The sequence below is a fragment of the Heterocephalus glaber genome, unplaced genomic scaffold (genome assembly GCF_053883595.1).
Source record: "Heterocephalus glaber isolate CG9 unplaced genomic scaffold, H.glaber_assembly_v1.0 deba00001104, whole genome shotgun sequence".
Taxonomy (NCBI): Eukaryota; Metazoa; Chordata; class Mammalia; order Rodentia; family Bathyergidae; genus Heterocephalus; species Heterocephalus glaber.
In genome coordinates, this window is record NW_028258193.1 from 259,275 (window position 1) to 1,402,073 (window position 1,142,799).

Sequence of the window (1,142,799 nt, forward strand, 5' to 3'; positions counted from 1 at the left end):
CAACCCCCAGACACCTCAACCGCATCCACCCCAACCCAGGGACCGCTCAACTCCAGGCCCCCCTAAACCTCGGCCCCCTCGACCCTTCCTGGGACATCTTGGGACCCTCTCAGTCCCAGGACCGCCAACCTCGAGGCCGTCCTCAACCTCGCGTTCCTCCAACGCTTCAAGACCAGGGCCACCCTCAACCCTAGGCCTCCTGAACCCCCAAGTCGCCTCAAGCCCAACGAGTCCCCCGACCAACCCTGTCCCTGCACAACCTCGCCGGTGGGCGTGCCTCGTCTGCACGTCACAACGCCAGGAGCGCAGGAGCCCCAGTGCGCATGCCTACTCGCGGCTCTCAGGGGCAGGGGACCCAGTCCAATCGCGGAGGGGCGGGGAGGAGGGAGGAGCTGAGGCAGGGCGGGGCTGGAGGGCGGGGCGGGTCCGTCCCCCGAGGGTCTGGGCGCTGGCCTGGAAGGCCTGATGATTAGGGACGTGGCATCCCTGCACGCTGGCAGACAGGTGCAGCAGGTGGAGAGCGAGCCCCCGAGAAAGGACCCCGAGAAGGACGCGCAGGACAGTGACCACTCGCTGCTCTGAGGCAATCCCTGGGCCTGGGTGGATCAGTCAGTGGGAGTGGCCTCACAAAGGAGGAAAACAGAGGGTCGCCCCTCCGGACAGGAAAGTGAGGATAGACAGGCCCGATGGTGTCTGCCAGGGCACTGGTGACCGAGGACACTCAAGGGCCGCCGGTGTCTAACCAGGGAACCGGAAGGGCAGAGGGTGTCCAGCCAGGGGCCGGGGAAGAGGAGGTGCAAGGCCTGGAGGACCGGCTTGGGGCAGTGGCTGGTCTGGCCCATGGCCTGCTCCTTGGCTTCCTATCCGTGGACAAAGCTGCAAACTGTTCCCCTCAGGGCATTTTCTGGACCTTGCTGTCCCACACAGGAGAAACTGACAGGGTCGCTGCCACTTTTCCAGCTGTAACAGGCTGTCTTTTGCCTCAACTGCAACCTGGCCGAGTCCAGCTTTCCCCAGGGGAAGGGCTCTCGTGGCCCTGAGACATTTTCATGATGGGATGAGTGAGCTAGAGTCAACAAGTCAAAAGTCCTAGACATTCAGAAGGACAAAAGGACTGTCACTTCTCGTCTGTCTTGGAAGGGATCCAAGCACTATAACGCAGAAAGATGACAACCCTACCCCAAAGGGGAAATGCAGATCAGCATGAGATGACATTTCCCACTCATGTGCATAGAAAACACAAAGACAAGGCTGTGCAAACTGCACTGTTGGCAGCCGTGGGCCTGGCTGGGCGCAAACTTGGAAGGCCATTTGTTAGTATCTATCAGAATTCAATGTGCTTCCCCTCCTTCCAGCAAATTACCTTCTACAGAGAAAGGTTTTACTTTATACTCTTCTATATTCCTTATATTTTCACACCAAATTTGTCATTTTAAAAGGATCCAGAACTGCAGGCTTCTGTAAAAACTTCCCAAGCATTGTAACTCTTCTGCTCTTTAAAAATTAAGTGTAGTTTTGGGTTTCCAAAAGTGACTATCTGCAAAACTTTGAAAATGAGAAAGGGCTCTGACAGTCTTTGGGGGAGGCCAGTCAGTCATGACGTGGCCCAGAGATTGGGACAGGATGGTCCCTAGGAACTGGAGCAGATGGCTCTGACCAAATGTAAGTGTAGCTGCCACCTGGGAGTCAGTGTCAGTAACCCCAAAGCTCTCCACAGATCCCTTGCACTTCTTTCCCCTCTGAACCCAAGAAGCTCACTCTAATAAAACTACAGGACACCTACACACAGTGCGGCTAAATTTAGGAATTCCCTCGTTATGCAAATATTTAAGATACCTTGTAGGAGTATGCACCTTTTCAATCAAGGTCAAAGAGGTAGGGCTGCGGCTAGTAAAGATTGGGGACCTGCAGAAGCACACAATGAATATGGGTCCAGGGTACTGTCAAAATAAGCACAGTGCAAGCACAAATACTGATAAGAGTCAAAAACCCATGAAACAAATTACAAAACAGAGTCAGGGTCCACAAAAAACCCATTCGAAATACTGTAAATACACTTGATCTTAGCCAATAGGCTGAGGAGCGATTGAAATACTGTAAATAGAACCTGGAACTCCACTCAAAACACTTTCGGGTGCAGCATGGACCCTCTTGCCCAGACAAAGATAGCAGAGGGTTTCCTCCTGGCCACACACTCACTCTTGGGTGCTGTCAAAGCCAACACAATAAGTGGAATTACAAACCCTGGGCAAAGGCCAGGGTTACTACTCAAAAGCCAAATTCTAGAAGACGAAAATAGCATTGAACGTTGCTTTGTGGATGTCCAGAGCAGGTTAGGATAGAACTGCGGGAGGTCAAGGACAGCAACTCCCAGGCCTGGTGCCCACAGGAGAGAGGGAGGCTGAAGGAGGGGAAGTTGAGAGGATGGCAGGTCAGGCTTGGACCGGGCTGACTCTCAGATTCCTTGACCTACCTGAAACTAAGAGTACCAGAATTACAAGCTGGCCAAATGAGGGACAGTGGGAAACTAGCCCGCTCCCTCAACACCCAAAAGCTCTCCCCTGTACAGGAGGATAGAACAGAAATCAGGACATGATCATGTGTACACCTGGATCCTCCTTGGCCATAGGGCCGGGAAGTGCTGGTTTTACACTCTCAGCATGAGGCAGCTGGAGAAGCAATTTATCGCTATCAAAATCCCAGTTTTTAAAGATCTATTTCCCTCTCCAGTGCTAGAGGGTATGCAGACATTTCTGGAATGCCAGAACTTCACCCAAGTTCTATGAATCTGGCTTGGCCATTCACTCCTTCATCTCGGAATTGTATATGGTGAAGTCACGCTGTTGTTAAAGTTGTAAGAGGCATGCTTTATACAATTCAGTGTCATAAAAGCACTGTCTTTACCCATTTGATTTCATCTCTGGACCCAAAAGAACCATAGCTACAGAATCATTTGTGGAGCCTTCTGTTGGAGGGGCTGATGATTCAAGGCTGGATTGCCCTTGGCCCTCGGAAATTCAGTGATGGAGAAACTATTTCCTTAGTAGGGGTCCAGTGTCTCCACTCTCTCTGAACCCAAACTCCACAAGGCTCAACTTAGTGAAATTTTACTCTGCAAAACTAATTATAAATCAAAGTAAGGTTTGAATCCTATAATAGATACCTAGAAACTGGGCCTGGAGTTGCCCAGAGGGTAACGAAAGCACAACAAAGCTTGGCATCTCTGCCTTCATTTTATGTCTCCGTTTATTACCTTAAAGCTGTGTGTGTTGGGCTCTGCATGAAGACAAAGTGTCTGTATTATAAGGGTTATTAGCCATAAATTTACCTAGCCTATCCCATCCCCCTTCAAAACTGAGGCCCCCAAGATAAAGAGAAACTAAAGTGATTTTCAGGGTTCATAGGGGACACCAAATCGCCAGCTTTTATAGCATGCAGTTCCAAACGCTTTGGAGTAACGCGTGGGAGTCTGGGGTCCTTGTTCTACACCTGCAGCCACCTAGATTCCAAGAAAAGCAGAGCCTTGCAGACCATCCTGTAGGGAGATCACCCCCCAAGCAGGAAGAAGCACTCCATGACAGGGTACTGAGGCTGCCTCCCCAAAGCTATGATGGCTCTGCAGGACCCAATTAAAAATAACTCTGCAGAACCAATCCTAAGATATCAATCAACCCCTGGAGAACACCACATAGGACCTCCTAATAATCAAGATTATTCGAAAATGAAGTGAGTTGCTTCAGGAGGCAGCTGAAGTCCTCATTCCTGGCAGTGGTTAGGCTCTGACTTTGAAATCTTGTTACCGCATGGAAGTGAACCCTAATTTGTCCCAGCACTCAGTTCTCAAACACCTGTGAGCCAGGCAGACTTATATACTTTAGACATCTAATATTGATGTAGGCAGAAACCATAAGGGGAACAAGAGACAAACTCCTGGGCCTTGCCCTGTTACTCATTAAAAACATGATGTGTGTTTTCTTCTGGGGCAGACAGGGGCTTAAAAGCAGTTTTTACTAAAACATGACTCTTCACTTGGGCCTGTCATGAGCAAGCTATGCCAGTAACATAGACCAGATATGTTTGTGTCTTTCCACGATGTCAGAATATCTTCAGTGACAATAAATTCACGTGCTACATTAATTTATCAGGCTGAGTAATCAAGATTCACTTGGTAGCCAGTGAGCCAGGCAATCACAGGTTCCTTTATTCCAATCTTAATTAATATCTACAACATCCAAGTTATACTTCACACAATAACACACAGTTTACAGAATGGCTAGGAAAGTGTTAACAGTGGCTGCAGGATTTGAAGAGGAAGAACTGAAAACCATGGCAGTGTCTATAGAGATGCAGGAAGTCTCACCAGGTAGATAGATAAGATTCCTGACCATGCAGATTTTCTCGAAGGAGGTACTCAGGCTTGTCAAGTGCAGAGTTGGTTTAAGCCAAAGGCACAGCCCGGGGACCTTGTCCTGCATTCACCAGCTGGTCTGATGAGACGACAGGTCTGTGCCTCACGCCCCAATGTGTATTCTACACACAGTGGAGTAACTCACAGCAGGCACTGCCTGCTCTCCCTGGCCTACAAATCCCCAGCAGGTAACTAAAAGCAGACCAAAGTTTGGCCTTCATTTTGTACCCTTTACCTTAGAACTTTGCATACAGGTATGCTAATCATTTGAAATTGACAAAGCAAAGTTGATTATCCCTAGATTCACCTATCCCATCTCATCCCCCTTCAGGAAGGAGGACAATCAAGATAAGAATGACGTTTTCTTCTTATTTCACACTATGCATTATACATTTTGGTCCTCATTTAACTTTTAGTCTCTCATGCCAGAGAAACTATTCAATATGTACACACGTGTTTCCTGTTTATTTCACTTAACAGTATGGCCTCAAGGTCTATCCACTTAGCTATAAAAGTCTCTAGTTTATCATTTTTTATGGCTGAGTAGTACTCCATTTTATTTAAAAACACACATTTAGGGTCAGGGATTTAGCTCAGTGGCACCGCACCTGCCTCACAAGCACAAGGTCCTGAGTTTGATCCCTGGTACAAAAAAAAAAAAAAATCAACAAAAAAACCCACACATCTTCTTTATCCAGTCTCCAGTTGATGGGCATTGGGGCTGTTTCCAAGATTGATCTATTACAAACTGTGCTTCTATAAATATGAGTGCACATATATCACTGTGATATGACGCTTTGGATTCTTTTGGGAAGATCCTCAGCAGGGGACTAGCTGGGTCAAATGGGACCTCTGATCCTAGGTTTCTGAGGAATCTCCACACGGATTTCCACAGTGGCTGCACCAGTCTGCACTCCCACCAGCAGTGGAGCAGGGTTCCTTTTTCCCCACAGCCCCACCAGCATTTGTTATTGGTTGACTTTTTGATAGCAGCCATTCTTTGTGGAGTGAGGTGGAATCTTCAAAGGGGAAGGGGAAGTAGGGAGGGGGTAGGAGAAAGGAAAGAAGGGAAAGAAAAAATATGATAAAAGAATGAAAAGACAGAAACAAAGTGTTTTGTAAACAGGGAGGGTGAGAAGGAGGGAAGGGGAATGGGGAACAAAGAACCAAGATTCGTCATGCACGAGTACAAATTCCCAGGGATGAATGTGATCATAGTGTACACCTAAAATGCACCAATAAACTTAATTTTAAAAAAAGAAAAAAGTTGGAGGTGAATAAAAATGAAAAGAAAGGTTATAATAGTTTATGACATACACTACAGCATTATTTTTTCAATAACATGTTATAATGTTATAAAAAAAGATAAGAATAACTAATCTTCAGGGTTCGTAGAGACATCCAATTCTCAGCCTTTACAGCTTCCAGTTCCAGACACTTCCCCTAGTAATCTCCAGCAAGTGTCCTCAACCATAGGCACCTAGGTACCAGAAAAGCAGAGGCTCACAGGACTGAAGCTGCCAAAACAGAAGTAACCATTTAACGGGGATAGAATTGCCCCCCAGGCCACAAAGACCCCTCCAGAGCCAGAAAGCTAGGACTAGATAATGACTGATCAGACCCTGGCCCAGCTAATGCCTAAGGCTGGCCTCCTGTCTTGTGTGCGGCCGAGTCTGACTCCTGGATCAGAATGTGTCACTCAAGCTGCTGCACGCTGGAATCCCCCTCCCTAACCTTTTCATTTTTTATTGTGAGACAGGGTCTCACTAAATCACTAAGTTGCCTTGGCTGGGCAACTTGCCCAGGGAAATCTGTGTGGAGAGTCCTCCTGCCTCAGCCTTGCAAAGTACTGGGATTATAGATGTGCCCTACCTTGTCTGGGTCCTGTCTTCTCTTACTCTCTTTTGTTAAGGATAGACTTAATCTTGGTTAACTTCCCAAGCTAAAGTCCCTTACCATTTTCTCTTGCTTTAAAATTAAAGCCTTTTCTTGAAGATTTGCGTGTTAGTTTGAATTTCTATCATCACTAAAGGCAATGACCCACACTAGTCATTCACAGTATTGTGCAATAATGTGTGAAAAAATGCTGTTTTGAATTTTTAAGAAATGTACTACTCCATAAAATAACAATTTATACTCTGCCACAGAAAGAAATTCATAATAAATTTTATGTGATTGATTTGTTCTGATTTTTCTTATTTTTCATGTTAGAAACCCTATCAAGAGCTAGGAATATCGAAGTATGTATATAATGATAGTGAGCACATAAAGCTCACATTTCTGGAATCAAAAATAATGTACACCACAGAGGAAGGGGCTTCCTGGCCACTGTTCCACCATTCCCAGCCCAGAGCAAGGGGCTTCCGGGCTGCTGTTCATAGCAGTGAATACACATATTAGGAAAACAGAGCGAGCCCATTTAAACAACCTGATGCTGAACCTCAAGTTTCTAGAAAAAGAAGAGCAGAACAAATCCAAAGCTCATACAAGGGAGGAAATTATAAAGATCAGAGCAGAAATCAATGCAATGGAGACTAAGAGAATGATACAAAAAAATCAATGAAGCCAAGAGTTGGTTCTTTGAAAGAATCAACAAAATTAACAAACCCTTAGCCAACCTTATCAGAAAAAGGAAAGAAAAGGCCCAAATCCATGCAATTAGGAATGAAAAGGGTGAAATGACAACAGACCCAGCAGAAATCCAGAGGACCATCAATACCTACTTCCAGAACCTATACATCAATAAGATGGACAACACAGAAGAAATGGACAGATTCCTAGATACATATGAATTACCAAAGTTGAATGAAGAAGACCTAAAAATTCAAACAACCCAATATCAACTGATGAAATTGAAAACGTAATTAAAAACTTACCAACTAAGAAAACCCCGGGTACTGATGGCTTCACCACTGAATTCTACAAGACATTTAGAGAGGAACTACTGCCACTATTATTTAAACTCTTCAATGAAATTGAAAGGAAAGCAATACTCCCTAATTCCTGGAAGCAAGCATCACTTTGATCCCCAAAGGAGAGAAAGACCCAACTGAAAAAGAGAACTGTAGGTCAATCTCACTAATGAACATAGATGCAAAAATCCTTAATAAGATACTGGCAAATAGAATGCAGAAGATCATCAAGAAGATCATACACCCTGATCAAGTGGGATTCATCCCAGGGATGCAGGGATGGTTCAACATACACAAATGAATCAATGTAATACACTATATCAATAGAGCCAAGGACGAAAACCATATGATTATCTCCATAGATGCAGAAAAAGCATTTGACAAAATCCAACATGCATTTATGATAAAAATCCTACAAAAAATTGGAATAGATGGTCTCTACCTCAATCTGATAAAAGCCATCTATGAAAAACCAACAGCCAATATCATACTAAATGGTCAAAAACTGAAATCCTTCACACTAAAATCGGACATAAGACAAGGATGTCTACTATCATCACTCTTGTTCAATATAGTTTTGGAAATATTAGCCACAGCAATTAGACAAGGGAAAGAAATAAAAGGAATAAAGGTAGGAAATGAAGTCAAATTGTCTTTATTTGCAGATGACATGATACTCTATATAGAAGACCCCAAGAACTCCACCAAAAGTCTTCTAGACTTAATAACCAAATTCACTAGAGTAGCTGGATACAAGGTCAACACACAAAAATCAATAACTTTTCTGTACACAAACAACAGACTCACTGATAGAGAAATAGGGCAAACAATTTCTTTCACAATAGCATCCAAAAAACTGAAATACCTAGGAATCAACCTAACAAAAGAAATCAAAGACCTCTTCTCTGAAAACTATAGCACTCTGAAAAGAGAGATTGAACATGATATCAGAAAATGGACAGACATCCCCTGCTCCTGGGTAGGAAGGATCAATATAGATATTCTAAAACTGCTATATAGATTCAATGCAATCCCAATTGAGATCCCAGCAGCGTACTTCACAGACCTTGAGGAAACAATCCAAAAATTCGTTTGGAACAAGAAGAGACCCAGAATAGCAAAAGCAATTCTAGGTAACAGAGACATGGCAGGGGGTATTACAATCCCCAACTTGAGACTATACTACAAAGCTACTGTGATAAAAACAGCATGGTACTGGCAAAGAAACAGACCTGAGGACCAGTGGAACAGATTAGAAGATGCAGAATCAACTCCAGACACATTCGGTCATCTCATCTTCAATAAAGAAGCCAAACATCCTCACTGGAGGAAAGACAGTATCTTTAATAAATGCTGCTGGAAAAATTGGGTTTCAACTTGCCAAACATTAAAACTAGACCTATATCTCTCATCAGCCACTAAACTAAAATTGAAATGGATTAAAGATCTAAATATTAAAATAGAAATACTGAATTGGCTGGAACAGAGGTTAGGTACAACTCTTGAAGACATTGGTGTAGGAAAAGGTTTTATGAACAAAACCTCAGTTGCTTGTGAACTAGCACAAATGATCCATAAGTGGGGTCTCTTGTTACTAAGAAGCTTCTGCACAGCAAGAGAAACCACCAACAGTGTAAAGAGACAACCCACAATCTGGGAAAAAATCTTCACCTGTTGTTCCTCAGACAAAGGTCTACTATCTAGAATATATAAAGAACTGAAAAACATCAGACCTTCCAAATTTAAAGACCCAATCCAAAAATGGGCATCTGAAATGAACAGACATTTCTCAGATAAAGAAGTAGAAATGGCAAATAAACATATGAAAAAATGCTCAACATCACTGGTCATTTGAGAGATGAAAATGAAAACAATGCTGAGATTTCACCTCACTCCAGAAAGAATGGCTGCTATCATGAAATTAACCAATAACAAACACTGGTGGGACTGTGGTGAAAGAGGAACCCTGCTCCACTGCTGGTGGGAGTGTAGACTGGTGCAACCACTGTGGAAATCAGTATGGAGATACCTCAAACAATTAGGACTGGAAGTCCCATTTGACCCAGCTTTTCCCCTGCTGGGGATCTTCCCTAAAGAATTAAAAGAATCATACCACAGCGATATATGTGTACCCATGTTCATAGCGGCACAGTTTGTAATAGCTAAAGCTCGGAAGCAGCCCAAATGCCCATCAACTGGAGACTGGATAAAGAAAATGTGGGTTGTTTTTTTTTTTTTTTCCGTAAAAGGGAGTACTACTCAGCCATAAGAAAACGAGAAATTAGAGACATTTATGGCTAAATGGATGCAAATCGAGGCGATACTCTTCAGTGAAATAAATAGGACACGTGTAAATACCAAGTAGTTTCTCTAGTGTGAGAAACTGGAAGTGTAAATAAGGACTAAAAGGTATAATAGATAATGTGAAATAGGAAGAAAAGGGGCAAAGGGGAAGGGGAAGTGGGAGGGGTAGGGGAAAGGAAAGAAAGGAATGGAATTAATATGAGAAAATGAAAAAAATGGAAGCAAAGTCTCTGTAAATAGGGAGGGATGGAGGGGTTGACGGGAGGGTAGGGGAAGGGGGAAAAATAAGAACCAGGAGAGATTACGTAAAGGTGCAAATTTCCATTGATGAATGTCACTATATTGTATACCTGAAATGTGGCAATAAAATAATATTTTAAAAAGCATACCATAATTTTCACTAACAGTTGCTTCTGCATTTACATAAAATTCTGTTTCTGTTTTACACTCTTCCACATTTTTCTTATTGAAAAGTCCCTTGGGCCGTGCTTGTGCCTCAGTTTGCCTGGGTCCTAACATCTAGCAGTGCCTGCTTATCTGCAGCTCTGTTTTCCATGGCTTCAGTTACCTGTGATCATCTGTAGTCCAGAAATGTTAAGCAGAAAGTTCCAGAACTGCCAACTCCTAAGTTTTAAACGACTTTGTGATAGCACATTATAATAATTGTTCAATTTTATTATTAGCCCTTCTTGTTAATCTCTTACGGTACCTCATTTATAAGTTCATAAGTAACGAGCTGGGATGTAGATCCGTGGTGAGAACATGCTCAGCTTGTGCAGGGTTCAATCTCCAGCATCAGAGAAATAAATAAGTAAGCGACATCACAGTGTGCAAGTTCCTGGCAAACCCTCCCCTCACGGGACTTGGCGCTGTGGACTGCGATTTCAGCATACACTCGCTTTGGAGTGCATCCTCCTCTTTCATGGGTAAGGGGGACCAGTGTGAATAATTTTGTCTTATAACTTACTGACTCCTGTTACTTTACGCTATTTTAGCTACAGTCATTATTTAGCTTTATCATCATTCCTATTAGGGCTACAGCTGATATGAGAAAAAATTCTGAGATGTCCCAATTTTAATTGCAAAGGGCCTAAGGATAGAAGGAGAGGTAGAAGGAGGTTTGCTCTTGACAAGCTGCAGGCCATTTACATTCTTGAAGTGTTAACATCTTAAACCCATGAGCCAGACAGACCACGGTGACGCACATCAGTCAGCTCGGTACTTTGGGAGGCTGAGGCAGGAGAATCTCAAGCCCAGCCTGGGCAATTCTGCAAAACTCTGTCTCAGAATTAAAACAAACAAACAAAACACAAAACCTTAAACCCTACTGGAGGGCCACCACCCTGCTTGCATTCTGGACCCACCCAGAAGTGAGAGGCCCCCCCAGGGGGAACAGCCCTCCTGCCCCAGACCCACTTGCTTTGCACAATCTGCTCCTCTGGTCTACAGCCCAGAGAAGTTCAATATAAACTGTGCTGCCTTCTGCAAATCTAGGTTTTGGGTCCAGCTGCTACTTCGCCTGGCCGGGACTGTAGGAACCTGTCCCCGGACCTGCCTTTCCTTTCTGGTGAAGATCTGCTATGACCCGACAGGTCCTTTTGTTCCGAGGATCTCTTGGTCTCAAGTAACAAGTGAGGAACAGATGCAGTGAAGGGTAGGAGATATACGAGGCCTGGGGAGGCCTCAGCATAACAGCACGGGGCTCTGAGCCACGGCGGGGCCCCTGTTAGCCCAGTGTCCAGCACTCAGCCTGTGGTGATCGTGCCAAAGCTGCCAAAGTCAGGAACTTGCCTGCTCACTTAAGGAGCTCTGTGCAGTGCCCAGGAGGGACTTGTCCCAGCTTGACTCCTCCTTGGGGCAAGTCCACTCCTTACTGTCTGGAGTTGAGCGGCTAGCATGGCATTTCTGCAGCCACGCTCCAGGAGGAGGCCCCAGCGGGCACATTTCACATCACCAGGGCTGTGGCATCTGCAGCTGGTCCTCTGCTCTTGTTCCCAGACACTAGGCCAAATTCTTCTCATTATTTCCTGTTTCCTTCCAAGGGAATTGTGATTGTAATAGAATGAAATACCAAGAACAGTAAATACACTTTGCTCTTCCACAGCATACTTTATGTTTAAGCCCTTTTGTATCTGGTGTCTCGTGCGAATCATTCCCAATATCTTAATTTACAAGGGTAATACTTATCCCCTTTTAAAAGTATAATTTTAAAGTGTTAAGAAATTATCTGTGACGCTTTTAACGATGGTGAAGCAGCTTCATCAGGACCATCTGGATGGAGTCTTCAGGAGGCAAGGAGTGGGCTCACCTCTATATAGCATGGGCAGGACGGCAGTGGTACCCAGGGAGCAGGGTGGGCTGGATGGAACAGCACCTGGGAGGCATCACTGAGGGGGTGCTGGCTGAAGGGACCTAACAGGACAGGCAGGGCAACAAGACGTCCCCTGGGGCTGGTGGGGATGAGAAGGTCAAGTATGAAGAGTGAGAATTCCGGAAAAACAGAACCAATGGGATTCTTTTTACTCAGTGCTGAGGATTAAACCCAGGGTCTTGTGTATGCTAAGCAGTGTTCTGCCTCTGAGCTATGCCCCAGCTCCCCTCTCCTTTGTATTTTTAACAGGATATCTGCTAAACCTGGACCCAAATGCTGGAGAGGGCAGCTCGAGGTCAGCCTGGTGAAAAAGCAGGCTCAGGTGCTGGCCACGTTTGGTTACAGAATCTGTTGGGCAGGCTACTCCCCCCCCCACACACCCAGCAGCACTGTTCAGCAAGTTACCCTTGCTGATTAAGGACCAGCCGAAACTCATGTTGGTTGGCAGAAGAGCATATTTGCTGGGTGGTGCAAGTGATCAGGCATCTAATGAAAGGAATTTCTGTGAAGGTTAAAGAAAACTCAAAAGGAATGGTTGGAAAGCCAGTTTCTGAGTCCACAGGCAAAGTGAATCCTCTTTGGGCAGAGAGAGGGACAAAACTGAGATCCAGCGGATCTCAGGTGTGCTGTCTTCTAGTCTCAGATGCCACCCAACAGGCTCAGAGAGGGTCCAGAGGTGACCTGTCGTGCTGCCCAGCTCTGCTTGCAGGCCCTTGGGGAGCGGTGGCCTTCCCTCTAGTGACACTAGGTGGAGGAGGGGACAAACTGGAAAAGCAGGCTTGGAGAGTTACTGTGGTATATACGAAGAAACTAGGAGAACTGGGAGTCCATGGGTGTGCTGTAGGTTCCCACAGAATCAAAACATTTCTCTCTGTAGTCACCCCCTTACTGATCAAAGATGAACATATCCTCTGGACTCTAGGACTTGCACCAGCGGTCTTGTAAGGTCCTCAGATTGTTCTTGTTTACAAAATAAGCCTGGTTTCCCCAGATCTGCTGATTATTTGCTTATGCAGTGTCTTAGTCTGTCCAGGCTACTGTAACACAATACCACACCCTGCACGGTTTATACAAAACAGAAACGTATTCTTTCATGGTTCTTGGGGTTGGAATCCAAGATCAGGATGCCAGGAGATTCAGCGTTTGTGAATTCTCATAGGCTGCTGTCTTCTTGCTTTGCCCTCACATGGTTAAAAGGGCGGGAGGCTCTTTAGGGCCTCCTTAGAAAGGGCACTAGTCCTAACATAGGCTCGATCCTCATGGCTGAAAGTCTCACACCCTAACACTATCGTCTGAAGGTTAGGGTTTCCTTCTGTGAATTTTGGGAGGACACAAACATTCAGACCATGGCAGGTAACACAGATGGTAATTTACCAGAAAAATCCTTTAAAATTTACTTTGCTGTAAAGAATTTCACATGAAACTTTGTTTGTTTGAGTCAGAATCTCACTATGAAGTTCAGGCTGTCCTTGAACTCACTATGTAGCCCAGGCTGGTCTCAAACTTGTGGAAATCCTCCTGTCTCAGCCTCCAGAGGCTGGGATTACAGGCATGTGCTACCATGCTGCCATTCACATCAAACTTTTAAAAAAAGTGTAGAGAAAAGCAAGCCTGTGCTGGATGTGCAGCACCCCCTCCTCAATCCAGGGGTTCAACCACCCAGCAACTCCAAGCTGGCTAAATATTTTGCTTCTCCTTAGCATGGGGAAGTAGAGGTGAGGACTTAAAAACTGACCTAATCCTGGACAAGGACAATGCCCGAGGAGAGAAGGGAGAAACCAGGCAGCATGACTGCAGACACTGAGTCCAACAGTCCACTTGAACCCCCACCCCGAGGCCTACATCCAGCAGAGACCAGAGGGTCGATGGCATTTCCTATCTGCTCAAGGGGAACAAGGACACACCTTGGCTTGGACAGTAACAACAGTCTGGGATGAATAGACAGAGGGACCTCAGGTGCAGAGAGAGTATGCCAAAACCCTGTAGCCCCTAAAGTTAGGTGGATAAAATCATGACTGGCCGGATCCTAAGGCTGCAGACCTTGGAAAGAAACTACTCACTGAAAAACACAGGAATTTTTTGTTTGACACAATCTTTTTTTGATTTTTCCATTTTAAAAATTATTTTTAACTTTCCTTAATCAGGTTTTTTTGGGGGGTTGGGGTTCCCCTCCCTTTTTTCCCCCTCTTTTAGATTCTTTTCTCTTTTAACTTTTCTGCAGAGGACTGTAATTGGTTATGCCCAAGACAGGCAGGGAAGAGCTGACCCCACAATGGGCTGGTTTATAGAAGTGAGTCTGGCGGAAGCCTACATGCCCAGGTCAGAGTAACTCACACCCAAATTCCATTCCCACCACTAAAACCTCCTGACTGGAAGGATAATCTTCTCATTTTGTATATTTTGTCCGTTCTGTTCCTAATTTGAGACTGCTTTCTCTTGTCCTTTCTGAGCCTTGTTTACATTAATTTCCGTAGAAACCACACATCACTTTTACCCCAGTGGATTGCCAATAAAAGTCAGTGCCTGGGACTGGGCAGCACCTTTGTCAGTTGCACCAGCACTGGTTGTTCTGGCCCCGCTTTCTCGCCTAGTTCTGTCTCTCGGGGTATTTTCTTCTGAGGCCTGCGTCACACACTGGGCAGGTGGGGACTAGAGACTTACTGCAGGAGTCTCCGGCACTTTCAAACTTTTTCCCTTTCCTTCTCACCCTTCCTTTCCTGTAGCCTGCTCCCGGTTTATCTTTCTTGTTCCTTCTTCCCTACACCCATTCTCTAACCCTACTGATTCCCTTTTACCCTTCAACAGGGCACTCAACTCACCTTCCTCTCCTCCTTCTCGCAGCCCCTCGATGAATTACTCAGATTTTGCTTTGTTCATTCTCCAGTTCCCCACCCCTCTACCTTTACTAGTATAACTGCTAAGCTTTATGAATCTCTAGATAGCTAGTTAAATTTAGGCGACTGCTGTTGAAGACCATTTTGTTATTAGTAGAAGTATATTTGTTCCATGTAGCAGATATTTACTGTAGGTCTATAGACAGTCAATATTTGGTTTGTGTTAGTGTGCATATAAAACTATAGCTCTCTTTTCTATGATTAAGGGTAGGAACTTAGGGTTTGTCAATAATCAGTTTGTATTTGATACAATAATTGATGTTAATTTTATTACTATAGCCAAGGCTACCTAACTGTTGATATTAATTGATTATCTTTGAATGCTAATATCTGGACTGTATTAAGATCATTAACAATACTGTGGCCCATTCCTGGAGAACTGGGTAAGGGGCCAAATACACAGAAACCTCCCACCTCAGGTAAATGGAGGTGGTCAGATCCTGGGACAGAGGCAAAGGCCAATAGTTAGCCACACCCAGAGGAAACCACTGAAAAGTAGATATTAAAGAGGTGTCTTAGTTACTTTTCTCATTGCTGAGACAAAGTATGACACCCAAAGTCAAAGGAGGAGAGGTTTAGTTAGCTCACAGTCTGTAGAAGTTTCAGTCCATAATCAGCTGGCTCCAAGGCAGGGTGGACGAACGGCAAACAGGCATCGCAGAGAAGAAACAACATGGTCCAAACAACATGGCCCGCACAAAGTAGCAAAAACAAGGGAAGCTTAACAGTGTCTTTCTGCTCCTTTTATCTTATCCAGACTACAGACTACTGGGATTAGGCCGGTGCCAAACTAATCAGTATACTGGTTTAGTAATCACATGCCCTTAATCCTAGTGTCACACATTCTAGATTCAGCCACCTCTGAAAAACCACCTATGATCATATGAGGCTTTAGGGGGACATCTAGATCCAAACCATGACAAGAGTTCTCCATACTAGACACAAACCTTAAATGCCATTAAAAAATGTTTGCTGAAATACTAGTAAAAAACTTTCCAAATAAGGGAAAATAATTTAACACATAGAGAAGTGATGCTTATAGAGCCCCAAAGAACCTCTGCACAACACATCGTAGGCAAAGTCCTAGAAGTACAACACAGAATAGAATCTTAAAAATGGTTAGAGAAAAGTAATGAATCACTTATAAGATTAACCCATTAGAATTACAGCAGACTTCACACAAACTTTAAAGGCCAGGAGAGTTTAAAGTGAAGTGTTTCAGGCAAAAGAAAGCAATTCCAACCTGGCTAATATATTCTACAAACTATCTTTCAAAATTGATGGAGAAATAAAATATTTTCATGATAAAGAGCACCTAAGGAAATTCATGAACACCAAACCAGCACTCCAAAAATTCTTAAGAATATCCTAGAAAGACAATGAAGTCAACAATGATAAAAGGTCTAATAGAATGAATACACCAAGTAGGGTGAGCAGTTAATTAGAAGGGAAACAGCAACAGGAAAATAATACAATGACAGGTATGAGTCAAAACCTATCAGTAATAACTCTTCTCGGTTCCTCAATAAAAAGTTACAGACTGGAAGAATAGATCAAGAAACAAACTTCAGTGGTATGCTGTATACAGGAATCACATTTAACACACCCAAAAAACCCATAGCAGGGCTGAGGATTTAGCTTGGTGGTACCACGCCTGCCTCACAAGTGCAAGGTTCTGAGTTCGATCCCTGGTACCCTCCCCCCCCAAAAAAGAAAGAAAGAAACCCATAGACTAAAAAGAAAAAAATCAAAACATGGAAAATGATATTCCATGCAGTGGGAACCCCAAAATGAAGCTGGTGTAGCTATCTTATATTCAGACAAAGTAGATTTCAAGCCAAAACTGACCAAAAGAGACAAAGAAGGTAATCACATACTGGTTAAGGGAACAATCCAACAAGAAGAGGTAACAATTATTGACATATATGCATCAAACAATAGTGTACCCTACTTCATAAAAATACTCCTGGATGTAAAAGACAAGACAAATATAAACACAACTGTAGTGGGTGACCTCAATACCCCACTATCACAAATACACAGTTCAGGGCTGGGGATTTAGCTCAGTGGTTCTGCCACCAGCCCCATAAATGCAAGGACCTGAATTCTATCCCCAGTACTGAGAGAGAGAGAGAGAGAGAGAGAGAGAGAGAGAGAGAGAGAGAGAGAACTACAAATACACAATTCAACTAGACAAAATATCAACAAAGAAATATCAGAGCTGAACAAAACCTTTGAACAAATGGATTTAATAGATATCTATAGAGTGCCTTATCCAACAACAACAGAATACATATTCTTTGCAGCAGCACATAAAACTTTCTCCAAATAGACCACACATACTAGGCAATAAAGCAAATTTAAGTAAATGTAAAAGTAATGAAATTATGCCATGCATATTGTCAGGTCATAGTGCAATGAAACTAAAAATCAGTGATAAAATAAACACAGAAATTATGCAAATGCATGGAAACTAAGCAATAGACTCTTGAATAAATAATGGGTTATAGAAGAAAGCTTCAAAGACAGTTTATAGATCTAAACAATAATGCCTGTACAACATACCAGAACTTATGAGACACAGTGAAAACAGTCATAAGAGGGACATTTACAGCTGTGAATGCTCTGATCACAAAAACAGAGTGAGCCCATATAAATAACTTAAGGATGCACCTCAAGGTTCTAGAAAAACAAGAATAATCTAAACCCAAAGCTAGTACAAAGAAGGAAATTATAAAGATCAGAGCAATAATCAATGAAATTGAATCTTTAAAAAAATCAATGGACTGAAGAGTTGGTTCTTTAAAAGGATAAACAAAATAGACAAATCCTCAGCCAATCTTACCAAAAAAAGGATAGAAAAGACCCAAATCAATGCAACTAGAAATGAAAAAGGTGAAATCAACAGAGAGTGCCAAAGTTAAAAAAAAAAAATTATCAACAAATGCTTTGCAACCTGTATGCCAATACATTGGAGAATTCAGAAGAAATGGATCAATTCCTAGATACATATGAATTATAAAAACTGAACTAAGATTTAAAAACCTGAATAATCCAATAACAGGCAATGAAATTGAAGCAGTAATGACGATGATGATGATGATCATGATCATGATCATGATGATGATAATAATAATAATAATAATAAAACCCTACCAACTAATAAAACCCCAAGTCCAGATGGACTTACTGCTGAATTCTAAAAAATCTCAGGGAAGATCTAACACCAATACTCCTCAAACTTATTAATGAAATTGAAAGGAAAAGAGTACTCCCAAAGTGATTCCTGGACACTAGCATTACCCTGATTCCAAAACCAGACAAGGATCCACCAAAATAGAGAACTATAGGCCAATCATTTTAATGCATGTAGCTGCAAAAATACTCAATAAGATACTGCCTAACAGAATGCAATGGATTATGGAAAAGATCATATATCATGATGAAGTAGGCTTCATCCCAGGGATTCAGGGATGGTTCAGCGTTCACAAATCAATAAATGTAACACATCAATCACATAAACAGAAGCTGTGAGGAACTTGGCTGAATGGTTAAACTATGGGGCAAAAGCACACAGGCTCTGTGAGAACTGAATGGTTAAAAACAAGAAGTTTAGATTAGTGAAGCGTGTTGCATCTGGCTGTTGTCCTTCCCCTTTTCCCAAAAAGCTGCCCAGCCTTGAGAGAGTTCCCTGCCCAAACTGCTTTTCTTTTCTGTTTTTTCTCTTACACTGATATCCTAAATAAAATCCAGAGAGTTCCTGGCTGCGATGCTACTCCTGGGAGTCTCCCTAATGCTCGGTGCTGTTGGTTGAGGCAGCCCCTCTGGTGATTGAACTAAGTCTCATCTCTGAGTAATCTTTCACTCTCTATGCTGCCATGGTTGCAAATTAGGACAAGAAGCAAGGACAAAAATCACATGATCATCTCAACAGATGCAGAAAAAGCCTTTGACAAAATCAAACATCCTGTCATGATGAAAACTCTGAATAAAATAAGTATAGAAGGAACTTATCTCAATCTGAAAAAAGACATTTATGACAAATCTACTGCCACTATCTTATGAGATGGGGAAAAACTGAAAGCTTTCCCTCTAAAATCAGGAACAAGACAAGGATGTCCACTATCACCATTTGTATTCCACATAGTACTCAAAACATTAGTAAGAGCACTTACACAAGAAAAAGAAATAAAAAAGATAGGTACAGAAAATAAAGAAATCAAATTATCATTATTTTCAGATGACATGATCCTCTACACAGAAGACTCCCAAAATCTACTGACTCATAGAATTAATAACCAAATACAGTAATGTAGCAGGACACAAGCTGAACACACAAAAATTAATAGTGTTCCTGTACACTAATAATGAATCCACTGAGAAAGAAATTAGAAAAAATATCATTCACGGTAGCATCAAGAAAAATTAAAGACTTAGAAATTAACCTAACCAAGAAAGTGAAAGGCTTCTACAATGAAAACTACAGTACTCTGAAAAAGGAAATCAAAGAGGACATCAGAAAATGGAAAGATATCCCTGTTCCTGGGTAGGTAGAACCAACATAGTCAAAATGACTATACTTCCAAAATTGATATACATATTTAATGCAATTTCCATTCAAAATACCAATAGCATTCATCAAAAAATTGGAGAAAATAATCCTAAAATTAATATGGAGCCATAAGAGACTCAGGATAGTGCAAGCAGTCCTGGGAAACAAGGACAAAGCAGAAGGCACCTCAATCCAAGATTTGAAGTTATATTACAAAGCTACAATGATAAAAACAGCATGGTACTGGGGCAAAAACAGACATGTGGATCGACCAAACAGAATTGAGGAAGCAAAAACAACCCCAGGCAATTCAGCTACTTGATTTTGACAAAGAAGCCAAAAAAAACATATTCTGGAGAGGAGTTCAGGAAACCGGCTATCCATATACTGAAAACTGAATCTAGGCCCATATCACTCACCATGTACTAAACCAAAATCAAAATAGATAAAAGATCTAAATGCTAAAACATCAACAATATGCTGGAACATAAAATAGGTAAGAGTCTTGAAGTCATAGCATAGTCAAGTAATTTCTGAACAGAACCCCAGTTGTACAGGAAATAATACCAAGAATCAACAAATGGGACATATTAAATTTAAAAGCTTTTGCACAGCAAAAGAAACAACCAACAGAGAGAAAAGACAATGTACAGAAAGAGGAAAAAAATTTCCAGCTATTCCTCAGACAATTAATATCAAGAATATATAAAGAACTCAAAAAATTAGACCCCCCCCCAATAAATGACCCAATTAAAAAAATGGGCAAGTGAAATGAATAAACACTTGACAGGCCAGGGGTGGTGGTGCACACCCATAATTCCAGCACTTGGGAGGCTGAGGCAGGAGGATCACTAAGAGTTGAAGGCCAGCCTGGGCTACATAATGAATTCAAGGTCAGCCTGAACTGCACAGTGAGACCACCCTGTCTCAAAAAACAAAACAAAACAAAACAAAAACTTCACAGTAAAAGAAGTACAAATGTCCAATAAATACAGGAAAAAATTTTCTGTATCACTTGCCACTAGCAAAATGCAAATTAAAACAAATTAAATGCAAATTAAAATTAATTTCTTATCTTGTTTTAATTTCTTATCTCAGAAAGAATGGCTGTAATCAAGAAATCAAATAATAACAAATGCTGATCAGGCTACAGGGAAAAAGGAACCCTTTACCTTGTTGGTGGAATGTAAACTAATACAACCACTATGGAAATCAGTATGGAGACTCCTCAAAAACTTATAACTAGAAATTCCATGTGATCCAGCTATTTCCCTTCTAGGTATCTTCCTAAAAGACTTAAAGACAGCACAACTCACAGTAGCTAAACCTTGGATGCAGCTTATATGTCCATCAACAGATGAATGGATAAAGAAAATGTATTTACACACAATGGAGTCCTACTCTGCCATAAAAAAAGCATAAACTTGAGTCATTTGTAAAAAAAAATAGATGCACCTTGAGACCATAAGTTAAGAGAAATAAATCAGACACACAAGCTTAAATATCAAATGGTTTCTCTTATATGAGAAACCCAAATTACAAATAAAAAACAAAATAAAAATATATAATAGGAAGTAGAGAAATCTTTCTCAAAAGGGATGTGATCAACAGAGGGAGGAAGGAGGAAGTTGGGGAGGGAAAGGGGATGAAAAAAAGAATTGAGAGATGTTAAGTACTTGTACCAACTCAGGAGGAATGTTAAACATTTTGTACTGCAAACACGAACTAACCCTAAAAATGCCTGAGGTTAGGAAGCCAAGCCCTGAATTCACCACCTGATTTTGTCTTTCCTCCCTGCAGATATGGGTGAATTCCTGTCTTCTCTGGATCCTCAAGCACCTTGAAGTTTCCTGGAGTTTCCAGGAAGGGACTTTTCTTACTCCTCTGCAAGGCTGTGATTCAGGCACTAGGCACGAGTATTAATGTCGCGACGTCAGCTATGCATTCTAACCTGAACCTGGGCTCATTCCCACAAAGCCTTGATAACATTTCTAATTGTGTCCTGTTACAAGAACAGATTCTTACTGAACTCATGAGAGTGACTATATTGGCATGAAAATGAGAATGCTCAGTAAGTAGCTGAGCATAGTGGTGCATGCCTACAATTCAAGCACCCTGGAAGGCTGAGGCAGGAGGACTGCAAGTTTGAGCCCAGTCCGGGCAACTGAGTGACTCAGTGAAACCCTGTCTCAAAGTAAAAAATTTTTTTAAAAGGGTTGCGGACATAGGACATAGCTCAGGGTAAAGTCCTGAGTTCAATCTCCAGTATCAGAAGGGAGGGAGGGAGGGAGAGGGGGAGAGAGAGTGTGTGAGAGAGAGAACTAAGTTTCAACAATCTGGAGGAATGAGAACAGGAGAGAAGATAAATGTTTCATTTCTGTTTACTAAAGTGTAATAGTTTATGAGAAAACAAAAAGAGTTCCTATATCTAGAAAACAGAACATTAAAGTGTCAGTGCTCCAAACAAACACTGCATCCTTCTTTGTCCTCCATTCGGTCCCAGGGAATTAACTTCCATTGTGCGGTCTTGGGTCAGCAGCTTCCCTGTTGTCTTGCGATGGTTAACTTTAGGTGTCAACTTGAATCTCTAAAGGTTGCTCAGATAGCTTTAAAAGTATGATTTCCAGGCGTGTCTGTGGAGATATTTCTGGAAGAGGTGGCATTTGAGTCGTGGACTAAGACCTGCCCTCATCGGTATGGCCCTGGATGGAACAAAAGCAGGGAGAAAGGCAACGTTCTCTTGCCCTCTTGAGGGAGGTGCCCTTCTCTGGCTGCCCTGGACACCAGTTCCCAGTTCCGGGACTCTGGGTTTCACCTGCAGCCTAGCTGTTCCTCGGTTCTGTTGCCTCAGACTGAACTAACCTTCAGCTTCCCAGTTCTGGGCCCTTGAAACTCAGACTGAACTACTCCACCATTTTCCTTCATTCTCCACTCCAAGGCAAGCCTGAAGTGGGACAGCTCAGCCTTCATGATCACGTGAGCCAGTTCCGCCCAAATCCCTTCGCAGTCAGCTGTCATCTATCCACCCATCAGTTACCTGTGATCTATCTACTGATTATCTATTGATCTATACCAGGCCCCTATTAATTCTGTCACTAGGGGACCTGCGCTATGAAGCACCCTAACCTGATTTTAAATGCTGTCAGCAAGAACAGAGTACAAAAACCATTTCAGAATAACAATGATTTTAGGTGACCATGGATAAAGATCTGATGAGAGTGCTTTGATGAGGAAATTTTCTTTTTCTATGTCATATAATGTTTAGAATTATGACTAGAATTATGACTGATAACATTAATTGTAAGACTGAGGGTGGGTAGCAGGGGTGTTGACAAGTTACTGGGAATTTACACGGATCTAAAATGAGTGAATTAGTAACATATACCAATACAAATATACAAATATATACAAATATATACAAATATAGCCTAGGGAAGGTTAAGCGTGCCCTTTTATTTGTTAATGTTTCTTTTTACAAGGTGAAAGCCAAAATCTTTGAGATTTTCTGTAGGCCCCCTGGAAAATCTTAAGGTCAGTTAAAAAACAAGAGGATTTCATTTAGGATTTGATTGAGGAAAGAGGAATTGTTGAAAACAGCTTTCTAGAAAGTTTAGCGGTTTTTCAAGTGAGAAATCTCCGTTCTCTGAAGGTACCAAGGAGGTGATCGAGATCAGTGTGTAGCAATGAAGTAAACTGATAAGACACAAGACCTCAGTCTCCTAGGCAGATTGCCTAAAAGGTAAAGAAATACAGAAAAGCCTTAGCAAGCATGGTGATGCATGTCTGTAACCTCCCCACTAGGAATGCTGAGGCAGGATAGAGTTTAAGGCAAGTGTAAGGACTACATAATGGGACCTTGTCTTAAAGAAACAAAATAACAACAAAAAGGTCAGAGTGTATTTAAGGAATTTCATTTATACACTTTTTTCCTTTCTTTTTGTTTGCTTTTTGAGGCAGGATCTCACAGTGTAGTTTAGGCTGCCCTTGAATTCACTATGTATCCCAGGATGGCCTCAGATTCATTGTATCCTCCTGCCTCAGCCTTCCAAGTGCTGGGATTGCAGGCATGCATCACCACACCCAATTTGAAAGGAAAGTCTAGTTACAGCTTTTTAGGAATCTCCATACTAGTTTCCAGAGAATGTGCTAACTTACATTCCCCTCAACAATGTAGAAAGATTCATTTTTCCTGCAGCCTCACAGAATTTGTTATTGTTTGATTTCTTGATGATTGTCATACCTTCTGAAGTAAGATAGAATCTCAGTGATGTTTTAATTTGTATTTCTCTAATAGCCAGAGATGATGATTCATGTGTTTATCGAACATTTTACTTCTCCTGAGGAGTGCCTTATTTCAGTTGCCCATTTCTTCACTGAGTCTTTTATTTTGGATATCTAATTTTTTGAGTTATTTATATATTCTAGACATTAGTCTTCTGCATGAGGAGTAGTTGGTAAAATGTTTTCCCTATTCTGATGGTTGTTTCTTCTCCCTTTTGGTTGTTGCTTTTGTTGTGCAGAATCTTTTAAATTTATTTGTTTGTTTTTTGAAACAGGGTCTTGCTATGTAGCTCAGGCTGGCCTTGAACTCACTATGTACCCCAGACTGGCCTCAAACTCTCGGTGATCCTCCTGCCTCAGCCTCCTGCATGCTGGGAGTATAGGCATGTGCCACCACACCCATTGGAAGCTTCTTAATTTAAGAAGATCCCATTTGTTGATTCTTGATGTCATTTTTTTTGCAGCTGGGGTTCTGCTCTGAAAGTTCTTGCTTATGCCTATGTCTTTAAAAGTTTACCTATTTTATCTTCCAACAGATATTTTTTGTTTTAATATTTAGATCTTTGATCCACTTAGATTTTGTTTTAGTTCATGGTGAGAGATATGGGTCTAGGGTTAGTCTTCTATATTTGGATAGCCAGTTTTCCCAGTAACATTTGTTAAAGAGGCTATCTATCCTCCAGTATGTGCTTTGGCCCACTCGTCAAAGAGTAGAATAATGAATGTGCCTGGGTTTTTTTTCCTACATCCTCTATTCTGTTCCATTGATCCACATGTCTGTTTTTATACTAGTACTATGCTGTTTTTATCGCTGTATTTTTGTAATATAACTTCAAGGCTTGGATTGTGATGTCTTCTACTTTGCTCTTGTTTCCCAGGACTGCTTGTGGTATTCTGAGTCTTTTCTGGTGCCATACGAACTTTAGTATTTTTTTTTTTTTAGTTCTTGTGAGAAATGCTGTTGATATTTGTATTGAGATTGCATTAAATCTATCTTTATCAGTCTTGGCAGTATGGCCATTTTGAAAGTATTGATTCTGCCTATCCAGGAACAGGAGATATCTTTCTATTTTCTGATATCCTCTTAGATCTCCTCTTTCAGAGCATTATAGTGTTAATTTTAGAGGTCTTTTATTTCCTTTGTTAGGTTAAACATATTCAGTTTTTCTTGAAGCTATTGTGAATGGTATTGTTTTCTTAACTTCTTTCTCAGTGAGTTCATTTTTGGTGTTCAGTAACACTATTTATTTTTGTGTGTTGATTTTGTATCCTGCTACCTGGCTGAATTTATTAGTTCCAGGAACATTTTTGGTGGAATTTCTGGGTATTCCATGTAAAGGATCATGTCACTTATGAATGGGGATAGTTTGACTTCTTCCTTCACTATACACATTCCTTGTGTTTCTTTCTCTTGCCTAATTTCTCTAGTTAATGTTTTGAGTGCAATAGTGAACAGAAATGATGGTAGTGAACATCTTTGTCTTGTTTCTAATTTTAGAGGGAAAGCTTTCAGTTTTCCCCCATATAATATGATGTTGGCAGTAGGTTTGTCAGAAATGGCATTGAGCAGATTGAAATAAGGTCCTTATATACTTATTTTCTTCAGGGCTTTTATCATGAATAGATGTTGGATTTTGTCAAAGCCTTTTTTGTTTGTCTATTGAAATGATTGTGTGATCTTTGTTCTTGTTTCCATTTATGTGATGTATTACATTTATCGATTCTCATACGTTGAATTATCCCTGTATCCCTGGAATGAAGCCTATTTGATCATGATGTATGATCTTTAATGATTCATTGCATTTGTTTGCCAGTATTTGTTGAGGATTTTCCATCTAGTTTCATTAAAGTGATTCGTCTGCAGCTTTATTTTTAGGTGAGTCCTTGTCTAGTTTGGGGATTAAAGTAATGCTAGCTTTGAGAAATGAGTTTGGCAGTACTCCTTTCCTTTCAATTTCATTAAAGATTTTCAGCAATATCAGTGTTATGTCTTCCCAGAAGTTCTTGTAGAATTCAGCAGTGAATCAATCAGGTAGGTAGGTATTATTTTATTACCACCTCAATTTTATTACCTGTAACTGGGCTATTCAGGGTTTTTATATCTTCTTGGTTCCATTTTTATAATTCATATGTAGGAAGCTATTCACTTTTTCTTGATTCTTGAATTTATTGGAGAACAGATTTTTTTTAGAAGTAGTTACTAGTAATCTTCTGAATTTCAGCAGTGACCATTGTGATTTTATCTTTTTCATTTCTTTCTTTCTTTCTTTTTTTTCCCCAGTACCAGGAATGGAACTCAGGAGCTTGTGCATGCGAGGCAGGCATGGCGTTACTGAGCTAAATCCCTGGCACCTTTTTCATTTCTAATTGCATTGACATGGGTCTTTTGTTTTTCTGGTTATGGCCAAAGGTTTGTATTTTGCTTATTCCTTCAAAACACCAGCTCTTAATTCATTGATTCTTTTTGTTATTTTTTTAGTCTCAGTTTCATAAATTTCTACTCTGGTGTTTATAATTTCCTTCCTTGTACTAGCTATGGATTTGAATTATTCTTGTTTGGCCCGGGGATTTAGCTCAGTGGTTTCACTGCCTGCTGCATAAGCCTAAGGACCCAAGTTCGATCCCCGGTACCAAAAAAAAAAAAAAAATCAAATGAATTATTCTTGTTTTTCTAGGACCTTTAGGTACAATGTTAGGTTATTTATTTGGGCTCACTCTGTTTTTCTGGTGTGGACAATAGCAGTTATAAATTTCCTTCTTAGTACTTCTTTCATTTTGTCTCACAGGTTCTGGCATGTTGTCCTGGCATTATCATTTGATTCTAGGAACTGTCTAATTTCTTCCTTGATTTCTTCTGTGATTCAGCGATTATTCAAGAGTGTACTGTTTACTCTCTATGTATTTACATAATTTCTGTGATTTCTTTTGCCACTGATTTCTAGTTTCACTGTACTATGATCTGATAATATGCATGGGGTAAGCTTGATTCATTTGTATTGATTTAAACAGGCTTATGGGCTAGTATGTGTTATTTGGAGAAAGTTTTGTGTGCTGCTGAGAATATGTATTATGTTTTTTCTGGGTGGAATACTCTGTAGAGATCAATTATGTCCATTTGTTCAAAGTCATGGTTCAACTCTGGTATTTCTTTGTTGGTTCTTTGTCTAGTTGATCTATTTTTGAAAATGAGATATTGTGGTTCCCCCACTATAATTGTGTTTGTTTATATGATCTTTTATGTCCAGTAATGTTTGTTTTATGAAGTTGGGTGCACTGGTATTCAGTGCATATATAATTGTTAACTCTTTCTGTTAAGTTGTTTCCTTAACCAATGTGTAATAACCTTCTTTGCATCTTCTGCTCAGTTTTGGCTTGAAGTCCACTTTTCTGAAAGTGGGATAAACTACTGTTGCTTGGTTTTGGGCTCCTGTTGCATGGACTATTGCTTTTCATCCTTTGATTTTTAGCATATGAATTGCTTTTGGGTTAAATGTGTTTTTTGCATATAGCACACTTTAACATTTTGGTTTTTATCTGATCTGCTAATGTGTCTTTTGATTGGGGAGTTGAGACCATTCACATTGAGAGTTAATACTAAAGGTATTGATTTATTCCTGTAATTGCATGATTTTCCTCTTGCTGATTCCTTTTTGGTCCCTTCTTAATTGCTTTCCCTGCCTGATGGATTCATTCCTCAAGACTTTTTGGCCTCTTGGCTTCCTGTCTCTTTCTAGGATATCCTTGAAAATTTTTTCAGGTGCTGTTTTTGTGGTCATAAATTTCTTTAGATACCCTTTGTCATGGAAAGACCTTATTCTTCCATAAATTTTGAAAGACAGATTTGCAGCATATACGAGTCTGGGTTGGAAGTTCTTTTCTTTTATGGCTTGAAACACTTCACTCCAAGTTCTCTTGGCCTTTAAGGTTTGTGTTGAGAAATCTGCCGTACTTCTAATAGGTGATCTATTGCATTACTCTAACAGCTTTTAAGATTTTGTTCTTTTGTTGGACTTCTGGGATTTGATTATGACATGTCATGGAGAATTTTTTTCTGATTGTAGCTATTTAGGGTTCCACATACCTTGCTTATCTGTATCTTAAATTTTTTCCGTATATTTGGAAAGTTCTCCGCCATTTCTATAAACAGGTGTTTTATGTCATTTGTGTTGGCTTCTGACTTTTCCCTAATTCCAATTAATCTCAGATTAGTCTTCTCTGTATCATCTGGCAGCTCTTGTATCTATCTTCCATTGTCTCTTGTTTTGTGATACCTCTGAGTTCAGGGTCACCCATATCAGCCCAATCTTCTAGTTCTGATACTCTCTCCTCAAGTTGATCACTTCTAGGCCCCATATTTTCAATAGAAATTTTTATCTCCTGCATTTCTATGTGGTACATTTTCATGGACTCTTTGCTAAACTGGTCTTTCATGTTTTGTATAGTTTTATTTAGCTTAGCTATCTTTTTGTTACTGCCTTCTGTGGTCTCACCGATCATTTTATTACATGCATTACCTGTTTAATTGTATTATCTTTGAGCTCACCAAGCACCTTATTGATCTGTTTTTTGTCTCCTCTTTTATCATTTTATATAATTCAGTTATTTGGTTTTTTATTTCCTCCCTATCACTGCCCCATGGATCTGCCTTGGGGGAGTTGGAGTTTTTGGAGGCAATCTGTTGCCTTGTCTTTTCATGTTTCTTTGGTGTGTGTGTGTGTGTGTGTGTGTGTGCGCACATGTGCATGCACATGCATGTACATGTACTGAAGGTTGGGGGTTAATTATAGTGGAAAAATTCTGTTTCTAGTATGGAGATCTCTTTCATTAATATCTGCTTTCCATCGTTATACTCTGGCTGTGGCTAACTATGGGCCTTTCACTCTGTCCCAAGATCAGACCACCTTCCTTAATTTGGAGAGGGAATGATGTAGTATACTTGGCCCAGAACTGCAGTATTGTTGGTGACCAAAAAACAAGCCAGATATTGGCATACAGTGAAAGCCAATTGATAACAACTATTCCACCATGAAAATCAGCAACAATAATATAGTCAAAGATAAACTGGATACGGGCATAACATAAGAACCAATAAATACTATCACTGTACCATCCTTAACAATAGAAAACAGATGAGCAATAATAATGTAGACACAAAGACAAACCATATATTGACATAAAGTAAATATCTACTGAATGAAACAACTATACCACCATTAACAATATAATTCAGGACACCGCCAGATGTGTGCCGCACTGCCCAGACCCCGTGAAACATGTGCCATCCCCACGCTCTCAAGGGTGTCCTCTATCCAGATCCGTGAGGCAGTGGCACCTGGGGCCAGAGAGGTCATTGCTGAGCTCGGGCATATGGCACAGTGGTGAGCAGCAGAGAGAGGGCCTCTCCGAGGCTGGTTTTGAAAGTTGAAGCCCACTGGAAGAGCAAACATGGAGCAAGATACAGCACTTGGTGAGTGATTGGTACCAGCATCTCCTACTGAACCTGGACTTGCTATGGAGAAGAGAGGCTCAGATCTGCAGTAGAACCCTGTAGAGTTCTAACCCACAGGAGGTCAGGGAGCTCAATTCTAGCTTCAGAGCCAGAAACCAGCCTGAATCTCAGGGGACTAAGGCTGACTCACTGAGATTAACTGACTCGGTTCTGCACACTGCTGCCCACACTGTATACAGAGACATCCCTTGAAGGGAACCTTTTTTATCCTTCTTTTTTTTTTCTTTTCCTTTACTTCTTTTTTCTTCTCCATTTCTCTCCTTTCTTGTTCCTATTTTTGTCCTATTCTGTTTTTTCTTGATTGTTCTTATTGTTATAGGAGTGCGAATATAGTTTCTAGTTTTCTTGTTGCTGTTAGTTTGTTCTGTTCTTGTTTTTGTTCCTTCCTTCTCTCTTTTCCTCCATCCTCACCAGTTTCCCAAAGTTTGCATGATCCTCCTGTGTCCTCTAGCCCTATTTCCAATGTCTCCTTCTCCTTCTATCTCTACCTCCCTACTCCTTCTAAGTCTTCTTCCCAGAGGGTAAAGGCACTGTATTGAAGCACTTATTTACTGTAAGCATATTTCTGGTTAGTCCTTGATTTTGATACATAATCACAAGTCTAGTTCATGTGGTTTTAAGGTGTCAGAATAATAGCTACCACAATTTATCATTTTTAAGCTGTGTTTGAGCTATTATTGATGTGGATTGTATTACTTTGGCCAAGGTGATGTGATTGTTCTAGTCAGCTGTCCTTCCTGGTATACCAAGACTGAGATTGCGTAAGGGTCTTACAGATTCAAAACCCAAAGGCCAACCATATCTGGAAGACATTCCAAGAAGTAACCATTCCCTAAGGCCTCTAAATACTACCAATAAAGATACTTGCAACAAGCAATTTACAAGCACCAACCTAGGAATTAAACCAAAAACTTCAATAATAACAACAACAACAAAAATAGAAATGATAAGACACCTAAATAAGATGCAAACCCATACTTCCATATCACCAAAGGAAAATCCAGGGGGTGAGATGGAATAATCTGAAACTCAACCACCTGGACTCCCTGAACTGGCAAGGAAAGAGGACCTGGAAAAAATGAAATCAGAAATAATTTCTCAATAACAGACGTTGACAATAGTGAAAGACATGATTAAGAACTCTAGAGCAGACACAGATTTAAAAAAAATAGAGAAGCTCAGGAACATGATGGAATCCATAAATGCCCAGTATAGGAAAGAAACAGAATCCATAAAACAAATTCAAACAGATTTCCAGAAGATTAAAAACTCCCTTGGAAGTACATGCAGCAGAATGAGCCAATATTAGGACAGAATATTAGATATAAGAGACAGGATTGTGGTTAGTGAACAGAAGAAAGATTTCTTAAAAATATCAAAGGACCATGAGAAATCAATCCAACAACTGCTAGATGATGCAAAGAAGAATAATAAGACTGATTGGAGTCAATGAAGAAACAGGAGAGAGTGGAAATGACATAAAAACAGAAGTACTGGCAGAAAACTTCCCAAGCAGGGGAAAAGAATTTGACATACAGATAAGTGAGGCATATAGGACTCCAACTAGCCTTGATCAAAAAAAGAAAATCTACACCTCAAGATTACAGAAGCCCCCAAGAAGAACAAAATGCTACAAGCATTTAGAGAAAAGAAACAAAGCACATACAAAGGAAAGCCCATCAGAATCATAGCAGACTTCTCAACACAAACCCTCAAGTCAAGAAGAGCATGAAGTATTTCAAGCCTTAAAGAAAAACAACCTTCAACCCAGATTGATGTATCCTGCAAAATTATCTTTCAAAATCGATGGAGAAATAAGATACTTTCATGACAAGAACACCTGAAGCGGGGGGGGGGGTAGATTTAGCTCAGTGGTGCCAACCCCTGCCTTACAAGCACAAGGTCCTGAGTTTGATCCCCAGTACAAAAAAGAAAAAAAAAACCTGAGGAAGTTCATGAACACCAAATCAGCACTCGAAAAAATTTTAAACAATACCCTAGGAAAAGACAATAGGATCACAACCTCAGGAGGCCCAGAAGAATGAATCTATCTGGCAAGACAAGAAATTAAATGCAAAGGGGGAGAATCTAAAAAAAACAAAAGGTCATGATGAGAATAAGTCAATACATATCAGTTCTAACCATCAATGTTAGTGGTATTAATTCACCAAACAAAAGAAATAGACTGGCATAATGGGTCAAGAAGCAACATCCAACAATATGCTGCAGACAAGAAACACACTTAATTAAAAAAAAATTATAGACTGAAAGTCAAGTGGTGGAAAACAATACTCCATGTGACAGGAACCCAAAAAAAGCAGGAGTAGCTATCTTATTTACAGACAAAGTGGATTTCAAATCAAGACTAATTAAGAGAGACAAAGAAGGTCACTACATTCTTGTAAAGGGAGTAATCCAAGAGGAAGAGATGACAATCATAAATGTACATGCACCAGTGCTCATTTTGGCAGCACATATACATAAATATATATGCACCAAACACTAGTGCATCCAACTATATAAAAGATATTAATGGACATGAAAAATCAAATATGCACTAAGATAATAATAGTGGGGAAGCTCAATACCCCACTGTCACAAATAGACAGATCAACTACACAAAAAACCAACAATGAAATACTAGAAGTCATCCAAACTCTTTCTTTTCTTATTTTTTCCCCATTAAGTTTATTGGTACATTTTAGGTATAAAATACATTACATACATTATCAGGATCTTGTACCATTACATGAGTATCTTGGTTATTATATTTTCCCTTCCCCTGCCCTCCCTTCAACTCCTCCACCCTTCCCTATTTGCAAAGATTTTGTTTCCATTTGTTTCCTTTTCTCATATTTTTCCCCTTCTTTCCTTTCCCCTACCTCTCCCACTTCCCCTGCTCCTCTAGACCTTACTTCCTATTACACAATATCAATTATACATTTTTAAAATTAAAATATCAAGACCTAGGAGACATTACCACAGATTTTACAGAATTTAAAAGGATATAGAAATCATATTTCAAAAATCTGTTTTGAAATAAATTTGACAACTTCTAAGTACCTTGGAAGACAAATTAATGAAACTAACTCTGGAGGAAATATAAAATTTGAATAGCACCTATTAAAGAAAGTATATTCCTAGCTTGAAAACCTACCTATATGACAACAACAGGCTCCTATACATTTTAACTGATAAATTATACCAAACATTTAAAGCAGCAAAAAAAGGAACACTTCTCCCCTCATTTTAGGAAATCAACATTGTGCTAATCCTAAAACTGGATAAAGATAATAGAAGAAAAAAGTATGAACATAGATAGAAATTTGTTTAACAAAACAAACTATTAGAAGTCAGATCTAGCAGGATGTAGAAAGTGGTTTTATTATAGGGATGGCAGTGTTGGTTCAGCATTGGAAGATCCACCCCCAAAAGTCATCATTTTAACAGAGGAAAGGAAAAAGCCATATGATTCTGTCACTAGCTGGAGAAAAAGTATTGGACTAAATTCCATAGCTGTTCATGGTAAAAGCTATCAGGAGACTAGAAGTAGAACAGAACTTTCTCAACAGATTAAAGACATGTACTCCATACTTCCAGCGAGAACGCCTTCTATGAATGGAGAAGATACAATGCTTTCTCCTTAAGGCGGGGAACAAGGGCAGATATGCTTACTCTTTGTCCATTAAACTTTGAAACCTAGGGCCAACCAAAATAGTCTGGCAATAAAATGACAAAATTCAGTTAGGATTGGCAAGGTAGAAGCAAAATCTTCATATGTAGATGAAATGATCATCTACAGAGAAAATACTATGAAATCTCTAGGAACCCTAGAACTTGTATTTGAATTTAGCAGGATTAGAAAACACAAGATATATATATAAAAATTCAGGTCTATGTACACTTGCTATAAATGAAGAATTGGATATTGAAATTTAAAAGTTATGTAGGAGCACAAAGGACCTAGAAACGTTTAAAAAACAAAAAAACAAAAGAAACAGTGTTGGAAGACGTTTAGTACCTAATTTTAAGAATTCTTCTAAAGCTACAGTAATCAAGGCAGTGCTGGTGTAAGGAAAAACATATAGATCATTTGAATAAAACAGAGAATCTAGAAATAGAACCACACATATATGGTCCACTGAGTTTTGAAAGATTATTTAACATTAGCATTTTATAGAATATAAACTCAATTCAAGAGCAGAGGAAAAGATAGTGTTTTCAGCAAATGACACTAGAACACCTGTTACCTGTATATAAAAAATTAACTTCAACCCTTTATTTCCATACATAAAAATAACTTGAAGGGATCTATGAACCTAAATATGAAAGCCTAGAAGTATAAAACTTTAAGAAGAAATTATAAGGGAAAATGTTTATGAATTTAGGGTAGGCAAGAACTACCTAGGATACAAAAAACATGATGTATAAAAGAAAAAAATTGATAAATGAGATTCCATCAAAATTTAGAACTTTAAATGACATCATTAAAATGAAAAGTAGTCCTTAAACAGACCATATTTACAATGCATATAACCTATGACCAGAGTATATAAAGGACTCTTACAGCTCATTAATAGACAACCCAATTAAAAAGTAGACATAAGAAGATAAATAGCCAGTACAGCACAAGGAAAGGTGTGCAACTCTAGAATCAGAAAAATACTAATCAGTACAATAACAAGATTGAATTATACACTCATTAGGGAGATGAAGTTAAAAGTTTTAAAAGCCTTGTCATGACTTTTTCTTTTTTGTTGGATTCTCCCCCTTTGCATTTAATTTGTCATGCTCAGTGGATTCATTCTGCTGGGCTTCCTGGGGTTGTGATCCTCATTGTCTGTTCCTAGGATACTGTCTAAAATTTTTTGGAGTGCTGGTTTGGTATTCATGAAGTTCCTGAGGTGCTCTTTATCATGAAATTATCTTATTTCTCCATCAATTTTGAAAGAGTTTTGCAGGGTCCATCAATCTGGTTTGGAGGCTATTTTCCTTTAGGGCTTGGAATATATCACTACAAGCTCTTCTTGCCTTGAGGGTTTGCATTGAGAAGTCTGCTGTGATTCTGATGGGCTTCCCTTTGTATGTGATTTGTTTCTTTTCTCTCACTGCTTGTAGAATTTCGTTCTTCTGTTGGATTTCTGGAATCCTAACTATTATATGCCTATGTGTAGTTTTATTTTTATCAAGGCTAGTTGGAGTCCTATATGCCTCACTTACCTGTATGTCAAGTTCTTTTCCTCTGCTTGGGAAGTTTTCTGCTGTCACTTCTATGAACAGTTTTTTTATGTCATCTGCGCTCTCTCCTCTTTCTTCATTGACTCCAATCAGTCTTATGTTATTCTTCTTTGCATCGTTTAGCAGCTGCTGGATTGCTTTCTCATGGTCCCTTACAATTTTAAAGCAATTTTTCTTTTCCTGATCACTAATTGCAATCTTATCTTCTCTATCTGAAATTCTATCCTCACATTGGTTCATTCTGCTGTGCAGACTTTCGATGGAGTTTTTAATCTCCTGGAAATCTGTTTGCATCTGTTTTATGGATTCCATTTGTTTCCTATGTTGGGATTCCATTATGTTCCTCAGATCCTCTATTTTTTTTATCTGTGTCCTCTTTAGATTTATTAATCATCTCTTGCACTACGAGCACAATCTTTGCTGTTATCTGAGTAATTATTTCTGATTTCATTTTTTCCAGATCTTCTTTTGTTCCCAGTTCAGAGAGTCCAGGTGGTTGGGTATCAGAGTGTTCCATCACATTTCCCTTTGGGGTTGCTGTAGGTGATCTGGAAGTCTGTTTTTGAGGTTTATTTACACTTCTTCTCATTTCCACGGGGGTGGGTGCTTCTGGCACCCACACGGCTCACCTTCTCTGCCCTACGAGCATGGGATGGTGGCAGGGGAGCTTCCTTCTGGGTGCTCAGATAGGCTCACCTTCTCTGCCCTAGGAGCGTGGAATCCAAACTCTTAAACAAATGGACTTGACAGATGTTCAGAGTGTTCTACCCCACAAAATCAGAATACACATTCTTTTCAGTTGCAGATGGGTTGTTCTCCAAAATAGACCATATAATTGCTCATAGAACATGTTTAAGTAAATGCAAAGGAATTAAAATTGTCCCGTGTATATTGTCAGATCACAGTCCAATGAAACTGGAGATCAACATAAAAAGAAATCACAAGAACTTCACAAACACATGGAAATTGAATAACACCCTCCTGAACAACCAATGGGTCACAGAGGAAATTAAAGAAGAAATTAGACAGTTTCTACAATTAAATGACAATGCCAATACAACATACCAGCATTTATGGGACACAACGAAAGCAGTCTTACAAGGGAAAGTCATAGCAGTGAATACCCATATTAGGAAAACAGAGTGAGCTCAAATAACCTAATGCTGAACCTCAAGCTTCTAGAAGAAAAAAGAGCAAGACAAACCCAAAGCTTGTAGAAGGGAGGAAATTACAAAGAGCAGAAATCAATCCAATGGAGACTAAGAGAATGATACAAAAAAAAAATCAATGAAGTGAAAACTTGGTTCTTTGAAAGAATAAAGAAAATTGACAAACCCTTAGCCAACCTTATAAGAAAAAGGAAAGAAAAGGCTCAAATACATGCAATTAGGAATGAAAAGGGTGAAATTACAACAGACCAGCAGAAACCCAGAGGATCATCAGTACCTACCTTGAGAACCTGTACTCTAACAAGATGGAAAACACAGAAGAAATGGACAGATTTCTAGACACATATGAATTACCAAAGTTGAAAGAAGATCTAAAAATTCTAAACAATCTGATATCAATCAATGAAATTGAAAACATAATTAAAAACTTAGCCACAAAGAAAATCCTGTGTCTGGATGGCTTCACTGCTGAATTCTACAAGACATTTAGAGAAGAGCTATTGCCACTACTGTTTAAACTCTTAAATGAAATTGAAAGGGAAGCAATACTCCCAAATTCATTCTTGGAATTAACCATCACCTTGATCCCAAAAGCAAAGAAAGACCCAACCAAAAAAGAGAACTATAGATCAGTCTCCCTAATGAACATAAATGCAAAAATCCTCAGTAAGATCCTGGCAAACAGAATGCAGAAGACCATCAAGAAGATCATACACCCTGACCACGTAGGATTCATCCCAGAGATGCAGGGATGGCTCAGCATATGCAAATCAATAAATGTAGTACACTATATTAACACAGCCAAGGACAAAAAACATATGATCATCTCAATAGATGCAGAAAAAGCATTTGACAAAACCCAACACCCATTCATGATAAAAGCTCTAGAATAGATGGCCTTCATCTCAACCTGATAAAAAACCCTATATGAAAAACCAACAGCCAGCATCATACTAAACAGTCAAAAACTGAAACATCTCATGCTGAAATCAGGAACAAAACAAAGATGTCCATCATCACCACTCCTGTTCAATATAGTTCTGGAAACATTAGCCACATCAATTAGACAAGAGAAAGAAATAAAAGGAATAAAGAAGTTAAACTGTCATTATTTGCAAATGACATGATACTGTATGTAGAAGACCCACCAAAAGTCTTCTAGACTTAATAACCAAGTTCAGTAGAGTAGCTGGATACAAGCTCAACACTCAAAAATCAATAGCCTTCTTAAAACAAAATCAATAGCCTTCTTGTATACAAACAACAGACTCACTGGGAAAGAAACCGGGGAAACAATTCCTTTTACAATGGCACCCCCAAAAATGAAATATCTAGGAATCAATCTAACAAAAGAAGTAAAAGACCTCTACTTTGAAAACTACAGCACTCTAAAAAAAGAGATCAAAGAGGATGTCAGAAAACAGAAAGACATCCCTTGTTTCTGGGTAGAAAGAACAATATAGTGAAAATGGTCATACTTCCAAAACTGCTATATAGATTCAATGCAATCTCGATTGAAATTCCAACAGCATATTTCACAGAACTAGAGAAAAACAATCCAAAACTTCATTTGAAACCAGAAGAGACCTAGAATAGCAAAAGCAAGTCTAAGCAACAAAGACAAGGCAGGGGGTATCACAATCCCCAACTTGAAAGTATATTACAAAGCTACTGTGATAAAAACAGCATGGTACTGGCAAAGGAACAGACCCAAGGATCATTGGAACAGATTTAGAAGATGCAGAAACAGTGCCAGACATACTCAGCCACCTCATCTTTGACAAAAGAGCCAAACAACCTCATTGGAGGAAAGATAGCCTCTTTAATGGTGCTGGAAAAATTGGGTTTCAACATGCCAAAGATTAAAACTAGACTCATATTTCTCACCATGCACTAAACTAAAATGAAAATGGGTCAAAGATCTAAATATTAAAACAGAAACACTAAACCTGCTACAAGATAGGTTAGGTAGAACTCTTGAAGACATTGGTGTATGAATACTTTATGAACAAAACCTCAATTGCACGTATACTAGCACAAAGAATCAACAACTGAGATCTCATCTTATTAAGAAGCTTCTGCACACCAACAGAGTGAAGAGACAACCCGCAATGTGGGAAAATTTTTTTACCAGCTGTTCCTCAGACAAAGGTCTACTATCTAGAATCTATATAGAACTTAAAAAAATCAGAGCTTCCAAGTGTAAAGACCCAATCTGAAGATGGGCATCTGAAATGAACAGACATTTCTCAGACAAAGAAGTAGAAAGAGCAAATAAACATATGAAAAAATGTTCAACATCACTGGTCATTCGAGAGATGCAAATGAAAACAACACTGAGATTCCACCTCACTCCAGAAAGAATGGCTGCTATCAAGAAATCAACCAATAACAAATGCTGACGGGGCTGTGGGGAAAGAGGAACCCTGCCCCACTGCTGGTGGGAGTGTAGACTGGTGCAGCCACTGTGGAAATCAGCATGGAGATACCTCAAAGTACTAGGACTGGAAATCCCATTTGACCCAGCTATTCCACTGCTGGGGATCTTCCCCAAAGAATTAAAAGAATCATACCACAGCGATATATGTGCACCCATGTTCATAGCAGCACAGTTTGTAATAGCTAAAGCTTGGAAACAGCCCAAGTGTCCATCAGCCTTATCCATTATCCAGGCTGTGACCAGACATCATAGTGCTGGGGGAAATGTACAGGGTCAGATATAGGTACAGATCATAGCTCTGCTCTTTGTCAGTATGAACAGCTACCCACAGGCTCCTAAAACAACCATGCTCAGAATGCACATCAAAAGGTCTCCCTTCCACTCCTCCATATCCCAAAAAGACTTCTCAGGGTTCCCTTCCAGGGCAGAGGCCGGAAGTAGGCAAGGAGGGGTCATCATCCTGAGCTCCAGCCTTGCCTTCACCATTCATGTGAGGAATGTTCGTCCTGGTCCTACAGGGTCCTTTCATTCATTCAGTTCTAAACTAAACCATTTTTAAATGAACTGAAAAACAAAAGGCTTTTAACACTAAGTCAGCAATTTAAATTTTAAAAATCCACAAAATAAGCCTATCATTTGAACCTCACTCTGAGGACGCAAATGTTTCACATGACATCAGTCTCTCCATGCACGGGGCCCATATGTTTCAGGAACAGAAGATTACAGAACTTACACAGGTGCAACTGCAGTGGATGTATGCAGAGTGAGGGAGCCAGCAGAAAGGGAACCTGGACCCCTGACCAAATGATGCCAGGGGCTGGCTTCCTATATGGCACTCTCAGGGGTAGGGGAGAGTACAAGGGAGGGCAGAACTCCTGGTCAGGATGGAGAAGCTGCTGAGGATTCCAATCCTCTGTCCTGTCTCACCCTCCAGAGTGATGGCTGGGGTTCTCTGTGGCTCTCCCCAATCCTCTGTCCTGTCCGACCCTCCTGAGCAAGATCTCAGTGGGGTCTCAGTCTGAGTGGGGTTCTCCTCGGTTCTCCCCAGCGCCTCTGTTCTTTCTGACCCTCTAGTGAGGTCTGGGTTACTCCCTAGCTCTAAGGCCCCTTCCATAGAAAAGGCTCCTGATATCTGGTGGCCCTGGGACAAAAGGTGAAAGGAAACTATAAAGTGCAAAGAAGGAACCTTTTCACCTGTGGCACTTAACAACTGGAGAGGCTCTTGAGATGTTAATTGAGCTAGTCATTTCATCCCATAAACAATGTTTGAAAGCAATAATACAAAAATACCCCCCAAACCCAAAACAACCCTGCTTTCCTTTACTTCCGCTTCTGCTAACTTGTGCAGTCATGGCAGTTTGTGGCATGGCTCACCTGGTTCTGTCTGAGCTGATCCTAGCCTAGCCACTGAGCCTCCTTCTCCCTGGGCCCAGGTTGGAAGCTCAGGCCTATGGGGTCTGGTGCCATTTCTCCCACAGGAAAATGAGTTGATCCTCTTCAGGATACTTCCTGCTCCGGGCAATGGGCCCAAATACCAGGTTCACTCTAGCACATTCATGCTTGTCCTGTTCACGTCCTGTGTGTTGTTTCAGAAAGAAGAGTCATTACATATATTGGCCTGGTTGGGGTTTTGGCATCTAATTTGTAAGTGGTTTAGGGGTAATGAATGGTCCATTAACAAAAACTTCCCGGAACAGTGATTCAGAGAGTGTGGCTGGGATGGTCTCCAACTTGTTAGGGATCAAGCTGGACCCTCTGGGTCCACAAAGCAGAACTCTGCAGGGCTTGGCTCTATCTCCAGGAGCCCCCGCTCCACTATGGCCATGACACCTGCATGTGACAAGCATTGCTCAACTCGTCTATCCTCTGCCAGTGAAACACCAAGACCCAGACACCCCCTGGCTGTTGGGAGGGGCAACGGCCACAAGCCAAGGACACATGGACCACACCACCCTTGGGAATGGAAGCAGCTATTGCCAGGAGATGCTGACAAGCCATACAAGAAGCCATTCCTCACAACTTGATACAGAACACGTAGTACTCATTACATAATGGCTCTCTTCATAAGAGAACAGATCATCTATTGCACTTCAAGCTCTGAACATCGTCTCTGTATGGTTAGGATTTATGGTCTAACCACTTCCCAGACAACTGTGCAGTTTATACAGAACTCAACCAAATAACATGAGTGAATGTCCAGATTTCACACTGGCAGACAACACATACTTAATCTCAGTTTAAATTAGATATTGATCTTTGTAGAAGTCTGAGAGGGAAACAAGATATCCCTTCTACCCGCTTCTGAACTAGGCACAAGGTGCTTTAATTTCTGGCTAAAATAGTTAAAACCAAGTGTATTTAGCCAATTGCCAAGTTTATGTGCTTATTGATGTGAGGAGAATTAAAAAATAGTAATTCTCAAAAAAATGTGGAAAATTTCCAGAGGCACACAATCATAGTAAGCTGTGACCAATTAATGTAGCACTGGTGGCCAAGCATGCTTGAGGACACCATTAGTAACTGAGAACCAACATCTTTAACGTGAACCCTATCGCAAATCCCTCAGACTGGCAAAATTAGAAGCTAATATTGTAAATAATTATAAAAATAGCTCATGAACATTTAGATTTTTTTCCTCTCAACAAGTGATGAAGAGGCAAGAGGTGGGATGTGGAAGCCTCTGGGCAAACAGGACGAAAAATGCCAGAAAGTAGCACAGAAGGACCCTGCTGGCTCTCCAGCCCATTCTGGCCAGGCTGCCTTGGTTCCTGAACTAAACAAACCTCCACTCACCTCCACCCACCGTGGACTGGCGCATGTTGGTCTGGGCAGTGTAAGAGAGTCAGCTTATGGTTGAAGGGAAGGCAGTTATTACTGAAATCTTTGACCCCAGGTTCCCCAGAGAGATGACTCTGAACAGAAGTGGAGAAGGGACTCTTTTCGAATAATGCAAGAAATCTTTACCCTAGGGAAAAGTGACATTTGGGAGTTGGACAGTGGAACCCAGGGGCAAAGTCGCCTGGGACTGACTGTTTCCTTATCTAAGTGGGACTGCAGCCCTCACCTGGTTCCTGTTTCCAGGAATGAGCTCTGGTCGCAGGCTTCAGAGCCTGTTCAGATGGTCTGTGAAGAGCCAGACTCTGCCACCTTGGTGAAAGACAGGAATGTATTTAGGGGAGAGGAGTTTAGACATGACATGGTGGCTCGGCAGTTCTCTGAAAGAAAAAAGTCCTTAACAAGCAGGAAGGCCAAGATGGAGGGACTCGTAGACGCTGGTGGTTCATTCTGTCTGGGTCCCTGAATACTTCTTTTATTTTCAAAAAGAAACTTCTCCACCAGCCCAGACATTCCTTTACCTCAGTAGCTAGATTTTGCCTCCAAAATATTGGATGCTGATTTACTTTCTTTCCTAAGGAAAATCAGTGAAACTCTCTCTCTCTCTCTCTCTCTCTCTCTCTCTCTCTCTCTCTCTCTCTCTCTCTCTCTCTCTCTCTCCCTGTGTGAATGCCAGGTACTCTACGACTGAGTTACACACCCCAGTGGATGGAAACACTCTTTTTTTGATGTGCTTGTGCTATGAGGTCCATCAGCACCTTAAAATCGTCTTGTCCTCCTCTAATCACACCTGACTGTAAAGTTGTGACCAAGAAACTCTCTCCCCTTTTTCTTCTTGAGCCAAGGACCCCATCACAGAGGCAGTCTGCCTCTTGGTGAGGCTGTAAGATGTGGCCTCTGGCTGGGGGCAGCCTTCCCTCATGGTGGCCAGGCATGATCCCACAGGACTGACCTGCAAGTGCTAAATTCATGGCTCAGAACCACCTCCTAAACATTTTGGAAAGCAAGTGCAGAGATGACAGAGAAATTGGAAATGGTTCTAAAATGATATCTCAACAATGTACCTGCTGAAGGGGCTATGTGCTGAGCCCAACCCGGAAACCCTGGATCACTGTTGAGCTCCCAGGGTGGTTTAGATGTGGAAACGCAGGCCACCTGGATGGCTGTGTGGAGGATGGAGCCTCCTGCTGTCCAGTGATGCTGCGCGGGAAGGGACAGGACCTGCTTCCGTTTTGTCCTGTCGCGGACTTGAGCCCCGCTGTACTGCAGATGTGAGAGCAGATTATTATTTTGAAAGGAACCGCACCTAAGTTAGACCCTGGAGCACAGTATTAGAAGTGGGCATCCAGGTGGCCCCCTGAACCAGCAGGCTGCAGCACCCTCATTGCAAACTCCTTTTCAGTTAGGCTGTCTGCCTCGCTATCATGTGTCATCAGCCACCCAGCCATCACCAGGTGAATTCCCAAAAGACTGCTGTGCTGGGTCGATTCACACAGGGAGTCGCTTCGCTGAGAGGGGATCTGGGACCCCATGGAGGCCGTGGTTGGCCTTGGTGTGACTGTTGGGTTGTGCTTGGCTTCTTCTGGTTGGTCCTGAGTCAGAGGCAAGGACAAAGATGAGGAGAGTTATCCATGGGGGATCGCACTCTGGCCTCTGGGTCAGTGGCTCCAGGTTGCCACGAGGCTCTGGGTCTGTGGTGACCCCGTGGTGACCACATGCAGAGGACAAGGAGGCCTGGGTCTCCTCTTCCCGTCCCTTACCCCTGAGGCAGAGTTCCCATATCTGAGGCCCAGGGTACCAGTTCAGGCCTCACCACACTTCGTTTGTGACATTAGATCAGAACCCTCTGTCCTCGTGCCTGGTCCTCTCCATCGAACCGGAGAGGGAAACACACAGGTGTCCCTGTGCCTCCCGCATCATGGAAATGTGTATAAAACTGCTGCTTGTCTCACAAATCTCTTTTACCATAGTGGCCTTGGCCATGAATCCAGCAGTCAGATTTCCACCAAGAAAGATTTTGATCCTCTACATGTCTAGAGTCTTGTTATTTTCACCATAATAATACTTGTGCAGATCTACAGAGGCATATAAAATGGACTGAATAATAGGAAATAATCATCATTTAAGTACCATTTTTTACCTTATTAGAAATGCTGTTAAACCAAATGCTTCTAAAGAAACAACAAGGATCTTTTCGGCCTTAAAAAAAGTACTATTTTTTTTTAATTCAAAAGAAACTGAAACCACTCTTCCAGCTTGAAAATAATACTTTATTTGTGTGTCACAGGTACCATTTCTCCATGTCACAGGTTCCTGCTCTGTTGACGATTATTGCTCCTCTCCATCCCCACAGCCTACGAGTGTCCTCAGGAGCAAGGTCAACAGCACAGAGGTGCTCGGTGGCCTGGTGACAGGTTAGCTCCAGGGCATTGATAGCTCCAGCCAAATATGTTTCCAGGACTGGGGCCATGAGCAATGTTCATAAGTGTGTGTTGCTGGGCTCAAGACACACCACCCTGGATTGTGTGGCGGGAGGTGGAATGTGCACCCCAGCCTGTTCCTCTAGGGGTGCCAATGTCCCCACTCTGAAGTTGCCCTCCTTCGAAGGTTGATCCCCTGGAAAGGATTCTTCTTCCTGAGGTGGCCTGGCTGCCACAGAGGACATGCAGGGAAGGGACAGGGTGCTGCTGTGAAGCTGTGCTAGGTCCTGTGTAGCACCGGCTCCCACCCCTTGGGCTTCAGCAAATGCTTCTCTGTTTAACCACCTCTGTCAGTTCATCCTCTGATGATCAGGTTTTGCTTGGTGGAGTCCCAGGAAAAAATATGAAGGAGGAGAAAATTATCTGCATTCACGTGTTTGCACACGTTACCATGTGTGTACATATGCATGGGTATGTGCCATATGCGCATCCATGTCAACTTGTGTGTCTATATATCTGCATGAGTGTCAGTATGTGTCTAGTGTGCCTTGTGCACATGTGTATGCATGTCATCATGTGTCTGTATTAGTTTGTGTGTCTGTGTGTGCACACGTGTGCACACTGCTTGCTGCAGCTGTGCTGTTCCCTCCCCCATGGATAGAGCCACCTTGTCCTTGATGGCTGGGAAACACAGAGTTTAAGCAGCAGCAGGGCATGGAAGCTCTCTGGTCTCCACACCCCAGTGCCAGGAGAACCTTGGATTGTCTCGGACACACGGACCCCCGGAGTCCCATTGCCTCCTTCTGCCTAGGTCACCTGTGGGGGTCCCTGCCTGTGCTCTGGAGGTTGGCTGGTTCAGTGCTGTTGCATGTTTGAGGAGGTTTCCCTTGGGTGGAAACACCTTCAGTGGTGTAGCCACTTAAGTCTCATGTTTTTGTGGGACTCCCATACATGTGCTCGTAATTTAGTGGGTTTCTCCTGATCATCTGACTTACATCAGTTGAATTCCTAGGCCAGCCTGAGATCGTAGGGCAGCAGAGGAAGCACCTCACACACATAGGCCCCGTGTTTCCATTTTATCTGCCATCCCAGCTGCCTCTTTCAGCACCTGGCGAGCATGAAGAGCTGTTTCTCAAAGCTGCTGCAGCCACAGACAGGCACATGCCTCACTGACAGGAGGGTCAGACAGGACAGGACAGGACACATAGCTGCTGGGAGCCAGGACTTCAGGGTCAGCCCTGCCTAAATTGGAGTAGCTCCTCTCTGATCTGTCTTCTTGGTTGGCTTTCTGTACAATTAAGTTTCATCTAAACACAGGGTTCTGCGGCCAGAAAACCAATCTGAAAACCACTGGGGTCACAGAGTGGCTTGGCAGACCCCATCTGAGGGTATTAGTCCTGCCTGCACTGACGGCTCCAGCCGTTCCTGTCCCCATGCCCTGGCATGGATTGAGCGTGGTGCCGTCTCCAGCCCCGGGGTCCTGAATACGGTTCTGTGGTCAGCGGCTGTGGACCAGCACCTCCTCCGAAGGCCACGCACTGGTCACCTCCGCCTACGTGCTGTGCTGCCTGGAGGAGGTGGAGTGACGCGTGGAAATCAAGGATGTAACAAACGCCAAGGCAAGAAACAAAACACAGTGTTTGACTAACACCCTCCAGCTAGACCCAAAATAATCAGAAACCGCAGCAGCTCTGACAGCTGAGGAACAGAGTGCAGAGGGACAGGCAGGCGGTGATGAGGTACAGCCTCTGCCCCAACTGCTCCAGCTCCAGTGTGTCCCCCACCCTGATGGCACGATGGCACCTACTCTGGCCACAGCATTCAGCAACTGCAAACGGCTTTGTCACATCCTCCTGCCTTCCACTGTCAGGAACCGGCCAGCACCGTCCTTCCTTGGCCGAGATGCCTGGTGTTCTACTAACAGAAAACTGGAGGCTGGACATTCTGAGACAGTAGCAATCTCAAAATAGTATCCTACTGTCTCCTAGGTACAGTTACATGAGAGAGGCTGTGTATCTCACCAGAACAAAATGAATGATCAACTGCTATGATTAGAGTGATTAAAGAATCATTCTCATTGCATCAAAGTAAGACTACTGAGTCAACTATAAAGAAGAAAATCAAAACAGGCCACTATCAGGAGTAACCATAATTACTGTTTCAGTTTATTTTCCAATATTTATGTGTATAACAGAGATTAGACTCCATGTTTGCTACATTTTTGTATATTGCATGGAATAATTATTAAACCTTCTTCTTCTTCTTCTTCTTCTTCTTCTTCTTCTTCTTCTTCTTCTTCTTCTTCTTATTATTATTATTATTATTATTATTATTATTATTATTTGGTACTGGAGACTGAACCCAGGGCCATCTCTAAATTCCTAGCATGTTTTTAAATTTTTTCTTTTGAGACAGACTCACTACGTTGTCCAGGCTGGGCTTGAACTTGGATCCTCGTGCCTCAGCCTCCCAAAGTGCTGGGATTACGGATTTGTGCCACCATGCTCAAGTAATAAACCTTATTTTTTTAGAGCAGTTTAGGTTTACAGAAAAGTTGAGCAGAAAGTAGAGTTCTCACATATTCCCTCGCTCTCTCCAGGTTTCCCATCATTAATATCTTGCATTGGTGTGGCCCAATATTGATATATTCTTATTAACTAAAGTTCTGGTTTACCTTAGAGTCCACTTTGCTGTTGGACCAATGCATAGTGACATGCATCCACATTACAGTATTGCACAGCATAGTTTAACTACCCCATTGTACTTTTGGTTCTCATGAATTTGGGAAGTAAAAAGTCCAGAGACTTTTCATGCTTTTCCTTGGGTTCTGGATTCCTTTCTTGTTTTCCAACATCTGACAAAGTTGGCCCTGACATTTCTGTAGGGCACTGGGCACTTGGAGGGCGACTCCTTCTATGCAATGGCACCCCGTGTGTACACAGTTGTGGGTTCCGTCAATGTTCTCACAAGTGGAACTTGTGGGCCATCCTTTCTGAGGATGTATTAGATTTTGTGCTTTGCCTGGGAGGTGAGGTGTTCACAGGCATGAATCAAGATTGACTGGTGAACATGCACTACCTGACTGACTGGATGACCAGAGATTATACTAGGGCAAATCTGGGAGACTCATGGGCCAGAGGCCTGGGGCAGAATACCCAGAAGGTCAGTGGATGTGGAGCATGGAGGTATCTGTGTCTCCACTGAGTGCTTGCTGGAAAGTTTTCTCCACGGGCAGCTGCTGACAATAGCAGGAGGTGTCAACACAGATGGGGACACTTGCTCTGAGCCTTGGCCTGTGCCCTCAGAACTTGCTCACAGGGCTCACACACAGAAGACTCAGCTCAGATGCTGGGTTCCAGGGCTGGCTGACCAGATCGCACATGGCTGCTGGCACCCACCAGCAGGGTACCCTGCCTTTCACAGCTGTGTGTTCTGCTTCACTCCTACACTCAAGAGAACAGCTCTCTGATTTTCCCAGATTAAATACCTTACCTAGATTAAATACCTGATTTTATTCCAGTTTATGTTCTCCAATAAGTTCATGAGGCAGCCAATATTTATAGGGTTGAACAGAGTAAGAGATGTTTGCCAAGAAGACTGAGACAAAAAAGCTCAAGGGTTTGAAGGAAACCTAGTCTGGTATAGCCATGGTAAATGCACTTGTTATGCCCACGGTGCCAGGAGCCCAGGGTGTTGAACGCTGAGCATGGTGTCCAAGGACTTGAATTACAGAGAAACTGGGGATCACTCTGAGGAGGCAGTGATGGGAGAGGCATGTGGATAGGACATGCAAAGTGGAGGTGCCTGGTTCAGGAAGTGGCTATGGGGGCATAGACCAGGGGCCCAAGGGGTGCTGCAGAGAGGGGTCAGCCAGACATGGACAGAGCTAGGACAGAAGGAGCTGCAGGCAGTGGCAGGGCCTCAGAGGCCACCTATCTGGGGATTGGGGGCTCCTGTTGGGGCACATTGGCTGTGAGGGACAGGAGCCAGCCCAGGACTGATTAGGACAGGAGTGGGGGACAGACACCAGGCACTGAGTATGGGAGTGCAAGGCAAAAGGAAGACCAGGTCCAGGCACGCGGGGAAGGGTGGAGGCAGGGAGGAAAGAAAACAAGATCAGGGCTGAAGGTCCCAATGCAGCAGGATGGAGCGGGGGAAGCAGATGAGAGAGTCAGAGATAGGAGATGGGTCAGGGAGGAGGCACCACAGCACTGAGCATGGGAGCAGAGGGAGGCAGTCAGGCGAGGCTGCCAGAAAGTCTCCTGCTGGCTCCTCAAAGCAGTGAGAGGTTTGTTCCTGGGTCTTGGGTCCTGGCTGTTTAGTGCGTAATGCTGAGAGATGTGCAAGGTGGATCATTTCTCTGCAGCAAAACACATTTCCTCTTAGAAATTCTAGGAAATATGCTGGTTTAATTAGGTTGCTGATTTTTTTCCTTTTACAACCTAGTTTCTTTTGAGGAGGAGTGGGAGGAGTAGGACATGGTGGGGATTGTGATTAGCTGGATTTGCCCCCACCCCCCCACCCACCCCCGGCATGGTAGGAGCAAGCTTTGTGCTCAAAGACCTACAGAGTCAAGAGCACAGAAGTGACACGTCCCCAGGCCTGCTTCCAAGACGCCGGGAGTGCTGCAGACACAGGCCCTCTGATGCGAACGGACTGTTTAACAAGGGAAACAGCAGGGCTTCAAAGACTCATTGCCATGGGTGGATACAATCTTTGCAGATTGTTGTATCTTCTATTAATATTCAGTTACCTAAGTGAAAAGGTTATCTTCACTTAATTTCCAATTTCTATTTAAAATGGTATGACAGTGAATGAAATCTGAGACTGATAAAGTTTGTGTATATGCATGCACAATGTACACAGAATGCACAAAACTAAAACATTAGAGAATGAATTAGAAGCCTCATTACGCAGATGAAGTATATTTGAAGTGGAAAATATTCCAAAGATGAAAGAGTGTTTTCATTAGGCATAGCCAAAAACTCACAACAAAGGTTTATTTTGAATGTATTACCGTAATCTCCTTCTAGGAAAAAATTTAAGTTATCCATTAGATGGGTACCAGGTTGCACTTCGTGCATGTAGACAGAACCAATTTTTAAAAATGGAAATTAAGTATTCCTGAGATTTGATGTAGGAAATGTACTTAAAAAGAAAAAAATACACACAAAGTTAAGCGAGTAAATTACACAATCCTAGTCAAAACTGATAAATAAAAGAAGAGGTAAAATACCTGCTTGGGAAGAGCTCCAAAGTCCCTCTACTCTATAACCTTCTTTGTGTTCTAGTTTCTTCTTAGTTTCTTTATCCTTGAAGCGACTACCAAAGTTGTATAAAATCTCAAATTTGTTTAAAAACTTTAATGTTATATGGGGTTGGTTTATTAGTTCCTACTTCTTTCAACAAGAACTTACCAAGGTATAGCTCTCCAAACAATGTTATGGAAATGACACTTTTAGTATGTGAGTTTCCCTCTGACCAAATCCTCTTGCTCATTCATTCTTTGGCTTTGACGTGGGTCGTACCAAGGCTCTGCAGCCAGGCCCCATCACTGGGCCCCCTCGCCTCACAGGGATTCAGATCCCTTGTGCTGCTGCTCCGACCTACAGGAAAAGCCAGGCCCAGAGAAGTGGTTTCCTTCCCTGACCTCTGTAAATATCTGCAAGTGTCAGCCTTAGAGTCTTCAGCCATGGCACAGCTCCCCCAAAGGAGAGCTTTGGGCCCCCTTCACTGGCTCTTGGGTGCCTGGGGGTCAGCCTGGGTCTATGACCAGGCTGCAGGCCGTACTGCAGGCAGACATCAAGGCGGTGAGGAAGGTTGCAGCTGCGGTCTCTGGGGGAAGGGCATCATCCCTAGCTTCGGGAACAAGCCCAGAAGACACAGCAGGTTCTAAGAAGCACTGGCAGTGCCCAAATATAACAGGCAGTGACTATAACCTTGAACAATAGTCCACAAACCTTTCAAGGTGCTCAGTCACATCTGCGGACTGTTCCTGCTGCACCTAAATCACCTGAAATTCCTGGGAAAGCAGAGCGCTCGATGATGTGGTGCTGGCCCATCTGCTGTCTCCAGTCCCCTTGGTACATCCAGGCTTTCCACACACTGCAAAGCTTGCGAGTCCTCCCAGGGATGGAGCCCAGGAGCCCTGGTGGGAGCCTTTGGAGCCTCCTTTACTTGACAGGTGGGGCCAGCCCCACCAGAAATGAGAAGCGAGTGCCGAGCCCTGGTCTTACGGGTATGGTTTCACAAGTTTGCAGAGATTTGTTCTCTCCGTTCTGGGGTTGGGCTACCATCTGCACTCTGACTCGTGTGTCTCTGGCCCTAGGTGACCCCGTTCAGTGTCTGGACAGGTGCTGGCCACAAAGTGTGGCATTTTATTAGGTTTGTCTCTTGCTGGTGGAACAGCGTCAGGATTGCCAGTGGGTGTGTGGGTATCTGTCTCTGTCCTTCCAAGTCCTTTTCAGCCCTTTGAGGATGAAGCCCTGATCAGCTGTCCCTCTGTTAGCACTCTGTTAGCAGGGCTTACCCAGTGTCTGTCTCTCGTTCTTTGCTCAGGTCTGCACATAGCGCTGTGCACCTCGAGGCTGGTTTATCTGAGAACAGCATCCATGAGAGATGGAAGTCAGGTCCTAACCAAGCTGGGGTCGGTTAAAGGGCAGGACGCAGCTGGTTGGTCACAGCTCCTGGAGCCAGGTGGCCCCAAACCATCCCGAGTGGATGACGGTCACAACTCCAGCAGTTGAACCAGGGTCAGTGAGGTCCTGGCTCCCCACCCATGGGGCTAAGGGTGTCAGGGCCTTGGGCTCCCACCTCTTTCCTGACGGCAGCACTCATCTCACAGAAGGTTACGCCAGAGAAGGTCTGACCAGGTGCAGCAGGGGCAGGGCCACGAGCTGCCCTGGTGACCTCCCTGCCTCACCCTCTCACCATGGCCATCTCAGGCCTGCTCGGGAGCCCGGAGATGTGGGGCTAGGGAGGCCAGTCGTGTCCGCCCTTTCACCTCAGGCAGGTGCTGACTGCTGGGATGGATGGGTCACTGGGGTTGGCCCGGCTGAGCTCACCTCCTGCATAGCAGACCAGGGTCTCGCCTCTGTGAGCAGCACATGGAAGGTGGCACTCCTTTTCATCCGCATGGGAGCAGTCCATAATGAGTCGGTACATGCACAGAACACATCTGAGTCTTTGTTCGTCCCCTGCGCTTTCCCTCCTTTTCCCTCTATCTCTTGGTCCTCTTCCCATCTGCAAAAGATCTAGCTCCTTGTTTCCTTTTATCTATCTTTTATTTAGCTCTTTTTTATACTCAGGGTGTATCATACAAGAACAACCATGCGATTTAAGCTTGTGTATATGATTTATTTTACTTAATATTATGGTCACAAGGTGCATTCATTTCCCTACAAATGACTTAAATTTATCCCTCTTTATGGCACAGTAGTACTCCACTGTGTGCAAACAGCACATTTTCTTTATCCATTCATCTGTTGATGGACATACAGGCTACATCCAAGATTTAGCTGTTATGAATTTGATGCTATAAACATGGGTACGCATGGATCACTGTACTATCTGTCTTTAACACTTTTGGAAAGATATCTAGAAGGGGAGCATCTCGGTCAAATGGAATTTCTAGCTTTAGTTTTCTGAGAAATCCTCATACTGATTTCCACAGTGGTTGCATTAGTTTACATTTCTACAACAGTGTAGAAGGGTTTCTGTTCCCCTGCAGCCTCATCAGTATCTGTTATTATTTGATTTTTTGAAGACAGCCATTCTTTCTGGAATAAGATGGAATCTCAGTGCTATTATAAATTGCATTTCATTAGTGGTCAAAGACCTTTTTTCATGTATTTATTGGCCATTTGTACTTCTTCTGAGAAGCATGTATTCATTTTAGTTGCCCATCTTTGATTGAGTTATTTTTAATTTTCTTGAGTTCTTCATATATTCTAGATGTTAGTCCTCTGCCCAAGGAAGAAGGTGCTGCTCCTGCAAGGGGCCACATGCACACAAAGGGCTCCAATGAGGAGCTCTGTTGAGGCGAAGTGCTGTAGCTCTGGTGGTGAATGAGGGGACTGTCCCAGGCACCCGAGGGAGGTGTGTGCTGACCACTGTCATTCCAGGAGTCCACCTCCTGGGAAGGTGGAGCCAGTGTCGTGGTGTAAGCAGGAAGGGTCACATGTGTCCTGCTGCTCAAGTGAGAACTAATGGAACATCAGAGAACCCACCACTGGCACCTGTGCATTAACAGCTCACAGAGGTCAGAAAATTACAGTATTTCCTGACAGAACATCTGTTACAAATTCCCAAGCTGTTTTCTGTGAAAATTTTGTTTCCCTTGTTAGCGGATGTGCTGCAATGCAGAGGAGCTGAGCAAATTGGCCTCTTTGATTACTAAGTTAAAGATTTTTGGGATGACTTCAGCTGTTGTTTCCTTAAAGTGGTAAATGTTCAGATTACTGGGAAGACGCACTGTGCTTCTCGATGTTGAGTTCCATGTCATGTCCAGAAATGTGCAAACGAAGCAAATCCAGGAGCAGCATGTTGTATTTCTAGTAAGTGTTCTCTGTTGAAGTCGGTGTGAGTTATTTACAAGTCCTACATATGAAATTTGAGGGCACAAGTCAAAGGCATTTCATAATCTGAAAGGTGCAATCTTGCCAATCCATGGCTTCTCTGTGACCATGCTGTGCTGGCACAAACCTTTCCAATGTTTAACCTGCACGCTTGCTTGGCAGGATGGACGCTGTACTGAGGCAAGCTGCTCCACACCAGGCCAGGCTGAAATGTTCCCTCTGAGGACCCCAGCCACCCACATGTGGAGGCTGGAGGCTAAACAGAGCACCGACCATACCCGGCAGGGTTGGACAACTGAGCCAGCCTGGTACAGTCAGGGTGCCTCCCAGGGGTTTGGAACCCATATACAGATACACACAGTCCCCAGTTCATTCATTTGAGACTGGAGGTGAGAGACAAGTAATCCAGGACTGGGAAGAGAGTACAAGGAGAGAGAGAGAGACAGGGAGAAGAAGGGAGAAAGGAGAAGGGAAAGGAAGAGGTGACATGATACTGACATGTTTTGAGAATTCCCTCTCTGTGGGAGCCTACACCCTCCTCCAGGGGTGGGTCGTTGAGGTCCCCAGCTCCTCTTGAGGGGCTGCCTCAGGACTGTCTAGTGACCTGGTGATAGACATCACTTCTAAAAACAGCCTTGGAAAGGTGATGCTAGAAAGCAGACTGAGATAGACCAAAAGGATTTATTACCCAGATGCATGACCCTGTGGGGAATCAGTGTGGGGTTTTCAAAGGTAAACGAGCTATTGGCCTTGGGCACAATGACCTGGAAAAGTAGTGAGGGAACCCCTAAAACAATCATTACCTGGAGAAAATTATTTTAAAACTCACTGAAAGTCTCTGAAATTTCCCTAAGGACTTGAGAAATAGTCATTCAGGAAAATCTATTCGGCCCCAGTGAAAGTAGTGGGTCTGTGATCTATGAGTCCCAGCTTGTCCCAAGGAGACAGAAGCTCTGTCCCCATGGCTGAGGCCCAGCAGATGGGACTGCCCAGTGCCCAGGCCAGGGCTTTGGCTTCCGGGAGGGCCCTCCTCACTTTCCCAGCACCGTGTGCAGAATGCTGTTCTGTGGGCACAGCAGGACCCAGGGCCTGCCCCACAGAGGAGGGTAGAAGCTCTACTTGTGTGGCAGGCCAGGAATGGGGCCCAGATTTCCTCAACTCCTTCCAACTTGCCTGTAAGGCTGAGGCACCAAGGACCTGGGCAAAGGAGGCCGACAGAACTGGGCCGCCCACCACCTCATGTGGCCCTCTGTTATGGGTTAGATCTAAAAGGCCCCCTCAAAGTCTTACGTTTGGAGGTGGGGCCTGGTGGGAAGGTATGGGTCACTGGGGGTGTGACTTGGAAGGATGTGCTCTTGTCCCTGGCTCCCTCCTTCTCTCTCTGCTTCCTGGCTGCTGTGTCCTGATCAGCTGTCCTCTGCCGGGCCCTTTCACTGTGCCATTTCTGCCTTGGAGCCCGCTGCAAATGATCTGAACTCACAGAAACTACAAGTCAAAACAAGCCTCTCCTCCTTTAAATTTTGGGTCTCAGGTATTTTTGTGCCAGTGATGTGAAAGCTGACTAATGGACCCTTCTTAAGCAATGCACTCTCCTGGAAAAGCCACTACCCCTGCCCCAGCATGCAGTGGCAGTTCTGCCGGGGCGGGAGGGTGGTGGTGTCAGAACAGGGGGACAGAAGGGCTGTGCTCTGTGGGACAGCACTGGCCTTCTTTAGAGCAATGTGGCGTCCTCACCAGAGGGCATGGTCACAAACAGGTCCCAGACCCAAGCCAGCAACTATAGCAGGCAGGCAGAGAAACAGAAGGTCTTCCAGGGCCCACCACACCCCTGGGAGTGAGAGTCCCCTCACAGCCCCAGATACTGGCCCTTCAGCACAGCCTCTGAGCAAAGCAGTGCATAGGCTGAGCCATCAGCCACATCCAGGAAGCAGCCAGGAATCACTGGAAACCTGCAAACTGCACAGATCCAAGGCTGCACCTCTCAGGAGTGGTCAGAACCGGAGAATCTAAACCATGAGATCCTGGCCAGGAAAAGTGCAGGAGGGCAGTCTCCGAGCCGCCCAGGCCCCAGTACAACCTGTGACCAGCAGGCGGCTTCCGCTGATTCAAGGAGACCCCTAGGTAGCCAGGCTAAGGGATGAGACCAGGAGAAGGAATTGTGAGCAGGGACACCAGAGGCTGCAGGGGAAGGAGGAGTCACAAACTTGGCCAGCAAGTCCCTAAACAAACAAATAAACGAAGACGCAAACATCCACTCATGGCCCAGAGGTTAAGAACCCAGAGTTGCTACAAACATAGTGTTTAAATTGCAAGGCATCCAGAAAAACAGGAAACTGTGGCAACAAAACCAGAAAACAAGGAGGCGATGAAAGCTGCTGGGGAAGGAGCCTGACGTTGGGGTATGCCAATAGCAATGTCATTATCACAAGTTTCTTTCACTTTCTTTGAACTCGTTTTAAAAACACTGGCATGAGACCAGCTACCAGCTTAGCCGAGCAGTCTCGGTGACTGCGCCCTGCCCCCTCAGGCTCGCTCCACCCACTTGCGACCAAGAGACTGTGAGGACCCCCCCCCCCCGGGTACGCCCAGCAGCCGCCAGCTTAGCCGAGTGGGCGCCTGCAACAACGGACACCCCCGCCCCCCGTCTCTGGCCTCTTGGCTGTGCAGCTACCTAGTTCCACACTACAGAGGCATAGGAGGACATAAAGGCCATTGTCCTGAGCCGTGGAGGTGAACAACAGAGGGCGGGCCTCTCCCAGGCTCCCTGATGAAGACTGAGGCCCACTGGAAAAGTGAAGAGAATCTTTGCAATAAAGGCACACCAGACCACCGTGCTTGATAAGTTGGAAGGATCACCACCTCCCATCGGAACCTGGACTATCCTCAGGGGAAGGGCAGCTGGAACCTGCAGTAGGACCTTACAGAGGTCAACCCTGCAGGAGGTCAGGGAGCACAACTTGGGCCTTGCAGCCAGAAATCAGCCTGAATCTCACGGGTCTGTGACTGGCTTACTGAGACTCATTGACTTATATCTGCACACTGCTGCCCACTTTGTCTATTGTGACAGCAGAGACATACCCTGAAGGAGGCCCTTCATTTTCATCTTTTATTTATTTTTCAAAATTACTGCTATTTTTTTGCTCTTATTTTTAATTTTTTTCTACTCTTTTAACACTTTCATTTTTCTCTTTTTTCTTTTTCTCTTTTCTTTCTCTCTTTCTCTCTGCCTCGCTCTCTTGCTGTCCCACATTGTTCTTCATCTCCCTTTGTGTTCCTGTTCTGGCCCTAATTCGTATTTCTTCTTCATTATTCTTTCCTTCTCTTGCCTGTGCCCACTGGCCTCACTGCTAACCTTCCCCTATCCTTCTAACTACCTATTTCTCCCTCTACAACTCCTTTTAATTCCCCATCCTGAAGGGTAAAGTTGCTATTTTGAAGAGTTTATTCACTATAAACATATGTTGGGTTGGTCCTTGATCTTGATTTAATTCACAGTTAAAGGTGATAGGTTAATAAATACCACAAGTTGACATTTTCTGAGAGGTACTTAATGCTATTTTGTTGCTGATTGTATCACTTGGGTTAAGGTGTTGTGATTGATCTAATCAGTTGTCCTTCCTGATATAATGAAAATGAGATAGCCTCAGAGCCATTAGAGACTCAAAACCTAAAGACCAGCTATACCTGGAAGACACCTCTGAGAAGCAATCGTTCCATAAAGGTTCTAAATACATCAACAAAGATACTTACAATAAGCACTTTCAAAGTATCAACCCAGGAACTAAACCAAGGACAGTACCAAAAACAAAAATGAGAAGACATTTAAGCAAGTCACAAACTCAGACTTCCACCCCACAAAAGGCAAATTCTCGGGGAAACAAGGTGCAAAATTCTGATAATCAACCACCTGGACACCCTGAACTGATAGCACAGGAAGTAACAAAACAGATGAATGAGGCTCTAGAAAAATTCAAAACAGAAATAATTTCCCAGATAACTACAGAGATGGTGAGCAGAGTGAAAGATATGATTAGAGGCTCTAGAACAGAAACAGATAAAAAAAATAGATGAGCTCAGAAACATGCTGGAAGCCATGAATGCCCACCATAAGAAAGAAATGGAAACCATGAAACAGATTCAAACAGATATCCAGGACATTAAAAACTCCTTGGAAAGCATGCATAGCAGATTAAGGAAATCTGAAGACAGAATATCAGATATAGAAGGCAGGGTTGTGGTTAAGGACCATGAAAACAGAGATTTCTTTAAAATAGTAAGGGACCACAAGAAATCATTCGAGCAGCTGCTAGATGATGCAAAGAAGAATAACATAAGACTGATAGGAGTCCATGAAAAAACAGGAGAAAGTACAATTGACATAAAAAATTGTTCACAGAAGTAATAGTAGAAAACTTCCCAGACAGAGGTGGAGAAATGGACATACAGATAAATGAGGCATGTATAACTCCAACTAGCCATTATCAAAAAACATCTACACCTAGACATATAATAGTCAAGATCCCAGAAACTCAACAGAAGAACAAAATCCTACAGGCAGTTAGAGAAAAGAAACAAATCACCTACAAAGGAAAGCCCATCAGAATCATGGCAGATTTCTCAACACAAACCCTCAAATGAAGGAGAGCCTGGAGTGAAATTATTTCAAGCCCTAAAAGAAAATAACTTCCAACCTAGACTGTTGTATCCTGCAAAATTTTCTTTCAAAATTGATGGGGAAATTAGATAATTCCACAACAAAGAACACCTGAGAAATTTCATGAACACCAAACCAGCACTCCAAACAATTCTAAGCAATATCCTAGAAAAAGACAATGAAGATCACAACTCCATGGGGCCCAACAGAGGGAAGCCACTAGGCAAGGTACAAAACTAAAGGAAAAGGGGGAAAAATAAATAAAAGAGCCAACAACAGTAAAACATCATGACAAGGATGAGTCAATACTTATCAATTATAACTATCAATGTTAATGGCCTCAATTCACCAATCAAAAGAAATAGACTGACAAAATGGATTAAGAAGCAAAATCGAGCAATATGCTGTATACAAGAAACACACCTAACTCAAAAAGAAATATATAGACTGAAAGAAAAAGGATGGAAAACAGTTCTCCCCACCACAAGAACTCATAAAAAATGGGTAGCAATCTTACTTACAGACAAAATAGATTTCAAACCAAAACTAATTAAGAGAGACAAAGATGGTTACTACATCCTTGTGAAGGGAACAGTCCAAGAGGAAGAGATGACAATCATAAATATACATGCACCAAATATGAATGCCCCCAACTATACAAAACAAATATTAGTGGACATGAAAAACCAAATAAGCACTAACACAATTGTAGTGGGGTACCTCAATACCCCATTATCACAAATAGACAGATCATCTAGACAAAAAATTAACAATGAAATTCTAGAATTGAACCAAGCTATTGAGCAAATGGACTTAATAGATGTTTACAGAGTGTTCCACCCCACAAAATCAGAATACACATTCTTCTTAGCTGCACATGGGTCATTCTCCAAAATAGACCACATGCTAGCTCATAGGACATGTCTAAGTAAATGTAAAAGAATTGAAGTTACCCCCTGTATATTATCAGACCATAGTGCAATAAAATTGGAGATCAATGACATAAGAAACTGCAAAACTCCCACAAACACATGGAAATTAAATAACACCCTCCTGAACAACCAATGGGTCACAAAGGAAATTAATGAAGAAATTAGACAGTTTCTACAAGTAAATGATAATGCCAGTACAACATACAGGAATCTATGGGACACAATGAAAGCAGTTCTGCCAAGGAAATAGCAGTGAATGCCCATATTAGGAAAATAGAGAGAACTCAAATAAGTAACCTAATGCAGAACCTCAAGCTCCTAGAAAAAGAAGAGCATAACAAACTCAAAGCTCGTACAAGAGCCGGGGATTTAGCTCAGTGGTTCAGCCACCTGCTTCGCAAGCGCAAGGACCCAAGTTTGATCCCTGGTACCAAAAAACCCCCACCAAAGCTCGTACAAGAGAGGAAATTATAAAGATCAGAGCAGAAATCAATGCAATGGAGACCAAGAGAACAATACAAAAAAATCAATGAATCAAAGAGTTGGTTTTTCAAAAGAATAAATAAAATCAATAAACCCAAAGCCAACCTTATCAAAAAAAGGAAAGAATAGGCTCAAATCCATGCAGTTAAGAATGAAAAAAGTGAAGCCACAACACAGCAGAAATCCAGAGCATCATCAATACCTACTTTGAGAACCTGTACTCTAACAAAAAGGAAAACACAGAAGAAATGGACAGATTCCTAGATACACACAAACTGCCAAAGTTAAATGAAGAAGATATAGAAATTCTAAAGACCCCAATTACAATGAGTGAAATTGAAAATGTAGTAAAAAATTTACCAACAAAGAAAAGCCCAGGTCCTGATGGCTTCACTGCTGAATTCTACAAGACATTTAAACAGGAACTATAACCATTACTCTTTAAATTCATCAACAAAATTGAAAAGGAAGCAAGGCTTCCAAATTTGTTCCTGGAAGCAAGTATTACTTTGTTTCCAAAACCAGGGAAAGACCCAACCCAAAAAGAGAACTACAGACCAATCTCTCTAATTAACATAGATGAAAAAATCCTGAACAAGATACTGGTAAACAGAATACAGAGGGTCATCAAGAAGATCATACACCCTGACCAAGTCAGATTTATCCCAGGGATGCAAGGATGGTTCAACATTCATAAATCAATAAATGTAATACATTATATTTACAGAGTCAAGGACAAAAACCTTATGATCATCTCAATAGATGCAGAAAAGGTATTCGACAAAATCCAACACCTGTTCATGATAAAAACCCTACAGAAAATTTGAATAGAAGGTCTTTATCTCAACCTGATTAAGGCTATCTGTGAAAAACCAACAGCCAATATCATACTAAATGGTCAAAAACTGAAACTTTTCACGCTAAAATCAGGAACAAGACAAGGATGCCCACTATCACCACTCCTGTTCAATATTGTTCTGGAAACATTAGCCTCAGAAATTAGAAAAGAGAAAGAAATAATAGGCATAAAGATAGGAAAGGAAGAAGTTAAACTGTTATTATTTGATGACAATATGATACTTTACATAGAAGACCCAAAAAACTCTGCCAAAAGACTTCTAGACTTAATTGATAGATTCAGTAGAGTAGCTGGATACAAGGTCAACACACAAAAAACAATAGCTTTCTTATACACAAATAACAGACTCACTGAGAGAGAAATTAGAGAAACAATTCCTTTTACAATAGCATCCAAAAAAATGAAATAGCTAGGAATCGATCTAACAAAGGAAGCAAAAGACCTCTACACTGAAAACTACAACACTCTGAAAAAAGAGATTGAAGAGGATATAAGAAAATGGAAAGACATTCCTTCCTCCTGGGTAGAAAGAACCAATATAGTGAAAATGGCCATACTACCAAAACTACTGTATAGATTTAATGCAATGCTGATTAAAATTCCAACAATATACTTCACAGAATTAGAGAAAACAATCCAAAAATTCATTTGGAACCAGAAGAGACCTAGAATAGCAAAAGAAATTCTAAGCAACAGAGACATGGGAGGGGGGTACCACAATCCCCAACTTGAAACTATACTACAAAGCTAATGTGATAAAGACAGCATGGTACTGGCAAAAAAACAGATGGGAGGATCAATCGAATAGTTTAGAAGATGCAAAAACAACTCCAGACTACTCAGCCACCTCATCTTTGACAAAGGAGCCAACCACCCTCATTGGAGGAAAGATAGCCTATTTAATAAATGGTGTTGGAAAAACTGGATTTCAACCTGCCAAAGATAAAAACTAGATCCATATCTATCGCCATGCACTAAACTAAAATTGAAGTGGATTAAAAATCTAAATATTAAGACAAAAACACTAAATTTGCTGGAAGATAAGTTAGGTAGAACTCTTGAAAACATTGGCATAGGTAAAGACTTTATGAACAAAACCTCAGTAGCACTGGAACTAGAGAATCAACAACTGGGATCTCATCTTATTGAAAAGCTTCTTCACTACAGGAAAAACCACCAACAGAGCTAAGACACAACCTACAATGTGGGAAAAAATCTTCAGCAGCTGTACCTTAGACAAAGGACTACTATCTAGAATATATAAAGAACTGAAAAAAATCAGACCCCCCAAATTCAAAGACCCAATTCAAAAATGGGCATCTGAAATGAACAGACATTTCTCAGACAAAGAAGTAAAAGCAGCAAATAAATATATGAAAAAATGTTCCACATCACTGGTCATTCGAAAGATGCAGATGAAAACAACGCTGAGATTCCACCTCACCCCAGAATGAATGGCTGTTATCAAGAAATCATCCAATAACAAATGCTGGCAGGGGTGTGGGGAGAAAGGAGCCCTTCTCCATTGTTGGTGGTGCAGACTGGTGCAACCACTGTGGAAATCAGTATGGAGATACCTCAAAGAAGTAGAGTTAGAGGTCCCATTTGACCCAGCTATTCCCCTGCTGGGTATCTTCCCAAAAGAATTAAAAGAATCTTACCACAGTGATATATGTGCACCCATGTTCATAGTGGCACAGTTTGTAATAGCTAAAGCTTGGAAGCAGCCCAAATGTCCATCAACTGGGAACTGGATAAAGAAGATGTGGTTTTTTATAAAATGGAGTACTACTCAGCCATAAAAAAGAGAAAGTAGACATTTATAGATAAATGGATGCACATTGAGGCCATACTCTTAAGTGAAATATATAGGACACACATGTGTAAATACCGAATAGTTTCTCTAGTGTGAGAAACTGAAAGTGTCATTAAGGATTAAAATGATTAAATTGAATAATTGATACTTTGAAATAGGAAGAAAAGGTTCCAAAGGGGTAGGGGTGATGGGAAGGGAAGGGGAGAGATCAGAGTTACAAGCTGGAATCTGGAAAGAATCCATATATAGATTGTGCTTAAGACTATAGGAAGAGATGTAGATAGGGACTAGTGTGGAGCTCATCAGTGGGTTGGGAAGGAAGAGTCGCTGAGATCAAAGGAGAGAAGGGTGTGTTTCCAGAAGAAGCACCTACAACTCTGTACAGTACACAGTACTCGATAGTGTGATAAATGACTGTTACTGTTTTATGTGCTTATCATAACACTGTGCTTTTCATCCTTTAGAGCGTAATCCTACTTAGATGAAAGAGTTTACTGTAAAACAGTGTGCTGCTATGCCAATGGTAGCCACATGTAGCTCGTGTTTAACTGCGTATTTGGATAATATCAAGGGGCCATCACAGATGACTGACGTAGACCTTCTCAGTTTGCATTTAGAGGCTGGCACTCTGTGTGGTACTTTGTGATACACATGGATGAAATTGCCTAATAACATATTTCTCAGATTAAATTTCCATCACGTGTCACATGACTGTATTGAAATTGAAATTTAAAAAATTTGGCCTATTTGGAGTCTACTAGCTAATTAAAATTTTTTTCCAGACCACTATTTGTTCAATATTAGTTTTGAAAATCTTTCTAAAACAAATCACATCCTTTGATGTCTTGTTAATGCTTGAGATGTTTTTTAAATTATATGGAAAAATGTTTAAGTACTTTTCAGTTTTGCTTTGGTTGAGTTCAATCATATTTGAATATTAATATAGTTTTTCCCTTGCATTGCTTTTCTTTGAATAATTTTAATTTTTGTATATGTGTGTTTAGTGAATGATAATAAAGTTATCCATTTAAAAAAACACTGGCATGAAACAGTATGTATATGATCGTACTATTTGGACTATAAGACATATATTTGGAAATAGCAGCACAGGGGTGAAAGGGACAATTGTACTGCAGCAGGGGAAAGACCCTGAGCAAGACCTGAAGCCCTCAGGCAACGAAGAAAGTTAAATGAGAAAGCTGATGTCACAAACCTTATAAATATGCATTTGCCCCATTCTTTCTTCTCTCAGCTTCTTTCAGAGACGTAAGACTATATAAAGTGATAAGATTGCTAGATAGAATTTATACATGTTCTGTAGCAGCCAATGTAGATTCAAAACTACAAATGAATTGAAAATAAAAGAATGGAAGAAAACAGTGCAAATGGTAAACTTGAGAGTGCAGGACAGCAGATAACAATATCAGAGCAAAGAAAAAAAAGACATCAAGTACAACTAGAGATAAAGGGACCCTCTGTAGCGATAAAATGACTTTTCACGAGGAAGACTTAACAAGTATACGCTTCCATGCACCTACTGCAGCACCTGGAGTGCATTAAAGGAAATGACAGATTGAAGGGAGAAACAGGTAATTCAATAGCGATTTTAGAGACTTGGATCCCACTCTGTTATGCAGCTTTGTTCACTGTAACAAAATACAAGTGGCCAGGTACTTTATATAAAAAAAGGCTTCTTTAGCTTTCAATTTCAGATGCTCAAGGTCCAAGATCAGGTGCTCAACACCCAAGTTTGATCTTTGTGAAGAACTAGTGGCAGCTGCCATCACACCACAGTGGAGCAATGGGCAGAGCATGTGGAAGAGGCGACACATCCCCAAACATATCATGGTAGAGCAATGGGAGGAACTATTCCTTCTCACATCTTGCCATGGTGCAGCACGTGGGAGAAGGCATCACATCTCTACATCACAACATGTTGGAGCAATGGGAGGAGACATCACATCATGGAGGAGCATGTGAAGGAGCCATCATATGTTCGCATCACATCACGGTGGAGCATGCAGGCTGAACCGCCACATCTCAAACAGGAAGGCAGATTTGTGAGTCCAGGCTCTGCGCTTTACCACAATCTTATTAGAACTGTCCAGGGTCTCTAAGGAAATACCATACTCCCTTCTAAGTGCAGACATTCAAGTACTGTGGAACTCCCACCAGCCCTACCTCTTACTGACTCCACAGCACATCCGGACCAAGGTTCCAGCAGCACACCTTTGGGGGCAATGAATACCATACCCAAACCCTAGTACCTACTTTTATATTTATATAAAAATAAGCAGATGATCAGAAGGAAACAGATTTACATAACATTTCATATTAAGTAGGCCTAACCAAAATCTCCACCCCAAACAATACCCTAAATGACCAGAAACAAGTACAAAACAGTCCTCTTTTAAAAAGATTCCTTTTCTCAATATATAATAGACATTCTACAGCATTAATCTTGTGGAACACCAACAAATGAACTTCAATACATTGAAAAGAATTAGATGTGTACAAAGTCTATTGTCTGAGTGCCTTGGAATTAAATTAGAAATCAATAATAGAAATGAATTTGGGAAATTCACAAATATATGAATTAAGCAATACAAGGCCAAGTAACAAATGAGTGAAAGAATAAATAACAACATGGAAATGAAAGCACAGTATACTAATAATTATAGGATGCACCTAAAGTAGTGAGCAGAGGAAAATTGAGAGTTAAAAATGCCTGTTTAAAAAATATCTCAAATCAATAACAAATTTCTGCTTAGAAACATTGGAAAAAGTTCTCACAAGAAAAAGTGGTAAGTATGCACGATGATGAATACGTTGATTAGCCTGATTGCATGATTTCACAATGCATACACATAGTGAATCCTTGATTTTCGAACATTGGAGTTGTGAACCTGCATGGATACAAACAGACCTCACATAACGAACACTTATAGATTGGAACAAACGCAGAAGTAGCTCACGTGTCTGCTGGACATTGTCACAGCTGTGCTGCTGTGCGCTTGCTGTACAGTGCAATAGTGTAAAGGAGTACAGTGCCCAATCAGAGCCTAGGATGTCCGGAAGCAAGAGGGAAAGCAGTGGTGGTGTGGAGGGGACTGCTAGCAAGCGCAAAGCAACGAACATTGTATATTTGTGCCACAGATGGATAAAACTCACTTTATTGGATTTACCAACAAATCCAGCTTATGAACATTCTCTAGGAAGGAACTCATTCATAAGTCAAGGACTTACTGTATGTCAAAATATCATATTTTATACTCTACATATAGATAATTTTGTCAACTATATCCTAATAAAAATAAAATAAATTTTTAAATATTGTAAAGAAACCTGAAAAAGATGCTAAAAAGGCATCAACAAAGTAGGAGTAGAAGAAAGCTTACTCACTCTGACCCTTGTATTCATGGTCTACCGATTTTCAAGAAGGATACTAAGACAACTCAAAAGATAAAGGATAGTTCTTTTTAAAGTTCTTTAGAATTTAATTTTTCTAGTCTTGTTGAGGTACAGTCAACATACATTATGTATATTTAAGGTTTACCATGTGACTTTTCAATATAGGTATACACAGTGAGATGACCACCACACTCAGGCTAATTAACACATCCATCATCTCACATAGTTATCTCTGTGTGTGTGTGTGTGTGTGTGTGTGTGTAACAGTAATATAAACAAATGGTGTTGGGACAACTGGACATCTATATAGCCAAAAAAAAAAAAAGTCACACAAATGGCCAATAACCACTTGAAAAGATGTTCAACTTCATTACCCACTTAGGATTGGAGGTTATGTGCAGAACTTGGAATTGCTGACGTGAAGAACCAGTTAAATTACAGGTAGTGTTGATGAGCCTGTTTGGATAACAGTCCTACCTGTCAGAATCAAGCATAGAGTTACCATATGCTCCAAGAATTTCACATCCAGGTATAAACTCAAGAGAAATGAAAATAGGCACCGGCACAGAAACTTGTACACAAATGTTCATAGAAGCATTGTTCATCAAGCTAAAAAGCAGAAACAACGTGAATGCTTATCACTGAAAGGACTGATAAGTAAAACATGGTTGGTTCATAAGTGAAATATTACTGAGCCACCAGAGGGAATGAAGTACTGATTCATATTCAACATGAATAAACCTCCAAAATCTTATGCTGAGTGAAAGAAGCCAGACATAGGGTCAGATGTTGTCTGATCCCATTTCCACGACATGTCCAGAGCAGACAAATCTGCAGAGACAGAAAGAGATCAGGGTGGCCAGGGGCTGAAGGAAAGAGCACAGCAGGGATGGCGAGGCCTGAGCAGCATGGGGTTTCTCTGGGGGATAAAATGTCCTGGCATCCCTGTGGTGATGGCTGTACAACTCTGCGAACATATTAAAAGGCTTCAAATTGTACACTTTAAATGAGTGAATGTTATGGTAAGGGAATTATATTTCAACACAGATACTGAAAATAATAGAGGGTGGCCTCAGATGTCTATAGACAGTAACTTTAACTCATTGCAACAGATGTATTTAAACCTGCTTCTGAATGGCGCATAGTGTAAATCTCATTTTTTTCTTTTCTTTCTTTTTTTTGGTACCAGGGATTGAACTCAGGGCCTTGAGCTTGTGAGGCAGGTGCGGTGCCACTGAGCTAAATTCCTGGCCCTCATTTCTAAACTTTTCAGGAGTCCTTGGTCTGATCTCTCCTAGCCTCAGTGCTATTCATGGTGCATGAGTATGTTTTCTATTACACAATATGGTTTTCAACTTGGGCTAAGAAGATGTGATTCTCTAAAGGTTTGCAGCACAATTGCATTTTTTAAAAAGTGGTCCAGATTTTCCTGTCCCATAAATTAACAGTCACATTGTTTTAAAATAGTTTATATTCTGCCTAGTGAAGAGTATTTTTTTCATTATGTTTTCATCTTACAATAGGAGATTTACGTCATGCTTCACTGTTTTCTTCTACACATGTAAGTCTTTCACACGGGAGAACTGAGTTCCTACGTTCACCTTGGCCTCCTTTGTATCAGCTTCTCTGCAGTTTTCTCAGGAAAAGCAAGCAATTTGATTGCGAGACTGTCTTGAAGAATAGCAGTGAATTTAGTACACAGACTTCCTGCATTTAGGCCTGGGCCTGTTCAGACATTGTGGTATCTCAGGAAAGCCTGTCCTGGATTCTACTTGCCACCAGAACTCAGCACATTCAGGTAGATAAGAGTGGCTGGGGCAGCTCCTGAAGACCAACCACGGATCTTCCTCCCAGGCCAGCAGAGTGGGTGAGAGAGACCGTTCTGAGTGCTGTGGTGGGGCATTATGTTCCTGACAGTGTCTGACCAAGAACCTGTGAAGATTCAGTTCTGAAGCCTAACCAAGACAGGCTCGGGGAACTCAGCAGGCACCATGGTGCCAAGCATTTCGATGACCAGGGGCCAGGAAGGGAGGCAGGGGTGCTGAGACCAGATGATGGGGCCCACTGGGCAGCACAGCCTGGGACCCCTTTACATGCCCTCTCAGAGTCCTCCCAGACACAGACCACGTGCAAGTGCCTCCTGGAGGGTTTCCCCACCTGGATCCCTCTCATACACAGAGGCCACTCGGCATCTCATCCACCCATGCTGGCAGAAGTGAAGATTTTGTTTCATTCTGTTTTTCATATTTGCCGCCTTATGTTTCATGATGGTGATTTTGGCTCCTTGGTCTGGAAAGTGGCAGAGTTCAATGTCCGCTTCTTCTTGCCCAGAGGTGCACTGGGCCCTCTTGGATCCAGCCAGCACGGTCTGGAGGGCAGCACTTCAGCTTTGTGATCACAGCACACGCAATTGCTGCTTCCTTGGTGGGTTAAGCTTCTGCGTTATAGGCTCCAGCTGGACCAGGATGGGAAAACTGCTGGATGCCTGGTATCAGTCAAGATCATGGTTTCCAGGAAGACCAGACCTTGGCCTGCTATCGGACCATGAGTGATTCTCCTAGCATAACTGTAAATCAGAGGTAACAACACCCAGCTTATAGGATTAAAAGGTGTGTGTGTGTGTGTGTGTGTGTGTGTGTGTGTATGTGACAATACCAGGGCCTGACAAAAAATGCCTTGGCCACTGATATCTCCTTCTGCTCCCATCCCTGGACAGACCATGAGCTCTGTTCCCTGTGCCTTGTTAGGAGCCTAAGTCCACATGGCATTTTCACCAAACCTTTGCACACATTTTTGGGGTCAGGCATTCACACCTGCATCACCTTTTACTTCCCTTCACAGCCTTCTAACTATGGTATGTAACCTGCTGTCATGTTCCACACCTGGAAAATGAGTTTGGGAAAGTTCTGGTAACTCTCCAGAAGCCACAATGCCAGGGGTGAGAAGTGTCTCTCTAACTGCAAGACCATCTGTCTTATCAGCTTTCTGAAGGACTCCCAGGCCACTGACCAGCCCCTGGCCAAGGGCATGTCTGTGTCCTGTAGAAGAGCTAGCCTCTGGCCTCAGTAGAGCCATCTTTCCCTCAAAGTGCTCTGCCCACTTGGTAGCCACAGCACAGGACTTGGTGGGGGACAGGGGATCCGGCCTGATCTGTCTCCGCTGAGGGGCCCGAGGGCAGAGCTGGGACATACAGAGACCCCAGTTGTAGCAGAAAGAAAAGTCTTCTTTGCCTCCCATTTTCACCTGAAGTAATCACTCTGCCCCTCCTACAGGTGTTAGAAGCAAAGTCAGGCCAGAAGCCACAAGGGCGCAAAACAGCCTCCAGAGCTTCTTAAAAGTTTCATTCCAAAGTACCCCAAGGTGGCTCAGGTGGGACATTTCTTAGTGTCATTCGGAGGCCTGTAACCACCAGGGGTGAGGCCTAGTCACGCCAGGTGAGCAGGTCTTTCATACCTTCATGCTCCTGAGAGTGATGGTCTCATAAACATACTATGATGGACACCTGAGCTTCGCCTGTCCCTACCTGCATACTTCTCATGGCACCAATTTCTCGTCAGGGTGGGAGGCTGCCTGTAGCTGCTCCCTGGTCCCAGGCTGCATGGTGGCCCAGGCCAGGCCCTTGACTGTGACCTAGACACATGTGGGCATGTGTCTCAGTGGGGTCTGTGGAGCTCTAGGGAGGGAAGCTCTGAGTTGGCCACCCGGTGGTGACCCCGCCTGGGTCTGACCCACGGGAAGCAGAGCTGAGCCCCCGGGAGAGACCAGACTGGAGATGTTACAGAGCTTCCTTCCTTGTCTCCTCTCCCCTGGAGACGCCCCTGAACTTCCCACCTTGCAGCCACCGGAGACTCCTCTGTTCCAGCCCAGGAGGGCAGGAGGCCAGTTCCTTGAAACAGGACTCTTGGACGAAGCCCTCCCAGCACCTGACGTCCAACAGGTCTGTCTGCCCAGGTGTCCTTGGAGAAACCTTTGGTGCAGTGAGCCACAGGGTCTCTTGAGGGTGAGGTGAGGGTTGAGATATGGCCATGGGACAGCGTGGCCTGGTGTGTGGCATTCAGATGAGGCAACTGTTCCCTTCCCGAGATCACGCAGACAGCACACTCCACCATGTTAACTCCACAGAACTCAGTGGGCCACAGCCCTGGGGTAGGGGCTTGGGTCTGGCCAGGCAGAGACAGGCAGCCCTGGGCCCTGGGCTCAGGCTCCTCACATTGCAGCCAGCAGGCAGAAAGGAAAGAAAAGCCAGAAAGTTGCTGGGAACATACGAGGGCCTGGAGCGAAGCCCAGTCCCTACCTCCTGTCTTCACCATGCTGGGCTGCTGTTTCCCGAGTTGCTGCTGGGCAGACAGAGCCCCCATCAGTGTTCACTGCATGTTCTGAGAGTGCAGAGGGCTCTGCAGGGGCTGCTTCTGCCCTGAGGGGACAGAGGCTGCCTTAGCCTGGGGAGGTGGCTGGGAGGCCAGCCTGACACAGAGGTCTGGGACTCACACAGCCAGACACACCCTGGGCATGGGTGGGAAGCAGGCAAGAGGCCCCTCACCACCAGGGTGTGGTGTGGAGAAGAAGCAGGAGGCTCTCCGCACAGGGTAAGCACCACACCATGAACCTGAACAGGAATCCTGAGGCATGCACAGGCCTGTGCACCGGAGTCCACTCCAGGACACCCTCTTCCCAGACTGAAGCTGCCCCGGTGGAAGCCAACTCTCTGGCCTCCCAGCCCTGGCCCACCCTCCTGGCCACCTGTGTGTGTGTTGACCACAGGGACCTCTGTGGCTGGCACGCTCCTGTCCTCCTGGTGCATCCATGCCGTGGGGCATGTCAGGGCGCCCTGCTTCCAGGGCTGGGAGCAGTCCACCATGTGAACGGAGCCCATGCTGCTTGTCCACTCATTTATCCCTGGACTCCTGTGCCTCATGCTGCTATATAGGAACCTGATGCATACCTAACTCCTTTGGATATATTCCCAGAGGGGGAAATACTGGATCACATGATAATTCTATTTTTAATTTTAAAGGAAATGCAATTTTTCACAGTGGCTGCCCCATTTTACACTCCCATCAGCAGTGGACAAGTGTTCTAATTTTGGGCTGTGGCCAATGGCATATGATACCAGGTGGGTGTAGGTCTTCTTGACAGAAGAGAGTAGATATGCATCAACCCCTTTGCCCCATGCTTCTTGTCTTGGATGCAGATGTGATGCCAGGAAGTATAGCAGCTACTCTGTAACCATGAAGCATTAAGCAAACATATTAAAGAGAGGGGAGCAGAAATACATGAAGAGGTTTAGTTCCTGAAGACACTGTCAAGTAAAACAAATGAAGCAATTGCATACTCCTCAGCTAGACCAAAAATAGTCTACAGTTGCGTCGGATGTGCCTACAGCTTTACTTTCTCTGCCTGAGCATGCAATGCGCTATCCACTGGCCTCTGCTGTGCTGCCTTGCTCTGTCCCACAGGCCCGGCTCCCTAGCCATCCTGCCTGCTTCTCACAGCCTCTGTTCTCTCCCAGACACTGCCCTCTTGTGGCTCTGCAGACCTCAGCGGCCATCTCTTGAGGGCGTGCGCCACTGCCTGGCAGATGACCGGGTGGTGGGTGCTGCATCACTCTAGGGCTGCTCACCTCTTCGGGATGGGCACACAAATCCTGCCTCTCTCTCCGGAAACCCATTAGCCCTCAGGCCTCCTCAAACAGGAAGCCGGAGCTCCCTGCCCTGCTCCGGGCAGTGTGGATGCAGGGTGGGAGCACCCCGCCCCGAAGGCGCCACCCTGTCAGTGAGGCTTTGGAGCAGAGCAGGCTCATTGCCTCGAAGAGCAGCCCGCCTGCCTTCCCACTTACTTTCCACAGCCTCCGCCCCTCCGCCCCCGAGTGAAGTCGAATGAGAAGCGACTCCCACAGGGTCGTTTTCGGAGTCTCAGGGCTGCTGCAGATGAGTAAAGCCAACCCTTTCTTCCCCCCAGCTAAGGTGCCAGTCACTGCTCCCAGTGCCTCGCTGACTGTGGCAGAGGAGCCCAGGCCAGGCCATGATCTGCCTGTGCTTCAGTCCCGGGGCTCACTGTGGCCCATGGCGGCTATGGGCCACAAACATTCTAAACGCATGTGCTTAGTAGATGAAGGTCATCTAAACCAGAAACTCTGTCAGATTTCTCTGCCGTCTTTGTTACTGCTTATTCCTTTAGCAGTCAGAATTAATTATACAGACAGGAGCCTTCCTTCTTCAATCGGCTCTGGCATGAAGCAGGGTATAGCCATGTGACCGTTTCAGGCTTCTTCCTCTTTCAGGCATGCAGCAGGTACAGAATGCCCCTGTCCAGATCCCTCCACAGGAGGCCTCCACTGGGCCCACTAGGATCATCGATGTAGTGCCGTCTGCCCCTCACCTGACCTCCACTGCACCTCCTCTGGAAGCTCAGGGCCACCGCAGGTGCACACTAACAGGAAATGGTTACCGTGCAGCCTGGTGGTGCGGGGAAGGAAGGTGTCCCGAGCTGCACAGAGCTGGGGTCCAGGAGGGGTTCTGTCCCACGTCCTGCACAGCTCAGAACCAGCCTCCCCCAAAGCAAGTGTACCCCAGTGCATGGCCGATTTGCAAATGTGACTCACTTGCTCCTTGGGCTTGTGAAATGACAGTCTCTCCAGGAGGGTGGAAATAGACAGGATGGCACAAAACCTGTGACACCAAGTCTCCCCAGTCCCCTTCTTCAGAGGAGCTGTCACGCTGTCCGGGCAGGGGGATGTGAACAATGCCAGACACACCCATTCCCTGTTGCATCAGTGCAGGGATGTTCAGGCGAGTAGCTGAGGACCGCCAAGCAGAAGATGACAGGAGAGGTGAGAGGACTGAGGAGGGAATGAAAAACCCCAGAACAGCCGGGCTGCCCTGCACACGGCTGGAGTGACTCCGAGAATACCCCCAGCACTCCCTCCGGGAGAGTTATCCTGCCACATGGGAATCTCTGGACATCACAAGGCAGGCTGGTGCACCATGGGGCTGGCGGGGCTTTGCTCCAGAGCTGCTCTGGGCTCCAGTTGCCCCCCATATATGAGCCCCGTAAGAGCACTAAGTACTAAGGCCCGAAGCCAGCCTGTGTGGGTGCCTGCACCACTCCCCCTCCCTGCAGCCTTTGGGGTACAGGGTACAGCTGTGGCCCTGAGGGAGGACTCTGGCTGAGGTTAGGGTTAGCCTGTCCTGACACTGCTCCTGCTCGGACCTCAGGACAGGGCCGTGGGCTTCTTCTGCAGCAGGTGATCCAGTCAGCTCTGGCCATGGCAGACTCTCAAGACCGGCGTCTAGCTTCTCTGGGTACTGTCTGGAGAATATGCACGTGTCTGCAGGGCCTCGCACCACACCTGTGTCACTGTGTCCCTGTCTGGAGTGCAGGCCATGGGTGGGACCCTCTCTGGAGCACATCCGTCCTCGGACAGCCACATCTGGCCCACAGGCCCTGGTGGGCCCAGCAGTGTTTGTCTGGAGGCAGCTGCTGGCTCCCTCTGATGTGACTCTAAACTTCTCCCTCTCAGCAATCTGGGCAGCTGCTCCTGGGGAGACCACACAGGACTCACTCTCCTGGGCACAGAGCTCTGCTGAGGACCTCTCTCTACCAGCTCACTCACCTCACCTTCACTCACCCCTTAGCTCTCCTGAAAGCTCCCTGTGCCCTCCACATCAGGTGCTGGGCTTCCAAGGCTTCCCTACTTCTCTACTCATGTGTGAGGACTTGGATAACTGTGTTTGTACATCTTTGAATGCCTAGATTCTTCAAATGAGGACTTGTGGACCATCCGACTTTGATTCTCTTACCAATTCCTCTTCCCACGGCCACAACATCATCCCCTTGTACCCCACGTGACAGGGCCTCATGTGTCTACATGCAAATGACTGCTGAGGACCTGTACAGGGAGAGAAGCCACCAAAACAGCCAGATCTCTAAGAGAAGACCAGATCCCTGGCACATGGGGACGAGGAACCAGCTACCCAAGGTGGTACCCAGAGCCCAGCATGCGGTGACATTTTTTCTGGTCCATCTTAACACTTAGTGACATTTTAATAAGTTGTTTCCAGCACTTTGGGAAAAGTTTATGGCTATAAATCAGATAAAGTGCAGTTAAAGTTGTAGTCATTTTAGTGGGGTAGGGTAGATCTCAGGTAAAGTGGGAGACAGGTAGGCAGATCACAAAGTTGAGCTTCGAGTTACACCTGCCAGGAAGAGCATGTGTCCACCTTCACAGTCCCAGCATCCATGAGAAGCATGGGCTTCTCTAGAGAAACAGAGAGCTCACCTGCAAAGGGGGCAAAGGTCGAGGTTGGGGAGAACCATGAGCTCCCATCTGTTGCACAAGAGTCCAGGGCACAAGCTGAAGGTGCAGCCCCATCCCAGGATGGTGAGAGGTCTAGTGCAGTGACAGGTGTGACCTGAATTAAGTGGATAGAACCGAAGACTCTGAGAGAAGAAAGGGCCAAGAGGTCTAGGAGATCCCTTCCCTCAGCCTCCCCTAGACAGCCTTGGGTAATGCCCATCTCCACCTGGCTCTTCCTCCCCCCAAACCCAAGTCTGTCCTTACCTGGTACCTTACAATAGTAAACTGGCTTCCAAAAATTGCACACAACTACAAGTGGCTTTTCAAAAACAACTTGCCAGATTAAGATAGCTTTTTCTCCTGGCTAACAGAGTTTCACATCCACTACTGCTAGAAATTTATCTGCCCAATCCTGACGTGAATAAAAGCCCAGGGTATTATAATTGCGAAGCTCTAGAACAGATTCAAAAATTGAATGTGAGGACCGGGGGTTTAGCTCAGTGGTGCTGCCGCCTGCCTCATAAGCGCAAGGTCCTGAGTTCGATCCCCGGTACCAAAAACCAAAAAATTTGAATGTGTCTACACTTTAAAAACCAGTATGTGCAAACACAGTACCCTGCTCATATCACCAGATCTTCAAACTAACAAAGCATGTGCCCAAAGAAGCATGCCGCTTCTATGAGGAAAAACTTCTGAAATATTTGCTACAGCAACTTAGCCTTCAAGGATCAGTGCTTGCCCTAAACTTGGCTTCTCAGGCCAAAGTGCAGATGGATTGCTGGTATTTTCAAAGTCAGAGTGATAAATTGTGTCTCCTGGATGCTATGGCTGGGAAGGAATGATAGCACTGCATAAGCAGCCTTTGTTTCTCTGAGGGAGCTCTCCTGGGACCATGATCTGGGGTTGATGGCTTCCACTTGAATCTAAACTTGAATCTCGCCTTCATGGCTCCTGAAGTCTGTGACTCTGAAAGGAGGGATTCCTGGCCCTGTGTGTGAAGGACACAGCAATATGTGAAGGGGTGGATGCAGGGCTGAAGCAGGCTCAGCCTCCCACACATGTCACCCAAAGCCAGGTCTTCCTAACCCAAGCTCAAAAACTCATTTTCTTACTGTTGTGGGTTGAATTGTATCCCTCCCCCATGAGTCAGGTTGGATTCCTATCCCTGGAACCCGAGAATGTGACCTTATTCAGAGATTGGGTCATTACAGGGTCACTGAGGTAAAATGAGCCTATTAGGGTGGTCCCTGGTCTACACATGTAAAGCAAAACGGTCCACCTTTCAGCTACGTAAAACTGCTGCTTCTAGGCTTCATTCTGTCCCAGCACGTGTTTTAGTTTGTTAGGGTTTATATCTAGATGTCCCCCAAAGCCCCATGTGCTCATAGGTTGGACTTTTGGGAGGTGATTGGACAGGGGGCATGATGCTCACTTCACTGATGAGTTTATAGCTCCATGTGATCTTCGAGGTGAAGCCTGGTCAGGGAGGTGGTCACTGGGGGTTCAGCCCGGCAGGATCTACCTCCCGCCTCTTCCGTCACTGTCTGCTTCCTGCTGCCATGGAATGAGCTGTTTCTCCTCTGCCATTTTGCCCTGCTTTGGAGCCAGCTGACTATGGACTGAATCTTCTACCAACTATGAGCCAAAACAAAACCTTCCTCCTTTAAGATGTGAGTCTCGGTGACAAGAATGTAACTAAGACGTGTGTTCACTTTCATTCTGTTTATAATGAAGATGTCACTGGCTGGAAGGCTGGATGCAGGTCGTAGGACAGGTGACCACACTGAACTGACCCTGGGACCAAGATTACACACAGATAACGCACTTCCATTCCACATCCTGGGGACTGGCTCCTTGGGAACAGCACTGAATTCTTTTTCCACTTTGGTACAACTGGGACTGAAGTTGTTCTAATTTGATTTTTGGCAGAAATCAATATGAGCTTGAAATTGCTCACATTTGAAAATACCAGAAATTGTTATTTTTCTTAAAAATCTCAGTTTTGTTTCAAGTGAGACTTCAAAAAGAGTGCTTCTAGGGTCAGTGGATCTGGAGGAAGATGTGAAATTCAACAATCACTCCAGAATAGCACAGTTCATTCTTTCAGCCTGGTGTGGGGCTGGCTGGGCTCTGCCCTTGAGAGAATGAACCCAAACCCATGTTTCCAGAGCCATCTCAGACTCCAACTTCTGAGTGGGCACCATGTCCTCCCTCCTGATAGGGAGGCCACAGGACTGAGTGCTCCCCTCCGTGACTGCATGTTAAGCAGATGCACTGGTGGAAATTGAGGGTTATTTTTTAGAACCTGACCCAGAGTTCATTTGTGAAATTCCCCTAATTCATTCTTGTGAGGGGAATGCCTTCCGCTGGGTATGGACCTGGCTGTACTCACTGCTGCCATGAGCCATGTTCATACTCTAGAAGGAAGTCAGCTGTCCAGGATGTCCTTGAGTGGCTAAATATAAATCACATGGATAGGGCACTATTTTCAAAATTAAAAATAAAAATGAAGGAAATCCACAACTCCCCTGAGGTAGCAATCTTGAGGAAATTGATGTGAAGCAAAAGTTACATTTACATAAATTATAACTCTGGATAGCTTTCATCAGCTCGGAGAAGGATAATAGCTTGTACACTAAAGGATTTCTTTTTTTTTCTCGCGTACACATGTAGTTTTATTGTAACAAAGCAACTTGTACACTTTGAACGTTTAAAACTGCGCATCACCTTTTCCTTTCCAGTGAAAACAAAAAAGAATTTAAAAATAAACCAACAAAATTACAATAGAGAATGCCAATTCCAAATAAGACCCTACAGGTTCTGCTGATTCTCCCATCGAGTGGCAGGGCTCAAGTCATCATTAGGAGAGGATTTTATTTTAAAAGTGTCATCTTAAACAGCAAGGATGTCTGTTAACATCACAATTAAACATGCCAAAGGAGAAGCCATGTTGTCAAATGCCTGCTTAACTCACCCAAACATCTCAAACCCACCCTTTGCTGACCTTCTATACCCCATTTTTTAAAGTTTTTTTTTCTTTTATTAAACAAGAGAAAGTAGACAGGTACGTGTGGGTAAATGCTAACTGTCCATATTCACATAGAGACACAGTGCAATCTCTGAGCCCAATATACAGAGAAAGGAGGAAAAGAGCTAGACTTCTATGCACTACTACACAGGGGCCGAGCGCCCTCCAGCTTCCCGCAGAGCGAAGGGAGTGGAAGGGTTTTCTTTTTTCTCACAGAGCACGGTGGTGTCAATTCCATACAGTTTGTGTGAGACAGGAGGGGATCAAAATGAATTTAGGACAGAAGGTTGTAGAGACCCTTTTCCCATTGTGTTCTGCTCAAGGTATCTCCCCACAAAGTAAGTCGAGAACCACAGTGTTTGAGAAGACTTCAAGAACAGGGCGACTGAGCACAAGAGGGGGAAAAAGGACTGCAACTTGCTCCCAGGGACTGGAGAAAATTAAAAAAAAAAAAGTGGAAAAAAAGAGGTGGGGGAAGAAGGTTGGAATCCATCAGTGTTCGATTAGTCATCTTCTCCTTCATCCTCCTCTCCTTCCCCTTCATCATCATCTTCATCTTCTTCACCTTCATCCTCATCCCCTTCTTCATCAATGTCTTCCAATCCTCCTCCTCCTCCTCCTCCTTCTTCTTCATCATCATCTTCTTCACCTTCATCCTCATCCCCTTCTTCATCAATGTCTTCCAATCCTCCTCCTCCTCCTCCTTCTTCTTCATCATCACCTTCTTCTCCTTCCCCTTCCTCGTCATCCATATCAGGAACCAAGTAGTACTGCAAGGGATTTGGCCAAATATCATCTTTGATGACCTCTCCTAACTCATCTGCACCTGCATCAGAATGGTCAGTAAACCAGGTAAAGAAGCTCTCGGGTTCTTCATGCTGCCGCTTCCTACTGGCTTTATTCTGTGTTTGACTTGAACGTTTCGTCAAATCCTTTCCAGATTTCCATTTGATTTCAGTGGACTTTGAAGATGGATCACCACTGTCATTCAGATGAAATTCTTTGGAGAGAACTTTATTTTAGAAGGAAGGATTTTCATCAAACTAAAAATCTATTCTGTAACCTGATTTTGTATCTTCAAATTCTGTCATTTCGACTCTGGTCAAATAATGCACTGCCTCTTCGTCTTCCTCCCCAAGCAGTGCAGACACTTGTGGATGGTTAACAAATGTTGTTACCCAAAAACTGGGGATTTGGGCGATCAATTCTGACCTCTTCTGAAAAAATGGTTGGCGGAGTTTGTTATATTTCTGTTCTACTTTCAATATCTCCTCACTGGCTTGTTCATTAAGTCTGTCTATTTCATTTTGTACTTCATCAATATGTTCAATTGCTTCTTGTTCTTCTTCTGAGGTCTCGTCGGCCCCGTCGTGGTTGGAATTGAGCTCTTTTTTACTGACTTTGGCCGCCGGCGCCGACACGGTGCTGCTCCGCGGTCGTGGGAGCGGGGACGGGGAGAGAAGGGAAGGCGAAGGGGGCGGGCGGCTTCCCTCACGCCACACCCGCGGGCGCCCGCTCGGTCCGGCCGCCTCCTCCCGGAGCGGCTCGCTCTGCCCTCGCGGCCTGACGACCAGGGAGGGGCGAGGGGGCGGCGTGCCGGGCCTGCCGGGGCTCCTGCTAGCGGAGGGGAGGCGGCGGCGGCGGCGGCGGGCGAGCGGTTCAGCTCCCTCACCTCCGCGCTCGGCTCGCTGCTCGCTTTCCCCGAGCCTAGCCGCCTCCTCCTCCTCCGCCTCCTCCTCCTCCTCCTGGCGAGGGGCGAGCCACACTAAAGGATTTCTTAAAAGCTCCCTCTCAAGCCACATCTACAAGACGTTTTTTCAAAAATTATTCAAGTTACAGCTCAATAATTCTGCTTGATTAACTGGAGTGTGCTTGTTTGGATCCCATCTAGACAGCTGTAACTTCCTAGTCCTCACTTTGGCCGGACTCACCTCCTGCTGCCCCCTCAACCCACCCCCGCTGGTCCCACACGCCTGTGCCTCCGCTCTGCCTCCTGCAGCAAGTGGGCACATCTTCTTCCTCCATCCCCTGCTCTGCACAGGAGACAGGAGCTACATGTTTGGAGAACAGGTTGCCAGCCACCCTGCTCCCCAGGGGGGCAGACGACGATGTGGCAGGCATGTTTGTCCCATAGGAAAAGCCCACAGGGAGGCTTTTGCGTTTGATGAGTGTGTACAAGGAGAGGGGTGCATGTACCTATCTTAAAAGTCAGTTTTTAGATACAGGATCCTCATTCAGACCCCCAAGCAGCTTATGAAGGTACACAGATGCTGGTTGGAGAACAGCCCCTGGGGCGTGGTGTCCAGTGCCAGCAGTGGGGTCCCAGTGTTCTGTGATGTCCTCTCGGTGGATAAGAACATCCCTGAAAAGAATATCATGGTTTGCAAATGACTCTTTCTTAAAGTTCCCAAACCGCAGTGAGTACATCATAGTAGTTTCTTTGGATTGCTGTGAGGTCATAGTCCATTCTTGTCATGAATGTATGATGCTACGTGAATTTTTGTGAAGTATCAGCTCCCCTGCCCAGAAGGCCAGTTTGGGTGCATGGGCATCTTTTGCACACCTGAAGCTGGTTGAGAATTGGGGTGCTGAAGGCTGAGGTAGGTGCTCTCTGGCTTCACTGTCTTCTGCAATGAGGATAATTCAGTGAACATGAGCTAAAGAACCAGGCTCATCTCTGGAATACAGCCCCAGGCAGATTATGCCATTTTGCTGGGCCATAACTATTGTTAGTGGGCAGAGTCCTATCACGGTTAAATGCTCTCTGTGCCCATGGCTGCAGGGCCCTGGTCCCCTTCAAGGTTCTGTGAGGAAGGGTCCTCACCAGGCACAGGTGGAGCGGCCTGTGCTCTTTTTGCACGCACCCCCTTGTCTGTTTCAACTGCTCAGAGCCACATCCCACCTGCTGTTGGGTATTTCCAGTACTATTCCTGAGTGTTCTGAAGAATACGGATGATGGAATGAGCAGGAAGCTGCTCAATGGAAAATCCAGGTTGGCAAATTGGCACTTGCTGTTCCCATCACTGTCCCTACAACTGTGCATTGGGAGCAGAGGAAAAGTGCTGGTGTCAGCACCTGGAAATCCAGATCTTGACCCCAGAGCCCAACTGGGGGTAGGGGCAGCACCATGACAGGCACTTTGGAGATCGGAAGGTAGGATTGCCATGAGAGCTGGGGAGCCACCAAATGCCTTGGTGGGCAGGTCCTGGCCTGCGGCCTCTCTCAGCTCCTCACCCTGCTGACCTGCCCCTAGGAATACTGTCCTTGTCCACACCTTTGAAAACAGCATCCTTGCCACCCCCTCCTCCCCTGTCCAGCCTCAGTGAACTGTGGCTATGTCTGGGGACTCTGACTAGCAGAATGCCATTTGGAACTTTACTCAGAGCTGCTCAGTACTTGGGAAATCAGAGGGATGTGAGTTGTGCCCTCCTTCTGGTGGCGGTAACTGCTTTCACACCCGATGCAGGTAGGGCACCTGTTAGTCTGTTCTCTAGCATGACTGCATCACATGTGCACACAGGAAAACACATGCCCTTTTACTACACACAGCTTCTATTTATTCCTCCTTTTTGTTGTAGTTAGAGAGCTATATCAACTTTTGAAAAATTATGTTTATACCTGGTATGAGGTATGATGGAAACATATAGTGAATGTTTAAATTTTAAAAATTTATTACAGTAAAAGACACATTGCTGGTTCCACCTCTCCCAGCCCAGTGGAAGGGGCTTCCGGGCCACTGTTCCACTGCTCCCAGCCCAGAGGAGGTGAGCCCGCATGGGCACCAACCGCACACCCCCTCACCCCATCGAAATGAGAAGATACGTAAATAAGTCTCAAAACCAGACTTCCAGATCACCTACAGCAACCCCAAAGGGAAATGTGATGGAACACTCTGATACTCAACCACCTGGACTCCCTGAACTGGCAATAAAAGAGGATCTGGGAAAAATGAAGTCAGAAATAATTTCTCTGATAACAGTAGAGATTGTGCCCATAGTACAAGACATGATTAATAAATCTAGAGAGGACACAGATTAAAAAAATAGAGGATCTGAGGAACAGGATGGAATCCCAACTAGGAAACAAATGGAATCCATAAAACAGATGCAAACAGATTTCCAGGAGATTAAAAACTCCACTGAAAGTCTACACAGCAGAACGAGCCAATGTGAGGACAGAATTTCAGATATAGAAGATAAAATTGCAATTAGTGACCAGGAAAAGAAAAATTGCTTTAAAATTGTAAGGGACCAAGAGAAATCAATCCAGCAGCTGCTAGACGATGCAAAGAAGAATAATATAAAGCTCATTGGAGTCAACGAAGAAACAGGAGAGAGTGCAGATGACAGAAAAAAAAACTGTTCACAGAAGTGATGGCACAAAACTTCCCAAGCAGGTGAAAAGAACTTGACATACAGATAAGTGAGGCATATAGGACTCCAACTAGCCTTGATCCAAAAAAATCTACACATAGGCATATAATTGTTAAGATTACAGAAATCCAACAGAAGAACAAAATTCTACAAGCAGTGAGAGAAAAGAAACAAATCACATACAAAGGGAAGCCCATCAGAATCACAGCAGACTTCTCAATGCAAACCCTCAAGGCAAGAAGAGCTTGTAGTGATATATTCCAAGCCCTAAAGGAAAATAGCCTCCAAACCAGATTGATGGACCCTGCAAAACTCTTTCAAAATTGATGGAGAAATAAGATACTTTCATGATAAAGAGCACCTCAGGAACTTCATGAATACCAAACCAGCACTCCAAAAAATTTTAGACAATATCCTAGGAACAGACAATGAGGATCACAACCTCAGGAAGCCCAGCAGAATGAATCCACTGAGCATGACAAATTAAATGCAAAGGGGGAGAATCCAACAAAAAAGAAAAAGTCATGACAAGGCTTTTAAAACTTTTAACTTCATCTCCCTAATGAGTGTATAATTCAATCTTGTTATTGTACTGATTAGTATTTTTCTGATTCTAGTGTTGCACACCTTTCCGTGTGCTGTACTGGCTATTTATCACCTTCTTGTGTCTACTTTTTAATTGGGTTGTCTATTAATACGCTGCAAGAGTTCTTTATATATTCTGGTCATAGGTTATATGCATTATAAATAGGGTCTCTTTAAGGACTACTTTTCATTTTCTTAATGATATCATTTAAAGTTCTAAATTTTGATGGAATCTCATTTATCAATTTTTTTTCTTTTATACATCATGTTTTTTATGTCCTAGGAAATTCTTGCCTACCCTAAATTCATAAACATTTTCCCTTATAATTTCTTCTTAAAGTTTTATAGTTTTAGTCTTTCATATTTAGGTTCATAGATCCTTTCAAGTTATTTTCATGTATGGAAATAAAGGGTTGAGGTTAATTTTTTATATACAGATACCAGGTGTTCTATTGCCATTTGCTGAAAACACTATCTTTTCCTCTGCTCTTGAATTGAGTTTATGTTCTATAAAATGTTACTGTTAAATAATCTTTCAAAACTCAGTGGACCATATATGTGTGGTTCTATTTCTAGATTCTGTTTTATTCCGTTGATCTATATGTCTTTCCTTACACCAACACTGCTGTGATTACTGTAGCTTTAGAGGAAGTCTTAAAATTAGGTTCTAAATGTCTTCCAATACGGTTTTCTTTTTCTTTTTTACTTTTCTAGGTCTTTTGTGCTCCTACATAACTTTTAAATTTCAATATCCAATTCATTTATAGCAAGTATACACAGACCTGAATTTTTATATATACCTTGTGTTTTCTAATCTTGCTAAATTCAAATACAAGTTCTAGGGGCTCCTAGAGATTTCTTAGTATTTTCTCTGTAGATGATCATTCCATCTACATATAAAGATTTTACTTCTACCTTGCCAATCCTATCCTAATTGTGTCATTTTATTGCCAGACTATTTTGGTTTGGGCCTATGTTTCAAAGTTTAATGGACAGATGAAGAGTAGGCATATCTGCCCCTGTTCCCCACCTTAGGGAGAAAGCATTGTATTTTCTCCATTCATATAAGGCATTTTTCCTGGAAGTATAGAGTACATGTCTTTTATCTGTTCAGAAGGTTCTGTTCTACTTCTAGTTTCCTGATAGCTTTTACCATGAACAGCTGTAGAATTTAGTCCAATACTTTTTCTCCAACTACTGACAGGATTATATGACTTTTTCTTTTTGCTTTAAATGTTTGATATAATTTATCAGTTAAAATATATATGAGCCTATTGTTGTCATATAGGTAGGTTTTCAAGCTAGGAATATACTTTCTTTAATAGGTGCTATTCAAATTTTATATGTCCTCCAGAGTCAGTTTCATTAATTTGTCTTCCAAGGTACTTCTTAGAAGTTGTCCAATTTATTTCAAAAAAGATTTTTGTAATATGCTTTCTATATCCTTTAAAATTCTGTAAAATCTGTGGTAATGTCTTCTAGATCTTGATATTGTAATTTTAAAAATGTATAATTGATACTGTGTAATAGGAAGAAAAGGTCTAAAGGAGTAGAGGAAGTTGCAGGGGTAGGAGACAGGAAAAAAGGAAAAAGAAAATATATGAGAAAAGGAAAAAATGGAAACAAAGTCTTTGCAAATAGGGAAGGGTGGAGGGGGTGAAGGGGGGGCAGGGGAAGGGGAAAAAATAACCAAGACACTCATGTAAAGGTACAAGATCCCAATGATGAATGCAAGTGTATTTTATACCTAAAATGTACCAATAAACTTAATGGGAAAAAAAAGACACATTGCCATTAATCTCCTTCAAAGTACTCCCCCTCCTTTTGAACACACTTATCCCATTGTTCTGGCCACTTTCTGAAGCAGCTCTAGGAGTCCTCTTTCACAAGCATATTTATGAAATGTGATAAAAGATACAGTGAATGTTGCTGCTGAGTGCCATCCAATGGAAAGGCAGGTTTGTAAAAATATTATGGTGCATCCTCATCCATCTTATTTTCTCGATCTGCCACTGTGAGACTTCTGGCTCTTCCCCAAAGTCAAAATGATCAAGAAAGGTCAACATTTTGAATCAATTCAGGACATTGAGAAAGCCTCAAGAGCTCAACTAAAGACACAACAGAAGAGTTCCAAAACTGCTTCAGAAAGTAGCAAGAGTGATGGGATAGGTGTGTTCAAAGTATGTGTGTGTGTGTGTGTGAGAGAGAGAGAGAGAGAGGTATTTTGAGGAGAGTTGTCTTTTATTATAATTAAAAAAAATTTTTAAACATTCACCATAGTTTCTGATCACACTTCATGTGTCCAAGACTGCAATAAGCCCTGTAAGAGATCTGACATGGAGAGAGGGCTAGGAGCAGGGAGAATAGAGAGGCACAGGCCACCCTCACGGAGCTGGTCTGCTGCTCCTGTACCACAGGTCTGCTCTCCTGACACCAAGCTACCACTCTGGCCTGTGTCTGAGGCCTGACACTCCCATCCTGGCTCCCTCTGGAGCCCAGAAACATCAGTGTGGCACCAACAGAAGCCAAGTGGAGCCTCATGGCTGCCAAGAGTTTTCCTCACCATTCTGTTTGGTCACTGATGCCCGGGAGTGGGTGCCATAGTCATTCCCATGGAGGCCCCTGGGAGTAGAGAGGCCTAGATGTGTTTGTGCCCTCCTGAGCGCCTGCAAAATGGCAGCACCCCCACATCATGTCAAGTAACCCTGCAGATGGTCCCGTGTGCGCAGACAATGGAGAGGGTGACTTGGTGCTTGAGCGTTCACATCACACTATTACTGTGCCCCATGTTTATTCACCATTGGCTTCCTGTGTTCTTTCTCCACAGCTGAGGAAAGGGCTCCATGTCCCACCTGGCTCTGAGCTTTGATCCTTCGGGCTGGTGCATGGGGTTACCAGAGCTGGTCAGTTCTGGGGCCAAGTAGGAGTCATCAGCTGCATGTGAAGAGAAACCAAGATGGTGCACCCACAGAGGGCCAGGGCCCTGGACACTCATGCTAGAGCTGGGGGTGAGCTTCACACTCCTGGAGGGGCAGAAATGCCTGGGGCCAGCCAGAGCATAGTCCTTGGGGTCATGGGCCCGGCCATATGCCAGGAGCTCAGTGGCTCTTGAGTGGGCAGGGTGGGAACAGCCTCCTTCCTTGCTAGTCAGATGGTGGGCTGGGAGTTCTGATCTCTGGCTGAACCCTGCATGTTAGTTTGCTGGCTCAGAAGCAGGGAGCACATCTTCCGAGATCCTTGAGCAGCTCCACTCTCTAATCTCACTTCAGCCTGACTCCATCCCATCCATGCCTCCTGTCCTGAGACAGTTTGAAAACAGCATGACAAAGTAACGTTCTGAGAAACTCCCTGAAAGAAAGTAAAAGAACTCAACATGGCAGGAGGCTGATGGTGCCATCAGTTCCGGCAGTCTTTGACTTGCGAATGTTCAGCTTGCTTGGACACCAGCTGGGAATATTCCCTGGGCCCAAGTCCACAGTCTTCTAAGACATGGCTGGCCTAGGGGCAGGGAGGCCATGGAAGGATGTGGAACACAGGAGCAGGTGGGATTTTAATCTTTAGAATTTTCAGCTCATGGTGTGTTGGCCATAATTATCAAGTTCAAGCTTGGTTTGTACTGGCTTCTTTTTTTTTCTCTGAAGGGTAATCTGGCACTCATTTGAATCACTGCGCCCTAGTTGGGTTCTACTTCCTCGGTGGAGGGCCAGGTCCAACTCTTGGCATAAGGCCACTCCTGTTTTTAAATTTCCCCATCATCTCCAGCACACAATCATTCCAACATGATGTCTAATGGAGAAATGTTCATTGTTTAATTAAAGCAAGAGCTATTACAATTCTTCCTCCAAGTGTTTAGCATTAGCTGTTCCAAAATGATAGCCATTATCAAAAATTGTCATAACTCATTTACTCTTTAGCAGATGCTTAAGATTTTCATGAACTATTGTGAGACTTGACCAGTAGAAGGTTGTATTTACTGGAATTAGTTTTACCATGCTTCAAGCTAGAATGACTTTTAGCAAAATAGATATAGCATTTCAAATGTTCTAATTAAAAGAAGAAAAAATAGAATATTTTTCCCTACCTGAAAGTAACCTTATGTATTCAGGGCAATCCTCCGTAGATTTAAAAAGAAATCAAGAGTAATAATGAAAACTCTTGAAAGATCTGTAGATCACATAAAGATTAAAACTGGGAAATTTACCTAAATTGATGCTTAATGAAATAGGTTAGAAATTGGTGTGTTTTTTTTGATAGTTCTTTTCATTCCAAGGGCAAAAAACAGTATGGGGGGGTAGTTTGCTTGAGGGTCCCAAGCATACACATTTCCTCACAGCACAACTTGTTCAGACCCTGTGCCTGTGCTGCCTCTGAGGCCAGGTCAAATGAAGGCCCTGAGGCTCAGGCTGGAGCAGGTGCATTGCAGTCCAGTTTGTGCCAAGGACTAAATCTGCTAGGAAGCAAATCCCTGGGCTCCCCACTTCATATGCACCTGTTTATCAAGGGAAATACAGTGGAAGGGAGGGTGTGTGGTGCAAACTACTAACAATGATATAGGCAGTAAGTTAATTTGGCAAATTACCCCCTCAGTACCTTCCATCACCATCAGTTCACTAGGTTGCCTAGAGGTCATGACAAGACTCAATACCAAACACTCTGCCCTGCTGGGACAGTAGGGAATTCCCTGGGGGACAGAAGCAAAGCAGCTCAGCTTCACTAACATGGGCTTCAGCATCTCATGGAGGTGTGCTCTCTTGGTGCTTCTCAGAGTCCTCTCAGGATGAACACCATCTCCACCTTCAGGGTGGAGACTGAGGCCCAGGATGGTCCAGCAGTCTCTCTGGGGAGATGCCACTTGCACCAGTCTGTGTGTGTGTCCTTGGTGGAGTGTACATGTACTACTGAAGGACGTGTGTGATTATTACAGGCATTCTCCACATCAGAAGGGACCCCAAGGAAGTCATGTTGGACCTATGATTATCTCACAACCACTAGTCATGACTCTGTTATTGGTAAGGAAGGCATGTGATTGCGAAGTGATTTTCGATTCCATGGTCTTGCTGCATCTGAAATAATACACTAGCAGGATGGATGGTCCCAGTCAGGAATGTGAGCTTCCTTGACACTGAATTCACACAAGCTGGAGATGCAGAATACTTACAAACCAGTATTGTAGAAGACTAAGTAGGAATGTGCCACACCTCAAAAGGACACTTATGAACTACTCCATTGCTAGTATCTCAGGATTTACCTATTTTCTGCCACCAGAAAACACTGTGAATGGTATTACTAGAGTGGAATTTGCTCAAAAATGACTTTTCCCATTGTTGAAAAAAGCTCCAATCCATCTTTCCTCCTGAATAATATAAGTTGAGTGATCTCAATATTTTATTTTGATTCACATGTGTTTAATTGTGCCTCTTGATGGGGTTCACTACATTTCAACAATGCATACAGTGTGCACAGTACAAATCCAGCCTCCCTTTATCCCCTTCCTTCCTAACCCCTAGTTAATATTAATCTAGTTAATATTCTACATTAAAGTCAACAATTTTTTTAGCTTCCACATATAAGAATGAACATGTGGTTTCTGTCTTTCTGTACCTGGCTTAATACATTTAACATCCTCCATTTAACCACATTGCTGAAAATGACAGGATTTCATTCTTTAGAGTGAAAAATATTCTACTCTCTACATACACATTTTCTCTATCCACTCATCCATTGTAGGCACCTAAGTTGATTTCATATCTTAGCTATCATGAATAGTGTTGCAATAAACATGTACATGCAGGTATCTCTTTGGTATGTTAACTTCATTTCCTTTAAATATATAGCCAGTAGTGGGATTGCTGGATATGGTAGACTAACTTTTAGTTTTTTGAGAAAACTCCATACTGTTTTCCATAATGGCTGTTCTAATTTGTATCCCCCACCCACCCACCCACCGTGTATGCGAGTTCCTTTTTCTCCATATCCTTGTCAGCATTTTTTTTATAACAGCCATTTTACCCTGGTGAAGTGCTACTGTAGTTTTGATTTGCATTTCCCTATGGGTGATGATATTGAATATATTTTTATGTATTTACTATGTATATTTTTCTTATGAGAAGTATCTATTCAGATTATTTACCTATTTTAATTGGATTACTTTTTTGTTAATTTTTTGAATTCCTTATATATATATTCTATTTTTTTTTTTTTTTGTACTGGGGATCGAAGTTGGGTCATTGCACTTGTGAGGCAGGTGGCAGAACCGCTGAGCTAAATCCCAGCCCCTCTTATATATATTCTAGATATATCCTGATTATTAATCCTCTGTCAGATGAATAGTTGGTAAATATTTTCTCCCATTCTGTAGATTATCTCTTCGCTCTTCATTATTTCCTGTGTGTGCAGAAGCCTTTTAGTTGGATGCAATCCATCTGTCTATTTTTGGTTTTGTTTCTTATGCTTTTGAGGTCAAATCCCCAAAAAACCCAAAATTGCCTGTACCAATGTCTTAAAATGTTTCCTCTATGTTCTCTTTCAGTAGTTTCATAGTTTCAGGTCTTATATTTAGGTCTTTGACTTGGTTTCAGCAAATGCTTTTAATGTGAAAAAATTCCTATCATGCACTGAATGTCTTAGTACTTTTCTTGAAAAGTTACATATCTGGAATATTTCAGGTGGAACATGTTTTCTTGGTTGTCCCGTTAACCCTCAGCATGGATGTCACAGCACATCTTCCTTCTGAAGAGATTCAACAAAATGTCCACCAGTATTCTTCTATTCTTATAAAATTTTTAGTTTATGTGCCGTCAAAGCGATCACTCATTCTTATAAAATTTTATACAGATTTTAAGAAACTTCACTGGACTCCAGTAAATGCTCTATGGATTTTAAACAACAGTTTATACTGCCGATCAGTTGATGATGAGTTGTCTGTCTCTAGATGGTCCATGATGGAAGGAGGCATCTCCCTCCCTCCTTCCATGAGAGCAAATTGCCTCCTCATCTCTTTCTGGGTTTCATGGGTACCTCTTGTGAGTAAGCTCTGGGCATTCAAGTTAACGCGGCTGTCAATGCACCAAGCCCAGGCATGACTGATCATGAAGGTGGGACTCAGGCAGACAGCTGGGACCTCCGTGGAGTCTTGTTTAGTCTGTGCTCTATCAGGGTCCATGCTGCCCACCTGGCTGTCTCCTTAGACCTTCCGAGGGGCTTCAGGGCACAACATATACGCTGCCAGTAGCACACATCTGCAAGGAACAGGCAGCAGAAGTGACATCTTCAAGGTGTGGTGGGAGACCAGGGGCTGAGAGTTGAGTTTTTCACAATCCCAAGGCCACAAGCTGTCTTCCAAAGACCTAAATTCAGGCCCCCTGGCTCTGTGCACAGACTTACTGAGGCGGCATCACATAGCCAGGTCACATATGTGGTGTAAAAATCTATTTCCTGCTGTTGACAGGAAAAATGTTCAGAAGGAACATCTTGGCTTGATTTCCTATGACACAGGTGACATTGCTGGTCACTCTCTCCCTTACCCCAAACAACAGCAGCTATAGCAACTGTTTTAGCCACTTCCTTCAAAGAGAATACTAATCATCGACAAAGGCAATGACAGCTAACCTAAGCAATGGCCAACATTCCAAATGGAATTATTAACTGAAGCCACCTGTCCTGGTGCTCTCCTACCAGATGCCCAGTCGGGTCCTATCTTCTTGCCTCCACATTATGATTTGGGTCTAGATGTCCCCACAAAGACTCATGTGGTCATAGGTAGCTGAACCTAGAGTGTGTGATGCTGGGATTAGGGTGGGTGGTTACTAAATCGGTACACTGATTGGTTTGGCACTGCCCGAATCCCAGTAGCCTGGATACAATACAAAGGACAGAAAGAGGCTCGTCTTCTCCCGTGCTGCTTTTGTTGTCTTCTGGTGCCATGCACTGTTGCCCCTCTGCCATGTGCCACCCTGCCTGGGGGCCAGCCGACTATGGACTGAAACCTCTACAAACCGTGAGCTAAATAAACCTTTCCTCCTTTAAGTTTGGGTAACAGGTATTTGTCTCAGAAACAAGAGAAAAGTAGCTAAGACACTCCACTTATGTGCCCTCCACCTCGTACAGACCTTCTTTTCATTCATGCCTCAGACCCCCTCTCCTGTCTCTGAACAGAACAGTGTGTCCTTACTGCAGGGTACTCAGTTCCCTACCATTCCTCATATATACAGCATGATGGTGAACATTATGTGTCAATCTAACTGGAGCACAGGGTGCCCATTTATTTGGTCAAACTTTGCTCCGGGTGCTTCTGTGAAGTGTCTTGGATCAGATTAACATTTAAATCACTAGGCACTGAATAAAGCAGATTCCCTCCCAAGATGTAGGTGGGGCTTGTCCAATCAGTTGAAGGCCTGAAGAGAATAAACCTGGCTTCCCCAGGCAAGAGGTCCTTCCCACGGATGGCCCATAGGCTTGAACTCCCCTGGACATCAGCTCCCTGGGTGCCCAGGCTGGGGCCAGCCTCATTTCCACATTCCTGTGAGCCAATGCCTTATAAGCCTCTTTCTTTGTATGGACACGGCCTGTAGGTCCTGTTTCTCTGAAAAACCCTGACCAAAGCAAGAATTAGGCCGAATATCCTACCATTTTATTCACAAGGCAAAAACCCAGGTCCAGTTATACTTATAGATAGTTTCACTATCTGAATCTTCTTTACGGCTTTGGCTTGGCAGTGATCTCTAGTGGGAAGAAAGCATACCTGAGCCTAGCCAAGCTCCTCACCAGCACACAGCTTCAGGACCTACTGGTGCCTCAGAACTGCCCACCCCAACCCTCCCGCTCACGGTTGTTCTAAGGAGGAGCTTCTTCCCTGGGTGGAAGTCCAGGGTGGCCCTGACAGCCTGCTCTCCCCAAGACCATGACAAGCCTAGCACTCCAAGTCAGCGTACTCAGTTCTCAGAGGGACAGTTCTCAGGAAGGGAAGAAGCACGGAGACTGGCAGGAGCCCTACTGGGGACAACGGGCGCTGTTGGCTCCAGCTACCATCACCAGACCCACCCACGGTGGCTCCAGCAGCACTCATTTGCTCTTCACAGCCCTGGAGGCCAAGGTGTTCGTAGATCCCAAGGTTGCACAGAGGATCTGCAAAGGTCTCCTCAGCTGCTGATGGGTTTCTGGTGTTCTCTGGTGTTCCTTGGCTTGTAGGTGGATCACTTTGATCTCTGCCTCCATCCTCGAGCAGCCTCCATGTGTCTGTATCCAAACTTCTTCCCATTAGGGTCACATTGGATTAGGGACCAACCTGCTTCACTATGACCACTTAATTCTCAACTGCAGCCACCCTGTTTCCAGTGTCACTCTGAGGTGCTGGGGTGAGTGTTAGGGTTTCAGCCCAGGCCTTTGCAGAGGTGGAGTGAGAGAGGGTATGGGGAGAGCTCTGGACCGCAGTGCAGGTCTAGCACCGAGAGGAGAGAGGAGGGTGGGAGGAGGAGCTTCAGGCCATGTTGTAGTAATGAGAAAAATGTGGCAGGCTGTTGGAGGACCAGAGGAAGTGCCCACTAGAGAGGTCCTGGGGCTGGTTAGCCCCTGTAGCCAAGGCATTGTACCAGTCGGTGCTCCCCTTCTTTGAGGAAGAGGAGGGGTGGACCCCAGAGGGCAGCACCAGGCTGTCGACCAGGATTCTGCTGAAGGACAGCTGAACAATGCCCCCCACCAAGAACATGGAAAGAAAGCACAGGCCATCTCATCTGTGAGTGTTAATGTGAAGATCCCAGGTATATACCACTATCCAAATCCCACATGATACATAAGAACATCGATACATCATGAGTAAGCATAGCTCATCCCATGCATGTGTAAATGAACATCAGAAAATCTGCCAACAAACTAGCCACATGTTCGAGTTATTGCAGACACCTAAAAGTATTCCCATGTTGCTCGGGGATGTGTGGGTCAGAAACCTGGGGAGAGCTCTGCAAGGGCGTTCACTCTCATGACCCAAGTCTGCCACATGACCTCCTGGGTGTGGCAGTCCCAAGCAGCCAGACTTCAGCATGTAAGGGTCCCCAGAGTGAGGGGCATAGAGGCCACGCAGCACCGCTCCCACCACGTTCTCTGCTCACACAGACCATGTCTTCACACACTCAAGGGGGAGGTCAGAGATGGGACATCTCAGAGGAGGACTGTCACGAAATCTGTGACCACTTTTCCTAAACTGCCATACAGTAGGCTAAAGGAGAAGAATAAAACTGTGCTCTCAACAGGTGTCAAAAGATGATTTTAACATTATGCTTACCTTTTTCTTTTTGAAAAAGAATGCCAGAAAACAAAGAATAAAAGGAAACTTACTATCTTAAAAAGGCAATATAACAAAACTAACAGATAATAGCTCAGACAATTTATAATTCTTACTAAGACCAGGAATAAGCCAAAGATGCCTGCTGTCTGCTACTATTTAACACAACACTTGATGTTTTGGCCAAAGGTATAAGACATGAAAATGAAATAAGTGTAAAGATTGAAAGAAAGATATAGACCAGGGAAGGGGAGGGAGTAAGAGTGGGTAAGAAAGGGGGTGGGAAGACAGAATACATCACACGAATTGAAACCTCCCAAAATGTGAAACCAGGGATGATGGCAGGGGAAGGGGTAATGGAGGTGAAAATGACGAAAGTATATTATATGCCTGTATGAATCTGCCAGAATGAAACCCATTAATCGGTATAACTAAGTTTTAAAGAGTAGAAAAAAGAGATAAACTGCTATTATTTGTGGTTGGTAAGATCCTCTGCATAAAATCTCCCCTTCACAAGATAGATGTATTTTAGAACTAATAGGAAATTCAGGCTACCACACATAAAATCAGCCTATTATCATTTCTCTACTTCAACAACAGTCAACTAGAAAACAGTGTAATAAATAACATATTATTTACAATGTCAATAAAAATACAAGTGCTAAAATGTCCCTTCATATTCTGTATGATTATATGCTAGGATATAATCTGCATAAAGCTACAGAATGCACTTTATTATATTCATAGAATCTCATCTCCACAAAGGCTGGATCTTGCTTTGTTTTCTTTATTACTACACCCTTCAGTGCTTAGAATGCTGAAAGGCACTCAGTAAATATGTGTCAAAGGAAAAGAGTATCTAATGAATGAAGAATCAAGAATTACCCTATGAAAGAATAGAGCAGCTCTTTATGAAGAAATATTTTAAAACACTGCTGAAGGGTAAAAAAGACATGAACAAGTAGAGGCATATGTTTTTAGATGGGATTATTTGACAGTGTAAAAATGTCAGTACTGCTCAAATCCATACTTTGCAAGGCAAATAAGAATCTCAGCAGGAATTTTAGGTAAACTAAAAACATCATTTTAAATTTATATAGAAAAGCAAAAATACAAGAATAGCAAAGTCAGTTTTAAAATATAGATGCAAATGGGGACAATCTCATGGTGAGCCACAACAAAAACCATGTTGGCAACAGCTGTGTGGTCCTGCTGTTGGAGAAAACACAGACCAACAAAACAAACTAGGATTCAGAAATGAGCCCACAGCCATTCAAAGACTGTCTATAAGAGACTGATTTTAGATTCAGGGAGACAAAAGAGATTGAAATAAAACACTGGGAGAAGACATTTCATGCAAATGAAACCAAAAAAGAACTGAGTGACAATAACAGAGAAAAGACAGGTTTCCCAAAGTTTAGGGTCGAGAACTTTGATTATTATATGCAGAAAGAAAATGAAGCTGGATTTTTAATTTTGCCCTGGCAAATATGGACTTGGGCTGGACTAAGCATTCCAGTGTAAACAAAAATCAAAAAGCCAATAGGACAAAATGTAGAGCTTTGAGATCTAAGAAAGGAGAAAGAGTTTTTTTTAACTAAAACCCCGAGAGTATAAATCATCAGGCCAAATATTGGATGTAAAAATATAACAATTACCATTTCTAGGCAGATGCTCTGCCTCTAAGCTGTGTCCCATCTCTACAATTGCCATTTCTGCTCACTGAGGGACCAATAAACACAATGAAGAGAAAGCTGGAATTCTGGAAGACAATCGTCCAAAAGTCCAGAATAGAGAAAGGATTTGCATCAAAGAACTCCTGCAGGTCAATGAGAAAAGAATCCTACAGAATATGAGAAAATGACAGGAATGGTAGAACCACCAGAAAGGGGAGTCTCAAAGGCAATGGGTATATAGACAGCTGTTCAAACTCAATGAGCACAGACACGCAAAATAAAACAGTGAGATGACACATACGCCCATGGGTAAGGCAAGGAGACAGCACGGTGGGGCTGCTGGCTTGAGAGGACGTAGGAGATAGGACCCTTCTTTGCTGCCACATTGGTATTCTGGAAGCACTCTTCCTCTCAGGGCAATTTCCATGGCTGCCCATCAGGCGCTATGTGTAGGATCATAGATGTCATCATCATAGGAACTAGGTAAAGGTATAAGGTTTGGAGGTGGCTGTGCCTACAGGGTCAGCTAAGACCAGTCCTCTAGTCTTGCTCTTCTGCTTCTTGCTAATAGTGCCACCTAATAGCAGTCTTTTCCACAACAATGTCGCTATGCTCTGCCCTTAGGGACCAGGCCAGGAGAAAGGGGAGAAGGGTTCCTTGTAAGGCCTGGCCTGGAAGTCCAGCCTAAGAACTTCACTGGCCAGAAGATAATTACCTGGCCATGCCCAGGTACAAGTTAAAATTCATCCCACGGATTACTGGGACAAGGAAGAAGAATGGATGCTGGGCACGGTTGGTTTCTGCCACAGAAATGAATGAGCAAAATGTGGTCAGTGCTGTGAAATAGACTGAAGTGATTCAACTACAATAGGAGAGTACAGACAGACGCAAGAAAGGGAGTAGGACAGCACCACACTATTCAAACCAGACTGCGTACTTAAGTGAAAATACATGTTTTCAGACATACACACCAAGCCCATGCAGAGGCTCCGTGCCCTGGAGCAGCAGTCTGGGAGGCTCGGGGACACACCAGGGGGCTGCAGTGTATGACCTCTGGGGTTGCAAACCAAGAGGCAGCTACAGTTCCCTGCAGTCAAGGTGAAAAGAGAAAAGAAAAGCCAGGCAGAAAGGAGGCAGAGTAGACGTCTGGAGCCCAAAGGACTTTTAATCAGTTCCAAATAAGCCTCTGGGAATTAGCCAACTGATTTCCTCTTTCTGTGCCTCATTACTGACCTAGCACTGTTGCTGTCAAAGTGCACTTGGAGCACAGGACAATGTGAAATGATGCTCTCATGTTTCACAGTTTGAAAACAGTGCACAGAAGTCCCTCTGTAGGTGACTGAAGAACACTTATTTTATATTTTGATGACTGGGAGGAATTGCATTTCACAGATGAAAATGAAAGAGGACATTCAACAATTATATAACGATAGTAAATTCAAACACAACATAAAAGAGTGGGAATTTAATTTTCTGAAGGGCAAAGACATTTCTACGTTATACATTTATACAAAGAACATTTTCCTGTCTATAATCACTGCATTTTTTAGTGGATTATTTCCAAAGGATGTGTTCAGGGATCTCTGCACATGGGTGTAGATACTCAGAGCTCAGCAGGGGGATTTGCTGAGTTATTCAGAGCTCCCACTGAAGCAGGCTTTTTTAGGGCCTGTGCCCACTTGGAAGTGCAGACCTGAGTTGCTGCTCCTGTGCAGACAGTACTGCACTGACTGGATGAATTTAGACACAGGGAATGAAAACCAAATCTTCCTTCTTCCTCTCTACCAAGATTCAGGAGGCCAGTTTTCTCTGAGAAAACTAAATATTCAGCTAAAATAATAGGAATAACATGCTGCCTTTGATTTCACCTGAAAATGATGAATGGCTGGTGGAATGGATAATAATTCAAACTAACTTTTATGTTCAGAGTGTGGTGAAGGGCCTTCTCAGCTGAGAATGGGCCTTGTATTTTGTGCTCCCTGCAGGGCCAGCATAGACTTCCACATGGGTGCCTGTGCATCCATGGAGATGCTCAGAGCCACCAGGGCACATGAGAGAAACATCATGGGAAACAAAGACGTCAGTCCCCTTGGAAGGCCAAGTTCACCTTTCTGTCTCTGAGTCCTTTCTTCTAAAGGAAAGATTCAGGTTATGAACTCTGCCTCCTGGGACAAGCTACACAGGACCAGGATCCAAGACATCCCTGACTCCATGCCTCACCCACATCTGTAGCTGTAGGCAATGGTACTCTGGGCTGCCCTAAAATAGGGAAGCCATCTACCAAATGTGGACTGCAGAGCAGCGAGACAGGTGGAGCCTGGATTTAAAGTATCCTCAGCATGCTGGATTTGGTCAGGATGACATTTCCAGGTACCACGCAAAGGCCTAGGAAGAGCATGGAGTGTGAGAATCAGGGACACTTGCAGTGACCACGCCATGGAACCACTTGGCCACGGGGCTTGCAGACTGCTCCAGAATGGGGAGGGCAACTGCCTGCTCTCTTGTGAGGGAGCCACGTGTGTCTTTGAACCAGACATCTTGGTCAGAAGGAGGAGGCATCTTCAAATACCTGCTCTTTGCTGGGAGCCTACAGTTAGATTTACAAAAGTTAAATGTCTCTATGTACAAGTTTGGCACAAAGCCTGTTCACTCCTCCCCACAGTCTCATGAGGCAGATATTTTGGGACTGGCTTTAGATGTAGCTGCCAAGGCTCGGGGCTCCAGAGAGTTCCTGGGAGTCTGCATTCATTTCAGGTGGGCCTGACCCACAGCCCGTGCTCACACTGGACCTTCTTGTTTCAAGTCCTCCCACATAACCTAATAAGAGAAGGCATGCAGAGGGTGTTCCATATATCTTAGAATTTCAAAATAAAAATTTTAAACTGAAATGACGTGTGCCATACTTGTAATTATGTAAAGGTGCTGAGGGAAAGGGATGGGAAGGAGCCACAACTCTGCCTCTCCAAGGTCTCAGGCCAACACTGTCCTAACGATGTCTCCAGAGACTGCAGGTGGTGGCCCCAGTCACCGAAAAGAGCCAGATGGCTGTCACACTGCACCAAGGGCTTTGCCCCTGGAGAGAAGCCCAGGTCTGCTGCTGCTGTCTCCTCTAAGGCATCAGGGCAGGATCACCTGCTGGGCATGAGATAGAAGGTGACGGAGTAGGTCTACTCATGGAAACCAGTGTCACCTCAGGCTGGATGCTAGGCTCACTGGTGCTCACTTGGCTACTTTAATCATGCCTTACAGGTTCACCTCGACCTGATTCACAAAGGAAGGCTGTTGACAGCAATGAACTAGGAACCCAACCCTAGAATATTCTTCATTCAACAAACAGTTACAGAGTCCTGCTACGTGTCAAACACTAGGCCGTGGTGCAAGACTAAAAGTACACATGGGACAGCATGCTCCCTGGCTTCATGGGTGTGGTATGATCTACAAATAGACATCATTCAGCAAGTATGTTATTACGATGCAGGCAGCCATGGGGACCAGTGCAGGCTGTTAGAGCTGGGGAACTGGCTGGGACGCCCAGGCAATGGATAGGGGACAGCATGGCCAATTGTCCTGCTATCAGCAGGGGGGCCTCGCCGGGAACCCTGACTGTGTCTTCAGCAAAGAACAAAGCCCACTTCTGACTGGGAAAGAAGGTGCAGTCCTGAGCTACACAGAACAGGGGAGGTTTGGGGGCACCAGAGCACTTCTTGGCTATCATTCTTATGCCCTCCCCTTTCTTCTGGAAAACCTACTATTGCAAAGCTGGAGTTTCTGGTTGTCTCAGTCCTCTCAAACCGTGGCAATAGAAGCCCTAGATGGACACTTAAAGAACAGACATCTCTTTCTCACAGTTCTGTTAGCTGAAGTCCCAGGATCAGGTACTGGCACAGTCAGGTGCTGGGGAAGGCTCTTCTGGGCTGCAGAGGGTGTCATTTCAGCTGGGAAAGACAGGGTGGAGGGGAAGGTGGTTCCCTGGCCTCTTATGAGCGCTCCAGTCCCATCCCATCACTGGTACCCCACTCCCATGACTTCATCTGAAGCTTCTCACCCCCAAGCCCACTTCACCGGGGAAAGGGCTTCCACACAGGAATCTGGGGTGGGGAGGGGGAGTATAGATCCACAGCAGGAACTGATCTGAGGACACTGTGTTGGCTCTGGGCTCTGGTCAGTGGCCTGGTTTAGCTTCCAGGTCTGCACAGTGCCCCATTTCCCACAAGTCTGAGCCCCATTGTCACAAGTCAGTAGCTGTGTATGTCAAAGAATCTCCTCACTGGGATTTCACGCTGAAGGAAGGGAAGTATCTGCTAGTCACCCATCCCTTCCTGGTCTTTATTTAGGTGTCTAGACACTTTGTTTCTGACATTCCCTGGGCCTCCGGCATTTACAGAGACCATGCTGATGTGCTTTGATGTTTGTCTTGATCAATTCTTGGGAACAACAGAGCAGGTGCTTTAAGATAGGAGAATTCTTCAGAGGGACTGATCTTCCAGGGAACTCAGATGGGAAAACAATAAGACAGATACAAAGATTTTGTTTCCAAAAGACAAAATCAGAAGGTGAAAAGGTGTTCCTGGTTAGGCAACCAGGAGGGCTGGAGGTGGACGGAAGCAGGCACAGGCTGTGAGGGAGCACCTGAGTCTTGGGCATGGCAGCTGGAGAAGTCCTGGGGGAGAAGAGTGTCCAGGGAAGAGGGGGAGGGAGGAAGGAAAATGGGGTGGAGGGGGAAGCCCTGGGGGAAACAGAAGGGGGATTTGAAGGGAGAGAAGGTGATTCCTGGGGGAAGAGGGGAGATTCTGGGGGAGAGAGGACCTCTGGGGGAGAGGGTAGTTCTGAGTAGGAGGGAGTCTTAGGGTACATGGAGCTGCCAGGGATAGGGGACCCATGGGAGAGAAGACATGGGTAGGGGGGAGCCCTGGGGGAGAGGGGAACACTGCAGGAGAAGACAGTCTTGGGGAGAGGGAAGCCCTGGGCAGAGGGAGTCCTTGGGTCAGGAGAGTCCTGGGGAAAGATGAGTCCTTTTGGTTAGGGAAGTCCCTGGGACAGGGGAGTCCTGGGCAGAGGAGGGAGCAGGAGTCCTTGGGGTAGGGGAGTCCTGGGAAGAGATGAGTCCTGGGATAAGGGGAGTCCTCAGTCAGAGGGGATCCAAGGGGGTAGAGAGTGGAGCTATTGTAGTTTAAATCTCAATTGTCCCCCCCCCAAAGCCTCATGTGTTCAGAGGTGGGACTTTTGGAAGGTAACTGGTTCACAGGGGCATTGTGCTCATCAATGCATTGATACACCGATGAAGTCATGGCTGAGTTTGCCATTAGGAGGTGAGGACTAGTGAGAAGAGGTGGGGCACTGGGGCCAAGACATGGATGAGTAGTTCTCCAACTCTGGTTCCTTGATTCTCTCTCAGCTTCCTGGCAGACATGACTTGAGACATTTTCCTCCATCTAGTCTTTCTACCATTTATTGCTCTCTTGGAGACAGCTAAAAAACTATGGACTAAATCCTCTAAAACCCGCAAACCAATATAAATCTCTCCTCCTTTAAGTTGTGGGTGTCAAGTATTTTTTCCTAGTGATGAGAAAGTGACTAAAATTTTGGTACCAGGAGTGGGGTTGTTGCCATGACTGTGATCATACTGTTTACAAGCCTTTGGAATCTGTTTAGGGGAAAAGTTTGGAGAAGCAGGCTAGAGAAGCCCTACAATGTTGTGAGCAGTGGTTAATGTGCAATGCTGGTCAGAAGAGCAGAATGCTGAAAGAAATGAAGATGGTAAAAGCTAGGCTCAGGTAGTCTAGGCTGGGAACAAGCACTTCACTGGCAGTTGGACTGGAAGTCATATATATTATGCTCTGGCAAAAAATGTGTCTACATTTTCCCCATGTCCTGAGACCTTGCAGGAGACCTAGATTAAAGGAATCAGGGTAATTTATCTGGCAGAGGAAATTTCAAGGCAGCCCAACATTCAGCTAGTGACATGGGTACTTCTGGCTGCTTTCAGCTAGGTTTGCATTGAGAATGAGGAACAAAAAGCCCATTTGAAAAGTTTGGAGTTTTGCCTGAAAGGAAGTGCCTGCAAAATTGGGCCAAAAGGAGAACATGGTTGTTATAAAGATTAGAATTAAAAAGAAGCCAAGTAGCAGCAAATAAATATATGAAAAAATGTTCAACATCTCTGGTCATTCGAGAGATGCAGATGAAAACAACACTGAGATTCCATCTCACCCCAGAAAGAATGGCTGTTATTAAGAAATCATCCAATAACAAACGCTGGTGGGGGTGTGGGGAGAAAGGAACCCTTCTCCATTGCTGGTGGGAGTGCAGACTGGTGCAAACACTGTGGAAATCAGTATGGAGATACCTCAAAGAATTAGGCTTAGAGGTCCCATTCGACCCAAGTATTCCCCTGCTGGGTATCTTCCCAAAAGAATTAAAAGAATCATACCACAGCTATAAACGTGCACCCATGTTTATAGTGGCAAATTTGTAATGGCTAAAGCTTGGAAACAGCCCAAGTGCCCATCAACTGGAAACTGGATAAAGAAGATGTGGGTTTTAAAAAATAAAATGGAGTACTACTCAGACATAAAAAATGAGAAACTAGAGACATTTATAGCTAAATGGATGCATATTGAGGCCATCCTAAGTGGATAAAAAGGACATAAATAGGACACATGTGTAAATACCAAATAGTTTCTCTAGTGTGAGAAACTGAAAGTGTAGTTAAGGATACACACCGATAAAATGGCCTAAAAACATATTTCTCGGATTGTGTTTCCATCGTGTGTCATATGACTGTATCAAAATTTTAATTAGGGAGAAGCTTGGCTTATGTGGAGTCTGCTAGCTAACTGGAGTTTTTTTCCAGGCCACTATTTGTTCAGTGTTGGTGTTGGGGACCTTTCTGAAACCACATCCTCTGATGTTTTGTTGGTGCTTGAGATGCTTTTTTAAGTTTTATGGAAAAATGTTTAAGTGCTTTTCAGTTTTCTTTTGGTTGAGTTCTACTGTATTTGAATATTATTGTAATTTTTTTCCCCTTGCATTGTTCTTCTTTGAATGGTTTTAATTTTTGTATGTGTGTGTGTGTTTGATAATAAAGTTATTTAAAAAAAAAAAAAGAAGCCAAGTATTTTCCATCAGGGATATAGGAAAGATGTCTTGAGGGTATCTCAGTAATTAGCAAGTCCCCACTCTTCACAGGTTCATAAGTGTGAAACTGTAAAGCTTTCACACAAGAAAGCCCCTGAGCCCCCTGCTCAAGAGGCACCATCTAGGAAATTGGTTCCTCAGGATGTTTCACAGTGCTCAGTGATCCAGGCATGCAGAGGCCTCTGCAGCTGTGGTCTAAGAGGGTCTGACTATCACTCCAGCGGACGGCAGACCTTGGTATAACCCACATAGTGCTGGTTTGTCCAGCATACAAAATAAAAGAGTTGTGGTGTCAGGAAGGGTTCCACTTAGATTTCAGAAGAAGGACTGAGAGGTCAGGCAGTGTGCCCCTAAGAGGACAGTGCATGAAGCTGTGAGAGCGAAGCCGAAAGTGCAATGGAGACCCAAGAAGTAGGAGAATCCAGAAATATGGAACGTCTGCCGAGGAAGGCCATGGGCAGTAAGCAGATCAACCCCAAGCGAGAAGCCATGAGGGCTACAAAGAACAATGCTGTAGGGGTGGGGTTACCCACACCCTTTGGAGCTCATAACTTGCCGCAACTTGCCCTGGGTCCTAGACATGGGGTTATAGGACTTAATGTTTGTCTTGTGTTTTGATCTTGGTTTGGTCCCATTTCTATCCCATTTCTCCATTTTGGAACGGAAATTTTACCCTCACCATTGTATGTTGGAAATGTTTAACTTTCTTTTTGATCTTTATAGGGACTCACAGCTAAGAGTTTGCCTGAGCCTCAAAGAGACTTTAGGGTTGTATTTTTCAGCAGTGCTAGAACTGTTAAAACTTTGGTGACTCTTAGGGATGGACTAAATGTATTTTGCACAAAGAGATGTGCCTGAGTATTTTGGGGCCCAGGGGTGGAATGTTATGTGTGGTTAGGAGGTGGGGCTTGGCTAGAGGCAGGTCACTGAGGGCATGACCTGAAAGGGTAGATCTCTTTCTCTGCCTCCTTTGTCTCTCTGCTTCCTGGCTGTCATGATGCAAGCAGCTTCCCTCTGCCTGGTTCTTCCACCACATTATTTCTGCCTTGAAGCTGGCTGACCATGGACTTACACTTCTAAAATTGTGAGTCAAAATAAACTTCTCCTCCTTGAATTTGTGATTGCTGGGTCCTGTGTCCAGCAATAGGCAAGAGATTAAGACAGGAGCCCTGGGAATGAGTCAGGTCCCTGGGGTAGAGAGAAGCTCTGGGGGAAAAGGAAGCTCTGAGGAGAGGGAATCCTGGGAATGAGGGTAGGTATAAAAAATATGTTCAAATATTTATAAAACCAAGTCAAATCTGTTCCAGAGGTTCTGACCTTGCGCAGGGAGCTATTTCATGAAAGGCAAGTATGCAAGAAAAAGGAAAGAGCTGAAGGTTTGCACAGAAGCCTCTGTTTATCCAAGATCTTCGGTGCAGGACAGGAAAATGCCTACACATGTCCTGGGTTTCAAGGTAACACTACTCAAGAGGCAGTGCTTTCTGTTTACTTCATACCACTTATTAGTCTCCTTTTCATCACTGACTGAATTCTTCTCCCTCCATTGATGAAAATATCACAAAGTCATGGACGCTGTTGGACTGAATGCCTTTCTACACTTGATTAATTTTTCCTGCTGACAATCCTCAAAGAAGATGCTAAAGCAAAGCTCAGAGACTCCAAGCCCAGGGTTGCCCACAAGCTTGGGGCATCTTGAGTGCCTCCCTGCTGCTAAAGGGCCGAGTACACAGTAGGAGCTTACTAAGAACAGCTTGTGTCTTACTGGGTAGAGGCTGTGTGTGTGAGGTGGATTCATCTGCACACAGGCATCTGCTGCTTTGTGCATTACAAACAAGTAGGGGCAGGTGCAGAAGTGGGCTGAGCACAGGCTTCTGACTGTACTGCCATGCAGAGCATACAGGCATGTGGTTGGCCACCACTGCACTGCCATCACCAAGTGCCAGCAGCAGGTGCCATCCCCTCCCTTTCATGTTCTGCTGCTTCCTGTGGCTGCTCTGAAACTTAATGGGCTGCTCACAGCTCAGCAACTGGAGGGGAGTCTGCCTAGAGTCTTTCCCTTCCCACTTGTCCTTTACTTGCATAGGCATTTCTTTCAAAACCTACCAGCAGTTCCCTACTGATCCCATGGGAGCATCACATTGTAAACATGTGCTGAAACTTAGGCTGCCCCATCCCAGACTGGTTCCCAAGCCCTGTGTGGCCTCCTCTTTCTCATTAGCACGGGTCTTCCCATCTCCTCTCCTCTCCTGAGGGTTCTGTTGAGACCTCTATGCCCTTGACTTTATTATCCAGACAATGGCTCCACCCATGTGCAGAGGAGGTCCAGGAAGGGCCTACACCCCATCTCCACAGACCTCTTAAAAGGCTCTCCAAAGCTGCTTCCTCCTAGTCACCAGGCCCTGAGCCCCTTGCTGCAGTAGCTGCAGCCCACTAGCTGCTGTGATCATCATCCACCTTTCCTTCTAGGGATGGGAGGACCCAGCCTTGGCACACATCCCCTATCATCCTCTCAATCTTCCTTTACCCCCAAGGTGACCAGGAGAGCCATTAATGGAGTGGCCCTTGCTCAGGTTCTACGTTCTGGTGGCTCAAGAGGTGGGGCTCTCACTGCAGCTACAGACTGAGCTGGCCTCCAGCTCACCTCTGGAGGTCAACAGCTGTGCAGCTGGTAGTGAGTCTATGGGGTACCGCAGTGAGGCAGTGGAAGGAGGCACTGTGGTCCAGGCCAGAAGATGGGATGGAGCCTCTTTGTAGACTTTACTCTGCTGGACCAGAACTTTCTTCCCCAGCCCCCACCCCACCCTTGTCTTCAGAAGCCCCATTCTTTCCCTGTTAGTCCTTCTCATTCTTTCAGCTTTGGACCAAATGTGTCTCCCCAGATCCACGTTTTGGTCCCTGGTCCCCAACATGGCTGTATTTGGATGGGGCCTTTGAGAAATAATGCATGGGGACGGGTACTTAGCTCAGTGGTTTCGCCACCTGCTGCGCAAGCGCAAGGACACAAGTTCGATCCCCAATACCAAAAAAAAAAAAAAAAAAAAGAAAAGAAATAATGCATGGAGGGACCTAATCCAGTCTGACCAGTGCCCTTACAAGAGATTTTGCCCTTTCTTTTTGTGCACAAAAGACACAGGGAGGAGGTGCTGTCCATGGCTAAGGAGAGAGGCCTCAGAGAAACCAGCTCTCCCTATACCTGAATCTTGGCCTCCCAGCCTCCAGCACTGAGAATTAATGTCTGTGGTTGGGCTATGTAGTTCATGGCACAGGTCAAGTCAACCAGTACACTTGTCTCTTTGTGTGGTCGTCCTTCCTTTGCCTGTTCTTCAACTACTGACTCCTGGGGAGCTGCTCCTGATTTTCCTACTCCTCAATCCCTGTGAGCCCCTCATTTTAGCCCCCAAGTTTGGAAGCAGGATTGTACTTTCTCTGCCACATGTTGTTGTATCTTCTGTGTGCAATGAATACAGTTCTGCAGAATTAAAATGGGTTGGATATTACTAATGAAAAGGACATGAAGCAGATGCTCATCTCTTGCAGTCAGCCAAGCCAAAGCAGATGCTGAATAGATAATAAGGCTATTAAATCGTCTCCCTGCTACACAAACCCTGATGGGCAGTACGTGCAGCAGACTCTCTACCCAGAGGTACTTGAATGGATGGGTGACCTGGGGAGGGAGCAAGGCTCAGTCTGGCCTTCTCTTCTGCCATCTTCAGAGGGTTTTGTTAAGCACTTCTGGGTTCTGTCCCTCCAGATGCAGGCCCCACTCACCAGCCTGGCTTCAGGCTTCTGATGGTCAGATCTGTGTAGCACAATGACTATGTGGCCATGACTTGTTTTGAAGCACAGCACAAATGTTCATGCTTGCTCTCTGCCAGGTGCCACATCTTCCATACAGTTGCAGATGTAAAGACTGGAGATCTTCCACAGGTCTTCGTGGGTGTCACAGGCAAATGAGTGTGTGAGGTCCAATAGGAAATAGGCATGTGGTCCTGAGGACTGTAGTCCAGTCCTGTACTCATTTCTGCTGTGCTTTCTCAGTATCCTTCATATCACCCAAAGGACAGGGGGCAGGGGAGGCAAATAGCCTGAGGGATGCTGCCGCCTGAGACTTCAATAGCTCTTGTTACAGTAGTCTCCCCTAATCTATGGTTTTAGTTACCTGCAGCCAACCTCAGACTGAATATTAAATTGAAAAGTTTCAGAAATAAACAACCCCTACTTTTTCAATTGTGCCCTCAAGTGTGGTGAAATTTTGTACTATCCCAACCTGTCCTGCCCAGGGAATGAATTATCCCTTTGTCCAGGGTAACTGGATTGGATACACAACCTGCCTGCTTGTCACTTAGCAGCTGACTTGATCAGGTTTACTGTCATGTACTGTGGTGCTTGGGTCCAAGCAGCCCTTACTTTATTTAAGAATGGCCCCAAAGCATAAGAATAGGAAGGAAGGGAAGGACTGGGGCCTAAACATGGTAGGGCAGGTTAATTCTGAAACTAGACAGAAACAATGCCGGGAATTCAGGACAACACAGAGTATATGGGGCTCTGTACCATTCTCAGCACAGTAGGGAGGTCTGGGGTGTGTCCTTCATGGGTGGGGGTGAAGATACTGTACAGGAGGAAGCTCTGCTGTGGCCTGAATGGTCAGCATCTGCTACGACTATGAAGGCACCTGTGCCTCTCTGAGGCAGCTGGTCTGCACTCAGCGCTCATGAACAGGCGTCTCACCTACAGAAACTTTCGGCAAACCTTCGAAGGACGGGTGCCATGGGGGCCAGGCTGTACTATCCTTCCCTTCCTCTAATACCAGCTGGGCCACCCAGTCAATCACTGTGACCCCCAAAGACCCCCCAAGTTTACAAAATGAAACCACCATACAAATGATGGCCATCAGCCACAAGATGGTCAAGGGGCCTCACCAAGGGGCAGGCCTATTCTGATCTTGGATTCCCAGCCTTGAAGACTGGGTATAAAAGTCTTCTTCATAAAGAACCTAGCCTCAGGTTTTTATTACAGCAACTGAAAATGGACGACTGCACACCACACTACACTTCTTATATCTAAGCATACTTGTTAAAAAAAAAAAAGTAGGTAGCAGGCATGACCCTTCATGCCTACATGGTTTACTGGCTCTTCCAGAATGAAGCCATTCTGCATCAGCCATGGCCACACCCCCAGGTTCGATCCCGGTGTAACAATATGTAGGCCACACTCAGACAAGCAGCAAAGCCTTGGCTGCCTCTGGGTACTCCTCAGAGTGGAGGCTGTGGTACTCAGATTCCCAGCCCTGCTTGCCTCTGCTGAGCCCTCTCAGAATTGTTGTGCACATGAGAAGCAACTGAGAATAAACTGCATGAACCTTCAGGCAGCTCTGAACTGGTATCTAGAGCTGGGTGCCCAGCCCCAGCTGCCCCTGCCTTTGCTGCAGGGTTACCTCTGTTCTCAGCACCCACCCTTCCTACTCTGCCTTCCCAGAGCCACCTTCCTCAGACAAGGACACGGCCCCAAGTGCTCCACACCTGGGCAGATGGCCCTTTACCTAACACTGTTACACAAACGAACTCAAAATGTGTCAAACTGAGAGTTAAATGTGAGAGTTAAAACTCTAAAACTCTCAGAAAAAAACAAAAGTAACATATTTACAACATTGGGTTTGTGGTGATTTCTTAGATACCAGAATAACAGGCATAAAAAGGAGAAAATAAAGAAGTCAAACTTCATGGAAATTAAAAAATTTAGCCTATCAAAAGACACTACCAAGAAAGTAAAAAAAGTATGCCTCAGAAATGGGAGAACTATTTCCAAATCACATATCTGATAAAGAATTAAAAACCAGAATATACACAAAACATGTACAATGCAACTAAAATCCAAACAACCTAACTCACAAATAGGCAACAAATGGACAGACATTTCTCCAAACAAGACACACAGATGGCCCAATAGCACATAAAAACATGCTCAACATTATTAGTCATTGGGGAAACAAAAATCACAATTACCCAGGGATACTTCCTCACACTCACCAGAATGGCTATCATCAAGAAAAGGGGAAATCACAAGGGCTGAGGAGGGTACGGGGAACCTGGAACCCTTATACGCTGCTCAGGAGGATGTGAAATGGCGCCATCGCTGGGAAGGCGATCTGGCAGTTTCCCCAAATGGCAAGCAGAGTTACTACATGATCAGCAATTCCACCCTGAGAATGGGCACAGGTGCCCAGAGCCCTGTACATACATGCTCCTAGCAGCACTGTCCATAGGAGGCAAAAGGGGGAGACAATCCATGCATCTGTCAACAGAGGGATGGATGCATAAAGCGCGGTTCTCACACATTGAGGGATGTTCTTAAGCCGCAGGAAGGAACTCAGTGTCACCGAATGTCCAACAGTCCATTTAAAAATGGTGGTGAATTGTGTGTATGTGGGGGTGTGTGTGTGTATACAGATATTTATTTATTACCATAAAGTCATTATTTTCACAGATAGAGTCAATGTCCTCCTAAAATTTTGTTCCAATTGAATGGTACTTTTAAAAGTCAGGATTATTAAAAACTGGCAACTATTTCCTTGACAAAAATAAAGCTAAAATGGGAAAAACAGGCTCTTGACATTATTTTCAACTTAGAGAAGAAAGAAAAAATAAATTCAATTATAATAAAACTACTTTAACTGGAGGTTTTTAATATCCATAAGGCATCCTTAAAGCAAAGATTTTCAGACACAAGGTGATTTAAAAATAAATAACAACTTTAAACTATTGTTATCATTTATGTCCAGACATTCTCCCAAAGTCTTATGTGCTCAGAGATGAGACTTTTGGACGGTGGCTGGATTACAGAGGCTTACACTGATTTGCTGTTAGGAGGTGGGGTCTGGCGGGAAGAAGTGGGTGACTGAGGGCATGACCCGGAGGAGTTTCTCTCTCCACCTGTGCCTCCCTTTGCTCTGTTTCCTGGCCGCCATGAGCTGAGCAGCTTCTCCTCTGCCAAGCCCTCTGCTGTGCTGTTTCTTCGTTAGAATTAGCTGACTGGACTGAGATGTGGGCTAAAATAGACATCTCCTTCTTCAAAGTCCAGGTGTTGTGTATTTTGCAGAAAGTGCCTAAAACAACTACATAGTTTAATACAATGTCCCTTTTCAATTTTTTAGAGGAATGAGAAAAACAACCAAGTTTTATGTAGCAATTCAAGACATGTAATTGCAAATAAGTAAAATTTTCAATTTTATCCCTATTTCTCATTTCAAGTCTCAGATGTTTAAAATCTCATAATCTTACCCATTACATACAAACACAGGAATAAATTATATGGCAGAAACCTCTTCGAAGTCTCCAGGATTTGAGATACAAAGAAAATATTAAGAATTTAATCTTCTTTGTATATAAGAATGAACTCTCCGCCAACTTTGTCATTCACATTTTCTTAAAAATATTAATTCTTCTTAAAGAGACATACTGGTTTTATTCACTGTTTTTCTCTGGAAAGACATGTGTAATCCAGTAATTAAAGAAAGCGGAGATTACTCTGGCGTGGTCTGGAAAGCAAAAACAAAAAGAAAATATAGACAAATAATAAATCAGAAAGTATTATTTTGTGGATATTAGTCTTTGGGCTCAAAGTAAACCTTGAAATATGAGAGATGATTAAAAAATATAGTGAATGTTCAAATTTTAAAACATTTATTACAGTAAAAGACATGTTGTCATTAATCCCCTCAAAATACTTCCCCTAGTTTCAAATGCACTTAGCCTATTGTTCTTGCCACTTTCTGAAGCAGCTCTGTATGTATTCTTTTGTGAGTATCTTTTGTTGCACTGTCCTGGCTGCCCTGACATCCTGAATTGATTCAAAATGTTCACCTTCACTTTTCAAGGTCATTTTAACTTTGGTGAAGAGCCAGAGTCGCAAAGTGCCAGATCTGGTGAATAAGGTGGATGAGGACACACTGGCATCTTTTTATGAGCCTGTTTTTCTGTTGCATGGCATGAGGTAGCAGCATTCGCTTATTTTTGATCACATCTCTGAGGAAGGCTCCAGAACTGCTTTCAGAGCCTGGCAAGAATGATGGCATAAATGTGTTTGACGCAAAGGGAACTATTTTGAGGGGGATTAATGCAATTTATCTTTTTTAAAAAATTTAAACACATACTGTAGTTTTTGATCAGCCCCTTGTAATCTAGTGCAATGCAACCCTGGTATAAAAATGATGTTGCTAGTCACACAACACAACTTATGAATCATCCATCATGTTGGAAATATGACAAAGTGGTAGGGCAATTCAGAATATTTGTAGTTTATCTGTGTTCTCAAGTTCTACTGGGCCTGAACATTATACTATCATAGTACTATAACCTACAATACCGTAGATTTAAAATCTGATCTGAAAGAAAGCCATATACAGCTTGAAATGAAAATGAAATACAATTTCATATCAATGGCAGACAACTGGAAGGTGATTAGAATTTAAGTGAGATGTGATGGGTTACACAGCATTCAGCTTTCATGAGGGCCAGGGCTCCACCATGACAGCAAGAGCCAGAGCATTTCTGACATTACTCCCCAATAATTCCCTGGCTTCCTGGAGAACTGTAGCCATGAGCCAGGTTCTGCTTGAATGTCAGGTTTACAACTGGGAAGCTCCAGGATCTCATTCACAAAGAATCTGCTACTTCTGCAGCTGTCAGTCATGGAGAGAGCACACCAAGCCTGTGGGCAGGGCAGAGAGGAAGACACCGCCCCGTCCAGTCAGATGCCAGGCCTGGCTTTGGAGTTGGCCCACTGCTCTGACATAGATGCTTCATTTCCAAACCAGACTGGATCCAGAGGTGGGGTGCTGAGAGGAGGGGGGTCTGACCTTCACCCACTCCACAGAAGCCACTCCAAGACCCTCCCAAGGCAAGTGCTCTTCTGCCCAGGGCAGGTGCCTGACATCTCCAAGCCGCCTCTCCTCAAGATCGGAATGATTCCTACAGCACCTCTCAGTGCCTGCACCTGAGATCAACACAGTGAGTGGCAGCTTTGGCCTATAACACTCTCGACGGTGACGCAAGGCAACATAGGAATGTGAGCTCTATCTGGCTCCTGAGCACCAGCGTGGTCCCAGCACTGTGAAAGCCCACGCATGGACCTTGTGAAAGATGTCTACATCCTACTCAAAGGAAGTATCTATGATTTAGTAAAAAATTCCTGGGCCAGTGAAGAGAAAAATGAGACATGACAAAAACACTTTATACCTACTTTTAAATGCTATCCCTATAGAGATGAGAGATAAAGCCACCAGTTAATTTCATAAAGTTCCAAAGAGTTATGTAGGCCAAATATGCATTAGGCAAATCCAGAGTCTGAACACAAAGCTTTATCATTTACTAGATTTTATTTGACAAAATAGCTTGATACAGAAAAACTTCTTTGTTTTCTTTTGGTATTGTTTTGTTTTGTTTTTTAGACAGGGTCTCACTAGGCAGTTCAGGCTGTCCTTAACTCACTATGTAGCCCAGGCTGGCCTCAAACTCCCAGTGATCCTCCTGCCTCTGCCTTCCTAGTACTGGTATTACAGGCATGCGCCACCACACCCAGCTGATAGAGAAAAACTTTAACTGCATATTCTGCTGCATGTTCAAAGGGAACCCACTTTATATAAGACAGGTTCATATGTAATTTTTAAAAAAAATTTTTATTTTATTGGTACATCTTAGATATACAATATAATTACAAGAACCAAGAGAGATTATGTAAAGGTGCAATTTCCAATGTAAGTGTTTGTCTGCTCCCCTCACTCTGGTCTCGACACAGCAGCCCACAGACCTGCTGAGGGCAGTGAGCCTGCCATGAAGCCTGCCAAGAGCTTCTTGCTTCTCTAAATAACAGTCCACAGGTTGCCATGGCCCCCAGAGCCATCACCTCCATAGCACTGTCTCCTGCTCCTGACTCATGGGTCACTGCCCTCTCAGAAAGGTCGTACTTGGCAGTGAGAACACCTGCACCTGCTCCTTGCTCTTCCCCCAGCCTTGTATTTCACCTGCTCTCTGGCTCATTTTGTCTCCACCACGAGGATACAAGCTCCCGAGGGTGGAGCCTGCTCCACCTGTCATGAGGAGCCCATGACTGAGCTGCTCCCAGCACAGGTGGCTGTGAGTCACCCCCTCCTCCACACACATGCCGCAGTTCCCTCCCACACCCAACCCACGATGACCTCCTCGATTTAGAAGTAAAATGCTCACTGTCCCCACCACTTGATTGCTTGCTCTCCCAGCACACACTGTGACTGTTTTACTGTTTCTTGACTTGGTTTGCATCTGGCCTCAGACTGTGTCGGCCCTTCGCTGCACGGTAAGGTCTGGGGACGGACGCACATGTCACCTGTCCAGGAGCTCCTCACAGCCAGCTGCAGGTCCCTCTCATTCACTCACTCAAGTGAAACTTGCCTTGTGCTTCCTTCGGGGCAGTGCATGCTCTGCCTGCAGCATGGGCAGGTTTCTGTGTGTCCCCACACATGGCACTGCACAACAAGCATGCAGTTGACCCTAGCATACTACAACTTGCATGGAGTGGGAACTCAACAAATACCAGGGAAATAATCATAAGAAAAGTCATCATGATAATTTACTCTTTCAACTCCAGGGGTTCAACTGTAGAAAACAGCGTGAAAATTCCTAAAAAACCCTAAAACTAGAGGTTCCATTTGACCCAGCTACTCCCCTTCTTGGTATCTTGCTGAAAGAATTAAAAGCAGCCTACCACAGCGATATATGCACACCCTTGTTCATGGCAGCACAGTCTGTAATTGCTAATCTTGGAAACAGCCTAAAATGCCTATCAACCAATGAATGGATAAAGAAGATGTGGTTTTTTCATACAACGGAGTACTACTATGCCATAAAGAAGGGTGAGCTTGAGACATTTCTAGCTAAATGGATGCACCTTGAGACCATACTCTTAAGTGAAATAAACTGGATACACATGTTTAAATATCACATTGTTTCTCTGGTGTGAGAAATAGAAAGTGGATATAAGGAACAAAATGTGTAATAAGATTGGGAAATGGGAAAAAATGTTCAAATGAGAAGGGGAACAAGGGAGGGGGAAGGAAAGAAGGAGAAGAAAAAAGAATAGAAGGAAAATATGGAAGCAAAGCTTTTGTAAATAAGGAGGGAAGATGGAACAAAGGGGGGATAGGAAAAAAAGAAGCCAGATAGATCATGTACAGCTACAAATTCCCTATGATGAATGGTTTTTTGGTTTTTTTTTTGGTACCAGGGATCGAACTAGGAACCTTGCATTTTCAAGGCAGGCGCCGGACCCACTGAGCTAAATCCCCGGCCCCCTATGATCTAAAGTGTTTTGCTCAAAAATAAAAAATAAAACAACTTTAGGGGTTCATAAGACATCAAAATCTTTGAAGGGTAAAAAAAATTTACCTTCCTAATCTAGCAAAAGGGAAGAAAAGGGGAAAGAAATAAGTTCTTCCACTACTGTTTAAATTTAGAAAAATAGGCTCTCAGAGTTGATAGCTCACAAGTTTATAAAATTAGGTGGCCCGTACACTTCTGCAAGTGTGAGAAATTCTGTATCAAGCAGAGGCACATGCAGCCCCCATTCTTTGTGGGATTCCGCTCTCCCGGCACATACGCATTGCTGCATTTCCCGACCCTCTGCTGTTTGGTGGGTTTCTAGGAGAACCCTGACCGGTGGGCGTGAGGCAGCACGATGAGCGCATGTGCAGGACTCACCGAGAGGCATCTCGCAGTGCTCCGGGAGCAGCTCCAGGGCACGCTGCAGTCTCGCTGTGTCGTGCAGCAGCAGCAGCGTTTTCATGTGGTCCAGAATGAGCACATCTGAGGGAGCCATGCGGTGAGACTCTAGACAGCGCAGCAGCTCTTCAGCAGTTTCCACACGGACAGCTGAATCCATGTCTTTGGAGACACCTGAAAGAAGTCACCATCACTTAGAAATACAGTTTTGGTTTGATTTTTAGAAGCTAAAGACAGACTTTCATCTCCTACAGAAGTCTCAGACATTCATTCTGCTTAGAATGAGACAGCTGGGATATAAAACTTTGCTCCCAGGAGAGAGAATCAGAGACTTCTGACAAGCAAACAAGACAGTAGAATGCCACTGTTTAAACAATGGAAACTCAGGGTCTGTTTATAAGTCTGTCTTTTAAAACACCTTCCAAGTATGACATGTGACTCAGAGTCACGGACAGCAGCAGGACAAACCTGACAATGGAACAAAACTCTTCATATTCACAGCGCCTGGCTTCTCCTGTCTCTACTGAAGGCCTACGTACAGTATTGGCCTTGTGAGGACAAGTATTATTTCTTGGCTGCTTTTCAGATGTTATCACTGGTTTTCCAGTTTAACTAGAGTATGCTTGGGTGTGGTATTGTTTGTATTAACTTGCTTCAGTCCACAGAATTTTTGAAACCCTAGGCTGTGTCTTCTATCATTTTGAACCCCCTGTCTCCATCATCTCTTTAGAAATGGCCTCTACTCAGTCCCCTTCCTGTACCTTGGACTCCAGTACCATGCGTATCAGACTGGCTCACTGTGTCTATTCAGTCAGGCTCTTTCTGCACTTTCTACTTTTTTCTTTCTATCCTTCATCCTGTGGACTTTCTTTGATCTGTCTTCCCAGCTGCTAATTTTCTTTTATGGTGAATCTAATGTGCTGTTTAAGCTCATCTTCTGAGTTCTGAATTTAGCTACTATAATTCTCAGGTCTAGAAATTCCATTTGATTGTCTTAACAGATTCCCATTTTTCATCTTTCTTCTTCAGACATCTTAGTCACGGTTACTTTAAAGACCCTGCCTGGCGGCATCAATAAGACCTTCTGCTCCTGCCCATCCTTCTGCTGGTCTCCTGGCATAGCTCATGCTATGTGGTCCCATCTCTTGGTGCTGAAGGTAGGTCTCTGAGAATCACGAAGGTCTTCGATGGTAGTGTTTCTCTCTGGGAGACAGAGTGGGTGGGTCGACACCACCAACGCAGGGCCTGGCCAACACAGGGTGGCTGAGTGTGTGGCTGACCCTTGCCAGCTCCGAGAACACAGCCTGCAGGTGAAGCCTTTTTGGGTCAGCTCTTCCAGACTGCTCAGCCCTTGGTGGCCTCGTTTACTCAGCCTTTGGCCAGGGCTCTGAGGGAATCTAGCAGAGTTTTATTTTTGAGCCTCTTCTTTCACCAGCCCCTTGATGCTCTGTTTGGTAAATGCCCTGCTGGGTGCTCTGCCTCTGAGGGCTCCACTGGGTCCTTTCCCCAGACCTTCACTCAGTGCTCACACTAGAAGTGGCAGGACCTGAAGGGAAAAGTGGATGCTAACACTGGCTCAGGGCTCTTCTAGAGCTTTTGCCTTTGTAAAACTGGTTTCTTCAGTGGGTCTCAGAGTCCTTCAACAGATTTTTTATTTTTAATTTGGCTTTTCCAGTTATTCTCAGCGTGACTGCTGGCCTGCCACAGGCTCTTCTTTCATATGCAGAGTCTTGTTTCTCTTTTGGAGTGTTAGATGTATCCTATTTGTGTCATTTAGGTATTTGTTAGATGTGTTTCAAATCTGTGAATGAAACCATTGATAAATCTGCTAAAGAAGAAAGGATGAATGTCACCTGCCACCAGTGTATTGGTTAAAAGTGACCTATAGTGGTGTTTAAATCAGTCACTTACTTGCCACATTACTATAGACCTGACACTTCTCGGTGTTATTCACAAGAGCTCTGTCGCACATCTTGCTGACACGTGGATTTCCTGGACATCCTAGGAATGTTATCCAAATGGGAAGAGAGCTGGTTTGGAGGGTCTTGTCATGCGATTCACCATGCCAGCTCCCGGTGAGCACTTGCGGCTTTCCTTGGTTGGTTGTTAATAAAGTGTTATATAATTGTAAACACTGTCAACCATGAGAATACATCTATTTTTATTTGGATCATATATCAATACAAATACTCAAAAATGCTCACCGAATACTTAAATCAGTAAGTTACATGTGGAGGAGTAAAATGCACCCTAAGGAGAGAGCTGTGCTGTTATTTACTTCTCTACTAGCTTATAAGAATGAACATAAGTTCAATACCTCTAAAAGGGTATCACCTCTATTCAGAAATATACTCTTGAACACCAACACATTCCAAAATCTGGTTTTAGAGGAATAAAGAACACTAGCCCAGCAGGTCTGGTGGTGCATGCCTATAACCCCTGCTAGTCAGGAGGCTGAGGTAGGAGGAATACAGGTTTGAGGCCAGACTGGGGAACTTCGTGAGATCTTGTCTCAAAATGACAAATGGCTGAGGATGTAGGTTAGTAGCAGAGTGCTTGCCTAGCATGCATGAGACACTGAGGTCAATCCATAGTAGAGCGAAAAAAAAAAAGAACTGAAGTCCAACCCACATTTGCCAAGGAAACAGCACAAATTCTTTGGTAGAAATAATGTAAATATTCTGATTTTGCTTGGAAACTAATTAGTTACTTTGAGTGTCTTATGTGCTTTATACTATAAACATTTAAGTGTCTTACTGTACTTGGTTATCTTTCCAAATATTAAGTGGATGGCATTACACAAACGAAAGCAGGAAAAAACCTACCATCATAGAAATACATTTCTTGCATCAACTTCAAAAAGTTCAGGATTCCGCCGGCCTTCCTGTTGGCGATCTCCTCGTCTTCCTGAGAGGGGGCTGTGTTGTGCTCCGTGATGGCCTCCCCTCTGGCCTCCTCCATGGCGCGGGGGCCCCCATCTCCAGCAGCCCCAGGGACATCTTCCTGCTCACTGCCATTCTCCTCAGGTTGATACGTAAAGCTGGCACTGAAGGCCTTGGTGACTAAGCCAGCAGCTTTCTTCCTTCTAATTTGCTGTTTCTTTTTCAGCTTCCTTTTCCTATTTTTGCTTATTGTAGGGCCATCTGTGTGCTGTGGCTGTAATTTTTCTTGTAAAAGGCTCTGCTGTTCCTCTAATTCTGCTTGGTCTACACGAACATTATTGGAATTTTTAAATTTTTTCTTCAGTTTATGTTTTCTAATTCTTTTCTTTGGTTGATCATGAGGATCCTGATCTGTTCAAATATTAAAATGCAACAATTTTCAGTATAATGGGATCGTAACAAACATACTAGGATAAATAAATTTTCCACAGGACTTGATAAGCTGTATAGAAAAGGAATCTAAACTATTTACATCATTGATTTTCAACTTTACTTCACAGTAATTACAGCACCAATGATCCTGGGATTAACCATAACACAAATTAACAGCCTACTTTTTCCCCCCAAAAGGAGTGTTATAATTATGACATCTATTGTATTTTTAAGGATATAAGAGTAGTTGTATAAAATTTGATTCCTATGGCCTTGGGGGGGCTGTAAACGCATGGATTCTTACATTGTTTACATTCATTTTAGTATCTTTTAGGAGTTTCTTGTGTGTAAGGATAAAATATAAACAACAAGGACTTGCCTACCTGAATCAATAACAAACTACATTTGAAATGAAGATTGAGTCTGGGAAGTTGGTACATAAATGAAATAGGTCATCGATGTGCTGTGCTGGTAAATGGTTAATAGCCAGCTAACTGGCTGACTGACACCTCTTGCCAATTTTCCTGGTGTAAACACTACCAGTACAGCTGACTTCAAACTGCCACCATCTACCACTGACTGGCAGGAGAGCTCACAGCCGAGCCTCCTGTGCTGGAGGGAGTCACACGGCATAGGACAGGTGGGCCAGGAGGAAAGCAGGGATGGGGCACAATGGGGTGGCCAGGAGTGCTGGTCAAGAGGAGAAATGCCCAGTGGATCAGTCCTACGACATGACAAGGAAGGTCTCCAACGAGTAACCCGCACTGGGCATGGCTGACAGAAGGCACCCCCAGTACTTGAAGGTGCACATTGAGATTGAGGAAAAAATGATGTGAAATCCCACACTGCACACAGCCAGGTCTGCACACCCTTAAAGGTTACCAACCACAGAGACCATGCCCACACCTGGTTCTTCTGTCACCACGGCTCACACCTTCTGGCCCCGCCTGAGCGGATCTACATCTGACTGCCACACCTCACAGTGATTATCAGACAGGTCTCATTTTTAGGAAATTCTTGTTCAATTTTCCTCAGCTGTACACGACCTCATCACAGATTTTTATAAGAAATCAAGATTAAGTAATGTATATGAAATTTGTGAAACACTCTATAAAGACCAGATGTTATTATACTGAATAAAAACCCACTTTCCCTGTAACTTCTACTCAAGGGCTTTAATCTCCTTGTGAAATCAGAATGTGCCTAATCTGTCTTCCATGTTTAGTTCTTCAAAGCAGCTTTCACATTTTATCCAAGTCTTCTTAATAACCCCATAGCACTGTCCACAGAGTGATGAGATCGCAGCCACAGAGCCCAGGGTTCTTTGCTTGCCCGCACACCGTGTTGTCTATGTACGCAGCCCAACTCACATTGAGTGTGAACATACTCAGGATACTCTCTGTTCTAACCATCACCAGATCTCATCTCTCCCGTATGACATAGGCCCCCTAAACTCCCTCCCCAGCTTTGCGCCATTGTCAGATTAGATACTGTGCTGTGGGGACGGTGAACAATTCCACTGCTATTTTTGAATGAGAGTTCTCAGTTTTCTCCTGATACACTTAGCAACTGTATCTATGAAACCTACGGCTACCTCGAACTTGGCATAAAGCCAAAACTAATCCTCATAACATCATGATATACGATTATGGTCTAGCCCATAATTAGTATGCTTTATCACTTTCCTCAATCACTGCTAGATTTCTGGATACTGTAATTTTCCATTTCATTTGTAAGCATGAATCAATAACTGGGACCCGCTAAGTTTGGCTGACAGACCAATGCTGATTCCAAATCTTTCTGAATAGCTGCTTCTTCAGCTAGTCTATAAAATATGCAAGTTCAAAACATGGCCACTTCTGAGAAAAATGCAGTTTATCAAATGGTTCCAAGAAGAAACAGAAAATCTTATTAGTCCTATGCCCACTTAAAAATTGAATAATTATTTTCCAGTTTAAAAACAGAAAAACATTACCCTCATTTGTAGCTTTTTATTTTTTAATGAATAAAAAGGTAGCAAAAAGTCTCTAAAACAGTGCATTTATCTACCTTCTTATAGTATGTGTGGATTTTAGAAAGGGTAGAGTAATATCCATTTGAAACGAGCCCTGGAAGTCCACATCCTAGGACACCCATGTGGTTACCTTCTGGTGAGGTGAGCATAGACATTTGCTCTTTCTACTGTGCCTGTCTGATTTTCAAGTTGAGGGCACTGAGGACACAATGCTTCTATAATAAAGAAAATATTACTTTAAGCTTCATGAGATTATGACATCTCAAAATTTATGGTCTGCCGCTATGTCCTATTCAGAGGGAAAATTATAGTCTTAAATATATCAGAGGAGAAGAAAGGCTAAAAATCAGTGATGTAAGCATTCACCTTAAGAAACTAGAAAACAGAAAATTAAGCCCAATAGAGTTAGAGGGAAAGAAATAATAAAGCAAGACAAAAAATAATACAATAGAGAAATCAACAAGCAAAGACACTTTGTAGAAAGAAAACTGGAGAAATTGTGAGATTGGTCAAGGACAGAAAGAGAAAGGAAAAACTACCAACACCAGTAGCCCAGGACACAGGGAAACGCATGTTCTCAGAAGTTAAAAAGCTAACAAATGGACGCTTTAAATTACTCTACTCAAATACACTAGATGGTTTGAATGAAATGGAGACTTTAAAGAAACTGCAATTTATCAAATGGTCACATGAAGAAACAAAACTTAACACTCCTTTATACATTTAAAAAATTAAATCCTTTTGGGGGGGGCTAAGAATTGAACCTAGAGAGTGGTGTTACTGCTATAGCCCTTTTTATTCTAAAATCTGAGTCAAGGTCTTACTAAGTTGCTCAGGCGGGCTCTGAACTTGCGATTCTCCTGCTTCAGCTTCCCAAGTAACTGGGATTATAGGTGTGTGCTACTGCGCCTGGCTTTAAAAATTAAATTTTTAATTAAAAATAATCCTACAGCTAGGTGTCGTGCCAAATGGCTGTAAACCTAGCACTCAGGAAGCTGAGGCAGGAGGACTGTCACAAGTTCAAGGCCAGCCTGGGTTACACAGCAAGACCCTGTCTCAACAAAGCAAAAACAAAAACAAAGAAATCCCACACAAGAACTTCAGGCAGATTGACCTGTGACTTCTACTAAACTTTTAAGAAAATAAAACTAATATCCAGCGTATATAAGTATTTCCAGACAGTAGAAAAAAGTGACTAGTTATAGCTTGCTCTTCATTCCAAAGACTGAACAGGACATTTTAAGAGAAGAAATGCCTGTCATAAAACACTGCTACAAAAAAATTCAAAATATCAGTAAATAGATGCCACTGTTACAAAGTATTTCGCCACTTTTGATACCAACATATGACAAAAATCTCATAACCAACTGGAAACAGAAAGTAAAACTCTAAGTCTGATGTAGACTATCTGTACAAACCTAGGGCTACCATCATGCACAACAGTGAGAACTGAAAACTTCTCCCAGACTGGAAAAGAACTAAATAGTGCTGTGGGCACACTGTAGTCAATCCTGTCCCATGGCTGAGCAATGCCAGACATGGAAGAGGCCGGGTGTGGCGGTGTACGCCTGTCATCCCAGCACTCTGGGAGGCTGAGGCAGAAGGATTGCAAATGTGAGCCCAGCTCGGGCAACTCAGCCCACTTGGTGAAATCTTGTCTCCAAGAAAAAGGGCTGGGGATATGGGTCAGTGCAAAGGCCCTTGGCTCAATCCTCCTTACCACAAAAACAAAACAAAACACAAGAAGTGAGAGAGATGGTGTGTGAGACTCAGCCACAGGTAACACTGCTGCACCACAGAAAATCCAAAGGCACTGCAGCAAGGCTCCCAATAACAGGTGGAGGTATGAGTATGTACCATGGTGGCACTGCCACCAACAGATGGAAAGTGCTGTCTGCACACTGATCCGCTGATCCCCAAAACTGGACAATGAGAGGAGCATCCCAGACTGAGCCCCCAAAAGTGTGCACAATGACGCTCCAGGACCCACGAGCAGATTCACAGGGGCAGGGCAAGGGCAGGCACCCTCTCAGGCATGAGACGTGGCTCAGAGGACACCCAGCCACGGTTACAACTGTACTTTAAACCTGTACCTTCCAGAGCTGTTTGCAAAAGGTCACATCTGTAGAGCCCGGGTCTCCTGCTGCTCCCTGCTGTCACAGGGCACAGGCACACAGCAGCCATGCCACCTGTCCTCACCTTCAGGGAGCCACTGCAGCCCTCCACCCTAGGTCCTGGGCTTCTGAAGCTCCCAGAACATGAAGCATGGAATGAAAGTTGTTACTCCTGAGGTTGCACAAGAAAACAGCATCCTCTATCTCACATAAATGTTCTTTTCATGGTCACACAATGGAACTCACTTATCTGCAGTTTCAGGGATGCTTTCATCACATGGCTCAGTTCCTTCCAAACCAGAAAACATTCCTTAAACCAAAGTCACATTTACATCTGAGTGGACAGATGCCCACTGACAAAGATTCTGTGCTTGACCCAACTGCAGGTTCCTGAGCAAGTTCCAGGCCCATCGGTGCAAATCCTTATAAAATCAGTCTTAGCTAGAACCCTGCTAAGCCAGTTTGGCCAGAAATCTCCCCTTCTTGACATCTAATTAGCCTCTATGGCTGTCAGCCTGGATTCCTGGTCTACTTTCTCATCCCCACCAGCCCCAGGGGACGTCTTGTTGCCCTGCCTGTCCTGTTAGGTCCCTTCAGCCAGCACCCCCTCAGTGATGCCTCCCCAGGTGCTGTTCCATCCAGCCCACCCTGCTCCCTGGGTACCACTCCCCTCCTGCCCATGCTGTATGGAGGTGAGCCCACTCCTTGCCAACTGAAGACCCCATCCAGATGGTCCTGATGAAGCTGCTTCGCCATCATGGATAACCTTTCTTAGCATGCTGACACAGCTCAGAGTTGCAACCCCATAGTATTCTCCAAGTCCTAACAGAAGGCGCTGGCCAAGACAATGTTCTCAGGTCTAACAAAGAACACAGGCCATGAGGACCATTACCAGAATAAGATGTTAGAGGGCTGCAACACAGCTAGGTTCCAAATTAGTCTGTGATGTCATTTTCTCTCCTAAACTGTAAGCTTCCCAACAAAAGATACCCTGGTATATTACAGATACAGTCCTTGGGGGAATTTATCTCCCCAAAATACTTGATTCAAATACTTTCGTATAACATATTTTCATGTGGGAAAAGACAGTGACAGTGAATGTGTTGATCTGGTTCCGTCCTATTTCCCAGTGTGATAAGAATGTTTTATTCATAAATTTTTAAAGAATGTTTTTCATAATTCTCTATGTTTAGTAGTACCTTAGTTCATGAACTTAATTCTTTCCATGATTCTGGTCCCAAACCAAATTGGATGAGAACCAAATCAAATTCAATGGCCAGGTTCAATGCTGCCCATATAGGGAAATTTGATTTGGTTCTCATCCCATTGTTTGCAGCCAGAACTGTGGAAAGAAATCAGTTCGTGAACTCAGGTGCCACTGTAAATGTTGCATTATAGTCTTTGGGCCGCTTGGTCTGGCAGTCTAAGGAGAAAACTCAGTCACAGGTTTGATTCCTGACTGAAGTCAGCTCTCTGCAGAAGCAGCACAGCACCACCACGTGTTCACGCCCACCTGCGGAGGGCCATGTTCAGGAAGCTGTTTCCCTACAGGCAGGCGAGGACAGTGAATATGCAGCTATGGGGACACACCACTGATGTCTGGGGGCCTGCCTGGTCACCAGGCACAGTGCATTCAGCAGGGACTCTGCTGCCGCCCCGCCGAGGCCCTGCCCTGGATGCCGGGCATGGTGTATTCAGCAAGGACAACTGGTGAGAGGCGAAACTGGTGCAGTGCTCAAACTGAGCTCAGGGTACAACTGCACAGAATGGCTGGGCCCCTCTGTCCACTGTCATCGCCTCTCTGCAGCCCAGTGTCCCACTCACATACCTCAGCAATCAGCCCTGCCCCCATCACCCCAACACTGCCATGTTTGCTGCACTCCATGAGCTCCTGGTGTGGTCTCATCTGCCCTCTGCTCTGCGTGACTCTAGGACAGTGCTGTCCTTCTGCCATGGGGAATGTCTTCTGGGCAGTCTCCGGCTGCAGGCAAATTTGTGTTAACTTCACATGTGGCTCAAGGGATGGGGAGCTGAAGTTTAGGGTTTACTTTAATTAACCTTAGCATCCAAGTGTGAGGCCACAGGTGACCAGTGGGGCTGTGCCAGACAGTGCAGTGGTGGGGCCACGGGTGCTGTCAGTCCTCATAACCTGGCGCCATGGAGTCCTGTGCACCCCACCCTCCACTCTCCTACAAAACATCGTCACTGGTCCTGCATGGAAATCGGAGGGCACTCAGCTCTTTCCCTCCTGTAAGCAGCCCATGAATGAGATCAATCTTCACCGACTAGAGTCTGGCTGTGCAGATGTCTGACGCTTTAGTGAACCCAGTCACCTCACAGAATCAAGAGAAGTGGCAGACACGTACCAAGCAACCCGGAAGAGGACCTGTGTTCCCAATGTTGACATCTGCCCAGCAGGGAAAAGCCTGCAGGCTCCCACAGCGTCCCTGCCCCTCCTCTGTCCCTGCACCCACTCAGACCACAGGACTCAGTGTTCCTGTAGTCTGCAGGCTACGGTTTCCCACCTCTAGACACAGTGGACTTTGGACTTTCTGCTATAAGCTATCCTTCTTGGAAGTCCTGGTCATAGCTGTTGGATTTACTTCCTACTTTACAGGAAGAACATATAAAATTAATTGTATGGCTGCTTAGTGAAAAGAGATTTGTTGACACCATAAAAGAAAAATCAATTAAAAATCTTTATCATCTTCAAGGCAAGAGTACTTCATAGAATTCAGACTGTTACATGAATTTTCAAGGTTGATGCTTTTCTCCACTTAAATATAAAAAAATAAGTTTCAGAAAATTTTCTGTAAGTTCTAGCTGAAACTATTCAAACAACGTTCAAACCAGAGAACTTATAGCTCTCCACATTCGAACAGCAAGTTACACATGTGGCTCATTAAAAAGGACATCTCAGGAACACAGTCTCCAGGATGAAAATGCTACCTGTGAGCATGCGGAACCATGTGGAGACGCCACTGTAATGTGCAGGTTGAAGTCAAACAATTCTATTTTGAGGCTAACAAGATACACTTCTCCTCACACAGTGTCAGTGATAAAAACATTCATTTCTGTATTCAGTATGATCAAGTGAATGACACTTAAAGGCAATAACAATCAAATACACAAAGTCTGCTTAAAAACAGAGCAACAGAGAGGAAAAAAAGGAACTAAAGGTCTCATTTTATAAATTACATCCCTGGATTCAATTTCCATTCTTGACATATTTATCTCAGTGACATAATCTTGGTGAGTCTTGATGTGTAAATATTGACTTAAAAACCATCAAGATGAACAAGGGAGGACCTGGCAGGAATCTCAGTCTCACTAGGACAGACAAGGATGTGAATGCACAGTGGAGGGACCAGCACCCTGCAAGGACCAGCACAGAGCAGGATGACCCTAGCTCTCTGTCCCTGCCTCCGGCTCTGCAGCAGTATCCTGAGCAGTGGCCCCTGGAGCAATGTCACCCATGGGACTCTGTTTACAGGTCAGGTTTGCTGCAGAAAGGCTGCAAGAGGACCAGCACACTATGGGGGTCCTGAAGGCGGATGTTCAAATGCTCCTTCAACATTTCCAAATTCAGATCACATTAGAATGACCTGGATACAGAGCAAGAACATGAAGACATAAAATAAGGAAAAGGTTTTATAAATTAGGTTAGAACCTAAGGGTACCAGATGTGGCCAAGGAGAAAAATTTAGGGGAGGATCAATAAATCTTGACTTTTGAAAGGGTCAAAAAATTAGGTATAAATAAATATTCAATTAGTGTTAGTTTATTTACACACATTTCAGGTTTTTTCTATGTGATTAAGTGTCAGATACAAAATCATTTAGTACCACACCATCCTTCTTATGTACAACATATACATCATTTAAAAAACTATGTAAAGAATCTTCCATAAATTTACCTATGAAACTTGGAAATAAAAAAAATTAGAAAAATAAACAGCCATGTAAATAAAGTGTGAATGTGTCCCTGGCGTTCACATGTTGATAACGTAGCCTCAGCGCAATGCTTTTGAGGTGTGGGAACTCTAGGAGTGACCAGGGGCACAGGCTCTCCCGAGTGGACGTGTGCTCTTATCACAGGAGTGGGGTCCTGACAAGAGGTTAAGAGAGCCCTAGCCTCTCAATGCTGCCCCTCCTTCCACCTTCTGCCTGGGATGACACAGCACAGAGGTGGCCCCATGACCTTGGAACTCCTGGCTCTTGTTCATCTTAAATTACCCAGTCTTAGATGCTTTTCTATAGCAGCAGAAAACAAACAGAGCCAGAACCTATCTGATGTTAATCTTACAGAAAATAGAAAAAAATTCATTGTCTCATTAGATTGCTAAGATGGACAATGGCTACAAGGTGACCTAGAAGTGGGGCAGGGGCTTCCTGGGCTTCTGGTACTCCCAAGTCTACCAGAGTTAAAGCTGCCAGTCTTCATCCCTCAGGAGAGTGAGGAAATGCCCCTCACAGGCAGGGTGCTCTCGGAGCTCTGGGAGGTCGGGAAGGCAAGTTGGCTACGTGGGCGAGGGCAGGGGTACAGAGTACACCCCTGCAGGAGGGAAGTGCCCATTGGGAGGACAAGTCCCTGGGACCAAGGACATCGAGATGCTGTGCATGGAGAACCCCAGAATGGCAGGATGTGCCAGCCTAGGGCAGGGCATTTCCTGAGAGCATGCTCTGTAATGATTCACACCGAGTGCAGAATACGGAACTTTGCAACCCCCACACTGATTCGTATTCACATAGTCAAGCTGGGGACAGGCACATTCTCCACGGTGGAAAGCCCCAGGAGACCGGCGGCTGTCAATCAGGAGCTCGTGTCACTCACTGGACACCACTCAGAGCCAGTATATCACCATTTCTATCTACACGTGGAAATCAAGGCTTATCTGCATTACTGGGGTCAGTGTCTCCTAAACTCACGTACGGGGGGGCCACAGGGCTATGCCTGGACGCTGGCCTTGCTGATCCTGAGGGGTCAGCACAGGGTCCTGCCTTTGTGTGCCCTGCTCACTCTCAGAGCACAGAAGCAAGGTCAGGCCTTGCTCCATTTCACAGAATTGCCAAGAAGCCAGGTACAGAGCAAGCACTCAGTTAAGGAGACAGCTTCACACGTCACATCTGGTCTTTCCTTTGACTAATTCACACATGGCTCAGAAAAGCCCAGGGACCGTGTTGGAATCCACCAGAAAAGCACAGAAACCAGCACTCTAAGGCCTATGATCCCAAGGTCCCTTCCATCCTCCTTAGCCCTGAACGGGGCACCGACTCTGGCATCATTTCATTGTTTATTTGCATTGCATCTATGCTACATATGGGAAGACAAAATCCTCATCCAACACCCTTGTGTGCAGCACACAGACAGGCCTAATACAAGTGAAATGTTAAATAACTAGGTGACTAGCGGACTAAATGCTTTATATGAGGCAGAAATCCTTCATAGAGCCTTATGTGTTTCAAAATGTTTGGGGAAATTGTTTGGGATGTTTGAAGGAGATGGGAACTTATTGTTTCCCCAGCTAGATTAATGGAATATATTATCAGGGTGCCTTAAAATCTGCTTGTATGCCTTTTCTGACATGGATTAGACCAGGAAAACAGGTGATCATGGAGCCCGTGGTCTCATTTCTGAATTCTGAAGACCTGGCCCTTCTCTGCTAGTGGCCCCACATGACTCTGTGACTCCACTGGAAGAACCAGCGTGGGCAGGGAGAACAGGCTGGTCCCCTTTTGTCCTTGTCTGTCACTCTGCAGTTCCCACCACGTGTTCCTCTTGCTCAAGCCTCAGGAAGGGCACCACTGCAGACATGTGGAGCTACCACCGCGTCCTGCAGCTGAGGAAGGCTAAGAGCACCAACCAATAGGAACTTCCCAGTAAGGCTTCGGAGCATGGATGGACACACAGATGGGAGGGACAGAGGGAGAAAAGACAGCAAAGAAGAAACAAAACTTTTGGTGGTCAGTGACCTAGAAATAAGCCCAAGTTGTTCATACATAGACTTGACTTTGTTGCCAAGACTTCAAATTCATCTCTCTTCAGCTTGTCGAGCCCAGCTCCCTCTAAAGTTTCTTTCCACCTCCTCCCCACAGAGTACCATTCTCAACAGGCCTCGCTCTTGACTGGCCTCTCAGATTCAATGCAGCCATCGTCCCTTAGCCTTCCCTCTCTCCACACAGCTGATGTCACCCCAGCCCCATCTCTAAGAGCCACTTCATTATAACCATCCCAAGGGTAAGGGCTGTGCGATTCCTCTGTCTGGCCATGGGCGGCCCACAGGGTAACTGGGTAATTTAGGGTCCACAGTGGACAGCATCCAGGCAGTGTTCATACTAAACCCTTTTGGAGGTCAAAGAGGAAAGGGTGGTCTGCCCTTGTGCGGGAACAGAGGCCTGTGGCAGAGAGGTGTGGCCTGGACATGGATCCGCAGGCTGGGCTCCAGCACCAGCACTCTGGCCTGGCCTCGGCTCTGCGACTGAGAGGTGGGGGCTGCACAGGCCCAGTGCTGTGCTGTGGGGCCCAGTCATGCACGCTCCTGGCCCAGAGCCCCAGCGCTCCCTCAGTCACATGGCTCCACCTGACAGCTTTGCTCTGTAGCTTCTGCCAAGTCAGCCATCCCGACGTCTTGATCAGGATGAAAGGTCCAGGTTCTGCCCCAGTGTCCCTGTCCCCACCCAATCCTGAGGCAGATATTCCTAGCCTCTCCCTGCAGCTGCCAGTTTTGCCAATGGTCTCTAGTACCTTGAACTAAAGGAAGAAAAGCAAATAAGGCTCAGCTTTTCTGATGTCCTACGAGCTCTCAAAGAAACAGTCAAGGAGAAAAGGACAACTGAAGCTTTACTGAAACAACTCTGTCTGAAATCTAGATTCAGGGCCTGTTACCATGTGAGCAGTCCCAACATCAAAGTGCTGCGCCTCTGGCCCGTCCTTAAGCCATGCGCTCTATCCAGGCACCAATTCACGGCCATCCCAGCCTGGGGTTCTACTCGTCACACTGAGCAAAGAAAAGATAGAGGAGAGTGTACATGCGTGAACCAGAGGCCTCTTCATAGCCCAAGAAGTGCACCATTTGAAAAGCTGCCATCCCCAAACATACCTTTCAGATATGTTAATATAAAAAACATCGAATTTGTCAAAAGTTCTGAGTTATTGCTTAGCACCTACATTCTGATGAACTGTTGGGAGTAGAAAGTCAGATACCAAAAATAGCCACAGTCCTTGGAGTATGCCAGTTCTCACAGCTGCACCACATTAGATTAAAATAGGCTTCAGTTCAAGATGCCATTGAGCTTTTAATTCCCAGGGACACTTCATGCTATCAAAAGGGAGTTGAGTTAAAACACAGCACCTACAGACTGACTTTTTAATGGTTTTTAAATATGTATGCGTGGTGGGTAACCAGATTTGATCTATAAAAAACCTGACTTTGCTGTCATAAGCAAAGATGTACTTATCAGTCCATGAACTCAATATTTACTTTCTGAATACTTAATAAATGTGGTCAAACACACATTATTTAATAATTTTCAATAAGACTAGCTCCTGCATTCTTCCCTGAAAAACATTTTGACTCTGAAATCATCTCCAACTTTTTTAGGTTACTTCTGAACAGGCTTAAATTACATATATTCAGAAAATGGTTTTACTTGTCATTTTTGTGCACTGGAGGTTTAAAAACTGACTAATAGGCACCTAGTGGCAGAGTGGTTAGGTGGTCCCTACCCATAAAACACTCAGGTAGAAGGTTTTCAAAATGTTCACATTAGATTTATTAATTTTCTATGACAACTTTCCATAAAATGACCAACAAGATGATAAAATTTTATGAGTAATAAAATAAATGGTATAAAATAGGGGAATAAAGTGCTAAACACTTAAATAAAACAGTTAAAACATCAGTCAAGTCATTAAATTGAAATTAGGTAAAGGGAAATTTTTATAATTTAAAGTATAGAAAAGTTAGGAAAATAATTAAAATACATGAGGACATTAAAATTATTAATAAATCCGAAGCTATAAATGGCTTAAATAGAGTAAACACACTCTCAAAAAAGGAAGGAAGGAACAACGTAAATGAGGCCTTGCAGGGTGACTGGGGCAGCCAGTGGGATGGTGACCACAGGAGCAGCTGCAGGCTCACAGGGATGCGTGGAAGGGACCTTCTTAAGCTCCAGACAGAAGAGGGCGGCCAGGCCTCACCCCAGCACACCCAGGACACCATGCACTAGTGTGCAATGGCGCCGCACTACACCTTCCTGTCTCTGGACTCTGAGATCTCCACTGAGGCATAAAAACCCCAGCAAAGGGAACTGGTAAAGATAGAAAAGCCAGATTAACAGGGCAAAAACATCCAGCACCAAACGGTAAGAATCCAGCCCGTAGAAATCCCTTGGCCACGACTCAACATGTAAGAGTGAGGCTGTTTTGTTGCCACAGGAAGCAGTAACATCATAGCCCTGCTGCAAGGAAGGAAGAATAACCGCAAACCTGGAGCCCTAAGGGAATACCATGGCCCTGGTGAACCAGAGGGAAGAGTGACTTCAGCTCTGCTCCACCAGAGGTTAACACGCACAGCGCTGCAGGGCTGGAACTGGTTTCGTGGTGCCTTTCCTTTTCAATAAGTAGGCCTAAAGTGTACCCAGGTACACTCCTAAGATTAGATGTTGGACTGCCAAGTTCCTTTTTTTGTCTTGTTCTTAGAGTAGAGGAACCAATGAATTTAATCTGAAAAAAAAAATACAATCACTACTGAAAGCCATTTTAATACTTTGTACTTTTTCCCAACTCTCATGTTCCATCTTTAGATTTTCATATGGGGCCAGGGATTTAGATCAGTGGTTCCACCGCCTGCTTTGCAAGCACAAGGTCCCAAGTTCGATTCCTGGTACCAAAAAAAAGAACTAAATTTTCATACAGATGTCTGACACTAGGTACTGTAGAAAAACTGATTGCCAAACAGTTATGCTTGTTGACTATCTTCTCACATCTACCATGATGTCCGGGTGCTTAGAAATGACTTCTTTAAAAAGAATTTCTATATCTATTTCCTAAATAGGTTTCAATCTTGTTTAGGTTTGAAGAATTTCTAATCAAGTTAGACAGAGGGTGGTTTTGAAAATCAGTACTGGGTGAGGGGAGCGGCAGGCACATGGTGCAGAGAGAACACCACCAGGGCAGGCGCTTGAACTTTACCTCCCTTTTGACTGGGCAACTGCTCCAACTCAGGCCCTCGGGACAGCAAGAGGTCCCGTCTGTCCGAAGAAAAGCGAAGGGCTTCTGAGGAGGAAGAGAAAAGCAGGTCAGGACTGTGAGTGCTAGGTTGGAGAGCTGGCACAGGTTCCAGCGGCTAGGGGCACTCCAAGGCTGTTTTCATGAGCACATGTTTGCAGGACATAATGATCACACTTGTGGTGGGGAGTGGTACGTGCGCATGACCATCTTAGTTCTTTGCACATTCCCTTCCCCACTCTCCTTCCGCCTCCCTCAATCTCTTGGCTGAGGAATGCTGTGATGTGAGCAACATTTTAGGCAGTAATAGAAGTTATTCACATATTTTTTTCAGTGATGGTTTTATATTATAAAAAAGGAAAACCAGTCCTTCATGTTAATAATGCATGGCATGTACAAAATAAAAACAGCATCAACATCTGTCATTTTCATCTCTCATGTTAAATGTTAACAGGACAAGATCTGTCTACCATTCCTCTTAGGCATGAGCATTATCTTAAAAACTGACTCAGGTATTTCCCTTTTCCCTGCTAGGTATCTTCCCCAAAGAGGTGAAGACATCATACCACAGTGATCCATGCATGTTTATCATAGCACAACTCATAATGGCTGAATCTGGGAAGTGGCCTACATGCCCATCAACAGATAAATGGATAAAGAAAATGACATATTTATACACAATGGTACATTGCTCTGCCATAAACAAAGATAAACTTGAGTCATCTGTAGGAAAATGGATGGACCTTTAGACCATAATGTTAAGTGAAAGTAATCAGATACATGAATACATGGAGTTAAATATCAGATGGTTTCTCTTTTATGAGAAACACAAAGTATAAGTAAATTAAAGAGTGAAAAAAAAAGTCAAATAATAGGAAAAGGGGAAATAGATCTTTTGCAAATGGGAAGAGGACCAAGAGATAGAGAGGGAGGAGAGAGAAAGATCTAAACTGTGTCATGTACACGTGCTGGCTCATGATAAGTGCAATCATTATGTACTGCAAACATGTACTAATGCAATTTTTTAAATGAGTAGAATGTAGCTGTTTTGCTGGGTTTGATGCAGAATGAACTCCTAGTAAAGGAAGATAATTCATAAAGGTATGGAGAGGACAAGTTTGACTCTTTACAATATTTTTCACCAAACAAGTGAGACCTTTCCAAATTATTTGCTCATTTTGCCTAAAACCAAGTCGTTCCTCTTGTACACTTTCTAAATTCCATCAAGCACCAGTTTAAATTTCAGAGCCTTTTATAAAATCTCTTCACATTCCCCACCCCTTTGTGTTCCAACAGTACAATGGTTAAGTCTGTCTTATTTTGTTTTTTCTCTTACTGACTTAACAGGTCTTTGTGAATAAGGATCTTGTTACAGGCAATTTTGTATCTCCAACATCTGGCATAGGAGGTTCTCAATGAATAGCTTGGATTTACAACCGGCAGAAATAAAAAGAGCAATCAGAGGACAATTCCTTGCACTCTCAAAGTCAAATGCTGCTTGTTTACCTTCACAAATATGTGTCAAATATCCACCAAGCTCTTCTGATTATCAGTCACCCCTTGGAATTCCCATCACCAAAGAGGAACTCTCTTACTCAGTCAGACTGATTGGGGTTAACTTAGTTGGAAACAGAGTCCCCTAGAATATAACAACCAAGAGCCTTAATCTGTCGATGAGTTCATCTGCTACATGGTGACAGACCAACTCCCACGATGAATGTCATTAATATGCACTTCAAAAGGCACTAATAAAAACAGTTAAAAATGAGTGAATCTACATCACACAGCCACTGGCTTCCACAACCCAAAATGGCTCAGTGAGACAGACCCAAGGTTGCTGGGCATCCAGGGGCCGTGGACCAAGGTGTGCAAGAACGCCACCTGGTGGAAGTAGGGTGTAAGGCCATCGGAACACGGTCAGTCTCCTGATTCCAGAAGCGATTTATTAACTTTGCTCACTGCCAACTATTGGTTCACAGCGACTGGTCCTAGGAACAGTACTGTTCTTGTTGGGCTGTGGCTGCCTTGAGATTAGGAATGGACCGCACGTGGGTATATAATGAACTCACATTCACAGCTCAAGTCTCACCCACTGCTTCTGTTTCAGGGGATGGCAATCCTACACAAATTGTCCTACTGCCTGCCATCCCACTTCTGTAGTGCACTGATGCAAGTTCTCTCCTTTCATACCTCACGGACAGTTTACAGGAACAGGTACTGATAACAAAGGCTTTGTATCAATTTCATGAAAAGCCATGTGGAGCCAGTCATTAAGTTTATATCCCTGTGATGTGAGAGGACGCTGTCTAACAGTGCATGACTCTCAGGAGTGGACTGACCATCATTGGTGAAGGAGAAGCACCTGTGTCAGAGTGGGATGATGCTCCCAGAGCACACATCCACTCTCACAAGGCAGCAGAGCCAATGTGCTCGGCGAGGCGGTCCTCACCCCCATGAATGTTTCCTGCCAGAGATGGCGACACAGGGGAAAGAGCCTGCGTGGGTCCTGCCCAATGGGTCTCGAGGTCCCGAGCCCCCACGTGTCTCCTGGCAGGAGCTTTTGTAGGTGGGGAGGCCTGTCCTGGCCCGTTGGCTTCGGCATCATTCTGCACACTTCTGTTTGCTCTTTACTTCTTACTGTGCTCTTTTATCTCTTATTCTAATCCCCCAGATACAGTCTGCGGAGAAAGCACCTGCCTATCAATATTATTAGTCAGTTCTGCAGATGAGGGTCACTGTTTCCACATCACTGCTGACTGCCGACCCAGGAAGGCATCCAAGATGCTCTTCCAGTTCAAACTATGTTGACTGATTGTCTTTGCCCGGTATTACCTTACAGGTTAACTGGTTCAAGGAAATCTAAATTTACTGAATCTTAAAACTAGAAAAGAATTTAGGAACTGTCTAGCTCCAGCTCCTCATTATACAGATTAGAGAAATAAGACCCAAATGACAAGTGAGTGATGTGGGAAGGCACCCAGATTCCCACCAGTCATCCCGTTTCACTCCCCTGCCTCCCACTGGCAGACCCCATGACTCTGTCTCAGGTCTCTGTCTATGACTTCCTATTTTACTCAAGTTACCAGGAGTTCTGCGGACAGAAAGGAATGGTGCCCAGAGAAGCTGATCAGGCCCTGTGTCTGGAAGGCTACTAAGAGGCACCAGATAAATTTTTTTTTTTTTACTTGGACACATGACTTCTGAGTTGAAAACTCACTTAAAGTTCACTTCCTTCCGGGGTTTTCAGTGGTGCCAAGAGGACGCCAGCAGCTCTGACACCTCTGACTTGATTCACTTTCTTTCCTCACTGGACCATGTCAGCATCTTCTGACAGTCCACGGATCTCTCGGCACTAGGATGGGGCCCACTGCAGTGTTCCCATGCCTCAGTTTGTCTTCACTTTAGGCAATTTACACATTGTTTCTTTTTTTTTTTTTTTGGTACCGGGGATCGAACTTGGGTCTTTGCGCTTGCGCAGCAGGCGGCGAAACCACTGAGCTAAATCCCCGGCCCTACACATTGTTTCTTAAATATTTTTTCATTCTGGAACTTCTCTTAGCTGAGTAAATATTTGCCAATACCCAATAAAATAACTCATGTATCATTGTATTGCTGTAACACATACACCGAAAACGAAGAGTATTTGGCAGCCGTGCTCTGGAAAAGGTAACTATGGTTTAAGGGTTTAAGGTAGAAATCAGGACAAAGTGTCCTTGTCTGTCCCCTTTCCCTTTACGCTCCTTCCTTCTTTTCCCTCTCCTTCCACAGACAGGCTCAAAAACTAGAGGCCTCTGTAAGTTATTTCAAAGTTAACACTTCACACTCTGTACCCACAGTCTTTTAATTAAACAAATATCTCATGCTGTGCTGGACGGCTTCACTGAGAAGGGGAAGAATCCCGGTACCAGGTGTGAGTGCCGACAAGATGACGAGCACAGAAAACACAGCTGCAGGAAGCAGGTCCAGGCTCTAATTTCTCCTGCCGACAGGTGTGAGGCTGGTAGAGGTGAGGGTTCTACGCAGCAATGCCTCTCCATCTGCAGTCTCCTCCCAGCCACCTCACTTCGCCTGACAGCAAGGACAGGCTGGGACAGAGCTGCGCACTCTGCCACATTTCAACAAAAACCTGGCACATCCGGAACAAGTGCGATGCGGGGATGTGGCCAGAGCTAGCCCAGGACTCTCTTGGACCTGGCTGCACCTGCTGAAAGTCCTCCCTGGGTACTCAAGGGAGCTAGGCACTGAGCTACCACTGCAGGGGTCACTCCTCAATGCACAGAGGACAAAAGCTGAACAGTGGCCAGGACAGCATCAATATGATCGGAAAACTATCTGCTTTGGAACGAAGGCCTGACTCTGTCAAGACACATTTAAAGGATGCGTGTCTAACTCTCACAGAATGCACATGGGAACTATGCGCTTAGTTCATGCTTCTGAAAGCCAGTAAGTTAATACCCTCTTCAATTGGCTTTACTACTGGAATACTGACCACAGCAGCTCCCACCCAAATGACTTGAATTCAATGACTCTCAGGCTTTACCTGAGCACAGAGATGGTGTCATGCAGGCAAACACCCTTGTGATTATAAGGTGGGGGTACTGACACCTGCCTTACAGGATATTGGTATGAATAAGTATTCAACTCAGTTCACCAAATGCTGACTTAAGATGTGGACCCAGCAGGCACTGGGCTACAGCCTCTTAAGAGTGAAAAGCTGGCCACTCTCACACTTGCACACAAGCTTTACTATAAATCCATTTGACTGGCATTAAAAACATGTAAGTTTGCTAGTGCAAGATTACTGCCCTCCATTACACAGACAAGGAAACTGAGACCTAAAGAAGAAAGGCCACACGAGGAAGGGAAAAGCAGGTCCTGTTTGCAGGAGGGAGGGCAAAGAGGGGCTAGCTGGGAAGTCAGATCTCCATCGGGTGATGGGCCTGCCCACCCAGGTAAGGCCTAGACAGAGGCCCAAGGAAGCAGGAAATGCAGGGTGGGGGCTGAGAATTACCTACTATGGGTCAGTGAAAGGGAAGGTGAGTCAGCAAGTCTTAGAAAGACAAACTGGACTCTGGGCTGAGGTCACAGATGAAGGCAGAGGAGACACCCAAGCCTTCCAGAGCTGCAGAGCAGGTGCCTGAGGGCTAATTTGACAGAAACTGAGTGGCAGCAGGGAGCCTGGGAGCCCCAGAAAGGCACAGGGGTGGGTGGGAGCTGCTTAGGAAGCCCAGGGGAAGCAGTGATGAACCCACAGGTATGACCATGGAAGAAGAGATAATGACCCCCGACCACAGGCCACATGGCACCAAAGGTCTGGATCTGGACCTTATGCAGAAGGATTCAGGGAGGGAGGCCACACAGAGGTGAGGGTTATAGGGAGTTCTGCCTTGGGATCCCAACACCTCAACTCTCTTCCTTTGGCCCATCCCTGCTGGGTCTGCTGTATTCTCCCTGCTAAAGGCCACGCTGACTGGACACCCCTGTGTGGTTGCTACAGAAGCACCAGGGACAACCTGTGGGGGACTCAACCCACCATGCCTAAAGACAGTGCTGGGGAGGCTGGATGGCCAGAGCCTGAGAGAATGCATATGGAGTTATGGGTATGTGCCATTATTAAATTATTGGATATATTTTATCATTGCAGAAACATACATGAACCAGGACAGAAGGGACACGCAGCCCCAGGGGAGGAAAGGCTAACAGGTTTCCACGGAAACCAAATCTGGCCATGCTCTGTAGCAGTCTCAGAAGTAAAGACTTGAGAGTGGCTCACTCACAGCTTTCCCAATTCTCCAGCAGAGGGTTCTTATCCCACTAGGCACCAGGCACGCCCATGGCCAGGGCTCAGGGAAGGCTGGTGAGGTGGGTGTTCCCAAGGCTGTCCAAGTGACACAGCCAGGCAGCCGGAAAAGAGCCCTACTACTTTTTCTCCATGTTTACTTTGACAGAGAACGGAAGCCAGGATGAAGGGCCTCAGGGTGAACATGGACAAACGGGGCCAAGAAAGTCCCAGCACTGTGCTCTTGCTACTGCAACCCCAGACGTGGAGACAAGGGGACCCAGGGCATCAGCCTGTCACTCTCTGGTGTCCACCAGAGGCTCATGAAGTACAGTGCAATAGCAAAGAAGACAAGCACCACTGGGAAGCAGAGCGATGAACACCGGAGAGCACCATGCAGAAGCCTCAGTTATTTCTATCAATAACCAGCATACAGTGGTAACATGGTGGCCACTAAAGATGATGGGGCTCCTGTGAAGAAATGCCAAGAATGCGAGAGGGCTCCTGCGGGGCCGATGCCTCATCTTGACGCTGTTTCTGTGGCATCTGAGCAGCAAGGTGCTTTGCTGCTGTCCCATCCATCAGCACATGACACTGTGATTGACACAACAGCTGCCCAGGTCCTGCCAGGCAGACCACGCAGTTTCAAAGACCATAAGGGAAGCCGGAGAGAAATGCTGGCTAAGTCAGAGCAGGAGAGGGCCCAGAGCAGGACACAGAGCAAGGGAGCTCATCCATGAAAAGATGCTTACTGAATTCTCAGAAGAAAGTAGCAGATGATGCAAGAGGATATACTGGATTTCAAAAGGTAAATGTACTTTAAAATTTTTTGGGGGTACTGGGGATCGAACTCGGGACCTTGCACTTACACGGCAAGTGCCAGAACGACTGAACTAAATCCCCAGCCCCTGTACTTTTTTTTTTTCCTTAAATTCTTTTATTGGTACATTCTAGGTACACAATACATTTACATTTATCATCAGGTGCTTGTACCTGTACATGATGTATCTTGGTTCTTATTTTTTCCCCATTACCTGTGAGCCCTTCACCCCCTCCATCCCTTCCTATTTACAAAGACTTTGTTTCCATTTTTTTCTTTTCTCATAATTTTCCTTTCCCTCCCACCACCCCTACCCCTTTGAACCTTTTCTTCCTATTTCAAATTCTCAATTATTCATTTTAATCATTTTAATCCTTATTTACACTTTGTTTCTCAATCCAGAGAAACTATTCGGTATTTACACATGCGTGTCCTATTTATTTCACTTAAGAGTGTGGCCTCAATGTGCATCCACTTAGCTATAAATGTCTCTAGCTTCTCGTTCTTTATGGCTGAGTAGTACTCCATTTTATTAAAAAAACCACATCTTCTTTATCCAGGTTCCAGTTGATGGGCACTTGGGCTGCCTCCAAGCTTTAGCTATTACAAACTGTGCCGCTACAAACATGGGCGCACATACATCACTGTGGTATGATTCTTTTAATTCTTTTGGGAAGATACCCAGCAGGGAAATAGCTGGGTCAAATGGGACCTCTAAGCCTAGTTCTTTGAGGAATCTCCATACTGATTTCCACAGTGGTTGCACCAGTCTGCACTCCCCCCACAATGGAGAAGGGTTCCTTTCTCCCCAAAGCCCCGCCAACATTTGTTATTGGTTGATTTCTTGATAGCAGCCATTCTTTCTGGGGTGAGGTGGAATCTCAGTGTTGTTTTCATCTGCATCTCTCGAATGACCAGTGTTATTGAACACTTTTTCATATATTTATTTGCTGCTTTTAATTCTTTGTCTGAGAAATGTCTGTTCATTTCAGATGCCCGTTTTTGAATTGGGTCTTTGAATTTGGGGGGGTCTGATTTTTTTCTGTTTTTTATATATTCTAGATAGTAGTCCTTTGTCTAAAGTACAGCTGTTAAAATTTTTTTCCCACATTGTAGGTTGTCTCTTAGCTCTGTGGATGGTTTCTCTTGCAGTGCAGAAGCTTTTGAAAACGATGAGATCCCACTTATTGATTCTTTGTGCTAGTTCCTGTGCTTCTGAGGTTTTGTTCATAAAGTCTTTTCCTATGCCAATGTCTTCAAGAATTGTATCTAACTTATCTTCTAGCAAGTTTAGTGTTTCTGTTTTAATATTTAGATCTTTTTTTTTTGGTACCAGGGATTGAACTTGGGTCCTTGCACTTGCAAGGCAGGCGGCAGAACCACTGAGCTAAATTCCCGGCCCTTAATATTTAGATATTTAGATCTTAAATTCACTTTGATCTTAGTTTAGTGCAAGGTGATAGGTATGGATCTAGTTTTCATCTTTGGCAGGATGAGATCCAGTTTTTCCAACACCATTTATTAAATAGGCTACCTTTCCTCCAATAAGGGTGGTTGGGTGCTTTGTCAAAGATGAGGTGGCTGAGTATGTCTGGAGTTGTTTCTGTATCTTTTAGTTTATTCCACTGATCCTCTGGTCTGTTTTTCTTTTTGCCAGTACCATGCTGTTTTTATCATAGTAGCTTTGTAGTATAGTTTCAAGTTGGGGATTGCAGTACCCCCTGCCATGTCTCTGTTGCCTAGAATTGCCTTTGCTATTATAGGTCTCTTCTGGTTCCAAATGAATTTTTGGATTGTTTTCTCTAATTCTGTGAAGTATATTGTTGGAATTTCAATCAGCATTGCATTAAATCTATACAGTAGTTTTGGAAGTATGGCCAATTTCACTATATTGGTTCTTCCTACCCAGGAGCAAGGGCTATCTTTCCATTTTCTTATATCTTCTTCGATCTCTTTTTTCAGAGTGCTATAGTTTTCAGTGTAGAGGTCTTTTGCTTCCTTTGTTAGATCGATTCCTAGCTATTTCATTTTTTTGGATGCTATTGTAAAAGGAATTGTTTCTCTAATTTCTCTCTCAGTGAGTCTGTTATTTGTGTATAAGAAAGCTATTGTTTTTTGAGTGATGACCTTGTATCCAGCCACTCCACTGAATCTGTCAATTAGGTCTAGAAGTCTTTTGGTGGAGTTTTTTGGGTCTTCTATGTAAAGTATCATATTGTCATCAAATAATGACAGTTTAACTTCTTCCTTTCCTATCTTTATTCCTTTTATTTCTTTCTCTTTTCTAATTCATGAGGCTAATGTTTCCAGAACAATATTGAACAGGAGTGGTGATAGTGGGCATCCTTGTCTTGTTCCTGATTTTAGCGTGAAAAGTTTCAGTTTTTGACCATTTAGTATGATATTGGCTGTTGGTTTTTCACAGATAGCCTTAATCAGGTTGAGATAAAGACCTTCTATTCCAATGTTCTGTAGGGTTTTTATCATGAATGGATGTTGGATTTTGTCGAATGCCTTTTCTGCATCTATTGAGATGATCATATGGTTTTTGCCCTTGACCCTGTTAATACAGTGTATTATACTTATTGATTTACAGATGTTGAACCATCCTTGCATCCTGGGATGAATCCGACTTGGTCAGGGTGTATGATCTTCTTGATGACCCTCTGTATTCTGTTTGCCAGTATCTTGTTGAGGATCTTTGCATCTATGTTCATTAGGGAGATTGGCCTGTAGTTCTCTTTTTGGGTTCGGTCTTTCTCGGGTTTTGGAATCAAAGTAACACTTGCTTCCAGAAATGAATTTGGAAGTATTGCTTCCTTTTCAATTTCCCTGATGAGTTTAAAGAGTAATGGCAATAGTTCCTCTTTAAATGTCTTGTAGAATTCAGCCTGTTACCAACAAACTGCAAGCCTGAAAGAACTTCCAGAGATTCCTCAAAGAACATCCAGAGAAATACATCTAGAGATTCCCCAAAGAACAAAACAGAGGCAGGACACAGAGTGGGACACATGAGTGCTACTTGGGTCCTGACTTCATCATCATGCTATACAGATCCTGGAGCAAGCTAACTGATATGGTTAAAATCCACAAAATCCGACTTTTCACAAGGCACTGGGCCAAGCACCACTGACAATGAGACAAAGAACATGGCTCCAGCCTAATGGAGCTCAGGGACAGATGCAAAGATGGGGCATCTCTCAAGCGCTATTACAGAGTGGCCCAGACTTGGAGTTCAGGAATAGCTTCCTAGAGGTGATGAGAGACTGAGTCAGAGTCAAGAACACCACAAGGAAGCCAGGTGTGGATGTAAAGGCCAGGCCTAGTCCTATACCTGAGCAGTGCAGCCCAAGGGCAATGAGCCTGAGCCCCTCGTGCCAGCCTAGAGGCACCGAGGAGGGGGATTGGCACAGATGGTATCAGCAAAGGTAAACATGAGCAGGGCCCTGTCTCCTGCACTCTTCTAGAAGTTACCATCCAGTAGATAAGTTGTTCCTGGCAATCCAAAATCAAAGCCAACAACTGGAAGTGCTTCTCTGAAAAGAGGGAGAATCAGACCTTTTCTTCTTTGGCAACTTTAGGCCTCATGTTCTGTTAGTTTAAACAATTGCAGCTAGAGAAATCTGGAAACTGTCCCTTCTTTTCCACTTGAGGTCTCTACAACTTGTTCCTACATGACCCTTGGAGTGTCCTTGCCTCTTCTTGCCACAGGCTCCTATGCATCTCTCAAGGCCTCGGGGCCCCGGAAGGCAGCAGACATGGGAGTTGCTCATCTGATCTCACCCCAGGCTGATGTAGTCTGGGTCAGGACTCTACATACTCTTTCATTTTGGAGGCAGATGTAGATAACATGAGTAAACAGTGATGATTCATACCTTTTCTCCAACCACATCATTTCACATGCCCTTCAGTGGCTCATTTCTTGGAGTTTTGAATAAAAAGCGTACTTAGATAGTAAAAAAAGCAAATCAGAACATGTGGAGATGAATTATAAGCATTCAAACTTGAAAGACAGCAACCTCTCAGGCTGGCTCTGATTTCTAAGTTCAGTTTCAGAGCTGTTCTGAAAAACTGGGTAAATGTTTTCAGTTCATTTTGATCTATCAAAACTACCAGGCCCTGGGCGGGGAATTTAGCTCAGTGGTTTTTGTTGCCTGCTGCACAAGGACCTGAGTTCGATCCCCGGAACCAAAAAAAATAAACCCCAAAACAAAACCTACCGGGCCCTCTTATGGGAGCCCTGAACAAGGCAGACAGTGGCCATCTAGGCTCTAAAGCACCCTCTGGTTATCTATCAAGTGCTACTATGCCTACCCTCTGAACAGCACCAAGCAGTGTGAACACAGAGGTGGCATGAAGGTCTGGGTGTTGCTCCCAACTTAGAGAATCAACCAACAAGGGCCCAGACTGCTGCTGAGCTCCATGGCCCTGGCCCACCCACTCCCTGGCAGGGCCCATCACTTACTGTTTTCCTCTGAAAACAGAAGAAACCACATTTACAATTCCCAAGAACCAGGAAATAGAGGAGAAAGTGAATTAACAGAAACCTTTTACCTAATGAACTACTTCTAAACATGTAACTTGTAATAATGTTGTATTCAGTTACATCATAACCACTGAATTTACCATTATCATTTAAAAATGAATGTTAGTTGCTCAGTTTCTCTTTTCAGAGCAATTAGACTTGGCTCCCAGCAGCCCACAGCTGTTCCCAGTGGACTGTCTGGAGGAGGCAGCCGCCTGCCATGGGAAGAGGACAGCTACCTAAGAGCGCAGAGACACTCAGTCTTCACGTCACAGCTTTTGTAAGAGCAGTGTCTGGTTAGCACCAATGTCTTTCCCTTTCCTGTAAACATTTCACCCTAGATCAGTCCCACAAACCAGTGTGGGAAGTGCTGTGTGTTCATGACAAACTGAGGCTTTCTCCACCAAGACCTTCATCTAGGCTGTCTGCAGGGACATCAGAACCAAAGCCCACTGCATGCACCAGAGCGTGACAGCTGACTGTGCACACCACAGCAACTGTGTGCATGTAAGTCAACCACACGCACCAGAGCACGACACCCAACCGTGTAACCAAGCAGCATGTAAGGCAACTGCATAACAGCACGTGAGAGCCAACTATGTATAACAGCACAGGGTGAAACCCACCCATGGCACGACATGTGTGTGAGACAATGGTGCACAATGGCATGTGAACGAGTTACACATATGTGCTATGGCATGTGAGAGCTTACTGTATGCCGAAGTACACAAATGAGCACCTACTGTACAAAGCAGCACCTGGCTGAGAGCAAACTGGCTACAATAGCACCTAACAGCTGACTGCACACAACGGCAGGTGAATGAACTAACTGTGCACGAAGGCATATGAGTGAATTAATTGGACCAAGGATCCACAAATGAGAACTGTATACCACAGCATATGAGCGAGTCCAACATGATTTCTTATTAAACAACTCAGTACACAACAAAATAATTTATCTTCATAAGAACAGTTAAACTTTGTAGTTAAATTATTTATCTAATAATTATATTTCAAAGATTTTCAACAGGGGTTGAAAGATGAATAAGTTCTTAGTTTCCCATTTTTTATTAGAAAACCATATTTTCTTGATATTCAAATTAAGGTTTATGGTCTAGACTTTTTTAGTTTTTACTTGCTAAAAATCATCCAGGGAAAACTCTTATTGGAAGATTCTCAATTCTTCTTAGTAAAATTTTCAAATGGTCAATGTCAGGAGAAAAACAAACATTTTATTTTAAGGTGAAAATGTAATGTGTACCATCAATACTTCCCCAATGACAGCAAGCTGCATTAAGTGTTAGAATACTCTATTTACTTTGATTCATAAGACCTGCAGCAACAAATGCAATGATAACAGACCAATGTTTTCCCAAAAGAGAGAAAAAAATAAGTTAATTCGTTGATTATAACATTTTCAGAAATTTGAAAAATTTATAAAAGCAAGAAAAAAGTTCTATCAAACCAAGATAAGGACTGCTAACATTTTGATGGATTTAGTTTCAGACTTCTAATGCATTAACAGATAGGGCTATAACAACATTCCGACTTCCACATGCTAGGTATTTTTCTGTCTCGTGAGTCTCTTACGAACACCTGTAGCCTGCCCAGGCCCTCTTATAAATGTGGACAGTGAGTTTATAGCAATAAAAAGCCATGATTTATCTGGTGAAGGAGCCCCCCCCCGCCTAGCTTTTCACCTTCTGCATCATCAGCACTGCAGGCCGTCTCAGAATCAGCACCGGTGCTGGGCGCTGGGCAGAAGGGCACATGGCCCTCAGGAGGCAAACTCACAGTATAGAGGTGGCGATGTGGCTGGGCCTTAATGTCACTGCCATCTGTAAAGAGAACAGGAAACAACAGGCACTGGTAAATATTACATAATGTAAGCAGCCATTTATTTGCCCTGATTCCATCAGTACCAGTTCTCCAACAAAATGCAACAGAAACAAAAACTAAAAGAGCTGAATAAAACCTAACCACTGTCATATATACTGATTTTTTTTTTTTGGTACCAGGGATCGAACTCAGGACCTTGCACTTGCGAGGCAGGCGCCGGAACCACTGAGCTAAATCCCCAGCCCTGCTGATTTTAACAAGCTAAGTATTTTGCCAGAAAAGCAGGATAGCTATACATCTAGCCAGGAAAAAAGAATCAAAAGGAATCATTTTATGATTATTTAAATTCACGTTAAGTTACTTGTGATGTAAATATCTGGGTTTTCATAATGATATAAAATATAACTAGTTTATGAATAACATAACAGAAAACATAAACAGTCCACACAATACACCCTTCATTTTCACACCATGGATCTTTCAACACTTTGGCCAACATCTTCTTGAACTGCTTCTCCATATGTGCTGATAACATGTACATGTACACACACACAGCCAGACACGTACCCAAAGACACATACACATGCTCCATATGCACCAACACATACACACCCACACAGAACCACAGACAAGCAGGCACCCACAGATAGACGTTTGCAAGATCTAGTGCACCAATGTGTACACACCACCTCCTCAGAGCCAGACATGCTCCCAGACATGTGTGTGCTCCACATGTACTCGTAACAAGTATGAAGTGTGTATACATGCACACATAGGTAGACATGTAACCCACAGACAAGTGCACAACATGGATTCACAATGCATATATAAACCCACATACAGAGCTAGAAATAAGCCACAGAACACACAGACACATACAGAACCAGATACACACCCACAGGCACATATTACACACTCCATATGTACTATGTATCCTACATATCCTCCACATACTCACAGAGCCATAGACAAGCACCTCACAGACAGATATGTGCACACATACACACACACACACACACTGACATACACCCCCACAGACATGTACATGTCCTCCCCATACACAGACACATATATCTTCATGGGATCGTGTCACATGTATTTTCTTATACATTTATATAGATTACACATTTTTATATGTGTATAATTCAAATGGAATATAAAATAATACATTATGATCAGAATACTTTTAACAATTGTATAATATTCCATGCCATAGGCAAATCATAATATAGGTACAATTTAACCACCCTCATAGATTTCGCAGGTGGAGGTTGAACTTATGCAGTCCCTGCTACAAGCAGCTGCTGCACTCTTCTTGCTGTTGTCTTCCTTTACACATTTGGTCATTTATTTCCTTCAGTTAAATTCTCAGGAATGGAACTGATGGTTTGAACCTTTGGCTGCCTTTTGGAAATACCATCTAGAAGGACACCTGCAAGAGGGTGCTCTCTTACTCTTCAATGTTGAGTACTATTAACCTTCTTACTATTCATATTTTCATTTAAAATATGGCAGTGACTCTCCTGTATGTGGCAAACACATGTAGATATCCCAATGTGCCTAAGAATGAGCATTTTATTTTAAAACCAAAGATGACAAAGACTGAACAAAATCACTAATACATGTATAGAATATGTGTTCCCAGGTGTTTAAATGTAAAAATATTAAAGATGAAAACCTTGGGGACATTTTCAAATTCTTTCGTCATCAATATACTTCATTCTTTTAGAGCTAAGTTGCCAGAATTCTAGTTCTTATGTTAATTTGATTCATCACAGTTGATTAATTATTATGTCATTCTCTGCTAAAATCAAGGGCAGATGGAGACACACTTCTAAGTACACTATCCCTATTGGGTAACATCAATGTTTGATCATTTCTATAGAATTTTTTGGAAGCTTTTAATTAGCTACATTTTCCTTAATAAGAAAGTTAAATAGAAATTAGAAATGTCATGATTCACTTAATTATTAGGATGAATGTGGAAGGTATCATGAAGTGAAGCACACAATGACTCACACAATGGGAAACAGCAAGACATCTGAGAAAAAGAATCCAAAGTGCAATATGCCAAGAAGACAGTTGTCATCCAGCGGGAAACCACACAAGGACTTTACAGCTGTAAGTGACAACACCGTCACATCAGAGGTGTCCAGGAAAAGCCAGCCAGTGTTACCTTGGGCCTTGGTTTGCTCATCTGTAAGTAAAGGTGACAGGCAATCTATAATAATGGCTAGTACTAATTTTCTATACTCTTTTGGGTAAAATGTGGCTTATTATGATGGCATTTACTCTCCTTGCTGTGGTAAAGATGGGTTCCTTACAAGGAACAGGTGAGTTCCACTTTACAGAGTGGCCAGCAGATTTGGTTCTCCAGTTCACCATCTTCTCCAGATGTGTGGCGCACACAGCATGTAGAAGCACAGCTCTTTGGTTCCTATCCCAGGAGAGGTGGAGACACAGAGAAGGCAGGTGGCAGTCCACTCTCTGCTGGTGAAAGTCACTAGCACCCTCATTCTCAGGAAACTACACTGGACAGATCGTGAGTTGGGAGGCCCCAAGCCTAAGAAAGTGGACTGTTTTTGCAGGATACCACTCAGCTTGGTTTAATCTTGCTGTTCCCACCTGCCACTGCTCCGTTCCAGCTGTGTCCAGTGGAACCTCCTCGGCCTAAGTCTACACAACACAGCTCCTTTCTTCCTAGGTCCTTTCTGCTAGTAAACCCACAGTGCTGGCTGCCATGGCAATTCCACCTCCTCCATGCCACTCCCAGGCAGCCGCACCCATGTCAAGTGCAGGGCCAGGCACCTCACTGTCTTTGATGCTGCCTGCAAACCATCCCTGCTCCCCTTTCGCTACAATGGGCTTGCTCTTGTTTCACTGTGGAAGTAAATCAGAAGACTTCCATAGCTGTCCACCCACAACAGAAGCTGTGACCAGCACCTTCGTCAGACAAAACACCTTTCAATCAGACTGTGGTCAAGACCAGTCCATCCCTGCCTCCAGAAAGAGTGCTCTAGAGGACCCCCACCCAAGTCACCTTCTTGGAATCCCCATAAGGCTCTCTTGTCTGCAGTGGTTTCAAGTTTGTACAACATTCAAGAATGATTACAGTGGCACCTCAGTACACGAACTCAATTCTCTCCGTGATTCTGGTCACAAATTAAACTGGATGAGAACTGAATCAAATGTCCCCATAAGGACATCACTGAACCTAACCACTGAATTTGATTCAGTTCTCATCCAACTCGGATTAGGAACAGAATCACGGAAAGAATCAAGTTTGTGAGCCGAGGTACCACTGTACTTCTTTATGGTCAACAGTCAATGACATGGTCACAATTTTTGACCTCACTCATCTTCCCAGTTGCCCTTGCCTTCTGATGTAGGTCTGTGTTTGTTGTTTTTGCTGAAAACACTAAGTTGTTCTCCTGGAAAATGTCCGTGGTAATAAAATCTCTTAGCTTTGTGTATATGAAAATCTTTACTTATCTTTCAATGATTTTATTGCTGCATTTACTTGACAACTGTACAGCTCAGGGCAGTGATGGTGAACCTTTTGGAGCTTTCAATGATACAAACAGCCTGCTGTGGCACACATGCCATGGGTTCACCACCACTGCCTTAGGGGAACACATACAAGGGGTGATCAGAATATATGGTGAACGTTTAAAATTTTTAAAATTTATCACAGTAAAAGAAGATGTAGTTTTTTATATAATGGAGTACTACTCTGCCTTAAAGAGGATGAGCTTCAGACACTTATAGTTAAATGGATGGACCTCGAGACCATACTCTTAAGTGAAAAAAATTGGACCCTCATGTTTAAATATTGCATTGTTTCTCTGGTGTGAGAAACTGAAAGCGGAAATAAGGACTAAAATGTGTAACAGATATTGGGAAATGGAAAAAAAATGTTCACATGGGAAGGGGAGCAAGGAAAGAGGGAGGGAGAGAGGAAGAAAGAAACAAAAATGGAAACAAAGCTTTTGCACATAGGGATGGGAGGGGATTTGAAGGGAGGGGAATGGGAAAAAAGAAGCGGATATACCACACAGGTGGAAATTCCCTATGATGAGTGTTATCATCATGTACGCATAAAATGTTCCAATAAACATTGTGCTATTAAAAAGATAAGCTTGTTTCAAGCAGGGAATAAACAATATAGCTGGGAAATCTTAAAAAGTTTATTACAGTAAAAGACACGCTGCCCTCAAAATACTCCCCTTACTTTGAATACACTTATCCCATCATTCTTGCTACTTTCTGAAGTAGTTCTGGAAGTCCCCTTTCATGTTTTTACATAGTGTGATTTAAACAAACACAATGAATGTTATTGACAAATACCAACCAATGGCAAGGCAGGCTCATAAAAATGTGACGCTGTGTCCTCATCCACTGAATTCACTGGATCTGGCACCATGCAACCTCTGGCTCTTCCCCAGAGTCGAAATGACCATAGAAGATGAACATTTTGAACTGATACAGGGCATCAAGACAGCTGCAACAGCACAAATGGAGACACTCAAGTCCCCTTCCCACCTGTCTCAGCCCCCAAGTTCCACTCCTGGGAGGCACCAAATGCTACTGATAGTTTCTCCTTTAGCTCTATTTATTGTAGGAGAGTCATAATGAATAGCCCTGAGCATGACAATCCTGTCACATGTAAGTCAACCCACCGGAAAACTTGCTGGAACCAGAACTGCTGGGTTCCAGGGCCATGCATCTGGAGCTCGTGATGCCCTCAGACTGCCCTATCAGGATGGCGCAAGTTCAGGCTTCAGATAGTCAGGCCTTTGCATTTGCCCACTCCCAACACAGGGTGTGGACAAATGTTTGACCAGTGCCAATGGGACAGGGAAGACAGGATCCCAATATATTTTAGTTGGTTTTTTTTTTCGTTTATGTTTTTTGGGTGGTACTGAGGATTGAACCCAAAGCCTTTGCACTGAGCTACATCCCCAGTCCTTTTACACTTTTTTATTTTGAAACAGGGTCTTGCTAAGTTGCTCAGGCTGGTCTTGAACTTGAGACCCTCCTGCCTCCGCCTCCCAGAGTGCTGAGATTACAGGAGTGCACCCCCATGCCCAGCTCCAATGCACTCTTGATTTGTGTTCTCTTATAATCAGAGGCTGAGCAATATCATCTTTTTTTTAAAACACAAAGAGATATGTTTATTTGTTCTGGAAATTGCCCCTGACCCAGCTTTGCCCATTTCTCTCTCAAATTATTCATCATACTCGTAAAACATGGAATCTTTACATACAGGGGATGAATCCTTTGTCCGTACTAGTAGACGTAATGTTTTTCTAGTTCACTGTTCACTTTCTGTCTTTGCTTGTGATCTTTTTGACATGTACATGTCTGAATTTTATAAAGCATATTAACGATCTTTCCTTCGATGGGTCTGGGTCACGTGTGCAAGGAACTCTATAGGAAAAGAGGTCTGTGGCTTCTTCCAGGACCTTCATGGTCTTATGCTCAGATTTAAATTTTGGGTCCTTGTAGAATTTAGCCACTGAAGCTTCAGGCAGAGTGTAGCTCCAACTCATTTTTTCAGAGAGAGTCATGCAGGTGGCCTCAGTCAATCTGAAAAATAGTACACAAGCCACTACTTTCCCAGCTGACTGTGCTCTGTGACTAGAAGGGACAGCATAACATGCTGTTGACAGGAACACTCGGATCTGAGTGTCGTAAACATTACCCACCATCCAGGGACAAGAGGTGCTTGAAACACTGCCAGTGGGGCAGGAAATAGGAAATGGAACTTCTAAGCCAAGGGTACACACAGATGCTATCAATGACTCATTATCCCAAGAAAAAGGAAGACCACGGCAGACTGTCAATTCCTGTGAGCTGGGGTCTCACTATCCCTGCCAGGGTGGTCTGAGCGCCATCCAGTGAGTGTTGAGGTCGCTCTGCCCCTGACCCAGGGTCTGAGCATCACTTCTGAGAGCCTGGGGTCTCACTCTCCATGACGCAGGTGGTCTCCACACCACCTGAGAGCCAGAGTCTCACTTCCTGATGCAGGCGGTCTGTCACCTCACTGAGAGTTGAGATCTCGCCATCCCTGACTGCGTGGTCCCCATGTCTCCTCTCTCAGAGCTGGGCTCTTGCTGTCTGACTGCATGGTCTGAGGGCTACCTGAGAGTTGGGGTCTCGCTATACCTGACTAGATTGAACATCACCTCCCTGACAATCGGGATCTTACCACCCCTAACTGGGTGCTTCATCTTGTTCACCCTCTCATCCTGTCTCCCCACACTGGGTTACCTTCTGATCGTCCGGGATCCCATGCTCTCCCTGACCAGAGTGCCTGCCATGCTGGTGCCTGCTGGGAACAGTCCTCAGTGGGACCCTTCCTGTGGACCCTGCCCTCCGACCTCCAACCTCATCCATCCAGAGTACCCCTTGCACCTCCCGCACTGACCTCTTCCTGGTGTCCCAGAGTCTGAAAATATTTGTAGCCCACTGTATGTTGGGCACAGTTTTACTGCATTTTTCCATATTTTGCCATTATTTATTCACAGGTTTTATCATATCCCTTGGTAAAATGTAAGCAGAATCTTGGCAGGATGTGTCCGTTTCACTATTCTACAACTAGCAATCTCCATCCTATGTTTACTGAATAAAACACAGCCTGCTGGACTATGCTTGGGGTTGCTCTGTAACACAATGATGGATCTGAGAGCCCTTGGTTCCCAGGACTCCATCACTTCAGCCAAATCCTTAGAATTTGTAAACCCTCAGAATTTGTAAATCCTACAGCAACACTTGAAGAAGCCAAAAACCTTCCCTGGGTAGAAGATGAAGGTAAACTTGTGGCCCCATAGCCGGTTAGGGAAGCACTTGTCCCCACTGGCCTTGTGGCCCGAGCCTCAGTCTCCCCATTGGTGGAGTAATTGTCTCTCCCCAGGACACAGAACATGGCCCAGCCTCATGGCCATGCCCACAGAGGGTGTGGGTAAGGAGCAGCAGCTCCCTGGGCTCTGATGGCAGCTGCTGCTGCACACTGAGATGATTTTCCCCCTGATGGCTCCTGGGGCACCCAGGGCCTGCAGAGGCTGAGGTGCTGACTGCTGTGTGCATGCAAGGAGCAACTCCTTCCCGAGTCAATGAAAGTCCTGGGGATGTGGTGAGGATCGTGACAGTCAAGACTGCCACCCCTAGACCTGACCTTGCTGAGGAAGGACGGATAATGCATGGGTACAGTGCCGCACACGAGCGGCCTGACCCAATCCAATAGCAGGGGAGGGCACACACCCACAGGAGAGGCTCTCTGCTGCAAAGGTGTCAGAGCTGCCCAACGTGACTCTGGCTGCACCTCACTCTGGTGAGAGTCCTAAAGGCCACGCAGGGTCTGAAGGAAAAGGCAGCTCTTATAGTCCGTGCATCCAAGCTGCCCCTGAAGGTGCGACTCCCTGGACTAATTCATTGCTCAAAGATCTAACATTCTATTACATGCACATGCCACACTTCGCCTTTCCACTTCCCAGTTACAGTCACAGAGGTTATCAGGGATTAGTCAAGCCAATTTTACCAAAACCACTTCTGGGCTTACCAGTCTATTATCTTAAAAGACAGTAACAAACATCTGAAATGTTATACTAAGCCAGGTCAGTTGGGAAAAAGAGTAAGTTTACCACAGGTCCATCAGTAAGATAGCCATGAAAACTTACTGTTACAATTTTTTTAGTCCCTTCCTTCTCCCTTCTATCTCCCCTCTCTTCTTGATTGTCTTCTCACTTGGGAAAGATCTATCTTCCTATTTGCATCTATCATATACATACACAGTGTATATATGTATGTATATATGTATACTACATATAGTTATACTGTGGGCTTCTCATATAAGAGAAACCACACAATATTTAAGCTTGTGTGTCAGATTTATTTCACTTATGGTCTCAAGGTGCATCCATTTAATTGTTAAATTAAACACACAATAAAACATGTTTAAATACACATCTACTCTATGTTCTACTCCTATGTATTTATCAGAGGAAAAAAAGCTACAGGTTGAGTATCTCTTACCAGAAACAAATGGCACAGGAAGTGTCCCAGATTTCAGAGTTTGGAGTATGAGTATATACATAATGAGATATCTTGAGGATGGGATCCAAGTCTAAACACAAAACTCATTTGTTTCATCTGTACCTGTATACATAGCCTGATGGCAATTTTATACAATAACTTTGGTATACCTGCACTGTGACTGTGACCTGACACGGGAGGTCAGGGTGTGGAATTTTCTATTTGTGGCTTCATATAGTTAAAAAGTGTCAGATTTAAGCATTTCAGAGTTCAGATTTTTGGGGCAGAGATGTTCATCTTGCAAGGATATTCCTGGTAACCTTCTGAACAGTCCAGATCTGCAAACAATCCAGAGGTCTGTCAGCAGAAAAGTAGGTAAGACTATAGGAGATCAACAAAATGGAATAGAACTTAGAAGCACAACAGAACTGTTGAAATGCAAAACCACAAATAAATTACAGGTTAGTCACCAGAATCTGGACAGAAAATAGCTCTTCCATTATGATTTCACTCATGAAATTCTTTTTTTGGTACTGGGGATCGAACTCAGGACCTTGCGCCTGCGAGGCAGGCACCGGCGCCACTGAGCTACATCCCCAGCCCCCACTTAGGAAACTCTTTGGTGCTAGATTGTGATAACAATTTGGGGAGGCGAAGCAGAGAGCTGACTGACTGGAGGTGGGACGTGTGGATAAGGACTGGACCTTGCTTGGGCGGTGGATATGCTGGTGTACACAATGAACTGCCCAGACTCACGGAGGCACCTCACAGCCACATATCTCAGAGTGACCATGCAGAGTGGCCAGGAAGGATTCAGAACCCAGGAGTGTGAGCCTGGAGTCCATTCTCAGTAGGAGACTGAGACTTTCTGCATAAGGCAAACAACGGATACCTCGATGGCCAAACCCGAGGAACAACTGAGATACCATATGTGAACGCTGGAATGTAAATGGGGAAATGATCTAACTATAATGAAGGTGGAGTCTCCAGTCTTTTCCTCCTAGTCAGCTCCAACACATTGAGAAGGGAAGACAGAAATGAAACATATAGCAGGAAGGGGGGAAGATAAAAAAGGAGAAAAATCTCCCCCAAATGGACCCAAATGACTGTCATAGAAAATAAGAGAAGAGATAAGAAAAAGGTATGATCTGTGAAGAGACATAATATCTGGGTGTCAGGTATTCCATAAGAGAAAAGACAGAAAATGAAGGAGATGAAACTATTAAGGACACGCATTTCTAGACTAAAAGGACCACTAAATATCGGACAAGGGGTAAAAATAGACCACACTCAAAATCTCAGTGTCACAGTCCACTATAGTAAAGTAAAAAAGAAAAACTTAAGACAGACTGGTGGGTGGAGAATGCTTTTGTCCATGGGATCCAGAATCAGAATGACAACTAACATCTTGACAGTGACATGACATTAAAAGTCAAGAGTTCAAAGAAAGAGGGAAAATGTTTTCTAACTCAGAATTCGATGCCTAAAATATTTATGTCCATAAAATAATTTCTCAAGAAGCTACCTTTTTCTACAAAAGGAAATCAAGCCCAAGAAAGGAAGACAGCTAGGGCCCAGGGCAGTAAAGGAGGCAAACAGGACCCTTGGGAGAACGGCAACCAGGGAGCCAGGACATGTGCCAAGGACAGGCTGGGAGCCGCAGGCCTCCTGGAGACAGAATGGCTAGGAGAGGCCTCCAGAAGAGAAGGCTGACTACATTCTTTCTATGGTTGACTATGTCAAAGGGGATTTAGACAATGGTAGGAAAGAATTTTGGAGGAAAATTAGTATCAACTACTTAGAAAAAAATGTATCCCAACGTTATTAACTCCACTAAAAGTTGGAACAAACAGAATAATCACAATTATATGGCTCAGTTAAAGACAGTGTCTAAATAGTCACAAAAATGCAAGCAATGAATACCAATATTGGGAAGCCAAAAGGTGAAACATAGGCATGTTTATGATGGTGAAGGTGATGAGAGAAAACAAATCTTCAGTTTCCATCAGGAAAAGTCAACAGATAAGGCCTGGCCACCTCCATCCCCACAAAGAAAGAGGAAAAGAAAACAGGAGGAAACAGAGCAAGCACGTTATTTACACATAAGCATGTGACTGGCAAATCGAACAGCTAAGAAGCTGAGAAAGTGTACAACATGTGTTCATGTTATGGGGTGTGGGTGCAGAACCCTGCTGCTTTCATAATTCATGTAGAATTATTTGGCTCTAAAATATATGCAAGAGACAACTAATTAAAAGTACCACTAAAAATGGTTCAATCTGGGTTCTTCGGTGAAAGGAATTTACCAGAATGTACAGCTATTGGTCACTTACAGATTATGATCTTATCTTTGGGAACAAATTAAATTTTTAACACTTTTAGAACCAACAGGAGTAAAAGAACTTTTAAAAAGTGAACAAATATCAACAAATTGGCTAATTACCATAGGTTCCACACTTTGTTCTAATTGTACAAAGAACAATTTCCTCCATCACGAACTTAGGACTGTTGAGGGCAGGCCCTTCCTCCTCCTGGTCACCCTCCTCTGACCACATGAGGCTCCAACATGACCACACATGGAGTCCTAGTCATCAGCACAGGTGCCACCTCCTTCACGAGCCTCTGCCTCAGGGGAACCCTTACAACGACCCCACAGAGCTGTCACACAGTTCATATTGGTCCCTTTGATTACGATTTCACCGCACTATTCCTAGATTTTTTTCCAGCTGCAAAAAAATTATAATTATTTTCCTTCAAAATATCTAAGGCATATTACTTCAACAAATATGTTGCTCTTTCATTCTAAGAAACACTGAACAAACTAGGAATAGAAAGGAAGTTCTTTAACATGATAAAGGCTATGTATGAAAAACCCAGATTTAACATTACACACAATGCCGAAAAACTGGATGCTTTCTTATAAGATCAAGAATGAGACCAGAATTCCCACTCTTGACACGTTCCTTCAATATTATCCTAGAAGTTCTTTCCAGGCAAACTAGTCAAGGGAAAAATAGGTATAAAAGGCATCCAGACTGAACAGGAAGAAGTAAAACTTATTCTCAGATGATGTGATCTTATGCACAGAAAATGCTAGAGAATCCACACACATACAAAAATGGTGAGAATTAAAAAATTAGCTTAGCGAAGTTGCAGGATTCAATATCAATATGCAAAAATGCATTGTACCCCCAAACACTAGCAATGAATATTCCCAGAAGAAAAGAAAGACAAAATTCCATTTATAATAGTACTGTATTATAAAGAATAAAATTCGGGGCTGGGGATTTAGCTCAGTGGTTCCGGTGCCTGCCTTGCAAGTGCAAGGACCCAAGTTCGATCCCCTGTACCAAAAAAAAAAAAAAAGAATAAAATTCTTTGAAATAAATTTTTTTAAAAAAGCACAGAATGTGTAGTCTAAAAACTACAAAGTATTGCTGAAAATAATTAAAGTTAAGTAAAAAGAAAGATATACTAAGTACAGGGATTGAACAATGTAATATAATTAAGGTGCGAGGGCAGAGGAGGAGGTTTCTGGGTTGCCATAGCACTGTTCCCAGTGCAGAGGAGGTGGCTTCATGGCTGCTGTAGCACCACTCCTAGCACAGAGGGGGTGGGCACCAGCTGCAGACACCCCTCCCCGCCCAGTCGAAATTAGGAGGTACACAAACAAGCCTCAAAATCAGACTTCCAGATCATCTATAGCAACCCCAAAGGGAAACCAGATGGAACACTCTGATACTCAAACATGGGACTCCCTAAACTGGCAACAAAAGAGGGAGGATCTGGAAAAAACGAGATCAGAAATAATTTCTCAGATAACAGGAGAGATTAAGCCATGAAAGACATGATTAATAAATCTAGAGAGGACACAGATAAAAAAAGTAGACAAGCAGAGGAACACAATGGAATCCCAACATAGTAAACAAATGGAATCCATAAAACAGATACAAACAGATTTCTGGGAGATTAAAAGCTCCACTGAAAGTCTACACAGCAGAACGAGCCAATGTGAGGACAGAATTTCAGATATAGAAGCTAAGATTGCAATTAGTGACCAGGAAAAGAAAAATTGCTTTAAAATTGTAAGGGAACATGAGAAATCAATCCAGCAGCTGCTAGACAATGCAAAGAAGAATAACATAAAACTCATTGGAGTCAATGAAGAAACAGGAGAGAGTGCAGACGACATAAAAAAAAACTGTTCACAGAAGTGATGGCACAAAACTTCCCAAGCAGGGGAAAAGAACTTGACATAGAGATAAGTGACGTATATAGGACTCCAACTAGCCTTGATTAAAAAAAAAAAAGATCTACACATAGGCATATAATTGTTAAGATTCCAGAAACCCAACAGAAAAAAAAAGTTCTACATGCAGTTGGAGAAAAGAAACAAATCACATACAAAGGAAAGCGCATCAGAATAACAGCAGACTTGTCAACACAAACCATCAAGGCAAGAAGAGATTGGAGTGATGTATTCCAACCCCTAAAAGAAAACAGCCTCCAACCCAGATTGATGTACCCTGCAGAACTATCTTTCAAAATTGATGGAGAAATAAGATACTTTCATGACAAGGAGCACCTTAGGAAGTTCACGAATACCAAACCAGCACTCCAAAGAATTTTACACAATATCCTAGGAACAGACATTGAGGATCACAACCCCAGGAAGCAAAGCAGAAAGAACCCATCTGGCATGACAAGAAATTAAATGTAAAGGGGGAGAACCCAACAAAAAGAAGAAGTCATGGCAATGACAAGTCAATATGTTTCAGTTATAACCATCAACGTTAATGGTTTCAATTCACCAATCAAAAGAAATAGACTGGCAGAATGGGTCAAGAAGCAAAATACAACAATACGCTGCATACAAGAAACACACTTAATTCAAAAGGAAACTCATAGACTGAAAGTTAAAGGGTGGAAAACAATACTCCATGTGACAGGAACCCGAAAAAAAGCAGGAGTAGCTACCCTCTTGGCAGATCAAGTAGATTTCAAACCAACACTGATTAAGAGAGACAAAGAAGGACACTACATCCTTGTAAAGGGAACAATCCAAGAGGAAGAGATGACAATCATAAATATCTATGCACCAAACACTAGTGCACCCAACTATATAAAACAAATACTAATGTACATGAAAAGTCATATATGCACTAATACAATAGAAGTGGGGGACCTCAATACCCCACACCACAAATACATAGAGCAACTAGACAAAAAATAAGTAATGAAATACTAGAACTCAATAGAACACTTGAACAAATGAACTTAAAAGATGTTTACAGAGTCTTCCACCCCACTAAATCAGAATACACATTTTTCTCAGCTGCACATGGGTCGTTCTCCAAAATAGACCACATACTCGCTCATGCAACATGTTTAAGTAAGTGCAAAGCAACTGAAGTTATCCCCTGTATATTATCAGACCATAGAGTGATGAAATTGGAGATCAATAGCAAAAGAAGCTCAAAAAATTTCATAAACATGTGGAAATTGAACAACACACTTCTGAATAACCAATGGATCACAAAGGAAATTAAAGAAGAAATCAGACAGTTCCTTCAATTAAAAGACAATGACAATATAACATATCGGAATCTGTGGGACACAATGAAAGCGGTCTTATGAGGGAAATCCATTAGCAGTATATACTCATATTAGGAAAACAGAACAAGCCCAATTAAACCTCAAGCTTCTAGAAAAAGAAAAGCAGAACAAACCCAAAGCTCGTACAAGGGAGGAAATTATAAAGATCAGAGGAGAAATCAATACAATAGAGACTAAGAGAACGATACAAAAAAAAAAAAATCAATGAAGCCAAGAGTTGGTTCTTCCAAAGAATAAATAAAATTGACAAACCGTTAGCCAACCTCATCAGAAAAAGGATAGAAAAGGCCCAAATCCATGCAATTAGGAATGAAAAGGGTGAAATTACAACAGACCCACCAGAAATCCAGAGGATCATCAATACCTACTTCCAGAACCTATACATCAATAAGATGGACAACACAGAGGAAATGGACAGATTCCTAGATACATAAGAATTACCAAAGTTGAACGAAGAAGACCTGAAAATTCTAAATGACCCAGTATCAATCAATGAAATTGAAAATGTAATTAAAAACTTATCAACTAAGAAAAGCCCAGGCCCTGATGGCTTCACTGTTGAATTCTACAAGACATTTAGAGAGGAACTACTGCCACTATTGTTTAAACTCTTCAATGAAATTGAAAGGGAAGCAATACTCCCAAATTAATTCCTGGAAGCAAGCATCACCTTGATCCCCAAAGCAGAGAAAGACCCAACTGAAAAAGAGAACTATAGGCCAATCTCACTAATGAACATAGATGCAAAAATCCTTAATAAGATAATGGCAAACAGAATGCAGATGATCATCAAGAGGGTCATACACCCTGATCAAGTGGGATTCATCCCAGGGATGCAGGGATGGTTCAATATACACAAATCAATCAATGTAATACACTATATCAATAGAGCCAAGGACAAATATGATTATCTCCATATGATTATCTCCATAGACGCAGAAAAAGCATTTGACAAAATCCAACATGCATTTATGATAAAAACCCTACAAAAAATTGGAATAGATGGTCTCTACCTCAAACTGATAGAAGCCATCTATGAAAAACCAACAGCCAATATCATACTAAATGGTCGAAAACTGAAATCCTTCACACTAAAATCAGGAACAAGACAAGGATGTCCACTATCATCACTCTTGTTCAATATAGTTCTGGAAACATTAGCCACGGCAGTTAGACGAGAAAGAAATAAAAGGAATAAAGATAGGTAATGAAGAAGTCAAATTGTCATTATTTGCAGATGACATGATACTGTATATAGAAGATCCCAAGAACTCCACCAAAAGTCTTCTAGACTTAATAACCAAATTCAGTCAAGTAGCTGATTACAAGGTCAACACAAAAAATTCAATAGCGTTCCTCTACACCAATGACAGACTCACTGAGAGAGAAATAGGGCAAATAATTCCTTTCACATAGCACCCAAAAAACTGAAATATCTAGGAATCATCCTAACGAAAGAAATCAAAGACCTCTTCTCTGAAAACTATGGCACTCTGAAAAGAGAGATTCAAGATGATATCAGAAAATGGACAGACATCCCCTGCTCCTGGGTAGGAAGGATTAATATAGTGAAAATGGCCATACTTCCAAAACTGCTATATAGATTTAATGCAATTCCAATTGAGATCCCAGCAGCATACTTCATAGACCTCGAGAAAACTATCCAAAAATTCATTTGGAACAAGAAGAGACCCAGAATAGCAAAAGCAATTCTAGGTAACAGAGACATGGCAGGGAGTATCACAATCCCGAACCTGTAACTCTACTACAAAGCTACTGTGATAAAAACAGCATGGTACTGGCAAAGAAACAGACCTGAGGACCAGTGGAACAGATTAGAAGGTGCAGAAACAACGCCAGACACACTCAGCCATCTCATCTTTGATAAAGGAGCCAAACACCCTCACTGGAGGAAAGACAGTCTCTTTAATAAATGGTGCTGGAAAAATTGGGCTTCAACTTGCCAAAGACTAAAACTAGACCTGTATCTCTCACCATGCACTAAACTAAAATCAAAATGGATTAAAGATCTAAATATCAAAATAGAAACTCTGAACCTGTTGGAACAGAAGTTAGGTAGAACTCTTGAAGACGTCGGCGTAGGAAAAGATTTTATGAACAAAATCTCAGTTGCCTGTGAACTAGCACAAACAATCAACAAGTGGGATCTCTTCTTATTAAAAAGCTTCTGCACAGCAAGAGAAACCACCAGCAGTGTGAAGAGACAACCCACAATCTGGGAAAAAATCTTCACCTGCTCTTCCTCAGACAAAGGTCTACTATCTTGAATCTATAAAGAACTTAAAAAGATCAGACCTCCCAAATTTAAAGACCCAATTCAAAAATGGGCATCTGTAGTGAACAGACATTTCTCAGACAAAGAAGTAGAAATTGCAAATAAACATATGAAAAAATGTTCAACATCACTGGTCATTTGAAAGTTGCAAATGAAAACAATGCTGAAATTCCACCTCACCCCAGAAAGAATGGCTGCTATCATGAAATCAACCAATAACAAATGCTGGCGGGGCTGTGGGGAAGGAGGAACCCTGCTCCACTGCTGGTGGGAGTGCAGACTGGTGCAACCACTGTGGAAATCAGTGTGGAGATACCTCAAAGAACTAGGGCTGGAAGTCCCATTTGACCCAGCTTTTTCCCTGCTGGGGATCTTCCCCAAAGAATTAAAAGAATCATACCACAGTGATATATGTGCACCCATGTTCATTGCTGCACAGTTTGTAATGGCTAAAACTTGGAAGCAGCCCAAGTGCCCATCAACTGGAGACTGGATAAAGAAAATGTGGTTTTTCTATAAAATAGAGTACTACTCAGCCATAAAAAATGAAAGAGTAGAGACATTTATAGTAAATGGATGCACACTGAGGCGATATTCTTAAGTGAAATAAATAGGACACACGTGTAAATACTGAATAGTTTCTGTAGTGTGAGAAACTGAAAGTGCAAATAAGGACTTAACAGTACAATAGATAATGTGAAACAGGAAGAAAAGGGGCAAAGGGGAAGGGGAAGTGGGAGGGCTAGGGGTAAAGAAGGGAATGGAATGAATATGAGAAAATGAAAAAATGGAAACAAAGTCTCTGTAAATAGGGAGGGATGGAGGGGTTGAAGGGAGGGCAGGGGAAGGGGGAAAAATAAGAACTGAGAGATTATGTGAAGGTGCAGATTTCCAATGATGAATGTCATTATATTGTATACCTAAAATGTACCATTAAAAACTATTTTAAAAAATATTATTATGGTGCAATAATCCCTGAAAAAAATCCTGAAAAAGAAAAAGGCTGAGGAACCTACTCCCCAATTTCAACCCTGGCTGCAAAGCTGCATTAATCAAAACAGGGTGGTACTGGCACCAGGTGGACACACAGACCATGGAGTAGAGTAAGGAGTCCAAAAACAAACTCTCACTCCCATTGCTAACTGATGTTTTAAAATGTTGCCAATGTTCTTTTTAAAATGTTGCTGGGTGGGGTGGCACACCTGAAATCTTAGTATTCTTCCAGACTAAAGCAGGGAAGATCACAAACATGAGCCCAACCCAGGCAATGTAGCAACTTAGTAAATACTTGCCTAAAAAAAAATTTAAAAATGAGGAAGTGGGAGGGTTAGCGGAAAGGAAAAAATATGAGAAAAGGAAAAAATGGAAACAAAGTGTATGTAAATAGGGAGGGAGGGAGGGGGTGAAGGGAGGGGTGGGGAATGGGTAAAAAATAAGAACCAAGATACATCATGCAAAGGTACAATTCCCAATGATGAATGTAACTGTATTGTATATGTAAATGGACCAATATACTTAAAAAAAAAAAAGATGCCAGAACAGAAGCTGGACAGGCACATGCAAAGGAATGAAGCTGGGTCCTACCTCACACCATACTCAAACATCAACTCCAATGGATCAATGGCCTAAATGTGCACATTAAAACTCTAAAATTGGGCCAGGGATTTAGTTCAGTGGTTTTGCCGCCTGCTGTGCAAGTGCAAGGACCGGAGTTCGATCCCCGGTACCAAAAAAACAAAAACAAAACAAAACAAAACAAAACCCTCTAAAATTCTTCAAGGAAAATATACGAATAAATCTTTGTAGCTTTTGATTAGGCAATATTTTCTATTTTTTTGTTTTTTGCAGTAGTGGGGACTGCACCCAGGGTCTTATGCAAATGCTCTTCCCCTTTATTGAACTTCATTTTGAGATAAGGTCTCAGTTGCTCAGGCTGGGCTTGAACTTCTGATCCTCCTGACTCCGCCTCCCAAGTAGTTGGGATTTCAGGTCTCTCCCTCTGTCTTTCTCTCTTTGTCTCTATCTCTGTCTCTCTTTCTCTCCCTCACTCCTTGTCCCTGTTCCTGTCTCTTGTCTCTATCTGAGACAGGGTCTCACTCTCTCCCTGTAGTCCATGCTGGCCTTAACCTTGCGATCCTCCTGCCTCAGCCTCCCTAGTGCTGACATTAGAGGCAGGAATCACCATACCTGGCTGGTTTCTTATATACACACACACATACACACATACACACATGCATGCACATGCAACAAAAATAGATAGGGTATCATCAAAATTACAATTTTGTCCTTCAAAGGACATCACCAAGAAAGTGAAAAGACAACTTTTATGCTGTGAAAGATAAATATTAGCATATAATGTATCTCATAAAGTTCTAATATCCAGAATACAAAATCAACTTCTACTACTCAGTAATAGGAAGATAAACAATTCAGTTAAAAACAAGTAAAATAGGTATTTCTTTAAAGAATATATACAAACAGCCAATATAATAATCTTGAAAAGATGATTAACATCATTAGTTGGTAGGGAAATACAAACCAAAACCACAATGATATTCTATCTCACACCTATTAAAATAGCTATTAATGAAAAGAAGTGTTGGTAAGGATGTAGATAAACTGAAGTCTTTGTATAATGCTGATGGGAATGTAAAAATGGTTCGGCTACTATGGAAAAGTCTAGCAGTTCCTCAAAAAGTTAAACATAGCTACCATTTGACCTAACATTCCACTTCTAGACACTACATGTGATCAAAAAATACAGTGAACGACCGGGGATTTAGCTCAGTGGCACTATGCCTGCCTCGCCAGCATGAGGTCCTGAGTTTGATCCCAGTACCAAAAAAAAAATGCAGTGAATGTTTAAATCTTAAAAATTTATTATAGTGAAAGCCACATTGCTATTAATCTTTCTCAAAATATTTCCTCTTGCTTGGAACACGTCACTTTCTGGAGTGGTTCTGGAATCCTCTTTTCAGGAGGGTCTTTAGTTGTGCTGTCGTGGCTGCCTCAGTATTCTGAATAGATTCAAAATGTTTACCTTTCATGGTCATTTTGACTTCGGGGAAGAGCCAGAAGTCACAGTGGCAGGTCTGGTGAACAAGGTGGATGAGGATGCAGCATCATGTTTTTATGAGCTGCCTTTCTGCTGGATGGCACTCTGCAGCAGCATTCACTATATTTTTGATCATATCTCATAAAGACACTTGTGAAAGAGGACTTCCAGGACTGCTTCGGAAAATGGTAAGAATGTGGGATAAGTTTGTTTAAAGTAAGAGGGAGTACTCTGAGGGGGGATTAATGGCAATGTGTATTTTACTGTGATAATTTCATTTGATTATTATTTGTGGGAGACTGCAATACTGATTATGCCTAAAGCAAGCTGTAAGCAGTGAAGGATGTAAAGAGCTAACCCTACAATTGGCTTGTTTATGGAAGTGAGTCTGGCTAAAGCCTACATGTCGAGGTCAGAGTGACTCACACCCAAAATCCATTCCCACAATTAAAACCTTCTTAAATAAAAGGACAATGTTCTAATTACAACCATATATTTTGTCTATTCTGTTCCTAATTGGAGAATGCTTTACCTTGTCTTTTACAAGCCTTGCTTACATTAATTTCCATAGAAACCGCATGACTGCACAACCTCACACATAGTACTGCCCTTGCATGTAGCTCACCTTTACCCCAACTGATTACCAATAAAACTCAGTGGCTTTGACTGGCCAGCACCTTTGTCGGTTGTACCCACATTGGTCATCCTGGCCCCGCTTTCTCTTAGTCCTTTAATTGTTTTTTTCCCTCAAGCCTGCATCATATATTAAGTAGGAGACTGGATCCTACTACAGAGGTTTTTAATAACGTTTCAAGGATCCCCAGCAATTGATGCCCAATGGACAATTATTTATTTATTTATTTATTTTTTTGGATTTTTGAGACAGGGTCTTGCTATATAATTCAGGCTGGCTTTGAACTCATTATGTAGCCCAGGCTGGCCTTGAACTCATGGTGATCCTCCTGCCTCAGCCTCCTGAGTGCTGGGATTACAGGCCTGTGCCACCACACCCAGTACTGTAATAGTTTTTAAAATGTAAACATTCACTCTGTGTGTGTGTATGTGTGTGTATATACATATACATGTATATGTATATGTATATGTATATGTATATGTATATATATATGTGTATATATATTTCTATTTTATTTTTTGGTACTGGGGATTGGACTCAGGGCCTTGTGCTTGAGAGGCAGGCAGTGGCACCACTGAGCTAAATCCCCAACCCTTCACTGTATATTTTGGTCACAACTCGTATATACTTAGGAAAACTGAAAATATACATCCATATACAAACTTGCACATGGGTATTTATAGTAACATTACTTTTTTTTTGGAGACAGGATCTCACTATGGAACCAGGTTGACCTTGAACTCAAGGCAATCCTCCTGCCTCAGCCTCCTGAATACTGGGATTATAGGCATGCACCATCACATCTGGGTCATATAACAATATTACTGATTAAAAGCCAAAGAATAGGACCAAACAAGTGTTTATTAGCTGGCGAATAGATAAACAAAATGTATATACAATGAAATATTGTTCACCCATTAAAAATAATGAAGGGCTGACACATGCTAAAACATGAACTTTAAAAACAGTAAGCTAAGTGAAATAAAGAGACCCAAAAAGTCACCTATTGTATGACTCCCCTGATGTGAAAAGTCCTGAAGAGATAAAGCCATAGAGACAGAAAGCAGAATAGTAGTTGTCTGGAGCTAGAAGAAGAGAGCAATGAGGAGTGAGTGGATAAAGGGTATCTTGTTAAGATGAAAAGCATTTTGGAATTAGGTGTAGTGACAGTTCCACAATATTGCTAATCTACTAAAAACCACTGGATGATATCCTTTGGAATGACAAGTAGTAAATTTTAGGTTAAGAAGTATTATTGGAAATATATCACTACACGTTATACAGAGTTTTCTCACAAAGACATACATACTAGTTAGGCATATTTGCATCTGTGAAATTAAATTTAAAAAATCTCAAGTACACCTACACCTGTGTGTGTTACCTAAAGCCATGTGATACAGTACACAGTTTGCTCACTCATGTTCGCCTCCTTAGAGAAATGGAGGATGGTTCTAAGGAGAGAACAATACAAAGGTCATGGGCGATATCAAGAAACAAAAGTCCTGATGCCCTCCCAGGTCTTGTGTGAGTCCTTTCTGGATGCAGCCATCTTTCTACCCTTATAATGCTACACTGTAACTAAGATTTTCCTTTCCAGGGTCAAGTGGTCCCAGCCACTTGTAACCTAAGGGACTAACTGCTCATGCCACTGATGTCTACTGTTGGAACAGAGACATCAGTCATGACAGAAAGTAGGAAGCCTGCGAAGCCACACATGTGGAGAGCTGCTGTGGGCGACAGCACCCACCCCAATGGAGTCATCCTGGGCCCTCCCACAATCCTCGGTATATTCCCTGCCTGCCCTTTTATGCAGCTGGCTCCCCACCAGTCACTGGCTTGCTTTGACACCTCCACCTGGACTGTTCGACACCACAAGCCTTCTGTTGAATGGACACAAATCCTCCATCTTAGCAATTCTCTCTGCTGCTGGACCTGTAGCCTAGGTTGCTAGGTACATATGAGAGAGCTCCCAGAGTACCAGTAGATGAGATAAAAACTCTTTGTACCAACAATCCTTTCATTCACTTGTGCATTTACTTGATTAAAAAAAAGCTAAGCCTCATAAATTATTTAGGGAACAGACACATTCTGAAATCAACTTTATATCAATCTTTCAATTTTTAATTCAGTATCTTCACATAAAAAAAAGTTTGTTACAAAAAAAAGGAATTAAGATGTGTTATGTACATGTGCCAACTTTCCACAAGGAATGTAAACATTATGTACTAAACACATACTAATAAAATTTTAAAAAATTTTAAATAAAGAGATTTGCCTGAATCAAAATGGACCTAACCATTTAAAAATTAAAAGTCTTTCAACACTAGCTTGAAATAATCACTCCTGATGTTTTAAACTTCTTATTTGCAATTACTAGAAGTATATCCAACTTGTCTTAATAAAATGTGAATAAAAGTTTAAAGAAGGTTTTCTTATAGTGTCATATTCAGAGAGAAAAGAGAGGTCTTTAATATGTTTATCCTTAAAAAGTTATTTTAAGAGCCGGGGATTTAGCTCAGTGGCACTGCGCCTGCTTCCCAAGTGCAAGGTCCTGAGTTCGATCCCTGGTACCACAAAAAAAAAAAAAATTTATTTTAAAAGTAAAAATTTAATTACTTTAAGCAAGAAAATATAGTCAAAAACTGCAAAATGATATGTTGGTCAATAATGGATCAAATATGATAATCACATTAAGATCATAAAGAAGCTCGAAATTTTCCACTGTATCATTTCTATATTTAGATATGCTCAGATACACAGAACCTTGGCATCGAGTTACAGTAACATGATGTACAAGGGCATGGCCCAGGAGCAGGAGGCCATACCACAGTCCACTCTGTAGTGGTTAACACTATCTAGGCTGGTGTAAGTGTATTCTACGATGCTCTTTTACTGAACTAACATTCTTAATCTTTTTTTGTTGTTTTTTAGTATCTGTTTGCTTTTTATTGTCTCCTTTAACTTAAAGTTTTAATAGTGATTATTCACTAGTACCTTATCTGGTGGTAGGAAGATGAATAAAAGGTGAAACAACTGAAGCTTTATGTGTAAATGAATCATTTCTAAGTTAAAAATTAATACTATCTATAAATTCTAGGCCAGTTTTTTTCTTGGAAGATACTTACCAGTTCTTTTATGTACTATACAGTTGCACTATTATTCAGTCTTCCCTCTGTATCTAACTGTGGTCTAATCTCCTCCTTATAAGGACACCATGCATGTGAGATTACAGTAGTCTACCCTAATGACCTCATTTAATCTTTTTTTAATATTATAAAATGTACTTATTAGTGAAGAAATTCTAAAAAACAAATTATCTAAACATTCAATACAAACTAGGAAAGGAAAACAAAATATCCACAAAGGAGATATGTGAAAGCTAAAATAGAAATTAATAAATTAGCAAAACAGTGATAAATTAGCAAAAATGATCACTGAAAACATAGAAAAGTGGTATCTTATTGTGATTTTAAGCTTTTAAATACCGTTCATGCATCAAAATTATGTGATTTTTTCTTTCTTAGTCTGCTAATATAGTGGATTAACAATGGCTACTAAGGGAAGGAAACTAAAAAAAAAAAGACTGTTTTAGGATGGTTATGCTTTCACAGCAAAACTGAGCAGAAAGTTTTCATATACTTCTGTGCCTCCACATAGGAAGAGATGTAGCAACATCTAATTGAGTTACAATAGATGACTGTGTACTGACACATCATTATCATCCAAAGTCCACAGTTTACATTAGGGTTTTTTGGTACCGGGGATCGAACTCAGGTCCTCGGCTTGCACAGCAGGCAGCAAAACCACTGAGCTAAATCCCTGGCTCAGGGCTCAATCTTGGTGTTGTATATTCCATGGATTTTGACAAATGCATTGTAACATATATCCACCATCATAGTACTATAGAGTAATTTCTTAGCCCTAAGCATTACTTCTCCTCAAACTCTGTCAGCCACTGATATTTTTCTTAGTTATTTCTCTTACATCCATTCATTTGGCAAATATAAAGCAGTTGGGCAAGATTAAATAATAGTGAGACTGGCTCTCTTATACACTGTTGGTTGGAGTATAAATCAGTTAAATCAATTTGTGAAACAGCTTAGCTTTTTCTTTCATAAATGAACATATGCATACCTTATTATACAGTATCACACAATGAGTCTATGCCTAGGAATATCCGCAAGACAAACTGTGGCCCATATGCCCCAGAAAATATTCATGTAAAAGGACATTCATGAGAGCCTGGTCATAACAAAAACCTGGAAACAAACCAGATGCTCACCAACAGACTCAATCAATCATTTAAACTTAATCTTTTAAATATTCCCATTCTCCAAATACAGTCACATCCTGAAGTACTGGGGGTTAGGACTTCCATATGTGATTTTTTTAGAGTAAGTGATCCAGCCTATAGTAGGTATATTCATTAAAAAGTAAAAATTACATTTTACATCAGTGAATTTATTCCTTAGTTAGGAATTAGTTCAAGCAATCTTCAGAATTTATAACATCTTGAAAACATTAAGTCATGTGAGAAGGATAGAAAAAGGGAACATGGAATCCACAGATTTGTCCTAAAGAATATCATATGTATAAGAAGTAAAGGAAATGTTTTCCTTCTCACTTGTTTTATATCAACTGGTATCCAAAACATAATGGTACTATAGACATTCATTATATTATAGGTTAAATAGGCTCACTGGGCTTGTCTGGAAATCCAGTCACAATGCACAATATTATTTCCCTGGCAAAATGTGTTCCAGATACAGTAAAAGGATATCTGAGTTCTGGGTCAGGATGCTAATACTGTATGTGAGACTGTTGAGCCTGCCTGTTGGGATCCAATTGAGGGAGTGTTATAAGATGTGAAATATGGGAATAAAACTGAATTTCTCTTTGAAAGGTCGTTCAGCAGAACTAGCAGAGGATCAAACAGCCTTTGGGAATAGAATCATGTACAGAACAAATACCCAGCAAGAAACTACTGCTAAAAAGAAGGAAAGTGATCTCAAGAAAAGGAACTCAGGAGCCCAAGTTGGGCTTTATGTATTTATGTATTTACAGGAAAAAAGCAGATCCACTCATGGTCTATTCATGTGACTTTCCAAGAGTGACCTCTCAGTGGGTTAACACTGTTGCACTGCTAGGTAATTAGAGTTGGTGGAATTCTCACTGTAGATGTTCCTGCCACCCAAGTGTCACTGGGACAGATGTCTGCTGAAGACCACTACAAGGAATACCAAGCACTGTCTCTGAGTGCACAGAAGCCAAATGGTACCAAGGAAGCCAGCGGGGGTCAGTACAGTGACTGGGGACAGAGCAACAATGGCAGAGGTTACTCTTCTTGTTCTGGCTGAGCCAAAACCCTACCCACAGTCCAATTTCCTCAGAATACAACATGCACAAACTCAACAACAACAAAACTCTACAGTCTAGAGTATGGCTGGAAACTGCTAATACTGGCTTCCCTCCAAAGAAAATTCTTTTTTTTTTTTGGTACTGGGGATCGAACTCGGGACCTTGCAGTTGCGAGGCAGGCAGTGGAACCACTGAGCTAAATCCCCGGCCCATCAAATTCTTGACTCACCTGTTTGTAATGACACCTGCCCTACTGACCACTGCTGTAACATTTCTACACCAGTCATTCATCAAAGAGATGCCCTAGACTGAGGAAAAAAAAACTGAGGGTCTGTAATCCATCCTTACCTGCAAACCACCTCACCTGTCAAATGATGAACATGCTTGTATTTCACTCCCTCAGACGTCACTTTCTTGAGTGGTGTTTCTGAGGTCAGAGTCCCAGGTGTCTCCTTTTCTTGACTACTTGAAACATTAGGAAAAAGTTTCTTCAGCACTTTTTCCACAAACACTATAAAGGAAACCAATTAGTAAAAGAGAAAAATATCTTACTATATTTATTTAAATAATACAAGGCTTTCATTTAAAACAAAAAGTTACCCTTATCACATGAAAATCGGGCAAATGGACCCCATATTGATCACTACACCCCAGGGAGTTCTAGACAAAAATTTCAGACAACTACCCAGACACCAATCCTCAGACAATCCCCCAGGTCCTGCCCCTCAGATGACTCCCAGGTCCTACTCTCAGAAGGCCCCATATTGGTGCTGCTATTTTCCTCCTGGGCACAGCCTCAGAGGCTACCTGGGAAGAGCCAGGTCTCCAGGTGACATGTACTCTGCACTTGTGCTGTACTGATTGCTCTTCCCAGAGTGGGTCTCTCCTCTGAATTTTTCCTGTGCTGCAACTGTGAACCACCAGGGATCCAAGTCCCTCTAGGCCAGTCAGTCTATGTGCAGGCCACACAACTCCTAAAGTTAGTACCCATCTCATCTGAGACCAGGAGGACTCAGACGCTTGCCACCCTCTCCCACCATCTATCTCTCTCCTTCAAGCTGAGCAGACGGACAAATATAATCGAGGAAATGATTCTGTACAACTCACATGGTTTTAGCATGTATGTGGAGATTCTTCTCTTTACGTATATTAGTTTACATTCTAATTTATGGGGAGAGGGTCCTAATTAATAAATATTTCCATCCTGACTTCACTGTGGCTTATAAATGGACATGTTCTCAAAGGGCTTTTGGGCCACCTTCTGTCCCACTGCTCCCGGCCCAGAGGAAGGGGCTTCTGGGCCACCATCCCTCCCGCCACTCCCGGCCTAGAGGCAGGGGCTTCTGAGCTGCCGTCCCACTGCTCCTGGTCCAGAGGAAGAGGCTTCCAGGCCACCATCCCTCCTGCTGCTCCCAGCCCAGAGGTAAGGGCTTTTGGGCCCCCTTCTGTCTCGCCACTCCCGGCCCAGAGGAAGGGGCTTCCGGGCCACCATACCTCCCCCTGCTCCCGGCCCAGAGGTAAGGGCTTTTGGGCCACCTTCTGTTCTGCTGCTCCAGGCCCAGAGGAAGGGGCTTCCAGGCCACCATCCCTCCCACCACTCCCAGCCCCTCTCCCACCACTCCCAGCTCAGAGGAGGTGTGCCACGTGGGTGCCAACAGCAACCCCCGCCCCCCAAGTTGAAATGAGAAAACACGTAAATAAGTCTCAAAACCAGACTTCCAGATCCCCTACAGCAACCTCAAAGGGAAATGAGAGGGAACACTCTGATACTCAACCACCTGGACCCACTGAACTGGCAACAAAAGGGGATCTGGAAAAAAAGAAATCAGAAATAATTTCTCAGATAACAGGAGAAATTGTGCTTCTAGTGGAAGACATGATTAATAAATCTAGAGAGGAGCTGAGGAACATGATGGAATCCCAACATAGGAAACAAACAGAATCCATAAAACAGATGCAAATAGATTTCCAGGAGATGAAAGACTCCACTGAAAGTCTACACAGCAAAATGAGCCAATGTGAGGACAGAATTCCAGATATAAAAGATAAGACTGCAATTAATGACCAGGAAAAGAAAAATTGCTTCAAAATTATAAGGGAAAACGAGAAATCAATTCAGCAGTTGCTAGACGATGCAAAGAAGAATAACATAAGACTGACTGGAGTCAATGAAGAAACAGGAGAGAGTGCAGATGACATAAAAACACTCTTCACAACAGAAGTAATGGCAGAAAACTTCCCAAGCAAGGGAAAAGAACCTGACATACAGATAAGTGAGGCATACAGGTCTCCAAATAGCCTTGATCAAAAAAAACTACACATAGGCACATAATGGTAAAGATTCCAGAAACTCAACAGAAGAACAAAGTTTTACAAGCAGTTAGAGAAAAGAAACAAATCACATACATAGGAAACTCCATCAGAATCACAGCAGACTTCTCAACACAAATCATCAAGGCAAGAAGAGCTTGGTGTGACATATTCCAAGCCCTAAAAGAAAACAGCCTCCAACCCAGATTGATGTACCCTGCAAAACTAACTTTCAAAATGGATGGAGAAATAAGATACTTTCACGACAAAGAGCACCTTAGGAACTTCGTGAATACCAAACTAGCACTCCAGAAAATTTTACACAATATCCTAGGAACAGACATTGAGGATCACAACCCCAGGAAGCAAAGTAGAAAGAACCCATCTGGCATGACAAGAAATTAAATATAAAGAGGGAGAACCCAACAAAAAGAAAAAGTCATGGCAATGACGTCAATACGTTTCAGCTATAATCATCAACGTTAATGGTCTCAATTCAGCAATCAAAAGAAAGAGACTGGTAGAATGGGTCAAGAAGCAAAATCCAACAATATGCTGCATGCAAGAAACACACTGAATTCAAAAAGAAACTCATAGACTGAAAGTTAAAGGGAGGAAAACAATACTCCATGCGACAGGAACCCGAAAAAAAGCAGGAGTAGCTATCCTCTTGGCAGATCAAGTAGATTTCAAACCAACAGTGATTAAGAGAGACAAAGAAGGACACTACATCCTTGTAAAGGGAACAATCCAACGGGAAGAGATGACAATCATAAATATCTATGCACCAAACACTAGTGCACCCAACTATATAAAACAAATACTAACGGACAAGAAAAGTCATATATGCACTAATACAATTGTAGTGGGGGACCTCAATACCCCACTGTCACAAATAGGTAGATCAATGAGACAAAAAATAAGTAATGAAATACTAGAACTCAATCAAACTCTTGAACAAATGAACTTAACAGATGTTTACAGAGCCTTCCACCCCACAAAATCGGAATACACATTCTTCTCAGCTGCACATGGCTCATTCTCTAAAACAGACCACATATTTACACATAGAACATGTTTAAGTAAGTGCAAAGGAATTGAAGTTATCGCCTGTATATTATCAGACCATAGTGTGATGAAATTGGAGATCCATAGCAAAAGAAACTGGAAAAATTTCATGAACATGTGAAAATTGAACAACACACTTCGGAATAATCAATGGGTCACAGGGGAAATTAAAGAAGAAATCAGACAGTTCCTTCAATTAAATGACAATGACAATACAACATATCGGAATCTATGGGACACAATGAAAGCAGTCTTACGAGGGAAATTCATAGCAGTGAATACGCATATTAGGAAAACAGAACAAGCCCAATTAAACAACCTGATGCTGAACCTCAAGCTTCTAGAAAAAGAAGAGCAGAACAAACCCAAAGCTCATACAAGGGAGGAAATTATAAAGATCAGAGCAGAAATCAATGCAATGGAGACTAAGAGAATGATACAAAAAAAAAAAAAAATCAATGAAGCCAAGAGTTGGTTCTCTGAAAGAATCAACAAAATTGACAAACCTTTAGCCAACCTTGTCAGAAAAAGGAAAGAAAAGGCCCAAATCCATGCAATTAGGAATGAAAAGGGTGAAATGACAACAGACCCAGCAGAAATCCAGAGGATCATCAATACCTACTTCCAGAACCTATACGCCAATAAGATGGACAACACAGAAGAAATGGACAGATTCCTAGATACATATGAATTACCAAAGTTGAACGAAGAAGACCTAAAAATTCTGAACAACCCAATATCAACCAATGAAATTGAAAATGTAATTAAAAACTTATCACTCAGAAAAGCCCGGGCCCTGCTGGGTTCACTGCTGAATTCTAGAAGACATTCAGAGAGGAACTACTGCCACTATTGTTTAAACTCTTCAATGAAATTGAAAGGGAAGCAATGCTCCCAAATTAATTCCTGGAAGCAAGCATCACCTTGATCCCCAAAGCAGAGAAAGGCCCAACTGAAAAAGAGAACTATAGGCCAATCTCACTAATGAACACAGATGCAAAAATCCTTAATAAGATACTGGCAAACAGAATGCAGAAGATCATCAAGAAGATCATACACCCTGATTAAGTGGGATTCATCCCAGGGATGCAGAGATGGTTCAACATACACAAATCAATCAATGTAATACACTATATCAATAGAGCCAAGGACAAATATGATTATCTCCATAGACACAGAAAAAGCATTTGAAAAAATCCAACATGTATTTATGATAAAAACCCTACAAGAAATTGGAATACATGGTCTCTACCTCAATCTGATAAAAGCCATCTATGAAAAACCAACAGCCAATATCATACTAAATGGTCGAAAACTGAAATCCTTCACACTAAAATTAGGAACAAGACAAGGATGTCCACTATCACCACTGTTGTTCAATATAGTTCTGGAAACATCAGCCATGGCAATTAGACAAGAGAAAGAAATAAAAGGAATAAAGATAGAAAATGAAGAAGTCAAATTGTCATTATTTGCAGGTGACATGATACTCTATATAGAAGACCCAAAGACTCCACCAAAAGTCTTCTAGACTTAATAACCAAATTCAGTAGAGTAGCTGGTTACAAGGTCAACACACAAAAATCAATAGCTTTCCTCTACACCAATGACAGACTCACTGACAGAGAAATAGGGCAAATAATTCCTTTCACAATAGCATCCAAAAAACTGAAATACCTAGGAATCAACCTAACAAAAGAAATCAAAGACCTCTTCTCTGAAAACTATGGCACTCTGAAAAGAGAGATTCAAGATGATATCAGAAAATGGACAGACATCCCCTGCTCCTGGGTAGGAAGGATTAATATAGTGATAATGGCCAAACTTCCAAAACTGCTATATAGATTCAATGCAATTCCAATTGAGATCCCAGCAGCATACTTCAGGGACCCTGAGAAAACAATCCAAAAATTCATTTGGAACAAGAAGAGACCCAGAATAGCAAAAGCAATTCTAAGTAACAGAGACATGGCAGGGAGTATCACAATCTGGAACCTGCAACTATACTACAAAGCTACTGTGATAAAAACAGCATGGTACTGGCAAAGAAACAGACCTGAGGACCAGTGGAATAGATTACAAGATGCAGAAACAACACCAGACACACTCAGCCATCTCATCTTTAATAAAGGAGCCAAACACCCTCACTGGAGGAAAGATAGTCTCTTTAATAAATGGTGCTTGAAAAATTGGGTTTCAATTTGCCAAAGATTAAAATTTGACCTATATCTCTCACCATGCACTAAACTAAAATCAAAATGGATTAAAGATCTAAATATCAAAATAGAAACTCTGAACCTGTTGGAACAGAAGTTAGGTAGAACTCTTGAAGACGTCGGCGTAGGAAAAGATTTTATGAACAAAATCTCAGTTGCCTGTGAACTAGCACAAACAATCAACAAGTGGGATCTCTTCTTATTAAAAAGCTTCTGCACAGCAAGAGAAACCACCAGCAGTGTGAAGAGACAACCCACAATCTGGGAAAAAATCTTCACCTGCTCTTCCTCAGACAAAGGTCTACTACCTTGAATCTACAAAGAACTTAAAAAGATCAGACCTCCCAAATTTAAAGACCCAATTCAAAAATGGGCATCTGTAGTGAACAGACATTTCTCAGACAAAGAAGTAGAAATTGCAAATAAACATATGAAAAAATGTTCAACATCACTGGTCATTTGAAAGTTGCAAATGAAAACAATGCTGAAATTCCACCTCACCCCAGAAAGAATGGCTGCTATCATGAAATCAACCAATAACAAATGCTGGCAGGGCTGTGGGGAAAGAGGAACCCTTCCCCACTGCTGGTGGGAGTGTAGACTGGTGCAACCACTGTGGAAATCAGTATGGAGATACCTCAAAGAACTAGGACTGGAAGTCCCATTTGACCCAGCTATTCCACTGCTGGGGATCTTCCCCAAAGAATTAAAAGAATCATACCACAGTGATATATGTGCACCCCTGTTCATAGCAGCACAGTTTATGATAGCTAAAACTTGGAAACAGCCCAAATGCCCATCAACTGGAGACTGGATAAAGAAAATGTGGTTTTTTTTATAAAATGGAGTACTACTCAGCCATAAAAAATGAGAAATTAGAGACATTTATAGCTAAGTGGATGCACATTGAGGGGATACTCTTAAGTGAAATAAATAGGACACACATGTGTAAATACCAAATAGTTTCTCTGGTGTGAGATACTGAAAGTGTAAATAAGGACCAAAATGTATAATAGGTAATGTGAAATAGGAAGAAAAGGGGCAAAGGGGAAGGAAGTGGGAGGGCTAGGGGAAAGGACAGAAGGGAATGGAATTAATATGAGAAAATGGAAAAATAGGAACAAAATCTTTGTAAATAGGGAGGAATGGAGGGGTTGAAGGGAGGGCTGGGCAAGGGTGAAAAATAAGAACCAAGAGAGACTATGTAAAGGTGCCAATTTCCAATGATGAATGTCATTATATTGTATACCTAAAATGTACCAATGATTAGAATGAATAATCGATAATGCAAAATAGGAAGAAAAGGTCCAAAGGGGTAGGGGAAGTGGGAGGGGCAGGGGAAAGGAAAGAAGGGAAAGGAAAAATGATGAGAAATGGAAAAAATGGAAATAAAGTCTTTGTAAATAGGAAAGGGTGGAGGGGGTGAAGGGAGGGCTGGGAATGGGGAAAAAATAAGAACCAAGATGCATCATGTAAAGGTACAATTCCCAATGAGAAATGCAATTGTGTTGTATACCTACAATGTACCAATAAAGGAATTTAACAACAACAAAAAAATGGACATGTTCTCAGTCAGAACATCACACTGGAAATCGTGAGGAGAAAAAGCTAATAAAAGAGGCCTTTAACCTGATTAAATTCAGAAAAAGGAAGGGAGGAAGGAAAAGGCCTCAGAGTAACTGAAAGTTCTATGGCAGAATCAGAATGCCAAGCACAGGTGCCTCAGTCCTTTCTGGCAGACAGTATAAAATGCAAATTCATCACAACTGGGAGATGTGCAGCAATCTGCAACCTGAAATCTGAGTGGTGAAGCCGAGCAGATTATAGGAGAAACAGATTTCCCTGGCGCCATCGAAGGGCATTCTACGTAAAAACACGGGCCCTTCCTAACTGCATCATATTGTGTTAGAAATAACCCCTCCAACATGTGTTTCCACTGTAAAGAACACAATGAGAACTTCAAAAACAAAAGGACTCTTTGCACAAATCTTTTCCGGCCGCCACACTGGAGAATTTCATTGCTATAGTCTTCACCTGCACGGCTGCTGCAGGTGGCTGCATGCTGTCTAGAGCTTCGGACAGGTGGTTCTTTTCCTAGGACGAGGTCCAGGCCAGACTTGGGTGGTTGAGACCATGCTGTGAGCCCTTGGATGTATGCACCATTGGCAGGAGGTCTTTCTGTGCACATCTGTTTGTCTCTGTCTCTTTCTCTTACTGGCTTTTCTTCCCATCCACCCTGTAAGTGCTGGGACTCTCTGATCCTGCCTGTTCCGTCTGGTTCATCTCATCTCTTCACCCACTTCCAGCTCTCTCCTCACAGAGCGAGCCTTACCTACCTGTAGGCTCCAGTGTTGAACAACCTGGCGATACACCTCCAAGTCCTGTCATCACCAGGTATTTTACCAAGATTCATCTCCCTTTTCTACCTCAGCCTTTTGCCTTCCTGGGCTAGTCTTTCTTTAGCTAAGAGACTGCTGGCTCCCTTGTGAGGTGTAGACTTCAGCCTGCACTGTCCTCCCCATCAGATGGACCCCTTTCCAGCCCACCCACCATGTTCTCTGTTCAGGTCTTTGGATCTTTCCCATTCACACTGTCGTCAGCAAGGCCCACGGTTCCTTCTTTCAATCTTCCACATTCACACAATCTTTGATGTACAAAGAGCCCCTGTCCACCCTTTAGGAACTTCTTAAGGTCAGCATGTCACATGCACACGGTACAACTGTAAACAATGGCATAGATGCAGCTCAAATCTTGAAGTTTGCCCAAACATCTGGCAAGTTCCGGATTTTACACCCGTCTAGTCCTCGTATTTCCTCCCTTCCCTCAAATTGGCTTTAGTTGAGTTCCTTCCACATTCCTTGCTCTTCATGACCTTAACCTGAACATCGCTATCAGTTTATTTTGTAGATTCTTCCTAATTTAGGTATCTCTGATGTCGTCTCATGATTAGATTGATGTTATTCACTTTAGGCAATGCTGTCACAGATGTATCACATGAGGTTTAGGATGCTGACTTGTCTCATTTCCGCTGACACTAACCTTAATGACCACTAGGGTGAGGTGGTATCTGAGTTCCTTCCAGGGCAAAGTTACCATTTTTCCCCTTAATAAGGAGTAAATACCTTGAGGGAGATACTACAAGATTGTATGCTTTTCCCCTCAACTTCATCCATTATTTCAGCATGGATTGTGGGTTCTGCTGGCTACGGCAGTCCAATGGTGGTGTTAAATACATGTAAGTACAACTTAAGTATAAAAGTTTTAGTCATTAAAGTTTACATCCCAAGTTACTATATGAAGGATGGGAGTGGGAAGGATCCCAAATAAATTTAGATGTGCTTATTCATGAGTCTAGAAGACTGCACATTAAACCAAACAAGATGAACAATTTTCCTTTTCAAATGAGAATGAATGAATGAATTAATATTTTTTATTATCCCAAACTAAACTGGTTTAAACATCTTGTAAATCCAAGTGGCTGAAGGGACTTCCACTCTTCACTAATGTTTTACAGCCTTATAAGCCAAACACATCTCTTCCCTGCAGGCCATACCCGAGGACACCTCTGGCATCCAGCCACCTCCTGGTAGCACTGACATGTTCTGAATATGGAATGATGAGTTCAGGAAATTCATCCCCCTCCTTCCTATTTGCTATCAAGATTATTATGGAAAAGTGACCATTTAATAAATGAATCCTCTTTGACAGGAGTGAAAGTGAGACCTTGACTTTAGATACTGGCAGACGACGGGTTTTGTGCCATATGATCCATACATTATTTACAAGCACAAGCGATCACAAGTGGGTATCTCCTTGTAAAGAGGGAGCTTTAATACTTAGCAAGAATTTTAACTAGTAAATCTTAACCCAATTTAATCCCAATATCCAAGTATTTAAAAATAATTTTGCTGATAATCATTCACATATAGCTACTTTAAGCTGCTAAAAGGTATAAAATATTTTAAAATTATTTTAATTTTTAAAATCACTTTTAATAGCACAAAGCTTAAAATTTAAGTATAACTAATTACTTTCTACCAACTAATACTGCAGGAAGATTCATTAATCGGTTTCACTTTATCCCAGCCCTTCAGACTACAAGGTGGGGGCCGGGATTTAGCTCAGTGGTTCCACCGCTTGCCTCCCAAGCACAAGCACCCGAGTTCGATCCCCAGTACCAAAAAAGCCCAAACAAACAAACAAAGAAACAAAAAAAACAGACTACAAGGTGGATGTTAAGACCAGGAATAAGATTTTGTGTAATATTGTCGCATTTGGCCCTAATATCTGAGAAACTGTTCCCCAAGCAGAATAAGCATTTGCTGCCCCACTTCACTGCTGTTCCCCTCCCCCACCATAGATCACAACAATGATAAGTAATTGGCCCCTGTATATTTCCGAGGAAGGATGCAACTACAGTGTGTTAGTCCAGGCACACGTCTGTAAATTGTAAGATGAAGAGGACTGTTTTGCTGCTAACAGTGTTCATGTCATCAATTTAAAAAGAAATAACCCGCTATTTTAGAACAAAAACACAGAGTCACTTTTAACCCTGACTGTTAACTCTGAACTCCCAGCTATGAATGAAGTACGTACTCTGTAACTTTTTTAGCAAACGCAATTTTAACTGGGTGTCCTGAGCAGACACAGAGGCCTCTCTTGAAGCCAAAGGCTCTCTGAGTTAGGCTGGGGCTTGGAGGAGCCAAAGGGAGTCAGTGCATCTGCCAAACAAAGATCCCAAGAGTCAAGCAATCTCCCTAATGCAAGGGTTTATTAAGCATTTATCATAATCACAGCAAGACAGAGGGCAATCTCACCCATGGCACAGGCTGGAAGCTGGAGGTGGTACCAATGGTGCAGGACCTTTTGTCCACCGACCAACATGCCATGAGAACATGGGCGCCCAACAGGCAACACTGGAACTCACAGCACTCTGGAGAATGGTACAGTCCAGGAGCCACACGGGCATTCCAGAGAGGCAGAGTGACCGTCACAGACAGCTGCAGAGCTCCAGCGGTAGCTTTACAAAGAACAGTGCCTGGGGCAGAGCCCACAAGCGCTCGGCCAGAAGACTAAGCTGAAGAGCAGACAAGCTTCGTCTTTTATGCCATGGGGAGTTTGATACAAACAACACATCCTAATCTTATATGGTGTACACATAACATGTGCTAGTCCTATGGTGGTAAAAACATATTTTTATAAGTTTCTTGAAAGGGGTCACAAGGTAAGTTTTTTGGCATGCAGGCCAAATGGTTACCTATATGGTCATCACACAGGCACACAGGTCATATGATTATCAACGAGCTAATTTAGAATCAGAAAGCAAGTTTAGCACCAGACAGAAGCGTAAGATGGCTTCTGTCCTGCTCACATCACTGGCCACCAGCCACTTGGTGATTAATGATAAAAGCACCATACATAAAGGCTGTTTTTTCAGGATACTGGGACACAGTATGTAAGTCCACAGCATTATAATTTTTAAGAAGTATTTGTGATTTTTGAGTCGCTGAAATGCTCCATTTGACCCAGTGTGTCTGTATGCATACATATTTATGTATTACAAATGTAGGCCTTAAAAACAAGTTAAAGGTTAAATGTCTTCTTCCTGTTTAATTTTCAATGTGCTAAAAAACAACAAAACCCTACACAAACAGAGCTGGGTGATGCAGTGCTGGGAGACAAGCTCCTGTAACAGGCCCAGAAAGGCTTAAGAACTATCAAGTGGACCAAAGAAAAAGCACTTAATGGTCATAATGGACTCCAGCCTGAAACCTGAGGCCAGCCCGCCTTCCCGTTTTTCTCACAGCTCATCAATGTGCTCCTCTTCCAACAGCTGGAGCAAATTTTAACTTGAAACTCTAGTGTCTGTCAAAAACTAATCACCAGAAAATTTAAAAAAAAGAGTAGGTGTCTGATGTCAATCTAAAAAAAAAAAAAGGCCTGCAGGGAAACAAATACAATTTCCAAGCAGAATTGAGAATTCAGGTAAGCAGAACTGAGAAATGATGGACACAACAAAAGGCTAACACGAAGAAAAACATCCCAGTTAAAATCAATATGGTGCAATATCAAAAAGAGAAATTAAGTCTCCTTTCTGCAAGGGAAGTGAGTTACTTTGATATAATTTTCAGAAAGGATTGCTGCTCACACTTGCTATTTCAATCTAAAGACAGAAGCCAAATAAAATCTTTCAAAAAAGTGTTCTTCAGAAATTAGACACCTAGCAAAAACTGTAAATATATGTACTTCAGAAAGAAATGTAAAGTTTGGTTGCTGATTGTAAACCTCAATTCTGAACACTTCCTATGCAGTTACTTGATTTAAAATCTAACAGTTGGGTACAAAAAATTCGGTTTCATTTTTAACAAAGATGTTACTGGCAGCATTTCGAGGAATTAATTTCTTTTATCTTTCTGTAGTGTTGTCAAGTGTGTGAGAAGCTCTTCCAAGACAGAAGGCAAACAAACAACCAACAAGTGAGACATTGCTTCTGGCGTGCTTCTACCTCACGTGGTTTCTTTCTTTTTGGGGGAGTGATGGTGGTGTGGGGTAATATCATTTCATTTAATTGACACAAAAATTCCACATGTTCATGGGGCATGACAACTCAATACATATATAATATATAAAGAGCAAATTAGGATACTTAATATCTCCATCTCTATCATTTCTTTGTGTTTGCAGTCTTCAAGCTCCTCTCTTCTAATACCTTATAAAATATATACATGGCTGTTGTAAATTAGAGTCATCCCACTGTGCTGTAGAACACTAGGATGTTACTGAAACCCAACTACACTTTAGGACCCATTAGCCAATTTCCTCTATTCTTCACCTTCCCATCTCTAACCTCAAATGACCTCTGTTTTAGTCTCTTAAGATCAGCTAGTTTAGCTTCCATAAATGAATTAAAACATGCAGTATTTGTCTTTCTGTGCTGAGCTTATTTCACTTTGCATAATGTAGCGACATCCATCCAAGTAGCTACAAATGGCAGGATTTCACTGATCATGGGAAAATGGGTAAATAGCCTACATGAGATGCTTTTATGGAAAAAAATAGGAAATTCTCCTTTTATAATACTCCTTTCTGAGAAAAGCTAAAATGAAAAATATATGAAAAAAAGCATCTCCTGATCTTTGAGATCTCCCCAAATATTACCCTATTAATATCATGAATATTTTTATTTTCTTTAAAAAGCCCACTTTGATTACAGAAGTACTGTATTTCTCATTAGCTGTGTATGTAAGATATTTTACTCAAAACTGTAATAAATTGCCAGGGATTTAGCTCAGTGGTTCTGGTGCCTGTCACACAAGTGCAAGGTCCTGAGTTCGATCCCCGGTACCAAAAAAACAAAAACACAAAACCCCCCAAAAACCTGTAATAAATCTATATATTTCATTTTACTGACTATATACTATACATGTAGAAAGCTCTTTGTGGCTAGAAGATATCAGAAATGATGTTCAGTTATTTGTTACTCTCTAACCAAAAATTTCAAAACTTTTATTATCCCTATAAATTAGTGTCTCTTGGAAAAGTACGACTTTAGAGAAAAAAGGTAAAGAAAGTATGGGTACAGTTAATATGGGATATGAGCAATGAAATCAATTCAAAAAGGACTTTTTAAAAATGGATGCTCATGAAAAGCTGTAGAACTGATAGGACTACATGCTTATAGAAATTACATTAAAGTAAGAGACCCCAGATCAGCAAGTAATTTTTAAAATGTGACTCTTAGTATTCATTCTAAAAACAAAATATACAAAACAAACAGGTTTATGACATACTTTTTGTGGTGTTTTCCCTTAATAGACTTGAGAGGGGAAAACGCATTAGATTTTGAAACAAGAATTACCAAACTTTAAAAATCATATTTAAATGAAAACTTGGTGCTGAAAGACCAGAAATTAACCCTAATAGAATTTTCACTGCAGCCACTTTGATTTCTCTCCTCATATTACCCTGTTTAATAGAGAAAAGCTCCCAAAACATTACCCCTAAACCACAAAACAAAAACAAACTGAATTATTTCATCAGTTTAAACTATGAAAAATTCCTATCTCACTAAATATCAGTTTTAGTCATTTCCTTTTTCATCCTGACATTTGCTTATCTCATTTTAGCAGACATTTTAAATTTAAACTTTCTAGGGTTAGTGTGTTTCTTGAAAATCTGATATTTTGAATTCTTTCTGTAGTGGATTAACTAATGGTCAACTTGTAATGCCCAGCTGAACTGAATCAGCGGGGTTGGGCATAGCCATAAAGAGAGAACTGGAAGGGAAGATCATGGCCTGTTGATTTTCTAGGAGCTTGGTGTGGATGGTTTTCCTGCTGAGAACTAGGCTGTTCTCTTCTTCAGAGGAGGAGCTCGGGGCCTCACTGTCACTGGGAACGGCTGCTGTTTTCATCAGGGGAGCTCTGATCTTCACTGTGAGCATCACTTCCTGGCTCCAATGTGGATCCCTCAGTTTAGTGGCACAAATCCTTCATCTTACTGGCGTAGGATTTCTGGCTTCCATCACTGGCCTTTGGGCTTTCTCGGTGCAGATCCTCGATACAGACAAGCATGAGACATTGCCGTGAGCTCTAGGGCACTGGCTGGACTCATGGAGGGCACTGCCTTGGACTCTAAGTCTTTAGCTGGACTTGTGTGGGAAACTGCTGGGACCCAGGCCCTCAGCTGAACTCTTTGGGCCTCTAGTGTATGGTTAATCTCTTGCACTCCTTTGCATTTGACTTTCTGGGTAATTATCATAAAATAATCCTACAAATTATGTGTCCTGTATTTAATGTATTCCCATTGCCAAGTCCTGACTACAATACTTTCTTTTCAGTAAAAATTGTTTAAATGTTGGCTGAATATATGCCAGCCTATATACAGATTACCCTAAAACAAAATTCACCAGATTAGTTTTGTTTTGCTGCAATACTTATTGTTTTGTCCAATCCAGGTCTTTGCACTGAGCTACATTCCCAACTCTGTTTTTATTTCTCATTAAACTGTCTAAGCTGGACTTGCGGTCCTCCTGCCTTAGCCTCCCAGAGTGCTGGAATCACAGATCTGCAACACCATGGCCAATTTCAGTTATTTTTCCCCCCTTCATTTATCCCTATAATGAGGCATGGTTACCTAACCTTTGACTGTCCTCTATGATTAAAGGAATAAATGATAGCAGCATTATATCACTTCACAAGAAAGAGAAGTTCAGGACAGTACGCTAATTCAATGAAACATAGATTCTTAATGAGTTTCATAATAGAACTATAAATGGGAAAATAATTAGCTGAGATTTAAGCAAGAGTTGGTAAGCTTTCTGAAGTATTAAAAGAAAAATAGCACTCCAAATAAGACTCAAATGCAACATTATAAGAATCTTAAAACAAAACCAACCTGACTTGGTATCCTCATCCAAGTAGCAGAAATACAGTAGATATTTGATTTCTACCAAAATTTTACTACTTAAAAAAAGAAAATATTCAAAGCAAATTTTGTCCAAAGTTTTTCCATATCGATTTTTTAGTAGCTTATATCATTAACTGTTCATAAACATTTAGCACTCATGTGAGGCTGTCACAGTTTTCAGTACGGACCGGAGAAAGCAAAGGCTGCTGGGGGAAGGCCAAGATGGCCACAGAAGGAGACAAGACCTTTGGCAAACTGCTCAGCTCTCACAGCTGTGGTCTCTCCAAAAGCAGGCTGAGCTAAAAATGCTACTCAGAAAGTAAGTCAGAAAGCTGCCTTTCTTATAATGGGAAGACATGGAATAAAGTGTCGTTTTTATTTCAGTACCCGTATTTTTCTCAGTTGCATTAACATTGCCTTTTTCCTTAGACACATTCTAATGTCAACACAAAGAACTCACGACTGCCAAGATCTGCACCAACAAGACTGGCATCATTGTCCCAGGTAGGTTCTGTGGCTCAGCCCACGGGAGGCTACTGAGGAGGACAAAATGGACACAAAACAGCTGTCACTTCTGGACCCATTGCCTGGCCTCCCCGCCCAGAGGGAAAGGGAGCTACAGTTGCCCTGTTCCATTTCATGGAGTCACACTCCTGCCTGTGTCTCCAATGCAGGGTCTTCTAATTTCTGGGTGCTGGCATCTTTTTCTTGTCTTAAACATGCAAGCATCTCCCTCACCCTGAACAAGGTAACCCAGAAACCTCACCTGCTTCCTGCCTCTCACGATCTGTGCTATTCTTTCCTCATAGACAAACACAGGCCTTTGACACCTTCCTGTCCCCTCCACACTGGGGAACAAGATTAGTGACAACAACCAGCTGGCTGTCTCTGTGGACCCATGCACACAATGTACATTATGTGACTGACTGCTCATAACACACCATTGTTCTTGCCCACTTTACAGATGTAGTGCTCACAAATATAGGGAATTTGCTGTGGGGCACTTGGACAGGTGGGATTGAACATGGAGACCAATTCCCACAATGCCTTTGGCCTCGTGTGCCTGGGCAACAGGTCACCAGAGGAAGAAACCCTCATGGCACTGTGCCCCCTCTTACTCAGGCTCCTTCTCCTTCAGTCTTTAGTCACAACCAACCATGACTCTTCTCCAGTCTAGAAGTTGTCCCTGGGCATCTGCTTCAAGTCTCAGCAGCTGTTCCTGTCCTCTTCTTGGAAATCCTTCTATATCCATCTCTCTCAGTCCCTCCTTCTACGGTAATTATCCCCACAGCACGTAGTAGCTGGCCTTCCCACAGCTGCCCAATTCCTTTCCCACACTTACCTGTCAACTTCCAGGTTTATTTTCCAAGAATATAAGCACCTGCCCTATTCTGCTTAGAAACCACACTGGCTTCCCAGTTCCCACCACCCAGACTGAAGCTTCTCCTTGACTAGGGCTCAACGTAGAGCTGTACTTTACCAGCGTTCTCTGAACTCCCTCTCTTTGCATAAAGCTGGTTTACTTATTCATTCAGGAAATACTTCCTGAGCATGTTCTCAATCCTCAGTGACCTCTTAGGAAAAAACAGTCACCCGGTTCCTATTCCAGAAAGAAAGAGATATGTCATGCCTCTTCACAGAATATCACAGTGACATAAACATTGTCAATGGCTTCCTGTCTAACTGTGCAGAAGCCACAGACATGACCAGAATCAAAGCTCTGACCCTAAAGAGCAACCTTGCACCCAGCCAGTGTGAGGAAAGCAACAAAAAAGGAAAAAAGGAGTCTCCTTTCAATTGAAATGCATCCTTATCAGCACCTCTAGTTCTTAGACTACACAGGGACCTGGTGGTACTACAACCAAGTTTGAGGGAATAACTGAAGAAACATGCACACAACACATATAAGCACATTGAAGGCACACAGATATGCGCACACACACACGCATCCACACACAGACACCCCTCCCAACTGACTATCAGGGCTTCAGAAATACAAGATCCAGCACCACCACCATGGAAAGTACAAACGATTCTGTGAAGTGGACGCTAGCCACAATCCACTCCCAAGTGCATGTACTAGAAGACAGAGATGTGGCCAACTGGACCTGGGCTTTGGAATGTACCAAGGCCACTCACAGTTCCAATCTTATTAAGGAGAGTCCCAGGAAGACAAAGATGTGTAGCACCAATGGCTGTAGCTTCCCCAATCCCATCCCCATCCTCCTGGTTCCCAGGAGGGGACCCTATGAAGGCTAAGCCTGGATGCCCTGCAAAGAAGTGATCATCAGAGAACAAATTCTTATCAAAAGGCAACTGAACTGCCTGTAACAGCTGCCTTCTCCAATATCACAAACTGCCCCTCCAGCCCACCAGGCTGGCAGCAACATAGAGAGGAGTTGTCCAATGACAGATTTTGGTGGCCTTCATTAGAGAGGAGACAGTAAGAGGGGTGTGCAAAGCAGCTTTACACATTCATCTACTTCTTCCTCATGACACCAGGAGCCTGGGATCACTATTTCTATCTTGATGTTAGACAGAAGGAAGGGTCTATGGCTGCTATGGTCTTAAATCTGCTCACTCCTTTCTACCCTAGTGCACAATCACAGCAACAAGAGTTAGAGATGGGCCTGTCCAAGGGTGAGTCCAAAGACAGAAGCAGGCCAGGAACCCTGCAATCCCTTTCCTAGTCCAGAGCCTGGCCCAGAGATGGCCTCAATTTGCACCTGGTACTCATCCCCACTCTGGCATTGAGCATTATCTATCTGGTAAGTCCAACTCACTTTGCCTCTTCTAAGAAATGTTCCCAACATAAGTTGTTTAACATGGTATGGGGTGGGGAGATGAGAAGAATGAAAGAGATGCTCAAAATCTCTGAAGAATTATCCAGTGAAGAGGTATTATGTATGTACATTCATTCCATGCACTCTAAACAGCAAAAATTATGTCCAAAGACAAATTTTTCACACAAGTTACCTCATGAAATATTCTGTTCCTAAATGAAGTTGTTCAGACAGGTACTCAAGAGCCATCTGGTAAGAAAGTATCAGAAAAGCTCAATAGGGTAGATGCTGAACATGAGCCATTCATTCCCAGTTAACTGAGCAGCTACTGAGGCCAGCACTGTGTGAGGCAGGATCAGAAGATGACACAGCAGTGCTCTTTATAGAAATCCACAGCCCTGGGGGAGGTGCAGTCCCTGAAGCTTCCAGACTTCACTGTGACTATGGTGCCTGCCACAGCTTTACCAGAATTACTATTTAGTTATACTGTACGTCAGCACCCGCCTAATCTCCCCAAGTAGAATAGAAGCCATTTAAATCACACTTCATGTTATTCTCTTCAATTAGGGGAAGTTAGGCTGGGGATTTAGCTCAGTGGTTCCGCCGCCTGCCTCGCAAGCGCAAGGTCCCAAGATTGATCCCTGGTACCAAAAAAAAAACCCCAAAAACAATTAGGGAAAGTTGTCCATCATCAGAGCTGCATGGTAACTCTTGAGAGGCCCAAGAAATACTGTGAGCACTGCTCCCACATTTTTACAGCGCAAAGTAGAGCACGTCTAAAAGACAGTAATTCTTTCTATTAATCCTTCAAAGTTTTGTTACAAATTGTCATACAAAAAATAGTTACATTAGCAGGCTACATTTCCTAGCAGAAGAAATTCAACCTTCCCTCCAAAAAACCCTAAAACTAAGAATCACTGCTTTAGACACTGCTCCTCTGCCCATTTCCAGCTTCCTTGGTTCGTGTCATATAGTCACACCCAGCCCTGAGTCCCTGTTCTGGCCACAAACTGTAGCCAAGTCTGGGTCCTGATCCCTACCCTGGGGTTCCACCTGCTCCCAACCCACCCAGTTGGCCTTGTTCCTGGTCCTAAGTCCGCTATAAGACACCGAGTCAGTTTAACATCCAGGCAGCCAGGGGGCTGCACCAAGCCATCATTTCCACCACCTGCCACACATTTTCCGAAGTCACACAAGAGGGAGAACTTCGGAAGACACGTTAGCTCTGGTTTCCTGATTCAACAAAGTATAAGTGCTTAGAATTTTTATTCCAACTCACACCTCCTATAAGAGTTTTCAGAGGCTCAGTGTTTCTCCCAGAAGAGGGTTGTTCAGGTGATCTTGTCAAGAAGAGACATAGACAACTAATATTTTGTTTTCCACTCACATTTCATACTTTTAGGATTTATCTTTCCCATCACAATGTTCTTAAACAATCTAAACTTTACCTGACGATTTTGTCACATATCCAATCTGGAAAGGAGGCTATTTCAAGGGCAAAAGTTTCGTGACGAATTGAGAGTGTTTTGCAGTTGACTAGGTACATTACAAACGATATAATTTCTTGCACAGGAAAAAGCACTTAACTCCAGGCTTATAAAGATCACAAACACAAGAAAAATGCAAGAGAAAGTGAGATGTAGAAGCAACCAGAACGTGAGAGTTTTCAAGTCTGTTCCTCCAAACACCTGTTTCATCAACAGGACGCGCCCACCCTCTCCCAGTGGACGTTTTAACCCTAGTTTTGCGCACCTAGCTTTGGAGCCGCTCATCTGCTCATCTGTGAGCTGACCCTGGGTTCTGCAGCCGCGTAGGTGGAGCCAGGAGCGCTGGCTGGCGCGTCTCAGGCGTGGATGCTCTGCGCCTGCCATTCCGGCTCCCTGACGAACGAGCTGCCCTTACTCTTGCAAACACGTCTTAACCGCAATTGCCACCGGCTTTTCATTTTAAGGGGCAGAAACATTTGCAAAATAGACAGGGAAAACCCACAGGAGCTTCCCGCAGCGTGACGGCACGAGCGATTCCGGGTATGGGGAGAAACTGAGGCTTGGGGGTCCTGCTCCGCCAGGGAGCTCTAGGGACAGAGCAGCGCCTGCAAGGAGGCGACCCGAATCCCCCACAGCCCCGGCCGCCCCTCACGGGCCCCAGGATCTTCACTCCCTTCACGGACCCCTCAGGCCCCTCATTCCCTTCAATCCCCTCGCGGCCTCCACAGAGGCCTCACTTTCCCCACAGCCCCTCACTTCCCTCACTGCCCCTCACTCTCCTCCAGGGCCCCGAGGACCCTCACCGCTCTGCCTCGCGACACCCCCGCCCCTTACCTTGTCTCCGGCGTTCAGACATGTCCAAAAGCGGGGGCCCGACTAGCGCCGGCGCTTCCGGATTCCGCCTGGTTACGCCCGCCTACTCCAGAAGAAGCACCCAATCCGTATCGAGTCTCCTCTTAGGATTGGCTCGCACCGACGCTGTGGGCGTGACCCCGGCGCCCGGACCCCGCCCCTGGAGCCCCGCCGCTGAGTCTGCGCAGTGGGAAGGGAGCGCGGGTTGGCGGCTTTTCTGTGCCTGCAGGCGGAACTGAGTGTGCACAGTCCGGCCCCGGCACCCAGACTTGTAGGTGCGAGCCTTGAGGGGTACAGTAGCGGCGGCGGGGGCCGAGGCCTGGAGGTTGGAGGGCGATAAGATCATGCCCCGCGCGGGCCCTCCTCGCCCCCCCGGGTCGTCGACCCGGACCCCCACTCGGCCTGGCTTCCTCGTGCCCGCCACCCTTTCCGGCTGTCACCCAGCAAAGGCTCCCGCCCGGCCGTGTAGCCGAGCCACCCCTCGCTCGGCGCGGACCCCGCTTCCTTGAGCTCCTGTCTCCAAAAACACGGTCACGAGTGTCCGTGTCTGGCCCTCCTCTCCTCGAAAAGAGCGAGACCCAGCATCCCAGGACGAGACCTGTGGAGAAAGCAAAGCAGGCAGCGCAGCCAGGCGCCTTGGTCGGGATCCATGGAGTTCGGTGTGAGCTGGTGCGAGCCGAAAGCCGCGGAGCGCGCCTGCCTCGGAGTCGGGAGCGACCGCCCCGAGACTCTCCAAGTCTTTACCGCTGTGCTACGCGTAGAATTCAGTAGGAGGGAGCGGGGACGCCTTGAATCAACAGCAGGGGGAAAGACGTTGGCGGCCAGCATCTGAGTAGGAGTGTTGGAGGGCGCGGGAAGAGGCAGAGCAAAGGAGACTTTCTGACTGATCACATTGGGCCTGAGAAAAACAGAGAGAAACAGGTAAGTGCAGAGTAGCCCCAAGATACTGGTCTGCAGGCTGGCTGGTTGGAGTTGCAGAGATGAGGTGGAGACCCCTCCGGTCTGGGGAATCCTTGCTGGTGGTGTCGTGAAGCTTCAGGCAAATGAAGTTTGAGGTGCTCACAGACCTAAGAGGGCTGAAGGGAGTGGGAGGGCAGAGAAGGGGGCCAGGAACTGGACCAGGAGGTGCCCCAACTTTTGGAAAGTGGGGAGATGTGGAGGTTCCAGCCGTGAGAGGAGAGAGGAAAGGGAAGGACAGGAAGCTTTCCTGAAGCCAAGTCAAAGAAGGGGTCATTTGCAAAAAACAAAGAAAGAGAGAGAAGGGATTGTTTGTCTCAAATAGTGTTAGTAGGTCAAGATGAGGGCTGATCATGTACAGCTTGATTTGTCAGGCTAAATCCTTAGTGACTTTGATCACAGTAATTTCATGAGAACGTAGAAGTGAAAGCTTCGTGGAACTTCATAGAGAGAACCACAGGGAAGACACTGGATATAGACAACTCTGCTGGCGCTAGGAAAATGGGACAATAGCTCGTGGAGTTTTACACCCAGAAAGAGAATTTGTGTACTGATTTGACCATATCAAATTGTTATTGAAAAAGTGCATACTGCAGGAGCCATAAACTGCATCTGGGGTAATCCCCTTGATTACGTAGCATCTTGGACTTGTCATTCTCCGCTTCATCATTCCCACCAGCATTCAAGCTGTGCTGGACTTGCCCACCTTTCAGGAAAATCTTTCCAGAAACCGTGTATTTCCCCCAACCCTGCTTCTTCAGTCACTTTCACACCTGAACTTCTTGGAAAAGTTGACTACAGAGCCAGTGTCCATTTTGACTTCTTCAACTGATGCTGTGGTCTAGCCCACCTTCTTCCACCCTTCCACTATACCTGCTCCCCATGGACCTCCACATTACAAACTCCAGCACACATTTGCCAGTACTCCTATAATACTGTCTCCCAGGAGTAACATCCACTACCAAGCTGCCAAGCCAGCCTTGGGAGAAAAAATTGCTTCCTTAACCCCTCCTCTCTTCCCACATGATTCATCCAGGGGAAAAAGTATCACATCGCATGCAGTCGTCTTGCAACATTTCTTCGCTCCGTTGCCTAGTTTGTTTTTCACTTTGCTTCCCAGGATTTCATCAGGCGTTTTAAAGTTGATCTCCTCAATCCCACTCTCATTTTCTCATTCTCACCCCACCATCTTGTGCCCTCCAAGCAGCCAAAAAAGATCATCTAAAAATCTCACTGCCATTCAAAAGTCACTCCTTGTAACCCACCAGAGCAACAAGTTACAAAAGAAAGGGCACACAATCTTAGCAACAGATGCAGAGAACATTTGGCAAAATGCAACACACATTCATGACTTTTAAAAAAGCCAACAACAGGCAGAAACAAGGTAAAATCTTCAATTTGATAAGTAACATCTACAGAAACTATAGCTAACCCCATAATGGTAACAGTAAAAAACTAGCAGCTTTCCCATTAGGATTAGGAACAAGTAAGAATGCTCCCACTCACCACTGCTTTTCAATATCACACTAGAAATCCTAGCTAATGTAATAAGATAAGAATAAGAAAAAGAAATAAAACTGTCTTTGTCCACAAATGTTTTCAAATGCAGAAAATCTTATTACCCTCCTCAAAATCCTATGTTGTATGTAGGATACAACTTCAAATCCTTAAACTGTCCTGTAAGAGCACCTGACTCACTGTCCAGCCATATATTCATGCCACTCTTTCCTAAATCACATAGTTCTGATTATCCTAACTGGTCATTTAGAAGGAAAAGCACCAAATACTTCTGTCTTCCTAGGTCTTCAGGCCTGCCCTTCCTTCTTTGAAGAACTGTTTCCCACCCACTCTTCCTACCTAAATTCTATTCCTTCTCAGGGCCCTAGCAGATTTCTAACCTCTGACTTCACCCCACTGCTCACTTGCTTTCACTTCATTCCTGGTTGCTTTCTTTGAAGCTATGGGAGTTCCTCAGCTGGGAGAAGTGAACGTGAGGAGAGGCAACCCTGAGTCAGTGGAGGATGAATGTCAGCTGAAAACACCCTGGCTGCCTTTGCAATCTGAGGTGCATCCCACACTGATCTTCATAAAATGCCAAGCAAGACTGAACCCACCCACCTGTGGGAACGACAGTCTGCTAATGTATCATCATTCTCTTTCTTTCCCAGTCTCAGTCTACTTCCTTTGCCTAGTTTCTGGAGATCAGTCTCAAAAAGCTACCTGCACTCAAATCTATGCCTCAGGACTTCCTTGGGGGAGAATCTAGAAGACTTCACTTATTATGACTTCTTCGACCTGTTCTTCCCTCATATCACAAAGTATTAGCTGCCATTTTCATCCTCCAATAACACCCTGTCTTTTTCCTTCAGATAAACAATTGTATTTCTGATTCCATGTTATTCCCATAATATTTTTTTTTTTGGTACTGGGGATTGAACTCAAGACCTTGTGCTTTCGAGGCAGGCGCAGTGCCACTGAGCTAAATCCCCAGCCCCTTCCCATAACTTTTAACATGACTACCCCTGAGACTGAACAGTCCATGTGGTGAGTGACTGTCTCAGTAGTACGACTATGTTACTTCTGTTGCATGAGAGGACAAATCAGTATTTGAAAGGATAAAGACAAACACAGAGATGAGGAAAGTAAAGGGACAATAAAATTAAAAATCTAGCGGATTTGTCTGGAATCTAGATTTTTTATTGAGGTTTGGCACACTACAGTTCATTAGTTTTTGACAGTGGACATTTGGCAGATGCTAGAAACACTAAGAAATTACTGTGGTCAGATTTATTTAGCAACTAGAAAATAAACTGCAGCTGATTAATATTTGAGGGACTAGAGTATATAAGAATTTCAGGGAAATGATTGGAAAAGATTGGACTCATTTCAGATATTCTTCACATAGGATTCCCTTCTATCTAACCCTCATTCTCTTTTCTTTAAAATTCAGGCACCTCATCTGCCTGGCCTCACTGGCAGCACATGATCCCAAGATGGCAGAAACAGGATGGCAGTGGCAAGGCCTGGTCTGCCGAGCTGCTCCTGAAGGCACTGGCTCTGAGGCCAGCAGAGGCAGTATCTGAGCCCACAGCAGTGACATTTGACATGCAGTGGTGCATTCCTTCTCCTAGAACGTAGGACCTGGGGACAAATTTACCTGTATGCTCACTTGCACATCTCAAGGAAGGACCAATAAGCAATGCCAGATGAGTCTGGGCAAAGACCAGCAAAGAGCACTAGCACTTCACCTGTATCATCTGGAGGCCCCTTGTGAAGTTCTACCTCTACTTCACCCAGTTCAAGGCCAAGGTGCGAGGCACTGAGATTGAGTAGTCATGGCCTACTCAAAAGCTGCATTTAAAAGAGAAAGCGATGTTTTCCTGAAAAAATGAGGAATTTGAAATGAGCAAAACAACAGTGGCCCACAGGCCCAGTGCCTTCAAGGTCGAGCTGTCCAAGCTGGTGATTGTGGCCAAGACAGCCTGCAACAAACTATTCTGGAGTGCTGGCCAGTGACCAGTCTCTTGGGGACTCTTGGTGTCTTCCTATACCAGTGGCCCTGCTCAGCGGGCAAGTATGTGCAGAGAAGCCACTGCCCACCTCCCATCACAGCCCTGCTTCTCACCTTAACACGAGGTGGACCAAGGACAACCTGCCCTTCTGAAGCCAGCCTGGGTCTTTGAGGGACTGGCCAGGTGCTGGGAGCCCCCAGGACTCATCCCCACCGTCACTAACAGGCCCTCCTTTGAGTGGAACTGGGAAGACACCAAATGTTCTTTCATATTTAAATAAATAACTGAGAAAAGAAAATAGCCACCCATCCAGGCCTTCCTGGGGTCTCTGTGAGGCTCCTGATGGGACCCTGCATACTGGGCAGCTGTCTGGGACTTGCTCCTGCAGATGGGGCAGCTCCCCTCCTCAGTTCCAAATGGCAAGAAGTCACCCACAAGTCAACACCCAACAGTCAGCATCTATGGCAAGTGCCTGAGGGTAGATGTGCTGTCCCTACTTGGTGCTTGTTTTTTTTTTTCTTCAGTACTGGGGATAGAACTCAGGACCTTGTGCTTGCCAGGCAGGTATAGTGCCACTGAGCTACACACCTGGCGGTTTTGTTTTTTGAAGTTGGATTGTGGCAGAACAGCTTTAAAAACCAAACCACAGCCAGGCTCAGTGGTACATGCCTGTCATCCCTGCTACTCAAGAGGCTGAGGCAAGCCTGGCAATTTAGTGAGACCGTATGTCAAAATAAACAAAAAGGGCCAGTGATGTAGCTCAGTATGAAGGGTCTGGGTTCCATCCCCAATAGTACTGGAAAAACAAGCCCCACTCTGAGAAGGCAAGAAGTGGAGAAGGTGGCAGCCAGCACATCCTCCCAGTTCCACGTCATGATAAAGAGGGGCATCACTTTTATTTAAATAATTCTCGTGCTCTTTGTTTTGTTTTTATTTTTAAATTGAATCTCAGATTTACAAAAGAGTCTGAGCAGACTGGATGGCCCACCAGGGGATAAGGAAAATTACATACATTGGTGATCCAGCCAGCACAGTTGAAGGTGCAAAGGTTCACCTGGGGCCAGGGCTTCTGGGACATCAGAATGTCAGTTGGTTCTTCATATCCTTTAGACATCTCATGTAGATTTCTTGCTAGGAAGACATTCACACTTCTGGCCCTTTCTTTTCCACAGAACTGCATAACACATTATACCCCAAGTTACTCTTCACTCTAAATGGCATGATATATGTGTACTGTGAAAATTTCCATTGAAGATAGGCAAGCATTCCAGTGACTCCAGACTCCATTCTTCATATCTGTTTGATATCCAAAGAATGAAAGACCTAGCTGCTTGCAGTTAGAAACAGCACTTTATTTAGGGCATAACTTTGGGTTACAACAACCCATCCCATATTTTTCTACTGTATTTTTGTACTTTAGCATACTAGTAAAGGCTGTGCATCTCTGTACTTGCAGCAGGGTATACAGGAAGCAATTTTGACATTTACCCACTTGGTATGAGGAACAGCAAGGTGTGTGCACGTGTGAAGAAGTGTGAAACCAGGGGCCAGGGATTTAGCTCAGTGGTTTCACCACCTGCTGCATAAGCACAAGGACCTGAGTTCGATCCCCAGTACAAAAAAAAAAAATGTGAAACCAGGATTTTTACCCACTTAATGCTTTATCCGGTTTTGCATACCTGAGCATCACAGGGGGTAAAATATACCCACACCACTCTACTGTTGTGTAAACATGTATCTTACCATAATAGAATGTGGGTGTGACTCTTAGTAGCTGTGCCTGGGGAAAGCAAAAACCCATTTGTGCATTCACCCACTTGGCAGACAAATGGCAAGGTATGTACAGGGACTCCAAAGCAGCAACAGAGATAGGCCAATTCAGTACAATGGCACAGGAAAAACCAGATTTGCAAGTTTTACAAGAGGTCAAAAGCAAATCATCAGATTATTCATGCATGGATGATGAAGATGGTAGTGATACAGGAAATAATATTGGAAATGAAATATAAAATATTATATCTCCCAACCTGTTAGCTGTATGATATGCTGAGCACTTGCTCTCTAAAAATCAAAGAATGAATTCTAGGAACAATGGAGGTTAAGAGTATGAACATATTGATAGGAAGGCTCTGAGGGGCAGGAGGGGGACCCGAGTGGGTATCCTGGGGACCCCACTTTACAGAGGAGTTTTATAGAGTGATGCTCATGTGGGTACAGTGGGGCCATATCCATGATCATCCAATAAGGTTACAAGTATAGTCACTTAAATAATATTGCTCCAATTGGGAAACAAGTCACGTAACAAAACGGATGGAGAGAACAGGATTTTCTTAGGAAATGGTGGATCCAGAGGTTTTTGGTCACCCACTGGGGTGGCTGATGTCTATCTAGACTTCATTAGGCCCAGTGTTTGTTCTTTGAGGAAGTAGGCAGGTCTGGTCATCTTGTCTTTATCTTGAAGCCAGGTTTCCAGCCAATATATCTCCAGACTCAGCCGTGATACATTTCATTTTTGTCCTGGCTCTCTTGAGGACCTAGCTTTATCTGAATGCCTATAATATTTTTATTTAACTCAGCTGTCTATAATAATTGTGACTCTTTGGCCACGTGAGCCAAAGTTCCTGTGATAGTGAAATGGAGCAAGAATCAATTGGTACAGATACAGGGAATGTAGACTTCTTTGATTCAGATGACAAAGAAAATAGCAACTTGAGTACATATTTGACTAGTCAAAATGGTACAAAATGGTCACACAACCAAATGGAACCATCCAATGTTAGAACTAGGTCTGAAAATATTGTGAGGATTTTGGCAGGGGTGAAACCTAATTGTACGGAATGCCAGCAAGGCCATTCAATATTGGAAAATGTAATAGATGAAATGCTACAAGATGTTGTGAAACACACAAATGCTGAAATACAAGTAAAATGTTCTGCATGCTTCAATAGCCATACTAAAAAATGTGTTTATTATGACACTCACTAGCTGAACTGAAAGCATTCATAACTCTGTTGTACTTAGCAGGGCTTTCTCATGGTAATCACAGGAATTTGAAAGACTGATAGAGAAGCCATGGGTGTGGGCTTGAAGTTTGTAGAATAACAATGACCCTGAGGAGATTTGGTTTCTTTCAAAATTGCCTGATGTTTGATGACAAAGCCACCTATCAAGAAAGAAAAAGAACTGATAATCTGGCTTCTATCCACTCACTGTTTGAGACTTTTGTGGGTAATTGTCAAACAATTTACACACCATCTGAATGCAGGACTACTGATGAACATCTTGCTGCATTTCATGGTCAGACTAGCTTCAGGCAACATATGCCTCCAAACCCTTCAAAATATGGCATAAAAACTTTTGCCCTTGTAGATGCAGAGACTTAATATGGTTTCAATTTAGAAATTTATTCTGGAACTCAGCCACCAGGTCCTTATTCATATAGTAATATACTGAATGATGTTCAGTATATATGTTCAGACTTGATCCTCCCATCTCCCAAACTAATCAGAATGTGACATTTGACAATTGGTTTACCAGTTTCCAATTAATGTTACAGGAGCTATCAAATATGTACTACAAAAAGGCCGGGAAAGCAAAACCCATGTGCTTTCAGTATAAATGATACATGTGTATGGAATGTGCTGTTGTCCTGTGTGAAGATTGCCTTAGGTGTGATAATTGAAGTAAAGATTTTTTTGTAGAAAAAAATAAAATTTAGCTTGATGTTTCCATTTTTTGTTTCATTTTAAAATCTCACTTAAAATTTTCAGCAACACAGAGATGTGGCAAGGTCCATTGCTCTATTTGCATTAAAATAGGTCTCAGTAGGCAATGAGGGAGAAAATAAGAACTAAGATACATCCTGTTCGGGTACAAGCACCCAATGGTAAATGTAAACGTATTGTACACCTAAAATGTACCAATAAAAGAATAATTAAAAAGAAAAAAAATAGGTTTCAGTGACTTGCTGGTTCTAGCTATCCACAGTGCTGGAGCCTAGGTCTCCCATGCCAGTGCACTTAGCTCTAGGCCTTAGGAACGCTTCTTTCCACTGGGTGGTCCCAGCTATATCTCAAAAGGAATTTCCATGAATCCAGCTGGGTCTATCTCAGTATTGCCCTGAACCAGCCAGACCGGTGTAAGTTGCCCACGCAACCGCCACAGGATGCTGTGCTCCTTTTCCTTGGCGGATGTGGCAGCTCTGGCATGAGGTGAACCTCTCTGAAGGCGCTGGAAGCGTCTGGACCAGATCTGTTTGTAGGTCTCCGATGCCCCTGGTAGATCCTCTCCTGCAGGGAGAGCCCCAGCACAAGTCACCTGCAGCAAGGCGGTGGCGTGCGGGAATACCTCAAAAGCCTCGGTATCCTGCCCTCGCTGTGGTGCGCTCTCCCGGGGACCTCGCCAGACCGCGCCCTCCCCGCCCCCCCCCGCAAGCGACCTCCTGGCCCCTAGCCTCAGGGGCGCTGAGGCGGAGGCCGAGGCGGGATCTCGGCTAACTTTCAGTGAGCGGAGCACGTGCCGCGCGTCCCTGGCCATCTCGCCCACAGCCCGGGCTCAACAGTTGGGCGGGCGGGCGGTTGAGCGCGCGCTCCCGCGTGTGCGCCGGGTGGCGGCAGCCGGGCTCCGGCCCTCCCGATGGGGCCGCGCGCCGGCCGCCCCCCGGTGCGCGGAGCCTCCCGGCGCGCAGTGCGCAGGCGCCAGCGCGGGGACCCACTGCGCGCCGGGCTCGAGCTCGGTCGGAGCGCGCGGCGGCGGCGGCAGACGGACGGATCGCGGCGGAGCCGACCTCGCCATGTCGCCCCGCACCTGCTGAACCAGGAGCGCCGAGATGTCCGCGCTGAGGAAGGTGCGAGGCGGTGCGCGAGGCGGGGGCCGGCGCTGTCCGGCGGGAAGGATGAACACGGGGACCTCGCGGGGGCGACGGAGCGCGGGACCCCGGGTGCGGGTGCGGAGGTGTGAAACGCCCCGCGGGAGGGGCGCGGGGCCGGCGCCAGGGCAGCCGGAGGGAGCGGGCAGCCCGCGCGCGCCTCGGTCAGGGCCGGGAGCCCGGGGGCGCGGACGCGGGGGTCGCGCGGGGGCGCGGGAGGGGCCACGCCCGCTCCCCAAGTGAGCGCGGAGAAGGCTTTTTTCGGGGTGGTTGCTAAGCGCGGCTTCCGCGGCGCAGGGCTGGTAACTAAGCCTCCCCCGGCCGCGGCTGTTGCTGCGCTCGCTCCTCGCTCGCGATCGCGGGAGAGAGAAATAACTAGGATGTCATTATTGCGGCCGGGCGCGCGGGGCGGGGGCCGGGCGGGGGCGCGAGAGCAATGGGGAGGTGGGGGACGCGGACGCGGACACGGGGGACAGAGAGGGACGGGTGGAGAGCGAGGCGCTGGGACCAGAGGAAGCGGGTGGACAGTGGGCTCGGGACAGATGGCCAGTGGGGCGCGCGCGGGCTGCTCAGGGTTCGCACCCAGGCTCGCGTCTTCCGCGCGGCTCTGGCACACTTCTTAGCCAGCGTCGTGCCAGCCACCCGCGGGTCGCTTCTCCCGGATGAATGGAGATGCCGGCCAGGGTTGGAATCTGGAATGCGCGACTTCCCAGCTAAGGCTTCGCCGATCCATTAAAAATAGAGCGACGGGCAGCGAATCCGCCTTCATTGGCGACTCTGCCTTCAGAGCGCGAGGCTCCCAGCAGCTGCTCCCCAGGCTGCGCAGATGGGGGCGGGAGCAGCACCCCACCCCGGACCCCAGCGACCCGCGAAGACTGCTTTGCAGACAATTGTAATTGGAAAACACCCTGGAGGCTCAGCGTGGCCCCTGGGAGCCAAGCTCCTTCTGAGACTCTCACAAGTCTGCAGGCTGACCCCGCGACCCCTTTGGAGACAGCATCCAGCTGTGAGGTTCAAGTGCATTGCAACAGCATTATCATTTTATTTCGCAGTCTCTGTAGGAAGTAATAGATAGCCAAGGCAAAAAATGTGATGAAAAATGGTAAATTTTGGCAGGTCAAGTTGTTACTCTGGTTTTTTAAAAAAATGTCATTAATTAGGATTTTCCAGTAGCCAAATCGTCTTGTGCAGGCAGCTGAGTGACTCACAGATTTGGCCTCCATGGTAATTGCAGAGTGTGTGCGCCCCGTTGTTTCCTTTTAGATAGTTTGACTTTTTCATTACCTGGAGGAGAGTAGATTAGAATACTTTATACCCTACATCTGGCCTCATGGCCAGCAGACCACAGGGAGGCTCTGCTCCAGCACATCTGGGCTGGGAGAATGGTGGGCATCTGATAGAACCCAGGATGCAGTCCTGCTCAGTGTACCACCTTCTCCTGTCCCTTGGAGATCTTTCCCAGTGAATGTGAACTTGTTCACAAAGGCTGCCTGTCAAAGAGTGGCACTTGGCATCTGTAAGCTGTCTCTATCCCTTAGCAGATCTCCTGCATCCTCTCTGTTGAGAAGTCAGAGGACATGGAATGCCTTGTGCTCCTGATCTGTCATGTGAATCTTGTTGCGTATTAGGTTAAAGGAAGAGCTTAGTTAGCCAAGTGAGTGCCATGTAAAGTAATAGTGGTGAAATAACTAAAATTAAAATTTTTTCACCACAAGGGCGTTCTAAGTGGACTTTGTGATGTTGAGTTTTGTTTCCTTTCTTTCTGTAGAACTCTGCAGCTTCAGTCCCGTTGCCTACTATGGTGTGTCTGGTGACAGAAAGAAGCATGCCTTTACCTACTGGTGTTTTTGTGTACCTTAGGTTATTTTCATTTAGGTGGGGCTAATAATGATATTTTTATTTTTATAGAATTCTGATAGCTTGTGTTATTCCTTCCCAGTATGTATGTCTTTTTGTGGTAAGCTGTTGCTTCTTCTATTTTTGACCACTTCATTTTTGAAATTGGTCATTTTTGAAATTTTCCAAATTGAATATTAAAGGCAAAAATGTGCTTTGCAGAATTTAAATCACTTTGGGTTCTGTGTACCCAGAACTTGACCAATTTTGGAACTTATGAGCTCTAATTTTTTTTAAGTGTTGGAGGATTTTTCTGCTTTTAACACATTATCTGAAATGCTGTAATTATGTTGAGGATGTATTTGAAGAAAAACATCCTTTTAGTTGCCCAAAGAGTGGATGACACCACCTTGATTATAGATTTTATAAGGAAGTTAATTAGACATATTATTTATTGACCCTTGGAATGAATATGCCATGGTCATTCATTGCTACAATAAAAATAATCATATTTCATCATTTTAGCCAGATGGGAGTCATATTTAGAGCATTGCAGCATGTTGGCTATAAAAGAATTATAGCCTACCACACAGGAAGTTAGTGGGCAAAACATCTATGCAGTTAAAATTACCCTTAACCACAGCTTTCCTGAGTAGTCATTTTTCATCATGTAAGCATCCCTGACTCATCATCAGTTTTTTATGTATGTTTAGTTGTTCCTGAGTATATATGACCCTGAGCGTGGTAATTCACGCGTGTTGTTGCCAGGGTGGGAGGCCGGCATCTCGGCTCTGCCACAGCCAGGCGTGGGGTGAGACTCTGGTGCAAAACCGGCAGCTGCCCTTGGCCAGCTCTGCCTGTCAGGGCTTCAGTGTGACACAGATAACAGATTTTGATTCCCTACCAGTGTTGGTCGAGGCAGCTCAGGGCTGCAAGAGCAACTGCTCTTTTCTTTGCCTGTTTGCCCCTGTTTGCTAGGAGGGGCATGAGGGGCAGTGCTAAGAAAGGAGTCCTCCTCTCCCCAGTGCTGCTGGCACTTTTTTTTTTTAGATACTGGATGTCAGGTTTCAGTTCTTGTCCAACCAACACTTGCCCGTGTGCAGAGGGAAGGCCATGACCACAGGCAGAGATAGTGCCCTGGTCCTCTAGGTTGTCATGGGAAGCCTCAGACCCCACTGCTCTTGGAACCATTATGACCTTTTGATTTTTAGTCATGTGAGGAAGGTCTGTCCCTAACATTCAGATGGGCTGGAGTAGGCTTTTAGTTTCTCCAAAAATTCTCTTGTTAAAGCTCTCACTGTGGGAAAGGTTTGGTTATGGCCAGGGAATGCTACTTCTTATGTGTGTGCACAGGGAAAAAAGAGAAATAAAAATTTAAATCAATCATTGCTAAAAATAAAAGGACATTTGGAACCAGCTCATCCATAACATTGTAGCAAAAAATTTAAAAAGTAACCTTGTGAATGTAATTGGTCATTGTTTAAAAGTGATATTCTACACCCTGCACACAAAGGGGGGTTGAGTAACACGTACAAGAATGTAGTTAAAGAATAAAATGGAAATGATCCACTAAAGCCCATAGAGTATGTATTTTAAGCCAAGCAATATAAAACGTATCTTCTGTGCTTAATGAACATTTGTCCTGCTATTTCTGCACAGTGACACAAGCGGCGTTTTATCTTGTCAGCATAAGGTGGTGACTAAGAGCAGGCTCTGCTGTCGCTTGCCTGGGCAGCTGAGTGGCATTTGACAATCTAACTGGCCTCATTGTAGTTCAATTTCATCCTCACTAAATGAGGGAAAGATACAGTGTTCACCTGATGGGGTGGCCATGGGCAGTAGATGAGTTGATGGCTATAAGCATTAAGAGTGATGTAAATGCTTCAGACATCCTGACTATTCCGGTCGTGGGGAAGAGAGCTGGGTCTCGGTTGGCGCCACCTACATCGGAAGCTACCGGACCATCTGAATTCCCCTAATACTTCAATGCATAGTCTTATCTATGCTTCTTCTACTTCTTTTGTTTGCCAATCTTTTTCAAAAATGTTGTTTTTGGTTTTTTCTTTTTTGCAGACTTGTTTGGTTTTAGTTGGTTTTTTTGGTTTGTTTGAGGCAGGATTTTGCAGTGTTGCCCAGCCTGGCCTCAAACTCCTGAGCTCATGTGATCCTCCCTCATCAGTCTCTCAAGTAGCTGGACGATAGGCATGCACCACCCTACCTGGCTTCAAAACTTTGTTTTCAAAAAATTTATTTTGACTGAACTTAATTTCAAAAGGTGTGGGCAGAAATATTCGTAAGATGTAAATAAGAAGAACCAATAAGTATGTCAAGCACAAGGGTTAGTGAGTTCCTTGGATGGATGTCATGTTTGACCCGAGCTTCCTGGAGGTTGACAAAAAACAAACTCTTACTGAGTCACCACGTGGGTAGCACACTTGTCCTCTAGAGGCATACTCATTCTCTAGTGAATACACCGTTTTCCCTACACCAAGTCACAAACCATATTTTCACAGTAGATCTTGTAAAGAAGAGTTGCGTTCCGAAATATACAATAGATATACAAATACAGAAGTGTTTTTCAAAATTGTGTCTTGTAGTAGACTTCAAAAGGAAACCAAAAGCAGAACACATACACACAACCTCTGGGAGGGTATAATGATCATTTTTCTAGAACTTGTACACTATTTATATGACCAAGTCATAGCTAGCTCTGTATGACTTGGCATTGTCTATGCATCTATTCTACTCTTTAAAATACATGTGAATTCATGTTGTAGATAACTCAAGTTTCTTGCATTTATATTTCCTAAAGTCTTGCTGTGAAACTTGTTTTAGCCTCAGATACATGACCATGGCAGCATGTCCTCATAACTACAACTGTTCAGGTCACCCCTCTGAAAACTCATCATTAATTGAAAATATCATAATTCAAATAGATATTTGATACTCCTAACCACCAGCTGTCATAGTTCAGCTTGTTCTCAAAACACTCACATTAGCCCACAGGTGGGCAAACTCACCTAATACAAAGCCTATTTTATAATACAAGGTTGAGTATCTTATGCAGTTTATTGAATGCCACACTGAAAGACAAACTGAAATGGTTGTATGGCTGGGCCTTGACATCTTTGTCAAATTGAAGAATTGCAAATCAAAGCAAATCAGGTTCCCGCTGTGTTGTCTCCAGCCGCTGCCTCTCTCACTCTGCTCTGTCCTTTCTCACACTTTAGGGAGGAGCAGTCCTTTACCCAGTAAGAACTTAAGAGCTGTTTCTCTCAGAAATCTTCCCTGCCCACAGAAGACTGAGTTAAGAGACTTTCTCTGTTAAGTGAGTTTTTCACCTGCGGTGCCGTAACACCTAGCACTGCACTGTACTTGTACCGTCCTGGTCTCCCGGCCCCTGTATTAGAATGGCAGTTTGCAGGAAGGCTGTGTGTGGCCTGGTCACACTCAGCTCCTGCTCAGCAGGAACCGAACATCTGTTAGATGAGGGGGGGACACATGAGCCTCATGACTTCCCCACATCCATTCTGCTGTTCCTTTCCATCCTTTCATCGTTGTCCCCACTGCCCTTTCCATGTTTAGGCTCTCTATGCTTCTGTCTTGTCACTGTGTCGTTCCCCGTTCTGGTTTGGCCTTACATTGGCAAGGGTGTTGCTTTCACCCACACGTAACAATTTCTTCTTTTCTGTATTTCTTTCATGTTTATTTTTTCAGACCTAGAGAATGCTACTTCCTTGTGGCAAGTTTCCTGGGCTTGATGCCAGGTGATGTCATCCTTTTAGTCCTTCCTTGGGCCCATGGAGAGCACTGTTGGTGGAAGTCATGACTGGGTGCTGTCCTTGGTGCTGGGGAGACAGCTGTGGAGGGGCCCCAGTTGGCAGTCCCTCAGCATCTACATCTGCTGTAGTGTTGTAGACCATATTACCTGATGAACATTGGGCCAAATAAGCCACAGGATTCCATATGACACTGCTCTCCAAGTTTCTTAATGAGTTGTGTATGATCAGGATGTGACACTTGACACACACTGGTGGTTTGCATACCTGTTTATTTGCCTTTAATATGAAACCTTTGGCTCTTGAAAAATAATTTCCATTTTTACAGTATTCCTTGTAATATTTTAGCAGTTTCTGAACAGATTTCCAAATGTTTTCTATTAAAAGCTTAGTATAGAACCTATAGCATAATTTAGAAATGTTCATAAACAGTTGAAAGACATAGTTTTGAACTTCTGTTGTGACCATTTTAGTCTGTAACATTTCTGGGTCTAAAACAAAATGTTCTAGGTCATCACTATAATTAGATTCAAAGTTTTATTTTTATTGTGAATGTTGAGATACATAGCTCTTTACAGCAACCAAGCATTAAGTATTTCTTAATCTTCAATTTGTCCCCTTATTTGCTTTGTACCGAAGGGTTTCCAGCAGCCGGGGCCAGGTTTCCCACCAAACCAGCTGTGGTCCTCTCCTTACCGTGATCAGGTCTGGTAGCAGCATATGGTGGCCTGCACTGCCCTGTGTGGCCTGACACAGCCAAGTGTCTGTCTGTCTTCCTCTGTGTTCTGCTCCACCACCACAGCCTCCTTGCTGGTCCCTGCACTGGCCACCCTGTCCTGGGTCAGGGAGTGGGAAGGCCAGCTAAAGGTCAGTGCCACCCCTTCTCTGCTGCTTCCTCATGTGCTGTGCAATTTGCTTGTTTACTTTTAACATTTGTCTAATATCAAGTAGCATTTATTCAGCACTTGCTGTGTGCCAGGCACTCTGTTAAATGTCATCTACTAAGCTACCCTTAGTAACTCACTTAATTCTCGAGTGGCCCTGTGCTGTGCCACTCTGCACCTGCTTCACTCCATCCAGGCTGAACTTTCAAGGAGCTGGCCTGTCTCAGCCACATGCTGTGTTTTAGCTGAGATGTGCAGGAGCTGGGTTGAAGGAAGGGCCACAAAGGGCCCCAGCAGGTGAATTACACAGTTGCATACTGGGACAGAGGAGAAAGCCCTTAGGTGCTTCCTCTTCTGCTAGCAAAGCCCTGGAGTCCAAACCACAGAGAAGGCGAGAGAGACCCTGTCTTGTTTGGCTCAGAACATATTTCAGTAATTTTTACAGAAAATTCTTGTGTGTATATTAGGTAAGATCCAGATCTATGGTGTTATCAACTCATGAACACAATCACTAATGACTGTTCAAAGTACTCATTATCTGCAGCATGCACGTTCATTCTTCGGGTTCTGCCGTGAGCATTTGCCTGCTACTTTGATCTCTCCTTTGTGATAGGTGTTGCTTGTTCTTTGAAATGAGTTTGTGTTTTCTGAGGCGGGAGCAGGCAAGACCTGGCCTCGTGTTCTGCTGCACGGCCTGGGGAAGGCTTTCCTTGTCTGCCACGTCTTTCCCTGCTGCTCACTTTGGCGACATGGACAGCACTTGAATCTCCTTCTCTTGGAATAGTAGTTTGTTCTCTCCCTTCTCTGGGATGAAATTGGGGACTCTGTAAGCTACTTTCATACATTTTATTTTGCTAATTTGCTGAACATTTAGAATTAAAGAGAAACACAAAATAATGTATTAACAGGTACCCTCATGCTATGACCTAGAAATAATTATGATTAATTTCTTGGTATACTTCTTGTCACTCTCTGTCTTCTTGTTTTTTAAACCAAATTTGGGAACTATCTTGCTTTCTTCCTTTATATTTTTTTCTAAATTCCCCCCATATATCCAAAATGTTAATAATTTGATTTTATGTGATATTTAATATTCCAGTGTGCAATATGCGTCAACCGGTTTCCTTTTGCTCGGCATTTAAGTTGTTTTACAAAAGTGGCCATTACTCTATGATTAGTATCTTTTTTATTTTCTGAAAACCTGGATTCTTTTTCTCCAGTACATTCCTAAGTGCTGCTGGTTAGTTGGTGGGTTAAGCTGATGAGGGCTGCTGTGACCAGTCACTACAAACTTGGCGGCTTAAAATGCAGAAGCTGGGCCGGGGATTTAGTTCAGTGGTTTCACCCCCTGCTGCACAAGCGCAAGGACCCGAGTTCGATCCCCGGTACCAAAACAAAAACAAAAACAAAAACAAAAATGAACAAACAAAAAATAAAATAAAATGTAGAACCTTGCTCTCTTTCCATTCAGGAGACTGGAAGTCTGCAGTCAGTCTCTCAGGGCTATGGTCATTCCAGATCCTCAGGGGATCTGTCCTGCCTCTTCCAGCATCCGGTGGCTTGTGACCTCTCTTCATCTTCACAAGGCACCTCCCTGTGTATTCTTCTCTGCTGTCCTTCCAAATCCCTCTCCCTAGGGATGCTTGTGATTGTATTTGGGGCCCTCCTCATCTAGAGACCCTAATCGATCACATGGACAGACCCCATTTCCATACTCGCAGCTTCAAGGAATTTGTTGTGGACTCCTTCAGGGGACTGCTGTGGTCCACCCCACAGTGTGACATTCTTTAAGACATAAAAGCCCAGTACAGTTGTTTTCTAGGTTCCTGGCTTCGACAGTGCCGTGTGCGGGTTCCTCCTGCAGCCTCACCAGTAGCCAGGGAAATAGAGAGAAACATGAGCTTGTGGTGGTCCTGAAGAGGACTTCACAAAAGTGACAAAGAAATGAAATGAAACGCAGCAAAGGAAGAAACCAACAGAGCCGGCAGAACATTTAGGGTATTTTCTGGGTCTGAGAGCTGGGAGTTGGTCCTTGTTCCTGGGGAGGGTTAATTCCCCAATGTGAAGGATAAGAGGGGCCAGGAGTGCAAAGAGACATGGCATGAAGGGGCCAGATTTTGGTCAATAAATATTTAGGGTGGTCCAAATCACTAAGGGTTACTTCTTCTAACTGTCAAGTAGGTTATTCTTTTAAAAATAATTAATTAGTGACCACACACTTTCGATGCTTGACCTTCCAGGTGCCTGGGGCCCGAGTCCTGCTTGTTTTCGGTGCCCTGCACCCTCCACTCCAGCCTGTTCCTCTGCCAAATGTATGGCATCTCCCAGGGCCACCTCCTCCTGCTTCTGCTGATCGAAGAACGCTGCGTTCTGGCCTCCTCGTGAAATGCAGACTTCCTATTTCAAAAGGCTTAATGGAATAGCATTTTTTTAAAAAAAAGAATTCCAGCTGGCTAAATTTAGTTTCTGAAAAATGTCCACTCTGAAAGCAGATACACTCTGAAACATGGTCCGCAGCTAAGCCTCCCACTGGGGAGGGGGTGCTGGCCAAGTGGCCGGGGGTCAGATGTTGCTTCCCGCCTCCCATCTGCAGACAGGTGTGGGGCCGTCATTCTTTGCCTTGAAGACACCTGGCTGTTTGCTGTGACTTCCCTGGTGCTGAGGGCGATAGGGCAGCTGCACTATGACCCTGCACCGGAAAGTTCCTGCACAGTGCCTGCCTCTTTCTTGGTTCTTGCAGTGAGTTATAAATGTCCACTTCAGCTAGCTTTTTTTCTTTCTTGAAGAAGGAGTCATTTACTGTTAGTGGAGAAGGTCACTTGGAGATTTTTGTCCCCAGCACTGGGCAAGTCCTGGTGCTCAGTCTCCCAGGCTCCATCTCCCTGCTGCTGGGGGGCAGGGGTGTCCGCACTGTCCTCCCAGTGTTGGCACCCTTTGTCCTCACTGTCCACTCTGAGGTCAGTGTGGGTGGGTCACCACCTGGGTGTCCTGGTGCAGACAAGGAGGAAGACCACTGGTCCATACCAAAGCCTTGCTGTTGTCAGCAGGATGATGAACACATTGCACTGTCACTCTAAACACGTAGGCAGTTAAAAGAGCGAATCAGACTCAGCCTGGCCCTGCAGGTCATGGGGCACAGGCCGGTAGAGAGGCCTCAGACTGTGTGAGCTTGTGTGTCTTGTGTGGGAGGCAGTGGACCAGCCTAGTCCTGGCTCCCAGCTTTGGACCGTGTTCCCTGCTGGATGTGGTGAGTGCTGCCCAGGAGGCAGAGGAGGCTTGGATGCTCTTCTGGAATTGATAGACGGAAGATGCAGGGGCTGGGCTGAGTGTGTCCACAGCCCAGGTTTGTCCTGTTGAGGGGACACACAGCTGGTCCCTGGATGGCCCTGGGGAGTCACCCTGGGGCCGCTGAGCCCTGGTCCTCTGAACTCCATGACTTCGTCATGAGGGAGATACCTTTCAGGTTTCTCACGGCAGTCTTCCTTTCAGATATTTTATTCTTCCATCCATTTTAGTAGACTCATGCTCAACGTGACTCATTACTTTTAGTAATATGGCAGAAACCATGCCCACTGTACTACAATTGTTTTTCCTACAGCTCCTCCTCAAAAGAAGAAGCAGATCATAAGCTAAGAGTGTCTTTTAGTTTTGGGATATTCAGGTCAAGTCTTACCATCTCTCTTTTGGAAACAGGGAAACAGAGGTATCAGAAAGTTAGGACACTGTTATAGAGGGAACTTGACCCTGAACACTTTGGCCTGGGTATAATAATGACATGTAGATCTTGTTACTTCTGCAGAAGTGAGAGCATGGTGCTTAATTCCTGGGGAACTGCAACTCTGGAACATGAGCTTCAGAAATTCATCTTCACAAAAATAACAGTTTTAGGGAAAGTTAGGAAGTCTCTGTTTCCTTTGGTTTATTTCTGGCTAATACGGCCATGAGTTATTTACACTTCAGCTCCAGTAGGGAAATGGGGGCATTTGATCACTGGGAGTAATACAGGCCCTTGAAGTCATAATTCTGCTTGGTAAACATTTACTTCTGCAGAAGAACTGAGAGAATTACTTTAGATGGGAGATGCACTGAAGGCCTTGGCACTGTGGCCCCAGAGTGTGGGGCTGGGAGGTGCTCCCGGGAGGCGGCACAGGAGGGCCACAGGGAGAAGGTAACCAGTGGGAACAGCGAAGCAGCCTGGGAGCTTTGGTTCTTCTCGACTCAGCCGTTCCTTCGTCACAGGTGTAAGCCATGAGCCAGCTCACTAGATGGAATGCCGACTTTTCCTGAACACCTTTGTGTGGCCTTTTCAAAGACAAGCCAAGAGAGTAAGATAAATAATCATCATTTTCCTTAAGGTATTAAAAAAGATCTGTGCAGAGGAAGCAGGGTGTGTTTCACAGCCTGCCCTGGATGAGGGATGATGGCCTGTCTGGGGCGCCTGAGCAGTGTCGCTGCTCTGGGATGCACAGGAGTGGTCTCAGCGTCGCATGGGTATGGGAGGACCCAGCCACATAGAACCTCCGGGCCTGGGCTTTTGCCTGTTCCTCTGTCTCCTTCAATGTGATGATGCCTTTCAGGAAAGTTGGGTGGAACTGTTGATGGAAATGGTGGGTGTGATGTTAGTCTGTTCTGTCTCTGGGGAGAAGCAGTCATTATTCGGGCCCAGCGCCACAGAGGGGAGTGAGATGAGATGGGCATTGTACCCGGATGTCTATTTTGAGTCCATCTGGTAAGCCCTCCTTGCCACTGGTACTAATCTGGATAACGCTGGGCAGGTTTCTGGAAATGTGCTGGCAACAGGGCTCTTCAGAAGACCCTTGGCGATGTGTGTCTGTGGGGCAGAAGGGGACAGTGGCTCCGTGCTTATAGTCCGTTGATAGTTCTCTGATAGTCCATTCATTCAGCTGATGTATGATTTATGACTTCTCAATGTGCCAAAGTTGTACTTGGTCTTGGGTTTATTTTAGTAAGTGGGAAAGACTTTGTTTGCTGAATTGAGAGTCTGTGGAGGGAAATTAATATTAAATATAAAAACAAATTGCTGACACTGTTTTTTTATGATCATCATGATAATTCAGCTCTGATGATGGTTTTGAGGAGAAGTGCCAATTACATGGCAGATTGTGGCAGTAGCCTCAAGCCCCAGCACGCAGTTGCTGGGATCTGACCAGTAGGCAGGGGTGGGGCAGGAAGGAGGGGCCAGTGTCACCCAGGCCTGAATACGAATACAGTCTCCACGTGTCGAGTCTTGGGGAGGCCTAGGAGCCCTGAGATGACTGTGTGGCCGGAGGAGGAGGAGGTCCGCTCTGGAGCCCTGGTTGGGATGCCTGGCTGCCGTCAGCTTGCTGGAGCATCATGATTCTGGATCTGTGTCAGGATGGTAGGATGGCTTGCCTAGGCTGCATCCTGCACACACCACACCCCATGCAGGGGGAGGAGCCGGGGGTGGAGAGACGATAGTGGTGTGTTGCACCCCATGGTGGGTGTGGGGTTCAAGGATGAGCACGGATGTGCGCAGAGCCTGGGGCCCATGCTGCGGTGTTAGGGTTTGTTCTCACATTTGGCTCAGTATTTGGCTGGCTGGGCAGAGAGGGCCTCACCTGGGAGGGCTCTTCACTCAGGTCAGTGGTGGGGCTGTGGCTGCACACCGTACTGGGTGTGCAGAGGATGAGGGGCTGAGGGCACTCAGGCCCTTGGGAAGAGGTGTCTGCGGTGGGGGTGCTGGGAAGTGAGGGCGGAGGAGGAGGGCTTGCGCTGCTCAGGGAGTGAACTCGCGTGGCGGGGCCACACCAGGCTTCTGGCGGGCGCTGAGGCGGGAGGGTGTGGGTCCGATCTTGCACTTGAGAAGAGTTTAGAGTTTGCCAGGGGCCTGGATGTGTAGGTGTGAAGGTAGGAATCAGATCTTCTCCCTGATCTGAGGCTGACTTCGTGCTCACCTGCACGTCTTACCTGGGATCCCAGAACGGGAGTCCGCTGGGTCGGAGTGTGCCTGAGCCGAGCTGCAGTGTGGCAGGCTTCACATGTGACAGCTGGGGAGACAGGGGCCTGGCCCCAGCGTCCCTTGCTCCTCTCACCGCCCCTGGCTCTGGCCCGACCTCACCCCCACAGTGCTTGGATTAGGAGAACATTCTTCTAGCAGATCTCCTGCCTCCAGTCTCTCTCGGCTTGAAGCCGTCCTACACACAGCTGCTGGGATAATCTTCCTGAAACCATTTTTATCATGCCACTTCTCTGCACACTGTTTGCTGTTGCCTTTTGCCACATCCAGATTTCTCCTTTCTGGCTCTCAAAGCTTTCTGTAAAACATCCTCTTTCCTGGGTTCATTTATGAGCTTTATGGGATATTTGGTCCTCTGGACCTGTTCTACCATTTCCTGTCGCTGGGCCTTTGCATGGGCTGTGCGGCCCACCTGGATGTTCTTTATCAGCTGTGTCTTGTGCTGTTTTGTTAGTGATCCGTGTCCCTTTTCTGTCTCAGAGTCCCTGTTTTTCTTGAACTTACTCCTGTAGATTCTCCCCTCAACTCTAACCATTCGTTTACTTTTTGTTCCTTTTTAGCCATTAGTTATTCAGCTTGTGACAGCTTACACATAAAGCATCTTAATGCAGCAAAGCTGTGATTTAATAATTAACTGGATTTGAGAGCATACTAAGAACCCTACCGCCATGAAATGTCTTCGGGGACTGGTTTCTGTGGCCTCTTGCTGATGACTCAGTGGCACGAGAATTGCTTCGCCGTCTTAGGGACTGAGCCACACTCCATCTCAAGGCTGGTAGGATTCTCTTCGGATTCCCAAGAGCAGCATCTCGCCTCTTTGGACCCGTCCTGTGGACAGCTCGTGCCCTGCTGCCGTCACCGTAGCTGGGAAGCATTGCTGAGTCATTGCGGCTGAGTGCCCAAGGGAAGGAGTTTGGAGTCACACAGTTCCGCATCTGAGCTCAGATGGCGCTGGTGTAAAGGCCGTGTGTCTTTTGTCTTCCTATTTTGGTGCATCTCGGCAGAACTTGGGTGGTGTTAAAGTTGCTCGGATGCTGTACCCAGCCCCTGTGTTCTGCCTCAGTGTTGCTGAGTAGCCTCAGGCCGAGTCTGCCTTTGTGGGTGAGAGAGACACAGGCGCAGAGGCCAGGCTGTGGGGCCACCCTTGCTTCTCCATTGCTGCCCGGAGTGTGTGTGGGTGTGAACTCGGGGTGCAGTGCGAGTGTGGGCTTGGCTGCGGCCTTCAGTGCCTCCGGGTTCAGGCATTGTATCTGGTGAGCGCCCGGTCACCCACAGCTGGTTGTTACGGTGGGAGACTGAGGGCCCAGAAGGCTGCGGAGCTGAGTCTGGGCTGGGGAGTCAGAAAGGGCATGAGGGCTGCCCTGCTTCCAGGCCTCTTCCAGCTTTCATTCACAGACATGGAGTGGAAATGCTTCACAAGCCAGGGGGAGTTGTATTTGTAAGGTCGTGTCGCAAACCCTTTATTCATGGTAAAGCAAGTTTTAATGGTTTTCTGTAGGGAATCCGTTATTTCGCTACTGTTTCTTTAGAGGCCACGTGGCAGCTAAGTGGAAAGTCTGGAGCAGAACATGAGCTTTCCTGCTTGTGAGCTACGCCCAAGGACTTTGCAGCCAGTACCGATGATCTGACTGCTTTTGCGTCCTACGGAAGGCCCTGTGTCCTCCCCATCACAATAAATGACAAAACCCCCTTCAAGTATATGTATACACGCACACATATGTGTGTATGTTATGTTTGTGTATGTATTATCCTGACCCCTGACCGCTGACTTTAGTCAGCCCCACGTTTATTTGTTAATTACTCTCACCCGGAAGGACTGTTTCTAGCAATGCCAAGTGCCCTGGACCCTAATAACAATGTTGTCAGTCTTCAAACAACTCCTGGCTGTCCTGCGACCTGAGCGGAGAACAACCGAAGCCCCGCGACCGGGTGGCAGCCTCCTGGGCTGTTGCCTCCGGACCGGACCTTCCTCACGTTGAGAGCAAGCGTGGACTTCTAGGCTCTTGCCCGGAGCGGAGCGCTTCCTCCCCTCCATTGGACTCCCGCTGCTCTCCTGAGGGGCAGCCGCAGCCCTCAGCCCTTTTTCCCTGCCCCTTGCTCTCCTCTCGGTGGATTCCTCTCCCACTGAGGCACTGGCTCGCACAGGCTGTGCCTTGCACGGCACTTTCCAGTTGTTTTCTAAATCCAGCAACCTCTGTAAGAGACAGGGTCTCCTGTTTTGCTGGTCCTTGAGCGTTTCTGTTATTAGAAACAGAAGCACTGGCAGTTTATCACACATCTGCGGTGTCACCGCGGGCTGTGCATCCCTTTTCTAAAATGCTTGGGACAGAGGGTTTCAGATTTCAGAGTTTGCTGGACTTGGGCATATTTGGATAGACATAATGAGCTATCTTGGGACTGGGATCCGCATCTCAGTACAAAATTGATTTGTTTCATGTACAGCCTATGCCCATAACCTCAGGGTAATTGTGTGTGTGCCAGTCGTGGGGATTGAACTCAGGGCCTCTACACTGAGCCACATCCCCAGTCCTTTTTGTTTTTACTTTGAGACAGGGCCTTGCTAAGTTACTAAGTTACCCAAACTGGCCTTGAGCTCGTGACCCTTGTGCCACAGCCTCCCAAGGACTGGGGTACAGGCTAGGGCCACCACACCTGGGTCCGAAGGTGACTTCATACAGCATTCTTAGTGCATCCACGTCTTGACTTTGAGCTGATGTGAACTCAGGTGTGGAATTTTGGGTTTTGGTTTAGGGATACTCAGACTGTATATAAATTTTCCTAGGAACTTTGAAAAATACCTACGTGTGTGATCCTCTCACTGAAAAAACACTCAGTAGCTTTGCGCTAAGCTTGGTCTCCCGGTGCTGTGTGCGTTCAGGGGGACGTCCCCGTCCAGGTGCGGGCAGGGCAGGGACAGCAGGCCGGGCAGGGCAGGGCAGGGCAGCTCGTCCGCGTGCTGTCCTTGCCCTTCAGCTTGGCTCCCGACGTCTGGTTGGGTGTTGTCCTCATTCCAGGTGCCTCCCTAGCCAGGTCTGACCCCAAGATCAGCCAGTCCCTCCTGCCTCGTGCTGGCGCATGTGACAGTGACATCTCTGCACCTTGCGAATGTCCCTCTGGATGCTTTCCAAGGGCTGAGAGCTGACAGCATTTCTAGCTGAAGCTCCTGGTAACTTGCGTTTTCCAAGCAGAGGCTTCCTTACTGACGCACACCCATTCCCAGCTTCCACAGGGCCGGCTTACACACGCCCTGCCCATTCCCTTCCACAGTGGACTGTCCCACTAAGAGGTGTGGTCATGTGCAGCTGGCCCCATGTCTGGGCTCTGCTTCCTCTCCTGCGCAGGTTGTGCCTGTGGTTGTTCTCAGCTCTAAGCATCTGTTTCTCCTCTTCTGTGTTGCTTTGGGTTTGACTGGTCACCCATTTCCTGAGCGTGTCTACAAGCCTAGTATAGACTCTGCGTGGACGGCTGCTCCCTGTTTCCAGCACTGTGGGAAACTCCTTGTTACCAGTCTGGGCCACAGATAAGGTCTGAAGCCCTGGGGTGGTGACCGCCGGAGGCTTCCAGCTGACTCTGAGACTGGAAGCTCCACAGCCTCCTGCTGTCTGTCACTAGGCCCCCTGTGTTGAAGGCCTTCTAACCCCTTCCAGAAATCTCAGTAAAGCTGCATCTGTGTTTCCGGATAAAGTTTGGAACAATAATAAAGATCTTTCTTCCTAGCTGGAGGATAAAAGCTTAGCTCTTGTTTCTTTCCTTTTGCTTTCAAGTTTGTTGTATATAAAAAATTAAAAATGATTTAATGTTAATGTATATGTATAGTTTTGGTGTTTTAGCGATTTGCATATAATTCAAAAATCCAGTAGCACAGAATGAGCACAGTCCAAAGCAGCTGTGTCCTGTTCTGTCTCTTCCATCCCAAGGTGGCTAGAGGCCACTTTTTAAAATAAAGACTTTATCTTTTAAAGCAGGTTTTGGTTCATAGCAAAACTAAGCAGAAGGTAGAGTTCCCACAGACCTGCCTGGACGCGCCTTCGGTCAGTGGATGGTCCTGTGCACCACCCCCTCGTCACCCAGAGCGGTGACCCATGTGAAGCTCTTGCTGCCATGTGTGCTGTGGCCAGGCAGGGCGCTGTGACCTGGCCATCTGCTTTGAAGGCTCACCCTGGGGGCTGGGGGCTTTCTGAGGCAGGGTCCTTGCGCGGAGCCTTGAGTCCCAGAGCAGGCTACTGAGACATCACTCACTGCTTACCACAGCTTCCCTTCTCTCTGTGTAATTGAACTACTGCTTTTAGTTTCCTCCTTGCCAGCTCGTTATCTGTAAATAATGAATTCCACCTTATTTCTATTCTGTCGCTCTAGGCAGTGTCACCCAGCAGCCCACTTTGTAACACAGAGCTGTTCACACTGCTGAGCTTACTTGGCTTCTCATTCCACCCCTGCCACCCAGCATTTGGCAAGGCCAATACCACTGAAGTGCTGCTTGGTAATCATAGTTAATTTTATTTCTCTGCTATGGGCTGAAAACCGGAGAAAGTGTGTGTGTTCACATTATGCTGGTATTATTCATGGCAGAGCTGACTAGGGTGCATTGATGGCTTTCATTCTCAAACAGCTTTATGTTCGTCTTAGAGTTTTAATGCATTTCCTTTTCTGGTATTGCTTTATTGCCTGTTAAAGTTGTTCAAAGGCTCCGGGGAGAATGCAGCCTTCTCACATGTGACTGCCTCAGCTTTTCTCCCTCTCTGACTGATGGATGGGAACTGGGAGGATTCCTTCTTGGGACCTTGGCTCTTGAGTTTCAGTGCTGCTTGTGAAGCCCGAACTGCAGCACACACCCTCTCCATGGTTTGGTTTCTCTCCTGGTCAGAGCTTGTGCTTCCTAAGTGGGCCTTCTTCTGTCTTGATTTTTACCCTCAACGTTGATGTCTCTGGCAGTAATCGCCCAGGAAAACAAGAGAGGAAGGCCGAGTTTCTGATCTTGTCTGCCAGATACTCTGCCCCCGGTGTTAGAAAGTTTGGCTGGGTGTCGAATTCTAAGATCAAAGTAACACGGCCTAAGAATGTTGAAGGTGCTTCCCTGTTTTACCTCTGGGTCATTGCCGGAGAGTCTGCTGCTGTTTCCTTGCTGTAACTTACCTTCTCTGGACGCGGGGAGCTGCTTCTCCTTACCTTATGCTCTGAAGCCCTGTGAGCTTGTACCCGGGTATAGTCCAGCCCTCAGGCACGTGACTGACTGCATGGTCAGTCCCTGCCTGCACAGCCTTCTGCCTCAGCAAACTCTCCCGATGGTTTCTTTGATTATTTCCTCCCACTTTTTCTTGTTTGTCTCTTCTTTCTTGAGCTTTTGTTTGGATGAATTCCTACCACATCAATTCTTATTTATCTCTCTTTTCTAGCATATACTTTTGAACTCTTATATTTTGTTGAAAACTTAATCTCAACTTTTACTGTTAATTTCTAATATTTTTTGGATCTCTGTATTCTTTTTCTTAGCAATATCTTCTTAAAATGACAATATTTTCATGTTTCACTGTGTAGGAGAATCTTTTGTTTCTATATTTATTTGCTTTTTTCTTAAAATCTCCTTTTATTCTCTGCAGTCTTTTCCCTTCTGGGTAGCCTGTTCTATTCATTTTGGCTTCAGCTCTGTGTTGTCCTGCAGGATGGGCAGATAGCTGGCTCTGTAGATAGAGAACTTCTAAATTCCAAATTCAGGTCTTTACTCAGAGCAGATCAGTTTTCCTTTCAAAGGAAGGCTGTTCCCATGCCGTGGGAGGCTGGGGGTTCTGGGCCTGTGGACATCTCATGTTGGGCCACCAGGACGCTGGCTGACTCTTGGCAAGTGCTCCCCCGTGTAGCGCTGCTCTGGCCCTGTGCACTGCTTTTGTGAACGCAGCCCCACACGCCGCCCCTGTCCTCCTCTGCCTGGACTGAGCAGGCCATCCTCCTGGGGACTTGGCATGGGGTCCTTCTGCCTTGCTTTCCTCCTTGTGATTTTCTTGGTCCACGGTGACCTCTTGCCCATCCAGGTTCCATTTCCTGTGAAATAGTGAACTTACTGGCCCCTCCTGGATACTTTCCGTTCTGTAGGATTCCCTTTACTTTTTGGTACCAGGGATCAGACTCAGGGCCTTGTGCTTGTGAGGCAGCGCCCCCCTCCCGGCTTCCTTCTTTGCACACTCTTTTATCATCACTTAGTGGGGGCCCAGAAGGGAGAGAGGCGGTTTACATGGACACAGCCTCCTCAGATCAGAAGTAAAGCACAGTGCCATTGTATTGTGGCTTTTGGTTGGAAATGGTATATAATTCTCTGACATGATTCAGATGATACTGACCAGGCATTCTGCGAGATATAGTCTTCTCCATCTCTACCTGGCACTAAAAACTATGGATTTTAATATTTCAAAAGAGGACATAGAAATACTGAAAAAGCTAGTGGGTAATGATTTTGGCCTGTGTGGGCGAAGCCACTGGTGTGTTTGTTCTCTTTGTGAGCATTTATCTGAAGGTTGAAAGCGGTATACTCATAGGCTCCACGGAGAGAGGGTTCCTGTGGTGTGCATCAGGGAATCTCTGGAGCCACATTACAGAAGATGAGTTGCCAGAAGCCCGGACACCATCCATGTGCCTTTCCCAGACGTCGGTCCAAGGAGCTGCCTGAAGCCAGCATCCCGCACTTCACCCTCCTCAGTGCCATCCTGTGCTGCACTGCCCAGGGCAGCTGCGAGGACACGGGGAGATTCATGGCTGGGGCCAAACTGATGAGGAGGAGGCCCCAGGACTGGGTGTGCACCCCCTGGCAGGTCAGTGGAGGCTGGGGTGTGGAGGTGCGTCCTCTTCCAAGCCAGGTGGAGCTCGAGCTTTGATCTGTGGCCTCTGCCTGGACCTGTCACTTTCAGTTCTTTGTTTTTATCAAAAGTAAAGAAGAAACTCATCAAGCCATCATCAGATGGATCATTAATAATATGTACTACATGGGTACTATGAAGTTTCTCCTAAAACTGTGAGGAATTCAAAGGCCTTTTAAACACAAAATTCCTTCCTCTCCATAAGTTTACAAAGTTTCTCAGATTTATATCTAGAAAAACAAAATGCAGCACAGCAGGAGTGCTGAGCCCAGTTCAGTCTAGTGGAAGCAATGATCAACCAGGGATACACAAAGCAACCAGGGATACAGTGATCTCCTTCTCAGTATGTCCTGAAGTTTACTTCCTGGGTTTAAGTTATTAATACAGATATGGCCTGTTGGTGCAAAACACTGGAAGCCTCATGGTCAGCAGAGGCTTTCAAATGTAAATTTTGGCTTACATGCATATCTTTGTGGCAGATAAGTATAAAACAATAATCAGAAAACACTTTCAAGCACTTAATGTTTTATTTTGGGATGAAATTCTTTGGAGTAAATGGAGTGGAATTAAGAGTTGAAAGAGAATAAAAGTGACTGAAATTTCTGAGTGGTTCATGTATTTTGAAACATCCTGCAGAGCTGCAGCTGTGCGGACTCCAGAGGCCACATCCTGGGGCTCAGTGCACTGGCCATATGGGCAGCCTGATGACAGGGCTATCCAGGGGATGGTTGTTGACCTCTGCTGGATGCATTAAACAAATGGTGCAGCAGTGTTATTTAAAATGCCAGTGACTACAGTATACTAGGGATAAGTTATTTACAGTGCTTTACTAGTTATTCAAAACACTTGCAAGCAGTGGGGTTTGAGGAAAAACAGCATCAAGATCAGTAGTTTGGAGAATTAGGAATCCAGAAATCTGGGAGTGGAAAAGAGGGACATAGGACACTGGAAGAGCTGTGCCCTGCAAGGAGTGGGAGGTAGCAGTGTGGCTGGGAGTGGCCCTGCAGGACCAGAGGCATGGGCCGAGTCCACACTCCCACTCACACACTGTTGACCAAGCTTGCTTTAAAGGAGTCCGTGACATTTGAGCAAAGAGCAGAGCTGTGCTTTGCAGGAGTGCTTTGCGTGCAGGATGGAGAGCCCTGGGCTGAAGACTGGATGTGAGGAGCCTCTCACCTGGTGGGGCTGCAGGGAGCTGCCTGGCTAAAGGCAAGCACACTGGAAGGAGGGAAAGGTAAATAGCTATTACGAGTATAGAAGGCGGGCCCCGATCAGCCCTGATAGTGCATGGTTGCAATTTCATTTATTTTAAAACTTGACATAAGTACCTCTATTTTAAAACATCACCATGAAGCACCGTCATGAGCAATAAACATACCGTGGCTGTCAAATGACAGGGAATGCCCAAATCTGGTAACTCCAGAGGTTCAGACACCGAGCCAGCTTGATATATGGCACTGTTGATTACAGCATGTGCCAGAACTGATACACCCAACAAAGCATAAAACGCCAAGGGTTTCAAGCCTTAGGGTCTGTCTCAGGACCACTGCTAACTGGCAAGGACTCTGCCTGTTTGGGAATAGCGCTGCCCTTTGTAGCAGTGCTGCCTAGATAGGCAAAAACATCCACAGACTGTCCACCTGGGAGAAGCATTGGCATTGGTGGAAGTAGCCTTTGTAGCAACCCTGCCCAGACAGATCAGGATGGTGCAAGCATACAGACTCTGTCCTCCAGCAGTCTGGTGGTCCACTGGTGGTACTAGCCATGAAGCTGCGCTGCCTGGGTAGATGAGGACAGTGCTGGCATGCCAAGTGTGGACTCTGTTTGCCAGGGAATTGCACTAGCCGCAGATGGAGCTAGCCTGTGTAGCAGTGCAGCCTAGGTGAGTGAGGATGTTACTGGCCATATTGCCATTCTGCCCGAGACGCATCTGCTGTCATCCTGTGTCACCAGTGTGTCACATTCATTAAGCAATCTTCTGGTCATGGACAGTGTTTCTTCAGCTTGACCTGCAGCCCCCGTCAGGTGATGCAGCCCCACACTGTACAATGGACTTGCTATGCTAAGATACTGGACTTTGTGTGAACACTTGAGTGTTGTGTTAATGACAAATGTAAAATAAACTATGTGATTTGTAAGCGGATCCAAGTGGGTGCATCTCTATTTGGACGCTTTGATCCTTCTGCATTGCTTGAGGTAGGCATCTTAGGTGCAATCTTGTCATAGAGTTAATTCCATTTTCCAAGACCATTTTTAGTAGAATTGTTTGAAGGGACTTTTGAAGAATAAGAGATACAGAATCACAGTTTATAGTCATGGAAATAATGTAATGACTGTTTTAAAGACGGTTTTGGCAGAGGGACAGATGGCAGGAGGTTGGTGGCAAGGAGAGATGTGGACAAAGCTGGTCAGGAAGCGGGGCTCGGCATGCTCAGGACAGACCCATTGCACACGCGTGTGGGAGCTGTTAGCTGACCAGAACGCCTGGGGCACAAGTGTGTTTGATCTGGGAAACTGCGAAATAGAAGACCTTTCTAACTGTGGTCTTAAGTCTTAGCTGGTGATTTTCTTATTTAAACAGTATTTAGAATTAAGCAGAGACGAGAGCATCCTACAGTAGAGCTGGGGTGTTTGGACAGCTGGGAGCTTTGCTGTCTGGCTGCACTTCCGGCTGCTCATTGGGAGCTTCATGCGGAGCTGGGTTGGTTCCAGTAGCATGTTTATGCCTCACAGCTCCCTAATCTGAAACCACCTTGAGTCTGCAGTGTAAATGCAGTGCCAAGGTGCTGAGTTGAGACTCTTCCTCCAGCCAGTGCGCCTCTGACCACAGCTGTGAGGCGTAAGCACTTGTGTGGCTCCTTTCGGGCAGAGAGCAGTCCTGTGTGGGTTCAGACATGCAGGGCAGGTGTCTCTCCAGCAAGGCACACGAGTGAGTGGCACATTTGTATCTTAGGGCCAATTCAGAGAAATTACTCTGTCACAAATCTTTTTCAATCCTTACTCAATGATTTTCTTTTCTTTTCTTTCTTTTTTTTCCTGCTACTGGGGATTGAACTCAGAACCTTGCGCTTGCCGGGCAGGTGTGGCGCCACCGTGCTAAATCCCCACCCTAGTAGTGATTTTCTTACTTCCTATGAATTATCCGATCCTTCTGGGAGAAGAAATGAGATCAAAACTTACATAAATGTCTGTTGTACACTATTTTCAGTATCTAAAGAACCATCGGTTTCTTCTAAAATCCATTCATGTGTCTTCTGGCAGAATAGTATCTAAGAAATCTTTGTGGGATCCTTGTATTCTGCTTTTGTTCACTTGTTTGTTTGTTCATTTTATGGCATTGGAGAGTGAAACTAAAGTCACTCTGCCTCTGAGCTGCATCCCCAGCCCTTTCCAAATTTACTTTGAAACAGGTCATGCTAAGTTTCTCAGGCTGGAGAACGTGGTTCTCCTGCTTCAGCCTCCCAAGTACCTGGGATTATAGGTGTGTGCCACCATGCCCCTGGTTTGGCTTTGTTACTGAAGTGCAGGTTGTTCTCAGTTTTGTGGTTAGGTAATGAATGTTACTGACAAGTTGGTTTTCTAATCAGACACATTGGTAACCTGCATGTGAGATCCGCAGAAAGGGCCTTGTGGCCACGGTGGACAGGGCCGTGCTCTCGAAGTGTCCCAGTCCCCCACTGATCTGAACAGAAGACCGCAGCTGACCAACATACTGCAGAATGGAGAACCACACAAAACTTCACCTAGAAATCTAGATATTTTTCTACTCAAAGCAGAGTGAAAGTTCAGGCAGAAGAAATGGTTCCAAGGAACCAGAACTGGCTGAATAAAGCTTTTGGCTGTCGCCGAGAAAATCAGACAGCTACTGGTGGTGATGAGCCCTTCTCAGAAAGTTTGGATGGCATGTGGAGAGCTTTTAGAAAGCCCGAACATTGCAGGAGGAAGCTGCAGACTTGGGTGCACCGTGGTGGGACAGCCTCTTCATGTGGATCCAGCCTGGGTTTCTCCTCTTTTGTCTCTGTCGTTGTGGGGTTTTGTGTATGAGTTTATATAAAATGTTTCGTTGTAGAAAAAAAGGGTAACGAGCTGTACAGTTTTCAAGGCCTCTCCTAGGACTAAAATGACTTGATAACCCATAAATTGTAAGCACTATACATGGGAAAACCTCATTTTTCCTCTGTGTGCCTGTTGTTTGTCCAGAATATCCTTAGGCCTGCTGTACCTTGAATAGAAAAAGCAACAGAAATTCTTCACTAAGTGATTCTGACAGGGGAGTGCCAGAGGTGGTGGAGGCAGTTTCTGTTGATTCGTTATGCTAGGAACGAAACAGCTTTTTGCCAAATACATGGCATTTGATTTAACTGGCTTAAATGATATCAGCATACAGCAGCTTTTAGGGGTAGCTAAGTATCAGTTTGAATTACATTCCACGCAGCATCCCCAAACAAGTCCAGAAATAACAGTGACTTGAAGAGAGAAACTGACTTTTCTGTGATGTAAACAAAGGCTAGAGCTGAGCAGCCAGGCTCTGTGGAAGCTCCTTTGTTGCCATGGACACAGGCTCCTTCATCCTGCCACTCTTGGTCCTTAACCTGCAGCTTCCATCTCACGGACACCTAGGGATGCTGCAGCTCCTGCCATCTCATCTGCTCTCTAGGACGCCCTCAGCACATGTTGCTGTTGTTCAGCATGTGTTGTCGGAGTCACATGGCGCCATTTCTGCTGAAGTCCTGTCATCCAGAATTTAGTCACCGGCCGGCCATCTGAGCTTCTGGGAGTGTGAGGAGATAGCGTTTACCTTCGGAATGTGCAGACTGATGTGTGAGGTTGGGTGAACGTCCTGGGCTTGTGTGGCGAGGGTTTTGGGGCCATGCTCGCCTCCCTGGAATGGTGCAAGCAGCCCGGATGGCGCATGTGAATGAGCAGCTTCTGCCCAGGAGAATTTTCTGGGTACTGCAGTTTGAGCGCCATGTGACTTTCACATGTCCTAACGTGTTACTGTTTTGGCCTTTCAGTCACGTCCCGATGCAAAGTCCATTTTCAGCTTGCGGGGCGTGTGAAAACAGGCAGTGGCACGTGGCTTGCGGCCAGTTTGCGAGCCCCGTTCTGGGTGCTGGGAGTGCCGTGGAAAGCAAGCAGCATGTCGTATGCAGACGGGAAGTTCCACCCATCAGGATGTAATGATACAAATATGTGGGCATCCAGGAGCAGAGCCCCAAAGGGATTAAAGCACAGTGGACAGAGTTGAAGGGGGAGATTCAGCAGTAGCTACAGACTTCATTTTCAAATTATAACTTTTGGCATATTAATTATGCAACGTAATGTATAATCATGCCATTTTTATTCATTTATAAATGTGCTTTCATGATATCCACCCTTCCTACCTCAGTCCCCCATTGCCCCTTCCCTGGTAATTCTCCTTCCTCCTTACATGCTCTCTTCTCTTTTTCTCTAGATTGCCTTGAGAGAAAGCACATGATACTGAATGTTCACTTAACATTATGGTCTCTAGTTCTGACCATTTGTCGAGCAGATGACATGGTTTCATTCTTCATGGCTGAGTAGTACTCCATCGTGTGTGTGTATATATATCCCATGTTTTCTGTATCCGTTCATCCACTGATGGGCATCTAGGCTGATTTTATAGCTTGGCTATTTGAACAGTGCCATGACAGACATGGCGATGCAAGTCCTTTTAGAGGATGTTGATTTTGATTTCTTTAGGTGTATTTCCAGGAGTGGCAGAGGTAGATCCTATGGGTGTTCTAGTTTTAGTTTATCAAGGAACCTCCAGTTTTCCTAGCACCATTTGTGAGAGAGACTATCTTCTCTGCAATGTATGTTTTCAGCTGCTTTGTCAAGAAGCAGGTGGCTGCTGATGTGTAGCCTCATTCCTGGATCCTCTGTCCGATTCCATTGGTCTTCATGACTCTTTTTGTGCCAGTACCATGATGTTTTCATTATTGTGGCTGTGTAGTATATTTTGAAATCAGGTATTATGATGCCTCCAGCATCGCTCTTTTTGCTCAGAATTGCTTTGGCTATTATCCGTCTTTTTTGCTTCAATATGAATGTTTGGATTTTCTTTCTAGTTCTGTGCAGAGTGACATTGGTGTTCTGTTGGGAGTACATTGGACCTGTAGATCATTTTTGGTAGCATGACCATTTTATCAGTACCACTTCTGTCATCCATGAATACAGAAGGTATTGTCTTCCTTAATGTCTTTTTTAGTATTTCACCTTTTTGGTTAGGTTTATTCTTAGATATTTTATTTATTTGTTTTTCGAAGTCATTTTGGATGGGATTGTTTTCCTAATTTTTCTTAGTGAATTCATTATTGGTTTATAGAGAAGCTAGTGATTTTGGTATGTTGATTTTGCACCTGCTACTTTGAGGAATTTATCAGTTCTAAGATATGTTCAGTGGTCTCTTGAGGGTGTTCTAAGTATCAAATCAGATCATCTGCAAACAGGCGTAACGTGATTTTCTCATTTCCTGTCTATCCTTTCAATTTCTTTCTCTTGCTTGATTGCTGTGGTGAAAGTTTCCATTATATGTTGAGTAACAGTAGACTTCCTGATTTTAGAGGAAACGCTTTCAGTTTTCCCTACTTGGTACAATACTGGCTTTGGGTCTGCCATGTATGGTCTCTGTGGTGTCGAGGTCTCACCCTTATATGCCTCATTTATTCAGGGTGGTATCGTGAAATTTTACCGACAACTTTTTCTCCACTTCTTGAGATGATCGTATGATTTTTACCTTTGATTCTGTTTATGCAGTGTATCGCATTTATTGATTTGAGTATGTTGAGCTAACATTGCATCTCTGGAGTTAAGCCATCTTGATCGTGGTGTATGCTCTTTTTACTGTGATGTTGAATTCAGTTTACAGTATTTTCTTGAGGATTTTTGCATCTTTGCTCATCAAGGACCTTGGTCTACAGTTTCTGTTGTTGTGCTGTCAGGTTTTAGTAGCAGCATAATATTAGCATCACTGAATGAGTTTGAAAGAGCTCCTCCACTTTATGGCAGGGAAGAGCAGAGCTGCCGACCGCATGGGGGTGTGAGAGGGCCTGAGCTGTGGTGTGGTGCACTGGGTGCCCTGAAGGCGCCTGTCCTCGTTCTGAGGAGATGACGCACACTGGGCGGTGACGTCGCGCGTGCCCGCTGTGCGCTGGCTCCTCAGGTGGGCGCAGGCTGGTCCCTGCCCAGCAGACCAGCTGCAGCCAGCTGCGGCTGGGGCTGTGTGGAGCGCAGGGCTGGGCCCACAGTGCCCTGAGTGGACGCTGAGTGCTTGGGTCATCACTTGTGTTATTCCTTGCGTGTGCGCTAAGCCTCCCTGCCGATAGCACTTTAAGAAGTATATGACTAGTGGTGATAGAGTCACATTTGTGAATGTGCTCAAAGCTACAGAACTGTACACTTGTCTTACGTATTTTGCCTCAGTAAAAAGTATTTAAGAAGCCAGGCATGGTGAAGCATGTCTCTGATCCCAGGACTCTGGGAGGCTGAGGCAGGAATATCACTAGGTGGAGCCCTGTCTTGGCAACTTAGCAGCCCAGTAAGATCCTGTCTCAAAATAAAAAATAAAAAAGGGCTGGGGATGTAGCTCAGTGAAAAGGATATAGGTTCAATCCCCAGTACTACAAATGAAAATGTGCAGAAAGCATTAGGTGCATGGTGTGCTGGGAAATAGAGCATTTTTCTCCTGACCCTGGGGTGCCAACGCAGCAGGGTTCTCTCCGGGAGGCCTCCCTGGCACCTTGACTTACATCCTAGGTGTTAGTTCTGGACCCTCAGAGTGAGGTCACTGGAGCATCTCATGGTTTCTTCTATGCCTTAGGTTGTAAACAAGTGAAACACGTTGTTGCTGATTTATTGGAACTCCTGAAATAGTGTTTCTTGATGGTATTTGAAGTTGTGTCACACATTCTATTTCAGGGCCCCTTGGCATATCTCACACTTAAAAACCAGTTATGTCTTGTAACGGTTAAGCTTGTTGGCTTGGGATCCGCCCAGGGAGTTCAGAAAGCACGCTTCTCCGTGTGTCTGGGAAGGTTGTGGAGGGTGACTTTGCAATCAGCATGGTCCCTGCCCCTTCCTCTCTGTCGCTGGTCCCCTGCCCTGCTTCCCAGCTTTCATGAGCTAAGCATGTTTGCTCCTCCACACCCTTTCACCGTGAGGCTCCTGCCTCGGGGCCGACCCACCATAGACTGAATTCCCTGGAACCGTGAGTCAAGTTAACTCCTCCTTTTTTAAGTTGTGTGTGTTGGGTATTGCGTTCTGGCAAGGAAGAGCTGACTAATTCACCTGTATACTTTGCTCTCAACTCTAATCAGTTTTGTGCCTGAAATACATTGCATGTTATCAGATGTGTTAAGTTTGCATAATCACGGAAAGTGCAAGGCCCTTCCTTCCTGGACATAAAGGAATCCTAGCCTGGTGTGAGGCTGCACTTGGGGTGCAGTCCTTCTCCCCTGACTACCCTGTCATCCTCAAAAAGGATGCTATGGGGCAGCTCTGGCTCTGAGGGAGAGTGGCCTTTCCCCCACACCCCTGCCTCTGTTTCGGATGCCTCATCTCCAGGTGTCTGCCCTCACCTTTCTGCCTGTCCTCTGTGGCTCACAGTGACTGTGTTTCTAGGAGGCTCTGGTCTCTCCCAGCCGTCAGCACCAAGGTCCTGGGGTTTTGGGGGCCCACGTTTCTGCCACGTGCAGGCGTGTGTGCATTTGTGTGGTACCAGCTCTCCAGCAGCAGGGCAGGGGAGGACGGCTGAAAGCCACATACAGCTGCACTCACCACTTCCTGTCATAAGTTCTTTGGGAAGGTGACTCATTTGGACATGATTCTTTACAAGGGGGGGTGTCACAGATGTACTTCAGGGTCATTGTGACAGGTGCCCAGAGACACGTGTGTGGCAAGGTGTGAAGATGCGTCCCTCATGTTTATGCACCGCCTCCCCGGTTGCCACAGACTTGGTGTTGCTTCTGCAGACCTCGGTGCTCACGGCTGAGGATGTGTTTCCCTGTATTCTAATGCCTGTGGAGACACAGACACGGGCTCCTTCGTGTTGGGGCATGAGTCTTGAGAAATGAGTCTTTATGTATTTTTCTTGTTGCGAAAATGTCTTAGGGCGCATTTCCAGAAAGCAAGGTAGCTTCCATATCGCTAGGCGAGAGGATCTCAAGGGACCACCTTCTCCATGTGTCCTGTCAGTCATGCGCATATCATGACACGGCATGTGACCATTCTTTCTGGCATTGGTGCACTATGTTCATTGCTGGTATTGTAGTACTGCAGTAGTAATAGCAACTCTGTGATATAAAATGGTTGTCTTCTTTTGCATTTATTAAAACAATTTCTCCAAGCTCTTCGTGATCTTCCTCTTTCCTATTGTTTTGCCATTTTGTCTCTCTGCGTCCTCACATCAGCTGATACAGGATGTTCTGGTTTGTCTGGGGAGTCCTCAGCACCCTTTTCTTCTGGAAATTAGTGATCGGCTCTGAGCCCACATGTCTGCAGGACTGTGCTGGTTGCATCTGGTGTGGCCCTTGAGAAGCACATCAAAGTGAGGGACGTTTCCAGGGTCTGATTTGATCTGATAACCGAGGCAGCTACTGGGGGACTGATGAGTGGGTCCTGTAGGAATGGGGAGACGCTGACAAGCGGTGATTCATCTCCTGGGCACATGGAGATTTCATCACCCTACTCAGAACTTTAGGTTACAATTTCTGGAATTTCCATTTGGCATTTTCTAGCTGCAGTAGAGTACAGACAACCAAGCCTCAGAAAGTGAAACCACGTATAAGGGGCTGCTGTCTTGATTTCCACCTCCTGTCTGTGTTGTGCCCTTGGTGTGCTGACACCAGCAGTCATGGTGGCCGAAGTGCGGGGGCAGTGCTGTGCAGCAATGCACAGGGGCGGTGTCGCAGTGCCGGTAGCACCTGGGTACAATATCATGTACAGTAGCACGTGAGAGCAGTGGTGGGTGGCAGGAACGTGGCAATGATGGCTTATGCCCATGGCTACCCACAGGTGGGGATGGCTGACTTAGCCCCATAGATGAGGACGGTGAAGTGCAGCGTCACAGGCCAGCATGGCTGAGGCCCATGTAGCTGGGACGCGTCAGAGCAAGGACTGAAACCCAGGTCTGTTTGACTTCAGAGCTTCGCTCATTTTACCTTGCCCTTGAATTTAAAAGTAAACGTTTTCTCTGCATTTAAAAACACCGCCAAAGCACCTAATGTGGACATGTCTCTTGCTTTTCCCTGGGGTTGTTTGTGGTGAGGAGGCCAGTGGCGCAGGCCCCCGAGGAACAAAGGACACAGATGGGGTGCTGAGTCCTCGCTGGGGCGTCTGGGGCATTGGTTTCTCTCCCCTCGAAGACTTGCTTGCGGTGGCTAAAGCATCATGTAGTGCCGGGTTCATGTTGGCAAGCATTTCAAGGAGCTCCTTGACATCAGCAGGGCTCTCTGCTCCTCTCCCTGTGGATGTTCTTGGCTCCTTTTGTCCCTCTTGCTCTTTTCTCTCTTCCCCAGCAATGCACTCCTGACTCAGCTCCATTGTCATCTTATGGGACCACGTCACATAAATGGTCTGTTGTTGACTGAAACATCATGGGCTACATAACTGTGCATTACTGTTATGTTACTAGATGGTGTTCGTCTAAGTGGACAACGTGATGTATATTTGTCTAGACATATGATTTTAAGAATATTGCAAAAACATTACTTATTCCAACTATGCAACTTATTTTCTGAACTCTGAGTGATCACTGACAATTATCAGATCCTAATTGTACAATAAGCTGATGGGAAACACATGACGCTTCTCCCACCCTGGGAAGCTGAGGAGTAGGTAGAGCGATGGCTGAAGTCAGGGCCATCACCTGCTGCCTCTGCCCAGCTCATTTCTGTGCACCTGGCTGGAGCAGACCCTGGCTGAGTGGCTGGGAGGGAGGAAGGGAGGGAGGGAGTCTGTCCCTCCTGTGGCCCCAGCTCTCGGAGCTGTGTGCAGTTGCCCTTGGTCCCCACTGCCCAAGCACCTGCTGGGAAGTCTCTTCTAGGCTCTGAGGTGCCTGGTGCCTGAGAGCCCAGGACCTGTTCACTGAGGGGCCACCACAAGTGTGCTGTACAATCAGCCTTGTGTAGTGTAGAGTCAGGCTGGGAAGAGGAGGCGGGTGTCCAGGCAAGGGCAGAGTCCACTTGGCAGGACAGCGACACTCTGGGGGCCACAGAGGGCCCCAGGCCACAGGACATGCATGGCAGCCTTCGCGGGTGCACACTGTCTCAGTGGAATCAAGAAGCAGCCTCCATGGCTTCGCTTACATTCTGCCTCCTTTCAGAGACTCTCTCCAGTTTTGCCTTTTCATTTTTAACATACTGTACATTAATTTCTGTGCAAATCAGCTCTTTTTCAAGCTTGATGCTTAGTTGTGTGAGCTCTGTGGTAAGCGTGGGGATAAAGGGAGGCTTTGATTGTGCAGAGGCGCCTTGGGGCTCTGGAGGGGCGCTGGGCAGAGCAGAGGCAGAGGGACAGGGACGGCTGGTGCCCTCCGCTGTCAGGAAGTGCGTCCTCACTTAGCAAAGGGTTTCTGATTGTTTCATGAGAACATAGAAATACTGTTCTTAATTCTCTAAATAAGGCTGCCTTATGCTGCTGAAAGGGACACTCTTTCTTTCCCAGTGACTTTTGGTTTGTTTAGTGGTTTCAGCACAACATTTGATGGAAAATTAATAATTTAGAAAATGAGAGCAAAATTGACTATTTTTAAAAAATTAAAATTATATTTTGTTCTTAGTATAAGATTGTTCATTTTTTTCTTAGCATAATACTGGTTGAGGGCTGGTGATTTAGCTCAGTGGTTTTGCCGCCTGCTGCGCAAGCACAAGGACCCAGGTTTGATCCCTGGTACCAAAAAAAAAGATTGGTTGAATGAGGCAGATTTGCCCTATAGTGTGATGGTATGTAAAAGGGTATTTATATTTCAGTTTTTTGCTATTCTGTCTATTAGTACACAGGTATAGTACGTAATGTTTAAATTTCTCTCAGGGAGTAGGTATATGTGCAGAATACATCTTAATTCCTTTTTCATCCCCATTCCTTTCCTCCCTCCCCTCTACCCATCTGTGATCCTCTTCCCTTTTCTTCAGGTACGTGTGTACCGCACATGACATTTACCTTCCAGTGTGCAGTGCCACACACAGTTCCTCTCTCCGTGGCTTGGTTGGTCCCCTTCCGCTCGGAGGAAGATCTCTCTCCCTACTTCCTGTTATCTGTCTTGTTTTGCTCTGTGTTTTTCTAAACCTGGCATTGTGTCTGCTCGCACCAGGCCCCTCAAGAGACAGGAAGTGACCCCACGGAGTGCTGGAGCTGGAGCCTGAGGTGTGGCACCTGGTTTCTCGGAGGCCACCGTCTTCAGCCTTGGCTTGCAGATGGCATCTTTTCCCTGTGTCCTCACACGTCGCCCCTTCGTGTGCATCTGTGTTCTCATCTCTTCTCAGAAGGCCTGTTCTTCCACTTAATTGAACCTTAATTACTCCTTCAGGACGCTTGCTCCACATGGCATTGCCCTGGGTTTAGGACTTCAACACAGGAACCCTTGCGGGACACTGCTTATTCCCTAACCCTGCTTAAAACACATGTAGTAGGAAGTCGGCCTTGTGCAAGTAAAATGATTGTATTGTCCAGTTGTGGAGAAGCAGGTGCATTCAAAGTGCCGTCTTTGTGGATTCTTGTGCTTTAGTGCAATTACTTATAAAATGAGAGCATATTTAACTATACTGCAATTAAAAACACATGGGTTCACTTTAATTTTTTTAAAATATTGGTCCTATCCAGAGGAATTAGTTGAGGTGTTCTGAGCTCTTGCTCAGAAGATAGAGTTGCAGTTGCCAGAGAGGCTTTGACACAATCCCTGCATCTGTGTCCTCGGGTGAGAGCAAGGAATGAGCTCTGCCCTCTCCCTCACCTTCCGGGCCACGTGTCTGCACTGCAGCTGGGCCAGACTTCGAGTGCTTCCTCTTGTTTCATGTCATGCAGCAGTGGCACTGTTATTCCAACATGGATCTTTGAAGATTGTTGGCATCAGACCCACTGTAAGACCCGAAGGTTTTCGGCAGCAGTTTGGGGTCGAGGTGAGCACCCATCACTGGTAATGTCTCTGTCTTTTCTGATCTTACACAGTGGTTATTTGTCTCTTGGCACCGGGGACCATGCAGGGGGTGCTTCGGGGCTGGTGACTGAAAGGCAGGGTTGCACAAACCATCGGTTTCCATGGAGACCAGGTGCAACCCGTCATCAATACGGATGCTTCTCGAGTTCCTAGAAAGCACCTCAAGGACAAGGCCACCAGCAGGCTGGAAACATCACTCTGCACAGAGACCAGCACATCCTTCCTAAAAGAAGTCTGTGGTGGATTAAGTAATGGGCACCTTAGAAGGCCCAGCTGCACGGACTCGGCGGGGTTGGGTGTGGAAGACCCACCTGAAGATTGCTGCCAACAGCATAGAAAGAGAACTGGAGGGGAAGATCATCGGCTGTCGATTATCTAGAAGTTTGCTGGTGTTGTTTTCCTGATGTGAACTTGGCTATTTGTGATGGAGGAGGAGCTCAGGGCCTCACTGTCACTGGGAACGGCTGCTGTTCTCATGAGGGGAGTTCTGATCTTCACCATGAGCATCACTTCCTGACTCCACTACAGATCCTTCAGCCTGGTGGCACGAATCCTTCATCCTACTGGTGCAGATTTTCTGGCTTCCACCACTGGCCTTTGGGCCTTTCAGGTGCAAATCCTTGATACAGACAAGCATGAGATATTGCCATGAACTCTAAGCCACTGGCTGGACTCCTGGAGGACATTGCCTTTGGCTCTAAGCCTTCAGCTGGACTTGTGTGGGACATTGCTGTGCGATCCAGGCCCTTGGCTGGATTCTTTGGGTGTCTAGTGTGCGGCTAGATCTCTTGCACTCTGCATTTGACTTTTTGGGTGACTATTATAAAATAATCCTATAAATTATGTGTCCTGTAGTCAATCTATTTCTATTGCAAACCCTCACTACAGTAATGTTTGTCAGGGAAGGCTTGTTTTTCAGTCCTTGATCAACATGGATTCATAAAGGAAAGGTGATCTCTCACACCATTCAGTTCTCCATAAATCGTAGGTTATACCTCAGCTATAGGATAATCACAGACACACACCTGAGTGTGTTCAGTAGTGGAATGAGGGTCCAGCAGGTGACTTATGTGTGGGCCCTGTCCCCTGAGGCCACATGGCTGCCTCTTGTCGAATTCCTCCCTCTGCCTGGCCTCCTCCATCTTGTTTGCCCTGATAGACATCTGTTCTCAATGTCTACGCCAGCAGTTGAAGAAACAAATCTGTTTTGTTAGCTTGTGGATGGATTTATTTGGTGCCAGGTCATGGTCTCTCAGAGTCTGTCTCTGAGGAGGCTGGAAGAGAGAGAGGACCATCACACTGACTTCACACAGGGAGAACAGGATGAAGAGTCTTCAGGAGTCACGTCTGGAGGGCAAGGAGCCAACCTGGGTTCAGCAAGGGTCAAACAGCTGGAGAGAAGCTAATCTTGGGATCCAGATTGGCTTTGGGGACATGAAATAGGTTCATGTGACTTCCTTAGAAAGGTCTCTGGGGGAACATGGGCTTGAGGCTCATTGAAACCAGCAGCTGGATCCCTGGAAGGAGGAATTGGAAGGAGCTATTATTGTCTCTTCCAAGTCAGATCCTAGGGAATAGATGCCAGAGAGATCCTTAGCAGGAGAAGCTTCCTCCTTAGGCCAGGTGGAGCCTAGTGCCACACTCCCAGCTGGTGCATCCAGGAGCAGCTGGTTCCCCTGCTGGGTGAAGTGTTCTGGGGACCCAGGCTCCCTGAAGAAATTAGGCACTGAATGCATGAATATATTTGGAAGTGAGTGAATCCAAGAAACTACAGGCCAGGGATTTATTTTGACCCCTGTCAAGAGAGAATTCCAGTGGAGTTTTCTTTCTAGGAGAATTTGTCCTCTGCACTTTAGGGAGGCTATTATGGCTTGTATCTAGATGCCCCCCCACCAAAGCCTCATGTGCTCATAGGTGAGACCTTTTGGACCTGGATGGATCTAGGGTGTGTGATACTAAATTAGTCCATTGATTGGTTTAGCATAGTTCTGGGTGTAGATAATGGGAAGGCCCACCTTGTGTGGCTCACCCTGTGTGTGGGTGGCCCCACCCAAAAGGTTTGTAGTGTGGATGGGATACAAGGGAAAGGAAGGCTCTGCCTCCTGCTTGCCATACCATGGACTGTTTCTCTGCGATGCCTCTCTGCCATGCCACCCTGCCTAGAGCCATTGTACTATGGACTGAAACTCTACAAACTGTGAGCCAAAATAAACCTTTTTCTCCTTTAACTTTGGGTTTTGAGTATCTTGTCTCAGTAACAACAAAGTAACTAAGACGGAGGCTGACAGTTCGAGAACCTGAGAAACGAGACAGTAAAGGGATCCCTACCCTAACCCTAACCCTAACCCTAAACCTCACCCTTGCCATCATCCTGCCCAGCAGAGACGCCCAAGCTGTGGTGAGTGAGTGGCACCCTGAGCCTGTGGGAACAGCCTGGATCTGGCAATGGGACACTGGGCACAGTGGAGCCACCTGCTTATTACTGGGGTAGGACATGAGTGAGGGGGTTGCAGCTACATCTAGTGGGAGTGGGTGCTGTAGAACACACCTCGTGTTTAGGGTACAGTTTGGAGCCAGGCTGAAGGCAGATATTCATTCTGGCATCTGTAGATTTACTTGTTTGGAATGGAGAAATGAGTGATTTCAGGCACTTGCTCAGTTTTCTGACAGTGATGTTCTTTGCCCTAGACAGAGACAGACTGGGCCTGAGGATGTTCTGCTCTGTGAAGGCCAAAGACCCATAGTGAATTAGCCCAGGCTCTGTGTGGACTTTGGATGGGCCGCTCGAGCTTATGTCTTGAACGGTGGGCAAGATGTAGGCTCTGCTTCCAGGACAGTGGCGTACCCCCACAGTGGGTCCCTGTGTCTGCCTGGACAGGGCTACTTACACCAGTGCATCTGACAGTGGCTGTGGCTTCTCCACCATCTGTGAATCCAGACACTGACTGTTGCCTGGGGCTCTTTTCCTTACAGAAAATGAGATTTGAGATGAAGATAAATGTTCACTGCAGAAACTGTGAGCTCCTCAGGAGCTTGGGGCCACCAGAGCCAGCACCTTGTCTGTTCTGTGATTCCCTTGGGGTTTCCCTTGGTGGCTCAACTTCTCACTGAGCCTGTGTCTTGATGGTGAAGATGTGGTGGCTCCTGTAGTTGGTGCCCTCCCGTCACTGGCTCTGGGGCGTGACCACTGTGTGGTGTGTGGAGTACAAGGATCTGAACAACTTTGAGGACATGTCTGCATCAGGCAGCTCCTGTAACCAGTCTAGGCATCAGATGTCTCAGTGATGGTTTTCCTTCCTTTGCCCAGGTCATGGGTTGGCATTTTATTAATTTGCCTGGTGAAGCAGAGTCTGCCATGCCCAAGGGGGCCCTCACTTTTTTTTTTTTTTTTTTGGTACTGGGGATTGAACTTGGGACTTCGTGCTTGCAAGGCAGGCGACTGAACCACTGAGCTAAATCCCCGGCCCCAGGGGGCCCTCACTTTTTTGTGAGGTGCATTTGGCTCACACTTGGGTTTGTGGAAGGTGCAGTCTTTCCCTGTATTCACTGTGGGTCTTTGAAGTAAATGAAAGTGATCTTGGGACATGGCTCAGGAGATTGTGTGGTGCTGTCCTCCAAGGATGTACCCTCTTCTCCACTGTGACCCTGTGGCTGGTACTTTGTCCTCCTGGGCTGAATCAGAATGGATTGGTAATGGCAAGATTTCTTAATTTATGTCAGTGATTGCTCGAATTCCCACAAACTCTAAACATGTCATTGTGTATATTTATAATTTTCTAGGAATATCTGTTTGCAAATGCCACAAAGAATTTTTACAGATGCTCAAAACTTGAGCAGATGCTTTGTATAAAGGACTTTCTGCAGTCTCTGCTCACACCTGGATTAGTGTAAATCCATGGGATAATTGGAGCAAGCTCCTTGTGAAGTGGAGGGAACACCTTCAGAAACCCTCTTGGTTTTACTAACAGGGTTTTACCCTCTTTCGTTATTCAGATCTCTGAGTGCCCAGCAGCTGGGTATAAAATGCACTGCCTTGTTTCCTGCTCAGAGTTGTGGGTGACAGGGGAAGTGCTAACCCCAGTCAAAGTCTGACCAGGCCAGCTGACCCGATGGTTTAGTCACTTGCTGATCAGACACGGGTTCTGCCACCTGTAGGGCCACACGGAGTGGCTGAGGAACATGGCCTTCAGAAGCCCCTTCCTTTAGAAGTTACCAGATTAAAGATTGATGGAAGCAGGGCTGGGGTTTAGAGTGTGCTTGGCATGTGTGGCAGCCCTGGATTTAATCCCCAGCACATGCACGTGCACACACGCACACGAACACACACAATTATAGACGTAATGCCCATTTCTCATAAAGTGAAAAGAGGACATCCATGCAGCATGCAGGCAAGCATGTTCCCCATGGAGGCTGTCACAGGGACACCGCTACTGACAGTACAGTGAGCACATTTGACCTATGATGTCCAGCAGAAATATAACTCCAGGCACATATACAATTTTAAGCTTGCTAGTTGCCAGAATGTAAAAAATGTACGTAAATGGGTGAAATCACATTTGTTAATATGTTTTATTTAAGTCATTATATTATAAATGTCATCTTATTTGTAATCATAAAAAATAATAAAATATTTTCTTTTTCCCATTAAATCTTTGGAATCCTATGTGTTCCAGGCTTGCAGGGACACCTGGGTCAAGAGTCCATTTTGAACAGCTGGATGCAGACCTGTCCCTCTGCGCAGGATGCTCTGTGCAGCAGGAACAGCTTCCTCCACCCACCAGCGTGGGTGGGGCGTTCCATCCACGCAGATCCCTCTCGCTCCTTCTGATGGCTGCATGGTACAGAGAGCACAGAGCACCACCAGACGAATAACTGCCACTGTGCGAGGGTGTGCGTGCACACCCTCCACCTGGTGTTGCTGATGGGCTCTCTGCCAGCACAGGGCTGAGAACAATGGTGGGCAGAGTGGGTAGAGGACATAGGAGATACCTCTGATAGATCTGCTCAACTGTTTCTCCTAGTCTGCTTGGCTGCTGTAGCAAATAGCACACGGTGAGGGCCTAAGTAGCACATGTAATTCTCAGGATCCTGGAGGCCAGGGGCCCAGTCAGGACACTTCTGCCTGGGTTCCTGGTGAGGGCCAGCTCTCTGATGTGTGACACCAGCTTCCTGCCATGTCCTCACGTGGTGGAGACTGGTTTGATGGGCCAGGGCCCCATCCGCACTCTCGTTTGACCTGCCTTCCTCCTCATTGCAAGTACAGCTACGCTGGGGGTCAGTGTTTGTGCAGCTCAGGGCAGATGGTCCCACATGCAGCACAGTCTCCTAAGATGTGGAGCTCTGTGGTCCCCTAACCTCCCTTCCCTCCACCTGGCGCATGGCCCTCCGCGTGCTCTCCCTCTCTGGCTCTTCCATTCACTGGCAGAAAATATTTGTGTCTGGACCACTTTTCTTCATCTCATCTTTTATAAGATTCATTGCACAGCCGCCCGGTTCTTTCTGCTTCCTTTATAATGGCTTATCTATTTTTATTTTGGTTATTGTTTTGGTTTTAATTAACAAGTGATAATTGTATATGTATAGGGAGTACAGCATGGTGTTCAGATGTGTGCACACACATTGTGGAGTGATCAAATCAGGCTGATTAACCTATCTGTCACCTCACCCACTTCTCTGCGGTGAGAATGTTTAAAATCCACTCTTAGCAATTTCGTTTGCTTCCTTCTTTTGATTGACAAATAACAATTGTGTATAGTTGTGGGGTTCACTGGAATGCTTTGATCTATGTGTAAGTTAAAGACGGGTTCAGTCACGCTAATTAACCTGTCCATCACCCCACCAGCCTTCCATATTTTTGTGGTGAAAATGCTGAAACCCTGTTCTCGTAGCACTTTGGAAATATGTGTTATTGACTGGCAACCATGTGGAGCAGTAGATCATTAAAATGTAGTCTGCCAGTCTGGAGCTTGGTGCCCTTTGGCTAGCATCTCCCTTCCCCCCTACCTCCTTCTTGGTTTTTCCTCTTTGAAGGATACAGTGGAATCTCCCTTGTGCTAGAATGGAAATTATTGGAGACATCAAAATGTTTACCAAAATATATTCACTTGTGTTAAAACTTTGTTTAAAGAAACAGATATTTAGAGATGAATCACATTTCTCTCTGAGAGGTTGTAGATGGTTTCTAAGCAGCACTTTATAGCCTGTTTCAGTCTAGATATGAAGATACGTATGGAGAACCCCATTATTATGGTCCTGAGGATTGAACCTAGATAGTACTGAGCTCCATCTGCAGGCCTTGTCAGCATTTTTATTTTGAGATGGGGTCTTGCTAAGTTGTCCAGGGTGCACACCAGCTTGCAACTCTTCTGCCTCAGCCTTCTGAGTAGCTAGGATTACAGGTGTGCATCACCACACTTAGCTGGCTAGTCACTTTCATTTTGCTTTTATCATTGAGTAGTCTTTATTTTTGTTTTTGGTACCGGGGATTGAACTCAGGACCTTGCACTTTCGAGGCGGGCACCAGAACCACTGAGCCAAATCCCTGGCCTAGTAGTCTGTATTTACATAAGAATAAGTCACATATCTGTTAAGAATTTCTAAGATTTCTATCAACACTTCATATTGTGGATCCTTAAGAGAAATTGAGGCACAAACTAAGAAGTGCAAGAATTTGTTTGGGCTGATGAGAACTGCAGCTCAGGAGATGGTCCCTGTTTCACAGAGTCAAGGGTCAAGGCAAAGCCACTGTTGTGGGGGTGACAGTCCGTTGGCTGTCAGGAGCTTAGACTGGTGCGGGCAGCAGGAGGGAGAGTGTTGCCCAGGAACGCACAGGGGGAGGGATCAAGAGCAGAGCCCCTTTGGAAGAAAGAGCATGGGCCAGGTGTCGGGCACCTGTGGGACTGGAATGAACGCTTCAGCTTTGCTGGCCAACTGCAGAGAGCGGCTTAAACCCTGGGGATTCACGTGTGTTCTGCTTGGGAACAGCGGTGCAGTGCGCGGAGCCCTAAGCTTATTTGGGGTAGATGTGGCTGAGCCTGGTGCCACATGTCCTCTGAGCCCAGTATTGTAGGGCACCTCAGCCTATTTCTGTTCGATTTTAATGTGTTCACAGATTCATCATTAAAATTACTATATTGCTTGATGCAATACTGTTAGATTTAGGAATGCATTAAACTAGTTAGCTATTAACATTTTGGGTTCACATTGTTTCCTTATGTTTTCTCCAATATTTATTGCCATTAGCATTTTTTTCTTATTACTTTTGAGTGTTTTTAATAATGAGGATTGGTTGCTAATGATGCTTGTAGAAGTGTAAAGAATTTAAAAGAAAATAATTGGTATCCCCTCAGGGTTTTAAAAGTATTTTAATTGCTTAGGAACGTGACCATTAGTGGACACAGGAAGCACACGGGGTATGCTGCCTTGAGACCAGGCACTGGGGCTGGGACAGTGGAGCTCACAGCCTCCTTCCAGGGGAGCTGTCAGGTCAGGGGGACTTGAGCTGCAGAGCTTTCAGGGTGCCAAGACCCTCAGGAGGACAGAAGAAATCAGTGCAGCCCAGTGCTTTTGGTGGACACTTAAACAGCACACCGAGCTAGTCCTCAGAGGACTATTATCTACACTATACACAGAACTCAAAAGCATTAGAGCCCCCAAATAAAAGACCCAACCAAAAAATGGGCAGCTGAAATGAATAGACACTTCTCAGAAGGAGAAATAGAAATGCCCAATAAATACATGAAAAAAAATGCTCAGCATTGTTGGCCATTAGAGGAATGCAGATTAAAACAACATTAATGGTTCACCTTACTCCAGAAAGAATGGCTGTCATCAAGGAATCAAATAATAAGAACTGCTGGAGAGGTTGCCAGGGAAAAAGGAACCCTACTACGCTGTGGGTGGGAGTGTAAGCTCATACAGCCATTGTGGAAATTAGTGTGGAGATTCCTCAAAAAATTAAAACCAGAAATTCCATTTGATCTAGCTGTTCCCGTTGTAGGTATCTTCCTGAAAGAGTTCAAGAGATCATATTACAGTGATACATGCAAATATATGTTTGTAGCAGCACAAATCATAACAGCTAAATCTTAGAAGCAGCCTATATTTCCACCAACAGGTGAATGGATAAAGAAAATGTAGTGTTAATACACTATAGAGTACTGCTCTACCAGAAAGAATAATAAATTGAGTCATTTGTAGGAAAATGGGTGCACCTTGAGACCGTAACTTAGTGAAATAAATCAGACACACAAGCTTAAATTTCCTTGGTTTCTCTTATATGAGAAACCCAAAACATAAATAAGAGCAAAATAAAAGGTGAAGGAAACAGGGAGATGGATCTTTTGCAGATGGGAAGGGAATCAAAGAGATGGAAGGAGAGGGGAGAGCAAAGAGAAGAAAGGCATGAACATGAAGTGAGATGTGTTGTGTGCATGTGCCACCTCCCCATGGGGAGTGTAGTCGGTATGCACTGTGAACACGCACTGATACAAATAAAAACTGAGCGACTTGAGTGTCCACACCACACCCATCTGCAGGCCCGGCCCGTGAGACTGTTGCTATGGGAACCACAACTTCATTTCTTGACATAAGTTTCTTAGGGTTTTTTCCCACAACAGTTATTTAACCCAGGGCTTGTGCTATAATTTTTATTTCTTTCGTTAAAAATATAAAGTTAAATGCATTCAGGAGATAATGTCCCTGTTGTTCAGGAGATGGACCGTGCAGGTCCCTGCTCCATGGAATGGACCCCTGTGGCGCCTGGTGGCTAGCCTTGTCTGCACAGGAGCCCACCTCAGGTTTGCCTTTCAGACCACGGGCTTCAGACGGTCTCGGCATTAATGCCACATTATGTTAACAGATACTCTGCCCTGCTAGACTACTGGTTATTTACGAAAACCTGAATACTGAGATACTCCTTTCATTTCATGAGTCAATATTTTAAAGTTACCCATCCTCAATTATTTTTATTCTTCAATTATTTAATTTAATTTTTATCTACTAGCCCTATGCCCTGATTAATTTAAAAATTTGATAAAATATTTATGATTTTAAAAAATTCATGAAGTTTATTGGTACACTTTAGGTATATAATATGATGGCATTCATCGCTGGGAATTTGCACCTTTACATGATGTGTCTTGGTTTTATTTTTTTTCCCCTTCCTCTGCCCTCCCTTCAGCCCCTCTCTATTTACAGAGACTTTGTTTCTGTTTTTTCCTTATTTCATATTAATTCCTTTCCCTTCTTTCCTTTCCCCTACCCCTCCCACTTCCCCTTTGCCCCTTTTCTTCTGTTTCACATAATCTATTATACAATACATTTTGATCCTTATTTACACTTTCAGTTTCTCACACCAGAGAAACTAGTCAGTATAAAAATACGGAATGCTTCACGAGTTTGTGTGTCATCCTTGTGCAGGGGCCATGCTGATCTTCTCTGTATCGTTCCAATTTTAGTGTACGTGCTGCTGAAGTGAACTCTATGATTTCTTGATAGAATAACGTGTTTAGAAACAAATCTGGATTAAATTATTGATATGGGAAATTCACAGCCACCTGAAGGCACCATGTTCTGGTGGGTGACGGAGGCCCTACTCCTCAGCCTTGAGCACCCATGAGTGCATTAGCTCTCTGTCTCTAGAGACACTGCTCACTTATTGTCCTGTTTGCCATGTGCAACTTTCTTGTCTGCAGCCCCATTTCTGCTGTAAAACGTTCAGAGACACAGGAGTGCCTTGTGGACTCTGTATCTGTCCAGGTCCTTGTTTTCAGGTCCAAAAGGAAGGGACCCTGCAGGGTCACAACGTGGTATTGGGCTCGAGGCAGCAAATGACTAGAGATCTAAAGAAGGTTTAGGCCTGCAGCTCCCGAGTTTGGGTCTGGTATTTCCTGGTTAACAAGTTGCTTGTGATTCCACAAAGCTGCAGGAAGCCTGCTTTCTAGAAAATCATTTTACAGTGGGGGGATAATTTGGCAAATGTGCTGTTGCACATCTGCTGTAGCCCTTTCTCCCCAGATGCCGCAGATATCCATACCCGGCCCTGGACGCTGCTCCTGAGCACTGTTACACTGAGGAGACTTCTGCCTGCTTCGGATATTGTAGAAGACCTTCACCTCCGCTCTGTTACTTTGGAAACTTGGTTTAGAGCAAGAACAAGGTTAAGGAAGTTAAAATACAGGCAAACACCTCCTTCTTGTGTCTTGGTTTAGTCTTGTGTCTCTGTTTTAACAGTAATTTTGCAGTATCATGTACATGGGGAAATACTGGGTATGACTATTTTCCGAGTCTTAAAGGCTGGCCGAGAAAGATAAGTGTACCACAGCTTACTTGGTATGTTGTGTGTGGGAGAGACTTTGTCACCTTATCCTGCTACAGCAGAGGAGCTCATGCTCCACGTGTATTGGAATTCCTCACAGAGTGCACTTGAGACAGTTTTAAGATTATTTACTTATTGGTGGTGCTGGGGCTTGAACTCCACTGAGGAGCTGCATCCTCAGCCCTTTTATGTTTTGATGTGTGTGCTCTGTCACCCCACTGCAGAGCTGTCTATGATGTGGCCCAGGTACAGTGGTGACAACCAGCAGGGCACAGTCTGAAGGCTGCTGTGCTGTTCACAAGGTTGGTGGCTAACGAGAAGCTAAGTCTTATTTTTGGCTTTTAACTTCTTGCTGTCTACATAATTGACAGAGGGTCTCGCAGAATGATCAGCTGATTGTTCAGAGCATTTCTGTGGAGGCTACTCCGTGATTTTTTTTTTTGGTACCGGAGGTTGAACTCGGGACTTTGTGCTTGCCAGGCAGGCAGCGGAACCCCTGAGCTAAATCCCCAGCCCGACTCCGTGACTTCTGAAGGTACCTGTGGCTGATGGCTGCTGTTTTGATGGAAGGCGTGTGGCCATCCATGTGCTGGTGTGGCCTGAGTCTCTCGTCCTGCAGCGGGAGCAGCCATGCACAGCCCAGGTTCCCGTGACTAGAAAACTTGGATGCTTTTGAGAAGCCATAGACCTTGTCTGAGTTTTTTGTTGGCGTTTCATGAGGCCTGTGAACACTGGCTTCAGGCAGTTTGCAGGCCTCATGGCCTCAGGCACAGTAGCCTCTGGTACTGTCCCCACTGGGGATGGCAGCCCCCTCTGCCCAGCTGTGCACAGGGGAGATGGAAGACAGGGTGGTGTCTTCCCAGTTCTAACCAGGAGCAGCAGCCTTCTCTTGGGCCTCCTTTTCTTCCTTGCTCTTTTTTGTTAATACAGTAGCCACAGGACCTGACTGCAGGTGGACAGATCCGTAAGCTCTTGGGCTCACGCATTCCTTGACATGGGTGTGCCTCAGCAGCCGACCCTTCCCCAGTTCTTCTGTGGCTGGGCCCCCCTGTGGCACCATAGGTCTCAGAGATGGTGCCAGCCTCCAGCTCCGCTCCTGGCCTTCTCTTTCCATCCTTCCATCCATTGTTTGTGTTTTCTACTTTGCTGCAGTATCAGCACCCCAAGTGACCAGGAACCAGTTTCCTGCAAGTGATCAAAACCTCTAATGAGCCAGGCTCCACTGGAGCTGAGCAGGGGAGGCTGCTTAGCGACATTTCTGAATTTTCCTGCCTTTTTGATGCCCATGCTTATTTGGAAGGAGACAGAGCTGCGAGGGTGGCCGGCAAGTCCTCCTGTGTGGTCAGAGGAAGGGGCGGGACCCTAATGTGTACACAGTCGCCAAGGTCACGCCCTGGTGACACCCAGACACGCTGTACCCCTGGCAGCTCCCCAGCTAGCTGAGCTGACAGTGTAGCTTAGCTTGCAGCACTGCAGGTATGAGGGGAATCCTGGATCTTCTCTTCCCTCCCCGAGAGACTGTGGAGGGTGGAAGAATCGAAGGAGAAGAGATCGCTTTAAGCATGGACTGTGAGAACCTGGGAGGGTCTTTGGACCCGAGAGGGCCTCAGAGAATGAGCCGGGAGAGGGAACCAGGTGGGATGGGAGCCCTGGGTGGAGGTCGGGGAAGGAAGAGGAGGGTCAGCTCAGCTGGGATGTGGAGGCACAGTGATGGCCGGGCCGGTGAAGCACAAATGCAAAGCATTTCGTTAAGTCTGCAGTCTTGAATTGTCTTCAATTCTCTGGCCCTCAAAGGCACAGAAATAAATCTCTCATACTGTCTGATGGGTTTTCATTTATGGAGGATGTCTCAGAAGTGCTAGAGCATAAAGGCCGAAGTGCCTGTGTGGATAGTTAAGCCTGGAGAAAGGTGAGAGTCGGCGGGCTGCACGGTAGACTTGTCCTGTTGTCCGGTTCGGTGTGGTGCATGGTCCCACAGTGCAAACTTCCTGCCGTGGGAAGTGGCCTCTGGCCTATGCCGACACCACCCACAGCCCCTCTGCTCCGCCCTCTCATCCCACCTTCACTTGACATGTGTCTTTGAGCTGCTTTTTGTTACTGTTAAATTGGATTTGTAATTATTTTGGCTTTATTTTATTCCCAAGTTTTCAAAGGAACATAAGCACATTGTAGAAAGTTGGAGAGTAAAGGGAAGAAATGAATAACCAGCCTCGATCCAGCCACGTGGCTCTAACTGCTGTTGGTGCTTCAGTGAATGAACTCTTTGTTCGCTGTTCCACGAACCGCTTGGTGACTGACCTGTTACGGGCATGGGGAAGCAGGGGCACCTGCACTCACCCAGGGAACAGCTTAAACAGAGAATGTGTTTTTAAAAGATACTGAAAATATTCCAGATAACTCACAGTGGAATGCTGATTTTCTTTTAACCCTTGAATCCTGCATCCCAGCTACCCCTCGGACTAAGAGTCTGGTGTTGCCCATGTTTCTGTGAACGGACGGATGCCCATGTGCAGTTCCAACACGAACAACCTCAGGCATTACACAGTGTCCTGCTGCTGGTGGGTTCTCCACTTACCATGCCAAATAGATCTGTCTTTGTGTGTGTGCATGAAAACTGACTTCTTTTTTTTTTTTGGTTCTGGGGATCGAACTTGGGATCTTGCACTTGGGAGGCAGGCGGTGGAACCACTGAGCTGAATCCCCGGCTGAAAACCAACTTCTTTATTCTTTAAAAAGCACTATTCTTCTTGGAAATAATGTCAAACTTAAGAAAACTTCCGAGAGCAGGGTGGTAAGGACACCCGTGCCTTTAACTCCTGCTCTCGACAGCTGCCTTGCCTGTGCCTGCAGTGAGCAGCTTCCCCACAGAGGCCAGCACCGCCCTCTCGCTGTGCCTTTGGAGCTCCCGCCTCAGTCCCTTCTCCACAAACATGCTTTTTCCTGGGCCCTGAGAGAGCAGCTTGCAGACGTCCCTGGGCTGTGCCTCTGTGGGCCCTAGCAGGAGGGATACTCAGCTGCCGTCATGGCCCGCCATCCACCTGAGCAGTGTGCAGTGGGCAGCCACCCTCCAGCTTGTCACTCGGCCCGCTGTGTCTTCTGTGCCCTTTCCTTCCCTTCTGTGCAGAGTCCACCTGAGGACCAGATTCTGCACTCAGTTCCCCTTTCTCTGCCCCCTAGTCCCCGGCTGTCTTTGCTTGGTGTGCTTCTGTGTGAAGGTGTCATGGTCCTCGGAACCTTTTCCTGTGATGGGCTCCTGGTTTCTTCCTGCTTGCTCTGCAGAATGAGGCTGCTGGCATGGTTACCCTTGTGTTCTCTTCTCTGTGAGCCCCTTCTGTAGAGGTGGATCTTAGTACTTGGAGTTGCTGAGTCGGTGGGTGCTGTGTGTGATGTTATAGATCTTGTATTCACTGATTTGAGATTTACTAACCTTGTGCTTTCACTTTGGTGAAGAATTGTCATGCTGTTGTTTTAATTAAAATTCCATGATTATTGGAGAGGTTGAACATACTTAGCTAATTTGATCAGATATTTGTGTTTATATAATAGAAATTATTTAATAAGTCACCTTTTCATAGTCTTGGGCCATTTTTATTTGCTCTTACTTTCTTTTTCTCACCGAAGGATTTCCAGCTGGTTGTCAACTGATCTCTTGAATTTTCTGAGTAGATAAACCATGAAAAAGTGCCAGTTTTATTTTTCCTTTCCTAACATTTATGCTTCTATTTTTGTCTTATCTCGCAGCTTAGAAAATACAGCAATGTCGAGTACTGAATTAACCACAGGTGCCCTTTCACTTTTGATTCTAATAAAATGGAAAGGATTCTACTGTTCCACCACGGTGTGATCACTTGCCGTGATGCTAAGGTGAATAACCTTTCATCAAATTAGAGAAGATGTCCTTTCATGTCAGCTAACAAATTACCTATAAAACCAGGCATTCTGTTGGCTGTTGCCAGTTGCTTATTCCACACCTGCCTGAATGGTTTCTCTCTTGTGAGTTTTGAGTGAACTATTAACTAATCTCTGATTGAACTACCCTTTCATTTTGTATTTAGGCTGTTATTTTCATACATAGCTGGACTCTGCCTGCTGGCTCTTATTGATGGGTTTTGCATTTTTGTCAGTGGGCTGGAGTGTGTTTGGCTCAGCAGATCTTGATTCTGCCTTCATGTTTGTCCCTCCCCGATAAGAACCTCAGCACATCCCAGCCGTCCTTCACCTCCTGTGGAGAGATGGGAGTTACCGATTCGGACTGATCGAGTTAACCTTGCACTATGTGGCTGCAGTGACATTGGCTTAGTTGTATCCTCTTCTTACCCCTGGCACAGACTCACCTTCCCCTGTCTTCTTGGAAACTTTCATTCGCCTTTCATTTTGCTGGCATCTGTCTGCAGAACCTCCTTGTTAACATCTGTGGGTGGGCCAGCTTTCAGAATCCTGGAGTCTAAGAATATGTCATTCCCATGTGAAATCCAGTTTTACTGAGCACGGGAACCTCAATTCACAGCCGTTCCCCTCAGAGCCATGGCCACCTGTGGCCACCTGGGAAGGCCGAGCTCTCTGTCCCTCCTGCCCCCAGTTATTCTCCAAGGACCCGGCACCCTCCTTCCCTGCCGCATCTGTTCTGCAGAGCTGCGTCTGAGCTGAGCTTGGCCATGTCCTCTGCTCTTGGGTCCGCTGGGCTCAAACGGCTCCTCTTCCTGCAGTTCTGGGGCTTCTCCTCTGTTGCTTCATCCTTTTCTTGCTTGCTTTCTCTGGATTTCCTCTGAGGCTCCTCCCAGAGGGCTTTTGTGACCTCCAGTATGGCTTTCTCTCCTTACCTTTGCATTTGTGAGGTCTTCTCATTTGTGTGGTTTGGGTAGAATCCTTGGCCAGGCCTTGCTCCTTGCTGGTTTTCTCTTCAGCTGTGCTTTCCATTCCCAGCTGTTTCCCTGTTCCTGGGCTTAGGGCTCACCTCTGGGGCTGCTCACAGCCTGGCCTCTCTGTGTGGCTCCTTGTGCCATGGTCCTGTTGGCCTGGCAATAGTGTCATTTCTAAGCACAAGAATTAGCTCCAGTGGCACCAGTGGGGTTCGTGGGGACTGTCCCATGGTGTGGCTTCCCCCCGGCAGGGATGCCAGGCAGCACCTCACTCCTGCCCTGTGCATTGCCCCGGCTGGCTCATGAGAGAAAGCTGGCACCCTGTGACTGCCCTGCCCTCAGGTCCTGTCTGTTGCTCGCATGTGCTCCTCACATAGCTCCTGAGTCCTGCTGCTGTGTCTGGACACTCTCATCAGCACTGAGTTGCTAGACACTGAGCTGTTCCCAGGGAGGATGGGAAGACAAGCCTCCACTCAGTGTCTTCACCGGATGGCGGCGGCCTTGCTCTCAGTGAGCACACCTGGCAGCATTTGCCGTTGATTCACTGACTGAACTCGCAGCTGCAGCACCACGGCGATGCGAGCACAGGACTGCGCCCACAGCACCAGGCCTGATGGGGGAAGCTAGAATGCCACCTAGGCAAAGCCTGCATGTCCTTCCACACACTAGTGGAGGGTCACTGTGGTGTGAACCTCAGCTGCATAGCCCAGCTTGCTCCCAGGACACTGTCCTGTGCTTCGGGTTCACTTTTGCTGGTGCACATGACATCACTTTGTTCCACAGGAATATCTAGGACCACTGTCTTCCATTTTTATTGTGGGAGAATTTTCATGTGACAAGATGAACAGGTGCTAAATGTGGGTTCCATCAGTGTGGACAGTTGTACATGGCCATGTAACTACACATCAAAGGGTGAAGAAAACCCCAGTTGCCCACAAACTCCTCAGAACCCTTCCCAGTAAATTCTCCACCCAAGTTCTAGAGCCCATGACTTTCAGACTTTTGTCACTGTAGAATCATTTTGCCTGTTCTTGAAAAAAAAAAAGCTGGATCCATATAGTACGTATTTTTTAAGTTTGCTTTTTTCATCCAATATAAGGTTTTTGAAATTTGATAATTGTCTTATTTTCTCCTCACCAAGACACAATACCCAAAGCCCATAACTCTAAGGAGAAGTTTACTTTGGCTCACAGTTTGTAGATGTTTCAGTGCATAGTTGGCTGGCTCTCAGACAGGGTGGCCTGGCAGAGAGGCCTGGCAGAGGATTGCTGCTGATGACCAGGCACACAGGAAGCAGAGATGGAGAAAGGAAGAAGGAGATGACCCTTCCGGGCCACACACCCAGGGACCCGCCTGCCACTGCCTGTGTGGCTGAAGGGTCCACAGAATGAGAAATGATGGTGGGAGATTAAGAAAAGACAAAGAGCTATAAGGTGGGGCCAGGTGGGGCTCTAACTCCCAATGGGAGAAAAAGACAACCAAGCAACTGCAGTGAATTTATATTGGTAGAGATAAGGGAAGCACAGGGGCAGGTAAAGGGGCTGGTCTGTAACCGGGCCAGGAGAGCAGCCAAGGTCTGCAGCACATCGGGCTTGATGGCTCTCTGGCGACTGGGCCGGCAGGGAGACAACCCTCTTCTCAGCCTTGCTCCACCACGGCCTCTGGTCACCTGTTCTCCTCCCTCGGGGCCCTGCCTCCTGCTTGGGAGGAAGCGAACAAGATGCAAGTTCCTGGTTCCACGCGGGGCCCTGCCTCGTCCGAGAGAGGAGGCGAGTTAGGCCTGGCCGCAGTGAGCCACAGCGCAGCGCTCCCAGCACCCACTTCCTCCAGCCAGGCGTCACCTCCCAGATCACAGTTAGCTGTGGGCCCATCAGTGGACCAATCCATTGGTGAGTGTCACACACCACGATCCAGTTGTTGCCCCGAAGCCCCACCTGTGAGTGCATAAAGCTTTGGGGGGACATCTAGATATAAATCCTAACCCTAGTATTACTGATCAGCATTCCAGAGAGTGAATTTGGAATACACCACCATTTGCTTCTCTCCAGCTGCTGTCTCCCAGTTGATGGGATTCTGCGTGTTGCTAATTGTGGCTGAGCATAAGGCTGAGCTAAGTACCCTTGCCCGAGTCTCTTTGTGGACAGGTTTTACTTTCCTTTGTTAAATACGAAGGAGTGGAACTGCTGGGGCGCGCTGGGTGGATGTAGCAGTGGTGTCTGTTTAGAAACTGGCCGGCAGCCCTCTGTGGGGTGCACAGTAAGTTCCCGTGTGGATGGGGTGTGCGGGGTGGGGGCTCCAAATCTCACTAGCATCTGTGGTGCAAACCTCTTGCTTTTGCTTTCCGGTGGGCTCTGCTGTATTTCCAAGCGGTCTCTCGTGGGCTCTCAGACTTCTTGCTGGCTCCACACCAGGCTGGTCAGGACCTGGCCAGTGTGCACTGGTGCCGAGAGTACAGCAGGCGCCTGCTTCTCACGGCCCCGATGGAAGATGCGTATCGACGGGCTTCCCACTTGATGTTTCTTTAGAATCCTGGGGTGCTTTTTCTGGGTCCTGAGCTGGGATCCCGGCAGTGGGGGCAAACCGACCTCTGCCAGGATAAGGAGGCTCCTGGGGTCCCTCAGCTCCCTCTCGGCATCTTGCCCCTCAGCTGGCCTTGGGTCATGCCTTGTCTGTGTCCGCCGGCAGCCCTCAAGGGCACGTACATGTCCAGGGCATGGCTGGCAGGCTCTGTCCACGTGCCCCGCAGCCCTGCCCACTGTTATGCCCACTCCACCCAGCCTGATGTATGACTGCGTGCGTCCTGTGTGCGCGGCCTACAGGGCTGAGGAGCAGGAGGAGCAGAGAGCGTCTAGATGTACACACAGGGTCTGCACATGCACCGCTTTGTAGGAGCTGGAAAAGAGGGCAGAGACAGAGTGCAGGCTCAGCTCCTGCTCTGATGGCAGCCAAGCATGCAGGCGCACTCAGACACATGTCTGCTGATGTGCATCCTGCTAACGATATGTAGCAAGCAGGTGACACTGGCCGTGCCTCACTGTGGTCATGGGAGGGCTTAGCCCTGATGGCTGCTCAGTGGAAACATCCTGACCTGTGTTCAGTGTCGTCCAAGGTAGGGGCCAGCAGATGTGGCCGATGTCCTCATGAAGTGCTCAGATGATCGTTCAAGCCAGGTGACTTGTGACTGTCACCCAGGGACCAGCCAGATTCTGGCTCTGGAGTGGAGGGGCTGCTTGCTGCTGAGGACAGAGACCTCCTCCCCACTGGGCAGGGCTCGGAGCCCTGCTGCCTGGACCTGAGGTGGACATGACAGGGCCCTTGTGTGAAGGCCTGTGGGACCTATGTGCATTTGTGTGCACATGAATTCACATGTGTGCATGCATGTGGATATGTTCGTGTGTGCGATGGATGTGTGTGCACTTGTGTGACTGTGTGCACATGTGTACATGTGCATTTGTAGGTATTTGTGGGCATGGATGTGGGCGTGTTTGTGTACCTGTGTGTGCACATGTGTATCTGTATGTGTGTGTGTGTGTGTGTGTGTGTGTGTGTATGCATGTGTTTCACGAGGGGCTGTGACCTTTGCTGGATGGAATCTAGCATCCATGGCCTTCTCTCCCTCTCCCTCACCATGTTCTCTCCCTGCCTGGTGGATCTGGTGCCCCTGCCCCCTGTGGGTGCTGTGCCTTTTCCCTGTGCCTCCCTTGTGCCTGTCACCCTCTCCTGTGCTGCCCGTGTCCTGGTGCATTCGGGCTGGTCAGACTTTGATTGGCTGCTCGCTGACAGCATCCCTGCTCCCTCAGGGCTGGGTTTCAGGCCTTCAGGGCAGGGCTGGGACCTGGCCTTGGTGCTGAGAAATCCTGGGTGGTCCCCATGCCCTTAGCAGAGCCTGTCCCGAGATCCTGGCCACAGCCTCTTGCTGCTTCCTGCTGCTGCTGTCGCTGCTGCCCGTGGTTCCTCAGTGCTGCTCATGCTGCAACCGCCCAGGGCCCTTGTGTGAGCCTGTGGTTCAGGTGCCCTCTCAACCCCATCTGGTTCCTAACCTGAAGCTCAACCTTTGATCTTGACTCTTCTTCCTAGAACTACAGCATTTTCTGTATGCTGCAGTTATTTCTACTGGGGTCCTGCCCCTCTGCTATTGGCCCCAAACCCTACATCTGGTTAATTTAAATATTACTATTTTTTTGTGGTGCTGTGGATGCAACCCTGGACCTCAGGCTTGCTAGGCAGGCACTCACCTTGAGCTCCTTCCTGGGTCCTAATTCATTTGTAACTCCTGCATGTGTAACATTTATCCAACATTTACTTACTTTCTTTTTCTGAGTAAGTTTTATTGTGTACATTTGAGGTTTATGGAATATGAGCAGTAAAATAGTCACCACAGGGGAGCAGATTAACATAGCTATGTCTTACATAGTTACTTTTTTATGACAAGAACAGCTAAAACCTTTAACACAAATCTCTCACACAGAATAGTGTTCCTGACAGGGGGAATTCTGGGAGGCCATCGTGGTGCCTCTGCTCCTGTGCATGAGTTGCTGTGGCTGGTGGCCTGGTGGCCGGGTGCTTGCTGCAGGGCCCAAGAGGGTTTATGTCGTGTCCACAGATGGGTCCGTTTTCCAGGACAGTGGCCCACCCCTTCCGTTTTGAGATGCAGACTCCACAGTCTGTTGGTATTGAAGTCAGGTGTGGACACAGCTGCCCCTGAAGAGTGGTGGAAACCCTGTCTTGTGGATTCCCAGAGCTCGTGCTGAAGTCACAAGCATCAGGAGTGACTGTATGGAATTTGTGCCACACACTGGTCTGGAAATTGGCGTTTTGCTCACACCAGGGCAATGGCTTCCAAGAGAAATTTAACGCCAAAGACTGTGTCGGAAGATGTGTCCATTACACACTGCCAGCCTCAGGGAGGCTGAGGAGCCAGCATGAGCATCAGTGGTGGCAAGAGGGGCTTCAGAGCAGGAGGCCACCTGTTCTCTGCCATGACCAGAGTGGTTACATCGCACCGTGGGGTCGTACCCACGCCTGCTGTGAGGCTGCCCTGGCCCCTGGGTCGGGGTGTTTTACACAGGCTGCAGAGTCTGTTTTTGTCTGATGACTCTGGGATTCCAGCCCAACTCTGACTCGGTGCTGTGGTTCCCCATTCATCAAAGATTGTGTTTTGAGTGTTTAGGGTTTGTGGTTTTGAACTCCTGAAACACCTGAGGTCTCTACAAGCTTCTGTAGCCTGGCTGATGACAGAGTTTCCTGTAGACCACAGCAAAATAGCCTTGTTTGGATGTGATCCTGACCAGGAACATAATACTCATGTTTCTAGAGGGAACGAAGCTGCATGCAGAGTTTCAGCCTGGACTATTACTCCTGCCGGGTCTCCCTTCCTATTCCTTCCCTATGGGGAAAAAGGCGGAATACTATGCTTTGATAATTTTCTTTGCATATGGTACTTGTCAGTGGCATTTGGAAACAGCATGGAAGTTGGACATGGTAACACCTAAATTCTAAGATGCCTGAACTCAGAGGGACCATCACCATAATAGAAGTGTAGTTCGAAGGATGAGTTAGATTTGTTTGCTTACAAGTACAAGATCCTTAGTTCACAAGTTTTACAGACATAGAGGGACTTTCAGGATCCCACGCTGGGAAGCAAGGCCTGAGAGCTCAGTGATGCCCAAGGAGGGACACACTGCAGATACCCAGCCTCCTATGCGACCTTCCTGCCGGGACTTGGGCAGCTGGAGCCGTGTTGTCCTCGTGGTTGTCCCCAGTTGCTCCTACAGCACCTCCAAGCTGGTCACCGTGGCCTGGGAATGGGCCACACTAAATGCACAAGGTGCACTCCTTGCCTGCCCCACATGTGCCAAGTCCTCTGAGGATGGAGAGGGAGGTGGCTCAGCAAAGGATGGCTGAGGCAGTGGTGTCGTGCACAGCACTTTCCTGTGGTCGGGATGTGGATCAGCAAGCCAGAGCACCGCCTTCTTCCTCTTGTGTTCTGGTGCAGTTTGGAGAAATCACGGCTGATTCAGCCTTGCTTCTCACGACTGTTAAGTGCGACAGCAGACTTTCCTGGTCAGCCACAGTTCCAGATTCCACATCACCCTCCTTTTCAAGAGGTTGCCTACACCGGGCAGCGAGATTGGAAGTCAGTAGCACACTAACATCATTGAAAATGACGTGGACCCATGAAAGGAAAGCAAGACTGAAGGAACGAGGGAGCTTCTGGGTCAGGGCTGCGCAGGCCTGTGTGAGCTGTTTCCCCCCAGCGGAGCCTGCAGTCACAGTGCACAGACAGGCCTTGGCCTCAGTCTCCTGCCTCAGGCGCAGAACCTCGAACCCTTCCCCAGGGTGCATGTGGCTTCTGGTTGGCTGCTACCTGCTGACGATGTGTGTCTGTGTTGGCTCGGGGGGCGCGAAGGTGACAGTGGTTCCCGCACGCAGTTCACACCGGACGCCGCTCCGTTCATGTTCTCCTCCCTCCTGAGAGGGTGCTCTTGCTCTGCCATGGCCCAGGTCTGCCGAGGTCAGGGAGGTCCTGTGGAGACCCAGGGGAGCCATGAGCCTGGGACTCTGGTCCCAAGATAGGAGCTGCAGGGCTGGGTGTGGGGTGGTGGCCCCTCCTGCCTCCCACAGGACCAGGGCTGGAGACTGGGGCCCTGCAGTGGGAGAGCTGCACCGACGCAGAGCCTGCATGCACAAGAGGACTAGGGTGAGTGTTCCTAGCAGTGCAGCGTGGGGTCTCCAGGTGGCTTCGTGGTTGTAGCCCATCCGGCTGCAGTGCGTGCCTGCCTGGAGCGTGATAGGGTCAGCAGCACCTCGGGGAGGCACCTCAGCTCCCAGTCATGGGGTCTGCACCCTTGTGGGCACTGGGCACTTCTCCTCACGTGTTCCCTGCTCTGTGTGGTCTCCTGGAAGGATCTCGGGCAGAGAGCATGTCCAGGAAGCCTCCCTAACTGGCTGTCCGCAGCGTACTTCTCAGCCCTAGAAACTTTTGTTGGTTGGCTTTGACTGTACTTAGAGCATTTGTCTTGGTCTTAATTTTTGCTGCTAAGAAACACCTGTCATCAGTGACTTGCTGGGGCAAGTTTGCATTCCTTCCCTCCCGTGTTTCTGTCTCTGTGTCCGTCTGTCTGCTTCAGTCTCCTTTCTTCCTTGCCCCTCTCTGTGTCTCTGTCTCGTCTCCCTTCTTCCCCCCTCCCTCTCCCTTCCTCCTCTACTCTCCCATGGTTTCCTGGGCCACATACCCCAGTGTCTTAGGCACCCTCGGCCTGCCTTTACATGGCATGATCCCGTCTTGCCTGAAGTGCTGACTTGATATGGCACTGGGGATGAATTACAGAGAAACTGTCTTCTTTTTGTGGTGGGCCAGGATCTACCAATATGAGTCCGTGCGACTGAAAGTAGTGCAAACGGGTGACCTTTTCCTGCCTTCTCCAAGGAGACGAGTGTCTGGTTGTTCTGCCTGCCCTGGTGCTGTAGGAAGGCACTGGTGAAGAGAGAACCCCACCAGCCCAGGGCTCCTGGGAGGAGCCACCTGTCAGTACGTGTCTGTCATCCCTTGCCCTCGTAGCAGCTCTTCTGCCGGGCATTCTGCTTGCTCTCCATGCAGCAAGCCCAGAGCCGAGCCCTTGCGTGGAGTGGATGAGTCATTCATTGCTGACGTCTTGGACAAGGTCACAGTCGGGCTGATGCTGTGGTGGACAGCTTGTGTCAGGCCACCAGGGACCTCGACTTGGGCTGGATCCACTCCCAGCCTTTCAGCTCTCTGTCTGTGGTCTGCAGGGACACCGGCCCACCCCGTTCTCTCTGCGTCTCTCTGTGGGCTCTGTGGGCTCAGCCTAGGCCTGGCGAGGTCTCCATGGCAGATCTTCACAGTCCTCCTCTGTCTTTTAATTCCTCCAATTTCACTGATTCTTGCTACACACGACAATTTAATATTGCTCAAATGCATTTTGTACTGAAATGCTGTTTATTATCTTTAGTCATTAATTAAAATATTAAGCAAAATACAGAATAATTTGGTACACAGCATTATACATCGTGGTAATGGCAATATGATGATTACAAAACAATTGTGATGCAAAGTTGTAAATGTCTAATACTCTGATAATTGGATTTTGCATATAGCTCTTTGCCACCTATTGTTTTTGAAGCACATTCTATAAATGAACTTCACTGCATGGTAAACTGTTTCTCTGTAACCCTTATTTGTGACACACACTGGAGCATATCTTCTTAAACTTTGTTTACTAAATTGTATTGCTATTTTCAACAGGATAATCAACTATAAGGAAACATAACTGAGTTTTCTTATTCAATTTGTTTATTAATGGTTTTTAAAACTGAGGACAGAGGAGGAAGAAAAGTAGTTTCCAGTGATTTGTGAATCGATTTCCTCATATTGTGTGTTGGCTTCCCACTGTGCTGACAGGTGCCAGGCTCCGTCTTGGGTGATGCAGTTATGTGACTAAGGGACATGTGTTTGACTGTGAAAGACGAGCTGCTCTTGTCAGTACTGGTGTCAGGGTAACTCAGATGGGTCTCTGGCTGTAACATCTGTGGGACACATAAGAGTTTTTGGAGATTCCAAGTAGAGGCCCTATAATGTGGTCACCTCCCAGATGTTCCCTTACTTCCTTGGTAATGCAAGGTGACTGGTAACGTCCCTGATTTCTGCTAGATTTTCCACAGCTGCCTCCTCTACCTCTGTGGGGCCTCGGTCCCGGAGCAAGCAGGCTGTATCCTCCGAGGTGGGGGATACCACCTGGTCCAAACCTTTGAGCCCCACGGGACTCTGGCTCTGAGAGGTCTCTTCCCTCCTCCACCACAGCTCTGGAAATGTGGTTTCACTCTTGTTGTTTCTTGATGAGAACAAGACATCTCTGGGATCCAACCAGAACGTCCTCCCACTGTGAGGTGTGATCAGCTTTTGGATGCAACCCGTGTCCAGGGGAAGAGGTGGAAATAAACAGACTGGGGATGCTGGGCCTCACAGTCACATGAACCCTTAAATCACTTAAGATTGAGCAAGTTTGGGTTGGCTTTTCCATTTCTGGCCACCAGCCTAGGTGTAGTTGATGTGAGGGTCCTGAAGAGTCGTGGGTGGTGGTGCCTCCAGAGAGTCACTGAAATCCATACCAGTCACTCTTCTCCAGGGAAACAGGGCTGAGTGGACGCACGCGCGCACTTGCTCCTGCGTGTGTGCTGAGAGAGTAGGGAGAGGGCTTCGTTACAAGGGATTGGTTCATGTGTCATGGCTGCCAGCAGTCTGAGGCCTGCAGGGTGGTCCCTGGGAGGCCAGAGAGAATTGATGCTGAGGTCTGAAGGTCGTCCAAAGGCGCAGCCATCTCCCCTGAAGCTCACACCAAGGTAGGCATGCTAACCCCATGGAGTGACACTCACTTGTTGGGGGCCCCTGGGCCTCTGCCTGCTGGGATATGCAGGTGACATCTCTGGCCCCGGTTTCTCAGGATCCCAAGAGAAATGAAGGAGTGAGGAGGGTCACACCTTCGGCAGGAGGAGCCTGGTGCAGGGTTGATGGTGGAGAAGGGGGTGTGCAGAGGGTTTCTGTTGTTGATAATGTGATGCTCCTGGGTCTGCAATTAAATCTGTAATCACAGAGTAACGCACTATAAACGACTCAAGTAGGAACAGATGGAAGTAAATCGACTGCACATCTTTGCATTTGGTGTGCCGAGGAGCTGTGATAAAGATGGGACAACAGATTAGCAATCAGAAGTCAGCAGGAGCTAAGTTTTTAAACAGGGTTGTGAAATCAGATCAAAATTATGATGTTCAGCCTTCGAGTGTAGGAAAAAAGAATTTAAAGCACAATAGTGATTATTCTAACACACCTATTGTAAACTTCCTATTGAGAATGTAATGACTCATTTTAATGGTGCTTTTGAATACATATTTATGTGTTTAAAAACGTCAATGTAGGAGCTGCTGGGAGTGAGGACCTTAGCAATGATCTGGGAAAATAGAAGCACTTATCTGCATTGTGTGGTTATTTCCTTTCGCCCACTGTTTCAGTGATGTCTGCAGACGGGCTAACCCAACTGAACAAGATTTAGAAGAAGTTCATTGGGCCTTAAGATTGTCTGTAGGCATTTCTGTAAGAAATTTGAAAATAAGGGTGAATTTGTTGTTTTTCTTAGTGAATATAAATGATATAAACTGATTTAAACCAAATGTAGAAATGTCGATGGAGCAATAACTGTAATTAAAGTTTTTAGAGGTCTATTTTTATAAAAGACATTGGGCCAGATATTTCACTGGTAAATTCTTCATGATCTTTTAGGAACTGATAATTTTGTGTTGTTCCAACTGTTCCAGAGTAATGAATATTTCTCTCTTTTAATGATTGATCCTGAACCTTGGTAAGATAGCAGAAAAGGGTTTGTTTCACTTAAGAATGTAGATATGAATTTTCTAACAACATATAAGCAATGCGAATCTAGTTAGATGTGAAAAATGAGGAAGTAGGCTTTGCTCTATAAATGCAATATTATTTCTGTAAAAGGATCTCTATTGTAATCATGGATAAAGTGAACATATTACAAAGGAATGAACTCCTCATGATTATTACAGAAGACCTAGAAACAACACAGCACCGTTTCCAATTAAATTCTAAGTGAAAGAACTGGGGTGGACGCTTCCCTGACCTGAAGAATAGTGGGAGAAGCCAGGAAGAGCAGCAGAGCATGTGCTGCTCACACACACCAGAGCCGTGCTGCTGCTCCCTGCTGTTCTTGTGCGTAGGGAGATGCAGGCAAGGACACCAGGGATCAAAAGATTTATTCTCACTGGGAGGTGGAAGAGACCATACAGTGTCTGTTTGATAAGTGGGATCAGTAGATAAAAATCATAACTTACTGTATGTGATAGGGTAACAGAAAAATGGGTCCCATTATCAGAAACAGCAAGCACACAAAATACCTTGGAATGAAACAGGAATGCATATGGTTTATGGGGGGAAAAGCCAAGATAGGATAGTACTTGGAAAGGGCGTAAGACAGGTCCTAGCAGAGGCACATGGACAGCACTTACCTGCGACGGGTGTGTGTACGTACGTGTGTGTGTGTCTGTGTGCAGGCCGTGTGATTCCCAGCAGAATCCTTTCCTATGTGGAGCCACAGTGAAGGTGGAAAGAGGGCGTTCATTAGGAGATAATACAGTTACCCTACAAGAATAAATTCACAGGATGGCTCCATCAAGAGTTTAAGGGAGATCCGAGCAGAGGGCTGTGGTGAACCTGGAGAAACACTTGATGCTGCAGGTGATCCGTCATTTGTGGGCAGATGCTGTCACTTGGGTGGCATGTTCAGGTTAAGAAAATATGGATTACTCAGTGAATTTGCTGGGACAATTGGTTATCCACTGGAGAGAAAATAAAATTACTGTTCACAACTCAAAAAGTTTTAAAATACATTAAATATTTAAACATTAAAAGCTACAGAAGTGTTAAAAGAAAATGTACTGAGAGGCTTTTTAAATTGTAGCATTGAGAAGGTCTTTTTAACCCACAAAATCCATTAAAGGGATAATCGATAGATTTGGAGTCATAAAGATTAAACGCTCCTGTGTCGTTGGAAGGCAGCGTTAAAGAAGTTAGTAGAGGAGGCCATGCAGAGAGAAAGCACTTGCAGCTGAGAGGCTAGCTCAGTGTCCGGCGTGTGCCATAAAGCAATGCGCGGTCCTAATGAAGAGTTTATTCGTTCTCTCCGCACAGCCGCTTTTGGGCTCAGTAGCCTGAAGCAACAAAAAAGAGAAAAAGATAAAAAAAAATCTGAAAACGCTTCAAAACCTTTAAAAAATAATAATAAAGAAAAAAGAAAAAGCGAGTGCTCCTCCGAGAGCCCGCGGGGAAGTCGCTGGCGCTTGCTTCCAGCCAGCCCGCCGCCTGTTTTTACCGCGGAGCCGCCCTGCCCCAGGGCTGTGCTGGCCGCCTGGAGCCGCAGAAGATTGGCTTCCCCTTCTTGGACTGCTGTAGTCGTAAACCGCTGGGAGCCAGGGCCTGTGTTTATCCAGAAACGCGTGTCCTCAAGGCCAGCGTGGGCAGCATCTGGCTGCCTCTGGAAGGATTTTTTTTGCCCACCTCCGGTAGGGGATTTTCCTGCCTGATATATATATTTTTTTAATTTGGAGCTTCGAGCCCAGACAGCGGGAAATAACAAACTCCCGGGTGAAAGGGTCGCCGAAGAAGGGGGCACACAAGGGCGTTCAAGCAGCAAGCCTTTATTGGGGCGGCAGTCTGCAGCCTGCCGGGCTGACCCACAGGCGGGAGACCAGCCACTGCATGGGCTGAGCTGCAGGCTTATGTAGGGTCTTGCAGGTGGGAGAGCAGCAGTCCGTTGGTGGGGGTGGGTGATTGCGGCTGGGGTATGTAGCAACAGGTTTCCGCTGGAGGGATGGAGTCACCGTTTTCGGGAAGCCCCTATCTTACTGGAACATCTGACCACGAAACTGGTGGGGCAGAAAGTGCTTAACTAGGCAGGGAGTCACTGACAAAGGGAGGTCGTGCCTTAGTGAGGCGGAAGCTCCCTGTTCCCTGGGGACGGAGTGGGGCGGGGGGGGGGGAGGAGAGGAGGGGGCTTGCTCTGTGGGGGCTCTGACATACGTACCTAACACCAGGGAGGGCCATACTGCTTTTGAGAGCCTTTGCCGAGCTCCTGCGTCCCGCGTGATCCGGCTCCGGAGGCCAGTGCTAGCTTCCCGGTCGCCCTGCCACCTGTGAGCCGCGGCGTGGCCCTTGCTCCGAGACGAGACAGCCCCGTCCGCCCGGCCGTGGGCCCCGTGAGAAGGCCTCCTGGCGGGGCTCGGGTGGTGGGGCCGGGGAGATGAACGCTGCAGTCCGCAGCTACCCCGTGGCCTCCCTCTCCGTGGGCGATCTGCACTCGGATGCGGCCGAGGCCATGCTATATGAAAAGTTCAGTCGGGCGGGGCCTGTGCTGCCCATCCGGGTCTGCGGCGATGTGATCACCCGCCGCTCCCTGGGTCATGCGTACGTCAGCTTCCAGCAGCCAGCTGAAGCTGAGCGGGCCTTGGACACCATGAACTTTGATGGGATTAAAGGAAAGCAAATCTATATCATGTGGCCCCAGAAGGATCCATCTTTGACAAAGTCTGGTGTGGGAAATGTCTTCATCAAGAACCTGGACAAATCTATAGATAACAAGGCACTTTATGATACCTTCTCTGCTTTGCTGCGACAAGGCCATCGAGAAGATGAATGGCGTGCTCCTCAATGACTGCAAAGTGTTTGTGGGCAGATTCAAGTCTCGAAAAGAGCGGGGGGCTGAGCCTGGAGCCAAAGCCGAGGAATTCACCAGTGTTAACATCCAGAACTTTGGAGAAGAGGTGTATGATGAAAGTTGAGGAGCTATTCAGCCAGTTTGGTAAGACCCTGAGTGTCAAGGTGATGAGAGATCCCAGTGGGAAATCCGAAGGCTTTGGCTTTGTGAGTTACGAAAAACACGAGGATGCCAATAAGGCCGTGGAAGAGATGAACGGAAAAGAAATCAATGTGCAAGTCATATTTGTAGGCCATGCACTGAAGAAAGTAGTACAGCAGGCCGAATTAAAATGGGAATTTGAGCAGCTGAAACAGGAGAAAATTAGTCGATACCAGGGTGTGAATCTCTACAATAAGAACTTGGATGACACCATTGATGATGAGAAATTAAGGAAAGATTTTCTCCTTTTGGATCAATCACCAGTGCTAAGGTAATGCTGGAGGATGGAAGAAGCAAAGGATTTGGTTTTGTCTGTTTCTCATCTCCTGAGGAGGCAACCCAAGCAGTCACTGAAATGAATGCCCGCACTGTGGGTTCCAAGCCACTGTATGTTGCCCAAGCCCAGAGGAAGGAAGGAAGAAAGGCTCACCTAACCAACCAGTCCATGCAGCGGGTGGCTGGAGTGAGAGCCCTCCCTGCGAGTGCCCTCTTAAACCAGTTCCAGCCTGCAGCTGGTGGCTACTTTGTGCCAGCCCTCCCGTAGGCTTGGGGAAGACCTCCAGGTCACACACCTAACCATCTGGCACAGATGAGGCCTAATCCACGCTGGCAGCAAGGTGGGGGACCTCAAGGCTTCCGAGGAATGCCAAGTGCTGTACGCTGAGCTCGGCCTCGTCCAGCTCGCCATCTGGCTCCCAACTGCTCATGCTCCGGCCTCTCATGGCCTCCCTACTACCACTCAGAGTCAGTTTTCCCAGAGCAGTGCCGAACCTTGTGCCTCGGGCTGCAGTTGCTGCTGCCCCTCCCCGGGCTGTGGCACCATACAAGTGTGCCTCCAGTGTCCGCAGCCCACACCCTGCCAACAGCCTCTGCAGGCACCCTAGCCCCTGACCGCCTCCATGCTGGCTGTAGCGCCTCCCTCCACCCCCCAGGAACAGAGCAGATGCTCGGAGAACGTCTGTTCCCCCTCATCCAAACAAGGCATTCGAGCCTGGCTGGCAAGTTCACAGGCACTGGAGATGGACAACTCGGAGCTGCTGCACACGCTCGAGTCCCCCAAGTCTCTCCACTCCAAGGTGGATGAAGCTGTGGCAGTTCTACAGGCTCATCATGCCAAGAAAGAAGCTGCCAGAAGGTGGGCACTGTTGCTGCTGTTACCTCTTAGACAAGGAAAACACGATTGAAAAGCCAAATAATCCTTCATGGAATTCAGCTCAATGTTTGAAGACTTCCTAGTTTGTCCTATGGACCTCAACACTGAGAACCACAAGTTGCAAATTGAATAGGTCATTTTGTATCAAAAAGTCAATTATGAAGCACCTAGAACTTTTCAATTATAAGAGTATATTCTCTGGGTTCTGCTATGGCCCAGGCATTTTTTTTTTTCTATTGTGGATTTTGATTTTTTTCCCCAGAAATTGGTTTTATTTGAAGTACCCGAGTCTTAAGTTTCTCAATAAAGAAAAAATCTCCATAAAAAAATAAAAACTAAGGAACACAGTTTACATAGAAATATATTTGCTCAGTAGCCACATTAGAGAGCCCCAAGCTCTGTGAAAGCAGCAGGAAACTTTGTTTTTCCTCCAGAGGCAAAGACAGACTGGTAATATGTGACAGTGTAAGCGGAGACAGATGTTTTGGTAACATGTTGGGCTAATGATGTGGTATTCCTGGACTCAGTAGTTCTACCTGCTGGAAACCTATTCTGAACAGCTCTGAGGAGCATACAGAAATGCCTGCATAGTTCTTATAATTGGGAAAACTGGAAACTACCCGGTGTCCAACAATATGGTGTTTATAGGCTCAATCATGATTCTTCAATGCAAGAGAAAAACAATCAAGTCATTCTGTGTCCACTGATGTGGCCATAGGAGAGGAGCGAAGGAAAGGAACAAGCTGGGTGGATGGGATGTCTGTTCTGAGCAGAATGTCCATTCTGGAGAGGTGGAGGCTTCCGCCTTGAACCTGGATGTGAATACGCCATCTACATGGACAACCAGAGAAGCTTGGTGCTAGCTGCTTGTGAGAATCGAGTGATTGATTGGCTTTCAGTTTGTGTGTTGTCCTAGGGTGAGTATAAATATAAGAAGTGCTTGCTAAAACGAGAGGCCACCTGGCCATGGTCGTGCATGCCTGTCATCTTAGCACTCTAGGAGGCCAAGGTAGGAAGGCTGTGAGTTCAGGGTGGCCCTGGGACTTACAATTTAGTGAGATTCTGTCTCAAAAAATTAAAAAAAAAGCAAAAAGGGCTGGAAGTGTAGCTCAGTGCAGAGGCCCTGGGTTCATTCCCTAGTGTCAAAAAATAAAAATAAAGATCCAGTATTCTGCGTTTAGAATTGTATATTTGGGAGTGATCACTTGGAATTTAGTAATCTGTCATCAAACCAATGCTTTTTCACAGATTTTGGTGACAAAGCACAATTTTCAGATGGCACTCATGAACTTAATGAAAGTTAACATCACATGACCATGTTTTCTAAAGGCCACGTGACGTGTGTAGGAGAGTGTTTTGTGATCACACTAGCTCAGTAAGGAAACAGAGGACATCATGTTTTCCCGACTGATCTTACAGATGCACCTGCTCAAAAAACCCAGTGTTCCTGTTCCATCCAGTTCATGGCCAGGGCAGAAATGCTTTCATGTGTTAGTACGCAGTGAAAAACTTGGGCAGAGAATCTTATATTGAATCAAAATACAGGCATTAGCACCTCAGTGCCTCCCTCAGTGATATCTAGGTGTATGACCCCCATTTTTCTTCCTGAAGAGAAATCCGCGATTGTTCATGTTTCTGGGCCCTCTATTCCACTTTTGGGGTCTGCCTTGTCCTTGGAGGGACCAGTGTAAGTTCACAAGCACTGTTTGTATCATCAGGTTATATCAGGAATTGTAACTCCTGATTTAAAGTATGGTTTTATTGTTTTTCTCTTTGCTTTAATATTTGGAAATTGTTAAACCTATTATCACTTCAAATCCTGCTTTACAATTGAGATGATAATATCTTCACAGTTATGCACACTGAGTGCACTTGGTACATCACTGCAAGCTTTGCTTTTGAAATTCCTGCTGTTATTTTTTATACACAGTTCTGTATGCCTGCTTAGTTTTTGCAGGATTGCTGTTTTCACTTGGTTTAGTTATTGCTTAGCTTCATGTTTTTCCCAGTGGGGGCATTGTTTACCCTCTGTCACATTTTCCCCCTTTCTGTCCATTCCTCATCACAGGCTTCCCCGCCAGCCCAGGCACGGCCATAGCTCCGTGGGTCTCACACCAGCCAGAGCCCTCAGCCTGCACCCAGCTCGCCACCATGGGGACGGCTCAGGTACTGTGCGACCCGTCTTCCTCCTCCCAGCGTCTGTCCCCTCCCTCAGTCGCTTTCAGGCGTCTGCTCACAACCTGCAGTGTCGGGACCCTCTTCCTTGGGTGGTGGGGGTGCTGGGACCGTGGTGCAGGTCCCTGCAGGGAACCAGGAGGCCACCACTGTCATGTGAAGGGGTGGGCGCTAGAACCAGCAAGGTGGGTGTTTTCTAGTCCATGAGAACTCGTTGGAAACAGTCTGTCTTGTCTTCATGTGGTCTTTGGGAAAGGGATGAGGAAGCTGCAAATCAGGCAGCATCCGCCCTGGGGTGCTGGCTGCCTCTGTGCCGCTGGAATGGAGGTAGAGCCAGTATCGCTGTGGCTGTCCAAGGCCCCAGGGTGGGCTTTTCCAACAGCTGGCTGACTTGCTCCTTGTGGCTCCGGTGTCCTGTGGACTGTGGTGCTCAAGTGGTGTTGATGTGTGCGTGGGCCACGAAATCTGTGTCCGTGGAACCGAGGCACGTGCAGCAGGACACAGCCTTTGGGTGCAGTGACTTGGGGCCTTTTTAGGAAGACTCCTTGTCCTGGTGAATCTGGACTGTCAGCTGACTGAGGTGAGATGCTGAGGGGGTGCAGGCTGAGGGCCTGACCTCGTGGGTGGCTTAACGCCCAAGCTCGAGCCAGATGGCTTCCAGGAAGTGAGCTGGTCATGGGGCCACACTGGGGCGTATGCCTGGTCCCTGGCCTCTTCCTCTTTGGCCCTTCTCAAGCTACACTGCTCCCTGGCTGCCGCAAGCTAAGCACCTTTCCCCCACTGTGCCCTTACGTTTCTGGCTTGGAGCCAACTTGGACTAAACCTCTGAGATTGTGAGCCAGAATCAAGCCGTATGCTGTGGACATCAGGTACTTTGTCCTAGCCACGGAAAAGCGATCCGTGCCTCGTGTGCAGCCTCCACTCTCACTTGGAGTATAGTTGGGGATGGGGTTATGGCCGCTTACCCTTCCCCAGTGCCAGTGAATAAAACAGATATCTCACAGAGGAGGCATTTTATTTGATTTGTCAAACTGAAAGGAAGCAAGGATTAAATATGATATAATCTCATTTCTCGCTCTCGAAGAGATTTGAGTTGAAAGATGTTCACATTTCCGAGGGACCCTTGCTGCTGCCTGATAACCTTCCTCCGATCTCGCTGTTGTTTCTTCTCTCTCAGGTCTCTCCAGGTGGTAGTGCCATTTGTCTTCATCTCTGGATCCTAAAACTTCCTTTGCTGACCTCATGGTGTACTGACCCAAGGCCGTCAGACACAGTGGCCACAGCCAGGGTGAGAGGTGCTTTGCTGGGACCAGGGATGTGAGGCAGCTTCTATTTTGAGACCACTTTCCCCTCTAATGCAGCAAAGAACAGCCATACTGTTCCATGAATCAGGTAGTGCTTCCCATCGCGAAGAACAAAACTCATTCTGGCTTGGGAAGCAGAAAAGGAATTTCTTAGGAAGGACACTAAGCATCTTTGACAGCTTTTGACAAGGCTGGACGGGTCACTCGACTCCTCTTCCTTAGGGCCCACTTCCACGGAGAGCACAGTGGCTGGCAGAGCGTGAGTCCCCTGCCAGTGCCCGGGAATGTGGAGCACTCTTGTCTCTTGCTGGTCACGGTTTTCTTTGTGGGGTCTTGCACCCTGGGAAGGGGTCCTCACTTCACAGAAGTTGGCAGCCGTGCAGGGAGGTGGCCCAGAGTGCGTGGGCCACTGCAGATGCATCTCCGCGTTCAGCACTGGGCCCCTTCACCCACCCCTCTTTCTCCCTCAGATTGTCAAGTGACCATCACCGCCCCAAGGGCAGGGTGTCCCCAGAGAGCACCAGTCCTGTCAGCTCCTGGGGCCCATGCTCACCCTCCTGTTTCTGGCCCGCACAGTCCACCTTTGATTTTGCACTGGGGCCCCGATGGTGGTTGTAGAGCAGCCAGCACTCCTCATGGGAACAGGCACACATGGCATGGTGTTCACACATGGACACACTCATGCACCGTGCCTGGAATTACGGACAGCAGACACAGTTCTAGTATTTGGTGTGTGCCTTTTGCCTGGCTGCAGCACTGCTGGTTGGGTCGGGATCTTTACTCTTGGCCAAAGGGGCCATAGCTTGTGGTGGATCTGCCTGTGTCACCCATAAGCTCTGCCAGCAGATCCTGGCTGCAGACATGCCCTAGTCACGGCAAAAGTCCCTGGTCCCCTGGGCATGGAGGGAGGGCTTGCTCATTGCCATCTGCCTACTGATCCAGTGGCTGGATCTCTGGCTCTCTCCCATGTGGGGTCACAGGAGCATGCGTCCCTTCAGCATCTTGCTCCCTGATAGGCTGGGTGTCCTTCTCTGGGTGCCTGTAGTGGCCCACAGGCACGCATCAGTCACTTCTACAGAGTTGGCCTCTGGGGTGGGCTTTCTAGGGTGCTGGAATGATGCAGGCTGTGAAGTTGCCCATTGACATTTGGTCCAGGTGGGCCTTTGCCAGGGACTGTCCCGGGTACTGCAGTGAGTCTGGCCCTACAACTTCTTGTCTGTAGATACTGCCAGGGTCCCCAGGGTCTCTGGGACAACATTGTCCCTCCCCCTTTGGGAAACACTCTTAAATTTTCAGCTTTGTTGGTGGGATGTCGTGTGTGATTTTCCCTTGTGGGCCACGGAGTCGCACTGTGGAGTCAGCACTGATGTCCCTCTGGCCGTATGGTTAACTTGGGCCTCCTCTGCTCTGCCTCATCAGTCCAAGGCTTATCAGTTTTATTGGTCTCCACGAACCAGGTTTGGGTTTCTTTGACTCTTGTTTTTAAACTGTTTCACTGAGGTCTGTTCTGGTCTTTATTAGTTCTTCCTTTTTTGGTTTTAATTTGTTTTTCATTTTTCTTAAGGTTAAAACTGAAGGCATCGATTTGGGATTTCTTCGTTACCCATAGAGGCATTTATTGCTCTCGACTTCCCCAGAGTTTCCACCTTGTTGGGTGCTGTATGTTTTAACTTCCGTGTATCAAGGAGGCAGCAAAGTGGCTGGGAAGCGGGTCATCCTTGGGTTTTCTGGCTGGGATCTGATGGAAGCTCTTCTCTCCCATTCCCTGTCCCTCCAGTGAGCGGCTCCTGTTCAGTCCTCTAGACTGCGGGTTTCCCAAGAGTCTGTGCCCTGTCCTCTGTTGTTCAGTGATCATACCAATGATCCACACTATGTGGACAGTGTGCTCTTGTTTTCTAGATGCGTAAGTTTGGGATTCTTCTTCTTTTACAACCTGCCTCATTTGTTAGGGTTTGAGGAGGGAGAGAAGCTAATGGATGTTCCTTTTTCCCTACTTCCATCCAGTCTCTCTCATTAAAGCTTTTCATGGAAAGAGTCTGTCTTCCCATGCTCTTTCATTAGAGGGAATGTGTTTCTGAACCAAGGAACAGCTTGCCTGTCCCACAGGCTAGCTCTTCAGATGCTCTTATGCCAGTGATTCTCACATAGGGGCAGTTTTGCCCCCAGGGAACACTTGGCCATGGGTTAATTTCAGTCCGTGGGCAGCCAGTGGTGCTCAGGACGGTCCCCACCACAGTAGTTATCTGGACCCAGATGTTGCAAGGGGCATGTGGAGAAGCCGTGGTTTCCTTAGTGACCTAACCTCTAATGTCTGGATATCCCCGGAGTCTTATCTCCAATAAGAAAGATAAGAAGATAGTGCAGTCTAGGTGCAGAACTGCCTGTCTTCAGGGAGAAAACTTCCCAAGGTGCTCATGGGATGGTGAACAGCAGCAGGTTTGCATGTAGATTCATGTAAATGGATCACATTTAAAATAGGCACATGGACCTTGAGAGGGAGTAACGTGTCTTCCAGACACCCTGTTGGACCTGCTCAGGTGGGTGTCCCTCCCACGTGTGAAGGTGCAGGGGAACTGTGATTCCTGCAGCTGCCATCCGAGTGTGGAGTCTCAGACAGGGCTTGCATTTCTCTTGTGCTTAGATAAACGTGAGGACAGACTGCATCTTGCATTTTATTTTATTTAAAATGAGAAAAATTGCATAATGAAGTCTTAGCTTTAGTTATGAGTCAAACCATGATAATTCTAAGTGCAGAAGTCTACATTTATTTTGCAGAAGAAAATTCTCTTTCTTCAAGGTAACTATGAATGGACCTGTGTTGCTCAGAGACAGAGACTGCAAGAAGAGAAACTGCAGGACCCATTTATTGTCCTAAATGTCTAAACAGAGTCCATCTACATACCAAGAAAGCTGTGTATGAAAACATGGCATTGTTCACTGTCATTTGGTAAAGAATCATTAGTTTTTAGTTAGGTTTTAGGATGCCTTCTGATTCTTTAACATGTGTTTAATTTTGACAAACCTACCTAATACTTTCTGTATTAAGCTTGTGTCCAGTCTGGCTTCCCTGTTTACGTGGCTGAACTAGGAGTGGACAGTATCCCATCCTGTCTCCCTCACCAGAGCCCAGAATGCCCCATGTCACCTGTCACAGGGACCCTGCTCCTCATGGTTCAGAGGTGGTGGGGCAGAATGTGTAAAATGCCCATGATCGTATTTCTGTCATGGCCACCTCTGTCCCACCACATCCTCTCACCCTCCGCTGTTGTGACATGCTTTGTGCATGAGCTGCAGTCCCCTGGCTCCCAAGGTAACGCTTAGACAGGGTCTCCAAGGATGGAGTCGGGATTACTCCCTGCTTGTATGATCAGACAGTTCCTACCTTTTTACTTCACAAGCTAGGAGTATCTTTGTACTTCAAAACAAAATATTCATAGTATTTGTAAAAGTGCCTTCTGCCAAACTAATTCTGAGCTTTTCTCATAGAATTGTGAAAACTGTAATTGTAAATTGTCTTATTTCTCTTTTATTTTTAAGAACTACCTAAGCAGTAATTCTGTATTAGTTTTTTTGTTGACATGACCAAATACCTGAGAGAGTCAACTCTGAGGAGGAAAGATTTATTTTGGCTCATGGTTTCTATTCATGGGCAGTTGGTTCCACTACTTTAAGCCAGAAACATCATGGCAAAAGGAAGTGTGTGATGGAAGAAAGCTGCTCACCTCATGGCAGCCAGGAAGCAGAGGGAGGAAGGGGCTGGGGCCAAGAAGACCCTAGAGGCACACCCCCAGTGCCCCATGCCCTCCAGCTGGACCGCCCTTCCCAGTCAGCTGCAGTCTCTTCAGCACACGGATCCAGCAGGAGGCGGGGCCCTGGGGACCCTGCCATCTCTCCATGTCCCACACGCTGCTGTAAGGGGCGGCATCCTCAGCAGGGAGTCCTGGGGACACTGATATTTGCACCAGAACAGTGCCTGCTGTGGGAAAGTCAGCACAGACCATAGGTACATGCTCAGAGACAACTGTTGGTGACGTTCTGATTCTCTTCCCGTGTTTTTCTGTGTTCTTCATATCTGTGCTTATTTTCACAGTTCATACTGTGGTCCCTTGGTTCACAAACGCTTTTGTTTGTGAACAATGTGGTTTGCAAACAGAAGTGTTTAGCAAAATTTTATTTTTGTTTGAGAACTCTGCATTGGGGGACATCATGACTGAGGCCATCTTTTTTGCATGAACACAAGCATGGCCATTTTCCCCAGAACTGTGGAACGAATTACATCTGTGAACAGAGGTACTGCTATATTAACTAACTGAGACATATTGTGCCTATTGTTACAGGAACAGATGTTTTAACAGATTAAGGCAATATATTATGACAGTTCTTCTTGGTAAAACATTTTAAACTGTTTTAAGAGTTACTAAGTTTGCCACTGTGGGGATGTGCCTCATGTGTGTGCCAGGCCCCATGTGGACAAGAATGTCCAGTTTCTGGTAATGTAAATCATGCTTAGTTGGATTCCCTGTGCTTGGGTGTTTGTTCATTTTCATGGAATACATTTTTGGTATTAAAATATCTCAAGTAGCTTGACGATTTCAGAGTCCCAGTGTTTGTACCCACATAGTTTCGAGAGCATGCATCCCCTCCCTCCTCGGGGCTGGGCTGTGGTTTCTTCTGACTTCTCGCTGTGGCCCTGTGCTGAACCTGACCTCTTCCTTCTCTCCCTCCTCTGTGGGTGAATTGTGTGCCTGAGTCTTTTACTCATTTCAGTATTACTGCGATTTTTTTTTATTTCTTAGAGTGGCGTTTGAGTTCAGCTTAATTATTTTATATGTAAGAAGTGAATTCTTACATGATGGGTCTGAATTTGTTCCCTTATGACTTTGATGCTGTTTGAAAGGCCCTGCTCCACCACGCCGTCAGAAACCAGAACCTCAGCTGTGTGACTATCCTGCTATCACATTTGTACTTATTTTTTGCACCCCTATTTTTAGTCCTCCAAGATTTATCTTGAATAGGTGTAAGTGGGGGCTCTACTTCTGCCATGCATTGGTTGGCCAGCTGTTGTAGAATTGTCAGCTAGGAAGTGATACTACTGCGTGGGCTGGCATGGGGCTCTCTTTGTGCTTTGGAAAACACTGACTAGGGCCATGGTGTATCTTTCACTGTGCTTCCTTCCCTTGATGTTTTGGTAAACATCATGTTAAAGCTTTGTCTCCTTCCCTCTGCATGTGCCTGCAGAGGTCACACAGCCTTTGGCACCCCGGACTTTGAAGTGAGAAGCCCCATGCACATTGCAAGGCACAGGCTGACTCGGCGGCAGTTGGGGAGGAGATGGCCGTATTGTGTCCTGGCTGTGCCTCAAGGTCCATGAGACTTGGGCAGGTGTGCCAAGGAGGTCAGGGACGCCATGACGTTGCAGTCCTTAGGGCCTCTGAGGAGGGGCCTGGCTTCCCACGTGAACTGCGGTGTCACTGTGACACCACCGAGGTGTCTTGCACAGTCGAAACTTCCCTCAGAGTTCTGCAGGCCAGGAGGTGACATGGGTCTCCCAGGGCCAAAACCAAGCTGTCAGCAGGGCTGGTTCTTTGGAGGCTGTGTGGAGGATCTTCCTGGTGCCAGGTCCTGCAGCAGCCCTGGAGTCTTTTTCACACTGCTTTCTGGTTCTCTGCCATTGAGGCCCAATTAGTCTGGGCCACCGGTGCTGGGAGCGCTGCGCTGTGGCTCACTGCGGCCAGGCCTAACTCGCCTCCTCTCTCGGACGAGGCAGGGCCCCACGTGGAACCAGGAACTTGCATCTTGTTCGCTTCCTCCCGAGCAGGAGGCAGGGCCCCGAGGGAGGAGAACAGGCGACCAGAGGCCGTGGTGGAGCAAGGCTGAGAAGAGGGTTGTCTTCCTGCCGGCCCAGTCGCCAGAGAGCCATCAAGCGCGATGTGCTGCAGACTCTAGCCACTCTACCTGTTCCAGTCACAGGCATGCCCTTTGACCTCCCCCTGTGCTTCCCTTACATCTACACTGCAAATAAAGGTGCTGGGCATACCAGTCAGCCCTTTTATCCCATCAGGAGAAGGGTTTCCACCTGGCCCCAGCTTTATCTCTTTGTCATTCTCTCTGTCTGTTTTTCTTAATCTCCCACTGTCATTTCTCACTCCGTGGACCCTTCAGCCACTTGGGCTGTGGCACACTGGGAGTCCAGGGCCACCATCTGATCCTTAGCCATATCTGTAGGTCTCTGTCCTGCCAGGTTGCACCAGCTCCTTGGGACAGGGTTTAGTCTTCATCTAAATCCATGTTCAGCTTTCATCTTTGGAGGTTTTATTTTTACCATCAGTTTGGACAAAATGTCTACATTTCCTGGACAAAAAGTTGCAAAGTAAATATCTCATTTTCTTTGTATTTCAGAGCATAGCAGGTAGGATTAGTTCCTTTGTTGTTTTCAGAGCAGTAAGAAAGAGAACATTGTCTCTCAAGGCTGATTTCCTGAGTGGAGCCTGTGTTTGTGCTGGATTCTCAGAGCAGTGGCCCCTTCCAGGATACCCTCTCAGAGTGCCTGGACCCTTTGATTATCTGGGCTTGAAGAATGGTCATATTTTAGGGTTATCTTCTCTTTGACACAAGTAGATCGATTGTTTGTAGAAGGAGATATCCTTCCATCTACTTCATTATCAGGTAGGAAAGACTCCTCCTCCCCATATTTAGAAGTTACTGATTAATCAATTGGTTCTCATCACCATCCAAAGATGACTGATTTGTTTTTGAAGAATATTATTACGAGCTCATGGGTTGACCACATCTGGTGTGTTTCTGCCCCCTGTGAGCACTTTCTAGGACAATACTCAGACTGTCTTGCCCTGGCCAGTGGGGTCCCCCAGTGCTGGCCCTAGAGACCTGGGAATGTTTGATTTGATGCTCACATTGCCATCTATGTCACAGAGGTGGACGTATGCGTTGTCCAAGCCTCCTGCTTCATTCAGTGAAGGTGGCACTTGAGGACACTCTGATCTCAGGGGTGGTTGTGGCTGTGGGCTGGTTATTGTCTCCAGACCCCGTAGGGGGCAAAGCGGGGGAAACTCATGGACTCTTGGGCTTTCACTTGCTGACCTCTATAGCTCCTGTGGTAGCTGTGCCTGGGTGCATAGTGTATGCACATCCCCATGGTCTGTGTCCTGAGTCCAGTTCCCTGGTACCTGCTTGCTCTTTTGATGTGCGTGGAAACTTTTTAAATTTGAGAACAATTTTCTTGATTTATAGCTTTGAGCATTTGCTATTTTTACTCATTTCTTGATCTTTCTCTTTTGTCCCTCATTTGTAAAATGAGCTAGCATCTATTTCTAGTTTTTTTCTGAATTCTGTCCCTTAATTTCTAAGTTTCTCAGATTCTGAGTTTTGTTGCTCTTCCTGCTGTCTTCCAGCCTGATGTTCCGGTTCATTCTGTGGAGAGGTCTTTCTGGCCTGCTTTTGTTCTATGTAGGGCTCTTACTCTGCCCCTGGGCTTCTCATGACTTTATATTATGTTGACTTGACCTTGATCCCTTTCTGTCGGTCATTTGTAAGTGGTCTGAACTCGGCTGAACTTTTGGGAGCACTCGGGCTCTGCTGGCCTTTTGCTTTCATGGAGGTGCCAGCCAGGTGCCTGGTATGGTCTGAAGGCTTCCTGGCTCCTTCCTCTCCCGATTCACTCCATCTGGGTGTGGCCTGTGCAGTTGTGACCCTGTTTCCACTCTTTCTCAGTGTGAGGTGCTCTCCAGAAAGATGTGGCTGATCAAGTCCAGGGCTTGGCAGGGGAGGCTTGGTGTGCAGCCCGTCATTGGTGGATTGCAGTCAGGTGCAGCCAGGGCGAGGCTCCTTCTGGCCACCTTCCTGGGGTGTCACCTGGGCTTGTCCTCCACAGCCTGCTTGGGCCTGGCTGCTCGTGCGCTGTGGGCCTGGTGTAGGGACTGGGGAAGACTGATCCCTACGTTCTGCACAGTACTCGTCGTGAAAGAGTTATTTATCACCCGAAGGACATTCCTGGTCCCCATGTCCTTGTTATGAATAGCTTCACATTTCTTTCACATGTCCTGTCAAGGTGTGACTGTCTTTAAAAGATGGATTTAAGCCATTGCTGTTTACCTCGGTTGTTTTGGATACATTTTTCTTGGGTCATTTGGAGGAAGTATTTTAAAACCTTGGTAATAGCTTGCAGTATGTTTGATACAAAAAATTTTAGTGATGATTTTGACATTTAATAGAGCCTGTTGACCTACTGTTTTTCATACTAAATGGTCTACTAATTTTTTCAGCTGTTGAAAAGTTTTGGTTACTTTGTGGTGCACCATGAGTAATATCTAGTATTTTTTCAGCGTTGCCATTGGATTAAATGAATTAGAAGATAATTGTGTTTGTGGGGAAGGAAATCATAGTTTTTCCATCAGGAAGTGGAATTCAAATGATAGGGTGGTTCATTTATTTGTAAATCAATGTACTCTTTTAAAGAAACTCTTTATTGAGGTGTACCTGCAGTAAAGGGTGCCAGTCACATCATAGCCCAATGAACTTTTGTGAAGATAAACAAATGAAATACTTGGAGACTCCATATCACCTCCCTTTCCTGGCTGTCCCCTGCTTTCTCTCCCATTGGGTAACCACCATCGTGACTTTAAATAACGTAGGTTAGTTTCCTTATATTTGAACTTCATATAAGTGGACCTTCCAGCATATATCACTATTTATTAAGAACTTAATTCAGAGATTATTCACATGCAAAATATTTGGCCTATTTAAAGGGTGCAATCTGGTGCTCTTTAGTAAGGCAGGCAGCTAGCATCAGGTTGAGGAAACTGCTAATACACCTGTCTCTGGACAGGTCCTAGAAACAGAGTTAAGCCCTGTGCGTACTTTGTGATTGGTGTCTTTCCTGTTTTCAGCATCCATCCATGTTGAAGCCTGTGCTTCCTTCCTTTAATTGGTGAATAGCATTTGTTGTACGAGTGCCCCACATTTTCTCTGTCTAGTCACCTATCTGTGAGCATTTGGGCCATTGTCTGTTGTGAATAACCCTGGCGTTTCTGTGTGAATGTGTTTAATGTCTTTCAAGGGTATGCCTAGAGAGAGCTGATGGGCATGGTGACTTTATGTTAACTTTTTGAGGAGCTTCCTGCCTGTTTTGCAAATGATTGCACCACTTTATATTCTACCAGCAGCATGTGAGGGTGCAAATCTCTCCACGTCTTCCCCAGCACTTGCTATTATCTGTCCTTTATATTCTCCTGACCTAGTGATGTGAAATATATCTCCTTGTGCCTGTGGCTTGCATTTCTCTGATGGCTCATGATGTGAGCAGCTTCCCGTGTGCTTTTTGGCCATGTAAATCTCTTTTGGGAAATATGGATTTACTTATTCACTGTCTTGTTGACGGACAATTGGTTACTTTACAGTTGTTGGCTACTGTGAGCAGCCCTTTGGACATTCTTGTGTTTGTCCTATGGTGAACATATGTTTGTGTTTCTGTGGGAAGTAATCCTGGGTTTGAAGTGTTCAGTTAATGGGATTGTTTGTGTTGAGATTGAATAGTTGTTTCCTGAGTGGTTTTACCAAAGTGTACTTCTGTTGGGAGTGCCTGGCAGTGCCTGTTCTCTGTAGTTTGGCAATGTGTGGTATCTCCATGCCGCCCTGTCAGTCATCCTGGGAAACGTGTGATGGTAACTGTTATGATTTTAATTGGCACTCCCCAATGACTAATGAAGTCACGTGCCTTTACTTTACATGTATGGGTTTTTCTTATGTGGCTCATGTCTAGGTGCCTGTTAAAATGTTCTGACCACTTTTATAATGGGTTATCTTTTATATTTTTTAAAATGTGGGAATAATTTCTATATTTGGGGATCCATATTTGAGGACAACCATTTATTCTCACTCTGTAATTGAACTGAATTCACTTTCTTAAAGTTATACTTTAACAAATGTTATCTTTGCTGGGAGGAATTGAACCTAGGGCACTGAGCTACATCTCTAGCCCCCTACCCCCTTTTGAGACAGGGTCTCGCTCACTCCTTAAGTTGTCCAAGATAGGCCGGAACTTGAGATCTCCCTGCCTCAGCCTCTAAGAGTACTGGGGTTGTAGGTATGCACCATCATGCCCAGCTTGTTCTGTAGTTAACATAATTAACTCTATCAATTGTCCATATGTGGCAGCACTTTTAAAATGATATCTAATAAATATTTTCCTACTTAAGGTTGCAAGATGATTTTCTCGATCATCTTCTTAAGGTTTTTTTTTAACTTTCCTAGGTATATTGGCAGTTTCGTATATAATATGTCCATGTACTTTGAAAGGCCATGTTTTCAAGTTAGAAGCATTATCCTGGCTGTTGGAAGCGCACGCAGGTAGTGGTGCCGGGGCGTTCTGTGACACAGCACGGTGGCGCACATCATGTTTGTGATCTGTATGGGATTCCCCGGGTCATGGGTGGTGCAGTTGGCCTTGACTCTCCATGTTGAGGCTGCCGTGATCTCTATTTGCTCACCAGCCAATGAAATATCTGGGCTACATCCTGGATGCTGATGGGAGACACAAGGCTCCAGGGCCAGAGACAGAGAACTTTGTTATTTACAGGGCAGCAAACACCATGGTCACGATCAGCATGCCATGTCCAGGCTCTTGCCCTCTGCATTCCCCAGAGAGATGTGGATGGACCTGGTGGGGAGTGCTGAGCTCTGAGAGCCTTAGCTTTTATTTGAACAGTGATGCCATCTGCGTGTCCTCATGGAGGGAAGGAAGCTGTCATTCTCCTGGTTGCTGAGTGCAGTCCAAGCCCTTAGAAGTGGCCTAGGAAGTGACTAGTGGATGTGTGTCTTCAGACACGTGGCAGGTACTTTCCATCATCTTCCTGTGGCTTGGGTCTTATTCCTACAGCACTAGGCTGAGGATGGAGGCTCTTCATGTTCTTAACTTTTTGTTAAGAACCCACGAAAATGTGTGTGGAAGTGTGGTGGACACAGTTAACCATCAGGGCCACACATCTGCTGAGTCTGGCTGTTTCTAGAGGAGGAAGCCCGCCAGGACCTGGCCAGGTTGAATCAAGTCCTAGCTAGTATACCTTTCCTGTCCACATAATGGAGCATTGTTCAGTGGTGCCTCGGTTCACGGACTTGATTCTTTCCACCATTTTGGTCCCAAACTGAATTGGATGAGAATCAAATCAAATTCAGTGGTTAGGTTCAATGTTGACCTTATGGGGAAATTTGATTAGGTTCCTATCCAATTTGGTCTGTGGCCAGAATCATGGAAAGAATTAAGTTCATGAACTGAGGCACCATTGTACCAAACCTACTTCTAGTAAAGGTGGAATCGAATGGAAAATTTTAGGGTGAAATAACACATTTTAATACATGTATGCATAGGGATGGGTACAATTGATCACATAATGAAAACATCAGATGCTGGTGTGTGCTTCACATGAATACATTTGCATTGTGTTCAAGTACACATCCACAATATGTTTACCTGTATTTGGTGTGTAAAGGTAAGGGCAGTGTAGATGGTCTATGGACACGCAGTATCAAGCCACCTGCTGTAAATTGAGGCGCCGCTCTGCTTCTCCACTGCCATGCTGAAATGAGTTGCACATAAGTAAATATTAAAGTAACAACAAAATCTTGTGAAACTATTGGCAAAAGGAAGTCCAGTCCCCCTTATGTGCACATGAGCCATGTGAGAGCACATGCACTCGGTGACAGTGAGATCCTGGGCTCCCCAGGAGCGAGCCTGTTGTCTGAGTCTCAAGTATCTGGTAAGACATTGGTCACATGTGAGGCAGGGTGGTTCTCATTGGGAGGAAGGGGTTGGGACATTCCAGGCATGCTCGTGTCTATTGTGTCCTGATTGTCACAGGCTGGCAACATCCTGTGAGGAAAAGGCTGCACACGTGTGTGCACACAAGCACATGCATGGCGTGGGTCACACCTGGCGGCTTGGTATGGAAGGCTGGCCATGTGCACGCATGGTTTGGAATTGCAGAGCATCACTGAGTTGTGCCGTGAACCTGTCTCCCTCAGACCCAGGGTGCTGTAGCAGCCTGGCCCCCCAGGCTCTTCACGAAACTGAGACCTGTGTGGCGAAGACCCAGGTTCTGCAGGGCAGGCCTTCAGGGTAGAGCAGCTGCTGGTGATGCTAATGATTCCGGACAAGTAACAAAAGAAGTCAGAGAGGGCAAACTTCTTTTTTCCCCTCTCATTGGAGATCAATTTAGAAAGAATTAATGTTTTGTGATTTCGTCAGAAGTTCTCTCTGGGCCTTTCTGGGCACTGATTCTTGGAGCCTCTAAGAGGTAATTTCCTGCCTTTTAAAAAAATAGATTCGGTAAAAACGCTTCTATTTTCTGGAGGAAATACTAGTTTTCCAAGTATTTGATCTGTGTGAATGGAATCTCAGTGCACTTTCCGCCTGGCTTTCTCTATGGTTCCATGCAGCATTCCTGGGATGGGGCTGCACAGTGGCTGCAGCTTGTTCACGGAGAGCCCATGGTGAGTGTGCCGGGTTTATTTCTCCATTCTCCTCTCCAGGGACATTGTGAGTGTTTCCAGCTGTGTTACTGTTGTGGGGCTGCCGTGGTCATTCTGGCTGGGTCTTCTGTGCTATGTCTGTGAGCTCTCGTGCACCCTCATCACAGGAGCCGCGTGCAGCTTCACCAGATGGTGTGCTGGCTCCCCAAGGTCACAGGCCTGTGTTCTCAGTCCTTGCCAACACACAGCATAGCCAGATTTAAGTACTGTGCCAGTCTTTCATATGTAAAGGGAGAGATCTTGTAATTGATATTCTCTGTCTATAGGAGGGATTGGATTGTGTGTGTGTGTGTGTGTGTGTGTGTGTGTGTGTGTGTGTGTGTATTGGCCACACTCCTTTCCCGTTGTGGCAAGTGCATGTTAAAAATTGTTGTCTGTTTTTCTACTTGGTTGTCTTTTTATTGATGATTTTTAGGCATCCTCATGTTTTACATACAAGTCATGTATCACTTCTATGAGTTACGGTTTGGTGTGGCTTCCGTTAGCTTGCATAATGCATTTGCATTTCATTGTGTATGTATAACCGCTTACATATTAGTTGATTTTAAAATTTGCTGAGTAACATTCCATTAGGAGAGACCACTGTCCTGGCGTGAACAAAGCGAAAGGACCCTGCAGGACTTGCCTAGCAGTGGGGTCATGGCTGGCACCAGCGTGATCACGCATCCCTGACTGGCAGTGTCCATGACAGGCTGAGTGGGCAGAGGGTTTTCAGCTCACATGGCACTTCCTTCAGTCCTAGGAATGCAGGTATGTGTTCAGCTGCCTGAGAAACTGCCAGGATGCTTCCCAAGTGCTGCCCAGGTCCCTGCCAGGCAAGCAGGATGGTCCCAAAACTCCGTATTGACTCCAGCCCTTCCGTGGCTGACCCTGTCCTCGAATTCCCAAGGGGCAGTTTTATCTGTTCAGTCACTGTCCTGTGACTGGTGATGTTGAGCCCTAGCCTGCTCAGTGACATCCTCACTCCCCGTGAATTGTTCAGATTGCCATCTCATGTTAAAACACTGAGTTGTTCATATTTTGATGTTTGCTTTTGAGATTTCCTTGTGTATTCTAAGGACACGGTTTGTCAGAAATGACATTTACAGGGCCGGGGATTTAGCTCAGTGGTTTCACCGCCTGCTGCGCAAGCGCAAGGACCCGAGTTCCATCCCTGGTACCAAAAAAAAATAAGAAAGAAATGGCATTTACAAATACACCCTTCTAGACCGTGAGTTGTCTTTTCATTTTCATAGCTACGCCTTTTGAACAACAGTATATCTGAATTTTAATAATGTGCAAATTATCCATATTTTATGTGCATTGTGATTTTGGCATTGTATCTCAGAATTGTTTGGCTAATACAAAGCCACAAAAACATTCTCCAGTGATTGCTTCAAAAAGTTTTACAGTTTGGGGTTTTAAACTTAAGTCTATGATATATTTTTAATTTATGCGTAAGATAGAAAAATAGGTTGAGTTTTATTTACTTATTCTTACTTTTTAAGGTCCAGTTTTTTGAGAGTAGCTTTAGGTGGGCAGCACAGTTGAGCAGCGGGTACAGAGGTGTCGCCCCAGCTGTCCTGTGGGCATGAGGCCTGCCTGCCAGCCACCCCCACCCCAGGGCATCACAGCTGATGAGCCTGCGTTCACACACATTGTCTCTCACTGCCCACAGTTACCCGTGCGTCTGCACTGGGTGTTGTGCATTCTGTGGGGTTGAACAGATGTGACAGCATGTGTCCGCCATGATGGTGTCACACAGAGTACTTCACCGTCTTCAGGGTCCTCTGTGTGCCACATGACCAGCCTCCCTCCACCCCTCACAACCCCTGATGATGTACTCTGGTTTTGCTTTTCCCAGAATGTCATTTAGTTGGAATCATACAGCGGGCAGCCTTTCAGACTGGCTTCTTCCCTTGAGCAACATGCATTTAAGTTTCCTTCATGTCTGTTCATAGCTTGGTAACTCCTCTCTTCTTATCGCTGCAGGCTCTTCCATCTCCTAGACAAGCACGGTTTATCACGGTTTATCCATTTATCTACCGAATGGTACCTTGGTTACTTCCAGGTTTGGACAGTTGTGGATAAAGCTGCTGCCTACACTTGGGTGCAGGTTCTTGTGTAAACACAAGGTTTCAGCTCTTTTGACTGAATTCTGTGAGACTGCTGAATCACATAGGACAGTGGTGGCGAACCTTGTAGAGAAACCTTGTAGAGCTTTCAGTGATAACAAACAGCCAGCTGTGGCACATGTGCCACAGGTTCGCAACACAGGCTCCTCTGTTTCCTGACACAGGAAGAGGATGTTTAATTTTATAAGAAGTCACCAAGCTGCCTCTCAAGGTGTCTGCACCATCTTACATTCCCCACAGTGAGAAGCAGGCATTCCTGCGGCCCATGACCTCACAGTGCTTGATGTTTTCAGTGCTCTGAGTTTCTGGCCAATTTCATGGAATCTCATGCCTGAGACTTTGAAACCATGAGCCAGAGTAAACCTTTCCTCCTTCAAGTCAGCGTCCTCAGGTGTTTTTTGCTTTTGTCTTTGGTACTGGGGATCGAACTCGGGACCTTTCGTTTGTGGCGGCACCATTGAGCTAAATCCCGGGCCCAGTACCCAGGTTTTTGCCACAGTTTGTAGATGTGTTCTTATTCTCTTGGTTTTGAGTTACTGCAAATGCTTCAGTCACTTGTTGAACTTTTAGACTATGTTTGTCTGCACATCAATCTGTTTAAAAAGACTTTAAAGATTATTTCAACCTGAATGCTTGCTTCCAGTGTGTGGTTTAATTGGTGTCTAGTTTGCTCTGCTATTGGAAAAGAGAAAGTTCATTAATTCTTCATGCATTATTTTATTTGCAAAGCATTTGTTTGAAGAAAAGACTACTCAATTTTTATTTAACACTCAAGCATTTATTAAATAATTTTTAGTTTAGTATTAGTCAACCATTTCTCCCATCTTTACACATGGTTAATAAAATCAGAATTCACAAAGAAAAGTTCCACAAATATTTAGACAGCAAATTATTTAGCCATTTATAAATATTTTAATTCATAGTTCTCATGGAGTAGATTCTCTTTTGCATGATATTCTGAACGTATTAAAAACACAGACACATCGCAGTGATTTAAAAACTGTGCAGGAGGAATAGCTCTTCTGCCCTCTCAGTTTCTTCTGTACAGGAGCCTGTGGACTGGGCTGATGGGCAATCAGCAGGACAGAAAGCTCACCGTGGCCATGGGTGCTCCGTGATGTGTGGGCTACAGGGGTAGTGAGAGGTTGGGTGCAGACGCCTAACTCAGCAGGGGATGAGGGGGAGCCGATGGGAAGAACTTTCTTCAGGAAAAGCAGTGGGACTTTCAGGGGAGAAAATGGAGACAGGAATGCTTGTGGGGTGTCTGTGTGCATGTGTGTGATGGCCTGAGTCCACATAAATTTTAGGGTTGTTCTCTCTAGCTCTGTGAAAAATGATGTTGGTGTTTTGATTGGGGCTGCATTAAATCCATGCAGCAGTTTTCGGAGCATTGGTTCTGCCTGTCTAGGCACAGAGGACATCTTTCCCTTTGCTGAGGTCCTTTTCAGTCTCCCTTTTCAGGGCACTGTAGTTTTCATTGTTGAGTTCTTTCACTTCCTTGGTTAAGTTAATTCCCAAGTATTTTATTTTTCTTGACGCTCTTGTGAATGGTATTTTTCCTAATTTCTTTCTCAGTGAGTTCATTATTGGTATACAGGAATGCTCTTGATTTTTGTGTGTTGATTTTATATCCTGCTACATTACTGAATTTGGTGATTAATTCTAGGAGTCTTTTGATGGAATTTTTTGGGTGTTCTATGTAGAGAATGTCATCTGCAAATAATGATAATTTGATTTCTTCCTTTCCTATACATGTCCCTTTTTTTACTTGCCTGACTGCTCTGGTTAATTTTCTGAGTACTACTGTGAACACAAATGGTGATAGTGGACATCCTTGTCTTGTTCCTGATTTTGAGGGAAAATTTTCAGTTTTTTCTCAGATAATATGATGTTGGCTGTAGGTTTGTCAAAAATGACTTTTTAATTATCTTTTTATAGCAAAACATTTATCAGTACATTTTACACATGCACAATGATAACACTCATCATAGGGAATTTGCACCTGTACACATACCTCTACCTCCCGCTTCTTTCTTTCCCATTTGCCTCTCCCCACAAGCTCCCCTCCCCTCCCTATGTACAAAAACTTTGTTTCCATTTTAACTTTTTTCTTGTGTCTTCCTTCCTTTTTCCCTCTCCCCTCCCTTGTTCCCCTTGCCATTTGAACCTTTTCTTCCCATTTCCCAGTCTCTATTATACATTTTAGTCCTCATTTCCACTTTCAGTTTCTCACATCAGAGAAACAATTTGGTATTTAAACTTGTGTGTCTGATTTATTTCACTTAAGAGTATGATCTCAAGGTGCATCCATTTAGCTAAAAATGTCTCAAGATCATCCTTCTTTATGGCAGAGTTGTACTCCATTGTATAAAAAAACCATATCTTCTTTATTCATTCATCAGTTGATGGGCATTTGGGCTGTTTCCAAGTTTGAGCTATTACAAACTGTGCCGCTGTAAGCAAGGGTGTGCATATATTGCTGTGGTAGGATGCTTTTAATTCTTTCGGGAAGATACCAAGAAAGGGAATAGCTGGGTCGAATGGAACCTCTAGTTTTAGTTTTTTGAGGAATCTCCACACTGATTTCTGCAGTGGTCGCATCAGTCTGCACTCCCACCAGCAGTGGAGAAGGGTTGTTATTGGTTGATTTCTTGATAACAGCCGTTCTTTCTGGGGTAAGATAAAATCTCATAGTTGTTTTAATTTGCATCTCTTGAATGACTAGTGATGTTGAATATTTTTTCATGTATTTATTTGCTGTTTCTACTACTTCATCTGAGAAGTGTCTGTTCATTTTAGATGGGCATATTTGGATTGGGTCTTTAAATTTGGGGGATATGATTTCACAAATGGCTTTTAGCAGATTGAGAAATGGTCCTCCTGTACCTATTTTCTTCAGAGTGTTTATCTTAAATGGATGGTGGATTTGTCAAAGGCCTTTCTGCGTATGTTGAGATGATCATGTGATTTCTGTCCTTCCTTTTGGTTATGTGATTTATTACATTTATTGATTTGTATATGTTGAACCATCCTTGCATCCCTGGAATGAATCCTGATTGGTCATGATGAATTATCTTTTTGGTGATTTATTGTATTCTCTTTGCCAGTATTTGTTGAAGATTTTTGCATCTCTGTTCATTAAAGCGATTGATCTAGTTCTCCTTTTCGTTTGGGTCTGTGTCTCATTTTGGAATCAGGGTTGTACTGGTTTCCAGGAATGACTTTGGGAGTGCTCCTTCTCTTTCACTTTTAATAGAGAACCTGAGATGTATTGGCGTTAGATCATCCTTGAAGTTCTTGTGGAGCTCAACAGTGAATCCATTTGGACCAGAGCTTTTCTTAGTTGGTAATTTTTTTAAATTACTGCTTCAATTTTGTTGCCTGTTACTGGATTATTCAGGGTTTTTATATCTTCTTGGTTTAGTTTTGGTAATTCATATGTATTTATGAATCTAGCCATTTCTTCTGAATTCTTCAATTTATTAGGGTACAGATCTATGAAGTAGTTGGTAATAATCTTCTGAAGTTTGGTGGTGTCCATTGCGATTTCACTTTCTTCATTTAGAATTGCCGTTGACTTAGATCTTTTCTTTCTTATTTTTGGTAAGATTGGCTAAGAGTTTGTTTATTTTATTTTTTTGAAAAACCAAGTTTTTGATTCATCAGCTCTTTTTATTTTATTTTTTTAGTTTCAATTTCACTGATTTCTAATCTTTTTTTTTTTTTTGGTACCGGGGATCGAACTCAGCTCCTTGCGCTTGCACAGCAGGCGGCAAAACCACTGAGCTAAATCCCTGGCTCCCTCTTTTTTTTTTGTACTGGGGATTGAACTCAAGACTTTACACTTGCCCCGCAGGCAGGTGCAGCACCACTGAGCTACATCCCTGGTCCCTCTACTCTAATCTTTGTGATTTCCTTCCTTGTACTAGCTTTGGATTGGGACTGTTCTAGTTTTGCTAGGACCTTGAGGATCATCATTAAGTTACTTATTTTGGCTTGGTCTGATTTTTTTTGGTAATGTGGGCATTCACAACTATACTTCACTCTTAGGGCCACTTTTATTGTATCCCATAAGGTCTGGTATATTGTACTAGAATTATGGTTTAATTCTAGGAACTGTCTTGTTTCTTCCTTGATTTCTTCTGTAACCAGTTGATTGTTCAAGAGGATACTGTTTAATTTTCAAGTGTTTGCATAATTTCTGAGGTTTCTTTTGGTTGGATTTCTAGCTTCATTTTGCTATGATGTGATAATATGTGTGATATAGTTTCAGTTCTTTTGCATTTACTCAATCATGCTTTATTGGCTAGTAATGTGCTCTACTTTGAAGAAAGTTCCTATGTAGATATCTGTGAAGCCCATTCATTCAGAGGTTTTGTTCAACTCCTGATACTTCTTTGATAATTTTTTCTGTATAGTTGATCTATTTGTGACAGTAGGGATTTGAGGTCCCCCATTATAATTATGTTTATGTAGTATTTTAGTTTATTTAATCTAGTATTTTATGTCCAGTATGTTTGTTTTATGAAGTTGAGTGGATTGTTGTTCAGTGCATATATTTTAGTGATTGTTATCTCTTCCTGTTGAATTGTTCCCTCAACCACTGTGTAGTGACATTCTTTCCTTCTTCTGATCAATTTTAGCTTGAAGTCCACTTCGTCTGAAAGTAGGATAGTTACATCTGCTTGTTTTCAGGTTCCTGTTGCATGGAATACAGTTCTCCATCCTTTGATTTTTACTCTGTAATTTTCTTTCTGGGTTAAATGTGTTTCTTGTATATAGCACACCACTGGGTTTTGTTTTGGGATCCTCTCTGCCAGTCTGTATTTTGATTGGGGAATTGAGACCATTTACACTGAGTTATTACTGAAAAGAATTGACTTATTTCTCTCATTGCATCATTTTCCTGTTGCTGATTCCCTTTCTAACTGCACACTTTGCCTGATGTATTCATTCTGCTCTTGTTAGCTTCATTCTCTTTTTATAGGATATCCTTGGGAATTTTTTAGAGTGCTGGTTTGGTGGTCATGAATTTTTTTAGGTGTTCTTTATCATAGAAGTATCTTTATTTCTCCACCAATTTGGAAGATAGTTTTACAGGATAAATCAGTCTGGGTTGGAAGTTGTTTTATTTCAGGGCCTGAAACACTTCACCCCAAGCTCTCCTGGCCTTTAAGGTTTGTGTTGAGATATGTGCTGTAATTCTAATGAGTTTAGCATTATAAGTGGTTTGTAGCTTTTCTCTGATAAGATTCTGTCCTATTTTGGACTTTTTGGACTATGCATGGAAAGGTTCTTTTCTGATCATGGCTTTCTGAGGTTCTCAACTATGTTTCTTAAGGCCCTTTATATTTTTATCTGAGTTTTGTGATGAATGCAAGTCTTTCCTCACCTCATCTCCGGTAGTAGGGATTGAGCCAAGGGCCTTCACACTGAGCTACATTCTTTTGAGACAGGGTCTCACTAAATCACTAAGTTACCCAGGCTGGGCATGAACTCGATTCCTGGCTTATCCTCCCAGAGTGCTGGGATTACAGGTGTGCATGATCACACCCAGCTAAATCCAATCCCTTTTAAAGATCCAGCTCATCTACTCTGGAGTCACTATACAGTGCTACTGTCCTATTTTGCCCACTGATGTGTCTCTCCTGGCTCTGGGTGGTTCTGTCCCTCTGCCATTTGGCTACAGGTGTTGTCCTTGCTCTGGGTCCCAGCAGGGCATTTCCAGTTGCCCTGATTTTTCTCTCTTCCAGCATTGCAGTCTAGCCTGTGGCAGAAGGCATGGTGGAGAGAGTGGCCGGGACCAGCCCTCTGTGGCCACCAGCCCCAGAAGAGGTGGAGCAGGATGACAAGATGCACTGTCCTCCTTTGTTCTCTGCTGTGCCTGTGCTTGGGCTTGTCCCCTGGAAACCTTCCTTCTGAAGTTTCTGTGGCGTGACTCTCTAACCTCAGCAGGGGCCGCAGTATGGCCTGTCTTCTTTTAGCTTAGTTATAATGAATTTTTATGCCTAGGGATAAGATAATGAAATTTGGTGACAATTTTTTCTCATAATACATCTCTTACTGTTTGTTTTCATCCTTGAAACTACCAAGGTGCATAGAGTTAAACATTGTAAAGAGGCCATGGCAGAACTGTGGGTTTGAACAGTGGAGGTGCAGGGAAGAGATGAGAGACAGCTTCCACATCCCTGAGGAGCTTCCTCTGTAGAACAACACTTTTAAAAAGTATTGATTTCTTGTTTCTTTGTGCAGCAGATGTTTGCATTTGAGCAAGGACTAATGAAAGAGCTTCTAAAATTTTTTTCTTCCTTTGTGTTTAAGCCCAAAGGTTTTCTTCTTCTGTGTTTCTGGGCCTTCATATTTCCTTTTATTAATCCTTATCCGTGCCCTTAATAAAATAGCATCGATAGGTTAGAAATTGTCAGAAGGCTGCGTCTTTCCATCTGAGGCAGGTGGAAATGTGTTATTTTATTTTTTTGAACTTTTTATTTTTCCATTAAGATTATTGGTACATTTTCACTATACAATACAGTTATGTTCATCATCAGGATCTTGTACCTTTACATATTGTATCTTGGTTCTTATTTTTTTCCCATTCCCCTGCCCTCCCTTCACCCGCTCCATCACTCCCTATTTGCAAAGAGTTTGTTTCTATTTTTTTCCTTTTCTCATATTTTTTCTTTTCCCTTCTTTCATTTCCCCTACCCCTCCGACTTCCCCTGCTCCTTTAGACCTTTTCATCCTATTTCACAATATCAGTTATACATTTTGATCCTTATTTACACTTTTAGTTTTTCCACACCAGAGAAACTATTCGGTATTTACGCATGTGTGTCCTGTTTATTTCACTTAAGAGTATTGCCTCAATGTGCACCCATTTAGCTATAAATGTCTCTAGTTTCTTGCTCTTTATGGCTGAGTAGTACTCCATTTTATAAAAAAAACCACATCTTCTTTATCCAGTCTCCAGTTGATGGGCAATTGGGCTGTTTCCAAGTTTCAGCTATTACGAACTGTGCCACTATAAACACGGGTGAGCATATATCGCTATGGTATGATTCTTTTAATTCTTTGGGGAAGATCCCCAGCAGAGGAATAGCTGGGTCAAATAGGACCTCTAGCCCTAGTTCTTTGTGGTATCTCCGTACTGATTTCCACAGTGGTTGCACCAGTCTGCACTCCCACCAGCAATGGAGAAGGGTTCCTTTCTCCCCACAGCCCCACCAGCATTTGTTATATGTTGATTTCTTGATAGCACCCATTCTTTCTGGGGTGAGCTGGAATCTCAGTGTTGTTTTCATCTGCATCTCTCGAATGACCAGTGATGTTGAACAATTTTTCACATGTTTATTTGCTGCTTTTACTTCTTTGTCTGAGAAATGTCTGTTCATTTCAGATGCCCATTTTTCAATTGGGTCTTTAAATTAGGGGGAGTCTAATTTTTTTCAGTTCTTTATATATTCTAGATAGTAGTCCTTTGTCTGAGGAACAGCTGATAAAATTTTTTTCTCTCCTTGTAGGTTGTCTCTTAGCTCTGTCAGTGGTTTTGATTGCAGTGCAGAAGCTTTTTTTTTTTTAGTTCTTTTATTGGTACATTTTAGGTATACAATTCGTTTACATTTATCATTGGGTGTTTGTACCTGTACATGATATATCTTGGTTCTTATTTTTTCCCCATTATCTGTGCACCCTGCACCGCCTCCACCCTTCCCTCTTTACATAGATTTCATTTCCATTCTTATTTTTTTTCTTTTCTCATAGTTTTTCCTTTCCCTCCTTTGCTTTCCCCTTCCCCTCCCTTCACTCCTTCGTCTTTGGACCTTTTTTCCTATTTCAAATTATCAATTATTCATTTTAATCATTTTAAACCTTGTTTACATTATCAGTTTCTCACACTAGAGAAACTGTTCGGTATTTACACATGTGTGTCCTATTTATTTCCCTTAAGAGTATGGCCTTAATATGCATCCATATAGCTATAAATGACTCTAGTTTTTCATTCTTTTTTTTGGTACCGGGGATTGAACTCAGGTCCTTGCACTTGCACAGCAGGCAGCCAAACCACTGAGCTAAATCCCCGGCTAGTTTTTCATTCTTTATGGCCGAGTAGTACTCCATTTTATAAAAAACCCACATTTTCTTTATCCAGTTTCCAGTTGGTGGGCACTTAGGCTGTTTCCAAGCTTTAGCTATTACAAACTGTGCTGCTATGAACATAGGTGCACATATATCACTGTGGTATGATTCTTTTAATTCTTTTGGGAAGATACCCAGCAGGGGAATAGCTGGGCCAAATGGGACCTCTAGTCCTTGTTCTTTGAGGTATCTCCATACTGATTTCCACAGTGGCTGCGCCAGTCTACACTCCCACAAGCAGTGGAGAAGGGCTCCTTTCTCTCCACAACTGTGCCAGCATTTGTTATTTGTTGATTTCTCGATAGCAGCCATTCTTTCTGGGGTGAGATGGAATCTCAGTGATGTTTTCATCTGCATCTCTCCAATGAAGAGTGATGTTGAATATTTTTTCATATATTTGTTTGTTGCTTTTACTTCTTTGAGAAATGTCTGTTCATTTCAGATGCCCAGTTTTGAATTGGGTCTTTGAATTTGGGGTGTCTGATTTTTTTTCAATTCTTTATATATTCTAGATAGTAGTCCTTTGTCTGAGGTACGGCTGCTAAAATTTTTTTCGCATATTGTAGGTTGTCTGTTAGCTGTGTTGGTGTTTTCTTTTGCAGTGCAGAAGCTTTTTAATAAGATGAGATCCCAGTTGTTGATTCTTTCTGCCAGTTCCTATGCTGCTGAGGTTTTGTTCATGAAGTCTTTTCCTATGCCAATGACTTCAAGAGTTCTACCTAACTTATCTTCCAACAAGTTTAGTGTTTCTGTCTTAATATTTGTATCTTTAATCCACTTCGATCTTAGTTTAGTGCATGGTGATAGGTATGGGTCTAGTTTTAATCTTTGGCAGGTTGAAATCCAGTTTTTCCAACACCATTTATTAAATAGGCTATCTTTCCTCCAATGAGGGTGATTGGCTCCTTTGTCAAAGATGAGGCGGCTGAGTATGTCTGGAGTTGTTTCTGTATCTTTTAGTCTATTCTGCTGATCCTCAGGTCTGTTCCTTTGCCAGTACCATGCTGATTTTATCACAGTAGCTTTGTAGTATAGTTTCAAGTTGGGGATTGTGATACCCCCAGCCATGTCTCTGTTGCTTAAAATTGCTTTAGCTATTCTAGGTCTCTTATGGTTCCAAATGAATTTTTGGATTGTTTTCTCTAGTTCTGTGAAGTATATTGTTGGAATTTCAATTGGCATTGCATTGAATCTATATAGTAGTTTTGGAAGTATGGCCGTTTTCACTATATTGGTTCTTCCTACCCAGGAGCAAGGGATGTCTTTCCATTTTCTTGTATCCTCTTCGATCTCTTTTTGCAGAGTGCTGTAGTTTTCAGGGTAGAGGTCTTTTGCTTCCTTTGTTAGATTGATTCCTAGCTATTTCATTTTTTTGGATGCTATTGTAAAAGGAATTGTTTCTCTAACTTCTCTCTCAGTGAGTCTGTTATTTGTGTACAAGAAGGCTATTGTTTTTTGTGTGTTGACCTTGTATCCAGCTACTCTACTGAATCTGTTCATTAATTCTAGAAGTCTTCTGGCGGAGTTTTTTGGGTCTTCTATGTAAAGTATCATATCATCATCAAATAATGACAGTTTAACTTCTTCCTTTCCTATCTTTATTCCTTTTATTTCTTTCTCTTTTCTAATTGCTGTGGGTAATGTTTCCAGAACTATATTGAACAGGAGTGGTGATAGTGGGCATCCTTGTCTTGTTCCTGATTTTAGCATGAACGTTTTCAGTTTTTGACCATTCAGTATGATGTTGGCTGTTGGTTTTTCATAGCCTGAATCAGGTTAAGATAAAGATCTTCTATTCCAATTTTCTGTAGAGTTTTTATCATGAATGGGTGCTGGATTTTGTCGAATGCCTTTTCTGCATCTTTTGAGATGATCATATGGTTTTTGTCCTTGACTCTGTTAATATAGTGTATTACATTTATTGATTTACGAATGTTGAAACATCCTTGCATCCTTGGGATAAATCTCACTTGGTCAGGGTGTATGATCTTCTTGATGACCTTCCGTATTCTATTTGCCAGTATCTTGTTGAGGAGTTTTGCATCTATGTTCATTAGGGAGATTGGCCTGTAATTCTCTTTTTGGGTTGGGTCTTTCCCTGGTTTTGGAATGAAGGTAACGCTTGCTTCCAGGAATGAATTTGGAAGTATTGCTTCCCTTTCAATTTCCCTGATAAGTTTAAAGAGTAATGGTGTTAGTTCTTCTTGTAAAATTCAGCTGTGAAGCCATCCAGACCTGGGCTTTTCTTTGTTGGTAAATATTTTATTACATTTTCAATTTCACTCATTGTAATTGGGATGTTTAGAATTTCTACATCTTTTTCATTTAACTGTGGCAGTTCATATGTATCTAGGAATCTGCCCATTTCTTTTATGTTTTCCATTTTATTGGAGTAGAGGTTCTTGAAGTACGTATTAATGATCCTCTGGATTTCTGTTGGGTCTATTGTGACTTCACCTTTTTCATTCTTAATTGCATGTATTTGTGCCTTTTCTTTCCTTTTTTTGATAAGGTTGGCTAAAGCTTTATCAATTTTATTTATTCTTTCAAAAAAACAACCTTTTGATTCATTGTTTTTTTTTTTTTTTGTATTGTTCTCTTAGTCTCCATTGCATTTATTTCTGCCCTGATCTTTATAATTTCCTCTCTTCTACAAGCTTTGGATTTGTTATGCTCTTCTTTTTCTAGGAGCTTGAGGTTCTGCATTAGGTTATTTATCTGAGTTTTCTCTGTTTTCCTAATATGGGTATTCACTGCTATGAATTTCCCACGTAGAACTGCTTTCATTGAGTCCCATAGATTCCTGTATGTTGTACTGGCATTTTCATTTACTTGTAGAAACTGTTTAATTTCTTCTTTAATTACTTCTGTGACCCATTAGTTGTTCAAGAGGGTGTTATTCAGTTTCCATGTGTTTGTTGGGGTTTTGTGGTTTCTTATGTTATTGATCTCCAATTTTATTGTACTATGGTCTGATAATATACAGGGGGTAACTTCAGTTCTTCTACATTTACTTAGACATGTCCTATGAGCTAGCATGTGGTCTATTCTGGAGAATGACCCATGTGCAGCTGAAAAGAGTGTGTATTCTGATTTTGTGGGGTGGAACTCTCTAAGCATCTATTAAGTCCATTTGTTCAATAGCTTAGTTCAGTTCTAGAATTTCGTTGTTAATTTTTTGACTAGATGATCTTTCTATTTGTGATAGAGGGGTATTGAGGTACCCCACTACAGTTGTGTTAGTGTTTATTTGGTTTTTCATGTCCATTAATATTTGTTTTGTATGGTTGGGGGCATTCGTATTTGGTGCATATATATTTAGGATTGTCATCTCTTCCTCTTGGATTGTTCCCTCCACAAGGATGTAGTGACCATCTTTGTCTCTCTTAATTAGTTTTTGTTTGAAATCTACTTTGTCTGCAAATAAGATTGCTACCCCTGCTTTCTTCTGGGTTCCTGTGGCGTGGAGAACTGTTTTCCATCCTTTTACTTTCAGTCTATGTATTTCTTTTTGAGTTAGGTGTGTTTCTTGTATTCAGCATATTGTTGCATTTTCCTTTTTAATCCATTCTGCCAGTCTGTTTCTTTTGATTGGTGAATTGAGGCCATTAACATTGATGGTTATAATTGATAGATTGATTTATCCTTGTCATGATGTTTTACTTTTGTTGGCTCTTTTATTTCTTATTTTTCCCCCTTTCCCTTTAGTGTCTTACCTTGCCTGGTGGCTTCTCTCTATTGGGCCTCATGGAGTTGTGGCCTTCATTGCTTTTTTCTAGGATATTGTTTAGAATTGCTTGTAGTGCTGGTTTGGTGTTCATGAAATTTCTCAGGTGTTCTTTGTTGTGGAACTATCTAATTTCCCCACTGATTGCGAAAGATAATTTTGCAGGATACAACAGTCTAGGTTGGAAGTTATTTTCTTTTAGGGCTTGAAATACTTCACTCCAGGCTCTCCTTCATTTGAGGGTTTGTGTTGAGAAATCTGCTGTGATTCTGATGGACTTTCCTTTCTACGTGATTTGTTTCTTTTCTCTTAACTGCTTGTAGGATTGTGTTTTTCTGTTGGGTTTCTGGGATCTTGACTATTATATGTCTAGATGTAGATTTTTTTTGATCCTGGCTAGTGGGAGTTCTGTATCCCTCACTCATCTGTATGTCTAATTCTCTACCTCTGTCTGGGAAGTTTTCTACTGTTACTTCTGTGAACAGTTTTTTTATGTCAACTGTGCTTTCTCCTGTTTTTTCATGGACTCCTATCAGTCTTATGTTATTCTTCTTTGTATCGTCTAGCAGTTGTTGGATTGATTTCTCATGGTCCCCTGTCTTCTATATCTGATATTCTATCTTCAGATCCCCTTAATCTGCTGTGGATACTTTCAATGGAGTTTTTGATGTCTTGAATATCTGTTTGAATCTGTGTCATGGATTCCATTTCTTTCTTAGGTTGGGTGATCATGGTTTCCATTTCTTTCTTATGCTGGGTATTCATAGCTTCCAGCATGTTTCTGAGCTCATCTATTTTTTTATCTGTTTCTGTTCTAGATCCTCTAATCATGTATTTCACTCTGCTCACCATCTCTGTAGATATCTGGGAGATTATTTCTACTTTGAATTTTTCTAGAGCCTCATTCATCTGTTTTGTTACTTCCTGTGCTATCAGTTCAGGGTATCCAGGTGGTTGGTTATGGGACTATTCCATCTCATTTCCCCCAGGATTTATCCTTGGTGGGGTGGAAGTCTGAGTTTGTGCCTTGCTTAAATGTCTTCTCATTTTTGTTTTTGGTACTGTCCTTGGTTTCAACTCCTGGGTTGATAGCTTGAAATTGCTTATTGTAAGTATCTTTGTTGCTTGTAATTAGAACTCTTATGGAATGATTGCTTCTCAGAGGTGTCTTCCAGATATAGCTGGTCTTTAAGTTTTGAGTCTCTAATGACTCTAAGGCTATCTCATTTTCCTTATACTAGGAAGGTTCCTTAACTAGATCAGTACCAACACCTTAGCCCAAGTGATACAATCAGCAACACCATTGCATCAAGTACATCTTCGAAAATGACATTTTGTGGTAGTTATTAATCTGTCACCTTTATCTGTGTGAATTAAATCAAGATCGAGGACCATCCCAACATATAGAGACTAAACTCTTCAGTATAACAACTTTACCCTTTGGGATGGGGAGTTAGAAGGGGTTGGGGAAGGAGGGACAGATGGGAAGAAGGATAGGGGAAGGTTAGCAGTGTGACCAGAGGACACAGGTGAAAAGGAAAAAGAGAATAATAGGAAAATAAAGAACAACTCCGAATGAGGACCAAAACAGGGACAAAAAGGGAAGATGAACAATGTGGGAGAGCAAGAGAGTGAGTGCGGGGTGAGGGGGGTGGAGAGAGACAAGAAAGAATAAAAGAAAAGAAAAGGAGAGAAAAACTAATATTTGCAAAGTGTAGGAAAAAATTAAAGATAAGAGGAGTAAAGGAAAAGAAAAGAGAAAAAAACAAACATAATACTAATTTTGGGAATAAAAAATAATGAAGATGAAGGGCCTCTTTCAGGGTATGTCTCTGCTGTCACAGTGGACAACGTGGGTAGCAGTGTGCAGATATGTTAGTGAGTCTCAGCAAGATAGTCCCAGACCTCTGAGATTCAGGCAGATTTCTGGCTGCAGGTCCCAAGTTGAGCTCCTTGTCCTCCTGTAGGATTGAACTCTGCAGAGTTGTATTGCAGGTTCCAGCTGCCCTTCCCCTGAAGATAGTCCCGGTCCAGATGGGAGGTGAAGATGACTCCAACTTACCCAGTACAGTGGTCTGGTGGTCTGGTGTCCTCTGCATCTTTGTAGTGTGGAACCAGGTGGCTGTACAGAGAAGAGGCCAGAGGAGCGGGGGGGGGGGGGGGGGGGGGGGTTGGAGGTGGGTGTCCGGTGGATTGCTGCCGTGGCGCGGGCTAATTTGGCATGTTCTGCATGACTCGCGACCTTGGTACGGCGTCCACAGACCTGCCTGTCTGCAGTGGGCTGATTCCAGTGCAGAAGCTTTTTAAAAAGATGAGACCCCAGTCATTGAGTCTTTGCTAGTTCCTGTGCTACTGAGGATTTGTTCATAAAGTCGTTTCTTATGCCAATGTCTTTAAGAGTTTTACCTAACTTATCTTCCAGCAAGTTAGTGATTCTGTTTTAATATTTAGATCTTTAATCCACTTGGATTTTAGTTTAGTGCATGTGAATTAGTTTTAATCTTTGGCAAGTTGAAATCTAGTTTTTCCAACACCATTCATTAAAGAGGCTATCTTTCCTCCAGTGAGGATGGTTGGCTCCTTTGTCAAAGATGAGGTAGCTGAGTATGTCTGTAGTTGTTTCTGCATCTTCTAATCTATTCCACTGATCCTTGGGTCTGTTTCTTTGCCAGTACCATGCTGTTTTTATCACAGTGGCTTTGTAGTATAGTTTCAAATTGGAGATTGTGATACCCCCTGCTATGTCTTTGTTGCTTAGAATTGCTTTTGCTATTCTAGATCTCTTCTGGTTCCAAATGAATATTGGGATTGTTTTCTCTAGTTCTTTGAAATATACTGTTGGGATTCCAATCAGGATTACATTGAATATGTATAGCAGTTTTGGAAGTAAGACCATTTTCACTATGTTGGTTCTTCCTACCCAGGAACAAGGGATATCTTTCCATTTTCTGATATCCTCTTTGATCTCTTTTTTTTAGAGTGTTGTAGTTCTCAAAGTAGAGATCTTTTGCTTCCTTTGTAGATTGATTCCTAGATATTTCATTTTTTGCCTGCTATTGTACAAGGAATCATTTCCCTAATTTCTCTCTCAGTGAGTGTGTTATTTGTGTACAAGGAGGCTGTTGAATTTTGAGTGTTTACCTTGTATCCAGCTACTCTACTGAGCCTGTTAATTAAGTCTAGAAGTCTTTTGTTGGAGTTTTTTTGGGTCTTCTGTGTAGAGTATCATATCATCATCAAATAATGACAGTTTAACTTCTTCCTTTCCTATCTTTATTCCTTTTATTTCCTTCTCCTGTCTAATTGCTATGGCTAATGTTTCCAAAACTATATTGAACAGGAGTGGTGATAGTGGACATCCTTGTCTTGTTCCTGATTTTAGTGTGAAGGTTTTCAGTTTTTGACCGTTTAGTATGATGTTGGCTGTTGGTTTTTCATAGATAGCCTTTATCAAGTTGAGATAAAGACCATCTGTTCCAATTTTCTGCAGGGTTTTTATCATGAATGGGTGTTGAATTTTGTCGAATGCTTTTTCTGCATTTATTGAGATGATCATATGGTTTTTGTCCTTGATTCTGTTAACATAGTGTATTACACATTTATTGATTTATGTATGTTGAACCATCCTTGCATCCCTGGGATAAATCTGACTTGGTCAGGGTGTGAGATCTTCTTGATGACCCTCTATATTCTGTTTTCCAGTGTCTTGTTGAGGATTTTGCATCTATGCTCATGAGAGAGATTGGCCTGTAGTTCTCTTTTTTGGTTGGGTCTTTCCCTGGTTTTGGAATCAAAGAAACACTTGCTTCCAGGATTGAATTTGGAAGTATTGCTTCCCTTTCAATTTCATTGAAAAGTTTAAAGAGTAGTGTCAATAGTTCTTCTCTAAATGTCTTGTAGAATTCAGCAGGGAAGCCATCAGGCCCTGGGCTTTTCTTTGGTGGTAAATTTTTAATTATGTTTTCAATTTCACTGATTGTAATTAGGGTGTTTAGAATTTTTATATCTTCTTTGTTCAACTTTGGTAATTCATATATATCTAGAAATCTGTCCATTTCTTCTTTGTTTTCCATTTTATTAGAGTACAGGTTCTCGAAGTATGTATTGATGATCCTCTGGATTTCTGCTGGATGTGTTGTGACTTCACCTTTTTCATTCCTAATTGCATGGATTTGAGCCTTTTGTTTTCTTTTTTGTGATAAGGTTGGGTAAGGGTTTATCGATTTTATTTATTCTTTTGAAAAACCAACTCTTCAATTCATTGATTTTTTTGTATCATTCTCTTAGTCTCCATTGCACTGACTTCTGCTCTGATCTTGATAATTTCCTCCCTTGTATGAGCTTTGTGTTTGTCTTGCTGTTCTTTTTCTAGGAGCTTAAGATTCACCATTAGGTTATTTGAGCTCACTTTGTTTTCCTGGTGTGGGCATTCACTGCTATGAATTTCCCTTGTAGAACTGCTTTCATTGTGTCCCATAAATTCCTGTACGTTGTACTGGCATTATCATTAAATTGTAAAAACTGTCCAATTTCTTCTTTAATTTCCTCTGTGACCCATTGGTTGTTCAGGAGAGTGTTATTCAGTTTCCACGTGTTTGTGAAGTTCTTGTGGTTTCTTATGCTATTGATCTCCAGTTTAATTGTACTATGGTCTGATAGTATACAGGGGATAACTTCAATTCCTTTGCATTTATTTAAACATGTTCTGTGAACTAGTATCTGGTCTATTTTGGGGAATGACCCTTGTGACGCCAAAAAGAATGTATATTCTGACTTTGTGAGGTGGAATACTCTAAACATCTATTAAGTCCATTTGTTCAAAAGCTTGATTCAGTTCTAGTATTTCATTGTTAATTTTTTGTCTGGATGATCTATTTGTGACAGTGGGTGTGAGGTCCCCCGCTACAATTGTATTAGTGTTTATTTGGCTTTTCATGTCCCTTAATACTTGTTTTGTATAGTTGGGATCCTTAGTATTTGGTGCAGATATATTTATGATTGTCATCTCTTCCTCTTGGACTGTTCCCTTTACAAGGATGTAGTGACCATTTCTGTCTCTCTTAATTAGTTTTGGTTTGAAATCTACTTTGTCTGCAAATAAAATTGCTACCCCTGGTTTTTTCCGGGTTCCTGTTGCATGGAGTATTGTTTTCCACCCTTTAACTTTCAGTCTGTGAGTTTCATTTTGAATTAAATGTGTTTCTTGTATGCAGCATATTGTTGGATCTTGCTTCTTAATCCATTCTGCCAGTCTGTTTCTTTTGATTGGTGAATTGAGGCCATTAACATTGATGGTTATAACTGATACGCATTGACTTAACATTGTCATGTTATTTTCCTGTTGTTGGCTCTTTTTATTTTTCCCCCTCTCCTTTTAATTTCTTGCCTTGCCTTATGAAATATTTTAGATTTGCTCTGTTAGGTCTCATGGAGTAGTGGCTTTCATTGTGTTTTTCTAGGATATTTTAAAAAGTTGTTTGAAGTGCTGGTTTGGTATTCATGAAGTTCCTAAGGTGCTCTTTGTCACGGAAGTATCTTATTTCCCCATCAATTTTAAAGATAGTTTTGGAGGATACATCAGTCTAGGTTGGAAGTTGTTTTCTTTTAGGGCTTCTGTTTATTAAAAATAATCCTGTGACCAAGCCATGGTACTTAACTTCAAAGCCAGTCTGCAGTGATGTTGTGACCATCTCCTGTATTCTGTGGTGACTTGCTGAGCTGGACATTTTGCAGCAGCAGGGGCTCTCTGGCCCCATCCTGGTGAGGACAGGTGGCTGCTTAGGAGGAGGAATTGGCAGCCTTCAGGGTAGTGATCATGCCCACACAGAGTTGTTGCTGTGCGTTGTCTTCTTGCTAGAGCTGACTAGCAAACATGGAGCTAATGAACAGTTCTTTGGACATAGTGACGTTAGATACATTTCTGCAACAGGTCACTATTGGGTTTTATTTGTACCAACATTCAAAGGACATCAGTTTTAGTTTAGTCCATCAGTCAAAGTAACTATGATACAAAGCTGGCTGCTTCACCCAGTTTCTAACTATATTCCCAGAGCCATGGCTGTATACAGGTTTTTTTGTGATGTGTTTCATTGAATGAGAACTAGTAACTCATCCAGTGAGCTTGGAGATCAACATCTTTATTCCTTAGCTTTCACATAGGATCTGAGCCACGGCTCTGTTGCTGTGACGTGTCTGGTGGAGTTTCATAGTTGCATTATGGATGCTCATCCTGTGTCTCCTGCACTGTGTGATTTGCATCATTCACTGCTGGAATAATCCAGCTCGTGCCTAACCCATGACTGAGTGTGGTAATCAGGAGGCAGGAGGTGTGTGGGGAAATGACCCCAGCCTCAGGCCAACCCTCAGCTTTGTGGGTGGAGAATCCCAGCACACACTGCCCTTGGGGTCACAGCATAAGCAGGGTGAGATGCAGCCATGCTGGTCTGGAGGACGGTGCTCACAGGTTCCTGCCCTGGCATCATCTGGGGCTAGGGGTGATAGCACCAAGCTCACTTTCTCAAGCATTTGCCACAAGGAAGAGCAAGGCAGCCCGGGAGCCCTTCTCTGTGTTTCCATGGCTTCCCCAAGGAGGTTGTCTGTGGGGGCTGCCTTGGGGCCCTGGGCTCTGGGTGCCAAGCTCAGCAGTGTGTGTGCTTGAGACACGGACGTCTTGGCTCCTCCGACTGGTCGGGACTGCTCACCCAACCAGGTGCCTGTTCTCCCTGAGAACTTAGGTTGGCGCAGGGCCTGTCCTCCAGCCTGGGCTGTGCCAGCTGCTGAGGTTCTTGTGGTCCTGTCCACACCATACCCCATCAGTCTCTCTGCCAGGAATAGCGACAGTTATTGGCACCTTGCTGAGTGACCCATGGCGACATCACCACATTATTGGTGAAGACTCTGAGATAGTCTCGACACTGAAGGGGTTATTTGCATCCTATAACATGTCCCTAGGGTATAAACATTTAATTTGGAGCAGGGACACCTAACTCAGGGTGCAGGGACCCCCAGGGGGCTCTGTGACCCTTGTGGGAAGATGTGGTCCTTGTTTCCAGCAGCTTCTGGCTGAGACTTAGCATTTTGATTTGTGTTCAGTGTAGGCAGCAAGCCAGCATTGCTCATGGTGCTGCCAACAGTGTGGACAGGGGGTACTCTGTGTCCATCCATGTGGCTGGTTACCTGTGGGCGGTGCTCCTGCCTGGTGGAGCTTAGCGACTGGGGTCAGCATTTCCCTGCTGCCAGGTTACTTAAAACTCTGTGTTGTCAAGAACACACATCTACTGTACCATGATGGATGCTCTTTCCGATGATCATCTTATGTATGTTTTGTCACATTGACGAACACTTCTCTGAGGAAGGGTCTGCAGGCTTCCTGTCAGCTAGCCTGTCCTGGGGGATTGTGTCACCCGTGCAGAGAGCGACATGTCATGTGGGGTAGGGACCGAGGATGTGTGGGTTCCCTCACTCCTGTGACAAAGTTGCTGGTCTCCTGCTGTGTGCCACAGGTCTGGGTGCCAGGGATGAGCGGGGTGTTTGTCCTGGCTGCAGGTGATGCCCCTGTGATATCAGCCTGTGAGCTTAGCTAGCACTGAAAGGGCTCCATATGGACCCTCTTTTCTTAGCAAGGACACCGACCCACAGCAGGTTCAGTGACTGCTAAGGGCACTTGGCGGGGAGTGAGGAGCCAGGATCAGACTCCACACAGCTGCTTCCGGCTCTGGCTGCTCACGGGGGGCTGGGAGATACACAGCCCCGGCCACAGGGCTTGCTCTGGTTGGAGTAAATCTGGTGTTTGCTGCTCCTGTGCGCTCAGGTTCTGAGGAGCTCTGCATGGGAGCTGCATAAACAAAACACAAAGCACCAAAGACAGCCAGATGGGATCACCAGCCTCCTGTCCCCACTGTGTTCTGCCACCGTGCCCCTGAGTTTGGAGGGAGGGAAGTGTTTGTCAGCCCGCTCTCTCCTGGCCCTGGGGAAGATGCCTGCCCCTCTGCCGGCGGGGCTCCAGCCAGCCTCTGCAGCCCTACACTTTCTGGCAGGAAGAAAGAAGCCAGCAGCAGCGCCAGCCAAACTGTGGTGCCCGCTAGTCGTCTTGCCATCTTCTCGGCTGTGAATCTTGATGGACGGTGGGCTGCAGTCCGCTCAGGTTCCTGCGGCCCATTTTCGTCTTTCTCCTGCCAGCTCCGTGGACTGTTAGATTGTGTGGAATGAGCGGGACCGCACCTTGAGGTCTCTTGGGCTTCAGTGTAAGTCGTTGAGAGAGCTGATCTCAGCGGCTGGCTGTGTGCTGACGGTGTCCCCTGCAGTCGGTCCCCGTGGCACCCTGACCCCTTTTAGTTGGGGCAGAGGATGGAGCACAGCTCATGGTCCTCTGGGTGAGCAGAATCCCAAAGCCTCACTTCCACTTCCTCCCATGAGTCCTGCACTGCTTCACACTCCGCTTCTCCAGCTCTGGGCTGTGTCGGCAGATGACTCAGTTGTCCCTGCAGCAGGTCACTGTGGAGTGTGTGGGTGCCGTGTCCCGGATGTGGGGCCAGCTGCCGATCTCCACGGTGAGGTTTGAGGCTGTGCTTGGGCCACACCCAGCACCCACATGACTCTTTCCTGGGGGCTTGAGTTCCCACGTGGCCAGGGTGATGGGACTCTCCTTCCTGACTGAGGTGCTGTTGGGAGGAGCCTCCCGCCTCCCCAGGCAGACAGGGCTCTGTTACAGACACAGAACACAGGGCTTAAATCAGCTTCTTACGGTATCTCTAATATTGAGGTTTTGCTTCTTTTGGTCGTTTTTTAGTGTTGATGACGATAAAAAATAGATTAAAGTTATTGTTCACCAAAGTGATTTTTTCACATACTAAATCTGGCTTGAGTGTTAGATTGTGGTTCCCAAATTAATGAAATAAACCATGAAAGGTAAGTGCCTATTGTCTTTCTGCTGTAGATTCTGTGGGTTGCATGGTTCTTGTTTTCATGGTTCATGGGGTTTCGTGGTTCTTGTAGGAACACAAGCATGACCTTTGTTGTATAAATTTCCAAATGTGCTGCCTAGAAATTAGGACAGGGTTTTGGGAGGACTACCCAGCTTCTACACAAAAATCACCACGTCAATTATCAACAGCTCCTGCTCCCAACTCTGTAATAGGCTCTGGCAACCCGCTGACTGCCTGCTGTGGCCATGAGTCACTCCGGTGCACGCCCTGCCCCTCATGAGCCCTCATTTCCAGTCAGCAGCCGTCCTCGTCTGATGCAGGAAATGTTTATCGCAGGCTGGTGGCTTCATAGGGCTGGGTGGCCCAAGGGGCTGGTGGTGTTGTCCTCCACCCAGCCTTCTGCAGGGCATGAGGACATCAATCCAGGCCATCGCAGTCTCGGCACAGATTCTGTCCTGTCTGCAGCCTGTTGCCCTATATCTGCATCATTTTCTCTTATTTCATGGCAAAACTGTAAACGTGATAAGCGCTCTTTCATTTACCCGACACACGTGTATGTCTCCCCGGGGCTGGGGACATGGGGTGCTGCACATCATGCACAGGTGGCTGGCGAGGCTGACCGACAGCTGGTGGACAGATGGTGGTCAGACGTTACACACCAAGGAAGTGTATGAAGGAAGTGTGGAAGTGAAGAGGGGAGGGAGGGATGGAGTTGCCTTGGTCAGGCCAGGGCTTTGACCTCAGACCCTAGGGCGAGAGCCAGGCACACTTCTGGGGGTCAGTGTCCCCTCAGAGAGGAGCTCCTGTGCCAGGCCCTGAGGCTGACTCTGTGCCAAGTGGCAAAGGGCATCTGTGGCTGTGACAAAGCCTGGGGCCTGAGAAAGGTGGCGGTGTGCAGCTGTCCCTCCTGTTGTGGCAGCAGGCCGGGTTAGAACCCCGCTCCAGGGACTCCACTTCCTGCAGCGGTGGCTGGGCCCAGCCTTTTGCCTTAGGGTCCTCTCGAAGCTGGGCTTTGCACTTGTGCCCTCCCCAGGGGTCTCGCTGTCAGTGCCATCCCCTCCTCTCTGCCCCTAGGTCCAGAAGGAGAGACTGTGCAGCCCCTAGGGGAAGGTGCTGGGAGAGAGCTGGAACCCTGCAAGGCTGTCGCTAGCTGCAGAGTGCTGTTCTGGCGCCGCACTTCCTAGGAGAAGGCAGGCGCACCTCACCACCACCCACTCAGGTGCAGGGAGTTCTTGCAGGGATCCCTGGGCTTTCCATGTGGGCCACTGTGTGGCCATCTGTCACACTGAGGAAGATCCGTTCTCCTGCTCAGGAGGGTGGGTGTGTTGGCTGTGGGCAGAGCAGAGCTCTCTGGTACTAGCTGAACTACAGGAATTACTGCAGGCCTCTTCGGTCCCAAGATGGTTTTCCTGAGTGCAGTGGTTCTGGAAGTGGATCCCAGACCCCACAGTGGAGAAGCTCTGGGAACCTGCCAGGTGAGCATGCGGCCCTGCCTGGATCTATGGACCAGAGACTTGGGGATTGAGACCCCAAATCTGTGTTGTAACAAGCACTCCAGCATTGTGATCCGAGCTCAAGTTTGACAGCCTGCAGAACGCTGTGGGATTTTGGGTCCTATCAGTTTGGATTCAGAGCTCTGCTCCTGATGGTGTGTTTGGTCTTCTGTGGCACGTGTGTATCATGCCTCTCCACACTGTCTGGGCTTCCTGTGTTCTAAGGAAAGTTTGTAATGTCTTACACTTAGGTCTGTACATATTTTGTTAGATTTATATTGAGCAAAGCATCTTAAGGTTCAGCTCTTTCAAGTGGGGTTTTCAAGACTCAGGGAAAGCCGGGCATGCTGGTGTACTCCTGCAGTCCCGCAGTCTGGGAAAGTGAAGCGGTGGCGGGGGGCGGGGAGGGGGGTCAGTCTCAAGATTGCAACTTTGAGCCCAGCCTGGCAATTTAGTGACTTGAGACGCTGTTCTCAAATTTTTAAGAAGGGCTAAGATGTAGTTCAGTGTGAAGGACCTGGGTTCAATTCCCAGCACCACACATACACAGCAGCAGCAACAGCAGCTAGATCCCATTTGCCCTTCTGGATGGCTGTCTCTGCACTCGCGCTGCAGAGCCTTCTTCCCGTATTTCCCACCCCACAGTCAGCTCCTGAGCACAGCGTCTTGACCTTCCATGTGCCTTGCTGGATTGCAACAAAAATTTGGGAAAAATTATCTCTTTGTTTTCATTTCATTTTTTGGTATAGACTCTGCAGTCTAATTTTTTTGCTTTTTTATCGAAAGTTTAAGTGTATGTTTGCAATACACAATAGTCATATTTGTTTTGGGGAATTGGGGCATGTATTATACCAGGAAGGACAACTGATTAGATCAGTCACAACACCTTAGCCCAGGTGATACAATCAGCAGCACAGTAGCATCAAGCACAGCTTAGAAAATGACAGTTTGTGGTAGTTATTAACCTATCACCTTTAACCATGTGAATTAGATCAAAATCAAGGACCAACCCAACATATGTTTATAGTGAATAAATATAGCAACTGTACCCTTCGGGATGGGGAGTTAGAAGGAGTTGGGGAGGGAGGCATAGGTAGGTAGAAGGATAGGGGAAGGTTAGCAGTGAGGCCAGAGGACACAGGCGAGAGAAGAAAAGAAAAAATGAAGAAGAAATACGAATTAGGGCCAGAACAGGAACACAAAGGGCGATGAAGAACAATGTGGGACAGCAAGGGAGCGAGGGAGAGAGAGAGACAGAGAGAGACAGAGAGAGACAGAGAAAAGAGAAAAGAAAGAAAACAGAAAAATAAAAATTTCAAAAGAGTAGAAAAGAAGAAAAAAATTAAAAATAAAAACATAATGGTAATTTTGAAAATAACAAATAAAAGATAAAAAGGAAGGGCCTCCTTCAGGGTATGTCTCTGCTGTCACAATAGACAATGTGGGCAGCAGTGTGCAGTCCTAAGTCAGTTAGTCTCAGCAAGGCAGCAGCAGACCCTTGGGATTCAGGCTGATCTCTGGCTGCAAGGCCCAAGTTGCGCTCCCTGACCTCCTGCAGGGTTGACCTCTGCAAGGTCCCACTGCAGGTTCCAGCTGCCCTTCCCCTGAGGATAGTCCAGGTTCCGATGGGAGGTGGTGATCCCTCCCACTTACCCAGCACGGTGGTCTGGCGTGTCTGTACTGCAGAGATTCTCTTCACTTCTCCAGTGGGCCTCAGTCTTCATCAGGGAGCCTGGGAGAGGCCTGCCCTCTGTTGTTCACCTCCGCGGCTCAAGACAATGGCCTTTATGCCCCCCTGTGCCTCCAGGTGGCTGCACAGCTGAGGCCGGAGGTGGGTCGAGGGGGGGCCGCACAGCTGCTGTTACCGGCGCCCGTGGGTGCGGCCGGGGCTTGTGGGGAAGACCTCCCAATCTTCTTCCCTCCCTGTCCTCCCCTCCCCTTGATGCCCATCTCTATTTCCTTGGCATGTCTTTGTTTCCTACTATCTCTATTTTACACACTTATTTTTATTTATTTATATTTGGGGTTTTGATATAAGAAAAACCATGTGATGTTTTCCTTTCTGTGTCTGACTTGTTTCATTTCATATTATAGTCTGAAGTTCCACCCATTTTCCTGTGACTTGACTTTGTTCTTCTTTATGGCTGGGTAATATTCCATTCTTCTTTATCCATTCTTCTGTTGAAGGGCGGGCATCTAGGCTGTTTCCAGAGTTCAGCTGTTGTGAATGGAGCTGCTGTAAACACGAGTGTGCATGTGTCACTGCAGTATGATGTCTCTAACTCTTTTGGGAAAATAACCAGGAGAAATACAGGTGGGTCAAATGGAATTTCTATTTTTAGTTTTTTGAGGAATCTCCATGCTGATTCTACTGGTTTTACGAATTTACAGTCCCACCAACAATGTGGGAAGGTTCTTTCCCCCACACCCTCATGAGCAGTTGTTCCTTTTTGAGTCTTTGATGACAGCCATTCTGATTGGGGAAAGATGGAACCTCAGAGTTGAGATTTGGTTTGGATTTCCCTAATGGTGAAAGGTGGTGAACATCTCTCATGGACACATTTATTGGCCGTTTGTACTTCTTTGGAGAAGTATCCATTCAGTTGCTTTGCCCAGTTTTTGATTGGATCACTTGTTTTCTGGGGGTTAATTTTTTCGAGTTCTTTATATATTCTAGATATTAGTCCTTTATCAGAAGAGTAGCGGGAAACTTCTTTTTTCCCCCTTTTGCAGGTTGTCTTGTCCTTGTTTCTTTTGCTGGGAAGAAGCTTTTTAACCCTGATGTGGTCCCAGCTGTTGACTCCTGCTGCCATTTCCTGTGCTCCTAGGGTCCGGTTCAGGAAGTCCTTGCCTGTGCCTGTGGCTCGCAGTGTGCCCCCCACGTCACCTCCCAGCAGTGTCAGATGGTTTTACGGTTAGGACTTTGGTCCACTTTGATTCAGTTTTCATCTCTGTGAGAGATGTAGATCTAGTTTTCATTTTTATGCGTGTGGAGAACCAGTTTTCCCAGCACAGCTTGTCAGCAAGGCAGTCTTTTCTCCAACATGTGTTTGGCCCCCTTCCCAGAACTCAGATGGTTCTGGGAGGACGGGGTTGTTTCTGTGCCTGCGGTTCTGTCCCATGGCCTGCCTGTGTGTTTTGTGCCAGAACCATGCCATTTTGTCACTGTAGCTTTGTGGTGTCCCCTGCAGTCCATTACTGTGATGCTTCCCATGTTGCCCTTTTCGCTCAGGGTTCCTTCGGTTACCTGGATCTTCTCTAGTCACATAGAAAACTTAGGCTGTTTTTCTAGTTCTGTGAAGAATGTCTTTGCTATTTTAATAGAGATTGCATTAGATCATTTCTTGTAACGTGGTCATTTTAACAGTCAACTTTGCTTCTCCAGGAACAAGGGATGTCCTTCCATTTTCTAATGTCCGCTTCAGTTTTCGTCTTCAGGGTTCTGTAGTTTTCATTCTAGATGTCTCTCACCTCTGTGGTTAGGTTGATTGTATGAAGCTGTCACGAATGAAATTGTTTTCTCAGTTTCTTTCTGTGTGTCAGTATTGGTGTACAAGAGCACTATTGTTGTTGGTTCATCCTAGTTAGTTTGTGCATGAGAGGAAGATGTCTGCCCTCCTCCCTGCTCTCATTAGTGTCTGTGAGTCCCCTGTGTCCTGGGTCACAGTGCCACCGCCCTCCCTGCCTGGGGCCACACCATGACCTCCTCCTGTCCTGGGCCTGACCTGCTGCCTCTGACAATGCTTACAGCCCAGGAAGTCTTTGTTCCCAGAGCTCATGCACAAAGAAACCCATAATGAAGAAGCACAATGACAGTAAAGGACGTCAGAAGGAAACAAGGGGCTGGATCTCTTGCAGGTGAGAGAGGGAAGGGAAGGGAAAGTAAGAGGAAGCTGAGACATGTCCTGTTCAGGAGCCAAACGACCTCAGCGAATGTGAACATGCGTCATAAACACGGGCTAAGAATAGTGCTAACAATAGGACTGAAGCAGAAGGCTGGGGATTTAGCTCAGTGGTTCCACCACCTGCCTCAAAAGCACAAGGACCCGAGTTCGATCCCCGGTACCAAAAAGAAAAAAAAAAAAAGAATGAAGCAGAAAGGGGATTTAGAGGCAGAGGGAGGGAGGTGAGTGAGAAAGGGGAGGGGATTAAAACACCAGCTGTATTTTGAACATGTATTTACTCCCCAAGATGAGTGTAAGTTGCTTGTGCTGCAAATATGTAGTGATGAAAGAAAAAATAACAAAAAAGAGTTTGAGCACTGGCACTTAATGTGTATCTTACTTAGTTGTGAATTTGAATATTTCTCACACTCACAGAATTTCTAAGTACTGTTTAAGAAATTTGAAGCTTTAACAATAAATCTACTTTGGTCATTTCTGAAAAAGGAATACAGGGGCCAGGATTTAGCTCAGTGGTTTTGCCACTGCTGCACAAGCGCAAGGACCTGAGTTCGATCTCCGGAACTGAAAAAGAAGGAATACACATTCCTTGTATTCAGAGTTCCTAACATAGCTCTTGCTATAGATACTATAGATATTTTAGGCATTATGAAAGAATAAATTAATAAATAAGTAATAACTAGTTCAAGATAAGTAATGTTCAAGGTCAGTAATATATAGAGACAAAGACTGTATAAAGGTAAAATTCAGGTTGAATAATGAAGAGATAAATACATCCAAATACTAGCTTTTATTTTAAATAGTAATTTCACACGCTTGATACTTATAAATGTAAAATATAAAATTCCAAGCAAGCTGGAGGATTATTCAGAAAATAACAAGAAATTCATTTGGCAGCGGTGACTCTGGCAGTCATTGTGGAAGTTTTGAAGTGGCCGGCTGGCTCGGAAGGAGCCGTTGATCATTATGTCATCTCCTAAGCAGGACACACCTCACTTCCTAGAGGAGCTGTATCTGCTGGTGGATGTTTTGCTGCTTTGCCAAGAGATAATTATCTGCTGATAATTCACGAGGTCCTTTATTCTTTAGATAATAATATGTGGCTCAGTGTAAACAAATGCAAATTGTCTTCTTGAAATGATTAGGGAATTATTTCAAAAGGCATCTATGTATAAATTCTCATTCTAAGCACTGTTTTGGTTAAATTTCTTTTGAAAGAAATCCCAGCCCTCTGCATCGTGTTTTCTGCATGATGTTCTGTAATTCTTCTGAAATCTGTGTGTAAATCATCCTTTCGTGGTTTCATGAACTTCCTGTGACTGTGGCTGTGCTACTAAGTCCAAATCAAATTGAACCTGAAATAAATTAAAGCCTGGCTTTGAGTCCAGTCCGGGCTGGGGCTCTGAGATGAGCCTGGTCCCAGCTCACCGGCCTAAGACAAGGCCATGCTGTGGGCAGCAGTGCATCCTGTGCCTCCCTCAATCAGGAAACCAGGAGGTGGCGCAGTGCTGGCAGTCGCTGCCTTCGGGCCTGTGCCGTGTCTTGGCGGGAGTGCAGTGCGGATCATCAGAAGCCCTGGGCTTGAGCTTCATTCTGGAAAGAACTGCACGGTCCCGGGGAGCTCGCTGAGATCTGCCTCGGCCTCGGTTTCCGTTTCTGGGAAGCTGGTGAATCAGAACACATCTGTCCGAGGCTGCCTGTGACAGACACTGAACGATGTAGTCTGAAGCCTCAGCTGTCTAAAGTGACCTCCTTGTTGTCAGCGGACACACGGTAATTGCACACGTCACTGTCACCTGTGCACGTCAGGGTAAGGGGCACATCCTCCATCACCATTCGGCCTTCTCCACTCGTCAGAAGCACCTGCTTCATTGTTCCCTCTTCCCTCGGGGCCTCTTTTCCTCCCCAGCCCTCCACACTCCATGACCCCTGCTTTGCCCTCTTCTGAGACCCACTGTGGCTTCCCATGTGGGCATTGCCTCTGCTTTGGAAATGGTGATTTCCCAAGTGCCCAAAGCCTGGCGTTGATGGAGGACACAGACACTGATGTGCGACTAAGGGCTTCCTGTCCTGACAGTATTGCATATTTTATGATTCATTGCATAATCAGTCCACAGAATCCATTTCCTCAGAGAGTGTGGGTTCTTTGCCTTTCTGAGCCAGTGTCTGTATGCCTCCAGGTATGGATATGGCCGTAAAACTGATCTCAGGTCTGTGCTGTAAAGTCTTCCTCCGTTTGTTATGTGGGAATCGTGTATGCATGCCCTGTCTCATCCGAGTGTGTGAATCACACAGGGTTTGTTTGGTGTGCGTTATTCCTGTTGTTCACAGCCAGGTCTGGCCTGACCTGGGTCATCAATAGAGTGCTGATTGCATTGTGTCCTGGAATCCATGCAGTGCCGGCTCTGAAGTGTGGATGTCCCTGGCTCAGCTGATGGGTTCTCAGTGCTCTTCAGCATGGCAGTGTTCCGTTCTGTCCCAGCACAAGGCTGGGACCACCTCTCTCTGGATTAAAGTTCCAGCATTGTGGAACATCTCAAGAGAGAGCTGGACTGTGTGTCCAGAAGCCTCTATGCACTGTGGTCCTTGAACTCACTTTCCACTGAGTGAAGACAGTCCCACTCACGGGCAGCTCCAGCCGGAGACCCTGGGCTCCAGGTGGCCTTGCACAGTCCTTGGCTTAGTCACTTCCTTATCATGGGGACGCAACACCTTACACATGCCTGTGAAGGAGAACAGGCTCACTTTGGCTCACAGTCTTGGCCTGCAGTCGGCCGGCTCCACGGCAGGCACAGCAGAGTGGAAGAGCATGGGCTGAGGACAGCTGGTCATGGCATGGTGGACAGGAAGCAGAGACAGAAGCAAGGACTGGGGCAGAAGGTGAACCCTTCCAAGTTACGCCCCAGGGACCCACCGTCACCAGACCCCAGGTCCCAACGGCACTCCCAGCCTTGAGCTCCCGGCACATGGATCCACCAGTGAGCACAGGACCCTGAGGTCCAGTCACCTTCCAAAGCCCCTAATCTGGACACACAAGGCTTGGGGGTGGCTCCATATCCAAACCCCAACAGTGCTTCTCCTGTGGGCCTTGAGAGCGTCGTTGCTGGATGCTGGTGGCCAGCCGATGAGCCCCGTCCCTGCCTGCCTGTCCTGCATTAACGATACTTATCACTTAAGATACCATAACTTTATAAAGTAACAATCGAGGTTGGCCAGTGTTCTTGTCCTTTTTGATGATATGATAAATTGAACACCTCCTTTAAACATATTTTTTCTTCTTGGAAATTGTAAGTTTTGTGTATTCCTGGCTATAGAGAAATTGGAAGGTGAATTTAGGACTCTCAGATATAAACTTGTTGAGTATCTGTCTCTCTTTTAAGTGGGATGAATCTGTCCCCTTTTTCCAATCCAGTTTTCAACATTCAGTTAGCGGGTGAGGGCCCTAGACCTACATTGTACCCAGCGCCAGTGCCCGTGCTGGGCCTGGGATACCAGATCGCTCCTGCCTTTAATTGACACGCTGTCTCCAGCATCATTGCTTCCACAAGATTGGTAGATGGAAATTTCCTTCCGACGCTCTCCTGGCCGTCCCCTTTGGAGTCCCAGTTAATGCAAAGTGACCCCGGGGAGAGTTATCACTTCTAAGTGTGGTGTCAGCGCTGAGAGGTAATGCTTTTATATTGGCTTCTGGAGGGTGCGATTGATTCTGAGATTGCACTTAAGAGCCAGGCTTTCGGGGCCTTGTCTTGATTTGCAGAATTGGTTCTGCTTTCAAACCCCTGTAAGCTCTGTGCTGTCCTTTGTGCAGATCTGCTTCTGTGATATGCTTGCTGCCATGTCCTTTGAGGCCACAATTGATAGTGCCCTTGGGACTTCATCTCATACCCTCTGAGTTGCTCACCTCTTCCTAGCTGTGAATGTGTTAGTTAACTGCTAGGAAAGATAAGGTTAGAGCTAAATACGGATTTGAGTCTGGAAAACAGCCCACCTGCCTCACCAACTGCTCTTCTTTCTGTAAACCGTTTTTCAGCCACGTGGTGTCTGTCAGCACCTGGCCTCCCAGGGCTGAGCTTTCCTGGAGCTCCACGTGTCTGCTCTCCATGGCTGGCATGTTCTGACTCTGCTCCCTCTGGGAGACGCCCTGGTCCATGTGTACGGCTCAGCCCTGGCAGGGGTCTCTTGGTAGGTGGCTGAGAGATTGTACCCCTTGCCTGAGGGAGGCCCACTTCCCAGGAAGCCAGAGGCTGGGGCTCTGTGTGATGTGCTGCTTGTGCTGAGCCATCTAGGTCTGTGAACGCCAGGCCCAGGCCTCTGTCCTGCGTTCCTTGACATAGTGGCTGTTTACTCTTCCTCCTGGAGGAGCCCGGTAGGCACCGGGTCCCTGGCAGGTGTTGGTGATGGGGAGGACCGGTGGAGCTCCAGAGTCCGGGTCAGGCCCAGTCTGTGACGGCCAAGGACGGGACTGCACCTCCGGCCCCCTTCTGGTGCTGCAGCTGTTAACTGCTGCTGCCCACAGCTCATGGTGGGCAAACCCACTCTCTCATGGGGCTGTTCGTTCTGTGAAGGTGTGCCTGGATGAGGCCACAGTGCTGAGCCAGGGTTGACTTCGCCAGTGCAGCTGTTCAGGGGTGCTCCGGTGTCAGTGATGTCCTCTCTGAGCAAGGCAGCTTCGGACAGCTGCGCTGTGGATTCCAAGCCCTTCCCCAGATGCTGTCAGCTGTGCACATCAGTGATGAGTGCTGTCCCTCCGGGAAGGGGTCTGCTTCTTCCCTTCCGTGAATCCAGCTGGGTTCATTGTTCCGGGGCCGTCCTCTGCTCCTCCCCGTCAGAGTCCCTGTATCTGGCACGAAGTGGCGTCCTGGTCCCTGCGATCCCAGTGGTCTCTCTACCGCACAGTGCTTGTTTCCTTTCCAATTCGGTGGCCGTTCTCTTCCCAGAGGAAGCCAGGGGCTGGGCACTTCCACCCCCTGTCTTTTATCCTTCCATCAGTTGTCCTGCTCTGTGATGCAGTGCATTCACCTCAGGTGAAGGACCGCCAAATGCCCGCTCAGAGGTGGACCCTGTATTAGGACTGTCCCTGTCTGTCAGGGCCTCGTTTGCTCTATGCCAGAGAAATGCTGTGTTGTGAGTCTCCTGGATGCAGCAAGCTTTCTGCTTTTTACACTGTGTGTTAGAATGCGTTGAACTGAAGTGTGTATGGTAAACTAAAGTTGATTCGCCTGGTAGTTTCATCATCACACAGGGAGGAACTCTAAGCTCCGTGTTGCCTCACTCTGATAGCCAGCCTACCTGGGGGCAGAAGAGTGGCCGTTAAAAATGTTGCCAAGTGAGCTTTTACACTGTTCGGACTGGGATGGGCTCCGTGTCTGCAGGCCTTTGGGTCTGGGACTTGGTGAGGGTGGCTGGGTGTGCTTATGTGACGTCCCCCGGTTGTCTGTGCTTGGGCGGTGGTTCTCAGCTCCGTCCTCGTTCTCAGTTTTTATGGGGAAATGAAGCGCCGCAGGGCTCAGGATCTAGGATGTGAGCACTCATTGTTTAGGGGCCTTCCACTCAGTCAAGCATGCAGAGTGAAGGAGCTTGCTCAACTTTCTCATGGCAGTTGTAGTAATTTTATACTCATTTCAGAAAGGGTTTTAACGTCTGAGAGGATGATGGTTCAATGCTTTGTATTTCTAAAATTTCACAGGCGTTCTACCAGTCACACGCTTATTGCCTCCTATGCAACTAGTTGTAAATGATTGATAGGTGTCAGCATTTAAAATGGGTCTATACCTTATTTCCAGCTAATTAAAACATGACTGCATTTTTCCTTCATTATTTGTATTTAAGGAGTGTAGCTAACCCACGTGCATAAATGAGACAGAGGTATGTAAGAAGAGGAACGCTGTTCTCACTTGTCCTTAGGCACTGGTTGTTGTTGGTGTTCTTGAGCTGGGTGACAGACAGTGCAGCAGCTCCCGCCCTCTGTGTCTCATTGAGGGTGGCTATAGCCCTGCTCCCCCCAGGACCCTTTGCCTTGCACCTGTGTTTCAATTGTCTGTGTGCTGTTGTGGAAGGACCAGGCCTTCCTGCCATGCCATCGATTCAGAATATTGAGTAGCTGGATCCACTGGGGAGCAATTTATAGAGCAGGGAGCCCTTTCTCTCTGTGTGTTATACGAGGCATAGGGACAGCTTCTCCTGAGATGCAGCCAGAAAACCCAGAACGAGTACGTGATTCCATGGCCCTACCACGCTGCCAGAACCAGCCCCAAACTGAGTGTGCTGGGGACAGAAGACTTGTCACCAGGGTGGAAAATCCAGAATCCTGCTCAGGGCATCTGGAGAGGCTGTGAAAGGAAGGCTCCCGGGGTTTGGTTTTATGTTTCAGTACGGGGCATGGAAAGCAAGGCAAACTGAACCAAAGTCAGCAGCCGCATCCCCGCCCACCCTCCCCCCAACAGGGGAGCCGCCCTGTATGCCCTGGGCCCCGGTTGCTGCTGTTCTTGCCCTTTGAGGACAGAATGGCTACACGTCTCCTTTTTCAGCAAAAGAAAATGCAGTGTGTCTTTATGTTCTGAGAGCCTGAGTGACAGTGGATGTTTCTCACTGTCACTCTGTGGACAGAGACAGCCAGCCACTGTTAAGCAGGAGAGAAATCTGTCCCCAGCACTGGGTTTTGATGACCCGAGGCCTCAGGCTGTCCCCAGGCCAGCAGAGGAGGCTGCAGTTGGTAAACAGAAGGGAGGGCAGCATCTCTGTTTTCGCAACACCTGTGCTATGGTGTTCTGAGCCCTGGTGGGATGAGCAGGGACCAGGACCCCGAGAGGACAGAGAAGATTCTTTCCCCTGAACTGTCAGTGACTGGTCCCAGTGAGTGGTGGTGTCTGGTAGCCTCTGGCAGGCCCCCAGCAGCTAAAGAAGAAGCCCATCCACGGCTCCCAGCGAGGGTTGCCAGGGTCCCTTCAGGACAGCAGAGGAGTTTGACAGGGGCGGAGAAGGAAGTCCTGATTAATTTACAGAACAGTTTGACAGTCAGTCTAAGCGCCTTTCCGTTTCTTTTTATACTTTTGGCCATTTTGTATCTATAGATCTATTTCTTTCTTGAAATTCCCCCTCTTCCTTCTGTAGAACTGTATCACCCCAATTTTCCTGCTCCTGCAGGTGTTTGTCTCTTTTCTCCAAAGTGTGAATAGTTTTAGGGTTTGTAATGGTATCTTTCTTGATGCTGTTGGCATCACTTTTGCAGTCTTGGTTATGACCTATCTGTGGGCTGTGCCTGTGACTCTGTTGCAATCCTGGCCTCCACTCCAACCCTGGGGGTTGTCCTTGGCATGCAGTCCCCATGTTCTTGAGAAGGGGCCCAGGAGTGTCATGGGGCTGTTGAGGAAGGACATGGGGTTGGGTGAAGCTGGTGTTCTCTTTCCCCACAGAACTTGAGGGATCGGTGAACAGCTTTCTGGTGGCCCAGAGGGTCCCTGCAGTGACCAGAGGTCCCCATTCTCATTCAGGGATTCTTCAGGATGAACAGAGGTGACCACTGGGCTACTGACCTTCCCTGAGATGTGCAGTGGGAATTCATACCTGGGCAGCTGAAGCCCGTCTTCTTGTGGGACCAGTGTCACAATTGTGCGTGGCACTGTAACAACTGGAGTGGCCATTCACACTTTGGAATCCAGTTCCCTCCATGGAAGCAGCCTGCCACATCTCCAGTCAGGCCACGGAGACCCCTGTCATTTCTCTGAGGGGTCCCTTGTGTCCCATACCTGAACTGCTTGTCTTGTCCAAACTGGGCTGAGTTCTAGGTGGAGCCTCGTTATACACTAAATTTCCATTCCTGCTTTGGTGTGTTTTCGGATTTCCCTCTCCTCCTGTCTGCTGCAACCTCACATTGTTTTGGGAGTGGGTTCTCTGCTGTCCCATGGGGTGAGGCTCCCACTGCCCCACCTCTCCTCTGTCCTGTGTGTTTATTCTTCCAGATGATCTGCAAAACCCTTCTCAGGTTTCTGACAGTGATATTTGGAGTGTGGTTTGGATTGTGTTGGTTTTGCAGAGAGTGTGGAGCTGGGCCCTGCATCTTCCCTGTGGCCGTGGGCACTGTCCTTGCCCATGTGTCCTGGCAGTGTGTCTGCCGCTCCATCTTCCTGTCTGCTTGGTGTCACGTGGGAGGAGTGCATGCCGTTTCCCTGCGGCTATGCGCTGGGTTCTTGCTGATTTTCTTCTTGCATATCCTGCATTTGCTTAGCCGCCTCAGTACCTCTGGATTTGTGACAGATTGTGGCATTTGCTATTAATCTGTTACAAAATTTCCTTCCTGATTTTGACAGCTTTGCCCTGCAGTCTGCGATATTCTATAATAATACCTCAACTTTTGTCTGTGCTTATTTTGGAGACATTAAAGTAGGACTTTATTTTTTATACAACTTGTTGTCTTTCTCTTTCTGGGTGCTTTTGTCATATTTAATATATGGTTTTAACAGACATTTTGTGCTGTTCTTGTTCAAGTTTATAGCATAGTCTTCATTGCTTAAAAACGTCAAAACACTTTCGTGTATTTTGTTTTATGTTGTGTGTGATTAGCATATTTTCATCTAATTGTTCCCCAGAAATGTTTAGAAAGTGTTCTGTTGTTTAAATTTTATTTTCCATAGTACACTTAAATCCTTGCGTTTTGATTTTTCAATTTTAAAACCAGAAGAAACATTACACTCACATTTTAACCACAAATTCATTTCCACTGAGGAAGGTGTTTCTCTAATTTTTAATTTTATTTTACTTTTTCAAGACAGGGTCTCGCTAGGTAGTTCAGGCTGGCCCTGAGCTGTCTAGGTACCGCAGGCAGGCCTTGAGCTTGCAGTGTTCCTCCTGACTTGGAGCTCTGGGATTGTGGGCGTGCACCACCACACTCTGCTTCTCTCAGTTTTCGAAAACAGTTTTGCTGAGATATAGTTCACACACACACACACACACACACACACACAGACACTTCACCATGTGAAGTGCACCATGCAGAAGTGTTCTGTACTTTCGCAGATCTGTGTGCAGCCTAACACAGGCAGAAGCCCTCTGGCTGGCACTGGCTGCCTGCACACCACCCTGGCATCCTGTGTGCAGGGCTCGCGTGAGCTGAGTCCTGCAAGGACTGGTCTCTCTGGTCTCTGCTTTCAGGATATTTTCAGAGGGAGGCCATGCATAAGGATTTCATTTCTTTTACAACTCGTGTATTTTATTAAGATGAAAGTGTTATTGTTTTTAATTGTGGTGAAATATACAACAGCATAAAGTTTGCTTTGTAACCATTTTTTAGAGTTCAATTCAGTATCACTCGCATTCCTTGATTGTGCACCCTGCCACCGTCCATGTCTGGAGCTTTTTCTTCATTGCCAGTTCTTTGCCAGTCGACGATCAGGAAATTTGTCCTCTGTGTTTTCTTCTAATATTTTTGTAGTCTTAGCCCTGGCTTGTAGAGCTTTGATCCCCTTTGAATTGCGACTGAGCCTGCTATGAAGTTGGGGCCCATCCTTTCTTCTGCCTGTGGACGTCCAGTGTTCCCAGTACCACTCGCAAGAAGCCTGTGCTTGTTCAGTGGCTTGTAACCTTGGAGATCATCATTACCCGTGGCATCTGGGCTCATTTCAAGTACTCCGTTGTATTACATGAATGTGTGCATCTTCCGTTTTACCAAAAGCACACTGTTTTGACTTTTGTTCCCTAGTAACTTTTGAAATTTGGATATGAGTTCTCCAACTTTGTTGTTCTTTGTCAGGGTTGTGTGGTGCTGTGGTTTCCTTGAGGTTCTGCAGGAATTTTAGAATCACCTTTCTGATTCTACTGAGAAATTGTTATGAATTAGATGGGGATTATCTTTAATCTTCACCTCAGCTGGGGAGGGTAGTGATATCTTCTTTTTTTTGTTTTTGCTTTTTAGGTCTCCCTATGTAGTTTAGGCTGACTTTGAACTCACTGTGTAGCCCAGGCTGGCCTTGAACTCTGGTGATAGTCCTACCTCTGCCTCCCAAGTACTGGGATTACGAGTGTGCACTGCCATGCTCAGTGTGAGTAGTGATATCTCAACAAGTTAACATGCTAAGGCTCCTTATCCATGAACACGGTCCGTCTCTTCCTTTATTTAGATTTTTAATTTCTTTATACAGTATTTCATAGTTTCTAGAAAATAAATTACACACTTCTTTGTTAAATGTATTTATTGGTATTTGTCCTTTTTGATTTGTGAATGAAATTGTTTTCTTTGTTTTATTTCTAGATTATTCATTTCAAGTGTAGCATTACTGTTGAGTTCCGTCCATTATTGAAAGAGGTAATTCATCTTCACTGTTAGTCTGGAGTTTCTCACTTCAGTTTTGTCCATTTTGGTTCCCCCTATGTTGGCACTTAGTAAAGTGCATATACATATTTATGATTATTATGTGTTCCTTGCATAACAATTGTTATAGTTTTGATTCTATCATTTTAAATGTTACTTTTTATTTATTTATAAATGTTACTTTTATAAGTGTTACTTATTTATAAATTTATGTATTTATAAATATTACTTTTTATTTATTTCTATCAGCAGTTTCTTTTAAATCCTATTATATCTAATATAGCCATTTAGCTTCTTTTCAGCAGCAACTTGCATGATACAGCTTTTTCACCCTTTTACTTTAAATCTGTATGGTCTTTAATCTAAAGTGTGTCTCCTTGAGGATTTTTTAAAAATCCAGGCTGATAATATCTCCCCTGTGGTTGGATTATTTAATCTAGTCACAGTTAGTGCGATTCACGGTAGTTGAATTTATATCTGCCATGTAGGATTTTCCCTCATGGGTATCATATCCTGTTTGCTCTATTCTCCCAACTGCTTCTCATTTTTACATTAAGTGAAAATCTAGTGTAACATTTTTCTGTTTTTGTTTCATTCTTTTGTGTTTAAGTAGGGCTTCCTGTATCCACCTTTGCTTGTTAGAAATAGCTGTGGCTTTGTGCTGGCTTAGTCCTCGCTTGGTTTAGGAATGTGCTCCTGTGCGCTCTGACATCTGCTCCAGTCACTTCCTCGGGTGATGCACTGGGGCCGCTGGTGTTGTCACAGTGGTGGTCATTTCCTCAGGACGAGGCTCTGCTGTGTGTGTGTGACTGGTGAACACAGCACACTGCGTGAGCCCACACACCTCCTTACACACCATTACATCTGTTGGGGAGCAGCCTCCTCAGGGCTGTGTGGCTGCTGTCCTGGATTCTCTTCATTTTCCATGGGAAATGCCACCAGAGTCTGCTTGCTTTGGTGAGAGAATTTGCTTTAGAGTTTCTTGCAAGATGAATCTGCCAGCAGCAAATTCTCTTGTTTTTTGTTTTGTTGTTGTTGTTTTGTTTTCTCCTCGGGAGTGTCTGTTTTGCCTTTATTTTTGAAGGACAGCTTTGCTGGGGGTGGGGTTCTTGGTTGATAGTTTTGCTGTGCTGCTTTGAGCATTTGGGATGTTTGTTGCCTGCATTTCCTGGCTTCCACTGGTTCTGTGGGGAAGCAGCCGTTAGCCTGATTGAGGTCCCTTACGAGCAGCAGCTTGTTTTCCTGCTGCCTCATGGTCTTCTTCCCGTCTTCCTCCGCTGTCTGCGTCGCTTCTGCTTCTCAGCATCCTCCCATGTGGACACGTGCACGCCTGGGCTTTTCTCCTGCCCTCACCCCTGACTGCTGCCTCCTGGCCTCGGTGAGCTCGCCCCGGCCCCTGGCCAGCCAGCCTCCATTTGCGTCCCCTCCCAGGGCCAGGCTGCCCGTGTCCCGCAGAGACCTGGGAGTTGTACCCTAAGATTCTGTGACCCGGCTCCTGCCTGGTGCTGCCCAGGGTCTGCCCCACTCTCCATGCCTGTGAATGGCCACGTGAGTCAGACTGTGTGGCCGTCGTCTGCTGCGAGCAGTGTCTGGCTTGGGGGAAACTGTGGGCTCGGCACAGTGACTCTGCAGCTGCTGTCGCCATGCCCAAGCCTGCAGCTCTGAGCTCCGCCCTGTGGGGCAGCGTGGACCCCTCAGTGACTGTGGTCGGGGCCCCAGCTGCGGTCTCACTCCTGGGACTGCTCCGCTGGCACTGCACACACAGGAACAGGTCTCACTGCGCCTCCCGGTATTGAGGTGATGCTCATGGAGCGTGGGAAGAGCGCCTGCAGAGCACCTCGTGGTGCTCACACTTGTTACAATAAGGTGTTTCTTTCTGCAGCAATTCAGGAAAGTTATGCAACCTAGGATAAGACTTCAGAAAATTGACAAACAACCCTTACTTGAGCTCTGAGCTCTCAGAGTAGCCACAGCTCTGCTCTGCGTGACCTGACAGCTGGGACTCTTCTCCTCTTGGCCATGGCTCAGACCTTGACCCCTGTGGTCGGCCAAGGCAAGACGCTTCACCAGGAGAGCTGCTTCCCTTCGTCCCTTCTCGATTGCTCTGTTCTGGACGCAGAATTGCAGTCGGAGCATTCCGGTGTGACTGAGACAAAGCCTGTCCTGCCACTCCGTCTCTTTTTATGGGTGGCATACAGTCTGTCACTTTCATCCCTGGTGATAAGCTGTGACACGTCACAGGGAGAATGCGAGGGTCCCGTCTGCCTGTGCTTCTTCATTCAGACTCGCGTATGTGTTCTTGCGTGGGGCCCTGGGGAAGCAGGCCTGTCCGTCCTGAGCCCTGGCACCCGAGGAGCCCCCTTTCTGGGCCCTGACTGGTGGTGACCTGGAGCGGCTTCCTCCTGCAGCCACTCTCCCTCCAGTGCTGTGAGATCCAGGTCCTGACCACCTCCTCACGGCGCTCTGTGTGCTCTGGGCCCTGGCCCTCACCCCACGCTTGCTTTGTAACCTCCGTTTGGGGGTGTCGCTGCATCTAGCTGGCCCATGTCCCGCCCTCCGGCTCCGCCCTGTGGTGTCAACAGAGCACAGCCCACTCCGGCTCTGTGGGGGGAAGCGGGCTTCCGTCTACCAGGGCAGCTCCGACCTCGCAGCTGGGGTCCAGCAGGGGCCCGCTTGCCGATGGAAATTCTGCCATGGGGTCCTCTGGTTGGGGTTCTTCAAGGGCCCTGCGATCGGGTGTGGTTCTCACCCTGCACAGTCCTTGGCAGGGTGCTTGTAGGGTCGGGGTGGGGCTCCCGCCTCTGAGCAGGCTCTTCGGCACCCTCTGGGAGGGGCTGCCCAGCCTGGCCTTCTTCCTGCCTCTCCTCAGCCCTGGGCCATCAGTCTTCTTTCTCGCCCCGCCCCTCGGAATCACTGCCTGATTCTGTCCTTGTCACCTTTCTGACTCAACATGGGGCTTGTGACTCACACAGTTCAGGTCTCTGCTTGTCACCTGTGGACGGCCATGTCATTGCCCTAGTACTGACCCGCATCTGTGGACACTGAAGCTTGCTCCACAGGCGCCTCACCACGTGGGCAGGATGCACAACCAGCAGAGTGCGGCCCCGCCCACCCCTGGCCTTCCAGTGACCATGGTGCACCTGGGCCACATGGAGCCCCTGGCCTGGCATCTTCCCGCTTGCTCTTTCAAATGGTCCCAGCTGGAAGCTGGGGCTCTGTATGTGAGTGTCAGTGCTACTTGCAGGCTGGTGTCCCCTCTCACTGCCCTGTGCCCTCCATCCTCTGAGGCTCTGTCTGGATGCCCCCTACTTACTACCCTGGCCCCTCTGCCCCACTCTGTCCTCTCTCTCCCACGCTGTCCCCTGTCCCACGCTGGCCCCTCAGCCCAGGGGTATGGGGCCCCTTATCTGCTGCCAGGAGGCTGTGTGCATTGGAGGACATCCCTGTCTCCGGGGTCCACATCTGCCACACCGTATCAGCCCCACAGGTGGGCAACATGTGGCAGGGAAAGGTCACAGAATGTGCCTGGGAGAAGTCAGGAGGCCTTTGACTTGGGCTTGCTGTGAAGCACACTGGAATCTCAGCCAGCACCTGGGCACAAGGGCCCTGCAAAGCCACGCACCCACTGCCCCAACACCTGCAGCACAGCAAGCAGGACCACTGGCCCATCGGAAGCTGGGATCAGCGGGACCCGGGAAACACCTGGCCCATGAGCAGCTGTCCAGGCCAGCGCGGGGTGGTCAGGCTTCAGGGGAAGAAGGGTCAAGAGACGAAGCGTGGTGTGCACTGTGTCCCACAGCCAGCGACCGCACCTCACAGCCACCGCCGAGGACATGTGGGCCAGTTGGTGCATGGACCCAGCAGAGTGAGCTCCTGGAGCTGCATTCTAGGGGGTTTGGACAGAGCCCCCAAGAGGGCTGCTGCTGAGAAGCAGAAACTGTGTCCCATGCCAGAGAAGGGAAAGCAGGGTCTTGAGTGGGCATTCACACACCTGTGTTCATAGCAGCACTGTTGGCAGGGGCTGAGGCAGGAGCAGCCCGTGTGTTACTGACAGCTGAATGGACACCGAAGCAGTCCAACGAAGAGCAGTGTTCACACAGTGGAACATTATTCAGCCTTGAAACTCTGGCACACACTCGTGTGAGTGGACTTTGAGGATATTATGTGGAATGAAATAATCTGGCCACTCTGCCTGATTCCACTCCTGTGAGACCATTAGGGTTGTCAGAGTCTCAGAGACAGAAAGGAGGGTGACTGCACAGGCTGGGGTGGCAGAGCAGGAAAAAGAAAAGGTGTAGACAGAGAGGAGGCTTAGGCTTCCAGAAAACATAGCACCAAGCTCATGGCCGGGGCAGCTCTCCGGGGCGCCTCTCAGGGCACAGAGTGGCCGGTGCTCAGGTTGCTGCCTGGAATCACTGACATCGGCACAGAGGCTGGCCCGGCTCCCCTGTGTAGCAGGCATGCGAGCGTGTGAGGCCACGTGCACACCTGCTGGGCCCGATGTCTCCACTGAGCTGTGCATTGGAGCTGGATGCCGCAGCCGCCTTTCCAGAGGAAGCCAGGCCAAGGTGCCCTTGACCCACCGGAAGCTCCTGGCCATCGCAGGGCAGAGGGCTGCACCCTGCAGACCTGAGGCTGGGGCCAGGGCTGCCTGGCTGCTGCTCTGGGGCCCGATCACCTTGGCACCTTCCTGGGAGCACGGTGCCAGGCTTCGCCCACACAGCCCCATCCCGCACCGTGTCCAGGGAGGAAGACTGGACGGGGCTGGGCTTGTCTCTGGCTTCTCTGCGGATGCACACACGTGGCTCACCTCAGTCACACCTGGTTGGTATGTGCTTGGGATCTCACTGCAGGCTGAGCAGAGTCCTGCCCCATCTTGGCGAGCGAGCAGGGCCGTCATGCACGGGGGCACAGGTGGAAGCGCTGGGTCCCATGTGGTGTCCCTCTGGGCTCTGTGTCTCAGGAGGTCGGCCCGTGGCGGGGGCTGCAGTCCTTTCCCTGTCCACACCTCCGCACGCAGCTCCTGGTCCTCGCAGTCCGTGGACAAGGCTAACAACAAGGCCAGAAGCAGCGCAGCCCGGCCCGCAGCCGTCTGGGCAGGTGTCTTGATCCGGCCGGGGCTGCTGTCACACATCTGCATGGTCACAGGGTCCTGAGTGGGCCACTGGCTTTCCCGAAGTGGCCGGGCTGCTGTCCCTGGCTCCCCTCCGCACGGCCTTTCCGGGATCGGGCCAGGTCCTTAGGAGCCTTTGCAGCCATGCAGCCCACGGCTCCCTCTTCCCTGTGGTGTTGATGAGGGCGTGAGAGCACAGCTGGTTTTCAGCTGGAGACAGATGGTGGGGCCTCTGCCGTGGGGCATTGGTGTCACATGCAGAACTGGACCAGAACAAGGCTGGATGTGCTGGGTCCTGGGCTCCTGCCACCAGCTAGTTCACTTGCCCTGTGCCTCAGTTTCCTTGTCTTGAGTCCTGAGCAGATAGGAAGTCAGCCTTGCACTTGGGGCATGGGCTCGTCTAAGGGAGGCTGGGGACGTACTAGGGGGACACAGGGCAAGAGCATGAAGGGAGCCATCTGAGAGGATGTCCCAGACCAGCATGTGCAAAGGCCCTGGGGTCGTGTGCATGTTGTGTGCAGGGGCCTTGGAGGGCTGGTGAAGAGAGGCTTGGAGAGGGGGTGTAGCTCCAACCCCACAATGCCTGCCTGTTGGCCTTTTAAAGCTAAAAGGTCTGTGGAGGTGTTGGAGGGCAGAAGAATGCCCGGACGTGACTCGGGACTGAAAAGGACCCTGTGGTGGCCACGTGAGGATGGGATTGTGGGGCCTGAGGAGGCTGTTGGCTGGGACAGTGATAGCAGGGGGGCTGCTACACCCTCTACAGCCAGCTGGGTGCAGTGGGAGCCAGGGCCAGCTGGGGCGGAAGCAGGCAGGACTGGGGAGGCCCCGTTGCTGGGACAGGTTGTGTGTCCATGCTGAGACCCCTGGATGTCTACACGCTGCTGAGCTTGGACACTGAGTAGACTTCTCTGAAGTCCAGACGGGAGGGCATTGAGAGCCCAGAGTGGTGACAGTGCTGATCCCAGCCCCTCGGTCTGCCCAGGAGTGATCGGGACAGGGAGGACACAGGGCCGAGTCCTAGGCACCACAAGACCCAGAGCTGGTGCGATGGCCGCAGGGCAAGTGTGCAGAGGGAGGAGGGCAGACATGCCAGGCCTGTCCAGGGGATGTTGCAGGGTGACCTGGAAGGGATCAGAGGCTCGGGCTGGTTCGTGTCCGGCCAGGGGCTGTCGGGGAGGGTATGGACCATGCTGGCATTGGGGGCAGGCACTGGAAATTGGATGCTTTTGGATTTTCTGAGGCCGTGGAACCATTACTTTCAGTAGGTCTCAGGGCCCCCCTGTACCCTGATGCCCCTGAGCCTTTGGGGCCTCAACAAGTTAGAGATGATGCTCTGTCCTAATCCGAGCCACTTTCTGATCCTTTCACTCTTCCTAACTTTGCCATCTCTGGTCCCTGAGATTTAGAAGCAGCAAACATGGCACAGCAAAACATGAAACAGCAATTGTGAACCCACCACATGCCAGTTCCTGCCACTTAAGCCCAGATGAATATTCTGTAAAGTTAGATCAGGTGGCCTCACATCAGAGTGGAGCGCTGCAGCTTAGCCAGTTGTGCTTTGCTGTGCTGGATGAAGCCATCTCGGATAGAAGTGTCAGGGCTGTGTGTCCTAGCTGTAGCCTCCTGGGCTTGGGGCTGACCTGGATCCACCGTGGATGCGCAGGGACGCCAGCTACAGGGAGGGAAGGTGCTCTGCCAGGTCCTGGGGTCAGGGGCTTGCGCTGGCCATCACTGGACAGGAAGGCATGGGGAGACAGATAGGGATGTCCCCTGCAGTCCCATCCCTGCCCAGGAGGAGCCTCTGCCCTCAGAGCTTGTGTTCCCAGGGGACCCACTGAGGGGCATCGGTCTGGATCCCTCTGGGGTGCAGGCAATGGCAGGAATCCTAGAGCAGGTGGGGAGCATCTGGGGATCCCAGCTTCGAGATCTGGGAGAGTGGTCTGAGGGTGCAGAGGAGAGAGATGGTGTTTACACTTCGAGCTGTAGTCGCTTTCTTCATCAGTTCCCCCGGTGTGGTTCCTTGACCTGGGCCACATGGAGGCAGTGGGCCCCGGGCCCCACCCGTAAACAGTGTGTGAGACCTGAGGCATGCATTGCGTCAGGGAGGGGGTCTCCTGGCACACACGGTACTCAGCCGCCTTCAGGCTTTTGAGGCCCCGACTGGGGACCCTGGAGAACCCCTCCTCCCTCCTGAACCTCGGGACCTGTGTGACCCCCACACCTCCCAGGGCCAGTGACAGTAGCTGAGTTAACACCACAGTGGTGCCACTCGGGTGCTCCACTCAGCACTGCCACCCTGGTTGTCCCCAGTTCACAGAGGATGAAGCTGAGCCCTGTGTGAGAGTCCCCCTCTAAGTTTAGAGCCTTGGCCGCTGGAACCCTCAGTCAGTGTCCAGTGAGGACACTGGGGAACCACTTTGGCCCTTTGGGAACCACTTAGGAGACTCAGGGTAGTCAGTGATGGGGCCCCTGGGGTCAGAGAGAGCCCTGGGATGCCCCCTGGACAGACAGGTCCTGTGGCCCATGAGATCAGGTCGCTGCCTGACACCACCCACATGAATCAGCTCAGCTGGTCACATCTGGCAGCACTGGACGGCCCCACACGGCACCTGTGCTGATGAGAGGGAGAATGCTAGGGTGGAGGCGCAGAGGAAGGACAAAGAGGAAAGGGAGACAACGTAGGGTGAGGGGCTCGGACAGTGGGGAGGACAGGCGCAGGGCTCAGGGAGCTGCTCCTGCTGGGCCTGGAAGGGCATGGGGTGAGGGGCTCACTGTGATGGGCCCTGGGCTCCGTGCATGTGGGAGTGTGCCACGCCAGCCCACATGTATCAGGAGGGCAAGATGCCAGGGGACAGGGAGGTGACTTGGGAAAAGTGGAGGCGGAGCCAGATGCGGGGCAGTGATGGTGACAGGCAGGCGGGAAGGCCGTGGGGAGGGACATTGGAGCCTTGGGCCATGAGGACAGACATCGGAGCTGCATAGCACTTAAGGTGCAGCAGGCAGCAGAGCACATGCAGCTGCCAGGACCTGTGCACACCCTGCTCACCACATGTGTGTTCTCTGTCTTGGTAATGCCAGGAACGTTTCATGCTTTGATTTCAGGAACTGCTCACAAGGGGTCGGTGCCAAACAGTGTTGAGAAAGGGTGTTTCACGATGCTGCTGGGCATAAGTGGCAGTGATGAGGTTTGGCTGCAGAAAGCAAAATGAGAAACGTGTGTAGAGTGGTTCAGAAAACTTCAAAGGAAAACCTAGAGGTCAGAATGACTGCAGGCAGACATGACAGTTCAGTCAGGGCACCATGGTGTGCAGTGGCATGCAGGTCAGGGACAGCGGGCCTGGGCTTCTGTAATGCGCTGGCGTGGTGTGCAGCGGTGTGCAGAGCAGCTGCAGCAGGTCGCAGGCTCCTGTACCCATGCACACTTGGCACAGTGTTGCCCACAGAGCTCCTGTGTGGCCCACATGCCTGTGGCAGTGGACTGTGATGTTTTGGTCGTGAGCCTCAGAATCCTGCAGCAGCCATGGGTGCCCTTGGTAACCACCCCACTCATCTCGGGGCAGCAGTGCCCACGGTTTACCTCCGCTTGCTGTCATCCTCCCATTTTGTGTGAGTTGGCTGGGGGCTGAGGCTCAGGAATTGCTAATTCTACGTACTTAGGAATGAGGTACTGGTTTTTGAGCTGCCTCCCCTAATTGTTGTTTTGGTGAGGTAGGGATTGAACTGTGTTGACCCTCCACACCCAGAGGAGCCACGCTGGAGCACTGGCCCAGGGCTCCCAGAGCACCGTCCTGTGGAGACCAGGTCATGGGGGCTGAACCACTAGGTTGGGTGCACCCCTCCTGGGCCTCAGGTCCTTCGAGGGATCAGGGCATGCAGCAGAGGGCAGACTGTGCAGACGCGGGAGAGGCCATGTGAGGCAGCAGCCTGGACAGTGGCCAGAAGACAGAGATGCAGGAGTCCCCAGGGCCGGAGGAGGCAGGAACGGGTCTGCCTGGGCCTGTCTGTGGTCCTGAGGCTCTGCCACACTTGGTTTGGATCCTGGCTTCTGGGCTGAGACGGGACATTCTGTGCCCTGTGTCCCTGAGTCGGTGTCACAGCCGTGAGGGAGCTGGTGTGGACTGTGAGGTGTTCCCCGCTCAGGGGAGGTCACGCCTGGCCTGCGCACATCCTTCACCCAGCTGGCCCTCATTCCCTAGGGTGGCAGTGGCGCACAGCCTGAGGCAGAGGGACGGAGTCACCCTGAAGGTGACAGCACAGGCGCTGAGGAGATGTTTAACTCTTAGCTGATTTTCACTAATTTAAACACATAGAGCTGCCCACAGCTGGCAACCACCGTGTTGCCCTCCCATGGTCCGACTGTTGGTCAGAGAGGGGAGCCCTGCTCAGCTTCGCCACAGAGCAGAGCAAGGGTCTTGAATGGAGGGCGACAGTGAGGTCCACATGCCCAGGACGGATCATCCTGGGAAGACTCGGGACTCGGCATGGGAGCAGGAGGGGCTCCGGGCAGCACGTGACAGCGGGGGCCTGAGCCGTGGGCAGTGCAGTCGGCACCCTGGACAACTGAGAAGGGGCCCATGTGCCCGGCTATCCAGGCGGGCAGAGCATAATGTCCCCATCACTCCCAGACTTAAATGCTCTCATAGAGTGGGGAGCTGCAGTGGAATGGAACTTTTAAAAGTGCCTTTGGGCAGGACAGATAATTTCATTCTCCTTCACTATCTTCTCTGAATCCTTCAGCAGGGAAGAAATAAACCTGGTATGGTCCTGCACGGCTTCCCTTCAGCTGCGGCCGGCTATGGAGTGATGTGTGCTCAGGTTCTCAGCAGCAGCAGCTCCTCTGAGATTTAACACCAGCCTCACCGCAGCCAGGGCTGGCAGGGCATTGTCAGGATTGGATATGAGCACCAGTTTCGAACACAGATTGTCTGCCTTTGGGGAAGTTGAGGTGAATTCTCCCATGACTGTTTATGGCTTCGCTTAGACCCTTGTATTTTCCGATTTGGGGTTGAATAAAAGGTACTTGGCATGTTCAAACGAGATTTGTGGCCGTGGCAGGGGGGTGCATTGCTTAGATGGGGCCGGAAGCTGAGTGCACGCCTGTCATCCCAGCTGGGGGTTGTCAGGTTCCAGCCTAGCCTGGGCGTCTCAGCAACATAGCGAGACCTTGCCTCAAAATAACAACAACAGAAAGGGCTGGGGCTATGGCTCAGTATGAAGGCCTTGGGTTCAACCCCCAGTAGCAGAAAAAATAGAGACGCTTGCACTGGGCGGGTGCCGTGCTGGTGGATGCAGGTGGGACCATGTCGGGGAGGCTGGGAGCAGGAACAGTCCCCAGCCTCACGTGCACCCACTCGGTGGCACTAGAGGAAGCTGCTGCACCCGGGGAAGGACAGCCTGCCTCTGGAGGGTGGGGGAGCGAGCCCGGGGGTCTGCTTCCCCAGCTGGGTCCTCCAGCCTCCTCCCCCAGCCAAGGCACAGGACACAGCCTCAAGGGTGGAACCCCTCAGCGCAGGGCTGTTGATGCCAGAGCCGCCCTGTAACACAATGGTAAGAGTCTCTGTTGTCATCGTGTCTGTCTCGGTTTCTGTGGTCAGGACCCCGGATCCTGAGGGAATAGTGGCTTGGGCGGCTGCGTCTGGGCAGGAGCTGCTGGGGAGGTGGCCATTCTGGCTGGACCTGCCCACTCCACCCCATCCCACGTCACCACTGCATGACCTTCTGGTGACCTGGCTCATTGCGGCTGCTGTGCCATGCCCAGCTTCCCCTGGGTAGGGGCAAGGCTCCTGCGTGCGTGCGTGCGTGGTGACAGCGTGGACTGGCTCAGGCTGCAGGTGGATGGGTAGCTTTCCTTCTGGTCTTCCAGACGCTTCGAGAGTAGAGCGCTGAGTGGCTGCTGTCCTTCTGCACTCCTGGGTTGTCTCCATATTGTCTCAGGAGTGCTGGCTCTGTGTCCAGCTAAGCTGGGTGGGGATGAGGAACACACACAGGTGCGCTCTAACTCTGTATTTTGCATGATATTTACTAGGTACACTTTTAGCAGTCCCTTATTTTATTTTCTGTCTGAGTTAGATTTCATCAGGGCTGAAAATCACCAGTAGCATCTCACGACTGCTCGTGTTTAGGCGAGAGTTGTTCTTCTCAGACTGCTAGTGTTTAGGCGAGAGTTGTTCTTCTCAGCTAGGACCACTGGAGGGAGATGGAGCAGACAGGTAGTCATCCCAGAGAAAACTCATGCTCTCGTTAACTCTGCTGTGGGACTTGCTGTGCCTCAGCCAACTGAGTGGGCCAGGGACACGTGACGGTCCTGGTTCTTCCCTCTCCACCCTGCTCAGGCTCCTTGCTCATTGAGTGATGTGGCTCTGGGCTGAGGATGTCACAGGCCAAGGGACAGCATAGCCTCGTCGTGCAGAATGCATAGCGTGACAATTCAGCTTTGCTCTAATGAGCTGGAGAAAAGCACAATCAGACATTTCCCGCCAAGATCTCTTCAGTTGCAGCGTTTTGCAGCCTGTGCTTTGCATTTGCTTTACATTGCAGAATTGTCTTGAGAAAATCATCTTCCGTTATTTTTCCCTTCCCTTCATTTATCAGATAAGATATTCCTTCACCTTTGACTGCTCAGCTGTGAATAAAGCCTGGCTTTCTCTGTACTTTCTTTTTGTGACTCAGCGATGATGAAAGCATCTTGCTTGGATCCTCAAAGAAGACCCAACATAATGGCCCAGCAAGGTTCTATGTTGAGGCTCTAATTGCATCTAATGTTTGAAAAGCCATCATGAAAATTGGTGGGTCCATTTGCCCAAGGGCAGCAGTCCCTTGAGTGCTGCTTTTGCCATCTTCCAGGACCTATCAGGGCATGCGTCCTCAGAATGGCAGCCTGTCCCAGGTGGGAGACAGCCCGCTGCTGCTGATTGCCTCCCAATGAGGTGCATGCCATCGCCCTCCTGCTGCCTGCTCAGTCTGTGAGACGGTCCTGGGCACAGCAGCACTTGTGATGCCTTCCTCTTCCCTGGGTAATAATCTGAGGCACTTTGTCTTGCACAGGTTCTGCCCGGCATCCTGCAGAAGCACTGCTGCGTCCTCCCGGACAGGAACACAGGTAAATCCATCTCTTCCTTCTGATTCGAGGATATAGGCTGCATGTTGTTAGCAACATTGAGAAATGTGATGTGTGATTCAGAGGATCTGTGCGGTATTAAAAGTTGTTTTCAGTGTAAGATTATATATTGACCAAAAGAAGAGAAAAATGGAATTTTAAGACTTGCAATGAGTTCTGAGCTGGGCTCAGAAATCTGTTCTTATTGACAGAGATTCAAAGATTCAGTGGTTGTTCTCTTGGCTTTTTACAGGAAGCTCTTTGTCTTACTGTGTTGGATGTATTGGTTCCAAAGTTGTTTCATTTGTTGATTGTCCTTCTTCCCTAGAAGCAAGCCAGCGGCGGCTATGTGGGGGGCGTTGGACACCCCCAGGCGGGAACATCTTCAGGATCTCAGAGTGCCTTGATGCGAGACCGTGTGTGTCACCATGTGTGTCTCCCTGGGGCAGATGTGTGGCAGCAGGGTGTTGGTGAGGTATTCCTCAGGGCTTTTTAGGAATCTCGATGGAGTTGTTTTCATCAGAGAAATCTGTTTCAGGAAGAGAGGGAGAAGGTCTTATCTCTCCTGCCAAGGCAGCTAGAATTACTCTGAGATCAGTGGCGTGCTGTCCACTGGGCGTAGGCTCAGTGTTCTGGTGTTGGGTAAGAGCTGCTGTCTCTACTTGTGCTTTTTACCGGTAACAGAGTTGGTCACAGGGACTCTGATGGCGATGGGGCACAGTCCTCTGTCAGAAGTTGCTCTGCCTGGTGGGAACAGTGTGCTGACCAGCTGGCTGGCCAGTGCGGGTGGGGAGGTGATGTTTAGGTCATGCAGCACCACGCGCGTGGAGGAAATGTGGTTTCCACCTTCTGCTGTGAGCGTGAATCTAGCAAGTCACCCGTTGCGTTTTTTTCAGAAGGCCCATGGAAATGGCCCTGTTTTGTTCTCACACATGAAGCAAATCTCAGTTATGAATTGGAGCATTTTATTGCTTAATGGAGAGGTGTGTTTAGAATGCAGTTGGGTGTTTTTGAGCTATTTTTCTGAAAGTCTTGATTAGTAAAACACAGATGAACACATCGCATGGGAAGAAGGAAGGTGGTCGCAGACGTCTCCCAGTGGTGTGTGTGATGCCATTTGGAAGCCATCAGCTAACACGGTAGCCTCTGAGTCCCTGAGGACCCTTCCTCAGGTTCTGGGAAGTGTCGGGAACCATGAGGAAACATGCTGGAAGATAAGCACTGCTCTCTGAGGGTCTCAGTGGACTTGCAGTATGGAAATGAGTCTTCTGCATTTTGAGGCGGTTGTTTATATGCAGAACTTAAGTTAGTATGGAGGATGTTGCCACCTGGAGATGCTTTTATTTGAATTTCCTAAGAGTCCAGGTGACAGGCCCTGGATCCAGGCAGGCTGCCCCTGCGTGCTCTGAGCCTGCCGTGGAGGACGCTGGCCACTTTCCCTAAAATGCGTCTGCACTGTAAAGCCTTTCCCCTTGGAGCCAGGTGGCTGTCACTTGAGGGTGAAAAGGCAAGGGTTTGATTAGCAGGAGTACTTGGTTGGGTCACAGCTCTTAATGCACATGCGTGGTTATTCAGAATTCCAGCTCCTACCACATAATTTGATCTGACGTGTCCGGAGCTGTGTAATTATTTAGGAAGTGTTGTTTGGCAACAGTGGTGCTTGCTTTTGCCTTTCAGTAACGCTAAAGGCCCTTGTGGATGTGAGTATAATTTGACTTTACTCTAGTGGTTTTGTAGGCTTCTGATTGGAAAGATAACTTCCGAATGGGGGTGGTTTGGACTTTGGAGGATGAAAATGTTTCTGCCGGTGGGTGGTGGGGATGGCTGCACAAGGGGAAAAAGTGCTAACGCCGCTGAGCTGCGCACAGCTAGGACCGTAGAGTTCACATCACGTGCGTTTTACCAGTGTGTGAAAAGATAACTTAGGGTGAGTCATGACTTTTATCTTCTTGGCTTTTACTTTCTTGAGAGGTGCTGTACATGCCTTCAGCCGTATCTATGAGGTGTGTTTCTGGGATAAACATGCCTGCGTTTGAACGAGGTATCACCATTTCCTCTTGCCGTTTTGATTGTTTGTGGTGGCTTTGGGTAATAAGTGAGTTTCATTGATTGCTCCTTGATATGATCTGGGTTTGGAATTTGTTCTCCGGAAAGCTGCGGCACAACTGGGAGTGCGATTTTCTACTGAAGGATGAGCGTGGCTGTCGCAGAGGCTGTCTTTCCGTGCAGCAGACATGAGTGCTGCACAGTTCTAAAGAACACGCAGGGTCGGGGTGTGGTTCCTGGGAGAGCAGTGGTCACCTGGCATATGCAGCCTCGAGTTCCACGCGGGCTATACTCGCAGGCATCCTTCCTCTTCTTGTTTTGTGACTGTCAGTGTCTGAGCTTTACTCTACCATGTGTTTGCCACCTCCTGGAAGGCCCAGCTTAGTGCAGGGGTGCGGCAGCCAGGCCCATCTGGCAGTGACTGCTGAGCAGGCAGCTCTGCTGACTCTGGCTTGAATCCTGTGCCAGCTATTACTGCACTGGGCTGCTGAGCCAGCATTACTGGTCTTCCCTCCCTCACTTTCCTTTCTGGGTAATCAGCTGTAAGGGATCATGGAATCCAGGGGACCCCTGGGACTCTGCTCCCTGGGGGCCGTCCTCCTTTCTGCCTGGCTTCAGGTTGCAGGGACTGTGGCAGACTCTGGGACCCAGGCACATAAAGGAATCCCAAGTGTGTGCCTTGTCCCTCGTGGATGGAAAAGCCTCTTTGAGCAGGGACTTCCTTCTGCTCACTGCACCATTTTGTCATGACTGGGTGTTTTTTTGAAATTAAATTTGTTAGATTCTACAGGCAGTTTTTCTCCTCCAAGTCACAGAAATCTCTTGCATCTACATGAATACTTTCTGCCCCTAAGCTGGTGGAGTGGAGGGACAGGAGGGACAGGAACTTTGATTCCCTTGGTGAAAAACGTAACACACAGCGTAAGTGATTGGTATTTATTCTGCTATTCCATGTTTCCTAAAGTTCCCTAAGACTTTCCATGAGATGTGTGTGTCGCTCACTTATGAAGACTGGTGGGGAATGCATCTGTGGCCACCGTCCATGGAATATTATGTGGCTGAGCAGTCTGTCACCCTGGACAAGATTTGAGCAGCGATCAGATCACAGCTGCTCTTGGAGGTCGGCTCCTTTGCCTCGATCACCTGCAGAGTTTACTACAGAGTTGCTCAGCCACCTGGGAGAATCGAGCTCCTACTCAGTCCTGAGTGCAGTGAATTCTCCCATTCAGACTACACAGTTGGCTGGGTTTGCCTGGAGCATCCACCAGGGCACAGTCGGTTCCACGTTGAGAGTGGCACAAATCTTGGAAGTGTTGGTTCTGCAGCACAGTGGCAGAGCTCATGCACAGCTCTGCCGTGCCCCTCACGGTGAAACCTCAAATAGGAGAGGTTCTAGCGGTGATTGACTTTTGAGGTGAGTTGCATTTCCAGTTGGCAGCAGATGCAAGATGACTGAGAGGTGCTGTATTCACAGATGTCAGTGTTTGTGTGATGCCTATCTGCACCGTGGAGTGGCTCTCTGGAGACATGGGCATTGCCATGTCTGCTGATGCCTGCCAGTGATTTGCTGGTTACCGTTCAGCCACCAGCTGTCTCGTAGGTGGGGAGGGAGAAGTCAAGCCTTGACCATGCTGTTTGCTGTCTGTGGTGTAAATCCTCCACCTCTTGCTCGATTTTAAGCTGGTGCAGTGAAGTCATGGACAGGGCTTGGGGCACCCTCACCTCCATGAGTTCTCTGTCCGGCTGGAGCCAGCTCTGTGGAGAGGGGTCACCTTTGCCTCTGTGTGCCCTTCCTGTGATGTGGTCCTTGGTGGCCGTAGTCAGTACATTATCTACCTGGTGCAGACTGTGGGGTTGGGCTTTGGCTAATTCAAATCTTGGATTAAAAGGTGGTGTTTATAACAGGGTACTTGACTTTGCAATATCTACGTAGGTCAAGCAAATGTTTACGTGGCTTCCACGAGGCTGCTGAGTGTTCACACTCTTACGCAGGATGTTCAGGCCTAAGAGTGGGGTGGAGCTCACTGCATCAGGAAGCTCTCTGGCAGGCAGGCAGGGGGCTTTTGGAGTAGGGGCCAATGCTGGGCACGTTGCATGTTCAGTTCAAAAGGGCAGCAGGCCTGTCATTGTTAAGTGGAGGAAAGACTGTGATTGGTAATTCTAAATCCCTCAAATTTCTTGTGAGCTGAAGGCTTTCCAGAGCCTTTAATTTCATGGTGAGAACAAACAAGGGAAAATCAGTGAGCAAGTGTGCCTCTTTCCCACAGGCCTGTCTGCCAGGGATGCAGCTTGCGGTGACTGGGGCTGGCGATGCTCGGAAGGAGTGTAATATGGAGATAAAATGTGATTCCATTATTTTAGGCCTCGCTTGACCACAGTTCATAAAGATAGGTAGACAGTGACACTGTCCTTGCTGTTGTGTTTAAATTCTGACATTAGCAGCAGATGTTCCCTGCTGCCTTTCTGCAGGGCCTTCTCCTCAGGAGCACTTCTCACCGACATTGCTGGTCCTTAGACTCCTGAGAGATGGGAACCACTGCTCCTGTTCTGCAGAGAAGGAGACAGACCCAGAGGCAAGGACTTCCCACCTCGCACAGCTGCTCTAGCTGAGACTCGGGGGTAGGTGCCTGTGCTGGCTTAGTGACCTTAGCAAGTCCTTCACGGTCCGCGAGTGACTTTCTTCTCAAAAACAGTGCAGGAGCTAGGATGTGGGTGAGGAGCCCCAGTGTAGGATGATCAGAGGATGGGAGGCAGCCAGTGTGTTCGCAGCTGCAGGACAGAGGTGGGCTTGGCCGGGAGGATGACCCACAAGGCGCTCACCTCCATCGGGATCGGGCAGTGGCTCTTCAGCCTCTGGGTTGAAGGTAAGATTCCACTTCTCTGAGAGTGCAGAGACTTCAGGTAAATGTCTTTTTACCCAGATACTGAAATTATTTATAATGCTCTTCTCTTTCCAGAAGGAATGGAGGTTGTGCAAATGGGCTGCCGTAGGATATGATTTATGAGCAAAGAGTAACAGAGGCGAGGCCAGTGTTGAGCCCAAGCCAGCATAGGAGTGGAGATTGTTTTCTTTGTGACCTGTCGCTAGTGACCCAGTGCCACTTCTGAGTGAGCAGAATGCCTGTTTTCTTGCTTTCAGTCTCCTTGTCCACCAACTGAAGAAAGAAAAAAAATCCTCTTATTAGAAGTGCATTATTTCATAAACTGAAAATGACTTTATTAGAAAATTGGCTGTGCTGTGTAATTACTGCCAGAATGGAAGGTTACAGGTCAATAGTTTTAGGGCCAAAGCTGTTTTATTCTATGTGGCTGATTCTTAACCCTTAGACCCATGCCTATCTTAGGTGGCATCTTTGCACTGAGTGGAAAAGCCTGTGTTCCAAGGGAAGCACAGCCCTGCATGAGGGCAGCTTTAGACCCCATCCCAATGTAGAGAGTGGGACACAGGTATCTCGAGGCCTGCTGTGGAGTGTGTACCAGCTTGATAGGCATATGTGAGAGGTCGCACAGTCCACGGCTACCTGTCCTGCAAGGCCTGTCTCCCAAGTGGCCTTGGGATGGGACCTAGAATTGGATGGTGCCACCGTGATGCAGCAGGAAAGATGCCAGCCACTCTGTGTGGCTCAGCTATGCTGGGCTGGGGGTGACACCACCTTCCTGCAGGGCTATGCACTGGGGAGGTAGGGAGGCAGGTTCTGAGTCCCCAGCCTCCACAGCCAGCATGGGTGCATTCTGATCCCAGGCCTTTGTGTGTAACCAGCAGCACAAAGTGTGCTCCAGGTCCTCCTGAGGACTAGACCACCAGGGTCACGTCACTATTTTTCAAGGAGAGAAGTGTGTACAGAGCAGACATGGAGAGTCCCCAGAGGGATACCCTGGAACCTCATCCTCAGCTAGAGCTTGGGGCCAACTCCACCAGTGAGAGGCTCCCGGCCCCTTGCCCTGCGCCATCGGATGGTGCTTCAGGCCTCACTGTTGAGATCTTCACCGACTGGGTCATGGGGTCCACTCACTCTCCTGGACTCCAGCCATGTGGCTGCTCATGGATCTGCTTCCACTCCTGCAAAACACACCGCACATGTGATCCACAGGTCATCCCATGTCCACCTATCACGCCCTCTGTCCATCAACTCACCCCTTCACACATGTACCCACGACTGCATTTCTGGGGTGTGTTCACCATGCTTCTGCTTCACTGCATTCCTTACACTCTTTTTCCTTTGTGCCCCAAGTTTTCTGCCCACTTATTTTGTAAGCTGCCTTAAATTCTTTTTTTTTTTTTTTTGGTACCGGGGATCGAACTCGGGTCTTTGCGCTTGCATAGCAGGTGGCGAAACCACTGAGCTAAATCCCCAGCCCAAGCTGCCTTAAACTCTTGTAAAACTGATGACAAAAATGAGGTCGACATCCATGCCATTGCTAGTGGATATCCCAGTGCAAAACCCTTCATCACAAAACAGAGGAGAAGGCCCGATGTTACCTGTCTGTTATTCCAAAACAAACACTGACCTCTTGGGGAGCAGAATGAATGAACGGGGTCTTGTTCTTATTCTGGAACTTGGCCTGGGGCCAGATAGGGGCTGAGTGCCTGGGAAGCTGGGCTGGCGGTTACTCAGGGCTTGCCATCATGGCCCCATCCAGTTCTTACCAGCTGGGCACGACTCCTAGTATGTGCTGGGAGGACTTGTTGGTCCCTGGGAAGAGGTGAAGGACCCAGAGAAAGGCAGGTGTGCACAGGACTCGTGGGGCACCAGCTTCTCTGTAGCTTGCCCTTGACCTTCTTTAGGTAAAAAGTCGAGAAGCGCACACACATGCATTTTCTGAGGTGAAGGGCTGGACCTGGCAAAGTGATTTTTAAGTCATTGCCCGCCCCCCCCCCATATTAGTCACTTTCCCATCACCAGAACACAGTTCCCAAAATGCGAAACTTCAAGGAGGAGAGGTTTGATTTGGCTCAGGGCCTGTCCATGGTCAGCTGTCTCCAAGGCAGAAACAGCATGGTAGAGGACCTGGCAGAAGAAAGCTGCTCACTTCATGGCAGCTGAGGGGCAGAGAGAAGAGTGAGGAGCAGCTGGGCGCAAGAACACACACATCCAGGTCACACCCCAGTGACCACCTTCAACCAGGCCCCGCCCCTACAGCATACTCAGCCATGAACGCCCCCATGGGCGAACCCCCTCATGAGCACAGTGCCTCATGATCTAATCACTGTCCCAAAGCCCCATCTCTGACTTTTGGGGGACATTCTGTATCTAAACCATAATATCCCCTGAGGACACATAGCTGGGTTTGGATGTGGGCATTGTTTCTGGAGGTCCTGCTGAGGATGTGCAGTGGCTGTGTGACAGAAGGCACCGTAGGTCTGGACCCAAGACAGGGCACACAGATCTGAGGTCCCTGTGTTCTGTTCTTCTGAAGTTGTATAAACAGCCAAGGTCTGCACAGGATGCTCAGCCTCAATGGACAGATGCTCTTCTTTGAAACTCTTCATTCTGGCATTTGAGCAGTGAGAGGTTGAGGGTGACCTCTCTTCAGCTCTCTCTGCGGGGTGGAGATGTCTACTTCCAGGGGAGGGCCTCCCTGCAGGATGTGTGGATTGTTCTGCACACAGAGGCTGAGACCATGCCCTGTGGAGGAGGTGCCCAGGGCACAGGCTGGACTGCAGGAAGACAGTGGTGGCAACACTGGTCGTCATCTAAAGGACTGATTGGTCCTTCTGCTTTCTCATCTTCTGTATATTTTAGACATACAGATATTTGGGTTAAGGTCAACTAGCTGGAATTGAAGATGAATTGGTTGTCTTACTTTCTTGTTGTTCAGACAAAATACCCAACCAACACTCTCACAAGTTAAATGAGGAAAGGTTTATTTAGCTTACTGTTTGTAGAGGTTTCATTCTCTAGTCAGCTGGTTCCAAGGCAGGGCGGCATGGCAGAGGGGCATCAAAGAGGAGAAACAGTCCATGGCAGGGCAGGCAGGAGGCAGTGAGGCTTCTTTCTTTTTTTCCCTTTTATTCCATCCAGGCTGCAAGCCCATTGGTCGGTGCCATCCACACCCAGGATGGGGCATCCCTCTTCAGTAAATCCATCATCCACACCCAGAACTATGTTAAACCAGTCAGTGGACTAATCCAGTATCACACACCCATGATCCAGTCACTCTCAAAAGCCCCACCTATGAGCATGTGAGCTTTTGGGGGTTCATCTAAATATAAAACATAGCATTGGTGTACTATTTTTATGAGTTATTGAAAATTTTCCAGCACATTACTTTTAAAAATACATTAAAATTTATTAATAGCCTGAGCATTAAATGCTGTATTTTGAAAGTAAAAAGTCTTAGTACCTAAAAATACAGTATCATATGATGTGAACTGAAAGGATATGATATTAATTTGAAACTGGCTTAATATATTCGCAAACAACAGTGTAGTGAGATAAGGAAGGGGTTCTGTCCAAACATAAAGTTGGGGGTGTGTCAGGGCTGCTGACGTTGGTCCTGACTGCAGAAATGCTACCCTAACACCCTGGCAGGTGTGGCAGCACTCCTGACTTGTCTCCATACATGTTGGTGCTTGTATATTAATGCTGTGTGTCCGTGTGGCAGGCCTGTATACACACATGTGCACTTCCATCACATTTTTGTAGGACATGTGATGTTTGGCCGGTCTTTATTCACTTGTCTTTGATGAGGAGAGCTTTTTCTCCACATGCTTCCCTGATCAGGTGTGTGGCTGTCCCAGTGCCCCTCCACCTAGCTGGCTGACTGTGGGTCTCCTCACCCTGGGCACAGGACCCTGGGACTTCTCTTTCGTGGGCTGTGATGTTGGGGACACCTGGGGCCAGTGAGAGGTGACAGGCTCTTCCCAAAGAATCCCAGCTCCTCTTGTGGGACCCTGTTGTGTCTGATCCTGTGCCCCTATCCATCTCATAAGTGGGATGTGAACGTGCACCTCACCTCTGTTCTCGGGTGCAGAGGAGGTTGCAGAGATGACCCTGGACCAGAGCTGCCTGGTGCCTGGCCTGGGGCTTGAGTCCAGCATGTCCTGCTGGCTGTGCTCTGAGTGGGGCACTGGTTCTGGGACAGAAAGGTGCATCTGCAGAGCCTGCTGCAAAAGGTGCCCAGGCCCTGCAATTTGTGCTGGTGTCTTGTGTGACTGAAGATAGTTTTCATGTTTGCCAAAGGGGGAAAACATTGTGAAGCATTGCTCAGAGAGCATTTTATGGTTTAAAAAACCTGCAGTAAAGGTGAAAGGTTCTAAAAAGCATGATTTTATTTAAATTCAGTGAAGTCAGTGATTGGTTGGTTTTGACAGTACACTGTGTTTCTCAGCACTGCCAGAATCTGTGATGAGGAGACCACCCTGCTTGGACACATTGCTTCCAGAGGAGCTGAGATGACTGAACTGCACACTGTGCATAATGGAACTGCTTCAGGGTGCATTTTAATACCTGCACCTTGAAGCTGAATGGAGGTGTTGGGACCGACAGTGATGGATTTTCCCAACCCGGACTTGGTTCAGCCACGGTTTCATAATTCAACAGGTTTCCAGGAGGCTCATAAATCATGTTGAAAACACTTGATTTATAGCAGTCATTTCCTCAGATACGAGTCAGGGTTAATTTGCAGGGATATTAAGGGCTGATGTACAAATAATGAAAGAAGAGAAAATGTTTTTTGTGGGAAACAAGGCTGGGATGCTGAAGTACGGAGTTGGGAGTCAAATCCCTGGGTTCTCGGGGTGTCCTGTAAGGATGGAGCATGTCCCTGCATCTTAGGCTGTGCTGCTGTCTTTGCTGCGTGATCGGCCACTGTGGGACAAAGTATGTCTAATGTCCTGTGGCCCATGTGACGGGGGACAGACCAGAGTTCTCGGTCACGTGGTGTCATGGCTGTTACATGGGGCCTAATCTGCGTCCAAGCCAGCAGACAGTTTCCTCTGTCAGCCCAGGAGTCAGGTGTTCTGGAGTCAGGATGAAAGAGCCTGAGAAGTGCCCTGGGGGTGAGTGGTGCCTGCCTTCATGGTATCACGCATGCACATTGATAGGCCCACATTACCCTTGTTTCCTTCCCCCAGGAGTGAGAGGGGTGGGAACCCCAGCTTCACATTCTGAATGGACATTTCCACATCAAGAACCCGTGACTAAAGCTGACGTCACTGTAGGATTTTGCTAGGAAGGAAGCAGTTGGTGACATTTCAATGCATCTTTCATAGGTTATCAACAGGATTCAGGGTCAGGATGGCATCTTACCAGCTAGGATAACACCTGGCGCTGGGCATGTAGACAGTTGTTGGTGGACGTGTTTAACCCAACCAAATAAAACAGGTGCTTGTGACAGACACCTGTGGCCAATTCCTGATTGTGCACATGTAGGAGAGAAGGGCAGATAATTAAGGGAAAGCATTTCTGAGACTGTCTTTTAAAATAATGAAACAAGTGAGGCCTGCCCAAGGTCTGAGGTTCATAAGAGGTGTGTAGCAGGGTAGCAGGTGTTGGTAGGTGAAAATGCCGTGTGGTTTCCTGGATCAGGTGGCAGGCACAGCACATTGGCCTCTGCAGAGAGGGACCTGTGAGTGCTCCTCAGAGGTGCTGGCCATGCTGCTGTGGGTCCACAGCCACCAGCACAAGCCTCACGCTGCTGCTGCACGAGTAAGCATAAAACATGAGGATGTGCACATCTGGGGCCTGCAGGAAGCTGCCCTGGCTTTTGGGCTGTAGCCAGGCCTCGGGAGTCTTGGTGGGAGAGACTGGGTTGGCATCTCACGCCTAGCTGGCTGGTGATGGCCTCTGCTCCACAGGCACAGTGGCACTGTTCAGTCAGCACAGATGCTGACCCGCCAGGCTGTGAGTGCAGGGAGGGCTCTGTCTCCAGGGCACACGTTCCTCGGGTGACACTGGTGTGACAGGGGGTGCCGCAGACCTGCTGTGCTGTGCCGAGGGCCTGGAGAGCCGCATGTGGAAATGGGTGCAGGTGGCCAGGATAGCTTGGCTTAGCACTGGCTCACCTGGGTGGAGGCGTGGAGCTTAGTCTCAGGTGCATTTGGAGCTTCGGGAGGCTGTGCTGCCTCTGACCCCTAGTCCAGTGTTTGGACATCTCATGGGCCACGTGACAGTTGGTCCTGTGTCAGTGGTGCTGGCAGGGGTCTGGGGTCTCGTGTTTCATCCCAGATGGGGAAGGAGGCTCCAGGGTGGGGCTGGACACTGTCCCACTGTCCCATGTGGACACTAGAGGAAAGGGCTCTGTGTGGTGGCCTCATGGGTGGTGTAAGGAGATAGTGTAGGATGAGCTGCCATTGCATTCGAATGTGCACATGGCAGGGAGTCACCAGTGTCTGCAGATGACTGGGATGAGAAACAGAGTGGCCGGGTGTGTATCGATATGTCCACCCCCAGGCAGACCCCGCACCCACGCTAAGCCCCTGGATGTGGCGGTCCCTCGGCCTCCGGGAACAGCTCAGTCAGGGGTGTCCTGCTGTGACATGAGCTCTGCCGGGCCGTGGGTACCGACCTTGCTCAGACACCACACTGGTGTTTGTGAGTGCTTTTGGATGGAGGTGCATTCCCGTGGTGGACTGGACACACTGGACTGCGTTGCCCATCAGTTGAAGGCCCGCATGGAGAAAAGGGCTGAGCTCTGGGAATGAGAGGGACCCCTGCCTATCCAAGTACTGGCCTCATTCTTGCTCCACAATGAACAGACAACAGCTCTTCCTGGGTCTTGAGGCCCTGCTTTTGGATCAGAACCACACCACTGGCACCTGGGGCCTCATCTTGCTGGCCAGGTGCAGATCTCAGGACCTGCTCACCTTGAGTCATGGGGCCAGTTCCGCACAGTAACGAATACTTAACCACACGTGCGGGTGTGTGTGTTGCACCTGTGCACACAGAGAGAGAGGAGGCAGGAAGTGGACAGACAGGATGGAGGGAGGACCAGAGGTCCCAGCACAGGCACAGCGGCATCAGGACAAACAGGCTGACTGCCGGTGATTGTGTGAAGCCACAGCCAGATGTCACAGCAGACAGGGAACAGTGAGGGTGCCACTCGTTATTTATGGAAGGAATCTTCCCTGCGAGATGCTCATGGGCAGAAGATAATAGATAATGCACAAAAACATTGTAGAAACTTCTGTAGCACATGTTCTGATTCTCGAATGTGTTAGTCAGCTAGTTAGGTCACCATGGTCATGGCACCAGGGGTCTGGAGAGCATTCTGCTCCAGGTCTTGGTTCTGCTGGGACATGCAGGGTTCATGGAGTCAGAGCAGGGCAGGGGCTGCTTTCAGAGGGGCCGATGAGGGCTGTGAGTCCCTCACTGAGTGCCAGCCTCGATCTCTCTGAGCCTCGGTTTCCTCTGCCGATGGAGATGGTGATGGTCCTTGGTGCAGTGGGAGCGGGGATTGTAGGCTATTGCAGGAGTGTGCTGTGGTGGACACACGCTCAGCTCTCATTGGTGTGTGTTGGCAGCTTCAGGACTGTCCTGAGATCACTGACCCTGAGAGACATGCAGGGAGAGAAGTCGGATGAATTTGGAGAGTTAAGCAGCAAAAGCACACAAGGCACGGAGTGTAGGTGAGCAGGGCAGCCAGGGACAGGGTGACGGGCCACCCTCAGACCCTGTGGCCCTCGGAGTGCTGGCTGACTCCAGAAAGCCTGGCGTGTGTACCTCCTGAGTCCGGGCCGCGCAGGCCATGTGTGCTGGCCTCATCCTTGAGGATGGGTCTGCCTGGTCTCCATCCATGGGCTCCATGAGGAGAAGCCAGCAAAGGGCTGAACCAGCGCTCAGACACCCACTCTGTTTGCATGTATGTCTCCAGGTGAGGTTCAGGCTATGCACGGTGCAGCATGACCCAGGTGCTGGGTGTATGTGGGCACCAGGCGGGGCAGCGTGCCCTCTGGTCTCTCTGTGAGAATCAGTGGAACATAGGGTCTTCCCCTTGATGCAGGAGAGTCTTCTCGGGCACCAGGAAGATTACCTGCCTCTGCAGACAAGGACACAGGGTGCCCAGGCCTGAGTGGCCCCGGGCACCACCAGGCTGGGTGGGAAGGCGGGGATGCACCTCTGGCCCTCTGGGCCCCACCTGCTTACTCCAGGTGCCTGGGAAGATGAGGGCCCCTCATTTCCCGCTCTAATCACACCTGAGAGTCCTCCACCTGTTTGGGGGTCGCGCTACTCGGCTGGAGTGTGTTCTCAGGCGGGGACGCGGAGCATGGTTCCCTGACTCAGTGACCCACCCATCCATTGTTCACACCTGAGTCTCCAGGATGGAAACACCACCAGCACGCATCAGCAGAAATGTGCTGGTCACCTTGGAGTATGCTTTTCTCTCTGGCTTTGTTGCTTTTCATCTTCTGAGTTTGTTTTCCCTTCCTCCTGTAGTTCTGGCCTTCTGTGTTGTGTCAGAGTCCGAATCTGTGCCTTTGAACAGGGCTGCATCGTGTATTCCACTCCACACACTCACACCCAGCCATTGTGTGGGTCAAGGGCAGAAGGTTCTGATCAGACATGAAACCCGGGCTTTTCCTTTTTGAAAGCGAGGAGCCACTGTAGGAATCAGAGCCTCACCCATGTCCTCCCTGAGAGTGGTGTCCAGTTCGTTCTGCTCACCGCTCATCAGGCACTGACCCAGCGAGATCCTCTTCCTCCGCCAGCTCCTGGCATGTGGTGCGTGTGCCCGTGTGTCCTGCTAGGCACCGTCACAGCCGTGCCAGTGATCGAGTTACTGGTTCATAACTGTGTGCACGTTTAGCTAACCCTGTGCTCAGATCAGAGCAAAAGGGATGTTTAAAGCATCTTGTCATTTGAATTTTTGAAAAGGTCTGGTCTAATTGTCACCATTCTTGCCCCTAAATTTTTCTTTTCTATTTGGGAAGTTTCTTTTAAGAGATGTCAATAAATATAATTTTAGGAAATTCATGAAATGAAAGCCAGAAGCGCTGAGTGGGAAGGGGTCATTACACTCGGTGAGAAGGGTACACATTCCTGGGGCCAGGCTGGGGTGGAGGCATGGGGGAGGCCAGAGTGGTTCCCCAGGAGAAGCCAGTGTCCTCTCTTGGTGTGTCCCCAGGCCAAGTGACCTGGCTCCACAGAGCACCCTCGATCTGGAGTCAGGACACACCCGGGACCCCACCAGGGACACAGGGGACCCTGCATCCATAGTGTGTCTGTCCCCTGTCATTTCCAGGTACCACAGGCTGATATGTCACCTCATGAGGCCTGTACCCTTGTTTCGAAGCCACTCCTCACGAGTCAGTCCTTGGTCACTTGGGGCTGTCCCAGCTGACATTTCTAATCAGCTGTACCTTCCATGGCCCTGGCTCAGTTACATACATGAGAAGCCTGTGAGTATCTGCATGGGTAGTGGTGGGTAGTCATGCTGTCTGTGGTCAGTGATACCTGAGGACCTGCAGTCCCTGAGGTCAGGACAGGTGGCAGCAGATGAGCACCAGGAGGCACTGTTCAGGAGCAGAACACAGCTCCTTCGCTCATGCTTGACCTTCGAATCTGCTGACCCCGGCCTTCACTACCAAAAAAATGTGCTGTTCCAAACTTTTTCCCACCCCAGCCTTACATCAGGCATGACTGGGTATGAAGAGAGGATGAAAAGCGTTTTGTGAAAACTACATTTTTACTCTCATGTAGTCAGAAATATGCATTGTATTCACAAGTTAGTCAGGATGCAGTGCTCAGTTGTCCCAAGATCTAAAAAAGCATGATCCATCTGACCTGCTCCTTTCCAGCACAGAGCATGGCATGGGCCAGAGACCACCACCAGCTAGGAGCAGAGCATTGGCAACCCATGGGCCAGCCCGTGCCCAAGGTCCCATGTGTTGGGTGGGGAGAGGGCACAGTGTGGTGATCCCCTAGCTTGGGGGCTGTAAGAGTCACATGGCAGGAACGTGGTGGCATCTGAGGCAGAAACGTCAGGCTGGTGTGTAGTGCCACACAGTGAATGGGCTTTCAGAGGGCAGGCTGGCCTGCGCACCATGTACTCCAAGATCTGGCAGGGAGCAGGCCCGTCTCAGGTGCTGTGGGACTTGGTGGTCCATCAGAGCTGGGCCATGCTGGGTTCTACACGCCCACACCCTGCATCCTGGGTCTGCTGCAGTCCCTGCATCTGATCAAACATTATGTCCTTATCCACCTCATTCACAGGAGCTGGCACAGTGTGACTTTTAGCTCCTCCCTAGAGTCAAAATGACCATGAAAGGGAAAATTTTGAATCAGTTCAGGACATAGAGGCAGCCAGGTCAGCACAACTGGAGACACTCAGGGAAGAAGACTCCAGAGCTGATTCATCATTCATTGCATCATTCATGCAAAAATGATGGGATGAGTGTGTTCGAAGTGGGTGGGGTGTCCTGAGGGACGTGAACGGCACGAGATTGCAGCGGACGCCAGGAGATTGTGGGGGTGAATGGAGGATCCCAGGAGCTCATAGGAAACCACAGAGGGACCCTGGGAGCTGGTGGGAGGCCCTAGGGCTGCACCCACTCTCTTCTCTTCTCCCCAGGGCCTCCCACACTCACTGCAAATCTCAGGAAGCCCTGTCTGCCCCTTGTGGGCCCTGCAGGCCATCGGAAGCCAGGCCAGGTGCCCAGGGAGCATAGGCGTCCTGGCTGGAGGCTGACATGGCTGCTCTTTCCACTCTGCTCGCATTTCTGTAAAATATGGGCACAAGAGAAAGAAAGAAAAACCCCGGACCCTGTAAGCCAGTGGAGGGTCACAGAAACACACTGTGGTAGTGCATTAATCTGTCCCTCAGCAGAGCAGTGAGTGCCTGGACTCGAGGTCACATGCCACCTGGGAGGCCACGAGGCTCACATTCGAGTCATGCCCAGTGGAGAGCTTACCTTTCCTGGGGATGGAGCTTCATCCAAAGGCTGCCCCTCTAGGAGCCTCCTGCCTCAGCCTCCTTGTTCATGTGACCATTTCTTCCTGACTACCCTTTTCTCTGTACAGCACAGACTGTCCGGAGACCCAGACTGCACACACTGGAGCTTATGCATGAGAACCAGTTGTCAGATCTGCAGGAACTGCATATGCCAGGCTACAATTAATTAGTCTAAACTTGTCATAAATTATTTTACAAAGATAGTAAATTCCAAAGCACATCACATCCTAGTTACTTCCTTGGTGCCCTTGACACTGTTTCTGATGCAGTGTGGGGCAGCACCCGTGGTTGACTGTGTTGCTTCTCCTTCCTGCCCAGCACTGTCTTGGGCATGCTTGGATGAGCATGGAGGATCTGGTGTGCAGTGAAACAAATGGGGCGTGGGCTCTGTGGCCGTGTAACAGCACAAACCTGAGGCCCAAGAGCTATTACCTGGGTCATCAGGGTCTGCTCTCAGTGGTGACAAACCAGTGGCATGCTGGCACGGGTCCTCTGTTTCCCACCTTCGTCTCATTCCTTCCCCTGAGCAACAACATCCTGAGCAACAACATGAGCATGGGACACTCATTTAGGGGCACAGATGAACCTACTGGCATTGGCTTGGGTGGTATGTGCATGTCAGGACATGGGTAGTTCTGCCCTGGCTGCTCAGCAGCCTGTGCCATCAATTATAGGAATTCCAGAACCAATAGGCTTGTAGCCTGGATGGGATGAAAAGAAAAGGAGGAAATCTGCCTGTTTCTTCTGAGGAGCTCAGGTCTTCGGGCTTCCAGTGCAGACTCTGGCTTTCAACACAGACTTGCGCTGGTGACTGCAGTGAGCTTCCAGGCCTTCAACCTCTGACTTCTACAGATCCTCCAGCTCTGCAGTGCACACAGGACCATGTAGACCCTTCTACCACAGATGGCCACTGGGATCTTCCATTTCTGATCCTGTAATCCTGCCTCACAATCTCTCATATAATCATAGATCTGTTTTGTGTTAAATCTTTTTCTCTGTAGAACCCCAACTAACACAGGGAATTAGAGCTGAAAGGAGCTACTGCTAGGTTCAGACCCTGTTTAAGGAGGATTCTCTAGGGAAATGCAAAGATACCGGGAGAGAAACAAGGTCACAGAGACCATGCTGACCTATCAAACCTACAGCAGGCATTAAATACAGCCAAACACGCAGACAAGCAGAACCTCCCATTCAAGGCCCACTTAACTTCATGCCTTTATCCCTCACATGATATCCATCATGCAATGAGACAGACATAGGCATGCTGGGAGCCAGAAACTATGTCTGCAAACACAAACCAGCATCAGAACCACACTTGGTGAGACAGAGACTTTGGAATTTTCAAACAAGGTTGCTCAGTTCTCTGAGGGAAAAAGGACAATAGCAAGACACATGGTGAGGTTAGCAGGGAGATGGCATTCCAGGAAAAATCAAAGGGAAACCCTAGGAACTCCAAAGCAGCCATGAAGAAGGCATCTGGTGGCCTCTTCAGGGGACCAGGCAAGGGAGAGTGGCTAAGCCTGAGGATCTCGAAAGAAGCTTGACACACTGAAAAGCAGAGAGAAGAGGGTGGAACAGAGCACTCAAGAACACCCAGGAACAGGTGACTGGAATAACCAGGAGAGGAGCAGTGGGAGGAACAGCAAGAGAAAATTTTCTAGAGTTAATGGCAGGCATGGATCCTCATACAGAGAACATGCAAGATGTATGCCAACAATGGCATTGAGGCACAGTTGTGCAAACAATCAAAGCAAAAATCTTGAAAGAGCAGCAGGAGGAGTAAAGACAATACTTACCTGAGTCACTCTTTAAAACCATGCAAGTGGGAAAGAGCAGAAAGAATGGGCTGAAATGTTTAAAGTGTTGAAAGAAAAAAATCATCAACCCAGAATTCTGATACTGATAACTTCGCCTGCACATTCTCTTCAAGCTTACCTAGAAGATCCACCAAGATGAGGTGTGCATTCTGGACCATAAGCACCTTAACAGACTCTAAAGACTGGAAATCACACAGTATCTACTCTCAGACCATAACTGAATTAAACTGGAAATCAGTAACAGAAAGATAGCCAGAAAATCCCAACATACCATATATGGGTATTTTACAACCTGCTTGGAAATACACATAGGTCAAAGAAAAAGTCTGAAGATGAATTTTTAAAATATTTTGAATAAAATTAAATGACAGCACTACTTGCCAAAATTCATAAGGGAAAAAAAAAAAGTATGTGTGTGTGTATATATATATATATATATATATATATATATATATGTCAGAAGTGGGAAAAATTTTAAAAATTTAAATTTAAAGTTTAAAAATTTTAAACTTCCACTGTAGGCCATTAGAGAAAGAAAATGGAATTAATTTCAAAATAAGCAGAAAAACATACATGCATCAGATGAGAAATCATTAAAACCTAAAACAGAAAATCAATAGGGAAAATAAATGAACCAGAAGCTTCTATTTGAAAAGATTAAAAAATTTGGTAAACATCTAGCAACACTAAATGAGAAAAAATAAGATTTGATAACCTAGATGAAATGGGTGACTTCTCTGAAAGACAAATCTACCAAAACTGACACAGACAGTCCGAAAGGCCTGTATCTTTTAAAGAAATTGGGTTAGTAACTAATCACTTTCCAGAACAGAAAGCACTAAGCCCAGATGGATTCTGTGGTGAATTCTATAACATTTGAGGCAGAAAATTATCCTGTTACTCTGCAGTGTCTTCCAGAAGATGGGGCAGAAGGAAGACTTCCCAACTCCTTTTGTGGGTCCAGCAGTGCCCTGACATGAAGCCAGAACCTTCCAAGGAAGGAAGACCAATATGGATTGTGCACGCAGACAGGGAAATCCTCAAAGCAGTGGGCAGCTCCACCCCAGCAGCATAGAGAAAGAATCACACACCAGGACCCAGGTGAGTTATCCCAGATATGTGAGGCTCACATAAAAACTGAAAATCAGTTAATGGAATCATCACATTAACAGACTAAAGAGGAAGAAAATCACATGATTATAGTAATAGATGCACAAAATCACTTGACAAAGTCTAATACCGTCCATGATAACAACCCTCTGCACACTAGGAAAAAAAGGGAACTTACTCACTTGGCAAAGATTGCCTACAAAAACCTGACAACTACCCTTGTACTTCAAGGTGAAATACTGGGCGATTTCCCTAAGATCAGAACCAGAGCACTCCCATACGACACACCAGCAGTCCTAGCTAATACAACAAAAGCACAAATGGAAATAAAAGGTAAAGAGATAGACCAAGAAAGACGTAGACCTGTGTTTTTCACAGATGACTGGTTGTCTATGTAGAAATCCCAAAGAGTCAACAAAAATTACCTTGCATCTAAGTAATTATAGAAAATTTACAAAATACAGTTACTGTACAAAAATCAGTTGTTTTTCTGTATTATCAGCAGTGAGAAATTGAAAATTAAAATTAAAGACACACATAAATTATCACCAAAATGAAATTCTTGGGTTTAAATCTAGGAAAACATGTGCAACATCCATACAAAAAGAAATTGAAGACCAGAATAAATGGATCAGTGTTCTGTGTTCATTTATAGGAAAACTCAGTATTGGTAATGTGTCACTTAAGTATAGATGAAAAGCAATCCCAGTCAAAATCCCAGTAAATGACTTTGTGGATCTTGACAATGGATTCAAAATTTATCAGAAAAGGTAAGAGAGCAGGAAGAGTAAGCAGATGAAGAAGGAAGCAGAAAGTCATACACCACCACAGGATCCAGGCATGGTGCTGTGGTGTCGGGAGACCAGAGGCTGCAGACACAGGAAGTAGAACAGAGCCCAGAAATACACCTACACAAGTACGGTCAGCTGGCCTTGGGCACAGGAGCGATCCTACTGGGAGGGGTGGCCTTTACAAAGCATGATGCTGGGGTAACTGGACGTCTACATGCAGAAAACGAATCTAGATGGGGACTTCAAACCTTCCACAGGAATTAAATCAAAATGGGTCCTGGACCTAAGTGTAACACACAAAGCTATAAAACTCCCAGATGATAGAATAAGAGAATGTCTATTAGCCTTGCACATGATGGTGGCTTCTTAGATCTAAAACCAAAAACAGTGTGCAGGAGAGAAAACACTGACCTGCTGGACATCATCAAAATTAAAAACTGCTCTGTGTAGGACAGTGTTTAGAGAGTGAAATGGCAAGCTACAGACCCGACTGGAAGGCAGTACGTAACCTGTCTGATAAAAGACTGCCATCCAAACATACAGAGAAGGATTGAAACTCGCCAATATAAAAAAGACCCAGGGAAAAATGGGCAAAGACCTCATGCCTTGGTGGCCAGAGGGAGACGTGGAGAGATGTTACTCATCTTATGTCTCCAGCCAGGTGCACATCAGGATGACACAGAGACACCACTGCCCAAGTGACAGCGGTCACACCCCAGATGCTAATGACACCAAATGCTGCCAGGACATGGAGCAACAGGAGCAACAGGAATGTTCACTCCCTGCTGCTCACAGTGCTGAATGGTGCAGCCACTCTGGTAGCTTCTTCTCACATTAAAAGATCTCACTCTGTGATCCTCCACTTTTACCTCCAAGGATCTCCCTAGGCACATTGAAAATTTATGTCTGCAGAAAGTCCTGACCATGAATGTCAATGGAAGCTTTATCCACTGTGGCTAAAGCCTGGAAGCAACCGAGGCTGCCTTCAGCAGGTGAGCACATGCACAGCGTGTCCATCCAGACAGTGGCATCTCATTCAGTGATTAGAGCAAATGTACTGTGAAGCTATACAAACACGAAGGACATGAGCATGTGCTGCTCCATGAGAGCAGCCAATCTGAAAAGGCAATGGTATATGATCCACTGTATGACAGCCTGGAAAAGACACAGCTGGAGACAGTAGGAAGGTCAGTGACTGCCATGGGTGGAGAAAGGCAGAGCACAGAGGGCTTTTGGTGCAGTGAAACCACTGTGATGCCTGGTGGTGTGCGCGTCATTGCATGTTTGCCTAATGCTGTGGACCTGTGCAACACAAAATGTGAACCTGACACTAACTGCTGACTGCAGTGAATAATAGTTCATCCGCATTACTTCACTAAGTCTGACAGATATTTCCCACTAAGGCAAGATGTTAATGATAAGGGAGTTAATCTTTTATTGTCGTTATCATCATTGTTATTATCTTCATATGGCAGGGAGTTTCAGAGGCTATATGAGAACCCTGTAGATTTTCCACAGTCCTAAAACTGCTCTTTAAAACATCACCCAGCCAGGCATCATGGCAAGGCCTGTACTCTCAGCATTCAGGGAGAGGGAGGCAAAAGGGCTGCAAGTCTGGGCCCAGCCTGGGCAATTTAACCACTTTGTGGAACCCTCCCTATCTTGAAACAGAACAGAAACATTCTGAATGGTGGGAGATGCTGTTTAATGTGAACGCCCTGGGTCCAAAGCCCAGTACTGCCAAACAAGTGATGGTAAAAAATATCCACACAGACTAAAACAGACATCTCTCCAAAGAAGATACACATATGGCAGGCACATAAGCACATACAAATCATTAATTCTTGAAGAATTAGAAGTCAAACCACCATGAAAAGCCCCTTCACACACACTAGGATGGTCACGGTAAGTTTGTTAAAACCAAACATAATAGATGTTTGAAGAATTTGAAGAAATCTAAGCCTTTCTGTATTGCCAATGGTAATGTGAAAAGACTGGGCTTCTGTAGATTACAGGTCGCCATTTCCTTGCTAGGTCGAACATAGTTAACATACACATCACCAGAAATTCACTGCTAGCCACCTGCCCCAGAGAAACCCCAGCCTGTGTGCATGCAGGCACCTGAACACAAATTCTGGTGCATTATTTGTAGCATCCAAGGTGTGCAACAAATTCACCCACCAGCAAATGGGTGAATGAATCAGGGTGTAACGGTCAGTGCAATGCAGACACGCAGGGAGAGGGACACAGGTATTGGGAGGTCAGTGTGGGAAACATTCCTTGCAGTGAGAAGCAGAATGACCCGGACAGCACAGGGAGCCTTGGCACCTTCACAGTGAGTGAGGCTGTACACGGCCACTTGCTGCTGGCTGCCTTTGTGCCCAGGATTCAGAGCTCTGAGCCCAGCTGGGACATCGTGAGGGCAAGGAGGAGCCATCCTTGGACATGGTGTTTCTTCTTTGGGTCATAGAACTGCTTTGAAGGCAACTGTGGAGATGGTTGCACAACTCTGAACGTTTACAAGCCCTGTGCCCTTTCCATGAGTGAGCTGTCAGCCAGCTTGTTCTTTCTTAATGGCACTGTCAGAAGTTCGTGACTTGTGACATGGTGCACAGCCATGAGGGTGACTCGGCTGTCCAAACAGGACCTTCTCAGGGACAGGTGAGTAGTGCTGCCTTTCTTTGTTGTCCTCCCTGCCTGGAGCTCTGCAGCTGCTTCTGGTGGATTAGTGGAGGTGGCCAGGGCCCCCAGCTTGCTTCCCCCTGCCCTTGGCCAGTCTCAAGGTAGGGAAATAAGGCCCCTCTTCCCTGAGATGCATTTGGAGAACACAGGTCACATCTGCGCCTCTTGTATGGCCAGGTAGACATGTGCCTCTCAGTGGGTAGCAGGGAGGGGATTCAGTGTGCAGGGGCAGGCAGCTGGTTTGCAGAGGGCAGTGGCAGCTGGGTCGGGCCCCAGGCGTCCGGTGCCTGGGATGGGATGTGTTCTGAGACAGCCAAGGGTCTGGCCCCAGGGAACTGCTGCTCCACACTGCAGTCAGCTCTGGGGACCCAGTTTGAATCCATGCCCTCTGAGGACAACTTCATTTTTAGTTCTGACAATTTTAATTCTGTCAATCTGAAACACGGTATACCAGCACATTTCCTCTTTTATGTGGAATGTTTACTAAGAACATCTGTTGAGTCTTAATGATGAGGTGAGGGTTGTCTGTGGCAGAGGGAGGAGCAGGTTCTCATATTACCTTGGTCAGGATGCAGCCTGGACACTTTGAGAGATGTTAAAAAGTCAGGGGTTTTTTTCTTTCCTAGAGTTAAAAAGACCGCCTTTGCAAACAGCTAAACTTTTGATATACACAGCCAAATCAGATTTATTTATGCATCTTAAGATAAAAACACTGATCCCAGTGCTAACAGCAAAAATGTGTAAGACCCCACACCCCCAGGTAATGAGCTTCCTGTTTGCTCAATTGCTGGGCTGTCAGTTTCCTTATGGAGCAGATCAGTGAGGGACCTGTCTCAGGGCTGGGGCACAGGCCAGTCTTCCCCTTCCTTGGGCATTGAGGGGGCTGAGAATGCACCGTCATAACCTAGGTCTGGTTGTTAGGGAGGATTTCAAATTGGAGAGTGATGGCTGCTCTCGAATCCAAATGAATTCAACATTATTAAAATCCTTCAAAAGCAGGCACAATGACTATAATGACAACTAGAATCTCTTCTAATGGGATTATAATGGTAAAATATGAAAAACATTAAGCAAATGGAGATTACAGCACTAAATGTGCTGATATCTAAAAAATTGGGGTCCCCGTGAGCATCACCCCAAAGGATAGGATCTCCACATTGGAACCAGAAGAGGCATCTACCTAATGGGTTAACCAGGTGGATTCAGTGATGTCCTCCCCACATCTGACTTGTGAGTGGAGGAAGGAAGTTGTGGTCTTGCAATGGTCTTGTGGAACTGGAAGGAGCATGCTTCTGATTCCGCTGTGTGGGTAGCCTCTATTGCCCCTCAGGACAGTGACATTTCTCATTGTCAGATAACATGCAGTCCTGCTGGAAGTGAAGCAGATCAGGAAAGACTTGGGGTCTGCAAGCTGGGTCTGAGCTGTCTGCTGCTGTGGACCCACCGCTTCATGCCTGGCTGGGGTCCCTGCTTTGAGAGGTGCTTTAAGGAAGGTTGACGATATTTTGAGATGGGATGCTTTGGCCCCTGGCCCGCCCAAGCAGCGGGCAGACCGAGTGTCTGAGAACCTGAGTCTCTGGGAGATCTGCAGGTTCCTGTGGTTGCTGTTATCCCCACTCCCCACAGAGGCCTGGAGAGGAGGGGATAAGCCACAGCTTGAGGGAAAGACACAGGATGGGCCATGCCTCGCTCTCTGTCTGTGGGAGGTTGGAGCTGCCTGGATGGGTTTGGTCTCAACGGGGAACACAGCAGCCCCTGTGTGGAGCAGCAGAGTCAGCTGGGGCTGGGCCTCCCAGAGAGAAGAGGTCCTCAGGGTCCTATGGTCAGAAAACCTGGGAGTGGGCTTGGGCTAGAGGTCTGATCCGGAACCGACTGAAGAGGGGCCAATGGCCACATCCAGCACAGAGGAAGAGCAGGGGCAGCCTGGCATGTCACTTTGGGGAATTTGTACATTTTTTTAATGACTCGAGGAAACAGGTGTTTTGGAGTGTTTGTGGCAGCAAGGTCCAGACAGCAGAAGATCAAGTGAGTTAGTATAGATGCTTTCAGAACACACAGTCTATTATAGAACTGTATCGCATCCAAGTGTACCCAAGTATGAATTTGGGAACAGTTCTTTAGTGACTTGGGAGAAAAGATATAAAATATCTGAGAATCACTTTCATTATTTTTAAAGATATTTTCTTGCAGTTAATTGACACATGGGCCTAAAGTCATGATCCCAGTGACTTGTGATATGCCATATGCAGTGACGTGAGAACCAGCAAATGAGGATGGCTTCACCTAGGTCTGTTATGTCTTCCTGGTACCGAAGCCCTTGAGCATCTGTGTCTGTCACAGCCAGACACCAACGTGATACTGTGAGTGCTACACTAGACCGTTCCTTAGGGAGATAACCAGAGGACCCCAGGTTCCTGCAGAGCTGGTAAACTTAAGTGAACAATCCTATTGTTTGCTGCACATGGCAATTGGATTCTTTTCTAGGGAAGAAATAGAAAGATGGACCCACCCAAGAGCTTGACAGTTAGATCGAGCTTGTAAGATTGAGAAAGTTAAAGAAGAAAATAAGGTTTGGGTGGATAATTAAAGGTACCTACGGAGAAAGTCATGTCAGAAAAACTGATGGCAGCTAATAATCCCAGAATTCTTTTAAATAGTCATTCTATTGTCTTAACACAGATTCAGGTAATCTACCACCAGGTGTTCCAGGGACAGAAGGAAGCAAAGCCTGATCATGGAGACCTCACCCTCACTTTGCCTCCCTTGGTAGAGATAAGAAACTTAATGTCTTAGAGCACCAGGAAATAAATCCTGAAGGGAAGTGGATATGTTGACATTATTTTATTAACAATGTTTGGTAACAACATTTGCCACATTGTAAATTATGCCTTGAGTCTGTCAGGAGTGTCATTTTCCCTCTTGTCATGCCACTGGATACTCTTCAGGGAGAAGGTCCAAGGAACTGAAGATGTCTTGTGCTCAGACAAGTGCACCTGTCAAGGACATTTGGAAAAATAAGCACAGGAAACCCTAAATGGTTCCAAATACAGGATTTCTACCTGTGACAATTATGTTGTGAGCTAGACATTCTCATTAGCCAATTTGCAGAATTTCTTTTACCCATTATTCAAATATAAAGGAAGCACTTTCAAGAGATTTAAGAATTCAGTGAAAGTTATCAAAGATAAAATAAATAGAGCTTATATAATGTTTATAAGTCTATTTGTTGCATGATAAAAAACACTTGTGCCTATAAATTAATGCTTACAGGAATTGACTTTTATGAAGTCTGCAGGGCATATAAGGGGTTTCTAAAGTTCAGGCATGTGGGTGTTAGCCTCACCACCTGCCTGCATGCCTAGAAAATGAGTGTGATGATGGTTAGATGAAGAACAGTGAGACATTTTGGAGCTCACCCTGTGTATTAATCACATTCCCATTGCTGGGACAGTATACCTGATACTTAACAGTTTAAAGGAGGAGAGGTTTATTTTGGCTCATAGTTTCAGTGGATTCAGTCTATGGTCAGCTGGACTCCAAGAGAGAAATGACACGGTAGAAGGGGCTGGCAGAGGAAAGTTGTTTGTTGAATGGCACCCAGGAATCAAAGAAAGAAGAGAGAGGCCAAGGATGAGCATATACTCTTCCATGCCATGCCCCCAGTGACTCACTGCTTTTGCCCACTCCTCTGAAAGTGAGACTTTTAGAGGACATTTTGGAACTAAACCATAATATTTCATCCATGGTATTAAAAAGACTCAGGTCCATGTTATATGCAAAATGCATTTAGTTCATCTCCAAGAGTTGCCCAAGTCTTAACAGTTTCAGCATTGCTAAAAAGTCGTGTCTGAGGTATCCTCTGAGACTCAAGGCAAACTCTTAGCCACGAGTCCCTGTAAAAACAAAAAAGAAAGCTAAATACTTTGAACATACAATGACACATGCTAAACATTCCCTTGCCAAGAGGGAGGGATAGGGAAATAGAAGTCACCCCAAAGCAAGACCAAAAACTAGCAGGGTAACTATTAAATCCTGTTCGACACAGCACCTGTGTAGAACACATATGTTGCAAAAGTGAAGTTGGTGATGATACGTGAGCTCAAAGAGCTTGGGCAGTCCCACTCCTATCATCTCACTGGTTGCAGTGCATGCATGACCTCTCTTGGGCTGGCTGTGCTCATTGCCTGCAGCTTTTCTTAGCAGACAATCTGCTTTTCTGGCATCTGGCATCTCCAACTTACTGAGCTCTCCACTGCATCTTTAGCTTTAATCTCGCAGCTTCACATGCTACCCTTTCAGAGACTCTTTGCAGGGGCTGTGGTCCTGTCACACATTTTGGCCTGCTTCTCCCAGGCCTCCTTCTGTAATCTGGGTGGAACCTTCATGACTCCATAACTCTTGAATTCTGAATACCTGAAATACCATCACCACATGGAAGACACCAAGGTCAGCCACCAGTTATTGTGCAGTTATTTGGCCTCTTGTTTCAACAGCCGTGCTCTCCTTTACCACAACTTTGTAGGCAATTCCCTTTTGATGAAAATGCAAACTTTTCAAATTATTCAGCTCTGCTATTTGCTCCTGATTCTCATTGTAGATCTGAAAGCAGCCAACAGTACTCATGCCAACAGCTTCAACATTTGGCTACCTTGAAATATCCCCCACAAGATTAATTAGTTCACCACCTTTAATCTCAGTATCTTGCAAAGTCTCAGCCAAAATACAGACAAATTTTCTGCTGAGAATAACACAAATGGCATTGCATCCAAACCTCCAGAGCCTGCCCTTTAACGTCTGTATTCCTCTGAGCACTCTGGTTTTCTGGCCAGAATTGCATATCTAATACTGTTCACAACATTCCAGGGTCTCTCTAGCTAGCATTTCCAAACCTTTAGAAATTCCTTCTTCAAGTCAGTTTCAAGCACTTCTGAACCACATGGTTAGATAAAGTCACAGTGGTGACTCCATCTTTGGTGCCAATTTTCTGTATTAGTCACTTCCTATCACTGGGACATAATATCAGACACCTGAAACTTAAAGGAAGAGTTTATTTTTGCCAACAGTTTCAGAATGTTCAGTTCATGGTCAACTTGCTCCAGTGCAGAAATAGCAGTGAAAGGGCCTGGTAGACAAAGCGGCTCACACCATTGTGGCCAGGAAGTAGAGAGAAGGGAAGAGCTGGGTACAAGAGTGCACCCTTAAGGTCACACCTCCAGGGACCTGCTTTTTCTGGCCAGGCTCCACCTCTGAACATGAGACTTTGGAGGACAGCTTAGATCTAAACTATAACAGCCTCTAACTGTTCTGTAATTGCAAACCTCTCCCTTCTAGTTTTGTTGTCTCTGACATACCGTCTGTTGTAACATTTGGGCTTCACCTATGATCACTGACCTTTGGCCTACCCATCAGCAGTCACCACATGTCTATGTAACTGCATGAGTTCTACACACAGGTCCCATCAAAGGCTGTCCACAGAGTGTACCGGAGCTGAATTGCTCCAGTGTCTATCAGAAGACAATGTTCAGAACAGATGGGCCTTGCTCAGGTACTGACAGAGAGCTGGTTAGAGCCTGTGTGTTTCTGCTAATCAGTACAGTGTTGTTCACCTGCTCTGTTGAGTTCACCTTTGTAGGATTTCTCCATTGCTTCATCAGGAAGCTCCAGGCAGTACTTATCCTCTGCACCCTTGTGTATCAGTGATCATTTTCACTGTGTCCATACTCAAAATAACACCCAAGAGCCCCTCTCATTAGGTGGGCAAGTCCAATAACCTGCTGTGTGTTTCAGACCAGACATGGTAGCAGCTGTTTTAAAAATAGCTATAAACCAAAAGAGAAATATTTGCATTTAATTATTAAACACCACATTTACTTAATTCTGGAATGCTTGCCCTTTCAGGCATTATGTGATATTCAGACTTTGGAATTAGATGCAACAGCCCATCTGCATTCTTTTTCCACACTGATTTTTGCTTGGAACATGCTTTAAATCCATATCCAAGCCTGAGTTTCATGGAGATGATGCCCTTAAAAGGGTGTGAGGAGCAGGTGACCTCGACCTCGACACTGTAGGTGCTCTTGAGGTAGCAGACTTCATAGTCCAGCAGATATTGAGTACTGCTGTTTCTCTTCAAATTTTAGGTTAGCCTGCATCCTGTATTCCAAGTGCCTTGAGGGGCAGTCTTGGAACTGTGGTGTCAAGTGTGTGTTCTTACTCTGTCCCTATTGACTGATCTGTAGTGTTGCTGAACATGTGCCCTGAGCCTGCCGTGCCAGGGCTCTGTCCACAAGGTGAGGTGCACAGCATGGCTGTGGGTGCCAGTGGTGGACATGACATAGGCTGAGGTGTGCATAAAGGTCCATGCAGTAGAGTGTGGGGCAGAGATGCCCTGGTGGGAGAAGCTGTCTGAGAAGATCACAGGCAGGTGTGCTGGCCGTCATCAGCATCCACTTGCAGAACTTTCTTGTGACCCCTGGGAGGAACCCTGTACTATGGAGGGGTGACTCCCAGTCCCTCCTACCCAGCACCTGGCACCCTGTTGTCCACTGTGAGTCTCTGTGCAGGGACCGGTCTCCACACTGCATGAGTGGAGCCACGCGGGACTTGTCTGAGGCTGGCTTCACTCAGGGTCATGGCTTTAGGTCCACCATGCTGTGGCCACAGCAGAGCTTCCTCCTTCCGGGGCTCAGCACATCTCCTGTGTAGCTGGTGTGTTTTCTATCTCCATTCATCTGTCGGTGGACACTTTGGTTGCCTTCCCCTTGTGGCTGTCATGCATACTGTGGCAGTGAGCACTGGTGAGCACAGATCTGTTGAGTCTGCTTTTGATCCCTTTGCTGTCTACTGGACCGGACCTGTGTTAACTCTAACTTCTGAGGAGCAGCCAGGCCACTTCCCCAGGGGCCCTTTCATTTTGCACCATGACAGTGAACAAGGCTCTCCCTTTTCCACATTTCATCAGGACTTGTCTGGCTCTGGTTTTCAATTGTGGGCAGCCCCTGGGTGAGTGTGGGTGCCAGTGTGGTGTGGACTTGGCTTTCCCTAGTGCTGATGATGTTGGCTCTTCTTGATGGGGACATTGGCCAGTGTGTATCTTTGGAGCAGTGTCTCTTCCAGCCTTTGGCCCATTTTTGAACTGCTTGCTCTTGCTGACTTGAAGTGGTTCCTTGTATTTATGGATATTAATCTCTGGTCAGGTCTGTGGTTTGAAAAAATTTCCTCCTATTCTATGGGTTGCCTTTTTGTGAGGAATCTGAATTTTGATATTGAGTATAAGTGTGTGCAGTCTCGATGCCCACGTTGCCTGTCTGTCTTGCTATTTTCTGATGGACTAGACATGGTGTTGCTCATGCCCAAGTCACTTCCGATCAGGTAGCTGGCCTCGTCTGATGTACCTGCAGTGGAGTGTGGAGCAGGTGGGAAAAGACTCCATTGCCCACCTGGACCCTGGCTCCAACACCCTGGGGGCTTGAGTGTGGCAGTCATTCAGCTCTGCCACCCTCAGTTTCCTCACCCGCGGAGGGCTTGGCAAAGCCTGGCTTGTGGGCCCAGTGTGCACACCCTCAGGACCACACTGGCATGTGAGAGGCGCTCAGTGTGTGCTGTGCCTTCCTCTTGCACTGCAGCTGAGCTGGAGTGTGTATCACCCTCGACTCTTTCTCCCTTCTAGCCTTGTACCCTCTGTTACAATGAGCTGTTAGCTGCCAGCCGGGGATTCGAATGACCACCCTGTGCCTTGTACCACACAGACATTTTCAGAAAAGACCTTGTGAGACTTTTATAAAGTGACAGAAATTATTGCTTTTGAGGAAAAAATATTGCCTTATAACAAAACCCAGCTGTGCTACTGACATTGTGCCAGGAGGTCTAAGAAAGAAAGAGAAGCGCATTTGCCATAAAATAAAAGTCTTCCAGTGGAATTCAGAGCCTCAGTGGTTTGTGCGTCTCAAGATGAGCTCTGAGGGTGTGGAGGACCCACCGGCCACTTCTTGGGCCCAGGCTCAGGCCCGTCTGCTGTCCTCTTCCCCTTGGTCTGTGGCTGGCGGCTGGGTCCACGGCCACAGTCCAGTCAGTGTCTCGTTCACCCTGATCAGCCCTGCTGTCCGGTAGGCCCAGAGAGGAGGGGATTATTTTCTTCGCAGCTCTGATTCTTTCCTGGGTCTTTGCAGAGAGGAGCACCTGAAGAAACACAGAGCTTTAATTTCCTTTTTCTACATCTGACCTCCCTTTTAGACAGTAAACTCTTTGGAAAGCAAGAGCTGTTGCTCATTTTCCGTGTGACCCAGGCTCCATGTGTGGCAGCCTGCTTGTTTGGCTCATTGGTCTGAGTGTGTGCAGCACATTAGACACTGTTCACTCTAACGCTAGACTGAGCTAGTGTGTGGCGGAGGGACTCGGGTTCAGTTCCACCTGTGTCATACGCACCCTGGATGCTTTGCCTGAAGTCCTGGAGACTCGGTTCCCTTGCTTGTTTGCCAGGCAACTACAGGTCAGCAGGGTTTCTGTCACACATCAGGGATCCTTGCTGGCAGTGTCTTCTGAGCCCCAGTCCCTCCGGAAGTTATGAAGATGGTCCTTTCAGTGGGTGTGTCAGTAGCATCACACAGCCAGAGCTTCGTGTGTGTCCATCTGTTTCTGCCTTGTGGGTCCCCGGAGCTGTGTGTTTTAAAAAGAGCAGTGGAGAAGTCCCTGGATGGAGATGTGAAAGTCCTGGAGTCTGGCCCAGTTCTGCACTGCCTGCCCTTGGGCAAGTGACAGCTCGCCAACCAGTTTGCTCAGAATCGAGTCGGATGACCCAGTAGGACAGCTGCGGTCTCGCCTGGTGCGCTCTATCCCCATGAACCCCCAGGGTACACCCAGCTGCCTCTTCCCTCAGCAAAGAAGCACCAGTGTCTAGCAATTGCTTCCCATCAGCACCTGCCCACTCCGGCCCTTGTTGCCAGGCAGCTCCTTCCTGAGGTTTGGTGTGGGCTGATCCTTAGGGCCCTGGCTTGCGGCAGCAGACCTTGGGCCAGTGTCTTGCCCACGAAGTTCGCTGAGCAGAATGCCAGGGCAGATGGCTCTTAGCACATCTGTCACTGGCCAGGGACAGAGCACAAAGCAGGCAGCATCTGGTGAGTGCTCTGACCTGACATGAGCCAGTGATATGTGCTCAGGTGTAGGAAGCACCCTGCCTCCTATTTTACATTCTCTATTGTTTAGGGTTTGGTGACTGGGTGTCTTTCTTTTTAGTGATGGACGGTTGCAGTAAATGGCAGCAGCAGAAACAAATGCTGCCTCCCATGAGGAACAGGAAGCTTGAGTTCTGGGTCTCCTTGTGTCACTATCAGTTGCCTCCTGGCAAAGAGCTGAGCTCAGGGACTGTACCTCAGAACAGCTGCTGCGTCCCAGGTGTTTATCTAAATGTTTAGGCTTGAGCAGGGCAGGTGCTTACTGTCTCAGACATACTTCCAAATCAATCTTAAAAGGACAGGAAAAGCAAACATTCGTGAAGACTGCAGTTTGCGTAGTGCTCCCACATCTCCTGTCTCCTTGGCAGAGCCAGCACTGTGGAGGCCACGTTCTGCTCCTGGGAGGAGAAACTGCAGCCTCAGACCTGGGGGCCTGTCACCTTCGTCCTCTGTCTGGACACATGCATGGAAGGTTCCCTCTTGGCACAGTGGATCTGTGAGCCTTGGCCAAGACTTCACTGTGTGTCAGGGTTAAGTCAAATGACACCTGCGATTAGCACGCCGGTGGTCTCAAAATGCTAATTTGTCTGTCCTTCACTGGTTGTCTAGCAACTTCAGTGTGATTGATGGAGAGAAAACTTTACAAAGAGAGTGAAATTATTATGTTGAAGGACAGCAGACCAATCAAATTTGTGTAGGATTTTTAAAGTAATGTTCTGTAGATAAAATTCTAAAAATTTCAATCAATACTGAGAACAAGCATCCTGTAAGGGTGGAATATTTTGCTTTTGTTAGTTTCCCTAGCAAATGGCAATCTGTTAATAGAAAATACCTTCAGATAACTCTCCTCTGTGGCCTCCTGATTTCTGAGCGTCCCTAGGTCTGTGAACAGGGCTACACTTTGTGGACAGAGACCAGGGACCGAGGCCAAAGTCCCCTCAGTCCCCTAACCCCAGCCCCAGCCCCAGCGTGACTGAGCACCTGGAGGGGCATCTTCACGTGCTTCCTCTCCAGGCGCCACTGCAGTGGGGAGAGAACCATGGGAGAAAAGATGCAGCTGGGGGGTTTGGCTGGCCAGGGTCTCTGAGCTGAGCCCCAGAAGGCTCCATGCTGAGCCCAGCAGGACCAGCTCAGGCTTAGCTTCCCAAGTGGCCCAGCTTCGGTGGCAGGTTCCGTTCTAATGACAATGTGAATTAAACTTCACTTGGCGTATTTTAGTAACTTAGTTTGTGTGGTTCCCATTTGCTGTCTTGTCTCAAATGCCGCATAAATTATAATTTGTTACTTAAAGGAGAAAAGTCCAACTGAACCTGCTCCTCATGCCGAGAGGCAGCAGGACAGCTCCGCGGAGCTGGGAGAGGGAGGGAGGCCAAGGCACCAGCCCCGCGGAGCGTGCGAGACACTTGGCAGTGCAGCCTCGTGTAGCTGCTGGAAGATTCGCAGGAAATGGTGCCATGGTGGAGCCAGTGTGTGGTGAAATCAGGCTGAATTCTGATTTTTCTCTGTGACCCCAAACCATGTCTTTTTTACGGCACTTTTGGGCATCTCTTGTTGCAGACTCCTCTGCATTCCTCCTGCTCAGTAGCATGGGTAGAGGTTGGTGATCTTGACTCGAGGCTTTTGCCTCGCTGCAGGTGCTCAGCGTCCTGCAGGGATCACAGACGTCGGCAGCCCTGGGCAGAGAGAGGGCTGCCAGCACTGGGGAGTGTGGGATGGTTCACAGGCGGTCAGGAGTAGAGACGGTTGGCTCCCTGGGGTGGGGGATTGTCCACAGGGGTTAGGAGCCCTGGCTAGGCACAGTAAGTGCCTCATGACCACAGTGGAAGAGGCGAGCCCTGTGCTGCCCACCAGTCACTCCAGCCCTTCTCGGTCCATCTCCCAGTGTCTCTCGAACTCAGCTTTTGCGGTTGTCCCGGAAGCACAGCCAGCGGACAAAACCTGGCCACCCACTTATGAATGGGTGTGTGCAGCCTTCCTGTCTCCCTGCCTCTGTCCCTGGGGTCTAACCTTGGGTCCTTCGAGGAGGTGGCATGCTGTCCTTGAGGTCCATCCATGGAGTGACCCACCTGGTGTCTCGCTGTCTATGTGGACCTCACTGCTGCACCCTAGAGCCTTTCCTGACTGACTTTCTCCCAGTGTAGGGTAAAGAAGCAGTAAGTAGGATCTTGGTTTTTTATTTTTCACTGATTGATATCCAACTCAGCAGGATGCTGTGTCTGTATATGTGTTTAGAGGAACTGATGCTTTCCTGTGGCTTCAGTATCCTCACTGGAATGCTCATCCACAGGCTGTGCCTGGCTCTTTTTGGGTGACAGCATGGGCCATGCTGTCCCGGGGACCTTGAGTCTCCACATGAAAGCCTGTGATTAGGGAGTGAGTTTCCTTCCCACACTGCTCCTATCTGCTGGCACTCTTTAGTATTCAGACCAAGAAACTGGTCCCAAACCATCCTCAGATGAGGAAGAGAATTGTATAAATAAGTACACTTCAAGAGCACATAGATTTAGGCTTCAGGATCACTGAAACCTGCAAGGATGATCATCTGGAAACCGAGAGCTTTGTCTCTTGGCTAAGTGCAACTCTCCATTCTTTTCTTCAAGGCCTCAGGGAATACCCGGCCTTAAATTCCTTTTTTTCATTTTCCTTACATTCTTCATCACTGCCTGCTGTAGTCTGGGTAGCTGTTCATTTATGGCAGGACTGGAAATGGGTTTCTGCTTTTCCTCATAACCCTTGTCTGGCAGCAGCAGGCTGTGAGGAAGTCCTTCCGCACCCTGTTGGCCTTGATCCCGCCCCAGCAGCATCTGGCCTCCCTCCTCCTGCTGAGCTGACAGCGGCCACTGGGCCTGGGCTCCACGCTTCTGGCCCTGTCTCCCAGCTCACAGGCCTCCCCTTGCAGCCACGCTCTTCACCCTGGCACATGGCTGCCACCCACCGCTTCCCACACAGTCCCTGTCCGCAGCGGCACAGGGTGCCAGGACTTTCCCTTAGCACTCACCTCTCCCTCAGCAGACCTGGCTGCTCTGAGGCCTGGGCACATCTGAGGGGCTTCTCATTCCTGAGGCCAGGCCCTCCAACACCCCACAACCACCCTTGCTCACCTGAGCAGGTCATAGCCACATTTCCTTCCTCCTCTGGGCTCCTCCTGTGGCTGAGCAGACTGTGAGGTGCGCCTGAGGGTCACTGAATTCTCACAGTGGCCGCCATGCAGTAGGTCCGGCCTCAGGCCTGCCTTACAGCACTGCAGTGTGGACGCTGTGTGACCCTCCTCCCCACATCGTGGTGGGAGGCAGCTGCTAATGTGTCAGCTGCTGCTCATGTCCAGGACTAGTTTAATCATGAAGTAGATCCACATGCAGTTAACCATAGGAAGCAGAAGACGTGTCTTGTGTTTTAGGATTCCGAAGTCAGGTCTCGCCCAGGGACCCTAGTCCATAGCATAGCAGTGTTGGCAGAAATCTCACTACATCCAGCTGCTCCAGCTGTTTTTAAAACTAAAGTTTTATCCATTAGTTTCTCACACCTATTACAACAACTGAATTATAATTTGTGAGCAACAGCTTTTGGGTGCAGTTTGGTGCTTACCCAGGGATGCGCTTATCATTTGCTCAGAGCTGTAGTGGCCCTTGTCCAGCTCCCCGCTGAATGACCGTGTGCTGTTCAACCCCTCATGGGTGTACAGTGTGCGGCTCAGCTGCCCTGCAGCCTGTCGCTGGGTGCTGCACAGGGCTTGCGTTTGAAGTCTGCTTCCTTACGGTGGAGTGTGTTCCTAGCTTCTCCTCTGGCATGTTTGTCTCCTGGAGCCGGCAGCCGGCTGCCAAGCCCTGCAGACTGGGAACCAGCCTCCAGGTCTCATGGAAGTCAGCCCCCTCCACCCCAAGGTGTGCTCTGTGCTGTGCCCCTGACCTGTGGTTCCTGGTATCTCGGCCACCTGGTCCTCCTGCCTAGATTGCCTCCCCATGGCTACACTGCTCTGGTCCTCTCCCTTTGTGTAGCTGTTCCTCATGGAAGGCCCCGAGGCTTGCCCCAGAGAATGGACACACACACACACACACACACACACACACACACACACACGGCCTCTCAGGAACATTTCTATTTTAACACAGCCACAGACAGCAGAGTGATTGTCTAAATGTACAACTACTAAATGTAGCAGGCTGATTCGCTTTGGCTAAGGGAGGCCTTTTAAGGGTGACCCAGCCTGGGCAGCCTATGCTGAGCAGCTACCCTGCCTGGGAATCTGCTTTGGCAGTGTAAGGGTGGAGTCACCAGAACTGTGTGTGAGTCCTGCTAACACTGCTGTCTGGCAGCAGCTGGCCTGAGCTGGTGTCTCCTGGAAGCTCCGCTGTGTCTTCAGGATGACTTGGTGATTTTGTGTTGGAAGTTGTGCTGCCCAGAGTGTCCCATGTGTTCTGGTAAGGAGTCCTAGGAAGTCACTGGGGTAATTTTGATCCAGCCCATCTTGGGGACTTTGATTGTTGCCTTGGAGAGATTTCCAAGGCTCAGGGTTCTCCACAAGATGGGCCTGGAGAACTCATCTGCATCTACACCTGTGTGGCAGCCCTGGAGTGTGAGACACTTTATGAACCTGGATCCAAACAGCTTGTAGGAAGGAGACCCCGTGTCCACTGTCCAGAGATGCTGGGCTTGGAGGAGCTAGGATAAGCACAGCTCATACCAGTTTTGTTCATGAGTGAAGCACATCCCCAGTGTGACTGAAGTTATATCCACCAGCAGACTAAAAAGCCACTCTCTTTCCATACAGACTGTGTAGTTCATTTTGCATCAGAATGAATTTTGCTTTAATGACTTAGGTAATAGAATGTCTAAACCAAATCAGAGGACAGCAACATAGCTGGCTTCACACAATTATCGTGCATGTTTAGTACCTGAAATTTCTATTTGGGATCTTATCCATCAGGGTCGGAAATAGATTCTAATGTTCTGTTCGATGCAATAATATCAAAGTCCATGAACATGTCAGTAAATGGCTTAATCAACGAAGAGGAACACAAAGTTAAAGTAAGGTTTTATTGCCTTCGTTGTACTTTTGTTTGGGTAATGTGGAAAACTCAGATTTACTTTTTGATGCGACTGTTTAATAGGAGTAGCTGGGTTGTACTCACAGAAAGTCACCTTATTTTTGCAGTTTTTTGATATTAAGAAGTTAAAATCAGCGGACATTATTAGATAGGAACATCTCTTGATGAATAGCAATTAAATGTTATAGCAGTTTTATAATCCAATATTTTATTTATGGGAGTATGTTTCTAATTAACAGTGATTCACATTCCCTACAATTGCAAAGCAAACTTCATCCTAATTTCATTAATAGTTTTTGTCCTCTCGCTTGCCTGGGAAGATTAACACTGCTGCTCTCTGTGCACATGGTGCAGAGTGTGTCGAGTGTGTAACACCGGTGCTCCTTAAGTAACATCGCTTTCACCTTGCAGCCTTGTATGCATTTCCACTGGAAGCCCAAGGTGGCTGATAGGGTGGAGGTGACACCAGGGCTGGCTCAGCCTGGATGCTTTTGAGCCACAGTCATTGCCATTAGATGCAGAGGCGGTTTGGGTCACTTTGTAAGGAAGCTGAGGGGCACTTGCTATCCATCCAGCTTGATGGTGCTGTCACAAGAAGTATTTAGCCTTGATTTCCAGAGTGATAACAAGAAGAAAAGCAGTAGGCAGTGGGTCAAAGTTAGGAGATGTGGAAGATCCAAAGATGGAGAAACTGGGATTTTCTTTTCCCCTGCTGACCCCCAGGAGCCCAGCAAGCTCTCCACACCCAAGCTGCCCCTCCCTCATCTCTGCTGTTGTGGGAGAGGGGTCAGCAAAGCCACTGTTGGCATGACCTGGGTGGACCCGGCAGAGAGCAGCCATATATGTCACTGCTGAAGAAAGTCCGCCGCACGGCCTTCTGTTGTCCTCAGACCTGAAGCCCTCTTCACCCTGCTCCTTCTGGCTCCAGGCCCACAGAGTACCCTGTGGAGCCAAGGGCGTCTCCCTCAGGATGGAGTCCCCACAGCCAGGAGTGCTTCTGCCCTCTGTGATGAGGGAGGCTGTCCTTGTTGTGCAGAGTGCAGAGTGCTCAGGGGAGTCCAGGCATCCCCAAGGGAACAGGAGGGAAGGACTGACTGTGGACAGGACCCTGCCTGTGCTAGCTGTGCTCTGAGCAGCAGCCCTCGAGACTGTCGTCTGGACTCAGTGCTCTGTGCTAGTGTTCCCAGCCATGGAGGCTCACACACTCAAGTTTGCTCTCTGCTGACCACGCAGAAGGCCATGTATTTGGATAAAAAGGAGAAAGGACTAATTCAGAGCTCGCTCTGAGGAGATGGAGGGGCCCATTTGCCTCAAATCAGCATGTCCTTGTGTAAGGTGGGCAAGGGTCTTTTACATTAAGGAACAGAAGGGAGGGGAGCACAGAGAGACAATGCAGATCTTTACACTTGCTTTATCACTTCAGCATCTTCAGTTCATCCTCCTCTTTTTTGTGGCAAAGAAACCAGGCTCCTGGTCTCCTGGGGCTGGTATCTGCATATCCTGTCACTCCTTTGGGGCTGAGGAGAGAAGGGGTTGTGGGCTGTGTGCTCAGCAGGAGGAAGTTTGGAGAAGTTGCTTATATCTAAAAGGAAAATTCCTAGCTTTTAATGTTCCATTTTGCAGTGCTGGTTGGGGGAGACCTTGTGCTGGGGGAGTGTCCTGATAGGGGCGCTCACATCTCTGATTGAATGACCCAGTGAATTCCCCATTGACAGAAAGGTAAATTTTGCTATCAACCTATTATGGCTTCTATCTAGATGTCCCCTAAAGCCTCATGGGTTCCTAGGTGGGGTTTCTGGGAGGTGGCTAGATCATGGGTGTGTGGTACTGGGTCATGGGTGTGTGGTACTGGGTGAGTCCACTCATAGCTTTATAGCTGGGTATGATGTTGGAAGGTGGAGTCTGGTGGGAAGAGGTGGTCACTGTGGTGTGGCTGGGAAAGATCCCTGTTCCTTTGATGGCTGCCCTGCCTGCCTACCCTGCCATGGACTGTCTCCTCTGTGATGACCCTCTCCCATGCTGCCCTGACTTCAAACCAACAGACTATGGACTGAAACCTCTATAAGTTGTGAGCTAAAATAAACCTTTCCTCCTCAACTTCTGGGTGTCAGGTATTGTTTCCTACAACAAGAAAATAACTGAGACACAACCCATAAAATGTGGGTCTTTGCAGAAGGTTTAATTAAATTAAGTGTCTACTGAAGAACCTGCTTTCAGACATCCCAAGAATCAGAATCTCCAGGAGCCATGGGCCACGGAGTCCCCAGCCATTGACTTCCTCATTCATTTTTTCCTCCTGCCTGGATAGATCATCAGCATAGTTTGCAATGAAATGCAGAAAACCCTAATTATGGGTTGGTATGCAGTGTAATAGCCTGCTTCCCCTGTTGGGACAACATACCTGATGTACACAACCTAGAGGAGAAGTGGTTTATTTGGCTCATGTGTAGAGGTTTCCATCCATGGCTGGCTGGCTTCGAGGCAGGACAGCATCAGGAGAGCCTGCAGAAGAAAGCCACACAGCTCCTGGGACCTGGGAAGTGGAGCAGGGACAGGCCAAGAGGAGAGGCTGGGATGCTTCTTGGCACCTGGTGCCACTGTGGTGCAATCCAGCCCTCGTTCTGTGGAGTGATTTCCTCAGAGCAGAGCAGATGTGGGGTCTCTCTTACCCTGCATCTGGCTTTGGGCTTTGTGCCTGTTCTGTTTGCTTGTCTATGCGGGCCTGTCCCCTGGTGGCCCTGCTCTCCTCTACCCCATTCACACTCCTCTAGCCTGGCTTTGCCCTGCAGTGGGTCAGTTCTCTCCAAGTGTGTGTCCACGATGCCCATGCATCTGTGTGCTTTCTGAGAATGGAGGGAGTGGGGACCGAGGGGCACACAGAGCCTGTCCAGCCCCCTCAGCATGTCCTGGTGTGTGAGGTGTGGACAGATCAGCAGGTGCCAGATAGGAGAATGTGGGAAGCAGGAGAGAGAGAGAAACCTTCCCCATGGGCACCTACTTCCCTGTTCCCCGTGGTCCCGATCGACTGACGGGTGCTGACACTGGAGACTCCTCTGGCCCTGCGTGGGCAGTGAGGACTCCGATCCAGAGCTGCTCCCTGACAGGACCTGCTGTATCATTTTGGAACCAGGAGATGTTAACAAGCGGTGCAGGAATCTGTGGCCTCATCCCGGTCCAGCCTGAGAGGTCGTGGCACAACTTCCCCATCCTTTGGTGTTGGTGTTTATCCAGGAGTGTGTGTTCGCTTTCTTATCTGTGCTGCTGGTGTTTGTGTGAGTAGGGGTGGGTCCTGTTTTCCTCATCATCCGGCAACTAGAAGAGCAATGACTGCACCCACTTCTCTTGGCAGCCTTCCAGGCAGGAAAGTGGTGCCGATCACTCTGGAACAGAAATGTAATTTCATGTTATTCCCATGTATTTGTTTATTTCTAATATTTATCTTTTTAGGTCAATCTTTTGACAAAATTGTGAGTAATATTTATGATTTCTGAAACTTTTCATCTGGGAAAATGGTTTTATGACAAGCTGCCTTATTGATCAGAGCAAATGCTTTTAGTGATAAAGCACTAACACCTAAAATATCAAGTAGGTGTAAGGAGACATCTAAAGCAAGTTATGAAAACACAGTGGGGAAAAAGAATTGCTCTTTAGTGCAAAACAAGCTTGTATTTTGGAATTAATTGAAGTATCAGTTTTAGCCACAGTGTTCCAAATAGCACTGAAGCTCAGAAGTTACAGAGATTCATGAGTCTGGCAGCTGCCATTTATCTTTTTCCGTATTGCTGTAGAGTATTTACAAACCTGAGTTTCTCCAAGGTCCCGGTTGCTATTCTAAGATGAAAATGCAAGGAAGAAATCTCATAATTCACAGCTTTATATATACTGACTCGAAGGGCTGGGAAGTCACACTGTGGATGGATGCAGGCTCACGAAGGGCTTAGCGAGCTCTGTGAACCCTTGTTTGAGCTTGAAGCATGGAAATGCTGTGTGAGCTCTGCACACTGCCCACTCCCTGGGAGGCCTGGAGTCCTGTGCATGCTCCGTGCCCAGGCTGCACTTAGATCTTGTTTCCTGCTCGCTGTCCTGGTGAGGCCTCTGGGAAGAGGTGAGGCTGGCAGCTGCTGCCTGGCAGTTAGGCCTGGGCTTTTCCTTTGTCACCACAGTTGCAGACAGTGCTACATGGACAAAATTTCCAGCTGGTTTTTAAAGAACATTTGCATAGTGGTCTTGCGACCCCATCTGTAATTAAAGGGAAAGAGAGTGTGTTGAAATAGCCACAGGTAACTTGCTTAACTAAACCCATGCTGAGAAAATTAATCTGCAAGAATACCAATTTGCTGTTAAAAAAGACCCAAGCTTTAAACAAAAGCTAGGTTTTAATAGGAACATATTCAGTGAAACACTTTTCAGCAGTCATTTATGGAAAAGCTACTTGTGCATGGCTCTGGGCAGCACCCAGAGCGCCAAGGACCTGACAGCTTGTCTGGCCCCTTCCCGGGAGTGGTACGTATTCAGGGCCGGGGCCCGTGGTGTCCCTTGGGGGAGGCAGCTGAGGCCGGTGTGGCGTGGGACAAGGAGCCTGGGTGCACTGGTGGGGGTGGCATCGCCGGCAGGAAGGGCAGCCATCGTGGAGCTGAGGTCCCAGGACTGAGGGGCACAGAGGCTGCTGGGCAGGGAGGGTGGAGGAGGAGAGGCAGGCACCTGGAGCTTGGCAGTGGTCCTGATGGGGCTCCCCCTTTCCCATGTGCCAGGGCAGGGTGCGTGGAGACCCACACTCCCACACCTGCAGAGTGAGGACAGGCGTGACTGAAGTAAGGTGTGTTCCACAGCCTGTGACAGTGGCCCCTGGCCATGGCCTGGTCATGTGGATACCTCCGGTGCTCCACAGTGATGTACGGTGTGGCCCTGTGGGTCCCTGAGCATGAGAGGTGTCTCCTCCCTGCCATCCATGTCAGAGTGGGACCCATCCCAGCTCCTGAGTTGGCTGCCACTTCCCCAGCGCTGCTCCTAGGCCTGGCGGGAGTCCCCAGCCAGCTGCTCCCCAGAACTCAGCTCCGGCCCCCTCTGTTGGCCCTAGTGTGTGGAGGCTGAGGGCGTGTCTTCTTCATGTCTTCTTGCCAACGTGTGACTCCTCCCTCACAGATGTGGCTGCACCCTCAGTGGGCATCTGTGGCCCCCAGTTCAGTGGGGCCTGGGAGTTGACGGCCCTGTCTCAGGACCATCCATGGCCAGCGCACCCTCTGCCCACGTCCTCATCCATGAGTCGGCAGGGGCATGGCTTTCACGTGGTCTGTCCGAGTGCCATCTGCGACTGCGACCACCCCTCTGCCTGCACTTCCCTGTGGAGTGACTTCTGTGGCTGGTGTGTCCACTGTCAGGGTCTCCTCTGCCCAGCAGTAGCTCGCTGCTCTGTGGGGTCAGCAGGGCACGGCTGGTGTGTGGTTACAGAAACTGGCCACCAGCCCCTGACTCCCCCTGGGCTCCCCATGGTGCCTTGGTGTTCGCCCTGTGACCTCCCCATGACAAGGGTCCCCAGCGTGGTGGCTGGGTGGGCGGGGAAGATGAAGTCAGAGGCTGCATCACATTCCATCACACGGTACCACAAACAATGCACGTTTTCTTACTGGTGCTTTTGTCTCCATGTCTTACTGAAATTATTTTTGCACTTTAGCGTGCTCTGTCCCCGAATTACAAATCTTTGAGTACCAACGATCTCCTTATTTCATATCATTTAAAAAAATTCCCACAATGAAGCCTGGCACAAAGCAAGCAACTGGTGTGTGTCAAGACAGAGTTAATACCTCGGCTATTTCCAGCCCATGGCTTTTATGATATTACATAGAAACCTAGAGTGCTGACCCTTTCACTTTGAGGCACCTGCGCTGGAACCATGGGGCCAGCTCGGCTTCCAGAGAGCTGCTGTCCCAGGCAAGCACAGAGGGGCCTTCAGAGCAGCTTCGACAGCACATGGCTGTTTTGACTTCGTTTTCTCTCTTCACGCATCTGACAAGCCAGAGCGACACTTCCCTGCAGCCCCGTCTGCATGTGGGGATCGTTTGTTCTGGTGGCCTGAAGTGGGAGCTGGAGCTCACCAAGCGCATGCAGCGTGGGTTTCGACGGGAGCATCGTGTTCAGTGTGATCCACTGTGCTCAGGAGCGGGAGGCTGGGGCAGGACTCCGGGCCTGTGCTGGGGGTCTCCCTGGGCCGACTTGTCCCACTTTCTCAGGGTCAAGCCTGCCTGCCCGGCAAGTGCACAACTGCTCTGTCATTGTCTCACACATCGAAGCCCCTTGGTGCTGCAGTGTACTCAGTTGTCATAATGTCAGTCAGCATCATAGGGTTTTATCATCAAGCATAGCAAAATGCAAATATGGTATTGTAACAGCTTTATCACAACATGGTCAGAGTTGTTCTAGCTTATGTTACTGTTCATCTCCTCTTGTGCCTAATTTGTAAATTAAACTTTGACCACAGGTAGGCACAGGATGAAGGGGTTCTACTTTGAATATTTGAGCTGAACCACGGTGATGAGGAAGCTAGGAAGCCTTCAGGAATCCCTGACTGTGCACCGGCTGCAGTAGCACATTGGGCCAGAGGTCTTGTAGCTGTTGAGAAAAAGCCGCGTGAGCAGAGAAAGAGGGACGAGGAGACGTGGGCCTGCAGTGCAGACAAGGGCCAGACCTGGTCAAAAAGGAGTCCCGCGGGTGCTGCAGGGGAGGGTGGGCTTTGCATGGGGGACAGGGTGTAACGTGGCTCCAGGGGACGCTGCTCGAGAGCGTGCCGTGGGGCTGACCAGGCGACCGAAACCTTCGCCCAGAAGGTGGGTGGATGGCATTACTCTGCAGGGCCCAGCGCCGGGCCGGGGTGACTCCGGCCGTACCCCGGGAGCGGCACAGGTGCCGACCAGCTTCCCAGGCCCCAGGCCATGGACGTGGGCCGGGCAGACTCTTCCTGACACCCCTCACCAGCTCCAGTCCTCGGGCCCTGGGGCCACGATGGTGTCCTCTGCCTGGGGACAGAGGTTTCCCGGCCGCCACCCTGTTTTTCTGTGCAGTCCACCCAGCAGGAGTGGGGACAGAGGACGTGCAAGGCCAGAGCCTGTGGTGTCTGTGGCCGGGCCCTTCATAGAAGGAGCTCACGGGTCCTGGCTGAGGATCAGATGTGTCTGTTGCTGCCACACAGCTGGGGCTACAGACAGGAGGCACAAGAAACCACCCTGAGCCAGGGCTGTGCAGTGAGTCAGGGCGTCCTCCACACACGGACCCACTGGACACTCACCCCATGAGCCGTGTGTACCGTGGTCAGGCAGCCAGCACCCACTGAGGTTGGCCGTGGTACCCCAGCGCTGGCCACTGGGCTATATGGGCTGAAGCATGCTGCTCTGGCAGGAATCAGTTAGTCCTCCTACTCCAGGAGAGCCCTCCTAAGCCAAGGGACGCACACTGTCTGAACAGAGTCCTTGGGTCTCACATGTAACTGGTCACTTCATTCTCGGTCACGCTCTCGGTCAAATGGAAGTGCTCTCTTACTGCGGAGCACACACATTCACTGTCACTAACTGAGCAGTCACCACTGTTAGGGCTTCTGCTTTGCATCTCTGAAACCTTGTCTGGTGCCCTGTTTGTGTGGTTTCCTTTCTCCCCCTTGCCTGGGACCTGCACGTTCACTGGCTGGGGCCCAGCTGGAGGACCAGCCAGACGCTGAGCTGAGAGGTCACACTGCCCGGGCCACCTGTCTGCCACCCACCTGTCACTCCAGGACATACGGACAAGGTCAGTCCCCACACGAGTGTCCCTGCATGCCCCGTGCCCTCATGCCCATATGCTTGCTCCTGTCACCCGGTGTCCTTGGCCTCTGCTGGGCCAGGCACGTGCCACATGTTGCCCTTCACACCTGCATACAGGTGGCTGGGATGCAGCTCTCCGCCCACCCTTGGTGTCTCCACTGTGTGTTTGTCCGGAGATCATCGCACCCAGCGGAGAACCCAGGCCACAGTCTCTCGACCACGCAGAGCCTTTGCTGTGGCTGTGCCTCACAGCCAGCGCATCCTGGGAGACAGGAAGAGAGGCCCTGTCTGAGGGGAGCCTCACCTCCTCCTCATGGACTGGGATGGGGAGGCTCTCCCGGCCTGTCCAGTGGGGAAGGCGTGTCCAGGTTCACAGGTGAGTTACTCGGGCCAGCCGTGGACGAGTCATGTCTGTGGGGGCAGTGGCCTGTTCCACATTGGAATCTGAGTCCACCACAGCTTGCTTTGGTGTGAGTGCACTCACGGAGCCAAGTGGAGTTCAAGTTGCGTTGGAGTCTGGTCCTCTCTGCCAGTGTCTTCTGTGCTGCCTGAGGACAGGACAAGTGGCTGGTCCCAAGGTGCTAAGCTGAGAGAGCCAGGGCTGAGGGTGCAGCTACCCAGCAGGGTCAAAAAGAGGCTTATGAGTGTAGCAAGGGGCAAAGATGCCCAGCTGAGCCATGAGTCACTCTGTGAACTTTTGTTCAGTGACGTTTTATTTTTCAACAGTTAAGAGATGCAGGGCTGGGGATTTAGCTCAGTGGTTTCACTGCCGGCTGCACAAGCGCAAGGACCCGAGTTCAATCCTCGGTACCAAAAAAAAAAAAAAAAAACAGTTTAAGTGAGTGCCCATGTTGAGTCCTGATGACTACAGAATCCTTTTTATAAAGCAAACACATCATTTCCAGGTAAAACATGAACCATCCAGTACTGAAGCTCTGCAGTGCAGCTGCCTCTTTCCATCTCTTGAGCCCAGTTGACACCTGGTTTGGGAGCAGGAAGTTACCTGCCTCCTGGGTCTCAAGCACCAGGGCCAGGCATGGAAGGAGCCTAGCCCGCAGGGCCACCGTGTGCCTCGACCCGGTGAGCCCTGATGCCTCAGAGACGCAGATACGGTCTGTGTGATGTGGTCCCTGTGTGTGGTGGGAGGTGACGCTTTCAGCCTCAGTCTCCGGGAAGTTCCACATGTGACATCGCCTGACATCACACCGACCCATGCCAGCCCCAAGGCTGCTGACTGCGGCAGGTGTGCTGGGAGTGGCAGGGCTGCTCTCAACAGTGCCCTTAGGACAGCAGGCATCTGCTGTGACAGAGCTGACCAGCCCGGGTGTGATCTCACTCATGGAGCGCAGTCAGACACTGCAGCTGACGGTGCTGACCCAGCCCATGTGGGCCAGCACACACCCGGGGCCAGACGCACAGCAGCTGCACACCGGGAGTGAGGATCAGGGCTGAGCAGCTGAGCGGCTGGGCTCAGCCAGCCAGGCCCAACCACGCCCTCCTCCGCCTGGTGCCCGTCGTTTCTTTTCTTTTTTGTGGTACTCGGGAATTTACCTCGGGTCTTCACACTGATCTATATCCCCAGCGCTTTCTACTTTTTATTAAGCCAGGCTTGGTTGTCCATGCCTGTAATCCCAGCATCCTGAGAGACTGAGGCAGAAGGGTTGCAAGTTCCAGCCCAGCCCAGCCTTGGCAATTTACTTTCAGGGTCTTTGAGAGCCAAGAACCTACATCCTGCTGCAGTTAGGCAAAGCAGTGAGCATGATTCAGAGATGGAGAAACTGAGTGGAGGAGATCTAAATGATGTCCCAGAGGGCGCCCTGCAAGGTCAGATCTAGGATTGAAAACCACAGCCCTGGCTTGGCCTGGAGTGTTGTCCTCCAGATTTCCCCATGTGTCCAGAGCAGTAAGTATCAACTTCAGCGAATTCCTGGGAATTGAGAGTTCTAGGGAATATCCTGAGTATCTGGAGGTGACAGAGGAAGCAAAGGCAGATCCTGATGTCAGGACCTGCTCGTTTTTCCAGGATGTAAAGATCATAAGATGCTGGCCAGAAAACCCGTGTACTCTGGGAAATGTCCAGAGGAGACCGACTTCCTTCCTTCCCTGAGGTAGGCTCACTCGGTGAGGGTAGCGGGAGCCACTGGAGCTGTGGCCCTGTTAGCCCTGACTTGCTGGCTGGGCAGAGTAGCTGTGCTGTGCTCAGGGCAACCCCTGGAGGAGCTGGTGTGGATTCCTCTGACTGGACTCGCACATTGTGGCAAAGGAATCCTGTCTTGGCTGCCTGAGGCTCAGGAGGTGGAGGCCTGGGGAAGAGGGAAGAAGCCAGAGATAATTCTCCAAACACGTAAGATCTCAGCTACAGAGCCACAGACGAACGCTCCTGTGATTTTCAGATGTTTCCCTGTGGTGAGGCGGGGACCCCACATGCCCCGTGCACTATCTGTCTGAGGGCCCACTGTGGGCTGGAGCCTGCGTGGCTCTCATGCTCAGTGAGGGGCTTCCCTGGGTGTCACCTTCCCTGGCACCCCGGGGGCACCTCTGTTGTGACAGTGCCCGCCGTGAGAACAGGCAGTGGTTAGGTGGACAGATCATGGGCCAGGGCTCCTGAGGGCAGAGCCACCCTGCCACCACCACGGGAGAACCACATACTGAAGCAGACAGCCTTCCCTGGTTGTGGGCAAACTCCAGAAACCTCAGGGGATCTGAACACCCTTCACCACCACCCTAGGGGCCTCATGTGAGCTGATCTATGCTGATCCATGGAGAGGGAGTGGCCCACAGTCTCTGCAGCTCAAGTGCCAGGTGCTGATGTGGCCCCGTGGTCGGGACAGTGGCTGCTGGGCAGCAGCACAGTGCTCACTTCAGATTTCCAGACAGCATGGTGTTGCCAGCAGAACTGCTCTATCCTGGGGAGACGCTCGGAGCCAAGGGCAAAGAATCCCAGGCCAGACTGCGGTACGGGGTTGCACAGGGTTCTGCCTCCCGTGAGCACAGGGGAGAGGCCTTGTAAACCCAGACCTACACATTTTAACATGCAAGGAGTATCCAGTTTTTTGGTGGCTCAGGTAGAGGTACCCCTGCCCACCCACCCGAGGCTCTGAGAGCTGTCTGGGAACACGTAGGGAGGAAACTATGTTTTAAGCCCAGCGGAGTGGCTTTCTGAGAACTACTGAGCTCAGACCTGAAATGAGGACTCCTCGTGAGCCTGTCCCGGGTAATGCATGGATGGGAGGCTGGTCCCTTCCTGCAGATAGCTGATGGGGCCACAGCACTGCTGGCTGCCTGGACCCACCACGTGTGTCTCCTGTTAGCTTGCTCCTGCCATCTTCATGGTCCGCTCCTCAAGGCCTGGCTCCTGTCACTCGGTGGCGAGACACGACAGTCCCCTTCCAGTGTCTGCTCCTTCTGCTATTTCCAGGCAGTTCTCAGCCTTTCCATCTGCAGGTGCTGTCTTTAAATACAGTTTTGGGAGGAGATTCTCTCCAGCACCCTGCACAATCTTTGGGGATGGTCATGGGCCAGCGCCTGACCTCCCCACCCCAGGGTCCCTGGCTGCCTCTGTCCTTCGTGCCTCTGCCAAGCTGCTGTGTGCTGCAGCCAGGGTCAGGGGTTTGGGCCTCCTCCTGTGAGCAAGCACTGCAGGCCTGTGTGTGACGCCCACAGGAGGCTGCTGGGCCCTTCATGGCCTGAGTGAGGCACAGCCCCGCCTCATTTTCTTGCTCTGTGGCACGGGGGCCTCAAGGGACCTCCTCTCCCTTCGAGCAGCATTTCTGTCTCATATGAGATCTGGGGAGGGGTAGATGCAGAGCTGGGATGCCAGCAGCCCACTTGAACCTCACTAGGGAGGAGGGACAACTCTGTGGGCTGCTCTGTTTGCTCATGGAGAACCCACAGACACAGCCAGTGTCTGTGATATGCCCCTGCACTTGTAACTACTGGGGAGGCTGAGGCAGGAGGATCACTACAGCTCAGGAGTTCCAAGCATGGGCAACAGAACAAGATCCTGTCTCAAATAAACAAAAGGAACTTACAGATGCTCTCGGGAGGTGGTGCAGGTCACCAGACTGTCCCTCAGAGCAAGACGATGTGACCACTAGAGAGCAGCTTTGCAAGACACTGTGCGTGTGAGGGGTGGCAAGGGGATCTTGAGTCACTGTCTTCAGGAGTCCAGACCGATCCTGCTCCAGCTGAGCTTGGTCATTGATACTGGCAGGCAGGGCCAGTCCTGGGGTGACTGCCAAGTGGCCGCAGGCAGCCTGCATCGCTGTGTGCAGCATAGTTTCCACCTCCTCCTGCAAGGCATTGGTTCTTCCCAGGTGTGTGGCACTGTCTGTCATGCGCACACGTGTCATACACGCATGTGTGTCACACTGTCACATTACGACCTAAGCCTCTCTCGCCCTGTCTCTGCTGTTGGTCCCCTGTGCGTGCCCCAGCTCTACACAATGTCCATGCCCAGCTGCCTGTGCTGCCAAAGTGCTGATGACCAACACCATGCCCAGGGTCATCTCTGATGCTCTCCCTTTGCCTCGAGTCTGCTCACAAGGTGCACCCTGTGTGCCAGGCCTGAGATGGCAGGGCGGGGGGGGGGTTGGGGTCTAGCTGGGAAGGGCTGTCCAGAGAGCGCTGGTGGTGCCAGTGAACACAGGGAGGGCACACGAAAGGGCTGTCATGACAGCTGAGCGACTGCAGTCTGATTTCAGGTGATTGATAAGCCAGGAGAAGGTGGAGAGCGACTGCATAGACCTGGAATGTGTCGTGTTTTGTTTCATATTGGTAGAGAGAAGGGGAAATAACTACAAGGCAGGCCTGGTTGGGGTGCTGTGGCAGGAACTTGGGGTTGGGGAGCAGCTCGTGGTTTCTCAGTATACCACTAAGGCCCTGGCGGCAGCCTCAGCACCGTGGAGAAAAGCTGCGTGTGCATTGAGAGGCTGCAGGAGAGCTCTTCAGGGCTCCTGTGGAGGGAGGGGTTCCTGGGGACCATAGTGCTGACCTCCTGGGGACCTGGCGTTCAGGAGCTATGGCAGATGTCGGAGTGAGAGGCACATCCAGGGGCATGCTCACAGGGAGCATGGGACAGTCAGGGCCACCTTGGGTCAGCCATGCCGTGTTGGGTCAGCCAGGGTCACGTCAGGTCAGTTGGGCCTTGTTGGCCAGTCGGGGCCTCCTTAGGTCAGTCAGGGCCTGTGTGTTGGATCATCTAGGCCCTTCAGGTCAGCTGGGTCATGTCAGGTCAGTCAGGGCCCTGTCTGGCCATGTTAGGTCAGGTGAGCCTTGTTGGTCAGTCAGAGCCATGTCAGGTCAGTCAGGGCCATGTCAGGTTAAGGCCACGTCTTGTCAGTCGGGGTTGTGTCAGGTGATATTGAGTTGATCAGGCCCTCTCAGTCAGTCAGGGCCACATCGGTTCACTCGGGACCTCACAAGGTCATTCAGGGCCACATCAGGTCATTTGGGCCACATTGGGTTGGTCAGGGCGTGTTGGGTCAGTCAGAGCCATGTCACACCATGTCAGGTCAGTCAGCAGCCTTAGGTTGGCCAGGCCACACTGTGTTTTCCTGGTCCCTGCACATATCCCAGCAGCTGGCCTCACCTCAAATAAGCCAGGTATGGGAGACAAATCTGTATTCTCCCAGTGCTTTGTGAATGCCTGAGGTGAAGCCGACCCTAAGCCGCGCAGCTGTGGGTCAGTGTGGAGGGGTCCACATGTCACACAGAGCTCTCGACTCTCCTGCCATTGCCGTCCGCACCAGGCCTACAGCCAGGAGCCTAGACTGTGATGCTGTTTGCACTTCTCCGAGTGGTTCTGATGGCCAGGACATTAGCATCTGATTTACAGCTCACATTCTTCTGTTTGGTTTGGCAGATTCAGCACCTGTTGCTGGGCTGTGCCCTCAAGGACATCACCATGGCTGGTGTAAGTGCACCCTGACCTGTCCTCCGAACCATTGGCCAGCCTGGGAGTTTTTCTAATAATTTTTTCTTTGTCTTTGCAGATCATTTTACATGAAGATTTTCTTGTGACTGCAATAATCTCCATATCTGAAAACTGACTAAATTCACAATAATAAGTTTACTATTGTTTAGACATTTATTTTGTCATTTTGAATGGAAAGTACTGAAAAGTGAAATTAAACATATATGAAACATTGGGTCTGACTCATTTTTTATTCAAGTAAAACAATATTGAATGTTATGTAGTCACTTCTCATTATTCTATGCTTCACAAGATTAGCATGATATCATAACTTATTTTCAACAAATCTATTCTGATGCCTTTTGAGTTTATGCGTGCTCATTCTGTAAATTGTATAATTACTTTGCATTGTGGGCATAAAGGTTCACCAAATAAGGATCTTATTTGAGAAGTTAGAAGTAATTTACCCCACTGTTTTGTAGCATCTTCAATAACTGCCTCTTTGTGCTTAGGATTTTGTTTGTTTCTTTTAAGTGAACTATTCCTCAGAAAAGGTATGCATAGAGGAGGGAAATGGCACGGTTTCCCTGAGTCTCATGTGAACAAATTTCGCATGTTTGTGAATTAGCCATTGATCAGTTCAGCAAGCACGTGCTGAGTCCATTTGCCAAGGTGTGGGTGACGGGCTTGGGTTGGGGCCGGGAGGTGGGGTGTCTCTGGAGTGGGGGTTGCAGCTGTTTGGGGCAGGGGGAGTGGTTGTTGGGAGCGCAGCTTTTGAGGGTGGTACGGTGGCTGCTGGGGGTGTGCTCTTCGGGGCTGTGGGTGCAGTCTGTGTGGGTGGCAGCTGCAGTCCAGGCAGCAGCGAGTGTTACTGTGACTGACAGACTTCTGGAGCTGGGATGTGGAGCAGGAGGAGGCCGTGAGGGTCAGATCTGCGGTTGGCAACTGAGGGCACTTGCAGCTCTGAAAGGCGGTGGGTGAGAACCTGAGCAATCCGTGGGTTGGGTCTGTGTTTTCAGAAGGTGTACTGTGACGATTTTGCTAACTGACCTCCACTAAGCCCAAGGCAGGGGACAGGTGCAGTTACCATGTGGATCCTTCTCTCTGGGGGACAGTGGGACAGAGTGAGACGCTTCTCGGTTCAGACGCCGCCACTAGAGGGCGCACAGGATGCACTGAGCCCAGGACCCCAGGGGACCCACACCACCCTCCCAGGAAGTCATCACTGCTTCAAGAATGTGTTAGGCAGCTCCCCACCCTGGCTAGGCTGGCCCGCGCTGTGTCTCAGAGCTTCCGGGGAGCTCCAGGAAGGAGCACAGCACAGGCTCCATCTCCCAGGCGTCCACACCAGGCAGCCAGCACCTGCCTGCTGTGAATGCTGGTGTCCTGTGCAGGTGTGCAGGGAGGCCTACATTTCCTCAGTGTGCAGGTGTAGAGCAGTCACGGAGAACCGCAGCAGTGTGCTGTGGCAGCCTAGGGCAGCTAAGGAGGTGCAGGAGGAGGCGCTCCATCTGGGCATCTCTCCTAGGAACACAGGTGCACAGGAGCCCAGAGGAGGCCCTCTGATGACGCCTGCCCTTCTTAAAGAGGAGAGATCAGTCGGAGCGCCCCCCCGACGTAATTTCCACTGCAGAACCGTGATCCCTTCCAAAAGGAGTGTTCATGCAGAAAGAAAGGTTTGCATTAGTATGCTTTTAACAATAATTTTTTTTTTTTGGTACCGGGGATTGAACTTGGGACCTTGTGCTTTCAAGGCAGGCGGCGGAGCCACTGAGCTAAATCCCCAGCCCAGCAAGCTCCTTTTTAAATGCCTCCTTATAATTAGAAGGGGATTCACCCATGGCCGCATAAGCAAGCTCTGGCACCTTCCTCAAATCTGGATTTTCAGAACTAAACAAGAAACATGGTGTGTGCCCGTCAGGACCGTGACTGAGGCGGGGCCTGAGGCCTGAGGACTCATTTCCTTAGTGGTGGTGTCCATGAAGGCTTGGGTGCTCACTCGCACTCGGAGCCTGTGGTCTCAGGGCCACCACCCCTGAGCTGTGCTCCGCCCGTCGACAGGCGTACGTCTCATCCAGGTTGTGATTTCGGTCACCTGCACCGTGGAGTTGCCTGGGACTTGCAGATAGGCCCATGGGTCAGCACAGCGGCCTGGGGCTCCCTTGTGGGGAAACAGTGGCTGTGAAACTGCTCTCCTCTCCTGTGGCTGCGAGTGAATTGTAGGGCAGGTGGTGGTGGAGCCCAGGCCCGTCCGGGCTCCGGTGCCTGGGGGGTGCTGTACTGTGCTGCACCCACACAACCTGGCTCGTGTCTTCCCAGCCAGGCAGTGTAACCCATCCTCAGTAACGCTGTGTGTCCAGGAAGCATTGCAGCACCTGCATGACAGGTGCACCCCTCCCAGCCCTTCTGGGTGATAGTGGCTTTCCTCTGAGTTGGGCTTTGTGCTGAAAGATCTCACTTCCTAAGAAAGCAGAGGCAGTCAGGAGTGCTCAAGTCTTATGGACTTCTGCTGTACGCAATCACTCCTCATGCAGCGCCTGAGCTCAGTCTCTGGGAAGTGCATGTGTTCTGGCGACGTCTTTGAAGATCCTCTTTGTCACTGGCTACATGCACTGAGGGTGACAGAGCCATGTATGGGCCTGAGTCGTAGAGCGAAGCGTTGTTCATGGGGCTGCATGTCAACATGGTGGTTTCACAACATTAGAGCTGCATTTTGCTTCATCTTCCACCGTGTGCTCCGTCCCTCACACACAGGGTCATCGTAGTGGCAAGTGCTTCATGACCTTGGAAGCCAGGGGACGAGTAATCAGGGCCGAGTGCGGTTCTGCCAACTGCACATGGCGGGGGTCTGGAGGCAGATGCAGCCGTTCCCCGTCTCTCCCGTGTGCCCCAGTGTGGCCGATCAAGGGTGTGGATGCAGATGTGTTACTGACAAGTGGCTGTCACGCTGAGGTGCGCGTCCTCTCTCAGCTTGGTCTAAGCAGCCACAGAGCTGAGCTCCGTGGGTCTGTTTTCAGACAGGAGAGTGAGGTGAATGCAGACTGCCAGGGCCACACCACAGCACACCGAGCCGGAACCTTAGCTGGGTTTGGGGTCTTCTGTGTGAGGTAGCTCTGTGGGTGCTGGGCAGGGAGCGGAGAGGCTGCCCTGGCCACGGGAAGATGCATGGACCTTGAGGTTCAGGCACTGGGGCATGGGGAGCCCCATGCTAAGCACTCACCGCTGTGGTCCAGACTGACAGGCTCTGGTCACGCGTGCTCTGGGGACAGTCACTGTGAGCTATGAAGGTGACAGGAGGGTGGGCACTGTCCGCAGAGGGCCAGGCCAGAGAGTGAGTGGCTGGATGGGGGTCTGTGTGGGCGCTGCAGTTGCTGTGCAGGGCAGATCAGAGGCGGAGTGTGCTCAGGGCAGGGTCTGGAGACGTGCCTGTGCAGGAGCCTTGTGCGGCTCCAGAGGCCCAGAGGAGGCTGCCAGCTGTGCTCTGAGCAGTGTGGACTCGAGTTCCTCGTGATCCTGTCCCTGTGCTGCATGGTGCGGCCGGGAGGCCCCCACGAGCAGACATGGGAGTGAAACCCAGGACTGATGTCTGTCCAACCCCAGATGACCCTTTCCGTTTGCTGTGCTTGGATGAGGACACTGAGTGCCAGGTTTGAGCGGCATGCCTTGCCTCAGGTCTGGCTGAGCCAACCCTGTCCCCCGAGGACTGTGTGGCTTTGTGTCCTTTTACATCTCTGCCCCGCATTGCACATCCTGTCTTGCTGTCAGGGTGCTGAACGCCCCCTTTATGACCATCGCGTGAACATACCAAAACCAGTTAGAACCGTGGATAAGCAGAGATCGGCCCCTCCACCTGTTTTAGCACCTTCCTTCTGAGGAAGAGCTGTGGCCTGCATTGTGGCTGTGTCTGTGTGTCCACACACTTGCAGGAAGCACCCAAGGAAGGGAAGGGCCCGTTCAAGACCGTGACTTGAGGCACGGTGATGTGGAAGCCGCTTTGCTCTGTGTTCCCGGGAGGAGCCACACAACATGGATGTGGGCTCAAGGTCAGGACCACACTGGCACCTGGCAGTGTCCAGGCTGCTCTCCGAGACAGAGGTCAGCCTGGCCCGCCTGGAGCTGGCAGTTGGAGCCTCTGGGATCCCTAGGTGGAACCTTGCACAGCCTTGCAAACCAGACAGGGAGGGTCCATGGCCACATGCCCTCAGATGGCACTCCAGGCAGACGGGGCAGGGGCCCAGACCACACGCCGGCCGGCTGCTTGCTGCAGGAAACTGCATTCCCCAAGTCTCATCACTAGGTGAGCTCAGCCCGAGCGTGCCAGACCTCAGGGCCGCGGTTCCTGTGGCAGGAAGTCAGTCTGCGGGCATCGTAGTGGCTTTGGGAAAGGCGCTTTGCAATTCAGGGGCTACATGGATTTGATTTCTGGCCTTGACTCCATGGCAGACCATTTACTATCTTGTACCAGTGAGCTCTCAAAGGGCCACATGGGCACAGAATCATGTTTTGCAGTACACACCTGGAAATGTGGAAGGGAGGCTGTAGAGTGTAGCTCGCCGGGGTAAACAGCATCTGTGTAGGTGATCTCCAGCTGGTGAGGTATTAGAGAATGATGTCCATCTTCGTGTGGTGGCACACGCCTGAAACCCCAGCACCTGAGAGGCTGGCAGGCTGAGGCAGGAGGATTGCCATAAGGCCAGCCTGGACTGCATAGCAAGGCACTGACTCAAAAAAGCAAAAGCAAAAGAAAGCAAGGTTTGGATGCAGCAGAGACACAGGGATTCTGTTGGAGAAGTCAGGGAAGAGGAGATGGGCCACCTCTCTAAGATGAAGGACATGCAAACTCCCTGGACGGATGAACAGGGGAAGGCATGGCAGACAGTGATGCCATGAGCCTGGAAAGGGCTGGCTTCCTGTATGGAGCCCCCACTGTGGCTGCTTGCCAGCCATGGACTGCCAGGGGGGCTGAGCAGTCTCGCAGGGGTGGAACTAGTACCCTGGGGCAGCACCATCTCAGAGGGTGGAGCTATCTGGGAGGGAGGAGCTAGTGCCAGGGGCGGAGCCAACTGAGAAGGTAGCGCTAACATCACAGGCACAGCCACTTTGCAGAGGGTGGAGCCAGCACCATGGAGGCTTTCACTAGGAAAGTCAACTCCAGGCTTGGTGAGCATAAAGGCTTCCTTCCCATGGAGTGATAGCAGGCACAGACAGCTGTGACAGTCACAGTGGGAGCTGAAGACCAGAGGGAAGCTGTGGTGGATGGGAAGGGCAGGTAGGACAAGACAGGTGTGCCCTTCCAGCCATAGGTAGGGTTGTCCCAGTGGACCTGGACCAGGTGTGAGCGGAAGAGGGGTTGGCTGCTGAGCGGCGTGGTAACCTGCCTAGCGCTGGTGCAAAGGTTAACCAGCTGTGCCTGAGGGGAGAGGCGCCTCTAGGCTCTCAAGAGCCAGTGTGGCAGTGCATGCCCTGCGGCAGGGCGTGAAGACCCAGTGTGAGAGGAGGCGGCCTGGTCTTGGCTGGAGGCAGGCATGGAGTGAGTGGCCTTGCTGGTCTCAGACTCCGGATCCTGTTCAGGCCCAGGTGCTCCACAGAGGACAGAGCTGGCTACGGGGGCTGCAGCACGTGGCTTAGGCGCTGGGCGCAGAGGTGGACCCTGCCTGCTGGCCCCACTCCTGCTTCCCCACCTCAGAGCAGAGGCCCCAGGGCTTCGCTGAGAGGAGCAGGCACTCGTGAAGCCCAGCTGCCTCCACGCCATTGCCACGTAGTGTTGTCGGGGACCAGTGCAGTATGTGAGGCTGCAGCGGTCAGACAGGGCCAGGGCTCTGGCTCCCTGGGCAGAGCTGCACCATCTCTGGACCTGTGCTGTTCCTCCGCAGACCCAGCCCTCCGGACCCATCCACCACTCACTCATCACTGGGCGCTGGGCAGCTGAGCAGTTCCCTACCCCTGAAGGCTGCACCTTGGAGGCTGCTGTGAGCTCTGAGTGAGTTACTGTGTGTAGAGGCTCCCATGGGCCCCGCTGTGCTAAGATCTTGGAATTCTTCCTTTTTAGTGACAAGCACACACGGCAGGTCCCTTACACACAAAATGGCTCCAGTCACGCAGCCATGCCCACACACGGTGTTCCCATGCCAGACACCGAGTCCTGTGGGGGCCCCGATGCCCCCTCCTGTCTGTCCCCAGCATGCCTTCTGCTCTCTGCTCTGGGAGTCCCCCTTCCCAGGCGTCCTTTAGGGATGGCTTTTGTCTCTGTTGGTCACTGTTGAATTTGGGCCCTAGCAGAGTGCCAGGCATTCAGTGAGAGCTTGGTAAATATTTGCTGCAAGCAGGAGACTCTGTGGGGAGTCACAGGTCTGAATGTTTATTTACCCAAATGTCATGGGCCTGGGGTCCAGTAACTGCAACACCAAGGCTGCAAGGAGCCAGCCCTTTGGAGTGTACCCAGGGAGGGAGGACAGGGGAATGTGTTGTTCGACCTTCTGAAAGACTTCTATTTAAAAAATCCTGAAAAGCAACCCAGCGAGTATGAAAGCTGTCCATGTACTAGCACATTAGTGACAAATAGAAAGAGCCAGATGTTATTAACAGAAACATTATTTTTAAAGCATAATGTGAGTTTAATTACCTTTATTTCCCTGCTGCCTACATTTTGTTTGGTGTTGAATGCAATTCCTAATTCAACACAATGAAATCTCTCTGTGACAAAAACATTTGCCTTGCTGCTTTCCGTCAAGAGTGCACATTTTACTTTGCACCAGTTGCTTCTCGTGTCTGGAGCCTGTGACTGGAATCCTGTGCCCACGCCCCAGCTGTGTGATAACAGGTCTCGCAGACAGGGGTGTGCATGTGAGCGGGCTGGCTGTTTCAAGCCTCCGCTGCTGGAAAACAGGTCAGAGGGGCCTAGGTAACGTTGGGCACCAGCCATGAGTTGTGTGTGTGTGTGTGTGTGTGTGTGTCCCCTCAGCAGCCCAGATGTGGGCTGAACCAGCTCTCTACCTAGTGGCACAGCCCTGCATAGGTCACTGACGCTGTTCTGCAAATGCACTGTGGTAGACCCATCCACCCCTTACGGACAGAAATGCTGAGGGACAAGGGGTTGTGGCACTGGAGGTTTCCCACTGCATTTTCGGCTGACCCTGGCATGCTCCTGCTTGTCTCCCACCAGCCATCCGGGTCGGTGCCATGTCCATGTGAGCAGGGTTAGTGGGCCTGGTGTGCGTCACCTTCCTACTGTATTAAAGTGATCCTGTGACTTTTGGAAAACTGCTTGCTTGTTGAGATATAATTTGTATGCCATAAAACTCACTGGTTTCACGTATAAAACTTAGTGCCTTTAGTATATTTACCAGGTTGTGTGCCTGCCTCTGCTAATTCCTGAAGGTTGTTCATCAGCAGAAAGAGCCCTGTTCCCATTAGCAGCCACCCCTGCCCTGCCACCCTGGGGTGCTGTGTGGGGGAGGGAGCCCCAGCACATGGAGGGGGGTGGCTTAGGGCTGGGGCTGGGGCTGGGGCAAGGACAGGTTTCCCAGGTCCAGTGTGTCTGATGATGTCTTAGGGCCTCCTTGTTTCCAAGTGAGTTATGGCTGCCGTGTTGGTGGATCTGTCCATCTGCTGGTGAACGTCGCTTCTCGCTTCCCCCTGTGCTGCTGCCCTGAGCACCATGCACGCAGTGTGTGTGAAGGTGCTGTTTGCAGTCCTCTTGGGCGCAACTGGGAGTGGATCTTCTGGATCGGTGGTGATTGCACCCGACTGAGGAACCACCAAGCTGTGGGCCACAGTGGCGGTGCTGTTTCATGTTCACACCAGTGCTGGCCGAGGTTCCAATTTTCTCCTGGCCAGCACGCATTCGTGTCTGCCTTGGTGACTGCAGATGTCCTCATGGGTGTAAAGTGGTGGCCGGCAAGATCTGGACTCGTATTTTAGTCTCCGCTTGCTGCTGTGTGGGCCATCTGTTCTGTGCTCACTGACCCTCTATGCATCTTTGGAGAAATGCGCATTGATTTTTAATCATTTAAAATGATTGTTAGCATTTTGTTATTCAGTTACAAGAATTATTTAAATACTCTGAGAGTGGTATGATTTTCAAATATTTCATTTTGTGGCTTATCTCTTTTTTTAAAGGTACTGAGGAGTGAACCCAGGGCCTTCACACAGAGGTACTTTCCCAGACCTTTTAATGAATTAATCAATTAATTAAAAAAATTTTTGGTGAGGCAGGGCCTTACTAAGTTATCCAGGCTGGGCTCAAACTTGTGGTGTTCCCTCCCTAGCCTTCCAGAGTGCCGGGATTAAGATGTGCCAGCACGCCTGACTTGCTTTCTTGAAAGCATATTTGCAACACAGGAATGTTGATGAAGTCCAGCGGCTTGTTTTTGGTTTTGGTCATTCATGTGTTTGGTGCCCTACCAAAGAAACTGCTGGGTTCTAAGAGTTCTGTCAACTTGTAGCTCTTCATCTAGGTCTGCTGTTCATTTTGAATTAATGTTTATGTAGTTGAAGGAGGGATCCAATGCTCTTGATTGGTGATCAATTGGATTTCCAAGTGTCCCAGAAACCATCTGTGGAAAGCCAGACTCTCTCCATGGAACTATCTTGACATCTGTCTTTCTCCACGCATGCTTTGGTAATGGGATCCCGCAGACTGGGCGGCTTGCTAGGAAAGCAGACACATTTTTCACAGTTCTGGATGTTGGGAGCCCAAGATCAGAGCCCCAGCACAACTGGTGTCTGGTGAGAGGTGCTTCTGGGTTTGCAGATGGCGCCTCCTAGCTGTGTTCTTATTGGGTGACAGGGACACGGCAGCTCTCTGGGTCTCTTTTATAAGGCCACTAATCATATTCACAAGGGCTTCTTCGCCCTCCTGACCCCATCGCCCCCCAGAGCCCCACTTCTTAATGCCAACAAAGGTACTGAGCACTAGGGTGTGAACTGGGGCGTGGGGCCACGAGCATTCAGCACAGGCAGCAACCTTGCAGGACACCAGTTGGGGTGGTTTGCTTTGGGCTCTCAGTTTTACTCCATGGATCCCCATGTGTGCCCTGAGTAAGGAGATGTAACTGAATCTTTCGTCTGTGCTTGGAAGTCTTAGACCATCGAGGTCTGCGGGCATGGAGGCTTGTGATACTCTGCCCCAGTGGCCCCTGTTAAAGCGCCGAGGCCACGTGCCTGGGACACCATTGCAGCTGGGTGACTTTGGCCAGGCTGTCCATCTCTAAGCTCAGACCCTTGATCTGCAGAGTAACCGTGCTTGTCATAGGCAGCAGGAAGTGTCTGTCAGTGAGAAATTATGAAGAGCACACCCGGTGCATGGAGCGGGGCCTGCTGTGTTCCCGGGTGACCTTGGCCCCGGGGGTTCTCATCTCCATCCCACAGGGAGGCCCCTGCGCTTGCAGCAGGTCCAGAGGGGAGACCTTGAACCCAGCTGCTCCGACTGCCGTGCCACTGTTCTTTCCACCCCTGGGCCCTCTGGGTGGTGGTGCCTGAGAAGAGTGAGCCTGGCCTCTGCATCAGCCCTGCGGACGGACGTCTCAGCTTGGCTCAGCTCGGCAGGCTTCGAGGGCACCTGCTTCCCCAAAGATTCCTGGTTGTCTCCTCCCCTCTCCTCCTCCTCTTTTTCTTCACCATGTGAAGGATCGAACCCAGGGCCTTTGCACTGAGCTCCATCCCCAGCCCTTTGGGCATTTTCATTTTGAGGCAGAGTCTCGCTCAGTCTGCCTCAGCTCCCACGGTGCTGGGATTACAGGCATGCGCCGCCAGGTCCGGCTGGAGACTCTTGTCTTCTAAGGTGACATTTTGCCTCCTCTGCGGGAAGTGCCTTTAGCTCTTGGAACACAACAGGGATGGATACCTGTGTGTTTACCTGGGCAGTGTAATCCAAATTCACCGAGTGCTGCCCCCGCGTACATCAGCTGGAGAGACCAGGTACCAACAGATGGGCAGGGAGGCTGAGCCTCCCCAGGCCTGGCCAGCACTGGGCAGCTCTTTCTGCCGCTGAGGCATCAGTCAGCCCAGGATGAATTCCTTCCCCATGTCTCTCCCCTTTGCTAGAAAATGAGTAGCTGGCATTAGATACTCTCCTAGGGACTCTGACTTTAAAATTCGGTGGGCCTATAAATATGACTAAGTGATTTTCACAACTATATTTAAAACTGCGTGAACAGAATAAAGGGTAGGGAAATAGCAGTGATTCTGCTGTTTGGGTCGCTGTTGGAGCTGAGTTTTCTAGGAAGTGTGATGTGTGAGAGGATCTTCACAATGGCATTGGTGAGAGATTGCCAAAGCCGGGCCTGTCTCTGGGAAGCCCTTCTCATCAGAGGATGAGTTCCCATGGAATTTACCTAAGGGGCCAATGTGGAGGAGGGTGCCATGGACACACATTCCTGGCAGTGCTGCAGATGATTGAACCCAGGGCTTCTGCACTGAGCCATAGCCCTGGGTTGGTTTTGGTTTTATTTTAAAGAGGATCTCTCTACATCACTGCGTGGCCCAGACTGGGCTCAGAATTGCAGTGTCCTGCCTCAGCCTCCCAGTGTGGTGGGATTACATGGATATGCCGCCACACTTGGCACATCAGTACTTTTTAAGAAGATTATTAGGTGTCTCTGTTTTTATTCTATAGGATGTTGTATTTCTTAACTGCTATGTTATTTAGGGGAAGAAAGCTTGTATTAAAATTGTCAGAACTGTCAAAAATTTAAGTGAAGGGCTTTTCCACCTCTGCCGTGTTAATGTTTGCAAAGATAAAGGGATATTCTTCCCCCGATTTGCTCCAAAGCATCTCCAGCCAATACCACCACATTTAGGAATATTTGGCCAAAGAGCTGTCTGAGTGTTTTTTCTTAAAGTAAAACTTACTCTTTTCTCCTTTATTTGTAAAAATGCAATTTATTGTATTTTCCTTTCTGGTTATATAAGTATTATTTACTTTATAAAAGGTAAGATATGTGGAAAAAGAAAATATTGTGCTATATTCCACCACTTTTAAAAAAACCACTGTGAGCAGTGTTCTGGGTTTACTTTCAGGATGTGTGCACAGACACATACATGCATGAACACAGACACTCGCACACAGGCACACGTGTACACAGGCAATTATACACATGCACAGTTGCACACATGTACACATTTGCACAGACACTGCACATGTGAATGCAGACATTCATTGATCTGTGCACACATTTTCAGAGAGAAAGTTAGAGTCCATGGTGTGCACATGGTTTTACCCTCCTTTTAAGCACTAATCAGAGATTATACATGTGCAGATGCAGTGACCCGTGACCTCACGCTGTGTGAGTTTAATAGCTATGCAGTATTCCCGGTCCATGTGATCATCTTCCTGCAGCACCCCTCTTGGTGTTTAGGTTGCTCCTATCTTTCCACATGGTGCCCAAGGCTTCCCAAAGTATACTTGTGAGGTGACACCCCATTGTTACGTCAAAAGCTCATTTGAACACAGGCTCCTCACAGACCTAAGTGTCAGGGGCCTGAGGAGGATGGAAAGAGTCTGGACCCACCATGTGCTTCCAGGCCGGCTCCAAGAGTTGTGGCCCTGGAGAGAAGCCTGGGCCTTGAGGGTACCGGCAGCAGCTGCTGAGGCACAGCTGGCCATGGGCCCTGGCAGAAGAATCCTGTCCCTCCAGAGCCTCTAGGAGGAGGTCCCCACTGTCTCCTCTTGTGCAGCTTTGCAGCTGAATTGCTCAGCGCTCCTCAGCTGTCCAGGAACTTCTTTGCCTTTTTCTCTTCCCTCTCCTCCCCTCACCAAGCTGTTTCTTCGTCTTCCACAAAGACCAGAGGCCCACTTTGCCTAAGGTGTCAGTGCTGTGGGGCAGCCACAGGTCCACACCTGTGACCCTGGCCTCTAGGACAGGAAGCAGGAGAGATGACCCCCACAGGTGATTTGCATGAAAGATGATGCAGCAGATGCTGTGGGTGGGACAGTTTGCTCTGAGAGTTCAAGGAGGAAGTGGAGAAAGAGAGAGAGAGATTCTTTGGGTAATCTTCTTGGTCCAGGCCTGTGCAGAAGGGATCTTGTGAGAATCACGGGGCTGCGTCCTCCCCAGGGAGGAGGTGGCAGCCAGACTTGGCCACGGAGATGGATTCACGCAGGAGCAGACAGCTTGAGTGTTTGCTGGCCGGCTTTGGCCTAGTCTGACTGCTGACTGACCTGGTGGTATGAGTAAATCCGTAAAGTAGCTAGGGCTTGCCAGTATGCACCAGACTTGTGCACAGTGCTGAAAGGCAGGCCAGAGAGCCCACGGGCTTTTTCCAGTGGCCTGCAAATGCACCGAGCAACATCAGGTCTGAAAGGAGACTGGAAATGCTTGTAATTAATTAATAACCGCAATATTCAAACTCATTATCTTTCCCCAAATGTCTGTCTGTATAGAAAACCAAGCAATCACCAGATTAGGCAAATATATAAACCTCACTGTCAAAGAAATGCAAATGTGACCTTAATTAATAAGTTTGCTAGCATCTCTTATCCTTGTGGTACTGGATGGATGCAGAGATGGTGGAAACCAGACTGGACCAAATATGGAAAACACATGCTCTCCTGCACAGGGAAAGCCTTGGGGGCGGGCTTCAGCAAATTGGAGATTTGGCTAGAGGAATCAGCAGTTGGTCCACTGAGTAACCTGGCTGATGCTCACGGAACAGAGGGAGCAGAGGTTATTACTTTGCTAGGGTAGGCTAAAGTCTGGTAATTCCCATTGGCCAGAAGCACTGTTCCAAAAGATGATTCTCCTTGTGACAAATTTGGACGACTGGGTGGTTATGCTCAACTTGTCCAAGAGGCTGTTGAATTTTCCTGTACCTTGTGCCATCGTCCTGTGCAGAATGTCTTGGCCTTGACATTGCTGGGCTAACAGATGTCAACTTTTTTTTTTTATGGTACCGGGGATCAAACTCAGGACCTTTCACTTGCAAGGCAGACAACTTTGCTAAGGAACTGTGGAGTTACTCTTAGTGTGCTCACATCACCTGGCACAAACACCCTGGCCTTTTAAAAGGGCTGAAGGGCTTACAGTGCCTGGGCTGCTGAAAAGGCCCGGGATGGGGGTAGGAGGAGCACACCCCAACCCCAGTAGGTGATAGGCCAAGCTCACCTGTGCTGTGCTGTTGAACACAACATTTCTTAAAGATCAACTTGTGGACATGCAGCACTGAGCACACTGACCCAGAGGTTAAGAAAGCAGAGCGGACAAACACTCATGAAGCCAGAGGTGCCAAGCATTTTGTCCTATATTAGTCACCCTCAGATGTCTGCAGACCCAAGAGAGAAATCAGTGTTCTCAACAAAATCAGCCTTCAGGTCCCCAAGAAGTAACAGAGGTAACTGTTAGAACACACATTTCAGAGGCATGCAGGGAAACCATCTGTGTGACCTCCAAAATTAGTGATTTAAAGTTGACAAAGAGCAACTGAAGCTCAAGGGCTTATTTAATTTTTTACTCTTGGTAACCGTTTCTCATTTCATGCAAACACTGTGCTTCTGTGATTTTATCAGGGCTTCCTGAGGATCTGCTGAAACATGCTATGCTACAAAGAGTAGCAGTTTATTGCACCCAAAGGCTTATTTTGTTGTCTCAGACTTCTGTCCCACCCTGCCCACTGCAGTGATCCCCAACCATTTCACTCCATAGAGTTACATGATGTTCACACCTCCACTTTAGTTTCTGTGCGTATATATTCACAGACCGAGGAAATACATGTCATGTGCCTTACCCTGTTTGCATTTTTGGAACAGTGATGTGATACTGCATGTTTTGTAATACTGGGTTGCTTGAAAGAATCAAGAGGGAAGAGAGGATGCACAGAGCTGCCTGTGTAGGATGCGGAGCCTTCTCCGGCCTGGTCACTGGATGATTCCTTTGGGCATTCAACATTTCCTGACCTGTGTTCTCTTCATGAGACTGTGGTGAGGTTTGGGGTGACAAATAACAAAGTGCTTCCTGTGTGCTCAACACAGTGAGTCACAAATGGAGAAAGGAGCTGTGAAAGCCAGCTTCCACCAAGGAGGGATCCAGAAGGACAAGTAGTGTCCCTTGAACTTTGTCCTGGGCTCAGCAGCTCCTGGCCCTCTAGGCAGGCATGTCAGAAGCTAGGAAGTGGACTGTGTTGATGACACTCATGGAGAGAAGGACTCATGAATGATGAGGGTTGTCTTGGAAAAATACTAAGCAAGGAGAGCTAATGACCATATGGAATTCAGTGAATTAGACTAAACCAGGAAACAGGATAATTCCTGGTTTAATTGTCAAGGGCCCACAATCTGCCTGACATACTGGGTACTAGCAGAATGTTGCCATAGCAACCAAGCAAGTAGCTGTAGCAGGTTAGCAAGCAGTAAAAAATCATTGTAATATTTCAGAACCAAAACTTTAATATTTTATTTTCATTACAATCACTCTAGCTTCCCTTCCTAAAAGAATGGATTCCTGTCCTATTTATAGAAGTTTCTTCGGCAATTATTTTAGAACAAGTGCTGTTGGCTTTGTGCTTTTCAAAGGATGACAAAGATCCTTTTGAAGACTTTAACTTTTACCTAAGTCTTTCTGTGAAAGAAATTTTCAGTTAGTGCAACAGTGAACTGTTAGGCTTACCTATTTCTTAGCAGTGCTGGGAGTCAAGCCTGAGGGGCCACTGGAAGGGGGCTTGGAAGGGCCCTCGTTCTCTTATTGTTTTTGTTTTCTGGGTTGTAGCACGTGCATGCTCAAACACACATACACACAGATTCAGGCATATGAGCTTGAGTTTATATATCCAAACCCAACATTTAAAAAAAATTGTCACAATTTTAGGGTTTTGAATGACTTGATCTTTATTTGGCTTAACCAAAGATATCCTAGATTTATAACTAGCTATTACCATAGGCTTTTTTAGATTTGTTTCTCATCATATAAATGAAAGTTTTCAGATAAAAAACATCTATAAGTTATTCTAACTTACTACTTATAGAATACATTACATTTTTGTAAAATTTGTATACTTTCCACTGAATTCTTGTCAACGTAAAAGTTGAACAGAACATACATAATAGATCATCCCTCTCTTGGATTTGATCCTCAGAAATGATCAGATAAGGATTGGGTGCTTAATCTAAATAAAACAGGTATTCTTGTCAGCAGAAATTTAAATTATTTGTAATATTTGGATTTGTGGGTTTTGCATCATGTGATTGTTGTTCTATTGCATTGGTCAAGATTTAAAGACTCTAAGGCCAGGGATTTAACTCAGTGATCTCACCGCCTGCCCCGCAAGTGCAAGGACCTGAGTTTGATCCTCAGTACCAAATAAATAAATAAAAATAAATATTAAAAAAAAAGATTTAAAGACTCTTAGGTGTTAAGAGTAGTTACTCATATACAGCCAAATTTTAAGGAAAAAGTATAACTTACCTAGAAAGATCTTTCATTATCAAATGTTTTTATTAGTGCTTTTTATTTGTTTTATAAAAAGCTCTAGAACAAAATAATAACAGCTTTCTTAGCCAATGGAACACAAAAATAGTCTTCTCTACGCTAAACAGTAATTGCACATACAAAATTAAATATAGTTTGCTCCTATAGCAACAAATGTGGAGGTCACGTGCTCAGAGAAAGAATTGCACATGTGATGACGTACATTTCAGATAAGCACAAAGATCCCCTTCCCAAAAGCCTTTCGCCGAGATTCAAAGCCATGGAAGGGACAGTTCAGCAACGGGTGCTTGGGGTGTGTGCCCTGAGCTCTCAAAATGCATTTTAAGGAAGATGACAGAGGTGTTCATCAATAACTTTATCTGCAGCTGCTAAGCTGGCATCTTGGTTTCTGCTTTTCACTGCAAGGACAGTGACTTGTGACCACCCAACCCTGCAGTCTCTCCTCAGGTCAAGTTGTCAGTGTGATGGGTGATGCAGACTGCCACCCATCTGGGTGGTCAGACAGGATCTGGCTTCATGTTTGCATTTAAATTTTGAGTTTACTGCTTACAAGAGATTCACCCATAGGTTATTTATTAATAGTCCTCTGACAAATAGTCGTCATCAAACACCAAGAGAAAAGGCTTTCTCTTCCCAGCACAGACATTGACACAGCACAGGAAATGCTCTCTGAGGCTTCTCATCGGGCTGGGATCCTCCTGCAGCTCCATGAAGTGAACCCCAAAGCCACGGTCCCTGCCAGGAGGTCCTCAGCTCTGTGCTTGTGCAGCCCCATGCTGAAAATGAGCAACAGCTCTTTCTGCTGGGGAAGCTCATCCTGAGAAGGCCCCAGAGTCTGGCAGACCCAGGCTTGAGTCCCCACTCTCCCATCATGGATTTGGATGAGATAATGAATCTCTGGATCCCCCACCTGTTCATCGGCACATGTAAGAGACAGTCACGCTCATTTGTCTGCCAAAAAGGGTTGGTAGAGAGGCAGACCATGATTATCTAGGGCTGGGGATTTAGCTCAGTGGTTTTGCCACCTGCTTTGGAAGCGCAAGGTCCTGAGTTTAATCCCCGGTACCAAAAAACCCAAAGTGATGATTGTCTGTGAGGCCCTGGGTGGTGTGGAGATGCAGAAATGGCCTGGCATGGAGAGCAGAGGTGTGGAGCACGGCGGCCCCATCTGTAGCAGGTGGGGCTATTTCAGGGCCAGGTCTCTGTCATATAACGCCCTAAAGCAGCTCTGAACTGGCAGGGCATTTGAAAATTATACTTTCACTTTAGGAGAACCTGTCCCTATTGTTCTGATTATAACCTTTGACATGCTCCTGGTCAAGTGTATCCTGTGGAATAATTGTATGGGTGGCCGTAACCTTTGCCATAGCATTCTGGGGTTATAGCCCGCTCCTCCTAAGTGCCTGTGCCTCTCTGAGCTCTCTGGGTCCATACTTCTAGTGCCTCCACAGCTCCACCTGTGGCACAGGGGTTAATGCCCATGTCTCTCTGTTCTGGTTCACTTCAGCTCTCCCCCCTGTTCTCTCCTCTTCTCCCTAGTGCCTTTATTTTGGGTCTTGATTTCAAGACATTTGCATGTTTTGAATCTGCATTCCAAGGGTCATTCTTTGTTCTCTGGCTGGCTGTGTAACTGTTTTCCCCAAGGCCAGTTCCTGATGTTCTGAGCACAGGAGGCTGACTTACCTGTCCCTGGAATTCTGTTCATATTGTGCTGGAGCCAGCACTCACTTCAGGGCTGATCAAGCTGGGTTGGAGTTTTGACCCTGCCAAGCTGTTTTCAGTTGTGGAATGGGAATACCCCAGCCACCTGCATCCAAGTGGCTACAGTGCCTCAGTCCGATTGAAATTTTACAGGCACCTGGTAGGATCTCCACACATGCTAATCTCCCCCTAAGTCCTCTGCCTTCATTTCCAGTGAGTCATAAAAGTAGAGGGAGAGACAGTATTTGGTAATTCAGAAAACAGTGGATCCCCTAAGATACATGTTTCACTGCAAGTAAATGCCTGAGTTGTGGACTTGCCACTGCAACCTTTGATCTGTACAACCTGTGGAAGTACTTGATGCAAGAGAAGGTCTGATACCAGGACACTGAGTTTGCATTATATATGCATGAGGTTGTGATAAACTGATGCCAGCCATTTGTATTAACATAGGTGATTAGGAAACATGAATAAATTAAAATTCACTCATACTCACAGGTGAATTTCAATTACATACTGTTCATATTACTCCACATATTCAAATGCTGCTTGTGGTTTCAGTTTTACAAAATTATTCTTTTTACTATGTGTAAACAAGGGCATAAATCTTCAGTCGCCTAATTTTTTTCCCCTTTTATAGCTGTAAATGTCATTGCCCTGAGTATTCTGAAGTTTGTTTCTTATCTCTGCAATTTCTGGTTGCACTGTCTTGATTTCTTATGCTGACCTCTGAAAGATCAGAAATCTGAGCTCTAAACCCCAGCTCTTCTTGCTGGGAGTGTAGCAGGACCAGGCACCAGAAGGCCTCTGGGTAACTCCTCTGAGTGAGGACTGTTGCCAACACCTCATGGCCTTTCATCTCTGAGGATTGTGACTGCACTCACTGATACCACAGTAGCGCTTAGGATGCATTTCCAGGAAAGTAATCTTTAATTTAATGTAGCAAAACAAAGCACTTGTTAAGGCCGAGACATCTCAGGATGCAGAGCTGAGGAGGTTGCTGCACTGGCTGTTCTGTGGACCAGCTCCTCACTCCTTGCTCTTCTCTCTGTGGAAGGTGTGAACCCATGGTTGTAAAAGCTTTCTGTTGCTGTTGGCCTCAGGGAGCTCAGCAGTCCTGCTAGGGATAGGGGTCCCATGGCCCCGCTCAGTCCCCACGTGTGGGGAGGCATCATGTTCCTGGAGGCCCAGAGTGTGAAGGCACAGAGCTGGCAGGACCAGCCCCTTCTGGGTGGCAGCCTCTGTGGGCGTCAAGCCTGCTCGCTAGCAGGCCCTTATCTTTGCCTTTGTCTGGAGGCCCGGCTGTGGGGACTGGGAAGTGGCTTTGCGAGCAGGCAGTGGGTTCTTTGGGCCGTGAGGACAAGCTGAGTTCCTGGAGGCAGGCAGCTGAGGTCCGAAATGCCCCTGGACATGGGGTCCTAAAGCCCAGGCTGACCGAGGTGCATTCAGTGCACAGTCTGATCCACTCTGCACGGCGTGACACTGCGGGTACAGTTCTGTAGATGGCCTTTGCATCCTCTCGTGTGAGGGTTTTCAGCCAGCCTCAGTGACACTGTGGCAGGGCCCGGTGGAGGAGGTTGGCTGGGGAGGAGGCACTGCTGCTCAGACCTGGTCAGCCTCGAGTTTGCAGTCATCAAGCACGTGGGCTGTGTAACCTGTCACTGGCATGGCTCTAATTATCTGTCCGACTCACTCCTGAGAGGAGCTCAGCCTGTCCTAGATGTGACACACAAGGGCAGCACCTCTGACCACGGGGTTAGAAATCAGGAACATACCGTGTCACTATGCAAGTCACCTACCACATCTGAACCTCAGTTTCCCCTGTGGTGGCAGCCCCTGGACCACTGCAGAAGACCTTAGCAGAGCTCAGGATGCTCACTTGCAACTCTCAGCAAATTTTGCTTGGCTCCATGGGGCTGTGGGTGGTGGCAGTGCCCCAGCAGCATCTGCTCAAGTGACACTGCAGAGCTTGCATTCTGGGGATGGCACAAGGTCCCTAGGGCCCCTTCCGGTGCCCACATGTACTCAGACCTCAGGCTGCCTGCATCCTGAAGACCCCGAGCCCAGTGGTCCCCTGGCCACCTCAGACAATGGTCCAGCCTGCTGTCATGGTCCCAGTTGCCCTTCATTCCTGCCCATCCTCTGGGCGGCCAGTGTCGCTTATCACTGGGCATTTGCTCCCCTGTGTGCTGCCAGTCACTCTTTGGTTTTCTCAGTGAGGCACAGCTTTGAGTTAGGGCTGTGGGCTATGGAGCCACATCCTGAGTCCAGTGGTCTAGACTCTTTGCTCAGCAGTGCCTCAGTTTGCCTCCAAGAACACCACCTCGTTGGTTATGGGGATTGATGAGCAAAGCCCCTGGCTCGGGCCAACCTGAGTGCAAGCTGTCCTTGCAGTTTGCTAGCTTGGTCTCTCTCCTTGCTGGGAGCTCAGGAGGGCAGGTGCAGCTGCTGGCCTGGGTCTAGCTTCTTCTAGCTGGTCCCCACCGTGGATAAACACCATTGTGGGGGCGCTGCAGGCTGCACCCTTGTCCCGGCCCTCTTCCTGCGAGAGGCCATGTTGTGAGTGGACTCTGTTTCCAGGGTGATGGAGCAGATGCCAGAAGGAGGTGACACAGGCTAGTGAATGGAGCGTGGTCATGGTGCCCATTACTGTTCTGGGTGGCACTTCAAAGGAGTCAGCTATGTTAGCAGCTGGAGACTTTGAGGATGCAGAATGGGGTGGGGAGGAGTCTGGACACACATGACTGGCTGCTTGAGTTCTTGCTGGGGTGGTGGTACCTGGGAACTGAGTCTGGCTCTAAGAATTTCCTGTGATGTCTGTTGTACAATGTTCTGGAGTCTGACCTGGGCCCAGGATCAGTGCTCAGACAGGTCCAGGACAGAGCCAGGGCATGGACACATTCATGACCTTGGAACCAGCTCTTGGGCATATCCAGGGCCATAGAACCAGCAGCTGGTCACAACCAGGGCCTACACAACTTCATTAGTTTCCCGGGGGAACTCCAGCACAGCACCATGGATGGAGTGGCTACAGGCAGCAGATGTTAATCCCCTCTCCTTCCTGGAGGCCAGGAGTCTGAAGGTGCAGAAGTGGCAGGGCCTGCACCACCTGGAGGCCCTAAGAGCACCCCTGCCAGCCTTTGCCCTGTGCCTGCTGGCAAGGGGAGCCTTGGCTCCTGCGACGGGAACACATCACTCAAATCCTATTCCACCTCAGTGCAGCCATTTCTCTACAGTTTGTGCATCTCAGTCCCCTCTTGTAAGGATGCTGTCTTCCTAAATCAGAGAAAAGCTCATCAAGATCCTTTATTAATTGCATCTGTAAAGGTCATACTTCAGACAAGATCCATTCTGGGGACCCGGATGGAAGAATTAGCGGATGTGCTCAGCCCACCCGGTGATAGTGGTGAGGCCTCCGCTGAGGGCGCAGCCCAGGTCTGAGCTCACCCAGGCAGCAGGCAGCTGTCCCGCTGTCTCTGAGACCAAGTGCAGGGACCTTGGGAGTAACCGATGCATTGGTGAAGCAGATATGAGGAATGGAGATTTACAGCTTTGGTGTATTTGGCATTTTAACCTTGAATAATAAATGTAGGCGCGTGTGAGTGTGTGTGAGTTTGGCTCAGGGATACTTCTCCAACAGCAAGACCAGTGTGGAGTCGAAGCCACTGCCTTCACAGAGCTCACCACTGGCCCACAAGATAGTCTCCAGCTCCGTGCTAGCCTAGTTTAGTCTGAAAGTCTCATGCTGCTATTCACAGTGAGGCATCCTGTGGAGTGGACACAGTGCCTTTTCCACGTGCACCAGTGAGTCACTGGTGTGGCCGAGGGCAGAGCTGGGGAGACCCTGTGTGAGAAGGACCTGCCTGAGCACTGGCCCTGCCCCCACACTCACGGGCAGCTTCCCTGACCTTCCTTTCTCTTGCTTTTGGATTTCACCACCAGCTTTCTTTGAAGGCAGAAAAGACTTCAGACTTGAAGAGAATAGTGTGTGCATAAATCTCAGCTCCTTGACTGACTGCATCTGCACCTAAGGGAAGCTTCTCTGTCGCAAGTGAGGACTTGTGGCCACCCTGACCTGGGTGACACTTCATCTTCCCTTTTGCCTCTGTCCCTCCAGCTGTGGCTCTGTGGAGTAAGACACGTGGTGGTGGCTGTTGGTGGAGCCTCAGATGCCAGCGGTCACAAAAGACCCAGCCCCTCGCTGTGCACAGAGCACTTTCCCTGTGTTTCCAGCCTGGCAGCATCCAGGCAGCAAGCAGAGGGCTGTGCAGAGGCTAGCATGCTCCAGCCCTCAAGCTGTACTCTCCTCCCGCTCGCCTGCAGCTCAGCTGAGTGGAGGGCTCTCTGGTCCCCTGCAACTTCCCTGAGGATGGTCTCGAAGGCAGGGAGCAGCCAGCCAACAGGCGCTGCGGGTGCACAGCCTCTCCCAGCACCCTGCCCACTCACTCTTGAGAAGCCCTGTGTCGTCAGTGTGGTGACGCGCCCTAGGAAGTTGCCCATGTATGGCTCCCCAAGTGAGTGATATCATCACAATCCGTGGCTCTGTCTAAATGGGATCATTGGTGAAATGAGATTAGAGACGTCCATCTGAGGAGGCAGCAGACCGAGCACCTGCTCTCTTGAATCGATGTCCCGGGGGACGGCACCGCGCACTAATCAAGGCGTCCGTCTCCATGGCTAATTCCGTTAGCAGCCACGCGCCTGCCTCTTCCGCTCCGTGCCAGGCAGCCCCCACATCCACATGCAGTCCACTCCAGATCCGTGTTTTCTATTATGCTTGAATATATGGGACATGCATCTCGGTCCTCTGCCCGCCACCCTGCTGCAGTGTGCTTGTTTTGCAGAGCTGTGTGGTAGCCTGGCTGGACTCAGGACTGACCGGAGCAGGGACACACGCTGGGTCCTCCTGGCCTCCCTCCAGCCCAAGCACGCAGCCCCTGTCTGCCTGCTGAGAATCCTCTGCTCCTTGCATTTGGATGCTGCCAGCAGTGCAGCTGCCACCGAGCCTCGGTAAGTCAAGAACCAGTCATTTCTTACTTTTCGCCCCCTGGACGTGCACTTGCACGGAGCTGTGGCATCAGGTAGATGCTGAGGAGCTGGTTAGCGCTGGGCTGGTCAGCCCAGGGGGCTGCTTGCCTCTCAGTACTTTGCAGCATGGTTTTTCATTGCCCCGACTCACAACCCTAGGCTGCACTGCTTTTCAAGTCCAGCACTCCTCTGCCAGGGACAGTGGCGGTGGCCCAGGGGATGAGTATTACTGCAATCAAGGAGCATTTTAATTGCCATGGAGGATTTAGGGGCACAGTGCTGCATAGCAGTCCGGAACTACAGCACTGTCATTCTGTGAAGACAAGTTCAGTGTCCAATTAACCGTTCTCCTGATAATCACTGAATACAAGAGCGATCTGTATTGCCAGAACTCTCCTGGCTGGCTCTTGCTTTAGTACAGCAACACAGCAGCTGGGCTGCTGGTTCAGGATTCCTTGGGGAATGAGTAGATCAGGGACCTGCAGTTATTAAAGCCCATGCTTTTATGTGCAGGAGACGGAGGAGATGCAGATGGGCTTCCTTTGTGATGCCTGGTGCAGGGGGAGCTGGTGCCCCTCGCAGCTGCAGGAGGCAGAGGAAAGGAGAAGAGGAGATGCTGGGCTGAGGAGCCTGCTGTGAGGCATTGCCTGCATTTGTCTTCATGGGCGGCAGAAAGGCACTTCTGAAGCAGAGCGGAGGATCTGGTGCTTGGTGCTCGGCTCTGGGGAGGCTCTGAGGCTGTGGAGGGCACAGTTGGCTGGGGCTACCTGAGGCACTGGGCGCCAGCGCACACCCCAGATGGCTCGGCCACAGGGACGTGGTAGTAGGTGAGGGTGAGGGCACTCTAATCCTCCTTCCCTTGCTTGTGCTCTGCTGATACTTTGCGTTGGGTTCGCTTGCTCTTCCTTGTGCAGAAACAGGTGCCTCGCTAAACAGAATGGGAGGGTCCAGCCCCTTCCCCACGAGGCTGAATGTTGTGCACTAGGCATCTGGTAACTCCTTGCTCACAAGTTCCTGCTGTCTCCTGCAGAGGTTACGCTAGGGAGGACCAAGCACGCCCAGACAGGAGCTGTCATTGGCCTCCCCCGTCCCAGTGGAGTTTGACAGCCCCATTCATAATTTTGTCCCCAGAGCTCGGATGTATGGCCCAACAGAGGCTCGGTGTTAAAATGGAGTGCTCTGTGGCTTTGGATCTGCTCACAACTATGTCAGGGCAGGGCAGCAGGACTTTTTCTAGCCATGTGGGTCTCTTGGACATCCAGCAACAAGTATTTTCCTACCAGATCATCTGTCACAGAGGCCAGATCTCAGGGAGCACTCACACATGTGACTGTGTGATTCCTGGACACGGGCAGATGCCAGCCTTCTGCAGGGTCTGTGGCCCAGGCAGAAGATGCTATTTGGAGGAACTGCACGGATGAGAAGCTCTCAGGTCATGGCGCGAGCAAGACGCCTGCCTGAGGAGCAGGTGGCTCTGCACGAAGTCAGTGCTCGCCCTGAATTGCAGATTTACTCAGTGCTAAGTGTCTGTGGGTGTGAGCACTGCTTTTCTTTGTAAACCAAATCACTTCAGTTTGTTTGTAATTAAAATGAAGGTGGACAACCAGAAAATAAGTGACGTATGGTGACCACACTCACTGGCAAGATGTGCACTGCTGTTGAGCAGACAGGTCACAGCCCTTCCCCAGCTCAAACGCCCTTTGTCCATGGGCCTGTGTGTTTGCTGAAGGGCTTACTCCTCTCCTTTCGTGTCAGTAAACCAGCACTGGTAACTTCTAAGCCACATGCACGCTTTGTTTTCTGAAACAATACCGCTTTCCTTACAGGCCATTTGACTTCCCAGCTTTCTCATTATTCAGCAAGTCTGTGCGCTGGTGAATGAGACTGAATTCAGTCCCTGCAGGCTGACAGTGAGCTCTTGACCTGCAGGGATGGGGCTCTGGGGCCAGCTCCGAGGTTTGGACAGTGCTTTCTCTCTGGTCTGTCCTGTTTTGTGCATCCCCATAGGAGCTCGACGCCATCCCCACCTGGCCAGCGCCAAGCTGAGGGTCTGTGGCAGGGACAGGAACGGCTGGATGGGAGCTCATGGGTGGCAGAGTGTGAGGCTGAGGTCTTAAGATGAAGCCCACACCTCACCTGTGTGTCCCCCCAGTGTTCACGGGTCCCCCAATGCCGAGTGCACCTGGTCGAAGAAGCCTCAATCCAGGGGCGGGCAAGGACCGGTCTCATGGGCAGGGGCTCCATGGACTCCGGCTCAGACCTGGGCAGCTGCTCACCCCGAGCGGCAGCTCTGCCAGGAATTTGGTTACTGGACCATTATTTCATTCCTGATTATTTCAGGGTAATACTGGTCATAAAAGTAGCATTTTTCATATGCCTGACATCAGGAAAGTAGGCACACATTCCTGTATAGGGGACGGTGGGTGTGGAACCGCTTTCCTGTGCACATGTGCGTGTGAAGTGCATGTTCACTGGGGCTGGCACTTCCCTGTTTCATCACAGAGCACTTTGCTCTGCCTTCATGGGCGGGGTTGCATCCCTAAGCCCACAGGCTGTGGTGCTGCTCGTTATTAATCAGGAGACACAGATGCTCCCTGCCATGGGGCATCCTTGGGGCACTTTGCTCTCACTGGGGCTCTACTCAGTGCCCTCACAGCCCTGTGCACCCCTTCCTGGCCCTCACTGCAGTGTGCCCGGTGCTGGCTCTCCTCCTGATTGTTAGGGTCCCCAGTTCTGAATAGTGTGGGTCCCCAGAGCTCCAGGAAATCTTTCTGAGGTATTTGTTACTACAAGGCTGGACTCCGAGGCTTGGAGGGCATGGGGCCAATGCCTTGGGTCCACCTCAGGTCTAGCTTTGCACAGCATAAGGAGCTGTCCCTCAGCCTGGGTCTGCTCCCTGGCAGCACAGGTCAGGTGGAGAAGGGCAAATCCTTCCCCCTCACTGTGCTCAAGTATGGATGTTCACTCACTGCTCTGGGGCAGAATGGGGCCAGCAGGGCAGCCTTGGGGAACCCTGATGGGTGCATCATGGGGCACCCCCTGCAGCTACAGCCCACCCTTGTCCTCCTGGGCCCTGACTCACGGTTGCAGGTGGGGGTCCCCAGGCCTCTGCATCCTGCCTGGGCCTGCTGCAGGCCCTGCTTGCAGTGGGGTTTGTGGGAGATGGATGTCTCGCCTCTGAGCCTTCCACTGCTCTTGGCAGAGACTGTCCAGCCATCTGTCATCCTCTGTCCCCAGTGGACAGCTGAGCAGGCCCGCAGCTGTGCCCTCTACAGTGTCACCTTGCAGGAGACCTGCCATCCCTTCCACTGGGGCTTCCAACCTATCTGTTCCTGGGGGCCTGAGCCAGGGTGCCTGCTGCAGGAGACCTTCTGGTCCTGGGGCCGAGTGGGCTTGGAGCGGATGGGGTGTTGAGAGGAGCCCAGCGGGGAGCAGCTGCAGGGAGGAGGCTGTGTTGGGAATCGTCATGTCGTGGTGACAGCGCATCGCTATGTGGCCCGCCAGAGAATTTCCTACCCATTTTGCAGATGAGGAAATCGAGCCTCATGGCCGAGTGACAACGTTTTTGCTTTTTCAAAGACGTTTGGCAGAGCAACTTTTATAAATAGAAAAATCAAGCAGACGACCCAGAGAGGTCCCCCATGCCCTGCAACTTGCTGCCATCTGTGTCCCTCAGAGGGCCTGTCTACTGCTGACCCTGACCACCTGACACATCGTCACCAGCAGTCTGGCTTGCACACTTACACGGGGCCCCTCCCATGTGCATGGACACCGGGGCCGCACAGAGTAGTTTCCCGGTGCGCAGATCTTCAGGGCTCCACCCACTCACCTGCTCCAGCTCCCGTGACCGCTGACCGCGTCCTGCCCAGAGCTCTGCCTGTGGAGCCATGGTGGCAGCCTCCCCACCCTTGCTCCTTGTACCTCCGGAGACATGTGAAGTTTGCATGTGTCTTTTTATGGCTCCATAGCGCGAGCCGGCATTTTTAGTCTGAGTATTGTTCTGCTGTCTGGCTGAGCTGCAGTTTACCCTCCGCCTACTGAGGGCAACTTGGTTGCTTTGCAGCCCAGGTACTGGTGACAAAGCTGCTGTACCCATCTGCCAGTGGGTTTTGTATGGACTCAAATTTCCAACTCACTTGGTAAATAAAGGAGTGCACTTCGTGCCCTGAGATGACCTTGGCTTCTCAGGATCTGCAGGACCTGCCCGACTGCCTTCCAAGGCAGCTCTTCCTCTGTTGTTCCCCCCAGCAATGAAGAGGGGTTCCCATCTGTGTCCGGTGGGTTGGCGTTTGGGATTCGGCCATCTGACAGGGTTTGGTTGTGTCTTGGGCTGTGTCACTGGCCTGCAGGGTTTCTGTCTGGGTCTGGGGCTGCTTTTCCCCCTCTGGAGGCCGGATGGCTGTGCAGGATAGGAAAAGAGGGAAGGTGGCAGGGTGGCAACTGGGCTGGGTGGGCTACAGAGCCCTGGGTGCTGGGCCTGGCCGCGACCGTCTTCCCGGGGTGCCCCCCCCGCTTCTTTAATGACAATGCTCCCAGGATGTGGGTTTTGCTGAAGGAAGTGAGCGGGAGGTGAAGCCCTGGTGCCAGGGCTCAGATAGCCTGGGCTCTGCCTCTGCGCTCAACACCTTTGCCTGGCCCAGACCTCAAATGACCCCCAAGGATGTGCCCAATGGATATAAAGTTCGGGTAACAAAAACGAACATGAAAAATGCCCGCTGGTGGGTGACGGATGGCCTGCCTGGTGCTGTGGACACACACATTTGTTGCAGCTGACATGGTGACAGCAGTTTTAGTTGCTGGAAGAATGATGCAGGAGAGACGTGTTCTGGAGGCACGGTTGGGCCCCAGGGCCCCAGGCCGAGCTGTCCTCTCTACAGGCCCGCAGCCGGGTGAAGGGCGTGGATCGCGGATCGCGGCACTGTGGCTGGCCGGGAGGACCTGGGGAGGAGGCGGGGACCTCACACGCACACTGCCTTCCAGCCGTGAGGTCAGCCAGGACATTTGTAGAATCATGTAACATAAGCAAGGTGAGCTGGGACAAGAGTTTTTAGCATTTTCGTTTATGAGTTTCTGGGGAGCATCGTGGGACCTTAGTGCTTGAGAGACTCTGAACCAAGCCATGCTCTCCACAGAGATGTTTCTAAAAAGGGTTTTCCACTTACGGAGAAGACAGCAAGGCAAAGTCATCTTGTAAAACACTTCTCCCCTCAGCTCGTACTGGGGAGCGTCAGTGGGTTTCCCTTGGATGAAGGGCCACGTTGGCTTTTCCATGCAGGGGCACCACTCTGCAGGTTCTGAGATGAGCTGCCACGACCAGTGCCCCAGCGCCCGCCGGAAACCGCTGGGACTGCATCCTGGCCCTGGAGCAGGAGCGGAGCGGCAGATGTTGGGATAGATGTCTTGAAGTCCAGCTGAACATCTCAGCAAACAGCCTGGGGCAGATGAGAATCAGCATCCACACGTGCTGAGTGGAACCAGAGCGTGGACGTGGGGCTGGGCTGGGGCTCCTGTTTGGGGACACCAGAGACTGGCTGTGTGCTGCAGTGACTTCCAGCAGACCCAGCCTCTGCAGAGCAGAAGGCTAGAGGAGGGAACCTGATGCTGCTGTCCAGCATCACTCCTGTGAGTGCGGACGCCGCGCTCTTCCAGAGTTAGATCCACAGCCACCATTTCTCTTGGGCAGTCGAGCACCCACCCCTTGGACACTGCCTGGGGAATCCCACAGTGACTCCCCGGTTCCCTTCCTCTTGACCTTCAAGGGTGGCTGTGTGGGGACTCCTTCCCCTCGCAGCAAGGAGCCTGTCCACTGCCCCTGATCACTACACTCCAGGGAGACATGGGTGCTGCTCCGGCCGGTGGCTCTAGGTTCCACTCGGGAAGCACATGCTCCAGCCGCTGTGGGCCAGGGTGGTGTGACATCCTTCTGTGTCATGGACCTTTCACCAGCCACAGCTGCCCACTCCCTGTGCCATGCAGGTTCATGGACGTGCATAGTTTAGATGTAGTCCTGTTGTGGTTTGGGTCTGGATGTCCCCGCAAACCCTCATGTGGTCTTAGGCTTGATGTGGAGCGTGTGAAGCTGGAATTGATTCATGATGCAGTGCTAGGCTCAAGGGCACTAGGATTAAGGGTGTGAGTGCTTCCTGCCCTAAGTAGTCTGAATAAGATAAAAGGGGCAGGTAACCCTCTTGTTACCCTTGCTGCCTCGTGTGCCATGTTGCTTCTGCTCTGTGATGCCTGTTTGCCATCCCTGCCTTGGAGCTGGCTCATTGTGGACTGAAACCGCTACAAACTGTAAGCCAAATAAACCCCTTTCCCTTTAACTTTGGGTGTCTGGTATTTTGTTTCAGAAAAGAGAAAAGTAACTAACACACTTCTCTATCATGTGTATCTGTGTGTGTGCACGCATGTGCATGCATGCGGACTAAATATACGTGCAGGTTTGATATATGTGTGTGCGTGTATCTCAGAGAAAGGAGGATGTTTAATCACCCAGTCATTTGGCCAAAGAAGGACTTCTACCAAGAGCGACGTGCTTTTCTGGCACACCCCAAGACCCAAGCTGGGGCACATGTGCCCGATTTTACGGAAGCTGCAGGATCTGGATCGATGGTTTGTGTGTGATCCTTGTCAGTGCACCAGCCGTTGGCCGGTCACTGCTGCCTGGCAGAGGTGGCTGCTTGAAGCCACGCGAATCAGGAACCACATGTTCCCAAGCCTGCCTCCTGCCATCCCAGCCAAGCTGAGGCTGAGTTGCAGCACCAGGCCCATCGCTGTACACGTGGAAGGTGCTGGGCACACTGCAGTTACAGGAGTCTCTGCTGTCCCAGACCATGCAGGGCAGGCACAGGTCCTGTCTGCCTTTTCCTCCTCCCTCCATCTTTACCAGGGCTGTTGGGGGAAAGCACAGAGCTTCTTAGTCGTTAACTTTCACCGGTATCGTTTGTAACTGTCCATCTGTCGCTGTGTGTGATTCTCTTGTGGAAATGCCGCAAGTTTGAGTGGACTTTGATACTGCTTGGGTGTCCTCTTGATATTGTTGGGCACCGGCGTTTGTTTAATCTCAGCCGGCAAGTCCTGGGAGGGAGGACGCAGTGCACACTGGCCTCTGGAGTGTCGGTGCCCGCTGGAGAGGTGTGGTGTGAATTTGCCCGGGCAGGTTCTCTCCAGAGCAGGGAACTTCTGATGCTGGAGCGAAAGGGGTGGATGCAGTGAGCCCTTGAGTGGGGCCGTGCTGGCTGAGAAGGGCCAGGGGGGCTCCATGCCAGGGAAGGGCTCCCAGGGGTCTCCCTGCCACTGAGGATGGGTGCTGTCCAGAGGAGCTGAATTCAACTCAGGGGCTCCTTGAGATGTGTCCAGGTTTGAATTTCATTGTCTGAGCTCCTCTGACTGCAAACCATCAGGATCATGGTGGAAGCTGTTATTTATGGAGGAGAAGACCAAGGTCTGCTTTCTCTCCTGCCTTCAGAACGTGGCAATTTATTTTTCTTTTTCTAATTTACTCTAAAGACTCATTTTTTTAAAGGTGCATATGATACAAACAGCCAAATCGTTTGCTTTACAGGAGCGCCTGGAACTGCATAGCTCTGTGGCTGACATGATTAAGAAATGGTCACTCCACAGCCTTCCTAACAGGCGTAGAGGATCTGGGACTGCCTGTGGAACTTGCCAAGCCATCTGTATTTTGGATCTGTGTTACAGTGTAGCTGTGGGCATGAAACTCATGGGAATGTAGACTCACTCTGGTGAGCTCAGCATGCAGAACCGACCCACACAAGGCACCTGTGTTCCATGCCCTCCAGGAGACACTGTGCCCCAAGACTCCACTCTGGGGCTCCCTGCCCCAAGGAGAGGCTGACCTGGCGGGGGGGGCCCTGTGCACTGTGGACTTGGTCTCTGGTGGACATTTCCCTGAGTGGGGACTCTGGCACGAGCCTTGGGCTTGCTGAAACAGCTGCTTCCCTCCGTGGACGTGGGTGTCTTTTGTGGGGCCCTGGCTGAGTCCAGGGAGGGCATCCTGGAGGGTGTTTGTGTCCAACCTTTGGACCAGCTGAACCACATGGCTCACAGTGACAGACAGGCATACTGTGCCACATCTGCCCGGCTGCTCAGTTCGCACTATAGTTGACTACAGACCTTTTACCCAGGTCATAGGAGCAAAGGGGCTCTTTTCCATGGCGGGGGGGGGGGGCTGAGCCTGTCCTGAGGTTCAGAGACCCACCCTCTGCTGGGGCCACCTGGCTCCCGGCCGCTCACCCTCCTCTTCCTGGAGTCAGCTAGACCACCCCGAGGCTTCATAGCTGGAGAGCTGGGAGCCACTTATGGACCGCATATGTGACAGCATCCCACAAGATAGAACGAAAATTCCTGCCACCGAGTGGTGTCATGGGCACGATGATGTCAGCGGAGGTGTCACTCGTGTCCATGGTGATGCTGCTGTGCACAGACTTTCCATGCTCAGCATGATGATGGTGCTGTGCAGCAGTAGCGTCTGAGTCCTGTGTGCGTGCGATGGCAGGATCACCTGACATGCATTTCTCAGAGACAGCCCCATCGGTGAGTGTGTTTGGCCCATGGGGGACTTGGTGGGAATGGAATCTAGGCTGGCCCTTGGGGAGAAGTGGATGAAAGCATCAGTTTGTCCTGTGGACCCTGGACTGGGCCATCTTCCCCCACCCACTCCCTTTCCCTGCACAGCCAGCCTCTCTGTGTGAGCAGGTGACCACACAGCAGCTGGGAGTGGGGAAGATGGGGGACAGGAGCTGTGTACCCTGCTTCATCCTGCATGTGAGTTGGACCTCGGGCTCTGGGGTCTCAGGCTCTGGAGCAGAGCAAGGGCGATGCAGCTGTGTAGGTGGGCAGAGTGTGGGGCACGATGTCTGCCCGCCGCGAGGGAAGTAGCCCTGTGGCCTTGCAGCCACTGAGCGGACTAGGGGCACTGCTCCAGCTTGACGGCCTCTGCCTTCACGGGGCCGGGATGACACTGCCTCTGTCCTTGCAGTGTGCTGTGGATCTAGGGAAGGACAAGGAGTCCTTCCTCCTGATCAGCCTGATGCAGTGGTGCTGGGATGGCCAGACAGAGCACCTTCTCGGGCAGGGATGACGAACCTTTTAGAGCTTTCAGTGATAACAAACAGCCTGCTGCGGCACACATGCCACAGGTTTGCCGACACTGCTCTAGGGCTTCTCACACTTACCTGTCTTCTCATAGTGGTGCAGGCTAGCAGGCCAAGACCACAGGCAGTGGCCAGTTCCCTCAGGGCCCACGGACACCAAGAGATCCTTGGGTTTTCGGCTTGTTGCTGCCTCACCCTGATATCAGTCTACACCTTCACACGTGTGACCTGGTAGAACCTTCTCCCACCACCCCATCCAGTGAGGATGCACTGGGCTTGTTGAGTTGGGACCTCTTCCCAGCGCTGCCCCAACTAGTTACCTTGTGGGACTCCATTTCCAAACACAGGCACAGGCCTGGCAGTGTGAATTCAGGGGGCCTGAGTCCACCCGTGTGGTTTCCTGACCTCTGCTTCTCCGGTGCGTGGCCCTGGGACACCCTCATCCTCGGGCCTGGAACTTGCAGTGGGCTGGGCCTCGGTTTTGAAAATAAGATGCTGGGTCATAGGACCCATGTGCCTGGGTGCCCAGTGTTGGCTCCCGCCTGCTCTGCTTCTTCACCCACAAAGCAGTCTTATGGACAATGACAGACTCCTGCTGCCTGAGGCTGGAGATGATGCCCACTAGAGGTTCACCAGATGGATACCAGGAAGTCTGCCAGATTCCCCATCTGGGTTTGCACCAAGAACAGCCGTGAAGCGAGCAGATGTGTCCTTGGCCACTGCACCCGTGGTGTGCAGTTCCACTCTGCCCTTGTTTTCTCTCCGTAAGCCCAGGGCCTCATGGTCACTGCGCCCTCCCTGGCTGCCACCTCCCCGAGGTGAGAAGGGAGTTGCTGCCTCCCCTGTCACCTCGTGGCATGTCACTGTCCCTACGTCCCGCACTTTAGTAGGAATGGCAGCCAGTTCTCCCTGTTCCTGTCCCAGCTCCCCACAATGCTGGCTCCCCGGAGGGTCTTCTCCAGTGCAGGACATTTACTCACCAAGAATCTCGTTGATAAGAACACACTAGCACTGTTTTAAAAATTGGCCGCTGTAACTTTGAGGAGTAGTTGTAGTTCTACAGAGGTTGAGCAGAAAGTGCTACGTTCCCAGACTCCCCACGCTGCCCATATGTAGCCTTCTCTGCTGTAGTGTCTTGCATTAGTGAGGTACATTCGTGACCATGGACAAACCAGGGCTACAACATTTGCTGCCGATGCTGATACAATATCGTCACCCACTGAAGTCTGTTGTTGGCATTCAGAGTTGTGCATTCTGTGGGGCTGGGCACAAGCGCAGTGGCACACGTCCACCACCACAGTAGCACAGTCTCTTCCTGTCTCCTCCCTGTGCTCGAGGGTCACTGAGCTGGACTCATGCAGCCCACAGCCTTTTCAGCCTAGCTTCTTCACTTGGTAGTGGGCATTGAAGTTTCCTCTGCTCTTTAGGGCTTGGTAGTACAGTTCTTCTCAGTGCAAGACAACTGGTATTCTCTGGACATGCTACGGTTTATCCATTCACCCACTGGACAACATCTTGCTTGCTTCCCAGCCTTTGGCATTATGAATAAAGCTACTGCAGACATCTGTGTGCCCGTTTCTGCGGGGAGCAAAGTCTTGAGTTCCCTTTTCTCAGTGCCAAGGAACGCGATGCTGGGTCTTATGCTAAGAGCATGTTCAGGCCTGCGGGAAGCTGCAGACGCCCTCCAAGGTGGCTGCGCCCTTCAGTGTCTTCAGAGAGCCCTGGTGCCCCACGTCCTCACCGGCACCCACGTGGGGTCACGAGCATCTGGCTCTGATGGCCCTGCGGATGTGCAGTGGCTTCCCGTGTCTCCAGATTGTGTTGATGGCTCAAGCTGTAGAGCATCTTCTCCTGGGCTTGCCTGCCAGCTGGGTTCTTCCCCGTGGTTCAGAACTTTGGCGTATTTTTAAGTTGGATTTTCTCTCACTGTTGAGTTTGAAGAGTTCTTTGCATATTCTGGTTACCAGTTATTTACCAACCTTGTGTTTGGCAAGTATCATCTCTGTGACTTCACTTTTAATTCTTTTAAGCATGTTTTCATATAAATGTGTGGTTTGTGTGTGTATGTGTGCACACACGCACCTATGTGCACCCTGTCTTTTTAAGTAGTGATGCTCGAATTTCTTGTTTTGTTGAAACTATTTTTCAAAAATTACAATCAAGTGAGCAGCATCTATTGATCACTCACTGAGAGCCAGATGGTTTGCTAAGTGCTGGCGTGGCTTACAAGCTGCCTTATGCTGCTGCTCCTGATTGTACTCATGGCTGGACTCCTGACAGGGAAAGAGGTTCCATGGGCCATGCGTTTGTCTCTGGATCATTTATGGAGTGTGAACCATGCATAGGAGCTGCCCTGGGCTTGGCAGGTGCAGAGAATGAACATGTGACCCGGGAACTGAAGGAGGTCGCATCTAGTAGGAGGGAAATCAGGAGTGTAAGCAGCAGCAGCAGCAGCAGGCAAACACATGAGAAAGAGGAGGCCTTGGTGTGGTGGACAGGGACAGCCAGCTTGATGCCAGTCCGGGTGTGGGAGGGGACCTCTCAGAGGGGGACTTTGGAGCAGACTTGAGGTGCATCTGGAATCTACCCTGGAGCAAGAAGAAGCCATTCCATGGTAAACGGTAGTGGTGGCACAGGGCACCCAGTGCCACATGGCATTGTGACAGTCTGACAAATGCCCGGACATCGACTCTTCTGTGAACCAGAGCCCTGGTTCTAGCTGTGATTCTGCAGGTGAAGGAAGAGGAGAGAGGTGTAGGGTTCAAGGAACCAGGGGTGAACCACCTCTGCAGCTGCTGGCAGGCACCTGCGGGATGTCACTGTGAAGCTGGGGTGTGTTCCGTTGGAGGCATAGACCTCCCAGCAGGACTGTCCCCCACAGTGTGCTGAGCCTGCAGCCGGCACAGAGCACCCTGACCCCGTCCTCAGTGCTGCTGTCTCCATTTCCTCCTGCAGCTCCGCCCTGTCCCCACGCGCCCTGTTAGAGCTTGCATGGCTACTTTCCCTTTATGGCTCTCAGAGAAGACGCACTTCAAGAAGGTGCACTAGAGGTGCTTAGAGGATCACCATCAGCTTGTGGGTTTAAAGAGGCCGGCAAACATCAGAGAAGCAGAGTTCCTGTGTGGCCTTACGCAGTGAGTGAATCAGGCAGAGCCATTCTGGATACTGACCATGCAGGCCAGGGGAAGGGCTGTCCACTGAGCTGCATGGGTGCTGACCATGTGGGGCAGAGGAAGGCCTGTCCGCTGAGCTGTTGCAGTGCTGACCATCCAGGCCAGGGGAACGGCTGTCCACTGAGCTGTCCCAGTGCTGACCATGTGGGGCAGAGGAAGGCCTGTCCGCTGAGCTGTCCCAGTGCTGACCATGCAGGCCAGGGTAAAGGCTATCCGCTGAGCTGCATGGGTGCTGACCATGTGGGGCAGAGAAAGGCCTGTCCGCTGAGCTGTCGCAGTGCTGACCATGCAGGCCAGGGGAAGGGCTGTCCGCTGAGCTACATGGGTGCTGACCATATGGGGCAGAGGAAGGCCTGTCTGCTGAGCTGTCCTGGGTGCTGACCACATAGCAGCAGCTCAGCAGAGGCCTTGGTTGTGCATCTCAGCTCACGATACACCTGGATCTACTGTCTCCCCCATTTCTAGGTGTGAATCATGAGTACTAATATATTTCAACTCTTTTTCAAAGCCTCTATGTGGCAAATTTATGCTAGGTCAAGCCCACTTATATGGCACCCTGAGGAGTTGTCCAGTTTTTCTTGTACTGGAAATTTACTGCATTGAGTAGTGCTCTAAAGGAATACTATATTCTCTGAAATGATAAACACCTACAACTTGGCTATTTGTGAAAACAAGGAGGCTACCCATAACTTGGTAATTTAACATTTTGAAGTTACACATATGTTATTTCATCAGCATACATAGGAAGTAAGTTTGTGTATAAAATTTAGAGTAAGGCTTTATTCAGGTGATAATTTAAAAACACTAATTAAATTTATTCCAGTGTTTGCCCTATTGTTTTCTGTAATTGAGATAATCGGGTTTGAATGTGCTTTCTCGTGCTTGCCGGTGTGTGAAGTCACCCCTATCATGTTAGCAGGAAAGAACATGTCACTGTGAGGTTGTGGAAGCACGGAGCGTGCTTCCCCCAGGGCCTTGCCAGGGCCTGCATGGGTAGACTAACAAACACTTGTTCTTAGGCATTGCTCTCCATGTGATCGAATTCCTGGTTCATAGTGAGTTAAATATTTTAAGAGAAAATCTTGGCGATGTTTTTCCTATTAGGCCATTCTGTTCATGGGTTATTGCCTTTCTCCTATTGCAGGGCACCCATTATACCTAGAACTTTGTAAAACTGAAAACATTGCACGTTCTAAATGTGATGCTATCCCCAGTGCGAAAGAGAGCAAACATCAGGGAAGCACACCCTGGTCTCTGGTAGTGGATGGATGCCACGGGTGCAGTGGTGTCACTTAATCCACTCAGGACGACAGGAGGACGCCCTCTAGCCTGCAAGCTAATCGCGGAGGAAACCAAAGATAGGCGGGCAATGGCAGCTTTGTCCTCTCTTGGAGCCACAGGGCCTGGTGCCGCTGACACGGTCCTCGTGTGTTGAGCAGGTCACACAAACCGCTGCCTGCACCCAAAACACAGCCTTTGGGGCTGAGCTCGAGGAGTGGGTTGAGAACCACATACAAAGTGTGTTGTACTCATGATCCAAAATAATCTTCTTAGACTTTTTGCAAAAATTGTTTGAAAATGTTTTTCTCTCTCGCTCTCTTCTCTCTTTTTGGTCTTCACATTTCGATACTTTCTTTATTCTTAAGAATTACCTTAGGGGATGGTGACGGGGTCTGGATCAGGCAGAGGGAGGCAGTGGATCTGGGACACCCATGAAGAGGAGCATTAAGTCCACACTGGCACTGGTGAGCCAGTTCTGGCAGGGCTGGGCAGGGCACAGCAGCGGCTCCCCATGGTGCCTCTCATCCTCACAGAGGCCAGGCTCCCCCTTTGAAAGGTGTCGTCTGCTTGGAACCCAGCAGGAACACAAGGCTTGGTGCAGGTTCTTAGTGGTGACTGATTTGATGTGGGAAAGTGGAACTTAAGACGGGCAGTCCCCGAAACCATTGAAACATGAAGTAGGGTAGAATTAGAGGTTTATTTCCTAGTCTTACTCATTGACAGAAAATATTTCATAGAACTTTTTATTAACAAGAGTCTGTGGTGGGATTGTAGTAAGATATACTGAAATGTTACCACCTTAATGAATGTCAGCATTCATTAAGAAGGAAGGAGGTCTGCAGTGACCGTGACTCTTTGAGGTTGGACTCTGAGTTTACAGTCAGCCACACCTGCAAGAGATGTGGTGCCCGGGTAGCTCTCAAGAGAGGGAAGCATCTTAAAGACGCTTCTGGAGGGGGCTTGGCTAAACTCCGAAAGGCACTTTTCACAGAGGATCTCACACAGGGACCCTGGACGGCGGCAATGACCTCCTGGTGCAGTGGACAGCCTTTTCATACCCACGTCTGCTGGCTGTAGTCGGCACCCTGCATCTGTTCAGTGATAATTCCTGTCACACCGGCCTCTGGAGAGGTACTCAGAGCAACCACCACGTTTTAATTCCTTGCTTGGTTTTAGGAAGTATCATGTATCATGCAGGACACTGTAGTCATTGTATTTGTTTATTTATATTTGTTTGTTTTGCCGTACTGAGAATTGAACCCAGAGCTTTCTCTCTGAGCTACATCCCCAGCCCTTTTTTATTTTGTATTTTCAGACAGAGTCCTCTTAAGTCATTGAGTTTCTCAAGCTGGACTCAAACTTGCAGTGCTCCAACCTCAGCCTTCCAGAGTACTAGTAGTATACTTTTTGAAGTATTGACTTTCTGACCCAGATTTATACTCCAAGTATTTTGAATGGAGCTGGAGCACCCCCTGAAGTGTATGTAAAGGAGTATGAATGTTTAAGTATGAGTTTGGTGATGACCTTTCCCTCGTAACTATATTGACACCATGAATTGTGGAGAACCAGATATCAGTGGTTGGCCAGGCAGGGGCAGTTAATGGCATGCTCTTCTAAAGTAGATGACTGATGAGAGCCCAAAGAGCTCACTTTGAGTTCGAGAGCAGTACACAATTCAGTAATTATGCAGAGTTCCAAAATTTAGATATCAAAACTATGAATGTACTTTCAAGAGAAAAATCCTGTTTTGCACCGCAGTGTTTTTTTCTTAATATAGAAGGTGACTCATGTGTCTAGGGGGTTGATAAAGGGCTGTGCTCATTTCAGTGGCAAAATGTAAAATCATAACGTTTGAGGTCTGTCCTCTCCATCCCCCAGCACGAATTCAGGCTGTGGTGAGAATCTCTTGCTTGATTGTGAAGAAAGCAACCTTTTTGCTTCATGAGAACTCACTGACCTCAGGGAGAATTTAAACATCTCTCAAGTCGGTGGTTTGCAGCATTCTGGCTGTGGGACTTCCCTATCCTGTTCTCCTGCCCTTCGTGTAAAGCCAGCTGGAGCTGAGTGCATTCCCCTGGCGCCCCCACCTGGCTGCAGGCTACATCTGGGGTCTCCCCTGTGTCGGGGGTGCTATGCTGTGCTGTCTTCCTGTCCCCAGCCCCTGCCCACCATTACAAATGTGCTCCAGGCCTTCTGCTCTGCAGTCCATGAGGTTCCCAGTCCTTCCACCCATTGGCCGTGCTCTGTGCTGGCCTTGGTCTTTTTCATGCTGCCCTGGGTGTGGAGTGAGTCTGGCTCCTCTCCTGGGCCAGGGCAAGCACAGCAGGTGGCAGGTAGAACTCTAGAGTTCCTGCTGCACCTGCAGGCAGCATGCTTGCCTTCTCTTCCACCCGCCTCTCGGTCACATGGGTGGTGACTGCAGAGGTTCGGCCCCTCCTGCCCCATCTTTCTGTACAGAGAGGTTTCTCTGTCCAGTGCTCCAGCCTTCTGGCTGCATCCTCCTCCCTCCAGCTCTCCCTTTCTGCCGCCCCCTCGAAGCCTTGGCCCTCTGCAGTGGATGCCCCCAAGCCTGCTCCCCTCCCAGAGCCGCCCAGGGCTCCCACCACAGTGGTTTCTGCCCTCACCCATCCTTTGCTTTCTGGAGCCAGCACTGTCTTAGCTTCCCTGCCTTTGCCATGAGACCAGGAGGCCTCAGCAGGCAGAGCCACAGCCTTTCTGGGTCTCTGGAGGCAAGCAAGGAGAGAGCATGGACAGCTTCCCCATCCACTGCACACCCCTGGCATAGCCAGCCAGGGGAAATGCAAAAGCAGAGTCCTCACCGCACCTGCCTGCTTGGACATCCGGGTCTGCACAGGCTGCCCGCCACACAGCTCGGTGTGGACACAGACCGCCCCTTCCCCTCAGTGTCCCCACAGCCACTTGCCGGTGGGATCATGGCACCTCCTCCAGTGCCTGCTCTGCTTGGTGTCAGTGGCTTTCACCTGTCCCCCAGGGTCCCTGCTTCCCAGGGCTTGTAATCTGAGCTCTCCCTCCCTGCAGGGTGAGCACTAGGATCTTTGTTCAGAATTGGGGTTGGAATCGGGTATTTAGCAAATGTGGTGGGAAATTATAGGTGTTTACTAATTTTGAGGCCAAGTAGTGTTCTCATTAACTGTGAGTTGGTGAACTAATGAGAAAGAGGAGAGAGGATGCAGAGATAGCTGAGCACAGGGTTTGCTGGGCGTGCTGGCACCTGTGTATAATCCTAGCACTCTGGGAGCTAAGGCAGGAAGATCACAAGTTCCTGGAGTCCCTCCTGGGCAACTTACCGATAAAAAAATAAAGGGCTGGGGATGTAGCTCAGGGTGGGTTCATCGCCAGTACCACAGTGGGTGGAAGAATGAAGGAACAAACGAATGAACAGTTAAAGTAAGAGGGATTCTCCCTCTGGGGTGGAGGTGAAGTCAGCCCCTCTCTGGAGCCAGCTCTGCCTGCGCTGCCCATGCCTGCTGTGAGGGTGGAAGAGGCGAGCTCCGGTGAGCTCAGGGGCACCATCCCTTGCCCCTGAGGCCCCTCCTGGCTGGCCGGAGTCTCCGCACATCCAAAGGCTGGGCCCCCCAGAGCCAGGGAGCTGGAGTGAGGCCTGGGCATGTCAGCTCCCACAGGGAGTGACAGGAAGCCATGGCCTTCCTAACGGGGCATCAGCAAGGCAGAGTCCAGTGACCCCAGCTTCAGCACAGCTCAGGAGCTGCTCTGTGCTTCTCCCGGTTTTTGCCCTGATGTCAGCTTGTGTTTCTGTACAAATGTGGAATGTAGGGAGTGTGATTCCATCCTCACCGAGGACCCTTGTGAATGGAGATTTGTGTGGAAGTGTTCAGACCCTTTCTGAAACTCTCCTCTAACTTCTGGGATTCCGGTGACAATCACTGTCTGGATGGGCCCTCATCTGGAGGCCACGGGCTCCGGATCATATCTGGAGGTCCTGGGCTCTGCTCCCCATGCAGAAGAAAGCCCATATCCACTGGTCATTGCTCTGCATCCCAAGCCAGCCTTGTGCTCCGCCCTTGGAGAGTTTGGAATCCAGCCTCACCTCTAGGCCTAAAACACAGAAGTTGTGCCCCAGCTGCTGTCTGCAGCCTGCTGTCTGCTCCAGGTCTTGTCAGCATCCCTTTCTGAAACCCAGGGAGCCAGTCCTGCCCCACAGGCCGAGTGAGGCTGCAGGCCTGAATCCCGATATGTCATGCCTATGAGCAGAGGGCCTGGCAGGGTGCTGAGCCCACCGTTGGTTGGGGAAGGGGACCGATGCATCTCCCACTGGCAATGGCTTATTCTGCCCTTGGTAGAGTAACCAGCTAGTTGTATGAAGACACGGCCAGACTTTAGGAGATTCACAGGGAGAGGAGAGTGGGCTGTCACTGCTCCCAGGAGCTCACCATTCGGCGTGGAACCTTCATGGCCCACACGGCGTGGGCACAGGTGCGCACACACTTACTTCTTGATCCAGATTTTGAGTTGGCGCCACACTGTTCGGAGGGATCTTGTTCTCCAGCCTGCTGTCTCTTCTCCGCATCTGAGTTGTAACCGCAGAGATGAGAGCCGTGATTTGTGGGGCCCCCTCTTGGACTGGAAGAGCTTTGTCTCTGTGAAAGAGCTGCAGATGGGCCGGGACGTCATCCACACAGCTGCCCCAGCCGGCCCCATCTCCCATCCCCTTGGCGCCCTCTCACCCTGCCCTCTGGCTGCTGCTCAGCCCCCAGTGTCCACTCCGTCCAGGCCACCCCACATTTCACTTCCTGGTGGCTCAGTGGCAGTGTCACCAGTTGGTGTTAGAGGGTGACCGGTCCAAGCCACACTTAGCAGCCCAGGGCCCTTCTGTGTCCCACCAGGTCTGGCGTGGCCACAGGTGGCCCTCTGAGCACAGCTGGCTCTGTTCCCAGTCCCCCAGGCAGCTGGCCTCATACCAGGGCTGCCAGTATCAATGCCCTGGGGTCAGAGTGGCCTCCGAGGGTTTAGGCCCCCGTCACCATGTCTGAATCCTCACTGCTTTCTACCTAGGAGCCCACTGCCTGGACACCCTGGAAGCTACCTGTGGACATGGTAGCCTGGCCCCTCCAGGCCTGTGAGGTCTGTGATCAGGTGGCTGCTCAGCAGCAGATGCCAGAGCATCTCCTTCTGGCCAGGCATGCAAAAGCAGGGCGAGCATGCGGTCCTGTGGCTGTGGCTTCCTGCGGCAGTCAGGGCTGGTGGCCACGGTGGTCAGCTGCATCTGCATCCACAGGTGGATCTGGCTTCGGAGGAGCCTGATGCTTCTTCAGGAACCATGCCTGAGGGGCCAGGCATGCATTGCTGAGATGAAACCACACAGCTATGGTGGCCCCAGTCACTGTGAGGTTGGGGCTCCCTCACCATGGAGTACAGAGCATGGGGGGGGCAAGCCCTGGGGGCCAGGGGGCCCAGAGTGTGTGTGGGGCCCTGCTGGGGGACAGGCATGGATCCAGGGCCAGGACGTGTGCGTACATGTGTGCGTGCGTATGTGCATGTGTGTGTACGCCTGTGTATCTGTGCGTGTGGGTGTGCATGCATGGGTGTGGATGTGTGTGTGTCTGCATGTGTGTCTTGCATGTGGTATGTGTGCATATGTGTGTGCACATGCATGTAAGCGTGTGTGTGCCTGCATGTGCACCTGTGTGTAGGTGTGCCTGCATGTGTGTGTGCATTTGTGTGTGCCTGCAGGTGTGCCTGTGTGTGCCTGTATGCATGTGTCTACGTGTGTGTGTGTGTGTGTGTGTGTGTGTGTGTGTGTGTATGGAGACACAGGGAGAGATTGATTCTAAGAACTGCACACAGGATTGGGACTGCAAGCTCTGAATCTGCCCTGTGGTCCAAGCAGGAGCCCCAGGCAGAGCAGAGCTGTGGCTCCAGTGGGAGGACAGTTAGGAAGCTAGTTCTTGTCTCCTCTGGATGCCGTTCTTCAGTTGACTGGGTGCAGCCTGCCTCGTGGGGAGGGTGTCTGTCTGCTTTGCCGGAGTTTTCTGACTGAAATGTAGGCTGCATCTGAAGGAAACCTGCTCAACAGCACCCAGACGCTGTCGGACCAGATCTGTGTACAGAGGCCCAGCCACATGGGCGAAGTCCTCCACCGTCCCGACAGGCGGGCCTGCTTCTGCTCTCAGACACACATGATGAACCGAGCGCTGGCTGAGAGCTGCAGAGGCTGATGGTGTCCCCACAAGCATCTGGGTGGGGACCCCAGGGCCAGGTGGGTGGCTCGTGGACAGGGCAGCCATGCTGGACGGGGTAGCTCTAGGGCAGCAGGACTCCAAGAGGAGGGTGTTTCAGCACGATCAAACTTTCTGCCTTGAAAGTTGAAGAGTTGCCGAATTTTAACTTTATCCTCTGCGGCTGACTTTTCCAGTCCACCAGAGGAGTTGGAAAGTTGCACAGTGGGTCTGTAATTAACTGCAGGCATGCAGAATCAAGTGCTTACAGTGAAACCAAAAGCTTCTAGAAAATGAATGATTTTTATGTGGTAAAGAGCAAGGAAAAATCCCACTCTCCAGTGCTTTCCTCTGCTTTCTGCTGAGGCACACATGCTGTGGTCCTTTGATAAAGCACACATCTGCCACGTGGCTGGTTTCCATGGCAACACCAAAGCCTGAGAGGTGCATTCCTCAGATCCTGCAGCATTGGGCCCTGGATTCATCCACAGCCTTAGGATGTACTCTCTTGTGGAGTGTCCAGGACGCATAGTGTGTGGTGTGGCCCATGCCCCTCTCTGAACTATGTCACCAGGCTCCCTAGCTTGGCATCAGACACCTGCATGCAGCAGCTAAGTTATGAGTATGTGACAGGCGTCGTGGGTGGTGGCCCTCTGACTTTCTGAGTCCTGCATGAGGTCCCTTGGGTTGGGCTTGGTAGCGGGTTTGCTTGGCAGACACAGGAAGACAGTGTGGCCCCTTGTGGGGGCAGAGAGCCAGCCTGGCACAGAGCCCTCACAGCAGAGCTGGGTCCCCCAGCCCCCAGCCACCACCCTCCCTGCTCAGAGGTCGCTTTTCCCTCCTCCGCTTTGGACTTTGAACAAATCACAAGTGGCTCTTGACGTGTTGCTGTTTCCCAGCCGTGCTGCTCAGGGGCAGGACGGGCGCTCAGGTTCGCTCTGGTAGGACAGGTGTGCATCCAGCCGTGGTGGGGGAGCACAGTCTGCTCCGTGGGGGAGTTTCAGGGCTCACCTCCCCAGGGCTGACTTTAGAAGATACTGCTACTCTGTTCAAGGAGACCCTTTGAAGCCAGCTTCCGAGAGAAACCACCGCTCCCCACACTGCCCCATCGTGGCTCCCGGGCTTCCGCACCCTGCACGTCTCTTAGACCCTGGGTTGGCTCCTGCTGGGGATTCCTGCAGAGTGCTTCTGGGGTTCGAGCTTCTTTTCACAGTTTGAAAAACTTCGCAACAACGAGAAGACAAGAAGTAATCTCCGCCTGAGGTAGAGATCCCCAGGTGCATAGCCGAGGGTCTGGTCATTTCTGAAGTGGTTTGTCAGTCTGTCTGCCTCATTGATCCATGTCGGCGAGTGCCACAAAGTACCATGAGAGTGCAGGCCACACCCTTGAGCGGACTCGGGCCAGCACAGCCCCAGGAGGGCCACGTCTACACGCACACTGACGAATGAACTTGAGCCAGCTCAGCCACATCCAGGCCGCCTGTGCCCCGGGTGGCCTGGGCCTCAACAGAAGGAGAAGCAGGGGCAGATGTGGTAGGTGCCCTCATGCAGAGCTTACCCGCTCCCCCACCTTGGCCTGCTGCTCCCATTAAGCAGTAGCAGTTGGAAATCAACTGGTTCACCTACTGAGAGCAGCCCGGCATTTGATGTTGGCAATTAGGGTCCAGTATTTTTAAAAAGCACCGACCTTTGTATGTACCCAGTCTTTGAGATTCTGCAGGTAATTCACTCAGACACAGTGTGCATCACAGCTCCTCACTCCGTGGCAACACATCGCTCGTGCTGTGCCAGGAGGCTCAGGTGAGAGCCCGTGGAAGGAGCCAGGGGCAGGGGCCGTGGGACAAGGGGCCCTGCAGCTGGACATCCACAGACAGGAAGCACGGGTGGGCAGCGTCTCCATGTGAGAAGATGAAGCGCGGACTACCAGGCAGCCGTGACAGCTGCACACCACTGAGGATGCATTTGTGGCCCAGACTGTGCCCCGTAAAAGTGGCGGAAATGGTAACTTTCATGTCTTGTCTATATTTACCACAAAAGAAATGCTCAAATAAGCTAAAAGAACAATTACACATGACATGTAAGGAGAAATTTTAAAACTCAACAACAGCAACAAAATCAAGCAACCTGATTACAGATGGGCTATCGACCTAAGGAAACATTTCTGAAAAGAAGACACAGAAATGGCCAATGAGTATGTCAAAAGGCTCAGCGTCCTTAATCTTCGGGGAACTATAAATCAAAACCACAAGGAAGGTTCATCTCAGGACAGGAAGAACGGCTGTGATCAGGTGCTGGGAGGGTGTACGGGAGGGACGCTGCCCCCCGCTGGAGGGAGCGGGAGTCCGGACAGCCCTTGTGGAAGTCGGTGCCGAGGCCCTGAGAAGGCTGAGAGCAGAGCTGCTGTGACCTTGGAGTCTCACTGCTGGGTTTGCTTCCAGGTACCGGGTGACCACTGCGGCTCTGTTCACGACAGCCAAGGGACAGAACAGCCTAAGTGTGCATGGAGTAAGGAATGGGTAGGCAAGTGTGGTATACGGAGGAATGCTGCTCAGCGCACAAAGGAACAAACTCCTGACATTTGCAACATGAGTGGAGGCGGAGATCACTGGGCGTGAAATCAGCCAGGCTGAGAAAGACAAGTACTGCACAACCTCACACGTGCAGCAACTGGAAAAGCCAGGCCCATGGGCATCAAGAGTGGTGGGTTGGTTGGCAGAGGCTGTGGAGGGTGCAGTAGGTGGAGCAAAGCTGACGGAGCTTCTGAGTTGCAGTCAGCAGCAAGAGCTCTGGGGACCACCACAGAGCAGGGTGAAGTCTGCGAATGAGGAGGAAGCTATATTCAAGAAGTTAGGAGAAAGGGTTTTGCACCTTTTCTCCAGAAAGAAATGACAAATATCTGAGAAAGTGGATGTTTACCCTGATTTAAGCATTTTATAGGTATACACGTATCACAACATCATATGATACCCGTGAATGTGTACCGCTCTTCTGTTTCCATGTACGCATTATGATGGATCTAAAAATAAGAATGAAAACCACACATTTGATGCAATACAATTTTATTCTGCAGTATAAATTAGTAAGAGTTGATGAGAGTTAATACATTCTAATACATAAGATTATTTTACATACATGCACAAACGTGTGCACGTCCACATACACGCTCACCAGCCTCAGATCCCGGGGCAGCTGCTGCACCATCTGAGGGAAGAGTGGAGCGAAGTGAGGGAAGTCGCTTGAGCAAGGTGCACGCCGTCAGTGTGATTTCAGAGCGTGAGTCTTGCCTTTTAGCATCATGTATTTGTACACGTTTGTAGACATGTGTTCTGGAAGCTGTGCACAAGTTTTCTTTCCATGAATTCTGATAAAATTATCAGGAAAGTTGGGGCCAGGAGTGCTGTTCAGTACCAAGTCTCAGTACATTTCTCTGAGGGGTCTACCCCCAGGAGAAGCATCCTACTTTGGCATCTTAGCTCCCTAAATCCTAGACCCTTCTTTCCTTTCTGTGATTCATTCTGTGGAGCTGGTGGAGCCGGGCAGTCATGGGGAGCTTTGCTCTGGCCCCTGACACCTTTCTACCTGCTGCCCCATCTGCAGGCAGAGGGTCGGTAGGAGTGTGAGTGCGTAATGCATGCTCCATGGATGGACAGGAACCCAGGAGGAATTTCAGAGAAGATCACAGAGCAGCAAAGCAGAAGCCTCCCTGGTGGATCTGCTGTGCGTCAGCTGACTGTGTCTCTGCCTGCTTAGTGGAGGGAGGGTCAGGCCCAGAGTGGTGACTGCAGCAGGAAGAACCTGTTCCGAAGGCGGCATCCAGCCTTGCCGGATGGCTCCTCCAGCGTCTCCACTTGAGTCTAGAACTAGAGACGTCCACGTTGGTCTTGTTTCCCGGCCTTTACCCTGGGCGCGTGGCAGAGCTAGGTGCTGAGGTTGGCAAGTGTGGGGACTCAGCTCCTCTGCTGCTCTCTGGCATGTCCCTGGTGCAGGACAGGCTCTGGGAGGGAACAGCCAGCTCAGGTGCTGCACAGGGCCGCAGTTCGTCGCTGAAGAGCGGGACCTGGGCATGGAGGGAACTGCTGACGTGAGCCAAGCCGCACCAGCCCAGCTGCTAAGAGCCAGGCCTGGCCTTCTGCCCACTGTGAACTGGGACCAGCTCAGTACCTCCTGTGCCACCTCCCTCAGCACAGCCCCAGGGCTGGCCAGAGGCAGCTGCCCCGTGGGCACAGCCCCTCAGACAGAGGGGTCAGGACTCCCAGGGGCTCCAAGCCCCCCTGAGAGAGGGGACGCAGGCTCTTACATGGCCCTCTGTTCCTGGGAAGGGTCCCTGGGCTTGCTGGGACTGAAGACGTCAGTCTCTTCAGACAGAGTGAGCCCTGCCGAGAGCAGCTTGGCCTCGGTCCTCCTGGACAGTGCAGCTGTGTGGCCCTGCTCTGGCTGCTCCGCCAAGGTGCACGGCTAGGGCTGGTGACACACTCACCTGGTGGCCATCCCCATGCCCGGGAGGATGGAGACATAGCGGCCAGCCTCTGTGACACTTTAGGTTTTCAAATGAGTTTGCATCCAGAAATTATCTTTTCCATTGGCAGATGCATGTGTTCAAATCCTGTGAAGTACCAGGAATGGATAAGAACTGTGTGCTGACTTATGTTTGTGCACACCCATGATGTCATCACTGTAACCAGTGCTCTGTGTGTGTGACTTCCTCCAGAGCCCCTCCACTCTGTGAGGAGGGAGGCAGATACATAGATGGATGCATGGGTAGATTTTTGTATGTAGTAAGAACACTGAGAATGAGCTCTACTCTGAGTATGTTTTGAAGTGTACAGTTCTGTTATGAAGCACAGGCTCTGTGCATACAGCAGATCTCTAGAACCAATTCAGCTTGCACCAGTGACACCTTATATAAAGCCACACTGCCGCCTCTCCCAGGGTCTGGCAAGTGAAACCCTGTACCCTCCATCTTTCTGTGTCTGTTTGAACTCAAGCCCTGGCTTCTTGGCCCATCCACACCATGCAAGAGGCAGAACCCTTCTTTTTCCAGGCTGCATAATATTCCACACTGTCTGGGCTGTTTTCTTTACTCGCTCATCTGCTGATGGCCTTTTAGGTTAGTGTTGTGTCTTGGTTTTGTGAATAGGGCCACAGGACCATGGTGTGCAGTAGTCCCTTCCAGTCCTGTTTTCTGCTCTTCTGGATGTACACCACAAGCAGGGCTGCTGGATCCTGAGGCAGCTATATTTATTAATTTTTAATCAGAGAAGCTCTCTCCTGTGTTCCACAGCAGCTGCATCATTTATGTGTTCCCACCTAGCATGCACAAGGTTCAACTCTCTCCTGCCCCCTGGTGCTGGTTGTCTCTGTCTGATGGTCGTCACCCTGGCAGTGGTATTGACTGTGTTTCCTAGCTGCTGCTGATGCTGGGTGCCTGTCCCTTCTGAGCAGGGAAGTGGTGAGCTGCCCTGAAGCAGGCAGTGAGCAGGAGGCACTGAGCAGTGATGATGCTGGGTCTTCCTGCCTCATCCTTCGGGCCTGGGTTGGGTGTAGGCGCCTCTGTGGTGACTCTGGCCACCTGGATGCCACGTGCCTGCCAGTCTCCCCTGTGGCAGGGGAGGGCAGACACCAAGCCCAGATCTGCACTCTGATGGCACCTGCACGGTGGGCTGCTGGGCCCTGGGCAGTGCTGCAGGTGTACTGAAAACAGAAGCAGAGTGGTGGGAGTGCGCACTGGGGCCCCAGACTCCGTGTTCGTGCCAGAGAGACAGCAGAGGCACCTGTCCCTGGTGGTGCTGTTGGAGGAGGAGCCAGCTGACACTGATGCTCATGTGTGTCCTTGTGCTCTGAGCCAGGCACATGTCCCATGTTCCCCGCCGTGGATCACCTTTGTACCTGCCTTGCGCCCCCATGGGGCCCTTGGCTGGGGGCAGCTGGTGCCACCCATGGAGCTTACAGCAGGATGGGGCAAGCTCAGGCCTGACCCCTCCAGCCTGCAGCTGTCCCCGCCCACTCTGCTTCCTGCCCCGAGGGTTCCTGAGCCAGTCACAGCTCTCTTAGGAGCTGCCAGGAGAGCACCCGTAGCCCAGATGCACTCCAGTTCAGCCCTCTCTGCTGTCACCGTGTGTTTTGAGGACAGGGCCCAGAGGGCCCTCTCCCTCTGTCAGAGTGGGGTTTCAGTGCGGACCTGCTGCAGCTCGGGTGTGGGCGGATTAGGGGCCCGCTGGGCCTGACCTGACTGCGAGCTGAGGGAGTCATGCCGCGTGCAGTGAATGGCAAGCGCGCTCGAGGGCATCCAGTGCCTCCAGAATACGGTGACAACTGCAGCAAACCACTGGGCCTGCGTCTGAGCGTGGTGACCTGGACAGAAACCAAAGCCAGGGCTCAGGGCCATGGCAGCCACAGCTGTGTCGCGCACGGGAAACCCCGGGCTTGCTGCTCCAGGAGGGCTGCACATGAGTCGGTGCACAGGCCACAAGAACCCCGAACCCTTGGACTCCAGGAGTCTTCAGGTTTGGAAGTGGACTTCGGTGGCCACGGGCAGATGGAGCCTTGGGGAAGCCCAGGCTGGCCCTTGGCCTATGCTCGCCCTTGGGGAGGCCACAACACGGCCCTCAAGCACATGTGTCTTGAGGGACACGGGACGTGGCATGGACCTGAGGGCTCTCCGTGGGCGTGGGGGGCAGGGGGCGTTACCAAGGAGTGTGGTCAGTGAGAAGCTGCCCGACCCCTGGAAAGATGCCCAGAGTCAGGAGCAGGGTGAGGATGCAGCCCCAAGTGAGGGGAAAACTGGTCCCACAGGCCCCACCTGCTGCTAGGACATCCCTGTCCCTCGGGCAGAGTGCGTCCACACCCTGCAGGTCCACCCTCGTTGGCTCCTGGCCTCCGCTCTCCTTGAGGGCAGTCAGTGCTCAGGGGAGTCTTTCAGAAGGTTTTTGTTTTCATGGTTTTGTTCTAGAAAAGCCGACAGAAGATTCAGTAATGCAAACAGGAAAGCGTTTTAGAGGAAAGGTCAGTGAACAGGTGGCCTTTTGTGGATGGAGCCGCCCAGTGAACGAGCAAGGCCGATTTCCTCAGTGTGGTGCCCTTGAGCAGTGTGTGTCTCACCTGGCACACGGTTCTCCCCGAGTGCTGGGCCTTGGCTCCTCAAAGCGCTTGGCCTCCGTGCGCAGAGGAGGGAGTCCGGTGCCTCTCCGAGGGAAAGGGTGCCTGCTCCTGCTGTTTCCTTCTTTTGCTTGTCCATTGCACAGTTCACAGTGGTCCCTGTCCCCAAGGGGAGTTGGCCCACAGACCTGACACATCTTAGTTCTCCTTTCCCCTATTCCTCTCCTCCCTCCATCCTTGGTCCCTTCCTTTCCAGAAGATCCGTGTCTGTCTTTTATTTGGCTTTTTAATTTATCGGTACTTGGGGTTTCTCGCAAAAGAGGAGCTTTCTAAAATGTGGGTTCACTCTGCTAGTAGGTCCTTTGCAGGCCCAGGACCACCTGGACCACCTGAGCAGCCATGAGCAAGGTTGAGGAGCTCAGGAGCACCCTTGGCTGTGCCTGGTGAACGTGAGTGGATGCTGCTGCATCCGGGTCCTCCAGGACTCCTGGCAGGAGTGGCTGGCTCTTCCAGAAGAGCTGGTTCCTCCTAGGGCAGAAGTTCTGCCCAGCGGGAAACAGCTGCATCATCACCCAAGATTAGTGTGGGAGCAGAAATGATCCTGTATGTGGAGAAGGGCCCTGGGACTTCCTGTGGCCTCCTGATCCGTGGTGATGGAATTCTGGGTCCCGCTTGGAGGCCTGCAGGCAGCTGCAGAAGGCCACTGCAGAATGCCGTTTGGCACTGTTCGTAGCACCCTTCAAAATAATTACACTGTGCGCTGGGAACTGGAAGAATTGGAGATAAATATACATGCACTCTGTGGCAAGACCTGCTTTGAATCTCAACTAAATTAAGTGTTAGGAAACTGATGCTGTGTGGGTTCACTGTGGCCATGCCTTCTAAAATGACCAAATCTTTCAAAACACTTCATTTCCTTGAAAGGAGAGCAGTGTCTACAGCATGTTCAAACTGATGAGAATAAGCGAGTTTCCTTTTGCAAGGAGGAGACTTACATTTACAAATACATAGAATAATTGATTGGGTAGTGTTAGATAATGGTTTTATTTAGGCATAAATACAGAGAAGGGTCCACTGACAATATAACTACTTAATATTCGTTCATAACGAACAACTTTACTGTTAGTTAATTTCCTGGTATTTTATAATATTATAAATATTTCACCATTTTTTAAAAATGTGATTTTTTTCATTGGGGTCTAGATTTGCCAATGAGGAATCAGCTTTGGACCCACATTATTTGGTTCTGAGACATCCTAAACTACATTCTTCCTGTATTCACATCACTCAATTCACAGAATATGACAAGGACTTTAAGTAGGCTCCAATTTTTGTGGGAAGAGTTCTATTTCCAGTCACAGCTCTGGAACCTGTTACTTTACCTACAGTGTTTTGGTATGGAGAGTGTTTATCAGAAGAATCTCCACCCCTTTCCTGGCCGACTTGTGGAGTCAGAGCTGAATTGGCCCCATGGCGTCAGGGACCCATTCGACTCAGCAGCTTGTGAACCGACAGTGAACTGCTTGCTCCTGGAATCTGGCTCCTCTTCTCTGACCAGGCTGGGGAGGGCCAGTGGTGGCAAGGAAATGCAAATACCCCAGGGTTCCTAGGATAGCCTGGGGGGCCTGTCAGCGCATAGAGAGGCTGCCATCACAGCATACAAGGTCATGGCCCCCAGGACCAGCTGAGGCTCTAGTGAGATCATACGGGAAAGGCTTACTGACTCACTTGACTCCCCAAAACAGTGTTTGCCTCCCCAAACACTGCCAAACTGTTTCTATCACAGCGAAGGGCTCCCTGTGAGGTCGAAAGGCAGGCTGAAAGTAGTGTACAGTGGGTATACCTTGTAGGAGCTGGGGTTGGGCTTCCCCTCCTCCTGCAGGTGGTCGACATTGGTTTTACCTAAAGTGCAGTGGAGATGATAAGCCCAGGACAGGAGAGCCCCGGTTTGGTGCGGGAGAAATTTGCCCTGTTTCCTGGCCGGTCCCCAGCTTACTGAGCTTCAGGGTCCACCTTTGCTGAGGGTCCCCGAGGTTTGGAATACCTTTGGGGTATTTCCTACAGGAAATGGTGGCTTTGAGAGTGATGGTTGATGTTGGGGGACCCACATGACTGTGAGTGACTGAGTGCGGACCCCATGTCGAGCACCTCTTCTAACACAGGAATGTCCCTGCCCAGATCAGTGAGGCCGGAAGTACAGAGTGATTCACAGGATTCCATGGCATTGGCTCTGTGCAAACCCTCCTGTGAGTGAGGCTGGGTACTCAGCCCTTTCCTTTGGGGGGGGTGAAGTCATGGGCATCACTTGGAACCCAGAGTCCCTTCCTAGAGCCTCCAGAACACGAGCATTTCCCAGCACTTCTAGAGCCCACCTGCGCCCATCCTGGGTCAGCAGCAGCCCTTCCTCCTGGGCAGAGCCCTGCACCTCAGGGTCGCCAGCCCATTGAGCCAGAGCCCGGGCCAGCCTGGAGCCCAGTGCGGCATAGCCGTCCTCACCACTGCTGCCAGTGTCCAGGTTTGCGTGTGGCTGTTGGGACCCTCTGCCTGTGGAGGTCTCCCGCTGTGGAGAAGGAGAGACAGGCTTGTTCGAACCGATTCTGCCCTCAAGGACACCAAGTTTCATGCTGTGCCCAGCCTTCACAGGCACAGTTCTGTCACCCACACCGCACAGACCCTGGGGGCCTGGTGGCTCACAGTGCTCTTAAAAGCCTTCCTCGCACAGGCGGTGCTTCGCCGGGGGCTGTCCAGACAGAGGATGAGAGGAGTAGTATCAGGATTCCTCTGCACGGCCCTGCCTGACAGGAGAGTGTCAGTGGAGCGACCGCGCTCCCTCTGCATTTAAGAAACCTCTGTTTTCCTGTCTCCCCAAGTAGTTCTCGCGTAGTGGAGATGCTTCACTGTGGTGAATATATTCATGTACCATTTCCCTACGTGATACCGATATTCCTCATTGCTCAGCAAACCGTATCACTTTTCCACATCAAGCCGAACTGCCCCTGTTCTTGGAGGAATTTTCAGTAGGTGGAATCCAGTGGCACCTGCTCTTCTCCCTCCTTTGGTCTCTGTCTCCCTGGTTCCCCTCCCTCTCCTCCTCCTCTTCTCCGTTAGATCCTGTTAATATCATAGAGTGCTGGGGTTTGTTTGGGAACCTGGTGCCTACATTTAAAATGCCTTGACCATTTTCGAGCCCGTTGCCCTGGTCCCTTTCTTCCTCCCTTCCTGTCTGAGTCACCTTCCCATTTCCTGTCATCTCTTCTTCATTCATGGAGGCATCATCCATCTATTTGGTTTCTTGTGTAACAGAACTCAGGCAGCATGTAACCTTCTGAGTCTGGCTCTGTGCTCAGTGGACAGAGAAATGTGGTTATATCCACAATGGAACATTCTTCTCTTTCTGTGATGCTCTCTTTTTAGGCTTCATTCAGTCTTGAAACAGTGCTTACCTCATTTCCCCGACCAGTAGTTCCTCTTGTATTTGATGGTGGAGATTTGTCAGGCTCTAAATTGAATTGGACATGCCCAGGGACGCGCATGGCACCAGCCACGGGAACATGGCTCAGCAGGGAGTTTCCAGGAGGTCGGCAGACAGATGGCGAGCAGCAGATGCGGTTAGCATAATGGCTCACGCTAAATCTTTGTAGGAATTGGGGCGTGGCCAGCGAAGGGCTTAATGTGGCGCAAACTTTCCTGTCTAAACTCTCTTATGGTTCAGTTAAAGGCATCGGCTTGGGCATGTGGAGTGACGGCTTGTGACTCTGCTGGGAATTAAGAACCAAAGGGCATCTCCGTTAGTCTACTTTTACAGCAATTTCAATTAAACGTGGCTTTTGTATTCCCAAGTATGAAGAGAAGAGTGAGGAATACCTATTTTCATTAACACAGGATCAGGCAGTGGCTCTGTGTGTTTCACTTACAGGTTCTCCCGAGTGGGAGGTTTGTGTCCCGGGAAGCTCAGGACTCGTAGTGAGGCCCCCCCTGGCTGAGAGGCCCCCACAGTGTGGGTCTCATTGTGCTTCGGGCCATGCCTCACAGAAGATGCTGTCAGTGGAGATTCTGAAAGAAAAAATGAGTGTCAGGTATTTGGACAGGAACCTGGCAAAACGAGATAACCTTTCCAGTAGTCTGGAATCACCTTGCCCTTACTCTCTAGACAAAGGAAATAGGCCTCACTTTCCTCCCCCCACCAGAAGGCCCCAGCGTCCCCTCCTTCCCTGCCTCCTCCCCACTGCTTTTGGAGCAGAACAGCCCTGGCAGTGCTGGCAGGCATCGGCTCCACCTTCTCACATGCTGGCTCTCTCCTCTCCTACTTGCCTAAAAATTATTATTTTCCAGAAGAAATTTTCCCTTGGAACAAAACACATATTCTGGGGGGATGCACTCCCAGGCTGTGTCCTAGAGCAGGACACTGTTATTTCCCTGCATGTTTTGTTTGGTTCCTTGGCCCCTGGACGGAACCAGCTGGGTCGGGGTTGTGGGACCACTGCATTCCTGTCATTCTCGAGTGGGCAACTGTGAAGATGCACAGGTCTCTGAGGATTTCCCCATGAGTGAAAATGGCTCCATCTTCATCCAGTGGAGGGGTGGGTGGGCAGGGAGGGGCTCTTCACAGCACCCTGAGGAGATGAGGTGAAATCCGGTTGTCCTGACAGGAAACCTTCAGAATGTGAAGGGCCTGCCTGCCCATGTGGGGCCGGAGCAGGGCACTGCAGCTTTGCTCGGCTGAGCGCACCTTGCCTCGGGCTTGGCCGTCTCACTTGAGTCCAAGGATGAAGTCCCTGTTGTGTCTTCCATGTGATGAGTTACAGAGGGTGTGGAAGTAGACCGTCATCCTCCAAGCTCAAGAAGAAACAGCAGCATAGTTTTAGAAACATTAGCCACGGCAATTAGACAAGAGAAAGGAATAAAGATAGGAAGTGAAGAAGTCAAATTGTCATTATTTGCAGATGACATGATACTCTATATAGAAGACCCCAAGAACTCCACCAAAAGTCTTCTAGACTTCACAACCAAATTCAGTCAAGTAGCTGGTCACAAGGTCAACACACAAAAATCAATAACGTTCCTCTACACCAATGACAGACTCACTGACAGAGAAATAGGGCAAATAATTCCTTTCACAATAGCATCCAAAAAACTGAAATACCTAGGAATCAACCTAACAAAAGAAATCAAAGACCTCTTCTCTGAAAACTATGGTACTCTGAAAAGAGAGATTGAAGATGATATCAGAAAATGGACAGACATCCCCTGCTCCTGGGTAGGAAGGATTAATATAGTGAAAATGGCCATATTCCAAAACTGCTATATAGATTCAATGCAATCCCAATTAAAATCCCAGCAGCATACTTCATGGACTTTGAGAAAACAAGCCAAAAATTCATTTGGAACAAGAAGAGGCCCAGAATAGCAAAAGCAATTCTAGGTAACAGAGACATGGCAGGGGTTATACAACCTCCAACTTGAACCTATACTACAAATCTACTGTGATAAAAACAGCATGGTACTGGTAAGAAACAGACCTGAGGACCAGTGGAACAGATTAGAAGATGCAGAAACAACGCCAGACACACTCAGCCATCTCATCTTCAATAAAGGAGCCAAACACCCTCACTGGAGGAAAGATAGCCTCTTTAATAAATGGCACTGGAAAAATTGGGTTTCAGCTTGCCAAAGATTAAAACTAGACCTATATCTCTCACCATGGACTAAACTAAAATCAAAATGGATTAAAGATCTAAATATTAAAATAGACACTCTGAACCAGTTGGAACAGAGGTTAGGTAGAACTCTTGAAGACATCGGTGTAGGAAAAGATTTTATGAACAAAACCTCAGTTGCCCGTGAACTAGCACAAACAATCAACAAGTGGGATCTCTTCTTATTAAAAAGCTTCTGAACAGCAAGAAAAACCACCAGCAGTGTGAAGAGTCAACCCACAATGTGGGAAAAAATTTTCACCTGCTGTTCCTCAGACAAAGGTCTACTCTTTAGAATCTATAAAGAACTTAAAAAGATCAGACCCCTCAAATTTAAAGACCCAATCTGAAAATGGGCATCTGTAGTGAACAGACATTTCTCAGACAAAGAAGTAGAAATAGCAAATAAACATATGAAAAAATGTTCAACATCACTGGTCATTCCAATGATGCAAATGAAAACAATACTGAAATTCCACCTCACCCCAGAAAGAATGGCTGCTATCATGAAATCAACCAATAACAAATGCTGGCGGGGCTGTGGGGAAAGAGGAACCCTGCTCCACTGCTGGTGGGAGTGTAGACTGGTGCAACCACTGTGGAAATCAGGATGGAGATACCTCAAAGAACTAGGACTAGAGGTCCCATTTGACCCAGCTATTCCCCTGCTGGGGATCTTCCCCAAAGAATTAAAAGAATCATACCACAGTGATACATGTGTACCCATGTTCACAGCAGCACAGTTTGTAATAGCTAAAGCTTGGAAACAGCCCAATTGCCCATCAACTGGAGACTGGATAAAGAAAATGTGGTTTTTCTATAAAATGGAGTACTACTCAGCCATTAAAAATGAGAAATTAGAGACATTTATAGCTAAGTGGATGCACATTGAGGGGATACTCTTAAGTGAAATAAATAGGACACACATGTGAAAATACTGAAGTTTCTCTAGTGTGAGAAACTGAAAGTGTAAATAAGGACTAAATGTATAATAGGTAATGTGAAATAGGAAGAAAAGGGGCAAAGGGGAAGGAAGTGGGAGCGCTAGGGGAAAGGAAAGAAGGGAATGGAATTAATATGAGAAAAGGAAAAAATGGGAACAAAGCCTCTGTAAATAGGGAGGGATGGAGGGGTTGAAGGGAGGGCTGGGCAAGGGTGAAAAATAAGAACCAAGAGAGACTATGTAAAGGTGCCAATTTCCAATGATGAATGTCATTATATTGTATACCTAAAATGTACCAGTAAAATAATGTTTAAAAAACCAAAGAAGAAACAGCATCCTTCCTTTTATAGCTTTGCCCTTTTAAAGAGGAGCTTCCAGAAACCTGCCTATGTAGCTGTTTGCCCAGACCACCCTCTCATGAGTATGGAGAGCTGGGTGTTTTTGGAGGGCCGGACAGCTACTCCTCTCTGGCTGTTGGGCATAAACTGTGAAGGCAGAGTGTGTGTCATCCTGGACAGCAAGGGCTGAGACACCGCTGCCGTGCGCCTCCCGGGGACAGCAGCGGCCAAGGTCACGCCTGCAGCGAGCAGCACGAACTCAGAAGCCCGCCCCATGGGCCTGCCTGTGGTGTACTGGCATGGAAGTCGGACTCCTGACTTTAATTCTACTCGAAAAGTAAAGACTGACTGAAATTGAGAGCACTGTTGCTCCCGTGTTGCTCAGGCCGGCACCGTCGTGACGCTGACTGCTGCAGTTCCAAGGCTGTGTCCGGAACCCCGAGGGGCGTGCTCAGTGCTCCGCCTGGGCCTCCTCCTCCCGCCCAGCGCCTCAGAGCTCGGGGGTCCCTGGTGCCTCCTGCACTCGGCGGGTGCGGTGTCCCTCCACTTTTACTTGTTGTTGTTTTTAATCAAGTAAACCATCCTGCCTGGGGCCCTAGAGGGTTGGACGTGGGTGCTGTGTGCACCCGTGCCTTGTGGTATGCTGACCGTGGTCCAGACTTGCACGATGGGAGAGAAACCTTCCTTGTGCAGAGAGACGGGGCATAATCTGGCCAGCCTTGATTTGTGGTCAGGAGGGTGGAATCCAAGGCCAGCAGGCTGTAAACCCTCCGTGTGGCAGGGTCGCTGGGTATAACCTCAGCTGAGACGCCCGGGTGTTCCTGTGAGGGAACCTTGGCGCTGTATTACCTTGAGGTAATCCAAGAGCAGTGCTTGGTAAAGAATGAGCCTTCAGTCATCCAACTCCAACTGCTGTGTGATGGACAGATGCACCCCACCCCTCCCTGACGTACAGGGTGATTTGGAAAAGTCGATTTGCAGGGTTTTCAAGTTATGTTTTGCTTTTGTGATTATATTTATTTACTTATTTTTTTGTTCCGTATTCAAAAAATAGTGAGAGACGCCTCCCAGATACGGATGGGGCACGTTCAGAGACACCAGCACGGAGGAGCAGACAGGATAGCCTGTCAGCGCCACCTGTGCCGTCTGGGTGCCCGTGCCTTGGTTCAGTGGTGCAGAGCAGCCCCTGTGCCGCCCGGTGTCCCTGCGGCTCCTTCAAGCCAAGCCGGGTTTCAGGGAGACTGCAAAGTGCTGCGGAGCCCATGGCGCAACCATGGCAACCTAGGCCGGGCCTCCATCCTCCATCGCTGGGGAAGCAGAGGGGCAGGCACGCGCCGAGCGTGCAGGGGCCGGAGGGCGGCTGGCGGCCACAGGCAGCGGGTGTGAGCTCTGTCCTGGATGTGGCCACGCAGCTCACTGCTGCCCTCCGTGTGTGTCCTGGCCCACTCGACCTTCTTACACAGGATGTGCAGTATTGCCTTAATTTTGGGAAGGTATGTATGTGTGTATATTTTTTTAGCTGCATGAAAAATACAAAATCTGTCCACATTGTGAAAGAACAGAAGCAGGATTGGGAACTTCATGGGAAGAACTGGAGTCTTTCAGCTGTGACCCCAGACCTGAGGCCCACGGGTGTCGCTGTGCTGACTCAGGATGTCTGTTGTGGGGGCCGAGGCGTCAGTCAGCTCAGCCTCGACAGCAAGGCAGCAAGGCGCCCAGGGGCTGGCGCTCGCAGCTCTGGAAGCTGAAGTCCCGGGTGAAGGGTTGCAGCCGCTGTCCTGTGTCCTTGTTCGGGGGGCCTTCCCTGGGCTGCTGCTGTATCACATCGACACTGATCTCTCCATGGTGCCCACCCCATTTCCCACCTGACCCCATCACCTTGCTGTGGTGGACCTTCGGGGGAAGGAGAGGGCCTGGCCTCACAGGTTAATCTGATGTCCACTGTGGCTCATGGTGGGAGCCCTTGTGTCACGGGCACTTTCTGTGCTTTCTGGTGTTTTACAGAATATGTTGTGTATTTTTGGAGGTGTCTGTTATTAGGCTCATCCCCCTCTTGAGTCACTGCTAGCAGCCGTGGTGCTCTTGCTAGCCACCCACCCTCTGCTTCTGTGTGAACCCCATCTCTGCCTCCCCTCCGCAGACAGTCATGCCTCGAGGGACTCGTGCGCCCCAGAGTTTGATTGGCAGATGGCGCGTCCAGATTTCCTGTGTCTGCTGTGAGTTGGGGAGCTTCGCCATAGGAGAGTTTGGCCCGCATAAATGACCTGGGTTCTGTTTGACAGTGGGCAGTGCAGCCAGTGTCTTGGGTGCTGCCCAGGGTGTGCAGTGGGCGCCACAGAGGCGGCAGCATGTTCCCTGTGGGCCGGTGGCTGATCACCAAGGAAGTGCCGTTCGCCTGAGGGGGCATCAGGTAAATTGCGGAACCAGAAAGCAGTGCTTCTGACAATTAACTTTTAAGTTCCATGGAAACCTGTTTTTGTTGTTGTTGTTGTGGCTGCTGTTTTAAGCTGTATTTTCTTTTTTTTGGTACTGGGGATCGAACTCAGGACCTTGCACTTTCAAGGCAGGTGGCGGAACCACTGAGCTAAATCCCCGGCCCTAAGCTGTATTTCCTTGTTGATGGTTTTTACTGCAAAATCTTTTGTACAAATCATCTTCTTTGTGGTCTATGACAAAGACTCCGCCTCCTGACTATTGCCTGTGACTCATGGGGGTGGCAGTGACCAAGCAAAATGGTCTGTTGGACATGGACTCTTTGGTGCACACAGTGGCCACTGCCTCCTTGTAGGGTAAAGAGGAAATTATAAAGAATAAATTCATCCTTCAGGAAAACCAGGAGCCTGGGCTATGTGATTATAAAATTCTGTGGATTATTAATAGGAAAAATGATTATGAGAACTATATATTTGCAGGTGACTCAGAATCTCTCATTTATTTATTTATTTATTTGATTTTAGAAGCCACTTAGTGTGATATCTAATACTTATTTTCTGGACAAAAGTTAAGTCCAACTTTATCAGGAGTAGGTTTCTGGAACTGTGGCTATTTTGCATAAATTATCAGACTTATTTGGGATTAGAAGGGGCTGGACCCAAACACTTTGACCAACAAGTCTTATATATGGAATATACAGTTGGAATTCAAATTTTATCGCAGCATTGACTTCTACTTCAGACAGCATCACAAGTGTTAGAAATTTGTGTTAACACTAACCATAGTAAAGTAAGCAAGATGATGTAGTGCAACCTAAAAATAGGATTTTAAAATCAAATGACCTTTAAAATCGAGTGACCTTTACATATGATTTTCAGGAACAGAGAACGGTTCTTCTGATGCATGGTCCTGCTTCTCCTCCCCGTGCTTAAAGGAAAGAGCCTCTGTCATTAAAGAGCTTCCTCCCCTGTGACTTTAGTACCATCGCCACTGTGACGTTCTTGGTTTTGTTTTAGAGTTTTATTGCACAGTTTTATTGCTGACTTGGTCACATGAAATTATAAACACAGGCTATTTTGGCCGAAGTAGTGGAGCTTCTTGTTTTTAGGGAATAGCTACTAGTTAGTACTTCCCAGGGTGCCTAAGCAAAACTTTTGGCCCCCAAAACCAGTTTCAAAACTAAAAATCCGAAGCAGATGGAGAAGAGTCATGGAGGAAGGAGTGTGGCCTTGCCTGGGCAGTCAGCGCCGTGTGGCTCCTGATGAGCTCTTGGACTGCTTGGGGCTCCATCGGCCCAGAGCCCTGGAGGTAAGGACCTTGGGTCCTAGGAGGGTTTGTGGCGGCAGCGGTGATGGTGAACCCTTTAGAGCTTCCAGTGGTACCATCAGCCCGCTCCTGCACACGTACCGTAGATTTGCCACCACTGTCTAGACTCTGAAAGGAGCAAGAAGGTGCTTCGAAAGATGGAGAGACATCTGAGATGGTCATCTCTCCCCCACACACTGGGACCAGCCTGTGGTGGACCCGGGGGTGGCCGTCCCTGCAGCTGTGTGTTGGGTGTGAGGCTGCGGCTGGAGAAAGCCACATCTCCCATGGTGCAGTCTTGTCTGCTTAGCCGCTTCCCTTATGTGGATGGTCAGAAGAAAAAAGGACTCTGGAGTTGGTGAGGGCCATGGCTGGAAGGATCATCAGTCATTTAATCTGGAGCAGTCGCTTCCCGGGTTAAGAAGTGAGGTCAGCTGCAGGGAGCTGTGGCTGCAGATGTGTCGCACAGTGAGCTGTGTCCTCCAAGAGCCAGCTGCTGCCTGCACTTACAGGGCTCTCTGGGCCCTGTGTCCCCTCAGGGCAGGTGCTCGCCCTGCCATCCTCTGGGCTGCAGAGGGCTCAGGATGGCTGTGAGTGTTGTGCCCAGCAGGGGCTGCCCTGGGACTTGCTGCCCCTCTGCACATATGGGCCTCAACCTACCCCAGCTCTGCTCCTGACCCATGCAGGAGATCAGGCTCTTAAACTTCCCCACCAGCAGCCATGGTTTATAAATCTGCAGTCATGGGACTCACCCTGCAGAGCAGATGCTGGGAGCAAGAAGTTGCTGATGACCTCCCTGATGGCCAGGCTGCCACGAAAACCAGAGGCACTCAGTGAGGGTCAGGTCCGGTGTGGATGGCACCCGGCATACAAAGGCTCATGTCCCAGAGCTACCTGGATGGAGGAGGAGGAGGACTCCTTTCTCATCATTCTGCAGGGCCTGCATCATCTCTGCAGCACTGGCCACATGAGAACCATGGGGTGGGGTGGGCAGCAGTCACCGTGTGCCTGAGGCAGGAGGCTGTCTGTGCTCTGGGGTACTTTTCTGGAATGCAGTCCTCTTAATTTATGAATAGCCTAATGGCCTAGGGGGGACACTGAGTCCCTCCATCCTGTTCTGGAGGCTTCTGTGCTGCACCCCTCCTTGTCATCTGTGCCCTTGCTGTACCTGTCACTCTCGGTTTTGAATGGGTGACCCCTGCTCATCAGCCAGGCTGGGATGAAGATGCCCTGTCCTGCTCCTCCAGGCCCGAGTGTCCCTCCTGTACCACAGCAGGCACTGGGGGCTCTGGCCCGACCCACGGGGTCCACCTGCTCCATCCCTCAAGAGCCCGGCCTCTGGCCCTGCCATTGGCTCCATCTTGCAGCAGGGACTCAGGGTCTGTGTCTCACTGGGTCCTCAGAGCTCTGGTTCCCGGCACTGGGGTACTTGGTGAGCGGAGGCAGCACGGGTAGCCCTGCAGAGAGAAGAGTATAGCTGTGCTGGGCACATCCTGCCCCTGTGTAATTACAGCCCGGGGCTTCAGCCTGCAGCTGGGTCCCGCCCTCCCAACACCCAGCAACCCCGGTTGAGCATGTGCTATCTGTCGACACCAGCCTGCCACTGTCCCCATGGCCCAGGGGGCCAAGCTGATTCCATGAGTGGAAAGAGAAAGGGTCAGGAAGTGATGCTGATTCCAAATACACAGTGACACAGGCGAGGAGACATCGGGTGTTCAGCTTCAGAACTAAGTGAAGCTGAGGAATTCATCTCACAGGGAAGGTTCACATCTGCTCTTCGTGGTCTGGGCAGGAATTTGTCCTTCTGAAACCAGGTTCTAGGCTCCTGTGGTGCTTAACCTGTTCTGCTTCGCCCGTTTGTGTGTTTTATCCCCAATTCACTGATGGGAAGTTGATCCTGCCTCAGCCGCCTTGCTGATTATATGCTGTTCAGTTTGAATGAACTTTTGAGTCGCTGTCCAGAGCCATGGCCATTAGCTAGTGTTTCCTGAATCACCACTTCTGGAGCCTGCTGTGCCTGTGTTCCCTGCACAGCCAGGCTCTTCCTGTCCCCAGGACGTCCACCACGAGGCAGCCTCAGGGTGAGGATCTCAGCCTGCATATTTTAGGGGTCACAGACATTGATCTATGGCAAATAAAAAGACTGCATGTGCTTGGCGCCGAGCCTGTTGCAGGAGATGCTTTATCACTGGGAGGGGAACAGAATCGGGGTGTGGTCCTGAAATGCTTTCATTCCTGACCGCACAGAGGGCTGGGGACAGTGTATGTGGGGGGAGACTCTGGGCCTAAGAGGAACACACTCGATCTGCTCCGGCCCCTCAGACGAGGAGCCTGAGCATCCTCCATCCAGCCTGGGGCACAGGCCCAGCCGCCACGTACAGGAAGGACATTAGGGTGGAGTGGGAGGCCCCTCAGGTCACAGTGCCAGGCTCAGGTTAGGGTTCCAGTGGCCCCAGCCCACCTCTCTCGAGCTCTTCTTCCCCAACACCCAGTCACAGCCCCTGCTTCCCCCACACTGAGCCTGGCCCGGGACCCTGGGAAGGGAGATGCCCTCGTCTGAGGTCCTCCCAGGCTCACATTTGAAGCTGAGTCACTTGGGTCCTCTCAGCAGTTTTTGTAGTGGTCCCAGGCTGTGCTGGGGCTGAGGGCAGAAACGATGGCACCAGGGCAGCTGCCTTCCAGAAGGTGGGGACCCAAGCATGTCAGGACTCAAGTATAGACTAGGGAGGACTTCAGAGTGGCACGGTGGTTGGGAAGTTGCCGTCAGCAAGCTTCCACAGCTGCATACCTGTGAACTGACTCCTTTCTGAAACCTCACAGCCAGATTTCCCAACAAAATGGAATCTGATCTGAGGGAGCGAGCAGACTTGAGTTATCGGATTCAAGCAGTGTTGCCAGTGGCCCAGGATCTGGAACCCGGCCTGGCATGCGTGAAGAGGGAAGAAGCGTCCTGACACTGGCTCCAAAACATTCTCCTGTGACCCAGCCAGAGGCAGGGACAGATACTCATTTATGTCAGCAAAATGTTGGGAACAGCCCTGAAGTTCTCAGCTGGAGAGGTGGTAAGGTGAACAGGACCACAGCCCAACACCTAAACCACATTCCTGAAGAATTTCTCCCAGGATGAGTAAAATGCTCATGATGTAAAAATTATAGAAAATTACATGGTCCAAGGCCAAATATCAATTACAGAAATGATAAACAACACAGAAGACTGATGTTTGTGTTTGGATTTAAGATTTTTTATTTCTTTTCACTTTTTAAAACTCTCCAAAATCTCCAAAGTGAACTCATGTGAAGTTTAAAATGGGTAAGCACACTATTAGAATTATATGTAGAAAAAAATTTAAAATGATTTGAAAAAAACCTACCTGAAGTATTTTGCTATTTACTAGGGGATTTAGACATTTTCATATCCTACCTACAAATATTCTTTGAATGATGTCACAATGTACACAGTAATCTCCTACAAGGAATCTCTTCAAAGATTTTGCTTTTTTAATTTCTGGGTTTAAAGATCTTCCATGTTCTCAGAGGCTGCTGTGTAGACTCTGTGTATACCAACTGGCTAATATGAGGAAGAGTTTTGTGGTGGACCATCACTAAATTCAAGGATTACATAAAGTTTTCTTTCTCTGTGCAAGAAAACTGTATTATAAATAAGCCATACACAGTTCATCATTTCAAATCTAATAGAAAATGTGTCTGCAGGCTCAGTCGGAGGTCCTCAGCCATGTGTGCACACTGACAGGACGTGAGGAGACTAGGTACCAGGCAGAGAGAGGAAGAGGACAGCTGGTATCCTCCAGGGGCTGTGACGGGCCATCATTAGGAATTACTTGAGGCTGGTGTGGAACAACTTTTGTAGAAGTGTCCTGAGAAGATAAGATGTGGTATTTCCGCCTCTCAGAACTGAAAAGGGCAAATATTATACCATGCTTTTCTCTCTCCTGGTGTGAAAGGTTTGGGGAGGACAAGCAGCATTTAGGTGTGGAGCTCGTGATGGCCCTGCCTGGGGCTGCTGAAATCCTCCAGGGTCAGAATGCGTAATGTCTATGGGGTTGGAGTCTCAAAATCTGGAGGAACGGGGAATCGTGGGAAGGGGATTAGAGGAAAGAGGACTGGACAGTGTAAAGGGTCAGGGGACCTGGAGAAAGCCTGGGTGGAGCCTGGAGGTGTGTCTAGCTGCAGATGGTCACCTCGGCGTCCCCAGTGTGAGGGATCGACACTGCAGTGTCACCAGCTCTCTCAGATGCAGTGTTGTCGGAGCGCTCTGCTCCCGTGCCGTCTGACTGGTCTCAGCCGGTTCCCGGGTCCCTGCCAGATGGCTCCCTGGTGTCCAAGGCAGTGGCCGTCAGCCCTCAGGTCCAAGCTGCAGCTCTGAGGACACAGCTGTCCTGTGCTTTGCTTTAATTCTCCTCTCATCTAGTGGGGTCCAGGCTGATGTGGGGGTTCAGCCTCTCTCCTGCTGGTCCTCTGTGCCTTTGGCATCCCTTGGCTCCGGTGTCTGCTCTCTGGGCATCCTTCCTGCATCTTCATTGGATGCGCTGCGGATACTTGATGTTTCCTTGTGCTGCTGTAAATTTCATGTAAATAAAAATTGATATTTTTATCAAAATAAAATTAAATTATAAAATAATTCAGTGTTTATTGATATGTAGAAATAAAGTTATTGTTTTGTTATTTTTGTATATTATTTGTTTCTAGAGATCTGTATCTCTGTACTACTAAACATCCATTTCTGTAGATTTCTTGGACTTTTTATACACATTGTGAGTTGGCTGCAGGTTTTGCTGTCTTCCTTCTCAGTTCCTCCATCAGCCTGGTACCACCGTACCCACAGAAGTAGGGTGGTGCCACCCATTTGTCCTGAATTCAGGGGGGAAACTTCCAGGATTTCTGCCTTCCATAGAACGTTTGCCATATCCTTTATCAGGCTATAAAGTGTCTTTCTACTTCCACTCTGCTTATTATTTGTGTCCTGCATTGAATTTTGCTTTTTCTTATCAACACGATTATTTACTTCGTATTTTTTTAATATAATGGTATGTTGATTGATCTTTGCATGCTGAACCAAACTCGCATTCCTGAGAAGATATACAATCGTTTTGGTGATGATTTTACTGTATCACACAGTATTTGCTGATATTTTATTTAGTAATTTTGCGTCCATATTTGTCACAGATGGGCCTAATTTCTTTTTTTTTTTAATTATTTATCTGGTTCAGAAGTAAGGTTAATCTGACCTATAAACAAGTTTTAGAAGTGTTCTTCCTCCCTACTTTGGGTAGTTTGTGTGATGGTCTTGCTTATTCTTAAAAGTGTGGGATATTTCTGGGAGTCCATGTCTTCTCTCGATTCTTCCTTGTGAAGGCTCGTAATTGCAGATTTCTTTCCTGACATAGGACTATTGGGATTTTTTATTTCTTCAGTTGGTTTTTATAGGTTATGTTTTCAAAAGAATTTCCCCATTTCAATTGGATTTGTAAATTTGTGATATAAAATTGTTCACACTGTTATCTTTAAAATCTTTAAATGTGGATTCCAGAAAATTATCAAATCTGTGATAATTTTCCCTTTCCATTTTTTGTACCATTGATTTCAGTCTTTTTTGTGTTTTATTGGTTAGTTTGGCTTTGATTTTTTTCTACACTTTTTTCTACTTATCTTCGTCTTTATTTTTTCTTGGTTTTCATTTTGCACTCATTTTCTATCATACTTCTGATCAGTGTGTTGACTTAGCTCTTCAACATGTACATAGAGAGCTGCAGCTTTTCTTATATTCAGCATCAGCTGTATCCCATGAGTTTCATTATGTAATACTTCCATGGCCTTTGATTCAAACTGTTTTTAATTTTCCATTGATTTCTCCTGAATTTTTAGAAATATGTTGCTTAATTTTCAGATAATTAACCATTCATTAGTTGGCTTTTTTATTATTGAGCTCAAATTCACTTCTACTATAGTTAGAGAATATATTCTGAATGATCTCATTCACTTCGAATTTGGTGGGCCTTGCTCGATTCCAGCATAAGGTCAATTCTGGCAAATGTTCTGTATGTACTTAAGAATGAAATTCTATTTCTGTCTTCTTTAAATATCATTAGCTGAATATTATGAATTATTTTGTTTAGATCTTTTAAATCCATACTGCGTACTGAGGCTTTCTGTAAATTTATCTGCTTAACTTGTCAAATCTCGTTGATTTTTTTTCCTTAAGATTCATCAAGTTTCACCTCTTGTACTTTGAAGTCCTGTAGTGAGACACGGACTTCAGATTATATGGCTTCCTGCCAGTTCCCCTCTCACCATCATGAAAGACCTTATCACCTTCCTTCATATTGGCCTTAAACTCTACCTTCTCTGATACTTAGTACATAGCATTTATATGTTCAAATATCTCTGCTTTAGCATTTAAGCTGTATTCTTTAGGTAAATGATTTCTATTTTAATCTAGTTAGACCATGTATATTAAATGTAATTCCCGACATTGTGGTATAAATCTACCATATTTATAATCTATTTCCCACCTATTTTTGTTGTCTCTTTTTTTTGGCTCTGTAGTGCACTAACCCAGATTTGTTTTGTTTCATTTTGCCCTCTCTTGGCTAGTCTTGAGTGGCTTCTCCGAGGTTCCTGTGGCCACCGCTGGTTATTAGAAACTGTCACGAGTGTCCTGTTATTGTTGCTGCCAGACAGCACCCTGACCTTGAGACTCTGACTCCTTTACCAAGTGCTTCTTTGCCCTAGTTATTAATACTAATTTAGATTCATTTACCCACCTGCCTGTTTTATTCTCTTCATCTGTCCATCCCTGGTTTGTGTCTGGATCATGTCACTTCTCCCAGAAGGGCTCTCGGGGACTTGTGTAAGTGTGGATCTCTTGATAATGAATTATTTCACTTTTCTTTTGCCCAAATGTCCTCATGTTGCCTTCATTTTAAAGATGGTTTTTCAAGCTGCAGAATTAGAGGTGGGTGTTTAGTTTCTCTTATGTTTTGAAAGGTGTCTGTGTTAGCTTTCCATCACAGTGACAAAATACCTGATGTAATCAGGAGGAAAGGTATCGTTTGGCTCATGGTTTCAGAGGTTTTCGTCCATAGTTGCTTGGCCCCGTTGCTCTGGCCCTGTGGGAGGCCACACAGCAGCACATGGCAGAGGCTCATGGCAGCAAGGAACCAGGGAGAGACAGGAAGGGGCAGGGTCCCAGTGTCCCCCCAGGGCCACACCCCAATGACTTCACTTCCTCCCACTAGGCCCCGCCTCCTGAAGCTTCTGCTACCTCCCAATAGCACCACAGGCTGGGGCCAAGCCAATCCTGGGCACTGCAGGTCCCACCTGTGAGGGTGTCTCTTATTGTCCTTATCAGAAACCCACATCACCTGGAGACTTCCTGACTCCTCTGCTCAGTGGGGCACAGATGTTGAGAAAGGAGACAAGACTGGTAGGCACAGTGCCAGCGTGAAAACTTAGATGAGACTTGAAAGTTGGAAAAAATGCATGAGGACCTGAGAAATAGTCTTACTTTGAACTCATTATCTTGACATCACTTTTTCCGTCAGATAAGCTCTTCAGCCTTAAAAGTGGACGTGGGAAGCACAGCTAACATCTCTCCCTGAGATCACTGTCATTCTTCTGCAGTTTTGTCCATCTGATGCACTTGCCCATGTGTGTGGAACGCACACACGCACACGTGTGTGTGCAGTTGACACTGAGCTGTGTATTTGATGGGATATTTCATTTTCTTTTTTCAACACTGTGTTTACATTTTTATATTTCATTTAATTTTTTTTCAAATCATCCTACGTAATGACTGGCTCATGTGTCAGTGTAAATTTATGTATTTATTTATGTCTCAATGGTGGGGGGAGGCTTTCTGCTACTCTCGTATGTTTCATACCTGAGGCCTGCAAATTCAACTGAAAAAAAGATAGATTAGCAGGAGAAAGGACAGGATTTTACTGGATATTAGTATTTTTGCAAGCACAGGGTCTTCTCAGGGAAGAGGTGAAACTTCACTGAAGCAGTTAGTCCCCTGCAATTCATGTTCCATTTGTTTTTTATTATTACTACTTTTATTGGTGCATTTTATTTTAATTTTTTGGTACCAGGGATTGAACTTGGGACCTTGTACTTGAGAGGCAGGCAGCGAAACCACTGAACTACATCCCTGGCCTAATGCATTTTAGAAATACATAATGATCGTATTCATCATAGGGAATTTGTACCTGTACGTGATATATTTTGATTTCTCTTTTTTCCCAATCCCCTTCCCTTCCTTTAGCCCCTCTTCCCCTCCTTATTTACAGAACCTTTGTTTCCAATTTTTCCTTCTTTTCTCATTTTTTCCTTTTCCTTTCCTTCTTTTCCCCCTCCTTCCTTTCCAGTTTCCCTTTCCTTTTGAGCAAATTCTTCCTATTTCACTTTATCTATTATAACATTTTGGTCCTTATTAATCCTTTCAGTTTCTCACACCAGAGAGACAATGTGATATTTATGCATATGGGTCCAGTTTATTTCGCTTAAGAGTATAGTCTCAGTGTGCATCCATTTAACTATAAATGTCTCAAGTTTATCCTTATTTATGGCTAAGTACTACTCCATGGTGTAAAAAAAAAATAAAACATCTTTTTATCCACTCATTGGTTGATGGGCCTTTGAGTTATTTCCAAGCTTTAGCCATTACAAACTGTGTTGCTATAAATATGGGTGTGCATATATCATTGTGGTATGTTGCTTTTAATTCTTTTCATAAGATACCCAGAAGGGGAATAGCTGGGTCAAATGGGACCTCTAATTCTAGTTTGTTGAGGATTTTCCATACCGATTTCCACAGTGGTTGCACCAGTCTACAACCTTGCAAATAGTGGAGAAGGGTTCCTTTTTGCCCACAGCCCCACCAGCATTTGTTATTGGTTGATTTCTTGACAGCAGCCATTCTTTCTGGAGTGAGGTGGAATCTCAGTGTTGTTTTAATTTGCATCTCTCAAATGACCCGTGATGTTGAACATTTTTTCATTTACTTATTTGCCATTTGTATTTCTTCATCTGAGAAGTGTCTGTTCATTTCAGATGCCCATTTTTGGATTGGGTCTTTAAATTTGAGGGGTCTGATTTTTTTCCCAATTCTTTGTTTGTCCTAGATATTAGTCCTTTATCTGGGGGAAACTGACTAAAAATCTTTCCCATTCTCTGGGTTGTCTCTTCATTCTGTTGGTGACTTCTTTTGCTGTGCAAAAGCTTTTTAATAGGATGAGGTCCCAGGTGTTGATTCTTTGTGTTATTTTCCGTGCAGTCTGGGTTTGTTCATGAAGTCTTTGTCTACCTCTGTGTCCTCAGGAGTTCTACCTACCCTCTCTCCCAGCTGGTTTAGGGTTTCTGTTTTAATGTTTAGACCTTTGATCCATTTTTAGTTTAGTTTAGTGCACGGTGAGAGACATGGGTCTACTTTTAGTCTTCAGCATGTAGAAAGCCAGTTTCCAGCACCATTAATTAAAGAGACCATCTTTCTTCCAGGGAACGTGTTTGGCCCCTTTGTCAAAAATGAGGTGGTTGAGTGTATTCAGAGTTGTTTTTGCATCTTCTAGTCTGTTGCACTGATCCTCACATCTGCTTTTTGCCAATACCATGCTGTTTTTAGCCCAGTAGCTCTGTAGCATAATTTCTTTTTTTTTTTAAGAGGTTTTTTTTTTTTTGGCACCGGGGATCGAACTTGGGTCCTTGCGCTTGTGCAGCAGGCAGTGAAACCACTGAGCTAAATCCCCGGCTCCTCTGTAGCATAATTTCAAGTCAGGGATTGGGATGCACTCTGCCTTGCCTTTATTGCCTGGAATTGTTTTTGCGATCTAGGTTTCTTCTGGTTCCAAATGAATTTTAGGAATGTTTTATCTAGTTCTGCGAGGTATGCGAATGATATTTTTGATTGGAATTGCATTAAGTCTATGTAATAGTTTTGGAAGCACAGCCATTTTCACTATGTTGGTTCTTCCTACCCACAAGCAAAGGATAAAGTACTGCAATTTTCAATGTAAAAGTCCTTTACTTCCTTCATTAGATTGATTCCTAAGTATTCCATTTTTTTATGCTGTTGTGAAAGGTCTTATTTCCCTAATTTCTTTCTCAGTGAGTTTGTTATGTACAGGAATGCTGTTGATTTTTGAGTGTTGACTTTGTGTCCAGCTACACTACTGAATTTGGCTATTAAATCTAGAAATCTTTTGGTGGAGTTTTTGGGATCTTCTATGTAGAAAATCATGTCATCTGCAAATAATAATAATTTAACATCTTTTTTCCTATCTTTATTCCTTTTACTTCTTTCTCTTGTCTAATTGCTCTGGCTAATGTTCCCATAACTATGTTGAACAGGAGTGATGATTGTGGACATCCTTATCTTTTTCCTGATTTTAGAGTGAAAGCTTTCAGTTTTTGACCATTCAGTATTGTGTTGGCTATTGGCTTATCATAGATGGCTTTTATCAGATTGAGTTAAAGGCCATCTATTCCAATTTTTTGTAGGGCTTTTGTGTCAAATGTTTTTTCTATATCTATTGAGATGATCATGTGATTTCTGTCCTTGCTTCTGTTTATGTGTTTATTGATTTGCATATGTTGAACCATCCCTGCATCCCTGGTCACAGTATATGATCTTCTTGATGATTTGCTGCATTCTGTTTGCCAGTGTATTATTGAGAAGTTTTGCATCTATGTCCATTAGGGAGATTGGCTGCAGTTTTCTTTTTTGGCTGAGTCACGTTCTATTTGAACTGGGTCTGATAAGTGACAGAAGAGGCAAGACACAGGACAGGAATTTGGTCTTCCGGGGTGCAGATTTGGGGGTAATTTTTTTTTTGGTACTGGGGCTCAAACTCGGAACCTTCTGCTTGTGCAGCAGGCAGCGGCACCACTGAGCTAAAGCCCCAGCCCTCAGGGTGCAGATTTGGGAAGCAGAGCAGATGGGGAAATGAGTGAGAAGTGAGGCCTCTCTAGGGAAACCCGGTGGCCCATCCTGCACCTCCTGCTGCTGTGGAGCCTGAGATCTCCACACAGAGGCAGAGAAGAGGCCTGAGGTTTCCCGCCTGCTGCTCCCCGGCTGTCTCCGTGGCAGAACCCCCTCGGGCCACAGGGGTGGGTGTGGGGAGCGCACCGGACCCCTTCGTCCCGGGATTAAGCACTTAGGCATTCTGCTTTTAGAGAACTGCTGTTTCCACTGTTGCTCTAAACTTCTCTTATCAAACCTTTGGCTTCATCTGCGGCTATTTGATGAGAATAAGCTATTACAAGTAAAATTATGGGGTCAGATGTTGGACAGTTTTAAGGCTCTTGGTATATAAAGGCTAATTACTTTTCTGATTATTTAAATAAATTCATATTCCCATGAGTAATCTCAGCAATTTTATCACCTTAACCTCACAAACATTGCATTGTAGTCCATTTTTAATGTTTTCCAAATTATAAGGCAGCAATCACATCTTGTTTGAATTTGCATTTCTTCGTTTCCTAGAGAGGCCAGATATATACCAGCTATTCTACATTTCTTTCGTGAGTTTTACTTGTAGGCATTTATCCACTTTGCATTGGGAGAGCTGATGATATCCTTGTTTTCCAAGGATTCTTTGTATATTGACACCTTTCAGTTATCTTTATAAATGTATTTGCAGCTTAACTTTTGCCTTTCCCTTATGTGAATGCTGATTTTGACATATGTAAATGGTGATGTGCTTTTAACTTTCTCTCTAGAACTTACCATTCCCTAACTAAATACTTAGGTAGAGTGGAATAGAGCACGTACCTCAATGAAATGACATTGAGTGTTCAAGTGGAATAAAATAAGAGTCTCAGAGCTCTGAGTGAGTGAGTTTTTAGTTCATTCTCTTACCTGGTTCTAGTGAAAGAAAAATATGTTGTATATTCATTTTCACTGTGAACATTTTTTGTTGAACGACTTTAAAACACTGATTGGGAGTCAGGCCGGGGTTGATCCAGCGCAGTCCCTGGGGTGGGGAAGAAGGCTCTGTGGTGGACCTCCAGGGCTGTTAGGGCTGAGCCCAGGTTAAGGGAGGGCCCGGCCTTCCACCTCTGCATCTTTTCTGCCTTCAGTATCCCAGCTTGTCATTACTTCCCTGATGTTGGAGTAGATGGACAGTCCCAGCCCAGGTAGAGGCCCTGTCCACAGAGCAGCCATTTGTCCAGCACTGTTTGCCTTTGAAACCAGAGCTCAAGCACACCGGGCTGTTCTGCACCGTTGGTCGCCTGCCCACTCTGGACTCTTCCTCAGGAATGAGATTCCAGGCCTTCTAGAGAAAGTTACAGTGGAAACCCTCCTCCTTCCTGGGGCTTCCTGGGAACGTGCCTGGGCCTCGGAGCACTGCGTACAAGCAGTGTGTTCTTTCTCTGCCCTGGCGTATGCACAGCGCTATCCCCTGGTTTCCAGGGAAGTGGCCCTGGCTTTTCAGGCCACGTGCTGTGTCAGGCAGGATCATCACACGCTCCTGGTCCTGTGTCAGTCTCTGTCAGAGCCTGCCGGAGCTCCGAGTTCAGCTTCTGGCACCAAGTGCTGAGGTCGAACCTGGCTCCCAAAAGCCACAAACAGCTTGCCAGGCGTCAGACGACCATGCCGCACACCTCCCTACGTCACTTAGAGTGTACCACAGAGCCGGCCAGCGTGGGGGGTTGGGGTTCTGGCCCCAGTGAATCTAAAGTGAGGCCTGTGACAGCTGGTGTCTTCTCTTTAGATTTAAGTAACCGACGTTAAGTGAAGGGTAGAAGTCAGTGTCTCATTTTAACTTTTCATAGACACCTTGGGATGCAAATCCTAGGGGAACTCCTGTGGCCACGCACACTACTGTCACATCATTAGTCCTGCCTGCGGCAGATGCCTGGAGTCGTTGTTATTAAACCTGCTGTGATGTTTGGCAGCTCTTGGTGCATGAGAAAACCTCACGTGCTGAGGCCCTCACACCTGAATGAGGACTTTCCAGGACTTGCCTTGGCCACAGAGTCAGGGACTGGGAGATGCGCGGTGGCTATGGACAGTGGCCAGACTATCGGTCCCCTCTTCACCACGCTTCCACACGTGGGGCAATCTTCTTCTCTGGGGCTTTTCTTCTGCGTTTTATTTTAAAAAATAATTTTATTAAAGAAAGTATAAAAAGGGGGAAGAAGCACTCAGAGAAGTAAAATCTGAATCCTGTGGTTCTGTACCAACATCAAATCAGATGGCTTCTTTTGGATATTTTAAAGAGTCAGTGCATCCAGGTAGGGAAGGGGTATCTTGAATAACTGCAAACGTCACTCATGCAAACTGGATATGCACAACAGAGCCAACGGTGCTGGTGCAGAGGTCAGAGAGCTGCCGGCCCCGGAGGCCGACTGTGTGGACATCCGTGGCAGCAGCAGGGACGAGCTGGCCCTGGGGTCCATTTGTGTGCACATCTCGACATCCCAGCCAGTCACAGCAACCAGTGTTGCTCAGCTCCAGTGGAAACCATTTGCGTATCAAGTACTTCCCTTATCCAGACAAGACAGAGAAAATGAGTCGGAACACTAAGATACTCAGCTAAGCACATTTTTATTTTCATGTGCCCTCTTCTGCTGGCTTCTCGGTCCTTCTTCCTTCATCACAAGCACAAGTGAAGCCAGAACTGGGTCCCGGCTGACAGCCACAGCAGATACCTTTGCTTCCAACACGGGAGTGGCTGGGAGCTCTCCTGTGATTGCCTTTAATCTGTACAATGCATTCCTTCTCGAACCCCGGGAATCCAGCACCAGTGCCTCTCCGCTTTGACACTGTCCTTTAGAAATGCCCCTGTAGAGGGAAGCTGCGGCTCTCGTGCTACTGCTTCATCTTTGTTCTCTGCCTTTCGAACAGAGTTGATTTCCTAAGAAAACTAGTGCACAGGCATCCATCCCACAGCTGGGATCGGGGCTGGGCGTCATGAGAGCAGGGGTGATGCCTTCAGCACCTCACCTCGCCCAGGGCGTCACTGGCTTCTCTTCCCCTCCCCTCCTCCGGCACTACTGGGCAGGACTGGGGGGAGGCTCAGGCCGGCGTGGGCCCTGGGCGCCTGTCGCCTGCCGTGAGGCAGTGGGTGTGATGGGCCTCAGGCCCCCCATCTATGCTCCGTGATGGGTGCACGGGACACACGACTGTTCTTCAGGTGTCCAAGGCTCCCCTGGGTTCTCTCCTCCCACTGCTTCCTTTAACCCTCATTTGCTTATTGGCGCCCAAGGGCTTGCATGCAGGGCCAAGAGCTCTTCCCCAGCTCAGGCCTCCCTTACTGCTCGGCTCAGCTCAGCACATCGCTGCAGGGGGTCCCACCGCCTTTCCTCCTGCACCTGGTCCCCTCCTCTCCGGGCTCTTGTGGACCAGCAGCCTGCATCTCACTTGGCAGGACACAGAGCAGAAGTCCCTTCCAATGCCACCCTCCCCTCTACCCTCAGGGACTCACCAACTCCTGCCAACCTTGGCTTCAGAATGTCTAGGCTGGGCCACTGACCCTGGGCCCGGGCCAGCACTGTCCCCTGCTGGAGACATCCGTGAGCTTTTACTTCTCAGCATTGGTTTCTCCTCTGGTGTCTGCAGTGCCCCGGGGCCGGGCTGGGGCTGTGTCCCGGCTCCAAATCTAAATCTCGCAGATTGGCTGGGGTGGTGGTGGTGACAGAGACAGACCCACCTGGGTCAGGGCCCGGCCCTCAGACTCCCAGTGGCCCAGCGCCCTGCCTCCAGACAGGCTCCAGCTCAGACTGCATCCTGCACAGCCCAGCTTTGGGCAGCTCCTGTCTCTGATCCGTTTTCTCCCCTCTACCTGGGGCTTTCCTTCCCCTTACCCCATCTAGTCTCTGAACACCCCGATGGGGCGGTGAGGAAGAATCCCCATTGTCCCTTAGAGTAGGGCCGCATTCTGAGGTTCCCGTGGGTGGCTGCCCCTTTCCTACAAGTCTCGGAGTGCTGATCTTTGCCGTTTTCCCCTCACCCGCAGGAAGTGGAAGCCAGAGCCCCACATACACCAGGCCAGCCAGCAGACACTGCAGCCTCCTGAGTGCTTATGCTCCTGAGTCCCCAGCTTCTCTGTAGAGGAGCAGGGGGGGCGAGGGTACTGTAATTACATTTGGGACAACTTTGCCACCGAGATGGTCCCGATGGCGCCTATAGCGGACTGGGCCAACTGAGTGCTCTCTTGCAGTGCAGCCACCCTGAGCCATCGTTGCCTGCGCTGGACTTGCAGCCTTCCCCACTCAGGACCCCACGGCCAGCTGAGTCCCCAGATCTATTCCACCCTGAGCCAGGCTGTGTGACCCAGGATGCCCCAGTGACCCTGTCTGTGGTCAGAGCTGGCGTGGGCCCCTTGGTCACCGTGTCTGTGCTTGATGCTGGTTTCTGAGCAGGGCCCCTTGTCCTCAGGTCCCTGAGTGCCTGGCTTGCCTAGTTCGGTGTGGCACACGCTGACACACATGCTCAGGAGGATGTGCCTGTGGCATGGATGGGTGCTCTCTCCACGCCGCCTGTCCCTTGGTCTGAGGTGGGGGCACAGCTTTGAGAAGGTCCCTCTGCTTCCTGGAATATCACCAGGGCAGCTGCTGCTGGGACTCAACCTGCTCCCAGCAGCCCGTGCCGCCATCTGGCAACCTCAGGAAGTCATTCTAAAAACACTCGGCGGAACTTTCCAAAAACGCTTCCCCTGCAGCAGGATATTTAAGGTAGGGATGTGTGAGGCAGTGTAGGCAGGTTGCTAGGCAACCACCCCATCCACCAGGTCCAGCCTCAGTCGCTAGGCAGCGGTGAGCGAGGGGCGGGGAGGAGTCCACTGTGGTGCTCCAGAGTGAGGGACCCTGCTGAGGACCTGACATGGGTGGGAGTCTCCGAGTGGATGGTGGAAACCCCGGGGCATCAGCTCAGGTTGTGGGGACTGGCACTGTAAGCTGTTTCTGGTTGCAAGTCTCCATGGCCTCCTCGCATTCCTGTCATTTGGAGACCTTTGGGCATTTGGTGGTGAGGGGCTGCTGGGAGGCTGCAGGCTGTGGAAGGGGGAGCAGACTCAGAGCTGCCTGTCACCACCCCCAGTGTAAACACTCAGCCACCAGTGTCCTGGGCCGCAGGCCAGGGCAGGAGATGAGCCAGGACAGGAAGCGCATGGCTATGAGGCAGGCGCTCCTGGCGTGGGGTCACCGGGGACAGATGCATTTGGTGCCCACTAATTGTGATTTTAACATAATTTTTAATATAATTCATCTTCTTGTGAGTTCACAAGATCTCGTTTTCAGTCCTGGTTGCAGCACTGAGCTGGCTCAGTCCTCGAGAACTTGCCCATGCACTCTCTGGGGCAGGAGCATGTCCGCTCCCCAGGACAAGGGGACTGCATGGCCTGCAGCGTGGACCCCAGGTCCAGAGCGTCTCCGCCTCCCTGGCAGGGCTATGTCTGTGTGAGTCACAGGCCCAGCTCTGAGGGTGCCCAGAGGAGGAGACCGCGGGACGCCACTCTGTGACCCCATGGAGCCAAGCATGCAGAGGCCGCAGACAGGTGGGAGGTCCCGGGCTCCTGGCCTGGTCCTCTGCCTCTGCAGCTCCCTGGAGTGGGCGCAAGGTCTCCACTGTGCCTCAACTCATTCCACTGGATCAGCCTTCTTTGATCTCCTGTGATACTCTGGCCCCGGAATTCCAGGGCTCCAGCCCTGAAGCTTCATGGACCATCTCTTCCCTTTCAAAATCTATCACGTGAGCCATGCATGGTGGTGCACACCTGTGATCCCAGCATTCCGGAGGCTGAGGCAGGAGGATCACATGTTTGAGCCCTGCCTGGGCAACTTAGTGATATAGTGAAGCCCTGTCTCCAAACTTAAAAATCTGAAGGGCTGGGGTATAGCTCAGTGGTGATACGCCCTGGGCTCAGTCACGAGTACAGAAGGAAGCAAGCCACAGTGAGGTTTGCTCCTTTCTTGGAGGGGAGGTGGGGACGTCTTGTGCTCAGCCCCTGTTTCTCGGCTCCCTCCGTGTGGCCTCATCTATGGCTGGTTCTCATCAGTAGCTCAGGATGGGGGTCCCGGCACCTGCCCCTCCCACCTCACCCTGGGGCGTCAGCCCCCAGCCGGGAGAAGGCTGGGCTCTGGGCTGGAGGCATCAGCTCCAGACCCCAGGCTCTGGGCTCCGGTCTTAGACTCGCACGTGGCTCTGCTGCGGGCTCCACACTCCTCGCCCCCGCCCCTTACCCTCCTGCCGGCTGAGCACTGTCTGCATTTTGACGCAGGGGTTGGTGAAGCTCCTGTGCCGGACTCCAGGGGCCTCGGGCAGCCCCTGTCCCCACCCACAGGCCTGTGTCTGTGTTCCCTGCAGGACAGGCAGCACGCAGCAGCGACTGTGCCGAGTCCCATGCACCTGCCCCTCTTCCCTCTCCCACCCTTCTGCTCCCCGCCCTCGCTCTTCCTTTCCTCCCTTCTCCTCCTCTTCCTCTGCGTCCGCACTAGACAAGCGCCTGATGGGCTTCGCTCTTTGTTACCTTGGTGCAGCCCCTGCCCCCCGGTCCCTCTGTGCTGGCCTTGGCCCTCAGGGCCTCTACCAAGTCCCCACAGGGAGCAGCCAATTCAGCCTAGCTCCTGGCCCCACAGTGTCGCCTCCCATGCAGGTGCTGCTGAGACACACAGCAGCAGCGTCCTCTGTAGATGGTGGCAGTGTGTGTGGCTGGGGGCTCAGCGGGACGCGACCATAGCTGGCATGCTGGTCCCAGCCCAGGGTGGGCGGCTGTCACCTCGTGCCCCACACTGTGCCCAGGACTGCGATGTGCCTTCTCCCCTCGACCACATGTTAGCCCTAGGAGGATTCCAGGGAGTCAAGCCCCGAATGTGCCTGGTGCAGGGCCGCAGGGCAGGTGAGTACACAGCAGAGCCACGAGGCAGCTAGGAGACACGGCCGGGCCCCAGCACAGCCTTTGAACACGGCACCGCCTCAGCACCAGCACCGACCTCCGCAGGGCCTGCCCAGGCCAGCACTGTGGTCTTGGCTAGTACCCACGTCCACCGTGAGTGCCGTGCGCGGGGCCGGGGGTGTGCGCAGCATCTCCGTCTGTCTAGTGTGATGATGGCCTGGGAAGGCCCGGCGGGCCGAGCGAGCTCTGGTGGCTCTTCCCATAGTCGGGTCTGCCCAAGGCCCCAAGTTCTCTGTCTGCTCCTCGCCCGTCCCTTTGGCACGTGACCCAGGGCACTGGTCTCTGTGGTCCATCCAGTCTTGCCCGAGGGAGCTGCTCTGTAGCGTTGTGTGCACGGTAGGCTCTGGGTCATCCTCAGGCCCCCTGGGCCTTCAGGTTTGCACAGTGAGGATCCCCTGTGTGGAGCACCTGTCCAGGAAGGTGTCCCAGGTGCCCCTGAGAAGGGCACTTGCTGGGTGCTCACGGTGTTGGGGGTGAGCAGGACACTGGCTCAAAGAGGAGGGAAGGGTTCAGAGACGCAGGTCACGTGCAGACTGCACATCAGAGACGGTCATTGTGCCCCTCTGCGGCTGGAACAGACCTTCCTCTGGAGGGCTGGACGCCAAGTCTCAGGGCCCAGGCTGCGGGGAAGCGCAGCTGCCCCTCTCTGTCGGGCCTGCTGAGGTGAAGCGCCCCTCCCCACCCCCTGGCCTGTGCTGGTTTGGCACCAACTTTCAGGGACCCCTCAAGAGCTGCATGGGCCTAGTCTCCAGCCAGTGGGGCAATGCACGGTGTGTTTTTTGAGCTCTTTTCAGTTGCACTTCCTCCTTGCCAAGAATGATTTTTATGAAGGTCTAAAAGTAATAATAGATTTTTAAGAAACAGAGGCAGCAACACAATAGGGTCCGCTGCCAACCTGCTCTCAGCGCGACAGAGTCACGCAGCCTTTAGATCACTCACATCTGGCCGGGGTAAGGGACACACACCACAGAGCAGAGTCCCAGCATGGCGTCTTCCCAGGGGGTTTCTGGGTGCTCCCTGACTCAGGAGCGCTCTTCTTCCTCAAGAACATCTGGACTATGCAAGAGGGAGACTACAGGTTAGCAGGGAAGCCGGGCACCAGAGAGGTGGGGTCACTGCTGCCCAAGTTCGGTGTGCAGAGTCCAGCCCACAGGGCATCCTGCCTCTTCCTCAGGGTGGTGGACTTGAACTAGGTTACAGTTGCCAACCAAACAGCATAATTCCTCTGTGGCTAATGCCTGCATTTTTTACTTTTTTATAAAAGAGGCAAGTAAAAAATTGGCACCATCATGCTGCATTACACTGAGAGGAGAAGCAGGCCCCTCGCTCTGCATAGATATAATCCTGTGTGTGTGTGCACGTGTGAGTGTGTGACTGCATCTGTGTGTGCATGCACATCTGTGTATCTGTATGCGTGTGTATGCCAGTCTGTGCACATGCATACTTATGTGTGTAATGTACATCTGTGTGTGCACGTGTATATCTGTGCATCTGTGTGTATGTATGTATGCACCTCTGCATGTGGACATGCATATTACCATGTGTGTACCTGCACATCTATGTGTGTGCACATCTGTGTGCACATGTGTATCTGTGTGCACGTGCACATACCCACATGTGTGTCTATCTGTGCCTGTGTGTGCACATGTGTATGCACCTGTTTGTGTGCATGCGCATCTGTGCATTTGCGTGTGCATGTGTGTGTGCGTGTATACATCTGTACAATCCATTGTCTTCCTCAAGGTGCGGTAGGCGTTAGATTAAGTGTCTCATTTTCTGATGCTTGAGATTGCTGACCTTATCTGTGGCTGACTTACCACTAGTAAGTACCTTCGATAACTTGAAAAACATCTGTGCCTTCAACAACTTTGGATTGCTAGTGTAGCCATTCTTGCACATTTCTGGGGTGTCTAAAGTAGAAATTGCTCCTTCTGTTGACTGGGGCAGGTGGCCGTGCCTTGGCTCTACATAGCGCCTCCTGTCCGCGTGCTGCTGAGAGCACAGACCCTGTGTGTTCTGCTTCCTCCCTGGCCAGGGGCTGCAGACTAATGCCACGCAGACGCCCATGGTAAGGGCCACTCAAAGCCCTTAGAGCTTCTGCTCCTGACTGTCCAGCCAACCACTGTGCCATTTATTTTCTTGTGTGTTGATCACTTTAGGGATCACTTTAGTGGGAACTTTCCTTCCCGTTCCCCAAAGGACATGTGTAGAAAGAAGGTCGGGCCAGCCCCATGGAAATGAAGCTGATCAAAATCAAAGGGAGCTTGCATGGACTGACCCTGTTCAAAGGTACGGAACCTTCTCTGAGTGTTGTGTCATTGTCCGTGTTTGTGGGAAGCTGAGTGTACATGAGGTCATCCCTGAGAGGTGAGGCCACCTGCCTCCTGCTCGAGGACAGCAGCTGCGGCTGGACTCTCTAGAAGCAAGGAAGTGCATGACTAAGAAGATACTGGCGAGAGCCAGGCATTTAGGGCAGTGGCGCCACACCTGCCTCGCAAGCAGAAGGTCCTGAGTTCAATCCCTGGTACTGAAAAAAAAAAAGAAGAAGACATTTGGCAGAGAACGTGGGGAAAACTTGAGGACTTTAAGTTCCATTGGAACTGTTGTAAATTTCAAGATTTGGGTTATTTTGCTCGTCCCATCTTGGCGTCAATTCACTACTTTAGTGTCTTAGGCAGCTCCTGTCCTTTTCCTTTGAGGAAAGGGTGTAGTTCAGCAGTGTGCGGAGGGTGTTGGGAATGGCAAGGGACTCCTGGGAAGCTGTTTGCTTTGGCACTGGTTCGTGGGACCCAACGCACAGATTTCTGTTGCTGGGGTCATCAGTGAGACACACAGCAGCCGAATAGCTCATGTGCCTGCATGTGTGTAGTGTGCTTAACTTTTGTATCTGGATTTGTGTGTGAGAGAGAAATCCCTACTTTTATCAACAGAACCTCATGATTGGGCGCTGGAGACTCAGGCTGTGTCAGACCCATGTCCTCCTGCATGGGTTGGCAGCCTTGGGTGTGGTTATAGGAGTTCAGTTGCAGTGTGAGGGATTCTTGTGAAGCTTCCTAACTTCAAGCAGCAGTGAAAATGGGCTCTGTGCTGGTCGTCGATTGCTGTGAGCCTGGTCCAGCCAGCCAGCACAGGACTTGCCAGCAGGCCACGGCTTCCCTGTGAGACCTTGATGCCACTGCCACCTCCTGGCTGTGCATCACCATAGCTGGGTGGCAGCAGTCCTCAATCATGTCAGGGACGGTGACGGCAGGGCCTGGTGCAGCCCCTGGGGAGCCACGTCTCATGGCCAGGGACATGGTCAGTCTCATGTTTCCACGTTTCTGTCTCTCTGGACTGCTTGGGACACCATACCCAGGCCTAGGCTGAGAGGCAGGTGACTTAGATCTACACCTTGATGAGGCTTACTGCACATGCCCTCTGCACACACCACCAAGCCTTGCCCACCCCTGCACAGCCCTGTGTGTGTCCCTTGTCACTTGGTCTCTGGGGCAGTGAGGACTGCTACCCTGCACTGGGGCAGGATGGAGCTGGCTCTGCCGTCTGACTTTCTGCTTCAGCGGGATTTTCTGTGGCCTGGCTGTCTCTTGTCCAAGAAAGCAAATCTTCCATGACCTTTCCCAGCTGTGCAGAGTGTGCTTCTTGTCAGGACAGTGTCTGATTTTGCCTGGGTCCTGTTGTGTGACAGCTCCGCCCGCTGAGGGACACAGCCCCTATGTATTGGGGCGCAGAGCTGGAAACGCAGCTGGAGTCATGAGGTTCTGTGCATTGCATTAATCCAGCCCTGTCACCCACTAAGCAGGGACTCATAGTGCTCTAGTTTTTCACTTAAGGAATTATTATTTTTTCCCAGAGCCACAGTAAAAATAGCCAGCCAAGCCCCTTGGTGAATGTATTCTGTAATTGTGTGGAATTTTAATGCGCTTATTTATATGCAGTTTGTCCCTGGAGGTATTGAAAGAAAGGAGAGGATGTTATTCTTGGTCTACTATAGTGGGTTTAGCTTTATGGCATTGTTGCTAAAATTATGAGGAGTAATAAATGAAAAGGTCGAACTTTGTGGACAGTCTGTATCACAGCAGTTTGTGAGCATGTCCGTGCCTCCCACCATGCATAGCACACTTGGATAGAGCCTTGCCTTGATTTGTAAGGGCCCAGCTGAGTGTCTCCCAGGGCTGGGCCCCTGTGCCTTGGCTCAGCATGGTAGGAGGTCATGCCAGGAGGGTGGGCGTGAGTGCTCTCAGGAAGAGCCAGATTTGCCGTGCTCTTGGCTTGCTCATGGAAGATTCTGTCAGCAGCAGGCCTGGGAGGTCAGAGGCCCATGGTCGACAGCGATCTGTGAGGGCCGTGTAGGAGCCGGCCCGCTCACCAGTGCCACCTAGAGACCCCGGCGTCCCATGCTGATGCGTCTGCTGCCCCGGAGCGTGCCATGCTCTGCAGCTTGCCAAGCGTTGGTCCTGTGTGGCGAGCAGAATGGGCTCCAGGCCCTTCCAGGCCACCCTGTGGGCCAGGCCGCACAGGAAGCCTCCACAGTGGGCTTGCCTACCCCAGTGGAGGCCATGAGTGTGGTTTGGGGGAAGCCACCGTGGTTTGTGAGCCCTGTCTGGGTTCAGGCACAGAGACGGGCACCAGGCCTGGGCCCTTCTACAGGCCTGGCAGCTTCCTGTGTAGAGCCGGGCACCCGGAATCATACTGCTCACTTAGCAAAGTTGGTGCACTTTCCTGTCCCGGGCCTGTGTGGGGAGGCTGAGCCCAGACGCCGCACCCCCAGATGTGAACCGAGCAGTGGCTGAAACAGTGCACACTGCTGACGGGGACAGCAGAGACACAGGAAGGGGCTGTTCTCAGTAAAGGGATGCAGGTTGATTATGGAGTCTGCTTCCACTCCCTGGAGGAAATACAGAATTTACTCCTTATATCCTCAGGAACAGAGGCTGTGATATGGACAATGAAGTGGGCTTTAAAATTGTCAGAACACCAGAAACATCATAAGCTAGTGATGTTGTAGTCAGGGTTTTGGCAAGGGAATACATTTAATATAGGACACAATTTGTAGGATTATGATATTTACCCAAAAGTCAGTATGGAGGAGTGCAAGAGATTAGCCACACACTAGAGGCCCAAAGAATCCAGCCTCGGGCCTGGATCCCACAGCACTGCCCCACACAAGTCCAGCTAAAGGCTTAGAGTCCAAGGCAGTGCCCTAGAGCCCACAGCAATGTCTCTTGCTTGTCTGTATCGAGGATCTGGACCTAGGCCCAAAGGCCAGTGGTGGAAGCCAGAAAACCTACGCTGGTGGGGTGAAGGTCCTACTCCACCAGGCTGAGGGAGCTATACTGGAGCCAGGAAGTGATGCTCACGGTGAAGATCAGAGCTCCCCTCAGGAGAACAGAAGCCATTCCCAGGCACAGTGAGGCCCCAGGCTCCTCCTCTGAAGAGAATAGCCAAGTTTGCATCAGGAAAACCAGCCGCAGCAAGCCTCTCCTAGAAAATCAACAGGCCACCATCTTCCCCTCCAGTTCTCTCTTACGGCTATTGGTAACAATCCTCAGGGGGGTCTTCCACACCCAGACCACCCTGATTCACTTCAGCTGGATGTTGCAAGTTCACCATTAGTTAATCCACCACATGTAACTAACGCTTCCTGTAAGTAACCTGAGGACTGTGTGTGCACTTTCATCCTGTGTTGGGTGTAGATTTGCTGTGGCGTTTTGCTTTGTAAGCGTTTGTTTTCTGGCCTGAGACCCAGGTGCAGCTGGCAGTTGACCACTGGGTGGGGACATGGTGTGCAGGAAGCAGAGGTGTGGCTGTCCTGCAGCCGTCTGCCCTGCCCCTTGCTGGCTGTGGGCCCCGTGTGGCAGCTTTGGCCCTGAGTGTTCCTGTCTACGCAGGTCACTGTCCCTCATCCTCTGTTCCCTCGGCAGTTGGGCAGGGCCCACACATTTGCTGTGGAACTGAGAGGCAGTGATGTGAGCATGAGGACCCTGGGCACACGGGACGTGGTGGGTGACTCACAACACAGTATGGGCGGGGCGCCTCCCGTGGTGGGTGGTGGGACTGTCGTGTATGGCTCTGCTGGGAGACCTGCCCCATTCCTGGGGTTCACAGGCGTGGGCGCCCGTGTGTGGCACTGAGCTGTGCTGCCCACAGATGTCCTGGTGTGGCCTGCTGTGCCGAGAGCCACTTCCCAGCAGTGCCTGGTGATGTCCAGTGCCACCACCCTGTCTTTGCCGTGCAGAGCTGGGTTGGCCTCGCAGGTGAGGCTGCTGTGGATGGCAGGCAAGTGAGTGTCGTGTGGGGCCTGGCCCCTGTGGGGTGCACACTGTGATGACCAGGGACCACTGTCCCCGAGACACCAGGCACTGGCAAGGTGTGGGTGCAGGGCAGTGTGCGTCAGATGCCGCAGGCCATTGCCACCCCGAGCTCAGAGCACACAGAACTGGGGAGCAGAGGGCCAACTGTAGACAGGCAGCATGTTCGGGGTCAGGCGGTGGCCATGGCCTGGCTCCCCCATGCTGCCCACCTGCCCGCTTCCAGTCAGGCCTGGCTCAGTCGGGCTCTGTACAGGGAGGTTCCACCCTGGTCGCCCCATGCTGCCTGGTCCTGAGTGCCAGTGACCCCAGGCCTCACGGTGTGGCCCAGCAGGACCCAGGGATGCTGAGTTTTGGTCTGTTCATCCCAAGATGTTTCCCTCCTCTCTGCAGTGAGGCCATCATTAAGAGGACACTTGAGGGCATTCTCTGTGTGGCCAGGTTTCCTCTGAGCCACCCGGCGCCATCCTGGGGTTCCTGTGGAGCAGGGGTCAGCCCTGGCCAGTCAGGCCACGGCCACTAACCATGTCCTGCCAGGTGGAGCTGACAGTGGGGACAGGCGCGCCTTCTTCCTCCCACCCGGATGCCGTGGGGACTCAATGTGAGTTTGGCCCATGCACCCAGGGGCCAGTGAGTCTTCATGCGTACTTCGCGTCCAAGGTTCACCCCACGTTTCTGGCTGCGGTGGGTAGCGGAGGTGTGATCTGTGCACCTCGCTCTGGAAATGCCAGGGCGGCAAGGCTCTGTGCTCGCAGCCTCAGCCCCTGAAAATACGGTGACCTGGGGCTGGGAGAGAGACAGCTCCTGGGCCTGGAAACCGGGGCCGCTCACTGTGGGGACTCTGCGCAGGAGGGTGCAGCTGGGGAGTGACAAGGGGTGGGGCTCCATCTCCCTCCAGCACCTCCTCCCTCTCTGGACGCCCTGCTGATGTCCCCTCCTTGAGAGCAGAAAGTGTCCCAGCCCAGGTGCCAGGGCCTTGGTGTCTCCGTGCTCTGGGGAACAGGCCGAGGGCAGAGCCGTCCACCGAGTGTCTCCTGCTTGGTGAAAACAGACTGAACCTGCCCATTCCTCCATCCCCCTCAGGTTTTTGAGCACCTCCTGTGCCCCAGGCATCCTTAATGTCAGAATCCATTCCAGAACAAAGCCCAGGTTGGGGCTGATCAGGGGCTGGGCCCAGCTGGCAAGCAATGTTTGTCCCTTCCTTTGCATTTTACTGGTCAAAAATATGATCTGGTTCAGTGATTTCCTTTGCAAATTTTATAAACATTATTACAGATGTTCTTCAGATTTTTTTAGGAACTAAAATTTCATGGCTTACAGCTGCTAGTACTTGAGTTTTCTTTTGTGACCATCATTTCTTAAAAGCCTGCTTTTCCCACATAAATTTTAGAAAACCTTTTTTTTCAGGAAGGTTTAAACTTTCCAACACTTTGAAAGGAAAAACACCTTAGCAGGTGCAATTTTAATCATGATGAAGTTGTTGTGAGTTAATTTTTCTTCCAGTAATATTTAGGCGAAGTCTGGCTCATCCACAAGGAAGCATTGGGTCATCTTGTGTCTGGTGTGGCCTGGGGTCCCAGGAGCAGGTCCCCCATCTCCACTGTGCTGAGCAGGGGTCTGCCCCTCCCAGGCCTCTCTCATGCCTTTAGTCTTGGTCTTTTTTCTTTCCCCTTTGAACAGTGCCCAGCCAGAGCTGTGCATTGAGACACAGTGGGGACACCCTGCCCTCGGTCCCCATGGGTGCAGTCTCCAGAGTGAGACCATGGGGGCGCCCTACCTGAATGGAGGCAGGTGGTCTGGGGGTGCAGCCCATCTGAGCTCAGGTCCTTGCCCCATCACTGTGGGTCGGTGACACCTGGTGCTGGGGTGGGGATGTGACCTCACTCCTCCCTCCCTGCTGTGCTGCCCTTTAGAGGAAGGGCAGACATTGGCAAGCCATGTCTCTGTGACTGGTAACCTTTATTTCCTAGATTATCCTCCCTTTCCGAAGACTCCCAGTCTCCCATCAACATCACATAGCCATTTAGGCCCTGAGGTTAAAAACTGCCAGATTCAGTCATTCCACATTCCATACATTTATCAGAGTGTCCAGCTAGGCCTCTTAATACTTGCAGTTACATGTCAATCAAAAATAAAAGTTTCATAAATAAATGACATTCACATACAATAAGAATGATTCCCAGTAAAGTTCAGTTCATTCCATAGTTTCCTGTGAGTAAATCATGATAATAGCATTTAAGTAGCTTGTGAGTACTGAGAGGAAAAAGAAATAAACATTTACGGAAGCCTCCCTGACTCATCTGCCCTCGGCCCCTACAACGAAAGAGAAAACAGTTGACTGCAGACTTGCAAGCATAAGTCACTCAAAGGCTTTGGTTCTGGAGACTTATCACAAACTACTGGGGCCAGCAATTTCACAAGAAGGAAGAGGGAAGGGAATTGGGCCACTCAGCTCAGAGGGCCCAGGCCAGGCTGCTTGTGGGGCGGTGGAGAGGGGAGGCACATATGGGCTGCATGTGGGAAGTGGGTTGTGAGTGTCAAGCCCAAGTGCACCCACACGAGTGAGCAGAATTACCCGAGCCACAGTCCTGGGTCCTCAGCGCAAGCGGCAACCCAGAGTCCCAGGGATCAGATCCCTGGAAACGGCCACTGAACTCATGGGCCCCACTGTGATTGTGACAGCGAGCTTCCCAGGGGAGGTGGTGTGAAGCCGTTACCACTGGGCTGGGATGCGGGAGGTGCAGACCTGCAGGCCAGTGGAAGTGATGCCCGCTCTGGGACAGGCAGGGAGGCACTCCTCTGCTGTGGAGGCACCAGGGAGCGAGGCCCCTTTTGAGGCACGAGCCAGGTCCCAGCAGGCATCTCGTGGGCACAGACCCGTCCTGGGTGATTCTGCATCTGAGCGTGCAGTGACATGTGGCCCAGTGGAGCTCTCAGGAACGACCACACATGCCAGTCCTGGGTGGTTCCACGTGTCAGGGGGACTCCTCGAGACTCCCAGTGAACACCAGCGGCTGTAACGATCATGTTAAAACTGTACGTGTGAATTAAATGAATTAAAATACCCTTCACCGATAGAAAGGGCACCAGTTCCCAAGCTGGCTTTGAGCATGCTGAGGGTGTTGCCGAGTAAAGCTCTGCATGGTGCCGGGGGCAGACGGAGCGGAACCCGTAGCCTCCACTTGTGCAGTCGGAGCACCTCTGAGCACTCAGCTCTTACCCACTGCATGGCGAGGAGCTGGGTCCCCTCGTTTGCTCCCTGCCTGGCCAGGACAGCAAAACTTCATAGTCCCTGGCGCAGCGGAGAGTGCAGGAGCAGACTCGGCTTCTGACCCGGTGTCCTCCCCGAGCTCCGCGTTGGCTGCCCCGCAATGCGAGGATCCGTGACCGGCAGCCACCCATGGACGCTGACTTCCGGCTGTCGTCCCGAGCCTGGGGGCCATGCGGAAGCCACACTCTAGGCAGCTGACTCCCCAGAGTGCCTACACGGCATAGCTGCAAATGCCCATTTATCTATGTGTGCTGCAATCTTAAATTGCCTTTGAAAATACCATATGTTAAATAGATCTGTCTGTTTCCTTTCATCATTCTTTTATTTTACCCTTTATTTGTATTTTGGATTTCTCACATGAGAGAACCATGCAGTTGATAAGCTTGTGTCCTATTTATTTCACTTAGCATTATGTTTTCAAGATGCATCCATTTTCCTACAATTGATTCCTTTATCCTTCTTTATAGCCCAGTAGTATTCCCTTTTGTATAGATACTGCATTTTCTCTGCCCATTCGTCTGTTGATGGACATACAGGCTGTGTCCAAGATTTAGCTAGTATAACCAACAGTGGAGGGGTTAGAAAATTTAACATGTGTTACATGCATGTACCAGTTACTCACAATGAATATAACTATTATAGGTTGCAAACGTGAACTAAAAATTTAATAATAGTAATGAAAATGGGTGAAGGGAATCTAGAGACAGAGGGAGGAGGGATAAGAAAGTGAATAAAAAGAATCAAAATATGTTCAGTGCACGTCCCTACTTGCTAAGGTGAATGTAAACATCATGCACTAAAAACGTGTGTGAATAAAAACATTTTAAAAAATTTAAACAAAGAATAGGCAAAATCAAATCAGCAAGACAGAATTATTCAGTTTGTTGTCGGCAACTTCTCAACTGGAAGACACCAAAGTAATCAACCAGCTTACGGTCAGCTGGTTAATAGGGCTAAGGAAATAAGTAGTCATCCCACAGTAGACATGAGTTTGTGACCCAGCTTATGCTGCCTCAAGGACGGTGGTTAATGGCTGTGCTTGCTTTGTGGCTGTGCAGTTACAGAGCGGGAAGCGGCATGCCAGCATGGAGCAGGGCTACAGAGGCAAAGGGCACTCCTGACACCGTGATGCGTAAGCCAGCGAGAAGGAAAGAACAGAAAAAATCCACATGTCAAGGAGGACATACTATTTTTCAAGTCCTATATCGGAAAGAAAAATCAGGATAATAATTGAAATCAAATTTGATTCCAGGTGCTGATTTGCTTGTATACAAGGCTGTGAGCTTGTTTTTCACATTCACTGCCAATAAAGCCATAATATTTTCAACTTTAAGAAAACAGCCTGTAACAAAAAGAAAAAAGAAAAGGAAACATACTGTATATGAAAGAGTGATCTTGTAAAATATGCATATGGTCACCACTAACTTGTAACTCAGAACTTATGTTCACTCTGTATAAGTTTCTTTTGTAAAATAAAATTAAAACATAAATATCATATACTGAAGCAGACATACAACGAAATGAGCCAGGTGTATCCAAACAATTTCTATCACTGTGAGGAAGTTCATTTTAGAATATTTTGCCAGCAAAAACTGCCACTGTATGTTAAAGCAAAATGAAATATGCATTTACTAAAACATATTAAATAATACTGGAATGTCAGGTACTAAACTAATATACCTACCATTACATGTGAGTATGGAATTTTTAAAAACTAAACGGTGAAAACATTTAAGAGCTCATAGCATATACTTAAATTTATAGCCAGTGATCTCCAAGAATAGATTGAAACATACTCAATATGTATGGTAACTAGAGCACATAAATAATGATGAAAAAGCAAAACGACTGGTAGATGGAAAATAAAGCATTACCCTAGATGTAAAATGTATTCTCATTTGAATAAAAGCAATTAAAATACCTGATGTTTTACACCACCCATTAAAGTGAGAACATAGTCTAATTTGTTTTTATCTGAACAGAGAAACACTCACCAAGGGTTATTGAGTGTCACATTGTGTTCCTCTCAATTCCACGAAGTTGAATAAATCAAAACAGATAATGTCTTTGCAGTGATGGGGGCGTCTTCCTTTTCTCCAAATAATGGTGACCTCAATGATGAGTTCCTCGTGGAGGCAGATTTATGTTTGAACTGACTTGGAATCTGAACGCAGTGAGACATCAGCTGTGGAGTGCAGGAGCCTGTGACCGCACACCAGCCAGGACCCCGGGGGCATCCCCAGCGCACCCAGTTGCCAGGCAGTCTTCTGACTTCTGCCGGCCGAGATTTAACACGAGAACACACATGTGTCACACACAAGGAGCCAGCTCGACTCTCACACTGCCTGTTGTGGTCTTTAAAGAAATGAGTGTGAAATTGGCCCAAGGCAATGGTGGGTGTGTAAATACACAGTATGGAACCCAAAAGACCCCTGCTCTCCAGGGTGGCCACCAGTGGTAGGGGCTGGCGGGAGTCTGAGGGGTGGCATCAGGAGCCACGGCTACCAGGGAGGATGGAGATGGCTCAGTGTTCCTCCCCGAAAATGGCATGGACACCTCCTGCAGACCCCAGCCGTGTGTCCTGCTCCTTCGCGTGGCCAGCAGGTGATGCTGGCGTTTCAGGGGTGCATGAGCACTGTGGAGTCCAGGCTGAGGGACAGCATCATGAGTGTAGTTCCCTGACGCGTCATGAGTGGCACTGTGGGAAGTCACCCCTAAAGGGCTGTCCTGAGTGTCGGGGTGCAGTTCAGCACCTGTGTCTCTGTGTGTGACATGAGCCGTGTCACCCCTAAGTGCTCTGAACCCTGCACAGACACACTTTCGTGTCTTTATGAGGTATCATCAAAAATCCAGGGACTGTTGCTGCCCAGTGCCATCCAACTGAAAAGGTGGGCTCGCAGAAAGAATGTCCACCTAATTCATTGGATCTGGCCCCAGACAACTCCTGGTTCTTTCCCAAAGTCAAAATGACTGCGAAAGGGAAATGTTTTGAATCCATTCAAGACATTTAGGCAGGCAGGACAGCACAGCTAAAGACCTCAGCTACTGCAGAAAGTGACAAGGACAATGGGTTAACCGTGTTTGAAGCGGGGTGGGGAGGGTGGGGGGATAGGGTTAGGCAATGTGTCTTTTACTGGAAGAATTTTTATATTAATTTTAAACACTATTTTTAGCCTTTTTTTTTTTTGGTACCAGGGATCGAACTCGGGTCCTTGTGCTTGCAAGGCAGGCGGTGGAACCACTGAGCTACATCCCAGCCCTTTATAAACACTATTTTTAATCGCACCTTATGTATGTGGAGGATGATGTTTGGCGGATAGAAAGGTGACCACAGGTTCCATGGTCGGGAAGAATATTCCGTGCTGTCACAGACCCGGGCAGTGGAGCCTGTACGGTTGCCCACGTGTGCTTTGTTTCATTCCCATGTTGTCTCCTGGCCAGCTCAGTGGTCTGTGTGTGACCAGGCATCTGTCTCACGCCCAACAGTGCTGACATCTCAAGATGGCTTGTATGTGAGATGACAGTGCGGTGGGCATGCAAGTGGCTGCAGGGCGGTGGGCAAGACTTGCGGAAAATGTGAGTTAGGGCGAGAGAGTGGACGGGATGTTTGTTGCTCAAAAGTTTATTTTCTGTTCTTCGTGAGGTTTTTCTCCAGTGTGAGCTGGGGCTGGATAGAGGGGCAGAGCCCTGGTGGAGATGGCCTTGCCAAGGGCCAGTGCAACACAGGAAAGCGTGTTCTCCAGGCAGACCTTGCTGCTGGGGCATGGCGAGCATGGCTCAGGACAGGACCTCTGCCCTGAGGTTGCATGGGGACATCTTGAGGAGAGGCCAGGGAGGGCCACGTGATGCTGGCATCGCCCGATGGGCAGAACCCTGGAGCACTGGGAGGCAGCTCCTGCACATTTCCTTCTGCTCTGTGTATCTGAGGTTCTGCAGTGTGCGTGGCAAAGCTGCGTGGTGGGGATTGGGGAGCCCAGCTCTCGGTGCCACAGGATGCCTGCTACTCGGGACACCAGCAGGCCTACCATACATGGGCATCAGGATGGCAAGTCCAGCTCCTCAGTGGAGTCTGGCCATGGGACACAGGGTTTTCTGGTCCGCAGCCAGTAGCTCGTGAGCTCCTGGAAGTGTTGGCACCTTCACCTGCACCAGTCCCTGGAGGGCTGATCCTGTTGGCGCTGCAGCTGCCTCTCCTCCTCCGCCCCTCCACTAGTCCCCTCGTATCCCCAGAGAGAGTGAGGGCCAGAGGGGAGGCCAGGACATCGCTCCTGCCCGCATCTGCCTCAGGCCCCAGGACTAGCAGAAGGTTCCAGGTCCTGTCATCCGCGCATGGGGTGCATCCTGAGCAGCTGCTGTCCCAACTCCAGAGCCAACCTGTGCTACCGGAATAGCTCCACTGTGCTGCCTGTGATGTAAAAATAGGCTCACGGTGTAATAACAGTGCTGTGGATGGATGTGGTGTTTTTCCTCCAGAAGTTTCAGAGGGCTCCTGGTGAGAACAGTGACTCACAACGCACGTCTCCAGGGAATGAAGGGCACGCTGCTTCCCAACACGGCAAACAGTCAGGCTTAATCATCAGTGCAGCGCCCAGCATGCCGGCATCTGGAGCTGCGGCCCCCCTTACACGTGATAGAGACACTGTGGGGTGTGCGATCGCCTCATCCGCAGGATGTGACTCTCTTAGGAACCACTAACTTGTCCCTCCAACAGGTTAAAAATACAGCTCCAAACACAGATGACAGCACTCACCCTCTGAGTCACTGCCACCCGATTCTCCCGCGGGAGCGTTTCCAGCAGTGTGGACTTCTCCTACACTTCCCAGACCCACAGGAGTATATGCATCGGTACCGAAAGTGAGGGCCAGGGCCCTGGGAGAGGGAGGGCCCCTGAGACTTGCTCAGCCTTCCCCTCAGGGGCCGGAGGGAGCTGTGGGCAGAGACACAGGCTGAGGCTGGGCCCTAGCCCCTCAGGCCCCTCTCCATCAGGACCCTGCACCTTCCCAGCCACGCCCCTAGCCCTGCCCATTGCTGCACAGGCTCAGCCTGCTGTAAAAAGGATCCCTCAGGGCCTGGGATTTAGCTCAGTGGTTCTGCCACCCGCCTCACAAGCGCAAGGTCCCGAGTTCGATCCCCGGTACCAAAAATAAAGCATCCCTCAGCCCCAGTGGGGCTGTGCCTGACTTGCTCACATTTCATCTCCAGTAGCTTCTACTGCTGTCCCTGGCACACAGTGGGACCTCAGGTCACACCTGTCATATTCCTTGAGTGCCACTTGCCCTGTGTGCTCTCTGTCCCTGAGATGCCACTCGGAAACTCCACCAAGGGCCAGGAGACCAGATTCCTGCATTGGGCCACCAGGACCAATGGCTGAGACACAGAAGCTCCGACCAGCAGGCTCCTGTCCGTGGCTGTTGGTGCCATGGGGACTTGTCCAGGACACCCCTGTGGTGGCACCTCTCGTGTGCCGTGTCTCGGCTCCCTGCAAAGGGAGGCAGATGGTGCCAGACCCGCTGTGAGCGAGGAGGTCGGTGAGTCCCCTACATAAGCAGGAAGACTGGACTACAAGGGGGATTTGTGTGCAAGGCCTGTGCCAACTGCTTCACAGTGGAGTCCTGTTCCTCACTTTAGAAGGGGGATCCTGACATCTGTAATGGTGTGGGTGAACCAGGCAGTTTCATCCAGCCAGTGTCAAACACAGAAAGAGAAAGGCCCCAGACCTCCCTCCTGTGTGGAGTCCAGCAGTCAGCTTGGAGGAGAGAGGCAGTGACCAGCACTGAGGCCCACAGTGAGCCCAGTGCTCCAAGGGCTAATGGCTGGGACAAAGGCGCTGTGGCCAGGGCACAGGGAGGCCAGGGAGGTGCTGTTCACAGGGTGAATGGGTTCTGGAGACCATTATGCAGCGCGGTGACAGTAGCTGACAGCAATCTGCTGTGTTCGTGCAGGGTACTGCAGAGCAGTCCAGTGCGCTCACACAGAAGAGGATTCTGGGAGCCACGCACACCTGGACACTCGTCGGTGTGTACATATCTCACACGTCAGCTGTACACTACATACTCTGGCTCTTATTTGTCAATTTGAGAACTGATGGATTTAGGTTGATAATTGTGAAGCAGGGATGACTGTGTGATCTAGCTCAGGTAGCAGCTGTCTTAGAGGGGACAGTACTTTGTCACTAGTAATAGCCAAGGGCCAGCTGGGGTCTACACTACAAGCCCCGCTCCACATCAGGGAGCCCCTGGGGAGGAGAAGAATCCACCACGTGCAGAGACAAAGTGCACCTCAAATCCATCTCTGACAGCCCTGGGAGGCCAGTGGCAGCGATGGGTCAGTGACCGGAAGCTTGCGTGACTGCGTGCTCAAGGTTGTGCAGAACCCCGGGAGGCAGTGACCAGCACTGAGGCCCACAGCCAGCCCAGTGCTGTGAAGGCTGACAGCGGGGACAAGACATCCTGGCGATGGTGGCCCTGGGACAGCACGCCAGTCGCATGTGTGAGATGGAAGACCATTTGCACACGGCTAGGTCTCCTGGTGAGGGCCCTGGAAGGAGGGAATGGGAGAGCAGCAGTGGGTGAGGGGCCAGAGCGGGAGCAGGCGTGGAGTCAGCAGGTTCGTCCAGAGCACAAGTGACCGGAAGGCCACGATGTGGCCACCAGAGCAAGAGAGCGGTGACCTGAACACGGGGCACCACACGCTGTGGAAGGAGTGGCTCTGTCCATAGGGTGGTTTCAGAGTCAAGAACGTGTGGGCAGGGACGCTGCTCCTGACAGCTTCCTCATTGGCAGGAGCTATGGCCTCGGAGCAGGAGCCCAGGTGACCCCAGGAAGGCCAGATGGGTCCAGCCTCACCACGACAGCTCACTCCGTCCAGGCATGATGTGCGTGTGATGTGCATGTGTTGTTTGTGTTATCTCTGCTTCTGCAAGTGGACATGCTTTATTGTGCGCGTGTATGTAGGTCGTAGAGTGGTGGTGCACACGTGCACACACACCATGAAACTCCCCCTTGGGGTCTCAGTCCCCTTCTTACCGAGGGCCTCAGATCTCAGACCTCAGGCTCCTCCCAGTGGCCCAGTGGGTTTGGGTCCTGGGGCCACCTCCATTTAGTAGCAAAGCAGAGTCTTAAAGGCCCGGTGCTCTCCTTGTTGGGCGGTCGCTGGCACTGGCCACGTGGGGCCCCTGCAGTACACGTGCCCTTCTGGGCTTGATAGCATTGGAGGCCGCCCCTTCCGGGTGCCCACGTGTGCCCGCCTGTGCCCCAGCACTGCGCCCTGCTCATCCTCAGACTGTGGTTCCGTTCACCACAAACAGCGCTGTAGTGAGGTGGTCCCTTGGACCAGGGAGTGTGCTAACAGTACATGCAACAGAAAGCGTAAAGGAGTCGGGAGGGAGGTGGCCAGCTGGCCCTGCAGCCCGTCAGTAAGGCGGCCTCTCAGCCCCTGGCTGTGGGTGTGGGGTCTCCTGGTCCTGGAGCCGGGGCCGGGGCTGCCCTAGCATTTGGCAGAGGAGGGTGTGTCTATTTCCCAGGGTGGCCCTGCCTGCGCTGGGGAAAAGGTTAAAGGGAAAGAAAGCCTGCTGGTTTTTCCTTAGCTCCTCAGTTTCAGAAAACCGAGCCGTGTGAGTGATGCCTAATCGTCCTTCAGGCTCTGTAGCCAGCAATTTGACTGCAGGGCTGGTATTTTTGTCTATATGTTTTCTGTATTGTGGGTTGAACTCCAGGGCCTACACACTGAGCTACATCCCTAGACCTTTTTATTTGAGACAGAGTCCCACTAAGTTGCTCAGGCTGGGTTTGAACTTGTGTTCCTCCTTCCTCAGCCTCCCAGAGTGCTGGGATTGCCGGCATGCCAGAGCTGGCTTTAAATAATGAGGACTCATGGAGCACGTGACTCCCTGCCCCAAGCCCATGGCAGAGCCATGTCCCTCACAGCCCAGCAGCACATGGGCCTCACCTGAGCCCCGCCAGCCCCACCCTGGGCGACAGGAGAGGTCCAGAGCCACAGGTGCACTCTTACCGGTGAGGTTCACCGACGTTCGAGGAAATCACGTGGCTGGGCATCTGTGTGTGCTTCCTGCGGCTTCTGAGGCTCCACGCTGGACAGCAGGGAGAGGCCTTGCAGCTGGGCCAGCTCCATGGCTCCCTCCTGGGTCCTCAGAGCCCAGGCCCAGTGCCCTGCTGTGTGCACCTGACTTTCCAAGGTGCTCTGCCTCCCAGAGAGCTGCAGTCTCCACCGGCTCCAGGTTGGCTTCAGGGCAGGGCCACACAGACTCCTGTGCAGCTGCCACCTGGCCTGCTGCTCTCTCTAAGGAGAAGCCGGAGTGGCCTGCTCCACAGCTGTGCAGGTTTGGGGTGCTCCAGTGAATCGTCTGACAGCCAGTCATCGCCAGAGACCAGCAGCTCCTGGGCAGGGCCGTTTGGGGTCCGGAGGATAACTTTGAGACAAAAGCATATTTCAGAACACGTGGTTTGGAACATGCAGTGCCGTCGTTCCATTTTCACAAAATGAAAGTGGCCAGGCATCCTGGTGGGGTTTGGTGGATGCTGTACAAGCCCACCACCTCACTCAGCCACTGGGGATAAGCAGTCAGCAGCTCCGTGTGCATGGGGGCTTCGCCTCATCCTTCTCTGGTATGACGCTCCTGCTGCATGACCATCCCTCGGTGGGCGTGGAGGAGATGTGTGCTGGAAGCTGGCTCAGGTGATGGGGGGATGCTAAGGTCCCTCGGGCTGCTGGTACCAGCTGGGCCAGGGGTTGGGCCTCAGTGCGAGCTCAGAGGCCTCATGACTGGGCTGATGTTGGGGTCAGGAGGGTGTGGGCGTCCGGCCCCAGCAGGTTCTCCCTGGACTTGCACACTGAGCTCCCAGCCCGTGCTGGCCCCGACGCCCTCCGTCCTGCATGGTTCCCTGGGCTCCACACCGTCCTTCAGGGCAAGCCACACGGGGACAGGCTCGGGGTGGAAAGTACTGGGAAGAAGGGGGCGTCTGCCCCCTGCAGCTCTGCCCAGCACCCGCAGCCCAGCCCAGTGGGGAGCAGTCTTTGCACCCCAATTCCCACCTGCTTTGCGGGCCACAGGCCCAGCAGCCGTGCCACAGCCCCGAGGAAGGACGAGACTCTGCCAGCCTCCAGCTGGATGGGAGATCAGCCCAGCAACAGCTCCTTGTTCTGGAATCACTGCTAAACCTCAAAGCTGAGGCTTGGCACACAGAGGCCATGGCTGGGCTCCCAGGTGAGCCCAGCCCTGCCCACGGCAGGTGCTGAGCAGAGGGAGGAGCCCGAGCTGCTCTCCCACAGCCACCTGTGTGTAGCCTCTGATGCCTGTTTCACCGGTGGACGGGAAGCGTCACTGCCAGGTGACCACTGCCCACACAGAGCTCGGTGTGGTCCTCCCAGTCTCAACCCAGGGGACCGGACAGAGGCTACCCACCTGCAGCTGCAGTTGGAAGAAAGCCCCCAGGGACAGGGAAGGGCTGCGCTGCCTGGCGGGGCTGAGGTGGGAGGGTTTCAGGCAGAGGGAAAGTCAGGCTAGGGGTGGAGGCCCCCAGGGTGGCAGGGAGATTCAGGGAGCTGAGCACTGGCGGGGAGGCACTGAGGGAGGGAGACCCCACACCGTGGGCAGGACGGGGCCAGACACGGAGGCGTGGGGGCAGGAACGCTGGGGTCCCAGGCAATTATCCTCCAAGGAACAGAGTGGGCGGGGACCGGGCAGCGGGAGGGATGGGAAGCCTGTGTCATCACCGTCCAGAGCGCCTGGTGTGCCTGGCCCTGGCCTTCACCCTCACCCTGAGCAGGGCAGCCTCCTGGCCTCACGCCAGGGAGTCCCACACCCAGCCTCATAGTCAAGAGCAGCATCTTTGGAGCCAAGTCGAATAGAAACGCTCCACACATGTGAAGCTCACCCTGCTGCCTGTTAAATTTTGCAAAAGTAATTTCAATTAGCGGCCAGCCTGTTCCTTCTGGGCAAGCCAATCAATGAATGTCAACACACCCAGTAAAGTTTACAGGAGACTGCTTCAGCTGTGCTGCAGGGCCCCAGGAAGTCTGGACGCAGCTGCTTGTCAGCAGGCACCTGAGCGTGGGCATTGGGGGGGGCGGCTGCACTGGGCCGGGTGTGCTCACCTGAGTGCAGTGCGGAAGCGCTCGTGTACCCTGCTGTAGACTTCAGGTGGCGTTGATGGGTGGCAGCTTTTTGTCTCATTTTTAATAAACCTGTGTTGGAATAGCCCCGGATGTCCTGGGGAGTTTGCTGTCGCTAGCAGGAACACCCTCCGGGCTGTCCTGTGCTCCTTGAGCTTCACGGCAGGTGGAGTTCGTGAGGTATGAACGTGGCAGGAGGGGCTGTGCAGCTTCCTGCGGGGGAGGACTTCTCGCTGCTGGGCTTTGCTCCCTGAGCACAGTGCCAGTGTCCCCTCAGGGCCTGCAGGAGTGGCGGGGACCTTGCCCGGGGACTGTCACCCACTGGCTTCCTCTGACCTCGAGGTAGGCACACAGAAGCTGTGAGTTCATCCATCCGCTGTGCAGCTCCTCTGGATAAGGAGGCTGAGACAGTCCACTTGGGCTTCTTTGACTTTGCAGTGCAAAAGTGACACACATTCGGCCATCGGCGGATTTGAGCTTTCCCTTTCCCTGGATGGGCATGTGCAGCACGACTCCGCCATTCTGGGAACGCAGCAAGCCAGGCTCCCGGGCAGCTCCTCGATCCCCAGGGAAGCCCCACTCATGTGCCAGGTGCTGCACGGTAAGGCCCAGCGCTGGGTGTGTGTGCTGTCCACAGCCCGTGTCCCCCAGAACCAGCAGTCCCTGCTGTGCCCCTCAGGGAGCAGAGTGTGTCCCTGGCACCCACGAGGCCTCAACTTGAATCCTGGGTTTGCTCCTGAAAGCTTTGGTCAACAGATCACAGGAGAGAGCAGAGAGGGCGCCCGAGACTTCAGGATGGCTCCAGCTGGAGGGTGTGCGCCAGCAGAGGCTAACCGTGTGGAGCTTTCTCTGACACGGACAGCTGGCTTCAGCATGTGTACCAGAGGTTCACCACCACCGGTAGGAGCCATGTGAAACAGTAAGACTGTGGAACCAGTTGAGAGAATTTCACACACACGCAGGGGTCTGAAGTGTGGAGAAGATCCAGGGACGTTGAATAGCATCACAGAAACAAAGCTTTAATCTCTTCACCTTAAGTGGGAGTAATTGAGAGCACCGCTGCATAGATGACGTTCTGGAACTCACTTTAATGAATAAATATGGATATACCAATACTTGAGCATTAAGCCTTCCCCTTGTTAGGTATTTTGCTATCAATTTGTGTAGCAATTTTCTTTTTCATACTTGGTGAAAAATGGCATTCTATCACTGTAGGAGAGAGCGCACATTAAAGTCAGTGGACATGTTAAAATTTCTGATGAGAAATCGGGTAAGGGAAGGTAACACAGCGAGGACTTAGGCAGGGCAGGGTCACAGGGACACAGGGAGCCCTCAGCCAGACGTGGTCACAGGCTGGGCTGATCCGGGCCACGGCTGGGTCAGCGCTGGGCTGAGACAGGGTTTGGGTCTCCTTCCCTTGGCCCATGATCTCAGTCCCAGCACTGGACTTCCTGTTGCCGGTGACCATGCCACTGCCACAAGAGGGAGTGTGCTCCCCACCGCTCACTGTTCTCAGGGTCGGTTCAGGACAGTCTGGTCCCATAGCTTTGCCCCGGCTGAAAGCGTGCATGACCAGGGTGGGAACCACTGTGTATACATGTGGGTGAAGAGCAGGCTGGGTCTTGGGGAGGCTAAGTGTCCTCTCCGTGTCACCTGGTCCGTGGCCCGAGCGTGGCAGCTGTGCCCTTCCCTTGTGGTGTGTGGTCACCTGGTCAGAGGACCCCACGGTCTGTCTGTCCACCTGGGTGTCAGTTCTGTCACTGGGGGGTCCCCCATGTTCCCCATGGAAACTATATGGAGCCGTCCCAATGACCCTGACTGAGCACAGGAGACCCCGTGGGGCAGAGAAGCAGTCTGGTCGGCCATCCCACCTGGAGAGGCGACTCCCTCTCTGGGGACCTTCCTCCATGGCCTGGGTCCCCACAGCAGCAGTGGCTTCACCTACTCTGTTTCAGTGCCTTCCTTGAGGGCCTTGACTGACTCCTCATAGCCTTGTCCCTCCCAGCCTCCCGCTCCAGGGCGCTACGTGACCTTTTGTCCTTGAGCACAGCCCACAGCCCCTTGCTCTTCCTTTGTCCTGGGTGCGTGTTAACCCTGTATGCTCAGCATCCTTCCTTGAGGACAGTCCAGCCCCACGTTGTTCTGACAGGATCAGTGGTGCTGCCACTCACACCATGACATGTGTCCATCCTGAAGCCTGCTGGGTGCTCCTCCATGGCCTGGCTTGACTCTAGCCCTGAGCTGACTCCCGGACCTCTGGGACAATGTCCACTGCATGGCTGCCTTGGCCTGGGGTCTACCTGGGACAGGTGGTGTGAGGCAGGGTCTCGGGAACTTGTCTCCAGACCCAGGGAGCTAGGAGCCACATAGTTACTGACTCTGCTGGGCCGTCGCTTTGCAGCTCTGTCACACATACTTCTGCAGAGGGGTGGGCTTCACGTCATGGTCACAGCGCATCATCACTGTCCTAGGCCCTGCTTAGTCCACGCAGGAGGCGTGATGTGCCCCAGTCCTACAGGGGACGTAGCCAGGCTGGCGAGGAACCTGTGGGCCAGGGCACCAAGTGCCAAGGGGGGCAGGGGTGTGGCTGGAGCCCGGCAGCAGTGCCAGCCCTCAGGAGGGAGCCTGAGTGGCTCTCAGGGTTCTCCCGAGAACAAACGGTGTGCATGCACTCTGGGTGAGTGCACATGTGTGGGTGAGTGCACAGGTGCGTGCGTATGCCTTGCTGTGCTTTAGGTCTGTGTGAGGGTCATTCTCACAGAGGCACCATCAGGAACAAGCAGACAGGAGCCCGTGGTGCGAGGTGGAGTAGGCAGATCAGCTCATGTGTCACTCTGATCATCAGACCCTCCCCAGGTCGTCATGCAGCTGCCCGTGCACTGTAAGTGTGGCTTATGGGGGCCAATAAATGGGAGGGAGTGGTGAATTCTAGATTGCGAATCTGCCACCACTCAGCCCACTCCTGGAGAAGCTGGGAAGCCATGGGGGCCTCACAGCCCACGGTCCCAGGCTGTAGTGGAGACACACACTCCTGCAGGACCCTCTGGTCCACTCTCCTGGCAGTTAGGTCCCAAGGACGTGCTCAGCCACCTGTGACATGGGGTGCATGGCACGGGGTAGTCCCAGGGCTCCCTGGTGGCAGTTGCACGCATTTGGCCAGTGGACCTATTGGTGATCAGGTTGGCTTAGTGGATTTGCCATCGGTGAGATATGATAAAGAGTAGTGCTGTATCTTGACTCATGGTCTGTAGAGAGTTCAGTCCATGGTGGCTGCTCCCAGTCAGGAGGGCTTGGCAGGAGAACCAGGCAGAGGAGAAAGCTGCTCACAGCATGGCGGCCAAGAAGCAGAGAGGGAGGGGAGTGACAGGGAGGCACACCCTTCCAGGCCATGGCCCATGGCCGCCTTCTCTGACCAGGCCCCACTTCCTAACAGCACATTTCCTGTAGCCCCAGAATCCACTCAGCTTCCAAGCCCATGAGGTTTGGGGGCCTCTCGAGATCCGCGCCATGACACAGGAGATGTGGCCTCAGGGCCACTGGTTGGTAGGAGGTGGTTGCTGCCCCAGAGTACCCAGGCCTGCCTCACACTGACATTTTGGGATGAAATGCGTGTTATTGTGACCTGTGGAGATGCAGCCATCTGCACCGCAACTGCAGTTGTTATAGCCGCAGGTTTCTGATCTGAGAACATCAGCCCTCGGGAGAGACGGTCTCTCCAAAGAGCCCTTCGAAGTGCATTTCATCTCACTGGGAATGTGGCTCCTCACCGGCCTTCAAGCAGAGTCTAAGGGCCCTTTCATGGAGTGGCTTCCCCAAGGTTTCCTGTGTCGTTCATTCTCTCACCTGAAAGCACCTGACTAGTGAGAAGTCCTAGCCACATCCAGAGGGTGTGGGGGCCACGCCCCGAGTTAGCGCTGTGTCCCAAGCCCTCTCTCCTTGGCCTGCTCCCAGCCACGTCAGCACACGCCCCTCTGTTCTCCAGTCTTAGCCTCTCCCGGCCGGCATCACCTGGAAGCTGGTGCCTTCGTTCTGAGGGCTGAGGTGCACCCTCAGGTAGGGACAGAAGAGCAGCCTCCAAGTGGGTGTTGGCATGGGCGACACCTCCCCAGGGCAGCTGTGGATCTCCCTCCTCAGGCCTTCATACGTGTGCAGATGGGACCGCCCGGGTCAGCAGAGGGTTCTGACTGGCAGCAAAACCATGCCCACACATCAGAGTCCAGACAACAGGGCTGGGTAATGTGGTCATAGGTGTCCACACAGGGAGCACTTAGCTTGGCTCCGTGTCCTGCAGTGTTGGGCAGAGAGAGCGAAAACAGCAACAGGGCGCAGCCAGGTCCCCTCTGAGATCAGAGCCGCTGGAGGGGACATGACAGCCCCGTGGAAGGGGTACATCTGGGTGAGCAGAGCAAAGGCCAGGCGGGTGGGCAGTGGAGCAGGCACTCATGGATGGAGCCGGCCTGGCTCTGCGTCCAGGGTGAACCAGCTAGTGGTTGTGCGGCCCAGGCAGGGCATTTTATAGCATCATATGTTCAATTTGGCTTTCACTTCTGGAATCAGGGCAGAGAAGACACCTGTATGTACGTGTACGTGATAGTAGTTACTTCGTGTGACATGAGGGGTGTGCTGGGCCCAGCGTGGACAGTAACAGGCTCCTCCCGGTGGCCTTGGCAGGGTCCTCTGAAGGAAGCCTTGGCGTAGGGTTCTCCCCGGGCACCCTTGGCAGGGTCCTCTGTGCCTGCTGGGCCTGAGAGGAGGAGGAGGTGGTGAGGGAAGTGATGTGGTGGGATTGGAAGCAGCGGCCGGCCCCGGGGCTCGGGGTGGAAGGGAGAAGTTATCAAGGCCAAAGCTCCACAGAGCGGGAGCGGTGGCCGAGGAAGTTTAGTCTGGCAGCAAGGTGATGGCCAGGGCTGCCCACACCGTCTTGGTGTTGAGACACTTGCCCTTAGAGGAAGCCGCAGCTGCCTGAGGGGCCTGAGCCCTGCCCCGCTGGAGTTCACCATCTGCCCACTCCTCTTCAGACAGCTTTCCACAGTGCTGGGTCTGGGAGACCCTGGGGTCAGTAGCAGCTATAAAAGCGGCACCCAGCACAGATGGCTGTGGGGCTCACATTCCTTATTCGCAGCTGGGTTTCTGAAGTTCACCCTGAGCCTGCGTTTTGTTTCCAGCCTGAAGTCCCTCATATGTTGGCCTCGCTGGAAGATCCTGTCTTGCACCTTGGTCTTCCTCTTATTCTCTGATCCTCAGTCAGAGCAGTGTCCCTGCTTGGGACCAGTGGGCCATCGCCTGGGGCCGAGGCGGGAAGTCCTGCCTGAGGGCCACCAGGCCTCTCCGCCCGCTCCCTGACCAGGTCCTGCCTTGGTCCATTCGCCCCTCGTGGCTCCGGGACAGAGGTCAGGAGTGGAGGAGGTGGGTGCACTTGATGGGTGCAGAAGGAACCCAGGATGCCCACTTGGATAATTCCGAGAATTTAAAGGCAGTTAGTCCGAAGTCCCCTCTCCCTACCCCCAGATAACACCAGGGCCTTAGGCCATTTTACTTCTGATGCTTCCTTCTGGCCAGAGGGAACTCAGTTCCATGTTTTCAGCCTACCCATCAACCAGAACATCACTGTTACTGTATGCTGACCTCCAATCCACATTCACCTGCCTGGCTTCTGATTTCCCTGCTCACCTTCCCCTCACCCCACACACCTTCCTTCGGGGCTGTTCTTCCCTGAAGTGTGTTCTTGACCACCTCTTCAGCAAAAATCTCTTAGTAATAAATGCTCCATTTTATTTATTTGAAAATAATTCCACATCATTCTCATTCGACTTTTTTTCCTGGCACAGAGTCCTGAGCTGATGTGCATCTTCTCTCAGAGCACTGAAGAGGTGAATTTTCTGGGCTGGGCTTTCCAGAGGCCATGACAAGTTTCACCAAAGCTTCTCAGTGATGCTGATCCTCCCAGAGGATCCACCTTTTTGCTAATGTCCTTGCTGTTAATGTCAAGATATGGAACAATTTTCTCTTGTCCTGTTTGGTACAAGCTGTGTTTCTTCATATTGGTGACTCCTGTCTTTCAAAGACTCTGGAAAACTCTGAGATTAATTTCCTGAATACTAACTGTCTAGGATTTATTACGTTCTCTTTTCAGAGCCTCCGTGAGACAGACAGCAGCCTTTTCGTTTGTCTCTTATTCATAGGCATTGCAGGCTGCATTTCATGTAATTTTAGAAAATTTGTCTTCCAGTTCTCTGAGTCTTTGTTCAGCTATGTCCAATCTGATGTCCACATTCTCTACTGAAGTTTTAAATTTCAGTACTTATAGTTTTCCTGAATACACCATTTCTTTTCTAAATATTTCTAGTTATTTGGGATTGATGTATTCTTAAGCATGCTTGAGTCAGTGTTTGTTGCCTTAAACATTTCATTCCTTGTCCCTGATAGTCACTGTCTGATTTTTCCAGCAGCTTAAGTCATTGAGTTCTAAACCAGATGTTTTTAGACACTACTTACTGATTTTCCCTTCTGACGGGGTCATTTTACCATCTACATTATAATTTCTAACTGCTTCACATTGTCCTAGTCTGGGGAACTCTGCAGTCCTGAGTTGGGGCTGCCTCTTCCTGTAGACTCCTGCACAGCGTGGGGGTCCTGAGCTCCCCCCGAAAGGTTCCCATCCTCCGAGCTCAGTTCTGGTGTTTTGTGAACCAAGAGATTAACCCTGCATGTTTGTGGGGATCTGACTGGAGCCTGGCTCAGGGCTGTGGGGTCCAGTCCTGTAGCTGCCACTTGGTGTGCTCTGGGGCAAACTCAGAGGAGAACCTGAACCCAGGCTTCTTCAGGGCTCCACTTCTGTCCCACAGGCCAGGTGAGGCTTAGAGAATAGCAGCAAGTCCTCTCAGTGACTCTGCCCCAGGTAGGAAGGTTAACAAGCTTGCCCCTGTGCTAGGCCTACATCATGTGATGTCCTAGTTCAGTGGAATTTAAGATTCTGTAGAAGTGAGTTATTGGATGCCACATATACAACTCTTTGATGCTTCACAGTTCAGGACCAGCCTGGAAGCATTGACTCAACATCTCCACCTACCAGCTTGAAGGTGCAGAGTGCAGAGTTCCAGTGAATTGTCTCAGCTTCCTGTCTTGTGTCACGATGAACAAACCCAGCCTGGCCCTCGTGTGTTCAGGGCCAAGCCATGATTACAGGGCCACAGCAACACACTGGGAAGGTGCCGCACTCATCCTTCCGGGATTTTGCCAATCATGTAATTTCACTTAAAATGTGCCAAGAGCATCTGGGCATAGCGGTGCACACCTGTAAACCCTGCAGTCTGGGCACTGCGGCTGGAGCCTAGCCAGGGTAACTTAGCAGCAATTAGCGACTGAACCCAATGCAAGGCCCTGGGTTCAATCTGTTAAAAAAAAAGCTAAGAATACAGCATAACATCTAATTTTAAACAAAAATTCTTATCTGAAACCAAAACCATGTGTCCTTATTTGCATTAGAACCTTCTCATGGTGCAGTTTTTGGAGAGTGAATATGAAGAATTAATACACCTCAGCATCAGATACACAAGTCCTCGATGTTTCTGTCCTCTCCCTGTCACTGCACATGAGGACACAGCCTTCTCCTTCCGGGACAGCAGGTGGGCACCTTGTCCTGACTCTGGAAGTGGAGGGGATGCACAGAATCGTCTCAGCCACATCCTTTTCTTCTCACGAATTTGCCTGTACCCCTGCCTCCACAGGAATATGAGGAGAAGCAACAGAATTGCCAGCAGTTTCTGCAGAAGTCAGAGGCCCGAGATGCTTGGTGTAGAAGTCTGTGTCTGTGGTGGGCATGGTGGAGCAGCATTTCCTTCCCGTGATGCTGCCCCAGGCCCTGGGGACTGCAGGCTGCTCTCTTGGACACTCAAGATCATTGTGGCCTCTGCGCTCTGGGTGGGGAAGCTGATGTTCACACAGCGGGTGTGGTCTCAGCCTCTTGTTCTCACCTGGTCCTCGGCTTTCCAGACAGAGCTCCCTTGTCTCAGAGTGGTCAAGCAGGCAGCCCAAAGTGGCACTGCCAGGTGGGACTGAGGTGCCCCCCTGGGGTTCGCTCTGACTGCAGCCCACTTCAGTGCTGTGGGCCCAGAGGGAAGGAAGCAATGTCTGGAAAGTGGGGCTGGATGTTCCACATTTAGTAATTAGTGAACATTGGTGGCTCTTTAAAAACATGAGCAGACAAATGGCTGATGTCACAGCTGCCTCTTCATGTGAGTTGCTCGTTCCCCAAGGCAGTGCTCACACCCCAGGTCCCCTGCTTCCCCTTCATGAAGCAGGAGCCCGGTGTGATTTCTGTCCTTGGGGAAAGCCGCAGATCCTACCTGCTGCACCATCCTTGCTCTTTGGGCTGTCAGAGCACTGAGCACTTGGGACCAACTGAGACCCAGGTTCGTCCCTGTGGGTCTGAAGTCAAGCAAGGAGGAAGGCACCAGCCCCGAGGCCCCAGCCTCATTTGAAGGGAGGGCCTTGGAGGGAACCTGGAGGACAGTTTAGAAAGCCACCTATTCTTGTGCTATTATTTCTACTCTAGAGCAAAAATAACCCATAAGATAGTGCCATTTATGCTATTTGTCTTGGCCAGAAGCTATGTAGAAATCGTGAAAGTAGCTAATATGTATATCCCACTTTAAAATCACACGGCCAACATTATAGCAGCAATCCACAACTCTGAATTAGAGAGAAACAAGCAGTACCAGCCTTGCAGCCGCAAGCCTCTGGTTGGACCCTCTTGCATGCATGAATCTGGATGCTCCCAGTTCTGTCTTGAAAGCGTCCTTGTCGTCCTGCTTTGTGCTCTGTACTCGTCATTGAGGTTTATGCGCAGTATTCCTCGTGTCTTTCTGTTTCTGTATGTATTTCAGCCAATGCATCATTGGCCAACTTTGCTGCATTCTTGACTCTTCTAGTTTGCCTCTTGGTTCCATGAGACACCTGGTGCCTCCTGCTATGGCAGGACCTTGGGGAGCCCTGTGTGTGGTGTTCAGCTTTGGCAGAGGACAGGCTGTGTGTATTTTGTGACACGCTCGTGGAAAGAAACATTGTTTGCTTAATGTTATAGCATCCTTAGCTTCCCAGACTAAATCTGCATTGTATTTGTCTCATTTATGTTGCATAGCACAGAAGACATAGTACCAGTATCTCAGCAATAAATAAGATTTTGAGTAGGCTTTTGTGATATCTCAGGTTTTGGTAGCAAGGTGAGCTAGGTTCCTAAGTCCTGGCCTGGATGAAGTGGGTCATCATGAGGATCCTGTCTTCCCTGGCCCCTGAGGGCACGTGGCCCCGAGCAGGCCAGCCCTTGTGCTCCCTAGGCTGTGGACAGCCCTTCTTGCAGCCCTGTGGGCTGCTCCTTGTGGCTCTTGGTGATGGTGTTTTCTGGGTCAGCAGTCATGACCCTTCCTCACCATCCTGCCCCTCACCTGGTTGTCCCTGCTGCTGCCCCTCTGCATCCTTCCTGACCTGCCTTGGCTCAGGGACACTTCAGAGACCTGAGCTCAGCCTCTTCGTGAGCTTGGTGTCACCAGGCTTCCTGTTCTGGGCTCACAGCCCCGAGGGCCTCCGTCCACCCTGGAGCGAGCATTTCCCAGGGCTGGGTCCAGCCACAAACCCTGCAGTCTCCTGATGCCCAGTGACCCTCATGCTATCTTGGTGTCTCCAGTGCCTGTGAGCCAGGTCTTCTGCCAGCCAGGTCCTCACAGCACGCATTGCATCTCAGCTCCTGGTGCTTGTGTGCGGGGACTGATGCCTGTGGTAATCACAGGACGGCGGGGTGGCTGGGGCCATTGTGACACAGTGGCCGGATGGCGTTTTCAGCGCCAGAGGGACACTGCTGTTTCCTTCCTCATACAGAGGGCCAGAGGCAGCTGCAGGGCAGAAGTCTGGTTTCAGACTTTAGCTGCTGTCCTTGAGCCCCATGCCTGCCCAGTCTGCCTGCAGCTTGTTCAGTGAGTGCCAGGCAGCGTCCTCCTATTGTCACCACGCACGGCGTGAGGCTCTCAGATGAGCTGCCATCCATAAACAGTGGCTACTCACAGCCCATCAAGATTCCCAGAGGCCCTGAATTACATGTGATCTGTTGTGAGTGAAAAGCCATCTGTGTTGTGTTTACACATGTGGCCATGACCAGAACCTGGCTGTGGCATCTTCCTGCCTCTGCCACCAGGACACAGGGTTCAGAATGGAGAGTGCTCCCGTCTCAGGATGGCAATATGCTCTCATTTCCCTGCCCACCTCTTTCTTGGAGAAAGTAATATAAATCCATTCAGGCAACAGCTGAAGCCAGCATCAAGTAGGGAACTTAATGCAGAATGGATAGAAATGGAGGTGATATTGATACAGCATCTCATTTTAAAAAGCAAAACCACAATAGTCAAATTGGAAATTCAGATGAAGAACTTGCAAGCAGAAGAGGAGTAAAATGTAAAGTAAAATGTGCCAGGGCATGGTGGTTCATGCCTGTAATCCCAGCACTCTGGGAGGCTGAGGCAGGAGAATGGCTAGTTCAGGCCCATCCAGGGCAGCTTAATCACTGAGCAAGAGCTTGTCTTGAAATAAACGTGTCTGGGGGTGTAGCTCAGTATGGAGGGCCTGGTTCAATCCCCAGCCCTGCCCCCCCCCCAGAAGTGTTTATTATCTGTGTTCTTGACAGGATGAAACCCTCAAAACAAGAGTCCAGGGAGCAGTCTGTGTCCCCTGCCCTGGAGATGCCTCTGAGCAGGGTCTGGCGATGCAGGCAGGGTAGCTGGGCAGTCCCCGCGGCCAACGTGTGTAGACAGGGAGTGTGTGCATGTGTGCCCATGAGGTGAACACAGCTGCCGTTGAGTGTAGGAGTCCAGGAGGACCAGGACACACACCATGCCGCAGGGCAGTGGCAGCGGTGAACAGCGGCCCTCCCTTCAGAGCTCTGATGTCCACATTTCTAGCATTTGGTGTTTGATTTTCTCCTGACTTGCACCGCGTGGCCCTGCATCACCATCACCTTTCCTGTCCCTCCTCTGTCTCCCTGTGCCAGGAAGGAAGCAGCTTTCTTCCATTAGGCTCCCGCCGTGCCACTTCTGGCTCAGAGCCAGCGCCTGTGGGCTGAACCCCTGGATCACCAGCCCAAGTCAGCCTCCTCCTATATGCTGGGGTGCAGACTTCGTGTCCCAGCCACACCCGCCAGGCAGCTGTTCTCCCGAGGTCGACTGGAGGGAAAGGCAGCGTCATGGTCAGGGGCTGAGTGCTGTTCTGTCTCGGGTGGGGTGGTGGGGGCAGTGACGGTGAATAAGACCCTGGACCCTCCCTCGGCCCCTTCATCCCTGTGCAGTGAGAGAGGCAGGTGACAGCTCTGTTCCTCTCACCAGGGACACGGCTTAGGATGGGAAGAGAGAGCTGCTTTGAACCAATTAGTGGGTGGATGACATTTCTCTTTCCCCTACAAGAGGGCAGAAAGCTTAAAATATTAAAGAAAAAAATCATTACATAACTAGGGCTGCTTGAAAAAAATGGTCCTGCGTGAGAGTTGATCTTTGCTTCCTTTTTATTTTTGAAAATGTGAGTTATTAAAAGGTCGCATGTGGCTTAAACATTACAAATGTATTTGAACAGAGAGAGCAATGTGTTTTTCTGGCCCCCAATAATCTTTAAAGGGAAGAACCAATTGCTTTGCACATGTGTTCCAAAGGCCAAATCACCCCTGCAGTCATTGTAGAGGCAGAGCCAGCAGCCCAGGGGCATTAACCCGGTGGCCTCCAGGGTGGCATTGACTGAACAGTAGGCAGAGTTACTGGGCCCCGGTGTGTGCCATGCGAATTCCATATTCATCTACATCCATGTGCTGTGTTCTCCAGACAGCTGCAGACATCATAAAGAAACCAGAAGGACAGGACGGCCCTTGTCTCTAAAGCACCAGGGACAGTCTCCTAGCTACTTTACTACTTTTGACTTCTCAACTTTTTTGCCCTCTTCATTTTAGTTGACATGGAGGCAGATTCACCTTGGACAGTCAGTCGGATGACAGTGTTGTGCACACGGGATGTCTGAGGCACAAGGACAGTTATGGGAGCTTATAGTCTTAAGGGGACTTGCAAGGGAGATGACAGGAAATAAAGACATCCTTCTCTAACTGTAACATTCACCAGATACTCAGGCGCATTCACTCTGGGCACAAAAATGGAACAAGGGCTGAGCAAGGCACCACTCTTCCACAAGAAGAAACCCAGTGGGCATCAGATTGTAACTGCTTATACACAGGGCATCTGTAAAGGTCCTTTAGCATCTGGGACTTCAGCTCATCCTCACAGCTCCTTGTGTGGGAAAAGAGCAGAATTGACATACAGAATACAAAAGCTATAGAGAAAGTAATTCAAGGAAAACTTGGCTCTTTGAAAAGATAACCAAAATGGTTAAACTTTAAAAACTGATGAAGAGGAAAAGATACAACTCAGATCACTAAAATCCAGAAAGAAAGAAGAGACATTACCACCAACCTTATAGGAATAAAAAGATTTTGTATAAAATCACATCCCTAATATTTGAAGACTCTTAGGGTTCAATAACAAAAATCCCACCTGTTGGGAAACAGAGTAAAGGCTTAAATAGACATTTCTCCAAAGAAGACTTCCAATTGGCTGAGCACAGGACAAAATGATCAGAATCATCAAAAAACCCATCCGAACACAGTGGGAGCCCACTCCATGCTGGGAGGGAGACAGCAGTTAAAGCTATTGATTAAAAAGGAGTGGTGAATATGTGGAGAAACTGAAAACACTCATACCCTGCTGGCAGGAATGTGAAATTGTTCAGCCACTGTGGAAACAATTTTAACTTGGGGCTATAGACAGAAATTTAAACATAGAATTACGCTATTATCCAGCAAACTTACTCAGAGGTGTCTACACAAGAATGGGAAACAGGTACTGTCTTAGTTACTTTCTCATGGCCGGCACAAAATACCTGACACACACAACTGGAAGGAGGGAAGGGTTATCTTAGCTCACACTTTGTAGACTTTTCAGTCCATGGTTGGCTGGCTCTGAGGCAGGGCAGCATGGCAGAGGGGCGTCGCAGAGGAGAAACAGTCCATGGCAGGGCAGGCAGGAGGCAGTGAGAGGATCGAGGGACATGAGGGATATATAACCACAGGTCACGCCCACAGCGACCTACCTCTTTCTACCAGGCTTCCTCCCCCAACATCACACCCAGATATTCACCCCATCAGTGGACTAATCCAGTACTCCACACCCATGCTCCAGTGTCACACACCCATGATTCAATCTCCCAGAAGCCCCACCTATGATCATGAGGCTTTGGGGGGACACATAGATATTAGCCATAGTAAGTACCTAACCAAGTACTGAACACACATGTTGGTATTCACACTGTTCACATGGCCAAAAGGTGGGAACAGCCAGCAGCTATCAACTGATGAGTGGGTAAGCAGTGTGGTGGAATGGAATGTTATTCAGCCATCGAGAGGAGTGAAATCCTGACATATGCTACAATTGGGAGCCTCACAATCATTACAGTGGGTGAAAGAAACTGAACACAAAAGAATGTAGTGTGTGGTATCACTTAGTGAAAGATCCATCGTGGTAAAACCTGCACACAGCACCCAGCCTGAACTGCAGCTGCCAAGGGCAGAGGGAGCTGGGAGCAGCTCCTGGCAGCTGAGGGACTCCCTTTTGCTGTGCTGCTCTGGAAGTGAATAGAGGTCGGTTCAGACAGCATGGGACATGCTCCCCACACTGTGGCTCACCTTCCGGTGCTTAATCTGATGTAGTGCTTACTCCAGTGCCATTTAAAACAGAATCACAGTGGAGTTCTGTGAACGATTTTAAGCTAACAATTTTGGCAAATGAAATGAAATGGACAAATTCCTAGATAGGAATTAAACCCAAGAGGAAATAATGGGGAGATGTAGGTCACAGGACAGATCTCAGGGGTCAGGAGGAAGGACGTTCAGCAGAGCTGTTGCACTTGACCATGACTGCAGTTGGTAGCAAGACGCTCTTATCTGTAGGTGCCTGAAAGTTGCTAAGAGCGGATTTTCAGTCTTCTCTGCACCAGTGAGTCTGAGTTCATGCATGTCAGGAAGCTTGACGGAGCCCTTCTGTGAGGTACACCTGCACCAAAACATAGTGCTGCACACTGTGAGCACCTGCGAGCCTTACTTGTGAATTTAAATGAATGAATTAATTTTAAGAGCACCTTGGTGTGAAGCAGTAATCCCGTTTCATCTCCACGTCCAGGGAGGAGGGCCTGTCTCTCTGCAGGTGTGAAGCCGTGGCTCGGTGTGGTTCTGACTCCATTTCCCTGGTGGTTTATGTTGCTGAGCATCCTTCTGTTGACCATTTTTGTATCTCTTTGGAGAAATGTTTATTCACATCCTTCATCCATTTTTTAATCAAGCTATTTGGTTTTTGCTACTGAGTTGAGTACTTCAAAGATTTTGCTGATGAAGCTCCATAAGATATAGGACCCCTGGTTCTCTTGTGGGGACACATCCAGAGGAGAGGAAGTCACCACCATATGAGAGTCTGCAATCCCAATTCGTGTCAGCGTCTCTTCTAAGAGGCAAGCTAGGCAAACACCCCGAGGGTCCCTCAAAGGACAAGTGGGCAAAGAAACTGCTAGAGAGGGAGGAGGAGGAGGAGGAAAGGGTGGGAGGGATGGAGAGAAAGATGAGACAGGTAATGCAGCGGGATATTGCTAAGCTTTAACTTAGAAGGAGACTCTGCCTTTATCCAGCACTGTACTAGGGGTTCCAGCCAGGGCAGGAAACATAAACTGAATGCAATCATATTACAAAGAAAGAAGTACAGTTATGTCTATTAACAGGCAGCATTAAGTTGTGTAGAAAATCATGAGGAATCTACTAATTATTTAGAAATAATAACTGAGTTCAACAAGGTTGCAGGGTAAAAAAGCAATACCTAAAAACTCAGTTGCGTTTATATATATGATTCCAGTGTGCACTCTAAAAATGAACAAAATAAAACAGAAGTACAAAATGTATACTCTGAAAACTATAAAATATTGTTGAAAGAAATGAAAAGAGATGAACTTAAGTGTCCATGGGTCAGCCCTGAAGACTTACTGTTCTTCACGTGCCACATTCCCTCGTTGGCAACGTGGCCCATCACCAGCCCAGCTGCCTAGTCAGAGGTCAGACACAGAAACCAGAGGCTCAGCACAGCCAGGGCAGTCTCGAAGAATGCAGGAAGGCTCGCATGGCTGGAGTTCAGAGCTGAGTACTGGACACGGTGTGGTGGTGGGGTCAGATCAGCATCCAGGGTGACAAAACAGAGCTGAGGGCTCAGCAGGACGCCTTCACGTGTGGTCCACCAAGTCAGCTGGCACCAGCACCCTTACAGAGCAGGACCTGGTACTCCACAGCCACTGTTAGACAGTGAGTCTTTATCAGGAGGGTCGAAGTCAAATCCAGGGACTAAAACCACAAAACTAAAATGTGAGTTCCAGGACCTTGGGTGAGGCTATGCTTCTTTAAAAAATCCGATACCAAAAGCACAGTTCACAACAGAAAGAGGAGATGAATTTGAATTCATCAAAATCATTTTAAAAGAGGTGTTTCAAAAGACACTGTTAGAAAGTGAAAAGACAAGCCAAAGAGGAAATTGTTTCTCTAATAAGGGATTTGCATGTAGAATACACACAGGCCTTGTGTAACGCAGTACGAAAAGCACAGACAAGCCAATTAAAATGGGGAGAGGCTCTGCAGCTGAGTCCCGAGGAGACTCAGACCTGACCCGTCCTGAGCCTGTGAGTGGGCGCTGGCCGAAGGCAGGACAGTGGCTGGCAGTACAGTGATTGCTTCCTAGGTGGTAGACACAGGCTTCAGCACACAGCAGTGGCTGGAGCCTGAGACATTTTACTGCGTGCCATCCATGCGGCACACGTCCAGAGCTTGTCTGAGTAACCCACTTATGCTGCTTTTTTGTATCGCTTTATGGAGATATGATCAACATGTCCTATAATTTACCCTTTCAAAGTGGCTTTAATACATTCTCAGAGCTGCACAAGAATCACCACGATCCAAGTTTAAGACATTTTTGTCCCCTCGGAAGAGCCCTGCAGCACTTTCCGGTTGCTGCAGTGCTAGGCCCCACCACCACCCTGCCTGCTCCAGCCCTCACTGTTCCAATGGTCATAGGATAAACCCCACAGCCCGCAGTCTTGTCACTGCCTTTTTCACGGCCAAGGTGTTTGCAGGCCACTGTGTGCAGAGCGTGGCAGCATTCTGTGTTCCCATTGCCATGCTCTGTATGGGACACCTACATCCTGTGGAAATGACGAACATTGGTGTCCTTTTCATCTTCTGACCATGATAGGCCATGCGCTACGATTACACGTGTGTTTCCAAGCGCACCGCGCACTAACTCTTGCTGTGTGCCTTCGGGTGTGTTTGTCCTGCCTGTGCTCAGAGCTGCTTCCCTGAGGACCTGGCAGTGTCTGTCTACCAGGAATGGTGAGGGTCATGGCCAGCGTGAGCTCAAGCGGTGGAGGACGTGGGGAGTGCAGAGCACGGGTCGGGTCGGTGAGGGGCCAGTGGGTGCTGGGGCCGGACTGCCTGTTAGAAGAACCAGAAGCCAGCAAGGGCTGAAATGCAACTCCCCAGGACCTGGCTTCCCATGATGACCCCCGAGCCCCTGCCCGTCCACTTCCTGGGCAGCACGAGGAAATGTGGATGTGCAGCATGAGGCCCAGCTGGCTTCAACCTGAAGACCTGAAATTGCCATCGTCTAACGTGACCAGGTCCCATGGATGAGGGGGACAGGGTGATGCCCAGTGGGATGGGATGGCTGGGGGGCCCCAGGTTACCGACCCTGAGCGGGTGGTGAGGGGCTGCTGGGTTTCCGCGATGACCCGAAGAGCAGCTCGTGTCTGTGCAGATGCCCTTTCCCCACCCGCCTCCAGTCTGGAGGCCACACGTCCAACACAGCGTCTGTGGGGCTGGCTCTTTGGAGGCGGTGACTCTGTTCCAGACTCGTGCCCTGGCTTCTGGCTGGTCTGGGCTCCGTGGCATCCCCCAGGTGGGTCTGTGCCCAGGGTCCCCTCTGTAAGGAGTGAGGCCTCCTCTTTGCTGATTCCCCTGCAGCAGCCCCAGATCTGAGAGGCCGAGTGCTGAGGCCGGGTCGGGATCCGAGAGGTACTTTCAGAGGACACAACCCTGAGGGGCTGGTTTCTGTTGCAAAACAGCTTCATAGGCAGGGAAGAGTGTGAAAACCAGGCTTGAAACTGAACTTAGTGATCTGCATTCAACCTCCGGCCAGAGAATGCATTCAGTCCTGTGGCACATCTTTCGTGCAGTCTCAGACAGTGGAACTCAGCCGCCTCTGCAGTGTTTGCATGGGGTTTGAGGTTGCCCGTGAGTTTGTGCACATCATAGGCATCATGCGGTGCGAACCCTTTTAATCCCGAGCTTCGTGGTGCTGTATACAGGATTTCTCCACTTCGCCAGGGAGACCGTCCTGGTGTCGTGCTGTGACCTCCAGGTCATGCTGCCCGAGGCCCGTGGGCCTGGGCCATCCTCCCGAGGGGCCCCATCAGCATGAGAGGGCTCCTCCTTCTGCATGGCCCTGGTCCTGAGCCACATAAACACTAAACTTGTGGAAGTCACCAGGTTAACCCAACACTGTTAATTTTCAGACCAAGACTGACACTTAGACTTGAACTAGCACAGCATGTTTGAGTGGCAGCAAACGATTCGGCCCTGGAAGTGTTCAGCGTGGCCTCCTTTGCTACTGGAAGAGACTCACATTCTTAACCCTAATAAGTTAATTCTTGGAATTGAGAAACACAGAGAAGAAGACATTTGTCACACTGTTAAATGACTTCTGTAATACATCTTTGTGAAGTCTTAATATGATGAAGTGCATCAGTTATGAGAACCACCTCTCCGTGGTGTGAGATTATCTGAGCTTCAGCGGTGGGCATGCGCTTAGTCCTGCTTTCCTGCCTGACATGCCAGTGTAATCTGTGTAATGAAATTTAATTCGTTTGCAGACAACTTACCTAAAGGGACCATCCCATGAACAGACATCTCAGAGCTTATGTAAGCAACAGAAAAATTAATTAACACGGAAGTGCTAATTAGCTTACCCAATTTGCAGTGCTGTGGGACTGCAGAGTCTGGTGCTGGGGGTGCAGAGAGGGAGGGAGGGACAGAGACGCCCGCAGCGGGTAGGTGGGGACCGTGACAGCTGTCTATCTGTGCATCACCCCAGCCACCTTTCCTCAGCTCAGCTGCCCAGCTCTCTGCCCCCTCCAGGAGGTGCGGGCTCTGTGGGAGCCAGGAATCCACACTGTTCTCAGATGCAGGCATGGGGTGAGCAAAGTGCACAGGTTCTGGACAGGGTGGACACTCGCTGGCCGTGTGGCCTAGAGAACATGAGCCAGCGTTTCCTCCTGCAGGGAGCAATGTGTGGCCTTTGCTCTGGTGGTGGTCTCAGCCTGGGCTGTAGGCCCCATCCTGGCTCCTTTGGGGGAGACTGCACAGGACAAAGCCTTTTATCTGTGTCTTCCCCTTCTCTAAGAGTTGTGTCGGACGTAAGCCTCATCTTATTTATGTATTTTCACCCGCGGCTGTAATCGTTTCTGTAAGGATTGTTCTGTTGTTAGTTAATGTGACTCGTTCTCATTGCTGTTTATTTTCTTTTCTCTCATGACAAATTGTGAAATTGTTTATTTCCCCTTTTCTTCTCATTATTTCGCAAAGCAGAGTCACTGAATAGCTCTTTTCAGTTTCCCTAGATGCCCCCCTCTGTCCTTCCAAGTAGGGTGTTAAATCTGGACAGCATTGTCCTGATCTCTCAGCCCATGTGCACAGAGCCATCACCCTGCCTGCATCCTTCACGGTCACCGAGCCACAAAGCGCCCTGCCTCTGCTGTTTCTCTCCCAGATGCCTCACCTGCTGTGCTGCAGAGAACCATCTCAAAGCCCAGGTTTATTTAAGTAACTCCCAGAGGCTTCCCTGTCCTGCACGATGAAACCAAATTGCTGGACACTTGTTCCCCTTTTTTGAAACACATGGGTCTGACCCCTGCAGTGTGACTTGGCTGCCATCCAGCCTCCTCCAGCAAGCCCTGGAGCCCGGCCGAGTCTCCTGGACGAGGTGGTGGAGAGCGTCACCTGTGCTGACGTCCACGTCAAGACAGCTGACCCCAGGCCAGGCTGGTGCAGCGAGGACGGGCCTGAGGGGCCTGGTGGGCAGTCATGGAAGAAGCTCACACCATGGGCCATTTCACCCAAAGCTGACAGTCTCAGCGAGCAGGTGACTTATGGCCTGCTGGGTGCAGAGTACAATCTCGGGAGGAAGGATAATAAAAAAAAATGATATAATGAGATTAAAGCACTGCTAAAAAGGCTTGGAAACAGAGGAGGTGCCAATAAACCCATCACAGAGGAGAGGAGATTGCTTCCCAGAAAGATCGCATTTAAAATAAACCCTAAAGAACCAACAGGGTTTCAGCAGAAAGGAATGAGATTACTGATAGTTGCATGCAAAGAAGGAAGCTCAGCCCCTAAAAAAGTAAGACCTAAAACTCTAAAACAACTTAGGCAGAGGTTTTCACGTCCTTAGATTCAATAGTGCTTTCCTAGATACAATGCTGGAATCTAAGCAACCAAAGAAAAATACACCAACTGAACTCCATCAGAGTTGAAAACTTTTGTGTTTGAGGTCACTGTCAATAAAGAGAAATGAAAACCCACAGAATGGGAAATCTTGCCAGTTTTAAACAGTCAAGAAATCACAGCGTGCTCCGCTCACAGGAGACAGCACAGGGCAGCTGGAGCAGGAGCCAAGGACCGAGCAGGTGCTTCTCCAGAGATGCGGTACTAACGGGCGTCACGCACAAGGGGGCCCAGTGGGACACAAGCCCCGACCCCATGACGCCGCTCTGCACCCATCCGGGAGGCAGCACGCGAAGAGGCAGAGCGTGGCAGGCGTGGGGGACTTGGAGGAGCCAGAGCCTGCACAAACCTGGGGCGTGTGGAGCAGGGCAGCCACGTGGGAAACCTTTCGCATTTCCTCAGGGCCCCGGGGAGCCCCCGCGTGACCAGAAGTCCGTTCTCGGCGTGCAGCCCAGGGGGGAGATGCGCGTGCACTCAGAGCTTGCACATGCGCATCAGGGTGGGCCCGGAGCGGGTAATGGGAGCAGCTTGGCATCCGACAGCTGAGGCGAGCGGGGCGCGCCGTACTGTGGGCTCTACCGGGCAGTAGAGTGGGGCTCCAACACGGGCTGCGCTGTAGATAACCCTTGAGGGCAATCGCTAAGTGAAAGAAGCCGGGCGTGAAAACCACGTGTAGGATTCCATTACCGTGCAGCGAGCAGGAAGGGCAGCTCCCTGCTGACAGTGTCGGTATCCGGGGCTGCAGCAGGGCGCTGGGGTGACACACTGCTGAGGAGTAAGGATTGTTTGGGGAGTGTTAGAAACGCTCAGCAGTTGATTGTGGGGATGGTCACACAATTCTGTGAGTGTATTATTTTATTTATATATCGAGTATATTATTGTATTATTAGGTGCACGTATTCAGTATGTTGCTGTATTAAATATAAATATAACATCACATCATACTTCGGGGAGCCCATATTTCAAGTGGGTCATTCATATGGTAAGGGAATTGTACCTGAGTAAAGCTGTTGTTTTTAAGTCACCAATATCCCGGGCAGAGCGGGCAGAGTCGGTTTGTAGGCAGCTCAGTCACACTCCCGCCCTGTGAGCGGCTTGGCGTGTCATGGGTGGCATTGGGGCCACCTCAGGGAGGAAGGGTGGCACCTCTGTTCCTTGTGAGACACGGAAGCCTTGGCATCAGGAAGTGGATTTTGTGGCAGCACCAAAGCGAGAGGCATTGATGCTATCCACCTCTGCATTCAAACTTTCTGCTAAAACTTGTTCTCACTCTTTACGGGCATCATCTCGTGTCACACATGGGTGCTACGTGTGTCATGGTAGGGTCCTGCCACATCTTCTGCATGCATCATGACCCCTCATAGCATCCCCGCCATTTGCCATTCAGGGTGTGGGTTGCGGGCCACGGCAGAGCTGATAAATTCCAGAGACACCAGGCCCTGTGTTTGTGACGTTCTTGACACCTTCTGGGCATCTGGGAATAGTTTCCCGCTGTGCTCGGCCACACTCGGGATGTGACTGTGAGGACGAGGACTTCAGGCACAGACCCTGCCCTCGCCCCGCCTGGCACCACTGCTGGCTGCACCCACAGCCCCGCTGCCCAGGCGGGGCGATCACCTCACCTCCCACCTTGAGGGAGAGCTTGGCGCCAGAATGTGACAGAATTCAATGTGGTTCTCGGAGCTCATGCTTTAAATTACTTCTAGCTTCTCTGAATTTGAGACAGATCCTCCATGCAGCTACATTTCTGGCTCTAATGTAGACTATTTCATATAAAGCACTGCAAAGATTAGTTTCTTTGCAAAATAAATTCAGGATACATTCAAAATAGTCCCTGAAAACCCTGTACTTTTTCAAGATGGCTTCACTACCTTTTAACTTTAGGCACCCATAGAGACAGAACTGGAAAACAGGTTGCTACAGGCCAAAAAATAGAAAATATAAATTGAAGTGAAGTTGTGTAGGGAACAGGGGAAGGGGACGTTATCAGAACCTCTGCAGTGAGTCCTGGTCTCCTGCGAGCCACGGCAGCACACGGCGAATGACAGGAAAGGTAGACAAACGAGACTGAGAAGAAGCTGAGCTTTGGGTCTGATCAGTGCTGCTCTGGGCGGCAAAGACAAAAGCCCCCTAGCTTGCAGCACCTTTTATTCAGTGCATGGGGAAACAGATGTAACAAGTGACTTGCAGAGAGTTCAGTACAGCCTGGGTAAATAAGATGTTAACAGCCCAAGAACAAGGAGGAACTGAGTAGATGTTTGTTCTCCCAGGATGTTTTCAGCTCCCAGGATGTTTCTTGTCCTGGAGAATCACAGCATCACCGGATCATTGAGGTCTCAGTTGTGACCAGAGGCCAAACTGGAGTTATTCTGTAGCTGGGCTGTAGGCAAGAGAACTAGGCTAACCAAATGATTTAACCCTAGAATTAAGTAGCATTGCTCCCAACATATCTCCCTTTGTTTTTGTTTTATGTGAAGGGGTTTTATGAAAAGCAGGCACACCCAACAATGGCTTGTCCCTATGTAGTGTGAGGATCTATAGTGTGTTTGACTGGCTTAGCTGTCTATAATAAGCATAATTTTTCTTAATTGGGGCTGTAAAAGGATTAAAAATCTAATAATTTGTTTTTAAACATTGGGCTTAAAAACTTAAAACTTTTGTTGAACTCAAATAACTGTTGTCTTTAGTTATACTTTTCTACTGGGTGTTTAAGACCAAGTTACGGGGAGACCTATATTAAATAAAGTCAATCTCTTGCTCTCTAGCAAGGTCAATTAAGTCTCCACAGGCACTGTCTTGGAACCACGCATAGAGCCTCTTAGCTCTTCTGTCAGTGTCAGCCACCAGGATATGTCACGGCCTTGCTTGACCAAGTTGCCTTCTGTGAAAGCATGGGAGATTTTTTTCCTCCAGGTGACATTCCTTTAGCACACTTTTTGTTGGATCTTTACTGTTTTGGTGTTCAGCAACCTCCCTGCTCAGGAGGTTGGGTGACTCACCAAAGATGCAGGATCTTGGAGATGGTTCCCTTATGTCCTGGATCTTTTTGCTATTGATGTTGACCTTGGAGGGCCAGGGCCAAAATATTGGCTGCCTTCTTAGCCCAGATAGCTCTTCAGTTTTGGTCTCTAAACTTTGGTTGTTGAACACCCAGAAGAGAAGGTCAATAACATTAGCATTGTAAGAGGAGTAGTGGACTGAACTATTATAATTTTACCTGGATATAAGCATTTTGGAATAAAAATATCGTTAAACTGTTATTATTGCCAATGATAGTTGTTCTTGTGGTTGAATCCCTGAGTAGCTTTTTATAGGAAGTCATCTAAGGAAAATATATCAGCATATAAGTGTGCCTGTTATCATAGGTGGCTGGAGCATAAGAGAAGGGCAAATACCTGAATCAAAAGGTTATTACCATAAACAATGTTAGAAGACCCATACAATTAGAGGGCATGAATACATTTTGAACCCCAGAAAAGGAGCAGTAATAAATATCACAGTTCCATAAAACCTTATGTTCTTCACTGTAGTTTGGTACCAAAACCATCTTTCTAATAACACTCTCTTTTTTATGACACAGAAATTAAGCTTTTGAAGATGACCAATGTGGACATATTACAATAACATATTCAGAACTTAACCAATGTAAACATTTTACAATAACATATTTAGCGCTTAAACATCAATGATAACCAATGTAATCAATTTATAACATATTTAGAATTTAAACTTCAACGATAACCAATGTAATCAAATTATAACATATTTAGAATTTAAACTTCAATGATAATGTAATCAATTTATAATAACATCGAGACAATATTTGTTGTGGTGTGTTTCCCATAAGGTTATGAAAATTACTAGGGGGGTCCCTTTAGTGAATTAAGACCAGAATGATTATTTTCTGGGTGGCCACTTCTTTATTCACCAAAGGGAGTACCCACAGTCTCTATTTACTTTGACAAACAAATAATAAGAATATATATATCTTCTTATTTTACAACTGCTTATTGCAATTTGATTATTGCATGTAGGTGACAATACACATTACTTTTATAAAATAAATCTCGGTGGCACTTTGATCAGTTAGCAACTTGGGGGGAGAAAGGCATGCCTTTAATTTAATAATATTTATCTGTAAGCCAATCCAATAATAGGTGAATATCTTTTAAGGAAAAAAAAAAATTTTTTTTTTCAAAAGGTGAAAAGGAAAAAGAGAAAAAAAATTGAGCTCAACGGTACAAACAGACAAACGGACAACAGACAAATATATAAGACAATTTATAAAATTAGAGTGCACTCAAATATATTTGGACAAATTGAATTATAATATCCTTTGTATGATTATTAGATTTATAATTGTATATGACTGGTCAAAAACTTTGGAATAATCAATTAACAGAGATCTCTTGAAATTGGAATCAGAAGGAATGAAAGCGCTTTTATGCCTGTAAATATAAAAAGAGCATTTTGAAGTTGTCCCCCACCTTTATAAATTTTTTACCATAAATCTATAATTTTCATTCCTCTGGGGACATCCTCTCAGTCCTGGACCCTGCCATGGATCTGTTGGTTGTCGCTGGTGAGGTGGGTCCCTGAGGTGCAGCTGGCTCATCGCTTTCAGCCAGGGTGCTGTCACTCATTCTGCAAGATGTTGGCGGTTCCACCAGTGTGACCCATGGTCTCACATTCCGGGAGGGCAGCCACAAGGTTTTCTCATTATCTGTTAGGACACAGGCGAAACCTCTCCCCCAAGTTATTAAGGCAGGAGGAATTTTTTTGACATATGGCCTTTTGTAATCTTAAAAACAAGTTTAATAATTTAGGTTCTAAGGTAGAGCAGACCATAGCTCCTTCCAGTCTTTGAGTCAACCAAACTGTATAAGAGAAATCACTTAAAATATTAAGAGGTTGGGGAGGGAAGTTTTCAATCACAAATAAAATGGCTAGCAACTCTGACCTCAGTGGACTAAGGCCCAAGTGGGGAGCGTTCAGGGGAGAGACAATCATCCCTTTGCCAGGCCTCACAGAGAGCGGTACCTACACGTTCCCATGATATTAAGTTAGTTGTCCCCTTATGGGGAAAAGATGGGATGTACATTTGTATGTCTTTTAACAAATCTATCATGGCATCCTTAGGTACTGGGTACATAGCTTGATTTAACAGCGACTTAGGTAATTTGGCAAAGTTACGCTGTTCTGTTGACAGAGACTGACTTACCCATAGTTATAACTCAGCAAAGATAGAAAATTACCCCCAGCTGGACACTCTTACCACCAGTGTCCCTCTTCCGAGTCCGGAAATCGTCCTGGGAGATCCGTGTGCTGTCTTTCTTACTCCAAGTTTGTCTCACAGGAGAGTTCACCCCTGGATCTGATTCACATCCAAGTTGGGCGCCAAATGTAGGGAACAGGGGAAGGGGATGTTACCAGAACCTCTGCCATGGCTCGCAGGAGACCAGGACTCACTGCAGAGGTTCTGGTAACATCCCTTTCCCCTGTTCCCTACAAAGTTGTACTGACAGCCACTGCCAAGGGACAGAGTTCTGACTTTACCCTCAGCACGATGACAGACTCTGCAGACCTGGGAGGTAAATGGTGCCCTGATACAGGTGCTAGGTAACATGTGGTGTCACGTCTCCTGAGTCCACTAATAAATGAGTACCTTGTTATGAGCAGAGAGGCTTAAAAATAAGTAGTGTCTCCCTGTTGGGGACATGCTCGTATCAGGGGAGGACGCTTGCTGTGTAGGTTCTCAGGGGCAGAGCTGAAGGTGACTCTGGAGCCGCCTGGGGCCGGCTGTATCTGCACTGTCTAGACTGGGGGTGCTCTGAACCCTCACAGTACCACACTCTGTTAGAAGCCTAGGTATTTATACATGAGTCCTTCACTTGCACAGTAATAAGAGAATTAGGTTAGGTCTCTTGAGGCTGGCATTTACTTCCTGTACGAAATAATGAGCAAAAGATGTGGAACATAATTGAATGCCTACTTAAAAAGCATTAATAAACACTTCCACGAACCCAGTGAATGTCTCTTCACATCAGAAGTGTCTTCTCAGCATACACACACACACATGTGTACACGTTTATGTATATACATGTAGACATATGCAGACATACCGTATATGTCTCTACCCAAGTGCCAGTCTGCTCATGTAAGGCATGTGAGTGACTTTATAGGGTCCATCTCTCTGTGCTTGTGCATGCTGTGTGTGTTATACCCAGACACATTTATCCATGTTACTACAAACATACAGACTCAGACGTGTTCACATATGTATCTGTGTACACATGCATGGATGCATGCATATGTCCTTAAGTGTTTGCAGCCAGACACCTGGGGAAGGGTAAGTTGAACACATGACAAATGTCCGTGTGTGTGCACAGGGTTGGTGTGGCTCAAGATGCAAATGGAACAGCACCTCTCCTGCAGTGGATTAATGAGAAGGAGCGAACTACAGTGACACGGGAAGCTTGGGGAGACTTCCTCTTCACACTCAGACATGACTCCAGTGCCTGGGGACAGGATGCCTGCCTGTAGGGTCAGAAGCCACCCAGCCCCTGGCTGTAGAGCTCAGAGCTCAGGGAGGAGGGACCTGGAGTCTGTCCAGTGTGATGCCAGGTGGGCAGAGGTTGTCCTCGGGAGGGTCTCGAGAGTCACGTGGCAGGGGACACAGGCCCGTCTGGCCCCTCTGACTTCCATGGCCCATGGCCCATCAGGGCAGCCAGGCCATCTCTAGCAAGTGCTGCCCGCCCTGTCCTGTTCCTGACCACAGCATGCCCCCTCCATGCAGTGTGCCCTGCATGTCCCTAACTGCAGCGCCACCTGGTACCAAGATCCTGTGTCCCTCTCACGGGGTACGCCTCAGATTGAGATGCTGGTAATCAGCACCTTCACCACTGGCAGAAGGGTGCCAGTGTGTATGACTGTGCAGTCTGCGTTCTTGTGATGAGAGTTGCATCCTGGGTTTTCTAACACACAGGCACACAGGGGCTCGGGCTGCTGATGGGGCGCATGCCAGATAAGGCAGGTGGAGGTGGCAGGTGGAGGTAAACAGCTGATGTTAGGCCAGTGCACAGATAAACCACTGACCAGCAGTAGGCTGGCGGCGCTGTGAGACAGGGCTTTGTGCAGATGATGCTCAGAGAGGCCAAGGGATGCCGATTCTCACTGCTGGTGGTGGCTTCTGACCTCCAGCCAAGGGAACCCTGGAGGCACTCAGGGACAGGGCTTGTTCCTGGCACGTGAGGGCTGCAGGTCCTCTCAGCTGACCCAGTGGATGCTCGGCACAGGCAGCAGCCAGGAGGCCGTGGAGGGACACTTGCTGCTGTGGAAAGCTCCGCAGGAGAGTGCAGGGGACTGAGTAGGTTCAGGGTGAGTCTGAGCTCGCGTCTGAGAGGACTTCCTGACTCATCACCATCAGTGGGTGCCAAGTGTCAGACAGAAAACTCAGCCTATCCTGCATTTCAGTTTCCATCGACTGCAGCAGGGCTATTGCGGGAGTGAGGGCCAGAGAGACTGACCCAGACCCCGAGGCTGCCCGTTAGCAGGTAGGGCCCACGGGTCTGTCTCCAAGCGTGGTGATGGACCTGCGTGCTGGAGGCTTGGATGGGCCTCGGCTTGGCCTGGCCAGCTGGGGAGGGGGTGAGGCGCATGTCCTCATGTCTGTGCCGAATCCTGTGCGAACGAAATGGTTCTGTTAGCAGCAAGTGGTGGAGATACGAGTCCCTCCACAGAGCTGCCTGGGTGATAACAGGACATGAGGACCAGGAAGTGGCACCGGACACAGAAAAGTGGAAACTGGGAGGCGTGGTGAGTGTGGAAGCAAGAGTAACTTGGAAGCAGCCCGAGTGCGCATCAGCTGGAGACTGGATAAAGAAAATGTGGGGTTTTTATAAAAGGGAGTACTACTCAGCCATCAAAAATGAGAAATTGGAGACACTTATAGCTAAGTGGATGCACATTGAGGCCATACTCTTAAGTGCAATAAATAGGACACACATGTAAATACTGAATAGTTTCTCTGGTATGAGAAACTGAAAGTGTAAATAAGGACTAAAAGTATAATAGATAATGTGAAATAGGAAGAAAAGGGGCAAAGGGGAAGGGGAAGTGGGAGGGGTAGGGGAAAGGACAGAAGGGAATGGAATTAATATGAGAAAAGGAAAAATCAGAAACAAAGTCTCTGTAAATAGGGAGGGATGGAGGGGTAGAAGGGAGGGCAGGGGAAGGGGAAAAATAAGAACCAAGAGAGACTATGTGAAGGTGCCGATTTCCAAGGATGGATGTCATTATACTGTACACCTAAAATGTACCAGTAAAATAATATTAAAAACAAAAGAGTGTGAGAGCGACGTGGGTCTGGGCTGTGCATCGGGCTGTCTTTAAGGCCTGGTGGGTTTCAGTGCCCTCGCCGAGTGCCAGCACCCAGAATCTGAGGCTTGGAGCATCGTGCGTCCCTGACAGTCTGACCCAGGGGCCAACAGGAGGGAGACTGAGCAACAGGCAGAGGCCAGGACTGGGGCGTGCGCTGCAGCAGGGAGGCCCTGTGCACAGGCCGGTGATGTCAGCCGGCCTGAACGGGGACAGGGACTCGGATCAGTGGGCACTTCCTTCCTGGCCTCGAATGTGAAGGGTGCGTTAGCGGGGACAGGACAGGCCCTCACACTTTCGGGTCAGGGGAGAGCGAAAGGTCAAAGGCACGGAATTCAGAACTCTGGGTTGAGATGCACCTTGGAGCGGGGTGGCTGCTGGCCAGCAGGTTGCTCGTCCGGACCCGTCCTCCGGCCTGACTGTGGTCACCCTGTGGGCGCCACACGGGTGCTGACCATGAGTCTCCAGGTTCAGTTTCCGAGCAGGTCTCTTGCTGTGTGTCTGAACCGCCGGAGAGGCTGAAACCGAGCCCTTCTTGTGGCTCCAGCTGACTTCTGACACATCCCTAAGAGGCCAGGATGAGACTGCCTGGAACGGTCTGTTTGAGGAACTGTTTGGAGAGAGTTACACTTTGAGTTCCCCAGGACTGTGCGACGGGCCCTGGCCGGCCTGTCCTCCCCGGGTGTCCTCTTCTGGGACCAAAGGGCAGAGGTGAGGGCGCTGGGAACTCAGAGCAGCCGTGGGGGGCGATGTGGGCACCATGAGTAGCACCGAGTTTCATGGGCAAAGATGGCATGAGTCGGCCACGGGTGTCCAGGAGACAGCCCTTCCTTTCTCGCTTAATTTTCACTCCCAGGAGCACACACCTGGCCTGAATCATGACAGGAGGCTCCAGCCTTCTCCAGTCAGGCGTGCTCTGAGGTGCATTTGCCCCAGAAGCGCCCCCAAGTCAAATGTGGCCCTCTAGGGTCTGATGCTGGGAAGCAGGGGCCGCCATGCACACTCACCAGCCTGACTCCCGGTGGCTGGAGAGCAGGTCTGGGCCGGACAGCCGCCTCCTCCCAGGAAGGGCTGACGCGGGAGGGGCCTGTCCGGATCGCGCTGTGTCCCAGCGTGTAATTTCCATTTGCTGAGGGAGTGAATGGTGCTTTCTCTGAGGTATCTGAGCCTCTGTGAACCGGCCCTGATAGTGAACGTGTAATCATGCATGTCACACGGCTTCTGAGTAGACCTCAGGCAGAAATCACGGCTGCAGACAGAGATGCCAAGGTCTTGATGCCTGTGTTTCCAGAACTTCTGCATTGTGTTCTCCACAGCTCACTGCTTTGTGAAAGCCACTGATTTTTGAGTTTGCTTTCAGTGTCTTATTTAACTTTAAAATCTAATTAGAATTCAGTTATTCAATTGAATGAATGACCCTGCACATTGCGCACCAGTTGACCATGGCCTGTGCTGTCTGTGTGTCTGCTGGTCCTTGTGTGTGTCCCGTCTGCCCAGGGGACCCACACACAGCTCCCTCCTGCTCTGTCCCATTGCTTGTTTCCAGGGTGTCCCCGAAACAGGTGCAACCCTTTCCGGAAGGGGCCACACCCCCTGCTTCACCTCCTTAGCTGAGCCCGCATCACCTGCCCCAGCCACCCCTGTGGCTGGCTGTGTCCAGCTCTGCCAGATGGTTACGGCATCTGGAACATGCTCCCTCGGAGTCCCCACCTTACTGTGTGGTAACTGATCCGTCTGGCAGCATCGGCCTGTCCTCAGGGATGCTTAGCTTTACAGCTTAATAATCGGTGGAAACTGCTTTTAAATTGCTGACTTGTTGATTGATCAGTAGGTGTGGGGTTAAACCTGGGACTAAGACCGTCACCTGATTATCTCATTATTTGGGGAAGCTCAATGAGTAGATTCTATTCCCAGCCCATCAATAATAAAATTTACTCCTTATTTTGAAATCAAAACAAGGATAAATTGCGGCGGTGGTGATATTAGCAGACAGTAAATACTGAAGGGCTCACTTTGCGCCAGGAATAATTTTCCTTTATGCAGAAACTGTTTTCAGTGTACAAATTGCTTTTCATATTAAAAATTAACATATGTTCCCTGAAATTTTCACTTCCGTTCTCTCCCTTACCTAACCTTCAAGACCCCAGTACTATTACGATTCCTTCCCAGGAACAACTTCTAAGACCCTACCGTTGATCCTTCTAAGCGGCTGCTGTGTCTGTAGCTACACTTAGCCAGAGTGTCACAGTCCCGTCCTTACCACAAGTCCCCTCGAGTGATGTTCGGCACCCACCGGCACACTGAAGAGTGCACATTGGAAATGAAAAACAGATGCGATCCGCTGCCCTTTTCTCCTGCGATTTATATTTGCCAGTTTGGTATCTTCCACCTGAGCACGCGACTGCTGAGTGATATGGATCGTACTCACCTGTGTTCCTCAGCCCATGCCATCAGGCTCCGGGCCTGCCGTGGTGGTTCCTTTCTCACAGCTCACTTGGGTGGTCGCGTCACGCACACAGGCGACACGCCACAGTCATGCGGTCGTGCCCTTGTGCTCATCCAGTCCCGCTGTGTCATGTAGTCACCTTATCGTGTAGTCCCACTGTGGTCGTGTTGTCACACAGCGCCTTGTGGTCCTGCGCTGGTGCAGTCACAGAGCCACACAGCCTGGCCATCCAGTGTCACGTGGTCACGGTGTGCTGGGCCCAGCTGCAGTGTCGCACTGAGTGCCTGGAGGGGTTTGGCGTCCGTGAGATCCTGGCCAGCTCTGCTTCTAGGGCAGAGAGAGTCACAGCCTTGGGTTCACAGGGACCCGGCTCCTTGAGCTCCTGTGCACAGGTGGCCTGATGTTGTATGCTGCCCGTTGGCGTGGAACCCTGGATGGGAGCACAGCTGAGCCTCTACCCTCTACGGGTCCTTGGGACTTGGTAGAGGGAGCTTTGCTGAGCTTTGCTCCTCTGTCACTGCCCCAGCTGCAGGGAGGCAGGGCGTAGGAGGCAGAAACCATCACAGCAGCTCAGTGCAGGCCCAGCAGCCCTGCAGAGCCACATAGTGGGCCTCCCACTTGGTCTGGATCTGGAGAAGCCTCAGGAGACGGGCTTCTCTCAGGGGCCTTGAGTGGACCTCACCAGGGTCCTGGGCAGGGGGCCTCGTCCTGGTCACCCACACCTGGCAGCCACCCCTGCCCCCCACCCTGCTGCTGTGCAACGGCACTGGGCAGAGCTGCCACTTGGGCGGCACGGACGCTGTGGACATTGCTCCATGCAAAGCAGAGGTTGCCACTGTGAGAGTGTGCCCACACGAGAGGGGAGTTCCTGCCGTGGACACCAGATGCGCCCCCTTGTGGAGACTGCGATGAGCTGACACGTTTGCTTGAAGAGAGCAGTGAAATGCTTGCACCCCTGGTTTTGAACTCGGGATTGAGCTGATTCCTGCAGAGCAGATATAGATGGCACATCTGCAAAGTCACCAGGAGGTTTCTCTACCTGTATCAGTTAGCATAAATTAGCACGGTTGCCTCCTAATGTAAAGGAGAGGGGAATCCCCTGTGCACCCAGGTCATCTCTGTCCACATCCTGGGAGGGTTGTGATTACAGATTCACCTGTTTGCTGGGCCCTGGGGAGTGCAGTGTGCATCGTACCGGGGTCCTGTGGACAGGGATAATGCTGGGACCTCAGCATGGAGGGCCACGGAAGGACCAGTGTCCCTTGTCTCAGGGACGCAGGGCTGGCAGGGCAGAAACAGGCATTTACTAAGCTCCAGAGCCATGCGGGCCACCTTGGCCTGGCCGAGTGCATGGCATTTTGTCACAGGCTTCGGCTCAGCCTCCTGGATGAGGTCAGAGCAAAACCTGGCTGTGGGCTTTCACATCCTGCACCAAGCTAGGCGCCAGCCACTGCCTGCTGTTGCAGCTCTGTAGGGCAGTAGGCTGCATAGTGTGTGTGAAGTCCTCATTTTTATCATGAGTCATGGCCGAAATAGAGCACCATCAGCCACCACTGACTCTAGAGTCTCCGAGTCACAGAGCAGTTAAGACTTGCAAAGAGCTCACCAGGAACAGGGCTGGATACCGGGCAGGCGCTCCTCAGCATCGCCCTGGTTACCTGCGCTCCCCCGGGACCTGCCTTCGTCCTCACAGCTCTGCTCTCGGCCCTCATCCCCTCTGCCCACTGTCTGGGAGGCCAGTGCCTCCAGGCTGCTCCCTGAGAGAGCCAGGCACCATGGAGGAGGCACAGTGCAGACCCTGAGTGACTTGAGTGGGCTGACAGCCACCGCCTTCCTGTTCCTCCCACTGCCCCAGTATGTGCTGACTGGTGAGCTCCTCAGCTTCATGTCAGCTTAGAATGCGGAAAGGCTTATTCTGGCTCCGGGTTTCCAAGTTGCAGAATCTGGGTCCACAGTCACTTGGCTCTATTGCTCTTGGCCTGTGGGAGGCTGCACATCATGGTGGGAACAGTGTTCGCCGCACCTTAGCCAGGGAGCAGGGAGAGACAGCAAGGGGTGGGGTACTGAGATCCCCCAGGCCACAGCCACAGGGACCTCACTTCCCGCAGAGGCTGCCCTAGGTCTCAGCTGTGCCGCAGGCTGGGGCCAGGCCTCCACTCCGGCCTCGGGGGACACCCCAGCTCCCAGGGATGGCACTGAGCCTCCTGCGTCCATCTCCGTACCACGGGATATGCCCCAGTGTCAGGACAACTCCTGATGACGTCTTTCGATCCCATTCAAGCCATGCTTGCTGCAGATTTCCCATTTTTGCCAGGGTTTCAGCTTTTCCTCTCTGTGCTCCTCTTCCCGTTAGCCGTGGTCTTGGTCTCAAGTCCTGGCCCTCGGGGCTGCCTGCCAACGCCGTGCCCCTCCTGTGAGTTTCCCACGCCAAGGAGCCGTGGATTGCATGCATTTCCCTTCAGCATTCCGAGGGCAGAGCCCAGGAGATGACGGGCCCGGGGGCCCCATCAAGGAGAGAGTTTTGGTGATACATTAGCAGAGCTTCCGTGGGGATGTCCATGACGGTGAGCAGGTGCTTTGTGTAGACAGTGCTGGGACCTGGGCCTGCCCTCTCTCCGGCCCCAGCCTCCTGCCTGTGCCTGTACTTCCTGCTGCCCAGTCCGCTCTGGTGGGGACCTCAGGGTCCTCGGGCTGCCTCAGCTCTGTGGGTGTGGGTGCTCATCTTCCAGCTGCCCCACCCACCTCCCCAGGACCCTGATGTGGACAGTAGGCACAGAGAGGGAGCCAGGACTTGGAGGCTGTCACCTTCAAGAGGGAACATCACCCATGGGGTTGGCAGGCCCCACGAACAGGACTGAGGCCCTGGGTGCAGAGTTTAAAACACAAGTCTGCTAGTGATGACACTGCTGACCCGGGGGTGTGACCGGGTGGATGGAAGGGGCAGATGTGTCCCTCATGCCCTCCACGGTGCCGCCCCTTCCCTCCTGGAGACCCAGCCCAGGGATCCTCAGGTGCCCCTGAGATTGTTCACTCTCTGTCATTCTCCCTCCCCCAGGGTGCGTTTGCAGAACCTCGCCGTGTCCCCTGAAAATTCCTCAGCTGTATCCAGTGGCTGTTGTGGCCTGTGTAGGGAAAAGCATTGTCAAATGTCCCCAGCAGCAATGACTTTCATTCCTGGGTCCTCAGCTCAAAGCACACAGGATGACAGTTCCCTACACTCTTGCCAGAAATGCAGTATTATCTAAAGGACGAGGCCCAGTTGTGTTAATGATTCCGCTGGAAATGGGATTTGCTGAAGACCTGTGACTACGGATATTAGGACACTGGGCAGAGCTCCTGTCCTGAGGCCTCTGAGCAAGCGTGGACACATAGATGTGAACTCAACAGGTCGGCCTGTGTACCTGTGGTGGAGCTTCAATCTGTGGACAGAGATGGCTGCCGGGGTCGGGGTCAAGGCAGATTCTGGGAGCACACGAAGGGTGCAGAGCACGGTGAGGGGTTTGTGCCCCCTGGAGAGCAGCATGGTGCTGATTTCTAGCTGGCAAGGGCAGGGAGCTGGCCGAGGTGGGCACATGCAGGCCCCACGCCAAGCTGGCCCCTGGTCCTTGGAGGTCCAGCGTCTGTCTTGGGGCCTTGACTATCATGTAGGTATGCGTGGCACTGTCTTTCTGAGCCTCATGCATTGCTTTGTGGTCAGGAGTAGGAACTTCCTAATAAAGCCGTGTGGAGGGCTCCCTTCCCACAGCTCCAGGTGCCCCACTGGGTGAGGCACTGGGGCACGGCAGCAGCCCAGGGCAGCATGTGGTTCTGTCTGGATCCACAGCCCTGGTCACCTCCTAGCACTGTTTCTGGGTGACTTGCAGGTCTAGTGTTCCTGTCTGAAGCAGCTATGCCTAGTGCATGCGTTCCGAAGGCTTCCTGCCGTCCTCCCTGTTTCTGGGTCTGGTGGGTTTGTGGGGCTGCCTGCAAGTGCAGTTGTGGACCCTGACACCCACTCCCTATTTCTGCTGTGGGAACATGTGTGAATGCCACACCATGCGCATGGTTTTCCCCTCAGACTCGTGCTCTCTAATGTGTGTCTAGGGGCACATGGAGGCTGCCCATCCTCTGCAGCTGTGTCAGCCTAGGGAGCTGGGCACAAAGCTCAGTGCTGCTGGCTGCCACCTTCTGGTCCTCCGGGGAGGCCCCCAGCTTCCTGGCCTATAGCTGCAGGAAGAGGGGTCCTGTGTGTTTCAGCTAGCTTGGGAGCAGGAGCTGCTCCAGTACCGTTGGTGACAGGACATGTGCTTGTGCCTAAGTCCCTCCCACAGGACCTCTCCCCGGGACCTCGAAGGGGAAGGGCCCTGCACTTTCAGATCGCGAGACCTCATATACAGGGGTTCCCACTCATGGACTCTGAGACCTCACATGCTCCCTCTCGGGTCCTCACAACATAACGTCTGTCATATCCCACTCCCTTCTGGCCTTCTCCAGGTGTCCCTGTCACCCCCAACCCCCTAACCTGTGTGTCTTGTGCCCTGCTCCCTTGGACACACTGTTGCCTCTGATGTTTCTTTCCAATGAAACCCTCCTTGTCCTCCAGCCCCGCCCACGTGGTGGTCCCTGGCAACTTCGCTGTCCTGGTGATGAAGGTGTGCTGGCCTCTGAGCTGCTGGTGCAGCCTGGCAGCATCCATGCCTGTATGGGTCCCCCACTGCCCAGAGTGGAGTCCACAGGGCTGGGCAGCTGCCTCCTGGAGCCGTCCCCACCTTCTGCCCTGAGGTCTGGAGACCACCCCACGCCCACCCTGTGCCCTGCCCACTGTGTGCCCTGGGGATCTCCCTGTGTGTAACTGACAGTCATAAGCACCATGACCTCAGCATTGCTGTCGTTCTACCCAGCCAGATACAGTCATGGACCATTTGTGGGAACTCAATCAATATTTGTATATTTTAGTGTTTTTACTGAAACAAAATACACTTTTTTCATAGTTTTTATCCTGGAAAGGAGATATAACAGAGTTGCAGTTGAAGTAAAGGTTTAAATATTGAAATGGAGGGGTGACATACTTGGTCTGCACGCCTTGCGTGTGAGCCATGTGCAGTTGTGAAAGTGTGCACAGGGCAGTGAGACCATTACTGTAACCAGGCATGACCGTGAGGCATGTGTCAGATGCGCTGGGCAGGGCCTGGCTGTTCCCCCAAGCTCCTGGGCTAACACTTCTCCTCTCTTCTGTTGCAGAGTCGCAGTGCACCCTCTGCGGGGAGCCAGAAGGTGAGTACCCTGGTCCCTCACCTGCACAGGTGGGTGGACACACTTGTGCTCACGGTGGAATTGATGGTGAGGGCCTGCTGGGAATGCTAGAGAGTGTTGAGGCTGCAGTGTCTGTGGGAAAAGTGAATAACCCACAGCAGCATTGAGTGTTAGGTGTGAGGAGTTCATCTCTAAGGAAAAATCAACATTAGAGCCAAATTGCAGGTTTCTCTTCTTGTTGTTTGGAATTTACAGATTTTGGCCAGTATTCTCTGACTGCTTTAGCGAGTTTCTGTGACTGCATGTTCTGGGACATGGAGAGATGATTCCTGGTCACTGGCAGTGACTGAGCATGGAGGGTGTGCGGTGCCTCGCTGGCCTCAGTCGGGGTGAATGACCAGCCACGTGTGTCGGGTTGTTTCATCCAGAGCTGCAGCTGCCTAAGATGCATTTAAATGTGGAGCTCCCAAGCTGGTCGCTTGTTAATGCTGTTCCAAAATGGTCAAAGCAAATTTATGCAGCCTTTTCCTTGGTGTGCTGAGGAAGAATAAGGAAAGGATGGCAAATACCTGGCTCCTCTTAGTGGGTAACCCAGGGCCCACTGGGTTTGGACTCTGTAGTCTGCTTTCAGCAGAAGGAGGCAGATTGGCTAGAAAGCCAGTGAACCTCAAGCTGGGGAGACAAGTGAGCCCTGGGGTCAGAGTCAACCAATCCCAGTGTTGGGGGCCTGGGGTCCATGCCCCAGGAGCTGGGCTGTGGACTGCGTGTGGCTCGGGCTGAAAACATAAGTACAGCTCCACTTGGAGACTCTGCCAACACTCAGTCTCCTCAGCTTAGGGGTAGCTGCATTTGATGAGGTTTTGGGGGTTCTTCCTGTGTGGTTGAATCAATGAAGGGCAGAGACACGGCCACAATCCATCCCTGGCCTTGCCTTCTAAAGCATCGGGCTCTGCGCCTGGTGTTCCCAAGGACACAGAGAGATGTGTCTCCCAGCCAGGGCCTGGTGGCTGTCTCTGGACACATGGGACGTCCTCCTCTGGGGTCCGTGATGGCCTGCACCTGTCTAGTGTGCTCTGGACACTTGAGAGTTTGTTATTTCCTGTCGCTGTGGCTTTCCGTTGTTGTCTGCTCTGGCTTTGTGCGTGGCTGTGCACTCTTGTTGGAAGCTCCTAGGGAGCTGTGTGTGGGGTCTCCAGAGCAGGGTGAGCACAAGCCCATGCTTTCATCTGCGTGTTTCTAATGGCCCAGCTCTGTCCTCTGAACCGGCTGTGTTGTGTGTCTGCCACCGCTGCTGCGTGCTCCCTGCCACTGTCCCCCAGCATGGGGCTGGCTGGGTGAGGCCTCCGTGGAGGGGATAGACCCCACCGTATTCCTGGAGTGTGGACGCTGCTGTGTCCGTGACCGTGACCGTGACCATCCCGGGTGGCAGACAGTCTGAGTGGGGCCAGATCCACCAGACTGGCCTCAAATTGCCTAGGGGCCCTGCATGGTAAGAAACGGGTCCCCACTCAAGTGACGGGTGCAGCCCCAACAACTGGGGTCGCTGGGCCTCTGCACGGTGCTCCCTGAAGCCTGTGGTTTAGCTTCCATGTCACAGCGGTGTCCGATGTTCTGCCCACACCAAGTGCGGAAGTGGGAGATATGAGGGGACAGGCCTGCTCCTCACCACACCATCCTAAACTGGACCCCACACCAGAGGAACCCAGGGTGGGGGGCTGCAGGGGTGGGCAGGGTGGGCCTGCCCCTGCTCCAGGCTCCCCCAGCACCCCAGGGGTGCTGCCTCAGAATCGCTCCGAATCAGGACAGTGGGGTTGGGTCTCAGCTGTGCCTTCCTCCCCAGAAGCACCACCCTATGAATATTCATGCATTCTTAAATCATTTAAGCAATTAGTCTGAGTGTGTGCTGGCTGGTTGCAGCGCATGGAATCCGAAATCAGCTTTTTTGTTCGGCAATTTCTCCGGCAGCATCAGCCAGTTAACTCCTAACCAACCGCCCCTGCCAGGAGTGAGTGAGCTTGCTGGTCAGGCAGGCGGGCTGAGCTGGGTGGGAGCTTCTCTCCCTCCTCAGGAAGCTAGCAGCTCTCAGGCTGAGCCAGCCAAGTGGAAACACCTATTTACATTTTAATGATCAGCTCTTTTGGAGAGAGCTAGTTCTTTGGACACAGATTGAATAATTAGCCTGTCTCAGGCGATAATATCTGTCAAGCAAATGAGGCTGGGAGCAGAGTGAAGTTCACAGGATCTTGGAGACCTCAGGTTCCACAGCTGCAGGTCCTTGTTGCGGTGGGGACTTTCTCAGAGAAAGTTTAATTGATATCGAATGTGGATCCCAGCCTCAGGGTGCCAGTGCTTGCAGTTTGTATGTGAAGTCTGGAGCCCAGGGAGGTGCAGGTGTCCGTGGACACGCTGTCCCTTCTCAGCCCTTTCCCCCTGGCAGGGGTGGAGAAGGCCCAGCCAGGGCTCTGGAGTGCAGGCGCCTGCAGCACTGCTGCTGGGTCTTAACCAGGACCCCATAGTCCCCGTGGGGTGGCTTCTACAGCAGTGTGCTGTACACCAGCCTATCCTGAACTACGTAGGCAGAGACAGGCTACCAGGAACACTGCCCACTGTTACAACTCCCAGGTTAGCACTGAGACAGCTGTCATCCTCTGAGTGCTCTTGTCAGCTTCCAGGCCCTGGACAGGACCCAGCAGCAGAGCCTTTTGTTAGTTTGTCTTCCTCCTTCGTGACAGACTCTGCTGATTTAATATAGGAAGATAATTTAAGAGTACATGGTCTTTTTCAAACTTCATTGGCAGGCGATGGCACAGGGAACAACGTGGACCTTAGGCTACAGTGCTAGCCACTGCACTTGTCTGTCTGTCTACATTTCTGATTCAATTTCCTCTCTCATAAGTAGGTTTTGTGTTGTGGGAAGATGCGTAAGGGTGCCTGGCTGGGTTAGGAGAACTTAGAAACCCATGGCTGTGCACTCGCCATGTCTTAGATCTACATGGTTCAGCCCAGTTAAACCAAGCAGCAGTCAGTTACTAGGGCAGGAGTTTGCACAGGACTCTGCTACGCTCAGCAGCAAATAGCCCTGGGTGGGCCTGAGAGCTTGGCCTCTGGCAGGTGGCCACCTTGAGCCTGGACGGCTACTGGGTGTTTGGGAAACATTGGTGATAGAAATTCCAGCACAAAAGCAAAATTCAGGTTGAAAAAATATCTTCAGAAGCTTAAGATAAAGTGTTTTCTTTGTAAATCTGTTTCTTTGTGTTTCTGTTTGTTTGCTTTGATCATTTAAAAACACACAAACTGCTCGGGGAATTTTGGAGTGACATACATAATCTTACATTTTAGTATAGATAGAAAGTACCTTCTCCCTTCGTAGTAATACATGTTTAAGAAATAATGAGCGGTTTTTCTAGTACTTAGTAGCTTTACATTCTTGATTTTTCTAAAGAAGAGAAATTCAAGATTTCCCCAAGGGACTCTGCACAAAGGGACCTCCAGACAACCGAGGATAAGGAGGCTGCTTGTGGGAACTCCAGAGCGCTTCCACGCCAGCCCTACCCTGCCCTGCCCACCCTGCCCAGCTGTCACAGGGCCCCAAGCCTGAGCTCCGCAGCCTGTCCTCCCGTCCTCCCTGGGGCTGCTTGGCCGTGTGAAGGACAGGGACGCAGCGGCTCTTCTGCCTTCTCAGTGTGGCTGCAGGAACCCAGGGTCCCTGGGAACAGGGTTCTCAGCCGGCAGCTGCTGTCTAGACCTTGGCGTGGTCTGTTTCTGGGTGGAAACTGGCAGCATCCCCTGGGGTAGACAGGCTAAGGGCTGTGATGAAGATGACCAGAGAGTGGGCAGACAGAGTGGCAGCAGAAGCTCGCCTGTCCCCCAGAACCCACAAAAATGCAGTGTGGCATAGAGTGAAATCCATTTCAGTGCACAGGTGAGCTTGAATGAAAAAAAAGCAAGGAATCCCCTGAGCCCTGAGAATCAAGAAAGAATCTTAAATCAGAGGACCAGCACCAGTTTGGGCGAGAAAGGAGCCCGGGAAGGACCAGGCTGCTCTGGAGCAGATACCCTCAAGATCGGAGGGGCCTAGTGACAGGCAGAGGCATCTAGTCATCAAAGTCACAGCCAGCGCGCTTCCCTGTCTGTGAGAAAAGGACGGGGAAACACTGGCCAGGGAGGTATAGAGCGGTCATCCCTCGCTGGGGCTGTGGGTCAAACACAGTGTCGCCCACACGGAACACAGCTCCAGGCACAGATGGGAGCTGTCAATCATGTGAAACATATTACAGTCAGAGCCCAAGAGCCCCAGAGTGGTGAGGGGCTCCTTCCCATGGGTCAGCCTACCTAGATAAACAGATGATGAAGCTTCAAGGGCGAGAGAAGACAAAGCCTTGGGAGAAGGAGCACTATGCCCCAGGAGCCATAGACCTGTGTGACATCAGGCAGTGTAAAATTATGGCATGCACTTCCCAAAGGCAAAGGAACCCGGATGGAATGAAAAGTGTGGACTGAAGTAAAACAGTAGCTAGGAATAAGATGAGTCATGAGAATTGACCAGTATTTGAATATTAGAAAGTGGGTCAGACAGAGCTGAAAAGAGAGTCAGCAGAAGGAAAAACAGTGTGAGGACATTTCCTAGAACTCTGCACAAAAATATAAAGCATAATGTGGAAGAAGAGTGAAATGCACAGCAAAAGGCTGCAGAACCACAGATGAGCTGAAGAGCATGAGAAAGAATGGGAAGGAGGGAGGAGCAGTGTGAGCCAAAGAAGCCTAGGCTGAGCCTCATCAGGGACTGAAGCAGTGAGTTGCCTCTTTGATCTAAATGTCCCCAGGACTGAAACCAAAGAAGTACAACATACTCCCACCTCCTAAAGTGAAAGTTCGAAGTGTGACACAAATAGATCGTCTTAAACTTAGCAGAGAAGACACAGCAGATGGGCTGTGAATTCCCATTGTAAGAATCCATGCCTTATGCTGAGACCATCAGAGGGTAAAGGGAGGCCACAGGCTCAGTGGGAAGCAGAATAAAAGTGGGGAGTACAGGGCTGCAGGGTGGAAATGCAACAACAGAATGTGTGGTAGAAATGACCCCAGCGTGTTTATAGATAAAGGCTTTATGTGTTGCTAATGTTCCAAGAAGCTATGGTGACCATATTCTTTAGAACAGACTCAACAAATGCAGTGGGAAAGATGACAGGAGATGCCAGGTCCCAAATCCTGCCTGAGACGCCCTTGTCTGTGGGCACAGGCTCCTGCCGGGGGCGCCGTTCTCCCTGAGCTGAGCAGGTGAGCTCTCAGGGCTCCTGGCCAGCCTCCAGTGGCCACTGTCTTTGGTCTGCTCAGGTGCTTGTGACATCCTAGGGGTTTGGTTTCGCTTAGCCTCCATCTTTTCATGCCTGTCGTGCAGGTGCAGTTTTAGCACCGCCCAAAGACTTGTACCTTTGCTGGAGGTATTTGCAGAAATTCAGGCCTGTCTGGGTCTCCAGGTGAAGGGACTCAGCTGGGCAATCAGAATCTCTGCTTCTCCTTCCTGGGTCCTGGGAGCCCGAGACAGGCCAGATCGAGGCATTCCCTTCCTGAAGTCTCTCAGGTGCCTGCGTCATTAGGATGAATCCCACTCTCAGAGTCTCCCTGCCTGGCCCTGTATGCCTTTCCAGCCTGCTTAGCTGGGTGTAAAACATGTGCCCCATGCTGATGCCCCACGGGCTCACCCAAGGCCCTGGGGGTCTGCACTTCCAGGGATTAGGGATAAGAGCAGACTGGGAGAATGGAGGAAGGGGGAACTGTGTGCACAAGTGTGTGCCTGTGTGTGCAAATTGAAGGTGCAGGGGTACACATCTGTGGCTTAGGAGGAGCTGTGTGCATGTGTTGTGGGCAAAGCGAAAGCATCAGAAATGCCTGGCCAGGGGCTGTGCACATCTCAGCAGGCACTGCATTTACACGCAGCAGGAGAGGAGACAGTTCCTGTTTGTGTATTGAAGCAGCCCAGTCCAAGGGAGGCTTCCGGGTCAGCTCAGACACCTCTTCCCAGACTGAGCCTCTGTGTGCTCTCTGTCGGAGGTGTTGTCCACCCCATGGTGCAGCCCACAGCCTGGGGGAGCCTCTGCATGGCCCTCCCGGACTTCTTCCTCTGCAGGTACCTGTTGGAGCATAACCCTAACGTGTGTCATCCCCCAAATACAGGTTTTTTGTGAACTTGCCGCACAGGAAGACTGCCTTTCTCCTGTCCAATCCCACAGTGCCCAGCTCAGTCCCTTCTGTTCACAGCTGTGTATTTGTGAACCAAAGCGGGCTGTGAGCTTCCTGGTCCTGTTACCCACCAAGGTGGTTTTGTAAACACTACATTTAGAATCAGAGGTGAAGCACAGCAATTGAATATGGAAGCTGCAGTGAAAGAGGGTGAATTACACGTACCATCTGGTGTCTGAGACTTGGGACAATTATGCATTTATGCAGAATGATATAAAATGCACAGATGAGGCCTGATCTGCACATTTCTTTCTTTTTTTAAGAATAATATCCAAAGATTCAGACATCCAGCTGGCACCAAAACAATTCTACCTCATTGATTTGCTCAGGAATAAATAAGTCTTTTATTCTGTGGTCGCTGGATAATTTAAATATCAAACCTTGGTTTTAGTGTGCTTAGATAAAGCACTGTCTCTCTTCTTGCTGCTATATCTCTGTCTGTTTGATGCATTTTGATGGATATTTAGGGACTATGCGCCAAATAAATGCAATGGGATGTTAGCAAGAGCGACATTAGAATTATCTCCTGTAATCCATAATGAGCTCCTTTACAGTACTATAGACAGTGGCCAAAGAAAGGAATTTAGCACAGAGCCGAGTGCAGCATTCGCCCTTCATGTCAGCTCACCACTGGGAAAGGAACCCAGGTGTCATCACCTCATCGTGGTATAGAAGCCCAGTCCAGCATCTTCTGTCCATCGGCTCCAAGCTGCGCTTCCTGAAGAGGATTGCCAGGGTCATGGTGTTTCCTGAGAATGAACTATCTTCAGAAACTAAGTTATCTTCACTTACAACTTGTTTTCCTTTCATTTTCAATCTTGTACCTGATGTTGTCCACTGGCAAATGTTTCAGAGTCATTTTGGGGTCTCAGTCAACTTGCCAGGTGCCAAGAGGCTTTCAAAGACATGGAAGCTTTTCTGCAGCTGTCATGGTTTAGACTTAAATAGGTACTGAAGTCTGGACTTGGAAGGTGACTGGATCTCGGATTCACCCACAGATGGATTCATAGCTGAGCTTGCTGTAAGGGTGGGGCCTGGTTGGAGGAGGTCACTGGAGTATGACCTGGAAGGGAGGATTTTTGGCCCTGGCTCCTCCTTTCTCTCTCTGCTTCCTGGCTGCCGTGGATTGGGCACCTTTTACTCCACTGTGCCTCTCTGCCATACTGCTTCTACCTTGAAGCCAGCTGACTGTGGCCTGAATCTGCGAGCCCAAATGAACCTCTCCTCCTTAAGATGTGGGTATCAGGTATTGTGTCCCACTGGTAGGACAGACCTCCAGATTTCAGGTCTGTCTGCTGCAGGGAGCCGAGGCCGTCCTCCTCTGTGTCCACCTGAGTGTGGACCCTGACCATGACCTGTGAGCCTCTGCTTCAAGGAATGGCTTCTTCTCAGACACTGCAGAAGGCAGGGGAGCCAGTTTCTCAAAATTTCCAAGTTATAATCAGGAATCATCCATTTCCTGTCATTTAGATTCGAGGAATTGGTCATATCTTCATGAAATCCGTGGCAATTAGATTTGGAAGAAACCTTACCAACTCAAATGGCAAATTATTAATTACACTAAATCACAAATCTCCAGGGAAGAAGGAGAAGGAGAAGGAGAAGGAAGAAGAGGAAGAGGAAGAAGAAGAAGGAGGAGGAGGAGGAAGAAGAGGAGGAGGAGGAGGAGGAAGAAGAAGAGGAAGAAGAAGAGAAGGAGGAAATAAATGAGGACACAGGATTAGAACCAAATGGGTTTGGGTAGAATCTGACCTCCCCTCATTACTGCAGGCCTAGTCTGTGCCATCCCTGAGTCTCCTGTCCTTGTCAGCAAAGGAGAACAGAACCTGTGCTCCAAGGCAGTGCTGGAAATTGGGATGTTCATCATAACGCTTGGGACAGAGTGGGAGTCAGGACGTCTGCATTTTATTTTGTTATCAACTTCTTTGTTCGTGTGCTGATTATCTAATTCCTCTGTTTTTATTCCAAGTCTCTTTCTCAGACATTATTCTAGGAGTCGAGCAAGTATAGAAATAAACAAGATAGTTCTGTGTCTAAAGAAAATCTGAGAATCAAGTGGGTTAGCTGTGAAAGAGTTGTAAATAAGACACAGTTGTATTGTAATGATTATTAATCTGTTTTTTAAGTGCTTCCCGAATACAGAAGTTGGGGCTCACAGGTAGAGTCTGGATGAGGTTTGTCATGTCTTCTACAGGCTTAGATGGGGACAGTGTGACAGATAGGGTGGTTCTTTGACACTCAGTGCTCCTGTAGGAAGTCACTGTGGATACCTGAACCCTCGGCCTCTCAGGACAATCTGCCTTCCAGACAAAAGATAACAGAGATCACGTTTATGTGTTTCCACACACACATGCACACAGTACACACAGAGGAACGTTGCTCCCCCGAAACAAGCAACACTGTTACTGCAGCAATGTAGAGTGCCCTGGAGGACTGTGTGTAACCTAAGCAGGTGCAGAAAGGTGCCCACCGCCTGCACTGCCATGGGGGAATGGGGAGTGGAGCTAGGGGCACACACTGGGATGGAGGCTCAGTTCTGGGGTCTGGTGCAGCGGGTGCTGACAGCACCTGAGTGGCAGTGAGGAGGCAGTGGGCGAGCTAGCCAGCTGGGCTGTGGTCGGCACCGCCCGTAGTGGTCAGGAGGCATCACACGTGCACCCTGAGTGTGCACCAGGTGAAGCTCACGTGGGGGACATAGCACGAAGCCTGGGCCCCCACCCGTGCCCGGCCCCTGGGAGAGCGACAGGTGCAGGGTGACCAGCTCCAGGTTCACTCTGCACTCAGCTCGCAGCTCAGATTCAGCACCACCTGCACAAACTGATGCTTTCCAGACCTGCTCTCCTGAGGGCATCAGGGTCGAGCACATAAAGCGAGGGTCCTCCCGTACATGTGGACAAAGGCCCAGGGACTGTGCACTGCCTTCGCCTGGGCACTGTTGGCACTGGGGCTGGGGAGGTGCTGGGGGAAGGCGGCACCAGGGTTCTCATGCCAGTGTCCCGGGCTCCTGGTGGAACGTGGCCTGCACTTCGGTCTTTCAGCGAATAACTGGGGGATCCCGGGACGCAGTGAAGACCAAGCTTAGAGGAATAAAGCAGCCGTCTGAGATCAGAGCCCAGTTCCGATGCAGATCTTGACCTGAGTGATCTGATTGGATTTTGCCTAGAACAGTGACCTGGTGCCATTCTTTGAAATGGCCATTCTTGTTATTGTCTTTGGATAATAAAATTAGAATTTCATGATTCTTCATTTTTTCTAATTCCAGATAGTTATAGAGGCATTATGAAACAAATACAAGAAACATTAAGAAGCAATTGCAGTATCCTCACTGTAGGTCAAGCCTGAGACGAATTTAATGTGACTTCCTCTCCAGGTAGCTGGGACCCTAGGACCCTAAGGCCACCTGGAAGCCTCTGCCAGGTGTCTGTGACTTGGCGAGAGAGGAGCACAGCTCCTCAGAGTCCGGGAGGTCTGCCAAACGCTGAAATAGTCAGACAAGCCAGCCACCCTGCTGCAGCACAGGACCCAGGGCCCCCAGCCCCGGTGTCTGTGCTGCCCAGGACCCCTCGGGCAATGCCCTCAACCTGGAAACTGCCCATGAAACTGCCCCAAACTCTGCATGCCTGCTGAGGCCGCCTAGGTGGAGAGGCACAGCCCCCCAGTCAGCTGGGCGTGGGCTCAGCTTGGAGGCAGCCTCCCCGCAGATGCAGGGCCCCAGGGCCCAGGAGCGATGTCGGAAAGCAGGCAGTGGTGAGCTCACCAGCGACTCGGTGCTGGCTCCAGCCTCCAGGTGCAGGTTGTATCAGCACTGCCTCTGTCCTCCAGGCAGCTCCCCGGGGCCACAGAGTTGGCTCCTGCCCTCCCCCACTCTTCCCTTAGGACACTGGTGTCACAGGGCTGAGTTCACCATGGGTGGGTGACCGGGAGCATCCAGCTGCAGCAGCCCTGGCCTGCCAGTGTGGACGGGTGGTGCTCCGACTCACACTTTTTCAAGGCCTTTGTACTGAGCCCTTCTTTTACTTTTCATTTTGAAACAGAGTCTCACTAAGTGGTTAGGTTGTCCATGCTGGGCTCAAACAGGATCCTCCTGGCTCAGCTTCCCAGAGTGCCTGGGATTAGAGGCTATTTTACTTTTTGGTGGGCAGACAGCATGATCTTTTCCAGAAGCCCTACTGGCCCTCCATGGCCCTCGGAGTTTACTGCAGACACATGTTGGTTTGAATTTGAATCTAAGCCAAATTCTCCTCCGGCCATTGTGGTTGCTCCACCTCAGAAGCTGGTTTTATGGAGCGAGCGGGTCACACCCTGTTTTTTCCTTGAAGATAAACTGCCTGAGGAATTCCCAAGGAGGTGAGTGGGATTTTGTTGAGAGCAAGGCTGGTGTGACACTAACGTAGAATTCAGACGGGAGCACTAAATGAAATTTCCGGACGTCTGTGCCTTTGTGTACAGCTGAGCATCTGCCTTCTGACTCTGAAATCAGTTCAAAGCCTGGGTCACTCAGCAACCATGTTTCATATATGAAGGCCTTGTCAGTCGAAGTAATAGCTTTGGGGAAAATCATTCACAACACCAGGTCCACTGGGAGGACCAGCTGTCTATCCATCTCAGTTTGCATCAGTCAGAGCTGTTACGTTTCAGTAAAATATATCCTTATGTTTTTAATTGCATGTTAATTGTAATTAACATTTTACATCATTTTATATTTATTTGTATCTTAAATAAATCCTAGCTGTACCCAGGAGATGAAATGCTTTAAAGTAGTGAACTCCTGTTTTCCCATGTCAGTGTCCTGGACTGGGCTTACCTTCACACACACACACACACACACACACACACACACACACTACAATTGTGCGTGTGCATGAACATGGCAGCAGGTCAGTGTGTACAGGGATGCAGACCATAAAGCGAGTGTCTCTGGATACACTTTCTGAGGCAGTTGTTCTTATTTAGCCCTTATGGTCAAGCTTGCTTGAAGCTAAAATCCAAGACTATGCATTCCGACTGGTGATGAAACTCTGAAAGAGCTCTCTGCTCCTCATTTCCTGGCTGAGCTTGCTCTGTATTTCTTTAAACCTTCATGCCAAGTCCCTGTGCTGAATGTGCTTCACAGGCCCTAGCAGCCATAGAAACCACAGCGATAGGAGTCATGTGCTCCCTGGGGCAGTGTGAAGTCTGAGGTCCATTCAGCCACGGTTCTGCACACTGCTCACCAGGCAGGTGGCACACTTGGCACAGAGGAGACAGCAGACTCTGCCTCTGTGCCATGAGCTGGGCCTTCATTTGGGCCAGCTAGTTGGTACTGTCTAGAGTATCCCTGGGTCCCACAGGGCAGCCGTGGCTTCTCGTGTGTGTGTGTGTGTGTGTGTGTGTGTGTGTGTGTGTACATGTCTGTGTTTGGGTATGTGTGTGTTATGGATCCGTCACAATCTTAAGGAGAGGGAAACATCATCCCTTCAAGCTCCCACGGTCCAGGTTTCTGAGTTTGCAGTGAGGTAACTGTGGCTCAGGAAGGTGGCACTGCACACTGGATGTCAGTGTCCCTGGGGCAGGAGGGCCAGCACACTGGGATGAGGCCAACACTGCCCATGGCAGATGTGTGTGCCTCAGACATGAAGCGGGCACAGGAGTCCTGTGAGCTGTGAGGACAGACAGGACTGGGCTCTAGGCAGCCTCCATTGACACAGGGTGGCATCCCGCACACCCTGGGGCTCACAAGGGACCATTTCCAGGGAACTGAATTGCTTTTCCTCCTCTAATCTTTATGCAAAACAGACAAAAATGATGCAAAACCTCTACTTATGAGGCATTTATAGGAACAGGGATAAAGTAAATAATTGTCATTCCAGGGCTTCTGAAACTTTATTCCCAACCCAGACAGAAAAAAAACACATGACATTTCATACAAAATGAGCATTTTTGGAGAGATCTGTAAGCACTAAAGTAAGCTTTTTGTAAAAATCAATATTACTCTTTCTGGAAACATTAATTGATTTACATTGATATATCAATGCTGTTTTTTAGTCTTTGTGATCGTCTTATTTTGTCCTTACTAACAAAAGTGCACAATCATAAGTGCTAACTACAGAAGATGAAAACAGGAGCCATCCCCACCCTGCCCTGCTGTGGGATCCAGGTGCCGAGGCTGCAGACTGTTTTCGTTGTTTTTGCCATTGCTGGAATATGATACCAGACACCCACAACTTAAAGGAGGAGAGCTTTAAATGTCACGGTTTTAGAGGATTCAGTCCTTGTCAGCCAGCTGCAAGGTGGAACATGATGCCGGAAGGTGTGGTAGAGCCAAGCTGCTCACATCATGGTGGCTGAGAAGCAGAGCAGGAGAGCAGCGCTAATGAGAGATTCCCCGCCTTCAGCGGGGCCTCAGCTGCCAGCTCACACAACTGGGAACTCGGGGATCAGTCCACAGAGGAGTCCGACACCCCATGATGCAACCACCCGGATCCGTCAGGTTGATAGTTAGACTGCCCCTGCCTCCCAGCTCAAAAGAGCCAGTGCCACAGAAGGCCTTAGAACATTAGATCTCTTTTTTAAAAAATATAGCTGTTTGGCCAACAGTCGGATTCACTTGGAACTACAGTTCTGGTCAAACTCTGTCAGAGGGAACAATGTGGACCTGCCCAGCTCCAGAAAACCCTTGTCTGCAGAGCCCCATGAGCTACGCAGCTGCCCCTTTCCTGACCCCCCCTTGACAAGGGTATTTCCATGTTTACCCTTCGCTCGCCCTGAAGGGGTTTTCTTGCTGTACTCTTAAGCATAGCTTGAGTGTGTGACAGCCCAGAACCCCAAAGTTGTGTGCACCAGTTCGCTTTGACTTTCTGTCATCGGCACAGAGACCCCTCCCCACGCCCATGGCTCCACTTGGAGGAGTACAGGCCCACTCTTGCTTGCATTCCTGGGCCGATTGTGTTGGTCTAGTACAGACATAGACTTATTTTTGTTGTTTAATTGATGAAGTTTTCTGCTGGTGAAAATTACTTGTATACCTGGGATTGGAAGGAAACATAATTTTCTTATTAAAACAAATAAGATTAGGTTTCCATTTTATGGCTTTTCCCATCAGTACAGAGTTGTGGGAATGTCCTGAGCAGGGAACGGATGCATTTCTTAATTGAATCATGCCATGTATCTTCCCTTATTATCTGCAGTGTCCACTGACTATGAATTGCAAGCTCTATTCCACAGCATTAAATATGCTTCTAAAATAGTTTTTAGTGGATAGGTGTTATTCCATTGTGTTTCTTTACTGTGATTTATTGAATTAATCCCCTTTTAATGGAAATAGAAGCTGTTTCTAATCATTTTGCTAATATAAATTTTACCTTTATGAATATATTCATAGCTTTATCTTCATGTTCATTCATGACTGTGCCCTTAGGCTAAGTTCTACAGAGCTTAGAAATATGGCTGTTCTTTCCAAGGGTGGTCACTTGACTCATGAGCATTTGGTACCCAGGAATGCTTTACGGCTTACACTTCACGTCTGTCCTCAAGAAGAGGATGCGTGTGCAGTGTGTGAATACTCTCGCATGTTTAGGAGCTCTGTTATGATCTTTTATTATTTTAAAAATATCTGGACAGCTTGCTTTCATTAGCCTGTCTGTTCATAGCCAAAATGAAGCACTGAGGATACAGGAATGAAGGAAGCAGAAAGAAATACGTGTGTCAGGGAGTCCATAAAACAAGAAGTATGAACAGCAGTGGATTTTCAGATAAAAAGGGAATGAATTTTGCCAGGAGACGAGTAGGCTGCAAGTGGCTCTAGGAGAGATGGCACCGAGCTGTGCCTTGGGTCCGCTGTTTGGAGACAGTGAGTCGTGCGTGGGGCTGCAGCTGGGCAGGGCACAGCCCATTGAGCTCCGGTGGGCCCAGTGCACTGCAGGCTTGAGCTTCCTCTGCAGATCGGCATGAGGTGCCATCTGCCCAGGGGCCTGGGGAAATAATGGGTAAGGAACACGGAGTAGACCAGTCCTGCGGACTGTGGAACTCATCTTGGCAGGTCCTCCTGGAGCCAGTTAATTCCACGTGATCCTGGATGGAAGCAGGGAGGATGCCAGCGTGGGAGCTCATCCGCTTCCTGAAGAACAAATTATTCATGGAATTGTCCTCAGTCAGTAACCTTTCCAGTTCCCACACCCAGGCGTCGGGACCTTCCCATCCTCCAAGCACACAAATAAACACCTGAACAGGATCAGAGCAGAGTGGCCGTGGGCCAGGCACAGGCCAGGGCATCAGGAGAGCTGATAGCTGGGGACCTGGATGAGCAGCTCAGGCCTCTGGCTCCCCATTCACTGATGTCTGCTGCCTGAGGTCCCTTCCAGGGATCAGGGAGAGTTACACCGTGACCCTCAGCTCCGAAGAGCCAGGTGCCTGCGCCTCGGCGCACTTGAAACGCAGTCAGTAGACGTGTAGTGCTTTCCTTGGTCTTGGCCAGGAGAAATAGGTGGATCTTGTACTGCTGATGCTCGTGCTGACTCTAGGCCCCTTAACACCCTTCTGCATCCTGCCCCATGGTGTCAGTGACTCTGTGAACCTCTAAAATTCATGTTTAATGACATTTAGGTGTTAGTGGAAACAGTCTGTTTTTTAGTCAAAGGAAGGATTTATGGAAGCAGCAAGATCCCTGTGTGGCTGACAATCCCTGTGGCAAAGCCCCCCGTGCTCTATGGAGCTGGTGCTTTGAGTGCCCCGAGTCTGACGCACGTCAAGGTGTAGCCCTGAGGAGCTCCTGGAGGTGCAGGGCTCAGGGCCACACACAGCCCTCCGGGCGCCACCTAGTGCAGACCAGCAGGGCCCGAGTTGGAATGCATGTGGTTCGATCAGGTCGCTGCACAGCCTGGTTCTGCGGGCGCTGTACAGACGTCTTTCACACTGACGGGCCCACACAGACTGTACCAAGACCCAGAGAAAAACAGAAATTAACAGTACCCAGGGGCATGAACCACAGTCACTTCACCAAGTCAGTTGAACTGCAGAAATCTGCAAAACAGAACAAAACAGTATTTTTTTAAACTAAGACTTAATTGCAGATGAAGTGGATCCTCTGATTGGACTTCACAGTCAGAGCACAGGAAATTCAGTCTGGGCAGAGGGGTCTCCAGCACCTCTGGTGACCCGATGCTGGTGTGGTGAGAGTGCTGACCAGCTGGAGTTCCTCGCCTTGATTTCACTTCCGCAGGGTGTTTTGACTGCGGGCCGTGGGCGCAGTCCTGGGCCTGTCCTGACGGAGGCTTTGATTTTCACTAGTGCGTGTTTGCTGGGCCTGAGGACGACACCCATCGCCCGCACTCGGTGCCTGACGAAGCTTAGCCCTTTCCTTACCTGCCCCTCCCTCCCTCCCTCCCTCCCTCTGTCGGTCCCCTTTCCAGCTGCAGAGGATCTGTCTCTCTAGTCTCTATTATCTAGCTTTCATTTTTTAATGTAAGAGAAACCATGCAGTATTATGCTGTGTGTCGAGTTAGAGTGAGATACATTGAAAGTCTGCTTCAAGACAGAAATTAGCATCCCAGTCAGCACAAAGAAGCTACTTGGGGGAAACCCTAAACTCCTACTGCTGTGTAACAAATCACCACCCATGCAGCAGCTTAAACCAGTGCGTGTTTTTCGTCCTGCAATTCTGCAGGTCAGGGCCTGGCCTGGCGCAAGGTCTGTGGCGAGGCTGCACCGACCCTGGTCGAGCCGCCTCCTCTGCCAGGTATGGGAGCTGGAGAAATGATTTCCTCATGGCTGGAGGGTTTGAGGCCTGTGGACCTTCAGAGCCAACCAGAGCTCCAGAGGCCAGAGGGTGCCCGGGACAGGAGCATCTTCCTTGGAATGTGACCTGGTCACAGGGACAACCCTGCCTCAGCCTCCTTGGCCTAGTCAGAAGCAAGTCAGAGGTCCTATCCATGTTCTGTGACCTCACCTCAGTGACTCCTATGACCTTGCTTCTGTGACTCAGGGAAATGAGAGATGAACCTGTGTCATGATACTTGGCCCCCTTGGTTAATAAGCATGCTGAGTTTCCTCTGATCAGAAAAGCATGTCCACTCTGCGTATTTAAACAGGAAGGGATGAATAGCAGGCTCCTGGAATGGTGGCACTGAAAGAGGAGAGATTCTTCAGGCCACAGAGCTGTGAGAATCCCCCAGGAGTGACATTTGGTGTCGGTGTCTGTGTGGACTGAGTCGTGGCATGGAGGCAGGAACTGGGAGCCACCAGGGCAGATGCTGGGTTCTGGGATGTGAGCCCGGGACAGTGCACATGTCATCTGCAGTGACAGGGATCCTCAGGTGGGGCCTGGGGCTCTGGGGGCGGGCGTCTTCGCATGTCCTTGAGTTTGTTCCATGTTTGTGTGTAGGACTCTGGTGGGCGTGGCTCACCAGAAGCTGAGGGGATCTGGAGGCGGGAACCCCAAGGACAGCTTTGTGACCTTGGGCAGGGACCACCTTGCCAGCCTCTCTGTAGAGCTGGGATGACACCTGCTCGCGGTCCCTCCCGGCACAGGGGACACTCTGAGCTTAAGTGAGGTCCCGAGTGTGAAGTCCTCGGGCGCCGATGTGTGGTCCTCATTGAGGTGAAGATGTGCTGTGTCTGTCTGCCTGGGTTTAAACTGGCCAGTGTCCTGTAAAGGGCTCAGCAGCGCTGGTCCGGCAGCCTCAGGGAGGCCCTGCCTGCCAAGTGTCAGGGCGGGTTTTGAGCCAAGCGCCTCCTGGGTTAGTCCTGCGAGCCTGAAGAGGGCAGCACGCCGTGCTCTCAGGTGAAGGCCTGTGGGGGCTCTCCCCGTCCTGCCCTTGGCAGGGTTTCTTGCTGCCCCCACCTCATGCCATCTCTCTGGCCCTGATGTCGGCCGAGCCTTGGGCCATGCTGCCGGGCACTGTGACGGGCTTGTGCAGTGTAAGCCCCAGACGTGAGATGTGCTTCGGTTCCACATGCAGCCTCGGTTGGTGCTGACCTCTGCACCCTGCTTACCTCAGCACCCTGGTCCATGCGGTCGCATCCTCAGTGGTTTCCGTGGTGACATAAGAGTGAACACAGACGACAGAATGATGCCCAGTCGGAGTGCTCTGCCTGAGTCCCTGTGGAGGCGCAGCTGGAATGTTTCTTTTAAACCTATCTTGTGATTCATGTGCTTGATCAGCTCAGCCATACCTCAGAACAGACGGTAACGTATGAAGGCAGTGAGGTGCATAGAGAGGAGTATGAGGAGCTAAGGCTGTTGGAGGAAGAGGCCTGTGATGGCAGTTGTCCCAGAGCACACGTGACATGCTGTTCCTCGCCGTGCAGGGTCAGTCTCGAGGCTGGGAACTTGCGAGCCACTGTAGTTGCATGATCAGCAAGACCGGGCTTACGGAGCAGGGCATGGCAGAGCCATACAAATCTCACTCTAAACCCGTAGCAGGCTCCTAGTGAGGTGACACACATGGATATGCCTCAGACACTTCCAGTCTTGACTTGTCCACTCATGGTTTTCTTTTATAACTTACCAACAAACACATATGCGGAAATCAGATGAAAGAGGGATTCTGGGACAGAAGTTGGGCGTGAGCTGGGGTTGTCAGCCTTGCAGCGCTGGCCTCACAGCCTACATCCTCATGTTTGGCAAAGGAGATGGAGCAGGCAGGGCTCTGGCTGGAGCTGTGCAGCAGATGTGGGTCCTGCTCCCCAGTCTGCCTGCCTGGTGACGACTCAAGTTCCCTTGCAAGGACCAGACTTACTGGGGGACCGGCAGGAAGCCAAAGAGTTTCAGTCCGCACCAGGGTCAAAGTACTGCTGAGCACTGTGCAGTGCACCTCCCCCTGTTGAGGACCAGGCTTATGAAGTATAGACAGTGCCTGGATCTGCCCTGTGTAATCCAGGAGAAAACAAGTCTGGATGTTGAGAATGTGGAATGGCCCATCATGGTATGGATTTATAGACTGCAAGGTGCTGGAGACAGCTAATGGCCCCAGAACATCTCTTTTAGAAAGAAAATAGTCAGTTTTGGAATGTGAGCCAGTTGCTTTCCTTGTTTGGCTGTTTTGGTTCCATGCGTGTGTGTGTGTGTGTGTGTGTGTGTGTGCGCATATGTACACACCCATGTGCAGGTGTGTCTATTAGTTTAGAAGGGGAAATTCTGTGAGACATTCTCTGTTCCTTAACCTTCAAATGAATCTGGTTGCTAGTTGGATTCCTTCGTAGGAAATTATGTAACTTTCTTAACATGAAGCTCGGATCATAGTAAAGTCTAGTCGCCTAGAATTGTGCTAGAATTGCTGAGTTCCGGGCACCCTCAGAAGCCACAGAGTTCCTGTGGACATTGATGTGTGGAGCTGTTGCTGTCCAGGGGCCCAGCAAAGCCTGGTCTCAGCATGTTGGTGTCAGGACCTGTGTGTGTTTGTGCATGTCTTTGGCAGCGTCTGAGGCCTGGCAAGCCATGGGAGCAGGAATTTGCTGCAGGTGCTGGGCGCAGAAGCAGCTACCTACTTGGTCTGTGGATTAGAGGACGGAAATCGTTTGTAGATCATTAGATGTTGTCACACTTCATGGGAGATGGCATCTTGCTGAGACCCAGTTGGCATATGAATTCTTCGGTTGGGCATGTCCACTTGGCAAGGCCATGCTCTGTTCCTCCATTCGCCTGTGCGCTGGTGTGTATGTGTAGCTGTGCTCATGCGCAGTGTGGGTGTCAGGGCCTTTGTGTGTCACAGTTCCCAGTGTACCTGGGGCACCTCTGGCCCAGTGTGGCCCAGACCTGCTCAGGCCCCATCCCCACTGGCTTATGAGAGGGACTCCAGTCCCCACCATGGTGCCTACCTGAGTCCAGGACACGGGGCCCAGGGAGCTTGGGTGCCCTTGGAGCCCGGGAACCCTGCCCTCAGGCAGGATGAGCCACAGAGCATGACAGAGGAAACTGCCATGATCTCCAGACGTCAGCTTACAGCACCAGTGGCAGTTCGGGGTCCCAGTGTCAGTGGTTCCAAGACTTGGGCTTTGTGGTCACATCCCACGGGACCAGTCCACACTGCCTGGGGCAGAGTTGCACTTCACTGGGCCCGATTGCTGTCCTGGCCCCTTTGTCCTCAGAGAGGCAGAGTCGGGGTCCTGACAGTGCTCCAGGTCCCCTCCCAGCTCCACAGGGCTCTGGTCCTCAGGGCTGCCGCTGCGGTGCTGGTGGGATTCACGATTCAGAGCTCTGTGGTGAGCACTTTCCTAGCATTAGGAGGCCCCTGGATCCACCCCAACACACAAAAACAAATAAAGAGAAATAATAACGAAAACTAGAGAGTGAACAAGGTGTTTATTATCCATTACCAAATTTGTAAAATGTGAAACCGTCCACTGAGCAATGGTTTGTGTGTATATGAGAAAGATTATTAAAAAGCTTATTCTTGTTTTACCTCACTGAGTTTTGGAGTAATTTGCTATTTAGCACTGTAACTTATATGCAAGCTGTTAGACCAATTAAGATTCTATCATGAGATAGATAACCTAATTTACATGAGGAAAAAGGAAACCGAATAATTAGGGTTAACGGGAGATAAGTAAGCACAGGCACCGGAAGTAATTAGGGAGGCACACGTTACCCGGGAAGCCAGCCGTGACCAGGCCCTGCATGGTGGCGGAGCGCCTGTCTTCCCGGCCCTCTCAAAGGTCTCCTGACCCAGCGCGCCCACCCCGTCCTGGCACACACACAGGTGCACAGGTCCACTCCCAGCTCAGGAACTGTGGGCCCTGAGCAAATGTCTTTCCGCACCCTGCAGTCCCCGATGGGTTCTGTGGGTTCTGCAGAAGACACTGCAGTGTGATCAGTGCACTCTTGCTTCGGTGAGCCCCGGGACGCACATGCATTTTCCTGTTACGAATCACGCGTGACATTGACATCCATGGCATGTGACTGAGCTCCTGAGAAATGGGCTTATTGCCCCAGTCACTGGAGTAGGGCTCCAGTGTTTCTGACGGGATACGGCATCGTCCGGTGTGTTCTGCGTGGTTTGCTTTACCATCTTCAGAGGTCACACACGAACTTGCACACTTGAGTCTGTGTGTATGCACTTACGGACGTGGAGATGTGCGTGTGTCTGGGCCCCACAGGACCAACAATGCTGATCATGATCCTTGGCAAAGGATCAGGGGAAAGCCTCCTCACTCACAGCGTTCCTCTGGCCAGGTGTGGACCTCCTAGCCAGTGACACTCGGCAGGCAGGCTGTCCAGGCCACATGGCCGGGGAGGTGCCATTTTGCTCATGACAGAATTAATTTGTACATGTGCTTGCATACCTGCCTGGGAAAGTGCAGCATTTTAGGGGCCTGGTCAGGGAGGCAGTACAGCATGGCTCGAGCAGGCGAGAAACAGCAGCCAGGCTTCTCAAAGGCAGGCAGGCAAGCAGGGCTGGCATGCGCAGCCAGTGCCTGGGAATTCGCTTCTAGTGACTGCTCTTGTCCTTACCTGTGTGAGCCTGGCGCTTCAGTTCTTTCTCTAGTTGGTTTCCAAGGGCCAAGTCAGGGTGCAGTTTGGCAGGAGGTGTGGTTCCCACTACCTCCTTGGGATGCAGGTGACCTGGGGTGGTGATGGAGCTGGAGGATAAAGGTGCATAAATCTAACCCTGCTCCTGGGTGGGATTTTCCTTGTAGTGCAGAAGCACTGGGTGCTTCCAAGAGCCTCAGTTTCAACTTTCTGCATAAATTACAGCTTGTGCTTTGGAGATTCTCAGAGCGTCCAGTGTCACCCAGATCGCTGCTCACACTGTGCTTTCCAGAAGCCAGAGTCTAAGGAGCGTCAAGCTCAAGTGCGGGGCGCCCCCTGGTGCTGCTCAGCCTTGGTCTTTGTGTCTCCTGCAGGAGGTCGCAGGCCTCACACTGCTCTCTGCCCTGGCCGTCTGGAGAGCACACGAGATTCTCCACGGATACGCAATTGCCTGGAGCCACATAAAAGCCAGTTTCCTAATCTCTGCGAAGTCCTGCTGAATGCTGAACCTTGACAATCTGTGGACAAAGAACGAAGCTTCCCACTCTGCTTTAAATCAGGAGCCGTACAGGGCAGGGAGGAGGGAAGGGTCCTGCTGCAGCCAACACTGGCCCCGCGTCTGCCTCGAGCTGGGCCTGGGCCTGGCGCACTCTCAGGTTGGTGCCACAATGTCACGAGCTTGAGGAGGACAAAGTGCTCCCAGGACACTGGCACAGTGAGGAACCGCGGGGTGGAGGCCAGCCATCGGACTGGATAGGGCGGTCACTCAAGTGTTGGAGAGGGGAGCAGCCCTGCCCCACCCTCCATATGAAGGGCTAGGGAAGCAGCAGCCCCCCTTGTGCTCCCAGGCTGCTGGCCTCTTCCAAGGCTGAGCTTCCCTTGGATCCCAGGTGGCGCTTCCCTTAGTGAGAACGTGGTGTGCCTAACGGGGATCCAGGGTCCCCAGAGTAACCGCCAGAGGGGTCCAGAGGGGTCATGGGGCCTTTTATTTACTTCAGTGATCGAGGACCAGGCTGTAGGAATGTGAGCTGAATTCTCCAAGCCAGGTCCACAGCCGCCTGCTCCTTCCTTTGGTTGGGCCTGGCTCCTCCCTCCCTTCTCCCTCCTGGCACTGGGCACACAGGAAACTGGACCTGTGTGTGACATGTGACCATGTGCTCTGTGAGCGAGTGGAAGCTGTGGAGACACAGAGGAGAGAACCAGATGCGGTGTGGCCCTGGGGCCCATGGCCTGACACCAAGGAAGAGCTAAGTATCCTCCTGGAGCTGGGGCCACTGTGGCCATGCATGGTGCCAACAGCTGCATGCCACTTCGGCGTGGTGTCCTTTGCAAGGCATCACAGGGCACAGGGCCCTGGAGGGATTTTCACAGCCTCTCCTGTCACCTCAGATGACCTTGAGAGACAGTGATTCCCACTGTTGTGGCTCACAGAGAGGCTGTGCCTCTTCAGGGGGCCACAGCCTGCCCACGGGGCTCCGCAGCCCGAGCAGGGTTGCGCAGCTCAGCCCCACTCCAGGTGATGGAGCCGTCGCGCTGCTGGTGAGGGAGCAGACAGGAGGCCAGGGCAGCATCAGTCCCCCAGGGCTGCATTTGGGAGTAGGACAAAGACACAGGCAAAGTTCACTTCAGCACGGACAGTGGCATCTCAGGTGCTCAGAGTGGCCATGCCCACTGAATGGGGCAGCCCGTTCCAGCTTTCAGCCTCCCGGCCGCTGGCACAGCAGTGTTGGGTGGCTGAGGGACTTGGCTCTGGCCCCCTCTGGTCTTCCAGGCTGTCAGTGCTGTGCGCATGAGCAAGCATGAGGCGGGAGAGGCTGCCCTCTGACAGCAGTGCCTGGTACCCATCTCCTCAGCCTAGCACATCCTTCTTATCTCAGCTGTCATCCTGAGGGCCTGTGTCTGACACCATTCAGAGCTCTGCCACCACGATGTATTCCTACACATTTACTTCATGTAGCCAGAGGGCTGCATGGTCATTAACTGAATTACTAATGGCCAGTTCTCTGCAGTAGTAGGTAACAGTGATTTCTAAACATAGGAGAAGATGGGCGCCCTCGTTAGTGGCAAAAGAAGAAAAATTATAAGGCGTTTCTTTAAAAATAAAGCTGACAGACATCAAAATATTTCTTCATCTACTATACTGGCTTTAGGGTAGGCCTCAGCACTCTCTCAGGACTGCCTCACCATCTTTGGTAAAGCGGACACTTCCTGCCCCATCCTCCCAAGAAAACGTCAGAAAAAAGCAGGAAGAGCCAGGAACAACCTGACTGTCAGAACTTTGGAAAGTAGTCAGAAGTTTGCAGTCACCCAGCAAATACTTAACCAAGAAAAAGACAACGTAAAAATGGAAGCCAAGCATCGTGGCATTTTCCAGTGCCCTGGCAGCCTGGCAGAGAGCAGCCATGTTCCCAGTGAGGGAGGGGGAAGCAGACCTCTCACTGTCCCAGCCCTACTGGAGGCCACCAGAGGACTGCAGCTCAGGCTCTCTGTCACCCAAGGCCAAGCTCAGGCCAGAGACACTGAGGATTTTCCTGAAAATGCTGCCAGCAGCCACCTGCAGGTGCTGGGGACCACAGACTCTGCCTCCTCAGGCTGGGGAGTTGAGAAAATCAGGCCACTTGAAGGCCCCTGTGTACCTGCAACAGCCATCATCCTGGACAGCAAAAAACTGAGCTCTTCCTGTGAGCTCAGGAACTCAGCAAAGACCGGGGAAACCACGTCACCTCTACACATCATAGGCTGAAGTCCTTGTCAGAGCTATTAGACAAGAAAGGGAAATAGGAAACAGTCAAGTGGTAAGAAAGAAGTAAAATCACTCGTGCTTATACATGATATAATCTTATATGTACAACTCGCTAGAGATCCTCCCAGTACTTATGCCTCTTACAAATAATAAATTCAGCAAAGTTGTAGGACACAATTGACAGCCAAAAACTAAGTAGAGTTTCCATAGACTAAGCATAAACAATCCAAGCAAGAAATTAATAGTAGCATTTATAGTAGCATCCAAAGGAATTGTTAGGAATAAGTTTAACTAAAGAGGAGAAAGGCTTGCACTGAAAACTAGAAAACATCACTGGAGGAAAACAGAGGAAAGCAAAGTTTCCTATCAGTGAAGAGGAAGGCACCCTGTGTTTGTGGCCTGAGAACCACAATAGTCACTTTGTCCCCTTCCCCAGAGCAAGCTGCAGATGTGGTGAGGCCCTATGAAATCCCAATGATGTTTTCTTGAAGAAGTGGGAAAACTGGTCCTAAAGCTCACATGGCAGCTCAAAGGACCCCCAAACAGAAAAGACAACCTTGAAAAATAAGAATAAAGTCAGAGTCTCACATTTTCTGATTTCCGAACCTTTCACAGAGCTGGGGTAAACAGAAGAATAATGTGGTGCTGGCAGGAGAATGATCACCAGCTAGTAGGGTGAGCAGAGAGCCCAGGGGACCCTGGACATCTGGTCACCATCAGCCCAGGTCAGCTGACTTCCCCATGGAGCAAGGACAGGCTTCCCACTGAATATGCAGGGGAAACTACATCCGCATGTGGAACAACCAAGACGGACCCTTACTCCACACCATAGAAAAATAACTCAGAGTGAACCAGAGACCTAAGCAGAGCTCCATCTAAAACGTCCAGAAGAAAGCACTGGGGGAAAGCTCCTGACACTGGATCTGGTTATAAGCCACAAGCAACAAAAGAAAAAAATGTAAATTGAGATTCAGAATATAAAAGCTTTCATGAAAGGACACTGTCAATAGAGTGAAAAGTTACAAAGTGGGAGAAAATATTTGCAAATAAATTGATCTGAAATGGATGGAGGTCTGGCACATATAAAAAATACACCCCAACAACAAAACACCCACTGGTATTCAACAATGGGCAAAGGACTTGGGTAGAAAATTCTCCAAAGAAGACATGACAATGGCCAGTAAACACTGAAAAATATTCAACGTACTATCCATTGAGGTAATTCATGTGAAAGCCACAGTGAGAGCCCACGTCATGCACATTAGGGTGGTTATTTCAGAAGGAAGGAAGAGGGAAGGAAGGAAAGGGAAGAAAGAGAGGAGAGGAAAAAGAAAATATCAAGCATGAGCAAGGTATGGAGGAGGTAGAGCAGCTGGCTTCCTGGTAGGATGTAAAAGGTGTCCATTGTGGAGTCGGATGACTGTCCCTGAAGTGTCACAGAGTGACCACATGAGCTAGCAGTCCTGCGCCCAGAGAAGCGAGCAGGACCCCGATAGATGACTGCACACCCCTTCTCCCAGCCTCACTGTTCCTCGAAAGAGCTTGGAGATGAACGTGCCCAGGGCACAGGTCGGACAGTGCGGTGAACATCTGCACAGGAAGACAGCTCAGTCCTAAAGGAGTGGCGTCCTCACACCTGGCGCTGTGCAGATGAGCCTGGCAGACATTGTGCCCAGTAAGATAACTCGGGAACTAGAGAACCAGGGCTGCGTACTCCCTTGCAGGAGGGACCTGTAATGGTCATGAAGTGGCACTCGGAGGCAGGCAGACCAAGGGAGAGACTGACACTCAGAGAATGGAAGGGAAAGCAGGTTTATTATCACTAGCTGGTGGGCCCAGCGGAAGTTACCGTCCAGAGTCTGAGCCCTGTTTCTGAGTTTGTTCTCATATTTATCTATTCTTTAGCCAAGGCGGGGAAGCAAGCAGAATTTTACAGAAGCAGAACTTAGCAAAGGGCAGGGAGGTGGAGGTAATGTTGCTTTTACAGTTTATTTGTAAGACACGGGGAGGTGGGCAGCTGTGTCTCACCACTTCATCCTCCAGGCACGGTGACCTTTGTGGGTTTAGCAGGAGGGGCAGGCCTTAGACCGGCAGCCTCAAGAGCTCAGTCTCTGGTGAGCTTTGAGCCTGTCAGTCTCTGCTCTGTCTTTTGCTTTTTTCATTTCAGTCAGACTCAGAGGTAGAGGGTGGACACAGAATGTCTCCGAAAACTGGCAGCCATGAAAGCTGGGAGGAGAGACAGCAGACCCCACTCCTAGGAGCTGGGGTGACTTAAGAGGTAACACAAACCAATAACCACCGCCTTAGAGCAGAACATGCTTGATCTGCTGCGTGGGTCCTCGGTAAGGTCAGCCTCACTGACCAGGCATCTGTGCTTTGGCCCATCTGCCTGCACTGCCCTTGACCGTAGAAAAATCTTGTTAAGAAGTCAGAAATGAACAGCAGTGCAGACAGGCTCCTCACAGAAGTGTTTGTTTCTCCCCAGTGGACCTGAGGCTCGCTGCAGCCCTGTGCCCAGCTGGGAAGCTCGGGGTGCTGGAGGCGGAGAGGGACAGGTGTCCATCTGTCCCGCATCTGCACGGTGTCCCGTGGCTCAGCCCCACGGGCTAGCCACACAGGGATACAGGACCATCTCAGTGAGTCAGGAGAGCATTAGTTTTGAAGGAGAGAATCAGGCAGAGCCTTGCTTGGGGCTGAGGAAGGAGAGCTGGGCTCAGATCCTGCTGAGGGGAACCTCAGTCTCGGCACCTTAGTCGTGGTGACACTAAAGACTGAGGACTCACAAGTCCCCTCATTTCCAAAAGCTGCCAGAAAGTAGCTTCCCAAAAAGGAGGATAAACCCAACTGCTGGCGTTAGACTTCAAAGTGCAACACAGCCTGATCCTTCGCTTTAGAGCTCACAGTGACACCCGCCTCCTCTTGGGTCCCCCTCTGGTCATGGCTGAGTCACACATGCAGTCCACTGTTGGTGAGCGTCCCTTAGAAAGCGAGGGTCAGCCCACCTTCCAGCTACCCTCACACTTCTGCAGCAGCAGTGAAATGGGATGCACACGATATTTAAAAATCTGTTTGGCAATTGCACTGTGGATCTGTCTGTTGTGCAATGAACACATTTTGGGAATTCTCCATCCAAAAAAAACCATATTTTTACCATGAAGTCCATTCTTTCTGGGCACCAAGGAAGACACAGGAGTTGCTCAAGGGCTGGGCACGGCACACGGTGCAGGGTTTGTCCCGTCTAGATGGATGGCACCCCCAGACCCTGTCCCCACCCGGCTCTGCTCACAGCCGAAGCTCCCCCTGCCCCACTCCTGTGGGGCTTCACCCGTCCCTGGGAGGGGACCCAGGAGGAAACTGGTCGCCAGCGTCTGGCTGTTTCCCCCATGTCCCCAGTACATGCTGAACACTCTTCAGAAAAGGCCTATTCTTTCCTTCTACCTCCCATGCACTGTTCCCAGGAACAAGATCCTGATGGAAACGTTAAGTTAAATTCGTAGCCGCAAGCAGCCCTTAAGTTTTCTGAATTAGTGATTCAGCTTCTAGAACATCACTTCACTGTGATGTTCTCTAAGCAGAGCTTTCTCACCATAGCCCTTTTGGGAACAGGACAGCACAGGGCTATTGGGTCGCGTCTTCCTGAAGTCAAGAAAGGACCAGGGTAATACGTAGCCTGCGGAAGCTGGTGCCCCTTAACACAGAACCCACACGTGAGTGTAAGATCCTCCAGCAGGGGTGTGGAGATGGCTTCTTTAGATTTATAACTCTAAGCAATCCCATTTCAGTCTTTAACTTCTCAAAATCAAAGCAGGAACATGAGAACCCTGTCAAGTTTGATGTCAGGGTTGCTAGCTAGCACACGCTGTCATTTCCATTTGTCTCTCTGGTCTGCTCTCAGTATGACGTTGATGTTTTCATCCCGACAGTGCTGCTCCCCATGCACACCGGGCACATGGATGTCACCAGTGACCTTGCTCCTTTGTACGGAGCGAATGCTCCTCAGCTTTGTGCAAGGCCCCCTGTGACTGTCACCACATTGGGTCCAGAAAGCAGCCCGTGTCATGGGGCGGGATGGCAGTGTGTTACCCCTGGGTGGGTGTGGAGTGCTCCTGTGAACAGTTCTAAGCTCACCCCGTTGAATCATTTAACCACACAGACAGAAGCAGAGGCGATGGGAAGTTAACAGCACATGGTTGCTTGCTCTTCCGTGCCTGCCAGTGACCAAGCAACACTCGCGTGTGGCTTGAGCCTCTGCAGAAGCGGCTCAGGGCCTGCACACGTGTGGTCTGGCAGCCCAGTTCTTGTCCCCTGTACCCACTGCAGGGTTCTGAGCCACCACAGGGCCTGAGCAGGATTTGTGAGCTCTCCAGATAATGGAACATGAACACAGAGATACCTGATTAGCTCCTCGGGAGCTCAGTCTTCTCCTCCCCAGCACCCAGAGCTCTGTGGCTCTGACCTGAGTGTCTGGGAAGTGTAACTGGGTGTGCAGGTGGTCGCCTGGGCTCTGGATACACGAGATTCCTTTATCTCCAGCTCCTGGGATTAATTTCCTCAGACCCATTCGGTACTTCCAGAACAGCTTGGCAAACAGGTTTGCTACCTACACACATTTTTAATTCCTCATTGCAGAAGATCTAGCATAAGTCCGGGCTATCTTGTAATTCTTTACATTTGAATCTATAACCTCGGGTGGGTTCCATTTGTGATTCGGCCCCGGGTCAGCAGAAACCCTGGTCACACTGGCCTGGTGATGAGAAGACCCGATGTAACGTTGGGTGAACACAGGTAAAGAGCACATAGGTGGACAGAAGGTTAGAGTGTTTCACGTTTTCCAAAATATCACTGATCACCAGCCAGGCACGTTGAAAACCTTTGAAACCTGGAACTCAGCCCCCCACGGAGGGGGTCCCCAAGCCCGCTGTGCGGGAGAGTGGTCTGCCCTGCGCTGTGACCCTGTCACCCTCTCTCCCGTGTCACACACAGGTGCGCGATGGTCAGGCCCTTGCTGCCACCCCATGTGTGCTGCCTCGCTTCAGCTGCTTCCCAGCTCAGATTCACCTTTGTGCCCGTCTTCCTACAGCAAAGGCCCTAAGTGCTGCTTGTGTTAAACCCACTGGAACCTTTGTGAGCAGAATCACCACAGCTTCGCCCGCTGCTGAGCCAGCTGCTCGCACTCACTTTGGGGCCTGGTGGTCCTGGGCCTTCCTGGGTGAAAGGAGACCTCATTGCGGGGACCGTTCCTGCTGGGTGAGGGGGTGGGGCTCCGCAATGTCGCTGGCAGCAGTTGTCCCCACAGCGCTGCGTCCAGGGACACAGACTGTCGGCTGGACTGGGGCAGCCAGGTGGTGTGGTGTGACCTTCCTCTGGGCCCACCTTGTGCTCAGCGGCGCTGGCTGTGCTGTTCCCACAGGAGGGTGCCGTGGTCCTGCTGCATCATCTTCACAGATCTCTGTGCCCAGTGTCACTAGGGTGGGCGTGGAGCCGGCGGAGTGAGACACTGCTGTGTGGGCTCAGGGCCCTTGGCCACAGTCGACGTCAGTTGTGATCCCACCACGGGGCAGCAAGAGCTCGTCTACTCCCAAGGGCCCCGGCCCTGCTGAGGAAGAAGGCCTGGTTCAGGAAGCAGGAAGCCGCCCCTGCTCTGTGTCTGAGCAGGGGCATAGAGCTGTGCCCTTTGCTAAGTTGGGAGGAACCTGGGTCTGTGCTGTCTCCGGGTCAGTCATCAGGCTCCTTCCCGTCTGGCTCTAACCTGCCCGGGCTTCCCTCTGCAAGGCTATAAACTGGACCAATGTTACAGTGGCCCTTTTAAAAGTGCCTGGGACCTCATGCCTCACTGTGGTCTCATTACCAGACCATCCCTGCTGCATAGTCTGGGACAGGCACCAGCCACTTCTTCCAATGTTATTTTAATCATTAACTTACTACCCAGTGAACAATATTATCCATGCATAGTATGACATCCAGTTGCCAAATGTTTCTCAACATCCTGATAGGGGAATAAAGAGCATGATTCCATGGACAATTCCACTTGAGCAGAATGGACTCTACCTCCCAGGTGCACCCCTTTTCTCTCCGTCCTTAAACTCCTGCTGAGGCAGGGTGGTGGCTGCGTTCCTGTCGCTCCACCTGAAGCACAGCAGGGTAGGGGCCCTGGCATCAAGAGAGGCTCCTGGCAGCTCTGGGGAGCAGGGTTGCCATCTCCTTCCACCCAGAGCTGCTGGGAAGGGAGGATCAGCGCCAGGGCCCAGGAGCCTGCCCTTCTGCTGGCTCAGCACTCCGCTGGGCATTTGCTCAGGGTGGCCGTGGAGGGCAACAGGGACCCCCAACTGCACTTTGCAACGGTATGGGGACAGGAGCAGGCCAGGTGCAGGGCAGGTTTCCAGCTGTGGGGATGCCACACAGCTAAGGAGGAAAGCCCAGGGCAGGGTGACAGGATGCAGTGTGCAGCCATGCCCAGAGCTGAATTCGAACATGCAGACAGATGCCCCGGTCAGCCCCAGTGGTCAGGAGACTTGAATAAACCTTTGTGGGTTGAAAGAAGTCTTTTAGTCCTTCCATAGTGGTCCTTCTAGTTTCTAGAAATCTCTCAGGGAAGAGCTTCCTCTCAGCAGATCACAGGCGTGCCCTGAAGCACTGTGGTCTCCAGAGGGCAGAGCTGCTGAGAATAAACAGCATGTCTTTTCACCCCAGAATCCATATGTCTTCCTGGTGTCTTGCTAACTGGTTAGACTAATCCACATCAATGTGTGATGGCTTCTGAAACTCTCCATCTCCATCCTTTCTTCCTGAATTGTCATGTGTGTGTGTGTGTGTGTGTGTGTGTGTGTGTGTGTTTAAAGAGAGAGTGAATTCTCACTCGAACATTTGGGGAAGTTCAATCCAGCGATGCTGAGTGACCGTCAGGACTATCCCACCCTTCAGGGTCTTGGGAGACTCAGCTTCTCCAAGGCTTTTAGCGCTGGCACCCTTGAGTTCCTGTGCAGGGTCCTCCATCACATCTGTCCCTGGAGGTATGGGGAGCGGTAGGGATGTTCACTTAGGCTTTTGTAACCTCAGGGACTCCAGCAGGACTGAGCTGCACATTGGAACCTGGCGTTAACTCAGTCCCATGGCATTCCCACCATTAGCAATGACTGAGTGGGGACTTCCTGTCCATTGGGTGGGCTGAGGTGACAGCCAAGCCAGGCCACAGGCAGGGCGGACACTCACATTCTGGGAATGCCTTCAGCTCCCTCTCTCTGGGTCTGGGTCCCGGGGGAAGCTGACCTGCCCTGCCAGCCCAAGGGGGTAGGGGTTTGGGCCCGGAGTCCCTACATGGGGGATACCCACAGATGCCGGGCATGACCCCCGACCCTGTGCAGGTTGCATGGGTGATGAGCAGGCCGTGGAGACCTGCTCTGGGTATGAGGGCAGCCGCTGCTCGGGAGCTGCCCCCACAGACAGTCCTGACCACCTTGTGGCCCCAGAATGCCCAGCTGATTTCCTGGCTGACCTTCGCCTGCCCAACCCTGCTCAAGGACAGCACGGCAAATCTCCACATCTGCCCAGCAGATCCTGTGAGGGTTAAAAGGATTTTCTCCAAATGCACACTACAGAAACGTGCTGTGAATTTCTCATTTCCCTTCATTGTTCCACTAAATCTTCTTTAACAGCCACCAGTGCAATTCATAAAGCCGCTCCCAATGAAGTCATTCAGACAGGACTGCAGGAGCAGGCATTTCCTGTCCTGCCTCCGTCCCCAGGATAAAGAAGAGCAGGCCGGGCACCATATGTCACAGTGGTGGAACAGCCTGACTTGAGATGCTGGCTCCTGAGCATGGGGTTTCCACGGCGGCCCGGCTGCCTGCCTTCTGCAGCTTCACTTCCCATCCCTTCCTCTCCAGGAGCAGCAACACAGAAAGTAAAGAAAGGAACCACCTCCTGCCTCGTGAGCCAAGTGCGCTGCTCATCCACCTCCCTCCTGCCTGCCCGCCTTTCAGCACCACCCCACCCTTGGTGCCGTGGGCACTGAACACCGGGTTCTGCTCCCAGGCTGGGCTCTCAGGCTTCAGTAAGTCTGTGAGGATGCAGATGTCCTAAAGTGCCTGGGTAAATCGGGGCCGGTGCTGAGTGGTCTACACAGCCAGACAGATTCCAGAGAACAGTGGATTCCAGGAACCGTGGGTGAGGTCACAAAGCGAGCCTTTCATCCAGACTTGGCGGCTGGACTCCTGGATGCCTTAGGCGAGAGGCAGCAGGGCCAGCGTGGTTCCTGTTCCTATCTTAACCCGAAAAATGGGCGTGCAGAGGCTGCCCAGCCAGGTCGATGCCAGGAACCTGGCCCCTCAAGACTGGCAGATGAGGGTGCGGCTGGAAAGCCCATCCACGCACTCAGACCCCACTGTGCTGCGGGCAGCAGTGCACAGGGCGTCTCTGGGCAGCGCTGGCTTGCTCTGATCCAAGACCGAGCTGGACGCTGTCTTTTATCTCCAGAGAGTGACAGGAAAGTCAGTAATGACAGTGCAGCGTGAAACGCGATGTCATGGAAAGCAGTGTCCAGGCTGGGAGGGGCCGGAGCAGAAGGGCGGACGGCCAGATGGAGAGGAAGGTTGCTCAGAGCAGGGAACTTGTGGTCTGGTCTTGATGGATGTATAGGAGTTTGGCAGACCAAGAAAGGGCTTTGAGCAACCAGGAGGGCCACACAGGGAGCCCCAAAGACAGTTTATGCTTATTTGTCCCTCCTGCTGCAGAACAATCTAGTATGGTACAATAAAACAGGTTTCCAAAGAAGAAAGGAAAACCAGGCCAAAGCAGACTAAGGAGAGCACAGTCAGACAAAGCTGAGGTGCATGTGGCTACATAAGCTTGGCTTTTACAATTTCCCTGCTTGACCCTGGGCCCCTCGGAAGAGCCCACAACAGGACACATGCACAGTGGATCCATGAAGAGTGAATTACAGCCCGTGCACTCACCCGGGTGGGAAAGCACAGAGACACAAGATGGAGTCCTTCAGTGGTATAAAGACAGAAGTGCACAGAAAACATAAACTGGAAAAGTAGAAAAAGTGAGCCAAGCATATTAATCAGCTTTTCTGCTGCTGGACACAACATCCAGCACCCGCAACATAAAGGAGGAGAGGGTTAATTTGGTTCACAGTTTAAGGGGGTTCGGTCAGTGGTCAGCTGGCTCAAGGCAGGAGCATCATGGCAGAAGAGCATGGTGGGACATACCTTCCGAGTTCATGGTGGCTGGGAAGTAGAGCAGGAGAATGGTGTCGGAGAGGAAGGGAAGAGGGGCCAGATACAGCACCCAAGGCCACCTCTCCTAAACCCGCCCAGACACACCCAGAGTGTGCTCCACCAGTCCCCAGGTAGACCCCAAGCCAGTCAGGTTGACACTCTGTCCTCACCACCGTACCAAGTGTTCCCGACCATCCAGCCAATGCACAGAACTGAATTCCCAGATGGGGCTCCTCAGAAGGCCGGGAGCTGAGAGTCACGCCATGTGTCCAGAGCAGCAGGCCAGAATCGCCATGTCTGCAGAGCTGCCTCCAAGCTGAGGGTCTGGTGAAAACGAATGCATGAATATCTGCTCGATGCGGTGTGCACACAAACCACTCAGGGTGGAGCACCAGACTCATGGTTCTCTGCGAAGAAAGCTTCACATAATGTAATCAGCCTGCATCGAGCTGGACGGGCAGCACCTCCTCCCTGGCCTCCTGCCCCCAAGCCTTTGTTCCCGGGCACCTGCCCTCCTGCCTTGGTGTGTCCAGGGTCAGTAGGGCTGACTTTCATGCCTCCTTGTGGACTTGGCCCCATCATCATCAATCTGTGAATGTAGCAGATGGTTTTGGTCATTGTTGTTTTTATTGACTCAGCAGTGAAGTGACTGAGGTTGGAGGCACCCGTGGTCCTGGGAAGGAAGGGGAAGGTGAAAGAGGAGAGAAGAGAGACTGGAAGGAGGGCGGGGCTAGAGGAGGATGTGTGGTAGAGTGCAGAGGGTACTTCCTTCTTGTCTGTAAGGACACCTGGTGTGGCACTTCGTGTCTGGCTCTGTACCATGGAACTTTGTTCTGGAAGCTTTGCTCTCCCATGGGGAAGGCTGGACCTGGCTCGGTGTGGCCAGCCACAGGTGCCTACCCTGAAGGCCTCTGTGCTGGCCATCCTGCGGCTTCTCCACCCCTCAGTCTGCACGGCAGAAGCCCAAGGCTGTGGCTGCTCCAGCTGGGCCTGGCGTCTTCTGAGTCACATGTCCTTTGCCTCCACATGAGGGAACAGACTTGATGACCACGGGCAAATCTCTGCACATCACTCAGGAGCGGTGCTCGCTGGCTGATGAGGACAGTGCCTCTGTCATCATCCCACAGGGCTCTCGTGGAGCCATACAAGCACATCTCTTACTAGCACCGTGGCCCTACACAACTCACTCAGCCTTTCCAAACCCAAGTTATCGCACCCTAAAGTGGAGATCTTACTGACCAGAGGGCACTGCAGTGGTCACTGTGGTCAGCACAGAGGGACCAGAGCCACCGAGTGGCAGGAGGCAGAGGAGGGAGGGGGTGAGTAGGTGGGATAGAGGCCACAGCAGTGACAGTCACGGAGGGGGTGATGACGGTGACTGCCAGTGACAGCAGTGGTGACATGGTGACGATGGTGGAAGACAGCGACGATGGTACAGTGACGGTGACTGACAGTGCTGGTGATGAGGATGCCGGTGGCAGTGGTGGTGTTTGCAGCACCAGCAGCCATGGCCCTGAGTCTCCTGGGCAGGGCTCTGGGGCTGGTGCTGTGAGCTCTGAGAGCCCTGAGCCCGAGGGCTCTTCCACCTGACTCTCTGGGGTGGATGCCTGGGTGGCCGAAAACGTGGGATGTCATTTGGCGGTCAGAGTCTCCCTGCTTCACAGAGTACATTGTGCTTCAGGAGTTTTCTGGCAAACAGCAGAGTGACGGTCTAAGACAGCCACAGCCCCTGGACAGCAGAGAAGGCCACACAGTGGAAATGCCTGGTCTGCACAGACGTGTTGGCCACAGGATGATGCCTGTGAGGCTCTGCAGCAGCAGAATCGCTGAGCCAGACTCCCTGTCCTAGGGATGCAGAGCACAGCCGTGAGACCAGCAGTTCTTTCTGTGGCTTTTCATTTGTTTTCCATGTGGATCCATGCTCCTTGCATTCACTTGGTTAGAAATGGGGAAAGGGAAAAATCTTTCCTGGGTGGGAATTTAACAAAATGCACTCTTCCTCTCTGTGTTAAAATTACTTGTGTCTAAATGCTAGAACCTCTCCTAGACAGCAGCTGTGTCTCTGCAGTGGGCTGGTGTGGCAGTGCAGCCTCTGTCTACTCAGACATTCCAGATGCAACCTGCCTACAGCCAGGGCCTCCGTCAGGGAGGACGCACCAGGAGAGGAGCACCAGGTCCTTGCCTGCAGAGCCCGTGCCGCCTCAGACCCCGTTCCTCCTGGTGCCGCAGCACCGTTCTGGGCCAGTGTGAGGGACGCACAGGAGGTCTTGGGGCTGCTCACCCATAAGGAGGAAGAGGAGGATGCAGGCTCCTGAGTGACCCTGAGCCCCAAGCCCTATGCCACTGTCCGGGATGTGGCCAGAGAGGGTGCATTGTGCTCAACCATGGCATCCTGCCCTCTGTTCCCCATCAGGGGCGCAGCAACCCTCCACCACCCTGCCTGAGGAAGAGTCGCCTTGGAGTGGGATCCCAGGTGTTACCCTCCATTCCCAGACCGAGAGGAAGACACCTTTGTCTGTTCCATGGAGGAGAAGACACAGGCCACCAGGATGGCGCTAAAGACGCAGGGCAGATACCCCGGCCCTGAAGGTGCATTCAGAGTGCCTCTCTGAGTCTCCACAGTGCCCATAGATGCCTCCAGCCAGCAGCACGGGCAGTGAGGACCCACTGCAGACTGGGTTCCAACCCTTCCTCCCTATGGCACACACCTGTCCTCCTGCAGGCCATCCTGCACAGGCAAGGGCTACAGGAAGGAAGCTGTGTCCTGTGTGCCTGTCCCTGAGCCCGGGGCCCGCATGCCAGTGACCAGGGGACTGGCCCACAGATGGTGACATGACTGTACCCACAGGGGGGCAGCCCCAGCCAGCCTCGCTGAGGTTTGTGCAGATGCCATTCTCAGCCTTTGCTGAGCTGTGTGGTGGGAGAGAGCCTGCACCCCAGCCCCCAGCCCCCAGCCCCCAGCCGAGTCTCCTGGAACACAAGTACACAGTTGCCAGTGCTCATTCTGGCGGGAGCGAGGGCTTGAGGAGGGGCAGCAGACCCGACAGGCCTGGTCCTGCTCCTGTCTGAGCTGCCCTCTTGTCCACCTTTAGGAATCTGGAGGGTGATTCAAGTGCTTGGCACCCCCACTCTGGAGGAAGGGAAGATGCTGTCCCATCACAAGGGCCCTTTGGGACAGGGACCTTGAGGGATACCTGCCAGCTGTCGTTGGGGGTGGTTAGGTTCACAGGCGGGGATGCAGTCAAGTATTTTCTGCTCTAAACACTCAAGAACCTGAATTATTTAAGCTACTTAAACATATCATATCGCAGACTTAATACTCAGAGACTCTATGCGTATGTCTGTGTATATTTATTTAGCAAATAAGAATCAGAAACTGTAATGAACAGTTGTAGCCCCTGTGAAAGCAGCATAAGAAAGCAATGGTCCAGTTCAGAGGCAAAGAGAAATTCACTCAAAGTAGATCTGGGACCCAGACAAGGAAGTGAATCTCTAAGGAGACAGCACAGGTGGAGAGCTCTGTGGCCTGGGAGGAGGCAGTGGATTCTTAGATACAACGGCAAAAAGACAAGGAACGCGAGAAAGAAATAAGGAAACGTGGACCTCATCACAATTAATGTCTCTGTGCTTCAGAGGACGTGATGTATACAATGAGAAAGCTCGTGGGATGGGAGGAAGTATTTGCAAATCGTGCCTTTGGTAAGAGCCTAGTGTCGCTGCCATATGAAGAACTCTTACACTCAACAAAGGCCCCAGTCAAACACGGGGAAAGGACTTGCAGAACATTTCCCATAGAGGACACACGGACAGCCGCAGGGAGCGCAGGGAAAGGTGCTCAGGGTCATGGTTAGGACACCTGGCCCCAAACCCACACCTGTATCAGACACAGTCAGAACGATGGACACTGAGGAGCAGAGGAGATGCTGGAACCCCTGCACTGCTGGTGGGGACCCAAAACGGTGCAGCCACTTTGAGTAGGTGAGCAGCTGCTCAGAAAGCTAAGCACAGAACCATATGGCCTAGGAGTTCCACTCCTAGTTCTATACCCAGAAGGAATCAAGTCCACACAGACCCTCACATGCAAGACCCAGCAGTCATGCTCCTAACGCCTGCAAAGTAGAAGCAGTCCACATGTCCATCGATGGATCAATGGCAAGCAAAACTCCTGCCACGGCACAGTGGAAACGTGCTGCACCGTGCACAGACCTGGAGAACGAATACCTCAGCAAAAGAAGCTTCTGTGTGATTTGCTGACAGGAACGTCCAGGATCAGCAAATCTGTACAGAAAGGGATGGGTCAGGGCGGGGACAGGAGTGGCAGTGACTGCCGATGGACACAAGTTTCTCCGAATGATGTAAACTCCCCAGAATCATGTAACAGTGACCATTGCACAGTATGACTTTAACTTCTATCCCAATTTAAAATATCTAGGAACAAAACAGAAAGACTGCATCTGTGTACATCTAGAGCACACCGCCGGAGACGGGAGGTGTCACGACCTCACGTACGAACCCTGCGGAGGAAGACACCGTGTCTGAGGAGACTCCCTTGAGCCTCACTTTAGCGGGCAAGCAGAGGCATCTCAGGATGAGGGCTCTGGAAAGGCAGGGAGGACACTGTGGGCACCCAGTTCTCCAACAGCAGCACTGGGGACGGAGGCCCTACGAGGCCAGGCTCCCTTGGGGCGCGCCGAGGAGACCTTGAGTTTCAGCGGTGGGCCGCGTGGGGCAGAGGGAGGGACACAGCAGGTCCCAGCTGTCAGGAGAGGATGCCACAGCCCCTTCCAGGTGGAAGGCCAGGCCGCTCTGAGGGGTCGAAAGCCTAACTTAGAAAGGAGACTGGAGCTCAGCCTCGACTGTGGCTCCATTTCAGAAAAGTGACGACTTAGAAAAGGAGAACTCAGCTCAGTCTATCAGGTGACCCTGCTCTGTCCCTTTCTGGCCAGACACTAACCCACGCCTGCTCAGCCCCGAGCCCTTCACGTAACCCAGCGCTCCTGGCCAGCCCAGCTCCGAGTCAGGGCCCAGATGTGCAGCCCCCCACTTTGAATTTCCTGCAACTGGTTGTCATGCTGGCTTCACTAGGGGCTCTGACTTCACACCAACCCGAGCCACCTTCCCTGCCCTCCGTGCCTCTGGCTGCAGTGGTTTTGGTAATGTGGAAGGCTGTCTCCCAGGGCTCTTGCACAGGAGTCTGTAGAAGACGTTCTGAGAGCAGTTGAAAAGTAGAATGCATGTCTTTATCTGTGGGCCCGAAAATTCAGAGAGAAGCGTGTATACAGGAAGCCGCACATACTACCATGGGCCACTTTGTTTGAAGCGTGGGTGGAAATTACACACACACCTCAGGGGTGCACTCACGCCACGGTACCCAGAGGTGCCCTGAGATGAGCCGCACACATCCTCTTGTGTTTGAAAGAACACATCTTATACCACCAGTGATTTCCAGGAGCGCTATGTTTGTTTCTTTGGCACACTGTGTCTTACAGGACATGTAATTTTGTTAGAGTTCTTGGCCGGAATGCTTCACAGCCAGCTGGTTACTGCACACCACCTTCGTAGATCACTCCCCAGAGCACCAGGCATCGTGACAGAGCACTTGGTCAGCAGTGCACAGCAGCGGGGGCTGGATGTGCAGTTGAAGTGATGTCTCTTCCTCCGAAAGCCAAAGGAGGGAGGGAGCAGAGACTGCTGAGCTGGTACAAGGCGGCTCCACGTGCTGCTCCCGAGTCCTTGCAGGTGACCATGAGCTGGCAGGCTGTCCCGCAGCCAGGAGAGAAGCGCTCCCAGGGACAATGCACAGGGCACTCTGGGCATCTCATTCCATCGCGCTGCCTCCTGGGTGCACCAAAGGGTGCCAACAGGGCCATACACCAGAGCCAACATGAGCCTATCCCCAGGGCAGCCGCAAGGTCATCCTTGACTACTGCAGGTGTCATGGGCTACAGCGCACAGCATCTGTGGGCCCTGCTTTGTTTCACTTTTTAGGGCAGAGCTAGAATGGGTGGGTTCACTGTAGGCTTCTTGCTGGCAGGCGAAGCCCGCAAGGCTGCAGGTCACGTGACTTACTCTTGGCAAATCCGAGACTGGATAGCGAGCCTTCCGACCTTGAGTGTTATTTCCACCAGTTTAGTGAGCAGCTGGGCACCAGGAATGGTGACTTTAGTATGAGACATTCAGCAGGTTCCCTGATTTTAAGTTTTCAAAAACTGAATGCCATATGTGATAGCCAGACTGTCTACTGTGGTGGCACAGAGCACAGTTTGGGGGACCATCTCCATAAAGGCCCAGATGGTTAATTTTAGTTTTGCAGCCATGTGGTGTCTGTCAGACACGTTCAATTCTTCTATTGAAACAGGAGAACCCTGGATGATATGTAAACGATCAGGCATGGTCACATACCAATAAAACTTTATTTAGAAAAACAAGCAGTGGGCCACATTTGGCCCACAGAAGCCATGGCTTCCAGACTCTGATCTGGATGCTTACGGGACAGAGTTCTTTATTGTAACACTATGGCTACATTATGACACATTATACAGTAGGGCCAAAGTACTACATGTTTTTAAATAATTCAACAAAATGGAAGGGAAATACCCTTGGGTGGGTAGCTGCAGTTCATAGGAGAAATCACAGAGGACGGTTTTCATATAAGGTCAATTGTGTTTTATGGACCAATGAGCACCAGCCTGGTCCCTTACACTTCCTTGACCTCCAACTCGAGCTGTCATGGTCACTTCTGGCTGGAAGACCACTACCGTCAGACACTTTGTCCCCCCCGCCAGAGCTGCCTGGGGCCAGCACAGAGTGGCGGGCACTCCCCGAGCCCATGGGGCTCCAGTGGCTGCCTTGCCAATGGGCATGGGATTCCAGTGACTCTTTGCTGAACACCCACTGGCACCTCCACTTGTCCAGGGACCTGTGCGGTTGTCAGTCTTGCTCACAGCCTCCTGAGGCTGGTGCTTTAGGAACTGAGACAGACAGAAAGTAGATGTGACTGTGTAGACCAAAGGTTGGTATGAAGGCGACAGGGCAGACTCTCAGGTGTGATGCAGTGAGGCAAGGTGACCTGTGGTCAGGAGGACTAGGACTGGCACTGGACAAGGCCGGGGTACTAACAGGAGCTTGTGGGCCCCAAGGGCCACTTGTGAGAGGCCAGCTGGGATGCCTGGATCCCACCTGATGTGAGAGGCCATTTTCACCGTGTCGACCGCAGGCCCTCCGGGTCGGTGCATTCAGAGAACTGCCGGGTGAGGAGTGGAGACCACAGTGCCATGATCATGAGCTGTGTGGCTTTTAGCATTTTCTCCAAACCAGATTGATCCTGAAACTGCATTTCACAAATGTTACCGCTTAATTCATTCTTACTCAGAAATCTTATGCAGTCCGACTGAGTCGCTCCATTTACTATGAAAGGAGCATGTGGTTCACAGGAGAATTTTCAGCAGAAAACTCAGCCCTGGCAGATGATGGTGCTGTTCCTACAGTCTAGTCTGGCCTGCAGCACTGCTCTGCTTCCGGCTTTGGTAGAGGAGGAACATCAGTATAGAGGGTATGGAGATGCAAAGATGCAGATACAGATGTAGAGAAGCATATGGAGACAGGCATATAGATCATGGATTATATGACAGGTGAGCAGAGAGAGATGATTGGAAGGGTGAGTGGATGGATGGATGAATGGATGGGTGGGTGGATGGATGGAAAAATAAGATAGGGAGATAGAAAGACAGATAGATAGATAGATAGATAGATAGATAGATTTAAATAACATTGAGTGAGAAAAGAAGGCCAGAGAGAGAATGCTTGTACTTTAAATAGCATCGCCATTAATGGGCCAAGAAGGATCAGTCAGAGAGGAGCAGGCAGAACTCTGCAGACTCTGCTGTTTCCCCGGTGTCCCGAGGCCCCATCCACAGAGGGCAGCTGCTCTAGGCACCGTGCCCAGTCCTGGGGAGTACAGGCCTCATGCCCATTACTCCTGGTCATCAGAGCAATCACGTCATTCGTGGGACCTTTCTTAGTAATTCGTTTTTAGATAGGGCTCTACAAAATTTTTTTTTTAAATTAACTGTCTTTACCCCAGGGCTTCAAAGTCTTAGAAGTACCTACTATTTTTTAACCCATTTAGCCAAAAAGCAAACAGGGTGCCCCAAGAGAAAGAGCCTGAATGGAGTTATGCTAACGGGGACCCTGAAATGGAGGTGAGAGAAATATAACCCATCTCTGAACAGAGGGAGGAGGGTCTTGCCGTCGGTTAGGCTGGACACAGCAGGTTCTGACATGGGGGCAGCCGAGGGACAGCCCCACTGGTACCTCCAGGGGGGGTGATCCCACAGGCCAACTCCTGCCCACCTGGACTATCCCAGTGCCAGCATCCTGCAACCCTGACAAGGCGGCTCTCCCTGTCCCTGCAGCCTGGGCCCCTGCAGTGGCTGCTGGTGGCATCTGCCAGTGGGTGGTGACTCCCCTGTCCTACTGCTCGGGCTAAGGGCTCTGCTGCCTGCAGTGTCCATTATACAGCCCTGTGTTCTCCTGGGACTTGACTGTGGTGACCACTCACCCTCCCTGTGACCCACAAGTGCACAGGTAAGCCCCTGAGGCCGAGCAGAGCCTCTCTGCTCTCTGACGGAAGCCAGGACAAGACCACACCATGGGAAGACCTGCATCTCTGCTCAGAGGCCACTAGGATCCACATCCCCTCACCCTACCCTCCCTGTGTCCTCTGAGATGCTGAAATCCAGGATACATTTCTGCCTCTGCAGTATTCTGCAGAATCCCTCCTGGTTACTAAGTGTGCTCTATCCAAGACGCAGACATGCTCCTTGTCAGCCTCTCATGGAGTAGAGGACCTGCTGGGCTCGTGCTTCCTTCCTTCAGGTGCCTTCTGCATACGCCCAGTGGAAGTCGAAGGACTCCCAGGTGACCTGCACAAGGGTCAGGCAGGACAGCCCTGAGGCTGGAGACACTGAGGAAGGCAGGACAGCTGGAGGGGCAGGGAGAGGACGGTTGGGGACAGGCATGAAGAGCATCACCCTGCACCCTGTGGCTGCAGAGCACAACGCTCTCAGTGGCGGTGGCTGCTCGATGCCTGCAGTGGGGACAGATGTGCGCAGGCAGAGGCCTCCATGATGCCCCTCGTGCGGCCTGACATGGGGCTGGGCCCAGGCTGCTGAGGGCCAGTGAGGACCCGCAGGCTCCGGGCAGAGTAGCTGCAGACTTGTGCAAAGTGAGGTGCCTGTGCGAGCCAGTGCCTCAGTGGGAGAGGAATCCACCGAGAGGAGAGCAAGGGGCAGGGAAAAGCGAGGGCTGAGGCTGCCCCTCAGGAGAGCAGCGGGAGTCCAACGGAGGGGAGGAAGCGCTCCGCTCGGGGCGAGAGCCTAGAAGTCCACGCTTGCTCTCAACGTGAGGAAGGTCCGGTCCGGAGGCACCAGCCCAGGAGGCCGCCACCCGGTCGCAGGGTTTCGGTTGTTCTCCGCTCAGGTCGCAGGACAGCCAGGAGTTGTTTGAAGACTGACAACATTGTTATTAGGGTCCAGGGCACTTGGCATTGCTAGAAACAGTCCTTCCGGGTGAGAGTAATTAACAAATATATAAGGGTAGGTAAGGTCAGCGGTCAGGGGTCAGGATAAGGTGTGTTTGTGTTTCAGAGGGACTTTTGGCATTGTGTGGGACAGGGACGCAGTGGTGCCCTTGAGACAGGTCACCAGGTGCTGGCTGCACAGTTCTTGAGCATAGCTGGGGAGGAGGGAAGCTCGTGTTCTGCTCCAGCTCAAGGTGCGGCTGCCACGCAGCCTAACACAAACCACAGGGAAGCAACCTCAATTCGCCAGGGCCCTCTCTGCTCAGCTCTGTCCTCGAGCTGGCTGGGTGTGTTCAGGTGTCAGCACTGCACCGAGGTTTGAACCCTGACCTGGCCACGTACAAAGAGGCTGAGATTTCATCACGAGCATCATCTGATGAGCGCTGGGCTTCCATGAGGTTCCTCGCCACTCACTTTATATGCCTCTCAGCATTTATTGATAGTGACTAAACAACTTCCCACTGAAAACTAACGAGCTGATAGAACACGCCTGCTTGTCAGGATGCCCGCGAGAGTCCTGGGCTCCAGGTCAGCACTTCTCCCCGGGGATTGGCTCTCGCAGTTTACCACTCGCACTGTGCCTTCGCTTACCTCTCCCACAGTTAGCACCTGTCTTCTCCTCTCGGGACCTTCATGGAGTCCACTGGGTCTCAGGGCTGGACCCAGCTGTGGCTCAGTGGCATGGACCTTGGCAGGGCTGCCTGGGGAAGGCATCCTGGGCCTTGTGTCGGGGCCTGGGGTGGGGACAAGCTGCCACAAGCACTGTTTGCAGATTTCTGGAGGGCAGCCCCTCACATGGCTACGGGCGGCACATTGGCCTCTGTCATCCTGAGCAGGGCACTGGTGGGGAGGCTGGACCAGGAAGGCTCCTACCGGCTGTGGGAGGGTGGAGAGAGCCGGCCTCAAGGGCCCAGCCGCTCAGGGAGCAGGGTGAGTGTGTGGGGGCTGGTCCCTCGGGATAGGCCGCTTTCCCACTGAGACCAAGGAGGACCCCAGCCCTGCAGCCCAGAGCCAGGCCTGGCCGGCCCCACGGTGGACTCTCCCAGCTGGACGGCCCCAGGAGCTGGTGGCCCCATCTGAGAGCACCTGGAGGCAGTGCCAAGGAGGATAGGGTTCCAGGGCCCGTGCCCCCTGCAGGATGGTTAGCAACCCCAGGAGGAGGACTCTGAGCTGCTCGCCACCGGGGCTGCACCCCGTCAGCAGACAGTGAGGGGACACTGAGGCTGTGTAGGCCCCTCGGGGCCTGGATGGGACACAGAGAGGAGTGAGGCTGTGCAGCTGTGCGAGGTCCAGATGTTGGGAAGCAGCCCACACACGGAATCCCTGGAGGAGCTTGGAGACAGTCGCTGACTCCGGATCCCTGCAGCCTCTTTGTCACCAGCTGGCTAGGCCCAGAACTCCCCTGAACCCACTGCCCCCACTGTGAAACAGGAAGTGAACGGTGAGGCTCCGCAGGGGGCAGCAGTGTGCCAAGCTGTGGGAGTGCTCAGCTTGGACGCTCAAGTGGAGTAATTCTTGCTCGAGTCCAAGCTGCTACCTGGATGTCCTGCAGCTGCGGACGGCCCTCACCATCTTCAGAATCACACAGCGGAGTGCACAGCTGCAGAGTCGGTCTGTTTCCAGCAGGCTCATAGTTTTCGAGAGGCTTTAGCTTCTCCACCCCACTTCCCCTCTTTGAGAACAAATTCCACTGTGCTGTTTTCTCAGCTGTCGGTATCCATTCGTCCTGCTGTTCAAAAGGCCTTGGCTTTTCCCTGTTCCAGATCCAGGCAGGGCTAGGCTTGCAGAAGGATGTGCCTGCTTCCTGTCCCCCGGGAATCCCAGGGAAGGGAAACTGGCACCGCGTGAAAGAGCCTTGGCTCGCAGGGCCAGTCGCCATAGGCCCCCACCTCTGGAGCGAGCTAGGGATGCAGGGTGAGCTGGGACACCTGAGGCCTGCGTGAGGGGGCACTGCGCCCAGGCTCCAGGGCGCATGGGGAGGACCCACCAGGAGGACGAGCTGACCAGCAGCAAGGCTGGAGGTAGAGGACAGGGTGGGCTCTCAGGCTGTGGGTGCAGAAGGGAGTGTGCACCGTATGTGGCCTAGGAGGTGGCCCTCATACCTCGCTGCAGGGCACGGCAGAGTGTGAAGGGGTGAAGGGAGGGTGAGCCTGTGGGAGGAACACCCAGGCTGGGAGGCTGAAGGAAGGGTTCACCCTGGGGCCCACTCTGCAGCACGTTTACTCAGAATACAAGAAATTAATAAGCAGAAGGCATGGAGAGATGAGGAACTCTGAAATAGCCGCCAGCATTCATGCAGATCTGCCCCACTGGCCCCACACTGCTGTGCTTTGGATCTCAGTGACCCCAGGGCTGCAGGGCCTGAGGCTTGGGGTGACCGGGTCAGGAGGCACTGACCCCCAGTGAGAGCTTCCTAAGCAGGGGCCTTGGCAGGAGGAGCTGGGGGAGTGTCACCCGTCTGTCCCCAGCTGCCCACACTGGCACTCCCTCCCTCCGCCCCCTGGGCAGCCCACAGGCCCGGCTGCGATGCTCCTCCTCCCCATGGTCACAGAACAGCAGCCACTGAGGCTAGGCTGAGTCACCCTCTCCTCCTGGACATCGCTCATGCCAGTGCTTTGCCCAGCAGCAGACAGCTGCCTGCCGGCGGTCTGGCGACAGTGGGCGTCTGACCTGCAGATCCCCTGAGGAGGGCTCCCGAGGACAACAAAGGACTTCGCCCCGCGTGAGGCTCAGCAGATGACCCCACACAGAAGAGCAGACTGTACGCTGGAAAGTCCCCTCTGTGACCAGTCCAGTGCTGGAGTCTCCTAGAGGTGGTTTCTAGGTTCTTTCTGTCCTGAGCAAAACACTGGTCAAACGGTAGCAAGGTTTTCCATTTACAGAAGGTAGCGAAAGAAACAGGCTCTGCAGAGAGTTCTGGCCAAGTACAGGTGGGAAGGAGGACGGCGCTCCGGGGCACGGGAGAGGAGCACCGTGAAGGAGCACGGGGGTGTGGGGGGGCCCGGCCTGTGCATCTGCATTTCCCCTCTCGGCCGGCGTCGGCCTCGGGTGTCCGACTGAAAGCTGCCTGAGATCCCGCGCGAAGTCCGCCGCAGGCCTCGGGACTGTGCCGCACGCGGGTCCCGGGTTAGTGAGGAGCAGCTCGGGCTTGCCCCCCAGCCAGCGTGCCACGCCTGCGCTCCGCCTCACCTCTGGGAATTAAGACCCCACGAGGACTCTCTCGGGGTCCCGTCCAGGTCTCAGAGTTCTTCCAGAGCCCAGCTGAAACATGTGACTGGGAAAACAGCAGGCCCAGAGGCCCGCAAAACTCAGCACACATGGTGCCCCCAAGGCCGAATCCTGGAGGGCAGGCCCACCTGCAGGGTCACTCAGGACAGGGTGTCACCGTCACCCCACCCCAGAGCCGTCCTTCCTCGCGTGTCCAGGTCATCCTCAAAGGCACGACCAACACGTGGCCAAGGAAGCGGCTTCGGCAAGGTGACTTTGGTCACTGAGCTTGGCGGCCACGCTGTTTCAGTCTTGTGACAAGGGGACTTTAGTGCACGTCTCGTCTAACACTGCTCCAAAACTGCTCGCTATTATGTGTGCACATCTCACTGGGATTCAGGAAAGGGTTTGGCTGGACACGGACTTACAGTGTCTTTGGATTGAGCATCGTGAAATAGAAATAGAAAACTGCCTACTTAGCCTGTGTCCAGACATAGTCACAGATACACTGGCAGGGGAGAGGCGCCCAGATTCCGAGGGTCCCCGGGGCCCTGGCTGGGCTGTGTCCCAGGGCAGGGGTCCTGACGTGTTGAAGTCCCTCCATCCGATGGGCACAGGCCACCTCCACCTCTTGCTGCCGCCCTTTGTGATGAGCACGGATTGGACCCTTTATTCACTGAAACGTGACAACCTGCCAGAGCCCTTGGACACGCCGGGCTCCCAGCACACGCCCCTGAGCTGGCCCTAGACCATCTGCTTTGACCTGCAGTGCCCCTCCCAGAGCTCAGAACACACAGAGAACCGTCCAGCAGACTTTTATGGAAGACTTCGTGGGCTCAGGCCTCCATTTATTCAGTGTGGGCCTATTTCAGGAGCGTTGTTGATTGAAAATCTTTTAAGATGACTGAGATGTTTATGGGCCCATTCATCTTTCTTATGCCATACATCAGTTCCCTCAGTTTCTATCTTTGGCCTAAGCCATGTGACAAGCTGCAGAGTTACCTTGTTATCTGGTGATTCCAATAACTCAAGTCATCACGGCAGCTCTGCTGGTCCAGTGTCGGGAGCCATTCTACATAATTTTGGGAAAAGTCATTTCACAATTAAATCATGATTAGGGCTGTCTGAGCCTAGTCTTCTTGCCTATGGGCCAGCTTTGGCATGTGGAAACATAGCTCCATTTTGCCTCTGGTCACAGCTCAGGCCTCAGTGGTGCTGAGATGCTGTGATTCTCCAGGGCGGGATTACATCAGCTGAAGACATCCTGGTTCTTTGAGAACCAAGTAGTAATACAGAAAGAGAAAGGTTTCACCTGGGGAGGACAGGTTCCTCATCAGCTCAGCTCCTCCGACCTACTGTGGTAAGAACGCCTCTGCTCATCTCACAGCATAAGCTCCTCATCGACCTAAGATCCTCATCGGCACAAGATCCTCATCATCACAGGATTACTGCCACTCTCCGAGTCATCTGATGCTTCCTCCAATTATAAGGTCCTCAACAGTTTAGGATTATCCCCACCCCCTCAGTCATCTGATACTCCATATGAGCCCAACAAATAGTGGCAAGCTAGGGGCGCCTTTGTCTTTGCTCTCTAGAGCAGCACTGATTAGGCCCATTGGCCTTTTCTCTAAGTCTCGATTCCTGTCTTTGTTCTCTAATTAACCTTGTGCTGTCCTGGCTCACAGGAGACCAGGGCACACTGCAGGGGTTCTGGTAACGTCCCCTTTCCTGTTCCCTATCGCCCAGCAGTGCATCCCTGACACCCACAGCAATGTTTTCAGTGTTCCGACAAACTTTCCCTTAGGTCTCTGCTGTTGCTGGGTTTTTCTGGTTAGAGGATGCCGTGTTCTTCATGGCTCCCAGTGGCCGTTACATCCCAACACCTGCCGGACCAGTGTTTACCAAGCACTGAGCTCCAGTACTTCAGGGAGTCCAAGGCCTCAGGCCCAGCTTTAGAATTCCAGAGCCCAGCAGATCCCAGAGGAGCAGTAGTGAGGGTGGCCATTGGCCCAAGTTTCAAGGTTGCTGTATCAGTCAGCTCAGGCTGCTGTAACAAAGACCCCCAGCCTGCCTGGCTCTTTTCTCCTGCTCGAGGACAGAGTGTGACATGGAGGACTGGACAGGGGTCCGAGGCCCACCCTGTGCATCTTGTGGGTCTCCCTTCGGGGTTGCATCTTGCCTCCTGGCCTCCACACAGACCCTTCCCTCAAGACAGCTGGGCCCTGAGCCCCTGAGGACTGAGCTGGCAGTGCATGCACTGGAGTGGGCACCTTCCCTTCAGCACGCCCAAAACTCGCTGCTGCATCTTCTTTCCCTGTCTCCGTGTCTTCTGATTCTTTTTAAAATGAGGGATCCATTTTCCACTCCAGGAGTGCCAGGCCTTCTCAGGCGCCTCACCCTGGTGCTTCCTTAGGAGGAGGCAGGGAGCCCTGTGCCCACACCAGATGGATCCCTGTCCCTGCAGCCCAGATCAGGTCTCTGCAGACAGAAAGAGGGGGCCATGCCCTCCTACATCCACCTCCAGCATTTCACATTGTTGTGGTTTAGAGCTGGAACATCAGCAGATTCTCTGACGTAGGCCACCAGGTCCTCAGTGGCTTCGTGCTGCAGTGAGCTCAGCAGCTGAGGGTGCTGCTAGGTTGGGCGTGGCAGAAGAGGTGGCCACTGGACACACTGTGACTGGCCAGGCTCATCTCCCTCCCCGTCCTCCCTTCTCTCTGCTTCTGGCTGCCAGGACCCGAGCAGCTCTCCTTGCTCTCCCACTCTGCCCTTCCTGCCTTGGTGCCAGCTGGCCATAGACTGAAACCCCCGGAAACCGTGACCCAGAATAAACCACTCCCCTTTAGATTGTGGGTGTTGAGTGCTTTGTGCCAAGGACCAGAAAGGACTGAGATTCCCGTGGCAGTGTGTGGAGTGGAAGCAGCCAGGGTGACACAGCCATGTGGACACTCACAGGTGGACCAGGAGTGAAGGTCCCACGCGGGGCTCCCCACGCACAGTGGGGGCCTACAAAGGGCCCGTCCGTTCTTCCAACAAGCAGAAAGCTGAGCGGAAAAAAAGGAGGGGAAGGCACCAGGTCACCGCAGAACAGCAGACGCCGAGGTGCCAGACAGACTGATGTGGCGTCCGGCTCTGCGTTCAGGGAGCGAGGGCGACTAGCAGCCTCCCTCCCGCCTGACCCAGGCTGTCCTCCCACAGCAGCCCGGCTCAGTCCTGGTCCAGCCTGCATGACAAGCGTGGCTCTCAGGGCTCCTCTCCGGACACTTTGATGACTGGGAAGTTCATCTTTCCCTAGCGATTTCCACGCCTGTCCTCGGTTCTGCCCTTCAGAGAGACAGCCCGGCCAGCCCCTTCCGTGAAACTGGAGCAGACGTTTAGCGGTGCCCGGGCCTGGCTGGCTCTGCACAGCTGCTCAGAGATCAGCGCTGAGGGCCAGGTCTCCAGGCCCCAGGTGCGGCTCATCTGCCAAGCCTTCTCTCTCGGGGGGGGGGGGGGCGGCAAGGCCCCCCCATCACTGACTCCCCTCTGGCTGGGCCTGAAGGGCCTCCTCCATCCTCTTGGGGCTCTTTGAAGAGCCTCAGAGGGAAAGTGGGAATAATTACGTAGGAGGAGCAGTTCTGCTTTTCTCAGCCTTCTGTTAACTGATAAACTATTTGGGAGCTGAGAGCTGGTCTTTTGGGTGACAGCGAGGGCTGCCTGTGTCAGCGGCTTCTGTCATGGCTCCTGTCACCGCAGTCCCTGTCACTGGAAGGACAACTGGCTTGGACTCTGCCTTGTTTCCCTCTAATTGTTCCCTGTGTGCTTCAGTTTGCTGGTACTTGCAGGCCCCTCTGCTTTCTGCCTGGACCCAGGCCCCGGCAGGCATCCGTGCTGTGAAGGGCATAGCACGGCGGCTCCTCTGTGGGCCTCTTCAGTGCAGCCCTGTCTGTGATCCCTCGCCCTCTTCTCCCTGGGACGGCCAGGCGCATCCCTGGGCTCAGGACATGGACGCCGGGCAGTGTGGACAGGAAGGCCAGCTGGTGGGCTGGACACCACAGGGGCAGTGTGGCCAGTCCTGGCATCTCTCACTGGGCACCTCTGCAGCCGAGTTCCATTCCTCTCTCCTCTGGGGCTTGGCTGGAAACGGAGGAATTAAAGGCTTTTTGTGTTCCCATGAGTTTGATGACCGTGGGGCTAGGTGTAGAGGTTTGGGGAGAGTCCTGGGTCCCCAGGCTCTGAGCTGACAGGGCGGGTTGGAGGTGGAGAGCTCACGTCCCATCCCTGCCATCAGGAAGGCAGGCAGGTGTCCGCGCACTGTCCCAGCGCTGAGCCTGTCGTGGGCCCCACCTCCTGCTGCCACCATGCCTACTCGCCCTGCCAGTCTTCCTCCTGTCCCTGTCCTGCGTGCAGCTGCTTTCCAGTACTCTCAGTGAACATCTGTAGGAAGAGCCCAGCGGCGTGCAAGAGGTCTGCTGGCACCAAAGACCACAGGGCGTTCTGCAGACTGGCAGCATTCATCTTGGCACTGCGAGTGCCCGGCTTCTGGCAGGGCTTCGAGCTTGGCTTTGTTGCTTACTGCACTGCGAATCAGCTGCACCTGGTTAATGGCAGCAAGCATCTCTTCAGAAACGATGAAATGGAATTGCAAGTTACAGCAGAAACATTTCAGTTACCCTAACTGAGTTGGACTGAGCTGGCGCCTTTGGAGAAGCGCAACTCGGTGCACAAGCTTGCTCCGTCGATGTGAGAGACAGTCTGCACCAGAGGCCTGTGACGAGCGAGCTCCCTCCGAGGCAGCGGCTACACCTCCTGCATTTCCCCACCACAGGCTGACCTGACAGGAAGCTCTACAAAGGCTCCACAGGAACGTGTGGACAGCCGTGGAATTAAAGGCACCAGTGGGCTGGTGTGGGGGACACTGTGTGCGACCCTGAGCTCGTCCTTCCGACCCTGAGCTTTCAAAGCACGTCCTTCCGAAGAGCCGAGTGCTGGCTACTAATGCAGTAAAGGGGAAATGATGCTGGATTTCTACCTAACATCTGAGGTGAAATTGCAGATGGACTAAAGTTTGTGAAGTTAAGAAATACCGCCCTGAGGATCCCTCACAGTCATGTGACCATTTGCGTCATCTTGGAGTGAGACACCTTGAGCGTAGTTCCAAGGGCGAGGAAAGAGGCTATTCTATTTGCCCTAATAGAATAATCCTAAGGAAATCCTTTTACGTCAAAAATTAAAGGGGGAATTACCAATGGAGAAGCCTGTCTCACATATTGGGAAAGAGTCACTCCTCTGAGCCTGTTAAGGAGCTTTAACAGACTCTGTATAAGCTGGGCAGGGGCAAGGACAGGTAGGTCACCAGGACCCAGGGAAAGGAAGCGTGTGGTCTGGGCCAGGCGGCACACACCTGTCATCCCATCTCTGGGAGGCTGAGGTGGGAGGGTCTCAAGTTTAACCCCAGCCTAAGCTACTTAGCAACTTAGTGAGACTCTGTCTCAAAATAAAGGCTGAGAATGTAGCTCAGTGTGAACGCTCTGGGTTTGATCCCCAGTACCAAAAGGAAAGAAGGAAAGGGAAGGAAGGAAGGAAGGAAGGAAGGAAGGAAGGAAGGAAGGAGGGAGAGGAGAGGAGAGGAGGGAGGGAGGGAAGTGAGACACACATGCAGTCCTGCTCCTCAGAACGACGTCCAGTCTCACGCCCCTTGCTGGTGCACATTGAAAGAAGACCCCATTGTTTGCCTGTCACATTGGCAAAGACTAACAATAGCTAATGTTAGCAGAGGCCTGGGAAAATGAGCTCTCTTGTGTTTTGTGTTTGTATATTAAACGTGTCTTCAGGTCAGTTTGGCAGTTTTAAATGAGCATAACTTTCTTCAAAGCACAGACTGGGATGGCTGGATAGACGTTTCCATTGTGTGGCGGTGGCACCATCAGTTCGTTAGCAGTCCCGTCTCCCCCGTCTGTCTCAGCTCCCAGACCTGGATCCCCTTAGAAATGAAAGTTGCCACATCTCCCTCTGCTGTGGATTAACTCTCAGCATCCCAGCCGGTATGGAGGGCGCAGTCCTCTGTGCAGCAGTGTGCAGGAGGTGGAGAGGCGGCGGGGTCCCGAGGGCCGGCCTCACGCTGGGTCAGTGCAGAGGAGGCCACAGCTGAATGGAAGGGGGCCCGGCTGGGGGACACGGGCACTAGGTGCGCCTTGAAGGGAGTATCTGGTCCCTCCCCTTCCGCTGCTTCCTGGTTACCCCAGACAGGCCCAGACCCTGTCCTCCTGCGAGCTGTTACCCTTTGGTGTTCGTCCCAGCAGACAGACACCCCTCACAGCCCCTGGTAACCACCCTCCCTGGTGTGCTTCTGTGAACCCAGCATCTTAGGCCCTGCCTGGAAGTGAGATCGTGCAGTTTGAATCTTTCCTTTCCGTGTCAGCTTATGTCACTCAGCACAAGGCCCTCCAGGTCCATCTGTGTGCTGCAAATCGCAGGCCTGTCTCCTTCTTTGTGGCTGAACGGTCGTCCTTGGAGAAAACCATCACGTTATGTGATTCCATCACATAGGAATCACACTTCTAGGGATCCATGTGGAGGAGATGTAAGGTGTAAATGGACCCAGCACCTTGCACACCTTAGCAACAGAAAGCTCTTCAGATGCATTTATGGAACTTCAGAAGAGCCAAGTGTACACGTAGGTGTATCGCAGAGGTATGGATGACTTATTTTCAGTTGGCAGGAGCTGGAAGCTGTGCTGAACGTTCGCTCGGAGATGGCTGGTCAGGGACACTTGTGCAGCCAGATAATAGGTGCTCAAAGCCCAGAGGCTGAGTGTGGGTGTGGAGAGACCCGGCCTGGGGAGCCACCCCTGCTTTGTCACTGCGTCACACCAGTTAACCCGCTGGGCACCACAGGTGATGCGGGCTTTGGGACTCGCGCCGGGTGGCATGCAGACCTGAGCCCACCGTGTGCCAAGCAGGGCTGAGGAGGGTGCAGCCAGGGCCACGCGTCCCACCTGCAAGTCGGAGGCGACAGCCCCTACCTTTGCACATTGGCCCTATCCAGCCAGGTACAGCCACTAATTCTGGAACAATAATAGTAAGCTGTTTTTATTTTTTTAAAAACAATGAAGGGTTCTCTGAGCCACTCTAAGGTTCAGGGAATGAGGTACTGAAGATTCTCAGGAGTGAAGAAGCTGATGCTTGATACGGGGCTGCTGCTGCCGGTCTGTGCCGGACGCTGTGACCACCAGGGTCCTGGGTGAGCCTGGTGCTCAGCTCGGACCTTCCCTGCAAGCAGCCTGTGAAGTGTCCCTGTGGTGTCAGCTGGCCACGTGGCTGATGGGCCCTCAAGAAGCCTGTGTGCACTGGGGTGCAGTGGCAGTGCCAGTCTGAGCAGGCGATGGCCTCCTGCCTCTGTAGGGTCCTCAGGATCCTTGGGCCTCGCCAGTGACTCAATCTAGTCTGTTTGACCCATGCGCAGCTGGGTCAGGGATTCGGACTGGGCCCTTGGGTGTCCCCTATGTGGCTCTCCAGGGCCCCATCAACTTCCTAGGGACAGGAAGTGTGAATTAAATTCCCAGCCACACCACCAGCAGCCCCCGGCATGTTCCAGCTGCATAGACTGATAAATCTATTTACTCTCCATGGATGGTGGAGCTGTTGGCTGCAGACACCTTTGGCAATAGCTGCTGCTGCACGGAAGGTCATCAGCCCTCCTCCCGATGCAGTCTGATCCCAGGAGGATGCCCTGGACTGCCCAGCAGGGGGCCAGGCTGCAGCTGGTATAAAATACGGGCTGCCCACCAGTGCAGAGGAACTCAGTACTCAGTAGCTCATTCAGGGGCTGGGAAAGAATATACCCTTGTTTAAGCATCAATTAATAAAAGATCTGGTAATGAAAGATGAGCTCTGGAGCAGAATTCATTAGCACAGCACCCCAAGTCTGCTTTGGAGCAGAGGAAGCCACCATGTTCAGGGGAGGCACGAGGAAGGTGCAGGTGCATCGTCCTGCACCTGGGGCCAGGGCTGGTGACTGAGCCTCCTCACCCACCCTGCCATCCAGCCAGTGCCTGTATGGGCACTGACACCTGATCGAAGCCGGCCAGCAGCATCTGCAGTCCTCACATCAGAGTCAGGGACCCCTGAAAGCCCAATCAAGTCCCACACAAAGACTCCAGGAGTTAAAATGTGGGCACAGAAAGTATAGCTTACTGCACACAAGATTGGGAAGATAAAATTGGGGGGAAAACTCCAGGAAGTAGGGGAAAGATAAAATAAAGGAGAGTAAAAAAGAGATGCTGAGAGTGACTTTTCAGAAAGCAGCTTGTGACTGATGTGCCTCAAAAGAACATCAAGAGAGCAGAGCAGGAAAGGACTGGGGAAAGGACCCCAGGGGGACCCAGAAGATCGCCCAATTGGAAATGTGCAGGCCGCGGGTAGACCATGACACAGGCTCTGCTGGCAGCCTGGACCCCGGGTGTAGACGCCATGCCCCACAAGCATTCAGAGAGCACAGGCCCCTCCCAGCCACAGCCCCTGTGAGGAGGACACAGTCACCATGGCCAGGGAGTCCACACCCAGACCGTCCTCGCCAGCCAGGCAGTGTCCAAACTCACTGCTCAGGAAAACTCGGGGGATGTGCTGGCCCCAAAGCAAGCATAAAGAGGAGGACGTGGCTGTAGGAAGCAAGGCGTGCAGGGCTCAGACGAGGGGAGAGCCCACCAGGCAGGACTCGGACTGGACGGGAACAGGGACAGACTTGCCAGAGGGTGGGACAGATGTTGTTCGGCTCTGAGGACTCTAGATGATCCGTAACAGGGGTCTGGGGAATATGCACCGTAGCAAGTAAATCTCAAGAGTTGTACGAGAAAGAAATGTAGCAATAGCTTCCTGCATGGGCTTGCAGTGAACAGTGCTGGCCTAGAAGTAATGTTAATGCACAGGGCTGATTTTAACAAGTACTGTGACATTGGGAAGTACGGGAAATCAGTACAGGTATCTATTGCAGGTATAATTTAGACTCCAGACTCATTGCACCAGAATCAAGGTCTGTTCCTGATTAAAGTAAGGGGATTGCAGGGGAACAGCAGGGAGAGACAGGAAGTGTGGACTGGCTGCCTTCCTGGGCTCACTTGGGTGGGGTGGGGAGGGGAGACTCAGGACTGCTGAGTTTCTCAGTAAACCTCGTGATATTCCTAGATGCTTTTAAAAGTTTATATATGCAAAGTAGGGTAAAGAAGACAAATCTAATTAGAAAGACAATTGAATGAATCCAGAGAGAAGTGCCTGAACTTGGCCCGGAGCTGCCAGCATGGATTTGAAGGATCCTGAAGGTGCCCAGCAGAGAAGGGGGCATCTGAGTCCAAGGGCAAAGAGCTTCTGTTTGGGGGGTGGACAGCCCTACGGGTGTGCACTAGTGTGGATGTCTGAGCTCCACACGGGAAAAACTGGGATGCCTGGCTGGGTCGGCTGAGGAGGATGGGGCACTGGCCTGGCACCGAGTTGGCCTCTTGATGCCTTTGCTGGTGGCAAAGAAGTCGGGGTGGAGTGGGGTGGAGTAGGAGCGGTGTCCGGGTGAGCTTGCCCTGCCGTTCGCAGGGGCTTGGGAAGCAGGGAAGGGACCAGAACGGCCGGCGCTGTGTGGGTTCAGCTGCACATCAGAGGTGGGGTGACCTGAGGGTTCACACATGGGGACTGGAGCTCCGCAGGGCTGGGATCCAAGTGGGCCAGGAGCAGAGGCAGGGCCGCTGGGGCGAGTGAGGTGGGCCGAGGCGGGGGAACAGCCTCCTCCTCGTGACAGGGGAGGGGTGTGGGCAGAAGAGAGAGAGGCCTCAGATAGAAAGAAGCGGAGAGGGTCCAGGAAGGTCAAGGCAGAAGGCTCGGCAGAGTGGAGGCCAGAGGAGAAGGCCAAGCCCTGGATCAATAGCCAGGAAGTGGGGAGGGGGCTTAGCAGGGACACCAGAGGACGGGAAGGAGGGCGGGGAGGACAGGGCCAGGAAGGCCCCAGGTTGGGCAGCTCTCTCTGGTCGGCCTGGGGTTGTGAACCAGCGCATTCAGCAGCCCAGGTAGAAACGCTGAATGATCGAATGATTCCCCACCTCGGCTGCTGCAGGATGGTGCCAACAGAAAGATAAGGGCTTCTTGCCCATCACAATACTCTTCGTCCTCCCAGGAGTGGTAGTCCAGCAGCAAGGGAATCTGTAGCTGTGGCTCAGGCAGAGACCCAGAGCACGTGGAGCCGGGAGGGACGGGAGAGACCTGTGCAGACAGCTCCCACGAGCCCTGCCCTGCAGCCAGAGAACGAAGCAGCCGCTGCTGAAGGACCAGTGGGCTGCACGCTGCCACAGGGCTGGGGCACTGGAAGCAGGCACCACATGCACTTGGAAAGAAAACTTAGAGAGCTCTGGCAAGTGCATAATGTAAATCCCGACCATGGAAGTGCATCCAGATGGGTTTTGTCTGAAGCATTTCAGAACTGGAGTCAGGAGACCCCATCTATGCTGGAGCTCAGGGCTCCATGCAGCCCCGGGTTTAGTGGAAAGCCTGCTCCAAAATCAGGCAGTGAGCCAAGCAGACCCGTTTCAGCCAGAGCGTATGATTTGTGAGCGCCCTGCACTCCCCTTCCGGTCCCCACCTCCCATGAGGCCTGGACTTCTGCCCTGGAGCTGCAGCCTGTCCACCTTTCACCCACGGCTGCCTGCAGTGGGGCTCTTGTGTGATGACTGTGGTGAGCAGGTTCCTGTCCATTTAGCCAAAGGCCCTGCTTCACAAGACCATAGGTAGATTCCAGCTCAGATCTTCCAAAGCCGTCATTCAAATCTGTGACCTGAAACATGGAGCCCATGGTGAGTGCAGACAGCCTGTGTGGTAGGCGAGACACCAGGGATTCCAAGGAAACCTCCTTGTCCTCACGTGACAGTGACCAAGGGGTAGGGGCTCACTGGGCTGGCTGGCAGGGAAGGGTCCACAGAGATGGGCAGCGCCAAGCTGGGACCATCTGCAGCAGGTGCCTTGGAGAAACACATGCAAGACCATGGCAAGTGAGTTCTTCCAGCAGCGCCAGGAGGAGAAGGCCTCTCAGGTTAGCATGAGCTTCTGGAGCAGAAGAAGAGGACGGCAAGCATCCTGGGGCCCAGGCTGGAGAGGCCCTGGGTCACTAGCTGCAACGTGGCCGTGGGACCCAGTTGTGGGGACTTTGAGTCCGAGGCTAAGCGTTTGCCTGTCAGACCCTGGCTGCTCCCGGGTGTCCGTTGAAGGGTCCCCACGCAAGAGGGAAGGGCCAAGGATGGTGTGCAGATGCTCAGGTCCCAGAAGGCGGGGTCCCCTGGGGCTGACACACAGGGTGGGCGCAGGAGAATGAAGGACAGAGGAGGGGGAGGCACGGAAGGCGCTTGTGGACCTCAGCGGCTGGAGCACAGGTCGCACGCCAGCCCTGGGCTGCAGACTTGGTCATCGCGAACTCAGAGGCGGCTCTGTGCTGTCACTGTGCTGGCCTGACTCGCATTCTTATTAATAGTCCTGTTTCTGTCGGTTAGGTTTGTGGCGTGATGCTACGGGATGTGCATCCAGCAGCACGGCCACTGTGGAGAAGCAGATTAATGTAGCTGGCACCTCTCGCTGACCTTTGGGGATCAGAGCACTGAGAGCTTCCTGTGTAACAGCTCTCTTGCTTTCGTCATAGCGTGGTCCCTGGGCCCTGGCCAGACCTCTGCCTTCTTCCTCCCTCAGAGCTGCCCACTGTGTCCTGCTGCCTGTGGCCTCCGCTGTGTCACCATCCCTGGCTCCGGCCCCTCTCAGCCCTTCTGCCTGGCATGTCCCTTAGCAGACCCGCCTTGCGTTCCCACCCCGGTCACAGCAAGGGGCAGGAGCCCCTTCTCTCCGAGGCTGAGCAGTGGCCCACCACAAATGTGAGCCCCATCCTCTGCTCACGCATCCCTCCATGCACATGAGGGCTGCCTGCATCTCCGCCGTGTGAATATTGCCGCCATGGGTGTGGGATGCGGGCGCCTGACACGGGGTGACTTTGTGTCCTTCAGATATGTCCTCGGCGTGGGCTGTTGGGACACACAGAGTTCTGTCTCTGTGCTTTGACAAATGCCCACACTCTTCTCCAGGGTGACTGACCTGCCTGATCCCTCAGATGTCCCCATGATTCCCTTTTCCCCATACCCTCCCCGGCGCTGTGGGCCTGAACACTTCCACGCTCCAGTGTTTAAGGAGCCGCTTCAGCACAGGGAATCTCTTCCTGGATTCATTCAGATGAAAGCCCTTTCCAAGGCAGTTGGTGGATGCAAGCAGCTTTCCCAGTGCCGCGTTGCAGGTGACCAGAACCAGCATCTGTCCTGTCCTCCTGCTCGGCCAGCCACCTTGGGGGACCCTCAGCAGTCACCAGTAGACGTGGGCCCAGGCTGTGTCCCAGCCCTGAGGTCTTTGAGACACTCTGGCTTCTGGGTTTGAGGGCCACCTCCATGTGTGTCTGTAGAGGGGACACAGGCCAGTGCCCTGGGGGGCTGAGATCAGCCACTCCTCCCCAGCCCAGACCCAGCACACACCGCTCCGGAAGCCCACAGTGTGGGGACCCCGGGCTCCCATCAGCCTCCTGTCGTGTCAGGTCTGGCTCCATCTGCTGACGTGACATTGTGTGGCCTCCTGTCAGGTGTCACCACCCCACTGTGCATTATGGCCACATGTGAAGGTGCTGAAGGGTGACTGGAATGGCCTCGCTCAGACTGGTTACTTTGGCATTAACTCTGAATTTTAATGGTGACCTTACACGGTGCGGGAGTCAGCTGGGAGGCACACAGCCTGCTAATGAACTGCCACGCTTCCCTGCCTCTCCGGAGGTGTGTGGGCCCTCGGTCAGCACTTCTCCACTTTAGCGAGAGCACTGACTTGAGCGAGATAATTGTGCAGTGGGAGCCGGTGCTCTGCTCTTTCTGGTGGATAATTGCAGCTCAGCACCCAGGCCACGACTTTGTGACTGCATGCAGATGGGGTGTGCATCTTTGCTAAATAGGATCCTTCTATGGCGCTTCTCCCAGTGTGGACCGGCCAGTTTTGTTATACGTCCTCCAGAAGGAACCGAGGCCTTAGAAAGTGCATGGAATTTCACGGCGTCATTACCATGCAACATTTTTATTGGCTGCTCGGTGAGGGCTGCCAGGTGTGGCATTGTTGCAGTGCCTGGATCCATTATGCTTTTGAGGGCAGTGTGACCCTGGCCAACTGTGGCAGACAGAGCTATCTCCAGGTATTGTGAAGGTCCTGGGGGGAAGCCGTCCGCTAGAGGAACTACTGGTGTGTCCTGTGACCCAGCCCATTCTCCCAGCTCACATGTGTCCCCAGAGCCTACAGACAGCATCTTTCCAGGATCCAGGCACCTAGGGGCCCCTGTGTCCCGCAGACCACCCCTCTTCCAGCACAACTCAATGCTGCGGATGCTATGACCACATCATCACATTTTCTTGCTGATCTGGGTGTGTGTCTTACCCCTTGCCATGGCTTAGACAGAAAATGCTCCAAAGTCTCATGTGTTAGGAGATGGGGCTGTCAGAAGAGGTGGTCACTGTGGCTGTGGCCTGGAAGGCTGCATCTCCCTCCGCGGCTCCCCTTTCCCTCTGCTTCCTGGCTGCCATGGCATGAGCAGCTGTCCTCCTCCAGGCCCATCCACCCAGCTGTTTCTGCCAGGGACTGAACCCGCTGGAGCTGGGAGCCAAGTACACCTCTTCTCCTGGGTGCTGCGTACTTGGTCCTAGTGATAGGAAAGTGACTAACACAGCTCTTAAGAGAAGAGGTGACCAGTGCTCAGGTACCTTCTTCTCTGGCCCCTGCACCCTTTGAGGTGACTCTGTGTCCTGCGCCTGGCCTGAGGGCGCCCACGTAGCAGGAGGCATTGTCTGTGGTGTGTCTGAGGACATCCTCATGAGATCAGTGCCCAAGTGTTGACAAGTGATGATGGCCAGCCGTGCAGGGGGACCTGGTCCAACCCACGGAGGGCCCATCACAGCCAAGAGGTGGTATCCCTGGCCCGTCCTCTGGACCAAAGAGTCACGTGCTTTTGGACTGGGACCGAGTCACTGCCCACTTCTCTGGTCTCTAGATGGCAGATGGAGGGATTCTCCACCTCCCTGGCCAGTTCCCATAATAAGCCCCTTTTCTTTCCGTTCCTATATTTGTACCTACAGCTCTGTCCATGTCTCCCATTGGTGCTGACTCCCTGGAGTGTGCAGACTCCTGGCTAACTGAGAGGTTGTGTGGGGTCTACAAGCCCAACACGTCCCCCTGAGCAGGGGGAGGTGACATTTCAGAACTCACCCTTCCCCAGAGCTTCTGCCAGTGCCAGTCTCCCGGGATGGGTGTGCCAGAGTCTCACTGGCTTTAGGTAGGATCTTTGGACTTTGGAGAAGCTAGCGAAGCAGAGACTATTCCAGAAACAGCAGTGGGGCTGAGCTCACAGCTGTGCCACAGGTGGGAGCTCTGGTGCGGGCAGCTGCCGGCCCCTGGAGGTGCCAATTTGGACTTGTAACCCAGTCCCTGCCCTGCAGTGCGGCCATGCAGGGAGGTTGACTCCATGCTTACCTTCAGACCCTTCCCTCAGGACGGGTGGCCTCACTCCAGCAACTGCCTGTCTCTTCTTGGGAGGAAACAGACCCAAGTTGTCTGGAAAACCCCATTTAGCCTGACTAAGCTGAGGTCATGGTGCAGACATGCCCCTCACACCCATGACCTGCTTCCGCCCAGGTTCCAGGGAGGACATCCACAGCTCCTCCCTTATCCTGGGACCCCAGACCACAGCACCCCACACACCAGCCCCCTTGTACTGTGCTGTCACCGTAACTTTCTACCATGGCATCCTCATTGTCTATCCTGGAAGGGCCAGCCAGCTCTAGTGAGAGCTTAAAAACAGGCATTTAAAATATTCCAGGAGTTATTTTAATGGGTACATGACTGATTGGTCAGGAAATCAGTATCACTCTGGCCTTTCTACACCAAGTGCAGCTGTGCGTCACCAGGAGCTTAGCCCACAAGGACTTGGCCACCTGAATGTGCTCCATGGTGGCCTCATCCCTCAGAAGCAGCCAGCATCTCTCCCTGAAGTGCATCTTCTGCCTGTCGCCCTCCTAGCCCCTGGGAAATCACTCATTCCAACTCTTGGATTCGATGCTACGTCTGAGTTTATTTGACAATGTACAATTAATAGCTCGATCATAAGCCATTGTAATTTGAAGAAACCAGGGTTGCATCCAGTCAGAACACCACAAGGCATATATGGCTTTGAGGGCAGGAAAACTCAATGCTAAGAAAAGCATTGAGGTGCCGGGAGAGTGGAAGGCAGCCTTGATCCTTGGAGATCCTCTCTGAGCTTCAGCCCGGTCTCCCCTCCTGCCACAGCCCCATCTGAGCCCCATCTCTGTGCCCACAGTGACTGTGTTCTTGTCAGCTGCCCACACCCTGCCGCATGCTCCTGTCCCTGCGCCATCCTCCTGTCCACATCAGCAGGCCCAGGTGTGGCTGTGTTTGCTGCCGCTGTGCTGCATGCTCCTCGCGTCAGCATGCCAGGGCTCGGGACGGAGGGAGGCCAACGCTGTGGGTGAAGGACCTGGCCTCTGGAGGTCGCTGCCCGCCTGCCCTCCCTGTTGCTCCTGCCATGGGGCCCTTCCAGGCGAGGCTGTGCTTGCAGCTCCCCATCCAGTGCATTTGCTCTGTCCCTGTGCCTGCCAGATGCCTGGGCCTCCTGGCTGAGGGACACCCTGCCCCACCTCATCCCTGCACACCAGCCTCGGCCTGCATGTCCTGAGGCCTATCCGCCCTCACTCCTGAAGCACTGTTCTCTCCCCAGCCTTCCTTCTCTCATGGGCTCTTCCTCCTCTTGAGGCAGAGGTTCTAGAAAAAGTTCTGGAAACCTCACCCACCTCCCTGTTCTCCATCTGCTGTCCGTGGTACTTTGTAACAAGGTCAAGTGCTACTCGTTGAATTTTTAATAAATAGATAAAGAAGAAACACAAGGATAGAAGGAAGGGTAGAGGAATAGAGAAACGGAAAGTCAAGTATATAAGAACAGATGACGGAAGAAGTAACTATTCATGCTAGTCTAACTGAGCTTCAGCTGTTGGAGGAGGAAAATACACTCTAATTGCTGAGAAAAATTAAGATTTTTCAAGATGAATCAAAGAAATTTAAGGGCAAGCATGCCTTATTTGGATTCTCAAAAAGCTGTTTACAATGTTGCAGTAAATGGGGCAGGTATAGTTAGTTATATTAGAAATGAAAAACTAATGTATCACAGAAAAAAATACAGCCTTCAAGTCAATGCAAAGTGTATGAAGGCCTTTTTCTGGGTGGAGAAGTGATGTAAAAGGGAGTCAGATTCTTGGTGAACTGAGATTGGATTGGCTATAAAAGATCTTGAGTTAGAAAGGCACCGTGAAGCCCCAAGGCCTATAGCTTCTCTACCCAGCCAGTAACAAGATGGCGTGTGGGCCACGTGATGTTCTCACAAAACCACAGCAGCTGTCAACTGGGCAGATGCGTCGCTGAGCCCCAGTGAGGCTGTCCTATGAGAAATGGACTAACACACGGGGTATGGGCCATGTTTGTACCAGCAACAGGAAATGATTTGCAGTCATGGGAAGACATTTCCCAAGGACATAATCAGTAGGGTGCTGTGATTTAAAATAGAGTCAAAGCCCAGATAAGTATGAGCAAGATTAAGTGAAACTCGGTGACGTGGTGGAAAATATGCCACACCCTGTGTTGCAGACACTCCTTCACTGTTCAGGAAAGTTAGAAGCAGCCGAGGGGAAGTAGGACGGTCAAGACAGCCTTGTCTGTCGAGCGATGGGCTCACACCAGGAAAGGTGACATCAGCAGTGCTGGAGTGAGGACATTGGTGATGGCGTGGCCCTTCCTGGGGGCCTGGGCGAAGGCTTGGGCTGTGCCCTGCTGCAGTGTCCCCAGTGTGTCATGGAAGGCTAATGCTTCTTCAGAACTTGACATCGCAATGGTCCCCAGGTCCACTGTCTCAGTTGCTTTTTCTCATTGCTGAGGCAAAATGCTCCACACCCAAAGTTAAAGGAGGAAAGGTTTATTTAGCTCACAGTTTGTACAGGTTTCAGTCCATAGTTGGCTGGCTCTGAGGCAGGGTGGCACGGCAGAGGGGCATCGCAGAGGAGAAACAGTCCATGGCAGGCAGACAGGTGAGAGCACACTAGCCCTCTTTCTGTTCCTTATATTTTGTGCAGGCTACCTGCCCTAGGGTGGGTGTAGCACTCACACCGTTAATTTTAGCCAGAACTGTGCCAAACCAATGAAGGGCTGATTTAGTAATCACACAGCCTTGATCCCAGCACCACACACTCTAGGTCCAGCCACCTCCGGAAAGCCCCACTGTGATGGCATGGGGCTTTGGGGGACCTCTGGACACAGCCACGACAGCCAAGGCTGAAGACTGCCACCAAGAGGAAAAGTAAGTCCCCAAATCAGCATCAGCCAAGCTCCCCAGAGCTGCAGGGACAGACAAGGAGCACATGGCTGGCTGGGCATGCACTGGTGAGGACAGCATGGAGCCCAGGGGTGGTGGGGGTGTAGGTGCTGTGGGTCAAGTGCTGAGCTGTCCTGGAGGGTCCTCACTGTCCACCCAAGTCCTGGGGCCCTGACTCCTCCAGGAGCCTTGATTTGACAGTGTCCTTGATGGTGAAGTGAGCACTAAGCACCTCAGTCACTGAATTCCATCTGGCTGAAGCATGAGTGTGTGTGTGTGTGTGTGTGTGTGTGTGTGTACGTGTCAACCACGGCGTGCAGATCCACGCATCCTCTGCCTTCACTCTGCAGTCCCAGCAGTTACAACCTGGCTCTGTGACGCTGAGCTTTCATGTTTAACTCTCCTGTTTTCTGTCATGTGCTCCTGTGGTTGGAGAGGCCCATTTCATAACTAGACGTGTTAATTACAGGCTGGGGGAGGTGATAGATCCCGTCAGCCTGCCCCAGGAAACAGGTTGGAAGTACCAAAAGATGAGAACGAATCGTAGATCTTTTTAGATGACAGAAATATAATGGCTCTTTCACAAAGTAAGTTAGAGGTGCAAATGATACTTTTCACCATGTTCTGAACACTCACTTTAGATGTCAAAACCATGCCATCCCCGGCTATTTTTCCATGCCAGTGTGAAAAGCAGAACAGTGCCTGCTTGACCATGACTAGCGCATCTTCACTTCTCATCGTGTCTGCCATGGAAGCTGTTCTCCAAGGAGTCACGTAGTATGCAAAGTTTTACTTGGCACCTGCTTTATGTCAGCAGCATTTCAAAGATCGTGGCTGAAGCAGGCACCGTGGTTACTCCTGTGAGGTGCGTCACGCTTTTCACAGGTGCAGCTGACCCTGGGCAGCCAAGGGAGCAGTTGTGGCTTCTTGTGTGCATTTCATGGATGGAGACAGAGCTCAGTGGCAGGAAGAGTCCACCTTCGTATCCACCAGGGGTGGAGCCAGCAGAATCACTTTCTGCCTGCCTTTAGACTGACGAGGGAAGCGAGATTTGGTTTCCACAGAACTCATTCCTCTGTGACCCCAGTCTTCCTGTTCTTCCACGCAGCAGGGTGGTGTGGCCACATTCCCAGTTCACTCTGGGATGTGAAGCACAGATGGGAATAGGCAGAGAAGTCAGGAGCCCACAGGAAGAGGGAGACCGAGAGGGAGGAAGCCAAAGTACAGAAGACATCAGTGCAGGAAGTGACATCACACGGAAGACAAAGGGAGAGGAAGGAGCAGGAAAGGCTTCTGGAGCAGTGACCCCATCTTGCTGAGGGACACAACCTGTTCACAAGTTCGTGTCTGTGTCCTGGACACTTCTTCCAGGCCACACTTCTTAAGACCTTCACCGTGGCAATTCCATTTCAGCTTGAGTTATGAAGGGGCCCTTCAACCATGCCATACCACATATAAGGAGCCCTGATGTTTACCTTCACTCCACTCACATCAGTACTTCTGGCCCCCAGATGTGTGAGGCTTCCCCCAACAACATTTTCTGTCTCTGAGGACACAGCCCAGTGTTATTTAATTCAGTCCAGCTCCCTGAAGTGGCTCAGACCCTGGATGGAGACTGTGGCTCTGCCCCACAGACGCCAGCACCACAGGCTATGCTCCAGTGTGTAGCTACTGGTTGTAAATTGGGGGCCCAAGACTCCCCCTCAGACCCAGTGACTTGCCGAAGAGGTTCCCTGCATTCAGGCAACTCTTTATTCATGTTGATGCCTGTGTCACAGAGGGTCTGACCCTGCAACAGCCAGGTGGAGGAGGTTCATGGGAAAGCCTGAGGATGGGGGTTTCCTGCCCTCTCCCTGAGGCTCACAGGCCTGGTGTGGAGGATTTGTGTGGAGACCTGAGCAGCATGGTGGGCTTAGTCCTTGGCCATGGTGATGAACTCAACCTTCAAGCCCTGGAAGTTAGCGTGGGCAGAAGCCCTCCTTACCATGTGGCTGGGTTCCTGCATCCATCCCCTTCCTGCAGTGGTCTAGAGGCTGCCACGCCTCACCTGTTGACAGGAGTTGTCAAAGGGGCTTGTGGCGGGGACCAGACCCTCCCTTTGTCTGCACAGCTCTTACCACAGTGGAAAGCGGAGGGGCTTAGGAGCTCCAGCCAGGGAAGGGATGAAGACCACTCACAGATTTCTTCTTACATCACAACGAGGTATCTTAAACAAATACACATAAATAAAATCTATCTCTAGCAACTTTGTTGTAGTTTACTTTCCTGGGCTTCTATGCAAGGGTAACAGTTCAGCTACCATGTTGAATCTCTTCCTGCTCCAACTCACTCAGTGTTAAATTTCTTGACTTCATTATTACGGAGAAATGTTTGAGAATCCATATTATATATTGAACAAATAAAAATGTATCCCAGATTGGGCATAGATGCTCAGCCCGGAGTCAAAGCCGAACACTCTGGACCAAGCTAGTCATTCCGATGGCATTCCCTCCATAAAGAAGCCTTTACCCGACCAATCCCCAGCCACTGTAGCACGTGCCCTGCTGCACGATCCTTGGTGGTCTTGTCCACCTGTGTCCACCTTGACTGAGTCCTGGAATCACCTAGCCCGACACTTAAGGGTGCCATTTCCAGGGTCTCTTCATCGCCTGGCTGGCAGGAGCTGCACAGCTTGGCACGGCTCTTTCTTTTCTTCCTGTTTCAGCCTCTCCATCATTGCTGTTCTGGGGCTTCCCAAAGAGGGGGCCCTTTTCTCACAGCTCTGGTTCTTCTGAGGGCCGCAAGTTGGTACATGCTTTTCAACTCAGGATAATACATGAGGGAAAGTTGTGAGTCACATCAAAGCTGAAAGTACCCAAGTAACTTATCCAAATGTGAAGCTCAGGTATTTGAGCTTTCTGGATCCTAAGCAGGAAACCCAGCCATCTTCCCTGCAGGGAGACCTCACCTCTGAGCTCCTCTGCTGTGTGTGAGAGCTGTTGCCATCCACAGACACTGCCTGCCTTTCATGCTTCTTTGATATTTGTGTGCAGGGCTCTTTCACCTGAAAAGCATGAGCCATTAGAGTCTCCCACTGTGTTTGAGTTTTGACTGCAGTTTCCCCATCAACATCAAATCCTGAGGCTGCGGGAACAATGACCCCTCAGCAGCCACCAGCCTGGCAGAGGCCAACAAAGCTGAAACAGAGGACTTACTCTGTACTGTTCAGCATCACCATGATGGTCCCACAGTATGCCACAGGAAGGCCTCCGGTGGTTTTGTTGAAGTTAGGAATATGATGAAAACTGCTTTCCACGAGTGCAGAGACCAGTGGTTGACCATATACAAAGAATAATCAGACTATACGATGAATGCTTAAACTAAAAATGTTTGTTACAGTAAAAGGCACATTCCCACGAATGCCCCTCGAGGTGCCCCCCACCCCCGCTTTGAACACATTCATTCTTGTGCTTCTGAAGTACTTGCACTTTCGGAAGCTGCTCTGGAGTCCTCTTTCCTGAGTCTTTACGAGGTGTGATTAAAAAAAAATACAGTGACTGCTGCTGCCAAGTGCCATCGGAGAGAAAGGCAGGCTCGTAAAAACATGACACTGTCCTCATCAACCTTACCACCAGATCTGGCACTGTGTGACTTCTGGCTCTTTCTCAAAGTCCAAATGGCCATGAAATTCAACAGTGTGAATCAATCTAGGTCACTGAGGCAGCCAGGACAGCACGATTTAAGACCCTCAGGAAAGGGGGCTCCAGAGCTGCGCAGAAAGTGGCAAGAATGATGGGATGAGTGCATGCAAAGCCAGGGGAGGGTTTGGAGGGAGGTCAATGGCACTGCGTCTCTTACCGTAATACTTTTCTGACTTAACGATTCATTGTACTTCCAATCCCCCTCATGTGTTTAGCATCCAGTGGCAGAGGCCTGTGAAGCATGAGCGAGGATGACACCTGCTACTCACTGAGCCCCTGTGTGCACCCTGGGGTTGGCTGGGCTCATCCCCTAGGGGCCCTCAGGGCACCTGCCAGCTGCGTGGGCTGTGACCCTCTCACAGGTGGCTCCATGAGCCTCCTGGGGTTCTCCTGTCATGGGCCCCAGGTGTCGTGTTCGCTCTGGGCAAGCACATCAGCCCAATCTCAGGCGTTCCAAAGCCACTGGCACTGACGCCAGTCATCACTGAGGTCACAGCTGCCTTGATTCCTAAGGTGCTCCAGGAAGGGGCTGTAGGCCTGCAAGTGGGCAAAGGCTTCCTGAGGACCACCCGCATGTCTGCATCCTATTCTGTGAAGGCAGAGGCGTTGGGAAAAGCTGTGGGTAGAAGGGTGTGTGTGGTGGGGATGGTCAAGAACCAGGCGGGCCTGGGGTCCACATGCCGGGGCCTTCTGTGGCAGACACAGCAGCTGTGGTCCTCAGAGCCTGCGCCCACACTGTGGTACACAGCAGGTGCCCTCCAAGTGCTTAGGGACAGGGACTTGGGCAGGAGTGCTGTCCCAGGAGAAGCTGTGGAGGGGAGTATTTGGCCAGCATGGTCTCCAGCCATGGGGAGACCTGAGGGAGGGAGCGTGGGTCGCCATGTCCAGAGGTCACACGGCTGAGGTTGGACCCTGGACCTGGAGCGGGTGGAGGCAGGGCCATGTGGAGCTGGCCGTGGCTCAGTAAGTCCTTGTTGCTGGTACTGCACTGGGGCAGTGAGGGCAACCAGCCTTCCGTTCTCTAGGTGCCCATTGGCTGATGGCCCTCCAGGCTGGGCCAAGGCTGTAGGTGGACGGTCACCAGGGGAGGCTGACAGTGCAGGGATGTTCCTGAGAGGCCATCAGCTGGCCACGGTGAGCTGAGAGCAGCTCCTCAGGAGGATCTGTAAGCGAATGAGGCAGGTGCATGCCAGGGCGGAGGAAAGGAGGTACACGGTCCCTGCCGTGGACAGCCGGCAGAGCAAGGTTGGGATGGAGAGAGGCTCCCCACGGAGCCCACAGGGGCGCAGAACTGTGAGGCTACCCCAGGCGCCAGCGTGCTCCGAGTCCAAGCTCTGCCACCACAGCTGCAGGACAGCAGCTCAGCTGTGAGTTCAGGGTGGAATCGTCTAGGACTGGTCCTCGGAGCCAGTGGTGACGGGGAGGAAGCGGAGTGCACATGGCCCACAGGGAGGTGGTGTGCAAAGCCCACAGCGTCTGAGAGCGAAGAGTCGAATCCCAGGAATCGGCCCTCTCTGGACACGCAGCCCTGTTTCCACTATGACAGTGTACACTCAGCAGAGTCAAAGGGAGGGGCCCATGCGCCCGTCACCCAGTCCTGTTGCATCTGCTTCCGTCTCTCATGAAGGCACACACACATTTCCTACTGAACACTTGAAAGAACTTATGTACACCAATTAGATTCTGAGTCTAAGCACAGATGCCCTAAGAGTGAGGACATCTTCCCGCAGCACAGGACATTGGCCCTTGTGCTAGAGGTCCAGTCCCCACTCTGGCTTTTCACGGTTTGGGGCGGGGCTCAGACCATGCAGCGCCCCCTGCCCTATGACCTTCGTCCAGGTCCCTGTAGCCCAGGCTTACACTGATTTTGCAAAGTGATGATTTTTTAAATTTGCTTTTGGATTTCTTAGTCTCTGTTCTTCATTTATTGTTGTGAACACAAAAGTTTCAAATTCTGAATTTTTGATTCCCTAATTTAAGGGGTTTGCGTATGTATAAGGTGAGGATCCTTTGAGAGATGCCACTTCTCCTGGCGGAGCCTGCCTAACACACTTACTTTCCATAAGGGTGGGCGCAGCAGTCTTACCCTGGCATGGAGCAGCATGGGTAGGACGTCGAGAGGACACAGGCAGGTAGAAATGACCACCACCACGGAGGAGCACGCTCACACGACTTCTCCCCAGGGAACAGAAGGGAACTTGGATATAAAGAAAGGAGTTGGCATGGACACAGTACAGATCTTCATGTCTTTCCTCAGAAAAAAGAGCTCCAGCAGACAAAGAAAAGTCAGGCTGTGGATGATGACAAAGTAGTTCAACCTGTGCACCCCAACAGGGGCAGAGCAGACATTCTCCCTCCCTTAACGCATTCTCAGGGGAGCAGAGCAAATGTATTTCCCAAGTTAGAGGGCTTGGCGGTTCCTGTTGGTGAAGGCTCTGCTCAGACACTCGCTGGGTGCTGGTCCTGGTTGGTCGAGTTTCTAGCTTCTTCCCAGTGTTTATACTGGGTTTCTTTTTGCTAAGTAGGAACCTGGAGCCCTGAAGCCAGCCCAACCTGACTCAGTCCCATTAAATCTCTCACACCACCGTGATCTCTGTTGTCCACCAAGAGTCCACAGGCCAGGACCGTGTCTTACTAGTTGTGTGGTTTCCATACCAAGACAAGTCCTGGAGAGGCAGGAAGTACTGACCAGTGGGCAAGGCAGAACACAGAAACAGAAAGTTTCCCACGGTGCAGAACGCCGCTCTTTTGTGAAATCCTTACCGAAAAAACTTAGCAAAAATTGCTATAGGCCATCTTCTGCAGCCAGCAAGATGGTGGCAGGAGATGCTACCATTTTGTGTACTGGCAGCCCGTGTAGCTGGTGGCCCGGTACCCCCGCCAGGACACAGCCCTTGCCGGTCCCCTGGCCCAGGGCTGTGTGCACACGGAGGCGCACACCGGGCCCACACTCCTGACTGTTTGTTCGGTGCTGGGGTGCACTTCAGATTGTTGTCTTCTGCTTTTTTAGAGTCTCCACATAGCACTGTGCTTCAGAATGAACACAGGAGGGGAGAGACTAGAAAAACACTGACTCTCTGCGGGAATAGTTGTGTTACAGGGCTTAAACAAACCGCACCATGGAGCCCTGCCTTTGGGAAGTAAGTATCACCCCAGTGGTGGGTTCAGCGCACATTTTAACAAGGCTTCGGGGCAAAGAGTGTTTAATCCCTGGATGTCATTAGTGATCTGTGATTCCTTTGGTTGGATTTTAATCTAGATTCTGAATATGCTTTTGAAATTATCCTCACTAAAATACAGACCAAAATAATCACACAGATTGAATATTAGCAGAAGAACTGCCCAGCCCTGTCTGTGCCGTGTGTGAGAGCTGGGTGTCCATCTGCAGGTCTAGGAATTGCTGGTGGTCCCAGGTCACCTCTGAGCCACTGTGGGAGGGTGGGCAGCCATCAGTGGAGGGACCCACAGGCCTGTGGCTACGCAGTGCCAATAAGCCACAACCTGCAGGCCCAGGGGCTCCATAATTAAGCGAAGATATGACCATAGACCTCCACAGAATAGCCCAGCGCTACAGATTGCACAAAGGTTATGACCAGCTTCCCTGATCTGTTGGAGCAGCATTAGAGCTAATCATTTGGAATATTTGTCTCTATTACAGCTTGTTTCTACTCAGATATAGCATTGAACTGCAGGGCCGACGGTAATGATGGCTATTAAAGGCTCTTTGTTACGGCAGCTATCGGACATCAGGCCTGAGAAGCAGTGTGGGAGGACAGGGCCTGAGCTCTGACCCAGTTCTACCACGGACCTCTTTGGGCTTGGCAGGCTATGAGTCTCCTCCTCCCATTGTTCTTGTGCTGAAGAGGCCACCGCAGCTGCCCAGCCTGCCATGGGCAGCAAAGGGGACTTCTAGACATAAATAAATGTAAGACTGAACAGTGAAGTGCTAAGCAGAAGTAGCCACTTCTGAACCCACCGCCTCAGTGCCTGTGCTCAGCAGCACTCAGCCACCACACCAGTGTGAATCATTAAACTGCGGTGTTTTTATACACCAAAGGCCATTCATAAGAATCACGGCTTGTGTCTGATACGTGACTACAGTTGTTGTGTTTAAGCCCTGATTCAAATTTTTAGGCATCTTTTAACAGATTAAGCTTACTCGGTTTCATTGTGTAGTAATAGAGAGCTCTGTTTCCCTGTCATTCATCATGCTTATGACTGCACGCCTGGCAGACGCAAGCTGCCCTCGGTGTCCCCCTGTACAGCTTGATCCCAGGGCAGGAGGCCCTGTTCTGCCTAGTCACCCCTCAGCCTGACTCACCAAGGTCACTCAAAGCACAGCCTACAGCCTTGTCCCTGGAGCTCGCAGTGACTCGCCCACCTGTGGTCATGGCTGGCTAGCACAGCGAGGACAGAGCTTGGTATGTGCACCCATGTGGACCCTGTCAGATGCATGGTGGGTACACAGTGGTCTCCATCAAGTGTGTAAATGGAGGCAGCCTCGCCGCCAGTCCCCAGGTCTGACACACTCAGCCTGGCTGATCCCAGAGCCCAGACGTGGTTGGGCTGACCTTCAGTGGCTTGAGCACATCCTTCAATGACCTCCTACACCTGCCACCCTGGGGACAGAGCCTTTTTCTGCTTCTGCCATTGGCAGAGCCGATCTGTAAAGGCCTGGTGCACAATGAAGACTATAGCTCACGAACCCTCCAATAGGGCGAAGGCAGCTGCCAAATCCAGACTGAAATGGCCTTTGCATTCCAGGTCCACTGGCCTCCAGCAGAGGAGAGGCCAGCACATCTGCCTCAGAGGGGCTGGCACCGGAGCCAGGCGTCCAGGTGGCCAAGGCGGCCTCGGCTGGTGGGTCCTTCCGTCCTAGTCCGCCCTGAGGCCCCGTGGGCCATGTTCTCCCAGCCACCACTGAACCTGCGCCCGGGAGGCGGGGAGGGAGAGCCCTGGGTGTAGGAACCCTACCTCTTCTACTCTCCTCTCTAGGAATTCAGCACTGCTACTCACTCGTAGTCAGGAGGTGCTGGAAGGCCTCGCCCACCATGCCCTGCTTTTCCACATTCCCTGTATCCACACATCAGGAATTGAGGGAAATAAAGGCCAGGGCCACAGCAGCTCACCCACAGCCTGCAGGCCCTGCTGAGGCGTGTGCTGCCAGCCAGTGCCAGGCCCTGGGCACCGGGTCCCAGACGTGAGCTGCCCAGGTCAAGGCAGGAGTGGAGCGGTGACCCAGGGTCACATGGCCCGGACAGCACTCACGTCCTCCACACTGTCGGGGGAGATGGACTCCCGTGAGGACAACCCCAGGATGTAAGCTTGGGGCTTATGTTGGCCCACGGCCTCAGCACAGCCTGCCCGCAGGACCCTCTGGCATGCAGCAGAGAAAAGCTCACCTCGGCCACTCTGCCCCCCTGGATCTCCTGGCCTTGGGGCCACGAGCTCCCAAAGAAGCCTGCTGTGAAATGAATCTCCGGCCACTTCCTGGCGTGGGCGCAGAACCAGGGTAAGGTTGCCTTGCTGTGTGCCGAGCTGACCTTGGTGCTGACCCGGCTACCACTGCCGCTGCCACACAGCTGGCCACAACCACGTGGCGGTGGGGCAGCATGGACCACAGGTTTCTGAGATGACCTTGCAGAGGACTGTGGAGCCAGCGCATGTGACTGCTTGGACGATCTGCTTGCTGCCTGGTCAGAAGGGGATTTCAGCGGCCCCCCTGCCACTGTGAGCCGCCGTGCCAGACCTTGAATCCAAACCAAGTGGACAGAGTGGACCGAGGTTTTCCTGGGCACAGCCTGGCAGTGTGGGGATCAGACACCGCGGTGACAGCACAGCGCACAGACAAGCAGGAGTGAGGCTCTGGTCAGCTCCACACGCAGCCGCTGCTTGCCCGTTTCTCCCCGTGTGGTGGGACCTGGCAGTCTCCATCCCCAGGGACAGAGGGGCCGTCCCTCCCTGGAAATGGAGCAAGATCTGTGACGGTGTCACTGAACAGAGGGCACTGAGCCTCACCAGGCCGTGTTTCCTCCAACCACTGTTCTGAGACAGACCTGGACACGGCACCCAGACCGGGGTGCCAGGCTGCACAGGACGGGGGCGGCCGGTCAGGGTGCGATGCAGGCCTCGGGCTTCTCTCGCAGCTCAGCCATGCTCTCCTCGTGTGTGGCTTGCTCCGGGTGCACATGAGGCGGCGGGACTGGCCTTGCGAACGGTGTGGCCCCCGCAGCTGTGTGGAAGGGTCCTCGAGGTGGGGGTGGGAGATGGAGGCGGCACAGATGCCAAAGACCCCCAGAGTCTGAGGCATCAGGCGGGGCTCCGGGTCAGCCAAGTAAGGGGGCCTCGACACCCACCCCATCCACCGTAGGATGCTGCAACGCTGCCTGGGAGGGCGCCGGCACCCCGAGGGACAGAGCCCACTCTGCAGTCATGATTTGCCTATGCTGTGCTCTTCCTCCTCCTCCTCGTCACTGTCGCCTCCGTCAAGGGGAGTCTGAGCCCGGCGACCCCTTCTGCCACCACCCCAGCTGCGGGTGCCGTGCACGCATAGTGTCCTGCAGCCTGGCCAGCGTCCGGTGGCCCTGACTGAGTCAGGTGCTTGGACGTTGCTGCAGGAGACTGGTGTCCTCCCACCTGCCCTGGGCTTCTGTCCCTGGGGTCAGGACAGCAATCTACGCCGAGACTTCCCTCAACAGCTGAGTGCCAAGTGGGCCAGTGAAGGGCCTTCTGGACGGTGCCCGTGTGCTGTGCCCAAGGTGGGCCAGCGGTGTCCAAGGCTGGCATCAGCAATGTGGCTTCTGCAGATGAGAAGCAGACCGGCTGTCCAGAGCGGCAGGCCACATGCTCACTCGCATCTCACCAGGCGTCGGGTGTTGAGGACAGCACCCAGCTCACAGCCTCCCAGGCCTCGGGTCCAGGGTCCCACCTGGGGCGGCTGGCATCTCTGCCACTCCTGAGGAAGAGAAGAGACCTCTCGCCCCACCAAGTTCTGGTAAATGTGCAGCTGGTTTATGCTGTAGAAGCGGATGTCGTTGCAGAAGTGGAGAAAGACCGACAGGAAAACCCTGTGCAGACTTGCCACGTTGGCTGTGTCGGGTTCAGAAAGCCTCAGGGCTGTGTCTCCTCTCTCCTGAGGAGCAGGGCAGAGGGCTGGGTTCCCTTGGGGGTCGTCTGGGCTGCCCTTCCGGAGACGCTGGGCTCCATCCCCACCTTAGAGCCCACCCCTCTCCTCTCCGCCCAACCTGGTCTTCACGTGAGGGAGGGGCTGGGCCTCCTGAGACTTGAGGCCAGGAGACGCGGTGCAGTGTGCCTCCACCTCCTCCTCCAGGCCTGCTTGGAGGGGAGGCCACTTCGCTGGGCTTCGAAGGCGTCTGCTAAGGAGCAGAAAGCTTCCTCTAACTTGGCAGTGACAAGGCCCACAGAGCATGGCGTGTGAAGAAGCCCACAGTTCCTACATCAGCGGCGACTCAGCACCAGTGTTTGACTAAGAAATGTTTCTTTTTAAAAAGAATTATGTCTAAAGCACCCTAAGGAAACTGGCAATGAAAGAGGGAATGAGAAATATTTTGGACAGGGCCTCAAAAAGGGGGCAGTAGTACCCAAGATTGTTTTCAAGGGTGGCATCTGGGCCCTGGTAACATGAGCGTCTTCCATAAGTCTCCATGTGACAGAGGAAGTCTAAGTGTGAGGCGCTGTCATCTCCGGCCATTGCCATGGTAACTGGGCTTACAGCAGCTGCCTGAGCAGGACCAGGGGCTAAGAAGGGGTCTGATACCGATACCCTATATTAGTGGCCTCCTCAGTGCTTTCTGTTAGAAAGAACATCGTTTCACAGCTGTTAAACATAAACATGAAAATGGGAGAAGTTTGTTGGCCACTTATAAGTGCTCTGAGTTACAGAGAAATAACAGCTCCGGTGTGGATTTAATGAGCACAGAGGGGAGAAATGGGAAATAACAGACCATGTTGGCTCTGGAATCAGTGACTACATCTTCCCTAATAATTTATGTGTCTGGTGAAGTGGGTTCGGGAACTGAGGGTTTAACAAGTACACACGGAGGCGCAGCCTGCCTGGGCTCTGAGCCCAAGGACACAGCCTGTGTACCCAGTTGAGGGGCAGATACGGGGCAGAGACTTCAGGGTGGCACTGGGGTGGCCCTGGTGGTGCCCAGCTTCCTGGGTCCTGCCCAGCCGGCTGTGCATTCGCCTGTACCTCACCCAGCAGCCTGAGCTGGGTGCCCGGGGCTTGCTGTAGAGAGGCCACCGAGGCCCAGAGGGCCTCTGCCACCCCCTCAGAGCCACACAGCCAGCCGACCTGTGTTCCAGTCACTCCAGGCTGCTTTCTTGGACAGCAGGACACACACAGGACTGGAGCGACCTCAGGAGAGGGTGCTGGAGACCACAGGGCCAGCTGGCTTCTGAGCAGGTTGAGCTCAGGAGCCTGGCGGGTGCAGTGCAGGGTGCTCTGGGGCCTCCTGGTCGAGGAGAGGAGAGGGCCTGCAGGGCAAGCACCTGTGAGCCACCATTTGGCACAGATTTGAACGCAGTCTTCGTCGAGGCGGGGAATGATGCGGGAGTGGGGAGACTGAGGCACAGCGAGGTCGGTCACGTTACGGAAACTGCACACCAGCCTGGGACAGTGCAGGGCTAAGACAGGGACACTCCCAAGATGTGGTATGAACCAGTGCCTGTTCTGAGTTCAGCTTCTAAATCCTGGTTTAAGGCCTGTGGAACTTACAGCGGGCTCTCTGAGAAACAGAACCAGAGCTGCACACACTGAGCTGGGCGTTGCAGCTGACTCCCCAAGCAGATGCATGCAAAGCGCAGCTGGCCCGCACAGGCTCAGCTCTGCCCCTGGCCTGCCCAGCCTGGAGAAGGACGAGGAGCTCCATGCACACCCAGTGGAGGAGACGGGAGATGAGGATGCTGTCAGCTGGGTGGGAAGAGTGCAGGCAGACTTAGATGGGCAGGCCGTCCAGGCAGCCTGAGAGGGTGCCCTCCCTCGCTCCGCTGAGGTCACAGTCCGCGTAGCACAGGAGGCTCGGCGTCCTTACGGGAGAGTCTGCGGCTCCGTTCTGCAGTGTTTGGTCTGTGAGGGCCATCGTCCCGGTGCTCAGGGGACTGTGTGAGGGGACACCACTGAGAGAGGGGTGGGGGGCAAAGTCAGTCACCTCGCGGCCAGGTGTAGGGAGGCAGAGGGCACAGCCCCACAGCCCACGGCTTCCCACAGGGTCCTGGCACCACGCTGGGAGCAGGCCTGCACACATGGTCTCTGAGGGCCGCCCCTTTCGTGTGGCTGGGGAGTGTGGGGTGTGCAGATGGGGCATGAGGGCCTCTGCCAGCTGTAGTGACCACCACCCTGTGCTTCATGACTGAGCTCACTGGCAGGGCCAGTGCTCTTTTACTACTACACATCCCCGATAGCCACTTGCTCAGTTGTTTTTAATGAAGCTGCTACTTTTGTGCCCAGTTTGGAAAGCTACCTTCTGAAAGACCTTTCTTGACTCTGAATAATTGCAAAAGCACCTACATACACCTACATTAAACCCTCTCAGCACAGTGATTTCCCAGCCAAATGGTTGGGACTTACTTAGAAAGATGGAATAAATTCAGGGGTTAGGGTTTAAAGATGTTAAAACCACAGAAAAGAAAAGCCTGCATTAGGAAAGTAATCCCAGAATGGAAGGCAAGCACAAAGAAATGTGGTTTTGAGGAAGCAGTGTTTGAATGAGTAGACAACACGCTGATGAAATTGATGAGCATTGTTTACTTTGTGTTCATCTCTTCATTAAAATGCATTCTGCGTTTTCATAAATTCCAGAAGATTTAATTATGTGTGCACTATTTATCATTGTATTTAAAATTTGCATGAAACTACACTAGTTCTGTCTGTGCTTGTTAAATAATAGAAATGCCTTCCAGCCCCCACTTTTGTTAAAGGTTCAGTCTCAGGGTTTGTTAGTGTAAAGCCCCAGTTTGAGTGAAATGCGTATTTGGGTCACTGTCCAGAGTGAAACTGCTCTTCTGAGTCCGTACCTTGCAGCAGAGGCGGCCAGGTCCGTGGGGAGCGGCCCCGAGCTCAGGCACTGTCAGAACCTACCCCTAACCCAGGGAGATGCCTTCCACACAGACCCTCACTGCTGAGGGTACCATGCGGATGTGTGCAAGTCCTTTTCAAAAACTCACTGGCTTGTGAAAGCTCTCCTGGTTGTGATTTAAAATTAACTTCTTTTATCATTCACTTAACATGTAATGCATTTCGCTTTGCTAGACAACCATTAATTATATTACCATTTTAATACTGCAAATACATGGGTAGCTCTAATGTGTAGTTAAAAAATAACTTAAAATGTTTTTCATGTTGCAAAAGTTATTCATAGTCATCACAGCCAAGCTTAGAAAACAGAGGATCATGAAAAGACGGTGAAGCCGAGCCCCCGCCCGACCCCTGCACACTCCCCTGGTGGCGGCACTTGTTCTCAACGGGGCGGCTCCTGCACGCGTGACCCCGAGTGCTGTCTGTCTACGTAGCCCAGTGTGTTCTGCCGCTCAGGGTGCACGTGTCTGCGACGCTTGGGGTCAGATCAAAAGCAAACCCTGTTCTCAATTCTTTCAAAATCCCGAAGAAAACAGTGGCGCCTTGATTGGCGCTCCATGTCCAGTGGTTTCCCAGCTTTCATGATCGTTCTGCCAGTGCTGGGCCCACGTGTGGGGAGAGGACGCTGCTGCCCTCCCCGGCCCCGCCTCCCCGGCTCCGGTCAGTGTCGGTCACGGGGTCAGGCACAGGGGTGGCTCGCTGGACCTCAGCAGATCGGAGATGCCTTTGCAGTCAGACACAGCCAGCCAGAACTGCGTGAGGGGGCACTTGGTCACGTTGTCTTCCTGGGGACGCCCGGGGACTCCCTGCTCCAGTCTATCCTCACAGGGACCCCCGGGGACCCCCAGCACCTGTCTCTTCCTCCTGGGCTCTCTGTGGCCCTGGGCCTTCTCCCCGAGTCTGAGGCCTCTCCTGAGGACACGCAATTGACGTGCACCCTCCATCGTGCACTGGGCTCAGAGCTCGGCCACACACAGCCGCGGCCCTCTCCTGCTCCAGACGTCCAGTGAGCGAGCCCCTCGCTGAGAGGAGCTCCTGCCTGCAGAGCCTGGGTGGAGGGCCTGCCTCCTTCCTCTGTGCCCAGCTGTGCCCGAGGGATGGGTCAGCACCCACCAGAGGGCTCCAGTGACCCGGCCTGACCTCTGCACCCCAGGCCTGGTGCGAGGTCAGGGCAGGCCCTGTGGGTGACCCTCAGGGGCGTCTGTGGAGGTGTGGTTGGCCCTGTCCGGAGGGGCTGGGGCACTTCTCGGGTGCAGCACCCACAGCTCCTGAGGCTGGGCCTGAGCACTCGAGGGCCCTGGAAGTTGGGGGCCACTGCCCTCTTCTGGAGGAAGAGCGTGCCACGTGATGGGCCCAGCCCAGAGTTCCAGCCCCCTCCCCTCAGGGTTTAGTGACTGCAACTTCAAGAAGAGCTGCCAAGTGCTGCCTTCAGGGAGGGACAGAAGAGACAGCAGCTGTGCACAGAGAGAGGCAGGACAGTGCTTGATGCAAACTTAGGAGCAGAAACAGGAAGGGAGGCCAGCGTCCGTGTGGAGAGCCGGCCTGAGCTGTGAAGGTCTCCTTGTTGCCACCGGTGCCCGGGTGCAGCTCACCAGCACACGGTGGGCAGGCTGATGCCCAGCAGGGGCATGAGTGCTGGGTCCGAAGCCAGCAGCTGTCGGTGTCTCACGTGACCCCTGACCTCACCCCATGGAGCAGACTGGCTGGGCCGCGTGCCAGGCGGGCCATCCCCAGGACAGGGCTGCAGAGGTGAGGAAGCGGGGACCGGCCTTCGGGGAGGCAGGAGTGCTCTCCAAGCAGGGGCAGCCGTGCTGATTATGTGGAGAGTCTTCAGGTCTCGGGAAGCATGACAGGCTCCTCAGCGTGCGTCGAGAGCTGTTAAGCCCTTTCTACCCATCGCACACAGACACAAAGGGCTCGATGTCCACAGAGTCAGGTTCCCTGATCGAAGGACCCAGGAGCCACACTTGCCCTTGTAAAGTCCACATCGGAAAGGATGGAGCGAGGCTGGGACCTCCTGGGTGCCACCAAGCCGGGCCACTCACACTCACGACATGCTGCCTCCTGCCCAGGAAGGGCGAGCAGTCCCGGACCTGCCCGAGTTCTGCCCGAGGCTCCATCCCATGCCAGCTGGCTGAAGGGATGTCAGTTCCCCACTCCATCCAGACCTAAATCTGGCGAGGTGGGAGGAATACAGGAGTGACGCCCCCGAGGGGAGTCTGAGGATAAACGGAAACGCAGGCACCTGGCACGTTCTGGCCTCCAGGAAGCTGGCTCACGGTGGTTGTTCTGGTGCCTGGATTAGCGCTTTGCAGGAGGACATCTGGACGGGACTTGGTGTAAGGTCGGAGCCCTGCAAATGCAGGCTCCTCTGGATCCGTCAGAGCAGAGCTTCCTTGATCCTGGCCAACAGAAAACCCAGGTTTGTGCATCAGCATGGGGCTGCCCCTGCAGGCCAAGGCAGCCTCGCCAGGCTGGACCCCCGGGATGCCTGCACACTGTCCAGGACCTCCTCTTGCCCTGCAGCGTGGCCTCTCTGCCATCGGGCACTGTGCCCCTCATGCCCGCCAGCCTGGCTCTACCCTGACCACAGGGACACACGGAGGGCCGATGCCCACCGCAATGCTGGGGTGACAGAGAAAGACCCAAGGGCCACGCCCAGTGTCAGGCCACATGTGGGCTCTTCACCCCCACACTCTGAGAGACTGGAGGAGCCCGGGCCTCCTGGGACCTCCCGGGGGCCTCAGACACTCAGCCTGAGCAGCCAGGCTCAGAAAGGAAGAGCTGCACTTCGTGATTCCAACCCACCTCGCACTCCCCAAGCCTGCGATTCCATCAGGTGGGGCTGCCGACGGGCCAGGGGAGAGAAGGCTTCATTCTACCTCTCCCCTGTGAGCCGGCCCTGCCTGGGTTAATTTGCTGGGTTAATTTGCTGGCTGTGGGAAGAGCAGGGCACTCATGTGCTGTGGTTCAGGTGGCAGGTTGCCGACTGTTGGCTCTGCACAGCACCTCTCAACCTCTCCATACCACCCAGGATCTGTGGTGTGGACTCTGTACCCCCAGCCCAGGCAGGGCGAGATCCCAGAGCCAGAACACACTGGGGACCAGGCCCATGCACAGGAAGTCCCTTGAGCATGGCTCCTCCCAGCCCTGCGCCCCCAAGGGCTCATCCTGGCTGGCCCCCTGGGAGGGCCTGCAGAAGCAGAGCCTCTGTGTCCCGTCCTTGAGTCAGCGCGACCACACTCTGGGGTCCTCTCATCAGAACCCAGCGTGAGGGATTCTAGGTGGGACTCTTCAGAGGTGGCTGGATCTAGGTGTGACTGGAAAGTAAGGATGTGTGAATATGGGTTAGGGTGTGATGGCTGGATTAGTCCACTGATGGGTTCAGCATTGCTTTTGGTGTGGGTAATGTGCATCCCCACCCTGGGTGTGGGTGGCTTGTGGCCTGATGAAATATAAAGAGACAGAAGGAAGGCAGGCTTGCCACTTGCTGCTTGCTGCTTGCTGCTTGCTGCCTGTCCTGCTTTGCCGTGAACTGTTTCTCCCCTGTGACGCCCCTCTGCCAGGCCACTCTGCCCTGGAGCCAGTGGATGCTGGACTGAAACCTCTACAAACTGAGCCAAGTAAACCTTGCCTCCTTTAACTTGTGGGCTGCAGGTATTTTGTCTCAGCAAAGAGAAAAGTGCCTAAGACACCGCCCCATCCCAGGAGACTCCTGCTCTCCTGGGTTCTTCCTGATGCCCCACCATCCCTGCTTCTCCGCTTCCTCCAACCCCAGACCCCGGTGTCCCAGGCACTCAGCCCCTCAGAGCTTCTGCCACCTCCTCCTTGCCCCAGGGCGGCTCTTCCCTTCCGGATGACAGACCACAGCCAGCGGGCCAGCACCTGCAGTCTGAGCTCAGCCAAACTCCGCTCCCTCCCAGAACCTGTGGGTACCATCCACTCGGCCAGCCGCTCTGTCTGGCCCAGACTTCTTCCTGCACTCCCTTATCTGACCCCAGAAAGGCTGGTTTAGAGAAGCAGAGCTGTAGCTCCCTTTGGCTTTGGAGCCCTGGGGTCTCCACTTCTCAGCCTGGCTGGAGCCCCAGCTTTGTGGCCTCCTCCATGCTCCTGTTTTGGGCCCCTCGGCACCAGTCACCTGCCCTGCCTGGCTCCTCCCTGCCCCGTGTCCCCAACCTGGCTCCTCCTCTGCACTTCCCCCCACAGGAGTCTGAGGCACTGCCCTATGCTCCCTGCATGCCCAGGTGTCCCTCTCCCCATAGGATGGAAACTGCGCTCGTGTCGGGCTTCTGTGCCCCACACGGCAGCACGGATGCAGCCACAGGGGCCACATGGGTGTGATTTCGGAGCTGTATGTGTTGTGCGTGTGTGGGAGCAGCCAAGGCACCATGGTTGGGGTCCCAGTGCTGTCCAGTGGCTCCCTGGGGGCTGAGCACCTATTGCCTGGACTGGAGTCCCACAGTGAGCCTGGAGTCCCAATGTTATCATCACTTCCAAGAGAAGAAAGCCAGGCATAGTGGGCTAAGGCATCTGTCCACTACGTCGGTGACCTTGAGCCTTGCCTGCTCAAAGTCCCAGCCCATCTCTGCTGCCACTGATGGTGACCCGCTGGGTTAGGCAGGTCCCGGGATGCGCAGAAGCAGACACGCCAGCCCAGACCCATGTCCGAGCTGTCCTGGCAATGCCTGTCTGTCTCTGAGACTGTCCATGGACAGCCGCGTGCCTGTCCTGCCCACACAGCACTTGTCAGAGTCTGGAGGCTGCAGCGTGAGGGTCACTGCCCGGGAGTGAAGCAATGGGAGCACATGGTCTGCGCTCTGGGTACACAGGACAAGAGCGGACATCATTCAGGCCATACCTGTCATAGAGACCAGGGGCAGAGAGGAAACAGGGCCCAGGAGACAGGGAGCCCTGAGGGCCAGTGACACGCACGCCCAGGCAGAGGCCACTGCCACTGCAGGCTGTCGGCCCGGGTCCCCTGAGCGGGGCCTGAGACTGGGGGCTCTGAGTGCACTGAGCTCCTCGGGAGTTTGGTCCATGGCTGTGTCCCTGCCGGAGCCCTGCAGTGGGCACTGCCCTCCGAGAGCCTGTGATAGCACAAGGGCAAGGGCCCTGCTGCAGATCTGGGGCTGCTAGGTGACAGGACTATGTGGAGACCTGGTGAACTGAGGCGGAAGAAAGTCATAGTTCGGGGAGAGGCATGCTGAGTGGTGTACGAGGGGCCAGGTGTTTCCCTGCAAAACCAGGAGGAGAGGTTTTCAGGCTGCTGGGGACACGAGCTATTGCCAGGGTGGTGGCATCAGGGCCTGGATGTGAGACACCCCAGCGACCAGGCTGGGGTGACCAGTCACACAGGGCTGGCGGCTGGAGCAGGGGTCCTCTAGGAACCGGCCCGGGGGACGGGGAGAAACCTGGGGGAGGAGATGGACTCCAGCCTGCGAGAGGACTGTCCTCCCAGTCACACCCCCTCGCTGTGCGGACGGCCATCGTCCTGGTGCCTTCGCAGACCCTTCCTGCAGCAGCACGGGCCGTAATGAAATTTAGTTCCGTAACAAGGGTACAGGTAGGGTCAGTCTCATTCCTCCGCACGTAAGTGACACAACTGAGCACGGGCCAGTGTGTTCGCTGGGTTGCCTGGAAAATCATTATGCGTTCCAAGTGAAACGCCCGAAACTAAGTGTATTATTCTTGGCTGCAGTCATTTGCGACCTGAGTCTGGTGACATCTTACAAATCACCTCTGGACCCCTTGAAAGAAGCAAGTGTAATTTTGTCTGTGACACCATCGCGGCCAGGGAGGAGTGGAGAAGTCTTCCTCAGAGCCCCAGAAGTTTCCAAACCACGGCCTTGCTGTGTAATCAGAGCACTTGAAAGGGTCACAGAGGGGGACAGCAGTGAAAATTAGCTGTCATCAGCTATTCTCATTAGAATATGCAATTGCATATTAGCAAAATGTGTTTGGAATAATAACCAGCAGGCATTTCAACATTCTTCAAAACTGTAAGACATCAGGCAAGAACTATGAAAAAAAAATGAAAACCTCTCATTAGACAGTTCACTTTGATTTCCGTCTCCATAGAAACTGAGTATTCAGATGCGGTGAGATATTTTTGTCTTTGGGATTTTTGCGTGTCTTGGAATTTGGACATGTGCTCAGACAAAAAGCCAGATGCGAGGGGCAGCAGGGGAGATGTCTTGGGACAAGACTGGTGCCAGGCGAGGAAGTTTGCCTGGGAGGCAGAGCTAAAGTTGGGCCGTCAGGCGGCACCGTTTCAGGAGGGGTTCTGAGCGAGAACACAAGCATCTCAGCAGCTCTGGGAGAGCAGACGCAGGTCAGCCTGCGCCCTTGCAGCAAGCCTTGGGCAGAGGGGCTGGGGCTGGGGCAGGGCAGCTGCCCGCGATGCCCAGTTGGGCCTGGCTTCCTCCGTAAACATCTGCCTTTTTCTCCTTTGACTCCGAGGAAACCTGCTCTTCGCTGGTGTGTTTGAGGCAGTTTGGCCCTGCCTTCATCACAGCAGTTCCTCCATCTGATCGTAGATGGCTCTGGCCAGCAGGTCTCGCAGGCTGGCAGTCAGTGTGGTGTGAACAGAAATCCACCGGCAGGAGGGAGGGCACCTCAGAGCTTCCTCCCTGTGGCAGGCAGGCTTGTGTGCACTGGAGTGAGTGTTCGCAGCAGGGAGAACTGAGATGTTCTCCCCATAAAGCACCTCCACACTTCTGAGCTCTGTTCCAGTGCTGGGAAGGAAGCCGTGAGACATGCAGCTGTGACCTGGCTCTGTGCAGACTGAGCCGCCCTGCCACTTCTGTGGCTCAGTTACCAACAGGAGGCAGGCGGGACAGGGGGCAGGTGAGCCTAGGACCGAGAGAGTGGGCTCCTGTGCCCACCACAGCAGACTTGGGCCTGCTGTCCTGTGATGCTGTCCCTCGAGATGGCCACAGGCCCGGGTACCTCCCAGCCCTGCACCGTGGTCCCCGAGAGCCCTTTTCTGCCTCATGGCTCGAAAGCTCTGAACTCACCAGTGCCTAGGCCAGTCCCCAGTGTGGTCTGTGACCCCAAGCTAGCATTAGCCTGCTCTGGAGTTGGGCCCTGCTCTCTGTCGGGGACACAAGCTACACTATGGGGCAGTCGAGGAGGGAAGGGCCAGTGCCAGTGACCTCCACACCAGGCTGAGCACCCTGCTGGTCAGGACAGCTCCAGATTAGAGCCTAGAGGCAGTCGTCGCCCTGGGCAGACTGAGCCACACACTTCTGTCTGGGCCTCCTTGGTGTCTGACTCCGAGCAGGAAGTGAGTTGGTGCCAGAGCTTGGCCCTGGCTTTCCCATGGGCTCCGAAGAGCAGAACAACAATTCCTGCTTGTGCCCCTCCCAGCCCCCCGGGGGACAACGGGGCAGCTGCAGGGTCCAGATCTGACTGGAGCTCCATGCACCGCAGGCCCTCTCACTCGTGGGCAGAGCCTGGCAGGCCTGATCAGTATGTACCATCAAGGGTCCAGACGACTCCAGGCCTGTCAGAGAGAGCTCCTTTGTAGAAAGAACCAACTGGCTATGTTGGAAATTACTCCAAGGTTACTTGTTGATTCCTTTCTGAAGAGGCTATTGTTGGTTGACTTGTAGGGTTTTCCCAGCAGTTTTCCAAGGATAAAATTTCTACCACCATTTGGCCTTCACCTCAGTCTATGGCATTTCGAACAACCTCTTTCCTGGAGGCCTAGGCACTGTGGCTTTGCAAACAGGAAGCTCTGGCCTCTCTGAGCCCATGTGCCTGAGCTCTGTGTCCCTGAAGGACAAGCCTCCGGACTCTGCTACCCAGTCCCCCAAGCGGCAGGCACGCTGGGTGTCCTGTGCTTCCTGCTCCCTGGCAGCAGCCCAGAGCATCACAGGGGCATCTGCCAGGCAGTCGCCCGGCTCCTCAGCACCAGCTGGGTGGCTCTTTGCTGCTCAGAAATGGCCAATTTCATAGGAAAGATTGTTCTTAACAATTACCATCAGAAGCGTCACTGCTTTGCAGCAAAGTGACCTTTTTAATTTAAAAAAATGTGTGGCTAAAGAAACACAAACTGCACTCATTAAAAAATAAAACTGAGACCGACCGTTGAATCGTCTGGAGGCTCGTGGGTGTCATGAACACAGAATATTGACCGACTCCCTGACTGAACTTTCTTGGCCTGTGTGTCTGCAGAATTGTGCTGGAGATGAGCCCTGTGTGACGCTGATGGCTCTGTGTCTGTGCTCAGCCCAGCAGCCAGGTAACCGGGCCCACAGGGGCCTGCGCCCAATCCTCCCAGGCCCCTCGCCAGCACGCAGCTGCAGGTCAGGACCTTTCTTCAGCACGGCCCTCGTAACTCTCTCCACTCCTCTGCCAGCTACTTTTTATTTTTTGGTACCGGGGATCAAACTCAGGACCTTGCGCTTTCGAAGCAGGCGGCGGCACCACTGAGCTAAATCCCCAGCCCCTCTCTTCACTGCTCCGGGTTTGATGCAAGTCTCGTGTCTGGTCATGGTTGGGGCTGTTTCGAGGTGCCCTACATTCAAGCATTCTGTGCATTGCTTCCCACCCCATTCTGTTTGTTTTGCTTACTTGCATTCTTTATGGAGCTCCAACTCTGAGCAGCAGTCGCAGTCCCCAAGAATGTGCACGCCTGGTTACCTTAGCAGAGCTGCGGCTCAGAAACAAGGGGGTCAGCAGCTTCCCTCCTCATCTGTCTAAAGCTGCACCGTGTTTTCATGGAGGTCCGGGCTCCAGAAGAAAGGAGTTAATGAGAGATGAATTTTAGCCTGCTGGACCCTTCCCTGTCTTCTAGATCAGGCTTATGTCCTTAATTAGTAGCTCTCCAACCCACTTCCAACACTAATAAGACAAGTGGCAGAACCACGTCAACACATGGATTCTGATAAGACAGATGGCCCCTTGCAGAGTCTAGACTAGCTTCATTCTGAAGAAAAACTGGCATCTGCTATTTTCTAAAAATGCCGTCTTTTTACAGGCAGCTTCTCTGCATGTTGTGTTACTTGTCATGTCTCCCTTTGCTCTGATGAGAAGTGCAAGTTCCAAGGTGAAGCCAGAGGTTCCAGACTTGCCCACAGGACGACCTCCCTCCCGAGAGGTCCCCTCCTGCCAGGGCTGAAGACCTCCAACCTCATGCTTGGGAATTTTCCTTATTAATCACGCTTTTAAGGGCCTGCTCGATTCTGTAGCTCACACCAGTGCTCTAGCTGAGATGCAGAGAAATTGCAAAGAATTATCCATGCAGTGGACTTAACATCACCTTCTGTGCTATCTTCCAACGGTGTGTTTGCACATACACAAAATTTTTAATTCGTTTAGGTTAATTTAGAGTTCTGAATAACTGAGCATTTTTCCCAGTCAAGGTCAAACCTTTTACTGCATTTTAGGGCTTTAGGTGGAGGTTATTCTAACATGCATCAGCCCTTCCTGTTATTATGCTGCCAGGTGCCATGACTGATATTTCATTGTTCTCACCTGCAACCACAGCAGCACCCCGTGGCTCTACCCGATGTGTTGAGACAGAGCTGTTCCCTGGCTTCAGGATCATGGCTGGACTTCCAGGAAGTGTGTGTGTGTGTGTGTGTGTGTGTGTGTGTGTGTGTGCATGTGTGTGTGTGCACATGCATGTGCCATTTTATCCATCTCAAAGCAATCCCTGACTCCAGAACCCACCTGGATGCCACCTAGGCTGCACATGAAGTTCAAGGTCACAGTGTCCTACACAGGAGGGCAGAGCTCACCCCTGGCCGTGATATTTTGAGCAGCAGGAGGCCATGGAGAGCATGTGCAGCATCCAGAGGCCTGGGAGAGAAGACTCAGCCTGAGGGAGAGGAGGCGGGGCTCCCCAAGGACCTGGCAGGCACTGGAGAAGCAGCCCAGGAATGTAGAGACCTGTGCCCGGGGGTCCGGGGCCGTTCCAGGCATTCTGGTGTGGAAGTGCTGAGTGTGAAGACATGGCAGCTTGTCAACACATCCTGCTCCTGTCTCAAGTATCCATTCTCCATAATTGATATTGCATCTGAGGGGCGCCTGACAGATGCTCTGTTTTGCATGCTTGTTTGTGATTGTCAGGAAAACTTCAGTTGGGCTTGAAGTCCTTTCTTCCTCAAATTAACCCCAATACCGGGCCCGCATCACTTGTACATGTGTTTAATCACACACACACGTGAAATACGAGCCAGCCTCGGGACTGGCAACGCCTGTCAGCTCTGCTCAGGGCCTCATTGTCAGCTCTTACAGTTCTCTTGTTTCTTAGAGGGGGGAAGGGGCAGATAAAGGTCAGCCCCAAGAGACCTGCTCGTGTTCAGGGAAAAAAAGTCAGGAGCGCTCCATCCCGTGCTCCAGACGATGCTGAGGGCCTGGGCGTGGGACAGAGTGACAGCACAGTGGGAGCCACCTATGCACACCTCCTGAACGCCCCTGAGCCTGGCCTCTCACCCACATGTGGCCTTTGAGCAGGGAACTCCCTGGCTTAAGCACTGAGTCTGTTGTGCTAGTGCGTATTCAAGACAAGACTGGCACTCAGATGCAGCAGAGCCACTTCTGCCAACCCAGGGGCGGAACTCAGGTCTCCCTGTGACTTGTTCTGGTTGGGTGTAAAGAAGCCAGACTATGAACGCCAAATTTTTTGCAAATACCTAGCGAATGAGCCGTGAGATGCTTGCTGGGGCTTTCGTCATCTAATTGCATGCAGTCCCCACCACAGCCCTTGCAGATGGCCAGGGCCTTGCCTATTGCTGAAGCCAGTGAGACCAGGAGAGTTGGAGACATGGGTCCTGCCCCGGAGGCTGTCGGGTGTCAGGACCCACGGAGTGCGCTTCTCTCAGAGCTACTCTCCTGCGAGGCATGGAGGTCACATCACAGCCACTGCGGCTTGAGAGTTGATTGCTGACAGTTTTCACGAATTCAAATTTGATTTCTTTATAGATTGATTATAGATTGCACTGTTTTATATATTAGTTTCCGGCATCATGTTCTCAGATTTAGAGAAGAAATCTCATAATCTCTTCTGGGGGCAGGCTCTTTGGAGAGTTTTGCATGGACTCAGGAAGACAGGGTAATTTCGCTTTACTTCCTGGGGAGCACAGCAACCTCACCGAGCACCTTGCCCGCCCAAGCTGGGAGACCCGACCGCCGGGTGCCTGTCACCCTGTCTCGACACAGAAGTCTTTGGGCCGATCAGGGTGCAGGAAATGTGCTCTGTAAAACTTAGACCACAGGGAGGAATGGGGGAAGAATTGAGCTAGTACCCAGCTTAGGTTTTCTGTCTCAGAAACTAAAATAGAAGAGTACCCTGCAGTCCCAGGCCTAACCTGGAGCTGGCACGGCTGAGGAGCCTCACTGGAAGAGTGTGTTGAAAAGAACACTCTTTCCACACAGCTGCTGCCTGTGAGGCAGATAGGAGGTAATCCGATTGTTTCCTCTCCTGCTCCACCTTCTGTTGTCACTCAGCCCGCAGGACGCAGCACCGCTGTGCAGGTTGCTTGGCAACAGGTACCTTGGAGGACAAGGAAGCCAAAGCATCCAGCACTGACCTCGTCTTGAGGAGGCTGCGTTATCTCTGAGGAACACGCTGGACTCCTGCCTGGCCCCTGTGTGTGATGTGCAAAGACTGGCTCAAAAAGGAAATGCTGTTTCCTGGGAATGACTCAGACATGCATCGCTCCTGGTCCCAGGCTCCAGAAATCTTAAGCAGTCAGCATCAGCCAGGCCAGGGCAGATGGGTGGCCTCTGAGGCGCTAGCTCACTTGTGGCCAGCTGTGCTGCATGAATCGTAGACACAACACACAAGCCCGTGGAAGAAGTGTGTCCCCAGCCCCAGATCCTTCGGGCCCTGCGCTGGCCCACAGGGTGGAGCGGGCTCCCAGGCAGCCTACCACATGGTTCCTGCTGGCTCGTGAGCTTCTCCCCAAGGGACTTGAGAGTGTCCAGGTGTCATCTCAGGTAGGGGGTGGGAGTCCCCTCTGAGTGGGGACCCTGAAGGTGGAGCCTGCTCCTGGACTAGAAAGCTCCCTGAGGAACTGGGGTGCAGAGAGGGTCTGAAAACAGGGCAGTCAGAAGGATGCTTTTCTTGACACAATTTATCACAAACCTGGAAGTGACTTTTTCAAACATGTCAGAGATTAGCTTTGTTTTGTTTTGTGTTGTCCCGTTTTGTTGATGCAGCATCTGATAAAATCTTGATTTCAACACTTTCTAGACCCTTTAGATGATAACATTTCAGACTCTCGAGCCGCTTGTGTTTCTGTGCTCAAAAGGGAAGCTGCACATAGTGTAGATGGGCAATGAGAGGGAGGGACCTCGGCATCTCACAGGGCAACGGCTGAGCCAGCTGCGGTGGTGCCCGGTGTCTCCTGTGAGGCACCAGAGTCCAGGGCACAGAGCTGGCCCAGGAGGGAGAAACCCTTCAAGTTTTGCTTTATTGTTACTTTTCAGCTACAGCCTAAGCCTATCTTGGAAATTCATTTAAAGTAGAGCTAACTAGGGGAATGATTGTTAAGCCTTTCTAAAAAGAGGCTGAACATTCAAAGCCTCCATAAGTGGGGGTTTGGGCTTGGAAGCCAGAGGCCAGTGGCTGAGCTGAAGGGTGAGTCCGATGAGAGGAGAGAGGGGCCGAGTGTGGCCTCCATGTGCTCCTGTCCCTGCCTCCAGCCTGTGGCCCGGCCAGGACAGCAGCTGCCGCAGTTTGAAGGAGGCTGAGCTGCAAGGCTGATTGCTTGCTTGTTTCCTGGGACTGTCAAGAAGGGCTGCGTTGCGCCCCATTGTGGCGCCCACCTCTAACCCCTGAACTCTGGAGGCTGAGGCAACAAGATCACCGTGCGTTCTAGGCAGGCGAGACCCTGTCTCACAAAGCTCTGCAGGCCCCTGGGTGAGCTCACCCCTCGCCCAGCTCCGGGAGGACACCCTGCAGGCCTCCACACTGGGTGCACCGAGCCGGGAAGCCCTGTTATTGCAGGACCCTCCCAGTCATTTGTTCCTCGGGGGCTCCTGCTGGGCCGCCCAATGCAGGGGTTGCAGGCTGTTCCCTGCAGCCTGCTCAGCAGGGCTTTCTTTCCAGCAGCTGGGGAAGGTAGCTGGGGACAAACACTGGCACCTGAGGTTTTCACCTGTGCTGTCATTGCCAGAATTCAGCTGCTCGGATCTTGATTTGTGCCTGCTGAGCTCTGTAGCAGCGGGGTGCAAACACCAGGGAAAGGGGCTCTGCCCTGGCCTCCAAGGGCAGGGTGCGCTCACCTTTCCCGGGAACCCTTGCTCTGCTGCTGCTTTTGCTCCCACTGGCCCTGAAGGAAACGAAGCAGGCCACAGGCTGCTCTGGCACCCACTGTGTGCAAAGCCCTGAAAGGCCACTCTTGGCCTCCCCAGCCCCAACCCAGGGACGCTGTCCCAGGGCAGGACGACACATCCTGTGACCCTGACTCCAGAGTTGCTAGGTGGACGTTGCCTGCAGGCTGGGGACTCAGGCTGCCCCTGCTGGGAGGCCCAGGGCAGTGTCCTGAAAGCCACCTCCGCCCCTGCCTGGGGCACTCATGGGCCTGAGACAGCCTCCCTCCCAGTGGTGTTGGAGTTCTTTCTGTGAGGTCAAAGCCACTGTGACACAAGAGGTGATAAATATTTTTAATACCGCCTGTGCTCAAACGTAGCTCTCTGGCTCCAGTTCCCATCCTAATGCTGTTACAGACCAACTAGGCCAGACTGGACCTGGGGCTATGACCTGGGGCTGGTGAGGGATCTTGTGCCCGTTCCTCTGAAATACTTCACGTGTGGCTGAGTACCCAGCAACTGGGGACAGAGTTAACAGAGGAAAAGCCACATGGGTGATGGGTCTCGGGGCTCAGGGTTATGAACTGGGCTCCTTCTCTGGCGGTGGCTTGTTATCACCCTCTTAGGTATGGTTGATGTGTCTCGTTCTTTCTCTGCAAGGGGCTAAGGGCCTCCCCAGATACCGCTGCACTCTTTCTCCACAGTCATCCTTTACTACAATCACCATCAGCTGAAGCTGCAGCTTTAGGCTGTTTGCATCTGATGCCAGCTAATCCCACTGGACACCATGGCCACCTGGTAGGTGCTAGAGGGCTCCGAGCCAGCTGGTGCTGAGTCTCCACGCAAATCCGACCGCACCACAGCACCAGGTACAGCCTCGGGGGTCTGCTCCAGGCTTTCCACACAATTTGTGTTGCTGGCTGCAGACACTGGGCGACTGACATGGTCTCTGCTTCTTACCTGCCCTTCATTCCTTGTGTCCATCCACAGAGCAGCCAGCCCCACCATCCTGCTCCTCAGCTGAGGTGCCACGTGCCAGCCGTACGCCACCTGCCCTCTCTTCCGGGACTTCAGCCCAGGAGAGCACAGAGGGGCACTGGAGACAATGTGGCTCCCAGGGGAGTGGGGGCACAGCTCAGGCCCCAAGGCACTGCCGCCCCCGAGGTGCTGGCGTTGCTCTGAGCCCTGGGTTTCCCTCCACACCTGAGCCCCAACACTCCTGCTCTTCCCGGGGTCCTCGCTGACGTGGTCTCCTGTGTCCCCTGCTGGCTGCACAGCGGGCCTTCTCAGTGGAGGGCTGCTCGTCAGCTTCCTCCCTGGTGGCCTTCGGCAGTAGGCAGGCACAGAGAACAGGGACAGCGTGGGGCAGACGTGAGGCGAGCAGTCCACACAGCAGAGTGCATTCTCCGTCACATGGGGGTTACCGATGGCACCTCTGCAACACTCTTGCCCATTCATGCCCCGTGAGCCACACGAGAGCAGTGAGGTCAAGCACAGGCGTGCCGGGGAGACCAGTGGTGGCCACGGGGGCCACAGTGCAGCAGAGAGCAGGAGGCTGTATGCAGAGCTATGCGAGCTTGGTATGCCCAGGACGATGTCGGCGTCCAAGGCTGAAGAGGCTTCCTGACCAGCCTGCTCAGCCACCAGGCACAGTTTACTGGGAAAGTTCGCTTCTCGGCCTTTTGGCTAAGATCAAGTGCAGCTTATTGTGGAAGTGTCGCAGCACTGGGACGCGGCAGAGTGACCACTGGCGTCTGTTCAGGGCACTCGGCCCGGGTTTGGGGATGGACGTGACCTCTGCATAAGGAAACTTCATCCTGGGAGGCCACGTAGTGACCACGTCAGCAGCACTATCTGCAGGGGATCCATCCTTGCGGTGAGGACAGATGCCTTCGTTTCATGGAGGACCCAATTCATCCAGCACAAGACAAGATCCCACATTTCCTGTCCTTTGCCTGTTGACTTTTGGAAGCACACAGGGTGCAGTCCTACTTCCTATCTCATGTGAATGAGTTACTGCCTGTCTCCTCTTCTGCCCAGGGCTTGTCTGAGCTGCTGTGCAGGAAGCAGCTAACTGGGATCCCTTCTCCCTGGGCCTCATCGAGGTCTGAACTGGTCATTAATTTTTCAGGGTCTGCACTCTACCGTGCCGTGCGATAAAGTGATATGAGTAGCAAAAAGGATTTTGGCGTGGAAACCTTAGTTGGAATCGAAAATGTGAGCACTGTAATTATTTACCCTGGCAGGATTTACTGTGAAAGCGTCTCCGCTGCATGTCTAAATTGGATCGTGCGGGTGTGAATTTAATTTCCATAAGAGCGCCAGTGCCTGCTGGAAGTGGTTGATCTACATTAATTCTCATGAGAGCCCTATGAGACAGGTACAGTTATTACCGCCACTGAGAGGGAACAGCAGAGGCCCAGAGAGGGCCTCTGTCTCCAGACACCTGGAAGGCTGCACAGCACAGTGGCTTAGGCACAGCTGCTCTGGGCACCCTCCCCCCCTGCCAGCGTCTGATGGGTGGCGTGGGGGATGGTATGGTCCGGCGAGGCTGCAGCATCCCCATGCCAAAGCAGGCTGCTCTTCAGAGCCGTGCATGACTTAGATGGCTTCACCCCTGCCTTCCCAAGGCCCAGGAGACCTGAAGATGGAAGTGCCCGGGTGGCTTGGTCCTTGCCCCGAGATGCTCAGAGACCACAGTCCTCCTCGGCAGCACCTGCAGAGGACACGGGGCGCACACATGTCTCCTCCTAAACAGCTTGAGCCAAGAAAGAGCGGTGACGTTTAAGGAGATCCACAGAATGACTGATGCTGTCTCTGGCTCGTTAGATCATTTTTAAATGACTTGCTTCATAAAGGGCTCCTGGGAACAAAGGGAAGGGAGGGCAAGAACAAGAGGAGGCTGAGCTTGTGTCCTGCAGTCCTGGAGCCGTGTCAGTTCTCCCACACAGCCCCGTGCTGTGATGCCGGACCCCTCACCACAACTGACACGGGTCAAAGGCGCCGTCTCGGGTGGAGTGGGAAAGAGTCATAGTGCTGTCTCCAGTGGCAGAGACATTTCCAGAAACGTCCTATCAAGGAGTGGCAGCGCTAGGTGATACTTTATAGGATGCCGTTTTCTAAGGCACTGGTGTCCCGGGAGGTGTGCCAGAGATCCTAGACACCACAGGCAGCTGGGTCACTGGGCTGTCCCAACTCTGAAGTGGCGGCCATCTTCCTGAGCCACTGCTGCTGAAAGGCTCCCAACTCGCAGCCCCCGCAGCTCCTCTGTAGGGATTGAGGGTGGGAGGGGTGGTTGGCTCTGCCCAGGGCAGGGAGTGGAGAAGGCCGCGCACCCAGATGCCAGAGACGTCCCCGAGGCCGTACAGTGTCTGGCACACTCACTGCACCAGTTTCGGGGATTACCTGACCGTGTCCAGTGCTACATACTTGACAGAACTAGGTGGGTCTGTAAATATTTTACAATTCAGAAGAGTTGCTTCATTGAGTCAGTGTTCCCCTTTGCTTTCTTCCTTCCTTCCTTCCTTCCTTCCTTCCTTCCTTCCTTCCTTCCTTCCTTCCTTTCTCTCTTTCTTTTTTTTGAGACAGAATCTCACTTTGGAGCCCAGGCTGGGCTTGAACTGATGATTCTCCCGCCTCAGCCTTCAGGATGCTGGGATAACAGGCATAAGGACACCACTCCTGGCTAACTCTTCTCCTTCTAGAGGAACCTGGGTTCTGCTTGAGCTCCTTGGCAGCAGTTCCAGTCCCTGAGGGTCTCCAGCAGGCCTCCCCTTCTCCCCTCAGCGTAGAGAACCCTTCAGAGCTGAAGTACAGTTTTAGGGTTATTGAAAATCATTGCATTTCCTTTCTCTCAGAAATCTTGAGTAATAGAGAGCATTTATGGTGGAGGGTCTGTTCTGCTGAGGAATTCATACACACCCTTTATATACTCTCCCAACAGCCCTGGAAGTATCTTGTGGGTAACACAGAAGACCAGCACGGCTGCCTCCCAGCCGCATCCCCTGACAGCGGTGCTGGGGACAGCCCTGGGCAGAGCCAGGTCAGACAGGGCCACCGAGAGGTCCTGGGTCATGTGTGGTAACCAGGCTGGAATAGTCATGGCAGATCAGCAGGGGACGGGGAAGGGGGTCAGGGAGGGACACGGGGTGAAGAGTGACCCTGCTCTGCCATCACCTTCCCACCCCCTGTGTCCCCAGAGCTGGCTGCAAAAGGTCCCTGACCCTGGCCAGGAGCTGGCAGGGAAGGGCCAGGTGGCGGGTGTTTCCTCATTGGGCATTGGAAGGGAGCAGACTGGCAGTGCGGGGACAGCCAGGCAGGTCCCAGAGCCACTCCTGCTGGGGCTCTGTGAGGGCCTGAACACTGGTGCTTCTCCTGGATGCTAAACTGCTTCGCTTTAAAACCAGCAGCAGTGATATAGTGAGCAGAATGAGGGTCCTCCCGGTGCCCCCCAGCACCTGCCTCAGGGCTCAGTCTCAGCACCTTCTGACCCAAGAGCCAGCTGGGCCAGCAATGATTCGTGGAGGGCTCGTTGTCCTTGGGCACTCAGGGTCAGCCCCTGGCCCTGGACTTGAATCTCCAGAAGCCCACGTTCCTGATTTTTAAAAGTCTTGAAGAAGCTTGTTCTAAGACACCACGCACATGCTCTGTATCCTCGAAGCCGAGGCTGGCGCCTGGGGCATCCGGAGCTCTGTGGTGCTGGTCACCTTGCCCAGGACACAGAGGAAGCCACAGGGGCCTGGAGCCACCAGGTGGGACAGACTGAGACCGAGTCACCGGGTGGCTGCGGCCCTGACATGGGGTCTTCATGGTATCAGTGCACGGACTCATGGAGCCCCACGGGGACCCACAAGGCCAGGCCCAGCACCCTGACGTCCGGAGGAGGACCGGCTGGCTCTGCTCCCTCAGGCTGAGTCCCTGGCCAAGGCCAAGTCCCTCCCGGGATGGAGAAGGACTGGTCCCCACACCCCAACGCCCTGCCAGCCCTGCCCACCTTACTGGCCCCACTTGGAGCCGTTCTGCCACCGTGGCTGCTGTGTTCATCCAATGACACAGCCTTGGGTTCTGAGAATTGACACAAGGAGGCGACAGTGGGATAGGGATCTCTCCCAGAGACGTGGAGCGTCCTGTGGATGTTTGCGAACAGGCCTTGGTGGGGAGCTTCGGAGATGAGGCTGGAAGTGGATGATTTCTGTGCGCGGCCCTGTCCTTTCCCCGTGAAATCACGTTAGCCTTCCCTTCCTTGCATTCCACCAGGTAGTGACCAAGAGGCCCTAGTGCCATTCGGGTGAGATTAGCTAGACCTGCTCCCCGCTGTAAGTGCACGTCATCAATGGCAGGTTCCTTGTATCGTTTTTCCGCCTTAGAGGGCAGGCGGGACTTATCTATTCTTCAAATGTGGAAAATGTGCTTGAGAGCTGTCATGTGTGCTCAGCGTGTGTGAAAAATGAGTTTGGAAAGAGTAACATGAGAAAGGGAAGAAAGGAGAAGCGCACGCTGGGGCCCGCGTCTGGGGCGCCTGCCTGGCAGGAGGAGGAGGCTGGTCGTGTGGCCACCCTGGATGCACCCGGTCCCCACTTCACAGGCTCCAGCTCTGAGGCCTCCAGCCCTGGACATCCTCCAGCCTTCGCTCTCCTGTTCCCCAGTGCACGGGCCTCCCTTTCCACACTCAGGGACATGATTGGCCCCTCCGGGTGCAGGAGTCAGGAGGGAAGGGGGAGAGCCCTGCTGGGGCCACTAAACGCAGAGGCTGCCCAGGGCCAGCCTGCCTTTCCCACTGCGGTGCTGCTTCCCCAAGCGGAGTTCGCCAGGTGCACAGGCTGCAGGCAGGACCTGACCGGGCCGCACACTCAGGGGCAGGAGGAAGGCACAGCAGCAGGACGGGCGCCAAGGCGCCTGTGCGGAGGGAGCGAGGTCCCTGGCTCCTGGCCTCAGGACGGGCTGTGGTGGCGCCTCAGGTCCTGCCCTGTGCCTGCGGAGCCTGCTGGTTCCCAGTGGGTCAGGATGGGGTCAGCTGGGCGGGGGAGGGCCAAGGCCGAGCGACATCTGCAGAGCGCACTGCCCTCCTGCTCTTCAGCTCTGAGCAGCATCCGCGGTCTCCATGCCAAACACGGTGGAATTGTGCGGCTTGCAGGACAGAGAACAGAAACTGCAAAATGCCCAAGGCCTGAGGCTTGCCAGGAAGCTGGCAGGTGGGGAGGGGCCTGCATGTGTCACAGCTGAGGGCCGAGCGTGAGGGCCAAGCGGCTGCTGCACTCTGAGGGCCCACAGATGGGCAGCCAGGCTCTGCGTCACCTGTGTCCACTCCAGGCCACCCACAGCCCACGTGGGCAGGGCAAAACTGGAGCAAACCGGCCAGCCCAGCCGCCACCGGGTGGGTGGCTCCCTCATGTTTTTGCTTGAGTTTCAGGTCGGGAACTGCAACGTTTGTTAAACTACAATCGAGCTCTAATCCAAGACTTTGAAAATGAATTGCAGTCCTGGCGCTGCTGTGGGGCCCTGCGCTTACTTGGTTTCCTGCAAGTAAACTGGACATGTGATGTGTTTGTAGGGAAGAGTGATGCTGTGGGTGTCACTTGTCGAGGAGTAACGGTAGCTCATCTGTCACTTCTTAACAAATGTTCCTGGATTTTATTAATAACCAGAATGAAACGGATGAATAATGGTGAGGCCTGAGGATATAGATCAAAATCCAGTTTTACAGCTAAGTAACACTGAGGTGGGCATTTACAAAGACCCGCGGTGTGGAGCAGACACCACAAATCACCTCTAGACATTTCTTTCCTCTAGAAAATGAGAGCAAACAACAGTGCTTTTAGCTAGGAAGTATTTTAACACATGGATTTATATAATGAGTCCTGTACCTAATTGACTGCATGTATTCCATGCTGGGCATCAGCTGAACACAAGTTTTACACAGAGCTGCCCAAGCCGAGAGCAGGAGTTGAAACTGGATTCCACCCCAGGCAGTGTCCAGGTGCGCTCAAGCTGCCCGGGCCCTGTCCACTGCACAGTGACCCCCGCCTGCTCACCTGCACTGTGGGCCCAGCTGTGCTGCAGGCCAGCTCGCAGTGACAGCCCTGTGGCTCTGAGCCAGGAGTCAGGGACACTGACCGTGGCAGCCGTCCACAGGGGCTCAGATTGCTGCCACCCAGCAGGAGGGACAGGGCCTCTCTGGTCAGATGAGCCCTCCCCATTCATTTCCCAGACAGGCTGGGTGGGGAGAAGTGATACATGTGGGAGCCTCGTCGGGTGCAGGACAGTTCTAAGTGGGAATTTCGGCAGCCGCGGAGAACACCCAAGCATAAGGTCAGTGGTTCGGTTCTGCAGGCACACAGCACCCTGGGGCTCCCCAGCCCTTCCCACCCCACCCCCCGCAGCCTGCACGCGTGGCCTCCCCTCCCAGGCAGCAGCAGGAAGCTGGGCTCCCAGGATTTCACTAGTCCCAGCAAGTGTGCAGTGCTGGCTCGAGGGCGCCAGGAAGAGTGCTTTACGGAGGGTGACGGACAGCAGAGGCGCAGGCATCCCAGGCTGGAGCCGGGGAAGGCGAGTCAGAGTCGCGCTTGAGCCCAGCCTGCCTGCCACCGCCCCCCAGAGGACCCCCTGGGTCCTCGTCTTCCCGGAGTGACCCAGCTGGCTGCAGCATCCGGCAAATGAGCAGCAGTCACTGCCGCTGTGCAGCAGGCCAGGGAGAGGTCACAGGCCCAGGTTCTCACCTCGTGTCAGCCGAGCAGCGCTGGGGCTTTAAGAGGGTCACAGATCACTGAAGCTCCCATTCCTCTTTCACTCACAGCGCTTTGTGTTAATGTTCAGCTAACTGGAGCCCGTTCGTGTCCTCCTGTCAGGTCAGGTAGCTGTGACTGGGGGCAGGAACCTGACGGGACAGGCTGCACTGCAGGACAGATGGGCCCGGGGGCATTGGTGGCGTGGGTGTGGGAGGGCCAGGGAGGCCCTAATGGCTCCCTTCTGCCGTCTTTCTCGGGAGGCCCTGGTGGAATCAGCGTCGGCCCCCCTGGGTTGCCCGCCGGGGCCTGCTTCAGATGTCACCCTCGAGGTGCCCACGGCGCTTCTCCCTTGCACTTCCGACCAGCCGGAGATGCGGCCAAGCAGCTTTGCACGTGTGTCAGGGTGACACATGCCAGGTGCACATGAAGGCAGGACCATCCGCACACCAAGGCAGACTCTCCTCTTCCTCCTGGCAGTGTCCTCACAGGGGACATTCGGACACTGGTGACATCGAGCAAGTGGCCTGTTATTCATGGGTCTCTCGATCAGTCGAGATTCCACCATACTCTGCGTGGACAAGGAAGTCAGTAAATAAAAGCTGGCCTTTACAAGAGGAAGAATGAGATCACACCTTTACCTCTACCCACTTTTAGTCTGAGACATGTAACCCAGCACAGGAGGAAATTTGGACCTGACTTCGCTGAGGACCATTGAAGGCCATGTGTTGTTGTAACTCACTTTGCACTTACAAAGGTACACAAGCTGGGTGGGCAAAGTCTGGAAGGCACAGAACACTGAGAGGGAAAAATAAAATAAAATGCACCCATAATTCCTCCAGTCGAGACCATCGCTGTGACATCTTGGTGAATTGCCTCAGTCTTCTTTTCAAAGCAAAACCAGATCATACAGCGCAGAGTGTGCTATGACTTTCCCACTTAGCATTCCGCCTGGACGTCTGAAACGCTCCACAGCCCTCTCACATCCTGTGCCATAATTGTACCATGGTGTTTAACCACTCGGCTTTAATTGGACCTCTGCAAATCAAGCCTTGTCATCCTCTAAAAAAAAAAAATAGAGCAGCACAAGCACCAGCATTTAGATCTAGGATGTCCCGAGTCTCAGGTGTCAGAGGTGGGCTTTGGAAGGTCGCTCAGTCACGGCACTCTGTGCTGAGCGTGCTGTGAGGAGGTGGGGCCGGGTTGGAGGACCTGGTTCCTGAGGCCTGAGCTGGAAAGGTGTGTTCTTGTCCCTGGCTCCTGCCCTCTCTCTCGGCTTCCTGGCAGCCATGAATTGAGCAGCTTTCCTCCTCCACACCCTTCTGCCTTGCTGTTTCTGCCTTGGAGCTGGCTGGCCATGCACTGAGCCTCAGAAACCATGAACATTTAATGCAAGGGTGTCAGGTGCTTTGTCTCAGTGATGACAAAGTGACTAACACAGCAACCTGCCCTGAAGTCATTTGCCCCATGCAGGAGGAGGCACGCTAATCCCAGAGCAGTTGTCCTCTTGCTGAAGTTATCCCCGTGGACAGGGCAGAGGCACAGCCATGCCAGGACTCCATCTGGTAGGAAGTTAACACAGTCTCAAATACAGAACTCAAGTGCATTTGAGAGTTAGCATTGCTGTCTATCACATGACCGTGGTGGAGCGGTTCCTACCCAGAAAGCATGCTGCTATGAGGAGCACACAGTGTTCCTCCCTGCCTCTGAGGCCGGCCTCCCCAGCATCTGCACAGGCTCCCTGCATTTGGGGACACAGCCACATGCCCAGACGGTGACGTGGGCGGCCAGGGAGGTGAAGAGCAGTTCTCAGAAATAGCTTTGCTGGCACCAGAGCTGGTAACCCTCAGCCCTGGCTGCACCTCAGGTCCCCAGGAAGCCATCAGATGAGCTCCTGGGCCAGGCCCATGGCCAGAGCCAGGATTTCGGGGTGGGTGGGAGCACCTGCACCCAGAAGCTCCCCAGGACAGCAAGGCGAGTGTTGGCAAATTACGCAGGACCCTAGGGACATCTGCGCTGAAGAAAATCGTTGCTGTCCAGAAGGGTTTGGTCAGCTAAGAAATTTCCCACCATTGCCTTATATATACCAGCGCGGTATAACTGGGCACCCTGTGCTCTGTCCAGCACCCTCGCAGGCCCTCCTAAGGACAGCCTCAGGGCTACTCTGCAGAGACAGGAGAAGCTGGGGTTTGACGCACTCCCTCGGCTCGAGACTTGTGCACAGCATAGCAACGAGCAGCATAACTTTGTGGTGATGGGTTTTTCCAGGCTTTGTAAAATGCCCTCTGCTCTGTCTATAATTGGTACTTTCTGTATAAACACAACAGACACATCTTTAAGGCCTCTTTGATCTAAAACTTTACTAAATACTGATCATAGAGCAAAGGATTTTTGCATGGGCTAGAACTTAGGTTTAAGACATTACATGTGCAGTATAACAAATGCCACTTTTCAAGTGAACAATGTTCAGGTTGAACAGCAGTCGGATGCAATTTCATCTTGAAGCTTTCACATATTTGAGTAAGTCATAGTCTACCTGGGCCGGGGATTTAGCTCAGTGGTTTCGGCACCTTCCTCGCAAGCACAAGGTCCAGAGTTCGATCCCCAGTACCAATAAATAAACAAATAAATAAATAAATAAATAGTCTGCTTTTTATTTCAGTGCCCTGTTATTTTCAGTCTAGAAACTAAAAATTAAGCATCTGCTACACCCAGCCATAGCTGCGTCTTTAGAGACCTCAGGTTTCTCTCTTAGCCAGATATAAGTGACATGAATTTTTTTGAAACTCTGCAGACTTTGGGGCAGCTCCTGCTGCGATCCACCCTGGTCTAGGCCGTGCCAGGCAGCAGGCGCACAGCTGTTCGAGATGGAAAGAGGCGGGCACCAAGCCTCATCAGTGTCATTGTCCTCACTGAGCAGAAATGAATCCTCAATCTAGGCAGCCTTCAAATCCTGTCATTAGCAAAGTGGCCAAATGTGCACTTGAGTCAGCTTCGTAAACTTTCAGAGCAAGGGCATCTAGAGGCCGGGGCTCAGGAGAGGACTCATCAGACTGAGCTCCGGAGCATCCTGTGCTCGCCTGTGCCTTGTCCCTTCTGTCCTTGCCCTGGGAGGGGGGGGTGGCCCTGTCCCCACCTGTCCCTGCCCAGGAGGCCTGGCATTGGGTCACTGCTACTGAGACCCAGGATGGGAGCACTCAGGCGATAAACAAATGTGTGACCCAACTGGAGGTGATGGCGGGCAGTCAGGCAGAGGAAGGAGCGGAGGATGCACATTTCCACCCAGCCACATGCAAGAAGCTGAACGTGCCCTGACCACCCTCTCAGAGCCCTGCTTGGCAGGCAGGGCAAGGTCTCGCTCCTGTAGGGATGGAGACGCGGGCCTGAGTAGCCGGGGAGCTCAGGGCCACACCGGGGAGCCTGGTGACTCGTCTTGTTCCGCGGGCCCGACCAAGGCCGATGTGAAACAGGACAGGCAGTTCTGGGACCTGTCCTAGGAGAGACCCTGAGACACAAGAATCCTCGGGGTCGGCCAGGGCAGGGACAATGCACTCAGATTCTGATGCCGAGATCCAGCATCAGAGGCTTCAGATTCTACTCCCAGGAAGAGGAAAGCAGGAAGGGCCCTGCAGCATGAGAAGGAAACCGTGCTCCGGAAACCACAGGGAGTGGGGTGTGGCTGGGGGCTTCATGCAGCCCTACGGAGTGGAAGGAGGATGCCCAACACCGTGGGCTCTCATCTTCATCCTGCCACAGTGCACTGCTAGCACCTGTACCATACTCAGGGTTGTACATCCGGTTCAGTTGAGGAAAAGCATCGTGCTGGGGAATCAGGGCAAATCACAATGCTGTGGGTGCTGTAGGTAAATCACACAACCGCCGAGGTACTAGCAGGGCACACCAAGGACCAAGGAGCCTGGCTGGCTGACACTCAGGGAGGTGGTACACCCGTGGACACGTGTAGAAAACACCTCGTGTGCAGTACAGACGCTGGGAGTCACACGAGCTACTCCTGCCGGGTGCTGCTGTGTGAGGTGTGGCTGGTGCCTCACACCAAGAAATCGTGTTTTCCTGTGGGCAGGTTCCCTTTCCCATGTATGCACTTTCTCTCACCTGCTGTTTGAAGACTGAGCTGTGCACCACTACTTCCGGTCAGCTGTGGAGACAAACCCCCCGACACGACGGTAACTCTGACAGCGGTGGCCTTCTGCCTTTTCTGTAAGCTCCTGGCAGTTCTTGAGTGTGTTTATAGAAAGTGAAAGGTCTGTTCCTGACCACAGATGCTGCCGCCCCGTGGAGAAGATGGAGCCCTGAGCTGGGGTCAGAGGTCAGTCAAGGTCAGGGGCTGCGCCATGTGGCACCCTGCGGAGTGCTGGTGCAGTGCAGGAGGCCTGGCAGTGTGTCTGCTAGTGCACAGAGTGGCCTCCCTGCTGTCTTTCTCCAAGGGTCCCCAACACAAGACAGGAAGCCGGCAGTGCCCGCCTGCCCCTGCTCCACACAGGGGAAGGGGAAGAGGGAGGCCTCCCACAGCCCGTAGGGTGCCAGGCTGGTAGCACTTGAACGCCCAGGGAGTGGGCATAGGAACCCACACCTGGCTGGCCCTGCCCGGAGCTGCTCCACTGACCCCACCTCTCACTCCCCACTCTGCACGGCCTGGGAACCTGCATGTGGATGCCTGTCTCCCGCAGTCACAGCCAGCTGAGTGGGTCAAAGGGCTGGTGCCCTGCGTGGCTCCTCACAGGTGCCTGCAGTCCCCGGGACCATGAGACCATCATGGCAAGGGGGAAGAGCAGCCCAATGTCCCATGCCCTTCGGGGGCCTCTATGTACAGCTCTGGCCTGGGTCACAGCCACACTGAATGGGGAACTCTGCCCCCTAGGACCCTGACTTGAAGCCCCCTCTGCAGCCAGGCACAAGGCAACATCTGGTCACCATGGTGGGACACTGGTGCTCTCACAGCGCACAGAGCCGCTGCAGGTCAACAGTGAACACAGGTCATGGTCTGACCATTAGTTAACCAAACCCATGCATGGCGGGTACCAAACAGGAAATGAACACTGTGCACAAAAGGCCTCAATTCCCTGAACTCACTGCAGGTCAATTCTGAGAGTTTCTGAAAGCGTGGCATCAACCCAGGTGCAGCTAGGTAGGAAACAGTGCAACCCCTGCAGGCCACTGTTCAAGGAGGGTCACAGACTGAACCGAACAGAATTCTGACATACATCCTGCAGACTGGCACTGCCACCCAGAGAAGAGTAGAGTCACCCTTCATCATCCTCCCTAGACCCACCTGCAGATGAGGTTCATCTCCATAGAGAAAGCAAAGCTTTTATCACCTTTCACTAACGTCTTTCTTTCTGGAATCCTTCTGCTTGGGGTTGTGTGGCCCACCTGTTGATCACATCTTAGAATCATTTGTGCTGTTCCCTCTTTTGACAGATTGTGACTCAGGCTACTGCTGTCTGGAGTGTCCTGTAGCGGAATCCAGTGCAGACTGGATCCACACTGTCTGTGGGGCTGCGTCCTCAGTCTCCTGTAGACTAGGTGCAGGCTCCCGGTTTGGAACCCAAAGACTCCCTGCTACTGTCCTCATGGCAGGATCTCCTGTCTGAAAAGTGCCAAGGGTGTGCCCTGTGCCAGCTTGAGCACTGGGTTTGGAGCTCCCTGCCTCTCTCTGGGTGGTGGGTGTTAAGGTCCCCTCCGGAGAATTGAGTTTCCAGCCTGGGGCTCTCGCCCAGGACCTGTGAAGCCCTGCGTGTTCCTGTGCCTCTTACCAGCCCTCACGAGCACATCCCATCTACCCTGGGCCCTGCTGTGACCTGGCTGGTGATTGCCAGCGTGTTGGAGTGCAGCCTGTGTGGTGTGCTTAGTCAGGAGCAGGTCCTTCAACTCCAGGGCCTGGATCCCACCGTTGAAAGCCGTTCTGAAGTAAGCAGCACTTTGCACACTTAAATTAGGCAGCTTCGGAAGAGGCCCAGTGACACAGAAATGCAAAGCGGTCTCTTCCTCTCCACCAGAAGTGGGTGGCGGGGCCCTGGGGCCACACAGGCGGGGGCCCAGCTGTTGTGAAGTCCCAGTGTATAAAACATAAGTCATAAAGTGAATTCAGCCAGAAAGTATTGTAAGTGAGCAATCTGAAGTAGGGAAAATTCCATCAAGAGTCAGGGCAGTAAAAGACTGTTTCTCTGGTGAGGCCTAAAACTCATTAGATGCATTCAGATGTGTGAGTGGATGATTTCCAAAATTCTTCAGTCTAAGGCACTTTTCCATCTTTGCTAAGAAAATGTGATGGAAATCTGCCCAGGCTGTCAGATGCAAGCGCTATTAATTTTGCTTTGCTGATTAATCTCTCAGCCTCCCCTCGGGATCTGAGATTGGAGAGCTGAGGGAGGCTGTGCGGTCCCGATGTCTGAGCACCTGAGCTCAGCGACTCGCAGGGCTGCTCTCATCGGCCCCCTGGTCCTGCAGCCACTGGTCTTCTCATTCTTGGGGAAGCGAAATAGTTTTTCTTCACACGAGCGCCGGCAGGAGAGGGGTCTGCAGCCTGGATGGAGCCTGTGGCCTCCTTAAGCCTGGGCAGGGCAGCTCTGGGTTCCTGGCGTCATGACAATGGTGGCTGGGGGCCTCTATCATCCCGTGCCTCACAATGGTCCTCAGACACCACACATAGGAGGCCATGGTGCTGGCCCGAGAGTGGTCTGCACTGGGCAGGACACGGCCTGGACCCGAGCCCGGGCTCTGGGCAGGTAGAGGCCAGCCACAGGGTCTGAAGGTACAAAGTCTGTTGGGTCAGTGAGGACAGGAGCCACAGGTCACCCTGGCCCAGATAGGGCTGGCCGTGTCTCCCAGAGGCAGCACCAGACTCTGACGCGTCCCAGGCACTCACCTGGCTGGGCTGTGTCTCCCCTGTTGGAAGGTTTGCCCGAGGCGGGGATGTCCTGAACCTCGCACTGTCTTGGCCTGATGGTGGAGAAGGGCCAGGTGAGTGGCATGGAGGCCCCTGGGTCCCTGGGGAGTGTCCTTGGCGTGACCAGGTGTCTGGGTCGCCCTCCTGTGCGCCCGTCTTGGTGCTGCCCATAAAGCACCTGCTCTGGTCAGTGCAGCACGGGACATGAGCACACATCACCACGCACTCTATAAGGGCTTGCACTTGTCTGTGTGTCTGTGTCTGTCTGGAAATACGCAGATCTGATGGGGGATGTGTTGTTTCGCTTACTGTCCCAATTCATCCTAACCCAACTGCTGTGCATCTGTCTTCAAGGAGACACTAGGTGACAGTGGTTGCCATGGAAACAGTACTTCATCAGCACTGCCCGTGCCATCTCTAAACAAATGAAAACACGCCGGGCTGCAGCTTCCTGCCCTATGGGAGTGGAGCAGCCACTCATTACCGAAAACGCACCTTAAAACCCGCAGGCCACACTGCTGACCGTGCAGAAACGGGGTGTGGTTGACTTATGCTGAGCAACTTGAGTCAACTTTAATAAAACATTTAACCAACTCAGGCACAGGAAGGGTCACCGGGACCCCAGAGCCACCCATAGGGGTCAGCAGCCAAGTCAGAAGCCTGCACCCAGAGCCCACGGGCGGCCGTGGGTGGTGCATAACGGGAGGGCACGCGGAGTGCGTGTCGATGCTGCCGTGTCCACTTGTGTCCCTGGGCACACAGACGTTGTGCCTCTGCAGTGTGCTGTGGACAGCCGCCCGTGCAGTTGGTCAGCATCGTGCAGCACTGCGTGGTGACCAGTGGGCAGCGTTAGCGCGGGACTGCAGGCCACGCCAGAGCCACAGTAAAGCGTGACTTTATTTCTGTCTTTGCAGAGGAAGAAGGTGGAGACCTGGCCCAGCCGGGCCTCAGCTTCCCAGGGCCTGCGGAGGAGGACCTAGGTAGGATGCAGATGCCACGCGGGGCTCCCTCCACACACCAGGTGTCATGGCCAGGAGCGGGGTCCTGGCAGGACGGAGCAAGTGGGGCTGGGGGTGTCTCAGAGAGCCTGTTTTGGACACCGGGAGCCCTCAGCGAGGAGAGGCTGGGCTTCCTGGGGTTAGGCGCAGGTGGCTGCTGTGGACTGAGGTAGGCTGGTCTCCTCAGGCCTGCCCACCCAGCCTCAGCCCGGAGCCGCCTACGGCACTGCATGAAAGCCGGCAGCCTTTGCATCATGCCTGCTGCTGCATTCTCCATGTGAAGCCGCAGGTCCCTCCCGGCCCACAGCAGCCCGGTTGGCCTGCAGTGCCGGCTGTGCTTCCTCTCGTGGGTCCGGGTGCCAGCCACATCTGACCTTCCCTGTGCTGGTCAGGGTCGCGTGGGACGTCACTCTCCGCCACCACAGATCCGGGTGGTAGCACCCACCGCGCGGAAGGGCAGATGCACTGTCCTGGGCAAGGGGCGGCACAGCACCTGGAGAGAGCCCGAGCCTTAGTCCTGCTGGGCCAGGGGCCTGGCAGGTGAGACCTCCCCTCACCAGCCTCAAGCTCCACACAGGCTGGGGGCTGCAGACCAGACAGACATCCCAAATCCCTGCTGGCGCTGAGGCCCCGGGGACCTCAATGTGTGTGGAGCCGCCGAGACAAATACAGAGCTGGAGTTGAGTTTGCAACTCTCCTCCGTGGAGAGAAGGAACAGTGTGTGGTGTAGATGCCCACTGGGCAGTGCCATGGGGCCCACGACCCCAACCCCTCCTCTGGAGCCCCTTTCCAGCCTCAGAGCCCAGACCATGCATGTCCTGTCATTTAGGGAAGAAGACTGAGGGGAGTGCTCAGCTGGCCTCACCTGCCTGCCCACCTGGGAGGAAGCCCCCGTCCTGACCAAGGACAAAGACAGGCAAGGCTGGGGCACCTGTGACACCCCGGAGCATGGAGTTCCCTGCAGCCCCTTGTCAGTTATGGCACAAGGGCACCCAAGCTCTGGGGACTCACATGGACTTCCCACCCTGTCACCTGAGAGCTGAGGGGGCTTCTTGTCTGGTTCCCAGAAGTCCTTACTCATGGGAGGCAGCACTTGACAGAAATCTATGGGCTGATTGGCTGATTCAAACAACTCAACTTCTCAGGCTCCGTAATGGGACCAAATGTCCCTGTGGATCACATGACAGGCAGGGCCTGAAGACCTGGTGGTGTTGGAGAAAGGAGCCTGTGCTGTGTGAGCCACCAGGGGCCCAGGTGGACATGGTGCAGCCCGGCCACACATGCAGAGCACCATCTACCCCTCAGTGAGCAATGGATCACTGCCGTCGAGAAGTGGCTTCTGTGATCTGGCAGTGGAAATGCTCCTCGCTGTGTGACCTCTTCTGCGGCGCAAAAGCCAGAGGGTGTATGCACTTGAGGAGGCGATCCCCAAAGCCTGCCGTGGACAGGTGTATGTGCTGATGGCAGTAGCATATGGCTGACCATGTTCACTCAGCAACTTGGTAGTGAGGATGTGCGTGCGGGCTCTCTTCCCACAGCTGTGCTACCAGGTGCCACGGCATGTGGCCAATCTGTGCAGACCCAAGATGCTCTCCACCCAATGCCTGGGCTCCCACCACCACCTTCGTACATTGCGTCCATGGTCCTGGAGGCGGGAAGCCTGAGCTCCGGGCGAGAGTTCCCTCCGTGGCTGGCTGATGGGATCTTCCTCCTGTGTTCCTGCTGGCCATGCTCTGCAGGCCTGGGTCCAGATCTCCTCTCACAGGGACTCGGTGTTGTCAGAGTTGCTGAGGAGTAAACGCTCCTGCCTCCCCCAGAGTTCGTAGGAAGCTGAAGCCCTAGGGCAGTCTCGGAGGTGAACCAGAGCCCTCTTGCCAGGCTGGGAGAGGAAGCCAGGGCCTGGGTCCCCTGCACCTTTGCCAGGTGAGGATGGCAGCAGGGCACCATCGTGGGGGTGGAGCAGCCCTTTCTAGCACCTGTCTTGGTCTTCCAGGCCTCCAGCCTGCAGAAGTATGAGGAGCCGTTCCCATTGCTTTGAAGATACCCACCCTTGGGTATTTTGTTGCTGCAGCACAAAGACCAGGCCCACCCTTGCTCCTACTTTGACTTCCATCATCTCTTACAGGGTCTCCAGACATCATGCCCTATGGTCCTGGGGCTTAGGTGCAATGGGAAGTCACAATTCAGTCATCGCACTCATGTTGCAGATAGGCGACCTCAGAACACCTGGGTTGTAGCTGCAGCTCCTGGAGTTGTCTTCAGTCCTGGCTCTCCTTTCCTTCCTGTGTGAGAACAGCACAGTTAGCACAGGGGTGTGGTCACCTGACACAGACTTGGGCGAGCTCTGCTCTGACCCCAGCCTTTGACGTCTAGGCAGGGGCCAGGGACAGCACAGCTATGCTGCACACCCAGGAGCTGGCTGCCCGACCCCCTGCTCTGATCCTGCAGTCTTGTCCTGGGCTCCCTGTCCTGGGGATTTCTAGAGGAGCTGAATCCGGCCAGCCCCATCTTGGGCTCTACAGCAGGGACTCCAGGCAGTGATGAGAACCCCGTCCATCTGCCCCAGGACAGGAAGGAAGCCTTTGCTCTCCTGTGGTTTATTTGAATCCGGGCTCCAGCACCTTCTGATGCATGGAGACACTGCATTACCACGAGAAGTCACCTGACCTGGCCCACACGCCCCGCCCCAGCGACCACCACCTTGGCTTGGTTCCTGCACACCTGGTTAGTGTTTCTTCATGCAAACCGGAGCAGAGGAATCCGCATTCCTCTTCAGCACCACACTCTCTGACAGCCTGGGGCGTTTCCTGTGTAATTACTCCAGGAACCCCATCTCCTGTGCCTCGGAGAGGCCACTGTGGAGTTAGACAGCAGTGTGGCGCCATCTTGGCCTCCTGCGTCCTTGCCCACGGGACATCAGGCTTCAAGGTTCTGTCCTCTGTCCTCTCATCTGCACCTCTGGCCAGCCCCGAGCGGAGTGCGCAGTTCTGCTTCTGCTGCTGTGATGCCCTCAGCCCCTTCCCCTTCTTTGCCCGTTCACTTGGTGACCTTTTTCTTCTGGATTTCTTAGCCAAATTTTGGGAGATTGGGACTTTGAGGCTGATTTAAGTAGCAGATCAGGTTGGGTCTGGTGGAGGGAAAAGGCAGTGGGTGGTCCTGGGCTGCCCGGGGCACTCAGTTCGTCCTGCGGAGGCCACACCTTTACCCAGGGGCATCCTCCACCCGGGAGCAGGGGCTGCTGTACCCTGGCTGCCACACAGCCACAGAGGCTGACAGTGCCAGCTCTACCCACTCTTCAGGAAAGAATGAAAGCATCGGGATATGCAGCAGCCCCGGGCTGGCGCTGGAGTTGAGATCTGAGCAGACTCCAGCAGCCAATCTGAACCAGGAGAAGCAGCAGAATATTGAATATTACCACTGACAGAGCTTGCCAGGCGAGTTGTGAATATTTAAATAGTTGCAAGGCCTCAAAGACATGCGCTTGGGCAAACAGACATTCGTTTCTAAACATGAAAGGCTGGAAGATGGATGGAAGTTGCTTGATTAAAACAGGAAGCACCCAGATGCTCTCTCCACTGGGACAGCAGCAGGCTGCAAACGCCACAGCCTACACTCTGTTCCCAGGGTGTTCTGTGATCAGTCGCCAGCACCTTCCCATTCTGGTCCTTGCACCCTGGTGAAGGTCTCATCAACAGCCATGCCACCAAGAGGTGTGATCAAAATATATGGCGGATGTTTAAATTCCTTAAAAACTCACAGTAAAAGGCACATTACCATCAGTCCCCCGCAGGATACCCCTCCCTTAGACACACTCATCCATCATCCTCGCCACTTTCTGAGGCAGTTCTAGAAGTCCTCTCTCCTGGGGGTCCTGATGAAGTATAATCAGAAATTCATGACTACTCCTTCCCAGTGTCCTCCAACCGAAAGGCAGGCTGTAAAAACACCTCTGTGTGTCCACATCCACCGTACTTACCAGATCGGGCGCCATGCAACTTCAGGCTCTTCCTCAAAGTCAAAATGACCACGAAAGGTAAACATTTTGAATTGATTCAGGACATCGAGGCAGCCATGACAGCACAAACAAAGATATGAAAGACCTCCAGAACTGCTTCAGAAAGTGGCCAGAATGATAGGATAAGCAAGGGGGAATATTTTGAGGGGATTAGTGGTAATGTCGCTTTTACTGTAATAAAATCTTAATTTAAACATACACTGTATTTTTCAACCACATTGCATAAGTAGGCACCATCTGACTACTTACGGCTGGATAGCATGGTTCTTTAAAATTTTTTCTTTTTTCTTTTTTATTAGTCTACGTTTGCAGTACATGATTACATTCATCATAGGGAGTTAGTACATGCGTGTAATACATCTTAGTTCTTTATTTATTCCCTTTCTGCCCCTTCCTTAAATCACAGCATTTATAACAGGAATTGTAAAATGTGCCTGTCACCTTGAAACTTAAAATAAATTTAATTTGATTAACACTTGAAGTTTATGAAATGAGAAAGCCATCGATACTACTTTAAAAATCACCACAAATTGTATTTCCAAATTATATTTGCTTATGAAACAATTCTCAAAAGCAAATGGGTTTAAAGCAGTCTTCTTCTCTGCTAGATTCTGGTACATGCCTTTGGGAGTCATCATAACTTACACATTTTTGTCAAAGCCAGAAAGAAGATAATCACCAAAATCTTTAGGAAAGGTAAGAGAAAAGACTGATTAGTTTAAAGAGTTTATGATTTCCATCAAAGGGAATTCAGGTAGAAAATGTTTGGGAAACAATTATAATTACTTTTGTGAAGCTTAACTTACATTTCACAGAAAGATTTCTACTACAGAATGTAAGTTATGACCTTTGGCCTTGAAAATAATGGGATTAGGTTTATAACTACAAGTAGTTTTCTTCTATGGTTTGGAAACCATTGTTTTTTAGTGTTACAATAAAGATCTGTATAGAAGCTATTTGTTAAGCCCATAAATGTCTTTTGGTAATTTAGTGTAATTAAATTGCAAATTCAACCAGGATACTGCTTAATTGAAAATATAGTGAAATTCTGAGAAAGAGTTGAAGAGTTGGACACCTGAGTTCAGAATCACAAACTTGTTAAATTAATATTGTACTACCAAACCACATCCCTGTTCAGTTGTTCCTTAAATCACAGCTTTGATGTATGTGAAATCAGTAGGGATTTTTAAAAGCTAGTTTTATACCTTACAAATTACTGGTCAGACTGTTGAACCTGCTGGTCAAAGAACCAAGATAAACCACATGGTAGGTTTTGTGTTTGTGTGTGTGTGTGTGTGTGTGTGTGTGTGTGCGCACAAGAGAGAGGGAGAGAGAGGGAGAGAGAGAGATCAGTGTGGATGATGCACTATAAAGCAAAAGATAGAGTTAATAAAGTCCTAAGAATAACCTGAGACCACTGTTGAATGGGTAAAACCTTCCTGGGGCAGCTCTAGTCCTGGTTGAATAAGTGAACATTCCTTGGGGCTTTTACATCCTGGGTAAACTGGTCAGTCTTCAGGTCAGTTCCATCCTGGTTGAATGGGTCAGTTCTGTCCTGGATGAATGGATGAATCTTCCTCGGGTTGGTTCCATCCTGGTTGAATGTGTGGAACCTTCATCAGATCTGTTCCAACCCGGTGGAATGGGTGATGCTTTCTAGGTCAGTTCCTTTCTGGTTAAAGAGGTAGAACCTTTCCTGGGTCAGTTTGATCCTGGCTGAATGGGTGAATCTTCCTTGGGTCAGTTCCTTTCTGGCTGAGTGGGTTGGTTCCATCCAGGTTGAATGAGTGAACATTCTTTGGGGCATTTCTATCCTGGTTAACTTGGTCGATCTTCCTTGGATCAGTTCCATCCAGGTTCAGAGGCTCAATTCTGTCCTGGATGAGTGGGTGGAAGCTTACCTGGGTCAGTTCTAGGACTGAATGATTGTACCCTCAGGTCACTTCTGCCCAATGTGGCCTTGACTCCTATTTGCCTATGCATGCCGTTCTTACTTCCCAATCAGCCTTTGTTCTCCTGGTTACAGAGGACACTTACCTTGGGTTACTGTCAGTAAGCAAGCTCCCATGATGCTGCCTGAGTGAAGAAAGGAAAGTCTGTCCTCTCCTTGGCCCAGCTACTTGTTTGAGGCTCGGGACATCCCTCCAGCATGGTGATGGCCTCTGTGGACACTGCAGGCAGGGGCCCCGGCTGCTGCTTTCAGTCTCCTGCTCTCAGTCCTGGGTATCCAACATGGCCACTGGATGGGTCTCTGGATGCTGTTACTAGACCAGCAAATCTTCTGAGAGTCTGGAGTGCACATTACCCAAGGAGGAAGATGTAGTTTATCCTTTCTACTGCCAACAAACATGCCAGCATTTGCTAGGCCTCGTGCTATGATGGATCAGGATCCCGTCCCTCAGCCCTTGCAATGGCCTGGACAGCAGGTGCTATGACAGTGTAGATTATGCAGACATCAAGTGTTATGGTGGAGACGATGACCGCAATGTAAGCAGAACTCACCATGCAGACGTGTGCCTGGCGCTCACAACGCCTTGAGCTCCTCTGAATATGCATACTTGGAGAGCTATGTAATAGCTTTGATCTTACCAAAATGGTGAGTGGGGTTATTTTTAAGCCATGCCTCATCCTCTGTTCCTGGACATGATTTCGTGAGATGGAGTTGGTTTTGTCCACTTCCATGGGGTGGATGTAGCTTTGCAGGAAGAGACAAGTTCTGAGCAGAATTCTCAATTTAGTTCATTGTATTTGAGCACCATTATGTGCCAGACACTTGCAAGGTACCAAACACAGGTGTGGCTGACCCAGGGCTTATTTAGAGGATCTCACATGGCTGGAGCTTGGCTGGGAGGTGACTCAGCTCACCAGGAGGTGGGCAAACAGGATGAGTAAGGGCACGATGTGGTTATGGACCTTGTGTCACAGACATGTGCCTTAGAAGATTGGTATGACAATGTCTGTGAAAAAGTAATGCATGTGAGTAACTTAGCCCTGGCTTTTCCTTTCAGAGAATTAGGCCTTTTCTGAAACTCAGCTCAGTGTAGTAGGGAAAAGCTCCTCAGGACCTTAGCCCTGGGGAGGGAAGACACCTGGACTCTCAGGACCTCGGCCCTGGAGTGGGGAGGACACCCTGGACTCTCCTTGCAGTTTCTGGGTGATAAAAGGTTACATGCAAAAGTTAGGGACTTGGGTTCCAAGAGAAACTTGGACTCTTAGGAGCTACTTTAACCTGAGAAAATTTCCTTCTTAGAGCAATAATTCTTTCATGTGTAGTTGTGAGTAACTCTGATCCCTTCCTAGAACTGTTACCAGAATCCAATGAGATCAGAGCTACATAGACAGGAAAGACTAAGGCACTGTCTTCTGAAGTTGCATCTCATTTTGTAACTGAGGACCAACATCTGATTCATTTCTTAAGCAAAAATAAATAAATAAATTCCAACATCCATGGTGTCCAATTAGCTCTACAGAGGCAGATGTAGAAAAGGATTTGAATTTTCAAGTGAATCAAGGCACCTTTTCAATCCTGAGAAGTGCAGCACTGTCGCTCTCATGAAGCATTTTAAGCCTCACGTAATAAACTTGCGACTTCTGCTGGCATTTTGTGGAGTTTCCCCGAACTGCTTGCCCCCAGGGATGCTCTCCACAGAAATGATGTCATGAGTGACCCCCTTCTTAGCTGTGGTTGGCAGTTTCCAGCTGCACGCTTTCAGGTTTGCATGCAGTTGCTCCCCTTCGTCCATACATCTCATTCTGTCTCTGACTCTTCTCTCTCAGGTTTTCCCACCTCTTTATTTTTATTCCAAATCAAACATTTCAGTTTATCACAGTTGAACTAATTTCCCCTGTACAAGGAACTGGCCAGGCTCAGAACATAGGGACAAATGACCAGCATTTGTCATGTGCTTACTGCAAGCCTGGCATGTCTCTAATGTTTGCTAAATTAGCATGTTCATTGCTCACAGCAACCCTCAGAACAGGTCTGAGGGTCCTCTACGCTTCCAAGGTGGAGGAGTTCAGAGAGCTGCCCGAGGTGACAGAGTGGTTAATGGTGGAGCAGCTCCAGCCCAGCTGTCTGGATGCCCCTGGAGCTCAGTTTGCCATGGAAGTCCACGCTCACGTGTGAGTGAATGTGCACGTGTGTGTACACCTGCCTGTGTGTGTGGCTGTGTGCATGTGCAAGTGTGCATGTGTGTGCTAGGGCAGAAGTGCACAAAGACGAAAGGCAAGCTGAAGCATTTTGTCATAATTAAAAATGACCACTCAGCCTTGAGATCCCCATGGATGATTGCCAAAGGGCCCCAGCTTTCTCGCCTGGACTGCAGCAGTTCACTCAAGAGCCATCCCTGTCATGGACTGTATCTCTGGACAGCGCTTCTGCCGGGCAGGGCCTGTGCTGGTCATCTCTGTCCCCAGCACCTGGCGAGGAGCCTGCACACTGGCTGCTGGACGAAAGCGTGGGTGCAGGGTGAATGAACAAACAAGGCAGTTGTCACAGGGGAGTACAGTAACAGAGATTCTGTGAACGTTCAGAGGAGGAGAGGCTGGACTCGGGCAGAAGAGATCGGGGAGCAGAACACACTTGCTAGGGCTTAGGATCCCACGGTTAAGGGAACAACACTGCTGGAGACAGGCAGCTGCCCTTGGCTGGGACTGGGTTGAGGAAGCCAGGCAGCTGTGGCTTCCTGCAGAGCACTGAGAAGTCCACGCTCAGTGCTGATGCCGAGTCCCTGGGCCCAGGTTGAGGCTGACCTGCTGAGGCTGCTGGGACGCTGCTTCTCTGCTCTTCATTTGCAGGCTGAGCACAGCCACTCCCACAAGTTCCTGGAGGCCCACCCGGCACAGAGTGGGAAGAAGAACACAGGTCCCTGGCTCACTCCGTAAGGCTCGGCGCTGGGCTCCATTTAAGAGGACATGTTGTAAAGAGAGGGAAACCGCTGAGCGGCCACTGGAGGGAGGGTCCAGTGCACGAAGGGCTGTGACCTTCCTTCTCCCAGCTGGAGAGGCCATGGGGTTCTCTGTGGGGACTGTCTGCAGCCTGACTCCCTCTTCTAGGAGCTGGCTTTTGTTGTCTTGGATGTGGTGATGAGGAGCCACACACACTGTCGAAGGCCAGCTGGAAAGGGGAGCAGACAGGGGACTCTCAGAGGTCAGGTGACGTGCATGTCCAAGCACAGGGCAGTGCGCCTCAGCCCCTCCCGGCAGCCATCCTCACCCTCCCTCTCCCCTCAGCACTCTGGGGTGGATCCCACACTCACCTTTGCTTTTCTATCAAACAGCGGATTTGCAAAAGGACCCCTAAGAACGTTAAAGGACGTGTGTCCCCAAGGCACAGTCCCAAGGTGCTGGAGGGCTTCAGGCCCCAGTGTTGACTTCCTCACCTACAGGCAGGTGCCCAAGTGCACACGGGTGAGGCCTCCAGCACAGATCCCTCGGGGGAACAGTCACCTGCACAGCCCACGCCCAGCAGGGGTTCGTGTCGTAGCCAGGGCTAACTCGGGTTGAGTTGGAAGTGAGCTGGTGAACAGGAGCCGAGAGAGAATCAGCTTATGCCTCGAACCAGAGACACCGAGGTGGAGGGCACAGGCGTCTTTCGGGCCTGTCACTAGGGCCGTGTCGCTTGCTTGCTCAGGGGAGGTCCGTGGTGGAAGGTACCACAGGTTTGTGCTGAGCATCCAGGTGTGTGACGCGGGTGGCACTGAGTGATGTGCTGGACACCGCCTGGGCCACCTGTGCCACTGTCCCCAGCGATGTCACCTGGATCCCTCCCGTACAGTGGCCCCTGCAGCTGAGTCCTCAGCCCCTCCTCCTGGTTCTTTTGCTTGTAACCTGGCTTTGACATCATGGAAATGCTGGCCCTGACAGAGGTGCTGAAAAGTCCCCTCCTCTTTGCCTCTGGAAGAGTCTCAGAAGTACTGGTGCTAATTCCTCTTTAACTGTGAGATAGAACTCTCCCGGGAGGCCATGGGGCCTGGGCTTCCTTTGTCAGGAGACCTTTGCTTATTGGTTCAATCTGTTTGGTCTTTGGCCTTCCCAGATTGTGTATTTGTTCTTGGAGTGGTTTGTGTGTTTCTGTGAATTTTCTGTCTCTTCTACGCAACCTCGTCTGTTGGGATACAGTTGTTCACAGTAGTCTCTTACAATCCCGTTTGCTTCCGTGAGGTTAGTACGCATTAATTTCTGACTTCAGAAGTCTTGGTCTTTCCTTTCAGTCTGGCTAAAGGTTTCAGTTTTTTTGGTTTTTCAATACTGGGGCCTGAACCTGGAGCCTCTGCATGGAGCTCTATCCCCACCCCTTTTTTATTTTTTACTTTGAGGTGGGGTCTTGCTAAGTTATTGTTACCCAATTTGGGTTCAAACTTGTGATCCTCCTGCCTCAGCCTCCCGCCAGTGTTCATAGCTGCCAGTGTCCAGCCCTTGCATTTCTTGCTTTCTTCTTGGGGCTTGATAGGCGCCTCCTGACCTGGTGGCCTCCTCTCCACACTTGCCCAGGGTAGTGCAGGATGGGCTTGTCCCGAGCCCCCAGGCCTGCATGTGCTGCTGTGTACTGTAGGGAGCAGGGGCTGAAGAGCCCAGGAGCCCTGGGAAGGCCTCTGGGCAGGTGCCCTGGGAACAGAGAAAGCCATGGTGGCTCAGGGAAGGCATCTCCTGTGAGCAGCCCAGGCTGCCCTGTGGTCACCCAGGGGTGCAGCTGATGTGTCCCGGGAAGTGTCTGTTGTCCTGTAGTTCGGGAAAGTTGCCCTAGCTTCACCTCCATTCATTTCCTCCACCTGTGATGAGGTAGCACTGTGTGCTTGAAGGGCCAGAAGAGGGTCGACAGATGGCTAGGAAGCCATGAAAACAATGCAGTGCCTGTTACCGTTCTTCCTGCCTCACGACTTGCTGCCAGAGCAGGTACTAATAAAAAATAAATTAATAGGCACTGGAAAATAGGAAATAAAGGTCCAAAGGGGAAGGGGAAGTGTGAGGGATTGGGGACATTAAAGAAGAGAATGGGAGTGCCCAGGAGACCCAACCACCGCCATTCCACGTTCCTAGGGCAGAGAAGCTGAGCCGCGTGGGCACCAGAAGCACCCCCCGCCCCGCTGTGAAAATGAGAAGACACGTAAGCAAGCCTCAAAAACAGACTTCCAGATCACCTACAACGACCCCAAAGGGAAACTAGATGGAACACTCTGTTATTGAGCCACCTGGACTCCCTGAACTGGCAACAAAAGAGGATCTGGAAAAAATGAAATCAGAAATAATTACTCAGATAACAGCAAAGATTGTGCCCATAATGCAAGATATGATTAATAAATCTAGAGAGGAGCTGAGGAACATGATGGAATCCCAACATAGGAAACAAATGGAATCCATAAAACAGATGCAAACAGATTTCCTGGAGATTAAAAACTCCATTAAAAGTCTATGGAGCAGAATGAACCAATGTGAGGACAGAATTTCAGATATAGAAGATAAGATTGCAATTAGTGACCAGGAAAAGAAAAATTGCTTTAAAATTGTAAAGGACCACGAGAAAGCAATCCAGCAGCTGCTAGACGATGCAAAGAGGAATAACATAAGACTGATTGGAGTCAATGAAGAAACAGGAGAGAGTGGAGATGACATAAAAAAACTCTTCACAGAAGTAATGGCAGAAAACTTCCCAAGCAGGGGAAAAGAACTTGACATACAGATAAGTGAGGCATATAGGACTCAAACTAGCCTTGATCAAAAAAAATCTATACATAGGCATATAATAGTTAGGATTCCAGAAACCCAACAGAAGAACAAAATTCTACAAGCAGTGAGAGAAAAAAAACAAATCACATACAAAGGAAAGCCCATCAGAATCACAGCATACTTCTCAATGCAAACCCTCAAGGCAAGAAGAGCTTGGAGTGATGTATTTCAAGCCCTAAAGGAAAATAGCCTCCAACCCAGACTTGTGTACCCTGCAAAACTATCTTTCAAAATTGATGGAGAAATAAGATACTTTCATGATAAAGAGAACCTCAGGAACTTCATGAATACCAAACCAACACTCCAAAAAATTTTAGACAATATCCTAGGAAAAGACAATGAGGATCACAACCCCAGAGAGCCCAGCAGAATGAATCTGTTGGGCGTGACAAATTAAACGCAAAGGGGGAGAATCCAACAAAAAGAAAAAGTCATGACAAGGCTTTTAAAACTTGTAACTTCATCTCCCTAATGAGTGTTTAATTCAATCTTGTTATTGTACTGATTAGTTTTTTTCTGATTCTAGTGTTGCACACCTTTCCTTGTGCTGTATTTATCATCTATTTATCATCTTCTTATGTCCACTGTTTAATTGAGGTGTCTATTAATGAGCTGTAAGAGTTCTTTATATATTCTGGTCATAGGTTATATGCATTGGAAATATGGTCTGTTTAAGGACACTTTTCATTTTAATGATGTCATTTAAAGTTCTAAATTTTGATGGAATCTCATTTATCAATTTTTTTCTTCTATACGTCATGTTTTTTGTATCCTGGGAAGTTCTTGCCTACCCTAAATTCAAAAACATTTTCCCTTATAATTTCTTCTTAAAGTTTTATAGTTTTAGGCTTTCATATTTAGGTTCATAGATCCTTTCAAGTTATTTTTATGTGTGGAAATAAAGTGTTGAGGTTAATTTTTATATATGGATGCCAGGTGTTCTAGTGCCATTTGCTGAAAACACTATCTTTTCCTTGGCTCTTGAGTTTATATTCCATAAAATGTTACTGTTAAATAATCTTTCAGAACTCAGTGGACCATGTATGTGTGGTTCTGTTTCTAGATTCTCTGTTTTATTCCAATGATCTATATGTCTTTCCTTACACCAACACTGCCTTGATTACTGTAGCTTTAGAAGAAGTCTTAAAATTAGGTACTAAACATCTTCCAAAGCTGTTTTTTTTTCTTTTTACTTTTCTGGATCCTTTGTACTCCTACATAACTTTTAAATTTCAATATCCAATTCTACATTTATAGCAAGTATACATAGACCTGAATTTTTATATATACCTTGTGTTTTCTAATCTTGCTAAATTCAAATACAAGTTCTAGGGGCTCCTAGAGATTTCTTAGTATTTTCTCTGTAGAAAATCATTTCATCTACATATAAAGATTTTGCTTCTACCTTGCCAATCCTATCATAATTGTGTCGTTTTATTGCCAGACTATTTTGGTTTGGGCCTATGTTTCAAAGTTTAATGGGCAGATGAAGAGTAGGCATATCTGCCCTTGTTCCCCACCTTAGCAAGAAAGAATTGTATCTTCTCCATTCATATAAGGTGTTCTCATTGGAAGTATGGAGTACATGTATTTAATCTGTTGAGAAGGTTCTGTTTTACTTCTAGTCTCCTGATAGCTTTTATCATGAAGAGCTGTAGAATTTAGTCTGATACTTTTTCTCCAACTAGTGACAGGATCATATGGCTTTTTCCTTTCCTCTGTTAAAATGATGACTTTTGGGGGTGGAGCTTCCAGTGCTGAACCAAGACTGCCATCCCTATAATAAAACCACTTGCTCTATACTTCCAGATCTGACTTCTAATAGTTTGTTTTGTTAAACAAATTTCTATCTATGCTCATACTTTTTTCTTCTATTATCTTTATCCAGTCTTAGGATTAGCACAATGTTGAAAAAACGAGGGGAGAAGTGTTCCTTTTTATTTCTGCTTTAAATGCTTGGTATAATTTATCAGTTAAAATGTATATGAGCCTGCTGTTGTCATATAGGTAGGTTTTCAAGCTAGGACTATACTTTATTTAATAGGTGCTATTCAAATTTTATATGTCCTCCAGAGTTAGTTTCATTAATTTGTCTTCCAAGGTACTTCTTAGAAGTTGTCAAATTTATTTCAAAACTGATTTTTGTAATATGCTTTCTATATCCTTTTAAATTCTGTAAAAACTGTGGTAATATCTCCTAGATCTTGATATTGTAATTTTTTAAAATGTATAATTGATACTGTGTAATAGGAAGTAAAGGTCTAAAGGAGCAGGGGAAGTGGGAGGGGTAGGGGAAAGGAAAGAAGGGAAAAGAAAAGATATGAGAAAAATTTAAAAATGGAAAAAAGTCTTTGCAAATAGGGAAGGGTGGAGGGGGTGAAGGGAGGGCAGGGGAAGAGGAAAAAAATAGCCAAGATACTCATGTAAAGGTACAAGATCCCAATGATGAATGTAACTGTATTTTATATCTAAAATGTACCAATAAACTTAATGGGGGGAAAAAAAGAAAGAAGGGAATGGAATTAATACGAGAAAATGAAAGAATGGAAACAAAGTCTTTGTAAATAGGGAGGGATGGAGGGGTTGAAGGGAGGGCAGGGGAAGGGGGAAAAATAAGAACCAAGAGAGATTATGTAAAGGTGCAAATTTCCAATGATGAATGTCATTATATTGTATACCTAAAATGTACCAGTAAAATTAATTTTTTTAAGAAAGGAGGGGGCAGACCAGCAGTCTGGGTCCCGCAGTAAATCACACATTCGCATTCTCTCTGAGCTTAGGGAGATAGTTGTACACTAATGAATAACAGCTGTAATTGCTGTTTTGTCTTAATAACAAAAACGGGTTTGTGAACAACTAGAAATTAGGAAACTAAGATGCCTTCCACATTTTGTTTCCGTTACCTCATGTTCACAAAGAGAAATTATCAGCCCCTAAATATTTATTATATTTGTGCATACTTATTTTTAAAAAACTGATAGTCCATGTCCTCATTATACTTTTCAGTACTGCCATTCCTTACAGTACCTTGTTAGCATGTTTGTTGTCATAATGATATTTTAAAGAGATAACATAGAAGTTTCCACACATAACCAGGAAATGCCACCCTACACAGTAAGAATTGTCAACATGTTGCATAATCAAATTTAATTCATTTTGTTAAATTTTTATCATCTAGACTAGTGGTGGCAAACCTGGCGCATGTGCTGCACCAGGCTGTTTGTATGGTGGAAAGCTCTAAAAGGTTCACTGTCACTGAGTACTGTGCTTTTCTGTAGCCTAATTTGTAATGCAGGCTAAGTATTAGCAGGAATAGGATATGTGAGGGGAGCGGTAATGGGCTCACTCTTTACTGTGAAGGGAGATTAGAGTGTATTAAATTGCATGCTAATGGGGCCGGGGATTTAGCTCAGTGGTTTCCCTGCCTGCTGCGCAAGCCTAAGGACCCGAGTTCGATCCCTGGTACCAGAAATAAATAAATAAATTGCATGCTAATGGAGAAGTAATGCAAAAGATAAAAGGATGACAACTTTGTATGGCTGTTGAGCCTGGACTAGAGAATGTAGTGTTGCTATTTAAAAGGTGACTATTGAATTTCCTCTGAAATTTGTTCCTAATGATATTAAGTATGATATATTCTAATTATTGCCTCCAACACATTCAAATGCTGTGGTGACGCTTGATTGTTGAGGGAGAAAGACACTGAACGCCATGGGAAGAGGCAGGAGGGGCCTCTGTGAGCCCAGGGTCCCCCCAGGGGTGTTGATGTCCCCTTCCATGTGAGTACTCCTGGGCAAGGTCCTCCACTGGGCTCCAGGGGCCCACAGAGTTATGCCTGGCCTTGTCACGGGTTTTTGTGTCTGAGCTGCCCTGAGCACTTGGAGAAACCTGGAATGGAGCATTTGAGGCCAAGCCCTGCACAGGTCACCTGGCCACACGGTGACCTGGGGGTCTGGGGCTGGGCACAGGGAGAAGCCTGTGTCTCTCAGCCTTTCCTGGGTCCACACGTTGGGACTCAGGCTGGGGGCACTGTAAGCTTTGGGGTGACCTCCAGCCCCAGGATCATCTCCAGCCAGGGATGGAGCCATAGGAGGTTAGGGAGGGAGACCCAGGGTGAGAGCAGCAAGGTGGAACGAGTCAGTGACCTAATCCCGGTGGAAGGCAGCTGAGGGAGGAGCCAGCCCTGGACCTGGTCTCTGCTGTCCCTTGGGGCCCTGTGCTCTGATGACAAATGCAGCAGGTGGCAGTGTGCAGAGTGGTTGGAAAACCAGCACTGAGAAAGCCTGCCAGCCTAGGATGCACTGTGGAAAGACTCACAGAGTGACCAGAACATGGAGCTCCACAGGGGCCTGAGTGTGAGGCAAATGGACCCAGGCAGCCCATGCACCCTCATTTACTGTGGGAGTCTGGTCTGGACCTGGCCTGTGCCAGGGTTGGAGAATAGATAAAACACAGAGGAGCCTGGGCCTCAGGGAGCCCTCTGTCCTAGGGCCCAGGTCCTCGGGGAGCCCACTGTTCTAGGCCCAGCCCTCAGGAGTCCACGGTTTAAAGCCTCTGGCTCTGGGCTTCCTTCCCACCCATCTGCCTGAGGGAATAGGAAGCCAGAGCCTTAACGTCCTGCCTTTTTGGCCTCAGTGGGAGCCAGGCCTTGCCCGGGAGTAACACAGAGGCAGGGACAGTAGGATGCAGCCTGGGGCCAGGGCTCTGCAGCAAATCCCAGAACCCAGCTCCACAGGCTTTGTAAACCCTGAACTTTACAGATAAGGACTCAAGCGAGTGTGAAGTCGGAACAGTTACAGCGATGATGATAAAGCCAATAAACACTAATCGTCCCTCAGCCCAGGGCCCTGGCTTTCCATCCGCACTGTGTCCTGAGTCCTGTCACATACTCAGGGGCCACAGTGCGGAGTTGGGGACTCCAGGGCCACACCCCTAATGAGGCAGGGCTGTTGCTGCCCTGGCGGTCCACCCTCAGGCTGGGCACTGGGCTGCAGCACAGCTGGTACTGACATCCACTCCTGAAGGTGGATCACCAGGTGCCTGTGCCTTGTCAGGCCACGTGGTCTCCACAGAGTGGCTCTTGCAGGTGGAAGCAAACTCCTGATATGGACGGCACCCTGGGAGTCCTCCTTAGATCCATCCCAGGGCTGAGCGTCCTTCCTGCTGGAGGCCAAGGGGCAGGAGACACTCGGGACACTCATTCCGAGGGGAAGCAGGGAAGGAAACTGAGATGCAGAGCTGGAGCATAGCCCACACAGGGTGAGGCGGGGCCTGCACCTCCAGCCACGTCCCTACAAGAGCTGTCTGTCCTCAGGAGTGTGGCAGGCAGCACGGTGGTCCCCACGTGGGCAGATGGGCTGAGGAAGCCACCTGCACTGCTCACCTGCAGGGGAACAGGTGCCACTGAATTATTCTGTGGTTAGTGCACACATGGCAGACATGTTAGCTTACCAAGCAGTATTACCAATTACATACCAGATGTTTTTGGATTTCTTAAGCTGAATCAAAATACTCAAATCTAATGGAAATATAGCTAAGTTTCGCCCCAAAATTGTTTTGTTAGTACCTCAAAATCTGTTGAAAGACCTAATGAGTCTATGAGACGTTAAATACTTGTCATTGTAAAGGGAACGATCCAACTTTATGGTAAATGACAGTAGAAGACATTGCTATCAATCCCCCTCGAGATGCTGTGCCTCACACTGAACACACATCCCATGGTTCTTGCCACTTTCTGGAGCAGTTCTGGAAGTCTTCTTTCTTGAGTGTCTTTATGAGGTGGGATCACAAATGCAATGAACTCTGCTGCTGAGAACCATCCAAGGGAAAGGCAGGCCCCTAAAAACATGACTCGTCCACCTCATTCACTGGATCTGGCTCTTCCCCAAGGTCTAAGTGACCGTGAAAGGGAAGCATTTTAAATCAATTTAGGACATCGAGGCAGCCAGGGCAGTGCAACTAAAGATACTCGGGAAAGGGGACTCCAGAGCTGCTGCAGAAAGTGGCAAGGATGGTGGGATGAGTGTGTGCAAACTGAGGGGAGCCTAATGTGTCTTTTACTGCAACCGTGGTTTTTTTTTAATTTGAACATTTTGTGCTTTTTGATCACCTCTCATGACCGTCCTTTGGAACAATATTTCTTCCCCTTAATGCTCTCATACTGAGCACTAGGGGGTCCCCTGAATGCCCAGAGCACCAATGGACACTGCGACTGGAAAAGGTGGTTCATATGAGGGGTCAAATGTATTGCTCCTCCAACGCGGGGCTCCCAGCGGTGTGGCTACCAGGTGCTAAGTGACATTTCTGTTTTCTCGACAGACCAGCAGTATTCATGGTCCCCGACGCAGCACTTCAATGAGGAAAGATACTCCCCCGTCCCGAGGAACATGAAAGGCTTATCTGGAAGTCGAAACCAACCACAGCTGTGCGCTGGCCACACGTGTGGCTTAACGCCCCCTGACGACTGCGAGCACCCCCGCGACCACCTGCGCCATGGGCAGGACATGCGGCAGCCCTATCTGCTCAGCCCAGCCGAGAGCTGCCCGCTGGACCACCACCGCTGCTCGCCCCGGAGCTCCGTGCACTCGGAGTGTGTGATGATGCCCATGGTGCTGGGCGACCACGTGTCCAGCAGCACCTTTCCCAGGATGCACTACAGCTCCCACTACGACACCAGGGACGACTGCACCATGTCGCATGCCAGCACAAAGGCCAACCGCATCCCCGCCAACCTCCTGGACCAGTTCGAGAAGCAGCTGCCGTTGCACAGGGACGGCTTCCACACGCTGCAGTACCAGAGAGCCCCAGCCACGCCCGAGCAGCGCAGCGAGAGCCCGGGCCGCATCCGGCATCTGGTGCACTCTGTGCAGAAGCTGTTCACCAAGTCACACTCCCTGGAGGGCTCCTCCAAGGGCAACGTCAACGGGACCAAGGGGGACAGCCGGGGGGACGACCACCACCATGGCCACCCCTCCAAACACAGCAAGCGGAGCAAGAGCAAGGACCACAAGCCCGAGGGCAAGCACAAGTCGGGCCTGAGCAGCTGGTGGAGCTCAGATGACAACCTGGACAGCGACAGCACGTACCGTCCGCCCAGCGTGGCCAAGCGGCACCACATGGACCACCTCGCCCACTGCTACCCCGAGGCACTGCCCAGCCCCTTTGGGGACCTGTCCCTGAAGCCCTCCAAGAGCAACAACGACGTCAAGTGCTCGGCTTGCGAGGGCCTGGCCCTGACGCCCGACGCCAAGTACATGAAGCGCAGCTCCTGGTCCACGCTCACGGTGAGCCAGGCCAAGGAGGCCTACCGCAAGAGCTCACTGAACCTGGACAAGCCGCTGGCCCACCCAGAGGTGAAGCCCGCCGTGCGGCCGTGCCACTACCTCCAGGTAAGGCGCCCGCCCCTGGGCATTACTGTCACTACCTCTGATTGGCGGGAAAGGGCTGTGTAAGTACACCGGTGCGCAGGGCAGTGCTGAAATGCGTGTGTGCTGTAGGAAGCTGGAGACACGCTCACTAGCATGCACTTTGCCTCTCGCCCTTGTGTGTTTGTGCTGAGAACACCTCAGGCCTCTCTTTGTGGTTTTTATTGAAACGTGGTGTGTGGGCCATCAGTGATCATGCGGCGCATGGATATGATAGGTAATGGTCAGCGCAGTGATGGACGCTCTACCTTCTCCAACCCTAATCGTTTCTATGGAAACTTTCGAGCTCTCTTCTGGTTATTTTGGGAAATATTTTCCTGTAACCCAGAGCTACCCCACTGTACCTTTGAAGTGTGCACTATGTGGTCATTAACTCTCGTCACTATGTAGTAAAATAGGGCCCTGAAATTTGCCCTGCAATCTAAGCGCCCTTTGACCAACATCTCCCCAGCCCAGCCCGGTAGCCGGCCTCCGTGCTCTGCTTCTGTGGGCTCCAGTGTTTTAGCATTCACAGGGCTGGGGCTGTGTGCCTAGCTTGTTTGTCTTGCACAATGGCCTCCATGTCCACCCACGTTGTTGGAAACGGGAGTTTCCGTCTCTTTTGAGGCTGAGTAGTATTCCATGTGTCCTTGTACCACATCTTCCTATCACTCACAAACTCACGGACCCTGAGGTAGCTGCAGTGATCCCAGGCAGCTTTGGTAGGAAGCCGCAGAGAGTAACGTTGGCTGTCGGGGCCTCTCAGGACTCCACTGGTCCGTGCCTGTAAACACGGTGGGTCGTTCCTCAAGGCCCCGAAGGCTGAGGGATTCAGCAGCAGCCATAGAGGTGCCCTGGCCCCGCGGCATGTGGGCCCCTGAAGCTGCCAGTGGCGGTGGGATGGCCTCTCTCCGGAGCTGGGTCCGACCTGGCAGCAGTGCCTTGGACTCCAAGGTACAGGAAATCGGTGTCTCTCTGGGGTGGGGCTGAGATTAATTTACCAAGGACAGGACAGTGGCTGGCAGAGTGGGCACGCTGCAGATCCCTGCGCTTTACACAGCTCCCTCTCTGACTCCTCGTCGTGCCATTACCCATTGCCAGGGATGCTGGGAAGCTCCAGCTGCAGGGGTGCCTGCCAGCAGGACCAGGGAGTCACGGGCCTCTTGCCTCTCGCATTGTATCATGTGCCCTCGCCTCCACGCATCTGTCTGGCTTGCCTGGGAGCAGGTCCCATGCCCGTCGGTCTGGAGAAATCCTCCGGAAAGCGTGGTAGTGGTGCTGGATCCCCGCTGAGCTGCCAGGCGGCAGATTAGCAGAGCAGAGACGGCCGGGAACCGGCGCGGCGCCCATGATGCGGCCCTGCCCAGCCCAGCTCCTCCTGTGCCTTGTCCCGCTCTCGGGCCAGCTCTGAAGGAGACGCTGACCACATCCCAGGTGGAGACAGGCCTACTCAGACACAGATTGCTAGTTGGGGAAAATGCCATTTTGATAGCAGGGAAGAGGCTTGAAGTTTTCCTGTAGGTGGTGAGCTTTAGCCTCCGCATGTAGACTTGTCTCTCCTTAGCTAACGGGACTCGGTGAACAGACCTGGGTCCACACTCTGGCTGTGTCATTGCAGACGCACTCTTGCCTTTTCTGTTTCCCTGAGAAATGTCTGCTTTGGTGTCTCGTGAACATGACAGGATGATGCTACCACCCTGGCGTTTCACCGCCGGGCTGCCGGGCCCTCCCGCTTGCTGCCCTGTGGCTCCCAGCACAGCCCTGCCCGGGCAGCTCAGGCCCACACAGCCTGCGTGAGTGTTCAGCCATGAGAAATGCCACTGGTCCACAAGAGTCAGCATCACAAGACGGAGCCCATGCCTGTCCCCGCTGACCGAAGCCCTCCGAGCGGGTCAGTCTTGTTTCCCCTGCTCCTCACCGGTCCCTCCCAGACCCGCCCCCCAGACCACATAGCTGGGCTGTAAACACCTCCGTTCTCATCTCTGAAAGATCCACTGGCAGACAGGACTCCTTCTGAAACAGGTCCACAATACCAATCGCATATTCCGAACGGTAATTCTTCAGTGTTTTCCAAATTGAGTCACTATGCAAATTTCCCAAGTTGTGGCCTTCTTCTTAGCAGGTCTATCTGCATCAGGATCCGGAGGAGGGGCCTCAGTGGGGCTGAAGATCTGAGTCCCTTCCCCTCTGCCTCTCTCCTCCCTTCTCCGCCTTTGGGCTGGTGTATTTTTTAACTGCCTTGGGTTTGGCAGCAGTGTGCTGGCCCTTGGCCTGCAGTCTGGACTCTGTCCAGTGTCACTGCAGATGCTCCTCTGCCCTCTGTCTCCGAAGGTCCCCAGCGCTGCTGTGCTTGGACCCTGCCCATGGCTCCTGCTGTGCCGTGTTGGTCACAGTCATTGCTCTCAGCTGGCCTTGCAGGGCATGGGGAAGCCTCGTCTAGAACCACATCTCCCCTGGTCCCCCGCTCTGCCTGGGCCTGAGCCACAATGAGCCAGCAGTTGAGCAGCATCTGAGAAGGGGTCAGGCGAGCTATGGTCTTAGCAAAGTGCATTTTCCAGGCTCCCAAACAGTGTGTCTGTTTGTAGTACGATGAAAGACAAAAATGACAAGCTGTGACCTGATACTGTGAAAAGATGCAACTCAGTGGAAGGAAGCATTAGAGTGAAGTCCCCTGGAATTAAGTACGTACTGTGTGAGCGCCAGAGAGAGCATGGTCACGTGGCCCTGCCTCGCACTGCACCCTGTGATGAGCAGTCGGGTCTCCAGCAGACGTGGCCAGGGGTGGTCTTCACTCCATCCAGCTCACATCCTGCGAAGTTAATCTGTACACCATCATCCCAAGGCCAGGCAGGGCCCTTGCCTCAGGATGGGCGGGTTGGGGTCCCCAGGAAGCACCCCAGAGCCGTCATTCACGAGGGCCCCTCCCTCCAGCAGCAAGCCACCTCCCCTTCACCCCAGCGAGGCAGCAGTGCTGCCTTCCATCCTCATGGTCCCCAGTGGTCACCCGCCTTGTGGTGAAGCAGTGATGGAGGCCGCACACCACTGTGCGCGAGTCTCCTCAGGGCATGTCCCAGGACTCCGTAGAAGGGATGTCCAGCGCCTTCAAAGACATTGCCCTGCTGACCACTTTACACTCCCTGATGGGAAGTCGTAGGTTTCCGGGTCATCACCAGCCCAGCTTTGACTTCAGAACTGCAGTTTAGTTCAGGGAACTAACAGATTTGTCTGTAAGTGCTGCTGTAAAGTAAAGATTAGAAGAGCAGGAAGGGAGATGCAAATGTTCAGAAGCTCCATTCATTTTCTCTCCAAAAACTAGATCTCTGCGTGAACAGAGGATCGCGTTTTATTTCCACCTTCAGCCTGTTCTGAGCTTGTAGTTAACATTGCAAGAAGATGGTAAGTAGGTCAAACACTGTGCACAGAACCAGAAGGAATCCGGGCCTGTATTATTCCTCCCCGCGCTCTTGTTCTCTGTTTTCTGCATCAGCAGACGTACCACCTAAGGCCGTGCTTCGATGCCCATGCTTCCGATGTCTGATGCTGGGACACTGGCCGGGGGCTCAGTGCAGCCTGGTCTGGGGTGAACAGCTCCCCAGGGGCCTCCAGGGGAGGCATTCACCTGCACCCCATGCACTTCCACCCTGTCCCCTGGCTGTTCTGCCCCTGTGTCTGACGTAGGACGACCCTCACCAGCCCTTGGGGCACTGCCCAGCCCACCTCCCTCTCCCAGGAGGCAGAGAGGGGTCGCTTTCTACACTGAACACCTCCGTTTTACCACATCCAGAAGCCCGGGAAGGAAGGTAGCTCTGGTGGGAGATGGCTTGTGGGACTCGCTGCTGTCATGTTTTGTTTGGCCGTTCCCTATGTCCTTTCCTCTCTTGTTTGTTTGTATGGTTTGGGATTCTTTCTGTATTAAAAGTTTGCTTCTGTTCTGCATCTGCTTTTCTCATGGGTTTGCACTCCAGCGTGTTTGCACAATGCTCAGTGTCTGGATGAGGGATTCTCAGGAGCATTTGCTGCAGGGTAGCAATTCCCTCAGGTTTGCTTGTCTTAGAAAGACTACTTCCCTTTGCTTTGGAAAACTAGCTTTCCTGGATATAGTGCTCTTGGTTGGCAGGTTTTTCCTTATTTTCTATCTTTTATTTTGCACTGTAAATTATTTATACTTTTGATTTCTCATATAAGAGAAGCCATGTGATACCTAAGCTGTGGCAGGCAGACTTTTGTTTTGGTTTTTTTCTTCGGGATGTGGAATGCGTCACCCTATTCTCTCCTGGCCTGTACAGTAGCTGCAGAGAAATCTGCTCTGAGTCTAATGAGGTTTCTCTTGATACGACTCGACGCTTTTCTCTTGCTAACTGTAGAATTATCTGTCTTGTACTGTTCACGGTTTGACTGTATTATGCCATGTAAAAGACTTTTATTTAGTCAAATTTATTGTGAGTCCTTTGAGATCCATGGATCTAGATGTGCACATTTTCCCAAAATTGGGGAACATTTTACTTACTATTTTGTTGAATCTTTTCTATGCCTTTTTTCTCCTCAGCTCCTTCTGCAGTACCCATAATTCAAATATTTGTTTGTTTAATAGTGCTCTAGAGTTTTCCAGGCTTTATTAGCTCTATTTAATTCCATTTGTTTGGGTTACTTCGAAGGCCCTGTCTTCAAGTTCAGAAATTCCTATCCTGCTTGACGTGCCTGTTTTGGGGCTCTTGGCAGCATTTTCAGCCCTTATATTGTGTTCTTCAGCGCTGAGATTCATCTGGGTCTTTTTAGCGACCCCTCCCTCTGCTGAATTCCTCCTTCGGCTCTGAACTGCTTTGGTGGCGCACTGGCTGTCAGTGGTCCCTGGTGTCTTGCTGGGTTTTCCTGCAGTTGCATGAACTCTGGCTCAGGCGGGTCCCGAGTCCCTGCCTCTGTCCTGGCTGGCCCTTGCTCTGGCAGTGTGTCCTCGGCCCTAGTTTCACGGTGGCTTCCCGGTGTGCGAGGTGCAGGCTCTGTGTGCTGTGTTGGCTCTGCTGAGAGCCTGGCCTCCCCGGAGCTCCCTCGGCTGTCACCGAAGGAGCAGGACAGTGGCGGTGGGGTCAGCAGCCTGCACCACAGTGGCCGTGCGGGATGAGGAGCAGAGAGCAGGACACAGGACAGGGAGGTGGGCAGACACCTGCCCCGTGTAGAGGCGGGGTCACTCCGGCAGCCTGTCTGCTGTGGTCTTTAGCATCGGCTCCATAATCCAGACCCCGGCCTGTGGGAGGCACGGAGCTCAGCCTGTCCTCTGCCACCTGCGCCCCGGTGGGGGTCTGACTACTTGGCCAAGACCCCAGTGAAGAAGCACATCTGTCCTGCATGCTCCAGGGGGCGTCCAGGTGCCGCCATGTGGATTCCATAAGACAGGACCTTCCCTGCCCTGGAGGGGCCGGGAGGATGGAGGAGCCCAGGATCCCCACCCGGAGGATGGAGGAGCCCAGGACACCCACATCTTCAGGAAAGCCAGCCAAGTCCTGTCCGGGTCCCCAGCTCCGTGGCCCCACAGTGCTGATGACATGTCAGGATGCTTCGGCTCTCGTGCTCTCAGGCAGAGGTGTAAGAAGCTCAGTGCGCAGCAGTGCCCTGGGGACGCCAAGGCCCACTGGATGAAAAGCAGCTCTGCCCTCGAGCTCCTGGTCTAGGCCTGGCACTGGTCAGCGTCGCTGCTTACCCTCAAGCCTACAGGGGGAGCCTTCCCCGTCACAGCCGAGGGTGGGAGGGACAGGAGGGAAGGAGCCCAGCTGCACACGGTGAGTCCCAGGGTACGAAGAGTGGGTGTGCAGGCCCGAGGCCAGGAGATCCCTGGCTGTGAACAGAGTGCTGCTCGCACCCCCCGATGCAGCCATGTGGGCCACCTGGGCAGCACAGGCAGCCAGGAGGAACAAGGGCAGCGTGAGCAGGAGCCTGCACGGCGCTCCCAGTGGCCAGCGTGGGACCGGCCATCAGGATCATCATCAGGGCCTGCATCAGGCTCTGGGGTAGGGCTGCGCCTGGGCAACAGGACGGGGCACAGCCGAGAGGAAGTGAAGGCCCCGCAGAGGGGGAGTCTGCAAGTGAAGGGCGAGCTTGCGGGGCCTTCCGGTCCAGTGTCCTCCCCCCCACCCCCGGCCGGCCATCAGCCTCTGCCGACTGTGGCCGCTCTTCCGGGTCAGAAGGTCCTTTCCAGCCTTGAGGTCCCTCTAGCGGGCCTCGTTTCCAGGGTAACTTGCTACGAATGGCTCTCGATGGAAAGGAAGAGAGGAGAGCGAAACCGAAAGAGACAGAGAGCCAGCCGGGGAAGGGGAGGGAAAGACCTTCTGGCCAAGAGAGCAGGGCCAAGGAAGAGCAGGCTGCACCGGTCCCAAAGCCGTCCCTCCAGGACCCCAGTCCCCACCTGGCCTTAGTGCCGCTGCCTGTGCTTCAGTTGGCGTGAGCAGAGGGCGCCGTGCAGACATCTGGAGGAGCGCCCACCCTGCTCCCGCGCTGTCTGCCTCTTTTGCGGCTTCGCTTCCTCCCTGCTTCCCCCTGCTCCTGCCTCCGTGCCTAGACCCCCAGTCCTTCTCCTCCGGCCCGGCCCCGCAGCGGCCTCAGCTCTCTCAGGCGGGAAGCCAGCCATGCAGCGGGAAGCCTCCTTGTGAAGCCCTGCCGGGTCCTGCAGACACCCAGCCCGTCCTGTGTGCCCTCCGGCTCGCAGAGGGCAGGGCCGGGCCGCCACTGCCGCGGCCTCCGCTCTGCACAGTGACTCCTACACTCGCACACAGGGGTCTCATTTGTAGAACATATTTCTCACCTCCCTGGATGTTCTAAAATGAATTTCACATAACCTGCTGACATTCACGGTGACACACACACACACACACACTCACACACACACACACATAGCCCACAGGGCTGGAACTCTAGTGTAACAAAGAACTGAAAGGAAAATAATAAAAACATTTTGATGTGGAAAATGTCAGGGCACAGCAGCAGTGAAGTCTCTGGTGCCTGTTTCTAGGTGAAGAATCACTGGAATCGGAAGCTGCAAACTAGACGGGCAGGACTCAGATGCCACCAGAGCCTTGTCAGCCCCGGGGTCTGGACACAGTAGCCTACAGCTCCTGGTAAAATGTCAGTAACACCAAGTTCTCGTCTCTTTGTTTACATGGTAGTTGTGGTCCTGAAAAAAATCCATTGCTCATCAAAACTGCAAAACACAAAACCAAAAGCTTTTGTTTTACACAGAGCATAGTTAGGTCCAAGGCTCAGGAAGCTGCAGGTCGGAAAACTGATTTTCAGAGTCAGGCAGACGTGAGCTGGGCCTCCCGTGGGTGCAGAAACGCTCCCCCAGGATGGCGGGGTGAGGCTGCCTGGTGGCCTCAAGCTCTGCCCACCCGCCCCGCCCCCTTTCGGCTGCTGCGCCCAGCGTGAATTTAGAGCATGCGCAGTCGCATCCTTGGAGGAGCCAGGAGGACATTTCCTGTGGGAACTCAGCTTTGGGAGATCTTTCTCTTCCTGGGCCTCAACACTTGACAGGAAATATTATTACAGAACCCCATGCCTGTGCCTTTTGCTGTGGGAAAGAAAAGATATTTTAATGTGCAGTGTGGAGCCATCCTTACAGGGAGGGTCATGGTGTGCTCTGGTGTCCACCGTAGGAGAATGCCGCTCCTAGAAACGACTCATGCCATCCACCCCGGTGTGCAGGGAAGCAATGGGGGACTGGTGCCACCTGGAGAGAAAGCACTCTTCTCTGGGAGCTGCCTGGGGCCTGTGCCTCGTCAGCCTGCAGGTTCTAACGCTAACACACCCGGGCCTGCTGGCTTCCGGGACTGCTCTTCTGTGTTTTTGATAATCTTGGGACATATGCTTGGGAGTCAGTATTTCGTGCTTGGATTCTTACTCGGAAACTGACTCTGGTTTACACTCTTTCTGTATTGAATTTTTTCGGTCAAAGGCTGTGAAATTGGCTCCTTAAATCAGGAACAGAAACATACAAGCTGGTCTCATTTGTTAATTTACAGGCTGATGAAAAAATCCTCACCTTGTTTTTTATGGAAACTTGTTTTGATTCACAAAGCAAACGAATCCCGAGCCTGCCAGAGTGGATCTCTGTTGGTGGCATCTGTCCCCTTGCTGGTGACCGCCTCTGGGCACGTTCTCAGGGAAGGGTGCAGCTTTCCAACCCTGGTGCAGGGCTGCGCCACGGGTACCGGTTTCTCCTGCTCTGAGGTCCGCTGGACACATCAGGAAACTGCCTGGGCACCAGGCACCAGCTCTGCAGCAGCCACCACTACCGTGTCCTCCTGGACTGGGTTCTCCCACCCTGACCACACTCCAGTTCACCTCATTTTAAGCCAGTCTTCTCTGCTGGAATGTAGTACCATTGAAAACATGAAAATGTTAAAAATGGAAGTGAGAGACAAATAACTGGAGGGCCCACAGCGCCCCCTCCTGGTGCCCCGCTGGCACCTCCAGCTCTGTTCTGGCATAGGCAGCCCCTCTGCTTGAAAGGGCTAGGGTGAGGGCTTGACCATGTCTCCAAAAGCTCCCGTGTTGGAAATTTAACCCAAATCCATGTGCCAGGGATTCGGAGGTGGGTTTGAAGAGAAGACTGGGATTTGATGAGGTCATGAAGGGGCCCCGGGTAGCATCCATGGTTTTATAAGAAGGGAAGGGATCAGAGGGGCAGCTGGCTGTGTCTCTCCCGATGGTGCCACGGGAGCCCCTCCCTGGATGCCAAGCACAAGTGGGGTCTTGCTCTTGGGCTTCTGGCTCATTCTTTAGAGACTGCCTGGCCTGTGGTATTCAATTAGAGCAACAAAAAACAGACCAAGACCCCTCATGAACTTTCTACTGCTAAATACACGTTCTTCCATAATATTGTTTTTGACGTATGAGTAGTATGATTATAATATTTGAGGCCACCTCAGGAGAAGATATTATCATTCTTTCTTTCTTCACCCTAATGAGTGACCCGCCGATGCTGGACACTGGCTCTCCTGTCCCGGGACACATCCCGAGAAGCTAAGCTGTGGTCAGACTGAGCAGTATGCCAAGCACCATGAAGATCCAACCCTCCTGCCACCACTGCCTGGCTGAGGTGGCCCAGAAATGCCTGCTCGCTGCATCCTTCTCCATCTGGCTATCAGAAACTGACTTTGATGAGAGATAGGAGTTGTCAGGTGCCCGGAGAAATTCACCCTTCATTTGTCATCGGTCATTTTTGCATTGTTCAACCACACTTGGTGTCAGGAACTGATGTCTCCCCTGAAACTCAGATTCTCCCTGGCAGATTGATGCCCATTTTCTCAATTGCTAACTTCTTGTTGATGGAGCCTTCTGTGTGTCACTAGGCCTTTGTGTTATTCTGCCTGCAACTTTGGGAGCTCTGCAAGGCATTCTGAACAGCTTCCACTTCACCCAAGACATTAGCACTTCTGGTGCCTTCGGATGTGCCCTGCATTTCACAGCTTCTGGCATGGACTGTGGTCTAAAGGTGTCAGAAACACAGGCCACAGGGGACCACAGACCCCTAGTCCACCTCACGATGCACAGTGGATGCAGGGCTGGGCCTGCAGAACAGGAGCCACACCTTTCTGTCCAGTGGAGCCCGGTCCTCATGGCAATGTCTATATTGTCTATATTTGCCAATGCCACACTGCTATGGTCCAGGTGAGCTTCAGGTACCAGAGGCAACCCAAGGGACTGCTGCTTCCAAAAACAGAAGCAACCTACTCCGTCCTCCCTTCAGGGGCCCTGCCCACAGATGCATGATCCGAACAACATCTGCCTGGCCAGCTGCAGGTGCAGAGTGTGATAAAGCACACTTCCCTGGCCCAGCTCCTGTTCTGGCTGTTGCATGGACAGCGTCACTTAGGAAACAAACGGAAGCACTGCAGCTGAAAGGCGACTTTCCTGCAGCCAAGCTGGGTCCTGGGGAGTGCAGTATTAGCCACTCCTCACCATGCCGGGGCGGGAACTGCAGGACACCTGGTCAGTGTGACATGAACCATGGACCCATGGCCTGGATAGTCACAGTAGAAAAGCATGAATGCTTTCCTGTGGAAGATCGTCAGTGTCCCTGTCCCCAACGCACACTGGGACAGTCTTCTGTCCAGCAGGAGATGTACACGGAGTCCTGGGACCACCAGCTCCATGTGATGGTGAGGGCCAGGGAGTGTTTGGAGCCCTTGCCCTCTGCAGCTGCAGGCTGCCGGATTTTGCCTCCTTCAATTTAGGCTTCAGAGTCAACTGTACCGAAGCCACTGTGCCATCAGGAAGGAGCAAGCGTGGAGCTTCCCTTACTGGGCCATGTTTCCAGGAGCAGCCCATTTACCTGCCCATTCTGTGTGTGTGGTAGAGACAGGATCTGCAGTCCCATGGACGACAGGTGAACACCAAATACTGCCCTGCTTGGTCCTTGGTGGCCAGAGCTGCGGCATGAAAGCTTGCAGTGGGCACCCCAGTGGGCCTGCAAGGGTGCGTGCCTGTGCCAACCCTCGTGAGCTGCGTGGGCCAGGCGCTTAGGCTCCTGCCTGCACGTGCATGTGTTTGTACAGACGATTTGGAGCTACTGCTCGAGCTAGGCCTCTGCTCCCCTGTTAGGCCGCACCAGAGGAGAAGTTTTACAGTGCCACGGGATTTCCTTCTCCTCCTTCTGTTCTTCCATTCTTTTCTGTTTCCAGTTTTCTCAATTTGCAGTTTCCTTTTATGCCAGGAATAAGTTTAAATGTTATCAGTGTTTTTTCTCAGCTGCTGAAAAAAAATGATTTTTCCCTTCCTACTTTCCTAATATTTTCTCACTTTTTCCATAATGCTCCTGTTACTTTTATGATGGAAAGAAGACCAATAATTTCATATTCATGTCCTTTTAGGATCCGAAAGACGGTGCTGAGAACCATCTGTCTTTCTGCATCTCAGTGCCGATGAACGACAGCAGAGTAGGTCTCCATGGGGCAGCAGAGAGTGTGCCACCCAGCACGGCCACGGCTGGACCAGATTGATGCTGCGTGTGCTCTCTCCTAGGTGCCGCAGGACGAGTGGGGTGGGTATCCCCCCGGCGGCAAGGACGATGAGATCCCCTGCCGGAGGATGCGAAGCGGCAGCTACATCAAAGCCATGGGGGACGAGGAGAGCGGGGAGTCGGACTCCAGCCCCAAGACCTCCCCGACGGTGGCCCTGCGGCCCGAGCCGCTGCTGAAGCCCATCCCGCAGAGACCGCTTGGAGACCACCAAACGTAAGAAGGGCTGTCCTGTCCTCCGTGCATGTCCTCTCTCCACAGAGCTATTCGGCTGTGGGCTGGCTGTCGTCAACCCACGCTCGTTGGAAACAGGCGAGCCCGTGGCCGTCAGCCTTCGTGTCTGTTCCCAAGAATGACCAGCTGGACATTCAGTTATTTGTCTCTCACGGGTAACTAAGGAAAGAGCTTGGGAGATGTCTGTGTGTGGTTTCCAGCCCGGCCTGACACTCCACGGCCTTCCGATCATTCAGGTCATTTCTAGCACCAGGAGCGCGCATTTCCGTGTGCGTGTGTGCGTCGGCCTGTGCACAGACCTCAGATGGGGCCTCTCTGCTCCCTGTGGCCCCGTGAGTGCATTTCTAGGCAGCAGTTTTGTCAAGGGGAGGGAGGGACAAGCTTTACAAACATAACCGCGTGTGCTGTCTGCCTGTGTTTAAACGTGCGTTATTGATAAATTGAACTTCCAAATAGAAACAGATAGGTCTCTGGGGAACTGGTACTGCCAAGCTCTGAGAATATGAGGAGTAGAACAAGCCACTGGCTCGCAGGCCCGCTTCTTCCAATGGATGTCTCCTGATGCCGCACACCTGTGTCCTCCCTGTGTCCGCACAGCGAGCTGCCGTGTCCCGAGGGAATGGCAGTCAGAGGGGCAGCAGCTTCTCACTGAAGCACAGAGGCTGCTGCTCATGGTGCTGGGCCAGGGGTGACTTCAGGAGCATTAGTGTGCAGGGAGAAAGCTGCCTGGCTTGCAGCTGAATCTCACCTGCAGAAGCCATGCAGCCTGCACGCCCACGTAAGCAGCCTGTGTCTAGGAACAGCAGTCGGCTCAGTCTCCTTCCTGAGCTCACACAGGGCCTGCGGGGAAGCCCTGAGCAAGTGCGGGAGCTCAGACAAGGGGAACTCATTTCATCTTGTAATTCCCAGAAAGCTGCATACCTGTGCCATCTTCATTCTAGAGTTCACTTTGTACTCAGCAAAACTGCTGAGCTCATCAGCACCGACAACCATGAGGCTGTATTTAAAATGCTGTTGGGAATTATTGGATGTACCGATGCACTGAGTATCGCTCCCCGTTCACACCACACAGCTTCCCGCAGGAGCCGATCCAAAGTCTCCTAAGATACAGAGACCCAAACGATGAAAATAAGAATGAATATCTGCTTCATGTATGAGATCTTTACTCCCCTCTTGGTACGCACAAACAGCTTGCCTTAGCACTGACAGTATCTGAGAATGCAAAATCATGACAAGATGAACTTAGTAATTGTGTGCTAACTCCAACTGGATCGGCATGGTTCACACGCTTGTGGCTGGGTTATCCTGTTGCACACTAAAGCTGTGGGAGGTGAGCACATCCATGTCCTCTGCCATTGCGGGAATGGGCAGCTTCCACGGTGGCTGGGGTCTGTGCAGGACTGAAGAGCCTGACCTTTGATTGGCCAATATCGCATCATCGGCTGAAGCATGCAATAGGAAGCTCTTCTGTGAAGGCTGCTGCTGCTCTGCAGAAAGCCTGACCTCCAGGAACAGAGCCAGGGTTATTCTGTGGAAAACAGTTTGCCCTCTGCTGTTGAAAGATCAGTCCCAGTCCTGTAGTTAACGGTTTAAGATGCATCCTTATTATTCATATATCATTTCTGCTTTTACCTTCCTGTGTTCTCTAGAATAGTCCACAGAAGAAGGAAGTCTTTCACTGTCAAAAGAAAAAATAAAACAAATCCAACAGGCAAAGTCCTCGTCATACCTGTGCTCGTGCCTCTGGCTGTCCTCAGCACCTGGGTCCACGGATCAGGACCTTTAGGGGCTGTGTGCAGGGCAGGATTCACCTCCCTGAAATGCAGGCTTCCATTACTACTGAATCCAGCTAATGTCATTTCAAATTAGCTTATGTTCTAGTGTCTGAAGTACTTAAATTAATCAGTTCAGTCTTGGCTATTATGAAAGCTATACCAAGTAATTTCTTGGGGGCCTCTAGTTTTTTCTGCTTACTTGAATTTTTAAAATCAAAAATAATTTTTACCATCTCTGAGTCATTCTCAGGTGAAGGTAGTACTTTAGATTTATTAAGAAAGGAGAACTTATTTCAAGAACTACATTCTATCTTAAGTAAAGGTAAATTCTGATAGATTAAAGCATCAAAATTGTATTACACATACCTCCATACATGAGCATATACATGGACATACATGAATATGTATTAATATTCTGTAATATTGGCGTAGAGAAGAGTTATTTACACCTGGTCCTGTGGGCAGGAAACTATCAGACACTGACTCATTGAACCCCAAAATTTAAAAATTTATTCATGGTCAAAGCAAACAGACCAACAAACTGAAAGTACTCTCACCATGGTAAAACAATAGTAATAACCTAGGAAAGAGTTTTGCAGTATAAAAAATAACATGTTCATATTCTTCATATGTAAAGATCCTTTACAACTTAAATATATTGCTATAATCTAAAAATGAATAATTGTCAAAAATTAAAACTTTTGGAGAGTACACCATTTGCAACTGGATATCTAAAATTTATTCCAAAAACATTTCCGAAAAGCTTACAAAGATGTAAAAACGCAATACACCACACTGTTTGACTGCATATTATCTGGTATATCATCGTAAGGAGTTGCACATTACTCAGGTGCCAGTCCCCAGGGGATTGGGCCAGAGAAGGAGCTGGCCAAGAACAGCACTCCTCACCAGCTGCCATCCTGGGCAACAACTGTGGAGACGACACAGTGTTCCCACAAACCAGCAGAGAAAAATTTTAAATGTGATAAGTGATAAAGGATCGGATGGGAAAGGAGGCTGTGTGCCTACCTACAGGGGAGGCAAGAGAGACAAAACTTAAAAGAAAGAGTCAAGGAGAACAACTGCACATAAAAACCGTGGTGTTAAAAGTAGAGATTGCAGCTGGTTTAGCAGTGGTCTCCACATAACTGAGTAGTAATCAGTGAATTTAAAAATGGATTGAAGATGGGTCAACAGAAACTACCAAACTGAAGCTCAGAGAGGAAACACTGGGAGATGAAAAGCAGACACAAGTCTCTAGGAGCTGTGGAAACATCAGAGGGTCCAACACACACACAATTGGAATCACAGAAAGAAAAGGAGAGCTGCACAGAGAAGAAATAAGCTCTGGAGTCTAAACACGAGAATACTGCATCCCAGAGGGAAGACCCTATGAGATGACTACCAAACAGAACCACGGACTTTCATGCAATTACCTTCAAAAAAAACCAGAGAAAAATAACAGACACATTGCACACAGAAGAGCAAGGAATCCAACCAGATGTTCGTCATGAACTCTTCCAGCCAGAGAACAGTGAAGTGACAGCATCAAAGTAATAAGAAAAGCCTGTTCTCCAGAATTCCAGACCTAGAGAAAATATCTGTCATAAATCAAGCAAAATCAAGACTTTCTTAGAAAGAAAGGGATAGGGAGAGAAGGAAGGAAGGAAAAAAGAGAAAGAAAGGAAGGAGGGAGGGAAAGAAAGAGCTCAGGCAAGCTGAGAAAGCACACCTGTGCCTCAGGCAATGTTGAAAGAAGCCTTTAAGCACAGACGCTTAAGAGCACAGTCACAGCACACAGAGTAATGGGAAGAAAAGGAGAGCTCCGCCCCTTGGTGTTGGAGATAGCTACTGACTCTAAGCATTTGCCCAAATCCACAGAGCTGTGCAGACAGTGAGAAAGGCTGCAGGTTGAGAGACTGGACCAGGGCCAGCAAACCCCAAGGAGAGGAGCAGGCAGAGCAGAGGCGTGTCAGCCAGCACCCTGAGGTGGAGACAGGCATGATGAGGGGAAGAAGAGCCTCACCCCAAGCTCCCAAGAAGGCAACTGAGGCCGAGGATGCTCCAGGCACCTCCCCCAGCCCCCACCACTGGCTCCACAAGGTTGGAGCCAGGAAGGAAGGAGCCAGCTGCCTGTGGACACTCAGGTGTCCACCTTCCTCTGCTGCAGGCCTGCACTGGGGAGCATGTCCACACCCAAAGCAGCACAGCCCTGGAAGCTGGACGCCTGTGCCGCCCTGCCCCGGTCCAGTTGGCAAGCAGCTGTGTGCTGAACGTCGGGAGAACGGGCTCCTCTTGGGACAAGGTGAATTCCTCCAGCGTCCAGCATGAGCATCAGGACTTTCCAGAGAAGCTGCGGCGGGTCACACCCAATCTGGGAAGGTGAAGTGAGGGTCCCCAAGCCACTTTCCACGCGTCCTGCAGCCTGGGCTCCTGCGTTGCCTGGTGTTGGGTCTTGGAGCCTCCTCAGATGCCCCCAACCCTGCCAGCAGTTGCAGCCCATCGTCCCTGATCCAGTTTGCATCTGGCAGATTCCTCGTGCTGTGACCTGACATGGGGAGGCTGGTACTCCGGCTCTCCTGCGACCCTCACAGCCCTGGATGAGTGCCCCAGAGTCTCCAGTCTTGGTGCTCAGGCTTGCCACATCCCAGAAGCTCTGGAGTCAGGAGCCCTGCAGTCTGTCCTCTCCGTGCTGAGCTCACTGCACCCGTGTGTGGCTTCCTGGGGTCTGAGCGGCACTGAGGCAGGAGTGGCTCCCTCGCGCTGTCCAAGAGTCCTCCTGCCATGTCTTGTGCTCAGCCCTCGCTGAATGCATGGATAAGACCTCTGTCCTCGAGCCCCTCAGGGGCCACTGCTGATCATCCTAACAAGCCGCCTGCCGTGCTGGCTCCTGGGAAGCAGGCACAAGGTCTTCCCGGCTCGGTGGGATGTACGACAGAGTCACACTCCCCAGTCCTCAACACCTTCGCATCAGTGCAGGAGGGGCCAGGCGCTGGCCTCCCGGAGGAGACCGCCCACCTTCAGCGTGCCATTTTCCAGTCCACAGAGAGCCATCTGCTCCTGGGCTGGTGTCCTCACTCACGGCTTCCCCACCACTGTGGGTGGGAGGCTTCCGAGTCTCATTTCTGCAGAGGAAGCCAGGCCTGCTGCCTCCAGGCTGCTGCCAGTGCAGGGAGTGTGTGCAGCCCTGAGCATGGCCCCTGTGGGCCCAGCAATGGCACGGCCTCTCAGCAGGACCGTGGCATGCACGGTCTGGTGAAAGGCCCTGACCCTGGGAGTAGGCGCCCCGCACAGCTGCAGCCCCACAGGCCCAGGGGAAGGGACACCGCTCCCCCGTATTGTCCCTCGGCTGGGCGTTACAGCCACCTCCCCACAAGTCTGAGTCCATGCTCACCGTCTCTGTTCCTAGGTACACACAACTGTCGTCCTATTCTGATACTGCCTTTCTTAAAGTCAAATAAAAAACTAAGTAGAAAGAAAGACAAATTTTTGAATGCAATTTTAAAATTCTGTTTATTCTTTTCTACTCTTCCTGTGTTTATGGCATTATGTTTGTTTGTTTACTTGTTTGTGGGGTTTTTTGGTGCCGGGGATCGAACTAGGGACTTGTGCTTGCGAGGCAGGCGGCGCCACTGAGCTAGATCCCTGGCCCCTATGGCATCTTGTTTTAATGCCAACTTTCCAGCCCGTGGAGGGGGCTCCAGCTGCTGCTGTTGGTCGAGCCCCCTGCTTGTCTTGCTGAGGTTGCTCCTTGGTTCCAAAGGCCTCCTGGGGCAGGTCTCAGGCAGGGCCCCGGCCTGCATCTCCACAGCCAGGCAGAGCTGGGGTCCTGTCCATCTGTAGACCCCTCCTGTGTCATCTCCACCCTGCTTCTCGCCTTCAGGGCTGCTGCAGGCACAGCAGGTCCGCCAGATGGTCCTAGAGCTTCTCCTCCTCAAGGTCCACTTGTCAGCACACTCCATTCCCCCGCAGCCAGGCTTCCTCTCATGTGTGGCCTGTTTGCAGGTGTAACACCAGGGTTGAAGGCCGTAGGGATCTCAACCCTGCCACATAGACAGGGCAGCCTCCCAGGACAGACCTGTGGGTCTTACACATCCCTTCCAGATGTCAGTGATCAGCTGTGCCTCGCAGGGCGGTGACTTCTAGGTCTGGTTATTGTGCAGTGTTGCTAAGAAAGTGTTGTGACCATGCTGACACTGACCTTCTCAGTGCCGCAACATCTAGTTCTCTCTGGCAGTGTCATAGGGAGATTCTCTTGGGGCATGGCTCCTCTGAGTCTTTCGTCCTCATCGGTACAGTGAGGAAGAATCGGACTGCAGTGGAAGCTACTCCACATCTTCTCATGGGCTTCTTAGTACCCTTAAACCACTCGTACCTTAACTCCCTGTCTCTGTAAGGCCCTGAAGGACCTGGGTAAGGACTCTGCCAAGGCTGGACCACAGCTCATCCCTTTGAAAATAGAACAGGACACTTGCTTAGAAAAGCATGTTCTGAAGAACAGCTTGAAGATCTCTTAATTTTAGATCATGCATCCTTACACCAAATATTGGGCCCTTTACAGAAACCCGTTGCCAATCAATCCATCTATAGAAACCATTCAATTTTAGGAACACCGGTCTTAGAATATTCCCACAGATTGGCTTCTTAGGGAAAACAGCTTTGGGTGCAGCAGTCTGCCGACTTTCTTGAGATGGGAAAGTGGGGTCTAGGGAAAGGCTGGGCAGGACTGCCTTGCTGAACAGGCTCGGGAGGGCTCACCAACTTCCCGTCACTTCTTTTTTCTAATTTATCCTTTTTTGCTTTTATTGCTAATATTTTTCCTTTTGACACACTTGGGTCTATCTTGTTGCTTCATGCTTCAGCCAAATGCATAGTTACACTGGAAATGTTGAAGACCACAGCAGTCCCTAAGATTGTCTTCCGCTGCATGCATCACACCTACGTTAGTATGTGATGCTTCCGTAAGAACTGTTCTGTAGGTGTTCTGCAATTCTGGTTTTGATTTCCACTTCAACTCAGGGTTGAGGGGATGAAATGAAGGAGAGATAGGGTTACTAAGAAAAATATAGCCACTATTAATCATTTTTGCTCCTTTCAGTTACTTTTACAAATTCTTGTAATTTTTTGATACTGACTACTTTTCTTTTCTACCCAAGATTGGTTAGATGTGTAAATACAGTGTTGTCCTTTTTCTCTGTTTTTCACAATATCTGATTCTATGAGCTTCCCACTTTTCTAACTTTTCAGTGTTCGTGTGTGGTGACAACACCATGCAGGTTGCATGTGCTGAGCCCCAGGTGTGCCCCATGCCCTGTGGCCCACGTGTCCCTCCGGTGGGTGCTTCTCACGGCTCCTGATGGGACGCGGGGCACACGGAGCACCTGGGAACTGGAACTGTCTGCTCAAGGCCATCTGGCCTCAGACCAGAGCCACTCTGAGGCCACAGCGCCATCCACACGCTTGATGGTGCAGCAGAGGAGCCTCCGCTCAGTGCTCCTGTGAAAGCCGAACGAGGACTCTGCTACCGAATGATCATCCACGGCTTCGAATGACTGGCCTGCAAGGTTCCAGTGAGCCTGCCCAGTACAGAGACAGAGCCAAAGAAGGCAAATCTATAAGGCTCAGGCTCAGTTCAGCAAAATTAAAAAAACTACAGACAGCAGTGAGTTTACTAAATAACTTGTGGTGTGTGGTTCTCCCACACAATGCAGTCTATCCAACTCAGTCTTAGCACATGAGACGCAGCTGTATGAATTCAGTTATTTCTTCATCTAATAGATAGAAAGTGTGAAGGATGGAATATATAAAGCAAATGACTTAATTATAGCTGAATAGTAACGATATTATCAACCTCAACCTAAAAACAGTTAATTTAAAATTGCAAACATTATTTCAGGGTTTTTCAAAGAGAGCTTTTAGTTATGAAATTGCTTTTCAAAACATGCTTTCCAAATCTTTCATTGAGCAATTCAGCAACATATGCTAAAAACCCATGTTCCTGCCACTCTCGAGAGCCCGGGAGGCCGCTGGGTTTCGGTGAAACATTTCAGCATAACAGGGAGTCGGGCAGAATTTCCACCCTCGCTGTTATGCATTGTAAAGAATTAGAACACTAAATTCTGACTAGCATAGGAAATTACATCTTCAGTCAGTTGTCTTCGAGTTTTGAAAGCTTGCAACTTTGCAGTGTAGGCAATGGTCGTTCGTGGAACTGGAGCGTAATCTCAGTGCACGTGAGACCTCAGCCACGTCAGAGTGCTCGGGAAGTGGGGACGCAGGGCCGGACTCCGAGGTGCCCTCAGGCCTGTCCTCAGCCTTCACACTCCCTCCCCCAGACATGTGTGTCGCCACACGCTGACCTGGCGCAGAGCCCAGTGTGAGCAGAGGGACAGGAGGTGCTGCTGGCCCTGAGGAGGAGGCCAAGAGGAGGGGATGGGGGCTCCCGGGTGCAGAGCCTGGAGACGGAGCCTGTGTCCGAGCGAGAACCCAGGGGGACGACACCTTCTGACAGCTGCCAGATGAGAGCCCGGCCCGGCAGGACCTGAGCCACCTTGTGACGAGGGCCCGCCTGCACATGAGCCAGGGGCTTGCAGAGAACCAGCCTTGCGAGCATGTGCGTGCACGCACGTCTGGGAGGTGTAGTGTGTGTGTGGTGTGTAGTGTGTATGACCCTGGAGGGGCTGTAAGTCCTCAACCCCAGAGGCAGCAGCAGCCTGAAGCCCAGGGAAGAGCCCGTGCTGCGGTCTGAATCTGAGGCCACCCGCAGGCAGGATGTCCTCTTCCCAGTCGCTGCACTTCCTCTAGAAGCTCCAGCTGCTCGGATGAGCCCACCCCATTCTGGAGGCCCTCTGCTCTGCGGAGCGGCTGCCTACTGACAAAGCTTCACAGCAGCATCACAAGGACACGGGCGACGAGCAGACACTGTGGTGCTGTGGCACAGTCAGATCAGCCCTCCCCAGTCACGCTCCACAAGAGCCAGCTGCTGCAGGAAGGAGCCAGAGCCCTAACAGTCAGGGTCTCTGGGTGGTGGGTTCGCAGCTGAATTTTGTTGTCTTTTAAATATTTTCCAGATTTTCTGCCAAAAGCTGAACGAAGGAAAAGATACTAAAAACTCATTTCATTGTCATCTAAGCCCCCTACTAACCGAGAAGGTTGTGTTCCAGTCATCTCACTACATTTAAAAACAAACTGCCCTGTATTGGAAAATCTCCATCAGAATCAATTTCAGGTCAGGGGCTTTGTGATGCTTTTCAGCTCTGCGTGGAGTTAGGACTTAGTGTGTGTTTTAAAGTCACACAAGGAGATTAACTCCTGGCAACAGAGCCACATCCTGTCACTGTGCAAGTGACCTGTGCACAGGGAGCCACCCTGTGGGTGCTGGAGAACAGTTCCTCACCAGGAGAGCAGGACACGAGGGATGCACGGCAGGGCAGCATCTCATATTGGGGCCAGCATCCAGCATGGCTGGAGCAGAGTGACCGGGGAAGGGACAGCAGGGAAGGGGTCAGAGACGTACGAAAGGCAAGGGAGAGGGCAGGCGACTCAGGCCCCGGGGCCACTCAGGACACTGCTGTGGGCTCTTTCCCGGGAGGCAGAGGGACCCGGTGACCAGCGGTGCAGCTTCGCACTTCCTCTGGAACAGGGACCCTACTTCCAGGTGGAAATTGGCAGGAAAGGCCCCAGGTTGGAGCAGGTGGAGACCAGGAGCTCATCCCTGCTCACTCGGCGGGAGGCTCTCGGCCTCCAGAGGTTGCGGGGCGGGGGCGGGGGTGTGTCGCTGGGCTGATCCACTTCAGAGAGAGGTTGGAACCATGGAAACAATGATCGGGACCATCTACAGATGGAACGTGAGGTTAAAAAGCAGTAAAGATGGATAGACGGGGAGAGCAAGCACTGGACCTGGTCCTGGGCAGGATTTCGGGATCAAGGGGAGGCAGAAGTGTGAACAGTCACCCTGTGCCTGCTGCTGCCTCCTCCTTTGTGCACCCTGGAGCGGGCTGGCTGGGGCCTGTGCCTGTACTGTCTGGTGGGTTCTGGCCATCTCAGGCCTCTGCAGGACACAGCAGGCGGCCCCGGGCCCCACACAGCCCTGCCCTCGCCTCCGGGGGCCCCAGTCCCTGAGTCCAGGCCCCCACATCCGGAGCTCCCGCCTGTGCAGTGTCAGCCAGTGACCGCTTCCGGTGACCGTGTTGGGAACCGTCACTCCCTGTCTGTCTCCCCAACCAAGGGCGAGAGCAGAGCCTAGGTGCTGTCCTCGTCCCTCCAACTGGGAAGGGCCTGAGCCGTGTTGCTCAGCGCATGTGTCCTTCCTCAGTGGCCTCGTCGGAGGGGCCGGGGCTGGGGCGGACTCTGTGACCGCTGGACCAGGTCCACGCTCCCCATGCGCCCCGCAGGGCATCTGGTGTTTGCCAGACCCTACGCACAGCGCTAAGCTCTCACTGCCTCCCTGCGAGGTGATCCCTGGCCACGGGAGGAGGAGCCCCTGCATCTCATCCACTCGGGCCCCACTCCCCTTCCTCTCCGGAGGCCTGAGACTCAGCCGAGCAGAGCAGGCGTGCCCAGCGGGCAGCACTGAGAAGGCCACTCTCCCCGTGCAGACATCGTGGGCTCCACTGTGGCCCTGTGGACTTGGACTCCGCCGTCCAGGCATGGCTCTGCAGTCAGTGGGGACCCGTGCTCCCCTGCATCGGAGCTTCCTGAAAACACTCACGTCCCAGCACCAGAGACGAGCTTCTAGTGTGTTTGCTGCTAGTCCTGCGTGAAGCGGGAACATGTCAAGGTCTCGGGGCCTCAGTGGCACCCCCATCCAGCAGAGCATCTGCTCCTGGACCACCTGGATGCTTTAAATAAGTGGGGCTGGGGGCTGACCCCCACTTCTAAATCTCATCCCTTGGGATGAAAGCCAGAAAACCACAGTACTGAGACCACTCCGGAGATTCTGATGCAAGTTAGGGTAAACAGTTGGCTTTTCTTGTTGCCCTGACACCAGCCTTGAAGCAGGAGCCGACAGCACTCAGACACACTTATGAAGAGAAGCAGATCCCTTTGGGGAAGAGGAGTACCTCCCACAGGAGAGACTAGGGGTAAAGGACAAGGAAGTGACCTCAGGCCAGCTGGTGGGGTCCAGGGACACCCTGGAGTCCATCATAGCTGCTCATGGAAGGCACGGTCCTCACTTGTGTGGTGTTTGTGATGTACAGGACAACACGCCACTGTCACCTTTGGCTGCAGAAGCGACAGCCCAGGCGGGCAGAGCTTCCTCCCACAGCCTTCCTGGCCCTGTGCTGTCCAGCACATCGACTGCACCTGGATTCGCAGGCCCTCAGGGCAGAGCCAGTGTGACTGTCGCTTCTGTGGGAAAATGAAATATGGCGCAAGGCCTTCGCTACTTGCCAGGCCTCCGGACCTCAGTGGGACTCACCGTATGCACCAGCGTCCATGAGGACAGTCAGAGAACCCTGCGAGGCCAGAACACACCAAGTGCTTTCTGGCATCTGCAGACCCTGCTCCTCGGAGGACAGGCAAGATGCTGAGAAACAGTGGTTTCCGCATCCTCGTGGGCTCCTCGTCCTCCACTGGACCACCATGACTGCAGGACTGTCCCGAGCACATGGGCCTGAGGCCTTGGAGACCCCAGGCCACTGCACCCTCACTCCACGCAGAGGTGCTTCCTGATGAGGCGGTTTCACGTGGCAGTGCATGGCTCTGGGCCCCTCACTCTGTCCTGCACATAGATGAGACGTGGCCTTTGTAAGGGAGAAAATGAAGAGTGAGGCCCTGCAGGAACCACAGCGGGCAGCACTCCCTCCGGGCACAGCCGCTGGCCAGTCTGCGCTCCTGGAATGAGCTTCCCGTGTAGCTGCTCTCGCTTCCCATGTGCAGAAAGCAGCACAGAAGGCAACGTATGCTGCCTGTGGAACCAGAAGCGAGTGCTTGCATCTCAGCTCAGCCTTGTGCTCTGGGGCTTGGGCCATGCTGTCCCCTCAAGGGAGAGGACCTTCTCTGTGAGACCAGCTCAGTCGCAGCCTTCACCAGCTGAGACAAGGAGAAGGAAGGTGCTCACAGAACCCAGATCGCAGCTGTGTCACCAGGACTTCAGTGAGCAGAGCCACCAGCAGGACCTCAGCAGGTTTGTGACGCTGCCTTCCAGGTGTACACTGTGAAGATCAAAGCACTTCATACAAACACCGTGAGAGGAACGTGGCCCTGCTGTGGTTGACGTGGCTGTCTGCTCTAAACACGTGCTAAGATTTAACCCTGTAACACGATCTCAGAGCAGAGCCAGGTGGGACTCGGAGCAGATGGCAGTCTCTGCTCCCAACAACACCAGGACCCCTCTGTGCGATTGCAGATCCGTGGGCTGTCCCCAAGTGCAAGAGCGGGCTCTTGCCTGGGATGCCCTGCACCACTCTGAGCCTGCCAGCAAATGGCCATCACCGAGGTGACCCTGCTACTTTGGCCCAGAACCGTGAGCACAGGAAACATCTGTCCCTTAGAACTCACCCAGTCTGTGCTACTGCGTGACAGGCGACAGCAGTGGATGGAGGCAGGTGGGACAGGGTGTCATCCTCAGTCACAGGTCTGTCCCAGACAGCATGGCCCACAAGGATGCGGCACGTTCTCGTCAGGGTCTGTCCCACGTGGTGCACTCCATGGGGACGAGGTCCGCCCTGGCCATGGGTGCCCATAAAGATATTTGTCAGGTGAATGACTGATTTGGGGAGAAGCATCTTAAAAATGCACTTCCCTGGAGGAGCTGTTCCGCTTTGGTCCTCTGTCCATCTGAAGTCTGAAGTCCTCTCTCTTTCTGTCATCTTCACCTACAGTTTGCTGATGGTGCCTTTTATTTTGTGTTCTGGTGGAAAAATAAATTATACAGACAGATGATAGCAAGGTGTGTATTAAGAAATGTCAAGTGTCACAGCATTAAAGGCTCCCTTCTCTTCCAGTTACCATCAGTTTTTGGTTACACAGCTCGGTAGCAGGGCAGTTTGGCTGGTGTGTGACTTGAAAGATGCTGGCAGCAACAGTGCATTCAGTAAAGTGGACCTTGGGGAGCTTTTAGCAGCGCCCTGGAAGATGTGACTCACTGGGAAAGATGATTGGTCAGCTGTCTTGCTGGCTGTTGTCAGGAAGCCAGCCTGTCATTACAAGCTCTCATAGGACCAGCCAGGACTCTGCCAGGCTCTTTAGACTGCAGATAGAGCTGGGGTGGATGTGATGCCCTGGGAGCCCCCAGGAGGAGAGACCCACGTTGCTGAGCTCCGTGGCTCAGTAACAGCAGCATAAACACTGCCCACAACTTCACAACAAGTGTGGCCAACGCCCCAGGCTGGCAAGGACACCGTGCACTAGAGGTGGCTGCTACCACAACTGCCCTGACTTCCAGGGGTCTGACTGTGTGACCAGCTTCTCTCTCAAACCCAGAGGGGGACCCAGCCAGGTACCCATATCCTCGCCTGTGCAATCTATGACAGGGGGCAGACTCTGTCCTTGTAGCAGTGGTTGCCCTAGACCAGCAATAACGCCGCATCGGAGAACTGACACACAGCTACCCAGGGTGACGGGTTCGCTGCAGCAACACGCTCCTTAAAAATGTAAAAAGTGGGAGTTGGGCTCTGGGACAATAGCTTACTTTGAACAAACCTCCTACCAAAGACAGTTACAGACTCTGGAACACACATGTATGTGTGCACACTTACACACATGCACACATGTGCACACCTCAAACCAAAGCAGGCAAAAAAATAGGATATGCACATTTTGAGGGCTAGGACCCACACTCGTTCTGGCACTGTGGTTATGTGAATCTCCTTTGAGTGCCCTCTGCCCAACATGGTGTGAAAGAAAGGACTCAGCAGAGCTCAAATTTTGTGGGATCAGTGTGTTAAAGGGTGGCATGCAGGTCTGCTGTGCACACAGAAGGGTGGAACCGTAGAGGAAGAACCCCCACCATCCATGCAGATCATACAGTGGCCCTGAATCGGGCTTGGTTTTCAGCTGCTGCCCGCTGAAATGAAAACATTCTGGCCACTAAGCCAAGAGGACAGCCCTGAAGAAACCCACCCTGGCAGAGTCCAAGACCAGACCCTCACAGTTTAGATGATCCGGCATGACAGACATGGCGCTCCTCAGAGGAGAGTAACGGAACCCACTGTCCCAGAGAGAGAGAGAGAGACAGAGAGAGAGAGAACAAGAATCAAAACAAAAACCCAAGGTGACCCAGATGTTACAATTAGCTGAAAATCACTGCAAAACTGCTATTATAACATCGTGCACATTATATCAAAGCAGCTGTAGTAAGGTTCGAGCTCTTAAGGAAAAGATGGCCTTTTAAATTACCTTATTTTTGATTAACATGTACAAATTGTACATGGTCCCGCGATCCAACCACACACACTCCCTTCCTGGCCTCTGGTGATCAGTCTTCCATGTGCAGGCCACCTGTTACAGCATCCACACGTGAGCAGGCGTGTGCGCTCATCTGTCTGTGCCCGCCTCTTTCACACAGTGCAGTTCCCTCTGTCCTGCTGCAAAAGACAGGACTCCGCTCCTCGCAGCTGAGCATGTGTGCGCCCCATGCTCTTCACCCGTGCAGCTCCTGATGGGCACCCCGGCAGAGTCCGTGTCCTGGTGCTGTGCATCATGCCACAGCAAGCAGGCATCTCCTCGGTGTGCCCATTTCCCTTCCTTTCCGTGTGTACCCAGAAGTGGAATGCCGGAGCGTGTGGGGATTCTATTTTTAGCTTTTAGAGGACCCTCCACTCTGTTTGTACTAATTTACTTTCGTACCAATGGCCTACGCATTCTTTTTGCCTGGATTTCTTTTTCTTTTTTTTTTTTTTAAGTAGCTATTCTGACCGAGGTGACATGGTATCTCATTGTAGTTTCGATTTGCATTTCCTGATAATGTTGAATATTTTCATACAATTTGGGCCATTTGTATTTCTTCTTTTGAGAAGTATATTCAGATCATTTCCCAATTTTTAAATTTGGTTTGTTGTTAAATTTCTGTGTTCCTTAGGGATATGAGTCCTTTGGTAAATAGTTGGCAAATATTGTCTGTGATTCTGAGAGCTGTCTCTTGGGTCTGCTAATGGTTCCTTACCTGTGCAGCTTTTTAATTTGATGCAACCCCTTTTGTCTGGTTTTCCTTTTGTTTCCTGTGATTTTGGGGTCTTAGAGGATTTGAGTGCAGAACTTGTAAAGAACTCTGAAGACAAAAAACCCTATTAAAAACAAATAACCCTGTGCGATATCACTTTACAAAAGAAGATGTGCAAATGGTCAGTAAGTGAATTGGTAGAATCAGGAGACGAAAGCTAAAACTGTAGTGAGATTCACTGGGCCCTCCAGGATGGCTGAGGCCGACAGTAAGAGCACAGGGCGTGAGCAGGCTGCAGGAGGGACAGAGGTCCTGTGCTGGACCTGTGCCTTGTGCCACATCCCTCTCCGTGAAGAGCTATGTCCTGTTGTTTATTCTTCTGTCCCTGACTTTGGAGAAAGGAAAATGACTTTCTTTTCACTGATTTCATCTAGGCTAGGCCTTTTCTTAAGAAGGAAAGAGTTGAACTGCTTTGTTCAAACCGAACGGCACCAGAAACACAGACTCCCGGTCAGATCGGCCTCCTTCCCTGGGCTCTCACGTGCCTAAGACGCAGCCTCCAAGCTCCAGGCCACCAGAGCTCAGGGTTCCTGCTCTAGTTTCACGCAGCGCAGGCCTCGCAGGTCAGGTCAGACAGTGCCCGTGGACTCTGCCTGCTGCTGACCTTCGCAGGCAGTGAGTGTGGCGCGTGCAGGACTGTCGCAGTCCCAGCGCAGGCGTCTCCCCTGTAGGATGCTCGGAGGCCGAGTCGCTGTCCAGAATCACAGCAGTCCAGATGGCTGACCGGGGCCTGAAGCCAGCTGTGTGGCTCGGAGCCTGGCCCACCACAGCACAGCGCCTCCTCTGCACCCAACTGTGCCCACCACACTGGGCCCATGTTATCGGGGAGGTGACCCGCACACCCCTGGTGCCGTGACCGTGGCACCCCACTATACCTTCTGAAACAAACGCTGTGTCCCATCCCCCAGAAAACCCTGGCCTCTCAAATGCCCGTCTTCCCCTTAGTCCCTGACAAATTGGACGAGCTGTCCAGACTTAGTACTTGTTTCCGTTTTCTCTCTTCCACACACTGCAGTCTGGCTTCTCTCTGCCACTCGGGCCCTCTCTTCAGAAGTGTCCGACGGCCCGGACCGTGCTGCCGATGCCTTTCTGTCTCAGTCCACTCGCTGCCTGCTGGCTCCTACAGCCTTCCACGCCCTCTGCTCCCGCCTCTCCCCGCAGCTCCGCCCTGTGCTCACGGCCTCTGGCGGCCTCTCTCCCGTGCCATTTGCCGTGAGGTGGCACAGCCAGTGTCACACGCCTTCCACTCCTGCACACACCTCCACTCAGTTCCTTCCGAGCCAAGCTCTCGATCCACAGGTCCAAATCACACCCAGGGCCAGCTCCGGAGCCGGGGCTCTCCTGGGGTGTGCCAGTCTCTGCCAGGAAAGGTCCAGACTCTAGGCAGTGTCCTCGGACCCTTGCAGTCCAGTCAGTCCGATCCTGGCTCACCCACCTGCAGTGCTGTGACTCTGGACAAATGACTTCATCTCTGAGGGTCTGTGCAGGGAAGACAGTGACGACAGGGAGTCAGTGTCCCAGGCACTGTGCAGTCCGTCGTCCAGCGCAGGGCCGCGTGCTGTCTCCTGGGTCTGCGCCTGGCCCCTCCTTGCCCAGAGTTCTCCTTGCACAAGTTGCTGGATGGAGGGCAAGGGGTGCTGCTCTTCGGCCGGGACATCCTCTCCCCTGCAGGTGGCACATGCTCCAGACTTCCTTCTGCAGCATGCATTACAAATCCACACCTTCCTGCCAGCCATGCCAGTGCACGCCTGAAATCCCAGCACTCTGAGTGTCAAGGTGGGAGGGTTGCAAGTTGGAGCCCAGCCCGGGCAACTTAGTTTCCAATTTTAGAAGGGGCTGGAGATGGAGCAAAGGTTCTGGGTTTGATCCCCAGTACCACACACACGCACACACGCACACGCACACAACGTTACCTTCTCTGTGTCCTTGACACAGTGAACCCTTAAGGAGAGTGTGTCTTTGCAGTGCTGCCAAGCTTAACGAGTAGAATTCCAGGTTGCCCAGTTAAATTTGAGTTTCAGATAAGCACTGAAATTTTCCAGCATCAGCTTGCTCCATCTGGGGCATGTTTGGGGTAACCCTTGGGACATGCTGATGCTGAAACAGGTTGTTTCTCATCTGGATTCGCTTAACTGGTGCCGTGTTCTGCTGGAGCGCTGTGGGTTCACTGATCCAGGGCCCAGCACTGCTGCCACATTGCTTGGGAACAGGCTCAGGATTTAGGAGCTCGGCAAAAAAGTCGCCCTACAGGGAGCTCCAGAGGAGGCTAGCTGAGGAGGGTAAACTGAGGCCCAGGCAGAGTGGGCAGGGAGAGACACCTCCTGGGAGGGCTCTGCTCTGCTCTGCTCTCCTGGCTCATTGGCAAATGCACAGCAGGAGGCAACTCCCCACCCATGGCCTCCCCTCTCCGCCCAGTGGGCAGAGGCCTCTTGCCCTGGGCTGCCCCTGTTTGGCAGGAACCTGTGTGCAGCCAGCGGGGCATTGAACCAGTGTTCAATGACGACTTTGTCACATCTCCATGTGGGACCTCAGGACCATGCCTTGCGGCCACCAGTGAACACCCAGCCATGCTGGACTCACTGTCAATGCGTCCTCAGGAAGTGGGTGGCCCCTCCAGACCCCATCCTGCATGACGGGACACCCCATGGAGTAGAGGGATGAAACAGCTCAGTCCTGGGTTCTCTCCTCAGGAGGACGAGCTCATGAGTACGTTAGGGTACCAGATCTGCCCCTGCCTCTGGTGCTGAGCCTCCCCCAGCTGCAGCCCCAGATGGCGCCAGGGAAGGACATCGTGTCCCTCCAGGCAGGAAGGACCCCTCGGGCCGCAGCTCAGTGACTTTTCCTGTGGGGTCCATGAGGTGGGGGACAAGCCTGCCCTGCCTCTGCCCCCAGCCGGAGCTGAGGGGACACCTGTACTCCAAATACTTAATAACCTGGAAAGAAACCTCTTCCTGAAGTCGGTGTTAATCCAGATAGTGTGAGGTGTGTGTTGAACCATACTAGAAGGATTTCCATTTGTGGGGGGGAGCACCACCCAGGCGCGTGCACACCCACGTCTACAGCGCTGCTGAGCATGTTCCATTTCTCATTCAAGGCAGTGGGGGTAATCATCTGTCATGGATATGTGGGTGCTGTTCCTGTCAGAGTCCGCTGATAATGATAAGATGCCCTTTCTTCTTGGTATGAAAGAAGCATTTTCTTATATTTGTCCTCAGTGCAGCCTGCTGTCTCTCCTGCTCCCTAAGGTGGCACAGGGAGTGGGCTGTTTTGTTCCTGTTGTCAAGTGTACTTACATCAGTCTAACAGCTACATCCAGAGACGTGCTGAAGCATACATTTTGTTATATAAATTGTTTTTATAATGATCAAAAGTTACAGATGAGATTTGTGAGCCCCCAAGTCAGCAAACAACACTGGAACAATTTGCAAATGGAAAGTAAAAGCAGAATGCTAGCAAACCTATCATTCTTGTTCTTGTGATGACTTTTTCACTCTTACCGCTCTCCAAAATTGGTTTCCAGCCTCATTCAGTCACAAATGACTCTCTAATGTGGGCAACACTTGAAGGACAAAAACTAGCACCAAAAATATTTTCATAAATTATTCTAGAAAATGCTTAACGGTTTCCTTTTTACAGTTTCTGGAGCTACCACCAGTTCTGCATAGAAAAATATTGTTTAGTCTCTGGCAACTGGGATGCCACAGTGGAGCTATCGCCAGCAGCTGGAAGGCAATTCCAGAGTACAGGGACTTCCAAGTGGCTGGGCTCGGGGAAAGGTCACCTTGGAGAGAGCATGGACGTGGCACCTGCAGTGCAGTGGAAGAGCCTGGCCCATCACTTCCAGCCTGGGCTGTGCCCCCAACTCTCTGTCCTGATGCTCAGGTCCAGGGCTGTATTTTTGCGGACAGCTGGCCTTCCTGGACACAAGGTTATAAAATGCTCGGCCAGTCTACGTCTTTTAAAAATCTCCACTAGCTAATAAGGCTAAAGTGGATTTTTAAAAAACTATGTAAAAAAATACAGCCTCTGCATACCTTGATTTCCGCATCCGAGGGTTTGTCCAACCACAGATGAGAAATATTCACCAAGAAAATTCCAGAAAGTTTAAAAAGCAAAACTTGGATTTCCTGTGTGCTGAGACCATGAGACTAATGGGATGAGTGGCCCTGCTGTGGCCTCCCCAGGGCTCAGGTCGCCGGGCACCCAGCCGTGTCACGTGGGCAGTGTCGCATGGTGGCTTCCTCTGGACTGGGCCTGTCTCTGTCCCCTGAACAAGGCAGAGCAGCAGCCATTCACCCGGACTTCACCGTGCTAGGCGTCCTAACATAAAGTACACGGGGGTGGGGGGCCGTGCACAAGAGACCCGCAAATCCCGCACCATTCTACAAGGATCGTGGGCAGCCCTGGGTTTGGGGGTCCTGGGCGGTCCTGGCCCCCTCCATGGTACTGAGGGACGGCCAGATGTGGCAACAGAGGACTAGACCTCGGTTCTCTTGTGGACACTGGCTGTATTTCACCATCTTGGAGTTAAAAGCACGAATTCTGCAGCCACGCTGCCTGGGCTCAGGACAGCGCTCGGCCCCCCGCTGTCCACCATGCAGGGGCTGGGCCGGCTTGGCATCCAGGATGGCTGAGACCCGCTTCTGTGGACTGCTCTGAAGATTCACCGCTGACTGGCCTTCTCACTTGCTGGGGTAACAAGTCCTCGGCATCATCAGTCTGCCTGAATGTGGCTCCATCTCTTAAAAGTGCCTGCCTTTGAGACTGAAGAGTTGAACGGCAGACTCCGAGCCCTGGGCACAGGTGTGAGTGCCTCCTGCCGGCCCTACGCTCGTGGCCCCAGGCTGTGACTGGGAGCCCCGGATACCGGGTTGGGGACACGAGTTCTTCCTGTGGTTTGCCGAGTCTAGGAGCCAAACTTTGTTTACCACTAAGACCATGGGATGATGGTGTTACACAGAAGAGACCTGCTCTCCTGGAAAAGACCTCCCAGCAAATCAGAAGAAACCAAGTATGAAATCCAAGCTGCCCAAGAAATAGAAGGGGGGAAGGGTAAAGAGTCTATGCTTCTGCAAAGGCAAATGTGACTCTGTCCAGAACCTTTGTCAGGCCCGGCGCGTCCACCTACAGCCACCGCAGGGCCGTCGGCTCACCTGACACTGCGTGACACTCATACGTGTGTGACACAAGTGTGGGGAAGCAACATGCTCACTTGCAGGCCGTGGGGGAGTCTCCCGGGGGAGTCGCAGGAGCCCCACAGACCATCTGCTGGAACCTGCCCAGTGGCTGGGCCGTGTGCTCACCTGTGCTCTGCGTGGCCCGGGGCCGGGGGCGGGGGGCTGCGGTGGGGTCCGTTCTTTCCTGTCCCCTGTACCCACCTTGCATCTGTTTCAGGCGGAGGGGAGGGAGGGTGGAGCTGGACTACATCATCGACCTTCATTTAAAGACAAGTCATTTCTAACAGAATAACTTTAAATCTGTAAGAGTCTTCACTTCATAAAATTTAGACAGTCCAATTTTTTTCTCTGATTTTTCCATTTTTAAAGTAAATCAGAGCAGGGTATAGTAGTGCACACCTGTAATTCCAGCACTCAGGAGGCTGAGGCAGGAGAATTGCTTCGATCTTGAGGCCAGCTGGGCTACATAGTGAGTTCAAGGCCAGCCTGAACTACATAGTGAGACCCTGTCTCAAAAAAAAAAAAAGTAAATCAGAGAAAACAAATTATACGTAGAGCTTCCATGGAAAAGAAAGGGCATACTTTAATACCCAACAGTGAAGTCAGAACTGTTCCCCTAATATTTGTACACATTTTTGTAAAGAGGCCTCTGCAGTGATATTCAGTGTCCCATTATGATCCAAAACATAAGAAAATGATTGGTAATTTCTGTCCACATTATTCCAGTTTTTGATAAAGTAAAATTGAGTTGAACTGCATTGTGGGAAGATTGCCAGTAAAGCCCAGGGCGAAAGGGCCCAGCGAGCCAGAGATTTGGGCTGGGGCTTGGGCCTGCCAAGCCCTCGTGGTCTCCCTGTGTGCTAACTTCCTACGAAATCTCAAGACAGAAGACCAGAAACCCTGATTTTTGAAGGGATTGGAAATAAAATCATCCGCATGACACTACAGTAGACCTGAGTCCTGAGTCTGCTCTTTTTACTCATGCTGCATAATCTGCTCACCTTTGCGAAAGTGAACCCTGACGGGGATCTGTTATGGGTTCCGTATGCAGAGCTGCCGGGAAGCTAACAGGACTTTCATGAGGCTCTTGGAGCCTTTGGCTTGCAGTCGGCAGCTGAGCTCGCTGTTCTTCGTGTGAGTCCCGGGCGTTTCTGCACTCGTTTTTAACGTGCAGTGACCCCAATTTCATTACCGGCCCTAAAAGTCAGGTTGCGAGGAGGCAGTTTTGTGAACGGCCTCCCTGTGACTCGGCTGATGCTCCCGCTTGTGCATGTGCGTCGAGAGTTTCAGCCCAAGATGGCCTTGTCCACAGCAGAGACCGGGCAGGCGGGGACGCCACACCTCTGCCGGGTCCCAGGACCACGCTGCCCGCCTTGCTGCGTGTCTACAGACGGCCTCTTCCCTTGCTCTTTTCTTGTAGCCAGAGCTACCTGCAAGCTGCAAGTGAGGTGCCTGTCGGTCACAGCTTGGACCCTGCTGCCAACTACAACTCCCCGAAATTCCGCTCCCGGAACCAGAGCTACATGCGGGCAGTGAGCACCCTGAGCCAGGCCAGCTGCGTGAGCCAGGTGAGGGTTCCTCTGAGTTCTGTGGCTCGTCCTCCAGGGGGGCTGCGATGGCCCGCCCCCAGTCCACATCCCTGCTCGAAGGCCGTGTGTCCTGTCTGGTACTCGCTGCGGCTGACCGAAAACCTGTCGGCTCCGTAAGATTAACTTTTGACATTTAACACTCTGTCATTGTTGCGTCGATTTCCCATGATAAGCCGTGACTGGGGGCTGGTTCCTCAGCCCTCCTTGTGACTTAGCACCAGTTGTCTTCCTCCTCCGAAAGTGGGGGCCAGGGAGAGTGTGTAGCCACAATGCCTTCCACTGGGTCCTCTGGGGGCGCCCAGGGGCCCACAGGCAGAGCTGCAGGCTGGCGGGAGTTTGTCTGGCGTGCGCATGACCTTGGGTTCCATCCCTAGCCCTGCACAAAATAGAAAACAGAAGTGCTGCAGCCCACCAAGGTGCTTGGTGTCACTAAAGACACACAAGCTGGGCTCATTCCGGCACGGCCTGTTTCCCGCCAGGCGCCGGGTCCCTAAGCAGGCTCAGGATCACCCCGGGAGGGTGGCATGAGGGAGGAGCCTGGCCACCCTCCCTTTGGGGTGACCGGCCCCGGGAGCCACACTTAGGATGAGCAGGCACAGTCAGGGACCCTCAGCCCAGGCCTCAGATTTCTAGATTTTGATTAAACGCGCTGCTTGCTAGTTTAACTAGCACTCCCAGAGAGCTTTACGCGGATGTTCTCTGGCCGAGGGCATAGGGCCCATGCTGCACACACCCTCCGGGAGCACAGTTAGCCGGGTAGCAAAGTCGGTGCCTAGTGGACACTGGCCACTGTCAGGCAGAGAGCCTGGACACCAAGTGCTCCACAACGCCACCTGTCCCTTGCCGTAATGACAGTGACGTATAGGAACTGCCGTCTGCCATTCAGTGTGTGGTGGCCTCCGGCTGTGGATGGTGCTAAGAGCGAGCTGACCAGGGCGGGGAATCTTTCTCGGCCACAGGCGTCCTTCCGGCCTGCGGTGGTCTCCATGTGGCAGCTGCTGCCCACCAGGAACTTGCACTCTGAACTTTTCCCTCTAAAACCCTCTGGGTGGTTCCTGCCCAATAGCTCAAGGACCTTACCTCTTTCATCTGCCTAGATGCTGCTTTTCTCTTAGAAAGGGGCTTACATTTCTATTTGCAGCAAAGGCAATCCTGTGGATCCTTTTGCTAAGGACAAGGAGGGAGGCATTCCCATGTCTGCAGACCAGAACTGTCTGGAGTTAGTGCTCGGGGTCCAGTCCTGGGGGAACCAGGCAGGGGTCCTACCATGTCCCCACCCACCACCCTGCAAACAGTAACGCAGAGAGCAGCGGCCACACATTCCCTGAGAATAGACACGGCAGTCAGTTGGCTCACGGAGGAAACTGCCTGTGTTGGCATCTCGGAAGTCCAAGGTGGTTTGGTAAAGATTAGAACGGTCAGCTGAAGTCAGTGGTGCCCTGAAACAGCTTCCTCCACGCCCAGAGGTAGGCCTGCTAAAGCGGCCTTCCTTCTTTAAAAATTAGTACTATCCAAGAAAAAAAAAAATGGTACTTGCCCTGTCAGCAAGTGCGAGCAGCTTACCAAAATACAACTTCGACAACCAGTTGTGACCCACAGGGGTGTGAAGGGCAGAAGCGGCTTCCTCTGAGAGCTGCCGCTCCTCTCGGACCCCATACCCTGGAGAGCACCGCGCCTGCTCCAGGGCTTGTGCAGCCTCGCAGTGCACAACCTCGCTGTTGAGCAAGTGCCTGCCGCCTCCACCTCACTCTGCCTGGCGAGCCCAATGGGGTCTCCAAAAACGATGCGTGGAAGTCTCATCTTTTCACGCCTTTTCCACCTGGAAAGAGACGCGTTATAAACAGGGAGGCAGACTAACTCGGGCTGCGGGGTTAGAATTTGGAACCCTAGGTCTTTCTCATTGCTGGTGCTATGCCATGGCTTTAAATTGATCTGTGATTGAGCACTGTCCCTAGGCCTTTTTTTTGTTGTGAGGAAGGGTCTTGCAAAGATGCTCTGCTGCCCGGTCTGGGCTCAAATGTGAGATCCACCTGCCTCAGCCTTGCAGAGTGCTTGGGATTTCAGGTGTGTACTACCACACCTAGCTGAATTCAATTTAATTGTTAAAAAGTATGCAGTTACTTAAAATGATCCACAAGCCTGCTTGTGGGCAGCTGTACCTTACCCAGGTCACACTTGCAGTAACTCGGGGACTAGGAGCAGGAGGAGATCTCAGGAGACAGCGGCGACCCCCAGCATCAGGCCTGACGTGCCCAGGATGCAAGCTGTTAGGAGGCTACCCTGCAGGGCTCCGCTTTTCCTCCTGTGCAGAGCGAGGTACCCCTGCAGCCTGGGGACGCCCCGTCCCTCGGCCTCCCTCCCGGTAGGCGGCCCTGGGAAGGGGGCCTGGCAGCCAGGCTGGGGCGCAGCATCTCACCCACACAGCACCTGGCCTCAGAGCACTGTCAGGTGTCTTAGAGCCCAGCCCCAGGGCACCCAGCTGGCCTCCCTGGGGTCTGTTGGAGGAGCCACAGGCACACGGGGCCCGCTACTCCAGCAGCGCAGCCCTGGCGGCCCTGAGGGGAAGTGGGAGCCACACCTCGCCTCCGTGGAAAACCCAGCCCAACAGCTGCACTGCAGCTCAGGCCACGTGCTCTCGTGGCCTCTCCTGAGCACTCTGCACCCCTGTCCTCCCCAGGGTGCACCTGCGGGGTGGGCAGCTGCCAGCACAACGGCTGGGCTGCACTCGGCAGTCCTGGGAGTGCTGTGACTGACTCACAGCGAGGCACCCAGAGTTCTGGCCACAGAGCCCCTGGAAGCCCTGGAGGAGGGTGAACAGGAGACAGCAGGTGCTCTGAGTGCTCCTGTCCTCGAGCTCCCACTGCCCTGTACTGCGCCCCCAGGGAGCCCAGCCCCTAGATAAGTGCTACCACGTGTGCATGCATGTCCATGCGCGCAGAACACACAGGAGGGCCCCGAAAGGCGGTCACTTCCAGAAGTGCAGGCCGTCCAACTGAGCCTCAGCCGGGACCAGTCCCGTCTCAGCTTCCCGAGCTTAAAGTTCCCCTCTCCCCGCCCGCCCTCCCATGTGGCTGTAGTCCTGTGTTCAGCTGACTGGGTTTCCCTTGCAAACTTCCAGCGTTACTGAGGAGACCTAGGGGAAGAGTGTCTGCCCACTGGCCGCCAGAGCCAAGACCGAGGCTGAGGGCCTAGCCCCCGAGCACCCGGGCTGGGGTCCCCCTCCCAGGGCCAGCACGTCCTCGAGGGCCACTGCAGGCCAGGCTCTCGGTGGTCCACACTGGAATTTAAGTCAGAACCTCCAAAAGCATGGCTGCGTCTGGTCAGCGATCAGAGGAGGCCTCCGGGTTAAAACGAAGCTGGGGCTCAGTGCGCACCTCTGCCTCAGGCATCAGGAGCTGCTGTGCAGCTGTGTCACCCTCACGGGTTCTGGACTCCTGCTCAGATGGTGACAGGGACACCAGAAACGGCATTTCCGTGACAAGACAGAACTAAAGCAGCTGTACCTTGAACATGTGCTCCATGCCCAGACCCACCGGTCACCTGAGCTGCAGGGCGGAGGGGACAGTGGAGGGAGCTATGAGTGCACCCTGGCCAGGCGCCCGGGCTGCTTAGATTTCCGCTCAGTCTTCCTCCACTGCCAGCCACTGGGGGTCTGCAGATGCTCACCGACTTCGAGAGCTGGCTGGTCACCGCCGTGCTGTGCAGTTAACAGCCCAGCACACCGCTCCTGAGCTTGGCACATCTTCAGTGCTGCTAAAAGCACGTTGGGGTCCCCAGTTTCGGGAACATGGCCCTGTAACCTGCTAGGCCATTGCCGATTTGCTGTTGTTGATCGTTGCAGATGAGCGAGGCCGAGATGAACGGGCAGTTCGAGTCGGTGTGTGAGTCAGTCTTCAGCGAAGTGGAGTCTCAGGCCATGGACGCCCTGGACCTGCCAGGATGCTTCCGAACCAGGAGCCACAGCTACCTTCGAGCCATCCAAGCTGGCTACTCCCAAGACGATGAATGTATCCTCTCGATGATGCCCTCCAACGTGACCTCCACCATCAGGTCCAGCGCAGGTAAAGAGCGACCCCTTGAGCTCTGGTGGGACACCTGCAGGTGTGCTGCATCTCCCGGAGGGTGCACCGCACCACAGATGGCACTCACGCCCCCGCCACCCAGTCACCTGTCCAGAGCACCTGCGTTACAGATGCATTTGCAGTGGTGACCGCAAGCATTTCTCTCACTGGTAACTTTCTTTTCTTCTCAGAATGAAAATCTGTAAATTCTCGGGTCCTTTAAAACAATGCAGTGTCACTTTGTAAAGTTTTATGTAGAGAAGAGAATTCAAGTGCTGGCATCTGGAAGGCAGTGGTGTCCTAAATGTCACAGCACAGTGGGTGGCGTGGCAGCCTCCGGAACGGGGACGTGCAGTGGTCCCAAGGCACATGCATGGCGGCATCAGCCTTGGTCTTTGCTGCTCCGTCAGCAGATCCATCACCGTGTCCCGTGTCTGCCAAGAGCGTCCGCAGTTAGAGGAAATCCCCTCGCACCTGTGCACTCCAAGGGTCCATGTCAGTTTCCTTTGGTTTGTACGGAGCACCATGTCCATGCTGGGAAAATTTACCACCCAACTAAATGTCACTGCCTAGTATTTGACTGCACTATTATTATTTATATAACAATGAATGTACATTGCCCGGAGCAGCCCATAAAACACAGCAGTAAAGTTTGCTGCCCTGCACAGGAGGCCGAAGGAGGGAGGCTGTGAAATGTCACTGCTGAAGGGTGAGGTACCCTAAATGCTGTAAGATGATGGATGCTCCAGCTGCATCAAAGGGATTCAGAGGACAACTCCAAGAAAATTGGAACAACTTTTGTTCAAGAGAAATGTCAGGAGCCCAGAGCCAGGCACAGCACTTGAGAGGAGCAGGCATGGGGGCAGAGCAGAGTAATGGCCAGGGAGTTCCAGGCGTAATGCTGGAGTGCCCAGTGGCTGCAGACCCCAGCCACTGGTGCCAGACCAGGGCAAGGTCTGAGCTTTGGGAGGAACCCACTTCCTGGTGGGGCCACAGCCTGCTCCCTCAAGGTGCCTCTGGGAGATTTGGGGCTCCTTGGCTTTCCAGCTGTTCCAGAGTAATAGCTGGGACTTGTGTGCCTGAGTAAGGTCAGTGGCTGTAGGGCTGGGGCTTTAGCTCAGTGGTTCCACCACCTGCCTCGAAAGTGCAAGGTCCCCAGTTTGATCCCCAGTACCCCCCCAAAAAAAATCAGTGGCTGTTGTCCAGAGACAACTGTGGGTCCTCAGCATTCTTCCTCTGTGGCTTGGTGGCCCCGGAGCAGAGATCTTCATGATACTCTGGCCTCTAAGCCCGGGACCTGATTCAGGGAGGATCCTGGCACTGTGTCCTCTGATGATGTAAGGACAGGAAGGGGCAGAGCCCAGAGCTGGCCCCATGAGAGACCCGCAGGGCTGTGAAGGGCCAGCAGCCTCTCCAGCAGGGCTCTGCCTCCCACACGCCTATGCCATGTGCAGCTGGGGACCGCTCTGCTGCTCTACCCCAGGGTGAGAAAGAGGGGGAGCCTCTACTGGGAGGTTCAGGGAAGGGGTGAGCCCCCAACACTGGAGGCAGGGTGCATGTGTGTCAGGTGTTTGTTGAGTGTCTCTAGGATCGCAGGAATCCCTGAGTGCTTCGCTTATAGTCAGAAACATTCTGAAGCCATAATTACCTGGTAGGACTGACATTATGGAGAGAGTGAAAACAAAACAGATTTCACAGATAATGTAGGAGCCAGGGCTGAACCTGGGCTGACATTCTGACGTAGGTACACAGACGGTACCTAAATATGCACTGCATATCCCAGACAATGTGCAAATGCTTCTACTCAGCGCCTCCCTGGCTCAGGGCGCCTTACCTAGTCAGACTTTCCTCTGCCTGGTGGAAGGCGCCAGCATTACAGAACCGAAATGGGAAACCAGACAGTGCGGGAGTCCGTCCGTCCTGCCTGGCTCGGCACGTGAAAGCCAGCAGGACTGACCCAGTCCCTCCTAGCCCTCTTCACGCCAAATACCGCCAATCACTTGTGTGTAATCCTTCCCTGTTAAACAGAATGTAGGTGATTTGTAAAATAGCTTACTCAATAAGACTATGAAAAATACCAAAGAAGTTAAAGACTCCTATCTGGAAACCGAAAGTGGAGGGAAAGTACAAAAATGCCGGAATCACCATGATAGCTGAACACCAGCCTTGATTCAGGGCTTCCTGTCAGGGAACAAGTAGACTCCAATGCTTTTGTCTGGAATACTTGTAACTCTTAAATTCCTGCACCAATACTAGCATTTTATAGCTATTTCTTGTTGTTCTGTGTTTACGTGTGTGCACGTGTAGGAAAAGGGGAGATGTTTTGGCAAACTGATTTTCTTTTATGGTTCTAAAACAGGCTCTTGAAAATAAATAGAAAAAATTATTTTCAAACGCATCCCCAAGTGTTGTTGTAAAGAATAAGATTCATTTAAACATATTTCTCTATGCAGCCTTGGGAAAATAAAAGTTAGGATTATGAGATGACCTTGCTGTGGTGAACATGTAAATGTACAGCGTGAATGCTCAGATGGAAGGTAAATGCACGCAGGAGGGTTTCATTAGGCAGCTCCAATGTGCCTCTGTCTCTGCTGAGCACCACGGGGTGGGTGCTGCAGCCAATGGTGCCTGCTTAGCCGTGGGGTGGCTGCCCACGGCCCCCAGGGAAGACGACATGCCCGTGTGTCCCTGTCCCCTGCTCCTGGCATTGTGGGGAACGACACATATTGAGTAGTGTCCTCTCCTTCAGTGAAGTGGCTTTGAGAACATCTGAGTTTCATTTCACACTTGGCTTCTTTCTCATCTGTGAAATGATTTATCGGGTAGGTTTTCTTGTCTAAACATGCGTTTCACACAGTTTCTCTGAGGAAGGAATATTATTGATACTGTGGAGGAAAATGGTGTAAATTAGAGTATGATGGTTTTTCTCTGGGTCAGAAACTGTCTCTGCGGATGTCACAGCTGATTCCAGAAGTCACCGGAACAGAGGGACAGCCACTCCGAGTGACAGGAAGCAACACGGCTCGGGCTCCTGTGCGTTCAGACTTCTGCAGTCATTGGGGGGCTGCTTCCAGGCGACTGTCTGCTAACTCCAAGGAGGACCTCTGGGTTTCCGTGCCTTATATATCAGAGACAGGACAAGCATCTTCAATGCTGCGGTTCTGTTTCTGCCTGGAAACTCTACTTCCTTGTTGGCCTGTCTTGATTTGAAGAAATGTGACTGTATTTGGCTCCCCTGCCCCGCCCCGTTGCAGGCTTCAGCAAATGAAAGACATGCTTCACGTAGCATTATGTTTTACTGGGCAGTGGAGTTTCCTTCAGGAACACCCGGGACTGTCCCCCAAGGGCTGGGTTGAACATGCTGCCTCAGTGACCTGCAAAGACCAGGCCAAGCGACCCAGTCAGCAGTGTGCCTGTTTATGTGAAGAGGTAGGGAATGTTTTTTGAAACTTGAGAAAGTAGAGAATTTAAGTCAAAACTGGAAATGGAAGTCAGGCAGGCTGTTCATAAACTGTTTTGGCCAATAGAGTAAAGTTGATTTGAAGTCACAACTGAGGGACACATCAACGCTGTTGGTGCCTGGGGATTTAGCTCAGTGGCACCATGCCTACCTGGCAAGCACAAGGTCCTGAGTTTGATTCCTGGTACCAAAACAATGGGGAAAAAAAGGCTGTTGGCCACCAGGGCACCATAGAAGGACTCTAAGGAAATGCTGGCTGCAGAGCTAGCCCTGCTCCCCAGGACCAGTGAAGTGTCCCTGTCCCAGGGGAGAAAGGCCACCTTTGCCTGCCAGCCAACCCGTCCTACCCTGGCTTCTACTCAGGGTCCAGCGTCTATTCCGTTGTCCTAAGCAGGGTCTCCTCCCTCCCCTCCCTGTGAAGCAGTTTCGGGGCACAGTCTCTGATCAGCCTCCTTCGCGTGGCTAAAATAAGACAGTGCCTGGGGAAATGCTTTGGGGGTGATTAGCTCTTTCATAGAAAAGTGAACACCTGGAGCTTTGAAGCCTCCAGGTAAAATCTGAAAACTAGACTGCACCTGAAAGGCCCCTCTCGGGTTCTGTGTTCGGAACCTCAGGGCTTTGCAAACACACCAGGCCTCTGACCAGTGCTTGTTGCCTGCTCTCAGCCAGGTTGCAGTGGGGTCAGCTGCCACACACTTCCCCCGAGGTCACCTGGATGCAGAGTGAAAGCAGAGCCCCCAGGGGCCTCTCTGTCCCAAGATACCAAACAGCCAGGACAGCAGGTAGAGAATCCTCACGTCAGCGACCACATTAGGGATCAAACCATGCTTTTGGACAAGCATCTGTGAGTGTGATTGCCTCCCTCGACCTCAGACCCACACTGGTGGAGAGCTGGCTTCACGCACCTGGCCACGGCCCCTGTGCCAGTAGAGAAGAGGCATGGGGAAGGCTCTGGACACCCGGAGACAAGCGCCCAGGAGCTCCTCTTGGCCATGAGACTGGGCCAGACTCAGGACGTGATCGTGTGACCCAGCAGGGGACGTGCCAACCTGCAGTCCCAAGAGACCAGCTTACCTTGTGGCCCAGCCCGGCCAGGGCTGGAGGGCATCGGGAGAGCTGGCAGGAAGGAGCGGCCTGGTGCTCGGTGCCTCCTGCTGGACTGTAAAGGAAAGAGGTGCTGTGGGCTGAGTGGTCCCAAGACTCCTGCGTGGAAGCCCAAACCTCCCGGACCCCGAGTGTGACTGCACGTGCAGGGCCGCAGTGAGGTCACTGGCAGGGCCCCAAGCCTTATGGGAAGCGGCGATCAGGACACAACACACACAGGGACACACGCAGTGACACGGGCAGGCCTCACTCATGACGCAGCTGCTGTGGAAGAGCCGGAGGGGCTGCCACTCCGCACGGCGCAAGTTGGGCAGTGAGGGCCAGGGGTTCCCTGGTGCTGAGCACAGAGGCCAGCAGCCCCCCAGGGTCCCCAGAGGTGCAGGCGCCAGGGTTCAGCAGGAGTGGGCGATGTCACCAGGTCTCGCACACAGATGCAGATGCAGGGTGACAGTCCCGCCTGCAGACAGAGGAGCCACTGAGGACCCGCCCATGTCCGAGGCCAGCAGTGCTGGTCACCCCGGGCCCAGACTGACTGAGAGGGAGAAAAGGGTGCTGTCGGAGCCTGGCACAGTGGCTCACGAGGAAGTGGCTTCTCCCGGGAGGCCCATGGCCGGTGACACCCAGCCCAACAGGGGGAGACGTGAGCCCAGCTCATCTCTGCAGCCGCCAGAGCGACGGCACGCTGAGGTGCTCCTGCAGCCCGGAGGGGACAGATGGGACAGGTGGACCCTGCGTGGAGACGCCACAGGAGGAGACAGGCACGGGAAGAGGGCCAAGCCCAGCTGAGCTGGGCCTCCATGGAGCAAGGAGGAGGCCTGCAGCATGGCCTGAAGAAAGTGGCAGAGGGAGTAGCACACGGAGGGAGGGCACAGGCCAGTGAAGCCCTGGAGCCGACGTTCCCTGGGTCTGGGCACAGTAGACAGAATTCCGGAGGCCGCTGAGCCCCACGCTGTGTGGCCCTCTCTGTGGGCCAGGGATGGGTGCCGGCGTGTCCCTGCGTGGCTTGGGACAGCTCTGTATCCTAGCAGGGCGGCAGCTGGGCTGACACCTAGCCACACATGGCTTTTCCGGCTCGGTCGCAGGGACAGAAGTCTCGGGAAGTCTGTCTTTGGGGCTGTGGTCAGACCCCAGCAAAGATCCACTCCCCCCTCTGGAGACAGGGCTTGGTGCTTCCCACATCGCTGCCCTCTGACAGACCCAGGGCTCTGAAACCACAGTGGGCCAGCCTGAAAGCCAGCACCACCACCCCTGAGGGGTACTGCGCGCAGTGACACCTGACTAAAAGTGGCAAAGTCCCAGGTTCTGGGGCCAAGGCCGTGGCCAGGGCAGAGTGTCATGCTGTCCACTGTGACCCTGTCAGCCACAAATCCGTGGATGAGGATTGGAAGTGGACCGGGCTGGGTACTGATGCCTCAGACTCTGGGCGTAGGGACTTGCTCCTCTGTCTCTAGGTGAGCTAAGCCAACCCTGCATGATGGACGCTCCTCAGCTCAATAAACATTTGTCACACCTGGCTTATAGGACATTTAATTACAGTCATACTAAGAGTTTGCATTTAAGGCCACACTCCCATAATAACAACTACATGGAAGGCTGAGGCAGGAGGACCAGAAGTTCAAGTCCAGCCTGAGCAGTTTAGTGAGACCCTGTTCTCAAAATTAGGAAAAGGCTGGCAGGTAGCTCCGTGCCAGAACCCCTGCCTAGCATCCTTGATACGTGGGTTCATTCCTGAGTGTTAAAAAGAGAAAAAAGTTTCCATCATCTGAGAGACCTTCTGTACTTAACCATCTAATCCCTGCTTGCTGCTACGGCAGACAGTGAGGTGGGCTCTTCTCCTGGGGTCTCTCTGCTCCGTGCTGTCTTTGACAGTGCCCTGTGATGCTCTACATGGCTGTGATCTAATCATCCACACCCAAGATGTGCAGGAAATGACATGAGTTTATGGTCCCTAAGTCAACTTAATTCCGATTCTGTGTCCCAACCCCTCCTGCCTAGAGTAACCGGCAATCCCGCTTCCGTCATTTGGGGTACGCCGGAGGCCAGCCCACAGTGGGACCCAGGCCTGTGGAGGCGACCTGGAACCTCAACGTCCCTTCCGCGCGGGCCCGGAGTCTGCTGGGTCTGCGTGGGGTGTTGCAGGGTGGGCAGGCGTTGTGCTCAGCCCCCCTCCACTGTCCGCACTGGCACTTCCTCCTCTCCGCCCAGCCCAGCACTGCCCTGCTGAGTTCAGGCTCACAAAAGTCCGTGCCCTTCCCCGTGCAGAGATGGTCCTAGCACTGGCTTTCTCCAGACCCCAAGCTCCGAGCGACCCTGGAGCCGCTTGACGGGAGAAGCTTGTGAGTTGCACACAGACTTGCCAGGACCTCCTGCAGCACTCAGGCAGGAGCTTACAAAGTGCAGGGACCGTGGAGACCACCGCAGCCCAGAGGCCCCGGGCTCGCTGCAGTGGCGCTAGTGGCACCAGGGGCTCTAATTTTGACCCTCGGAAAGGCGAGTGGCTTAGGAGTGCACCTTGAGTTTGAGTGGACCGCCCTTCTCTAAGCCCAGATTGATCAGGTCTCTCTCCACGTGCGGACGGACTCAGCACCTGCTTCCTGCCTTGCGGACCTGACACTTCGTGAGCCCCAGCTGTTCGTGACTGATTCTCAGTGCAGGCTCGGGCTCAGCAGAATCTCCTTGGCCAAGTTGACTGCTCCCAAGACTGAAGCAAGAAACTAAATGCAGCTGATTACTCTGAAATTAGTCTTTCACCCTCTGTTCAGATGCTAAAACTGAACACTGCTGTATGCATATACGGTGAGTGTGGCTTAGGGTTAGGGTCATGAAATCTGTATCATTGTTGATAATTTGCAAATACATAGAAGATTGTGGTAACAAATGGGAAGGACATAGTTAAACAGAAAGAAATACATATGCACTGTGGAAGGCATTCCCTTTTAAAATATTTAATTGCCTTGGATTTATTTCATCCCAGTGAGGTCACTAAGGCATAGGACCAGACTCTGCTTTTGAAACACAGTAAGGGGAATTCTTTGGAAGTCCCAGTGGGGTTATCATGGAGAATATTTATACCTCTGTCTATCCTTTGTCTAAAAGCGATACGGCGGAATAAAATGATCAATCATGTCAAATGTTACCGTGATTGTAGGTAAGATAAAGAAAGATTCAGCAGCAAAGGCACTGAAGGTCTCTGCTGATGTGGGCAATGGCAGACATACTGAATTCCTGGAGAAAAGCCCCCCACTGTAAATATGGGGCGAGTTTCCTCTTCCAGTGCTTCAGATTGTATGTACTTGTATCATTTTCGCTAATGGACGCTGACATTGTTTCTTTTTCAGTTCATTGATTTATAGCAGGTCATTACTTCACCATCATTTTGATCAATTCATTGCACGGTCAGTCAAGTCAAATCTAAAATGTTTATTTAGCGCCTGAGGTCTGCACTGCAGAGATGCTTCATGACGTGAAAGGGAACAGAATCTGAATAGATTTGGACACTGGACAGACACACGACCGGATGATTGCACCTTCAAAAGCTTCCTCACTAAAACTTGCTCACTGACACTTCCTTCTCTGAATTAAGGTTGAATTGTTACACACTATTCCGTGGGTCATGAAATTATCAGCATGCCTTTCCGCCCTGTGGATTGGCAGGATGAGCTGCTATCACTGAGCCCCTAAGCTTCCTAGGAGACCGAAGAACTCATAAACCCGGGCCAGCACTTGGCAGGCCCCACAGGACCACCAGCTCCTTCGGCAGAGCCTTGCCTCCCTAATGATTCTCTTTCTCCTGGAGGATTAAGCTGTGCCCTGGTTGTACCTTCGCCAGGTGTAGGTGTGAAATGGAAAGAACCACATGTTTCTTTCGTGCCTTGGTGATGCTGACTACTCAGCCCTCAGCACGGGGAGGTCACCGGGTCTTGTCCACTGTGGCACCTCCCAGATTGCAAGGAAGCTGCACTTGGATCCTGACTTGCGGCCAGCACCGTCCTCTCTCTGTGATGGACAGGTCAGGGATATGTTGTTGTTGTTGACCATCTGTCCTCCACTAGAATATAAGTTCTGTGGAATGGGAATTTTTCTCATTCCTGACTCCATGGTGCCTGGAACAGTGCGTGGCGGAGAATGGACCTTTGTGACATCTTCATTGAGTTCTTTAATGAACACAGTGACCGCATGCATAATGAATAAAATGGGGCTATGGGCGGGGGGCTCCCGTACCCTGCAGGTGCCATGGCCCTCGGGCTTTGGGGCCCCGAATGCAGCTCCAGCAGATGTGCCGTCCACACGCACGGGCTTGTCAATGGGTGAGCCCCTCCTTTGGTGAGCTTACTTAGAACTTCTTCACAGTTCACTACAGAACTTGCATCTTTCATTTCTGGCTCCTGCAGTTAGGGACAGATTTTTCCAGTATGAGCTGCATGGCAGTACTGGAGCCAGCTGGCAGACCCGGGTGCCAGGAGCCACTTCTGATCAGCCCCACACATTACCACTCTGGGCTGCACATCACGTTCAGCCCACCCATCTCTGGCTGGGTAACCGATGAGTCCTCTTGCCCTTTCCCTGCAGCCCTTTCTGTCCCTGCACCCTTTGCCCTGCCCTGAGAGGGACCAGGTTTTCTGCAGAGCTTCGAAGGAAGCTCTGCCCTGTTCACACGAGCTGACAGGTGCTGAAATGCCTAAGCATTCAGATGGCGGCTCCAGGGAGCAGGCATGGCAGGAGTGACCCCTCTGCCCAGGCAGCTTGTGCTCTTGCCACAGGGCACAGGCTCTTGGGCAGTCAAAGGCTGGACGCCGAGGTCATGGGGCTCCTACTGCTTGCTGTAGCAGAGCCGCCCAGCACTGCCCCTCCCTGTTCCCAGAGCCCAGGCTGCAGGCACTCTGACTCCAGGCACTCCACCCACTGGCAAAGAGGACCCTGCTCAGTGACACCAGACAGGGCAGGCCGGGCAGGGCAGGAGGACATTCCACATGCAGAGTCTGCTTCTCAGGGACCCACACCCATACCTTCCATCTGACTCCAGTCACCTTGAAATTAAAGCTGTGCAGCCCGTGGGCCAGGGCCCTGAGACTCCCCAGCTTTACAGGACTCGGGGTGTGTTAATAAGCATCATTAAGCAAAATTATGTTCTGTTGCTAGCCTTGCAAGAAGCACCTGCTTTGTTCTATTAATTTTTATCAAAGGTAATTTTCTTATCCTTAAGTGACACCAGTAACTGTAGATTTATTAACCTACCTGGGTCGACAGCTGTGAGTCAAGTTCATCCACAAGCAGCAGCCCTCATGAAGGATTAGCACTTCCTCCAAACTGTGGTGGTAAAACCGAATTCCAGTACAGCTGGAATGCAGGCTTCACTCACAGTTAAACATCCCGAGCGAGGCTCCGCGTGTGCACGTGCACTCACACTCACACCCCCAGGCATGGAGACCGCAGCAGGTGCCATTGCTGTGTCACGCACCTTGCACACAGAGCAGGGTGCCCTCGTCAGCATCACCCACAGGTCACAGTCACTGATCTGTTATTTCCAATGGGGGCAAAGCCGTGCTTTTCAAAACTGTTTTCATCTAAGTTTAGCTTCACATTCCTGGGGAATCTGGACATAATCACTGTTGGAGAGGAGCCCAAGTCTGCTGCTGCCCCAGGGTGTTTCTTGCTGGGGCTGGGGCCATCTGAAGTCCCTGCATGCTGTCACTCCGTGAATCTCCTGGGGTACTCTGGCTCTTTGACTGTTCAGAGTTCTGTACCTAGAAATGCACGTGGCCTTCGTAGTGTAAAAAGTTGGTTCCTTTTCACTTGCGTTCAGAAAATACAAGTTCTTGCTATGCAATATGGTTTTCAGCATTTAAAGTGAAAGCAGGAAGTGTCCATGAGGAAGGCAGCCTTCACGGCCTCATTGGCACTGCAGACGCTGTAATTGGTTTTTTTTTTTGGAACTAGGGTTCAAACTCAGGACATTGCACTTTCGAGACAGGCGGCAGAACCACTGAGCTAAATCCCCGGCCCTGCAATTGCTTGATAACAGTTTCCAGGTAGACAGCTCTGCCTGTGCTCAGGGAGGCCCCAGAACTTCCTGGTCACGAAATTCCTTATGACTTCAGCGAAACCATGTGTGTGTGCCCATAGGATGCAGTTTCTGTGTCCCCTCTGGTATACACTTATGTTTTGAGATTAACATTAATTAACATATCAAAATATCTTTAATCTTTTGTGTCTCTTTTGCCAATGAAGTTTGGCCCCTCCAGTGCTCGTTCAGCTGTTTAGATGTTCGCTGCTTGATTGCGCAAGCTCCTTTTATGCTACTGCCCTTGAAGTCCTAATTACAAGAGCTCAGTGAAGTTAAATCCGGCTCTCACATTCAGTGCGATGCCGCTGCTCCCACTCAAGCCCGTTCTGTCTTGATTACCTACTTGTGCTTCACGCCATAGAATGCTAATTTTTAAATTTCCTTGTTGGCTTGCAAATGACTTTCAAGGGCTGAATTCAGAAATGGTGTCCAGGTCCTGGGTGTTGATGCTAGTTACCGTCATCATCACCAATGATTTGTTCACACCTGCAGCCACTCGGGGGCGTGTGGACCTGTGGGCTGGGAGCAGTTGGCTCCGTTTGGTCAATTAACTTCTTTCCAGGGAAGTCTGTTGCTCCAAATTCTCCTTCTCTACACTGGCTAACTCACCACGGTGAAGACCCGGGGAACGTCCTCACGGTCACTCTGGCTTTCTGTTGTGTTCAGAGCAGCCGGGTGGACAAGAGCTGTTGTTGCCTTCGCCTGCCCAACACACTGGGGCCAGGCTCAGGTCAGGGCCTCCCGCCTCGCGTGGCAGCTGAGTAGCTGAGTAGCTGAGACAGCCATCGAGGCAGGGGGCTGATTAGCTGACTCGAGGCTTTGGGCATTTTAGAAGTCTGGATCACTGGAATTTAAGTCTTGGCTCTTCTGTGGAGCACAGCAGGCTAGAAGGTAACCGACGTGCATTTTCTGGCCTCCCTCCTTCGTGTGCCTTCTTTGCCAACCCTGCTGCCCCCCACTTGGTGGCCCTGCCACCTTCCTAGGCCTTCTGATGCCAGAGCTCTGAGGAAGTTCTTCAGTCTCTGCAGGATATGAGCTCAACCCCACTGTGCCCTGGAGACCATAGAATTCTCACCCTCGTGAGGTTTCTATGGAAACTTTTCTAGCGTTTATCACATGCACGCTTTCTTCACTGGAGCAGTACAGCTAGTGTTTCCTTGGGGGCACAGCCGTGGCGGTGACCACTTGTGCACCGAGGGAAGGCACTTTGTGGAGACCGGTCACCCCACCCATCATGCTCAGGGCAACTTTCACAACTGAGAAGCGAAAGGCAAACTCAGAAACTGGATTGCAAAACACAGCTGCATTGTTTCCCGGTTGTACCACATACCCAAGGCACATGTCAGAACAGTGGTGTAACCTGTTTAAATCTCCAATTTCTCATCCTCAAGACGGAAATGCAAAAGCACTGTGTCACAGGTGTCCACAGCTGGGAGCCGCCTAGTGTGCAGTGTGCCCTCACAGTGCTGGCATGCCCTGCGGGTCTCCGGGGGGACCGGGAAGTGAGTGAGATGCTCAAAGGGCTCCGTCCCCTGAGACTGCAGGGAAACGCAGCAGGCTCCTCCTTGGCAACAACCACTGCCTGTTCTTCCTGCTCAGTGCAGATGCAAGACACCAAGGCTTCACAGCCTCTGTCATAGTGGCCATCGTGGCCGCCCTGGATGCCAGACACAGACAAGCACAGACCCAGGTCTCAAGCGTGTCTGTACCTCTGTACCTCTGATCCAGGAGGTTTTGTTGAGCCCTGAGGAGCCAAAGGAAGTGTGCCTGTGTACCTTCTGGAGGCTGCACTGGAGGATCTACAAGCATCCTTTGTGATGTATAGGTTTGGTCTGACGGTCCTGGCAGGTCTGCAGTCCTGAGATTCTGTCCCTGTCACCCGCTGCAGTGAGTCTAAAATATTGAGCCATATGGGACAGACTCCAAGTGAACAATTACATTAATCCCCTGGAGATATCGGAATAATACAGCACATTAAAATGCATCGAGGCAAGAGTCCAATTGTTAAAACACTTCCATTTAGGAGGAGAGAAGAAAAAAAGTAAAAGAGAAAGTTTGAGGTCATTTGATACTTCCCACAAAAAGAAATATCTTGCAGAAAACTCCATGACATATAAAGAGAGGTGGCCAGCTGCACCCTGAGACCAATGCACCTGTCATTCACCCTCCCCTGAGAGCCAGAGAGAAACCAGATCGCAGCCAGAGCCTCTGCAGACCAGAAAGCGGGCTTGCAGGTACCTGCACTGGCCCGGGGGGGCAAAGCCAGCCCCGTGGACCGACCTCCTCCCTGTGCTGCCCGCTCATCCTTCCCACCCTCAACGTGTAGATGTCACTCTCCCCCGACAGTGTCCTCCGGGCCTCTCCACGCTTGGGCTCCCCCCCTGCACCGCCGAGTGGTCCACATGGCCTCTCCCAGCCGGTCTCTCCACAGTGACTGTGAGCCCTTTGGCACCAGGATCTTAGCTGTAGAAATGCGTTTCGGGAAAGTGGAGCTCCGTACATTACAGCCCACATGACGTCCGAGGCAGCTGGCGTTGGGGTGCAGCGTGGAGAACACCCAGGTCTGCACCCTGGCCTCTGGGGGCTAAGGCCTGGTGCCAGGAGCAGCAGCTGCCACTAGGTGACTGAAGCAAGCGATGGTTTCCACAGCAGAGCTTTGCTGAGCACCATAGCGAAGACGGCAACTCTCTGGAACTGTAGCCAGGGCCATCTGGGGCGTCTCCCGGCTCCAGCAGGACCCTGCTGCACCCCTCTCCACTGCCCCCATGCACGTCCAGCCTCCGTCCAGGTCCCTGGCTGGGAGACCAGCCCGCTGCGCAGTGACACAGGCTCGGACACAGTGCCAACGCTTCCTGCCAGGCAGGGAAAGGTGCCACCCCACCTCCCAGCTCCCCAGAAGGAAATGGGAGCAGCTCCCACTAACTAGTTACTGAGTGCAGCCTGAGCGAGCACAGGAGAAGCAAGAAGTGTGACACTGGTCGTCCTGGGACTCAGACAGCCTCGTAGCCTGGCCTCCAGTGTTTCCTGTTTAGTGAGATACTCCTTCCGGGAGGTTTGAGGAGACCTAGGGAGGGACCGAGTGACAGGAAGCGCCGTAGAGGAAGTGTCAGGGGAGGCAAACTTCTCAGTGGACAGACAGACCGCCATGGGCCCACAGGAGTGTGCAGAAATTCCCATGCTGCCGAAGCTGAGACCCAAAGGAGGCAGCGTTGTCCTGCAGCCCAGACAACCTGGCTCACCCGGGCGTTGTGCACACCCCAGAACCCTCAGCATTTCGTCCTCATTCCCACACACGTGTCTCAAATAGACTGTGAAGTGGCTCCGATTGTTTCCCTTTATCTTCACTGTTGGGACACACAAATCGGCTTACAGATGATTTCCATATCCGAAGGTCACCAGAGAAGCAGCTTCGCTCGCCTCTCTGCGGCTGTGAGCCAGGTGGACCTCGCAGCCCTGAGGCCGAGTCCGGGATCCTGCAGCTTCCTGCTGAGTGACCTCGGCCACAGCTCCAGGTTTCGGGGTCTCCAGGAAGAGTGGCCACGCCAGCACGCTACACAGCCCGCTGCGCAGGGTCCAGCAAAGAGGGCTCGCTAGAGGAGAGAGGGCCGGGGCGGCAGCTGGGGCCACAGACCCCAGAGTCAGAGTGGGGCTGACCGCACAGGCAGAGGAGGGCCGTCAGAGGACGGGGCTGCAAAGGCACAGCCGAAGCCTCCGGGAGAGCGACAGGGCTGGGGTGGCAGACCCAGGCCCCGTGCAGACCATGCAGTCCCCCGGGTGGGTGGGCGGGGCACCCAGCAGAAGCCACCAGCAGCCTGAGGGTGTCACCCCAGGAGGCACCACAGAGGGCGCCGCACCTGGAGTGGGCTCTGAGTGAAGGAGGCTGGGCCGATGGGGAGCGGAGCACAGCGCAGCTGACCTGAGTCCGGGGAAAGATCCCGGGAACTCAGCTCTGTGAGCAGTCCTGGGTGTTGTCAGCTTTTGGCCATGTCCCTTGACAGGCAGTTCACATTCGAGACACGTCTTACAGGACAGAAAGGAGGGCCGGAGCGTCTGACGCTCCCCGGGCCCTCCGTTTGCTGACGCCGCTCAGCGCTCCTGTGTCTGTCTCCGTCCTGGCTCTCTCTCCGGCGCTTTTTTTTTTTTTTGGCACTGGCCATCGAACTGGGGACCTTAAGCTTGCGAGGCAGGCGCCAGAACCACCGAGCTAAACCCACGGGCCTCTCCTGCATTCTTTAACTCCTGCCCCTTCCTGAGCATGGCTACCGTGGTTATGCCGGAAAGCACACACGGGCTGGCATGACAGGCCACTGCGCTTCCTTTGTCTGTGTGTCGGGTGACGTCTGACATCGTCCTGATTAGGCAGGTGCAGTCACACAGGCCCTGGAGCCGGGGTGGGAGCGGGAAGGTGCGCGGACCCCCGCAGGGCACCCGGACACTGAATCCACGCGCCGAAGGCCACTGCTCCAAGCAGCTTCCCAAGCCCTGGAAGCACCTTGTTGCTCAGTCTGTCCTCAGGAGGTGCCAATGTGCTCCTGAGCGTGCCCGTGTGTGGATCACCGCTGCCCCAACACGCGTCACCCTCACCCTAGCGCATGTCATGGCCACACCAACCCCCGAGTGTCCCGTGGCCTGGGCGGGCAGAGCACATCCATGTCTCCGACTTCACAGAGGTCAGGGCATGGTGAGCAGCGCTTTTTCTTAGGATAAGTAAGAGCAGCCGGCAGCACCCTGACTCGCAGCGAGAGAGACGCCATTCCCGCACAGAGAAGCCGGTGTGGACAAACCCACACCGCCTAGACCCCGACCAGGGCGCCTTGCGCCTGCTGCAGCAGTGGGGCTGCAGCCAGGGAAGGGGCCTGCAGGCTCCCACAGGGACTTCAGCACTCTTCCTCGAAGGCAAAGAGAAGCTGCCTGCTGTGCCAGCTCAAACGGGGCACGCAGCTCCATGCCTCACTCCAGGCCCCGCAGACGCCACTGAGGCCAACACAGCTTCATGCCTGTGTGCTTCCCGATGTCTGACAGGTGGGCTGCAGCCAGTGGGGCAGCGCTTACTCTGGGGCTGGAGGGGAGGCGGGAGGTGCTGGGGACAGCAGGTGACAGCAAGGACAGCAGCCTCAGTCCGGGACGAGCTCGTGCACCCGCACCTCTTCTTGGTGAACCCTGAGCCTGTGCCAGGTAGGCCAGACTCACAGGGAGTAGACACCTTTCTGATTCTCTGTTGTAAAAATGGTAGCTGTTCATTACCAAGATTTTTAGAAAATGCACGCAAGCCAGGGAAAACAATGGCGCCATTGTCGCTGAACAGCAGCATGGTTAATGTCTGGGGGGACTGTCTTCTCTTACACGGGTTTCTCTGCATCTGCCACCCTCTGTCTCTGTGGCTTAGGATCCTGCCCCCTTCTTTTACTCATTGTTTCAAAAGTGAGCATTTTGATGATCCTGTGAGCTGCATGAAGTCGGACACGGGCCTTCTTTCCTGCCCGGGCCACGAGGTGCTTCTGTGTCTCTGCTGCTGGAGTGTGAGGTGTTTTGTAACTTCTCACTGCTAGCTGCACCCACGTCGACACCCCTGGGAGACACGCTGGCTGAGGCCTGGTTGTTTTCTGCGGTGGGATGGGCTCGCTGGCTGGGCGCTGGGTGGAGCAAGGGCAGGTGTAGACCAGAGGCACAGCGAGGCCACCCTGATGGGCTCTGTCTCTTACAGCTGTCTCCTACCCCAACTACAAGAAGACACCCCCGCCAGTGCCCCCTCGGACCACCTCAAAGCCCCTCATCTCCGTGACAGCCCAGAGCAGCACGGAGTCCACCCAGGATGCCTACCAGGACAGCCGCGCTCAGAGGATGTCCCCGTGGCCACAGGATGGCCGCAGCCTCTACAACTCCACGGACAGCCTGGACAGCAACAAGGCCATGAACCTGGCCCTGGAGACGGCTGCAGCCCAGCGCCACGCGGACAGCCAGGGCGGCTCCATGCGGCCCGGCGACAAGGCCATCCTGACGTCCAAGGCCGAGGAGCTGCTCAAGAGCCGCTGCGCCTCCATCTCCATCGGGGTGCAGGTATCCTCCCGCACTGCGCCTGGTGCCACACATCATGCAGAGCATAGCTCAGGGATAGGACTCAGCCCTCAGTCACGGGACCCAGCAAGCAGCCATAGCCGGAGCCAGGCCTGCACCCAGCCCCCAGGGCCCTCTCTGGGGCGTTTTCCAGGTCTGTAGCCACTAGGCAGTGCAGAGAGGCCACTGATGGGTCAGAGGGTGGCCTCCCGTGGAAGTTCCCCAGAGAGCGTCGGGAAGGAGCTGTCCTTCGTCAGAGGTGAGGGCGTCCACTCGGGGCAGGCAGCAGCACCTGGGCCAGGGCTCCATAGCTCTGGGGGAGACCACATCCAGCTGGGGCCCGGTGCACCCTCCCGCGGGGACAGTGCCAGTGCACAGCTCTGCCTGCTGGAAGGGCGCGGGGCACAGGCTGTCCCGGTCGGCAGGAGCATGTGGGTGTGTCCCCGTGGCACCCCCTCAGCCTCTGATGGACACAGCTTAGTGGGGCTGGAGCAGCTCCCTCGTCCTGCGTTCAGCCCGTGTCCTGCGGCCCTTAAACACCAGATGTCTGATAGCCCCACGACGCACCCTGGGACAGGGGCTCGTGCGGTATGATGAGAGCCATGTGGCTCTGGCACCAGGCCAGGAGGTGGGAACGGGCAGCCAGCAACAGGGGCAGTGGCCCGCTGGCCTCAGTCCCTGAGCCAGGTCCCCACACTGTGGCTTCATTGTTTTGTTTAGGATTCTGAATTCCCCGACCTTCAGCCATACCCAAGGTCAGATGTAAGTACCGAACCCCTCCAAGCCACGTCCGCATGACTCTCATTCTACCTCCCTCCTTGGGGTCTCATACGACTGCTCGTGTCACTCTGTGTCCTGGCTCTATGTGCCAGGCACCGTGCTGGGCCCCTCCACGGCACCGACCCTGGCATCCCGAGGACGAGAGTGCCCCCACCCGAGGGAGGACAAGGGGCTCAGCCGTCCGCACCCTGCAGCCCAGCTCCTGCAGAAAGCTGACTCCAGTCGCTGTCTGCAGTAAAGGCCTGAGGTCCCCTGATGACTGGGTGGCTGCGTGGCGCACTCACACCCGCCCACTCTGCCACCCCACAAGTGTCCCCGTGTCCCAGGCTGCCCCCTGGGAGAGTGTCCCCTCCCGCGCATGCAGGCACGGATCGCACCCGAGGTCCTGGGCCTGACCGCAGAAAGCATGGCCAGGTCGTCCTGGGACAGCCTGCAGTGGGAGCCACACCTGCACCCGGGCCACCCATCACCAGCCCAGCCTTGCTCAGCCAACCGAGCCTCTTGGCTCCCAAGCACCTAGCACAGTGCCTGGCACATAGCGAGTGCTTGGTCAGTGTGGGATTCGTGAGTGGACGGTCGTTGAGGGAGGGCGGGGGGACCATGCGTGAGTGCGAGGGCGCAGTGTTCAGCGCCCGTGACTTTGTGAGCTCGCCATGTCCAACAGGAGATCAGTTGGAAAGCTAAAAAGGAAGCAGTCAAGCGAAAGAGTGATGTGACAAGAGGAGGAACTCTGGGGGGAAAGGACAGAGAAACGGTGCGTGGACACTGGGACAGGCAGGCAGGAGGGTGACAGACTGCAGGGCAGACGGACAGAGGCACAGAGCAGGGCTCAGCGACAGATGACTCCCGGACTGGCACCTGAAAGGACCCCAGGTGCCAAGCGTTAGTTTGCTGACCTGGATGGGGAAACAGGACCAGGGAGGGTCGGTGACTTGCCCGAGGGTGACAGCCCAGGGTGCTGGGCCCTGGTGGAAGCCCAGGGGGGTGGCATCCTCTGGCTCTGATGCTGCCCTGCTTTGTGGAGAGGAGAGGAAGGCTGCCCTGGTCCTGTGACGCCTGCTCTGGTCACGGAGAAAGGTGGCTGGCAGAATCCAGTTCAGTGTGCTGCTTGTGGCCCGGGCGCTGCTCTGGGAAAGCGTGGGGACAGTTCGCTCCAGTGCACACAGTGTGCACCCCACATACTGTCCTTGCTGCCGAGCACGCCCTCTGTGACCAGCAGCCCCGGAGACACCTGGCTTGCAGAGCTCCTCACGGTCCAGGGCATCGCATACCACTGCCCCCGTGACTGGAGCTCAGGCCTGAGCTGAGCCTGCTGGGCTGTGTCCATCGTGGTGCCTGAGAGGCCTTCCTTGGCCCCTACGTCCTATGCCCATCCTTCCCCTGGCCGGCTTAGGTGGGACTCTCACTGGAGGTTTCCATCCCCAGTGGCTGGACCAGTGTCTGCCCAGACTCGGGAACCTGCAGGCCACTGCACACCCCCAGGGGAGCAGCTGGGCACGGAGCCCGGCAGGACAAGAAAAGGCCGGTTCACATGTTTCTGAGTGCCGTGGACAGTACCCTGACCCAGAGTCCACAGGCCGGCCCTCTCTCCTTCTGCTGGTTCCTGCCAGTCCGCGGAGTCACTTCTGAGCATGCATGTGAATCTGACCAGGTGCTGCAGTTGGTAGAGGCGGCCGAGTGCAACACGGAGAAACCCCAAGGCACCTCCGCAGTGGGAGAGCCACCACACGTCTGTCCAGGCCTTGGGGGCAAAGGGGCAGCTGCAGAAGCCCTATGATGCTCATGCTGAGCGTCCTGCAAGGTGGAGCACACTGGTCCTCACCTCCACCCCACCCACTGTCACTGCTGCCCCTAGACAGAGGCTGTGAGTCCCGCTGAACTCTGGGCTGACAGTGGGTCCCCAAGGGAAACAGAACATGTTGGCATGAAAAGCACATGGCCCCTGAAGGAGGCTTGGACAGCCCAGCTGTGACAGCAAAGATTTCAGATCTGATCTGGCTGCGGCTCCTGTGAACCGCTCCCTCCCACCACCAGGCCAGATTCACTCTCAGGAGCCACAGAAAGCTGCCAGGGCTGGCTGCACATCCCTAGCACAGACTCGAGGCCAGCCTGGGTGGGAGCAGGGCACAGGAGGGCACAGGAGGGCACAAGAGGCCGCCTCGCCTAAGGTCATCCCATCAGCACCAGCCTGAGTGCACACACACACGCACACACACACACACACACACACACACACACACACATGCAGAGGACCACATGCACAGACCAGCTGCACTAGACCCCTGTTCTCACACACAGCACAGGTGCCAGTGTCCTCCCCGTGGTCCCAGCTCAACTAATCCCCACCTTCGCCCAGAGCTGGGCACAGTGACCCCTGGGGTCCCTCCGGGGTGCCTGGCAGTCACCGTGTGATTGCTTGTGTCCAGGTCTTTCTTCCCTACTCTCCAGGGAGCCCCTCAGTTTCAACGTTGGCTTCCTTCCAAACCAGTTTGCCAGCAGTGACCGTGCTGATTCATCTCCAGAGCTGTCTCCACAGGGAAGGTCTGGAAGTGAATATGTACACACAGCTTCCGGAGCATTTCCATTCCCTCGCACGTGTGACCCTGTCCCTCTGCACTGTGCAGAATGGAACTCTTTCTCCTGCACCTGGCTTACCCAGAGCGCCTCTCTGCCCAGCATTCCTGGAGTTGGTGCCCATGCCCTCCTTCTGACCACCTCAGCTTTGCTATGCCTCTGACTTTGCCAACAAGCCCAGAGAGCCCTGTTTGTCTTTGGAAGGTTTCATGTGACAGCTGCTGGAAAATTGATAAAAGTCACTTGTGTGTTTTAATTGAATAGGTGTCTATTCTCCTGGTGTCCTGAACCAAAGGACCAGGAATTCGTGTTTGCTGTGGGCGGACTGCCCTGACTGGGCTCGGCCCGACGGCCTTATATCCGTCACATGGCTGGGGGGGTGGGGTGGGGCTCGGCACTTCCTCCCTCATGTTCAGACAAGGATGCAAAGATTCTGCTCTCCTGACAGTTGTAGGCCAGCTTGCAGCAGGACTTGAGTAGCCCTAGCAGCTGTATTTTTCTCTTTCACTATAAAAATAACAAAATTATATTAGAGAAAATTTGAAGACTAACAAAGGGAAGAAAACAATGTTCTGTTTTGCTGGTTTCTTCCTGCACCGATGTTGGACAGGTGTCTGTGACTGCTGTGCTTCTGTGTGTCACATGCACCTTGTGACACTGCTGTTCACAACACCACTGAGCTGTGTTGTTTGATCACACTCATCAAAGCATCTCTGTGCTCTGAATCTGCTCGCTGTCGTGTAAATGACTTTGAGGATTGGTGAGGAAATCCTACTGCATTGGATGTTACCTTCTCCTGCCTCCCTAGCCCATGTCCCCATAATTCCTCCTATAAACACTGCTGCCCTGAAGTCCTCACATGTGCCCAGGCCTAGGACCATTTCTCAGGCAGCAGTCCTAGGTCCACAAGTACTCTTGACATTGTTTATAAGCATGTGCATGCTTTCACTGCAGCATTCTTTATAGTAAACATGAACTGATTTCACCCATGTCCTATATCTATCAAAACTGGTATCATCAACCCACATTGTAAGATGTGTTCACCTTTGAGCCGGCAGCCACATATCATATGAGTATGTTCACAGAAGTACACACATACATGCAAGTGCAGACACACACTGACAGCAGCACTGTTATTAATGACAAACCTGGAAGTGACCAAAATGTCCCTCCACTGAAGACTGATTCAGTACATTAGGTTGTGGTCATGAACCTATTGGGCTGGTATGCAGTTAGAAACCAAGATGCTGCCTACGTGCTGACGTGAACTTCAGACACACTGATCAGCATGGTCATGGTGCTGCACAGTGAGAAGGAAAGGGGAGTCCTCGTGGGGAGGTGTGGCTGTTCCTGAGAATGCTTTTCCTGTGGCCGATGCACGACTCCTGCCAGCTGTCAGGCCAGCTTCTTGGCTGACCTTAGGGCTCTAGCAGAAAGAGAGGAAGCCCTGATCTTCTCCAGGCATGGCAGGCCAGGTGGCCACAGAGGAAGGCACAGGGCAGGGCTCTGGGTCGGAGAGACCCAAGCAGGAGCCCTGGCCTGGCCCTTGAGAGCTGAGCACCCGGGGCAAGTCACTCACCTCTGTCTCCAGCAAGTGGTGGGCAGGTCGGATACAGAGGACTCGTGGAACGAACTGCACCGAAGTCCTCATTCTTCTCCTGGCCTGGGTGGGTCAGGCCTGGTGTGGGCAGCTGTAGGGCACAGGCTGGAACTCCATTTGCTTCACGCCTTGCACCTTCTGCTACAGAAACTGGTCCCATCTTAAGAAAAATGTTTAAAGCTTAGCTATGACATTTCAGCTTGAAGTCTGAAGTCCTTTCGGTACAAAAGGTAATATTTTGAGACAGAAGCCAGGGAAGACTTTTATGGCTCAGTTAACCTTGGTTTCACTGACTGTTACCCTGGGACCTTTGGGTTGGGTTTGTTGTGTTTCCTTTATGAAGTTTTCTGGGCTAGAATTACTCATGTGGTAACTTTACACAGCTGATGGTCATTAAAACACCTCAAGGACTTGGGGGTGCAGCAAGCATTTTCTGGGGTGCCCAGCTCCCGTCTGGTCAGCCCTGTGCCCAGCAGAAGCCCGCTGAGCGGCACAGGGAACCTTGCCTCTGTGTGGCTGACAGACACTTCACTTCCTTCCTGTGTCTCTGTATGTGGGTGCGGCCATCAGTGTAATTCTCTAAAATTGCATATTTGTTGTTGTTAGCTATGTTTGGTTCATGCTGTACTTCCTTTCTTCACTGTAGACTGTGATGAGAGTTTTTAAATCTTCTAATAATGCAGTCCAACAAAGCCTATTTTTTGCCTGAGCTGAACTAAGCAGTTTTATTTGCATACATTTAAAAGGCTGAAGTGCAGCCTTGAGTTCAAGTAGTTATGTAAAATTTGATGAAACAGAGTAGCAACATAATTTACACCAATAGGAATTCATTTCCCTCTCTCCATGATGTTCGGGGTCAAGTGCATTTTGCCATTAATTAAACAAATGTGTAATTAATTACAGCAAATGAACAGCAACAAAAAATCCTAGTCCCTGGCCCAAGTCCCACGTTTTGGCTCTAAAGTGCGATGTTCTGTGTTGAATCAGGTGGAAACGGCCACAGACTCTGACACGGAGAGCCGAGGCCTGCGAGAGTACCACTCCGTCGGGGTGCAGGTGGAAGACGAGAAGCGGTAAGCCGGGCAGCCCTTCCCGGGCTGGGGGCACCAGAGCTGCGGGGGGGGCACTGCCGTCCGTGCCCGTGCCCTCCTGGAGACGCGCCACACCTGTAGCTCACCCGTGTAGAGCACCCAAGCATGGGCTGGCGTGGGCCTGCGCCTTGTTTCAGCGAGAGGCGCGGGCACGGTTCTTTGCAGAGTAATTCACCGCCGTGAACGCGGCCTGGCCGCGCCCAGAGGGGAGAAAGGCTGAGGGTGCAGCACAGGCGGGCTCTCCCCGGGCGCGCTGAGAGGAGGAATGAAACCCGCGCAGGACGCAGCCACGCCAGGAGGCTGTCTCGCTTCCTAAGCGCTGCCTCCCGGAGAGGCACAGAGGCTGGTACTGTGCACGGGGCTGTTCTGGTAACAAGCGCAGAATGATGATTCTGGCTCATGTTTGAAGCAGTGCAGTCTGTCAAGCACATAAGCGCCGTGTCCCGAGCATCTGTTTGCAGCTGGCAGCGCAATGCTGGGTGACGTCCCTGTGACCAGGGTGCTCGGAGCCAGCCAGAGGAGACTCAGCTCACAGGGCGTTCAGGGCCCAGTAAACCTGGACCCCCTCATAGCACTCAGTGCTCGGGCTCCCAGCAGAGGTAGCCAGCGGCCCCTGGTCAGCGACTGCTCACTCACACAGCCGCGCCTCTGCGTAGCGCAAGCCAAGGGCACAGCTGTAGTGAGCGGGTTTCAGATGTATGTGTACATGCCAGCCACACCGCACAGCCTGCACCCACGTGTACAGACACACACACACAGGCACACACGCCGTCCCTGGGGCACACAAGGTTCTTATCTGCCGCAGCCAGTCTCTGACCATGAGCTTGTCGGCCCATCGTTCCCGTAGCAGCCACACTGAGATGGGGAACACTCCGATACAGTCACAGGAAATCCCCAGGTGTGAGTGCAGACTCATTACATCCTCCTGGGAGCTGATGGGGACAGGTATCTTGGAGGAGAGGACACTCAGGCCAGGCAGTGGGACCTGGAGGTCACGTCCTCCGTAGGAGTTACCTACACAGCAGAAGCCGCACTGCACACGTCGTACCCCAAGCCACGGGGCGGTGGCATGCACGCCGAAGATGTTCCTAGAAGGAGGGCGCCTCCAACCTAGGCTCTTTCTGAGTCACCCACCACACTGGCACCCTGAGTAGGTGCTCATGGGAGCTCTGAGAGCCAGCGCAGGGAGTGGGCTCCAGAGGGGCATGCAGGGGCTCGCTGTGTCCCGTGCTGTCCCTCGGGAAAGGCTGCAGCATCTGCTTGCTCCCCACAGGCATGGGCGTTTCAAGCGCTCCAACAGCGTCACGGCCGCCGTGCAGGCTGACCTGGAGCTGGAGGGCTTCCCGGACCACATCACCATGGAGGACAAGGGGCTCCAGTTCGGCTCCTCCTTCCAGCGGCACTCGGAGCCCAGCACGCCAACCCAGTACGGGGCAGTGAGGACAGTGAGGACGCAGGGCCTCTTCAGTTACCGAGAGGACTATCGGACCCAGGCGGACACCGCCAGCCTGCCCGCCCCCGAGCCCTGGCTGGAGTCCACCCTGGAGCCCGTGGAGACCGGGAGGATGTCCCCGTGCCGCGGGGATGGCTCATGGTTCCTGAAGCTGCTCCACACGGAGACGGAGCGGATGGAGGCCTGGTGTAAGGAGATGGAGCGGGAAGCAGAGGAGAACGACCTCGCCGAAGAAAGTAAGAGTGCAGGTTTGCGTGTGGCGGCCTGGACACTGTGGCCCTTCCCCAGGAGGCACACAGACGCGTGCCAGTGTCGAGGGGGAAAGGTGCCTTCGGTGTCTGAATGAATGCCAGCAAATGTGCGTGCAGCTGCCTCCCACCCAGAACTGTGGAACAGCATGGATAAATGGAAGGGAAGGTGGTGCTGAAACGGTGCAGGGGAGCTTTGCCCGGGCCTTTGCTTGCTTTACTGCACAGGTCGGATGTGAGATCAGTTAGGCCAACTCTGCTCTTCGCAGAAGCATAGTTCATTTTACCTTCCCTGAGCCATTTCCCTGGATTCTGACGGTAACTTAGTTTGGAGCATGGGTATCATCTGTCCCACGTTTATAAAACCTGCCTTGGCACTGTGCCACAGAAAAGCCTGAGCTAGGCAAAGGAGAAAGGTCGCCTCTAGTCTGGCCCGGCCCCTCTTCGTGGGCCCAGCGGGACTCCGGGTGTCTCCGCAACGCAGAGAGCCCTGTGCAGACCTGGCCTTGCCCTCGGTGGCTCGTGTGCTTCCACACAGTGGGACAGCACCTGGTCCCCCGTCTACTGGGTGAGGCCCCCGCCAGGACATGGGCTCAGAGGAGGATGTGGTGACAGGAGGCTGGGGAGGAAGGGGAGGCACAGGAGGGAAGACGTGGATTTCCAGCGATCGCGTCTGTCAGGCCTCAGCCCTTCCGATGCCGATCACAGTTCATCCCGACAGCGCGTGAACCCACACCATTCAGGTCACCTTCACAACGCTGCCCTTTTCTCTGAGTGTGCTGGTGTTGTGACATTAGTCACTGCTGTTACTGTCCCAGCCAGGCTGCTGTCTCATGAAATCTTGGACAGAGAGAAAGTTAAAAGGAGTTTGTGGAAGTGTCAGAAGGCAGAAAGCTCCCAGCGGCTGGGAGGGGCCTGAAGCGGGTGCCGGAGTGGACTCTCTGTCCAGGTTTTTCCCTGGGTAAGCGGAAGTGGGAACTTCAGACCCCAGTGGTCACCTCTTACAGTAGTCCCATGGGCTTAAAGTAACCACCTGGGCCCAGCTTTCGAATCCACAGTGTCTTTGATTGCCTGGAAACCCAACCGAGCCTGTAGAGAGCTGCAGCTTGCCTGGTGCTTTCCTTTCTGCCTGGGGAGTTCCTTTGCCGGGGGCAGAACCCTAACCACCTGTCCTTAACGCCTGTCATTCTCCTGTACCTGCTTTCTCTCTTTTTTTAAGTTAATTTTATTGGTACATTTTAGGTATACAATATAATGACATTCATCATTGGAAATTTGCACCTTTACATAATCCCTCCTGGTTCTTATTTTTTCCCTTCCCCTGCCCTCCCGTCAACCCCTCCATCCCTCCCTATTTACAAAGACTTTGTTTCCATTTTTTCATTTTCTCATATTGATTCCATTTCCTTCTCTCCTTTCCCCTACCCCTCCCACTTCCCCTTCGCCTTTGGCCCTTTTCTTCCTATTTCACATTATCTGTTATACCTTTTAGTCCTTATTTACACTTTCAGTTTCTCACACTAGAGAAACTATTCGGTATTTACACCTTTGTGTCCTATTTATTTCACTTAAGAGTATGGCCTCACATTTAGCTATAAATGTCTCTGCTTTCTCATTCTATATGGCTGAATAATACTCCATTTTTTAAAAAAATACCCCGACATTTTCTTTATCCAGTCTCCAGTTGATGGGCAATTGGGCTGCTTCAAAGTTTTAGCTCTTACAAACTGTGCTGCTATGAACATGGGCACACATATATCGCTGTGGTATGATTCTTTTAATTCTTTGGGGAAGATCCCCAGCAGGGGAATAGCTGGGTCAAATGCGACCTCCAGCCCTAGTTCTTTGAGGAATCTCCATACTGATTTCCACAGTGGTTGCACCAGTCTACACTCCCACCAGCAATGGAGAAGGGTTCCTTTCTCCCCACAACCCCACCAGCATTTGTTATTGGTCGATTTCTTAATAGCCATTCTTTCTGGGGTGAGGTGGAATCTCAGTGTTGTTTTCATCTGCATTTCTTCAATGACCAGTGTTGTTGAACATTTTTTCATATATTTATTTGCTGCTTTTAATTCTTTGAGAAATTTCTGTTCATTTCAGATGCCCATTGTGAATTGGGTTTTTGAATTTGGGGGGTCTGATTATTTTCAGTTCTTTATATATTCTAGATAGTAGTCCTTTGTCTAAGGTACAGCTGCTAAAAAAATTTTTCCCACATTGTAGGTTGTCTCTTAGCTCTGTTGGTTATTTCTGTTACAGGGCAGAAGCTTTTTAATAAGATGAGATCCCAGTTGTTGATTCTTTGTGCTAGTTCCCATGCTACTGGGGTTTTGTTCATAAAGTCTTTTCCTATGCCAATGTCTTCCAGAGTTCTACCTAACTTATCTTCCAGCAAGTTTAGTGTTTCTGTCTTAATATTTAGATCTTTAATCAACTTTGATCTTAGTTTAGTGCATGGTGATAGGTATGGACCTAGTTTTAATCTTTGGCAGGTTGAAATCCAGTTTTTCCAACACTATTTATTAAATAGGCTATCTTTCCTCCAATGAGGGTGGTTGGCTCCTTTGTTGAAGATGAAGTGGCTGAGTGTGTCTGGGGTTGCTTCTTCACCTTCTAATCTATTCCACTGATCCTCGAGTCTGTTTCTTCGCCAGTACCATGCTGTTTTATCACAGTAGCTTTGCAGTATAGTTTCAAGTTGGGGACTGTGATATCCCCAGCCATATCTCTGTTGCCTAGAATTGGTTTTGCTATTCTAGGTCTCTTCTGGTTCCAAATAAATTTTTGGATTTTTTTTTCTCTAGTTCTGTGAAGTATATTGTTGGAATTTCAATTGATATTGCATTAAGTCTATATAGTAGTTTTGGAAGTATGGCCATTTTCACTATATTGGTTCTTCCTACCCAGGAACAAAGGATGTCTTTCCATTTTCTTATATCCTCCTTGATCTCCTTTTTTTAGAGTGCTGTAGTTTTCAGTGTAGAGGTCTTTTGCTTCCTTTGTTAGACTGATTCCTAGATATTTCATTTTTTTGGATGGTATTGTAAAAGGAATTGTTTCCCCAATTTCTCTTTCAGTGAGTCTATTTGTGGATAAGATGGCTATTGTTTTTTGAGTGTTGACCTTGTATCCAGCTACACTACTGAATCTGTCAATTAAGTCTAGAAGTCTTCTGGCGGAGTTTTTTGGGTCTTCTATGTAAAGTAGCATATCATCAGCAAATAATGACAGTTTAACTTCTTCCTTTCCTATCTTTATTCCTTTTATTTCTTTCTCTTTTCTAATTGCTGTGGCTAATGTTTCCAGAACTATATTGAACAGGAGTGGTGATAGTGGGCATTCTTCTCTTGTTCCTGATTTTAGCATGAAAGTTTTCAGTTTTTGACCATTTAGTATGATATTGGCTGTTGGTTTTTCATAGATAGCCTTAATCAGGTTGAGATAAAGACCTCCTATTCCAATATTCTGTAGGGTTTTTATCATGAATGGGTGTTGGATTTTGTCCAATGCCTTTTCTGCATCTATTGAGATGGTCATATGGTTTTTGTCCTTGACTCTGTAAATATAATGTATTACATTTATTGATTTATGAATGTTGAACCATCCTTGGGTCCATGGGATAAATCCGACTCGGTCAGGGTGTATGATCTTCTTGATGACCCTGTGTATTCTGTTTGCCAGTATCTTGTTGAGGATTTTTGCATCTGTGTTCATTAGGGAGATTGGTCTGTAGTTCTCTTTTTGGGTTGGGTCTTTCCCTGGTTTTGGAATCAAGGTAACACTTGCTTCCAGGAATGAATTTGGAAGGCTTGCTTCCCTTTTAATTTCCTTGACGAGTTTAAAGAGTAATGGTTATAATTCTTCTTTAAATGTCTTGTAGAATTCAGCAGTGAAGTCATCAGGACCTGGGCTTTTCTTTGTTGTTAATTTTTTTATTACATTTTCAATTTCACTCATTGTAATTGGGGTGTTTAGAATTTCTATATTTTCATTTAACTGTGGCAACTCGTGTTTATCTAGGAATCTGTCCATTTCTTCTGTTTCCCATTTTATTAGAGTACAGGTTCTTGAAGTAGGTATTGATGATCCTCTGGATTTCTGCAGGGTCTGTTGTGACTTCACCTTTTTTGTTCTTAATTGCATGGATTTGAGCCTTTTCTTTCCTTTTTTTTTTTTTTTTTTTGACAAGGTTGGCTAAAGGTTTATTGATTTTATTTATTCTTTTGAAAAACCAACTCTTTGATTCATTAATTTTCTGTATTGTTCTCTTGGTCTCCATTGCATTGATTTCTGCTCTGATCTTTATAATTTCCTCTCTTGTACAAGCTTTGGGTTTGTTGTGCTCTTCTTTTTCTAGGAGCTTGAGGTTCTGCATTAGGTTATTTATCTGAGTTCTCTGTTTTCCTAATATGGGCATTCACTGGTATGAATTTCCCACATAGAACTGCTTTCATTGTGTCCCATAGATTCCTGTATGTTGTACTGGCATTATCATTTACTTGTAGAAGCTGTCTGATTTCTTCTTTAATTTCCTCTGTGACCCATTGCTTGTTCAGGAGGGTGTTATTCAATTTCCATGTGTTTGTGGGTGTTTTGTGGTTTCTTATGTTATTGATCTCCAATGTTATTGCACTATGGTCTGATAATATACAGGGGATAACTTCCATTCTTTTACATTTACTTAGATTTGCCCTATGAGCTAGCATGTGATCTATTTTGGAGAATGACCCGTGTGCAGCTGAAAAGTGTATATTCTGATTTTGTGGGATGGAGCACTCTAAACATCTATTAAGTCCATTTGTTCAATAGCTTAGTTCAGTTCTAGAATTTCATTGTTAATTTTTTGTCTAGATGATCTGTCTATTTGTGATAGTGGGGTATTGAGGTCCCCCACTACAATTGTATTAGTGCTTATTTGGTTTTTCATGTCCACTAATATTTGTTTTGTATAGTTGGGGGCATTTGTATTTGGTGCATATATATTTAGGATTGTCATCTCTTCCTCTTGGATTGTTCCCTCCACAAGGATGTAGTGACCATCTTTGTCTCTCTTAATTAGTTTTGGTTTGAAATCTACTTTGTCTGCAAATAAGATTGCTGTGCCTGCTTTTTTCTGGGTTCCTGTCATGTGGAGAACTGTTTTCCATCCTTTTTCTTTCAGTCTATGGATTTCCTTTTGAGTTAGGTGTGTTTCTTGTATACAGCATATTGCTGGGTTTTGCTTCTTAATCCATTCTGTCAGTCTGTTTCTTTTTATTGGTGAATTGAGGCCATTAACATTGATAGTTATAATTCATAGATATTGGCTCATCCTTGTCATGTTTTACTGTTGTTGGCTCTTTTCTTTTTTTCTCCCTTTCCCTTTAGTGTCTTACGTTGCCTGGTGGCTTCCCTCTATTGGGCCTCATGGAGTTGTGACCTTCATTGTCTTTTTCTAGGATATTGCTTAGAATTGTTTGGAGTGCTGGTTTGGTGTTCGTGAAATTTCTCAGGTGTTCTTTGTCGTAGAAGTATCTAATTTCCTCATTGATTTTGAAAGATAATTTTGCAGGATACAACAGTCTAGGTTGGAAGTTATTTTCTTTTAGGGCTTGAAATACCTCACTCCAGGCTCTCCTTAATTTGAGGGTTGGTGTTGAGAAGTCTACCATGATTCTGATGGGCTTTCCTTTGTAGGTGATTTCTTTTCTCTAACTGCCTGTAGGATTTTGTTCTTCTGTTGGGTTTCTGGGATCTTGACTATTATATGTCTAGGTATAGATTTTTTTTTTTTATTGTGGCTAGTTGGAGTGCTGTATGCCTCACTTATGTGTATGTCCAATTCTCCACCTCTGTCTGGGAAGTTTTCTACTATTACTTCTGTGAACAGTTTTTTATGTCAATTGTACTTTCTCCTGTTTTTTCATGGACTCCTATCAGTCTTATGTTATTCTTCTTTGCATCATTTAACAGCTGCTGGATTGATTTCTCATGGTGCCTTTCTGTTTTTAAGAAATCTCTGTTTTCATGGTCCTTAACCTCAATCCTGTCTTCTATATCTGATATTCTAGCTTCAGATTCCCTTAATTTGCTCTGCATGCTTTCAGTGGAATGTTTAATCTCCTGAATATCTGTTTGAATCTGTTTCATGGATTCCATTTCTTTCTTATATTGGGCAATCATGGTTTTCCATTTCTTTCTTATGCTTGGCATTCATGGCTTCCAGCATGGAAAATACAGGAAATGCTGTGCGCTGCACACACAGCCCAACTCCCCCAGTGGAGGGCCCCAAGTCAGCAGTGAGGCATCGTCCCTGCAGGTACAAAGGTGTTACTCTGCCCGCCTGAGTCTCGCTGGGCATCCAGAACGTGCTGCTCACACCAGGGCAGTGCTTGGAGAACGTCTGCAGCTCCCAATTCCGTTTCCATAAATGTGCTTTGCTGACTGGTTTTGAATGTTTGGTCGTCTTCCACACCCTCTCATCATTGTGTGCCCTCAGCAGGAATCAATTAGACACTTTTTGCGGGCAGTGAATCGATAGACAGAAATAATTCAAAAGCAGTAAGGATACAGCCTGAGTGGGAACAGGAGAAAAAACCAGGAGCAACAATGGAAAGCATTGACGCGGTGAGAAAAGTGCCCATAAAAGCCACACAAAGGCAAAATCTAGCTGGGCATGGTGGCTCACAGCACTCTGGATGGCTGAGGCAGGAGGACTGCAAGTTTGAGCCCATGCTGGTCAACTTAGCAAGACCCTGTCTGAAAATAAAAAGTGGCAAGGACCAGAGATACAGTGCAGGGTGCAGGCTCTGGGTTTCATCCTCCTACTGTCCCCATGGACACACACCGAGAAAGAGAAGAAGTCAGAGTGCCAGAGAGGCCTTCAGCTGGGAAAACTCCTGGAGTGGGAGGCTTTGCTCTGGCCTGGAGGGCAGCTGCGTTTGGCCAAGCAGCAGCAGAGGGCGAAGGATGAAGTGCAGGGCCGAGCAGGAGCGGCGTCTCTCAGTGCTTCCTGGCCTCCCGAGCCCTGTGCTGCCTCGCCACACTCTGGCACAGAGTTTCCCAGGCACAGGGCTGCCTTCCGCCTCCTGGGAGGTTCCTGGCTCCTGGCAGGCAGGCAAGCGTCAGTGCCTTCACCACGCTGTGGCCTGGCCGGGAGCTCTGCACTCATGACATGGGGGACAAGGGAGCAGCAAGAGGCCAGGCCGGGCCACAGTGGCCCGCACACAGCCCTGCTCCACAGCCTGGGTGTGCGGTCTCACCGCTCACTCAGTGCAGGCGCACACTGTGAGCCTGGAGCACGCAGGACAGGGACAGACACGCAGCGTCGCGAGGTTTCCCATTTCAGGAGTCAGATGAGGAGATGCTTGCTCTCCCAGAGCTGCAGGAAACCCGCGCGGCGTCCAGTGGTCCAGGTGTTTCCCTCGCAGTGCGTGGTAGTCAGGTGACCTCCACTGGCTCTGGCTTTAGCACCGGATAGTCATTAGTCTCAGCACGTTTTAAATAAAGATGAAATTAAGTGACTCATCAGGCCAAAAGTCTGAGCTCTGAATATTGAAATATCCATTGCAGGAATTTTTGCCCAAACGGTGACTTCATAATCTCAGCGTACAGTGGTTCTGTCGCCTGCCCTGCAAGCATGCGCAAGGACCCGAGTTCGATCCCTAGTATCAAAAAAAAAGGGATTTGATTCATAATAGCAGTGAAGTGGGTGGATGGCATCTGGATTCTTTCTGTCCTTTGTGGTTGACAGGAACTGTCACAAGCCCAGCACTTGTAGCTTTTGCTGACCCCACCATACAGGCTTCCTGTCCTCCACACGCACAATGAAGTGCTAGGGGAGGTTTGGGGTTCTCACATTAACACAAAACCAGAGAGAGACGGCATAAAGTGGAAGCAGCAGCAACCCAGCCATCCAGAGCTGTGGAGAGCAGACCCTGGCCTGGGGAGGGGCACTCAGAGGACCCCAGCAGGGGTGCCTGCATGCAGGGCAGGCATTCGGGGGAACAGGGAGCTGCCAGGCTCTGCTACTCCCGACAGCCCGAGCTAACGTTCTCTTGACTGGACCCACCCTGAGGAGCCTTGTGGTCACCCACTCCCTCCTCTGAGGACCAGATGAGTGGGGACCACAGTGTCTCGAGCCACACAAATCCCAGGCCACCTGCATGAGGAGACACGGTCATCTGGACAGGGTGTCCAGGGCAGTGGACATCCATGCAGGGCAGAGTGGAGACAAAGGCCGAGGATGGCCTGGAGACGGAACAGAACCACATTCAACACAGCATGAGGAGGAGATGGCCAACAAGCACCTGCACCTCACCTCCAGCCCCCAAAGTCCCCGCCCCTGCGGGAGGAAACAGCCATGGACGTGGTCTCAGCAGAACAGATCGCCTGTGCACGGTGGCAGCTGCCAGCTCAGTTCTGGTAGGCATCCCTGTGTGGCGAGCGGAACCGTGCCACGGCATTGAGGTACCAAGACACCTTGACAGCTGAGTGGCCGCTGGGATGTGGGCTCCAGTGATGCCAGCAGGTCCCTGGGGCAGGACCGCACCTGGACTGCAGCCCAAGCAACCCTTTCAAACTGAAAACACCACGTCTGTTTCACACATAAGAACCGTGGGAATGTTTTCCTCGTACTTCGCAGCAAATTTACATGGAATTGGAAATTAGAGAAGATGCATGAAAAGTAAATTGAAAGAGCAAGAAAGTTAAGCAAATTTCTTTGTACATCAAAGGCGAGGGTTACATCAGATTCTTTGTAAATTTGCATTCTGATGAGCATTAGTCCTTAGCTTTTGAGAGGAAAAATGTCTAAACTATGACAAAATGAGGGACGTACAGTGGAAAAAAATAAAATGAATTTTCACTTCAAATTCCCTGCAATTATAGGAAGCTGTTGACATTGTAGGTATCAGATGGGACCCTTCCCACTCGATGAGCAGCAAAGTCTTCCTGCCATCAGCAATCACGGCATTGGCTCACTCCCTGACATTTGTTATCTCTTCTGGAGATATTCGATTTACACCTTTATAACTCCCCACCACATTAAATCAATGTGGAGACTGGGCCATCTATTCATGTTGTGCTGAAGATTCCAAATTTGAGTGCCTTCTATTACTACTTCCGCAGAATTCCATTTTAAGAGGAATATGAAGATTACAGATTAAAGTTGAAATTTTACAAAAGCCATTGAATTTTTAACTACAGTTTGAAGAAATGGACTCAGTGAAATAACTTCATTTATTCACCACACGCATAGCTCCACGGTGACAACCTGAGCAAATCAAGCCCATCTCAGGATTTTCAACAACTTGGGAGACAGAATGCAAGAGAAACAGACCCTGCCTTTGGGGAAAGCTGTCCCTCGCAGTACCAGCCAGGTGGGACCTTGAAGGAGTTCTGAGTTCCGTGTGGGGTGGTCATCTGTGAAGGGGGAAACACTCCTCTCTGCCCCGACCTGTGCCTTCCCAGACCCTGGACTCCACCCCTTCTCCTTCCACTGCACCCCGATCTGGAATTTTTACTGCTTCACCCTGCACATCCTGAACAGCCCTAATCTGAAAACCCCAAATCCCAAATGCTCGATTTCAAGCATTTTGAACCCTGACATGATGTCTGCCACAAGTGGAAAATTCTGCCCCTGACCTCATGTGATGGGCTGTAGAGAAGACATAGGCACGCCAAAAATATTGTGTGAAGTGACCTGAAGCTATGTGTATGAGGCATCCATGAAACATGCATAAATTTTGTATTTGGACGTGGGCTCTGTCCCCAGGACCTCTTGCTATGTCTGTCTTAGTCACTTTCTAACTCACTAGGACAAAATGCTCCACACCTGAAATTTAGAAGAGGAAAGGCTTATTTTGGCTCACACTTCAGTCCGTAGTCTGCTGGCTCCATGGCAGAACTCGTGGGGCCTGGTGGGCAGGAGTCTGAGGAGATGAAGGGAGGAGATGGAAGGGAGATACACCTGTCAGGTCACACCCATGGTGACCACCTCTTCGGACAAACCCCACTTCCCAACAGCAAATCAGCTCTGACACCCCTATAATCCAGTCACCCACCAAAGGTCCTGCCTATGAGTGCATGTGTCTTTAAGGGAGCATCTAGATGTAAATCTATGCAACCATCCCAAAATCTGAAAAAAAAAAATTGAAATCCAAAACCCTTCTGTCCCAAGCATTTTGGAAAAGGACTGCTCATCCTAGACCAACTCCAGGAGCTTCCTGTGTCCTCCCCGTTCATCCCTTCTCCCCTGCTTCAGGTCTGGCTGCAGATCAGACCAGAGGGAATGGAGACAGTGCCCCCCATGCACACTGTGGATTTGCAGGAGGCACCAGGGCCCAGGGATCAAGACCTGTAACTTCCTGCTCTTCCTAAGACTAGAAGATGCATAAGTGTGGTCTAGCATGTTCACTTTTATTCAAAGTTACTATTGTTCTTTTATGCTTTCCCATATCCCAGAATCAATCCAGAATGAGACGCCATCAGGAATTCACCTCTTGGGGGCGATGATGACTTTGAGATTGGACTGGGTGAGGGGGTGAATTGCTGGCTACAGCTCAGCTGCAGGTGGCTCAGGAAAAACTACAAGCATACAGCGAATGCTAATTGCTGATTCTGAGAGTACAGGCTACAAGTGTTTCCTGTGTATTTCTTTCAGATCATCTGTATGTGTGAAATTTTCTGTAATAAAACTTTGAAGAATGAACATCTACAGAAAAAAGAAAATACAGACAGATAAGAAGTGTTTAAATCCATTGTCCTACCCAAGATAAAATCACTTTCAAGATCATGTTATATGTAACACTAGTGTTATGGTTTATAACTAGATGTCCCCCCAAAGCCTCTTGTGCTCATAGGTGAGGCTTTGGGGAGTGGCTGGATGTGATACTGGATTAGTCCACTGATTGGCTTGGCCTGGTTCTGGGTATGGATGATGGATTTACTGAGGAGGGAAGCCCCACCTTGGGTATGGGTGGCACCAACCAATAGGCTTGTAAGCTGGATGGAATATGAAGGGAAAGGGAGGCTCACTGCTTCCTGCCTACTCTGCCATGGGCTGTTTCTTCTATGTGATGCCCCTCTGCCATGCTGCCCTACCTTAGCGCTAGCTGACTACAGATGAAACCTCTAAAAACTTTCCTCCTTTATCTTGTGTCAGATATTTCGGCCCAGCAACAAGAAAATAACTAAGACACCAGGCCCATGCTTTTTTTTTTTTTTTTTTTTTTTTTTTGGTACCGGAGATCGAACTTGAGTCCTTGAACTTGTGAGGTAGGCACCGGAACCACTGAGCTAAATCCCTGGCCCCCATGCATTTTTATAAGAAGGATGTGCTACCCACTGCTTTGTGATTGATTTCTGGAGTATCATTTTCAATAGCCTCATAGCATTTTGTCATAGTGAACTCCTTTCTTATCATCCATGTGATTCTTTTCCCCCTAAAATCAGGCTAAGAAAAGGGAATATAGCAGCAGCAATAGTTGGGCCCCTTGGATATCAGGATCTGATGATGCGTCTACTGCATGGCAAATGTCTCCAAAGTAGTTGGTGTTAAAAATCACTGATGTTTGGAGAAACAGCTAGTGTGGAAGGAAGCTAACGCAATTGGACCTCAGTTCCAGGCCCTGGAATGACCGTTGTTCTGTGATTGTCGAGTGTGCCCCATGGGCCATCAGGAACATCACCTAGACACAGGAGAATTGTCTCAGCCCACCCAGGCCCGCCTGGCAGGCACATATAGATCCCCAAGGTGCTGGAAAACCAATCACCTCCACTTCTCCAGATGAAACCTCCCTCCTGAGCATGAGCATTCCATCTTGACTGAGCACTGTGGTATGGATCTCTTGCCTCAGCTTTTCCTTGGGACTGATCTCCACAGAGCACTCCCCCTATTCCCTCATGCTCCCCAAACATGCAGAGTGGAGCTTGCCAAGCCTTTCCTCCAGCAGGGCCAGGGAAAGCAGGCAGAACCAGCAACTTAGCGACACTTTCAGTGCTTGGTGCAGGGTAGTTAGGTGTGCTCAGCAAGCCACCTGGAGGGAGAGTGTGACCCCCCAAACTGCTGGAGAGGTAAACGATGCCCCATGGACAGGCACCTCAGGAAGGAAGCACTCAGGAAGTCCCCATGCTGGAAGGTGGCTCTGCAGTGCCCCTGGGCAGACCAAGGCCTGATGAGCTACTGTGCTCCAGAACACTGCCCTGTGGTCAGCTTCCCACCTCAGGTTTGCCAGGGACAGAGAAGTCAGGTGAGTGTGCTGTGCAGCTGTGTGGTACCCTGCAAGGCACCCAGCACCTGGCCTGGCAGAGAGAAAGGGGGTGAAGGGAAGGGATCCTGCTCTTCCCTCACCCCTTCTCTCTCCAGTTTCCCTTTCTTTCTCTCTTTTCCTTCCTTTCTTCCTGCCTTCCCGCCTTCCTTCCTTCCTTTCTTCCTTTCTTTTCTTTCATGTTGATTCCCACCCACTAAATTGATTTAACAGATAACCTGACTTTTAAAAACAGTACTGGAATACTGAAGTGCAAGTCACCCACTCCCAGCAGCTGAACGAGTTACAATCAGATGCTCTCTTCATATCTTCAGCCCTGCCCATCAAGTTCACATTCAAGGCAAATTGAGCTCAAAAGTCAAGGTTGGCTACTGCTGGGGGTCAGCAGGGCTCACAGGATCACTTTTCTGCTCTGCTCGACCTAAATGGCTGGAAAGAATAAGGAAAAGAGGAAAGATAAATGAACAATAAGTACTTTCCAGTTTATGTAATGAGCATCAGATAATGGGAGTGGATAACTGAGCTGCTTGAAGGAGCACTACAAAACTTCTTATCCTGCTCCATCATTCCCAAGGTGAATTGTTTCCATAGTTGAGGAATTATCCACACTTAAGGGTAGAGTGTCCCAGGAGGTGGTCAGGTGAGCAGAGTTCTAGACCAGCAGCAGAAAAAGGATGAGACCAATGAAGCCCAGATCTCCAGACTATAAAAGGCCTCTAGCTGAAATAGCCAGTGTTCCTCTATTCAGAGGGAGAGACATGTGCCTATCAGCATGGAAATGAGCTACTTTTTTTTTTTTTATAAAGAAAATAGGATTCACTTTCCCCCTAGAGCCATAGAAATCAAAATGCTTGAGCAAGTTGTTTTTTTCTTTCTGGTCCCAGGGATTGAACTTGGGACCTTGCACTTGCAAGGCAGTTGCTGGAACCACTGAGCTAAATCCCCAGCCCTTGAGCAAGTTTTTATGTGCACAAATATTCCCATAACATAAAGAAATGAGGCTAATTCAACAAGCAAATATGTCTGTTGATAGTTATATGGACCATAATATAGAGTTGGTCACAGAACATATTTCTGAAGAAAAATTCCAATTCCTAATGTTTAAAAATTGCAGAGCTGATTATATAGAACATATATAGCTAAGTTTATTTCTTTGCAAGGATATCACTTCAATAAAATAGTTTCTTAAGTATGACACCAAATGTGGCTCATAAGTCAAAAACTTATTTGTCATTGGGCTTTGTGACCTAATTTGTAGTTTAGAAAAATGTAATCATCACACACACACACACACACGTGTGCACACATGCACACACACAAAAGGAAACAACATCAGTTTTTCAAATTAGAATATCCTAAGGGAAGATTGGCCCATAAAGACTTGGTAGGGGACCAGATCGGTACAAGGCAGGGCTGTATCTGCAGAATATGGCAGAGAGAATATAGCAGAGCTCAGATAATGGACAACTCATGTTCTCCAGTTAGAACAGGACTCTGAAAATCCAGCATGATGCAGAGCCATTAGGACTCTGGCCAGAGCTCCTTTTCCCGCTTGTCCTTCCCAAGGTATTCAGCTCCCAGTGTTGAGACTCAGAGATGTAAGATGGTAGAGATCATGGCTGTCAAAACAGCAAAGGCACCAGGATGGGAAGGTAAAGAGATCTCCGCAAGAAGAACATTTGCCCATCATGCTGAAAATCCCCAGGCTGTTGTTTTGTTTTGTTTTTTATTAATCCTTAGAATTTAAAACTTGTGCTTAATCTTTTAAACAAATTCTTAAACTTGTTAGAATGAAGCGTGGTGTAAAAATAAATTGGCTCTAAGGGTAAAAGGAAAAAGAAAAAGAAGGGATCCCGTCAACCTGGTGGCTTTGGAGTCTGAGTTGGAGTCGCCCTGGCACCTTTTCCAGATCAGGGTCGTGTTCACACATGACCAGAGGAGGGGAGGTAGGTGGGTGCAGGGGGACAGTCAGGGTGCTGGGGACAGAGGTGTGGCCGTCTCAAGACTGGAAGTGGCCACGCCTACCTTCCTGTAATTTGTTGAACCCTGTGCACCAGTAAAGCCACTTCAGGGCAACTTCCTGTGACTTCTCTTCGACCTTAAGGTGCATCTGGTGGCAGTGCCCTGGGATGGTTGCCCACACTCACCAGAGATTCTTTCATTGAGTCAGGGAAATAATAGACAGCAGTGCGCTTTCTCCGAACTCAGGGCTTAACATCTTCCTGGAGTTCGCTGAACTCATGGAATCCATGAATCTCAAGGGTGCCCAGCAGTTCGCCCAGCAACGCCAGTCCCCAGGACAGGGTGCCAGGCCAGTGCCGGACACTCCCTGAGGTGGAGCCCTTCTGCTCCTGTCCCCAGCTGACCTGGCTGACCTGTCCTGTCTCCCACAGTTCTCGGGAAGATCCGCAGCGCCGTGGGGAGCGCCCAGCTGCTCATGTCCCAGAAGTTCCAGCAGTTCTATTGGCTCTGCCAGCAGAACATGGTGAGTGACCTGGCGGCTGAAGCTGACCCTGCCCATGCTTAGGCTGCTCATGGGCTGGAGCACATTGCATGGCAGACAGTGAGGGAGCTCATGAGAGAGGATGCAGCCAGCCCTGGGCACTTGCACCCCAGGCCCCAGGGGACACACACCCAGACCCTGGCTTCTGCTTGCAGCTGGAGCTGGTCTGAGAGGTATGTTTGTTGGTGGAAGGCACCAGGAGTCCTGGAGGTGGCAAAGCCTGGCCTCTTCTGCTGGGATTCTTCAGAAGACCTCGGAGGAGCTGGGAAGCTAATCACTCCTGTGGTCAAGATCACTGCCAGAGAAAATGACCTGAGGAGGCCGTAGAATAGAGAGGTATAGGCGCACACACGTAAAGAGGTTAGGAAGATGCTCGAAGTGGCTCAGCTCTCATGTACAGTCTGGATGGAAATGAATACACCATGAGCTAGGACTGTGAGTACAGCTGGCATCAAGCCTGGCCTCTGATGGCAAAGGGAAGAACCACCCAAAGGTGTCTAAGCTCGTGTGTGCAAGCACTGATGTCTTATGGATGCTCACCTACAGACAGTGATAGGTGTGTGCTTACACACGTGCATGCACACACGTACACATTGTATGCTCTTCTTTCTCACTGCAAAAAGTATCTGTGTAACTCTGCACCACAGCTGCGTGGTGTCTGTGCCCCTCACGGGTGATTTTGCATTGATGCCCTAATTTTTCACACCCAGCTTTTCCAGGGGATGCAGACTGCTCTCTGTAGCCTGTGCAGTGGGGCAACAGGTACTCCAGCTGCTTCTGTCTGCAGTTTGTAGAGATGCTGAGCACACACGACAGCCTCATGCACTGGTCAGGCACGGGCCCCTGGAGCAGCTCTGCTCCCTTCATGAGGTGTCGGAAACGTGCTTGCTCCAGCGCTTCCACTGCACCCACTAAAGTCAGCACCAGATTTAGGGTTGCCAACTTGTCACCTCGACGTAACACTTACCGGTGTTTAAAAGGGACTGGGCCAGTCAGTGGCAGAGCATTCCCCTAGCGTGTGTGAGGCCCTGGGTTCTTTCCTAGCACCAAACAGGGCATTGGGAGGTTTTGAGACCTCAGAGAAACAGGCAGTGGATGAAGCTTTGGTTGCCACACATGCTGTCCACACTCCTGCCTCCCCACCAGTCATTCACGGCCGGGACAGTCACCTTGGATGTGTGGTGCTGAAGCCTGGACAATGCTCGTCTCCTGCTGCCCAGAAGCAGCTGCTACAGAGCTCGGAATGATTCCTCCTAATGCCGTGGATGCCTTTGATCTGCCTTGGCTGCTTCCTTCCCTTACCGCTTCTACTCAGCATTAGTACACACACGAGCCCTGAAACTCTTGGGAGACAGACGTGAGTGCTCTGTCACTCGTGGTCCCCAGCTGTAGGAGCACTGCTGGTGGCTGGAAGTTTGAGGCCAGGAACAGCCCTAGAAGATGCAGACCAGATCCCAAGGGTGGAGCTCGAAGACAGCCCTTCTCAAGGTGAGGCTGCTCAGGGCACTGACCGCGTGAGCGCAGCGCCCCTGTCCCCAGGAGGCTCCTGCTGAGCGCCTCTCGCATACAAGCGAGCAGAACAGCCCTGCACACTCTCCAGGCTGTGTCCCTCGGATGAGCAGCTGGCACCAATTTCCTCCTCCTCTGTGGGCTCTTTTCTCTGCTGTTCCCTTGTGGTACAGAAGCTTTTGGATTTGCTGTGGTCCCATTTGTTGATTCTTGCTGTTACTCTCTGTCACCAGGGTCCTATTCAGGAAGTCCTTGCCTGTGTCTTTGGCTTCGAGTGTTTCCCTTGTGCTGTCTTCCACCCGTTTCAAAGTTGGTTTCCTATCAAGGTCTTTGATCCATCTGACGTGATCTCAACACAGGCTGGCAGAGATGCCTTCAGTCCAGCATGTGGATGTCCACTTTCCAGCACTGCTGGCTGGAGGTGGCCCCTGCGCCAGCATTGCTTTTGGCCCAGATGTGAGGCTGAGCACCTGTTGTGGTCAGAGGTCGCCCCCTAGTGGTCCAGAGGAGAACAGGAAGCTGCTCTAGATCTCCCTTTGAGTGAGGAAAAGGGGCCGCTTTGTGCCCGTGCAAGGCAGCCCTCTGACCCGCGACCCTTGCTGGCAGTGTGTACTGCCACAGGCTGCACACAAGAGAAGACGATGGTGCCTAAGGACTCACTTGGATGTGGACGTTAAGTCAGGTTAAAGGAAATGTAAGCCAACCAAACAAGTTCATGGCATTCTTGGTGCAAACTACTGAGGAGTGAGCCGAAGTTCACACATTTTAAGCAAATTCAGATCAAAGTCTGATTATTGAGGGCAGCCAGGCTGAGCCAGCTGCCCGCTGAGCCAAGGGAGCCCCCCCAGAGCAGCGCCCTCAGTCAGGACACAGGCACGCTGCAGACACGGAGCCCACTCAGGCCACGTTCTGAGGGGGGCATGGCCCGGGCGCAGGGCAGCAGCACTCGGCATTCTGAGGAGGGTGCCCATCGCTGAGATGGCTCTGTCCCAAGAGACCCACTGGCCTGCGCCCTTCCACCTGGAAGCAGACTAAACACATGCGGTGTTTGGAAGGTGCTGCTCCCCCTCAGCACAGAGCTCGGCCTCATCAGAATACAGAGCTGGCGCTCAGCCCGCTTGCTGCCCCATCACAAGCCACACCCCAGCCTGGTCCCTGTGGAAAAGTCTAAAACAGAGCTGCCCCCCCACCCCCGCTTTTGTGAACTGTTGAGCATTGAGACCTTGATGTTTGCCACTATCCCCAGCATTTGCAGCACGGAACGTGGGAGGGCTGTGCTACATGGGGAAGACCACCAGCAGGTACATGTGCTGTGGACAACCTCCGTCCAGTCCCGATGACCCTGCCCAAATACTGCATCGGCGTTTGAAGAGCCAGGCTTCCCAGTCTGGAGGGCCTCTGAACCCCTCTGTCTCTGCAGGACCCCAGCGCCATGCCGAGGCCGACGTCCCAAGACCTGGCAGGCTACTGGGACATGCTGCAGCTCTCTATCGAGGACGTCAGCATGAAGTTCGATGAGCTGCACCAGCTGAAGCTGAACGACTGGAGGGTCATGGAGTCTCCCGAGAGGGAGGTGAGTGTGCCGTGTGCCGTGTGCTAGGGCCACAGGCTGTAGCTGGTGCCCCTAGTGTCTGACCCACCTGCAGCTCCTGATTCTGCAGGGTCCAGGGTCTCCCAGCCCTCAGTGAGCAGCACAGGACCAGATGCTGCCTAAGCACGTGGGGCTGTGCATGCGCACTGTGTGTGCCATAGAATGAAGCTGGGGACACGCCACAGCAGTCAGCTTTCCTAGAGCACACATGAGGGCACATGTGACTCTGTGGCCTCACTCACATGAGGAGGGATGATCTGAGAGATTGAGCCCAGCCTGCATCTGGGCTGTTAGGATGATCTCCCAGGACAGCATTAGGTCTGCTGTGGTGACAGTTTCCCACGGCCCTGTGCCATCAACTGCAGGCCTGTAGTGAGGGACAAAACACACTAAACCCCACGAATGGTCTGAGGGTGTCACTGCCCTGTGGCTCTGTCAGCCTTGGCCAGTAAGTACGCTGAACGGTGACACTAAGCCTGAACCAGGTGTTCTTCCACAGCAGAGTCTCCTGCAGTAGAGCTGCCCGGGCTGAGGTAGCCTACACCCAATGACAGCCACGCACCTCAGAGCAGCAGTCACACCCCGCGCACTCTAGGCAGACATTCACCACTGCAGCAGACTTAGCAAGAAAGTCAATCCAGCATACCTTCAAGAGGTGGTGTTTGGCATACAGGCAAGGACACAGAGCTGGGTCATTAGGGCAAAAGCCAGTGAAGAGCTGGGCGTGGTCCACACAGCTGTCAACCCGACACGTGGGAAGCCGAGGCAGGAGGGTTGCTATGAGTCTGAGGCAAACCTGGGCCACACAGCAAAACACAAAACAAAGCCCACGTAGGTTATCTTCATCTGCACCCCCTTGAAAGGTGCCACTGGCCACCTAGTGGAGTTCCAGGCCAGAGACCACAGGGGCCAACCAGGACACCCTTCCTGCCGCCGACCCCGGGGCAGAGCAGAAGGCAGGGTGCCTGGAAGACTCCGCGGGCTGCAAGCCAGTGGTCGCACTCTGTCGCTTGGTTGTGTGGTGAAGGAGGCACTCGGCGCTGACCCCAAGAGGAAGATCATCCTGAGGCGGCACCGACACACAGCACAGGGCCCAGATGCACACAGCAGCCCTCTCCCCAGACGCAGAGAAGGTAGGGGGAAGTGGGCCCTCACGAAAGACACAGCACCCTGAGCAGAGTGGGTGGCCTCGGGCAGCCTCGTCCCTGGTGGAGGCTCCGGGCTCCGCACAGATGCCCAGCTTGTCCCTGGGCCACAGCTCCCTGCAGACGGCTCTCACCGCCCCAGGCTCCAGAGGTGCCGAGCAGCGAGGGGAGTGGTGGTGAGCTGGGCCGTGTGCTGAGAGCAGGAATTGCATGCTCCAGCACCCAAAGGCCTCACTGCTCCGAGGACCCACTGCTGCTGGCCTAGGTCTTGGTGACAAGGGCTACAGGGGCAAAGTCGCAGACACCAGACAGCTGCTCACCCCACCCATGGCCCTGGGGGCTGGGGCCTGGGCAGGCGCATGGGAGGGGCTCATGGGCCCCATCCTGTGGCCTTCCTGGGAAGGAGGAGAGAGAGAGCTTCTGGCTCAGGGGTAGCAGTGCTGAGACCACAGCATGCAAACCTGTCACTAAACAGCACAAGCATTCTGCATTGCAGTTGTTGCAAAACTGAGATTTTTCTGAAAAAGCCATCCACGTATTTTGGTGACAGTTATTAAGAAGATAAACTAAGAGGGGCTGGGGATTTAGCTCAGTGGTTTTGCTGCCTGCTGCACAAGCTCAAGGACCCGAGTTCGATCCCTGGTACCAAAAGAAGAAAATAAACTAAGAGTCAGAAATAATTATTTGTATCCTTTTATCCAGCAAGAGGTAAATCATCCCATCTGCACAACACTATTGAGGTCAGTGAGGTTTTAGGTTACTAAATGGTTCCCTGAGACACCTGTCCACACAGCCTGGTTTTCATGAGCATGCACGAAACCCTGCTTCAGCTGATGACAGTGCCCACAGGCTCTGTCAGGTGTGTGCCAGCATCAGGCAGGACGTGGTGCTCTAGAAAGCATGGGAGGAGGATAAGCCTTCCTGCAAACCTGTGGAGATGAGGACACACCCAGTGTCACATGCAGATGTTTCCTGACTCCTAAACCCTCCCAATGCCTCTGCCTCCCTTGAGGGATCTGGGAGACCACAGATTACACAGGGCACAAAGGTCGGAGACCAGGGCGAGTCTGAGCCACACAGCAAGAGCGGCCGGGCTAGGGCCTGGGGCCTTTGGAGGCGCACAGCCCCTCTGACCACTTCCCACCTGTGACCCTTTTCAGGAGGAAAGAAAGGTCCCCCCTCCAATACCAAAGAAGCCCCCCAAGGGGAAATTTCCCATCACAAGAGAAAAGTCTCTGGACCTGCCAGACCGCCAGCGCCAGGAGGCCCGGAGACGGCTCATGGCTGCTAAGCGTGCGGCCTCCTTCCGCCAGAACTCAGCCACTGAGCGGGCCGACAGCATCGAGATCTACATCCCCGAGGCCCAGACCCGGCTCTGAGGACCGGACCGGACCGGACCGGACCGGACGCGATGCAGCAACACTCGCCTGTTCTCATTCTTTTTAACAAAACGCTGTACAGTTTATTGCCTACCTGGTAATTTTTGTCTCATTTCCTCCACCGAAGCCGCCCTCACTGTTGTGTCCTTTGTACCATAAGCACGGTGGGATGCTTTTGACTTCCTCGGTGTGCCGAGCAGGAATGACTTCCTCCAACTGATGGCCCGCCTCTCAGCCACCCTGAGGGACGGCGTGGTGACAGCCAGCGCCCCTCCTCGTCCTAGAGGACACAGACAGGCCTCTGGAGACAGGACACACCAGACATTTTGTGATTTCTATTTTTATACATTGTGTGATATTAGAGGTAAGAATAACAAACAGCTGCAAATGGGTGCATCTCACCACTCCCGAGAGGCATCAGATACCCCAAGTGGCAGGTGCTACACCCCGAGGGCAGGAAAGACAGACCCGTCCCCCATCCGCCAGCGTCCCTCTCCCGAAAGCCCAGCTATCCTGGTCCTCGCTGTCGCAAACCGTAAGCTCTGGGCTCCTTTGAGTCGAGTTCCTGGTTACAGAAAGGGATTCCCCCACCCCCAGCTTCCACCCTGAGGTTCTCCAAACCCCAGGCGCTCCGAGTCGAGCCCACTCCGACATCCCACATACTCACACCAGGGACCAGCTGAACGTCCCCCAGGGAGGGATGCGTGGGAGGGGACCCGAGCCCCAGAAAGCTGGGCGCAGGTGAGAAAGAGTTGCCCACTTCTCTGAAACAGCCATTGTAGTTTTTATTCCTTTGTAACTTAAGGCATTCACAGAGCGTTTTCTTTCAGTTTCACCGCTTAAGCTCCATGTGATTTTTTTATATGTGTATATACATTTCAAACTGCTCTATCAGTTGACTTTCCAGGGTATCTTTAAAAAAGAGTTTGCTTGTATAAAATGACAGTTGTGACGTCAAAAGTGTAAGAATATGAATGTGAGTGGTAAGTATATCTCAGTTTAAATGGTAAAGAAGAAATGTGGTTTACACTTGTATTTTTCCAGAATTACCTTGTCCTATGCAGTATTGCTGACGTCAAGAATCTATTTCTTGCCTGTGTTAGACATGAAGGGGAAAGTTGGCACACGGTGCGCCTCTGGCCCGGAGGAAGGCAGCTCTGCTCCCTGCTGCAGAGTAGGCAGGCTCCGGGCCTGAGTCTGCACTCCAGGCAGACACGGGATTGCCACGGCAGATGTCTCCACCCAAATACCAGGTCTTCCTTCTTGCTGCTTTAACGAGCACCTCGTGCTTAGCCATAGGCAGAAAGCTTTCCACAACCTGTAGCACTTTGTTTTCTCTCCGTGATTCGCACTTTAAGACGTGCAAGGCCCGCCGCGGCCCTACAGCGCCACCGCGTGGGCGCTCGGCGAGGCACCCGGGCCGCGCCGCCCTCCGGTCATAGCCGACATCCCACCACGCATGGGGTTCACTGGGGTACAGTGGGTATTACAGCATGTCGAGCTTCACAGTTTTACTTTTCTAAAGCTGAGTAGTTAAGAATTCCCTGTAAGAACAAAACCCTGTAAATTGAGCCTCATATCTGGTATATATTTTACCAAACAGCCTTAAAATATATTTGGAAGCAAAAATCAGTACGAATGTATATCCTTGAAAACTGCAAAAAAAAAAAACAACCCTGAAATATTCTTCTATAACTGAATCCTATTTCCCCAGAGTGTTCAAAGCATTTTTCTACCTAAATAAATACCTAAATCCTGAATAGTGTACCATAATGATGCTTCTTCCTATATTCGCTCCACTGTGTTAAAAGCAAGTGTAAGGACTGGCAGTTTAGACTGTAAAAGCGATTTAGAGGAACTCCTAGTTAGAAGCAACTACAGACCGAAGAGTCTGTGTGCACGCCTAGATAAGGAATTAGAACACGCGTGTGCACTCCACCTGCTCACCTCCCAGCACCTCCCGGCAGCTGATGGGTTTTATCTTATTCCTCAAACTCACACAAAACACTCAGAAGCACATGGCAATATTAGATGATAATTAGATTTGTCTTCGACTCTGGATTCTATGGTCCCAATGTGAACCAAATATTCAGTGGATTTGGTTGATTTTTGTTTTCTCCGCTCACTTTTTATCTGACAATCCCAGAAGTCTTGGCCTGCACCATCCCTAGGCGAGCAAGTAGCACAGTGGCCCCACCCGGTGTGGAGCTTGTGCCCATTTGGCCCACTAGGTTCCAAAGAAGTTCACGCCTTGGCAGAGGGGCAGGCGCTGCTGGCAGTGAGGACTCAGCTCCTGTGGCTGCCCCGGCAGCACCTCCAGTTCCCCTGCAGGTGGCGCTGTGTCGCAGGCCGGGAAGCCAAGCCATGTTTCTGCACCGTGCATGCACTTTGCAGCTCTGTGGTGCAGAGACCTCCTGGGGTCTTTTGTCAGGCCTTTTCAGAGGGTGTGCGGCCAAAGCTCTGGTGGGGTCCGGCCCTCACATTTCAAATATACCTTGAATAAAAGGCTGCTGGACATGTGCTGCACAGGGGGCCTGCAACATCAGGGTGCAGGCTGACCTTCCCTGCAGCTGCTCGCCTGGGTCCCCAGAGGGCCCAGTGCTGGGGAGACGCCCTCACACTGGCAGCCCCGCCAGGCCTGCTGGTGCCTCAGTCGTCTCTCAAACACACACGAAAATAAGTGTGAGGACCAGGGCACAGAGCAGAAGGCAGCCTGGAGCAAGAGCATTTCCAGTGTCACCCACCTACGGCTCCATCTACTCACTGTTGCCGCTGATGTGAGCCCGTCCTCACCAGTAACGACTGTCACCGTGTTTTCCTCCACAAGTTTGTATCTCCATCCTAGAATGCTGTATAAAGCACTGAACTGTTGTATACAAAAAATTACATTTGTGTTTAAAAGGAAGTGGTGTCCATGTTTTCAACTCCAAATCAACCCTGAAGACTTCCAGCATTTAGTGGAAAGGCAAATATTAGAAAAATATAAATCACATTCGAGGTTGCCTCTTCAAAATAAAGCCACAGACTCAGTAGCCGCAACATAAGGGGTTGCTCCCTGCTGGGTTTATGGCCGTGCCAGATTCACAATCAGAAGACAGCTGCAGATATCACACATGCACGTTCAGTCGTCTCGGGCTGTGTCCCTGATGGCCAGGTCTCGGCTTCGCCAGGGGAAGACGCTGCAGCTTCCGTTCACTTGTGCTAGGGACCCGCCCCACAGGGGGCTCCACAGCGGAGAGCGGTAGGCTACAGACGCAGTCAGAGCTCCCTGGTGTGCTCTCAGAAGGGCTGCTGGGTGCGGCCCGATCCTCGGGGTCCCAGCGGGGAACAGCAACTGTGCCGCCCGTCTGCCAGGGCTTCGGTGTGACAACAGCGACCGGAACCAGGCCAGCCCTTCACAGCCTTCCAGGGGCTGAGGAGTCAGGAACCAGCGGGCGTCCCAGGGAGGCCTGGGTCAGGTCGGAGCTTCGATCCAGTCTTGTTAGAGATCTGACAGGGCCCCAGGGTGCCCCCAGGACAGAAGCTGTCACGTGCACATCTGATGGGCCGAGGCTGGCCCCAGTGTGAAGCAGCATGGCCACTGGGCCAGACAGGACCCCAGGAATCTGGAGGGAGAGGCCAGGGGCCAGGAGAGGCTATGTCCAGGAGGAACCCAAACGTGCTGCCAGAAACAGCACTGGGGGTGGGAGGGCAGCAAGGGGCCCCCTCTGTCCGTGTCCCTGGAACTGGGACCAACCGGGTTCCCATTCTAACAGACCCTGCTCTTCCCTCTGTTCATTCCCAGCTATGTGCTCTCCAGCCTTGGACTTCTGGTTTTATTCCTGCGAATTTAACACCCAGTGAGGTCATCTGAGACACATTACCTCGGGAGCAGCATTTCACATTTCTCTAGTTGGTTTTCAAACCATACTTCCTTGAAACTTTCTGGGGGTTCTCTTGTTTTTATCTGAATATTTGTCTCTACTTCTTGGTAGGTTTGGGTCCTCAAACACACTGCGTGGCTCAGCATGGACCCCTAAGCCATGGTCGTGAGGGGCCAGGCCACTGGCCACCCTCGGTGAGTGCCTGCCCCATGGGGTGCAGCGAGTGTCCATGCAGGACACCCACATCACCAAGAAAAACAGGCTGATGGGGGTGCCATGGGGACTCGTGCTTGCGGTCCTGCTCCATGGGGGTTTGACAGCAAGCTTGGGGCAGCCTGGAGATGGAGAAGTGATGGTGAGGGCCTTCTTTGCTGCTGGCTTTCATCTCAGTTTCTGGAGGCTTCCAAGAACCGTTTCCACGTGCCCGACCAAGCAGGCAGTTGTCCCCCATCACGCAAGTAAGTCCTAGTCTCCTGCGGGCCATGGCAGCCCAAGGAGAATTAGTGAATTAGACAGAAAAGATAGAAAAGAGAGCCTTAGAGAAGAAGCTGAGGGCCGAGGATTTAGCCTAGTGGTTCCGTTGCCTGCCTCACAAGCGCAAGGACCGGAGTTCAATCCCCAGTACCAAAAAAAAAAAAAGAGAAAAAGCTGAGCTTTGGGCCTGATCCATGGGGCTCTGGGCAGCGAAGACCCCAAGCTTGCTGTACCTTGATTCACTGCATCGGGAGTGACAAGCGTAATAGGTGACTCAGTGCAGCAGGGCGGAAGCCTGGGACAATGAGGAACTGTGTGCTGCCCCCCAGGTGTGCTCAGCTGCTGTAATCCTGCCCTGGAGCATCACAGCATCACTGAATCATCGAGATTTTCGTGTGACCAGAGGTGAAAATGGAGTCATGTCTCATCATGCCATAGCTGGCCTGTAGGCAGGAAACTAGGCCTAATCATAATTTAATTGTGAAATGATTTTCCCCCCAAATCGTGTGGAACTGCTCCGACAGTTAAGGGAACAGAAGGATGAGCTCGGGGAGCGGGGTGGACTTGGCTGCCCCAGCTCCTGGCGCGGGTCCTCCGCACACTCAGACACGGAGGCCTGGAGCTTGCAGGAGGAGGCTTCTCAGCCCGGCCCCATGGTCCAGGTCCACAGCTCCAACCGCTGCCCCAGCCCCAGCGTTTTTAGCCAGCATTTATCTCACGTTTCAGTCTGAGCCCTTGGCAGATGACTTCTTTGCAGAAGAAGCCTTAGTCACCTACTGCAGAACTACTTTTTAAAAGGTTTCGTGAGTACACCAGCCAAGGGGACAGAGGGCTACCTCCCCCTCTGAGATCTGAGCGACTCTGGACCGTGGTGCTTATCCAGACCCAGAGGACTCGGCCCGAGCCTGCAGGCGCCGTGGAGGAGGCTGAGCCTGGCTGTGGACTCTTACCAAGCCCAGCAGCTCTCTGCTGTGCCCTCATTCACCCCAGTTTGCCACCGAGAACGAGTGCCACGCCTTTCCATGGGTCACCACTGCCAGAGGGCTTGGATGAACATCCCCTCGCCCCCTTTCCCGAGACCGGAGTAAGAACTGGACTGCTTTTGATCCTTCATTTCCAACGAGGGAGCCACTTCTCGGGTGGGTCCCACAGGACCTTGCTGTAGAGACCCCCCCCCCCCCACTCCCTGCCACATACTAGTGTGGCCCGAGAACCTGGTTAAGTCCCTGCGACAGAAATTCAGGGCCTGCTCGAAGGAGGAGGCCAGCTGTAGTCACAGTTCAAGACAAAAGCATTTAAGTACATCTATGAATAAATATACACAGCAACTCATACCAGCCGCAAGGACAGAGCACCAAATACCCCCATCTCTACAGTCACAGAAATGAAACCCCTTTGTGTGATTCTTTCTCGTGCTTTTATGGTTCTTTTGGTAAATTCCCACTAGTGGTGTCCAGGATGCCAATCCGGATGTTCACTGTGGTCTTCATCTAAATTGTCTCTTGGGTCTTGTTTAATAACTTCTCATCAGAATGCCAGTCATTATTTTAAGGCATTTAAGAAGTTTTTTCAAAGTTTTTTACCTCATAACTTTTTTCTGTTCTCAGTTATTGAAAGAAAAATATTTTCCATTCCCCTAATCTCTTCTAGAATAATCCTTTTTCACTTTCTGGACTGCTGATATTTAGCCCCTGTAAACAGTTCTGCAATTAAATTTTTTGGAGAAAAATAATATTTACTTTTTGTTGGAGTGAGTTCTCATTATTTCAAACTCAGAGAAATTATATAGATCCAAGAGTTTTATCGAGAAAAAAAAATTACTTTTCCTCCATTCCAGTTTTCAATAAAATAGCCTCGGTTTCACTGTTAAGAAGAAAGGGGCACGCCCGAAGCCACCGAGCCCGCGTACAGGCGGAAGCGAGTTCACCTTCACGAGTTCCCCAGGGTTCGGCAAAGGGCAAAGGCGCCTGAGAGCCCGTGAGGGGCGGGATCAGGGCCGCTGTGGGCGGGGTCGCTCCAGGCCTCACCCCAAGGGAGGCGGGGTCCAGCTGGAGCCCATGTGCTGGTAGAGTCCAAGGGGCTCGGGCTGCTGAGGATCCGAGCCACCTCTCCCTCCAGCCCTCCCTTCACTGGCGGCCTTTCTTCTGTCCCCCTCAGCAGCAGCCAGCCGCTCCCGCCCTCTGGAGGCCTCCTCCCTTTTTGGGCGCCCACCCTCTCTGCCATTGCTCCGCATTCTCCCCGCCAGGGGCCATCGCTGCGGCTGGCCTGCCTGAGGACGGCCCTCCAGTCCCCAGCAGCAGCACCATGCTGAACAGGCCTCCCTCACCTGCCCTCCCACAGCACCTCCAGGCCCAGGACGCCGGCAGGGAGACGGCAGGTGACCGTGATGATGGTGAGTGGTGAGGCCGATTCCTGACACGCCCCAGCTGGATTCACAGGGCTGGCTGTGATTCCTGCAGGCCCTGGCTCAGTGCACAGACCCAGCATCAGAGGACCATCAGGGCATCGAATCTTCACCATTGCAGCCATGATCTGCCAGTGTCCAGCTAAGAAATGGAAACAATGAGTTGAGAGCATTACAAATATGTTCATCTTTCACATGTGGTATTTCTTACTATCACACTTATCACTAGCAAAAAAAGAAAGCTATATGTATTTTTCTTTGTTAATCTCATAATCCTTCGGGAAGTTTTAACATATTTTTGCATTTATCTGGAACTTTGTCCTTTGATCCACATGTAGTTTATTTTCCCAAAAGTCAATAAAAATGCAAAGAAATTAATGTGGGCCAGGGATCTAGCTCAGTGGTTCTGGTGCCTGCGTTGAAAGCACAAGGTCCCAAGGTCGATCCCTGGTACCAAAAAATTTAAAAAAAGAAATTAATGTGGTACTCATTTTTGAGTCATGACAAAATAACTTTAGCTTTATAGAGCTTTCTCAGTAAAAGCCACAAGGCAGCTATTATGAAGACTTGCATGCAGTGTGCTCAGCATTTCGAAGTTGCCTCTCTGTCAGCAAGAAAATCACCATGGGCTTGGCGTGAGTCCTTGCCTGCCATGCCTAAGACCCTGGCTTCCATCCCCAGCAGCACAAAGAAAACAAAAGAGAAAATACAAGTTATTAACACCAGAAATGAGAGGCCTTTCCCTCCAACTCCATGGACATCACCAGGATAACACAGGGTATCACTGCTAACTCCATGCCTACAAATTCATAACTCAGATGAAAAAGACAATACCTTGGGAGACACAATACAAGATCCAATTTAGACAGCCAGATCACCCAAAAGGCCTTGTCTGTCACAGAAACTGAGTTAATTGACAGTCTCTCAAATCAGAAAGCGCCAGGCCACACGGGTTCACTGGCGAAGTCTACCAAACACTTAAAGAAAACATTATACCAGTTCTCTGTAATCTGTTTCATAAGCTAGAAGCAGAGAGAATATCACTAACTTACTGTATGAGGCAGCATTACCTTAGACCAAAGCCAGACAGCACCATGACAAGGAAGGAAAGCTTCAGAGCAGATACAACCCCACCCCAGTGTTCTCAGATCAAATCCAACAATGTGTAAAAGTGATTGAACTCAACAGAGCAGATTACCCAATGTATGCAAGGCTGGTTCCACACATGACATTATCTCAACAGCCCAAATAATAAAAATCAAATGTGATGACGCCAGTTAATGTAGAAAATATATCTGATGGAATCCAACATGATGAAGCAGGAAGACTGAGTTCCAGACCAGCTTGGACTCCACAGTGAGATCATGTTTCAAAAAAGAAAAAAATTCCAACACTGTTCATAATAAAAACCCTCAGCAAGCTAGGAGTAGAAGATAATTCCCTCCTCTTGATAGAGGACATCTACCAAAACTGGTATCATTTCTAATTATGAGAAACTCCTAGCTCTCCATTAAGCTCAGAAAGAAGCTACGGTGTCTATCCCTTCTCACCCCTTCTGTCCATCATCATACTCAGAGCTCTAGATACAACAATAGGGTAAGAAAAGGAAGTAAAAAAACCAAAAAAATCTCCTGGAACTGAGTGAGCATGCTGTGCTTAATACGCAAAAGTCAACTAGTTTGTAATAGAGACGTCAAGAATAGTCGGAACCTTAAGCTCAAAAGCATCATCAAGGTGATCAAAATAAAAATCCCAGTGATTTTATGATTATCGACAAGCTGATTGTCAAACTGCGTGGAGAAGGAAAGACTCGGAGTGCACACCCTGTATGGAAGGAGCGAAACAGGCCAAGGCTGCCCAGGCCTGGATCAAGGTCAGGGTGCCCAGGTAAGGATCGAGTGGCATCGGCCAAGGAGTGGACAGACAGTTTGACAGCCTGGAGGGAGAGCTGGTGCCGGACCCACGGCAGGCAGCTGATAAAAAGTGTGGCAGAGAAGACAGCACTTTAAGCAGACAGCACTGCGACAACAGGGCAGCCACATGCACAAAGCAACGCCTTTCACTCCCCTCAAAATGTCTAATAAATCCTAGACCTATCTGCATAGTGCAAAGCTGTAAGATTTCCACACGATCACAGAGAAGAATAACTATGTCACCTTGGGTTTAGTGAGGATCTTTTAGATAACAACATCAAAAGCACTATCCATGAAAGAAAATCAGTTTGTCTTCATTAAAACACAAACCTCTCTGAAGGCTGTGCAGAGGATGAGGTGCTGGCTTCAAACAGGGACAATCTGCTCTGAGCACTGCTCTGTCCCGACACCCAGAGTGCCAGCCGGGAAGAAACATGCAGCTTCCGCGTTTGGATGGAGCCGAGGGAACACAGCAGAGGAGATGTTCAGACGGCAAAGGAGCATGTGGGAAGGTGGCGATCTCACCTGGCCTCGGAAGGGAAATTGAGATGCAAACACCAAGATACCCTGACACACTGGTCCCGAAATGCCTGAGCCGATCCCGGGAGGATGAGGGGCCTCAGGAACTCTCTCTTGGGCTGCAGAGACGCACAACACACAGCCGCTTGGAGGGCAGCATGAAGGCACACATGAAGACCTGTCCTGCGATGCCTGCAGAATCCCTCCCGGACCCCACCCCGCCCAGAATGGGCACAGGTGCCTCCCCCACAAGAGCAGCAGCCCGGGCAGCACCCTCCCGCGCCCCTCAGGGGTCATCGCATCACCAGGCCGCAAATCCTCCTCCTTTAGCAAGGGACTCTGATGGTCACAGGGCCAGGCCCACACCACCAGGGACACGAGGAAGCTCCTGATGGACAGCCACTCCCAGGCCAGCCTGCACACTGACCTTTGCAGCCTGTCCTCATGATACCGAGGCTGGAGCATCCAGCAGGGCCTCCGGCCAGCCAGTGAGTGGATGAATAGGCTGTGGCCGTCCAGGCAGTGGACATGACTTAGTGCCAGACAGAGGGGAGCTGCAGAGCCACCCCACAACTCCAGAGTCACTGAAAGGCATGGTACCAAGAAAGCCAGCCCGCCTGGAGAGTGAGCACACGCTGGAGGGGAGACTGATCCACGCGCGTCGCAGGGGTCAGGGAGGAAGGACAGACAGGTGAGCATGGGTGAGACCAGTCCGCTGGGCTGTCACGGGGCTGTCTCCGCCACTGTCCTCCTCACTGGGACACAACCCGACACCCACAGTTTAGGTGGAGAAGCTTATTTTGGCTCACGTTCCAGTCCATGGTCAACTGGCTCCCAAGAACAGCCTGGCAGAGGGTCCTGGGGGAAGACCTGCTGCAGCACAGAAAGCCGTGGTGTCAAAGTCCTGAGACCCACGCTTGTTCCCTAGCCAGCTGCGAGTCCCTCACCACTCTCCCCGGGCCAGACGGTGGCTGTCCTCGGATGTGCCACCCTGTCCGAGGCCCGGAGTCTACATGAGCATCTTAGTCACAGTCCTAACACCACAACGCTAAGGAGAGGTTTATTTGGCCCATGGTTTGTAGAGGTTTAGGCTCATGGCCAGCTCCAAGGCAGGCTGGCGTGGCAGAGGGGCTGGCAGAGGAGAAGCTGCTTATGGCAGGGCAGACCTGAAGCAGGAAGAAGAGCTAGGTAGGGAGATAAACACTTCCAGGTCATGACCCCAGTGACTGCCCAACCAGGCCCCCCTGCTGAGGGCAGGTCAGCTGTGAGACCCCAGGATGGGTGGGGCCGTCCAGACACAAACTGTGGCAGTGAGGCGAGCCACAGCAGGGCCTGTCCCCACCCCACGCACTCCAGCGGCTGCATGTGGGTCAAGGAGCTGGCACGTGCCCACATCCCACTCACGCCCTGTCCTTTTCAATTGAACTTCGCCCTCTTCTTCCAACCCAGATGAAGAGAAATAGCAGGGCTACCAGAGCCAACCCGGGAAGAAGGAAACAGTCTGAGAATGCAGTAGCTCTGTCCCCAGTGCTGCAAGAAGACGACTGTGCTGATTGATACCAGCACCCGGCCTGCCTGCCCCAATCACTAGCGGTCCCTGCCCCACCCATAACCTGTGCTCCATGAGTCCCCAGGCAGCCTCCCCGGGGCCTGGAACCCACGCACAGCCGGGCTTCTGGCTGCACCCAGCCTGCCCTGTGACTGTGACTCACGATGCTGTGGCCTGTGGTGAATGCCCTCTCTCCGTGTCGTCCAGGGAGCCATGCTCCTCACGGGCCATCAAGGGCCGGGAGGACGGTGGCCAGCAATCACTGCGATGGAGGTCAGGCTGCACAGGTGCACATACCAATGGGAGTGTCCATGAGGCACGGGTGCCCCAAGGCATCTGTGCCCTGATCACAAACCCTGAAGCGTGAGGCAGTGGACCTGAGCTCTGCAGAGTTCGCCAGCTATGGACCGCACCGTCTGGACCCAGAGGTTGCCCTCAGCAGCGGGCAGTACCAGGTCCCGAGGTAGGCACCAGAGGCAGGTGGGCTCTGCGACACGGGGTCTGAGGGAGGAGCCTGTCATGGTTGAATTGTGGCCCCCTCTCCAGGGGGGCCATGCTGAGTCCTCCCTGGACCTCAAAAGGTCCACCTCCCTGTTCCTGTTGTAATTCTCGAGCCCTGGCCCTGCGTGGCCCAGAACCAGTCTGACCACCCACCCCTCCCTCTCCTGCCAGGCCCCCGCCTGCCCCAGCCGGCTGGCTTCCCATTGCATCACTGTCCCATTCCTGGCTCCTCCTCTCCCACCCTACCCAGCTCCAGGCTTGTGCCCTCTGGGATTTCTGCACTCACCACAGCAAGTTACAGCACAATCTCTCACCGCACTGTTAAATGGAAAGCTCAGCCTTGGACGTGACAGTGACAGCTTCCAGGTGGCTCCCTGCGCCCAGTTCTCATGATTAAACCCCAAATCGTCTGCATGCAGGATTTAATTTATAAGAACTTTCCAGATAACTTGTCTTGAATTTACTTCCACATGAAGTAGAAGCGTGAAACTCCCGAAGGCCTTATCTGTTCTTCTTTTCAATTAGCTCTTAATTATGCACTTCAGTTAAAAGCTTAATTACGTCCACATTAACCTTCTCTCTACCCTTTAGCATGAAACACACAAAGACTGAGCACCCAATCTTCTGTGAAAATAAAGGACTCACAACAGGAAACCATGGCAGGCAGGGTTCGCAAGAACACACGGACGGAGGCGAGGCGACACACACTCACCCGCCAGCGACACTCCATGCTCACGAGTTGTCACGGGGCACCTGGGTCTGGAACCAGCTGGTCTGCAGGTCCTAAATGTCGACCACCCACCGAGGACACCCACACCGCGTGCTGGGGCCTGAACTCTGGCTCCAGGGTTCAGTGTTAGCCCTGATTTAAACAAAAGGTACAAAATAAAAATAGAAAAAAGTGTAAAAATAAAAATTCATAGAAGTGGAACCATATGGTGGGTTCTCTTTTGCACCGGGTGGCATGTATGTCACACCTTAGTTCTTTTTTTTTGTTTTTTTAACCTAGTAATATAAAAATACTTTATTATGGTAATACGGTTTTACAGTATTAATATCTAAAACCACTAAACTTTGATATTCATTTGTTACAGAAACCATAAGAAGCCTCAAACATTATGTCTAGGCTGCATACAATTATAACAGTAGAACCAATTCATCTGCTTACCAAGAAATGAAACAGAGTAAGAAAGTATACGTCAGTTACGATCCAAGATCTCAGATCAACTGAAATTGTGCAGCTGTGTATCAGCAGTCCTACTGTAAAAGACATTGTTGACAATGAGTCTTTCCAAAGCAATACACAACAGATTCCATGAAAACTACAGAAGATCCTGCGCATATAAAGATTAACACCAAAGACAGATGAGCTACCTGTAACTGCAAATATATATAAACAAATAAAAAACATCAAATTGCATCTCTCTCTTTACCATTTTTTCTTTCTTTCTTTCTTTTTTCTTTTTTTTTTTTTTGGTACCAGGGATCGAACTCAGGTCCCTGCACTTGCACAGCAGACAGCAAAACCACTGAGCTAAATCCCCAGGCCTCTTCACCATTTTCTAAGATTCTGAATTCAGGGTTTCACACGTGTTGAAAAAACACGCTGACCTTGTCACATACTAGCATTTCTTATTTTCAGAAAAAAAAAATGCTACCTCCTAAGAGGGTAGATGGAATCAGAATATGTAATTATAATTTTTGAAAAAGACAACATGCACAGTTTATTACAATTCCATACTTGTCCAAAATATTTAAGATAAAAATTAACAACATCTCCTACTCAATCAAATTTCCTCAAAATTAGATCTTATATTTGATAGCAAAAACATCATTTTTGTTTTCTTAGGTCATTTTTTAAAATGAGAGATTGTTTCATTTTCATAAAGCTATTTATTCCCAGCCGAGACATAAAAGTTGTAAATGATATGAAAGTTTCCATGTGTCCAAGAGCTACTCCTGATATTTGTTTTTAAAGATAAAGTACTATTTCCAAAAAGCCATCCAATCTCACTACCAGCTACGCCTAACAGCCCCCTTTCAGAAGTGTCACTAATAAAGAGACATTTTCATTTACCGACAGTAAGTGATCACCTTAACATCAGCATATTCCAGCCAACACTTCCAGAAGAAGAGGTTAACAGTCTCAAGTGGAGAAGAGCCCCAAAACCCTGCGTATGAAAATCTACGTTAATCAAAGGTTAATTGTACCACGTTTTCCATGTTAACAGGAAAGAGAAAGAATGCTGACCACTAAGTAAGGAGAGGAGGGAATGCTTATCTGGCAGAGATATTAATTCGGATGCCCGGGCAGTCTCAATTCTTACAACTAGGAGCAAAGACGTCTTAGGAAAGCTAATGCTCAAAGAGCTCTGCACATCCCTGGTTGCCTCATTTTTGCCTAAATGAATGACCCATTCTCTAATTGCCTACTTAGAAAATGCAGTGTATGCAATGACGTTCATCTCTCGTGATCCCTAAAGATTGCAATAATGCTCTGAATGTTGAGTCGCGCCGTAGTTCTTATTGCCATGTCATATTTCATTCTGTGAACACCTCTCTGCCCTTTTCACTGTTGATGGATATGAGTCATCCCTGGGTTCTTAAGTACTATGAGTAAAACTGAGAAGATATAAAAAGCAAAGAAGATTCCTGGGTTTCCTGGGCGCCAAGACCAGACTGGGCAGGTTTTCGTGAGAAACAGCTTGTTCTGGCTCCCGGCACTGGAGGCCACGTTTGATGAGGGCCCTCTGGGGCAGTCTCCCAAGAGCTCCAGAGGTGTGGACGCGAGGCCGGAGCGTGTGTGTGTTAACACGCCTGTGTATTCTGGTCCCTCACCTTCTGGCCAAGCCACCAGGGCTCAATCACAGGCTCTGCCCTGACGACTTACTTAATCCGGTCACCTCCTGGAGGGCCCATCTCCGCACACCGTGGGCTTTCCTCCTCGCATCACCTCCCCGGGGTCTCCCGGGTCCTCAGAGCACACAGAACCTGGACACAGAAGTCAAGCAGCAGCCCCAGGGCTCGCACAGGACGCACACACAGACAGAGCGGTGTGGCCCGGGGCCAGCTGCGGAGCTGTGACCTCACACAGACACGCACCTCAGACATCACACCCACACACACATCCACACGCAAACAGCCCCTCACGCTGCCCTCACACTCCCTCATTCACACTCACCTCCACTCACACGCGTGGAAGCAGACTGGGTCCAGGCCCACACCCGGCACCAAGTCTTCTCTCGGCCCCTCCGCAAGATGAACCTCTCCCCTTTTCCCCATTTCCCACCATGGAATTGTGGAGGCGCTGACACCCCACACTTCGCACGTGTCGTGTCCCTGTCTGGTGTCTTGGCCACTTCCCGCCCTGTGAGGGGCACTTCCTGCTCAGCCTGGGCAGCCTCAGGAGGTTCAAGGCGTCCACTCTTGGGGACGCAAGGGCTTGGGGTCCCGTGCAACACCTGGGTGCCTTCATTGCACAGGGAGTCTCCAGCCGTGAAGAGCGAGGATGTGCTGGGGTGGCTTCAGGAGCATGTGACCTGCTGTTTCATGTGGAGTCCCTGAAAGGCCATTCCTCTCAGACTCTGCCTTCCTTTCCCTCCTGTCACCTTGGGCTGTCCTTGGGGCATCCCTGCTGGGTCCCGGGGTTGCTTTGAAATGCAGCTGATTATCTCCTGCTCACTGCAGGGTCTTCAGAACCGGGCCTCTGAGGGAAGCATCCTTTGCTTCTGTCCAAGCCCTCTGGCCTCCAGCCCTGCTGCTGAGCACAAGTCCCAGCCTCACTGGGCCCCGGAGGACTCCAGAGGGGACTCCACAGACAGCTGGGAACAGGGCACAGCGAGGGAGCCGGGGCTGTGTGTGGGGTGCACTTGGGCATGTGGGCTCCCGTCTGACTGGTCAGGCTGCCAGCTCCATGAGACCCCAGAAGCCTGAAGTTCTTTCTACAGATGAGATGGGTTGTCAGGGAAGAGCCTGCTCCAAAGCCTGGTACCAGGGCCTGCAATATTGATTATGCCCAAAGCATGCTGTTCACAGTACAGGCTGCAGTTAACTCCCCCGATTGGCTTACTTTAAGAAGCAAGTCTGACTGAAGCTACGTGACTCAGAGAAGCATCTCATGAGCAATGCGTTAGTGTGCAGGTTAACATGGCCTCCCTGCTGAGGGCCACGGCCGAGACCAGAGTACTGGCCTGTGAGCCTGTGGGGCAGATATGAGATGACTCCGTAGCTGAAGTCAGAGTAAATCACACCCAAACTCCATTTCCACAATTAGTGCCTTCATAGTTTGAAGGGCAATGCTCCAATTACAACCATCTATTTTGTCTATCTTCCTTCTAATTTGAAAATGCTTTGACTCTTCTCTTTAAAGCCTTCCCTGCATTAGTTTCCATGGTAATTTCATATACTGCACCTTTTACCCTGATTGATGAATAATAAAATTCGGTGGAAGAGACAGGCCAGTGGCTTTTGCCAAAGGACCACTGGCTGTCCCAGTTCATGCTTTCGCTCTAACTTTGTCTTAAGTTTTTCTTCAACCTTGCATCGCATACTGGGCAGGAAGGGACTAGAGACTTGCTGCAGGAGTCTCTCGCAGCCTGGCACCTCTCCAAACATCCGCTGGGGCACATCCACCTCAGTCCTCCAGGGAGAGAAGATGGTGCAGTGGCTGCCCCTCAGCCTCCGGATGGCCACCTCACAGGCACAGGCTCCAGACTCCCCAGCATCCCCAGTCCCGGGTCTCTTACTGGCCTGGACCTCAGCTCTGAGCCCCAGGACCACAGAGACACCTGGTCTCCCAGAGGTGGCTTCTCATGAGGCTTGCGCCATGTGTCTCTGTCCATCTGTCTGCCCCTTCCTCAGCTCCCACTGAGGCTTCCAACTCCATCTGCCTTTCTTTTGCCCAGGCTCTGGCCGCTCTGGGCTTTCTGGTTCCCTAGAGTGGTCCCAGGGCCATCAGGCCTGGCCAGTGAGCAAGGGGGACAAGAACCCCCTTGGCCCAGCCTTAGCCAGGTCCTTCGTGTGGCATATGTTGTTGGTTTGGGTCTCTGGGTTCACAGAAAGGTTGGGGTCTCACCCCACTGCTCTGGCCAGCTGTGGGGAGCAGGGGCAGGAGACACCACATACCTGCTGTGTTCTCTCTGGGCACAATGGACACCCCCAAAGCTCAGGCTCCCCAACCATAGCCTCACTGCCCAGGACTCTGTGGCTGCTGATCTGCTGCCCTGCCTGGGGCCCTCGTGTCCACTGTGGGGCAGGGACTGGGACGTGTCACACACGTCACACCTCTCTCCATGGGTGGTAGGTTCTGGGGGACATCAAAGGACCAGTGGCCCACACAGACCTGGGGGCTCCTTAGGGTTAGTTATCTACTTCCAGTTTAAAGGTCTGTCTGTGTCCCCTGGAACCCACACTCTGAACCCCCACCCCCAGGAGACCAGCTGGGAGAGGAGGACTTTGGAGCGCTAAGACTATGAGGGTGGAGGCCCCAGGGAGCCACCTGCCCCTACCCTGTGGACACGGGAGAAGGCAGTCTCTGTGGACCAGGAGGCACCTCTGCCCACCCTGCATGGGCCTTGGAGACGAACACGGCCAGCACGTGGGAAGGGGACATCCAGCCATTCCCATCTGCCTGGCCAGGGCTCCAAGGCAGAGAGAGCCAGGCTAGAGCCAATCCTGACCAACTCAGATCCGCTTCTTGGGGCGGATGAGGAGTCCTGTCTTCCTCTCCCATGGGAACCAGTACACACACCAAGAAACTTTTTCCTAGAATGGGGACCATTTAAGGTTCTCTCAAAGGGGTGGAAATGCTGGGAAATTCAGGGGTCCTGGGTGCTGCTGAAATAGGAAACAGTGAGGACCCCGGCATAGATAACTCTTTAACACAAAGAAAGGAGCAAAAAGTGGCTTTTAATGATGCTGGCGGCTCAGTGAGTGACTCCTGTCAGTCTCGAGAGCCCTGAATAGAAGTTTGTGCTTCCTTATAGACCTCTTTTTACATCTACAAGGCTTAATTCCATTGGTGTTTCCCATTGCTATATTGGGCATATAGCAAGGAGAGTTTACACAAAGCAGAGCAGTGGAGTGGGAGAAAGCAAAGAGCTCTGGCCAACTTTCTGAGTCCCTTACGCTGCTTTGGTGACAGATTACAGAATCTGTCATGGCTGCCCAGGTGCATTCTGCAAAGAGCGCAGTGACCCACTTAGCCATAGTTGCCTAATAACACGGTCACCTCGCAGTTGTCCAACTCCATATTGAGGGGCGGTCTCCTCTCTCACTCTGCCCTTTGAGGCTCTGATTGAAGAGCCTCACCTTTTATACCAACTTTTATCATTCACATCATGTTTTATTTTATTAATATCTATGATTATAGAATCTTTTACAGATTGGTGTATATCAGCTCATAAGACCTTGAGGCTGTTTGATTTTTTCTTTTTTCGGTATTGGGGATCGAACTCAGGTCCTTCCACTTATGAGGCAGGAGGCAGAACACTGAGCTAAATCCCCCCGGGGCAAGGCTGTTTTTGATCTCCGGAGGTTATTATCATGGAAGCCTCCTGATAGGGATCAGTGCCTCAGAGTCCTAACCACTCCCATTTATCTGTAGTCTGAAGTCTTTGTCCTCCTCCCATTTTGGGGCCTGGGGGTCTATGACATTGATAGTGACTGGATTATAGGTCCTGAACCCACTTGGGAGCCGGGTCTCTGTTTTTTTAAAGGAGACTGCATCTGTCAGGTGGCCCATTTTACACAAGACCAATAGGGGCAACCATTGGTTGGTGGATCTCGGCATGAACCCCCCGGGTTATTTTCCCAGATGCACACACATTTGTCATTATTGGTATATTCTCTTTTTCAATTTATGCCCCCACATGATGTGTAGGGAAACTGGATCACCCCATATTTAGGGGGGAACATTTGATTAGCTTTAAAGGTGGAACTGATAGGTGCACAAGCATCAAAAAATAAAATCATTAGCTCCCCAGGCCTTAATTTTGTGGTTTTGTTTATCAAGGGTCCTAATTTGTCTCTGGCCAGAGACACAATCCGAATCTTAAACTCCTAAGTGGTTTTTATCTCTGAGTTAAAGAAAATGTGTGGGCAGGGCTGGGGATTTAGCTCAGTGGTTTTGCCACCTGCTGCGAAAGCTCAAGGACCCGAGTTGGACCCCCGGAAATGTGTGGGGCCCACCCTCAGGCTCACAGACCTTATGTGTAGTCACATTATGGGCACAGGGTTCTATGACCTCTCCTGTGCAAACACAGTATAGAAAAGCAAAACAGTCTAACAGAAGCTCCTGTCCAAGTGCCACGCAGGCAAGGGGTCACAGCTGTTGGTTTCCCCTGTGGGAATTACTCTCTCTTGTGTTCTCCTGGAGTGGAGGAGATGAGCCCCTTAATAAAAGCGATCAACACCAGCAAAACACCCTCCCCGCAAAAGGGAGCTGAGGACTAACAGACCCCTCTTGCCCCGGTTTCGGTGAGCTGGGGCAGTCTCAGCAGAGTCTATGGCAGGGGAGGAAAGCCTAACACAGTTAAAAGCAAGGGGTGACAGCTCATCTCAGGTAGGAACAAAGGTATGCGGCCCTGCCCTCAGGCCTCTGCCATGGGTCGACTCATCAGCCCCTGGAGGGACTAGAGCAGGGTTGATGTCCTCTGCTGGCTTTGGCCTGGTTCCCCTCTGACTCAAGATGATCCTGGTGTCATGATGAGGGTCTCTGGAGCAAACACCTCCACTCTTTACGCAACCATGGTGGACCCACCTGGGGACTCCCTCCTTTCAGACTGTTGTGAGCGTGGTCAAAATGACCGTTAGTGAAGCCCTTTATTTGGGCTCAAAACTGTCTTGTTACCAGTCTTTTACCCAAACTGAATCACCCAGAGAGAAGGGGTGGAATGGACTAGAAATATCAACAGGGGCCCTTTCGAAGGCCCAAAAGGCTATCTTTTGGGAGAGCTTTCTTAGCTCAATCAGTTGTCTTTCTAACGTCCCTAATACTGTGTGCTAGTCCTCTCAGGACAGGGGTGCCTTGGCAAGCAGAAGCTCAGAGGGTGAACAGCCTGTGCTCTTGTGGGGAGTGCAACGTGTGCAGAGAAGCACAATGCGTAAGGCCTGGACACAGGTGAGCCCAGCCTCTCGGCAGAGTTCTCCTAACCCCCTTTCAGGGTTCTGTTCATCCTCTCTACCTGTCCCGAGCTCTGGCGCTGACAGGCCGCATGTAAATTCCAATTAATCCCCAATGCCTCTGCCACTCCTTGGGCCTTTCCTGTCATAAAAGCAGGACCGTTCGTTGTCCGATCCTATGCTCCGTGGAAGCCCATGGCAGGGGATGATTTCTTGTAGCAACTTCTGTGTAAAGGCTTGTTTAGGTCAGAGAGACCTAGTGCTGGAGCTTTCTGAAGTCTTTTTTTTTTTTTTTTTTGAGACTCTTAAAGAGGTTTGTTATTTTTTATTTCAGGCTATGGGCTGCCCCCACACCCTGTAGCTTCAAAGAGGGGCTCAGCGAGGATGGCATAGTAGGGAATTCATATGTTATAAAAGCCTGATGTTCTGAAGAACTCTCAGGATTGTCTTTTGTTCACATCTGGGGGCAGTTTTGGATGGAGCCCCAATCCCCCTTGGGGCCCATCTGAATTGGCTGGTCACGGAGCCTTTGTTTTTTCCAGGGGACAGTCAGGGCCAGGATCAACCACAGAAGTGGCAGTTCAAAGTGCACTTTTCTGTCCATAAAATCAATTTTGGCCCTTAACTTGGGCAACAAATCCCTCCCTAAGAGGGGCACTGGATAGTCAGGCATGTACAAGAACTGATGGACCACTTTGTGGCCCCCTATTTCCCACATCCGTGGCTGGCAAAAGGCTTATGGCTTAGTTTGTCCTGCGGCCTCCTGATGTCAGTTGTCATCCGGCTGAGAGGCCCAGTGGGGACTGTCATAACCAAGTGATTCGTTCCCCTATCGATTAGGTCTGGGGAGCTTCAGCACGAGGAGGCCTCATGGAAGAAGTGAGGGATGAAGCAGACACGGGAATCTGGGGCCAAACCAGAGGTCAGACCGCCATCCCGGAACTGAAGGGCCTGACTCTGGAGGTGCAGAGGGTCCTGGAGCTGGGGCTGGTATCTGCTGCCCGTCAGGTGGAGGTTGGTCCGGGAATGGGAGACTCAATACATCTAAGGCCGAATCATCTGGATGGCCCTCAAAAACAGGCGGAGTTGTGGCAGGTCTTTGCCTGTTTTGACAGACCATTGTGGCGACCCTACCTCAGGAAAGCGGTTCCCTCAGCCAAGGGGGTGGGCAAAGAACCAGCTGTAACCCTGAGTCCACATAAGGGAACTGATCTGGGTGCCTGGGGCTGTCAACCTGATAACCTGTCACTTTCTGGACTAAGGTTTTGTTTTTTTTAAATGAGTCTTGTGGGAGTATCCAACCTGAAAGGACGGCCATTCCACCTCACAAAGGTTCTTAGTTTCCCTGGAGTAAGTTTCTGACCATAGTCTCCAGTAAATCCCTTAGTAAAGTGTTTTTGCTATGGTTCCCACCCATAGCTTTTCCTCCCACAGAAACGAATGACAAACAAGACCCCAAGCGCTTCGTCTGCCCCCAGCCAGTCTCCTTGAGGAGGTATCTCAGGCCCCTCTTGGCAATGGCAGCCAGTGATCCTGGCTGTCAGCATAGTGCTGCCCTAACCCATAGGAGGTGGCCCTGGAACCGCGGTTTGGAGCTCCAAACTCACTGCAGCCCTGTGCACTGGACTGGAGTCAGGAATGCAATGCGATGTCCGCTTATTCACACACAGGTACTCACAGATTCAACTAAATACTCCCACCCACCACCAGCAGCGCCCAAACCGGCCTTCCGGCAGCCCAAAGCATTCCAGTTTCACTGCATCCTGGCAGGGACAATGGGAACACAGAGGGTGACCAGTCCTCTTTTGGAGACGCCTCCTTGGATCTCCTCCTCAAAGCAGGGCCCCTCGACCTTACTGTGATTCAGATGTCTGCCATGTGCCATCTGGCCCTCTCCATATGAGCCCTCCTCAGGAGGCCAGCCTGGGTGTCTCAGCGGTCGTACTGAGAGACTCGCAGAGACAGGAAATATTCTGTCAGAGTGCACTCAGCAGGAGCTCATTGTCCGGCCAGCAGAGCCCCCCCCCTCTGCCCGTCGGGGAGGCAATCTGCCATGAGTGACTGCACCGGGGCCCAGAGCGTCCCGGCCAATTTACCAAATGAAGTAGGAAACAGTGCGGACACTCGCTGAGCCACCAGCATCATTAAAGGCCACTTTTTGCTCCTACCTTCGTGTTAAAGAGTTATCTGTGCCAGGGTCCTTACTGTTTCCTGCTTCACTGTCACGCCCTGTGGAGTCACCTGGCATCTCCCCACTTTGACCCACTTTCACAGGGACAGGGCCTGGGCAGTCAGCATGTGGGTGTAATGGCTACACCTCTGTGAGGGGGAGGCCACTCCTCAGGAGACGTCACTGACACCATGTGGCATGGCGAGTGACTCAGGCCTCCTCTAGTGATCTCCAGGGCTGCTGAGCCACCGGGCCAGAGTGCCTCCTCTTCCCCTGTCAGGAGACTTCGGGGGACCTGTCCCAGGCTGGCAGGGGCAGGAGGACATCTGGAGCCTCAGCCTTTCTCAAGTTTGGCCAAACTGGAATTCTGTTTCCCGGAGCTCACAGCCCTGGCTATAAATCCAACCCAGTGCAGTTGTGTGGGAGGGGAACTTGGAAAGAAAACTCTAAGGTAAGTTTTCATGTTCAGCAGTTAACAGATACACTAAGTCAGTGTGTTGCTTGTTGGATCTGACACCTTCATAGCATTCTCCCTAATGCTTCGGAAACATTAACTTCATTTATTTTATATGCTTATGTGTTTGATTCACATCACGTTATGCTTTGTGTTCATGGAGAGGGCGGCAGCTTTGAGCTTATAAACTTGTTCCTAAAGTCTAACTCGGCTGAAAAGTCAACCAAAGTGGGTAGAGATATAGACATGGAAATGAATTAAGCATTTTCAAAGTTGCCATAGGCCGAGGCAGGAGGATCTCCAGCTCGGAGTTTGGTAGCCTGGAGTACATACTCAAAACCCAATCTGAAAAAAAAGTTATGGCTGTGGGTGTGACTGGTGGTAGAGTGCTTCCTAGCATGCACAAGGTGCTGGATGCCATCTTTAGCATGAGAGAGAGAGAGACAGAGGGAGAGAGAGAGAGAGAGAGGCGGAGACAGAGACACAGAGACAGAGGAGGGGGTAGGGAAGAGGAGGGAAGGGAAGGGGATGGGGGAGGGAGAGAAAAGAAAATCTTCCAGGTCACCACAGAGACTCATTTGGTACAGTGCCAAGAGTTGCAGCAGGTGGAGACCTGCGTGCGCAGCACAAAGCCTCCCTCCCTGAAGACTGGTGCTCCTCTCTGAAAGATCCCACTGGGAACAGGGTCCCTCTCTGACAGTTCTTACTTGGGGCTTCGTGCCGTTCTCTGATGTTGAGGTTTAGTTGGAGGTATTTCGTCTTCCTGGATGAGAGCTTCTCACCCTCAGCACTGATCACATCACAGGCTGGACAGTTCCTGGTGTAGGGCTGACCTGGGAGCTTCTCCCGTCTTCCCACCCCAAGCTGTGAAAGCCCAAAGTCTCCAGATACTGACTGACAGATGTCCCCATGGGAGGAGGTGGCCCCAAAGCACCTCCTTGATGAGAACCCTCAGTCACCTAATCTTACCAGGATGTTGGTAAAGCTGGTTGTTATGGCAATCCCCAATGCCTTTGGCCAACTGGGATTTGAGGGCTGTGTGAGAGGTAATTATAGCCATTAGCTATATATATACTCAGATACAAGCCAGGGCACTGTGCTTTATGGCTCAGAATTTTTCAGACAGATATGCTTTTTAGAAAAAGAAATGGACACAATGAGTGTCCATACATACAGGAATGATTGTAGGAAGCTATAGTTTCCTATCACAATTTTTCCCTGTAAGGTTTAATTTTACTGAAAGTATAAGTTAAAGGAAAAAAGTATAAGTTAAAGTTAAAGGAAAAAGTATTTATGACATTTGTTAAGGAACAGTGAGGTAGACTTTATTCGGGAGAACATTGTGGTAGGGTTGGTTAGGGACTGCTGTAACAGAGTCTTGCAATAGGGCAGAGAGAGTTGGCTCAAGGATAAGTACAGCTGGGCCCAGGGGTGTAATCCTGAAATTCCAGCACTGAGGAGGCTGAGGCAGGAGGATTGCAAGTTTGACCCCAGCCTGGATGACATAGTGAGACTGTGTCTCAAACACATACAGAGAGATAAAGAGAGAGATAGAGACAGGGAGAGACAGAGAGATAGAGACAGGGAGAGACAGAGAGACAGAGACAGAGACAGAGAGACAGAGACAGACAGACACAGAGACAGAGAGACAGAGACAGAGACAGAGAGACACAGACAGAGACAGAAAGAGACAGAGACAGAGAGACAGAGACAAAGAGAGACAGAGAGACAGAGACAGAGAGACAGAGAGACAGAGACAGAGAGACAGAAACAGAGACAGAGAGACAGAGAGAGAGACAGAGAGACAGAAACAGAGACAGAGAGACAGAGATAGAGACAGAGACAGAGAGAGACTGAGAGACAGAGAGAGAGGCAGAGAGAGACAGAGAGACAGAGAGAGATAGAGACAGAGACAGAGACAGAGAGAGAGACAGAGAGAGAGATTTGCAGCTAAGGAGCAGGCTGAACCTAAGATGGAAAATCACTGCAAAGACATGGGCTAGGAGATGGATGCCTGCCTGACAGACTCAACAGGATTCCTGCTGGAGGAGGGTGGGGCACAAGGAATTCACTGGGACACCAAGGGTGACCTGAGGTCTTGTCCTTGGGTGGAGAGGATGTAGCTGGAGTGAGGTGGGGACTCTTGCCACAGCAGGCCAAGAAGCTGACCAGATGGTCACGCTTGTTGTTAATCCCTTCAGTAGATCACAATCCTGAGTTCTCAGGGGCACCACATCGCACAGCATTGTTTGGCAGCACAGAGGCCTACTTCTCCTGCCCACAGAACGAACTCGGTGGAGAGTGAGTGTGGATCCAAAATCAGGATCAGATTAGCCAGTGGGGAGGCTGAGGCAGGAGGGTGGCAAATTTCAAGCCCAGTCCAGTCTGGCAATTTACAGAGGCCCTGTCTCAAAATTTAAAAAAAGAATTCAATGCCTAATACTACAAAAATGACATAAAAATAAAATCAGAGAAATTCTCTTACCCTTAGAAACATCTCACTGAGAACTAAGTCATTTTGCTGAGTTCAGGGGAAACAGACCACTCATCTGCTGATGTCTTTTTCTTAGTGAAAAGAATAAGACTCCATTAAAATATTTCATGAAGCTTCAAATGGCCGATGGGCAGCGTCTCAAACTCCAGCTGTCACTGGGCAGTCGGCCTGGGCGGCTTCCCTAGTGCGGGTGCTCCTCTGTGCCTGCTGCCCACAGCTGGGACCAAGAGGCCCAAGGGCTTGTGTGGCACCTGGCTCACGGGCTACAGGAGGGAGGAGGAGGCAGCCAGGCCGGGCAGTGGACATCCGGCCTCGCTGTGAGAACATTTTACCTGTGACTGTCAACAGGAACAAACACACAATCCTGCTGTGGTTAAACTCAGAGGTGCTGACCTCTGACCTCTGCCCAGGGAGCTCCGCACACACACAGGCAGGGTTGCAACAGACCTAAACACCCGAAAAAGAACTGAAGTTCACATGGATGGAAACCTTTCCGAGTTATTTCTAACCGGTGTTCGTGCGGGAAGCCTTAGTTAAGGCCCCACACGCCCCGAGAGGGAGATAAGACTTATCTTCCCACGCCGCAGGGCGCGCCTACCTTATTTTTATGTGTCCCGGGGTCTGTCACCTTCTAGTTCGACTCAGTAGCCTCTCTGGATGCTTCTCAGGCCTTGGCCCAGGGCGGGGTCAGGCAGGGTGGCGAGGCTTTGTTACAGGCCACGCGTTTTTCCTCCACCTTACTTCATTTGTTCTTTCTTGGTTTTTGGTTTTGGTTTTTGGTAGCGGGGATCGAACTCGGGACCTTGTGCTTGCGAGGCAGGCGGCGCCACTGAGCTACATCCCCGGCTCATTTGTTCTTTCAACAAGTATTCATTGATCGCTGGTTAGGTGCGGGTGGTCTTCGGACGGGCGCGGGGACGAAAGAGTTAGCAAAATCAGGTCCTACTCTCATGCTGCTTGATCTTAGCCCGAAGAGACAGAAAAGGCAAAAATAGCAGAGCAAATAAGTAAAGCCACCACACAAACCTTACTGACGCTAAGGGGGGCGGTTTGGGAGGGCCCGCCTGCGACCCCCGCGTGCGGCCCCGGCCCTGGCTCCACGGCCCGCGCTGCGCTGGTCCCGCAGGCCTGGGTCTCGTGGGGCCTCGCGGGGTTACGGACGGGGGACCCCCGCGCCCCACGGAGACCCTCGGAGACGGAGACCGCTCGCACGCAGAGCCCGCCTCGCGAGCGGCCTTCCGGGAGGCGTCAGGTCCGACGCACCACGTCCTCCGGCCACCGCCCGCGAGCGCCGGGGGCGTGGCCTGGGCGCTCCGCCCCCGCGGTGCGCGTGCGCGGGACGTGTTTGCAGCCGGCGGAAGCGAGCGCGCGACGGTGTGGCCGGCGACGGACCCCGGGCGCCTGGGGGCGTGGCCGGGCCGGGACGGGGACGGGGCCCGGTGAGTGTGGAGCCTGCGCTAACGGCGCCGGGGCCGGGAAGGAGCGGCGGGCCCGGCGGACGGCGCCCGGCGCGGCTGCTGCGGAGAGCCGAGGCCGGGGGGAGCCGAGGCCGGGGAGCGCCCGCGCGCCCGCCGCTCTCCTTCCGCCGCTGTCCCGTCGCTGCAGCGCCTCCGGAGAGCTGCGAGGGTAAAGGCGGCGGCGGGGCCCCGACCGGCCCAGCCTCCGACCCGGGGGTTCTTGCCGTGGAGCCAGGCGCCCGGTTTCCCGCCAGCACGGCAGCCTCTCAGGCGGTGGCGGGGCCTCGTAGAAGGGAGAGGATGGGGCTCATCTGCGCTGGGTCTGCCGCCGCCCAGAGCCGCTGCAAAGCGATGAGGCCGGGTGCACACTGTTGCTGAAAGGACAGGGTCGTGCACGCTCATCCCTTACAAAAAAGGAACAGCTCAGAAAAACGATTGGGCCAGCAGGCGCCAGAAGCTAGTGCTACTGCTTAAAGCTGGGCAGGAGGTTTACGGGGGTTTGTTCTATGTTTTCGGGCTTGTTAATATTTCCTGAATCTTGTTACTTGAGAACTTTTTTGTTTTGATTTTGGAAGGAAATATTTGGGCAAACAGTCCATGTGTAGTTCTCCAGTGTTACAGCATAATTCTGCTGCGAACAGCCCTGTCCTGTTATTTGTTAAGGAAGGATCAGCCGGGATAACAGTGGCAGTTCGGGAATGAATACACAACTAGGATTTTTGTAATGAACGAATAAAAAGAATGAGAAAATGAGATTGCTGGTTAGATACAGAATTGGTGACTGACTATTCTACTGTGCTATGGAGCACAGCCTTGGTCTGAGTGGAAAGACAAATTACCGAAGCTTATCAGTGTCCTACAGGTTACCCTGTGACTCACAGATTGAGAAGTGTTTGGGCCCAGTCAGTGTCTAAGTCCTGGAAGCAGGCTGTTGTGAGGTGATAACACCGCAGGCAGTGGTGACTTCTGCGTCCTTTCTTGCTGGTCTAGGGTGAGAGGCATGTGGTTGGGCCAAGGAGCAGAAATAGACACAGAAGGAGAACTGGGCTCACCCCACATTGCGCCTCTGTGGTGGCTGACTGCTGACTCAGGGGCTGCTCAGAGAGGCAGTGCAGCTCTGCAGGACCCCAGTGAGGGCAGTCCAGCTGGCCCCTGGCAGCTGCTGTGGGAGCCAGGCTTCCTCCCTCAGGCTTCGGCCATTGGGTTGTGCTGACCTGGCTCCTCCCTCCCAGCTGTAGACCAGCCCTGTGGGCTGTGTGCACCTTGCCTGAGGGACCACACCATCCCCAGGAGCTCTGAGCACTGTATCTGAATGAATGGGGATTAGTGGCACTGTTTGAGGGTAGTAAGTGACCGGTGTGTAATCTGTTGTTTCTGAATCTAGTGGCCCCTGCTCTGGGAGAGCTAGCAGGGCTTGCTGGGGTCCTGCCTTTGGCTTTCCTGCTTCTGTCCCCATCACTGGCTGTTCTGTCTGAAGTTCTTCCTTCTGCATAGATACGGTCTTATGGCTGAAAGGTAGCCTGAAGGCCTGGGGGCCATTCTTCCTGGTAGCAGTGAAGCAGGCTAGTTAAATATGCCAGCATAAATACTTCATTACTCTGTGTCTCTTAACTCCCAGTCACACACCAGGGCCCAGAGAGGTTAAGAAACTTATTTTCTTAGCTTCTGTTAGCAAAAAACCAGAGAGAGCCCACTAAATTCGGCTGTTCTGGATGGCCTAGTCCTGGTGCTCTGGGGTCCCTCCCACCCCGACCAAACCAGACCCTTCCTAAGGAAGCACTGGTGCTGGCTGCTCTGGGAGAAGGGGTGTGGCCATGCTCTTCAGAGCTGGGACCACCCCACCCGAGGCACAGGCTCCATTGGCCAAGAGCAGGTTGATTCAGTGGTGGCAAAGTGGCAACTGTGAGTCTGATCTGGTGACTGACTGTGGACAGCACAAGAGACGTTTCGGAGCCTGCATTTCGGCAGTACCCAGGCTGTGCTTCGGTGGGTTACCGCTCAGTGCTTGGGAGGGAAGCCTTGGGTTGCCTCCTCTCCCATGCTAGATTGGCTCGAAGCAGGTCCGCACCTGTGAGGGGCTTGGGTTACAAGGTACAGATCCACGCTAGGGCCCAGTGTCACATTTGGGCCAGGACAGAGCAACCCCCATTACCTTTGGAGATGTGTAGGTGAGCTGGGTCCTGCTGCAGCATGACCAGTGATGTGAGACAAGGCGTTGGCGGTGGACAGAGCAGCCTCCCGGCGTCACCCCTCAGAGACCCTCTCTGTGTGCCCTAAAGCACACCAGGGGCCCGCAGAGTTCAAGGAGAGGCAGTTGAGGTTCCCCTGGTCAGAGTTGTCACACAGTATAGCCTGTATTAAAGCGAGTAGAGAGCACTTCCAGGGTTTTGGCCCCATGGCTGCGGTCGGATCCAGGAGTTTAGTAGGTACCAGTGCTGCCCTGTAGTTGCTCTAGGCCCTAGGACTCAACTCAGGGGAGGTTCACAGGCAGCAGTGCTTTCTTTGCCCAGGGGCGGGCGGCCAGAGCCTCGGGTGAATTCCTGTAGATAGGCATAGTGTGCAGTGCCCACAGCAGCTCTGGGCCTGCTGCTTGGGCTCAGTGAGCACAGGTGGCCCAGGCTTCAGGGAGTGCCCTCCCCAGGAAGGGTGCACCCTGCCAGCCAGAGGCCTGGAGGGAGGCTTGTCAATGGCTGACTGCTTGCTCATTCTGAAAATGAAAGCCTAGAGTAGGAAACGTCTCTGGTTCCTTCAGTTTTGAGAATTTGAGACTCTGGCTTCTGCAGTTTTACAAGCCAGTCAAGTCCGAACTTGGGTAAGTTTGACTACATGAGCACACCTTAGCATCTGCTTATATGTGGACAAAGATCTCTTGAGTGCCTCTGTGGGCCAGGCATTGTCACGCAGAGGGACACCTCGGCATCAGTGAGAGCGTGCTGCTGAACAACTGGAGTGTTGTAGGAGGAGTAGTGGAGGAGACCCAGGGTGTGTCAGGAGCTTGCTGCAGAGGTGCTTTACCCTCGTGGTGAGACCCCGGCTAGGCTTACCTTTCCTCTGGCCTGGGTGGGGTGGGAGAGCAGAAAAGCCTGTGGGCGGAGGGCCTCTCTGCCTAGGGAAGTGGCTGTTCCCAGAGGACCAGGGGTGTGGCACAGTGCAAGATGCAGATGTTGAAATGGAGCCCAGAAGATGGGTGGCTTATACCAGATCTGTAGTCCCGGCTGGCTTTGGGGAGCCCTGCCAGGGTCTCAGCCTAGGAAATAACATGAGGAACAGGAGCACAGCTTCCTTGGGCAAGCTTCCGGTGTGAACTTTGAAATGACAGTAATGACCGTCTCCTGGCACGGAGGCAGGGTGGTCCTAAGTCAGGAATAGGTATGAGGCCTGCTTTCTGTGCTCTCCAAGTGATTGGAGAATAAGCAAATAGGAAGTGATTGTGAATAGCAAAAACAATTTTTAAAGCTGCAAGGAAAGAATGGACTTCTGTTTTTACATTGTTGCAGAGATTTGTATCATTTCCATGGATGTTAATTTTTTGAGTGGGTAAAACACCCATATGGCTCCCAATATCTCTTGCAGGCAGCCCCTGTGAATAGGAGAAAATGAGCTTTTGGAGCACGGGCGGATACACTGTCATCCCCTGCACTTATGTGTGCACAGGACTTTCCCACAGCTGGAGAGGCCAGGAGGAGTCTCGAGGCCGTGCTGGGTGAGGGTTGCACCAGCAGGTGCTTCTTCTAGGAAGCTGTGTGGACCTTGTGGACAGGAGGATGCCCTGACCAGCAGACGGGTGTGCAGAACTTAACAGGGTCTGTGCTGGTCCACTGTGCATGCTCGAGAGCCCACCCCCAAGGACACCTTCCTGGTGGGTCTGACCACAGTGCAGACTCTCTGCAACTCAACAGACACAACCCGAGCACCCACTTTTTCTCCATTGCTTACAAGACCATCTGAAGGGCGACCCGTGGTGATGATCATGGCGTTAGACACCATCTCAGTTCTTACAGGTTGTCTCTTGTCTGACATGTTTGGGCCAGAAGTGCTGTGGATTTTAGATGGGGGGAGGGGGTGTCCCTAATGTGGTATCTTAGGGATGGGATCCAAGACTGAGTATGAAATTCATTTGTTTCAGTATACCTTATGCACGCAGCCTTGAAGAATTTCTATACAATATGCCCAAGCTGGCCTCAAAGTCCTGGCCTCCAGAGATCCCCTGCCTCAGCTTTCCAAGTAGCTGAGACTAGGTGCAAACCGAATAAAGTAATTTTCATTTTTCTTGTCACATGATGTCAGGTATGGAATTTTCCACTTGGGGCATCTGTCAGCTCTCAGAAAGTTCCATGTTTTGTAGCTTTGCAAGTTAGGAATGCCCACCCTGTGGTTTGTGGCAGACATGGCTTCAGTCCTGTGGCATCTGCTGCTTGGAAAGTGCTCATACTCTGCTCTTCCCAAGGAATCCAAGTCTCAGAGATTCTCAGAGGCCGCAGGGCCAGCGCGTAAAGGGACAGGGTTGGACCAGGTACGCTTGGCCCTGTGCCCATACTGGGCTGTAATTGAGGTGCAGAGTGGGGCATAAGGAGCTTTGCTTTGCCAGGCAGTTTGGAGCCCAGGCAGCTCTGCCTCCTCGAAGTGACGTCCTTTGGTAGAGTGCCGCATCTTGTAATTACATAGAGGTGTCTTACCCTGTGGGCTCTGAATCAGACTGCGTGGAGCCTGAGCCAGTCTGTGGGATCCTGTGGGAAGTACATGGCCATGTGCCTACATTAGGATGCCCCTGTCCTGTCCTTGGTTGTGCCTCTCCATCTAGGGCTTATTTTCTTCATTCGCCTATACTGCCAGTGTTGCCTTGTCTCATTTTTGTGTCTTCATAAGTGCATAAGAGTAGGCACAGAGTTGAAAGGAATGCTTGCTGTGTCTTTGCCTCGCTGGGCAGCGATCGTCCTCCCAGTCAACACAGGTGAACTCTTTTCTGCTGTAGGTTGAAGACGGATACATGAAGGTCCCAGAGACAGCCGCCCCGACGCTTCCTGGGACGAGACGCAGCGTGAGGGCCAGCAGCCCAGAGTGGGCACCAGGACTCTGTGGGTGTGCACTGAAGGACAATGACTTCTGACAGCGATGGGGGCAGCTCCCAGGGCATTTTTGACCTGGACTATGTGTCCTGGAAGATCCGCTCCACGCTGGTGGTCGCGGGCTTTGTCTTCTACCTGGGCGTCTTTGTAGTCTGCCACCAGCTCTCGTCCTCTCTGAACGCCACCTACCGCTCCCTGGTGGCCAGAGAGAAGGTCTTCTGGGACCTGGCGGCCACACGTGCCGTCTTTGGGGTCCAGAGCACATTTGCGGGGCTGTGGGCACTGCTGGGGGACCCCGTGCTTCAAGCCGACAAGGCGCTTGGCCAGCAGAACTGGTGCTGGTTCCATGTCACCACAGCCACCGGATTCTTCTTCTTTGAGAATGTGGCCGTGTACCTGTCCAGCCTGTTCTTCCGGACTTTCGACCTCTTCTTGGTTGTCCACCACCTCTTTGCCTTTTTGGGATTTCTTGGCTCGGCAGTCAACCTCAGAGCTGGCCACTACCTAGCCATGATCACACTGCTCCTGGAGATGAGCACCCCATTTACCTGCATCTCCTGGATGCTCCTGAAGGTGAGTGTATGCTGTGGAGGAGTAGTCCGAGCCCATTCTGTCATGGGCTGGAGCATCCCTGGGGCCCACTGGAGGCTCAGCAGCAGCCAAATTATAGCTGCCTGAGCAATGAGACGCTCATCTGGCTGAAGGCCATTTTGAGTTCCTTGGGCTTCCTATTCTCTAAAAGAAAACTCGGTGGATCTGATGATTCATGGGTAGTGCTGTGTGCCCTAGAAAACATACTTATTTCCTTCAGTGCTTCGGAAATTGAATTAATACATACCTGTAGATATCTTTTTTTGCATTTTGGTTTTGTGCAAGGGTGCTGGTGATAGTGTCTGCTTGCCCTCACGTTTGCACCCTGGCTCAGCAGTGAGAGGGTAGATGGCCCCGCTGCTCCTGGGCCATGCAGCCTCCACCCCACCCTTGGCTGTTTACCAGTGACCAGTGGTACCAGCACTTAGCACAGTGGTGGTCCAGCATGTCCTTCTTGTTTTTAAAAATGTACTTTTTAATGTGTGTCTTTCTCTTGTTTTTGGTACCGGGGATCAAACTCATGGCCTTGTGTTTGCGAGGCAGGCGGCAGAACCACTGAGCTAAATCCCCGGCCCTAATGTGTGTCTTTCACATGTGATCATGATGCTTATTTTGATGTCAAAATGTTCTTCATGTGAAACTTAAGGTTCCTCTTTAGCATAGGTTCTTAACATCTTTCATGATGAGTTACAGGATGTTTCATTCATGGGACATTTTACAGGAAAGTTGAAGTGCCGGGAATATTAACCAGGCACACAAGCAGGTCCTCTTACTGAGTCCTTTCCAACCGCAGAATCCTGTGGTGGGCTTCGGGCAGGGAAATGCGTGTGAAGTATCATCCTGTCCCCAGTGCCAGTTGCCTGGGTGCTGTGTGTCCACAGCACAGTAAGCGTTTGTGGCAAGACCCTGGTCCCAAGCAAGATGTGTGAGTGAGTGGCAGGAGTGTGCAGAGCCCTGAGGCCCACGGAGCTGTGGCCAGTGAACCAGGCAGTGCTCGGGCCACGTCATCACCACACAGCATCGAGGGGCAGCCACAGAAGGAAGGTAGGTGGCGCCACAGCAGGCTAAGGAGGCACCAGAGGTTGCCATGAGCAGTTGGAGACAGAAGTAGTTTAGGTGGGCCTTCCCAGGGATGGAGGTGGAAGCCCTCTGCCTTGGGCAGGTGAGTGGAAATGCAGCGGCTGGCTAAGTGAGAACGATTTAGGGAAGACCCTGGACCCAGGCCCCATCAGCATCTCGCAGAGTAAGGTCCCCTCCTCAAAGTCTGACTCCATCAAAGGGGTATATCGGTGGTGGTGAACCTATGGCACACGTGCTGTCATGGGCTGTTGGTATGTTGAGCTCTAAAAGGTTCTCCATCACGAGTGTAAATCAAGACAAGAGTGATCCACTGATTGAAGACGGGTTCTAAGGCAGCAGGTGGCTTACTCGTAATATTTCTGTCTTGCGTTTGATTCTGATATGTTTATAATTAATAGTAAATAGATTGCTTAGGACTCAGTCATCTAAAGATAAACATTCACACCATCAGTAGTACAAATGTAAATGAGCTAATAGGGGCCTGTTTTTCCGTATTGTGCACATGTGTTTTTGTATGTGTGCATTTGTACATGTGTAGTGAGAGGTGTGCAGTGAGGCCAGGCCTCCTGTTCTCACAGGCAGGTGTCCTCTGTGGATTTCGTCATGTGCCCGGGCCTTCCTCAGGGCATTTGGTGACACTGACTATAAATGGTTTCATTACTGTCTGAAGAGTGAGATCAAGGAGCTAGCTCTCAGTTCTCAAGCTTTGGGCTTTGGTTTTTCTAAAGTTAGTCAGTGAGCTGCAGTTGCAGTTTCTGTGTCTGATGTGAATATTAGAAATTGCAGACAACCACAGGAGTCAGTGGGAAAACAGTGGAGAAGAGCCCTCGAACTGTGTCCGGGCAGTGGGGGCAGGCCTGTGCGAGCCTGGCTGGAACTCAGAGGATGTAGAGCTGATGGGAAGGTGGGGGCAGTCACCAGGGCCATCACACAGCACACTGGCTCCACAGCCGGTACATGCATGTTGGTAGAAGGTTCTGGAAGCTGAGGCCTGCGAGGGCGGCCCTGCCTGTGGCTGAGGACGGTTCCAGAAGCCAGACAGGTGGTACGGTGGCTATTTTCCTGGAGCCGCTCCCCACCGTGAAACCATGTGGACATGGGCCAGCAGCCCTGCACGGCCCCTGCGTGTTTCCTTTCTCTGTGGAGCAGAGCACACACATACAACGGTGGCCCTTGGGCACCAGCCCATCTGGGCTCCCAACCCAGGGCCAGCAACATGGGACTGCAGAGCAGAGCAGAGTCTGCTGTTCGTGTGCTGTGCAGAGAACAGGTTCTTCCGTATGCGTCCTGAGGTCGGCTGACCTCAGCCAGATCGCTGCCCACCCTCCGTGTTCATGACAGGCCATGAGCCGCCCTGGGTGGGCACTCAGGTGAGGTCCCATCTGGGGAGGACATGAGACCATTGCTGTCCACGCTCCAGAAGCACTCGATGCCCAGGGGCTGGGCAGAGTCTGGCCACAGGACATCTGTACATAGTTCATGCACCTGCCCCGATACCACACGGAGGACGCGCGAGTATTTATCGGATAACACCTGCTTCTGCTCTAGCCATGTTGTGCACCAGAGCCCAATGCACGCGTGTCTGCCCCTTGCAGGCCCCAGCCAACTTGGCCTGTGTCCGTGCCTGGCTCCAGGCCAGCCCACCCCACCTGCTGTGTGAGCCTCAGGTTTCCTGCCCTGTCTGATCCAGGGCTCCTTGTTGGAAACTGGGGTATTGTGTGAAGACAGATCAGGGCCACTCAGCAGCCACAAGCACAGGGCTTACCACGGTGCCTGCTCCCAGCTGAGTAAAGCTGCTTGTTTTACTTCCTCACAGTGCTGAATGGCTTCGTCAGCAATAGGATGAGGAAAGAGCCTGATATGTCTGATTTAAGGAGGGAGACACAGGAGGTTGTTGGTGAAAATTCACAATATTGGAGACAACAAATAAGATGCTTGTTTTCTTGATCTGTCTTCCTGTTCATCTTCAAGGGCTCACTCTTGCGCCAGGTCTGTGGTGTGGGCTTGTGTCGGAGCTGAGTGCGCTCACCTCAGGACACTGTGAGAGCAGCAGTCCTCCTGTTGACTGTGCAGCAGCAGAATGGCTCCGTGTCCTCTTTTCTTGAGGTCCCCAGGTGGCCCTGCCCCCCAAGCACCAGGTGCACCTGCCCTCGCCTGGCCTCGGGGACAGCTGTGTCCAGATGCCGAGTTTCCACTGCATTACAGGGTTAGCATCCTGGTCCTAGTGTCACAGGGCTGTGACTCCCAGCTCCTCAAGTGTCAGACATGCCGAGCTCACACCTTTTGATAACCAAAGAATGGATACAAGGACAAGGGTGAAGAGTAGGAAAGGTTTATCGAGAGAAAGCTCCCGCGAGACAGGAGTGGGCCCAAAAGTGGGCTGCCAGTGAGGCTCTTTGTCCAGAGGTTTTTACACATGAAAATGACCACATCTCGGGCCACTCTGGGCCAAGCTGAGGCCAAGCTGAGGCTGACTGTGGGGTACGAGTACAGTAGCTTGGCTAACATGGATCCCATAGAGAAGCCAGGCACAAGTGAGGGCACATGGTGGGCGCAGAAAGCTCAGACATTTTAGGGAAGGGGTAGAGTCTCGGTCAGGTGTTGGTTCCCCACCTGCGCATCTGAGGCCCTCTCCAGGTCCACTGGACCAGGCGGTGCCGATGACAGTAGAGCTCAAGCTGCTGTCTGTCTTAGGGAGGCTGCAGGCCTGGCTCCCTCCCAGCTGTTCTCATGTGTCTCATCTTCTGTATGAAGTCTGTCGCGGCCCAGTCCCTCTCTGACTGCCTGTCAGTTTCTGTCTAACTTAGCTGTCTGTGTACCAGGAGGAGCTGCCCGTGGTTTGCAGCCCGGGTGGGGATTAGAGGAGATGGAGAACCTGGTCCAGGAAGCACTGGCCACCCCACCCTCAAGCCATGATCTGATGCACTGGGTACCCCGTGTGGTTCTAGCTGGGGCTGCTGAAGTATTTCCTTGAAATGCAGCAGGACTTTAAGGCAGGTCCTTTTGAGCTGTATCCAAGGGCCACTGCAGTGAAATACTAAACTAAGGCCCGGTTTTCATCCTAGACTCTCTCCTCAGAGATTCTGCTCTCAGGGCCTGTGCCTGACAGTGTTGGTCGGTAAACAGAGCTTAGGTACTCTGTGTGCACGTTAGAGATGAACAAAGGGTTGAATTTTGCTTTGGGGAGCAGGAGTCAAGAAGAGCAAGGGAGCCAGGTATGGTGGCCCGTGCCTGTAGTCCCAGCACTTGGAAGGCTGAGGCAGGAGGGTCGCCATGAGTTCAAGGCCAGCCTGGGCTACACAGTGAGTTCAGAGCCAGCCTGAACTACAAAGCGAGACCCTGTCACACACACTAAAAAAAGAAGAGCAAGAGGACAGGTGAGCTGCCTTCAGGCCCCCGCTGTGGCCAGGCTGTCGTCAGAGACCAGGGTCTGTCTGTGTGAACCAGGGCAGAGGGTGCTGGCGAGCCTAGCCCTGGCTGGGCGGGGCACATGCCTCCTGAGCTGACGTCTGCGTCTGCTTTGTCCACAGGCTGGCTGGTCCTCCACGCTGCTTTGGAAGGCCAACCAGTGGCTGATGATCCACATGTTCCACTGCCGCATGGTCCTCACCTACCACATGTGGTGGGTGTGCTTCTGGTACTGGGACGGCCTGCTCAGCAGCCTGTACCTGCCCCACTTTGCTCTGTTCCTCGTCGGGCTGGCCCTGCTCACGCTGGTCATGAATCCATACTGGACCCACAAGAAGACCCAGCAGCTCCTCAGTCCCGTAGATTGGAACTTCGCACAGCCGGAAACGAAGAACAGCCGTCCAGACAGGCCCGGTGGCCATGTGCTGCAGAAGAAGAGGCCGTAGTTCTGTGGCCAGGTAGGCCGTGGCTCCTGGTGGCCAGGGCCCACGGGTTCTGCGGTGCTCCAGGAGAGTGGCTTTGGAGGGCGAAGCGGTTCTGAGCGGAACGCCAACTTTGTCTTCATCAGTATTCATGCGGAAGGAGCCAGAAAGTGTTACGGAGATCTTGATCCACCCTGAGGAGCAGGTCTTTGGCACCATGATCTCCTCTCTGTCCCGGCTCGTTCCTGTGGGCCTGGCCTCAGTGGGCCATGTCTGACACCCAGGAAAGGAGTCTGGTGGTGGCAGCAGGCTGAACGCTGAGGAGGGTGGAGGTAGTCGGAGTGCCTGAAGTGACTTCATGCCGGAAGAGCCGTGGCTGGTGTAGCTGGGTCTGCTCCGACCATCCTAGTCACACACTCACGCTGGGTCTCATTCGGAAGTCATTTCCTTCTTAGTCTAAGAAAACTATGTGATTTGTTAGCCCTCATTAAACTCTCCCAGCCATGAAGGTGTCGGCATGCCCCCCCCCGCCCCGCCCAGCAGCCCTCTGGAATTCACCCCACCTGATACGGGCGGGTGGGCTTCGAGTTCAAAAGCCTGTAAATCAGGAGACCTGTTTTGAAATGAGGATGTTTTAAATTGAAATTTTTTTCTTGTTGACACAATAATGTTTAGCAGCCAGGTTACATTTGTCTAGACTTGAGAGCCATTTTTAATTACAGTGCCCTAGATGACCCGAGTAGACCCTGATTTCCTGCTTGGTGTTTCCCTGCCCATTTCAGGCCAAGGCAGTGAGGAATGCTTCCCTGCGAGCCAGGGGTGGCCCAGAGAGCCTCACTGCCAGGCCTGCAGCAGACCTGGCACCCCGGCAGCAGCTGCCTGAGGAGGGTCCCAAGCACATTGCTCCCTGTGCCAAAGGAATACACCAACCTGGCGGTGTGGTGAGCAGACAAAATGTTACTCACCATGAGTGTACAGTTAGCATTCAGACTTTATTTTCATCAGATGCACCTTTGAAGAAGTGTTTGCAGAAAGCATGTGTTTGTTGCCTCTGAAAATCATATCCCATGGCTCCTTGTGTATCACAGGACTCTCCAAACGGCAGATTTGATGACCAGTGCTTGCATACTCACTTTAATGTTCAAGATGTGTAATGCTTATTTATCTCAAGCTAAGAAGTTACACACATTGCTCCCTGCTGAGATGGTTAGCCAGAAACCTGGCTGCCCCAGGGCTTGCCCTCGGACCTTCTCCTTGGGAGCCCCCAGTACCTGGAGGCTTTCTACTGCCAGATGTTTAATAAAGTGACAGATGTTTACTGAATCTGGTGGGTGTCACTTGTCTCTGCTAAAGTAAGCTTCCCTTCCTGCACGTGTCCCGGGGATGTTTTCTTGGAAATACAGAATGTGACGGCCAGCCTTCATGGGTCAGAATTCACTTGGAATTCACCAGACTGAGGGCTCCCCGGGGTTCACACTCTGCATCCTGTTTCCCCCCAGATGTCATCTGCACGCACAGGCCAGAGTGCCGCCCCGTGGCCCCTCTGCCGCCACTCAGGAGGGGTGTAGAGACAGGGCCTCTGGCAAAAGGCCTCATCAACGCCTGGGACTGACTGCTGACACCTCCCAGGGTTTCCACAGCCTGCCACTGCGGCCCCCATGGGTGCAGACGGGCTCAGGAACAGCACGGAGCACGGCACGCAGGAGCTGCCTCTGCGCTGCACAGGGCCCGCACACGCAGGCTCCTTGGCTAGAGTTAGAGTCAGCAGCGACCAGGGATTCGGACATCGCTTGGAAACCAGGAAGATCTGGTAAAAGTGGCCTAAACCTCTCCCAGTGACAGGTGTGGAGGTGGGAAATGGCTGGCTGTAGCAGGGGCGTGGACTGCCCTGCTTGCTGTGGTGTGTTCTCTTGGCACTGTGCTTTCTCTTTCAGTGGGAAATATTTCCCGGTATCCATGGTTTTCACAAAACTAGCCAAGGAGACCGAGTGACCCAGAGCCGTGGGCGGGTGCGTGTCTCTAGGCAGGAAGCTGGCCTGCCCTGTCGCTGTTACCCCACCCCATCCCGTAGCAGAGCTGCTGGAGCACAGCTAGTGCAGTAGCTGCTCAGGTTCCTTTCACAGAGTTCCAGTCACTGTGCTGGCAGCACCGTGCAGGGAGTACTGGTGTGCTGGGGGGCTCGAGGCTCAGAGAAGTGGGGACTTGAGTGGGCGGCTGAACTCGTGCTTCCTAGGTGAGAGGGCTGTGGGGTAGATGTACCATGACTCCTGGCCCTGCTGCCGTGACAGCGTCTGAGCCTGTGTCCCGGAGGAAGCATAGAGACTGGCTGCCCCCAGGTGAGGCTGAAGTCCAAGGTCGGGCCAGCAGGCCACCTGTGGGGGAACACCCGGGTGGCTTGTGCAGCAGTGTCTCCCACCAGCAGGGAGGCTGTGGCCACCCGTGGTGGAAGGAACTGGCGGGCGGACAGACGCCTAAGCCACTTCCTCCAGCCCTGCTCTAGTGTCTGGCCCTGTGAGGGTGCAGTTGCAGCGCAGCCACCGGCAGCGTGACATCGAGGGCACATCCAACCCCAGCAGCAGACATGGGCACAGCCTGGGCCAGTCATCACACAGCTCCACACGGGGTTGGTGTCAGCCTTGGTCCCTGACATGCTTGGCACTTGCTGCATGAGTGAGTGGATGTGTGAACAGCTGTTGGTTCTGCCTGGCAGAGCCCAAGGGGCGCCTGCGAACATTTGCCCAGCACCGACTTACCAGGATGAGGCAGGGTTATGAGAGGACGCCTGGCAAGACACAGCCCGGCACAAGGAGGCCTTGGGGTGCCCGTGGGCCAGGCTGGCCTTGACCCTGGGGTGTGGACACCACACACCTCTGACTGCATGGATGGCATGGAGACACTTCCTCTATTTCTGTGTCTCGAGTGAGGGGCCCTGCACATGCCCCGTGTGGACGCCTGCATCAGCCTTGTGGCTCACCCACCAGCTGGAGGAGTGCCTGCCAGCTCCGACATCGCAGTGGCACAGGCTGTGTTCATAGCCCGGCTCAGGGCCCGTCAGACGTGCTGAGGATACGGCTGCGGCCAGGCCCCGAGCCCGGCTCAGTGTCGCTCATGGCCGCAGGGGCTCAGCTCCCCAGAAAGTCAGCAGGATCAGAACCAGCTTCATTCACATGTGTGAACCCCTGCGCTTGCCTCCACCTCTGCATCTCCATTCTGCTCCACTCCGAGAGCTTATCAATGCAGTATTCCTCTCTCAAAGGAGTCCTTTTTTCAGTAGCTGACGTGTGCTGTATGGCTGTTTTAGTAACAAATATTCTTGACCAGTTGTTCAAAATAGTGATGTGAAAAATCCAGAAATCTCCGTCTTATGATTTCCGATGACTCCACTCCACTGCAGTGTCCTGAGCCAGCCAGGGTCTGAGCAGGGAGAGCCCTGGCCTCCCTGGGTGGCCTGTCCCTGATCTTGTGCTGTGAGTTCATTTCTTCTCTCGCTGCATGTACTTTTATCATCGCACTCTTTCACAACCGGCCACCTCATCATGACGCTCAGTCTGCCACAGCCTCGAGTTTCCTGTTAACTCACTGTTTCATACCAGCAGTTCCAAACCAGCCAGGAGTCCAAAAATTAACCCAAAATTAAAATCTCCAGTTATTACTGAAAGTTGTTAAATGTCAAGTCTTTCGATCTGAAAAGTCCCTGCCAAAAGTTTGTGTGGAAAACTTTTACAATCCCTTGAAACTCCTGATAATTTGTGTTGTTTTCAAAAATAACATGACATACAAGATCCCATTGGAACGCAGCGTACTTCAGCCCCAGCTTTTCACCAGGCATTGCCCAGCACGCTTGGCCCACTGAGACTTTCCGTGCAGGACAGACCCGAGGACGGTCTGGGCAGATCGCAGGGAAAGGTGCTGGCATACAACCCTGTGCCCCCGGCGGGCATACAAAGCCTCAGGACCCTAACAATCTCACTCGCTCAAAATGCATTTTCGCATGTTGATTTGGAGCTAGTCCCAGGGACAGTGTGGCAGGGCTTGGCGGCCACACGCCTGGTCAGGTTGCTTGCAATAGTTTCCTGGCTGCCTGCAGTGTGTGCTGCACACCCTGTGCCAGCCCACAGCCTGGGGGGCTTGGGAGGGCGGCTTCCCGGCAGACAGCCCCTCCTGGAGGGCAGTGTCTTCCGCTTCCTCCTTCCTGTTTGCCTAAAATGCAGGCACTGTTCTCCTCGCCATAGGCATGAGGGAGGCCCGAGACCCAGGATGGAGGGCAGGCACAGGGCGCCGGTTCCGGAGGAAGGCGGCTGCCTCATGGTCCAGCCGCACCCCCTGCACGTGTCCTGCAGGCTGCGGCAGACATCAGTGTGGGCAACCCGTCACCAACACCATGGCTGGTGTCTGCGGAGGGCATCCGCAAGGCAAACTGGACACCTCTCCACAGGAGCTAAAGCCCAAAGAGCTCTCACTGTTTGAACTGAATTCTGTTACATTTTTATACTTTGATTTTGGATGGATTTTATTTATTTATTTTTTTTGACACAGAGTGGAGCCCAGACTGGCCTTGGACTTATTATCCTCCTGCTTCAGCCTCCTGAATGTCCAGGATTATAGGCATGCACCACCGAGCCCAGTTTGAACTAACCAGGAAAGTTGGGGAAATAGAAACAAAAACCACATAACCTCTCACATACTCTTGCCCCAGATTTCTCAAATTGTAACATTTTGTTACATGCTCGAGCTGCTTGCTGCGCCTCCACCCGTCCTCCCCTTCCTTCTTCCCTGCTTAACTGCACAACTCTTGGCCTCTTTTTTCTCGAGACGGCCTGGGCTGCCTTTACACTGATCCTCCTGCCTCAGCCTCCTGACTGCTGGGACGACTTACCACGCCCAGCCTCAGGTCCCTTTACTCACTACCACTGATGTTCGTTCCCTAGCAATGGGAATATTCTCCTGTGCAACCACAGCAGTTCAGAGATGGAAGCACTGTGTTTCGTCTGGTCTGCAGTTCACGTTCTCACTCTGACAGCCTCTACTGGCCCAGGACTGAGTCGGGGCCTCACAAACGGTGTTTCATCGTTGTCTCTCTGGTCTCCGCCTGCCGTGTTTCCTCGGCTTCCCCGTCTCGATGACATTGCTGCTTTTGAATGATGCCAGCTGCTTGCTGGCAGAACGGCCCTCTGCTGGGTGGTCCAGTACCGTCGGGGGACTCGAGCTGCGTGTGTTGGGATGGAGCACTGTGTCCCACCATCTTTCTTGGACGTCAGACCCGGAGCCCTTGGCCTGGCTGCCCCTTCTTGGTGGTGTTCCTTTTGGTCACATGACAAAGCTGTTGTCTCCTCCCACTGCCCACACCCACACAGAATGGCTGCTGCCCCCCATGAGCAGTGATCTGGGGAAACCCTGCAAGGCTGCAAGAATACCCTCTTCCTCGAGTCCACCCCACCCTCTCGTCGGCACCCCCTGAAGCACCTTGGATATGAGCTCACACAGGTCGACTTGTACCAGGATGATCACTCACTAATTCCTTTTCAAACCCAGTGTTCCTCTGTCGCTGGCATTCTGGTATTCTAGGGGTGCACGGGAAGGGAGGTGCAGGGCTTGCTAGCGATGCACTTATGCCCCTGCAAACCTTGATCACTGAACAGGACAGGGTCCTTTGAGGTATGGGGGTGTGGTGCAGGGTAGAGAGGTCCCTGCCTCATGGGGAAGGGGCGCACTCACCAGCCCTGGGCACAGAGAAGGGTGCAGAGGCAGCCTGAGCAGCCCCACCAGCACTTGAGGCCACCTGAGCGTCCACGTCTGTGACAACTGTGAACGGGTGTTTTCATCAGAAGGGGAGGCACCTGGGCTCCCTCTGAAGTGGGGAGGTGGCCCTCACCTGGAGAGGGTCTGGCCCGCACCTGGCATGCACTTGCAGTGAAGTCCCAGCCTGTGCTGCTCCTGACAGCTGAGCAGACACACCACTGCCTCAGACTCAGTTCACTTACCGGGTATAAAATGACATAGTATTTGCATAGAACCCACACACATCCTCTGGATACTGTGAACACCTCATGCAATGGAAGTGCTGTGTCAATAGCTGCTACACTGTATCGTTTAGGGAGTAACCACAAAGAAACGGTTCTGTGCAGGTTCAGCACAGGTATGTATATATTTTTTAAACAAATGTTTCCAGTTTGTATTTGCGTAAATATGTGAATGTGGACCCTGCAAATGCGAGGCAAATTGTGAGTACCTGAAAGAATTGCAAATGGGTCTCAAAGGAGCTCAGAGCATTCCTCTCAACAGCCGGGTGGTGGAAGGTGCCCAAGTGTCCTCAGTGGGTGACCAGTAAGCCAAATGAGTCATTCACGGCAGAGAACCTCACTCAGCCTTGAAAAGGAGGCACATTCCGATACCTGTGATGGCATGGATGGACCTGGAGCACATCGTGCCAAGAGAGAAGCTGGTCACAAGGGGACAGATACTGCCCAGGCCCACTTCTAGGAGGCCCGAGCTGGGTGACGTGACAGCTACACAGCAGTGTGCACAGCGCCGCTGAACTCCCCTAGGAATGGTCACGTGATGAACCTATGTGTACTTGACCACAGTTTTTGAAAGTAATACGTATGGTGGGTGTGCCTGCCCAGACCCAGGGAAAACACTCCAGGTGAGCCCTCCCATAATCCGTGGCCCAAGGGTGCTAACTAACGCCTGTCACCGTGGACACATCGGCTGACCGGTGCACTGCACAGCAGGAGCAGCTGTTCCCACGAGGGCCATGTGGAATGCGTGTGCAGGGTGCACAGGAGGCCTTCACTGTCACCAGTTCTTCCACGGTTCCTTCACCCAAACCTTGGGACCGCGTCACCAAGAAAGGCTGTGGGGCCAGGCAGCACCAGTTTGTAGAAAACACAGCGGGGAGGTGGCTGGGTGGCTCGATCCTGATCGCTTCTGGGAAAGCAGTCTGCAGAGCTTGGGACTGGGAAAGGCTCCCAGCTTCAGTCGGGAATGTGTGACTGCGCCCACCCTCAAGAGACCCGTGAGGGCGCCCCTGCAGCTCGGGCCTCACCCTCGGTCCTCAAGCTCAGCTCTGCCAGGGTGTGGGCGCTCTCCGTGCCCTCAGGCGGCCAGCACCACTGCGGGCAGGGAGCTGCAGGGATCAGCTGTGGTGGGTGGGGCTGGGACACAGGCAGGTGTGAGTGATGGCATGCTGGGGGTGCTGGGGGCTGCACGGCGGGTCAGAGCCAGGACGGAGCCGGACTGCACTCCCAGATTCTCTCGAGGACAGCCACGCAGCGCCTGGGGCTGCAGCTGCCCAAGTCTCCGCTCTCACTCCTCCTGCGGAGAGCACGTGCAGCGCTCACGGCTGGCCCAGCACCCAGGGCACAGGAGAGCTGGAGACCCAGAACTCTCACAGGGCCTCGGCCAAGCAGGCACGGGCCGGAGGGGACCCAGGAGTGTCTGGGAACGCCCTGTCACCCTCGTGGCTCTCTGCCTGCTTCTGGAATGCCACGGGTCCTCACACTGCCTTTCACACACCGTGCCACTCATCTGCACGCCCTGACAGTCAGGCAAATGTGTGACTTGGGTCCACTTCCCCTGTACCCCTGGCCTCCTCACCCCTGCAGCCTGCAGTCACAGCTCCTCTTCCATGGTCTGAGCCAGCAGTTCCCAACCTTTCGGCACCAGCGACCAGTATCGTGGAAGTCCATTTATCTACAGGCTGGGGTGGGGATGGTTTCAGGATGAGTCAGGTGCATTCCAGTTATTGTGCACTGTATTTCCATCATTAGCACACTGTAGTACATAATGAAGAATCGGTGGGAGCCCTGACTTGTTTTCCTGCGAGGAGATGGTCCCTTCTGGGGTGCTGGGAGACAGTGACCCCTGGAGTGTGTTGTTTAACTCCAGTCTACTTCGTAGGCTCGTTCTGGTTGCTGTCACTGAAGAAAACCGTGCCTCACAAGGACAGGAATCAGACATGGAAGCAGGCTTGTCAGTGCTTCTGTGACACTCAGGATGCGCTAGCTTGACTTGGCGCAGAACATACGGAAATCTGAAGTTGTCACCTTTTACAGTCTCACACAGTGGGTTCTCCTCTAGCACGGACAAAATCAGCTCACGTAGCTTGTTCGTAAGTGGGCCACGGACCCTTCCTTCCGGTCGGTGTCTTTTGAAAGCTGTTAGCCCATGGTCTCCGAGCTGGGAGAAAGAATGCCTAGGTCCTGTTAAAGTCCCTGCTGATGTCTGGCACACATCAGTGACCCAGTGTCACTCATCGCTCATAATCCCAGCTTGGCTTCGCCGCAGCCACTGTCTGCCGACTGGGCACAGCAGTTGTTCCCCCTGAAGTGAGAGGTTGAGTTCACTGAGCAGGCTGAATATGTCACACAGGTAAGCAAGATTTGTGACCCATTCTGCATCACCGAAATGTGCTGCCGGTGGTGACTCTTTCTAAAAGTCGTCTCTGGAGGGCCGAGGATTTAGCTCAGCGGTTCCGGCGCCTGCCTCGCAAGCACAAGGTCCCGAGTTCAATCCCCGGTACCAAAAAAAAAGTCATCTCTGGAGCAGCTCTCAGATCCGCAGCCCTCTCACCACTGTGTGTAAGAGAACACGTATGTGCTCTGTGTCCATCTTCTCTCACGGCTGTGTGAATGACCCGAGCTAAGGGCATGCACTGGACTGTGCTTGATAGTCACATCCTGCAGAACACTGTTAAGTTCAGGTGACATTTTTCAGCTAGCCAGCACTTCTCCATGGATGACATTCAGAAGCAGCCTTTGACCCGAGTAGTCAAACCAGAAATCGTCCACTCTTTGCTCAGTCTGTGCACCTGACCAAGTCAGTGTTTGTGAAGTGCAGTTCGGGTGGTCTTAGTTGGTAACAAAGGTCCACATAGCATATCCTCATGCACATCCTCCTGAAAAATAAATCATACAGAGCAAGCGTTGATGCCTTGTTGCCAGCTTCCGTAGACGCATCCTTCTGTCTGTGTACCTTGGTGCACCATCTAGTCATGGTGCTAGCCGACAGAGGAGCACGGGCCGCTGGTTGTACCGCACCTGCCCTACAAGTTCATGACAAGGTCCTCAGCAGCAACTGGGGCACCTTCACCTGTGGAAGGGCTCCTCAGCTTTGGCGGTGCTGTGAGCCACTGAGAGGGAGGCCCACACACCAGCTGAAGCAATGGCCTGCAGTCACTGGTTCTGTCCTTCGTGGTCCCTTTTTTCCTCTGACAGAGTCCAGCGGCTTGGCTGGAATGCAGGGTGCTCCATCTCCATGTGGGGAGCAGTGTTGATGGTGTCCACAGAGATGGAGCTTTGCTTGTCCACTCTGTCCACCTGCTGCACGGCCCGTTCCCACAGGCCGAGGACTGGTGCAGGGTGCAGCCCCAGGCTCGGGAGCCCTGGTGTAACTGACCTACCATAAGGCAGATCCTGCCTCCTGCCCACCCCCAACAACCGCCTTCTGCGACGCAGTTGAGTGAGCCCCTCTCCCGCCCTGAGGCACAGCCAGGCAGTGGGCAGTACTGGTGCCCAGGCCACCTGGGGCCACGGGGCCTCCCACCCTGTGCTGCCTGGCTGCTCAGTGCCCACGCTGGCATGTCCATCCCCACGCGGGCCCTTGGCACCTGCCTCTTCCCAAGGTCACAGGCCTGACTTCTGGCATGTGCACTGGAGTTTTAAATTTTTAATTAATTAACATACTGAGCTGTGCTAGAGATCACACCCTGGGCCTCCTGCGTGCTAGGCCACTGCTACACCCTAGCCCTGCGTACTGGATTTTGAGGCTCTTAGCATCACTAAGGAACTTGGTAATGAACCAGGTGAGGTCCTCAGTCACCGAGTCTCCAGAGGCCTGCCCATCTCCTGTCTCAGGTGAACAAGAGATTCTGCACACTGTGGTATTCACCTCAGCTGGGCACTTCCTGCTGTTCCTGTAAGGACGTCCACAGTTACCCCATGGCGGCTGGGACCAGGTATGACACCAGCTCTGCCCGCTCACCAGACAGTACCCATAGTTAGGCCTGAGGTAGAGCGGCCCCAGCCTGGGCCTGTCGTCCCCCGGTGAGCAGCGTCTCGTCTCTGTGCCCTGTGATGCAACCCTCCCCTCGGGACACCGCGTCAGCTCCAAGTCCCGGCCCCACAGCCGCTGCATCTCTGCCCAGGGTCGCTCCACTCCCCAGGGCTCAGGAGGCAGGTGGAGGCATGGGCAGGTGCCTCTCCAGCCAGATAAGCACCGGGCTTTAATGTGCTGTGGGCCGGGGAAAGCACGGGTCTCCGATGCCAGCAACGCACTGAAAGCCTGGACAGTTTCCTTCCCAGGACAGTGGGAGGCGAGGTCCTCGGGGGACTCACAGGTGAGCCGGGCCAGTTCCGCTGCCTGGGACTGGACCTCAGCTCTTCCCTCACCGTGCAAACAGCAGTGCAAGTTGCTTGTGTGTGTACGCACAGGCTTGTGTGTGCATCCCCGGGGGGAGTCCCAGGACCCCAGCACGGCGTGGTTGTGCTCGCGGTCCACTCTGCAGCTGGCGCCCCCCGCCCCGCCCCGTCCAGCTCCCCATGTGCCCCCCCCCCGCCCCGGTCCAGCTCCCCATGCGGCCCCTTCTGGGCCTGTCTCCAGCATCTTCCCTGCCCTGGGGCCTGAGTGTGCTGCGCGCCCTCCCTCTGCCCCTCCGGGCGCCCCCCACCAGCCTGTCCCCCCAGACTCCACTGTGGCCTGCACCCGGCGCCTCTCACCTGCTTCACGACACGAGCCCTTGGGCTGGGTTTCAGCAGGGAAGAGGGCAGGAGCTGCCGTCCACCGTGCCAAGCTTACCCGGGGTCCTCTAAGCCTGCTTGGGTTTCTGCTTTGTCTTGTTCCTTTCGTTGCTCTCTCAGCTCCAGCATTTCATGTTCTTGTCACAGGTGACGCCTGGGATTGGTTAGTTAGCAAATTACCTAGTGGTTCTCACCCCAGTATTTGATAAAATATGATTGCCGGGAGCCGCCGGGCAGGCTTGTGCCAAGGGTGAGCTGCAGTCAGCGACAGGAAGGAGGAAGCCCCCTGCCCTGCAGCGCCCTGCCTGGCCCCTCCCCGGGACGCTCACTTGCTGGGACCTGGGGCGGCTGTGGGCTTCCGGCCCAGCAGGCCCAGCAGGCCCAGCAGGCCCAGCAGGTTCCCCGTGGGGAGGGCTGCTCACACGCCACTGGCTGTGGTGATTTACTAGAGTCATGGTTTGTGGATTTCCCTGTGTGTCAGTTTCACGCCCAGTAAGATGTGGACATTTTGCAACAACTACACAATGGAGGGCAATGTACAATATATAATTTTCTTGAAAGAATTTAAATATTTTAAAAATATTTTAATTCCACAGAATGACAAAATTCTATACATTTGAGGTGTACAATACTATGTTTTGAAATATATATGTTGTAAAACGAGTACAACAGTCAGAAATTTTTAGTAGTTCTTCAAGTAGGCTGGTGAAATTTTTATTGTGACATTTCTGCCCAAAATAAAGACACATGTGCTGACGCTCGCGGTGAGTGGAAGTGTTTGCCTAGGGCTGCCGTGGTCTCCCCGTGAGGGGAGAACTCAGCCCCAGGGAAGGCCCTGGGGTGCAGGGTCAGTCCCACCAGCGAGGACACTCAGTCCCCAGAGGCCCTGGGTGAGCATGGGGCGCCCCGGCTCCCCGAGGTCTCTCTCTAGATGCCGGGAGGTTGGAGGGGTCCGCTGGCCGGGTGTGCTGGGTGTGATGGACCGGGGTGTGATTCTGAGGACCCTGGGTGCAGGTGGCCGGATGCCCTGCACCAGCCTGGGTGCCTGCTGTGGGGCCAGCCCGGGTGCTGCGTGCCCCGTCGGGTGACCAACGTGCCCGCCCCCGCCTGCTTCCCCAGAAGCTGAGGTCAGGCTCTGCTGGGCGCCTCTCCTTGTCCTCGCCCCCCTTATCCGCCCAGCTGCACGATCTCAGGCCACCCGGGTCCCTGGGGTCTTTTTGAGGCTCCTGGATGCCCGTGGTCCTTCAGCTCTCCCTTCAGGGCCAGCCTGAAAGGGTGAGGTGGTCTGGTGCCCACCGAGCAGCCACCGATGCTGTGTGGGTGCACAACTGTGCCTTCAGAGAAGCCGGGCCCGGGAGGGGCAGCGAGGCGTGGTGGCCACTGTGGGGCGAGCGTCTCCTGACGTGGCACAGGCTCTGTCGCCTCTGCTCTGACCCCAGGGCCGTCAGGGTAGCGCCGCCTCCCTCACTGGCCTCTGTCCTGCTGCAGCCGCGCATCTTGGCTGCTGTGCCCGAGGCGTGGCTACGTGGGTGGGCAGTGGGTGGGGGTGAAGCCCTCCTTGGCGCTGGCCAGGCACCCTGGGCGAGGAAGCTGTCCTTCCCCTCTGCCCATAGGTGCGCCCGGCCACCGGAGCTGCTCGCTCTCCCCGAGTATCTGCCCTCTGCTCTCCCCCAAAGCAGAAAACAGGCCTAGCTGTTGCCAGAGCTCTGGAAACAGAACGTCACTGTTCCTGCTGGAACAATGTGTCCTCCCCCTCCACACTACAGGTCCTGCAGAGACCTTCGGGGAGACTGGCCTTGTCTTTGCTGAGTCCTAAGCTGCCTCTCTCTTCCTTATTGTTTTTTAATCTGCCTCACTGTTCTCCTTGGCCTCGGCCCATCAAAGGGGGTGAGGAGTGGCAATGCTTGGGCCCAGGTCCCCAGAGCACAGTCAGGAGGTGCAGGGGTCAGCGCCCACCAGCGGGGACACTCAGCCCCTGGAGGCCCTGGGTGAACGTGAGGTCTCTCTCTAGACTCCGGGATGGGTTTGAGGAGTTCAGTGGCCGGGTGTGCTGGGTGTGATGACCCAGGATGTGATCCTCTGAGGTCCGAGCGAGCCATGGTCAGGCATGGGAACGTGTCCTTCCTGCAGCAGTGACCCTGCCCACCTGGCACTGCTGCCCATGCCAGAGGTACCCGCCTGCTCGGTGGTGTCTGTGCCATACATTTGTCTGGTTCTTCACAGTTGCATGTGAAGCCCCGGAGAGGACCGAGCATCTGCAGCCCCACACTCAGTGCCAGCGGTACCCTGGTGGCTCTCCCAGCTCCACTGCAACCCGTCCCATCCCAGGATGGCCCTGCTGCCAGTGCCGGGCACCAGCCGTGTGGACACCCACAGGCGCTGGACAGCCAGAGTGAGGGGAACCAGCCACCCAGTGCCTGTGACAAATGTGGCCCTCCCGGAGCCCGGGAGGAGGGGGACCAGGAGGGCAGAGGTGAGGACAGGGTGTTGGGGAGGACAAGCTCCTGGTTGGCTCCCGCACATCCACTTGCCACTCCAGCTGTGCTGGGAGAGGCCCAGCTTCGAGGCCTGACATGGGCCAGCCAGGGACCCTGTGGTGGTGGCCCGGGGGGATCCACGTCAGCTTGTGCACAGGGCCAGTGAGAGTGGCCTGGAGTGAGCCTGTCCTTGGGGTTCCCAGGCCTGTGCACCCCCGGAAGCCACAGTCCCTACCTACCTACCCCCACCCCCAACCCGACCCCTAACCAGGGCACTGCAGGGTGGAGTCTTCACCCCACACTGCCGAGAGGTGCTGAGCTGCAGTCCTGCAGTGGCACCAAGACTGTCCCGGGGCTGCCAGCACCGTGCTTGCCCCAACCGAGGCCCTCAGGCAGCAGCCCGGGCCTGGCTCTGCTGACCTGCCTTCTGGGCCCAGCGCAGCACCCATAGAGGTCTGAGATTAGGGCTGCAGGGCCGTGTCCGAGACAAAGTCCTCGGAGCAGGCCTCGGCGAGGGTGCAGAGACTCCACGGCAAGAGGACGAGAGGAGACACTGAAGGGGCCAGGGTGGCTTCCCGGTTTTAGGTGGCCCAGCAGGGCCTGGGGAGAGGGGACGCTTTCCTTCTGCCTCTCAGAAGCCCGAGTCAGGCCCACCCACTGTCACCTCAGTCAGCCACACTTGCGCATCCTCTCGTCAGCTGTCTGCCGTGTGCACGCAGGTGTTGGGCAGCACACGCGTCACGGCACCGAGTGTGACCCCTGGCCTCCTCACCCCGAGAGCACCAGGCGCTCCTAAGGCCTTCATCTACGATGAACCCAGTGGTTCTCAGTCTGAACTATGTGAGCCACCCTGCACTGCTGAACTGTTTCAGATGAGGAGTTCTTGCAATGTCTTCCCTGGATGGTCACTGCCTAGCGCCTGCCTGAGAGGCTGTACCATAGGCCCTGCCACAGCAAGGTGGCCTGGTCTCGGCTCCCTGTGGCACCGGCTGCTTCTGTCTTCACCTCAGGCACTCCCCTCTGGGCGCAGGGGCATCTCACAGGTTTCCCGGAAATAACAACACGGAGCAACATTTGCAGTTCCCCATGGCCACCGGTGCCTCTTCTGTGCAGTGTGTATATCTCCTGTCCCGTTTTAATTGGATTAGCTTCTCACTGTCGATGTGCAGGAGCTCCTCCTATACTGTGGTTCGAATCGGTCCCAGGGTTGGGAGGGTCGGCCTCATGCAGTGGAGCGGGCACTGCCCCAGGATCAAGTCCCCCGAAGGCCCCTCTGTCCGCCAGCACTTGGGCCCCTGCCTCCCTCTCCCTCCCACATGGTGACCCAGCAGGAAGGTCCTCAAAGGCTCCATGCACTGTGTCCTGGGCTGCCAGCCTCCACAGCTGTGAGAAACAGTCCCTCGGCAGGGGCCATGTGACAGCCACACACAGGAGCCTGTGACGAGCTTTTTGCCAGGTCCATGTCCTGCCTGGGCCTCTCCAACCTGTGGCTGCCTCTTCATTTCGTAACCACCGTCATGAGCTGAGTGGAGCTTTCACAGTTTGATGAAAGACATTAAATCGTAGCCAAATGGTCAGTGTGTTTTGTGGCCCATCTGAAAATCACCAAGATCTTTTCTTTATATTTTCTTCCAGAAATTTTATAGTTTACTTTGACAGCTATGTCTACGATCCATCTCAAACTCCTGAATTCCATTTCTTTTTGGTACTGGGGAATGAACTCGGGACCTTGTGCTTGCAAGGCAGGTGGTAGAACTACTGAGCTAAATCCTTGGCCCCTGAATTCCATTTTTAATTGTAATAGTTCAATTGTAGATCACTTTGTGTTTCCTACATACACAACCATATTATCTGTGAATAATCCATTTCCCACCTCTTGATTCTTGTCTTTTTTTTTCTTGCTTTGCAGCTTGGTTAGATGTGTGGTGGATGCTGCAGAGAACAGGCTGTCGGCAGGCTGTAAACACTCTCAGTGTCCAATGGGGCCAGCGTTTCAGACACTCGTTGCATGGCCACCTCTTGGTGGATACCGACTGCTACTCAGTGACTGCACGAAGACCATTTACCAAAAGAGACAACATGGGGCCCAACAGACTTGAAAAGGCTGAAATCATATAGAGCATATTCTTAGGCCACAGAGGAACTAAACTTTATTTATAATAAAAGGAAAAGCAGAAAATCCCTAAATATTTGATAATGAACCCTAATTCCCTAAATAGCCCACGGGTCACAGAGGGAATCATAATGGAAAATCCGGACTTCCCCACCTCGGGGCCTTCAGAGGTGCTGTGTCTGCAGTGTGCCGGGTTGGACCCCACAGGATGCAGCCCGAGCAGGCCTTGCCTCGCGCCATGGCTCCCGGCCTGGGCATAGCAGCTGCTGACAGGCAGCACACACTATGCCTTCCCTCTGACCTTGGTCTACGTGGTCAGAAAGCATCAGAGGTGCTGTGTGGTAGGCAGCACTGTCGAAGTCGACTGCTTCACCCCTGGGGGCTGTGACTGTTCAGCTGTGCAGAAGGCTTGGACAAGGTGTCAAAGAACCCTAGGAACAGAAATCTGAAACAAGTTTTCTGATCCCACGTGCTGAGATCCCTTTTTCAATCCATTCATGCTATAGTATTTCATAGTGTGCTGTAAAATGGGTCCCACCAGCATCTACAAATAACTCGGCCATTCCTACAAAATTACTCAATGTCACCAGTGCTAAAAGATCACCTTACTACTGTCATCTGATTCCCAACCATTCCAGTCTTTATGTTATGGTTGTCCAGTCTCACTTTGTAAGACATGACACTGCAGAGCACAGAGCTTTAAGGGCACTCAGGTTCACTTTAATTTCGTGAGTTCAATATGCGAAAAGCTCTGGCCCCCACATGGGCCTGCCACTTCTGACTCCCAACGCAGCTGGCTTCTGTGACCAGCCAGTCTGCTGAGAAGGTGCAGGGACCTGCACGCTGAAGGCCTTTGCGGGCGACCGGACCGGCCAAGCATCTGACGTTCTTCACCGGTCCTTCGATTAAAAAATGTGTTTGTGGGGCCGGGGATTTAGCTCAGTGGTTTCGCCGCCTGCTGCGCAAGCGCAAGGACCTGAGTTCGATCCCCAGTACCAAAAAAAAAATGTGTTTGTGTCCGTTTCTTCCTGTAGCAGGAGCTAGGATAACCCCTAGACGCCTGCCCACGGTCGACTCCGACAGACAAATCACCTGCAGGACCCCGCAGTGTGGCGCTTCGGGGCCCCAGGGCCCAGGGCAGAGCGCGGTTAGCGGGGTCGGGCCAGGGAGAGAAGCCGGGAGCAGGCGGGGCCTGGGAAGCAGGGGCCGGACGGACTCTCCCCCCCGGAGGACGAGGCCGGGAGTCGGGGACCCCTTACGCCCCTGCCCCGCGAGTGCCCTCTGACGCGTGCGCAGCCGGACGGGCGGACGGGCGTGGGGCGTGTCGGGGGGGGGCGGCCACGTGGCCTCGAAGGAATGCTCGGGCGCGTGGGCGGGGCGCGGCCGAGAAGCGGGCAGGCGCGTAGGCCAATGGGAGCCCGGCACGGCCCGGCGAGGCCAATCACGGCTCGGAGGGCGGGATGGTCACCCAGCCGGGGCGGGGCCGAAGCTCCACGAAGTCGGGGCGGGCAGGCGACGCGGGGGGACGCGGGGGGACGCGGGGGGACGCGGAACGACGGGGGACGACGGGGGACGCGGACCCGGGTGCACGGTGAGTGCGGCCGAAGGCTCCCGGAGACCCCGGCTGACGCCGGCTGGCTTTCGTGCTTGCTGTAAAAGTTGCACTTCTGTCTGTCCCTGAGGTCGCTGAGCCCCCTGGGGTCTGGAGACGCGCGGGCCCGCAGCTCACAGAGCGGGCAGCCTCCAACTTCGAGGGCGGCCCCAGCCTCGGCGGGTGTCCCCCCAACGTTAGGGAGGCCCCTCAGCCCCGGGGCGGCTCCCCAGGTCGGCGTCCTCCCACCCCGGCGGTGTCCGCCCATCCCATCCCCGGCGGCACCCCAGCCCCAGGGGGTGTCCTCAGGGGGTGTCCCCAGAGGGTCTCCCCAGAAGGTCTCCCTGGCACTCACAGAGCGATGGGCGGCGCCGCCCTCCGCCGCGCCCTGACCCCTGGGGACTCCGCGGCGCAGGCCCCGGTGGGCGCGCTGAGCTTTGTGCAGGGCACAGCGGGGGGGGGGGCTGGGTCAGCCCGCACCCCGCGAGAGTTGCCCAGGAGGGTCATATCCGCCTTGGTGGGCCGGCGGGCTGGAGTCCTCGACTGGCCCACCCTCCCTGAGTTGGGCGGATCCGCCTTAGGCTGAGCCCCATCAGCAGGCCCGCTTTCCCTCCGCGGGACCCTGCGTTTTGCTTCTAAAAATCTGAGTCAGATCCTGAGCAGGATGCCCGGCTACCAGAGAGCAGGCGGACGCGGTGTTCCCCCCGTTCCTCTCCTGGAGGGGGACTCTTCAGGAGCTCCGCGCAGCGGGCGAGCTCTTGCTGTGGCTGTCGCGACCAGAGTGCCCTCGAGATGGGTGCGAGAGCTGCTTTTGTCCTGGGGAGTCTGTCACGCGGGGGCTTTTCCCTGCCGGATGATTTTGGGGGGTAGCCGGAGGCTGGGATTGAACCCAGAGCCTTCACCTTGAGCTGCATCTCCAGCCCTTTTGAAAGTTTCTGTTTCAGACAGGGTCTCCATAATTTACTCTGGCGGGGCTCAAACGCAGGACCCTCCTGCCTCAGCCTCCCGGAGTTCTGGTTTCACACTCGCTGCTGCTCGCTTGCTCTGTTATACCCTTTGAGCACCTGCTTTATAGAACATGGCTGTTGTTGGAAAGTTGGGCTGGCTTCAGTGCCAGTGCGGACGTTACACCGGGCGGTCACTTTGGGTCAAAGAGCCGTTTGTATCAGCGCTGTTCTCAGTGGAGCAGTCTCCGCACAGAGCGGTTATTGTCACAGTCCTGGACAATAAGCAGGAGGTAGAATTCAAAATTGTACAAAATAGCTTTTTTCTTCAGTGCTAGAGACGCAGCCCTGGGCTGACCCCAGGGTCAGCGCGGCACTGTGAGCCCGTGTGTTCTCTCATGTGTGGGTGACTGGGAGCTGACGGGGCTTTTAGATGTGTGTGTCTTAACGTACGTACGTGTGTGTGTGTGTGTGTGCGTTTTAGATGGTTGTGTAAGTTGTGTATTTATGCTGTGTATCACTTATATCCTTTATACCTCTTATTGTGCAAGTAAAACTTGGCACAGAGACCGGCATACCTACCTTGTGTACACACGTCCTGGTGGTGCTGGGGCTGGAACCAGGGCCTTGTGCACACTCGCAAGTGCTGTACTGCTGAGTGGCACCCAGTCCGGGACTTTCATTTTTATAAAAATGTGGTATAAACACTTAACATTTTAGTTTTTTCTTTTTGTTTTTTTGGGTTTTTTGGTACTGGGGATAGAACTCGGGTCAGGCGGCGAAACCACTGAGCTAAATCCCCGGCCCCTAACGTTTTAGTTTTTGCTTTTATTTTCTGAAAGAAAAGCAGGGTAGTGATTGCAGGTTGGCTTCTGATTTTCCTTAAGGAACCTGAGGAAACGGATTTGAAGAGCTCAGGTTGTGGAGGCCTGCTCAGTGGCCCTTGGGGCAGCAGAGCAGAGCGGAGCGGAGGTGGAGACCTGGGTTTGGAGAGGATGGGCAGTGGGTTCCAGCAAGTCCAGGCGGTGGGCTGGTTCCCTGCAAAGGTGGCTCCAAAGTAGCTTGAATGCTGAGCAGTCAGTCCAGATGGGAGCCAGGGGCCAGATGGGAGCCAGGGATTCCGGAGCTGATGGCGCTTGCGCCTTGGAGGCCTGGAGCTCCTGCGAGCACCTTTGGGTCTGTTTTTCCCAGAGTGCGTAGGCCGGCAGGTGGCACCGAGCCATGCGGGGGCCTGTGTGGACCGGGCCAGCTGCTTTCTCCCACTGAGGGCTCAGCTGTGGCCCTGCCCCTCCCCACTTTGCTGCAGAAGCGATAAGGAGGTTGATTCAGGCCTTGTTCTCCAGCCCTGGGCTCAGCAGGTCCGTGGGGCCAGCTGGCGGGGTGGCTCGTGTGGGCCCCAGTTCAATGGCAGAAGCACTTCTGCAGGTCAGTACAGAGTTGCTCCGTGGATGCTCTTGCTCCGTGGGCGGCTCTCCAGTGGGCTGAGGTCTGTCCGGCATTGCAGAGGGACTTGATGCCCAGAGAGTGGCATGGCCTGGTTCAGAGGTGGGAGAGTGTGCAGCGGGTGCCTCCCTCTGTCCTGCAGCAGTGTTTAGACTTGCACGGTTCTGATGACTTCATAGGAAAGAATGAAAGGTGCGGTGCTCAGCTGGAGATGGTAGCTAATCACAGGTGGTGTCAGGAGGAGGGCAGATTTAGGGTTTCTAGGATTTGCCGTCTCTGTTAATCCTGGCCTGAGGAGGAGGCAGCTCGGCAGGCCGTGCTGTCCAGCAGGCCGAGCGCCTCTGCCTAGTGTGGGCCATGACCTTTTAGATGGACAGGAAGGAAAGGAGTGCTTGTGCCCACCCAGCTCCCCGCCCCAGGACCTGCACAGATGGCTGGCTCGCTCTGGGCTCCAGCGGGCGGAGTCCTTCATGGGCGCCTTTCCTGCGGCTTTGCGCTTGCGCACCAAGGCCTAGCAGCTCCCTGCAAGTGTTGCCACTTTGTTCTCGTGTACCCTTCAGGTGCTCTCCTTTTTAGGAAGGAGAAAACGCCACGGGCATTGTGAGTGGAAGACGATAGCCCTCCGTGCGGCTGCCCTGGGCCTGGAGACCTTGCCCTTCGGGCGACGTCCTCAGACTAGGAGAGATGGCAAACAAGTAGAATTTATGGAACCTTTTTTCGGTATTAGGGACTGAGCCCAAGGCCTTTGTGCTGAGCTGCATCCCCAGATCGTGCTCTCCTTTTGATTTTTCCTTTTGAGACAGGGCCTTGCTCAGTCGCTGAGCTCCGTGGGCTGGGTCGAAGTTGCAGTCCTCCTGCCCCAGCCTCCTCTGGTGCTGGGATTCCGGGCATGCGCCACCGTGCTGGGCTTTCTAGGGTGCTTGAAGGTGACGTGTGGTGGAAGAAAAGTAGGAACAGGACAGGTGTGGGCACAGGGGAGGGGCTGACCCGGCTAGGCTGAGTGTTGGGTGGGAGCGGCACATGGGAGGGCCCCAGAGGGCGGCTGCTAGGGCCTCCGAGGATCCCTCGAGCAGAGCGCAGTGGGGGACCGGTCCTTGGCCTCTGCTGCCCGGGCAGGAGGTGTGAGGGACGCCCGGAGGGCCCCTGGTGCGGGGAGCTGGCCTGCCACGCCTCACAGGCTCCAGCATGGGTTCTGTTCGGAGGAGGCCAGGATGGCGGGGAACCCGGGCACTGTGGCAGCTCCAGGCCTGTCGGGGTGAGGACGGGCACCGGTCAGCTGCCTGCCATTGGAAGTCACACCCAGGATCTGCTGGGGTGAGCGTGACCCGGGTGCGTGCATGGAAGTGCACAGCCTGGGCATAAGGCAGGCTGCTCAGGCTGTCTGGGGCACAGTGCGCCATCATGCAGGAGGAAGGGCCAGGAGCCGGAGGAGAGGGAAGCCAAGAATGCGGCTCCCAGACCAGAAGAGCAGGCAGCACAGGAGAGTCAGGCACTGTTGTCAGAAGACCCAGGCGCTGGGCTGGATGCGGGATGTGGCCTTGGGCTGTCCCTGTCCCCCATGGGGCGGGAAAGACTGGCTGCTGGTGTGGGGAGTGGCAGGGGGTCGGGTCCTGAGCGGCCCTTGGCCCTGGTGCCCTGTGGAGCCTCGCAGTGGGGTGGGCACTACCCTGCAGCTTGTGCTAGGTGCCCAGCTGGGGAGGACCTGTGTCCTTTGGGCAGGGGACAAGAAAGTGACCCAGGGCTCAGCCCCACGAGGACAAACTCCTGAGAGGGTTTGGGATGGGCTGACACCACAGGAGCAGCGCTCGGGGCCCTGCCTGACGGTGGCATGGAGGGGGGTGGGAGGGGACCTGGTGCAGCTGCACTGCGAGTTGTGTCGAGGGTCGCACACACCCGGCCCCACCAGGTCCACCCTGGTCAGGAAGAGATGCAGAAGGAGACAGAGACACGGAAAGTGAGGAGACAGGTCAGAGACAGAGAGGAGGCAGCTGGCATGGAGATACAGGGGGGGCAGAGGCGGCTCCAGGCCCGCCCTCATGTGCGGCGAGGGTCGGGAGACCTGGGGGGGGCGCTGCGACAGCCCCTCCCCTGACCCCAGCCCTCCTCCCCGCTGGGCGCTGGGCGCTGGGCGGTGCCGAGTCCCGGGACCCCACACCAGTCCCCTCTCTGGGTCCCAGTGGAGTGGCCACTCTGAGTGTCTCACAGTCGATCCAGACCCGCGGGCCACTCGGGCAGGCAGAGGGTGGGCTCCACACTCTGCTCGGGACATCGCGGCTGTGTGGGATTTGGGGACCCACTTGCAGGGAGACCCGAGGGTGGGCGATTTGGGGGCCCAAGTCCAGAGCCGCAGGTGCTGTGCCTCGGGGTCCTGTGGGTGGGTGTGTTGGACCCTCGGGTGGGAAGTGCAGTCTCTGTGCTGCACGCGGCTGCACGCAACTGGGGACGGCCGCCCCACCCCCAGTCCCGAGCCCGGGGACCCCACTGGCACCCTGGCCAGGCCCTCTGTCCTGGAGGACTGGGCACTGCCTGCCTGCCGCCGGCCTCTGCTGGCGGGGACTGGGGCAGGGTGTCCGCACACTGGCACGACCTCGTGGAGACCCCTCGGGCGTGGAGCTGGGAGGGTGGGCGTCGGGGAGCTGGCCCCGAGCCCCGGGCTGTGACTGACCAGCGTTACGGAGTGGATGCCAGGCACCCACAGAGCCGGCACCTCGCTCCGACTACCTGGGCTCTTTCTTCCTTCTCTCCAGCCTGCCCGTAACGCCGAGACCCCGCAGGGCGACCGTGACCACTTCTGCACGATGGGCAGACGCCACGGGCAGGGCGACTGGGTGGGACCTGCCGCTGGCCCCAGGCTGCCTGCTCTAGACGTGCCCCGCGGCAGCGCTGCGCCCAGGAGAAAAAGGAAAGCTCTGGATGTTCTGGAAATGCCGTCTGTTCCAAACCCTTTTCCTGAGCTATGCTGTCCTCCATTTAGGTCGGTGCTGTCAGCAGGGCTGTTTCCCAAAGCAAAATCAAGGGAACAGCGGGATTAAAATCTATTGTAAAGATGAAACCAGCAGGGCTTTAGAGGTACCCAGTGACATAACTGCCCGGGATGTTCACCAGCTGCTGATCCTGAAGGAGCATTACATCGGTGACCACAGCTGCACACTCTGAGCACCTGCCTCATTTGGTGGAGAAAGAACAATAGAAGATCACGAGCTGATTATTGAAGTGCTGTCTAAGTGGGGAAAGGAAGAAGAAAATAAGCTGTACGTTAGGAAAATTTATGCCAAATAAGAATGCTTTAAAAACTCAGTGTATTTTATTCCAGAGCACACAGTGTCTTTTTGCAACTGAAACCAATGGTGAGATATCCCCAACACCCCCCATCTGCAGATGTTTATAAGTCCAAGTACTTACCCTGAAATCCGTGGCTTCTTACATGGAAAAGAGCCGCAAAAGAAGTCCTGGGAAAAATTTACTTCCTTCTGAGAAGATCTGGTTTTTATTTTTCTACTAAGGGGACATCGAAGGAACCATGGCATTTACAGTTTTTCAGCAAACTTGGCAGTAGTGGTGTTTATGTGTCCCTGGCAGGCAAAACAAAACAAAACAAAACAAAACACAGAGCACCAACTAGCTATGGATTCTGCTTTAAGCCTAGCACAGCAGGAGGGCCCCAAGACCCGAAAGTGCTCTGTGCAGATGAAGAGCAGAGTAGGATGTGCTGGGTGACTGCAGTTAGATTGCTTAAGAATGGCATGCAGCTGTACCAGAATCGTATGCATCCATATCAAGGCAGAAGTGGCTGCAGTTCTCAGTGTATCACCCACGAGAAGTATATCAGAATTCCCTGGCAGCAATGGACTTCTCAGGTCAGAAAAGCAGAGTGATGGAGTCCCACTGAAGCCCTTTCAGTTGCTGTTGAAGAAGTACTCGCCTGGAGGCAAAAAGGATGTTTACGCCTGGGGATCCATGGTAGCCCCACGGCCTCCCCACAGAGCTCAGCAGCAAACATGGCTATCCATCGGTATCAGCCATGGTTGCACCACAGAATTTCTAGAAATGAGGCTCAGAGACTGATTATTCAGCAAGGACTCACGGATGGAGTTTTCTTGGTACGGGATAGTCAGAGTAACCCCAGGACTTTCGTACTGTCAATGAATCATGGACAAAAAATAAAGCACTTTCAAATTATACCAGCAGAAGACGAGGGTGAGATGTTCCACACTCTGGATGATGGCCACACCGGATTTACAGATCTAATCCAGCTGGTGGAGTTCTACCAACTCAACAAGGGTGTTCTTTGCAAGCTGAAACATTATCGTGCTAGGATTGCTCTTTAGCCAATCCAAAAGTGACTTGTTAAACTATTGAAGAAAAAGGACTCAAGGGGAAAAAATTAAAGAGAGACCATAAATAAGGGTGAAAACTATCAAATGGTGAAAAGAATGTATTTCACCTACAAGTTGCAAAATATAGTTTGTGCGTTACAAATAAGCAAAGACTTGGATCGGCATTATATTCATCATTTAAAATTTATTAGTTAAGGCTGGGGATTTAGCTTAGTGGTTTCACCGCCTGCCGGGCAAGCGCAAGGACCCGAGTTCGATCCCTGGTACCAAAATAAATAAATAAATAAAATTTATTAGTTAAAATTAAACCTTAGGAAAAAAGAAAGAAGCGGCCACCAGCCTTGTGCAGACTTCCTCTAGGGGCCCAGTCCCTGTCCCCACCGCAGACACCGCTCAGCGTGCGGGGCGGAGGCAGGGTGGGACCTTCCTGCAGCCAGGCTATGGGGTGAGAGAGGCCACAGCTGTCCCTGGGCTCCTGTTGCCGTAGTGTATATCCTTAGCTGTTCCTGCCGTGGCTGATCCTGAGGGAGGAGGAGAGGCTCCTCCAGCTCACAGCTCCAGGGGCTTCAGTCCCCGGCCGACATCTCCACTGCTGCCAGGCCTGCCTGAGGCAGAGGTGTCAGGGCAGAAGGAAAGGCTCACGGGCTCACGGCACTGCAGCCTTCGGGGACAGCAAGGGAGAGGCAGAGGGAGGGCTGGGGCCAGACAGGTCCCAGGGTCACCGATGATGACCACGCCCTTCCCTGCGCCCCACCTTCTCCAGAACCGCCCTCTGCGTCAGGTCAGTGCCTTTTCCATCCTGCCACCCCTGAGCCCCTCTGAACACTGCCCCGGGGGATGCTGTGGGCCTGCACCACCACCTGGAGGATGAGGACCGTGTGTGCAGGACATGCAAGGGGAGCTCCGAGTGGTCCCACTGAGTCCACGTCCCGGGCTCCCCCAGCCCGACACGTCACTTCTGTTGGCCACAGGGCAGGTGCGCATCGCACAGCGTGACTCCCAGATGCTCACATTGGAGGTGACCGTGGGCAGGGCAGGGCAGGGCAGTGGCATTGTGAATGTGGCTGCCAGTCCCAGGGTCCAGCAGTGCCCTGTGGCTGAGGACGGCCGGGGGTGAGCTCCCAGGGAGGGGAGTGTCTGAGCCCCGCCTGGGTCAGGGTCAGTGTGGGGACAGGGCAGGAGGAGGTGAAGCTCGGCCTGCAGGCATCGGGAGCCGCAGGATGAGGGTGTCTGTGGCAGCCTCCCATTGGTGCTTGGCCTTAGAAGGACACGTTGCAGTGTGACACCGCTTGCAGCAGGACCCTCCAGCTGCAGCCAGCCTGCGTGAATGGCCCTGGACCTCAGAGCTGTGCTCCTGGGGGCTGCCGCGGGGTCCTGAGGACAGTGGGTCTGTGAGGGAGCCCTGTCTACCTCCTCACTGGCCAGAAGGTGAGGGACAGCAGGACTCTTGTCCCAGAGCTAGGCAGCACGGTGTGAGAACAGGTGGCCTTCCCACCCCTGCCGTGAGCCCCGGGCCGGGCTGCGTGCCGGTCAGACGCATGTCCAGGCGGTAGCATGACCACTCAGCTCGCAGGAGGGTGACCGTCCGGCCTTGGTGTCCTCACCTTCAGCAGGGAGCCTCAGCTCATTCACAGAGTGCAGGGACCGACCTCTCCTCTGAAGTCCCCGGGCATCACTGGCTGCAGGGCCTCTGTTCCTCCTGGTGGCACTGCCCAGCCTCAGTTTCCTGGCCCCGTTGCTGGCCAGTGGTGGGGGGAGCCGCCCTGCCCCGTGCTGGGCACACCTGTTCAGCCTTCTACCTTTGAGTTTCTTGGGAGCACAGAGCTGCAGGCATTGTTGATGGCCCCCAACGGTCCTGACCCTCGAGGCTTGGCACCCTTCGAGGCCATGGGGAGGCGTCCCTGGGCCTGACCCTGCTCCTCTCCTGGTGGGACACTTGCTGCTACATTTGTTTGCTACCTTTGCTGTTGTGCTGACCACAGGGAGCTGCCTGGCTGCAGCGTTACACCCTGTGCCTTCATTGTTCTCCCTGGGATCAGCGCAGAGGGGACAGCACTCCCCATCTGTGAGCACAGATGCTCGGGGAGTGGCCCTGAGCAGCCTTGCATGGGCCTGTCCTGCCTGGTCATCCCTGTGGCCTCCTGCGACCTGAGGGGGCCACTGTCCCTGCGTGTCCATAGCCTCTCCTGGGCCTCCCCCTCCACAGCTCTGTGAGCTGTCCCAAGTCACTCCCTGCCTCAGTGCTGCAGCCCTGACCTGGATGGGAAATGGAGCCTCGGGATTCTGGGGGACAGGAGGGTGCAGGACAGACTCCTTGCTCATCCTGAAGCGCTGGCCCTTCCAACTCCAGGTGCCTCATCAGAACTGTGCAGGCAATGGCTGCTACTGCCCCTGCCGCTCGTGACAGCTGGACATCTGTGCAGTTTGACCACCTGCACAGATGGCCCACCCACAGCGTGCACACAGGGACACGTGGTCAGCGCTTCCACTCGTCAGACCCCCGCCTGGGGTCTCCTGAGCCTCCAGGGGTGGTTGTCCATTCGGGAGGGCGACAGGACACACTTCTCGGCACCATGGTGGTGTTTTAGGCAGCTAAACTAGATAGAAATTCATGTACAGTCAGAGAAGGGCTGGGCTCTCAGGGAAGTCTGCAGAAAAAATGCAGACATCAGAATTGTGGCTGGAGGTGCATCTGAAGAAGGCCAGGCCTCAAGATACTGATGCAGTGGCCAGGCCTGCAGGCCACCTAAGGGAGAAGCAGTAACGTGCATTTCCACAGTAACGGGCATCCCCTGGTCCAGGAAGTGTAGACAGGCATCAGTCTCCCGGGTGATGACCAGAGCATCAGACCCTCCCTTCCCAAAGATACCTTTGTTCCTTCGATGCTCCCTTTCTGCGTGGCCCACGTCCCTGTTGGATCAATACTAGCTGCGTGGTTGTGCTTGTGATCTTACTGGTTGATTATGGTTTGACCCACGGTGTACTCAGTCCTTGAATTTGTACCCTCGTGGTTTTTCTCTGTAAAACATTCTTAGAGAAGTGGCCTCAGTGCCAACCCACTTTCAGGTCCCCTCCTGTCTCCCGACTCTCTCATTAAATTTATTCTGCTCTTAACCCCTGTTGTTCCTTAGAATTCATTCTTTGATTTTGGGGGACACGAATTCAGAACATCTGACATCTAGCAGGTTGGGAGTTACATTTTCCCTGTGTCGTGGGATTGTGCTGTGAACTAGTGAGACAGTCATTGTGTGCGGGGCTCACACTGCTCAGGCAACCCCGTGTGTGCCCGTGCATCATTGTGTTTGTGTCTTGGTTAAATAGCACGAACCCAGGAGTCAAGCGCATGGTGCTTGCAGGGAGGACATGCAGCTCTGGGCATGGTGTCTGAGCAGCTGTCCCCTGCCCCAAGTATGTGACAGGGATGCAGGGCCTGGCAGCACCAGAGGAGCTCCAGGGGGTGCCCAGGGCAGAGTGGGTGGAGGCTCTTACCTGGTGGGCACGAGGTGGGCTGCCGGAGCCCTCGGTGTCCAGTGAGCAAGGGCTCCGCGTAGCTGCCAGCTCACCTGAATTTGCAGAACTCACAGGTGCCGCATCCACATGCACCTGATGGAGCAGGTGCAGCTGGGAAAATTGGGAAATTCCCCTGGCTGTCTGGTGGAAGCTGGGCTGGTGCCGGGTGGTGTTGGTGGCCCAGGGCAGGAACGAGGGGATGCGTGGGTATCTAAGCAGGGTACAGGAGGGGCTGGGGCAAGCTAGCAGGACGGCATGGTTGTGAGCTGCTGGTGTCAACAGCTTTTCTCACATTTGGCTTTTGTGACACTGCGGGGAAGGACGTGCCAGGAGAAAGGACCAGGCGTGTGGAGATGCTGATCGGGAGCTGTGTCTCTGTTTACGCGACGGCAGCTGAGAAAGTGGTCAGCGAGGCTCCTCCTCCAGCACATGTCCTTCACAGCTGTGGGGCTTCCGCTGAAGGACGCTGCTTTCTGCCCCAGGCCCCCGTGGGAAGGGAGCAAAGACAGGAGGGGGGGGCTGGGCGAGGCGCCCCTCAGCCGGCGGGTGCCGAGCAGGCATCCCAGTGTCATTTCCGGGAGGTTCGCAGTGACCGCAGTGCCGAGTAACACGTACGCCTTTCCTTCTGCAGGCCGCCACACGCTGAGCCGCGGGTGGTGGTGCCCACTTCGGACGTGACGGGCAGCAGTTCCTGACCAGGCACTGTGCAGAGGCTGCGGCCCGAGCATGGACCCGGGAGAGGCACCTCGGCTCACCGCAGCTCCTGCAGGTAGGGTAGGGTGTCCCTTCGGGGTGCTGGGGCCTGGGGCTCCACACACCCAGTGCCCGAGCTGTTGGCCCTGGTGAGGCAGTGAGGGTGTCCCAGGAGAAAGGAGGGTGCTGACCGCTGCTGCGAGGCACTCGGAGTGCGTCATCTGCTCAGTGGTCCAGACTGTGACTGGGGACCACCAGGTACACAGTTAGGTCACTGCCGAAAGAGTGTGCACTCTGCAGGTCCCGTGTGGGCTGTCCGTGTCCCAGGGTTTCCTGGTGTCCACAGGAAAGGGCCATGCGACTCAGGGTGGCTGCTGGATGCCATCTGGGCCTGGGACAGCGTTGGGGACTCTGTGCCAGCAACAAGCAGGTCTGAGGATTCCCGTGGCATGGGCCAGAGAGCCCAACCTTCACTGTGGGTCCGTCCTGCGCTGCCTGCTGTGTGGACACCCTGGCCTGGTTATGCCTGGGTCCCAGGAGGGCAGCTGAAGGTGAAGCCATCCTCAGACTACGTCAGGGACCAGGAGACACCCTCAGTGACCAGGAGACACCCTCAGTGACCCAGGGTGATGAGTAGTAGAGACAGGAGCGCCAGTAGGAAGGGCCAAGGGGGGCTGGCCGGGCCACGGCACCCCGGGCAGAGGGAGCTCTGTGCTGCTTCTGCTCCTCGGGGCTCAGAGGTCTCGCCGTGCAGCGTGGCCTGCTCCTCAGCTGGCTGTGCGCCTCCTGTTGCTCTGGGAGAAGCCACTGGGGCCCTGTCACACTGAGGAGACTGTTGCAGTGTTGGGGAAGAAGCGTCACAGCCCGGCTCTGAATGGGAGCCCGTGGGACCCACAGCCCCTGGCACCTGCCATGTCCCTCCTCCCACGGCCACAGGCTTTGTCTGTCCTCTGTCCTGAGCCAGTCCTAGCTCCTGTGCTCTCAGAGCAGCTGTCCCGTCCCTGGGCAGACCAGGGTGAGACCCCACCTGCTGTCCTGGCAGGCATGGGTCGCAGCTCCGTCGTGGGGCAGAGGCCCCTTCCTGGCTGACAGCTGGGTGTGGCTGTTGGTCAGGACTGGAAAGTGGCAGCGGCTTGCTCAAAGCCCCTGACGACAGGTACTGGCTTTCCTCACAGGCACTGTGGCAACAGCTGCGTGTCTCAGCCATGGTTCAGTGGGTTCGGTGCCGTTTTAGTCCCGGCAGCGCTCCGTCACCAGGCAGAATGCCCAACACCTGCGGGCTGAGGGGGCCAGGTTTGCACTGGCTCAGGGTGGTCCACAGCCACCCGGCTGCGAGGCAGAAGCAGCAGGATGAAGCTCAGGAAGGAAAACCACCCTTAGCGTGGCGGCCGAGAAGCAGGGAAGGAGGCCAGAGCAGCCCTTCCGGCCGCACCCTGCGCCTCCTCCTGGAGCAGCACAGTCGCTGGGCAGCAGCCCCTGGCTCCGTCTCCTTCCACCTCTGAACGCCGGGCACACTGCCGAGGTCAGGATGCCATGCTGCGCTGCGGGCCTGCACCCTGTCCCCTGTGTAATGTCAGCTTACCTCAGAGAAAAGCAGGGAGGGCATTGGGTTTCTTAAACCAAAACACTTGTGAACGTAGTCTACTTAGTATTTTTATATGTAATATCCTGTGCTTGAGACTCAGAGGGTTCTAACGCTGTTTCTGAACGTTCTAATTGCAGGATGCGTACTATTATTTTTCTTGAAAAAAATTAAAGAAAATGACTTAATGATTTGAGATTACAGCAAATACAGTGTTCTGGTTCTTAAAACATACAGTCTGCTGACATTTTTCTTTTAAAATTCTGCATTAAGAAAGACTTTTAAAGTCTGCTTGTGCAAAATGGGCATCTGAAATGAACAGACACTTCTCAGATGAAGAATTATAAAAAGCAAATAAACATATGAAAAAATGTGTAACATCACTGGTCATTTGTGAGATGCAAATGAAAACAACACTGAGATTCCACCTCACTCTAGAAAGAATGGCTGCTATCAAGAAATCAACCAATAACAAATGCTGGCAGGGCTGTGGGGAAAGAGGAACCCTGCTCCACTGCTGGTGGGAGTGCAGACTGGTGCAAGCACTGTGGAAATCAGTATGGAGATACCTCAAAGAACTAGGGCTAGAGGTCCCATTTGACCCAGCTATTCCCCTGCTAGGTATCTTCCCAAAAGAATTAAAAGCATCATACCACAGCGATATATGTGCGCCCATGTTCACAGCAGCACAGTTCGTAATAGCTAAAACTTGGAAACAGCCCAAATGCCCATCAACTGGAACCTGGATAAAGAAGATGTGGTTTTTTAATAAAATGGAGTACTACTCAGCCATAAAGAACGAGAAGCTAGAGACATTTATAGCTAAGTGGATGCACATTGAGGCAATACTCTTAAGTGAAATAAATAGGACACGCATGTGTAAATACACTGTTTCTCAGGTGTGAGAAACTGAAGGTTGAAGTAAGGACTGAGATGTATAATGGATGTTGGGAACTGGGAAGAAAATGTTCAAATAGGATAGGGAACAAGAAAAAAAGTGAAAATAGAATTAAAAATGGAAACAAAGCTTTATATAGGGAGGGAAGGGGGTTTGAGGGGGGAGTGGGATAACAAAATTTATTTTAAAAAATTCCTTGCAATCGGGGGAAAAGTCCACCTGTGCGTAGGTATGCAGTGGGGGGTGGAGACTGAGGGCTTCTGCCCCGAGCGGTGCTGGGATCCCTCACACCTGGGGCCTTGGACGAGGCCCAGCGCACCCTGAGTCACCTTTGCTGTGCACTCCGACCTGGGGGAAGGTCACAGGCAACAGGCCCAGCCGGTGTGGGGCGGGGGCTCCCCAGGCTCCCCAGGCTCCCCAGGCCGCAGCTGGCTCAGCTCTTCTGAGTCAGTGGTTTCCTAATTGACCTCCAGGTCCCTGCTAGACCTGTTTAAAGTGTGAATCAGAGGGGTCTTCTCTCTCTCCCTTTTCCTCCTGTCCTCTCCTATGTCCCAGAACGAGCCCCACCCCTAGCCCTCCCCAGCCCTCTGCCTGGGCTGAAGGTGCAGACCTGGTGCCTGGAACAAATGCCGCATTGTAACTGATGTTGTCTTAAACTTTAGAAAACGAAGTGAAATATGACACCAGTAACAAAGAGGCTGAAGAGGGAGAGCAGTTCGACTTTGACAGTGGGGATGAAGTCCCTGAAGCAGACCGCCAAGCCCCGCCCCAGCCGGGCGCCTGGGGTGCAGGAGGGGGTGCAGCCCAGGGTCCTGCCAGCGCATCCCCCGAGGAGGGTGAGTCCCCGTGGCGTGGCGCAGCGCGGCTTCTCCATGGAGTGGCTGAGTTTCTGACTCCGTGCAGTACTGGGCTCGCAGTTAGCAGTCTCTTCGCCATGTGGTTCTACATTGCGGGCAACCGTGTAGACCCTTTCTGATAGGAGCCCTCTGCCCTGTCGCTGTGCTGCATGGACAGGTGCCGTGGCTGGGCCAGCTGGGAAGGGCATGGGGCTTTGACCTGGGCCAGCCCGAGCTTCTCTGTCCCGGGCAGACTTGGTGGGGTTTCCCAGCTTGTGTCTCTGAGAACCACCAGGCAGGGTCTCATGTGTGCCCAGGTGCCACTGGCCCCACTCTGCAGTGTGCCCTGTGGCCCCTGCAACAGTCTGGGAATGCCGGGTCCCTCTCCAGAGGGTGAGGGCTGCCCGGTCCTTGCTTGGCCCTTGCCTGGCCCTCTCCACCGTGTGGCTGACTGTCCTGTCCTCCAGGAGGTGACAAGGGACCCGGAGCAGAAGCCTTCGAAGTGGCAGAACCTGCCAAGCTCTTGGTCCCAAAGGTGAACCCGTACTCTGTCATCGACATCACGCCCCTGCAGGAGGATGCACTGCCACCCCCAGACCCAGCCACTGAGGAGGACGGTGTGGGTCCGCACGTGCCCAGCGGGTATTTGGTGCCGGTTCCCTGTGGCTACGCTGTCCCCTCCAGCCTGCCCATGCTGCTGCCTGCCTACTCAAGCCCTGTCATCATCCGCACCGAGTCTGTGGATGAGGAAGGTACGCAGCATCTCCCCGGGTCTCATGCGCCCCATGGGGGACCTGAGCCCTTGCTGCTCTCCTCCTTGACGGGGTGCACTTAGGGAGAAGCTCAGTTCACGTCTGCAAAGTTCTGGGATCACGAGGGAGAACACGGTGACCTTTGCCGCATGCAGCCCCAGCAGCTCAGCAAGCCCACACCTCTGCTACCATTGTGTCCTGAGGTCGCCCGCTGATCCACTGACCGGGCTCCTGCAGTGGCCGTAGCCAGAGCTTTGCCTCCTGGGACAGAGGGCACCCGGGGCGGGGCGGGGCACAGAGGCCTTGAATGGCTCACCCTGCTCCTGATGCTTCTGTCTGGAGTGCGGGCCCAGAAGGGCATCGGGCGGCGTGAGGGCATCAGGGCGCTGGGCAGGGAGCGGGTGGGAGCAGGGAGGCCGGGGTGCCTGCTGCAGCGCTGCCCAGCCCTCAGCTCCGGGGGGTGTGGGCCAGTCTGTGCTCATGCCAGGGCCTCTGTGTGGCTGGGCTGTTGGCCACAACTCATCATGGTCACTGGCTCGGCATGGCTGTGTGCGCTGAGCTCACCTGGGGTCGCCGTTGCCGGGCTGGGCCGCGGGCCTGGGTGGAGGGCCTGGAGCACTGCGAAGCTCTGCAGGTCAGGCGCACCTGGCTGGAGCACGTCCTCCCACCTGCCTGTGTCCCCGTGTTTCCCGGACACCGAGGAGTCTGTGTTGAGCCTGCACCTCTGAGAGCTGCTCGGGAATGGCCTGGATGGAGGGTGCAATTGCGATTGTGTGGAAATTTCAGGAAAGGTTTTTTTCTTTCTCGTTAACAGTAGGAAAGAGCCGTCTTTGAGGAAATCACTGATTTTGAACACTGAGAACCGTCAATGTTTGAAGACAGTTATTTTCCCACTGCAGTTTCTCGTGGTCCTCAGGTCTTGCCAAGGCCCCCAGGCCACTCTGGGCAAGGAGGGAGTCAGTGGGGTGCGGAGCCCCTGCCCTGGAGCGGGTGGCGCATCTTAGAGCCCTGTGCTTAGCTCTGAATTATCTGGTCACTTTAAGTAATTGAATATCATTTACATTAACTTACTTTGAAAATAATTCAGCGTGATTTTGAAAGAATTTAGCCAGTAACAAACTCTGGTGATAAACACTGCTGTCCACCCGGTGCCAGGAACAGCCTGGGTCTGTCCTAGACCCTGAGGAGGGGTGCACCGAGCTCTCTCGGGCTCCCCTGAGGAGCGGCCAAGGCAGTGCTGCTGTGGGTCGAAGCGGTCACAGCGCGCAGGCTGCCTGGTCCTCCTGAATGTGCTCCCAGTGCCCCGCCCACCCCACCCAGAAGGGCGAGTGCCAGACCCAGACCTGGGCATTGAGGCAGGGCCAGCCCAGCTCCCCTGTGCTCGGTGCTGCCAGCTGTGTGGCAGCCCAGGAGGCTTGCAAGCAGCGCACCGAGTCCGCTACCCTGTGCCGGGCAGGCTAGGCTGTTGCTCACTCGTGCAAGTCCCCGCGTGGTGGGAGGGCTGGGTGTGGGGTCCATGTGTCCAGCCAGTGGCTGAGCAGCCTCTGCTACATCCCAAAGGGTTCCTGACCCTGAGCCAACCGGCAAGTCCCTGTGACAGCATCGTCTCCTGTCCACACCACTCACTCAGGAGGCCCGAGGCCCCTGCTGAGCCCACTCCTGCTCCAAGACTGAGTCCACGGCTGTCCACCTGTCTAGGGTGTGTGTGGAGCCTGTGGGGCAGCCTTTGTCACCAACAGCTGGAGGACACACAGTCAGACCCCAGGACACCACTGTGAGAGCTTGAGCACGTGTATGTGAGCATGCATGTAAGTGAGCATGCTTGTGTATTGAGGGCCTGTGTGTGCACGTGTGAGTGAACTGCCAGCATGAGGGCAAGTGTGAACGTGCATGTATGTCAGGGTGTGTGTGAGGCCACATGTGAGAACGAGTGAATGTGACGCCGTGCAAGGGCATGGGTGTGAGTGGGTGCAGAGTGAGGGCGTTGAGGCAATGTGTGCGTGAGCATGAGCGTTGGGAGCACGAGCCTCTGTGAGGGTGTGAGGGTGGGAGGGGTGTGCCAGGGGCTGTCCGCTCTTTCTCCTGGGGAGACAGTGTGAGTCACCAGGTAGACGTGTGCCGTGGATCAGGTTGTGGGAAATTCTGTGGAAAGGGAACGCATGAGCCTCAGCTGCGTGTCTGCGCATTTTATTTCTGTTTCATAAGACCTTGGGATTTCACAGTTCATTACAGTCCTAGTCATTTTATCTGAGAAAGAAGGAAATTTAAATGTGTTGGTAAATCATCTTTATGTTAACAGAAGCCCATTGTTGATGAGAAAGGGAAATGCGAAATCACTTTAAGGATAAAAATCAAGTGCACAAATGTTTCTGTCAGGCACAAAACAATGTGGTTCTTGTCTTTCCCAGCAGAAGTCCCGGAAGTTGTGGGTGACCACCAGTCCCACTCCCTGAGCTCCGAGGACCCTCTGCTCAGGTACTGTGTTCATTTTCTGTGTGTACTCAAGCCTGTGTCTTTTTGCTGTGTGTAGACTCCTTGCCGCATGGCGGAGCACTGGGCTGTCGATCCCTCCGTCCTCCTCGCTGGCCCTGGCCCTGTCCTGCCTGAGGGACTCCAGAGCTGCTCCTCTGTCCCATCACCAGGTGCCCTGTGTGCCATAGGCTGGGGGTGACAGGAAGTGAGCGGGCGGCCGCTGTGTGCCCCTCTGAACAGCCTGTTGTCAGCCTGGTCTCACACCTGCTCGTGTCTTTCTGTTTGGCATTGGTGAGCAGCGTGTCCCATACACAAGACCCTCCAGAAGACAAAGGGGATGTCCCGGGAGAGGTTGCTGCTGACACGGGCTCCCATGCAAATACGGGAATAGGTCCCAGGCAGAGGCAGAGCCACTGGGGCCCTTTGTTAGAAACCGCGGCTCTGTGCGTAGGGAAAGTCGGTGGCCTGTTGTCCTCAGCGGTGGGAAATGTGTCCGTGAAACACTGAGGGTCTTTGAAAGAAAAGGTTATAAGACGCAGTGAACTCAGTCAAGCACCGAGATTTGCGAAAGTATGACATTTTCACGCACACGGAAGCATTGGAGAATGTTTCTAAAAACCATTCGTATTTCCTACAGCTCTACTTTTGTCAAGGAGCTTTTGGCTCAGGCACCGTTCCAGGCTCACGCAGCACTGGAGTCCCACCTTGTTGGTGTGGCCGGTCCTCAGCCAGCTGTTTCCCGACTGCCCACACCACCACAGTGTGGACCCGGCGGGTCCCTGGAGATGCCACAGCCCCATCCACACTCAGTGAAATCCCAGAAACAAATGGTTCATAGGTTTTAAATTAACTCTGATTGTGACGGATTCTTGGCTGGCCCCTGGCGCAGGGACTGCCCCCTCCCGCTCCGGAAAGCGCTTGGGTGTGAGTCCCTCAGAGCGTTCCCCTTGGGTGTTCAGAGGTTCACTGCCCCCTTCTCCTTCCTTCCCGTGAATCTGTTTCACCTTCCACATGCTTCACTGCCATGAAACACACAGTGCAGGACCCTGTGTCCAGGGCCCGTTCATGCCGCGTGCGTGCCACAAGCCACAGGCCTTTGGTCAGCCCCACGCCTTCACAGGCGACCGTGGTTCTCCGGTGAGTCTGATCCAGTCCTTCTTTGGCACCAGATATTGGTCAGAATCCAGGTCCCCACTGGGCCCCGTGGCCGTCCCCTGTGACGCGGGCTGTCTGTGATCCTCTCCCACCGCCTGTGTGGGGAGGTGCAGCCTTGTGCAGGCAATAGAGGGGCAGGGCCTTTCTGAGCGGGCGCCGTTTCCGGTTTCCCCTGGGTTCCTGTGGCGGGCGCCCCTTGGACGCCTTGCTGAGAGAGCACCGATGTGCTTGAGTGCTGATTTGGACTTGGGATTCCTGAGTCCTCTGTGGGAAGACAGGCAGCAGACGCCGTGGCGCACACTGCGCTTTGGGCACTGAGCCCCACGGCAGGGCCTGGTCCCTGCTCTCTGACTTCTTGGTGTGTTTGCTTCCAGCGGTGATCAAAGCAGCAGGGAAGACAGCGCCCTTGCGCGGTGGGCTGTGGACCCGGCCAACACAGCGTGGATGGAAAGTGAGTGCCCTGCCCCGGAGCCCGGGTCCCTGTGGCTGGCGCAGGTGTCGCAGCTGATGGCTGTGCGCCGTGTCCCGTCGGGGTCAGATCAGAAGCTTGCTCAGACCTTCGTTTACTGAGGGTTGGACCCATGGCTTTCATGCTGAGCTACATCCTCAGCTCTTTATTTTTACATTGGGACAGGGCCTCAGTCAGTCGATTCAGCTTCCTGAGCACTGGGATTCCAGGTGTGCTCTGAGGCACCCAGCTTCATTCACTTAGGATACTAAAGAGCCGCCCACGCCTGCAGGAAGATTAGCAGAAGCTGTCTGCCAGGGGCTTCCCAGAACTGGGCTTCACTTCCCTCAGATGATCACACCCCTCTGCGTCCTGCCCCTTCCTGATTGCTTCTGGGTGCGGATTTGGTTCTGGCCTTCGCCATCTGGGAGCTAAGGCTGTGACCTGAAGCCTGTGGCCCGCAGCACCGCAGGGCCTTGCCTGGGGTGGGTGTCCAGCCAGCCCACTGCCAGCACGCCAGTCTTGGATCTGCTGTCATGTAAGAGGCTGGGACATTGTCAGCCAGATCCATTTGTTTTAATTTTTAAGGAGAAGTGAAGATTCCTTTCTGACGATGCCCTTCTTGTTACTGTACCTGGTGCCTGTGAAATTGTCCACAAACGGGCAGCGGCCGCAGTGGTCTCGAATCCCCTCACCCTATGGCTTGTGCTGCTTTGGTGAGAACCATGTTCAGACAGAGCCGCTGCCGGGACTTGATGGCACCAGAGGCCGTCAGGCCGCGCCGCAAGGTGCCTCTCAGCCAGCTCTCAGCCAGCTCTCAGCCAGCAGCTTTATTTCCAGAACAGAATCCATCCCCATTTCTCCAGGGTTCCGTTTTCGTTCAGGGACTCAGAGGACTGTGCTCAGAAGCGAGGTCTATGCAGTGCTCAGCCCTGGCACAGGAGGGCAAGTGATCTTGGGCTGCAGGGTCCACACTCCCAGGGGTGGGGTTGCGGTGGCTGGACTTGGGGTCCTGTTCGGCGTCACCTTCCTGAGTTCCCTGCTGTCTGCATGGTGAGCCTTCAGCTGTGGTTTCCAGTACAGTCACACACTGTAGTTGGAGAGGGGCAGCCGTGAACGGGTGTTTGGGGGAACCACAAGGTCAGAGGATGAGATGGACACACGCTCCGGTCAGTGGCAAGCTCATTGCTACTCCGATATGGTCATCTTGAATTGTGTACATCATTTGGCTGGTGCCACCCTTCTTCTTAAAAAGCATATACTTTCTCAGAGACCTGGGTTCCCCGAAATACAGGCTGAGTCTCCAGGGGGTGACACTGCAGGGCCATCGCCTTATTTGATGGCTTCCCATTTTATGCCGTAGTTTCATTCCTGAAACTCTACATCACCTTTTGTGTTTTCTTGTGCATCAGGACACTTTAGCCTCATAAACTTAGAAATGTTTCTAAGAGTCAGTTGTGGTGGCACAGGCCTGTAATCCCAGCTGCTTGGGAGGCTGAGACAGGCGGATCCCAAATTGGAGCCCAGGTTGGACAACCCAGCAAGACCCCCTCAAAATAAAAACATTTAAAAAGGACTGGGGGTTTATCTCAGCAGTAGAGCACTTGCCTAGCATTTGGGAGACCCTGGGCTCAACCCCCAGTACTGAAAAAAAAATGCTTATAAGACAGCCATAAGAGGTGGGTAAATGAGAGTCTGGAATAAATCAGCATGGAAGCCATAAAGTCTTTGATGGCAACAACTCATTCCCTGAGATCTGAGTCTCTCATCCCTGAGATGACACCGGGCCTTGGAAACAGCCACTAGCCGCCCTTCCACGGTAGTTTCCTGAGAGTAGCTTGCAGCAGAGGAGTCCCGGAAAAGTGAAGTTGCACTTGGTTGGTTCTAGTCAATTTTTTTTTTGGTACCGGGGTTGAACTTGGGACCCTGCGCTTTTGAGGCAGGCGCAGGAACCACTGAGCTAAATCCCAGGCCCGTTCCAGCCAGTTTTTAAAGTTTCTTCCCTTTCCTTGCAGACCCGGAAGAAGCCATTTATGACGATGTCCCCAGGGAAAACTCAGACTCCGAGCCAGGTTTGTTTTCGTCAGAAGCCAGAGCTGAGCTTTAGGGTTTTGTTTCCAGGCTCCCCCTGTGGTGCCCATCCCCAGGCCCAGCTTGTGTGCTGAGTCCACGTTTCAGACCTTGAAGAGGGAGTGGCTCGGAACGGGTGTGTGTGTGTGTTTGTGTGTGTGTGTGTGTGTGTGTGTGTGTGTGTGTTACAACACTTGAAGCAGAAAGAGTGAAAGAGAAACTAGGAACAAAGAGGAAAGAAACATGGCGGCCAAGAAGTACCAGCAGATGTGTAATAAAACGTAAACACGAAATTGTAGAGATCCAGCCCAAGATGATACTCCGAGTCTGTTACCAAGAACCTTCCAGAAGTTCAGGAAGACACATAACGTTCTCAGCATGTAGAAATGCAAGCCCCGTGCAGTGTCAGCTGCACCAATCAGGTGCCAAATCCAGGGAAACCTTGACAGAAGCCCAGAGAGCAGGACACCGAGGGAAGCGCCACCCTGAGGACCCCAGGCCTCTGAGGAGCAGCGTCACAGTCACAGGGCGGAGTCTCCAGGGTGCAGACAGAAGTGGCGGCTCGGCCCTGGTCTCTGTGCCCAGCTTCGGGCAGCCCTGCAGGAAAAGAAGGCAGGTAGAGATTACAGGAATAGTTATCAAGCTTTGAAGGAAATGATCCTGTGCCCAGAGGAAGTACTGTGAAGCGATGGAGAATGGTGAGCAGATCACTTGTGAGGTTGTGGACAAACCAGACGTCATGGGCTTGGACAGCAGCTGCGGCATGGATGTGCTCGGGGCTGGGCTGCGGCTGGTGTTCATTCAGCCTGGGTTTGCAGGAAGGCCATGTGTCATACTTCTCTCTTGTCTCTGAGACAAAATACTGGACACCCAAAGCTAAAAGAGAAGGGGATTATTTAGCTCCAGTTCGTAGAGGCTTCAGTCTATCATCGGCTGGCTCTGAGGCAGGGTGGCAAACAGGCCTCACAGAGGAGAAGCAGCATGGCACACACAGGGCAGCAAAGGTAACGAGAGAGTTTAACTGCTTCTTTCTGCCCCTGTTATCTTATTCAGTCTACTGGGATTAAGGCAGTGCCAAACTAATCGCTCACACTAGTGGTTTAGTAACCGCACGCCCTTAACCCCAGCATCACACATTCCAGACTCAATTACCTCTGAAGAAGAAAGTCCCACCTCATCCACATGAGGCTTTGGGGGGCTCTGAACACAAGCTGTAACAGGCAGAGAGGCTTGGGATCTTTTGTTTTGGGATTTTTATGACTGGCCAAGGGTATATTTTATGATCAGTTACTAAGGGCCTAGAAACAGGTTAACTCCTAAACCAGTAGAGCAAAACTCAACCTGATTGAGAGCTAGAAATTAAAAGAGAATAGCAAAAAGAAAGAAAAGATTGTAGAATAAGTCCAAATGTACTGATACTTAGGAGGTTTAAATTGGGCCCAGTTCCCAGTCAGTGTGATTCTCAGATGGGCAGAATAGAGAGCTGGCCCTGCACTCTTGGGCCAGGTGGACTCAGACACAGTGTGGAGTGGATGGGTGGGACCAGAGACGCAGGCTGAGTCCGACCAGGAAGTGCTGATACAGCTGGCAGTGGATCAGGTGAGGTGCAGAGTCAGGGCGGGGCTCAGAGGCAGAAGACAAGTTCCCGAAGGCGAAGGTGGAATCAGAAACAGGGACTACAAGTTCGTGATTTAAGTAGGAGATGCTAGCAGAGCTGTTTCCACTACTAGTGAACGCTGGATGCACAATTAATGTAGATTAGTCTGTGGTATTAAAGGACACGGTAAAAACTTAAAACCAATAGTTTCCAAATGTACATTCCCCCAAACACCAGGAATATTTCTATAATTCCGTTGTAGGCCTCAAAGCAAAGATTAACAAATGCCAAATAATTGTTATTTGGGTCTTATTACCTGTCACAGTCTTATGAAATTGATAGAAAGCAAATATTTGGAAATTAAAGATCACTACTATATAACCTGTCATCAGGGATAAGCACAATGGAAATCAAAATATTTTGATGTGATGAATCTAAAAACTTGAGATGCACTTAAAATAGTAAAGTTATAGATCTAATGGCATATGAAAATGAAGAGAGTGCCTTGCTCCAACTCACCTACGTAAAGGACAGCAAAGCAAACCCAGGAGAGGGAAGGAGGAACCACGGTAACAGCAGTGGAAATGTCGGGGTACCAAAGCTGCAGAGACAGACACCGCGGTGATGTTACAGGGAGAGCGAGAAGCAGAGTGGGGAGAGGAGTGGAGGACTGGTGAGCAGGAGCCCGCGGCTGCTGCGTGGATTCCTGAGAACCGGACTTCGTGTGACTAAGTGCTTCAGTGGGCTGAGCCTTTCCTCCCATGATCAGCTGAGCATGGGCAGAACAGGAGTAACATTCTGATCACCAGGACGCTGGACTGGTTGCTTGGCTGGTTGGCAGAGCAGCCTGGGACCCCAAGTGCTCCTGGGGGTCAGGAGCCCCCACTGCTCATCTGGGAGTGGGCAGGGCGTGCCCTGTCACTCGGATCTGACGCAGCCTGGGTGTGTAAACCCTCACCCAGGGGAGAGGCAGACCCCCAGACAGGCTCAGCAGGTGGCAGCATCTCTGCGGAGCACAAGCGAGCCGAGGACCCTTGGACACAGGGACCTTGCTGGTGGCTCCCCACACTCAGACGCTCCCCTCAGAAGGTGCTCGGGAAACACGAAGGGGGCCATTCAGGGCTAAAAGCTCATAACTGGAGGGCGTGCTCTCAGCTGTTGAAGGAGGCGTTCCTAAAATGTACCTCGAACATGGCACATGGGAAGAAGAGTTAAAATCATAGCTGTCCCTTGCACAGGTCTTCTGGCACTGGCAGCTGCTGGCACGGAAGCTGTCTTGTGAGCTGGCGAGGAGGCAGACCGCCACCCGAGGACCACAGTACATGTGCACGGCCCAGACGGTGAGCGAGCCCGGCTCACTCCCCTCGCTGTGAAGCACCTTTCCGGGCCTCTGACCCAGCCGCTCAGCCACTGAAGGTCTCAGGTCAGTGTACCCCCAGAAGTCTCGCAGAGAGCCGCCTGCCGGGGTGACCTTGGTCCTGGCTGGGCTTGTGTGCCCTTGAAGATGGCATACCAGGCACGCCCGGGGAAGCCCCAGGCCCCCGTCCCTCCGCCTCCCAAGGCCCGGGCAGCCGCCTCGGCCGCGCCAGGGCCACCCGCATTGCACAGGAGCGGGAACCCTGTGAGCCCTGAGAGGAGCCACTGCCACCACCCATTCATTGTGGAGCCTGAGGAGGAGGGCTGAGGCCTGGAGGACACCAGCACGAACAAGTGGAAATCATCACAGAAGGATAAAGTTCGACAAGTTTACGATCTTCACATGATCTAGTGAAAAAACTGCAGTAAGTTGTCTTTCTCAAAATGACTGGATGTTAGATGTTGCAACAGATAATTTTTTCCAAAATCCTGAACTGTGTATATGAGAGAGTGTAAAAGGACCGTTGGACAGGAAGAAGTTAGAACAACTGTACAATAGATACAAGATCCTCGAGATGAAAATAAAATTGGAATAGATGGTATACAGCAGTTCTGTGATGACCTGGCACTCGGTCCGGCCAGCATTAGTGTTTTGCTCATTGCATGGACATTCAAAGCAGCAGCACAGTGTGAGTTCCCCACACAGGAGTTCATGGACGGCGTGACAGAATTAGGATGAGCCAGCATGGAAAAAGCTAAAGGCTCAGATACTCAAGGTGGAACAAGAATTGAAAGAACCGGGACGATGTAAGAATTTTTACCAGTTTACTTTTAATTTTGCAAAGAATCCAGGGCAAAAAGGATTAGATCTAGACATGGCCATTGCCTACTGGAACTTAGTGCTTAATGGAAGATTTAAATTCTTAGACTTACGGAATAATTTTTGTTGGAACATCATAACCAATCGATACCAAGATGCTTGGAGTCTTCTTTAGACTTCAGCGCAGTGATTGCAGATGACATGTTTAATCGTGTCGGAGGAGCATGGCCTGTTCTCACGACTTTGTGGAATTTGCATGGCCGCAAATTGCTGGGGCAAAAAAGTACTACAGTGTAGCACTAAAAGAACCTCCTAGAATGTACATAGTCTGTACAATAAACACACCGGAAAATTGCACAGTCAGTTACTGCTGGCTGGACTAAAGATCAGTCCCCACTATTCAGACTGAGGTTTGGACAAAGCTTTAAGGATACGTTGGACCACATCATATTGCATTCTTCAGATGGTGGTTGGGCTTGTCTTCTAGTCTGGGCTGCTCTAAACATTTATAATTCCAACGTTGTGGATTTCATCTTAGTATCTGTGGACCATCCTTACTTATTCTCCTGTAACTCCTAGAAGCTTTATGGTAATTATTTTGAGGTTTCCATTCTTGCATAAAGCACAATGCTGTCTTCATCATAAGAATTAAACATAATGAACATCACACACACACAAAAGATGGCACAGCAGGGAGACCGTGGCTGTCCTGGGAGGAAGCGCCTCCCTCTCTCGTTGCTAGGCGAGTGGGAAACGGGTCACGGTGCCCAGGGATGGTCCCAGAAATCCTGTTGAGGCTGTGGACAGTCCCCCGAGATCAGTGGGAACTTCCCTGAAGGCTGGCACAGGGTCTGCTCTCTGCAGCCCGCTGGAGCGCGTGCCCTCCACTCTGCTGCTCCTGCTGGCCCTGGGCTGCTGAGCAGCTGGTGTCTTCTGGCTCCCAGGGATGCACCTGCCTCAGTCCTGGGCCAGGACCGCAGTGCACCACAGCGGGCACCAGCGCTCTTCCCGGCCTGTGGGCTCTCATCCAGTGGGGCCCTCTCCCTGCTCACCTGAGCTGCTCCAGGTGGGTGAGGCTCGGCCCTGCTGAAGGCCCCTCCCTCGCTGGCTGCGCCCCTGCCACCCTGACCTACAGCCTTCACTCCTCAGAGCTGTTGCTCAGAAACCCGGAGGATGTGCCCTGTGTTCAGAAAGAAGTAATCGATTCTGGAGAGATGCAGGGCTATGGTGATTTGAAGCACATGGAGCTGGTGCTGCAGCACAGCCTCATCTAATTTCTCATTTCCAGCTAAATGCGTGTTTGCTTTCTCGTGCTCTCCATGTGTGGTGTTCAGGGCCCTCAGATCCTGAGCGGCTGAGGATGTGTGCGCTAACCGCGTAAAGGAAGGTGGGTCTGTCTGCAGGCACGGAAACGCTGTCTTTCATCAACGTTGTGCCGTCTTTGTCTTTAAATGGTAATTAAGCAGAAATGATTCTCAAGAAGTCTTTGACCCCAGTAAGCTGGGTCGTGTGGTTGGCGGTGGAAATGAGAAGCCACCAGTTCTCTAGGAGTTGGAGGAGTGGCATTTTCGGCCTCCAAACGTCCTGTTTCCAGGCCACAAACTGGGGACAGAGACTCCTGTGTGTGCTGTTGCTGTGCTGCACATTTCCCGGCAACCAGCGCTGTCTTTCGCCCTCCGCCCCCAGGGCCTTGGTGTGTGGGCCTCAGGCCTCTGCTCACCACAGAGGCCGGAGTCAGGCAGCTTCACCCAGTCCACATTTCAGGGCATGGATCCTGAGATGACTGAGGTGCAGCTCACCTTGGGGCTTCAAACAAAGACCTTTTACTTAATAAAGACCTTTGTCACCCTTTGGTGGCATAAGTACGATGTGTTCCTCAGCATTCTGGCCAATGTGACAAAACCATTTACACTAGCGGGGTATTACACATTATAATAGTGTAATATTACACTATTACAATGTGTAATACGTTGTATTACACAGGTTTCAGCACAGAAGGAAATTTACAGTTGCCGGAAGTGGGCTTCTCTGTGTTAGCACTTTGTATCTCGCATGTCTGGGCTGGTCACCGTCCACTCATCTCTTGCCATCTGTCCATTACCTGGCTGTGTCCCGCTGTCCGCCTGCCGGCTCCCTGTCTCACCTCGGTGACACAGCCCCTCAGGGAAAGCCGCTCTTCCTTCCAGCAGTGTGTGGTGTAACAGGTGGGTTCGGACCGGCCAGTGGTCCTTAGGATGTGGATGGCACCGTGCTGCGCATGGAGGGGGACTCGGAAGCCCTGCAGTGTGCCGCGCTTGGCCACAGGGCTCCTCTGAATTACCCGGATGCGCTTCTGCCCCAGCTACGCATGAGGTGAAACAGCAAATGGGTGAGCAACCTCTGCGTTTGAATGTTAATTTCATCTTGGAATTTGTACACTCAGATGGAATGCTTTATGATGACGTTGAGAATGGAGAGCAAGGTGGAAACAGCTCTGTGGAGTATGGGTGGAGCTCCAGTGAATTTGAGAGCTACGAAGAGCAGAGTGACTCGGAGTGCAGGAGCGGCGTTCCCCGGCCCTTCCTGCGCAGCAGCCACAGGAAGCAAGTAGGTGTGCGGCCTGCAGAAGCTGGGGCTGTGTCCTCCTCCACCTGTGCACAGAGCTGTGGAGCCTAACACTTACCTGCTTGTTTCTGAAGATGTTGATGTGTAGTTTGGGGAAAACGTCAGGCATTAGCAAAGGAGACAGTGTTTTGTCATTTCATGTTGCTTAGGCAGAGGAGGACGGACCTTAAACTCTCAGGAAAAGAGGCAAGCTCAGCATCTGGAGCCCTTGAGAGAGCAGGTGACATTTGTGTGGCTCCTCCTGGGGTCGGCCCAGTTCCTAGAGTGAGCCCTCACTCAGAGTCCCCAGGACACATGGGGCAGGCTGAGCCCTCACACAGGATCCCCGGGGCATGCAGGGCAGGCTGAGCCTATGTATGCCCTGGAACTGTGCTTCCCTGAAATGTGCTGAGAGCCAGCCTCTCCCCACGAGCAGGAAGTTGGAATCACAGGGAGTGTTGAGAATGACAGAAAAGAGCAAAGCTCCTAAACTGCCCTGAAACTCTAATTAAAAACTTTTTATTAGCCCATGTTTGCAGTGCCTAACAGTGACGTTCATGGGGGGGTTGGCACAGGCACACAGCACCTCTGCCTCTGCCCCTCTGTTCCTTGGTTCCCTCCCCTTCTGCGGAAGATCTGCCTCAGCGTTGCCTTTTCTCTGTCCTTCATTTTGCTCTTACATTGTTTGTACTTTGGGTTTCTTTGAAGTTAGGGTCAGAGGAGGGCTGGGAGCCCTGAAGAGTGAGCCCTGGTGTGGGTGGTGTGGCCGGCCCTCCCCATGTGACGGTTGGCCGTAGTCTGGCCCCACAGGGACTCCCGTAACCGGAGCCTGCATTCTCCCCTAGCTGCCACATGTGGCTGTTTAGAATTCTGTTCCCTGAACCATTTCATGGAAGTCGGGAACAGCCTTCCAGCTTGCAGTGGACACCCCACGACTCTGGGTTGTGGACAGGATTTGTCCAGGAACTCAGGTCTTTCCATGGCCAGGATTACTCACCTCATTTTGCAAGTGAGCGAAGCTGCCATCATAGTTGGCAGAGCTCACGAGAAGGAAGGATTTGGCTTGGTGCAGCCGAGTCAGATACCCAGACTTATGCTGAGGCCGTCAGAGTCAGCCAGCAGGTGAGTGTTCAGGAGCAGGCAGACCATCTCAGGTCGAGGGTGGATGCTGTGGTCGCTTTGGCTTCGGTGGACCTGGGATCCCAGCGGAGCTTCCAGCCATGCCAGTGAGGGCGTCGGGCTCCTCAGCCACCCTGCTGGAGAAGCGCAGAGGTGTGTGTCCCAGGAGGCTGGCAGGACTCCCGCTGTGCATGCCGAGTCCTGACAGGGCCCGAGCACACGTACTGCTTGAGTTGGAGTGGAGGTGGACTGGGGCCTCGTGGGTCAGGCAGGGTTGAGACAGAAGAGCGGCAGGTTCGCACTTCCTAGGTTAAGGTGACAGATGTTAAAAACTACTCAGATAAAGCTGAATTGCTGAGTCGTCTCAGCAGCAGTCTTGAGTTTTTATTCACTGTGTTTAGCCTGTCCTCCTGGTGGACACGAGAGTGCCCAGGAGCCCGGGACTTCGGCTGTGCCTGTGTTTCTAAGATGGCAGTGGGCCAGAGGGATGGTCCAGGAGACCCCGCCCTGCGCATCAGCCTGGCCTTGCATGGGTGCTGGCTGTGTCCGGGTACCCAGACAGCATAGCTCGCAGCCCTCTGATGCCGTCATGTGCAGCTCGTGTGTCCCTCAGGAGGTGTCAGGGCCGGCCATGGCCCCACATAGCGGGGGTCTGGGTCTGGCTGGGCCTGCTTCGAATGACGCTGTCTCTCTGTGCCGAAGCTCTCATGACCTAAGCCGCTTAAAGGCACGCTGTGAGGAAAGCATGAGAGACTTGGTGGCCAGCACAGTGCGAGCCATGGGGGTGCAGCAGCTAACGTGCAGGCAGGAGTGCAAGGTGGTGTGGTTCTCAGAGGTGGCCCCGGGGCTCCTGGGCCAAAATTTTGAGAACTGCTGGATTTGAAGCGTGATGCTTGGTCCCTGCGGGTGTTTGAAAGGGCGCTGTCAAGTAGTTCCCACTGCAGCCCGGCCTTTGTGCCTTCGGGAAGTAGGTGTCTGCTGGGATCCCGCTCCCCGCTCCCGCCCTCCTGCGTGGTACTCCAGGCTGGCTCCCAGCACGGCAGTGACAAGGCCTGCTTTAGGACTCGGGTGCTGTGGGCCCTGTGCCGTGTGAGCAGCGGGCCGGGCGGTTGCTCAGGGCTGGGGTGGGCAGCTCGGCCCTGGGACCCAGGGTGGGGCTCCACCTGCGGCTCTGTGGCTGCCGCAAGGGCCCTGTCTGCTCTGTGGTGCTCCGAGTCTCAGGGGGGCAGGCGTGCACTGAGGGATGGCAGCCAGGCCTGAAGCCAGGAAGCAGTGGGCTTGGGCCGGGCCGGGCTGGACATGCACATATTGGCCCTACGCGGGTGCGTGTGGGTCAAGCGCTGGAGGAGGCAGGCGAGCAGCTGTGGCTTTGAAGTTTGTGACTGAATGTAGGAGTGGTCAGGCAACCCTGGAAAGGGAAGCTGGGTGCTGGAGGGTACAGGGGTGGGGATTTAGTTCCCTAATGTGAGCGGCCCTGGGGCACCTGAGAGGCAGGCGGAGCCAGGTCCCTCCGGTGCTCTCTGAAGGGAGCATGCAGGGTCCCAGCCGATGCTCAGATGTTAGGCTTCTGCAGAAGAGGAAGTGAGGCCAACCCTGCCTTCGAAGGAAGGCCCAGGCGCTGCCGTCAGCCCTGACAAATCCCAGCGCTGGCTGGCGGAGCCACGGTCAGCCAGCTGTGGCCCTCGGCAGATGGGCTGCCCCACGTGTGCCCCGCTGCCTAGGCCGGGGCTGCTGACGAGCGCAGGAAGGGCTCTCCAGATGGCAGTGAGGCCTGCGCCAGGCCGGTCGGGAAGGGCCCTGCGAGGAGGCGGACGAGAGGCCTGAGCTGCTCTTGTGCCGTGCAGCCATGGCCCGTCTCACGTCCGTGCCCGTTTGAACTGCGGCTGCCACAGAGCTCTCCTGCCTGTGAGTGACTGCAGAGAAAATAAAGATGACTTGGACAGAGCAGGAGACTCGAGACTCCTCGCAGTGTGTAGGAAGGGCTTCAGTTTTAGACTTTGCTTTCCTTTTATTTAAAAACAAGATGAAAAGTAGCTGACAGCCACACATACGCTAACCAAGCTCTCCTACAGGAAAAAGCCAGTGTCAGGTGATGTTTGAAGCTCAGACTGCTTGACAGTGTTCTTTTAAAATAACAGATGCAGTTGAGGGGTCCGGGCTGGGGCCGCTTCTCAGGCGTCTCCCTCTTGCAGATGCAGAAGCTCATGAAGGCGGCCAAGGAGGGCACCAGGGACGGGCTGGAGCGCACCAAGGCCGCCGTGAAGAGGGGCCGCTCCTTCATCAGGACCAAGTCCTTCGTCTCCCCAGGTCCGGCCGAGTTGCCTGCGCTGGTCCTGGTTCTTGGCGGGGTGGGACGACGTGAAGGGGCGCGGTCACACAGGTGCAGGGGAGGAAAGTTGCTCGCAGGCAGCCAGCTCTCTGCTGTCTCCTCTCGGCAGCCTCGTCCCAGGCCCTCCCTGGATCCCACGGGCGCCCAGGGGGCCCTGGACCACACAGTGGCTACGCTGGCCGTGGTCTGCAGATGTTCCCGTTCCAGAAACCTGTGGTGACAGCGTGCGGGCTTCCTGGACCTCATGGGGACAGGGCTGTGGCCTGGCGGCTCTGGCATACCAAGGGCTGTGTCCAGGCCCAGCGTGTGCGGGCCGAAGGCTTGGGCCAGCGCTGTGGGGACCTGGGGTGGGAGCTCCTCAGAGCTGCAGGACAGACAGGGTGCTCCATCGGGTCTGTGAGCACGCGTCCTGCATCTGACGCCTCTCAAGGGCACCTGCGCTCAGCGTTTGCTGACGTACGTGTAGGCTTAGACAGACACTAGCCAGGTGTGGGCATGCACGCCTGTCACCCCAGTGTGCAGGTAGGCTGAGGCAGGAGGTCACAGGCCTGAGCTCAGCCTGGGAAACTTGGCGCCTTAGCAAGACCTTGTCCCAAAATAGAAAATGCAGACGGGCTGGGAACGTAGCTTATTTTGGATGTGCTAGGTTCAGTCTCCAGTAAGACACATACGTGTACACACAGACGCACACACACAGGTGCAGGGAAGCACTGCACACTTGCTGCTTCCTCATGGAGTGGCGTAGGAACGCCCTCTGCCACTGGGGCTAAAACTGACCTGGGCCTTCAGTGTCCAGCCAGAGGAACACCAGGCATTGCAGACAGGCCTCTGTGGTTGGGGATGGTGTGTGCGTTCTGACGCAGCGAGCCCTGCTCTGGTCCACGCAGGGGTCTGGGCCAGACTCTGGGTCCCTGTCTTCCCCCCCACCCCCCAGAGCACTGCCTTCCCATCCAGGTGCTGGGCCGGGAGTCCTGGGAGCAGCTCAGCAATGCCCCAGGTGCTGCCCCAGGTGCTGCCCCAGGGCCGGCCAGCACTGCGATCTCCTCCTCTCCGGGGGTCTCTGGGGTGAGCTGTCCCTGGCCCCCTCCTGAGGGAAGTGGTGTTGTCAGGCCTGAGTGTGCCCAGCCACACCCCAGTATCCAGTCTCCCCCCCGTGACTTTCGAAGCTGGCAGCTCACATCTTGGGCAGGGTTCAGGGTCTTCAGATGAGAACAGTTCCGTGACCTGCAAGCACCTTGTTCTTCTGGAGTCCTTAGTGGTCTCTGGTTATTTTGAGAACCCAGGGCCTCCACCCCATGCTACATCCCCAGCCCTGATTTTTGGGGGGATTCTTTTTAGTACCAGGGATCGAACTTGGGACCTTGCGCTTGCGAGGCAGGTGCCAGCATTTCAGTTTTTATTTTGAGACAGGGTCTCCCTAAGCCACCCAGGCTGGGCTGGAACTTGTGACCCTCCTGCCCCAGCGTTCCAGAGTGCTGGGATTGCAGGTGTGTGCCACTGTACTCAGCTGAGTTTGGCTTTAAGAATGAATTTAGTTTCGGTTTAGATGTCTTGATTTTTGGAAAACTGCCTGTTCAGGGTTCCCGTGAGAGGCGAGGATGGACAGTCAAGAAATGCAGAGTCCCGCCGGAGTCTTCCCTGGCTATCAGCTGTGCTCTGCAGTCCTTGGTGTCCAGGCCCAGTGCATGGGGCGGGAGGGAGGGAGAGCACCCACCATGCTGCTGTCTGGCTGTTCACCTGACTCCTCTGCCTTCCAAGCTGAGACTCTGTATTGAAATTGTCAGTTATTGGCACATTAGCCCTGTGGGAAGGATAATTGATTGGGTTTGTTGAAATTTCAATTTAATCAGAGCTGAGTGTGAAGTAAGCATGTAAAATGGAATTCTACACAAAAGATTTGCCCAACAACTCATTTCACTGTGCTGTGCTGCATGCACATGAGTCACGGACAGGTGGGTTTGGTGTGACACTTACGAGTCCTGGCCTGTTCTAAGACCACAGATCCTGTCTGGAAGAGGAGCAGAGCTTGTTCATTGACGTGGACTGCAGGCACCCGGAGGCAGTGTTGACGCCGATGCCTGAGGGACTGTCTCAGCAGCAGGTAGGACTGGCAGCAGCACCCAGCGCTCCTGGCGACGCCCTTGGCCTTCGCAGCCCGGCAGCAGTGTCTGCTGCCCCACAGCCTACCCCTAGCCAGCTCTCTGCTGTCTGCTCTGTGGTACAGGCACAGCTGAGGGGCTCAGGGACCCTGGTCTTAGCTGTGGCCTCAGCAAAGGCCATTCTGGGCCTGAAATATTTCGGCTGTCACCCCAGAATAGTTGTGAGAAATGTGTGGAATGCGCATTTTTTTCTCATGGTCATTTATACTAGCTCAAATTCATATGATGCTTTTACTGAGAGCCAGCGTATAGGTGTGTACAAAGTATGTTGGCTCAGATTGAGGTTTAAATAGTAGACGTTTACTAATTAATGAAATTGTCTGAATATATGCATTTCTTAAAATCTGACCAAAGGTAACAAAGGGGAAAAGCAGTGGTTTCCATTTGATTATCTTTGGGTACAAGGAAGATTTAAGAAATAAGAACAGTATCACAGAATCTGTGGGCATAAGGCAAAGGGTGAGCCATTCAGGGGGCTCTGAGTGACTTTCCACACAGCAGCATGGTGCAAATCATGGAGCTTGAGGTAGGGGACAGACAGATGGATGTCAGTGGTAGGTGAGGGGTGGATGGATAAATAGACATGATAAAGATATAAATATGTAGGCGATACATAAGTTGTTACAGGCCATGCACAAGTGAAAGAAAAACAGAAGCGCTAAATGGTGCAGAGTTTACCTAGGAGCTGTTACTGTTTGGTTAGGCCCAAATCGCAAGCTACGTTGCATGTTGCATTAGAATGGAAGGGGGAACCAAGGGAGTTAAATGCTTGAGGAAAAGGAGGAAGGAGTGAATTTGTTGGTGGTGAGCAGGACAATGCATGGGAGGTGATGAGGTACAGATGAGCCCCCGGGAGAAGGAGATTTGTAAGTGCTCTCGCCCAGCACATGCTCAGGCCTGGTCTACCTCTTGCAGCCCTTGTAGCCCCTGGAAGCCACTGTAGGTTTTACAAATGAGCAAGCTGGATGCTTGAAGGAGCATGTGTGAGGGACAGTGAGTCGGTGTCTGCAGTCTGTGAGGAGCGGGTGAGTCCGATGTGCAAACGGGGTGTGAGGAGACTCGGCAGCCTTCAGGGTCTGAGAAGAGACAGTGGGTGGCCTGCGGGATCAGTGAGTGGAGGCTGAATAGTGCCTTAGGAACTGAGGGAAGGGTACAGGGGCGGGGTCTGTGGGGAGACAGCCGGCCTAGCGTTCCTGACCGGTGGGTGTGAGGGGAGAGAGTGCCTCCGAAGGACAGCACAGAAGGGTGTGGAGCACCGCAGAAGCGGCATGGCGGTGGGTGTGTGAGGGCCCGGTGGAGAGCAGTGTGGGGCCATGTGGGGGAGGCTGAGGAGAGCAGATGCTCTGTGGGGACACAGCGGGGAGGACGTGGCGCCTGCGAGGAGCTAGCAGGGCATCGTGTTGTGCCGGAGACAGTCTGCAGCTCTAGGTATCTTCCCGGCAGGAACGCTGACGGATATTTTAGCCTGAGTGTGTTGACACACGCACAACGCCTCTAGCCTGTGAGAGACAGTGAGCCTGCGGTGTTTCTCTGGTTTTTCAGATTGTAGTGTGGACATGGCTCTACAGCAAGGAGTCCTGCAGACCTGATCTATCCCACAGGCCTTTCACTGGGATTAAGTTTGTCACATGGTCAAGTTAGGGACTTAGTATGTTTAACTCCCAGTTTCCCCTGTGTAAAATGGTGGTGTTGATGACTTAGGGTTTTTTTACTTTTCCTCTTATCTTGAGGATCCAGGGAAATAATGTGTATATGAAAGGCTTTGTGTTTTCTCATAACCCTGTCAACCCTAAAGAGGCCAAAGCCAGACTCTTGAGTTCAAAAATGTATCAGTATTTAGGATTTCTGTATTTTTCCACTCAGCTTGCTCTCTCACAGTCATGATTCACATCGATTATTTTTTGTTACTGGCAACTGTGTTCTATGGGAGTTTTGTCTTTAAAAGTTAAACTGGTGTTGATGCTTTTGAAATCTTTTTTCCTTCTAAATTGGAAAGAAGGTAACGTAGGTTAAGACTGCATTTGAATGTTGTTTTCATGCCCTATTTTGGGATGGTGAAAGAAAGCCCTGCTTACTTCTTAAGTTGTCGTTCACTTGAAAAAATGTCCTGCTTCCTGAGGACACAGGGTCCCGCCTGCCACCCGTGGGCCCCCGCTCGTGGGTCAGAAGCAGGGCCGACCCGGGAGCCTTTGGAGCCTCCCCTGGCTCACACAGTGCTGCTGCTCTCTTTTCCTGTCCTGCTTTCTCCAGCAGACCCGCACCTTCAAACCATTTACTTCCCTCCCAGGGGCTGGCTCCTGTTTCATCCTTTGGCTTTTTTCACAGAAAAACGTTTTTCAGCTAATTGTCCTCTATGACCTTGGGTTTGTGGTTCTCAGGGGGATGTTAGCGACAGTGGAGCCTGTCGTGCCCTGCTCAGCTCTGGGACTGCTGTTTGCTGTGTTGACCCTAACTGCCTCAAAGGACTGACGTCACCTGCAGTAACTGTGAAATCTAGGCGATCGATTTAGGGTTTTAAATTACCTTATTCTGATTTTAGGACCTTGAACCTAATATGCTCTTGTCACCTCAGAACTGTCTATAAATTCATAGGTCTGACCCTCAAGCAGTGTGACTCGGGAGCTGTGGGATTGTACCTGGAAATCTGAGTTTTGGAAGGAATGGTGGCCCAGACTTGAGGATCAGGGGTCACTTTACAGTGGTGGCGGAACTTGGCCCACCCATCCTTTGAACCAGCCACGGTCAGGGTCACGCAAATGGCCACAGAGCTTGGGGAGCCAAGACTTGAGCTCCAGTCCTGTGTGTTCTTTGCTAGTCCCAGCCATAGCTGGGTGTTTGTACTTTTTAAAGACATCAATTTCTTTAGATATCCTGGAAGGGTTCGTTTTTGTCTTTTGTGGCTTGAATGTGTAATCTTTTTTTGTAAAGAGAATAATGACTCGTGAATGTTCCCTAAATCTTGTTGCCCTGGACTCTGCGTTGCGTAACTGTGGGAATGGACTCGAGGAAAATGCTCACTTTGCCCACTAGGTGGCACTGCAATGTCTCCCAGTGGTATCAGTTGGCTGCCAATTCCCTAGAAGGGTGTGTGCCTGTGTGTGTAAGTGTCCAAGCCGCAGGTCTGTGCTTCCTGTGTGTAGGCAAGGAAAACAAACGCAGGAAATAACGTGAGTCTGAAATGCAGACATATCAGGTGCAGAGATCTTTTTGCACCGTAAATGACATGAGCGTTCTAACCACCTACATTTTTTTCCCATTAAGTTTATTGGTCCATTTAGGTATACAGTACAGTTACACTCATCACTGGGAACTTGCACCTTTACATGATGGATCTTCGTTCCTATTTTTCCCCTTCCCTTGCCCTCCCTTCACCCCCTCCCTCCCTCCCTATTTACAAAGACTTTGTTTCCATTTTTCCCTTTTCTCATATTTTTTCCATTCCCTTCTTTCCTTTCCCCTACCCCTCCCACTTCCTCTACTCCTTTACACCTTTTCTTCCTATTTCACATTATCAGTTATACATTTTGATCCTTATTTACACTTACAGTTTTTCACACCAGAGAAACTATTCTGTATTTACACGTGTGTCCTATTTATTTCACTTAAGAGCATCACCTCAAGGTCCATCCATTTAGCTATAAATGTCTGTAGTTTCTCGTTCTTTACAGCCGAGTAGTACTCCATTTTATTTTAAAAACCACATCTTTATCCAGTTTCCAGTTGGTGGGCACTTGGGCTGTCTCCCAGCTTTAGCCATTACAAACTGTGCCACTATAAACATGGGTGTACATATATCACTGTGGTATGATTCTTTTCATTCTTTGGGGAAGATCCCCAGTAGGGGAATAGCTGGGTCAAATGGGACCTCTAGCCCTAGTTCTTTGGGATATCTCCATACTGATTTCCACAGTGGTTGCACCAGTCTGCACTCCCACCAGCAGTGGAGCAGGGTTCCTCTTTCCCCACAGCCCCACCAGCATTTGTTATTGGTTGATTTCTTGGTAGCAGCCATTCTTTCTGGGGTGAGGTGGAATCTCAGTGTTGCTTTCATCTGCATCTCTCGAATGACCTGTGATGTTGAACATTTTTTCATGTTTGTTTGCTGCTTTTACTTCTTTGTCTGAGAAATGTCTGTTCATTTCAGATGCCCTTTTTTGAATTGGGTCTTTATATTTGGGGGGGGTTCTGTTTTTTTAAGTTCTTTATATATTCTAGATGGTAGTCCTTTGAGGAACAGATGGTAAAATTTTTTTCCCACATTGTAGGTTGTCGCTTAGCTCTGTTGGTTATTTCTCTTGCAGTGCAGAAGCTTTTTAATAAGATGAGATCCCAGTTGTTGATTCTTTGTGCAAGTTCCCGTGCCACTGAGGTTATGTTCATAAAGTCTTTTCCTGTGCCAATGTCATTGAGAGTTCTACCTAACTTATCTTCCAGGAAGTTTAGTGTTTCTCTTTTACTATTTACACCTTTAAGCCATTTTGATCTTAGTTTAGTGCATGGTGATAGATATGGGTCTAGTTTTAATCTTTGGCAGGTTGAAATCTAGTTTTTCCAACACCATTTATTAGATAGGCTATCTTTCCTCCAGTGAGGGTGTTTGGCTCCTTTGTCGAAGATGAGGTAGCTGAGTATGTCTGGAGTTGTTTCTGCATCTTCTAATTTATTCCACTGATCCTCAGGTCTGTTTCTTTGCCAGTACCAGGCTGTTTTTGTCACAGTGGCTTTGTAGTATAGTTTCATATTGGGGATTGTGGTACCCCTTGTCATGTCTTTGTTGCTTAGAAATGCTTTTGCCATTCTAGGTCTCTTCTGGTTCCAAATGAATTTTTGGATTGTTTTCTCTATTCTGTGAAATATACTGTTGGGATTTCAATTGGGATTCCATCCATATAGCAGTTTTGGAAGTATGGCCATTTTTACTATGTTGGTTCTTTCTACCCAGGAGCAAGGGATGTCTTTCCATTTTCTTGTATTCTCTTTGATCTCTTTTTTCAGAGTTCTGTAGTTTTCAATGTAGAGGTCTTTTCCTTCCTTTGTTAGATTGATTCCTAGATATTTCATTTTTTTGGATGTTATTGTGAAAGGAATTGTTTCCCTAATTTCTCTCTCAGTAAGTCTGTTATGTGTGTACAAAAAGGCTATTGTTTTGTTTTGTTTTTTGGTACTGGGGATCGAACTTGGGACCTTGCGCTTTCGAGGCAGGCAGCAGAACCACTGAGCTAAATCCCCAGCCAGAAGGCTATTGATTTTTGAGTGTTGACCTTGTATCCAGCTGCTCTACTGAATCTGTCAATTAAGTCTAGAAGTCTTTTGGCAGAGTTTTTTTGGTCTTCTATGTAGAGTATCGTGTCATCTGCAAATAGTGACAGTTTAACTTCTTCGTTTCCTATCTTTATTCCTTTTATTTCTTTCTCTTGTCTAGTTGCTGTGGCTAATGATTCCAGAACTATATTGAACAGGAGTGGTGATAGTGGGCATCCTTGTCTTGTTGCTGATTTTAGTGTGAAAGTTTTCAGTTTTTTAACATTTAGTATGATGCTGGCTGTTGGTTTTTCATAGATAGCCTTTATCAGGTTAAGATAAAGACCTTCTATTCCAATTTTCTGTAGGGTTTTTATCATGAATTTAACCACCTACATTTTTAGCCTCATAGCTGGCTCTTTGCAAACGAATAAAAAATAAATGTATTCCTTCACCTTCCACAAGCTTTCTGTTTCTCCATAATTATGGAATAATTTTAGATGACTGCTAATAGTCTTCTTTGAACAAGACTGGAACTTTTTATACTGAACATACACGTGAGGTATGTAATTTAGTGTTGGGAACCTGAAATTCAGTTAGTTAATTCAGTTCATTATTCTGTAAATGAGTTTGTTTTTAGTGCAATAATTTTTTATTGGCTTAGTTATAGTTTGTAATTTGAGGTTTAAAAGATAATATAATTGTGTTAACTTGGGAAATATGTTTTGTACCTGTACGGCTACTTACATAGACCTTTTAAGATATTTTAAAGGCTTCTGCAGGTTTCCTTTACCTACTATTTAGAAAAAAAACCCTTTTTATCAACAATCTTCAATACAGAAGTAAATTTTATTTGTAGCTATCCTGAAGCAGTTTTCTAACAGGGTATCTTGAAATTTCAAACAGGTTGTAAGAAGATATATTCTGGGTTCCATTGTTGAAAGTGAAAAAAACTACGTAGATGCTCTTAAGAGGATTTTGGAGGTACCTAACTGTCATGTTATATGATATGTACATGTTTGTTAATGTTTTTATACATACATAATTTTGTTATAGGTTTTACATGCACATATATTATGAGCATAAAACATGCAAATTTGGAAAGTCTTGAAGAATTTTGGCTGTGTATTGGCATCAAAAGCCATGTGATTTGTTTTGAAATAAATTTCACTTACCCGAACGGATCCTTGCATATTCTTTTACCTCCCTTTAACATGTCTGGCCCAGCAATACGAGAAGCCGCTGTCTGAGATGGAGCCCCGGGTCCTGAGTGAGAGGAAGCTGAAGATGGTGTTCTACCGTGTCAAGGAGATCTTGCAGTGCCACTCCATGTTCCAGATCGCACTGGCCAGCCGTGTGGCTGAGTGGGACGCCGTGGAAACCATCGGCGATGTCTTCGTGGCTTCGGTAACTCAGCTGGGGCTCCCGGTGGTCCCTGGCTCCGTGTGCCTGTTGTCTTTGCCCTCGGGCTGATGTTTAGCACTGCTGTGTGGCCTCCACTGGGCTTAGGGCCACTTTCCAGGGAAGTCGAGGGACACTTGCGGGGATGAGGACAAAGATGTGTCAGGAAAGATCTATAGGTGCACACTTTGTCAGGTCTTAGAAGCAACATTAGACAACCTGGTAATGCTTTTCTTGCTAAACAAGGGCCCTGCTTGCTTATGATACTACGAAATTGTCATATCAGCCCCTTGGGCCAGGTCCTGGCTTCCAGGCCTAGTCTCACTTTCTGAATGCAGAGTTCTCCATGTATAGGAACAATAGAAAAGGGTGGGAAATACCCAGATGTTTCCATCATTGTTGTGTGGCCCTCGCTCCGGCCCTGCACGGGCACACAGGAATTCAGTGTTGGGACAGCTTGCCTTAACGCTTCCTGGCAGGAGAAGCAGATGCCTGGAAACAGCCACGCCAAGTTTCTGTGTCAGCAGTTCTGAGCCATTTCATCTCTGCTCCCCCTGTGAACTGTACATGTTGCAAAAGGGTTAGATTTCTGCCAAAGTGCAGAAGCTTGTGGCTAACACACATTGGTTTCTGTAGTTGTTTAGGATAATGCCATTGAGGGGTATAAGCTTGGATTTTTTTTTAAGTATTGATGTACTTAAATAAATGCTCTGATAATGAAAACAGTGAAACCTTGGTTCTATATAATTTGTGTGCTTGATGAAGGATCTCAGTTTGCAGGCTGCTTTGAAGATAATGAGGAAACAAGGTTCTTTACTAAGATGTTTGCATGATATCCTTCATGGATTCTCACGACAAACAAAAAAGGAAATACTGGTTATTTGCTTTTTACATTTCCTACCTATGCTATACATTAGCTTCACAGTTACCTTGGAAACTTTATTTTTGTGCCTGTGTGGTACTGGGGATGGAACCTAGGGCCTTTGCACTGAGTGAGCTATCCCTTTTTATTTTTTATTGTGAGACAGGGTCTTATCAGGTTGCCTGGGCTGGGCTTAAACTTACAGTCCTCCAGGCTCCAGGTTCACAGAGTGTGGGGATCACAGGGATGTGCCACCACATCTGGTTAGAAACATGTTTTAGAATGGAAAAACTCTTAAAAAAAAAAAAAAACAAGACTAGGTGAAAGCATGACTTGTCAGTGGCAGCCACAATATACTGGCTGCACGACAGAGCCCCAGCAAGCTTGCAGGAGGGCAGAAGTCCCTGCAGTCCCGGGAGCCAACCCTGGGAGGAGGCATGGTACAGAGATGTCCCGCTGGGGCAAGTTTCAGATCCTCAGAGTTAGCTTGAGGGGTGTGTGGACTCTGGGTCACTTTCTTCTCTGTCTCTGTTCAGTTTTCCAAGTCCATGGTGCTGGATGCGTACAGTGAGTATGTGAACAACTTCGGCACCGCAGTGGCCATCCTCAAGAAGACGTGTGCCACAAAGCCCACTTTTCTCGAGTTTTTAAAGGTAATCACAGCTTCTGGTTGTTTTTAACACCCTCGTATAGTGAGTTCCAGGTCAGAGCACCTCACACTGAGGCCGCGCCAACTTGCGCCTCTAGCACATGGTGATGTTCTTCAGAGCAATCTCAGTACGATGACCAGAGCCCTCACACTGGTGTCTGCTGCGAATGCAGATGAATTTTAAGCCCTATTGAAGCCTTTTGAGAGTAGCTTTTCTTCGTCCATCCTTAAAAGTGTATGGAGAGGTGAATGGACAGAGAGCAAGAAAGGGTCTGTCCCCAGAGTGGCCTCGGGCTGCCTGTCCTGGCACCGAACTGGGAATAACAGAAGCCTAGCATCTAGGGTCGGGTTGGAAAGTGGGCTCCTCAGTCAGAGCAGCAACCAGAGGCCTGGAGAGGCGATCCTTGACCCTAGACCCTTGGCCCTCGGAAGCCCTGGAGTAGGAGCCCAGGGTGGACCTTTGTCCTCCAGGAGTCACAGAGAGAGCCAGAGGCCACTTGGTGTGGCAGTGGCAGCCTGAGAGGCACAGGAGGAGCTGCTGCCTGCACCAGATTAACCCCCCTTGGGGGACCAGCCACCCAGCTCAGAGTTCATTTGCGTCATGAAGGCTGGGAGCAGAGTGTATTCTCTGGCCGGGCTGTGTTCTTAGAAACCTCTGCAGCCTGGGGTGGGGAGCACAGGGTGGATCCTGCCAGCAGCAGTTTGGCCAGGATGTTTTCCCTCCCTTTCTTATTACCACAGTGGTCCCTGCTGCTCCTGGCCCACTGAGGCTCCACAGTGATTAAATCCCAGCCCCGGCCTGGGGAGAAACGGTTCTCTGTGCTTCAGCCATCACCAGAGAGCACGAGCCAGTGGGGCATTTACTTCCTCAGAGGGTTTGTTAGCGCCTCGCTGAGGGTGTGGTGCCCATGCAGCCCCCAGTGCCAGCGGCTGAGCCATGCCCTGCTATCGCTGCACTGTGCCCCCCAGGGTCAGGACCACCCCACAGCCCTGGGGGCCCGTGGCCAGGCCACTCAGCAGGCTGGTGATGTCTGGGAGGCTCAGAGAGCAGCAGAAGAGGTGGCAGGACAGGTTCCCGGACACTGGGAACTCCCCGCTAGCAAGCTGTGGCCCCGCCGTGGGGCAGGCCGTGGGGCCAGAGGAAGCGTCTCCCACACCTGGTGACGTTTCCTGTCCATGAGCTGAGGACGGTATCCAGCCTGCCGCGGCGAGTAAGCCTCCTTTCCCACAGCAGAGCCAGGAGGCGAGTCCCGACCGTGTCACGCTCTGCAGCCTGATGATGAAGCCCATCCAGCGATTCCCGCAGTTCATCCTCCTGCTCCAGGTGAGGCCCGAGTCTGTCCCCCTGGGAAGAGCACAGGCCTCATCCAGAGGCTGCCCAAGTGCCCTGGCCAGTTCCCTCGGTGCCTGCACAGGCTGGCAGGGCACGGTCACACAGGCCTCGCAGGTGGTGGCCCCTTCCCTGACAGGCCAGTGGTGGTTCAGAGTCACGAGGGGAAGCGGTAAGCTCCTTTGTGCCTGGGGGTTGGGCAGGTGTGGGAAGCCAGGGGCAGATTCACCAAATGATGCCGCTTTTGCTGTCCCTCCCTGGATGCTGTGGCACAGCCAGCCCAGCGGAGCTCTGTGCCCAAGTGTCGGCTCTGCCCCAGCCCCAGCTGCTCTCTGTCACGCTCTGGCCCTGGGTGCCGAGGTGCTGAAGCTCGGTTCTGTTTCGTGGATGGAACCTGACACGACTGCCAGGCACGGATGCACAGAGGAGTGTGTGTTACTCAGCAGGCTGGAGACCTTGCTTCCCCGGGCGGCCTTCCCTCCCGAGATGCACCACCGAGCTGAGCGGCTGAGCTGCTGACACCCCTGCAGGATGCGGGCCACGTTGGGTTCTGAGGGAGGAGGATTCAGACCGTGCCTGTCTTCTTCAGCCAGCGTCACTGTCCCAGGCGAGAGCGCTGGCAGCACAAGGCCTGTGTGCCGACCAGGTGGCGAAGATGGCTCTCACTCCCTGCTCTTTACAATTCACTCAGCACCAGTCCTTCCCGGCCCGGTGTTGCCCTGCCCAGTGGCTTCCCATGATGCCTCTTGCTTTCCTGGTCTTCAGACATGGATGGAAAAAGACTTGGCCTCCCTGTTTTGTGAATATGTATTTTTAGATCCGTTTCAGGCTCACAGGAAACTGAGAGGGAGGCGGAGTCCCCCTGCCCCTTCCAGCCCCTGCATGGCTGCCCCTGCCCGTGCCATGCAGGGCGGTGTGTTTGTCACGTGGTGTCCTGCGCTGCCACGGCGTCATCTCCCAGAGCACATGGCTTCTGTGAGGCTTGCTTGGTGCTAGGCCTGGCATCCGCCCCCACAGAACACCTCGGGGCATTCAGGTGGGCTCCAGACCACTGTGAACGACTCACCTTGGTCCCCAGTGCACACACCGTGCCACACGGCACCACGTCTGCACTTGAGTAGTGTGCAAAGCATCACGTCTGGAAAACGGTTGGAACCAAGGGCAGCTCCTCACCTGCTGAGGTCTGGCCGTGAGGTGGCCACAGGTACATCCCTCCTCAGGCTCCCTGCTGACCTGGGCCCCTGCTGTGTGCACCACACCTGCAGTCCTTCCTCCACTGAGGTCTGCACCCTGCACGTCCTCCACGAGGGTTGGGGTCCATGCTCCTGCTCTCCGGTCGGTGCTGGAGTTGACGTCCTACAGGTCACAGGGTTCTAGGGTAGCATCTAGGGTGTGAATCCCTCCCCAGAGCTTTCCTGCTTGCTTTGCCAGACTTGCCAGAGCAGCCAGTGTCTGTGCTGGCTGTAGCTTTACCAGAAGGGTCGCTTGAGAAGTGAGAGCCGAGTGTCAGAGCCACTGTCTGACCCCTGACCCGAGGCTGCAGAGCTCCCTCAGAGAGGAGAGGCCATGGAGCCTTGTCACTGAGTGGGATATTTAGAAAGGGTCTCTCTAGGAGTGGATCTCTGAGGGGGCTTAAGTGTTGGAAAATCACATCCTAAACAGGTTGTTTACAGAGCACAGGCAGAGTACACTCAGCATGACTCAGGAGCAGTGGGTTTTCAGGCAGTAAATGAGCATGGCTGCAGCTTAAAGCTACAGCTGTGCACAGGAAAGCCAGCCTGGCTTTGAAGCTCTGAAGCCAGGCGCTGACTCCTCTCTCGCTGCAGAGGCCTTGCTGGCCTCTCCCCCTGGGCAACAGCTGTTGCGGCTGTCTTGCAAGGCCCCTGTTGAGTGGGCCCGGATTACCAGCAGTGTCCACTACACCCCTGGGGAGCCAGCTGCTGTGTCCCTGCCACACCTGTGGCTCCTGCCCACACTTGGACGTTCTGGGCACCGCCTTCTCCTAAAGTGGCAGGAGCTGCCTCTGCCCTTTGGGCTTCTGGTGCAGCCCTCCTCACCTCTCAGCTGGGGTGGAGCCAGGTGTGAGGCTCTCTGGGTAGGCTCAGTCAGGGTGGGGGTGCAGGCCTCCTGCACACCAGCACAAGGCTGCGTGATCCGCCTGGTAGCGCTGCTCCTCCCTCCAGGGACTTCCTCTCACGTCCCCAGCTGGTGGGCTGCCGCGGGAGGCTTCCACGTCGGCAGTCCTGTCTCCATGCACCCTCTGCTCTGCTTCACCACCTCTAGTTTTTTATCTGAAGGAAAGGACACTTCTGTCCTTCGGTAGGGTTCTTGGCTGGCCTGATTCACTAGTGTGGGGAGGACGCCCGGGGAGGGAGACAGACGGGGTGGCTGATTGGTCGTGGAGCAGGCAGTGCACATGTCTCTTGAGTTCAGGTCATGCTGGGTGTGGTTCATGGGCCCCAGAGCAATTAGAACAGACATCAAAGCTCACCCTCCACAGATCCCTCAGGAGCTGAACCCCAAGGAAGTGTGTGAGGGGCTGAGAATTCCCAGTGAGACCCGGCGTGTACTTCCGGGAAAGACTGGTGCACTTGTGGCCTCCGTCTTTAGGGCAGAGCAGAGAAGGTCCCCTGGGGAGCCAGGGCCCTTTCGGGGCGGCACAGCATGGAGCTCTGCCGGGCAGAGGACATACACTCCCCGTGGGCCCTGCTGGACACTGGTGTTTGCAAACGCAGCTCCTCCATGTGTGGTGCCATGGTCTGGCTCTGACACACTGCTGTGTGCAGTGCCCCTTGGGGGAGGAGCTTGCTCTTGGGCTGCTGGGTACTCAGCCCAGGGGTGGCTCAGCCGCTGCCACCCTCGTGCCAACCATGGTCCTGGCAGCAGTTGACGCCGCCCGCCTGCTCTCCTGGGCTGCAGCTGGGGCGTGCGAGTGGTCAGCACCCCGTTGTGCCTCTCACTCCCAGGACATGCTGAAGAACACCCCCCAAGGACACCCCGACAGGCTGCCCCTTCAGATGGCGCTGACAGAGCTGGAAACCTTGGCAGAGAAGTTAAACGAAAGGAAAAGAGATGCCGATCAGCGCTGTGAAATCAAACACATCGCAAAAGCCATCAACGAAAGATACCTAAACAAGGTGGAGAGAGGTTTTTCCAACCCTTGCTGAATTGCCTTTTCTTTCTCCTAATAAGCCAGTGTTGTTTCAGCCACTGCTTCCTAACCACTTGGAATGAGCCCTCCAGCCCGAGGTTCTAGCGAGGCTGCTGGGCACTGCAGGCGGCTGATGGGATTGGAGGGCTGTGCAGTCCTTTGCAGAGGGCTTCATAGATTCATAGACTCCTCAAAGGTTAAGGCCAACTCTTTTTCCAGTACTGGGGGTTGAACCCAGGGACTTTGCACTGAACTACATCCCCAACCCTTTTTATTTTTGTTTTACTGTGAGACAGTCTTGTGAAGTTGCCTAGGGTGGACTTGAACTTTCGATCCTCCTGCCTCGCTCAGCCTCCTGAGTGCTGGGATTACAGGCATGGCCAAGAGCATCCGTTTTAGCTGCACTTCAGCCCACTGTCCTGTGCTGGCTCCCGTGTGGTCATGAGAGGGTGCTGCAGAGCACAGAGGGCTGCTCACAGGCCATGCGTGTTTCAGTCTCCTGTGCCACACGCTGATCACGTGTGGCTGTTCTGTATCTGCTTCAGGAGGTGTCGACTTACATGTGCCATGTTAAGTAATTATGTGTGATATTCATGGCTGCTAAAGTCACATTTTATTCTCGTGGCGATTTCCTTCTTGGTCATGACATTCAATAATTTAACTGTGGCAGCTTTAAAAAATACAACTTAAGCAGTAGTTGCTGGGATTCTCCAGATGATGTGTGGGAATTTTGGAGGGTGGAACTGTGGCCGCTGGTTTTCTGGATGCAGAAGAGCCTCCTCCTGTGGCTCTCACCCGTCTGCACGTGTGCTGCAGGGAGGAGGGTTGCATAGGCTGCCAGGCTGCGTTGGCACTGATGGCAGAGCCAGGCGGTCACACGGTGGCTGGGGCGCTGCGGTTTCCTGTTGGCCCCATGGTTAGACACGACTGCATGCCGTGTCTTCCCAGAGGACTCTGAGTTCTCCTTAGCTCAGGGAACAGAGGGGCAGACGAGCAGGGGTTTGAGATGCTGCCTTCACACTGGAAACTCAGTCACAGGTTGAATAATCTCTTCCGCTGCTCGTAGGTGTGGGGCAGGTGGGGCTGGAGGGCAGCGAGACTGGGTGAGCGATGGAGGAAGGAGGCGGAAGGCGAGGGGAGCCAGTGTCTGGCCTGGGACCCGTCACTGGTCAGCATGATGGTGAGCACCAAAGTCTATAAAACGTTTAGTTTAAGAAGTCCCGTCCTAGCCAGGCGTGGTGGCGCATGCCTGCAATCCCAGCACTTGGGAGGCTGAGGCAGGAGGATCGCTGTGAGTTCAAGGCCAGCCTGGGCTGCATAGTGAGACTGTCTCAAAAAAGTTGGACAAGAAAAGGTTCAGAACCCACACAACCCTCCTTGAGGAGTGGCAGGAGGACATGGGTTACCTGGTGCTGAAAACCGCCTCTGTGAGCACCGGCCTCGACTGTTCTCTTTGGGCGGGTGCAGTTGTAACCTCAGCGTTCTGCACTCAGCTCCTCTGCAGCGGGAGCCGACGCCTCATCCGCTCTGACGACGTGATAGAGACAGTGTACAACGACAAGGGCGAGATCACCAAGACCAAGGAGCGCCGGCTGCTCATGCTGAACGACGTGCTCATGTGCGCCACCGTCAGCTTCCGGTAAGAGCTGCGGCTGCTGAGCGTACCTGCGTGCGTGCGTGCCGGGGCCAAAGGCCCTCGCGCAGGCCGAGCCGCCTGTGTCCCGATGGGTCCCTGCGGGTGGAGTTGTGCGCGCGCCCTCTTCCGAAGAGGCTGGAGCTTGTCTGGAGCTTGTCGGCCACCTCCAGGCCTCCTGTGGTTCTCGGAGGCTCTCCAGGCTACTGAGCTGCGTCGGTGAACGCGTTGGCTGATACGCTCGGTGTAAACCCGGAAGACAGGTAGCGCTGCTCCCTTCCTTTGCTCCCGACTGTGGACGTCGGGGCTGTTCCCTGCGCAGGCGTGCGGAGCCCTGCAGTAGGGGGTCTGGCTCGAGGCGAGAGCTAACACTGTCGGTGCCCGCTGCATAACACGCCTGCGTGCGGCCCTCCTGTGCCCCTGGGAGTCGGGGCCAGGCCCGGCCAGGCCCTGTTTGGGAGCCTGAGCTGGTCCGTGGGCGTCTGAACAGCGGAGACTGGGTGACGCCACAGCCGGACCCTCTGCTCCCAGAGCTCGGGAGGGCTCGCCAGTGCCCTGCCAGTCACATCCTCCTGTCGCTGCCACAGAGTCCCAGCAGAGAGGAGGTGCACTGGACACCACAGCCTGTGCCATGGCAGACTCCCCAGCCCAAAGTTCAGCTCCGCCGTCCTACAGCTTTGAAAACCACCTTCTTTGTAGGCCTCAGGCTCCTGGCCTGTAAAACAGGAACGGTGATTGCCAAAGCTCCGGTGATGGTGGTGATCCCGGTACCTGGCCACGTCCTCGTGGGGACGGAGCGGGGGTGTGCAGCGAGACTCCCTGCTGTTCCTCAGGGTCCTGGGCATTTCTCAGCAGCTACAAAATCAGCCTGAAAAACGCCATTATCATGATATGAGGCCCCCCCCTTCAGTGAAGAATCCTGTTGGTTTGATCATGGCTTCGGCCTAGCTGTTATAGAACTGGCTCCTGTGATAGCCTCGTGTCCCTGTGTCTCTGTCACTCCCAGTGCCTGTGTGCAGAAATAATCTGGTGATATCCAGCTTTGGAGATGTGTATCTGCTCAATGTTATGGTAAAAGAAGAAAGTATTTAGGTCACGTTTTCTGGTTTAATTTTTACATTTTCAATAAGTACTTTAATCACGGAGTACAGTGCCTTAGTTCTGTCCCAAAGGTGATAATGTAACCGCGTGAGGTACGGAAGGAGCTCAGGGTTAACACCTGTGCAGCAGGCAGGGTCACTACCCAGGGAAAATACTTTTCCCATTAGTGCCGTTCCCCAGACACCTGAGCTTCCAGGGCCAGGTTACCCCAGAGCGAGCGTGCAGCTCGGCACCTTCCCGTCCATCTGCCGCAGGAACCACCAGCCTCCCAGGACGTGGCCGCTGTGTCCTCCTGGGAAGGGTTTCACTCTCCCTTCGATGGGGCCCCCAGGACCAAGCCAGCTGTAGCTGTCCAGAAGGAAGGAAGTCTGATGAGAGTTCTCTCCTGCGGTGTTATGACATGGTCATGTGTTCATGTGATCCCAGGATCAGAGAGTTCCTTCCTACAGTGCCATGTTGTGGTCATGTTTCTGTTCCGGAAATAATGTTTGGGCGGTTTCAGCCCCTCACAGGAGAGCCACGTGGGAGCCAGCCAGCGGTACCTGCTCAAGTGGAGTGTTCCCCTGGGCCACGTGGAAGTGATGGAGTACAGCAATGGCCCCGGCATAGGGGAGCACAGCCGGCACCCCGCCGTGCACCCGCCTGAGAGCCTGGCTGTGTCTGCTAACGCCAAGCCATGTAAGTGACATGTCTACTGGCACTCCCAAGAGCCATGTCATGGGCTCGGTGGGGCTGGCCCTGATGCCTCACTCCTGAGGCTAATGGGGGAGTCTGTCCCATAGTGCACCGGGGCCCTTGTTTTGTGCTGACTTCGGTGGCCAAATAGACTGCGGATCTTAGGACATCTGTTGGGAAGACAGACTTCTGAAGTGAGTGAGGTCCCCCAGCTCAGCTCCCGGGCTGCGTTCCAGCTCTCGAGGACCGGGTCACCACTCTCCAGCACCCATCACGGCAGCAGGAATCGCAGGCTGCAGACACGCAGACTCCACTCTGTGGCACGTCTGCAGCTGATGAGTTCCCAGGTTCTTCTAAGCTAGTACTTCTGTGAGCTTCACAAAGGGAACTGAGGAGTAACTGGACTATGGTGAAGGAGAACTTTAAATAAACATCATATATTAAATGGGATCAGCCTTTCAGATTAATTTGTTTCTGACCTGTTCAGAAGCAGGAAAGCAACTTTGAAAACGTTAGTCTTTCTGGTTGAATGTGTACATTCACCTGGATTTTCAGGAGCAGGATGTAATGATTATTAGGTCTAATTTTATGAAAGTTCTTACTTGTTTATTCTCCTGAGGTTAATAACCAACCATTTAGTTTGGTAACTTGCTTAGTAGGCTAATTCTTTTTTTTGGTACCTGGGATCAAACTCAGGTTCTTGCACTTGCGGGACAGGCAGCAGAACCACTGAGCTAAACCCCAGCCTAGTAGGCTAATTCTTTGTGAGCATGATATTACCGTCATTAACGTTGTGAATTTCTGGCAACTAAACCGAACTCCAGTTTAAGGTCATGTGCACCTTTAACCCCGTCAACTAATCAAAGTGCCAAATGACCTGGATTTTCAGCGACCAACGTACAAAAGCCTGGGTGAGAGGCAGGTGGAGGAAAGAAGAGGACAGGGGATTTTCCATGTGACACAGTTCATTAAAATTCTGTTCGGGGGAAATTGCGTATCTGTTCAAAGGTCTTAAAAGTGCTTGTAAATCATTTGCAAGTGATCTTCGTCTTTGTTTTCGGAACAAAGATGACTGTGTGGTTTATGATGCTAGCAATCTTTTTGTTGCTGTTGTTACCAGGGATCGAACTCAGGGACCTTGTGCTTGCATTTCTTACATTTCTTGCTCTTTTATTTATGGAAAACTGAGCTCACTGAGAGTATGACTAGAGTCAGGTGGCAGCGGTTCAGTCAGCTGCGCTGAACCTGACTTCTGCTGTGCCTGGGCCGGGGTGTCCTTGAGGTTTCCACCGGCTGCAGTGGGATTGGCTCCGAGCCCGCCTTGCTCTCACTGTGAGTGGAGCGTGGTTGCTTTCTCCTTCAGCATCCAGGAGAACTTGGCCACTGTGTCCTGAGCTGTGCAGCACTTGGAACCTGGTAGCAGGCATGTGATTGCAGGTCCACGCGAAGGCACGATCTGGCCTCAGCGAGGCCGTTTTTCACAGGACATCTTGTACGCTGCCCTCAACAGCACAGCCTTAGTTCTGCCTTCACTGGAGATTTGCTCAGCTGCATTGGCTGGGTTGGGATCTGCCTTGGCTGTAGCATACCTGCTCTGTGTTTCTTCCTGGTACGAGGGTTGGGTGCCATGTTTGGTGATGGGCACGTGTGGTGTATTATTGTGTCTTTGTTCTGAGAATGAAGGTAGGTATAGAAAAGCTTGGTCTGAATTAGTTCCTCTCTGATTTTGCTGGTCTTTGTGGTTTGCCCTCTGGCTTTATATCCTAGCAGGTGCTCAGTAAATGTCAGATGAATGAAAAGAAAAACGCAGTTACCAGTCAGTGTCCCCTTTTCCTTAAGTAGAGTCTTTCCAGCTATCCATGGATCAAAGGCCTGTGCCCACCCAGTGCTGTGTGCTGTGGCCCCAGATGAATCAGATGAACAGGGACTAGGCGTTCTCCAGCTTAGTGTGGAAGCGGACAGACATGAACACACAAATGCTACACACCGTGACACGTCCCGTAATAGAAGCAAAGACAAAGTACGTTGGCAGCTCGGAAGGAGACAGTGTTCTCAGAGAAGACAGCTGTAAGACTAGATGCTGAGAAGGCGAGGGCTCAGCAGATGGAGACGGTGTCCTGCCTGGCGCGCCACCCGAGTGCCCAAGGCAGGTGGCTGCTGGGCTGGGCCGGCCGATTGCTGCCTGGCCTGGGAGCTCCTGGAGGAGCTGGGGCTCAGGGAGCCGAGGCCAGTCCGGGTGGCGGACAGTCCCTCTGGTCTGGGGCTGTGGTCGTTTGGTTTCTCCCTGGGATCCAGTTCCACCCATAGGGACATAAACTGGAGGAGACTGGTGCCGTCCTCCAACCGATGTGCCATCCGTGAAGTCTTCAGCTGTGGTTTCACAATGGCCTGTTGCTACTGTCTTTAAAGAAAAGGATGATTTGAGTGCTAGGCCTTGTGGGTGTTATTTCCCTCCAACTTCTTGAGGTTATTTAACAGGTACAGTTGTGGGCCGGGGATTTAGCTCAGTGGTTCCACCGCCTGCCTTGCAAGCCCAAAGAGTTCGCTCCCCGGTACCAAAAAACCAAGTTCAGTTGTGCAGTGTGATGCAGCTGGTACCTGTCCGTGCTGAGACGTGATTACACCGCTGAGTTGGTTGGCACGTGGACCATCTTGAAGTTTTGGTTTCTATTGGTTTTGATTTGTCTGGTTTTACTTTTTGTTGGTGAGACGTTTAAGATCTACTGTCTCAGTGAATTTCAAGCGTACGCTCGTTGCCATGCTGCAGATTGGATCCCAGGACATGCTCGCTCATCTTGCCTGACTAAGCGCTTGTGCCCTGTGACTTACACCTCTGCCGACCCCTCAGCACGCCCGCCTGTGGGGACCGCCCCCGGTTCTTTTCCCGCAGTTCACCTCCAAGTGGGGCTGCAGGTCGGCCTTCTCTGAGTGGCCTCTGTCACTTCACGTAGTGGACTCACCCACCTCGTCACAGCCGGGAGGGCTCCCTTCTTTTCTGGGGCTGGGTAGTGTGTGTGTGTGTCTGTGTGCATGTGTACTTGCGTATCACATTGTCCTTGCCCACTAACCTGTCAGTGGGTGCTCGGGTCAATTCTGTACCTCAGCTGCTGTGGGAATGCGGTGATGACACCCACTGTGTCCCCCAAGAGTGTCCCGCAGCGGGCCTGGGCCTGGACCTGGGAGGATCTACCTGCATCCTCTCCAGGGCGCTCTCTGGCTTTGCCACTCCCTGCATTTCTGCTAATCTTTCTCATTTTCGTCTTTCTCCTAACTTTGGGTGTACTTTCTCTTTGTCTTTGCGTTGCAAAGTTGGGTTGTTTATTAGCGATGTCTCTTTTTTTCTTAATTAAAGTGATTATAAACTTTACTCATAGAACTGCTTTTGCCACATGTCGTGTGTTGTGGTGTATTTGTCCTGAGGCATGTTTTATCCCCTTTGTCTTTCTATGCGGGGGCACACACGGGCCTCGAACCCAGAGCCCCTGCTAAGTTGCTAAGTTGCCCGGGCGCCCAGGCTGGGCTTGAACTCGTGACCTCCTTGCGCCAGAGCCCCCAAGTGCTGGGGTTACAGACGTGTGCCCCGCGCCTGGCTCTCCTCTCCCTCTTGACATTCTTCCTTGACCCATTGCTCGTTGAGGAGTGTGCTGTTCAATTTCTACGTATTTATAAACTTTCCAATGCTTCTCTTGCTGTTGGTTTCTAATTTCATACCATTGTGTTTGGGGAAGGTCCCCGATAAGATTTTGGAGACTTGGCCTCTCCTGGAGAGTCCCCACTTCCCCCGTACACTGCAGAGGCATACGAGCCTGGTGTGTGGTAGGCAGAACTCTGCGTGTGCCTGTGGGGTCCACTGCCAGCTTTCTGTGTGGGTGGTCTGCCCAGCGTCACCGTCTCCTTGGAGGCGTGCACTCTGCTGTTCCCCTTTTAGCTCTCTCAGCTCTCGCTCTGTGGGGGTGTGCCTGTGTGCAGCTGTGTCTTGTTGGTGAGCGGCTCCTTCATCGTTGCGTGGCCCGGGGTGCCTCCCATGCCCCTTTGCCCCTCTGTCCTTCAGGCATCTTCCCACCCTTCGCCCTCCTCTCTTGCCAGTTCTGCTGAAGAACTAACGCCCTTTGCGTTTGTGGGAGGCAGATCCAGGGATGATAAACTCCTTCAGCTTGTGCTGGTCTGAGGACGTCTTTCTTTCTGAAGGACACCTTTGCTGGGCATGATTCTGCCAGTTTGGAATACATGAGATGTAAGTGAAAAATGCAGTGAGTGTTTGTACCATGAAAGTGTGTCACCATAAGGACACGGTGCCATGACCCCACCCCACAGTGACACCCTCCCTTCAGTACACTTGCCTCATGGTTCTCACTGCTTCGGAAGCGCTTCTGGGGTTTTCTTTTGTGAGAGTCTTTAGGAGATGTGATCAAAGATACAGTCATGCTTCCGCCTCGTGCCGGCCGGGGAAGAGCAGGCTTGTGAAAACACAGCACTGGTCCTCATCCACCTTCTTCGCCAGATCTGGCACCGTGAGACTCCTGGAAAGGCCAGCATTTTGAGTCGATTCAGGACATTGAAGCTGCCACAACGGCGCAACTAAAGACGCAGTGTGTGTCACCCCTGTCTCCTGGCTTGCAGAGTCTCTGTTGGGAAATCTCCTCATATTATGGGTGCATCCTTGCATTTGACAAGTTGTTTCTCTTTCTGCCTCCAAAATTCTGTCTTTGCCTTTCAACAGCCTGGTAGGTGTCTCAGTGTACACTTTTGGTTTTTTTGAGACAGGGTCTTGCTATGTAGTTCAGGGTGCCCTTGAGCTCACTCTGTAGTCCAGGCTGGCCTCAACTTCATGGTGATCTTCCTGCCTCAGCCTCCGAGAGCTGGGATTACAGGCGTGCGCCACCACCCCCAGCTGTAGTCCAGGCTGGCCTCAAACTCATATTGGCCTTCCTGCCTCACCCGCCTGAGTACTAGGATGGCGGGCATGGCATCAACGCTTTCTCCCCAAATTTAGGGAGTTTTCATCCATTAATTTTTAAAATATGCTTCCTGTCCCTCTATCTCTCTGTGCTCTGCCACACCCAAGCTGTCCACTTGGGTCCATGGCTTTGCCGGCTGGGGGTGGGTCCACTACATCCTGTAGGCTTTGTTTCACTCTTCTCTTTGCTCCTCTGGCTGGGGGAATATCAGATGAGGTTGATTCTTCAGTCTGTTAAGTCTTTGGTTGAAACGCTGTATTAAACTTTGTCATTGTGTTCTTCAGCTCTAGGACGCCTGGTTTTTTGGGTTTTGTTTTGTTTTCTGTTCTCATGGCTTCTGTTTTGTTGAACTTCCCATTGGGCTCATGTGTTGTTTTCCAGTTGTGGCCTGTGTTTCCTTGTGGTCCGCTGAACTTCTATAAGGGCATGGTGCTCGGTCCATAGAGCTTCCTTTCGGATGCTGTTAACAGAGGTTTGGTTTAGGGACTGACTTCCTGTGGTGGTGTCTGTTTCCCCGACTTGTGCACCTCTCTTGTCCATGCCTTGGCATTTGTGTGGCCTTGTCGGGGCTCGAGTGCGGGCTTTGGCTGGGCCTCTGCAGTATGCGCACGGAGCCGCCCTGGGCCTCCAGCTGGATGGGCTGTGGCCCTTCCTCTGGGCTCAGGTGGGGTCTCTGGCTGCCCCCAGTCACCTTGGTTTGGTGGACACGGGCTGTGCTCTCTGGTGGGGTGCGGGGCATGGTTGGGGTGATGAGGGCCCCAAGGCGCGTGATATGGATGGCCTGATTGTGGATGGGCCTGAGCCCAGGGCTCTGACCTCGCCCTGGATGAACCCACTATGGAATGGTGACTTGATGGCCCAGGAGGGGCCTTTCGGAAGGGAGTGGGTCACGGGGTGGCCTTGAGGACTGCACCTGGTCTCCTGCCCCTCCGTGTCTGGTTCTTTGCCCTCTTCCACTTCCTGGCTGCCAGGAGGTGAGCAGCATCGCTTGCCCTGCCTCCTGCCTCCTGCCGTGATGTGATTGATGTGATTGATGTGTCTGCTCAGCACAGCGGGGTGCCAGTGGGGCCAGCCAGCCCTGGATGGAACCAGAACCTCTCCAAAGCCGTGCGCCAGGGCAGACCCTGGCTCCCTCCTGGTGCTCTGGCCACGAGGCACGGCACTGCCCACACACTGGCCCGCTGGCCGTGTCCCCACCCCGTGGGCCCCTGCTTTCTCTGTGGTTGGTTGGCTGGATGGGCACAGGCAGGCGGGCAGGCATGCCCGGTCCTGGCCCGGGGCTGTGGTCTGCCTCTGCAGTGATGCCGCCTGCTGCTGCAGGGCACCCTCCTGGGTGGGGCTGGGGTTGGGGCTGTGCAGAGCAGGGCCCAGGCAGCAGCTGCACTCTGACCATACCCAGCCAGGTGGGGCCCATGGGACTCTGTGATGGCCACCAGCTGGGGACCGGTGCACCTGAGCTGTGAAGGTCTCGTGACCTTCAACCCTCTTGGTTTGGCTGTGAGTTGTGAAAAGGGGTGGAGGGGCGGAGAAGGTGGTCTTTAAATGCTTGCTGGATTGAAAAAGTCTTCCAACAGATTAGATAAGATGTGCTCATTCTGTGTTTTGGAAGGCAGAGCTGAGACCTTGGTGTCGGGTGGGCGGAGCACTGGCCTCACTGGGCTGGGTCTGTGAGTGTCCTGGATTTGACGTGCCCTGCTCTAGCTGGCTCTGTGATTCCCTGCCTAGGACACGGCAGAGAGAGGTCTGAGTGCGTTTAGGACGCGCTCGGCAAGGGATGCAGTGCTCAGGGGAGTAAGACGTGGACCCGTGTGGGGCTGGGTACATGAATACTTCTCCTAAGGGGTGGAAGGCTAGGGAAAACGTGCCCACCCATTCCCCCTAAGAAAAGGGTGCCAGCCTGGCCGCTGTGCAGATTGGTTTTGTTTTTGTGTTTTTGATAGGTGATTTAAACATTCTCTGGATTCCCTGAATCTTTGTTTGCTCTCCTCACTGGGCCAATTTATGGGTGTCTGTGTAGGGAAGGTGCGTGGATCTGGCAGAGGACTGCCAACATTGGGGTAGTCCTTATCTCAGGGCCAGGTGAAGAGACATTTGATAAAATTATGCAATCACTTAGTTTTTGAAAATGGCTCTTTTAAAAATAACATTTACTTAAAATTAAGTGCCACTGTTCTTAGCAAAGGCATATACATTTCTATACAAAACAATTTATCACAATAAATCTTATTAAAGATTTAAAAAAAGATAACAGTGGTGCCTCTGTGGCGAAGAAAAGCAAAGCAGTGTGGATGCCGTCAACACTGCACCGTGATCAGAAGACAGGCGTGGTGGTGCACACCTGTCATCCCAGCCTCAGGGAGGCTGAGGCGGGAGGGTCAAGGTCAGCCCGTGCTCCGTAGCGAGTGCCAGGCTACCCTGGACTTCGTGAGTGATGCTGAAGAAGAACAAAGTAACAGTGATGAGTACCCTGTATGCCTGGAATCCCAGGGTCCCAGGGTCGCCGGGTGTCCGCGCCTTCCGAGGTGTGCAGACAGCCCACGTTAGCCACGGCCTGCTCCTTCATTTCCCTGCATTCGCCATCACTGAGGCATCCTGAGAAGCAGCTGGAAGTTCCTGTTCTCCCTACGCTCCCAGGACCTTCCTGCTGTTCGAGCCACTCCCTGTCGCCTTCCTCTGTGGTTTGGTGTTGGAGGTGCGGTGTGCATGTTGCTGCCTAGCAACTGCTGCTGAGGAAACCAGGGGCCGCTCTGCCAGGGAGAGCAGCGAGGGGCTGCTCCAGGGCGCCCCGCTCCAGCCTCGTTCTCCTTGACTTGGATGTCAAGCTTTGCGGCTAGCGCGAGGCTTGCACACTGCCTGCACGCTGCTGACCTCGGAGCCCTGGGCCCCGGCTTGGTTTTGGCTTCCAGAGCCCCTGAAGGTAATTTGTGCATTTTCAGACTGACTCAGAAGAGTCCGCTGACTTCCTGGGGCAGTCCCCTGGCCCCGCAGCCCGCAGTGGCCGTGTGGCCGTGAGGAGGCGCCTCTGTGTCCTCGGCACGTGTTGCCCGTTCTCCGTGCTCCGTGTAGGAGGAGGGTTTCCAGGGGCGGGTCCCGGATGCTGTCTGCTCCTGGCAGGTCTCCGTACCCTCCAGTCACGCTGCACACACAGATGAGCCCTCGCCTGCAAGGTGCTGTCAGTAGGGGCCGAGGGAGAGGGCGGAGGGGAGAGGGGCCCAGCCCTGCCGCCAGGGCCTTCTGTGACCTCAGCGGGCCCGCCTGCTCCCCAGCCTGTGTCTCCTTCCGGTCATGGCGGCAGCGGGCAGCCGCTCGTTCGCAGTGGCTCCCGAGGGTCACGTGGCTGGCTGCTGAGCCCCAGGGCTGACTGGCAGATGCAGTGGGAGACTGCAGCGGAGCACTGCCCTCCGACTCGCTCCCTCCGTGAGGTAGTGCCTGTGGGCATGTGTAAGGGATCGGTTTCCCATGCTCTTGCAGCCGCCTGCGTGGGGAACTCTGCAGGGGGTCCAGTGCCCCGCCCCACACAGGCCCTTCTGAGCCATGCTCTCGAGACAGGCTCAGGTCCCCAGGGACCATCTCTCCGGCAGCGGCCGTTTCCGTGGGCTGGAGCAGCCGACTTCGCTCGTGCTCACGGGCAGCCCCTCATACGACCGGTGCCCCGGCTGTTAAAGGACCCCGAATGCACCGGAGTGCTGCAGCCTGGTTTCAGGGTGCTGGGAGAAGGAACAGGTGTGGCGGGGTAATGTGCACCTTAACATTTTGTTCCTTTGGGTAAAAATGGCATTGGAAGCAAATATAGCAGAGCATTAACATCTGTGCATTCTGGGCTGTGGGTAAAAATGTGTCCATGTGTTGTTTTCTCTACATTTTGGCATTTAAAAAACATTTTCTACTGTCACAAACTCGGTGTGCTAGGGAGGAAGCCCAGAGCCAGCGAGGCAGGGAGACCGGATAGAGCCGCAGGGACTTCAGGCTGAGCCTCGTGCCCGTGCCCAGCTGTCCCTGCCGTGAAGAAGGGGAGCAGAGTGGCCCTGCATCTGCCCCACGGGCTCCCGGATCAGCTCGCACGCTGGGCCACAGAGGGAGTGACACGGCCTGTTCCCCTGGAGGCTGCGCCTGCGGCCTGTGTTCAGTGGCGCAGTTCCGACCACGTCTTCCTCAGGAGTGGACAGGAATGTGGGCAGTAAAGTCCACGGGTGTGCACTGTGCCCAAACCCAGAGCCTGCCCGCCTCGGGCGTGTCAGACAGGTTGGCCACGGTGACTCTGTCGTCTCCAGCTGGGGTGAGACTGTGACTCTTTGTCTGGAGCTGCTGCCCCTACCCCAGTCCAGGGGCTGACACCAGCCAAGGTCATGTTGGCAGGGCAGGGACCTTGTGTGTCGTGTGGCAAGGACACTGTTGAAGCAGTAGCTGTGTGTCGCCATGGAGAAAGGCCCAGGGGTGAGCAGGGACAAGCCTGGTCACAGCCCATGAGGCGGGGTGGGTGTCCTGGCCCCGGGTTCACCCTCTGATAGTTCCAGGTGTCGGAGTGAGTTGTAAGGAGAGATTCTTACTTCTGGGAAGTGGAGGAAGGGGCCCCAGGAAGCTCGAAGACCTTCCCACTTAGACTGTGGGATTTTTATTAGGGGACCAAGGGACGGGTTGAGGGGCACGGGCTCTGGTTGGAGCACGTGCCCAGATGAGGTTTGCCGGTCGTCTTGGGGAGCGAGGGGCCTCTCTCTGCCCCCTGGCGGCCATCTGGGGCTGTCCAGTGGATGAGTCATCAGCACCACACAGTCCCGGCAGGGCAGCCTTAGTGCATGCCACGTGGGTACCGTCTGCCCCGCTGTGTCTGCGGCCTGCCCAGCCCAGGGGGCACAGTGGCCCCAACAGATACCAGGGTAACCGGGGGACTCTGTAGTGCTCGGGAATTGTCATAGCAGTGTCTGCCCTGCCTGGTTAATGAGGTTCTTGATAACAGAGTTGGTGGTGATGGCCAAAGCCCAGCTGTGCCCTGCTTACCAGCCTCCTTGCTCAGTGGGTTCTGCCTTGGAACTGCCAGCCTGGTCCTTCCCTGGGTCAGCAGTGCTAACCACAGAGCCTCATAGTCCCCTTGTGGCTGCTGAGTCTGAGTCGGAATCAGAGAGGGAGCCTAGGGCCCCATTGTGAATCGTGACCCGAGGCTGTGGAGCCAGCAGCCTCACTTGGCTTCCTGTCACCTCACAGCCTGGCTTCTGTTCTGATGTGAACACTGGCAAGGCCCTGGCTTTCATCATTAATTGATATTTTGCTTGTATGGATTTGTGGACTACAGCGTGATGAGGTGATGCGTACACGTGGGATGTACCGATCGGGTCAAGGTGGTCAGCATTTCTACCTCCCGTGTTTCCACTTTTGACTGAGGCATAGTAATGCACGTGTGTCCAGGGCGCAGTGTGTATCTGAGAGCACAGTAGAATATGTGCTGTTGAGCACTGCTCCTTGTCATCCTTTGCACTGCTCGTGAAATGCACCAGGGTCATCCCGCGGGGCCTTGGAGCACAGGGCGTGTTGTTACTGTTGAACTGGGCTTGGAGGCTTCCAGCCCCCACCCATCTCAGCCTCCAGGGTCACCGTGCGCACGTGACACATGCCGCTTGTCTTTCTGCGTCTGACTCAGCTCCTTTAGCACAGTGTCCTCCAGGTCACCCATTTGGCTGCGGGCAACAGGACGCCACCTTGCTGTGGCTGCAGGGTCCTTGTCCTGTGTCTTCCACGCTTTGTCCTCTCATCTGCTGCAGGCACCTCGGCTGGTCCTAGTCTTGGCTGCTGTGTGTCGGGGAGTAGGGACATGGGCATCTGGGCTGAGGGCAGGTCCCTTAGTTGTATACCTGGGGGGGACTGTGGCTCTCATGGCCGCTCTCCCTGTGCTCACTGGGGTTCCCACCACAGCATGTCGAGTTCTCTGTCCTCTGCATTCTAACAGCGTTGCTGCTTCCTGTCATTTTGGCTATAGCCATTCCAGCTTGGGGAGCAGGCATCTCATTTTCCTTTCCCTGGTCATCATTAGCCATGTTGAGTGTTTTTCATGTGCAGTACTTGTTGGCCCTTTGTATGTCCTTTGTTGAGAAATGTCTGTTCAGAGTATTTGCCTGCTTTTAATTGGATTATTTGGTTGCTCTGCTTCTGAGCTCTTTATATATGCTGGATACTAATCCTTTATCAGATGAACCATTTTTTTTGTACCAGGGATTGAGCTCGGGACCTCGCGCTTGCGGGGCAAGCGCCAGAACCACTGAGCTCAATCCCTGACCCAAATGATCATTTTTAAACATTTTCTCCTGTTCTGTAGGCTGTCTTTTCACTCTGTTGGTTGTTTCCTCTGTGCAGAAGCGTCTTGGCCTGATGTAATCCCATTTGTCTATTTTTGCTTGTTGCCTGCACTTTGGAATCTTGACCAAAACTTCCTTGCCAAATGGTGCTGGGTAGTCAGGACATTCACACGCAAAGATGATCCTGGACCGCTCCCTGCCCTGTGTAGCCATCGGCTCAGCGGCTCTCAGCCGGCCGCACAGGCTCCTCCTCCTGGGCTGACTGGAGCCCAGGCAGCGGCCACCTTCGCACTTGCACCCAAGAGCCTGTCTTCCCCATCACACTCCAGGGGCCCCGCACGGGGCAGAGCCTGCCCTGCTGGGCTTTGGATGTTTTGCCTCTTAATCGCTCTGGCTTCAGCTGCATCTGGAGAGAAGCTCTGCTCTGCTGGAGGGGCCTGCTCGGGCGGGCAGGCCTCACAGCATCTGGCGTCTCTGCTGGCGGCCCTCCTCTGCTCACCCAGCAGCGCCACGCACCACAAACTGAGACTCCCACGGTGACTGCTTCTAGCTGCGGGGGCTGTGACATTGGCCCCTTCGTCCCCAGAGGGTGGTTCCTTGCTGGCATTGCTTCCTGGCTTCCTGGGAACTGGGGGTGGGGACCACAGGCCCAGGTGCCTTGGAGCACAGAGGAGCCTGCTGGAGGAGCTGAGTAGCAGATGAGGGAGCCTGCAGCTCCAAAGTGCAGAGCCAGGGCTGGCGGCTGCTCTGCAGGCTGCGTGGGAGCTGCAGTGACTCAGCCAGCCCGCTCCCCGCCCTGCGCCCTGCGTCCCTGCCTCCCTGGGAGCTGAGTGTTCCCTACTCAGCCTTCCAAGCTGCCTCCTCCCACCTCTGCCTTCTCTGGGCAGTCAGGAGACCTTCCAGACTTGCTGAGGGTTTGTAGGTACCCTTGCTGTTGCCGTGTTTGTACCCCAAGATTCCATTCAGCCCACAGGCTGCATTTCCCGCCAGTTGCAGGGTTTCCACGGAAACAGGCAGCATTGAGGAAGTCTGAGAGGCTGGTTATGGAGAGCTTTACTCATGGCACTGAAAACCCTGGGAATTTGCAACCAGGCGGCTAGAAATTAGCTCCAGCAAAAATTCTGATTTGCTGATTCTTTTGATCAATAAATTTTGGCCAGAAAATAAAAATAAAACAGTTCTCCTGTAGACTGGAGGCAATGTTGAAACCTGCTCATGCCCGGGGCGCGTTTCTGCCACACCTGCTTTGCGAGGTGCTCCTGCCCCACGCCTCGTGTGTGGGGTGTGTGGTCCCCAGGTGTCTGCGCCTCAGGCCCGAGGGGCACCTGTCCCTCCCCACACTGGGGGTAGATGCCCCTCTTGGCCTCAGTATGGAGGGGTCTGCCACCTGCTGGGAGGGACAGGGTGATACCATATGTATAGTCTTTTAAAATGTTTACTTTTCAGCACAAAGATAATTATATACATGGTACATAGTCTGATGTGTTGAAATGTGTGTATGTTGTGGATCGGCCCCTTCAGCTAGCTGACATGTGTATTCCCTTGCTCTTGCGTGGTGAGCAAATCCTGGGATCTGCTCAGCCATTTCAAGGATGTGACATTTGCGATGTGTTGTTACTCTCATCTTGATGTTAGTTCCCAAGGTCGCTTCCTGGCCTGCTTCCTTGTTGGTAACCAGTTGCTGTGTCATGCAGCACTTCTTGCTGTTACCAGCTGGCCAGTCTGCCTGTGGCCTCGCTGCGGAGGACCCTGCAGCCTGTCTACTGCCCACGCCTGCCAGGTCCTCCTCCTGTGGCCAGTGTGGTCCCTCTCCTGCCCAGCTTCTCGCCCATCCCTACCCTCTCCCAGGACAGAGGGGCCTGGTGGGGCAGCCGTCTGTGGCTTCGGGCCTTTCAGCACCGGCAGCCCAAGCACGGGAGGCATCCTTTGGTGGGCTGCGGCCGAGGGGCCCAGGCCCAGGCCTGCCTTCCTCCCACCACACCGCCCACACCACTGGAGCTCTAGGAAGCTGTCACTGTGTTCTTTCACTTCGCTGCTGTCCTTTTCAGTTCCGGGAAAGTTGGGCCGGCCTCAGCTCTGCACGTAAAGACGGCTTTCACACTAGAAACCCAAAGCCCTTGCTGCAGAATTGGCTCTGTGTCCACTCCTCGGCTCCATCGTGTGCTCAGGAACACATGTACAGCCATTGCTGCCACACAGGTGTGTGCACACTTGCTACCGCGTGTGCAGCTCTCTCATGGGATTTGTTCGCAGGAGTGGGAAAGTTACACAGGCCAAACATTTGCTTCCTTTCCTCTGAAACATATGCACATTAGCCGAATGAGGCCAGGACAGTACCGGACTTGTGTGCCTGCTGCCTGGCCTGGGGGAAACTGCTCCACCAGGGGCAGCCTCAGTTTCCATGAGTTGCACCTGAAGATTTAGGATGCTTCATTCCCCTCACTTAAAACATGACCTGTTCTGGCTTAGATCTGAAATGTCCCCAAAGCCTCGTGTATGTAGAAGTGATTGGCTCTTGGGGTCCTGTACTCATCGTGCCTGGATGAGTTCGTATCTGCACAATTGGGAAGTGGGGCCTGGTCAGAGAAGGCGCTCACTGGGTGCTGACCTGGAAGGGTGCATCTCCCTCCGCGGCTCTTCCCCTGTCCCTCTGCTTCCTGGCTGCATGCTGTGAACAGCTTTGCTCTGCCATGCCTTCCACCATGCCATTTGTGCCGTGGAGCAGCCAGCCACAGACTAAGCCCACTGAAGCTGTGAGCCAAAGTAAATCTCTCCCCTTTGAGTTGTGTCAGGTGTTGTATCTCAGCTACAGGAGAGCTGACCGACCCATCCCACACATCACCATTTCCTTTAGACACATGGGAACCAGATCCAGTTCCTTTGCTGGAGGAAAGGAACATGGTGGGCTGTGCTTTGATGGTAAAGGAAACAGGTATAGGAAGTACTGGCTGGGCCAGTGGCAGTCAACAGAGGAAGAGCCTGAATGTGGTCAGGGCTGGGGAGGTTGGTGAGTGATAAGGTGTGCTGCCCCTCACGTTGTGTGGAGCGAGACATGATGCACGTGTTGGTTTGGCAGCTGCTTCCCAGGCCTTATTTCATTTGATCCTCAAAGCAGTACTGTAAGGTGTGCAGGAAGGTGGTGCTGTCCCTTTTTGTGGCTGAGGAAGCAGATCTGGACAAGGCCCAGGTGTTTCAGGAAGTCCCGACAATGTGGAAGCCTGTGTCCCGATGACCCCAGGGTGCCGGTGTGGAGCTGGCATCTCCAAGACCTGGTTTGAGCATTGGAGTGTTTTCTGTTTCACCACATGGCTCGCCCAGATTCAAACACGGGTATCAGATCCCCCAATTCAGAGACAGTCACTAGAGGTTGGGGTATCATCTGACTCATCCACATCATGCTTTAAAGATGGGGCATGGGAAACTCCTCATGTCCTTCTGCAGGTGGAGGTGTGCCCTGCCCTCTGTGCGGTGTGCCCCTCGTGTTCTGGTATTCCTGCCCACGGGACAAGATTGTGATCGGGTTGGACACTTGGCATCCATACCTGAGGAGTCTCCTGACAGGCACATTGCACGCAGGATGCCTGTGCCAAGATACGTTTGCTCTTCATGTGTTAAAGCAGATGTGAGGTGCCCTAAGGAGAACACAGTGGTGGAGAACAAGCTAGTGGCTGCCAGCACTGAGTGGGGGTGAATCTCAGGGACACTGCGGGCCTTTCTGGCGTGGACAGAGCTGTGTTGGAGGGTGTAGACTGCCGGGGTGCTAAGGTACACATGGGCTACAGTTGGTAGTTCTGCATGCTCGGAAGAGAAGGTTCAGTTTTATTGAATGGTAATTTTAGCAATAATGTCAAGTAGGTGCTGATTAGTTAATGAAGCTAGTGTGGCACTTACAATTTTACTATAAGGATACATATGTACCATTTATCCTCAGAAGTTGACAGATGGGGCTGGGGATGCAGTTCAGTGGTAGAGAATTGCATCACATGCACAAGGTCCTAGATTAGATCCCCACACTGCAAAAAAATGTTGACGAATAAAATATGTGTATTAGACAAAAATACTCTGAGTTATTACCATACTGCAAGGCAAAATAATGGTGATAGGCATGTATCAGTAGTGGAACAGATTTACCACTTTTCGGTGGACCTTCCCGATGTGTCCGTTTGTCCAGACAAGTGCTGAAAGTCGGTCCCACCATGCACATAGGTGCCCTTATACTCAGGTCTTCAGCTTAGGTTCCTGCAGAATGACAGATGGCTGTAGGGTAGCTTCTCAGTTGAGGGTTGAGGGTGAGTGTTTTGGGATCCATGGATTTAGGAAATGGTAGGGTGGGTACACGCATATGCTGGAGGACGTACGAGCACCTGCAGGGCATGGTGCAGGATGAACACGCAGGCCCTTTGCGCAGAGTTGGTAAGAATTCAGCATGGCCACAGCAGTATCAGAGCCCGCTGGGCCCTCGTGGCTCGTACCCCGTGTAGGGGCACAGGGCCAGGGCAGGAAGTACCCGGGCACCAAGGCACCACTACTCCCCTGGCTGGCTGCGTGAGCCCAGGCTCACTTTGTTGACGTGGAAATAGAAAGGAGGTGGCACTGTGGCACATGGGTTGAAATCAGGCCTTCATCTCTGCCCGTGTGTGAGTGGGCAGATTCCTGGTCAGGGGGGGCCGTGTCTGAGCCGTGGCTCCTGCTCCGACCCTAGCCCCCCATGCCGTCGGGCGGTGTGGACCGAGTCTCGGCACAGACGAACCATTTCTGTTCTCTTTAAACTAAATTTAGGAGAGATCGCTGGGAACTCTGTTGTTGGGTGACCCAACTGCTGGAAATTTGGCTCAGATTAACTGTCAGTTCTGGGTGAGGATATTACTCTGGGGAGGCTGGGAACTTGGGATACTTAGTGATTTTTCTATAAGTCTACAGTCTGAGAAGAACTCAATTCCTCAGTCTTTTTACGAATGTGATCTTCAGATTGGAAATCTTTTAGTGATACTGTGAGAGGTTTATCTCTTCCTTGATGATTCTTTTATCTCTTTTAGGCATGACCTTTGAATGAGTTGAAGCATTTTCAGTATTTTCATACTCCTTTTTGTGCTCTTCATATTCTAATTTACTTAGCAATGATGCCTTCTCAAGATCAGCTTCGGACGTTTCAGATGTCAGCTGTTCATCTCTTTGTCTCCATTCTTGCCAGTTTTCTTCTCGTGAATCCTTCTGCATGGGCTTTGACAGTGGAAGGTCCTGATGAGCCTTTCAAATGGCATGAGAGGATTTCTGGAGAGTCTTCTTAAAAGCAAGATTCCTCAGCTCATTTGCTTCACTCTGTTGCAGTTCTTTCTTTTTTCTCTTTTTTTCTCATTTGTAGCTGATTTGCTTCCCATAGTGTGAGACTTTGCAGTCTTCCGGCCTTTCCCTTTTCCAGGCTCAGACTCAGAACCACTGCCACTATCTGCTTGTAGAAGGGCAAAACGCGAGGCTGTAGTGGGAACAGAACTAAGTACTGCTGAGGCCATGGTACAGATTTTTCTTTTCAAATGCTTCCGTCAAGAATAATTCCTCATTCCCAAAAGACAGCCCCGTTCAATTGCAGGATATGACCTGTGCTCCAGAACTTACTCGCAGCTACGCACAGGAAGACGGGGGCGGGCGATGCCCAGCTCGGGCAGCAGCTGCTTCAGACCTCTGAGCGGGCCGCCGCGTACTCCCTGGGCCTTCGTCTGGCCTCGTCCTCCCCAGCAGGCGGCCACTCCGGGCCTTGGGACTCGCGGATCAGGAGGCGGCTGGGGGCCTCGCACGGGTGCGGGGTGCGGGCTTCGGGCCCTCTGTAAGTCTACAGTTATTTCCAAAAGGTTAGAAACCGTGGTGTTGCATTCATGTGTTCCTTTTTTTGCTTACTCGGTAGACAAAACTTACCTGGGGCCGGGACAGCTTTACCACGATCTGCAGAACCTGCTACATGACCTGAACGTCGTTGGCCAGATCGCCCAGCTGATAGGGAGCCTCAGAGGGAACTACCAGGTAAGGGCCGCCCTGTGCATGGGACCCTGTTTCAGCCTGGACCTCTGAGTGGGCTGAGCTTGCTGCGTCAGGGAGGATGGGCCCACCTGACCGCCCGTCCTGCTGGGGGAGGTGGGACGTGTCAGTCCATTCTCTCCACTTGGCAGACACTGCAGCTCGCCTCGGCCGTGCACACTGTGGTTGGCCCCGGCCTTGGCTTTTTCACAGTTGAATACGAGCACAGCTGTCTGCCTGGATTTTTGTGCTACAATTACAGCTTTGCCTTTTCTCCTCTCGGTATTTTTAAACATTTAAAAGCATGCATCTCCGTTTTCTTTGTAGAACTTAAACCAGTCGGTAGCCCATGACTGGACCTCAGGCTTACAGAGCCTGATTTTGAAGAAAGAAGATGAAATCAGAGCTGCCGACCGCTGCAGAATTCAGTTACAGCTGCCTGGGAAGCAGGACAAGTGAGTGACTTCAAAATGAAACCTTCTTGGCCAAAGCTGGGAAGAAAATGGTCCCTTATCAGAGTGTGTGTTTAGTATTTTCTCGGTTTGGCAGCCCTGTCACATCAGAACTCACTCGTCTGTTATTTCCGGCAGGTCTGGGCGGCCTACTTTCTTCACAGCCGTGTTCAACACATTCACCCCTGCCATCAAAGAGGCCTGGACCAGCAACCTGCAGATGGCCAAGCTCGCCCTGGGTAAGACGAGCTGCAGGATCCCAGTGGGTTGGGCAGGCTCCAGGCAGGGCCGAGAGGAGGCGCCCCGCGAGGGTGGGGTCCCTGCCGTCATCTGGGAGGAGGTTTCAGAATGGGGATACTAAGCCTAGCACTAGCGACTTGTGAGAAGTTTGTATGCAATCCAGGGCCTGTGGGAACCAAGCCAGGGCTCCCATGGAGTCAGGATAGCTCTGTGATGAGCACAGGAATGGTGAGTGTGAGGGTCAGGCCTGCCAGGCTCTGCGGTGGCTCAGAGGGCACCCCAGTGTGCGCCACCTGGCTGCCGTAGAGCGTGCAGGGTCTGGGTGTGACCTGATGTCGTGCTCCTGGTCCTGGGTGCCTTTTCCTCGATCCGCACGTGTGTGATTTACACAACTCTCCTGGGGTGGTGTGTGCACGTGTGCACGCATGCGCACATTTGTGACAGCCTCCGCACGCAGTCTGAAGCATTTCCTGGGAATGACACAGAGCAGCGGCAGGGGTCGGGTGTGGGTCCTCTCGTGGTCAGTGGTCAGCGGCAGGGAAGGCCTTCAGTTGTGCGGGAGCCTGCCTTGGCTGTGCTCGTCCCGGAAGGAGGCCTGGCTGGGCTCCACCTCTCTCCCTGAATGACTGAGCGGCTTCAGAGCAACTTGACCAGCCTGGAATGGGCCCGGTCTCGGCACAGGGGACAGGCTGAGAAAACAAGCTGCCGTTAGCTGCCTTTCCCAGCTCCTCAGAGCGCAGGTGGCCATCACTGCAGTAGTGAAACCGGTCTGTGCTCATGTCCTTTGCGCTTGCGCCCGCGACGTCAGCACATGCAGGGACTTGCGCTCGGCTCTGGCGCTCACCTGGGCTGTGCTCTCTCACCGCAGAGGAGGACAACCATCTGGGCTGGTTCTGTGTGGACGACGATGGGAGTCAGACCAAGAGGGACACGCACCCGCTCCTGGTGGGACACATGCCTGTGATGGTGGCCAGGCAGCCGGAGTTCAAGGTGGGGCGCGGCGTTTGCTTGGAAACACTGAGGGCTGCTCTGGAGCCTGAGACCCGGGCCGAGCCGCTGTCTGTGGTGCCCGGAGCTGGGCAGTCCCTGTGGGTCATGGAGCGGCGAGCCGAGAGGGTTCCGCCATGCCCAAGTCTTACCGCGAGGTCCGAGGCGTGCTTGTTGCGCAGCGTGGCGGCTCAGGTCCCCTGCCACAGAGGCCAGAGCCCTTCCCGCATTAGCGCCACAAGCTTGACCTCCCTGACTTCCGGGCTGCAGCCGAGCGCTGGACTCAGGCACGGCCGGCCGGCACTCTGGTGCTCTCTCTCGGTGGGTTCCATGGTTTGGAGAATGTGCCTTTTTGTAGTACAGGGCCTTTGCACTGAGCTACTTGCCCAGCCCCTTAGACAAATCGTTGTTGAGACGGGGCCTAGACAAGTTGCCTTTCTTTAAGGGGTAAGTGGATGGCACCGTTGTTCACTCCTGGTCTTCCGCCCCAGCCTCACCCCCTCTGATGTGCCCCTTGATGCTGGCTTTCCTCATGGTCGAGGGGTTCTGAAAATGAAACACCAAAGACTAAATCCACTTCTACAAACTAAGCGTCTAAGACTTACACAGTTGACCATGGACTCAGCCCATCAAAAGTATTCAGATAAAATCGTGTCTGTATGGGACATGTGCAGTGTTTTCATCATCATTCCCTACCCAGTACGGTGTAACAGCCCTTTGTGTGGTGAGTACGTCACATGAGGTTGAGGAGTAAGCTACAGCTGATGTAAAGTCTCTGGTCGGATGCAAATGTACTGTGTGAAAATCCGGTGCTGTTTTACATGACAGACCTGAGTGTCTGAGGATTTGGGGTTCCCTGAGATCCTGGGATCCCCATGGATGCCACAGCATGGCTGCAGATTCGTCTTTCACCTTCCTGCTTTAGTCTTCGATAGACAATGACCCTGAGGTTGTGGTTAGATGATCGGATGCCATTTAGGAAATGACAGGGCCGTTCTTCAGCCTTGATGCTGGGGAAGAGACTGTGTTGTGACCCTGTTCTGCAAAGAGCTGTTGAAAAGCTCAGAAGGCCACAGTTCAGAAGAAAGGAATAGAGCTAAATACAGAGAAAATGCCTCCTCTGATGTTGATGTGCTGGTCTAGTGTGATCGTCTAGAAAGTACTGGGCGTCTTATAAGAGTGTTCACTACCCTGGTGGGCTTCATGAAAGAGCAGCTGGTGTGTGACCACAGGGGAGGGGTTGTGGCCTTCCGTTTACAGGAAGCATGCAAGCAGGGTTGGTCACAAGATAAATCTCTGACGTAAATGCAATACAAGAGAAATTCTCACAGAATGCAGAGGAAAAGGCCAAAGAAATTCAGATGAGAAAAGAGAAAGAGAGAGAGAGGCTGTCAGGGAGGAGTACCTGACACAGAGGACAAAGAACATGAAGCCAAACCAGTAACTGGAACTAATTGATGAAGACTTCCCAGAGTTGAAGAATGAAGTGAGCTGCAGAAAAGGCTCACAGGGCACCTTGAAAATTCAGTGAGGAGAAAAAAGCAACACCTAGACATATCCTGATGGCTTTTTAAAATTTTAAGGATAGAACTAGAGAAAACAATCCAAAAATTCATTTGGAACCAGAAAAGACCCAGAACAGCAAAAGCAATTCTGGGCAACAGAGACATGGCAGGGGGTATCACAACCCCCAACTTGAAACTATACTACAAAGCTACTGTGATAAAATCAGCATGGTACTGTCAAAGGAACAGACCTGAGGATCAGTAGAATAGACTAAAAGATACAGAAACAACTCCAGACATACTCAGCCACCTCATCTTCGATAAAGGAGCCAACCACCCTCATTGGAGGAAAGATAGCCTATTTAATAAATGGTATTGGAAAAACTGGATTTCAACCTGTCAGAGATTAAAACTAGACCCATACCTATCACCATGCACTAAACTAAGATCGAAGTGGATTAAAGATCTAAATATCAAGACAGAAACACTAAACCTGCTGCAAGATAAGCTAGGTAGAACTCTTGAAGACATTGGCATAGGAAAAGACTTCATGAACAAAACCTCAGCAGCACGGGAACTAGCAGAAAGAATCAACAACTGGGATCCCACCTTATTAAAAAGCTTCTGCACTGCAAGAGAAACCACGAACAGAGCTAAGAGACAACCTACAATGTGGGAAAAAATTTTTAGCAGCTGTACCTTAGACAAAGGCCTACTATCTAGAATATATAAAGAACTGAAAAAACTCAAACCCCTAGATTCAAAGACCCAATTCAAAAATGGGCATCTGAAATGAACAGACATTTCTCAGACAAAGAAGTAAAAGCAGCAAATATATGAAAAAATGTTCAACATCACTGGTCATTTGAGAGATGCAGATGAAAACAACACTGAGATTCCACCTCACCCCAGAAAGAATGGCTGCTATCAAGAAATCAACCAATAACAAATGCTGGTGGGGCTGTGGGGAAGGAGCAACCGTGCTCCACTGCTGGTGGGAGTGCAGACTGGTGCAGCCACTGTGGAAATCAGTATGGAGACACCTCAAAGAACTAGGGCTAGAGGTCCCATTTGACCCAGCTATTCCCCTGCTGGGTATCTTCCCCAAAGAATTAAAAGAATCATACCACAGCGATATATGTGCACCTATGTTCATAGCAGCACAGTTTGTAATAGCTAAAGCTTGGAAACAGTCCAAGTGCCCATCAACTGGAGACTGGATAAAGAAAATGTGGTTTTTGGGGCCAGGGATTTAGCTCAGTGGTTTTGCCATCTGCTGTGCAAGTGCAAGGACCTGAGTTCGAGTCCCGGTACCAAAAAAGGGGAAGATGTGGTTTTTTTATAAAATGGAGTACTACTTAGCCATAACGAATGAGAAATTAGAGACATTTATAGCTAAATGGATGCATATAGAGGCCATACTCGTAAGTGAAATAAATAGAACACATGTGTAAATACCGAATAGTTTCTCTAGTGTGAGAAACTGAAAGTATAAATAAGGATTAAAATGATTAAAATGAATAATTGATAATTTGAAATAGGAAGAAAAGGTCCAAAGGAGTAGGGGTGGTGGGAGGGGAAGGAGAAAGGAAAGAAGGGAAAGGAAAAATTAGGAGAAAAGAAAAAAATGGAAGCAAAGTCTGTGTAACTAGGGAAGGGAGCACAGGGAATGGGAAAAAAATAACCAGGATTCATCCTGTACAGGTACAGGCTCCCAATGATAAATGTAGACGTATTGTATACCTAAAATGTACCAATAAAAGAATTTTAAAAAAGAATTTTAAGGATAAAGAGAAAACTTTGCAAGTATCCAGACAGGGAAAGCAGGTTACCTATATAGGGGCAAAAGTCACACTGACCTCAGATTTTTCTCTTACAGAGAAAGACAATGGAATAACATCTACAGATATTTTAAGGAGAAATAATTTAGAATCAAGAATTATATAACCTGCCAAGTTAGCATTTGTGTATGAAGGCAGGTGGAAGACATTATCAGATACCAAAGGTTTGGTTAGGAAAATATATCCACCAAGAATCTTCTCTGAAAAGTTTGCTGCAAGATTTACTGCAGCCAACATAAAATTAAAGAGCAGGGAGATAGTTGTATGAAACAATTGATGGTTAAAACTAGTTAAGAACAACTGGGGATTTAGCTCAGTGGTTCTGGTGCCTGCCTCACAAGCGCAAGGTCCCGAGTTTGATCCCTGGTACCAAAAAAAAAAAAAAACTAGTTAGGAACATGAAGTCTAAAACTGTTACATATAGAGTAATAAACCTAAATGCAAAATAGATTTGTAAGCTAGATCTAAAATTTTTAGCTTGTGTAGTTTTAAGCTGTCAAAGTTCATGGCAAATATTCACTCTATTGGGGAAATCAATACTGTTTTATTTTTGTCATATAATATAAACACTCGTGTTGTTAAGCCAAATGTATGTTAGATAAAAGTGCTTTGTCACTGTGGAAAGGACAAGTCCAGTAAAGACATTCTGAATATTAATCTGGCAAAATTGGAAAATGGTACTGTTCTGTTTCCTTAAAAAAAAAAACTAGCAAGTTCATAATGTTAATACTGATAATGTAAGGAGAATGTTTCCAAAGCACTGGTTGGAGAGGGGTGGATGTGTTTGAAATACTGAATTGGGAAAACCAGTAATTAGTGCACTACTGTGGTTCATATGTGAATTTCTCATTGAGTTGTATCCAAAAATAGATTATATACATTCCAAGTTTCTGGAATTCAAAACAAGTGAAAAAATAAAAACAGGAAAAAATAGTAAACTAAAAACACCAAGGAAGTCTTATAATTTGCATGAAAGATATTGACAGGTAGAGGTGACTTAAACTGGGTTAAATTCCCAACTAATAGATCCAAATTGAGTAAAAGAAAAATCCATCTCTAATCTGAATATTCACATTTGTGTAAAACAAAGGTTAAAGGGATTGAAGGGTAATAGAAACTCTTTAGGTCGTAGAAATGGAGAGGACATTTTTATTAGGCAGAAATAAGGATGTTAGAAGAAATTTCACAGTTGAGACACTTGCGATCATATGTAAGATCCATGTTCAATAGCTTGATGTGGGTGGTAGTTTTACTGTTGTAAACTGATACAGATACATAATTAGTGATTTTATGTACTTAAAATTCAGAGTAATACTTCAACTACAGAGACTATGTGCAGCACAGAAAAAGAAAAAAATGATGTCTTGAAGCCTCCGAGTCCCACTTGACACACGCTTGATTTCCTCCACTTTAGATCGAATGTGCTGCTTATAACCCCGAGCCTTACCTAAATAATGAAAGCCAACGAGATTCGCTCTCCATGGCGCGCGGCTTCCTGTGGGTAAGTCTCTTTCAGCACAAGTTCATGAGGAATCGTCAGCAGTTGGTGTAGGGAGAAGCCTGGGTTCTGGGTGTCCTGAGTCTCAGGTCTCCATGTTGCATCATACGGGCAGACAGGAACCTTCCTCCGAAGGGGGCTGATGACCTTGGGAAAGATGTGGAATTTTTAGGAGTTAGAATGTTTATTTCTGTTATTTTTTTCATCTAAAACTTTTTACTAGATTGAACTCAGTCCAGAGAAAACTAAACTACTAGAATATTTCTTCCGTTCTGGTGATTAAATTGCATGGACTCCCCTTCCCCCTTCCAAAACATTGCTGGATCTTTACTCTGGAAACCTAGTGGTTGAAATTAAGCAGTCCTACCTGTCAGGCTGCACTCACCCTGGGCCTTGCGGGTCCTTGGGTCTCAGGCCTCAGGGCCCTTCCCAGCTGCACCTGCTCCGCTGAACATCTGTCTCCGGGCCACCGAAGCCTTGCTCACCTGTCCCTGGCTGTGTTAACTATGGAGTGGCCTGGTCACTGGGGTTCACTTGCACCACCCTGGAGCTCGGGGAGAGGCTGGACGTTCAGATTTTAGCAGAGCTGTGTTCTTCCCAGGACCTGTGCCTTGGTGCTTTGTCTCTCTGCTGACCACACCCTGCACCCTAGGACCAGCACAGGGGCCAGGCAGCCCTTGTCCTTCCAAGCCAAAAGGGTCAGAGGAGGGAGGAGCAAGGAGGGAAACAGCTTGCTCAAGGTTTGTGGGAAGGAAAAGAGTCAGTGACCCCAGCCCTGCTTTCTGTTAGTGAGGCTCAGGTCCTGTCCACACAAACACATGCAAGTGGCGCTGCAGCTGGGAAGCGAGCTCCCGAGCACCTGCAGGCGTCTCCGGGCTACTGTCGCAGGGATACTCCCCCTAGAGAAGATCCGCACACATACTGCATGTTAAGTTCCGTGACCCGGTTTGGGATCCATTGTTTTTAATTTTCCTTAGCTAAGGGCTGTTAAACGGTGTTAATGTATTTAATGTTACGAATTTACTTTTCAAGACTTAACCGTATATGTGAATAGGCTCTTACCACTCTGTGATGGCTGTGTGGTAAAAAGTAGGCTTTTTATTGAAATGTTTGAGAACCTAATTAAACACATTGACATGAAAAAGTGGCTCTGTCAGCAGGACGTTACACGTTGTCAATGTGTGCTACGGTGTGGATTCTCCCCGAGAGTCAGTGTCTCCTCTGGAAGCTGGCTTGCACTCACTTCCTGCTCCCCACCCCTCTCTGCTTCAGATCGGAAGTTGTAGCAGCCAGATGGGTCAGATTGCCATCATCTCCTTCCAAAACTCCAGCCCCAAAGTCATTGAGTGCTTCAACGTGGAGTCGCGCATCCTGTGCATGGTGTACGTGCCCGTCCAGGAGCAGCACCGAGAGCCCAGCGCAGCCTCAGACCCCGAGCCCCTGACCACCCGCACTTCCGACGTGCCCACCATCTGCCTGGGCACGGAGGAAGGAAGGTAGCAGCACGCGTGTCCATGGACACCCTGGAGCCGGGGTGAGGGGGAAGGGGTGTGGGCACCAACCTGGGGACCCTGGATGGGGGCTGGAAACACGGGAAACCGTTAGGGTTGCTGCAGGCTGAAGGCCCATGGGGGTTGTCCAGAAAACTCCAAAAAGAAATGGGAGTTTTGTTTTTGTTTTTTTTGTTTAAGGAGCAAACATTTCAAACCATCCTTTTTGCTTCTTGCAGTGATTTATTTTTTAATAATTCATTTTATTAATGCTTTTTTTTTTTTGGTACTGGGGTCGAACTCGGGACCTTGTGCTTGCCAGGCAGATGTCGGAACCACTGAGCTCAATCCCTAGCCCTTATTAATGCTTTTCAAAAGTATATCACACCTTACATTTTAGAATAAGACAGCCAAATTTTATGTTATGATCTTGCTGAGCATAGACTCATTTAAAGCAAAGTTAAAATGATTTTCCCAGTATAAAATTCCGAGATAAAAAATACAAATTAAAAATAAAATGTTATTGCGCTAAAAGTACCACAAAGTACTGAAAAGTACCATTTTCCCCTCACTTCAAACACACCTTGCCATCTTCTGAAGCAGTTCCCGAAGTCCTCTTTCATGAGTGTATTTTCGTGGCTGCCTGAATGTCCTGAATTCAAAACATTTATGAGTTTTTGTCAAAAACATTATGCTGTATACTTTTGAATCAGTGCAGGACATCAAGGCAGCCACAGCCGCATAACTAAAGACACTCATCAGTGTGTCTGGGGAGGGGTATTTGGAAGAGAATTAATGCAAAGTGTCTTTTACTGTAATGACCTGACCTTAAAAAATTAAAAAAAAAAAAAAAAAAAAAAAAAGTTAACATTCACCGTATTTTTTGATCACACCATGTAGATAGGGAGAACTAATTTTTTTTCCCCTTTTTCTTTTTTTGGTACTGGGGATCAAACTGAGGTCCTTGTGCTTATGAGGCAGGTGGCAGAACCTCTGAGCTAAATCCCCGGCCCCCAAGAACTAATTTCTGTAGAGCCCAGCATTTCTATTTAAAATATGAGGAAGAGATCTGAGCAGCTACAGAGAGCTTACGTGGCCGTGCGTCTCAGAGTGGGAGGGGCAGACGCCGGGACAGTGGCCGTGCACTCACTGACTGTGGCCAATGCCTGCATTTACCTGTGCTTTTCCTTTGAAGCATTTCCGTTTATAAAAGCAGCCAAGGCTCAAAGAAAGTGAGGCTGCAGCACTTCTTCAGCCCTGAGAAGTCCACGGTCGTGAGCCTCGCCTCCTCGCCGCGCGGCCTGCACGCTGGCCTGGTCAACGGCTCGGTGGCCAGCTACGCCAAGGCCGCAGGTAACGCTCACCACCCTGTGTGCTGCCGTCCGGGTCCTTGCTCACCTTCTCCTTGCCTGGGAGGCCCGGCTGACTGTCCACACCCCAGCCCTCAGGCGTCTCCCGAGTAGAGTACCAAGGACCCGGTGCCCCTTCCCACGAGGCAGCAGCGTTTCCTCTTCCTTGCCCACCATGGCCACCTTCCGCTTTTCATCAGGTCCCCTCCTGCAGCCCGCAGCCTGTCCATCAGCACGTTCTTATGTGGCTCTCAAACCTGCCCCAGGCCGCCCACCCCTGCCTGGCTCCTCACTGCCGCCACGTGTCCTGGCTCCCGCCTGTTCCTCCCCGAGCCTGCCTTCAACACAGCTGTGCATCTTCACCCCCGCTGAGCTACCAGGGCGGTCCGTGTGCTGAGCTTAAACCCGGTCCTGGCCCCCGAGCCCAGGCCTGCTCTGTGCAGTGCTCACCTCCCTGGGGGTCTGCCCCTCCCTGGGGAGCCGGTGTGATGTCTCACCCTTGACCCGTGACCTTTGGCACCCCCTCACACATCGGTGCCTGGTGTGGGTTGGTCCCTTCCTGGCTCTCCGCCCGCTGGTGGGTGCCCACCTCGCCTGGCCTCCTCCTCCCTGTCCTCACGTGACCGTGACTTCGGCGGTGCTGACCTGTGTCTCTGGCACCGACCCCCTTCCAGTCCTGCATCTGGACTGACCTGCGTCCTCTATCCTCCCGCGTGACCGCCTCAGTTCCCACGTGTGACTGTCACCAGGGCACTGTCCTTCCTGCAGGTTCAGCCTTGAGTCATCGTTTCACGGTCCCAGGTTCTCATCAGCTGTGGCTGAAATTTGAGCAGTTTCCTAGTTGGCTTCCCGTGTTTCTGTTGGGGATTTTTTTGATCACGTCGAGAGGGAAAAAATAAATCTCACTTCAAGTTTTGTAAGAAAAATGTCAAATTTATCCTTTGATAAAGTGCCCAGGTGCTGAGGCCGATTCTGTCCCGGGAAGCCCTGTGTGATGCAGGTGTCCTGGGGTTTTCCATGCACGGGAGAGGCGGCCGCCTGTCTGCCCAGCTTGGCTGCTCCTCGGGGCTCAGTGCGACTTCAAGGCCAAGGAAAAACCCTGGGCAGGGGTTGCTGCTCGGGGGCCATTGAAATTGCTGTGCGGTTTTCTTTGCTCTTCCACTTTTGTTGGGCTTTGCTGGCACAACTTGGCGAGCAGTTTCCTCCAGGGCTCTGGGAATGTCAGTGACTGGAAAGTTTTATCTGGGTCTCCAGAGCTGATTTTGGGTATGGACGTCTGCTTCTTCCATCGCTGGGGTTTATTTGAGCTTTTGAATTGTCCGAGCGGTTTGCCAGGCAGGTCGTGTACTCGTCAGGCACCTGCATGCCTGCTGTCAGTGCCTCTTACTCTTTACCTTCCCTCGTAAAGCTTCTTGGAGGAATGTAATTGTGCTGGGTTTTTCTCATACTCTGGATTCTAACTCCCATTATTTTATGCTTTTATACTTTTCTTTCTTGGGCTTTTTGGTGATTGTTCCTGGCCTGCTGGGTTTGCTTCAAGCCTGCTGCTGTGCTGTGCAGTGTGCCCCACATGGAGCTCTGCTGGCCTGCTCTGTCCTCACAGGCCCGAGGTCTGCCAGATGCACCGAACTGCAGCCAGGGACCTAGAAATCGAGCTGGGTAGGAAATGCCCAGATTGTCAAGTCTTGACTCAAAATGCCTTCGGCTTCCCAGCTACTGTGGAGGCTGAGGCAGGAAGAGTGCAGTCTGAGCCCTGCCTGGGTGACTTAGTGAGGCCCTGTCTCAAAAAATGGGAGGGCTGAGGTGTAGCTCTGTGGCAGAGCACTGCTCGGCTTGGTCCCCATTGCTGGGGAAAACAAAAACACAAAACCCACCAAATTAATGTCTTGTACGCGGAGTCTGGCTGTAGTGCCAAGGCCAGGCTGAGTGCCCTCACCTGGGCACAACCCCCGCAGAAGTCATCTCCAAAGGCTGCCCTGTTGGCCCAGATTCATGCGTGGGCAGGGTCCAAAGTTGCGGGTCGCCCCACCCAGGCGGACAGGCACACGGGACCTGTGGAGAGAAGGCCCAGGCACTCAGAAACTAGAGCTCAGCTGTTTGAGATTGCACCTTAGCCACAGTTCAGTGTCCAAAGTGGAGCCTCCCGCCCATCATCTGAGTTCCTGTTTCAGAGGCACCAGCCTGGCCAGCGGATGGGGCCCCACATGCAGAGTCCAGCTGCAGGAGCCCTGCACTCTGGGGCCGTGCCATGCCCCTGGGAGCCTGTGAGAATCAGAGAACACTGTTTCCCCTCTGCAGGGGAGGCTGAGAGTACCAGATAGCAAGGTCTGTGCATGGACGTGTGCACGCACATGTGCATGCATGCATGTCTGTGCCTGTGTGTGCATGTGTGTAATACCACATGATGATGCGCTGCACCTGGAGCAGAGGCAGACGCCTGCCCACTGGGGCTCTAACTGCTCTGTAGCAACCCGTAGCGTTCCTATCCAAGCTGGATTCTAGCTAGAAGTGTGCCCTGGAAGTGAGGGGCACAGAGCTTCCTCTCAGTGACTATATCTCGGCTCAGACAGCTGTTCAGAGATAGGGTTTGTGGTCGGAGCCTCAGTGCTTCAGGTCCAGATGAAGAGGAGCTGAGCCCTTGTTCTCCCTCGAGGAAGCTGCCTGTTTGATTTGGATGTCGGAGGTGGCACTCATCACTCACTTTTTTTTTTTTGGTATCAGGGATCAAACTCCGGTCCTTGTGCCTGCATAGCAGGCGGCGAAACCACTGAGCGAAATCCGCGGCACTCAGTTACATTTTTAAGCATGAAGACTGAGTGACTGGATTGAGAGTTGAAGAGTTAATTGTGTTCATTTGTAGGATAATTACATTACTCTAAAAATTTGTATTAAATCTTTCTTTTTTTTTTTTGATGGCACTGGGGATGAACCCAGGGCTTCATGCATGCTAGGCAAGTGGTCTACTACTGGGCTGAACCCCTGGTCCCATAGTAAGTCTTGCTTTAGATGGTTTGTATGGATATGAAAGCTCTTGTCTCGTAGTTCATATGTAGTATGGTATATCTCATCACAGGTCTTTGAAATATTTTCAAACCAAAATATTTCATCACTCCCGGGCCGTAGGAGAGGGAGCATGTTTTCAGAAAAGAGGAACTCCTGCAGCTACGATTTTGACTTTTCTCACACTGACACAGCCTCTCCTCGTGGTACCATACACATCACGCAATAGTTTAAGTCGAAGTAGATAATGGTGAAATGTGAACATTTGCCCCGTTATTTTGGATGCAGTTTCCCCTAATCATGACCTTTACATATTTTTGCAAATAATGGTATGTATTGAACACTCGTGTGCCAGATACTCTGCTGTGTTTTGTAAATGCATTTTCTCGTTTTTAATTCTCAAACACCGTTTGAGGCCAGTATCGAGGAAGTATTATTGCACTTTGCAGATAAGGAGACAGGTTTGGGGTGCAGGACACACGCCCGTGGTGACACGTCCTGCCTGTCATTGTCTGCTGGTCCCCACGAAGCTGCCTCCTGACAGCTTTAATTCTGGGGACCTGGACACCGGAAACAAACATGAGCATCAGAATCGTGATCTGTGTCTTGTCATTTAAAGTGATTTCTGGCCCTCTTTCTCTGTCCCCTTGCATGGTTACTTGTATACAAATGAAATTAGATGTTTTTTTTTTAAGATGGATCCTGGAATGTGGAACCACAGAAAGTCATAGACTTAGGCGTCCTTCCAGTCAGGAGCCTCCTGGTGATGGAGGACACTTTGTGGGCGGCATCTGGAGGCCAAGTGTTCATCATCGGCACCGAGACGCATGCTGTCCAGGTGAGTTGTCTGGCTCCTCGTGCAGGGCGATGGGAGCAGCCGGTGCCCTGCTGGCCTCTGATCGGGGGGGTGGGAGCACGGCAGCACTCTCCCTTGGCCTGTGCGGGAGGGACCCTCCCAGACTGCCCAGGACCCTCGGCCAGCCCTCTTCTAACCCCGTCCATGGGAGTAACTGCTCAGCATGACCCTGGCGCGGAACGGACACACACTCTACCAACGTGCTCTGGGAACACAGGGAGTGGCAGCCGCCACTCAATCCCTCTCGGCGCGGGGCCGCTAGTCTGAAGCGTGCCATCCACGGCTGGGAGAGGGGCACACCCTCTCCTCGGAGAACCTCACCCACCTGGATCCGAACTCAAACCCGGCAAAGCCTGGAGCCTCAGGAGGCCGGAGCAGTGGGTGCTGCTACCAGTTGGCCCGAGGAGGCCTCTCCTAGGGTGCCAGACACCAAAGCTGCCGTGCAGAAAAAGAAAATGTGCACAGGCATCCTGGAGTGCTTTCATGTGTGATACTGTACGTGTATGGAAGTATTTAAGAACTTGGGAAAGTTTCTTACATAATGACCAAGAATCAGTGTTCTTAATATACGAAGAATTCTCCTAACCCTTAAGAAGGCGGCCGACCTGATAGAAAACACGGAGAGGGCTGGGAAAGACAGATCCTGTGTGCGTGAGGGTGACACACAGCAGAATCCTTGCACACAGCCTTGGTCTCACTGATACGAAAACAAGGCGCTGCTAAGAAGCTCGGTGTTTAGAGCAGCTTCGGGCGCAGCACTCGGAGCAGAAGGCACCTGCTCCCATCCAGGGGCCCCTCGGCATGCACAGACGTGTGCGGGCCCGTGTCCACACTGCTGGCTCACACGCAGCAGTTGCGCTGCCCCAGACCCCTTCCCGTCCACGCATCCCTGCTCCTGGCTGGTGGCCACTGGCCTCCAAGACTGTTCTCCACACTGGCGGAGGAAGCAGGGACTGTCCGGCCCAGGTGGTGGGCAGAGCTCTGCAGGAGGGACCTCTGCCGGTGTGTCTGACGCTCACGCTCCCCCGTGTCAGTTGCTGTTTGGAGCAGCTAACACCCTGGGACCCAGATGAGCTGGAGCAAGCACAGAAGAGCCCACCACAGCGGCGCTGGGCGCCCCACAGGCCGGAGCTGTCCCTGGGGAGCCTGCGCAGGACCAGTTCTTAGAGCTGCACTGTGCAGCCGCAGAGGCGCAGGGGGAGCATGCATGCCCCGAGCCACGGTCCTGGTGCCCACTGGCCGCACCTTGGCGAGGACAGATGGGGTCATGTGTATGGCCGTGTGTCAGGGCGTGTGGGTGCAGCTGTGCAAGTGAGCAGGGCTGCCCTTCTCACCGTACCTCTCGCATGCCCCACCATGGGTTGGAGCTTTTCTGCGGTGACGGTGACAGTGACACAGCCCGGTTATCCGTCCACCCTCAATGCCTCCTCCCGGCCCCGAGTGCAGGGCTCAGCAGTGTTTCTCAGGCATCCAAATTAGTCTCATGCTTAGACGCCTTTACCTTCACATGGGGGCAGGAAGCAGGAAGAGAAGTGTACCAGCTGGGGCCTCCCCTCATGAGGGGTGTTGAACGGCTGTGTAAGTCTGGAAATTCAGGCTCTGGTCACTGCCAGCTCCTCAGAGAACCCATCTGCTTAGGGTCCAGGGGTGGTGAACGGGGCCCGTGTACCACAGCAGGCTGTTGATCACTGAAAGCTCCCAGGTTCGCCGTCAGTGAAAGGGTTAGCCCATTCTTCAGGCTAAAGGTCCACGAGTCACATCTTCAGGTTCCACAGAGCCCGTCCCAGGACATGTGTGTCCCGTGATGTCACCCAGGTGGCACGGCAGCTCCCAGTGCAGAGAATTTGTGCGTGTGCTGGGGACCAAACCCAGAGCACCCCGGCCCTCTGAGGACCTGTACATTGTGATGGCGGCTTCATCGGAACGAGCGGGGCTGGGGAGGAGCTCGGAGGGCCGTAGGGGAGAAGCAGCCTTGGCAGAGCTGAGCAGTCAGACTCGGGAGCACCGGAGCCTGCTGTTCTGATTTGCCTTCCGTGTTCCCCAGGCCCCAGCCCGCCGGGTGGTGATGGAGGACAGGAGAGGCAGCGCCTTGCTTGGGGTCAGGGCTTTTTCGCTCAGCTGCTCACAGTGGCTGTTGTGTGTCCACCCACCTGCTGCTTTGTATCTCCTGCATTCTCAGTGAGAAGCCCTTGGTCAAGCACAGAGCTGCAGCTGGCCAGTGCTACCAGGCTGGGCAGTGCCATAGCTGGGTGCCGGGTAGCTGTGCAGCCACCATCAGCCTCTGAGTTCCCTCGCTGGCCTTGAGCCCTGGTGGTGTCACCTTGGTGACCGTGCCCCTAGAAAGGCCCAGGGTTGGAACCCAGCCCAGCCACATACCACGGGTGACCAGGGCACCTCGCAGCCAGGCCCCTGTGCTCTGGGGCCATTGTCCTTCCTCGGCTGTGGGCAGAGGGCACGGCATGGCCCACAGGAGCACAGGAGCCCTGCACCCTCCATGAGCAGAGTAGGTGCTTCTCGGAATAAGTTCACAAGCCAGCAGTCACTCTCGTTAGTCTTCGTTTTTTTCCACGGAGAGGTAATAGTACATTTCTGTAAAATGTTTTTCCAAAAACAGTGCATTATTTTTACTGTAAATTGATACCGAAAAAGCTAGAAGATGGTTTCTGTAGCCTCCACCAAAAACCTTCTGGGGCAATTTAACCTCCCCAAAGTATGGCTTCATTGTAGTCTTCATATTATTTCCACATGCTTCCCGGAGTTTGTGTGCTAGAGATCTCCGAATAATACGTTTGGATGCAAATACAAGCCTGCAAACAAAAATAACAATATATTTATAGAGAGAACAAAAGTCTGCTCCCCAGTGAAAACAACTCATGCAGTTCCTGCTTTGTGGGTGCCTCGGCCCAGATGTCCATGTGGCCCTGAGGCCTCTATTCCCTGGGCCGGAGGGTGCAGCGTGGGGAGGAGCCTCCGCGGAAGGCACATCCAGGGCTGAGCCCTGCCTGGGCCGGGTGGAGCTGGGTGGAGGGATCTGAGCTTGGGGTCAGAGCTCCCCGGGGCTGGAGGCTGTGTGTCTGCAGGTGGGGTGCCCTGGCCCCAAAGCCTGGAAGTGCTAAGCATGTCACCCAGGGACAGGGTGCCACCACCTGCCCAGTGATGCTCCTGCCTCCCATTGGGCGTTAAGAGCAGACGGGAAAGCGTGTTCTGAAAACCACATGGCCACATCAGAAAGTGCAGCCACCCAAACTGCTCTCCACTTGGGGAGGCTTCATTTTTTCTCTTTCCCACGCACATGTGGCTTTTCTGCCCTGACCTTAATCCCTTTTTAAATTTTAGAGACTTAAAACCCCTATGCAGCTCTGAAGCCAGTCTGACCCTGAGCACAGGGGTGATTATTCTGGATTTCCAGCAGGCGCTGAGGTCATGGTTTACTTCTTAGAGCTGTGGATCACAGCTGGTCTCAGCTGGATCACTGTAGCTGCTTAACTGTAAAGCCTGCTGTCCTCGCTGCTGAGTTTCTGTGGTACACAGGCCTTGACTGAGGGCAGACCGGGTCAGGCAGAAAGAGAAAGGATCTCCCCTACCGAGGGGAAAATAGTGAGGGGTGGCCGGCCAAGGCTTTAAGGTGACAGCCCCTCAGAGATCGTGTCTCCACTTCTCCTGAGAACGAGGTCCTTGTCCTGGGCAGCCTGGCCTCTGCCCTGCGCCCTGCTTCCACCCAGACACCTCGGGCAGGGCGGACAAGGAAGTCCCATAGCCCAGTGCTCCGGTTTCCAACACAAAAAGGCCCAGAGAGAGCGGAGCCAGGCCCAAGCCCTGGTGCCACATTGCTGCTCTGCAGCTGGTTGTCAGCAGGAACCTGCCTGTGCCCCCAGCCCCAGGCCCGAGCACAGAGCCCCAAAGGCCAGTGGGCAGTGGTACTGGGGGCCCATGGGTGACCCTTCTGCCTGGACCTCCATGGCACCGAAGCCCACACCGCAGGTACTGCTCACCGTGAGTGTCAGGATGGCTGCAGCAGAGCATCAGACTGTGGGCCTCAGTGGGCTCTGGGTGATGTTCCAGTCTGGTGCCCTCTGTCAGCCGTGAGGATGCAAAGCCGAGGATAAGCCACATGGAGAGGCATGCGTGCATGTGTGTGCATGCGCGTGCATGCGCGTGCATGCGCGTGCATGCCACTTCAGGTGCACACTGCCCTCAGGTGCCTCCTGACTACAAGGGGGCCACTGAAGGCCAACCCAGGCTCCTCTCTGGGAGCAGATGGGTGGGTGGGTTTTGTGAGCACCACCCTAGTCTTTGGACAGCAAGCACCGAAGGGCTTTCAGTTCAGAACAGATGCTTAGGAAATTTGTGTCTTCAGACTGTTTTGCCAGCCAGCAGCTTGCAGCTGGAGACGAAGGCTGAAATTCAATCGAGGTGACTGCAGAATCGGGCTGCGGTTGAGCCCCACATCCTTTTAAGAAGGTTTGGTGGGATGGCGGCTGGCAGCCAGAGGGAGAGAGGAGCATGAGACTTGCCTTACACACCGTGGCTTTCTGGGTGTGGGGACTTCTCCGAGCAGGCTTCCTGCCCCTGCCCACTGCAGGTGTCGGGAGTAGGTCCCCTTGGCTGTGAGCTGCAGTGGAGACTCCTGAGCGAGCTGCCTGTAGCTTCTCCCTGCAGACTGGACGGCTGTGGTGCTCAAAGTGGGGGTGGCTGGAAGGGAGGGAGGAGCCCAGCTTCCTCCTCCTGCGGTGACCGCAGCCTTCCGTGCTTGTGTAGCCAGGCAGTGGACATCACATGTCCATGTCCCTGTCCCTCTCCCCGCCCTGGTCCTGGCAGCGTGGCTCCTCTGGGAAGTTGGTGCTGGCTGCAAAGGTCCAAGTAGAATCAGGTCTCGCTGCCCCACGAGGACAGTGGCAAGGGTGCTCTGAGGCTCCTGAGGGCCGGGCTTCTCGTCCCCCACGTTGGTGTCAAACACGGGGTGTTCGGACGGCCGCCCTTACTGCCCCCGTGCTGGCTTTTGCCCAGGGCGCCTGCTGTGCTGTACTGTGGAATGTCCGGAGTTACAAGCTACACGTGGAAAGCCAGCCTTTCGTGGGTGGAGTGTCACCGCAGGGCCCTACGTCTTTGTGCCACAGCCACCTATCCTCTAAGAGGCCCTGAGGTTGGAGACCTACAGCTTCCTGGGTAGCACAGGGTCACATCAGGACCGTAGAGCACCCGCCCTGATCTCCCAGGTCGGCAGGGCCCCTGAGCAGGCGTGGGTCCCCGTGTGCAGCCAGAGTTGAAGCCCACTGGAGGCAGTGCAGAGGGCAGCTGTGCTCCAGTGCTGCGGGAAGAGCCACTCAGGACAGGCTTGAGATGGGCCAGGGCGCTGGCCTTTGAGGCCTGGAGAGAAAGGCCAGGCTGAGGTGTCTGGGGAGAAGCAGTCTGGCTTGTGCCCTGGCCAGGGTGCCCAGCACCGCAGCTCAGGGCCAGCCTCTGACCATGCCACGGCGCGGAAGAGTACATCGGAGTGAAAGGCTCTGCCCGCATGCGGACTCCAGGAGGCCACAGCAGAGCCACCAGAGTCACTGAACCAGGTGGGCAGGGCTGATGGAACGAGTTTGCTCCTCCACACTAGCAGCATGCAGCCTGGGAGTGAGCTGAAGACAGCCCCGTGCGGCTCCTGTCCTGGTTCGAAGCCTGTCACCACCGCCTTCCTCTCCGGGAGCCTTCGGCTGGAGGAGCCATGAGAACAGCCGGCACATTTGCCCTCAGCAGTCACAGTGGGCACTGCACAGGGTGGGGCTTGGGTGGGGCTGAGCGCTGGGCAGGCACAGTGCCTCCAGGGGGTGGCAGCCTCAGGCTTTGCCTGCATCAGAGGTGTGGTGCAGGTGCAGCCCGCTTTCTGGGGGGTGCCATAAACGCTTCCCGACACCCCCTACCTGGAGGAGGGCACCGTTTCAGTCCTCGGCTGGCTCCGTGGCAGAAGCAGCGTGGCACAGGGGCACAGTGGAGGAAAAGGTGCCCAACCTGTGGCAGCCAGGAAGCAGAGAGGGCAGAGCTGGGGACGGGAACACATCCTTCCCGGCCACACCCCGGTGACCACCTCTGAGCAGTCCACCTGCCGATAGCATACTCAGCGCCCCACCATCCAGTTGCCCTCGATGCACCTTGTATCCCAGCCATCCTGGGGTTTAAGTTGCGTCATTTCAGGTCAGAGCTGTTCTGGACAGTGATTGCTGTGAACTCGGCCTGGCATGCTGCGGCACTGTGAGGCAGCTGAGCTTCCGCCCCCGGCCACCCACAGTCCTGTGGGCTGTGACAGCCACTGCAGCTTGCTACTGGCCTGGCCCTGTGCAGGGCAGTGGTGGTACCAGGTGCTGGTAGGATGGGTGTCCGGGCACAGGGCGGCACCCAGGACCAAGGCCAGGATTGTTGACAGCTGGGGAAGGTCTGAGGGTCTGGGAAAGCCTGGTTTCCTGGCTCACTGTCGTCCTCTTGCTCCAGCACCAAGCTGCCTGGCAGCCTGTGATGCCATAGGACAGGCGCTCTCCCCATGGGAGCCACAAGAAGCCAGCTTTCCTCCCAGGGAGGCCTGGTGTCCCAAGTCTCCTGTCCTGGGCCCATGCAGGTGCTGCAGTACTCAGACAATCCCAGGGAGTTCTGTGAATCACGCTGTCATTCTGCTGTGGAGTGAGGGCCTGGGCCTGCAGTCAGCTGCAGCTGGGAACCATGTCCCATGATGCCGTTCTGCCTGGCCTCCCCTCGTGGCCTCCGCAGATGCTGTGCTCAGGGCTGTTGGCTCTGCTGCACCCTGACTCGTGGGCCTTCTCTCCACCCAGAGCCAGCTGGAGGCCCACCAGGAGGAAGGCATGGTCATCTCGCACATGGCTGTGGCTGGTGTCGGGCTCTGGGTTGCCTTCACTACCGGGTCCACCCTCCGCCTCTTCCACACGGAAACGCTGAAGCACCTGCAGGATGTCAACATCGCTGCCCCTGTGCACGGCATGCTGCCAGGTACAGGCCAGGGACACTGCCACCAGAATTGGGGTAGAGCCACGGCCTGCCTTGGGTGCGGGAGTAGGGGCACTGGGTGCTGCCAGGTGCAGGGTGGGGCCTGCAGTGGAGGCGGGGTGAGGCTCCCCGGCCCTGGTTCGAGTGCCCAGAGTCCCCCATGTTGGAGCAGAGCCACGGTCCCATCCCTCCCTGGGGAGCGGGTGACGAGCATGATCTGTGTCCATGAAGCAGAAGGAGGGCCCAGGGGTAATAGAGAGGTAGAGATGGAGGAGGAGAGAGAGTCCGTGGAGGCAGCATCTCAGCCGGGCTCACCGTGCATGGGGCGGGAGGCAGGCGGTGGAGGACCGGAGGGGCCGGTGTAGACACTCAGAGCTCGACACAGGTGCGGAGTCCTTGTTCTCAGCTGTCTAGCACTGTCTTGTGGTGCTGCTGCTCTCTGCAGACAGCTGGTCAACCTCACAGGCAGATTCAGTGACCTTACGTGCTACTGAGCTTGGTTTCACTGAGGTTGACCTTGCTCTTAGAGGATGGATCCTCCCAAGTGAAGGGTGGCTCTGTGTATCTGTGCATGTGTGTGCATGTGTCCGTGGGCATGTGTGCATGTGCGTGTGAGGCTGCCCTGCATAGGAGCAAGCAGTGTAAGCAGATAGATCCCAGTTGGTCAGTTTCTCCTTGGAGGTCCAGCCAGAGAACCGGCCCCTGGGACGCATTGCTGCTGCTCCGTGTACCCTCCAGCCTCCCTCACCTAGCGGAAGAGCATGGGCTGAGTGCCCCAGGATGTGCCTGGGCCTACAGGTGGCATCTGCAGACAGCACAAGGAGGCACTGCCATGGGCCCGTACGGGTCATGAGGCTGCCACCCTCTCCCTGCAGGCCACCAGCGACTCTCTGTGACCAGCCTGCTCGTGTGCCACGGCTTGCTGATGGTGGGCACAAGCCTGGGCCTTGTCGTGGCCCTGCCAGTCCCTCGTCTGCAGGGAATCCCTAAGGTGACTGGTGAGTGGCCCCCCCCCCGTCCCTGGGACATGTGGCATAGAAAGCCCTGTGGGGTTTAGCGTACGAGGGATACCTCGTGGATGGTGCCGCTAGATGTGAGTGTCCCTCAGCCTTTGCTTTTCTACTTCGGTCCTGGAAACATGTCCTTGCCACCTCATTGCCCTCAGTGGTTCCCTTTCAGCACATCTCGCTCGGGGAAAACGGGTCTTTCATCAGAGAGAGAAGGGGCCGTGGTCCACAGCTGCCGCCCTGGCTGTCCTCAGCTCTGCCAGCTGTGGCCTCCCTGGGCACCACTCCTCCAGGGGCTCCCCTCCCTCACCGGCAGCCCGGGAGGCCTAGGCCTTGGGGCAGTTCTGAGGCAAGGCGGCGGCTGGCGGGGCCTCTTCAGCCTGCAGCCCTTGGGGCGGGAGGGCCTGAGCCTGACACCCGCGTCCGCGTCTGGTGTGGGCTGAGAGCTCGGGACTGAGGCCCAAGGGAGACAGCCATCCTGCTCCTGCGCTGCTGCAGCGTTCACGCCTGGGTCACGTCGCCAGGAACTGAAGAGTCCCGATTTTAACCAAAACTATTGCAGTGATTTTCTTCTACACCCCAGAAACTTTGCAATGAAAAATGACAGAAGCTGCTGATAGTGTTGTCATTTTGTTCCTAAAACTGACACATTTCAGTTTCACTTTTTTAACTCAGACTTAGGAAAATTATATACATTTCCATAGAGCAAATGAAAAGGTGTTTAACGTAGAAAACTGGGAAATGATTTTCAGCTTTTGTTGGCAGTATTTTGCACCAAGCGACAGCCCAGCCTTTCTTGACCCTTTTGAAACGGGGTCTCAGTATGATGCCCAGGCTGGGCTCGAATGCACTGTCCTCTTGCCTCAGTCCCCAGGGTGTGGGGTTACAGAGCAGGCCGCTGCGTCCAGCTTCCTCTACCAAAGTATGATGCAGGTGTTGGATCTGAGCTCCACCGAGGGAGCCCCACTTGGTCTTTCGGATTAGCGCCCTTCAGGCTCTCAGATCCACGGGTGTGCAGTGAGAGAATGTGGCCACCAGCACCGCGGTCCAGGCCCTGGGGGCTTCTACCTGCACGGGGGGGGGGGGGGGGGTTGTGACACCTCGCTCCCGCCCCTCCCATAACCTCCCCTGCTGCCCTTGCCCCTCTGCAGGAAGAGGCATGGTCTCCTACCACGCACACAGTGGCCCCGTCAAGTTCATTGTTCTGGCCACCGCCTCACCTAAGGACAAGGACAAGGCCAGGGACAGTCCGCCTCCCGGCCCTGAGCCCCCAGACGAAGAGCAGAAGGATGAGCCCTCCGGGGACAGGGCCACCTCATGCCCTGGCCAGGGGGACCTCACCACGGCCATTTGGTTGGGGGACTGGCCGGGGCCGGGGCTGCAGAAGAGTGACCTGTCGTCCTCGTCAGGGTCGCTGAGCCTGTCCCACGGCTCCAACTCGCTGGAGCTCAGAGCTGAGGACAGCAGCATGTGTGACTTCCTGAGGGACCCTGCCGGCCCCGTCCGGGGCAGGGCACGGCCGTCACGCAGGGCCAAGGCCAGCTCAGCGCTGGTGGTATGTGGAGGCCAGGGCCACCGGCGCATGCACAGGAAGGCACGGGCACCGCCCCCCGAGGAGCTGCTGTCTTCCGTGATGGTCTGGCAGATCCCGCTGCTGAGTGCATAGGGAACGCCGTGCCCACCCCACGTGGGGAGGGAGTGGGCAATGCGCCACCGGGTGGCCTACCTGCTGACCACCCTGTCCACACAGCACCCGGCCAGGCGCCGAGGCGGGCGGACCTTGCAGTGTCTGGTCGGTGATGAGTCCATGAGAGTGACGTGCTCTTGCTGAAGTGTCCGCTGGCTGTGTCTCCGCCTGTACTGCTGTCCATTCACCCGGAGACCGGAGGATGTGGTGTTGGTAGCAGCCCTCCGGTTCACCACTGTATCAGAAACGCCAGGGTCGCTGGGGATGGTGTCTCGAGCCAGGTCACTGGCACCTGTCCCGGGAGCAGCAGCACCTCCACGCCTACTGTGCATCCTAACAGCACGCTTCTCTATTAAAAACTAACAGCCGCATTTTAGTCAGTGTAGTGTCCATGGCAGTTCACACGGAATCTGTGCTTTGAACCAAACGGCTCAGTACCCATCACCACTGACCCATGGGTGGCTGGGCCGCAGGGCGCTTCCTGTCCCCTATGCGGGGGGCGTCTCATCAGGCAGGTAGGTCAGCGCCACTCCCACTTTGTGGGCCTGGAGTGGGGTCCACTCTGACCAACCCACGGGGCTCCTCTGTGGGGACCGGCCTGGAACAGGCCTCCCGCGCTGCGTGGAACAGGCATGCCGGCATGCCGTGGCTGTGCAGCTGGTGTGTGTGAGGTGCTGAGTGGCCAGCAGGCTTGGTGAAATGCCTCTGGAGTTTGTTCGGCATGTGTTCGAGACTGGTGGGCAAGGCGGACAGAAGCCTACTGCAAGCATCGCGGGGAACATTTCTCAGCACTTTACAGATGACTAAAAATTCTAATTTTATGACAGCCAAATCTTTGCTGAGTTGCATATATACCCCTGAACTCTGTTAAACTGTTAGCTGCTCTCTTACTGCATAAATAAAGTCATTTTTATTTTAAAATATAGTGTTACAAGTCACGTTTTCCTGTGAATAAAATCCGGAGGGCGAGTGCAGCCGGGACGGGTGTGGTGGGGGAGAAGCAGCCCTCCCTTCTGGCTGCAGCTCGAGCTGTCGCTGAGCTGGCTGGCGAGTGTGGCCCGCTGAGGCCAGAGCCCGTGCCCGCCCGTGTCCCTCCGGCATCCTGGCTGCAAACACAGGCTGCCCGGGGTGGAGGCCGGCACTGCGTGATGGGGTGGTAATCCCGGTCAGAGCTGCGCTCGGCAGCGTGTCAGCCTGTGTGTCCTCGCTCTGGCCTCGGTCGTGCTCTCAGATCACTCCCAGGTGACCCAGTCGGGGTGGTACCCGACGGAGGAGCCGCAGGTGCCCCCCGGCCCAGCTGCAGCCCTCTGGACGGACCCTGCCGCCAGGGGTGCGCCTGCGCCCAAGGGCTCCCGCCTCCCTGCCCAGGAAGACTGTGGCACACCTCGGGAGGTAAGCCATAGCTGTGTCACAGGTCCCCACTGCTGCGGTGAGGATCGGGGAGACAGGAGCCCTCGCACTGTCCCTGAGCTGAGGGGTCCCGGAGAGCACGGAGCACAGGTAGGTGCTCAGGGCTCTGCAGGCTTCCGTGCACTTTGCCCTGCACACACAGTGTGTGGTGACGCAGCTCTCAGGACAGCTGTGAGGAAGCCACTTCTGCCCCCAGCACACGCACATGATGCACAAGTACTCAGGTGCGAGCGTGCACATACGCTCCTTCTCTATTGGCTGCTCTCCCTCAAGCGGCTGTTGGACAGTGTTTATCCAAGTGGAAGGACTCAGAGGAGGCAGCTGTCAGCCATCCTGGCCTCAGGCTCGTTGGCTCCCAGTGGCTCTGGAAAAGATTAACCCTTGCCGAACGGGCGGGCAAGGGAGCTCGGCACCCAGGGGCATCTGTCAGGGTGGGCGCACAGGTTTGTGCCTGCACGTGGCGTCCTCACTGCCACTCCCGTCCCGGCCCAGGGCATCTGTGCTCCTGGGCTCCTGGCTTGCAGGCAGCCAGGCCAGGGGCGAGGAAGCCCGTGCACTTGGTCACCTGCAGATGAGGCTCGGAAGCCCCTGGCACTGGAGTGGCTGACTGAAGGACGCCAACACGTCCTTGGGCTGACCCAGAGATGTGGCCACTGCCTGGCCAGGTGCCAGGGCCCCAAACTCTCTGGAGATTGCCAGCCAAGGGAGCTGGGCCGGCCTCTCCCCAGCACCACCTTGTCAGGACAAGCGGCTGGGATCCCGGAGTCCAGGGGAGACAAAAGCTCCAGGCTCGGCCACAATGGCCCAACTGTTCTGCTTGGCGTCTCGCCAGGGCACAAAGCAAGCAAACAAAAGCGCTGAGGTAGAAACCAAGCAGAAAGCAGTGGCTTCACACGCCCTGCAGCTCTGAACTCGGCGTTCTGCAGCCCCAGCCAGCCAGCCCGGCTGGCAGGCTGGAATACAAACTGTGGGGCTCGGCAAGCTCCAGCTCGGGCACCAGGTGGGGCCTGCAGAGCCAGACAGCCACTGCCACTCGTGGGGACCAGAAGGGCGGCCTGTGGGGCTCGAGTCAGGAGCAGGGTGGTGATGACTTCGGGGAAGCAGACGGGAGCCACATGGGGGAGCCTGGGGTGGGGGCTTCTGGCGCTCGCTCCATCCCTCCCTGGCCACCTGACGGCCTCCCAGGACACAGAGTGGGAGGCTGATCGAGCTCCACCCAGCCACAGTCCAGCAGCAGGGCGCCATGGGCTTCGGTACTGCCTGGAGCTCCCTCCACTGGACACCGTGCCGGCATCAAGTCCTCACCCTCTAGACCCTCACCGCGGGGATGCGGCGTGGACATGAGTTCTCTGGGGCCTTCACACCAGCGCAGCAAAGCTCAGCCGCGACAGCGGGTCCAGGCAGCTGTGCGAGAGCTCGCCCTGGCTTGTGCCTCATCTCCCCAGGGAAGGCCCACGCCTGGCCGATCTGTCCTTGGCCACAGGGATGGTGTTTGCACCACCCAGGAGCTCTGACTGGGGCGAAGTCAGCAGAGGCTTCAGGGAGGCAGGGGAAGCGGAGCCGGAAGGGAGGAGGAGCCCCTGGAGGTGGGGCTGCCGGGCCTGCAGCTGGCCTCTCTGCACCTGGGGGCTGGAGCCAGAGTTCTGGGAGCCAGCGGGGCACAGGGCTGAGGTGAACCCTGCAGGGAAGAGCAGGCACAGGCCGCTGGCTCTGCCTGGGCGACACAGGACACAGGCGAAGCCTTGGCCATGGGGCTGATCAAGAATGTCCCTAAGGCCGCGTGCGCTCCTGGGGGCCTTCGGGAAGGTGAGAGCACTTGCTGTGAGGGGCTGGGTTGGAGGTGGGTCATGCCCTGGAAGGGCAGCTTCCGCTCTCTCTGCTCCTGAGCCTGTGACCTGAGCAGCCCTTCTCCACCAGGTCCTTCTACCATACCATGCTCTCTCCTTGTCTGAGCCTGCGAACGAGACAGCCAGGACAACCCCTGCCCCTGAGACCTGGGTGTTGGGCCGTGAACCAGCGATGAGGCAGTGGCTAAGACGGCCTTCCAGAGGCTCAGCCAGGCAGGAGTGGGAGGAGAGGGGGGCTCTGCCATTCCCCTGACCAGCACCTCCCCTGAAGGCAAGGACCTCAGGACGGGGCTGCTGCCCAGTGCCCTCCTGTGATGCTGGGGGGGGAGCAGCCAAGGGGGCAGTGCACCTGCGCTGACCCCTCCCCAGGCCCCGGGATCAGAAGCCAGAGTCCAAGAGCACCAAGGGTAGCCAGGGCCCTGCACGGTGGAGAGCACAAAGGCCAGAGCATGAACACCCGAGGGGCAGGGGTTTTGCTGCGGCCAGCCCAGGATGACCTGGTGTTTTCCACAGGTGCTTTCTTGGTGCCTGCAGATCTCGAACCCTAATTCCCTGCGGCAGCTGGAATGAGCCTGCCCGTCTGTTCAGAAGACAGGGTTTGCTTGCTTGCTGGGTGGTTAGATTTCTGCTTACTCGGAAATGTGTGGAGGTCATCCACGCCCTCCCAGCCAGCTTGTCATGGTGCACTGTGTTCTCCTCCAGCAAGACCTTGCTGGGGAGGACAGGACAGGACAGGACAGGGCCGTGTCCAGCCCACCCACCCTGCAAGCTGGGGCCTGGGAAGGAGAGGCAGCACGGTGGGGTCCTCCCTGCTCTGCACCCACAGTGTGGCAAGGGCCTCGCCCAACAGCAGTCAGGCAGGGCCAGCCCCGATGCGGAGCAGGGTCCAAGGACCTGTGCCCGCCTCACAGCGAGCGCACACCAGGGAACCCAGCACTGGGGTCGTAGCTCTGTGGCTTGAATCTTCTTCAAAGTCTTCTTTCTGCAAATTCAAAAAGAATCAGTCTGTAATGGCCTGAAAGCAAAAACTAGTAAGCTGATGCAGCACCCTGGCCGCTGCCCTGCAGGATGGACACAAACCCTGTCCGGGTGTCCTAGGGCTGCCGTGCTCGGTCCTTGACCAGGCAGCAGGGCTGTGCTCCCTCCAAGGCACTGCCCCTCACACGCCACGGTGCAGGCGCCTCTGACAGCTGTGGGCAGCTTCTGGTCTCCAGTGTCCACGTGGCCCGTGTCCTTGGTGCCTCTATGCGTGCACCTCACCCGTGTGGCCTCGCCCCAGTCCTGCGTGTGTCTGCCTGCATGCCAGGCTCCCTTCCTGCGTGGACTCCGGCTGTGCTGGACAAGGCCCTGGGAACTCATCATGATCCAATGGCCTCTGTAAAGGCCTTTTCCAAACAGGGTCCCATTCTGAGAACTCACCTTTCTGGAGGGTACAATTCAACCCGTGCCAGCCTTCAAGCTGGTGAAGTTCGCAAGAATGTGCTGCCAGTCAAGGGATCCTGTCCAATTTACACCTTTGGGGAGTCGCTGTTCCACCTAGCCTAATGGGTTGACTTGTGAGGATTTGCTGTGTCTGCAGACACTCGTGAAAAATGCCTGGAAAGTCGGGGCCTTTTGCCATTTCATTATGGGCAATGCGATCAGTGGTTTGTTTTCACTTGGGGTTGTGTCTGGTTAAACCGTCCATGGCATCAGAGCCATTGCTAGTGTTCCTTTGGGGTAGCAGCAACGTGATTGAGAACAGACTGGGGTGACATCAAGAAGTGTCTTGGCTGCCAAGGGGCTGGCGTGGTGGTGGGCGCCTGTGGGTGGGGTCCTCACGCTGCCTGGCTTGTCCACCTGGGCCACCCTGGCCCCAATCCCGCTCCGGGCTCCTGCCATATCAGGCGACTTGAACAGCATTGAGGCAACCCACCCCGCCCTGGACTGTTAAGCTCCAAGGTCAGTTTTTAATTCAAGGCACAAAACCTGTCCCAGATTGGGGGAAGCACACCCAAGCCACTTCAGTCCTTGTCGGTGCCCTGAGCCCTGTGCTCTCGGGTCAGGAGCTGTCTTCCGGGGATCTGTAGCCCGGCCTGACATTCACGAGGGTGGGCAGCGCTTTGCTGCGACTGGACGATCCTGCTCTCCACTCAGGCTGGTCCCAGAACAGTAGCCACCTCCCTGCTGATGGAGACAGGCCCGGGCCTGGGTCTTCGGAGCAGAGAAGCACTAAGTGAAACCAGCGCTGGTAACATAGTCCTTGAAAATATTTTCAGTGACTACTCAAATTTCGAGTCCTTTTTGGCCAGCTGTGGTGGGACTCACCCATAATCCCGTTCTCTGGGCGTTGGAGGCAGGAAGACTGGAAGTCTGAGCCTGGCCTGGACGATTTAGCGACTCAGTGAGAACCTGCCTCGAGATAAAAGCAAAATGAGCTGGGAATGGAGCTCAGTGTGGAGGCCCTGGACTCAATCCCCAGTGCTGAAATTACTCTTTTAAACGTATTTTCTGGAACAAAAGATTTATTAGGATGAACAATAGTAAATTAATGGCTTACCAAGTTAGTGACTATCAGATTTAGGTGACAAGGACTTACTGTCTCTCAGGGTCTTGCAACTGCTGACGAACCGTAGAGCCGAATGCCTCCAGGATGGCGGAATACCAGGCAGACAGGGTCTGAAAAGGCACCGCCGTGCATCTCCACAGCCATGGGCAGCTCACCCAGGGCACCGTGGGCCAGGGGCAGCACAAAGCTGAGGGAGGCGCCTCCTTTCATGTTTTCAGACCAGCACAGCAGGTAGGTGCATCTGCAGCCAGGCGCTGCCTGTGTCCACACTTCCGGGGTGACGTGGCTGGTGCATGTGACACACGTGTGTCACCTGTCCTCAGCAGCCTTGGGCACTGCTGCCTGGGCACGAGGTCCTGCGTCACTGGCCTCCAGTGTGTGGGAACGGGGACTCAGGGACAGGGCCTCACACCACGCAGGGAAACGCTTCCCATAGTGCACCAGCGGAGCTCCTGGGAGCTGCAGGAGAGGGGCCTGGCTGTCGGAAGGAGATGGCTCACACAGAATTTTTTTTCATTTTCATCCTCATTTACACTTTCAGTTTCTCACACTAGAGAAACTATTTGGTATTTACACATGTGTGTCCTGTTTATTTCACATAAGAGTGTGGCCTCAATGTGCATCCATTTGGCTATAAATGACTAGTTTCTCATTCTTTATGGCTGAGTAGTACTCCATTTTATAAAAAACCACATCTTCTTTATCCAGCTTCCAGTTGATGGGCACTTGGGCTTTTCCCAATCCCACAGAATTTTAAAGGAACCAGTGAGCCCTGTTTCCAACCAACACACATCTAATTATTTTTCTGTGCCAAGGAGCTGGAAGTGCTTACAGCAATTGGCCCCATTCCTGACAGTTACTGGAACTTAATGGGGGGAGGGGCAGTGCGTGGAGTCAGTGTGCCCTTAGAGGCACCAGGCAAGCTCCTCAGGGCTGGGCATCCACACCTGCACCCAACTGGGACCCAGTAGGCCCCTCTCAGGGAACGAAGCTGAGGACAGGTGGCTCGGGTGACCTTTGTCTCCTGCACACCCCAGGGGCAACAACAGTGCTAGAGGTGACCAGCGAGGCTCCTGCCCGGCCTGGGAGGACAACCAGGTGCTGCTGGGCACATGGCAGTGCCCTCCCACTGGGCCCGGGGGGACACCTGCACCCTTTAACACAGGAGGATGGAAACAGGTAGTGGAGAATCCCGGCCCAGACAGGCGTGCGGAGGCTGAGGGCCAGGTCTGCAGCCCTGGTCCGGGGCCAGCACTGCCTCTCCGTGGCCCTGACTGGGACCCCAGTCGAGAATCTGCATCTGGGCTGTAAACCACCACACCCCAGGCAGGTCACTGAGCTTGGCTGCACCCCTAGGACATTGGGTCCACCACATCCTGGTTCTTCCTGAGCCACGAACTTTACTAGCCTATTCCTAGTCCTGTATGGTATTCTTTCTCCCTGTGGGCAGGTGGCCGGCCCTGAGCTGCATGGATATGCCTTATCACTCTGGAATTACCTTCCCCAGGGCAGGCTGGCTCCTTGTCCTCATCTTACCCCAGGCTCAAGGTCAGGACCTCCAGAGGCCCCCGGGACCCAGAAGACACCCAGTGCAGAAGGCTCCTCTGCGATTCTCTCTGCCCCATTGGGCACCCACTCGAGGCACATCTACCAGATGCGGAGCAGAGAGCAGGTTTTACTTTTTCCTTCTTTCTAAAATATACCCACGGCGAGCCAAGGGTGGGGACCTCGGGACACCTGCGGGGGGAACAGCAGTGCTCCCCCACCCCGAGCAGCTGGTCCTGGGGCTCACCCACCGGCAGGAGGAGCCCAGCGCGCCCAGCCAGCCTCCCAAGCTTTTCTGCAAAGAATGGGGTGAAGATGAACGCATTCTCCACCCAAGTATAAAGGACACCCCAAGAAGAGCCCAGCAGACCCGTTTTTGGAGTAAACAACAAAGTAGTAGTGAAGCTTGATGGGGACTCTTTCACCCCAAGACGGCTGTTCTGCGGGTCAGCTGCCAAGTTTTTTACCCGGAGAGCGCCCTTGTCGTCCTCAGTCCAAGTCTCCAGCGAGGCCCGCGGGGCCGCAGGGCGCTCTCAGGGGCCGCTGTGTCCACAACGGCGGCCGGTCCGCACCCCAGGCGCCCGCGGCTCAGGTCCACGCTGGCTTCCGGAACCGCACGGCGCGTCGCCCACTCCTCTCTCCGAGCCCCGCCCGCGTCCCCGCGCCCGCGGGTGGGCGGACTCGCGCGTGCCCGCGCGGGGCGGGAGCGCGCGGATCCAGCGGGGGCGGAGGGGTGCACGGCGGGAGGACGGCGACAGCGTGCGGCGGCCCGGCACCGCGCCCCGCAGGCCCGATCCGCCCGGCCTGGCCCGAGCACGCGGACGCGGACGCGGACGCGGACACGGCGCCCGCACAGGTGCGGAGGGAGCGCGTGCGCACTCGCGGACCGCGTCCGGCTGGGCGCGCGTGGAGGGAGCGCGGCGGGCGGCGGGCGGCGGGCGGCGGGCGGCGGGCGGCGGGCACTCCTCAGGGCCCGGGAAGTGCGGGCGCCCAAGGTTGCGGCCGTGGAGCGGGGCTGAGCCCGCGGGGTCCGGGAGCGGCATGGTCGGCCCTGCACGGCGGCCGAGTGGTCGCCGCACCCCGCTCCGCCCCGCGCGCTGGGCCAGGGCCGGAGCCGCCATCTCGGCGCGGGGCGAGGAGCCCGCCGCATGCCGCATGCCAAGGAGGAGCGGCCAGCCCGGCCGCCAGACGCCGCCTCCCTCCTGGGCCTCCTCGTGGGGGTCCCGCCCGGAACCTGCCCTCCGGAGGGAACCCAGCCCCCGTGCCCAGCTAGGGAACCGAGACTGAGCCCAGCGCCACGGGCACCCGGACCCAGGTCCCCTGCCTGGCGCGCTCTGTCTCCCCACCGGCGGCGGGTACTCAGCTTCTGATCCGAGCTCCCAGCCGGGCCAGCACTTATGTTATTAGGGTCATCGCCCCAGACACCCACCCGGAGGGAGCCTGCCCAGCACCCCCAGCCCCGGGCCTGGGCGTGCACACCAGGCCCAACGGGATAAGAAGCCCTTGCAGCTTCAGGGCAGGTGTGGGGACCTGGCCATCGAGAAATCAGAAAGCTCAGAAGAAAACAAGATTCTGCTTACATGTTTTAGGCAATCTTGGGCTCAGTGGGAAACAGGCAGAGGTTCAGACCTGAGACCACAGCGAAGCCCTTCTGGCAGCATGGCGGTGCTTGGCGTTCTCCCTCCTGCGTGGCCCGGAGGTGACCCTCGGGGCACTTTGCCCTGGGAGGGGCCGGGACCTGGACCTGTGGTTTGGGATCCACCGTCAACCCTGCACGTCACTCCAGGTTGGAGCCAGCTTCCCGTGTTCAGTACAAGTTCTGACAGTGACATCCGGAAACCAAAGGGTTTCTGTCTCCTTCGGTCTGTGTTTGTGTCTCTCCAGGTCTTCGCTGGGTTCTGAAACAGAGCCCTCCCTGTGGTGGGTGCCTTGGTCGGGGATCCCAGGTCAGGGTTTCCCGAACACTGATGGCCAGGACGGCTCAGTGAGGATGGCTCGCTGCAAGTCTGGAACCACTCGGGCTGTGTCTCTGGGCCTCCTCTGACTGGGACGGGTGGGCCCTGCTGTCATGGAACCGGCCCAGTGTGCAGGTCCTGTCCTGCCCCAAGGCTCCGCAGTGACATCGATTTTCTCGTTCTTCTTGGAATTACTGTGATTATGCTGAAAATATACTGCTGGTGCCCAGCACATGTTTGCAAATACTAAGGAGTGAGGAACTTTTAGAACAGAATTAAAAGTCTCAGAGGCTGCCTTTTGCCTGCAGCTGGGTTCCTGTAGGAACAGGTCACAACTGAAAAGGAAGCCACCGAGCTCAGCCACGGTGCCCGCCTGTCCCAGTGTGCAGTCCCAGCAGGGACAGCTGTCTGGAAGGCCCAGGCCTGGCTTCAGGGAGGCAGTGGATTCGCTTGAGCCAGGGGAGTTGCCACGCAGGCTGACGGGGCTGGAGCCCTGGGCAGCTCCATTGCCCTGGTCTGTCCCTGGGTCTCCGCTCAGCAGGGTCCTGGAGCCAGGCTTCTTCATGGTGAGTCTTGGTGGCCAAGGACCGTGTCCCGAAGAAGCCGAGGCAGGTGGAAGCCAGGCCACCTCTCTGACAAGCCCATCATGGCCCCGTGGTCAGGGGCTGCCTGACGCGGAGGACGGGACCTGCCTCAGTTGCTCCCACCGTATGGGAAGAGTTCGTGGGACAGAACGGAATGGAACGCTGCATGGGGCGTCTGGGGAGCAGGACACCAGGTTCCCATCCCTCCCGTGGGACACAGGTCAGAGCCCCCAGGGTGCTTCAGCCTTGGCTGCCATTGGGCCTCACGCCGGACTTCGGGTGAGACTGCCTTCCTCTGTGCTCGGCCGTTCCTTCTGCCGCACGGATGCATCCCCAGGGTGAGATGGGTCTCAACCCAGCCCCACCGCAGGCTGGGCAGCGCTCCTGAGCAGCGGAGCCAGTGGCTGTGTGCGCGCGTGCATTTGTGCACAGGGAGACACACATGGTTGACTGCATGGCGGAGCGGGCCCAGAGCCTGCAGGCTGGGCTGCTGCTGGGAGCCACAGGTGTGCCTGGCTTGTGTCCACCAAGCCCATCTGGAAGCTTTATCCCCTGTGGTGCTGGGTGCTGTGGCACGGAGAGGAACGCACGCCCAGGCTGCGGGGGCAGCATGTCCCCCCTGGGGTGCACCTGCTCTCACCCCACTTGCCCTTCTCTTGTGGCAGCATGAGGCTGTCAGGGCAGCACTTCACCCTGGGGTTCACCCTGCAGACTGAGCCCACGTAAGCCCCTTTCCCCGTAAGGAAGCAGGTTCCGGGGTTTGGCTGTAGCAGCAGCAGGCAGACGGACACACCAGGATGAGCTGTGGCCATCTGGGGGCAGAATTCCCTCTTTCCGGGGCGCCTTGGTCTTTCCTTCTCAGAGCCCTCAGCTGACTGCACGAGGCCCACCCCTGCTTCACCCAGTCTGCTGCTTTGAATGTTAATCTCGGCTAAAATAACGGCTTCATAGCAACAGATTGGGGTCTGGCAGAGTGTCTGGGGATGGTGGACATGTAAAAGCTGGGAGAGCCATGGCGATGGCCCGCAGCAGGCCTGACCCGAAGCAGCTGACGAGGCCATCTGGTTCAGGGCGGGCGCTGGGCTCCTGGCTTCCCTCTGAGCCTCTCCCCCTTCACCCGGCAGTGCCTGTTGTTTGCGGCCAGGTGCTTTTCCTGGCTGTGCTCCCTCCAGAGCACGGCACCTATTCCGTGGGGCTGGCCTGGAGGTGCTGCAGCCTGCAAGTCCATTTGCTGAGAGGGGCACGGGCCTTAGTGGCCTCCTTCTGGCCACCTCAGGTCACCTGGGCCTTAGGGACGATCTGCCTGGCCGAGGTGGATACAGCCTCTGCCCTGAAGCCTGCTCTGCATGTGTCCGGCGTGGCGAGCCTGGAAAGTGTTTCTAGCCAGCATGGCCTGGCTCCTGGTAGCTGTAAGGCGTCCTCTGTGGGCCTAATGGTAAGCATGGAGCAGAACCCTGCAGTAGATGCAGCCAAGAATCAGAGTGGATGCCCAGGAAACTGCTTGATCACAGAGGTCCACAGTGAGGAGACCATGGACACCTGGAAGCACTGGCGGAACTGGCAGCCGGGCACTTACCTGAGCGTGATCGCCTGGAGTAGCAACGGACAGAATCCCTGGCCACAGGCAGGGAGGCTGGGCAGACTTAACAACAGGACCAGAGGGGAGCCGGCTGCTGGGTGTGGTGTGCAGCTGTGCAGCTGGAAACCCAGAGGGGCCCGTGGAAGCCACTGCCCTTGCAAAGGGATTGCTGGGCCCGAATCCCATCTCTCTTCCACTTCTTCACTTGTTCTTCACGTGTGGAGAGCATGTAACCAATAAGCACGTGAGAAGATGCTCAGCATCTCCGGCCATTAGAGATGGCAAAGGAAAACAGCACTGAGAGTCCATCTTCCTCCAGGAAATAGGGCCGGCATCAAGACATCAGAGAGTAGCACGTGCTGGAGGGGCTGCAGGGGAAAGGGGACCTGGCTTCATGGTTGGAGGGAAGGTAAACCAGGACAAGCACTATGGAAATCAGTGTGGGGACGCCTCGAAACTAAAACTGGAATCTGCATTTGACCCAGCTACTCCCCTTCTAGTATCTCCCCGAAAAGAGTTAACGACATCACAGTACAGTGGTCCATGCACACCCATGTTTACAGCAGCGCGACTCGTAATAGCTAAATACTGGAAGCAGCTACACGTCCATCAGCGTGAGCATGGATGATGGAAATGTGCTGTTTACGTACAATGGAGTACTACTCTGCCTAAAGAAAGACTAACGTGAGGCATTTGTAGGAAAATGGTTGCACCTTGAGACCATAATGTCAAGTGCAATAAATCCTGAGTGTAAATATTGGATGGCTTTTCTTATATGAGACACAATGTAAACAAAGAGCAAAGTGAAGGATAGATGGTATCTTTGCAGCTGGGATTGAGACCAATAGATGGAAGGAGGGAGGGGGACGGGAGAGGCAGGAGAGGAGGAAAATGCACAGCAGGGAAATGGCCTTATGTGGGAACTGCAAACTGGAACCCTAACTCGAAACTGTGTTTGGGACTTGGCTCGGCACCTGCGACCTGATTTGTTCCTTCGAACACATGTGGTCCTTTCAGCAGTGATACGGATCCATCCAGAAGCAGTTCAGCCCGCACCGTGTCTGCAGGAAAGGGTGCAGGCCACCCTGGTCTAAGCCCAGGACCCATCCTCCACACCCCTGCCTGCTGCCCGCTGCCCGCCCTGGTGGCCAGGCCGGGACCCTGGTGGCCTGCTGCTCCCTACACCCCAGGGCCTCTCCGGTTAGAGCCGCTGTGCCCGCCCTCCAGCTCCGACCTGCCCTGCCAAGGGCATGGACCAGCGCCTCCTGCGTGGGCCCTGATCGTGCTCATGATTCCGTGGGGTCCGTGCGGCGGCTCAGGGTTTGCCTCCTGCTCATGGCTGTGTGCCCCTCGGTGCCGTCTCCGTGGAGCCTCCCTGTTTGCACTCTGACTGCTGACTCCGGTGCCCGGTGTCTGTGGGGCCCCCCTGCCTGGCAGGGTTGCTCAGCCCAGGCAACCCCCACTTCTGACTGCAGCTTCCGGTCTTTGGCAGGACTCTCAGGGAGTTAGGTGAGCCCACAGTGCATGGCGTGGAACTGCACCCCGCAGACATCTGAGGATGGTGGTGTAGTCTGTCAGCCGGGCACGGTGACTCGGCCGTGATCTGAGAGTTCATCTTTAGTCTGCTGCATGACTGATCTCGAGTCTGGGCCCAGGAAGGGCGGGTGCCTCTGATTCAGAGGGCTGTTGTCACTCTCAGACCTAGAGCATGTTCACAGGCAGCTGACACACTCGGTTCATCCTCGCCTCCTGTGTTCTCTTCCCGTGCTTCAGCGCCTGACTCCAGTGAGCACTGTGGCCCGCAGACCTGCCCTCGCTCTGCTCTTGGAGTGGGCTGGGCTGAGTGTCTGCTTCCCCAGAGAGCAGCTTTTCCACCTCCTCTGGCGCACTGGACAGCCAGAGTGTCCCCGTCAGCAGTGAGAGAAAGCCCGGAGTCGCCTGGTGTGTGTGCGGGCTCGGGTGTGTGCTGCCTGGGCCCTGCTGTCCCCCACCCCGAGCTGGCTCTGGACCTTGCACCCATCGCTTGGCCTTGGACGAGGTCCTCAGGGAGCCTTTACCTGGGCCGCCTCTTCCCCAGGGGGCAGAGCAAGGGGGTGGTGAGCGGGTGTCACCACTTCCGGGGTAAAGATAACGGGTGGGTGGCTGATGGCCTGGGGTCTCGGAGCTGGGGGCTGGGGCTCCTCAGGCCCGGATGTGCCTGACACAGATGGAAGGGGGCGCTCTCAGACACGGGGACAGAGCGAGGGTACACCATGCCACACCCCGGTCGGCAGGACCAAGAGTTCAGAGACCCTGTGTGCCTTGGCATCTGACTGCCAAGCCCGCCCCGCGCTGTCTGCATGCTCGTGTGCACCTTGCCTTCCCCGGGTTGGGGTGGTCAGGAATCTGGCCGTACATTGTTGGGTTGATGGCCCTACCCGTGGTCAGGTTGATAGCCTGACCAGTCACTGGGGGACTCCCAGTCACTGACCAGGGGACAGCAGGGATCAAAGAATAATATATGAAGAACAAGGAATAAAGAATAATGAATGATAATGGATCTTAGCTCTCTCCTGGCTAAAACCATGAGCGCTGGATTAGTCAGGATTTATGATTATACAATGTAGCAAGGGGGCGTGAAGGCAGATGTAGGGAATAGGAGAACTAATGTACTTCATGAGCCAGGCTTGAAAAAGGGAGTAACTGTGTGTACTGGTGAAGGCCAGGTCAGTTAACAAACCACCTGTGCTGCCTTGCAGGTCATAGCTAACGAGCCACCTGTGTTATCTTAGGTAACGTTTTATCTTGGAGAATGGCTGCACAGAGCCATAATTCCTCAGCTGCAGTGTTTCCTTGCTGTTAGAGACGTCTCAGCCTCGTTGATCACTGAGCCCTCAGTTGTGACCTTTGGCATACGAACTCTGTCTCTGTACACCAGCCAAAAGGTCAGTTAGCAATTCACACTGAGGCCTTGGAGTGGCTCATAACCCTAAACAGTGTCCGAATTTATAAGCCAAATCAATAACATCTAAAGCTTCTTAGTGCAGTTTCAAGCTGGTCTCCTGCAGGACCTGTTCTTCACCTAGGCGACCGTCCAGGATTGCTGCCTGGCCTTGGACGCTCCCCGCAGGCTGACCTTGGGGACAGTGCTCACGCCCAGCAGTGGCTTTGCAGTAGAGCAGGAGTGAGCCCTATTGCAGGGTGGGGTGTTTGGAGACAGCAGTGACAAGTGACCCCAGGATTCCTGCGCCCAGGGGAAAGCAAGTGCCGCCCGCACCTCTGGGTTCATAGAGGACCTTGGGAAGTGGGACTGGCCGGGGGCCCTGGGGGCAGGGGCTGGAGGGTGGAACCCCCGCAGGAGATAGGACGCGCAAGGGCAGGGCTGTGAGGACCCCTGTGCACACTGCTCTGCCTGGGGACACTCGGCCCGCTTCTCCGGTGAGGCGCTCCCAGCACACGTGACCTCCTGAGCCTGCCAGTAACTCGGTGAAGGCAGCACCCCGGCTGCTCAGACAGCGGGCAGCGACTCCTGTCTCACTGCGTCTCCGGATGGGCTGGGGGGCACCCGCCTAGCAGAGGGGCTGCCAGGCCCAGAGGGTGACACAGAGGAACATGGGGGCCTGGCAGAGCAGCGTCACCGGTCATGTCCCCCGTCCGGGCTTAGAACACCCTTCGAGAGCAGCAGGTGGGAGACGTAGGCTGCGCGTGCTGGGGGAAGACTCATCAGCGTCCCCTGATAAACGGGACGCCACTTCCCATTTAGTCACTCAACACAATCCCGAGGCACCCTGGGGGAAGTGGGGGGTCTCCCTGCTGAGCTGTCCTTGACCCCAGAGGCCGTGCACGTCCTCCGGACCAGCAGGGTCCTTGCTGGGTGGCGGTCACTCCAAACTGCAAACTCCCTCCTAGCGCACTTCCTCCTGGCTGGCCGGTGTCCGATGTCCTCCCAAGCCTTGCTCCGGGCTCCGGAGTGGGGCAGGTGCGGGCCCGGGTGGCGGTCCCCTCTCCAGGCTCCGGGGTCCCGTCCCGTGCCATCACACATGGCAGCAGCGCCAGCCCCTCCTTTGGGCCCAGGGTAGTGCTGAACTCAGCACCGCGCTTTGTGCACAGCTGAACGCAGACCGCCACAGTCTTCGTGCAAACATCGGTCCTGAGTGTCCGCGAAGTGTCTAAGGCTAGGCTTTCTTATGTTTGCCACATTTCTTGCTTTTTCTTCCTCAACCTCCTAATGTATTGGCTCTTGACTGGCCACATGAATTCTGGGCCTGGGGAAGGGCTGGTCTGGAAGCACCTGCATCCAGGGTTCACCTAAGCCTCCAAAGGCTGCCGACAGAATTAGGCTGTTGCAGCTGCCTGAAAGGAAGATTATCTTTAGCACCTGGTGTTACCATAATGAAGTATGGCATTTAATTTTGAATGTGCTAATGTCCACATTAAATATATAAGCTAATGTGTATGTAAGGAAATCATACGCTAGTCTTGTTTTTAACTCATATGAAGAGTGGAGAAACAGGAACTTTACAGAGCCTTTTTTCTTCAGGCATTTTATATGAGGCCCAGAGGAAATGTGTCCTGTGGGGAGAAACGCCACTCAGGTTACATCTCATCACTGCTGCGCTCACAGCTGCTGACTGCAGTGAGGAAGGACCCCTCCAGCAGCACCTGTGTTGCAGTCCAGTCTCCCCAACGCCGAAAGTGTGCTGGGGACACAGCGAGCCTCACTCAGGAAGAGAATCCTCCCAAATGCCACGATCAGCCAGGGAGTGCCGGTCACTGAGTCACAGGATGGGCAGAGCCTCTTGGGAAAACGGATCCCAGAGTCACCTGCAGAACAGGGGAACCCTCTGGAAGTCCCTGGCTCCCTCTCCAGGGTCTTAGCAGAGTGGCTGACACCCAGAACTTCTTTGATAGAAAGCGGTGCTGTATTGTTCTGTGTTTAAATCTTCCATAACTTTTTTTGTTTTTGTTTTTTGAGACAGGGTCTTGTTATTAGCTCAGGCTGGCTTTGAACTCACTATATAGCTCAGGCTGGCCTCCTGCCCCGGGCTCCCGAGTGCTGGCAACAGAGGCGTGCGCCACCACGCCTGGCAGAATCTTACATAACTTCTTCAGGCTGCTGTGGCTTAGGGTTAGGAAGAAGCATGGCTATTTCAAGTATTCAGTGTGACGCACGGCAGGTTCAGAGCTCGCTTCTGGACGTCCAGGAGGCTCAGGCTGGACCCCCACACCTCAAGATGGTTAGACACACGGCTCCTCTGTCTTGTTAAGGTGAATCACGAGCAGTCACCCCAGAGCTGGGAGAGGTGCCATCAAGATCGTGGGCAGCCTCTTCTGCAGGGCACCTGAACCAGGAAGCAGCTTTTAGAAGTGCAGGCCTGCCCAAGGCCGCTTGGCCCTGAAGCACATGGTCGCTGCAGATCTCGGGATGGGCCTGCACTGGTGTGTGCACAGCCAGCTTTGTGTAATGGTGGACAGGCCCTGGTCCCTGCTTGGGGATTGTGTGCGGATGGTCCCAGTCTCTCGGATCGGCACCAGGAGACTGCACAGCTGGGCCTTGCCCAGGCCGTGGACTCCGCCTCCTTCACAGGACATGGTAAAGCCACGTCTGCTGGGCCACGCCTCAAAAACACCACTGCGAGCCATGGTGAGGGACTTGGCAGGCACGTTTGGGAGGTGGCTGAGCTCTGCCCTTCCTCCCATCTACCCCCGGCAGCCTGGGACACAGCTCTGCCCAGTGGCCATTGCAGCAGAAAACATGGCTACCGAGAGGACTCCCCCAGCTCTCATCCGAGTCTGCAGGGTCCAGGGTGGCGGTCCAGGGTTGAGCCTGCAGCCTGCTCCTCTGCTGGCTCCCTGCAGGCTGTGGTGGGCCACCAAGATGAGCGAGGCTGGCTTCTGCGTGGCCCAGCGACCGTCAGCCAGAGAGAGCAGGGACGTTCTGAGACCCTGGCTGGATCAAAGAAAGGAAAAGGGTCCTGTGTGAGTTCTAAGGCCCCTGGTCTCCGGTGTTCCCGAAGCCGTGTTAACAGAGTGAGCAGCGTGAGTGGCCCACTGTTAAGGGTCCTGTGTCCCGATGAGACTTGCAGGTACGTCCCACTTCAGGCTCTGTCCCTTTGAGGACACCACTGGCGGAGGGCCCTGAAGCCCAGGGTACCTGGCACGGCCCGTGTGGCTGAAGGGTTCCCGGAGTGAGACACGACGGTGAGAGATCAAGACAGACAGATATGATAAGGTATAGGTGCGGCCAGGTGCGGCTGTCCCTCCTGCTGGGAGGAAACGACTTCCCCGCAAATGGCAGGGTAGTGGCAGAGGTGAGGGAAGCACAGGGGCAGGTAAAGGGGCTGGTCTGTAACCGGGCCAGGAGAGCAGCCAAGGTCTGCAGCACATCGGGCTTGATGGCTCTCTGGCGACTGGGCCGGCAGGACCAACCCTCTTCTCAGCCTTGCTCCACCACGGCCTCTGGTCGCCTGTTCTCCTCCCTCGGGGCCCTGCCTCCTGCTCGGGAGGAAGCGAACAAGATGCAAGTTCCTGGTTCCACGCGGGGCCCTGCCTCGTCCGAGAGAGGAGGCGAGTTAGGCCTGGCCGCAGTGAGCCACAGCGCAGCGCTCCCAGCACCCTGCACCCCATCTCCTAGGTTCACAGCGTCCTCGAATCCTTGTCTGTCCCGGGCTTGGGCTCCCTGCCACTGATGCTGGACGGGCCACATCGGGTTAGTCACAGCTGAGTTCACACACCAGCCCGGAGCTCCAGGTGACTGCAAAGGGCCCCTGGACGCTGCCCGCACAGCATGTTCCACAGGCTGCTCTGCCTCCGCGTTGGCTTTTCTTCTGCAACACCAGGTGGCCGGGCAACCGCGTTCTGACGCTCGCAGAGAAGTCCCAGGAGGCACCGGACAAGCACAGGGGCTGCAGCCCCTGGGGTCCTCACCATGGCAGTGGCAGTGAGGTGCCCCACGCCTCCCCACAAATGCTTGATGTAGGGAGGAGAGCCCGAAAGGCTGTCACACGTAACAGACCACAGCCCAGCCTCAGAGCCTCACCAAGGAGCCCCTGACTCCACCTGACCTGTGCTGGCGGACAATGGGAAGCTGCGGCCCCCTGACTGCTCCTGGCCCACAGAACAAGCAGTTTTGTTCTGCTCCACCTACTGTCTGAGAGGCCACGTTGGGCAGTGTCTCTCCGCACCCAGCTCTCCTTCCTAGTCCCCTGCGTTAGGAGAGAAAAGGGGACGGGACCCTGGAAACACCCCAGAGCTCTGCACATCCGGGTGACCAAGCTGGCCAGCAGCAAAAACCCACCGCGGCCCTGACCGCCAGAACTGCGCCCGCACTTTGGGACCCGGGTTGGGGGATTGGTAGGTTCTGTGGACGCCACAGCACGTGCCGAGGGAACAGTGCAAATTCACATCTCTTTTTCTCCTACAAACAGGAAGAAGACATGAATGGTGCGGAAACACTGCTGCCTGACACGGGAAGTCAGAAGGCTCCTGCCGACAGGAGGAAGGCTGCAGAGGCTCGCAGGGACCACTTCCTGGCACCACCTGGCGGGGGCAGTGTGGGTCTCCCCAGGGGACCTGAGTGGGGAGGGCCCAGAGGACCAGCCGATACCCTCCTGTGACTGACCTTTGCCTTAATGAGTTCCACAAGGCACAGTCTATGGGGCCAGCCCTGTGCCAACACCCCAGGAGCGCCCGGCACGCCCTCCTCCAAGGACGGCTGAGAGGGAAGGGCTCGGCTGAGCAGGGGAGGAAACAGTGTGGACAGAAGTGAAACCTGATCTCCTGCCAGGAAACCGTGAAAAGCCGAGACCCGGAGGCGGCAGGACTAGGCTGGCCATGGAGAACTCCGTAGCCCCCTGCATCCTCTACCCAGGAGAGGACCGCGCGCGCGGGGCGCCGGGAGAGGGCAGCCTGCCTCCGCCGGACGCGGCCGCAGGGGAGGGCGCTGCGTCTGCGTCCCCGTCGCCCGCACAGACACCCTGCAGCCTGCGCGCGTCTCTGTGCTTTAGCTCTGGGGACGAGTCCCCGCCCCAGTCGCGCGCCGCCGCGGCCGCTGAACAGGACCCCGGGGCCTGCCCGCCCTCGCGCGTGGTGGAGACACAGTGGGTGGCCAGCAGCGCGGGCGCTGCGTCCACGGGGGAGACCGCGTCGCCTGAAGACCCCGCGACCCCGGAGGACCCTGCACGCCCGGAAGAGCTCGTGACCCCGGAGGAGCCCGAGACCCCCGAGCCGCGCACGCGCCAGGAAGAGCCCGCGGAGTCCCTAGAGGAGCTCGGGGAGCCCCCTCCCGTGCCCCCCGGCGTCGAGTCCGCGCACGGGGAGCCCGACCTGGTCCTCGAGGTGTGCGGCTGCCGGCTGCGCGCGCACAAGGCAGTGCTGGCCGCGCGCAGCGACTTCTTCCGTGCGCGCGCGTCGCGGGACGTGCTGCGCGTGCAGGGCGTGAGCGCGGAGGCGCTGCGCCTGCTGCTGGCCGACGCGTACGGAGGGCGCATGGCGGGCGTGCGCCCCGACAACGTGGCCGAGGTGGTGGCCGGGGCGCGCCGCCTGCAGCTGCCCGGGGCCGCGCAGCGCGCCACCGACGCCGTGGGGCCGCAGCTGAGCCTGGACAACTGCTACGAGGTGCTGAGCGCGGCCAAGCGGCAGCGGCTGGCCGAGCTGCGCGACGCCGCCTACCGCTTCATGAGCGACCGGTACTTGGAGGTCCTCCGCGAGCCCGCCGTCTTCGGGCGCCTGTCGGGCGCTGAGCGCGACCTGCTGCTTCGCCGCCGCCTGCGGGGGGGCCGGCCTCGCCTGCTGGCCGCCGCGCTGGCGCCCGGGCCTGCGGGGGAGCGCGCGGGGAGCCGCCCTCAGAGCCCTTCCGGGGACGCGGACGCGCGAGGGGACGCGGCCGTCTATCGCCTGGCCCCCGAGGCCGGCGGCTGGCTCGAGCTTACGCGGCTGCCCGAGGGCGCGGCGGCGCGCGGCTGCGCCCTGTGCGTGCTCTACAACTACCTCTTCGTGGCGGGAGGCGTGCTCCCCGCGGGCCCCGATGGCCGCGTGCGCCCCTCGGACCGCGTCTTCCGCTACAACCCTGCCACCGATCGCTGGGCCGCCGTCGGCCCGCTGCGCCAGGCGCGCTCGCAGCTGCAGCTGCTGGCCCTGGACGGCCACCTGTACGCCGTGGGCGGCGAGTGCCTGCTCAGCGTGGAGCGCTACGACCCGCGCGCCGACCGCTGGGCCGCCGTGGCACCGCTGCCCCGGGGCGCCTTCGCTGTGGCGCACGAGGCGGCCGCCTGCAACGGCGAGATCTACGTGTCCGGCGGCTCGCTCTTCTACCGCTTGCTCAAGTACGACCCACGGCGCGACGAGTGGCTCGAGTGCCCGTGCAGCCGCAGCCGGGAGCGCTCGGCCGACATGGTGGCCCTCGACGGCTTCCTCTACCGCTTCGACCTGGGGGCGGCCGGGCAGGGGGCCGTCAGCGTGTGGCGCTACCACTGCCTGGCTAAGCGGTGGAGCCCGTGCGCCCCGCGCCCACAGCCCTGCGCGCCAAGCCTGCAGTCCTTCCGCTGCGCCGCTTTGGACGGCAACATCTACTGCGTGGGCCGCGCGGGCACCTGGCGCTTCGTGCCCCCGCGCGACGGCGAGCCCGAGGCCGAACCCGGCGGCCGCTTCGAGCCTGAGCCCCTCGCGGGCGCCCTGGACGTGCGCGGCGTGCTGGTCCCTTTTGTCCTCAACCTACCCGAGCAGGAGCAGCTGGACCCCGGGGAGCAGGGCGCGGCCTAGGGGGCCACCTAGAGAAAGAGGCCCAGGGCTGGGTCCCGGCGGGAAGGCGGGGAAGAGGGGGTCGGGGGAGGGCTGCCCTGCCGGCGCTGGGGCTTGCTGTGTAGACGCCGGCTTTGGGGGTAGACGCTTCGCGGGTCTGGCGACCCTGGGCCATGCTGCTGGGAACATCGCCATTTCCCTTTTCTGGATTCCTTTCTGCTTCCGTTTGCTTAATGGGCCCTGCGAGGTGAGGTGCAGGATGTGTACGGACAGCCCTGACTCGGGGCGCAGGATGCCTATGCGGGGTGCTCTCCTGCGTGGGGAGCAGGCGAGGCGGGACCTGCACCCGGGAGCCCCCACTCCATGGCGAGCGGCCGCGCCACCCTGGTGCACAGGGCAGTCAGTCACGTTTCTGGCTTTTTGTTCTGCTTTTGGTTTGAGGTTTAAAATCGTAACAGGGCCAGGGATTTAGCTCAGGGCCACCGTCCCTGCCTCGAAAGGTCCTGAGGTCCTAACGAGCTGTGTGATTTAGTTAAAAGCTCTTGCTGCTGCTGCATGCTCAAGTTTGGTGGGCTCAGCACCTTTGAGAAGGATAGCTGACAAGCTTGTGTGGTAAAGTCCTTGGTCACCAGCGTGAGTGTGGTGCCGAGCACCTGGAGCCTGGCGGGCACACGCGGGCCCTGTCTGAGGCGGGTCTGAGCGGGCTGTGGTGAGGACCCGGATGCTCCTGCTATTGGACTTGGGGCTGTGGTGAGGAAGCGACGTCTGCCGAAGGGTGGCGGCCGCTCCGCTCCACACACTGTTAGTCAGGAGGAGGCACTGAAAGGAATGCTGTTTTTCAGAGGAAGTTAAGGCGTCCTGAAATCAAGTGGCACAGACACATTTGCATCCACTTGTGAACTGTGTGCTAGAGGGTATGGGATTCTGACGAGGGAGCTTGGTTTTAGGCCCAGGATTCCCAGCGGGCGCGGCAGGGGGCAGCACAGGGAGGAAGGTGCCGGGGTGACTCGCAGGTGGGCGCCCTAACTGACAGGAGACTCTGCTTTGAGGAGGAGCAAGGATGGAAAATAAATGAGTTGATGTTTCCTCATTTGGTAGGACATTTTACTCTTCAGATATGTGCAGGAGAAACTCCTGTTTGCTAAGATTAAGGACAGAACACGCCTCCCCACCAGGCACGGTGGTGTGGGTTCTAAATCCAGTACGCTTCTCGCTCTGATTGGTGAGGACTCGCTGAGAGGACACGCTGAGAACACAGGTGAAATTGCTCAGACTCGAGCGGGATTTGCCTGTTAACCTGGTGGCAGGCTTTGCCGTCTGCAAATCAGCAGAAATTGGGAAAGAGGTTTCGCTTTTTAGGCAGTTCATGGTTGTGGAAAGTCTCCGCTAAGTGTGCTTAGAAGTGATCAGATGGCTTCCGGCGTGACCGGGTGGGATTTGTGGTTCAGCCGGGACCTCTCGGCTGCCCACCTTCTCCTAAGCCGGGCACTCATCGTCGGAAAGAGGAACAGGCTTCATTGCCCGACTCTGCCGGCCTTTTGCAGGAGTATGCTGCAGAATGGGAGTGGAAGTACTTACAGCAAAAGGCAACCGTGATGCTGTTTCCAGGAAGTGTGAGTTTTCTATTGTAGTGCATTTTTCTGTAGAATTTTATTACTGACGCTAAAAGTGTTCTATGTGAAATGGGTTCAGACTAATAGTTTCACTCCTTAAATGTTAAGTCCATGAAGTACTGTCACTGTGACTTTACCAAGGAGCCCTTCTGTGATGCTCGCTCTTGAAACCGGGCTCCCGAGTAAGGGCAGCCCCAGGAGAGCAGAGGCTGGAGCTGACCACACAGCACTGTGCCCAGGTGGCATTGCTGCCTGTCACTGTCCTTTCCCCGAAAAGTTTTGCCGCAGACAGCGGGTCTTCCTGGGGAACTGGCTCCCGAGTCCCGGGGACCGCTGTGGTCTTGTCACCCGGAATCTGAGGAGCAGGGAGGGATCGTCACTAATGGGCAACCAGCCAGCCTATTGTGAGAACGTGTAGGATACTGTGTATCCTTTTTCCAGATAGTGACGGCTTTCGAAAACAACAGCCAGGCGCCCGCCCTAACAGGTCACAGAACTGACTTGCTTCTGTTTTGGGGCCAGCCGCTGGGTGTGGAGCGAGGCTTGCACTTGACAAACTACCAGAAAAGCCGCATCCACCCTGTGCTGGTCTGGACGCGTGGGGAGGTGGCATCGCTGAGATGCGCCACCTGCTGGCCGGCTCAGCTTGCTCTGGGTCTGGCCCGCCCTGCTGGGACAGTGGGGGTGCAAACACTCCTGACTGCCTGGCAGCGACCAGTCCAAGAGGCCGGCCCACGTGTGTCACCACCACAGTCCTTGTAAAACCGACCCGGCACACTGGCACCTCCGAACGTCTGAAAGCACAGTTCCCCGGAGGAGAGGCTATGATGTCACTGAAGCTTGAGCTTCCCGGTAAGGTGACAAGCAGTGACTGGGTTGTCAGCCATGGGACCCGAGGAGGGAGCTTCGTGCGTCCTGATTTCTGTCTGCTGCCACGCTCTACCCCGGGACTCGCCTCTCTAGCTCTCCGGGTCTGGAGTGTGGTTGATCCGATTTCTGCATCGCAGTGGCCCCTCTCTCTTTGCCTTTCAGAGAACGAAAGCCCCGGAGGAAATTCATTTGCAACTTAGTTAAAACTTAGCAGTTTTGCTACACATATTTAAGCAAGAAATGAATCACCTGCTCCACTTCTCTTCATTTCTGGTGTTGCCTTAGTAGTTCTGGTCTCAGAAAACTTCCTGCAAAATGTGGAACCTGGGTGTCTCTGAGGGTCTTTCGCGCTGAGCTGAAGTCAGGATAGCTCAAGAACACAATCCCTTGTGGCATCTTAGGGCAAATGTGAGCCCACTGCCCTTCGGGCTGTGTTTAATTTAGATGTTTTCCTTAGCTTACAGAAAGTTTTCTTTTGAGGTTAAATGCCAATTTTTAACTTTCCCCTTTCCTCCGGAACATTATTATTCATTGGAAGACAATGACTTGAGTTAAAGTGGAGCTGCACATGTTCCGGTTGCATCTGAATCTGTTTCTGCTGTCACATCCCTTACACTCTGTCCACATCTGTGGGTGGGTGGGGACCGCACTGCGGTGAAGCCTGCCGGCATGTCCTGCTGGGCTGATTTGAACTGAAGTAAAAGCCTCGATGTGTCTTAACGTGCGAGTGACGCTCCCCGACGCCTGGTCAATCTCCAGCCAGTACCAACCGGTCCTCACGTGCGGCCCTTCACTCCCGAGGAGCTGTGCGAGGCAGCATGCAGGCCAGCCGTCCTGACGTGCAGTTCCTGTGGTTATTAATGCTTGGGTTTTGACATCCTGAGCATCAGTGCTGTACAGCCTTGTATGTGTGTCCTTGTGTGCAGAGTGAAATAAAGCGTGTGCAAGGCGCCTGTGCTCCTGGAACCTGTGCTGCTGGGAGCGGGATGAGCGTGCGCCTGGGGCCAGGCTGGGTCTCCCTGTGGGTCAGCGATGGTCGGGCCTCGGGCTGTGGCCGGGGCTTCTCACACACAGGCACCACGCGCCCCCACCTGTCCCCTTGGCCGGCGGGGCCCTGGCAGCCGGGGATGTGCATGCTGCCTGTGGCCTGGTGATGCTGGTGTGACCTCGGGGGGAGACAGGAGCAAGGTGGGGATGCGAGGTCCCAGCCAGGGGTCTCCACGTGCCACCCAGGGCGTGGGGGACACTGGGGTGCCAAGGCAGGAGAGAGGACAGCACCTTGCTTCCCTGACCCTGGGGGCTCTGTGCGGGGCGGGGGTCCTGGCCCAGGCAGTGCGGGTCGGGGAGCTCAAACCTCGGGGACAGCGTCTCCAGCAGCAAGCCTGCCAGACCTCAGAACCCGGGAGCACAGGGCGTGTGGCACCTCAGGTGACTGCACCCTTCCCGGGCAGGGTCAGGAGGCACCTGAGAGCTCCAGCCCTGGGTTTTGGGGTGCATATGCCATGTGGCCTGGTCCCTAGCAAGCGAGAACAGCAGAACAGTGTGGCTGCCAGGCAGAGGCAGCCTCGGTGCTGTCACCGCCACGCCTGGGCTCGGTGTTGCACTGGCTTTGCTGCAGGTGGGTGTCCACCCTTGAGGGCCAGAGACACACTCCACCCGGGACAGCGGCGGCCTGTGGAGGGCGGGCTGGTGCCAGGCCTCTCCCCGGGCAGGGGCGAGCGGGTCCCAAAGGGGCCGGGGTGTGACCACTGTGTGCCCATGAATGTGGGTCGTGTCCCTGAGGGCCTGTCCTCCAGAGCGGGGTCTCCTGGTGTGACAGGAGGTAGGGCCCACAGTCACCGGGCTGGTCTGGGGCTGGCGCAGGGGCAGGGGCAGGCTTGAATCTGGGGCTGCGGAGCCCAGGGGCCTTGGCTTCAGCCCCCTGCTGCCCGGAGTCTGCAGGACAGAGGAGGGACCGGCCAGTTGCTGCCAGGGTGCGTGGACCCCGACAGGTCCCGTCTGTGTGTGCCTGGCGCCTTGGGGAAGGGGACACAAGGCCGGGATGGCCAGGAGTGGACGGACGGGCGGAGAATGTCCCTGTGGTACTGGTCTCTACTCCACCCCAAGTCACGGCTGTCCGTCACCCACAGGTGCCCTCTGGCTCGGGACCCTCCCATCTCCCCCTCCTCGGCCCCTTAGGACCCCACCCCTGCGTCTGTGACAAGCAGTTTGGGGAACAGCTGTGATCCAGGGCTCTGCTCAGCCAGGGTTCCCGGAGTGAAGGCCGCCGCGGAGCTGCTCCGACCCGGGCCCTTGGCGCTAGGGTCCCCCTCCGGTCTGCCTCTCGGGAGCTAGGCGATAAAGGTGGCCCCATGCTGCTGCTGTCCTTTCCCATGCTTTCTTCTGCAGAAGCCTCCGTGCTTCCCCTGCCCAGGGCTAGGGCTGTGGTCAGAGTGGTTTTCTTTGCAGCCTTTAACCTGAAGGCTGCTGCCAGACAAGAGGCTTCCAGAGGGAGGAGCCGGGTCATGTGACAATCAGCGGGCCGAGTGGAAGATGTGGGAGCCACTGCAGAGGTCCGCCGTTCTTGCTCCGGGAGGAGGGAGGGTCTGTGCTGCTTAGGACGGCAAATGGAACCTCTCTGCAGAGCAGCCCGGAGCGAGGCCCAGGAGCGAGGCCCAGGAGCGAGGCCCGAGGCCATCCCTGCAGGTTGGCACCCAGAGCCGCCCTCCACCTGAGACCCGCTCCTTGCAGTCTGCAGAGGCCAGGCTCAGGGCCCTTGGGGTGGAGGGACAGTAGGGCCTGGATGGCTCTGTGATGAGACATGCGGGCCAGGCTGTGTGAGGTCAGAGGACTCGGCCACTCCTCTGGAGCTTGACAGTGGCAGCAGATTTCTCACTCCACTCTGGGACTGACAGCAGAAGTGAAGCACACGTTTCAGGCATTTCACCACACCTGTGTCACCAGGGCTGAACGGTGACTGAGGTAGGACACTGTGCCGAGGGAGCCCTGGTCACGAAGCCAGGGAGTCCCCAGCGGGCGTTGGGAAGGGGTCAGACAGGACAGGCAGGGGTACGCAGAGTCCTGGGAGCTGTTATACCGGCACTCACCTCCCGTGTCTCGTTTCTTTCCTGCTCGTTTACACAAGACAGCACCTGGCCAGAACTCCTGGCAAGGTGAGTCCCACCCGCTCGCCCCACGCCCAGGTCCAGGGTGCACTGGGCAGAGTGCTGTGGGTGCTGAGCCACCACCCCAGCCTGCGCCTGTCTTCTGTGCCACAAATGCAGATGCTGAAGCAAGGAGGTGATTGCCATGGGCCCTTTGCAGCCTCCGGAGGCTCCATGTGGAAGCCGGGCATTCTGCTCCCGTCTGCTTGTGGTCAGCGCGGTATTGTGAGCGTCTTCTGTGATCTGTGTTTTGTGCTTTTTGGTTGTTTTAGCCCTGGAAGTGCAGGTTTGCAGCACATGATGGTCACGCTCCTGGGGGGAGCTGGTACATGCACGGCCCGGCCCGGCCCGGCGGTGTCTCAGTGCCCTTCCATTGGACCAAGCTCTGTCTCATTCAAGATGGATGTGCTTGCTTGAGCGGCGCTGGGAGTTGTGACTCGTGAGGGTGCTGTCCGTCTGCGCTGTCCTGCTCAGGTCCCCAGGTGCCCCGAGGCCCCCAGTGGGTGTGCCTGACGCTGGCCTGGCTGAGCTTGGAGGCTGCTCCGGGTCCCAGCCCAGGGTCCCCTGGTGGGTGGACAGTGGGCCTGGCCACTGTGCTGGTCACACTCCCTGGTGCCCGGGCCAGGTCTTGGAGCACTGCCACTGCTGGAGGAACACAGGAGCCCGTGGCAGTGACAGGATGTCGCCCTTGGTCACCAGAGCTCTGGGCCGTGCCCAGGGTCCCCTGCAGTGAACCTGGTGCAGCACTGGTGGCTTTCCGGGGACGTTGCTGGGGTCTGGGCCACCGAGCTGCCCGCTGCACCTGGTTCCACCACGGTCCCTGCACACCGAGTGCCTAGCCCTCCTCACCCCGGGCAGCACTGCACCCCGCAGTCTGAAGCTCTGAGCCTCCGCATGGCTGGGCGTCCTCCTGGGCCCTGCAGTGACCACAGTGCAACATTGCCCTAGCTTCACTACTGCTTCATTCCTAGTTTCTGGTAGATTTTGGACATTTTCACTTTGCTTGTCTTAGACATTATAAACATCTCCCCTGCCTGCCAGTTAGCATTGTTAGTGTGGATCTTTTATTGAGTGATTATCTTTTTTTTTTTTTATACCAGGGATTGAACTTGGGACCTTGCGCTTGCGAGGCAGGTGGCCGAACCGCTGAGCTAAATCCCTGGCCCCTTGAGTGATCATCTTCAACTTGAATGTCTAATCTGGTTTTTTTCCTGGTAGTTCCTTATTTGGGGATAATCTTCAACAGTTTAACAGTGAAAATGTTCCATATCTGTCAACAGTAGTTTATAACATATAAACTCTCCAATCTCTTATTGGCAAGTTTCCTGTTTCATTTTTTTTCTTTTTTCAGTACAGGGGATTCAACCCAGGGCCTTGGCACTGAGCCACATCTCCAGCCCTTTTGAACTTTCTCCTTTGAGACGGGGCCTCCCTGAATCACTAAACTGCCCAGGCTCAGCTAGAATTGGTGACGTTCCTGCCTTAGCCTTCCAGAGTGCGGGCGTTGCAGGCCTGGGCCACAGGACAGACTGCTGCGTTGGCTCCTAACTGGAATTGCATATTGTATGCAAGAAACCCCTCTCCGGACACATTTGTCCATCTGCACAGCTGTGTGAACCTGTGCTCCAGGCAGCTGCGGAAGAACTGGCCGTGCCTGAGCCACAAGGGACAGTGAGCCGCACGGGGGCCGTGGCCCAGAGCAAGTGGACAAAGTCTGCCAGCGGCCGCGTCAGACCTGGCGGAGCAAATGGGAGGGCACCGGGCGGAGGGCAGCGTGAGCACTGCATTGTGGGCAGGGACATGAAACTCCAGGAGAAGGCGTCAGCGGGACCCTAAGCAGCACCGCTGAGACTTGGGTCCTGGGAGAAGCGTCACCACAGACACACACAGCTGCCCACGCGGACGGCAGACAGCAAGTAGGAGGACCACAGGCACGGATGTCCTCCTGAGGCACAGGTGGATGCCTCTGCACCCACTCCTGGAAGATGAGCGCAGCTTTCACGCTCAGAAGTGGGCATCGCAGTGAAGCTGGGTGAAGTGAAAGCTTTTGTGAAAAGCAGGAGACTCCAAAGTGGACTGTGTGCATGGAAGGACTTCTCACTGTCACGGGGCAGCTTCCTCAGGCCTGGGGCTCTCTGCAGAGAATTGTCACGATAATGCCCAGATCCAGGGGCACGGTCTGCCGGAACACACGCTCCCGGCCCCACACACTTATCTTGCCCATAGATTCCTTTGCGTGTGTGCGTGTGCATGTTTACAGTACTGGAGTTTGGACCCAGGACCTTCACACCGAGCTGCGTTCTCAGCTCTTACTTTTATTCTGAGACGCGGCCTTGCGAAGTCTGTAGTTGTCCAAGCTGGGCTCAAACGTGTGACCCCCCTGCCTCAGCCTCCTGGGTGCTGGGACTTCAGGTGTGCACCACCATAGCTCACATGTTCCCATAAAGGTGTCTTCGCCGTGTTCCTTCCTCATCTCAATGAAGTCTGAGTTTCCTGAACTTTGGGGGTGGGGTTAGGAAGCCCAGCTGCTTAAAAAGCTTACAGACCAGTGAGGAAAACTTAAAGCCTTTTGTTTTCTGAAAATTTGTTTGTTTTTTTGGTACCGAGGAGGATCGAACTCGGGTCCTTGCGCTTGCGAGGCAGGCGGCAGCACCACTGTGCTAAATCCCCGGCTGTTTTCTGAAAATTTGATGTTAACCATTGTAGTTCAGTCTTAAAATGCTTTCAGCTTCCACTTCCTAATTTGGAAGCTCCCTGAAACAGGCAGTCGTGGGCTCACGTGTGTAATTAAGGGCCAGGTCCCAGGCGCCCGCGAGGTCTCAGGCCTGCATCTCCGTGTGACCTCCTGGCCTGGGGGACAGCAGAGCGGCTGTGGAGTTCTCAGGGCTCCAGGCAGCGTGCCCCCAGAGGGTTGCCCTGGCAACCTGCTTCCCACCTGCCCAGTAGAAAGGTGCCCTCCCTCTGGGGTCCGGCTGGTCCCTCCTGCTGCTCAGCCGTGTGGCTTAGGACAGGTACTGGCTGTGATGCTGGCAGTGGCCGGCCTCACGAGTGCCAGGCTTCGTCCACTGGTCACGTCCTGCGTGTGAGACAGGCCCGCTGCATGGCGGCTGTGCATCTGCGCACTGCCCTCCTGTGCCACCGCGGGCAGCTGGAGCAGTCTGGTGGCCCTGGCTGGGAGCCACAGAACCCAGGACAGGGTGTGCACTCAGATGCCACAGCAGCCGGCCCAGGGCCCCTGCGACAGACGACGGGTGGCTGTGAGTCCACCCTGCAGTCCCCGCCGTTTTCTTTCCGTGCCTCTCCTGCCCCCACGTCCCGTTTCTTTCCGAGAATTTTTGTCACCCAGGCTCAGACCCCCAGCCTTGCCCCCTCCGTCCTGCTGCTCACAGATGGCCCTCTGTCCACTCTGGGAGCAGAGTGGCCAGGCAGAGAGGCCCATTGTCCTGGCTGGGCTGGGGACAGCGGCGCAGCCCTTTCTCTGTGCCCACACAAGCGCCCTTTCTCTCAAGTGCTCCGTGCACTTCCTGTCGCTGGCGGCAGCATCTGGGCACAGGGTAGAGGAACCCCGTGACCTCTGTGTGAAGAGGGCGCTTGTCTGTCTGTCCACTGCTTCCTTGGTGGGGGCTGGCTGTACCCTTCTTGGCGCCTCCTCTGCCCTGGCCAGAACAGCTGTCCTGCCCTCCTGGGGCTGCTCCTTGGCCTCTGTCTCGACCCTCTGCCCCTGCTGCTTTCTGGCCTCTCCAAAGGCGGCTTCGGCCTGTCTGTTGGGTGGTGTAGCGTTGGGGTCTGGATTCCAGGGGAGGATGGGTACACAAAAGCCCTGGGAACCCCAAAGGTGACCTTGCTGGGTTCTGACTGAGGCAGCGAGCAGAGAGGAGCGAGGTGCTGTGTGCGGTAGGGCCATATCCAGGCTGTCGGCGAGATGGAGCCTGGGGGCGGCAGGCAGGCAGGGCAGATTCAGGAGGCACCGGATGATCCCATGCGCTCACAGGCCCCAGGCCGGTGGGGTCCGGGCTGGGGACATGGACAGGATGGGCCTTGGAGGGACCAGTGGCCTGGGGAGGCGGGGCAGGAAGGGACACAGCCAGGGGAGGCCAATGCCCCGGAGGCAGTGGGAGGGCAGAGCCAGGACACCTGCGAGGGAGCTGGCCGGTCCTGGTACCCAGCTCGGCTGCGATTCTCCTTGGGGCCGTTTCCTGTCAGTGAGACCCAAGTGGAGGCCAGGTCCTGGGGTGGCCTAGTGTGGGTTAGTGTCTATGAGGTGGGATCAAAAATATAATGAAAGGTTCTGCGAGCACCACCCAGTGGAAAGGCAGCTGGAGAACACAAAACGCTGGGTCCTCATCCACCTTCTTCACTGGGTCGGGCACCATGGGTCTCCTGGCTCCTCCCCAAAGTCAAAATGACCTTGTTAGTCAACATTTTGAGTCAGCTCAGGACACTGAGGCAGCCCAGACAGCACAACTAAAGGCACTCAGCAAGGGGCTGCTTGGGAAAGTGGCTAGGACTGGGGGATGAGTTCACAGGGGAGTAATTCGAGGGCCTTCATGGCAGTGTCTTTTACCCTAGTGACATTTTTACAATTTAAACAGTCATGTGTTTTCTGATCACCCCTTGCAACCTCACAGCATTCAGGGGTGAGAATCACGGACCACACGCTGCTTGCCTCAGTCCCCTCTCTGCCGCTGTGGGGAGCACCCCGTGTGCCCCATCTGTGATTTCCAGGCCTCACTCCCAGCAGGAGGCTCACACTGTGGATCTGTCCCTGCAGGTGGGGACAGGGCCACGAGGGCCATCCTGGCGGCAGGCAGCAGCCTCATGCTAGTGTGGAAGTCACGTGGCTCTGCAGTGGGTGACCCTGCGCTGCCCACACGGATGGAGCCCCAGAGCCAGGGCTGTGTCTGTGCCCGGCAGCTGCAGGGGACAAGGCCCAGGGACAGTGCTGCCCGGGCCCGGCGGGAGGGGTGGGAGCTCAGCAGCTCCTCGGGGTCCTCCCCTGCCGACCACTGCTTAAGCCAGGCCGGGTCCTTGACCTAGCCCACGGGCTGCACGGCAGCGGGAAGGCTGGCACCCGGTCACCCGTGCCGTGTCCGCCCCCCAGTCCAGCGTCCCCAGCCTGCGCTGTGACCTGCAGGGGCCCGTGAGTCCCGGCCGGGTGACGCGGCTGCACCTCCAGGTCGGTGAGAGCAGGACGTGGAGCTCCTCACGAGGGGGAGGGACAGGGTGGCGCCTCTGACAGCGAGGGGAGGGGAGGCCGGCCCCGCCCGTCGCCCTCCTCCAGGCGGCGGCGGCGGGGGGGGGGGGGCTGACGCAGGTCACCCAGCGGGTGGGGCTGAGAGCACCCCTGGGACCCACACCGCCCCTCACAAGGGGACCTGCGAGTTCTGGCCTGGGGGTCCCCGTCCAGCACACGTCCTGTCACCAAGCCCCGGCCCCGCACCCCGCCGCCTGGGCAAGGGCCCTCGCTGGTCGGAGATGCAGGCGCAGGGCCTGCCGGGCTCCGTGCCCGGAGGGACCAGGGTTTTGTCTGCTTCCTCTTGTTGCGGTCACCACTCTGAGCGCACCGCAGCCCAGCTCCTCGCCGTGCAGTCCTGGGCCAGGACGAGCGCTAGGTCTCCGGCAGGCGCCACTCAGCCTGGCGCAACTTCAGGTCCGGAGCTTTGAGAATCCCGGCGGCTGTCGGGCTGCGCGGTGTGCAGCGCTGCCCCCTGCTGGTGATTCTGGGGCACTGCACTTCCAGGACTGGAGGGGAGGGAGCTTGCGGAGAGAGCTGCAGAGAGTGCAGACTCGGTCACAACATCGCGCCTGCAGCGGGGACGCGGGCGCATGAGGTGCTCCCAGAGGGCTCTGAGCACTGTGGCCTCACTGCAGCTTCCCTGCCTGCAGTAAGCGCTCGCTAGTTGGAGAGCTGCAAAGCTTGGCACAGCCGAGGAGCAGCCGGGACCCGGCCTGTGCCCACGCTTGCTGTCCGTGGCCGGCAGGTCGGGCAGTGGGGAGCCCGCGCCCGTCTCGGGTCACAGTGCAGAGTGGAGGCCGGCCTTCACACGTGGGAGCCTGGCCCCATCCAAAGCTTCAACAAATTAGGTACACCCTTTGGGAGGGGCGTTGCAAGCGAGGTACTCTTCTGTACATTCCCTGGTTACAGAATTTGGTTATGCATTAACAGGCAGAATCTAACCTGGCATTGGCTCACATATAATACTGGCAGCAGGTTCATTGGGTAATTCAAAATATGGGGGTTAGTACCTCATTTGCATCTGGGCAGGAGGACAAAACTGCTTTAGAGACAAAGACGTTGCTGAGATGTGGAAGTTGGCTTGGACATGTTGAACAAAGAAATATTTTCACATAGGGAATTTCCCATAGTAAGTCCAGCTTGAGCCATGGAGGCAAAATTCCCCTTTCACTGCCTTGAGGCGGCCCTCAGCCATGCCAGAGTCTGGCTGTCAGGCTATGGAGGCTGAAGCAGGATGCCCCTCCCATCCTGTGCACAGTCGAAGCTCACTGTCAGCGGTGTCCTAGGCAGGGTAGTGTGGGGCCTGAAGCCATGTGTGACGTCTGTCACAGATACCTCTGAGGCCGGGGACGCTGATTGTCAGGCTGGGCCAGAAGCAGCCCCAGCCATGGGCCCCCGGGGTCCGTTCCACGTGACAGTGGCCTGGCCAGTCCAGCCCCAGCCTCGGGCACGCTGTCTTCCTGAGGAACGTGAGCTGCTTTTAATCCAAATCCTGGGCACCCACAGCGGGCCGAGGGATGAGCAGCCGCGTTGCAGTAAGACAGTCTGGGCCCGTGGACAGCAGGCGCCTCTGGAGGGGGCAGGCGATGGGTTGGGTTTTGTGCACCGAGTTTCTGCCAGGGATCTGCTAGTCTTGCCTTCACAGCTTTACACACGCAGGCTCCCGGGGCAGGGGTCGCATCCCTGGCTGCTGTGCTGGCTGCACGCTGCTTGCCTCTCCTTCCCAGTCAGCTGGTGGCACAGCCTCCCCTGGCCGCTGCGGTCAGCGCGAGGGGCCAGGCCCTCTTGTGCACTCAGGGTTGTCCTGAGCTGTGGCTGGCCCCAAGGGTGTCCAGGGGCACGCAGACGCCTCCTTGCCGTTTCTAGCCATGGATTCGTATTGTGCCCTGTAAGCAAGCGGGGCTGTCACAGAGCAGCTGATCCGCCCCCACCCACGTGTGCACCGGTGGGAGAAGTCAGTCAGGGCTGCGCCCAGAAACAGCGCCCAGCACCTGGCGTGGCCGAGGGAGAGCGCGCGGGAAGGCAGGCTCCCGCGATGGTAACCGTGCCCCAAGCCTCCTCCACACCAGGCCCTCCGTTCTGCCTCCCCTGAGGGGCTCAGCGAGGCCGCACCCGTCACGGGGGCGTGCGCGCTGCTCCAAGGCCTCCAGTCACTGCAGTGTCATCTGAAACGTCACTTTCCCCCAGCGTCTGCACTGGGCTGCGTGTCCAGTCAGCGGGACAGACAGCTCTGAGCACCGTGAGCGTGTGTGGGTGCTCGGACTGAACACGTGTCTCGGTGTGAGCGGTTACAGATGGCCGGCCTTGCCGCTGCTCAACCTGAGCCGTTCTCTACTGGCACAGGGGCATTTTACACGCGCAGGGACCGCGGGGACCAGACACTGCACGCAGCCCTCGGGCCCTCGCCGTTTCCTGTGGGAGCATCGATGCTTCCAGGAGCCGACTTTAAACCCAGCTGGAGCCAAGGCAGCACGCACAGAACTTCTTCCGGAAGCGCAGGGTATAATTTGGCCTTTATGTTTCCTTCTTCCATACAGTTTCCAAATTCCTTCCCTGAAGGGTGAGGGGAGGTGGCCGCGTGCGCGCCCCCTGGTGGACACAGCGGAACCCTCACTGACCGGAGCTGAAGGCTGGGGCCAACTTCCGGCCCAGGCCGCTCCTGGGTGAAAACCAGAGGCGGTGGGAAAAGAGTGGACGCGGGCGCGCACGCAGCTGCTGATCAGACAGCCGGAGAAAGCAGCGGCCTGTGGAGAGAGAAGCTAGAGCGCGCGCGGGGAGACAGAGAGAGACAGAGGAGAGAGAGACAGGGGAGGGTGGAGAGGTCCTGGCCCCTCCCGGCCCCTCCCGGCCCCTCCCACCCCTCCAGGTCTCCCCCTCCCAGGCTGGCGGGAGGCGGATGCCCCGCCGTCCCGGGCTCCGCTCTTCCCACAGGGCCATCAAGGCAACAGTGTGGGTGGAGTCGGGAACACAGGTGCCGCCGGATTCGTCCTCCAGCCTGAGCGCCCTGGGTCGGCTCACCTGTCTGGTCACTGTCCCTGCGTGGCCAGGCTCTGTCCCTGGCCTCCTGCACCCCGTGGGTAGCGCACAGCCTGTTGGGCTCAGACTAGGGCCTCTAAGCCGGCTCTCACTTTACCTTCCGGAGCCGAGACCCAGGGCTGCCGGAGGATTCTCCGCAGTCCTGCTGTTCCCGCAGCAGATTAGCAAACAGGAGCCCGGCCCGGGGCCAGGGCCTGACCACCAGCTGGGGCTGCGGGGAAGATCCGGCCTCTGCCTGCCGTGGGCGACTCTGATGGCCTGGTGAGATGAGCTCCGAGCAGGCGGAGGGGCCGGAGCAGCAGCCTGTCAGAGCCGCAGGGTAAGGGACGGGACGGGACGGGAGCTCACCGAGTTTCGCAGAGCCTGCTCCGAGGCGCCGGTGGGCAACTGCGGGACGCGGGCAGGCTGTGTGGCGCCACCACCCGGCCGGGCGGCAGCTCCCACTCCACTGAGGAGGGCTGCTCACACTCCGGACCCCGAGGCCCCCAGTCCTTTCTAGGCCCGGCGATGCGATGCGCGGCGGCCTGGACAAAGCACGCAAGTCCCGAAGTTCCCATTTGCCTTCCTCACGGGCCCTCGGCCACCAGCCGGCCCTGCCCCTCTGCACCCTGCCCTGGGCAGCACAGCGTCAGGCGCACAGCCACACCTGCTGATGCTGACGGCTTCTGGGAGGGTTTTGATTCACAACATCTGGATCCCGAGCCGAGCCCCCGACGGGAGCCATTCGTGATGCAGAGTCCAGGTGCCCGGCGGCCTGTGTGCTCTGCCTCCGGAGCCAGCACTTGGAGGCTGCATCCCGTGTGCCGGTTGGGTTGGGACAGACTCCTGGCGAGAAGCCCCTGTCCAGCCTCTGCAGGAAGGGCTGGCGCTTTGGGAAGGTGTGACAGAGGGGCCTGGTTAGTGCTGCTGTCAGTGCTGTGCCCCACAGACCCTGAGGCTGTCACCAGTGTGGAGGCCGAGTAGACCAGGGCCCAGCCGGGGGCTCTCGCCCTGTCACAGCAGCCGCACCTGCTCGTGTCCGCCTTCCTTCCCCCGTTTCAGAGATGAGGGCACAGAGACTGCCCGTTCCTGAGGTCCCCCAGCGGGCAGGTGGCGGGTGTTGGAATTGTCTGTCCACACAGAGTGAATGCCCGATTGTCCCCCAGGAAGAGGACGCTGGCTCCCCGGAAAGGATGCTGATCCATGGCAGAGCGCCTCATTCTGCTCTCGACGTGGATCCCCACGTTCACGGGTGGAAATGTCACCTTACTGGGGGCTCTGGGAGGCGACAAAGTCAAAGATGGCTCAGTGTGCTTAGCACAGGGCCCTGAGAGCCCCTCCTACCACAGGAAGACACTGGGTCCGCTGGGCTCCTGCCTTCAGCCCAGAGCCGAGAAGCACGTGTATGCTGTGTGTCAGCCACTGGGCTGTGGTCTGGTGGGAGGGCAGCCGCGGGCCACGGACCCCACGGGTGTGTGTGAGGCTGCAGGTGTGAGAACCGACACCCGGTGCTGGGGCTGGGACAGGAAGACAGGCTGGGCCTGCAGGCAGCGCGTGGCACCCTGCATGCGGACAGAGGAGAGGCCTAGAGGAGACCTGCAGCTGGGTCAGGATGACAGCACCCTCGGAAGGACCGCCGTCCTGGGCCTGCGTCCGGTCCTGCCTCGGTCTGTTCAGTCTGCTGGGAGGCCCTTCACCGGGCAGCAGGCGTGGGAGCATGGGGTTTCCGAGGCTCCTGGCGCTCACTTCCCGTGTACCGTTTTCTCTGCTTTCCATCAGAGCCATGCAAGGCAGCTCTGCCCTGCTGCTGCACACGTTTCCTTGGTGGGGCTGAGGTGCGCAGGCTGCAGTGTGGATGCGGCTCTCAGGTTAGGGCCGCCGCTCCCACGAGCCCCCTCCTCTCGGCACAGGCCGGCCACATGTGCATTGTTCGCATGTGGACACACACGCTGTGCAGAGCGAGGGCCACCTGCGGGCTCCATGCTCTGTGTGTCCAGACTGCGCCTGCCTGCTGTAAGGACTATAAATAAGCCCAGCCTGGCGAGTAGGCAGCTCTGCTCCAGCTAAGCCAGCCCAAGGTAAAATCCAGTGCCAACCGAGTGGCTTCTGAGCGCACATACATGCGCACACACACACACACACACACACACACACTCGGAACCTGCAGGGCTGCCCCAGCTTCTTTGGCCCAGGACCCACAGCTGGAGGTGCCCGGCTGGCAGTCAGTGCCCAACGCACAGCGCCCAGGGACCTGAGAGCCTCACGTCCTGACATCAGTCTCCTGCCAGGGAGCTGCAGTGAGGACAGACTGGAGCTGGAGCTGAGAACTGGGGTCTGAGGCGGGGCTGGTGGAGGAGACTGCGGGTGGACGGTCAGTGGCTGCCACAGCTCAAGGGTCCTGGTCCCGGGGACGGGCAAGGCAGGACTTGGAAGGACACTTTGCTCATTCTGACTCTGTTTCCCCCTTCTCACCTGGCATTCTGCTCTGGAGAGCGTGGTGATTTATGGGCCAGATGTCAGCTGGGAGAGGCCGGCCCTCATCCTAAATTTAGCCTCTCTTGGCCATAAATGGGGGCAGCAGGTGCTCAGCCCGGAGGGATCAGCTCTGCAGCCTTGGCCAGGGTCTGAGCTCCGTGACCCGTGGGCCAGTGAGTGCTCTCCTCTGCCCTCTGCTCCCTCCGGTGAGTGTCCGTGCTCAGGCCTGCTGTGTGCGTTGCTCTGGGCAGGGACTTTGGGTGCAGATGCCGGGGACCCTGGGTTTCCCACACAGACCTTGCTCAGGCGAGGGATACCAGCAGCACCCTGTTCCTCCCGAGTCTGCATCTTCTTGGGCAGGTTGCAGCTCCCTGGGTGTATTCTCTGCTTCCCCAGTCTTAGTCTTCAAGGCCGTACTGTCCCCGCCTCCCTTCTGAGACATCTGTCTTCCCTGTGCCATGCGGCCCTGTGCCACTAGCCTGGGTGAGCTGGCTGATTCCTGTGGCTGTCACCAGGTTCTCAGAAAAGAGATGAAGTGAGCGGAGGGAAAACTGGAAAGGTATGAAACAGAAAGTAGGCCATTTTCCTGGGGATTGATCAAGAAGGGTCAGTGAGCTTAGACCTCAGGGTTGGAAAGCAGCAGTACTTCTGGGAGGGACAGGAGTTTCCATGTCGTGTTGCACCCTGAGTTGAGGAGCCACTCTGTCTTCCTTCCTCCTTCATGTTCCTTCCTCACGGAGGAAGAGCCACTGGGGTGGGCAGACTTTAAAGGTGACATTGGGGACCTGACATGAATCCCACCTCAGGGGCGCCGGGCTCAGGCGCTGGGTCCCAGCCATGGCCACGTGTCCCCCTCTCCCCTCCAGAGCTGCTGCAGCCCACTGAGCTCATTGGCATTCCAAGTGTGGAAACATCAGGACACAACTGGCAAAGAGCGGGGTAAGATCCCAGGCACTCCGAAGAAGGTTAGGATGCCACGTTTGCAGGGGTTTGCAACAGACTGCAAGGAATCTGGGCCTCACCTGCACCCCTGTTCTTTATGCAAACAAGGAGATGGCGCAGGAACCATTCCAGGCCATTTAGGGACTTCTGGCAGCTGCTGGTTCAGTTCTCCACTTAGGCCGGGCATGGCTCTCTGGCTGCTGGACACTCTCAGGCAGGGGCTGTGCGGCCCCATCCCCTGCTGGCTGCACTCCTCCCGGCATCAGAGAGGAGCGAGCCAGGGTCCCGGGAGCAGGACTGGGCCCCAGTCATGCACCTCATGGCTCTCCAAGGTCACTGGACACTGGGCGCCTAGCTGCTGGAATTAGGCACGGAGCTGTTCGTGACAGCCTTGAGGCTCCTTCTGTGCCTGTTGGTAGTTTGGGGCTTACTGGTTGCTTGGGTGAAAAGTCCTTTGGAAAAACCTCTGGGTGGAGCAGTCCCTGTGCGCCAAGCTTCCAGGCCAGAGTGCCCTCTCTCCCCATGGCTCCTGTGCTGAGCTAGTGTCTGTCCACTGGGACATTCGGGTTGTGAATGCAGCTCTTTCTTCCATGAAGGGAAGTAACTTGTAAGTGCTTGGAGCTTGAACCCTCAGCAAGTGACAGACGTGCTTGGGGACCTGAAGGCGGAGTCCCTGGGGTTGGCTGAGGAGGGGCTCAGGGTGAGGACGTGGCAGACGCGGCCCCTGTGCGGGGGGAGGCCAGAGTTTCAGGGCGGTGTCAGGATTCCGGATGTGTCAGGAGCCCTGGCCGCAGCCCCAGAGCTGGGGACATGGTGGTGGCCACAGAACCCGCTGGTGCCTGCTCTGCGGGGGCTCAGAGGTCCCAGGTAGGGTGCGTGCCTCTGGGCTGTCGGGGCTAGGGGCAGCTGCACTCCGCTCTCCTCGGAGGAAAACAGCGGAGCAGGCAGAGGCCCTGGCATGGTGGGGGCCTGGGTCTCTGGGTTCCGGGGTCCACACCTCTGCACAGCCTTGCACCCAGGGGCTCCATCAAAGCCTGCCCTTTGCGGAGAGGCTGTTCCTTGTGTCTTGGGGTGCCCATGTGGGGGGCTAGCACACCTGAGATTTCTTACAAAGGAAAGGAACTCTCTAGGTAGAGGGACACCCAGGAGGCCCCGGGTGACACGTCCTGCAGTGATTCGCCTTCCATGGGCTGTGGGCAGAGGGGTGTGCTTCCAGAAGGTTCCAGAAGGTCAAGGAAAGCCCCTCCTGGTGGGGGGGGAGCAGGCCGTGTGGCAGAGCATGCTCAGGGGACACACGGCTGGTTGGACCAGACTCCGGTGCAGGTTCTGTGAGGCGGGGGAGCCGAGGACACCGAGGACATGTGTCCAATGTGTGGCCAGAGCTCTAGGATGCACCCCCGACCCCCACTGGCTCCCGGGCAGGTGTGGGGTCCATGGCCAGTGCTCCAGGTGATGGTGGGCTGCAGCACGGGGCCCACTGAGGGGCAACTGCCCGGGGACATCCCCATAGCTCCTGCTCTGCTGGCCGGCGTGTGTTTTATTCAAGGAGCAGAGGGCACTGTGCATCAGATATGTGAAGTGCACTGTCACCCTGCTCTACAGTGTCAGGGTGAGGGGTGCGGGAAACGTGCACAAGTGACCGCACACCTCGCTGGTCGAGGCAAGGCCCATGCTCCTCCCTGAGAAGGGCCCGAAGTCTCCCAGCCCACAGAAGGTCAGGCTGAGCCCCTGACATTCCTAGAGCCACTTATGAGGAGCAGTGGCGGGGGATCGCAGCTGGCCAGGGAGAGCTGGCCAGGGGGAGCCGGCCATGGGGCTGCACATCTGAGCTGTTTGCATTCTGAGCAAGGGCTCCCCTGTGCCTGAGCCACGTGCAGGTGGAGCCACATGAATGTACAGGGGAACACACGGGGCACACACACCTGGTGCGGTGTGGTTCACCTGTCCACGCGGCTCAGTGTGAGGTCTTGGGACACTGCGGCCTGGGCGGGAGTGCACCCTGGTGTCCTCTGCCTCTGTCCCCAGCACGTGGGGATGGCCAGACAGCAGGCACAGAGCCCCAAGGGGCTCCGGGAGGACCCTGCTGGGACGCAGTTGGGAAGGGTTCAGGCATGAGGGTGATGCGTGGATTTTTATTTATTTTCAAGTTTTGTTAGCATGTGTTTGCATTATGTGAAGAGTGCATTCCTGGTGGGGACTTGGTGCATGTGCCTAGCACAGCTGAGTTCTTTTTCCTTCCCCTTTCCCTCCTGCTCCTTCCATCTCTTGACCCGCTTCCCATCTGGAAAGTATCTGTCTTCCTACTTCCTATTGCCCACCTTTCATTTTGTTCTTTATTTATATCTTGCATTTCTTACATAAGGGAAACCATGCAATTTTTAAGCTTGTGTGTCTGGTGCATTTCCCTTAACGTTAAGGTCTCAAGGTGCACCCATTTTCCTACAGATGACTCAAGTTTATCTTTCTTAAGGGAAGAGTGGTGCTGCATTGTGTGTAGATGGCACATTTTCTGTATCCAGTCATCTGCTGAGGGACCTGTAGGTCATGTCCAGGATTTAGCTATTGTGAGTTATGCTGCTATAAACAAGGGTCTCGCACATCACTGTTCCACGATGACTTGAACTCTTTCAGGAAGATTCTTAGAAGGGGAATAAGTATGTCGAATATAATCTCTACTCTTAGTTTTTGAAGACTCTCCATATTGATGTCCATAGTGGTTGTTCTAGTTTATGTTGCCACCAATAATGTGGAAGAACCCCTTTTCCCCCACAGTCTTGTCCACACTGGATCATTGGATTTCTTGACTGTGGCCGTTTTTTTCTGGAGTAAGATGGAGTCTCAGTGTAGTTTTAATTTGTATTCTCTGATGGCCAGCGATAATGAGCATTTTTCATGTATTTATTGAGCATTTGAACTTCTTCTGAGAAGTGTCTGTTCATTTCAGTTGCACATTTTTTGATTGGGTCTTTTATTGGGGGAGGTCTAATTTTTGAAATTATTTATATATTCTAGATGTTAGTCCTCTGTTCAGGCATAGCTGTGAAAAATGTTTCCCCTTTTGTAGGCTGTCTCTTTGCTCTGTTGGTTGTTTCTTTTGCTGTGCAGAAGCTATTAATTTTTATGATCACAGTTGTTGCTCCGTGATGTTATTTCTTGGGCAATTAGGTTCTGTTCAGAAAGTCTTTGCCCGTGCCTGTGCCTTTATCTTCCAGCAGGTTAAGTGTTTCTGTGTTAACATCGAGATCTTTGATCCATTGTGAGTTTGATTTAGTGGATGGAGAGAGAGATGGGCCCAGGTTCAGTCTTCCCCATGTGGATATCCAGTTCTCCCACCACCATTTGTTAGAGGCTGCCTTTCCTCCAGGTATATTTTTGGCTCCTTTGTCAAAGGTCAGAAGGCTGAATGTGCCTGGGGTTTTTTCTGCATCCTCCCTTGTGTTTCACTGACCCATGTGTCTTTCTTTGTGCCGGTTCCATGCTGTCTTTATCACTGTAGTTTTGTAGTATAACTTCAAATCCAGGATTGCGATGCCTTCTGCTTTGCTCTTATTGCCTGGGGTTGCTTTGATTCTTCTGGTTCTGTAGGAATTTTAGGATTGTTTTCTCTGGATTCGTGAGGAATGCTGTTAGTGTTGGATTGGGATTGCTTTGAATCTTTAATCGGTTTTGGAAGTGTGAACATTTTGAGAGCATCAGTTCTGCCTATCCAAGCACAGGGGATGTCTTTCTGACAAACAGATACCTTCTCCTAGCTGCAGAATGATGTGAGGATGACAGTGTGATCGAGACAGCCAGTGTGTACTGTGCTGAGCCCAGTGCGGGCCTTGCAGATTTGACCAAGTGTTTCAGAGCTGGACCAAGGTCACTCTGTGGTGCCTGGGGCACATTGGATCCCAGGCCCCTCAGATGTGAACCAGGGTGCTGGGCCTTGGTCTTCTTCAAACACGGCAGGCTGAGTGGCTCATGGGGTGGGCTCTGCTGAGTCCCACTAGGTGCCATGTCTCCAGACAAACTTGTCATCAAATGTGCACCGGGCCCTCTGCACTGGAGGTGGTGGGAGGAGGAGTTCATGTTTAGCAGGAGACTGAGACTCATGAGTTCTGTCCAACAGCAGAAGTCTGAGGACTGCGAGATCCCTCCTGCGTGCTCTTGGCTCTTGGTGCCTGTCCTTTACTTCCCCCTGGTGAGGAAGAGTTTTGGTGGTTGCTAAGGGTCTCCCTGGTCTCTGCTGTCCTGTGATTCTAGGAGGTGAGAGTCTGAAGGAAATTGACCACGTGGTGTGCCCTGTCCAGGTTTTCTCACGTGCTCCCGAGTGGCTGAGCCCCGGGGACGGCGGGAGTGGAGATGCCTCCTCTCAGAGGGCCTGGGAGCCTCCTCTCTGAGTGGGGCTCAGGCTTGGGGGAGCTCTTTCAGGCTTTTCTTGGAAATTAATGATCGCAGACACCCAGTGGCATGGTTGGGATCCTCACTGTGTTGAAGGTTTGGCTTCCATCTGATGGGATTTGAGGCGGTGAATGGATCACGAGGCTCTGACTTCACTGAGTAGATGAATCCTTGAGTTCAGAGCTCAACAGGCTTATTGGAAGGTGAAGCCTAATTGGATGAGGTGCGTCACCAGTGCCTTGCGATGGTGTGTCTGGTCCCTGCCCCTTCCTCTCTGGCTCTTCCCCTGCTCTGCTTCTTGGGCATGATGAGGTGAGCAGCCTTCCTCTGTGAGACCCTTCCACCATGATATTTGGGCCTCGGAGACAGCTGACCATGGACTGAAGCCTCTGTAACCATGAGCCGAAAACGGTCTTTCCTTCTTTACATTGTGTATGTCAGGTCCTTGTCACAGCAGTGAAAATGTAACACACCTAGGAATGTAGCTCTGCTTGGCTTTCTGGAGGTGATCCAGTCCACTGGGGTTTTATTTATTCAGGGTGAACATGTACAAGAACTAGTCACTCCTAATGCCTCCAAACCTCAGCTCAGAGGGAAGGACGGATCTCACGATGTCTTGTTTCAGGAGAATTTCACCCAAGCACCAACATTTCCCCACACCCCTGAGCCTTTGGTGCTGGCTCAGTTGCTGTCTTCTCCCCTGCTCATCCACCAGGCTCACCATGATTTTCTCAGCAGAGTAGACCTGGAGGTGCTGGAAGGCCAAGGCTTTCTCAAGGCCTTCTGCAGGTGACGCCGAAGCCTCCTGTGGTGGTGGCCTTTCCAGAGCAGCTTCCTGACACCTGGCCCTGCAATCTGAGGTCCTGCCCTTGCACATGGGCACCTCCTGTCCACCCTGCCCACTCTCTACCACAGCCTTCTGCAGGGTCAGCTGCTGCCTGGCCTCTCTGCTGCCCTGCCCTCTCATTTGCAGTGCATTTTCCATCTCCCTCACCTCTGGCTGTTATCGTACATTATCTTGTATTCCAAGCATTTGTTTGCTTCTCTAATCTATGTCTTCATTATTTTTAGCCTCCCTGGTAACAGTGGTTTCACATGGCCCTCACCATGCCTGGCATTCTATAAATATTTAGTTCTCAGTGACATGAAACATACCGGCTGGTTGTATTGCTTTTACAGAAGTAAACATCAGTGCAGCCCCATCCCAGGGCCGTTAGCAAGCTCCCTGCTCCTAACCCAGGATGACTCCCACCTGTGTGCTCCCTTTCATCTCCAGCTCCTCCAGTGGGTTTGTTCCTGGGAGTTGGTTTTCCACGAGGGACCTCATCTGGCTTCCCTCTGTTCTCCAGAGCCCTCAACATGTCCCTGGTGGCCATGCCCTTCTACCAGAAGAGACACAAGCACTTCGACCAGTCGTACCGCAACGTTCAAACCCGGTACCTTCTGGATGAATATGCATCCAAGAAGTAAGCTGACACCGTGTTTAGACTCCTTGGGTTCTGGTATGGGGTCTGGTGTTCGAAGGCGGGAACTCCCCGGGCCCGGTCCTGGAGAGGGACTCCTCCATCCCTCTGGGGGTTCGAGGCCAGCCTAGCTCTGCACGACATTGGGAGGGTCCTGCGGGGCTGGCTGTGGGCCTCTTTGGATCCTGAGCCAGGGCATCTCAGTAGAGCTGGCTGGCTCTACTCTTCCTTGCGTGTCTCCCGGCGGCAGGATCTAGACAGTCATCCAACATAAAGGGCCGCGGGAAGGAGAGCGACAGGACACGTTGGTAGGGGGAAGGGGTGGGGGCAAAGCAAGGGCAAAGGGGAGTCCGCCCAAGAGGGGTTTTGCCACCCGATGGCAGGTGTGTGACCCTGGGCTTGTGCCCTGCTGCTGCAGCAGGTGACTCCTCGGGCTGAAGCCCAGGGCGTCCGGGGCTTTCATGGGCTGGTTGGGAGACTGAGAGAAGGAATAGACCCCTGGGCCCACATGCTCCACAGAAGGTGCCTGCCACATGTCACTGGCGCCCTATATTTAGAGGCACTTGGGGCGCTCCTGTGTAGTTGTCATCCTTGTAACAAACACAGCCAAACACTTGTGGCCCCTCCCAGCAGCGCAGGGAGGTTCCGTCCCTCAGGATATATTTAATTGCAGCTGTGAGCCAGGACAACTGTGCAGGCAGGGACTGTGGAGGGTGGGGACAGCCAGGGCCCAGGGGAGCATCTCGACCACAGGACCTTGTGCAGGCCAGGAGGGAGGATGCACCGGAACGCTGACCTGGGCTTGTGTGTGCCAGGGAGTGTGTGTGTCCACATGTGTGTCTGCCTTGTGTGCACAAGTGTGTTAGTGTGCAAGAGCACGCATGTATATGTGCCCATGTGTGTGCATGCCTGTGCTGCGTGCTTGTGTGCACGCACATGTGCTCACATGGGCAGAAACATGTGCCCGGGGGGGGTGCCCGTGTCTGTCCATATGTGTGTCTGTGATGTGCATGTGCTGTGTGCACGTAGGGATGTTGGGGTGTGTGGACGGGAGTGGTTCGATTCGGACAGGCCCCAGGGCTTTCCTGGCATGGCTGATGCCCCCCTCACTGGTCCAGGCGAGCGTCCATGCAGTCCTCTACCCAGAGCTACCTCGCACAGAAGTCGTCCGCACAGAGGGCCGCCAGCCGGACCTCAGCAGCGGCCACGAGCGTGAGCACGCGGGAGGAGGAGCAAGAGGATGAGCACAGGTAACCAGGGCTGCCTGGTGCTGCCCCGGCATCGGCCTCCGTGGGCTGGGAGACAGCAGAGGGGAGGGCAGGGCCCGGTGCTGGGCAGGCTCAGAGATGCAGGCCAGCCCGCTGTGGACCTGGGCCTCCGCCCGTCCCTCAGTCGGGTGAGTTCCCCACGGATGCCTTCTGCCCAGGCTGCAGGCTCAGGCCGGCGGGCGGCACTGACCTTAGATCCACAGCTCCACTAGCAGCTGCTCCCCTTCCCACACCTGGACTCCAGCACCAACCGCTGGGCTTGACGGCTGCGTTTCTCCCAGAGCAACAGCCCGGGGCTGTGTGACCCGCAAGGTCACCTTCCCAGGAGGGAGCCAGCCTGGCCAGTGGCCCCTGTGGAAAATGCGTGGCCATGGAGGGTTCTAGAAGCCCTCATATTTTCCGTTTCAGCAGAGTCAGCTCACGAGGGCGAAGTGTCACGGGAAAGAGGCGGCTTAGCAAAAGCGTCAGCCCTAAAATTATTCCCAGGTGATGGAAGCGGCTGGTGGTGCTGCTGTGGCCTCTGAAGAACAAAATGAACAGCTACATATATACTTCCTCTAGTCCCCACTGCTCTACTACTCCTAGAACATTTTTCTCTATAGGTGTAAAAGTCAAAGCTGATGGAAAAAATGAAGTTTGGGCAAATGTAGTTCCTTTTGAGAGTTGCATTATGACAGAGTAATCCATTTGCTAAAACAGTTTTTCCTGAAACGATTAACCCTACTTTAAAGCAAATTTGAGTTATCTTTTAAATGTCTTGGGAAAAATTTGCCATATAAATACATTTTATTGTGAATGGAAAACTTCTTTTGTTAATCACTTCAAAATGCAGAGACTAAAACAATCTGGATTTTAAAGGATTGGGTTGCTTAAAAGCGATCTCCTTGCATTTAAGTTTTAGGGCCTGGCTGTAGGGGACTTCAGCTGTGTCATTTTGTTTCCACCAACTGTGCATCTTGTGCACTGTGGGACTTGGACACAGGACAGACTCCTGCGCTCGGTGGTCCCTGCAGGACGTGGACGTGGATGTCTGTCCAGTGGTCCGGGTGGCCATGACTGTGCGTCACGCAGTTGCGGCAGGAATGACTTGCAACAGCCCCGGGTGCTGGGAATTGGAAACCTCCCTGAAACGCCAGGGCTTGCAGTGGCTGATCGGCCTGGGCCTGAGCTGTTCTCAGGATGCAGCCTCCGTGATGCCCCCTTGCATGGGATCTTGGGCTCTTGGGGGTCTCAGGGCCCCTTACACTCATCCCTGTGTGCGTCTTCCATGCAGCAGGTCTTGAAGGCTCCTTCCCTCCTCTGAGAGTGCATGTGAGGAGACCCCATGGTACGCCCACATTGCTTGAGAGGGGGGTGGGGATGGGCAGATGCGGCCTGCCTCCACAGCCCCTGCCCTCCACGCTGGGATGAGCACACATTCCCTGTTCACACGCCCATGGCAGACACTGGCTCACACCCTGGGCAAACTGGTCTCTTGCAAAATGTGCAATGGTGGCTCATCAATCAGAGTCATTGAACAGATGTCACTGTGTCCCCTGCTGCGTCTCCTTGGTCCAGTGAGAGCCGCCCCCCCAGCCTGCCTGCCGGGGCTCCCCATTCAGAGTCTGTGCTCCGGGCGCCCTGAGATTCCACACAGGGCCAGCATCACAGCCAGCTGGTGGCAGAGGGGCAGAGCCACACACATCCTTGATGTGCTGATATGTGGGGGTCTGGCCAGTGGCTGATGTCAGGGGTGGTGGTGCTGATGCTGGGGAAAGAGCCCAGGCTCTGCACACAGGATTCCACGAGACTTCTGGCCTTCAAGCTGGACGGTTTGCTGGTGTGAGGGCTCCTTTGTCCCCGCCTACTGCAGCCAGTAGGTTTCAGGCCAGCATCCCCTTGTTCTGCATGCCTGGTGCCCCATGAAGGGAAAGCAAGGGGTGTTTGCTCTGGGCCGCCGGGGACCCAATCACGAGTGTAGCTTTGCTCTGTGGGGAGAACACGGAGTCGGAAGGAGACCACGGGCGGAGCGTTGGTGTAGAGCCCGGGGGACCTGGGAGACTCTCACGGTGGCCCTGAGGGCCCCGGCTCGGAGCTGGGGAGCCGCCCAGCAGGTGCAGGGGGCCAGGCCTGAGGAGAGCGTCCAGGTCGGCGGCAGAGGCCGGAGGTGCAGGTAGGGCTGCGGCCGAGGGAGCGCTGCCGTCCAGGTTGAGGTTTCTGGTTCCTCCAGGCACCCTTCTGTCCAAGCACGGGCAGCATATCCTTCATTCTGGTCTCAAACTTCCTCCATGCCTGCGTCTTCCTTAGCTTTATCTGTGTCTGAGGCCAGCACCGACCCACAGGGGTCGGCCTGCGGGGTGGGCCTGGCCAGGGCCTGGGATGGAACCTCCCCGGCCGCAGGATGGGCGTTGGTACCGCTGACCTGCCTGGGCCCCGACTTCTGGCTGTGCAGTGTGGGTGCACCTGGTGGCGGCCTCTGGAGGTGCAGGCGCTGTGCCCAGGCTCTGTGTCCTGCTGCTCCCTCTCCTCAGCCTACAGCGCACACCCAGCCCGCCGGCGGCTCGCCAGGGACCTCCCAGTCCCAGTGCAGAGCAGGCGCACGTGGTGGGCCTTACTGTGGGACAGGGCCCGGAGCACAGAGAGGAGAAGGGGCCGCCCTTCCTTTCCAAATTGCAACGGCCAGGGGGAAAAAAAGGAGGTTGGGATTCAGAGTGGGCCAGGGCTGGGACAGCCTCACAGGAAGGATGCAGTTCTGCTAAGGAAGTGACAGGGACAGCTTCCCACTAGTGGGACAGGATCCCAGGAGGGAGGCAGAACAGTAGCACCCTGTGAGGCACGGGCTGTCTGGCTCTGGGAGCCCCCTGTGTGGGCCAGTGGCCCAGCCCCGGGAGTTGATGTGGGCGATCAATCACGGTGCTCATGGTGATGGCCATGAAGAGCATGCCGTTGGCTCTGTCCTAGCAGATCGCCTTTTATTTTAGCTTTCTGCTTTTCCGGGATGCAGTCATACTTCTTATCTGCCTCTCAGACTCACTCAGAAGCTGCAGCCCCCAGGAGACGGTGGCTCTTCCATGCTGTGCCTTTCCTTAAATTGTCACAACTGATCACAGCGGCCCTGAAGGCATCTCTAGCCCAGCAGCACCTAGAGGCAGCTGAACCCTTTATTTTAAACCCCAAAGGCCCCACTGCTCAGTCTCTGTGGAACATCTGCATGTGCGTCCCCTGGGCGTGCGGGGAGCAAAGTGCGGTCCAGGAGCACACGCGGGCTGCCTGGCTTTGCGCTCGTGCCTGGCCTCCCCTCTGCTGCTCCCTGTGTGGGGCGAGTCTGAGGTCTGGCCTGGGTCTGGCCAGTACCTCTGCAGCTCCTCTCATGGCCAAAGGCAGCTGGTGTGTTACCGCCCACCATGGCCCAGCGCTGAGCCTCGTGGCTCTTTGTCCCAACTTCCTGTGATGTCAGCACACACGTCGCAGCACACTTGTGACACCAGCAGGTGGGAGGACGCGGAAAGGCCCTTCTCCTGCTGTCTTCTCCTACTCAGGACCTCGGGGGACCTGCGTGGACCCCGGAGCCCTGCGCCACTCCCCCCAGCCTGACGCAGCTCTTGGCCCCCAGGTACCGGTCCCTGGAGGCGGCCTACGGCGAGGCCAAGCGGCAGCGGTTCCTCAGTGAGCTGGCGCAGCTGGAGGAGGACGTGAGCCTGGCCCGGACCCACACGCGCAGCATGCTGGACAAATACGCCCTGCAGCAGGCGGTAGGGATGAGGGCCAGAGCCGGGGTCCCTGGGTAGGCAGGCGGCAGCACCCTGACCACGCCTCTCGCTTGCGCGCGGCACAGGTGGACGCTCAGAAGGTCTGGGAGTGGCACGATTTCGAGGAGCGCATGAGGCGGGCCCCGGAGATCCTGGTGCGGCTGAGGTCGCACACAGTCTGGGAGAGAATGTCGGTGACACTGTGCTTCACGGTGCAGGGCTTTCCTACCCCTGTGGTGCAGTGGTGAGTGGCACAACGGAGTGATGGGACACAGACCCCGAACCTGCTCCGTGGGCTGCCATGCCTGGGACTCTGGGAGGCTGAGGCAGGGGGCTGCAGGTTCTAGTCCAGTTTGTGCATCTTCGGGACTTAGTGAGACCTTGTCTCAAAATAAAAAAATAACACAGAAGGTGGGACGTAGCTCATTGTGAAGACCATGGGTTCAAACACACACACATGCAGAACTCACAGAATGTCCCTTTCAATAGTCTGCTGGCATCTGAAGTGAAGTGACACTGCTCAGCCGAGTCTCCACGCAGCAGTCAGTTCCCAGATGGCCTGTGCCCGCCATGGCCCTGCTTCAGGCTACACTGGCCCTGAGGCTGCTCCCATCATGGGGGAAGCTGGGGTGGTCCAGGAAGTGGCTCTGCAGGTCCCCGGAGCCTGCTTGGTCAGCTTCCGCCCTGAGTCAGGTGTCTGTGATCATGCGAGCCTTGGGCCTGGGCCCTCCGCAGAGCCTCCTGGTGCTGTCCACACGGTCAGAGGCAGATGGGTGCAGGCACCTGGGTGCTGTCCATCCCCTGCCACTCCCAGTCCTCCAGGCACACCGTGGGGACACCATGCCGATGGCCTGCTGGGACCCAAGTGCACACTGTGCCTTTTCAGCGAAACGGAGCAGCCCCTGATTCCAGCCAGGGTCAGGCAGAACCTGCCCTGGGTCCCCTGAGGCCAAGGGCTGCTGGGGTGCACTGGAGGCCTGCACTGCCTCTACGGAGCCGGAACCTGTGCAGGCTCTGGTCCCCGCCTGGTGGGAGGAGTAGGCGGCAGGTGCTCAGCAGGCAGATACTGACAGAGGGCGCAGGAGGCAGAGCTACCACTAGGACCTGGAAGCTGCCTTTGGTCTAGACCACTTTCTCCTTCGCCAGGTACAAGAATGGCAGCCTGATCTGCCAGGCAGGTGAGCCCGGGAAGTACCTCATCGAAAGCAGGTACGGCGTGCACACACTGCAGATCAACAGGTGAGGACATGTGTGTGAGTGTGTGCGTGAACGTGTGTGAGGGCCAAGTCCCATAACTCACATTCGGAGTGGAAGGAAACCAGATATCAAACAAAAATCGTCAGCAGTTTTCCCCCAGTGGCCTTATGATGTCTGTGTGCTGATTCGAGGGAGGGGAGCTGCTGGCTCCCCCGTGTCGGCAGTGGGACGTGGGCTCCTGAGTGAGGGCGCCAGCAGTGTAAGGATCATCCTGGTGGCCAGGTGACGGGCTGCCAACTTGGGGGTCCACAGCCCACACAGCGGCACCCCCCTTTCCTGTGGGGCTGACTCTGTGGGACTTTGTTACTTTCCTCTTGTTGCTGAGACAAAATACTGGACACCCGAAGTTAAAGGGGAAAGGTCTATTCAGCTCACAGTTAGTAGAGGTCTCAGTCCATGATCGGCTGGCTCCAAGGCAGGGGCACAGAGGGGCCACAGTTCATGGCGGTGGAAAACAGCGAAAGCCACTAGAGACCTTAACAGCGCCTTTCTGCTCCTTTGTCTTGTTCAGACTGCTTAGGGCGGGCAGCACTCACACCCTGAATTCTAGTGCCCTTGGGCCTAGCATTGCACCACGAATCAGTCACATGCTCTAGATTCAGCCACCTCTGAAAAGCCCTGCCTATGACTGCATGAGGCTTTGGAGGGACATCGAGACACAGCCACTACAGGGAGGGGCAGGTCAGCAGCAAGAAACTGACACTGCTCACGTGCCACATCCGGTCGGGGCAGTGGTGTGTGTCCAGCATTGATTGTTTTCCTCTCACAACACAACACACACGCAGACTGAGATGGACTCAGAGACACACACAGACACAGACTGACATGGACACAGACACACAGGCGAGGTACGCGGGCGAGGCACATGTCCGGACCCCTGCTGTGTCCTCACCCAGGCACACGCCTGCAGTGTGAGAGAGAAGCATTTGCCCAGGGGCGTGGGGCAGGCGTGGAGCCTCCGAGGAGCCGCTCAGCTCTGGGTACTGCAGTGATGGGGTTCAGAGGCTCCATGGGGTCTGCGCACAGGGAGAGGGGTCCCTGCTGGGGGCAGCCAGATGAGCAGACATGGCCTGGGGAGGTCAAGGATGCGCCGGTGGTCAGAGCCTGGTGCTTCTCCGCCTGGGAGCCCTGGGCTGGCTCAGGACCACGGCCTCCAGCGCTTTCCCTCCTGGGAGGAGCTGGATTCTGCAGGGTTCCTTCCTCCCCCCAACCGGCCTTTCCTCTTCCCACTTGGCGGCTGCGGCTCCAGCTGACCCTTCCTGAGACTCGCCCTGCTGCTGTCAGGTGGCGTCTGCCGGTGGGCCCTGTCCCTGGCCAGGGTCCCCTCTCTGCACAGGGTTCTCCCCACCTGGAGTCTGCAGCCCCCGCAGGGCAGCTGGGGCCATGCGATGAGGCTGGCCCGGGTTCAAGTCTGCTCCTCCTGGTGAAGTGCTCGCTCTGGACCCGCCGGGCGGGGGGGAGTCGGAGAGACATGCTGCCCAGGCGGGAGAGGAGCTGGGCCCTGGGACGGGCCGTGGTGTGCGTGGGCAGGGTGACCTTCACGGGAGCACGTCCCTGTCCATGTCGCCTGTCACCTGGGCAAGGCTGGGGGCTGGGCTGGAGCTGTGGGGAGGGAGCCTTTGGTGAGGGAGCCCCAGATGTGCCCCAGGCACCCCAGGGACAGCAGAGGACCTCAGAGGCCAAGCAGCAGATGCACTTCTCCTACAAAAGCGTCTCTGTGGCCGAGGGGAGACTCAGGGCAGAGGCCATCGTGGGAGGATCCTTGCAGTGGGGAGGTCTGTTCTGCCGTGGAGCTCAGGGCTCAGATGGAGCCAGGTTCCCAGGCTGGGGCTCTAGAGGGTCAGGGCCGCAGCCCGACAGTGGCCTTGTGCTCTGAGTGCTCTAAGGGGTGTCAGTGGGTCCAGGGTGCTGTCTGTGGAGCCTGTGCTGCTGCTGGGGAGCAGGTGCCTAGGGGGACAACTGCTTCTGTCTCCTCTGCCCCAGCTGGTGGGGATTAGGGTCTCCTCAGCAGTCCCCTGCTTCCAGGCTGTTCTATTTTATTTATTTAATTAAAAAAAATTTTTTTTTTTGGTACGGAGGATCAAACTCTGGTCCTTGCGCTTGTGCAGCAGGCAGCGAAACCACTGAACTAAATCTCTGGCCCCAGGCTGTGTTTTAAACGGAAAATGGTCTCCTTTTCTCAAGCAGGAGAAGTCCCAGTCACCCTGCAGCTGGCGACACTCAGACTTGCTGTTGGGGATAATGTGGGCTTTGACCAGAGCCAATGACCAAAGCTGATTAATAGCGCCAGAGACCATGCCAGGCTGGCACTGCACGAATGCACCAGTACTTGAGAAACCTGGGAAGAGCCAATTCCTGAGACCCTCTTATCTCCCAGCCTTCTTATTCCAACTGGGACATTTTTAGCAATTCAAATATTAGCGTTCTTCTGGAACAGAGCAGTGGGGAGTCTGCAGATGATAGCTCGCCTCAGCTGTTCATTCTGAAGTGCTGAGCTCTGCACCATCTGACCCGAGCCATGTTGGGTGTGGAATGTGTGCCCGCCCTTCCCCTCCATGGCTCTGGCTCCCAGGGAGCCTCTTCTGTCAGGGATGACATTTGCTTCTATGAATATTCTTTGGCCCCTGAAGAAGATTCTTAAAGTGCTAGAAAGCACTCCCAGCCTTCGGGGGTATTGAATCAAAACTTATCATTGCTGCTAATTTGTACGTTCGTTGGATTTTCTCTGGGCACTTGTCCTGTGGGTCTCATTTCCTCAGGAATTTTAACGTTGCTCTCGGGTTTTTATAGGCCTGTTTGAGCACCACCCTTAGCAACCCTGCCATTCGCCGATCCTGGCAGGATGCTCCAAGGACTCAACTTTTCCCATACTTTATTTTTAGACTTTGATGTTTGGGTTCTGATTTGCATTGAATTCTAAGTCCAGCCTCAACTACGGATCATCTTGCTGCATTGTCTGCCTATTTTTAAAACAGGAAATAGTGTTTGTCCTTGAGGGGATTGGGTTGGGGCCACTTCACACTGAAGCCTTAGAGGGTGGAAGGATCCCTTTGGGACCCTTCAAAAGGGGGAACTAAGAGAGCTGTCCAGTGGGGAAGCGTTCCAGGCGGAAACCGAACCCTTTGCAAGCTCCTGCAGCATGACGAGAAGGCTGGGATTAGACCGGGTTTGCTCAGGGCTTTCTCATGTGGTCTTGCAGGGAGCAGGGTCCTGGGTCCCTTGGGTGTAGGAAAGCGTGGGGCCAGGGGCCACGTAGGACACAGTGATGGTGGCGTCGGAGCCGGTGGGCGCGGCCCGTGGAGTGGTCTCCAGGCCTGTTGCTCGAGCACCTGCTCCCCACAGTCCTGCACCATTCTTTGGGCTCCCAGGACATGAGGCTTTTACAGCATAAATCTCTCACCAAAGAGAAAGGTAAAAACCCGAGATGAACGGAAACAGAATCGAAACAGAAAGGAAACAGAATGCACCCCTGCCCTGGGACCACTGCCCTGCCCAGTGTGTCGGTCGTTTTGTGGGTGAGGGAGGCTGTGGGACCCACCCTCCTGTCTGCCCTCGGCCTCGGACTGCATGCACAGTGCTACTGGGTTACTCGACAGGCTGAGCCCCGCTAATGTATCAGGTGGCTCTGCCCCATCTCGGGGCCTGGGCTGCTGCTTGCCGGCTGTCCTCAGCCAGTGCAGACAGGCTGGTCTCCATGGTGACTGGCGTGGCCCCTGGGCTCTGGAGCAGTGTCAGCTGCAGCTGCAGGCCCTCAACCTGGAGACCCTGCTGCTCTGGAGCAACTCCTCAGTCCAGGAATTCAGCTCACGTATTTCAATGGATGCTATATAAAGTTAATATCCTGCTATAAAGTCATCAGAGGCTTTCAAATACATTGCTTTAATTAATTAAAGTCATCCTGGCATCCATAGGTATTCAACACAGGCATCCCAGGGTTTAGAGCAGGAGCGAGTGGTTACTATAGAGTCAGGAGACGAGAGCACCAGCCTGACCTGGTGGACGTACAGACAGATGGGGACTTGAGGCGCCTCCTGGGTCCTCACCGCCTCTGCCCCCACTGCCCCGTGGGCTTTGTCCCAGCTGAGCAGCGCCAGGGAGAATCTGATTCAAACAGAGGCAAGCTTGGCCTGAAACCTCAGGTCACTGGCTGAGTGAGCAGAAGAGGCAGAAGCTATGCCCCAGGCCCAGGCACAAACAAATGCAAGGCTGCACAGAAGCTGTATTACTGGGCTTCAACGTGCAACTAGTTTATGAGCCTTTGAGTACAGGCTTTTACTGTGGTTTAAAAAATTGTGAAAATGCAGAAGGTTGCAGCATATTGAGAGACACGTTTGAAAACTCTGGAACATGGTTTGGAAACCGTTGTACCAAAGCTACCTAGGAGGGCTGGAGCGGGTGGTAAGATTTGTGCGGCCCCGGGCACGCTCTCTGCCGAGGTGGGGCCCTGGCGAGGCAGCGGTGGCTCTGCTTGCTAACGAAGGTGTCCAGAGTCAGGAGGCTCCAGGGTCCCCAGCCACGCCTCGGGCCCTGCTGCTCGCGTGCATTCGAGCTCTGGTCCCCGTCTGGGGCCTGGGCAGGCTGACCATCCCAGCAGCCTCAGACCGGGATGCCACCGACACAGCCAGCTGTGATGGGCACACGACAGCCGGGAAAGGGCCCCCTCGCAGCTCCCAGGCCACGGTGGCACAGAGGGCTCTGGGAGCTGGCCTGCCCACGGGCCTGGGGCCCTGTGCAGTGATGCCCTGCTCCTGGCATGGATGACGGCTGGGGTGGCGGTCACCAGGCACCAGGCCACAAGGAGACCTGCGATCTCTGTGGAGGCAGAGAAGCGGGACCAGGATGCAGCAGCCCCTTGGGGCAGAGTGCAGGCGCCCTGGAAGCGCTCACACCTTTCCTGTCTCAAAGCCAAGCCTGCTGAGGCCTAGGATCCCACGCTCACCAAGCCTGTAATTAATACCCCGTGTGCCGCTGCTGTTCCAAGCACAGCTGGCATTGTTTGCAAGCACACCACTCACGCTCTGGCCATCTAGGTCAGGCCGCGCGCGCTGTCCAGGAACGTTTTGTTAGCATCAGGTCGCCACCGTTCCCAGCCAGCCACAGACGTGGTCTCCCTCCTTCTCTCCAAGGGCAAACTTCGATGACTCGGCCACGTACTCTGCGGTGGCGACAAACGTCCACGGACAGGTGTCGACCAACGCTGCGGTGGTGGTGAAAAGTGCGCAGGGCTCTGGGTGGCCGGGAGGGAGCTGGGCAGGCCTCACTCTCTCAGCCGCCTTGCCCACGTCCTGCAGGGTTCCGCGGGGATGAGGAGCCTTTCCACTCCGTGGGACTCCCGATCGGGCGTGAGTACACCTCGGTGTTCTTCATCCAGAAGGCCTTTAGTGGCGCAGCACACAACTAAAGATACGAGTTTCTAGGGTCACACTTATACCTGAAGCCTCCTCCGGGTTTTCCCTGGCCAGCATCAGTGTGGGGAGCGTTTGTCCCATGCCATGCTGCAGCAAGGTGGCATTTTAGACAGGGTGAGGTCATCCTGGGGGAGACCTCACCTTCTAACTCAGAAAAGAGGAACGAACCCGAACTCTAGCCCATGCCACTTGGTGCCATGTCTGGTGCGTGAGGACCCCTCCCTCCCTGGAAAGTCCCTTGTTGCTTATAGAGCGAGCCAGGCAGCGGCGCCCTGCTGGTGTCGTCTCCCTCCCGCCTGAGTCCTGGTGCTGCCTCCTCTTCTCTGTCCTTGTCCCCGCCCCCCACTGTTGCAGTGCCTGAGGCGTCTCTGCCCCAGCCAAGGAGGGACTAGGAGACCCCCGGCCTCAGGGGCTCCCTGGGACTGGCTCGGGCTTGTTTATGGCTTGGGGATGAGATTTAGGGCTGGCTGTGTCTTCGAGTCCTTCCTCCTTAGAAGCTTTGCTTCTGTGGTAATGCAAGGCTTGCTTGTCACAGAGCAAGTGTTGCTAAGGGAGGGCTTGGCACTGAGGGTCATGCCTTCGGGAGGCCGCCAGGTGCTCTGGGTGGGGTTTATGTCTGATCCCTTCTGCAAGGACCTGGTCACACGGTGGGCAGCACCTGGACACAAGATCCAGGGCGACGCCCGAGGCCCGAGGGTCCTGGTGGCCGGGTCCTTGCTAGAGGTGGAGGACCGCAGAGCTGTCCTGTGAGCCCAGGGGCTTGGAGGGGTGCCGGCCACTCCCGGTCTCTTCTACTCACTATAATCTTAGCTAGGTAGAACCTTGGGCCATTTACCGTGGTGACGGCACACTTCCTGACACACTTGCTGGTCCTTCTCACAGCAGAGGCTCACGTCTTCACCACCCATTTTTAACAAACGTGGATGTTTTGCACTTTGCTTCAGTTACTTTTAAAAAGCAAAGTCAGATTCCTGCAGCACAAGTCTGACCCTCTTGAAGTGCAGGGTTCACGTGTTCAGGCACTTCTGAGAGCTACAGTGGCCCGAGATGGGGCCGCTCCCTGTCTGCCCACTCCTCCCGCTGGGCGGCCCTGCTCTGACGCGTGCCCGTGTCTTACACGCTCCCTGTGCACACTTGTGTGTGTGTGTGTGTGTAAGTGGAGGTTTTTGATTCGATCCCCAAATGTCGGGTGGCTTTTCTTCCAACTCCCCCTCCCCGCCCCGCGTTCTGAGGGCAGCCTGGTCTCCTCGGGGCTCAGTGGCCCCTGTGGTGTGTGAAACACAGTTTGTTCTGAGGAGGAGAGCACCGTGCTCTCACCGTGGACGTGGCCTCCCCCAGCCACGCTGGCCAAGGTGGAACACAAAGCGCTCATGGCGGGGTCCACGCTGCGTCCTCGCCCAGCCGGCCCCTAGAGGCAGGCGTGCGGGTCTCCCTGCCCGGTCTGTGTGGGGATCGGCGGAGAGGAGGTGGAGGTCCCGCCCGGGTGGCCCATGGCACCCGAGGTGAGGGCTAGGACACGCGGGCCCCGGGTGCTGACCGCCTGACCCCCGCAGTGCCCCTGTCCGCCGTCATCCCCTACACCCACTTCGACGTGCAGTTTCTGGAGAAATTCGGCGTCACCTTCAGGAGAGAAGGCGAGACCCTCACGCTCAAGTGCACCGTGCTGGTGACGCCAGACCTGAAGAGAGTGCAGCCGCGGGCTGAGTGGTACCGGGACGGTGAGTGGCCCGATGTCCCAGGTGCTGCCCAAGGCGGTGTCAGGGCCCTCAGGCAGGAATGACCTTCCAGCGTTGGTTTTGTTGGGCCCTCCCCTTACTGCTGCTTGAGTGAACTGGAGCTGGGGACCTTGGATGCCACCCAGGAGGAGCCTGAGAGGATGGCATGGAGGCGCCTGCATCCACAGGGGTCCCTCGCAGAGGCCCTGGGCCAAAGACTGGGTCTCCAGTTCCGTGCAGGAGAGGCCTGGGGTCCTGCGTCCTTCTACCGAGAGCAGCTGACGCTTGATAGGGTTTCTGTTGCGCTGCACGAAGCTTCAGCGTGGGCCTCGGTTTTCCTAGGGTTCCACGTGGGTCAGGGCTCAGGCCATTTGCAGGGGTCCAGGAGCAGCGGGAGGGGCAGCGCTGGGGTCTGACCTGCAGGCTGTTCCGAGCCGGCCTCACCCTGCTTGCTACAGCCCTGTCCTCTGGCCGGCTCTGGGCTCCTGCAGCAGGCAGGGTGCCTGGCACCATCTCTGCCTCCTCTCTGGCTCCCTCTCGGAGGGCTGACCCGTGCTCAGGCCTTTGCTGTATCCGCTCAGAGCCTGGCACAGTGGCACAAGCTGCTCAGAAACCCATGCCAGTCTTGCCTCTTAGAGTTTGGAGGACAGCTGTTCCCCCAAAGGCTCTGGCTCCGAAGTGGGGATTTGGAAGGTACCTGGATCCTGAGTAAAAGAGCCAGAGACAGGAAGGGCCCAGGCATGAGACGTACCTTCCGCTGGCACCCGGTGACCCAGCTCCAGAGGATGCGTTGCACAACCTGCGTGCTTCACGGCACAGTCCAGTGGGGACCGACGCTCTGGGGGAGACCTCCTGTTCGCTCTCAGCAGTGTTCCCTGTACACGTTTCCATGGCAACAGTCATTCTTTGGCGTCATCGTCATCACTGCGGGTGTGGCGTCCCATCTGTGGACCCCGCTGAGTGCTCCCCTTGGGTCATGTCCTTTCCGATAAAGGATTTCTGGAGCGAAATGCTTGTCGCGAACCTCCCACGCCACCTTGGGAGACTCATGGCCCTGTGTCCTCATGTCTAAACTGTACCTTATTTCCGAGCCGTAGATGAGGCCCTTACCCCCCACAGGGGCTGACAATGACCTGTGCTCCTTCTCTGTCTTTGCCAAATCCAAGGGCTTCCCAGGCACCTAGAGCTCTTGAAGGGGGCAGAGAGGGAGAGAGGGAGAGAGGCAGACAGAGCGGGAGAGAGGGAGAGAGAGGCAGAGAGCGGGAGAGAGAGGAAGACAGAGAGAGACAGAGACAGAGAGAGGGAGAGAGGGAGAGAGGGAGAGAGGGAGAGAGAGACAGAGAGACAGAGACAGACAGAGAAAGAGAGGGAGAGAGAGGGAGAGGGAGGGAGAGGGAGAGAGGGAGAGAGAGAGGGAGAGGGAGAGACAGAGAGAGGCAGACAGAGGGAGAGAGAGAGAGACAGAGAGAGAGACAGAGACAGAGGGAGAGAGAGACAGAGGGAGAGGGAGAGAGAGGGGGGGGAGAGGGAGGGAGAGGGAGAGGGAGAGAGATCCAGCTGTGTGGGAAGCAACTCCTCCTGTGCCCTCCTTGGTTCCCAGCGTGGAGTGTTTTCCTGCAAACTCCTGGACGGGTGCGCTTCTTCTGAATGCGCTGCCCTCTGCTGGTCCCTTGCTGCTCTGTCGGTCATCCCCCAGCAGAGCTCCACCCTGGAGTCCTGTGGGCCGCACCCCTGCTGCTGTGCTCCCAGGCCTCCTTCCCTGCTGTGCCCTAAGCAGCCACCTGCCTCCTCGAGGCGTCAAGGTCTCCAGGGTCCATGTGGGTTTCTCTGACTCTCAGGTGACCTCTGAGGCTGACCTTGAACTCTGACCTCTTCCAGATGTGCTGCTGCAGGAGTCCAAGTGGACCAAGATGTTCTTTGGGGAAGGCCAGGCCTCCCTGTCCTTCAGCCACCTGAACAAGGACGACGAGGGGCTGTACACCCTGAGGATCGTGTCCCGCGGCGGAGTCAGTGACCACAGCGCCTTCCTGTTCGTCAGAGGTGGGCGTGGGGCAGGGGTGGGCAGAGGCCTGGGCAGGGGCTGAGCTGGAGAGGAAGCATCTGCTCCCAGATGCGTGACACTGAGAGACAGAGGAGTCCCTAACGCCTGCCTCTGAGCCCTGCGTCAGGCGGAGCTCAGTGTCCTGCCCCATCCTCACCTGGCCCCGGAGAGGGCTGCAAACCCCATTCCAGGAAGAGACACAGTGCATGGGGCCAGGTGCAGCGCTGGGCACCCTGTGTGCATCACACAGGGCCCCTTATGGTCTGCATGTGCAGGAGTGCCTGTCACATCCATCCAGGTAGGTGTGTGTTGTGTGTCTGTGTGCACACTGAGATGCACAGACTTGGCAAGAAACTGAAAAACAGAGGCTCAGGGCATGAGGAGCGGCCCTAAGGTGCAGGGCCCCGCTTGGCTTCTGTTGGAGCCGGAGCCTGGAGCGGCCCATTCTCCCTTCTGCCCCACACAGTCCCTGCAGCCTCCTCCTGCCGCAGCCCCCTTCACACCCAGGAGGCCGCCTGTGTTGACGCAACAACACACCCCCCATGGCTGGCTGGCCTGGCCCTCAGTGTCCGGCTCCTGTTAGCTGCCCTGCCCTGATCGGCTGCTGTCTTGGTCGGGGCCCAGCTGCAGGTCCTGCAAAGCGGTGTCTGTCACCGTGGGAATGGCAGCCCCTACAGGCCAGCGAGGCCAGGGCTGACAGGGAGGCCCTGTGGCAGAGACACCGCATCTGGCAGTGGAAGCCTCACCCAAGACCAGGCGGGCCCTGCGTGCCCGGGGGTCTCCTCGGTGTTGAGCTGTGCTCCCGAGCCTGCTAAGGCTCTCCCCTCACCCCGACAACCACAGCAGGAGGGGCCCGGGGCCCATGGGGAGTTTGGCCCTTCTGGGATCTTTGTGAGAAGGCGGGGAGTGGGAGGTGAGGTCCGCAGCCGGCCCCATGTGCAGGGAGCTCTGGCGCCTCTCCGCGAGGCTTGAGCCAGGTCCAAAGCTAATGCAGCGGTGTTGTGGGCGACAGTGGGCCGCGTGGGGCGTGCACAGAGCTGGGACCTGAGCAGCCCTCACGCGTGGGAGAAGGAACCCTCCTCCGGCGGATGCACAGCGCAGCAGGCAGCAGGCCAGGGTGACTCCCTCAGGGCCCGGTCGGCTACTCCCCAGCGCATTTTGACCCAAGTCACTTGCTGAGGGTGAGGTCTCGGGGACCATGGCAGGCGTTTCACAGAGGGCCAAGGGCCCTGAGTTTACAAAAGACGTGCGTGTATCCATCTTCCCGACATGACCGCCCAGAGTGGGCGAGTACTCGGGTAAACTGAGGCTGCGGAGCGGTGCCCACACAGAGGAGCCTGGCAGGCCGAGCAGGGCCACCCTCTAATGACAGTGGCTGTGTCCCTCACCCCAGATGCCGACCCGCTGGTCACAGGGGCTCCCGGGGCGCCCATGGACCTGGAGTGCCACGATGCCAACCGGGACTACGTCATTGTGACCTGGAAGCCGCCCAACACGACCACCGAGAGCCCGGTCATCGGCTACTTCATCGACCGGTGAGCAACAGAGACCCCCGCGTCTGCGCTGCTGGGACGATGCTCAGGGTCCACTTCCAGGCCCAGGTGGAAGCTGCCCTGCCTGGTGATTCGGGCTCTGCCACGCTCCCGGCTAGGAGGTTGGCCAAGGCGCCTATGAGGCTGAGGCAGGGCGGTGCCACTGGCTTCTCTTCGCTGACGTGGTGCCCTGTGCCGGGCTGTGCTGGGTCAGGCCTGAGCTGGGCTGCGTGGGCAGAGGAGGCAGCAGGAGTGGGTGGCTCCGCACACAGTCCTGGTTTCCAAGTGAAAGCTGCCTGTGCTTCAAGGCAGGAAGCACTGTCTCTTAGTTTGGAGTCAGTGACCTACTTACATGTTGGTCGTTGTTACAGCCAATGGGGTTTTAACTCTGATTTTCCTTTATTTGGTGTAATCTTCAGGGCCTGGGGCCAGGTAGAATTCCGTAGAGGTGGAATTTGTGCCTCAGATGCACATTTCGATCATAGTTAAAGAAAATGTCTTTAGAAACCAGACAGTGTACAGCTCTGGGGTGACCAAGGGTGGCCCTGGGGTCGGAATCAGGGCTCTTCCTGTGTCACATGGCAAAATAAGCTGGTTATTTCAGAGGAGAATCAGTCTGCGGGTTTTGGCTCGGGCAGATGAAATTCAGTTCCCCGCCCCAACAAAGCTACTTATGTCACTCCAGTACTCGCGGTCGAGATGCTTTGGTGTGCCACAGACTCTGCGTTATCCGGGGCTAACCGTGAATTAGAAGTGAAGGACTAATCCAGGCCATCTTCTTGCTACATCTGATGATATTTCCAACCATTTTGCCAACATTGTTCCACATAGCTTCTCAGTCGATCCACACCCTCTCCCTTTGTTGAGGGCAAACTAAATCCCGCAGTGGGCTGGTCGCCTCCCGGCCTTGCTTCGCCCTCCGCTGGAGGTACCGACCTGGCTGCAATCCCGTCTGAGGGGTGAGCCTGGATGATGGCTGACCTGGATCAGGTAGAGGTCGGCAGCTTTCACTGGCAGCTCCAGTAGCTAAGGGGAAGGCGGTGGGTTTCTCCCTCCTGGAAGAGCAGCGCTGAGCCTGAAGCTTCCAAAGGCTGCATTCACCTAAACTGGCTCTTTTTACAGAGGCTTTATTATGAAATTTTGTACACAAGTTTCTCCACCCAAGAAAAATGGAAGTAAACTTTTCCCACATTTCCAAAGCTTAATTAATATTTGCAAAGGGCCTTGTGATTCCCTGTGAGTAGCGGCATAGGAAGAAACAGCCGAGCCCTGCTCAGCAGCCTGGGGCGGCACCCAGGAGAACACATCCCCGGGTGAGGCACGTCACCCGGGCACAGGTGGCACCAGGGACGGTGGCTGCAGAGCATTCGGGGCACAGGGCTCCCCGGACCCTGCCCCTGCCCTTCAGGCAGTGGGAGAAAGACTGATGGAAGGCTGGTCTAAACTGACTTCTTGGGGGGCTTTGCCTACCAGTGTTTGGAGACAGGGATTGATTTTAAGCTGTAAATTATGACTCATGGTTGCCTGTCTATCCATCTGTCCATTATCTGTCTGTCTATCTATCCAACTGTCCATCCCTCTCTCCACCCAACTATCTCTACATAGATATGAGCTGTAAATTATAAAAACTCACCATTCCACCACCCACCTGTGTACCTCAGCTGTGTGCAGGCATTTCCTGCAGCTCCGTGTTGAAGCTGCCCAGGCTGCTGTCCGTGTGGTCCGATCTCACCAGGCTGGGGCGCTCCAGTGACCAGGGGACCTGTGACCCGGGATGCTTGCAGGCTGCCCTGCGCCACTCTGCCCTCCCCTCTGCTTCTGCCTTCAAAGGTGCGAGGTGGGGACCGACAACTGGGTGCAGTGCAACGACGCACCTGTGAAGACCTGCAAGTACCCGGTGACCGGGCTCTTCGAGGGCCGGTCCTATCTGTTCCGCGTGAGGGCTGTCAACAGCGCAGGCATCAGCCGGCCCTCCCGGGTCTCCGTCGCCGTGGCTGCCCTGGACCCCGTGGACCTCAGGAGGCTGCAAGGTAGGGGCTGGTGCTCAGGTGCCACAGCAGGGTGCTGTCCTCCTGTCTCCTGTCCCCGTGGGTCCCTGTGGAGGCAGAGACTCTGGGCTGAGGCCCCCACTTGCCCTCCCCACCTGGAGTCCACCAGACCGGCTCAGAATCAGGCCCTGCTCAGCCAGCAGTGGTGTGATTTCAACCATAATGGAACCTAACAAACCGCTCCATTTCTGAGTTTTAATTTCACCGAACCTGGTTCCTCAGTGGAACTGGACCCTGGTTTGGCTGTAAGTGAGTCACCTGCTTTGTCCGCTGAGCCCACTAGAAAGGATGAGAAGGGCTGAACTGTGCCCGGACCACGTCCAGAACACCAGCTCTGACTGCCCGGGGATGCGGAGCCTCTCCACCCTCGCCCTGGGCTGGGGACCTTTGGGTGGCAGCCACACCATCATCTCCTCTCTCTGCAGCAGTCCACTTGGAGGGAGAGAAGCCGACCGTGATCTCCAAGGACGACCTGGAAGGTGCGTGCGCCCCACCTCTGGGTGTCTGGGGCTTGGTCAGGGTCTGAGCAGCAGGGGCTTGGGGGTGGGGCCTCTGCCCGTGCAGGTTGGGCCCTGCTGAGGGACAGGGAGGAGGCCAATGGTGTGGGCAGGACCCGGGGTGGGGGAGTGGCTCTGTCCTCCTGCTGGGGCTCACAGGCGCACTCTTTGAGACCTTAGGTGGCCCAGGCTGACCTTGAATGTGTGGACATCCTCCTGCCTCAGCTGCCCGAGTGCTGGCATGATAGGCACGCACCACCGTGTGTCGCCACAAGTGCCTTCTTCTGGGGCCTCCCAGAGCAGAAAGCACACTGACTCTGAGACCCGGCTGCTGGCTAATGCAGGCTCCTCCTCGCGTGACTCGCTATTTTACCTTTCAGAAGCAAAACTTCTATTCCTGAAATTTTAACCAGGAGGAAGGATCTAGTCTTTCTTGTCCACTGATGTTCTGGGTTTGAAAGTCCGTTTTCCCTGTTTATGATTTTGAGATGTCTTCCTGTTGATATTCCTTCCAGAGACACCTGGAAAGACTTGCTAAGGGCAATCTAGCGCTCTTACTGAGAAATCCCAGCATTTTAGTTGAGACCAGATCATGGAGTCCGTGAGTGGAAACTGAGTCAGATTCCCAGGCGCCCTGGGGCCGCCAGCCAGGCAGAGGTGACTGGCTTGGCTCTTCCTCAGAAGGGCAGCCCTTCAGTGCTCCTCCAAGACAGCCCGGGCCCAGGGAGACTTGGTGGTGGTCTCCGTGTCGGAGGCAGCCCGGCCGAGGCGGCCCTGTGCTGTGTTGTCTCCCCCAGGGGGCTTCCCCAGGGTCTCCACAGGGACCTGCGGCTCAGGACTGCCTGAGGGAGTAGAGTCCCAGGCACGGCTCAGGGCTCAGGTTCTTCAGAGGTCACTGGGCAGCTTGAAGGCCTTGTCCAGCCTCTGGCTCCAGAGGCTCAGAAGCCTGTAGGAGTGCCAGACAGACAGGAGCAGGAGGAAATGGCCTGCGAGCCGGCTCCAGATGCCCTCTGGGGCCCTAGCTGGCCGAGTGCCGCCCTGGTAGACGCTGGGCCTGGTGTTGGTTGCGGAGGCGTGGGTGTCCTCCAAGCTGTGTAGGAGGACGCCGCGCTCCCCCGGCCCTGTCCCCTGCCCCCTGTCCCCTGGCTGGCTCCCTCTCCCCTCCAGGCCTGGGTCTCAGGTGCCCCCTTCAGCCTGCCGGCTGGGTTTTGGTGTGGACGCACTGCACAGGTCCTCATTGTCCTGCCACCCTGCCCCTGCGCTGTCCTGGAGACAGGGCGGCTCCTTGTTGGAAACTCAGCCTTTCCCCTGGGTGATGCCAGTCAGCCTGTGTTCCTTCTAACGTGCACTGTGGTCGGTGCCAGCCCTCATAGAATGAAACAGGATCTTGTTTTGCGCTGTTTCCACATGGCTGAGGCCCGAGGGAGCAATCAGACACTGTGAAGGGCACGGAGGTGTCCCAGGACGGTGCAAACTGTTGCAATTGCGCGCTGATCTAATGGGAGCTCGTAACATTTTGTAGCACAATGAAAGAGACCATAGGTCTGGAAAACCTGCACCCTCATTAGGCTGTCCTGTAAACTCAGACATAAACCTCTGACACATGGGAGCAGAGAAGTTTTCCTGTTGTCTCTGACGGCAAATACCCCTTCAGTTATTTCCAAAGGACTTATTCACATCTCTCTGGAGATTCAAGTACAAAGGCTGAGTGCACAGTGCCTGAAAATGCTCACAGGTCCTTCGAGGGGGAAGGCAAGGTGCCTCAGACACTGATGATGTTTCAGTGTGCGGGGGACACGGAGAAAGCACAGGAGGCCCCCTGTTGCAGGGCTCAGCTGGGTAACGCTGCCTCACACAGCCCTGGGCCACACAAAGCTCAGCCCTTGTTAGATTGCTGCTCCTTTCTGGAACATCCTTCCCCTTCCTGCAGAAACTCTGGGAGACTTGGGTACAACTCTTACGACCTGGTTTATACCAGAGGCAAAATAATCTGATGAGCTTTAGTGGTGCATTTGTTATGCTTTGGCTCTGGGAAAACCACCCTGGCTTTTGTTTTCTGTCTGAGGAGAGGTAGGCAAAGGCTGCTGCTGGGTGGCTCCCCAGGCTGGGTGCGCCTGGTGGCTGCATTCACTCCCCTCCTTTCTCCTGCAGGTGACGTTCAGATCCCAGGTGCCCCCACCGACGTGCACGCCTCCGAGATCAGCAGGACCTATGTGGTCCTCAGCTGGGAGCCTCCCACACCCCGTGGCAAGGAGTCCTTACTGTACTTCATCGAGAAGGTAAGGTGCACGGCCGGGCCCAGGCTGCTGCCCCGCTGGGCTGGGAGAGGGCTGCCACCCTCCACTGCGATGCCGACCGCGGGGCTGGGCCACGTGGGCAAAGCAGGGAGCCCCCAAAGGCTGAGTTGGGTTGGGCCTGCAGCAGGCTGGCTTCACCTGCCCAGCCTCCAGGTCCTCTGTGGCCGAGGAGGGCCCGAGTGTGGGTGTCTGCGCCCTCTGCCCTGCTCTGAGTGTCACAGGGCCTGGAAGTGGACAGGTCGCGTACTGATCGCGTAGACAGAGCTGCCGCCTGGGCTCTGCTGACCTGGGCACATGTGAAGAAGCACAAGTGCACAGTGTGGCGCAGCCCAGCGTGCGCATGGACATGCACGCACACGCGCACGTTTGTTACCAGCCCACTTTCACAAACCGCGGCCTCACGTGCACACATCCCCTCTCGGCTGGTCTGTCCTGCTGCATGGAAAGCGCAGGCTGTGGCACGGTGCTCAGGTGACCACCGTGGGGCTGCGGGCCACCGTGAGGACCTCAATGTCCCACAGATACTGCAGCTACAGGGTGTGACACTAAACTCACGCTGCACTGTAACACCTGACACGTGTGTGGTGCACAGCGCTCAGTGTTCGCCCGTGATGCAAGTGCAGTGATGCAGCTGCCTGCCCTGGGCGGAAGTGGAGGGAGGCAGCTCTGTCTCACGCAGGGGCTGCTGACTGCGTGTCCTTCCTGCTGAGCACTAGGCCGGGTGACTGGGAGGCTGGGGCAGGGCCACTCCCAGTTCTGAGTGCTCATGCTGGGAACCAGCGGCCAGTGACAGGGGCGATCTGCTACCTCGAGCCCGTGTCGGGGACCTCACACCTGCTGGGGTGGAGACTGCTCCGCAGCACTGTGGGGTGGGGCACAGGGAGCAGTGGGGGCTCCGGGCGCTCTGTGCCCAGAAGTGGGTAGCTGGGCACAGGCGGTGGGGACACAACCCTGGCTCCTCCAGCAGGCCCTGGGGTGGCCTGTCCCAGCAAGGCCCGGTCCCCCCTGTTCCCGGCACGGCTCCTGAGTTTCCCTCCTCATCAGAGACCAGGTGTGAGGTGGTCTGAACCCCAGGACCTGGTTCACGGCATTGATTCTGTCCACCTAAGACCTGCTCGGGAGTGCAGGCATGGCCTCTGCAGTCTTCGGTGGTCAGGACGGCAGCGCTGGCTCGGCACTTTGTATCACGCAGTCCTCCCATTCCTCCTCGACAGGAGAGGACATGTGAGCCCTGAGGGAAGGCACAGGGGACACCCAAGGGTTACTGGGGCCACCTGGTCCCACCAACACTTCCTAGAAACTGACTTTCACCATGCAGAAAAGAAAGAAAACATTTCCTTTAAACTCAAATCTGACTCCCGGAAGCCTGGGCTGCGATCCCTGTTTCTCCTGTTCGGCTGACCTTGGCAGGGTCAATGTGCACCTCTATTTTACCACCACAACATTATTTTCAAAGAGGGGTTTATCTCTGCAGAAAAAATCATCACTGCGGGGCCAAGGTAATTATCAGGGATAAAATTACACAGGCAAGACAGACTATGGGGAGAAAAGAGAGGAGGTGCATAGAAGAAAGTCAAGTCACCCATGACTCTATTACACGAAATAGCCACTATGCGCACGTGGTGCACGCGTTCACACTCTTGCTCCACAGGGTTTTACGTACTTGGCACATCATACATGCAGCTGGCAGTGTGTTATTTGAAACAAGATGTCACAGTCCTCATTGGATGAAAGAGCTGTGCACACTCACTGAAGAAGCCAGCTGTTTTTGAGGCATGAGCACACTGCCCCGTGTCCCTCAGCAGTTCATAGATAATGTCACTTTGTCGAGACTCAGCAGCAGCAGTGTGTCAGAAGGTCCGGCTGAAGTGTGAACCAGCAAATACGGAATTTTACAAATACTCTGTTAAGTTATCCTGAATCATTTATAGTCACTCCCTCTTAGGAAGGCAGTAACCAATCTGTGGATTTATTTAAGTTTCTACAGTTCAGTGCATCAATGGAAAATGCATAGCAGTAACTTTTCCAATCTAGGGTAATTTCTGACGTCTCCAAATTGGCATCAGCTTGGAAATCCCCAAAGACTGCTGTCTGCGTGGGGGGGGGTGCGAGCGTCTCACAGAGTGCTCCTCTCCCTGCGTCCTGCAGGCTCAATCGCCCCTCTCCTCCTCCGCAGTCTGTGGTTGGCAGTGGCACCTGGCAGCGTGTCAATGCGCAGATGGGCGTGAAGTCCCCTCGCTTCGCTGTCTTTGACCTGGCGGATGGGAAGTCCTATGTGTTCCGGGTGCTGTCAGCCAACAAGCACGGCCTGAGCGACCCGTCAGAGACCACGCCTCCCATCCAGGCGCAGGACAGCATTGGTGAGCGGTGGGTGAGGGGGGCCACTGAACCCCCAGTGTCCTCAGTGAGTGGCACAGGGGCCTTAGTGTGCTGTTTCCCAGCTCTCGCCGTGTTCTGTCGGTTCTTGGCATTTCACCAAAGTTCCATCTTGTCACAAAACTGAGAAACGGGCCAGGAAGGCTGCAGAGGGCCTGGTTGGCCTCAGAGTGCAGCCCCAGCCCCGATGTCCTTCGGCTTCCCTCTCCGAGGGTCTCAAATGCGAATCACAGAATTCCTCATGTGCGGGAGGCTCCTGAGTCCCCAAAGCCTTCGGTGAGAGTTTTGGGGTCAGGAACCCCCTTTGGGGGCATCCAGTGGCTCTCCTCTCCTTTGTGCCATGCTCACTGAGGATCCTGATGTCAGAATGAACAGCGGTGGGGCTGGGCAGGCAGAGCCCAGGCCCTCAGCTCTCAGCTCCGACCTAACGGAAGCTCTGAAAAGTCCTGGCTGGAGCCACAGGCTCCTCACGCCTCCCAGCCAGGTGTGACCACGGGTCACTTACCAGCATGCTCAGCAGTGACAGTAACAAGCAGACCCTGGGGTGTGTGGCCGAAGGGTGGCCCTGGGGACAGTGGTGACCCTGAGGGCTGAGGGACCCGAGGCCTGGGTGAGAAATCTGGTGCTCCAGTCTTTCTGCTATGAGTCTTTCACAGATCCCCAGAATCAGACACAAATGCGTCTTGATTTCCTAGCAGGCAAATGCTCCAGGTCGGAGCTTGCTGATGGCTCAGGGGCAACGCGGATTTCAGGATTCGGATTCCTTTCTTCTGGAATCCGGTGGGAAGAGGCAGCAAGTTGGCAGCCCTGTTCCCCTCAAGTCCCAGCCACGCTTGTGCAGCCCATCCTCCAAGTTCCCCCGGCCTCAGGCCTGCAGCCTGACCTCTCCCCCACACTCCTGCAGTGGTCCCTTCTGCACCCGGCCGAGTGCAGGCTTCCCGGAACACCAAGACGTCTGTGGTAGTACAGTGGGACCAGCCGAAGCACGCGGAGGACCTACTGGGCTACTACGTGGACTGCTGCGTGGCAGGCACCAACCGGTGGGAGCCATGCAACCACAAGCCCATTGGATACAACAGGTGCCCTCCCCGGCCCCCCGGGGTTGTGCGCTGAGCCGGACAGAGGCGAGCCCAGGGCCCTGTGTGGCTCCCCAGCTGGAGATGACAGTGGGACTGCCCTGGGTGTCTGTTGCTCAGCTGCCCTCTGGCATGTGGCTCTGGAGGGCTGCCCAGGAGGCGAGTTTCCCACCTCGCCCTCCAGCCTCTGCTGCAGTGATTTGCGTAAGGACGTCAGAAGAGTCTCAGCCTGCACATCCGGTGTAATTAGCATGCAGGACTTCTCTGTGAATAGCAAGGTTAAAACAGTAGTTGTAGGGCCGGGATTAAGCTCAGTGGCGCCGCCTGCCTCACAAGCTCAAGGACCCGAGTTTGATCCCCGGTACCAAAAAAAAGTAGTGAATTTTTCCATGCTGATATTTTGTTTTGTTTTTTGTACCAGGGATCGAACTCAGGACCTTGCGCTTGTGAGCTAGGCAGCAGCACCACCGAGCTAAACCCCCGGCCCCTATGCTGATATTTGAAACTTTTTCTAGTTTTAAAATCATTATTTTAATTATATGAATTTATGGGATGCAGTGTGGTCATTTGATCCACACATGCAGCTGGGCTCTGGCCTCCTCTACCTGACGTCCAGGTCTCGGCTGTGCTAGCCGAGGTGTAACTATTACCATTGCGAGGTAGATGTGGTAGTTCCTATGGGAAGCGGGTGGATGTCCCCCGCAGACTGGTGCTGCAGAGGTGACCAGGACTCAGAATAAGTGCTGTGACACTCGGTGTGAGTGTTGCTTCCTGGGTGGCAGGGCCGCGTGTCCCTGACACTGGAGGAGAAGGGTATGGGCGATGTTTCTGTGAGGCACTGAAAGCAAAGTCGGTTTCAGTCCAAGAGAGTCCTGTACAGAGCGCTCAGAACGATTTCCCTGCTGCGGCGAGTGCCGTCAGGAGCTCGCTGCCCTGACGTGAGCCCCTGTTTCCTCAGGTTCGTGGTGCACGGCTTGACCACTGGCGAGCAGTACGTCTTCCGGGTCAAAGCTGTCAACGCCGTGGGCACCAGCGAGAACTCACAGGAGTCCGATGTCATCAAGGTGCAGGCGGCCCTGAGTATGTGCGGCACGGGCGCCTGCCCCCCTTGCTCTCGGGACTCGGGGTTTCTGCCTGGGTGGACAGGAGTGCGGCCATCTGGGATGCAGCTGGAGGGAAGGGTGTGGGGTGGCTGTGCAGAGCACCTGCCGTTCTGCTGGAAGTGCCAGTTTCTGGAGGAAGCAGTAGTGTGCCAAAGAAGTGCGGATTAGAACCAGAGCATCGTCTCTGCTGGCCCTTGTTTCCGAATGCTGCACGTATGTGAGCACCTGTGCTCTAGGCACGACTGTCTCTTTCCGAAATGCACTCTAAAGCAGTGTCGCTGTCCTTCCAGCCATTCGGAGCCCACGGAGCTTCCGAAAATCACACCAGAGAGTTTCACATGCTTCTGCCACTTGATGGCCTCATGCATGACTATGTGTTTAACGCTGATTGTTTCATCAAACAAGAGGGTCAGGATCTGAGTCTGGATGCAGTCCCAAGGAGAGTTGGCCAGTGCAGGGCCCTGAGCACCGCCAGGGACATCTGAGGCGCAAATGCCACATCCTACTCGCTTTCAAAACGCTGCTATCTGCGTGCGTTTCAGGAGCAACATTCAGCTCTCTTCATCTCCAGGGAAAGTTGCAGATGTGTTCAGAGCTGAGCTTTTCCTCCTGGCAGTGATGTCCTGGGGTTCCAGGGCAGTCAGGTCTGATAATGCCCGGGGATCAGCCATGCCCTCCTTTGAGGTTCTGATCCTGATGCCCTCTCTGCTCCCAGCCTGGCTTCTGCGCCTCCCTACCTGCCCTTCCCATCATTCCCCTGAGTGAAAGCCAAAGGCTTGGGCTTAGCCTTCGTCGAGAATCCCAGACTCCTCGATGGAGGACACTGCCAGGGCCTCCTCGGAGTGGGACAGCAGGGTGGGCGATTCCTCCTCCGGGCGAGGGTGGGTGCTCCATGTTGACCTGGAGTCTGTGTTACCCAGCAGGAAACACCGGCGTCCCGGAGCCCCGCTCCTCCTCTGGAGGTGCAGACAGAGAATGAGGCCCCTTGCGGAGTTCTCTGCGGGTCTGGGGATCCGTGGTGTCCCCAGGTCACACACCCCACGCCCTCCCGCCGCTGGACTGTTGGCAGATGCCCTGAGAAGGGCAGTGAGTGCGACGGAAGCCGGCACCCAGGGCCATCTCCGCGGCTGCCTCTCTGTTCCCCGCTGGCCAGGTGAGGGGCGCTGGGCCTGCCCAGGTGACCCTGCGCTGTGTCCTTGCAGCCGTCCCGTCCCGTCCGTACGGGATCACCCTGCTGAACTGTGACGGTCACTCCATGACGCTGGGCTGGAAGGTGCCGAAGTTCAGCGGCGGGACGCCCATCCTGGGGTACTATGTGGACAAGCGCGAGGCACAGCACAAGAACTGGCACGAGGTCAACGCCTCGCTGCTGCAGGACAGGATCCTGACGGTGAGCCCCGGCCTGCTGTGTCACTCGGTGACTCGGAGTTCAGCGAGGTTAGGGCCTTTGATCAGAAACAGACCTAACGGCCTAGCTCATGAGGCCATGGAGCTTGGGATGGAAAGTCCTGGAAATGCTTTCTCTTGAGAAGCAGCGAGGAGACAGAGGACAGTGACTGAGTGGGTTGGATGGCTGGGTGATAGCCAGCCCGGTCCCTCAGGCGGGGCTCCAGCCTGCGGGGTGGGTGCTGCTCTTGTGGCCTCTGTCCTGGGTGCCGGCCTGGCGCCCAAGGACAGGGTTGCCCTGAGCATGAGTGTCTTAGAAGACCGCCTCCCTGTGTGCTGACCACCCTTTCCTGAGAAGTCCCCAAGTTTCCAGTCTCCTCCACCCAGGTGTGGGGCACGACAGAACTGCATCACATCCAGGCTCGCTTCCCGGCCACCATGTGGCCCTCGGTTTCCCCAGGTCTCAGGCTCTGCCCCACCCGTGTGCTGAACTGTTGGGCTTCCTGCATGGAGCCCCCCACACCAGCTAGTGCGGGGCTGGGAAGGGCTCAGAAATCTACAGTCTTACTGAGCATTCTGCCTGGTGAGACTGGTCTGTACATGCACACGTGCTACAGCATGGGCTTCTTGTGACACAATTGCCCGACTCCTGGCGTGGGGTATAGTTATCACTTACTGTCCAGGCTCGCCTTGGGTGCTCTCTTCTGGGCCCCAGCTGCTGCTGAGAGCACCTCTTCATTTTCTGGACTGGAGTCTCTAGAGACAGCACTTCCCCAGCCGTGGCTTCCTTCGGCCATGCTACTGGCTGCTGGATCAGTCCCAGGTCTCCTCAGGTCTGCACAGCTGCACTGGTCTGGGCCGGGCAGGACCTCGGATGTGCAGCCATCCTGGGGATGGTGACAGCCCAGTCGGCGCCTCCCCCTACAGTGCAGGGCGCCCAATGTCAGGCAGCCCAGCCTGGGATGGGGATCCTGTGAGTCAGCTCTCCCCACCTCTGCTCTTCTGTGCACCTGTGGGCTTCGTCTGCAAGCCTTGGTTTCCCTGCCCACCCTTGAGCATGGTCTTGGCCCCCAGGACATCCATGGGAAGAATGGGGGGACATGGCCAACCTGGCTGGAACTTGCCGGGCGTGCAGAGAGAGGGTCCAATTGCCTCTGAGGCCCCTCCACGCTTGGGGCACTTCCCAGACCACCTGAGCACTTCCTGTGGGCACCACTTACCTCCTGTATTAATGAGACTGATCCACACAGGTGGAGGGCTTGACAGAAGGCTCCCTGTACGAGTTCAAAATCACAGCCACCAATGTGGCAGGAATCGGGCAGCCCTCGGATCCCAGCAAGCTCTTCAAGTGTGAGGCCTGGACGGCTCCGGAGCCTGGTGAGATGCTTCTGTCCCAGTCTGTGGCCTCCACCATGGAGCTGAGGGGCTGCCAGGGCAGGAGCGGGACTCGGGCTTGGGCCGCGAGGTCTGTCTCTTACAGTCAGCAGACGTTTGTCTAGATAAGGCAGAAACTCGGGGTGCCAGCAGCTGGGTAGGACCAGCAGCAGTCTGTGGGGACACAGCAGGGGCAGGTGGGTGTGCGGCAGAGAGGCGTGGAAGGGGGTGGCAGCATGTGGCACTGCCCCTGTGTGGACGACGTGCAGCCGCACCTCCGCCGTGGCAGGGTGTGGCCAGGCCACCTTTTCCACAGAGCAGAGAGCTCAGGGGTCTCCAGTGCTCTAAAGCAGAATAGATGCAGATCCAGGTTTATTCAAGACTCTTCGTTTAAACTCTTTGCACAAATTCTCAGGTGCTGGGTGTCAGTTTCTTTGTGCTCAATCCATCAGGAACCAAATGCATCCCACTGTGCTCATATTTTCAAAAAGAAAAAACTAAACTTTGAAGCTAAGGAAACTGCTTCAGACTGCTGTGCGGATAACATTGCTTTCTCACCTGTCCCTTCACCTCCCTTTCCTTTCTCTCCGCTCTTCCTTTCTTTCCCTCCTTCCCCTCCTCTTCTCCCTGTTCCGATGAAGTCACTGTGGCCCCGGCACAGCCCTGGGGAGAGCCTGTTAGTGTGCAGGGCCTGCTTGCTTCCGGATGGGGAGGCAGAGCAGCAGGGGACGTGGTATGACCCGAGGGGTGCCGGGCACCTGCCTCTCCCCACTGCCAGTTGCTCTTGGGGCCCTGAGTCCTCAGGGAGGCTCGCAGTGTCTCAGCAAGCAGATGCCGGCCCAGGGTGCAACACGACGCCTTCAACTTTCGGCTCCTCCTCCCTGGTCCACCCGCTGGCCACTGCACCCACACTGCACACACAGTCCCCATGTGCCTGCCGACGGGGGCTGCAGGCCCTCAGCTGGGCTGTCCCCAGCATCAAGCTGGCCCCACTCACGCGGACCTGCAGCTGGTGCCCGGGGCCCCCGAGGGGTTGGGGCTGCAGCCTGCGGGACAGCAGTGTCAGGTTCTTGGTGCCCCGCAGGGCCTGCCTACGACCTGACATTCTGCGAGGTCCGAGACACATCGCTGGTGGTGCTGTGGAAGCCGCCTGTGTACCCCGGCAGCAGCCCCGTGTCTGGGTATTTCGTGGACTGTAAGGAGGTGGATGCTGGAGAATGGAAGACTGTTAACCAGGCCACAGCTCCAAACCGTTACCTGAAGGTGATTCATTATTCACTCTTTGCCCTTCTGTGGGAATGTGTTTGTGATCCAGGCCCTCACTGAGCCCTCTTGGGGAGGCTGTCCCAGGGCCGCGGAACACCCGGGGGGGCCCAGCACGGGCAGAAGAGGACACGGAGGGGCGGGGGCCACGTGCTGTCTCTCCCAGGGCTGCTCGTGCCTTGAGCTGGTCTTGTTCGATGTCCTGCCCTTCAGCCCCAGCCCTAAATGACTCAGTTCCCGTGACCTCGGCCGGGCCGGGCCCTATGAACACCTCATACACACACGCACACACGCGATGTGCGCACACACAGTGCACGAGCTGCTTTATCTTTTCTCCACGTATCTCTGCTTTGGCATGTGCAAGATCCAGTCACCGTCAGCTGTGACAATGGTCCAGGGCCCCGTGGGCCCATGGCCGTGGGTGCCCTGGCGGGGGTGCCCGCTGCCGTGATGCGGGCCCTGGGGCGCAGCTGGGCTGAGATGCCTGGCCCTGGCCATGGCTGTGGGGTGGGGTTTGTGGACAGCGCTGCTGCAGAACTGTCACCGTGGAAAGCCCAGCCCTGCGCTCCCTGCCTTTCAGGTCTGTGACCTGCAGCGAGGTCAGACCTATGTGTTCCGAGTGCGGGCAGTGAACACCAGCGGGCCGGGGAAGCCCTCGGACGCATCGGAGCCCGTGCTGGTGGAGGCCAGGCCAGGTGAGCGTGCCTGAAGGTCGCGGGGCTGGGGCTCGGGCAGTGTGCACGGCTAGTGTAGGCACACATGTGTGTGGTGTGTGTGAGACATGGGTGCAGACGTGGTCTGGAGGGGTGGACGGGCATCCCCTCGTGCCCTAAAGATTCAGGGCCTGACAGAGTTGCCCCAGCCCTGCATGGTTCTCAGCTCCCGGGGCAGAAGGGCGGTTGGTCGTCTGCGTGGTAGGCAGGGGTGGCTCTCAGGGTGGAGCAAATCCTTCGGGAAAGAGGGTGGTTTCTTGCTCACAGGACCTCGGGGCAGCTGCCTGTGCCCGGTGGGCAGGTGAAGGCTCGCATGCCGCGACCTGCCGCTTCTGCTGGACTCCCTCCCTCCCCCGGGCACAGTCTCTTTATTTGGCCTGCAGGCTGCTCCTTCTGTTGCCCTCTTCCTGGCAACTCGAGAGCGTCCATCTTACATGGTCACTTCCACTCCCTAGCAAAGACCGAGCTGTGCCCTCACCGGCCCCCAGTTTCCAAGAGCTGAGTTCTGACTGGCACAGGTTGAGCCATGAGTCCACCTTGTGTGAACACGCTGTGCCTTGCAGGAGCAAAACAGCCTCTGAGGAAGAGGGAGGGCCTGCGGGGGAGGCCGAGTGCTGGGCATGCGGGACCACGGAGAGACAGGCAGGGGCCTGCGAGGGGCCCTCTCTTCCCTGGGGGGCCTGTGATGCTGGGAAGGAGGCCTGCAGACGGGGAAGCTCACACGGCAGCAGCGAGGCACCCAGCCGGCCACTCCACCTCTCCGGGATCCCCGGTGTCCCTGTCTTCTGTGGCTCCTAGTGTCGTGGGAGGACATTTGGTGGAACTGATGATCTGGTGTAAAATGAGTCCTCCAGCCGTGCCACCTCCTGTCCAAGAAAAGCATCAGGGGACACGGTGTTCCTGAGGCCTCCTGCCTTCTTGCCCTGCAGGCACAAAGGAAATGAGCGCAGGTGTGGACGAGGAGGGCAACATCTACCTGGGCTTCGACTGCCAGGAGATGACCGACGCCTCCCAGTTCACATGGTGCAAATCCTACGAGGAGATCGCGGACGGGGACAGGTTCCGCGTGCACACCGAGGGCGATCAGTAAGTCACTGTGTGGCTGGACGCTGTGGGCTCCGGCAGCTCCTCAGGTGGAGGCGACTAGTGCTCCTCCTCCTCCTTTTCAGCTCGAGGCTGTACTTTAAGGACCCGGATCAAGTGGACGTGGGGACTTACTCCGTGTCTGTGAGCGACACGGACGGTGTGTCCTCCAGCTTTGTTTTGGATGAAGAAGGTAATATCCTTGAGGTGCCAGCTTGCCCTCTGTTGGTTTATCACATGTTCAAAGACCAAGTCCATGTAGGGAAGGTGCATTTGATTACAGGAAGGATATGTGTTTGTGGGAAGCTGTGGATAGGCCTGTTCATAGGAACCCAGATGCCTTTGCAAATTAAGCCAATCCAGGACAAGCGTCTCTGACGCACACCCCACTGGCCAGGACCCACGGGGTGCAGATCCAAGTCACTGTTAAAACCAGGATTCGGGTGATTCCCACACTGCTTAATGCGTGGGCACTCAGGAAGCAGTGCATTTGCACACAAGTCCAGAGGTCAGGACAGATTCATGGTGGCGGGCTGGGCTGCTCCCTTCCTCCTGCGGAGGAGAATTTGGGCTGTTAAACAGCTTTCTTCCCGTGCTTGAAATAACTTTTAATGGCTGTGGCCCAAGTTCCATGGTGGGCAGCACAGGGCGTGAGACCTCTGTCCTGGAGGGAGGAGCGGCTGAGTCCACAGGCACGCCAGCCAGAGGTGACGGCCCAGCTGTGACAGCATTCTCCAGCATTCTCGCCCAGCTGTCCTCCTGCCCCTCAGTCCTGGAGGGTGGCGTCACCTCTCCAGGACTTTGTGTTTCAGGCCTCTGAGCTCTGAGCCCTGGCCCCCAAGGTGCTGGGCTGCTCAGGGGTCGTGGCCAGGCAGACTGGCCCAGGGCGGTGCCAAGAGTGGGTGTCTCAGCCCTTGTGCTGTGCTGACAGAATGTGGACGTGTCCCTCCTAATGCGCAGAGGTCATTGGAGGCTGGAAGTCCGAGTGCAGGCTCTGTCTCGCGAGGGCCTTCCCCCGTGGCGTACCCTCCTGTGACCCTGTACCAACCCAGGCCGCCTCTCCACACGGGAGCTTAGGGCGCATTCACCCCGCAGCAGTTGGGCCATGAGGACAGCTGAGCACCGAAGTGGGAGTGGCAGGGACAGTGATGGCCGCCCAGGTGGCTCGCTGTGTCCTCCCTGCTATCATGTTCTAGACTTTAGGGTGCACCTGCCGCTGCACCCCATGCTCAGTGGGGCTCGCCCTGCCCTCTGCTGTCCCTTGGGCAAGTCCTTGGCGACAAGCACTCGGCACAGCCAGCTGCCCGTGGACGGTCAAGGCCGAGCGCTGCCCTCTCACTCTTACTTCGGATTTCTCCATGCCCACAAGTGTTGGTGGTCACTGAGTCTGGGTGCTGCGGGCCCTGCTCCCGTGCAGCCTTGTTGCTGTCCACAAGCTTCTGAGTGTGCAGGTTAGCATCACTGGAGACCCTTTTTTCTTGATTTCAGAGCTTGCGCGTTTGATGGCACTGAGCAACGAGATCAAGAACCCCAGTAAGTGAACAGGTGCCTGGCGCTGCTGTGGGGAGGAGGTCCCTGTGGGATGCCAGCTTTCAGCCTCGTAATGTGGTTTGAAGTGGATGCTTGTCTGTGAGCCGCTGGGCCTTGCCTCACCCCAGCACGGTGTCCACCAAACCTGACCTTCAGTTACTGAGGTATGGCGGGTGGGAAGGCAGACATATCTGTCACTGTGCGTCCCAGCCAGAAAGCTCCCCAGAGCTGTGGGCAAGAGGCTTTAAACACTGCAGCAGGCCAGTTGGAGCTGCTTTTCAGTTTTGGTTGCCATCGTCCCGTGCAGGACTCCAGGGTTCCCATTGTCAGTCAGTTCAGTAACTGGGATCCACATTTCCCCACGAGGGCAGTTGCTCTCTCCTGCAGGGCTGTGCATGATTGGCTGCCATGTCTTTTCTTCCCACAGTGGTTCCTCTGAAGTCAGAATTAGCTTATGAGATTTTCGATAAGGGCCAGGTTCGCTTCTGGCTCCAGGCTGAGCACTTGTCGCCCGATGCCAACTTCCGGGTGGTCATTAACGACAGAGAAGTCTCTGACAGCGCGGTGAGTGGGACAGACCCAGGCTGGGGCGAGGTCCGATGTGTGGAGTCGGTGCTCTGGGCCTCTCCTCACCGCCTTTGAGATACAGACTTTGAGGTGTGGAGCTTTGACCAGACAAAAGGAGTCCATGGGCTCCTGTGACACTCAGAGGTCTGCTCTGCATTAAGGATGTGGGCGGTCTGAGAGATGTGAACCTGCTGGGATTAAGAATCAACAAACTGTCTCAGAGGCTTGGAGCCGGGTTTTATGAAGAGGCTCAGGTGCCAGGGGGCATCCTTGCGTCAGTTTGTTTATTCTTGATAAAGCTGTTGGAGGATTAGGGTCTTTGCTCTACGATGAAAAATGCCACCCTGGGTCCTCAGCCCCACAACTTCCTGTGGGAGACACCAGGTGGAAAACAACCTCTCGGTGTCCTGAATCGTTCAGGCTGCTCCTGTGGCGAGGTGGGTATGAGGGTCACTTCACTGTGGCTCTCTGTGTGGGGTCTCATGACCTTGTCGGCTCCTTTCCCCCCATGGATTAGCATATGTTGGGTGCTCATTCTCTGGTAACGAGCAGGGTTTCTGCTGGGAAGCTGCTGGTGGGGCTTGGTGCTACCAGGAGCTTCCCATACAGAGCCTGGGCTTTGCCACAGGAAGGAACTGGCACCTGTTTGACTCTTGGTTCCTCGGAGGTGTAGTTGATGGAATTTCATTTTGTATTTCTCTGTTGGGATTCCTTCAGCTGTCATAGCTGGTGTAGCTATTAAATGCCAAGAGACAGCTGGAAGGGAGACTGCTGTGTAATCCTCTCTGTCCTCCTTGCTTACAGACACACAGAATTAAGTGTGACAAGTCCACAGGGCTTATTGAGATGGTCATGGATCGATTTACTTTTGAAAATGAAGGAACCTACACAGTGCAGATTCATGACGGAAAAGCCAAAAACCAGTCTTCTCTGGTTCTCATCGGAGATGGTATGCTCCGCTGAACATTTTCATTTGTCCACAAAAGATAATTCCAAGAAATCCCTTTGAGTGGAGAGAAGCAAACACATTTCACACCTCCCTCTCTTGCATGTTGCCTTTAGCTTTCAAGGCTGTCCTGGAAGAGGCTGAGTTTCAAAGGAAAGAGTTTCTCAGGAAGCAAGGTAAGTGACTGGGCTCCTCCCCGCTAGTGTAACACAGGCTTGTATTTGTCCACCTTGGACCCTACAAGTCTGAGACCACCTAAAGTGGTCAATGCCATTTCTACCTATGGAAATTTGGACATCTCTCTGTCCTTTGCCCTATATGTATATTTTGTTCATATCTTTTCTTCCTATTGAGGAAGCCCCTGACCATTGTTTGATGTTTGTATTTCCTGCTATTTGCCCTTGTCCAGGAAGTGGTCTGGCCAGCCAGGCCCAGTGCCAACCTGCTGGCCGACCAGTCTCTTCCACACTCTACAGGGGGTGATCCTTTCTCTCTCTTCTGCATGCTCCTTCGCTTAGCACACACCGTAACTCCTGACAGTGCATGGAACGGGTTTGTAACTTCCTTCACCTGTGCCTGCCTCTTTAATTGGTTCTACCTCCCCACACTGTCTGTGCCAGTCAGGTGGCTTCTTCAACTGCCCTTCCAGGGTGCTGGGCCAGTCCTGCTCTGGCCTGCCCTCCCCCAGAGCTTTCAGAAGAGGCAGCATTTGGATTCTGGGCACCATCTGAGCCCACTTTGAAGAATGTATTTATATAAAAGACATCAGTATCTATGTCCTACATCTGCTCTGTATTTTTGGTTTTGAATAGGATAATGGCATTATTAGTATATTACTTACTTCTACATTTATTTTAAATGAAAATGCTCTGAAATTTAAAAAAATGCATAAATCCATCTGAATTTCAAATGCTGCACAAATAAAATATGCCTTTCGGAAATCAGTAAGCAAGCAGCCTTTTCTTCATCTCATGTCTGCTGATTTTCTCTTTCTCCTCCTTTTCAGTACTGGGGCCTTCACACTGAGCCTTCACACTGAGCCTTCACACTGGGCCTTCACACTGGGCCTTCACACTGGGCCTTCACACTGAGCCTTCACACTGGGCCTTCACACTGAGCCTTCACACTGGGCCTTCACACTGGGCCTTCACACTGAGCCTTCACACTGGGCCTTCACACTGAGCCTTTACACTGAGCTAGATCTCCAGTTCTTTTTAAATTTTTAAAAAATCATGAGACAGGGTCTTGCTAAGTCACTGAATTTTCCAGGCTGGGCTTGAAAGTGAGATCCTCTTGCCTCAGCCTCCTAGGATGTGGCAATCCCCCCAGCTCTATTAATTTTCTTGCACTAAAGGTTTTGTATACTGTGCGGCTGAGTGTCCATTTAGATATGTGCCTGAGAAAGAAAACAGTGGTTTCAGTATTCTTTCTGAAGAGCAGTAGATATTCCATGCTAGCAAGAAGGAGAGTGGGCTGAAGTTGCCACTAGGAGAAGCAGGCTCCCCTGGGGTGCCGGGGCCCACACACCGTGACCCAGACCACAGAAGCTCCTGGGCTCTACAACCACACAGCCCAAACTGCATGCTTTGTACAGGACATGTAAATGTCTCTCCACACGTGCATGCCTAGGTCACATCTGTGTCATGGACGTCTGTCTGTTCACGTGACTTCTGCCCCTTTCATGCCCTCCCCGTTTTTCCTGTAGGCCCTCACTTTTCGGAGTATTTGCACTGGGACGTCACCGAAGAGTGCGAAGTGCGCCTTGTTTGTAAGGTGAGGGACACACAGACCCCGTTCTTGTCCCAGATGGGGGGCTGGTCAGGGAGTAGCTGGTTAGGTCCTGTCACAGAGCGACAGGCGTGGGCGGACCTGCAAAGAGACTGGGGGTGTCTAGAGAGGCGCTTGCTTGTCTGTGAGCCAGCACAGTGGCGGGAACCGGTCCGTCACTGATCACATGACTGCATCATGTGTTAGGACCAACGTACTTCTCAAATTCTGTTCCAATAATTCAGTAATAAACAGGCTTCGATTATTGCTGAGTTGTATTTCTAACAACACTTAATGTATTGAGCACTTGCTCTGTGACTGTCACCAATTTTAATAAGGATCTGGAGGACAAAAGATCAAGAATGCACCAGTTTTGTCCTCTACCTACTCGAGTTCTGGGTAGAGGAGAGAGAAAGTTAATGGGGAGAGTCACGCAGGGTACACCCGGACCCGGGCAAGCAGAGTGACGGAGAACAGAGGTAAAAATGTGGCCCGAGGGTAAATCTGGTGTGTATTTTACCCCGTGGAAAATTCGAGGCTGGCAGAACAGGTGGGGGCCAGACCTAGGGGCAGAGCTGGGCCTGGGGTCCCAGAGGGGCTCCGAGGAGGGGACGCTGGGCCTGGGAGATGCTGGACACCCCAGGCAGGGCCCAGGGCTCCCTGAAATCTGTGGGATGAAACTAACCCTTCTCACCATTTTCCTTCCCATTCGTAGTATTGGTGATGAAGCCACAGTGATTTGTTTATGTCTCTTTTTATTGAAAACTAGCTCTGGAGCTTTGATATTTCATATGCTCACAGTTTTTTATAAAGGTACTTAGGTTTGTTTTTGGTAGTGAGATTCATGCGTCAGTAGACTCAAGAAGACTCAGAGGCAGAAAGATTTACAGAGTTGACTAACAAACTGAGCTTACCCGCTCAGCAAACGCACATCATCCCAGACACTGAAGGGGAGGGCTCTGGAGGACGAGCGGGCAGTTTCCCTCACCTGCTGGTGCTGCACACAGCCGTCTTCTCAGATGGCTGCATGCGAGGATGGGGCGCACCCTCCAGGGTCGAGACCGAAAAGCCAGCTTGGCCGCAGTGGCAGCTCAGAGCCCAGCACCGGACCCCTCCCCTCACACTGGCCGCCTCTCTGTGGATGGCACAGGACACACAGGGACAGGCGTGGGCTGAGGGGCAAGACAGGGGTCCTGCTCCCTCTGGGCCCCAGCACGCCCTGGCCGGGCACAGCTCTCCTCCTGCAAAGCCTCTTCTAGGAATAGTTAAATGCCTCATGTGTCCTGGGTGAAGAGACCTACGCATCTGTAAGCACAGGCCTGTGTGGAAGCCCGGTGGATATTGCTTGAGTCGGAGTAGTGTGTGGTCTAAGTGGCATTCTCGTGTCCCTGTCTGCCCTGCAGCTCTGTAGGTCACGCCTCTGGATGGCACTAAGAGGACTCATCTGAAAGTGCACGCACCTGACAAAGTCCAGGAGGATGGTGCATGCGGGCATAACCTGTGCTCCACAGGAAGTCACTGGTTAAAAAGAGCAGTTTAAGAGAAACCTCAGTCACCAGACTAGGAAGCCACGCAGGATGCTGGGTGCCTGGAGGCGCTGACTGTGGCAGGGGGTTCTGAGGAGCTCCCTGGCTGTCTTCCGGGTGGTCAGGTGAAAGAGCCACCTAAGTGCTAATCAATAACTAGGGCTGGCTTAGAGAGCAGAGGCTCAGGGCCCGGAAGGGCTTATCTGTCCCACAGGACCAGCACTGGTCTCTGAGGACGGAGTGAAGGAGTGAGGGCTGGACGTGGACGGAGAGGCCATGCTGGGCTGGAGGATGTGGCAGCAGGCCCAGGCAGCCCCTTCCCCGGACCGAGACCCTTGAGGTGGAGGGAGGCCCCACACACAGGTCCTCAGACGCCAGGCCAGGTGGCCTCTCTGGGCCAGACTTGGGCGAGGGTGGGGAGGATGGCAGGCCCCGTGCCAGGCAGGGGTCTCGTTCCCGTGACACCGTTCACAGCAGCGCACTCAGTCACACCAGGTGGCCGCCACTGTCTGATGCTTTACGATTTCCACCACTGACGTCATGCTGTGAGGTCCGGGGGGCGGGAGGGCAGGACTGACCAGCTCGGGGGACCTGGAGGGACCTGGACGGAGCACAGCCCGGGCCACCTTCTCCTCCCCCGGCCACAGGGCAGCCTGAGCCGGGGCCCCTGGGCATGGAGCCCTGCAGAGCTCAGTGGCGGTGTCAGGCTCATGCCTGTGAGGGCCTGAGGTGAAGGCACTGTCCTTTCCGGCGTTTCTTGCCCGCCCCAGGATGGATGCTGCCCTGCCTCTCAGGACAGGCTGCAGTGTTCAGAGACGAAAAGTGCAGAGCTTGCAACTTGTCCGAGTTGTGGCATTTCACATGACCTGGAGACCTTTATGCTGTCTAATTTCAAGGACCAGGACGACGAGACTCATTCCATTCGTCCACAGGGCACAAGCCCAGGAGCTGCATTACTTTGAAAGCTGTCTTCTAAGATGTATTTGCCATCAGCAGACGTGGCAGCTTTCCCCAAGCCTCAGTCTGAGACTGCTGAGAGTAAAAATCGATCATTTTTTCATTTTTAGGTCTGTGATTTAAAATCTAAAAGGGTGTTTTTCATGGGCCAAGTGAGTCACATTTCAGACTTCTGTTTGTAGGTTGCGAACACCAAGAAGGAAACGGTTTTCAAGTGGCTCAAGGATGACGTTCTGTATGAGACAGAGAAGCTGCCTGACCTGGAGAAGGGTGTCTGTGAGCTGCTCATACCCAAGGTACCGTGTGTGTGCGGTAGAGCACGGTGAAGTCACTCACTGTCTGCACTGCTTTCCGGTCTGCCCTCGAATCTCCTTGGTTTGCAAGGAAAGCGTATACTAGCGCTGATGGCCTTAGTGCCACAGTACCGGTGCCACTCACATGAGTGTGGAATGCACTTCCTTTGTAGTTGTCCAAGAGGGACCATGGCGAGTACAAGGCGACCTTGAAGGACGACAGAGGTCAAGATGTGTCTGTCCTTGAGATAGCCGGCAAAGGTAGGGAAAGCCGCTCTGTGCACCCTGCCCTGGATGAGCAGGGCTCCGAGGGCACACCCACTCAGCCCTGCTGTCCCGCACACGGTTTCCGTTGCTGTGCATCCTAGAGGAGACACGCTGTGCCTGAGCTGCGCTCAGAGCTGTTTCCGTGCTGTAGAGAATCGAGTGGTGTCCGCCGCTCAGGTACAGGTGCAAGGTCATTTCAGTGTCGTGAGCAGCCAGGCTCCATCCCGTCCCTAACAGGGTTGGAACCGTGGAGCACTGGTGGTGGGATTTGACTCAGTGTGTGGTGAGAAGCAATTGCTGCACACTTGGGCTTCCACATGTAACGTGACCATTCCAGCGTCTCATTTCACACGCACGTCCTGACTTCCTGTGTGGATGTAATCACTCAGAGGATGCTGCTCCCCGGTAAATGAAGCGTCTAACGGCACATTTCCCTTCCCCCCGCAGTGTACGAGGACATGATCTTGGCCATGAGTCGAGTCTGCGGTAAGTCAGTGCCCACTTCCTGGGTCATCTGGGTGCTGCTCTCTCCTGCTGAGGTGGCACCGCTGCTCGCAGGAGGAACCTGACAGGCGTGCAGTGTGTCTGGTGCCTGCCCTGGAGGGAGGGCAGGGGCCGCCTGGGGGCTCAGAGTCTGGGTCTGTGTGAACCTGGCCCCAACTTCCGCACTGACCACTGCTTCCGATTTGCCTTTGGTTAATCTGGACGATCACTTTAGCCAAAATCCTTAGCAGCATCTTTGTTCCACAAGTTAAATAGTGATAACGAGTTTTTAAAACTCGAGCTTTGCATCGTATGCACAAAACCATTTTAGCTCTGCAAATACCTTGCCTCTCCATTTGCTCTCCCTCGGAAATTGTGTGAGCAGAGAGATTGGCTATTACTTGGTAACAGCAGCTTATACCCGTGCAGTGCTGTAAGGGACAAGTATGGCTGTTGCTGCAGGCCCTCTAGTGATGCCTGGTTTCCATAATCCAAGGGAGAGGCTAGGACAGGAGAGCCAGGTGGTCGTGCTGAACTGTGGCGCCGACCTGCAGCAGTCGGGACCCCCAGATGCAGAGTCCCTTGGGCCGCTCCTGTGACTGTTGCTGTCTGTTTGCTTCTCACTGCTTTCTCAAAATGTCTCCGTCCGCAGCCCTTCCTGCTTCTGCTTGGTCCAACAAAGACTTGGGTTTCTGTCAGCTGTGCTCCGGTGGGCTGACTCCTGCCTCACAGGGGATGGGCACTCGGGGAGGGTGAGCAGAGCCCTGAGAAAGCAGGCCTGCTCTCACACTGGAGGGGCAGTGGGCGTGCACTGCACATCACACGTGCTCCAGGGTCACGCTGGTAGTATCTCCATGGTGACCTACAGACGAGAATCACAGGAAGGCCGGCTCGCTCAGCCCTGGGTTGGACATGGGCCCTCGGACTCAGAGGCGTGCAGAGATCAGGCTCAGAACCCGTCCCGATACCGCGACTCTCTCAGAGTCCAGGCAGCAGCAACACAGCCATGCCTTCTGACTTAGTGACCATTCTGTACATAGCCAGGGTCATAAACGCAGTCTGTTTCTTGTTTTACTCCCCCAACATGTTTTATAATATTTTTCTTTGTTTCATGTAGATGTATACCCATTATCTCTAATACTGCATGTTCTTCATGGATTTAAACTCTTCCCTGAAGAGCCATTAACAATTTTCATCATTATAAATAACTGCACAAGGTACATCTTTGGTTGAGGAAAAGCTTTTCCCAATATTTAGGAATGTTTCCTTTGAGGGAATTCCCAGGAATACTGTGGAGAACACTACATTTTAAAGTTTCGTGATCTAGGTTTTCACTGCTCACCTGTCTTAAGGAAGTGTTAGAAAAATGTCTCTCTGCACATCCGGGTGCGCACAGTTGAGCTGTTACTCCCTCTGTCTCGGTGACTGCTTGCTTGCAGTGCCCAGGCCAGGGTCTCAGGGCCACACATCAGGGCAGAGCTCTGCTCATGCTGCAGCCGAGCACACCACCTCCCCCCACCTCTGGCCTCCCACCCCAGCAGCCTCAAGTTGGTTCTGGGAGAGCTGCATCCTCAGGCTTTCCCAGGGCCTGTGCCCCTCTGCCCCTCCGTCCTTCCGAGATCGCCTTGTCCTGAAGGACTAGCCCTGGCCCAGCCTCTCCCGACCCTTCTGGATCACTCTGCTAACCACAACCTCCTTTGTCCTGATTCCTACAACTCTGAGATCCAAATCAGTTAACAGGGATTTGTGATGCTACACTGGTATTAACACATTTTGCCTCTTCCTCTTAAGCCAAGCTTTTAAGGGACAGATGTTGATTCTTTTCAAAAGTTCTCTGTCTCTGACAGTACTCTGCAGAGGGCTTTTCAAGTCATTCTGGAGCAGCAAACGCTTATGTCATGAATAGTTGTGGCTCGGGAGTCGGGGACAGCCTGGGTCTGACTCCACCATGCATGAGGGGGATGTGGCGCTGGTGGACACCCCTCCAGGCATGTGCATTCTGCTTCTCTGAGGTCTTCTCTTCACCGTCTGCAGGAGTCTCTGCCTCTCCCCTGAAGATCCTCTGCACCCCGGAAGGGATCCGGCTCCAGTGTTTCATGAAGTACTTCACGGAGGAGATGAAAGTCACCTGGTATCACAAGTGAGTAGCACAGTTGCCGTCTTGGCTCTGTCTGTTCCTGGGAATCTGCAGTCTGAGTGACTGCAGTGCCTCTGACTGGGGGTGGTGGTGGCTGCATGGAGAGTCGGTCCGTGAGTCACAGCTGGCCCAGCTGCCCTGGGGTCTGGCCCTCTGGATGTGTGCTGCACGCTGTCACCAGGGACAGCTGAGCCAAGTGGCCCCTGAGGCGGAGTCCGGCCTGGCACGGCCTGAGCTGGGCTGTGGGGCAGGGACCTGCCCTTGTCCCTCTGTCCCGTCTCTAACCCGGCCCAGGCAGCATCCTGAGGCCAGTTTTCCAGTGCTGTCTGCCCCTCAGTGTCCTGCCCTGTCTTCGGCTGTCCCATTGACCCGTATTTTGAAAGGGAAGCACTCTCGGTTTTAAACAGTGTGAGCAAATTGTGGTTCTGACAGGATGTGTGCTCTCTGCCTGGTTTCCACTGACCTCTGACACTCTGCGTGTATCGTGACGTGTGCTTAGGAGCATGGGATATCAGGGTGTGCTGGGCCTGATGCGCTTATGCATGTCTCATGTAAACTTGTGGTGCATGTCCCACACGTGCTCTGCTGTCCATGTGGCCATGCCGGGAGAGGGTGCCCTGCCTCTGCTCTGTGCTGGGTCTGGGAGGAGATCACACGCCTGCGCACACCTGCGTGCACACCTGCCTGTGTGTTGCTGTGTGTGTGTCAGCACTAGCGCACAGGCCCTGGGCATGCGACTTTATCACACGTCTTCTGCAGCAGCCCTTGGGGACTCTCTGGGGCTCCAGCGTTGGCACCCTCTCTAAGGGCGTGGGACTGAGGCTTTGAGCAAGAGGCACTAGCTGTGCGCAGAGTTACACAGAGGAGCAGGAGCTGGGCGCCAGCGCGTCCACTCAATCCATGCTCTCCTGGGAGGGAGTGAACTTCCCGGCCAGCAGATGTCTCACAGGCAGATGGACGGACAGAGACCGGCCGGGCGCGGGTGGGGTCAGGTGAAAGGACCCTGCAGATTTGCACTCCCGGGAGTGGTATTTGTTTGCTCCTCCCAAAATTAGCATTGCCTTAGCACTTTTATAACCAAAATGTAATCTTTGACCTCAGATTGTTTCCTGAGCTGTTAGGTGCATGTGCCTGTGAAACAGCATGAGCCGTACACTAAATAGCTCTGAACAGCGTGGTCACGCTTGTCACTGAGCACAGCGTGGCCGTCTTCCTGCCTCTGACTGAGAACAAGGCCTCAAGGCTTCAGGGAGCCTGGGAAGGGTGTGAGGGCCTCTGGCATGGTGTGCGGGGCTTGTGATGAGGGGAGAACGCTGCTGGGCTCCCTGCTGCAGACACCAGGGCGCTCCATGTCCGGGGACTTGGAGTCCACAGCTCACAGGGCACTGTGGGAAATGCAGCCGTGAGTGAGGGCCTTGTTCTTTGGCTGGAATGCCAGGTGACACAGATCAAGGCGTGGATGTGGGAAATGCCACTTACTGGACAGGCTTAGAATCCACTCCGCACCAGTTAGGCTCTGGCGGAGAGGGGCTCATCAGAAACGTCCTGCAGAGAAAGGGTCCTGCCGTCGTGCTCAAAGGTGAAATTAGTCTGTCATGCCCACGTGGCTGGACCCCCATTGCTGAAGTATCGACCACTTTCGGCTCTGGAGACCCCGCCAGGGCAGCAACGTCGGTGTCTTTAAGGAGGAACCACGTGCGCTTCACTCTCAGGACCACTGCTGCTTCAGCACAGGTCTGCCTGGGACCCACACCCCGAAGCCTCTGTCCCGGAGCCTCCAGGAGGCTGGAGCTGCCGCCTGGGCCTGGGAGCCCTCGGCCTTCAGAGGGAGGCCACGGGTTTTAGGAAGTGAACTGACGAGCCCAGGTGAAGGTGGCGCCCATCCGGCGTCTCCCTGCGAGGTCACCGCTCTTCCTGTCTCAGCAAACGTGTCCAAGGTCACGCTTGACGACCGCGCAAGCCTCCTGGCCCGGGATTCTGGCCAGATCCCTGCGCCGGACCTGGAGTCTCCCCAGACTGCAGTCCTCTGTGTGACGGCCACTTCCCATGATGTCCAGCAGGGGGCGCCCTGCCGAGGAAGTGACCCCTCCTCTCCGGGGGCCGGCTTCCCCAGCTGCTCAGTTACTCAGCATGGACTCTTGGACATTTATCCGACAGTATGAAGGGGAGGCCAGGGCCAGAGCCCGTTCCAGAGGGGGCGACCACGGGTGAAGCTGGGCCCCTGCTGGTGCGTGCAGAGGGGACTGGTCCGGGCCGTGCTGGTCCACAGGCTGGCCCTGGGCTGCGGAGGCGCGGCCGCGGTGTCTGTCCAGAGCGGAGCTGAGGCTGTGGGCGGAGGCTGGCCTGGGCTGTGGGGCCCCGCTGCCTGCTGCTCACGTCTTTGCACCTCGCAGCCGGGGCCGGCCGGAGGAGCTGGGACTCAGAGTGTGGGGCGTCGCTGTCCCCACGTAGTCCAGGGGTGACCTGGGTTTGTGGCCCCGCCTCCACAGCACGGTGTCGGTCCTTTGCTGTCCTGCGTTGATGCGGCATGGGCGCGGATCCTCCCGAGCCGAGCGGCTGCCCGGAGGGACCCTTGGCTCTCCCAGTCACAGTGGAGCGACGGCCAGCGGCTTAGCTGCAGCTGAGCTGGGGGCCTGGCTGCGCCTGCACCATCTGGAGCTGTCCCTCGAGCGCCTGCCTGGCTGTGTGGCTGCTCCCTGGTCTCCTGGATCCACCATCAAAGCAGACCCGTCCTTGGTCGCTCTGAGGACCGAGTTCCTGGACCAGTGTCCAAGTGCTGCACACGGCCAGGAGGAGGGGCCAAGTGTCAACAGGGTGTCGGCCCAGCGCTTGGTGCACTTGTGAGGTGCCCTCGGGGCTGGCGTGTGTCACTGCAGACAGGGCTGTTACAGCGTGGCTGGGAAGGCGGAGGCTGCTCTCTAAGAGCTCAAGGTTTCTGCTGCTTGCAGCTGCACTCCCTGGAGGACCTCGAGCCTCGCTGTCTGTTGGTCTCTGTCTCCAACAGACCTGCAGTGCACAGCAGGTCCCACGCGGCCTGGGGCAAGGATGGAGTGGGGAGACAGATCCTGAGTTCCAGGCCATTCTCGGCAACTTAGTGACACCTTATCTCAAAAAATAAACAAATAAATAAATAGGGCCACGGATGTAGCTCAGTGGAAGAGCACTGTCCTAGCATGTGCAAGGCCCTGGGTGGAATTCCCAGTACTGCAAAAAAGAGAAAAGCTCGCTAACTTCCCATCTCCCTCTCCAACCTGGCCCCCTCCACTCTACTTTCTGCCTCCGAACTTGACTCCTCTGGCGGCCTCATCTACGTGGGATGGTGCAGTGTTTGTTCTCGGTGCGCAGCGTATTCCTGGGAATCTGCTTCTGCTGCCCAGGGCTCAGGCTTCCTCCCTTCTGGCCCTGCACCCTCCCCGTGCACCCTCTGTGGGCTCCTGGCTGCACACCTGCCTGCACGTGGGCATGAGAGTCTCTTCCACTCACAGCTTTCAACTCTGCCCAGAATCTGCCCAGAAGGACAGTTGCTGGATGGCATCATCGTTCCATTTTAAGTGTGTTAGAAGCCGAATTTTCACCAAACACCTTATGGAGTATTTTGAAGTCTATTACGTTGTGACTAATGTATATTAAATAACGATATATCTCCAAAAGTATTGGTTTTCAGAGGTTTCAGGTCTGAGCTTCTGATGCATTTAGGGATCTGTGATAGCCAGGGCTCCCACCAAACCTGGGCAGTGCCCCACAGGAGTCTGCGTGCATAGGGAGGCTGTGACGGAGCACATTCTGTTTCTTTTTAAAGAGAAGCGAAGGTCTCCTCCAGTGAGCACATGCGGGTCGGAGGCAGCGAGGAGATGGCCTGGCTGCAGATCTGTGAGCCCACGGAGAAGGACAAAGGGAAGTACACCTTTGAGATTTCCGACGGCAAAGACAACCATCACCGCTCCCTTGACTTCTCTGGACAAGGTAAGGAAGTGAGCATTCGTACCCGACGCTCACGTTCCCCAGCCCATTCAGACGGCCACAGAAGAGAAGCTGCGAACACCCCTCTGACTTTATGGTACCAGTTCAGAGGAAACTGTTTCTGAAAAATCAGTTTATTCATTTGGTTAGTTATCAGTTGAACATCTGAGTGGACGGGTGAAAGCTCAGCACATCAAAACTGTTACTAATGCAAGAAATGTTTCCTTACAGCTTTTGATGAGGCATTTGCGGAATTCCAGCAGCTCAAGTAAGCGCTATGTTGGTTGTTATTACGTGGGATGGGCTTCGGTTGGCTCGGAGTCATTTTGGCGACGTGGGGAGACATCTGTGAACACAGGCCCCCCCGGATGTGCCGTTCTGGGCTGGAGGGGCAGTCACAGTGGCTCCATGTGGGCCCGGCTGCCATTCTCAGCTGAGAGCATTCACAAAGCAGCTCTTAGGGTGGCCCGAGCCTCGGTTACTTGGATGAAAATGATAAATTTCTGGAATCACTAAATCACGCCCACACATCATACATGGTAGATTTTATAGTTTGAAAATTCTTATTGCATGTTTGAGTCTTGGAGCATCCACAGCTGAGCACAACCTTGGGCTTCCGGTTATTCAGCCTGCCTTTGTGGAGCGGTGCATGGGTAGACCAATCAAACCTGGCAATGCAAAAAGAAAAGAAAAACCCAAACCAAGACAAAACCCCCCAAAAGCCTGCAGTGCTAGCCTGTGAATTTGGTGAAAAAAAATGAAATTTCTGCACCTACATGTCTGCCTGCTGACCTCTACGGGCCAGCATCTGGAGAATGGCATTCCAGCTCCGAATGGGTGGTGGACGGCCTAGGGGAAGGTGCGCAGGTGGCGCTGCACACGCGCATGTTTCCCTTCCCCAGATTCAACTGTGGTAAACAATTGGAGGACAAAAGCCACGGTGCTGGGCACCAACAGGCTTGTGATTCTCCCTGAGCAGTGCAGCCTGACAACTGTCTAGGTAGCGCTGGCACCGCACTGGGTGTCATCTGCAGTCTCCGTGAGCACCCGCATCTCACACGAATGACGTGTGTGTGCACAGGTTTGGGTGTCCGGGGGTCCTGGGCCCTGGGGGGCACCGGCCCCAGGAGAAGCAGGGAGTGTCCGTCGCTGCACTCTCATGGCACCGTCAGCGACCCCGAGGTGCGTGAGCTCCGTCCCAGGCAGCATCTCTCAGAGGTCTTTCTTCTCCCTCTCTCCTCCCTGTCCTAGGGCCGCTGCATTTGCAGAGAAGAGTAAGTGCTTGTGGGGTGAAGGATGCTGCCTGCGGGCGCGAAGGGTCCCCCATTATGACTGATTTGGGTGTGGGACAGCGCCCACCTGCCCGCCCGCCCTCTGGTCCAGTCTTCCTCCTCCTCGCCCGCCCCTCCTCTCTCTCCTGGGGCTCCCAGCTGCCGCTCTGACCCCCACTCCGCAGACATCCTGCCCTGCCCTGCCTGGCACCCCTGTTCCTCGCCTGCGTCCCTGGCCTGGTTTCTCCCTCCTCTGTGGATGGGTCTTTTCTCAGTGCCCCTCCCCATTTCTGCTTGGAACCCTGTGGTGCCAGGGGCAGCCCTCCCCAGGGGCACAGCCCCGTGCTGCTGCTCACCCTCTGTCTCCCGTCACAGATCGCGGCAAGGTGATTGGGGGCTTACCCGACGTGGTGACCATCATGGAAGGCAAGGTGGGCAGCGCAGACAGCGACGTGGAGCTGGGATGGGGTGGTGATGCAGGGTGCCCCGCAGCCTCGCCAGGGCTGGGCAAAGGGGCTGAGCACTGCTTGGGTGTCGCTTAGCCTGAGGGCACTCAGGGATTCCACCCATGTGCTGCTTGCCCTGGGCCACCTTTGCTAACCCTGTGGGACCACAGGATGGAGTTGCCGAGTATCTGTGCTGGGCTGCAGGGCTACAGTGCCACCCAGCCTGTTCCAGGGCCTGGGTGTCCTGACTCCTTAGAGGGTGTTGCGATCAGGGGATGTGATGTGGGACTCAGGCACCTGGTGTCTCCATCCCTCAGGGCCACAGGGCTCCGGACCCCCATCTGTGGGGGCTCAGGCTAGGGGCTTTGAGAGTGAGCAGTCGCAGCCTTCACAGATGAAAGGAGAAACCTCAGCTCCCACTCTTCAGTGGCTGCGTTTGTGGTCTGGGAGTGGGGTCACGGGAGGCGCGTCTGGTGCTTCAGGGCCTGCTCTGTCCGGGACGTAGAGTCTGGCCAGGATGTTAGGCCAGCACACAAGATGCTCAGCCCGTCCCTAGCAGAGCCCTGTGATGCCCGGACACATTGGCAGCCACCTGACTCAGTGAGGCCCACGGGGTTTAGCCAGGTGTCCAGCGAGCACTTCCCGTGTCCCATGGACCAGGATCAGGCAAAACGTTTTCTGGTTCCCCTGGTTGGGAAACCTGAATGTAAGGGGGATCCGGAAACAGGTTGTGTGTACCCACTGCCTCCTCACCCAAGCCGGCTGGGTGGAAACTGGGCCGTACAGAACTGATCTTCACCCGCCTTCTCCGAGCTCCTGGGACGATGCCCGCGCCGCCCAGCGCCCTTGGTGCCTGTGCTAGGAGGGGTTGTTGAGCAACTCCGGGACAGCTTGTGTCCCTCAGTGCTGTGAGCTTTCCTTTCTGTTTCCCCTTCCGCCTTCCTGTCTGAAGACCCTGAACCTGACCTGCACCGTCTTCGGGAACCCGGACCCCGAGGTGGTGTGGTTCAAGAACGACAAGGACATCCAGCTCAGCGAGCACTTCTCCGTGAAGGTGGAGCAGGCCAAGTACGTGAGCATGACCATCACGGGGGTGACCTCGGAGGACTCGGGGAAGTACAGCATCCACGTGCGGAACAAGTACGGCGGGGAGAAGATCGATGTCACCGTCAGCGTGTACAAGCACGGGGAGAAGATCCCTGACATCGTGCCGCCCCAGCAGGCCAAGCCCAAGCTCATCCCGGCCTCCACCTCCGCCGAGTAGGAGAGGGAAGCCGGCCCAGCTGCCGGAGCACTGTGTGCCCTGGGCACCAGGACTCGAGGGCGCCACGCGTGGGCACATAGCACCTCACTCGGCTTCTGAGCTTTGCACTTGTGATTGGTGGTTTACATCTGCCTGGAGGAATGGCTGGTTTCCACGGGGAAGCAGCTTGTGTGGATGCAGGGTGGAGGGAGGTGGCTGGGCAGACCTTTCTGACAGGAAGTAGTGCGGCCGTGTCCAGCTGCCCCGTGGTTTGGCCCGTTGAGCCGGTGTTACCTGGTCACGCTGTTTCTTCTGCTTTAGGCCAATAAAGCTTTAAAAGACTCCTTGCCGTGGTTTCCTGTACGAGCACTCTCTCCTCTCCTGGCTTGTTCAGTTGGCACCTTCACAGCCCCAGAACCAGCCTTGGGGAGTGCCTGCCCGTGGGCTGGGACAGGGCTGAGAGCTGCCCTGGATGCATGGCACAGGTCCCAGGGAGGGCGCATCCGTGTGCGGCTGAGAAATATTGCTCAGTCCTGGTGCCACCAGGCTGTGGACCTCGGGACAGGAAAATGAACATTCCTGGCTTTGTTCTGTGTTAGTGTGCACATTAACTAGGAAAGGCTTTCTACGTGAAGGAGACCCTCGCATGCAAAGATCCCTGCAGCAGAGTGGAGGGAAAATGCAGTCTTGGCTGCCTGCATCTGGCCTCCGGGGGAGGTAAGAGCCCACAGGACAAGGACGCCCTCTCTTTGAATTTTTTTCTTTGTTGGAAAGGGCAGAAATTCCTCTGGCATAAAAAGCCCGCCTCATGTTTTAGTTTAATAGTTCCGTTACTGCAGACAGAGCTTCCATAGTTCAGAACATGGTTTTTGCTCTGTGTCCTGAAGACCCACCCAGCTTTTGTGATACTGTGCTCTGTTTTGCTAAGGTGATGATGTTGGAACGGCAGCACAGCCCTGAGAGGAAGGGCAGTGGAGCAGATGCCTCCACAGCGCAGTGGGGACTGCAGGCTCTTCACTCGGGTCCCCTCCCGCCGTGGGCGGCTCAGCTGGCTGGGCTTTCGGGGGGCGACAACGGCCGGAAAGGCATCCTTGGCCAGGGTGGGCGCAGGCAGGTGCTTCGCACTTGATCTTTACCGGGTGCTCAGAGTTCACTGTCTGCAGTTTATGCGGTCGTTGTTGTTCAGTACTTGTGGTTTGCAGGGAAGAATGAAATGGCTGTGAATTTATTAAATCACATATTTTTAAAAATAGACTTTCTGGGGAGCAGTTTCAGGTTCACAGCAAAGTAAGAAGAAGGCACAGAAACACTCCGCAACTCTGGCCCAGCTCATACATCCTCCCCAAATTAAAATCCCCTCAGGGCGGGGATCTGGTGCGGTTGATGGCCCCCCACCCGGTGCTTCATGGTCCCCCAGTGTCTGCACGCCACGCCTCCGGTGAACTAAACCCTCCACAAGGCCACGCCTCTTCATGGTCTCACTGCCTCCTGCCACTGCCATGCTGGTGCTGGAGACCCCAGCAGTTGGGTTCCAGTCCCCCCCGCCCAGTACATGACGCAGGCCTGAGGAAAAAATACACTGAGACACAACTAAGAGAGAGAAAGCGGGGTGCCAGGACAACCAATACCTGTGCACCGACAAAGGCCCTGGACAGTCCCAGGCTGTGATTTTTATTGGCAATCAACTGGGGTGAAGGTGAGCTACGTGCAGTTTCTATGGAAATTAATGTAAACAAGGCTCATTAAGGAAAAGACAAAGCATTCTTGAATCAGGAACAGAATAGACAAAATACATGGTTGTAATTAGATCATTGTCCTTCCAGTCAGGAGGTTTCAGTTGTGGGAACGGAATTTGGGTGTGAGTTATGCTGACCTGGGCACGTAGGCTTTGGTCAGACTCACTTCTATAAACCAGCCAGCTGTGGGGTTCGCTCTTCACTGCCTGCCTTGGGCATAATCAATGTTATGGTCCTCTGCACACTGGGAACCAAGCTTCCACCAGGTGACCCTTTGGGGACCAGCTCAAACCCCTCCAAGTCCTGGCACTGGTTAGTACAGGTGCATAACGCAGGTGTCCCCACTGAACGGCCGTATCCTGCAGAGTAGTTTCTTTGGGGTAAGTCTTTTCCTCCACCTTTAGCATCTACTGATCTTTTTACTATCCCATCATTTTTACTTACAACATCTAGACAATTAAGCCTTGTATTTCTTAATAACCTTAGGTATAGAGAAAACTGTAAAGACTGTGGAGAGGGCTCTACCATTTCCCTGCTAAAAAGGTGATAAAGGGGTGAGAAGCCCAGTGCTGCTTTCCTGTGGACACCTCCTGCCCTGGGGCGCATTTGTCAGAGTGAGGCCGTGCTGGGCCTGACATCACTGCATCTCTGGACGGCGTTGGGTCACTGGTTTCGCAGGAGTGCTCTTCCCATCGCCCCAGAGCCCCAGCCCGGACCCCAGCTGTGCTCAGTGGTCCCTGTCCCCTGTCTTCTGGTCTGCTACCCATCCTGCTTCCTCGGCCGGTGACATGCGCGATTGCAGGAGCCTGGCCAGGTGAGCTCTGCGGTGCTCTCCAGCCCGGGGGTGGACGCTCTTCCGCTGCGTGCAGTCAGGGCAGCCTTTGGCACTCACTGAGGCGGAGCCTGCCGGCGTCCACCCTGGGGCCGCCTCGTTCCTTCCTCCTAATCTGCCCCCCCCCAATCTCAGCCCAGCCCCTCCCGGGAGGGAGCTGTGGGCTCCACTTGGGATGTGGGCTCTCGAATTTGTCTGGCCTCCTCCATTTAGGCCCTGTCCAGCCGTGTGGGCGCACTTACTCTGGTTCACACCTGGCTGTGACCCACATTCCACTCGGCTCTGCTGCTTCTTTGGGCACCTCCCACCCCGCTCCGCACAGCTCTGGTCGCCATGCGCTTTCCCTCCCTCCCCGAGCATCCTCCTCTGTGAGGCCCTGCTTCCCGTGGCTGGGGGCGGCATTTGGGCGGTGGTGTCCTTTGCCCTGCTGTGCCTGTGCGCGAGGCACCTCCTGAGGCAGGGTTGCCATTCGGGCACTCACTGCTCAGGGAGACCGTGGAGAATGTCAGGCCGCCGAGCAGCGGGCTCTGGGGAGTCCTGGTTTGCCCTCCTGCTGCTGTGTGGGACCTGTGCATGGGCAGCAGAGACAGCGGGACGCAGGGAGAAGGTGGCAGGTGTTGGGGCCCTGGCTGGGGCCTGCCTGGCCCGACCTCTGGAGCCGGCTCCCGCTCTGCACGGCACACCTCGCCTGTTCTGCCCTCGCATCCCGGGCATGCGGCTGGGCATCCTGGGCTCCTCACTGCGGGTGGGGGGGACACCTGCCATGTCCCCCCCGCATCCTGCCGTGGGGAGTCTGTGCTCTCCACCCTCCTGACCGGCGTCCCTCGCTGCTCAGAGCGGCCTAGGACTGGGGAGGAGGGCGGGCCACAGCTCCTTCCACCCTGACCGGCGCCCAGTGATCTCCACAGCCTGCCTGGCCACCGGGTCCCAGAGCAGGACAGCAACCCACCTCCTGGCGCCCGCTGTCATGCCCTCCCCTGCTGGGCATGCCACACCCTGAGGAGGCCCCGCATCAGGTCTGAGTGAGAGTCCATGCTCCGTCTCCCTCAGCCTGAACTTCCAGGCCCATCTTACTCAGTGGATTGGGAAACATCACTGCCCTTTGTTTTGGGCTCCAGTCCTGTAAGTCAGACAGGCTGCGCTCGGGCTGGGCCGGATCTGTGCATTCTGCATCCCCTCGCCTCGCTGGACATCTCCACTCTGCCCTCTGTCGCCTCCCATGCGCTCAGCAGCCCTCCTCTGCCCATGTGGAGTGGCCCTGGGAGGACAGCAGTGCCTGCTGGTGAATTTGGCACTGTCCTTTGTCCTGCAGGTGAGGAGCCCTGGTGGCTCTGTGTCCTACAAGCCTGACCTGGGGCTCCCACCTGGGCCCATTTCTGCTCCACCGCAGCCCAGGGTGAGAGGAGGGCTGCTCTCTAGGCTCCTGGGGAGGGCACAGTGCTGGTGCCCAGGGCCCTGTCTGGGTCCCGTGCTGGTGGAATGTGGTGACCTGGGTGGCAGGGGGCTCTCACGTCCACCACGACCCTGCCATAGGCCTCTGCATCCGCGTGGGTGACGCCCACAGAGCAGGGCCACACCTCCCTGTCTTTGCTTCCCAGTGCCCTCTAGCCTTGTGCATGCTGTCACGGATGCCAGGCTGTCTTTTGAAAGCCTGCGTGTTGTTCCGTTGTGTTTCCGTGGCTGTCAGCATGCAGTTCTCGGAGTCGCAGGAAGAGGCTGCGGGTGTGGGGTGTGCGGAGTCAAACACCAGTTTAGTGCCCAGAAAAATGCCACTCATCACACTGATGCTACGGTGTCCACTTCCAAAACCAGGGCCTCAGAGCCACGGGGAGGACCCGCTGGCACCTGACTGTCCCCTCAGGCTGGCACCACTGCCCCGTGGAAGTGTCTAGCTCCCGAGGGAATGTAAAGCTCTTGCCTTTTCCTGAAAGAACTTAGGGCTGCTGTACTCCGTTTGCAGGAAGCACTCCTGAGGCCAATTCAGTCAGGTCCAGTGCACCCTCAGGGCTGACTGAGACAAAACAGCAGGAGTAGAGAATGAGTCCGTTCTGTTTAGGGAGACAGGCTTTGCAAGTGGAGATATGTTGCTTCTTTGGTAGGTTTAAGACACCCCTGCCCAGTGGTGCTGAACCTTGGGATGTGCTGAAGGCAAATGAGCAGATCCCTGTCCTTCCCAGAAACTCTCTGCCTTCCCCAGGGTTCCCGCCAGGCTCCTGTGGTCCACAGACAGGGCTGAAACCTTCTTACAGAGTCACAGCTGTGCTTCCAGCTTTGGTCAGAAGGGGGCGCTCTGGGCATGTCCACGATGGTGCCAGCCTGGAGCTGGGGTGGCCCCTCTGCCCTGCCTGTGGTGACAGACCTGTTCTTACAGGAGGCGTGCGTTTGTTCTCAGTATTTTTTTTATTTTTATCTTTTTTTTTTCTCAGTATTTTTTTAATGGGAGATATTTTAACCGAAGAGTGCAGTGGGAGTTTACGTGTAAATGCTAATGACTTAGAAAATTAAAAACCACAAATAGATTCAGAAATTAAAATTTATAAAAGCACACTTATGATAATGATGGCATTAAACAAATGAACACATGCATATTTATGACAAAAAGCACCAAGAGTCTCGCATTAGTGGGTGGGTATTTGTTATAAAAATGTGTTCTTTGAAATGAAAATTGATTCCAGCTACTTTTTAGCTAATTGAAGGTAGGTTAGTGTGCTCATCACTGGAAGCCGTCAGTAGCCGGTGCTGTCTCCCTGGGCCCGAGGGTTCTGAGTGGGCGTCGGGGAGACACTAGGGCCTCTGTCAGGCCGCGCCGGCCCTTGTGCTGTGCTCCGTCTTGTGACCCCAGCCGGGTGCTCCGACAGCGCCGGGCCCAGGGCAGGGCCATGGTCCCTCCCGCCTTTTCGGGACAAGACGGGACACGGGTGAAGTGAGGCTGCTCAGGGCCTCACTAGCGCACCTCTCCATCATCCAGGTGGTAGAAGGTGAGTCCCAAGCAGGCAGCCAGGAGGCCGCAGCCCTGGCTCCAGTGCTGAAGACTTGATTTCCCGCCCAGGGGCCGCTGCAGGCCAGCCAGCCCTCCAAGCTGTCTAGAGTTCTAGACATGGGTGAGGTGGTTTTGCAGCTCCCCAGTCGGGGCTGCGCTTCAGGGGTCTCTCCCTGACCACAGCCCCCGCCCTTTCCCGGGGCCGCCTTCAGGAAATCGTGGGTTCTTTCTCTGCCCCGTGAGGCGCCAGCCCTCTCCTGCCGAGGCCAGTGTTAGCCAGGAAGCCTTTCTTGAGGACCCGGCTCCTCCGTCCCTTTGAAACACGCAGGGGCCTGTGGGCGGGAGGGCCGGCCTCAGCTGTTCCCCGGCAGGGCCTCTTCTGCCCTCCCACTCCAGGATGGTCCTCGTCCCTGCTGAGTTCTCCGCAGCCATGGCCCGAGCAGCGCCGTCCCTTCCTGTCCTGTTACCTGGGCTCTCCCTGCCTCTTGAAGTTACAGTCCTCTCCTGGACGAACGCTCTCATTTCCTTTGCATGTACGCCAGGGGCGGAGTGCTGGGTCTAAGACACCCCCAGTTTCAGTTTTCTGAGGCGCCTCCATCCCGTTTCCCATAGCAACTGTATTGAGGGGGTTCCCCCAGCAGAGTGAGGGACTCCCCAGCTTCCCTCGACATCCTCACCGACACGTGGTACCTCTGTCTGTTCCTCATTACTGTCCTAACAGGCAGAAGATGTTGTGTGTCTTGATTTGCATTTCCCTAGTGGTTAGTTATAATGAGTACCCCCCATCTGTCGGCCATTTGTGTGTCTTCTTTTCAGAAATGTCTGTTTAGGTGCTTTGCCCATTTTTGATTGAGTGGTTTCCTTGCTGTTGAGCTGAGTTCCTTACATGTTCTGGATATTAGTCCCTTAAGTTGTCCCGGCTGGACTAGAACTTGTAGTCCTCCTGTCTCAGCCTCCCAGAGTGCCAAGATTATAAGTGTGTACCACTGCCCTCTGCTAAAATTCTTAAACCACAGGACCATGCTATGGATATTCATCTGTAATGAGTTTTACAGATCTATGCATAAATAAACATCTTTAAAAATATTGTTTAAATCATCTCAAAATAAATACAAAGACTCAATCATCCTACAACAACTTTGTGGTAGCAAATCACAAAAGTATTTAAGCTCAGCGTGACATCGGAAGAGAGCCCTGCCACACTTTCAAAGAAAACATAATGTGTACCCGGTACCCGAACCAAGGGCACTGGCTGAATCTCATGGCGGAGGATGGGACTCCAGGAGCAGGCTGTGGCCCTCCCTGGCCCCGCCCGGAGAGGGGCACCAGCCTGGAGCACCCGGTCTGGCCTCAGTCAGCCCTGGCACGGGTGTCCAGCTGTCCTGGGAGGACCTGGGGGTGAGGCACCTTCCGAGCCGGAGGCCAGATCCACGCAGGAAAGGAGCGGGTTCCTGTCTCACTGCGACCCGGCACGCTCTGCCGACTGCGGCTGCCCACAGGCCGTCCTGGGCCGTGGGGCGAAGTAGTAGGGCGAAGCGCTTTCACTTTGGAGCGGCCATAGTCCGGCGTGGGCATCGCTCGCTGAGCCTGCTCTGGCAGTGCCCTGGCGGGACGGTAGGGCACATGGCTGTCACTGGTGTCTCTGCCGCCACGGGGCTGCTGAGCTTGGGGCCAGCCCGGGGCCTGACGCTGCCATGGCTGGCCGGAGCAGGTGCCTCCTGCTCCTGTCAGAGGCTTTCTGCATGGCTCTCTGGCCCAGCAGTGCCCTCGTCCTGCAAGGAAAGGGCAGCGGTGGCAGGTGCACTTAGCTGCTGCAAAAGATAAGTTAGGTAAAGCAGTGTCTAAGGTACAATTGCATTAATGGGGTGTGTGTCAGAGTGTGCGAGGGTGAGTGTGTGTGTGTGCGCCATTACTGGATTCGGTGGTTGGTTTGTGCAGATGAGCCTTTTCCTGTAGATTGCTTTAGCTTTCATTGTTTAAAAATAAATATAACACCTAGAAATATGTAAATATACTTGTTTCTACATTCTTTTAATGTTTTGTTACAAAATGGCTTGGACTTTAATTTACTGTGAATTACATGCTGAGCAGACAGACACAGAACAGGCAGTTAATAGAAGCAGTGGATGCGCTCTCCTTCATTCTAGGATGATTTATAGGAAGCTGCTTGGCCTCTTTACCTTCTCTGTGGAGGGTGAGTGGGAACCGCCCACCCTCTTGAGTCTGTGCCTGTGTTTCTGTCCTCTAGACACAGAGTCTTTTGGCATCCGTGGGACTGAACCAGAGGCCTTCACACTGAGCTACATCCTTAGCAACCCTCGGCCCTTTTATTTTTTATTTTGAGACAGCATCTTACTAAGTTGCCCAGGCTGGACTCAATTTTGTGATCTTCCTGGCTCAGCCTCCTAGTGAGGGTGTCTCTTAACAAAGCAGGAGTTAGGATCTTGCTTGGTCTAGACTTGTGAGTCTCCCTGGAATCTCAGTTCCTTGCTAAGCAGACAACAGTGTGTGATGTCTGTGGACTTCAGACCATCCACTGTCCCTTATCCCGGGCCAACACAGAGTAGCTGCTGAGGAGTGCGCAAGGAGTGAGCAGCTCTGCTTAATTCTGCATGAAGCAGACCAGCAACCTGTCCTCTGTAAGCTGCCACATGTTCGTGGGGTAATGACATCTTACGTGTAAACCTTGGGGGCATATTTGTCAGATTTACATTTATTTTATATTTCTTTGTATTCATTTCATTTATGCAGATCTATCATCTATCTATCATCTATCTATCTCCTGTCTATAACATCTACTGTAAAACTAGAAAGTTAATCCATTCCTTGCCTTGTTTCAAAACTGTTTGGAGGCAATTTACAAAAATGTGAGCCATAAACAGTAGAGGAAGTTAAGTCAAAGAGAGAATAAAGATGAAGATCTAAGAAAACATTAACACACAGAATCGAATGTCATAGTGAGATTTTTCTCAGTGATTAAAGATGGAAATAAATTTATCTTTGAGCCCTGTAGCACCCAAAGATAATTAAAACATCTGAGCAAGTCCTAGGAGAATGTGTAAGAGATTCTAACTACAGTAAGTGCTTTGATGTTTGGAAAACGCATCAAAAGAGAAAGCTGTTTCCATCTTAAGAACTTTGTGATATGTTTAATTCATTTAAAAGACCAATAAAACCACTGAACTGAGCATCTTTGCTCCACCACACCCAGCCACCACGATGTTCCTGCCTGAGCCAGCTGACCATGGACTGGATCCTCCGAAACCATGAGCCAAATAAACCTCTCCTTTAAGCTGTGGGTGTTGGGTTTTGGGTCTAGCAACAGGAAAGCTGACCAATAAATCTCCCCATTGAATTAATTGCCACAGGTCAAATGCACCTTTCGGGCTCAATATCACCACCCTGCCTGATGACCCCTCCCTGCCTACGGGGTTCCTTCGTCCCATGAACAAGGCTATTAGGAACATCCTTGCCTGGGCTTCTGAGTGTGCCAGCTGTGTCAGAGTGGCCTGGCGGCTGCTGTTGATTTTCCTAAGTGGTGTCGGCATTTGGGCGAATCTCTTTGAACACACCCTTCTTCCTGGTCCAGAGCAGAATTGGGGACATCAAAGGCCTCACATTTCCTTGCTGCATGAATTCACAAGTGAGCTGAGGTCACTGGGATGGGGGCTGCTCCGTGGCGAACCTGCTCATCTGGCATTCTTGGCCCTTTGCCCTCCGTACTGTGGCAGGCACTCCCTGAAGCCGAGGGGCACGTGGGCTTCTCCCTTGCCCCTTCTTCCTCCCTGGAGTGCCCAGAGACTTTGCTCTAGGTTATTAGATGTTTCACGACCCCAGACCCCAAGCAGCTGAGGCACACAGGAGGTGTGTGTGGTCAGGGGTCCCCCCAGGAACAGGCTGTGCGGTTCTGGGGCTCTGCCGTGTGTCCCCGGGTCTGAGCCACCCCAGCCTCAGCAGGAGGGTATGGGGACTCGATCCTGTGTCCTGACTGCTCTGGGATTCTGTCTTCTTTGGTCACTGTGAAGCCTGAAGAAGAGAGGGGAAGACGCTTGTGGCCATGGCAGGGATGACGCTGTGCTGACACAGCTGCAAGCCCCATGCAGCGTGCGTGTGGGCTGCAGAGCTCTCCGCGCAGGGCAGTCGCAGCCAGGCGGGAACGGCACCGGCCACCGGGCCGAGGCAGGGCAGAGGGGTGCAGGGTGTTTGCAGGAAGTCCCGCCGGAAATCCCTTTACCAGCATCCGTGAGATCTCAGGTCCCAGGAGTCTCGCTAATTCAGCATTTCCAGGAGGAATCCATCTGGGCCAGTGCTGGCATTTCAGTACAGGAACTGATTCTAATAAACAAGAACGGCACCACACTATGCCTGCTGCTTTCCTTTCAGATTATGTTGGAGCAGTCACGCTGCGCGCTGTGAAAATGCTCTTTCTTACGACTGCCTAACACCATCACTGTTACAAGGGAAAGCCGGGGGTCCACCTGAGTGACACCCCCCCCCGTGCGTATGGCCGCCACGGCCGCGGGATAGCAAGTGTGTAGTTCGTGCACACTCCGTTCCCCTCACGGAGTCGACTGCCATCAGCATCTGGCTCCTGTTCTCAAAGGGAACTCCTCCTGTGCCGGGGCAGGAACCCACACCCCGTTCTGGGAGTCCGTAATCCGAGACACCTGTTGGCCACACACTGCGGCTGCCCTGAGCGAGGGGCTCGGCACCTGGCCCTGTGGAGAGGCTGGAGTGGCAGTTTGGAAAGTAGGTGGTGATGCGGCCCGTGGGGAGGCTCCCAGCCCCGGCCCCATGTGCGCCCGGCTCTCAGGACCCACTGCGCCTCACTGGTGGCTCGGGGTCCCCTCTTCCTTGCGCACGTGCTCCTCGCCTGGCCTCCGGCCCCTCCTGGATTCAGTGGCAGTGACGGGGACTTAGCCAGGCAGAGCACGCGGCAGGGCTGTTCTGACCCGGAGCCGAGGCCAGGAGGGTCATCAGCTGTTGGGGTGGCAAAGGCCCAAAGAGGCCATTTGCTCTCTCTGTGAAGTCCGCAGCGCTGCCACTGATACCGCTCATAATATTTACAGCAGAATTAAGAGAAAGTGGAATGTCCGGATGTTGTTAAGCAATTTCCTACATCTGCACGATTTTTCCTGAAATTCTTTTCACCTCTCCCATCTGGAGTCATGTAAGATACAGAACTCATGCTTCAAAGGGATCAAGCGTTTCCCCGCAGCTCCTGCCTTACACTGCACCTCCTGCAGGCTGCCGTTCCCCACGAGTTCCATGGCAGCTGCCAACACTGCCTCCAGCACCTGCCTCGGCTCAGCTGCGTTCTGCTGTCTTGGAGTCTCTCTGAAATGTGAATTTCAAATTAAACACCGACCTTGTGTATGAGGACAGCTCTTCCGCCTTGTACAGGATGCAAGATGCCTTTGGACATTGTTAACTCACAGGGGCGGGAGGCCATGGAAGGGGCGCAGTTGTGCATATCGCTCGTCTGTGTCGCACCGCATGGGGTGGCAGCGGGGACATCCGCCCGAGGTGCAGCCCTTCCCCGCCTTGGGGGCACGGCTGCCCACCCTGGAAGGGGCCCAGCTCGGAGGTGGCTGTCCAGGCGGCCAGCACAGTGACCTGGCAGGGCCGAGCAGGGCCTCTTTGGTTCTTTATTGCTGATGTGGACTCTGTCGCCTGCAGGAGTGATTGTTACGCTACTGAGAAGTGCCGAATGTGAACGTTGTTTTATTACAGGCCATCGGCACTGACTTCTTCCGGGCAGCGCTTTCTTCAGGGATTTACCAGGCTCCTTCTAAAGGCCTGGCCTCCAGGGTCCCGTGGAAAGCTCAGTGGTCAGCCCCTGACATCGTGAGCGCGACGTCTAGTGAGGGCCAGGAGACCCACATGGAGACAGAGAGCAAACAGGCAGACATCCGGGCCCCAGGTCGAGCCTGGACTCCCTGAGGTCGGAAGGCGTGACCTTGGCCAGGGAGTGACCGCGCAGAACCCTGAGTCTCAGAACCTTCAGAGAAGTTTCTGCCGTAAAGCAGGAGTGTCCTCAGGCGAGGTGGCGGAGGCAGGTGGGTTTCTGAGGGGGCCTCTTGCTGGCGCAGCGCCTTGGGTGCTGTGGCTGAGCCAAGGGCCAGGGAAGCAGGGCCTTGATGTCTGCACTGCAGCCTGGGGTGCTGCAGGCTCTGATGCCCCACAGGCCCTCGAACTGCACTTGACCGTGTGGAGCTTCAGGTGCAAATGGCTGGCCCTGGGCTCTGGGACACCTGAGATGCCCTTGAGTCAGGGCCTGGGGTGCGTAGAGGGTGTTGTCTGTCCGCTTCCTGCGGCCAACGTGTGGCTGAGCAGTCACAGATGGGGCCACAACCACAGGCTCGGCTCAGTGTGCACATGGCCCGCGGGCGACAGCCCAGGCCTGCTGTCCCTGGCCTAGGCAAAGCCAGGCACCCGGCGAGTCTTCTCCCTGCTGGTGCCTGCGCAGCCCCGAAGTTGCATCCCAGGCAGTGCCTGTGCCTCTGCGCCCGCAGCTGCCCTGCAGTTATTAATTCTACGCTGCAGCGGGGGTGGGGAGTAATTTGCTCTCTTCGTTGTGCTCCTCCAGGTTTATCATCCTCTTCAGGCTGAAGTTATTTATCCCAACAGTGTAAGCAGAGGGCTGGAAGATGGGAGACTAAAAGAGGAAGGGTGCGCCCTGCTTTGAGAATGAGGGACCCAGAAGACCCCTCGGGAGGCGAAGTGGGGTGTGGGAGCCAGAGGAGGAGAAGGAGGAGGAGGAGGAGGAGGAGGAGGAGGAGTGGGCTGTGTCTGCGAGCTGTGAGGCTGGCTCTTTTTAAAAATAATTATGAGCAGGCAGTGAAGCAGAAAGCTGAATGAGAAGCTGGCTCAAACTAGTATCTACTCTTCTTGCCATTGTCTGTGAGCCCGTGTGTCTGGGGAGCAGTGTGGAAGCCCCTTGAGGGCAGGAGCACCAAGCCCGTTTGGGTCACGCTTTACCCCAGAACCAAGTTGGGGTGCAGTAAGGAGGCAGGTGGAGCAGCGCGGTACGTCGCGGGAGGTGCTGGTGTGTCCCAGCCGGCGGTCACTGTGCGGCGCTGCTCAGGACAGAGGGTCCCGGGCAGCGCGGGGGTCTCTGCTCTTGGGAGGCTAGTGTGGGTAGGGCTGGAGTTAAAAGAGAGATGGGATCTGCTTATAATTAGCATATTAATTGCTTTAATGTAAGTCAGAAATTTAGAAATGTCTGAAAGCAGTTTCCTTTCTTAAAGGGAAGTTTAATCATTGTTTCTGCACCTATGATTATCAGCTGAATTGCCGAACAACCTCTTTCTTCCATACTAAAATTCTTCAGATATTTAAAGGAAAACTTGATTTGTGTTCTTTCAATTCCTTTATGTATGGACTCTATTCAAGCTTGAGCAGAAATCTTAGCTAGAGAACTAATTCAATGTTCTGTTCTGGGTCACAGCATTTCAGAAAAGATTCTCAGTTCTTAGCCAATAAAGCCCTACACACCAAAGGGCTGCTCGAATACAGAGATGTTAAAGCTCAGTTCTGGTTTCTCATGGAGAGAGGGTGGCTGTCCCTGGTGAAGTGGACATTAGCATCTCTGAGACTTTCGTTGCCTTTTAATGGGGCCCTCACCTCTCTCAGATGCCAAGTATTGCCTGCTCTGCTATCTGCCCAGTTTTAAGAGCCAGTTAGTATTGCTGCCTGGCCAACTCTAAGCCTTCAGCTCTGGGAGCCATTTAAGAGGCAAGGGGCCGTGTGCTACACTTGGTTATTTACTTACTTATGAATGACTTGATTGTAACAAGAACTTGCTACTTATGTAACAAGCCAGAGTGTTTATGCTTGGGAACATCTTCATTGTTTATTGTTTTTATGTGTTTTAACTTTCCTTGATTTGTTTTCCATTCTTAATTGGTCTTCCACAGTCTGTTTTCTAGGTTTCATATTAACTGGTGATGAATCTGAATCATTTTATTGGCAAGATAAACAATTTCTTAATATTATCGGGGACATAAAAGCACCAATGGAGGGTTCAGAGAGACTTCTGGCTGTGCACACCTCCCCTCACTCCCCAGCAAGGCTCGTGAGCTGCTTGGCCCCAACGGCCGAAGTCCCTGCCGGCTCAGTTTGGTCAGGACGGCGCCAGGCTCTGTTGGAGAAGGCGGGAGCAGGGGGTGGTCCCTTGGAGAGGACTCTCGCAGGATGCCATTTCAAGTGATCCTTGGGGCACGGTTGATTCTCCTTGCAGTCAAGTTCTGGCGAGGACGGTTCCATTCCTCTGGACCCCTCTGCTGAGCTGTGGGACACTGGGGGCCCCTGCTGGTGCTCAAAGCCTCTGCTGGGGCCAGGGCACCTCCAGAGCACCACCTACCCTGGACACACACCCTGTTGCCCAGGAACAGCCTGAGACAGGTGGCCAGGGGCAGAGGGTCCCAGCACGGCCGCAGCCAGCACTTGGGATGCTTCCAGGCCTGTGTACCTCACCTTATAATCAGGATTCTGTGTGCAGTTGGTACTTTTTGCAGACTGCCCAGGGGTCTGGGGGTCTAAGGAGACCTCTCTGGTCTGCCCTGGGAGGTGGTGGCCAGAAGAATGGCCTTCATGCGGCGGGCAGGCCCCAGTAGGTCAGGATGGAGCTCGTTGGGGGTTCATTTGCAGAAGCCAATCTGCTGCTGAGGAGGGATGGGCCGGGAAAGCACCATGCAGCTGTGGGGTGGCTCAGACATCCCTGCTGACCTTTACTGTCCCTGCCCAGCTGTGCAGGAGGCTGAGGAACCTTTGTGGAAGTGTCCGAGATGGAAAGGCGGCTTCCCACAGGCACACCTCCCCCGGAGCAGCAATGACTGAGCAGGACTCCTGGAAGTGCAGTGAAGAACGGCAGAGACATCCTGTCATCTGCAGCTCAGCCTTCGCCCGACAGCCAGCTGCTTGCTCCATTTGTGCGACATGGAAGGAAATTGTCCCACTGGAAGAACAATCTCAGGATGACACCCTGGATAGTGAAGACACAGCAGCAGTCACCTGGCGATGGGGAGCTGCTGCCTCTGCCTCCCGGCTGACTCAAAGGCATTAAACATAAGCATTTTAATAAAGCAAATGGCATTGAGCTCCAGCAGGCCAGACCATTACCTCTAATGAGAATCCTTGAAATGAAGAATCATAGCTTAACTGGTAAAAAGATTAATAGATACCTATTTGCTTAGGAACAAAAATAATTAAAAGCACCTGTGGCTGCTCACGAAGAGGAGGAGCCGGAGAGGAGCTGCCAGCTGCTCTCTGCAGAGACACGCCCTGTGCTTTCTGGGGATGGAGGTCGAGGCCTGGGCTCAGTCCTGCTTTGTGAGCTGCAGCGCAGGCTGCAAGAGCAGCCCTACCCCCTTCCGGTCCCCAGTCACTGGGCCGCAGAGCTGTGGTGGTCATGACTCTGCGTGGTGGAGCCTTTCGTTTCTGTGTCAGAGGTTTGGGTCAAACCATGGCTGTTGCTTGCTGAGGTGTCAATCAGAGCTGGACGTGCTGAGGGGCTGAGTGCCACCTTCAGCGCTGCTCTGGCTGTGTGAGAGGCAGCATCTGTGGTGTTTGTCAACAGCCTCTTCGGTGGTGATCGCAGAGCCCGGTAAATCGAACCTGCAGTGTGTGGCTCGGCACCCCTGGCCCAGCTGGGTTGCAGACTGGGTGTGGTGTCGGAGTCACTTCTACAGCCCTGACCCCCAGCCTAAAAACCTGGCGGAGAAATGAACCCAAGGCTCCTCCTGGTCCTAGTCGCCGCAGTGAGAGCGGGGAGAGGATCCGTGGATTTGGGGCCTCATGATCGGCTCCAAGAGACAAGATGTGTAATCTAAGACTGGGGTGGAGGGCGTCTTGGCATCAGAGGAAACACTGCTGGGTGCAGTGGCCCTGCTGAGGCAGGGCCCTCAACAGGACTGCATCAAAGGCCCGTCACAGCTGAGCGTCACCAGACTCAGTGTCACACCCAGGAGGACGCGCTGCCCGCGGATGTGACGCGTGGTGTTGGGAGCAATGCTACATAATTCTAGGGAAAAATCATTTGAGTAGGCCTAGTTCTCCTGCCTACAGACCAGCTATAACACTCCAAGACATACTTCCATTTTGGCCTCAGGTCACAAGGGAGATCTCAATGATCCCATGATGCTGTAATGCTCCAGGACAAGACCACCCCTGCGGGAGACGCCAGGGAGGAACCAAATCTCCATCTGCATAGTTCCTCATTGTTCTCAGATTTCCACTGCCCCCAGACTTTTGTACCCAATGTGAAGTACTGAACTCTGCAAGTCACTTGTTACATCTGTTTCCCCATGCACTGAATAAAAGGTGCTGGAAGCTAGGGGGCTTTTGTCTTTGCCGCCCAGAGCAGCACTGATCAGACCCAAAGCTCAGCTTCTTCTCAGTCTCGTTTGTCTACCTTTCCTGTCATTCGCCGTGTGCTGCCGTGGCTCACAGGAGACCAGGACTCACTGCAGAGGTTCTGGTAACGTCCCCTCCCCTGTTCCCTACAGCGTGGAAGAGAGGGAACGGCTGCTGGGGAAAGAGTTCTGCAGTGGACACCAAGGCAGGGAAGGAAACCGATGCAGTGGGCCCCGCTTTGCACACACTGCTCTTCTGGTGTCACTGCCAGGCAGAGTCACACCGCGGGCACACGAGTCGGCCCTGGCCAGCGCGGTGGGGCCTGGAGGTCTGACGGGTGGTGGGGTCCACCATCCAAAGCTGGAAAACAGCAGCAGCGCTGGCTCGGCCAGGTGGAAGGGCTGCCCCTGAGCGTGGAGGGCAGGCCTTCATTCCCCCACTGCTCGGACAAGACCCACGCGGAGGGGGGCACAGGCTCCGGTCACTTTGCCAACTCCATGACTCATCCAGAAACTCTCTCAAGACACCCAGTGTCGGGGTGCCCACACCCCTTGGGAGCAGCCAGCCCACCACTCAACGTGCAGCTTGAGGGAAAGCGGAATCTGGGCCCTTGCTGTTCCTCTGTGCTCCATCTCCTGGGCAGCTGGAGAATGATCCGGTCCTGAGCAGGTGTGATGGGAACCCAGATGCTCCTCCTGAAACCTGGGCTTCCTGCCACGGCCGGAAGTGGCCGCTGTGCCCCAGGAGGCAGGCGGTCATAGCTGTGCGATAAGCAAGCCTGCACCTGGCAGCCCATGTTCGTTCGACACCCCCTTGGTCCAGAAGTGGATGCTGTTTTGTGGAAGAGCTAAACCTAGATTCCAAAGGAAGAGAGCGGGACATGACCGTTGGACACTCAAGCTCACAAGCTGAACTGTAAGCACAACCGTGCATATCTGTGTCCACGTCTGTGTCTACGCCTGGATCCACATCACCCACGTCCACGTCTGGATGTGGATCCTCTCTATGTCGATCCTTGTCACCCTGTCTACACCTAGACCATGTCAAGTATCTATGTCTGTGTCCACGTCTGCACACCTCACACCCGGGTTGGTCTCTATTCAGTCGTATCTGTCTGCGTCTGTCTCGTGCAGTCCCCATCAATGCCTGTAGCAGTGAGGCTGCCACCTGCTGTCAGTCTTGGTCCCCATCGCCAGCGAGTGGAGGGCCTCCCACCATCCAGTTTCACGTGGGCCCGGGGGAAAGCCAGGTGGGATCCGGTCCTGACACCTCGCTGGTACCTGACACCTCTGTACCCCTGTGGGGGCCAGGAGCTCCCCTAGCCTTGTGTGGGTGGGGTGTGGGGATGTGCTGGTGTGTCCACGGAGATGCATGAGCATGTCTGCATGGACACACAATACGTGTGTATACAAGCACAGCTGCATGTGTGTGTATGTTGGCAGGTAAGTGTGCGCTGTATATGTGATGTATGTGTGCACACGTGCATGCACTGTACACAATGCGCGCATGCCTGTACCTACGTGTGTGCGCATGTGTGCACACGTGTGGGGGCGGGGCGGGTGGAGGAGGGGATCCTGGTGATCGGGAATAGCATACTCCTGACCACAGAATTCCACAGAAGAACTTCTTTAGGGGGCAGTACTGGACCCCAGTTCTCTCTTTTTTGAAGCAGGTTCTTCCTAAGTCACTAAATTGCTCTGGCTGGGCTTGAACTTGCAATCCTGCTTTAGCCTACCAGTGCAATTAACTGCTAGGTTTACAGGCAGCTGCTACCATACATGAGTACAGGAGAACTTTTGATGGAGCGCAGTTCATTTTTGGATGTTAAGCAGAAGGAAGCATCTTTGCTTCACCCTCAATTCTTTGACATATTTTGCATTCAAATAAAAATGAATGTGTTTTTCTAGATCTTGATGCATGGTTCACTGAAGTGGGGTGTGTGGGTGAGCATGGAACAGGAGGTTATGTGACTGAATCATGTGACCACCTGTTCTTGTTCTGGCTTTGTTTATAAAGGGTCCTCCCTGTGCTCCACCAGGGTGAGGAGACAGGAAACACACTGTTTTTTGGGTACCGGGGATCGAACTCAGGACCTTGTGCTTGCAAGGCAGGCGATGAAACCACTGAGCTAAGTCCCCAGCCCCATCATTTTTCTTTTCTTTTCTTTTTTTTTAGGAAACACACTCTTGACATTACATAAACGAATGGGCAGAGGAGACACACAGAAGGACCAGGGAGGGGAGGTCAGCCAGGCACCACAGCTGTGTCTCTTTCCTCTAAGGGCAGTCAGGTTCGCACATGATGACATCTCATCTAAATGATGCAGGGCACAGGCCTTCTTGGAAATCACAACAATATCAGCATAAATAGGACAGATATTCATGTCTGTGAAGACAAGCAAATAAAATGGATGGACAAACAGAGCCAGGACCGAGTTTAAATTAACCTATGTAATATACCACCTGCATGATTTCCCCTGGGATTTGGGGGCCTCCAGAATGGCATTGTAGCTTCTCAGCTGAAATTTGTTTTATAAAACTGATATTCCTCTGACATCCATTTCTTGACTTAATACTCACAACTCAATACAGAAATGAAACTGCCACACAAACCCACAGCCCTCTTTTCCTTATGAAAATTTACAGCACAGTGTTCCAGTCGATCTTGGTTGTCAAGTTGAGCAGGTTAAGAGATTCCTGGGGAGGTGACTACACCATCAGTGCAATGACCCACTGATGTTTGCACTGAATGTGTTGTTAGGGGTGGGCTCAGTTGGAGGTGGTCTCTGGGGTGTGCCATTGGAGAGTGTACCTCTCACTAGTGCTATTTCCACCTGCTCTGCTTCCTGTGAAGTACACGCTCTGCTCCACCGCACACTTCTGCTATGATGTTCTTTCCTTCCAGCAAGCAGATCATGGACTGAATCCTCTGAAACTGTGAGCCAAGTAATCCTCTTCTCCTTTACGTTGTGGGTATCATATATTTTGTCCAGCAGTGGGAAGGCTGGCTAATAGATACACTGTGGGATGTTGTCTTTTTGGTGATTGTTATTTCAGACTACAAATCTCAGAGTTTATATAACAACCTGTTAAAAACTCTAATCCTAATTATGCCACATCTACTTGTACCATCCCCTCTTTCACTTTGAAAGAAAATTATTCAACATTTGCTTGCAGTCTGACCCACACGGATCCTTCATCCCGGCCACGCATGCACACTACCTCTGCATCCCCCTGCTGCCCTCCAGAGTCCCCCACAAAGCAGCAGCCTGGGGCCCACAAAACTCTGTGGGGAGCAGAGCGTGACGTCCTCTCAGCCATGGTCAGGCACTGCTTCCTGTCCTCACCATGGCTCCAGGTCTCTCCACGCAGACCTCTCAAGGCCACCAAACATGAACCCAGCACGGGCTGCTGTGCCCAGCTGGAAGAACGGCAGAGCAGGCAGGGGGAGAAGGCAGCTGTGACTCTGCCTGGGCTCCGTCTGCAATGTGGGCTCCAGGACAGCTCACGGCAGCGAGGTGGGCTATGGCAGGCACCGCACACCCCTCATCGAAGTGGGTCCCCACCTCGGAGACAGAGCACACGGCCAACACTGGGCTTCCAGGTGAGGAGCAGGTTGCCCTGTGCGGGCGTCTGGTGTGTCTGGAGGGATGGGGCAGTTTCTCCTGTGCCGGCTTCTGCCAAGGGTGGGCGGGGCGCCACATGGGCTCAGCACGCCCTGGACGTGGTCCCCGGGATTGAGCTCTGGGGCTGCTGTGCCGGAGCACAGCCCTCCGGAAGGCCTGGCCAGTGAGCCCTGTGAGGGCTGCATTTCTTTAAAGTAAGTACACTTGGACTCTCAGGACCCACGAGGGACAGAAGGCTGTGGCACAGCACCCGACTGCAGGTCCTCTGTGCCAAAAGCCAGCATGTGCCCACGGCGGATGCGGACACCTCACAACTGACTCAGAGAAAATCAATGGCGCACTGAGATGCCAAGCAGCTGCCAGTCGGTGAATCTCCGTCTCCATCCTTCACGTGTGGCCACTGCTGCAATCACGGGTGCACTTTTGTCCCACGTGGCCTTACCTGCCTGGGAGCTTTCTTTTGGGGTGTCACCCCAGCCTCCCTCTGTGCCCCTCTTTTCTACCGCATGGCTCTGGTCACCTTGTGCTGCGCGTCCTGGTCTGAGCCCCAGCCTCATGACCCTGCTCAGGGGCCTTGCTGTTTGCAAGCCCAGCACAGGGCTCTGGCCTTGGCTCGCACCCCACACCCAGCACCCCAAGGCGACAAGCAGCTGTGTGCAGGCCCGGCTGGGGCTTCATCAGGGCCATAACATGGGCCGATGATGGTGGACAGATGGCAGGAAGGGATGGACATCTGGGCCCGAGCCCTGGGTGCAGGCATCCTCTTCAGCCGGGTAAGATGAACGACACCTGAGTGTGAGGTAACCAAGCTGCAGGGAGGCCCGCAGGGTCAGCGCTCACTTCAGAAACATTCTTCTTCCCACTTCTCCAAGTTTAACTTAATTTTCAATGCAAAATGCATAGCTGCTTTGCTGGCATCAGCTCAAGGCCTCTCCTGCTTTCCTGGCTGGGGTACAAAGGGAAATGAGGCTGGGATGAAGAGGCAGTACAGTGCACTCAGCCTTAATCCCCAGAAGTTCTGAGCAGATGGCCGTTTGAACAGAAATGCCACATTTCTTAGGAACGTAGATATTACCCCCTGCACATGTTTCAAGCGAGACTCCTATTCACTCACTGCTCAGTTAACATTCAAGGGGCCCCTCAAGGGTGGAGAGTGATTTTGACAGACTTCAAAGCACGTGTTTGTTCAGTCAAAAGTATAAAAGCATTTGCATCAATGCAATTGTTTCAATAGAAAAAGGTTTGTGAGACAGCATTTCCGAAAGACTGTTTCAAATGGAAACTTAAAATCCTTATTTTCCAGCATTCTGAATTTGATGAGTGTCATCATGACGTGACTTACTAAAATCACATCTCATCTGTATTTCATTGACTTTCTAAGAGACATTTTGAAAACGGCACATTCGAAGTATAGATTTAATGGCCAGGGTCGGTGACCACATTTGTAATATCCTGACAACCCTACCTCCATTCTGGGGCTGGCAGAAGTGCCCAGCCTAGGACCACACTGGGCCAGAGGGTCACAACCCAACTGGTTCGAACTGGAAGGAGGGTCCTTGTGGGCAGGGCCATCCTCACCCCAGGTCCATGCGGGCAGGGGAGAGGGGTGGAACTCATGTGTCCATTGGCCCTGGGGTGTGGGACAAGTCAGGCGCAGGACAGGGCTTCCTGGCCCCAGAAGCAGCAGATGGACTTCGAGAGGCTGGCGCTGGCAGGAGGGAGACTTCTAGCTCCTCGCTCAGCAAGAGACTGAAACCACAGCCTCGCTGAAGCAGGACAGGCAGGGCGAGGGGGAAGGGCAGGAAGGTGGAGACCTCTTACCAGGCGAGGAACCCTTCGGACAGAGTCGGCCACTCTTGTACACACTGGGTTCCCGCAGGGGCTCCGGTCCTCTGCGTCGCCTTGCTGGCTGACACTGCATTTGCACATCGCCTGCACCCTCACAGGAGGTCAGAGGCACTGGCTCCAGACTCCAGTGCAGTCCGTCTGCTCTTCGTACTTCTTGGAGCTTCACGTCTGGAGCTGGGCCTGGCTGCTCCTCCCCAGGGCGAGGGGAGCTCCGCCGTGTGAACGCACACTCCTGACCCGCATGCACACCTGGGAACCGGCGTTCCTTCATTCTGCTCCTGCACACAGTCCCCGAGAACCTCCTGTGGACATGGCTCACTTCTCTGTGAGCAGTGGGCGCAGCTGCCGACTCGGGACCCTCAGGACCCCACATTCCCCAGGCTGCCCATGTTCTTCCCGTGTGGCATCGTCAGCCTTCCGGGTTTCCTGGACAGATCCCAGGACAATGTCGTTGGCGTTTGAATGGAAGGAAGTGAAAATGAATGAAAGCCGAGGAGGCCGATTCCTCTTACATTCACGTGGACCTTTCAAGTCTTCTCTTTTTTCTTGAAGCATCCATTAAAATATTTTGTCTTCTAAAAATAAAACAATTGGATAATCACTTGCTTATCCCTGAGTTGTAAAAATGTGTTTTATATTCTAGACATTCTGCTTTTGGTTGCATGTGAAAGGATTCCTTTTCCTGGTCTACGCCTGGCCTTCTCATTTTTTTCCTAAACATTCTCTTGCTGGGCAGAATGATTAACCCAATGAAGTCCATCTTCATTAATTATTTTAAGACACCCTAGTCAGCCATGCTGGGTGCTTAGAGCCCAGCACTTGGGAAGCAAGGCAGAAGATGACTTGAGTCCAGGAGTCAGAGACCAGCCTGGGCAACACAGCTAGAACCTGCCTCGAAACAAGCAGAAGGGAGGTTAGGACGTCCTGCCTCGGAAGCCCGTGCCTGCTGTGCGTCAGATGACAGCCTCCCTTCCCTTTTGGAAGCGCGGTTCCCTTTTCTTCCTGACCTGTGGACTTTGATGGTCAGGGCAGCTGCGTGGGCCGAGGTGAACAGGAGTCCCTGACTCTAGAGCCGGATGCACTGAGTGTGAGCTGGGGCTGAGAGACCCGGCCGCGGTGCGGACAGGGCCGAGGGCCTCTCTGCAGGTGGTCCAGCCACACCTGTTGCAGAGCCCGACCCTGCACGGGCGCCTGGAGGTGCGACTCGCCCACATAGCAGGGGGGCTCTGTCCATCCTGAGCCTGGTCCGAGGAGCTTCAGCAGATGACGCGGGCACAAGGGAGTCCTGTGAGGCTGCAGGGTCAGCCAGAGATCTCAGGCACAAGCCAGTCTCACAGGTGTCCGGTGGGGATGCTTTGTCACACAGCAGAGGACCAGCCCTGTGGCAGCTCGGAAGGAGCGGAGTGCTCCCGGCGGTGACCCAGCTCTGAGCCCGGTGTGGACATCTGCCGGGTCAGCCGCTCCGAGCAGTGGCCGGAAATGGACCAGGAAGACGCGAAGCACTGCGTGCGGTTAGGGGCCGGGAAATCCACCTGTAGAGGACAAACAAACAGAATTGATCGAAAACGTCCCGAAGTCATCGAGTGAGTGTTGGAATTTGCTTTTTAAAATGCTTTTATAATTAGAATTATATATTTCTAACAGTAAATTGGTATCACATGCAGACAGTTTTATTGATTAATGTGTAACTGTGCTGAATAATCAATTTTTTAGGGATTATGAGTCTTATAAATGACTTAGATCAGATGCCTGAATTTCACTATTCTTTTAAAAATTTTTTTATTTTATGAAAAGGAAACAAAATTTCATAACAAATTAATATGAAAATAACAATAGTTATTACACTGTGTATTGTTTGTTTTGTTTTGTTTTTCGGTACTGGGGATCAAACTCAAGACCTTGTGCTTTGGAGGCAGGAGGCAGAACCACTAGGCTAAATCCCAGCCCTACACTGTGTATTGTAATCTTCAAAGTCATCACTCAGCACAAGACATAAACCACAAAGATTCTTACAAAAAAGAAACAAACAGATAAGAACACAAATCCTTCTTTGCAGTGAACTAAGTGAACGAGTAGTGTACTGAAACAGCTAGCACGTCATGGAGAGGTTTCTGCACCGAGTGTAGCTCAGGGGCCGAGCTTTCTGTTTGCCCCCAGGGCCCGGGGAGGCAGGCTCGGCAGGGGTGGGCAGCCAGAGCCCCAGGGCTCCCTCTTGTGCCCCCAGGGCTGGTGGCCCTGCCCCCACCTTGGCCTGCAGTGGAATTTCAGGGAAGGAAAGCACCCGCCGGCTCCTCCAGTCAGAGGCCACAGGACCTGGGTCTGATCTTCCCCCCACTCCTCCACTGTGCTCCAGGCAAGCTCCTGAGTCAATGACTGCCGGAAACGGGCAGGTGCAGTGGACTGCCGCCGGCCAGGCTCAGGGGCGGCATCGTCCGCCCCCGTCTTCCTGAGGTCGTGAGCCTGTGAAGGGAATTTCGCTAACAGGAGGAGGAGCGTGCTGGTGGAGGAGTTTACACAGACAGACAATGCGGTCGCTGTGGGGAGCCTCACGGACTGGGACAGCCTGGTCCCCACTCAGCGCTGGTAGGGACCCTCTCTGCACACTGGCGGGCGTCAGGAGGAGCGCACTGTCCAGCCTAGGCCCCTCGCGTAGCCGGGGCTGCAGTGACGGGAACACACTGCCTGCAGCGTGGTGGGGGCGTGACAGCAGGAACTTCCGTGTCTGTGCCCGCCTGTCCTCTTCCATGTGTGTGGTCGCGAGAACACAGCTGGGGCTCTAGCTCTCAGTAGCTTCATCTCCTGCTTCTGTGCCCTGGTGGGGGCCATGCTGCTGACATCACACGGTGGAGGACGGGCGTGGACCGAGTGCTGGGCCTGTGTCAAGCAGCTGACCGGTGGCAGCAGAGGGGAGCGTGGGCTCGTGCAAACTGTTCAGTTCACAGCCAGGACACAGAAGAGAGGGGGAGGACCCTGGCATGGGGGCCCATGCCTGCCATGTAATGCAGCAGTCTGGAAGGCTGAGGCAGGAGGATCTCAAAGTCCAGCCCAACCTGAGCAATGGAGACCTCAGCAAGACTCTCTCTGAAGGCCCTGGGTTCAATCTCCAGCACTGAAAACAGACAAAAAACCCCCAGGAAAGGGACCAGGCCCAAAAGCTTCTTCTCAAGCACCACCCAGTGGCCCTCCCTCCGACCAGGCCCCAGCTGCTGAGGTCACAGCCCCAGGGCCATTGCTCTGGAGACCAGGCCTCGGCACACGGGCCTGCCCCACGGCCTTTCCGTGCTCCCCTTGAAGGTACAATGAGACCCGAGCATGCAGAGGCAAGACGGGATGAGTTTGAAGTGTCGCCTCCCTTCCACCCGGCCACCTGTGTCTGCCTAGGCCCGGTTCTCTGCAGCCGAGCAGACCCCGAGGAGGGGCAGCCGAGCTGCGTGCCTTCCACCACCAGCACACCCCCCTTGGTGGCCCGGCAGAGCCCCGTCTGTGTCCCTCCCGGAGCCCTGGGTGGAAGCCCAGCCTCTGCCAAGGCAGGGGGGAGGTGAGGTGCTGCAGGTGGACGCGTACAGGTCCCCCAAACACAGCCCCAGGCAGGAGCCTGGGCGCCGGGGCCTCTGTCCTGTCCGGCCTGCCTGTCCCCTGGTGTCACCAGTCACTTCCCTCAGCCTCAGGAGGCAGTGGCCCCACCTAACCTACCCCGGGCAGCCTGTGTGACAAGTGGCTGCATCGTGGCGACAGGTCAGTGGGGCAGGTGGCCCAGCCTCTCTGATGCCCTCTCTGTACCCCATGCTGGGGCATACCTGCACCCCACAGGCATGTCCTGCACCATGCAGGGGCCCAGCGGGACCCCTCCTGCGGACTCACGCTCTGGGAGCCCCTCCCTCCTTACGCAGACTTTTGCCAGCCCTGGGCTGACACCCCGGCTCAGAACCTCTCCTGCCCAGGAGCCCTGCTAAGCCTCTCTTGCTGTCCAGGTCTGTGCAGCAAGCGGCAGGCCTCGGAGTCCCCCGCATGTGCTCCCTGAACGAGGAGACAGGGAGACAGTGAGGAGAGGGGAGGCAGACACAGCCTGCTCGGTCTCCAGCTTAAAAACTCCAGGGGCCCTTCTATCATTCTGGAACTGAACGTCGGAAAGCAAAGTGAAGGGGACCGCAGCCACCCGGGACAGAGGACCAGCATGGGTCCTGCAAGTCGGCTCAGGGCATGGATGGAGGCTCGAGGGAGTGGAGAGCAGCCGCTGGCCTGAGCTCGCGGGCCAGCCTGGCTACCCTGCCCGCCGGCTGTCCTGGACAGAGCCAGGCGCTCCGCAGACCTCACGAGTGCCCCTGAGCCCTGCACGGGCACACGAAGCCACTGACCTTTGACTTGAAAGCCAGCACTGGAGCGGATTCCACGGCAGGTGTGCGGCCGGAGCCATGGTGCCGATGCAGCACCCGTGAGCCCCCTCGGGAAGCGCTTGCCCCTCAGCTCGGGGTCTGGCCAAACCGCTGCTGTGGAACATTTCATTAATTCCAGGGCCTTGCGTGGCCGAATTTGACTAAATGGTTTGGATGATTGCATAATTGGTGTATTTTTCTTCCCTAATAACCAAGTCTACTTTAATTAAACACTGTATGGGGAAAATGTCAAATAAGTTACGAAATGTATCTTGCAATTATGGTTGCAAACATTTCGCTCACCTACATGGTTTGTGTTTTATTGTGCTCATTAGCAGCCAGAAGTATAAGTTAGACCATGAAGTACTCAGAATAAATGCACATCTGGGCTCCTATGCCCCTCATAGAGTTAAAAGGTCAGGCGTGTTTCAGAGGTCAGATGAAATGTTTGAATATTTTAACTAACGGATAACAGGACCTTGGGAGGTCAAAAGCAGTGTTTAGCACAGCCACTTGCTGGCAAGACAAGTAAGTGTTGGTGTGATTTCCTTCACATGGGGAGAGTGTGCTACATACTAAACAAACCACAAACAGTTGAAGAGCACAGAGTGAATCTGGCAGCTGTTGCGGTGCTGCTGTGGGTGTCTGCTCTGTGTCATGGACTTCGCGTGCGTCCTTCTGTGACTGAATCCCCCCATGCGCGAACCACGGCACCCTGTGCCTGTTCAATTGCCCACATTTCAGACCTGCTCGCACCTCAGAGAGCTGAACCAGGGCAGTTCCCCACATGCTGACATCTGGACGTGGCAGAGCCACTGCCTCCGGCAGCAGACGGCCCCCGATGCGATCGCAGCCCTGCCTGGTGCTGCCCACAGCCCTATAGGCCTGTTCTGCCCTTGGGCTTCAGAGCACAAACCTGCAGGCGAGGCCAGTATTTGTGCAACAAGATGGGATCTAAGACCCCAAAATGAAGTAGAGCTGTCCCACGCACAGAGTGAGCACTGAGTGAGCGATAGCTCTTTATTGTTGTGAGATGCTTTCTGAGGTTAAGAAGATAATAACATCTGACACATGGCTGCAGAAAGGTCACAGCCAGTAGGGAGAAGCAGACACATACACGCTGCAAGGCAATGGGTCGCACACATGGACTCCAGCGGCAGCAACAGCAGGGACCCTCCGTGCCCCCTCCCTGCTCCATCCGTCCTGTTCAGGTGGACACTCCCTCAGGCCCTGTGTGCTCCCCACAAAGCTCATCCCACAGCAGGCATCAGGACGGAACAGAAATCCTGGGCAAGATTTTTGGGGAAGGGGCATTGCTTTGTGCAACGTAGTCTTGCTGATACAGAAGCCCACGGCAATAATGAAGAGCACGAACAGTGAGCATTCCGTTCAGCACTGCCCTCTGTACCTCACCTGGGAGGGCACCCTCAGGCTGGAGAAGTGGAGGCCCTGCCACCGGAAGACTCTCGTTCCTGCCTTGGCCTGACCCGGATGTGGCTGTGGGCATGGACACTGTGTGGCCTTTGCAGAAGCAGCACTGTGGGTGCGTGGCTCAGGCAGCCGCTCCTTCGAGTGACAGATGCCTCTGTGCATCAGGTGAAGCCAGTGCAGGGGTGATGGTCCCTCCCTCCCAACCTAGCCGCTCGTCAGACTCCTGCACCTGCTGATGTCTCTGTGCTGAAGTCAAGGGCTGACCAGCTTTGAGAGCTGCTGAGGCCACAAGGAGAACCCAAGATGGAAAGAGAGCCCAGTCCATGCTGCGGGGAGGAGAAGAGCACACGGTGACAGTTGGGGAATTTGCTTCCATGTCAAGGAGGGGAGGCTGCAGTGCTCGGCATGGGTGCACATTCCTGATAACTGTGCTGGGAAAGGGGCTCACAGGAGTTCTTTGCAGAATAGCTGGGCTGGGTGGGTGAGGTTGCTGATAGCAGGAGTGAGGCCATCTGGGTCTGATGGAGTCTGATTCCTGTGTTCCTCAAACTGCAGAAGGAAGAGGAAGAGGAAGAGGAGGAGACTTGGGAGGAAAAGGAGGAGGAGGAAGAGGGAAGAGAAAGAGGGTATCTGGGAGGAGGAGGCGAGAAGGGAGGAATGTTACTGTTTGTATCTAGATGTTTCCCAAGAGCCCCCCTATTTATAAGCAGGACTTTGGGAAGGGCATTGGATTGTGGGGGCTCACAGCTGACTTGGTGTTAGGAGGTGGGATCTGTTGAGAAGAGGAGGTCATTGTGGGGGCATAAATTGGGAAGGTGAACCTCCCCACTGCTTTCCATCTGCCACTCCATGAACAGTTCTCCGCTGCTGTATTCTGTTACCACGGTCTTCCTTCTTCAGAGCCGTCTGACCCTAGAGTGAGACACGAGGCAAAGTAAACCTCCTTAACTTAAGTTGTGGGTTTTGGGTATTTGTCCCAACAACAAAAAGTGACTAAGATAGGTTTTGCTACTCAGGAGTGTGGTCGTCACTGTGCCTATCATGTGACCATGTGGTTCAGAAACATTTGGAAGTTGTTTGCAGGAAGGAAAAGCTTGGAAATGCTGGCTAGAGAAACCCTAGTATGTTGAAAACCAAGCTTGATGGCATATTCCCTTTGGAGCTCAGGAGACCAGAATGCTGATAGAAATACAGATGGCAAACACCAGGCTTAGGAGGTTTCCACTGGAAAAAGGACTCCCTTGGCAGTTGGACTTCAGGTCATCGGTGTTATGCTCTGGTACAAAATTTGTCCACATTTTGTTCATGTTCTGAGACTTTGCAGGAGACTGAGATTAATTGATAGTGGACTAATGAATCTGGCAGAGGAAATTTCAAGACAGCCCAATGTTCAGTCTGTAAAATGGTTATACTTGCTGCTTTCAGTAAGATCTACTGTGAGAAACAGGAGCACAAAGCATTTAAGTTTTCAGTTTTGCTAGAAAGAAAACACCCATGATGATAGAGCAGAGAGCTTGGCTGCTGAAAAGATTGGCATTAAAAAGAAACCAACTATTTTGGATCAAGACAATAAAAAAAGGCTTGAGGGCATGTCAGGAACTAACGGACCTTACCTTTGTAATCTAAGAGCTGCAGAGTGAAAGATTTTGCTTTGGTGAGACATCACTGGGACACTCTACTAGAGAAGGGCTAGGAGAGCCACCTAGAAAATCGGTTCTTTGGGATTTGGTTTACTGTGCTCAGCCATCCAAGCATTCAGAGGCTGATGCAGCTATAATGCCAAAGGGCCAGCTCGTGTTCAAGCTGGTAGCAGACCTTGTCATCATTTACATGGCACTGGCTTTACAGGTGTGTAGAACGAAAGAGTGGAGTCAGAGAGGCTTGCACTCAGGAGACCTGATCAGGTACTGCAGCCCCCAAGAAGGCAGTGTGTGACACTGTGACAGTGAAGGTGAAAGTGTAGTGGAGACCCCAGGAAGCTGGGCAAGCCATGATTATGGACCATCTGAGGGAAGCCACAAGAAGTGAGCCGAATCAGTCTGGGAGAGAAGCCATGAGGGTTACAAGGACTGGCAATGCTGTAGGGGCGGGGTTACCCAAGCCCTTCGGAGCTCACATTTCTCCCCAGCTTGCCCTGGATGCTGGACAGGGAGCTATGGGATTTAATGCTTGCCCTGGTGGGATTTGGTCTTGCTTTAGACCTATTCCTTCCTATCCCCCATTTGTCCCTTTGGGAAGGGAATGTTTACCCTGTGCCACTGTGTGTCGAAAGTGTTTAACTTTCTTGATTCTTACTGGGGCTCACAACCAAGAGTTTGCTTTGAGTCTCAGAGAGGACTTTGGTCTTGGACTTTTTAGCAATGCTGAAACCAGTAAGACTTGGAGACTTGGACATGGCTTAACTGCATTCTGCACAAAGAGGTGTACGTGAGATTTTGAGGGCCAGGGCTGGAGTGTTATGTTTATACCTAGATCTCCCCCAAGAGTCTCCTGTGCTCATAAGTGAAGCTTTTGGCAGGTGGTTGGATTATGGGAGCTCGAAGCTGATTTGCTGTTAGGTGGGGCCTGATCAGAAAAGGCAGTCACGGGGGGCGTGGCCTGGAAGGGTTTACCTTCCTCCCCAGCTCCTCCCTTTACTGGTCCTTCTTCCAGTCCACTGTACTATGAGCAGCTCCTCTCCACGACACTACTTCACCATGCCATTCACTCTTTGGAGCTAACTGACCCTGGACTGAGACATGAGCCCAAATAAACTTATCCTTCCTTCAGTTGTGGGTGTCCAGTATTTGTCTCAGCTTAGAGAAAGTGAGTAAGACAACAAAGAAGAGAGGAGGAGGAGGAGGTGGAGGAGGAGGAGATGGAGGAGGAGATGGAGGAGGAGGTGGAGGAGGAGGTGGAGGAGGAGTGTCCTGGAGAGGGGACAGCCAGCAGCACCTGGTCTGCTCATTCCAGGAGGCTGCTCACCTAAACCCCAGAGCTCTGCCAGACAGTAGAGCCCCCATGAGAGCTCAGGCCTCCTTGGTGAGGTCCTTTCCTGGCCTGGAGGAGGGCATCAGGCACTGGGCAGCAGTTAGATGTGGGCAGAGACAGCTTGTGAGCAGGGAGACCCTGTGTCAGGAGTGAAGTTGGGGGACCATTCCCCCCGACTCCTCAGAGCCCTTCTGGGCTCTTCTTCAGGTGGATACAGTGACTCTGGTCAGTTCCACTTAGGCTCTAACTTGAACATCTGGCCTCGGGCTATACGTTGTGCCACTTTCCCCTTAAGCATGGGCTCAGTCACAATGCTGTTCTGTGTAGTTCTTTTAAACTCTACTTGTCCAGTTTAAGGTTCAACTGTTGACAGCCACTGTTGAGGTGCTGACTTATGGAGTCCCACAGTCTCACATAAAGACTTGGTGAGTGGCTTCCGGAGCACAGCTTCTTCCCCCCCAAACCCTGTGGCAGAGGTGGCCTTAGGACCTGAGGGTGAGCAGTGCTTACTGGTCCATTTTCTCACACACCCTTCCAAGGACCCATGCCTACTCCAGTGGGCCCTGCCTGGCAGGGACCCCTACACTGTGGGCTCTAGTACAGCAACTTCAGCGTTTCTTGGAAGGGATGTCCACTCCCCATTCTGTCTCTCTGTGCAGAACCCAAGTCCATTTCCTCCTTCATGGCACCACTTCCTGTTCACCCCTCAGGGCTCCGTGTGCCACTTCCTGCCAGGAGTTCTGGAATGTTCTCCTCTCCCGATGGCCTCGGGACCCATCCACATTGTCCTCAGCTTCTTTACCCCATATTTCAGGGCTTCTCTCTATGTTTCATTATGACTGTGCCGTCCTCCCAGTGTCCTGTAATATGTAAAAAGAATCCAGTTTTATAGAGAAAGATCATCTTGTTTTGTTTGTTGTTTTATCCCCAAGGCCTAAAGTGTTACTAGATGCTCAGAGCTCATTGAGTAAGCAGTGATCACAGTACTCCGGAAGGACACGAGAACGAAACATGATTCTGCCCTTGGACCTGCCAGTCTGGGGGAGACAACACAGGTAAGATGCCACTCACCGCAGCAATGCTCACCAAGCACAACCCTGCCACTGTGCTGTCACCCTGCGGCCAGGCTGGCACTCAGTAGGAACCCAACAAGCCTTGCCTGAAGGAAGGGCAGGGAAATGGGGAGGGAAACTTTGGGGTCAGTCAGAGACGTCGAGTGCTGGGCTGCAGACGGACACCAGCATCAGCTCTGCTTGGGCAGAATGTGCCCACTGCAGGCCCGGGAACTGTGTGCCTCTTCCACAGGCAGGAAGGACCCGTGCTGTCCAGGGAGGAGGTCCCCGGAGTCCTGCCTGCATCTCCTGTCATCTCACAGTGAGCAGCACTTCCAGATCTCAGGCCCACAGCGAGTCACAGCCTGCACCTCACTATTCCATACTCAGTGGAGCAGATGGAGGCTTGGTCACAGGGCAGATGATGGTAGGAAACTCTTGGGGCCTTTGTCCTGTTTCATTTTTGTCACCCTCCCAACTTGTTTATTAAAAGTATATTTTGATGGAGGGAAACAGTGCCCATAACAGTGCTACTGTGTATCTTGATAAGGAGCTGGACCACAGTGTGTTCTCCAGGCAATAGGTGTTCATTAAAGGAAACAGAATGTGTGTACACATGTAGGTGTGCACTTGTGCAAACACGTGCCATGAACATGCACATACCACTTATACGATGTGTGCACTACACACTTGTACATGCCACCATATGCCCACACACATGCATTTATGTCCATGCACACACGTGGTCAGACACACAGTTCACTTAGACATGGGGCAGGGACCACGCACCACAGCCTCGCTCTCAATGTCGGAAGCCCGAGGTGGGAGGTGGCTTTGTGCAGCTTCACACTGATGCCCCCCAGCAGGGTCCTGCGTCTCTGGGCAGATCCCTGCCTGGTGCCACTGCGAAGGGGACCGCAATGCCAGGAGATGCCCCGGAGCCCACTCTGTCTACACACACCTCCGTCCTGCGGAGGGCCACAGCACAGTTCTGGGCAAGACATTTCATTTTAAACATGCGATAAAGTGGACTATAAGATGACAAGGAAGAGTAAGTACCAGGTATAATTCTAACACAAGGAGTGCACAAGATGATATTAGAGTGTTATTTTTCTGTTGGTCCTCTGTCCTTTAAATATGCGGAAACATCCTCAGGTATTTAATCTACGTATTTAGATATTCGTGAAGAGTTCAGATTAGATCTCCTGGTCATAGGGCGTGCACCATTTATGACACACTGTTTGGGTTAAAATAGAAGAAATACACAGTAGAAATAAGTACAGGAGGATACTTTGATGTGGGTTCTCCTTCACAGTTAATCCTTATAATGAACTCCCTGGTAAAAGGTTCAATTTGTAGGAAATGAGAGGAAGTTACTAAAGCGTAGGCTTTTCCTGTATTTTAATACTTCGAGGGTATCAAAATGGCAAGTCGCAGTGTACGGATGACAAAGGGTCTTGAACTTGTGGCTGCAGCGCTCCCCGGCCACAGGTCAGACACTGTCGCGCGTCCTGCGCAGGCGTCCTGCAGGCCGCCGCGGTGACCCGGCCTCCAGCCCCGCCCTTTCCGGGAGTGGCTGCCTGCGCGGACCTCTGTCCCGGCTTCTCACCGGAAGTACGCAAGAGGGAAGCTGAGAAACGGCTGCAACCCTCGACGTGGCCGCGGGGTGGCGATCCCGCCCCGCATTTTGGGCTGGCCTGGCCTGCAGGGCTGCCTGGGCTCGCGCTGGAGTCGCGCCTGACTTTGCACCTCTGTCCGGGCAGGCGAGGGGAGGAGCTCCGTCATTGCGTCCTGGTTGGTAGCACGGAAGACTTCAGTACCGCCGGCCAGGAGCGAAGGAGTGCTTGCTTATTCTGAAGCGCGGGAATGTGAGAGTTGTGTGCCAAGCGTGCACTGTCTCCAGTAACAGTCACTCCCCTCTCGTCTGTTTACTTGGATGCCTCCAAGAAAAAGCCTTCTTTGGCAGTGAGGTTTAAACCAAGGTACGCGTGCCAGGTGTTGCGGCTAAGCTAGTGCTTCACAAATAACCTCCGCGGGGCCTGGGGGCTGCGCATCCTGCGAGCGGCACCAGCCACACAGCGGGCTTCGGGCTTCGGCGGCCGCGCCACGCCTGTCCTCAGTCGGAAACGCGGCTTCCTCTTGCTGAGGACTTCTTTCCCTCAGGAGAGAAAGAAGAAATCCAGGCAGAAGCTGCGAGCTCGGTGTCCGTGAAGGCGAAGGCTTCAGCAGAATTACCAGCAGGAGATTAACGAATAGCAGTCGGGCTAACAGGGTTTTTACCAAGTTATCTTCCTAGCATGAGACACACAGACTAAGGCCGAGCTTTAGCGAAGTTGTACATCAGACTCTCTCTGCCTTCGTTCTGGAATTTCCTGGTCAAGATCTGCTGCCCACCCCAGGCTGGGGTCAGTTCAGGCCTCCTGCCTCAGCTTCCTGGGTCACACTGGGAAGTGGCTGTTCTCGTTTGGGCAGTGGCGAGCAGCCTCTGGAGCACAGAGCTCCACGAAGGCCACCTCCGGGTTCTGCTTCGGTCGGTGACGGGGCCTCTGGCCCAACCGGCCTGGTCTGGGGACCCTGCCATGGGGTGGCCTCACCTGGCACATGGACCCCTCATGGCAAGGCCTGTGTTCTGCGGCCTTTTGAGCGCCTCTCCGGAGTGGACACACCTGGCTTCCCTCCATGTCATGGTGGCTGCAGGGAGTGGCATGGCAGAGCCCAGCTCAGACACCCAGAAAAGGCTGCTGCTCTGGGTTCCTGGGTGGAGCAGCCCCAGAGCTGGTGGGACCACTGTGCCCGGTCCTTCTGTAGCACTTCCATGCAGGCACCTCCGTCCTCCCTCCAGATGTGGTGGTGGAGTATGTGGCAGTCACCATGGTTTTCTGGCCACTGCCCTCACAGGTGGGAGTGCTGGTGTGGAACTACCCTGGAACAAGGCTGTGGGGTCCCCGCTGTCCTGCCAAGCCCTCCAACGAGGCAGCCACCTGTTTGTTGGGCTAGGAGGCTGTGTTTGTGGAGAGGAGTTGGCCAGTAGGTCATGGCAGGCCTTGGGGCCAGTGCTGTCCCCGTAGTCAGAGTGGGCGTGTCCTGAGCAGGCACACTGTTTGTGCGGGTCACATGTCCAGGGACCCAGTCACTGGCTTATGCCAGTTTAGAGAGGGGAAGCCAGGGCCATTGACAGCTCAGCTGTGCTCAGCACTGCTTTTGGAATTTGGGGTTGCAGCGTGGAGTACCTCCTCTGCTGAGCCCGCATCAGTTTTCATGGTGTTGCCTACTTCTGGCCACGGTCAGCTTTTATGGGATCTAAGGGCAGGGTGTTACTCACGCCTCACTGCTATGCACTGGCATAGTGAGGTTTTTACTCCTGAGCCTAGGCCCCAAATGGCATAACATTGTCATTGTCGTCACCATCCCCGCCATCGTCAGTATCCAGCTGTTCGTATTTATCACGGTAAGCCTTTTGCCAGTGCCAGGGCCTTCTGTTAAACTCTAGTAAGCACTCAGCCTCATAACCCTGAAAGGCAGAAATGGCTACATAACTTGGGGGTCCAGTGAAAGTGAAGATGAAGGTCCGTTGTTCAGAAACGAAGTGTGTCATCAAGGGGCCAGCGGCACGTCCAGTTAGTGGTGAGCCTGTGCCTGTGGGCTCCAGTTGTGGCCAGGAGCTGGCCTTGAGGTCTGCCTTGCAGGTGGTTGAGCCTCAGGACTGGCTGGTCACAGTCCCAGGCTTGGGGAGTGCAGGTGGAGCGCAGTGGCCTCCCTCCCGGCTGGCCGAGGTGTGTCATGACGACACGTCCCAGTGGAGCGCAGTCGTTTTCCTGCGAGCCCTGGGAGCTCAGCATTTTCCACATGCATGCAACGATTGTCCACATTACAGGTGCACAGAGGGCTCTGCTGGTGACGCCACCCCACAGGGCTCCTCCAGCCTGTCGGTGGAGATGCTGGTCTGGAGCCCGGGGCTGAGGTCCAGCTCCCAGGGATGGTGCTCTTGCCAGGTATTGGGAGTGACTGGTTTCGGTGCTGTCATGAACGAGAGCTTTCTTGGTGTTTCCAGCAGCTGCAGGGACCAAAGGGCAATCTTCCAGAGGTTAAAGAAGAAGGTGACACCTGGCATTCAGGCTGCTTTGCCATTAAAAATGTGCATTTAATTATGCTGCGCGACTCCTGCTGTTGGTAACGGTCTGTATTTGTCGTAAACTCACCATTGCAAGTCCTGTCTTTGTTAACCAAGGGCTCCTCGCCGCTCACCCCTCACTCGCAGCCTCCATGGCTTGGCCAAGAGTGAGATGTGTCAGGTCCAGGCTGCCCTGTCCAGCCCCACCGGCCCTGTCTGCCTTTGCCCAGTGCACACATGCTGCCGCTTCCTCTCTGCTCGGACTGGCTGGGATAGGCAGCTCACGCGTGCGTGTGTGTGTGTGTGTGTGTGTGTGTGAGAGAGATGTGGCCTGATACCTTTGTCCTGTGGCTGCATGTGTGCTTGTCTGACTGTGAAACAGGCTGCAAAGGGGTAATCCCTTTGGCCCTGATTTCAGCACCTCAGCGGAAGGTGACTGCATTTATCTCTATCCACAGGGCTTCTCCTACAGTGGGATTGTTAGATGTCTGTTGAGTTATTCTGCAAACATCCACTTCCTGTGCGGATGAGGGGATGAGTTCTTGAGGCAGCTTCACTGCCTGAGGATCTCCATGTGTGATGGAGGAGCAGCTGCCATGGATCTGTCCCCACAGGCAGTGCCTCTGTAGGGCGCGTGGGCCCCGTCTGCTGCGGACGGCCGCTGGGTGGGGCTGAGTTGGCCCCATCAGTGAGCGATCGATCGGCACCCGCCTGCTCTTGAAGCGAACTTCCTGTGTACCCGGCTGAAGGAGCAGCTGTTGCGCGTGGACACAGAAGCCGGTTGTGGGGCCAGCCCTGAGCTCCAGGCACGCCCTTGAGTTAAGAGTCGGCGCACGCCCTGGCCGCTGAGGCGCTGGCTCCTTGGGAACGCAAGGCTGCCCTGCGGTGTGCGGGGAGCCCACGGCTTCTGCTGGCCGAGGCGGCAATGTCCGAAGATGGCTGCGGGGGAGGCCGAGAGGATGTGCAGGCGCTGGGCCCTCTCCGCCTCCTGCCTCCCGCCTCCAGCCGGGGTCCGCGTGCAGTGTGAACCAACACGGCGGAGGACTCGAGGCAGACCCGTCCCTTGTTCAGGAACAGGAGTCAGCTCGGCGGGCACAGCCGGTGATGGAGGGGCCCGCAGTCCTGAGTTCCGCCTGGCACATCTGGGTTGTGACTGAGTCGGGCCGCGTTCCATCTCTGACAAAAGTGAGCAAGTAAAGACCGAATGAGTAACCGTGAGAGTGGAGGGCGGCGCTACTTTCCGAGCCGCACCCTGCGCATCGCCGTGAGTTTACCTGGAGAATTTTAAAGCGGGAGCGGGCAACTCAGTTGGGTTCCCCACTCTCGTCTGGCAGGGCGGCGCCTCAGGGCAGGGGCCTGGCTCCACCTTCCGAGGGCAGCCTGGCTGGAGCCTAGTGACTGCTGTGGACAGAGGCCGAGCCTCTGGTGTCGCCCTGCCCAGTGGGCTGCAGGTGCCTGGGGTGGCTCTGAGTGGACAGAGGGGACGTGGCCTCCAGATGCTGAGGGGGAGAAGCTGGGCTCCAGCCCCAGGGCTCAGGGTGACTCCCCACGGGGTGCTGGGAGCGTGGACGGAGCAAATAACGCAGTTAGATTTTTTTATTTTGGTGGTTAATTGTGTTACTTTCTTCCCAGACTTGTTGCAAAGATGGGTGAAGTGTCCTCTTTCCCAGTGTGTGGTAAGAGCAGCAGTGAGTCCACAGTCAGAAAGCAGCCCTGGGCCCGGAGCAGGAGGGAGCCAGCAGGAGGGTGCGGAGTGGTCAGCCTGGGGCTGGTGACGGGCCGAGGGCGCTGCAGGGCTCCCTGTCTGCAGTGCTGGCAAGCACTGTCCTGGCCAGCGCCCTGGGTGTCAGCTCTGTTATAAACCTGGGAGAGCAGGGGAGCTTCTCCAGGCGCCCTGAGCCTCCGTTTTTCATTTGCAAGAGGACAGCCCTGGCAGAGCAGTTCGGCTGTGTGCTGGAGCCCTTGCCACTGTCCGTGGCCCATGCTGCTGTCTGCTTTCCATCCGCTCTGCCTCCAGTGTGCCGCCCCCGCACTCCGTGCCCATCTGCCTGGGCCCGATACAGCACAGTCCTTGGGTGTGCAGGGATCCCCCATAGCCCGGCTCCAGCAGGGCTGGCCCTGAGCTCTTCCTAAAAGCAGGGCGTGGTGGTGTATCTGCCTCAAGGAGGGGCTGGGCAGCTGGGGCTGCGGGCGCTGAGGTCCAGGAGCCAGGAGAGGCAGTCAGACCCTAAAGATGCGAACAAGCTCGTCCTCACCACCTCCCTGTGCCCTCCAGAGGCTGTCCTGCTGGAGTTGTCATTTGTGTCGGGACCAAGGACACGCCACCACTCCCGTGGCATTTCCACTGAGGCCAGGCCTCCAGGTGCCAGCTGTTAGGGTCTCATAAGTGGATGTTTTGCTATTTGCATGCCCTTCTTTTATCTACTTAGGGGATGAAAGTTATGTTTAATATTCTCGTGTATTATCCAGGTTCTGTGGGCCTCAGTAGCCAGGAGATGAGAGGCCCCATGAGGCTGGACAGGAAGGAAAGGGGGAGCCGCCCTGGCTGCAGTGCTCATGTCCCTGGAGCCCGATGCCAATGTAGCCCCTGGGTCCTGTGTGCTGGAAAACCCTCCTCACCTGCGGACTTGGCCTGGCCGGGAGCCCCGAGCTCCATGGAGACTGCAAGTGGCTCCACTATCCCTTCCAGGCCACTGTCTCCTGAGCCCCTGAGACGGCTGTGTGTCTGCAGGCTGAGCCGGGGTGTGCACACATGCAGCCTGCTGTTGGTGCTCTGCTCCTCAGGCTGTGTGGCCAGAAATAAGACAGCTCCTTTCGTTTCACTCTTCAGTGAGGACCCCAGCCCCAGGAGTTGCCCTGAGCTGTGGGACTGAGGACGCTTGCATGGCAGCTGGCCTCACTTTCCTGCTCTTCGCTTATGGAATCAAACATCCCGTGCTACTGCTAGTGCGACTCATGAGGCTGCCTCCTTGCGTCTGTAAATGCATCTCTGAGACCTGGGCTCTTCGTTGGAGGCTTGGATTTTCTGCAAAAAACCTTTTTCTCTTAAAAGAGTGTGTTTCCTACCTGGATTTCTTTTATGGTTATGAACACTGATCAGTTTGGAAGCAGCAGTTCGCAGCGTGAATACACCCACTGTGTTTTCAGCTTCTCAGACTGGTGTCCCTCACTGGACCCTGAATTGCCCTCCTCGGAAGGCCACCGCCTTTGGCTGAGGCTGACCAGTGCTCGGCTTGGGAACGGCTCTGGGGAGGACAGCTGCTGCCCCCGCCCGAGGTCTGTGCACAGCAGCAGCCGGGTTCCCCCTGGGCATCCAGCCCACTTTGCCCACCCCTGCTGCCTGGGCCACTGTCCCAAGCACTCGGGCACCCAGCCCGCTTCCATCCCAGGCATGCGGTCCTGGCTGAGACGTCACTGTCACAGGAAGCTGCGTCCTGCAGCAAGCGACCTGCTCCTCACTTCTTGGTCTCTGGTTCTTTGTGCTCTGGATGAAAGAATTCAGTCAAGACACATAGATGACCACGCAGAAGTGTAGGTGGAGATTACTGCAAGGTAGCTGTAGACCGTTACACCTTCAAGCAAGAAGGCGGGCATCTGCACAGAGCACCAGTCTGGATGCCTTTTTATGTACACAAAAGTTACATCGGGGAATGGAGGGGATTAGGATGCTTATTGCCACTTAGAACTTACTTAGGAGCTGGAAAATGTCTTCCTGTCCTTTTTAGATGGCCAGTGCTTCCTCAGGGGCCATGATCACTTAAGGAACTTATGAAAGATAAGTGCTTAACTTGAATCAGGTCCCAGCCCAAGGCAGGAGGGTCTTTATAGAACATTTCCCTTCCCGATATCATCGGGCTGCAGGCTGTGGCAGCCAGGAAGCAGGGGCCTTGTTCTGGAGTTAGATGGCCAGGTGGCGGGGTATCAGAGAGATTCACACAGTGCCTAACCTCAAAATGTGACTGTGCTCTGAGGGACTGCTTTGGGCCTGAGACCCAGCAAATGACTATAACTGTGCTGCACACCGAAATCTTTGTTTCTTTGCTTAATTGGCAATGCATGCTATTCTGGACGCTCCCTGCGTTTGTTCCTCAGGCCTGCTAATGTCTAACTGCCTGCCTAAAAGTTCCACAGACCACCTGATGGGGCGATGGAGTGGAAGGCTTGTGTGGCTTCTTCCCAAATGCTGACACAGCAGGGTCTCTCAGCTGTCTCCTTCCACAGGTCACCCCGAGGCCAGGCTGTGCCTCCCCACTGTCTGCACTGGAGCAGTGTGCACTGTGCACCCGGCTGTGGCAGAGCCTGACAGTGCATCAGGCTGCTGGCCTTCCCAGGACCTGCTGGGAAGGGTATCGATGCATGGGAGGGTGGACCTCAGCGGTTCTCTTGATGTTGACTCTTCTCACCGTGGCTACTGGGTGATCATTTCTCAGGAGGCAACACTGCTGGAGTTTCCTCTAGGACAAAGGCCAGATGCACAGGTGCTCCAAGGTTCTGCGGAGCAGCCAGGAGCGAAGGGAGGAGGTTTCTGGAGGGAGCTGGCTCCTGCAGTGATGGTGCCTGAGGTGTCCCTCTGCTGCCCTCAGACTGGAGACCCGGAGCCAGTGCTGCCATTCAGCCAGAGTCTGCAGGCGGAGGACAGGAGTGTGATGCCCACGGGCAGGAGCAGATGCATCCAGCTCCAGAGGAAAGGGCGAGTCTGCCGGTGTTCCACTTCTGACTCTCCTGAGTGCTCAGTGGCTGGGCTGATGAATATGCAGGCGGCTGTGCACAAGGAGCTTCTCAGGCCCTCGACTTGCTCTGCTGACCTGCGGCCTTGGTGCCGTTTTCCGTCTCCAGGCCTTGCTCAGTCTGAACAGCCAGGGCTTGGGCATGGGGCACTCTCAGCCTTGGGTCCTCCTGCCTGACCATGTCCTGTGTGCACCTGGCCCGGCTGAGCTGTTACCCCAGCAGTGGGCAGAGGACAGTGGGGTTGACAAGTGCAGCCACCAGACTGTGAGGAGGTCTGCGATGTGCCTGGAGAGAGGCAGACACACCACAGTGCCGCACCGCAGCCCTCTGGAGTCTCCGGGCTGCTCCTGCTGAGCTTCAGTCATCTGGCAGAATTCCCCAGCATAAGCCTCGCCCTTGCTCAGCTGGGAGCCAGCAGGGGTAGAGACAGTGCCCTCCTTTGATGAGTCCAAGATGGAAGCCTGCGCCAAATGAGCACTGATTCGTTTTTCACACGCACTCGCTGCTGTGAGAGAGGCGTGTGACATGTGGTCTGCAGCCCACTCCACAGGCGAGGGACAAACCACGGCCCATCGCTGAGGTCTTCCCAAAGTCAGACGTCGGCAGTCCTCACACTGCTGGGGCCGGTTCCAGCTGCCAGCACTACCGAAGCCCAGGGCGAGCTACTTACCGGTGTGCGCCAGAGCTGTCGCCTCAGCAGGAGGGCGGGGTGGATGTTCTTTGTCTAAGGCCCAGTGAGGTGTGCACAGCTCTGGGGCTCAGCATCTTCAGAACATGGACAGCGCCAAGCACGGTAGGGGTGACAGCTCCGTGTCCTCAGCACCACGGACAGGGCCCCAGTAGGCTCTTCGGAGCGGGTCCGCATTACCTGCATTTTGACAGCAAAGCTTGCATAGCTTCCTCCAGTTCCTATCACAGTGAGGCAACATTACCACGCGGAAGAGTGCCGATCTGGCCATGCACACTCCGAGTGCTCAGGGCGCAGGCAGACACTGGACTTTGGCATCGTGGTGGGTGAGTGTGAACACCCCCACCTGCGTGCCCGTGGGCGCATCCCATGGGCTTGCTGCCGATGCCCAACTGAGAGAAGATTCAACTGCGCAGATGAGGGTCCCAGTGTCTTATGGCCTGACTGAGCAGATAAGGGGAGTTTTCTCTAGTTCAGTCTTCAAGCCTAGGTGGAGCGGAGTGTGTCTAAGATGTGGAGAGCTTCGTTCTGGGGAAGAGTCACCCATTTCTGAAGTCACAGTGGCTTAGACCTGCAGATGACCTCCCTTGTGAAGGAGCTCCAAGAGTTGATCTTTTCTGTGGAGAGTCCCACAGAGTCCTCGTGCTCAGCAGTGGTGCCCAGTGCCATCACACCTGGGGTGTGGGCAGTGGGGCGGGAGGGAACTGGAGAACAGGAAGCTGAGGCCCCATTCACTTGGGACCCTTGGAGAGAGCAGGTTGCAAGCCAAGCCCGACAGTCCAGGTCAGGACAGGTGGGGGACACTGGGTAATTACATCCCACAGCAGGAGTCAGCAGAGCAGAAGTCAAGTGAAGCAGCACGCATGACCCCAGGGCAGGGTAGGATTCCCTTCAGCTGTGGGTCAGGTCCAGACCAGAGGCCTTCTGGCCTGTGGTCAGGTGGCCAGTCCCCAAGTCTTCAGGGTCTGTCTGTGCTCCACTGACCTCCCCTACTGCATCTGCACACAGCTGTCAGAATGTCCCTAAAACCATGCACCTGATGGCAGCCTAGGTAACATCACTGCTGAACTGTCATGGCCCCAAGCAAAGCGTTCAGATTAGGGAAGGAGCCAGCAGAACCTGTGCTGGGTTCTGGGTCCTCAGCTGCTCCCCACAGGGTGGGGCTTCCCTCCTTTTCCTCCAGGGTCCTTCTGCCCAGCCTGGCCTCTTCAACCTGGCCCTGTATCTCAGCCCAGCTCTGCTGCCCCCTTCCCAGCCCATCTGGGAGCCCAGTTGCAGGGGGGACAGCGTCTCTTTCTGTGTCCTGCTGTCCTCAGGTGCAGGATCACAGGCACACAGTCCACAGATGCCCTATAAATGCTTGCCTCCCTGTAAAGAAATTCCCTTAAGGAGTTGGGAGCCAGGGTGGAAGGAGGACCCCAGGCCCCTTGCTGTTGTGTGCACATTTGGTCTATGGACATGAGCCCTGGTGGCTGTGCTGTTCAGACGCAGTCCCCTCTGGCCAGTGGCACAGCTGATCATATTTGGAAAGAGCACCTGCATTGTGCCTTCTGGGACCAGGGCTCTGTCCAGAGTCCAAGAGCAGAGGGAAATGCTGGACTAAAATGTTCACTTCCCTAACAATGCCTGTTGTGACTGGAAGCCTGGCTGCATAATTTCATGTCAAGCACAATAAAAGTAATCTTTTCTCCTGGTGGTGCTTTATAGTTAGATTGTAGGGAATCTTCATAAAATATGCCAGCAGTGCATCTTTGATTCAATATTCATATATTCTCCCACACACCAGATTTCAAGGCCATGTTTAAGGGGAATAAAAAGAAGTCCTCATAAAGAATGGCAGCTTATGCAGCTGACTTTTCAAAAGAAGCTCTGACAAACCATTAGGTCTTTCAAACTTCCACATTTTTAACTCCAAATCCACTGGAGCCCAAAAACCAACCTTAGTCTTCAAATGGTCGCTGCTGCCTGGCATGGATCCTCACACCAGTGCATTTTTGACCAGTGATATGGTTATTGTATGTTTCCTTGGTTCATAAGCTCAGTAGGATTGGGCAGAGTACAGTTTCCAGTGGGTGAATTTTCCAGGGCAGGAAGAATTGTAGTTTGCATACTTAGATGTGTGGCACTTCCCCAAGGAAAGGTTGTTTAGTCTCAGAAGAGAAGTTGCTCCCTTTGGAGGGGCAGTGAAATTCCAGAGAATCCCTGTTCCAGAGCATGTTAGAGCAGAGTACAGCTCTAGTCAGGGCCAGTGGGCTCAAGGCAGGCAGAGTTTGTGTGGCTGGTCTGTGGAAGGTCCTGTGGACTCAGGGTGGGGTGGACCTTGCTGGAGGCCCACATGGAGCTGCATACACAGGTGCTGGTGCAGAGGCCCAGGCATCCGTGCAGCTGCTGTACAGACCAGCACGGTGCAGGCTGGGTCAGCGGGCCAGGCCAGTTCTCTTTTTCGTATTTTTTGTTGATTATTATTTTAATCATACAAACTTGGGGGAAGCAGGCGACAGTTTGGTAGAAGTATACAGTGTGAATGAAGGAATCGGGCAAGTTGACTTTTACATCTCCTTAAATTTAATTTCGACCAACAGCAGCCCAGTTCTGACAGAGTGGCTGGACATCATTTTGTGACAAGGAGGGCACAGCAGAGAGAGCCCTGGTGGCATCAGGCTGCTGCCCGGGGTTGTGGCTGAGACTCGGGTGACGGTGACGGCCGATGACCCTGGGTGAAAGGAGAGACAAGGAAGGTGGCGGCCCCTCCATTCAGAGAGCTGGGTGTGGCTGCAGTCCACATGGACAGTCTTCAGTGGCTTTACCCAAGAAGAGAGCCATGCAGGAAGACAACCGAAGAAGGAAGCAGAACAGAGAACTTGCAGCCTCCGAGCGCAGGCCAGATGTAGGAAAACAAGGGTGGCAGCTTCCTAGCTCGGTGTAGAGGCGAGTGTCCCTGCAGTGTCGTCCTCCCGGGGCGCGTGCTCTGGCTGCCCGGGCAAGGCCGTTCTCTGTCCACCAGGTCCCGGTGTCCACACCCAGGGCTCCAAGTGAGTCTGTGTTAGCCCTGGACAGCTCAGATCTTCCATCCTTTTGCTAAGCTGATCTCTGTCCTAGCATAAATTCCAAGCCAGTCCTCTGTCCCCTCTCTACAAACACCACCCCACCCGGAAGCCACCAGGATGAAGCTAGAGGGGTGGGAGCTGCAGCCGGGCAGGGCCCCCGAGGGAAGGCCACTCCTGCGGTGCTGTCAGAAGCCAGCGGAAAGGATGGCTGTCCAGGCAGGTGAGCTGAGTGCACAGAAGTGTTTTCTGTTGTGCTACAGTTGGATTTCTCTAGGCTTTATTTTTCAGAGAATTAAACAACCTACCAAGTAAGAGTTCTGTCAGAAACTGTCATATTTTGCCCCAGATGAATCTTATTCCAAACTCCATCACTTGATGTGAGACTCAGGTCATGGGGCCAAACCTGTGAGGCCTGGATCATCTCGATTTTGCTTAAGAGCAGCGAAGGTTTCCTTTTTCGTGCTCAGAAACATGTGCCGCCCAGGTGGTCAGGACCCAGGGACAGTGCCGAGACTGAGGCGGAGCCGGGTCTGCCCAGCTGGCCTCGGGCTCCAGCAGAGCGCTGGGCTGGTGAGGGTGGTGTGACTGCTGGCTTGGCCCACTTGGCCCCCGCTCTGTTGGGCTGTTGCTTGTTTAGTCTCTGGGTTGGCTCTGTGGATGCCCTGACTTGGGTGAAGCTCTGAATCACCACGGAGCCTGACGGAAGGAGGCCTTGCCCCCTGGTCCCCTCTGTGGGGTCCTTCTGCCCAGGTGAGGGGTCATGACCCTAGGACCTAGAGAAAGGCAGTTGCACCTGCAGACAGACTTTGCAAACCTTGGACTCTTTAACCGTGGGACAGTTGGCAAATCTATCTACAGTCAACGAAGAGCTTACTGATCTTACTGCTGTCTCAGGACGGGATGATTCAGTGCACACGGCATGTCTTAGTCTGTCCAGGCTGCTACAACAAGAACATGGCAGATGGGAGGCTCATAGCAGCAGACTCGGCTTCTCACAGTTCTGGGGGCAGAAAGTCCAAGGTCCAGATGCCAACAGACCCGGGTCTGGTCCATTCCGGGCACCTCTGTGCATCCCCACAGGTGGCAGGGCCAGGAGCTTGAGGCCCTCCCCTAAAAGCACCAGTCCGCTCCTGGGGCTCCTCCCTCATGATCTAGCCTCCTCCCAGAGGTCCAGGGTGTGTTGTGAGGTCTGGACGCTCAGTCTATGACACCTCCTGCGGGAAGCCTGAATGCTGATTGTGATTAGCCAGAAGCGTTTGCACCGCTTGAGGAAAATGCTGGCTATAAAATTAGGACACGATGCTTCCTTTCTGCTCAGAATTACAGTGTGTACATTGTAAAGACCTCTCACCTAGATATACGCCCTGCCTGCTCTGCTGGAGCACATGTGTGCAAATGTAGCGCGCTCCCTGACAAGGGAGTCCCAGGATGCCGTGGATCTGCCGCCGAGGACTCACCGAGCTCTGACTCAGGAGCATCTGAGACTTCCACCCAGCGGATGCTTCTGTTGTCAGGGACCTGGGGCAGAGCGCTGTGCCGACCCAGGAGCCTCCGTTCCCAGCAGTATTCGGCCTGAGCCCAAGGCTCCCTTGGTCTGTGTGATTGCTGGGGATGCCCTCTTGCTTTCTGACGATGACACATCTCACACAGCAGCCTCTGGGCGAGTGTCACAGTGTCACCCTGAGGTGTCAGGGTGGCGGCTGGCTGTGCTGCCACATCTCAGGGTGACACTGAGGTCCTGGCTCCTTTGTGGACCTTGCTCTGTGCTGCGGGGTGACCCTACCCGGACGGGACGTGCTTCATGTGCCGTGGCCCTTGTCCCTCCCCTTCCCAGGGCTCTGGCTTCTTCACACCGAGTCCCAGGGACGTGCTCGGCGCATTCCCTTCAGTGCTCCACGGAGTGAGGCCAGGGCAGAGAGGAACTCAGTGCTGGCCTGGGGCCCGAGGCCCGGGGGTCCACGCCCTTGACTCTCCGGGCTCTGTGCAGCAGGAAGCAGGAGACTGCCTCCCCTTCTTCTGCAGAGCACTTCCCCCGGGAAGGATTCTCCCCCGAATCAAAGCCTCCCTGCCTGCTGGGTGCGGGGCATGGCTTGCCTTGAACGTGGAGGTCGGGCAGCCTGAACCTACGCTTGGGGAGATGTGTGAGCACAAAGAGATGAAAGGCGGCCCGGCAGGCTGAGCTGTCTGGGAATTGGGATGGGGCGGGTGATGGACAAGGGGCCCTCGAGCTGGTCGGCTGCCTGGGCACAGGCAGCGGGGCTGCCGGGCATCAGAACAGACTCACTGCATCCTCCAGGGTGCTGAGCAGGAGCCAGGCGGGGGCAAGGCGACGTCTAGGGAGCAGGTTCCCTGGCAGGAGGAGCCCTGGAGGGCGTCCTCCTTGTCCGCTGACCCAGAGGGTGAGACAGCTTGGAGGGAGCAGGCTGCGTGGGGTCCTCTCCAGCCCTCAAGTGCTCAGGGGACCTAGGGCTCCTCACTGGATGCTCCCACCGCTCTGCTGCCCACAGCCCGAAGCCAGGGCACCGCAGGACCCCATTAGACTCCAGTCAGCTCAGTTCCACTCAGCACCAGGCACTGACACCCACTCCACCCCCAGCTCTGTGGTGAGGACAAAGATGAATTAGACACAGACCTCTGCAAGATGCTTAGCATGGACAAGAGGGGCCAGGACAAAGAGAGGGAGACAACACTGGAGAAGCAACCCCTCGGAACCGGAACCCAGGAGACACTAAGGATAAGGGGAATTTAAGGCACAGAACTGCCAGGATTGCTTTTATTATTATTTCAAGAGAAGCACATTTGCACTGGAGCCCTGGCAAGCTGATCCTTTGCCTGCTAGAAGCCTGGGACCCTTGGGGGGACCTTCTGCTGGTGGGCAGCTGATTCCATGGTCATGAATACAGTTTGCAGGCATCCTGTGAGGAGGCTGGGTGGCAGGTGGCTCCTGCTGCATTCGCATGTCACTGTCATGTGGGCCAGGGTCCCGTGTCTCCCTCAGTCATGGTCATCCAATGCAAATAATCAGAAGCTTAGAGCATCCCTTCCAGCTGGGATAGATCCCAGCTACTTGAGAGGCTAAGGCAGGAGGATTGCAAGTTCCAGCCCAACCTGGACAACTTAGTGAGACCTTGTCTCAAAATAAAGAATAAAAGGGGCTAGGAGTGTAGCTCAGTGGGAGCGTGCTTGCCTAACACGCATGAGTCCCTGGGTTTGTACCCTTAGGATGGCAAAGAATGAAAGTACCCTTTACAAAGTTAGTCGTCCTGCCCCTCCCGTGTCTGTATCCATAAACGCCTCTGAATGTTCCACCGCAGGGAGTGGGTGACTGAACGCCCAGCCTTTGGCTCATATCCGTACAGTGACAGATGAGCAGTCGTCTTCAAGAGCAGGTGGCCCGGGAGAAGCTCAGCGTTGCCCTTTGTGCACTGAGGTAACCATGCCTGTGGCTCCACCTGGCACTGATGCGAGAAACTCAGCAGTCTCGATAGGAAAACCAGAAAACCATGCCCAAGCAGTAGAAATACTATTGTCTACTTTTCCTGAAAGCATTCTTAGACACCAGGGGAGAGACTGTACTTTCCTTAGCCTTCTCTATGGGAATCAGAGGAAGAGCTAGAAAGTGGTGGGTAGAGGGGTGGGGAGAGACAGGCAGAGAGGTAAGCAGATGGCAGGTAGAGAGGGTAGACGTCAAGGAGACACAGAGGGAAAGTGGATGGATGGGTGGATGGGTGGACAGGGTGGATGAAGATGACAGATTGAGCTAGATCGCTGACAGATGCATGGGTGGGTGGATGGAGATGGAAGCCCTTTTATGATCAGATTTTACTTTTGCAAACTAGGAATAGGGACCATTTCCTTAAAAGGTCACAATGAAACCAAGGTGTCTTCTCTCTGAAGTAAGAGCCCCCACAGCTGTAAGAGTAGGACTGGCAAGCAGGTGCAATGGCAGGCATGCGCGCACACATGTGAGGAGAGTCAGAGCCCGGGCTGAGGAAGTCGGGGTTCAGAAGCCCCTCCTCACTGACTGTGCAGGTGTCCAAAGGTGAGACCCCAGGACACTGGGCAGCCTGTGGGTCGTGGGCTGATACACGGCCAGGGTGTGTGTGGTTGGAGCTGTGCGCGATACTGGCCATAGGGACCACAGGCAGCTGGGGTGCAGGGATTGCGGCTCAGACCACGGCCTGGGTGGCAGAATTGTCCTGCATTGGGACAGAGGTGTTGCTTGTGCTGTTTGATGTGCAAAGCCACAGGAAGAATCCTGACTTTGAATTTAGTAGAAGGTGAAACAGCGTCTTGTGTGGTCTCCCTGATCTGGCTGTGCATGGAGTGGAAGTGTATGAGTCCACCTGTCCTGGCTGCTTTTCAGGGCTGGGCTGCTCAGCCCCTGAGACCAGGTCTTACAGCGGCCCTCGTGGCTAAGGTGCCCGCAGGATGGCCACAGGATTCTGTCCTTGGTTGTACAAGGACAGGATGTGTTGGCCTGGGAAGCTCTGCACCCTGGACCCACAGCAGTGCCCAAGGCTTCTCTTCTGGTTCCTGTGGCCCTTGAGGCAGCCCTCGGATTGCAGGCAGCTCAGTAGCAGGAGAATATTCCGGGCTGCGGTCTACACCCCCGTACACCTCAAAACCCAGGCTTGGTGCAGTGAGTCTGGGCGGGGCTCTTGAGGCTGCAGGACGCTTCTGCCTGGCCACCCTTCGCACCTAGAGGAGGGAAGATCTTTGGGGTGGAGGGGTAGAGGAGGAGAGAGAAACAGGGGAGCAGTGTGGCTGGGCGAACTCTCTGCACTCGAGCTGTATGAAATTGTTAACCATTGGTGGGTGTTCGAGGCTTCTTCTTTCAAAGATAAATAATAGAGAGCATGCTAAGAGAAATAAATCAGACACAAACTTACAGATCCCTTGGTTTTTCTTCTATGAGAAACCCAAATTATAAATGAAGAGCAAAATAAAAGACAGATAATAGGAAGTAGGGAGACAGATCTTTCTCAAAGGGGAAGGAGATGAACAGATGGCAGGGGGATGAAAAGGGAACTGGGATGCATTACGTGCATGCACCAGCTCCGCCTGGGAATGTAAATATTACGGACTACAAACATGCACTAATTAAAAAATAAGAAACGAGAGAAGCCTGGCCGTGCATGCAATTCCATACAGTGACACTGCTTAAACAAGCAATGCTCACCCGGAAGAGTAAAACTTTCCCTGTTCGGACCTCAGGCTATGGCTCTGCGGAGGGGCTCTGTTGTCAGGGATGCCCCGGGTGGCACTGAGTGCCCGAGCAGAGGAGAGGCAGGAAGCAGCGTTCTTCATCAAATGCCCTGCAGCTCGCGCTGACGCGGGCGGCTGGGGTCAGGGGTGAGCACAGAGGCTGTCTCGTCTCCTAGGAGCGGTTTTGCTGTGAAGTCCCCTGTGCCGAGTCAGGCACCACTGTGACGCAGGCTGACGAAATGCTGGCGAGGTGGGCTGCCGCACCTTGTTCCCGTAGGCGATCTTCGTGTGCTTTCCTAAGAGAGAGAAGGTTACAGATGGGACTCTTACAGGCAAAAGCGGCCTCTGTGGAGACAGGATTGTTCTTTTCCCTCTGCTTCCACAGGACTGGCCAGTTACATTTCCCTCCAATGACAGGAGTCCGTATTGAATTGCCTTGCTGAGCTGTCCCTGAGGACGCACAGCCTCACGCCAGCTCACGGACGTCAGCAGCCACTGGGCTGGAGCCTGGGGCGCCGTCCCTGAGGCCTGGCCTTGCCCTCCTGGTTCTCAGAAGCTCAAGGTCACGCATGTGGCTGCTGCTGGTGCCTGTCTGACCTTGGGCGACCCTGCCGGACACCAGGGGATCCCAACCCTGGGTCTGTGTGGGCCATGTCAAGATTCTAAGGAAATATCTGCGCCCTGGTGAGAGGGTGCCTATGTGGACATCCCTCCAGAATGTCCCATGCATGATGGGGAAGAAGGGTCTCTACTGAAAGGAAGTAGCTCTTGGTGTCATATTCAGCTGTGACCAGGCTCCAGGCAGAGAGAGGAAGGCACACACGCTTAGGGTTCTCTCCGGTAGGATGGAGAACTTCGCCCTTTTAACATGGCAGTGTCTAGGTTTTCTACTACAGCGTGGGGCGTCCTACCAGGCCAGGAGTTCAAACCCTCCTATTTCTGCAGCTTGTGTGGTGGCTGAGAGGCATTCTTCAGGTACTGAGTCCATGGCTATCAGCACTCTCCGAGGCCTCATCCTGCCTCACGTGCCTTGCAGCTCCAGCCCATCCCCGGCTCTGTCCCCTCCAGCTGCTGAGTCTGCTGCTGAGTGTACTTAGTCTCATGGACGCATGTGCACACCTGCAAGCCACACACACATGCACATTCAAACACTCACATTCACACTCACTCCTAGACACACACTCACACCCAGACCTTAGAAGGATGTTAAATGAGCGACTTTCATTTCTCATTCTGTTGCAACAAAAATCTCAATGGCTGTGGTTGTAGCTGGTGCAACAGTCACATGCGGGTGAACTGCTGTGGAGAAGAACTCCAGCTACCCTGGTAGCCCTGAACGGGAGCTGAGTCGCCATCTCTCTCCCTGCCCACAGAGACGGATGTGGTGCCCTGGGCACGGTGTCTGAGATTGGCTGTTGGCACTGGACAGTGGCTCAGCATCCTTCTGAGTTTCTGGGAGAGCAGAGAGCCAGTAGATCTCTGTCAGAAACCAAGCAGCAGCCCAGCTCAGGATTGTTTTTCCTGCCTTATGAAGTTTTATTTATCAGCCTCGGCATCAAATAATGCTTATGAAGCCCCTTGTTGTGTTGTGCTGTGTTGTGCACTTGCCTCACCGTGCTGGCTTTTCAAATGCACCTGGCCAAGCTGGTTCTGAAATCAATTTCTTTCTTGTTAACAAAATAGGTTATTTTTGCACTAATTAAAACCACAAGATAATTGCATTTGTTTGCAATTTCAAGGGAAGTGCTTCAGACTCCAAAGGGGGTCGGTGCAGTGTCCCTGAAGCAAAGATGAAGTGTGCAGGGCTCCCGAGTCGCCAGCCCTGCATCTGGGCACTGACAGGTGACCACACTCCTGTCTGGGTGTAAAGTAAGCGCGTGCAGGAGCAGGTGCTGCATGCCCTCAAAGACCGTCCTCATCCTGGCTAGCACTTAGCTGCCCTTGATAATGGTTAATTTTGTTTTATTGTTCCTCAGAAAGCCTCCCAAAACTTCTAATACAGATAAACTGCTAATTGTAAATTATGGAACTGGCTACTGAAGTTAATAAAGTCACAGTTTCTTGTTGACTCCTATACCTGTGGGAAGTCTTTGGCTGTGAGAAAGGTTGATGATTGCACCCTGGAAGTGTGCCCAGACAGCCTGAGTGCGCGTGCAAACGCCCAGGGAGTGTGCGCTTGGGCCTGGGAGAAGGTGTGGGGTGGAGATGAGTCTGTCCCATCACTGTTCCACTGCAAGCAGATCCCAATCTTCTGTGAGCATTCTGTGGGCACCCATGAACCTGACCCACTTCATCCGCCACAGCCCCGCGTGGGAGAAAATCTTAGAGCTCACCGGCCCAGAAGAGTTGGAAAATGTGCCCGAGGTCACATTGCCCTCGATGCAACTCTCTATAGCATGGATACTGGGCCAGGAGGGGGGCTGGCTGGGAGTCAGGTTCTCAGCAGGGCTGGACAGACACATGGAGCTCCCAAGCACCACACTACCGTGCAACAGGGCGGCAGGGCCAGTCTGCAGACAGCTTATTTCTGCACCAGCTGAGGGTGCAAGTCTGGCGGCACCCGGGCTGCATAGGTCCTGTGGGCAGCAGTGGAGGAGCACGTGCCCAGAGTCCAGAGCTGGTCACAGAAACACAGCGGATACTGAGGCCGCAGGGTGCCTGTGCACCATGACAGACCCCTAGACAGCACTCAGTTTAAAACCTTTCATGTCCTATTTTTGGATGGTGGCTGATGGCAAGGAGTAGAAACTGGGTTGGGGACTGTGTTTCTGCAGGAGGCTGCCCCCTTCAGGCCTGGGGGACACAGCCCCCCTCTGCCCTTGGACCTGGAGACACAGCTGTGGGCCTGACCCTGACATAGGCCTTGTGCTCATGGTCCCTTGCTTCCTTGAGACTTGGGTCTCCCTGGAAGCAGGGTGAGGTCTCTTGGCGGGAGCTCAGCTGCCTGTGGAGATCTTGGGCCTGAGAGCAGCCCACAAGTACCCAGGCAGAGAGGCCTCAGCCAGTGACATTGGGCCATTGAGCTGATTTATATAGTTATCAGGGCATATTAATTGTGTCAGGCCCTGAGTTTCACTGTGACCTTTCCACACCCACCTCCTTCCTGTCTACCCTCATAGAGCTCAGGAATACAGTGGTCGCAGGGCTACTGAGGCAGGAGATCAGGGCATGGAAAGGCAGCTGGCAGCTGGGTGTGGCGTCAGTCACAGAGAGCTGACTGGGACACCTGTGAAGAACAGCTTCCGGTGGCCCGGATCTGACATCAGAAGGAAGACGTAAAAGATGTGCCGCTGTCCTCACTCTGCAGTGGCTCACTCTGAATGCAGGCCGTATATTTTCTCTCCTTTTCTTCAGAGTTCACTTCTACTTTGTCTTCTGTCCTCTCCTCTTTTCACTTCTTTTATCTTCAGTAAATGTTAAACTTTTACATTCGTCGTTTGTTCTGTCCAGTTCCTTGGCTGGGAAAACAAGACCCTGGAAAGGACCTTGAGACCCTCACTGTCTGGTAGCAGGAGGAGGAGGAAGCAGGAGGAAGAAGAGAAGGAAGATGAGGAAGGAAGGGGAAGAGGAGGAGGAGGAGGAGGAGGAGGAGAAGGCCTCACACTGGAATGGAGTTTAATGCTCTGGACGGAGTGAGAAAGTACAGGGGAGCCAGAGTCCGGGAGGGGGTGCTGACCAGAGACCTCTCCCCAGGTGGGCTGAGGGGCACAGGCACGGGGAAGGGAAGGGTTCCCTGTGGTCCGAGGGCAGAGTGCAGCAGAGGAGGGGCGGGGCCCCCATCCCTGTGTCCGTCCTGACCTGGCTTCTTGGAAAGAAGAAAAAAGAGGTACAATGTCCATGAGATTCTGTACACTTGTTGTCTTAGTTACTTCTCTCTCGCTGCTGAGACAAAAATACCCAACACCCAAAGTTAAAGGGGGAAAGGTTTATTTGGCTTACAGTTTGCAGAGGTTCAGTCCATAATCGGCTGGCTTGTAGGCAGGGTGGCATTGCAGAGGGGCATCGAAGAGGAGAAACAGCTCATGGCGTCCACACAGAAGCAAAAGCAGCAAGGGAGCAAGGGAGGGACAATGGTTCATGGGAAGACAGCAAAATCAGCAAGAGATCTGAGCAACGTCTTTTTTCCTTATATCTTATTCGGACTACCTAGAGCAGGCAGCACTCACGCCCTTAATCCTAGTGCCCTCAGCCCTAGAGCCACCAAGAATCAGTCACCCACTCTAGATCCAGCCACCTCCAAAGTAGCCTATGAGGACGAGAGGCTTTGGAGGACATCTAGACACAAACCATAGCGCTTGGGTACATGAATAAGCACAGTTTCTCTGTGTGCTTCCAGTTTTATTCATTCATTTGTTTCGTATTCCTCAGGACATTTCTGGCACTATCTTCCATTCTAATGAAAGGAAGTCTTGCCTGGCAGTGATCCTGGCCTTCACTGCCCAAGAACCTGCAGGTGGCTTTGGACCAGGGCTCAGTCCTCACCCCAGATCTGCCCTCTGCTGCTGTGTTGGGGGACCCCTGAGTGGTGTGGGGTGTCCTTCAAAGGCATCACCACCATCCCTGAGGCTGAGGACATCTGACGGGTGTTGTCAAAATGCAGCAGAAGCTGTAGTTGGGTGAAGGAGACATTTCAGACTTCAAGCTGAGTTAGTAATCATTGATCTCATGGAAGGTAATGTGCTGCTGAGTGTAGTTGTAAAGCCAGGCAACAAAACACAACAAAACACAAGAGAATGAGCAAAACCACCCACAGGCAAAGTGGGCAGAGGCTTTTCCACCACACTCAGGCCTGAGCCGAGGCTGCGGTTCCTGCAGCAGAACCTGGGTGGGGCTCAGCCGGTGTGAGCCATGACTGAGCCAGACTCGCCTCAGGGCCTGCCTTCTTTTCCTCTCTCCTCGAACTCTAACTGGGCAGTATCTTTCCACATCTGGCAAACAGGATGCCCAGGGTCTGCCCCCTGCACGCCGGGCCAGATCGAGAGCTCATTGTTAGAACAGACTCAGGGGCCCCAGAGGCTACCTGGGAGGATCTGCAGGGTTTGTGATGCCCTATTTTTCTCCTGAATCACTTTGTGTCTGACTAAGACAGTTAAGGTTGGCAGCAAGGGATTTTGCATGCAGATTGAGCACTGCTTGAAGACCTCTTCCCGTATCCTCAAATCCCCAAACCTTTCTGGAAAAAAATTCCTGTGCCTTTTGGGTTCGCTCACTAAACTGAAGTTAGACAAGTGAAGGAAGCCATCCCTTGATTTGATGAGAGAGTTTTAAAAAAGACAAGTTGGAATAATTAAAGATGGCATTGAATGAAAAAAAAAACAATAACAGAAAAGATTTAATCTTTAACTGTGGATTTTGTAAGATCATTCAAGAAAGAATGGCTGTAAGCCTGTAATTTGAGAACTCGCCTCCCACTGGGAGAGACGGCAGGCTGCTGAGGTTGAGTCTTGGACATGCGCAGCGCCCCCGGTGAAGCTGGGGTCCCAGCCTGTGCTGCCCCGGGAGGCGGGAGCTCCTGGGAGGCATTGGGTCGGCAGGCTGTGGCCTTTTAGGGCATAGGGATCCCCGCTCCTCTCTAATGCTCTCTTTCCCTTTCTGCCCCCCACTGTCCCGTGCTGTGCCACGCTGGCGCACAGAGGCAGCAGGATGGGGCCGGCTGACTTTGCACTGAACCCTCTGAAACGCTGAGGCCCAGTAACAATTTCCTCCCTTTGGACTGACAGCCTCAGGCAGTTTGTTGCAGCATGAGACGCTGACTGACGCAGTAGGTCTATACATGTCCCCCGGGTCCAGGTTGGAGACGGAAGTGCACGTGAAATGGATGAGGTGCCAGAAGAGCAAGATCTGCAGAGCAAGGTCTTCTCTTATGTGGCCTCTGCTTGGTGGAGCCCGAGGAGGAGCTGGTTCTTCGGGTGCATCTGCAGGGAGCAGGGTGGAGGAGCGTGCCGTGCCGTGAGTGGCCAAGAGCCAAGAGCCTTTCCCTGGGACACCAGCTCTCAGCCCTGTTGGAAGGCAGCGTCTCTTCTCCTCATCCAGGAAACCAGGAGTTTAATCCGCCTCTGTGCTATGGTCCCGAGAGCGGGTGAGCATCTCTGGCCTCTTCCCGGGGGCTCCCCTGACCGCTGCCTCCTGGGCCCTCCTTCTGGGGCCCCTCCCCATCACCAGCGCCCCATCAGGGCCGGTCTGTGAGGAGCCAGGGCCACAGCCTCTGCCTGGGCGTCCGTGGCAGCAGCTTCCAGAGCGCGGGTGACCCGAGCTCTGCACTCCGTGCTCTCCGGGACGGGAGAGCTGTCCCGCTGGAGTTCTGGCCAATTCTCCACACTGCAGAGGAGCCAGGCCTCCATTCTAAATCTCCTCCGAGCCTCCTAGCGACCGGGGCCTGCACCCTGGATGGGGTGAGTCTCCACCCACGGCAGCTGCTTGTCTCCCTGCTGTCCTCTACTGTTGTCTCTTTGCACCTTGCGTGCTCATTAGCCAGGCCGAACTTGCAGTTTCTCAGCTTTGCTTTGCTCTGCTTTAGGTTTAACACTTTGAGCATCCCATTTCTGTGGAATCAGATCTTTCTGTATTTCCCCTTTGGGCAACTCCTACACCTGCTTCAGAACCTTGCTCAGAGCAGCCCCCGTGTGCAGAAAGCTCTTCCCTGGGCTGGGTGTCCACCCAGGAGGGCTCAGTCCGTCAGCAGAGCTGGCGTGAGCTGCACACAGGTCTTGGTCTCTCCCGCATCCACGCTCCTTGCACTGACCCTGGGATCTGGTGCTCCTGGGAGTCTGCTGTGCCCTGTGCCTTCCTGGCAGCGGGGATGCAGCCGACTGGCCCTGAAAGCGCTGCTCCCCTCCTGCACGCTGCTGGCCTGGAGGGACGAGGAGCTCTGAGGAAGAAGCCATCGCGTCTGCAGGCAGAGGTCACACAGCTGGCAGCCAGGGCTCGGAGGGAGCGGCAGGATAGGCACATAGCCACCAGCCCCATGCCCAGCCTGTCTGCCTCTCGTGCGAGTGGGCTGAGCTGTGGATGACAGGGCTCTGAACACCCTGTGAAACCCACGCTGCTCTTCCTAAAGCAAGGCTCGCAGCACCAGAGAGGCCCCAGTTTGCCTCTGGAACTGAAGAAAAGCCCAAGCCCTATGCTCACACGCTTTCCAACATGGCAAGATGACAATTTGGAGTTTTGTTTATGGTGATTTGAAAGAAGAGTTCCATCAGTGACTTTGATGGGTGTTTTCTACCCAGTTAAAGTCATAACCATCCGGACCTGTGGATCCTCAGCTCACTTCAGGGGGCTTGGGCCTGCCGGGACTGGGTGGGATTCTCGGCCCTTTCCCGGACCCCTTCCGGTCTGACCCTCAGGACCCAGCAGGTGGCACTGTGAGAACACTGATGTCAGGACAAACTTGTTCGCTAATTCTAGCTTTTTTCTGTAGTGCTTGAATCCCATTATTTAAGATGCCTCTGCCGTCACTGTGACAGGGAGCTGGACCCCACTCTACCTGTGAGTCTGCTCCAAAATGCAGGAACCGGGGTGCGTGGAGACAGAGGCTGTGTGGGATCAGCGGGGCCTTGAGACATTGAATAGCTCACTATGGCCCTCAGATTTGGAAACAGAAGCCCCCGAGAATACAGCTCAAGTCTGTCGTCGACACCACACTGAGGAGGGTTTCATTCCTCCCACAAAGCCACTCATAGCAGCCCCAGCCCCACCCCTGCTGCGCCCATGAGCTCGGGGCAGGCCACCCTGAGTCCTGGGCTGTGATGTCACAAGGATGGGCCACAGCCTGCGCTCATGAGGAGGGGGCCCAAGTCTCAGGTCATAGGGAAACCAAGCAGCCCCACGGAGCCATGTCCCTGTGGACAGCGACATCCCCTGCCTGGGGCAGAGCCAGTGAGTTCCGGAGTCTGCAGGACGCTTGTGACATGGCGAAGGCTCCCCACTGCCAGGTGCCAGCTCGGTCCCAGCCTCCGCAGCTCCTTGGGGTGAGTGGCAGGGCTGCACTTGGCACTGGAAACCAGTGTGGCTCCCATAGCTGCTCGCTTGCTTGCCTATCCACACGCTGTGGGGCGTGGGGTGCAGACAGCCGTCTGGAAGCTGCCCAAATTCCAGCCTAGTTTGTGCTTTGGGGAGAAGCTTGTGATCCCAGCACTGTAGGAAACCGAGGCAGTTGGATCACAAGTTTGAACCCAGCCTGGGCGCCCGAGTGACCTAGCAAACCCTGTCATTAGACAAATATTTTACAAAAGGGCTGGGAATGTAGCTCAGTGCAAGGCCCTGGGTTCACGCCTAGTACTGAAAGAAAGAAAAGACACAACCCAGCCGACAGGAGAGCCTGCATTTCCTTGTGCACCAGGGTACTCTCTCGCACAGGGCCATTGCTGCAGCCCCATGGAAGATGGGCTGTGGCTATGGGTGCGGCTGCAGCTTGTCAGCCCCTACACAAGGGGAGGGGATCTCACAGGCGGAGCTGCAGTTCCTGTGCTCACCTCGAGGTAGGGGTGAAGCAGTAGCACGCAAAGGCAGGGTGGACCCCTTTGGTCACTGACTGGTCCTGGGAAGCCGTGCAGCAGCTGATCAACCTCCTCTCCCTGCCACCTACCCACGGCCTCCTCCGCTCCTTCACGGCCCTGGCCTGGGCCCATCCCAGTGGAGGGAGGAGCGGAGTCACTAGTACTTCCCAGGGCGCAGTGGGTGCTGCACGTCAGGGGCTGGAGGCCAAGAGAGGCCTGAGCCCCGGGGGCTCCTGACTGGCCACAGTGGGCAGAGCCGGGCTCCAGGGGGTGGAAACTCCCTGACCAGTGCCAGTCCTGGCTGGAGTCACTGTGTGGTCCACCTGTCAGGCCGCTGTGCAGTGGCATTGGCTGTGGGCGAGGGTCTTGGCACCTAATGCTCTCCACAAGCATCATTTCGGAGTCCCCAGGCCTCTGTGACCAGGGACGGGGGGGGACTTGGTTGGGGGTTCATTGGCTTCTCTCTTCTCCTCCTCCTCCTATTCCTCAGGGAGTCAGGAAGCAAGGCAGGAGGACAGCCGGGGACCCTGTCTTCCGTGGGGCGGAGGGCACCAGAGCTCGAGGCCTGGGCCACACTGCCCCCACTGCATCAGCTGCTGGACTCACAGGGCAGGGTGCTGTGGTTCCCACAGGGCCCTGCCCACCTGCAGCTCAGGATATTTGCTGTCTGTGCTTCCCGGTGGTCACGTGGCCTCAGTTCTAGCCCTGCTTCATGCCCCTTTGTGGAGGCAGATGGAGCTGAGACTCCGGCACATCTTCCGGGCAGGCAGAAGAACCAGGATGGGGAGGTGCCCATCAGTGCCTGTGATGGAAATGAACGGCACGAGGAGGAGACACTTCCCCTTCTGCCTTCATACCTAGACAGCCCAATGAGCAGGCAAACCCCTCTGCGCAGCCCTGAGGTGTCCCAAATGTTCGAGGTGAGGATCCATCTGCCTGCCGTTTTCAGGTTTGGTCTAAGAAGATACTGAACTGCACAAGATGCTTCCGGTGCGGGATGCGCTCTGCCGCCCTATGCCCCGTCTTTTCAATGTCCCTGCCACGTCCAGACTCACGCCCACCTGCTCTCAGTCTCTGTGATGGTGAGATGCTGCTCTGTATGTGGAGCCAGGGTCTCAGCACAGAAAACAACCCATCCTCTGCGATGCCTTCTGATACCAAACAAGCCTGTTATTCTGCATGACTTGTTCCAAGCAGAAGCAGCTTTCCGGACAAACTTAGCTGTTTATCCTGGTACAGTAGTGGTGGAAGCCTATAATCCTAGCTCCCTGGGTGGGTGAGGCAGGAGGATTGCTAGTTTGAGGCCATCCTGGGCAACAGAACAGACTCCATCTCAGAAGAAAAGGGAAGAGAAAAGAGTAAGACGCAGGCACTCTGGATGCTGCATATCCTGTAGTTCACACTTTGTTAGCAACCCCTAGGGACACAGCAGATTCACTTCCGGTTCAGAGTCAGAAAGAGCAGTCAGGCCGATGGCTGCTGCAGTCAGCTGTCAGGGGCCAGGAGCCTTGTCTGCTCAGGCTTCAGAGAGAGGCGCTGGGCTGTGGTGGCTCCATCCTGTGGCTTCATTGTTCTGGCCCATGCTGTGGACTTGCTCTGTTGGCACCAAGCACAGGCTGAGCGTCCAGGCTCCTAGGTGGTTCCTAGACGTTTCTGCGTCTTCACAGGCAAACACTCCGATCTTACTTCTGCATGAATGCAGTTTGCATCCCTGTCTCCTGCTGAAATCTACAGTCCCTGCATGCCGCCAGGAGCCGAGGGCCACACCGGCCAGGGGATTCCGAATCCCTGGGAAACCCAGCCCCATCCCTGAGAAACTCAGTCTGTTCTCCAGAGGCAGCGTTAGTCAGGCGTCCTCACAGCCCACCTCCTCCAAGCAAAGGCTGCAGAAGGACCCAAGTTAGAGCAGTGCAAGTCATAACAGCTAAACCTTGGAAGTGGCCTACGCGTCCAACAACAGGTGAGTGGACAAAGAAAGTGTGCGGACACACGGTGGAGCACTACTCTATCACAAAGAAGGGTAAATGTTGGCCATTTGCAGGAAGGTGGACGCACCTCGAGGCCATAATGTTAGGTGAAACAAGGCAGACACAGAAGGTTAGCTACTGCATGGTTTCTCTTATATGAGAAACCTAAAGTATAAACAATTTAAAGACCAAAATAAGAGATGGACAATGGGAAGCAAAGAGGTGGATCTTTCTCAAATGGGAAATGGACCAAGACACAGAGGGCGGGAAGGGGAAGGGCATCAAGATGGATTGTGGGCATGGACCGATTCCCCGCAAGAAATCCGGTAGTTATTAGGGGCACAGGTACAAACATAAAAACTCACAGAAGAAAAACAAAGTATTTAGCGCAGTTTAAAAGAAGAGCTCGTGGCGAACACATGGGCAGCGCGTGGGACAGCCCTGCACGGCCTCGGGCGGAGGACGCTCGGTCTCGGGCGGGTCAGGCGGCCCCAGGCGTTTCCTGCGCCGGTCGTAGGTCCGGGCCTGCCCTGTGCAGAGGTGGGCGCCGGCCGGCTGCGGAGGTCCCTCCGCGGCCCTGACCCCGGGAAACAGCTCTGCGGGGGCAGTGTGGACAGAAGCAACCAAAAGCTGCTCTAAGGGGAGGGAGCGGAGGCCACTCCCAAGGCCCGGGCTGAGGTCTTGCCTGCTGTCCCCGCAAGGAACCCTGCTGGGCTGGGTCGGATTGGCACCTGCAGAGGCTAAGCCCAGAGCAGGGGTGGGAGGGCTGCAGAGGAGCTGCCTCCCGTCCACCCTCAGCGGGGACGAGGACTCCCAGGGCCCCCAGCAGCCAGGAGTCTTCACAGGCTCGGCCCAGGACTCCTTCGGGGTGTGAGCGGGTGGCACGCGTGGAGCTCTGAGAGGTGCGGAGGGCCGGAGGAGGTCCCGAGGCAGCCAGCAGTGCCGCCCAGAGGCCAGGAAGCACCAAGGGCGCAGCGAGCACCGGGATGCACCCGCACTTCCTCTGACCCGGCCCGGGCCGGGAGAAGGAGCAGAGGGCTCCCTGCTCCAGGGCCTTCTCCTCAAGGAGACAGAGTCCGCTGCTCCCCTCGGGCTGGCGCCGCCACGGGAAACCCAGGCCTGAAAACCAGGGCGCTGCTGCTACTGCATTTTTAGGGACTCTTCAGGCAAAGAGGCGAACCCAGTGCTGGACAGGAAGCGGGGGGCTCGGGGCTCGGAAGGGCAGTGGGGTGCGCGTTGCCCCTGTTTTTAGAGAGGGGAAGTGAGGTGTCTTTTATACTGACGTCTTATCTTAATTTTGTTCTTCAGCTTCATCTTGGGGAAATTGTAAGTTCTTAGTCATCGCGTAGAGAGAGAGAGCACGCAGGAAACAGTGGAAATGGCAGAGAGGCAATCCCCCAACAGGGAGCTGGGCCGGTTATATTAAATTTACACGGGACAGGGGTTTTTGCTAGGGTGCTGTAGATAAAGGCCACCAAGGGAGACGTTTAACTAAACAGGAACTTAGAAATGCCAGGGAGTTAGTGGAATGCCCTGTGGTGTGCACACAGAACCCTGGGGTGGGGTTTTTGCTCTTCTGAGCTCTGCTGTCGAGGGGGGCTCACAGGAGCACTCGTGAGAGCTCTGAGTGCTGACGGCATCGACCCTAGCCTTTGCCACCGCTGGTCCCCACCCCCAGCCCTCCACATCTGAGGCCCTGTCACCGTGTCCTGACCCCAGAGAGCTGGGTGGGGATGAACATCAAATTGGAGGGGCCAGCAAAGTGGGACTTACCTGGAAAGTTTGCACCCTAAAAACAAGCATTAGAACAGGAAAAAGTTGAGAATGAACGAGTCAGGTGTCCACCTTCAGACATAAGAAAAAGAAAGCGACTAAAATAACAACAGTGGAGAGGGGAAAGTGACCGAGGCCTTCGAAACAACACAGTAGCAGAGGTGAAAGAGTGGTAACACAGGCCAGTTTTTAAAAACACAGATCAAATGTGCATAATTCCATTAGGCTGACTGGGCTCAGAAAGTGAAGGGCAGATGACAGTATCAGGAGGCGAAATGTGGGCACACTGGTAGGTGTATAAGCTATTCAAGTCAGAAAAGAGAAATAATGTTAGTACTATTCACGTACTATATAGGGTATATGAATAACTTGTTCAGAACCCTAGGTAAAATGGAGTATGTTATAAAGCACAATCTTAGGTGAAAGCAGAAATGATGTTAAATAATATACGTTGCCTGAAGTGATTTAAGGGTGTGAGGGTCTAAGGAATCTTATTAAAGAAATTGAGTTAGTACTTGAGAAAGTTCTCAGAGGAATCTTCGAGGCCCAGAGAATTGCACAGGCGAGTGCTGCTGCATTCAGACAGCTGTATGGATGGCTGCGGCTGGTGTTCAGAGACAATCTGATCTCACAGAAGCAGAACCAGAGGGAGCAGTCAGTCGCCAACTCAGGAGCCTGGCAGCATTGGTGCCGACCCCACCAGCGCAGGACGGAAGAGAGAACAAAGACAGGACAGCCTTGGCTGCGCACCATGACATCAGGTGTAGGGGCGGCCCGCAAAGTGCAGCGTTGCACTAGAATACGCGAATTTCCAAGATGGTTTCATTCCCTTACGGAAAGATGCATAAACAGTAGAAGAATGCCAAAAGTGATTCAGCCGACTAACAGATTCAAGTTTGATTTTCTCAACTGATTGAGAAAGCCTGCATAAAATGTGACACTTATTAATGCATAAAGAGAACTACGACTACCAGGGGCTTCCTTAACCTGATAAAAGATAACTACAGACAATCAACAACAAAATCGGTCTTGATGGGAAAGATAAATGAGCTTTGTTTAAATAAAGGAGATGAAGGACGTCTGGGTTCTCAGCTTTCTTGACCCACTTTACCTGTTTGTTTTTTGGTTTTCTGCACAGGGCAGTGAACTCAAGGACTTTCAAAGCAAGCTACATTCCAGCTTTTGTTTTTTAATTTTTAATTTTGAGACCGGCTGTTCCTGAGTTACAGTTGTCCAGGCTGAGCTTCAACTTGCAGTCCTCTTGCGTTAGCCATAGAATGCTGGGATTACAGGTGTTTGCGCCACACCTGGCTCCTTTACCTGGTTTCTTGGTGGCATTTTATTGGGTGTCTTAGCAGGTGCCTCTGCAGCCAAAAGCAATGAGAAATGGTAACTATCACTTGCATTAGCAACAATATACAAACCACCTGGATGTAAGACTAATGATACATGTGCAAACTGTATGAAAATATGCCAAGCATTTGTTTAAAAGCATTTCAAATACCTTAATCAGAGGAGAGGGTCACCACAACCCAGGGAAACCCTTAAGGATACTGTAATGCCCTCCAAATTTCCCTTGGTTTTCTATAGATTAATTGAAATCCCAAACCCAAGCAGGGTTTTCTTAATGTGGGGTGCCATGGCTTGGATGCAGTCTAAGTGTGTACCCCCAAGTCTTCATGTGCTGAGGCTGGGTCCCAGGGCAGTGCTACCCAGAGGTGGAGGGGGCCTAGAGACAGGGTGGGAGCTCCTCAGTCTCTGGGCGTGTGCCCTGGGAGCTAGAAGCCTTGGTGCTCCTGGCTCCCTGTCTCCACAGGAAGTGATGTTACTGTCTCTGCTCCTCAGCACACTCCTGCACTGCCACTGTCAGAGGTGACATGGCCGAAGGGAGCTGTAGCCATGTAGTTTGGACCTTCAGTAGCCAGACCTGTGAGCTGACTAAACCTCTTCTTTGTAAAGTACCCTGCCTTAGGTATTTCATTAGAGTCATGAAATAGAGACTAGTAATACACTTGGTAAACAGATTCTAAAATTCAAAGGAATAAAAGGCCAAAAATTACCAAGACAATATTGGTGAGAATAAAGCAGACAGAATTTTGAGCCCCATCACGAAGCCAAAATAGAAGACGTGAATTTCCCAGGTAAACTTCTGATAATGTGTGCAGCTGCACAGGGCCAGGCCAACTGGAAATTACAAACACACCACTGACTGGAGGGTGGGGAATGTCCTGGAAACTATTCTAACATCCTGTTGGTAAGTTACTCTTGAAAGAGCAAAACTGTAGAGATAATTCAAGCATTCTGCAATGGAAGAAAGAATAGACAAATTAGGCACCTTCATACAATAATGAAAAAAATCACATACAGCTAAGTTCCAAAATATGCATGAGTCTTAGACAATGACACAGAGTAGACAAAGAACTAGATGATCCCATTCCAATGCTTTAACCTTTTAAAACTAGTGATATGCTAAAACTAACTAAAGAGTAAGGCAGTGGTAAGTACAAACCCCCTGCAGTGGTTGTGTGAAGTGTGTGCATCTGTGTGTGGGGGGAAGTGTGTACACCAGCTTGTGTTCAGGTGTAGGCAGTGTTGCAGCTTTGGTTAGTGTGGTACTCTGCATTGCTCACAAATGCACCATGCTCTATGCAGGTTACATACTTTTTTGTGTGCTCATTACTCCAAAGAAGACATATTAACAGTTGATAACCATGTGTAATGATGGCCAGCATGTTCAGCTATCAGACAAATGCAAATCAAATGCACAAAGCAAAAGAACATTGCCAAATATGATGGCTGAAATAAAAAGGCCAGACAATAGCAAGTGTTTGTGAGAATGTGCACTAATTGCAGCCATCATGCATGTGGGTGGGAGTGTGATTTGGTGCAGTCACTTTGCAAAAGTCTGAAAATTCCACAAATGGTTAAACACACTTATCATGTGTCCTGCCCCTAGGTACGGGTCTCCTGTAATCAGAGAAATGGAAACATGCCCCTGCACAAGCTTGGAGAAAGAAGGGTTCAAACCAGAACCATTCCTAATGGATGAAAAGCAGAAACAGTTCAAATACCCATGAGCTGATGAACAGATAAATAAAATGTGGCATGGTTATATGATGTAATATTACTTCACAGTGAAAAGAACCAAAGTACTGTTATATGCAGCCATGTGTACCACCCTTTTGAACATTATGCCAAATGAAAGAAGCTAGTCACAAAAGGCCACGTAAGGTGGGGTTCCATGAACTTTTCAAAACATGCAGACTGCAGAGCAGATCACTGGTCACCCAGGGATGAGGTGGGGACCTAGAGCCAGGAGGAGGTGGCTGCAGGGGCTGTGTTTCCAGGTAATGAAGTGTTTCTATAACCGACCGTGATGATGGGTATGTAACGGTGCCCATGTTAAAAACCACTCAGTCATACCTTGAAGTGGGTGGATTTCATTGTTTCTTAACAATGCTGCTAAAAAACAGAGTGAAAGCAACCCCAACCAGCCAAACAACCAACAAAACAGAATGAACCAAACAATAAGCAGAGAGGTAGTGGGGGACATGTGGGGGACGTCACCATGTCATGGGTGAATGTGAGGAGTGGCAGGGGCCTGTGGGGTCGCAGTGCTGCAGGGGAGGGCAGCAGGGCACCTGAGCCTTCATGGGAGGCTCCTTCCAGACAGGGTCCTCAGCCAGGGTGGAGAACAAACACCAGGCCTGACTGCCCTGGACCCCGGCCGAACTTCACCGTGATGGATCCTAACCATTCTAGTGGTCATGTTGTGTGATCTCCATGTGGTTTTAATGCTTACATTATGTTAATCTAATAAGAGATAAAGTGCATTCTGAACTGATTGAACTTTCAAAGTGTTTTAATCTTTGTCAAGCTAGAGTCTTTACCTGTATAACATTTATTATATTGTTGACCACTTACAGCCTGGGTTCCTACAATTTAAATAGCCTAAATCCCTTGACAATCTCTGAAAGGTAAAACTTCAGAAAAATAATAAGTCAAGATAATAACATGATTTAGATTTTTTTTCAGTACCAGGAATCAAACTCAGGACCTTGCACTTGCCAGGCAGGCATGGCACCACTGAGCTACATCCCCCGCCCATAAGATAATTTAAAATAGATTTAAAATGACTTTCTTATGGGTTGTAATGGGTAGGTTTTGCATTCCTACAGCCTTTTATCGTATGGACAAATGAATCTTATAAAAATGTGCTATTTATCTGTTAAAAATCCAGGACTCATGGCAAGGGAGTCTAACATCTGGGATCCAGAACTTGTCATTCAAATCTTTGCAAGAATGATGATGTAAAATAAGCACCTAGTTAAAGATGTAATTTACTTTGGCAAAGAGGAAAAACTTCAAGGGAAGGGAATTTTGTCAGTGTAGTCAGGTAGTTTAAATGATGTCCTCTATCATCACGATTTCCTGATCACTGTAAATTTGTACTCATATTTAAATCTTTTGGCAGGCCTTGAAATAGAGGTATTGAAATAACATAAGATTGGGTTTTATAATTGTAAAAGTAAGCATAGTAACTAAATTTTAATTTTTATTAAAATATCATGATTAGGAATTGCATTTCTTGCTCTCATGGAGTTGTTTGTGTAGCAGACACTTGGTGAATCCCATTGAACAGCAAGACAAAGTAAAGAAAAGTTTAAGGCACCAGAAAACTAGGTGACAGGACCTAACTGGCTCGGACTCCACAGGGTCAGAGCCCGGAGTGGTGGAGCTCAGATGCTGCCCTGATCCCTTGCCTGGCATCATCATGGGCCGAGTCCTCAGACCTGGAAGAAGCTTCACCAACTGTTGGCTCTGGACAGAGAATCCAGAGGGGTTTTGGGAACACTTCCTGGGTTGGAGAATTAACAACCGGAGATGTCTGGGTCCAAGATATCAGAGAGGCAGAAAGGAAGAGAAAGGAGCTGAATCTGTTGACAATTCCTGTGGAAGAAACTTACAAAGCTCTGAGGCCGTGAGGTGCTGTAGTGCATTGAGCCCACAGGGGAGGAACCAGAGGGATCTCATGGAACCAAACCCCAACCAAACTGCTGAGCCCAAAGGGGAGGAAGGATTCTAACTGCTGCCAGGGGAGAGGCACATTACTCAGAAGCAGCATAAACCACTGCAGCCAACTCTGAAAGCAGAGGCAATAGAAGCAGGAGACAAGGAATGTGACCTCTGCATGGAGCTGCAGGAAACAGTGCCCACTCAGCCTTCTGCCCCAAGGTGGAAATGAAGAAAGTTAGGAGTGCTTAGGAAAAGAAAGAAAGAAAAAGACAGACATGTTCACAAACATACCTGCAGGAAAGGAAATATTAAATAGCAAAGGGAGTTCTTCCAACACAAATGAAATGATCCCAGATGGAAACTTGAAAATAATGAAGGTCAGCTAAAAATAAATTTGTGAGTACACTGTTTGAATGAATATCAACTGAAGACACAACTATGATGCATCATGATGTTGCCAGGAAGTTCAGAATAGAAATCCGTGCCTGCAAGATGAGGAGTGAGGGGAGGGGAGGTAGAGTTTCAAAGCTTGGAGCTTTATTTTCTGGTTGCAATAAGTGTGCGTCCTGTCAGGCTGCACGGAGTCATCGGTGCTGGCTGCAGATTCTGGAAGGTCCATAAAGAGTAAAGAAGGAATTGTAACAAGTTACTAGAGGAGAAAAGTGCTTTGAAATTTGCCAGAATACTTAAAGTAGATTTAGACTATTACTCAGAAAATTATAGATATTGATGAACTATTTTAACAGGGCTTCTATTAAAAATCACCTTTTATGGGGATGGGGTTTTGGCTCCGGGGTCAAGTGCTTGTCCAGCCTGTGTGAGACTCTGAGTTCCATCCCCAGCTCCACAGGAAAAAACACCACTGTCTATAGAAGAGGTGCTGTTTACTTATGAAAGTACAGACAATTATTTTCAAGAGAATTTAGTTTATGTTTAGATATTTCTTAATATATTCTCTATATTATTGGCCTGACCTTAGTTCAAACAAAACATTTGGTGATATTATTTCAATAATAATTGATGCCCTATTTTAAAAAATATGCATTCTTTTTTATTTACAAACGTGATTTTTTTCATAGTTATGGCTTTTTACATTAAAATTTTCCTCTGGGGAGCGTTTCCAGATACATTCTTCTTCTTTTAAGTTATAAAAGATTTGAAAGAAGACACTTCCCTGTGTAGCGCTGAGAAAGGGCCATGCCATTGCTTAAAGCCGGCTGCACTGAAGTCACGTCCTGCTTGAGTGGACCTCTCCCCGGATGCAGACAACTAAGCAGCACCGGAACTTACTAAGAGCGCTGTGTGTCCATGGCGACCTGCTGGGGCTGCTCCCAGCAGACGGAGGTGCGGTCAGTGGAGGCTGGGAAGGTCCCAAGGCCTTTGTTTCCTTAGTGTGTGCATGGATTTAGCAAAGATACTTATCTTGAGTGAACATGGGTAAAATGTGAAGGAGAAAGGAAAATGAGCTTTGTTGCTTGGTATCTAGTCATAAATTTGTCAGTGCAAAAATTTGAACTATTTGCAAAAAAAAAAGATCTCCTCTAAGAATCCACTTGCTTTTGCAAAACCCAGTTTGTGTGTAACTCAGACAGGTATGTAGGAACCAGTCTGTGGAGAACACACCATCGGACCCGGCAGAGCTCTTCCTTCAGAGGGGCACCGTGGAGGGCCATGTCCCATGTGAGCTTTGCTGCCTTACACTCACTGCTCACCCCAAAATGAAGCTTGAACTACGAGCTTGACATAAAATCATGGAGGACATTGTAAACTAGGTGTGGGCTTCCATACTTACTGCACTTAAAATTAAGGCCCATGGTCTTGGCAGGGTGTAGGCTCTTGTGAATGCCCTTCACAGCCTCAGCCAGTGCTTGTCTGGCGTGCTGTGTGCCTGGGCCTTGTTCTCAGTGCCTAACATCTATTTCTCCACTCACTAGAGCTCCAGAGTGGGCATTTCAAGTCTTAGTTTCCCATGTGAGGAACCTGAGGTCTGGAGTGCCTACAGGACTTCTCCTGGGATCACACGGAAGGGAGCAACGACCTCAGAATCCCATCCCTGACCTCACCTACAGAATGTGCACTCTTAGCCCTGTGCTACTCTGCTCCTGCTCTGTTCAGATGATAAGGTGGGAGAAGGGACGAAGAGCCACAAAATCCAGGTTTCCTCTTCCTTTTCCAAGGGCAAGGACAGTTCCGCCCCTCCTGACTTTGGGATCAGACTTGCTGCTCATCAAGCAGAAGGACTCAAGTCACAACCGGGCTCTCTCAGTGTTGTCTCCATGCTGTCCCTCCCTACCCTGGACCCAGGGACCTGGAATGATGAGGAACAACACTGGTGTCATGGGCTGACAGAGCTCCTGTCATCCCGCAGGCATTGTTGGTATGGAGGAGCCTCCACGGATTTTAACACAATGACTTTAAACCAAATCATATGTATTGCACATTGCAATGTTTTCATGTTATAGCTTTATGCAACTCGGATTTTAAATAACTAAAGAGCCTATCACATAGTAATGAAACACAAAGATGGGACTTGGTATTAAAAATCATGTGCTCAGGGCTGGGGACTCAGCTCCAGGGTAGAGGACGTGCCTCACACTCAAGAGGCCCTGGGTTGCATGCCCAGCACAGCAAAAAACCCAAACAACAATGCAAAAAGTGGCTTATGCTTTTCATATTTAAATATCCAGTGAAATTATAAATTCATGAAATTTACAGGAAAATTACTGGCTTCCATAAGATCATATAAATAATATGCAGTGGCCTTTTTAAAGTTAGAATGCCATCTTTGAGGTGTTTTTTTTTTGGCTTTGCTAAGGTGAAGCCTTTGCTATTGATCCTTTCAGACAGAACACTGGTGACATAAATTCAAGGTGGATAGATTTGCTACTACTACCACCATTCTTTAGCTATTTCTTTATTTCCCTTTTGTCTTTATGTATATTCTAAATGGAAACAAAGGTCAATTTTTAGAAGAAGGTTTTTTGAGAAGCAGTAAGTTGGTGAAAACATGGCTTTATATGCCATGGAATCACGCGTTGGATGGACTTACCCAACCATCATAAATTACATGAACTGTTAGTGTGAATTTAGAATCTTAGATGATAAAGAACAATTTGTTTTAAAAGCATGAACTAGAAGTATTAACTCTATAACATTCCCTTCAAAGATAGTGCAAACTGGATACTTTTCTCTTTCATGGCTACTATCTACCATCCTTTCCCACCATGAATCAACAGGTCTGTAGACTGCAACTGTGAAAGCTTCTATTAAAATGTGCAAAAGAAGATACATACATTTTAAAAACTCAAATATCTAATTTCAAAGAACTGAATCCTATTCTTTCCTAAACATGGTCAAGCGAGGGTTTTTCTGCGTTTTCCTGATAGGCAATATAAAGCCCAGGCGGATACAATTCCTTCGTACTGAACAGGAAGCCAGGACATCAGCTGTGTCATAAGAAGGACAGAATTTGCTTCTCTATACATTTGACGTCAATTAGCAGTTTGGAAGTGCGTTTCCCAATGGGCTTAAAATCTTATTGTTTATCCTTTCCATCTTGCCCAAGGATTTTTGGAATTGCTTGAGGCTTTCTCTGCGTGTTCTTGGAAGTTCAACAAGAAAAGAAAGGCTGTTTTCTATGCTCAGGGCTATCAGCCCAGAGCCGATGATGGTGGGACCTGACCATGCTGACCGGGAGGGAGCTGCCCATCCGCAGGGCCTGAAGGCCAGAGGTGCCCCAGGCCAGTGTTTGCTCTTGGTCACCTGTGCATGTGACACATCTTTTCATTTTCCTTTCTGTCTGCTTAATGAGCTCACCTATTCTGGTATAAACAGATCTTCTAAAACAAGATAGGGAGCTGCACTCTCCATGTGTGTCCAAAAAGGAAGAAAATCTGTGTACTATAGAGACGTGAATCACATTGAAAGAAGGCTTTGACCTGGCTGAATGCTGCACTGGCGAGTGCCAGACAGGAAGCCATCGGTGGCCTCGCCTGGGTGGGGTGCGCCCAAGGTACTTTCCTTACCACCGAGACAAAGGCCCGATGCCCGAGACTTAAAGGAGGACAGGCTTATTTCGGCTTGGGTGTGTTTGCAGTCCGTAGTTGTCTGGCTCCAGGCAAAAGTGGCGTGGTGGTAGGAGGAAAGCTGCTCACCTCACGGTGGCCAGGAAGCAGAGAGTGAAGGGAGGAGAGGAAGGGAGGGAGACGCACCCTTCCAGGCCACCTCCCCGGTGACCGGCTCTGCTGACCAGACCCCAGCTCCTAGCAGCAAGCCAGCTACAGTACCAGCCCCACATGATCCAATCGCATTCAGAGCCCCGCCTGTGAGTGCGTGAGGGTCGGGGCACACAGAGCTATAAGCCAGAATGGGGCGTGTGGTCAGGACAAGGAAATCACTCTGCTTCCTAAGGAAGAGCTGGAGAACCATCGCCCAGTGTGGGGTGGAAGCAACACTTCTCAGACGCATGGCCCCTTGCGGGTCAGTGTGGCTGGGCTCTGGCCCAGTGGTTTGGTCAAACAGCTGTCTGCAGGTGCTGTGGAGCCATTTTAAGTAGCCAGACCCTGAGTTCAGCTCATTCTTGTCCTCCACGTGGTGGGCCTCATCAGATCAGTTGAGGCCTGGCGGGCAGAGCCTGAGGTTTTCCAAAGAAGAACAAGTTCTGCCACAGGAGGCACGGTGACTTTCTGCCTGGCCTGCAGCCTGGCTGTGTGCTCTGTGCAGTTCAGGCTTGCTGTTCCCACACTCCAGAGAGCCAGGGACTCAAGTTCTGCTCTCTCCATGTAAATGTGTGAGTGTGTGCACATCCGCACACATCTCCCTCTGTCCATCTCCCTGGATTCTGCTTCTGTTCTGAGAGCCCTACCACAGGGTATGCTGCACACCAGGCCACGCTGGTGCTTCTTTCTGTAGTGTTGTTTGGTGAATCTAAACAACTGGGGGAAGATTCAACCATGCATACCCTGTGGCAGCTCTGCTCACTGAAAGCCTTCAAGGTTGGGGCCTACTGGCAGCATGATTCTTCAGGCCCTCTGCTCTGGCAAGAAGTGGTGTTTTCAAATGGACTAAGGCTGTGGACAGCACCAAAGGTCTAACAGTAGCAGATCACAGCTGCTGTTACCATGTGATGTTTGGGAGTCGACATCATGCATACCAGAAGCGCTAATTAAACCAAGCACTCCTAGTTTTCATACCAAAGCATTCTCGTTCCCTTGAAACAAAATGGCAACTGAATTTGTAACTGGAAAGTTTTTCAGGCTGATCCCTTTACCTCCAAAACTGTAAGTCTTGCTTTTCCAGTGACGGATGATGTGTGTCTCCCCTTGCTCTTGTTTTGCTGAGCTCTGCAAAGCCTTAAGGTTATCAGGACTTTGAGCCATCCCTACCAGAGTGCTGCTGTGCTGACTTTGGGAATCTGTCTATTGCGTTAGCCTCGACATCTGTCTGAGACCCAATATGACTCCTACAGGCATGCAGAGACTCACTCCTTTATCTTCCATACCCAGGAGGTGCACATACGATTATGTGTAGGCTCTCTTTGTTTCATCATGTGTTACCTCCAATAAGTTATTGTTTACACCAGCTGTATTAGTCACATTACCACAATAAAATACCTAAGGCAATTGACTTGTGGAGAAAAATGGTTTGTTTAGCTCACTATCTGGAGGTTCAAATCCAAGACTGGGTGGCTCCATGGTTTGTGCTCCTGGTGTGGATGGTACAGCACGAGAGGAGTGTGCCGTAGAGCAAGTCCTCAGGTTACAAAGCCGGAGGCCAAGAGACAAAACCTGCAGGGTCCCATGACCCTGGTGCTGACCTCTGTCCACTCACACCCAGTCATCCAGCGAGCAGTACTGGACACTCATCCAATTGTCTGCATCGAGGAAACTGTGAGCATTTCCAGGAGACTTGGTGGGCCAGGGGTCCAAGACCAATAGAGAGAGAGATGTGGCATCAAGGAGAGGTACTGGGTGAAGATGGGAGTGAGAAAGGCTCTTGAGGGCTGCGTGGGGCAGCTTAATCACTGAGCCCTGAAGGGCAGGAGCCACTGTGGCCGTGGGAGGCGGGTGGAGGCCTCTGAGGTCAGTGACCGGACAGGGTGCCATCCCACATGCAGAACAGGAAGGTGCTAGGGGTGTCCAGCAGGCGAGGAGTTTCCATGGCAGCAGCATCTCTTCTTGAGGAGGGAGGCCCAGGTGGAGCATGCCGAGGTGTTCTCTGACAGAACAAATGGGACGGGCACATGGCAGGACGCTGTGCCCCAGGCAAACACCGAGCCCTGTCCTCGACCTTCCTCAAGCCGCCACTGAGAACACATTTTGGTCTACACTATGTTAATTAAAAAGAGCAAGTGAAATATGGAGTTGTGTCTTCCTATAAGAAGAATGAGGGCTCATTTTTATTGTCTGGACCTAGATCATCTCCTGGAGCCTCACGTGTTGGGACTTTGCCCCTGGTGCAATCATGTCTCAGGGCAGGCCTTTGGGTCTCAGGGAGCTGGATCATGAGGGCACTACTTCCTCAGTGGGTTAATCTACTGACTTCCTCCGTGAGTTAATTCAATGGTGAGATCATAATTTGGTGGAATGTTGAAAGGTGATGAAAATAGGCGCTGGGGCCCAGCTGAAGGGAGTGGATCAGGGGGCACGACCTCGGAGACTCTATCTGCCCCCTTCCTCTCTGGCTGTATCCCTCTCTCTGTATCTACCTATCAAAAGCTGCACAGTTAAGTCCCAAGGACATGCTGTGCATCTCCCGGTGCAGGTCTTCCTTGTTCACGTTACTGCGAGTGCTGTTCCCATATCTGTGTTTAGGGAACGTTCTGCAACTTTTTGCAGTGTGCTGCCATGAGGGGAGGAGCTCTGCTCTACAATGCCCTTCCTCCATGATGCTTCTGTCTTAGAGCCAGTGTGACCATGGACTGAACCTCTGAAACCATGAACCAAAACAAAGTTCTATTCCTTTAAGTTGTTTTGCTCAGGTACTTTGTCATAAAGCTGATTGATACACACACCAAACACTGTAAGAGGTGAGTATGCTTCCTTTCCATTGTGGATGTTTATTTTAGATAATGGTTTTACAGTGAACAAATACTTTTGTGCAATAAGGAAAAGTGTCATTTTATATAAAAGCTGTATGTTTTCCCTGGAGAGTATTCATACACGGGATCATTCAGAGAGCGTGAGGGATTGGTAGCATGCGCAGAGAGGGAAGTATTCCTTTACATAGTAACAACTGTGTTTTGATGCTTTGGCTGTTTGTCATCCTGTGACAAACATCATCAGTAAGATGCAGAGGGCTGGTGCATGTGATTGTACATATAAGACTTGCAAAGTAGAGATCTTCCCCACTGTGCAGATGGAAGACTAGGAAAAATAACTAAAATACTCAGTGTATTCATGTGTAAATATATTCACACATTGAACCTGAATGTAATTTCAAAGATTAGCTTACAAATTAGGGCATTTTTTCCCCCTGAAGTTTTAACCTGCAATCTGAAAACTCAAGCTGATTTCTCTTGGATTTCAAAACTAATGATAGTAATCCTGCATTTTGAATTTAGTTGACAATTCTGATGATGATTGATACTGTACTTTCCAAAGCATCTTAGCTCTGCAGCCCTAAGCAAAATAGTCATTTGGTTGAAATATGCAATTATGAGGTCAAATGAGCATGGGCACTTCTAAAAAGAAAAGTTTACAAGATGATTTTTCCATTTCTACTTTCTCTGACATCAGATTTTAGGATGTTAAAAGTTTTCAAAAAATATTCTCCCTGTTCCTTCATCAGACTTGCCACCTCTTGGATAAATCTGCAAGTCCTTTTTGTACTACTGCAAAATACAAGACAGTAATAAGTTGCTTTAAAAAGCAGCCATTTCCTCAAGCTTTTAAAATGGGCTAATAAAATAGGAACAATGGATTTAGAAATTTCTAAAACTCTTAGGGAAAGGTTACATCATTCTCACTCAAGGTTAATGATAAGGCATTGGTTATTTAATAGGTGCCAAACTGGCTTGTAATGTTTTAAATTGTCTATAAATAATGGGTAGACAAAAGGAATGTGGGCCAGCAATTATTTATGAGCTACCTCAGTGATCAATCTTATAAATGTTTGTAGAAATGACTCATCCAATTTTTCAAAGTCAAAGAAAGATTTAATCATTTATAGGTTTACAGAATAAAGTGACAAAAATTAGCTAGAATTAAGTGTAAGTGAGAGAAGAATAAGATAAAGTTTAAAAAGGAGCTATACCCTACCAATAAATATAACCACAGCAATATCATATGACATCAGTGTAGTAATTTGCAAAAAATATGGATTTAAAAAATTCATACCTTTAGTGTGGTAAATTATGCTCAGAAACTTTGGTCAGTAATAAACACTGGACCTGGAATTCAATACCAGATCTTGTGCCTCAGAGCTAGAGTGGAAACTGCTCCATTCTGCAGTCTGTGCCCTCAGCGTGAGCTGATGAGGTCATGGTCACATGTATGCCTGGAGCAGACATTTACACATATTCCTTTAGAAGGTTTTATGGCTCTGTGTGCATATGGGATACATGGACGTCTTATTCTTGGGAATAGTAGGATTCAGCATGCCCTTTTCCCTTCTCCTTCCTCCATGTGAGGACCGTGTTCAAGGCACCATCTTGGAAACAGTGGCTTGGTCCTCACCAATCACCAGCCCTGTCTACACCTGCGAAATACATTTCTGTTATTGATTAATTACCCAATCTTGGGGATTTTGTTATGGTGACACAAATAGACCAAAACAGCAGGAGAAGTAAACAGAAAAAATAGAATCAAATTGTTGGAGGCGTACAGGAAATGAGTAGAGGAGGAGATAAATGCAATTATGTGGCCATTTCTAGTTCTTAAGTTGAATGGCAGCTTCACTGGTTTATTTTCAAATAATTAAAATTCTTTAAAACCATACATGTGTATAACAGGTGCCTTGCTATGTATCAAAAGCTGCATGGTTAAATCCCAAGGACATGCTGTGCATCTCCTAGTGCAGGTCTTCCTCGTTCATGTTACTGTGAGCACTGCTCTCACATCTGTGTTTAGGGAACTTTCTGAAACACTTTGCAGTGTGCTCGGCATCACTTATTCTCCTTTCCATATTAATCTATAATTAAGACACAGTGGTGCATTATTATTTTGATACTCAGTGATACTTCCTGTACCTGGGAAACAGCAGGCATTTGCTGTGGTGGAAGTGTGTGTGTCCCTCCCAGAGGGAACCTAGTCACCCACGATGGAGCTAGCAGTGGGGCTCTGGGCTGAGGAGGCTGGGGGGCTCTGTGGATGGCATTGGTGGTCCATGAAGCAGGCTTCCAGTTGCCTGGCCCTTCCTTGTCCTCAACCTGCCGCCAGGCGAGGACCCAGCGGAGAGCAGCCTCCTGGACAGAGCAGCCCTTGCCATGCAGGGCATCTGCCAGCACCTGGTTTCCTAATTCCCACTAGGAGAGAAGATGTTCTGTTCTTTATAAGTTCCCTGATCTATGGCATTTTGTTATGGGAGCAGGGTTACCCAAGATAGTTCTCAGTAACTATTTGGCCGATGAATCAATAGCATTATTTTCAAAGCAGATATAGCTATATTGCAATACATCTGTTTTTCAGAATTTTAAAAATTCTTAAATTTAAGAAGCATATATTTGGGCCGGGATTTAGCTCAGAGGTTCCACCACCTGCCTCACAAGTGCAAGGTCCCGAGTTCGATCCCCAGTACAAAAAAAAGAAGCAAATATTTCATATTCATATTTGTTGGTGTGTATTAAGGTAATCCTTTCATAGACAGCAAACAGCCGGTTCTAAATGCCTTTATAAAAATGTACAAAGTCTGAAATCTCACACTGTGAGTTTATAAATAAACTATATGACTTATTATTGATTATGGATCACAAAATGGAGAGTTCATCTGATGTAACAAAGAAATACAGGACAAATCCAATCCCTGAGTCTGTAGTTTCTTTAGGGATTTCATTGATTTTCATTACAGTGTGTCTGGTTTTCTTGGATTAATTAGTTCTTCTCTTAGAAGACAAATCTTATGTCCAAAGTAATCTATTTCCTTTTCCTTCAAGAAATTAATACCCAAGGAGAAATGACGGAGACCTGCTGAGTTATTGCCCTGAAGCAGTCATCACTCACCACAGCCCTGCCCTGTCCACCAAACGCTGTGCAGGGCTGCCTTTTGACACAGAGCTGGCATTCACAAGCTGGAAGCCTATTTGTCTGCAATTTTGGCAGGACTGGTGCTTTGGGACTTCAAATGCAGAAAATTTTAGAGTCAAAAATTGAGTAGTTTAAGAAAAAAATCAAGCTTTTGACAATACACTTTGTTTTATAGAGGAAAAAATTAATCTTACACACCACGCTCCAAATAAGTCATCAATTTAGCATTTTTAGAGATCAGTAGACATGCTGAAAACAGTCTGGATGTAATATTTCCATCTCAGATATGATGGAGTTATCGATCAAAAGTAGCCAGAAATTTACCCCGAAATACATTTTCTTTTTTAATGTAATGGGGAAATGACCTTCCTATAGTTGACATACTCGGGAGAAAGCAGGAAAAGGATTCAGTAATTGTCTCTCTCTGAGTAGAAATTTAAAGGTAATTAGGCCACCAGCCTTACTAAAACAGTCCACACTGTAGCCTTTGCTATAAATTCTAGTCACTTTTGTATTCATTAACCTTTCTTTGAAAAGTTGCTGTCAATTGTGATGAAAATAATATGAGTTATTACAAGAAGCATTTAGAGACTGTGACATAATTAGGTTTTATTAAATCTGGAATCGTAGTAACTCAGATTTGAAGAACCCTTAAGTTCATCTTGAAAAGTCACTCAGAGATGATAGATAGCCACTGCTGCTGTAGCCACGCAGAGGAAGAATTTAAAGTTCAGTCTCTGCTTGCTGTGGTGGAAAGCTGCATCTGCCAAGTCTGAGGCGTGGAAGTGTGTGCCACATGAAGAAATGTGTTATTTTGGTAAAAGGAAAGCTCTGGAAATACAGCAGTCATTGGAGTCAACGATTGTCATCCACTGCATTCTGTAAGGGTGCGGTGGACTTCCTTACCGCTGAGCCAAATGTGGGAATGGGACTGGAATGGGAAACACAGCTCTGCATGTAGAGAAGCCAAAGGGGGTGCTAATCTCTGCAATCCCTCGGCCATGTTGCGATCTTCCAGCTTGAAATTTTGACTGGGAAAAGGAACTTGGGAGGCCTCCGCTCAGCCCTCTCCCACGGAACAGCCAGTCACTAGGAAGCCAGTGTGGTGTTCTGCCAGTTGCAGTTGTGTCTCCCATGGACACATTCAGGACCTGGCAGATGGCACAAGATGCTCCAGTGAGGAGGAACCTTTAGAGACAATCCTCCAAACTGCAACCTGAAACCCTCTTACTCATCACAAAGTGCCAACCCTGCAATTAAACCTGAATACTGAGGCCTTCATTTACTGAGATCTACATTTACATCTTTTGTCCTAAAAGAAACACAACGCGCGTGCCACGGTTGGTCACCCCTGGGCTGTGGTGTGCTGAGGCCCAGTGGGAGGGGCTTGGCCCAAGTCTCCAAAGACTCTGGTCTGGCAGTGGGTCCATGCTGCATTCTGCGTTGTCACGAGTCCCACTGATTTAGTGTCAGTGCCGTAAGTCCAGGGTTTCTGAGTGTTTTCCTTTGGCTAGAGTACATCTGTCCCAAAGGTGGCTGACATTTTCCTTGGAAGGCCAGGAGAAGGGCTGTGGGATGGACAGGAGCTGTTGGTCCAGATCCCTGCAGAGGTGACTCCCCCTTCCTATGGCCCTGGGCTGATGGCGTCTGGAGACCCTGAAGCCCCTGGTGTCCCTGCAGCAAGACTCAGGCGATGCCAGTTTACCTAGGGTCCTTTACTCGGGTGGTGATGTCAGTGAGACAGCAGGAAAGGAGGCTGTGTCTTGCATCCTGCTATGGAAACCCCTATCTGGGCCATCAGCTGCAGATAGGAATACCTTCCTGGGAGCCCAGCATCCGATCGTGGTTCCAGACTCTGGTGGAGTACGCATCACAGCGAGGACACACTGACGAGGGTGAGAGGAGAAGCTGCATTTTACCTGTGTCACCCTACCCCAGGGCAGCCCCGCTCTGTACCGAGGGAGGCCCTGTGGCCTGCGACTTCTACTGTGGGGATCTGGGAGCAAAGTGAGCAGCCACCTTCCCTGGCTTGCAGGATGCAGTCCCCAAGGGCCACTTCTGCTCTGCTCTGCCCAGGACACTGAAAGGATCATGGTGGCTGAGCCATCTGGAGCTGAAGCACACAGTGCCTGGTACATGTCCTCAGCAGCTGGCCCCTGAGCTCCTGAAGGTGCAGGTGCACAGTGGTCTCGGCAGCAGGTGCCGTCTTGGCAGGTGGCTTGAGTGCTGAATTTGGACAAAGTGCTTAACCTTGAATATTCAGGAATTTGCCCTAGTGAAAATAAGCTCACACCCAGCCTGGCTTTGCAGGGTCAAGAGGCTGCACCTTATCCCAAGATGCTCTGCTTAAGAGGGCCAGAGGAGGGCAGGGCATCCATGCAGGGTGCTGGAGGTGCCCGTGTTTCTAGCTAAATGGCATCAAAGGTGTCCTTTGCTCCATATGTTCACCAACAGAAAAAAGACAAGTGTGTAAGATAATGCATATGCTAATTAGCTCGACTTAGCCATACTTCCACAATGTGTGCATACATTAAAACAAAAAATTGGTCTATATTAAAAGTAAGAACTTTTGTTCATCAGAGATCCTGGCTTTTAAATCAGGATATTTTCCAATTTTTCCCTTCCTTTTATCATTCCTGGGTCTCCAAACAACATAAAAGACCACACAGAATGGGATGACATGTTACACGTCCATGCATATGTGTGTTGGCTGCAGGTCTATCATCTAGAGTATTTAAAGAATGTGCAGTCTTATAATTCAGTGAGAAAACACCACAGATAATTTAAAAATGGTAAGGCAGTTGAGGTGGGCCTTCATGATACTTTCTTTTCCTTTGTCTCTAGCACAAGTCAGTCTCCGAGAGTCCTGACTGTGTCCAGGCTTTCGAATTCAGCTGGGTGCATTAGTGCAAAGCTCCTGTCCTGCGTCTCTGTCCTGAGTTGCTGCTGTAGGGACATTTGGAAATCACTTAAGTTCCAGGAGATTTTGTGAGAAACTTCTTACGTTGCTAACAAACATGATCGCTAGTGGACCCAGGTGATTATTGAGCTAATGCTCTATCTTGGTTTGTCATGAGTGCCTTTGCTTATGTGAGCACTTCTTTCTCTTATTCACTTAATAACAGCTGTGTTTCAGACCATCTGGTCTTTGCCAAGATACAAGAGTGAATAAACCTATCTCAGCTTCAGGGAATTTAAAGCCCAGTGTAGATACTGACACACGACATTAGTATTATCAGGAATGACCTGTTAGGCTCCATGATAGAGATTTGCATGTGGGAGAAAGTGAGTTAATGAAGCTTCTTCAAGAGGTGATGTGTAAGGCAAGTCTTGCATTTTGAGGAACAAACAGTAAATTAAACAGTGGATAAAAGATAAAACATCCTGAGCAGAAGAACATGAGCCAAGGACCGCCTGGGGAGACATGCCCCATTCATAGGTAAGAACTAGCAATCGAAGTAGCTGGTTGTTGTCTATGAGTGAAGGATTATAGAGGAGCGGGAAAGGGCAGGTGAGGCTGGTTCTTGGTGGTTGCCTAGAAGCAGGGAGGTCACCTTGGAGACCAGCACACTGGTGATGTTACAAACTGAGAAGCAGCAGGGTGGTTGGAAACTCGAGAAATCTTTGCGACTCATTGGTTATTGGGGATGGAAGCAAGGAAGAAATTGAAGATGAGTTCTGATTTTTCCTATGGGCAATTGAAGAACATTTTAATGTCACTCTGGGCATGGTTCTTTAACTTCTCTTTTAACATGGAGAAATGGTATGCTCTTTCATTACCATCAAGTCGCAGACATCTTTATCAATCTTCTTTTTTCATCAAAATGAGGTAATGCAATTTCCTGGGGGCTTTCTGGTATTTTATTCCCAATAAAGCCTCCACTCTTTCTGATTGGTCAAGAAAATAATTTCATCTACTTGGAGTTCTGAGATAGATTTCCAAATGCCCTGCTTCCTTTGTGAGAGAAGATTTACACCTGTCCAGAAAGATGGAGAAGCTCCACGGTTAACTGCAGGCTCTTTCTACACTGTTCTCTAGCTCTGTCACTGGAGGTCTCCTTCCTCATTTCTCTTTCCAGTTTCCCTCCACCTTTTGATATCAAACCACTTTGTGTCCCACCTGCTTCTAGCCCTTCTGCCCAACCTCGTAGACTCAGCTGAACAGATAAAACTTTAAGAGAACTTACTGAGGCACTTGCATGTCCAAGTTGTCTGCTTCTTTTAAAATTTTAAACAAAAAATTCACTATGAAGAGGAAGACATCAATAAGGCTTTCTGTTGTTTTTCCAATGGGAGAGAGCTAAGATGTCCCTTAGTAAACTTTATACAGACATATTTCAAACTATTATGCCAAATGAGGAGATTATATGTAGAACTTTAAAAGGTCTTTTGACAAAGCCTCAGAGACCACATCGCTCCTCCAAATTCTACTTGGAAAACTTTGGTGCATTTGCCTTAGCTAAATATCTCAGGAGGAAAATTTACATCATTTAACCTTAAGGAAATGAATAAATCAGTGAAGAATTAGTTGGTGAATTGCCTAAGTTTTTAAGAAGTGGAATAAATTTCAACTTTTAGAAGGAAAAAAGAATTCAACTTATGAATATTTTTACTGCCTGAGACGTGAAAAACTATCTAATTGCTACCATACCTCTCGTACATGGCTAGATGTCTCCCTTGTGCTGCACTGGCTGATTTCCAGCTTGCCCTGGATGAGATTCCTTGGAATTGCCCAGTTATCCCTCCCATGAGGGTGGTCCTTGCTTCTAGCTGGATCATAGCTGCATCTGACCACATCCAAGCTTGTTTGACTGTGTAAACTCTGTGGTTTAGATGGCTGGGAACAATATTTCTGCAAAAGCACTGTTCTCTCTGCTCAGGATGGGATACAATAGTGCTGGAATCAGAGGTGCAAGAGAGAAACTCCTTGCTGGATGGCTGCTCCAGCATGGAACAAATAACCAAGAATCATATCTTCCTTATGAACTCTCCCTCTAAGGATAACAACAGCTGAAACTTTAGTGCGGAACACCCGGTGGGCCGGGTCTCATTATACTGACGACTATAAAAGTCCCTGATAGTTTCTCTGCGGGTTCTCCCAGCTCTAAGGTTGGGTGGGCCAGGCGTTGAGGAATCGCTCTCTAGACCTCTCTGGGAGTGTGAGGTGGCTGGTACTGGGGTGTGAGCTCTGCCCGGGTGACTTTTGCAAAAGCACACGGTCCTCTGCCGTGTTTATTCCCCATGGTTCCTGTGCAGAAAGTGGGTCTCATTCAGCCTGCAGCGATGCAGAAAGCACCACGATGTTACTTTTAATAATTAAATTCATACTTAGAGGCTCTTATTTGAAATGTCGACTGGCTTTCCTGCTCTCCCTTTCAGATCAGATACAGTGTCACACCCCAAAATGAGGATCCAATGATCGGAATTTTATAAAAATGTCCATTTTCTCAGATCTCAAGTGTAAAGTCTCAATTATCTTGCTAATCCTAATTAAGCTTTAGATTTAATAAGGAGTAAGTCCTTGAGAACTCTGCCTCACCCATCAGGGTCTGTTGGAGTTAATAGACTGAAAGGTTTAGAGGGAGGAGGAGGCCTGAGGCCTTGAGCTGTATTAAGTGCACAGCGGAGGTGGCTGGGCTCCCGTGTGCTGTGCCTGGCTGTGGACAGCTCTTCCATGTCTGTTCAGCTCGACCCAAGCCGCAGTGGAGTCCACTCGACGCCGTGCCTGATGCCCTGCCGTTAGTTTGGGCTCCACTTTTCCAGCTCTTGTTTGGGCTCTGTCTCCGGCATCTCATCTCAGTCTGAGTCGTGATCCATAGCTTTCCTCTCCTGCTTTTCCCAGACAGTCGGTGCATCCTCACGCGGACACACCCATCATCAGGGAAGTGTGTGCATGGTGTGTGTGTCTCTGTGCTTCCCCTTTGCTTCCTTTCTTCCTACTCCCTCAGTGCAATACCCTCAGGGTCTCTGTGGTTGGGGGCACAGGTCACTCACCCCTAGAGCCAGCGGTCACACCCCATCCCCAGTGTTGCTGCCTGTTTCAGGGTGGATGGGCGACTTGGACCCTCGGAAAGCCCTAAGGTTTGGATCCAAGTGTCCCCAAACTCACACATGCAGACGTGGGTCTTTCAGAAGGTGCCTGGAGCACAAGCACTCTACTCCTCCATGGATTCCTCCAGTGAGGAGGTGGCGCCTGGTTGGAAGAGGCAGATCCCAGGGGCCACGACCAGGAGGGCGTATCTCCTGCCCAGGTCCCCCTCTTTTCTGCTTCCTGTCTGCCATGAGGTGAACAGCTTTTCCCTACCTCTGTCCCCGTTGTTTTGACCTTGGAGCCAGCCTACCACGGACTGAACGCCCTGGGAGCTGTGAGTCGAATTAGCCTTTCTCCTTTAGGGTGGCTGTGGGGTACTGTGTCCCAGTGAGGGGAAAGGGACTAGGCCAGGGAGTGAGAGACCTTTCCTCCTGTTGCCGAGCTCTGTGTGGCTGGTGGGAGCCTCCGGTAGTTAGTGAATGAGGGGCCCAGTCGGAGCTGCACCGAGAGGCGGGATGGGTTCTGTCAGGGCCTTGGTGTCACCTGTGGTCAGAGGCGAGGGCACCCGAGCTGCACTAATGGGTGGAACACGCTGAGGAAGATGAGGTGCAGCTGACACTGCAGATGCTGGGAGGCTGGACAGGAAGCTCAGCCCTTCTGGGTGGCGCATGCGGGAGAAATGCAGGCTCGGCCTTGGCCAGGCGAGTGACACTGGTGGCTTTGGTCTTCACAGCCACAGCCTTTACACCAGGCCCAAGGCCTCCTTGAAGCCCCTCTGCCCACATGCTCACAGGTACCCTCCGCTCCAGGTCATGTCCCGCCAGCCGACCCTCCAGCATTCCCTTTCACAGTCGCTAATCGTAGTTTTCGCTAAACCTCTAACTGAAATAGTGTCTGTCTCCATGGACCTACTTTTGCTTCTTGAACTTACAATCATTTTTGAAGATGCAGCCAAAATTTTTCCCCCTTTGAGATATTTTTCTTTGCATCGGAGCATCTGGAGCATATTTACCATAGCACTGGTGATGGTCTTCAATCCAACGCACTAGGCGTGAGTTGGACGCAAGGCCCGTGAAATACATTCCTTTAATTTCTAAAGTAGTTGGGGTCTTATCTGTGGGTGAACATCTCTGAGCAGATGCGAAGCTCTGTGTCCTCTGGTGCCCAGCAGACCTGCCTGGGAGCAGCGCCAGGGCGCCCAGATGCAGTGCCACAGCCCCAGCCAGGGTGCTTTGCTGGATCCCAGACTTTTCAAGAGAAGCCACACTGACAGGTTTGGCATCATCAACAATTAGTGATTGCGTTGTTGCCTGATTTTAAAGTACTGTCTGTGAACTCAGACTGTCTTATAACCAACCTGCAGATGGAATGAAGCATTTGTGCAAACCAGTAGTGGCACGAACAGAGCTTGTGTCAAAGTTCTACTAGAGAAAAATGTAGGTGGAGGTGAGAAACAGAAAACAAAGCAGAGCGGATAAAACAGATGGAGTTCCATAAGACAACAGCAAGAATTCAGACTGAAGAGGAGGAAAATGAACCCGGGAGACACTTAAAAGGTATGGAAACAAAAAACGAAGAGAAAGGAATACTGAGAGAATTTGTATCATTATTTTCAAAGGCCTTGTGACTCATCGAAGGCACCTTTAAACTCTCTCTCTGTTTCCTCTTCTAGTAAACCCGAAACCATCAGAATAATGGCTTCAGTCCCTCCCGGCCGAAGGAGGACAGAGTCTCAGGGCAGGAAGGAGCGGTCTAGGGACACAGCCCCCGAGAAGCCCCGCCCCTTTCCTCGGTTCCCTGGCCCCTCCCTGGGGCTGGCAGGCTCAGGCTCACCCAAAGCCTACATCAGTGCCAGCAAGGCCAAGTTCTTCAGGGACCGTGTGCCTGCCTCTCTTGGAGGGACCTGGCTTTCTCTTTCAAAGAAATCCCTCTGCAATTCACAAAATAGCGTGACTGTCGTTATGTTTGTGGGTTTGAATTCTGGTGGATTTTATGGAGTGTGCTGGAAGGCCCAGTGATGGACACATTTTCATAAACTTAAGGCAAGCCCAATCCCTGCTGCAGAAGTCTCTATGTGGTCTTAACTGATAACAGCGGGAGAGGGTGTGGTGGAGGATGTCCTTTACACCTGTCCCGTCATCCCGAGTGAGCGTGCTCAGAGAGCAGGCAGGATTTGGAGGACTGGTGACCAGCTCTGCAGCCCCAGTGTGCAGGCAGGTTCAGAGGAAACACAGGGACAGCCTCTGCTGCCTGGGCCGGGGTGGGAACGCCTGGGGACAGGGAGGTGGAATCCCAGAGCGCTCCCACACCCAGGGAGACCGAGCGAAGAGGAGTGGATTCAGCTCTGTGCACTCGAGGGACTGCTGCTCACTTCCTGCCTCACGCTGGCCCCGGGGTCCCATCCCCCTCCGAAGTCATCGCCTGCCTCTCAGTCCCTCACCCACGCTGGAACCTAGCTTTGGCTTTGTTCTTGCTTTCACTGCTATCTTCGCAAACATTTTACCTTCACTGCTTTGGCTTTTTAATACTTTGCATTCTCTAACAATGACCTGAAATAAAATGTGATTTTGAGACTCCCCGGGCTGTAGAACAAGAGTGGGAGGTGAGATTGACAGCTGTGAAACCCTGAGGTGGGAGGGGCTTGTCCTGCCGTGAGCCGAGAAGAGGGACAGGAGCAGCACGGGCCGGCCCAGGCTGGCTCAGGTTGGAGTGAGGAGCACTTAGGCGAGGCAGGGCGGCTCAGGGCTTTACGTGGGCAGTGGGAGGCACTGCGTGCGTGGAGCAGAGGAAGATGTGGCCCGCCTCCCTGCCGGAGAGGACACAGCGGCTTCCGGGTGGGGCCCCGTCCTGGCTTCTCCGCTCCTCAGTAGACACGGAGCACCGAGACGGCAGGGCTGCGCGGTAAGTGTGTTTGCCCCGTGTGGACTTCCACACCTTCCTCCAAAGCTGTGCCAGGCGTCAGGGCTCTGCTGCTCCCGCCCCCTCCAGCCCTCCATGGCCTCAGTGTCTGGCATGTTGGTCGCTCTAGGGGAGACTTGGAGTGGTGGCCTTCTTGGAACAGGGCTTTGGTGACCTGGGCCAGACTGGGCACCCTCTCTGCAGCCCCGGGAAGGGAGGCCCTGCTGGTGACACTGTGCTCACTCCCCAGGTCCTGCCAAGGGCCAGCATCCTCTGAACTGATTTCTTGATTTCCACGGCCCTCAGGGCGCTGCCTCCTCCCAGGTGCTGTGGGAGGTCCCCCCTGTGCTCCCGAGTGGCTGTCAGAGTGACACACGGAACCTCTACCCGGTGCAGGAGAAGTGATGCCCCTGCAGGTGTGCACAGTGCTGGCTTGCTGAGCCTTCAGGTGGTAGCATGGAGATGCTTTGAAGAGGGCAGCAGAACTCAAGGGGCCAACATCTTCCAGAGGAGAGGGGCTGGCGGGTGACTGAGGCCAGCCATGCCTCATTGACCAGGGCACGCGGATCCTCCTTGCTTCTCTAACTCCCGGAGTTGTGTGTGACTGTGTCCAGGGTGCCTTCCATGCCAGCCTCAGTTCCTCAGTGTCCAGCTCTTCACAGTGTCCCCTGCAGCTGACCAAGTGGCTGCAGGACAGTGCACCTTTCCTTTGATTTGCTGCAGAGCCGTAGGTGTGAGGACCCACAACTTCCAGTCTTGCCAGTGCTCCTGTTCCGCTTCCTGGTGCATCAGTCACCCCGGGGTTCTTATGGGGGAGCCCAGCGGTGTCTGTAGCCCCACATGCAGGCCGGGAAGCTGCATTTCCCTGGACCAGCCTCTCGTGACCCCATCTTCCATGGTACTCCCAGGACGGTACTCCCAGCACGGCACTCCCAGCACGGCACTCCCAGGATGGCACTCCCAGCACGGTACTCTGAGCACAGAGGGCAATCAAGTGGGCTCAGACCCTGTCGCTGGCTGGCCTGGCTTTGTCTCAGGTTGATCCAAATGAATTAGAAACTATTTTTTTGCCTAAAAAGAATGCTTTATGTGATTAATTTCTAAAATAGTATAGAGGGCCAGGCTCAATGACTTCATGAACCTTTCTATTTTATGAAGTAACATTTAATATTTTAAGAAGGTGACTACTGAAATATTTATACAAAGGAAGCAAAATCTCCATATAGAGCAGAAAGATCCAATTTAAGGATTTCTGGAAATGTTGCAATTCTAAGTCAGTGTTTGCCAAGTAACCTGTTCATGATTTTTCATTTCCTGTTTTGTGAGCTCTGTCCCCTCATGAGCGGACACCACATGGTCAGTATTGTTCTTCTTTCCCCAGCACTGGTTTCCTGGGCTGTGGCCAGGCCTGGCCCCCAGTGCTTCATCACCTTGAGTGGTTTCTCTAAGAGCTCTGACCAGAAAAAGCAGTCACGGTGCTATGAGCCAAGCCCAGGCCAAGGCCTGCGTGTGGCACTGGGAGAGGACACAGTTCCTCAGCTCCTGTCTCAGCAGTCCCATCAGGCAGCATGGCCTCTGGGCAGATGTGAATGCCCATGACTCTGGCCTCAGGTCTGGGTCAGGCATCATCCCACTCCCTTGCCCAGCAGCAACACCCGTGCTCCTCTGTGTTGCCTTGGGCTGCACAAGATGGTCCCCATTGAGACAAATGACCGGGACATTCCTGAGACATTGGAGTAGCCGATGGCCCTGACGGAAGGTGTGGCCACAGTCCTCGGGGGCACAAACCTGGGGGGAAGATTGCCAACATGCAGCCTCACCAGACTTACATCTGAGTCTGTCCAGGAATCTGCATGATCCTGGACATCAAATCACAGTGACACAGGCCTGCCCATGTTTATGGCAACACAACCCAGATAGCCAGATCTTGGGAGTGCCCTGCACATCCATCGACATGACTGTGCTACTGAACAGCCGAGGGTTCTTTTGCTCAACTCAGATGGAAATCATGAATCAGCAAAGCACAGCTGTGCTGGCAGTCCTGATGTCACCAGACGACCCAGGCAATGCTGGGTGCCCACAGTGAACACAGCCAGTGCTGGTCACGCTCTGCCGGGTACTGGGTTCTGGAGCTCTTCAGTGCTACAGCTCCTAGAATTTACTGCTTTCTCTTGAACAGACTTCTCTGTCCGTACTAATCAGGCTAAGAATCTTGAGTAGATTTCTAGGACTCTTGGAGCCCAAGCAGGTTTATAGGAACCCCAAAGAGGTCTTTATCTTAAAATAAATTGAAGAACAGAAAGATACCCTGTAGGAAACAGGGAGAGAGATTTTGCAAAAGAGATGGAGGGAAGCAGGGGGCAGAGGAGGGGATAGGGTGGAGCTGTGGTGTGCTCGGCACAGGCACCAGCTCCCCATGAGGATGTGACCGCGTGTCCTGCACGTGCACAGTAATAAAAATTTGAAAGCTCGACCTCCAGCTTTGCACCACTGTTGTAGAAGCGCGCTATGGGGGGCTTGGAAGGGTGCGATTGGCTCTGAAGGACGTCTGCACAGCTGTGGCTTTGCACGACAAGACTTCTGTCCCCGGAACACAGCTGCAGTCCTGCTGTGCCTGGGGGTGAGACTCGCTGCCCAGGTGGGCTGTGTGTTTGGTTATGGACCCAGTGCTGGTGCCCGTCGTAAACAGTTGGCCTCTCAAAAGCACACAACGGCTCTCCCTCTCCCTCTTGCCTTAAGTGGGAGTTATTTTCTTTTGCTGCCTCCTTTCTCTGAGCATCTACCTCCTTTCTCAGAGCCATAAACCTGTACTCCCAGCACTTGGAAGGCTGAGGAGGCAGGAAGATTGCAAGTTCCAGCCCAGCCCGGGAAACTTAATGAGACTCTGCTTCAAACGAAACAAAACAAAACAAACAACAACAAAAATATATAAAAACAACAACAACAAAGGCTGGAGATGAAGCTCATGTGAAGTCCTGGATTCAGTCCTTAGCACTGAAAAAGAATCTTCCACACCCTCCCAGGACTCCCACTGGGTAATAACTCACATGGATGGGGAGGAGCACTATTGTCAGCTGCAGTACTGGTTGAATCTTGGGGTTGCGTGACACCCTGCTGAGTGCATCACTTATGCTCTGGTTCAATTTCCCAAGCTCCGTTGCCTGGTGCCCCACACTGAGAGTCCAGACACATGCAGCTTGTTCTTCGGAAATGCCCCTCATGTTCTGATTACCAGTAGTCAACGTCCAAAAGCAAACTAGCAAGTGGGCACACCAGGGCGGCAGTCAGCTTCCTCTAAAAGGTATTTCGTTACCTTCTGTACAAATCACATTTGCCCCAAAGACATTTGTGAACACTCAATGCTACTTCAAAAAAGAAAAACGAGGATGTAATTTCCTAAAATACTATCAAATGGTGAGTGGTTTCTCCCAGGCTGCTGATATTTAAAAGGCCTCATTTAACATGTAATGATTATACTTGTCTCACATGAGAGAAAAATATTTCTAATGAAAGCAATAAATAGAACAGAAATGGAGGATTTCCCCACCCAGCCTGTTATGGAATTGGGTCAGGGATGGAGTTTGGGGAAAGACATCTGAGTGGGAAAACTTCAAATGGTGTGGCAGAAATGTTAGGGAACACACGCTCCCAGGCCCTCCTAGGACACCCCTGGTGGGGAGGTGGGGACTTCGCTTCTCAGAAGCCCGGAGCAGCCCTCATCCATGGCCAGCGCTTCCCAGCCTGCAGCCAAACTCCGAATCTCGCCAAGGGCACCCTTACAGCCTGGACGAGCCGGGGAGGACGTCTGCTCTCCTCCACGGGCATCTGACGCAGCCCGGGTGGCTCCAGCTCAACACCAGGGACCGGGGCTATAGGGGCTCCTGCTTCTCACAGTCTGCAGCTGGCAGTCTCTGTGCCCAGGGTGCCGGCTGCTGGGCTCCTGCCATGGTGTATGTGGTGGCAGGTGAGGGCTCTGGTCTCTTGCTCTTCCCCTGAGGACTGCATCCCCTCGAGGCTCAGCGCTCAGGCCTGAATCTGGACCCGAGGACCCTCTACTTGGCCCTCCAAAATCTTGGGTGTTACGGCTCAGCAATGAGCGCAGGAGAACACAAACCCAGCCCAGCCTCTCCACCTCCTTGTCCCAAGCTGAGTGTCCCACCCTGCAGCACCCCCGCCTCCGGCCCTGGCTTCAGTGCAGCTATTTCTGTCTAATGCCCCAAGCAGCACACTTTGCTGTGGAAACACTAACTCATCCTCGAGGGAAAGCCATTTGGAGAGCAGCGGCGCACACCTTTCTGAGCACCAGAGGCGGCTTCTCTGGAGCCCTTGACTGCTAAGGAGCCTTTCAATCACTGCAGAGTTCTATCCAGACATGTAATTCCAAGGAATGTCTGCAGTGTGGGAAGTTAGGAAGAATCTGTCCCAAACCAACCGTGATTTGAGGACTTCACATCATGTGGTGCCTCATAGCTGAGGTTTCTTGTCCTCTCTGTTGCCACCAGCCATAAAAGTAGCAACTGTGTGTTACAGTTTCCTTGCAGAGCAGCTTTTAAAGGAGTTCCAGGCCCTGCTTTCTGAGCCTGTGACTCATTACAGCGGTGACCCTGGCTGTTCTCTTGGGGCCTCGGGAGGCCCCAGCAAGCAGGTGGCAGCGTGAGGCCACCGGGCAGTGGGCGTGGAGGGCCAGAGGAGTCATGGCGCTAGTTTTACATCACGAAATAGCTAAATGTGTGCTTAGATCTTCCTGTCCAAGAAGAAAGCTTAGTCCTCGAGAAGATTACAAGTGAATGAAAATGTGTACAGTCACAATTTTCTATCACCAGTATTTAAAATTTCATGTAAAATACAGTATGCATAATTTTGAATGTGGTTCAATATGTATAATGCCACGAAGATCCAGTTAAACACAGTACTTAATAAGGGGTTGTGATTTGATAATGGGTTATATCCAACAGTTGAATGTTTTGAGGATTTCATTGTGTGAAATATGTCAATGCATTTATGAAGATTTCCACTGCTGGACTTTCCCACTTTGCCATTTCCACTTCTGCATTTGGCTGCATGAATTCCCCACATTTCCTGAGAGCTGCAGGCGGTTCTCCACGGAGGACACACGTGGCTTTCTTCAACCACAGAAACAACATGAGACAAAATCTTTCCAATTTCAGGTGAAGAACCACGCCAGTGAGCACTCAAATGTTCACCCACTAAAGGTTCACTGGAGAGGGATCATGGAAAACCTGCCCACAGTGCATCAGAGAAGGGTTGGCAGGAGAGGCTCCCGGCGGCCCCACCACGCACACCCTTGTGTCTGGGGGTGGAGGGTGCACAGCGCCATTAAGCCCGGAAGTGGAGCTCACTGGTGGTCTTGGCCTCCTCAGGAACTCAGTCTTCTAGATCAAAGAGTCTCCGAGTCAGGAAGAACAGAATAAGAACAGTGGTTAGTTACCAACCTATTTACTTACCACCTTATCTTAATTTTATTTTACCAGTTATGCGCACTTAACCTTTCATTTTAAATGTTCTTGAGATGAGAATTCCCTTTTGCTGCCAACATGCTCACCGAATGGAGAAAAAGAAGCAAACACACGAGGGGTTGGAAAGCACCGTATTTCCAGACCCGTTCAGCAGACAGTGGAAAGAAGCACCGTGCCATCCAGGGAGCTGCAAACGAGCCAGGCATGGGGCGGGGGCTGGAGAGTCCTTGCTGAGAACGAGTCCTGCAGGGCTGGCCGGCTCTGTGTGTGCGCATGTGTGTGCACGGCTACCATCCCCCAAGGCTCTCTGGCTGCATCTGCGCACATTCACAAAGTGCACCTGAGGCAGTAAAGGGAAATACGGGATATTCTGCTTGAAATTGCTCGGTTTGTGGCTCTAATGTCAGTACGGATTCGAAGTCACTTCATGTGTGCTGCTGACGTGTAGGTCTGGTGACAGCACCACACTTTCTGCTCTCGGTTGCAGGGCCGTGCTGGGTGGGGTGTCAGGGTCATGAGCCAACCTGGGGAGGTCTCCGCCTTGCTCCTGCTCCTCACAGACAAACGCCTTGCACGCGCCGTCTCCCAGCTCCGGTTTGCTCCAGGTTTTACATTAGCCTTTAACCCCTCCTGCTCGTCCTGAGGGTAACCTCCTCTCCATACTCATAAATTTAGGCATCTAGAGGAGATTAACTTTATATGTTTAATTTAAGATCTGCTGAACTATAACAGTTTCATAAAGAAAAAAATGTGCCTCAGAAAATAGATCTTTATTTCTACTTTAGAAGAGATTCAGTCACAGGAGTTTAAAATATTTATGTATGGTCCTAAGTTTATAAAATATACCAAGAATATCTCATTTGAGAACTATTCTTTTGAAGACATGAAAGTTTCACATCTTTTAAAAAATTAATACTTTCTTTTTTGAGCACTGCTAGGGTTTTAGAAAAATTAAGCAGGAAGTGCACAGTCCCCACGCACCCTCTGACCCCATCCTAGTTTCCCTGACCCTAAAGCCCTGCATTGCTGTGGGCATTTCTTACAACGGATGGGCCAATAGGACACTTTATTAACTAACGCCCACAGCTGACCTTGGTAAAGCAGCCACTCTTGGGGTAATAGATTCTCTAGAGTCAGAGAAATATATTGTGACATACTTCCACTGTCACAGGAACATACAGAATAGTTCCTCTACCCTACAAGTCCTGCGTGCTCTGTCTGTCCGTCCCTTGTCTGGTCCCTGGCATCCTGCTCTTTTTCCTGTCTCTGTAATTTGCCTTTTTCAGAGAGCCATGCCTTTGTAGCCACAGAGTATGCATGCTTCTCAGAGTAGCCTCTTTCACCCCATAATACATATTCAAGTTTCCAGCAGGTCTTTGTGGCTTAATTGCTCGATTCTGCTTGTCACTGAATCATAACCCACTGTGGCTCTACCAGTTTGCTTATCCTTCGCCTGTTAGAGACATCTCAGTTGTGTCCAACTTTTCCCAGCTAATGGACAGCATAAAGCTGCCGTGAGCGTCCTGAGTGGGCTTTGTGTGACACACCGTCAGCCCGTTTGGGTAAGCACAACGGCGGGCAGACGCTGGGCTGTGATGAGACTGTGAGCGTTTCTGTAAGAAGTTCCCGAACTCTCCCCCGAGGAGGCTGCACCACGCTGCACCCTGTGCTCAGCAAGGGGCTGTCCCACTGCCATGCCCTTGCCAGCACTGGCATCACCAGCGTCTGGATTCCGTCCAGCCCCGGGGGTGCGGCTGCATCTCACTGTTTTGATTTGGAATTTCCTCGCGACGTGGGATGTGAAGTGTGCTCTCCTTGGTCATTGGCCATCTGCATGTCTTCTCTGGTGAGGGTCCGACTTCCACTCACTTTCCAGCCATGTGTTCATTTTCTCCCTGCTCAGTTTCGGGAATTCTTTCTGTGTTTGGGCCCGGTCCTTTGTCAGGCGCGTCTCTGTGCTCCCGGCCCACGGCTCTCTTCTCATTCACTGAACACTGTCTTTTGCAGAGATGTTGTTGATTTTCATCAAGTCTACTTTCTCCTGGATGGTGCTTTTGTGTTGCATTTGGAAGTCATTTCAAAACTCTAGGTCACACAGTCCTTTCTCTTACATCACCATCCAGGAGTTTACTGTTCTGCACTCCATGTAGTCTTAGGATCAAGATTTTGTGCAGTCTGCCTCTGCTTCTACCTTCCTTTCCTGCCCCTTTCCTGTCCTGTCTTGTCCTGTCCTGCCCTTCCCTCCCCTTACCTTTCCCTCCTTCCCCTCTCTCTCTCGCTCTCTCTCTGTCCACTTACTGAGCACCATTTGTTGAGAAGGCTGTCTTTTCTCCGTTCTTCTCCTTTGTCAAACACGACTGAGTGTAGGTGTTTAGGTCCATGGTGCAGATCTCTGCTCCGCCTGCTGCTCCGAGTGCCTGCAGTATCACTCTGTCTCGATTAGAGGGGCTTCACTGTTAGCTGGCTGCTGGTTGTTATGGGTCCTCTGACACTGTTTTCCTTCGACATTGTGTTGTCTGTTCTGGGCCGTTTTCTTCTCCGTGTAAATTTCAGAACTAGTTTGTGGATATCCACAAGATAACGTGCTGAGGTTTTGCCTGGAATTACTTTAATGTGTGGATCCAGTTGGGAAGATGTGTCACCCTGGCAATGCTGACCTTTCCGTTAGGCGCGCATGGGCCATTTATTCACTTAGACCTTACGTTTCTGTCGTTGGTTCTGTAGATTTTATACTATATACCTGGTAAGTATGTTGTTAGATTTATACCTAACTATTTTATGATTTTGATGCTCAGATAAAGCTATTGTGCATGTAATTTCAAGTTTCAACTGCCCATCGTTGAGATAAAGAAAACACTTTGAGGCAAAGGATGTAGGTCCATGGTTGCCCAGCATACCCAGGCCCTGGGTTCAATCCCTGCACCAAAAGAAATAGAACAAAATACAACCCAGGGCCTCTTTCACATAAACTCCAGTCTCTGTGCCATGTCAGCTTGGAGCACGAGGCTGCTGTGCAGCATGGTTTCGCTTCAGAAAGGGAGGCAAATCCTCCTTAATTGATAGAGAAAACTGAGCTGCCATCTTCTTGCTGTACTGTGTGCTGTTCCATGTTTGACTTCATAGCAGAGGTACGTGAGTTAAAAGGCAGTGTGGCCCTGTGTACCGATGGAAGACTGTTAGCTTACTGCCATGGTTTCCTGTTACACACCTGTGCGCACTTGTATTCTCTTCTTTATTTCTTTTTCCTCCTCCTTCCCTTCCCTTCTCCTCTCCCTTTCCCTTTCTGCATTTTTGGCCCCTCGTCTCTCTTCCTGTCTGTTTTCCGCCAGTGTAGACTTTCCCCAGTCTCTGAGTCCTCCCTCTGGGTCCGTGAGCCTGGCTGAGTTTGTAAAATCGTCCTTGGGAAGGAAGAGGAGGATGATGCGACCTGGGCCAGTCCTGAGCGACCTCACTCAGGAGTCGCAGTCATCGCTCCGTGGCACGGGCACAGCGAGACCCCACCTCCCCTGAGTTAGCACGGGCTCCAACTTTGGGGAACCAGACTGCGGCCTCCCTGTAAATGTGTGATAAAAGCGTACTGTGTGGATCACACAGACTGAGCACCCGATTCGCTTAGGAATAAAGAGCGTCTCTGAGCGCAGACTCCTCAAGAGTTGTCTTGACTGGTTTGAAAATGTGATGGAATGTCTCCATTTTCATCTATAAATATGAGTTTCTATGTGTAAATAATCCAGATGTGAAGAATAAAGCCAATTTAGGTGACTTCTCAATGAGTTCTCATAAGCCTTTAATGAGGCCATCCATCTCGCGGGCGCCTCTGGCTGTAATTCCCCCTGGCACCTGCAGCTGCTCTGTGTTCACCCGCACCGACAGGAGAGGTGGAGGCCGTCCGCAGCCTCTCCACCGATGCTGTGTCCCTCTGTCCATCTCCTGGACACGGGGCGTGTCCGGTGAGAGGACAGCAGGGCGGAGCAAGTGTGCCGTGGGGACAGAGTCTGCTGCCACTTTGTGTCATCACAGTGGAGGATGCAGGAGGCCCAGGCCTCACGGTCATGCTCGGGGCAGGGCCAAGTGCACAGAGGCTGAAGAGGGGAGGGGAAGGGAAGCCCATGCGGGGCAGACGGAGAGGGCTGGGCTGCCTTGGACGGAGGAGGGCTGCAGGGCATGGAGGACCGACGGGCTCTCAGCAGGGGAGGAGGCCAGGGGCTTCCGGCAGCCTCTCAGGTGGGGTGGGAGACAGGGCAGAGCATTGGTGCCAGCACTGCCGAGCCACCAGGTACACCCACATGCAAGACACGCACACAGACACGCACTCACAGACATGTACGCACAGACACACATGCAGACACGCATAGACATGCACACACACACAAAAGCACAGACACAGACACACACACAGACACACACACAGGCACAGATACGCACACACAGACACACACGCAGATACACACACGCAGACACACACACACATGCCACTCCCCAGCCACTCTCAGAGCAGCTCCTCCGGCCACCCCCTCTGTTGCAGTCCCATCTTCTACTCCTCTGCAGTGGCCAGAGCGGGGCTTCCGGGCAGGGTCAGCGTGGGGCCAGCGTCCTTTCCCGCACGTCGCACCAGGGGTTCACTGATCCCGTGTTTTAGGTATGTGTAGCAAGTTACGTTGTGGGTGAGCGGCACTAGAGGGCGAAGGAGGAGGGTCAGTCAAGCACTCAGTGCGGAAGAGGCTGGGTAGGACCAGGAGCTTGGAGTTTATTTCCTGAAATTGGGGTGACAGATGTGTATGTGAACGATAACACATAGGCACACACATGCCTGTGGGTTCCCAAGTCGCCTCTGTCTCTCATTCCCTGCAGTCGCCCACTGCGTGCTGGCTCAGATGCGAGACAGAGGACCCCAGCCAGGCGGCGGAGGACCAGTGGAAACTGACGGTTCTGAAGCGGGGTCCACTGCCAAGGCCTGCGGGGTCCAGGCTGGCTACGGCCTCTTCCTGGTCCCCAGGTGGCGCCCTCTCAGCCTCTCCCTTGGTGAAGGGCAGGCCGCCGTCTGGGTCATTGGCAGGAGCTGCAGGAGCTGATGGCCCCACGGCCTCTCCCATCACCATATCGGGTCAGGGCCCAGAGAACTCAGGCCATGGCACAGAGGCTAGCATAAAATAAGGCATGAGGTAAAAGCAAAGAATACACTGAAGGTTTAAATTCCAAAAAATTACTACAGTAGAGGATACACTGCTATGAATCTCCCTCAAAATACTCCCCCTCTTTTCCAACACACTTATTCCATGGTTCTTGTCGCTTTCTGAAGCCGCTCTGGAGTCCTCTTCCCTGAGTGTCTTTAGTTGTGCTGTCCTGGCTGCCTTGAAGTTCTGAATCAGTTCAAAGCATTTACCTTTCATGGATATTTTGACTTTGGGGGAGAACCAGAAGCCACCTAGTGCCAGGTCTGGTTAAAAAAAAAACCAAAAAGGTGGATGAGGACATAGTATCGTGTTTGTTTTTGACAGAAATTTCTGAAAACATTTTGAATCGATTCAGGACGAGGCAGCCATGACAACACAACTGAAGAGACGCAGGAAAGCGGACTCCAGAAATGGTAGGAGGGTGGGATAAACATGTTCAAGTGAGGGTGCGTATTCTAAGGGAATTAACGGCAGTGTGGCTTTTACTGCGGTAAATTTAGCAGTGTAAGCATCCACCAAAACTAGTTTATGACCACAGCTTATCTTTGTGTATTTTAAAATTTGCAATACTGGTATATAAAAATTAGATCTTTGCTTGGCATGGTTATAATTTTCACTACGGAGCCTTTCTAGCATCAACTATCACACCGAAACCTGTGTACTTTTTATGTCTTCTCCAAGTTTCATTGACTAACATTTCACATTCATTTCATTATCTATCTAATTGCTGTTTATCACCTATGTATCTCTCACTTATAATTAAATTAGTATTTTTCTGAATACATAAATGCCTCATAATTTATAGGTAATTTATTGGCTTTCCCTGAGGTGGACAATTCACCTGGATAAATTTATCATAATTCCCATTCTTTATTAACTCTGTCCTTACGGGAGACACACCAGGCATGGCCTTAAATGAATACTGTAGCAAACAATGAAGCTCTGCCAGCGAACCGCTATGATTTCATTAGGAAAGCGTTTGTCAGTGGGCTGGAATCTCCGGTGCAGGCTGGTGGTCTTCTCTGGCGTGACCTTCTTGGGTGTGACAGATGACCTGGTCACAGTGGTCTCGGGAGCCAGTGTCCCCCCGGCATGCTGAGGCCCCGCTGTGCCTCCCATGGGGCCACCCAGGTCGCTTGGCACCGGAGCCCAGCTGCAGGTCCGAGTCCCCGAGACCCCGAGATCCCTGCCCGGCCCCACCCTGTCGGGGATCGTGCTGTCCTCTCTGAGGTGCGAGTGAGCCCGTCCCCAGCGCTCAGCCTGCAGTGCGGATGGGGCTCCGGCTGAGACTGAGCGTCCACCCTGACCCGGGTCTCTGTGCTCCTGGGGCAGCCCCAGGGAGGCGGCTTCTGCTGAGTGTGGAGTGGTTGGGGTCCAGGCGGGGGAGCATCGTGGCCCTCTCTCTGTGCTGGGAGGGCTGGCACCCCCAGTGTGGCAGGCCCGTGCCGATGCTGTCCGCGTCTGTCTCTGCCCCTGCACCTGGAGGATGCCCATGGGTAAGTGGATGGCTGGGCGGGTCCTTGCGCGCAGCATCACCATGCATCTGTGCCTCCCTACCTGCCGTCTATCTCTTTGTCCACCCTGCGTCCATCTGCTTTCTCATCCTCGACCGATTTATCACCAGTTTATTTCTCCCATATTTAAAAGTTAAAATTTTTCCGTCTTCTTCCCCCTCTCTTTTTTGTCAGTTGAAAGTTGTCCTTTTAAACAGAGCAAACTTTCTCAGAACTGGCGATTTCTGACTTCTCCCTTTATTTCCGCGTTCCCGTGAGAATCCTGAGCGTGCTCTGCACAGGGCCCCTGGCACTTCCTCCTCCCGGCGCCACCTCCGCTGGATTCAAGGAGAGCGAGTCCAGGAGCCGTGGTTTGGACGTTGCAGCCGCACGTGGCTCTTGGACGTCGCACTCAGTCCGGACTGGTGGGTGGCGCGAGTTATCCCTGGAAATGGGACCCACGCCTCCTCCACACGCTGATGCCGGCTAAGAAACAAACCGCGTGTCGTGCGGCGTGCACACCGGAACTGGGGTGCACAGTGACTGTGTGCACAGTGTTCTGGGCACACGGGCTCCGTCTGCCTGGCGGTGTGCAGGTTCATTCAAGCCACAAGCGTTCCCATGGGGTGTGGGCTGAGTCTAAGGTCGGCGTGTGACCAGCAGTTCTGAGAAGGAGGGCTGTTCTTGAAGGGGCCTGGAGACCTGGGTCTCACCTCTGGGGCTTCCTTCTCTGGCTGCTTCGGGACGCCCTTGCGGGTGTCCCCATGACCTTCCCCGTGCCATGAGCGTGGTGATGGCCATGGCCAGGGCGTTTCTATTGGAAATAACGGAACTAGCTCTCTGTTGGGAGAAGCTGGGAATCAGTGACCTCTGGTTTCAGGGAGGGGAGAGCACCGGTTCCAGTGGACTTTCCAGCCCGAGGGCAGATCGGCCCCGCCTTATGGCATCGAGTTGGGTGGGAAGGAAAGAGCCACCTGACCCATCTCTCTGTACCCAACTATGTCAGGAAGAATACGAAAATCAAAACGAAACAAAAGTGACATGGAAAGTGTCGTCTACTCATTTGTCTGGCTTATTTCAGCCCGGATGGCTTGTTCTTGCCTGATGCCACTTCCAACAGCTGCGTCCTGTTGGCTGGGTGAAGAGCAGACGGCTGGGGGAGCTAGGTGAGTGACAGTAAACATCGGAGACCAAATAAAGAAGAAAAGAAAAAGAGGGAAAGACAAAGTGGGGGGTGGTCGAGGGACAGAGGGAAGAAAGGAAGAGGAAGGAGGCAGGAGGATGCATCGGCCCTGGGATACCCACGAGCCCCTTGTCACCATGCACAACACACCGATTACTTCGTATTTCTTGCGGACATAGAAGACCAAGTTTGCAGATATTGTGTTTGTTTTTAATATCTGGTCCTCAGATGAAGTTAATGCCAGAGAGCTCATTCTGGTGGACGCTGGACCTCTTTAATGCAGCCTATTTTCTTCCTGCCGTTTTCAGTTACACCTTAGTGTTGCCATCAGTGTGTAGAGTTCCATTTAAAAAAACCACAGGTAGATTTTGGATTGTTTATATTTGGGAGAGATAAATAGGGAACTGGTGCTGTGGATTAAACTGTCTGGGTTACCATTGCTCCAGACAAATGCTGACTACATTATTGGAGGGACGCAGGGGCACCGCAACTCTAGCCTAGCCTGCAAATCCAGGCGCAGGACACTTCACTTTTCGGTTGTGTTGTCCCTAGCCCAGCTGAAGCCCTCACCACAGTCCCCAAGCTCCACCTGCCCAGGCCCTGGACTGCGTGTCCTCCCAGCCCCTGTGATGAGTGTCGCTTTGGGGTCACCCATGGGGGTCTCAGCCCCAGCCCTGGCCAGCAGTGACAGCACTCAGGGTGCTGGGGCAGGGGTCCACCCAGGCCTGCTCTTTCCTCCTGGGGCTCTGAAGTCTCTGCTCCCCACACTATACTAGGGTTGGAGAAGCCTAAGTGGCTGAGTCGTAACTGCACAAGTCCCAGACGTGAAGGGTTTTGATGTCCTGATTAACACCAGGGGAAAAAGACAATGGACCAAGCAAGGACTGTTCTCTCAAAAATACTCAACCCTAAATGTAAAATCCAAAGTCCTGGTGTAAAGACTCTTTGCTATTTGCCACTGGCTGAAGGCCCTTGGGGCTTCTGCAGCCCATGTCAGTAAACAAAGGTTGATCTTGAATCTGAGCGAGGTGAAGCAATTTTCCGAGTGTTTCTCTTATAATCAGCACAGGCCTCTCTCCCTTCCTTGCCCCGCCCCCCACCCCGTCTGGCAGCTGGGAGTCTCTAGTCTTTGCATTTTGGCTTTGCCCTCCTCGACAGTGCCCGGCCTGGGTCAGTGGCCAGTTGAAGGCCCCGCCGTAAGGATAGGGCTGTGGGCCCCAGGACTGTGATGCTGATGCTGTCTCCCCCCGTCTCTGCTCCTGTGTCTGGCTCTGCTCACCCTCTTGTTTCCCAGGCTGGGTGCTCAGGCCCAGCACAGGGTGCGGATGTGCCCTGTTTCTCCTATGGGGCAGCAGTGCCAGAGACCAGTGGTGGCAGGGTGGGCCAGGCACTTGTCTGTCGGGCAGAGGTGACGCCTCCCTCTAACCCCTGGGAGCTGCTGGGCTCTCATGCCAGGCTCACAGCAGTGACCCGACTGTTAGAGTGAGCTGTGGTCGCGGAGGTGAAGAAGGAGATGCTTAACGTCCGTGCTCGTGGCTCCTGGACCTGAGATCACCCCCTCAAGAATGCAAACCGGCTTTTGAGGCTGCAAATTTCCAAATCATCCTAGAGAGTATTAAAGAATCTAGTGATAAAACTGTGCTGCCTCGATACTGGAGAATTTTATATTCTTCAGCACGCAACACGCCCTTTTCTTCTAACCTCTCACCTGTCCTGGGAGAATCCTAGTTTTCATAAAGTGCACAGGAGAATCCTAGTTCTCCTTTCTGCTGCTCCGCCTGCCACCCAAGGGGCCCAACCCTGGCAGCCCACACCCGCCATTCCCTCCACCCAAGGCCCAAACTCCCATGCAGAGGAGGGGGTTATTTGACCCTCTGCCCTCCAGGTCCAGTGTTGGGGACCCCATGAGCTGAACGAGCAGGTTAACAAGAGGAGAGAAGATTCTGAATTATATGCACATGTGGGTATTCGCAGAGAAGCATGAGTAGGCAGAGTGTGGCTTCATCCTCCCTGGTGCAGGGGATGCAGGGTAGTGACAGCTGGGGAAGGGCAGGGCCAGAGACGGGAGCTGGCATCTGCCCAGCCAGGCGTGGACACTGTGCTCCGCAGACAGGTGTCCTCTTCCTGGAAGGCCCAGGGATGCCACCCTCACAGATGCAAATTTCCTCTGTATGCACAGTCTCTTTGCCAAAGGAAAACTCACTCTGCTTTTCCTCAGTTGCCTTTATCTCAGAGTGGTCCCGGGCCAGTGTGCTGCACTCCCTACAGCCCCAGAGCGCTGGTGCTGAGGGTGTCCCACCCTAAAGTGACCCGGAAGGCTCTGGTGGCTCACAACTGCACAGCCCGCCCACTCCTGGGCCCTGGGGGTGGCAGGGAGGCCTCCAGCTCTGCGTGGCCCCAGCGAGGCCCCTGTTGCCCTTTCAGGTTTCTGGCCAAGGGACGCCGGATGTCCTCTAGCAGCCCATGGTCACACGGACAGGGCTGAGCATTATCTGACCCGAGCCTCTCCCGCTGCCACTTGTGTGGACCCCAGCTCCCGCCTGGCCACATCTCAGTGACTACTCTGTTACTGTCACCAGGTGACCGAGTAGCTCTTCCGTCTTCTTGCGTAAGGCTCAAGCCCCACTCCGTGGTTGCCCATAAAAGACCGCACCTAGGAGCTGACCCTGCCCTTCCATGAGCAGGCGTCTCGGGAGCCCCTCCTCCTCCCCACTGTGGTTGTGGCTGGGACACCAAGTGAGTGTGACGCTGTGCACATTTGCTGGTGCCTCTACCGTGCACCTTGGCAGCTCAGTCAGGCAAGGGGAGCCTTCTTCGTGCGTGATGGAAGTGGAGTGATTCCAAGATGAGGACTTTACTTTTACTATCTTGGAACTGGAGCAACATGATCAATACAAATTAATTCCAAACATTCCTGCAGAAGAAAGCAACCTTTAACATTGAATTATATGAAACTAAATTGTAAATTTAAAAAACCTGCGTCTGACAGATGGGTACAAAAGGACCTCATATTACTTTTATCTAGGAAAATAGACCTTGGAACAGAGTAAAACTTTGAATTGATTTGCTTATCGGATTGTATCTCATGTGGGAACTGGCATTACCTCTTTAATTAGGAAGAGCCTGATTTTGAAGACCACTCAGCCAAAGCTCTGGGAAATGCTGCCTGTGTGGGCAACCGGTATCTCTTGGGCTGACTCGATCTCTTTAGGAAACATCTCCTAACGTGTTTGCAAATCTGTTGGGGTCACCAGATTGGTGCGTGGATGAAGGATGTGCACGCGGCGGCAGCGAGGAGCCCCTCTCGGGGAGGAGAGGGAAGGGCCAGTCCTGCAACAGCTTCTCACGTGGGTCGGCTGCCTCGCGGAAGTGAGCCTGCATCTCCATTCCAAAAGTGGTGGTCTGGGGCCAGGCGGCTGGGTCACAGGGGCCCAGGGTGACATCTGCCTAGCCCTTGTTCTATGCCAGTTCCTACAACAGTGACGCTGTTGTCACTTGAGTTCATCCAAATGCTACTTGTGATGAGCAGAATTTGTTTATTCCTGTTACTGGGCAAATGCCTAGCACCCCATCATTGCAGAGGAGTCCTGCATGGATCACTGCATCACCTTGGCTGCGACACAAGCACAGCTTTGCGAATGTGACTACTAAGAAGGAAGCAATAATTTGCTTGACAGCAAAGCACTGACAGTAAAGGGATTTGAAAGCTTAATTTATGTGCTTCCATACTTCCTTTTCAGAAAGACAGAAGATTCACCACTACAGACGAAGTTTGTCACAGCTGCCATGTCCCAAGGCGTTGGTCCTGCCCCTCAGATGTGCTTCTCCTGGGTCTGCCCCTCCTCAGGCGGGTGCTCCCCGTGCCAGCAGGGTGGGAAGCTGAGAGAGCCTTTTGTCAGCCCAGACTGAGGACGGGTGAAGAAACAAAGGCGGCCCCAGTCTCTTGAAAGCCATGGCTGTCGACAGGCAACGCACAGCTGCCCCCCGACCCTCTGAAGTTTCCTGAAGGGAACCGACAGTAGGCAGATGATGGGAGAAAAGCGCATACACGGTTATTAACATGCACGGGATGGGGACCCTGGCTGAAGCTGCAGAGGCCTCCACGCTGGGGAGAATGCAGGTGGGATGGGGCTCAGAGTCCTGGGGACGGGCGCCCGAGCTCCAGGTGGGGGCGCCCTGGAGTGAGGCAGGTGGCCTGCCCGAGGGTCAGCGCTGGAGGAATTGTTCTCTGAGCCCCAGTGCAAAGCCCACTCCCTCCAAGGGCCAAGTGAGTCAAGTGGGGGCCCAACATCCTGAGCACCGGAAGAATCGCTGCTTGAGGTGGCCCCCACCCGTGAAGAAGAGGAAGGATGTGCGAAGGCACCAGCAAGTGGCTGCAGTCCGTGGCACAGCCTCTGGGTGAGGGGCAGCGGCTGCCCCTGGCTCCTGCCTTCCACGGGGGCCTGGCCATTTCCAGCAGTTAGGGAGGGGACGCTCCTGCCTGGTCTCCATCCCCTACTGGCTCATGGGGCAGCGCAGGTGCCCTCCTGGGCAGGGACTTGCGGGTGGACTAAATTCCACAAGTGACAGAGCTCCTAACGGCCACACCTGGAGGATGAGGATTTTGGAGAGTGCTTTTGGGTGTGAAGAGAAACAATGGGAGGTTTAACTTTTCTCCAATGGTGAGCATGACAGTGTGAGCCTGCAGGACATGTTTGGATTCACAAAGCCTGAGAAATTGCCAGGGCTCACACTTGAGGCTCGCTCGAGACCTGACGATGCCTGTCTCACCTACATTAAGGCTCCGTCTTCTCCAGGAGGTGGAAGAGACCAGCATGAGGATAACGCCAGTCCATGCCACTCGTGGGAGGGGCATCTGCTGCATCGCCCACCAGGGCTTGACTCGGGCTGCTCAGAATTGGAGGAGACAGTGGTATAAAGCTGGGCACAGACAGAACAGAGCCAGCGCACAGCAACTGTCTGCTATGGGGAATGGTGGCTTCAGACAGGTCTCGGGGCTCTGAAGCCCAAAGGGGCCTGGCCACTGCGCTCCCGGGGAGACCTTCCTGAGGACAGAGGTGAGCCCAGCTGCATGCCCCATGGCAGCCCATTCCTCTAGGCACTAACAAACCATCATGTTCCCACTGGAAATGCAAACAGAAAAAGACTCTCCCATGGAAATTTTCCCTATTATTGGGCACTACAGAACTTTAGCAATGCTTGTATCTCAGGATTGTTTTTGAAAGCTTGAACTGGGACCAATCAAAGGAAGAGCTTTCTAATGAAACCTGTAGTGTATTTTCCAAGTTACAAGCAAAGGAAACGTGGGAATTAGAACAGAGCTTTGCCTGGTTTCTCCTTTCATTTGTGAGAAGAACGAGACAGCGAATTGCTTTCACTTCTCCTGGGGAAGTTTGGAGGTGTACCCAGGTGGCTCACTCCCTGTCTTCAGAAGACAACTGTCTTATTTCTGCTTTGCGTATCATTTTCTATGAAGTGCTCGAAGTTCTTGTTGTTCTAATCTGTTGTTGAGCTAAAATCTCCTCAGAGGCTCAGGGAGATGCTACCAAACATTTGTTACTACTAATGTAAAGCTCCTTGAAAAACACTGTTTGAATTTTAAATTGGCATGATTTAAAAAATAAATAGAACAGTAGCTGTGAGATTCTAAGATTCTTCAACCATAACTGAGTTTTCTAACTTTTCAAAAACAGTTGTGTGTTTGTGTGTGTATCTGTAACTGTTTTAAATGTTAAAAAGTTATTATCAGATTATGTGAGGATTACTGGAGAATGTTCTGCTCATCTCCAGCTGTAAAATCACAAGGGTTTTGGGCAACAGATCAGCTTGGACTTAGGAATCTAGAATCTCAGATACTTTTAGACAGTAAAATAAGGGTCAGGCTGTTGGACATAAGATTTTGGATTTAAAATGTGAAGGAAAGCAAGAAGTTTAAACAACTAGTTCAAAAGTCTGAGGAAGTAGGGGTCACATAAACAAGGCTCCAGGGGCCCCTGGTCTGCACTGGTTAGAGACGCCCAGGGACAGCACGGATGGAAAGGGGGGAAGCACAGTGATAAACTGGAAAGTCTTCTACATTCACACTGAACAGCTACTGTGGCAAAAGACAAAAATGAAAATAAAAGCCCCAGATTGAATCAAATATTTGCAATTTAGAAGCAGATATATCTTTTCCTTGTAACTTGGGAGGCATTGGGCTCCTGGTTATCCCAAAAGGGGCATGTGTTCACACCCCGGTCTCTGTGAGAGGCCACAGTCCCTAGTGGGTCCCAGGTATTAAAGCCTGTGAGTCCGCGTGGGCCGGTTCCTTGGGCCCCGGGCAGGGTCCTCAGCTGCTGACTTCATGTGGCTCGGCAGATACGGCTTCTGAATCCCCAGGGGAGGCCACTGCTGACCCTCAGCTGTTCTCACACCGGTCACGGTGTCTCCACACTAGGCCCCTGCAGTCGGAGGCTGCTGTCCGCTGGGGTCTGGGTCTGCGCCTCCGCAGGACCCTATGTTAGACGCTTGTGCGTTGTTGTTTGGAATTGGAACTGCCCTAATCACTCTGCTTGTTTGGGGAAAGCTTTACATGGAATTCAAACAACAGCAAACGAGAGGAGTTAGGATTTAACTTATTTTTACCAGAAGAGAAAACTAGTACACAGTTGTTTTTGGCTATTTCCCCATGTAGTCTTGCAAATTCAATTTGCTTTTCTTTACCATCCCCTGATGTCGCTTCTGAGCTCTGTTCCTCACGGAAGCAGTGTTCCATTAGGAGCATAGGGTGGGCAGGTTTTTCTTTTGTGCCTGTTCTTTGGCAGATAAACTTCCAGGCTGGCTTCAAGCCTCTTGTCCTCCCTTATATTGTAAAGAATTGTTGGAAATGTTCCAATGGCAAAGGAAGATCTACTCAGCAATCTTCCTGTGGGAGTTGCGAAGCCTGTCAAAGAGGCTGTGATTCTAGCTTACATTTTAACCCTACAAATGCAACAACCCTAGGCAGAGTGCTGAGACGTAATTACGGAACCATGGCCCTGAAGGTTCTGTGGGGTGCAGTTGAGAGCGGACGGCCGCGCTTCAGAACAGCCATCTGTCTGTGTCCGGCGAGTGCCACTGTCTCACCTCTTAGCAGCCGCTTCCCGTTAACCCCAGTGTGAACTTGAATGGCATCACTGTGACCTAGGTGTGTCGGAAAGTCACTGCAGCATCTGTAATGAAGTCTCTTACCTCCTCTGCTGCCTCCTCCTGACACATGAGTGATGAACTCAGGACTCCACGTGGGGGGGCCCAGCAAGGAACCTGCTCTGCGGGATGGACACACACAGAAGCGGCCTGTGCTCCCGAGCACGAATCTCTACAGAGCAAATGGCCTCCCGCAGGATGCACTCCCTGTCCATACTGCACCCGAGGGCCGAGAAGCCCTGGCCGTCCGTCAGCCACTGCGCCTCTGCCCACTGGCCATTCACCGAGGACCATGAGATCTACCTCAAAGTAAAGAGCAAATTGCAGCCTAGGGATTGGCCCCGTGTGCGTTGAGCAGCATGCCCACTCCTCATCTGCAACACTTCTCTGGGTCTGCTGTGCTGGCGAGCAAGTGCGAGTCGCCAGTCCGGCTCCCGGGATGTCCGGCCAGGGTGATGCCACCATGCAGCCATGTGGAGGAGACTAGACGGCAGGTGTGGGGCAGGGGAAGGAGCCATTCCTGGGAGACAGGTGCATGGAGGCCAGAGGCTCTGTCCTGCTTGGCCCTTCTCTGAGGGCCAAGGCCTCCTTTGTCCTCTGTTAGTTTTCTGTGAGTGTAGATTTAGCTCTGAGTTTTTCAGAACTTCTAGGCCCTTTGGGAAGACACATTATTTGCCTTCCTTACAGTAACTTTCCCTTAACACTTTACCTTTGGAAATAATTTTCATTCAGGTTTGACATGTTCCCAACTTACACGCCCATTTCCTGGCCTCCTTCTTATCAAGAGGGAATCATTTTACATGTTCTGACCAGGGAGACATAGCCGTGGACCACTGCATAAGTTTTCTTGGAAATGATTTTTCAAGCACTAATATAGATAATCTGCTTGTCCTTAGTCTTATCTCTCTTTTTCCTACTTGGAGCACAGATGTAATGTCTGGATGAGCAACAGCCACTTTGGGACCCTGAGATGAAATCCTTATTTCAAGAAGGCAGTGTAAATGGGACACAAGGAACTCTGAGAAGCAGGTCCTAAGTGTTCTCCCTCTAAAGTTTTTGAAATATGTGGAAAATAAACACTTCCATAAACATGTAAGGCATTCTTATTTGGTTTTCCCTGTACAGCCACACGTAGTATCAATTGCACGAACAGCTGTCAATTTCAGTATTTTCACAAGCTTATGAAAGGGTTAAAAACTGGCAAATTGTGACTATTGTTTACCACATTAAACTGGTTATCAAGATGGTTCTAACTCAGATCTACGCATTGGATTTTAGGCAGTAGCTTTGAGAATCTACACTTTTCCAAATGCCCCAGGTAACTTTAATTGAGTTGGTTGGAGCTTTGAGAAACTACTACAGATAGAATATTGGACAATATCTGAAGGCTGAACTCTAACCTCCACAGAGATGGTGAGGAGCATTCAGGCTGCTGGGTCGCTACTGGAGGACGAGCCTACAGCAAGCAGGAGACTGTGGGGCCTGGGGTGAAGTGGAGAGCATAGGGGACAGGACTGGCCCTGAGCCTCTGGGTAAGACAGGGACTGTGGAGGGGAGAAGCCTCCCCGCAGCAGGTGGGCAGAGGGTTCTTAAGATCTAAACATGAAACTGCATCTTGTGCAGATACTAAGTTGGCATCATCATCATTTCACTCAACCACTTTTAATGAAAACCACTTAAGGCATAAGAAGTACAGCAAAGGAGCACACACATTTCATCTGCATTCTCTTGTAGCATTCACAGTAATGCTGGAAAAGTCTGTAGGTTGCATCGGTAATCATTTCCCTGCTGGTCCTTCCTTGGAGGAGCAGAATTGCAGTTGAAGGCTCTCTCTTCCCATCCAGATGGGTTTGGGAGACTGATGAAGCTGTGGGCTTGTTCTGGTGGAATTCTGTATGTGCTGGGCAGGGGACACGCATGGGGTTCTCTCTCATGGTGTCGTGCTTTCTCCAGGGTCCATGCTGAACCAGGCACTCCAGCAGACAGGGGCAGACACACTCACAGGACAGGAACAAGCACCATGCACAGTGGGAGGGGAACATCAGATGTTAGTCCATTGTGGGCAAGAAGCTATAGGACAAAGGGTGCCAAGCTCTGGGATGGAACTGTGGGGCTGAGGTGTGAGGGGTGTGTGTGTGTTTGTGTGTGCGTGCGTGCGTGTATGACAGAGAGAGAGAGAGAGAGAGAGAGAGAGAGAGAGAGAGAGAGAGAGAGAGGCAGCAAGAGCCTGTGTCTCCAGCAGTGCTGGCTACCTGTGGCCCAGCAGCAGTGAGCTGTCCCGGGCTCTGTGAGTAGCTGGTATAGGCTGGGCAGGGAGGACAGGGAGAAGAGAAGTGGGCATGGATGGCTGCATAGTTGATACCAAGGGCACAGGAGACATCCCCAATCAGTGTCTAAAATATCAAGGAGAGGAAATGGCATCACGCTGAAAGGGGGAAAAACAGCAGCTAGCTTCTCAGTGATTAACAGACACGTGGACACACCTGAGTGGGTGGGACCTGAGGGTTTTCGTGTCACAGCTGTGGATGTCAGCATTTTCTCTCTGTGTGCATCCCACTGCTGCACACAATGCCCAACACCCACAGCTAAAAGGAGGAGAGGTTTAATTTGACTCATGCTCCAAGGGGTTCAGTCCATGGTTGGCTGGCTCCAAGGCAGGAACATCACGGTGGAAAGGCAAGGCAGAGCAAAGATGCTCAGCTCATGGCAGCCAGGAAGAGCAGCAGGGGGATAGCATCAGAGGGAGACATGAGGGAGCAGGCAAGGACCTCAAGGTCATGTCTCCGTGACCCCAGGCACAGATGTGAGTGTGGACCACCAGCCCCCGGGGGCCCCACGCACAATAAACACCTCACACCCAGTGTTTCAAACTTTCTTGTTTGGAAGTGATATTTCCTTTATCCAGAATGTCTGGAGGTTTTTAAACAGGGGTCAAATGACCTGAAAATGTGTATTCCCCCAAAGAAATATAAAGGCAAGGATTAAATCAGTCTCTGATTATTTCTATCCAATACAATTATGACCCAGTGAACTGGACAATCCAAATTTTTAAGGTTAGACATCACATGAAATCTTTTTCTGGTCCCAAAGTACCCACGTGAGTAGGGCTTCTGAGTGTAGGAACGGTTATTAAACTTTTGTTGACTTCACACTTACATCTACATCACCTTCCATTTGAATTATCGCATTTAATAAATACAAATCCTACAAAATGTGTACACTACTAGCCATACTGTGCAGTTGGAGTCAACATGAGCACTAAGAAATGTGGCATAAACTTGATTTGGAAGTCCATCCATATAAACAGAAGAATGTGGTCTGCCAGTCAATCAACAATTGCTCATTCAGTGCAACTCTTACGCAGCAAATGTTTTCAAAGGAGACAGCCAGAGACCAGGATGAACCAGCCGTGCAGCGTAAGGGCTTTGCAAGCCGTCCAGAGACAATTAAGCAAATGGTCATGAAAGAACACAGGCACTTCTGAAACAGGGCCCCACTGAGTGGGGGGGTTCCTGTGAGCTGCACAAGAGCTCACGGAAGGGTGTACAGTTTCTCTTGCCTGCACAAGCTCTGAGACCTCTGCTCTTCATGCCTTCGTCAACTCTTCCTGTTCTGTGTTCTCTTCAACCCTAAGCAACCACACAGGAATTTTTCTATTTGCAGTACTGGCGATTGAACTCAGGGCCTCTGCAAGAGCTACATCTCCAGCACTTTGTATAAAGCAATTAATGAGCTTATTTTGCTTGACGGTCTCCTTTCCTTCTCATTTAGAATCTCCCGCCAGCCTTGACAGAGCCACAAGAGCCGTCCTCCAGCACGTGTTCAGGGCTCAGGGTGCAGTGCCCACGCTCCTGATCTGTGCCCGCACCAGGGCTCCTCACCTAGACGTGAGCTGGATGAGGAATTCTTGCACTGCCTGTGTCTGAGTTTTCCTGAGCTGCTTCCCATGGCGCCCTTGTCTTGCTGTTCCAAGGAGGCTAATGCCAGGTTGGTTGTTTTTCCATCTGCTCCCTTTCGTGTGGAGGGTTGAAAGATTATAAACTAAATGTTAAAGATCTTCACAATATAATGGGTTTCCTAGAATTTTGGTTCTAGGTTTTAGAGATGTTTCCTCAGAGCCAATTTTCAATAACACAAAATTGAGTCAGTTTTCAATAACAGCTTCAATGTTGGTCATTGAATTTCAGTCTATCCCGGGAAGTCTTTGAGTGATAGCTTTAAATATCCATTATGTTCCATTGTTTCCTTTCTTTCTTTGTTTTTTAAGTAGTGTCTCCAATTATACATGTGTTGGATTTTTTCACATTTAAGTAGGTTTCTCTTTGACTAGCTTTCCCTTCATTCGGTTCTATTCTCTTGCTTGGTATTATCTTTTATTCCAAAGCCTCTTGTTATGGTTACATTCAAGCCTATTCATCTGTGAACTTTATAATTTGGTCTTTAATAGAGTTCTGTCTTTTTTTCTTCCTGTTTCTGATTTTATTTCAGGGAGTTTTCTTTTATTTCTTTATGTCATTTTGTTCATTTCTGCTCCTGATTTTGAACTCTCCAATAAAGGTGTCTTTAGTGCATGGGACTCATGCTGGAGATGTGGAATTGTCTGAAGGGTTGGGTACCAGTGATCTTCTGCTACATTTGATCTTTCAAGGGTAGTTTCCAATAACTGACTGTCATATTCTTAATTTATGCTTTTATGTAATAGTAGTTTGGTTTACTTCACTGCAATTTGAGACCAGACACGCAGTTACATCTGGCTTGCAAGATCAATACCTCTGAGAACCTTTGCCAATATGGTGAACTATGCTTTCTTAAAAGAGGGCTTCTGGCTAGTGCTTTATGGACCTGCAGCCTCTAGCACTGTGGCAAATACATTGCTGTTCTTTATATATTGCTCAATTTCAAGTGTTTTATTGTAGCAGCACAAAATGGACTGATGCAGAACCTGCTGCTGAATACCAAGCATTCTCTGGGTACTGCTGGGGAACAGCAGCTGTTCTGTACTCAGGGGGTATGGGTCAAGTTGCTATGGCGGTGGCTGCCCTGCTCCTGAGACAGCTGGGGCCTTAGCAGGGAGGACTCTGTGGCTGGAGGTTGAATTTAAAAGCCCAGGCTGGGCTCCCCTGCGTGTCCACCACAATCTGGCCTGACCTGCAGAGCAGGGCTCTCACCTAGGGTACTCCTGGGGTCCCAGTGGGGATCCTCACAATCTGCCCACTCCTGTGGAGGAAGCCCAGAGCTGGTGGTCTTTGCAGACCAAGCTAGTTTTCTAGGGCTGCAGTAACAGAGTGCCACAGTCAGTGTCTTCAGCAGCAGATGCTTTTTTCTCTTGGTTCTGGAGGTTGGAGCCCCCAGGTCAAAGTGGGGCAGGTCAGGTGAGCTCAGTAAGGCCGAGCTGTGGTGTTGGGCAGGGCAGGAGTATCAGATTTTGACTGATATTTTCCATGTGGGATGGGCTGGGGGATGTCAGCCCTTCCTCAGTGGTGAAGCACCTGTCCTGGGTTGAGGCTCCTCACATGGCCATGGGGCACCATTCGGCCCCTGGTGGCAGTTTGGACTCTGCTACCTCATGTCACTAGCATAAGCTGCTAGCCCAGGCTCAGCCCAACCTGGTCCAGGCAGTGTGGGGAGGGTGGCCAAGGCAGGGTGTGCAGGGGATTCCCACTGCATCCTGATCCTGAAAGCAGGGATTGAACAGCTGAGGAAGGATGCAGTGGGGTTTGCAGGTGTTGATGGCTTCTATGCTGTGGGCTATGCTTACAGCTGGGCCCAGGAATGCCCTTGATGGAAGGAGGCTTCAGGGCACTGTTCTAGGCCTTGACACACAGAGGGAGCCATGGAAAGCCCTGTTGCTGATGGCAGGACAGCACATGTGTGTCAAGATGGATGGAGAGGCGACAGTCATGGGGCTCATATTTCTTGAGAGTGAGCATAGTCTCCCCTTTTCCCACTTAAGTTACATCTTCAAGCTCCAAATATGGGTCTGGGATCCTCCTGGTGCTCAGACCTCCTCGGGAAGTCTGAGATCTGAGAATGATACCACCACACCTGTGTCTCCCAGTGTCTGCAAGGGACAGGCCTGAGGACCTCATGGGTACTGAAATCTGCAGGTGTTTGAGTGCTTCACATGAAGTGGATCTACACTGTGGTACCTTGGGTCACAAACTTAATTCTTTCCACGATTCTGGTTGCAAACCGAAGGGGACAAGAACCAAATCAAATTCAATAGTTAGGACCAGTGTTCACCTTGTGGGGACATTTGATTCAGTTCTCATCCAATTCAGTTTGTGACCAGAATTGTGGGAAGAGTTAAGTCTGTGAATGGAGATGCCACTGTACTTGCACACAACCTCCTGTATGTTTTCAACCAGTTCCAGATGGCTCCTGCTGTGGAGTACAAGGTAAACTGTATGTAAAATCTTACACTGTGCTGTGTAGGGAATGATGATGTAGGAGAAGTACAGATGCAACGTTTTGGGATATGGTATTTTTGGTGCATGTTTGGTTGAATCTGCAGAGGTGGAGGCCCTGGATATAGAGGACTACTGCATTTATTTTTATGATACTCAAAACCTTTTCATGGAGATACATCAAAATTACAAAGCCAACTCTTAGCTACTGGTGCTTGTTTCTCTAGCAGGGCCCACAGCATGGCTCTCAGGGATCTGATCATGAGCAGGGATGGCATCGTCTTGGGGATACAGGGAATCTGTATGCAGGAGGCTGCGACAGGACAAGAGGGGCCTTGGGAAAAATACCCGCAAGCTTCTGAGCTGAGGAGTCAAGCTAGCAAGTGAGGGAACATCAAAGATTCCTCTGAACTTCAGGGAAACAGGAAGTGGCTCCCCAGAGCATCCTCGGTGCTTTGCTCTCTGGTTCTAAGGACTTAGCTGTCAAAGACAGCACTTCCTGGAAACAGAGGGTGACAGCCTTTGTCCTCGTGCCCAGGGGAAAGCACCATGAGATGAGTCACGAGCACCAGGTCTCACGGAAACAGGTCTTATGTCCTTACAAAGTCACTGTTTGTAAAAACTGCCTTAACTCTTACATCTTTGTTCTTTTCAAGTACCAAAATTTAATGGCTATGATGTTAGCCTGATACATTTCATTTGTTAAAATTAAGCAGTTTCCCTTTGCATCTTAAAAAATTGATGGAATGGCAATTTTCTTGCTTTTAGTAGCTCTAAATCAAAATTGGTCAAGTCAATTTAACAATAATTTAGTAAAATAAAACATTTCCCCATGTTCTGACAGCTTCCATGAATAATGCATCTTTAATAGCTGTCAATTAAGGTCATTTTGGGAGATTTATGATGGAGGTATAAACACCTCTAAAGGGTGATTTATGGCAAGACTCAGACAATTCTTGGATAAGCTACTTCAGCGGCATATAAATTACTATGTGGTTTAAGAATAACAGAACTTTATGTCTTTATCGCTATGTTCTGCTTCTTTCATTTCATCCATCACTCCCTAATTCCAATGTCTGAATCACCGAATTTCAGAGGTGAAAGGCATCTGAGACATTGTCTGTTCTGATCTCCTTATTATGCAGATTATACATTACAATGACAATGTGTGCCTTTTGTGTGCATTTCACAAGCGATCACTGGACCTTGGCGTGCTCTGACCCATTCAAATAAACCCAGATGCAAGAATCCTGTTAAAAATTGCTGCAGTAAATACTGAAAATAATGCTAATGACCCACAGGAGAGACAGGAAGCTGAGGAGTGGGAGTGACCGGAGAGGTGTGTGCTGTGTGCTGAGGACTCTGTGCAATCTCACAGGACCAACGAGGGCGTGCTCTGTGTCTCCCGAGCGGCCCCTACCCCTGACCTGTGTGTTTCCATCTTCCTTGCTGAGAACTGGAGGGCTCTGGGACTCTGGGCAGGAACCTCCTCTCACTCCAGCCCACAGTCCTGCTCACGTGTGCTCTGCATGTCACCCGCACCCTCTGGGCTCCGTCCTCAGGCTCAGGACCAGCGCTGGGTTGATGAGGGCTGGTGGTGATGAAGGGGGTCCTCATCGGGCTGCACCCGTACCCTGCTCTGCTCTGGCCCGAAGGTAGACAGGAGGCCTGAGGGCAGTTTCCACTCGCGCTGGAGCAGCCGTGTCTCCTCGGAGATGGAGCAGGGCCCTCAGAGTCTGCGTTCCGACTCCTTCACTTCTGTTTGCCCTGGGAGCCCTTGTTTTCCTCATTCAAGTCACTGCCTGGTACGTGAGGCTCACACCCAGCCAGGTGTCCCCGGGCCTCTGATGGACCTGCCCAGATCAGGTCCGCGCGGCTCCATGGGAGATCTTTCTTCTCTGCTGCCCCCTGCACAACCCACATCTGCCTGTGGGGAGGTAAGAGTTGGCGTCAGAGCAAGGAGAAGAGAGCCCTCCTCCGCAGGCACACTGGTGTCTCACGGGAGGACACAGAAGGGCGGCTCGCCTCCTCCTCAGAGCCACCTTAGCTGCCCTGACCGCCCGACTTCTCCATGGCTCCCCCCTCCCCGGGAGGACCCCGTGTCCCGCCTGGATCCTGCTCTCCTCTCTCCTCCCTGAGGCCACCGTGCTGAAGGGACCTTCCCTGTCACACGCTTCTGCACCTGGCCGCCCGCCCTCTGGTGACTCGGGCACTTAATTACACACACGAAATAGGTGCCTGGTGGGGTGGAGTCACCGGACAGATGAGATGACTGTGTCAGCTTGATGATGGCATCAGGGTTCCTTTATCATGCAAAGGGAGGATCTGGTACTTACTCCTTTTGTTACCGCTGTTTCTTGACATCTCATTAAATTTTATAGCCTCAGTCAATTAACTTAGAACAATACTGAAATACAAAGTCAGTGGGAAATTGACACTTTAGAATTTGAGCTGAAGAGGCTTCAGCTTCCTGACACACAGTTTTGCAACAGAATTTGGGGTTAAGGAAATGAAAAACCCTTGTAAGTATATTGAATGGTAAAACAAGATGCTACTTTACAAACTTTCTATTTTATTATGAGAAGAACACTTAACCAGACATATATCCTCCTAACACATTTTAAGTGTACAATATAATATTGTTAATTATAGTAACAATGAGGCACCTCAGATATCCAGAACCTAATCTACATGTTCTGAGATTGGCCAATTGACTGTGAAGAAGGGATTTACATTCTCCACTGGTCTCAAACTTCCCATGGTGACATTCAATCACATTTTGAGACCTTGTTTCATGTAGATAAATATTACTACTTCAAATGATATCTTTGAGGATATCTCCCTTCTTACTATTTCAGAGGATGTTCTTCCTAATAAGTTAATAATTTATTGTTATTATTTATCGTAACAGAGTATTATTACGACTCTGTTCAGAATACGTCGGATCCCATCCCAGGAGTGTCCTTCCCATTTTAGGACCTGGGCCATCAGAAATCCATGCCTGTGTCTCACCCATGCTGCTGAAGGTGACAAGCAGTCTAGGTGTCGCCCCAACCACTTAACACGATAGATGGTGTCTCCCCAGAAGAACCCCATCAGAAAGGACACTTCCAGGAAAATTCCAGCATCAAACATCTGTATTTTGGTGCCTACCAGTTGCACTGAGAAATGTTATGTTTTTGAAGGTGCATGAAGCTGTCTAATGTCCACCGGACTCCAGCACAAACACGCCCACTGTCCAGTGCTGCCGGCACTGGCCCTGAAGAAGGGAGGACTGGGTACAGCTTGTGTGTGACAGAGGCAGCAGCAGCCACCCCAGGGACTTTGGCCCCACACCGTGTCTCCTGCTGGAGGCCACAAAGCACCACAAGTCATGCCAGGCTCCTGGGGAGCCATAGCCACTCAGGAGGTCCGGGCTGCACAGGGAGGAGGCATCAGGGACTCTGAGAGGTGTGTACAGCTGCTGGAGTCGACCCTGGCCACAGCCTCTGCTCTACCTCAGGTCCTCCGTGACAGCCACGAGTCACAGCTGAGAGACAGCAGCTTCTCTGAGGAACACGCCCAGTCTCAGGCCACCCTACCTGGGCTCTGATTAAGGACTGCACTGTTGAGGACACCCTGGTCTCCCCAGGGCCCCAGGACTTCCTGGATGAGCAGGAGGTGTGGGGTCAGGGGCCTGGGAGGCGGAAGCAGAGGAGGATTCAGCACAGGCAGCACATGGAGGTTCACCTGGGACTGGGACCATCTTCATGAGCTTCACCAGGTGGGCAGGGGTGAAGTGGGAGATGGGATGTGTCTCCGGAGTGACTTGAAAGCGCCAGAGGCTTGGCCATTGATACTGCAGTGTGAGTGTGAACAGTGTGACCACAGGGCAAAGCCCTTGGTGACATCATTTCAGGCAGGATCTGAAGCACAGCTCCCGGATCAAAGCCTCACTGAGACATTTCTCATCTGAAGCTCTTGGGAGTGAGATTTTAATGCCTTCTCCTTTCCATGTAGAGAGACAGCAGCGTGCAGCTGGTGGCCCTTCAGGGAGACCTGTGTGCCTGGGTGTCTTGGGAAGCCTCGTGAAGGATGATGCCGCTGTGACCACACCTCACGGGGCAGGATGATGCCTTGGGTGTCTGTCCCCACCAGCACGGCCCCTCTCACTGCTTGTGTTCTGGCACCAAGTGTGGCACTTCACCCACACAGGCAGTTCTCAGGCCTTGCTGCCCTTGGTCCTACGGACTCTGGGCACAGTTCTAACCCCTGAGGATCACATCGTGGTGAGGCAGCACCCCAAGCCCGCACCTGCAGAGCGGCCCACCCCCGACCCCTCCCCTGGCTTCATTTGGCCAGGCTCTGTGATGGCGCTGTGTAGCCCAGGGAGCGTCAGTCTCTTCTTGCGGTGCACTGGCTCGGCTCTGGTTGGAGCTGCTTTGGGGACTTTCACCTGGCTGCTTTCTGCTCTGCACGTGTATGCGTCCTCATGTACTTCGCTACGCTCTGTATGCTCAGGACTTGACAGGTGCTGCTATTTGGCTTCGTGCACAGATCCGACGGTTAGCTCATCTGTCTCTGTTCTTTTATTCACTGGCTTGTTAGGCTGATTTCTGGTAAAATTGTAAGGTCTGAGGTGGCGTCAAATGCACATCCTCCTCCTTCTCCACGGGAGGTGTTGCTGGTAAAGGTGCTGTGTGGGAAAGTTGCACACCTGGTGAGCACTGAGCTTTCCCAGGTGACATTGTCATGGTTACCAGTGCTGTTGGATGCCGCAGGGGAGGGGCCTCTTCCACTCCCCACATGACTGCTGGGCTGAGGTGGAAGAGGATTGGCCCACGTGCTGCAGGAGACAGGATCGCGCTCAGGCTGTCTCCAGCGCTCACCCCGTGTCTTTCTACCACTCTTCAGTGCATTAGGGCTGCTGCTTTCTGGGAAGAGCCCACAGACTGTTTTGTTCTGTCCTAAAAATTATGTGGTTGACCGAGGGAAAGCACACTGGTCTGTCATTGTACAGAGAGCTGCAAGATGGCAAAACAGCATGAAAGGTAGGAAAATGTCACATTGCAGAGCCTTCCCTGTGACAGTGGGGCTCAGTCATGAGTTGGCGAGCACTTCTGCAGGGACAGATGCTCTGACTCCCCTGCTCTGACAGAGACATGGTGCTCAGCAGAAGCAATCCTCCTTCTGTCCATCTGTCTGCCCATCTGTTGGTCTGTCCATCCATCCACCCATCCATCCTCCTATCCATCCTCCCTCCATCCATCCACCCATCTATCTTCCGTCCGTCCATCGTTCATCCACTCATCCATCCTCCATCCATCCATCCATCTTCCATCCATCCATCCATCCATCCACCCACCCATCCTCCATCCATCCATCCACCCATCCATCTTCCTTCCATCCATCCATCCACCCATCCATCTTCCTTCCATCCATCCATCATCCATCCATCCATCATCCATCCATCCATGTAGTAGGTATTTCTGAAGCACAGACTCTGAACCATGCTCTTCCCTTGTAAGAATATAGTTACAAATATGATAAAATCCCTCTTATCTTTAAAATTACATTCTAGACAACAGAAAACATTAATACAATATTGTATTTTAATAAAATTGTAAACTTTGGGAATGTTTTAAATAAAGCATGCTATAAAAGTGATTTAGATGTTCTAGAATACCAGCTGCTTTCTGTACAATGCACTAGGAGGCAGCAGGAGGAAGGAAGGACCAGGTCAGAGAGGAGCAGGTGCAAAGTGAGGGTGAAGAATCCTGAGGGTTTACACCAGAGTCAGAGGGGCAGGGGCTGGTGATCCTTGGGCTTGGGATGAATTTTAGAGGCCAATCCTCCAAGACCTCAGAAGGATTGGCTATGGGTGCGGAGAAGGAGAGGAACCATGGCTGAGTGTCCGTCTTGTAGACAGTGCTCCTCTAATTCAGACGGAAAACGTGATGAGGGGAAGGTGTTTTACCATCTTCCTCTTCCTTCCCTCTTTCTTTTCCTAGTTCCTCCCTCCTTGTTCCCTTCTCTCATCCTTTCTTTCTATCCCTCCCCCTCTTTCTTCCTTCCACCTACCACTCTATCCTTCCTCCCCTCCTTCTCTCCTTGTGACTGAGTCTAACTCCACCTTTAACTATTTGAGGAAAAGGCATCGCCTTGCTCATGCCTCCTCAAGGGCTGACTTTTCAGGTCATTTTCAGTTCTACAGTAGCTCTGCACAAGGCTACAATTCTTGCCTTTGTTCTGGAATGAGGAGGGTCTGATGGCTTTGAGATCAGACATTTCAGGAGACAACACACCAGGCTCAGGTGGTCCACTTCCATTCCCTGAGCACCAATGCCCTGAGGTGGGTGAGTTTCATGAAAAGACCCACATGCCCGCGACTATCATACCCACGTGGTGTGTGTAATGAGTAGGCACAGTTGGGGAAGAGTACATGGACAGTGAAAAGGTGAAACTGAGGTTTACATTAGGTAAAAATCACCTGGGATTTTATGATCTTTGAAGACAGAGCTGAGGTTTGAGGCCATCTTTGTGTGGTTTCAAATTTTGTCTTCTTTGCCGTGTTTGGGTCTTAGCACTTTATGCCATGTCCAACATTGTTATAAACAATAATTTTGCAAAACGAGTGCTTAAGGAAAAACTTCAAAATTTTAAAAGAAAGATTCTCTTTGAGAGTCTCAAGAGACTGGCCAATGTAAAATCCCCTAGGAAAATCAAGGTCCTGGGCATGCAATTCCATGAAGATTTTACAGGGACTCCTTGGGAAGACCTCTCTTGTTCAGGGAAATGGGTCTAATAAAGAAGATCAGAGGAGGCCATTGCCAGTTGGAGCCTTTTGGAGACAAGGAAGCCTTGCTGAGGGCTGGGAATGCAGCTCAGTGGCACCATGCCTGCTTGGCAAGGTGCAAGGTCCTGAGTTCGATCCCCAGTACCAGAAAAACAAATGTGGTTAAAAAAAAGAAGCCCTTCTGTTACTTCTACTTTTATAGCACTTTGTTCTTACATGAATTGACTTGAGTTCAATCTTCTTTTCAATCATATCAAAGAATTATGCCGGTTTTTCTAATTGTATGTTTTGCCTTCTTATAAAAATTAATTGTCCTTGCAAATCATACATGGTCTGCCACCCGAAGGACCCTATTTCCAGTTTGTCCTGAGTAGGGCTGTGGTTTGTCCCTTCCAGGTCTGGAGAGGCCTCATCGTACACAATAGCTTGCTGTCCTCGTTTTAAGGGAAAAACAAGGTGATCTTTGGATCCAGCTCTATCTATTTAGCATCTAAAAGGGTTTTCAGATGACTTTTGGCCAACATTTCCTTTTTCTGAAAAAGAGATTGTTTGCGATACGATTTTTGGCCGTATTTGCATTCTGGTTTTTTCACGAAGATATTTTCCTCTTGTATTTAGGTTTCTCTTGACTCAGTTGCACACTGGGCTTGGCGTTTGCGAGGCTGCCTCAGGACTTAATTATGGATGGCTTCTACTGCAGCTCCTCTGCATGGCATGGGACGCAGAAGGTCTGGAGAGCCACCTGGGACAGGGTGTCCCCCTGCCCATGTGGTCAGGCCTGAAGTGTTGGGGTCAGTGCAGCACACCCACTCCCTCTTCAGTGCAAACGACAAACAAGCTTGGGGTTCTGAGTGGGAAGCATGGGCAGAGGCGTGAGCTGACCAGAGAAGTGATGCCCACCCAGCCACATTTCTCTGTGCTCTTCATAACTTCTCCTTTCTGATGGCCCCAGCAGAAAACCACTGGGGGAGTTAGTCCATCTTCCTGCTGCTACAACAGAATATCCCAGACTTGGTAATGTATAGTACAAATAAATGACTTTCTTACAGTTCTGGAGGCTGGGGTGACTGTTAATCCTGACATGTCAGCTTCCTTGGATTACGGGAGGCCTCGCCGGTGAGCACAGTACAGACCAGTGGGTATAGTGGTCATGGAGAAGTGACTGACCGTGGCCTCTGTCGGGTCCTGCTGCCTTCCTGTCTAGTGCTGTTCCCTGCCCTGCTTCCCAGTCCCATGAGCTGTGCATCTCTGCTCTGCCCGGCCCTCCCTCAGTGTCCAGCTGCCTATGGACCAAGTCCCCCAGATCAGTGAGTCAAACAAATCCCTCTCCTTCCGCCTTCGAGTGTCGGTGTTGTTTCCAGAGAGAGGGAGCTGACCGGTACCCTGGGGACCCCAGAACGTGACCAGGCCTCTGGCCAGCGGCTTGTGCCGCATTGGGACCTGGGGGGGCATCACACAGCAAGGCAGGGAGTATGGGTCTCTTGCCTCCGGACAAAGACACAAATGGCATCACGGGGCCATACGCACGGCCCCATCACACTCGTCCCAGAGGCCGCACCTCCAAACACGCACAGCATTCGAACTGGGGGCTCCGTTTCTCCACGTGAATTTGGGGATACATTCAAGCCACAGCAGAGGCCGATCTCGCCCATGTGGGCTCACAGATACTCGGAGGCCCAGCAAAGGAGATCTCTCGGCCTCTGTCCTCAGGCCTGGCCTCCTCTGTGGGTCCTGTGGTCTGTGTGGACAGCAGCCTGGGGCTAGCCTGGCAGGACAGGAGGCAGCCACTCTGCATTTCACCTATTACTGCCTTGCCCTCAGCTCCCACCGACACTGTCAACGGATGTGCAGATATTTGCATTTCTGCATTTGTGTCTCTGTTTATTCTTTTTAATCTGAATACTATTCCAGGTCAAATTTTTATTCTAGTGAAGCTAATTATAGAGGGGAAAACTACTAGGACCTTGTAGAGATTTTATCAGGAACCAAATGTCAGTGAGGGAAAGCAAAAAGCAGCAGGATGGGCCAGGCAATCTGCTGCTTCCCTTGGTTACTAACTATGAGGCATAAGGCTTCTAACCCTCACTGCGAATCCACCTGCACACTGCATTCCTGCAAAAATAATTGGTTTGGTTTGGATCCAGAGAGCAGGAAGAAAAGACTCAGGAGACAAAGCGAGCCCGACAGACTGCCCTGATGGGCTGGTTGCAGATCTGTATGCTGGATGGGGGCTGAGGCCCACCGAGTCCCTTTGCTGCATCTTGAGCTCTCCACCTTGTGAAGAGCACAAGTGGAGTTAGTTCCCTTCCTTAGCTTCTGTGATGCATTCTGAACTTCAGTGTGCTTCAACTCTGTACCTTCCTTGCATTAAAGTTGAACTTTGCTTATTAAATTTGCACCTGAGACATATGTAAGGTTTATTTTCCATATCTATGCAAAGGAAAAACTGTAAGTGACAGGTAAAATTGTGGTTCTGTCTGTGGTTCTGTGTCGGGAAAGTAGTGCATCGACCTATAATCCTATGGGTTTGCGTGTGGGTAGAACAAGGCACTGGCATTTCCTGAGGAGAATCCCAGAAGGACAGGCACCCTATGGTTCACCTGGACCACAAAAAGACATGGGCTCAAAATTAGCTGAGTTGTGTGCCTGAGAATGCAGTCTTAGCAGTGGAGCTTTGCTTGTCGCATTGGGGAAGGACCCACATAAGAACACGTGGGGCCCACAGTGCAAACCGACTTCTGCCTCTGTCATCTCCTGTCAGAGAGGAGGACGAGGTGGGGGGGATCTCCTCATGCAGCTCCGCATGGCCTTTGCATCCCCTGGCCTGACCAAGGCCCTTCCGTGGCCCATGGCTGCAGCCAACAGCCAGGTTGTTCCAAGGGCCCTGCAGAGGCAGCCTCATCAGAGACAAAGTCGCCCACATCTGCCTCCCAAGCCAGACTCTCCTGCTGTTGACTCCCCCTCTTTTACTACCGAAAAGGCAACTGCTGCTCCCTGGGATCCCTTGCTGCCAGCGCCCTCCCCTTCCTCAGTGCTCCAGCTCTCTCCGCTGCCATGGGCTGCCCTGGCATGGCTGCAGCTCCCTCCTCTCCAGCCCTGGCCTGGCCCTAGGGCCCTGAGTGGCCTTGGCTTCTCGCACGGGGAGCACTTCCTTCTGGGTCATCTGGGCTCTGGGTTTGCTAAAGAACCACTGCCGCAGCAAGCCCAGGGCAGAGCAGAAGCAAAGTGTAGACTCAACACGGGTGCCCAGGTCCTAAAGACGAACCACTGAAACACCCATAAGCTTACAGAGCCTATTGAAGAAGATTTGAACAGCCAGTATATGCCAGGGAGTTCCCCCTTCGTTCATCTTTATTAGTACAGGTCTGCAGTACATAAGGTGTTCATCTGTCGTGGGGCTGGCACACATGCGGGTCGCATCTTAGTTCTTTTAATTCCTCGTCTTCCCATCTCTCCCTCCCTCTCCGTCTCTGGATGCCCTGCCCATCTTCAGAAGGTCTGCCTTCATGTTTCTGTTTTCTCCCTCTTATTCTTCTGTTTAAATTATTTGCAGTTTTGGTTTCTCATGTAAGAGAAACCATGTTATATTTCAGCTTATGTGTCTGATTTATTTCACTTACTATTATGGTCTTGAGGTGCATTCATTTTTCTACAAATGTCAGAAGTTTATCCTTCTTTATGGATTATTCCAATGAGCATGTACGTAGACCACATTTACTTTATCCAGTCATCTGTTTATAGACATACAGTTCTGATACAGCTTATATCTAGATGTCCCCCCCCAAAGCCTGATGCACACATAGGTGGGGCTTTTGGGAGGTGGCCGGATCATGGGTATATGATCCTGAATTATGAGTGTGTGATGACTGGATTAGCTCACTGATTGGTTTGCATGACTGTGGGTAATGGATTACTGAAGAGGGAACCCCCACCCTTAGGGTGGGTGGCAACCATCAGTAGGCTTCTAGCCGGGATGGAATATAAAGGGAATGAAGGAAGGCAGGCTCACTGTCTCCTGCCTCCTGCCTCCCCTGCCATGGACTGTTTCTCCTCTGCCATGCAGTCCCCTCTGGCGTGCCATCCTGCCTTGGAGCCAACTGACTATGGGCTGAAACTTCTACAAACTGTGAGACAAAATAAACCCTTCCACCTTTAAATCGTGAGTGTCAGGTATTTTGTCCCAGCAACCAGAGAGTAACTAAGACAAGGCCACTTCCAAGACTTAGCTATTACGAGTTGTGCTACTATAGGGGTATGCATGGATTGCTATAATGTGGTGTCTTTAACTCTTTATGGAAGATACCTAAGCACCAGCACCATTTGCTAAGGAGGCTAGTATGTATTTGGCCCCTTTGTCGAGATCAGATAGCTGAATGCGCAGGATCATTTTAGCTGGTTGAATTTCTATTTTCAGTTTTTGAGAAATCTGCATGCTAATTTTCACAGTGGTTGTACTAGTTTATATTTCCACCAGCAGTGGAAAAGGGTTCCCCTTTCCCCACAGCCCTGCCAACATTTGCTGTTTACTTGATTTCTTGATGACAGTCATTCTTTCTGAAGCAAGATGGAATTTCAGTACTGTTTTAATTTGCATTTCTTTAATGGCCAAAGATACTGAACATTTTTCATGTACTTATTGACCATTTGTACTTCTTTTGAGAAGTATCTATTCAATTGCCCATTTTAATTATTTTTTTTTATTTTGGAGAGTCTAATTTTTTGAGTTCTTTATATATTTTAGATATTAGTCCTCTGTTCAAAGAGTAGCTGGCAAAATTTTTTTCCATTCTGCAGGTTGTTTCATCACTCTGTTGGTTGTTTTCTTTGCTGTGCAGAAGTGTGTTAATTTTATATGATCCCATTTTTAAATTTTTGGTGTTATTTCTGGTGCAATTGCAGTTCTGTTCAGAAAGTTCTTGCCTGTGCCAATGACTTCTAGAGTACCTTTATTATCTCAGATTATTTCTGTTTTAGTATCTAGGTCTTTGATTTTTTATTTTATTTAGTAGAGGTGAGAGATGTGAGTCTAGATTTAATCTTCTGTGTGGATAGTCAGTTTCCCCAAAACCATTTATTCAAGAGATAACTTTTTTCCAGTGTAGGTTTTTGGCCCCTTGGTCAAAGATCAGATAGCTGAATATGCCTGGGGTTATTTTTGCATTCTCTATTCTGTTCCATTGATCTAAATGTTTGTTTTGTGCTATTATCATGCTGTTTTAATCACTGTAGTTTTATAGCATAACCTGAAGACTGGGACTGTGATGCCTCCTGCTTTGTTCCTGTTACCCAGGATTGCTCGTGCTAGTATGGATCTCTCCTGGTTCAATATAAATTTTAAGGTTGTTTTTGTTTTGTTTTGTTCTGTGAGGAATGGTGTTGATATTTTCATTGGTATTGCATTAAACCTATATATTAGTTTTGGCAATATGGCCATCTGACAATATTGTACCAAATACTCTTATTCACTTGGGGGAAAAGATAAAATTCCTGCCCAAATGAAACAGATGTGAAGTGGAGCGGAGCAACGCCCAAGGGCAGAAGTAAGAATTTAGAGCAGTGTTAGTTCCCTGAAAAATGAGAGAAAATCCTGACTCTGTGAGTTAGAGGAAGGTGTAACCACGAGGGAAAACAGCCTCTTGCAAAATAGGACTTTGTGCAGAGAGTTTTAAGTTGAGGCACCACAGGGAGAAGGTGGATGGCCAAGGACAGGGCCGTGCTGGGTGCGTGTTGGGAGTGAACTCCAGGGTCATGGGAGCCGGTGCTGGGTTGGCAGGGTTGCCCTCTTGTGACTAGCAGTGTAGACTCGCTGGCTGTGTGCAGGATCCATCATCTGGGCTGGTTGACTCCTAATTTCCAGCCAAACTAGGTTTCAAACAACTTGGTCATCCTCCTCCAAACAAAGGCGCAGAAAGAGATATTTTTTGCCTGGTCTGTCCTTACCGCTGAGCCAGCTCAGTGGTAGTGAGGTCTGTTTCCTACCCTCTGCCTGGGCGGGGCCTCTGAGGCGCTGACTCCACCCCCACTGTCCTGTTTCAGCCTGCACCTTCCCTCTCCCCGATTTGGCCCTTGGGGCTCAGGCACTGGCCTGCTCCACCATGACACCCCCAAGAGAAGAAGCTGCTCGCCACCTTCTGCTTCAGTCATCCAGCAGTTCCCAGTCCTCCGGGAACTCCAGGCTCTCCCCTTTCCAGCACAAGCTCCAGCCCAGCCTGCAGCCTCTCTCAGGGCCCAGCTCCATGTGCCGGCCTCAGAGTCCTGGGTCCGAGGTGAGGTTTCCCTGTCCCTCTCCACTGCAGACCATGAGTAACCCACATGGCAGGGTCTTCACACGCGCCGTTCTGCACCTGTCAACGAATGACCTCAAGCAGGGGTGGTGGTGTGCTTATCTCGGTTTTTCTATCACGTAGTACAATATGTCATGCAATACCTGCTCCAAAAATAATTGCAGAATGAGCAAATTTTGAAATGAATACATTTTGAAATGAAATGAGAAAACACAAAGCAGTGTGGCCCACTTGTTAGTCATACGGCACGAGGAACTCTCTCAGTGGGGGTCTGTTGGATGAATGGCTAGATGCACGTTTTCTGACAACTTGGAGTATGGGTGAAAAGTGAGCAGAATCACACAGACGCCCTCGGCTGTGTTACAGGAGATCATCCGCGGGACTGAGCAGGGGCAGGCCTGAGGCTGAGGCGGGAGAGAGCCTGGCCACTCAGTGTGATCACGCTGCTCCGGGGAAGAAGGCCTGGGCCAGTCCATAGTTCTCCAGGGGAAATGGTTCCTGAGGTGCAGCAGAGGAAATGCTAGATGGTGTGCAGTATGGCTGTGAGTCTTACACTGCCTGTTAATCACCAGGAGCCTAATTTGCATGAGAAGCCTCAGAGCCTGCCTGACCCCCACTGGGCACACACAGCTCAGCCCATCTCTGAGGCTGGGTTTCTAGGAGTGTGTGTGTGCCTGTGTGTGTGTGTGTGATTCTTTTCCAGAAAGAACTGTGTAGTCATCAGCTGTTCTCCAGGGCAGGAGGGGAGGGAAAAATGAAGGAAGGAAGGAAAGGAGGGAGGGAGGAAGAAGGGGAGGAGGGAGGAAAGGAAGGAAGGAAGGAAGGAGGAGGAGGAGGAAAGAGACTCTGGCCTGGGAGAGGGTTCCTGCCTCCCACGGGGGTGGTGGGCAGTGTCTCAGCTTATTCTGAGGTCAGAGCTGATGGCGAGGGAGGGCTCAGATGAGTGCAGTGAGACCTGCAGGCGGAGGCCCAGTGACTTGGGGCCCAGCAGGGCTGGTGGCCCTTGAAGGGCTTCTGTGTGGTGGGTTCTCCTGCAGGCGCTCACCAGGCCCAGGAGGGCTGCCCGCAAGAGCAGGCAGAGTGCAGCAATGGAGCCTGAGTCACCAAGGGGAAACAGCAGGGCTGGGTGCACCCAGCACCCACACCCAAGGGTGCCCTCTGCCGAGGGAAGGGGCAGGCTGCGGATGCTGGGGCACAGCAGCTCTCTTGTGCACCGGCATGACTCCGTACCAGGCGAAGGGTTCAGTAAGTGCTCTGTGTATCATCCACGGCCCAGCAATCTGCTTTCCACTTTGTTGGAACAGTGCCCTCCTGGTGGGATGGACTTCCTGTGCCTCAGTAAGCAGAGAGGACTGCTCGGAGGGCTGCTTGGATTGCTTCCTCAGGACGGTGCTGCATATAGGGGTCTGGAGGGTTTTAATTCACACTGTCCAATGCCAGGAGAAGATGCCAGTTTCCAGATTAGCACCGAGCCTGGGAAGTCTGAGGAGCTCGTGGGGCTGCGGGAAATAACTGGGGCAGCTTGGCAGACAAACCATCCCTGCAAGCCTGGTTGGGGAAAGCGAGGGAGAGGGGAGCTCGTAGGGCACGTCCCGCACAGGGCCCCGGTGTGGGGAGGGCCGGGCTGCACTGAGTGTCTGCTGGGGCTTGAGAGGCCCTGCCCACACCCCTGCAGCACCACCTGCTCGCCCTGGGCCCTGTGACCCCTCCTGGCAAGGCAGCCAGCTCCGTGGCTCACGCTGTCCATTGCCATCACAGGGGTCACTAGTGGTCTCTTTCAAGCCCTTCCCACAGTGTGGGCTGGGTCAGAGGACCCACCCCTTCTCAGAGGTCAGGGCCACACACAGGGAAGTGTTCTCTCCCTCCCGATCTTCCTGAAAGTAACTCACAAGTACCAAAAAGACACAGAGCTGGTGTCAGCTGTGTTCCCAGCCCGATGCAGATGTGGGAGGCGTGGGTCATGACACACAATGACAGCGCCCAATGGGAGTGGCCTGCTAGCTCCTGTTCTCTCCCCCTGCAATCCCTGTCCCTCCCAAGCTGGCTGGTGGCATGTGTGCTGAGGGCAGGAGACAAACCTGGATGTAGTTAAGTGGGTGCACATGTTTACTCTTGTATCATTTAACTGCGGAGCTCCGAGGAGATAAAGTTGAGCAACAAGAATAAAAAGAACTATTTACGGTGCCGACACCCAGGGTGACTGCGGCTCATGCTTGGTGTAAATTCTGTAGATGCTGTCTCAGCCCATCAGTCCAAGTTCCCGAAAGGCTGGGCCCGCCACACGTCGCTCCCTCCTCATCTCCCACCTCCTGCTCCTCCTTCTCCACTTTCTTCTTTCTTTTCCCATCTTCTTCTCCTTGCAGAGAGCACTTCCATTTTCACTACATAAGATTGGAGACTTTTAATCAGTAAAATCTGTCTTCAGCAATATAAAAAAGGTTAAAAATATTTCAAAAGAAAAATATACCAAATGTTTACAAAATGTGGCACCACTAAGTTAACCACTGAATTTTGTGCAAAGTCCATAAGATACTATCAAATGTAGTGGGAAGTGGTATTGTTTAGATTTTTTCCCTTTTTAAGTTAATCACCACTTAGTAAAGTAACATTAAGTGACAGGTCTATCACAGCAGACTAGAGACCGCAGAGTCTTCACTGTTCCAAGGCCTTCATAGATGTGGCTGCCATCTCTTCTGGCGTAAGTGACAGACTGTGTGGCCTTTATTTCTGTCAGTCTGGTGCCTGCACCGGGGATCCGGTCACGTGGGGACAGTGTGCTCTTCAGACATGTGTAGCTTCATCTTTGGTCACAAATGGTCTTCGGGATTAGCGCTCTGTCTGACAGCCAGCATTAGTGAAATAGCAGTCAGAGGGGAGAGTGACACAGTGAGCCTCTGCTGTGGCCGGGATGGGCTGGACTGAGCCCTGGCCCTCTCGGAGACTTGTGCTCAGCACCCATCGACAGCAGGGCAAAGGGCAAAGATGAAGACGAGATGCAAACCGGCTCTCACCAGCCTTTGCCTTCCTGTGAGTTTTCTTTCTGCCACGTGCGATGGTTCTAGTTGACAGGGCTGGGCAGGCTGCCGAGCCCTCTGAGAATGTGAGTCTGCTTTTCCTGGGCGAGACACAAGGCTGGACCCCACAGTTCAGGAGAGAGGTTGAATTTAGCTTATGGCTCCAAAGGACCTGGGCGTGGTTGGCCGCTTCTCAGTGGAGACCCCGGTGGAGCAAAGCTGCTTGGTACCTGGTGGCCAAGAAGCAGAGCAGGGGACAGCACCAGTGTGGAGGGGCAGGGACCAGGCAGGCCCCAGGCCATGCCTCAGTGCCGCCTAACACCCCAGTGCACTGCAGCCCCGCAGGCCGGGCTGATGTGTGCTCTCAGCTCCGTGGGTGAAGGCCCAGCATGGGCAGAGGAGCCTCCCCACATCCCCCGTGATCTCACATGCAAGCTGCGACTCTCACCTGGAGACTCCCATCCACTTGGAGAGTCTGTTGACCTGTAGCTCTGTCCACTTGATTTTCTTCAAAGTGTATAAAATAGAAGCAAAATAATTTAAAGAGCAAAATCAAAGGTGACAGGGAACAGGGAGGTGCACTCTGGAGATGGGAAGGGGACCCAGGGCTGGAAGGAGCAGGGACTGAGGGCCGGGAAGGGTCCACCCGTGGGCTGCACAGCTCGGTAGCTCTCAGTGCAGCAGGCCAAGTGCCCACCCACGGCACACACAGTGCTTGGTGCTGTCCATTCCACCTCCGGCTGACACCTGTGACCGCTGCCCTGCTGTCCTCACTGCTGTGTCTGCCCCAGAGAGTTGCACAGCTGAACTCCGATAGTATGCAGCCTTTCAGTGGCTTCTTTTAGTTAGCAACATTAATTTGGGGTTCTTCCCTGTCTCTTTGCAGCTCGATAGCTCATCTTCTTTTATCCCCAGATAGTGCCGCACTGTCTTAGTAGGTGCCCGCCTGCTAACGAGCACGTTAGTCTTTCTTTCCCAGGTTTTATAGACCTTTGCCTGCAGGGTTTTGTATGATCTTTCAGGTACTCTGGGTCAGAGGCATGAGCACAGCCGCTGGGCGGAGTGGGTCTGACTGATTTCTGAAAGGCTGCCGTGGTCATCCCAGCAGCCCCGGTGGGCATTCTGAAGTCCACATCCTCACCTCAGGGGAGCTGGAGTCCCAGAGGGGAGTAGTGGCGCCCCGTGCCCTGTCCGCATGTGCAGTGCCTGGCGATGAGCACCCAGAGCCCTTCCCCAGCCTGGCTGCTGCCTGCACCCTTGGAAGCCTCAGTTCAAGACTCTGCCCAGGCTGTCAGGGTGGGCTGTTTCCTTGGGATGGAGTTTTAAATTCTTGCTTGTTTTGATACCCGTCCCCTCTCTGGGTGTCTTTTGAAGATTTTCCCCAGGGCTGTCAATGTCTTTTCATCCTAATGGTGTCTTTCACAAAGCAGAGGTTTTTAATTTAATGAAGCCTGACACCAATATCTATGATGGATATGCGCTGGGTGCTGCAGTTGAAAACTCACTGTCAGACCCAAGGTGACCTGAATTTTCTCCATCTACCACCTAGAGGATTTGGAATTTTGTATTTTACCTTAGGCCTGCAGTTCATTCTGAGTCAGGTCGTGTGAAAGGTGTTGGGTCTGGGTCTGGACTCCTGTCTTTCTGCCTTGGACGTCCAGTTGTCTCAGCATCCCTGCCGCGAGGCTGGGCTCTGTCAGAGACCTGCCGACCTCACTCGTTTCTGCCTCGGTTCCCGGATTCTCACCTGTCTCTGCCTTGCCGATCCTTCCCCTGACTGCTGCGTGTGAGTGTGTTCCCCAAGGAAGGCCACAGAAACCGCCCTCGGTCCGGCCTGCTTGCTGCCTCCTTATGAGGGGCCTGGGGCTCAGGCAGAGGGACCTGGAGAAGTGCAGAAGGAAGAAGCCAGCCCCACCCCAGGGCCACTGGTATTTCAGAGAGGTGTCTTCTCTGCTCTGGCTGCTACGGCAAAGGACACTGGGCCTGGCCTTAGAGACAGGAGCTCATTTCAGAAACAGTTCTGCCCATGCCGAGAGGTCAATGAAACTGTGACGTGCACTTCACGTGCTGAGGAGGCAGCGGTGCAGACCCTGACCAGCCTTGAGGACAAAGCAGAGGCAGCGGGGGTGAGGTGGGGCTCCCTTGGAAGGCTGACGCTTGCTGTCCAGCTGATACTGTGTGTGACGCATGATCACACGAGGACCCATGAGAAGGGAGTCACGGATACACTGAGTGTGCAGAAGCAGTCTCAGAGTGGGCTGGCGGGGCACTGCTGGATGGCGGCACTGCACCAGTCCCTGTCTGTCAGACTCACGGTCGGCTGCAGCACTTTCTGTCCACAGCCGGGCTCAGAGCCAGGCTCTGGAGACCCGATTCCTTGCCGTCATCTTCCCACTCTGGGTTCAGTGACGTCATGGAAGTCGTCTGGGTTCAGTCATGGTGAGAACATTTGCACTCTGAAGGCCTGTAAGTGCTTCTACCACAATTACAAAAGAAACACAGCAAAATAGAAAAAAGGCAGCAGCTGCTGCAGGTCTGCCAGCCTGCTCTGGTGTGAAGAGCAGGGTTGGGATGGAAACACCCAGCGTCACATGCACCCTGTGCCGCGCAGCCCCCTTGCGCTCTGGGAGCACCGCTGGGCAGCCAGAGTGCAGACAAACGCACTGGGCCCTCCACAGATGCAGCTGTGTGCAGTCACGCCCTGGGGACCATGGCACATCGCTGCTCTGGATGTGGCTTGTCTCCAGAGCGATAGGTTCACGGGCAGCTGGATTTAATGCATGCTTGTCTTCAGATAGGGACCTCTGAGGGCTGGCAGCAACCTCACAACTCCTTTGTACACCTGAAACCACAGACCCAGGGCTTCTTCCACCTCCCACTTTCCCAGCGCAGGGCTCCCTGGCGAGGCAGCTCCCTGCTTATTCACTGTTTTAATTACTGGGGCCCTGAGACGATTAATGTCTATTTTCCAATTTAAATTTGTGATATGATTTGAGTTCCTCTGAGGAAAAGTTCTACATAAACATCTTATAAGGACAGTAATGATAAGAGAGAGATCAAGTGGTAATAAAGAAAAACCGCAATGACCAGGAAAGCCATTGTCTTTGTAAAGCCTAAGTAGGACAAACAAACAAAAAAGAAGACCCGAGTGGAGAAGGAAAATGACCTCTGGATCTTTAATGCACTGCAAGCTTCTCCATGTGCCCTTTGAGCATGAGGGGAGCTAGATTGGCCCCTCCGTCCATGAACTCAGATCTTTCCACGATTTTGGGCCCAAACTGAACTGAATGAAAACTGAATCAAATTTCCCCATAAGATCAGTGTTGAACCTAACCATTGACTTTGACTCGGTTCTCATCCTACTGGGTTTACAACTAGAATTGTGGAAAGAATCCAGTTCGTGAGCCGAGGTACCACTGTAGGGCTGGATTTTTACTGAGGGAGGAAGAGGGCAACATCTAAGGATGCATATGGTACCTGCTGCTCTCCTACATCTTGTGGGAGGAGAGCGCATCCCACGGTGACTGGCAGCCTTGAGGGGTCCATGAAATGAGGGTGGCCATGGACAGATGAGCACATCCTTGGAGTTCCTCGGCACCCAGACCCAAGCCCCAAGCAGAATCCATCCATTCTGCCATACCCTCACCTCCTCGGGGCTGAAATAAGGTTCCCAGCGGGCCTCCCTCTGTGCTCTGATCCCTGACTCCTGCCTGGGCCGTCTCCATGGAGACTTGGCGGGCTGGGCCAGTGGCCCAAGAATGGCCCCAGGCAGACATGCAGAGGGAAACTGCACGGAGGACGAGGACGCAAGCCAGGGAAAGGGAAAGGGAAGCAGGAACACAGAAGCCCGGCAGAGGAGATAATACAGAGCAGAAAACAGATACAGCATCTACCTTCTCATAACAACGGGAGTGACGCCGACGCTGGGGAAAGTGGAGGCGAGGAAAGACCAGTGGAGGGCGGAAGGAAGCGGCTGCGGACGGGCACCGGTTGGTCTCGGGCCTGCAGACCACAGCCCAGCAGCCTCCCTCACGGGGCTCTGCGTCCAGCAATCAGGCGAGGGCTGCAGCCTGCTTCAAGCCCCTCGGCTTCTCACTGCCGCTGTGCCGGGGACACTGGAAACGTCACCCACCTTCTGTCTCCGAGGCTTCTCAGGACAGCTGCACTTTCCCGAGAAGGGATGTGGACTCCAGAGCTAGCACCCTGCTCTTCATCCCAAGAGCTTAGCTCTCTAGCTATCCCGAGTTTCCTAAAAATCACAGAAACAGATGCCAGGGCTCTGTTCATGGTTAATCCCAAATATGACTTGGATCCTGGGCCCTCCTGTTATTTCCGTGATGAGGAAGAGCATGAATTCTCAGACTTGGAAATACTTTATCGAGTACAATGTTGCCAAGACCCTGGAATTCTACATTTGCGGTTTTTTGACGTTTCATGATGACTTTATTTCAGGAGTATTCACCTGTAAACATGTTCATGCTCCTCCTCTCTGCTGACATGCTATATAAATTAAAATATTGGGCCTGGGGATTTAGCTCAGTGGTGCCGCCGCCTGCCTCGCAAGTGCAAGGTCCTGAGTTCAATCCCCAGTCCCCCTAAAAAAATTTAATCAGGAGGGTTAGGGATTTAGTTTAATGGTGCCGCTGCCTGCCTCACAAGCACAAGGTCCTGAGTTCAATCCCCGGTATAAACTAAAATATTGTATTTTAAAGTAACTTGACGACAGCTTTTGAAAAGATAATAAATGAATGGCACCTGCTGCTTTCCTCTGTCTTGTGACACATACTGGAGAGCTGCACAAAAATGTCACAGAAGTGCAAATGTGAACTGCAGGCCGACCTGGTCTTCTAATCCTGTGAGTGCCAGGCAGGGGTCGTGGCCAGAGCTCACCCCAGCCAGGGTCCTCCTGTCCCTCCCCTGCTGGATCACGGCACCCATTTGCACTCCCACCAGGTGTTTCCAGGGGTCCTGGGCGGCCGCAGCCATCCCACCTGGCTGCCCCTGAGCAGCGGCGGCTTCCTCTGAGGCTCCGCTGTCCCCGTACTGCTGTTGCTTCTCCTGCCCCAAGTGGCTTCCCCAGGCCCAGCTGGCTTCTGGCTGAGGAGGATCCAGGTGCCACCTGGCTCTCCTCAGCGGACAGCAGAGAGGCCAGACCTGGGGATGGAGCTTCCAGTTAGATGTCGCCTCAGGTATCTTCCATCAGGGAGGGTCTGTGTTTGTTTTGCTTTGTTTTGTATTTTGGTTCCTTTAATGTCATGAGATCCTTTTGATGTGTGATGTGTCTAATTTAATATTCCTTTCACTCGCTCCCTGCAGCCCTTGCTTTCAGATGGGAACTTAGTAATTAATCCCCCACTTCTGAGGTTCTTCCCCAGAACACCCCTGTGCTCCTCCGTCTGCACTGTCCCACCCAGCGCAGTGGCTGTGTTCAGCTGTTAGGCAGCCCCGAGACCAGAGAGGCATTGTTTGATTCGCCTTGGTTTCCAGGTTGGCCGGGCCCCTGGCAGGCTGTCTGCTCCATGCTATCTTCTCCATGGGCTCAGGGGCCCAGGCTGAGCCAGAGCAGGGCTGTGTGGAGCTCCAGGTGGCCAGGAGGAGGCAGCGTGGAGCTCTTCCAGGCCTCGAGGTTTTAGGGAACATCTCCAACTTCCTTTTCCACTTGAGCCAATTTTAAAATATATTTTCCTTGTGATTTCATTGTTGCCCTTTGGGGAAGCATGGGAAATTTCACTGCAAAAGTTCATTCTTTGGGGTCCCTGCCATCCCCACATTCACTTGACATCAGTTTTGCCCCACTTGTGCGGTAGAGGGAAAGGAGCTCAGTGTAGGCACTTCCCGGAGACAGCGTGCCCTACTGGGCCGCAGAAGCACACCTTCACTGCTCCGCGCCCCCGCACCCCCAGGGGGCTCCCTCCTCCTGCCTGTCACCTCTGCTCTCCACCACTGTGTGCTCCCACCAGCAGCCCTTCCTACCTGGGCACCAAGTGTGAGCAGGTCTCCAGCCACCTGCACTTCTATGTCTGCAGGCTTGGCAATGGCAGGTGCTCAGCAGTCTGTCAGTGAATATAAAGCCCAGGCCAGACCTGAGGGTTAGTGTCACCAACCCAGTGCGACCCTGGTACCCAGACTGTGACCAAATCCCTGTCTGCATTTTGCTGAAAGGGTGTTTTCCAGATGAGACGTGTTCAAGTCAGTAGACTTTGGGTAAATCATATGCCTCTACTCAACGGGGTGGCCTGGACCCCTCAGATGGAGGATCAAGAGACAGACTGCAAGGCCCAGGGGAGGAAGCAGCTCTGCTGCAGACAGGCTTCAAGCTTCAGCCACATGTCAGCCCTTGCTGGGTCTGCAGACAGCTTTGCAGACTTCAGACTCATCAGCCCTCACAACTGCAGGAGTCAGTTCCTTTAGACTCTTATTAGTACGAGCTTGGGATGCATAATGATGGCACTCATTGTGGGGAGTTGGTACATGCACAAATTGTGCCTTAATCCTTCTTTCTTCTTTCTGCCTCCGGTCTTCCCCATCTCCAGATCCCCTTCCAACTCCAAAAGGTCTACCTCTCCGTTTCTTATCATCTAATATTTTGATCTTTAAGATATTTATACTTTGGGTTTCTCATGTAAGAGAAACCATGTGATATTTAACTTCTGTGTCTTAATCACTTGGCATTACGGTCTCAAGGTGCATTCATTTTCCTACAAATGATGCATGAGTCAGTTCTTTAAAATGTCTATCATCTATCATCAGTCAATCAACTCATCCATCCACCCACCTATCCATCTATCCACCCATCCATCCACCTATCCATCCATCCACCTATCTATCCATCCACCTATCCATCCATCTACCTATCCATCCACCATCCATCCATCCACCATCCATCCATCCACCATCCATCCATCCATCCACCCATTGGTTCTGTTTTGCTGGGGACCTTTCTGCTACCACAGACCACAGTGATGGAGTCTCCTATGGGTATTCCTCGCCTCGATTGCTCCTTCCCCACTCACCCTGCTATTGTGTTGTTGGCACGAAAGGTGTGATTCACATTTTCAGCTAATCATGGCTCCTGGGGGAGGACTGTCACTTCATTTCCTCTTTCCCCGGCCTCCTACTGCCACACTTGGCTCTGGATCGAGTGTCTCTGGGGTCTCTTCACACCTCAGGCCTCAGAGGCTGGAGGAAGACAAATCAGCAGATGCAGAAAGACTAATTATTTTGGAAGAGCAGGCAGAAAGTTTGCCCTAGAATTTCTTCTTAGGATTTAACCCAATTTCAAACTAATAAACAATGTGTATTCAAATGGATTGGATATTTACTTTAAAAGCAAATGTTTTGCAAGTAATTAAAAAAATCAACTCTTGGAAGAGAATCTGGGTCTCATCCTGGGAGTGAGAGGTAGGCATTTGCCTTCTTCCCTAGGGAAGTGGAAACAGAAAAGAAGCTGAGGTGGAAGTGGAAGCTACCAGGCAGGAGCTGGGTTGGGCTGGGCGTGAGAGACCTGCCGGGTGCTACAGTGGGAAGCAAAAGTTTATTTAGAGTGTGACAAATACAGAGAAAGCAGAAGAGAAACTACCTTAGCAGCAGAGTGGTTCTACAAGGTGGGGGCATCCTATTTGGGATGCCCTGTGAGTATGAGATATGCTTCGTACAAAGCATAGGGCCTGGGATTTAGCTCAGTGGTGCTGCTGCCTGCCTCACAAGCTCAAGGTCCTGAGTTCGATCCCTGGTACCAAAAAAAAATTATAAAGCTAAGCTACGCCCCTCACAAACACAAGGGCCAGCACCATGCAGGGAAAGACCCCTGTAAACACTTCAGATCTGAACCAACGCAAGAACGCACACACTCTCATGAGTATGTGTTTATACTAGTGTCTGGGGAAATGAGGCAACACAAACATATGAGGGGGAAAAGAAAAACATTGGAAAGAAGAAGGTTACATTATCATGTTTTGTAAATAATTTTTATCCCTGGAAGACTTTAGAGTCAATAAGAAAAACTCATTTAAGTTGTTAATAGGGGACAAGTAAATGGATAGAAACCAATACATGGCCACCAGGAAGAAGGTGTGATAACAGAAAAGTGGCCACTTGCTGAATCATAAACACTGCTATTATTATGATTTAGTAACGCTGACGGAAAATACTTCCCAAGGCCCTGAATTTTTGCCAGACCGTTCCAAGCACTTTACTCATTTAATACACAGGATTACCCTGTGAGGAGGATGCCAGGATTTTCTGTGTTTTAGGTTGAGGAACTGAGGCATAGCGAATTTTTAATTTGACGAAGGTCCCATGGCTGCAGGTTCTCCCCAGTGGAGTTTGGTCCAGGTTGGCATCTAGAGTCTCGTCTTTTTCGCATGTGTGATGCTGGGGATGGCACTCACCTGCTAAGCAGTGCTCTATCCCTCAGCTACCCCACCGCCCATGCAGTGTTACTCTTACTGCTGCGGTATATTCACCACAAACACACGGACTGCCAAGTGAAGGAAGTCTTCAGAACCCTGTTGTCAGCAGCAAGCTGGGCTGAGTGCGCCCTGCTCCAAGCTGGCCCCTAGCTGTGCTACCATCAATGGTCAGCATCCTTAACATTTTCAGGATTTTTGTTCCCCGTGTTTAATTATTTCCAATTTCTTGTCTCCCTTTGCAACCCCACGTGTCCTGGCTTATGTTCAGTTTTGGGTCCTGGAATCTCTGGCCCATCCATGCATTTCACATGCTCCACAGGGCTTGCTGCTTCAGTAGGCACAGTCACTGCCCCTGGGCTATTTTCAGGGCTCAAGAAGCAAAGCGGCTCCCATCTTATGGATCTGGGCTTCGTGTTGACATTGCGTACAGCACTATCTCTCACCTGTGTCCATCTGCAGAACTGGACCAGCACCGCAGGTCCTTGGTTATCTTTGATCTGTTTCTCTGAGGGGAGAGCTGAAAGCTGCCTGGACCATCCTTTCCCTCCTGTGTCTGAGGACTCAAAACCGGCTTCCAACTTCGGTTCCTTGCTCAGGCGGATCTGTGACTGCTGGCTGCTGTGTCCCACACGGGTCTGCGTCAGCCCATGGGTGTCGCCCTGCTTCCTGCTGTGGAGAAGTCCGTGGGCTCTGGACTTCGGATGGCCTCACCTCTGTGGAAGTTTCATGTCGCTGTCCAGCCCTGCGAGGCTTGAGACACCTAACAATTAACCGTGTGCTCCGTAGAACTGATCTAATGGTTATGCTTTTAAGCTAGTAACAAAACGCTGCCCTTGAACCATTGAAGTCCTTATTATATCAGCCTCTCTATAGGTAAAGCTGAAAAGCGGGATGGAGAACATCCGGAGAAGCTCTCAGAAAGGACAGGGAATGCAGATTGTTTGATGCACACAAAAAGCTCACATTATAAAACGTAAAAAATAGATCTGAATCAAAGTAAAGTGATTCTGTGCAGCACAGAAAATATTGAACAAAGTGACAGAATCACCTGTGGACTGAGAAAATATTTGAAATGTTATACCCAATGTGTGTTAATGTAAAAACTGATAAAGAACTCAATAGTAGAAAAAATAATCCAATAGAAACAGACAGAGGATCTGAATAGATACTTCTCCACAGAAGCCATAAAAATGACCAGGAGGTGTATGAGAATGTGCTCAACATTTTTATCATCAGGGAAATGCAAATCAAAACCACTATCAGAGACCACCTGGTAGGACAGGCCACAATTAACTCAGAAGATGACAAATGCTGGTGGCTGTTGGTGGCATATGGATTGGTACAGCCATTTCAGAAATGTAGTTTGGAGGTTTCTAAATAGCAAACAGAACCATCGTGGGGATCAGCATTCATCTAGAGGAGGTAAAGTCCTCACTTTGAAAGACATCCACACTCTCGTAGTCCCTGCAACACTGTTCTCAGAGCCGAGATATGGAACCAGGCTGAATGTCCATTAATGAATAAGAGGAAAACACGACTTACACATGCAAAAGGACACATGAGAAAAAGTCTACCTGGGAGGCATGGATCAGCATGGAGAACACTATGCTAAGTTTCAAGTCACAGAAAGGCGAAGCCGCATGTCACCTGTGGGTGGCATCTAAAATAATTAAGGTCAAACATTCAGAAGTAGAGAATGAACCAGAGGTTTCCAGGAGACAGGTTGGGATAGAAGGCCACAGGTGTGTGGCAGAGAAAGTCCAGAGATTCGGGTGCAACACAGGGACACAGCCGGAACCTGCTGTATTTGCAATTCCTACTCAATGAGTAGATTTCAGTTGCTCTTGCCACACAATTTTCAAAAAGTCATTATGTAGGAAGATTTTACTGCCTGTGTGTCCTGTAACACCATACTGTGGACCCCTAAAATACACAGTGGAATTTATTTTCAAAGGAATTGACAGGAAGTGGATAAAATTAATAGGGGCTGCCTTATAGAAGAGCAGTGTGGTTTTGACCACATGCCTGAATTTTCCAGTTATTCTGCCATGCAAATATGGGTACACTCCATTCCTGGGTGGCTTCAGACAAACTTGATGGCTTCATGCAAGAGAGCTTCATTCTCTCACAGCCTGGGATCCAAAGTCCTGGACCAAGCCGTGTTCGGGCAGGGCTCCTCTGAAGACTCGGGATCCACTCCCAGTCTCCCCAGCGTCTGCTGGGTTCTGGTCCTCGGCACCCCCGGCTCAGAGCCCCCAGCAGCTCCAGTCTCTCCCCTGCCTGGCCCTGCCTCCTCTCCTGCACCTGAGTGCCTCAAACCTCCACCCTCTTTGCTTATAAGGACGTCTGTCATTAGGCACAAAGCCCATCCTGCATCCAGTACAGTCTCTTAGCTGGAGCCCTAGAACCTTAGTTCCAGAGGTGCTCACACTCTTGGGTACTGGGACTGAGGACCCTGTTTCATCTCCCGGAGACTGCTGTTCAGCCCATTACAGTACAGTGTTAATTTCTTCTTTGCAGCCAACATGGCAAACTTGTTAGGAAATTATATGTAAATCATGTTTCAGGTCAAATATATTATTTTAATAATGTACACATTATTTGCATTCTAATGATTTAAAAATGACTTAAGAGAAGATTTACTTTTAGAAAAAGCACCATCTACCTGACAGCTAAGTCCAAAATATGAGGAATCACACAGAAGGCGACCCCAGGGCATTAAGATTCGTGGCTAAGACCGCTTACTTTACCCAAGGCAATCTCGACAAACCACACAGGAAAAATAAGTGTCCTCTCGTTCTGAGAATTCAGCATGGCTGATGATGCGGAAATCAAGAATACAATGTATACATTTGAATGATTATTATTATATTTCTGAGCTAAAGAGAGACTAGAAAGCAGCGTGAATGTAAGAACACTTCCTCAGAACGGGCAGGCGGAAGCCGCACACACTCGCTCCTGCCACCTGATCTGCGCATAAGTGAGAGCGCAGATGTGTTATACCCCGAGAGGGGCACCGTGGCCGGCACGACGCACCTGACTCTTGGACTGCTGCTGAGTGTGGACTAACGTCTGCGGCTCCACCGTCAGGTGCCTCAGATGTAGAGGGCAACCTACACGAGGGAAGAAGATCTCCCACAGTTTGTCAGCTGGGTCCACTGCAAACTGAAATGCTTTTTGCTGTGGCCAGGGCGACCGCCAGTCCTGGTGTTGTTGGACTGTCACTGACGCAGCAGCTGTGGCAGAGGCAACCGACTCTGCACCCCAGAGCAAGACACATGCGTCACACGGCTGGCGTGGCATCAACGTGCACCAGGCCATCTCTCTTGCACCTGTTAATGGTTGTACAGTGTTCTCATTTTTGGTACTTTAGATGTGAGGTTGTGTTGTAGCCAGGGAGTATTCATGTTGTATGATTTCAGTTCATCAGACTTTACATTCAGAATATGTTCACTTATTTACATGTTTTACATATACCAGAAAATTACATGCATCTGGCACTTGTTAGATGGTCTATAAATCCCTACTAGGTTGGCTGTAGAATTGTTCTAATCTTCTATATCTTATTTATTGTTTTTGTCGTCTTGATCCGATCAGTTACTGACAAAATTAGGTTAAATCTTCTATTTCCTTGGGTAGTGGATATGACTCATTTATCTTAAAGTGCACTCAAAGTTTGTTAAGCATTTTTCCATGGCCTATTACTTGGTGCATCGAAATTTAAAATTTTTACTTTTATTTTTCTGATAACTAGAAATCTGCAATAAAGTGTCTGTATTCATTTTAAATCATGTTCTTTTGCTTTATGCAACCCATCTGGCTTATGTTTAGTGTTTGCAAATTGTATATTTTTATATAATTTCATTTCCAGGACAACCTTTTTAGTTTATTTATATGCACATGGGGATGAAACTGAATAAAACTGATGTTTTATTAATAGGAATAAAACTGTCATCTTGCAGAATGATTTCTTTTTATTCTGGCTCATTAATGTTCATTACTTACTTTTTTCTCTCCTTTTAATGTTTTGGGGTTATGTGTGTGAGTTTTATGTCTGTATATCTAGAATTATATATTATATAAGTATGCATACACTTTTCACTTTATTAGGTTGTCCTGGGAATTTGTGTCTTGGAAAATTCATAAGCATTGTCTCTTAAAATATCCTTCTGCTCTGACGTTTTCTCTCCACTCTCGAGAAACCATCTGACCACAGGTGACAGTTTTGACCCTATTATGTGTCGCATCCTTTCTTCTCTTTCTCATCTTTATGATTTTCCTTGCTTATTTCTGGAAACTTTCTTTGGAACATGGTGTCTTCAGCTATGTCCAATCCATTGCTAACCTTGCCCATTAGCATACTGTACAGTATTTTTAGTTGTGAACTGTCATCAGTTCTTTTCTCAGAATGTCTCATTCTTTCCGAAATTTCTATTTTGTCCTTGGGGTTGGTGAATACTCTGACCTCGTTATATTTTATTTTGTATTTACTTACACCGACGACAGGAATTCATGGAAGATTCTCACTGTTCTCTGTGTCCAACCTTTCATTTACTCAGTGCTCTCCCTCCCCTTTCTGTATGTGTCTTGGTGTTTTTACTGTGTGCTGGGCATTTTCAGGGCAACTGGTGTAAAGAGAAGGGTGTTCCTGTCCTTCAGGAGGCTTCAGATTTTCTTCTGGGAGGCGCTTACTGCCTGGGACCGATCAATCCAGTTTCAAAATGTGAAAATTTTTGTTGTGGATCTTAAAAGCATGTAGGTGCCTGGCCTTTCCAGTCCAGTGCGATTGGTGGCTTGAGCACAGCTGGGCTCCAGTCTGAACTGAGAGCTCGCCTTCCACGATGCCCTGTCTCTGTGTACCGCTCCCCTTGCTGTCTTCAGAGTAGACTTGGTCTTTGCATTTTCTCCTTGGGAACTGGGTCTGGGTCCAGGAGAGGTGGCAGCAGGTGCTGGGCAGTGAGCCTTGGCCTCCATTCTCCCTGAGTCTGCATTTGCACCTCTTCCCCGTGCCTTTGCTCTGACACTTTCAGAAAGACTTCGAAGAGTGTCCTTGTGGGCTACTCAGGCTTTCCTCAGCAGGTGAGTGTTTAAGGACTCCCCCCAGGGTGAGAAGCAAAAGTCCCGAGTCTCTGACTCTTCTTCTAGACCCAAGATCCATCTCATTCATCTTTGCCTCCAGAGGGTGGAGCTCTGCAAAGTAGAACTTCATTACGCATTTATTGGACAGAATCAAACTTTGCCAAGTATAAAAGACTGGAAGAGAAATACGTGCATCAGTGAGTTACAGCTTTCACCTCACCTTCACTTCTGGGTTTCTAAATTAACCTCCATTAGACTCAGACAGCAGTAAAATAGACAAAAAGCATGAGAATTTTTTTAAATATCCATAAAATATTCTCTAGTGATCCATACTTCAAAAAGAAGATAAAATCATTTATTAGGTTTCAGGCAAAGCTTAACGTCAAATCATAAAGAAGAAAATAAAATTTTAATATGGTGAAATTTAAAAAAAACTGGAAACAAAACATTCTGTAATGCAGAGCAAGTGACTTGTTTAATGGTTCTATTAACTGTGTATGTGGGGCTCAGGGACAGTTCCCAGAGTCAGGTAAGAATGTGTTTCCACTTATTATCTCTTGTGTGTGTTTGCCAATAACCTCAGCGAGTGAGAGAGGAAAATACCCTGATGTGGCAGTGCAGTTTAACAGAAGGAAGTTTCTGAAAGCCAAATTTAAGCGGCAGATGTATTAGAATATATGTAACTTTGGCATCAAGTACCAATGAAGCACTCAGGATCAAACATTTGTCGTTGACAAAGAGCAGAAGCCAAATATCACAGGTGCTAGCTCCCTTTGGCACCTGGACAGTTGCTAGGGTGTGTGGTTCAGAGCAGCGCTCACTGTGCAGAATCGAAGGGCGCTGCCGCCCTGTGGGACCCAGAGCTGGGTCATGACCCTGAACACGGCCTACAAGGACATCAACGCTTTGGCCTTCATGAAGCAAGATGCTTGAAGATGATCCAGGCCCAGGCTGGCAGCAGGACCAGGGCCGAAGGGAAGGGCACTAGACAGTGTGTACCAATTGCCCTTCCTATTCACCTCACTCTTTCATTCACCTTCATTTTGCAAGGTTGATGAGAACCTGGCAAAGCAGCCCTGTCACATTTATTTCTGTGACAGTATGCAAAATGGTATGTCCTTATTATGCAGGGGAGCATGTGTAAAATCAAGTGAAGTGAAGGTTTTCCATCATGGCCAAATGGGCATTGTACCCTTTCGATGCAAACCTAAGTAATATCCCCACATGTTCCTAGACTCACAGGACTCATGGCCAATGAGTTGGGTGATGATGCTAGGGAGACTGTTAAGAGAGGGAACTGTGGCTCAGATCCCACTGAACAGGGCCACTGAATAAATGACAGTGACATTGTGGCTTCTCACACCCCGGGACGGACAGGAGCTCTTAGCCTTGTGTGAAGGGGAAGAGAAACAGGCCAGTGGTGGAAACTCACACCTCTTTCAAATCTAAGGAGCCTCATGCGTGGTCTGGTTCCAGGAAATGTTGAGATGAAACCAAATTCGTGTCCTGAAATGCCTGAGCCTGGCATCTGCGGGTCACAAGACAAGCTGGCACCGAGATGTGCGTGTCGGAGCAGTTTTGATGCCGGGGTATGGAGATGAACCCTTAATGGTGGAACGTTTCCAGGCATCCATCTTCACTGAAACTCAGGCCTGGGCTGTCTGCAGATTCATTGTGAATCCTGTGTACAAAGCAGTCCTGCATCACGCACTGAACCAGCTTCTCCAGCCCGTTGGCCCCAGGGGCCTCTTGCACAGCAGACTCAGCTCTGCCCCCTATAAGCTACTCGTGGGTTTTGGGGACACAAATATTTGAATAGCAACTGGTGGGGCTGAAGGTGCTGTTTTCCTAATTTTCATTTTGGACCACAGAGGGATCATAGTGTAGAAAATATTACCACTTACTAGTAGTAATGCAAAATTGCAGCAACAGCAGCCCCGGGAAGGGGCTGAAGAATTGATTTGTGGCCCAGGGACAGGAGAAGCGCAGGGCACAGGGTAGGGCGGGAGGGCCAAGGGAAGAGTCCTGAGCTAGCACAGCTATGAACAGGAAGGAAATCAGACAACAGATGGAGGGGTCACCCTCATCCACCAGCCAGGGCTGACACCCAGCAGGCTTTGCTGACATGCTCTGTTTCGGTTTACTTAAGAAAGAACCAAAATAGTTTGAAATAGAAGCCCTGAGTTCCTGGGAGGGTAAACATAAAATTTAAATGTATGTATTATTCAGCTCGTGGAGTGAAGACCAGATTTAAAATCGTCTGTTGATTTTATATATTGCAATAAATATGGCAGATATACGGGATGCATTGCATTTTGTATCCCTAGATTTAAGTCTCTTTTGGTTTTGTCTCTGTTTTTTTTTTTTTTTTTAAATCTCTGACTGTGTCTATGGGTGATGCCTGCTTTTCACTTGGTGGTAGATTTTATCATTGCTGAAATTCTACCTACGGATTATTAAATTGTGCCTGACTCATGCTCTCTGCTGTTGCATAATTAACTGAATCAGGAAAATAAAAGGCACAGCCATCATGAAATTCAGAATAAAGCTATAAAATTTGATAAATACCTTACAGCTGACATTCAGCAGAATCGTGATTCATACTCTTTAGGGATCTGGGTAACAACCGTTCAAACAGACATCTCTTCCCTTACCCTGCTATTTCATGATTGATATGATTAAAGGAATCGATAACAAAATAATCACATGCACACCTAAGATGCAAGTGAGTCTTCCTCTCAGCTGGGTTGTGCACACCAAGCATGGACAGCAAACCAGACCTGAAGGCTGTTCTTAACCATTCCCACATCTCTGAACACCAATGGGACACAGACACATGCCTGTGACAAAATTAAAGTTCTTTCCAAAATGCCAATCTTTGGCGTTCTGATTTGAAATAAATGGTGCTGTTTTGTGATGGAGTAATTTTGGTTGAAGGTTTGAAAAGGAACAAGTGTTGGTTCATTAGACATGGCTGTACTCTTAGTCTTAGTTAATACTAGCTCTATTAGTAGGAGTACAAACAATATAAGGTGAATGTGGAAGACAGAATTAGAATGCAAAATACTTTTTATAATCATTGTTTATTTGAGGCAAATTAAGGTAATGACTCAAGAGATAACATCTGAATCCTTTTGTTGTTTGGTGGTCCTGGGGATTGAACCTAGGATGGTCACACTGGACTACATGCTCACACCTTTTTATTTTTTATTTTGAGGCAAGGTCTGCAGTGAGGGCTGGACTGGACTTGAGAGCTTCCTGCCTTGGCATTCTCAGTGGCAAGGGTGGCAGCTGTGTTTTTACGGGGCGTTGCCATGCACATACCTTCTCTGCAGTGATGGGCGGCTGTGCTGCTCAGATGGACCCGGCCTGGAAGCTCTGAAGGTCTGGAGGCTCTGAAGGGCAAGCTGCCGTCCTGGCTCCTCCAGCCCCCTTTCATGGGAAGCCGGCTTTATGATGGGCTAGGATTTCATGTCCCAAGGGTAAGGACATAGCTCCTGCCTTGGGACAAATGGAGCCCACAGAGCCAAACTGCTGCAGGGTGACTGTGTTCTTCACCACACCGTCACACTGAAGATGTCCAGTGAAAGAAAGGATTGTTTTCACTTAAGCACACATCATCTGAACTCTGTATGCAACAAAATCTGGAATACTCAAAAAGAGACTCAAAATATAATTTACAAAAAATCCTGAGGGGTAACTAAACAGGATGCTGTCCCAAGGGAAAGCCCTTGTCTTTTGATCAGCGCACTAGACCAGTGACTTCCGTTAATAACAGAAAGCTGCCAGGAGGACTTTTGTTATTCAGGTGAACTCTAAGGGACCCTGGAGCTCCTCCTCAGGCTCCTCAGGGCCCTGGGCAGGTGGCGTTCGTACACCCGGACCACAGCTCCTGTCTGCAGGGAGCTCCTCGGCTGCACCTGCCAAGCCTTTTCTGGTCAACATTCAAGTGTAGAGTGGGCAGAGTGTGCTGTCACCTGGCCTGATACACTGAGAAGTTGTGAGATATAGTTTTATTCGTAAATATGTATTTGAAACTATGCTATGAATGTTATGCATTAAAAACACATTTAAAATTGATGTTTTTAAAAGTTTGGCTATGTATACTTCTTAAAAATTTAGTCATTTTGAGTTAGTGTGTTACAAAGAGTCCTCTGAGCACCAAGAATGTGTGCATAGAACATGCTAAATGGCAAACTAAGCAGGAGCCAGGAAGTAGTAATCTGAGACACAGTGAATGATGTACTTATTGCAAATGCCTGACATGATCCTTGTGATATTTGAGTAATTTTACCTTAGTCTGTGAGCAAAGTTTTTTTTTTTTGGTACTGGGGATCGAACTCGAGTCCTTGCGCTTGCACAGCAGGCAACAAAACCACTGAGCTAAATCCCTGGCCCAAGCAAAGTTTTTCTTAAGGAGTATATATTAATGTAAGGAATCTATGCTTGAAGTAATTTATTTAATCTGGTGATTATCATGATTTTCATCTTCTGTCATACCTTCATGTCTTAGATCTTAATTTAAGATTGAAATTACAGAAATATAGAGAAAGTATGGGAAAAGAGGGTTTGATGTGAGTTTGTTGTATGTTCATCATCATATTGAGCATTTTAAAGCTGATTAAATTGTCAAAAAAGACACGTGATTTCCTATCTGTTCTATTTTATTCTCTCTTGTTGAATTTATTTTTCCCATTAAGTTTATTGGTCCATTTTAGGTATAAAATACAGTTACAGTCATCACTGGGATCTTGTACCTTTACATGAGTCTCTTGGTTCTTATTTTTTCCCCTTCCCCTGCCCTCCCTTCACCCCCTCCACCCTCCCCTATTTGCAAAGATTTTGTTGCCATTTCTTTCTTTTCCCATATTTTTTCTTTTCCCATATTTTTTCTTTTCCCTTCTTTCTTTTCCCTTAACCCTCCCACTTCCCCTGCTCCTTTAGATCTTTACTTCCTATTACACAGTATCAATTATACATTTTTAAAAATTACAATATCAAGATCTAGGAGATATTATCACAGATTTTACAGAATTTAAAAGGATATAGAAAGCACATTATAAAAATCAGTTTTGAAATAAATTTGACAACTTCTAAGAAGTACCTTGGAAGACAATGAAACTAACTCTGGAGGAAATATAAAATTTGAATAGCACCTATTAAAGAAAGTATATTCCTAGCTTGAAAACCTACCTATGTGACAACAACAGGCTCGTATACATTTTAACTGATAAATTATGTCAAACAATTAAAGCAGAATAAAGAAAGAACACTTCTCCCCACATTTTAGGAACTCAACATTGTGCTAATCCTAAAACTGGATAAAGATAATAGAAGAAAAAAGTATGAACATAGATAGAAATTTGTTTAACAAAACAAACTATTAGAAGTCAGATCTGGCAGTATGTAGAAAGTGGTTTTATTATAGGGATGGCAGTGTTGGTTCAGCATTGGAAGATCCACCCCCAGAAGTCATCATTTTATTTAATTAATTAATTAATTAATTTTTGGTACCAGGGATCGAACTTGGGTCCTTGCGCTTGTGAGGCAGGTGGCAGAACCACTGAGTTAAATCCCCGGCCCAAAAGTCATCATTTTAACAGAGGAAAGGAAAAAGCCATATGATCCTGTCATTAGTTGGAGAAAAAGTATTGGACTAAATTCCACAGCTGTTCATGGTAAAAGCTATCAGGAGACTAGAAGTACAGCAGAACCTTGTCAACAGATTAGAGACATGTACTCCATACTTCCAGTGAGAATGCCTCATATTAATGGAGAAGATACAATGCTTTCTCCTTAAGGTGAGGAACAAGGGCAGATATGCCTACTCTTCATCCATCCATTAAAGTTTGAAACCTAGGCCCAAACCAAAATAGTCTGGCAATAAAATGGCACAATTAGGGTAGGATTGGCAAGGTAGAAGCAAAATCTTTATATGTAGATGAAATGATCATCTACAGAGAAAATACTGAGAAATCTCTAGGAGCCCCTAGAACTTATATTTGAATTTAGCAGGAGTAGAAAACACAAGGTATATATAAAAATTCAAGTCTATGTATACTTGCGGTAAATGAAGAATTGGATATTGAAATTTAAAAGTTATGTAGGAGTACAAAGGACCTAGAAAAGTAAAAAAAAAAAAAACAGTGTTGGAAGACATTTAGTACCTAATTTTAAGACTTCTTCTAAAGCTACAGTAATCAAAAGTGTTGGTATAAGGAAAGACATATAGATCATTGGAATAAAACAGAGAATCTAGAAATAGAACCACACATATATGGCCCACTGAGTTTTGAAAGATTATTTAACATTAACATTTTATAGAATATAAACTCAATTCAAGAGCCGAGGAAAAGATAGTGTTTTCAGCAAACGGCACTAGAACACCTGGTATCCATATATAAAAAATTAACCTCAACCCTTTATCTCCATACATAAAAATAACTTGAAAGGATCTATGAACCTAAATATGAAAGCCTAAAAATATAAAACTTTAAGAATAAATTATAAGGGAAAATGTTTATGAATTTAGGGTAGGCAAGAACTACCTAGGATACTAAAAACATGATGTATAAAAGAAAAAAATTGATAAATGAGATTCTATCAAAATTTAGAACTGTGAATGACATCATTAAAATGAAAAGTAGTCCTTAAACAGACCCTATTTACAATGCATATAACCTATGACCAGAATATATAAAGAACTCTTACAGCTCATTAATAGACAACCCAATTAAAAAGTAGACATAAGAAGATGATAAATAGCCAGTACAGCACAAGGAATGGTGTGCAACTCTAGAATCAGAAAAATACTAATCAGTACAATAACAAGATTGAATTATACACTCATTAGGGAGATGAAATTAAAAGTTTTAAAAGCCTTGTCATGACTTTTTCTTTTTGTTGGATTCTCCCCCTTTGGGTTTAATTAGTCACCCCCAATGGATTCATTCTGCTGGGTTTCCTGGGGTTGTGATCCTCGTTGTCTTTTCCTAGGATATTGGCTAAAATTTTTTGGAGTGCCAGTTTGATATTCATGAAGTTCCTGAGGTGCTCTTTATCATGAAAGTATCTTATTTCTCCATCAATTTTGAAAGATAGCTTTGCAAAGTACATCAATCTGGGTTGGAGGCTGTTTTCCTTTAGTGCTTGAAATACGTCACTCCAAGCTCTTCTTGCCTTGAGGGTTTGCACTGAGAAGTCTGCTGTGATTCTGATGGGCTTTCCTTTGTATATGATCTGCCTCTTTTCTCTCACTGCTTGTAGAATTGTGTTCTTCTGTTGGGTTTCTGGAATCCTCACTATTATATGCCTATGTGTAGATTTTTTTTGACCAAGACTAGCTGGAGTCCTATATGCCTCACTTATCTGTATGTCAAGTTCTTTTCTCCTGCTTGGGAAGTTTTCTGCCATCACTTCTGTGAACAGTTTTTTTATGTCATCTGTACTCTCTCCTCTTTCTTCATTGACTCCAAGCAGTCTTATGTTATTCTTCTTTGCGTTGTCTAGTAGCTGCTGGATTTCTCATGTTCCCTTACAATTTTAAAGCAATTTTTCTTTTCCTAGTCACTAATTGCAATCTTATCTTCTATATCTGAAATTCTATCCTTATATTGGTTCATTGTGCTGCGCAGACTTTTGATGGAGTTTTTAATCTCCTGGAAATCTGTTTGCATCTGCTTTATGGATTCCATTTGTTTCCTATGTTGGGATTCCATCATGTTCCTCAGATCCTCTATTTTTTTTTCTGTGTCCTCTCTAGATTTATTAATCATGTCTTGCACTATGAGCACAGTCTTTGCTGCTATCTGAGTAATTATTTCTGATTTCATTTTTCCCAGATCCTCTTTTGTTACCAGTTCAGAGAGTCCAAGTGGTTCAGTATCAGATTGTTCCATCTCGTTTCCCTTTGGGCTTGCTGTAGATGATCTGGAAGTCTGTTTTTGAGGCTTGTTTATATGTCTTCTCATTTCCACGGAGTGGGAGGGTGCTTCTAGAACCCACGTGGCTGACCTTCTCTACCCTAGGAGCATGGAATGAATGGTGGTGGGGGAGCCTCCTTCCAGGTTCTAGGACTGGCTGACCTTCTCCACCCCGCAGTGAGGTCAGCCTCAGATGCAAATGCCGGCCACCACCCTGTCGCCCACTGAGACGATCTGTGAATTTATCTTTTAACCCTAATCATTGACTTCAGTAAGGTGTTCTGTAATTTTTCAGTAACTGAAATCATCATAAGAGTTGAGTATTCCTTACCCAGTGTGGTGGATTAACTAATGGTCAACTTGTAACAACCAGCTGAACTGAATCAGGGTGGTCTGGGTGTGGAAGACCCCCCTGAGGATTGTTACCAATAGCCATAAGAGAGAACTGGAGGGGAAGATGGTGGCCTGTTGATTTTCTAGGAGAGGCTTGCTGTGGCTGGTTTTCCTGATGCAAACTTGGCTATTCTCTTCAGAGGAAGAGCCTGGAGCCTCACTGTCACTGGGAATGGCTGCTGTTCTCCTGAGGGGAGCTCTGATCTTCACCGTGAACATCACTTCCTGTCTCCAATGTGGATCCCTTAACTTGGTGGCACAAATCCTTCATCTTACTGGCATAGGATTTCTGACTTCCACCACTGGTCTTTGGGCCTTCCAGTGGAGATCCTCTATACAGACAAACATGAGACATTGCCATGGGCTCAAGGCCACTGGCTGGACTTGTGGAGGACATTGCCTTGGACATTAAACCTTTAGCTGGACTTGTGTGGGAAACTGCTGGGATCCAGGCCCTCAGCTGGATCCTTTGGGCCTTTATTGTGCGGTTAATCTCTTGCACTTCTTTGCATGTGACTTTTTGGGTAATTATCATAAAACAATCTTACAAGTTATGTGTCCTGTATTTAATGTATTCCCTTGCCAAATCCTGCTGACTACAACACCCAGAATGCTTGGGTCCAGTGCGATTTGGACTTCAGATTCTGGAAAATCCATACATACAGGGGGACTGGGAGGGCCACATCCAACTCAAAGCCCCTCCTGTCCCAAGGTGCCTGCACAGAGCCCGGGCAGCTTTCCATGGCCCTGTCAGCATCAGCCTGAGGTCAGACGTGGAGCTCCCTCCTGTGGAGTCATGGCACTGCAGGGCAGGCCTGGCTGTGGGGCATTTGGGGACACCAGAGCTGGGGAGGCCTGGGGATGCTTGCACTGTGCCATGCCGGTGCAGCGTGGAGACACCCTGCCAAAGTGACATTTCAGGCTGCACTGTGCTGTGCTTGGGGCTCAGGGTGCCACCTGAGGGGAAGCAGAGAGGAAATGACTTCCTCCCAGAGGGCCTCAAGGTGAGCTCTGTGGCCCTGACAGAATGGTGCCCTAGGATGCAAGCCAGGGTGTCTGGACTGTTTGTGGTTTAGCAGTAAGGCCCAGTTGCAGCCTTTATGTCCATCAGCAGACGAATGGGTAGACCATGTTGCATTTACACACAATGGAGCGTGACCCTGCCACAAAGAGAATAAGCTGGAGTCATTTGTAGGCAAATATGGCCCTTGGGGCCATAATAGTAAGTGAAATAAATCAGATAGAAATAAATACAACATGATTTCTCCTGTCTGAGAACCGTAAAGTAGAGACAAAGAGCGACGTAGAAGGTAGGCAACAAGAAACAGGGTGGTGGACCTTCTGTAAATGGAAAAGTGTCCAAGACATGGCAGGAGAGGAAGAGGGGAGGGGACATGGAAAGAGTCACCGTGTGTTATGTGCAGCAGCAACTCCTCATGGGGAACGTAGGCATTACGTGCTGCAGTTATTTCCTAATAAAAATTTAATTACAAGGGGTGGTTGAAGGGCACTGAAAAGAAACATAGGAGATCCTCTGTGTTTCTGGTTTGAATTAGTTCTTTCCTTGGTTTAACTGGCTTGGTGAATGGTTAAAGGAGTGATTCATGGCTCAAGAGAAAGAAGACTGAACTGCAGGATTTGAGCACTGCCTCTGATGAGGAAGGCAACCCAGGCGAATTAGCCGAGCCTGGCCTCAGTGTCCTCCTGTGGAGCTGGAGGGCAGAGTGCACTGTCCGCAAACCCCATGGGAGTGACCCGACTGTGCTCCCCATGCCTCCCGTTTGTCTCCGTGTTCAGCGCTCAGCTGTGCTGCTGCTGTATTTACCTTTCATATCATCGAATGAGCAAAGAGCTGTTAGAGCTGTGTCCTTAGGACGCTGGCGGGCAGATTTAACACCTTCTCCACTTCTCCTCCCACGTGGGCTGGGATGAGAAGCCGGGTGTTGGTGTAAGAGATTGTAGAAGGCCAGGGGCAGGAAGGTTCCTCTGCCTGGACCTAAAGGGAGTGAGGTGCACACTCAGGTTTGCACTTAACATACTTATACCTGTTCTTGCAAAACCAGCCTGAAGGACCCGAACCAGGGAAGGTGTTGTTTTCACCATGGGGCTCTATGGAATTGCTATCACTCAGGAAAACATTTCTGTTATAGAACTCATAATATTTAAGACTTCAAGTTTAGAAATGATTATGTAAAATAATAGTTTCATTGTATTTCAGAAGTAAATTTATTTTTATGCTGCTGCATAAAAGTGCCACTCAGTGTTCCCTGCCAAATGTGGGTAAGCGTAAAATTTACTTAATGTTACCTAGAAAATATGTGTAGTATACACAGCCTTGGACTGGAGCCTCACTTAGTTCCATTTATATGACCCTATTTATTCCAACAGACGTGACTTCAACTCATACCTACATTGGCATTTAAAATAGTAAGATAAAATATAGACCTGGTAATTTTCCTTACTCATTTTATCAAATGAAAATCAACTATGGGAGCCACCTGTGTATCTTCATTATTTGAAAAGGCTGTTGGTTTTCTTATTCTAGGTGAAGCTGTCAGACATCTTTCTAAAGAGAAAAGCCACCCAGCAGGGGAGTTTCGTTCTCTAAGCAGCCTCTGGTAATTGCATCAGTCCCAGAAATAGCTCCAAATGGTGACTGGCCAGACAGATAAATCGATTCCTCTTGCCAAGCAGTAAATAGCACAGGGGCTTCATGGTGGCATTTGAGGTAATCCTTAAAAATGCCACTTGGTGGGAGTTTGAGAATGGAGCAATAAGCACTGTGACACTCCAAGGAGATCGATCGCCTATGATGCAGGAAGCTCCATGTCCAGAGGGCCCCCGGGCCACACATGTGCTCGGTCACAAGACCCACTCTGGACCTAGCATGGCCCAGGGTGTCCCGGGGGTGCCCGCTGCAGAGATGGGTGGCCTGGCACCACCCCAGGCACCGGAGACCCCTGTCAGAGAACCTATGGGCTTCCGACTTCTGAAGTAAATGTGTCCTCCTGCTGGGCCACACTTTCGATTATTGATCACACTCAGTGCATGAGGAAGTGACCCCCATACTGGACACCCCTAACCCAGGACAGGAGCCAGCAGGGGGTCCTAAAACGAACTTGGTGAGTGAACAAATGTGATATTATTCTTGCCATGTTTGTGTTGTCAGGACAAGCTTTCCTCCCGAAGCACGAGGAACTTTGCTCCGGGTCGGCCCCCTGGCTGATGTCCCCATGGCCTCTGGGGATATTTATAGGAGTGTTAGTACCCACAGGGCACCGTGCCATCCCAAAGCCCAGACTCCGAGGCCCAGGCCACTGTCTGCCAAGAGCGTGGCAGTGTTAGCAGAGGAACAGACCGATGAGCCGTTCACTGGCGCAGGAGTACGGGGTCAGCAAGGGCTTGGTGTAGTCTGTGGCTATGAGCTGTTGTCAGGCTGCAGCGGTGACAGTTGCCAACACTTGATCAACACTGAAGAACAGCCTCAAGAAAGTGAGTGTGACACTTGGAACTCAGCATTGTAAACGCCGGTTCACTTTATTAAGGAAGGGTTATTTTCACAGGTCAGCTTTTCAAATGCAGTTTGTGCCCAACAGCAAGGGAGAGTAATTTAGGACAAAATTTAAACTATTATGGTTAGGAAACAGGCCTTTAAAATAGCAGTTGCTTTAAATTATGGACACTTGAAACTTGGGAAGCGAGGGGATGCTCAGGGTTTATAGTCTGCAAAGGGTTTTATGCTAGACTTACAGACAACCTGCTCACTGTGAACTATAAATGAGCCATTGGATATCTGGAACTTAATATGCATGGCAGGAAGCACCCTAATTTCCAGCCCAGGACTGAAGACCAGTTTGGTTCTGGTTTCCCTGTTTCCTGCTGGTGATCGTGAGAGGGGAGAGGCACATGGAGGTGCTGCTGACTTCAGGCCTGTGACGCCGGGGGCAGGGCTGCAGGGCCAGCCTGGTTGTGCCCTGGGCCCAGGAGGGTGGGTAGGGCTCTGGTGTTTGCCAACCAGAGCTTCCAGAACGGAGGCGGAACCAGGGCCTGGCCCAGCGCCGGGGACACCACACGACGTGTGTCCGATCTGCAGACCCGTGTGCCCCTCGGCATTTCTTGGTAAAAGCCACAGTGTTGCTTGCGCTCCCCCCCGCCCGCCCCAGGCCCACAGCCCACACAGGCAGCATGCAGCTCTGTCCGACCTCGGCCTCTGACTTGCGGGGAAAGGTGTGAGGATACCTGTTGGACATTGAGAAGATTTCCCAAGACCACAGGGCCCCAGGGGGTCACCAAGCCACCATTGTCTCCTCCTGGAAACCGAGCCGCATCGCTCCTCACTCAGGAGAAGCAGGGCTTGGCATCGGGGTGGATTTGCTTTCAGCCTCAATTGCATCTGCCCTGTGGGGCATCCTGTGTTTGGAGACAAGGAGAGAAACAGAGGCTCCAGGAAACAGAGGCAGAGAGAACATCGAGAACGGTGTGACTGCAGCGGGCGGGGTTACCTGCTGTGGCCCTGCCTTCCAGGGCCCTGGGCTCTTGGGCAGGAGCAGGGACAGCTCCTGCCTCCCCTTTCCCTGAGCCACCCCTGCCCGTGGTGCCCATAGCTCATGCACTCTCTGTTTTGTCCTGTCTCAAAAACACCAGGGTAATTTCTGCTTCAGATCTACCTCCCGAGCCTTGCCTGTGACCACTGGTCCAAGTGACTTTGTGTCGGAACCATCTGTGCTTCTGTGGGGATATGCAGTGCTGGTTCCAGCTGGGCTGAGGGCCAGTGGTCCCTTCTCGGAGCTCCAGAGCCCCTGCGGCCCTGAGAAGCGCCGTGTCCCGGGTGCTCTGCCAACACTGCTGAGTTTGCATCCACTTGCTGAGCTCTCAGGGGCCACACAGAAATCGGCCCAGCAGCTGGCAGTGACTCCTTGGGTTCCAGTGTGGCCAGCTCAGGATGCCAGCCTTGGAGCCAGTGTGTCCCTGAGTGAAGGTGAAGGCACAGGACAGTGTCCCTGGGTCACCTCTGGGCTCGTCTGTGCACACTGGTCTTTCTGCAGAGCGCAGAGGCCCTTGTGTGGCTTCCTGTGTGCAGAATCGTGGTGCTGAACATCTCTACTGACATCCGTCAGTGCCCTATTGCACTGTGTGATCCCCATGAGTTCATTCCAAGCCCAACCTGAAATGCTGAAACGACTCTCATACCTAGAAAAGGACAACTGATGTCACCATCCTTAGAAAAAGCATTAAATATGTAATGTATCATAACAGGTTTAAAAAATATGTTCTGGTGGTATTTCCCGTCTACATATTTGGATACTACTGCAAAATGAAGTAATTAAAACAATAAGAAGGAATGAGGGGAGAGACGGAAGAAGACAAGAGGGAAGGAAACTACATCTTGGCACACACAAAACTCAAAACTTCATTTATCATTTTACAACCTACTCATAGGCACTTTCTAGAACTTCTGAGACATTGCGGCTAGTTTATTCACACTAAAATTCTACAGAAGGATAAGCATTTTTGATGTGCCTCGATTGTGTGCAATGGTGATAAAACTATTACAAAGAAAAATTAAAAGTTGCCTTTTAATATCTGTGTTTGTAGGTCAGGCGTTAGATTTAGAGACTTAACATGTAAGCAAACAATACCAAGTTCTGTGATAACCCGGGAATCAGTTCTAATGCTGAGCAAATCTGACCATGCCCCACATCATGCGCATTGGGAGCGCTTTGCACAGACTCTGACTCTGAAGCTCCTTCCGAGGTGGCCGAAGCTTAGGTGACCTGGGTCGTGTTGAAGCGCACGTGGAAGGTTCCTCTCAATGGTCAAAACTCATCCTTGTACTTAATCTCTGAGTAGCCTGTGGCCCACTGGACAGGGCTCCTCTCTAACAAGCCATCAGTCCAGTGCACATTAGAATATCTCTAGTGCTTTGCCTCAGAACAGCCAGAAATAGAGCACAGGGACCTTTAAGCCCTGTGATGTGACTGCATCTCAGGTTTCTCATCTGGGGACTGAGTTTTCCTACTTGGCTTCCCAGCAGGCAGATGTCGAGCTTCTCTTCAAACATTTGACCTCTAAAACTCAGAGCTCAGTAAGGATCATGTAGGTATTGAGAGATTTGTTAGCTCTGCTGCAAAGTCTATTTGTCCTGCTCCTATTCCTTCGCTCTCTGATGTGGCCCAGGGCTCTGCAGCACTCTGACCTCCTCTCCAGGGTCCTGGTGCTCATGAGCCTTGGCAGTGAGGAGCTGCCACCCAGGTCCTGGGTCCTGTGACAGCGAGGGCTGCTACCTTGGCCTCACTCAAGTTCTCCTGCACTAACCCTGGGTTACTCCAGCCCTGGTGGGACAGTTCTTCAGCTCATGTCCAGCTTGTCTGTGAGCACCTGCAGAACGAGGGTTGCTAAGTGTGGTTGTCATAATTTACTTGTCATTGCAAATCATTAGAGTTTCGTATGATGATTAATTTTCTGCATGCTTTGTTAGGAAGAGAACATTACAGGTTGTGACCACTCATTCTTGATTGACAGGTGGACAGATGGACAGACAATAGATGTATAGGTAGATGGGTACTTGGGGGGTGATAGATATTAATTAGGTAAATGATAGGTGATTGATAGATAGATAGATGATAAATGATAGATGGGTGATGGATACCTAGATGGATGATAAAGGGATAGATGATGGATGGATTACAGAGGAAATATGGATAGAGAGATATGGATATAGATATACTATCTTTTTTACCCAAAAGCTAGAGAGATGTGGTCAACTCCACTCCTGCAGTGTCCTCAGTAGGTTATAGTGGCCAGTGGCCTATGAAGCACCAGAGTAGGTATTTACACGAGACTATACTTTCAAAGTCAATGAGATTAGATTGTGATAGAGCAACGAGGCATGCAGAGGAATGCCGGCAACCATACAGGAAACACTGAAGAACACAGACCCGTCCGGCGCCCTACGTAAGACCAGTTGGCTGACCTGACCCTGGTGCTCGTTTCCCTGTCCCTCAGGTCTGCACCGTGCAGTTCTGCCTGTGGTGTTGTCTTTGGCCCTGGCATAAGGGAGTAAGTGGGCTCTGCATAATGCGTGCACACAGCACAGGAGCTGCCAACCTAAATGGGTAAGGACACGTCCACAGGATGCTGTTCTCGGGGAAACACAGGGGCTCAGTGGGGAGCCCTCTGTGACCCCCTTGGTTCCACAGGGACGTGTGGTGGAGGCACGCTGAGCACTTACAGATCCAGTGGCCACGAGGCCGGGAGCTGCTGGGAAGGGAAACATGGGCTGAATAACTAAAAATGCAATAATTTCTATGCCATCAGGAGAAAAGCAGTGATAAAATGGAGCTAGTTCTTCATTTTCCCCAGAGACGATCAACTGGGTATTTTCTAACCATACTTGTAACTTGGAGATTAAACATTATTTCCATTGGAAAGCAAGTGTACATCCAAGTAAACAAAACAGAAAACCCCAAGCTGTTATTTCAGGAAGTAGGAGAGGCACAATTGTCATGTTATTTTGTCCTGAGCATTTTCTTCCAAAGAGCTGGCAGCTTCTTCATATAGAATTTTGCTAAGGTAAGGTGAGACCATTTCCATTTTTGTTGTTAGGATACCAGTATCATACTTTTGGCTCATATTATCCTTTCTTGACAACCACATATGTTGATTATATCCTGCATCTAATTTGGCCTTCTTGATCTTGGGTTGTTCTTACTAGGATTTACAAATTGTATGTAAACTTATTACAGACTGCTTCTTTAAATTGAAACCCATATTTCTAGCCTATCTGCCCAAGAGCTTCATACTCTCCATGACATTTACAACTTTCATGCTCTCTTTGACATTTAGAAATTTGTCTCTACCGTGTCCAGAACTTAACTGTTGAGCTACCGTATATAATACACTATCTTTAAAATTCTGGGGTGTGAAACAGGTCTGATTCCTGGCTTCTGACCATTTTCCCCAGTATGTTTCATAAGAAAGATGGGATATGGAATGTTAAAAAGAGCATTAGGGCTGTAATTACTTATTCACATCCTAAAACAGAGCCCCGCTGGATCCCTTTCCTCAACCTAGTTCCTCCTCTGCAAAGTGAGGTTAATGGCTCTTTAGGGACTGCTAGAACCAACAGAGGTTTAAATTAGACCACGCATGGAGTTAGCAATCAATCCAGATCAGCTTCTTTTCTTGCTTTCCTGACCTAAATTATGTTCAAAGTCATGTAATAAGGTCCTTTTTGGATTACATTTTTCAAAACCCAAAGGAAAATATCAACGTGGGCTTCAAATTTCTGAACTTCTCTTTGCTTGTTAATGTAGACTTGACCTAATGAATGTCACATATATATTCCGATATAGGAATATCCCAAAATGTCTTTTGAGACTCATGATTGTTATGCATACTTTGAATGAAAATGGATTAAGTCTTTGTGGGAATAAAAATTTGAAGAATTAATTTAAAAAAAGAAAAATTTAAAAATGAATTATAGATATAAAAGGAGTTATATAGTGACTATTTTAGAAGACTGAATTGGAGTGAAATTTGAAAAAAATATGCATAAATAGTCATAGGGGAAAGAAATGCTTCCTCAAACATTAGCAGTAAGAGCATGACCAGTCAAGCTCTGAACAGGACTGTACACCTGGACGGTTCAGCTTCATCATCAACTTGGGTGGCTTGGGAGCCTCTCAGTGAGGAGTAATGCACACTCTGGGTGTGTCAGGAGGGCCTAGGGGCGTGACCTGGGGGACTACATGTAATCTCTGGCCCCTTCCTCTGCGGTGCTGCCCCGTGCTTGACTCCAGGCTGAGAGGAACTGAGCAGCTTTGCTCTGCCACTGCCTTTCACGGTGATGGTCCTGCCCGGGAGCCTGCTGATTGTGGACTGAGCCCTCAGGAACAGTGAGCCAAATTAAACCACTTCCTCCTTTAAGTGGTGGGTGTGAGACAAATACAACCTGTCTACAGCCAGGCTAGAGAAGGGTGCTGGCCCACCCCTGGTAGCAGGTAAGGAGGGGCTGACAGGTGGGGAGAGGAAGGCGACTTCCAAGGCTGCGAGGTGCTGCAGTCAGGCAAGTGAAACGCTCCCAGATGATACGAGGAGTTTGGTGTGCATTCCTTGCGTCTTTGAATCAGTGGGTATCTGACTTCTGTGCATAGAATACCAGAAGGCTGGTACTACTGAATCCAATTAGAAACACAGAAAGCAAAGGCCGCATAAATACTTAAACATTCTCCTAGAGCAGAAACAATCTGCAAAAACTAATAATGAGACATCTATCCTGGAGAATTTGCCACTGCTCCCGGAAGCATTTGCTCAGGTGAGGGAAGTTCAACTAGTGTCTGGAATTCTGGTGAGGTTTCGTGAGAGGAGAATATTCAGTGGAGGCCAAGCAGAGGTCCCTGGGGAGAAAGAAGGGCTATGTCTATATAATATATATAAAAAAATACATAAATATATATGGAAACAGAGGCACAGATAGATAAGGGAGGAGAGAGAGACAGAGAGCTGCAGATGACAGAGCAGCAGAGACGGAGATGGATTGGGGTGGAGGCACAGAAAGATGCAGATGAGGACAGCTGCGACACAAACATTTCTGCCCTGCTCACATTGTTCTCAGAAGTTCTGGAGCCAGGCTTTGCCACACTGGCTCCAGGCCCCTTCCCCAGCCACATGTGACATCCGAGACAGGCACCTGTCATTCACGGTGATGAGGCCCTCTTGCCTCCTGGCCCCTCCCAGGGCAGCACAAGGAGGACCATGCTGATCAGGCTGAGATGCCCGCCAGCTGGACGGGGCACTACAGGAAGGGTCCTGTGCAGCTGGTGCAGCTGCAGACCCACTTGTCACAGGCAGAGACGCAGCGCAGCGAGCCCTGAGATTTGTAGCCAGGGCAGAGGAGGAGCCAGAACCAGCAAGGGAAGGCAGGCGTCAGCGTGGGGAGAGTGTGTGTCACTACCTGTCACCTGCCAGAGGGGCCGGAACCTGGATTCTTAAGCTAAAGCCGCCAGCCCTTCTCATCTCTTGGATTGCAGGGAGCTGAAGTGACACATCTATTTCACAGTGTTTGTGAGTGCCTGCTCCCACTTCCTGTCGCACCTCCTATTCCGGAAGAAGTGCAGAAGTGTGGCCCTGAAAGCAGATCCCGGCGGGCTGGCCTCATCTGGCCATGGAATCCCATTAAACAAACACACATTAGTAACGTGAGTTTCGAGGAACAGGGAGAGCTAGCGAGCACGGAGGGTGAGCCATTCTCCGGGAGGAGACAGCACCTTCAAGGGTCGCAGGGTTGAGACCAGGCTTGTGCCCACGTGGAGGCATGGAGACCAAGCTCGGCAGGCCTGCGCTCGGGGGAGGCCAGAGCAGGGAGGGCCTGGCAGGGCTTTGCTGAGCGGAGCAGAGGGAGCTCTAGAAACATGAAACTTGGGGTGCTTCTGGAGATGCAGGGAGAGGAAGGGAAAAAGCACATTTCTTGTCACATCATAAAACTGGTGAATGTGCCTAAAATAGCAAATGATCTGACCTGTTTATTTTCTAAATTTAAATTATATCACATCATGGATAGAATATATTCTTAGTTTCTTATAAAGTATTTGAATTCTGCATTCAGTGAGTGGATTGGATATTTTTAATCTTGCAGGATTGTCCTAGAATATAACTGCAACCTTTTCCAACTTACTTATGTTCTGTTGGTGCTTCACGCCATGTGTTCGAAGGGGCTGTGTGTGTGTGAACCACCCTGAATGACAGAATTTCTGATGCTCCCAATTGACATTTGCATTTGCTCCTCCTTCATTTTCCAAAACCATTAACATTCTCTGAGATTATTATTTTGAGGAAGAGGTGGATGTGGACAAAGTTCTTTCCACTTTTTAAATCGGTATCACTTTGTAATTGCCTACAACCTACCTATCCAGTTAGAATTACTTCCCAAAGGAAAAAAATTTAAAAGCACAATTTCCTCCAAACCTTTTGGAGGGACTTGCAATGTTATAAGTTTTTCTAAAATAATCGAACGAACAAGCTGATCTGTGGTTCTATCCACCTTTGCCACACACTTATGTGAAATACATTGGTATCTTACATATCCTTCAGTCTAAAAGCATAAAGAAACCATAAATTCATAAACATGTGTAGATATGCATGTATCTTCGCAAATAATATTTCAATTTAACAGCGACTGCAATGATATAAAACATGTTCACATTAGATAGTAACTTCTCTTTGATTTCTGGGTCCTACTGAATGCTTGAAAATATTGATGCAATCTAATTAAAAAGATTATTAACATATTGGTTTCAAAAGTGTGTTTTCTGTTTTGAAAGTGTTCCCACAGCCTGTCCCAGTCAACTTTTGCCTGTGAGTGAGATGACCCTGGTTCGAGCCTCAAGGTGCGTGCAGGAAGCTCAGGCGCCTCCTCCAGGCAGGCACACAGATGTGGACCCACAGACCCTCACACCTGTGTCTCAGCTCACTCCTGGCCCAGGGGTCCCCGGGGTTCTGTCTCTGAGGACTGTGAGGAGCTGGAGACAGGCCCCTGGATAGTCTGCAGAAGCCCGGCTACAGCTGGCTTTGAGGACGCTGTAGGGGGAGCAGCTCACCTAGACTTAGAAACACAGGGCCTTTGAATATTTCAGGAGCCTCAGGGCACCATTCCTACTGTCTGTGGCAATTTTTGCCACATCAAGTGTTAGTTGCTTTCTATATAAATTAATAGTGCTGTCAAGTGGATTAAGGGCCAGGCACTCAGGTTTGGGGGGTGAGTTGACAATTCTATGCACCATGTATTACACCTTCAAAGTGATCTTCTACTTAATGGGAAATTGTACTTTCCAAGAAAGCACAGAATCAGGAGGATTCCCCAGCACTTGGACTGTACGATAAGCTTCAGAGTCAGGGCCCTTTGGGCTGTTTTCCAGGCCCAGAAATGTGTCCTGAAGGCCACAGTTCACAGGGCTTGCCAGTGTCTGGAACAGTGGGAAAGATTCCATGTACTTGAGCTGCTTCCAGTGACCAGGACTAAGGGAAATAAATATTGAATGTTTTCATAATGGATATTGGAGTTGTGGCGGAATAATGACCTTTACTCACAATAGTAATTTCTTAAATATTAAGTAAACCACACGGTTAGAACATATTCAGTTTTGTACAAAGCATTATTGAAAAATCAGGTCAAATCTTTCAGTGTATAGTCTGATCCAGTTGGTATATTAAATGTGATTAATGTATGCTTGAGAAATAATTCCTTTCGAATTTACTTTGGAAATATTTTCTAATCAGTCATAGGATTGTAAAGCAAGCAGGAGCCCAGTAAATCATGGGGTCCAACACCCTCCTGTCAGAGGGACAGAAATTGAGACCTCGTTCTCCTGAGTGGAGATTTCCTCAGATTCAGTGTCTGGGTTTTTTTTTGGTACCAGGGATCGAACTTGGGTCCTTGCGCTTGCACAGCTACTCAGATTTAATGAAGAAGCGAAAGCCACTCGCCTCCAGACCACGCTCTTAACTGTGATGTTCCTGAGACACAGCAGCGGCAAAGAACTCCTGTGGTCCAGTCGGACTGGCTGAGAAATGCAGTGATGCATTTAGCACAGTTGGGATGGAAGTTTGGAAAATCGGGACGTGAGTGGTTAATGGGGATGGAAAGTTACAGCAGCAAGAGCATCAGCGTCTTGAGCTTTGGGGAGCAGTCTCCGGAAATGGTGTGCACAGCCTGGCTGCTGTGGCCCTCCGATGACGGAAAGGAAGCCATGTTCAGGGATCTGTAGGAGAGGGTCCCAGGAAGGTGCCTCTGAGGGACAGTGAGGCTTGGGGAGAGAGGCCTGGTGGTGGACAGCCCAGCCAAGGCCAGCTCGAGCCTGGGCTAAGCACCAGTTGTTCTGGTGTCGTGACAATCGCAAATACATCACTAACTGACGGTGCTTGCTGAGGAGGACTGAGATGTGCACTGGGAAGGGTCTCCCTCCCCTGGACCTCACAGCCCTGGGAGACAGAAGTCTCACCCCTCAGGCCTGAGGCCAGGGCAGGTCTGTGATGCTGAAGTCCAGGCACCAGCATCAGAGCAGAAGATCCCCCTTGGAATCAGGGGTCACCCTCCCATCCACTGAGGGCCTGAGCAGAAGGCAGAGGCAGTGGAGCATGGAACCTCCCTCCTCTCCTGGCCCGAGGCTCCATCTCCTGTCCTCAGACACAGAGCTACTGGTTGTCAGCTTTCAGACTCAGCCACACTACTGGGCTTTGAATTCCCCAGCTTGCAGAGTGCAGTCTGTGGGCCACTCATCTACTTCCTGTGTGTTTCAGCTCCTATGTAAACATCCCTCAAAGCCTCATGTGCTCACAGTGGGGCTCTTCAGGGGTGGCCAGATCTAGGGTGTGCGATGCTGGGATTAAGGGTGTGATGCTGGGATTGATTCCTGGTTCAATGCTAGGATTAAGGATGCTCCAGCTTGAGTGTGAGCGCTACCTGCCCTAAGGCTGGGTAGCCTGGATAGAATATAAGGGACAGAAAGAGGGCCCCTGATGCCACTTGTTGCTTGCTGCTTTGCTACTTTACTACTTGCTGCCTTCTGCCTGCCATGGACTGTTTCTCGTCTGTGATGCCCCTCTGCTTTGGAGCCAGCTGGCTATGGACTGAAACTTCTACAAACTGTGAGCTAAATGAACCTCTCTCCTTTAATTTTGGTTGCTCGGTATTTTGTCTGAGTAATGAGAAAGGTAACTAAGACACTGTATGAAGCTCCCTGTAAATATCCACGCCTGTGTGTTTTCTGGGGAACATGGTGAGCACAGCCCAGGGAGATGATGCCATGGCACTGAAGAAATGGTACTGGATGGGGAGAGAGAATAACAGATCAATCTCTGTAACCAAAATCTCCTGAGACACAGTGGCTGTTCCTGTCCCCACCCTCACAGTAGCCCCTTGGGATCATTTCAAGTCTGCTGTCTGGTAACCAAACTGTCAGGGGCCGGAATTGACCCTTGACAGATTTGGGTGGTGTTTAAAGTCTGGAGTCACACGGTGTAAGAGCTCGGCTTAGGGTTAAGCTCCAAAACTTGGGCATGAGCAGGTCCTTTCCAAGCTTCTGTGCCTAAACGGGAATTCTACAGTGGGTGAGGTCATTTGGAGGGGTTGCTGGAAGATGCAGCTCATGGAGTGTACTGTCCAGCACACGGGAACAGCGTGCAGCCAGCTGATGTGTATGGCACATGCTGAGCAAGATTCGTGGCCTCTCTTCCCATTGCAGCCCAGTGTTTGCTGTCACCAGATGGAACTATGACCCAGGCAGGAATTCACCAACAGGAAAAGCAGCTGGAGCGACCTCCTTTAGCTCTAGTGGAATAACAGTCCTAATTTAAAATTACATTACATTTTTGATGACTAAGTTGGAAAAATACCTTGCTTATAATAAAAATATTTTTGAAACCTTTACTTTACTCCCTGGGTACATGAGCAGGTCCAGTGAATTAGGAGACATGCAGCCATTTTTACAGGCCCGCCTTTCTATTGGATGGATACTGGGTGGCAGCAGTCAATGTATTTTTGATCCCATCTCATCTCATAAAGACACTATTGAAAGAGGACACCAGAACTGCTCCAGAAAGTGGCATGAACAATGGGATAAGTGTGTTTGAAGCAACGGGTGGATGCTGAGGGGGATTAAGAGCAGTGTTCTTTTGTTGGTCACTCCTTGCATTGCTTGTTCCCTGGATTTAAATCTGCATGCCTCTCTGGTCTGCAGTTGGTGATTTCATACTCCCTCGATCACTGCAGAAGGTCACTTGTAGGATGATGACCGAGAGGACTCCATGAGGCACTAGTCCTGGCAGGTGCAGACATAATCCTCCCAACTGCTTGGCTCTTTTCCTCCTCAGTTGTAGATCAGTGCTTTTTCTACCTCTCACCTAGAAGTAAATGAGGGACATCTGGCATGAAGAGCTGTAATGCCCTGTGGGCGGGCCAGGCATAGCATGCTTGCAGAAACTCAAAGGGTTCTTCCTCTTCCCCAGCCTTCTCGAGTTTGGGCTCCAGTTCTCCAGGGTAAGGTAAGTTTGGGTGAACATGCATAATGGGTTGCTATGGTTTACGTCTAGAGTCCCCCCAGAGCCTCAAGTGCTCATAGGTTGGGCTTTGGAAGGTGACTGGGTCATGAGGGAGGGACACTCATGAGAGGATTAGTCCACTATTGAGTTGATAGCTAAATGTGGTGCTGGGAAGTGGAGCCTGGTGGAGGAGGTGGTCACTGTGGCCATGACCTGGAAAGTCCACTTCCTTCCTCCTCCCTTGATCTCCTTCTGCTTTCTGCCAACATGTCATGGGCAAGCCTCACCTGTGAGGCCCCCCTGCCATGCTGCCCTGCCTTTGAGCTGCCAACCGTGGGCTGAGACCTCTACAAACTGTGAGCCAAAACAAACCTTTCTTCGTTTAAATTGTGAGAGTCTGGTACTGTGTCGCAGCAACCAGAAAGTGACTAAGACATCCTCTTTGCCTTGTTTCAAACTTGGTACAGCTCACTTTAATGTATAAGCTCACTTTTTATGTATAAGACATAAGGATGTATTTTACCTAATCTCCCCAATGGAATTTAACCTTTAAAATTATTTTGATTGAATGAAAATTTTTGAATATTTTCCTTTAGATTTGCATAACTATAGAATATGTATGTCTTAAGTGCATACATATCTATAGCACTTATATGCAACATTAGAATATTTGCATATCATTTTACCAGTTGCAAGCTTCTTTTTGGAGGTTTTAAGTATTTCTAAACAATGAATACTTTTTAGAAAAAAAATCTTTTAATTCCGCTGACAGGATTAATCACTATTTTTAAGTTATTCCTTTAATACGCATAAAACATTGTCTTAGTCACTTTCCTGTGTCGAGACAGAATATCCAACACCCACAGCGGAGGAGAGGTTTACTCAGTCCACCTGAGTCACCAAAGCCTTACGGTCCCTGCATTGCTGAAAAGTCCGGGTCCAAAGTCTCCTCTGAGATGAAAGGCAAACTTTCAGCTGTGCACCCCTGTGAAAATCAAAAAGAAAATGAAATATGTTCAACATACTCTGGTAAGGGTAAACATTCTCATTCCTCAAAGAATACATAGGAGGATAGAAAGGAATCAGAACAAAGCAAGACCCCAGCGACTGGTTTCCAATCAGGCCCTACTTTCTTATAGCCCATTCAGCCACTGAGCTCATGGATGGATGAATCTGCTGACAAGTACAGGCCCATGTGATCCAATCACTTTCCACAGATGAGAATTCAGGAAGACATTTTTTATCTAACCCATAACAAACATCAGTGACAATATTTGACTTCCTGGAGGTAAAAGATTGACCACATGTCAAAGAAAAGATATTGTGTACATTTTGATAATTTTGGATATTATAAAATGTGCACGTAGTACCTGTACAACTAAAAAAAGATTAAAGTGAAATGCTTTAAAATAATTTTATGCATGCTGTGTTCTTTAATTCTACCCAGTGCTGCCATTCCTCAGTGTCCCTGTAGGTACCTTTCTCAGGATTCTGCAGAGTGTGGTGGTCCCGGGCTACTGTTGGTATCCCAGGTAGAGCAGCAGAGTCCGGGCAAGCCAGACTCAGGGGAAGCTGGATATCCAGGGCTCTGAGGACAAGGGTAGAGGGTGGACTGGGACTGCAGCTTCTTTCTCTCCAGCTGAGCAGATGGAAAGCACCAGGCCTCTCCGGTCTGATGGTGGGAAAGAAAGAGCATCCACTGCAGGGATAGTCATGCTGGGGAGGCAGTGGGCCCTCGACACAGTGCCCAGGGCTGGCCTCTGGCCCTCCTTGCCCTGCTATGGAGCTGCTTGGCGTGGGGCTGGTGGGCAGCAGATCCCGAGCACACAGCCCTGCAAGGCTTGGCTGGCTTACGGTCTCTGGAGGCACTGACAGTGTCCCATGAGTGCTGGTCTTCGTGGGTCAGGACGCTTGTTAGAGGATGTGCGGCCTAAATAAGAAAACATTGCTCCTCATTCCAGGATCTGAACCTTTTTCTTAACTATTCCTATTCCCTTATGAGAAATTTTCAAGCTAATAGTTACTTTTAAATTATTACAGTGATTCTTCTTTTTGTATATAAAGCCGTGCATTTTACAATTGATATTTCTTCCTGTTTTATCTGAACCAGTTTTCCTCCTTAGAATTCATTAAATCACATTCATGCAGAGCAGACCACTCAAGTGCACTTTATCAACTCGTGTTTACTTGAGAGCTCAGTGGTTGACATGGAGTTCAGGGGTCGTCATTTACCTGAATTGCATCTTTAAACTCCTGTAGGATAAAAAAGAAAAAGATGTTTTTAAGAATAATGTTCTATTTAACTTCTCATTATTGTATACAGCTTCGGGCTCCTCGGTTATACTTGTGACTTGAAAAGACTATCAGGTGGAGAGAAAGGAAAACACATTGTGACTCTACCTTGTGGGGTGTCAATAGCCACAAGCACAGAGAGATGGGATGAAAATGTTCAACGGCTTACAGGTGTTAAGAGTGGTAACAATCCTTTTTGGGTAGTCATTAAATCATTAAAATAAGGGCTTTAATAAACAATTCAGTAATATATAGAAACTTAGAGTGTAGTACTTTTTAGTCATGGTCTTGCTAGGTAATCCGGGGTGACCTTGAACTCACCAGCAGCCAGGCTGGGCTGGAAGATGTCTTGGTGCTTCAGCCTCCATGAGTGGAGGAATTCCACGCAGGGGCCAGCACACAAACTTAATCACGGCTTGGCTCTGAGCTTATCTGAAGGTGAGAGGGTGAGACAGAAGTTTTAGGAAGACATTTGAAATTTAAAAAATCATCCAGGGCTTTAAATCTCCTCTAGGGCATGAAAAATATTTCAAGAAAAATAATTTATATTTTAAATTCTGGCATCCTCTTCCATATTTATGACTTCTAGACACTTTGTGGAATTATAAAATGAGAGTTGGATCAGGAGCAGAGTTGGAGCGTCTTCTAACTTTGAATCATTTTAAACGTTTTGATGTGGAGAGCAGGGAGCCTGGCCGGGCTCGAGCTCTGCAGGCCCTGAAGGCTGCGTGGGACACACGTGGGGCAAGCTCGCTGCCTACTCACTGCGCCACTTCCCAGAGGTCCTTTATGGAAAATGCTGATTTCACGTCCTCTACTCGCATTCATCTTCTGCACCAAAAGGTGGCACCATCCGCCACCGCTGTCAGAAAATGCCACCAGATGCCAAGAAAGTCTAGGTGACGCGACTTTGTGTAGAAATTCTGAGTCCAAATAAAACCCCAAATAATTTTGGGTGGCATTTATCTTCAAAGATATTTCTTAAAAGGTATGATGATTTTTGCAATGTAAGTGAAACATTTAGTATTCTGTCGTTATTATAAAATATAAAATATGTGCATAAAATGCAACAAGTTTAATCCCATGCACATCCCAAGGGGCTGGGGATGGAAATAGAGCTATTAACATTTAGGGCTAGTGATTATAAACAGGAGTGCATTCTGACAGCAAGTTTTATTTACCTTTTTTAAAAGACGTTGCTTGCCTTTGTCCTTTTTTTTTTCTTAGCTCTTCAGAATTACTTATTCTTTTTGGCTCAGTATGGGGAGTAAAAATTCTGACTATTGAATCTCTAAATGAATATTTTAAGATTATTAAAGTCTTTCAAAGGTTACTGAGCATTTATTATGTGCTAACTTCTGAAAAATTAAAGTTAAATCAGGTGCAATTAATTAAATCAGGTCGTTTCCAGCAGTGGAGATGCATATATATTTTTTCCATCACTTAGTCTTCTATACACTTAAGTTCACTTATTGCAATGTGCTGAGCTAGACATTTAAGCAGCTTTACAAATTCTAATATATTCCCCAATTTCCTAAACTGAGAGGAACAGGACGTAGGGATAGCCAGCTGTCTAACTCCTGCCCTGGGCTCCTGAGGAATCCCACCCAACCCCTTGTTATGTAAATGCAGCAGACTTCTTGGCACAGCCTCAGTTCCGCAGCCGCACCCCTGTGTGTGCAGAGCACTGGGGCGTCAGTGGCAGGGTTGCTCTTTCTCTCCCTTTGACACTTGCCGTGGTCGGCAGCCATGGCCCTGGGTCTCCCTAACACAGTGCAGGCAGAAACCACTCAGCCCTCTCAGCTGACCAGCACTCTCTCTGGCCAGCTCCCTTCTCACCTTTAAGTCCAGACTCCTGTTAGCTACGTCATCACCTTGGGTCCCCATCTCCATCCCTTTCCAGTGTGTGTGCTTTCCCTCCCTCCGAAGCTTTGAACCCACATCCAAGGTCTCTGCACTGTTAATGGGGAATGCGATCAGCATCGTGCCAGAACATCTGACTGCAAAGGATCCTCTACCACTCACGCAACAATCTCCCTGGTCTTTCTTTTTAAAATTTCACTATTTTTAGTTCCATTGGAAAACAGTAAAATGTTATATGCTAGGGATTTGCCTTAATGATTTATTAAGTAGGTATGCTCCACAAAGCAAGATAATTAGCATATGTGTCACTCCTTTTTGTCCAATTTTTAAGTTTCCTCCTGCCTACCCCCTCCTCCACTGTAGGGAATCATGGATCTCCTTTCCATCACTGAGCACCATTTACATTTCCTAGATCTTCTACCAGTGGGGCCATACACTAGATGCTCATTTTTGCCAAGCTTCTTAGCCCAAGAATGCTTATTCTGGGATTTACCTGTGGTGCTGCATGTGTCCATAGCTTGCTCCTTTTCCATTGCTGAGTAGTACTCTGTCGTGTGGATGTGTCCTGAGTAGACCTTCTAGTTGTCTCCTGGACAATAACTTTCAGCTTTTGTTTTTGTTTGCCAACATCCCTGTCTGTCTGTCTGTTGGGAAGGCCATGCCCAGTTTTGTGATCTTGCCTAACCTCTCAGGGCTGCAACATTTCCAGACAGAAGTGTTCTCAGCTCTGAAGCTAAATCTAATCCACCCTCGTATGGCTGGGCAAGGCTGACCTGGTCAGACCCCCACAGTGGAAGTGCCGCCAGTATTTCTCTGTGGGAATGGCTTGCCCCTGCTGGAGAGCTGGGTGGGAGGTGGAGAAATCTCTCCTGCTGGCCAGGGCCTCCTGGGAATTCCCTGTTGGGTTCCCCTCCCCTGGCCTAAGGACGGGAATCCCTGGATCCATAAACAGATTCCTGAGAGAAGAATGCACGTAAGTCTTCCCTGTCTTAGAGGTGCCAGAAGCCCCAGGACAGGTCTTTGTTGCTGTTGTTCACTGGGTGCCTCTGGTGGCCTGGTGAGGATCTCGAAGAGCTCATAGAGCTGCCCTTCCCAGCCCTGCCTGCACCCACGCTGTGGAGTCCAGCACCCCTGAAATCACCTCTCTCAAATCAAGACTGCCTGGAAGCCACTGAATCAACGGTTTCATGTAAACACATCCAGAGACAGATGTGTGGATGATTTCACATTTGTAGGCAGCTGCATAATATCTCTATTGCAGGTTTCAACTGCTTCAGCTATGAAGCAATTGGGGAATATAGCAATGGCAAAAATAGTGAAGAGACACTTACAGCATGGACTCCAAAGGCTCTGCCATGGCTCGGTGTGCTGTGGGAGAGTCTGCCCAGGTGTGTTACCTGGTGAGCGGCCCAGAGCATCTGCTGCCTTGGGAATTCTACCTTCGTCTCTTTGTTCTGTTTTCTTGCACTGGCAAGTTAAGTATATTTCTTTTATTCTAAATGTCAGTAATTTGGTTCTCAGTAACATTTTGAAAATGACAAAAACAAAATAGTGATTATCCATTTTGGCTGCCCATCAGGATAGGCAGAAAGCTTGTGCCTTAGTTTTACTTTTCCTAAGTCAAAATACTCAACATCCAAAGTTAAAGGTGGAAAGGCTTATTTTGGGTCACAGTTTATAGGTTTCAGTCTATAGTTGGCTGGGTCCAAGGCAGGGTGGCATGGCAGAGGGGCATCGCAGAGGAGAAACAGTCCATGGCAGGCAGACAGGTGAGAGCACACTAGCCCTCTTTCTGTTCCTCATATTTTATGCAGGCTACCTGCCCTACCTGTGGGTGTAGCACACCCTTAGTCCTAGCCAGAACTATGCCAAACCAGTGAGTGGACTGACTTAGTAATCACATACCCTTGATCCCAGCACCACACACTGTAGGTCCAGCCACCTCCAAAATGCCCCACTGTGCCTGCATGAAGCTTTGGGGAACATCTGAACACAAGCTGTAACAGGCCATATCAGGGTTTGCACTGAAACCAAGGTCTCCTTTCAATCCCCAAATGTACTGTTTTCTGTTGTGGTCCCAGGTGGAGCACAGGGCTCTGGGAAGGGGTAGGAATACGTGATTCCCAACAGTTTAGTAGTTACGGATGACCAGTCTTCCCAGAGGGTTTGCACTGAAAGGAATATTTTCACAATTTTAATATCAGCCTCTGGGTGGAATTCCTTTGCATTTAATGAAGAATCCTCAGGCTTTCCTTTCTATCACTCTATTCCCACCCATAAATATAAGCACAGACATTGTCAGCCATGCCTGCTTGAGTGATTGAACACATGCAACATCCTCATACTTCAAGGATTTTAACAAATATATTCAACATCACCGAAGAACACATTTATGAAAGTGTGTTAAATTTGGCTGTACCTGAAATTTAATAGAGATCTCTCTGGTCAACTGAATTCTAGCTTCAGATGGAAAATTTTAGGTAAATCACATTTAACCCACAGATTAATTAACAGTACATCCAGAAAAGTATGTAGCAGTGGTGGCAAATCTGTGGCACATATGGCACAGCGGGCTGTTTGTTATCACTTAAAGCTCTAAAAGTTTCGCCATCGCTGGTATATAACATCTTCTAATGTAGTTCCCTACATGGTTGCATTGAAGTGCTGTTCAGGAAACTGAAGCCACACCCATTCTTTGAAATCTGACTATTTCCCTTACTGACAAATTTTACTAACAGATTTACAAAAGTGTTTCTTTTATTAGATTTCTCACTGCACTATAGGAAGCATTTCGTCTGTGTCTTTAGCACTTTTCGCCCTTTAAGTGTGCCCCAGCATGTGCCTGTGCGGAGCTGTCCCTGGTGCACGCAGGTCCTGCCCCCAAGGTTCCCCGGACAGTTCGGGCAGGGATGTGCACTGGGCTGGTTTCCATCCTCCCTTGTGCTCAACTCTGCCCTTTCTCCTGGCTTCTGGTGTGCTGACGGACTCAGGATTTTTGTCACCCTTGTGTTGAGTGTTCATCAGGAAGCTCAGCACAGAGCAGATGCTGGAAGGTCCTTGACCTACTTCAAGAAACAACCATATTTAGGTGGATGTATGTGAAGTTCCTTGAGACTTTCCTAGGTCCTGGCTGTGTGTCCACTATCTGTTCTTTTGTGGTTTAAGTGGACCCATCACAATGGGAACCTTGGCCCTGCCTCCCTGGAGGAAGAGAAGGAGGAAGAGAAGGAGGAGGAAGAGAAGGAGAAAGTGGAGGAGGAGGAAAAGGAAGAAGAAGAGGAGATGGAGGAGGAGGAGAAGGGGAGGGTGTTGGGGACAGCACTTCTGGCCCTGCTGCTCCCTGAGGCTGCACCGCAGAGCTGCTCAGAATGCACACTGCTTCTCTTGCGTGTTCTTGAGGTGCTTCCCAGACACCTGCCTGCTCTTAATAGAAGAACCACCCACTGACAATGGCTCTCTGTTGTTGGCAGGAAAGCGCTTAGGATGAGGGTCTGTCTTCATGGTGCAGCAAATGGTGCACCCTTGGGTGGCTATCAGGGAAATGTGTGTGACTGGTAACACTGCCACCGCCATGGGGCATCCCAGCATCTGTGCTCTGTGAAGTGCTAATCGTGGTTTCCAAGACTTGGCATCGTCCTGTCAGGAAATGGGCTGAGTGCTCTGTCTCTGCTCCCAATGTGTCTGTACTAATCCACCACCGTCTTCATAGAGATGGGGCTTTCTGCTCCCGAGGGTGACCTAGATGTGCATGGCCGGGGCTCCTGCTGATCCTCCAAGTCAGTGGCTTCTCCCAGAGCAAGCACCTGCTAATCCCTTAAGCTGGTCCCCTGTTCCCCACCTCATTACAGCATTAGAACTTTTGCTGGTGGCACAGATTAAGGGGAGTGTAGAAAAGCAATGAAGCCATCGTGACTGATGCACTTGTCAGAGTAAATATCAGACAACACATTAACTTGTTGAAAATATGGATAATAGGTTAAAGAAATACTCTCTGAATATAGTGCAACAGGACATCCACATTTCCAAGACGCTTGGCCTTAGTTGAGGTGCCCTCCCTGATGGCTAGGGTCCGTGCCAGGGCCCGGGGACAGCAGGGGGCCTGTATCCTCCTGTGGTGTATGCTCAGCTGCACACGCTGCTCTTCTGCCCCAGAACTGACGTCCCCCTGTCCCCACCCCATCTGTCTCGGTCTTCCTGTCTTCCCTTCCCCTCTCTGTCCCTCTCCACCAGCCCTGGCTGTGCTGCCGGTCACTGGGGGTCTCTGTCAGGGACCAAACTCCTTGAGGCCATGCCTGAACTATCCAAACACTTCCTAAGCATCTTTAAATGAAGTAGAAACAAAATCCCGCCTGCTGTGAGCAGGGGTGACCCTGATAGGTTATAAATGAGTTCCCCAGCGCACAGCGCCATGCTGCTCCTTCTGGCGAAAGCAGAAGACACCTGCAGAGGCCTCCCAGCCCGGGGCACAGGTCCCCCCAGAAGAGCTGTGCAATTCGTGGACTGGCAGCATGAAGGTGGGCAAGGGGAGAGGCAGGGCTGGGCCTTCGTGAGCTGCCTTGAGCCATCTCCTCCACTTCCTCATGGAGCAGCTCCTCTGGCCCTCATAACAACAGCACTGCCGAGCAGAGCCTGACGCGAACAGGGGTGACCTTGCCCCAGCTGCAGGATAGGCTCCTTCAGTGGCACCTCCAGCCCTGCCAGGAGCACGATGCCACTGAGGTCACTGACCCACCAGCAGGGGTCACCACTGCAGGAGATGTAGGTACCATGGGCACAATCACTGACAGCAGGGGCCCGGGTCCTGGAGTCTGAAATTCAAGTTCCAACTCACAAAACGAGACGAAACTCAACGCTCAGGAGGAGCCCAGTTCGGGTGTTTCTGTGAATCATGGTAACCCATTGAGCAGGGTATGGGAATTTTTGTTTTTTTGGCCGTGAGCTGAGCTACTGTGCAATGCCTCTTCGGCCTAGGAGTTTCCCTCGTGTCTCTCATGCGCGTGTTCTGGGGCCAGCTGTGAGCCAGGCCTGATCGAGCCCGCTGCACACACCGGGTGCATCTTTGGTGCCTGCTGGACGTTGGCAAGGTGATGGCACTTTGTAACCCAGGGAGACGTTCACTGGGAGCCCTGGTGGGAAAGGTGAAACTGAACGAGCCGATGTACCTTCGGTGGTAAGCACCGGACACCAGAGCGTGTCCCCAGGAGACACCAGGCCACACGCCAGCACAGGCCACTGAGGGCCGCTCTGTCTGCAGGTGGGGCCTTCTGGAAACCAGGCCTCTGACCCAGGCGGCCCAGTGGCCCCGGCAGACACCCACAGCCACCACCCTGCACCCTTACCCTGCCGCAAACCCCCACGCTAGGGCCATGCAGAGGCACCGGGGGTGACTCCCTGAGAACTGTTAATGTCCCTGGAGGAGATATGGATTTCATGCTATTTCCAATGCCTCTCTGTTCCCGAACTGTTGTTGTGTTAATTTCAAGTATTAGAATTTAATGTTCTTGCTACCCATCCTGAATTTTTAAAATACTTGTTTTGTTTCAGAACAACACAGACTGAGGCAAAGAATCGCAAAACCAATTCATCAACTGAACGTTGCTCTGAAGCCCTGACCCTTTAGTTGTCTTGGACATGGCCTCGGAGGGGCTGCTGAGTTTAACGCTGTTGCTGTCCAAGCTCCATGTCACAGCCGAGGAGGGCCGGGAGGGACTCACTGCAGTTGGAGATGGTGGGCGGCTGTTCCTGTGAGGCACTTTACTGCACGAACTGAAGCCATGATTCCTAGAAACACACGGCTCGTAGCCTGGTGTACAATGAGCGGAGCACATACACTATTCCTCACATGTACGAATGTCTAATCTAAGGTGAGGGAAATGTGTGTATTTGCATTGTCTTCCGCATGGCGGGTTCTCAGGAAATGTTATTGTGCTTATTAAATGGAAGTGCCTAGGAATTCAGGAAACCAAACGAAACAGAACGGAACTGTAATAGTCTGACAGCCAAAGCAGCGTGGGGGACAGGCAGGGCTGGACTGCGAGAACTCCTCCGTAGCCATAGCAACCCTGTCCCCATCCCCCGCCCACTCAGCCCTGCCCTGGTCTTGGAGACCTGAGGTGCACACATCGCCCTGGGCCATTTGGAGGATGTGGTGCCAGCCTGGGACAGGGTGTAGGGCACCCCAGGAACCCCAACAGCTGGAGAAGGACCCGGGCTGTCTCAGAGGGCCTGGAATCTACCAGCTCCTCGGACACTCTGGAGGCGTCTCTGCTGAATCTGCACCTTCCTGAGATGAGAAACTCACCCCAGCAGAGCTGCTCGAACAGAGGGCCAGTGTATTCTGGGGGCCCGGGGGACCTGGGAGTCACAGATGGCCTGGCCCAGGCCAGAGCCCCTTGCAGAACCCCCCGGGGTGTCCTGCACTCACGGCTCTCCCTACAGGGAAGTTAAGATGCCCCACGACATGTGCCTGTTCCCATCCTTGCCAGCCACATCCGGTGCTCTGGTGCAGTTCGGCTCCAGTTCTGCCTGATCGCCTACACGGCAGGTGCAGGCTCACGGAAGTGCTGTTTTGATCGTTTAATGTTTCAGTGTTCCCTCAGTCACATGCTGCCTCTCAGGCCGAATAACTACCCATTTATTTTTAAAATTTAAAAAATAATCAATTGACATGATTTACTATTATTTTATTTCCCTGGCAATATTTTGCTAAAAGCCAATTTAGCTATGCAAATATATGCACACTGTCTGTCTGGGAAGCCCATTTAATTTTAATAAGTAAGTTAGTAGACAAAAACCATGTATTGTTGAATTTAAAAGATTATGAATAAAGGATGAAGCAGTGACTATCTCGCTAGAGGAGTTTTTATTATTCAAGTATTCAGTTATGAATTAAAATGAGAACTGTAGTAAAAAAAATGGAGTTGATTCAGTCAAATCACGTACTCTGGGAGCAAAATCCATACATCTGTCAAGAAGACAAAGAAAACAATATGAAAACCACTCTCTAAACTCACCTGAAATGGCCCAAACGAAGGAGCCTTAAGCAATTGTTAACTCTAGTCGATTTAAAATGCTAATTCTACAACATAACATAATACACTATAACATAACATTCCAGAACTTCAAGGCCTTAAAATGGCCCTTAGTAGGCATTTTAAAGAAGGAGGTGAAGCAGTCACCTACTCTGAAGTCTGTAGGATGCATTTTTCCCCAACACTTGGCAAGTTTGAAGTGGAAAGGTCACCAGGCCCATTGGAGACCCCAGAAAGCGCAGTGTAGCCGGGTGTGTGTCATCCTAGAAGGCCGCAGCTGCTGCAGGTCGAGGTCAATGACCCTTTGGCAGCAGCGTGGCATGGGCAGCACCCTGTCCACAGGGACCTCTGGCCACCCAAGGGTGGGTGCTTCTGTCTTGTGCAGCGTCTCAACGAGCTCCCTCTGCAGGCCGGTGCCAAAATCCCTAACTGAGACCCAGCTCATGCTCCGCCTCCTCCAGGGTGATGTCGGTGAGTTGTAAACCAGACACAGGAGCTCCGGTACCTGCAGACTTGTGCGAGCTTTTAAAATCAAGCTGGAAGCTGAGCCGGCTTGGGTTCGCAAAGGTAAATGTGGTGATGTTCTGATTTTCTCTTATGGAATTAGTATTTATTTCCTGACTTTCCGCAGCGTGGGCTTCATTGTTTGGTGCATGGTATTTTGTGTTAAAAGCAGAGGATACAGTATCTTTATACTTTTCTCGGCAGGGTCTTTCCATAGCACTCAGGTATAATAATAGCGGAATTTTAAAATGTAACCTATTATAAAGAATATAATTCATTTCATGCCAGACTTTATGTGAAGTAAACAAGAGTCCAGTTAATATACACATTAACTGAGTTGCACCACAACTACACAACTGCAGAGAGTGTGTAGGAGGAAGCAGCAGCACCCGACGGCCAGGGTGACTGCTATGGTCTGAATCCCTGGGGCCAACAAGGTCCTCCCGGTCCCCAGGGACCCAGGCCTCGTGACCCCACAGTCAGTGCCTCAGGCCACTCCACCCGGCCCGGCCGCCCTTCCCGACACAGTTCACCCTTGGGAAGTGGCCCAGGACTGCTATGGCCGAGCACCTGACAGGAGGGTCCTGGGGTCCCAGGAGCCCCCAGCACCCCAAGGCCTGGATGCTGCTGCTGAGGGGGTGAGAGGCACAGCCAGCCCTGCTGACCCAGGGCCATCCTCCCGGGCTCCCTTGTCCACATTTCCACGGAGGGTGCTGCCTCAGTCTTTTCTTTCACTGTTGTCTACAGATTTTCTTAAGACCAAGTGGAAGCCCCTCCGCAGGGCCTCCAGGATTACTCTGCTGGAAGTGGAAGCCAAGCCAGCCAGGTTCCCCAGGCCCTGACTGCAGGGAGCAGTCCTCGCCTGTGAGCTGCGCAGTGACACACCTACAGCCACACTTTGCTGTCATGTGGTGACCAGGGCCCCTCTTCTCGTGGTATTCAGAGACAACCCCTGAAATACTAAGCTGGCTGGACATGGCCATGTGCACTTGTAATCTCAGCATTTAGGGAGGCTGAGGCAGGAGGATCATAAATTTGAGCTCCATCCAGGCAATTTAGCAGACCCTTTGTCAAATAAAAAATAAATGAGGGCTCAGATGTAGCTCAAAGGTAGCGATCCCCTGGGTCCAATCCCCAGTACCACAAACAAAAATAAACAAACAAATAAAAGCCCACTAAGCTGGGTTTGTCAAGAGCCTTTCTTGTGTGTGAAAACAGTCAGGAATGATAGGACTATATCATGTGTAATAAAGATATATAAAGTAACATCTGTAATATGATGTAACACAAAAGTATAGACCAATATATAATACCGTATGTGCAATGTACTGTTACATGACAGATTATGTATATTTACTGTACTGTACATAAGAATTATTCTATAACTTATGTGTAATGTGGAAAATAAAAATTAATTATTGTATATCATCTTTATGATATATACTATGCTATATGTGACATATTTGCAAGTTTTACACTTTACAGGTACAAGTATTCTATTAATTTTACTCTTATAGCATTGACTTCACATTGTGAAATACACAAATTAGTTGTCACATGGATATATTAAATGTTAAACAGTAATAAATCTACCACATGAATTACATGTGATGCGCTGTATTGTGAATTTGCATTGCATGCGTGTCACAGAAGCACACACGCGGGCAGCCCATGTCCGGCCCTCTCACCCTGACTCACATCAGAGCAGCACTCTCACGGAGGGTGGGGGCGGGGGGGTGCCGCACCGCACAGGAGAGGCCCAGTGGGTCCAGAGTCCAGCTCACGGCAGCCTGTGTGTGGCGTCCCCACGAGGCCCGAGGAGCTGGGTGTCCCCTAAGATATCACAAGGGCGGAGGGAGGAGTGGGGATTTGCACACAGCCCGAGGACATCAGGATTCCTCTGTCCTGCACGCCACCCCCGCCCTCTTACTTCCTTCTTTCTCTAGAGAGCACACGGCTAGGCGAAGTGATCCCAGCAGCAATGCCCTACCCTGGAAAATGCCTGGCCAGGGAGGCGGTGCATGCCTTTTAGGCTTGTGTCTCGATTTATGTCCCCCTAAAACCTCAGGCAGTCTTTCTGAAGGTGGCTACATCTGGAACGTGTGATGCTGGACGAAGGGTGTGTGATTACTAAACCACCCCGCGTGAGTGCTCAGTGTGGCACCGCCCTAACCTTGGGAAAAGGGGCAGAGAGGCACTGTTGAGGGCCCTTGCTGCCCTGTGTGCGCCATGCTGTTTCTCCTACTCAGGGCCTGTTTGCCGTCTGTGGCCTGGAGCCAGCTGATTACGGACTGAAACCTCTACAAACTGTGAGCTAAATAAACCTTTCCCCTTTAACTTTGGGTATTGGGTATTTTCTCTGAGCAACGAGAGAAAAGCAACTAACACAATGCCTACAATTCCAGCACTCTGGGAGGCTGAGGCAGGAGTTTCCAGTGTTTGAGCCCAGCCTGGGCAATTTAGTGACATGGTGAGAACTTGGTTCAAACTAAAAAATTAAGAAAGGGGCTGGCAATGTAGGTGAGTGTGAAGGCTGCAAGCTCAATCCCCAGCAAACCCTCTTGCTTAAAAAAAAAATAACTGAAGCAATCCCAGCGAAGCACCTTCAAAAACAACAGATCCCTGCATCCTTCACTGTCGCTGGTAGTTACTCACACAGTTGTTGTTACAGTGTTCGATTGTCTGAAAGATGTATTGTTAAAACGGCTTCTTGGGAAAAAGACCTGCTCAATAGCTATCCATTTGTAATTGCTGGATCCTTAAGTCTCTTTTGTTTATTTTAATAAATAAAGCAGAATGATTTACCCTGTTATTTTTAGTTCCACCCCTGGCTGCTCTCCTCATTTCTTCCTGCAAGTCGCTGGCTCCAGGGGCGGGCCTGCCTCAGCTTCCTGTGCTCGGGAGACTTCCGGGAGGCGAGGTGGCATCGGCTGCTCCACGCTGGTCTGGGGCAGCATCTCGCTGTGAGGGCAGCCGTCCTGGGGATCAGCACCACGGCCAGCGCCGCGCCCTGCCCGGGGCCTGGTGCCACCCTCCCGGTGGACGTGCGGCATCTGTCCTGAGCAGAGAGCAGGGGAGGCTGTAGGGCGAAGAGGACCCAGGAAGATGTCCAGGGCTGCATCCCATCGCCATCCGGCCCAGGCCGCTGCTGGTATCTCCTGGAGCGAATCAGCAGGTCCTTGGCACAGCGTGGCGAGTCTGGACCTTCCACCTCCTTAGAAGACGCGCCACCCCATAGAGCTGCGTGGAAGCAGTCGCTGTGGAACCGCAGCTGCACACGCCCAGGCCCAGGCCCCGGTCACTGCCCGGCTCCCAGTCGTCCTCGTGTGCAGAGTCACAGGCTTCGCCCGCAGCCTGCAGGCGCTGCTGAGTCCTCCGCCGAGGCCGCCCCACCGCCGGGTCTGCTCGCTCCCACGCTCGTGCCCCAGCCGGAAGCTCTCTCTCCAGCACTGTAGCGTGGAAGCTGCCTCCACCACCGAAACACCTGCAGCCCCGGCTGAGCTGGCCCCCGTGTCCTCCCTGGGCCAGCCCACTGGGAAGTGGCTCTCCCACCTGGCGCCCTCCCAGGGTGTCCCGAAGGTCACACTGGATGCAGCAAGGACAAGGAGGGACGCGGCACTGTGTCTACTATACGGCCATGACTGTGGCAGTGCACACACTTTTCTTCAGTACTTTACTTACCTAGTATCTGAGAAATATGCCAAATTCAGGGTTTCACAAGAGACACTGCAAAGGAACACTCAGAGCGTGTGTTGTGAAATCATTCTCTGGACTCTGTTCTCCCGTGGCAGAAAGGGCTCTGCTGAGCTCTCCCCCAGGACCCTCCTCTTCCAACCAGGCCGCACAGCCTAAGAGCGTCGGCCTCTGACTCGCTCGGGATGAATCCACGGTGGGCACCACACCCCAGCACTCAACGGCCTTCCAAGGCCACCTCCGAGACCAGGTGAGCACTGGGGAACGTCCCAGGTTAAACCCCAGCAGAAGATGGATTGCGGGATAATTCCCTGGAATAATCTTCTCTGTTCTTCAGTGGCAGAAGGAACACAGTTAGTGGTAAACACAATGTGGCTCAAGCAAGCCCAAATGATTTACAGTCTTCAAAAATGAAGCATTGTTCATTTACAAAGAGGATAGCATTAGGCTCTTCCTTCACACTCTCTTTCTACTGAAGTATCAATTCTGTAAGAGTGCCGCGAAGTGCTTTATGACATAGCATTTGCACAGATTTGACTTGTTTCAGTACTGTTTGCTTTCACTGTATATGTGCAGAATTGATTTGCAGATTCAACCTTAGCAGAGACTGACCTTGTCAAAAACTATGAAAACATTTCTCTCACCCTCATCCTGATCTGCAGGCTATGCAGGCTCTGGTCTACGGTCTTTGCAGTCATGTACAAAGCTGTGGCTCATTATTCTGGTCTGCATGATAGAAAAATAAAGCCCTTACCTGACTGTCACGGTGTAAGAAAAGCTACATTTCAGAAATTAACATCAATAATATATCTGTCAAATCCACCACAGATACTTCTAAGTGCCCCTGGCCAATGTCCTTAATTTCATATTCTCTTCACAGCTCATTTATTAGTATTGATATTTCTGACTTTTTAAATGCAAAAGCCCCTGCAGATGGGTTTCTCCCTGTGTGGATTTAGAGTTCATCTACTGAAAGTTCACTTTGCTAACTGCAGCCAGACAGAGTGAGAGAACTGATCTTCATTTTCACTTTCTGCCTTCTCAGCTTTATTTTGTAGAGCACCTTCAAATATGGAGAATGATGTGCATCCATATACCACACACTCCTCATTTGTCTCTGAGGGTCCTTTGCCATTCACTGTGTTTGCTTTCTCTAGTTTGACCAGTATTTTTAAGACACATCTTAATCACGTAAGGGTCTCAACCCAGCCAGAAGGAAAGAGAATTGTAAGATGGATGTTCCACTAACTCTCACCCCTCCGTCTCCACTGAGACCTCGTCCTACCCTGGATGAGGAGTTGTTTTCAGCTGAGCTATAATTAAAATCCAACCCGACCAAAGGATTTTTAAAAGCTCAAGTTCTTGGCCAAGCATTTCCTGTGACACCACCACCCAAATGTGACAGAGCTTTTGTGTCATCCAGGGGGTCCCTGCTGCCCTTCAGCACCAGTCCCCAGCTGCCCGGGACCACCTGGTAGAGTCCTCACAGCAGGTGGGGATTGCCCGCTTCGGAGCTTCTGTCGATGGGGTTAATGGTGCTTTCCGTGGGTCATGGCTGGCAGTGCTAGTGCATTCCTTTCCAGGTCATACATAGCTGCTCCTGTGAGTGGGTCCAGCCTGCAGCTTCGGGAGCCTTTTCCAGCTGGAATCTCTCAGCAAAGCTGCCATAGTCTGGAGCTTGTGTACATATTTTGTAAACATTTTTCTTCATTTCTCTTAAATATTTAGGGCACTATTGCTTTGTCCAAAGTGATATGGCTACTTGAACTGGTAAGAAACTTCCACAGCGTCCTGCCCAGGCTTTTGCAGCCCGGACCCTCTGCAGGCAGCTCTGGGACTTCCGGTCTGGCAGCATTCTGCCCACAAGAAGGGCCGTCTCACTGTGTTTGCTGACGGATTCTGACTGTGCATTGACACTGATTTACTTTTTCCTTAAGATCTGACCACTACAAGACCCTAAGGAAATTTTCTTGTATTTCCTTCTGGAAGCATGACAGATGCAGGGGACAGAGGTGGGCACCCAGTAAAGCGGCACGGCAGGGTCCATCGAGGAGAGCACAGAAAGGCCAAGTGTGAGAACACCACCTGGGCCTAAGGACAGAGCCCTTGGTGGTCAGAGAGAACAGGCAGCGGAACTCAGATGGCAAAAGAAGCCAGACTCAGTTCTCACTGTTCAAAGTGAGAACCACACGGTTGGGTTTTGCCTTAGAAGTGAAGAAGATGGACCAGATTTTAAACAAGGAAAGAGAGCAAAAAATCTTTTCAAGTAATATTATTGTGGTCCAGAACAACACTTATAGGATTACAAAATAATCGAGTACCAAATAAGTTAAAGCTCATAAAGTTTGGAATCAAACACCTAAAAAATGCAACACAACACAACACAACCTTGCAGTGTATGTAAAGAAGTGGGAAAAATCTACCCAAAAGCAAGAGTGAAATCAGTGAATTGTACCTGATTCAAAAGAGACAGAGATGGTAATTTGTGGACAGACACTTAAAGCAGATATGATGGATAGATTTCGTATGCCCAGTAGGCCAGTGCAAAGACTGGACATGCTCAAATGAGACGTGGATGATATAAAAAGGCCCCAGAAGATGTCTAGAGATAAAAGTTACAGTTTCAGTAATAAAACCACACTGATGCTGTCCAGCAAAAACAAACCTGAACTTGAACAAAGACAGACTTACATCAAAAGCAGAATTGTAACAGGAGAGAGAACTCAGCATCCTCAGCCACTGCAAGGTCTCTACCCAGCATAGTGGAGCCTGCCTTGAGGGCAGGGCCAGGCGGAGCAGCAGGGACACTTCTGGGGATGCACCAGAGAGACGCCATGGGCCCCAGGGAACTGCTGATCTGGGGGCTGTGAAGGCCCTGTCACAAGCTGTCACTCTCCGCCTGTCACCCTCCGTCTCATGTCTTTCATCTGAGTGTGGGCTTGCCTTCTCTCCATGAGTTTTACCAGTTAGGCTGCGATGTATTGTGTCCTGTTTTCTACAGTCTCTGCTTGTTCGAGAATGCTGATCTTCCATGTACGTAGCTCATGCACACCTTGCTCAGGTTTGAGGGGCATCCTGCCGTAGTCGCTTCAGATGTCCTCCTGCTGTCCTTCCCTGCTCTTCTCCTGTGGGAACCCCTGCAGCAGGACTAGGAAGCTATCGCTCTTTCCCAGCTCAGGAGTGCACCAATGTTTTGTTTCATTCTTTCTCCTCTTTGCATTTACTTTCAGATAGTTATCTCTATGTGTTCAATTTTTTATTACTGTGGTCTGATTTTACTTTTCTTTGAACAATGCCTACAAGGAGGGTAAGTCCCAGCTTTTTCTTTTCCCAGTTTATCAAGAGAGATCTCATGTACTTGAAATTCCCCCAGTGGGAGTGCGTGGGTCAGTGACTGTTAGCATCCTCACCGCTGAGCAAGGTCAGAACATCCATGCATCTGGAAGGAGCAGCCCCACTTCCACGAGACCCCTTGCCACCCTTCCCACTGCCCTGCCCCAGGGACCCACTGGCACATTAGCTGCCGGGCCTGCTGTGGCTGCTCCGCAAAGCAGGAAACTGGAATCAGTCCTTCTCTGCCACTAGCTTCTTCCATAGCATAAGTAAAGAAATGTGTTCATTCTACTTTCCAGAATATTCAACCTTTCACTTTTTAATAATATGAGCACATAAATACACTATTAAAATGATTCTGGTTCTATAGCATTTCTGTATTGGATACAACATATTTAGATCAGTTTAAAGACCCATGCTGTTGGGGCTGGGGTCTAGCTCCATGGGGAGCCCTTGCTCGAAGTCCTGGGATCCATCCTCAGCACCACAATAAATTAATAAATAAAATGTCTGTGCTCTTAAATAATGTATCATAGAATTGATCACTGAAAGCAAAAATAAACAGGAAACTTAAAATGTACAAGCCAATACAAATAGGGTCATAAGTGATCAGTGTTTCACCCAGCCTTTCATTAGGGAGATGTTAATATTCATTCTAATCGAAATGAGGGAGATGCTAAAGTTTAATCTAAATTGCATATCCTACAAATTCCAAACAAGTAGAGCATGTACAATAAACTGCAGTCTGTTAAAACAACCGAAACCCCCAAAAGAAATCCTTATTGTTAGATCATAATTTTCCTCTACAAACACAGCCTCCCAAGGAGAGGCCTCAGGGTAAGCAAGGGAGGGTAAAAAGGGAAAGCAAGAAAATCGGGTATGCAGGACTTCTCGCAGCCCGCCACCCTGTTTGAGGCCCACCTTCCCTCTGCCTCCCTCACATCCTGGGTGGCTCTGGAGAAGCCCCACGGGGCCCCCCAGGCCTCTCCTCGTTTCAAAGCTAACTCTTGGGAACAATTTGTGTTGGTTTTCAGTGTAGAAACACTGAAGACAAAGAGAGGTCTGCAAACTTGAATAAGAATCGCTGTCTTACTCCACACGCTCAGGAAACCCTTTAGCAAAGTGCTGGGCCCCTGGTCAGCGTGAGCCCTGCTCTTTGTGTGCTGAGGGTGTCTATGTGTGAAGCGCATCTCGGCTGGCGGTAAGGATTTCCCTCTGTTTATTTTCAGAAGCAGAGCTGATGTCCAGAAGCACAACTGACATAGATATCCTTATAAATAGCATTCTGAATTACCAAAGCGGCCTGAAATGTGGTCCAGAACAACATTTACAGGGTTACAAAATAATCGAGTACCAAATAAGTTAAAGCTCATAATGTTTGGAATCAAACACCTAAAAATGCAACACAGCACAATACACCGTTCGCACCACCGTAAAAAGCTGCTTGGTACTCGTGAGCCTTTGGCCAGTCAGGGCGTCCAGGGGTGTGTGGCAGGCTGGGTTGTGCTGACACTGTGCTGTGTGTCCTGTGGCCCGAATGCAGCGGTCAGACACACTGTGCACTTCCAGTCGCCAAGACTCTTTGGTGAGCCCCGTTCTCGTTTATTCTGTGTCCTCACTTGGAGACACTGATTTCTACTCTTCAGACCCTAACTGGATGTGAGGGAGGACGTCTTAATGTTTTTATAGCATGCAGGAGCTTGGGGGAAGACAGCGCGCAAGAACAGCAAAGCAGAGCTTCTCTGAGAATGAGGTGGGGCTTGGTGGAGACCCGTTTGCAGGACAGCGCGACTCAGCGCAGAGGCGAATCCTTCGCTCGGCCAACATGTTCCGGACGGGGTTTGGGGATTTTCAGGAAAATTCCTGACCAGGCCTGCAGGATGAGAGCAGGAACAGCCACGGCGACGTGTGGTGTGGTACAGACAGCTAAGGGGACCCAGGGAGGGGGCAACAGCAAGGATTCTGCCCACACGACGAAGCTCAGTGCCGTCCTGGGTCTCCCCGGGAACCCTGGGGCCCCTGAGGAGGTCAGCACCCCTGACTCACCCAAGCCGGAGAGTTTCACCTGCACCGGCTGCTCCTTGTTGCTCGTTTGGTCTCCAACACAGGAAGTGAGGGCCGGAGACCCCGCTGCAAGCATTCCTGTGTGGTGATCGCCTCTGCACCTCTCTTGGGCTGAACTGTGGCACAGTGGCGCCCAGCCTGAGGGTGCTGGGGAGGGAGGGATCCGCTGTGTACCCCGCAATGGAGGCGGCCGGCTCTGCCACTGGCCCCTGCCTCAGTGGGCCGCATGTCCCACTGTCTTGCCTACGGCACCTGCCTCCTCTCTTTGATCTCACCACCTTCCCTGGCCACTCCCCTGGCTCTATTCCTGGAGTTTGCCTTTCACTTGTTTAGGGAAAGGACGGGGCAGTGCCTTTGCATGGGATTGTGGCCAGAAGACTTCTGAGGGCGGCTGTGTTGCCAGCCATGGAAGAGTCACTCCGTGCACACGAGCATGGTACAGACTGTGTTTTCCCCAGGTCCCGGTGCCATGGACTCCCTGATGTTCAGTTTACTCCCAAGAAATGGGAATTTCTGGCTGTGAAAACAGATGCGATTCCATTTTCTTTTGATACAGATCCAGGGCTGGGATTGGTGGTAGTTCTAGTGTTAGTTTTTTGGAAAGTCTCCACACTGCTTTTCATAATGGCTATGCTAATTTATATTTCCTCTGATATTTTATCTGGGTCCCTATTTCTCCACATCCACAACTACTTTTGTTAGTTTTGTTTGTCTTTCCAATGGGGGTGGTGTGGTGTCTCCCTGTGGCATTGATTTGCTCTGGCCAATGGCTTGAGATGTTGGGAATTCTTTTACATACAGTCACATTCCCGTCATGGAGACACAATGCCTGGTGCTAGAAACCTAAAGCAAGAGAAGTTTACTTTGCCTCATACTTTCAGAGGCCTCGGTCCATGCACGATCAGGCAGCTCCGAGGGAGGAACTGCGTGGTGGAAGTGTCTAGCGGGGAAAGCTGCTCCTGTCATGGCGGCAGGGAGAGAAGAAACGAGGCGGGAGATACGCTCTTCTGGCCGCTTGCAGCCCACTGGCCCGCATCTTCTGACCAGGCTCCTCCTCCTTAGCAGCACATTCAGCTGTGAACTTGTCCTGTCCGGGACGAGTCCACTGGTGAGTACAGCGCCCCGTGAGCCAATCACCTTCCAAACCCACGGGGCCTGGAGGACGCCCGGGCCTAAAGCACAGCTACTGGCCACTGAGAGGCTTCTTCTGACAAGCATCTATCCAAGACTTCTGTCCACTTCCCTCAGATTACTTGGGGTTTGCTACAAAATCATTGTTGGACATATTTCAAAATAACTAGAGCTGGAGCTTGTGAAATCCTCAGCAGAGATGAGCAATGAAGGCCTGGGAGAGACCTGTGCTGACTGCCGTGGCTGGGCCATGCCCCAGCGTGCATGTGGATGGGGCCATCGCTCCGCACCGCATCTGCAGTGCGATTCTTAGGTGTCCATTAAAAACAAAGGAAAACTTAACAAAATTAATTTCTTTCTTTTTAGGAGCTGATTTTTACTTCTCAATTTGGTTGATACCGTTGGTACATTTTGAAGAAATATAAAAGGTTACCAGCAATCTCACTAACTGAAATAGAAATCATTGACGTTAGATCTTTAAATAATCTTCTAATGAATACAATATCCTAAAGTGTCAAATTGCATGCTTCCTTCTGATCAGGGAGATAGGAATCAAGAGAGGCAGCTGTGTCCTCTTCAGGGCGAGTCCTTGTCCTCTGCATCACAAGGCTTTCTTGGCAGCCACAGAATTTTCTGCTCAGATCTGTATCCGGGTGTCCCAGGGCATAGCACTAACTATCCAGTGCTCAGATAATGTCCTCTTTGGTCAACTGGACTCTTTATTTAGGCTCAAAGTAAATATTTGATATTTTAACAAATGGAATATTTCATTTAGGTTCAATGTCAATATTTGATGTTTAACCAAATAAATATAATAAATGATATTTAACCTTTTATTGCATACAGAAAATGTGTGGCATTGCAATTAGTCCTAACCTAAATGCAGTCTTTGAAAATGCTGAAAGCCAGACATCATAGGCCAAGATCTCTATGACTGGAGTCCCGAGAAGCTTCCCATTTCTGCGATGATCCCGATGGCTCCTAACTCCATTTGCATGGCGCCTGGCTCTCTGGGCTCTGGGGGAACAGTGACCTCCCTATGACCTCTGTCCCCCAGCTCTGGTAGAGACTTCTGAAGTCCTGGGAGGAGCTGCCCAGGCAGTTAATAGCTGGCACAAATGTACACATCTCGAGGTCACACCGGGCACCGCACATCAGCTGGAGGACAGGGCTCCTGTGGAGGACCCTGAAGGCCGCCATCCAGCAGCGGTGCGGGGGTATCCCGGAGGCTGAGGCAGCTGGAGGTGACAAGCTGTGCTCCATGCAGGGCACGCAGGTTTGCCTGGCCACCTGGCCCCACAGGCCCTTAACCAGGGAGTGCAGTGCCCACATCTGGTCTTTTCCAGGGTTGCTGAATGGTAAATGGGCAGATCACAAGGACAACATCCATATGTGGAAAGGGTCCAGGCAGCCAGGGTGCTCGGTCTCTCGCTGTGGAGTCCAGGGTTGCTTCTCATTAAAGCCCGGCCAGGACAGCAAGTTCCCTGGTGACCACCGACACCCCAGCAGCCCGCTCCCCGCGGTGCCGCCTGTTCTGAAATGGTTTTCATGACTTGATTGCACATCTCAGTCTTTTACCACTGCTAAGCTTAGGCGACTCCAGTGTGTACACTGTCACATCTCTTCTCCCAGACAGGTGGAAGTTTGTAATGTAGCTGGGGGAGTGAGCCCCATGCTCTGCCTCTGGGGCATGTGTAGGTTAGGAGGAGCCTGCTGCTGTGCCTGCCAGAGAGACCCAAAGAGACCCTGTGGTATTTGTTATTACATTCACACTTTCTCAAGACATGTTGTCCAATCTGTGCGCACTTAAAATTTCTACTGCAATTGCAGCATTATACTGATGAGTAATTTTAAAGATTGCTGTCCTACAGTTGTATTTTGAAAGGCTCTTCTAAATAACAAATATTGTCCTGCCAGATAAACAGTTATTTGGCTTTAAAACTGTCTCTATATTTCAGCTCACAGGCAGATGGAAGGAACATCCCCAGAACAGAAGTCTGCCTGTTCTTGCAGAATTCCCACTCACCAGAGGCAACAAGTGACCGGCAGTGTGGGGTGGGCAGCACCAGGGTAACGGGCGGCACTTCATCAGGCTGGCATAAAGGTAGCTCAGCATTTGACCTCGGTGGGATCATGTCCCATCTACCGGACACTATGAGCACAGAGAGCGTGAAATCCAGCAATGCAATAGATTGCTTTCTTATAGAATATAAGACACACGATGCCAGGAGTGTGGTCCACTAGAGTTCATCAGTATTGAAATGAAAATTACTTTTAATGCTATTATCAAGCAATTATACAGGATGCTGCACTGTTGCCTGCTTTCTGGACAGCTTTTCCAGGTTACTGCCTTCCGTAGTGACCTAACAAATGAGAAGAGCAAAACAGAAATTGTACTTAATGACAGAGGAGAGACAGAGCGGAGATGGTGTTAAACACCGGTCTCTTCTGCAGACCATCTGAGAGATGCTCTTAAGACGAATAGGTTATACCTTTGGGGGCTAAATGAATTGCTATTGTATCCAAGTTTTCTGTGAAACTAGAGAGCATTGCTCCACCAGCCCGATTTCAGTTTTAAAAGTGACACCTCTTTTGCAGCTTGTGTGGCTCTCATGTGAAAACACCTCAGAGTTCTAAACCAGTGCCCAGTATGCCCTAGAATCGCCTCCCTGGGATCACCTCAGTGTCACTGCCCAAGGTCCTGCCTAACTGGGTATCAGCAGGGTGGAATGAACTCGCTATGCTGTGCTCGAAAACAAGCTTCTGAGATTGGCCCCACCTGAGACACAAACAGGCGTGAGCCACATAAGTGTTTATAGAGAGCTTCAGGTACTGCATTTGGGAAGATCCTCTGGTTTCTGTTGATGCACATCGAATAACAGCACAGTTACACACTGTTTTTGAAACATGGGCAAGTTTAGAGGATGCTCTTTTACATTGACAGCTGCTGTTTCTGCCGGGGACACGGTGTCACAGGGGGATCCTTGGACCAGAGCATCAGCCCACTGGGCCAGTACAGGGGCTGGTTCCTACAGGGCCATGCTGATAAAATGATCCACTGTTTCGGCAGAGCAGAGCAGTGCAGTGCTGCAGCCAAGTGTTGCTGCTCAGTGTGGCAGCTCTGGAATGCAGCTCTTGTAAGTTGAAGACTCGAGAATCCCAGGGTCAGTTGAGGAGGTGGAGAACAAACCCTTTTACACTGGTGAACCCGGAAGGGCTCTGAGCCCTCTACCAGAAATGAGAGCCTCCTTATATAGGGATCTACAGGGTGGGCAAGCATGCTCACTGGAGCAGGGGCAGGGTTACGGAACAGTCCTGAGAGGGGCAGAGCTTAACAGAACCTTCCTGGAAGGTCACCCAGTTCGATCACAGACCATTTCCGTACACTGGGCAAGAGCCCAGCAGCACAAATTTACATTTCCAAACAAAACATTCTATGGGAAAAATGGAGGCAAGGCCAGGGCCCAACTTATTATACATCACTTCTCTGTCACCACAGAACGTGGTTCAGAGCCATAGCTACATCCCTAGGCCTCGCAGTTAAAATAATGAGCCTGTTCTTCCTGTGACTGGAATGGGTGCTGATGTGCTCTCACCTCAGGCTTAGCAGTTGCTGAGATACAACATTTATATCATAGCTGATGTGTCCCGTTACCAAACACCAGCATACGTGGGTTACACACACCTACAGACCCACATGCTCATTGCATGCCCAGAAAGTATTTGAGATGTCTATAAAAATATGGCTTGCACTTCAGATTTAGTACTAATTATTGAATCACTGTTGCATAAAGCATGTATTTAGTACACTATTGTTTATACATTGTATAGCATTATATGTTATATCTTGTGTGATATTATATGTATGAATTGTGAATAATATCTGCAGATAAATATATTGAGTCATGGATTGACAGAGAAGTGCTTTACAGTAAGACGGGCCCTGGGCTTGCCTCCATTTTTCCCATAGAATGTTTAGTTTGGAAATGTAAATTTGTGCTGCTGGGCTCTTGCCCAGTGTATGGAAATGGTCTGTGATCGAACTGGGTGACCTTCCAGGAAGGTTCTGTTAAGCTCTGCCCCTCTCAGGACTGTTCCGCAACCCCACCCCTGCTCCAGTGAGCATGCTCGCCCACCCTGTAGATCCCTATATAAAGAGACTCTCATTTCTGGTAGAGGGCTCGGGCTCGCCAGTGTAAGAAAGGGTTTGTTCTCCACCTCCTCAACTGACCATGGTATTCTTGAGTCTTCAAATGATGAGAGCTGTGTTCCAGAGCTGCCACACTGAGCAGTAAAGCTCAGCCGTGCCTCCTAGCTGTGTGGCTCGGCTGTGACACTGAGCTGCACTGCTCTGCCCCAACATGGGGATCAAGTCTTGGCTTATCTGAGGGAGAACTCATCAAGCCTTTGGGAAGAATTCGATTTTTTTGTACTCAGTTTCTGCTATCTTTCTATCATAGTGTTTATGATTTAGTTTGGGAAGTTTTACTTCTCTTATTCTTTTCTATAAGAATTTAAGATTTTCAACAACTGGAAGAGCATGCATTTTTAATCTCTGTGCTGCTAGTAACGTATGTGTGACACAGTGTCGCTAGGGTCACAAACAGGCGAACACGACTTCATGACCCCACCTGGGTGGGGAGTGACGTTGCTGTGAGCCCTCTGCTTGGCTGAGCCGATGTGGAGCCCAGGGGCCTGGGCTCCCCGGGAGACCCCGAGAGCGAGGCCCAGGGAGTGGGTCAAGGGCGCCATGCCTGTGGGGGAAACACATCCTGGGCACCGCTGGGCTTTGTGCACACCTGGTTCGATCCTAACCCGACACCACAGCTCTTAGTGCTGGCCGGGTGGTGGCTGCTGGGCTCCACCTTTCCTCATAAACGAAACCAAGCTGCAAAGATCTGCAGGTGCATCTGCTTCTTGGTGCCGATGGCTGTTCCTGGATTCTG

General features: G+C 51.1%; 7 protein-coding genes, 3 long non-coding RNA genes, 1 other non-coding gene and 4 pseudogenes across 68 annotated transcripts; 9 read left to right on the forward strand and 6 right to left on the reverse strand.

Annotated features, from left to right (window-relative positions):
• Window positions 1-69,047: 69,047 nt before the first annotated feature.
• On the reverse strand, window positions 69,048-186,024 carry Erich1 (glutamate rich 1). 9 transcript variants are annotated; one of them, XM_087210066.1, is made up of 7 exons: window positions 185,921-186,024; window positions 166,179-166,325; window positions 140,683-140,820; window positions 127,823-127,906; window positions 114,011-114,478; window positions 111,165-111,359; window positions 69,048-72,475 (listed from the first exon to the last, which is right to left on the reverse strand). In XM_087210066.1, exons 1-7 carry the CDS (start codon window positions 185,940-185,942, stop codon window positions 72,339-72,341), a joined length of 1,191 nt encoding a protein of 396 aa, XP_087066192.1. In that variant the 5' UTR covers window positions 185,943-186,024; the 3' UTR covers window positions 69,048-72,338. The 9 variants fall into 9 exon arrangements, with proteins under 9 accessions (XP_087066192.1, XP_021103851.1, XP_004869615.1 ...); XM_021248192.2 differs by lacking the exon at window positions 69,048-72,475 and adding an exon at window positions 86,296-96,233; XM_004869558.3 differs by lacking the exon at window positions 69,048-72,475 and adding an exon at window positions 106,098-106,969.
• LOC101714857 (uncharacterized) lies at window positions 75,004-86,275 on the reverse strand. The gene has a single exon (XM_087210070.1). It carries the CDS (start codon window positions 77,188-77,190, stop codon window positions 76,432-76,434), a length of 759 nt encoding a protein of 252 aa, XP_087066196.1. The 5' UTR covers window positions 77,191-86,275; the 3' UTR covers window positions 75,004-76,431.
• Window positions 186,025-189,848: 3,824 nt separating the features above from the next.
• LOC101700412 (myeloid-derived growth factor pseudogene) lies at window positions 189,849-190,598 on the forward strand (annotated as a pseudogene).
• Window positions 190,599-195,104: 4,506 nt separating this feature from the next.
• Window positions 195,105-715,946, forward strand: Dlgap2 (DLG associated protein 2). Of its 9 annotated transcripts, XM_004869559.3 has the most exons (16): window positions 195,105-195,253; window positions 259,637-259,734; window positions 324,344-324,398; window positions 507,700-507,732; window positions 613,172-613,237; window positions 631,314-632,383; window positions 643,409-643,620; window positions 665,176-665,323; window positions 669,186-669,405; window positions 685,738-686,090; window positions 686,808-686,849; window positions 692,029-692,114; window positions 693,406-693,821; window positions 708,478-708,569; window positions 711,517-711,669; window positions 713,993-715,946. In XM_004869559.3, the coding sequence occupies exons 2-16, from the start codon at window positions 259,720-259,722 to the stop codon at window positions 714,209-714,211; spliced, it is 3,180 nt and encodes a 1,059-aa protein (XP_004869616.2). In that variant the 5' UTR covers window positions 195,105-195,253; window positions 259,637-259,719; the 3' UTR covers window positions 714,212-715,946. The 9 variants fall into 9 exon arrangements, with proteins under 9 accessions (XP_004869616.2, XP_087066205.1, XP_012922821.2 ...); XM_087210079.1 differs by lacking the exon at window positions 613,172-613,237; XM_013067367.3 differs by lacking the exon at window positions 259,637-259,734.
• Window positions 237,166-237,272, reverse strand: LOC147828395 (U6 spliceosomal RNA). Its single transcript, XR_015450890.1, has one exon. It is a non-coding gene; the product is annotated as a U6 spliceosomal RNA (small nuclear RNA).
• Window positions 255,801-259,628, forward strand: LOC101715217 (polyadenylate-binding protein 4 pseudogene; annotated as a pseudogene).
• Window positions 369,119-374,882, forward strand: LOC110346663 (uncharacterized). Its single transcript, XR_015450866.1, has 3 exons — window positions 369,119-370,844; window positions 374,600-374,650; window positions 374,730-374,882. It is a non-coding gene; the product is annotated as an uncharacterized LOC110346663 (long non-coding RNA).
• Window positions 643,615-739,968, reverse strand: LOC101700775 (uncharacterized). 18 transcript variants are annotated; one of them, XR_015450856.1, is made up of 9 exons: window positions 739,272-739,967; window positions 726,147-726,296; window positions 714,306-721,094; window positions 712,334-712,483; window positions 691,021-691,201; window positions 689,214-690,867; window positions 673,940-674,024; window positions 666,908-667,163; window positions 665,322-665,720 (listed from the first exon to the last, which is right to left on the reverse strand). It is a non-coding gene; the product is annotated as an uncharacterized LOC101700775 (long non-coding RNA). The 18 variants fall into 18 exon arrangements; XR_015450859.1 differs by having other exon boundaries at window positions 689,214-689,410; window positions 739,272-739,966; XR_015450852.1 differs by having other exon boundaries at window positions 689,214-691,201; window positions 739,272-739,968.
• On the forward strand, window positions 735,956-752,020 carry Cln8 (CLN8 transmembrane ER and ERGIC protein). Of its 9 annotated transcripts, none has more exons than XM_087210082.1 (5): window positions 740,006-740,112; window positions 743,704-744,131; window positions 744,257-744,417; window positions 745,103-745,769; window positions 750,398-752,020. In XM_087210082.1, the coding sequence occupies exons 4-5, from the start codon at window positions 745,227-745,229 to the stop codon at window positions 750,719-750,721; spliced, it is 867 nt and encodes a 288-aa protein (XP_087066208.1). In that variant the 5' UTR covers window positions 740,006-740,112; window positions 743,704-744,131; window positions 744,257-744,417; window positions 745,103-745,226; the 3' UTR covers window positions 750,722-752,020. The 9 variants fall into 9 exon arrangements, with proteins under 9 accessions (XP_021103841.1, XP_004869622.1, XP_021103840.1 ...); XM_087210083.1 differs by having other exon boundaries at window positions 744,257-744,384; XM_021248181.2 differs by lacking the exon at window positions 744,257-744,417 and having other exon boundaries at window positions 740,005-740,112; window positions 743,704-743,833.
• A 15,494-nt stretch (window positions 752,021-767,514) lies between these two features.
• Window positions 767,515-857,822, forward strand: Arhgef10 (Rho guanine nucleotide exchange factor 10). 8 transcript variants are annotated; one of them, XM_004869568.3, is made up of 28 exons: window positions 767,515-767,614; window positions 778,480-778,617; window positions 781,684-781,857; window positions 782,325-782,609; window positions 785,018-785,084; window positions 786,611-786,687; window positions 788,700-788,756; window positions 794,950-795,113; window positions 798,422-798,536; window positions 800,553-800,659; window positions 806,865-806,942; window positions 807,186-807,365; window positions 808,758-808,874; window positions 810,102-810,194; window positions 813,167-813,337; window positions 814,845-814,990; window positions 816,588-816,763; window positions 833,902-834,017; window positions 834,339-834,466; window positions 834,602-834,702; window positions 835,572-835,693; window positions 840,451-840,537; window positions 841,807-842,030; window positions 843,220-843,377; window positions 847,069-847,211; window positions 854,036-854,210; window positions 855,083-855,205; window positions 856,366-857,822. In XM_004869568.3, exons 2-28 carry the CDS (start codon window positions 778,575-778,577, stop codon window positions 856,878-856,880), a joined length of 3,942 nt encoding a protein of 1,313 aa, XP_004869625.2. In that variant the 5' UTR covers window positions 767,515-767,614; window positions 778,480-778,574; the 3' UTR covers window positions 856,881-857,822. The 8 variants fall into 8 exon arrangements, with proteins under 8 accessions (XP_004869625.2, XP_004869627.2, XP_004869626.2 ...); XM_004869570.3 differs by having other exon boundaries at window positions 810,105-810,194; XM_004869569.3 differs by having other exon boundaries at window positions 785,021-785,084.
• LOC147828396 (growth factor receptor-bound protein 14 pseudogene) lies at window positions 772,683-774,329 on the forward strand (annotated as a pseudogene).
• On the reverse strand, window positions 805,859-812,662 carry LOC147828397 (uncharacterized). Its single transcript, XR_015450867.1, has 2 exons — window positions 812,258-812,662; window positions 805,859-811,556 (listed from the first exon to the last, which is right to left on the reverse strand). It is a non-coding gene; the product is annotated as an uncharacterized LOC147828397 (long non-coding RNA).
• On the reverse strand, window positions 831,807-833,703 carry LOC101703731 (G kinase-anchoring protein 1 pseudogene; annotated as a pseudogene).
• An 18,359-nt stretch (window positions 857,823-876,181) lies between the features above and the next one.
• On the forward strand, window positions 876,182-886,295 carry Kbtbd11 (kelch repeat and BTB domain containing 11). Its single transcript, XM_004869573.3, has one exon. It carries the CDS (start codon window positions 876,182-876,184, stop codon window positions 878,105-878,107), a length of 1,926 nt encoding a protein of 641 aa, XP_004869630.1. The 3' UTR covers window positions 878,108-886,295.
• Window positions 886,296-891,128: 4,833 nt separating this feature from the next.
• Window positions 891,129-951,126, forward strand: Myom2 (myomesin 2). Of its 10 annotated transcripts, XM_004869577.4 has the most exons (39): window positions 894,561-894,644; window positions 894,835-894,997; window positions 895,305-895,377; window positions 901,113-901,229; window positions 902,345-902,476; window positions 906,087-906,225; window positions 906,309-906,466; window positions 907,369-907,461; window positions 912,606-912,694; window positions 912,771-912,821; window positions 914,441-914,605; window positions 916,481-916,642; window positions 918,037-918,178; window positions 920,006-920,205; window positions 920,649-920,702; window positions 922,872-922,999; window positions 925,194-925,377; window positions 926,298-926,472; window positions 927,428-927,549; window positions 928,775-928,962; window positions 930,209-930,335; window positions 931,417-931,595; window positions 932,176-932,290; window positions 933,238-933,394; window positions 933,478-933,584; window positions 934,880-934,924; window positions 935,349-935,485; window positions 936,293-936,437; window positions 936,551-936,610; window positions 938,140-938,207; window positions 940,867-940,980; window positions 941,151-941,238; window positions 941,692-941,730; window positions 943,762-943,867; window positions 947,664-947,827; window positions 948,056-948,092; window positions 949,076-949,098; window positions 949,471-949,526; window positions 950,494-951,126. In XM_004869577.4, the coding sequence occupies exons 4-39, from the start codon at window positions 901,123-901,125 to the stop codon at window positions 950,803-950,805; spliced, it is 4,368 nt and encodes a 1,455-aa protein (XP_004869634.2). In that variant the 5' UTR covers window positions 894,561-894,644; window positions 894,835-894,997; window positions 895,305-895,377; window positions 901,113-901,122; the 3' UTR covers window positions 950,806-951,126. The 10 variants fall into 10 exon arrangements, with proteins under 10 accessions (XP_004869631.2, XP_087066199.1, XP_012922828.2 ...); XM_004869576.4 differs by lacking the exon at window positions 894,835-894,997 and having other exon boundaries at window positions 894,529-894,644; XM_087210071.1 differs by lacking the exon at window positions 894,835-894,997 and having other exon boundaries at window positions 901,040-901,229.
• Window positions 951,127-1,142,799: the final 191,673 nt, after the last annotated feature.

Bases quoted from the DNA above. Each gene is read 5' to 3' on its own strand.
- Arhgef10 (XM_004869568.3), top strand. From the start codon at position 778,575: ATGGACCCGGGAGAGGCACCTCGGCTCACCGCAGCTCCTGCAG. The intron at 807,366-808,757 runs GTAACTCAGCTG...GTCTCTGTTCAG, and splicing joins GCGATGTCTTCGTGGCTTCG to TTTTCCAAGTCCATGGTGCT. The intron at 834,703-835,571 runs GTAAGACGAGCT...CTCTCACCGCAG, and splicing joins GATGGCCAAGCTCGCCCTGG to AGGAGGACAACCATCTGGGC.
- Myom2 (XM_004869574.4), top strand. From the start codon at position 891,243: ATGGCCGGCCTTGCCGCTGCTCAACCTGAGCCGTTCTCTACTGGCACA. The intron at 926,473-927,427 runs GTGCCCTCCCCG...CTGTTTCCTCAG, and splicing joins AAGCCCATTGGATACAACAG to GTTCGTGGTGCACGGCTTGA. The intron at 936,438-936,550 runs GTATGCTCCGCT...TGTTGCCTTTAG, and splicing joins TCTGGTTCTCATCGGAGATG to CTTTCAAGGCTGTCCTGGAA.
- Dlgap2 (XM_013067367.3), top strand. The intron at 613,238-631,313 runs GTAGGATGCAGA...TTTTCTCGACAG, and splicing joins GCCTGCGGAGGAGGACCTAG to ACCAGCAGTATTCATGGTCC. The intron at 643,621-665,175 runs GTAAGAAGGGCT...CTTTTCTTGTAG, and splicing joins CCGCTTGGAGACCACCAAAC to CCAGAGCTACCTGCAAGCTG.
- Erich1 (XM_004869555.3), bottom strand. From the start codon at position 185,942: ATGTCTGAACGCCGGAGACAAG. The intron at 127,907-140,682 runs GTGAAAAGCTAG...CTTCCTCCTCAG, and splicing joins CAGTGCTGATGATGCAGAAG to AAGCCCTTCGCTTTTCTTCG. The intron at 114,479-127,822 runs GTAAAGTTCAAG...ATATTTGAACAG, and splicing joins GTTGCCCAGTCAAAAGGGAG to ATCAGGATCCTCATGATCAA.
- LOC101714857 (XM_087210070.1), bottom strand. From the start codon at position 77,190: ATGTGGCTTGAGAGGGAGCTTTTAAGAAATCCTTTAGTGTGGCTCGCC.
- Cln8 (XM_021248182.2), top strand. From the start codon at position 745,227: ATGACTTCTGACAGCGATGGGGGCAGCTCCCAGGGCATTTTTGACCTG. The intron at 745,770-750,397 runs GTGAGTGTATGC...CTTTGTCCACAG, and splicing joins TCTCCTGGATGCTCCTGAAG to GCTGGCTGGTCCTCCACGCT.
- Kbtbd11 (XM_004869573.3), top strand. From the start codon at position 876,182: ATGGAGAACTCCGTAGCCCCCTGCATCCTCTACCCAGGAGAGGACCGC.